The sequence below is a fragment of the Cydia strobilella genome, chromosome 15, assembly GCF_947568885.1.
Source record: "Cydia strobilella chromosome 15, ilCydStro3.1, whole genome shotgun sequence".
Classification (NCBI taxonomy): domain Eukaryota; kingdom Metazoa; phylum Arthropoda; class Insecta; order Lepidoptera; family Tortricidae; genus Cydia; species Cydia strobilella.
The window spans coordinates 7,424,752-8,399,082 of NC_086055.1; the positions used below are offsets into that span (position 1 = coordinate 7,424,752).

The window sequence follows — 974,331 nt, forward strand, 5'->3', positions numbered from 1 at the left end:
CTCTTAATACCTATTGCAAGCAAAAACTACCTGCTCAAGAAAGGAGTTTTTAAACCGTTTATTGAATTTCGACTCTATGACCCACGGAATAAGGTTAAATATGACAGAAACTCGTCCTGAATCTTTTGTCTATTCATTTGTAGCTGGCGTTCGTTCCTTCGCTACTATCGTCAAGGACGTGTCCGGAGCCACGGATAAATAAGATACGTATCTTCGAATACCCGTTTATCCGTGTACACGGGTCTTAACTACACGTTTCTTAATTAAACGTGTGGAACGGGCCAGAAAACCGTTTACGTATTATTCGGAAACGGGTATTCGAAACGTGTAAACGAAACACGGATTCGACCGCGAGCCCTAGTTTCAACCCCCATTATACAAACATCTATAATCTATATATTTTATATTTCACATTTATCCTAATACATATTATGAAACATAAAATAATCTTCTTCTTCTTATGGTGCCGTCTCCTGCCGGAGGTTGGCTATCATTAGGGCTATTTTTGCTTTTGACGCTACAGCTTGAAACAGTGATCTGGTGTTCATCTTGAACCAGCACTTGAGGTTTTTAAGCCACACGGTAGGTCTTCTTCCACGCTTTCGTTTACCTTGGATTTTCCCCTGTATTATCAGCTGGAGGAGGTGGTATTTGTCATTTCGCAATACATGACCAAAGTACTGCAAAATAATAGTAATCGTAAAATAAAATAAAACTTGTCATGTACAAGGTTTATGAGTTCTCGAGTATATCGAAAATGTAATCAAGAAGGTTCGCAATAAACAGAAAATTTAGTGCCACAGTGTTTTAAGGACGATTTATTTCACTTGAATTGAATTTGAATTTCGATTCAAATATTTAATTATGAAATAAAACTATGAACACAGATTATATTATCACGTATATTGAATTTATATAGGATTATTCGACGTTCATGCCAATATCGTTTCTTCCTATTCGCAATTCTGCACAATCTGAATTCCACACAATAGTATTTCACCACATTCGCTACTGTGCACAGTCATTATTTGTGTACAGTAGCGATTCTTCCTGTTCGCAATTCTGCACAATCTGAATTCCACACAATAGTATTTCACCACATTCGCTACTGTGCACAGTCATTATTTGTGTACAGTAGCGATTCTTCCTGTTCGCAATTCTGCACAATCTGAATTCCACACAATAGTATTTCACCACATTCGCTATTGTGCACAGTCATTATTTGTGTACAGTAGCGATTCTTCAGCTTTATTCTTTTTCAAAGAAAGTTTCAAGACGTCAAAATTTATTAGAATCAATGAACTTACACCAAAAAAATGCGGATTCTATTGAAATGAAGACTTTACTTTATTCATTTTATTATGTCAAAAGTTATATGTATATTTATCTTGACTATAAGCACTATAAACAATAACAGTGCATTAAAAGATTTGTAGACAACAGTTATCACAATTATACCTATATGTATGTTTAGACTAAGTACCCGGAACCGGTTTTTGCAAAAACTTCGAAATAACCATATATTTCGAATTGTTTTATACTCCAAATGTAGTAATCAGTTGTGTTTTTAGGTAACGACTTCGTATAATTAGGTTGCCCAATTAGAAATGAAATAATTAACAAAAAACGAAATAATACCGGTTTCGTTTCCATACAAAAAATACCTGCATCCGATCCCTATACAGATGTACTGAAATTTCCGGACACGAGTTGATACTGTCAACTTGATAGTGCAAGATGTAATTAAACCGCTACACAAAAAAAAACTGAACTAGAATAATAACCATCTTGTCTTTCTTGCACTTGTCTGCACATGCACAGTGGGACCCTACGATAACTATCCTTCTAAACAGAATGTATATTATGCCTGCTCAACTTTTGGAAAGCAATATACGTAAATCCACTTCATTCGACCGCAAAAGAGTCTTGTTCATTTTCGTAGCGTTACATGCATGGGCAGGTACGCAGGTTAGCACGCAGTGTTATGCAACTGGATCCTGCATCCAAGCAATCTTGCTGATAACAATATTTGGAAAACACCGAACCTCCAACATGCAATCAAAAGCTAAAAGAAATGTCCAACGAACCCATGCCTAAACTAGTGTGCGGTGCAATACACTTTACGTGCATTTTTCGAGTATCAAATTATAGTTCGCGAGTTCAAGCATAGATGTTTCCGATGAAAGCCTGGAAAGCTCGCAATCAAGCCCTCCCGCTTTACCCGAAATCCCCGCTAACTCTCTGGGCCGACCTCAATCCGCTTCCGCTGCAGTATCTAAAACAATCCAAAACCCGCTTGTTACAATATTGCTTGCAAACTAGATTGGCTCTATTCCATTTGAACAACTTTTCTGGGGCAATACCACGGCAATACCATTATAGTTGGCAGTTTAATTTTTTTATTTAGGTATATACCGAATAGCAAAAAAGTGGAGATTGTGTCAATGCAGTGGATTGTTTTGTTTCTGATTTCAGTAGGTAAACAGAGCTAACACGCTCAAACACAAATAATTATGAATCCATGCATATGTTTCGATATATGTAGAAACTACGGGTACGTACCTGTACCTTATTCTTACATGTATCTCCGCGCGCATACGTATCGGTAGCGGTCGAGGCTTTTACATTAGATTACGAACGGCTAAAATCTGATATTCATGTCATATTATGTTATTACGGCACATCTCGCTTGCAACAATATGTAAGTATAAACCTGCTAGCAAAACACAAGGGCGACTGTTGACAATATGAGACGAAATTGACAATTATTTGAAGGGTCCCATCGGCCTCCTGGTATCTACACATGGTTGTAGGCACTATTAGGGGCAATTTTCGCATAAAACAAGTACCAAGCATTTAGCCACACAGTTGCCTTGTAGTTGCAGTGCACAGTGCTTCTATTAGCGAGACATTGCTCATTCACACGTTAGCAACATGTTTCGCCGAGCATGTATCTCGATCCGTCGTACGATAGGCTTGCCTGAAATGGTCCGAATATTGGAATTCTTGATGACGAATTGCTGAGCCAAGTTTGTTGTTGCTATTGGGCAGTTTCAATTTACGTGAGCCTGCCATAATACAGTGTGGATACAGACGTGACACAAAATAAGGCATAGCCCTAACATCCTAAGTGAACGACGTTTAGTTACAAGGACAAAAAATACGACAGCAATAAGGACCCCTGCAAAATTAGTTGTTAATTTTGAGTCGCATATTTCTCTTCTGTTCGTTAAAATGTACTGTTTCTGGTTTGTAATCGTGCGACGATCTTGGCTTATTAAAATAATGTCATTTATTAACAAAACTAACTAATCTCTAAAACTAAACTAAACTTATAAAACTTAAAATAAACTTATAAATAAAAAATGCTTTAAAAATAATTTAGGAAAATTCAATTTCATTTATGCAGTCTTAGTTAGGTTAGTATAGTATAGTGTAGTAAAGTGAAATAAGTTAGGTAGTAATTTGTAGTTTCGGCTTTGCGTTTACGAGTCAGTTAATCAGGACATACGCATATTATGCATAGATTTTATATTGTAAGTCTTACAATATAAACTCTATGCGTAATGCAGGTGCATTACCTGAAATATTAGGAAGAAGCGCGCGAATAAACATACATAAATAGCACGCTCCTACAATAATTATCTATGACCAAATTCTTGTTACATATTTTGCGCGATTCGCCTTGATAGATAATCGAATCCAAGTAACCACACACGAGTATAATGGCTATGATTAACAGAGCCATAATCGCTTAATCTATTTTACGAAGGCATCTTGTATAGTTTCTAGGTAATTCTTATGTCCCTTAGTGCGAAACCTATAATTGTGTGTTCGGTACAAAGATAATGTTCCTGCTTTTGTGTCATTGCGAACGTAGGCGGATGGTAAACTTTCACTTATAATAGTCCTTTGACTCATGCATGGGTTTACGATATGCCAATATAACGTATATTGGTTATTCAGAAACCATTTAAACTTTTACAGCCGCGTTTTTTATTAGTTTGAATAGAACAGAAGGAATATTCTGTGTCTTATACCCTTCATACACAGATGAATGCGTTAACTTTGTACACATTTATATAGCATAATAGTTTATAATGTAAATATATGGGCCATTTTATTATAGTTATACACTGCCTTTTTTAGATTTGGAATGGTAACAGAACGGAAATAAAATTCTTGTGATATTTTTTTCTCCTATTAGGATCGAAAGAGTAGTGATTGAGTAGAAATAACAAAACAATTCCAAATCTGAAAAAGTGTAGTGTTGAATAAAATGGCTCATACCTATAGTTAGGTTAGGTTACACGGTGTCTAGTCTAGTTAGGTGTCGCACAGAGTTAATAGGTAAATAGGTGTATAGTAGTACAATTAATAGGTATACCTATAAAACTCAGCTGGTATTTTAATATCTATCTAAAAGCCAATTTTCAATCCATTATCATCGTTTTAACTCTATGGACTTATTTATGCCTCGTTAAAAATTAAGGTGCAGTTTGAAATACTCATATTTATTGTTTAACTGTCACAGCGTTAAGAATGGGTCATAACCTCACTATAACTGCTGGAATGCAAACAGTGCAACGCCCATTTTAGATGCGATCATGATTTTAACGAGCTTCACGTCATTGTTACCTTAACATTATCTCAGAACTAAGGTAAATCTTTTAATAGTTAACACGACGTACAATACACGACATTTGTTGGGAAATTTAGAATTACTACCACAGCTAAGCTAAATTCATAAACCCATATTCTGCCTAACGTTCATTTCATTTGTACTATTGCAACAAATTAGAGATAGTAACTAAATTTAAGCTTTCCATAACTTAACACTTAACGATATCACGTATTTGCCTTACATTTATGACATTTTCCTCACTTTCCAGCCAGGAAACGTCATTCAAAGGAGCAGTGACAAGCACAGGCACATTTACCACAACCGGCTTTCAGTGACATTCTCCAACGTTCCCAGGCAACGCGAAACAAGTGGAATAAATTAGAGAACCGTAAGTAAGCAGCGCGCGCCTGTCAATCCGGCGTGATCTAGATTAGATTCCACTGATTAACTTGGCCACATTGTACAAACTGTATAGAGTTTTTAGTGGTATCTGCAGAGCGCAAAGCTGAATCGCGCTGTTATTTTTTATGTTTGCATAAAGGATGGATGAAGGCGGAATGTCAGCTGCAGTTGCTGTTGCGGATTTGTTGTTGCCGCTGCTGTCAATTTCCATGATAAAACGAGTGACGTTTGCCGCCGCATTACTGCCGCGATTATGACGTTCATTCCGTCACTTATTTCATCAAGAAAATTGACAGATACAGCGACAGCGACAACGACGCATAGTGTGAAATAATTTAAATACAGTCGAATACCCTATTACGTGTACTGTTTTGTTTCATCATCTAGTAATAAACAATGACTCTGGACATGTTTATTTGGTTTATTCACAGAGTTCAGATTCATAACGCAACTAAACATTGATTAATTCCGTTTCAATTAAAGTTTCATGTAACGGATTATAGTGTATTTCAATCAAGTTCATAAGCAATTCAAATTTCCTTAATCCGCTCGGATGGTACGGATGCAGGCGTGATGGATGGACTGATTGTTATTTTTAATGTATTTAGCATTTGACAAATGTATGTGGGAGTTAGAGAATTAATTCAGCTTAATTGAAATGCGTAAAACATGTAATTACTTACCTGCATTGCTTTCGAACAAAACGTGTATTAATCTATATAAACTAGGCAAGGTAAGGTTTGTTAAGCTCGGCATAAAAGTGAAGTGGTTTGATGTGTATTTTTAGGGTTCCGTACCCAAAGGGTAAAAACGGGACCCTATTACTAAGACTACTACTGTCCGTCTATCCGTCACCAGGCTGAATACAGCCAGCGGTTCATGAAATATGAACCGTGATAGATTTCTGTTGCCGCCATAACAACAAATACTAAAAAGTTCGGACTCCTCGGTGGGCGAGTCCGACTCTCACTTGTCCGGTTTTATTTTAATTTAGCGATTAATTCATGTTCGGTGTCCGCTTGATTATAAAAAAAGCAATTATTTGTTTTGTGTGGATTTTAATTGCGTTGCTATCGAATAATGGATATTTTCTATGCTTAATTGGTTCAATGTTTAGAAATAAAGGAAAAGTGGAAATACACAGTGTCTCGGGCGAGACTCGAACCCCCGACTCCGGGATACCAGCACCAGCCCTATTTATTTCTAAACATTTTTATATCGTTTGCAGACGCTTCGGTTATTTCACAGGGTACTTTCAAGTACCACACTGAATAATAAAACTTAATTTCAAGTTCAAGTATCACACCGAGTGCTTTTAGTGACCGAGTGTTGGTAGCAAGTGCTTAAACGCGAGAAGTATACTATACTGACTCTAAGAAAAGGACTCTCGGCTGGATGATATACTAATATCATAACAACTATGTTATAATATTGTCTTCGGTTACCGCGATAGTTACTCATGAAATAAAACTATGAAAAACTACTACTATAAATTCAATATACGCGATATAATCCGTTTTCATAACTATGTTATAATCAAAAAATTAAAACATAGAGATGACCAATTATGAACATCAGCAGAAAATTTGTGTTCATTGTATTTACGAGTATTAGAATGAACGAACATCACGCTTTAAATTAGAAATCAAAACAGAAGTCATTGACAAATACAGTAACCAGTGGCTCATTTGGTTAGTTCGCAGCCATAGGCACATATATATCAATTGATGATTTGATCGTCTCTAATCTACCTTTCAATCTCAATACCCCTGTTCCCCAGTTTAGAGTATATTTAGGTACGCTAAGTATGGCTAGCTATCGCATAAATCTCACTTAACAGACATCCACTATGACACCCATTATAGGCCCATTTTACAACTAATAGATGTATATTGTGAACATCCAGTACACCCCCGCTGCACGAAATTGCCTTTATTAAGGTCCGTGAGACAAGGAATGCTAGGACGTAGCCCACGTCCTATAAATCTCTCTGCCGCAACCGATTCAGATTACTGAGCAGTAAACTGTGAGAGGAGATGCTTACAGGATGTCGGTAACTAGCGGTTGCGAGTTTACTTTTGATTTAATTGTGCAGTATGTTTTGTGCGTGTGTTTACTGTTAATGATTGTTTAGTAGGTATGATGATGATATATGTAGGGACCTAGGGACGCCCGGTTGGAAACGGACAGGCTGACGATCGCTTATCGCCATTCAGCCTAAATCTCAAAGGTTGAAAAGGTAAGCATGTTGATTTAGTAGTACTAGTGGGTAGTGACCCTGCCTGTGAAGCCGATGTTCCTGGGTTCGTATCTCGGTAAGAGCATTTATTTGTGTGATGAACATAAATATTTGTTCCTGAGTCATGGGTTTTTTCTATGTGTATAAGTATGTATTTATCTATATAAGTATGTATATCGTCGCCCAGCAGCCACAGAACAAGCTTTGCTTAGTTTGGGGCTAGGTTGATCTGTGTAAGATGTCGCCTAATATTTATTTATTTATACAAAACTACACTAACATAACATCCAAATCTATGCGTTAAATAGTAAGAAAAAAAAGTAAGAACAATCATTGTATTGATACTTCAACCTCTGCACATTTCCGAGATACTGCACAAGAACTAAGCATCCGTAGAGCGAGATTGATTATACTGTATTACAAAAAGAAAACGCAGTCCAACCGTGCTGCCCCGGGCGCGCTCCGATAGAAAATTATTAAGAAAATTAAATGATCTACCGTGTGCCGGTGTACCGATATGCCAATTATTGATACCATCTCTACGGCCGCTGGTGCTAGTGAAAAATGTGTAGGCAGCCCTAGCATGAGATTCAGTTGTATGCTTTATCTGTTACCCGTTTCTCTTTTAAGACTAATGGTAATTGATTCAAGTTGTAGAAAACTAGTACCGTGAGTTAGTGGCCGACTGCAATTTGTTTATATAATGAAAATCAGCAGCGAGGCAGTGGAATTTACTATTTTAGTGCGGTAACACTAATAACTTGTAATGGCTTAGTAGGTATTTTATTTATGAGCTGTAAAGATTTGTTTTAGTAAAATACTTATTATTTATGTTTACAGTAGACTGGAATCTTAAAACTTAAAATAGAAAAAGATACGAGCATGTAGGAAAGTGTTGGCGCCATTTTTGGTGTTTAAATAATTGAATTTAAAATCCTTATTTTAACTTAACTTGTTTCTTGTTGAGTCGAAATAGACAAGAAAGAAAGAAATTAGTAATTTCAATTCAACAAAATTACCCAGCTCTACATGGCGACTTTCGCTCTCACTTTATACGTCTTCTCACAAAAATTCAAAGCAATTTATATTTTCTCCACACTGTCACTAAAAAACAGGAAAATCCAATGCAAGAGGCACATAAAATATACTTGATATAATTATACTCATATTATATACCAAGTTGGCAACCCTACTGGTGTTACTAACCAATGAGCTCATTAAAACTTTACATAAATAAGGATGTGCTATCGATGTCTGCAATTTCGAGCCGTTGCATTCTATTGCTCCAATGGTCACACGCATCTAAATTTAACTGACGCCTTCACCCTTTCACGTGCAGTCAAAAACGGTATTAACCGTTTCTGAAGCACTAAAGAAGGCTTTACGAGAATCTTGCCCTGCCGTCAAAGAAGTCGTCACGTAGGCTATAAACCGGAGGTCCGCGGACGACGGTGGGTCACAAAAACTTAGCTTCGACCTGCAAGTGAATTAGGATATTATGGCTACCATCAGCGCCCACGGAACATCGGCTAGGGCTGTGCTAAAATGCATTCTTGGACTACTATGGATCGAGGGTTTTCAATCATATTTGACTGTATGGAATAAAAAAAACTAAGATAATGCAAAAATAACCTTATTTGGTTAGATATTCTAATTGATTTCTTGACTTTACCGTTATCTATAAAATCGGTAGGACCATCTGTCATTGTTTTTTTTTTCAATTGTTTCGACACTTCTGATATATTGCAATAAGTAATAAAATTATTTAATACTTTCCTCAAACAATTGAAGCGCAACATTTGATGTTTCTCTCGCTCAGCCCCGCGGTCACGCGCTGCGGGCACGACCGGCGTACGCGCACAGAACTTAAATGAATTGTAAGCTCGTATGTACCTACGTAATTTGTATTTTACTCGTGATTTCAGCTTAAAGTTTATTTGGGAACGAAAGCGGAGGATTATGTGAACTGTTTTAATGTTATTGTTGCTCTGGTGAATGTAGCTTACCAGTATAAATAAATACAAGCATAAAAGGTATATGTACATCGTCTGTTCATAAGTTTTGAGACGAATGTAAACTCAAATAGTTCGATTACTGAAATGTTATACGATTCATTCATATTTTTATTTAACAACTACACTTTTTATAGTCATTTCATATGTTGGCATTTAAATCATAACAACACTATGAATATAGCACCTTTTCTTTAAAAATAAGGAAAAATACTACCTTCTCATGAAAATATCTTCCCCACCACAATACAGGCAAGGTAATTAAAAATTGCTTATTCAGGATAATAGTTGAAGCGTTTCTCAATATTTTGGTGTATAACTTGGTATATTTTACAGTTTTCTTTTACTTCCGATACTTTCCTGCTAGTAAACATACTATGCCAATGCCAACATATTACATGACTATAAATAACAAGTAACTGTCAAAATATATTTTTTGTGACACACTTTTATTGCTGACCGTACTTCTTCTCATTTGCATGTCTATCAAGTACTTATTGAGACCTTTCTAATGAGCCTAAACTTGATGTGTTTGTGTTTTTACATCGAGGAGTTCCTTCGGCTACCTAACGGCTGCATCATCAGAACACCTCCATGTTAGCATATTATTGCATTATCACCGGAATTACGACAGTACTCCAAATTTCAACTGAATCAGATACCGGGAAGTGGTTTAAATTTTAGTTACAAGATTTGAAGCACTATATATATATATATACAAAGGTATATACGCAGTGAAGCTAAATAAAAGTGTGTAATAATAATAATAAAAAGTGTGTAAAAACACAGAAGGCCATTTAAAATAAACTCAATTTATTCTAATTCAATAAAGTGTAGTTGTTAAATAAAATATGAATGTAATCGTATAACATTTCGGTAATCGAACTATTTGAGTAAATTTACATTCGTGTCAAAACTTATGAACAGACGAGGTATACACGTGTATAGCCTGTATTTGAATACCACGCTCGCTTAGCAACTTCTGCTGCTGACTGTTTTTTTTTTTGCATAATTTTAAATTACCTGTTGTCAACTCAATCACTCCTTTGGCCATTTCCATATGTCTTCCTCATTAACGTTGCCGAAAAAGCACATTCCGTTCGCTTCACGTCGTCGCGTGCGCGGCCCCGCCTAAGACGCGAGACACACGGAACGCCCACTCCGCCCCCACTAATTATTATAACCGGTTGTTTGTTGTAATTAACCTGGCCGGTGGCGCCACCTGTTACTCGGACAGAAACGTCATAGTTCATTAATTTCGATCCATAGTTCCAAAATGTTGTCAGTGGCGTAACTATGTAAATATTGGGACGTTGTCATTGGCGCCTTAATTGGCTATTAATACCACTCACATGTACGTAGAGGCCGTCTAAGCTAACTCTGCACCGACATTTAAGAAACAAAGTATGGAATTGCCACTATAAACGTCATATTTTCATAGGATATTTACGTTTACGGTGTCGTGGCGGTGTGGACACCACATGCACTACCTATGCCACTAATACAGTCTGAGAAGAGGTTTGATTGGTGCTCCAAGCAGCATCTAAGTAGTTTTGACAGGCAGGTTTAAAAATAATTTCTCAATCTAGTCACCCTTCAGTCATTTTCAGTATTTTAAGTACCTAAATACTTATACTTGGGCTAAGAGGTGTATTAATGTAGCTTAAATACTAGAGAAACACATGTATAAAATAGTAAGATATACTGGGGACTACTTATACATACTTATAGGTACCTAGGTATAAAGCTATATTATGATCAAATTTTCAGCTTGTGTATTCAGGTAAGATTAAGTAACTTGTTACGATTCATTCTATAACCTTCTTAATACATTATCATTGATTAGCTTTCTTCTTCAAAATCGGGTCAAATTACGCCCCAAAATAGGATACGCAATGCTTAAAAGCTTGTCCGTTTAGCATCCCCGTATAATTCCAGACCGGTTGTGGTCATCTATTTCAGATAGGCTAATGCCTTACTTCCGCAAATTATAGCAAAGTGCGGCTAAAACAGGTTCTACAACGGACAGGCTTTAAATGCATGATAAGTTGCCAGTGACTGAAGAACGTAAACCATTTACACGAGTATCTTGAACTGATTTAAATGCATATATTTGTCAAAATACAAACTTATTTCATCAAATTACTTTTTTGTACAAGTAGGGAACAAATCAAAATTATTTTATTAAATGTTTTGATTTGTGTTTTTTAAGTAGTCCACTTTAATGTATGTACTTAAATTATAAACTGAAATAGATGTCAAATATTAAAGAAAAACTGACCAAGTCCACCAGGGGCCAAAGTCGGAATTCGGACCGGTGTCTTCAGCTAACAACGGCAACGCCCGACTAACCTCTATCTCTACCTTGAGCCGGCTGTGGCCAAGTAAAATTTAAGTAGGTATTTTATACTTACAAAATATAATATTCTGTTTGTCTAATTTACTCAGCACTTCATTGACCGTATATTTTTCTATATTTCACATAAAAATACGAGAAAATAAACATGAAAATCAAGTTATCCAGCAGCTCCTCGAAAACGTTTCGCTGAACTTGACAAGAACATTGATTTTAATTATACCCCATTTGATAATAAACTGTTGCGTACACGCCGTACAATTACCGTAATTACCACTGAAGACAAATATTTACCAAGTTGCAGGTGATCTTTAGCTGTGCCTACGCCGCTGACAGGCGCTATTACCGCTCATGCTCCCTGGGGCACGGTATGCTAGTAGGAAGTTCAGTGAAATATTATTACTTAAGTAGGTACCTTGGAATACTAGCTGGAGAATTTATATCTCTAAATACGCGTGCAGTTATTAGTACAATCTTCAATTGAGCCCACGTGTCGGACCTAAGGCATTAATTAACTGCGTGCTTCAAAGGCTTATTTCACTGGATTTTTCCATGTATGTTTGTAAATATACATAGTGTTTTGCATCATGTAAAAAATTAAATAATGACAGTTTTTAAAAACTCCTTGATACCATTTGTTGTGCATAATCTAACAAATATTCAGGTTCATTTAACAATGCCCAATTGATTCGATTAACCAGTTGCTAAGATATCTTTTGCATGTTATACCAATAAGGCGTACCAACTTCACAATCACATCAATCACAGCTATTTTAGCCCACAACCGCCCACAGTTGGGTATCCGCCTATTCTTTCTCACGCCTCTTGCCTGTCCGGATATGTTATGCATTAAAATAGTTATTTTATTACTGTGCATACACTCTTCTATCATGACAATACTCACAATAGCCTAAAAACGTGACTTAAGGACCACTTTGTAAAGTCAATGTGTTATCTTACGCTTCGTTATGTCAAATGTTTTGCAGATGTCCGCCTAACAGTATAAATAGAACAGTTGTTAAACTATGAGGGCATCAATCATTTAGTTTAGATAATTGATAAAGTCACATGTATATATTGGTATTCAGACTGTCATATAAAACTAAAATATACATTAAAATTTATGAGAATATACATTAAAACAGATGCAATAAAAATAAAAGATACAAAACCAATTATCTACATCATTCCTATCCTTCTCAAATCTAACAAACATACCGTAAACTTAAAATTAAATAAACAAATAAAGATCCGATAATATATACAGCGTAATCTTAAGGACATTAAGAATGGTTCCACGTGTTGGCCCGACATCGGTAGTTTATACATAATCAACGTAAAATATCTCAGCCCGATATCGCAACCTTATTCCTTGCAGCGGAATAAGAGAGCAGTTCACAGATTATCACAGTTGTTTCGTTCCCATACACGCCTACAACAACGTTAGGCCTATTACGGCAAGCACATTAGCAATATCGCGGAAACGCTGAACGCTGGGCTCGTATACTTTCGAATTAACATACTGCTGCTATCTGTATTTTGTGATAGCGGCCTGTAATACCACCCATAAGCGATAAACATATGTGTCGAGTGGACTTATAGAGAAATAGCTGACGTATTACGATTCGTCTATTCCAACCACAGATCATGTAATACTAATTAACCCCTATGGATACCCTTACTACAAAAATATCAGATTTGCTTCGTAACTTGTCATTAGATAAGTACAGTGAGTATCAGGCAATATTTATTAGAACGTCCGAACATAATATATGTTCATTTTTCGAAGTTTACAATAACATTGCATTAAGTATACAGACATTCAGATTAGGGCAAGCTTGTAAAAACGTGTGTTATTATTACAGTGAGTTTTTTTTCGGAAAAGGCGGTACAGGGATTATAATGAGAGGTGCGAGTGAATAAACCGCAGAACAGGATTAAATACGTAGAGAATGATGCATGATGGTAACATCTAAATGTAGATGTTTATCTTTGATGACTGGTTTAAAATTAGGATTGTCGCATATGATACCGCCAGTTTAAAAATAAATATGTCAATCAATTGAACCAAGCCAATTTTAGCGGCACTGTTAAATTATTGAAAAGTTACGGTTATAAATTGAAGCCATTAGTAATCGGAATTAAACCAAACGAAAAGCAACCGAAAAAATGTCTACATTTAAGGGACTATCCTGATTCGAAGGCACATAAGGAATAAGTAATGTGCTCAAGTTCTGTAATAAATCTTAAAAGAATGCTTTGGCCGCTCCCAAAAGGATACTCGTGGAAGCGTTCACCTTCTATTTTCCCTGTTATTTATGGGCCTATGCTTTATGCTAGAACCGCGAGCCAAGAATAAAATGGGTAACTAAAATATATGGAACTATGTTACAATGACAGCGAAATTATCAAATAGAAACGTAGTTTCTAAGCAAGAGACAATTTATTTAAAACTGACGTTTGATTAAGTTACTTGTTTTTTTATGCAACTTCTTATTGGAAAAGATAAACGTAGGAATTTTAATAAAATAGTAATAAATTAGATAACAAAGCAGCAATGGCGGTTGCTTTTAAGACAAACATCTAACGCAGGTAGGACCGCCATTTTGTTAATACGATATTAACCATAGAAACAAAACGCATTTTACTTATCTTATCTTACGGGTGATTTATTCGACAACGTCAAACCTGATGTCTACGTATATAAAAGTAGCTTGAACTTCAAAATGTTAGTTCTATCTTCCATTTACACGTAATTTACATTAAGATGCTTTCTAATTTGCATGTCGGAATAACCTTTTCATAATCGTCACGTTGGTGGCTTCCAACTTAGCGATTAGCCTAATGGATTTCTCAATTTAATGAACTCCAAACTTGGTAATTGGCTTTTAAAAAGATACGGCCAAATTTACGATTGGTAACTTTTAATTTTTGTTACAGTCTTTTCTTTGACAACTCAGATTTTTTTCCCGATCCACCTTAATCAGAGAATGTATTGTCGTGGGACTCGTGGGCCGTTATTTTAAATATATTCCGGTTAAGTACTTAAGCCCGCACGCTCAAGTTAACAACAATGATTGAAATGTAGGGTTCCTTGGGGTTCTCTGACGCACAAATCTTTTTGTTTGATCAGGCGTTTGTTGACAACAAATTCGTTGACGTTAATCCTCAGACAATGGCAGTGTTCCATCAGAGAACCAAATGACGGTCCAACCAACGGTATCCTTTTTAAACAACGCTAGATCTGCAAGTTAATATTTATTTAAAGGATTTTGTTAGTGAAATTCCATTCAGGCGTCAAATCGGTGAAAGTTTAGCCAAGCAAGTACTTTACAAAAAGAGCTTTTAAATTGTTTCGGATGGGAACAAAGAAACTTTTAAGATTTAATCCAGCATTCCATGAAGAAAGAAAAAACAAACATCGATTCACGTTAAAGAATTATCCAATAAAAACGGGAATCGTCTGGATATGCGTTTATAAGGGCCGCTACGAAACATTTGAAATGTGTCAAAAAACCAAATTAATCTCTCTCAAGGTGTCAGAGCCGTTCGTTAGAAGGCATTTTGTTGAAAATAGTTTATCTAAATTGGAAACACACGATTTTTTCTTTGTATTCAGCTTGGCTTGCGGTACTTAATGTTTGTGGTTAAAATGAAACCAAGACTGTAATTTGGCAGACATATTTATTTATACTCGTTAAAGTTCAGCTTCATCAAATAGCACGTAATATTTATTTACAGATCGAGTAAAGGTACAAAATTAATCACAAATAAATAACTTTAATTAAGCGCATAGCATAAACTATTCAGATTTTGGTTGTTTGAATCCAAATTTGTTCTTAGGAAGAGACAAATTTTGGTATTCTATATTTTCGGTTTCGCACTACATGACGAACTTAAATTATTAAGTACACGTTTAAAGCTAACATCAACTTTAAACAAAAAGACTACAACATGGGATTTGATGATTATTGGCGGTAATTTACACGTTAATATATGTATATGTAGAAATCTGCTTGAGAAAGTATAGCTAATTGTCATAGTTTGGATCTGTCTGTAGGAAATTGAATACCGTTTTGCAAAGAAATATAAGAGAATAGTTGTACTCGTACCTATATCAATGTTTGCTTCCTTTATTTACATACATAATGCTTAGATTATTTCTGTCGTCGGACAACAAAAATATAACCTCTTTGCCGTGTTTTTACAATAATTATCATGTTTTTTATATACATTACACATGTATCTATTTATTGCTGAAGAAGACATCGTAAGTTCCCTAGAATGAGTCAGATCATCCCCATCAAAAGTATTTTAGTAAAATATATCTAATTCTATATTTAACTAAACAATAATAAGGACTAGTTGTAGTTCTAAATTTTACTGATAATACTATAAAACCTGCGTTCATATCGAGATTGAAAACTATACCAAACAAATAGACGTCCAACAATTATTTATTCTGCGTTACATGTATGTATCTTTAGTAGTCACTTTATGTACAAGCGGTATAAACCAATCGAATATTTAGAAAATTACTAATTTGATTTACTATTTTGTTCTTAACATATTTACAATTCTAATTTTTCTGGTGTTAACCTTACTGTGATTCATAAATACATTTATAGGTATATTTTTTAATTTACAATCGCCTAAATCTACATAAAAGAATTTTCACATGAGGAGATAATTTATTACATAGCATTTACAACAGGTGACTTACAAAAAGTTCATAACGAAAAGTTTAAACATAAATCACAAAACACGTCACCGTTTTTCAAACCAGCGTCACTATTTTCACTTGTCCAAATACCTTTTTTTATATCACATACGAAACTCCACTCCACTGGTTCCTTGTTCATAACTTATCAGTGTCCACGAAAATTCGTTCACTAGTTTAGGAACTGTAGGTACGGTTTTCTACAGACAGCATGTCGAAGCTGTGACGTCACACAATAACATCCCTAGAAGCAGCCTCATTGTTGGGTGCCTCCGGAGCTATCACAGGTTGGAAACAGTGAGCTGCGGGCGCAAAGTCTTCAACTAGTTTTCGCTTGAGTACAGAGGAAGATCCGACATAAACGTTGGTCCCTGGGAATGTACCTCGCCGTCTCCGCCTCCACAATACAGCGGCAAGCACAGCCAGACCAAATGCGATCATGGCTGATAAGCAACCTAATACTAATTCAGAGTCAGGTGCTCGCTCGGGCACACGCTCTCCTCTCATTGAACTAACAAGGACGGACATAAGTCTATCACCTTCGCTGACTTGCACGTCTTGCACGCTTTCAGTTGAAACACGTTGAGCCCGACTCGTATCGATGGTCATCGTTTCTGATCTTTCGTTGTCAACGCCCGGCGTTCTAGAAACTAATTCTACTTGGATATGGTAGATAGTATCAGGCCATAGAGAAAGCGTTACTCGAGTTGAGTCTGTGAACAGGTTGCCTTTTAGTCCACCACCATCGACTTCCCAGGTAACAAGGTAAACACCACGAGCTATTCTTGGTTCCCAAGCAATTTCACCTATTACGAGTACTTTCTGGTGAATCAAGGATATTTCTTTCAAAGTCCATTTGTGTTGATCGAGATTTGATGAGTTGGAGTCATGAGCGACCCAGGTTTCGTCTGGGCTGTAGATTGTGACGAGACCGAGTGGGTCCACAACTAGGACGCGAAGGAGAGCTCCTTCATTGTTGGAAGGTACCCTGGTGGCGAGCGATTGGGTTTGAATGATTTGCCTCCATGGACCCTCGGCAGCTCGTCGCATGACGACATAGACGAGGGGAGTAGGGCGAGATGTGGCGCGGGGCGCTGGGGGCGGCCAGCGTGCTAGCGCTCCGCTAACACGCATGACGCCCTCGCCTTTCGTGTGAATCACAGGCTGCGTCTGTGATGCCCTCGCTGCTTCAGCGTGGAACTCACAGGCCACTTTGCATCCAGGGAACTGTAAACAAAATATAACATGAATAATATGCAACTACCTACAAGTGGTCTCTGAATGCTCGTTATAACAAGGAACTTGTTAAAGCCGCTATGGACTTGCAATGTATGTAGATCAAAGGTTTCTTGCAATTTGTATTTGTCACAACTGCATTCCTGCGTCGCGTGTGCTTTGTCATTATTACGAGTATTAAAGACGTCTTTGGAACAGCGTAGTGCATTACAAAAATTAAAGGTATAGTTGATATTTAATTATAATTGATCGTTTTACTTACGCAGATGTCCTTTTCTTCACAGACAGCTCCCCATATTTGGTAGTTAGACTGAAGAAGCTCGCAGTTCTCCCAGCACTGCAACAACAAAAGGTTCACTATTATTAAGTTTCTTAATTGGCACCTTAGAATCACAGGTACCGACTATTTCAGAGTATCATAAAGCTTTTTTCATTAATAATACCTGTTACTTTCTGTGTATCAGTAAATTTCGGAAACCGTTTCGTTTAATTATTCCACGATATCGTAATCAGTTGTTTCGCGTGTACCTACGGCCGTTTGTTAGTTCCAAAAGGCAGTCGTTAGTACAAGAAATTAATCATTCGAAGGCGAAACGGTCAAATTTATATTTTTTGTCAGGTCATTAATAATCTAGTTGTTGTATCCACAGAAGAATATATAAATATATATATTTTCTAAATATTGATTTAAAGGAATCATTTATAACTTTCAAGACAATCAACAATAATATTACAACAAAAAAATTGATATTTTAAAATGGTCCTAGTTCATACGTAGGTACATTTTTGACCTTATTTGTCAATCAGGTCAATTGAAATCAATTGCTACGAGTATAACAAGTAACTTTATATCCCATATTAACTAAGAATAAGAACGTTTTTTTAATAGCACATCGGTGGCAAACAAGCATACGGCCTGATGGTAAGCAGTCACCGTAGCCTATGGACGCCTGCAACTCCAGAGGTGTTGGCAGCATTCAACAAATAACTAGAGCAGAAACAGAACTTGTACATCCCCAGTGGAATTAAAACAAAACGTACAGCACTCCAATTAAGGAGCGGCGTAATTGACGCCCGTATCTAGCCAAATTTCACAACGGTGGCCGAGCCGAATGCAGCATTTGTCATTGGAAACACTCATTAGTTGGAGTTGACGTTAACTTGACGCCAGCTTTCGCCTCGGTAAGCTTTAATAATTATAAGAACCAGCCGCTGATATTAATTGCTGGTATTGACAAAACGCTCTGTCGCTCCGATTTCGCGGATGAAATTAAATGCTTGAATTTTCGTATTTCGTATTTTAATTACTGGGTGACAAAATAAATTGCTAAGTTACGTCACGACAAAGTAAAGATTACAAAGCCAAGGGACTGTTGCTTATTTGAATTAGTACTTAGCACATTGCCTACTAACTATGACTGACGAGCATCGTAAAACCAACTAACCATGGATTGAGTAAAGGCCATTATCAATAAACTCCGTCGTCGAATAGACAGCTGCGTTTATGGTTTATAGTTGAAAACTCATTTTCCTAGAATATAGCATGGGTATAAATAATTTAATTTAAAATTATTACCTCTAATAAGACAATTAAAATTATTATGTTGTAAAACATTCAAGTCTTCTGCTGTTTTTGAAATTTGATGACCAACGGGGCATAGAAATCCATGTTTACGATTGTGCTTCATTATTGTATCCAATAAATACTGTATCGTTTGCTGAGAACTATGTGAATGAGAAAGAAAACGTTTAATAATGAATGGTGGGTCTGCAATCCTTAGGTATATTTACATGCCGTTGATGTAGTAATCATTTAAGTTTATAGTTTGAATTCTGCAGGAAACAATTTGCCCTCTCAAATTTTACCGATGGCTATTCCCTATTTTATAATTCGATTTATTTATTAATGATTTACTTGCAATAGTTAACATTCATACTTCAATACTTTGATGAAGATTGATTACATTTATTACTTTGACTGATATCATCGAAATATTTCATAGTCTGTGCGGTAAAGAGAAGAGTCGTAGAATGTATTGGATCCCATACATTTCACGACTCTTCTCTTTCCGCAAAGACTCTATGATATATGATCAAATCAAAACTATAGTATCTATCTGTAGGTACGATATCCGTATATCCGAATATGAATCAATTGACATATAAAATCAAGCTTACTCAAAATATATTAATTTTATAATTCGTTAATTCAGTATGGAAATAAAATGACGAGACACATGCAAAAACCACTAGTAATACTAATGTATTATTTAATGTATACTAGATAATACATTATATGTATAGTATTATATTGGTAAAGGAAGTTAGTACTCACCATAAAGCAATCTGGGCCTTGTAAACACGATGACTCCCCGCTGGGACGTGGCATCGCGAACTGTGAACAAGCAAACGTTATGTTCGTTATAGTACATGTATAGCAAACACAAAACCACGTTGAGAAATATTTTATTACAATTCGCAACTGCCTGAATAGTACAGTCCCTAGTAAAATATAAGATAAACGGAAGAAACATACAACGGTAGTATGTGACACACAATGTCATAAAAAAGCAATAAAGAGCGATTAAACCAAAAGTTAAACCATTCGTCGAATAGCACGTTAATATAAAAGGGGACGTTTAATTATTTGCTGGAGAACCAATACATCGCTCTTTATCGAAGGCAGAGTTTAATACCCCAGTAAAAAGCGAGCAAAGAAATAAAATGTTCGATTCGAGCAGCAAGTTTAATGTATTTGATAAAAGTGACAGGCATCTGCTTACCGTCGGTCGGTCTTTTTAATTGCCTGATACCGACGGAAATGCTGGTTCTGACACTTTGGCATAATACCAAAGCTTTACTTACAATGTAATTCAAAAAAGTTACAGATGCAACTTTGGAGGCGAATGCTGTGTTTTGTAAACTTGATAAATATAAAGCAAGTCGTCACAAGGTAGCAGTAAATTGCTTTAAATATAAATAATTGCTAGGCTCGTATTACAGTAAATTATACAGTACTCTATAATCATGATTGGCCTTTTAAATACTTCACATTGAGTGACATTAAATAAAAACTGTCATATTTTATGAACACGTTCATCCCGTACAAATATATCAGATACTCGCCGTGAATGCATATCAGTTGTAAATTCATCGGTAATGCATCATTATTCAGTATTTATTCATCTGTAAAACGCTACTTGATATCAATTAAAATAATGTGATCCATCATTGATAATAATCTCACGAACTTGCCTCTTCTTTTTAGCCTCGAGGCACATGCTTGGCAATCTCTTGTTGATAAATTTCTATTTGACAATAATAAATGGTTATTATATCCTCGCATTTTGTTACTAGAAAAAATCTGATACATTAACATTGTGCAAATAAAAGATCTCGTTAACGATTCATTCTTAATATAAACTAATTATTTTAATTTCTATTTGTTCTAATGTAGGTATATGTGTTGCAGGCAAATTTTAAGAATCCGCCGTTTACAAATGGCGTCGTCAATTTAAAAACGTATTCACGTTTGTAAATTGCCGAAGGCAAATTGTTAGTCCGCTCAATAGTGTCAACGTAAACGTGATGGTTGTCTGAGGGTGACCATGGTTTGCAGTTTTATAAATTTATATTCACTTTTATGCCACACCACCATCCTCAAACCGTGGTCCCACTGCTTTGACCCACAGTGGGTTCACGGGTATTTTTAGGGTTCCTTACCCAAAGGGTAAAAACGGGACCCTATTACTAAGACTCCGCTGTCTGTCTGTCCGCTGATCTCATGAACTATGATAGCTAGACAGTAGAAATTTTCACAGATGATGTATTTCTGTTGCCCCTATGACAACAAATACTAAAAACAGAAATAATAAATATTTAAGTGGGGATCCAATACAACAAACGTGATTTTTTTGCCGTTTTTTGCGTAATGGTAATGAACCCTTCGTGCGCGAGTCCGACTCGCATTTGGCCGTTTTTTTTACCCGTTGTCAAAGTGTTCGCCGGTGGGTCTACGGGTAATTTATTTTTACCATAGTCCCACTGCACTGTTCCTTTTTCAAAAACATTTTCTTCCCAAATTAACTAGAAGGAGACCCGCTTCTACTAGCTACCTAACGACCCTAACCTACTTACCGGCCTACGCTTTTTTCCCCAAAATGTTATGTTTTCACGGACGTCACACTAAAACTTGTTAGGAAAATGTTGTTTGAAAAGAAACAGTCCGACGAATTCCAGATTTGATAGACACCCCAGCGTTTTTCATAGTTTTGATGTGCAGCGCTACGCGTGGTAAATTAAAGAAATAATTCGACCAAAATGCCGCAGCAAATTACAAACGAGGCTGTTAATGTCATAAGGTATTTTACAAAATGCGGACTTTATATAATTTGCCTTCGGCATTTTACAAATGGCGTCGTCATTTTACAAACATGAAGACGTTTGTAAATTGGCGATGCCGTACAAAATTCCTGCGACATAGCAAACTATATAAATAAACACATTAATAATATATAAACTTTCGAAATTTCATACGGGAGAAACATTCATAATCATTTAAGGTAGGTACATATTATAATCCTCGTAAATATGTTTTAAAGTTTGTAGTGCAAAATATTTTATCAGTATTAGCAAAGCACACCTGATAGTGTTTTGTTTTTGTACTATAAAGGCTAACCCATTATAGCCCTAATTGACGGTGAGGTTAACTTTATAAACCATGTCTAAGTAAATGTATTCGATCGTAAGCTTTCTCAGCCAGTGAAAAAGTGGTAGCGGGAAAGTCGCTCCGTTCACTCACGTTCTGTGCTTCTAACATTTGAACTCGTCAGTATAAATCTGCTACCGCTGATCAGCAGTTCAATTGACGAGACGATTTATTGTCCCACTGTTATTTTCTCTGGACTTTCAAATTCATCGTATAGAGCAATCGATACAACATCGTTTTGGAGCTGTATCCGAGAGGAGAAATATTCTAACGGCACGATAAACAAAACATGTGCAATTTGCGCATTTCTGAAATTTTAAAGGTTTAAAATTTTACAAAATCTAAGACAACACATATAAATAACACCAAAATGTAACACAAAACTTCAATATACACATAATAAGGTAGTAGTAATAAATAAGAAAGTTTTAGAAAAAAGCTTTGTAAGACGAAGTCAGTAGCAAAGAAAACAAATAATTCATATTTAGGCCACTATCATTGTGGCTAATGATGCCAATCTCGGACAGAGGCCATCAAGCGACTTCGTCGGACGGAGTTATTAGAGTAATCATCGTAATTTTTCACACAATTTCTTTTTTTGGACACTGTACTATCTCACGTCTACTAATGACAACAAAAAATGAAGTGTAGTATTGCACACAAAACTACTAACTTACAACGGTTTTCTGCTTTTAATGTAATGATTTAATCATAAAACATTGACCTGACCAGCCTTTGTATTTGTGGTCAAAAAACGTTATAACATCTAGACAATTCCATAGCCTACCTCAACTTTCACCTTCTGGGTTATAACGCCTAAAACTTCAACCTATTCAATTATTGCCAGTATTGTGCAAGGCCTTCTAGAGTTCGAATATGAAAGTTAAACAAAACAAAACGAAATATACTTCGGCAACTGCAAAGGGAAGTGAGTGAATAATGAATGACGATTGAAAACGGCCGAGAGCCCTCGTATTTGTGTTAGATGCCGCCGCAGATTACCCTTTTCTTAATCAAACAACGTTTATTGAATATTATTTAATTAATCTTTCGTGTTTGACTTCGAGTTGAATAGAAAGTAAGAATGAAAAATGATTTCGGAGCGAGATTGAAAGATTGTTTTTTTTATTGATTTATAGATTCGAGTTCACAATTAATATTATGATTAACACAGGGTACTCGTAAGTATGTAACAAGAGACTTTAAGGTCTTATTCGTATAAATTAACTAATGAACATGTGTCAATATTAAGAACTCGAATGTTCGGTATCGCGGATCCCTGGAGGCAATCAAAGGCATATTAATAAGATACACACAAATATATAGAACGCACCAGGCATCTGACCCAACTAGCTGTTAAATATTACCCTCACGAGCCTCGATGTTATTATTCTAAGTCATCCGTTAATAGCCCGAATCGAAAATTAGGGTTCAAGATGGATTACATTTTTTCAAAGCAACCCAGGATCCCGACACTTAAAAGTTTACGAAATCCATTAAAGATAATCGTCCATAAGTCGGGCCTGCGGCTGCGCCCGGGCAGGAACTAATCGATCGATGCGCACACACGGTCGTTTACAATCAATCCATCAGCGTTTATGTAACGCGTAACTACAGATGATCTTCATTTATCATTATGTTTTGTGGGTAGTGACCGGACACACTTGGGGGTCACAAAATATTCATACAGATTAAACGGTCCAACGTCACGGTTTGGTTTGTAATCAAGTTTTTATTTCCAATCATTTCTACCTGTATTTATGGTCTGAGCGTTTGAGAACAAATTTAGACAGAATAATCAGAAACGAAAACCTCTAAAAGGAATAACCAGCTATAGGTAACTCCAGAATTTCGCCATTATCATTCTTTTGTTATCATTTGCAATAAACAATTGTAAGAGAGCGACATTTACATGCCAGCAGCATTGATAGAAAACGAAAAACATTAAACACCTAACAATTTCTATGAGAAAAAAGAACAAAACAGCATGAATTATGATTTCGCATAAAGATAAAATACAATACATACTAAGCAAGCGCCAAATTGTAGAGAAAAAACGTAATTTCTTGGAAGACAGACCGCGGTTTCAGAAGCGAGACAAGGAATAGGGGTAGATGATGCGAGTAATGAACTAAACATTATTGTTATACATGAAATAAAACTATGAAAACGGATTATATCGCGTATATTGAATTTATAATACATCCCGACGTTTCGAACTCTTTACAGCGTTCGTGGTCAACGGGTGACTGAGGAAAAATTACAAAATGCAAAAATACCCACATACTAAAATAATGAACAATCATAGACTACAAACTTTAAGGCTGGTTGTACATGCAAAATCGGTTCATAAGGCTAGTTATACACTATAATTATTTTTCAAGTAAAGATATATATATATACGCGATAAAAAAATAAAGATAAAGGAGCAAGCGAGACATAGACTGTGAGACCGTAGTGTTGGATGATGCTGGACATTCCGATGTTTTGAAAAGATGTGTCCCGCCGAGTTTGTTGCCGGTCCCATATTGGGATACCCTCCTACAATTTAGGAGGGAATTAAATCTTCTCGGGTCCGTGGTGTAGGGTTGGAGCCGGCATAGTTTTTTTTTTATCGCGTATATATATATATCTTTACTTGAAAAATAATTATAGTGTATAACTAGCCTTATGAACCGATTTTGCATGTACAACCAGCCTTAAAGTTTGTAGTCTATGATTGTTCATTATTTTAGTATGTGGGTATTTTTGCATTTTGTAATTTTTCCTCAGTCACCCGTTGACCACGAACGCTGTAAAGAGTTCGAAACGTCGGGATGTATTATAAATTCAATATACGCGATATAATCCGTTTTCATAGTTTTATTTCATGAGTAACTATCGCGGTAACCGAAGACAATATTATATTATTGTTATACTTGAAACCAATGTTGTAAAGTGTTGTTGAGAGAATTGCAATACCTAATGGTACCCATGTAACGACATACTAATTAATATTACAAGTTAAAACTTTCCTTAAAAAAATGGTAGCGTTGATAAAACAAAATAAACTCCAACACATACTTTATCCATCGATTCGACCACTTGTCCCGACAACATAAATATCTGAGAGCACATAGCGGTACGGTGCGCGGGAAATGTGTTCCACCAAGCTCCTACGTCAGCTGTTATTTTATTTGATCTGCACTAGGTAAACTCTATTACCGATCCGTTTTTACAAGTAGAAATTCAATTTCAGTCCCCTTTTCTTAGTGAAAAATGTTATCCAATCGTAGATGGAACGAAGTAAATGAACTGACCGAGTAAAGCGATGTTATGAGACTTTTTAAGCTCACGATCAAATGTAGTATTATTTTAAACGATGGGTTATAAAGTGTTATTTATAACTTTTAGTTTCACTGAATGTATTATAATGAGCGTGTCAACTGGCACAACGATTAATGATAAATACAACCCCGTAAGCGCTAAAAGATGGCATCGACATCATTAGGTGGCCGCCATGATATGAATTTTTCATGAAATATGGACTCGTATAGCGCGCGTTTATTGCGACAAGTAGAACGTTCGAGGCATCTGTATTATTATTTTCATCGATTGTTTACTTTAAAGGTTTTTGCGGACGTTTGACAGATGCGAATGGTTTTATTGTGCTTTTAAAGTTAACTGCGCAAGGCTGTTACAAAAACCTTTTGAATTCCAATACTTTATAAATTGTAAACGTTCGTTTAGTTAGAAATAAACTAATAGGGATTGAATAACAGATATTATGGAGAATAAAAATGCCCGTTTAAAATACAACGATACAACGTGTCGAAACGTTTACTTATTATGAACATATCCTGCCAATTTACTTTATTGATGTTATATTATAGGACCATTAAGTTTTTATACCCATTGCCTTTCTGACGGACTGCCTATAATTATAATGACGATCGAGACTATAGTCCTTAAACTATTTTTAAATTATACCACAAAGGCCTTAAATCTGGTCCAGTAAGGATAAGTATTAAAGGCGAAATTGCTTAATTGCTACCTGCGCTCTTATAAATAAGCAGTTTAAATACTTGAATATTATATTTAAGAAAATCGTTTGTATGCTGAAATAAAAAAAAATACTCTTAAAACTAGTTTAGAATGAAATCTAGTTGAATGCTAATCACCTCTCAAGCTTAAGTAATCATTAAAATTACAATTATAAATATTATAATGATGCATCCATCACGCCACCAGTATTTCATTAATTAGTCAAAAGATGATCTCATGCTATAGATCCCTCAAATAATTTATATAACCGTCAATTATGTGACACTAAAATGGGAGGCAGCGATTAATATGAATAAAATCATGTACCTCTGCAGCACCGATCAATTAAAGATACTGAGAATGCGGCTAAAAAGCAGTAGTTTCGAAATTCGATCCTAAAAAGCAGCAATCATAAATCCACCAACTTCACCCATTCCCGAACGAATGCCATGTAAAGGCGAAGTAAATCATGCTGCCACTTACCAACAATGATGTAAATGGTACAAACACGTACCAAATTTGATCATGGCGCGAATAAATTTAATAGTAACACAATCAGGGATTAAATTACCGGTTCATTATGCCTCCCACGCACGGTGTTGCAGGCGACACGTGCGGGACACTTCGCAAGCGTTATGTATGTAGCCTTAAGGCTATTTACCACGCGATCTATAAATAACCCAGCATTAGATGCACTCTTTAAATATCTATTTTCTTGAGGTTATTTACCACTTCATCGCCAATTCTAACTATAAATTTACCTTTATAGGTAGAAATGTTAGTGTGTTATTTTTAATTTGTTAGAGTATCTGAAACATGGTGCGTGGAATTCCAATGACTAAAAGAAGCATTGAAACATACTAGGAGGGACATTACTTCAGCCAGAAATGTCACTGTTGACAGTTGACAGATCCACATCCATAACCGTTTCATAACAAGATTACAAAATTTGAATCGCCCTATAGGAAAAGGTTATCGTACGTTTTATATACTTAAGTAGATAATGCTCTAAGAATATTAAACGCGTGTTGACTTTGGTCACAATGTTACCAAATGCCATAAAGATGGTACGGTGCCAGGGACCAGATTTTGGGGCGCAGAGCCGAGCCTTAACACATAATATTGTGGCACATTGTGCCGCTCGGCGACCGCATATAAATGCTCTGAGAGCAAATAAAACGGTGCTATAATTTCAAATCATACGGACAGAGAATGGGTGTGGACGGCGCTCTCATTGTGTGGAAATGATGTAACCGCTATTAAAAGTGTGGGTTGTATCCCTTGAATATTTCTTGCAACGAAGACGTAGGGTCATATCGGTATTTTATATCTAACCGGAGACAATAGCATACGTTTCCAACAAGAAAACTGGCTCTGTATGTTAAGTAGTAATGTGCAGCATTACAATATTCGCCTCGACGATATTGCTATCGCACCGATTATGTTATTAAACCAGCAATAGATTTTCTAACCGACAACATTAAAGTTTTACGACAAAAATTATGTAGCCTTATTAAATAGCATTTATATTAACATGTATGTTAATGATACCACCAAATACTTTGTCTGGGACCCGAAAAATTTGGAAACCGATTTTTATATGCACTGTCACAGATGAAACAACGGCTATAAATTTAAATACTTTATATAAAATAAAACGGTCACTTTTATGGTATAGTAAAACCTTTTAAAATGTGTAACGTACAAAAACAATATTTTGTATCGGCCATAAAGTGTTCAATTTATTTTTTTGTCATTATATCGGGGTTTTATTAATATTAAAAGCATTTTTTATTTATATTGGGAAAATTGTTAAGTTTCTCGATCACCGAAAACATATTAGTCAACAACTGTAAATAAAATACTTCCTTTTTATATCGTAAGTACGTAGTATCAGTGATCAATGAAATAATACCTACCTTCATATAGTAGTCCAAATCTATCCTAAACTTTGTTATTTCCTGAAAGAGCAGCACACGCAAAGTCCGATTTACGACAGACGTAAAGGATTACAAGAAGCTCAATAACACTATTCCTTACGGGGAGCCCCTATTCAACACACCTTTGTATATTTTTGGAGGAATATAAAAACAAATCTGGCATGTAAGGAAACGTAGCAAAAGTTCCAGCAGTTTTTCAGCTAAGTAAGACGTTGTCAAATCGATTATTAGCGATATCATCACTGACAGCTTTTAAATTCCAAATATCAGCTTTTTCTTTCGACGCGCACAAAATCCTTCCGACTTTTATTGGAGGGTTATTATTGTTGTCTCGTTCAGTTGCGTAGTAGTTTGATATAATGCTGTTTCTTTTTGGTAAGGCCCCGCCAGTTTTTGTGAGGATCACGGGTTCTTTCGAGCATGCGACAGATGCGCGCATGGATGCGGTTGCTAACGACGCATGTATCAAATTGAGATAATCAATCAATTTGATTGTATGCCCATGAATGACTGAACATTAATTTGAAAATTGTATTTATTTAGGACTTCGAACGGTATTCATTTAAAAGATTAGTCTTGGTCGACAAGGTAAAATACTGCATGTACCTATGAAATAAAATAAAATAAAATTTAATAAAATGCGCGGTCCTGCGCGGATGTGTAATACTTGGGTTTCATGTCGTATTAAGCATAATTTAAAATCTCTACGCACTGTCACCTACATTCTTTGAAATTCCGAAAATATTGCATAATACCTATGCATTATGCATATTTGTATCAACAAACACACAATAGCTCCTAATTAATATCGATATAATAAATCTAGGTCAATATATCAATAATAGGTTGCGACTGACAGTTAATTAACCCCTTAATTGACGCAGTAGATTACCGCGTACGCTAGATACATTCAACATCGCGATCCAATAGCAAGAGAACGGCGGAGAATGCAGTCCCGAAGACCGTTACAACAATATCGGTTGAATCCGATAGTTGAAATGCGAAAATTATCCTCAACTATTGTATGCAAGTATAGTGAGGGCGTAAAGTGTTTGGTGGTTATGTTGCTATGTATCTGATTTAAGTTGACGCGTCATTTGTATGGCTGCCGGTAGCATTATGAAAATGATTGCGCGATTTATGGCTGTGACAATCTGACAATGTTGGGTTCTGGAAATTGTTGGATAGAGCGTAGCATGCAACATATGTGACACCGAGTTTACGAGTTGATATTTGCAACCGTCCAGAAATATGGATGTTATGATTACTGCATTGAATATCAATGGACCTTTCCCCTTAAATATCACAAAAGTAGGCGAGAATCGCAAGACTTCTTTATTGCCACTAGTTGACACTGTTAAAGCAGAATTTCACAGTATAAGAACCATTTAACAATGATCTAAACAGTTCCACTATCATCTATTTGAAGAGGGGATATTTATTGACCCTGACCATGCTAACTTTGCACACACCTGGCAGTAAGATTGCATACATACTTGAATCACTCTATCTATTAAGAAAAACCGCATCAAAATCCGTTGCGTAGTCTTAATCTACTTACTGCGTCTTACTTACTGCGACAATAAATGACTTTTTTATTATTATTTTTTTATTTATTTTTTAAGATCTGAGCATACATAGGGACAGACATCCATCCAGACAGCAGGAAGCGACTTTTTTATACTATGTAGTGATCGCAAGATATAAAATATGGTCTCGCGTCGGTTGGGACAAGGTTTGAGCTAGAGCAGCACGACATGACGACTCATGTATTTTTGCAAACAGTGACAAATGATCACTGTCACCGTGTCGCATCACGTTCTCGTGCTTCCCTCAGTTTGGACAGTCGGAGAACTAGTGCCACACAAGAAGAGCCGGTAACGCGATCCTAGTCGCAAACACGGCGTTCGGCGCCGGAGCAGGGTGGTCGGGTGTCACTTCTCGGAATCGGACAATGGAATCATTTGATATACAAGTCTAGGTAGATCAACTTTTTGCATACACGTAATTTCCTTTATAGCTGCTTAATTATGCTTACTGTGGGTTTTATAAGACTGTGAAGTTGAAGTTTGAACCTTACGAAATCTTTTTCCGATTAATTATTAATATTTTAAGTATAATGGAATGTTTATTCAAGTAGGTAGGTAAGAAATAAGTTGTTAGGTAAGTAGTATTAAGGAAGGTTATAAGTATCCACACACCTAATTATTATTTTTTCAGTCATTCACTACTCATAAAGATGATTAAACATAAGGAGTTCAATAACGATTGGTGGTTTATTACAATTACAGGCCTACTTGCTTAGACCTACTCTTCAGTCTGAAGGATTTGTAAAACAGCCATCCTTGAAGTTATTTAGCATTCGATATTACCAATCGATCTAAAACGTGAACAATGGTTCAGCAGAACCACGCGACCACGATCCGTGCCGATAATGAGAAACGGTACGCAACCAGACATCAAGGGTCATCTGATCAACGGGAGTCTTACTGTTAATGCCGATGCGTACACATATCTATAGAAATATTAGCTGCAAAATGCTAGCGTGTCCATGGAATTGGAGATTCTTAATATTAGCATTTGGGGAAACTGGTGAGGGGGGGACACTTATTCCTGTTAGTAATCCAACATTAAAGTACAAAACGTAAGTTAGGTATCTTCAATACTACTACCTAAGTACCTACCTTCCTACTAGTCAGTGTTATTTGAAAAGCAAGTATGCAAGCAATGCTAGTATTTCGATATGCAGATACATATATACTTACCAAAGTTTAATTTTTAAAAGTGAACTCTGATAATAGAAAGTGCATTTATTTAATTAAGATACATGTCCAACAGCAAATCAAGAGACATGTTAATATCCCTACGTGTAAGTGATTGGTCGTTACACTATAAACAAGGCGGTTAAACGTTGCTCTTCCAAGCTAAATAACTCAGTTAAAAATACTACTCAAGTGGCCAGTTACACAATATCTTCATAAAACTAAGCGTGCGTATAGTAACTTTATGAAACAAAAGAACCCGCAGTTTTATTTTTGTAAAAGTAATCTAAAGCTGGATTTTTTAACGGTTAATTTTACGACCGCGGCACGGCTAAAAGAATTTATCAAAGCCGTATTTCAAAAAGCATAAAATAAGAAGAGCAATTAAAGGGTTCATAACCGTGAAAGTAAATAGCCTCATTCTCTTAAGAATATTTATATAGGCGGACGGGCAAACAGTAGCGTTAAAAGCAAAGACATGCGTTTAATCCAAGACAAACAGGCTGAAAGAATTACACGAGAGGGACACAAATACCATAAAGGACTCTCCTACCCCAAGGGTAAACAGGAGAGCAACGCAGCACAAAGTGAGGTAATCCCTCCTAACGTGTAGTCGCACTATGCCCGTTAAGGCGGGTTGATACAAAATGTAAATGGCTCACTTAGAAATTCCCTAGTGGATTAAGATGCAATCTGCATACTACACACGCGTTAAATGTTGTTTTTTTATCAAAATGGTTGAAGGGTTAACGGAAAGAAAACACTTCAAGGGATTTCCAAATTCTGTTAATAGATTTGTAGCTATGTAAAAGCATCTGGGATAACAGTCGTTGGCATAAATTACTTTTAGTTAGAGAGATGGCAATAAAACAAAGTTGGAAATAAAACACGGTTTAATGACGATAACAAATATTAAACTGTATCAATAAACTTTTTTTAGTTTTTTCAAATGAGGTTTATAATGCATGGCATGACTTAAGATTAACGACTTGGACTCTAGTGTTAAATTGATTGTGTTTATATATAAATGGCTTATGCTAATTTTTAAAGTTAAATTCAATAGTAACATTAATATACCATTGAAACAACGATTCACTTCAGAAATTCTTCTAAATTCGTGCAGGTAAAGTCAGAAATAGAGAGTTGAATAGATATTATCATATATTTGTATGATATAGAAATGTGTATGGTCAAATTACCTTGTTACGATATGAATATTTATTATAATATCACACATAAAACTATGTTATGTTGCTGTTGATCACAGTTTTATGGTTAAATAATACTTGTACGCTAGGTCAGTCCGACACGGAAAAAAAGTAGTAAGCTCGCCTTAACAAACTAGCAGCCCCATCGTTGTAAAAGTGGGCGTACATAGTGCGTACTTTAAGCTTGCCGCTAATTGTGACTCCACCTGCTTTGCTGCTCCGCGGAACCGGAGGGGAGACATATCTGTGCAGTCACTTGTCTTAGTTGTCTTCCCCTACAATACCTATGATGTGGGAGTGATTTTTACAGTTGCAGATTCAGAAAACTTACAGCTTAAAAAACTTTAAAAGAGCTGAGAATCGAGATAATATTGTAACAGCTTTTTACAAACTTTGAAATAGGTAAGATATAATAATACGGGTAAGTGTGAACTAGCCTTCACACCGGGGCCTACTTTATACTTACCTTTAGTGGAAAATGTATGGACTTGCACCAAACACTAATCTATTTTATTCTTGTTTATTTAATATAATTAATATAAATATTCTTTTCCCCTCACTAGCTCGGAAAGCCGTCTATTATCCTTTAAAACAAGCGGGGAAAACGCATTTTATCCACTAGTGGGGAAAGTAATTTGACCTTGGATGGAGCGTGTTTAAGTAGCTTTACAGATAACAAAACGTAAAACGCTCATGATAAGAATCTAATAAAAAATACCAAATTTAGCTTTATTTAATAAATTTAAGTCATAAACCTTAAAATTCCATAAGAAACGTTAGATTTTTTGTAATGATGTTAAATATAATTCTGAACGCACAAGTTGAGTCGATGCAATTTCAAAACGCATCGTTGACATTTCATACGTCAGAACAGAAATATCAACATTGTCAACAAAATTTTTACTGTTCTTCTCACCGACTCACGTAAAAATCTGAATTTCTAGTGTTTTCTGTTATAATATCGTAAAAAAATTAGTGATTCCAGTGACGAAGATGATCTAACGCCTGTGGATGTTGCACTTTCCTCGCTATAGTGAGGGGAAAAGTTTTGTGTTACACACGGATGCAAATGTATTTTACTTCTCGTGTGTTGAAACACTCGCTACGCTCAGGATTCAATTCCACACTCGCGGGTGGACAAATACAACTTTGCACCCTTGTATAACAAATAACTATTTCAATTTAAATTTCAAAGGGCATGTAAGGGCAAAGTCGATATCCAGGTCGACCCATAATACTCTCATTCGATATGCAATAACAACACTTGAGTAATAAGGGTAGACATATGCTAAAACAATAATGTAAGAGTGAGATAGCGCCTTATGAAAAAAAAACACTTCCAAGAAGTCGTTGTTTCAATAACCAAAAGTCCTTACATGTGTAAATTCTCTTACCCGTATTGACCTTATGCCCTCTATTGAAAGGCTATACCTAGTAAGAAAATATAGGGTGCAGGGGGGCAAATTCCGAATGCGGGAAATTTTAACTAATCGAAATATCTTCCATGTTCTTTTGACTTTTTATATAAAATGCTCATTTTAAAGTATACAGGCTCAACACTTTTGGATGTGAGTGAAAACATAAAACCAAGATAACTAATCTACAGTATAAAGGCAATCAATTGCCAGTAAACGTACTGTAAATAGTAGTTTTCGGTGGTCAAAGTTGCACTTTATAACTTACCAGTCGAAATTGGCCCGCTGCACCTTAGATTGAATTTAAGTGCGTATCACGATATATTCACACAAGAAATACTGACGTCCCACAATAAAAAAGGGTATAAAAATATTAACATATAAGAAATACTGAGTGCAAAATTCACGCCAAGCACGATAACCAGATCTAACAAGACGAGAAAGCGCAATTGGATATCGCAAACCAGTAACTAGCTAACTTGCATGCGCCTAATTTATAGCCAATTAAGTTAGTGTTAAGCTAAATAAACTGACGTTGAAGATAGCACAAGTAACCGTAATGCAACTGCCTGCGTTCAGCCAACAGCCAGCAGCACAAACGGCAGGTTCGAGTAGGAGCGTACTATAACGCTAAACCCTCCCGACGATCGCACCGTTTAAATAACCGGTTTATCTAGCAACGAGCTTTGATTATTGCGGCACCGATGACAAGTACAAGAGTATTTGATTTATACTATTAACTAGCAAGCTGGAAAGTGCCCTGAAGAATTATAGCTTCGGGTAGTCCTGTCTTTTAATATTGCTCATTGAATCGACTTCCAAATGAGGATTAATAAGGATTTATGGGTGCTCAAACAGAATAGCGACTTTCTACTATATCAATAGCACTGGCTACGCTTAACTATAATACTGCGCATTATCCTACCATTCATCTGTCTCCTGTCGCAGTGTTTGTTCTTCAATCTATTTAAATGAAATTTATTACGCTGATTTCCGAGGCAAAAGCAAACTAAGATATAATGCTATTGTCAATCCAAGTTATGGACATTTGCGAGTGTCACTTGAACTCATTTCAGAGGCGAAGTTTAAAACGGCAAAGTTCCCGAAACAGCAACTAAAAACTGCTAAAGGAGCCAGATGCTGCAGACAGTTGGAAACAACTGGGCCGAGTTGCCTTATAAAAAGTTAGCTTTTAAAACCCAGAGCTATAAATCAATAGAGCGAAGTTCAGAGGAAGTGGAAGCGTAAGGCGGATATTTACGGTGATGGTTCACCCGGCGTTGCCCGTGTCGCGATAAATCTCCGGTCCACCTCGTTTTGTAGCTGTCTTTATGGAGGTGCTAATCACTGGAAAAGGTAACCTACCGGCTAACTGATAAACAAAACGTAGCGCAGTCTGTTGCAAGTTGCGAGTGTAGCGATGAAGCGTAGAAACTGTTCGGTATAATTTTGAAGTTCTTCACTGGCTTTCATGTAGGTATAAACTTTTGTTATTAATATATATTGTAGGTATCTATTTCGATGACTAAGAGCTTGGTTCTTTCTTGTCAATTATGTTTAACTGGTCAATTTGTATGACATTCTATAGTGACCGGTTTTCTTTGCCTTTGAATATAGACAGAAAAATGTATACCTAATCCTAATGACCAGTGAACAAGACAAGTAGTAAAAATATGTACCTAATGTACCTATCACAGCAAAATAATAAATATTTTTAATAAATACATGTAGGTATTGTACCTAATCTATGAATATGTGATTTGAAAAGAGCCATATATGATTTCTATGATTTCTGAAAACGTAACGTATAAAATACCTGGGCACATATAAATAATTCGAATGAGAATTCGATTTTTCATTCGAATTATTTATACAATTTTTGTATAAATAATTCGAATGAAAAATCTGATGCATAATAAAGTCATATTTTACACGTGTCTTAAAATTCACAATGTCTCTAAAACAATGCTTTCGTTCAAAGAACCCGGCTAAAGTTAAAGCACGCAGATTAGCTTGATGCATAATGAATAATGAATCAACAAAATCTGTTACATAAAAATATCTCGGAGGCAAAAAGCCGGGTTTATTGTGTGCCCAGAATTAGTTACGTAAAGCGATCAGAGAAAGGGTTACGTATTTTTTGTGAGATAAAATCGTCACGCTTAGATTGATATCCAATTTACTTGGCGGAGGCCGACGGTTGCCGCTACCTGACGCTTTGTCGCTAACGTGCCTGTCCGTTTGTAAACGCCTCTTATTTGTATGTTTTCTAATTAAAAGATCCGAACGATACAGTACGACAAAAAGGTTATACAGGGCATTTTGATGAAATAAATTACTTGAGTAATGAATATCAGTATGAACGAACTTTTGTGGTCCGGCGGAAATTAAGTTTTTTGGAGATTCATACAGAATTTTATTTTTGTGGTTAGACATTATTATTACTGATTAAAGGTAAATGTAACAAGAGACAAGATTGGGAATATTAGGATTCGCAATGTCTAGCCTCCATCTTTAGATTGATAGGGTTATGTGATTCTAAAGGGCAAAGAATAATAAAATCTGCAAAGAATGGCGAACGGCATGTAATGACATCGTAAGGACCAAGTGAAGATCGTGCAACCCTATTTAGCTATCTAGTAAACTATGTTCTGCGGCACATTACATTTAATGAACGGTCTTGCTTACAAAACACGTTAATGGTCAAATAAATACTATTTGAGAACTATACTTTGATAGTTTATAATAATTATAATCAAATGCAAGCTTTAAAGAAACGTGGGCTTTTATGGGCACTGGATATGAATATCTTACATTTTCATGACAGACAAGTAACTAATACAGGTTGGTACATTTCTAGAGACTGAGCTGTAAGGATGTAGTGTTATCTAAGTGATCTACAATCGAGTTATTGTAATCGTAAAGCTGAACAACAAAATGCCTGCCTGCTTCAAACAGGATGGGTACGGTGAAATATGTCATACACATAGACATGTGTCAATTTAAAATGTAATTAACTTTGTAGGGTTGTCACTGATATAAAAAATATTTAATTCTAATGATTTTGCTTTACTTTTTGATTAAAAACACACTTTGTTTCGTTGAAACAAGTGTCACAAATGGTCAGTTATCAATCTGTTCAATCTGTACAATGACCTACGACGAATAAGATCAAAATATAACTTTTTAATGTATAAGAACACGATTTCAGTTTCATTTACATGGCAGATTTCGTCCATTTCCTTTTAAAAATCTGCACTAATTTTACAGAATAGTATGCGCTTTATTTATAAAGGTTTTTCTTGTCAGATTCTGTTTTCACCTAATCTGTTCACTATAACGATTCGTTTAATATTATTGTATATTACATGTAGGTAGAGTTGTGCCATTCCCAGTAACATTCCCCATTTTGTATGGGGAAGTGTGTATGTAGTGTTTTTTTTTTCTTCAAAATTTTAGATCTAGTAGTTTCGGTAAATTCGGAGATAAAGGAAGAAGGTGGTGGGGAAAGGTAATATTTTGCCTATTTTCTTAAATAACTTCTGAACTATTTATTATAAAACTATAAAAATATATATATTTGATATTTCCACAAGAAGCCCTTTCATTTGATATGTAACACGATATAGTTTGCAAAACTTTGTTTTTTAATATTCACATTTACCCCCCAAAAGTGGCCCCTTTGTTTAAAATTCATTTGTTTACGGTACATGCCCATCTTTGGGCCACAGACTTGCATATGTGTACCAAATCTCAACTTAAATGGTCCAGTAGTTTTGGAGAAAATACGTTGTGACAGACGGACAGACGGACGGACGGACAGAGACAGACGCACGAGTACGTACCCTTCTAGGAATAAGGGTTCCGTTTTTTCCTTTTAAGGTACTAAAATTTAGAAAATCTTGCAACTAAAAAGCAACTGATAAACCTGGTCCGTCTTTTAGGCAAGTTTATTTCGGCCAAAACAAAACCGAGGCAAGATAGCACTCCCGCTAAGTACTTGTTCTAATCCGCGCTGTGGCTTCCGAAACAGTTGGAAAGTAGGTCGAAAATGTGTGAACGTGAAGTGTTAAGTTTGGCGCTAACAGTTATTAAATACAAGTGCTAAATATCTTATACGGATGTCGTTAATAAGAATCGACTTCGAAGGGATTTATACAGTACTTTGTGTTGTATTTTAGACAAAGCAGTCATACTTTTACATAAAAAAAATTGACAGCTCTTATTGTTAGGCGATAAAATAAACAATGAAGGTAGTAGTTATTTTAGAGAATACAATCAGAACTTTATAAGACAATGTAAATTTTTCCGTCGGTGAGCACCCAATCAGTCAATTTACGAGCTTGGTCTTATAGTGTTTGTATTGGACAGATTACTCCTGAGAAAACTTGTTATCAATGTATTAACATACATACCCTTACTTGAGAACTAATAACTCCGTAAATCCAACCTTCATATTACGGCACCTACCTAAATACCCGATACTCGGAATAAATCCTTACAGCGCTTCTGTAGACCCGGCACCCGTATCAAGCAAGTTATTGTGAGACGCGATACGGGGTCTAAGCCAGCTTTCTTATAGATAAGGCAGCTCAGCTTGACAAATGGACGAGTCAGTATGACGTCATTACTTGGTAGTTTATGATAGAAGTTGTTTAAGCTATTTACTTGTGTTAGCTTTAAAATTTCAAATTAGAAGGTGACGATTCACGTTTGAAAGATTTCGTTTTACTTATATAGTTACCTACAAAAAAAGTGCGGTTTGGGGATGTATATCATTTTGTGTTTTGTGTCTTATAATCGTGCAGAGCAAAGTATAAATAAATAAATATTATAGCCCATGGTAAGCCCAAGGACGCTTGTGTTATGGGTACTCAGACAACGATATATATAATATATAAATACTTAGATACATAGAAAACACCCGTGACTCAGGAACAAATATCTGTGCTTATCACACAAATAAATGCCCTTACCGGGATTCGAACCCAGGACCATCGGCAAGTATAAAATTCGTAAAATCAAATTTTCTAAGGGCGTTCCTTTTTACTTTTTTTTTTAAACTTCCCTCTCTTACTAACGGTAATGGCTTGCTAGACTAGAATAGTTAGGTGGTTTAAAAATATATATACATACTTACGACACACGTAGACGACGTAGTATGTAGGTACATACTAACATTTTTTGTTGGTATTGACACAAGTACTTATCTATCAGGTAATTTTTAAAATAAAGGTATATTTTTGAAGTTAATAGAGCTTTACTAGAATAGATAGGTATACACTATACAAACGAAAAATGGCATCATCGGATCGAGCGCACTAACATCATTCTCTTATCAAGAAAGTCGTGACTCGAGATCCAGCTAATCGCTACTTACAACGAGTGATCCCTCTGAGCAACATACGCTGTGTCGTATCGATTTCGTTATCTGATACAGATTGGTTTAAAGATAACGTCTATCACGGTTAGTATATTTCCGAGAATTAATTACTAACAGACATAATACGATTACTTATCACGCATTCTTGCGGTATCCATTGTAATCCGAGGACGGAGATGAAAGAAGCGCTTTAAGTAGCAGGAGGATGTTTTGACTTAGCACTTAAGATTAGTGAGGTATTTTGAGGGAGTAAGCTTAAGATAAATTGAGGTGAAAGCTTTGAGTTAAGTAGCAGTAATGAGTTATTGTTAACCTACTTTTAAGCTAAAGGCCATTTCTATATTTTATGTCACATTTCATGAGTCGAATGGACTGAAATAGACAGTTGTATAAACTATTTAAGTTTCATCTGTTACCATCTGTTTCACATATAATCTAACAGAATTTAGATATTACATAACAAATAACTTTGCATTTGCAAATTGGTGTGAGCAAGTACGGTAATGTAATATCTGAGCGCTTATACTCAGATAGGTGTTTACATACTATAAAACAAAATCAAAACAATGAGATTTACAAATGCTTATACAGGGGCTTACATATACTGAAAATATGCAACATTTATTGCGAAAACACTGGAATGTTTATTTACTTTAGAGGAAGGGAGATTGGTCTTAAAAAGGGCTATATTAAATGTGAAAGTTAGATTATAATAATACAATTAATGACAGAAATAAATATGATGGTTACTTCGACCTATTTGAGAATATTACCTAGGCATTAAATGAGCATCAGCAAGAATTACAGTGCTCCCTTGACTGTAACTATGTGTAACAAATCAAAAAATCTGAAATCTCTTTACGACTAAGGAAACACAAATAATATTTGAAATCATTTGATCAGTTCTCTAGCAAACTCATTAGGCCTAATGGAAGAGCACATAAGATACGCGCAAGCTCTCGACGTAAACAACGTACTACAAATTTTATACACGATGTACGAGTACATAAAAGCAAGCCGGCGGCGACACGATCCAAATAGCAAAAAGCCGTGGAACACGTTTAATTAATCCGGGGTATCAGTGTCACTAGTTATAAACTGCGAGCAAACATTTCAGCCGTCACCATAATCGTTTAGCCGCGTTTCAATTTTGTTCGTTGTGTAAAAAGCCAATTAGAAGGATATCGGGCGCGCGCCTGACAATGGTCGCCGAGCGCGCCACCCGCACCAACAATGCACAAATTATAAACAGTCCACTTGCTTCAATACACGGACTCACATCACTTCCTGCGCCCATTGTCAGTTTTCAATACAATAACTTTTATTGAAATGATCCTAGAACGCGAGCGCTGAATAGGAAGGCGGTAGATTTTATTTGTGGGTTCGGGCGACATTGTTATGAGCTTGGCCAATTTCAATTTCGGCGATTTCCGTTTGGTATAAAAAGAATGCCTCGAACGTTCACGGAATGTTTGCGAAATGCTTCTCTAGACGGAACTACAAAGACAGTCCATTATAAATATGGTTATTCACGACAAATTTATGTCAGTTACGTATAAAAGAATTGACAGCCATTCATTTGTAGCGTGCGGTCGCAATAAAGTACGATTATCATAGAAGTCTTCCTTCCTTCTGCAGGAGAATTTTGTTGTAATGGTAATAATTTTCCGGTTACATCTCTAAATTGCGGATGTGGTACTTTTTTCTCGAAATAATGAGATCTGCAGATGCTTTGCTACTAAATAGTAATAAGTTCAGCTTCGAATTCTTTAGAAACTCACACCTGGTAAAGTAATGACTTGTTGGAAACTGGTTTGATTCTATTCATTCGCCGCAATAATCCACTTACAGAAGGTAGCATGTCATAAATTATCAGGTATCATTCTACATATTAGCTTATTACTATTATAATATTCTTCACATGCGTGCATAATAAGCACCTATGTTTGCAACGTTCGCTACTTAGGAAGTCGATGCGGACATGCTTTGGGTACGAAGACATTCCTTATTATAATTATTATACATGTTAAATAGCTATTACTGTTCATTTACAGCGATGATGGAGGGTCAATGCACCGGTTACCGTTATCTCAGGGCGGGAGACATTCAGATCTATTCACAACACGTACAACTAAGTTAGGCGTTAAATAATTAAGTTTGGAAATCGAATGTTGATAATTGCATTATTAATACGCGCAACTGATGCAATATTCAGAACTTTAGCGTATTTTTTTTATGTAGGAGTTTCCTTGTGTTGAGCGTGTAGGTACTGTTTGACGTTTTGTAATCCGTAACAACAAAAACCATATTTATCTGACAATTTATATTTAAGTCTTAATGCGCGTCGGTAACAATTACCACCAAAAACATTTTCATGTAAAATGTTGCCAAGACGAAACCATAAGGCTCGCACTGTCAAAAAGTTATCAGATCTCACGTAGAGCCAAGCTTCTAACTCTACAAGCCCTAACTTTACAAACTCTACTCCTTAGTCAAAATATGTGGTGTGTGGGTATAAAAAGGTAGGTAGTGCCCTTGCGCTTCGCTTGGCTCGTCTTGGCGGGGGCACTACTGTGCCTCTAGATTAAATTTGAACGCAGCTAACAAACAACCGTCTAAATCAAGACCTTTTGTTTTAATTGTTCAACAAAATTGCTATATTTAAATACCCCAAGGAATTGACTCAAACAATTGAAGACAACAGTACGACTGCTAAACAACAGAGCATTATTTCAATGTTATCGCCTTCCCACTTATTATTACGGGATTCTATAGAGCCTCCACTGGCTTTATTACGAAGGCGCCACTAAAGGACCTAATTTTCATGCGACATCACACAATAATGTGACCGCCCGAGATTAAGTACTTGTTACTTGCTACTTTGGCGACGGTTCTCTATCTCTCGTTATGGGTGTTAACGACTTTCTTATATCGACTCTTAAAATCTAATTTTAGTATAATTTTCGTTTAAACCGATTCGTTAAATTTTTAATCGGTAAGTACCTAAAATAACCGTTATTTTTCAATAAACATGGCTATTGATTTTTAATAACTACGATTGTATTGCTCATTAGTAGTCCAAGTTGGTTCATAAATCGTGAGGCACTTCACTGCTGCGTGATCGTGATACGTGGAATTTTAAACTCACTGGCGGGACTAGGTATAAAGATTCTTAACCTGGTAACAATGTAATGACGCTACCAATCTTTTAATCGACGCTGGCAATTATTTAATAAATCGTGCGATAAACATACAATGAAACACCAACCGACCGCCTACGCAAAAAAGATCCATCCTTTTAATTAAAAAAAAGCCTTTCAAAAATGTATGCAACGTTGCGTAAAGACCGCATGGGGTAACAATAAGAATACTTCATTCCAAACTTAACGTCACATAAGTCGTGGGTGAAGAGGATTCGCAAATAAAAATAAAATTCTTTTTTAATTTAAGCGGAGAGACAATGAGCAAACACAGCTGGCGGAATGCAAAACGAAGCTGAATAAAGGGAACCTCACAAGCACGGTGACGCCGGCCGAAGCGATCTTCGGAAGCCGAAGAACGAAGTAATTTATGTGGAAACAAAGTCATCTTCCTCGCGTTGTCCCGGCATTTTTGCCACGGCTCATGGGAGCCTGGGGTCCGCATGGCAGCTAATCCCAAGAATTGGCGTAGGCACTAGTTTTACGAAAGCGACTGCCATCAAACCTTCCAACCCAGAGGGGAAACTAGGCCTTGTTGGGATTAGCCCGGTTTCCTCACGATGTTTTCCTTCACCGAAAAGCGACTGGTAAATATCAAATGATTGATATCTCATTGGTACGAGCCGGGGTTTGAACCCGCGACCTCCGGATTGCAAGTCACACGCTCTTACCGGTAGGCCATCAGCGCTTATGTGGAAACAAAGTGCCAGGAATAAAAGAATTGTCACGTCATGTGCGATAAATGAGTCTTCGGTCAAGGGAAGAATGAGCAGGGACGAGGCAAAGGCCGCGACGATCAGCGGAAAGGCTTTTTATTTAGTGAGCAGATAAGTAGCAACGGGACAACGGATGTCTGACGCGGCCCGATAGCCTCGCGATGCTCACGACATCAGATAAACAAGCGCCCTCGAGCAACTTAGGAAACGCTCATACGTAGTAGGTATTATTGTTGTGACTGCTACCTACCATAAAGTGTGACCACGGCCCTTTAATTAACACGCAGCGGAAACATAATATCTGTATCTGCCGGTATGCTAGCAAACCGGGTTCGGAGGCTCATTAAAGTGCTCTTTCATGTCGTCAAATAAATATGTCGGATTAACGCGATTCACGAGTAAAAAGGAGGTTGTTTAGGAGTTGATTGGGAATAAACATGTAGGCCTGGCGAGCGTCGCGTAGAAGTACTAATATAGGCAACAGTTTAGATATGGCAAGTCTGAACAGCAGGAAGCCTTGTCAGAGTCCGCGCGGATGCCAAGCGCCGCGGGCGCCGCGAGCTTCGCCCGTGTTCACGACACTCCTCCTGTTCTTATTGATTGACTTAGCCACAAATTAAAAAGTTTATCGCTCCATTCCGTAAACTTGACTCGGGCTTTCTTGGCGCTCTCTTGATAAACTTTACAATTTCGATGGCTTTGAAACGCTTTCCGCTCAGACCGATACACTTACAATTTCTGAGATTGTTTCGAACCTTTTGTTTGAGTTCGTGGTTAGTCAAGCTTAATTAAAATGTTGACGAACAAACCCATTTATGAATAGGTAGTACGTACTTACCTAACGTATGTGGTATTGTGGTTTTCTAAACCCAGGAATCTGAAGCAGACATCGAAGTGCTAATGCAAAGTAATGAAGCAAAGGAAACAATGAAATGAAATAAAAAGACAATAGTAGCTATTGTGTAACGCGATATGATTTTACGACTTACGAAGCCATACGCGCGCGCCGACGCCGCATTGAGGTGCCTTTTTTAAAGTGCATGTGATATCTGCTGAAATTTTTCACAGTGCATGAAAATGAATTGTTTGAAACGTGTAAATACACCGATGCACTTTAGGTTTTTAAAAGTATCACGAGACATATATGTCATTAAGTCGGCGTTCCCTTCAAAGAAAATCTCGAAGACGTCAATTTGTTTACGAATTACGCATAAATTCGTCCAGAAGACAGGCATCTCGTGCGGCGATCGCTGCTGGGACATTTCAATAATATTTACGATTGTGACTTAAATGGCGTGTCCAAGATACAAAAATATTTCTGTCGTGTGCTTCTTTTATTTTAGACTTTACACATAGGCACATCGGTTCGTTAAAATATTTTGTTCTATATTAAAACTATCTACGTGTTTGTGTGTATGTCTATGAAATGAATGGTTTACATTATGGTAAAAAGCACAGCTCCGATATTAATTACTAGATGCTCCTCAGATAGAGTTCAGTTAATTTTATATTGTTTAATTTTTCCCAACGACTGATATTTTACGAATGAGTTTTTTTGTAAATATCCAATCTATTCAATGAAAGATATGGAGACAGTTTTATTGATCGTCGCATGATACGCTTTACCTATACATTTAAAACAACATGTCTGCACCACAGCAAAAAGCCTTGTGTAAACCAAACAAGAGCCGTAACATATTAATCAATTAATCTTACTTTAAACACGATCCAATTCTCAACTTATTTATAGGACTGTGTTGCTAGATTCCGAAATAAGTGTGTTTCGAGTGGCGTGGCCAACTGCACGCAACATTGATCTGTGTTATTGGCCATGACAGGCGACTCCACGAGACAAATCTACCCCAATCGGTATTTTTGTCTGCTTTCTGTCTACTGAACTTACGCCGTAAGTGTTATTTGGTTATCGTATGTAGTTAATACATTTTTCCTCCAAGCAGTGTTCACGTGCGTGTTTGTTCAGATGAATTGGCTTCTAAAATTGGTGTCCTACGATTTTAAGGAACCAATTTGAAACTCGATATTACGGAGAAGTTTGTTTGGATCTTGAGGCGTATATCGTATACCTACTAGCAGTAATTAAACAATAGGGGACCATAAAAACACCAAGAGTGTTTAATCGTTGATGAATAAGCTGACATGTAATAAAACATCTCATATAATGCGACTAACTCACCTATCAAACTTGTTACAAAGGGCCACAATCGAATCTTAATGTCACTTCGCTGTGGGTTGTTCATTTAAATACGACACTTTAAATTCTTAACGTTTTTCTCGTATGTCGAAAAAAAGGTTAAGAAACATATTTCATTATTTTTTCCTCTAAAACAACGGGGTGCCAGTTGTTTTTTTGTTAAAAGAATGCCAACTGTGTCACGGCCCACGCGAGTCCCATGATCGCTTCACACTTTAAGTGGCAGTACAGTAGTGATTAAAAAGTGTTCCAGCTATTTTGAAACTAAAATTAAGTTTTTACAGGAATATGTATACCCCCTAGACAACGGACAGATGGTAAAAAGTAGATAAGCCCGAGCCTTGTTAAGTTAAAATATAATTATAGTAATAATATTATACATATTCAACGACTACAGCACTTTAAAACATGCATATTTAAATAAAAACAAGCGATCAAATGACGTTACCGTAAAAAATCATAAGTCACATAAAAACAAATTATAAATAAAGTTTTAACAACGATGGCATACTCATACGTTGTATCGACACCTCTAGGAATTTTGATCGTCTTAGATTCAAGCCTTAGATAAGGTACGGTTCCTCCATCAATTTCGTACATAATATTTGTTAAGATTCAAAGATTCGTTTTTATGGGATTTAAAAGATTAATGCGCAGATAAAGATATTTGGGGCTGCAGACGAAACGAATTTGGAGACAATAAATTTTGACACCTATCCCTATAAAATGAATTCCTGGCTAGTTAAGATTTGTGAGCAATTTTACAGCGGTTTATAACGGCGGTAGACGCTCGTTCCAGTAACATTTTAATTAGTTTAAGAGTGGGTCCCCCTCTTTAAGTATGACACTCCCCCTTTGGTGTAGCTTTGTATTGCGTGTACGCATTGCAAAGGCTAATAGGCTCCACCCATCGTGGACATCCTACTGTGCTTTGTTTAAAATAACAAATTCACTAAGGCATGAAATAAATGTAATCATAGGCCTGAGCTTAAACCAAAAATTTGATCTTGATTTGAATATAATATCGGCCAGTTATTTTGTTTATACATTATTTTATTGATCCATTCATTTAATTACTTACTGTACTTATACTGTATGTATAATATAGAAATTATTTTATAGTTTCAGTTAAAACTGTATAACTTGAGTATTATACCTCTACACTTATCTTTAGGTTAAACATCACACAATCTCTCCATGGAATGCTAAGGGTCACATAAAGTGTCACCCATATTGACGTTTATCCGTCCTTAACTTAAATAGGAGGTTATGCTAGTACATATCAGAAAAGGATCTTCTTGGCCCCTTGTAATATAATAACGACACCCTCAACGCCATTAATGTACGTATGAATTGCGATACTACCAAATTGAGCACAAAATTTAGTTTCAAACTTAGGCAAATATCCCGACGAAAGCGATTAGTCGATCGGACGGCGGAGTCTCTAAACGAAATTTACGAGCATTAAAACTATCTCCATTTCATCGGTGGCTGCAGGGCTTAGTGTATGCCTTCAGAGAGCAGCTGCTTTTAATCGAATCCCAATCAACTTTGGAACGATGTTAAATAGTTTACTGAAACATTAAATATGTAATCAAAACGGCCGCTCGCGCTCACAAAACTATTAAAACTGATAAACTGTTTCATAATTTTTAATGTTCAGTATAACCGGCTCGATCGTGTTTATCTAACTGATACTTGTTTATGACATTAATTGTTTACGAGTAGAAACATTCTCATCTCATCTTCGTTGCAATTTCGGCTGTTAATAATCTCGCTTCTCTTTATTCAAGTTCTCAATTGCTGATTGTAAATTGTGCGCAATATGTAGATATCGTAGATACTACCAAAGACCGTAACTCCGTAAAAGATGAATACAGTCTAAGGAAAAAAGTGCCCCGGAAATGAAGAAAATTTCATTCTTGCATTGATGGCGCTACCACCTTTGGCCTATTCTCGGCTGGATGGCGTTGACGGTGTCGTTTGATATTTAAAAAATTTAACACATGCAGTGAAAGGACTTGGGTCAAAATTATATAATAATAATAAATATGTACAAATAAAAAGGCATATATATTTTTTGATATTTTAATACATTTTTAATTTTAGTTTTAATCGTGTGTCGATAGATGGCAGTAAATTTACTGTGACTACAAAATTTACTATGACAGTTACTCTCTATCCTATATATTCTCATTGATACTACTAACGAATATATCGACACAACAAATCATTAAATAGGTAGGCAATTGATTTCAAAGTGAGATACAGATAGGCCATTAATTTCTTATTTAACCAAACCGTGTGGGCGGTGGTAGAAAACCGTTGATGTCAAAAATCGGACGTCGACACAATGGTGGTGGAGGATTAAAAGCGAAGCGGTGTAGTAGCGGGCACATCATTTATCAGTAGAACAAGTCTTCCGCGAGCTTTAATGTCGCTAGATGGGATCTGTGAGGAAAAACACACACTCGGAACGACTCGCATTAATAAGGCGGGATTTTAAAAGCGTGTTGTTTTGTGCATTTTAAATATATTTTAAAGCATATCATTAATATTTTATCTCTTTCATTCAGAAAACTTTGCTTGCTTTATTATTATTATTTCTCTGTTCGGTTTCGTAATAAAATTGGTTACCACCATAAAATAATAAAATTGTTGCATAATAATTTTATTTGATTTATATTCATTTGGGATTTTTTCATAAATTTATTTTTTCAGTATTCGTACAAAACCTATACTTACTGTATTTGTCAATGATCCATTCTGCTTTTACTTAATTTACCTTCGAAACCGGTTTTATCGCCGTATAGCGTGACAAGAAGCTCTACGTCATTTTCGGGAGTAACGGAACTTTATGTAATTTCCAGTAATGATGTGTTTCTTTCACTGTCATTTGACGCTACTAAATATGCGATGTCTCGTCAGAAACTAAAACATTTATATTCATTAAAATTAGTTGTCACTTTATCTACGCAATATTGTTCAAGTTATGTTTGGTCATAAAATTGTTGGGGAAGTCTTATTAGCTTTCAAATGTTTTAAAAGTACCTAATAACAATTTAGTTTTTAACATTAAAAATCTTTCTTATTAGTGACTAACAAGTTTTCTTGGCACATTTATAATCCGATGTACTCGTACATATTTCTTCACAGAAATTCCGATACATATCGGCGTTAACAAATAAATTCCCAACACCAACAGAGATTGTAACATCAGCTTATTGACACCAAACAAATAAATTTAACGACTTATCTACAATCTTTTAAGTGAAACCCGAAACCGTAAACTTGCACGTTAAGCATACAGTGTTAACTATTCATTCAGCGTCTAGGGAATATATTGAACAAAAGACGGGCTCAGCATCTGACTACACTATTTCTCACTACATCGGTGCGATGTAATCAGAGAAGACGACGTGTCGTGCTTATTTATGTATGAACAGGGCGCGGGCGAGGGTGGGCCAAACGTGCGGGATACAAACAGAATAATATTGATGACACTGCGCTACGAGGGGTCATGAATCATTAATCGTCTGCTCTCGTCTACGGCTCTATTACGACTGCCTTGCCGGATAAGGCAAGACACCCTTCTCATGAGTTGTGTAGATGTAATGCCACCTCGCGACACTTAGCCCGATTCGCCTGACCTTTTTCATAAATTATCGCCTTCAGGGAATCCGCGAGTCGACTGCATCCAATGGCAAAGCCAAGAACAGCTTAACGCGGAATAAAACACGTCATATTTAAACCAATATCCGAATCCTAATGAGATTTTGATTCCAGCACTTTCAATTCCATTGGTCAGCTTAAAAATTATGGCTTCGAAAGAAATAAACCAATGCTTTTAAACACAAAAAGCGAAGGCAATTTAAGTTAATTCAGTAAGCAACAGACATGGCTACTTCCAAATGAACTCAAACGTAACAAAAACAAATCTTGAACAAAAACGCAGGTCATTTCGGCGTTGACTCTCTCGTTTATTTTTTCTAACCGCAGCGTGGCCCGAGGACGTGCATCCGAAACCTTCACTTTTTTTTCGATTTTCCGTCGAACAACATTTTTATTCTACCTCTTGTGCATGGCTGAACACCGATAAAATAATAATGCTCACTCCGGGAGTAGCCGCTTCAAAAGAGACCATAAGGGAAGGTCTGAGAGTTCCTAAATTTCTAATCGAGATTTTATTTCGCAATCGCCCGGCTGGTTCTTTATGGTTTCTTTTTTGCATTATTTAGAGTCTCAAGGTGAAACGGGTATTTTGGTTTTTTATTATGTTGACGTAAGTAGGTATTGATATTGGGACAAGGTTTAAAAAAATCTATTACTTTTAGTTCAACAACCGAAATTAATAATGTATGTAAATAATATAATTAGGTGACTATTACGAAAAAAGCAGGTGAAAGGGACAAGAAACAATTTGTTAAAATATTTTTGAATGGTGTTTAAATATTTTATACATACAAGTCATGCTACATAACAAAAACCTCCTAGACATGGACACAAACGTTTAAGAACATGCTCTTTAAAATTCATATCGTGTTTCTAAAGCCCGCGTTGGCACTGGCAGCTTTCTACAAAAAAGTTAACAACCCAAAAAAATATGAAGAGAATAGGAAACCCATAGACAAATAAATTTACACAGACTCCATAGTTTCTATCGGTCTCAAAACATAGCTAATGGTTCGTATAATTCACTCAAAATACATCGAGTAAGACCAAGAAAAGTCTGCAACGATCTTGATAGCACACGCAGTGCAAGTGGTATTTTAAACTATGAAATTATGACGTATAACACTGACGTATGACTTGTACTGCGTGTACCATCAAAATCGTTGCAGACTTTTCATGGTTTAACTAAGTAGTACGCTTACCGCTTACCGTGGGATTTGATCAGTTTGTGTAAGAATGTCCCTATAATATTTGTTTATTTATTTATTTATTGTTTAAAACTTTTGCACCGGAAGCGATAACGAACGGGTTTGACTAGTTACTTCATGTAGTTATGTAATTATTTGTAAGAGCTTTAAACACGAACAAATAGTTTGGTTAGAATTTAAATTTAATAAAAATCTTTTTTAAGCCTACGTATACGAGTTAACTAATATCATAGAGAAATATAAGTAAGGAAAGAATACATCAGTTTTCTTACCAATACGCAAGTTATTTTCGTAGTCGACATCTAGCGTCAAGTACCGAATTTATGGTTGGACTAAAGCAAAGGGGGCGCAGGTCATTTTTGATTTTAGAGAAAAAGTTTTTTCTATAAAACATGCTTATTTTAGCGTCTTCTATACGATAGCATCATAAAAAATAGGGGTCATAATGACAACAACACCCATCGAACTTTTTCTATGTTCTAAAAATCGGCTTAACTTTCAGGTCCAATATCTCGGCCATTTTTGATTTTAGAGAAAAAGTTTTTTCTACAAAACATGCTTATTTTAGCGTTTCGAATGAAATTTTTCTAAGTGTTTTATGATTCCTGTATAATTTTCACTTTTGGTCAAAAATTTTCTGTCCTTATATTGCGCCCCCTTTGCTTTAGGCGGACCGGATTTATCAGTACTGCTAGTTGACAATAGATGTCGCGACGAACGAGAAGTCTAATGCTCAGCTCAACAATTTTCAGCTAATATTATAACTGGATTAACCGGAACTCTATTTTTAACACCTTCTGCTTGTAATATTAGTTGTGAATTGTTTTAGCAACACCTACATTTTACGTCAGTCGCGACACTCGTGACATCTGGTGTCAAGTAGCGGTACTGATAAATCCACTACTTGACGCTAGATGTCGATTGCCGACTACGAAATAACTCGCGTTAGCACTTTCCTTACTTATATTTTTCTATGCTAATATTAAACATTACTGCCAGCTTTATTCATGTAAAGGAGCCATACCGTTAATTATTGATATCAATTATGCAACTTTATTCACCTATAAAAGCACTATTTAACTTACAAAAGGTTAGAAATCAGGTATAAAGTTTGCTCCATTAGGGGCAATTATATTTTTTCAAGCTAACCCACTTCCTGATTATAAGGCTACTCTAATTTTGTGAACAATAAAAACCTTTGCCTATCCTTCCGCCCTTGGGAACGTCACGCACATCCCTTTGCAAACAAAATGGAAAAAAAAGGTTAAATGGCTGCTCTTTGTGCACGACATTAGTCCTTTGCAGGTATAGGTAATAACAAAAAAGACGGTAGGCAAAAAATTTGGACGAAGCGTGATCATGCCCAAATGCTCGGATTTATCAACAGACGTCGATTTTGATCCACACGAGATTGGCAGGACCCATATCATGATTTTTTTTATCAACTGCCTACCTGGCATTTGCAATTGAATAATTAAAATGGCTTTTTTTATTTAATGCTGAATATATTTCGATATACATACTAGAATTATTATAAGCACTAAGCCCAGATATCAATATCGAATAATGAATAGATCATCATAATGTAGTAATAGGGTCCCGTTTTTACCCTTTTGATACGGAACCTTAAATATATTGTGTGCAACGGTACATAATTAGATCTTAAAATTCTCAGGCCTGTCTTTACAAAACTCAACTTCTCTCCGTTTTGTAACTTCGGCCTTGAATTTAAAGAACCCTTATTATGTACCTGTTGCACAAAATACTATTAATTAATGTACAAGGCAGAGAAGCTCAGCCCAATCCAAAATGTTAATTAAAATGTTAATACGGAACGTAATAATTTGAAGCATAATTTATTGAGCAATCTCGGAGCTAAGGCTGAAACAAATAAGTTTATTACAATTCGAAAGATAGATACAAAGTACATTTATTGTGGCCCGGACCCGATACCGATAACCAAGCAACCTGTTCGGAATGCTTCAAATAAATAACGCAACCTGTTTAGATAAATTGTATCTGTAAATATTGGTCGATATAAATCGTACTTATCGTTTTAGAGAGAAGATAAACTTTCAATCTAGTTAAATAGGAATGTTGACTGTATTTAAAATAAAATATTTTACACCATCACGAAATAAAGCACCAGAAAATTATTAGAACAGCAGTGCAGCAGCAGTTAACACAATTTCTGTTTAATAAATCGGATAGAACTACTTGACCGTGACGTCATTTGCTCTGTTTCATATAAATTCCATAGTGGATAACCGTTTAGACAGTTCGAAAAAATAAACTCATTTGACTAGTCAGACAAATACCCCATTTTCATGTTTTTGATCGATTTTTGTCAGGCGGCAAGGCAAAATTGATGATTTATGAGTAAAAAAATTCAAAACAACAATTTTTCTACAAGTACAAACTGCCGTCGACTTTTAGACAGCATAATAAATTAGGTTCCCCTACAACGACAGTTTCAATATTTTGGTACGAAAGGTGAGATAAATTATAATAACTTTGCCGTGATTTATGACTTGGTTGGTGTTTGATTATGTTTTATGTTCCGTTTCAACATTGTTTCAATTGTTGGGCTTAAAAAGAGGCACATTAAAATATAAAAAAATGTTTTTTTTTTGTCCAGATGTTGATTTCGTGTTAGTCTCGGTGGTGCTTCTACATCATTATAATTATAATAAGTGCAAGCGAGATGCACTGCGACTTATGTCAAATCAATATCGTATTCGTTTCCATCAGGATGCGCATTTCAAAACTGGAAGCGCTTTAGTTTTTCTCGGTTCGCGTTTTTTATATCAGAAATTCAAAATAAATTTTTGGACGTCGGTACGCATATTGGCAGTTACTATAAAAAGCTCGTATCTCGTAATGCCATGTCGTCTCGTAATGTTTGCAGTACCTACCTTCATTGCTGCTCAGTACATTTTCATGAAATTTTTAATAATTACAGGGTCATACATTTTAATTGTAACTTAAAATACCGGCCAAGTGCGAGTCGGACTCACGCACGGTTTTTTGCGTAATGGTAGGCCAGGATTACGCTTGTAAGTTTTACTTACGTAAGTAGGGATACAGCTATACTACACAATGAGATATGAATATCGTTATCTCATTCTAGCAAATAGCTTTGTCCCTACTTACGTAAGTAAAACTTACAAGTGTAATCCTGGCCGTACGGAACGAACCCTTCCCATTACGCAAACAACCGCAAAAAATCACGTTTGTTGTATGGGAGCCCCACTTAAATATTTATTTTATTCTGTTTTTAGTATTTGCTGTTATAGCAGCAACAGAAATACATCATCTGAAAATTTTTACTGTCTAGCTATCACGGTTCATGAGATACAGCCTGGTGACAAACAGACAGACGGACAGAGGAGTCTTTGTAATAGTTTGCCGTTTTTAGCCTTTGGGTACGGAACCCTAAAAACTTCTTAATTAATGATTACACGGATAAATTCCTGGTTTACCTAATTTATCGCCCGTATTGGATTTACACATAAAAAAGAATGTCTTGAAACTAAAAAAAAATTTAACATACGAGGTCAAAATAGATTCATCAAATTGTAATCTTTAAAGTTTAATACAAAAAAGGGCACCAAAAACAACCTATAATTAAGGTACTAGACGAGAAAAACCTTTTGACGATTTCCGACGCTTCATTTAACCGGATCGGTTGTTCTTTGATCTATGATCTGTAACGATTCTAGTAGGCAAGTGGCTAATCAGCTTGAACACAGGATTATCGTGGGTCTAACGGGTAACGGATGGCCTATACTGCGATTGATTGAGGGACAAATGGACAAAGCGGGGATCTGGGACTATTCTAATTGGGCCATGTGGGTTCTTTAACATAAACCATCCACCTTCTAATAAGGTCCTCTGCGGCTCCGTAGCATTCTTCCGATTCATAAAAGGAAAAGGATTCACTTTGTTTCAGGAATTAGGTGTAGGAAAAGTGAGAAATTTTATGTCTTACCTTCTGCAAGCATGTCGCTCTGCACTGCGCTACCCGCAAAGGCGACGACACTTCCTCTTCCGCTAACACTCCAATCCATATGGCCGAAAACAAAGTAAAACTATACAAAAACATTTTGGCACACATTATCTTTGGTATCCTTGACTCACAATAAGAGTTATGGCCAAAGCTCCTTCCTTATCATAACGCGCACATAAATCCAAGTGAAAAATTGCTGGTCATAATAATACAGTCTTACAAAATTCTTCAGTTGCCAACTGTAAAAAATTTCAACAGTTTTTCTTGACACAAAAACATGTTCCTTATAAGTTTTCGGTAAACACACTTCCAATGTCGTCACAATTCACGGTCCAAGTTTAAGTCACGTAGTTCCATATCAATTCTTGATAAATCACAGTATTAAACGTAAAAGCGCACAAGAAAAATGTTTCCACAACTCGAATCGTTCGCCAAAGAGCGGTTTCGATGAGCCAACGCTACCGCGCGCGCGGTCGAATGCGGACTAACCACCCCGCCTGAAGAAGCTCGGTTCCTCTCCCCTCTGTTGGTTAATTTCTGTTTCTCTCTCGGTCGCTCATAAGGGTTCTCGGCCGTCTCTCTCGCTGAGGACAAAGTATACGTCCGTGGCTACTACTACGTATGTTGTTCTCTCTGTCGTCTCTACTAGTGCATATATTTTATTCTATCTCGTTTCATCTCGGGCGGTTTTACGTTGTTTTTCGTTGATGCAGTTTAACGGATAGGAATGTAGTGGTTATTGTTAGACAAAGACAGTGGTAGGTCGTAGAAATTTAAGGGTTGTTCAAAAGGGGTGACAAAGAGTCGAGCTAATTCAGGGCCTGCGTTTTTATGGGAGCTCAGGCGGTAAAAAATATCCCGCCTCTCTCGTTTGTTCAACTTTATGGTTCTCGCGTCATGAAGCCATATTAATAATATTAATGGCTGCCGCATCATCTTAACTATTTTTATATGGTTTTATGAATATGTTATTAAACAGCGCTTTATTCCTAATTTGTACTTTTTATATCAAGATGTGATTTAGGGTGAAATGTTTCTTTACCATAATTATATCCTCATTAAGGGTCACTGTGCCACGTTCACAAACTACTTAATTGGACGTCATTTCTGATTCGTCGTCATAGAATTCAGTAAGGAATAGGCGTCATTATTTTCCAGTAATGACGGCAGGTAATTGCGCTTATGTTGGTCTGGCTCTAATGACAAATTAATTTATGCCGCGATAACAAACGTTGGGAAAACAAAACAAAAAACCTTTTCACTTCTCATGCTCTAAAAGTGCTTCATATTAGACCTGCAAAGCGGGGCAAAAATCGTATTATAGTCCCTAGGGAAAATATGTATACAAATTTTTGATTTCGCCTACATTTACTCCCGAATCGAATCAGAATTCAATAAATCTGCCCGGAATACCTCTTTCGCCTCCCCCAATTGACTCAGAATACAATTAATCTACCCGGGAAAAACATAGCTCTACATATTAAAAATTGTACCAATTGTACTTTTAATAACGACATGTAACAATTGTTACCAATAAATATTTTCATTTTTTTCATTTTAATATTTCATAAAATATAAAATAAGTACCTACCTGTTGTTTTTTTTATTCAAAGTGAAAAGTAGAGTGTGTGTAAAACCCATTTTAACCTCGCTGTGCCTATCGACCCTCGCCGTTCCGGCTCGGGTAGCTATATGCACACCTCGCCTAAAATGGAACGTTTTATTCCCTAGTCATACAATCTACTATTTATTCAGAGACGCGTTTTACATTCATCCATAAAATAAAATTTAGTAAAACAGTAAAAAGTTTTAGAAAACACATCAATAAAAAACTCGTACTAAACAAAAAATCTCTGCCTACAATTACGAGTAATTAATTATTTCTGAAATAATGTTTCGTAACAAGTCTTTTCGCCTGACTGGGGAGAAAATCTGAACTAAATTAAAAGGTTTTCTAAGAGATTAAGGAAAACTGTTCATATGATTGCCGCTACTCTTGCCGCTTACCTTGCTGTAGTTTTTATTTGATTCACGGGAATACCTTCTCGCAATATAGTAGGTGTAAAAGCGTATACATATATGTTGCCTATCTATAGCAGACTGGATAAATTCTACCAAACCTCTAGAGAAATATTCAGCTATTCTGAAAAAAGCAAATGGCCGTTGACAAAACCTGTGCAAAAAGATTAAATAAAAACACAGTGTACGTGACAGCGCACAAGCCTTCCAACGTAAAGACATTTTTCGTTTTCTTTCTGCAGGCTAGTTCTATTCATGCCGCTGTCTTTAATCTTCCAGTCTTCCTAGACTTTGTCTAGTCTAGACAAAACTCGGTCTACGAAAAGCACAATTACGATACATTCCGAACATTCTATTACAGCTTTCATGGTAATTACATTACTATATTCGGTATACGGGAATGTAGTTCATACTTTCCTTAGAGAACCTTGTCGTTTGAAGCATAAAAACGTATTCAAAAACTTAGATGACATAACATTTTTGCCGTGAATAGTATTGACTTTTCTAATTAGCTAAGTAGTTTCTTTTGTTGGGCACAGAATGACGCCATTAAGGATATTTCAGTATCAATGGTAATTGTTTTTGATTTATTACCTTTTGTGCGTTTTAGATTAAAATTACTACTGTAGTCCATTTTTTCTGTCTGTCCGTCTGTCTGTCACCAGGTTGTATCTCATGAACCGTAGACAGTTAAAATTTTAAAAGTTGCCGCTATAACAACAAATACTAACAAATACTAAAAAGTACGGAACCCTCGGTAGGCGATTCCAACTCGCACGTGTCCGGTTTTTTTACATTATAAAGTACTATGCAATACGCTTTCTTTTCAAGTAACAAATAAGCGTTCCATACTATGTATCTACATGGGCGTAGAGCTACTTCGTACTTCGTAGTTAAAAAAACAGACTATAATAAAACAAGTATAGTACATATATAGTAAACACCCCTGTAATGGGACTGGCACCAGTAATGGGATAGACAAATCCTGTATAATATGTACCAGGTTATCAGTTTTTAAACTATGGCAACATTTGACCATAAACAACAGCCATAGAGTTGCTTAAGTTTCATTTTTCATTGATTTTTGCTAGTTTTAAAATTAAAGGCTCAAAAACTTTTAGTTTTAATTTGTTAATAATATTGAAACCAATTTCAGTAAGTATTTATAATTAAATGCATCGAAACATAAAGGACGAATAGGACATTCAACTTTTAACGCATAAAGCGGTAGAAAATTTGCAGGTGTCGGTGAAATATCAAAAATACTCCAAATTTTCTCTTAAATGTTCCATGATTGGTGTCGTTACATATAGAAATTAAAATTGTTTTATTAAATAAATGAAATTATGAATCCAATGGGATTACATAGTAGGTTACTTAAGTATTTTGTCATGTCCAATCGCAAAATTTTACTGATTGCAAATTCAAACTAGACGCAGTCCTATACTTAAATCCAGTAAATAAAGAAAACCGTGCAACCGTTTAATCTCACATAAAAGAGCTGGCAGATCCATAAAATACTAAAGCCAACAACGACCTTGGTCCCGCTGGTCCCGCAGCCACAATCTGGAGTTTATATTGTTGACAGGACGCGATCCACCGTCGGCAGTTTACGGCCAGTGACAGGCGAGCATTGTTGGCTATGCTCTTCGAAGTTTAGTATCTTGGTGTGTTAAAGTTAGACTGAAACGGACTATTTCGTTGCAAAAGAACGACTGGTAAAACGAGAAGCAGATACACACAAATCCATATTTCTTTAAGGCTTATTATTATTCGGGCAACTAAAATATTAAACAGGAACTTTTATTGGGCATATAATAATATAATTAGGACGTGTATTAATATTTTAGAGCCGAAAAATATATAACATCATAATTATTATTAAAAAAACTGGCAGCAAATTCAAGTTACCAAAATTATGAATTATGGTTGAAATGATAGTTTGGCGATTAAGTAATAAATTGGCATATATTATTGTTTAGCGTATTATTTATAATATTTGTTGTCATATAATTGTTTACGCCGTTTCAGGTTTCAGGTAGTATTTAAATTGAGCAGCTATATTTAATAATATTGGTTAGGTTTTTGTAATAACACATAATTTGTTTATGCAAACGGGTAACAACCTAACAACGCAAACATCCTTATTTGCGCGTACCATCGCCCACACTGTTAACTGTCCATCGGTGGACCTTATGCCATTTGTAATAAGGTTCACCGATGTACAGCAGAGCTAGGAGTGTTGCTGTTTGTACTTATCTGTTCTTAAGATTACCTAAGACCTAAGAATTTATCTTAGGAAGGTTGGTAATTCGTTCCATGGGTGTCATATAGTTTAAATGATCATAAGGTTTTTTAAAATTTGATATTTCGAGCCTATGCCCTATTAATAAATACCTAAGTATTTCATTAAGAAGGTAAATCGATTTTTAATACATTTACCTAGTCAAAAGGTGCTACTTTGCGTAGCTGTTTACATTTATGACATGTTACGAAATTAGTTATTTACGATACAAGTGCGGAAAAGAGGAAATTCGAAAAGAGTGGCGATAAATTAAAACACGACCGCAGGGAGTGTTTTAAATCGACACGAGTTTCGAATAACCTATTCGCACGTGTAACGTACAACGTTTTATAGTACATATGGCCCTTTAAACTTTCGACATATGCACGAAAAGTGCTCTTTTACGCACTAGTGCGAAAACATAGCACCATATGTAAAAAAAATATTAAGAAGTGTCCTTGTAAGCTTTAATAGACAGTATCTCGCGCATAAGACAGATTACCCCCCCTCCCTCTTTAATTATTACAGTGAAAATTTGACATTACAATTTCACTTCCACAGTTTATAACGTTAAAGTCGGTGCAGTTAGCATAGACGGACTCGTGCGGTAATTGTAAGACTTGGTCTTACACTTACAAGAAAATAAAATAAAATAAAGAAGAATTGGTCTCCAGTTTATGCTGTATGCTGCGTATAACATCACGTTTTATAGAAATGTTGCTCTGTTTTACAAAATCACGCTGTACAACGCCAACAAACTGAAACCAAAGCTTACTTGTAATGTTTTAATGTTTATTTGGGCACAAACGGTACATGTTTCTTATAACTTATAATAGTACCTATAGTAGTAAATAAAAAAGTTACTCCTCCTCCGAATATAACCAAGATGCTGCAAACAGAAGGCGCAAACTACTTACTTGTAACTATGTATTCGATTTCCCATCAAGCCCACGGCATCGGCATCCCTTATAACTCTCAGCACTTATCACCTAAGCCTGTATCTAGTAGCCCCGCTGTTTGTAATTAGCGCTCTTGTCTGGAAACAGAATTACGACGCGCCGCGCTCTAGTGTTCTTTTACTGCCTTATTTCTTATGTGGAAAGTCGTTACGAAAGTTTACTTTTTATGCCAGGGATTATATACTTTTTCTTCGTATATCCTTTGCCCTTGCTTACTACCTAAATTCTAATTACTTAGGTTTAGGTTTGATACCTATTACATTAAAGTACTTTTACTTTTTTGGATTTTATTACTGAAATAATACATTTACCAATTTACCATTAAATCAATGTATTATTTTTATACTAAAAAAGATGTATCCACTAATTTACTGTTGAACTTAGTAGGTACTTAATAGGTATATGTTCCTGCCCAAAATGTAGGTACTATGTAGGTAGTATGTATAATAACTATTAAATAATAATAAAAAACCGGCCAAGTGCGAGTCGGACTCGCGCACGAAGGGTTCCGTATCATTACGGAAAAAACAGCAAAAAAATCACGTTTGTTGTATGGGAGCCCCATTTAAATATTTATATTATTCTGTTTTTAGTATTTGTTGTTATAGCGGCAACAGAAATACATCATCTGTGAAAATTTCAACTGTCTAGCTATCACGGTTCATGAGATACAGCCTGGTGACAGACAGACAGACGGACAGACCGACAGACGGACAGACGGACGGACAGACGGACAGCGGAGTCCTAGTAATAGGGTCCCGTTTTTACCCTTTGGGTATGGAATCCTAAAAAAATTCCTACGCATTATGTAAAAAAAACATTTTATGGCAAAAATGTCTTACATCATTTTGGAAAAGAGCGGATACTCTTTAAACTGCTGGATCGATTTTTATCAAACATCTATCCAGCAGTAACAACACCGCAAGGAAACTCGCTTTTACGTAAAAAAAATCGCATCGAAATCGGTCTATTCGTTTGAGAGCTACGATGCCACAGACAGACAGACAGGCACACATTGGCGACAAACATAAACCTCTTTTTGCGTCGGGGGTTAATAAGAGACAGTGCACGACTTTCATTATTTTGATGAAGTACTTTGTTTGAAAATGATTACGTAGGTCATTAAAAAAGTTAAATTGCACCAGCTTAAAACGAATAACAAACCATTTAAGAAAAAAAAACTATTTTATCGAGATAGGTATATTGAAATGTTACAACAGGTAGCTGTGCGCATAACAACAGATTTTAAATTCGAGAACATTCGAAGAGAATTCCCGTTTAAAATTCCATTACGACCTACGTTAATCTCTGGAGCAGAAAGCAATTCGACTTTCAGAAATTTGGCGGAAAATTTTCACCGTAACCGAAATAAGTAAAAAACATGTGTTTTGCAGAATCATCTGGTATGCATAAAACCGCGCCGAGGGAGGTTTTTTTTGGACATGCGCACGTTGATATTTAGGGTACTGCGCGTATTTATTTTAGATGATTGAAATCGTAACACTTGCCTTTTTTTAACGAAAAATAAATTCTCAGCACTTTAATGAACGTAAATTTAATTCTGTCTTATATTGATTGATACCATAAGTTTAAATTTTTATTAATATTGGAAAAAAAAGGCAATAAAGAGGCGTAACTATGATCAGGTCATTATATTTAATGTACCTATGTATATTATTATCATTAATTATTATTACTTAACAGTATTATACAGTATTCTATGATATAGAAAATAAAAAGCTAAATTATTTTATTTCATAATGTTATTTACGCTAAAAAATAGTATGCACGTAATCGATTATAAATAAATTGTAATACTATTTTCATATTTCATTGTGTTAATATTTTATACTAGCAATAAAATGTTAAAAGTGCCATTTGGATCCCTCTTAGCAGGGAAGAAAAAGCCGTGTTCCGAATAGGTGATGTGAATCGATTACCGCAATAGGTACACATGAAATAATAGTAGATTGTGTTACAAGGGAGCAAAATGACGTATTTAAGCGAAGGATTCTATAATAGAATCCCGAGAGTAACGAGGGATTCTAAAGTAGAATCCTGAGCGTAGTGAGGGAATCAAGTGTGTTACGCCCAAGATGGAAATAATTTTGCTACCATGTGGCACATACTGCTTTTCACATCACCTATGAGGTAATTATGATCTTTAAAAATATAATTTAAGCTAAAAAAATAATGTGCAAAAATTGTTTGAAATAGTGTCCTACAACAGAAAAGTGTTACTTTGATCCCTCCTAGCAGGGAAGAAAAGTGCCACTTTGATCCCTCCTAGCAGGAAAGAAAAACCCCTTTTTCGAATTGGTGATGTGAAAAACTATTTTAACGGTATATAATTATCAAGACGTAAAATAAATTTACGAGACTTACTAAAATACGGTCACCTCTAGTCTGTTATCCCGAAACATTAAATATTATTGTTAAAATTATTTGAGTAGGTAGTTGGATCATTTTAAAAGTTCAGAATATGTTCGATGTTTAAAAAATGCTTATCCGTTCATCGGATTAATATTTTGGTCACATAATTGAAATCTCCATGGATTCCAGTTCAGAGTCGTCATCATAATAATGCATACTTTCGTTTATTTTCCTAGTCTCTCTTTTTTTATTTCACTCGTTCTGTTCGCTATGCACTACAGACTTGTGGCTTAGCAGAGGCCGCAGCATATTCAGTTTTGTGTAGTCCTTGAATACTATTTTACGTATTGTTGGTAATTCGGTAGATTACAAGATGATATTTTAAGAAAATCCTTTTATCAAACGAATTTCTCCATGTCTTATACTTGAGACGTCTATATCTTTGATTCTACTGTGGGAATGTACCTATAGGATGATAATACTATTACTTATTCTGTGCTAGGTCTACGGGTCCAAGTTAACGGAAAGATTTTCTTGAAAGTCAATCTAAACTTATTTGAAAATCTAGCATAATTTTGCCGTGCAAGAATTTAAATGAAATAAAAGTTATTTCTAAACGAGTAGAACAATAAAACTTTCACAGACAGAACATTCCTCTTCACGTTCCTTAATATTGTAAATAACAAATTGGCAATGTCTGCGTACTTTCATTACTCTGCTACGAGAAATGTACAGTTGGAAAGATGGAACTGTTACACCAGAGCAAGAATAGAGCCATCTTTCCTTATTTAACAATTTTTATGGCATTATTTTTACAACGAAATGAGTTTTGCAGATGTTTTGTGATTGGAAGAGCTCTCGTTGGCTTGCGGCATGTTTCCTTCGTAATAATGTTACTTAGTTCTCTTAAGGACATCTTTAATACTATTATATAATTTGCGTTATAATTTTAAATTGAATACTTTAAATAAATTGAGGTTAGGTATCATTTCGACTTTGTGCGGCAACCAAAGCCGTAGATATAAAGGTTAACAATTTAAGATGAGATTAAACACTGTTGAGTTTAATTAATTAGATGCAGTGATGTTTCGAAAAATAATATAAGAGTAGAAAAATATAATAATTGAAATAAAATTCTGCTGGAGCCGGTATTAAATAGGCGCTTGTCAAGGAAATTGGCTATTATGCATATGAAAATGCAACTGTATTTTTTAAATGTCATGATTTCCATAACATAATTTATTATTTATACTAATAGGTAAGTATACGTAATTTGTTCCAATGATAATACATGTATACTCGTATCTACTATTGATTCTGTCATTTCTAACTATCTGAATAAGCAGGTAGTAATTTATAATTAGTAATACACACATTACGCGTTTGTTTAAAAAAAACATGAGTTAATGTACATAGGTAAACAATCGAACAAGGATGACTTGTGTTGTTGTTTTTAATTACGTCGCAGATTTTGCGTTATGAATTTAAAATATAGGTAAGTTAAACAAGTTGTATTTTTATATGCATAATAACCAAATGCCTATACAATATCGGCTCCAGCAGTTTTTTTTTTTTAATTTTTTTAAACGTGTACTTAGACGCATTTTATCCGGATTGGCGGGAAACTACAAACGACAGGGTTGTGGAACTAAAAAAAAACATTAAACAAAGTCACCTTATATTTTTTTTGGGTTCCATACCCAAAAGGTTCCGTACACGCGGGACCCTATTACTACGACTCCTCTGTCCGTTTATCCGTCTGTCTATCTATCTGTCTGTTTGTCTGTCCGTCTGTCCGTCTGTCTGTCTGTCACCAGGCTGTATCTCATGAACCGTAATAGCTAGACTTGAAATTTTCACAGATGATATATTTCTGTTGCCGCTATAACCAAACAATCAAAAGCACGGAACAAATAATTAAAAGCACGGAACCCTCGGTGGGCGAGTCCGACCAAGTTTTTTAAAGATTTCCCTCTAAAAGACCCACGAAATTCATAGAAAGAAACTACCAATCGCTTAAATGAAACCTATTTCACGCCTTTACACGTCACGTCTAACCTTCGTTACATTATATTCACCGGTCAAATACCTGCTGGAAACGAACTCCAGAAAAACTCGTATTTCAAAAGTTCGCAAGTTACTCCTTTGAAGATATAAAAGAGTTTCTGGTCTCAAAGGAGGCGATGAGCTCACGTCGTTGCTTTGATTAGAAATTCTGCTTATTGTGTTAAAGTTTGACAAGATAGACGCAGGGCACCTTTAATTTACATAGAGATAATTACGTTGTATATTTTGCCCTAGTTAAACTTTGAACTAAACTTTTCTTTTAATTCTTTTAATTTTTTAATTATTGTCTATACTTTGACATTGTCTAATTCCATGAAAACTTTATTATAAAGTAAGAAACTTGTAAGAAGGAATCGGAAGTTAAAAATGTAGGGTTCATATTTTCTTTTATACGCCATCTTGTATATCTGTGGATCGTAAAGAAAGGATAAAGTTCCACCCCTACGAGGTAGACCAACGACCTTGGGAAGGTCGTGGAAATCTGCTAGGAAAATACTTCTGCCCTCCTAAGGATAAGTGCAATAACTAATTTTGAAATCTCATTCAACTGTGTGAAATATTGTATGAGAACAAGGTATTCAATTAAATTATATTTTAAGAGGAAATATCAGCTTTATCGCAGATATCTTCGTTCGCGCTGACGGGGCGGCTCGGCTCCTAAAATTAGCGCGATAAGGACAACTAGCTACAGCTTAGGCGAAAAATCCTGCGTAAAATCTCAGAAATCGAGGTCTCGTTCTCGACATTTTTCTCCTCCAAAACTTAACCAATCGTAATAAAATTTTGGGAACGGAATGAGAAAAAATATTTGTTTGTCCGTTTTGATTTTTGAGTTTGTTACCGATTTTTTATGCTAGGCGTCTGTTCACGGCGCATTTATTTGGCCGATTTTTGCGCTGTTTGAAGTAACCTAGTTCTTATAAAAACAAGAATATTTAGTCTGTGCGGAAAGTGAAGTCGTGGCAGAAACGGGAACTAACATTATCAATTTTATATGGCAATCAAACCTTTGACACCTGTCTTGTAAAAAGTAAACAAACTTCTGTCATTGTGTATTTTTATTTACAAAAACTGCAAGATTTATGTACGAAATACTTTCAAAACAGGATAAAACCGTACATAAAACCACAAACGAAATTATATTTGACATTGTTCGGTTTTATCATCGGGAAAAAAAAGGGCTAAAAGCCACTTGCACAACGTGTTTCCGCTATGTTAGCTTTTCCTCTAATTAGTCTTCGGCACATAATCGGTTAGTATATTCATTTAAAATACATAAAGCGCTTAGCAAACGCCTGAGGGAGGCCACTGGTGACCCTCGCGCGGGCGGCTTTCTCGCGCAAAGATTGGCCATAGCAATCCAGCGCGGGAATGCCGCCTGCGTGATGGGCACCTTGCCTAGGGGGCAAAATTTAGAAAATCATTTTATGTAAGTATTTTTAAGTTTATTTTTACTTTAGTATAATTTAGTATTATTATTTAGTTTGTAATTTAAAATATATTAATTTACTTAAATAATATATGAAGGTCATTCATGATCTTAAAAATAACTGACAAATAGGCCATCCAGCGGGGTAATGCCGTGAGCATTATGGGCACTTTTGCACCGGAAGTGATAACGAACTGGTTTGACTAATAGTTACTTCATGTAATTATTTGTAAGATCGGAAGTATTATAAATATTTTTTTTTGAAGTTTATATGTATAATTTATTTTCAGGACTGAGTAAAAGTACCTACGGTATCTCGAATAAAAGACCATATATTAAATAATACGCAATTATTTGTAATACGCATGTCAGATTCAAAAATGCACTCAATGGACTACTCCACGAATGTATGTACTAAGAAGGGCTACAGTACGGGAAGAATGGCGACGGATTGTGAAGCTTGCCACCGTCCCTGATATGACAATCACGACCGTTCTGACAAGAGTGTAACGACAAAGAAGAAGAAGGTAATCAAGTTAAATAACTACGTGTCAATATTTTTGAAATTTTGCCTCTGCAGAGGGATTTAAAGTTGTACCTAGACACTAAATCTATGCACAGTTGCATACTACACTGCTAGTTTCTATCTAAATTACGACTATTGAAATAGCACTCCCTCGCGTCTGACGACAAAGCGAAGGATTGCAACTTCAGCGTTTGCTTTAAAGAAACTTTCCCGACTTACATTTCACCCTCATATCGGACATAATGCGGAAATGCAATTTCCATAAATTTTACACACCGTGGGCAGAGCCGGGCCGAAAAGATTGGACGTGGCCACGCCGTATTAACCCCTTGTCCACTTGATAGGGGTTTGATAACGAGAGCTAATATTATCTGCACAGGATTATACTCGTACAAATTGGTTATAGTTTTCGTTATCGTTGTTGGAAAAGGAACAATTTCTCTACTAATTCTTATTTGAGCTATGGGCAGATCACCAAATTTCGTATCTTAACAATCCCACGAGTATCTGAAGAGAGTTTTAAAGACACCCAGACAAAGTACTTATACTAAAAATAAAAATTGTTAGTCCTGCTCTCAAAAATATAGAATAAAAGAGTCTATTGTGATCGATTATGCATTTTGTCGACCTTAATTTTTAATTTTATTCACTAACTATGAAGTACTTAGACTAGTAATAAGATAGTGTTAGTGCCTATGCCCACATAGGCACTAACTTTAACATTGTTTTTTTTTCATACCTATGAAATTAAATGCAATTAAAATTTACTAGAAACCATACAACACGTCATGTGCTATATGTTTTACAGGTTCTCAAAAGATTATGTACGTTTTCTTGTTAGCTACAAGGGACGTGCGGTTGTAACAAAGCAAATAAATTATAAAAAGAGATCCGGGAGGCAAGACGGGCTTTTCTGAGACAAGTCGTAAATTTAATGGACGGAGAAATTCCTATTTTCCAAGCCTATTTTCGCGGTTAACTTGGTGAAACTATTTTCTGTGAGAATACCTAAGTAGGAATGTCTGGTCTTAATGCTGCTACCCAATTTTATTCCGTTTCATCGGCGATCCCAATGACCTTGAATACCTGATTAAAATTTATATTTTAATACCTTTATAACAGATAATTATTCAAAAATACAACTATGAGGTATGAGATTTGGATATATTATAGTTTTCTACTAGAACCGCAAAAAAAAATTGGAAAACGAATACGCACGTATGTAACTCTGAAATTTGTTAAAAAAGGCCACTTAGAGATCATATAACAAAAAGTGGTATAATTTTTGAGGTATATGTAATACGACTTTTTTACATTTTAGGTTTGCTGGCTATTTGCAAATTGTATAATGTCGAGCGTTATTATTCTAATTTTGACCTGAATTTTTTTTCGTTCGTGTCATAATTGTAAAAGATTTTCATTGTGGGCTCAACCAACAACATGAAGCCTAGTTCTCGTACGACTGTTTACACATTTAATTTCAAATTAAATCGCTTTTGTAGTCGGCGATTAGTCGGCGACTAGTCGGTACATCCCTAATATACTTATATATATATATATTATATAACAGTTGAGGAATTTTGAAACATACATAAATTAGGCCTTTTATTAGTTACAGAAAAACAGGACATAAACTAAAATTAACAGCAAATACATTTGATAAAATTTCCATTTTATTCAATGAAATTAATTATACTTTATACCTGTTAAGGGTGCATACGAATATTGTTATTCATATTATTATATTAAATTCATGTGTAGGGAGTAAATAGATATAAATATACTCACACGAAACGCGATTCCACGTGTAACTAACTCCCTTAATTACACCAGTCGTTCTCCCATTCGGCTCAGAAATTGCTCCATTGTACAAAATTTGTAACGTAGTAAAATTCTTCGACCGAAACAAAATTACCACGGAATTACGAGTATAATTTAATTAAGACATAACATCATCTTTAATACCAATTAGTCACACGATCCATAGTTTGGGCGTATAGGGTAATTTGAGAGCTTGATGGCTTTACGCCGGCTTTGGGTTTACCACCTACTCCAAACTGACCAATCAGGTGCGACCAGTTTTCGGACTTCGAAGGCTTCTCTGATTTATCATAACACTTGATAAGTTTCTCTAATAAATCCAATGATGTGTCTATTAACGCAACGATAGTAATAAAATTTACTGTGGAATTAGTTTCATCATATTTTCTGGGTTATTACCTATAATAAACATCTGGCGTTTGCCGCGGCTTTACCTACTGATCAAGTATATATATAAATAGAAAAAACTTTACTAAAAAAGCTCAGTGCACAGTTTACAGTTTATATCATTTAATTTACATCCTTATGCTACAGAGTCATCCTTGATAACATAGTAGTTTTAATTTTCAAGTATTTCCGAAATGTTTTACACTCGACTCGTCAGTTTCTTGTTTTCGTAACCTTCAAATAAACAACGTCTGAAACCAGAAACTTAATTAATTTTATAAGGCGTGATGAGAAGAATAGTTACTCTAAATAAATTATAACATTTTAATAACTTGGACACAAATACAAATGCTATAATACTAGCTGTTCCCGCGAGGGATCGGTCTGTCATCTCACTTCCCTTTCCCAGAAAATATTTTTTTGAAAATAAAGTAGCCATTGTCTGCCCCCGGCTTTAAGCTTATACTACGTGCCAAATTATATTAGAATCGATTCAACAGTTTACTCGTGAAAAGGTAATAGACAGACAGTTATAGTGAGCATTTAAGTTTACTTTACTCTTTAAGTGTGATATTGTTATGTGAAATATAAAGGATATTATATATATTAGAAATTTAAATTTAAATATATTAGAATTAAATTTCTAATTCCTAAAGTAGTAAATACATACACATTTGTTGCCGGTCCCATATTGGGATACCCTCCTCCAATTGAGAGGGAATTTAAATCTTTTCGAGGCAGAGGTGTAGGGTTAGAGCCGGCGTCGCTTTATTTGACGTTCATAAGCGCATTTTGTTATACGCCTACTTGAATAATAAACTATTTTCTTACACGTTACTAAACTCGTTCTTAGTGATGAATATCGTTATTATTATGTTATCGTTTTTTTTATATACCTAGATATGTAGGGTACCAATTAAAATAGCTGCAGGATACACGTGCTAATAAGCTCGTTTATGTCAGGCTAAGTATTCAAAGCTAACATAGTAACGATATTTAGGATACCGTTGAAGTTCATCAAAAACCTCTTTCGTTATACATAGTGTGTAGTTTCGTTATTATATAGTTTCCATCCAACGATTTGCTCATGTATATAACAACAGGGAGACGTCACAATGAGTATGTGGGATTTCTTCGGCTGTTGAAAGTGGCCGAGCAGTTCAACCTATTCGTTGAATATCATGGAGCAATGGGGCAAATGCAGAAATTTACTGACAAACGAATGCTCAAAAAAAGTTGTAGAGGGAAATACTTGGAACACAATTTTTGACTCCGTAACTTTGTTTGGACTAGTTAGGAGGTGAACATATCAAAACTCCCCGGCCGTAGCCCTTGAACCGGGAGGGAGAAGGGGGTTTGAAGGTCCGATTTTTCGGTTTCAGACTGGTTTTTTGGTCAGATTAAACCAACTTAATCTGACTTTAGGACAATGACGGTAACAAGCGGGTCATTTGCATTAGGGGGCTAGGCATATAACAATCGTTTATTGAAAACCCCAACAGAAACTTAAATAATATAGGTATATTGAAATGGCCACATGATTTTTCGTTGCATCTGTCATCCCGATACATTTTAACTTTTCTTTTTTTTAACAGAGTAATATCGGGGTAGACGCCTGTTACTTGAGGACTTTAAGGCGGTTCCCTGAGCCAGGAGGCTTAAAATCTCCTTATATGATCCGGTTTTTCTAAGAGGCGTTGACATTCGTAGACGTGGAAAAAATATATGTAGTTCTTGACCATATTATCTTTAATATCATAGCTTCCGATACACGAATTATGACACTTCGCTCGATACAATTAATTCCCAAAGTAACCTCTAACTCGGACTTTTAATCCAACTTTACTCGGTTATTTATTATGTGATACTATAAACAAAAAAAGAAGAAAAAACAATCTTAACTTAAATAATAATTTCCTAGCTTTCGAATTTCGATATTGTAGGATAAAGTTTTTAAAATAAATAAAAATCGACAAAATTCGATCAAAATTGACACTTGGCGCGCATGATCTTTCCCGTTCTTTCTTGCGAAATGTGACAGACAGCGGCAAACCGATGGAACGGCCTTCATTATAGTTCTCTAAAATTTTCTATGTCCACTGTTTATGTCTATCGCATCCCAGTTTAAATAAATATTAATTTCAAAGCAGAACCAGAATTTAATATCCAAGATGTACTTAACAGACTTTATTCTTCAAGATACCAGCGGAGGTTTTCAATGTAATTGCCCCGGTTCCTTCAAGAGCCTGACAGCTCAAAGGCTGGCTTGTGACGTGCTCATTGTGGGACGCCTACGGTTTATTCAAAGTTTGCCTGTATTTTTCTATAAATACGAATATAAACTACTGGGGTTTATGGTGTTTGTTATGTTTATTCAAAGATACTGAAAACGTTAGGGACACTCTATTCTAATTATAACGTCCCTATCGACAGTTTTATTTTTAGTTCAGTTCTTTGCAAAATTGACTCTAATATTCTTAACACACCAAATTTGCTATGTAATTTATTCCTTAAGTTTATTTTAACACTTATTTTCACCTCACCTTGTATGTACTATAAATTTAAAAATGTATATAGGGATTGCATTTTGGCATCGACATTCCGGTATATTTTAACTTTCTGATTGGTATTTGTCAATTAACGGCTATCATCTTGACTGAACTATGTCATCTTGACTACTGCCCATGGTACAAGTATGTACATATATGAATAGGTAGGTACCAACATTAGTTAGTCTCTAGCATTTAGGTTACTGAGGATAATTTACTGTTTGTCACATATTCTTGCCATTCTTTAATTATTATTATTTTATTGCTATTAAAGACAAAATCAGAACGTAAGTAATTTCTTCGGCAAGTAACGATTAGTTTATTACTAAAATTATGATTTATCGAACAGTTTTATTGCGCTCAGATGCTGGGTTCAGCCCCAATAGAAGGCCTCGTAATAGTCATAAAACTACACTATGGTTGTTAAATATCTTGATTAGCGAGACTAATGGAATATTCTAATGGCCTTTTACACAAAAAGGTTGTAACTGTTTCGTAGTTTTTGATTCTACAAGTATACTTTACTGCAGTAAGTAGTTTTTTTATAATTAATTATAGTTTTTCAAGATGCGGGTAAAATTATATTATTTAATTCTGAAATTTGATTTGTTTTGGAGCTTTTTTTAAGTTTTCCTTGGAACGTTTTAATACTGCAATAGATGTTTCTAATAGCAGCTGGGCAACAGTCGTCTATGTTCGGCCACAGATAGAAATCTTGATGTCAAAAAAGAGACATTGTTGCGAAAATAATCACAGCAAAAGAACTGTCAAAGCAAATATGTATTAAGTATGAAGTGGCATCCAGAACTACATAAAATAAATATGGTTACCGATATTGTTAATTTTACTATATTTTTTCCATTATTTTAACCTTTTAGGTAGGTACCAACCTACATAATGTTTTTTTAAACTGCTAACGCTTCACTCAAAATAGTATTTTTTTTACATTTAAATTGTATTTACTAATAACTATAAATTAAATATACGTAGGTTTTATTTACAATTTTTCTCCGAAATATATTTTATATCAGTGGGCCTTTAGGTCTCCAATAATTTTCAAATAAATACAATGCCCGAGCATTCCTTATAACATCCTTCGTCCGTAAATCGTATGACAAAGTTCATACAAAAAAGAACCAAGACAGAGTCCATTATTTCTCTTGAGTAACCTGATATTGCTCATTCAGTTGTTTTCTGGCTGTTTGGGTATAAGATTACACAAAGTTATTTCAATATGGCAATCGAATAAGAACTGAGCTCACATATGATTAATTTGTGATCTTCGAAATGCTATTGCTAACCCATTCAGTAATTAAAATACGTATATAATATAGCTGGATATAATTGACAACTCGCATCTGACTCAAAAAGGGCTCCGAAACTTAATAAAAAACTTAAAACACAAGAAAGGTAAACCTATGCGTCATAAAATATGCTTCAGCACGCATTTAAATTTACAGCTTTTATAATTATATTAAATATTTTGTTGAAATCAATGTTGGAATTTTTCAACTATTCGCTTTTAATAACCATCCTATTGTTTCACCGTAGTCTGTAGTCTGTAGTCCGTAGTCATAAATACATTTTTTTTACTTTTTCATTTAACATAAAAGTTCTTTTACTACCTATTCAATACATCACACACTAAATAATCCACCCGAGTTCGTCTCAACAACCAGCAAGTTTTTACATCCCACATCGGCGATACGTCTCCAGTTTATAAACTACCATTAAATCATTCCAAGTAAACTTTGATCGCAAAAAGGCTTCAACTTTTTAGCGCTCCCCTTTTTGTAGGTATCGATATCGGTACAATTATCGATAGAAGCACTCGCGGACGGCAAGATTGCAATCTCCCGATAGGTTAGTTTAATCCATAGATTTATGGCCTCAGCTACCACGCTTTAATCCGCTCTCTGAGAAAAACCAACGTGTTTGCCTTGCCAACTTGGGAAATATTCCGTTAGGTAAATTTAGGGGTGTAAACAAGACAGAAATGTGTTATTGGTGTACTAGATTTCCTATAGTTACCTTTAGTTTAAATTTATTACTGTACCCCAACTACCCCAAGTGTAAATTTGATTCGATAGCGTGACGCACGCGTTTGCTTTAAGTCTCATGTTGTATGGGATTTTGAGTTTCCAAAACGTCCCGCTTGGCGCGCTGTCCAAAATCCCAAACAAAATTAGACAACGCAAACGCGCACGTCCGTCACGTTATCGAATGAAACTCACACTAGGGGTGTAGGAGTTCCGTTTTAATAACGGTATTGAGCTTTATGTATTTCTGGAAATTTATTATGGGGATAAAAAGTACAAAAAGTTGCAGTGGCTATTGAAACTGCACGGTTAGGTTTATATTCACAAGCGGCCTTGTTTGCCAATTTTACAAGTAATAAAACAATTACCGGTAACTGTAAACCGTTGCGTTTCAGAAATCGCCAAATTGCACAAAAAGAAAAAATGTGCAAAATGTGCAAATACTTTCTAAACAATACAAATTGCCAATTCCGAAGAAGAATGGGTTACAGTCGCAAAGTTCCTTTTTAAATAATTTTATTACATGCAATAAAAATATTGGCGTTTTACCAATACGGACTAAAACCCGTAACTACGTGCATTTACTTATTTACAAAGTCTTTACCGGCCAATATAGGTACATCAGGTAAGCCCTTCAGTCCAAAGGTTCCGGTGCAGGTAGGTCGTATAAATGTATCGAACAAGGTTGCACCTTTTGCTCGAAATCTTTAAAGCAGTAACTTAAGCAAACAAAGTTTATTGGATATTTGTACAAGTGTGATAACCAAAATATGGAATTGGATTGCCACCCAAGAAGTATTTTGTACTGGAAACGTATTTTTACGATTTTAACTCGACTGCATCAGAAGGCGGGTAATGTTTTTCGAGCGTATGTATGTACATATAATATATATTTATATGTCCATTTATTTGGCACGCCCTACAGCCCAAACGGCTGGACGGTTTTTGACATATGAGGTGTGGTTGAATTCGTCAGAATTGCGGTAGTGACCCAGGCTATATAAATTAAAAAAAAACACGCCAAGTGCGAGTCGGATTCGCGCACGAAGGGTTCCGTACCATTACGCAAAAAACTGCAAAAAATCACGTTTGTTGTATGAGAGCCAACTTAAATATTTATATTATTTTGTTTTTAGTACTTAGTGCTTTTTTGTTATAGCGGCAACAGAAATACATAATTTGTGAAAATTTCAACTGTCTATGCTATCACGGTTCACGGGATACAGCCACGGGTGACAGACGGACAGACAGACAGATAGACAGAAAGACAGACAGACGGACGGACAGCGGAGTCTTAGTAATAGGGTCCCGTTTTTACCCTTTGGGTACGGAACCCTAGTAAAAAGACCATTTAAAAAATATATGTAAACAGTCGGGTTTTTTGTTTATATTAATAATAGTTGCAGTTTAATGTAACAGAAAATTATACTGTTTTTCAACTTGACTTCCTTTTCTTATCTTTTGATATAATATTAGTACGGGCAGGGACCGTATGATCTCATCATCATCATGTCAGCCGATAGACGTCCACTGCTGGACATAGGCCTCCCCCAAGGCTCGCCACTCCGACCGATCCTGTGCCGCTCGCATCCACCGAATGATCTACTTCGTCATTATTATTAGGCATTTAAAGGATTACCAGGGATACCTTTAAATGCCCGGCAGACGCACTTTCGGCCATTTGCGAGCTGGCAGACGAGTGTTTTCTGAATCAACATATAAATTGCTATATGTTGCCACAAGTCGCATCTTTGTATTAGATGACGTAAATTCCACCTTTTTTCGTACCTTAAAAGTGCCCGACAGACGTACTTTGGGCCATTTCGGAGCTGGCAGAAAAGTGTTTTCTGAACCTACATATAAATTGCTATATGTTGCCACAAGTCCTGTCTGTATCAGATGACGTAAATTTTACATTTTTTTGTACCGATACTATATCTGGTTAATTATTTTTAGGCATTATATAAAGGATATTCACAGTCATTTAGTATAAAATTTGGATAATCCATTCAGACATTTTTAATTTAGAGCAGTTAAAAGTCAACCCTGGATTGTGAAATTTTTGAACGTTTTCTAATAATTTGTTAGACCAAGTAGTAAAATGTTATATACTCGTATTTGAAATCGACTTACAAAGCCCCTTGGTATTTGGTACCCCACTTGGTATGTTTGAAGAAAAAATGAAAAAACTTTATACTGCCGAATTTATGACGTCATAATAACTACCCCCAACCACTTTCGCGCTTATCCTCTCAATTCTCTCATATATTTGTGTTCAGGACATCATACTGAATGCACTGATACCAAATACATATATGACATGAGCGAAAATCGATTTTTAGAAGACTTTTCGAGCAAATGCCAATACGCTAATAAAACAATTGCAGTTAAATTGACTTCTACTGATCAGAAATACTAACTGTAACCAAGAAACAGTTTTCTCAATTTTCTCACAATGATTAACTTTATCGCAAACATAAGGAAACTGTATTCTCGATAGTTATTATGATTAGCAAGTATTACGCTCATCCGGTGGGATTAACATTAGCTGCATGCTTGTACTTGTTATTAGAACATTCTATAGTAATTATGAGCGTATATATACTTGAATGTGTTTTTATGCCCCAAAGGAAATTACGAAATCAGCGCTGACAGAAGGATAAGTGAATGAATGTGTGAGAAAAAGTAAATGACTGATTTTCCTTGTTTCGTGTGCTTCCTTTGATAAGGTATGTATGTCTCCAAGCAATATCATGATAATATGACTGATTGAAATTGCATAAAAAGAAATTCGTACAACTATCAGTTATTTAGGTAGGTATACTAAATGTATCTATGGGATTTTAGGATTCCCCAATGTCTCAAACGGATTAGTCTGTGAAAAGCTTTGATATTTACCTATATAAAAAAGATTAATTTACATCGTTTTTGTAAGGAATGTTTTTTTCCTAAGACTAGTAGGTATGTACAGTCAAGGGCATAAATATATATACATTCCCAAAGTTTTAAAAATATGTGTACGCTCTTACACCCTAGACAATAAAGTCGTGTTTACATATTTATGAGCCATTTGTCGGATCGATATTTTTGCCTTCGACTGTACCACAGTCTGCAAAAAAAAACACCCCTCACTGTAGTAGTAACTATTTGTTAGGTAGGTATATCGTAATATTCTCTATATTTCTATGTAAAAAAATGACCTCCATAATATTATGATTTCTTACTCTCCAAAGTACTCAAAGTTTACACAGAAAACCTTATTTTATCTGTTTGAGGTTAAGTTAAAAGAGATAAAATACAAGCATTACTCTGCGCCATAGAAATGTATGAAACATAAAGTGAATAGCGTACAGATTGAGGGATTTTCACAGAACAAGTAACATAAAAATGTCGCCACAGTATGAAGCGTCCTTTATATTCATACGTAAGTTATGTAGAAAAGGGGTAATATTGTACTGAACCCCAATGGCGGTTTTCATTTGAGTAGCCAACTTGTTCTGTTTCTGCACAATAGCAAAGTGTGGAAAGGCTTTTGAAAAGTTGAATAATGCATCTCAAATTAAATAAATTTGTAATACCTACTTTTCTTATTTGTTTTTAATCAAGACTTTTTGTGGCAACTACAGATATCATCGGCCAAGCCGTTAAACTGTGTAATTCCTATTTAAGGGCTGGTTAAATTATGATAAAATTATGGGATGTAATATTTTGCTATGTCATAAAAAGAGTTATACCTAATACTCCTGACACTATGCTATAAATCAATACTATAAATGACAAAAACTGGAATCAATTAATTTTCCTAAGATTATGGTAAGTACTTACTTAAGTTAAAACTACACTTTGAAACAGTCACTAAATTCAAAACAAATTTTCACATCCACCTCGCTTAACTTTTATTACAGTAGGTATCAAAGGGCAATTTATCAAATGTTGCCAGTAAAAGTTAGTGGAACACTATTTAATTTGAATATTTTCATCAAAAAGGTTATTTCGATGATTATTTTATAAAAACAAGTTTTAACCAATACATCTCAAACCTACTTGTACACATACATCTTCCAGCGGCCGGAGAGCTTTGATATCTTAATAAGAGGTCATGTCGGACGAAACGAGTAAATTACACCTGTAAAACATTTACAGCCTTTAACTTTCGCATTGACCTTTCTTCCAAAAACGAGTTATGGTAAAATAAACCTTGTACACACAACGTAAGACAGACTTCTAAGATGACGCGAAGATGAGATAAGAAATTACCACAACAGCCAGTCAGTTTACAACACACGGTACTAAACAAACAAAAAATTGCATTTTTTATTTAACGCAATTTCGGTTTACGCGCCGGCAAAATAACCGAGATTTAAAATTTATGGACGGAAAGTTAAGATGTTCTCCAAAATTTGAAGTAGCGGATTGGATGGTTAAAAGCTAAGTGATTCTGGGTTTATTACTTTTTTATTCCGGTTTTAACGGATTAATTCAATTGGTGTTTTTAAAGTTGTTATAGCCTTGGGAATATACAGTAGTGATAAAAAATATATGTATAAACTAGAGTATACACATACAGTAGAAGAAATATGTACTAAAGTCGAAGGAAAATTCAGTTATTCGTGTACTGATGTTACATATCGGCACTACTTTGAAAAAATCTCGTATCTCACACTGCTACTCAAAGCTGAAAGGCAGTAAACCTGTATGTATCCCATACATAGATACCACATTTTTCTTTTGATTGATAGAACAAGATACGAGTTTTTTTTCAAAGTAGTGCCGATATATACCTGCGAAGAACTTGTTAAAGAAACCCCATACAAATTTTGCTTTCTTATTTAGTTATTCTCTAAAATTTGTGACAAAAAATATTTTAATTTATACATATGTAGTTTAAAGTTATTCAAACAGTCAAATATTCACATTTATGATAATAAGCACATGTTAAGGCGTTAATTAAAATGTGAAATCTTCATTGAATGAGTACTATTTTACTTTTTAGGGTTCCGTACTCCTCAAAAGGAAAAAACGGAACCCTTATAGGATCACTTTGTTGCCCGTCCGTCCGTCCGTAAGTACGTCCGTCTGTCAAGGTCAACACCCTTTATTTTGGGAACGCGTGGGGGTATTGAGTTGAAATTTTAACCATATACCCTGACTATACACATATCTACAGTCCCTTGAAGCTGTGAAAAAATCAAACTTCTAAGTTAATGTATAATTTTGGTGCAATGAAGAATATTTACTTACTTACTTACTTAACATTAAAAAAAAATAAGGCCGTTTATGCCGCAAAAAACGTATATTCCGACACTGAAGAAAATCAAAATTGATAGGGTACTTCCCGTTGACCTAGAACTATGAAATTTGGCAAGTAATATCAACTTACACTATAAGTACAGGGAAAAATCTGAAAACTTTAAATTTGTAAAAAAATAAAAAAATGGTGGGCGAGTCCGACTCACATTTGTCCGGTTTTATTTTTATTTTGATGAGTAAAATGCAGACTAGTATTCTAACTTTATAGTTAAATACTAGTCTGAGCTAAATGTTAGTAGATACTAAATAATATTGTATGTAGTTTGTAATTAGCAAACTTTTTCCAGGTGACAATTTTTTGCCATAAAAATAGGTAGGCGGTTATTTTACTTATCCTACTTATCTACAATAAAATGAATTAAATGTACGAAGTAACTAAAATCTTTTGTATGAGAAAAGTAACTAAGAAGCAATTATTTTTATTAATTTGACTCTTAACGACACATTTTTTTTCATCACAACGACCCGAAATTAATTAAACTAATCAAAGCGTATCTCCTCCGAAGTCACAGTTGAGAGACAACGCAATCGTTACGTCGATAATTATTTTATACTTCATAGCAATTGTTTCCATCGACAATTTGTCCGTATAATTATTTTCTTACGCTCAACTAGCGTTAAACAAAGACAGGATCATTCACGAATATTTTTTTCGACTTTGAGCTGTTACTAATATAACTTGAACTAGAGATTCGTAACAATCACGCTCAATGACAGATGAGACATATACTGGTTTGGTCTGAGGTGTAGTAAAAAAGCTTAAAGAATATCAGGTCTGTCTTTCCTTTGACCTGAAGCGTTGTGCCGTGAAATCGACAGATGTAAAATAATAACAGAAAGTTACTAAGTGATTACACAGAGCTGCAATACTTACAGAAAGGTCGGTTCACACGAAAACGCTTATCTTACTGCACTAATCAACCCATAAAATGGAATCGACGAAAGATACTTAACTCGTAAAACGGTGATCGACTTTTGATATTTAAAGATAAAAATTGTTAAACCGTAATGTTCTATTTTAATCAATTTGTGGATTTACATGTCCTTCTCTTGATCTGTAGTAGTACTTAATTAATTAATTTTGTACAATTCCTTTTAGTTTCTATTAAATAATGTTATTTTTGTGCGGTAGTTAAAATAAAACATAGTTCCTGAAAACAATATTAAGGTATTTTAGAGAAATTTTATCAGACTTTAAATAACGCAAAGTACCAATGTAGATTACGCACTGATAAGAATACCAAACACGCGTATCGTGAAATTAAGCATGCTCTGTTAGGAGTCTATCATCAGTTCCATGATGACAGTAACTTCAAGATCCAAGTGCGAGTCCGACTCGCCCTCCGTGGGTTCCACACAAATTTATCTTTCCTTGTACTTGTAAGGCGATATTACTTGCCAAACTTTATAGTTCTAGGTCAACGGGAAGTTCCCTATAAATTTTGATTTCCTTGAGAGTATCGAAATAAACATTGTTTGCGGCATAAACGACCGTATCTTTTATTTACGTTAACTTAGAAGTTTGATTTTTTCACAGCTTCAAAAGGTTGTAGACCTGAGTATATGGTTTTAATGTCAACTCGATACCTCCACGCGTTCCCAAGATAAAGGGTCTTGACAGGCAGATGGAGGAGCGGACAGACGGCGGTCGGACGGACGGATAGACGAATGGACAACAAAGTGATCCTATAAGGGTTCCGTTTATCCTTTTGAGGTACAGAACCTTAAAAATGGATCTAATATGGAAGTATGACCTTGAATGAAGTACTTTTTTCTGTGATAGACACTAATAAAGTTGACAAAAACATGCAATTAAATGAAGAACGTACACCAGTAAAAACACACACTCACGCACACAGGTTAAAAACTTGCTCGAGTTATAGGTATATTGTGAGACCAGAAGCTGACATTTAAAGACATTTAAAGCAAACAGTCTTCATTAATCCAGTACACCCTGGTTTATATAAAAGTAATTGGGTTTGGTAGTCCGTACTTCCATAGTACTAACCTGGCGGTAAATCAATTTCCTGACGAATTAAAATTCAATCAAAACGAAGCTGAATATAGTCCGCATAATATTATTTACGTAAACCCGTGAAGAGATTGAAGACACTTAATTATTTCCCCTTTCTGAAATTCGCTGATTTTCCTGTTTTACTTTGAGGCTTACCAATCTCTTTTGAGAAACAAATAATTTACCTTACTGAGATGCTTATACTTAATATTTATAAACGTGTATAAAATATCTGCTGAGTAAAATACAGAGTAGTAGATTTTTTCTTCTTTTGTTTCGCGTTCGGCAATCTTTTTATTCAAATGATACCTACCTACCAATTACGCTTAATATATATACATACGTTCTTAATTAATTACATTAGAAAGCACATAAAGCCAAGCAAAATAGTAAAAAAATTATTCTTAATAGTGCATAAAGTGATTAGTAATTTTTTTTTACTGAAAATAGGGTGCACGTAATGTAATAGGTATTTTCGTCCCGTCGCGATATGAGCAGAGTGGCGCAGTGGAAGCGTGCTGGGCCCATAACCCAGAGGTCCGTGGATCGAAACCACGCTCTGCTAACTCTTTTTTTATTTTTTTTATATTATATACCTACTCATATTTTTTAACGGTTAGATGTAGTTAATCAGTTTCAGAATGAGCAAACCTTGAAAATATGAAAATTTAGTTGGAAATTAGGTCACTTATAATAAATATTAATTTTACCTATGTACTTACCTACATGTAGATTTTTTATTATTATTATCAAGATTGAACGTCATACACGTTTTTGCGCAAGAATATCATTTCACGCCTCCATTTTATTATAAGATAAGTTTATAGACCAGTGAAGGAAAAAGGATGAAAAAGGTAACGTAATGACGTAATCCGGGTACTTTTACCTGCGTTTTGGGATCACTAAAATATTTTTACGATTATGAGCTCCCTATGTAAACAATCGTAACCTAATTCAGAGAAGTATAGATTGCACTATAAAGACATTGTATTCGTTGGAATTTTTGTTGTACAATTCCAACAAATCTGTTTTTGCTACCTCTGTGTAGAGCCGCCACTAGTGATGTGCCGCCGGGTTATTCTTGTTCTCGGTAATTCCCATATAAGAAAACATTGATTTTGATCATATGTCTTCAACGTGTATTTTAATTAACATTTGTCGTACACCCAGCTGCAAAAGTGCATACCCACATTATGAATGAATTCCGTTTATAAAGTGTATATACAGTTTTGCAGTTCGCTGTACCTATTATGAGTAGAATGCGACTTATTACTTGGTATTACTATTCTACACAGCTATGCTATGCTCAGGGTTTCTCTGCGTGATAGAATCAGAAATGATGACTAGGGTCACCGACATATCTCGCAGAATTGCGAATCTTAAGTGGCAGTGGGCGGGGGCATATTGCTCGCAGAACTGATGGCCGGTGGGGCCGGAAGGTCCACGTACGTAAGGCGTCCGCGTACCGGAAGATGAACTGCCGGTAGGCCTCCAACAAGATGGAGCGACGACCTGGTGAAGTTCGCGGGAATTCGGTGGATGCAGCGGCACAGGATCGGTCGGAGTGGCGAGCCTTGGGGAGGCCTATGTCCAGCAGTGGACGTCTATCGGCTGACATGATGATGATGAGGACTATTCTACTAGTACTCTGCCTACCTTTTATTTTTTATACCTACATATTTCTTTTTTTTTATAAGTTTCTTAAGTTTAGCAGTTTATTCCCGGTAATATTGGAAATATTCCTAAAAACGATGAATTTTTTTCAGAAATATGACCTACGTAAAAGTAATATTTTTTCGTCTTCCGTTACCGAAAATTTCACACGTATTGAAATTAGGTATTACAAAATGCGAATATTCCCCTGAACACGTCACTAGCCGCCACATTACGTCAGTGGCCAGTCATTATTGAAATGTGTGTCGCGACCACCCAGGACACACTGTCGCAGAAAACTAGAACAGGTGTATGTTTAACTTAATCGTTAGCTTACATGTTACTTATTAATCGTTTTAAAATTACTGTAATTTTTGCCAGTTTATATGTACATAGATTGTGGCTACAAAATAAGTGCATTCCCGTTGCCAGGGAGGTTTTGGGATTATACTAAGCAACTTTTACTATGGGACCAACCACGAAATCGCGAATAAAATATTTACCCTCCCAAAGTCTATATGATAGCCAAATTTTTTTCGCTATTTTGGGGTTGGTCTTATAGTAAAAGTTGCTCAGTAATACTCCCAAAACCTCCTTGGCAACGGGAATGCACTTATTTTTTAGCCAACCTGTATAGCCCAGTGAAAAAGGATATATTAAAATAATGTATTTTCAAAGTACGGGTTGTTTTTAAACATGGTCCCATCCGGGAAAAAGCATAAAGGATGACTCACGTTAGAACGGGCCGGGTCCGGGCCGAGGCGTCCGAGTCTTCGTTTTCTATAGAAAGCATCACTTGATCACCGGTCACCTGTCATAGGAACTGAAGTTACATTTTTCTTTGATTATATATAGTTTATAATATAGGGTGGGCCAGTGATAAATTTTCTTTTCGTCTCGACGTCTTTCGTTAAAATGCATTTATCATTGACCCACCCTATATTAATGTGTTCTTTACTTTGTGTGTTTTACCAATTAAATCAAATTCCATATTATGGTAATAGCTTTACCTATTTCGAATCTGTTATTCGTATTTTGTATGAGGGCATTTTAACGTTATGAAAAATAAGTTATATCCAGCACGTTACATACCCAATCAGCGATACACAACAAAGTAACTGCAGAAAGTGCAGAATAAAAAAATTATTACATTTTGCTCCTCCTGCCTTATTATAAGGGTTCCGTACCCCAAAAGGAAAAACCGGAACCCTTATAGGATCACTCGTGCGTCTGTTCGTCTGTCTGTCTGTCTGTCTATCCGTCTGTCACAGCCTATTTTCTCCGAAACTACTGGACCAATTAAGTTGAAATTTGGTATACATATGTATGTTTATGACCCAAAGACGGACATATAACGTAAGCAAATTAATTTTAAACACGGGGGCCACTTTTGGGGGGTAAATGAGAAAAATAAAAAACCGGCCAAGTGCGAGTCGGACTCGCGTTCCAAGGGTTCCGTACATTACACAATTTAAACAATGTATTTTTTATGGGATTATACTAAGCAACTTTTACTATAGGACCAACCACGAAATCGCGAATAAAATATTTACCCTCCCATAGAAAATGGACCAGCCAAAGTCTAAAAAACTAAAACTAACTAAACTTGTATCATTTCGTTCCATTTGGAGTTGAAACTAGGTCCATGGGGTCCCAGCGCGCATAAGTTGTTTGCAGAAATCGCGAAGCGTCTGGTTGACGTAACTGGTGACCGAAGAGCTGGCGGCTTTCTCGCACAACGTATCAGCATTGCGATACAGCGGGGAAATGCCGCCAGCATCCTTGGTACAATGCCTCAAGGGCCTATTTTAGATTTAAGCTAGTTATTAATTTCGTTTACGTAGTACCACTGTATATATCTTGTATGTAAATAAATGTTGTATATATTTTTTTTTTATGTGAAACGTGCGTGAAATGTCTTTAAAAAACCCGTAGGGGTTGGATCAAAAACTAAATAATTAAGTCCGACTCACGTTTGACTGCACATTTCTAATAGATTTTCCTGTGATCTATAGGTAAAGATCTATTTTGTGTATTTTTTAAAAATTTTAGACCCAGTAGTTTCGGAGATGGTCATGTCATGTCAGGGGTCATTTTTTGCCTATTTTCTTGAATAACTTCTAAACTATTTATCCTAAAATTATAAAAAAAATTATATATTTGAGATTCTCACAATGGGCTCTTTCATTTGATATGTAATACAATATAGTTTATAAAACTTTATTTTTAATTTTTCTCATTTACCCCCCAAAAGTGGCCCCCATGTTTAAAATTAATTTGTTTACGTTACATATCCGTCTTTGTAGTGTATACCAAATTTCAACTTAATTGGTCCAGTAGTTTCGGAGAAAATAGGCTGTGACAGACGGACAGACAGACAGACGCACGTGTGATCCTATAAGGGTTTCGTTTTTTCCTTTTGAGGTACGGAACCCTAAAAATGAAGTTTTTCAAACTATATCGTGTTACATGCCAAATGAAAGAGCTCATTGTGAGAATCTCAATTTTTTTTTTATAATTTTAGGATAAACAGTTTACAAGTTATTCAAGAAAATAGGCAAAAAATTACCATTCCCCCCCTTTATCTCCGAAACTACTGAGTCTAAATTTTTGAAAGCAATACACAAAATAGATCTTTACCTATAGATCACAGAAAAACCTATTAGACATGTGCAGTCAAGCGTGAGTCGGACTTAATTACTTAGTTTTTATCCGACCCCTACGGGTTTTTTAAAGACATTTCACTCACGTTTCACATAAAAAATACATTATAAACTGAAATGAATATCAGTGTGTCTACTTGAAAAACCACAAATTAAAAATATTTTCATAGAAAATAATTTAATTTGTTCTTAAAGTAAAAAATACATTGTTTAAATTGTGTTATGTACGGAACCCTCGGAACGCGATTCCGAGTCGCACTTGGCCGGTTTATCTATGTAAAACTGGGCTATAACAGCGAAAATCGAAGTTTGCAAATTGCGGGTATCTTTCTCTGTCACTCTAATTACGCCTTCTTTGGAGTAAAAGAGAAAGATCCCCGCAATTTACGAATTTTGGTGTTTGCGGTAGAACCTCTAGTTTGGTTACACAGTGTGTTTACTTAGGAATTACAAGAATTATTTATTTAACGATAAGTAGTCACAAAATCAGTTAGTTTAATGAATTGGTGATGTGTCATCGCTAGTATCTGTGTGTATCGATGTGTATTTGCTCTTCAATAGAGAATATAATGAAAACTTTATTTTGAATGACTGGTCTAATAATTGTAGATTTAATTTGTCTAATTAAAATATCATGGTTATATTTGATGTCATTATGTTGACTTTCATAATTTAATCAAGTTACTCGTAATAAAATGAAGTCTAATGTAGGACGTTATAATAACTCATGTATTATTCGGCATTAATTTTTATAGTTTTTTTTATTAAATCGAAATATAACCCGAATCGATATAAACACGGACACAGTACAACATCAATTTTGTAAAATATTTTTAAAATACAATAAACATGTTTGTTATTCTTTGTTTGTTTAGAGACCCTCGTTAATTAAAATCCGTAATTTAAGCTATGCATATTATCATTCCAATGTCTAAATTTGCGGATAACTCAAATGCAGTTCATCTGAAACCTTTTAATTCCCAAATGACCACACAAACTCAGAATTCTAAAAAGAAATTCAAAAAGTTTTTAAACAGAAAAACATTCTTCGTGTGTCCGAGGAAATTAGAACGACGGCGAAAACCATTTTAGAAAGCAGTAACTATATATAAACGTCATATTTTCTTTCGACCTTTTGGTTTAAAGCGATATAGAGTTCGTGAAACAGTACAGATATTATCCGTGCTTACATAAATTTCTCTGAAATAAACCAGTTTAAATTAGCACGTAGGGTAGATAAAACCCACACTTTACTGTAGGTCATCTTATACTATTACGTCTAAGGTAACGCTAGCTTGGTGTCCAAAAGCGATGGTAACTCAGAGCCATGTCTCCGCCGTTGGTGGCCGACTGGGATATTCCAAATATTTCGCAAATTGCAAGATTGCCGGCGCGACATTGGCCGAGCGACAAAGCTTCGATGGCGACAATAGATCTGGCAACTGCCATTTCGTGTAGTAGCTAAAAACGAATCTAACTTCTCTTCCAGAAGCTGGTATAACAAGAATTCTCCGGGATGAAATGAAAATTTAAACTATCTACTTTTAAACATTGCCATCCTCAACGATGCATGCTGCCCCTGTACTAGTCTATTAAAAATTCTACTCAGAATTTAATTGGAAAAATATCTCTACATAGATATTCTAATAGTAGCAAAGTATGGATTAAGTAAGTGTGAAACAAAATAACGACTATTAATCAACACCATTAAGGTTGATTAATATACCTAATGATTATAAAAAATTGTGATGACATACGGATCTGAGACGTGGGCGCTAACGATGGGCCTCATAAGAAGGCTCAAGGTCACGCAAAGGGCAATGGGGAGAGCTATGATCGGGGTTTCTCTGCGTGATAGAATCAGAAATGATGATATCCGCAGTAGAACTAGGGTCACCGACATATCTCGCAGAATTGCAAACCATAAGTGGCAGTGGGCGGGGCACATTGCTCGCAGAACTGTGGGGCCGGAAGGTTCTGGAGTGGCGTCCGCGTACCGGAAGACAATCTGCCGGTAGGCCTCCAACGAGGTGGAGCGACGACCTGGTGAAGGTCGCGGGAATTCGGTGGATGCGAGCGGCACAGGATCGGTCGGAGTGGCGAGCCTTGGGGGAGGCCTATGTCCAGCAGTGGACGTCTATCGGCCGACATGATGATAATGATGATGATGATAAAAAATTGTACTTAAACCAAGCAAGGTAAGTACACAGGTACTCGCATATTTATAATTATAAATTGTTTGACAAAAACAATAGGTACATACATTCAACGGTTTTACGTTATGAACACACGATAGGCAGCCGAAGTAAAATCTAATTATGAATACACTTTCATTTGCCTCTTTGCGTCCAGTACATGAATACATCAAATCGTCTAAATAAATAATGCTGAGTTTTCAATGGAGTCGGCTTAGAATAAATCAAATAACTCCGCTGGATTCGCTGTCGTTGGCAAATGTGTCTTCATTCATGACGGTACGCTGAGGCATTCAGGAGCTGTGGAGATGTTTGTTGGGATTATTTATGTGTAATTTGTAATTAATCATAATTGGGAATTCACTTAGCTTAATATTATTCAGCTAATGCATTTGTAACTTTTTGCTTGCTACTTTTTCTTGATCAAAAAAATCAATTAATCACAACAAAATAAGGACGAGTAAATAACTATAATTTTCACACGAAGGCACGCTTTATCAAAGTTGTAGACGGCGCCACTTAAAGAGGTCTAAGGCCAACTGTTTTGAATCTCTTAGAAAATCTACCATTAAGACCTTGATAAATACAACTTCCTAATTCAGTTGTCCTAAGTGTTAAACTAGCATCTTAACTAAAATCCTAAAAAAAAGTTCTTACTTAGTTCAGTCAAACCAAACTATACTAAGTAGGTTACTTTTTAAGATGCTTACTTGATAATCACGATTACCCCTGCTGACTTAGGTATAACAAGGCTCATGTTTGTCATCGTAAATGACTAATTTCGTCTTTAAATATTATTGTATGTACATATTTGTTTGTAATGAAAAATGTATACGTTTCCACGTCGTTCTATGTTCTTGACAGACGCGGGCAGGTTTGAGCAAAAATAGTCTCCACCGGTATCGGTACTGACGGACAATGCGTTCATTATTGAGATGCAAGCCGTCCGTCGCTCGCAATGTGATTGCGACTACGAATACTAGAAGGGAGTATTGACAGAATACAGTTACTACGCATTTAAATTTTTCTATAAATGCAGTATCCACGGTGTTACTGAAGCGTGCAGTTCTTAATTATCTCGTGTACCTACTTTTGTTGCTGACTGTCAAAAACAATATAATACACAATATTTGGTATAGGACGGTTGCGTTTTTATCATTTATTATGTCACGTGACACTCTTGACTACATAATATTTACTTGTTAGAAGTGTTAGAACGATATATTAACGATGTTAGATGATAAAAGTCCCTCACAGCCCCGCAGACATCTTGGATACTTACTTATTATTATCGAATACTAACCCATCACGATCTTTTCTAATACCTACCAATTTCCTGTTCTCGTGTGTTTACCATTATACCTATATCATCATTAACTTAAGAGTTATTCTCTTGTCGGTGGAGTATCTTCCAGCTTTCCCTATCCCGCGCCAGCTCTTTGACTTTTTGATACGACACGACCCCTACTTTTTCTTTCACTTGATCTAAAAAGCTGCGTCTGGGTTTTCCTCTACCCCGCTTCCTTCCTATCCGCCCCTCCAGGATAGTTTTAAAGAAGTAGTCGTGACGTATTAAGTGTCCAATCATTTTCCCGCGTCTATTTGCAATAGTGTTCAGAATAGCTCTTCTTTCACTCACTCTTCTTAGCACCTCCTCATTCGTTATCCTTTCCTGTCATTATACCTATATACCTTATTTAATTTGTAAAGTATCTTTAAAATATTAATTTAACCCTTAAACGGTCAAGATTAAAAAAAATACACAATTCAAGCCTCATCGCCTTCTTATAATCCCAAAAATACAAAAATATGTTAGAGAAATAATTAGTTATACAACTAAATATGTAAAATGCTTAATCTTTAGTCTTATTTAAAATATTTGTATCGATAAGAATAAAATATTTATTTATGAGCTGATAATATTGATAAGTTATTAAATATTAAACATATCAAATTATTTATAATCTATAGATCTTCCTCTATGGGCAATATTTGATGAAAGTGGGGGGTATACTGTTCATCCTGTACCTGCTCCATTCTCCACGTTTCTCCTTGAAATTAAAAGTATAATAGATGGGGGTAATAATCAAAATCTTATATTATTTATTCGGGGGTGGAGGGGGGGGGGTTATTTTATTTGAGTTATTAAATATTAATGATGCAGCGTTCATTGTTAGTTTAAGAAAAGCATTTTGACTGAATAAATATGTATAGGTACATGCATACGGATAAATTGTAGTTGGTGATTAACAAACGGAGAGAATAGAATTAGAGAATTCGACCTATCAGTCAACCCCACCAAAACAGAAATGGTAATGTTCACCAATAAAAGAGCGCTTGGCAACTTTACCAGACCAACACTTTTCCAAACCGAGCTACAGCTGACCGATGAAGTTAAGTACTTAGGGCTAACTCTCGACAGTAAACTCAACTGGAACAATCACATCAACAAACGTATAGACAAGGCGGGAGTTGTCTTTTGGCAATGCAGAAGGATGATTGGTAAGAGGTGGGGACTTAACCCAAAAATTACTCTCTGGCTCTATAAGACCATAATCCGCCCCTTACTCTGTTACGGTGCTCTGGTTTGGTGGCCAAGAACAAACCTAGGCAACGTACGAGACAAGCTACAAAGACTCCAAAGGCTCGCATGCGCGGCCACCACTGGCTGTACGAGGTCCACACCGACTGCAGCCATGGAGGTCATGTTAAGCCTTCCACCGCTGCACCTACACATACAACAAGAGGCCAGTCTCTCAGCGGTAAGGCTGCGAGCCCTTAACATATGGTCCAACATCATAGGAGCTCTTCACACAACTTGCCTGGATAAGGTATATGACGAATTTCCAGTGCTCAATTCGGGCACGGATCGGATTCATAAACAAGCTATCTTCGACAAAAGGTACAAAATACAGTTATACGAGGACGACAATTACGAAGGACTCAATCCTCGGGAGCTCAGAATCTTCACTGATGGGTCCAAAACAGACAGCGGATCGGGCTCTGGAACCTTCTCAGAAGACCTGAACATGTCAATCACCACTCCGCTAGGAGCCCATAACTCGGTATTCCAGGCTGAGTGCATGGGCATCATAAACGCGGCGGCTGCCATCACTGCAAGGAAGGTAGTAGGATCCTCCATCCGCATACTCTCCGACAGTAGAGCAGTCTTGATGGCTCTAAAAAGCCATATAGTCACATCCAAACTTATACACGAATGCCACGAACGACTAATGGAGGTATGTCATAACAATAAGATCACCCTACAATGGATCAAAGGACACAGCGGATCCCGGGGTAACGATGCTGCGGACGAGCTTGCCAGGCAAGGATCGAGTGCGGGAGCGATTGGCCCAGAACCGATCCTCCCGATACCGTTTAGCAAGGTACGCTCGATGCTGCTGGCACGTACAGGGAAACTACACACAGAACATTGGCTAAACCAGACTGGATGCAGACAGGCCAAACAAGCCATGCCTGGCATCAACGGAAAGCTCACAAGGGTGCTCCTTCAACTAGGAAAGACCCGACTGAGCATGGTAACCAGTGTCATAACAGGTCATGGACTATTTAACAAACATCTTTTTATAACAGGTGTCACAGACAGTCCCCTATGCAGAGGATGCATGGAGACAGAAGAAACAGCCTCTCACGTGGTGCTGGAGTGCAGCGGAGTGGCCCCATACAGGGCAAAACATCTCGGATCCCCGAGAGACCTCCCCGAGGTCCTACTCAACATCAAAGGTTTGATAGGTTTCCTCGAGGAGCTGGGCTGGCAGGACTAGCCCACCCCCATGTCACGCAAAATAGGCGCCAGTCGTCGAGTTGCGGAAAATCGCCCGAACTACAATACAATACAATACAATAACAAACGGCCGTTATATATTTAGTATTAACAAACTAATTATTTACTCGTAATCCCAACTCATTGTGATAATGACTGTGATATATAATTTAAGTTTATCTTTCGTGTACACGGAGCAATAGTCTTTCGGACATTTTTGGAAGGTGTGCGCGGACCCGAAAACAATAAGTCCTTTCGACAATTTAATGAGATATAAGGGATACACCGAGCGGATGCTGCTTTTGCCCGTATCATACGACGCGCGCAGAGGCAGCACGGATGTAAAGACTGTTGAGAGTTAATGGAATCTAAAATATACTAACTAGGCTATTAGGTGACATATTTTGCTAATCGAGTAGCTGCGCAAGCACCTAATACAACAGCTAGCGATTGCTTGCTTCACCCTAGCTTTCTCCGGCTAATAGGTTGTAAAAAAATCCTGGAGATTAATTCGCTGTCTGTCTGTATGTTCGCGACCTCAAAAACTACTACACGGATTTTCATGCGGTTTTTACTATCAATAGAGTGATTCTTGAGGAAGGTTTAGGTGTGTGTACTTAATTGGTTAAGGTTTACCCGTGCAAAGCCGGGGCGGGTCGCTAGTTCAGTACCTATAAGTAAACAGAACAGTGTCTATTTAATCTGGATAGGCTACTGGGCATAGTTTATTTATCACATGTATACAATTTTCACACAGGTAAAATATATAATTATGTACATTTCAGCTTGTACTACTTGTTGTATAATGAACGTTTTTTGTAATAATAATAATAAGAATTGAACATCAGTATAAATGAAGTTACAATTAATATTAACAAAACAATGCAAACAGAAATAAATTAAAAACGCTAAAATGTCACAATAGTAAAAAAAAAAAAAATATAAAACAATGTCAATTCATTCACATAGGGGGTAATGTCGCACCCGAATCATCCGAGCTAATTTTCTAATCTACGTCTAATATACATACCTAGGTATGTATATTGTATAGGTGTAGGCATATTTTATTTTACAAAAGTAATTGTTATTTATAAAACTAGCCTCCTATTTCACCACGGCTACAATTGTCAGTGACATATATCGAGCGACAATTGTCAAGCGACAGGTGACTATTACAATTTTATAATTAACCGATAAATCTACATATGTCATAATTTTGTGACACTTGTCGCACCTCTGTCACCGATGTGCAAATTGGTACCAGATGTGTGAAAATAGTATAAGTTTATATCAATAGTTCATTAAATATTATTAATTATGGATTTTGTTGGGTTACAACTGTCTACTGATAATGATAACTGTATAATCCCAAAAGTCTCTGTAACCCGCCATTCTCTTTCGAAACGCAAAAGAAACAAAACTCAAAGATCAGCGTTCGACGACTAAAATAGTATTGGACTCAATTCAAAACTCTTTGGAATTACTACACTACCTATTTGTTGCCATCGCCCATTCAGTAACTCAACGTGTCTTAGTAATTTGTTTCTGAGGAATTCGGTTATTAGATGACGATAAATTTCCCATGTCCTAAGGAGTTTGTTTACATATTTCTCGATGAGAGTGGGTTATCCTTTATTTATCGATGCAGCGTTTTTATTGATCGGCGAAAATTCATGGTATTTATATAAAAAGGGCTTGGTCTAAAGAATTTAGTACGAATGGAAATAGAATTGTGTTTTATGTTGTTTTTCTTATGAAAAGAGGACATTTTTAAAACAAAATAAAAAGCATAGAAGGTGGATTTTTTGAACCTTAACTCCTGCTCCTCCAGTCCCACCATTTCCACTACGTATGGCAACTGTGACATCCATTCCATCCATTCGCCATTGTTAGTAGCTCGGTACACGTCAAAGTCGTCGGTCTACTGTATACTTTTTACTTTGTAGCTTTCTACACTGAAGTGTTTCTAGGGTTCCGTAGCCAAATAGCAAAAAACGGAACCCTTATAGATACGACATGTCTGTCTGTTTGTCTGTCCATACGTCCGTATGTCACAGCCACTTTTTTCCGAAACTATAAGAACTATACTGTTGAAACTTGGTAAGTAGATGCATTCTGTGAACCGCATTAAGATTTTCACACAAAAATAGAAAAAAAACAATAAATATTGGGATTCCCCATACATAGAACTGAAACTCAAAAATTTTTTTTTCATCAAACCCATACGTGTGGATAGGTCTTCAAAAATGATATTGAGGTTTCTAATATATGGTAAAATGTGTCCCCCCCCCCTAACTTCTAAAATAAGAGAATAATAAAACTAAAAAAAATATATGTGGTACATTACCATGCAAACTTCCACCGAAAATTGGTTTGAACGAGATCTAGTAAGAAGTTTTTTTTTTAATACGTCATAAATCGTAAACCGCAATTTACCTTTCACTCACGTTTCACATAAAAAATACATTGTTTAAATTGTGTAATGTACGGAACCCTCGGTGCGCGAGACCGACTCGCACTTGGCCGGTTTTTACTATGTGATTTGGACGCAGTAAGTATTCATACTATGCTGTAGCTATTGTTCTGGTAAAAGCGAATGAGAGGGAAATAGTCGTTTTTGAGCTTAATCTTTTGCCCTCATGTTACATGATATAGGTTTTATTATTCTTAGTTTTAATTTTTAATCTAAGTTTTATATACCTATATGTATGTCGGAGCGTGACTCCAGAAGGACGCATTGCAGCGTTACGGTTGATAGTTTTAGATGCCTGTATGCAATCGATTAGCAGTTTGGCTACGTATTACTTAGCTGTAAAGCAATTTATCACGTTATGTAGAGTAACGCCATCTATTGGCGTATTGTTGAACTAAGATGATAGGTACAGGCTTTGGAACGTCAAGTGGTTTAGCTTGCGTGAAGTTAGGTACGAGTTGGCGGTTTTGTTGGTAACTGGTCAAGTGGTCAAGCAAGTTGGCCTACATTCACTTTGGTGGGAGCGATGAGGCATTTATTCTGAATTCTCGATCGGACCGTGCAAGATATCGGACGTTAACCAACCTCGTGCCTAAACTCACCGCGTTCCTGAAGGCTTATACCTGAAGGATTATTCTGAAAGCTTATAGATTCCAACATTATTTAATAATTTACCTAAGTGTTTTATTCCAAGTGTTAATTTGATTTCTTATGAGTTATTAGAGGTTAACTATTGTAAAAATTAGAAAATAAGTATTGTTTTGAAAATATGTGTCCCGCCGAGTTTGTTGCCGGTCCCATATAAAAAAACCCTTATAAATCTTCTCGGGCCAAGAGGTGTATGGTTGGAACCGGAGTAGCTTTATTTGACGTTCATAAGCGCATTGTAATATGCCTACCTACTTGAATAAAGAATTGGACGTTTCGTGTGATTCTTTTATTTCAAATTAAATCGACTAGTTATTTTATTATTTAGTACGAAAATATAGTAGGCACTAGTGTGGTTGAAATGATGAGTCGTCTGCTATATTAAAGAGAAAGATGGTTTAGTATTCAAGTGGGCACATTACAATGCGCTTCTGAACGTCAAATAAAGCTACGCCGGCTCTAACCCTACACCTCTGCCTCGAGAAGATTTAAATCCCCCCTCAATTGGAGGAGAGTATCCCAATATGAGACCGGCCACAAACTCGGCGGGACGCATCTTTTCAAAACATTACATCTTATCATATTAGTTTGGCAATCATTACGAGTATATCTATTAAGTATAACCTTCTACACAGCAGCTCTACGTAATGAACGATTATTTTTTGGCACTACAATGCCTGAGGAAAGCGCAAAAGCGTTACGAAGCGTTGGTCAGATGGTAGTCGAGTAAAGCTAGTGCCTACGCTAATTCTTGGGGTTAGTTGAGCTCCCATGAGCCGAAACAAAAAAGCCGGGACAACGTTAGGAAGATGATGAATTGCTGAAGTTACCTATTTCCATTTGGTTCTTTGGAGTACTTTGTAATTATACTTAAAATTTAATTATTACCATTTCTTTTCTCTGTCAAAGTTTTATTCGAAAGCTACTCACAGAATAAGTAATAGTTTTATCATTCAGAACGGCCACGCACCGCCCCGACCCGATTCGAATTACCTCGCCCCGCGACAGCAGATTGACGACCTTTTGCCGACCGCTTAGTACTGTTTTTAAGCAACTTACTTACACAATGACGCATGCCGCGTGTACAGACGTGCCGTTCACATATAGAAACGCAAGTGATTTTTGATGTATAGCGTGTCCGCCCTGTGGCTAATGTCTCATTTTCTATCAGGTTACCTGCTAATAAAGTCAATATCTAACCACCCAAGCAAGCTTTGCTTCAATAAATATGGACAAAGAATACATTCAGTGCAAACAACAATAAATAAACACAACTAAATGAGACATTCACCAGTTGTATCTTTTTAGAGGCATTTTGCAATGTTAATTACCAGCGAAATAGTAACAGAGTTAAACAAAAGGCAATAGGGTTTGTTAATCTGATTTGTGTTATTGCAACGCAACTTTCCGAGGGATTTATTACAAAGGAGCATTTAAGAAAGTACCTGGTTACGAAGACGGCATCGCGAGGCTGAATCTGCAAAATAAAGCGTTAGAATGCTTTAACCGTGTCTTGATTTATCGAATAGACTTCGAATTTGAGACCGAGAAAATGCAACGACCGTATTGGAGGCGTAATCATTCATTATACAATAACGCTGTAGTATTGTTGGTAAACTAAGGAGCAAGGGAAAAGCAGTAATGAATTAGTTGATAGAGTAGGATGTATTGTCGAATAATGTTGGCGAATTACAAGGCAGTGCGGACTCACCTTTGATGCTTACGCGAACATTTCTGGCTCGTGCAAAATGGAATTCTAGTTTCACACGCAACAAATGTACTCATTATCTGATGAACTTTGCAAGTGTTCTGAGGATATAAATAAAAGGCTAATGTGCAATAACGGAGACGACAGCTACAAAAATTATGTTTTAGAATAAACCTGTGAATATCATTCTGTTTAAAACCATCGCGTGTCTTTTTTGGAACCCTAGGGCGGTTGAAAAACCATGGGATTAATAAGTTGTGAGACCGTTTATTTAGGATTCCGTACCTACCGGATGCACGACAGACGAAACTTTATTACTGTAAAACCTCCCAACTACTTATATTCCAAAATCTCCCAACTATGGTCCAAAATTACCTCGAATTAGTTTAGGTGAGACTGTTATGTGAATGAACCAATTCTTATACAAAATATGTTCATACTGAGAGAACAAACTCAGAAAAACCGATAACAATATTAGTATAGATTAGGTCGGTTTAAAATGAGCTGAGACATTTTAATAAAATAAAATGTTCGGAACCCAAGCTCTGAATAGCGTCATAGTTCCAAATATCCTTAGGGGTACTTATTAATTGCCATCCATGCGACGGTATTTTTAAGTGCCTGCGCGCGCGACATCGGTCGGCCGCCCGGTGCTCACCCCTACAGCTAACTCGATCTATATAAGCCAAGTAACTGAATGCGAGATAAACTACGTCATTCGTCATCTAAAAAATAAATCAAGCTGCGGTTTAGATGAAATTCCACCAAAACTTATTAAATACTGTTATAAGGAACTAACGGAACCTTTAAGACTTTTAATAAACCAATCTTTTAACGACGGAGTATTTCCAGATCTGCTAAAAGTCTCAAAAATCGTGCCAATTCTCAAGCCGGGTGGTGAGAAAACTAATCTGAACCAATATAGGCCTATTGCCCTTTTACCGTCTATTTCTAAAATATTTGAAAAGTTAATGTCAAACCGTGTATACAAATTTTTTGAAAAATATAATATTCTAGATAATAACCAATATGGATTCAGATGTAAGCGATCCACCGGCCTTGCTGTGTATAATTATATACAAGATGCCTTAAATTGCATAAATAATAAACAATACGGCGTCGGATTGTTATTAGACATGACCAAAGCCTATGATCGCGTCTCCCACCAGATATTACTTAACAAACTATATGGCATGGGAATTCGCGGAAACGCACATGAATGGTTCAAATCTTACCTTTATAACCGTAGACAATATGTACAATTAGAACACTTAGACAATAATACAGGAGAAACGCGTATAATTACCTCAGAAATACGGCACACGACTTGCTCAATACCGCAAGGAAGTGTAACAGGATGCCTTCTGTTTATAGCATACATAAACGACTTGCCAAAAATTTTGAACACATCATGCGTTATGTTTGCTGATGACGTCTCAATATTACTGAACTGTACAAATAGTGTAGAATGCAATACTCGCCTTTTGGAGTCTCTCAACACAGTTACTGACTGGCTCCACGAACATAACCTCGATATAAACTTGAATAAAACGAAAATAATACAATTTAAACCAAACCAAAAAAACCCGCTGCATATAAATTTACAAATTGATAATGATAAAACCATCGAAGAAGTAGATGAGTGCAAACTATTGGGTATAACACTAGACTCAAGTATTAACTGGAAATCGCACATACAAGATATAAAATCCAAACTGGCTAGGTTCATCTACGCATTAAGTATATTAAAGATTAATACGAACATTGAGACCGCTAAATCCGCATACTTCGCATATGCGTACGCATGGCTACGGTATGGTGTTATTCTGTGGGGAGAAAGCACCGATGTGCATCAACTGTTCGTTATGCAGAAAAAATGCATTCGTATCCTAACAAATACGCGCGTACCAAACAGCTGCCGCTCATGTTTCAAACAACTGAAAATACTAACACTACCCTCCATTTATATAATGGAGGCGGCATTTTTTGTAAAAAGTCACCTTCAGTTGTTTGAGATAAAAAAACTGTCAAGACCAAATCGCAAACCTGTCGTTCCCCAACTATTATTGCCACCCTCCAAATTAGCTATGGTAAGAAACGGCCCTTACTGTCGATGTGTGCGTGTAATGAATAAAGTGCTTGGTTTTCTGAATCTAGAAGTTAGCGATAAATTATTTAAGAAACAGTTAAAGGAAATGTTATTAGAAAAATGTTACTATTCAATGGATGAATTTTTTAATGATGAAAGTCTGGATAATGCGAAATGATTAAATTGTTTATGAATTTTATGATAACTATTAATAATTTATTGTTAAATTTCATTCGAGTATGAGTATGACTATAATTTATGATTATTAATGATTAACGCATGAATTAGTTTTATCTTATTATTATTGTTTTTTTTTTTTTTTTTGACAATTCTATTTTATTTAAAGTTTATATAAGAAATTAAAACTAGGTATAAGTTCAAAATAAGTAGTTTAAGATCCAATATTGTACACCCTAGCAGGGTATCATGTACCGACTTGACCAATATGTAAGACCAGTATGTACAAATGAACATGATTACAATGGAATAAATGATATGATATGATATGATAAGTATTTATTTATTTATATTTATTATAATTCGAAGAGGGCTTTTAAAATTTATGTTAAGAGTAACGAATCATGAACAATAAAATAAAAAAGTAAAAATGTTCCAAAAAAAGGAAATTAACGCAATCATAGTATTTATATTAAGAACCTAAAGTGAAAATTTGTTGTTGTTACAAAACGCCATTCCGTGTAAGTAAATTAATATATACATATAAGTACCTAATCAATGTGTTACGAAGCAAATTACAATAATTATTCGTGCCAAATTATGACCCCGCGAAATATTTCTACTCAGTATACAGTCCAATTTATTATTAATTTATTATTTATTATTATTTCATGGGAAATTTGTGCGATCCAACTAATATTGATATATCAAGATGTTATCTGAGACGAGAGAAGTGGTTACGATTAAAAAAAAACTAGAGGAACAGGTTTTAGACCACTTAAATATATATTTTATTGACAATAAAACAATATATTAATTATCAGTGTTAGCCTAGATGAGGTTATTGAATTAATCTGTGTTTAAAATATGAGTTTTACTAGACAAATAATTAAATTAAAATAATTTACGATATGATTTTATAAAATTATAAAACTGTCGGATGATTTATAAAATATTAACATAACATTTGAAAACAATATTATTTCCAAACTATGTAATTTTATTTAAAATAGTTAATTAATTTAAATTTATAGAACTAAACTTGGGTCACGTGTTGACCGACGATCTGGTTGACGACACTGACATTGAAAGGGAACGGAGAGCGTTGTCAGTTCGTGCCAACATGATAGCCCGCAGGTTTGCCAGCTGCTCGTATAACGTAAAAGTCACACTGTCCCGTGCATATTGTAACTTTTTACACGTGCAGCCTGTGGGTTAAGTATACACAAAGGGCATACAACGCTCTCCGTGTTCAATACTTTGACGCCTTTAGGGCGCTGCTGCGGTTGCCGCGGTTTGCAGCGCCTCGGGTATGCTTTCACGCTACTATGCGCAAGAGGGTTATGTTAGCAGCCCGCCGCGCGCGCGCCAGTGGTAGCGGCCTACTAGCGGTCGTCGCAGATCGATTTGACTCCATATTTTGTGAGGCACTGGTTGTCATTGCATGCACCAGTGTCTCAAAAATGGGTTTAATAATAATTATAGGTATTAATTAATTTATGAGTGACATGGAACTTACTTTTTACCCGAATTTTAGATTTGAATTTAGTTTATATGAAATTTTACATTAATCATATATTATTTTATTTATTTCTTAATTTTTATTCTTTTATTTTTGAAATGTTTCCCTGTTAATATTTAATAATCATTATTTAAATTTTGTGTGTATTTTAATTTTGTATTTTTCAAAACTTTTATGAGCTATGATGCTTGAATTAAATAAATACAATACAATATACACGGTGTTACTTGAGCCACTGAAAACCTGAGACGCCTCAACAGATTTTTTTTATTTTAAACTCATATTGAGTATTTATTCTTTAATCCGATAAATATTTAAAAAAAATATTCATTGTTTAGTTTTCTTAACAATTCTATTCGACTGGTAATTCTACACAAGATACTTCGTCGTTTTAGTGACATCAAACAATTGCTAGTTACCATCGTAAACACTGTTAACTGACCATTTGCATACCTTACTGCAACGAGATAAGGTTTACCAATGGCCAGTTAAGGGTGTTGCTCATTGACAAATAACGTGTCAAATGCTAGTTATTGATGTTGTTGCATTACAAACTTGTAGACTGAGCATGTAAAAAAAAATAAAAAAAATACCGCCATTAAAATATAGCTCCTATCGATTCTCCTATCGATTCTAAACAAATTGTTTTTAGGTTTTCAGTGGATCATGAAACACCGTGTATAGAAGCAGATATATGTATAGCTTATTATAGCGATAAGACCGACTATTTTCAGGTTTATCGTAATTTGAAAATACGTATAAACGTAATTGACATGGAAAATTACCACGGCATTGCCGCGCGGTAATTTAGTGACAGCTAGAACTTTACCTTTATTTTACATAAAAGAAGAAAAACTAGATTTCTCACAATTTATAAGTAGGTAACTAATTCAGTTAACCGCACGAAAGCAAATCACTTTCTGAGAATACCTCCGCAAGTCTTGACTAAAACAAAAATATTTCTAAAAACTTATTATAACCAACCGCTGCCGGCACTTGGAATTAGATCGGGAGCGAATTTCTGGAAAGTATAAGTTGTGAGCATAACATGACTTTGGATGGAAATTATTCAGAATTACGAAAATTAGTTCAAATTATCGTCCGGTTACCGTAGCCTGCGCATCAGCAGAGGCATTAAGGTTCGCCGCGGGCACAACTGTTGCATGACAGCGAAATATTAATAACTAGCGACCCGCCCCCGGCTTTGCACGGGTGCAATGCTGGTGTATTATACATATAAACCTTCCTCTTGAATCACTCCATCTATTTAAATAAACCGCATCAAAATCCGTTCCATAGTTTTAAAGATCTAAGCATACACAGGGATAGACAGACTGCAGGAAGCGACTTTGTTTTATACTATGTAGTGATTACGCTGTATTTGCCTTCGATAAAAAAGGTTTCATATAGACTACTATATTCCACGCTTTTTAGGGTTCCGTACCCAAAGGTTAAAAAGGGACCCTATTACTATGACTCCACTGTCCGCCTGTCTGTCACCAGGCTGTGTCTCACGAACAAGACAATAAAAAAATTCTGTTGCCGCTATAACAACAAATACCTACTAAAAATTAAATTTGTACGGAACCCTCGGTAGGCGAGTCCGACTCGCACTTGTCCTTTTTATAAATCCAAATATTCAACAGATTAATATTTAAAAACCGGCCCAGTGCGAGTCGGACTTGCGTACGAAGGGCTCCGTACCATTACGCATAAAACGGCAAAAAAATCACGTTTGTTGTATGGGACTTATGTAGTTAAATATTAATTTTATTCTGTTTTTAGTGTTTGTTGTTATAGCGGCAACAGAAGTACATTATCTGTGAAAATTTCTACTGTCTAGCTGTCACGGTCCATGAAATACAGCCTGGTGACATACTATACAGACAGACAGACAGCGGAGTCTTAGTAATAGGGTCCCGTTTTTACCCTTTGGGTACGGAACCCTAAAGATCGAGGTAAACGGGGCCAAAATTTATCTGAAAAATTTAATAGGACAGTCGATTTTTAGTTTCCCTAATTTATAAGTGTTTTTACAAGGAAGTGTTGATAGATAAAAGCTTTTGTGGAGTGGCATTAAAATTACCTGGAAATTAATATTTTTTTGACTACCATTTTATAGATCCACTATCATTGCTGTGGTGCGCTCGTGAAGTTATGACCAAATGGTTACCGATACCTTTATCTTGTACATATTTAAGCATGAGCTACCTTGGGAGTGAATCGCATATTTTAGTAAACAATTTCATAGTAAAATTATGAGTAGAAACTGAATGCGAAGCGGAAATCGAACACTTGTGTGAAACAAACGTCTCCCGACGTCTCGTCAGTTAATCATAACGACAGCTCATTATTTAAAAAAAAAAACATCGATAGTTTCCATGTAGATATCAAATATTTTTATTTGTGTGGTCTTTTTATCAGGTGACGAAGATTTACTTACAAGTGCCGGTCGTACGGGGATTATGGACCCATCTCAAATTTTAAAGGGAAAAAGTTTAATGTAAAGATCACTGACAAATTTGTAACAGAACAATGAATCGGATATTAAAGTATCTTCTTTCTTGACACGGGCGAGCGGATGGGCTTTTAGGCTGCGGTTATAGTGACGGCAAAGTATAACGTTTACTATCAAGAGCAATGAATAAATAATAACTAATAACCCTGACAAATATTTAGACCAGAACGATTTCTTGTTCTCCTAATAAGTAATGCTAAGTACAGATGCTGTTAAATGATGTCTAATACCTATAACTATATTATCATGTTTGTAAATTGTACCGTCATTTTACAGTTAGGAATACATACAATACGTGTAGGTACCTAAATGTTTTAAGTAGGTCTTACTGATTTAATGGATTCACTTGAATTGCAGCTAGGCTCTTATTGAACACAAAGTTGTTTAACCATTCTTAAAACCTATATACATACCTAACATACGTAATTTTGGATATTAGTGTTACCTCTGAAAAACCGTTTTAATACACAAAACTTAAAACATTCTTTACATCCATCGCGTGCAAGTACTCGTATAAATTCGTTTACATATCATGGGTTCATGGGTGCATGAGTAAGAATAAAGGTAGCTACGTGCGTGACATCTAGTAGTCTCCCTTACTGTCGAGACATGAGCCTTAACGTCGCAAAACTATTGCTTTTCTACCTCAAACGAAAGTTGCCCAAGACCAACAGAACTCAAGCTAAAACAAACCATAACTCATCTGATTACGATTTTGAATTGTTTAGGTTCTTACGCTTTAGTTGTCTTTTTAATAAGGAGAGAACAAATCGGCGATGTCCTTCGGGCATCGCTCATCGCTCCGCTTAATGCTCGAGTCTCACGCGATCCGCTCGCGAACCTCCGATGCTGTGGTGTTAAATGTATCCGTCGACTCATATCAGGTTACCATACCAAGGCGTGGGCATTGACATGTCCAACTCGTTTTGTTTCGTTCAGTCAACCGCGGTAAAGGTTGACTTTCTACGCATCGACGTGACGTTACCGCCGGTTGAGTTACGTTAAACTTTATAGGAGACGCTTGTCAAATGTCAAGGGGACATGCGGTTTAGAAAAATAGTGAGCTTTAAGCCCAAGAGTTTTGTATTACAATACTGCCAGTTAAAAGAATTACGATTTAAATTAATCAAAGACAAACAATCTGTAAAAGTCCTACCCAACTTATCAGTTTAAGAGTCCCACGAACCTGTCGTTAAGAAGCCCTCATACAATCGAAGTTACGCTATATCGTATTATAATGTCGTTTTAATATAAGAACGAAATTTCGTTTGTATGGCGAAGGCTAGGTTCTTGTCACTCTTTAGTTAACCTTAGTTAGTTACACTTCTTGACACTCTTAACCTTTCGCATTAATTATCAAACTGTAAAAAAAAACCTTGACATCTTTATTATTGAGTCGGTTAAACACGATTCCTAGAAAGTCACCAAAAACCAATCGATTGATAAGTAAGTCATTAATTAAAATCAATTTTTCATTAGTTTTGACACTATTGTTAAACAAACGCTACAAACATAACCTTCCTCTTGGCTTGGCCGTAATCCTTTAAAAAAACACTAATTAAATACCTCTTTGCGCCTTTGAATCATTTCTGCTGCACATCTGAATTAATGCAGCCGTAATTTTTGCAAGAGCGCATTCGAGTTCCACGTAAGTTGTCACTACGTTGAAAAATAATTATAGTGTATATGGAAATACGTCATGCTGTGCAGACACGGGCCTTCAGCGGATTATTAAGATGTTAGATCGGTGCGTGCGCATTTAACGGGTTGTCTCTGCTGGCCATTGACTACCTCTCATGGTCACCGTATTATGAAAAAATACATCAAGACGCCGGGTTAATGATAGGCGTTCTTGAGTTTTGGAGTAGCATGATGATGCTGGGATACAGTTACCTAAGTCAACCAATTTGATTTTTTTAAATTGAAATAAAGTTATCATTCCAACAACTTGAAAATTAAGTAAACTTAAGCTAATACATCGTATTAACATAGTATTTTAGCGTATAAGTATTATTATTTTGACTAATATATCGAGCTTTAGTCGACTTGTTTTTATTTATAATATGTATAAAGTGCGTATAATGTTAATGTGATAATTTGTATTAATTTGTGTAAATAAGCTAGTAATAATTTGTAATTGCAATTTTTATTTTTTATTTTTTTGTATCTAATTGTAAGATTTATTTTTTATTTTACAACGCACATATTTGGAAATTGCAAAAATTTGCATTTACGGCCTTTTCAGACAAATCGCATGTCTATACACCTTGAACCTTTACCTAAAATTCGAAATCAGCTACTTCTACCTCACCTACTTAATACTGCTAGCAAAATTTGTGATTGCCTCTAGCTGCCCCTATGAAGAAAACCTATATATTATTCTATGTAGGTAATACTTAAATCATTTGTATTGTATTTTTGACAAATCAATTGCATTTGAAGGGTACACGGAAAGAACATGTCTAGTAACTTTTTTCGGAAAATGAGATTTTCATTTCAAAATGTAGAGGTCTTAATGAACTATTAGTTATACCTTTTGCTACCACTGTATAATATATGTAACACATTTTTTTTGTTAAAAAAGACCTGGTCACGGAATTACCATACATTTTGACATGGTTCCAAATTTAAAAACCTCGATTACTCAAAATGTTACTAAAGTGACTAGACATATTCTTTCCGTGTACCCTTCAATTTTCTTAGAAATTTTTGATTTGTGGGCAGCTCGAGATTAATACTCCATCTGATGGATACGTAATCTGTTGCTGACTCAGAGATAATGCCAAATGATAATCGGAACAAACAAGTCGAACAGACGACTTATTTAATGCTTGTCGCTTTGAGTACAGCATATTGGGCTGGTCATAATTCAATGTTTTTTTTCATTTTTAAAACGGGTAACACTTAAGCACTTTGCTGTATTAAAGTTTTAAATAAGATAAATAAATAAAATAAAAGTTTTATAGCCCAGTCGTGTAAGATCGGATTGGACAGGGTAACTTTTAGAGCTGTTCGACCTTAATCGAATAGCATGTTTGAAGGAAGTTACTTATAGAGCTCGAGGTCTGTACTACACGGAGAACATTAAGAATTTCTTGCTACTGACGACAAGAACTATAGATAGATAGATAGAATACTCTTTATTGGCACTCCTCAGTAAAAGATAGAGCTTACAGAAACAATTGATTAAGGATAGAGGTAGACAACAGGCGGTCTTATCGCTGAAGAACTATTTTAACTATACAGTGTTTTTTTTTTTAATTCCAACCATATGAGAAAGTCCCAAACGATTGAAGATAAAAGAAAACTGTTTAGTAGTTTTTCTGTCAAAACAATTTTGGCATAGTCAACTTTTTGGTCAAGTGTAAGTAGTCCCTGAAATTTTATAATAATGTCTTCTTAATTCGGATCGATTCAGTTTCATGCAAAGATAATTTCATTGTATGGGCAGATTTTTTTAAATGAAATTTTACCCATAACCAAAAAATGTTTCCATAATAAAGACCTAATGGTTCCTAAGACAAATTTCCTCTATCTTCAATAGTTTCTGATATCTCCATAGGTACTGTCCACTTAAAAAAACACACTGGACCGTATATATGTTATTAAGTTTTATACATATTGAAAAACAAGAAACAGGCAGGGAATTCTGCACGGCGGCAGCAAAATGCAGCAACGCTAAGCCAAACTATTTAATTTTTCAAATTAAAACAGTTCGCAGTAGGTTCAGACTTTACGCCACAACGTGTGTGTCATATTCATATTAACACACACAAATATGGTGACACCTATAGTATAGCCATATATGATGACGAGTGAAAGAAAGGGATGTCTTGGCCCAGCAGTGAAACAGTTTTCTACCTATTCTGGATAATACAAGTGTGGAAAATAAGTAATGCCAGTGTTAATTTTGTAAAAAATAATTGTTTTCAGAGTGCCTATATGTAAGTATTAATGTGTTGTGTTAAACATACTTTAAGTAAAAATTAGTTTTTCCTAGTTAGGACTAGTTTTCCGTGTCGCCCCAGTGAAAAAGCGTTTTCAATAGTTAAAACTGTGGATATAAGTAGTATGTAGTTTGAATAAATTTTATAAGTTGTGATATAGATCATTAAGTTTAATTTGAGTTTTGCTTACATCCTTCCAGAAAGAAGACAATAAACAATGCACAAAGAATGCAAATATTATATTTACTAGAAAACTAAGAATTCCGATCATGTATGCATAATGCATATGACATTTTAATAAAGCTTAGCTTCATTTTATACTGATGGATAGAACTCCGCATTTTTATTATTTTCCGCATAAATTCTTGCTCCGATGTCATAAAGAAAATAATCAGGTTTATAACATGCATCATTTATGAGCTGATAAGGGCAAAGAACTCTGTTCGTGTTGTTTCTACAAACTGCGGTGCAGCGCCACTGGTGCGTGAGACCATCACGATACCCATCTTACAATTACACTCCTATTCTATCTTATTACTACTGCTTAAAAACTAAAATTGAGTGGCTAGATTGTGAGGCGTTATGAACTAAAACTAGGGACTGCACTTGAATACATATTCGGTTATCATGCTGATAAGAAACTGTCGCAACTTGAAATTGTTAAAGCTTGGTCATAACGGCCATACCTACTTAGAAAGGAGTCTCGGTATTCTATTACAGTCATGTTCAGAGGTTGATGCTACCAAAGATAGATATAACTCCGTAATAGATGGATACAGTCTAAGGCAAAAACGTGCCTCGAAAAATCAAGAAAATTTGATTCTCGATCAGGGGGCGCTACTAGCTTTAGCCTACTGTCGTATAGATGGCGTTGACGGTTTCGTTTGTTATTTAACAATTTTAACGCATATCAGTGAAAGAACATGGGTCAAAATCATAAAAATAATTTATGCAAATAAATAAAAAATGTATCCATATTTAAATACATTTTATCGTATTTTTATAAATCTTCATTTTTAGTTTTAAAGTGTGTCGATAGATGGCAGTGAATTTACTGTGGTTACAAAATTTACTATGACAGTACCGCTCTATCTTATTATATCCTCTTTGATGCTACTAATAATAATTTAAGAGATAAAAACTCTTATTTGCAGCAATGGTACCATAATAATATGTTTAAGTATTTATATTAATACCGATATGGAAGGTATATTCAGGCAGATTATTTTAACCTCCTCTGGGGATACAGGAGGTTAAAGCTTTATAAAAAATTGAGTACACTACTTAACGCACTGAAAAAGTCTCATTTCATTAAATTAAGTCGAATAATATACACAAGCAAAGATAAAAAATGAATATCGAAGAACATCCTATCCAATCTAACGTTGATATGGGTGCTATTACGACTTGTAATAAATTTATGAGTAAACCTATTCGTTTTAGCCCTTTGAGGTACTTTAATAATTTGTTAATGGAATATCTGGTCAGTTTCTTTACCACAAAAGTCTTAGTCTTTGCCTTTGTAGTTTCAGTGTTTATGCAAAACATCGTAATAATATCCAGTCTAGACAGCTAATAACCATCTAATAAGATTTAAAGCGTAAACTTGGTTTGTTTCTTTTTTATTTTAGAATAACAATAATATTTTTATGCAAAAAATTCTTTCGGAATACCTGGAGGGTATCTCTGATCTCTGCTTGCGGTGCAGCCAGCTAGACGTGGTTATGAAATTGTGAGTTTTAATAAGTTCATCTAGGTTGAAGCGAAGTATTAACATGGTATCTAATACATGCTGCTTAGTGGAGAAGCTTATATTCACAAAACAAATAGAGTATAGTTAGAGTTAGCTTGCGCACTATGTGTTCGCTTGTTTAGACAAACAAGTTTTGTTTTTTAGCCGTGCGCATATGCTGCTGCATCAAGCTTCCTTGCCACGGAGGACCAACATTACAATGATTAGAACATTTCACAATGTAGAAATAAATAAATAAAATCTATATATGTAGTTAGAATATCTACGCTCATCTCAGGGAAGGCACCTACAAACCTTTATTGAAATATGCATGCACTTTTTTATGACAAACACCAAGTTTATCCACTTGATTGAACTTGACTTGACTTGAGAATAAATTATTATGATGATTATGACTTGTATTATGTCTAGATTCTAAAGATAATTCCTACCTTTAAACTTACAAAGCAAAATTCTCACTTATTCATTTTATTAATTTACTAAGAGAGAGAGAACCGTCACAATCCAACTTGGTCAGCGGAAAAGCCAATTCCTAGATGACAAATGCGTCCCATATAGTTAGCGCGCGGCTGTTTGCATGCGCGGAGCGCCCGCTGACAAATAGCCGGAGTTTCTTAGCCGAGTGTGTGTGCCCACACTGTTAACGCGGGCTGAATAAACAACTACATAATATATTTATGTTTTGGACGCAATGGGAAATTATTAATAAGTATTTCACATTCTTTCATTTAAGTTGACAGTCAATTTAATTACACTCTAGGGGTACTTAAACGTCATGAGTTTCTGGGAAGTTGAACTACAAAATATTATAATTATGTTGGAAAATTTGCATAACTGTGAAAACTTCTTCAAATCTGTACGTTAAGTTGGCCATATTTGGCTTGTGTAAGTGCTGTCCAATATTTCTTGTAAGTACACGCCGAGTTGAGGTCCAGCAGCCATCAGATATATCGGAGCGGCCGAGATGTTAAAAAATAACTGTACACGTACTCAAACACCTTCATAATAGAGGCGTGTTGATATTTGGGAGCACTTTGGCCGCTCAGATACCTATATCTGATAGCGATTGTCCCAAAATTGGTGATTTTGGACAACTTCTATGGTAGATATGGAAGAAAAAGGCTTGTAGTTAAGATGCATTCGGTACTAAAACACTTTGTGGACACACATATGGAAATTCTTAGCTTCACAATATTATTATGATAATTTACGATAGAAGAACGGAAAAAGTTGTTTTTAAAGTTAATTTAAGTTGACCACGAAATTGCTTATATCGAACTAGCGACCCGCCCGGCTACGCATGAGTTAACAAATTATACACTTTAACCTTTCTCAAGAATCACTCTATTGAAAGATTAAAACTGCATGAAAATCCGTTCAGTAGTTATTGAGTTTATCGCGAACATACATATAGGTACATACAGACACGCGACGGGGGACTTTGTTTTATAAGGTGTATTGATAGTGATGGCGTCACGTCCTGTGAAAAGCAAAGGTAATTTTTTTTAATGCCCATGCACCGTCGGGAGTAAACTCACTGTAATTATTTGTATGCGGCCGTTAACGAGTATAACTTTTCATACGCTTCTAAAGTTACAGCAGCACATTATTATATTTTCTTTGAAACACGTTCTCACTGGATAAGCCGCACGCCACACTTCAACAATCTACTTATTAAAACATTACCAAATAATGAACCACATTACCAGGTCCTAGAAAAGTGCATGGAAGTGGTTTGATTACTTTTCCAGAAAGCTAACTCAGAATTAAAATGACAATGTCCTGTTTCTTCCATTAACCATAAAGAAGACGTATGGATTGATTGCTACGACAGCTCGTCATGTGGCATCCATATACCCACTTTGGTGACTAATGGCGTCGTCACTGGCGTTACTGTTTAGCCGATCCTTAAAATATGATTTTTTTTAGTGCATTTAATTATTCATATACCATCTTCGTCCCAACGATGATAAAGAATACCTACAGTTTAAATAAAGGACTATGACACATAATTTGCATAGTCAAAAGCGGTAAAAAAAACTTCCTGTAACGGCACCTTGGTGATCCGTTTATCAACCTCCAACTATATCTAAATAAGAATGTGCCATAAGTCACAACAAATGCACCAAACCTTGGGCCAAGAAAATCACTCTTTTTTTTCCCCATTACATCCAAATTTCCCAAACAAATTCGTACCATTCACGAGACTATTTCACGCCCTATTTTCCCGTGCGAATTTTCTAGCCCACAATTGAAAATCTACCGCAAACCACCAGCTTTTGTGTGAACTTTTTGTTACACACTATTTTTTTCTGTGGATAAATGACGTTCATTCTTAATTCAATTTAGGGCCATAGTTGGCTAACACGGAAATACGAAAAACAAATTTGGCGGGCGAGCGTAGGCGGAATTTGTAAAATGTTTGCTTAAATGGTTGAAACGACACTTAAATAACTCGATTGTATGGGATTGATCAGATTCAGAATAGTCGATTTAAATAGAAGATGGTGCTTTGAATAGAAAGCAGTATATATTCAATGCAAATAACAACATCATTTATTTCTTAGTGATACATTGATAATAAGCGTATCGGTTTATAAAAAAATAGTAAGTAATACATCTTGGAATATTTTAATAGTAGTAGCTGCCCTTAGTGCCCAAGGGCATGGTTTTAGGAGACCATACCTAACTTTTTGATGAACGATATTGACATTTACAGATTTTGGAAAAATTGTTCTAATCTAGGTTGGTCTCGAATAAGCTTGTAATACATACTATCTATAGTCTGTTTTTTATTCCGTAGACTAAAATGACATTTCATGTGACAGCTAGTTTTTTACGTCTTATATTTATATTTATAAGACGTAAAAAACTAGCAACACATAAATTGTCATTTTAGTCTAAGGAATAAAAAAAGAGACTATAGGTAGGTAGACAATTTGTACAAACAAATTAATTAAATGAACCTCACTAATTTTTAAAAATATGCTTTTAAAAAGGCAATATCAAATTCCATATCAGATTGCCAGGTGCTTAATCAAATTGTAGATTTCAATTAGTTCTACATTTATCAACTGGGTAGGTATAACGCACAAGACCGGTCACATTTCGTAGACCTTTCCAGCTAGATTCTACGTCTCCGCATCACAGTAAGCGGTAGATGTGCCCACCAGGGTGCCACTCTGCGGCTAAGTGATTTTATTTGTGTCCACATTCCTATGTGTATCAAATTACGCGGCCTTGCGACCAGCTGCTTGATCGATTGTCTACGTCTTTGCTAAAAGCGCCGATATTGACTCAAATAATTACTCTATTCACAGCGGATGGTCAGAAGTTATCACGCCTTAAATGGAATTAAGATATTATCGCTTGGTTTGTACAAAGATAATGCATGGGAAAATAAATCTTCAAGATTAAAATAGGCCACCCAAAAGTGATTTGCTCGCGCTCCGGGGATTCCATTTACATATATTTTTACACGAGTAGCGGTTATTAGAGATTCGCCAAATACAAGAAGCAATAGGTACTAGTATTTTCATTATTATTTTATCGCTATGAAAAATAATAAGTGCGGCCGTATATATGTACCTTTAGTTAGCTGAAAATTTCAACTGTTCTATTACGGTTCTTGAGATATAGCAGCGCTCTAATAAACGAAATGACGGATAGACATACGAACAGCAGAGGCTTAAGTAATAGGTTTTACTTAACAATAGTCAAAGGATAACTGTCCGGGGCCAGCTACAAATCGAACGAAGTTTTTATTGAACACGAAACCCCAAAAATTTACAAACTAAAGGAGAAATAATTGTTGCAATTTAATATGAAAATGTAGATATATACTTATGCCCCGTTAAAGTACTAAATGATTCAGGATCTTGGACTGCAGTCAAACAAGAAACAGGTTTGTGTAAAATTTATGTTTAACTCAAATACGGCTAGTAGTTAGGAAAACTTCATATTAGTCCCGTAGTATTTCCATTTATTCGAATACGTCTTGCTATTCTTTATGCAAATGTGGAAGCGGGAACCTTATCCAGGGGTGTCACTCTCAGCTGCCGAATCGATTTGGAAGTTTATTCAGGCTGACAACACGAGGTAGGGCTGTGCCAGGATATATTCTGATTCTTATTACGCGGACCGAGGTCTCAACTGCGAGCACGTGTCGAGGTACAATTTTCGAAATTGATGTGCACGATATCATTCGGCTCAATCCTAGATTCCTTTGCAATGCATCGGCATTTGCATTTTTTTGATAAAAATGGAAATATGTTGATCTCTCCGAATTATCCCGTCTGCTGCAGAAAGCAGAGTACCTAATGTATTTGCAATGCATTTGTTATGGATACCAGCGTAATATTTAATGATATTTTCAAGCTATTTACGGGATTGACAAGCTCATCTTGAGAAAAAAAGAGAAACTTAAAAATTACCTGCCTCTGCCGTTTCGAGAGCGACTCGTGGATCCGGAGAATGACTGGCAATTAGTAGGCATCAACGTATTCTAGACGCGCGAATTTTTCGAACTTCCCTCACTTTGTCTTTTCTATTAACGAACGTCTTGCAGATAAGTTTGTCACTCGATCGACACACATTACCTACTTACACACAATGTCCGGTTTTCCAATCGGAGATATTCGTTGACCTCTTCATTTACTAATGACTGAATTGATGAGTTCCGTGTGGATGAGTTCCTAAAACCATTATCCCGATATTTTTTTAATTAAGATTTTAATTGGGATGATGATGGTTTTTTACTATAAATTCTGAAAGTGTAAAATAGTGTAAAATTGCCTATAATAAAAAGTGGGTCCTTAGAGTACTTCATTGTAGGAAATTATTAACTAAAGTATGGTTCCTATATATACTTATGTACATCTTAGGTTGCGTAAGTTCAAAATACAATTCAATTTGCACCAAGTCTAATTCCATCCGTACCCCCAAAACTGCCGACTATATATTTTGCGATACATTTAAATAAGTCAACTGTTGCGATATCATCAGAATTTATGCGTTAGGGCTGCAGAACCACCAAAAACCGAAAAGGTTATAAATGTATGAGTTTCATAGAGACATAAGGTCTTGTTTTACGATAGTAAAAAACCGTGGTGGCGTACAATTGGACGTGACAACCGCCGCCCAATCGTGTGATAGAATTTAAAGTAAACGGGAAAGTGGAATCAGCAAGGTTTTCCGTCAAATATAAGGCGACATTATCGCGAGATTCGCATGTGCAGTCGGGGTATTTTGAGTTGAACTGGTTTTTATCGGACTGACGACAAAATAAAAGTAATGTTTTTTGTCTCTATTGTAAGTGAATGCTTAAGAATAATTTTTATAAAAAGCCGTTTTGCCTAATTCCCGTACTCATATTAACAAGTGATGTGTAAATTTGATTCATCTTAGCCTTTTCTTTTCAGTCGTTGATAGTCATTGACGAAGTTGCACCACAAAACTATTTCCTTGTAATATAGAAATAAAAATAAAATAAAATAAATACTGTTACTTATACCTGCTCATTCTATAAATAAAGATTACAGGACACTAAGGTAAAACATAATAGATAGTTATTAAACAAAGGTATTCGTGGTAATGGTACATAAGTTACATACCTATATTACATACCTAGTTCCACAAAACTATTATGTGATACATAAAAATACCCGTATTTGCTCCTTACCTTTCGTATTCTGCTGCTGGCTAAAGTTTGCCATTTATATAGCGAAATACATAAATATAGAGATGCCAGTGCACATCAGTGCCTAAACATACTAAAGGTTAAGTGCCTACCCTTTCATAGAGCAGAAAAAACGTCCTCAAAAAAATGCAAAATACTACTAAAAAAATCGGTCAGGATCCTTATCATTCACAAACAGGAGGTTAAGCAACAAGACTTGCAAGAAAAGTCTCCTTTTAAGTTTATAATAATATAGTTTCAACAATACACCGTTTATGCCTCCGCAGATAATGTGAGAAACCTCCCAAATTGCCCCGAGTACCTCCGTATAGTAATGGCATGTTTACTTAGTATTACAACGAGAACGACCACCATTACTCTCAAGTGTTGTATTTAACGCGCTACCGAAGCCAACTTCATATTTATAGGCTGGTGAATAATAAAATATATTTATCGGACGTTATTAAAATTATACTGCGGATTTTATTATGCGCTACTATGTTGCATAATATATGTCCAGGCAGTTACGAATATCGAAGCATGAGTTTCACACAGTAGGGTTTCAATGTGTCGGGCGGTTCTAAATTCGACTTTATGCCAATGAAGCTGAAATATAAATTCCGTAATAAGACAATTTGTGATGAGAGGTAGTGTAAAATAGCTAATCTATGTATTTATAAGCAAAACTTGCAATACATGGTCATGGATGCTAAAAGAGATTCTTGTAAAGGAAGTGGACAGACATAAAGATTCAAAGTATATCATAAATGCAGATACGTACGGCTAATTATTGATGTTGTAAATCTATACAATTACTCATTACCCTTCCTTTTTACTACTGGCGATAAATTTATAGATTCTGGGGGGGAAAAGTTCAACACATATGGAGTTCCTACCATATTTGTTAATTGCAATTGACAGACGAACGTTACCAGAGGCCGGTGTCGATTTTAGTCGCAAAAATGTAAAATTGATAGATTTAGTCGGTGAAATTGTACACCTTTTGTTACCTAATTGAAATAACAAGTACTGGTTTCTATTAGCACGTCTTCTTATCTTGCCTTTTATCAGATAATTTTTTTGAAAACGGACTCACTAAATTAGTAATGTTTTTTTTTTCTGATAGACGATTAGGTAAAGCGCGTAAAGCACCGATTTTGTCGCTCTTATTTGTAAATTTCGTAGTTTGGACTGCTAAAAATAGTTAATTTGTATTACACATATTCTGTACTTGCCCTTTATCAGATTACATTTTTGTTATATGACTTAGAGTTCGAGGAAATGAAAGTTAAACGAATTCAATTTTCTCCAGAAATTACTTCAAAACAAGTGACAATTTTTCTGAAAATCGACTTAATTTCAACGTAATTTTGATACTTAAACAATCTACAACATTTGCTGAGAGTATTCTTATACATCAATTTGTATAATTAATTACCATAATTTTTTGATGAATTTTTAAAAACTGCCCCTTCTCGTCATATATTACCGGTGACGCACGCTCGCGACCTCATTATTAAAAGGCAAGATGAGAAGACGTGCTTATAGAAACCAATACTTGTTATTTAGATATTACGTAACAAAACGTGTATAATTTCAACGACTAAATCTATCAATTTTACATTTTTGCTCCAAAATCGACTACGGCCTCTTAAATGTATACTGCGGTTCCATCGATGAGCCGGAAATAATTATTTAGGTAGAGGAAAATAGATAATTCAAAATATAGTGTGACACATGGATAGTCAAACAGACACAAGAAAAATGTAAATGACAGTTGCTAAATCTAAATTGTCTTGAGAATGTGGGCGGGCGCCGGCGGGAGCTAAACGATGACAGAATTATTGAATCTGCGTTTGCCTGACGTTTTCTAAGGTGTGACTGACAAGGGTGCGCCGAGTTGTATATTGCCAAATATGTAAACTGTCAGAATACCTAAAAACTGGACATAAAAAGTCGAAAACCCATATATTTATTTGCCAGGGTGGAGTTTACAAACATGTCAAATTTAAGTACTATTTCATATTTTAAAATTTGCTAATTCTTGAATCCAAACAACGTTCCCTCGGGATTTGTTTTGTTTCATAAACTATCATTACAATTATTTAAAATTAAAGCAATAAAATAATTCATACTAAGTATTTTCGTAATTAAGTTACAATCAATGTTAATAATTACCTATACATAATTTCGCCACTTTCAATTGAATTTCATCTAGCTTTCTCGAATAAATAAAATGGGTTTATCTTGTTTTGAAATAGCTCTTATTCAGTAGTCAGTTATTATGTAAATAGAATTGATGGAATTTAAATCTTTGTATTTATTTTTTATTGTAATGTTAACGTATGTTTTTATGCCTGGTGATTTAGTTAGTATCATATTTTTTGGTATTAGTCATAACTCATAATATAATTCATGTAGGTATTGTCCAAAATCTCAAAGTGATACCGATTTTCATTTAACCTCCAGCAAGGAGGTAGGGCTACCACAAGCATTAGTTTCAAATAAAAACCTCATAGGTACGAGTATAGACTATGGGATCTCTGTCCTTTGTCGACACGTTCAAGTCATATACCCTTTCATATATAAAGCAATCTACACACTAGGTCACAAAACCTAAGCTGCGGCCACACGAACGTCCGTGTAACCAGACCCGACACGTCGCAGCACAAAGCCTCGCCCATCTGACATAAGCCTTACAGCTCGTAGCCGATTGGTGGGGTGTTTCTTTCTATATAAGGTTTCGCTGAATCACTAATTCTATAATATTTTAAAGCCGATTTGAAAATTGAAATGTCTAATTGGATTGAAGTATAAACCTATTTTCTGGATTAATGCGTGCGTGATATAATCGGGTTGGATTTGCCATGTAAGATGTTAGTAATATTGTCTTCGGTTACCGCGATGGTCTACCACCAGCTTGGGATCCTGTACTCCATCTGATAAAAGAACAAGCGACACATAGACTGTGAGACCTTTGTGTTGGATGATGTTGGACATTCTGTGTATAATATGTTTTGAAAAGATGTGTCTCACCGAGTTTCTTGCCGGTCCCATATTGGGATACCTTCCTACAATTTAGGAGGGAATTAAATCTTCTTAGGTCAGAGGTGTAGGGTTAGAACCGGCGTAGCTTTGTCGGGTTTGAAAATAGTTGTATTGTATAACTAGCATTATGAACCGATTTTGCATGTAAGTACAACCAGCCTTAAAGTTTGTAGTTTATTATGGATCATTATTTTTGCTTGTGGGTGTTTTTGCACATTGTAGTTTTTCAGGGTTCCGTACCCAAAGGGTAAAAACGGGACCCTATTACTAAGACTCCGCTGTCCGTCTGTCTGTCTGTCACCAGGCTGTATCTTATGAAACGTGATAGCTAGACAGTTGAAATTTTCACAGATGATGTATTTCTGTTGCCGCTATCAACAAATACTAAAAAGTACGGAACCCTCGGTGCGCGAGTCCTAGTCGCACTTGGCCGGTTTTTTTCAGTCACCCGTTGACCACGAACGCTGTAAAGTTTCGAAACGTCGGGATGTAGTATTCATTCAATATACGCGATATAATCCGTTTTCATAATTTTATTTCATGTAGTTAAGTCTCCGTCAAGAATGTCAACGCAGTCCTTTGTCATTGTTAACTATTTAATTCTATGGTTGATTGTTTGAACGTACCAAATCAGACAAATAGCTAGTGTTGAATTAAATATAATGTTAAAATCATATAAAACCTCTCGATTGTCCTAATACTTGTGATACAATTATCACGAAGTACGTAGACCATACCTAGTAGACACTTTTATCGCACGTACCTGATCTAACTCTAACCTAACCTAAGTGGTCGTGTTTAAATGTTTTGATACTTTTCACAGTGAATACATGAAACCGAGATTGTGAAAAAATCATTACAGTTTTTAAGACAGCGATTCCTCACTAAATGTAATTATTAAAAATGTCCTAGCACCTTTATTGTGCTCCCCGTCCTTAGCGAATAGCCATTGAATGTTCGTCCAGAACTGCCATTCCTAACACTCACTAAGCACTCGCAAGTCGCAACCAAGCAACCCAGTTTATGTGTGACATCTGCTACCGTGACTACTGTGTTTAATCAGAGGTCAGACTTAAAGTGGTTTTCCTGTAATAAAGGTGCTTTAAGGACCAAGAATAACAAGTTGGTAATCAGCTGTCATCTCGAGAAGCCGAGAAAGCCTTTGTGGTGATGTCAAACATCAAGCTAATAAACGCCGCCTGGGTAATCAAAGAGATGAAATAAGTTTCTGTAAAATATTCAATGTGGTGAATGTTGAGTTTTGTTTCGTGGAACAATACCTACTTAATATAGATTTTTTTTTAAAGCGAAAGGAGATAAGTAGATCAAACAAATCCTGGAGGCGTATCCTGGTTGTAATAATAGGTCATGAATTTTATCTGGATTTGTTATTGTTATAGTCTGGCAGTGTCGAAAGTTATGTTTTTGATTAAGGAACGGGGCGTACGTATGTCCTGTTTTATAAATTGCGTGTCACCCGTTGACCACGAACGCTGTAAAGAGTTCGAAACGTCGGGATGTATTATAAATTCAATATACGCGATATAATCCGTTTTCATAGTTTTATTTCATGAGTAACTATCGCGGTAACCGAAGACAATATTAAATTGCGTGTAAATTAAAAAAACTCCTGTCATAAATGTATGTAATGATGTCTAATTGAATATTTACTGCATATGAATATCAATATAATTATAATTTTTAGGTACACTTTTACTAAAAAGCAGTGGTGGCGGAGTGGTTCAATCGTCCGGCTTTCAATCCAATTAGTTATCGAAACTTATTTTCAGAATGTTATTCAGTTTACCACCAGCTTGTCGGTGAAGGAAGTATTGCAACACGCTGAAATATAGAGTGGAAGAGACCACACCCCAATCCCTCTTATGCATGAGATAAAGTCTCACGCTTCTTAAGTTTTTATGTATCATAAACTGGAGTTACAGCAGCAAGTCAATTAAAGGTTTATACAAAAAATATGACAGCTCTTTTAAGTTTAAAACTTGCAACAAGTTTGCACCTAATAGTTATAATCGTACTAAATACTACGCTTAAAATAAGTGCATGAAGTTGTATAGTTACTTATACTTAGGTACTCTATAAAGCCCTTGAACTAGACGTCACCGCTTTTTCGAAAGTAAAAAACGATATTGGCTATTTCCCAAATTACAGAGATCGGGCATCAAGAGGAATCACTAGTATTTAAGGCACTAAAGTTGCCGAAAAAGTTCACAAAAGTACGGCGCAAATCTCCTATATATCCAGAGCAGATGTTATCTGTGACGCGGAGAATAATATCCCCATGAGCGATTTCCTTAATTTCGTGAGGCGAATCAAGGGATCGATCCGCCCAGATCGCTAGTTAGTGATAACGTTTATGGCCCAACGCCGGTCTGCGAATAACGAGGATCTTTCTTTCTTTCGATCACGACCCAACGCGGTATTCGTGTCTGGATGTCAATTGGCTATAAGGTTGCGAACTTTTCCGAAGATACGGCTACGAGGTCGCTGTTTATTGTTCTTGTTTTTCTGCGGCGTTTGTAATTGTGTTCCTGACGCAAGATAAACACGTCGGGGTTATAAAAAGTTGCCATTTATCGCACTATGGTATTTGTCCCGAGAATATGATGATAGAGATGAAATTATGAACAAACCTTTACCTTAGTTGCGTTTCTTGTTAACTACTGAATCGGTTTAGATAATTAAAAATGATTTGTCATTTAAAAAGCTACGTACAAAAAAATAGGCTACTTTGTTTTTTGCCATTCATTTCCTGGAAGGTATTAGGATAAATTAAATGACACACTCCGAGTTCCTCGCGGGTGAAACAGGCGTAAGCACAGATAAAAGAAGAGAAAAACAAAGAATGAATTCTCAAATCTGTCAACGTTCACGGAATTGTCAACTTATAACACTAAGCGACTCGTTTGAATACAGGTGCGTAGTCATCCGTCATCGTTCACTTTTTTTATCTCGAAGAGTTAACAAATTGTTTTAGCCGGGCTAGTCCGACAATGCCCCAGTCAGCCGTTTTGACGAGTGCGAGTCTGGGTGGTCCCACTAATTGCCCTCTGTCATCCATTGCTGGTGACAAATCGGACTTAGACAGGAAAAGATAATACCTTGTTTGATCGATGACCCTCGTGATCAAATAGAAGAAGGTTTATTTCAAAATTAAAAACAGAACACTGATAGTCTCATCCGTTAATTAAAGACGTGGGTTGTTAGAACTTGAACAATTATGTCACGTAACAGTTGCTTATTCATATGAACAGATTACGAGAATTCATTGGCATAAATATAACTTTATTCACACCTCTAACATCACTGATTCTCTAAGGAATTTATTCATTTTGATTTGCATAATAATAACGCATTGGTGATTTGGATGTAATTACTTTTAGGTGGAGGGAATAATTCTAAGTTTATTAAAGCTTGGGGTTTAATAATTATTGATGGGCACGTTGGGGCCAGTGTAAAACTTATTTATGAGCTGCTAAATACACCAAAACTTTTTCAAATTTATTAACATGTTAATATGAATGTGTAATGTGGTTTATTTTAAGTAGGTATTCAGTTAAAGCAATCCGATGCACACAAAAATTTAGACAAGAAAGAAGGCTGCAATGGTTATTCAGGTACTTTAGTCCGATATTAATAATCGTTTATTTACCTTTTATATTACCATCCTATAGCATCATCCATTGTATTATTTTTTTATGTAGAGTTTTTAAAACTTTAAAGAGGCGATGAGGCTCGACTCGTGTATATTTTTTTAAATATGGTTCGTTAAGTAAAGGGTTTAACAGATAACATGCAATAACATAAAATAGGAAGGTGCTACTTGGGCGTCGTTAAGGTAGGTATGTACAAATTATGAGGTGACCATCATTTATCGACTTAACAGGAACTGGTTTTGCTTCAAGTGCCTAATTGTCATTGCATTTACGAAGCGTTCTACTTATTGGTGCAGCCAGAAAAGGTGATTTCTTATTACGTGTCCGATTTCACATTTATAGCAACACATTATTTAATATTTTTGGTTCTTAGGGAAGCACTTTTTACGAAATATTCGATTAATTTGTCAAATAAAATATCAAATAAAAATTAATTACAATTTGATAAAAAAAGTGTGCGTGTAATCTTTACGCGCGATTGAAGTAAAACTTCTCTGTCGTTTATTGCTATGTTGGCACTTTATGACGTGTGTCCTATTGTTCGTGTGTCACTACTGAGCGTTACTTCCGTCAGAAAAAAAACTGAGTTACCCTCTAGTCGCGTCTAAAAAAGTTTTACTTCAAAAATAACGTTTAAAGTACAATTATTTATTGTTTGGCGGTAAGGTAGTCCATGGGCGACGGTAATCGCTTACCTTCACCCGATTCGTCTGCTCGTTTGCCTCCTATATCATAAAACATTTTGATGATGTTATTCGAGCATCTACGGCCAAATTGAGTGGTCGCGTTACATTATCAACAGCAGTTTGCAGACTTTGTAGCTATTTAACATGGTAAAATTGTACAAATTTTATGAGTAATGAAGCACATTATACTTAACATTTCATGTAAATTCGTACCTTCACGAAAAGGAAGCCGCTACCTAAACAAGGTTGTGAATATTTCTTAATTTTGCAGTTATTCCCAGAATCGACGCGGTGGGCATCCGACGCACATGTCATGCAATTTGCCGCCATCTTCGCTTGATTCTGAAATGTTACAGTTAAACTTCATATTTAGCTTAAACACGAATATTTAACATATATGTTCCAAAGAATGTAGTAGGTCTTTAGACGGCCGCTCTGGCCTGGTTCGAATCCCGGTAAGGTCAATTATTTGTGTGATGAGCACAGATATTTATTCCTGAGTCATGGATGTTTTCTATGTATATAAGTATGTATTTATATATATACATATATACGTATGTATTTCGTCGCCTAGCACCCATAGTACAAACTGCTTAGTTTGGGGCTAGGGTGATGTGTGTCTTCTTCTTCCATCCCTATTCCCATTATTTGGGGTCGGGCCTCCTCACATATTTGCGCCAAGATTCTATCTTGGGTTGTCGATTCTAGCATATGGGCTTGCTTGAGGTCTCCTTTTATTTTAGACCACCAGGTCGATGGTTATGCTCCGGTCGATTTAGGGCGAATTGTACGACGTGCTCGTTGTTGCGTCTTTTAACATGTCCGTAGTCCGTACCATCTTAAGCGATTTTCGGTGATTTTCTCGGCAATTGGAGCAACTTTAAAGCTCTCTAAACATATTGTAACGGTGAAAAAAAACCTTCTTTACTCATACTCATACTCAAACTTTGTTGGTAATATAAATTACAGGTCAAGATCAGGTATCATTATATTGTTGATACAAAACTGTAAGGATACTCATAAAAGCTGGCGCGAGTTTTTGTATTCTGACAAGATTTTTAAGAAAAAACAATTGATCTACCATGCGGTGCCATGATCTAAATATGCTTCACACCATACATACATAGTATGTTATTTAAACTACTTAAATCACCAGTCGGTCGTTTCACAAAATGTACATCATTAACATTGCCCGTCACATGTAAGCGACAATTATTTTCGTCTGATGACATTACGAAAGTTGGGGTGAAGTCTTCGGCGAACAGATACTGATCGTGACTTTAATTGTACGTGGCGCTAACGTAATGTTTATCTACAAGTGCTTTTGACGTCGGCTTATATGGGTTTTACTCGCTTCGAGTTTTCAACGATTTTACTTGATAAGCCACTGCCGATGCCGACTAGTACATAGAGACACATAATAGTCATTGGTGTGAGTTATTTTATTAGGTACCCACTTGAGCAGTTTAATTATAGATACCTAAGCATTTATCGCATTTTGTTATATTAGTTCGACATTTTGATATTATAATGTTCTTATTCTAAACGAGCCGAGAGTTTAGATACTTCCCTAGAATATTTATGGATATTTGTTAGGTTGTTGGTTGGTAGAAAAATGAATAACATATTTCACTTATATGTCCACATTTAAAGGTAATAACATTTTAAATCTTTCGTTATAACCAATGACTTTATGTTACGGTGCGCTGCCTAAAAGGCAGTAAACATGAGGTGAATTGGCTACACGAACATAATTAAAACACTATGTAAACTTTACTAGGTACAATTTATTACCGACCAAATTTTTAATTCGGTTCGGGTTGACTACTTTTAGCTGTGGCTGAAGTCAATTAATCGGTCCTGAATTTCTCCAACATTAATTAAGTTCTACCGTTGTTAACCGATACTTTACAAAACCCGGGCAAAGCTCTATTTTTCACAATAATGGAGCAGTTTAGATAAACGAGTTACACGGTTGAATAGTTCAATTTAAACACTGACTAATGGAGATAGATTCATGTTAAATATTACCAAAATGTTCTTAACAACTATTTTATTGTGTACGGTTACAGTTGATTTAGCAGACGACATTTGGAAAGGGTGCGGTGATACACTATTTGTCCATGGGTATCTTTTTGTGGGATCTATTTATGGGTGACACGTGTACGTTTGTGTAATCGCGCTTTAAGATATTTGTGGCATTTTCTTGCTACAATGGCGTTGATTTATATCCTTTTTGATGGTGAAAGCTCTGAAAATATCACTACTATGGGAATTACTTCATAAGATAGATATACTAAACCAAGTATTAGGTTTATAATAATTTTGAAAATAAATTATTTTTTATTTTAAAAAGTACAAAAATATGTTTATTAAATATTGCTTCCCCCTAATGTACTTCTTATACTATTAATTTAGGAATTCGATAGCTATATTGTTCGTTTCCAAACACAAAATTTTAAAAGAGTTCATAGTTAGCTTCGAAAAGTCAATTTTATAAATTTCAAATACGGATCACAAAGCAAAACCAAAAGCTCAAGGAAAACACTGGGCACAGAGCACTAAAATATTTAATTTCCATATTCAATTTCGGACACTTGCTCTTTTTGACATATTAGTCTGCATGTAAACCCATCAACGCGCGTCTAATTTCGGCCAAGTTGATTTGGTCGTTTTCTCATTATAGCAAACGCTGGGTGGGCGACGCCTGACATGAGGAAATCGTCCTTAGGGATAAATAAAATTTGACTTGGCTGAAACGCGCAATCATTAATGTGTCTGACTGTAGTTGTAATGGTGGGAAATATGTTATGACACTTTCTGGGGATTTCGTAATTGTTATTATATTTAGTTGAGTAAACTACCAAGTGTAACATATGAGGGTAGTTACATGTTCCTTTGGAGATGAAAGTTGCTGTCGAGTGAATTATTACCACCACATCATTTTGTTCATAAAGAGAGAGATGAGTTCCCTGAAATAAATATTGTTAAATAAATTGTAGTTGTTACTTTTATTCGTTACCTTTATACTCACAAACTAGACACACACCGTTTATTTACACTTAAAGCGTGTGGCTCTACTAAATTTCACACACGTTCAGTAAACATTGCGACATGGCAAAAACCCGGTGTAGCGATAGCAAATACGGTATTTCGTAAAAAAAGGATATACATGTACCCACAGAATACATATTAGGTACAGTCCACAAATCTAAAAGGACCGGCCAAGTGAATGTCGAACCACGCAAAACGGAGGGTTCCGTACCTACATTACCACAAGTTCCAATTTGATGTTTGGAGGCACAATTTAAAAGGCCAAGCTTGGAAAAGTAAAGTTTCCAGGCAAAGGCTTCCACATCTAACCGAACACCCTAGAAGCGCTGATGGGCTAGCGGTAAGAGCGTGCGACTTTCAATCACGGTCACGGGTTCAAACCCCGGCTTGTACAAATGAGTTTTTCGGAACTTATGTACGAAATATCATTTGATATTTACCAGTTGCTTTTCGGTGAAGGAAAACATCGTGAGGAAACTGGACTAATCCCAATAAGGCTTAGTTTCCCCTCCTAGCGCCTACGTCAATTCTTGAGATTAGTTGTCATGCGGACGCCAGGCTCCCATGAGCCTTGGCATATTGCCTGGATAACGCGAGGAAGAAGAGAGAAAGAGGTTAAAATAAAAGTTGTTACAAATAATACAAAGTATATTAGAACCCCAAAATCAATAGAAATAAAATCAATAGAACCCCAGAGGTGCGTAATTTTTTTTTGTTACAATATAAACCTAAGTACTTATTAGACTAACCTACTAACCTAAGTACCAAATTTCTCAAAGTAAGTATTCACCTAAAATATTTTCTGTCTGTTGTTTAATATTGGCACGGCCACGTCGTTATAATATCAATACATCATCAATGTTAATTCTATATGACTGAAGTCATTGAAGACAGAGCCAAATGTCTTTCCAAGCCACGGCGATAATTAACCTAGATCACAACGTATATAGGTGACTTTGTAATATTTTGGCACAGATACAGCTAAATATTACAAATGGGTAGGTAAAGGTATACCTTAGGTAGGTAATAGAAAGGTTGAGACGAGCATACAACACGAATTCCCCAACACGAACACACACGCTAACTCGAACACCATTTTATTCTCGAATAAGTTTTTGGCCCCTTAAAAACCTCCATGTATGTACTATTAATAGTTGGTCCATAAATTATTCATTATTTCGGACTTTATAATATAAGTATAGTTTAAAAATTAAATTACAGCGGCGTGATACTTGAATTATAACACAAATATAAGTGTATAGATGATAATATGAGATTAATTCTTAATTGTCTAAGTGTTCATTCTGGCGTAAATTCTTTAGAAAATCCAAATGTTCCGTCAAAGTTATAATAAAGCAAGCTGCAACAATTATCTAATAATTATAATCTTCCGCTCTGACGGGTCGACACAAAGCTAAAATTAACATATTTCTTTAACCTGAAATCGACTATTGTCCCAGAAAATTAGACACTGCCGTACAAATCGTTAGCCCGGCAATTTGGTGTAAAAATTGTGTGCCGTGGAGGATAATTAGAACCAGCGGAGGTTAGAACGGGCTTTAAAACGAAATGGGGTTTTCTGATCGTTAATTCATCTTAATTATCTTTCTGATGGACTTTTTGAAGGTTACTCCGTTCAAAGAGATGAACTTAGTATTCCTCTTGTTATCTTTAGACATTGCATTGATTTTCAGATCAAAGAGATTTAAGAGATGGTAGTAAGTGCAAGGGTAGCAAGAGCGAGTCACGTTTTCGTATAAATTATTCATGTGGCCAAAGTATTTGCATTAACTAATTTAATTTTAAGTTTGTTACTACACATATCAAAATATTATTTTTTCTTGTTACTATTGTCGAGGAAAAATGTTTTCAATAAATAAGAAAGTGTAGGTTTGGAAGTTGGTTACAAACTGATATGTAGGTATATTAGAGGGTAGACCCAGATATGTCATGTGTCATGTGCCAGTCGCGAATATATGTCCTACAAGCCTCAAGAGTTGTTTCATTTATCAGACAAATTAATGGCGACGAATGGATAAAAGTTACAAATAACTATTCTAATACGCGTAAATAACTTAGTGACAGTGTAGTTATCAAGGAAAGTGCGAGACAATGTCGATTGGCAAGATTAAAGAATTCGACGTGGTTAACGGTAACTGGCTATCGTATCGTGATCGAGTGAAAATGTACCTTACGGCAAATGACATAAAGAAGGAACTTCATCTACCAACTTTAATTTCACTAGTGGGTGATCGAACATACGAACTTATGGTGAACCTTACTAGTCCTAAGAGCGTTTCGGATTATAGTTTTGATGAAGTGGTGAAAATCATGGGGAATCATTTACAGCCTAAACCATCCATAATGGCGGAACGGTATCGGTTCCGGCAACGGCGCCAGCAGGCGGGCGAGAACGTGGCACGATACGTGGCCGAGCTCAAGCGATTGTCTAGGTACTGTGATTTTGCTGAGGCATTGGAGGACAACTTGCGCGACCAGCTAGTGTGTGGAATCACAAGTGACGTCATTCGGCAAAGGCTCTTCGCGGAGCAGAAACTTTCCTACACGAGGGCGGTGACACTCGCGACCGCTTTAGAAACCGCGGAGAAAGATGCTGCCTTGGTTGAGGGCAGCGGAAACAGTGGCCAGGTAAAATCGCAAGAGGGGCTGAATGCCGTCTACGCGGGCAACTCGCGGGGCGCGGAGCGGTGCACGGCATGCGGCGGTTACGATCATGTTGCTAAGGGCTGCAAGTTTACGTCATACCAGTGCAGTGGGTGCAAGGCTATTGGGCATTTGCGAAGGGTATGTCCTCGTCTGCAGCCGGCGCGGGAAGCGGGGCCTGTGAGGAGTTTCGGTAGCCGCGGCCGCGGCCGTTCTGGATCGCGGGGGCAGGGGCGCAAAGGACAAGCGACTCATTTTGTCTCAGAATCGTCTGCTGAGGCTGAGGCCGAGGAGGAAGAGGACGTGTCTTCCGAGGAGGAGCCAATGTACCAGATGTCCTTAAAGAATTATCCTGCGGTGAGCGTTCTTATTACTATAAATAGTAAAGTAGTACCTATGGAAGTGGACACGGGGAGTGCGTGTTCATGTATAAGCGGGGACACTTATAAAAAACTTTTTAGTCATTTACCCTTACAATCGTGTGCAATCTCACTTAGATTTTATGATAAAAGTGTTATTAAACCTTTAGGTATATTGCGTACAAATGTTGCGTATAACAACATCAATAAAATGCTAGATTTGTATGTAATAAATAATGGTACAACACCAATAGTCGGCCGTCAATGGCTTGCCGAATTGTCAATTAAAACGCCTGCGATCAGAAAGTGTAGCGTAAATGTAAACCAGTCTGTACCTGAGGTCAAGCAAACGGAAATTGATTTAGATATTTGTGCGCTTGTTGACAGATATTGTAAGTTGTTCGACGGAGCGCTGGGCCGGTACACGGGCGGCCGGGCAACACTGCGCGTGCGCGAGGGCGCCGTGCCCGTGTACTGCCGTGCGCGCCCGCTGCCCTATTCACTGCGCGGCCAGGTGGATGCTGAACTGGACGCTATGCTGAAATCTGGTATTATTGAGCCCGTTGAATTTTCAGAATGGGCCACGCCATTAGTGCCCGTTGCCAAACCTAACGGTAAAATAAGAGTGTGTGCCGATTTTAAGATTACTCTTAACCCTGTTTTATTGGTGGATAGGTACCCATTGCCAAAGGTTGACGACTTATTTGCGGGGCTCAGTGGGGGTGAATATTTTACAAAAATTGATCTGTCGTCCGCTTACAACCAAATTGAGCTTGACGAAAGTTCAAAATTGTTTACAGTGGTAAATACTCATCGTGGTCTTTTCCGCTACAATCGTTTGGTTTTTGGTCTATCGTCTAGCCCGGGGATTTTTCAAAGGATTATGATAAATTTAATGAGGGATATACCCAATGTGTCCGTATTTTGTGACGACTTGTTAATAACGGGAAAGGACAGAAAATCTCATTTGGAGTCCTTAACTTCAGTGTTTAAAACCTTAAATGCTAACGGATTAAAACTAAACAAAGACAAGTGTGTTTTTTTTGCTGATTCAGTGTCGTACTTGGGTCATATTGTTGACAAAGGTGGAATTCGGACAGACCCGGAAAAGATAAGGGCAATACAAGAAATACCAGAACCAAACAATGTAACGGAATTACGATCCTTTATAGGGCTAGTTAATTTTTATGGAAGGTTTGTGCGGAATTTAAGCACGATTTTATCGCCTTTGCACAATTTATTAAAAAAAGAAACGCCATGGAAATGGTCGTATAAATGTAAAACGGCGTTTAAATATGTTAACACACCTAGTCATACGAGTTAAAGCATTTAAGGAAACAAAGGCTAAAGTAGGCTTAGTAAATAACCCTTTTAGTTACAAAACCCAAGGAAAATTTAATTGGAGCATATACTCGTAAATCCTTAAGTTCAACGGCAAAAATCCAGAGCCAACAATAGATTTCCAGAACAACGCGGCTACGGGTTTAAAATTGGCGATACGCGACATAAATCCCAGTTATTCGTCATACTGTCACCGTACTGCGTTCGACTCCAAAAGGTGTCGGGATCGTAATAGCCTGGCCGTGGCCACGATAAATATGTGCAGTGCAGTGAAATAACTATATCTTTTTTCAAAACACTTTGTTTTCCGCGATTTCTAAATCGATTTGATGCATTTTTATTAGATAGAGAGAATTCAGAATTTAGATTAAGGAAAGAAGATTTTTTTTCAATAAGGGATATTACTGCAATGTTCAACTACCAGAGTGCAGCACTAGCCTTTTTAGTAAACCATAGAGTAACATACATACTGTACCATTAACAGGGTTTTGACAAGTTTTCAGATAATAAAATAATAAAGATAATAAAATATGATATTGATGCATCACGACGGTTTGTTTACAGAGGATCTACCGGGAAACGCAAATCCGAAATTTCGCTATCTGCCTCTTTTTCGCTCGAAAATGCAAGACTTGCAAGAGTGACACAGATGTTAGATAACGAAATTTCGATTTTCTTGTTTCGAGATAGACCCTCAGATTGTGATAGTTGCGCCACCTATGCAGAGTTTGCGTAATATTCCCTATTTAAATGGAAACTTTGTTACTATTGCTGTTCAAGTCGCGTACAAAAGTTCACATCGGATTCACCTCCGAATAGAGGCAAATCAGTGTACCCCTGCTAGGCAATAATATAGCGCTTTTATGAAACAGAGCACACCGTAACGATTACACGACGCTACAATGGTTACTTAGCAGAGATTAAAGCCCTTTACATGGGTCTGAAATTATTTGTCCTCGCCTTGCCTTAATATAACATTATTATAATGTTGAGTGAGCTAATACTGCTTTAGCGTAGGTATACTGTGACACAGCTTATCGCGGCAACCACGAGAGGCCGTTATTCAATGAAACGTCGCAGCACGGCAGTCGCGCCCTTACATATCTGAACATTAGGAGCAATATCTCGCGCTAACATCCTGAAGGGAATGAGTGGAGACGATACTTAAATATTGGGTGTCTTTGATGGGCTGTCGAAATTCAGAGCGGGTTATTAGAGAGTAAAGTGTTATAAAATTACTCAGCTCAGAATAAACTGCTATTCATGTAACGAAAAAAATCCAGGTTGATTTTCCCAATCATTCATTCGCTTGCCCTTGTCCCATTCACTTGGGGTCGGCGCAGCATGTCTTTTTCTTCCATACATCTCTGTCACCCGTCATCTCATCATTCACTTGCGTTAGTTTCATATCATCTTTCACACAGTCCATCCACCTTTTCCTCGGTTTTCCTCTCCTCGTACTTCCCTCCACATTCATTCTTAATACCTTTCTCGTCACATGACTTTCATCCCTCCGCATCATATGCCCGTACCATGCTGATTGATTTTCCCAATCATTATGGAAATATATAAGGAAAATTGAGGGCAATCGTATTGTTATGAATTTACGTCAAATTCTTTCTCTATCCTGCGCCTACAATGTTCAGTGGTAGAAAGGTTGATCAATGGTAAAGAATGTAACTTTGTAAACAAACAAACAAATTTTTAGAACCTGGTTAATATAACTATAAGTATGTTTTTTAGCTTAGTAACTAAAGCATCAATAAATAGAATTCAAAAAATAATTTTCAGTCATTAAATAATAATAATATTAATGTAATGTTCTGTTATGTAATGTTTTGTTCTGTTTGTTTTGTCTAATTAATTGTAATACTAACTCTAGATTAAGTTATTGTATGACCTAACCCTATGGACGTCAAGTTCGAAATAAATAATTTCAATTTCAATTAGCAAGAAAATTAAATAAATAATTAGTTCTATAACCCCGCAACATAACTTACCTATGAAATAAAACTATTTAAACGGATAATATTGCATATAATTAATTTCAAATACATACCGACGTTTCGAACCCTTTACAGCATTCGTGGTCAACGGGGAGCCACGAACTGTCCCGTTGACCATGAACGCTGTAAAGAGCGAATCGTCGGAATGTACATATGTTAAAATTATATACGCAATGTAATCCGTTTTAATAAATTTATTTTATGAATAACTATCACGGTGACCGAAGAAAATATAATTACATTACATACCTACCTATGTACTTCCCTATAATTATTTACTCGCAAAACATTAAACATTACAATAGGTATCTAAATATACTAAGGTTTATAATAAAAAGTTTTTACATGAATACCTTTAAGAGTAAACCAACACAGGTACACTATCCAACTTACGAACGCGCGACAAAGGCTATATTACTTCTGCCAATATTACCATGAATAGAACTCTATAGCTTTCCTCTTTTCAGAATTACCTTTTGTAATATGAAGCTGTGTTGCATGAAGTCCCTCATCTAACTTATTGGCCCAGAATGAGCTGAAATTAAATTATTATACACGTAAGGGTATTTTCTCGAGAAATAGGTTATTTACTTAATACTCGTAGTATCAAACAATGTTAATAACTAGAGGTGTATTAAATTAATAAGTTCTATTATTTAGCAGAAAGCTACACACATTACTCTTGAGAATTATAAAACCAGTAACAGTTAATCAGAGTGCAAACATAAGAAGAATTCTATTACATACTGAGATTTTATTGTAAGGCAGCCAAGTAGCCAATTTTGTAACGCATATGGACGTAGATATGCGAGTAAGACAAGCGGATTGTCAAATTCAGTTAGGTATTTAAATCATAAAAACAAAGTAACTTTCCCTTGCTAAAGTACAATAACGACAAATGAAAAAATAATTGTTTTGGCATTGCATTAATTTGTATCTGCTAGGTACTTTAGCAAGGGAAAGTTACTTTGTTGTGCTCTTTTGCTAGAAGAGCTTGAGATACGTGATCGTTATTTTCTAAACTGCAACATACCCAAAATAACTGAACTCCATATTAATTGAAAACAACAGCGAGCGTAATCTAAATTGTTTACTTTCCACCTTTTAAAGAGAACTAAACCGCTGATTGAATTTTAAAAGCTTGAACCGAATCAATCGCGAATCTAAAACATTTTTAATCAAGGTAATGCATTGTGCTAACCCACTCGATTTTAGTGCTCTTTACAATGTAATACGTTTAATTTATTCCTTCCTAGCTGTCTTTGATCGTGAAATAAAAGTAGATTGAATTGAAAGGAATTGCTTCAATGAGGATGGTTCGTAATCCAAGTAATATCTAATAATGAGCAACATAATCCGCACTGGATCGGCTCTTCGCTTATTGAGACGGAATTTTCGATTAGTCTGTGATTGATTTGAGCGACTTCTCCTCGGCGACGTGCATTTTATGATCCGTTCTACTTCTTCGATCAGTCTGGCGTAGTATACGTAAAATGGAGATGGTTTATGTAGAACTAATTTAAGGAGCGATTTGTGAAGTACACTTGGAATAAATATTTCATTTTTAAATTGGGAAAATATGTTCTATAAAATGTCAATCTATAGGTATTATCAATATTATATTGTCGTCTACTCGTAGTACCCACAACATAAGCCTTATTGAGCTTACTGTGGCACTAGGTCGATCTGTGTAATACTTTCCTGTAATATTTATGTATTATGTATTTTTACACAATACATAAATATTACAGTAGGTCTACGATGTCAAAATGCTATAACTTTTATTGAGTTTTGAGTTTGAGTTGTTTTTTAAACACAGTCAAGATATGGTATTTTTATCGTACTGTGTCAAAAAAAAACATTTTTAATTAAATTCAACCGGTACATTTTGCGGGAAAACTAATCTAAAGCTATATTCTTAAAATAGTAAATGAGATAATAAGCAATATGTGAAAATGTTATGTCATTCGTTGGTTCAATGAGGGAGCGTTCTAAGTGCGACAGCAGTGACAGCGTGCGCGTTAAGGCCACAGCAATAAAGCTGTAACAGTAATTCAGCCCCAGTTCCCATCCGAATGTCACCCTAACCGTACTATGGGCCAATAATTCGAGTGGGCGAAATATACTAACGAATTTTACAATTTACACAATATTTGTTAATTAGATGAATAACTAATCACCTTCCTTCGAATGAATCACCATCACCCATTTTATTTTTGCATTCATACTTATCAACTATGTACATGGGAATTTTATAGTTTCGTTAAACATGTGTAAGTTGAAGGTATACTACGCCAATACTCAGGTAAACCTTAATGCAATTTGCGGTAATGTAGCGTGGGGCGCGGACCAAATGTCGTCGGAACGTACCGCTCAGGCGCTCACGACTATAGCTGGATTCCGCGACATTACTTACACACTAATTAAAGTTTGCTACAATAAAATTGCTTTGACCACCAGCATTTAAAGGGTAATGTAATTTTTACCTAAATACTGGCTTAAACGGCTTATTGGACCTCCGCTTAAGGCTTAGGTATCCCTGCCTTAACGGCCTTGGCCAAGATATTTTTAGCTCTTCCTGTCACGGACTAAAAATCAGTAGGTATTTAATATAGTTTTAACTAAAAGGCTTATTATTTTATAATAATATAATCTATGAGAATTAAAAAAAAATATTGCCAAAAAAGTATTATCTTCTCGGCATTACTTAATATTAGGTAGGTATATGCATCAATGGCCACTGCATCCCTGACGGATGATTATTGCAACGGCTGTGTCAAGAGCGGATGAGACGGCCAATGCATTTCCGGTAGGTATATGGCAAATTATTAAATAGATTATAACAAATATTTCCATCTAATCCTTTTTTTATGCCACGGGGCATAGGTAATAATAATAACACCGTAAAATTATTTTCACTTATTTAGCCCCATTTGTATATAAAGCTATGAAGATGGGAGTACATATACCTCAAATTATTAAGTCACACTGAATTTCAACAGTTAATTTTTGCTCATTAATTTGCTATCAGCTTAATTTTAAATGAAGTATTTAATTACTCGCCTACTCGCAATGTTGTATTTGAATTATTCAATCAGCATGCAGCGAATGTCCAACGAAGAAACAAAAAAAATGTTTTGATTTATTGTCAGATGTTATTTTGTCACATGGTTATATTTTCTGTAATGAGGGTATTTATTTATTTATTTATTTTTGACAGCTACAATGTGCTAATTAATTTAAGAATTTGGTCCGAGTATCTTATGCTAGCTGCGGCTTTACGCCTTTATTTTGTTAAGATCTGCATTGTTCAATCTAGTTACAGGAGGCTATTTTTTCAGAATGCTCTGTGAGATCGAAACAATTTTAATTTAGATACGTAGGTACTTTGTACAAATATCGATGAACTCGATACCCTAACTAACAATCCGAGTTTACGTAGGTAGACTGTTGACTTATGTATACATACTATTGTTATTTTTTTTTTATTACATTTATATTTTTTGTATTTTAAAGAATGACGACTCAAGTCATCATTTGATATTTTTTGAACAAATAAAATTGTTTTAATAAAACTCATTTTCAATTTTAACCACGAGTTATTGTTAAATTTTACTGCGACTAGACTTCATTTATGAAGTCAAATGAACGACAAGATAAGATTTTCTGTAACTACAAATTCGAGCACTTAACCTGTCCTTTGGAAAAAAATAGGCATGCCACAGAATAAACAAGTGACTATCAGTGAAAACTAATCCGTCTTTTCTTTAACTTTCAAAGCTATAGGGTACTTTAAAAGTATAAGATTTAAGCTTCGAATTTCTGACGTACAAGTGAAATAGTACTATTTTTCATTTTGTAAGTACAAAGCCGCGCGCTGAAATTTTCATGACTCCATGCTTCTGGCTTCTGCAAATTTTTAAAAAGCCTTTTCAATTTCAGCGATTCATGTTTCCATTCCCTTGCGAATAAAAACCATCATACCCGGACCTTTGTTTGACCTGAACACATTAAACATTTGTTCCTTGCAAATATTTGAAAAGATTTGGGTAACGGGGGTCTTGCTTTTACCTGTGTAATATTTGCATTTGTCACTGTACTCAATCGGAAAGAAGGTCATAAAAGTAACTTGGATTTACATTATAAAAATGTTTGTATCCATACCTGCTATACCTAAAGTATGCCTTTGCTCGACGTGATTAATATTTATGTACAAAATATATTACGCTACGTAAAAGGAAGAGATCAGATACCAAAACACCAAGCCCAAATAGCAACCTCGCTAACAGAAATAACCTCAAGATTCAAAGGACAGAAACACCGCAACAAACACAAGACGAGCACGGAACAGAAAATCACTCTAGACCACAAAGCCCAGATCCTCAATGCATTTCAAATCATCATCATCATCATCATCATGTCAGCCGATAGACGTCCACTGCTGGACATAGGCCTCCCCCAAGGCTCGCCACTCCGACCGATCCTGTGCCGCTCGCAACCACCGAATTCCCGCGACTTTCACCAGGTCGTCGCTCCATCTCGTTGGAGGCCTACCGGCAGTTCGTCTTCCGGTACGCGGACGCCACTCCAGAACCTTCCGGCCCCACCGGCCATCAGTTCTGCGAGCAATGTGCCCCGCCCACTGCCACTTAAGGTTTGCAATTCTGCGAGCTATATCGGTGACCCTAGTTCTACTGCGGATATCATCATTTCTGACTCTATCACGCAGAGAAACCCCGAGCATAGCTCTCTCCATTGCCCTTTGCGTGACCTTGAGCCTTCTTATGAGGCCCATCGTTAGCGCCCACGTCTCAGATCCGTATGTCATCACTGGCAACACACACTGGTCAAAGACTTTTGACTTAAGACACTGCGGCAATTTGGACGAAAAGATACTGTGGAGCTTCCCGAACGCTGCCCAACCGAGTCGGATTCGACGAGTGACCTCTTTCTCGAAGTTGGACCTACCTAACTGGACTGTTTGTCCTAGGTATACATAATCGTCAACAACTTCGAGCGCAGAGCCTCCGATTAATACGGGAGTTGGCACAACATGGACGTTAGACATGATCTTCGTCTTGTCCATGTTCATTTTCAGACCAACTCGTTCAGATACTCTGCTGAGATCAGCGAGCATCGCACTGAGGTCCTCCATGGTCTCAGCCATGACTACGATATCATCGGCAAACCGAAGGTGAGTGATGTACTCGCCATTTACATTGATGCCTCGTCCTTTCCAGTCCAGAACCTTAAAGGCATCCTCCAATGCAGCGGTGAACAGCTTTGGGGAGATTACATCTCCTTGTCTGACTCCCCGCTGCAACGGAATAGGCTTCGAGCTCTGGCCCTGTAGTCGGACGGACATGGTGGCGTTTTCGTACAGACACTTCAGCACTTCGATATACCGGTAGTCGATTTGGCACCTTTGGAGAGACTGCAGCACAGCCCAAGTCTCGATCGAATCGAAGGCTTTCTCGTAGTCCACAAATGCAAGGCAAAGGGGGAGGTTATATTCCTCAGTCTTCTGTATAACCTGCCGCAACGCATGTATGTGGTCTACGGTACTATAGCCTTTACGGAAACCTGCTTGTTCGGGAGGCTGGAAGTCGTCAAACCTGCGTGCGAGACGGTTCGTGATGACTCTCGAAAACAGCTTGTAGACATGGCTCAGAAGTGAGATGGGTCTATAATTCTTCAGCAAGGTGTTATCACCTTTTTTGAAGAAGAGCACCACCACACTTCTGTTCCACGCTTGCGGCGTTTTTCCTTCGCGCATGACGGAACTAAACAGCGTCTGAAGGGCCTTAAGGACTGGTTTACCACCCGCCTTCAGGAGTTCGGCCGTAATTCCGTCATCACCTGGGGCTTTGCCATTCTTAAGTTGTTTGAGAGCCATACTAATCTCGTACAGGCTGACGTCCGGGATATCTTCGGTATAGTGTCGAGTTAGTCTAGCTCTAGGGTCTCTAGCTAGATCCACGACGGGTGCTCGGGTTGTTGTGTATAACTGTCCATAGAACTTCTCGACTTCTCCCAAGAGCTCAGGTTTGGATGAGATGATCCTGCCGTCGTCGGTCTTCAGTTTTGTCAGTTGGCTTTGGCCAATAGACAGATCTCTGGCAAACACCTTCGAGCCTCTGTTGCGCTTGATAGCCTCTTCAATACTGTTAGTATTTCAAATCATGCGAGAAAAATCATACTCACTGTCCGAAAAGAACACTTGGAAAAACTGAAACTACTACAACTAACTACAAAGAAAAAACACAAACTAACCAGAACGGAATTAAAAAACAACAACTAAAACCACAACAAAAATACAAGCAAAAAAAAATCGATGATAATAATGGGTTTATTTATTCATCGAAGTGAAACAAAATTACAAAAACAGTAGTAAATACCTACAAGTAAGTATGTCCAAATAAAAAAGTTTCATAAATTCTACAACTTATATTGGTACCTACTCGACTTAGTTGCTGATTAATGATGATCCAATATTTAAGAAAATTAAGACTACCAAATCAATAATGTGAGCTGCGGTCACCTATAAGTGGCTAAGCATCTATTAATGTTCTATTTCCTTTTTCCAATATATTTTTTTCATGGTTTCATTATTTAGGTTGACAATTCTAGCGAAAACAACTGCAATCCGCCTCACTTTGATTTGTCCAGACTTTATTTATGTGGAGGGCATTTTTCCACAAAAGCACGCGAGGTCAGCTTAAGAGGGAGGAAACGACTTTGGCCTAATCCGCTGACTTTTATTTATTCAGTGAATTAATCTTAGCGAGCGAAGGAGAGGGGCCGATGTTGCCTGTCGCCTCGCCGCGATACCAAAAGTTCTCGACCCGCGATAAACGTTACCGACTGACGTGACAAGTTTACAATTTATAGGTGTGTAAAGCAAACTTGCTTACACGGTTACCTTAAACTTTGTTGTCTATATAAGCGTTAATCGCGCATGTCGAATTTTAGTGCCGATAATAAACGTTGACAAGAAATTCATGGAACTAATTTTAAATTGTCAATAGTGCTTCTTACGCAGTTTCCTTACTTTGGTCTAACCAAACCAAATTATTACCTACACACAAATTTAACGTACATACCTAAATACTATCTCATTTATTTTATCCATATTTAGTAATTTACTTGACGTATTCATTTTAATACCAAACTGTCAACTTATAAATACGCTGATGATTTAGAGTTTTAGATGTGTTCAAACTTTAAGTATAAAGAACTTTTTATTTAGGGTAATAGTGAGTATAGTGGTCTGATATCTACTCTTAATATGAATTAATAACAAAGAGTGAGCTATTTAAAAAAAGTTCACACACTTTTTTTTTAAATATCCTAGATTTTTATTGTCGGCCCTTGATGTTTTTATACTGCAAAAACTCGAAGTACGGTAAATTCTAGATATTACCTGTAAACCCTAAGTTTTGACACCTTTTATTGGTCAAAGCCCGAAACTTTTTGCACAAAGCAAAATAAGGTGTTTAAAGCTTATATTTTACTACTGCCTCTCAAGCAGATAGCACACACAAAAATCACGATAATGCAAACGGTAGTTATAAGATCACACCTACCCATCGCATTTGGCTAGGAAACGTAAAAAGTAAAAGAAGCAACAAGATTGCGTGGGCTTAGCCGATTGGAATTCCGTTCTTTATTTACGTCCCTCCATTTTAACAGCCAGTGACGTCCAGTCACATTGTAGCGAGGCACTGCTATTATAAGTTTCTTCTTATATAGGTAGTTAGTAGCCCGTTACGCCAAAAGAGTTGATTTCAAAAAAATACTAAATTGAGGTTTTTAAATTTATGATGTTTGATTTCCTCCTTCTTCATCTTTTCAGTTTAAAAAGCAAACTAAGCTTTTCAGCGTGTGTATTAGACAAGAATTAAATTAAATATTACGTACACGCACAAACAACTACTAGCTCTTATTTAAATACTTCATAATTCAAAACATTGTTAAGAACTGTTATGTGTCATATATTTATATATCAGATATTCAAAAAAGTTTACTTAATATCGATAAAATGTCTTATGATAAAATACCTATATTATATTTCTTAATCTTCAATAACACAACTTTTGGGAACAAATCAAATTGTTTTGTTAAATATTTCTGATTTGTGTTTTTTATGTGGTCACACATATAAATTATAAACTGTAATATTAAATGAAATAATTTAATTTGTTCCCAAAAGTTGTGTATAGATGGCAGCACCAATCTCTCTCGCTATATTGTAATTATATAAGGCGTAGGTATAGGTATTGTAATTCGTATTGGAGGTGCAAGCGCGTACTGCTCGCCCTTAGCGTTGGTCATAGACGCCTAGTCTTAGTAAGATGTCATATAGTCGAGAAATTGGGACCGGTTCCGCCATGGTGGGGTGGCCTAGGGGTTCAAGGCGTTAGCCCGGATTGTTTAAAGACGCCGGTTCGACTCCGGCCTTCACAACTGGAGGGCTTCGTCACTTTTTCTTTAATATATGACATCTATTTCACTTCTAAGTCTTCAAACACGTAAAATATAGTTATTTTGTTAAAGATTTGTACAATTATTAGCGGTAAAATCTTTTCTATATCTGTATTAATTTATATTAGTTTTTCAGCACTTTTACGCGTGTTTTTACTACATAAATCATTTATTTTTTGTGGAAATTACTTGACATAATATATATTTCGAACATTTAAGCTGTCAAAAACCTGCACATAGCAATTAGCCTTGCACAACCTATTGTTCGTGTGCCAAAATTGCTAGACCCGGCAACACTGCGAGCTTAACCTATTATCATATTTTTCAACCCCGAACTAGTTATAAATTGCGCAAACTCTAATAACCATTTCACATAGGAATGATAAAAACAACCATGCAACAAAAGACATAATTTGTCTCCTTCTTTTTGGAAAAGTCTTTAGCAAACTGGGTCAAATTCAAAAATAAAAATGCATTCGGAGCCGTGAAATAGCTCGTTAAAGGGAATTAATTGTTTACTGCTGATATATTTATTATTACTGCACTGGAAACACACGGGAATCGAACGTCGGCTATTCCTGAAAACTCAAGTTTTATAGTAGCTTTATTTTGGGGTTTCTTTGATCGTGTGTGGTCTAAATTTACTTTTGGGGTTTTATGTGATTTTACACTTAACTTCGTGAACTGTTACAATAAATTTACGATTTTCGCCTATAATTCAACACTGACTTTAAAAAAAAGTTAGAACGCAGTTACTTTAAAATATCTAAGAAATATTCTTCAGAAAAAAATATTTCATCGACTTGAGTAAAATAAAATAGATATTATTAGAGAAACGTTGCGTAATAAATTATGTTTCTTTTATTCGCCGAATCATCTAAATATTCGTATTAATAACTTTTTGAAAATAAATCTCATTCAAATATACCTAATCTTTACTCATTTTCATAATTTGTTTAAGCCTCCATGTTATTTTTAATTGAAACCCCGAGTCGTACTCAAATGCACCGACGCCATTGGAGTATAAAAACTTTATCACCGTACCCTACATAAGCAGGGGACACATTAGGTGAGTGGCCATTCAATTAGGGCAATACAAAGGTGACCGCTAAGTAGAATTATTTGTACGCGACCGGAGCACAGGAAGCAGTTAGCTGTGCTGCTGATGTCACGCACTGCGTGCTACGTGAATAGTGATGTACCTATACCGAGGTTATTCCTGGGAATTTTAAGAAAATTTGTTTTCCATGTAACGACATAAAATTACTTCGAAGTTGAAAACCAAACTAAATGCGTTGTTGATTTTGACAACGAATTGTCTATAGCAAATTAACTGCAATAATGGTTTACAAATACAAGTAGTATCTAACAAATTGACCAACTAAAACCAAAAAACCCTTAATTTACATTTTGCTTTTGAAAGCATCGTTCATTTAAGATAATAGAAGTTCACTATTGAAAAATTATTTGTCCTGTTAATTTTTTATGTTGTTTAATGAAAAATACCGCAATTGGTTTCAATTTAATTAACAAATTAAAAATATGTTTCTCCAATCATGGACAGTAGGGTATTGGAGTAAAAGAGAAAGATGCCCGCAATTTGCAAACTTCGGTGTTCGCGGGAGACCCTCTGACCAAAATTAATGAAACGTCAAACTTTAAGCAGCTCTATGAGCCTGTTTATAGTAATGTTCCCAGTATTTAAACATTGATGGTAAATACTTATCCTACAGGATTTAATGGTTTATGTATCATTATTGGTGTCACGTCCAATATAGAGGCGTTCGCCATTTTAAGAACAAAATTGAAAAAAAAATTATAGAATAAGTTTCAATATTGCATTTGCATTAACTGTTGCCTTGTTTAAGGAATGTTAGATAAGATAAGATAAGATAATAATTTATTTCATTTCGATCTTAGTTGGTAAATACATAGTGGTCGAGTCCTCCTATTAGGTATGAAGTACCTGTATCAGGAGACCTCGCTCTTCCAGATTTTATTTTTTTAATCTATACTAAGAGAAGTAAATAAAATTAACATTATAAATTTATAATGAATTAACTAGTTTACCAAATAAGATAATGGGAACGGGATAGTTTTAGATAATGGGAATGCTCTTTAACCTGAAAATATTACCAAAGCACATCACTTTATCTGAAACAAACGGTCTAATGCGAGGTCCATAAATGTTTAATTTCATGAGGACGTTTGTGGTTGTCGAATAGATGGTTCTAGAAAATTCTGTCTGTTAACAAGCTTGAAGAATATCCCTGGTATTATAACTACATATATGTTATATATGTACCTATACATGTTCAGCTAATTCCCTGTAATACTTACTGCTGTGGCGCAACGACCCGAAGTGGATCTTGGCCTCCGACACCAAAGACCATGCTACTCTGTCCAAAGCCGTTTCTGTCCAGTCTACGGCGCCGGGTACGCTAACATCTTTTTGCACTTCGTGGACTCTTATGTACGGATGCGAAGCCTGGACATTAACACAAAAGAGGAGCACGCACTGCAGGTAGCTGAGCGGAGAGGATCTACGGCAAAATATTGGAATAATTGTAATAGTTCAAATTATTTAACACGTTTTAATTTCTTGTGATAAATAAAATACCATAAACCAAATAAGAATTAAATTCAAATATCAACAGTTTTTTTTTCTTTTTGCCTAACCTAAATATTGGCTTTCAGAAACCACGTACGTGACAGAAAACAAGACATCTTTGTTTTCAATTTATGAATAATAAATAGGTAAGTATTAGGTTTTCCTGCCTGATCAAGAAAATGCCTTGTTGATTAATTTATGTAATTATCTTTTCACATCACCAATTCGAAAAAGGGCTTTTTCTTCCCTGCTAGGAGGGATCAAAGTAACACTTTTCTGTTTTAGGACACTATTTTTAATTATTTTTTGCATTATTCTTTTAGCTTAAATAATATTTTTAAACATTATAATTACCTTATAGGTAATGTGAAAAGTAATATGTGTCACATGGTAGCAAAATTATTTCCATCTTGGGCGTAACACACTTGAATCCCGCACTACGCTCAGGATTCTACTTTAGAATCCCTCGCTACTCTCGGGATTCTTCGTTTAGGATTCAATTGTACACCCTCGCCGTAAATATGTCATTATGCTCCCTTGTGACACAATCTACTATTGACAGTTAGTAAGAAAACTTCGAAGATTTCCCAAGCTTAGAAATTGGAATTGGTTGATGTGAATGTGACCAATTGCGTAAAGTGAATTTCTATTTTAGCTAATTGTTTGTCTTGGGCTACTGAAAAATTGGGGAAAAATATATAAGTGTAACAGAATGCCAGTTCTAGAAAAATAAGTCGATGTTTGATTACTATTTGCTAACGGTTCAAATAATATTTTTTTATTTATTTATAGAGTGGCGATATTTACCTTGCAGGAAAGAGTTGGAAAGTTTCACAATAATCTGTAAGTATTTTATATTTCTGCGATGCTTTGACATTTTTAATTGCGGCAGTAAAAATATTAGAATTAAAACCAATTCCGATAGCGGTTTCACTTACACAACCAATCCAAGATCGAGATGAAATCCATTGTTTCGTTTAAAAGTCGTATTTGCATATCAAAGCTTTTCAAGAAATGTTTAATAGAAGTTTTTGCATTTGTAACGAACCATGGAAATCAATAAGAAGCAAATGAATGGTGTCGGAGTGTCGGTATTTTTCCCTAAATACATGAGTGTTTTGTAAATTTCGATCGTTTTCGTAAGGAGGAATGTAAAGTCAATATTTATATACGCTGTACCTACATCCTCGTTTTCGTGTTTGTCACTTCAATCAAAGCAACAAAATATACAATTTCGCGAGCAATATGTTTTTTAATGATATATATAGGATGCAAATGAGCAGACGAATCGCCTGATGATAAGCGGTTACCCATAGACACCCGCAAGTCCTGCAACACCAGAGGGGTTGTAAGTATGAGAGTACGCTCTCTCCTTTCTTGAAGGGTTGAAAGTCGTATCGGTCCGGAAATACAGCAGGCGACAGAAGAAATTGTCGCTTATTATCATTTGTCAAGAAAGCGCAATTAAACATTCATATAATATCAGCAATATATTTTGAAGTCTGCTTAATCTTATTTCGTTGTCACTTAAGTTTTACGGTATCACGCCAGATCAAGTCGTTAATTATAGCCTTTCGTCTTATTGTCCAGGGACTCATAAATTCATTTTGATATCTTACGTAGGCTAAAACCTGCAAAGAACTATTCACACTAATACATTTATTTTAATACACATTTAAAAATAAAATAAAATAATGAAGACGCGGTAAAAACAACTAATAAAATTATTTCATAAAAATCCGTTTAAACACTAATCTCATCATTGGCGCCATGCTGGTAGACAATAACAGTTTTATAATATGCATCCAGAGCCAACTGAAAATTTAATAAATACTGTATAATTTAATTTCCAGTATACCACTCATGCATGGAGGATGGCCAATAAAGGCGATTTTATGGCCTTTTTATTATGATGCATAAACGTGAATCACTTATAATGGGGTTCGCGCCATACGAGAAAAATTATACCGTCGCCTTCGTTCTACAAACATTATATCACGTTTTGGGTTGCACTAAAGACATGTAAATAGTAAAGAAGGCTGAAGTTTAATAGTTTATAATAAAATAAGGACTATTTCTATACATAGCCGTTTTCCTCGTAGTGATGGTTCTAACTCGAATCATATGAGTCTAAATTTGAAAACTCGACGCGTATTTATTTTACAAGGCTCATGCAGACTATGTAGTGCTTAAAAAACTTCCAAGTATTTTATGTCCCAAGTCGAGTCCTTTATTAAGTCCTTTTTAAGCGCAACTCAAAAAGATTGAGCCTCCAAATATAGACTCCGTTAACACGTTTTTCACCACACCAGCTGGTAAAGGCTTGATTGTTCAAAATGATAAGAAAGTCGCATTTTATCCACATGTGAGGCAAAGTAATCAAATGCAAATATTAAGTAGTTTTCTTGTGTGGGCTGGTAGAATTGATTTTCAATGATAAATATACACATTCATTTCGAATGGATTTGATTTGATTTTGTTTGATATTTTCCTTGCGTTGGTGTGGTGAAATTTTTTGTGTTTACATGTATCGAGTACGGCCACGGTCTTTGAAATATAATGATATTAACATATATATTTTTTAATATTGTCTTCGGTTACCGCGATAGTTACTTATGAAATAAAACTATGAAAACGGATTTTGCACGGATTTTGCATGTACAACCAGCCTTAAAGTTTATAATCTATGATTGTTCATTATTTTTAGTATGTGGGTATTTTTGCACTTTGTAATTTTTCCTCAGTCACCCGTTCACCACGAACGCTGTAAAGGGTTCGGAAACGTCGGGATGTATTATAAATTCAATATACGCGATATAATCCGTTTTCATAGTTTTATTTCATATATATTTTTTGTTTTACTAAAACATAGTTTTTCTTAAAAAACTACTTTGTAACATCAATTTCTAGGGCATTGGGAGTTGACAGCCCCCTTAACATGCTAGTGAGGTAAAGAAATGCAATAAACAACAATGATTAGTAAGCAAAGCAATTTTGTTTTTATAACTTTGTATGTATCGCTGTGTATGTATAAACGTAGATCATCTCTATTCAACGAGTATGTCGATTATGTTGCTGACGTATTTAATTATAGCTTCACGCGCGCTGCGCATAGTTAATCGGATGTGCAGTACCGGATTACTTAGCAGTAGCAGTACCGGGAGAGTGAATATGGCAATAAAGCTAGTACAGTCAGTGTCGAAAGTAACGGATCAGAGTACGCGTCAAAAGTAGTTTTTTCTAATCAAAATAAGAAATAAGTTCATGTAATATGTAGAAAAAATAGATTGTTATATAGAAAACATTTAAAATTTAAATACACAATTTATTGCATATTAACCATAGGTTTGTGACTTATTAGATTTTTTGGTTACTAAAAAAACACAAACTTCATACAAATTTTCAAAGAAAAAATCTATAAAGCTGTGATTAATATACATCAAATTGCGTAAATACTTATAGTTTGTATAATGTACAAAGCTAGAGAAAATTTAATGAATACATAGGCGAAGCGATCATATGACGTCGTCCTTTTCGTCTTAACATTATAAAAATATTCTAATAATTTTATTTCTGTTTTATTTGTGTACTATCAAAAATAAGGAATCAATATTTTTAAGTATAATTGTCGAGACAAAAGAAATATATGAGCACGCGGGTCATGAGTTGGATTCCACAACACGTGTTGTCGCTTTGTTTTCCTGGTTAATGATTTTAAGAAATGCATTTTATCGAAAAGTTTTGTTTAGTTCGACTTATTTGTTGGAAAAAAAATCCTAAACAGTAAGTACCTATATAATTGAGTAACACGAATAAATGCATGCCTAATCAATCTCTATATAAAGGTGCATTCCAGCAAACTGCTTTACAGTTTCAATACGAGTTCATAGGAGAGTTGGTTTTTTTTAAGCTTTCAACAAGGAAATAAATTATAATACCATTCATTCTTGTATGTGACATTTGCTAAATATTGCTCTCTCTACAGACAGACAGATCTATTTGTACGACTGAGGTGTAGTTATAAAGATATCTGCTTTTCAGTCGAGAGACTCCGTCGCAGGCTTCTCCAATTGGGTCGGCTTTTTTGCCGATACTCTCGGTGACAGCTCTTATAAAATTTGTACATCCGAGAAAGCCGTGCCGTGTCCTACTGCGGACACGCGCACCCTGATCCATATCTCTCTCTCACTCCGGCGCGTGCACGCCCGCTCTCCGTGTTCCCGATAGCCATCTACGGCCGATATGCAGTTAATATAACACGATAAATAATGCAGGTGGAAAGCACTCACCTACGTCCACTTGTACAGCTTCAATGCAACTTCCTATGCGATAACGTTAGGAATTGATTTGAGATAAATTATTGTTCGCCCCGGGTTGGAATAATTGAATGGGAATTAATAAGTCTTGTTCATGTTGATGTCAACGTATTATAGTATTGGTAATAATAGGGAATTCGTATTTTGCATAGAAATATGGTAGCTGCGGGCGAATGAACGAATGGCAATAAAATGTAAAGGGAGTATTTTGTAGACCTATATTCTATTTAGTAGCGGGTACGTAATAGAAACTGCTATAAGTTTAATCGTAATAACTCAAGAGTCACTTCCTATGTTAGAGTTAAGTTAGTCCATGAGATTAGTTGACCTATCAATTACTACTGTTTTTTTACCGTTCAAGCGTTACATTAGGTATAAACAAAAAAAAGGCAACAGGTGATAAAGTGACAGGTACATACAACATTTTCCACTATAAATTTTGCAGGACTTGAACTAGCAACCTCCGCAATCTGTGCTTTACGCCACCCCAAAGGCGTGTATACATAAGGGAAGGAATGGAAAGATTTGCGAGGTGTTCTCCGTAGCTCAATTAGGTAGTAATGCACGGATAACCCTGTAACGGGCAAGACTGAAAAAAAATCATCGATTCAAGCCTCATCGCCAATCTATTATATAGTCCTAAAAATTGTATACAGGGGTTTTCAGAAAAAATTATACCATTTTTTTTTTCGAAAAACCATCAACTTTTGTGTTATTTAGACTCAGAATCTATTAGTTAAATGAGACAAAGAAAAAACGTGTCCCCAGTTTTTCATACAAATTTTGGGTGTCATCAGTTTTGTAACGGTCCATACAAAATGTAGGAACTTATGTGAAAATGCGTTACAAAACTGACATTTTTTTGGGCATATTTTTTTTTTAAATCGATAGGTCTCGTGATTCTGAGTAGAAAGAACCCAAAAGTTAATGGATTTTCGAAAGAAAGTAAATGGTACACTTTTAAGTGAAAATGATGATGTTAGAGGGTGATCTTTTTTGAGACTGTTGCCCTATAAACGTTTAAATTGCATTGCCGTAGATGCAGATTTTTTTCGCTATTGCAACGTTTAACTCCAGTTCCCATTTATTTATCGAGAAAATTGACAGTGACACTGCCTGTTTTCTACTGCTGCAACGCTGCAACAATAGCTATCGGAATTTTACCCTTATTGGCCTCTATCATACTTAAAAGGTTATCAAGCTAAATTTTACCATGTAATGCTCATGTTACTTCATGGCAAATAAACTGAAACTGAATAAAACATAAATTGCTATTGAGATTACAAAGCTATCCTTCCAACAATCTGCTTAAGTAAGTATTAGCATCAAATCAAAGAAGATAATTTTATCGAGGACCCTCAAGCCCAATACAAAAAGATCGTAAACAATTCGGCATTTCAAGTCTTTAGTAATCAGTTTTATAAATGTATTGAGTATCCCTTAAACAATAATAAATCGATTTCTTTGACAGAGTCTACTTGAGAAGCGGTGCGTATCGTTGCTTCGCTTCAATCAATCAGCCTCTGATTGAAAATTCAATCGAAAGAATAACGGCTGAGAAAGGTTTACGTGACTATGTCACAGAATAAATAATAGTACTAGGTACAGAGGTTTCACTCAATTACAAAACGCTCACAACGCTTCTATTACGACAGATATGACCGCAAGGTGGCGCAAGCGCTAGACACCAAAATTGGTGTGGGCCGCATATACTAGTAGCGACGCGACGAAATCGCGGAGTGAGCCACGCCTGACTATATGTTTAGGAATCTTCAAATAAATATAATGAAGAACATTTTGATGCAGTCTACGAACTCTTATAAAATAACAGTCCATCTAAGCTAACTTTGCACCTAACAAAACAAAGTGTAGGAACTGTAGGAGTATAATTATCAAAATTTACTATGACAGTACCTCTCTATCCTAATATATCCTCTTTGCCTTTGCAAAACAATACAAGAGTATTATTTAAATAGTCATATTATCACCTATATACTTACCTATTAAACTCCGTGTAATTGTAAAGGAATCCTCCTAGGCGATAATTATGAACAGCTTACGTAGAATTATGTTGAGGAGCCATATTCCCGGATATATCACCTACCTATAAAAATAATATCTAATATTAATACTTATAGCTTTATTAATCATATACAAACATAATATGTTTGTATAAGATGTATCTATTGAATGTATATATTATATACATAAACAACACGCTACGAGCCTTACCCCCTAATCATAAAACTTTACAAGCCTCAATTAGTAAATTTATGTTTTATCTCTTTCTTACAAATACAACAGTCAAAATAACAGATTAAGACAAATGAATACTAGCTAATTGGAGCTTGTAGCTTATTTATGTACAACGTCAATAGGCATTACATATTGTATGTTAATCGACATACCCCTTTATAAACTCTGATACGTAGATGACTTTTCCATTTAACAACAACGTACTTTATACTTACAAAATCATGAAAATGCATGACGAGGCACACTTGATTGGCTTTACAAACGACTAACTTCTAAAACATACGAACTATACATAGCACTGATGAAGCTGGTAGAAAGTCCTTTCAAAGGATTTTGAATCTTAAAAGCATTGATTTTGTACAACGCAGCGATACATTATTTAACCTCCTCCCGAGTCCTCTGTAAAGCTGGATCGACATTCAGGCAAGGTCCAGAATTACCATGAACAGGGGGCCAGTTCATTTAGAGAAGACACAGGTATACGAAAATGTAGGACGAACTAGAAGAAACATTACGGTCATTTATTACTTTTGCGTTTTTTGCATTAAAAAGCAATTCAAGTTTTATTTTGCATTAGAGCCATTAGATAAAAGGAAACAATCTTGACGTGTATTTTTATTGAACACTTTTAAATAAGTTTCAACAATTATACAGCATATATGATCATTTACATTCTCTTGGAAAATAAGTAATTTTTTTACCGTTTTCAAAGAAAATATACGTTTTTCAAAGAAAAGATTGTTTACACTTTATCTAAGGCTAAAAACAACGAAGCAGTTATAAGTATAACAAGCATGGCAGGGGATGACCACGTCGGGTGTGTGTGTGCGTGTGAAACTGCCGATGAGAACAGGAACACAAAGGCTTTAGCTTTGGGTGTTAAGGTGGAACTGGCCATAAATAACCACATAATGATCAACGGAACTTCGTTTTAAAATGATGCTAACCGTGCTGGAGGTTTTTGTAACTGCCACATTATATCTACAAGTTTAGACAACACTCATTACAGAAACATGTACCATTTAAATGCTCTTCTAGTAACACTGATAACTTTAAATCCATACATGAGTTGCCCCTCGACTCGGGACATATCCCAACGCAGTAATTACGAGTACACACCCTACTGCCGCAAATGGAAGCGACCACACGCCCGTATTTGTAAATAGAGGGATCGTGGGCTATGGAGGAATTTTGAGCACCATTGTTGGTTGAGGTTTTTTGTGGATGCCAGACGAGTAAAATCGCAAAATTACCAGTTTCATTCCAGCATGAAAAAGGAAAAAATATATATAGATTTTCTATACAACATTTCATTTTTCATGCCGATCATGACCATGCATAATACTCGGACATAAATACGGATACTCATTTTACTGTTAATAACCATATTCTTCTTCAATCAGTTCCAAGTTCAAACTGATTTAAATAAATAAATATTATAGAACAGTTTTATCCATATCGACTCAGTAAGCTCAATCAATCTTATATTGTAGGTACTAGACGATGGACAATGTTATATAATTATATAGTTATATATAATTATAAATACTTGTATACATAGAATACATCCATAACTCAAGAACTAATATAGTAATAAACACATAAATAAATACCAGGATTCGAACCCGGGAACTTCTGCTCGAAGGTTGTTATTCATGGTCTGGTTGGGAGGTTGCTATTTCATGGTACCCCACCAGGATAACTTTAGTAATGGTAACAAACAATGAAATGAATCAGCAATACGTACTATCCACACGGAGCCTTTACAATGTTACATTTTAAGTGACCTTAACCGAGGCCACCTGTAAGTTAGTTTCCAAGAATACCTTACATACCTTCTCGTGTAAATTTACAACGCGGCTAGCTGTTGCCCTTTAGCCTTGCTGTAACTAACGGCATATGTCGAGCGGTTAGGAATCCGTAATCAGTGCAAAATGTAGGTACACAATCGGATGCTCAGACGGAGCCATTGCAGACGGGAGACTTTCTTACAAATTAGAAATTGGAGGACAGATTATTGATTAAATATAACATATACATACGTATAATATTGATTATTAGTTATAGAAAATTATATTTATACAAACTTTAATAGGGAAGATGGCTTTTCTCTACCACCAGCTTGGGATCCTGTAGTCCACCTGATAAAGGAGCAAGCGAGACATAGACTGTGAGACCGTAGTGTTGGATGATGCTGGACATTCTGATGTTTTGAAAAGATGTGTCCCGCCGAGTTTGTTGCCGGTCCCATATTGGGATACCCTCCTACAATTTAGGAGGGAATTAAATCTTCTCGGGTCCGTGGTGTAGGGTTGGAGCCGGCATAGTTTATTTTTATCGCGTATATATATATATATATTTACTTGAAAAATAATTATAGTGTATAACTAGCCTTATGAACCGATTTTGCATGTACAACCAGCCTTAAAGTTTGTAGTCTATGATTGTTCATTATTTTAGTATGTGGGTATTTTTGCAATTTGTAATTTTTCCTCAGTCACCCGTTGACCACGAACGCTGTAAAGAGTTCGAAACGTCGGGATGTATTATAAATTCAATATACGCGATATAATCCGTTTTCATAGTTTTATTTTATATTTATAAGATTGAATGATAAGACATAATCACGTTTTTATTTTTGACAATAATAAAACGAATTACTTAACGATACCTGATACATAAACATAATAATAATAAAGCCATTTATTCCGAACAATATAAATTACAGATGATTGTTTTATAATTACAAATATTATAATATATCTCTCAGTTCGGTGTGCCGTGAGGCATAGGCCTCCTCCAACTGTCTCCATTGGGCTCTGTCTGCAGCAACCCTCATCCAGTATGGCCCCAGAGTCAGACGAATGTCATCTTTCCATATTGTAATTGGATGTGCTTGCTTTCTAGTACAGCCTCTAGGGTACCATAGAGTAATCTGTTTGCTCCATTTTTCTATTGGGCAGCGTAGCATGTGGCCTGTTCATCCCCACTTTAGGTGATCAATACGAGCAAGTATGTCAGTAATCTTTGTTTTCTTTCTTATTTCTGAGTTTCTAATCTTATCCGATAGTTTGATCCCTAACATACTACGCTCCATTGCCCTTTGACACCTTGCAAGTGTCTCGCGATGGTTTTCGGTAAGAGACCAGGTCTAGGTCAGGACATAAACATAACCGATGAGAATTATACAAGTGGAAGAAAATTTAGTAAGTTTTATTATCAAGAAAATATTAAATAGAATAATTTTATTAAGTAGATACGAACATTGAAGGTCAAACTCTTGCTCAAATTATATGTTATCTATGCAGATAATATTACCAACGGATTCCCTAAACATAATTCAGCTGAATTTACTATTTTCAAAATTAGCCTAGACATTTAACTTGTGAGTTTGCTAAGTACACGTTTAGTTTTAGTTTATCTTTGGTTGCCCGAAAAACTAGCATCGTGACGCGCGTTACGACTCATGCTGGGTAGTTATTAGTTTTAGTGGAGATACTTTAGATGAATTACGTTTTATTATGTCCAAATGTGCCATGTTACACCTAATAAATACATATTTTCATTTTTATCGTTTTTTCGAAACAAATCAAATTTGGTATAGCCAATTTTCCATTATGTGCTATGTTTAACTGTTTACCTCACAAATATTTATGTTATTTCAGTATTTTCAGTCGCCCGCCTAAACTGCCCGACCCTGTATTTTAATATTTAACTAGGGCCCAGAATTATTTATTCACACTACAGGTAGTGCAAACATCCCCCAGAGATAATGTAAACCGCAGGCCGCAAACTAAACAAAATATCCCATAGAGCAACAATAATTTTGGGCATTACATTAATAAACGAATTGAAGGTTATTCGGGTCAGTCGCTCTGCGGATTTGGAGCTCGCAAATTATTGAGGACTTGGGGCCGCATTTTGAAATAAAAGTTTGTGCCAAAGTAATACGAATTCATTCTCATTTCGACGCGTTTCACACAGATGTGGCTGAGTTTTAAAGCTACCGCAAGCAACCAATACATTTTCGATATAATTTTGATTCGCTGTATTTTCATTCGAGAATAAGTTCTTTAGTATTTAATCTAGCGCGTTCATATCTCTGGTGCATGGTGAAGCTAACTTTTTCGATATCGGAGTTCGGTTGAAATAGTAAACATTCTTTTTTTGGGACGTAAAGTAATTGGTATATTTATTATTTAGCGGTATATGATATTTTTTAGTGCAAAGAGTAATGTTTTATAGTTGTACTATTTGCAAAAATAATTACAAGTCCACTACTTATTCACACAATTACTTATTCGATCTTATCATATTAGGGACATTGACTACCAACTCTATTGAAAAGGTACAAGTAGGTATGTAGGTACTATAAGCTGAAAAAATGCGTTAAGACATTATGAATGGAAATTATTCACATTGTACATTTTGGCAGTGAACGATCAGATCATTTTTACAGTGTTAGTAGTCTTAGTAGTCAAGTCGTTATTATTTATTCTACACTAACGCAGTAGTATTTAATAGTCAATAGTAGTGTGTAGTCACGAATAATCAGTAAATATCAACTTCAAATTTGCTCCAGTCAAGTTTACCTACATGAAGTGTTTTTTTTCTTCATGAAAACGGCTTTGTTTTTGGAGTAGGTAGTTCCCGGGGCGATTGATTGATATTATATTGTTTAAATTATTAAATTGATACTTATGCAGCATATCTGGAAATACATTTGCAAACAACTACCGCGAAGGCAGTGCAACGAATTTCGGGCATAGCTGAAGTGGGAATACGAAAGCCCCGAAGTTATTACGGGTTTATTTTTTAATCTAGCACTTCCGTTTTAGTGCGCAATCTAGACCGGATTTTTTCGTTGAAGTTCGGAATTCGATATTAAGTTGGCGGCGAGAGGAGGGATTTTAAATTTGGAAAACATTTTGTAGCATCTAGTGGTTTAAAGTTACAGCACCCGGCCAAATACTTCCTGAAATATTTTCAAATTAAACTCAGGTTTGTTAAGTCTTGTTTAAGCCTTTTACTGACAACGGCGATAAATTCTTTTAGAGATTTTTCGTAATATTTTAGATACAACTTTTTACAAAACTAATATTTAAAAAAAGAAATAAACAAAACTAATATTATAGAATTATTAATAAGTGTTCATAATCAATACAATTTTGGGATTATATAAGTGAGTGGTAATATTTTGTATATTGAAAGTAGATTGTAGATTAGCTATAAGACCTGGCCAAATATTGTACGCCTTAAATATTACCTTTGTAATCCCATAACCATGCAATAAAATATTTTGATTTTGATTTGACAAATCGTATAAACCCTCGTGATTACTGTCTATAAGTAAGTACAGCCAGTACTGATTTTATAGTAATCAATATGTGGTATTTTCTATAAAAAGGGACCTTATTGTCGATGGCGCTTACGCCATTTTAAACGATACTCCGATATAAATACATTTCCGCCGCTGTGCGGCGTAAGCGCCATCGACAATAAGGTCCCTTTTCATATAAAATGCCCCATATTAACAAACTACAAAGGTTGTAAGAATTGAAAACAGCTAGTAAATGATTAAAAAAATATAATATATTTTTTTAACGAATAGCTATGCTTAGTAGGATACAACGGATAGTGTAAAAATATTTTCTATTAATGTCAATATTCAGGGAGGAACACATGTGGACCATAGATTAGTATATACTAATCTATGGTATGGTTATATGTGGAGTCCACGTATAACATATAGTAATCTATGGTAGTAGCACATTGTGGACTATGTTTGTATGGAGAAGCGATCGTCTATTATAGATAGATTAGATTAGATATATTTATTTCACAACATATGATTACAGTACAAATCACAAAGAATCTACATTGTGATCGTAAAATAATCCAAATTAATTAATTTCATTATTTTTTTTATACTACGTCGGTGGCAAACAAGCATACGGCCCGCCTGATGTTAAGCAGTCTCCGTAGCCTATGTACGCCTGCAACTCCAGAGGAGTTACATGCGCGTTGCCGACCCTAACACTCCTCTCCCTCGAGCTCTGGCAACCTTACTCACCGGCAGGAACACAACACTATTAGTAGGGTCTAATAGTGGTTTTTGGCTGCGGTTTTCTGTAAGGTGGAGGTACCTCCCCAGTTGGGCTCTGCTCTAGATCTGGAATGACATCCGCTGTCCTGTGCCCTACCACACAATTATACATTATATGAAAAATATAATTATTATTAATCTCTTAAATTGTTATAATTAATCTCTTAAATTATTAATGTGTCTGATAAATTCTCTTATTCGTTAGCAATAACCATTATTTGTAATGTTTGTTCCAATATGCAAAATACCTCTCAACACCCATTTAAATTAAGTAAAAACTGTATCTATTTTGGCCCTTTTCCTATTTTACTACTGTATCACTTTTATCAGGTTAGGTTTCAAGGCATACAGAATTAAAACCCACTTAAGAAGATTTTGAAGGAACCACGTCAAAAACTCATCTTAAGCGAAAAAGCGTATTAACCTTCTCAAAATGTACATAAACACGTTTCAGAGGCTGAAATAAATCGTATTTAATGAATGTGTCCCTAAGTTAAAAAACCGGACAAGTGCGAATCGGACTCGCCGACTTTGGATGCCGTACTTATTTGTTGTTATAGCGGCAACAGAAATACATAATCTGTATAAATTTCAATTGTCTAGCTATCACAGTTCATGAGATACAGCCTGGGGACAGACAGACAGACGGTCAGTGGAGTCTTAGTAATAGGGTCCCGTTTTTACCCTTTGGGCACGGAACCCTAAAAAGCGATAAAAATCTGTACGTCCGATCAACCCTAAATACTCGGTCACGTGCGAGTCAAATGATCCGTTACAGGAAGTAATAAAAACTATTGTTTACAGCATTTTGGTGATCGTTTGACAATGTTTTATCAATATTTATTTATCGAGATCTGTTCCTGGTCTGCTCTGTATTCTATGTACTCTACTATTTCTTCAGTACGATATTTTAGAATTAGATGCATCCCTTGTACTCTAAACCTTGTCTATCCAAATTAAGGGCGTCAGATGGCGGTTATCTTGAATTCTAAAATAGCCTCTACATAATAGGACACAAACGAAATGAAAACTTTTGTATGTTTTCTTATCAATTTTAGCTTAAACATAGCTATTTTCTCTTATTAATTTTCCTAAAATTTTACTTTGGCAGAAATACTACATATTTTAAGATCAGTATAAAATCATTAGGTCCTAATTCTACACTTAAAGTAAAATTCCATACGTGTTAAAGGACACTTTTATTCATTCCTGAATATTTTCAATTCCAAGACCCGCCAGCGAAACATTATTTATGTTTCCCCATACCTACCTATTTAAATTTAGAAAATGGACGTTCTTTTGTTTTATTGTAATAAAGGAACAATAAAAGTTCCCTCCGGATGCAGCTCTCTGATTGGTCAGATATTTGAGACCATCAACCCCTGCTTTAGGATCAAATTGCTGTCATGGAGCTCGAGTATCGATGAACCAAAATGGCCGACTGATTCTCAACTTAAAGGCTTACGGGCTTGTGAATAATAAAATTCATCATAAGCTGTAGCTTTCTACGTAATCTGTAAGTAGGTAATTATTAATTTAAAATTTGTTATGTGACAATCGTATACAATTACGAGGTATGTAACTATTGTTAGCTATAAATAAATAAATATCATACTTAGGACATTCTTACACAGAGTGACTAAGTCCCACATTAAGCTCAAGAAGGCTTGTGTTGTGGGTACTCAGATAACGATATATATAATATTCAAATACATATATTTTATTACATTAAGTAAAAATTATATTCAAAAATAAATATAAGTAATAAGTATTATTTCTTTGACGCTATTACGAGTACTTCAGACCTTGAACCCTAGTTGGAAAGACTGACCTGATCTAAATATACATAGATGGATTAAGTATAGACCTATATTGTATCGGGTATTAAATAAAATACAAACTTAAGGGCCTGTTTCACAATGTCCAAGTAAAGTCCTGAATAAGCTACTTGCCACTTATCTGACGAATAAAGTCATCGTTGGCGTTTCACAATCTCCAAATAAGCTTAACTGGTAGATAAAATGCTTTTTTTGTAGGAAATTTTATCTGGCAGTTAGTTTTATTTGTTAATTAGCTAACCAATACTTTATATGGACATTGTGAAACAGGCCCTAAAGCAGTTTTCTTATTATCTCACATTTCGATGAGAGTAAAAACCGAAACGCCCACGCAAAGTGGCCAGCTTTTAATAATGGACCTAATAGATGTTGTTAATATCCCGTTGGTCCGTTAATATCATAAAATTTGTCCCAAATTAATTTTCATTTTATTAATTATCGTACGAGCTGCTGTTTGCGTGACACAAAAGCATTATTATTAAATTGTTTGCAGGAAGAATTTTGGTTATTATTTAACAAAGCGATGGCTAGTTATACTAGTTAATGCGTATTACACTATTATGTGTTAACGGTAATATTATATTTTTAACTACGTGCGTGCGTCGTTCGTATGGTTAAACGCGTTTTGTTATATGTATGTATTTGGTATGAATTGATGAGGAGGTATATATTCAATTGATTATCAATTTGTATTCTTTCATATAGTTTCGGGATACACAGGCCAGGGACCGAGCGCTCGATTTCGTGTGGTTCACTTTAATATACCTCCACTACAGGGACCGATTGCATAACAACTTTTAACTAAGGCCAGGATTACACTTGTAAGTTTTACTTACGTAAGTAGGGGCAAAGCTACTTGCTAGAATGAGATAACGATATTCATATTTCATTCTGTAGTATAGCTGTGTCCCTACTTACGTAAGTAAAACTTACAAGTGTAATCCGGGCCTAATAATATTAGTGGAAGTTCCAATTCCTTTGATTAGAAAAAGACTCGCTAATATTATTATGTAGTTACAACTTTTTATGCAATCCGTCGGCCCCACCCAGGCATTTAAATTCTAATTCTACTAATAAAATTGAAAACGAGTGGTCAATACCACTAGATTCCCAATTTATATCGCTCGTATTTCAAAAATATCAATTCGCTGATTTCCATAGATTTTCGAGTGACGAAATCGAGCGCTCGAAATTCAAAAATCGGCCCCCTGGTCGCGCAAATTAGTTAGCCAATTTACCGATAGATGGCGCTCTTCTGGTGTTTTGTGTGTTATGTTTGTACGGAACCCACGGTGCGCGAATTAAACGGACTCGCACTTGACCGGTTTTTACCCGACTGCCAAAGGAGGAGGGTAATGTTTTTTATTAATATCATGCTTTAATAAAACACATTTTAATTCAGGTACTTATATTTTAAAAAATCTACTTCCTTTGATTCCTATTTATTTTTAAATTGGGATGGATTTTTCATTAATTTTTCCGTATTTTTCTTGCATTTGCCTAGATTAATTTAATTTTCAAAGACAATGTTTTATTGTTGTTATAATGAAGTTCATCCTTAAAAAATGCAATATTACACGATCAACCATTGTAACCAACTCGGTTTACGATTTATTTAGGACACAACGATGGCCGTATAAATATGTGACGCGCTCTTATTGAGCTACTAATAAGATCATGTCAGATATTTTTGCAGTTGTATAACATATTAATGCAGGTGACTTAAGATACTTGCCAATAAGGTATCATATTGTTAAGTTCACTCACGTACATCATGTTAAAATTCAATGAGAGTTTAATAATATAAAATATAACACATCTGTATAAAACTACTCAGAAATGTCATATTATGAAAAAGAGGGTTAAAAACAATGGCATGTAGCAGGGACTCATCGACCAATCAGCGTTGCTCCCTAGGCGTACTTTGTTTTAATAGCACTAGTCTGGATTAGTTTTTAAGTAGACGCTCTAAACAATGAGGACAGGGAGGGAAGCCATGTTGAAAACGCACGTAGTTACGTAACTATTCTTATCCTGTAAGTGTCTATGTGTTTGAGCGCTCATATATTACTTTCAATGTTTCTGAATTATGAACTGTATTATCAAAGCAATAATGATTGTTTTTCAGTACGTTGTGTAACATAAGCTTGACGTAAGCCTTAAGTGTAGTGTGTTACCTTTTGTATGTGGAAGTAGATACAAATAAGTACGAGGCTTACTTTAGAGGTATCTCATTTACATAAGGTGTGCATGGGGTTTATACCTATATTAAATATGTTGGTTAGTAATGTGTTTACAATATATATTATTAGATAGGAATTGATAGAGGAAATTCTGAGAACAAACCTAATTTATGAGTAATAATTACACTTGTAAGTTTTACTTACGTAAGTAGGGGCAAAGCTACTTGCTAGAATGAGATAACGATATTCATATTTCATTCTGTAGTATAGCTGTGTCCCTACTTACGTAAGTAAAACTTACAAGTGTAATCCGGGCCTAATAATATTAGTGGAAGATCCAATTCCTTTGATTAGAAAGAGACTTTCGCTAATATTATTATGTAGTTACAACTTGTTATGCAATCCGTCGGCCCCACCCAGGCATTTAAATTCTAATTCTACTAATAAAATTGAAAACGAGTGGTCAATACCACTAGATTCCCAATTTATATCGCTCGTATTTCAAAAATATCAATTCGCTGATTTCCATAGATTTTCGAGTGACGAAATCGAGCGCTCGAAATTCAAAAATCGGCCCCCTGGTCGCGCAAATTAGTTAGCCAATTTACCGATAGATGGCGCTCTTCTGGTGTTTTGTGTGTTATGTTTGTACGGAACCCACGGTGCGCGAATTAAACGGACTCGCACTTGACCGGTTTTTACCCGACTGCCAAAGGAGGAGGGTAATGTTTTTTATTAATATCATGCTTTAATAAAACACATTTTAATTCAGGTACTTATATTTAAAAAAATCTACTTCCTTTGATTCCTATTTATTTTTAAATTGGGATGGATTTTTCATTAATTTTTCCGTATTTTTCTTGCATTTGCCTAGATTAATTTAATTTTCAAAGACAATGTTTTATTGTTGTTATAATGAAGTTCATCCTTAAAAAATGCAATATTACACGATCAACCATTGTAACCAACTCGGTTTACGATTTATTTAGGACACAACGATGGCCGTATAAATATGTGACGCGCTCTTATTGAGCTACTAATAAGATCATGTCAGATATTTTTGCAGTTGTATAACATATTAATGCAGGTGACTTAAGATACTTGCCAATAAGGTATCATATTGTTAAGTTCACTCACGTACATCATGTTAAAATTCAATGAGAGTTTAATAATATAAAATATAACACATCTGTATAAAACTACTCAGAAATGTCATATTATGAAAAAGAGGGTTAAAAACAATGGCATGTAGCAGGGACTCATCGACCAATCAGCGTTGCTCCCTAGGCGTACTTTGTTTTAATAGCACTAGTCTGGATTAGTTTTTAAGTAGACGCTCTAAACAATGAGGACAGGGACGGAAGCCATGTTGAAAACGCACGTAGTTACGTAACTATTCTTATCCTGTAAGTGTCTATGTGTTTGAGCGCTCATATATTACTTTCAATGTTTCTGAATTATGAACTGTATTATCAAAGCAATAATGATTGTTTTTCAGTACGTTGTGTAACATAAGCTTGACGTAAGCCTTAAGTGTAGTGTGTTACCTTTTGTATGTGGAAGTAGATACAAATAAGTACGAGGCTTACTTTAGAGGTATCTCATTTACATAAGGTGTGCATGGGGTTTATACCTATATTAAATATGTTGGTTAGTAATGTGTTTACAATATATATTATTAGATAGGAATTGATAGAGGAAATTCTGAGAACAAACCTAATTTATGAGTAATAATTACACTTGTAAGTTTTACTTACGTAAGTAGGGGCAAAGCTACTTGCTAGAATGAGATAACGATATTCATATTTCATTCTGTAGTATAGCTGTGTCCCTACTTACGTAAGTAAAACTTACAAGTGTAATCCGGGCCTAATAATATTAGTGGAAGATCCAATTCCTTTGATTAGAAAGAGACTTTCGCTAATATTATTATGTAGTTACAACTTGTTATGCAATCCGTCGGCCCCACCCAGGCATTTAAATTCTAATTCTACTAATAAAATTGAAAACGAGTGGTCAATACCACTAGATTCCCAATTTATATCGCTCGTATTTCAAAAATATCAATTCGCTGATTTCCATAGATTTTCGAGTGACGAAATCGAGCGCTCGAAATTCAAAAATCGGCCCCCTGGTCGCGCAAATTAGTTAGCCAATTTACCGATAGATGGCGCTCTTCTGGTGTTTTGTGTGTTATGTTTGTACGGAACCCACGGTGCGCGAATTAAACGGACTCGCACTTGACCGGTTTTTACCCGACTGCCAAAGGAGGAGGGTAATGTTTTTTATTAATATCATGCTTTAATAAAACACATTTTAATTCAGGTACTTATATTTAAAAAAATCTACTTCCTTTGATTCCTATTTATTTTTAAATTGGGATGGATTTTTCATTAATTTTTCCGTATTTTTCTTGCATTTGCCTAGATTAATTTAATTTTCAAAGACAATGTTTTATTGTTGTTATAATGAAGTTCATCCTTAAAAAATGCAATATTACACGATCAACCATTGTAACCAACTCGGTTTACGATTTATTTAGGACACAACGATGGCCGTATAAATATGTGACGCGCTCTTATTGAGCTACTAATAAGATCATGTCAGATATTTTTGCAGTTGTATAACATATTAATGCAGGTGACTTAAGATACTTGCCAATAAGGTATCATATTGTTAAGTTCACTCACGTACATCATGTTAAAATTCAATGAGAGTTTAATAATATAAAATATAACACATCTGTATAAAACTACTCAGAAATGTCATATTATGAAAAAGAGGGTTAAAAACAATGGCATGTAGCAGGGACTCATCGACCAATCAGCGTTGCTCCCTAGGCGTACTTTGTTTTAATAGCACTAGTCTGGATTAGTTTTTAAGTAGACGCTCTAAACAATGAGGACAGGGACGGAAGCCATGTTGAAAACGCACGTAGTTACGTAACTATTCTTATCCTGTAAGTGTCTATGTGTTTGAGCGCTCATATATTACTTTCAATGTTTCTGAATTATGAACTGTATTATCAAAGCAATAATGATTGTTTTTCAGTACGTTGTGTAACATAAGCTTGACGTAAGCCTTAAGTGTAGTGTGTTACCTTTTGTATGTGGAAGTAGATACAAATAAGTACGAGGCTTACTTTAGAGGTATCTCATTTACATAAGGTGTGCATGGGGTTTATACCTATATTAAATATGTTGGTTAGTAATGTGTTTACAATATATATTATTAGATAGGAATTGATAGAGGAAATTCTGAGAACAAACCTAATTTATGAGTAATATTATGTAAAATATAATAGATTCACAACATGAATATGAATTTAAAAGGGGGCGAAATGAAAACGAATTTTTATTTTTGACATTATTTAAACATTAGTGATTTAATAAATACCTTGTGTGTTGTGTGACGTTACAAAATTACTTTTTATGACCAATCTTTATAAATCCAAGTTTAAAGAAATCTTATCTATAATGCATTATTTTGATGATTAAAACTAAAACATTTAAAGTCGTTAAGCCAAACTGATTTACAAAATTAAACTAGATATTTTTTTTGTAATTTCATTAAGTCCATGGATTAAGTTTGTTCGGGTAAAACCAGCAAGCTACAAAGCCTTACTGAAAACCGGATGGCATTTTCACTGTTCACTTCATAAACCTCCCACCGCTACTTAATATTACAAGCTAGTAGGAACCTTACCACGTACCAAATAAAGTATAAATTTCCTTGTAGTAAAAGACGGAAATAAAACGGTGCGAAAACATGCGGTTGATTTCCACGGATTAAGTCCTCCACAAAGCTATGCACGATCCCACACACGTATTTTTTATTAATGAATAAGTTTCGTTAAAGCTCTTATTGACGTCGTTTTAAGTGATTAATTTATATTCTGGCTTGAGTTGAAAGCCAATTACTTCAGGTATGCGACTTTTAAGTTAGAGGTTTGTTTCTAGTCTATTTTCAAAGGCAATTTGTAGGTTCGACTCCAGGCTTCAGGCAGGCAGGTTCCAAAAGTTTTTTAATGTATCCCTGGTATCGCTTTAGTGTCACCATTAGGGAATCGGTACAGGAACATTAAGAATAATCTCTTGTTACCGTAAAATCAGGTAACTTTAGTCCACAACTTACAACTTTGGTCCAAATTCAAGTTCCTGTAATACTATATGTATAAGTATTTTTCAAATTATGTTGTGCATATAATATAGAAAGAGCATTAGTGTATCTAAGCTCCAAAATAAATGTAACAAGTACAAATCATAAAGACTCGTTTAGAATCAACGTTAAAAACTGGACCATAGTTGTCGGTCTAGGGTCGACAACATGCGTGTAATATCTCTGGTGTTGCAGGCGTCCATATGCTACGGTAACTGCTTACCATCAGGCGGGCCGTATGCTTAATTGCCACCGACGTGGCATAAAAAAAAGTTGTACTCAATAGGACTATGTTACCTGATTTTACGGTACCTACATATTTTTATAAGGACACAAACCAAAACTCGAAAAAATAACATTTTTGCCTCCTATGATATTACAATTTACTTCCTGGAAAATAAATCAAGAACAATAATAGTGTTCTCAAGAATGCCCCCAGCCACTGTCAATCCGTATCTAATGTACATAGTTTCCTATCTGACCTCTTTCAAACGTTATTAGTTGGATGCCATGTCAATACGGAAACGCGGCAGTAGTTATTTTATTTTATCTCATTTTCTGTTGGATCCTTGTGGATTCCATAAAAAGGAAGTAACGGCAAAACTACCCTTCAAAAAGGTGCAGGATAAATGAAAAGTAAAAAAGGGCAAAGGATAAATGAAGTGATAAACTAAATATACTATATTCTATTGTCAAAAATATAAGAATAATCAATGGGCAGTGAAAAATAAGCAAACATTTGCGCTATAAAATTGACAGTTAGTTAAAAATTTACAAAAAATGTTGAGGTGAAAGGGGACGACGTCATGTGACCGCTTCTCCATAAAAATATCTCCATTTACCTCTACGGATATCAACATTATAGAAAAGAATTTTCCGCATTTTGATTAATATTAGCCACAGCTTCAAAGTTAAAGGAAGGCATTGTTTGATTTGTATCGATTTTTTAATTATTGTAAGAGTCAGGAACTTGCAAAAATTGTATGGAATTTAATTTTGCTCGTAGGGACTACATTTGAACATATGGATAACCAGTCATCCACTATCATCTTAAGTACACGAAAAGTCGCAAGTTATGTAGGTTTTACACAATATATAGCTATGTGTACCTAATATGTAATGTATAACTATACTTAAGACGAAACGGGACGACCACCTCGAAACCGGTTTTCCGTGCAAACGTATTCCCCATTTTCCTCTCTGGATATTAATATTATTGAAAATATGTATACACAATTTGATGTATTATAATCATAGCTACCTCTTTTAATAAGTAAACCATCGAAAAAAAAAAAAACAAACGGTCAGGTTTGATTTTTTTCGTTTTTTTTATTATAAGTTAGGAGCGAAAAACAGGTTTCATACAATTTTATAAAAGCTCCTAACTCTTATAATAAAGTATAAATCGAAAAAAACAACGGTCGCGCATAGCTATGATTAAAATACATCAAATTGTGTAAAAATATTTTCCATAATGTCAATAACTAGGGAGGAAAATGAGGACTACGTTTGTACGGAGAATCGATCGTCCCCTATCCTCTTAAGTCATAATGACGCGTTATTTACACATGATTTCATTAGCTTCCTATTTTATAATAGCTTTTATATTAAATCTGTAATTTGTTAAAAAAGTGGTTCATTAAAATTAACATAGCCTAAAAAATTAACAAGACATCATCATAACTCATAGCTCTTAAGAGCCTGGCTCTTGTCGGTGGAGTAACCGCCACTCCGTTCTTCTTTCTGCCAAGATCATGCACGACCAAATTTTATCAGTGCTAGAGTGTGTAGAACCCCATTTAGTGTAATACACCTAATTTGCTCACCGAACATGAAATATTTAAATGAAGAGCAATAATTTCAGTAAATACATAACCATTTGCACTAAGTGCTGGCGAGAAAGAACCCATTTTGAATTTGTATACATGCAAATAATAATATTTTCACTGGTGTCCAACTGTTGCCAGTGCCTCGAGCAAAATCTCCATTCGGTTATTAACCATACCACAGATATACTCAAAACTAATACGCGAAAACTACTACATGGGCAATGATCATGATGAGCAAATTTTTGATCTTTTTTACGACAGTGGCGTAAAAATGTTAAATCTTTCAATACAGAAATAGCGATGTCACAGGACAGAGGGACTTATTTAAAACATAATATACCTATAATTATTCCACTGACATGACTGGCCGGGGGCAGTTTCGATCACCTCTTTGCACACCATCGACGACATTCCTGTCTCATGCTTGAAGAAAGTCGCCAAGATATTGAGACGTGACTTCTATTCTGATATACATCTGTGTAGCCATACGCTCGCTAATTTGCCCGAATTTGCTTAATGTTCCACAATTTGCACGCTAGCCCGCATTGAATACGATTTTATATCGCTGTGGATTTTTCGAAAAGCATATGCTGCGGTTTGTGCCGAATTTTTAAATAACAATCGTCTGGCATGCCGCCAAGAGAAAAAAATGAAACACCTGACTTTTCTGAACAACGCTTATAGTAGTATTTATGAATTCATAAAAAAAGTTAGCTTCGTATGTATTTCGTTTTAGTTAGCATTTGATAATAGTCTAGGTTATGAGGTGCATGCAAATGTAAGGTTTGGGAACGGATATCGTTGCACGATATGTATATTTAAATTTAACTTGACTGAAAAAAAAAACAGCACGCAATGTTGCTGCTTAGCGTAGAAACTCAGTGTTTGATAACAAACAAATTCAAAAATACCTTTTAATCAATCGTTGATGTTTTGCTATTTTAGTTTAAGTAGTTGGGAAGTTTTATGTGGAGAATGCTATAAGTAGGTAGATAGTCAAAATCAGACCCATAAAAAAACCAGTGTTTGCAAGCGGCAGCGGCCGCTTTGCGACAACTAGTTTTGACAAAAAAATCCCAGTTAAAACTAATTTTCACCGACGCCTAGATTTGAAGAGTTATATATTATGTATAATAAAAAAAAGGAGTTTGGAAATTTTATTTATTTATTTTAGAACACCGTTGCGGATTTGACTTGCTAGTCCGAATCTCAATTGATATTCACCTAGTTATTCCTGCACTTAGGCAAATCTAACATCTACCATGTAAATTCAAACTTCTCAGAAACAGTTTAGTATTCACAAAAGAACTTGCACATCTGCACCGCGATAACAATCTCCGTGTTGCTACAAGAATAAATTTGTCGACAGCTCGCTATTTGATCAACAGATTAAAAACTCCACGAGCAAATGGTGCGTCCGAGAGGAGATAGGTACCTATAGAAGACTAGCGAGACACAGATTTATAATGAAACTTTCTTGTTTTGATTGCTTTGATAGTGTTTTATATTTAAAAGCAGTCGACAGTCGCAGCATCTTTTAATATTTTGGCCGTTATGAGTATTCAATTTAAAGCTCCGATTTTAAATAAGTAAATTTCGCCCTATACAATATGGAGCCTATTATAGGTAAAGCTGCTTCAGAGAGGCTTTAGTTTTACCAAGCAAGGAAAAATCTTAATAGCTTGTAGTAAGTGGAACAGGATTTAATACTTAACTTTTAAGTTTGATATGACCTTAGTTAGCTTTTAATTCTAATAGGTATCCCAATTTTCTTTAGTAATCACTCGTATATGTATATGCTAATTAGTTTCTTCCGCTACACCGCATAAAATTCGACTTGGAACTTATTATATTGTATCATCTCTAAACCTGTCGAAGCCCTAATTGAAGGTATACTGAAATAATTACATTCCATATCATCTAGAGACTTCTTACCAGAGATCGGAACGCCGAGTCCGCGTCATATCGGGATAGTTCTAGCTAATTCACCAGTGCCATTAGCTTATCTGCATTAGTTTGTTTAACTATTGACTTGAGATTGATTTTAAAATATTGTATTCGTACCTAATTAAATTATGCAATCGTAGTATAGCTAGAAAAAGTTATAAATATCTAAATTCAGCTTTCGGGGTCGCAATTAAAAAAAAAGGTTTGATACCTGTAAACTTTACAAGCCTTTTTATGAAACGGACCCCAGCTAATGAAAACACCAAGTAGCTAATGATTAGATTCGTTCATTGGTAGTTATATGATATTTTTCATAGGTAATTAGGTACCTGTTGCTGTATGATTTACGAAGTACAAAATTACAAATTAACACTTATTTAAACTTGGCCATACTTCTTAAGAAACACGTACATAATGCATAAAACATTGCCTTATAATATAATTTAATTATTCACATTTGAGTCTAATAAAGGTTTATCTGTAAGTGCTGATATGTATAATAATAAACAAATAAACAAATAAACAAATAAAGGCCGATACTGTAAACCACATCAAAGAGTACGTATTAGCATGAGTGAGCACGTTTGAGGGATAATAAAGTGGTTGTAGTTCTCAGCTAGAGCACCTTAGGGGCTAATTTTCCTTGGCGGCGACGTAATGATTATGAGACTGTGAGTCCCGGTAGGGACCGCAATATGCAAATGATTTTAGCCTTTAGCATGCTATTGAGGCGAGTACAGGCGCTTCTGCACCTAAAACATTTTCATAAAATAACATGTTTGCGAAATGTTCAATAGCTACCTGCTAATATTATTAATTTTTGTAAGAATACCTCCGCTTGGAAAGAAAATAATATCTTAAGACTTGTTTTTAAATTAAAATTACGATTGCCGAATACAAGCAACTCTATAATTTGGGATCAGGTTTTTACAACCAATATACAGGTATCCTATTGGTATGCTTATTATTTTTAATAATTGTAAATAATTTCACAAAATTCAAATGAGGAAACTTGGAGAATAGTATGTTTATCAACAACTTGTTACTTACTGAAATTGCTGCTCTTTTATCCTGGCCTGGTTGTTGTTATTAACATTTTTTTTTAAACTTTTATGTCATTTAACTATTTGGACAATTCAGTTTTAAATTCTCAAGGGTTTCTTAAGTAAAGGAGATTTTCATAAAGTACCATTGGTTCCCTCAAGAAAATCAAGACGTTACAACGATTATTCGTTCAAATTAAGGCGGTTCCCTGAGCCAGAAGGCGAAAAATCTCATTATATGATCATGTTTTTCTAAGAGGCGTTGATATTCGTAGACGTGGAAAAAATATATGTAGTTCTTGACTATATTATCTTTAACAACATTGCTTCCGATACACGAATTATGAAACTTTGCTCGATACAATTAATTCCCAAAGTAACCTCTAACTCTGACTTTTAATCCTACTTTACTTGGTTATTTATTATGTGATACTATAAACAAAGAAAGAAGAAAAAACAATCTTAACTTAAACAGTAATTTCATAGCTTTAGAATTTCGATATTGTACGGTAACGTTTTTAAAATAAATAAAAACCGACAAAATTCGATCAAAATTGACACTTGGCGTGTATGTTCTTTCCCGTTCTTTCTTGCGAAATGTGACAAAGACAGCGGCAAACCGATGGAACGGCCTTAAAAGTATGTTCGATGTAGGAATGGTGAAATTCTTTAAATATAATAGTCACGTAAAGTTTTCCCAAAAGAAGTAAGTATGTAGTTCTATGAAATAAAAATAAAACCTAATAACTGTCTATAACATCTAGTTTTAGCAGTTAAATACCGGGAAAGATCTAAACATGACCATAAAATAATTTATGAATATGAATAATAGTGAAATTGTAGGAACTTTATGAGAATTCAGAACCTCTTCGGTATCCAATCCAAGCTTAAATAACAACAAAAGGACAGATTTATGATCACCGTTAAAACACCTTTTATAAAGATTAACTAAGCGAGAATACTCCATTTGGACGATTAAGCTTTTGTTAATCAACGTTTCAGGCTTGACAAAGGGGTGATAAATAATTCGTTTATGCCACTAAGCTAAAGATTTGCGATGCTGCGCGCAACAGAACTAGGATTTGATACCGATTTAGTACTCTTAAGTGCTTTATATAGTTTACCTTTGTCGGTGAATAGGTAATAAACTGACACGTTCGTAAAATTGTTCCAAACCCGATTAAATTGATCTGTAACGAAAGGTAATCTTAGTTTGAGACGTTACAATTGTATATACCTTTTAACTGTAGAATACTCATTTTCTTCGGTTGTTGAATTGACACTATTCTACATTTTATTACAAACTGTGAAGTCAACCCAACAAGTTTATTAAGAAAAATAAATAATATTAGGTTAGGCACACAATAATTACGTGGCAGTTGGACAAGGTCAGTTAATGACCGTCCCCTTAGAAGTATTTTAAGTAGGAACAACAATAATGTTACAAATTCATGTTCCTTTCAAAACTGTACGTCACCTTCTAGCAAAATGTACTAGATCCTTATCTTAATTGCTCATGTTCTAAAAGAATGAATAACATAATAACATACAACATTTGAACGCAATTTTACATGAAAACACAATTTCGGTCGCAGGCGTGGCAATTGTTGTGATTTAAGTGACCATTTCACATTTACAGCTTTTGTCACGCTTGCGTTTAATAAATTGAGACATTTCGGTGCGTAATTCAGGGCTTTTTATATTAAACTTTATGTTAAATGGGACGTTTTTAACTGCAGCAGAGACTGCTGAGTAGCTACGGTACCTATGTATTCTGAGAATTAACTGTTCCAACTGTTCCATTGTAGTGAATCTCATTGTGTGATTTATTTTTGTTTCATTTGAACATTTCGTTTAATTAAACAGTAGCCTTATTTATGAGGTTTGTTAAATATGAAACCACGTAAATTAAACCAACGAACACTTATTCATTCTCAAAATCAAGATATTTATAGATATAAATACCTAAATACTAAATAATAGTGCACTGCGCAATTCGCCACACGACTGAGCGCGCTGGTGTAACTAAATGCGATTTTGACTCCAATGTATCGGCCCTATTCGTAGTGCTCGTAAGGCCGGTCTTTACGAAGTAATATATATGTCTATGTTTATGTATTTTTCTTGTTACCTTCATTTGATGTCGACTGTTAGGTACAACAGCCCCTACTAGAACAGTCCAGGTAATCCAGCGATAAAATAAAACAAAATCTATCCGGGAATTGCCATGGACCGTGAAATTGCCAAAAAACTTCGAAATCCATCACGAATCAAATGACACTGAAATTGTAAAGCTAACTGAAGAGGGAATTGGATGGACTGCGAAAACAATTAACGAACCGACGCAAAAAAAAAGGAATAAGCTACTAGCGCCATGTTGCAAAACGTTATACATTTAAGTCTAAAATTCAGGTTTAAAACTGCACGCAGTCTATTATGGAACCTGACCTACTAACACCTTTATTAATAGAGACACTGATCCCAACTACATTTTAGATTGCTTTCAAACCGTTAACAGGTGTTTGTAAAGCGCTCTATATCCAGTATTTTATCGCATTTTTATTTCAGTGGTTTAACAATGCAGTTTCATTACGAATGATATCAGAAAGTGATGTAACATTAATACAAACGGAAATTGCATTAAGCGCACTGCGGTTGAGTCCAGCTAGTGAGTGTTTTGCAATCAGTTGTGATCGTTATAATGGCAATAATTCAGTGACAAACTGGGTATCATCAATATTCATCCGCTATGTTACGGCAGTTAATTATCAACCAATTCTACTCGCAACAACCGGCGCACATTTTAAAGGACCAAGTTACGGATAGCTATTCGTTGAAAGCCAGGAAATTGAGCATAACGTGTCCGTTAATATTTCAACAACTTCCTAACGATTAACGAGGTACATTTGCCACACGAGAATATATTTTATATAACTTGTATTACAGTTCAAAGTTGTCTGTGATAGGATTATAGAAAACCGATGTAGCTGTTTGCCAAGATAGAGTTAGATATGGGTACGCCGAAACGCATCTCCTCCGCACCCCAAAGTTAAATTCTGGAAATTTTAATACGTCCTGTTTTGGGGTGCCAAGTTCCGTAGCGTTTACATGCTTTAGGCTCAAACATGTTTTTTCACTTCAAATAATTTGTTTATAGCGAGCTAAGTGAATTTAAATTAATTTACTGCTAAAGTTACGGATGTAATTTGTTTTAGGTCCAGTGTTATTATGAGATGATATTTTTATGGGAGTGCAAAAATATAAATATACTCTTTCCCCAAAGAAATATATTTTCTGGCAAATGTGTATTAACATGACTATTTTATTTTGCTAAAAAGAACTTTATCCTTCTTAATTATTTTACAGGGCTTAAAGTAGTTAGGCATGAGAAATGAAAATACTTGTAAAAAGATATATGCAAAAATAAAACAGTTTGAAATCCACAAAACAGCTACGCGAACACTACGAGCTTTATAAAATATTGCCTTGACGTGAATTTATTTTCGAAAAGCATCAATGCAAAGTGAAATACTTAACTAGATTACTAATTGCAAATTCTAAAGAAAATGAATGACCTTTCAACTTCATCTGAAATTAATTACAACGGCCGAATCCGAATTTTGACGACCGGTATGGCCTAGTGGGTAGTGACCCTGCCTGTGAAGCCGATGGTCCTGGCTTCGAATCTCGGTAAGGGCATTTATTTGTGTAATGAACATGAGTCATGGATGTTTTCTGTGTATTTAAGTATTTGTATAAGTATTATATATATCGTTGTCTGAGTACCCACAACACAAGCCTTCTTGAGCTTACCGTGGGACTTAGTCAGTTTGTGTAAGAATGTCCCTATAATATTTATTTATTACATTACAGAAAACAGAAGTGACAAGTTTCATATCAATTATTTAAATACTATAAGCGCAATTTTCAATTCTGCCATCGTTTAAGTAACCTATTGAAAAGACAGACTCAAAATATTAGTGTCCACTTTAAACTTTAGTTAACCTTATAGAATAATGATTAAATCAAGCAATTAAACTGCAGTTAAAGCAGCAGTAGATAAACAAAGAAAGTTCCAGAGCTGACGGTCTGACTTGACCAAAGTTTAATTATAAACTGAATGGAGCCCGGCACAATCGCCAACTTGGATCATTCCGCTATCGGAGTAACCAACTAGCATTTTCTTTACAAGTAAAATTAAAGAGAAAAGAAAAAAGAATATTAAAAATAAATATCTTACAAAAATATTCATAATGAGCTGGTATAAGAGTATAATTTCAGTAATAATGGTGCACAGGGTTCTGCGCGATGGCAACTGCTGACTGGCTATCACTGAAGATAGTTAACTGCTTTTCTCGTTCTCCAGTGATCTCAGAAACAAATCGTTTTAAAAATATTGCCTCTCTGGCTGCTTCTGAGATGACAACAGCTCCTCCTTTCCATAGGAAGACCAAACCAGTAAACGACTTCCTATCGTAGGATGTAGCATGGCTAGCATCCGCATAACCGGCTAGGCCTTTTATCTTTTCCGTCGTTTTGTACTTGAGTAATTAAATAATTAAAATAAACAAAAAAAGTATTATAACTAAGGGCCGGTACAGACGGACTGCAACCCGACTGCTACTTGTATGGGAACTGCACGACGACGTGGCAGTTGGCGTGCAGTCGGCCTGCAGTTTCCATACAAATTGCAGCCAAGTTGCAATCCGTCTATATCAGCCCTAAAACTAAAACAAAAAACCGGGAAAATGCGAGTCGGACTCGCGCACCGAGGGTTTCGTACTTATTAGTATTTGTTGTTATAGCGGTAACAGAAATACATCATCTGTCAAAATTTAAACTGTCTAGCTATCACGGTCCATGAGATACAACCTGGTGACAGACAGACGGACAGACGGACAGCGGAGTCTTAGTAATAGGATTCCGTTTTTACCCTTTGGGTACGGAACCCTAAAAACAACAAAAGCGTGTTCAGGAGGCCAAATCAACTTAAATTTTAATGTCAAAATGATAGAGTCTAAATGACTTCATTTTGTTATCATTTGTCCGTGTGTCTCGCTCGCGCCAAATAGTTTTATTTATGCTTAATTTTAACGACTATCTATAATAATAAAAATAAAAGTTCTTTTTATTTAGATAACGATTTACATATTGTTATATTTTATGTTTTACTTATAACTAAGGTTAGTAGGTTTATAATAATAAAAAAACGAGGGTTATTCCGTACTTTTTAGTATTCGTTGTTATAGCGGAAACAGAAATACATCATCTGTGAAAATTTCAACTGTCTATTTATCACGGCTCATGAGATACAGCCTTGTGACAGACAGACATACGGACAGACGAACAGACAGACAGACGGACAGACGGACAGTGGTCTTAGTAATAGGGTCCCGTTTTTACCCTAAAAAAGATATCTCTAAAGAAAATGAAAATCTTCAAATGTATCAAAAATATCAAAATTAAAATAGGTAAATGTAAATGTACCTACTTAACTTATATTAAAAGTCCCAGCATTAATATACAAACAACTTTGTACAGTGATCAGAATTTGTTTAATTGGTGCTTTCATCTAAATAATTACAAGATTCCCCAGACTAGCACGACGCTTTCTTTTTTCCTTTTACTTTTTGCTGTTTTGCACAAGAAACGCATTTGTCATTGGGGTTTGTCTATAGTGCCAACATTTGTAATTTCATATAAAAAATACCTATATATATATATGTATAGTATAATTTACAATAGGGAATATTACTGCAATGTTCTGCCACCAGAGTGCAGCACTAGTGCACATCCTAAACCATAGAGTAACTTATACATACTGTGCCTTAAACAGTTTTTTGAAAAGTTTTCACTGTGCATCAAGGCGGTTTGTTTACAGGTGAAACGAGAAAATCGAAATTTCGTTATCTGCCTCTCTATCGATTGAATATGCAAGAGTAGAGAGGCAGAAACCGAACTTTTGATTTTCGTGTTTCGCGGCAGGCCCTGTGTTTGTGCTAGTGACGCCCTCTACGCAGAGTTTTGCGTAATATTCCCTATTGACTTTCATTCTATTTTTAAACATTACTTATAATAATGTGAATATTATTTCTTTATTTACCTAGTATTTTTTCCACGAACCTACTATAATCTTTATTAGCTAGTATATTTTAGGGTAGACTTTAAAAAGTTCAAAAAACAAAAATATTAACGTGAATGATGTATTAATAAATTATAAGATACCTAATATAGGTACATGGGCGTTAATTTCTATACAGACCGTAATTACCTACATCGTATCGTATATGTACATGTCACTACGTACGTGTCACTAACATAGGTCACTTACATAGGTTAAGAGTTAATAGAATAAGTTACTAATATATTATGGAAATTGAATTTCTGAAATAAATAATTATTAAATTTAATTTAATTTAATTTAATATAAGTATATCATTACATTGTAGCACAAACTACTTATAGTTAGGTATAAAAACCTTACTAGTGTCATATCAGTGAAATGGGTAATAGGATCTCATGCATTTACCTCAAAACACGAATTTTTAAGACGATAGTTGTAGGAAAGTGTAATATTAAACAATCGTTTTATTTCCAATTATATTAAACTAACATCTTCAAGCACAAAGAAAGGTCTCGAAGAAAATCGATCAGTCCCTCAGAGACTGCCTAAAGTTCTTACCGACGACATTTTAAAAGAGACTGATACATTTTTTAAACGGATTAAGCCTTACAAGGCAATTTTGTAAAGTAAACAATTTCGCAATGGCAAAGTCTCTGTCCTAGTTTACATTTTTCAGTACTATATTTGAAATTGTATAAGTAGCTAGTAGCTCTGCATGTCGAGTTGAGATGGAGCTTGTTTTTTAATAAAAAATAGGTCGAATGCTTTATGTCACGACACAGCAGGGACGTATGAGAGTTACAAAGAATTCGTTTTGGTGCACACTTAAAGAGCTTTGTTCAAAGAACTGCTGTAAGCTGTGAGATCTCTATATATTATTGCGAGTTATGAAAATAGGGGAATATTTAAAGATATAACTACTTAATATTAAAATGACAAAGTTTGCATATTAAACTAAACGGGACGTAATAGCGCAGTTCATTTATAATATGTGAGAAAATGTTATTTTGAATTAATAACACATACCTAGTAATATAATTGTACTTTATTTATTCGCCTTTCAAGCTTAATCAAAGCTAGTTAATGTCTTCCTATTAATTTATTAACGCCCTTAAAGCATTAATTAATACCCAATGACACCCACCAAATCCAATTAAACAATAAACCGCTAATTAACGAATCCATACAACATTAGGCTGCGCGTAAATAAAACCATAGTTACGTAAGATCTAGTGATGCCTAATAAAATACGTCACAGAAATATTTTCCAGGAATATTTTTCCGTAACGTAGCTGGGAAACATTCAACTTAAGTTTAGATATTCCGTGCGTTAATGTACGACTATACGATTTAATATATTTAAAAGTTAATTCTTAATACCATCGTAGCCTACAAGAGGATATTCTCAACAACAGTGGAAATATTTATAAACAAAACAGCTGTATAAAGTATAATAAAATACAATAAATATTTAAAAAAAGTTTACTTAAATTAATGGCTATAATAAATGTTATATGACGGTCTTTATTGGGAAAAATGACCAAAAATCATGACGAGATTGTTACACTTTTGTCATCACATACTTAATATATGGATTTAAGAATTTTTTCTCCATAAAATAAATTAATTAAAAATCAGCAATGTTCTCTTGTATATGAATATTCCCGGGCACATTACTGACATCACTAGCAAGGACCGCATCGGTTACCCGCGAACGAGGGCGCCGGAAACGGAAGATAATCCAATTATCCGAGAACAAGCCGAACAACTAGCCAATTACTCCAATTAGACACCGAAAGTGTCTACAAGTACTCCAAGCTGTCATTTTAAAATTAGAAAATTGTTTCATTGTCTCGTATTGGAGTGCTTTTGCCATCCTTTGCCACAGAATAAGTAATAGTATTATCATACAGAACGGCCACGCACCGCCCCGCCCCGACTCGAATTACCTCGCCCCGCGGCGGCGGGCGGACTTCTGGCGTACTCTCAGTACTATTTTTAGGCAACTTACTCACACTATGACGCACGAAGCGTGTACACACGTGCCGTTCACACATAGAAACGCAAGTGATTTTTGATTTATAGCGTGTCCGCCCTGTGCCTTTGCCTTGGCCCTTGATTCTTTCAGAAACGATGTTTTATTTGCTTACATGTGGCATTATTTATAAACGCATTACAAGCCTCAATTAGCTATTAATCTTTATCTGTTTATTAGTCTTAAACTAATTGAGACTTGTAAAGTTATATGAATAAGGGGGTAATTATTTTTAACAAAAAACTTCACATCTCTTAACAAACATCATGACAAATCTTGTCGCTACATCCTAATGCTACAGAGACCCTTTTTTTGACAGTTTCGCATGTGACATTGCCGCTTCTTATAAATATAGTGGCCATGTCACATGCTGTTGAGTCGAATTTGCCTTCAGTTAATATTTATAGTTAGTCAAGCAGATCTTGTCAATAGAAAATTCGAAATTCAAATTTTCTATGGGACGATATCCCTTCATGCCTACATTTTTTACTGACAAGATTTGCTTGACCAATCGGATTTATAATGGTAAACAGTCGCTGTGGCAATTACACATTCCATTAAGGTTTTGGTCCACGTATTTAGTGTCTACTTTGTAGGTACTAAATAATCTTAGGGAAAATTTTCTTATTACATCACTGTGTTTAATGTGTTTTATGTTACCACGTCAAATAAATAGCTTTTTTTCTGTTGATTTATGAACCAATGATTATTAAAGAACATTATTTTATAGCAGCAGTGGCGACTTTTCTATCAAGACTGGTGCTTTTACGTGCCAATCTATTGCTAGTTTACCCTACAAGCAAAAGAGAATGAAAAGCAAAAATAAAACGGATACGGTTCTTGTTCTCCTTGCTCTTCAATGTAGTTTTTGGCTAAAACATCTCTTTTACCGAGTTTTCAAATTAATGAGTGCACTTCCCAATCCAATATGTTCAAAAGCAGTCGACCCAAATCCTGCACAATAGCGTCGATTTCATTCGAGCACACAATGCACCATCGTTCACTCGGCGGCAGTTTGTTCAGGTGCTACGACTTTCGCACTCAGAATATTCTCCGCTTCACAATAACTGGTAACATTTCAGGGGTTTCATTACAACCGCTGTCTAAGCACGAGATATCGAAGGATCAAAGAAACAATCGCTTCTGATTTCGTATAGTTATTGGACATCTTGATGTCAAGCTATACTGGTTTTCACAAGAATTTGTTGCTTCTGCCTTCATGAAATCGATCGGAATAAATACATGGCCCGAGCTACTAGTCACAACTTGATTCACATATCTTCAGGAAATCCAGTATAGGTGTGAGCCACGATTACGCAAAGTTGTTATGCATTTGGGTATCTAGTTGATACTAAAGAATAGATATCAAGATGAAAAGGTTTGTGAATGGGGTAGCAGGGCCCCGTAGGAAGAGGTACAACTTTACAACGAGCCGGGGCTTGCATTGGCTTTACCGGTCCATTGAAAAGTTTGCCGGATTTTCCCATGGGCCAAAGTCGTGTACCTACTCATAAATACGAGCTTACATTTCCCTTGTGTAATCTATCTTGGCCATAACCCGCACATGATCAAAAGCACTAAATTATGTTGTATTTACTTTAGAAAATTTGAGGCTTAATATATAAAAACTTCAGAAAATGCTGGCTGCGATTCATTACTAAATTATCATCAAGTATAGTTAGCCAATCTGACTGTCAAAATCCGATCTAGATTCGATGCTGACCTAGATTAATTATTTTACACAAATTCTAGTCTGTACGTTTTTGTATAAAATGCAGCAACTTCATTAAGGAGCTAACGTACCAAACCAACGGAACCTTTATTCTGCACATCGTCTTTGAAACCTTTAAGATAATGCGTTTTAGACCGGAAAGTTCTTTTTCTTGAATCGTTTTAGTGCAGTCCAAATTGAATTTTTATAGAGGATATCTTTTTGCCAACAATTGTTCTAAAAGAAAGTTTTCCTTTTAAAAACAAGCAAATTGCATTGCGGTGTTGCTATGTTACAAGTTTAAAATGTTAATGTTATTACTAGTGCTAGAAACAAGCTTACTAACTTTACTTAGTTATGCAAGATATTTAAATATCATACCTAGTACCTATTTACATTTACTATAATTTTGTACATCGCTTAAACGACATTCGGTTTCTAAAAACATTTCAAATACCAGGAACTTTGAGAGAAACAATTTTTAATTTTGGAATAAAGGCAAGAGATCGAACGTTGCAGAGTTTCGGCAAACCACTATTTTGTCGTTCACAAACCCGATGGGAGCTTAACAATAGAATGCATCTTGTGCACTTGTGCCTTGTCGTTAGGGTAGCCAGAAATAGGACATTTCCTGACAGGTCAAAAAATTTGGTAGGTAGGTTAATCGGGATTGCGGCCAACATAATGAAATGTCAGGAAATCTAAGTTGAAGTAAATTTATAAAAAAATATAAATTTCGGTACGTTAAGCGCTTTGAAGTGAATATATATTTTTTTTGTTTTTAATGTAAGTAGGTTCATCATTTTGGATTCTAACATTAATTAGGCTGTTTAGTTGGTCACACATGTTACCGTACATTCTAAAAAGTAATTAAGATAATTGAAGGGTAAATTTTGATTGAATTTGTGCCAAAAATCCCTTGATTTGTTTTTTTTTCTGCATTCACAATCCTCTTTCATTCTTAATTTGTGAGTTTACACATTAAGACCTCAATTCTAGCTCTGCCTATTAAATCCCCCGTGTCATTTGATTATCCTGTCATAAATTTAATTCAAGGATGAGACGTATGTCGCAGGACTTGACAAAATGATATCTGGTAACCCTAGTTGTCGTCGTCTTGAGTGCGGAACCTCGTCATGTCTCACATTTAGGGCGAATTCAGCATGCTCATGGAATACTAAAATCCTTCTGTCTCATACTCAGGAACACTATATTCTAACTAAATTATAATTAATTGCTCCTGTATCGTACAGCCAAAATTATGTCGATAATTGCATAATCAAAACTTGGTCGTGTGCATCAAGCCAGATGGCAACGTAGAAAGGCCACGCACAAAAACAGCCGTACGAGCGTTTTCCCGCTTTGTAGAGGAAAGCGACTACGAACAGAGAACGTGCCGAGCGGGTTCCCGGCACTTTATCTCTGTTTTATTCTTATTCGTGAGTGTAATAACCTAATAACCATTAATTCATCATATTGGTTTCATTCTCCGCTTACTGAATTGAGAGACCTGTTTTATGACGTACATATTAGTTCTCAAATTAAGTATCTTTTCTATTTCTAGGTCGGTACCTAGAAACAGAAAAGATACTCAGTAGTGTACATATTTTTTTATCATTTTTTCATTCATTTCTTTATGTCTATTATTCTAGTAGATTCTTAAAAACAACATGTCTAATGCTCAAATAAACTTAGACAATATAAGTACCTATATGTAATATTTTTTAACAATCTTATTGGTGGCCAAGAATAAAAAATTTGCATGCGTACCTACCTATATCAAAACTAAATAGGCCAATACTGTTAATTGCAACCTAATGCATATTTTCTTAATACTCTATTCGTTAGAAAATCTGCACTGTCAGCAACGAAGCAGTATTAGACTCACGTAACACACATGATTAACTCAGTTATCTGTCAGTTAGTACAAATTCCCTGACTGTGTGATAATGAGGTTCTGTAACAGGCAGTGCGTGCTTTGAAATTATAAACGTTTGTCGTACGTATATTTTCCCTTATTAATTACTTACCTACAATGAAAATCGTTTAGGGCGGGTTGCACCCTCAATCGAAGTCTGCCCACGAAGCTGGTGTGGGGATGCTGGGTTAGACTTCTGACACAAATATTTTGTTTCTGAATTAAATGTTTTCTATACACATATACAAAATGGTACAAAAATCTAATTGCTTGACTGTACAAGTAAAGGAAATTGATTTCTATTCTATTGTGTACCTTGTCACATTGACAATCAATATAAAAGCCGCTAGAGATCTCATATTATTGTCACAAGGTACAAAATGATACAGAAGTCAAATTCCTTGACCGTACATACATATGTGTAACACATAAAGCAATAAATATATTATATTACATTATTATACATTGTACGGTAATATTATCACCCAAAAATGTAAAACAGAATATTCAACCTATACACCTATACTTACTCGAACTCGAACCAACTCCAAAGCAAAACCTTGAAGTAAATACCAGATACTCATCGTTACCTAATCCACAATACACGTACATAAGCAGCGAGGTCAGAGGGTCTGGAGAGCCCTCTATGCGAGGACCGATCATTTCGTCAAAAGCACCGCCGGACGTGGGCAGAAATAAGTGGTCCTTCTGATTGTAGTATTTTTATTTCCTGAATCGTATGTGCAAAGGGACGTTGAATGGTTAGTTATTAGTTTGGCCGTAATGAGTGGGTGAGTACGAGTAGGCAGAGTAGTAGGATACGACGATACCACTCCAAAACTCATCTGGTATATTGTAAAATAAAATTAAAATCCGGCCAAGGGCATATCGGACCATGCTCAGTGTAGGGTTCCGTAGTTACCCGTCTGTCACAATAGGCTGCCTTGAACGGACCTATTAGGTTAATTGTATCCTGTGTATAACAAGCACAAGGGAGTAAATACAGTGAGGTTCGAAATTGCATGGCGAAATTATGAATGAAATTCATTCATAGTATATATCTCCATGCAATTTCGAACCTCACTATACCTTTGTAGCACTTTTACTAAGAAGGGAAGACTTTTTGCAAAAACTCAAAAACGGCTCAAACGATCATACTTAATTATTTATTCCATATTTTTTGTAGCCGTGGTTCAAAGGTTAGAGGGGGGAGAGGGCACAATGTATTTTTATTTCGGAGCGAATATTATCGAAAATATTATATTTAAAAGACCCATTCATTTTGAAAGACCTATCCAATGACATCATCAAAAATAAATCATTTTAGGGAATTTTTATTTAACGAATTTGTTACCAAAGTTGTTAAAAAAGGAAAAGCATGAAATGAATCAAGCAGAGGCATTCATTAAAAATATAATGTAATCGTTGCAACCATTGACTAGCATAGCAGGGTTATTAATAAAAACGAACCATATTCAGAGGAAAATAGTTATTTACGATACAAGTGCGGAAAAGAGGAAATTCGAAACGAGTGGCGATAAATTAAAACACGACCGCAGGGAGTGTTTTAAATCGACACGAGTTGCGAATTACCTTTTCGCACGTGTATCGTACAACGTTTTACAGTACATATGGCCCTTTAAACTTTCGACATATGCACGAAAAGTGCTCATTCCCGCACTAGTGCGAAAAAGTAGCACCATATGTACTGTAAACGAATTTTCCTTTACAATATATCAAGGTTTTTATCCTGAAATTTTTGTGAATATTAGATGAGATTGCTAATTTTCAGTCCGAAAATTTAACAGAAAAATACGAAATAAGCACAGGAGTCCATGTTTTAAACATTTGTAATACATTATAAATGATTTTCTGAAATTTGGTAGTTAAAAGAAGTCTGTTCTAGGGCTTTGTTACGAAAGATTAACATGGAATTTATAATCATAGCGTGAATATTTTAGGACAAGAGTGTGTATTTTTAAAACACTATTTTAAGGTATTGTATGGCTTTTGTATAGAATAACAGTATTGTTTATATCGTTGTAATTAACCTAATTTTACGGTTTAACTCTCTTGTTCTACCTAGTCACTCGCACGACATTGCACAATATCGATGGAAATTCACTTTAAATTTAAGTAAGTGATCGTTTCCTATTTTAATTTTACAAATCATTATTTTTAAAACGTGACTATTTACTATATTATAATAATTTCAAAATACATAGTTACAACGACTATTTTTTTTATAGTGCTGCATATACCTGTTATTATATTGTTGCTTATATTTCAACAATTTAAACATGCTACGTGTTATACGTGTAGGTCATATAATATTGGTCAAGAAGGTGTAATTAACAAATAATAAAGTTTAATTTCAGATACCGTACTACAATGCTAAGAGCGCTAAAATATAATAAGAACAAACTTTTTTAATTCAATTTTAGTGAAACAATAATTTTAGAGCTTTCATTTTACGAGAAAATTAGTCCATAAATCTTCGCCCTACTCACCCTCTGTGAACTTATCGTTAAATTAAGTAAGTGATTACTAAACGGGGAAAATCAATCTGTTGATAATTTAATTAGTCTATGATTTTCAATGTTTTAGGGGACACGCCCAGTCATTTATGAACACTATAAATATTTAGAAATATCAGGAATCATAACATCGGGTGGCGTTATCGAAGATGTATAAAACAAAAAGTAGGGTTTTTTTAGACCTATTCAGTAAAACACCTTTATCGAGATATAACTGTACTAGCTTTTTCCCACGACTTCGTTTGCGTGGACTTAGTAACCGCAGCTAGAGTAAGAATAGCGCCTGGAGAAAATCTCATAGCAATCTAAATTTGAGCATATTATGCACACAAATTAGCAGGCACTTCGTTAATTATCTCAATTCCACCCCGCTTTTTACTTTCTTAAGGGATGATTTTCGGGATAAAAACTATCCTGTCCTTCTCAGGGACTGAACCTATCTCTATGCCAAATTTCATCTAAATCGGTTCAGCGGTTTAAGCGTGAAGAGGGAACACACAGACAGAAAGACAGACAGACAGACAGACAGACTTTCGCATTTATAATATTAGTATGGATTAAGACCGAATTATTTTTACTTTTTTCTATTCAATGCTTCATGTAACCCACCTTGTTTATCTACAAATATAACCCGAAAAATTTCATTAGGGATGTGACAACACAGAAACAACGATCCTTTGTCCTACATATTGACTGAGATTGATTGTCAGTCGGCATGTGCTAAACGAGTTGCGAGACGAAATAAAAGCAAACGCTTGCCACCCCTGTCGACATTCGTCACGAATCGTTTTATTGAACTACGTTGCGACCATATTAACTTTTGGTGACGCGCGTGCGTCACGGTTTATTTTGCTTACGTCCTCTGGGACAAGTTCTACCCCCTATAGAACTGTTACAGTCCTACAAACCCATCTGCGATACGAATTTCACAATTGTAGCTCTTACGATCCATGTGCTAAAACCTTTTTCATGTCAGGGATAAGTTGGTGGACCTGTACTGCTCTGTTAGCACTCCAACGAACCATTGTGCTACTATGAAGCCATTATTGACTGCGTCGACGGATATTTCATGCTTCTTTTGTATTTAAACTAGGTTAAGCAAACGATCAACTGAATGTTCCACGTTTACTGGATATTTTTCTTTTTTTAAATGCATGCTTACCAACTTTAAAATGTCAATAGGTACCTATATAGTGCAATCAAAACTTCGACAACAATCGTCACCAATTTTGATAGTTGTGCACATAATAACACGATACAATCAAAAACGAGGACATTTAGTGGATGTTAATAGATTAACGGAAAAGACATACTTGCTTACGGTTACACATACGAGTTAATATTTAAATAATGTCATTAGAATAGAATAGAATAAAATAGAATAGAATAGAAAACGTTTATTGTAAAAATCTACATACAGCACCATACAAATTTAAAAAGAAGAAGATCTTATACACTAACACGTAAAATTACAAGTAGCTTATACTAACATGCAATAATTACAATATTGATGCTGCTATAGAGGCTACAAATGGACACCACTCAGCATATGCTCTAACATATAGGTATATGCTACAGCGCTGGTCTTCCGTGGAGCCCAGGGCAAGAAGATAGCTCAGAACAGTAAAGGCAGTAACTAATAATAAGGACAAATTAGAAACAATATACAAGGAAAAAATTGAAAGTGGATGTGGAAGTGAGTGGTTTGGGAATATGTAAAAATATATATAAAGAGGTGTAAGTCAAGCATGTATTTAGTTTAATATATAGTGGAGCATATATGCCTTAAGGCATTAGATCTGCCATTGTACCATCATGTATTGAGCAAAAAATATTAAATAAACATATATATATAATCGAATAAATAAATAATGATTAAATTTATAAAATACAATAACTAATAAATATTTGTGAGTTAGTACTTGGTAGTTAGTTGTAAATAGGTTTTTAGAGAAGGCATCGATCGACGATTTAAACTAACAGAAAAATATCCGTTATATTCAATATCACTCACGCAAATAAGTAAGACACCTATGGAATAATCTAGCTAAGATGCATGGAACGCGAGGAACACGGTAGTTGCAAGCTGAAAAGATATCGTTTAAATTTAAGTTTAAAAGTGAATAAAGTTTTAGAGTTACGTATTGGAGGGGGTATGTTGTTCCAGCATTTCGTAGCAGAGTAGCGAAAACTGCCACGAAACGCTGCTGAACTGCCGTGTCTCGGACAGATTAGTCGAATAGCATCTCTCATAGGGCGGGTGGAGTACGATAACTTGTTAAAAAGGTATTGGGGCTGTTGAAAATTTACTACACCGAAAAGTAAGGTCGCAAAATGCAACGATCGACGTGCTTCCATTTTCAACATCTTACCAGTGTTAAGATAAGGGGTGACATGAGTACGTGGAGGTATGGGGAAACAGAAACGGGCACAGGCATTCTGGATGCGTTGAAGGAGTGCCTTTGAACGAGCCAGTAAGCAACCGTTGATCACAGTATCGACATAGTTGAGTTTAGATAATATTAAGGTGTCGCATAATTTTATTCTAAGGTCGACACTGAGATATTGACGAACCTGGTATAGTACTTTCAATCTATAGTAGCAATTTTTAGCGACATCGATCACATGTTGTTCAAAACGCAAGCGCTCGTCTATGTGTAGGCCAAGGTTCCGGGCTGCAGAGACTCGCTCGAGGCGATCACTTCCGAGCATAACATTAATATCAAAGCTGGTTACTTTGTCAACTTGGCCTTTAGTGCCAAGCACTAGAAACTTTGACTTGTCGGGGTTAAGGACTAAGTCACACTGTCCAGACCATACGTCGATACGATCAAGATCCTGATTCAACAGCTCCAAAGCAGTTTGTGTCTCCCGTGGATGGAACGTTTTATAAATTTGCAGATCATCTGCATACATGTGATAGTGACAGTTCTTTATACAACTCGTAATGTCTGCCACGTACAAAATAAACAAAACGGGACCCAGAATCGATCCCTGAGGGACTCCGCAATTTATAGATGTATTTAAAGAGTAATCTGTTAGTCCAGAATAATTACGAAGCCCAACTTTCTGGGAACGACCAGAGAGATAGCTATCAAACCATTTTATGGTTCCGACGTCGAAACCATAGTAAGCAAGTTTAGACAACAATAGCGAAATATTTATAGTGTCGAAGGCTCTGGAATTAGTGGCATTACCTAATTTGAATAATATAAAATAAAACAATAAATAAATTTTACCACTTTTAACAGTGACCTGGTCAGCAGTAAATTTTCATCTTTGGCAAAAGTTTATGGGCCCTGAAGGGAAAGTACCTTAAGTTAGCTAATTTTACTAAAAGGAAACATTCTTTTATTTTTAAAAAGAATCAAAACTGCATTCAAAGATTTTTTTTAATTCGAATAGTGTTCCCGAATCGAACCGACAAAAATTCAAAAAAATAAACACCATCTATTTTATTCTACTAGTCGATACAGTTAATGATAACATTTCTCCAAGAAACATTAGGTCTTACACTCGTTTGTCGTACAGAATATCCATAAAATTGAATATTTAGTACTCAAGAATATTTTTAGACAAGCAAAAAAAATAAAAAATCTATAAATGCGTTTTGTTTCTTTTTTAAAAATAAAAGAATCTTTCCTTTAAGTAAAATGAGTTTACTCAAGGTTTTAAGGCACTTTCCCTCCAGGACCCATTAATTTTTTCCACCCTGTATGCCTTATGTGTAGCATATATTATTTAGAAGAGTCGTATTACAGGGTACCTATTACAAAACTTCCGTGAGACATAGACATATTAAATATATTAACAACGGGTCACTCACGTGTTTTAAGTCGAAAACGCTCGACATGTTTCACTCCGTACCGAGGACCGTCCGTCACCGTCGACGCAAGCTCCTGATGACGCTACTCGGTACGGAGTGAAACATGTCGAGCGTTTTCGACTTAAAACACGTGAGTGACCCGTTATTAATATGTTTAATAGGGTACCTATTACATTATGTAGACAGGCATTGAGTATTATGTTAATCCAACCAGCCCTATTATACAATTCTCACTGAGTCACTTCAAGTGTAATTGAGAAATTATCAGACAGTGCCGTCTGTGTTTACCCTAATTAATGTAAGCATTGACCACGAAATTGTTTACGCGGCGTAAACATAACAATGTTTACGTGATGTGTCAGAGAATATTACTATTTTAGGCTCTAAAATGTTGCTGCTATAAATTTTTCGCGTTTTCGTAATTGAATTTTTGTTTATCTCGCACACTGAAGGGAGCAACGTTATTTACCTGAAGGTTAAACGTTTCAACTTTCAACCACATGTTTACTGTGATTTGGTTTATTTGTTTTAGGACTTAAATAATGATTAAACATGTAAAGGCGCTTAGAATCGAAGAACATTTTGATTTGTTTTCTATTTTCTCATTATATACCGGTGCAATGGATCGATTTTTTTTATGTATGAGACGTGAGCTTGATAGGCTTTTACACGATTTATGTAATCTGTAAAAAATATTCTTATAATGAGACAAAGCCCCAATTTCTTCAGATGACAACCATAACTCTATAATTATTACCACAAGTTAATAGCCATAGTGAACCATATTAATATGTAATCAAAATCATAATAATTTATTTATAAAACCAATTTACACGTCAATAATAAATAATTAATAATAGTAATTACTTTTAGTAATTACTAATAATAGTGATATAGTTATAACAAACAGTTCTGATTAATAATAATTAACTAAATGATTAAATCATAATTTTAAATAGCTAAATAAGGTTGATTTTTGTTTAATTTTTTTTAATCATTAGTTTTGGTTGTCACCTGACGATTTATAGTTTGGTTAGGTTAGGACATTGTGACATTTTGGCGCCCGTTTTTCATTAACAATAAAAATGATTGCTTGTAGTTTCAAGTTTTTTTGTTTTTTTTTTTTTAACTAAAACAATATACCTTTTCGGTCCATATCTCGGCAAAATTTTAATGATCACCAACTAAGCGAATCCTTTTAGGTAAGTAGCTGTAATCCGACCTTGTATTTATTCGAAATGATATCATTATGTTCTATGCTTTCTTCTTAGATAACAAGCATTGTTGAGAGTCTCTTGAGCTCCCGACCCTTTCTCACTTTGACAAGTCAGCCGTAAAGATTGCTTAGATCCCCAGCGACTGGCCTTAACTTGAAACAGCCTTATCTTTGGATACGATTAATTGCGGAAATACCGTTGATAACGATAGAGTTATAACTAGAAGGCTTTATGCTCGACTGAACAATTATGACGCATCCTAAAATTCGAAGAATGAATTAAAGTAACAACCAACGAATAACAAAGTTGTAGTTGACAATCAAATAAAAGACCTTCCTATTATATTGATTAGTACTCGTACTGAGACAAGAAGTTTTTAATAATGGGTAGGTTATAATTACTTACAATTCATTTGTTACTGTAATTTTATTTTCAACCAATGATATTTAGCCACCAATGTCATCATTAAAATCTTGAACACCCGACGTTAAATTTATATTAATTAATTTTTAATTTCAACTAAGGATTTACCGTGAACCATTATTTATGAGTTTAAATTAATAAGTTTAAAAGAAAATTTTAATCATGGATGGATTTTTATTAAATACTGGGGCGCGCTGTTTTATTTTTAGGGCATAATCTTAACCAATTTTACAGCATTTTTATAGACAACTACAAACTACCTATATATTACAACATAAACACAAGAATATTCCGCTTAACTGAGCGAAATTGTTTTTAAAACAAAACGAAACAAGAGAAAAGTTAACAAAGCCAAACTTTGTCACAATAAAATGTGCCTGATGTGGTTTAGATAAGAAAATTTATATCAGTCTATTATGCTGTGTTGGGAACGAATTCTGCGGCGTTGCGATGAAGTTTCTAATTAATGAAAAGGGCTCCTTAGTCGGTTTTAAACCGAATACTGCCTGGGGTTCAGTCCATGTTATCTTATAAATTATAGCACTGAAGATATAGTTGTTTATCTGCCGACTATTTACAAAACCTGCCGGAGGGGTGCTTTAAATGCCTCGTTAATTCGGATATATATGGGCAAGCAGGGGCGATTCCCTAGATTCGTCCTGTGGCAGAGGAAGCATCAAGACCTTATAGACAAGCGCGACAACAAAGAAGAAGAAGATGTCCCCTACCGTCCTGCCAAGTTGCCACATATCAAGAGTCAGACTTCGCAAAGTTATGAAACCAAGTGCTCCGTCCGTGTCCGTCCGTCCGTGTTTCTACGGGATATATAATGTATTGCCACTGCGAAGTCGGTGCAAACGCGCTATTTAGGTAGGTGTTTTAAGTTAAGTAGGTATTCAGAATTTTAGTAAACTTAACTAACAATATTAACTGATAAAGTTATTTTGAAATTAGTTCATTATTTATGTTATTATAAGTATTATTTTTTGGCAACAAACAAAATTCAAACGTTTACCTAGTACTATGTACTTACAATTTGCAGTATTTAAAGCATTTAATTCACTTTTGCTTTGAACATTTAACGTTGAATCACAAAATTCGGTTCCTGTTCGGTACATACCTGTTGTAAAATTACGTGATATAAAAAATCATAAACTAAGCTGGTTACTTATAGTGATACTTATAGTACATACTCGTTTTCATAGGCAGATTAACTGCTATAGGCACTAATACTAACCCTTACATTGCATCGTTACCGACCTTTACGTACCATTGACGGCATAATTGACTGGATATTCTCAAACCTTATTACAGAGTGTAAGTCTGCGTTACCACATTATAACCGACACTGCGTTAATTTTACTGTCTTTGCATGTTTAAGCAAGTTACTCGGATTAAAAATTCTAATTTGCAGCTACTGCGAACTTGCAAAAAGCAACACCTTTAATTAAATGAATACAACGTTGCGAGGTAATTAACATCCTAATTACTATTTTTCCACGTATAATGCGGTAGAACTCTGGAAAATGAATGATATAATTAATTCTAGATTTTTTAAAGCAAAACCATTGCGTACCCCGGGCTTTAATATAGACCAGAAAACTGAACAGGATAATTTTCAGTTCAATTTAAGAGGCCGGTGTCGATTTTTGTCGCAAAAATGTAAAATTGATAGATTTAGTCTGTGAAATTGTACACCTTTTATTACCTAATTGAAATAACAATTACTAGTTTCTATTAGCACGTCTTCTTATCTTGCATTTTATCAGACGAATTTTTTGAAAACGGACTCATTAAATTAGTAATGATTTTTTTTCTGATGGACGTTTAGGTAAACGCGCGTAAAGCACTGATTTTGTCGCTCTTATTTGTAAATTTCGTAAAGTTTGGACTGCTAAAATGGTAAGTTTGTATTACACATATTCTGTACTTGACCTTTATCAAATTACATTTTTGTTATATGACTTAGAGTTCGAGGAAATGAAAGTTAAACGAATTCAATTTTCTCCAGAAATTACTTCAAAACAAGTGACAATTTCTCTGAAAATCGACTTAATTTCAACGTAATTTTGATAACTAAACAATCTACAACATTTGCTGAAACTATTCTTATACATGAATTTGTATAATTTACCACCATAATTTTTGATAAATTTTTAAAAACTGCCCCTTCTCCTCATATATTACCGGTGACGCACGCTCGCGACCTCATTATTAAAAGGCAAGATGAGAAGACGTGCTAATAGAAACCAATACTTGTTATTTAGATATTACGTAACAAAACTGTATAATTTCAACGACTAAATCTATCAATTTAACATTTTTGCTCCAAAATCGACTACGGCCTCTTAATTACTTTCATAGAATATTTTGTATTTTTATTTCAATGAATGCCACAAATCAACCATGCAACCATTTGGTTAATAAGGGTACTTACTACAAATCACTTAGCTTAATAAAACGCCGGGCTGAAAACGCATTATACTTACTACTTATCAATTGTGTCGAACCGCGGCATCGCTGCGTTTTACCTCGTCAAAATAACAACGCACTCGAACCATTCAATTTTAAGCCGTTTTACTATAGCATAAGATTCACATAAAATGCAAAAGGCGGGCTCTCTTTGTATTGAAATTATTGCAATTCAGCTGAAAACCGTCGACACTATCAACTAGATTGGCTTCGGGACAAAATCGTTTTAAACCCAACGAGTTGGTCTTTGACGACATGTATTTGTGTTGCGGTTGTGCAATTTCGAAATTAAAATGAGCTATTGGTACAGTCAGCATCAAAAGAAGCATATGTGAAGATTCCTCTCGTATGGGATACTCTAATCCATACTAATATACTAATATACTAATTATACTAATACTAATTACTAATCCATACTAATATTATAAATGCGAAAGTCTGTCTGTCTGTCTGTCTGTGTGTTCCCTCTTCACGCTTAAACCGCTGAATCGATTTAGATGAAATTTGGCATAGAGATAGGTTGAGTCCCTGAGAAGGACATAGGATAGTTTTTATCCCGAAAATCATCCCTTAAGAAAGTAAAAAGCGGGATGGAATTGAGATAATTAATGAAGTGTCTGCTAATCTGTGTGCATAATATGCTCAAATTGAATAATTGCTATAAGATTTTCTCCAGGCGCTATTCTTACTCTAGCTGGGGTTACTAAGTCCACGCAGACGAAGTCGCGGGCAAAAGCTAGTAATATTATAAATGCGAAATTCTGTCTGTCTGTCTGTCTTTCTGTCTTTCTTCACGCTTAAACCGCTGAATCGATTTAGATGAAATTTGGCATAGAGATAGGTTCAGTCCCTGAGAAGGACATAAGATAGTTTTTATCCCGAATATCATCCCTTAAGAAAGTAATAAGCGGGGTGGAATTGAGATAATTAATGAAGTACCGGCTAATTTGTGTGCATGATATGCTCAAATTGAGTGATTGCTATGAGAATTTTTCCAGGCGCTATACTTACTTTAGCTGCTGTTACTAAGTCCACGCAGATGAAGTCGCGGGCAAAAGCTAGTTATTACTAATACAACAATGGAGGTACTTACTGGTACTCTGATCTGACTGATCCTTCACACGATGTATCCTCTTTGACTGCCTCGATCCAAGAGAACGGAACACGAGCCTGTCCAACTTGTTCCGTGTCCCCCACTATACCTACCGTGTTGCCAGTTATTTTCTGTGGCAATATTTTTGCATTACCCCGATTAAATTAATTAAATTTAAAATATTATTCAACTGGTGGTATTCATGTAAACATAAATAAATCATGACACGTATCAGACGACATAACTATTCTTCATAAGTGTAATTTACGCTATGATCTCAAATATTTAAGTTATACTTACTTTCTACGCTTTAAAACCAAATTAGTGGTTATGTAAAATCTGCCCCAACATACCCCTAACAACAGTAAGTGACATTAAAAAAACTCATCAATTGTTACCGTATTCTCTCACAATAAATACAAAGTTTTTACTGATATTCCAATGTCACTTACGCTTATTACACACGATCGGACAGAATTGTAAACAACATGCTTTGATTTTATCACCAACATTTTACAACATACTACCGACGATTCAAAACTTTAAGCATGCCGGTTATGGCCTGAATTTCGAAGAATGGAATGAAATACACCATATTTTTGATTGCACCGTATTAATTCCAACCACGTGGATCGACATCGCATAGTTGCAATGCCTTCGATATATTAATTAATGGAAGGAATGCTACGCCACAGTCCCTCAGCCATCGCTTGTGACATTTTATTTCATGCAGATTTATCAGAAATATATTGATATTGGATTAATAAAAAAATTATGTAAACGTCAATGATTGATCCTCTTGCGGCGATTTAAAATAAAAATCGTTAATTAGAGAACATAATTTTAGGTCGGGCCGCCATGATAATTTTGTAAAGTTCGAATAATATAAGCTAAAAAAACACACATAATATAAGTTGCTGTTGCCCGCGACTTCGTACGCGTGGATTTGTATGTTGGTGGTTATTATATTCTACATGAGCATAAACATTATGCAGCAAAAGATAGCAGTACGGACGGTTAATCATTTGTTAATAATAATACAACGCATGAGATTTGTTCGTTACAACCTCACAACCTACGAAGTGTCAACCCCTAAGCGCCACTTGCACCATCCCACTAACCCGGGGTTAAGCGGTTAAACCGTTAACCCAGTGACAAATTGTAATCCATCATGTGGTAACCGTGGTAACTCCAGGTTTAACCGGTTAACCCCGGGTTAGTGGAATGGCCCTAACTGAAAAAATTGTTCTCGATATAATCCCTCAACCCCCTTACAAGATTTTCAAGTCCACTATTAAAAAATAATGTTAGCTCCCGATGCTTTTAACCCATATTAACTCTCTTAGCGCCACTTGCATCATCCCTTTAACCCTGGATTAACCGGTTAAACCGTTACCGCAGTGTCAAATTGTACTGGTAACCATTGGTAACTCCATCTTTAACTGGTTAACCCTGGGTTAGTGAATGATGCAAGTGGCCCTTAGGGAATAAATTTCTAAAAACGCTGAAATCACTTTTCATGTTTTTTATTATAGTTGTCTTTTTACGACATTTCAAGTTCACTATTTACCAAAATATTCGTTCCCGATGCAAACTTTCAACCCTTTTTCACCAACTGGAATGAATTTCCAAAAACGGTGATATCAGATTTCGTTTATTTTAATATAGGGTAAGGCTAAGGGTTGGATTATCAAAAACGTTGAAATAGCTTTTTTTGTAATCTTATATTATGCCTCTCTAAGAAGTTTTAAAGCATTTGTAATAGATTCAGGTATGTCAGGATCGTAGCAAGTGGAAATCCATGGTCTCTGCCTACCCCTCCGGGAAATAGGCGTGATTATATGTATGTATGTATGTATGTATGTAGATTCAAAGTTCCAACCCCTTTTTAACCTTTTTAGGGGATGTTTTTTTTTTATATGCTGAAATTACTTTTCTTGTTTTCTAATAATATCCCTTTATACAAAGATTCAAGTCCCGCACTTACAAAAATGTATGATCTCCATACAAACTTGCAACTCCTTTTTCACCACCTTGGGGGATGAATTTTCAAAAACGCTGAAATTAGTTTTCTTCTCTTTTAATGAAATATCTTTCAACGAAGTTTCAAGTTCCTAGCTTAAAACATAATTTGAACCCCATTCAAACTTTCAACCCCCTTTTAACCCTTTTAGGAAATGAATTTTTAAAAACGCTGTTAATAAATTAAATTATTTTTCTTGTATGGAATAATATGCCTTTATATAAAGATTCAAGTCCCACACTTAATTTTTTGAGCATTTTTATGTTTGATCTCCACAAAAACTTTCAACACCTTTTTCGCCATTTTTGGGGATGAATTTTCAAAAAGCTTAAATTAGTTTTCTTCTCTTTTCATAAAATATCTTTTAGGGAAGTTTCAAGTTTCTAGATTAAAATAATATTTCAAATCCATACAAACTTTCAACCTCTTTTTAAGCCTTTTAGGGGATGAATTTTAAAAACGCTTAAATTGCTCTACTAATATTCTAAAAATATGTTTTTACTATACAAAGATTCAAGTTTCGCACTCAAAAAAAGTTTGATCTCCATACAAACTTTCAACCCCTTTTTCACCACTTTAGGGGATAAATTTTCAGAAACGCTGAAATCAATTTTCTTCTCTTTTAAGAAAATACTTTTTTATAAAGGTTCAAGTTTCTAGCTAGCTAGAAAATGACTAAATGACTAGCTTAAAATAAAATTTGAACCCCCCAAACAATCTTTCATCCGCTTTTTACTGAGTTTAGTTGAATTTTCAAAAACGTTGAATTATCTTTTTTGTAATCTTATATTATACATTTTTACGAAAAGTATTTCTATTGCATTCAAACTTCCAACACCTTTTTAACCCTTTTGGGGATGAATTTTTAAAAAAACATTGTTTTTTTTATTGTATTCTAATAATATGCCTATAAACAAAGATTCAAGTCCCGCGCTCAAAGAAATGTTAGATCCTCATAAAAATTATCAATCCCTTTTTCACCACCTTAGGGGATGAATTTTTAAAAGCGCTGAAGCTTGAATTATTTAATAAAATGCCTTTTCACAAAGTTTCAAATTCCTTGCCTAAAATTAAACTTGAACCCCATACAAACTTTCATCCCCTTTTTAACCCCCTTAGGGATTGAATTTCTCAAAATTGCTTCTTATTTCTTGTACACTTTAACCCTTCGGGCGGCTAGCTACCTCGAATGGGACGCTCTCTGACAACCGCGCGTGCGGCGGGCCGCCATTTTTAATATGGAAAACACGCCCCTTGGCGGCTGCGCCAGCAAAAATTTAAAATATTTCTTTGCCGCTCGAGGGGTTATAAATGCAACCTGTGTCAAAGGTTAAAATTATAAATATTTCCCATAATATTTACTCTCCCAGCATATCATCTAGCATCTCCCAGGATATTCAAGGAGATTTATTAATTAAGATAAGAATTTAAGCGCTATTTTCTTAATCAAAGGACTTGCATAGTGTCTTAAAATTAATTAACTGATTTCTTCATTAAAAAATAATAAACGTGCAGATAATGAATTTAACACCATAATAGCCAGATAATTTACGGAAGCGGTTTTGCAAAGCGTCGAGGTCCGGGAAGAAAAAAGCTAGTCCCCATTTTCTATAAAACAAAACTAAGAAGATTCTGCTCAAAACAGCCCTCATTATACACGGACAATTTGCCACATCGCAGCGGCTGAACAGTCGACGTTTAGCAAAATTCCATTTCGGTAAAGTCTCTGAAATGACTAAGGGTGGGGGGAATTTGCATGCCTGATTGCCGGCCGTTGCTCAATCAAGGATATTTAACGAAATTAACTAATTGAGTGAACGCTTCACCGTCGTCCCTAACTTGCCAGCAAATTGACTCGACAACAGAAAAGCTACGTGTATCGAGAAAACCTAATAAGCCATAGTAAGTTAATTTCGTCCCGCCGCGGAAAATTTCAACTTCATTTTACACAAAATTGACAATAGTGGGACTTAATTGTGCTGTTTGGAAATTTGATACGATTGAAGCTGAATTTATCGTGCACTGTGAGAAATTGAATTACATCAGAATAATCGTTTTGACCACTAATCGTTTGTAACGGTGAATAAATGGCGATGCGTGATGTGCTTTTAACATATTTTCCTCAAAACCTAGTTGATTTTTAGATTCATCAGGGAACTATATGATATACGAGCAGGTACTAACTTTTGTGTCACTGGAGAAAAGGAAGTTTTTATTATTCAATTTAGCCATATTTAAAATTTTACAATACATAATCATTGTTAACCGATTTAAGTAAAGATCAGGTAACGCAATATACTTATGAAACCGATTATCAATTTGGTTTTATGTTTATTATATTATTGGCCTAAAATATCACTAGAATGTTATAGTTCCGTTTGCTATTCCTTCAGAAACTCACTTAGTTACGTTAAGAAAGTTGACACTAACAACATACCGAGTAAGTACTTAATTCAAGTTTTAATAACAATATTCACGTGCATTAAGATTTTCTTAATCACTTCGTGGAAATTTTCGGCATGTATATTAATTACTCCGTGTTTGCTTGTTTCAAAACAATATCTAATGAGGTGATTGAGTTACGAAGTTCGTTTGAAAATGTTTCTCATTCGTTATCATTTCATTCAAAATTCCATTAGGTACACATATATGGAAATCTTAATATGTGTGGTAAACATAACAACAAACTTTACACACTTTATATAACCAATAGGCTCATTTCGTTTAATGTAGGTACGCAAAGCTATATTTTAAACGAGCAGTTACTTGAATAAAGCTTAAGCTTAATTACTTGCGGAACTTACGTAGCAACTCCTCTTGAATTAGTAACCGATAAAATCGGACGTAAATTGAAATGCATTGCAAATTTAACTGGAATTGATTTAAACTCGAGATTTTACTAACGATGTCCTCGAAATGTTCCATCTTTATAGACCCATTTCTGTCTTCAAGAATCTTATGTTGATTATCGACATGACCTTCCTATCTATATTTTTTGCGTCTGTGTTGACCCTCGGTAGCAAAAAGAGGTATCTCGAGCTAAGGCTTTTGTCGGCTTGCAATAGTAAGAGATTGATATCCTTAGTGAATGATTGGTATGCCTGATACAGCTGATGAGATATCGAAGATAACAATAAGGAATGATATTGTTATGATGTTAGATACGGTTTATTCTGGGGCTGGTAGCAAAATCCATCTCGTTTTTGTATGAAATCTGTTGATACACTACAATGTTTCACAATACAATGTTGTGTCATTATCTTTGATACTTTTACATGTCAAAAGTAAACTGAAGCTGGAATAAAATAATTTGATATTCTTGTTTTTTTATTTCTCTTAATGGCGGCCTCGTTTGACATGAAATGTTTTGCAAAATTTTGCAAAAAAAAAAAACAAAAGAAATTATTTAAACGCTTGCTAAGGACACTCGTCAAAGCAAATCTACTGAATGGGAATAATGGAGAATACTCGACGGGCCAAAGCCGAGGAAAGGAGTGCTTATTTCTGTTTTTATATTGCATTATTGGCTCTCTCATCTCATATTGCACTCCATTCTGATTCATAGGGACCGCCATAAAGGATTGAAACGTGAGAGGGGTATTTTCAATGGCGTAATTGCAAGTGCACTTTTTTTAACTCAATTCTTGCCGACTATAGCAAAGCTGGAATGCACTCATTGATATCGCAATAAAGTAATGAGGTTTTACAAACACCTGTCAAGAAGATATATTTATTCCTAATCACTATTAAACGTGTTTTAGATAAATTAACATTAGGCCGGACTTGCACTTGTAAATTTTACTCACTTAGGCACGCAATGCTCGTTAAGAGAGATGAATATTGATTCTAACAAATATTGACGCTGTGTGTAAATCTAGAAATTAAATCTTGTAAAGTACAATTCTCAATTACTTTAATATTAATTAATGTATACATTAATAAAACAATAAAATGAAACTTAAGGCAAAATAAACTATAAATATCACATTATTTAAGTTTTAATGAGAGGGTGTCCGAAGTATATTTTTGAATAGTTGATTTTAATTTAGTAAAAAAATGACAATTAAAAATTACAACTACAAATTACAACCAAAAATTACAACTAAAAATCTAAACTATACTATCCTAGAAACTAACACTAATAATAATAAGTCAAACTTCAGCCGTCCCAAAAATCGTCCCGTGACCCCCCCGATGCAAAGGTGCCCATGACGCTCGCCGCGTTGCCACGCTGAACCGCGATGGACAATCTTTGCATCAGGAAGGACCCAGAGCGAGGATCCAAACCCCTCTCCCGCATGCGTCTCCCCACTTCCCCGAAAAAGCCCTTGGCCTCCGTACACCAGCAGCCCGTAATTTCCACTGCAAGAGGGACAAATAAATAGTTCGCCAGGACCTCATATTTCTCCCGCTTGCGAACTGCAGCCAACTCGGCTGCTGCCCCTGCCGTTCTCACAGTACGGCCAATATGCGACGCCGCGAAAGTGCTGACGCACGTTGCGTCCCACACTAAACATTTCCCCCTCTCCCAGGGAACCAAAGTTAACCCATCCGGTCTCTTCCCGTCAGAGCGACTGAGACCCGGAGGTTCCAAGACGCACGGGACGTTAGCAGATACTAGCGCCCTTCGCACGATATCATTAAGCGCGTGGTGCCGTGGGAACCTCCCCGCACACCGACCACAACTCAACGCGTGATGACCGTTGCTCTCCACCATAGTACCGCAGATGCAAACGTGGGGTTCACACACCGCACAGCCCAGGCGAAGAGCAACTGCAATCCGCGTCGAGTCGTTGTCAAGCAGTGTACCCAAGTGCGGAGAAGGAAGCGCGTGAAGCCACGCTCCAGACTCCGGCTTCGACACTGCGATTACCCTCGCCCTGTCCACACCCACCGCACTCTCCACTAAGCCCCCCAGCAACCGCTTAACCCCCACGTCATCCCACAAACGCTGACGATCCGGTCTCTCCGGCGGCGCTGCCTCCGGGTTGAGAGCCAGCCAAGCCTCCATAGCTTCCGCAGCGAAAGGTATGGATACCCTGTCACCATATGGAGATAAAATTTGAGTGACAAGATCCACGACCCCCGCCGCCGACGCCAGAAAGGCCGGCAAGCTCAGCAGTTTTAATTAGATAATAAATTGGCAATAAAGTAGGTTTTTTCCAGGACGAGACGAGGGAGATGAGCAATTACACGGAAGCGGTGGCTTAACTCAAACGCCTAATGAAATTTAGAGTATAGCGGAGGTACGCGGACTGTGCTCGGAGAGTGTTCCTTCATTTATATTTTTTAAGCATTTTTATTGACAAATATTGGCTTTGGAAATTGTTTAATATAATCTATAACGTGCACAATTGCCGAGGTATTTAATTCGGATAATGTCTCCGAACAAGTCAATTATGCCCGTAAATGTCGTGAATGTTACTTCAGACTTTTATAGGGTTTATTAGGTTAGATAATATATAGTCTTAGGTTTATTTTCTCTACACAATATTTTATCATACGTTTTTTAGTGCTGACGATACTTAAAAAAAAATTGAGTATATGTATCATTATGAAAAGTTTTATAGAAGGTATTAAAATTAGTCATGTTTGACACTGAATCCTGTTGTTTTTTGTTATTACAATCTTGCCTCTGGATACTTTATTTATTGGTAAATTATCAGAATACAGTTTTGTAATCCTCGCTACTCTACGCCACCCGTATTCGTGACACCTTCATATTGCTACCTACTAATTCTAGGACTCAGGAGCTCGGAAAATTATAGCGAAATACAATTAAAGTGTAACACAATTTATTTTAATTTTAATCCTCGCGTACCGGTATCTAGGATAATCTTCGAAACATTTGGGGCATAATGGTAGACGTTAATTTTCATTTCAAAACTTCACCTCCGTATCCGTAAGGTAGGGAGCAAAGCCGCTTAGGGAACAACAGTTTACGCTTAGAAACATATAAATATTAACTTAATGCGTACTTATTTCAAAACAGCCGGCAGAATATTAATTAAGTAAGTCTTTTGAGAATTTAATGTTAAGTAGTTATGATAAGTATACGTAATTTTGGTACCAAGAAGCAGATAATACCTAATTTATGGTGAATATTACGAGAAAATAGGTCTTTCAGGAAGGCGTTTTTGTGTAATTAAAATTCATCTTTGACAATGTTCTCGTTAACTTATTAACCGTTTAGACGCCCTGTCAAACACAAAAAGCTGTAACTCGGACGCCACGTCACCGAAGTGACAAAACTGAAATTGAACTTTATGCATATGCACGTAGGTCTTTGTTGCTCTGTGGTGTGTGAAGAATTAATCCGTCTTTGGGGTTGGATCTACGGTGCGGATATATCCATTATGGGCGACGAAAAGATATAAATAGGTATTTCTGATTCATGTGGTTGGAAAAACATATATAAATGTACATAAAATGAACTAATAATTTAAAACAATGGGTGCCCCCGCCTTCGTGAATTGCCTTCGAAATCGCTTTCATGAATTTTGGTAGCCAGAAGGCGGGCCGCATTACCTCTTTGGATTACCAGGCTATTCTCTGGCCGAAGTAGCTGCAAGGTCTCCGGTTACCTGAGGCATCAACAAGGCGCTGGGAGATCTCTTTTAATAAACATGATCACCTGGACTCGAGTAGCCGCCGACAGGAACGAGTGGCACAGGAGGGAGGAGGCCTATGTCCAAAAATGGACAGCCCAATAGAAATAAGAAAATAATTATAATAAAAAATACTTAGTTAAAATTATCACATCCTATATGTAAATGAACTTCTAATACTATTAAATAGAAATACCTAATAAATGCTACGAATGAACGCTGTACTAATACTTAATGATAATGATTAATAGTTAATGATATGTTAAGTTTATGATATGATTTTAATGTAATTAATATATTTATGCATGAATGTAATCTTATTAGGATAGAATCTATTGGAAATAAAAGGCTTAATTATAAACATGATGACGTTGATGTAGTATGTGTTGAAACTTCTTCTTCTTCTTCTTCCTCGCGTTGTCCCGGCACTTTGCCACGGCTCATGGGAGCCTAGGGCCCGTTGGCAACTAATCCCAAGAATTGGCGTAGGCACTAGTTTTTTACGAAAGCGACTGCCATCTGACCTTCCAACCCCGAGGGAAAACTAGGCCTTATTGGGATTAGTCCGGTTTCCTCACGATGTTTTCCTTCACCGAAAAGCGACTCACACGATCACGATCAAATGATATTTCGTACATAAGTTCCGAAAAACTCATTAGTGCGAGCCGGGGTTTGATCTCGCAAGGATTGCAAGTCGCACGCTCTTATCACTAGGCCATCAGCTGTTCCTGGATGTGTTGTGTTGAAACTTACAATTATATAATGGCAATGCTTATTACAATAATTCATATTTCTAGCATAACCTTATACCGAAACCAAGTCAAATATGAAATGAGCAATCGATTTCTAAATGAATTTAGCACACCCGAGTAGTCGTTACAGTCATCAATCACTTTATATTAGCCGTCCAAAGCTATACCGTCCACAGTCCGCGGGCAAACTCAACCCAATGCTGCTACGAATATATTATTACTATTATTGTATATACGGTGATGAATATATTACTTATCAGCCAGAATAAAGTAACAACATGGTATTATATAGGTACCTAATAAGAATGAACAGTGAATGTTTTAAAAATCTGCAGTTACATAATAAAGAAAATATTTTTGCAGCAATCTCAATACAAGATGAAAGGCAATATTTCATCCCTTTGAGTATACACAATGGACGGGCAATACTGTGACGCCTGTTTTGTTTTATTGCAGATGGATTTACGACATCCCCATTCAAATACTATGAAACTTTGATTTTGAAACGTTTTCGTGCTTGGATCTTGGCACTACTCTACATATATCTTCGGTGGTAGTTTTATTGTATATTGGAGCCATTGGTCATAAGATTAGCTTGTCATATATTCCAAGACTAGTTTTTGATTTTATTGGAACTAAATTAATAATATAATAATATTCCAGTAACTCCAAAACTTTTAAAACTAATATTTCAGTAAATGTAATAGAATATTACACATAATAAATAATATATTTATTGATTAAGAAGAAAGTGGAGGACTCGCGCGAAAACGCCTTTTCATACAAACATAGTTCTCATTTTCCTCTCTGGATATTAACATTATTTAAAATATTTTAACACAATTTGTTATGTACACAATCATATATATAGTTTCATAAAATATATAATTACATATACACACCACAAAAATAATATCAGTAGATTAGAATTGATCTCTAGGACAACAAACTACCTTGATCTAACACCCATTAGCAAGAACAGTAGGTACTATATTTAAATAATTGTAAGGAAATGACGTGAACCAGTTGGGCGTGCAGCTTACATATAAAATATTATAGCGTTATCCAACAAGAATTTCATTACGATGACAATGTCGGGAACTTCAATTTTCCTTGGAGATAACGAGCGTTGTTGAGATTGTTTCAAGCTTCTAACTCGGGGCCACTTTGACCCGTGGACCGTAAACATCGTAAAGATTCTCATTAGAGGTCTAAAGGAGAAAATTCTTATATTTTATTCAAACAATTGAATTTTGCGGCGTTTGGAAAACGTTAAGTTACGATTGCGGGCGGCGGCGTGAATCGCAGAGTGTTATTTTAGCTCTTCATGGCTTTTGTTTTATTTAAATATCTTTGCTACGCGATTTAAGACTAAATGACTTATTGCATATACCTAGGTACGTTCATATGAGGTCCATCTTGGCTTAAATACTTAATATCTTTAATGCGCCTAACTACACGTAGTTGTGACACAAGTGTCACACTTCTTCAACAGTAATATTTACTGTAAGGCCAAATCAATTATCCCATGCAATCATTTGACTGACTGAACCGTGACCTGAATACATATAAATCTCCATGCTCATCACAAAAATAATTTACGGGTCTCAAAATCAGAGCCACTTCGCGGGAAAGGTAAAGGATAACGTGCACATTAAATTGTACATAGAAGAAGGCATGTTTAGATTATTTTGTGTATTTTGCTGTACTGTCCGCGCGCGAATTCCGTGCACGGCTGAGGAATGTTAGGAATGTTGGGCGTCATGACAGAGTAGTGTCATTTTGTACGTACGGGCGCGGCGCACACCCTCCCACTTCCTCGACCTCCGAATGCACGGAATTGGCGCGCGGACAGTACGTGACTCTTGCTGCTAACTTAACTGAGCGCTGAACTATGAACCTGCGTTGCATAAATTACGCATTACGCAGGTGCGTGGATTGTCCAGGAGATCAATATTGGAAAAGCACTCGACTAGTGCTAACTTGAGCGGTTCTAATGAACTCGAAATCGTGCGCTTTCATTTGATATAATGGAAGTTGACAGACGCACATCGTCGATATGTTGACTCGTTGAGGTTAAACTTATTTGTGTTTCTATCACGAATATCTGTTTTTGAGTTGTGGATGTCTTCCATTTAATTAAGCGTTTTATATACCTATATTTACATCGGTATATTTCATCTACTATTAGCTACTCAAAACACAAGAATTATTGAGCTTACTGTAGGACTGCTTACGTAAATTGTACAATAAATTATTTCCATTATTTATAAATAAATATGAGTTTAACTCATGGAATATCCCAAGTGGCACTGTAACTTTTTTCGAATTAGAAACTTACTTTAGGTATAGGGTAGGGTAGGAAACAGTGGTTCGGAAAAAAATAGCCGGGTACAGTGGCTCACTCAACCTAATTCCAGCATGATAGAGAAGATATTGGGGCGTCTGAGCCACTGTTCGAGCTGAGCCACTATTTCCTACCCTACCCTCTACCTACATTTAAAGTTATAAATTCGACGCATTTTTAGAATATTAGGAAAGTTTATGAAATAAAGAAAAATGTTTGTTAATATTCTCATTAACTACTAAATCTTTTTTGAAAATAGAGGATATCAATAATGTATGCATGACCGCATGCATAAATGTTTTTTTCAAGCATGTTATATTTTATTTAATGTATTAATTTGAATAGATACAGTCGAAGGTAAAAATATCGATCCAGACAAATGGCCAGAAATATGTGAACACGACTTTATTGTCTAAGGTGTAAGAGCGTACACATATTTTTGAAACTTTAGAAATGTATATTTATGTATGCCCTTGACTGTACCTCTTTTCTCAAGGACATTTAATTAACTATGAATTTTGTATTTCCATTTTGTATTTACACTTTTTTTTATCGGTTACAGTATAAAAACGGTCTGATGAAGCGCTGGTGGCCTAGCGGTAAGAGCGTGCGACTTTCAATCCGGAGGTCGCGGGTTCAAACCCCGGCTCGTACCAATGAGTTTTTCGGAACTTATGTACGAAATATCATTTGATATTTACCAGTCGCTTTTCGGTGAAGGAAAACATCGTGAGGAAACCGGACTGATCCTAACAAGGCCTAGTTCCCCCTCTGGGTTGAAAGGTCAGATGGCAGTCGCTTTCGTAAAAACTAGTGCCTACGTCGATTCTTAGGATTAGTTGTCAAGCGGACCCCAGGCTCCCAGGAGCCGTGGTAAAATGCCGGGATAACGCGAGGAAGAAGAAGAAGTATAAAAACGGTCTGATATTGCTAAGTTTTCATTATTAACTATGACGCCTCCGTATGTTTATTTGTCGTGTTAAATAAATATTATCAGATTTACTTTATCTGCACACGCCCCCCAGGAGCAGGATTGATACCATTTTTTTCACATCTGTAAAAAAGAAATCTAATAAGAAACACTGGTGTCAAAAATATAATAAGTAAGTATCATAACTACTTTTTGTCGGTTACTATTAAATGGTATGGTATTTCATTTTAAATATATTTTAATAACAAAACTTCCGTGAGACACTGACATACTTAAATAATAATTTATATTAAAAGGGGTCACTTCACGTAGGTACATAAAGTTGATGATAGCCCGACACGTTACACTCCCGAGGAGAATTTTTATAGAGCATTTTAGATATACCGGGTGTTTCCTGTAACAGGAGCAATAAATTAAACTGGAGGCTGTACGCCTCAAACTGACCAATAGTTGTTTAGCAACTTTTTAAAATTATGAGATTTTTAGATTATACCTTTTTCATACTAATTAAATATTATTTTCAATGTACGCTGCCATCTGTGTGTTTGACGTTGCTTGTCACCCTTTAAACATAACAAATTTTGCAATACATTGCGTCTTAGAATTAACTTTAAAGTGTAATAAAAATCAAAACACAAGTTATTTTTAAAAGTTGCCGAACTAATGTTGGTCAGTTTGAGGAGTACAGCCTACAGCTTAATTTATTACTCCTGTTACAGGAAACACCCGGTATGTACTCGTAAATGTCAGATGTGTATGGGACATTTCACAAAATCTAAAGTTAAACGTGACGTAGCTCGATGCCAAATGAATATGTAATTTTTTTAAAGTTAGAATTCATTTATTTCACGTACATACAAGATTAAAATTAAATCAATACATAATAATTTAAAAATGTACAATCTACACCTAACAGAACAAAACCTTAAATTATACATTAAAAAAATACAATTAATCCAAATAAAACTTAACCTACAACCATAAAGTAATAATGTTAATTTCGCATGTTTATGGTATTTTTTTTACAGTTAGGCAAAACGAACATGTTGCGCAGCTACAACTATTTTGATAATATTATTCATTATTATTCACAACGACGGGACTTAATGGCGTAAAATAAGTTTTAAATTTACCTCCGACGTTTCGAGGTTGGCGTTGTCCCCGTGATCTCGGAGAAGACTGGCTAAAGTTTAGCTAGTTAGTTTAATTTAGTTTAGTAAATTTAAAACTTATTTTACGCGATTAAGTCCCGTCGTTGTGAATAATAATGAGTAAAAATCGTGAAAGTTTAAATCAATAATATTATTTATCTGCAAGGAAATATAAAAAAAACTACAAATAATTCCATTATACGTAGGTAGGTCTAACAGCTCCCATGACGTGTCGATCGTGATGACGTGTTATCGATGTGCTTTTCAGTTACGAAATAAGCCCCCAATGCGTTTGCGGGAATGAGTCGATGTTTGCGAGCCGGATTAAGCGCTTATAGCCGGAAGTCTATTGACAAATCACCAATAGTTTATTTATGAGTGTCGTTCGCTCCGATTGAAACTGCTTAGCGGTGTCCATTCAGAGGATTGCTTTATTTTTGGACTATAGTCCAAAAGATAGTAAACAACGCAATTTCCAAAATAAGATGGGATACGAAAATATGTATAGATCGAGTTTTCTTTGGGTTTACTTTTTACTGACCCTATTCCACGAAACTTTACAAGTATAACTTCCCAAATAACAGTTGCAATTGTATTGCTTACTCATTTCTGAACCATCAATCTGCAAACAGATAAATGGCGAATATTATTACTATACGGTTAATGCCTATGTAAGGCATTAGTACATTACGATACAAGACATTAGTGCGAAAACTTGGAAATTCGAAACGAATTGTTTTAAATCGACACTATTTAAAACGATTTTCGATTAAATTACCTATTCGCACATGTAGGTGTCGTATAACGTTTACAGTACAGTCGAAGGCAGTCAAATGGCTCAAAAATATGTAAACACGACTTTATTGTCTAAGGTGTAAGAGCGTACACATATGTATATATATTTATGCCCTTGACTGAACATACGGCCCTTTAAATTTTCGAAATAGTTACATAATGTTCTAATCGCACTAGTGCGGTAAAGTAGCACCATATGTACTGCAAAAATAATTAAGTTATTATTAATAAGTTTAATAACCGTGACATTGAGTTTTTATACAATTGAATAGTACTTACTCCGCTTGTTATGTTTTGCGTGATAAACACACACAATACATATAACGAAGCAGATAGCAAATCTCACTCAAAACGCATTTTCATTTTCTCTACGCTGATTTTAATAAATGCATGTTAATTAAAAGGATAAAAAAACAAGAACAGTACATACAGTTTCTCATTCAAACAAGAGGAATAATTCAAAAACATTTACTTTTTTTAACATTTGTTGGAGACAAACCCACTGCAGGTACAGATAATGACCGGCCACTAAGCGCTGGCGTCGCGTCGCGTACGCTTTTAGCTTAATTATACCGAAATTACGTAAACTGCATGTGCTATAATGCAACACGGCGTCGGCCATAAATTTGGCATAAAAGTGACTGTATTAGGAATAATGTTAAAATGAATAGGACTCTAAAAGTAATGAGTACGTTATTTCAAATAGATTAGATTAGATTTATTTATTTCAGGATAAAAATTACACTAACCTCATAGTTTGAATTGCATCTTGTACTTTTATGCTTCTAGAAAAAAAAAATATGAATGCAACACTTGTGCATTATTTTGCAATAAATGATTAAAAATAGATCACATTGATTTATCGATTTTATTATTTTGAGACTTAAGCAGTATTTACTCTCATAATATATACTTGTAGCGGTACGTAGGGTAACTAAGTATGTACACAAGAAGAAAACGCAAAGAAGTATTTACAGTTTATTTTTAAAGATTTTAGCGAAACGTACTAAAAAATTGGCACACACTTTTCAGAATTTCCTCCAATATCATGTGCATATTTTCCGGAAGTAAAATATTGGTATGAAATTTAAGTTTTTTGTTATCGAAACCAACTCCAAAACTGTCAGATCTTTTTTTTTTATTAATAAATATTACACAAATTGACTGTCCCACGGTAAGCTCAAGAAGGCTTGTGTTGTGGGTACTCAGACAACGATATATATATATAATACGATACATACATAGAAACGTCCATGACTCAGGAACAAATATCTGTGCTCCTCATCACACAAATAAATGCCCTTACCGGGATTCGAACCCAGGACCATCGGCTTCGCAGGCAGGGTCACTACCCACTAGGCCAGACCGGTCGTCAAATATTTATTCGTCATATATTTATAATTTTCACAATTACCCTACAGGTGCAAGTTAATATATGAAAATGAATTACATATATTCGAAATAAACGAAATGAAATATGCAAAAATCATCGTTTCATACACCGCATATTAAATAGAGAGCGAAATATAATTTGTCATTCATTCATTTACATTCATAGCGACATCCCGTGCGGGATATGTGACGTCATAATTGGTCAGAATTATCATATAACCGCCGGGATAGTGATGAGAATGAGATTAATATCTGTGAAATTAAGACTAAACGATGCCACGTGCTTTTTAATCGTTCAAAATTTAAATTAAAAAGCAACCTACGCGGAGCAAGTCGCTTACGAGTATTGAGCTGAGATACTTATAAAGCCCATGAAATTTGTGAACAATATTGTTAAGAATTTTAATTACCTTTAAAAATAATCAGTCCCGATTCATCGGATTAATGTATGTAATAACTGATGACGTTTTAGAAATCTGTACAAATTTTCAATTTCAAAAAAACGTAAAAAAAAAAATCGGGCATTTATTTATATGACGAAAGAAATATTGTACTTTGTTTCAATATGTCACATGCGCATATTTCGAAAAGCGCTACATGTACGAGTAGCTAACTAGCACCATAACCGTTCCACATCACTCGGGTCAGTTTGCTTCTAAAGGATTATGTGATAATGGTATCTTAGACGTTAACACCCTCGTAGGGGTTGAGCCTATGTCCCGGTAATGGATATTAGCTAAGACGTGGTCGACGTACAAAATGTACGCAATTAAAATGAGATTTGATGGCCGGATTATACTTGTTACACGCTGTAATTTTACTTAACTGAGTAGGATGTAAAACGTCTACTCTGTTACGAGTAGTAGTGCAGTACCGAGTTGGCACTTCTTCGCTGAACTGTAGAATAAGATTAAAACTAGTGGTTTTGTTATTTAAAAGCTATTTTGTGTGTTTAAAAGCCGGCAACGCACTTGCAACCCCTTTAGTGTTTAAGGTGTCCATGGGTGACGGTAATCGCTTACCATCAGGCAATTCGTTTGCTCGTTTACCTCCTACATCATCAAACAAGGCATAACGTGGTATTTAGTTAGGTTAGTATGTATGAAAAATATTTTGTAATCATTCTTTCTATAATATTAAATAATAGTAAATAAATGACTTATATTGACCGGGATATAGACCGTGATTACCTTTTGTATTATTTATGAGCGGTCAATATAAGTCTAGTGAAACTAACCGTGAATCATTCAAAACTCTAATAGTAAATAAATGATTAATCAGTACGTGTCAGTGCCGTACGCGTTTGCGTTAAGTGTTATTTTGTAATAAATTTACACTAGGGGTCCAGGGGACTCGTAGTTAACTTTGTTACTAGAATTAAATAGTAAACTATCAGTAAATAATTATATCGATATTAATATATAAAACAGTAAACATCAGAGAAATCAGTAAGTTCACTCCATACATAGATAAAAGGCCATTTATATAAAGTTTTAATCAAGCTTTGCGAAAATTTATTTGTAATAAGATTTAAGCTTATACAAATAATATGTTTTACGATATGTTCGGTACTTTTGTATATGTACGCACAAATACTACGTATTTTTCTTTTCTTATTTTTTAAATCGGTTAATACTTAATCGAATAACTAGCATAGTCCAAAACGGGACAAGCCTAAAACGAAACGCTTTTCTAAAAGCGCGCAATACCGAAACTCGAGTGTTGCCATTCTCTTTTCAACGATCTCGAAACACGAAAACGCCGTCGCATCGCTCGCTCCGAAGCTTGAGCTCAAAACCCCAAAATCAAAACCATACCAAGTGTCCAGCACAAATAGAAGATCGTCTGTCGACTCCAGCCTATGAGTTTGCTACATCGAAGGAACCAAGATTAGGGGCCCCTGGAGAAAGTCTACCACGTCACCAGGTTAGTCCCAAATTACGGTCTATGCTACATTTCCCCAACACCATACCTCCCATGCAATTTATTATTTATTAAATAAGAAAACTGATGGTTTAAGTGAGCACTCTAACTTATTTTTCTATAGGCTGTCAGTGCTGATAAAACAGGAAGCAAACGTGTTTTTATAGTTACAGTTATATATTAAAACACAGGTATTAAGCACCAAATTGTACACACATTTGAATAAATCATTTTTCCTGTACATCACTTTACTTCTAGAATTCCATTTACATCACGTACAATTTCACCCTCAAATTCCAAAGCAAAGTACGATGGGTAAATGTGTTACTACAGAAATATTGAATCATCGTTTACACGTGTCGACAAAATGATTTTGTTAAGGAATATGTTATGCCATTTATTTTTATGGCTTTGTAGGGTTACCCATATTGTGTGAGCTGTATAAGTTAATCCAATCTAAAAATGTTCATCGCCGAAGGGTTTAGGTATAGGGAGGTATTCTTCAGATTAAAACAACGTGGAAAAGCGAACAATGCTCAGTTTTTAAACTGCCAATAATTTAGGATTAGGATACTGTACCTATCTACGTATAAACATCAATTTCGATGTATTTAGTATTGTTATTTGCTCATTGCGTGAGTAACTAATTGTACAGTGCTCCGGTAGCCGGCGCTTATGAAGTGTAAGACTCTTACGGTAGACGTTGCTAGAGCCTCCCTATGGCTCATATATGGTGGAAATATTCGCTGTATTGGGTACGGTCTTGGTAGCTCAGATGACAGAGCACTGTTAGTGATCCAGTGGTCGTGGGTTCAAGTCCCACCCAAGACTGTGACTTTTCCACTTTTAATTTATTTTACAAGGTTTGTAGACTAAATAGACATTCTTCTTATTTGTACATGAACAACCATCCAGTTCGCAGGGTTCATAGGCCATGTTTCTCCTGAAAGCATCAATTTCAAATGGTAATATAATTAAAGGAAACAGTTATTATTGTGATCCTAGTATTAATTGAATTTGCGTTGAAGTTTATTCAGACGAGGTTAATGGAGGCAATCGGGGTCTTAATTAAACCAAACAATGTTGTTGCTTTACAATTAATGATAGGGCACCCTATTTACATATGGGTACGAGGTTAAGAAACTCACTTTAGCACGAAAACTTACTTATACAGTATACAGTAAGTACATACCGCACCGTACCGAAGAATATTTAAATACTTTTTTCCTATTAAATTTTGTCTTAGTGTTTAAGTACTTATACATCGTTATCATCATCATAATTTTAGCCTCCAGTCGCCCACTGAGCATAGGCCTCTCTTCGTACGCCACTTCCCGGTCCTGGGCTTGTCTCATTCAGAAATCTTTCGCGATTTTTCGAACGTCATCCACCCAACGAGCCAACAGGCGCCAGGCGCTTCTTCCATCCGAAAGCGGCCACCAATCCGTCAACATTTTGGTCTACCTGCCATCACTCTGCCTGGCAACATGTCCCGCCCAATTCCATTTTAATTTCGTAATGACGTCACCCACGTCTCGCACCTTGGTGCGGCGTCGGATCTTGACATTCCTCACTCGGTCTTGAAGTTTGAAGCCGAGCATGGCGCGCTCCATGGCTCTCTGTGCTACTCGTATTTTATGCACAGCCTGATTAGTGAGCGTTCATGGCTCGGCACCGTATCACGGTGGACAGGACACATTGAAGTAACTGAGAAAGCCAGGATAAATAGGCGAGTTTTCAGGCATAATGGAACGTTAGCAGATTAAAGGTGACTGTCCATTTGTAACTACCGCTGCACTGCAGTTGCGACGTTACGCGGTGCCGCACTACTGTAGCAGCACGACTGCGGCTGTTGCGGCGTGCAGTCGCGACAGCGTTCGTTGATGGCTTGTCAATGTCAAGTCATATAATGTCAGACGTACAAATAAAATACTAATTTACTTTTGTATTTTTTACGTGAAGAAGCGAGTGACGATAATGCTACATGCTACATGAAAAAGAAGACCAGTTTGCCTTTCTACAATAGTCAGTCCGACGAAGGCAGCTACGCAATATTAATAAAAAAATCTGATATTTAATGGTGATCCTTTATTCAAATAATATTGCCGATTAAATGAAAAGCATTGAACATTGAATGAGACTTAATAATTGACGAAATACAATCAAATTACTCAAATAAAATTAATGCAGAGGAACAATTATTCTTAACATTAAGGTAAGTTCACAATGTGAAATTTTCTTCCCCATCCTCTTGCCTAAATGCGTAACCACCGCACACAGCAATCCGACGGAAACGGGACTCATGGAGTTCGTGATATATACGGGGGGAGTGCGCACTTGATCCACCTGCATCACGTATAGGTACTCGGCCGTCAGAAACGTGCGGCTGGATTTAGAAGTCTGTAATAAACGTCCCCTCAAAACCATGCCAGGTAGGCTCTTTTAGCAGGCCTTTTATTGATTTCTGTAAAGTGATTCGTGGGTTCTGGAGATGACGATGCGACACGTAAGAATAAAATTATCCAATGGTGGGCAGGCAGTCGTTCGGTGTTAGCAAAATATTACAGATTTATCTTTCTAAGTATCCATATTAATTAAGCCAATTTTATTTTCTTTAGGTACCTAACAGTGAAGTATGATGAATAAAATAATTTGTAATTTACACTTCATATTGTCCAGTTGCAGGTGTGAATGGGCGACGGCACTCTATGATATGACCGCACCATCCATATAAAACTTGACGGGCGAGACAAGAATTCCTTTATGAAGAAAGATATTTCCCTCACCTTGGCCGATAGAAAGAACTTTTAATAAATTAATTTGAATAATAAATGGTTTCCTCGTGTTGGTGTGAAGAATTACGTGTTGCACTGTAACACAGTTTGTTTAACCCTCATGCCTTGAGACCTCCGCAACTGTCAATATTCTAAATTTTAAACCATTCGCTTCTCTCGTGGTTCAATTTTGTATCGTTTCGTATGTTTGGATATCAATATGTTACCATGAGGTATTAAATAACATCTTTGCCCCTTGTAATAAAAATAAATAAATAAATCTGCCTTAAGTTATATACCTTAGTTTTATTGGATGTATATAATGTACAAATTTCTAGAGAAGGCGGAGAATGTAAAGTTATAGCAAGAATAGTGCCTGGGCGTGGGCATAGATTTAATAATAAACTATACAATTATTTTCTGGATCAACAAGAGTAGAACCTAAATCAACTTCAACTGAATGCTACTAAACAAAGCCCTCAATGTCAACCTTACGTGCAGAACATGTTGAACATATAATGTATACACTTTTTTGGGAAACAGGTTTTTCGTAAATTAATAAAAAAGTAAAAAATAAGACATGTTTTATTTTTCACAACTCTTTATTAACTTTAGTTTTGTCCGCCATGATCGTAATATCAGCAGCTTGAGCCTTGAACTGCAACTTGTAGGTACCTGGAAATTAGAAATTATCTTTTCAGTTTCATGTTGTATTTTGAATATAACTATGTATTTTTGTATGTATATGATTTATTGCTTGCAAGATGGTTATTAGTTACATATATGTATGTCTGTTTGTTGAATTTAACTTCAAATCAGTAAAACGGAGCTAGTAGCGGACAAGCTGTGTTAAACGGTTTGTCTTTAGATATTCTGGCCACATCATCACAGAAAATAAATAGGTAATAGTGACCCGACCACCAAAATGGACTTTTAAATATTCGTAGTAAAATAATATTAATTTTATACTTACATCGACGTGATCCTCACAGCAATATTGTGTGTAACACTTGAAGTATTCCATTCCACATTTACTTCACGACAACACCGTCTTTCACGTAGGTCTTCGCGGACTATAATTTTTGTAAATCATTCCCACAAGTGGAAACAAGGTTTTTGATATATTAAGCAATCAAAATCTACTGTTTAGGTATTAAAAATTATAAATCAAATCGTAAGAAACTAGCGGTTTAACTGATTTTTTTTATTATGACAATTGATGACAATGACATCTTTGACAATTACGTGAGTGACGGATTTATTTACTATGGTTCGATAACTTTTACTATACGATGACATTATTATATTCAGCCTCGCGAGAAGGTAAAACTAAGGTCATCAGTATATTTGTTGAAATATCTTCAATCCTCGATTATTATATCGCAGCAAATGTCGGAAACTGTTTAAAAACCTAATATCTCGAAATGGTTTTCGAAATAGAACATTTAAAAAAAAAACAATCCTAATTAGAGATTGGATTTTGCAAGTAGTGAGTGAGAAGTGCGACTGTGTGCACGTTTTCCCCCGCAAAAAATGGCAGAACGATTTGTACGGTAAGATATCGCTTGGGCTCCTCCCTTCCGACGTGTCGGAAGCCGGTGTTGCTCGAAGGGTTTGCCAGACTATAGTTAACTTCCGAATTTGACACTCTCTTTTTCGGACCTATCATTCTAGTTTCCTAACTGGCTTTGTGATACTCGTATGGCTCAATATAGATTAGCAAAAAAGTTTACAGTAGTACTACAGTCGCCATCAGATATGTCGGAGCGACCGAGGTGCTAAATATATCTGAACATGCACTCTAGCGCCTTGACAATAAAGGCGTGTTCAGATATTTGTAAGCTCCTTGGCCGCCCCGATATATCTGCGATATATGGCGACGGTACCATCGGGGTTGTTTATCCGTGGGTGTAATAACTCCTTAGAACGTAGTGGTTATATCCTCTTTGCTTAAAACTACTAATATCTGTGATCAAAGACAATTCAGTGCAGGTGACAGATTTGACGTGCGGTCTGCAGCCGCAGTTGCAATAATACACCAAATACGCAAAACTGGCCATGCTACGTGCAGTCGGTCTTGTCATTCATTTTACTATGGAAATTGACAATAACACCGACGCGTTTGGGCCGCCGCAGTAGTGTCGGAGCAGCAGTGCAGCTGCGGTTGGAAATGGACAGTCACCTTTAAAGATGTCCGCTAGTTTGCTAAATGCTGCCTAACCCAGCTGGACCTACATACCTACAGCAGTACCTACATATCTATAATATTAGTTGTAACTTGCGTAGTTAGTTTATCATCATGCCCGGTTAGTTATTTATACAAATGTTAATTAACCGTTCCAAAATTCTAACATTATTTAATTTCACTCAGTTTAAATTTAAATTGATGTTGCAGGACCTTGATATTAGCTTTAGAGATCAATGATTTTCTTCACAATATTTCAATTATATTAGAGCCACGAAATTAATTCAGTTTCCAGTCCAGTAAGCATTACGTTTTAATGAAATTGTGCCGAATAATTTAGCTCGGTGCGCTTCGAACAAATTTTGCTATTTTGATAATTAATACACGTATCTACGTCGGTACACGCGATTAATATTTCACTTACTATACATTGAACGTACTAGATAACATAACAAATTATCCGTCTAAATAAAGAATAAGTAACGCTTAGTCGGAGAAATTATAACTACAGATTTTTAACTGTTGTCAGATGTGAAAACCTTGCAATAACCAATTCAATATCAATATAATAAGGCAGGCGCGGTGGCTGAAGCCGAAGACCCACAAGAGGGGCTAAAATTTGGCTGTTTCATACATTTTGGCTGGTCCATTTTCTATGGGAGGGTAAATATTTTTTTCGCGATTTTGTGGTTGGTCCCGTAATAAAAGTTGCTCAGTATAATCCCAACCCCCCCTCCCCCTGGCACCCCCCCTGGCAAACCCCTGACAACGGGAATGCACTAGTTTATTTTATAGCCAACCTGTTATGTATATATACGAATTTTAAATTCGACCTCGTACCGACAGATCTGGTACTCCGTGAAGTCAATGAACGGCACCTTCAAACTACCCTCGAAAGCGGCAATGACGACGCGAAAATATTAATCTTTTTTGTATTTTTATTTTAACTTACTGATGAACTGTTGAAAGAGTCATAAGGAAAATGAGAAAAAATAATATAATGAAAAACTTAAAACGAAAAGATGAAACGCTCATGTATGTTCAGGGGCTTTGTTGGATAAATTAATGTTTTATTTCGGCAGCCTACTTCCATACCGCCTTGTTTTGTTCAATGGTTTTACGACAAAAACAGCCTTACACTGTACTGAATAAGGTTGAAAAATTGAGAATAATTTAAAACTGCGATATGACATTGAGAAAGTAAACAGTCGATTTCTCATGCCGCTCTGACATCCTTAATACGCGAGTCTATGGGCCCGGGGCAGTTTTCATTTTTTAACACAAAGAGCTCGTGTAACGATATGAGGGGAAATAACTAGAAAGGAGTGTTATTTTATTAATCAAAAACCGTATGATTCGCGAGCTCCACTGCCCAATGGCAGTTAAAACAATTTTTAAGCGACTAATCCTAGTGACAATTTAAATTTCATATACATATTCATATATCACTTACATAAAGGTAAATAATCCGTCTTGCAGCTGGTATGGGTCCTGATTTACGGCCTGATTCGAACTTTAAGATACGTCAAAATTTGCTAAAGATACGACATGGATCGGATATGTCAGTGTCAAAAGTGACGTTTCTTCAAACAATAACGTATCTTATAGTTCGAATCAGGCCTTTATTCAGCGATAACAACTCCATTGAAAAAAAAAAGATTTCAGTTTAAATCATGACGCCGTAGGAGTTTATCGATTTTTATCATGTCTTTCATTTACCAGAAATCTAGTTTATTACAAACGTGTGATCTGCTTGTGCATTCTTACTCATCTTTAGGCGACATTTGAATGGCAACTACAGCTGCATTACTGTTGCTGCATTATTTCTGATAAAATAATGGACGGGTTGAACGATCCAGTCTAGGTAGTAATGCGGTTACGAACGTCACTCATTTTATCAAGAAAATTTAACCCTACAATGCATACAGTTCCACATATGGCACAACCGAAATATGTGCTAATTGTGTAAAAAATCAGGTAGGCAGTGACATCTGTTACACTTTTAAGGTTACTTGTCATACAAGGCTATTAATTAATGCATGAAGTTCCACATGTGGAACACAAATAAAAAAAACGTTTTATTTTCCTAAAAGTAAACACCAATATTTATCACATACAATTTTATTTCTCAAAACAAAAAAGACATGCATTGTAGAGTTAAAGGTTCAGCGGCGGCATTAACGCTGCAGCAGTAATGTCGCAATAGACGTGACAAATTAAAATTAATTTATAAGCGAATATATAACATACAAATAAATTAATGGTATAATAAATAACATAATAACTATTATAGGTGTATTGATCGAAATAAGCCAATTATGCGCTTCAAGAAAGGGCAATTCAGAACAATAGCCCGCAAAAGTACAGTCACATTTAAAATTGCTAGCTTTTTCTTAAATTTCAATTTGGAGTCTGAACGAGGGTCGAGGAGTGGCTGAGCAGACGTTCATAATGCAGCACTCGACACAAGGGCTTGACCGTGGCTACTTCCACGCCTAACATTCAACTGTGTGGTATAAGACATAACCGTTCAATCTAATACTATTAGCCCAAATAGGGAAGTACCTCCGCCTTACAGAAAACCGCACCCAAATAACAGACCCTACTCATAGCGATGTGTTCCTGCTAGTGAGTAACGATGCCAGGGCTCAACGAGGGTGTGGAGTGTTAGAGTCGATAGGCTACTGAGACTGCTTGCCATAGACGGGCTGTATGTTTGTTTGCCACCAACGTAATATATTCGTAATATATATTGTTGAGATTCTCAACTAAAACGGTATTTATTGTCGGTTGTCAATAAGGCGCTATTTCGATATAGCTGCCATTTGAAATCAACCGTATCTACAAGTGACAATGTGGTACCTTTAGGTTGAAAAGTCACAATTTGTTTGTACTTATAACTGCCGCTATGCTATAGTGCCGTGAAAATACAATATACAATTGAATGATGTACGGTAACGCTATGTTACGGTAGAATACTAGGTATAGTAATACGGAACACATTAGTATTTCAATTTAGTTAAAACAATACTTTAATTATTTTTATCATCTACACTACGGCAAATAAAGTTTAGTTTTTTTGTAGTTGTGAAGTACTATTATAACCAATTCAAAAAACTGTTTTTTTTTTTCTAATAGATATATAACATACTTAAAATTCACAAAGAAACAAAGCTGTAATGTGTATAATACTTTTCTCTAAATCGCTAATACTCTAATTGTAGACCACAAGCAAAGTTTTACTCATTCAGCCTCTTACCACCACTGGCCACTGAATGAATTGTCAATTTTAGACCCGAATCGCTTTCGAAATGTTTAAATACGTTTTGATTTTACACTTCTAAAGCATTAAATTGTAGTTTAACTTTTTTTTAATGAACGATTTGGTACCTTTGAATGGCATTTATATAAATTTAAAAATTCGTTATAAATTTGGTACATATTACGTACTATTTAATTACCCATCTAACTATTATGAGGGAAAGAATTTTGCGATTGGTAATACTTTTACAATTTTAGGTATTTAAGTATTAAGCTTGTAAGCTCACCTCGCCATAGGTGTAAAGTTTACTAAATTTCAAGTAAAAACTAGAGAATTTTCTATAGAAAAGTATGTACTCAGCTCCATTTACAGGAAAAACCTGCAGAATACAGCCAAGTTTTCTAGAAAGTTAGAAGTTCTAAACAGTTGCTTTTGAAACATTTTCTATTTCAGCGAAGACGCTTTCAAGGTGTTTCAAATACCTGGAAAATACTGGTAGGTATACTAGGTATGCTTTAAACACAACGCCTTTTAAATATTGAATGTGTAAGGCTTTTTACAAAACGGTTTTTTACCTGTAAATCTTTCTTTTGGTAATCATTTATGGCTAATGATTTAAGAAAAATAGCATTGCGTTACAGCTTAGCTTTTGAACTCTACTTTCGATACCAACTGCGATTAATAAGCGAGTATTATTTTTTAAACTTTCACGATTTTTACTCATGATTAATATCATATATAATTAGAGACCACGGGGACAATGCCCTCCTCGAAACGTCGGAGGTAAATTTAAAACTTATTTTACGCGATTAAGTCCCGTCGTTGTGAATAATAATTAGTATTATTTTTCCAATTTTAATTTATTTCTAAGCTTAATAGCTTCGTTCGCAGAAGTTTCTGCTGGATACAAAAATAAATTTAATATTATTTTTATTTATTACAAGAGCAAAATAATGCACTTGTCATAATTAACATTAAAGACGTTTTCATATTGAGACTAAATGGAATTAAGTATAATGGAAATTTTAACCGTAAAAACTGAAACTGGTTCAGACTACATACTAGTTGACTGCAATAGCTAGTAAAAAAGAGAAACAAAGTATGTATTGTTCCTAGCTTTAGTCATCAAGAACCAGAAGTATCGTTCTAAAAGCCAAGAGGCGGACGTGGAAAAAATAAGCGATAAAAAATACAACACTCAATGCTCGAGACAGACGGGTGCTCAGACAATGGCGCTCTTAATGCCTGTATCATGTACGATACTCACATACTTGTCATTTTCGCTGGCTCACGTGATCCTGGTACGTTTTTTCAAATTTGTATCTTATTTCATCAAGTTTCGGTTTGAGTTTAGAATGCGCTGTTCTAGTGACATTAGAGTTTGTGAAATTTGGAGGAGGCTATAATTATGAGACTTTGACTAGTTTAAGGATTTTTGACTCGTTTTAAAGGTTTCTTTCTAGACCTATAACTGCAAACGTATTTAAGAGTTTTAATTAGGGGTGTAGGGGTAATTAAATTTTACACTAGCTTATAACGGCATAAACGTATATATAGAGTAAATATGAGGTAGCTAGCTGATGTAGCTACCTTTTGTGCGTGTGCACAAAAAATAATTCTCCGATTTATCTCCTAAACCGCTCGTTTGTTTTTTAGGACTTTCTTAAAGTTAAAATTAAGGGTTCGTAAATTTTGATTCCTTTTGAAACTCATGACTAGCGTTCTTTTATTTTGTTAACTTACATTTTAGTACTCAAAATAGTATTACTAAGGCATGCATGAGATTGTCTTACATACACTTTATACAACTGCTAGGGAAACACACAGGTAACAAGGATCACTAGGTACATCCAAATTGAATCTCTTGCGGTATCCTGGCATGCTTGCAGCCAGGCAATCTAAGCTGCACCTAATCTAACTAATTGTGTAAGCAAAATAACATGGTTTTACCTCGAGATTGTACCTCCGGGTGTGCTTTAGGTTGTAGATAAAATTTGGTTAGTAAGCTAAATACATTTTCGTTAAACTGATTTTATTAAAATAATAAAATTTGCATATTATTTTTATTTGTAATGTAAACTACAGTGCAACCGATTTCACTGAAAAATAAAATTAAGTACTTAGTTATGTTTTAACACGACTAGCGGAACACCCTTATTAATTAAATATTATTGTTAAATATACAAATATATATTTCGGAAACTTACTATTTAAATTACGAGTGCATAATACCTAAATATGTACTCGTGTCACATACTGAAATTGTATCATTTCTTTGACAAATTGCGTATTTGAGTCAATTTATCTTAGCAATTTGTAAACATTGACCAAACCAATCCCTGAAATTTCAACAACAAAACATTACGACCCTTTTCAAAACGCAAACATCGTAAATGCTTATGTATATTTACGATGTTTTCCCGTAATAAATACATTACTCTCACAGCGGTAGTAATAGTTAAAGGGTACGTACTCGTTTTCACCCGCTCCCTAGAAGTGGCGGGTGCGCGTCGAACCAATGGCGACATTTTTTCATCCCCTGTTTACTAGTTCTCTCCCATGTAGGGTATTTACATGCATAAGAGCTAGTTCCTTAAGTACTGAAGCCTCTTTAGGTGAATACTGAATACTTGTTTCATTTAAAATATGCCTAGTGTTCGTGTATGTTGAGAGTTTATAACCCTCAAAGGAACAAATTGCGTTAATTAGCTACACTTAAGATACTTTAATACTCGTACTGGTTAATACAGAGTTTACTTTCAAAACCAGGTTTTGCTTCCTCGTACTAAACTTTTGTAAAACTGAATTTCTTACTGCTGCAACCTTAAAACTTCCAAATTTTATTTATGTAGTACATAAAAACTGAGTAAATAATATACGACTCACAATTTAAAAGCCTTAACAACTCTTAGGTATATAGGCTAGCAAATATTACCATTTGTTAAGAATGTTCTTAGCAAAAATGAAGAAAATATTTTCGTCCAAATCTTTACAATTTTCTTGTTCAATTTAGCCCGTACTAAGCTGGTTACATTACTTTTTTGCTAGACTAAGACTTTTTAAATTGTATTTAGTAATAATATAAATAAAATTCTGCTTTTATTTAGGCTTAATAAAAAAGTCTGCAGATGTTCAATGACCCGGAGAAATCTTCTTAGTTTAACTAATCTTAAGCATATAATGACATAATAATACTATTTTGATACACAAACATATGTAGAAGCTTCAATTTCTTTCTTTTCAACTATTAATGGCTGAAAAAATTGTCTAAAAGACCTGTAACTAATAAATCACTATGTGAACGGTTAATATTTAAGCCAAGCAAAAAATTCCATAAAACTCAGTGACGCGAAACGCTGCGGCGAGAAAATGATAGAATCTGCCCATAAATCCGCTTATATATAGGTAACACTGAAAGTTCTTGGAAAGGGCCACTAGAGATCATAATAATATAGTTAACAAATCTTGATCTAAATAATTATACAGGACCAAATAGTAATTAGTAAATGTCATAAACAATGATACAATAAAAGGCCTTAAAATAAAAATTACAAACTAAATACTAATACACAACAAACAAATAGGATTTATGAAAATATTTAAATAAAATATTAAACTCTTTAAAAGTTAACATATTAGGTTGTCATTTGTATTTCAGGATGGAAATTTGAAAGTACTTACCTATATGTCGAGCGTTATTACATTTTTGATCCGAGAAATTTTTAGTGTCTCAATTAACTGTCTATGTCTTAAGCACACGGTCAGGTATTATACAGATAGGAAAACCCCTGTATACGCCTGTTTCCTCGATTTGTCCAAGGCATTTGATCGAGTCAATTATGATCTGCTTTGGCAAAAACTAAGTGAGACAGGTATACCGAGGGAGTGTGTGGGACTGTTTAGGCACTGGTACAGCAATCAGATAAACCAGGTCAGGTGGGCGAGCAGTTTATCCAGTGAGTATAGGCTTGAATGTGGGGTAAGACAGGGCGGTATCACCTCACCGAAGCTCTTCAACCTATACATCAACGAGCTGATAGTCGGGCTGAGTGGCATGCATGCTGGGTGCTATGTGGGTGGCACTTGTGTCAACAGCCTAAGTTATACCGATGACATGGTGCTACTGAGCCCGTCTGTCAGTGCACTGGAGCAGCTGCTTGCCCACTGCGAAGCCTACGCCTTGACCCATGGACTAGAGTACAACACCAAAAAGAGTGAGGTGATGATATTTAAGGCGGGTAAAATACCATACTATGTACCACCTATTTTGTTGAACTCTAGCCCATTGCAAGTTGTGGACAAGGTTAAATACCTGGGACACGTTCTCACGAGCGACCTAAGGGATGATCTAGACTTAGAAAGGGAGCGCAGGGCGTTGGCGGTTCGGAGTAATATGATTACCCGCAGGTTTGCTCGTTGCTCACATGATGTAAAAATCACACTGTTTAAATCATACTGTCAATCCTTGTACACGAGCAGCCTGTGGGTCCGGTACACGAAACGAGCATACAACGCCTTGCGCGTACAGTACAACAATTCTTTTAGAATGCTGATGGGACTGCCCAGCAGGTGCTCTGCATCGGGCATGTTTGTGGCAGCTCGCATGGATAGTTTTGAGACTATATTACGTAAAAATATAGTCTCCTTACTAAGTCGTGTGAAATGTAGTCCCAACAGCATTCTAAGAGAAATTGCCGATAGGTTTGATTGTCCGATCCTCAAGCACTGGACCGAGCAAATTAGAAGTGTTGTTCAATTCATAATATAAGTAGGTACCTATTGTATTAAATACTAACACTAGATTAAGATTCTGCTTGTAGTACTAACACTCTATGGATGCATTTGTCCGAAATAAAGAAATTTTATTATTATTATTTATTAACGATTGTTAAATTGTGGGCTCAGCAAACAACTGAGTTACAATAGGCTACAGATATATTTTTATAATAAACCCTAGTTCTCATACAACTGTTTACACTTAGCCACTTTTGTAGTTCCTTGAAGGATGATCATAATACAAATGTCATTCAACAGCGACGTCAAAAGTTTAGATCACAGTTGTGCGGTTAATAAAAAAATTATGCGTGAAAAAACTTAAATCTCGATGGGGGGTATACCTCATGAATTTCATATAAAACCTCTGATGATCCAAAATCGCCATACAAAAAGGGCTTTGAAGAAAAGAACCGTGTACATGTGGCACGTGTGCGTTTCAGGATGATCCCATTGTAATGAATATATTTTTACGAATGTTCAGAAAGAGTTTAAAACTCACATTAAAATAAAGTATGGTAGCCTAATTACTACAATTTTCTCTATTCTAAGAACTTTCAGATTGCCCCTTCATGGCCCTCACTAATCCTCAGGCCAGAATTACATTTTTGTAAAAAACCTGGGCTGACGATTTTACACAGCAATTTTAAAATAAGTTCTTTAACACCGAAGCTTGCATAAGGTCTTAAATTTCAATTTCAGGGGATCAGAGCCAAGAATCCGAGATACACTAGACAAAGCCACGTTCGTGTGCCGAAGTTATATTCTTATATGTATTACCTACCCACATATTCTATTCGCATTACGTATTACTGAAATACATTTATTACTCGTTTCTCGTGGAGGAGAATTTTCCAATGGCTAAATGACGAAACAATTACTTGTTCAGCTTCGTGGACTAATTGCGACATAACGATCTCCTTGACTAGATTATATTGGTTTACTTTAGAAAAGCATATATAACTATATGTATATCGACACTGAAAAAATCTCGTATTTCACACTCGAAACGCAGTGACTGTATCAATGAGGATATAATTAGATAGAGCGGTACTGTCATAGTAAATTTTGTAACCGCTGTAAATTCACTGCCATCTATCGACATACTTTAAAACTAAAAATGAAGATTTATAAAAGTACGTTAAAATGTATTTAAATATCGATAAATGATTTTTTTATTTGCATTAATTATTTTTATATGATTTTGACCCATGTTATTCCATTGATATGCGTTAAAATTATAAATAACAAACAAAACCGTCAACGCCCTCTATACGAGACTAGGCCAAAACTAGTGGCGCCCTCTGATCGAGAATCAAATTTTCGTGATTTTCGAGGCACGTTTTTTCCTTAGACTGTATCCATCTATTACGCAGTTATATCTATCTTTGCTCTGTATGAATCCCATATATAAATTACCAGATTTTTATTGACAGAAAAAAGCGTTTTTTTATAATGTAGTGACGATATACCATAACCTAGCGCAGGTATACTTTATTGTATCTTCTTTATTACGTTCTAACGATAGGCTAACTTTAGTTAGGTACTGAATAAACGGATAAATAATTTTAGGTACTTGCATACATCATCATTCGCTTGCCCTTGTCCCATTCACTTGGGGTCGGAGCAGCATGTCTTTTTCTTCCATACCTCTCTGTCACCCGTCATCTCATCATTCACTTGCGTTAGTTTCATATCATCTTTCACATTTTCACATTTCACATTTCATTTTAGGTACTTGCATACATTTTAAGTTAAGTCAAATGCATATGTTATAAAACCTACTATATAATGCACAAAAGTAAATGTTAAAGATGTAAAAGTAATAACTCGAAATAATCTGCATTTTTTTGCCCTCGTCGGCCAATGAAACAATTTTCAGTTTCATCCCCGTTTGCTACGGAATATACGGGAACGTGCCTCAATGTATTTGGTTGAATATTTCATCTGTGCACACTGAAGCCCGGTGGTATGTATCCGGGACTTTAAAATGGGGTAACTAAAAAGTGTAGTAGTAGATTTCACATAACGTTATACCTTTTAAACTTATTTTATACATCTTATACCTTTACAAACTTATTATATACATGTATTTCGTCTTTATTGTTTAAAAGTAAACAGGTTTAAAAAAATCACATACCGTCAACGTTTTCCTTTATTCAGACTTAGTTTTAAAACTGCTGTTTGGCAACCTAAGGCATATAAATATTGTATGTCGTAATGCTAGGTTATTGATTGGATGAAATTACACGATTTAGTACCTAAAATATAAATGCAGTTTTTTAATAACTGTATATTTTAGGTACCTAGAAAAATAATTGTTCTTTAACTTTTCGCATCTTATAAGTATCAATCATATCCTAGCCTGTCTTAATAACAAATTATTTTAATACCTAATTTGAATCATAAAACAGATATATCATATTTAAATTAGTCTCAGATTTTAATTTACCAACATTATTTGTTTTTACTCGAATAAAAATTCATAATAACACGTTGTAAGCGATAATACTTTAAATCGTAAAGCTCGTCATAGCACTAAGTAAAACTCCACTAACTAGGTAGTCGTTTTTTTCGCCTTACTCAAACTCTTCCATAACAAAGAAAACATCTTAACGACCTGTCCCATCGTAGAATAAAAACTTGAAACTTCTCACAAGATAGTAAAGGTTATGACACAACTTCGTACTTACCGGCCGCCGGTCCGCGCGAACTTGGCTTGAACTGCCGCCAACTTTAACTTCTTGGCTCTGAGCAATGGTCCCACTATGCCGGTGACTGATTTGTTATTTATTGGGCACACGTGAGCGTATATGCCTAAGTGCTAGTCTAGACAAGATTATTATGCGTCCAGGCTTCTGAATAATAAATATCTGGCCCGACGAAATAATTTGCACTGAGAAAAATTAATGTACCTATAATGTACGAAATCTTGAAAGAATTGGTGTAAAAACTAAGTGCCTTACTTTTTACATTATTTTAAATTATTTTTATTTTAAAAAAGAGGCAATCAATATACCAAAGATTTTAAAATTAACTTTAGGTAATTTTGGTTTTCACAGCCAACTACTTTACCTACTGTTTTATTTCTACACCTATCTTCAGTTTCCATCATTAAGAGTTAAAACCAATTCAATAGGACGATAATGCCATTATCATTATCAACGATCGAATGTAGACATTAATAGCAATACTTTTGAACTTAATCGTAAACAAACCAAACCAGCAGGTGGTTTGAAAACGAAACCGATTACTTACTTACTGACAATTTATTCATATTTATTTACAAACATTGCAATATAATAATTAAAAAAAAAAAGTATGCTAGTTCTCATATTTAATCCGCAAAAGGTTGGAAGAGCAGAAAACAAACGTGCAAAACAAAACAGCTCATTCTAAAAACATTCAATAAACCGAACCGAGGCAAATATACTTGCGTCAGCAACCTATAAGTCCCAATCATCTGCCATAAAATTTTGCCCAATATTTTCAATAGTTACAAAGGGTGCTTAACGAATGCTAGTTTTCATTTGCGATATTGCTTTTGTGCAGTGGCACGAATGGATTACCCGTATTGTACTCGGGTTAAAAACGAATCTTTACTTATATAGCCTCGTTTTTTACTTCTATTCCTCTTAGAGTAAATACTTTATTATCTTAGAAACTAAGTTGCTTTTTCAATAGCAAAATGGAATGAGATACGAGATTGTATAATGGAAAAGTGAAATGCAACGGTCAGACGCACACGGCAAAACTTCGTCGTATTTTCGGCGATAAAACAATCATATTAATATTGTATAACGAGCGTAACTTCTGCAAAAACAGGCATTTTAAAATTTTACGTCTGTTTGGAAAATTTAAACGTGACATGATATAATATACATTGTTAAATGAATTTGGAGTCAGAATTAATCGGTGTTGTAATTTGTAAGGTTTTGTCAATTCGTTTGTTAATTTGTTTGTTATTAGGTATTGATATCGTCGAAAGTATACAATTATACATACTTAAAACCATAATTTGTAGCTCTTGTGAAAAGGGGTACGTCTCGCGCAGCTCAAGTGAAAACGAGTATAGGTTCCATATAACACCACCCGTTTTTACCTAAGTTGCGTGAGTAGAGTAGACATAATATAATTGAGGAGTGTCTTTTCAAATCTCCTCAATTATAAATTATTAAAATAATTATCAAATCAGCGGTCCTAAGATGTTTGCTGGCGGTCGTGGTGTTACTTTTATTGTCAAGGTTTTCACTTTCTGGGAATACGTACTTTAAAGCAGAATAGCCGATAAAATTGCATTCGCACAGAGCAAATTTAATTTATTAAAATCATATTACAGTAATTTCTCGCTTCAATAAACACCTGCAGACGTGAATTGATTTTAGCAAATAAAAATTTAAATACCTCTGTAATCTAAAATACCAGCTGACCGTGTTTCGTTATTTATTTTTTGTACGATTATACCTAACGAGAGATAAAATTCATACTGTTTCATGAAAATGTTAACACGTACCTAAAGCCTGAATAAAACATAAAGGCTGGAAATCGCCGAATTACGACCATAGTTATGCATATATTACAATGAAACGTATTTTATAGCTAATTCGGGTTTATTATTGTTCAAACATTTTCGTTTAAAATATAAAAAAATATAAATGTAAAAATATGCAATTGCAGGAGATTTTAACGCTATTGAAATGAAATAGTATTATTATCTACACATTTTTTCTTTTTCCTCGGTTTACTCTCATAATACATTACAAATGTATATTTTTCCAACTAGGGAACAAATCAAATTATTTTATGAAATATTTTTTGATTTGCCGTTTTTTTTCTTTAAATAGTCACTAAAGTGACTTTGAGTGAGTTTTTAAGTGGTCTATTTCAGTTTATAATAAATATTTTTCGTTTTGTTCCAATTTTACTACGTTTTAGTTCAAATTGTCTCAATTGATTTGAGATGATATAAGATTGGACAGTGACATTACATCTGTATCAATGTAATTATGTGGTTACATTACAAGTCAACGTAGTAGTCTGTTCGGAAAGAAAAGAGTCGTGGAATGTATTGGGTCCTATACATTTTACGACTATTCTCTTTCCGCACAGACTCTACCTATATGATACTAGCAATAGTTATTTGTGCAACAAGAGAGGAAAGTTGTATTTTCTTGCGTGTTTATTTTGAGCCCCGAGAAAGCGAAAGATTGTATAATTGAATGCGAGTGATTCTAAGTTAGAATCTTGAGCGTAGCGAGGGACTCAAAAACACGAGATGTAAAATAACTTTGCTCTCGTGTTGCAAACATAATTTTTCACCTCAGTAGTGAGAACATATTAATGGTTAAAATGTAATTAGAATTACACAGAATAATACAAAAAAAAAAGTAATAAAAGTATGAAGTGGCAGTTCATAGCCTTCACTAAATTAAAAAGCTCCTTTGTTTCACTCCCTGGAGTGAGGAAAGTCGCACTTTCTTCACTCCCTGGAGTGAGGAAAGTCGCACTTTCCTCACTCCAGGGAGTGACGAAAGTAGGCTTGTTCGAGCTGCTGAGGTGAAAATTATTATTTCTTATTAAGTATTTCGAAACATCAGATTTTGGCGTGAGTTATAGCACCGTACATAAATTTATAGTTAATATATGTAATACTTAGAACCGAATTCTAAAAAAAAGGTATTGTTCGTATACCTAGTAATACAAAAATCCTAATTCTAATATGGAGCAACACAAGTAATAAAAAATCAATATTATATTTTAACAGACTCGTTGTACGAATTAGCATCACATCTCATTCATAATCATTCGCAATGCAGTCGTAGCACAAAATTTTGTATAAATTCCATAATTATGTGAAATAGGCAAAATGTGTATTTGTAGGTAATTGTTTTATGTTACCAATTTAGTTCTGTTTACAAATTGTTCAGCAAATAACTATAGTGCTATTTGAAAAGCAGAATCAAATACTCTATAAGCACACTATACAGGTTGGCATTAGATATGGGAGACCCAGAATAGCCTAAAACATTATTTTTAATTTTACCTTTTTATTATAAATAGTCTGTGACAAATCAAACAAAACATCAACGAGATGCCCAATCGATCGCCCAATTTTGTCAGTCAGTTAATTAAATATTTCGATGGATCTTTATTTTATACGTTTTTCACATAGTCGTACTATTGCCGTAATGAAACTATTTTAATATCACTCAAAAAATTAGCTTTAGACAAGGTACTATTATTATTTAGGGGCTATTATTTATTGTACATTTTTTTTTTTAGAACTCGTGTTACATTTCAGATTTTTGTTAGCTAAAACTATGCAATGCAACTATGTATTATATTTAAATCTTGTATATAACGTAATTCGCTTCATCCTGTACAAGCCCACCAACAAAGCCGAGTCGCCGGTTAAAAGCACCCGTCTTCTGTTTTGATTTGTTATGGCTCCGCAGTTTTCAATTTTGTCTGAGCATTCGCTGTTATGCAGTGTTTGTAAGCACGTGGCTATTTTAACGTAAGTCCCTCTGTTTGCTCAATACTCGAATCAGGGCAACGCGGTCCAATTTTGTAAATGAAAGCAGCACTATGGTTTACGTTTGATAGTTTCAGTGTGGCTTATTAAGGTAATTCACGATAGTTTTAAGCAACTTTTATTTTTCTGTGCGAGATTGTACTGATTATAAAGAATCACCTTACAAAAAACCGGCCAAGTGCGAGTTGGACTCGCGCACGAAGGGTTCCGTACCATTGTACAAAAAACGGCAAAAAAAACACGCTTGTTGTATGGGAGCCCCACTTAAATATTTATTTTATTCTGTTTTTGATACTTGTTATTATAGCGGCAACAGAAATACATCATCTGTGAAAATTTCAACTGTCTAGCTCTCACGGTTCATGAGATACAGCCTTGTAACAGACAGACGGACCGACGGATAGTTTATTCTTAGTAATAGGGTCCCGTTTTTACCATTTGGGTACGGAACCCTAAAAAAGGGCAGTTGAAATCTAATTAGAACTTTCCAACTGCCCGTCCCGTGGACATAATTTTTCGAATACATACATTTTAATGCTGGTTATTTAGTTAAGGTAATCGAAAAAGGTACCACCATTTTTACAGAAATTTCCATAAAAGTGCAAATAGTGTACCTATTCACAACTAGAAGCCTTATTGAGTTAGTTTAGAAAATGGAAAAATTTTTTTTATTAAAATACTACGATATTTTTTTAATTCGCATCGCTAACCACGATTCAAAACTTTAGCACACAACATTTTAGCCATCAATTCTCTCACAAAGCTTATAAAATGTGGCATAGAAGGTAAAACATTTGCGGCAGTACTTTCAAAAGTGTTATGGTATTAGTTGAATGTTATTTGAGGTTAGCGAGATACATCAAAAGGCCCGCGCATAAGCAAGGATTTGAAACCAGTTGAAAATATTTGTACCGGGATTTGAAAAACCGGTACGTAATTATTATAAACTTCGTTTACAATATACATTGATTAAAAATCATACTTACTATATTTTCACTGAACATTTAATAAACAGCACGTCATCATTATGTATTATATCAGTTACACTACCTTCTTAGAAATTATGGTTAGGTGTATGCCAAAACCTATAACCATTTTTTGTTTTTATATTTTAACTGGTATTCGTAATTAATATCATATCATTTAAATCACTGAAATACCTTTAAGCAATCCTGTCTCGGGCAAATGTTATGTGAAAATATTAAAGTTTTATTTGCTGATATTTAGAACTCCTAAAGTATTTAGTACAATTCTACTAATATTGTTACCTATTTCTCTAGGGTCATTTCTTCTGCATTCATTTATCTCATTACGTCAGTACAAAAAATTAATAACAAAAGTATCATTAAACCAGGAGGTAAGTACTTACCTATAGAATAATCGTATGATGTCAATTGTCTTCTTTTAATTAAATCGAAACAACTAAATAATTGCATGTACGAGTATTTTTAGGGAGATATTTTTTTAGCTTTTATGACAAATACTAAAATCGTACCGTACAAAGAACTTTACTAAACGTGTACCACAAAACAAACAACATCCCTAACTCGAGCGATGCAACCGTATATTTGCATTATCTAGATTCGGCCAGCTCGCTTTCATCTCACGTTTGGAATATTTCAAATACAATTTGCCATCGACGGTTTAGTGAAATTCAACCCCGTGATGAAATTTTTTATAAGAGCTACCTTGCGGTTTGAAATATTACCATTTTTCTATTTCCGTATTTGGTTTGGCAGACTGGGATACTTTTCGTGATTCAAATATTACTTCGTGGTCGTTAACTGATATAGAGGTTAGTGTACCTATAATGTTCTTCTTTACTTTTTGATATTCGTTTTGAATTCACCGCTTAGTAGTTCTGATGCAGTTAAACTGGTATATTATATACATTACCTTTATAACTTATGTAGGTACATATTTATGTTTATCCAAATTTCATAGGATAATAGTACCAGAGGTTCCAATAAATTAAAAAAAAAAATTAAAAAAAGTAAAGGAACGCTTCACAACGAAACAATGTAAATTGATCTCTGATCCTCAAGGCAGGGTCATGACCTGCCCGCCAGGTGCGAGTTAAGGCTCATTTACATCGGAGCCTGACTGGAACCAGTATCATTATACATTACAAAACCAATGTCATATGATCCACTAAACCGTGCCTAGGTCGATCAAAACAAACCTAAAAAAAGTAAGTTCCATACAATTGCGATATCGATGGATCTTCGATCCTCGAGGCTAGGTCGTGACCCGCTCGCCAGGTGCGAGCTAAGGCTCGTACACACCGATGTCCGATTTGGCTGTTGCATTACAGGTACAAAAAGGAATATCTGCTAAGCTTGCCTGAGTAAGCTAAGCCTTTTGACAAGCCAGCCGTTCAATTAAGATGGCCAGTGATAAGTAATACGAGTATAACGGGATGTAAGCAATAAAAGTAGTGATACATTGGCTTTGTTATGTGCAGATACAAGATGTGAAATAATGGATATACATACATACATATATTAACACATAAGTGTTATAATTATATATATATATATATATATATATATATATATAATTTTCTGTGGAAAATTCTCAGTGGTCAAATGCCATCAGCAGGATGATCTGAATTGGATCTGGATGGAAATGATCTGGATCTGAAATCCCCATCTCATCCAAGAGATTTTAACCCTTTATAAGGCATAACGGTGTCATAAATTATGCAAATTTGAACCCTATCCCTTTGAAATAAAGTTTAAAATCAGGTAGGAAATATATTTCCTCTGCCTTATAACTTATAAAAGCTTAACGCGTGACAAATATCAGGCGTTCAAGGATTAAGAAGGAAAGTTTCTCGCTGAAATCTTTAGGAGTCTCTGTTTGACAGTATTACCGGTTAATTTCTGAGAAAGGTTTGTATGGAAATCGTTTAAGCCTGTCCAGTCAATTTCATCCAACTTGCGGTACCTTCCTCAATGCCTACTATCAGTCATCTGGTTGTATAATATGATATTAAAAGCTACACACTTCTACCAGCCTACCTGCCTGGACGCTCCTGGACTTGTGACATGGTGATAGGACAAAAAGGAAACAAAAACAGGCTTGAGCTGAACTCACCGTGGAGCCAGCCTTACATCACGGAGACCACCCGACTTAGCGTTCCGCTCTAAACTACCACTTACTATTTTATTTGACGACCGGCGTGTGCTACTGAAGTTCAGATTACAGTATTCAAATTTATGAGATCTTATAAGTAGATGTTGAAGTTTTCGATCTGAAACACAGCCGGTACAATGTTTGCCTTGGATGAAATGAATCAGTAATGGTGGGATATTTATGATACACTAGTGATTTCGATTATATCAATAAGTAGAGGGAAAATTTCAAGCACCTAGGTAAAGTAAAAACTAATAAGGTCTGCTTATCGCGTAAGGTGACCCAATAGTTTACTTATGAACTAAAATCCTATTAGGTAGATATAAGATATGATCTTATATTTACCTAATAGGATTTTTGCCGAGAATGACCGTTTGCATAAAGCATTACAATCAGTAAAGACATCTAATTTAAAAAATAAATACGTACTGAATGTATTGGTATTGGAATAGATCGTTTTAGTTAATGCAGTCCTGCTTCAATACGTTTCATATAAGTATACGTTTCGTATTATATATCACATCTGATAACTGCATTAGTATTAGATTTTAAATAAGAAAACATACAGACATTTGTAATTAGGTACCTCATACACTACGCCTACGTGCCCCAATAATTATCTAAACAACCTCCAGCCACAACTTTATTAACAACAAAGCACATAAACCACGTACTTAGTATGGATTTATCGCAACTGTTATCCAGCCATAATTTCACTTTAAATGAGTCTTATCGGCCTTTAGTGACCTTTCATTCACACTATAGCAGCGGGTAATTTCTGTGCAAATGTCTCAATTAACACAGAAAACCGTGATAAAGGCGACACGGAATAAATTGGTACTAATTTGGTACGACGATTTCGGACTCTACTCACGCTATACATTCAGGCTAATGGCTTACTTTGGCTCAGTGTATTACTGGCTAAGTATTTATCATTATTTTTGTTAAGGCCTCATTTACTTTAATGCCTAGATATGTAGCGACGATTATGTGTAACCATCTGTGAGCGATATACATATGTATAAACACCACTTAGGTACAGTGATACACAAAATTGTAGTAATTTATTGAGCTTCAACAGGCTTCAACAACACATGATGCAAACATCCTTCTGCCTCATAAGTCCGTCCTTTACGTTTCTCGTTTGACCTTTGACATTTACCGTTGACAGATAAAACGGATATTTATATGTAACCTCAAGTACACATAATACAATAGATAAATAATAATGTATTAGACAATAGTTTTTAATGGATTGTTTGTTTTTCCTTGCACCAACTTTGCTACCAGAAACACTTTCTGTTCGGCCCTATGGTTGACTGGTACAGAATGCCTTTTGGCATTAAGTTCACCATCTGTACATAATTGTATATATTGTGCAATAAACTTTGAAAAAAAGTTTAAAGAAATATAAATTAGGCCAAAATACTCCGTATTTCATCAATAAATGTAAATTACCCGTCATTTTATTAGATCATTCAAAAACATGTTTAAATGAAATCATAATCCGCCAACTTGAAATTTTTGCCAACCACCTTTAAAGCACGTTTAATCATTTATTTTGATGCGTGTTATTTCTTTCCTTCGAAGAAAACTAGTTCAGCACAGAAATATTTTAAGATCAAAATCATGTTTAAATACAAAAATCTGACAAAATTTGCTGTGACAATTCAACTCGTGTCGCCACTATATGTTTCTCCTTTAGTTCCATTTTATTTAATTACTACAATTTGATGTACTTACCTACTTATCACTGTATTCACCGCCCGAACTGAGGCATGGTAGTAGGTGAATGAGTCACTTATGTACCATTGCTCACTAATTAGTAACTTTTCTCTGCAGGTAGACAATAAAAAAGCTAGCTAGCTATGACAAAAAGCACGTGTTACAGATAAATTAAGTGCTTTTGTTACTTTTATTTCGCCTGAATATATACTGTACCGACTGAAAGACCCTGCTTGACGAAGACACAAACATTACTAATAGCTCTTCATTAGGTAATAGCAGGTTACGACATTTTGAAGCTTTAACTCAATCCCCGTATACATGCAAGACGGCAATATTCAAATGTATCACTGCAACAGAGCCCGCTAAAGATTGTGGGTAATCGTGCCTAGAGATGTACCAAGAGACCATTCCGACCGGTTCCCAGGAATATTCCTCTAAGCGTATGTTAATAGTGCCTAGGAATATAAAATGTTTACCCCATGACATAAATTGAAACAAACCTCACAGGTACGCGATACCCTTGTAATTTTAGTTTAGGTATTGCCTTAATTAATAAAGAAAAATTAAACATCGAGTATCGACCCAACGTACTCGACTGTACCTTGGGAGTTCTGTCACCCGACAGGTTACCCTTCCTCCGGCTTGCCTTAGCCGGCCGTCCAGAGTGGAACCGCGAGAGCTGCGTTCTCGAGATAGGGAAATATAAGTGGCAAGTTGGCTATAAAGTTTCGCGGACACGAATGCTATAGCATTCGTGTAGTTTTTGTTTCCTTTGGCCTATGACACATGTCACTTACCGTTCGCGAACTTGTTAAAGCCCAGTGACTCCTCTCTAGGTCTTTACCCTCAGCCATCGTACCGATGTTGCCCTTGAACTATTTTAGACGTCACTTTTTGTAGGGGCCCATCTTATGGGGGCGATTCACTATCTGCCGGAAATAAAATTACATACCATTTTTTTTTAAAGCATAATGTAATAAATATGCCTGCAGTAATTAAAATGTCCGTAATCTGTACAATTCCAAAATACAGGTCCCACGGATGTTGCTAACATAATCTCGTCTGTTAAGGTGTTTCGGTAGGAAAAGCCTCGGCAGACTTATATTCCCGAAATGAGGGTTCATACCTACCGACTGGAATAGGTTTTAAGGTGGTATCCTCATATGCAATATTTAATTTCATTTTTGAAGATTAATTATAAAAGTAATAAGTAATGATAATGATTTGGCCTTTTAGGAAAACTAGAAAATAAATATATTAACGTACGGATATTCAAATTCTCAAACATTCCAAAAATTGGGAATATAATAGAGAACGTGACATCACTGTGCAACGCACACAACGCCCTCAAGTGCCCATTCTATGCGTCGTGGCCATAATGGGCGCGGACAAATGGCGCTATTTATCGTAAAATCGACACTAAAAACAACGTTCTACGTCGTTTGGGCAAAACATATTGTAAATTTTATACGCCATGGTTTCGAATAAAAATGAAGTTCGTAGCGGCGATTATCTATTAACCTTTATGTGAGTTATAAACAGATATTAAATATCATGTCAACTTTTAGAAACCATTTCAAACGGCTAATTTAGAACCCGTGGGGACCCCCTGGGGTAATTTATAACCAATAAAATCGTTAGTTTTACATTTGCTTAAATATTGTATACATTTCAATAGATCAGATGACGATGTTTTCTATAGGATAGTCCATTATTGTGGCCTTTAATTTCACCTCGCAAAATATGACGAAACAGTAAAAAAACACCCTTCAAACGGGTTTAATAAGGAGACCTATACAATAAATTATATTGACTACAGTCTTGACTAAATTTGTTGTTAGCTGATTGAAAACGTTTTAGTCTTACGCGGTTTTATCCTAAACTATCATCGGTTAACTGCTGTACTCGTATCTTAAAGACAGCCTGCATTGATTGATTGACACACGACGTGTCGATAAAGAGCGTAAAACTTAACCCATGCGTGCTTTTTACATATTATTCCAATTTCATTTGCATAATTATTTGAGCAATTATATGAAGCACTTGTCGTTTGTGTTTAAAATGAGCTTTTACTGTAACGCTTATAACGGGAATAGGAACAAGTAATACTGAATTTCTTTTAAATTGATGCTTTATTTTACGCGTTCAAATTGTTAATTGCCGGAAAAGATCTTTATTACGCTATGAATTTTTATTTTTTTTATATTCATAGTTAAAAGATAATTATTCGATTTTTTTACTGGAAAACGAAATAAGCAGATAAACCGGTTTTATTGATTTTTATTAAATTTATGCCTTATTTGAAACATTGAAGCGGCATACAAATTGTACGCTTTGAGCTGTGAGAGAGATCGTTACCACAATATTTACGAGTAGGTATTAGGTATTAGGGTAGGGTAGGTATTGATAGTTAGAAAACATAAAAATTATTAAAGCCAAAAAGCTATTTGTGAGGGGTCTTGCTATTCTGGTAAACATTTTCGCTAGAAGCGAGATTTCAGCCGATGGGCGAAGGGTATTATTCAATTCCAAAGTACCCGTCTTTCTGTCTTTAACAAGTCTGCATTATCTTTCATCTCGCTCTCAATCGTCGGATACATAAAACGGGTAGTTGAGAATGCAGCAATTCAGGATTACCCTGCCGCACTACGCTTGCGAGAGTAGCACGCCCTGTCATCGCTCGCGCGTTGCGTAAATACGTGCGCGGCGCCCGCGCGTGCTCCGTAGTTGACTCTGGCGGGAAAGTTCGCGTACATTGATTTTCTCCTTATTTGAATCATGACCAAAATTGATAGCTACAGTCGTATTATGGATGGCTTTATCCACGTGATAAAATAACTGTCACTTTTTAACACCGCAAGATAGAAAGTGACGAACACCGATTTGTCATGCTGTCATGGCTCCTCTACACGATGGCCCAGCGCTGGACCAGCAAGATGGCCATGCGATGGTTATGGCTCCTCAACACGATGGCCCAGCGCTGGACCAGCGAAATGGCCATGCGATGGTTGAGAGCACACACTATGGAATGGGCCACGTGTAGATGCGTACGCGCCATCGCAGGCCCACTATTAAATTTGATGTGCGGACGAAATACCGACGCCACGGCCATCGCATCGCCATCCCGCCGCGCCATAAGCTATTCGACACCACTACCCTCTCTACACGTTAGCCCATCTTAGTGGGCCACTATGATGGTCCATCGTGTAAAGGAGCCATCACGTAGACAAGGCCGTTTGACATCTTGAATTTCCACATTTCTTATTTAATCGCGTCGAAAATATAATAGAAATATCTATGAATTTACTCCATAGAGTTTTTGGCGAACCGCGAGTTGTCAGTTCAGGGCGAACTACTAGTAAAAAAAATATGTTTATACGAAAGTTCTAATAATAATAATGGTTGTTTCATTATTGTTATTTGGAGCCTGTCGTGACCCACTATTACTGGGCAAATACCGGTAATTTTTCCGGTGCTCTTGATCCAGTGCTGTCTGGCCGGATTTTAATATATTTAATATATTTTCTTAAATAACGGAAACAAAACTTTTCTTTCATTTCTTACTAAGAGTGCTACCATTTTACGCACGCTCCGTAACCCCAGCATATAAAACCAAAATCAATCATGTTTAAGTAAGTACGCACGGTTTGTAGCAAATTGCGAGGCAAAGCGGCACAAAAATGGCCTAAAAGCGTCCAAATTTATGTCCAGGGCTCATCCAGAGCCATTAACACGTACTAGAGCTCTGCATAAAACATTAAAACGTCAGGACACCGCGCCTGCAGTATTATTTACGGAGCTTCTGCATTAACAATTTCCAAATTACTTTTATAGACTTATGGGCTTCAGGTGTGGGAGGACTTATAATGTTTTGTGAACGATAAAAATGTGTTTAGGCTTTTTATTGGTCTTTGTTAAACATGAAAAAATGTTTGAATGGTTAATGGTTAAACGTTATATATTTTTTCATATCTCATGCTCTGAAAGTGGGTCGTTGTTGTTCTAAAAAGTGCACAGAAAGTGATACGTTTCTGCTCTAGTGCAGAAAAGTGGTGTACTCCTCTGTGGCCCCGTCCCACGAGCAACTGGGTGGAAACAAAATGGAAAAATACTATTTCTCCTTCTGGAACAATTGGTAATTTTCTTATTTTACTAACTAATCCCGCATTGAATCTTTTTTTAAATCAAAAATGATGTAAGTAAATTGTTAAAATAAATTATTCTTGATTTCTTTTGCTGAATTGTGTTTAGTCGATTTCATAAGGCGGGAACCAAAAGGTGTATTCTACAAAAATATTTTTTTTAAACCTTACACGCGTAAATGAGCAAAGGCAGAATCTTATACAGACACAGTTAAACGTTTGTAGATATGTAAGTATATAGCAAACTCGATTCTTTAAGTCACTGCAGCATGCAGCTGTCGTAAGTCTATAGATTCTCTTTTGCCAATATTTCTATAACCCCTACTCGTTGCACAATGTATATACAAGAAATTTAATGTTAATAGTACAGCTTGTACAAGAAAACAAATAATTATACCAGTCAAACCAACACAACCTAGGGTACACCCAAAGTTTAAAACACACCATATTTTCACGTAACCGTTATATTACCACCAATTTACTTTCCAAATAACAGCGAAGTTATTTACGTTGCCTTTCGCCTTAATAAAAGAAGTAAATGCAGAATAATATATTATTTCATTTACCCTTCAACAATGTATCAAGTGAAGACAAGGGTGCGAAAGGGCCAATTCTCGAAATTAAAATAAACGTTGAACGATCGTTTAGAGCCTTCAGTCTGACCCTTACGTGAGGAAAGTATAGTTATGTACACACACAAAAACATAGGTAAACAGAAAGTAGGTTACGCTTATTTGTTTTTAAGGTAAGCACTTTTTTAGCGTAGCTTTAACTGAGTAACATACAATATTAACACAAGTAGGTACATCACATGATTTTTTTATTTAAGTAGATATAGGTGTAAATTTTGTAGTTAGGCACACAATTTATCCTGGAAAAATGGATTTTTTTTGGATGAAACGTTTATTTATTTAATCTGTACATACCGATTCTGTATATATTTAAACGAGTATATAATGTGTAAATACATATTAATTTTCACAAAATATAAGTGTAGGTATAATTAACATTACTTATCCACGAGTTCTCTATGTCACTGCACCATGCATAATCGCAAACTGATTAATATTTTATATGACCCAACAGAGAGAACCGTCAGATCATATTCAAGCCAACTTTAAGAACTTACGATTCGATCAATATGCCCTATAAATAACACACAATCAAATTTTCATCTTAAAGGTACACGGTTCACCGATTTCTTCAAAAAAGATCTAAAGGTCAAACGCGACTTGAAAGCTGATTCTTCCTTAGCCTTTTTTGTATAATTTTAAACCTTCTTTTCGCCTCACAAAAACAGAGCATCAAATACTTTTACGCGTAGAACGTACAATATTTATGTAAGCGGTTCCAAAATTCTAACCAGTTCGTGGCACTCAAATTGGTTCAAATTAATTTTATATTAACAGTGCATGTGATACCTATTTAAACATTAGTTCATTATTAATATGAACCGTTATATGGGAAGGTACAAAGTAAAAGCCAGATTTTCAAATAGTCACCTGCATTTTTTGTAAAAATCCCAAAACAAAATCAGTAAACCGAATGCTTTAAAATTACCTAATCTTTCTACAGATGTTTATATTTGTTGACCACAAACAATTCGAAGTTCTTCGAAATTTATTTTCACGTGTGTATCTGTGTATAAAGTCTGTGTGTCACGTGTGTCTTGATCATCGGTAAATAAGTTATGTTTCGATTAATTTGTTTTAATAAATGGAAGTAAGGCTTTCCTTGCGATCGCGTGCAAAAAAGCTATAACAAGAGAAACAAAAGAAGAAAAAGCTTAACATATACCTACGGCATGATGTATTGTGCAATTTTTTACTTGCGAGTGTACACTACAGAAAATCATTTCGGTTAACTCTACAAACACGAATTAATATATAAGTTATATAACTGACCCTGCCCATTTCAGATTACACATAACAATTTCCGACTTAAAACTAAAATTCAGGAACCGCCAACAAGCCCCCGAAACCGACCCCTAGCAGTTTTCCTACCCCGTCCTTCGCACGTGCAAATCGGATTTGTCTAATTTATTGCTATCTCGAAGCATTGTGAGGTGCCACGGTTACTTAGCGCTCGACACCTCACTGTAAATAATAGGATCTCTAGGAAGGATTTAAATTGAATCCCCATGCTGCAAACTCGCAATGTGCTTAAGACTTCGCTGAAAATCACAATGGAAATGTTTTGCTATTGCGATTCCATTCTGTACCATAGTGGCTTTGCTGCAGACAGTTTATTAGCTTGGAAGTTCATGTATGGAAAGTTGCTAGTTTACAGATTTTAAAATGGTTAGTACCTGAATGAACCTACAGTACGTCACTTAAATACATACAATACTTATGACATTAAACTTAGAGATACGAGTAGGTATAGGTATATAACTTCACACATATTGTATTCGCTAATTGATATTTTTAATATTTATTAAAATATATGATTTTACTACCGGTTTTTGTTTTAAAATTAAGTTGATTCATACTTGCTTCTAACAAGGAACTTTCGATATTGAATAATAATTATAGAACAAAAAAAACTATTAGAAACCATGTACCAAATACACATGTAGAACTTCATTGAAAAACGTACCTGTTCTCCAAGTTCTATAGGCGAACAATAATTCGTTAAACTTAATACGGCCGCGCGCCAAAGTGCCCGAACTTTTCCCTCCCACTTACACAAATTTCAGGGCATCGGTATGTAGGTAAAAAATAAAAAGGAAAATAAAAGGAAAAGCCGGCGCGATGCGGGACACGTATATAAGATGCCTGCCTGCGTCACGTACGTCGAAAAGAGAACTTTTATTACTTCCGAGAGCCCGTAATTGTTATGGAGAACCGACTTCCTTTATTACTCAACTTTGGATTCGGCTAAGTAGTAACGAACGTAGTTAATGAAACGACACTTAGCGTTTGGGAACTACTGGTAACTAGTTTGGTTGCTTGGTTTTCGGTTATTTCTACAGGACCTATTTTTGACATCTATTGTAGCTTTCCCTTAGGAGTCCTATCTTTAGTTACACGGGTTACACCTGACTTACTCGCGAAGATATTTAGCGAACAGTCGTTACTTTGATTTAGTTAAACAAAGGAATAAGTACACGCAAAATGGTTTTGCAAATTAGTTTTTAATCAAATAATAAAAGAAGAATTGTAATAAAACATAATATAAAAATATAGGTAGGTACACTATAGCTAAACTTTTTCTGACTGTACCTAAAGCTTTACATTAATACCAACCTTTCAGCAACAATATCAACATGCAAATTCGAAATAAGTTACAAAAATTTCGTCGCATAATTTTTTCTTTATCGGCATCACTGAAAAGCTAATAGCTGTATAAGCGGCCAGTGACTTGTTATTACATGTTTTACGAGGTAAGTCACGCTTGACCCAGGTAACGTATAGTCGCCTCAGACAATTTGACCTGTGTTTGCAACTTACGATCGTTCGAATTCAAACCTAATGAATAAAGCACAATGTTGTTATTTGTATGTGTTTGATATATAAAATTAGACTTTGATGATTCCGGCAACTATGCTGTGATTAAGCAATTTTCTTCGACAACCCCTTACGCGATAAGTTGGTTAGATTAACACGTTACTGTGCAGTAACGAGCACGCTAGTTTTTAGGGTTCCGTACCCAAAGGGTAAAAACGGGACCCTATTACTAAGACTTCGCTGTCTGTCTGTCCGTCTGTCACCAGGCTGTATCTCAAGAACCGTGATAGCTAGGCAGTTGAAAATTTCACAGATGATCTATTTCTGGTGCCGCTATAACAACAAATACTAAAAACAGAATAAAATAAATATTTACGTGGGGCTCCCATACAACAAAGGTGATTTTTTTGCCGTTATTTTGCGTAAAGATACGGAACCCTTCGTACGCGAGTCCGACTCGCACTTGGCTGGTTCTTTTTTAAGTATCGGAGCTATAAAGGCTCTGGGTTAAATAAACTTGGAGCTTGTTAACGTGGATGCCCTATGTGGCTAGAATTGTTGAGTACAAAGTTAGATAAAGATGAAGTTTACACAGTGTTGCAAATTTATCGTTTAGTTTGACCTGACGTAGTTTTACACTTCAGGTATGCAAACTACGCAATTTAACCAAACTTTCATTCGTTTGGAATCCAATCACATACAGTTCGGCCGAAGCACGACAAACTCTTGGGCGAGCTCAAACGGGCCGAGAGTATTGCCACAGTAAAGGGAATTAGTACGGTAGACTGGGGGCAATTAAAACACGTCGTGATTGAAACAAGTTAAATTTCTCGAAAACTTAAGAAGCCGTTAATTTTTTTTGCAGTATACCTAAATTACCTGTGCTCGCATACGTTTTGTTTTATTTTGTTTACGTGTGTCTTTTGAGTAAGTACTCGAAATTTTTTGAGGTTTTGGATGGGAATCATAGAATATTTTATCTATCTATATTAAACAGGAAGGGAGTGTTTTTTGTAAATAATATTTGACCTTGAAGTAAAACTTGTGATGTGGGGACGGTAGGAACAACGTACTTAGGGATGATTAAAACGCTCCCCGTGTTTCAATTGTCCCCACATATAACCGACTATTTAAAAGTTTGGTAGTATTTGTATACTATATTATAGTATTTTTTATGGTTATGATTGAAACATTGTTACAATTGAAACAAGCTTTAGTATAAAACACAAGTATGCATTTCTATTAAAATTATTTATCGTAATATCATATTGTTGCATTTAAACTAGTTTGATTAAGTTATATGTATAAGGTAATCGCACCAAAGAAGTCTCACAATTTTTTTTTCGTACCTATACATTAATTAATAATCAAGGTTTTTAGACGCTGATATATATATCATATATTTGCGAACTAGTTGATCTCGTGGTATACAGTGAGAGTTATTAAAAATAGATTATAAATAATAAAAAGTCATTTAACTTGCCGAATATATTATGGTGTTTTAAACGTCCTTACATAGTGTTTCAATTACCACACCTGATGGGGTCAATTGAACCACTTTTCCACATTCTCTTTGATCCCTATCTTTACATAACCATGGGCGGAAGGACTTTCAAACAAACTTTATTTAAGAACTAAATAAATAAGGTTTATTTATATAGGCGCATACCTATCTAACTGTAAAAATATAATAGTTACATTACAGGCCATCAAACATTAATTATTTCAATTGTCCCCAGTCTACCCTACAACAACTTTTAAATGGAAATTTTTTAACGTTTTGATGTTTTTATAAGTATAGTGTGGCATTCGACTATATACCAAATTTATTATTAATTTGACACGGATATCAATTATAATAAAAATTTTAGTCTCAGTTACTTGATTCATAGCTTGGCTGGTAGGACCGCAAACTCGGCAAGGCATTGTGAGCTTGAAACTCAATGGAGTGTGTTTTTTTTAATATGGATTGTCTGTTTCATTACTTAAGAGGCCGTAGTCGATTTTGTAGCAAAAATGTAAAATTGATAGATTTAGTCGTTGAAATAATACACGTTTTGTTACGTAATATCTAAATGACAAGTATTAGTTTCTATTAGCACGTCTTCTCATCTTGCCTTTTAATAATGAGGTCGCAAGCGTGCGTCACCGGTAATATATGAAAAGAAGGGGCAGTTTATAAATTCAAAAAAAAATTATGGTGGTAAATTATACAAATTGATGTATAAGAATAGTTTCAGCAAATGTTGTAGATTGTTTAAGTATCAAAATTACGTTGAAATTAAGTCGATTTTCAGAGAAATTGTCACTTGTTTTGAAGTAATTTCTGGAGAAAATTGATTTCGTCTAACTTTCATTTACACTACTTCAAAGTCATAATAATAAAAATGTAGTCTGATAAACGTCAAATAAAGGATATGTGTAATACAAAATTAGCATGTTTAGCCGTCCAAACTTTACGAAATTTACAAATAAGAGCGACAAAATCAGTGCTTTACGCGCGTTTACCTAAACGTCCATCAGAAAAGCAAACATTACTAATTTAGTGAGTCTGTTTTCAAAAAATTGATCTGATAAAAGGTAAGATAAGAAGATGTGCTAATAGAAACCAGTACTTGTTATTTCAATTAGGTAAGAAAAAAGGAGTCTAATTTCACCGACTAAATCTATCAATTTTACATTTTTGCGACTAAAATCGATACCGGCCTCTTAATAACACTGATTTTAAGAATTTAAGAATCAAAACAAAAGCAAAATAAATGGTACTTGATCCTCATTTTTCGGCGAGGGAAAAATCATGAGCATACGTACATTGGTTTAGCGTGTTGAAATGATAAAGGATTTAGGAACGTATACATCATTTTCAAATATGGTGTTGAGACACCTTCAAACTAGTTAAAGCGGTTTAACAAATGGTGGCCGGTAAGAGCTGAAACTATTTCCCGATATTACCCAATTGCTCAGACAAAAGCTACAAAAACTACATACTGGTTGTTTCTTTACTGTAACATCTCACTCGTCGATTCTGTCTGCGAGTAACGGAATACCTGATCAGCTTCTTTCGATTTGATGTCAGTGCTTGTTTACTTTAGTTCCGCATTCATACTTATCAGGCTTCGTACGAAAAAGTTGCGGCGAATTTCAACATACTTTTATTTTACCACTCGCGGGACGAGCTTGAAAATTGCAATTTTATAAAATGCGATGCAGTTGAGATTTGAAAGCAGTATCTATTCAAAGAGTGATATATATTTTTGCAAACAATTTTTCATGGTCTCGGAATATTTACTTTGGGAATACAACTTACTCTCAACGTTTCGTTTTGCCAAAACACGCTGCAGTCATTATCGTCTTTCAGGATTTTTGCACTCGTTATGCATTTTTTGGCGCTCGCCCCGACGCGAGGCTCTTCAGACGTCTTTCGGTGTTTTGAAAAAAGTAGAGTTGTCATATCCGCCGCGCAAGTTACCGACTCAAAGGGTGACTGACCTGAATTGTATCAATTACTCGAACTTAAGGCAGTATTTCTTGTACGGTACTAGTCTGTTTGGCTTAAGTACAGTACGTAAATCGATGTAAAGCCAGTAAAATCAAGTGCTAACGCATTATAAGAAATTAGTTAATCTCCTTTTTCGTTCCCATCGCAGGCTCAGCATCTACACAAAATTCCGCCCGTCATTTATTTTTTCAATTTGTCGTAGGAAATTAAAGGTCTGTTTGTTTCTCGACTCAGCACTTAAAGTATTTATTTTAAGCCTTATTGAGCCGACTTCGTTTTATCTCTTAAGGGCGCTTATGAGAAATTCCCTGTTAAAAGATATTTAAACATTTTTTTCCGTTTGCATCTCTTACATTAAAATTCCTGATGAGGAATTTATTTAGCCGTTAGCTTTTTTCAGGAATTAATTTCGTAGGTGGGTAGGTACGGGACTTTAGCAATTAAATTAATTATCTTAAACGTGAACTGGATTCACACTTATTTTATGTCTTAAAACTATATTCGTTCATGATTTTTAAAAGCAAGTAACACTTGAAAAGTTTCTAAACGCCAACAATGGAACTTACTCTACTTCTTAAGAAATTGAGTTTTGTAACTCCACTAGAAACGGAACTTGCGTAATTAAGACCTTTAAAGTTGTTTGATAGTATTTTATTAGAGCGGAAGTTAAAGAATTCTTATAGGCCTCCGCCAATCCCAACCATCGACATCCTTTTTGCCAGGCTTTTCCTTGAGACTTTACACGTGAACAGAACATTTTCCCAAATTGTTTGATTCAGCATATTTGGTCACTCGAAACATCTTTCACGTCCGGATCAAGCCACAATCGGCCTTTTCAGTCATAAAGAATCCTCTTAAGTCCGCTTACAGTGGGTTTTCGAAGGGTTCTCAGTGATCTTGCCGATTTCTGCCTATTTAATAATCGATTATTGCCCGAGGGTTGGGACGGATTACCATATCAAAAGAACGCATGAGCCCATGTTCGACGTCAATTTGGTAAAACATTCAACGACTGAAGGCGCGAGGCGTGACTTTTATTACAGGATCACAAGTTTGATCGGTATTCCTCGGAGATATTCGACTCCCTCTTCGTTTATAAATGTGATTATGGTAGACCGCTAGTGCCTGATTGGCTGATCAATCGGCTGCTGTTGTTATTGTTAGCTGTTTTTGGGTGCCGGGGCTTTTTCCTGTTCCTTTTTTACGATAACATATTAAAAAAAAAATTGATGTGTCAAATTATGGATTGCTACATTTTGCAAACGAATTCATCCGCGTGAATTGGGTAAGCAAAAGATCGCTTTTGCAGTTTAAGCGTGAAAAGATGACAAACGAATGAGTAAAATAATATTTTGTATTTTATCATTCGTTTTTTTACATAATTTCTCCTTGGTTTTAACTTACATCTCAGATTCAAATCATCAGACTCCAGGCATGATATAGTATTTTTCCTTTCTCTTAACTCAATAGGTGGGTGGGGTAGGGTGATAGAGTCAGACCGAGAAAAGATTTTGATAGCACACTCAGTGCAAGTGTCATTTTGATGGCACACTCATTGCGTCATTTTGATAGCACACTCAGTGCGAGTGTTATTTTGATAGCACGCTCAGTGCATAAGTGTCATTTTGATAGCACACTCAGTGCAAGTGTCATTTTGATAGCACACTCAGTGCGAGTGTTATTTTGATAGCACGCTCAGTGCATAAGTGTCATTTTGATAGCACACTCAGTGCAAGTGTCATTTTGATAGCACACTCAGTGCGAGTGTTATTTTGATAGCACGCTCAGTGCATAAGTGTCATTTTGATAGCATACTCAGTGCAAGTGTCATTTTAAACGTCAAATTTCTATGAACTTATGACGTATAAATAACATTTGCACTGCGTGTGCTATCAATATCGTTGCAGACTTATAACCTAAATACGCCAAATATATGGAGATGACACATGTTACCTTACCCATCTAGTCAGAAAAATACTATACTACGACTAATCAACGACTGTCGGAATTAACTCATAGTTATGTAGCCAACGAACCAAAAAGTAAAAAAGTAATCAACTGTTATAGCGTACGCCTCACACTGATTTGTGTCTCTTAAGGGGCCCACTGACTATCAGTTCGCCGGACGATATCGGCCTGTCAGTTAGAACAAAAATTTGACAGTTCCGAACAACTGACAGGCCTATATCGTCCGGCGGACTGATAGTCAGTGGGCCCCTTTACTTCATCTCAGAGTCTTATATTGCTACACCAACTATAAGTTCCTGTCTGACCCAACGGGTAATAGCTAGTAGAAAATACCTAAAGCTTTAAGCATAAGGTCGTCATTTGTATGTTATTGTAACTTGCAATAAATAAAACTTAGTCCTTAGTTGCGTGAACGTACCAGATGCCACATCTTCCCGCTGGTAACCCGCATCCTTTGTACGGAAATTTTAGAATATTACAGTGCTTGTGGCCGGATGTGACGACCTCTGAATCCAACTCACAGTAAAGGGTGTATCAGTGTAGATATACTACATCTATTGTACTCTTCTGTAACACAATGAGTACTTCGTAGTCTACTCGACGTAATCTCTTGGGGACTGACTTAATAGAAGCTTGTCGGTTATTGATCTTCAGATGTTAATAATTAAAAATGTCTAGTATTAGTCGGTAGAATAGTATTTCTACTTTGCTGGATTAATATAAGTTTAGGCAATTAAAATCGTAACTGCAAGCTTAAATTAAAAACTTTAATTTTTCGTTTGCAACTTACAGACCGTTAGGAAAACGAATAAAAAACTTTCTCATTATAATTTTAAATGCTTCAATCTCTATTACAACTTGTATTTAAGAAGGGCCTTTTAAGGTTTAAGCTATTTGTAGAGAAATACAATAATACCTATCTAGGCAGTCCAAATATGGTTTATCGTCGCATGTTCAAAATACCTAGGTATAGAATAGAATAGAAAGAAACACTTTATTGACAAACTGTGTACAGAAGATAAAATTTATTCAAAAACATATATTAAGTGTATATTTAGTGCACGTCACAAAACTCTGTATAGTTACCTATAAAATAAAATAAAAATGCATTTTGGATGGCAGCGCCGCAAAGAAGCGATCCTGAACCAACTTTGCTGCTCGCTCTCTGGAACGCTTTAACCTGCCGCAGCATCCCAACAATTCCTCTACTATTAAAATGCTTTGCTCAACTTCGGAACTTTCTAGTTAAACTATTATAATAAATTACTTGTATAAATATTATGAAGAAATAATCAAACTATGGTATTGATCACCGTGTGCTCCTCAGAATGCGATTTTTCTGGAGATTCAAGATTATTTTCATCTCGAAATGGTATTCCATAAAGTCTTAGAAAAAAAGTACTGAATTCACATTGTGAGGGTGAATAGGTTACTTTTACCAAAGATAGATATAACTTCGTAATAGATGGATACAGTCTAAGAAAATAACGTGCCTCGAAAATCACGAAAATTTGATTCTCGATCAGAGGGCGCCACTAGTTTTGGCCTACTCTCGTATAGAGGGCGTTGACGGTTTCGTTTGTTATTTATAATTTTAACGCATATCCGTTAAAGAACATGGGTCAAAATAATATAAAAATAATTAATGCAAATAAAAAAATCATTTATCCATATTTAAATAAATTTTAACGTATTTTTATAAATCTTCAGTTTTAGTTTCAAGGTATGTCGATAGATGGCAGTGAATTTACAGTGGTTACAAAATTTACTATGACAGTACCGCTCTAGGTATAAGTTACTCTTTGCTTTTACCCGAGTTAAACACTACTTTTCATTTCGACTATAAGGAAAGTCAAACGCGAGAAAAAATGTTGGTTTATTATACCTATATTTCTTTTGATGGTTAAGAGAATTAGGAATTGGAATTGGCGTCATTTATATTTTGACCGGAAAAAAATTCTAAAGGGGTCCACTAATTATTAGTCCGCCGGACGATATCAGCCTGCCAGTTAGAACAAAAATTTGACAGTTCCGAACAACTGACAGGCCGATATCGGCTGGTAATCAGTGGGCCCCTTTAAAACCATAGACAATCCGATCTTAAATTGGGATGTGTCTGAGACGGCCTTAATGTATACACGCCTAAAAAAAAGTGAAACTGAATGAATTAATGTAATGTAATGATAATATTTTTAACATTCATCGTCATTTATATTGATTTAACAAATATTTTTAAATAATGCAATGCAACTGATATTTAATTTCTATAGGTCTAAAAATGCGGAAGCTAATATGAGAGCTTTTAACTAAATAATAAATAGTGGGAAATGCAATTTTCCACCCAGCTATCAGCGTATGAAAGGTGAACTTTCCGAATAGGATTGATGAAAAATTAATTTGTTTAGGTTGTATTTTATTAACCAGAGTTTGCAAACTACCCTAATAAAATATAAATCTTGCAACAAAACGTCTTGCATTGAATTCCCCCACAAAACCGCAAACTAAGCTGTCGCTGTACATGTTTTCCCATTTTTATAAATAAGTAAAACAGGAAGGGCGAGGTGAAATGAAAATTTATATTCATAGGTACAGTAAGACGTTGCAGGGGATGAAATTTGGAATATTATAGAGGGATCCCTCCCTCTCAGGTAATCGACTGACTAATGTCTAAGATATTTTACCAACTTCATTGTGCGGCCCCGGCTAGTGATGGGCGTTACATGCTTTCAATTTTACTTAAACGTATATTATTCGGTAAAATGACGTACGTATTTTTATTTAAAAAAAATGGTATTAATAATAAAACTAAATCGTTTAAACCAGCAAAGATAATAATTAAGCTGAGATTTTTAGGATTTTGTCAAACTATAGACTATAAAAACACTAACCCGGAGTTAACCGGTCAAACCGTTAACTCACTGTCAAATTGTACTGGTAACTCTAGTTTTAACCGGTTAACCCCGGATTAGTGAATAGTGCAACTGGCCCTAACTATTTAATATGTACTTTAGGAATAAAGGATTTAGTCAGATTTTGATATGTCTACCCTTAAAAAGCAAAATTTAAGAAATTCACCTTATTAGTCACTTCAAATATATGTATAAAAAAACAATACAAAACGATCATGTCACCTTAGGCAGGGAGGTCATTTCACCTTATAATATTATATTAAGGGATAATACGCCCATCTAATATAGTAAGTGATAAGTAAATATTATAAGGTAAGTTATATTATAAAGGTACATGATATGTATAAATAGATATATTTTTTTAAGAAAACGGCCCCCACGTAGGTAAAAGTCACGCATGGCATGTGGATCGTTTTGTTAGATCCTAAACGTACCAGTTATTTTGTGGCAGTTTATCATTCAAGTTACGACGACTAGGCAAAAGACTTTACTGTGCTAAACTTAGCTTCTTGCTAAATAAAACACGTCGTCAAAAGCTAATACACCTATTCCCTGTTCAAGGTTAATACTTCTCCATATAAGAATCCGCAGTCATCCCTCCGCGCGCGCGTGGTCCTGAATTTTTATCAAAAATTCCTATTTTCTTACCGCTTCCCGACAATAAGGTGCGAAATTAGGAGAAGAATTAGACTCCCTCGGCGTGGAGCGTGCCTCGAATCCGCGATGCAGCGGGCGAGGTGCACCCCCTTTTTGATAACGTTATATATTAGGTCTATTGATTTATTATCTACAAGGCATTTCGTAATTTAGACGGCAACATTTGGTGTTAATAAACGCACCCTCAATTGCGTAATTTGGGTTCATATTACAGCTGGAAATAAATAGGTAGTACAATCTGATATTTTATAATTATATTCAGGTGCACCCCTTTTCTGATAACGCATTAGACGTCTATTGTTTTATTATTATTAACTACAAGGCATTCCTTAAAAAGCCCTCTTAATTGCATAATGGAACCAGTAAGCGCCACTTGCACCATCCTACTAACCCGTAGTTAACCAGTTAAACCGTTAACCCAATGTAAAATTGTACTCGTAACCATGATAACTCCAGGTTTAACCGGTTAACCCCGGGTTAGTGGGATGGTGCAAGTGGCCCTAAGTAACTAAAAACTGTAGGTTAAAAGAGGAAAGGCGATGAAGTCACGTGATCGTGATACATATAAACGTAAGTAGTCCCTATTTCCCTCTCTAGATCTTAACATGTATGTTAACAACAGCTACGAGTATGTCCCTTCATTTGTATTTTTTCGATGTCAAATCAAAGTCAAACCGAATAAACTCAAACTAATGGGCATAGTTAAGGTTCAGTACAATTGTGTAAAGATATTTTCCGTAATGCCACTATCCAAGGAGGAAAATGAGAACTGCGTTTGTATGGAGAAGCGGTCGTTCATATTGCCAAAAGGTAATATCAATTTCTGTTTCGTATTTACGATGAGGCGAGCGCAATGCACCCATTTTTGTGATAACGTTATTTACTTAAATAACTTAGCGGTTTCACTCGCGTATTTTTAGTCACTTGCACGGCATGTTTCGGAGAGCCTAGGTCTCCATTTTCAAGCACTAACAGTGTCTGAGTGAGAATCGTTATTTACGATATATATTTGATAGGTACCTATTATAATTATTTATTGTCTATAAGGCATTATATATTTTAATAATTAACGTTTAAGGCTTGTAAAAGCCGCCTTAACTGCGTAATGAAAATGTGGATTCTTAATAAGGAATAGCTGGTGTCATTAGCCTATTATTTTATATTCGCGGTGTTATTATAAAAATAAAGAATTACAACAGTTCAAACCACCGTGTGGGCGAGTTCTAGAGAAATCCCACTTTTCAAATTACCTGTTCTTGGATGAAACAACTAAAATATGCATTAAAGTATCTCATTACGCAGAGAACTAAAAAAATTCCAGCTTTTGTTCCAGCAACGCTCGCAGCAAAACGTGGAAAAGTATGACAAAAATGTAAGAGGAGGAAAACAAACATTTTTCTTACTATAACCCCGTGTTTACTGGCAAGTGTTTGCCGTCGCCGGGGCCCAGATGTTATTCGCCATAAGCCGCTCTTATTAGGGATTCCGTACGTCCCGCAAGAACACACCGAGTAGTATTTTTGTTTTGGCAACATTATTAATATTTTACCTCATTGTTTACAGAAACAAAAGGTGAGAGCACCTCGAGGTCACTCTGGAGGGCACCTGAGCCGGTATTGTACCTCTAACGATTTATTTTATGTAATAAGGATTGACGGTTTATTAATGCACGAATAATTCGTGCATTTGCACATAAAGTCTGCTTGCATAAAAGCGCAAAGTGCATTTCTCTCAACGCGTCTGAATAACAAAAAATGTTTTAAAAATAAAAACAGCCATTCGATAAGATAAACAGAGTCTTAAATGAATTCCCCGTCGTAAATAAAAATCCCATATTATTATTTGTCATTTTTAGGGTTAAAAAAATGAGAATATATTTTACATCCGGTCAGGTGTCGTGGAAATCCCGAGGGAAATCTAACTTTCCCGGAGGCGCAGACAGCAATCGATTCTATTCAAATTTATGACAGAGAGAAACGTTTCCGAGTTGATATAGAGATGTTAGTACCACCCTGGTTCATAGCCCTGCGGTTATTTTACCTTAATTGGCTCTATCTTGGATCAACGGTTGAATCTACTTCTTTAATACATGTGTTAAGTGCTCCTAAGCTTTATTTAATGTCATTTAGTCTTGCTTAGTTTAACTAGATTATTTTTCATATGTTTCTACAATAAAACTCCGCCGTCCGTCTGTCCGTCTGTCCGTCTGTCTGTCTGTCACCAGGCTGTATCTCATGATCCATTTGACATTTGAAATTTTCACAGATGATGTATTTCTGTTGCCGCTATAACAACAAATACTAAAAAGTGCGGAACCCTCGGTGCGCGAGTCCGACTCGCACTTGGCCGGTTTTTTTTTTTCGTATTAATGCAATCATAATAAGTACTTCATTTATTCCTGTAAGTAAAAGCATTACAAAAACTACCAAAACTGCCTATGTAAAATATCAAGTATTCTAGGGAATCCCAAGTTTCTTTAGGATGTAAGATGTATGGAATAAAACGTCCTAACCAGGGCCGTTATAACCCAGGAAAATAACATAAGTTGACGTGGCTCTGACAGGGTTATTATAATTATACTCGTATCGGTAATCGTTTGTGATTCTGCAAAATTTGATAACTAGGCAGTGAAATCACCACTTTTGACAAATGTAGCGTTACATCATCTTAACAAGTCAAATAGATCATAGCAAAAATATGTTAATCTCTCTATGGTAAAACCTCGATATTCTGAACTCTATATATAGCTGTTTGCAAAAACTGGCAGGTTCGGACTTCTAGCATATTTTTTCCTATCTCACCATTTGCGTCCTTATTTTACAGGGTGGCCCAAAAATACGTTGACAAAGTTCTTTTCCAAGTATTTTATTAAGTAACCTAACTAGTAAAAAAAAGTTAAAAAATAAAACTACAGTTTTTTTTATGCAACAAAAATTTATTGCCTTCAAAATAGCCTCCTTTCGCTTTGATACACACATACACAGTTTGGTAAGTATTAACTATAATCCATTGGATTTAGACCAGTAGGGTGGTCACTCTTTTGAACTTATAAATCCGGGTAAATTATCTTTGCACCACTGCTGCACACTTCTGCAAATACCACCCCAAACCATAACTGAATCCGGCTTTGGGGGATGAGGAATTACTGCGGCTTCACCAAGGCGGCTAAAAGAGTAAATTCTGTCATTTTAGTGATTATGGGCCTGTTCAATACAAAAAAGTATTTCATCAGTAAAAAGTTAATTTTCCCACTTTTCAGTAGCGGCACGTTGCTTAATCAACCGACATCTCTCAAAGCGAACTTTTTTTATCTTTATCCTCAAGGGGTTGTGCTTTACGTAGCTTGTATGCCTTCAAAAAGACTGTAGTTTTAATTTTAAACTTATTTTGTACTAGTTAGGTACTTAATAAAATAATTAGAAAAAAAACTTTGTCAACGTATTTTTGGGCCAACCTGTATTGCTTAATATCCAAGATAAAATTCAACAATATAATTCACTCGACCGATGCACTATTAATTGAACTTGTTATAGAATTAACTTCGTATCACGTCAAAGAAGTTTTTGGAAGAAAACGTTCCTTTAAATGTATTTATATATAGAAAACTATAGATTTACCTATACATCAAAATATTGCTATGGAAGTTATAAAAAGAACAGTGATCCAAGATTTGCCTGCGACATTTAAAATTAGCTTTATTTGCTCATAAAATTCAACTTCACGACTAAAAGGCAAAGATATTTATTTCCGTAGTGCTAATTAAAAATAATGTATTAACAGCTCTATGCCATTACCCCTATATTCGGAACCCTATCAATAGCTGTCTGCAACTGGCAGGTTCGGTGCCGACTTCTCGCACAATTCTCGCCATTCGCGCCCTTATTTTATTGCCCCCTGTCCAAGATTGAAGTCTGCTGTAAGATTCACTCGACGTACAATGAAATGAGCGCGTGTTATGAAATTGACTTCCTACGTCAGTTTTTGAAGGGAATTTACGGTTGGATTAGTTTGATGAATTAAAATTTGTAGAGGCTAATGTCACCGTCGTTTTCTAAGGGATCTTTCATGTACAGTCGTCTGGCAATAAATAGTAGAAAATAATTAAAGTCATTTTGCCTCATGAATAAGTTCACTTCCCGCGGTATTCGGTTGACATCACTCAATTTTTGACAAGAAATGTGTTGTTACCGGGTTGTACAATGTTTTAGTGTGGCCTAAAATGCGTTTTATTAAACTAATGCACTATGAATATGTGTCATTTCCAAGCAAAAAGTCCCACTTTGTCGCTCGCCATAAGAACGCTTTGACAAGACTTAAAGACACATAATGCTTTTATAACAGTTTATACTTTAATGTATCTAAAATTTACCGTAACTGTTAAGCAAATTACGATTATCTACGTCCTTTTTTGTGGCTAAAGTTTTTTAGTCCATGGCCATGTTTTAAATAAAAGCATACCTTATAAAGACAAGTTACCTTATTGTTTCTATCTGTAGAGAAGAAAGACTAATTTACTTTTATACACGTTACCGTAAGTAGATTTCTTTAAATTCAACCAGTAAAAGAAATTGCAGTGTCCACAGTCAGTTTTCTGGGCAATTCAATAAAGCATTCTTGAAGCATTTTTCTTAGCAGGGAAGGAAATTTTCTTATAACTAATTTTCACAACTTACATTTTTAGAATAGTCTTTTGAAATAAGAATGCATCCATGCCTATGTATTCACTAAAACCAGTACCTAAGCTACATCTTCACCGCTGATTGATTTGTAATTAAACTAATACTTTGACAAAAAAGGAATTATGATTTACGCTTTCATTGCTAACTGTACCCTGTGCCAAATGTGTCATTTAACCGATATCTACTTGACACATTTCTGTTAAAAGTAGTTAATGAGCTCAACTCAATATGGCTGTGTTTTCGTTGCCGAGTTCCTATAGCTATACCATTCGAAACATCGTCAAGATCTGCTCAATGTTAACTTTATATTAACATATTATTGTAGTGTAACCGAAAGTACAGGAATATTCTCAATTTCAGCTCAAACACAATAGGAATTGGTTCATTATCTTATAAGATTTTAATCAGATATATAATTAATAAATGAAGTGAAGATAAGAAGTGTGTAAAATTAATGACACACACAAAATGAAAAAGAGTTAGAGCAATAGTTTATTTAAATATATATTTTAATTATAAATAAAAACACTCCGTTATTTAGATTTTCGTAAAACCGACTGGGCTAATTTAGTAGTAAAGTAGTAGTAGTAAGTAAATTATTTATTGTACAAAAAGACATATTAAAAATAACATACAATTAGGCAGAACTACAAAGGTGAATTTATCGCTTTGAGGTATATTTTCCAGGTAACCTTTTTATGGCTCATTAGTATACTTAACCGAAATGAAAATTAAACAGAAGTATCGTCTAAACTTGGCCTCAGTACCTATTTTTCTCTCGAAAATCCACTCCAATATTATTATGAGGGAGCTGAATAAATTTTCTAGAGGTAACTAACATAAAGAAAGGAGTAGGTAAGGAAGGAGAGCCTGGAGCAACAAATCTCCATTTTACCGGATTAAAGCACCTCGGTGTTTTATATAATAGCCGCGGTGTGAGAGTGCCTGAATATTTTACTGGGAGTAAAGTTGCGAGCCGATACTTGCAAGCGCATTTTATTGCCGTTCAAATGTTGCAACTTACCACATCATAACAACGGCTGACTTGCTTTGACAGATTACTGGTGACATAAATTTGGTTACATAGCATAGATAAGGTTAGGTGGGTAAGAGAAATTATTGGGCCAGAGAAACACTTGTATAATATATATACACACAATATTATATATACTCTCCCGGCCGGTTTCGACCACGGCGACTGCTTCAACTCCGCTGCTGTAGACGTTCATGTGCCCGCGTGTGGCTTGCGTAGCCGATCTTATTAACAAAGACCCGTGCACACAACGGGCAGGTAAGGACACCATTGCTGTAATTATAATAGCCGCTGGTGGTCGGGCTTTCAGCTCATCCCGTCTGATATCTAGTTCCATAAGTCGACCGGATTCAAAGTCACCAGTTTGTTTAATTTAAAGACAAAAGATCTCCATAGGTCGGCCGCCTGCTTCTCCCTCAGAAATGGGTCAACGTTGCAGTTCTTCATTAAAAATAATACACAAGCGATGTACCGCATTATGACAAAATTATGATACCTACTTTGAAGCATTTCGATAAATCTTACATCTTACCATGATATAAAATATATATTTCTGAAAAGAAATTTCATAATAAACTTTCGGCCGTAAAGTATTTAGGTACTATCGAAGAAAGTAAATTCCTAACAACATTTTAAAAGTGAAGTAAACAACCCTTCATAGTCCGGATTATTCCAGAGACTAGGAAAAGCCATCATTTCTTGTATAAAATTTTTAATATAAGTTACGGAAATGCCGTCAAAGTTCACGAATGTTGTACATTGCTCTCCCTTGTTCCGGAAAAAAATGAATTACTTTTAACTTTTTTCTCATCCAGTTTTGAAAGAAAGCTAGTTAAAATTGCTATCTGCCTATGATCGCAGGTACTTACCTCGAGGGAGAAAGGAGCCGAGAAATCTTGAAAATTGTTCGTTGTTTTATTATTCTCAATATTTTGTTAGCTTTAAAGGAACACCGGATAGGATATCAGTTTTTTCTTTGCCGTACTGAGCAAAAATTTAACAAAAACTGAAAAAGGAGGGAAAGACCTTAGTGAATCCATTAAGTAATATTGTGTTGATATATGAGACTTTTAGTACAAGAATCTAATCTTGTTTATATCTTTACATTTTTCTCATAAAGATGCCTTCGAAATGAGAATTTATTATAACATATGTAACATATGTACTTTGCTCCTTGGTAGGTAACTATGCTCCAATTCAAAAAAAGGAATCAAAAGTCTAATGTATTCAAACATAATATTCCAATAAATATTGGAGCAAAGAAGGACTATTTTACGGTACCAATACCATGGTACATTGTCTTTTTGGGACTTTCTTCAAGGTTCTCATCTGCACCTTTGATTTTGTCGATTTCAAACTTAATAAAAAATAACAACCTCACTATGGTATTTATATGAAATGGTAGCTCTACTCAAGGAGCAACAACAGCAATGAATACACCTTAATAATGAGCTGGAAGCACCGAAGCTCGTTCTGTAGAAAACAACTAAGTAGTTTGAAACAACGCGAAGCATTTTGATAGTAAGGTATGTTATCAGATAGTTAATACAGCTTTCGGCAGGCATGAATCTAGACACGCGGTAGCGTGTCAAGCCAAGTTCAAAGAAGATGGAACTGGTGACGCATCAACCGTGTGTATACTACACGCACCATATCGAGCTACTTTTGACCCCTCCACAATTTGAAACCTATTTAACCTACACACATGAAATTTGGCACATTTATTTAAGCCCCTAGCATAGCATGTCTAGAATACAAAATTTCATAAACGTAGCTTAAACAGTTATTGATAAATTATTGTTTAAAAACCGGCATTTTTGTGACTGACTGACATATAGATCAAAAACCTAACCCATTTCCAGATGACCTAGAAACTTGAAATTTGGCATCATCGTAGACTATAAGATGTCTATAGAGGAATAAATCTGAAAACTGAAAATTATTGAAGTCGATGGAAAAAAATCATATATTGGTAATCATTAGATTAATTTAGATTTATAGGTTAAAAACCTAACCCACTTCCAGATGACTATATTTGTCTATGTTACTTTTCTAAAATTTGTTTTATTGGTAAAAACTGGCCAAGTCAAGCGAGTCAACAACGACACATATTTTGAATGTTGAACTTGGCGCTCATTTCAGATTTATGTTTTTGTCGGGATTATAATATTACAATAATCCCTGAGCATTATTAGTACGATGAAAGACGAATTAATCTCCCGACTCAGCCAACTTTCAACTTTACTACCCTATCATAAGCCTGTAAAGCAATAAACAAGGTCTAAGCCCGGTTTCAAATAGTTCGCTTGCATGTCGCTACATAGGAACAAAGTACGGGCAAGTAATTAAACTGAACTTAATTAAAGTGCCCATAATACAGTAAGCAAGCTACGACAGCACGAACAACGGACATTCTCAAGTCCTGGCAAGTTTACCGACAAACCAGGGAACCCAAAGTTGCCAACTTTGTTCATAATTCCCTTTGAAGAATCCGCTTTGATCCGACTATAAAAATAGTAATTAGAATGTGCGCTTGAATTTGACAAGGCTTTGTCTTACGTCTCATTTTTTTATTTATTTTTAAATAAATGTTCTGCGTACGGCATCGTACCTACTTTATTTGTTTTGATTATAAAATGATAAATAATGCATTCATTCGAGTTTGATTTAAACATGTATCTAAGATTGAATTCTTACTGAATACAGTCGGACCACGCTGACTCTTCACAGATTTTGCAGTAAAAGAATGCGATAGTGTCACCATAATGTAAAATTACTATGAAAATATTTCGTTTATAATGGCAACTTCACACTGTGCCCAGCCAAAAATGGTTCAAAGTTAGCTTAGACATCACCTAGGCAGCTTCTACTAATAGGTACTAATTAAAATTCTAACTGAAATTAGAAAATTAATGGCAGAATGAACATTAGGTATGACGAATTTAACTTATTTATAGTGATTTTTGGTTTAATAAATTGGCTTATCACCGGACACCTTTTCGACAAAAAAAAATCAAGAAAATAAAATAATTTTCATTGTAATATAACTTACATATTTTCTCGAGCACACAAAATTGATTTTCAAAAATATCATAAGTGCCCGGGTATCTGGCAGTCTCCGGTCCGGATCCATTCGTATGAATTCATGGTACAAGGTATGAGAATATGCGAGACAAATGGTTAGGCTCAACTACTAATTAAAACACATCAAAATATTTAATAAAATTATGTAAAGTAAAATAAATGTATAATGTAATTTCAGCAGCGGAATCGGCAATAGGCATTATAGGCAATCGGAAAATAGGCAAGTGTCATATATAATTTTACTAGAAAAGTAATCAAAAAGTTAAATTAGTATTTTTCCATGCTGGCTTTGTTTTAGTAATTACGTAGGCGAAATTGCGTAGGCTGTGAATTAACCAAAATGCATGATTTTTTGTATAACTTTTTAATAAATTGAAATAGATGTGTCATGCTGTATAAAAGTAATAAATGTGATTTTGGATAGCTGCATATTGAGCCACGGACCATCAAATATACGATGCATATATACATCATTATGCATTTAAGGGTTAATATTGAAATTGGCAAACAATTGGACAATGTTAAACACTGGCATTTACATAATTCGTAATTTAGGAAAATCGTTAACAGATAACACCAAATTACAATGCCCAATTTGTTAAACCCAGATGACGTTGGCTTAGAAATTGAGGGCATTGAGGCACATAATTTTTATTTACTTACTTAATTGACAGACAATTTATCACCTAATCAGCCCACTTTTAGAAAAATGGGGAATTGTCATTATAGTATACGGGATATAAAAATAAATTATTTATGGTTTCCGCAAATGTATCTCTCTGTCTCTTATAATGGTGATCCTACACTGGGAGTTATAATTATAACGTTGTGTAAAAGGGACACCATAATTCAACACTATCAATAGGTACTAACATGTTGTCCGTGACACACGGCGTTATATAAGGTTATATAACTGCCAGTGTAAGGAAAGCCCACCACTATTTCTTACAATACGGATGTTAGGTAAGTTTTTTACCGCCCTTCGGTCTGCTATTTTATATTCTAAGCAGTTTGGGGTGCATTTGCTAGCGCAATACCCGAGAACCCATCTCACGAAAGAATTATGATGTCACTGACTTGTTTGGAATATTAAAAGGTAGCTTACATTATTGCAGTGTGGCCCAAAAAGTATACAACTGTATTCAAATCACAGTCAAACTACAGTTATCCACACAGCTACAGATGTCCATGAACTGCTATTTAACTGAATTTAAAAGGGCACTTGAATATATATTTATAATCTAAGAACTAGAGTTAATTAACTAAGTAAATTGATACACACTTTACCGATTTTTATAGAAAACATACAACGCATAGCGCATTATTCAAGTCACAAAAAAGCTAAAGAATAAGAATCACCCAACTTTTAACTATAACGTTGTCTGCAAACACGACTGTTCTTAGGCCAACAACCAAAAAATGGGTCTCTATTGTTTCCCATATACTTTTAAGTCATAATGTATTGTTTATCCACATTTTGTCATAATTTGGTTTTTCTCAGAAACGCGTAACTTTTCAGGATTGCCATAAAACAAACTTAACCTAACCTATCTATAGGATAACCTGAGAAAAATCCTGTAACGGTTTCAGAATTATGACTAATGATAATATGACAAATCATTACATCATGACTTTCAATAATTATGTCAAACAAAGGGGCCCCAAAAAAAACCTACCTAACTAATTTCCACAGCTAGTAAGTAATCTAAAACACAATAAATTGTCGGCATTATCGGCTATGACTCGTTCCCTAGCGCCTAACGCCAACAGATCTGACCGCGGCCGGCTGGCAAACACCGATATTAGTTTTCTGTGTAAGCAATTTTCGTAAGTGTCCCCTGTTATTCCGTCGTAATACTGGCCTTAGTCGAGCCAGCGTTGATACCGCATGTCACTTCTTTATTGAAACATAATAAAAACGTCCCAGTATTTTCATAGGATTTATTGGTAATGTTATTGGTGAGTAATAAATCATTTTTGTGTTTTCGCAGAATGGCGGCCCTTTCAAAGATGGCAGTGCTGCATATGAAAATGAAAACAAAATGTACTAAGGTACCTCATACAATTTGTTTTGCACACCAATATTAACTAGAACAACTAACAAAACTTAAGTAGTTACATAAGACAAACATTGTTGCAAAGCTTATGTATAGGTAAGTATTATATGTATTATAAAATATTGAAATATAAAGGTTTTGAATTGTAGTTATCCGTTTAACAAGCTTCAGTCGAGTTCGAGTGTTACTACTTACTTATTTTATCAAACTACGGCAGGTGCTCCTTTGTCTTAAATTTAATTCAGCCCGTAATTCAAACTCGCTAAAAGAAGCAAGATTAAACAATGAATAAAACATCAAACAATCTAAAACCCAATCTTGGTTAGAGTTAGGTATGTTTGTCTTTCTGTGACATAGAAAAATTGCTTCATGAACTAATTTTCCAAGCACAACATTCCTCGGAGCCTCGGGCCATGCAAGCATTTTTGGACAAAGGCCCGCGAAACAAGGCCGGGATAATCAGACGGGGTTCCGTCCTCGGTAATGAAGTAACTTGTAATTGCTTATAGCGCAAAATTAGTTTTTCCTTGCGTGATAAAATATTGTTAAAAAGGCCCTTGTAATCCTTGCACGCAGAAAGAAATCTTGTATTCACATACGTAATTTAGCATTTGCTACACATTACATATATGCTATCAGAACTTAGAGTGGGTCGACCGTTCAGTGCGCCCTCATTAGGGGAATTGTGTTTTATAATAAACCAATAAATTTATAAATCGGTATTTTAATATTGTTGTCCTACATATTTCTCAATTTTTTGATCTATGTGATATAGTTTTATATTACTGACTTTTGACTTTATCACCTAAACGGAAAACTGTGGCCACTATTTTCCGTTTAGTTGCAAAAAATAAACAAAATAAAACTATGTGATAAAGATCAAAAGTTGGGGAATCAGTAGGACAATATTAATATACTGATTTATACAGAAATTTAATAGTTTATTAGAACGGCGCCTCTGGACGGTCGACCCATTCTTAAGCTTGATAAGGTATTAAGATATTAGTTAATCAATGCGCTTACTACCTGCGATATACTCGTAGATGTGCTTACTAAGACTATAGATATGTTACAGAAATGCATAAGAGCAATGCACATTATTTGGTAATATTAGATTGTTAACCAAGAGATGAAATGCACCCATTTCTTTACAGGTAGTTTGGCGCTCGAACGCAGTGAAGGCGCCAATTAAATAGTCCGAGACTGAAATGGTGACACTAATTTTCATTTCGAATACGAGGAAAGTAAAATACAAAAACGTACTTAGAAAGTACAGTGCTCTAGAGCAGAAACGTATTATTTTCTGCACACTTTTTAGAACAACAACGACCCGCATTCAGAGCATGAGAAATGAAAAATAAGTAGGTTCTTTGATCGTCTCCTTTTTGTACTTACTGGTTCATACGATTTACAAAGTGACATGTAAGGTTTAATTTCCATCACACCGCGCCCAGAAACCGACCATAAATTTATATCAAACCGAAAAGTTATTTCGCGCGGACAACAGCTAGGCAAAATAACTTTTCTTTCGTAATCCGATTTTTTTGTGCTGAACCCTAAAAAACCCAGCGCTGTTTAATGAAAACTCTGTACCGCAATACGCCGTAGGGGACCGCTTTCACTGATTGCTGAATTTTTCCATAGCCTGTATGAATATTTTTATAGCATAAAATGGCTTTCCATATCATGCGAACTTTGACAGGGCTTTGATGAAATGAAAACGAGCGTGCACTTTAGAGTGCCTAAATTTATATTTTCAGTAAAAATATGGTCCGTAGATTTAATAGGTCAAACCTTTTTTATCAACTTAGTTCGACTGAAAACGGATTGAAATACTCTTATTTTTATATTTATGTGCTAAAATAAGTAGTCCATTTCTTAATAATCATAAACTATTTATATATTTTTCATAGCGTACCTACGTACTCAGGGAGCGTACGCTAAATGCAATCTTTTCAAGCCCATACCATAGGTAAAACACTAACCTAGTTCTTACCTTACATAAATATGGAGCAGATAAATTACTTCCACAGAAACTTAAATTACTTAAAATCCTCTATACATGTAGTAAATTTAAATACCTTCTAAATTCCAAGCAGTTTATAAGGGGAGCACTAGAAAGATTATATGGCAACGTATCGCAAAGGAAGCTTAATAGCGTCGAAAGGTGAGCGTCGGAATTTGCAATAAGCTACCGTTGTCTGGCAAGCGTTCCTTCACAGGTACATGCATTTCGTGAACAAAGTGGGTAAACAGTAACACTGAAATTTTCTTTTAAGTGCGACACTTGTCTTGTTGAGAATGTATTGTAGGTATAGTTACTTTAGTGTTTAATACCCAACTGACGTAGAAGTAGTTAACATTTTAACTGTTTTTAATGTATGTTCATTTCTTTTTTTCCTCGTGGGTATGGAAAACTTTAACATACGAAATAATCCTTGCAAAATTTATTGTTTTAAGAAGTTAATGTTCATAAGAGCAACCAAAACCAAAAGAGAAAAATAAAAACAGTTTTACTTACCCCCGTAAGTGAACATAATAATTTAAATTGAAAATTGACGCAACTTTCCGGTAAAACAAAGATAAAGTTTATTATTCAAGTAGGCATATTACAATGCGCTTATGAACGTCAAATAAAGCTACGCCGGCTCAAACCCTACATCTCTGCTTCGAGAAGATTTAAATCCCCCCTCAATTGAAGGAGGGTATCCTAATATGGGACCATAGGTAAGAAGACAAAGTTTAGGGCATTTTCTGACAGACCATAGTGTTCTAATTTCAAAATGAGCGTTCCTAGATCCACACAGTCAAATGCTTTAGAAAGATCACAAAATATGCCAATCGCATCATAAGAATTTTCCTAAAAATTATAAATATGTTTAATGAGTACTGAAGCAGCATCGGTCGTGGAACGGCCCATTGTGAAACCGAACTGGTTGCTTGTAAGTAATCTATGTCTGTTGAAGTGACCCAGTAGATCATTTAACATTCACTTAAAGTGAATCACTTTTCAAAAACTTTACTTAAACTTAGTAGTTATTTTAGTTTTTATACTTAGTAGTTAAATAAACAAAAACTTTGTAAATAAGACTGAAACTCAATAAAGCTAAATGGCTACTTTCTCATTTTTTCAACTCATCAGCAAATTTGTCTTCAATTAAGTAGCCAAAGTTGGATAATAAATCCACGCGACTTCGGTCTTTAGCCAGGGCTTGTGGCTGATTACTCCCCCATCGGTTTTCATGCTTCGTTAGGAATGGAAAAACTTCGGTCCCTCCGGATCAATATTAGCAGATTGAACTTTGACGGCGGCCATCGTATTCAAATTACTAATTAGTAATTTGGTGGAAGTTTCTGAATATATTAGGCAAATTTGAATATGCATTGTTTGATCAGGGCCCTAATTGGGTCGCGTGCTAGTTTTGTGGTAAATTTTCAATTTGAAAATGACGTGTTCAACTAGGCTTACGCTATGTTAACAAATTACCATTTATGGCCAAACAATTACGTCAAAATATGACACGGAATGTATATATTTATTATTATTAGTATACTAGCCCCAGCCTGCCACTTCACCCGTATCGTTAATCTTCGTGATAAGAGGGAAAAGCTTAATATCTCATTAGTGCTCCCATAGTGTACTTAGGGGATAAATAAGTCCGTGCCTTATTTTAGGTTAGAAATTTTGCCAAAATTCAATCAAATCCGTTTAGCCGATTTTTCGTGATTGAGCAACAAAAACCTAAATCTAAACATCTTTATTATTATTATTATTGGTATCTCCGTTACAAACTCTCGGTTTTTCATGCCCGGTAATTTATAAGGCGTGCGTGGGGATAATTATCCACAACGTAGAGGCCGTTTGGCGAGCTTTGATGTCATGTAGAACGCCTGCTGGAACCCATTTACTGGTTGGGGTTGAAAAATAGAAAGTCCTGGTGTATGGTTTAAATTTGGTTAGTAAATAAGACTTGGTTATTGCAAAAAGTTCCGGACACCATAACATTGTGAGTATTGAGACATACAGTGTTATCGAGGCAGGCGGTGACTTGCCACTCGCTAGATGGGCACTTGATGGGCCATCGTAGAGACGGCCAGGCGCAACAGAAACGTGAGCGGCTCAGGGGTTTCGACAGGTGTGCTACGCTTTCTCGAAGTTACTCGCGGCGTTATGCCCGTTAACACCTCCACCCCTGGAGTATATAGCTCTTACAACCTACCGCTACCCTCTGGACGGCCAATGTAATCAAGCCAGAGCTGAGAGTCCTGCGAGTCCCCTTGGGGTTTCACTCCGATCGAAGAAGACACGCCGGAGACGGAGACCCTGACCGACTCTCTGGGGCACTCGGGTCCGTGGGGTCGTCACTCCCCAACAGCTCGCCACAAGCTGCCCTGCGGGCTTTATTGTTATTGTATGTCTTTCCCATCACGGAACAATGGTGTTCCTGACCTTTGGGAGGCGTGCGCGTAGCCGAAAATTATTTATTATTAAGGTTTGCCAACAGGTGTATAATACAAATACAAATGGACTTAAATAATGAACACAAAAATCATACCAGAGTATTCATCCAAGTATTGGCAAACACAACTTGCTAAAATACTAGTATGTCGGATATTACTAAACTTGTAAAAGAATAATCCATTGTTAAACATTATTATTGATAAAATTTAATATAGGCCGCATGGCCGCATGGAAAGCTAACAACAAAACTATTCATCGATGGCATTCCTTTTTTTTGCATTTATTTGCTAACAAGCCAATAACAAGTAGGCCAGTGTTGGCGACAGTCCTAATGATCATACTGCGCATAACGAATACAACTCATAGCCTATTGGAGCTTTTTTATAATCCTAGTTTCCCGGTTCGGGGACTTTATTGGGTTTATTCAGTTTTCACGTGGAAAGCGCTTTTAAATTAATAATTGATATTTTAATTGTAGCATAGATAGTAAATGTTTCAAAAGAATTCAGTTTTTATTGGTGTAGTTAATTAATAAAATTAGTCTATAACTAATCGGCAACCTTGCCTAATTGTTGAATCAATTTTAAATAGGTACATTTATTTGTTGCAACTAATCCACTGCCTACCCAAAGGTTATGGTTACGTGGAAGAGATCACTCTTTGGTAATAAGACGGCCGTTACTTTTAAGTTTGTAATTTTTACAGTTTTCCTTTTATTGAGGTATGCAAAAAATTAAATGTTGTTTTAATTCAAATAATTTATATAAAGCCTGCACTTGCACATGCACTTTGTTAATCATTATTATGCAGTCACACGCAAAAAGTATAGGTATTTTTTTGTTTTCTGATCCAACTTTTGTTTTATTGGTTAGAAGTAGGTTTTAATGTCTAGTATACGGAACTCCAAATGTTCTGCCAAAAATCTATTTCTGACCTGACCTCACTTTGAGCACTTCGTTAAATCTGTTTACAAACGAGTACTCGTAAAAACCCTCCGCGACATAGTGGCCAATAATCCTATATTTCGGCCGGCCACTCAATCGACCAATATTCGCAGCGATTGGCCGTTCTATAGATACAATATCATTTTCCGATCCTAACGGAAACTTTGGTCCCGTATTACTTGGGTAAATCTTTTTAGGATTTTGAAAAATAATTGGATTGCCATATAGAAGGAAAGCAATTACACCCGACAGAGAAGCAATTTCGATTTACTCAACATCGTCGATTTAGGTAAACCTTCCTATAAAATTTTGGTACCCGTATACATTTCGGCCATAAATCGTGTGTAAGGGTTGCGATTGTGCTTCTTTAACTGTATTTAAATTAAGCCGGCAATATTTTTTCGGTATTGCAACTGGCTTAAGGAAAGGAAAGTACCTACTAAAGTCGTTTAGCGTTGGCAATGGATTGGTTCTAAAGTGTGTTTTAGGATCTTGTTTAAATAACGTATTGACGGTACTGTATATGTCCTACAAGCAAAACTCTATTGAGCAGGTCTACCAATTCTACCATGAAAAGGCTAATTCAAAACTTAAACTTCCAACTCTAATCGTCCAAAACTTCAAGTTGTTACGTGTTGTTACAAACTTTGATAGACATTCTTAATGTAAATGTGTGCGTATGTCTCTTTACGGGAGTGTACCATAATCACAGAATAAGTAATAGTATCATCATACAGAACGGCCACGCACCGCCCCGCCCCGACTCGAATTACCTCGCCCCGCGACAGCAGATTGACGGCCGTTCGCCGGCCGCTTAGTACTGTTTTTAAGCAACTACGACGCAACTACTCACACTATGACGCATGCCGCGTGTACAAACGTGCCGTTCACACATAGAAACGCAAGTGATTTTTGATGTATAGCGTGTCCGCCCTGTGCCATAATATTCACTGATCACTTGCGAAGAATTATTACAGCTGATTTGATCTTTTTAGATTAATAATTTAGGACAGGTTTATTTTCTATGACAAAATGGACGTTCACTTTTAATTCCACCGAAACTTTAGTAAATAGACAAAGAAACGTGAAAAAGTCAATGTTCGACGAAACCCAATGATGTCTCTCCGCGGTCAACTAAATTAGAGACTAACTCGAACATGTTCTCTTTGGTAACTTTATACGCGCGTTAGGAACGTGCCAAGTGTGGAAAGAACTACATATTTTATTAGGAACACCAAACTTGTTTCTACAATTCCGCAGTTAATATTTCGCCTAAATGAAGTCACAACAAGTTACTTCCGCGAAGGAAACTGTATTATTCCTGCCAAGAGACATGTTGCTATTTATTACCAGACTTTGTAATAATAAGACGGAGAAATCGGGGAACATTCTTAAAATGGCCATGCAGTTTTGCGGCTGAGTGTACTGGACTTCAGCAGTTATTACTAGAATATCGATTCTGTTTCTCTTATCACGAGAGAATGACATTATCTAGTAGAGAATGCCTCATAAAATTAAGTTCGCCTTTTGTACACTAAGTTTTTCTTTTGTGCAATAAAGTATAAAAAAATAAATTATGCTTATACATTCTAAATTTACAATACTGCTTTTTTACCAATTATTTATTATTAGTACCTACATATCTACCTACTACGTAAAATATGTTACAACACGTAGGTATTACTACTAAGTAAAAAACCGGCCAAGTGCGAGTCGGACTCGCGCACGAAGGGTTCCGAACCATTACGCAAAAAAAAACGGCAAAAAAGTCACGTTTGTTGTATGGGAGCTCCACTTAAATATTTATTTTATTCTGTTTTTAGTATTTGTTTTTTTATTTTATTTTTTTATTTATTCACTTTAAATATTCATACAACCTTTGCCAGCATGCCACAATTGTAAACCTCTTTGGTTTATGTAATAGTTGGCGAGTTCGCGCGGTCCGATCCGCGTTTGCTTAATACTATTAGGTATATAATTATATTATACTATTATATATATGTACCTATATATAAAACTAATCTATACACATCAAATCTCTGCATCTATTTTATACATTACTCTAGACTTAGGTGGTATTTTTTTAGTCTTGGCATACATCTGCCGTGGTTTTCAACAATGTTAATGAGATCATACAGTACATTTTTAGGTAAGGTGTTTAGTATACATGGGAGTAGAAAGTCAGTTACTCTTTTACCGTATACATTGTTACTTTTTGGAGTTGTATATGCAGGTAGATAATCTAAGGTACGCAAATTACTGGAGCGAGTATTTTTATCTAATGATGGTATAATTTCACACTCCTCTGTAACTAAGGACAAGCAAAACCTATCAAAAACGTTAATAACTTTGCAATGTTTAAATAGACCCTTTTTATCATTTTTATACTTTCCTTTAATTTTATTTGGTACCATTGTTTTTAAAAGTGCTGATTGTAGGTTATAGATTTGTTTCAAGTAGGTTTCGAATGTCCGCCCGTAGCTTGTGATACCATAACTTATAATTGAGTCGGCGAGTGATAAGTAAAGCATACGTAGTGTATTATATAGGAGTTTGTATTTAAGCAATGATAAGTTGGCCATGACGGATCTAAGTTTTGAACATATGTGATCTATGTGTGGTCCCGTGGTGGTGGTGATATAGCGGCAACAGAAATACACCTGTGGAAATTCCAACTGTCTAGCTATCACGGATCATGAGATACAGCCTGGTGACAGACGGGCAGAGAAGTCTTAGTAATAGGATCCCGGTTTTACCCTTTGGGTACGGAACTCTAAAAAGAAACGTTTTAAGTAATCCTGCGCCAAACTACCCCAGTTGTATTTGAAGCTTTTCAGAAACTTCAACATTAGCAACTTTTCCTCGCAACGCACATGCTTGGGTTGCCACTAATGGAGAACTGTTTCTACCGACTACAGGAAAAAATAGTCTCTTTGACTGGGAATTGTCGGCCAGTCTCATCCGTGTTGAAAAAGTTTACATCTAGGTCTCAAAAGTTTTAAAAAGTCAGTAACTTGGCGGAAAGAATTCGTGTTCATGTTTACTAAAGTTGCTTGGAAAATATTGTATTGCTCAGTTCCGTTATGAATAGAGCTTTGCGGTATCGACATTTTGAGTTTTGCAAGTCTTTGACTTTGGCTAATTTGGCTTTTACATGCTGTAGGTATCGTATAAATTACTTAGGGACTTGAACATGTATAAGAGATTTAAGAGTCCCCGGCAAGCTCGGACGAATTTCATCTACTTCCCATAAAAACGGAGTTTTGTTCTCATTTTAAAACTACGTGTTATCCAACACCTCTTATACATGTTTAATGAAACTTTGAACATATAATGACATGTGGCATATCTAGGTCTGTAATTAGTTTATATAGCTCCAGTTCATAAAACAAACGAAATAGGGCAAAAACAAGTTTTATATGAAAAACTTAAATTCGCTGTATTTTTTTTACTATGGTATCTAAAACTACATAAACTATAGGTAATTACAGATATTCCCTATTACCCCATTATATTAGACCTTATCCTATTGTCAGTAAAAAGTTTCAGAGCAAACTAGCTACTGGTTTTAAAATGAGAGCGTAACTACGTTTGTATGGAGAACTGAGCTTGCCGCGGACCCTTGAAAATTCCAACGTGTTTCTAAAATCATATGAAACACACGTTGCTTTATTAAAAATCAGGGGCATTATGTAAGTTTTAGGTGGAGCGTACTTTAGTAAATTTAACATAATAATTATAACCGATGCTACAAGCTAAGGCGCAGAGGCGTAGCACAGCATAAAAATGGCTTACTACGAGTATGCATATTATGTGTGTGTCTACACATGTGCAAGTTGCGGAATTTTTCCCAAAAGTTCTCGAAGTTTTAAGAAAATTTCACAGAAAACAAAGGAAACTTTTATTTAGGATATGACAAATTTTGATTTCCTTACAAAAATATGACAAACAAGGCTTATCTTTGTATGGTTTTCATAGAGAAATAAACCCTTTTGAAAAGACACTCCTCAAATGTACTTAGCCATACCCCGAAGCTAACGGAGTTTAAAAAAACACCGTGAAGGTAAGTTTGCTGGAGCCACATTTGTTTTCTTGACATTAAACATTGAACCTTTCCAAAAAAAAGTTTATATCATACGAAATGTATATGAAAAACTTTTTCGATTTTTTTTCGCTTAAATATAACTGTAACTCTTGCCATTCAGCGCTTTTTATTAATGAAAACAAAAGAAGTCCGTTGGAAAGTGAGTGTCTTTTGTTTTAGAATAATCTGCTAAAATGAATAAGCATTTGAATTGAGTGAGATACTCGAAACCGGCCGCATAAATAGAAATTCAAATTTGGAAGGCAGAGTCCGTTGCGATGATCCCAATAACTAATCATTATTCCATCTCTCTTGAAAGCCAGCTTTGACTGAGTGCAATTTGAGTATTATTGTAGCAATAATCCAAATCAATTCTGTAAAATTGATGAGTGTTAAATTAATACCCAGTAAATAACATGGCGATTCTAAAAAATGTTACTCGACGATTAGTGTCATTTGGGGATTGCAGTCATTACATATGTTTCATTCATTCTCGAAAAACAAAATACGGAAAAACTGCTTTGACTGTGAATTTAGCCGTAAAGAAATTAAGTAAGCTTAGAGTGTTTACTTCATACATAGCCCCATTTAGATAAAGTTTTATCCAGCTTAGCGAAAACAAATTTATGATAAGATTCAAGCTTAATAAGTATTAAGTTTTAAGCAAGTTTAAAACTTATTAATCATACGTTAAACGTTTCATTGGAAATCAATGTACATTTGTGCACTCTATTAAGCTTGCTTGTAGTAGGTTGTAGTGCTTGTGTATTTCTCTATTGTTTAGCGCGCGAATTTTTAAAGTAAAACTTCTTTAGGTGCGACTAGAGGGTAACTCAGGTTTTTTTTCTGACGGAAGTAACGCTCAGTAGTGACACACGCACAATAGGACACACGTCAAAGTCCCAACATAGCGATAAACGTCATCGTCAAAAAAGTTTTACTTCAATCGCGCGTAAAGATTATACGTACACGCTTTTTTTAAATAACTACAAGTTATTAAGCAATTTCATTTAAGCACCTATCCTAACCTGAAATCGTGAAGTTTCATCTCAAGACACCGTTTCTAATCTGTATGCGGCCCTCGCAGCGACGTCATTAAGCTAGTTATCTCGTTACCTGTCACAATACGCTAAGTACACAGTGTAGTAATTGAGTTACAGAATCACCCGCTTCGAACACGTCAGTGTAAGAACAAACATGGCTGCCTTAATGTATACTTATACAGTTAAGGTCGTAAATATGTATACATTACTCCGCCTTATTCCATTGAAATAAGGTTCATATTTTTACACTTATTTATAAGCTTTACTTTTCATTGTAGTTAGATTCACGAAATATTTATAGTGATAAATTTGAATCACAGTTTTTAGCAGCGATAATGAAATTACATTTGTCAATGATACAAGCTTGCTAACTTGAAGGTCTCCGGCAAACTCGTTTCTCCATACAAACGTAGTTCCGCTCTCAATTTAAAACGACTAGTATAGGTAGATTGCTCTGAAACTTTGTTCTTACAATAGGATAAGGTATATCTATGTCTGTAATTAGTTTATGCAGCTTCAGATACCATAGTTAAAAAAATACAGCGAGTTTAAGTTTTTCATACAAAACTTGTTTTTGCTGTATTTCGTTTGCTTTATAAACTGGAGTTATACTATAAACTAATTTTAGACCTAGATATACCTTATGTGCAAAGTTTCATTAAAATTCAACACGTAGTTTTAAAATGAGAGCGGAACTACGTTTGTATGGGTAGGTGCAATTCGGCCGAGCTTGCCGGGGACTCTTAAGAACCGGGCCTGTAAATGCAAATCCTTTTAACCTCATAGAAACACTTGTGTTGCTACCACCATTTTACGAGTAAAAATACACTTATTACGTGAAAAGATTAACCCTACCCATGCCATCCATCACGGCACAATTGACGTGGACGTCAACACTTAACCCCCGTGACGGTGACTCGTGTTATATGGGGATATGAACTCGTGTCGGGGTCACTTTGCCCAGACTGGCTCGCGAATACTGTAGATATATTCAAAAATGTTGTTTAACAGGGAATGATAAAATAACTATAATATATTTACAAAAAAATACCTTTTTTATACCACGTCGGTGGCAAACAAGCATACGGCCAGCCTGATAGTTACAAGTCACCGTAGCCTATGGACGCCTGCAACTCCAGAGGTGTTACATGCGCGTTGCCGACCTTTTAAATACCTGTACACTCCTTTTGTACCTTAACTGATCAAATCAGATCCTAACCTGACCCTGGGACCAACTAAAATGTATACACTGATATATATAATTATGTTGTCAGACGAAAAAATATTTACCAAGTCGGTCGAAGCCGCTTTCGAAATATCGGGGTACATAAATAAAAATTACAAACTGTCCACGATTTTTTAGAAACCGGAAAAAAACAACGTAGCAACATGAGACTAAATGACACAACTGATATGAATTAATCCAACGACAAATGTCTCGTTAAAGAAAAGTTATTTTTCAACCTTCCTACTTCAGTAATTTTATGCGTACCACGGCAAAGTAACGTTTGATTAGCTTAATTTAATAACTGCTCAATCAATAAGGCTACATTTACAATATAAATAGAAGCGCTCCGTACTTTCCAAATTCGTCAGATAGGTATTTCCACCATTTTTCATTTACGACGTGAAAATAATTAATTATAACAAAAATGTTAAATGATGTAGGCTTACCGCATGTAAGCCGTCTTCACAGAAGATTTATGGCATACTACGAATTGGCCCCCATCCTCGCGCGTCAAACGTAAAGGTTCCTGTCAATCCTAAAATTGTCGTTTACCAGGGCACAACCTTTACGCACACTACAACGCTCTTATTGTCAAGCAGTTAAGTCTATTTTTGTTCAAACAGACTGCAAGATTGTTTGGCAAAAAAGCTGGAGGCTCTCTTGTCTACTTGATCCCACTTTAAAGTGAGTTCAGAAGTCAACTGTTTACGCTTCCCGCACTTTTGTCAACTTTTCCAGTTTTTTATAAGGATTTAAATAATTAGAAGTGCATTTTTAAATTTAAAAAAAAACAACAACCATCTAAGGTTCATCGTAATAAAATAATCTTTTCTTGGTAATTTTTGATCCCGCTTTCGGTTTTCTATTGAGCTGAATTTGATTAGGTAATCGGTGACATGTAATATTTTGGTACCTTACACCAAGCTAATTTGATGATAGAGACCGAACGTTGGCCAAATGAGATCTAGTAAAACAAACCAATTTGGAAGCTAAGTGTTGGTTGGGCTTGTGCGACGACGATTTGATATATTTTTACAATATTGTACAACTACTCATAAGAACTATTCATAAGAGTTTATTATTATTGTTGTACATAGGTAAGACTAATTATTTTTGATATGAGTATTCGAAATTTGTACAATTTAGTAGTAGTTGCTTAGTGCTTACGCATTTTAGGAAACTGGCTGCAAGAGATACGTTTCTCAACGGATTGCTTAGTATAAAAGCCATTATTCACTCTGTGCTTAAACCATTTACACTTTAAGACCTCAATGTTAGAAATTCATCATAAAAATATTTACTACTTATCGGACTTATCCAAACAACTTGACTGCGACGAAAAACAAGTGAAGAGTTTTATTGACTGATAATAAAATTATACTGATAATGCAACATGGCACCAAATCATTACGTTCTAAAAATATCCTTCTGTACCTAAGTATATGTACGTCAATATGCCACTAATAAACAATATTATAATAATATCGTCATCATCATATCCCTGATCACGTACACTGCGGCCTCCCCCCAAGGATCTCTAACGACCGGTTGAGTACTGCCCCCGTTCAACAATTTCCTGCGAACTTTATAAGAAATTCTGGTTATTGTTGGTTTACCGGCAAGCGTTGCGTTTTCCGGTACATCATGTATGTAACTACTATGTACATAAATTTATTGTAATGTTGTACTACCTCAATTAAGAACAATTTCCTTCTCGAAATCAAATCCAATCCTGTTTTTAAATTGAACGATTTTAGTTTCTTTACAAATGTATACTCGTGCAGTCTCCTGTAAATGTCTTTCTGGCAGTAGATATATCCGAGTTCACGATTACTGTCACCCCCTCGCAGTTCCCGTATTTACCATTGTTCCAGGGTATTTTATTTCGTTTAGATAAGCTTGCCATCAATTCACGGCAATACTTGGTAGGGAAGCTGTTAATTCGAACACGCGGGGATGAACAGATAGATTGAATAGGTACTTACTATCAATGGTAGGTATTATTTTAAAAATTCCGTTTTCGTTGACCCTAAAACGCCATTATATCGTCTTCAAGAAACTTAGTATAGTTTCAATTAGGTATACGGATCATCAAGTCAATATTTTCTTATTTATGAATGTGTCTGAATTTCTAGAAAAGCTTTTAAGAAGGTTGTATATAAAACTTTCAAACTTAATTTAGTGGTTCATTGACCAGGGATGAATCATTATTTTCGCTTCCTACATAATCTAGTTTCAGTATTTGTGAGGCTGTATAATTTTGTTAGTATAGATTTTTGGATACATACAATACTTAAACGAAGTAATAACTAATATTTAACGAAGAAACTTTCTTCAGAAGACGAACTTACTACACTTAACGTTCAAAATTGTATCTCGATCAGTCAGTCAGTCAGTTTTTGGTTTATCAAACTAAAGGTATATTATTAGATACTTCGTCGTATAATAACTTGCTCAGCAGAACTTTTTAATTTCATAATGAGGCGGTATCGGTAAACTTTCCTCAATTGAAAAGAGAATTAGAGCCCATTCACTGTAGACACAATAACGGTCTTGATTAATAAAGACGCTGATTAATAGCATAGTCTTCCTTTAAATAATCATCCAAGCAAAGTAATCGATGAGAAAAAATTAATAAAGATCCTGCGAAGCAACCCCCAAGGACTAACTTCACCATTCATTTACAAAGCAAACCCCAAGTTGCACTCTCGAAACTCATTAAAACTAAATCCGGCTGCATTTTCTAAAGACGCTGAATTAAAGCTTCTTTAAAGAAATTTTCTTAAAACTCAGCAAGCGGTGAGCGTGCCTCACTGCCTCATTTGCTACTATTGAGGCATTTCCTCATAGTTCAATGCGCGCTTCCGTTTAAATGAAGCTAAAGATTGAATCGTTCTGGATTCACGGCTTTGAAAAACTCAATTTTAGTTTTAGTTCTAGTGTTACCGGTTCCACTTTGACTTTGTGTGGACGCCGGGGCCCTTGAAAGTGGGGCGAACTGCCTGCGGCCGCTCCGTGATTCAAGTTGCGCCATGTTTTTTGGATAACAAGTTGGTAGATCCGGCTCAAACACTAACTAGCCTAACTCTACCTAGCATGGAGAGCTAAACTTTTGTATGAAGATTAAAAATAAAGATATATTTAGTGCAAACGTAGCGTAGCGTGCGTGCAAACGTATAAACGTTGCGTGTAATTTGAAAGCAAAAATAAAATTAAAAGGAAGCTAAGCAAAATGAGAAAAAACAGTAATAGATGAGTCCACCCCCCCACACACACATCCACTGCCACAACCGTTATCACACGATGCCCATTAATGGGCGATCGACCGGCGAGTCCGAACTTATTGTGTTTTCTCATTAAGGTTACATTTTGATTGCAACTACTGCTTGCTCCAGGAAATGTCAGTTATCCAGGAAATCGATAAAAATAGTGTATGTTTAATACTTTATCGTGTGATTATTTTATTCTATTCTATTCTAAGGCCCTTACTTAAGGCCCTTAAAGATTTTAGCACAAGAGCATAGAAGCAATATATTTTTACCAGTGCCAAGCTGCCAAGAAACATATTTACTTTACGAAGGAATAAGTTCACTTTACGCCATAAGATTTATGAACCAAAGAGACAGACTTAACGAAATTAATCTTACAAATGAAGCCAGGAAACTTAGTGAGGAGTGTTGAGTATAGATAATAAATGAAATGCAACGGGAAACACTCAAGAAAAGCACTTTTGCAGAAAACTAATATCAGTGTTTGCCAAGCAGTTCGCATTTGGAGAATTGGGGTGACGGGATAGAGTAATGAAAACGTAGAAGAGACTGCTTTAAAATTTCTTAATACTTACATACTTGTTTGTATTTTTAATGGACTTTCAGTTGTGCATTGGAGTGATAATAGGCGCGAAATATTTTTCTTACGATCAATTATTGTTGGGGTTGGGACGAAAAGGAAGTGGTTCGCAATGTCCGACACGATGACGATGATAATCGACTGAGTAAAACAAGCTCGTAAAGTATTTTTATAGGGTGTTACACCAGATCTCTCGGCCATTAGCCAAGCTAATAGTGTTGAGTATTATTTCATGAAAAAAAACAACATTCACAAATGGTAATTTTACAGAAACTTATGAAAAAGTAATCATTGTCTAAGGAACGACAACTGCAAACGCTATTTCGTCGATTGTACGTATTATAACCCTTCCTTATATTCTGTATATTTATAACTTCTCGCGTTTAATGATGGTCGCTATGATGACATTGCCATCAATGGAGCCATTGATGGCAATGCTTGAAGGAACCAGTTCCTTCAAGTGTCTTTTAGTTGGGCTTAATGTATGTATGGAAACACTTCATTGTACATAAGACAAATTACAAACACAATATAAAAACAAAATATATCTATACAATGTGCAAAGGCGAACTTATCCCTATAATGGATCTTAATCTAAAAAATAATGGATAAAATTACCGTAGGTATTTTTGTTATTTAAATGTTAAGTTTCTAAATAAATTCATGTGCTAAGCTGCCAAAAAAATTACTACAAATATTTTACGTGACAGCCACTCCTTATAAAAATTAACTGTCATTTAGACCATCATTCGACCCGAGAGGTAATATAAACAAACGAATATAATGTAAATTGTAAACAAGCCAAAACCACATGACAGTATGATTCGACCAATGAGATAATATTATAGAAACAATGTTAGTATAATTGGTTAAAGAACTGACTGACTAGAACATAAGGATACGTATTCTATAATTTTATAAAATTTAAGAACCAGCAAAAAGGATTCTTAAGGTATAATAGAACATCTTCTTTCATAAAACGCTTACAATAGATAATATTCACCTCTACTAATAGAGTCCCAAGTCTGTGTGAGCTCCACACAATACCAGCGCTTATCGGGACGGCACCGACGTTATTAAATAAACAGGCTGCTCGCAAACGAACCCGCGAACACCCTGTAGCTGACTATACAGGCTGATCGTATTAATGGGAGTCTGGAGTAAGTAGCACTCGAAAGATTGGATACTTACTAAATAAAATAAAATCTTAGGCACGTTCTGTTGTTCTTTACACCAACTTACTTATTCAAAAATTACTTTAAAGACATAGGGAACTAAGTATTTTCTCAAATAAATCACTAATTCTAACAATAAATATAAACCCGCCTGCGATTGTAATGACACTGTGATGAGTGTTGTATGAACAATACTCGTTAGCCGGTTATCGAATTCAATTCTCGCATTTGATTATGTTTACACCTACCTATGTAAATATTGAACCTTCAAAGGCGAGACGGCTATAGCCGTTATAGGCGCGATATCATACGCGTAATTATGGAAGGTACGAGTACATGATGATGTATTATATTTTTTCTCGGTTTACGATAATCGTATATCTGAAGCAAAAAACTCGGAATGTTTTTAAATGCCCCAGAACACCCCATGTGTAAATACTTTCATCTATTTTGTGGTTAAACCTTCTCAGATAACGGCATACCGTTCAGAAAAGTCGGACAAAGGCATTTTTTAAAGGCCATTTGAATAACACCAAAAGTGATTCAAAAAGGTGTCCGCGCCTCCGTGCTCAGTCTGTCAGAAAATGCCCATCTCAAAGTTAATGGATATTTTATTGCATTTCAAGTTAAATTACGCATAAACGAGTATTTTTTTTTTCACATATATCGCGCTGAGTGTTCGTGTTGATTCTGACAAAATCGGAAATATGTCACGTCATAAAACTCATAAAGCTTAGGTTTGTGATCTTGAATGCATTTTTGAATTAATTTATTATAGCCATTAAGTTCATTTCGATTCAAGAATAAAGCGATTTTAATCGTTAGTTAACTAATCGTTTTTAACTTATTTTAGCTTCTTGATGAAGAAAAATATCGTGATGAGGATACAAAACTAATTTTAAAAGGTTAAGGTGAGATGGCAGTCGCAAACTAGTAACTGTGTCAATTATAGAAAAACTTTTTTTTTTACCTAACAAAAGCAGTTTTACATAACATACGGATAAGGTCTCCACAGGTCCATGGAGGCGTACCAAGATGACAATAGTTCGTTAACGCTAAAGGTGACTGTCCATTTTCAACCGCAGCTGCGTTACTGCTCCGACACTACTGCAGCGGCCTGAACGCGTCGGTGTTATTGTCAATTTCCATAGTAAAATGAATGACGATATCGACTGCACGTAATATGGTGATTTTAACGTTTTCCCAACCGCAGCTGCACTACTGCTCCGACACGTCGGTGCTATTGTCAATTTCCATAGTAAAATTAATGACAAGGCCGACTGCACGTAGCATGGCCATTTTTGCGTATTTAGTGTATTATTGCAACTGCGGCTGCAGACCGCACGTCAAATCTGTCACCTGCACTGAAATGTCTTTGGGTCACAGATATGAGTAGTTCTAAGCAAAGAGGATATAACCACTACGTTCTAATAAGGAGCTTATTACACCCAAGGATATACAACCCCGATGGTACAGTCGCCGTATATCGCAGATATATCGGGTCGGCCCAGGAGCTCACAAATATCTGAACACGCCTTTATTGTCAAGGCGCTAGTGTTCAGATATTTTTAGCACCTCGGTCGCTCCGATATATCTGATGGCGACTGTCCCTACTGTAAACTTTTTTGCTAATCTATATTGAGCCATATCACAGAGCCAGTTAGGAAACGTGTGTGTTGTATACAATAATTGTGTACAACACGCACCGCGCTAGTTGTATGCATGCACAATTAGGATTGTTCATTTTTTTTTTTAATGTTCTATTTCGAAAACCATTTCGAGATATGAGGTTTTTAAACAGTTTCCGACATTTGCTGCGATATAATAATCGAAGATTGAAGATATTTCAACAAATATACTGATGACCTTAGTTTGACCTTCTCACGAGGCTGAATATAATAAAGTCATCGTATAATAAAAGTTATCGAACCATAGTAAATAAATCTGTCACTCACGTCAAAGTTGTCATTGTCATCAATTGTCATAATGAAAATTTTCAGATAAACCGCTAGTTTTTTACGATTTGATTTATAATTTTGATACCTAAACCACCCTAAACAGTAGATTCTGATTGCTTAATATATCAAAAACGTTGTTCCCATTCGTGGGAATGATTTACAAAAATAATAGTCCGCGAAGACCTACGTGAAAGACGGTGTTGTCGTGAAGTAAATGTGGAATGGAATACTTCAAGTTGTTACCACATTATTGCTGTGAGGGTCACGTCAATGTAAGTATAAAATTAATATTATTTTACTACGAATATTTAAAAGTCCATTTTTGTGGTCGGATCACTATTACCTATTTATTTTCTGTGATGATGTGGCCAGAATATCTAAATACAAACCGTTTAACACAGCTTGTGCCCTACTAGCTCCGTTTTACTGCTTTGAAGTTAAATTCAATAAACAGACATACATATACGAGTATGTAACTTATTTGATGAAACTGAAAAGATAATTTCTAATTTCCAGGTACAAGTTGCAGTTCAAGGTTCAAGCTGCTGATATCATGATCATGGCGGACAAAACTAAAGTTAATAAAGAGTTGTGAAAAATAAAACAGTCTTATTTTTTACTTTTTTATTAATTTAGGAAAAACCTGTTTCCCAAAAAAGTGTATACATTATATGTTCAACATGTTCTGCACGTGAGGTTGACAATGAGGGCTTTGTTTATTAGCATTCAGTTGAAGTTGATGTAGGTTCTACTCTTGTTGAACCAGAAAATAATTGCATAGTTTGTTATTAAATCTATGCCCAGGCACTATTCTTGCTATAACTTTACATTCTCCGCCTTATCTAGAAATTTGTACATATCCCACAGCCGTATCTAAAAAGGAAATGACCTGACCACACGTGATGACCTGAAATAGCAGAATACCTATAATTAGCAAAATGTACCTGATTCAACAGATCTCAAATGCAGTGCAGCGAGGGAATGCTGCAGGCATCATGGGAACTTTTGAGCCGGGTACGATGCAGGGTGGAGGCGCATATTAGATGTTTAGTTTATTATTAGTTTTAATTATTATGTTATTTATTATTAATACCTATTGTATTGTATTATGCTCTTTTTATATTATATTAAGATTTATGTTTATCAAATAAAATAAGCAAAATTGGCATGTAATACAATATCTAACCAATGGTAACAAATAGGTAGAAATAATCCACAAGATGCTAAGCGTCCTTAACAGTGGACGCTTGTTACAATTTTAAGAATCAAATCTCCTTACGAATCGAATTACTTACAAAATATATGATGTAACTTGCATTTGTATTTTTGCTACCCTGATTTCAGCCAAGTTACGGTTGGAGTTGGATGTAGTTACTATAGTATATACATCCAATAAAACTAAGTTATATTACTTAATATTCCGTAATCCTGGCCAAGCTATATTTTCCTACGTGATTTTTTTTATCATTTCATGATAAATTCATTAAATAAACTGTTCTTTTAATTTTTCGTAGTTTTGCGAGGATAGCTATAAGCTCGACAGGGCACGAGCGATAGAGAGGCAAATAGAATACCGAATAATCGGCAAAGTGGCCGAATAGGCCGAATAGGCCGAATAGTTGCCGAATATTCCTGGCAACTCTAGTCGTAATATCATATTATATAATGTCGTTTATGGCGACACTTTCTAATTTTGTCATTGCAAAATTTGCAAAGCCATTCCTGAGCTAAATAAACGAAGCAATCATTAATTTTTATTACAAGGAGCAAAGATGTTGTTTAATACCTCCTGGTAATATATTGATATCCAAACATACGAAAGGATACAAAATTGAACCACGAGAGAAGCGAATGGTTTAAAATTTAGAATATTGACAGTTGCGGGGGTCTTAAGGCATGAGGTTTAAACAAACTTTGTTACAGTGCAACACGCAATTTTTCATCCCACCAACACGAGGAAACCATTTATTATTCAAATTAATTTATTTGAAGTTCTTTCTATCGGCCAAGGTGAGGGCAATAGCTTTCTTCATAAAGGATTTCTTGTCTCGCCCGTCAAGTTTTATATGGATGCACGGTCATATCATAAAGAGTGCCGTGCCGCCCATGGACACCTGCAACACAAGAGGGATTTTAATTTGTGTTTCAGTTTCAAATAGGAAACTTGACAATATGAAGTGTAAATTGCGCAATTACTTATAGCTCTTACAAATAATTTTATTTATCGCATCGGATTGTTGTGTGCGGTGGTCACCTGGTGGTCACGCATTTAGGCAAGAGGATGGGGAAGAAAATTTCACATTGTGAACTTACCTTAATGTTAAGAATAATTTTTCCTCTGCATTAATTTTATTTGAGTAATTTGATTGTATTTCGTCAATTATTAAGTCTCATTCAATGTTGAATTGCTTTTCATTTAATCGGCAATATTATCTGAATAAAGGATCACCATTAAATATCAGATTGTTTATTAATATTGCGTAGCTGCCTTCGTCGGACTCTGACTATTGTAGAAAGGCAAACTGGTCTTCTTTTTCATGTAGCATGTAGCATTATCGTCACTCGCTTCTTCACGTAAAAAATACAAAAGTAAATTAGTATTTTATTTGTACGTCTGACATTATATGACGACATTGACAAGCCATCAACGAACGCTGTCGCGACTGCACGCCGCAACAGCCGCAGTCGTGCTGCTACAGTAGTGCGGCACCGCGTAACGTCGCAACTGCAGTGCAGCGGCAGTTACAAATGGACAGTCACCTTAACGCTAATGGAAATGTTGGGACACTATGAAAATGATGAAGGGAAGTCACGTAATTCTTGTCATTCCGGTACTTTTCTTAAGATTTTTGATGTCTGTATTATAATTATAATAATTTATTATGATTGTAAGAGTAGTTAGATTAGATGTGTAGGAGAACGGTCTACCTACTACATGGGTATAATAGTCTGTATGAGGCCTTATCCTAGATAAAGCCCGAACGCCGCAACGCGATACCGACATATTTATCAAAGAGCTGGCTACCACTGTCATTCGACCTACGCTATCACTGTCGACCTACGACTAAACTCAGCGGAAGAGATCGTTTTATATCTCTTCAACCTGTAGCTTGTATTAGTTTTGAGTCGTGTGAGTTTGTTATAACATCAAGATTTTGATACAAAAATTAAAAATATTTATGTTAGTTCGTCTAAGGCCCAATTTTTGCCAAAAATCTTGTGTAAATATTATAATTTTTGGTTAACGTATTCACTGCTGAGCTATCCGCGTAGTGCTAGGTAGTGTAATGTTAAACTTGACATATATAGTCGGTCAAGCAAATCTTGCAGTAGAAAAAGGCGGCAAATTTAAAAAATGTAGGAGCGAAGGGATATCGTACCATAGAAATTTATTGCTTGATTTGCTGAGTTGGTCACAACTTTATAATTGTTGTTTGTAAGTCAATTTTGAGACCAGTCATTTTGAAATTAAAATGACAGATCAAAAATTTTCCTACTTTTTAAGTGGCAGGTAATAAATAATTTGCGGTTTTCATTTTCACGTAATACTAATTGCCCGTCGCTTATATACTTAAGCCTCGTCGAGCAAAGATATACCTACCTAAATACGTTTATACCGGTAACCGAAATGCACGAAAACGTATAAATGAATGAGCCATTGTTCTAAACTGAACAGGTAAATAAAATGTATCTTGTGTTTTGTGCAAAAATTAAATTAATTCGTTTTTTTTGTAGGCATTTCTACATTGGCCATGTTTTAAATGAATTGCGTGGAAGAGAATGTGTAGTTAAACTAGTTGTGTAGGTAGATTATTGAGTGCTATAAAGTTTAAATATTTAGGTGATATTATTCTCCAAAATTGTTACCCTAGCCAGCTTGGAGCATAATAGAGGTATAATTATTTTTATAACATATTTTATAAGGTTTATAAAATGAATACCTACTGGTAAACGCCATGCCGTAAGTGCGCGCCATGATAGGAAATGAGCCTTAAAATTCGTTGTAACTTTAAAATTGCCTCATTTCGCATGAAGAAAGCGGACAATGAAAAGAAAACTTGGGTTCTCACGACACATAGATTACCTCTAATGTTCTCCTTTGTCCACAATGTATGAGAATTTCTCGTAAACTTTTATGTCCACTCATTTCAGTTATAGTCCAATTTCAATTTAATGCTGCGTTTTACGACTGATCCACGTAAAACCTCAAACTTATTTCACTAACTTTGTTCATTATTTTCAAGTATCTTTTCTAAATTCTGAATAACCATTTCACCCAAAAGAGGTTCAAAAGAGGAATAATACCAAAGTAACGCTTCTGCAGGTTTGACACGGGCGATGTCACTGTTGTTGTATTGTCAGATGATGACGCCACAAACGTTTAACTTACCTATATTCATCGACGATTATCAAACTGCCCTTTAAGATTTTAATATTCATGTCTACTAAAATATACCTAAGTATAAGAAAATCTCATAGCTGGAAATACCTCGGGAATACCAATAAAATTTAACGTTATAAAATCAAATCCAGTCACCTAGCAAGCTGTTAAATTTCATAACACTTTTCTGGTTGAGCGAAGTAAAATCGCTCGCGTGTCAGGATAATGGTTTCCTGGCTTAAATTTGTGTGAGTAAGTGCACTTTACATAAGTGCGAATGAATGGAATCAACAGAATATTTCATGGCGGGGCAACTTGCTGCAAACTTTGCCAAGTTTGGCCTGGATTTGCTCGGCTATTGTAGCTCACCTGATTGATAATTTATTACTGCACTTTGTGGTCTAAATTCGCTTTATTACTTTACCGGAACATTAAAATTTCTTATGGCCTTATACTCATTTTACCGTCTTCAAAATACCTACGGTTAAGTACTCTTTGCTGAAATTGGTTCTTAGAAAAGAGCTGGCTGAAGTTCGTCCCTCGCGCGTTAAGTAGTTGTCACTGTTGTCAGTCTTAAATTCTCAAATAGTTTTATGAACATTAAAATTAATCCTCATTTCTTTTCGAAGTTTGATTATCTGTGCGTCAAACTTGACATCAAACATGGAGACTATATAAAGGAGCCAAATTGAGCCAAATCTCTATGTATGAAAAGTGTCCATCAAAAAACAGTAATTAGGCGGCGCCACCATACACCGAAATACTACCAAAAACAACCTACGTAATTTGGTCGGGTTATTTGTTGGTTCATGTTATACTCATGTCCCAGAGCCTAACTAGCGCCACCGGAGAAATTAGGAACTATTATTTAAAGCTGAAAGCGGTCACTTTTGCAACAATAGGGTATTTGACTACCAGTCAAATCAGTTTCTTTTTTTGAACTGTCAAAACGATTTTGCTACTATGGAATTTATATGAAACACAAGCATGTGACGTCACAATCAAATTACCTACTCTTTATAGTTATAAACGGGTTTTAAAATAGAAATAGTGTCTAAAAAAACTGCTGTCTACGTTTCTCTATTATTCTTCTGGTGCTTTATTTCATGCATGGTGTAAAATAATTTATTTTAAATATAGTCAAATACCCTATTCTGCCATAAGAGATTGGCATCCTTTCTATACCATCCATAATAATAGTATATGCTTGACATACAAGTAGTAAGCCACTGTTGTACCTATACCTCCCTCAAAAGCAAACTTAAAAAAAATTGCATGACTTTCTATTTGCTACGCTATGCCAAATATAAGCTCATTTTCAAGTTTATTTATTTTGCTTATAAACGGTTCGAAATCACGCACCATAATTTTGTAATTAAATTATATCGATAATCGATACTTTAGTTCCGATATTTCTTGTTGGAAATTGCCCGATACATTATCAATCTGTTTGCGCGGCGGGTCGCAACACGAACTCGTTAATATACGTCGGGACATCGGCAAAATATTGCGGGCCCATGCTGTAATATAATGTATCTTCAACAATATTTTGATATTTATTGTTATATTGCAGGATAGGTTAGACTAGTGGAAACTAACGGGAATCACGTGAATAACCTCAAATTCAACACGAATCGAAATGTGATATAGCTCCATCTTGCGTTTATCTTACACGTTCAGTAATCGGCACCATGGGCATATTACCTCGCAATGCCCACCAAACAAAACATTTGCTAGGGAAATTTGAATCTTATGGTAAATTGTGTTGGATTCCTTTTGCTTGAAATAAATGACGAAAAAACGAAATGCTCATTCATTCGTTTTATGAAAAGTTGAAGCAGCAGGCTGGCGTGTTTTCAGCTCGTCGCGTTTAGCGTCGAGGTCAACTTTACGTTGCTCCTCGAAATCGCGCACTTTACACAAGGCACCAACCTGCGCCACTCAAGACGCTATGCTGCCAAACCTATCCACTGAGAGGGCTCGATGTTGAATCTTTTCATGTGTCGCTTATGAACATTTTTGTATTCGAAGAGTTGTCCGTCAAGCTTCCGCTTTCCCTCCTCTAGTTCAGAATAAAAGATGCGCTTCGCCATTATCTCTGTTCGGCATAAGTGATACGTGACCGCATCACCGAAGCTGCCGACGCATTATATAAGCCTATATTCCACCGACCTTGGCTCGTCGCAGAATTTCGGTATTTCGCACTCGGTCAGACTATCTGATGTTCATGATCTTACGCAAGCATTTGAGGTGGAACCGGAATAAGGTACGAATGTGATGACGGTATACACGCACCGCGTCTTGGAAGAGTATAAAAGATTTGGCGGCACGATCTTCATATAAATATAAATGTTGGTAGCCAGTTTTAGGTCGTGCGAGCAAACCTTGGAACACAGTTTCCCAAACGCTGCAGCTGCAGCACCAATCCTGCTGTTTTTCTCAGCGTGAAGGTCACACTTCGATGTTATAGTGCTCCTCAGATACCGGAATTTGTCGACCTGCTTCAGCACGTCCTCACCTGTAGCAGTACTGCTACAGGTGAGGCTACGGAGCTATATGGTTGGTTGGTAGGCGGGCTGCTATATGGTTAGTATTCCCATACCAACCATTAATCGATGCTAAATCGTTTTTCCTCACCATGCGATAAACCACGCTCCAAACTTGTTTTCAAACAAACAATAAGAAAACAAATTTCCTTACTAACTGACTAGTTAAGTTTCCAACCTCGTGGCAATTGTAATTAAGAACATAAATAATAAGTAATTATGCAAATATATAGTCCCCCCTAGTTAGAGCCGACAAGTTTGAAGGTATCCGAGAGGTTTGATTGGAATCGTCTTCACTTTCTGAATCGGTAACGATCTTCGATGAAGGCGTTTAATATGGACACGTTATACGAGTATTTTTTTAACCATACGTTATACAAGTACTTCAAAAACTGCTAAATAAAATAAATTATATAAGAATTTCAACAACTACATTAGGTGCCTAATTGAATAACGTCGGCTAGACACACGGCGACACTCACTACAGCGTCGAGAGTTAATAGGAAATAAAAAGCAGTAAGTAGGTATAAGCGAACAATTATAAACTTTATTTACTGTAGACAAAACAAACTTTTATTTTTTATTATTTGGCTAAAGCGATGTAATTTACTTGTCTAACTTTTAAGTACCTAGTACCTACGAGTAGTTTAATGTCTGTCAACCTAATCCTGTAAATTTAGTCTCAATATTATTAGATTAGAATTTTTATCACTGCGTATCCAACATGATTCGTACCTCTTTGATCCCGTCCACAAAGTTCAACTGAACATAATAATGAACCAAGGCAGTCGGTGTCCGTCTTTAAATTCTAAGACTTTTGCTCTCAAACTTTGTCCCGCTTTCCATTTGACATTCAAGCGGTTTAATTGTTCCCAAGCTTTGAGTTTCTTTCAAAAATTATCTTTTCTACTTGTCCGCTCGAAAGTCCATGAAAGTTCCAATTGTAAAAAGAAGTTAAATGTAAATCGCGAGACGCGTCCTAGTGGTTTGAAATATGAAAATAGTTTCGTTGGTACCTAATTTGCTGCAGCGCGCTTTTGTTATTTTATTCAAGTTACCCCTCCCTGTTAGTCCATTATCAGAACGAGGATAATTTCGCGAGCGGACAAAGAAAAATGAAAAAAGTCACCTTAATTAGGATGTCAGCTGAGCAAATAATAATCCCAGTGTGGCTCATTTCGTATGCGGGCCTCGGCTTGCGGCCAAAAATTTATCTTCGCATTTTTAGAAAACGCAATTACAGGAATATTTACTTAATGTCGGCCCGCTCTGCCTACATGGAAACGTGTCTGACAGCATTTTAATTTGGCAGCGTGTGCACCTGCAAACTTATTAAAACTACCTAATACCTACAACTAACAAACTGGAACTCGTTTTCACACTTGCACAAAAATTGAGATATTTTACCGCGTAAACATGGAAACTTTGATATTATAAAATATAAACGATAGAAAGTAGATGCAATTCGGAATTGAATTCAAAATATATGCAGCCAGAGTTTCTCTTTGCAATTTTGTCCACACAATTCTCAATTAGGGCTTGAACTTCGTTAAATGTAATTAAATCCGTATGCCAAGGGACCCAATACAATGTTTGTGGGTACGAGATTACTTAGTGGGTTTATTTGAGGTGCAAATAAATTAAGCGATTTTATTGGTGAGCGCGCGGAGGGTTTTCCCAGGAGATCGATTGTCAGTGTTCAGCTTCCCTTATAACTTGAAACCCACAACATATGGGTATATTAAATAAAACTAACTCTTATGTAACATACTACTTGAACTCGACTGTAATAAATTGTCTGCTTGTTTAATAAAACTTTAACATGTTGCAACAACAAAGGTAATCCAATAAGAAAAGCAGAGCAGATCGTTCCTTTAGACTGTTCCTTCTGACTAAAATAAGGAGGACATTTAGGTATTTTTTGCTTCCAAATGGAAAATGCCTTATTCCGCTAATCAGATGGCCATCATATTCAAAAACATCAACTGTACCGCACTGCGGCCTCATTCTTAAAAAGCAACATGAGTCTATGATGCTCGTGCGGTTCTTTCGGATCGAATGGCATTACGGGTAGGTAAATGTATCCTCATTCATATACGCGTGTTCACCTAACACAAACTGCACACTTCTTTTGGATCAATAGCAAAGCTCATTTTGTTTTATTCCACCACCCTAAGGGAACGCCTGAACCCTTTCAAGGGCTTTCTGTTTACCCACTTTCACTAGATAGTGTACCTATAAAGACGAAGAACGTGCGCAATTATAGTGGTTGAAACCAGTACAAATAAATTGGAAGTGATCTCCTACGAAAGGCTTTATTGCTATCATTTAAACTACTTAGAAATAATGATAATGATTGTTTGTCCTCAAATAGCCGCAGTTTTCTGAAAATCTCGCGAATTTAAATTGCTACTTTGAATGAAAATGTCTCTAGAAGAGATTCTGAGGATTTGCTTCAGTGGTTTCGGAAAAGACTTAGGTGGACCATTTCTACTTTCCAACAGCCACTTCGCAGCAACAAACAAGTTGAAAGCGTTACCGTAAACACGTTTCTACGAGATAAGTTGCTAACGTTCAGTTTATTTAATTGTTTAATTAAATACATGGAAAGGTATACAGATCAATCAACCACAAACCTCGAAGGGATATTTATGTCGTTGTCAAGCACTTTGTCTTTAATATATGACATCTATTTCAGTTTATAATGGGTTGAGTTACTTTACCTTTAAAAACCACACATTTTAGTACTTAGACAAAACAACGCAACACAGTGGTTATGGATGGTATAGAAAGGATCGCAATCTCTTATGGCAGAATTGTTGTAAAAGTGACCGCGTTAAGCTTTAAATAATAGTTCCTAATCTCTCCGGTGGCGCTAGTTAGGCTCTGGGACATGAGTATAACATGAACCATATAATGCAACAAATAACCCGACCAAATTACGTAAGTGGGTTTTGGTAGTATTTCGGTGTATGGTGGCGCCGCCTAATTACTGTTTTTTGATGGACACTTTTCATACATAGAGATTTGGCTCCTTTATACAGTCTCCATGACAGTGGTGAAGGTTTCAAATGTCACAATATGCCAATCGTATCCTGTCATCTACAACCTGACACTAAAATGTCTGAAAAAGGAAAATGCTTCTTTACATTCACAGGAAAATAGATAATGACTAATGAGTAAAGTAAAAAAACCGGCCAAGTGCGAGGCGAACTCGCGCACGAAGGGTTCCGTACCATTACGCAAAAAAACGGCAAAAAATCACGTTTATTGTATGGGAGCCCCACAAATATTTATTTTATTCTGTTTTTAGTCTTTGTTGTTATAGCGGCAACAGAAATACATCATGCATCTGTGAAAATGTCAACTGTCTAGCTAGTTCATGAGATACAGCGGTGACGTGGTGACAGACGGACAGCCAAACAGACATACGGACGGACAGCGGAGTCTTAGTAATTCCGCCCGGTCCGGTTTTTAGTTTTACTCTTTGAGTACGGAATCCTAAAAAAGGTACTGTGGCTTTTAGGCGCTGTCTATAAACAGATATCCAAGTATTTATTACGGGTAGGTACCCTTTGAGACCGAAACTTGAAACAGGGCTTTAGCCTTTAGGCCAAATGAAAATGTGTCAACGAAAGAGAATGTGTTTATCCTATTATAATGAAGGTGAATGTTAGGAAATGTAACATCCTTTCCACCAGTTGCCCACTTTGTCCCAGATATCCCTATAACCATCTGCCTACAGCGTTTGGTAGTCGAATATAATAGTCATAGTCTTAAAAGTAATTATGAATTTTTTTAACATAATAACCCGTTTGTATTGCTCCTAATGTATTCTTAAATCCAAGAAACGAAACTTTTCAGCCCGGCAACATCGGGTTCCTAGGAGCGTAGGAACCCCACTACAAGATCAGAAGTCAAACTGCGGTGCCCTATTTTTGCAAACGAACATCTCATTGGAGCCTGCTCTAAAATGACCTCTGTTAGAAATAAAATTTGGAATAAGTATTTTATTAACTGGTTCGATCAAATCCTTTTATTCTTCTTCTTCCATCTCGTCAGCCAGAATGTTGTAAAACATTCTACTAACATTTTTAGTAAATTAACTATTTAGTATATTAACTACGTTTATAGAATATCACATTAGCTTATTTTCTCCTGACTTCTAGATACTCTGACACGTTTTGAAATAATTCAAGATAACATGCCACATACAAAATACTTCATTAAAATTAAAAATCTCAAAACAAGCAACCAGCTGCCGCTTAAGCTTTCATAAAAGCTTTATAGTGGAGAAACCACCCGAAAATTTCCATGTGAGAGCGAGATCTCAAGCCGAGCCGTTCACTTGAGCACATAAAATATGGTAGCACAGAAAAGTGACTTCATATAAGTATATAGATACAATGTGATTGAACGGAACCAAGTCGTGATAAGTATTATAAAATGCTTTTTACACTACCTTATAAAGACCCTTAGAAAGAAGACGAGACCCTTAGAGACAACTTAGAAAGTTAATTCAAAACTCACATTGTGACATTAAAATGAATAGATATACAATGTATTGGCGCGTACCTGTCATTTAGGTACGGTCAAGTACGAGCGAAATTTAAATATCATTTTGATGTCACTTATATTAAGTTTGAATGCGCCTCTAGGACGCCTTAATACATGAAGATATCTCCAAATGGCGCGCGGCCACTCTATACTTGGGGGTGTAATTTACGATTATGTAAATGTGTCCAAAGCAAAGTAAAAAGGTCGACGTTAGCCACTTACAGTATTGATACCTAAGATATTATGAGATATCTTGATATTCAGACATGCTAGAGTTAGGCCAAGCTAACTCTGCATGGCATTTGCAATGAAAAAGTGATGCAATGTCATCATTAATAAATATGTAATTGCTTTAAAAAAAACCTGCAAGTTAAACGTCTGCACTAAAGCCGTCTGTGTACCGTGGATTCGCGATAATAAAAGTTCTCGTAGGTTTTTCGGCGTTTATGGCGGCGGCGGCATAAATGTGTAAACAGCGTTTCGGCAGTAAATTCTTTTGACATGGTAATCTGTTAGGCAGGGTGTTGTCCGAGGGTGTTTTACACTGCTCGAAGTTTTTGAACGTACGGTAACAGAATTCGTTTTAGGCCGGCGCAACGTGTTAAAAAAAACTGGTTTGTAGTTGAAATTGCTGAAAACCTGCCAACGAGATGAAAGTTGAGTAGTTAACCTTTTGAACGCTTTTCCTCAAGCGTCAAGACGTGGCCTGGCCTACTGCTGACTGTGGCTAGTGAATATCTTTTTTTTTACTATGTTCTTTTAATGTATGTCTACCTATTGTCTGTGTGTTCATGAATAAAAACTATTCTATTATAATCAAATATAAACCTTATCTGTCAGCAGGACAATTGCTTTGACAGCGTCCGCCATGATGACCACTTTAGTGGTCGCTAGCGTGGCAGGCACGACAGCACACGACCTATTCAGTGGCTCTTGGCGTCCAAAAGGTTAATACGTTAATACAAAAAGGGGTTGGTAAGTAAGGTGCTGTACGAGAAGAGGTAAGGAATAAACAAAAAAGGTAATGAACTTTCTGAGAAATGTGAAGAAGTAATATGATTCTCATTAGGTACATATTTCATCTACTATTATACCTCAGAACAGTCAGAACACGTGACTCCTTTTCCAATAAGGAAAGCGAAAAGTCACGTTGGAAGGGCCTCTAACTAACGCCGTATTTACTTATTATATTTGACGAGTAGATAGGCGCAGTTCAGAGCGGACAATTAAGTAGTAGCTATAAATAGGTACATATATTAGAAATAATAGAAAACTTGATATTAGAAAAAGCGTCTGCATTCCGGTTCTTAACTTTTATGGAAAGCATGGCGCAGCTGTAGATGTACATCTCACTGCCAAGTCGATACGAGCTTAGTGTGGTCTAGTAAGTAATCCTCAAATAGGTCGATAGTATTTTATTGTACATATGGTGCTTCATTACCGCACTAGTGCGATAATAGACACATTATGGTAAGGCTCATTTGCGCGACGGCGGAAAACGTAATACTTAGTACATTACGATTGTTATTCGATGTTGCGAATTACCTATTCGCTCGCACATGTATCGTGTAACGTTTTACAGTACATATTGGCCCTTCAAATTTTCGACATAGTTACGTAATGTGCTAATTATCGCACTAGTGCGGTAAAGTAGCACCATGTATTGTAAACTCTGTTTCTAAATCCCAGCTGTTTCAAAGACAGATTAAAGATTGAATTTAAGAAACCGGGTAAGTGCGAGTCGTACTCGCCCACCGAGGGTTCCGTACTTTTTAGTATTTGTTGTTATAGCGGCAACAGAAATACAGTCCTCATCTGTGAAAATTTCAACCGTGTAACCATCACGGTTCATGAGATAGAGAGACTGTAGTCTGGTGACAGACAGACAGACAAAAATAGGGTCCCGTTTTTACCCTTTGGATACGAAATCCTAAAAAAGTAGTGTTTGCAACTTTCCGTAAGGTCAAAGAGAAAATATAGGATACTGTCATAGTAAATTAAGTAGTCACAGTAAATTTACTGGTATCGACACACGATTAAAACTAAAAATATCAAAAATTTCACTGATGTGTTAAAATTGTTAAATAACGAATGAAACCGTCAACGAGCCGAGAATAGGCCAAAGGATAATATTGGTGGCGCCATCTGTGCGAGAATCAAATTTTCTTAATTTCCGAGGCACGTTTTTCCTTAGACTATTCATTTTATACGGTGTTAAAAAAATAGGTCTGGTAAGGTGTAAACAAAGGAACCGCAAGATAAAGAATTGAATTTAGCGCCATCTGTGAATGTAGCATCAAACTTTTTAATAACCTTCGAATACGTTAGTACCGCAACATGTTAGAGCGCAGTAAGAGATGTCGCTTTTACTAAATAGAATTTTTTTACCCTTCCATTCTACCGTATCGAATAGATTTATTTTCTTTTTTTATTTAGAGCACGACGCTATATTTTGTTGTTTTATTTCATTTGACGTATGTATTTCTTAAATTTGGTAGAAAAAATCTACTGGAACCGGAGGAACGGAACGCAATTCTGTTTTAGGCTTGCCACAGACGTTCGGTTTCCTGATCAGGAATCCGAATTGGGAATACAGAATCGGAAACCTGAATGCATGTTTACAAAATGTTCGACCAGGCGCACAAGTTCTGTATTTTTCAGAACGGGAAAAATACCTGACCTTCGTTCCGAAGTCCAACCGCGCGTTCGGGTGGTTAGAACGGAAAAACCGAATGAAGTCATCCCGGACCCGAATGCAGTGCCTACGTATATTTTGTTTGACTCGCCGCACACGACGAAATTTTTCACTCGGTTTCCGTACGGAATAACAGGTGTGAACGGGACGTCGCTATACACATGCATAGTGCTGTCTCGCTTGCACCTGTCATTCCGTACGAAAATCGAACGAAAATTTCGTATGTTTGCGCTAAACTAAAGGTTAAAATCCTAACGCAAATTTATAATCGAATGGGTGCGCTATGCTTACGGAATTCCTAATCTGTATTCCCAATTCGGATTCCTGATCAGGAACGTCTGTGGCCACCTTAGTATGGCATGACGCAAACATTGGAAACAATGAAAACTGACTGATTTTTTTGACAGCAGGAGTTGCTTGTCATCGCCGCCGAAGCCGAATATAATTTGTAATTATTTGCAGTATTTTAATTTACAAGTCGACAATATTTCAACTATAATAATTTTACGCATTTAAAGAGTCTTATACAAAAGACCTGCAGACCGTGATCAACAATGAGTTCTATTGGAACTGGAGTAAGTCTGTCTTTAGGTTATACTAAACGTAAAATTTAAAAATTACTGAGAATATAAAAACATAACGCTTATGGATTTTAATGTCTTTCTGAAATACATTTTATATTCATGTGTACTTTTTTCTATACTGTAAGAGTGGGATTTGTATTTATACAAATTGTGCTTATTCATGTTGTACATACATTGTACATATACTAAAACTTGATTCATAATTTCAGTATGATCTGTCCGCCTCACAATTCTCGCCGGACGGCAGAGTATTTCAAGTAGAATACGCAGCGAAAGCCGTCGAGAACTCTGGTACAGTGATCGGTCTCAGAGGAAAGGATGGAGTAGTGTTTGCGGTTGAAAAGCTAGTTACTTCAAAGTTGTATGAACCGGGCGCGAACAAGAGGATCTTCCATGCGGATCAACATGTGGGAATTGTAAGTATTTAGATTTTTTAAACCAATATTAATAAGAAATTTGCATGAATGGATCAAACATGTGTAATTGACAATAAGCAACGCCAGATAGGTGAAAATAATAGCACTTTTTTGTCATATGTAATACCACGAACAGTCAAAATTTCAATCATGTATAGAAAAGTATATGATGCTATGACAGCCAAAATACAACTTTCAGCAAACAGGAAATACTACTTAGAAATTTGTATTCATTTTGCTAGAGTGAATACTCTTTTATCTTTGCTAAGAGCATATATATTTATACTCCAACCTCTCTATGACCAGATTTCTATGGAAGTTTGTTTAAGCTTCAGGAGTCAATACTCAATAGAAGCATTCCATGGGCTGTCCCGTACATACGCATTTTATTTCATGTATTACAACTTTTTAATCAGCGTTTAAAGCAGAAGGTTATTTTTATGTGCATATTTCTGAACATTTGTCACAGAAACACAAACTCCTATACCTAAAAATCTTCAGAAAATTCGCGTTTGTACGGGACAATGGTAGACAATTTCATGGATTTTTATTGGACTTTTTTTGATATTACTAATAGTTCGTCAGATGTCCAGTCCAGACCACTTAAGAAACCATCATAAAACTGTATAAAAAATGTATGTCCACATACCTTACGCAGAAGGTGCCTATAACACTAATTAATACTGACATCTTGTTCATTACACATTTCAGGCTGTGTCAGGGCTCATTTCCGACGCCAGACAAATTGTTGAGACTGCTCGCAGCGAAGCTTCCAGCTACAGGAACCAGTATGGTATGCCGGTGCCTCTCAAGTACTTGAATGAGCGAGTGTCCATGTACATGCATGCATACACACTGTACAGCGCTGTTCGCCCATATGGATGCTCCATTGTGATGGGAACTTGGTCGGAACATAACGGGCCTGAGATGTACATGCTTGACCCTAGTGGAGTGTCTTTTGTAAGTACAAATATTTTGTATAATGAACTATAGACTAACAGTAAATAATATGCACTGTTAATCAGAATCTGGATGTATAAGGTGCAACTAGGGAACAAATCCAATTATTTTATGAAAATATTTTGATTTGTGTTTTTAAGTAGTTACACTACTATATATAAATTATAAACCGAAATAAATATCATACACTAAAGAAAAAATGACCAAGCCCACCGGTGGCCGAGGCGGGAATCGAAACCGCATCTTCAGCTTACGCGGCTAACCTCTGACCACTAGACCACCCGACCACGGTGTTACCTGTCCCAACTTGTCAACTTGTGGACTTGGTAATTTTTAGGGTTCTGTACCCAAAGGGTAAAAACGGGACCCTATTACTAAGACTCCTCTGTCTGTCTGTCTGTCACCAGGCTGTATCTTATGAACCGTGATAGCTAGACAGTTGAAATTTACACAGATAATTTATTTCTGTTGCTGCTATAAGAACAAATACTAAAAAGTATGGAACCCTCGGTGGGCGAGTCCGACTCGCATTTGTCCGGTTTTTTCTTCAGTGTATTTCAGTTTATATATATATATTATATATAATCATTTTTTTTGTTACTGGTTGCGATGGTACTGTCTCCTGAGTCACTGTAAACAGTGGGTTTATAGCATTCAAATTAAACAATCATGCATTTTTGTGGTAATTATAAGCCCTTTTCATAACAGGTAATTTTTGAAACAAAAATAAATTAATGTAGAATGTGACAACAGTCTCTTTGTATTTTTTTTTTCGTTCTAGTCATACTTCGGGTGTGCAGTGGGAAAAGCAAAGCAGGCGGCAAAAACTGAAATTGAGAAGCTCAAGTTAGCGGATTTGACAGTTAAAGAACTTGTCAAAGAGGCAGCTAGGATGTAAGTATTTCAAGCTGTTTGATCGATTAGATATGGAAAGGGAAGGAATGGTAATATTTAAGGGACCTTCCAGGTATGTATTTAGTCAAATAAACGTAGTCAATATTAAAAAGTACATTGGAAGGGTTTGTTTCCGTACTTTAAGATCTTGCTTGCAGAAACTGTGGTGCAGGCCACAAGACTGAAGACAGAAAGATTCATTCTATACTCAACTTTAGTGTTGTCATTATACCCCTGGACGTCCCACACTTCAAAACAGAAACTACTACTATTCTATTCTAGGCAATATATGTATATAAAATATTCTTGGCAAGAATAGTGCCGACAACCCACCATGCAAAATAGTCTCAATCTTATGAGGCCGTAGTCGATTTTGAAGCAAAAATGTAAAATTGATAGATTTAGTCGTTGAAATTATACACGTTTTGTTACGTAATATCTAAATAACAAGTATTGATTTCTATTAGCACGTCTTCTCATCTTGCCTTTTAATAATGAGGTCGCGAGCGTGCGTCACCGGTAATGCATGAAGAGAAGGGGCAGTTTTTAAAAATTCATCAATAAATCATGGTGGTAAATTATACAAATTGATGTATGAGAATAGTTTCAACAAATGTTGTAGATTGTTTAAGTATCAAAATTACGTTGAAATTGTCGATTTTTAGAGAAATTGTCACTTGATTTGAAGTAATTTCTGGAGAAAATTGATTTCGTCTAACTTTCATTTACACTACTTCAAAGTCATAATAATAAAAATGTAGTCTGATAAACGTCAAGTACAGGATATGTGTAATACAAAATTACCATGTTTAGCCGTCCAAACTTTACGAAATTTACAAATAAGAGCGACAAAATCAGTGCTTTACGCGCGTTTACCTAAACGTCCATCAGAAAAGCAAACATTACTAATTTAGTGAGTCTGTTTTCAAAAAATTGATCTGATAAAAGGTAAGATAAGAAGACGTGCTAATAGAAACCAGTACTTGTTATTTCAATTAGGTAACAAAAGATGTAAAATTTCACGGACTAAATCTATCAATTTTACATGTTTGCGACTAAAATCGACACCGGCCTCTTATGACGTCGAGTTACAGTAACCAAGCCCGCAAGTACCTATAACCTATAAACTTCATTGAATTTAAAAAAAAAACATGTGTAATGTACACATGGCTGACTATGACTCAATCAACTCTTGTAAGCAATCCAGACATACATTATAGTTCTGCTTTGAGCCAAAATGATTTTAACTCATACTTTTAACTCTACTAGTTAGTCACTCTTGCATTGTAAGTGTTGATTCATTTTTGCGAATCGAGTAATACAACGCTCGGCAAACCAAGACCATTATTTATATTTCTCGCTCCAAGGTGGCTTAATTAGTACATTACGATACAAGTGCGAAAAACAGGAAATTCGCAACGAGTGGCGATAAATTAAAACACGACCGAAGGGAGTGTTTTTAAATCGACACGAGTTGCGAATTACCTATTCGCACATGTATCGTACAACGTTTTACAGTACATATGGCCCTTTAAATTTTCGACATAGTTACGTAATGTACTAATTATCGCACTAGTGCGGTAAGTTAGCACCACATGTACTGTAATAGTACATTACGATACAAGTGAGAAAAGTCGGCAATTAGCAACGAGTGGCAATAAATTAAATTAAATTAAAGGGGTGTGTAATTTTTATAGGGAACCAAAAGAGTAAAACTTTCACCTTTTAACTTTTCATGAGAATAAAACAATGTTTATGCATTTTTTATTTATTTAGGTGAAAATGGGGTGGAATTGTGTATGGCGGATCAATAAAACGCATATTGAATAAAAATAAGCTATCCAAATTACTATTTCGACGCAGGCGAAGTCGCGGGCAAAATCTAGTGTTTTAAAAATAATTGCGTGCAGCTAGAAAATTTGTAATAAGTAGATTTAAACCAAATAAATAAATGTGGACAACTACACAGTTAGAGTCCGTATACTGGCCCCCATTAGGCTATAATCGTAGTTATGCAGAAGACGACCAACTACATTTTTTTATCAATGCAGAAAGAGACCAAAGCCACTGAGTTAAGCTGCGTCTTACGTAAGCGAGCAACTCGCGAACGCGAAGCGAAGCGGCGCAGCGCGGCACGGCGGGCCCAAGGCGTTCGCGTTCTCAACGAGATCGCCCACGTAGGACACTTCTCTTATCTCTAGGTATCAAAGGATTAATTCACCCCGCACCGCAAACCATCGCTTCGCTTCGCGTTCGCGTGTTGTTCGCCTGCGTAGTACGCTGCGTTAGGGTGTGTCACTTTCTTCTTCGACCCAGCGTTTTCCCTGCCTAGCGCCAGGGTCCGCTTTCTTCTCCACTTTGCCCGGTCTTCGGCATCCTCGGGTGTGAGATTTCTTCTTGCATGACCAGCCAGCGCTTCTTAGGCCTACCGCGGTCGCGTGATCTAAGGCCTATAAGGGGTAGGGTGTATCACTTTGACAAAAATAAAAAACTTGGTCGCTTTCTACAGAACTACGGTCAATTCAACGTACGTTTACTCTTTCGGAAGTGAGTAAACATTGTCTCATACTTTTAATAATTTCATAATTTTTATACTAACTGAAAACTACTCTTTCCAGCATCTACCTCGTCCACGACGAGCTAAAAGACAAGCAGTTCGAGCTGGAGCTCTCATGGGTCAGCAAGGACACGAAGGGTAAACACGAACTGGTCCCTCGTGACATCGCCGCGGAGGCAGAGAACACCGCGAGGCAGGCGCTAGCCGATATTGAGGACTCGGACGAGGGAGACATGTAACGCGATTAGATTATACGTTTTTAATAATACCCTTGTTTTCATTTTACAACCTTAGCCTTCTGAATGTAGGTATATTGCTTAACTGAGACGGCATGAGAAGTGAAACTGGACCTTTCGGGTGCTCTCGGCTCCATTCGGCTTAGCGTTGCTACGAGCTACGAGGCCTACGAGCAATTATTAGGGTTGGCGCAACTTGACGTTCCTTTGTGTGCACAACCACAGATAAGATAATGACTTCAAATTTGACTAAACCCTAAATAGCCGGAAGAGATAGTGCCATACATTAGAAAGGGAGAACATGACTCTTCTCTAAATCGCTGTTAAACTTCGGTTTTGTATCTATACAAATTTTGCTGTCACTACGGTATTCGATAAAGTTCAATTCAATTCGATAAAATCCCGTATACGGTATACGGGAAAAATTAACGCCGTGTGAACCTGCCAGTCAGACTATTTAGATTTATTGGACTAGAATTCCTCGACGATGACAAGGCTTGTTTTGAAAATTGTTGCAAAATCGTATTTCTTCTGTTCTATATATTATATTTTCTTATGGCATGATTTAAAAAAAATGTGTATATAAATATACCTGTAGACATTATCGATTGATTCTTATAGACACGAGTCTCATCACTACTTACTATGGAGACCAGTATCTTTTTTTGCAAAAAAACAGCTACATAAATAAACGGATTCAATTACGCCTTACGCCTTGACTAACCACAGCTCAGGTTTAGCTGTACAAGTTCACTGTAACGAAATTTATTCTCAATAGTTGTAATTGTCCCTCGGCGGGATAATTACAACTATTTTTGCCTTTTTATATATAAAATGCTCATTTTAAAGTATAAAGACTCAACATTTTTGGATGCGAGTCTGAAAAAGTAAAATCAAGATAACTAATCTACAGTATGAAGGCAATCAATTGACAGTAAAAGTACTGTAAATAATAGTTTTTGGTGGTCAAAGTTGCACTTTTTAGCTTACCAGTTGAAATTGCCCCCCTGTACCTTAATTAAATTTGCCGAAGTGTTTTTAATGAGCTCCCGCCAATATTAGGCTTTAGACATGGCTGTGACGCCACTTTATAAAAGTTTCATTACTTCAAAACTCGACGAAGTTGAGGTTCGTGTTGAAGTTCTCATAGTCCTAAATAATTTTTTTACATGCTCCGCTTCTCGTTGGTCAAGATTTTACTGACTTACCCGGGATAACTGTTTTGAAAGACTCCAAGAAGCTCTTATTTTACAAAAGCCCTGACGTTGACACACCAACATGACAAAGGCATCAAGCTTGTGAGTAGGATCCAAACGAAGTACAAGATGTTGGATTAGTTGAGTTGAGGTAGATTAGATACTCTTGTTTCATTCTACGTTTATGGGATTTGGAATTAGATGTAGGTACTTCTTGAAGTATATGATATCTATTGTAGTATCATAATAAAATAAAGAAGTAAAAATTAAACAGTCGTCAGAGTAGCATGGCGGTCTTTGGTGTCGGAGGCCAAGATCCACTTCGGGTCGTCGCGCCACAGCAGTAGGCCGAGCACATGATTGGCGCGACAGTATCTCGCCGCGAGAACGACTACCCGTCTTTTACTAACTGTATGAATTAAAGAGGGACGGGTAGTCTATGTCGCGGCGAGATACTCTCGCGCCAATCATGTGCTAGCCCGGCTGTAAGTAAGTAAAAATTAAACAAAAAATAGTTTTCTTCATATTTGTATTGTCAATTTATGTATAATATCTCACAATATTTGCAACATCCTAAGAACAATGTACAAATTTCCACGATCAATTTAAATGACTCAAATATTTATAAAATGTACAACATAATCTCATTCGTTTAGAACTAAGTTAAATATGTACAAAATATTAGATCTGATTTTTTTATAGATACAGTATTCTGATAGATTACAATTATATAAATAGTTTAAAAATTAGAGAACTGTACATGATATCAGGTCATAATAATGTTTAAGCTTCATTGTTTCTTCAATCCTGCTGTGGGGTTACTCTTGGATATAACTGTAACAAATAACAAACTGTGAATATAGTGTAGTTACTCAACTAAAAATACCTAGAATCGACTTCAAAGAAACTGAAGCATAAAATAAATTGATGAGATGAATTTCATTGTTCTCCACTTGACCACACGTCGGTCCAACCTCTCACCTAACGAAAACCAAAAACTGCCAAATAATAAAATTCGTGTATTAAGCGAATTTTGGGACAGTTGTGTAGGGAATGGTTTTTTAAATAAGATACTAAAAGTACTAATGGCTGGGGGTGAAACTACTGGGCGTGTAAAGGTCCGTTTTTCGTAAACGGTGGCCCATAGCAAAAAATGGGGCATTTTCTATAAAAAGAGACCTTATTGTCGATGGCGCTTACGCCATTATTAACTATGCTCAGATATAAATACAATGCCGCGCGACGCTGTGCGCTGTGCGCTGCGACAATAAGGTCCCTTTTCATAGAAAATGTTCTTATAAATAAGTAATCTAAGTACCTACATACAATTTTCTACAAAAAAGATTCTGTAAACTTTGGCTAGGAGCCCCTGCAGCCCGACCATAGCACTAACACTCACCCCCAGCAGGTTCCTGGGCACGTAGCCCTCGCGGCCGCTGTCGTCGCGGCACCACCACCACTCGCGCTCGCTGTCATCGTCCTTTCGCAGCCCCTGCAGCCCGACTATAGCACTTGCACTCACCCCCAGCAGGTTCCTGGGCACGTAGCCCTCGCGGCCGCTGTCGTCGCGGCACCACCACCACTCGCGCTCGCTGTCGTCGCCCTTGCGCAGCACCTGCAGCCCGACTATAGCACTTGCACTCACCCCCAGCAGGTTCCTGGGCACGTAGCCCTCGCGGCCGCTGTCGTCGCGGCACCACCACCACTCGCGCTCGCTGTCGTCGCCCTTGCGCAGCACCTGCAGGCGCGCGCCAGTCTCGAACGAGAGCTCGTCCGGCCGCGCGGCCGTGTACGAGAACACGCCGTATACCAGACCGTTGTTCATTATGCCTAGCTTCTCCTGGACACCTGAACGGAAAAAATAATAAGATGATAACAAGATTTGTGTGCGCCGATTCAACTTAAGCCGATCAAGAAGAAGCTTGATGTCGAAGCGGTTTTCCTTCAACATTGGTTGATTACATATGAAACGAATAAAAATTAACCTTTGCTCAACACCTGGTTCTTAAGTTTGATGATACACGTATTTTGAATCTACTGCCGCTATTAGTACTAAATAGTGTTTATCGAATAATGTTATTGTCGCAAAGCCAACACATCTTTTTAGGGTTCCGTACCCAAAGGGTAAAAACGGGACCCTATTACTAAGACTCCGCTGTCCGTCTGCCCATCTGGGCGTCTGTCTGTCTGTCACCAGGCTGTATCTCATGAACCGTGATAGCTAGACAGTTGAAATTTTCACAGATGATGTATTTCTGTTGCCGCTATAATAACAAATACTAAAAAGTGCGGAACCCTCGGTGGGCAAGTCCGACTCGCACTTGTCCGGTTTTTTAAATATCGATCTCTACAAAAGGAGTTATTTAAATTTAAACCTCATTGTCAATCCCACTAAGTATGTATGCATAATGTCAGTCGACTCACTGTATAGGTATTCTGAACAGCCGTCGAAGCCTTCCTCGTCCTCCTCGCACTTCTCGGCCGCCGTCTCGTGGTCGGACAGCGTCGTTGCAAATATGCACGCACCTGGAGATTAAAATATTTCATTTTTGATTCAAGTTGTTACCGATAAGACTAGGTCTTTTCTTTGTAACAGTTATAACTACCTGCGTATCTAAAATTTTCAGATGAACAATTAGTTGAAATGAAAGATAAAATACTGTCTAACTACCGGGATCATACCCGTATTTTCATACAAATTAACCGGTATTTTTCAAACTCAGTTGTTCGTGTATTTGGTTGCTTTCTAATCTGATAATGAACTGCCTTCACCTAAATTTGCCTAAATACTATTTTAAAATATCAAAGAAATATTGCTTTAAGCAGGCGTCGCGTCTACACTGTGGTTTGTGTTGTGTCCATAGAGGTACAATAATATAGAAATGAAATGGGAGAGGGGGGAGATGACCGAACGAGTTGCTGTTATGAAACTTTCAGTAGAAGTAGCAGATAAAGCGCTATTGCCGCTATTATTGTTTATCCTTGTCATAGTCTCACTTTTCCTTTCTGCCTACTTCTAAAAAGTCGTAACGTGACGTAGACTTTATTGTTGCCGACCGTTTTTATGGTTATGGGTTTAATGAACCCGACCAAATTACGTAGGTTGTTTTTTGTATGATGTTACAATCGTGTTTTTAATTTTGTCGCATTGTGTATGTTTTGTCCCTCACGGGCACACGCGTATGGCACATCTATATGATACTATCTATTTCTTGTTATCTATCTATTTTATGTGTGTCCGAGGGCCAACCGCGCACGTGAGCGATAGAGGCAAATACCTAGATGAACGAACAAACTGGTTCGCGGTTATAGTTCTGATAATCGTAGATACGAGCAACTCGAGAGCCGAATGCTCTCAAAGAAGTGAGTGCAATAATGTAAATGGCGATATTTACCATTATCGACGAGGAAGCGCACCATCGGCAGGTTGTTACAGGACGCTGCGCAATGCAATGGCGTCCAACCATCTGAATCCTGCGCGTTTACATCACACCCTAGCTCCACGAGAAACCTGAAAACGATACAATTTATATTTAAACTATAATAAATTATTGCGTGCGCTATGACTAATTAGATCGAATAATGCGGTTTGATAGGCATTTGCCACACAGCCATCGCAACTAGCATTCACTTTAGTGGTCGTTACTAGTCTAGGAGGACATAACTAAACGGAGTAGCCATTAACAGGCATTCCCCTCCGTCGAAAATAGTCGGCCAATGGCCATACACAATGTATGGACTGACGTTTATCTGACATGGCTATTTTTACGCTACGTATACATTTGACGTTCCCCTCCCCCGCAAAAATCGGCAGACTTTTTTTGTACAGAAAATTACAGACTCGGCGTCTCCATTTGGTTATATCCTCCTAGTTACTAGTCGTGCCCACAACGCCAAGGACAACTATAGGTGTTATGGTGGACGCTGTCAAAGTAACCTTGACACTTTCAAGTAAAGTTTACATTCGCTCGCTTGCGCCCGTTACCTTAGCGTGACAGTGACGTTTTTTTGTTTATGATGTAAAGCGTTCAAAAGGTTAAGAATATGTTGATGTTGATATTCTAAGTAAATAGGTACTTACACATTATAAAAATAATGTATTTGTAAATGAAACACCATCTATGTGAAATAACGGGAACTACGACCATCCATCGTTTCTTTAAATACAGGGAATGCAGAATTCGAGATATTTACAAGTAACGCCATCTAGTAAAATTTTCCGGTACTCACTTGACAATTTCAAAGTGCCCCGCGCAGATGGCGTTGTGCAGAGCTGTGATCCCTTCGTCATTTGCAGCGCTTGCATTCTGCACCTGGAATATACAATTAACAAAATTAACTACAGTGGATGTTCAGCTATGGTCGCCGGTTCGCTATAATGCACTTTACAGTCACAACTATAAAGCTTACAATTTGCATGCAGTTGTTTGTAAAAGTAGTGCTGTTAGTTTTTTTTTCGCAACGAGTCCGCTCCTTGGGATTCATTGCACCACATTTGATAACTATACGCGTTCACTCTGTTAAATTAGAATTCTCCAACTAATAAATAATGTGGGTATTCGTTGGGATTCATTGGACCACATTTGATAACTATACCCGTGCACTCTGTTTAATTAGAATTCTCCAACTAGTAAATAATGTAGGGTTTCGTTTAACTAAATTAAAATCTAATCTGATTATCAGTGGTCCGTCGACCTTAGAGCTCGTTCCCACTATGTCGGATGTCGGCGCCGACTTTTAATCGGGTGTCGGCGCCTCTGTTCACACTAGTCGGCTGTCGGGACGATTTTTAATCGGGTGTCGGTGCCTCTGTTCACACTAGTCGGCTGTCGGCCACGACCGCAGCTGGTGCCATTTGAGGTTCTCATTTGACGCGCGGGAGGCACAGGGGGTGCGGCGCGGGCGGGGTCGGTCCGACATCCGACATCATGTGAACAGCGCCGCCGACACGATTTTTTTCCGGACGGAGGGCTGACAAAACGCACGATAATTTATGTCGGATCCGACACAAAATCGTTGTCGTTCGTGTGTGAACAGCTTAATATAAAATGTTCTGCCGCTACGACACCCGATTAAAAATCGGACCGACATCCGACATAGTGGGAATCAGCTCTTCGGCATTTTATGAAATGAACTCTTGCGACTCGTTACGTAACTAGCGAAACTAAACTTAAAATATCCTTTGGCATTATAAATCTTTCTGAGATTAACCCTTTGAACGTATTTGTATAATAAAATTGACATGTAACTTGTTGTGAATAAAGAAACTGAAACTGAAACTGAAACGTGAACCTTGTCGAATACATGAAGGTTGATACTGGGCTGTAATAGGGTATTTTCCACATGTTGAATTTTATAATTTAATCTGGTTAAATAGACAGAAAATGAGCAATTTATCACAATCAATTGGAAACTTAACAAATATATGGGTTTAATAAATAAATACAAGACATTAATGTTTAAAAAAAAAAATATTTTTTTAACTTCCAAATAGAAAAAAATAATGGTAATTCCTTACATTTTATTAAAAAAAATGTATGGCAACAATATACATAAACGCAATATTTCACCGACAAAATCGCAATTTCCTTGTTTTCCACGGCTTCTAACTTTTCTAAGCGATAGCGACGTTACATGCTGACGTCACGATGTAATGTCATTTTGTATGAAGCGTTTCGTCCATGTTTCGTCAGTAAAGTGCGGGTGTCAGACTGACCATCTTTTGTGACTTTTATATTGCTTTAAGACAATGGGTCCCATACAGACATTTGAACCTCAAAACAAGCCTGATCGACTGATACCATTCATAAAAAATTGTAGAATACCCTATTGCGTGCGTCATTTATTCATAAAACTACGAGCCTGAATTAGATAAATCATGTTTTATCCCTTTCTTAAAAATACATAAGTCAAAATGACAAACGATTTATAGATAATTCAGGCTTGTAATGCGTTTATGAATTACGCCATTATTGTATAAGTAAAATGTAACAAACCTGTGTTGCAGTTTTCTTGACAAGCTCCAACTCTCCTTCTAAACTAGCATCCAGCAGTAGAGCGAGGGGATCGAAGCTCACTCGTCTCGCCAAGGGCGCCTTCCCGCCCTGCTTGAGGTTCCCTTTCTTTGACCGCCTCAGCACATTCTCAGAACTCTGAGAATCGTGACCGTTCAAGTCGACAGAACTTATCTGCTCCGCAATATCCAACACGTTGTCCTTATCTTCACTCTTCTCGTTAGAAGTTATAGATATGTTATTATTCATTAGCTTATCTACCTCATCCTTGCTTTTCGTTTTCTCTTTTAGGCCATTTTGCATTTCTATAGGCACTGAATCTAAAGTTAAGTGATCCATTTCTGGGAATAAAAACGCCGGAGGCATTTCGATTCGGCGGTTGACACTGACGCTGACCGCGTTTTTAGAATTCGTATGGTTCCTTAGCTTAGGCTGTTCACTCAGCGGGGGTTTTCTAATCGTTAGTGGACGTGCTTTTATAATCATTTCATTACTGCTGCTGCCATTACTAAGTTCTTTTTGATTTTGTGATTCGCTGTCGTTGGACGAGTCCGGGACAGGAATCGTAGGCATGTTTGTATCGGCTTGATTAAAGGCTGCTTCACTATTCACTGACTGTCTTGGTGGGGCCTGAAAATTAAAATAGGCATAAGGACATCTAGTTTGACATGTTTTTAAAGAGCAGGTCTGTCCATCATTGATAGCAGAAATAAAAGAAGCAGAGAAGCGCAAATCAAATAAGACTGTGTTTCATCTACACGTACCTTTATCGTTGGTTTTGGTGGTAGTGCTGGTTTGGGGGACTTGTCGGCGCCACTCACTTCCGGCGTGGAGAGCGGCGTGCTAGCGCTTTGCGGAGGGGACAACAAGATGCTTTGCGAGGAGTTCTGGCCGGGATAGCTACTCCCCGTCCCGCTCGAAAGCCCTGACGCGGAGTTCCTCACAATCTGGGGTTGGGAAGTGACCGTGTTACTAACTATGTGATTAGATGGGGGTGCGAGGCTTTGGGTCTGGACGGTTTGCGGTTGGACGGGTTGAATCTTTGTGGAGGATGTCTGATATATGGGTGATGGCTTCCCGCTTGAGACCTGAACCGATGTAGGGGCTACACTCGATACGGGTTTCTGGAATGAATGAATGATGACGGTATTTACAAATGATGTGTGAATGAATCTAAAAGTGACAAAGCGAAATAAAATGCATGAAGTGAAATTGTTGTTTTGAATCTAAGATGAACTTACTCCAAATCCTATAGAACTGCTAGCGGTGGTTGTAGTGGACGCGAAGCTCGGTGAGTTTCCCTTTATCGCGTTACCCTGTAAACTTTTCCCTCCGCTGCTCTTCGAGCCATCATTACTTTGACTATTATTACTCTGACTTAGCCTAGAATTGTGTTGATATGTATGATTTTCTTTACCCTCTTGGTTACATCTATTAGAAGAATCTGATTTCTGCAATTGATATGCATGTTCCTGCTGATATGTAGTTTCGTGTTGACTTAGTGGGGTGGCCAGACTCTTATTTACAACCGACAATGGCGTAGAATGTACAGTCATATGGTTCACGTTAATATTAGCTTGATTCTTGTTTTCTTGACTTTCATTCTTACCGTTAACTTCCGGTTGTTTTAATTTACCAGTCTGAGGGAATTTTGTATTATATGGCAATGTCTGATACTTTGGATCTGATTTACTGGCTGCAAATTCGGGTAAGAACTCTTGTTCGTTAATTTTGAGTTCTTTTCCGTTTTGATTACTATTAGAGCTACTTGTACTATTAGGGCTGTATTGAGGTTGTTTAGAATACTCATTGTATTTGTTTAGATGGTCGAACATGGACTTTTGATCGTACGCGTTGGAGATTCCCTGTTGGACGTGACTGTAGGCATCGTGTTTTGGATATTGTCCCTGGTACTCTTGCCCTTGTAGGTGGGGGTAGCCGTTGTACAGCGGATTGATCATTTGCTTCTGCTGTAGATAATGTGCTTCTTGTTGCGTTAAATGGCTCTGCACGTTATCGCTTTGCGTTAGCTGTTTTAATGGCACGTTATTTTGTATTACGTTTTGCTTCATTCCCTGGAAAATAGGTAAATGATTATCACCTGTCTGACTAGGTACTTATCTTGATATAAATCAACTGGTTATTTTTAAATGTTATACTTACTTGAAAATTGGAGTTATGCGTGAGGCTAGGTGCGTGCGGCACATGGTTGTAGGGCTCTACTGCAGCCACGTTACCCCTCGCCTGCGGACCCTTCGGCGCACCGGGATAACCCGACAACTGCTGCATCGACGATTGATTTGACGTTCTGCAAATAAAAAAGAAGTAAAATGCTACTTGTTCCTAGGAAACTACACGAAAATTGACATGAATATATAGGCGATTAAAGATTCGTACGAGGGGAAAATGTGAAAGCTCATCGATTTGATATTTTTAAGCCAACAAGATATCAAGTAAGCTGTAGAGCTATAATGATATATTGTACCTACCTAACTTCTTCATATTTCTGTAGATTTTTTTTCAAGAACAATGTCGTTTTAGTGTGTGCCCCTATTTATATGTTTTTCTCAGAATTAAATCAAATATGCACAAGCAGACTTGGATCACGACATCTGTAACCGAACCCCCAGTTCGTTATGGCATTCCGTCATACAAAAGTCTTATAAATTATGAAACGACAAGCAGACTTAAACCCTTTTGGCTCGTACGATACCATAGCCATATATCGCCGAGCATTCTGATTTACGAGACAATTTGTCGGAGGCCGAGTGTATTGTTTTGTTATAAATAGCATTCGATGTCATCCGTATTTGTTTGTAAAAGATAGTAGGTAGGTATATTAATATGTATGCTAGTTTTAATGTAATTATCTATGGGCTAATAGTTGCCTTAAAATAAAGAATTTCATTTCATTTCATAACATAAAAATGTTGTTTGTGTCATTTAACCTCTTTTTTTTCAATAAATACATCCTCTTATTAATTAGGACCAGATTTTTCAAACAATTAAACTAATAAAAATATCCGATATATTCCGCTCTCGTATTACACACGAAGACTGAAACTAGATATTATCTTACGCCTATTTCAAATTACAACACGTAAATCCCAAAACTGCCACCCGATCCATGAAAAAAAATTACCTTATTTTTCATTGATTGACCAATAAAAAATACCGAAAAATCCCGAGCTAATGGGCATAATAAACGACCTGGGCATCAATGATGATAGATAGACGTTCCAGCTCCCGAGTCGATCATTTGCTAAATCTAAATTGATATAAATCGAGGTCAAAGTCATGTCCGTACCTACCTAAGCGTCATATTGAGGGCAGTATGGGAATTAGGGATAGCATGAAGGGACAGATTGATCGTCCAACAACGTGTCAGAGATTGATATCGCTCAGGTATAGGTATAATTATTTTTTTATTAGGTTAGGGATGGAATGGGTTAGTCCATTCGAAAAAAATGACGCTACGGCTATAGGTAGGTAGGTAAAGTCACGTTCGAAACGTCAGGCCAAATAATAAACGCGTCCCGATTAAGTTTTAAAAATTTCATGAAAATCGTGTTAGTTTAAATCAGTATAGGTATGTATTTGTAATATAGGTATTTCGAAATTTAACATTGTTTTTTTTTTAAGAAGAAAATATATATTGTATTTACTTTTGATGGGGGTTGTCGTTGTCATATTTTATTTAAATAAGAATGAATACGTACTTGCAAATAAACAAAAAAAAAATTTGCTTACTTTTTTTCGAGAGCTTTGTAAGTCCTGTATTTTAAAATATCTGCATTTGTACGTGCCGAATGTAGTACAGATCAAAGGTAACTACAGACCGAAGCCGATATTTTCCCAAATTTATACTTGTACAAGTGATCAAGGGCTTAGATAGACGGATAAAGGGTTCAATTATCTCAAAATGGGCAACCCTGTGGGTTCTACATGCTTCGTCGCAGTCATCATTATTGGTGCGTTTACAAACACGCAATATTGCGAATTTCCCACTCAATAGAATCTCTCAAAGCGAGATGGACCTTTGCGATCCCACACACATGCATACGTTTAGTCGTTCATTACGATTACGATACAGAACACGGTCACAGCTGCATGCCACGACAGAAGTTGAAATGGATTTGATAAAGTCGCGCAGCGCATTTTATATTGATTGTCTTTGACAAGTTATTGGAAATTGGAATACGATTTCGAGCTTACATAGTAATTTACGTTAACTATGAACCGGACAAGTGCGAGTCGGACTCGCCCACCGAGGGTTATAGTTTTGAGATTTTTCCCTGTAACTGTTAGTAACTGTAAGTGTGTAGTGTAAGACAATATTACTTGCCAAATTTCATAGTTCTAGGTCAACCTTGAGACCACCAACCTAGTGTCGAAATATACGTTTTTTGCGGCATAAATGGCCGTATCTTTTTTTACGTTAAATTAGAAGTAGACCGTAGACCTGAGTATACGGTTTAAATTTCAACTCGATACCTCCACGCGTTCCCGAGATAAAGGGTCTTGACAGACAGACAGACGGACGGACGGACAAGAAAGTGATCCTACAAGGGTAACGTTTTTTCCTTTTGAGGAACTCTAAAAACGGAATTTACCAGTATAGTTGTTACAAATGCTTACGGAGGAACTGGCGTTTTAAGTAGGTACATAAATGATAAAGAATTACAGTTACTTGTGATCGTATCACTTTCACTTCTTTCATATGTTCATAATAATCATGACATTTGCATTTATTACCTTATGCCTTTGTTCATTTTGTTCCCCTTATTCCCCCCGGAGACTCCCCTTCTGGAATCGACAACGCGACAGTGGCAGAATTAGTTATTATAATATTAAGAGAAACATTTTTGGTAGGTTCGGTAGTAAGTCAGCTGCAGAGAAAATCCCCCCCAGAGAAAAACCTCTTCTTTGCAGCTGACCTTACCTACTTCAAGGAATATCTAACAAAAAATAATAATAAAAAAACATCTCATTAAGGAAAACCTCAGCTTTGAAGTCTGAAATTAGTTTAGTAATTAGCAGATGAAATTGTTCATTGGAAACGGCACCGACTTATTTAGTTGAGTGTTTAACAACGTAAGTTTTTGGTACTTATACAGGAAATTTCTTGCTTGGCGTAAATTCGTTCTAGGGTCGCGATTGTTAGTGCGTCCCTGCTTCCGGTGCGCTGCCGGTTGTGTGCTTGTTTCCGAAGCAGGCGCGCTTGTATCTCGAACGTGTAGCGCTCGCTGTTGCAGCCTGTCATGGTTGCTCACCTTTGCTGCGGCTGTCGCTGCACTGCCGGTTGAGTGCTCGCTTCCGAAGCAGGCGCACTTGTATCTCGAACGTGCAGCACTCGCTGCTGTAGCCTGTCATGGATGCTCACCTTTGCTGCGGCTGTCGGTGCGCTGCTGCTAGCTGCCGGTTGAGCGCTCGCTTCCGAAGCAGTCTCGCTTGTAGCTCGGACACGCGGCGGTCGATGCTTCGCATCTCCTCCTGCCGCGCGCCCAGGGCCGCCCGCTGCGCCGACAGTCTGCCGTTCTGTTGCTCGTTCAGCTTGTTTCGGTACTGAAAAATAAATAAAAATCTGGATAAGGCTTTTGAAATGCACTTGAAAGGTAGTAGGTAGGTACACATTGTTTTATGCTTATATCTGCGGAAATTTCTCAAGTTACTAATCAATAAAGGCATAGCAATAAATCTAAGATTTATGTCGGGAAGGAGCTAGATGAAATTCATCGACCTTGGACTCAGTGTTAATAAAAATATAAAATAAAAATATAATTATTGTTTATTTAGCGGCTAAGACGCTCACAAATATCCGTATATACGCGTCTTTGTCATAGTGTTAAAATTAAGTGCTTGTTCGGAATTTTTGAGCACCTCCTCCGCTCCAATACTTATATCTGTATGGTGACTGTACAGTCGAAGGCAAAAATATCGATACAGACAAATGGCCCAAACATATGTGAATACGACTTTGTCTAAGGTGTAAGAGCGTACACATATTTATAAAAATTTGGGAATGTACATTTATTTATTTATGCCCTTGACTGTACATAGTTATTTTATATACCTACGCGTTATTGTCAACTTCCGAATTGATCTTATGTGCGTAAAAGATATGTGGTACAATTTCAAGACGAAATGTTACCTTGGAAGAATACAATAAAAAGGCAAACTGCTAAACTAGTAAAATAGGTCAAAGTGTGGGCTGATCGGGAAAGAATCTTATTAAATAGAATACCTACTTACTTCGCTTCAGGCATTGTACTGACTAAAGGGACAACGCGACAACGGGATAGGATAATGCGAGAGCACCAATATCAAAGACTGGCATACTGTCATCTACCTAATGCCTTAACACATAGTGTCCGACCGAAATTTGGTTTCAGTTTCGGTTTCAGCATCAGGTTTCGGCATAAAACCATGTTTGGACCGAAGGTTCGGTTTCGGCCAACAAGCTGGCGAAGCTTTCTGCCGCGACGAAACTTACAAGATTGTTCGAAACGTTCGGCCGAAACTAACACAAAACTGAACCTTCGGTTTCCGCAAAAAAATCCGGTTTTGATTGAACACTAACACAAAGCACTCATCTAAGACAAGTCAGATAAGTACCTTAGTACATACTTGATAACAAGGCTTGTCCCAAATATCATCATAAATAATATCATCATTGGAGGTAAATAAAATGGATATTATTTCTTATTCTTGATATTATTTATTATCTAATATGTATCAAACAATAATATTTGATGAGTGAGGATCGAATGCTCAAAGCCGTTATTGTGAATTATTGGTACATATAGGTAATCATTAACACAGGTGAAACATATGTATTTAGTTATGAGACTATTGTAGTGTATAGCTATAGATGCTTATGTACGTGTATTGCAATGCTATATAATCAATGCTTTTTATGAATAAAGAGTAGTCTTATTTATCCCGACTTCCATCCTCATATGGTGACCCTGCCAACGCAGCGCTTTGCGCGCTGACTACCGCGCGCGAAAGAGTTAAATTAATTTATCAAGGACTAAATCTTTCGCGGTAAACAAACGAAATAATAGCCGGTGCTGATCATGGGATTCATTTCAAATTCGATATGATAAGTGCGCAACGAAACTTTAAGATGGGGACTTCTTCGCTAACAAAAGGCCAGGATTACACTTGTAAGTTTTACTTACGTAAGTAGGGACACAGCTATACTACAGAATGAGATATGAATATCGTTATCTCATTCTAGCAAATAGCTTAGTCCCTACTTACGTAAGTAAAACTTACAAGTGTAATCCTGGCCAAAGAAGAGGTCCTTGTAGCCCAGAATGCTGCCGGGGGCTCCAGCGACAGCGCAGAGGTGATTAAGAGTATTATATTAAGTAGGTACTTGCAATTGTAGACTGATTTTGAGACTGGATGTACTTTCGTCAAGACGGACTGACATACTTATGTATTAAATACCTACCTTATACTTAGGTACGAAATTAAATACTCTAATAAAAAGGTGATAAATAATATGGACACAGCCATAGCCAGCATAGTGCTCATTGAAAATGCTGTGTATTACTGCGGCATCTCGCTTGGGAACGCTCGCTGCGAACTCTGCTGCCACCGCAGAACGAGTTACTAAAAATTATATTTTTATTATTTTGATATTTAGCGAACAAGCCAGGGTTACATATATGAAACGGCTAATTAATTATGTGACAATTGAAATAGAGCTTTATATAAGTAGAAACTTTGACGTTGATATTAGCTGCCGTAGATTTCTATATTAGATAGGTGATCTTTATTTTCATTTTTCAAAGTAGGTACAGTATTTGGTATTGGAAGGACAACAATAGTATAATTGAATAGATGTAATTGTGTAGGTACCTAACCTACGTAATCTTACATTCTATAAATGATGGAACAATGTCTGTAACAGCTTACCTATTCTAACATAAATAAAAATCACACCAAATGTTAACGTAACTTCGTAATTCTCATACCTACGATGTAGAATTTTTAATAAACTAGGCTCTCAGGGCTCGCTACTACAAGGCTGACATTTTCATTATTCAGCAGACCATTGTCGTGTGCCTCAACCAATTTGGTACATGAAAAAAAAGGATACCTAATCAGTTTTAACGAGAATGTCCGTAACGATTGTAACAGTTTAATATCACAATCCTCGAGGGTAAAACGTAATATATTCGTAGCAGCATTTAGGGGGCATACATTTTTGTTAACACAAGCCTTTAATATCACAGGTATAACGTTTTATGTTTTTAATCTCGTAAGAAAATAAGATCAGCCATTCGGGCCGTTTCGTAAATCACGGGAACTCCTATTACGGAGTCAGTTGGGGACGGAAAACGTCCCACTGGCGGCGATAAAACTAATATCGGACGAAAAAACCTTTTAAACTTTTCAAAAGTTCGTTATAAACTTTTTTGAAGCGATCTCACGAAAATTAAATAGTTTCCAGTGCTCTAGTTATACATATAGTTTGCACTTTGTTTAACGAGTTTATTATGGCAGCGTAGTGGTTATATTCGCTTTGATGGCAGCCACCTAACCTACATAACTTATAATTAATGTGTGGAGTTGAATTACGATATTTACGATCATATTTTACGAACGTGACTGTAAAAATAAAGATAATAATTTTGTAAATAACGGAGCGTCCTAATAACCACCGTATTTATTAATGGATCATACAGGATTTAAACTTTCACGATTTTTACTCATTATTATATGATCAATATTTTTTTTAACATGCAGATACGTCTGCGAGCGATACTCCAAATTTTATATTAAAGGAAAAAATGGAAAAAGTTACACTTCCGGCAGGATTATATGTACTGAAGCCTGATTTTTGTACTCTGCCTAACAAATCTGCCCCTCGTAATTTAAGTAGTAGGTACCAATATCGTTCGCATTACATTACCCACACGTCTTTGGGTGGCCCGATTACGCAGACTGAGCTTGATTATGTCTGTAGCTTAGACAATACATATTTCTAAAATGCGTAACCTTTAATTTATATTACTAAAGGTGTGGTTCTAAAATGCCTTAAATTCTTTCCAACGCTTTCACCAGGGACCTACCCCAACCGTTGGGATCGTATAATTAGTGCACAGGCACTTTGGGACGCACCTCACTGAGGAGTCAGCCTTATTGCCAGTTTTATGGCCGACTGTCCCAGTTGTTTGATATTTAATTAATTTTGTGACTGTAGACTTGCGTGTCAATATAGTAAGTTGGATGATATATGGCGACTTTGCCTGTAAAGTTTAGTTAGTTCCTACTATTCATACTAAATATGTTATATATTTTTTAGTATGAGGTCCGTAGTAACTTTTATATTGATTGTCACTGTGACAATGACAAGTCACAAAATGGTACGGAAATTAATTTTTTTGACTGTTCACCTATCTGCAAAAGTAAGTATGCACTTTTGCAGCTCGCTGTACATCCATATGTAATTACTAAATCTTTGCTCATTTAATATACCTACCTAAAAGCCACAATCCTCATTTTGTCAAACTTCGTTTGTATGGAGATCGGTCAAGTAGCTTTCCTCAAAAAATCTCTATTGTTGTAACTGTTACACGAAACCTTTATCAAAGGATTTATGAAAAGGGTTCCATAGCTCTGAATTTATGATGAAGACGCCACAAGCAGAGTTACGACCACCGGCTTGTAAAACAAAAGTAGAACTTTAAAACTAAAAGGTGTTTTAAATCCGATAATACTTCGAACAAACTTCAAACTGGAATACTAAGTCAGCCTTATTCCGTGGGGTAAACCATGGTTATCAAGACACTGATCGCGATAGAATCGTTTTACACAGCGTTATCCATTATATTGCCGTTTAAGCGAAACCGCAAGTCCATTCTCGAGCCGAATCATTTCGAATGAATGGATATTTCCATGTCATTGGGTTCACCATTTTACTATTCCTTTGCCTCGTCCTGTGTAATATCACAAAAACACTTGTTAACAACATATGTATAAGCTTTTCTTGTTTTATAAAAACAGAGCTTTTGAAAAAATGTTTAAGTATCTTTTTGCCTACTTCCATGTACTAGACACACTTTGTAATAGAATGGCCATTTTACATTATGTACAGTCAGCGTCAAAAGCAACGGCAGCAAGCACGTAGTCTGTTACGCGTCAAAAGTACCTATTCTATTCCATTTTCTAATAGCTATAGAACAATAAAATTCTGACAGATACTTCAGATAGCGAACTTAGAGATAAGTACATATATTTGACAAAGAATCCCAGGGAGGCAGGTACGTTTGGAGCGTTGTTTCACGCGCTACACGCTTTTGATGCTGACTGTCCATACTTTGTACTAAAGCTTGTTGTTCTCATGATTATCCCTACATTAAACCATACGCTAAATCTGATTTTCTATAGTAAGCATAACTAGCACGAAAACTTAATTATTTAATCGCCGCTCGCTTTCGTTTAAAAGTAGCTACAGAAAATGGCGTGGGCAAAATATTTCAGGAAAAGCAATAAACCTATTCAGAGACACTCCCCAATGTGCCTCGCGCATTCCTGGAAACCAACCCCAAAGGCAAAATACTTGATAGATAATATCGTGTCCATATATTTATATACGTAAATGCCGTTACTATTTCAGCCTCATGCATTATGTTCGGTAGATCATACAGTATCTCAGTAGTCGGTATTCACACATTCATTGCCAACTTTTTCGTAGCGCTACGCTCGTAGCCGAACCCAGTATATTCCCGCTTTGAAGAGGAAAGCGACTACCAACAGAGGGCCCACCGAGCGGGTTCCCGGCACTCAACGTGTTAAAGTTCTATTAATCAGAGTATAAAAATGTGTACAATATTTATTTTTTATCCGATTTATATTTATAATAGGCGTTATAAACTTGAAAGCGACTACGATATATTATATACCCACATTGAGAGCAATACATAGTGACGTAGTTAAAAGTAACAGCGCAGAGATTAAAAGCCCCGTAGAGAGCTGTTGAAACATTTCCTTAGGCCCTACGCCTCCTTCAGATTAATAATGTTAGTAGTATGTTCCTACGGGACTAATTTAGACTTTTGCGTTCAGTATTTTATTATACGACGAAGGTCTTTTGTTCGGGGAATCAGAAAAAAGCTCTCTCAGGTAACATAATTTATAACATTGTAGGCACCTATACTAAATATTTTATTTTAATAATCAATGCGAATTGTCTCGTAACGTGTCTTCAACTTGTATTCTAAGAGTGGTTCGGAAAAAAAGTGGCAGCATATTATGTGGATTTTTCATTATATTTTGTGATAATTTTTAAGCAGTGCACTTTTATAGTAATCTGTAGATACTATTCTATAAATTAAATACAATCGTATTAAAAATAAAAGGGCGAATTCAAGTTTTCGTCTTTTATATTAACATCGCTCCTAACACTTTTTGAAGAGCGTCTTCTGAGAGAATTTATGAGTGTTTCTCATAAACATAGTTTTTTCTTTAAGTTTGAGGACCTAATAAATACCATATTATACGAGTATTGCCTTTTGTTCATTATTTAACTTTTTTGATTTGTCACTTTGAGGTAGTTGAGTACATGGAATTTCTACTTTTGTGTATTTGCCATTTTACAGAAATTTGTCTCCCGTAGAAAAACCTCTGTCAGAGGTCAGATTGGAGAGATTACAGTTACTTCCTGACAAGTTGACAACCCAAGATAAAATCCATTTATATAGTATAACTTATTCGTAACATGATACTCCTAAAAGCATAAAACAAGTTGTGAAAATCGCAATGCAATTGTGGCATTGTGGAAAACGGCAAGTGAAGATTGTCAAATTACGTTGTTCAAGTTTTCAAAGTACATTGCAATAAAAATGAGAATACTCAAACAATCTCATATTTTTCAATATGATTTAATTTTAATTGTATAGTATATTATATACATATTATTAAAAATATAAACTGCTTTATAATTAGCAAAAGATAAAAAAATAAGATAATTCACTGCCACTTTTTAACTGAACCACTCCTTATAAACTACCGACTACTCCTCCGAAACTGACTTCTTAATTTACCAGTAGTATTATTCTCAGTACTGATGTATTACTTAATGGTATACGCATAAACAACATTTAGATCTAATTACGTATGTATTAATTTCATCTGAAACTGAATCCAAACTATAATTAGGTGTTCTTGTCCTCACTAAATCACCTTCGCTTGGCCTACAGACAGACCATCGGACCATGGCAAAGGTCAGATTATAAGAAAAATACATTTCGCAGACATAACAACATAGAAATAACATTTTTATATAAGTCATAACATGAATCATATGTAAAGAAAGTTGTGTGTAGTTGTATTTTGTATTATAAATTGTAGCTAAGTAGCAAGTGTCCATTTTGTAATATTTTCGCCTTTATGTAGCCTTTACGTTTAGTTTTGCAGAAGACATATTATTTAGTCAAGTTTTAACAAAACATTTAACAGTATTATCAAAGATGTACAGAATACAAGAGTCGTCAATTTCGTCCAGTAGTAATTAAGTTTAATAATAATAATAAATCCCAATAACGAAATAGCTTATTTTAATTGCTACAGTTACTTTTTCAAATAGGCTTTTAAGAAGTAGTTATATTATATCCACTATCCAGAACTTATAATAGAATCAGTCATTCGTTAAGTAAACACCAGTTTTACCTACAATACCTACCTGTGAACATATCAATAATAGTGTTTGTACGTCATTTAGCGTTAAACTGAAAGAAGGCACATAGCACATCACAATCGATTATTACGATTGCATTGATTTAAAACAAGTACAACTATGTAAAGCTTCCTATTGAAATCAAACGCAATCGGTTAACAAATTGCCAAAATAAATAATCAAACAGTCTTAAATCACACCGACCTTTTCAAATTCACAGCACTTTGTCACTTTTCACGCACATTAACAAACGTTGCACTGATACCCCTCTGTTTATGAAGTAAGGTCAACGGGTCAGATCGTGGGGAGCAATAGGCCGCATGAATGTCGTACCTGAGACTAAATTGTCAAAGTGGAGACTCAATCGAAACGTTTGGCGTCGGCTGCACGAGAGATTCTAGTCTAATGATAGATTTATCGGTACTCCACTGTTTTGTTATTGAAGTATATTTTTAGTATTATCAACTAGTTAAACCTTGTTGTGCTAACTTTCTCGTCGCCGAAACGAATCAGATTATAAGATCATAAGGAATAGATAAAATGCACATATTTTTTCTATATCTAAGTCTATTTATTTATTCTCCGATTTCCGAGTTAAACACTACAAGGAAACAATAAAACATTGACACTTACTATGAAATTTGAGCAACGCTCTGAGTTGTTTGCTTGGGTTGCAAATTATTCGTCAGCTGACTGCACTAAAGCTCGCGTATTATGGTGTTATGCTATTAAAAAAAATATCAATTCCTTATATAAATCAAGAACTAACTAAAATAATACACAACTATGTACATACACAACTATGTATTACGTGATGCTTCTTACGTGCACAATGCCCTTATATAAATTTACATTACCACAGACTACACAGCAGATTTTAGCAACGATGTATGTGATTCATAGCAAAACATAAAATTAAGCATTGGTAAATCTTTTTATTCTACAATGGCGAGTTAAATATGTTTGTTGCAGTTTACACTATCTTGACGTTAAGCGTTTTCTGTACGATCTTTATAATATAATAAAGACGCGGCTGTCTGCGCGCGCGTCTCTTTGTATCGCAAACAGTTTCAGTGTGTATCTGCCCTAATGGACCAATCTTGTTATACTTGTTTGGTTACTAACTTTTTTCGGATATATCTTCAAACAAGTCGCGCCACTCGCATACAATTAAACTCCTAGTCCTGTGGTCGATTCTCAAACCATTTTATATTAGCGTATAAAATATTTTCCCTGTTTCGACAATAGAATCGTTGAACCGTTCATTCGGTAGCTATTCACGATTCGATGAAATTGCCACATAAATAGGTCCTCTGAAAGTACATTTGACGGTTCGATTATTCACAATATATAAAATACTACAAACGTAAATCTTGTTGCATACAATTGACTTCACTTTTATTATGCTATTTAGTAGCAGGCTTTAGATTAGACGGTCACACGTTAAAAAGTTTACATATAAACAAGGTATAAAGCTTCTAGAGCGACAAAGTTAGAACAAAAATAGCGAGCTACAATCAAGTAAAAATTAAAAAATGTAGATTTAAGAATGTTGCAGTGCCCTAACAGGGTGTAATGTACCTACAAATGTATTTATTGTAACACCTGTACTCTGATGAACATGATAGCAATAAAGAGATGAATATGAATACGTTTAATCGATGTCCGAGTTTAGGGCTAGACTTGAGTTCTCAGCGACTAGTGTTGTTGTCGTTAGAATAGCCCCCGCCATCAGAGCTCTCATTCGTAATGCGAGCGAATCGTTTTCGACTAACCAGAATAAGGTAATTTTTGATACCCTATAGGTATTTAATTTCTTATTAACTACAGATTCCAGATACTAAAATAAAGTTTTTTGTTTTTAACTTAAGCAAAATAGTGTCGAGTGACCGTTATAGTGTAACAAGTTTAATTTTAACTATAATTGTACTTTTACTTCAAATGATTGAAAAAAAAATGCAATAAACAGACACGAAACAACATATTACTATACATACGTGTCTGCGATTTACCTATTAGATTCGTTCTTGTTATAAGAAATGGCGCTCCACGATAACTAATTAGGTACATAAATAATTAATAATATTTGTAAAACTTGACAATTTAAAAGTGCTTGTTGCTAGGCCTATTTGAATAAAGAATATTTTGACTTTGACTTTAAAAGTTGATAGCGTTGCTGAATCCACGACGTTGTTGCATCTTCCAATGTGGTAGTTATCGTCGACTAAAAGGTCGCGGTTAAAAAGCTAAAAAGGTTCCCCGTTATTGGTATAGAGCTCAAGTTGTACTAGACCAGAACATACATCCAATTTAAAAAGTACTATGAATCAGATAACGTCCGCGCGACTTGGCCGGTGACCGAGCGCCCGCAACCTACTTGGCGGCCGTGCTCACTGCAAATATTGCTGTGACGGTGACGCTAGTTATCCGTGTCACGAATACGCTCAATGGAACTCCACAATATCTACTACGTGAGCCATACACGAATGTGATTGCAACTATCATAGTAAAACTACCAAGAAATATTGAGCCGCATAAAGTGATGCAAAAATTGCAGCCGCAACTTTGAAAGCTGAAATAGGAGACTCTGTGAGCCACATTTTTTGTAGTAGGTAACTGAATTGACAAGTTAGCGCTAAACAATTTGGTAATCGCCTTTTGTACGGTACCATACAACGCCATCTACTTAAGCTGACAAAATTGCAACTGCATTAATTTGCACTACTTTCTTTTTAGGATCCCTTTGTCAACACGAAAAGGAACATGCTGTGTATGGGGTAGAAGCCCATAGTTTTAGAGATTATCTGTCATTTCGATATTATCGTGTGTATGTGTTTTACATACACCCGTTTATTATGATCAAAATAGCGATTAAGGTCATGTCATGATCTGTCAATGGAATTATGTGCGTTAGCTATGCACAAAGACCATGTCGGATACCGGACAGTGCAAAATTCCACTTCAGTGTTCAAAACACGAAACCCCTACGGACTACGAAACTATGGATGTCGAGATTTAGAGATTCTGCGGTCGACTGTGCGCGGTGGCCTGTAAAAATAAATATTTGATATGTTTTGTTCAGATTGGCAAGTGTTTTTACGCAATATTTAGTGTACACAACAGCGCATCTATATTAGGCTGAAAATTTTCCTTTTTTTTTTAAATCACGGTGATGGTAAACAAGCACTTAGGCTGAAGGATGGTAACCGGGCACCGTAACCTATTATTCTTTGCGAATCTAGATGTATTACAAACAATTGCGTTGTCAAGTAAGTATACGAGTATAAGTATACCTACGAGAATGTGGTCGACGGACGAATGCAAGTCTCTGATCACCGACGTTTTTTTGTTTCTTTAAATAATCAAATTTATCACAGGTTTCTTGAAACATCTCGCTCTGAAAGCGACGTGTGAAATATTTTACCCCTAACTGTCAAACAAAACAATCGAGATTATGTGTTTCAAAATTTACTTGATGTTAAAACAAACTTCTTTGCAAATAAATTGTCTTATATTCTTACTGTGTAGATACACAGTTGGTATACGTGTGCGTTTCAAGTTTCATATTGCGGTTAATTAATACAATTGTAGCTATAGTAGGAGGATAAACTTCGTCGTCGGATAGAAGCGTATACATATGTATATTTATTTTAAGCAGTATCAAGGTTTCCTCGAGAAACTACTTATATCTGTAGTAGTATGAAATTTTACAAAAAAGTAGTTACAGGTTTTTAAAGGGTAGGCAACTAGCATGTAACACCTCTTAGAATTGCAGGCGTCCATCAGGCTACGGAGCTTACCATCAGAAGTGATGTATTCTTGTTTGCCAGCTTCGCTGTACAAAAATCAAGGATCAACTTGTCAGAACTGCCCGACACGACACTATCACAACTTCCGTAAACATTTGTCCGTTAATTATTAATCGCTCACAATCTGTATGTTCTATTAACAATCACGACTAGTTGTCGGTCGAGCTCGGACACTGACAAGGGATCAGTTTGACGAGGGGCTGCCCACTCCGCTGAGCTTAAGTGGCTGTTTATACCTCTCCTTTCCGAGGCCGATCAAAGTCAGTCATGTTTTCTGTTTTTCAGTCTTTGAGCTATTGATTCCGATGGTTTGTTGGAGTTGAGTGGGATCAAGTGTGGTTATCTTTCTTCGATATTGTTTTACTTTTAACCTCGTAAGATCCAGGCCATTTTATGTCTTTAATTGTGATGTTCCTTTTATTTCTACAAGAGTTTAAAATTCGAATTGAATTTGTACTTGTACAAATACGCGGGGACTTACGCGGCCAACTGCTTGCACAAAGCTTTAAGCTGAAAGGAAGCTTTAAGTTCAAATATTATGATTATAATTATTAAGCATGGTCTGAATTGTATCCATACGCATATGATCTATTTCTACGCAAAATCCACTGTTTGAAATTGTTTGAATAGTTTTGTACGGTCGTATATATTTGTTGTGGTTATGTAATTTCAGAGGTAACCTCAGTGACCACTGAAGCGATTATTACACTAGGAAATACGCGCTGCAATTAAATCAGCAAACCCGTAAACCCTAATTTGGGATATGATACTACCACAGACCACAACATATTATTCAGGTCATGAGCCGACAATTCCTCCAGCAAATATCTCAGCACCAGACGCAAAAACGAGAGATCGACAAAATGAAATATTGACATGTCTGTTATCGATGTTACCTAAACGTTATTTTAAAATCAAAAAAGACAGCTTCCGCAAAACACAGGACACGTCCGCTATCCTCGTATTTATATTTAGGTAAGTACTAAATATACGTGGTTAGGAAAATATGTATCAATTTGTAACTGACTTGCATTCTTGTATTTCTCGGTAAGTTATATCCTCTTCATTCAATTATTTTTGAGTTAACGGGCCAGTTGCACCAGCCGTAATTGACGGACTGATCAATGATTATCAGAGTGAACTATGAAACTTCCTATACTTACATTAAAATTTAGCGAACGTTTTAACAGTGACAGGCAGTTTGGTGGAACTGACCCTATGACTTATCGATAACAGGATTTATCGATGTTTAATTTTGCCCAGCACTTGTTTTTGCCATAAATAACTACTTCTGCACTTCACACAGCGTGTCCTATGCTGCTGGTCTTCACATTGGATGTATACCTATGTATCCGCGATTAGATCGACATCCGTTGACACCCGAAAGTCACCGTAAAGCTAAATGTACTTACCATGAGCTCCCGCCGCAGCTTGTCCAGCTCGTGCGCCGACGGCGGCGCCGGCTGCGCCCGGCCCCGGCGCAGCTCCTCAAGCTGTCTCGTCAACTCCTCCACCTTCGCCACAGCCACGGATAGCTCCTTCTCCTTCTCATTGAACAGCGCTCGTATCGACTCTAGGTCACTTGCTGTAACAAAAAAGAATTTTTGTTTGCGTTACGCCCTTCTGTTTCGCAGCCAGTTTCTATTATTTATAAGATAAGTAGACATAAACATATACAGTTTCGTAGGTGAGGGAAGAAATCGTAAATAAATAGAAACAAGCATCACATTTGTAAATAGGTGACACGTGTCGATTATTTACGAACGTTATGATTTTTTACATGATTGTATAATAAGAAACCTGTCGTACAGTGACTAAATACAGTTGCAATACGGATCTGGGTTCAGTCAAGGAATATAATCTCTGCGCAACTTCTTACCTTGTCACAGTAACAATATGAAATCCCTTGGGATCTCATATTGTTATTGTGTCATGATGCGAAGTGGCGCATAAACCTAATTTCCTTGACCGTAGTTCTCATTTAATATTAAAATAGCATTACAGCATGCAATAAGCCCCACGCTTTATGAACTTGACCTAATATTGATCCTGTGAAGTCGCAAGGTTGTGGCACGACACGCATGTCATACCTATATTTTCGTGACTTAACTAGTCAACCAGAAATAACATTTAAGCCACTATTATGAGTTTAGTACAATTTCACAACGTAATTGGTCGGCGTTAAAATTTCGGCATTTATTTTAAAAATAACGGACTCTCTGTAAATAATTTTACCATAGAAGCAATTCAAATTTAATAATTAAAAAATAAAACTACTGCCCAAAAAGGCTGTGTAGGCAATGTTAAGAATTTCCTGTTTTAGCTTAATACTCCACTCTGTCACAGAATAAGTAATAGTATTATCACAACTTTGCGCCTTTTTCAACACCTCTTTATATGTTTCTAAACTCAACAATAATCTTTGAAAGAAAGCCGAACACATTTTTCTTAATTATCCTCGGCCACAAGTTCTCAAGAGTCGGCGACATATCAATCAAAAGTTATGTCATTAGTCCAGTTTTCCAGAAGTCTTACAAGCTCTCTCATTCACAGTCACAGTAATCACTGTAAAGTTTAGGAAAATATATAAGGATATTGGAGACGACATTGTTTCTCATTTCCTAAACATCACGTTTAAGATTTTCTATTTCTCAATTCCAAAGCATTACGTTTAAGACTTTCTAAAATACATTGCTGGCGATGCAAATATTGCCATACGAGTACTTATATTTGTTTTACAATTACAAGCTCAATTGTCTACTCTCAGTCGCTCAAAGGTTGACTGGAAGAGATCCCTTACAGGGATAAGTTCGCCTTTGTACATTGTATACTTTCTGTTTAATTGTATATCTTAACCTGTCTTATGTGCAATAAAGTGTTTACATACATACATACATACAAGCTTCTAAGTACTTATGAAAAATAAGCCTGCATAAAAGTGGGTTTTTGGTAGCTAAAGTATAGGTAAATTACATAGCGGTAGAACACCCAGTACGTTATCTAAAAAAACCAAAACTTACAAAAAACAACTATGTCTCTATAACTCTCTACCTTCATAGTGATGTTATCGTTACGTGACTACAGAAGATTACAATTTATAATATATGCTTATTAAATTTTGCTGAAAACTAACAGAAATAACAATAAAATTACAATAAATAAGACCATACATACTATAAATAGACTCAAGTATTGAGCTTGTATAATCGAAGTACAAAACAGATACGAAACGAATTGAAAAGTCAATGATTGGTAAAATTATAAGGCATTACGTTGAAAAAAAGTAATTTCCCGGCATAAGCGCCCAGCTGAGACTCATTTAAAAGCTAAGCGGGATATACACCGACCTTTCAATTACAGAAGACAATAAATAGGGCTTTATCTGTATAAGGGATCCCGTTTGCGCGAGTAAATAGCGACAAAGGAAACACAGCGGAAAACTGCAGTAGGGCAACTTCTGAATAAGAAAAAAACACTTATTTATGAGTAAAAGTTTCTACTACGGTTTTTTGCACACTATTCAAAATATAATCTAACGAACAACTTTATTCGTACACTTTCTGACAAATGAAGTTATACATACTAACAACTTCATAAACGTACTTAAGACATGTCTATACATTATTTATAGCAATGATAATGCTGATACCGACCGAATTTAAGATATTCGCAAACTTCGAGAAGTTTCAATACTGTTTGTCTGAATATTGCGTGACCCAGTGATTCCTTTGATCTCTTTAAAATCATACTCGTAAGACTGCTCTTTAATCTTATTTTGGGCATCAAGATTGTTTTTCTTATTGAGTTAATTTAATACCTCCGCTATTTGGAAGCGATATTTATTTGCGTATTGCGTGATCCGGGTCGTCATTTATTCTTTGATCATTCTCAGAATTATAAATGCAAACAAAAAATCCAGTATGTACGCATCTACGGTAAAAAAAGGAAGTTTTTTTAAACACTTTATGTAAAGAATATAAAAGTGTGCCCTATAAAGGCCATATCAAACGTGAAGCTACTTTAAAAAACTTTAATGTCTTTAAAATAATTTATTTAGAATATTCTAATGTCATAAATGTTTTTAGAAATGTTTTCAACTACAGTTTGTCAAAGGACTGTCTCATTTCAAACATAAACAGAGAGAATCACACTATATTTGTCTTACACTAGTACTAGCACCCAAAAGAAAAGGATGAGTATAGTTTTTTTTGCTCTTGTTTACTGACAATTTGGTTTGACCAACTACATTCTAATTACCTACCAGGCACCAGGCCCTTATTTGATTACACCTACTTACATACAAGTATACAACCTATAGTTTATCTGCTGAAGCAACTAAATACCCAAATGTTGTCTGGAAGAGATCGCTCTTCAGTTACTTCTAACGTGCATTTACTTTCTTTGTTGAAATTTCATTTCTTTTTTAAATATTTAAACTATCTGAAGTACCCTATATACAGAGTTTGCATTGAAAACTCAAATCAACAAATTCGTATAAATTAATTCAATCTAACCGAAGTCACGCTTCAATTTTTTTTGTCAGTTTCACACTCGATTATTTTTTTCCATTACCAACGATATCAAAACAAAGACGACGCAATTCCCTGAAAAAATAGCCCACAATCAAGGTATTTGACGGAGCTTTGAAAATACTGAAAGCAATTTTTCGCTCACGCCCACGCCATTCGTTCTAAATGTAATTCAAGAGCCCTTTCAATGCCTTATCAATTTTGGAAACAATTTAGCAGCACATTTCGCAGCATATCGAAGGCCATAGAAAACATTACAGGCCGGCCCTTAGGCACGGAACAATAAAACATTCCGCCCAAAGTACATGTATCGCGATCTCTGAGACCCGACCAAATTGATTTAAGTACGCCTCTTAGAGAGCATATTTTACTTTTACTGTGTTATGCAGACCCTATCCTATTACAATTCGATAGAGTTTTTCGAAAATAGTATCTCTAGAGCATTCATGTTCATGTTTTCAATAATGTCCAGTTCTTTGAAGGTAAGTAGATAAAAGTAACGAGTAGAAAACTGTACAAATACAATCAACCAACTTAAGTTAGAAGCGATTTTCTACCTTGCTTACAAATGACACGACAACCATGAAGACTCATAATATTATTATCAACATGACAAGCTAAGCTAACAAGGTACAAAGTGGTTCAGAATTTAAATTGGCTCACAACATTTATTTTATAATGAAACAACCCAACTTAATTTTACTCGCTTCATCGCTTTATATTGACCAGTGAGTGAACTCTGTTCGAAATATTAAATGTTTTACGGAAATATTTATTGTAACATTTTTCGTGCCCTACCACACAATACGGTGTCGGGCTACCTACCATATTTTACTGGCTGTTACAGTGTTACGTGCCCCGCTGCGTCGAGTCGAAAGTTACCCATAATATCAACTCTGCGTATTTTGCAATTTTACAGGTATCCTTTATTTATAGCATATTGAGAAAACAAGCGCTGGTGGCCTAGCGGTAAGAGCGTGCGACTTTCAATCCGGAGGTCGCGTGTTCAAACCCCGGCTCGTACCAATGAGTTTCTCGAAACTTATGTACGAAATATCATTTGATAGAGGAAACCGGACTAATCCCAACAAGGCCTAGTTCCCCCTCTGGGTTGGAAGGTCAGATAGCAGTCGCTTTCGTAAAAACTAGTGCCTACGTCAATTCTTAGGATTAGTTGTCAAGCGGACCCCGTGGTGAATGAGCCGTGGCAAAATGTCGAATAACGCGAGGAAGATGATTGAGAAAACATTCGATTTTTAAGGATAATACAAGCAAGTCTTGCAAGTTCGTTAAATTACATCCAGAGCTGTTTACAAACTTGGAAAATATTTGTAATTTTAATAGTAGGTATCCAAATAGACTTGTAAGAACAACAAAATATAATACCACATTATGTAATCGAAACTGTTATTTAATGTGTATAAAAATATATAATAAGTTACCTAGTGATATTAAGGAATTACCATTAACGATGTTTTTAAAGAAACTACAGCAATGGCTAGTGCAGAATTCTTTCTATTCGATCCAAGAATATTTTAACAATTGATATATCAATTTGTAGTTTTAATTTAAATAATGTTTCATATTTCGATTTTGTTTAATATAACTTGCATGTTGTAAATTTTAATTTGTTATGTACATAGCCTTCATAGGCCTTCACCTGTGAAAACGGGGTTCTTGAATAATATTATATATATAGAACGCTTAAACAAATATGAAAAAATGTAAAAAAGTTCAAGAAATAAAAGATTTTTTATTTTAATTTTATTTATTATTGTGTACATATAATTAGTTTAGTATTAAGTAATATTGTTTGCATGCCAGTGTTGGCGAGATATGAGCGCACCTCTACTTATTGTAAACTAAGTTAACACCTGTATATAACCATGTCTCTAGCAAATAAAAAAATCATTCATTCATTCATTCATTCATACAATTTTTTATTACCGCATGATACCAAACAAACTTTCAAAAATGTATGCCATCGCATTGAAATCGCCGTCAAGGCATGTAAAAGGACTTAGTTATATCAAGAACGATTTTTCTTCAATTGAGGCAGTTTTTAATATGACGACGCAATTGTAATACGAGTGTAACTAAGTATTCTATACTTTTAAACTGATACAAACAGCAGGTACAAAGTTTATGCTAATCTATTCAGAAACTAAACTTACTTTTTTCACCGCCATGTATTTTATTCAAAGATCAACCATCAGGCAGGATAAAACAAAACTTTCTATTACATAAAACGGATCAAAGCTAAAAGGGTTGTTTGACATTGTTTCACATTCCCAACATCTGCTGAGCCAATTGTTACCAGATTTTGAAAAAAGTAAAACAAATGCCGCTGTCAGCTAAAATGTTGCTGCTGAAAGTAGGTTGTCTTATTAGTCTGTCAGAAATAATTGACGTGATTTAAAGAGGTCTGTCGTATCAATTACGGAGTCGAATGCTTGAATTTAATTACGTCTCATAATCCTTAACAACCAGTAAAAATGAAAATGCCTGTTACCATCTGATTTGAGCATTAAAAGGAAGGGAGGAAGATTTGAGGGAATAAAGAATATCACATAGGTAAATAGAACAATTGATACACGTTAAAGTATTACGATATAAGTGCGAAAAATAGGAAATTCGCAACGAGTGGCGATAAATATTTATCAGTACGGTTTTTACTCACTATTATTTTTAGTCGCTTTTGGCGACATGTTTCGGATTCGTTGGGAATCAGCGCGTGCGCAACGAGCGACGAGGCGGGCGGCGCGGGCAGTGCACGACGTACAACCGCCGCGAACACTCGTGCCTAAGGATGGATTCCCAAAGAATCCGAAACATGTCGCCAAAAGCGACTAAAAATAATAGTGAGTAAAAACCGTACTGATAAATATTTTGAAATATGTCTCACGATAGTGTAAGTGCGAGTGGCGATAAATTAAAACACGACCGAAGGGAGTGTTTTAAATCGACACGAGTTGCGAATAACCTATTCGCACATGTTCGTACGTTTTACAGTACATATAGCCCTTTAAAATTTCGACATAGTTACGTAATGTGCTAATTATCGCACTAGTGCGGTAAAGTCGCACCATATATACTGTAAAAAATATAACCTCATCATTAATGATCGGGTAAAAATGACACTTTTTCTGTTATTTGACGTATTTTGTTGTTAGGTATATTACTTTACCATAAAGTAGCTTAGACAGACTACTACTATATTTACGACATGTATACTTAATTATTGGTATCGTATCCTTTGGAATCGGATAAGGGTTAAATTATCATTAGGATCTCTATAATGTTGGTCGATTTTATGACACTGACAACCAATTTCATAATAGATGAAATGATAATATAAAAAAAATGAACTTGGATTTGATACCGTTACGTGACACGACACGAGGAATGATATTTCTGTACCAGTCAGTGACACGCCGCAGTCGGGGTGACGCATGTTGATATTGAAAAATCAATACTTTTCAATGCTACTGTGGTATTTCACTAACGAATATTGCCTCGGCTCTTCGCTAAATATGTACACTTTATTAAACATTGAAACAACAAGTGCAGCTGATTCCAAAATGTTCCTAAAATACTCCATTTAACTTTAGAAATAAACATGAACACCATGTAAGTTAAATTTACAATCAAATTAGGTGACAACCATAGAAATCCGAACTCGTAAAATACGTTAAACCCTAAATGGTCACTATGGCAATGTCTTAAGTTTTGGCGGAGAATTAACCGTCATCACTTGGCTATGTAGTTTATTGAAATAGCTTGCAGGGTACTGAAGTGACAACGCAAGGCTTCGGTTAGAAGTGATGGGTCCGATCCGACCACAGAGCGCGACCTTGCGACAGATTGCTTCTGTAACCGCAGACCTTTAAAGGCACGAGATAGTGGATGGAGGGATGTCTTGGACGATTCTAATTATACTGTAGCCTCATTTGCCATTATTATTTGTTTTTGAAAAAAACGGTCAGACTATGTTGGTTATCAATAAGGTGATATTGGAATAAAAATAGAAAAGTTTTGATTGACAAATACAATCGATTTAATATTTAAAGTATGCCAATGTGTCTTATTATCCTAAAGACGATACAGGTGATTAAGAAAAGTAGGTAATTGTAAAACTAGTTAGTTGAAACATATATAAATATATATAATATTGTCTTCGGTTACCGCGATAGTTACACATGAAATAAAACTATGAAAACGAAACGTATGAAACGTCGGGATGTATTATAAATTCAATATACGCGATATAATCCGTTTTCATAGTTTTATTTTTTGTTTTATTTATAAACATATAATTCATAAGACCTCAACATTCCGACAAACGCTTTATAGCATATAAATATAGCAATATTTATATGTATTGAACACATTTGTTTTGTAATAACATAATTAAAGAGAGTGAAGAAACGTTTAAAAACGAAGGTAATGTTTCAAGACAATGTTCCAACAGTTGAAAGTACCATTTGTTTCCGACCCTAGCATCACTCTGTGTCAGTGGGGTTTTTGCGGTCGGTCCCACATTACCCACAAGCTCAGGAAAATGAAGTAATAGAGTAAGGATTTTGAGCATCGTTACTGCCTTTGGCCTCTAGAGAGAACATTAGTAGAGGCACAAACGCGGATATTAGTGGACTGCTCCTACACTGTTAGCTAATCTCGTTACACGTTTTGCCTCATTACGCTGATTGTGAACCCTGATGCTTCCTGATAGTTTTCCGATTTCGTTCGACCCGGCCGGTTTGATGGGGAAATTATGCGAGTGAGTACAAACCGTTTATTTTGCGTAACGTTTGGGTATTTTTATTGGGTTTTACCGTAGCATAATATAATAAAGCTAATTTGTTTGGTTTCCTCACTATACCTTTTTTTTTTTTTTTTTTTTAATAACCTGTTGTATCCCACTGCTGGGCAAAGGCCTCTCCCTTAGATTTCCATGACTCCCGTTGTTGAGCTGTTTCCGGCCAGTTATTAGTGAAGGTGTCTAAGTCGTCCCGCCATCTCCGCCTGGGCCTGCCACGTCCGCGCTTCTTTTGCGGCATCCACTTGGTGGCTATACTAGCCCACCTATCCGGATGCATGCGGCAGACGTGACCTGCCCAGTCCCACTTCAGCCTAGCGGTCTTCTCCCCTACGTCAGCTATGCCTGTTCTGGAGCGCAGTGTAGTGTACTATACCTACAAATAAAATACTATACCTACAAATAGTATAATACAAATAGAATACTATACCTACAAATAGAATACTGTAAGAGGTAAAACATTAAAGGTTTGTTTACATAAACAGGCGTTGGCCATAAGTGACTAGATGTGAGATGACACGCCTATAAACATACGAGTAATCTAGTCTAGTCGATACACATCGATCAGCGAAGCGCGGGCAGAACGAATTTCTTTTGTAAACTGTGAATGTTTAGAGTAAGAGTTAATCTACGAGAAACTAAAGAAAAGTCACGTAACAGAAACCTCCTAAAGTGCCCTAAGCAGTAAGCGGCAATACAAAAATAACGAGCGGCGTAATGGTATGGTACCTATAGCGAGGAATATGGGAAGTGCCGGCCTTTCATATTGCTAGCTTTGAAGTCATTAAATGCCGGCCTTTTAGTAACTTCTTACTTATGTGAAAGAACTTTCATTTAACGCCGTAATAGGTTAGTTGAGCGACCCTCTCGACCCGCTAACTTTTTAAATTGCTAGGCAACTTTGAAAAATAATATTTAAAGCTGCAATTAAAATTTATCTACAAGCTTACGTCTTTCAATAGGTCTCGCGTAAAATAAGACAAATGCTTCAAAGGAAAATAATTTACAAAAATACAGCCTTTAATGCTATCACTCGGCCTGATTGCTACTAAAGCCGTATTTTATTGCTATCCTTACGACACTTATCAAGTGAGAGATTGTTCGTTTGGCAAGCTGAACTTGCCTTAACTTAAGGCCCTTAAGTAATTGGATATTTACTCTAACGCGAACATAAAATTGTATCGGATGCTCGACCCTAAATCGAATAGAATATGCAGATGTTATCCGAACTCGTCGCGCGCTCCACATACCTACTGTTGTGAGAATAATAAACTCAATATTGAATTCTTTCTCCTTGTTTCCAAAGTGGCTAAAATAAATTTACTAAGGGCGAGATTACGTTGCGGTCGGGCGATGAAAAGTAAGCACTGAATCGGTTTGTTTAAATGGAAAAACGGTTTCTATCATTTGGAATAGAGTACCTAAACCTACAATCGGTGGCTTAGTCATATTATATGAGATATTGTATAAAAAATGTTTATGAATAGGTATATAAATTAACTTGCCCTCGCTCTTTGAAAAATAACTTTTGGTTGTTGGGCATTAAGTAATTAACAAATTCGATTAAGATAATAGAAATAATATGATGCCAATATCGTGTTGCCTTCCAGTGCTGTAAATTACTGTAATATTACTGAAATATGAGCTCGAACTTACTTGAAAAAAGAAAAAAAGCCGGACAAGTGCGACTCGGACTCGCCCACCGAGGGTGCCCTAGTTTTTTGTATTTGTTGTTATAGCGGCAACAGAAATAAATCATCTATAAAAATGTCAACTCTCTAGTCTCTAGCTATCACGGTTCATGAGATACAGCCTGGTGACAGACAGACAGAAAGACGGACAGAGGAGTCTTAGTAATAGGGTCCCGTTTTTACCCTTTGGGTACCGAACCCAAAAACATGCCTGAATATAGGTATGTACCTACTCACTTTCCTGTTGATTCAACAGTGTTGCTTGTTTAAAGAATATTTTTCTTCCTAGGTTTTTAAAGGGTCGGCGACGCGCGTGTAATATCTCTGGTGTTGCAGGCGTCCATAGGCTACGGTAACTGCTTACCATCAGGCGGGTCGTATGTTTGATTGCCACCGACGTGGTATAAAAAAAGTCACAATCTATGGTAGGTTCTTCTAGCTACGCAAAAAACAGGCAATAAAATTCCGATCGCACCGCCCGCACTCGCATTTAAGTACCTATCTCATAAAACTAACGTCTACGTAAAGTAATATTTCCTGGCAAATATGAATACCACATTTTATGAGTTTTATATAGAATCCTAAATGCAAGTTTCCGAATAAGGTGCCACCTGCACCGTAAATAGGTCAGATCGGATCAAGACCACGCTATTTCGAGTGCAGTCTGCCGATGTCTGACATTGGACTTGCTTGTCCTCAGATTTGAACTGTATGGGCCGTTATATTTTGAAATGTCTTAAGCGACAATTTTTTTAATGATGATTACGACACTTTAAATTATAACTACTTTGGTATTACGAATTTGTAGCACATTGACAGCTTTATTGTGATATTGATGTTTAGATAATTAAATTAAATTGACTGTTAAATATCAGATATTTTCACACTTTGTTGTTTTGTTTGTAACGTTATCGTTTAGGTTAAGCCAAATGTTCCGGTTAAGATCGCAGGGAAATGAGAAGTATATTTATTAATTATGAAACGGGACTTAATCGCGTATAATTGAATTTTACAATTTACCTCCGATGTTTCGAGGACGGCATTGTCCCCGTGGTCTCGGAGCGATTAAGTCCCGTTTTATAATTAATAATGTGTAAAAATCGTGAGTTTAAATAAATGATATAAGTACATAGTTAGTAAGGACAGCTTATGCGTTGATGCGGAGATCTTACGCAGACTTTAGTCTAGCCCTAACGCCTTTTGGCTTACAACATAGCACAAAAAAACCGGCCAAGTGTGAGTCGGACTCGCGCACGAAGGGTTCCGTACCATTACACACAAAACGGCAAAAAAATCACGTTTGTTGTATGGGAGCCCCAATTAAATATTTATTTTATTCTGTTTTTAGTATTTGTTGTTATAGCGGCAACAGAAATACATCATCTGTGAAAATTTCAACTGCCAAGCTATCACGGTTCATGAGATACAGCCTGGTGACAGACAGACGGACAGCGGAGTCTTAGTAATAGGGTCCCGTTTTTACCCTTTGGGTGCGGAACCCTAAAAAGTAATGTGAGTAAATACGCGTTAAATAAATGATCCAATAGAGAAACGCATAAATGAGACAGACTTAAGCCAAGAAGCTCAGTAAGCAGTAGCTACAGCAAAATGAGCTTTTCCTTATTATAATAACTTTCTGTGCTGATAGAGCAGACTAAAGCGTCTATTCTACCAGAAGTATACCAGTGCCGGGCCGGTAATGGAACTGTCAACTCGAGTTATATCGATTTAACAGCGATGCAAGCCGGCGTCTAAACTGCAGGATTGTCACGGAATGACCAAGCAAAACGTTTTTACGTCGATAGGATTCCCATTCAATAATACTGTAGGACAAGTATAACCAGTATTTTGTTTCGAGAATCGAGGACACTGGCACATGACCAAGTGACTCACTTCTGCTTCTCTCACTTCTATTTGTATACTCTTGCGTTTTTCTTTCGTGGAAGCAATTCGGACTTTCGGGGATAAAATAAAAACAAGATTATCACTTTCCGATCACCACAGTCGAAAGATAACGTTCTATATCTCTTTATTATCTGTCATATATCAGTTTTGAGTGAGTAGAATGGAAATACAATTCAATGTTTTTGGCAAAAGCTTGATAGACATATTGTACATTTTCACCAGAATATGTCCGTTTATCAGGCAAGGCAGTCCTGCTGGCAGTTGCGAGCTGACTACGTAAATAGCCTAATTCAACGTTAATTCTCTCCTTGGCAAGATTTTCCGGCGCCACTAACCCTCCCGAGTTTTTGGCGGACACACAAAATGCAAAAAAGCGTACGTTGGTTTTCGTTGGGGCGTTGGGATTTAGGATTTTTTGTTACGCGTCAACAGTCCGCGTAATAAAATGTTTACCTAGTTTTTGTTATTTCGTTTTAACACAGATTTTATCGCTACCGGTCCTTCATTTTTGCAATGGAAATCCAACTTACAAAATACATTTTATTACTTTATTAGTTATATTTTGTGAAGAACTTGTATGACGCGTTTGTTGAAATAGTTTATAATATTTAAAATATAACTAAAATACGCATTTATTTAATGGTGTTAAAATTAACATGATAATTTATAACAAATCAGAGGGCCTACCGCGAACCACGTTCGACGTGTTGCCTGTTGCCTCTCTGTCACACTTACATACGAATTTAGAAGTGCGACAGAGGCAACACGTCGAACTACGTTTACCTCATCTGAAGTTAGCTGTTATTTAAATTTTAATATAACAGTTGTTTAATTATGAATTAGTTTATCATAATTAATATACATAGAATATCTCCAATCCTTAATAAACCAGGTCCAGATCCAGGATATCGAGAGTCCACAGGGCCTACCGCGAACCAATAATTTCGTTCATTCGTCTATTTGTCTCTCTATCACTCGAATATTTGCATTTTCGTTTGTTGAAATATTTTATAATATTTAAAATATAACTAAAATACGCATTTATTTAATGGTGTTAAAATTTACATGATAATTTATAACAAATCAGAGGGCCTACCGCGAACCACGTTCGACGTGTTGCCTGTTGCCTCTCTGTCACACTGACATACGAATTTAGAAGTGCGACAGAGGCAACACGTCGAACTACGTCTACCTCATCTGAAGTTAGCCGTTATTTAAATTTTAATATAACAGTTGTTTAATTATGAATTAGTTAATCATAATTAATATACATAGAATATCTCCAATCCTTAATAAACCAGGTCCAGATCCAGGAAATCGAGAGTCCAGAGGGCCTACCGCGAACCAATAATTTCGTTCGTTCGTCTATTTGTCTCTCTATCACTCGAATATGCAATGATAGAGAGGCAGATACCGAAATTTTGATTTTCGCGGTAGGCCAGCAGGAATTTCGTCTAGGCAAACAGATGCGAGTAGCATCTAGACTACGCTCGGCATTAATTGAAAGCTATCATCAGCATTCCGGCTCAATGGCTGATATATGCCAACTGCCAATGGAATTGGGAGATAAGAATTTAATCCAATGTAAATCTGACCATAATCATTAATTAACACTTATATTCATCAGAACTAGAACTGATGAGATAAATATTATAGAAGCACATAACTTTTTATTTATTTATTTAGATAAATGCTATGCAAGGTAGACGCGTCCGAGTTTTTTTTTATTTAGAAAAATACTATGCACATAAGGTGCTCGTCACTCTCCAAGTACAATGTCTTTTTAAGGTTCCGTACCCAAAGAGTAAAGACGGGACCCTATTACTCCGCTCCTCCGCTCCGCTGTCCGTCTGTCTGTCCGTCTATCCGTCTGTCGTAACAACAAATACTAAAAACAGAATAAAATAAATATTTAAGTGGGGCTCCCATACAACAAACGTGATTTTTTTGCCGTTTTTTTGCCTAATGGTACGGAACCCTTCGTGCGCGAGTCCGACTCGCACTTGGCCGGTTTTTAAACTTACGTCATAGTAATATAGGTAACAACAAGAAGTCATCTAGTGGTGACTTATCACGTTTACTTTATATGGTGTTTCTTTAAAAGCGGGAGTTATATGGCTATGAGGTTTAGAAGTAGTATCAACAATTATGAAAAGGAAAGCAGCATATTTTGGACATATATATATATATATAGAAACAATAAATACAATTTACTGAATTAAAAACTGTAATAGATGTTCATATATTAAAGAAAAAGTGACGAAGCCCTCCAGTGGTGAAGGCTGGATTCGAACCGGCGTCTTTACTGAAATTAATAATTGAAGGAAAAATTGAAGGGAAGCGTGGTAGCGGTAAAAGGCGCACATCATGGACTGGAAATATAAGAGACTGGTTAAAAGTGAAGAGCATAGATAGACTAATTCGCATGACTGAACATAGAGAGACATTTAGACATATGGTCGCCGACCTCCTGGACGGAGATGGCACGTGAAGTAGATATGGCTATGAGCATCAAATCCCAGTTTCCCTATTTGTGGAACCAAAACATATTTCGGAACTATACTGAGTGACTATGACACCTTTGACTTTATTAGTCTGTATTCGGATACAGGTAGCATTTAAATAAAAGGTTTTCATTATAAAAACATTTGCAAACTGAAACGATTGAGTGTGTGACGTGTCCCCCTACGCTTCCTTGTATCTTTTGTCTAGTCTTCTTCTTTTTTTCTACATTAGTTTCAAGATTTTTTTCATATTTTAACGCTACTACAGTTTATTTTCCAAATTTAACACAGCAATAACTCCTGATAACAAGATATTACCCTAATGATCTACTAAGTCATAAAATCAGGATCTTAATCTTCAGTCTTGTTACAATATATATTGTTTGTCAAACCGATACGTAATACATTTTAAGACCATAAATGACTGGATGGGGTGCCGACGTTCTTATCGGCCATTATTTTTATCTCCGTTCGATACCAGTGCCATTATGGATACGCTTAACGGCCCATATGGATGTGTCAGTCGCAATTTTTAAACGATACAAATCGAAGGAGTTTGAGTACATAGTTAGGATGTATCGTACATATAAGTAGCTAATAAATCTGTGCCTTAGAGGAATGACACTGAAACTATTTGAAACTATTGTGAAAAAATGTTTTAATACGTTTGTATATGTACATTTGTCACTTAGTCAAACTTTATTTTAACTAACAGGCATGTTAAATTCGATGTAAGTAATACACTAAAATAGATGTCATAATTAAAGAAAAAGTGACGAAGCCGTCCAGTAAATAAACGTAGTAGTATGTAGTATGTAGTAGTTTGATGTAAGTAGATAATTAAACGGATTTTGACTAACATTTTCCAAAAATAAATCTACATATTTATATAGGAAACTTTTTCTTACTTAATTGCATTAGCATAACCGATCCAGATACAAAATAAATGCCAATTTTATTTAATGGATTTTGGAAACATATATATTTTAATTCTATATAAATGACATGTGTAAAAACTGATTATAAGCCTTGCAGCTTGAAATAAATGTTTTTTTTATTTTTTTATAATTTCCATGCAAAAACTGGAAACATTTTTCTTGTAAGAATAAAAGCGCATAAAACGTCGCGTTACGTAAGTCGCTCAATATCAGCACGGTTCGATTTCCCACGCGTCTTTTACAGTCTTAGTTGGAGTCGTGTAGGAATGAACATGTGGTTGGGTTGTCTGTTAAATAATAGATGGGAGCTATTGATTTGCCGCTATCACCAGGGCAACGCTGACAAACACTAAATAACATTTAACTTGTCAACACCAAATGTTGGGTTTCTATAGAAAAGCGCTACTTAACATTATTCAAAAACGTTTGTGACAAACTAAAAATAAATTACTATTTGAAGAATAATAATGACATATTCCACGACAATTAAATGTTAAAAGCTATTAATAACTGAACGAAGCCTGTCCCATAATGGTAATACAAACGAAATAATATCATTAAAGCTTAACCTAATAGCACGTCGATTCAGCGCTTCCGCGGGCGTTATAATAAGAGGATTAAACCGAACATAGGAATCATTTTAGCACAGCGGCACAGATTATACTAAATGCAAGCGAAATAAAGGTTTCCGACGCCTGAAATTACATCTCCAGGGGCGCTGCACCTCTGGAATACACGAAGTTTTGTATCTCTTTTTACAATGCACGCTGCAAGCGGAATCTAAAAAACGGTGATGTTTTTCCTTGCGATTGTAGTGGGATGATATGTTTGCTCGAAACTAATTTTTTTGTTATTTATATTTTTGTATGTTTTCATCAGGAATGAGAAATCAAACCGGTACAATTGCTATTTAGAATAAGTAATTATAAAGATTTATTCCTGTGAAGTTACAGTGCATAAAACTAAAGAATGTATAATTATCAGTCCTAATTTAAGCTGCATGTTTGATTAAAATTCAAAATTTTCAAACATGCCCGTAATAATATTTACAGTGAGATTCACCGAACATCAAGAGATTTCTCTATCCGACAAAAACTAATGAGTTAACTCGTTATTTTTGTGTAAGAACGTCGTTATTATCTTTCTAAGTGGACTTGGCCTTGTTCAGGCATATTTTCATACAGTATTTTATTATTATTTTTCCTTTTTTTACTATAGTCATACAATTATCTACCTGTAAGCTGTACCTAAAGGAGATTAGTTATTACGTCTAGCGGGCCTAAGATGGATGAGCTTTCATAATTAAATTTGTCAGCGTAGTTGTCACTTTCTAACAAGTAGGTAAGTGAAGAGCAGCAGACGCATGACATGATACGATAAAAGTGCATTATGCTTATTGGCTCCATATAACGAAAGCTTACTTAATTAATGGACGCGTTCAGAATAACAAAAGTCGAGGAAAAGCTTGTTAATTCTAGTAATCATAATAAGTGTCGTAACTAATCATTCATAAGTAATGTGGTAATCTCTCGGCCGTTTCGTAGGTTACGAGAAGATTGCCCATTACATTACCCATTGGTACTTGAGTTTTATGTGCTCATGACAATATTGTTAGTTTGTTATTTGGACATATCTCAAGAATAATTCACCACGCCAACGCACCACGTTATCATAACATTCATAACATAACGTTTCAAAAGGACAGGGTCTCTATTGTTTCCCATATAGTTTTTAAGTCATAATGTATTTTGTCCACATTTTCGTTAGTTATAATTTGGTTTTTCTCAGAAACGTGTAACTTTTCAGGATTGCCATAAATTATCTATAGGATAACCTGAGGAAAATCCTGAAAAGTTTACGGTTTCAGAATTATGACTAATCATAATATGACAATCGTTACATTATGACTTTCAATAATTATGTCAAACAAAGGGACCCCAAAAGGACAATAATTGGGCCCTCCTGACCAAACAACGCTCACATTAATTCCCCGTAAAAACTTTTATATTGCATTTCAAAAGTTAAAAAGGTTTTCAAAACGTGGACGGTGAAAGCGACCAGCAAAATTGAACGTAAACAATAGGGTAGTTGACAAATTTTAATTAATGGTATCAGTCGATCAGGTTTATTTTGAGGATCAAATGTCTGTATGAATATGACGATGTACAATTACTACAAATAAAATATATTCTATTCTATGGGACCCATTGTCTTAAAGTAATACAAAAGTCACAAATGATGGTCAAAGTCTGGCACCCGCACTTTAGATACTGACGAAACGCTTATAACAAAATGGCAATACATCGTGACATTCGTGACGTCACCATGTAACGTTGCTTTTGCTTAGAAGCCGTATGGAAAACAAGTAAATTGCGATTTTGTCGATGAAATATTGCGTTTATGTATATTGTTGCATTATAATATTTTTTTTTAAATGTAAGGAATCGAATGGTACCTTTATTAACCCTATTTGGAAGTTTAAAAAAATAATTTGAAACTGTGTTGTATTTTTTATTATTCCCATATATTTTTTTTAGCTTCCAATTTATTGTTATAAATTGCTCATTTTATATCTATTTAACTAGATTTAGTTCTAAAATTCAACATGAGTACAACGCGACACTAATTTTAAGGCGACTGATTGGCACCTGACTTAAGGGGCCCACTGACTATCAGTCCGCCGGACGATATCGGCCTGTCAGTTAGAACAGAAATTTGACAGTTCCGAACAACTGACAGACCGATGTCGTCCGGCGGACTGATAGTCACCCATTACTCCTATATATTTAATTACCTTCGACTCACTTGTAAAACCTAATAATTATAATTTTAGACGAAACAGTAGGACCCGCGTGAAATCGCCTTTTCATACAAACGTAGTCCTCATGTTCCTCTCTGGATATTAACATTATTGAAAATAGTTTTTGAATTTTCAATAATTATAAAAATTTGTATTTAAATATAATTTTTACAAAAATCTATGAATCTAAAAAAGTCAAACATAGAGGTATAGCTATGGTGAATAACATCAAATTTCTTAATTAATTAATTAATTTTTATTTGATTACTAAGATGGCATATAGTCGAGAAATTCGGACGGGCACCGCCGTGGCGGGGTGGCCTAGGGGTTCATGGCGTTAGCCGCGATAGCTAAAGACGCCGGTTCGAATCCGGCCTTCACCACTGGAGGGCTTCGTCACTTTTTCTTTAATATATGACATCTATTACAGTTTTTAACATCAAATTATGTAAAAATATTTTCCATAATGTCAATATCCAGAGAGGACCATGATTACGTTTGTATGGAGAAGCGGTCCGGCCGTCCTCTTTCCTTTGAATTTCTACATTTTCGTTAGTTCGTACTAAAACACAGTGTTAAAACATCGTTAAATTTATAATTATTAAAGTTATGTAAAATGTCGCTCCAGCTACGAGTAGCACACGATGGGCGCGACAGTATCTCGCCTGCGAGATAGACTACCCGTCCCACTCTAATTAATATAGTTAGAAAGACGGGTAGTCTAATTATCCCGCGGGCGAGATACTGTGGCGTCCCTCCTGTGCTAGCCCTACAGATTAATAAAAGGTTCTCAAATGTTGAATTGGGCTTCAGTAGCCTCCTAACAGACGTCATTTCAGCGCCTGCGCTGCGCTTCTACGCGCGTAGCCACAGTAATCACAGACAAAAGTTAGTGTAATGTAAACTTTATAATGTACTTACTAAGAGCGATATTAGCCTGCTTGTTCTTGTCCAGCTGGCCGCGTAGCGCTCGTAACCGACGCAACTTCAGCTCCTGCGCCTCTACGCGTTCGCGTAGTCGCCGTAGTCGCTCGCCTTCGACCGCCACCTAAAACCGAAAGAGGTAAAAAAATGAATATACTTTATTATTTATTCACATCAAAAAAGGGTTTACACAAGCACAATTATCGAAGCAAATCCACTAGTCAACCCAATATTGGCATCGTCTAACCCTCTTATTCATAAAACTTTACGGGCCTGATTAAGTTAGTTATGTTTTATCCCTTTCTTACAAATACATAAGTCAAAATGACAGATAAAGACAAACGATTCATAGCTAATTCAGGCCAGTAACACGTTTATGAATAACGCCGTAAAAATCGACAATTCTACGAATTATCACCACCTGTTGAATTTGAATGCCTTAATGTTGGCTTAGTGGATTGTGTTGGTTTTTGGCCACGTTTCATTATGGCTATATTATTATGAATTTCTTATTTTTCATTGTTCGCTGAAAACAGGCACCATAACGGCGCGCACCATTTTTTTTGATTGTTTGATTTCGTGGACATTAAGAATCGGCAACACAATAACATTGACAATATTACGTAACAATAATAGTTCAACAAAATTATGTGCTGATATCAGGGACCGGACAACTCCATCCTCGATAAAAGACTTTCAATTGACGTCTCTTTAAGATAGATAACCCAGAAAAATACTTACCAGTTTGAACTGCTAGCCCATTTATAAGGCTATCCCTGACCAAAATACTTACCAAACAATAAAGCTAGCCCTTTATAAGGGGGTAGCCCTTATAACTAACAATTTAGCGCTTTTTATCAAAAGTTCACTTATTATTTTAGCCAACTTACGTAAGTGGCCAGTATTGATTGACATTTATACATATGAAACTTTTTACAATCTCTAGTAAAATAGACACTGACAATTCAGAGCACATTATATGTATAGTAGACGATTCGTTCGCTATCGGATGCAAAGTAATGAGTGCTTTATGAACAAGGTAAATGGTTTAAATTAGCACGCTTATATGCTACGCGTAAAAGCGTACCCTTTTATAAGGCTAACCATTATAAGCAACATGCTTTGAGCGGATGATAAGGGTTTTGTAAGACCGCTTAATCATATGGGTTAGCGCTTATACAAGGGCTTTAAAAGCAAAATAAAAACGGGCCAAGTGCGAGTCGGACTCGCGCACGAAGGGTTAAGTACCATTACGCTCAAAAACGGCAAAAAAAATCACGTTTGTTGTATGGGAGCCCCATTTAAATATTTATTTTACTGTTTTTTTTGTATACTTACTGCGACAATAAATGACTTTAAATATTTATTTTATTCTGTTTTTAGTATTTGTTGTTATAGCGGCAACAGAAATACATCATCTGAGATACAATTTCAGCTGTCTAGCTATCACGGTTCATGAGATACAGCCTGGTAAAAGACGGGCAGATAGACAGACAGACAGACAGACAGCAAGCGGAGTCTTAGTAATAGGGTCCCGTTTTTACTCTTTGGGTACGGAATCCTGAAAAGGGTGAGTTAAACATTATCAAAACCCTTTATAAGGGATAGCGGGCAGGTCCTTGGCTGATATAGCGTGGACGAGCATAACATTTACTTTAAAATTTTAGTGTTTTTTAAATTTATTTACATGTTCATGATTTCTGTCTGTCTGTCTGTCTGTCTATCCGTCTGTAACAGCCTATTTTCTCCGAAACTACTGGACCAATTAAGTTGAAATTTGGTATACATTATGTAAGTTTGTGACCCAAAGACGGACATAAACAAATGAATTTTAAACATCGGGGCGACTTTTAGGGGACTAAATGAGAAAATTAAAAAATAAAGTTTTTCTAACTATATCGTGTTACATATCAAACGAAAAAGCTCATTGTGTGAATCTCAAATATATTTTTTTTATAATTTAAGGATAAATAGTTTAAAAGTTATTTAAGAAAACAGGTAAAAAATTACCATCCCCTCCCCCTTTATTTCCGACACTACTAAGTCTAAAATTTTGAAAAAAAAATACACAAAATAGTTCTTTACCTATAGATTACAGGTAAACCTATTAGAAATGTGCAGTCAAGCGTGAGTCGGACTTAATTACTTAGTTTTTGATCCGACCCCTACGGGTTTTTAAAGACATTTCACTCACGTTTCACATAAAAAATACATTGTTTGAATTGTAAAATGTACGGAACCCTTGGAACGCAAGTCCGACTCGCACTTGGCCGGTTTTTATATTTATTGTAGCTGAAAAATAAGGCATTTCTATTCTAGGCATTCCAGTAAAAGAGCTTCCAGTAAATAAACGTACCAGCTTTATTTAAGTAATTGGAAATAAAACAATATTTTTTACGGAAAGATAAGATTGATATTAAAAAAAGTCATTTATTGTCGCAGTATATATAAAAAACAGTAGTAGGTAGGCTTAAATTACAGCAGTATTATACAAGTAGGAACTAACTATATTCTTCTATATTACACATACACCACTCATTGCAGTACCCGTCGAAGTAATCTTTTAGTCGTGCCGCGTTGCAGATTCGCAAAAACTCGAGGGTCGCTCGGTGTCACGGGTGCAAGATTATATAACTCACTACCTATGGAGTTAAAACTAGTACAAAGCGATATCGCTTTTGCAAAAAGTCTAAAAACGTTACTAACAAACCTCGCTTGCTATACCATTGACGAATTTGTCGAAGCGTGTAGTGACTAAATTGAAAATCTAAACCTTGTACGATATTATTAATTATAACTATGTGTGTACCTATTATGTACCTACCCAATTTTGTGAATGAATTGTATCAAATTGTATATACTTATGAAACTTGACATGTAAAATACTATGTTTTATGAATAAATGCTTGAATCTTGAATCTTATTCTTGCTATGCCTATACAAACAAGGGGTTAAAACAAGCATTTTTTCGATTACCTGATAGAAAAATAAAAGGCCCGGCCACCTACCTACGTAAATGTACCAGTTCTTACTACACTATTGTCCCAATAGTTGTCACCTTAGATTTTAATCAAGACTAGGTCCCGTGTTTTAGCGCATTCGCGTAGCTATTTTTTTTATACCATGGTCGCTCGCCTTCAAATTCAACTAATAGCTAATACTTGTATAGGTTACATATCAGAAACAGCCAAAAAAAAACCGTCAGCTAACATTTAATCCTTTTAGTCGTGTCCTCAATTCATCATTCCCTACTATTCCTGAATCCTTACTAATATTATAAATTAATGCGAAAGTAACTCTGTTTGTCTGTTACCTCTTCACGCTCAAACCGCTAAAAATAGGCTAAAATACGGGCCAGGTTTCGAAGCTACGAATGGATGCCTAATTATGTACAGTCGGCTCGTTTCATAAACCCACAGTCATATTTTATTGCCATTCATTATGTAACATTCATACACCATTATTAAAAAAAACAAGATATTACTCAGTATCAGCAACAAGTCATACATGGAAAGCTCTAAAATAAATAATGTAGGTTTTAAAAAGCACAGGGCGAGCCATTTCGTTTATTTTATGGGGCTATTTATTGCGCCAAGTGTTTGTTTCTATTAAGCGAACGATAAATATCGCATTAGGCCTCCGTCGGACTCCACAGAGATTTATTAAGACCCAGGAAAAGTTTAATTTTTTCCCCCTTATCCGTTTACAATTTTCGCGGTTGGAAGTTACATTTTCTTGAATACCTAATAAAAAAAATCGTGGAGACATTTCGCAACTTAGTTATGGAAAAGCTGTTTGAAAATGATTTAAATTTATTATGGCGCTGTTGGCGAATTACAAAGTTTTGTATTTTTCTTATTTTTTTTTACTTTATATCATCATTATTCCTAGCGTTGTCCCGGCTTTTTCCACGGGTCACCGAAGTCTGAGGCCCGCTTTGGCAACTTATTCCAAGAATTGGTGTAGCCATTTGTTTTTACGAAAGCGCCTGCTAATTCCGTTAATTCCGGTTTCAGGTTTAAATAAATAAATATGTGTACAATAGGTAGAATAAGAATAGAATAAATAAAGATCATTTATTTTCAGCTCAAGGTTACAGACATTCCAGGGGTCTCCGCACTAGGCAGTGCCTGTATCGCGGGGAACCAATTACAATTTAAATATCAGACTTGTTACAATTAAAAACTATCATTTAGTCAGAAACTACTAACTACAAACTAAGGCTTAATCTAGACACAATATTGAAACTAAATTTTGTTAAATATGGCTTCCGTCTCGGCATAATTTTGTGAGTGCAGCAGTTTGAAAAGCAGTTTTTTCGCTTCCATTTGTGTGCAATCCCTGAGGTTACATAGTTTATTTATAGCATTGTATGTAGACGCCCTGATGCGTTTATAAGGTAGATTCATAAGTTCCGAAAAACTGCATGATTGGCCCGAGCCAGGGTCTGAATCCGCGACATCCGGTTTGAAAGTCACAAGCTCTCGCTGCTAGGCTACCAATGCTTCAATTTTTGAGAAAAGTATTAGAGATAGAAAAAAAATGTCAAGGTAAGAAATAATCAGTAATAAATTTTAAACAAAACATTTTATGTGCCTAAACCATGTGCCTATATCATAATTAGTTTGATGTACAAATAATGCTATTTTTATTTCTTGGCCTGATCTATATAACCGCTCGCAGTGTTCCTAGTAAATGAAATCTCGGATATGATTGTGTTTCGCAGCTAACTGCGGGTGAAATAAATAAAATGGGAAAACTGTTTATTTTATAGATGAGATTTATTTTGCCAGCGCAGTTTCATCGACAGTAATCGTTCACTGATTCAATACTCCCAATCCGATAAGACACAACGGAAAAAGGACAAAATCAATATTTAATCACTCGTTGAGCACATTATTGGTATAGAAATAAATTGCACCTGCTACCTGGCAATAATTACGGCCTGATTCAAACTTTAAGATACGTTAAAAATTTGCTAAAGATACGACATGGATCGGATATGTCAGTGTCAAAAGTGACATTTCTTCAAACAACGTTCTTTTGACTCTGACATATCCGATCCATATCGTATCTTTAGCAATTTTTTTTGAAGTGTCTTAAAGTTCGAATTAGGCCGTGTATCATCTCACCTTGCTTCGCTATAATGGAGAGTAAAAATGGGAAATAATTTGCAAGGTAATTCGTTGACATTAACGACCTTTTTTAAGAGACCAGAGTAAATTGTTTCAATTTTTGCATAGAATATCCTCAATTTAAGCCTCAGCTGGGAGCGGCCTAAATGTCAAATAGCAATATATTCCAGACGGTTGACACAAGAACGCGGTTTTGTTTCTTTTCCTTCATTTCCCTACAAATGCGTCCAATTGCGATTTTATTTTAACTTAATTGAATACAAATACAAACCAGGCACTACGAAAATTTTATACAAAAAAAAAATTACGTCTTTTGACACGAAATTGCATGTAGAAACATATACACTTCAATTTCTGTACCCTCAAGAGATTACGCTTCGTTTATTAAAAAATCTGAAATTGGGAAGCATTTTTCGTATCGCGTTTCAATTCTCGGAACAATCTGGCCGATGGAAAACCCCCAGAACTTTCATGGACACGCTTAGAATTTAAATGAAATAAAAAAATAAAAATAAACGTTTGCTAAGGCTCCTGAGTATCGGAATAGACATGGCAAAGGACTAAGAACGGACTCGTTATAGCTAAGACGAAGTTGCGGAACCGTCTACTTACCGCGCTTGTTTACAAATAAACAAAGTGAGGTTTGCTGTTGTTATAAAACAAACAAGGGGCTGTTTTTTAAGTTCGAAGCAACTAGGTCGCAATAATCGGAGTGTTTGCACCATGTCGATACACAGCTACGTCGTAATGAAACTTACCTAATACCTACAAAATTCAGTGGTTGAGACTGGTTTGAAAAACTTTATGCTCTAGACTAGGAAAATAATGTAGTGTCGTGTATAAAAAGCTATGTTGTAGTGGATAAAAATTAAAAGTAAATTGTAGTCGTTGGAAAGGAACTATGGTGAATTTAGAATAAAGCCTCGATATGCCTGCGGCAGAGTATTGTCCTATTGGAGTACAAGGACCTCTTGTTACATCTAAACCGGTGCTGGAAGCCTAGCAGGGAGATTTAAATTGACAAGGCCAGATAAGTTACATGCAGTTTAATATTAATCAGTAAGAAGGTCCCTACTGTACATGACCGCTAGGTCAGTGGTCAGTTTACATCCTTATTCCTATGCTAGCGGTCGCGAGGTAGAACGGGACGTGAAATTCCGGCCGGATTAAGGTACAAAAGTTAGTGCACTCAAGAATCCTTCATGGACGTCGCTGCAGGTGAAATCCCAACGTCGGTAGCGGCGACCAAAGCGCTGGCCGAAGAGTGCGGGCGTCCGTCAAGCCGGGCTTAGCAAAGCCGGGCTGAGGACAGGCCGCAAGGGCTGGCCCTTTGTGTGGGGACCTACATGAAGCGCCTTGGAGTCACGGTTAGGTGCACAGCCTGCGGGTCAGAACTGCGTCCTACGGTGTAAGGTACGGCGTCACTGCGCCGCGCCGAAAAGCTGGCGGCGGGCACCTGCGCGCTGAGGCGCGCGGTACTCCATCCTGCCGGGAGGGTGGTGGCGATAACGAATCCGACCTCACGCGTACCACAGTAAATCACACGCGGAATCACGCGCACTTAACATTTAAGGGGCTCCTCCCTGCCTAGTCGGACGGCAGGGGACAATGGTTTGTTCGTTCTCCGAGCTTCGCAAAAACCAGCCGTCCCGGGCCCACTCAGTATCCAGTCTGTATCTCCAAGAAAAAAACGCCTTACCCGCAGATAGCGTTCCAATACGCGCTTGCCTTCCGAACGTCAAATCACCTCGAACTACTTTCTAATTCGAACAATGCTCAAATATATTTGTTAACATTAATAATACTTTAAAAGACTAATGTTTATTACTAATAATTATATACTTAATGTCATTCTTTACTTCGTTTCATTTACAACGTCGTTTATCTTTGCGTAAAACTAAACCGTGAAAACTGTCACTTCAATTTTTGACAGATAAACGTCATTGCCCGGTGTACCTACAATTCTCCTTTTTAAATCAACCAATGATTTCATATATGATTTTAAAACACTAAATAACTCGAAACGTGACCGATCTAAATAGCTTCAGTGAAATGCGAGGAACATTTTGATATGCTTTTGGCTAAGTTCTGTTCAGTGGTTGTGATGTAATTTGGATGTCAAGTTTCGCCAAAATCACGTGCTTCTCTTGACCTGTTCTTCGAAGTTAGCTGATTAAGAGGCTGGACGTCTTACTCAACCTACAGCTGAGAAGGTATGCTTTAGTTTTACATAAGTGTTATACTGGAAAACATGTTATTTTGTTGAAAATCCGACATTGATGTTTTGGAGATTAAATGATAGGTTATCTTGGGTATGAATGTATGTAGCATCGCTACAGTAGCATTATATTTATTTCTACGTATTCAAACAGAAAGTTTATTACTCGTACTTACACGTGTGGTACTTTCTTAGTGATTAACATTTACTTAGTGACTTATTATCAAGATAATAACGTAGGCCAACAAATAAATACTCGACAAAAACACTTTTCCTTTCCTTTGCTTTGTTGTACAAGCAATCTAAAAATATTTTTCTATTTGCAAAACCTTGCCACGAGTTTGTGAAGTAAACGAAGCCTAAACATGGAAATATTTCACAATTACCCTATTATGTTATGTATAAACTTTATTTAGCAAAATGCTTGACAGAATTTCTGAAGATATTCTTAACTCCAACATAGGGCGAAACCTAATAAAATTCACGTAAGTTTTTGGAGTTCTATTTTTATTTAAATAAAAGGAAATATTGTTAGCTTTCCTGGTAATGTTTGTGGTTTACGCCATTCACGTGTGCAGTTTGAACAACTTATTTTAATACCTAAGTCATACCTATCTAAACAATATTTAAATACAAAACAGTCTCCATTCCTTAGACCAGTAGGTACTTTTTGTGTACCCACAGTACTCCACAATAATACCTAAACATTTTATTTTTTTATATTAACTCCGCATTACCAGTAAGTGTGTTTCTCATTGACGGATTTTTATCGTTCTGGGTGTTCTGAATCTCGGAATATTATGCTGTAATTAAAAAAATCTTTATTTAAGCCTAGCGCGCAAGTCTCGCCTGAGCCGAGTAAGAGCCAAAATACCTTAGCAACACGAAGGATCTCCGCCCATTCTCTACTAGGTCCCCGGTTATTATCTTAGTGTAGTAGGGTAGGACGGGGACAATTGAAACACGTTATGTTTAAAACAAGTCAAATTTCTCGATAATAACAATACGCATGTTACGCAATACTCAGGTTATGCGGTCAGTCATTCTTAAATCCTGGATCAATAGCGCTCTAGCGCGCGAGCAACGTAGTAGTCTTGAGGAGCCGTTTAAAAATTTCGCGGTATAAAGTGAAGGACCTGTGCTCGCATCCTTTTTCGTTAATTAATTTTTTTACTTATGTATTTTGACTAAGTACTTAAGTTCTTTTGGTGTTTTGGATGGGATTTATGGAATATTTTAACTGCCATTAAAAAGCGATGGAGTTGTTTGTAAAGAATATTGGTCCTTGCAGTAAAACGTGGCGTGGGGCGGTTGAAATAACGTACTTGGGGACGATTGAAACGTTTCAAACAAATAGTTGATTATTGATTACTTCTTTTTTTCCAAAATAATACATGCTTTGTGAAAAAGGGAGTGACAGTGATTTTATTGTGGTCATGATTGAAACATTGTTATAATTTAAACTTTTGACTTTTGTATGAAACACAATTATGTATTTCTACAAAAATGCCTTATCGTCATATCTTGTTGTTGAATTAACACGTTTGATAAAGCTAATAATATGTTTAAGATAATCACAACAAAGAAGTCTAGATGTCTTACAATTTTTTTTGCATCCCTTTCTTTGATCATGATCTTCAGACGCAGATAAATTGCGAAATATTTGTAATTTTTTTGCGAACTTTAGTCGAGCTCATTGAATGCCGTTAGAGTTATTTAAAAAAGATTAGAAATAACAAATTATCTTTAATTTTGCCGAATACATTAAGGTGTTTCAAACGTCCCCACATAGTGTTTTAATTAATCAACCTATGGGGTCAATTGAACCACTCTTCCACATTCTCTTTAATTCCCTATCATTAAATAAAATAGTTACAGGCGGTTAAACAAAGTGTTTCAAACGTCCCCGTCCTACCCTACATCTAATTTTAACGGCGATGTATGATGTATACTTGATGGCACACTACTCGTTCCTTGCCGATGGCATAATTTAGATGCTCCTGCTTTTGCCGTGGCTCGTATTAGAGATACGAGACAAAGTTGGTAGTAACAAGAACTAGAAACTTGTCAAAAGTGTTGGCAGTGAAGTTTTGAGACACGAAGTAACGAACATTACAATTACAATTCTCTTTTTAGGGTTCCGTAGTCCACTAAGAACCCTTATACCTAGTTTCGTCATGTTGGTCTGTCTGTCCGTCCGCGGCTGCTCCGTGATCGTTAGTGCTAGAAAGCTGCAATTTGGCATGAAAACATAAATCATGCATGGCGACAAAACGGTAAAAAAAAAACTACAAGATTATTTTAGGGTACCTCCCTTATAAAATGGTATTTTTTTGAAAAAAAAAAATTCGCTTTGTGGGATATGGTTGGATAGGTCTTTTAAAATGAACATGGGTCTCTAACAACCATTTTTTGACTAAGTGAATATTTCAGAAATAATCGCTCCGAAAGAAAAAAAATATATGTGTATCTCCTCTAACTTTGGTATTTATTGATCTTCTAGTGCAATGTAAACGTGTCTTCTTCACAATTAAGTGCATTTCTAATAGCAATATTATTAGTTCTCTAATCACTTCGCCACTTTTCATATCAATGTATCAAAATGTGTCAAATAGTATTTCCAAAAAAGTAAACCAGTAAGTAAAGTCACTGGGTTAGTGACGGGATGGTCACACCTATATTTTATAGAAACAATTTTATAACGGAATCATTTAATTGTTTCTGTGAAATCGGAGTTTTTTGAGAAATGCTCCCAGGAGGTATGAGGAGTCAATATTCGAATACACTAAATAAATGCCGCCTCGACTTTGATCTTATTAGAACCTATGTACTTCGATGTCTAGATATACGTAGATATAGATATCTAGTGGGATCCATTCGGTAATGGCGCTAAGCCAAAAATATTTTATATGAACATTAAGAGTAATTTCATTAAAATTAATTTGCTACTCTTAATAATATCTTAGCTTACTCAGCTGCCATAACCACATCTCTACCGGGACGAGGTTATATTAATATTTACATAGTGGAATTTGGATATTTGCGGCACTGGTTTTAGTAGAATAAATAATTAAATACACAGGTATACTCTGCACGTTCGAAGCGAGGGATTATCTCGTCAGAGCGAGCACAAACTGACAATACATTTTATGCAACTCAAAAGTGCTAGAACATCTCTAATATTCATTGTTGGGATTATCCTAAAGAATTCCATTAATTGTTCGTAATTAATAATGCATCCCACTTAAACCCAAAGCATAAAACGGTCTTTGTAAAGCCCAATCCTGGCTTTGGTAATTAATAAACCTATGCTGCGCTAATACCTAAAGTGCGGGACTACCAACGTGCAACGCTCGTGTACCACCGTCTCCACATGAAGCCACAAATGTACTAATTCGCAAAGCTCTGGCAATCGTTAGAACACCTAAATAACTTCACATTAGCCTCGTTAAGCACAAACTGTTCCATTCTACTTACATTGCTACAACTTGTGCGAATTTAAGCCACACATTAGCACATAAGACCTTGTAACAATGTCTCGAGACGAACTAAAATCGCATGCAGATTTGCATAGAAGCTCGGAAATACAATTAATATGACGGTAACATAATAATATTTAATGTAATGAACCCTGAGAAGGATTCTTGTCTCAGATGTAGGTGGATAAGGTTTTGAAGTGTTTGATGAAATTGTTTTGTCACTATCTCTTTAGCTTTAGCTTTTAATTATTTTAAAACGTTATTTTGGGACTGTGAAGCCGTCTTGCCTGCTGTGTTTAAGTGTTATGTGCGACTGCGATTTCTTCTGTGGTATTTGCATTATAACCAACAAAAAGACTTTCAATGACAAGCAAGATAGAGCAGGTATATTACTGCATGCAGCGTCGGCACTACATATATATATATTTTTATGAGCTTACTTAATTCCTGTAGCTAGGAATAAAACCTGATACTGCCGCGCCGCCCAGTGTCAACAATACAAGATGAACCTAGCGGGTTATGTGAGACCTAACCGGTAGTGGTACCTGATGCTGCCGCGCCTCCTGCTGCTTCAGGTACCGCAGCCGCTGCTCCTTGGCGCAGAGCAGCTGGTGCTGCGTGTCGATCTGTTGCTGCTGTCGCAACGCCATGGCGCGCAGCTCGCCCAGTGTCAACTCCACCCCTTCCCCCAGCTGTGGACAAACAGACATATACATTATTATACTGGTTGGCTGGCCGAGAGCCTGCTAATTTTAAATTCAAGGTGATTAAAGTATAATTTTTGAGACATCTCACCAATAAAAAGAGGAAAAAAACCGTATCAAGAACGTTGATTGATATAGGTCTGCTAAAATTGAAGTAGACGACGCGCAGTATTACAAGTTATTGGATGCACGTACTTGCACATTGAAGCCAACATTCGCTACTTCAACGATAGATTATTGAACACGAACATATTGAACATGGCAGGGATTTCAGCGGGGGCTGTATACGGTTAATACCTAATATCTGCGTAAGCTTACAGGTACCGTATAAGTGAGTAATATATGGATCTTTAAGTAAGGATTAGGAAAACACACAAAAACCTGTTAAAAATAATCGCCTAACACTTTTTCGTTTCGATTTTTTGCGCTATTAGCCTTTCTTGATATGACAATATTCTAGAAATAGGTAGTAGGTACTTACTTAATAAAATATTACGTAAGAGGGACCGAATATCAATTTGATGCGAAATGTGATGGAAACAAATTGAAAAGCTTTTCTACTAACTTCAGCCAAACATTATTATCATAAAAAGAATTGGGTTGTTCGCTTCAATAATCTCAAGCGAACTTTGTCAATTTTCCTCCAGGAGCTAACTTTCCTCCGGGATAAGTTAAGACATATGCGATCGAGATATTTATTATGAAGATATAAATAATAGCGCCGTGATGCCCGTGATCCTGGCGGCACCCCTTTTGTAGGACGCAGTAGAAAAATTGCGGTCAAATTAACCCAAATCCAAACCCAAATTCTCAGGTAAAAGTTTTAACCACCCAGCGTACCGTGAATTATGATTGCAACCTCGATGGACAAACCACCACCCATAAACGCAACGTTGTGTTGTGTCCCGTCTATTCTGAATGGAATTTCGAGCTTGACATAGTGACCCGAACTAAACCTACAAAGCAACAGATATTAATACCTCAAAATAGATGTGCCTCGAAATATGAGTGTATAAAGGAGATAACTCGAGGCCAGCGGTCAGCCAGTTTATCCGTGGCAAGTGCCGCCGGACGATTGTTCCTGATCCTCTGTGTAATTTCACTATATTCCCTCGTAGTTTAGTAAAGATTTTTTTGGATGTTTAGACAGAGTGCTTCGTCACTGTCATAAGATAGCGACTTATTTTTAGAAGAGGAATGCTCGGCGAAATGAAGGATTACGCGAATCATCGGTTACTATATTGCGAGAAATGTTCAAGGTTTTTTGCCCTCTCTGAACTTCAGTATGTATTTCCATTTGAGAGAACACAGATGTATCAACGGAAACTTTTACAATGTGTCTATCAACGCGAAAAGTTATCAGGTAGAATTTACTCTCTTCTCAGCACCTATTTACCATTCATCAGCGATAACCTAACTCTAAATCTATGCGAAAACTTCAACTATTCAATTTGCGCAACCCGGCAACAAAAGCCAACCACGATGATACATACAAATGGAATGTCTTATTTCACTCCTACCAGGGCGGTTCGTATAAGATACTTGTATTTCGGTATTTTCGGTCCTTTTTAGGAAGGCGTATCGGGAGAATTAAGGGCGGCAGCGGTCAGGATTTATATGTGCCTTGACACTTGTTGATAGCCGCGTCCGGCCAAAGTACCAAGATAAATAATACTGCGTTACTGTCGCACGCGCGGCGATAGAAATGATAATAGCTGTCGTTGATGTATGGAAATTGAAATGGGGCAGCGCGCGTGACTTTTGCCTGGGATTTATTTATTATGACTATATGTATGTATATGTGTTAACGATTTAATGCTAGTATGTCTCACAACAGTTTAAATTCGATTATATGTATATAGTTGGCAGGTTTCATATTTTTTTTATGTGATGATGATCAAACTAACAAAACTGGCAAAGGTATAGAGATCTAAGGTATCTTTGTCAGTTGCACTTATCAATGTTTTTGGCTAGTTTTGTGGTATCGTTTTCGTTCCGGCGGGCGAAGTGTTCGAAAAAAGTAAATAGAATTACTCCACAGATTGACGTCAATAGATTGACGAGGCTTGTAAAAATAGAAAATAAAAATCATGAACAAGAAACTACTTAATGCTTGAATTCTGCAGAATAGTACAAAATTATTTATTTTGCTTTTAGGGGTATTTCGCTTGCTTATTGAGTTTGAGTTATTCATAAACACAACGGGAAATTTAAGTTTCAATGGTATTAATAGGACGCTCAAATAACCGTAGTTGAATAGAGGAATCAATGCGCAAATGAATTAAGTCGTACGAATGGCAAATAACTAACATAATTTCAAATTTCCATGCGATGAAAGCATTACACGCAATAGCGGAATCAAGGGAGTGTTTGAGACGCTGTTTTAGTCATTCATATCTTTATTAAATTTGCTAACTATATAACGCAAGTTGGTATGGAGTGGAATGAACACGTGCAAGTATAGTTGTATGCAAAAGAGCACATACATAATTATCTACTTTTGACGTCTACTATTTAATGTAATTTTAAGTACGTAGAGGTTAAAGTACAATTATAAGCGGAAATTTGTTAACAAAAAAATAAGGCTATTTTTTGCAAATACATAACTTGAATACCAGATGGAACAATCCATACGATTTCATTTTATAGGTCAAAGATCACAACAAATTGCAACCACAAAAAATGTTAGTGGCCGTAAGTGAACTTCTATGTTCACTGTAGAACGATAGACGAACATTTCCATAAACATGAATATTGTATGAACATACAGAACACTAATGATATTTTTCTATCGTATCGTATAAAAATGGAACGTGTTGGATGTTGCGAATGTGGGCATCGATGGAGCATACATTTTAATAATGCCGGCATGAAATGTTAATGAAATGAAAGGTTTTGCGTGGGTTCGATAACTCGGTACTTTGTTTTGATTCGAATGAAATCCCTTTTACGGATTTAGCTCAAACACATCCTTACATAACCATTGGAACTATACACATTTTTTGTACGTAAAGCGGCGACGTTTCTAAACCTATGTAGAGAAACACGATAGAAGGTAAAAAATTCAATTTCAAATAAATCTATTCTATAACTGCACTTTTACCAAGTAAGGAAGTACCTGTATTTTTATTTAATTAGCTGACGGATAGGCTACTGTAGTCTCACTGGAATCAAGTGAATAAAACCGGACAAGTGCGAGTTGGACTCGCCCACCGAGGGTTCCGTACTTTTTAGTATTTGTTATTATAGCGGCAATAGAAATACATCATCTGTGAAAATTTCAACTGTCTAGCTATCACGGTTCATGAAGTACAGACTGGTGACAGACAGATGGACAGTGGAGTCTTAGTAATAGGGTCTCGTTTTTACCCTTTGAGTACGGAACCCTAAAAACGAGCACGCGCCTATGTTCTAAGAATTTCCTTTATTAAACTTAAACAGTTTATTTTTGAAAATTAAACTCAGTATGAGTAATTTACTGTGTTCTGTTCTGTAGCTCAGATTGTAAATGTACAGGGTACAGCTCATATTGTACGAATACTCTAAATCGAAAATTTCTTGATCGCCCAAAAAAGCTAACATTAGTAATTGATTGTTAACAAAAATAGGGTCCAAAAGTTGTACAAAAATTTTAAAATTTTATTTCATTATTTTTTTCTCAGTAATGAGAATGAGTCTTGAATTGAAAGAAACAATAAAGTTGTAAGTTACGTCATTATATAATAATTTCAAAAAAATATAAAAAAATATGGTTGTCTGTAAAGTCGGTTTACGGACGATAATTTTGCGTGATAACGTCATAAGAAAACATTGACGTAACGTTACCATGGAGATCTGTCCACAACGTTTCCATGGAGATCTGTCCACAACGTGACACTTTTTCGTGCATGCTACCGGTGTTCATCGATTTATAAGACGTTATCACGTCAAAATATTTTTTCAAATTGTAACAAAACGAAATGAAACAATGTCGGTAACAATATTGACTGTATATAGGTACGTAACAGCGCGTATTTAGTCTAAATTAGTTTGCATAAGTTAGTCAGTTGGCAAAACATACAATTCAAGTTGAAACTAATGTTAATCCCGTGACATAAACGAAGTGCGGATTAGTTTGCGAGTAGTTAAAATAGTTGATCCGTATGCGCAGGAAGCAGTTCCAATAAACGGTGCTTGAATAAGGTTAAGTACACACATGAATTAATAATTAAAGGGTGTTTAGTGGAGTGCAGCAGTGAAGTGTACTACAGTTTTAATTATGAACAGTGTAAGAAAAAATATGCAGGGATTAGGATACCACGTCACGTGACGATGCCATTAAAAATGATAACCGTGAAGAACTATACATATTCCGAATAACGAAAGCATTCGCGCACAAATGACATCCGCACTACGGTACTGTCGGAGATTTTCCAAGCGTCATAATATATTTTTGTACAGCGCCTTCATACGGCTTCTGCTAGGGTTATCATTTACTGACTATAACATGGCCAAGCATTCAATTAAATTTTAATCTTTAATGTCAACAACACAACATGTCAAAATTATAATAAAAATAAAATACATAACTAGCAATACTTACAAAAAACACACACGTTAGAAACTTTAACTTTAACACGCTTATAAAAATCTGTTTATACAGCAAAAGTTAACCGTTTTAATAGTTCCGATGATGTGGATGTGATAAATGATGTAAATAAAACGAAAACAGTCAAATTATGTCTTACTTATTGAAGTCGCCTTTTTTAGGCTGACTTTTGTTGAATACAGACGATGGAATGAAGGTAATCCGTCACTTTTTTCTTAATTTTAGGTAATAGATTTTCTTGATAAATTCCAGCAACGATCCTTAATAAACAGTAGCAAAAATAGATGTAGCGGTTGTGGTGTTGTCAGTGTTTTTGTCAAAACTACATAACGTAGCGAGCTTGTACAATCTAATGTGTAAACCAAATTTTCAAGTTTGGTTTTTCCACATACCCTGTAACAACAGGGAAAATACGAAAGAATCCAGCGACGTGGCAACCCTAACCGCGATGTCAAAGGTAGGTCCTCGGAATTAATTAGTGACGCCGGGTAAAACTACTCTACTGATGTCTACTTTCTCCTACAGTTGGAAAAACCTTCAATTGAGAATGCATTTAAATAATTTGTAAGTTAACACATATAAAATGGTACAATGACCGACTGGAATTAAGTTTTGTAATCCTAGTATACAAACTAGATGACAATAAAAATGTAGAGATGATTTTTTTGTCAAATGTGTCATTCATGACTTATACTCATTTTATAGCAGTTAATATCGGCTACTGATACTATAGTATTTTATACAATCGTGATATAATAGAGAGCTTTTCAGTCGAGTACCGTGTTTAAGCAACGAAGCTTGCTGAGTTGCTTAAGTTAAGGTACGAGATTGAAAAGCTTGATTATATCACTATTGTATACAATACTTTTTCTACGAGACAAAAAAATAATACTTTCAACTAGTAGAATCATATAGGTAAACAAACCAAAAGTATACAGCTAAGGTGCAGCTAAGATACGCGAGCTGCCGCAACCCGCGATACCTTCATACTCGTACGCGCCCCGGCCGCCGGGCCCCGTGCCCCCGGCGGGTTGATCAACGACACCTCCTCATAACTCATGAGGCCCTGGTACCTGCTCCTTGCTAAATTCAATTTTAAAACAGTTTTTTTCTCGATTTTGGCCACCGTAGCCTATGGAGACTAACAAGCAACGCTAAGCGGTTATCGTAGGGTATGGATGTTGCTACATGAAGGGTGTCACATGCGCGTTTCTGACTTATGAAGCAATTGTTTCTACTACAACATAAAATAAAATGTTTTTGTTAGCCAACCAATCGCAAAGCAGATGCGACGCAGCAGCATGTTTAAGTAGGCTAATTTGCATTGAATCGAGTCTCCTTAAACAAGAAATATTTTATCGAAATGTATGAAGTTCTATTTTCAAAATTTTTATAATTGACTAAGCCGTATCGATAAAATTCTTATGCTTGAGTCGGAAGTGCCATAGACTATCCAACGTTGAAAAGAGTAAGGTTGTAGTGTTGCATGTGAAGTTGTAATACACGGATTATACTCGACGAGTAGAAAAAATAAGTTTTATGGGATATTTTCCAATGGATATTGAATAAAGACACATAAAAAGTCTGGTTATTTAATTTGAAAATTATATTCGTTCAGATAGTTATATTCGTTTCGTTAAATGGCACCGGGCAATTTATGCAGTCAGAAATTTAAGACTAGTCGACAAACTCTAGACGAGAGCAGCAAACAAAATAAAATGGAGCAACGTTCAAAAGGTTGATACAATAGAATTTATGAGCAAGATTCACTCAGTTCGAGAGAATAGTTCCCAGTACACCTCCCGCCTAGTCCACGAAAGCCAAACGTGATTAATGATTCGCCCGCTCCATAGAAGGCCGGTTTAACTCCCAAAACGAACCACATCTGACAAATCACAGTTTAGATACGATGTTTAAATTCGGCATCACTCTACTTTGACACAGTTATGAGTATGACTGCAGTTCCAATATTCACCTTTATGTCTGATATTATCCTATATGTTTTAATGTTATACGTACTTTATGCCTATTCATGGAAAATCTGTGGAATAATGATAAGCAATCAACAAGAGTAACGCCTTTTTAGTAACGAATCTATCACAATCGGTATTATAATATTAAAGTAATTTACAAAAACCTACCTTTTCCAGGAGGTGCATTTCATCTTCTAAAGCTACAAGCCACATTTCATAAAGCGAGTGGTTTTGCCGTAAAAATGATTGTATGCTATATTTATTTTTACGAACGATAAATGCAATACGCTTTGCCACAATTCATACCAGTCACAAACGTCATCCGTATTAGACGAAGGCGGATTTAAAGAATTAACTCCATGAAGTAAAAATATATCGTAATATATAAAAAACCCTTCGATGCATCGAAGATCGCGATGGTAATATTAACATTTACAATCCATATATTAGGTATTAATTAAATCGGCATGAACGCTACTTACTATGCGTAAGTTGTTAATTGGAATGATATATCATTAAATGGGCTGGCAATTTACCACAGGCCCAGGGCTAATATTAAAAGGTCAAAATTAATGTGCGTGAAATAATGGAGATAATTACATATTTGTTATTAGTTGAATGTCATTATCCTATTTAACACAACTTCATTTTTTCATTACATTTATTTATTATAGTGTTATTTTACGTTATATTGTTTAAAAACGATAACACATTTGAAATAAAACTATGAAAACGGATTATATCGCGTATATTGAGTATACGCGATATAATCCGTTTTCATAAATTTATTTCATGAGTAACTATCGCGGTAACCGAAGACAATATGATATCACATTTGATAAATAAGTTGAATAAGAAACCACAAGTACGAGTATTATAGGCCAATTTTGCAATAAATAGTTCAGGCATTTATAGTCATGAATATTTTGAACATATTAATGTACAGCCATCAAATAATTAATCAATAACGGTTACTTATTATTTCTGTATACAATTTAATCCCACATTTCCCACCTTCATAAGTATCGATTAACATTATCACTTCACTTTTTACTCGATTTAATCAAACCTAATACGGATAAGAATTAATCACCCCATTAAAAAACTGCGTTTGTTTTGTCTTATCAATTTTATTTTAAACCTGTTTAGCTTCTAAGTACTGTGACTGTGACACGTGAAAAACATACTAGTCTTTACTATCAGCCATTTCTTTGCGTTACATCCTTGCCTTTTATAACTATCTACCTAAGGTTCAAGGTTGCACGGCAAATTTGCATGGTGTATGTACGCTTAACACGCTCCATTGGGCTCATGCATTTATTTATTAGTTGCAAATGTTGCAATCTTGTGGAAGTACATTTTAGATACACAATAAGGGGCAATTGCGCGTGTGAAGGTAAAGACACTTAAGAACTCGACCGTTTAATTAACAAAAAAAAATAGTGTTGTTAAATATTAACTATATTTATTTTGCAGTAATAAACGCTTTGGAAAAAACTTTCCATCTTCGCGTCTGTAGTCAGCAAACATCTTCAAATTTACATTGTTCGACTGTCTGAGTTAATTATAAGTTCTTGGGTAGTAGAAGTTTTGAACAATATCACCAAACTTATATTGACCGGTATATAGACCGTCATTACCTTTTGTATTATTACTACGGGTGACTGAAGATAGCGGGTGACACCCACCCGCTATCTTCAGTCACCCGTGAACATGATGCATGTAACTGCGTCGAAATATCGGGAGCTCACAAATAATACAAAAGGTAATCACGGTCTATATCCCGGTCAATATAAGTCTAGTGAAACTAACCGTGAATCATTCAAAACTCTAATATCACCAAATTCAGCCAAACACGTCATGTCTCTATTACTATACCAGGGGTACGAAACTCCTCCTTTCGGGCATTCTCGGCTCCGTTCGGCTCAGCATTGCTCCGAGCAATTGTTAGTATTCTGTGACTATACTAATAGTTATACTATTGGTCCTATGAAGTAGGTAGTCATCTCTTTTTGCCAAGTATCTACACGATACTGACCTTCACAATTTTCTATAATAATGTTGTAAATGTAATTATTTCTGTGACTTCAAAGGGATTTCGTATAAACGATTCTAGGCACGAAATTTTCTGTTCTGTGACTTTTGATACAGCAATTTTATATGTCCAGCGTAGGGGCAATAAATATCTCCACGATAGAGTTAGTTTCAATTGTATTCATCCTATTGAACGGAAGGTAAAAGTGAGAAAAGGAATCCCTTCCTGTAATTCAACATTTTGCTTTTACTGATTTTGCGGGTTAACCTTTATCACTGGAACCGTACGAATAAAGGGATTTTGTTCATTTTGACAGCTACTATTTCACGGGATTAGCCAAATGTTCACCACCAATATTCTTATTTAATCTTCAATATCTTATACCACCTTCACCTTCAATATTATAATGAATTTTAGTGTAGATTATGTTATGTTATGTTATGAACTATAATAAAATCGTTTTTGTTACCTATATCTGACAGGCGTATAAAGAATGCAGTAAACTTTACAGGCGTATTCTAATTTTAATTATTGGATATGAATAAGATCTGGATTAGATGTGGATCGGATCTGTCAGTGTCAAAAGTAATATTTCTTCAACCAAAAACGTCACTTTTTGCTCGCACTAATACTTGTGCGGACAAGTCTGAGCGAAATGAACGCGTGAATGCTAGCTAAAGCTGGACTTCCGAGCATAAGCGGCTCTGTCGCAATGGCCCACACGGCCGCAGCTTCAGAGCCGCTGCGTCAGCGTCGCAGCGGTAACTGACGCAGAATAGCTTCCAAGCGGCGCGACTTCGGCGACAGTCGCGGTTGTTATTCCATACGGTGCAGACGTGTATGATCAGATGAACCGATCAATTATGAAAATATTATTAGAAGAAGAGGAAGATGACGATCTTTTGCTTCGTTACTATTATAGTATGGAGCGAAGTCTGCCTAACTCAATTTTCAAAAGTAAAAAAGATGAAGGCACTTATAGCTTCTTGATAAAAAACCATTTAAACGAGAACAATCAAAAATTCAGGAGCTTTTGTCAGTTTAATAAAAAACTGTTTTATTTTACACTAGCTTTTGCCCGCGACTTCGTCTGCGTGGACTTAGTAACAGCAACTAAATTAAGTATACCGCCTGGAAAAATTCTCATAGCAATCATTCAATTTGAGCATATTATGCACACAAATAAGCAGGCTTTTCATTAATTATCTCAATTCCACCCCGCTTTTTACTTTCTTAAGGGATGTTTTTCGGGATACAAACTATCGTATGTCCTTCTCAGGGACTCAACATATCTCTATGCCAAATTTCATCTAAATCGATTTAGCGGTTTAAACGTGAAGAGGGAACACACAGACAGAAAGACAGACAGACAGACAGACTTTCGCATTTATAATATTAGTATGGATTATCAATGGTACATGAAGAAGATTCCAATAAATATCATTCTACTATCGGTTTAATGTCAGTGAACGTTCGAATTCGAATTGGCTTGACCGGTGTTTATGGATGTAAGATATATTAACCAATCACATTTAGATTCAATTCGCATTAAATTATTTATCTACACACATATCCTAAACCCTCTATGATGCCTTCAAAATCCGTAAATAATGGCCAACATTAAGATAAACTGTTTTCTTACAACAAATTTCTTATAAATTTAAAAGTGGAAAAGTTACTGCCTTGGGTGAGACTTGAACTCACGGCCGTAACTTTCCCACTTTTAAATTTATTCTAAGCTTAATAACATCGATCGCAGACGTTTCTGCTTGTTAAAAATTAAATTTCTTATAGTCTGTGAAAATGTTGTAATAGCTTCATTACTATATCAAAATCGATTTGGTAATCACATTAAAATTTCGAACATCTGTGAAAAAGAAAGCAATTTGATTTGACCTCTATTATACCTAATATCAGTCGAGATTACGTTTCATCCGAAATGAAATGTCAGTTGAAGACAATTTTGACAAATCTTGCATGTTAGTTGGTATTAAACGACATGACAATCGGCCCGCGACTCTAGTTTGTCTCTAAATTTAAAAAAAACTACGGATGCGTGACATGCGTGAAAAATGTTTTCATTTCCCGCCATTTGACCAACAGTTTATCTTTTAATTATTTAGTAAGCATAAAATTAATTTGTTTTGTTGTTTTTAAACTAACTATAGCAGAAGTTTCGTGTAAAATGAGCGATAAAGATATTTCGGAGACCTCATATCCGTGAGTTCCGCCAGAGAGCAACGATGCCCCAATGTTGGCTATGAGGTTATTGAATATATCATAGAAGGTTTATTATATGTGTGTAGATAAAATAGTGTATGTAACTGTACATAATTAGGCATTAAAACACTCGTGTGGTCATTAAAACACTCACTTACGTTCGTTTCGTAAACCCACACTCGTATTTTAATGCCTTTCATTATGTAGCAGTCACATAAACTACTATTAATGAATAATATTATGACAAGGGACTCTCACAGCCCCAGGCCGTTTTATTCTTTTAAAAGGTACTTTTATAACCATTAGCAATCAAGGCAATATTGGAAAATACAGTCCAATTCTCTTTGTAAAAAGATTAAATGAATTACTTTATCCCGGAGAGGAATGAAGCACAGGGAAATTCCTTGCCGAAAAAAGTGCGGTATGTTTATAATTCGAGTAGGTACATCTGCATACTAATGAATATTTATCACGCCGTGTCGCGTTAAGGCGGGGGCGAACTTTATCAATTAATTTTCCCGTCTCTCAAAGTATGTAGACAAAAACGCTTGTGTAGTAAACATTCTGTAATTACGGCACAACACCGCGTAATATGTTTTGTGTTTAGTAAGTTATTCCATGTTTTTTTAATGTTTACTCTGATGTAGGTTAACTCTTATTATAAAACTGGCTTTAGTATTCACTAACAAGGTATGGTGTTAAAGCAGTTTAATTTTCAAGTCTATGCAGAAATAAAATATGCACATATTATGACAATTGTAAAGTGCCTACTTTCGAATAACCTAATCTGAACGTACAATGTTATCATTTAGATTTTTTGTGTTATTTTCTAAAACACGGCTGTACCTATTAATTATTTGAAAACACACTTGATTGCAAACGCAGGTGCTGCTGCAATGATGCTGGAATAAGATACAATAGTTTTCAATACATAATATACCTACATACTACTCGTATTTCTTATCATAAAAGTTAATACCACTAAAATTCAGAATGCATAAGCAGGCCAATATGAACTTTTCATTATGCACGGCATATAAAACTTAATATTAAAACAGACGTCAATGAAATCTGATCGAAGATTGTATACGTGCTACAGAGGAACGCAGCGAGTTCTGACGTCACAAATAGGAAGTCAGCTGGGTAGTGTGACGTCACAGCGATCAGCTGGGAAGCCGGGTATTATGACGTTGACTGGGAACATAATGGATGTGTCCTGTATTCTAATGAACAAGGTTGAATGGTTGAATTACGTGGTTGATTATTAAGGTGCTTCTATTTTGGGTTTAGGTATACGTACTCGACACGCGATGAAGGAATAAAAAGATCACTTAGACAACATAGTACCTATTCTTAATTTATTACATATTATAATTCTAATGCATATCTTTTTCAAGAGGCTCTCTTTCAACATCATTGCTTAGTATTTAGCAAGTTTATACATGATAAAACTTCTGTGCAACATATACATTTTTATATTTATTTGTTTGAACAGGGATTTCATAAGCATACCTACTGATATTTTACTAGAACACAGATATATATATATATAAAGTGCATATACATATATTCCTAGAATCCATTTAATTTAAACAATATTCCATCGAGTCTCCATTAGTTAGTCCATTATGCTTTTACGAACTATAGTAAACATATATCACGCTACTAATACAGCAGTCGTAGGTACCAAGCACTCCCTTACCTCGTAAAAATCGATAACCACATTAGGAATGCCAGCGAAAGTGCTCACAATATAAAACTATTTTGTTATATGAAACTATAATACGAAAGGCTAGTTTATCGCATGCCATAACCCTATCCTGTCCGTAATCGGCCCCATAACCACTGCATTGTTGACCTGAAGTACTCGAGTGAAAAAATGTTGTACTCGTAATATTGATGTACAGTCTGGCAAAAAGAAATTAAAAAGTGGCAACACTGTAGTGTCGTCCCGTTTTTTCTTAGATTGATTTGAAAGGGACGACACTACAGTGTTGCCACTTTTTAATTTTTACTCTTTTTTGCCAGACTGTATTTATAGTGTTAGTCAAATATAAGTGTTAATATTTTTCGTTATTTCAAACAAAGAGGATATAATAAGATAGAGCGGTACTGTCATAGTAAATTTTGTAACCACTGTAAATTCACTGCCGTCTATCGACATACTTTAAAACTAAAAATGAAGATTTATAAAAATACGTTAAAATGTATTTAAATACGGATAAATGTTTTTTTATTTGCATTAATTATTTTTATATGATTTTGACCCATGTTCTTTAACGGATATGCGTTAAAATTATAAATAACAAACGAAACCGTCAACGCCCTCTATACGAGAGTAGGCCAAAGGTAGTGGCGCCACCTGATCGGAAATCAAATTTTCGTGATTTTCGAGGCATGTTTTTTCCTTAGACTGTATCCATCTATTACGGAGTTATATCTATCTTTGTTACAAAGGATAGACTGGCTGTTTCTAGACATACGCTCTTTTGGACATGAGTTGATAAAGTTAGGTGACGAGGTCTATACACAAAAAAGGTTCTACGGTCTGTTCTGTTTAATTAATCACAATGAAGGTGGTTTACTAAATAAGTCTCAAGCAGGAGTCGAATATAAACGTATTGCAAATAGTTTGCAATACGTTGATATTCGAAATGTATACAGTGTGTAAATTCAATACGGGCGAATATTTAAACGGTGGTTAGCATAGGACCTAAGAAGTATAATTATGGACATACATTTTGTTTAGGAATACAATAAAAATATTAAACAAACAAAATAATTCGGCACGCAATGTAAAGCAACACTTCAACATAGGTAATCGTTTCGGAATAGGTAGTCGTTCGTAAGTGACGTTTCTTCAATCAGAAACGTCACTTTTGACGCTGACAGATCATATCGTTACCAAATCCAGATCAAATTCACAACCTTTTATTACGCCATCGATCGAACGCCATCTTGATAGCAGGGACCGGACAACCCTTTCCGCGATAAAACCCTTTCAATGGGCGACACTTAAACACGGCTAACACATTGAAAGACTTTCCCTTTTGAACTGCAAGCCCATTCATACCCCTACCTTTGACTAACCCTTACCGAAAAGCTAACCAAAAATAAGGCTAGCCCTTAATAAGGGTTACCCTTATCTTTAAGCGCTTTTTATAAAGGTTTCCCTTTGCGTGAAAGAGACAGGATTAGTATATATCTACGGTAGTGTATGAAAAGGAAAGAAAATACGTGCCTAGTCAAAGAACGCCGCCGTCGCCGCCGACGATCGCACGGATTCGAAGTAATGTGTGCTTTATGAACAAGGTAGACGACTTAAATTAGCACGCTTATATACTAAAAGTGAAGCCCTTTATAAGGCTAACCCTTATAAGCAATATGCAAGGTGTTGGTGAGCGGATGATAAGGGTTTTGTAAGGGTATTTGGGCTACCGATTACTCAAATGTGGTAGCTTTATATAAGGGTTTTTAAAAGCAAAACAAAGGGTTTCGTCTGGCAAAGGGTATGGTGAGTTAAGCCTTATGCAATACCCTTATAAAACCCCGATAAGGGATAGCGGGCCGGTCCCTGCTTGATAGTAGCCTCGTGATTAATTCCTTTATTTTTTGTTCATTAATATTGTTTAAAGTGTAATATCGATAGCTTTATTATACAGTAATCTAATTTGGTAGTGTGCAGTGAATGGAGAATTAATCTCAAAGCGTGTTTAACCACCATTTTGGAGTCAACGGCCGGTAGTCCACGTGCTTCTCGTAAAATCCAGCTATCGGTTTTACGAGACAACTACAACAACCACCGAACAACGTCGTGCTCTAAGAGCATTTGGTATTTCTACCTCTAACTGTGTCTGGCTAGAGCCCTAGAGGCCCATAATTTTATTGTTTACCGTACACTGGCTATGGCACTGGCCCGTACATGTTTTAATCAAGAAATATTAATTCGATCCCACGTGGATCCCACTTTGACGTTGGCGAAATCATCGACAGTATCGATGGAGCTATACTACCTGAAAAATTGAATTGAATTGAACCATTTTTACAATCAGAATACGCCTCAATATCTCACTCGGCGTCAAATGTCATATTACAGCTCGAACTAGAGAGTTGCTAACAAGGTACATTATCAAATGTTCTACTAAGTTAAGAGCGGATTGCATCGCCTTAATTTGACATATTGATTCAATGTGGCGGCGGCAGCTGTCATCCTATATAACACTGTCAAACTTCCCATGCAAATTGAAAGTAAGTTACCGGAACTTCCGGTTCGAGCGCCATCTTGATAGTTAGCATCGTGATTAATTACTTTGTTTTTTGCTTATTAATATTGTTTAAAGTGTAATATCGATAGCTTATTATACAGTAAACTAATGTGGTAGTGTGCAGTGAATGGAGAATTAATTTTGAAGCGCGTTTAACCACCATCTTGGAGTCAACGGCCGGTAGTCCACGTGCTTCTTGTAAAGACTAGCTATCGATTTACAAGAGCTAACAAATCACCGTACACTGTCTTGTACAACCGTACAATTTTTGTCGTTTGTAAACCTCTCAATACCTTGATACTGGCGAAATAGTCCCACTGGGCTGAAGCCATAATTTTAAAAGAAGAAGAAGAAGAAAGTAAGTTACCGACGATTACTGATATTTTGAAACATCAGGTACCCACTTAGAATTTATAAGTGATTTGCAAAAAAATGTACATAACTAAGCGTAGTTAAGAAGCGGTCATTAGTCTTAATTTAACTGATTAAATTGTGTAACGAAAATTAACCGTGTAAATTGTATTGTATTTATTGTACTTAATTCATACACATATAAGTCTATAGTATAAGTACTGACACACTTTCATGCTGCATATAACTTAAATAGAAATGGCTTAATTGCCGTAACACAATGGAATCAATTAACTTTTAACTAATTACAGGTCCTCAACTATGTACAATTTTTTTGCAAATCACTCATAATTACAATTAGTACTTTTTACCTACATTGTGCCCAACACATAATAATATTGTACACAAGTATGCAATTATCTTAAGAAAATTGCAAGTACAAATGAGAACTTACTTACCATTTGACCACCACAGTCGGCAATGGCCAACAATGGTAATTCACACAATTCATTAAAGTTTACTATTGCGTGTTATATAAAATAGTCGTGGATCTCTTCCAGTAAACCTTTGAATAAATAAGATTTGGTTTCCGATTTTGATCTTCAGAGCTTTATCAGTTTTATCACAAAAAAAACCGGAGCAACTCCTTATAATTCTGATCACGTTTATTATTTGCGCGCATTGTACCCGCAAGTAAATCACGTGTCGTATGACAGATAGTGACGGCTTCCTGACACTGAGATAACGGACGAACTTCATTTTGGGAAACAAGACTTCTCGTTATATTCCTTTGAAAAGAGAATAAATATAAGCGTAAATTTATAAGCCAGCAATGTAACGGTTTTTTTTAAAAGCCTTTCGAGGTTTAATGTATCTTTAGGAAACCAATCGCTCAAATGATTTAATGACATGGTATCCCAAGTTGCATTCAGAGGTCGCAGACGAAAAACGCCTTTGAAGAATCTCCCTGTCATCATTTGATATTGTAGGACCGTTGGACTAAAGATAAGGCCGATCTACAGGTGTAATGTACCATATTGACTACTTTCATTAAATAAATAAATATTATAGGACATTCTTACACAGATTGACTAAGTCCCACAGTAAGCTCAAGAAGGCTTGTGTTATGTACTCAGACAACGATATCTATATATAATATACAAATACATAAATACATAGAAAACACCTAAGACTCAGAAACAAATATCTGTGTTCATCACACAAATAAATGCCCTTACCGGGATTCGAACCCAGGGCGAATGTTTGTTTACTGACACCTGTTTATAGACACCAATTGACACTTTTTTTTTTCTTATCTGGCTTTTACTCCCCGCAATTTTGCAATGCTCCCTAATATTGTCAATACTGATTTCGTACATACTGTATAGCGGCGATTATAGGATACTAGCTTTTTCCCGCGACTTCGTCTGCGTGGACTTAGTAACAGCAGCTAAAGTAAGTATAGCGCCTGGAAAAATTCTCATGGCAATCATTCAATTTGGGCATATTATGCACACAAATTAGCTGGCATTTCATTAATTATCTCAATTCCACCCCGCTTTTCACTTTCTTAAGGGATGATTTTCGGGATAAAAACTATCATGTCCTTCTCAGGGACTCAACCTATCTCTATGCCAAATTTCATCTTAATCGGTCTAGCGGTTTAAGCGTGAAGAGGGAACACACAGACAGACAGACAGACAGACTTTCGCATTTATAATATTAGTATGGATTGACAATCTTGGGCCCCGTGGCATGAAAGGATAACTTGTAATAAGAAGTCTCTTAAGTTATTTACCAAGGTGTTGGCTAGCTGTTTTTGAACTGTTGTACGTTTCTTTATATTTTCATGTCACTATTTTAACATGTCACAGTAACAGTTTTGTTTCCTTGAAAAGGGCTGAGGGTTTTAGGGCTTTGAGGCGGATTTACTCGTGTACTCGCAATTTAAATGTTTGTATGTTAAACAAAACTTTTTTATTTATACCCACTTTTTTGTTATTTTCAGGATAACAGGCATACGAGGTTATGACGGTAAATATTATTTGAATTATTTTTCACATCACTTATTCGAAAAAGGGTTTTTTTCTTCCCCGCTAGGAGGGATCAAAGTGGCACTTTTCTGTTCTAGGACATGATTTTATTTCTTTCTTGCATACAATTTTTTTAGGTTAAATAATATTTTGGAACATAACTATTTCCTCATAGATGATGTGAAAAACAGTATGTGTCACATGGTAGCAAAATTATTTCCACCTTGGGCGTTAACACTTGAATACCTCACTACGCTCAGGATTCAATGTACTCCCTCGCCGTAAATATGTCATTTTGCTCCCTTGTGACACAATCTACTATTATTGAGATCTGGAGAAGTACCTACACGTACTGCAAAGGTCTCAAAACCACCCACAATAAAATAGTTACCTATAGCATTATTTTATTAGGTACGAATTCTGATAATAATAACAGGTCATTTAATCTGGATTTGATATTGATATCTGTCACTGAAAAAAAAAAACATATTTCTGGTTAAAGAAATATCACTTGAATCTATTCTAAACAATATTATTCAAAAGTTTAATAGTTATTTGTGCAACAAGAGAGGAAAGTTGGTTTTTCTTGCGAGTGTTTATTTTGAGTCCCGAGAAAGCGAAAGATTTTATAATTGAATCACGAGCGAAGCGAGTGATTCTAAGGTAGAATCTTGAGCGTAGCGAGGTACTCAAAAACACGAGATATAAAATAACTTTGCTCTCGTGTTGCACACATAATTTTTCACTTCAGTAGTGAGAACATATTAAAGGTTAAAATGTATTTCGAATTACACAGAATAAACAGAAAAAAAAGTATTATAATATGTACGATACGATAAGATACGATACGATACGAGACGAGACGAGACCGGACTGGACCGGACCGGACCGGACCGGACCGGACCGTACCGTACCGTACGGTACCGTACCGTAGTATGAAGTTCATGGCCTTCACTAAATTCAAAAGCTACATTGTTTCACTCCCTGGAGTGAGGAAAGTCGCACTTTCCTCACTCCAGGGAGTGACGAAAGTAGGCTTGTTCGAGCTGCTGAGGTGAAAAATAACTTATTCTCATATCTTGGAGATGGATATTGGAGTTTTAATACAGATTGCAGAAGTTAGTATATGTAGGTTCCATTGCTATAAAAACAGTCTGCGCTCTCTTTCAAATTATTGCAAATTGGCCAGTTACCAGTTGCATAAAATTTCTCCCCACCTGAATTTACAATTTATATTAAACTAAATACGTGAGCGAACATCCCATGCCACTAACTCAAGCTTTAATAGCGTCGATCATAATAGAACAGTAGTCATAAACAGCACTTACGAAGGACAAGTTAATATTTATAACATACTATGATCTATGGAAATTACTTTCCAGATGTTAACGCGATAATTGAATCTGTTCAAGTTGGCTTTACGCATATATATTAGTTACGTAATAAACATAATTATGTATTGTACCACTGACAAGACTTACTCTTAAATATATGATGATGATGTATTGTACATTAATTTGAACATATATAATTATAAAGGATGAACCTCAATATTAGAATTGTAATTTTATAAAAATGCACAGGTTAAACGTCGAACTAAACTGACGTTTAGACTGCTAAATATTTTGCTGAATATTTATGTTTCAATTATGTACAATGTAATATTAACTAATCCCCATAAATTTACTACCTACCTACTAGCGCGAAAGCAAAGACGACGTTATGTTTTTGATGCTTATCTATCTGTATTACAAATGGATTATATTGATTGAGGTCTCCAGCGTGTAGCATATAAATGTTGTTTTTAAACATAAAATAAAAAGTTTGTGAAAAAACTAAATGTTATTCTTTTTTTCCCTAGTATATTCCCGCATATTGCCACGGCTCATCATGGGAGCCTAGAGTCCGCTGGGCAACAAACTCTCCAAGAATTGGCGTAGGCAGTAGTTTTTACAAAAACTAAATGTTATTACAGAAACAAATTATTTAATCATCAGGCTACTCAATATGTGTATTTATTTATATGCTACGAAGTGCTACGAACATAGCGTAGCACAAGAGTCACAACAAATGGTAAATAAAAACGTAATTGCAACAACCTGCACGCATGACTCACTCAGTATTTACCTAGAACTCATTGTTGTGCTAACTATAAAAGCAACATTATTTACTGGCGCACTCACCTATTAAAATGTGTGTGTAATTAAAATAGACAAGTTGCCAGTAAAATAAAAGTGGGTTACTTTCATGAGACAGCTTTATGAAATAAATTTAAAATTTTCTTGTTGCTGGAAAGGTCCTCTGCAACGTTAAGTGGACATGCGAGGGTGCACTCCGTTTGACAGCGGAACTGAACCTTAGAGTTTAAAAATGTTTTAAACTTTTTAAGGTTCAGCTCCGCTACTAAACCGCACTTGAGCACTGGAAATATTGATAGACAAGATTCAATAAAAGGTGAGCAATCCCTTCAGTCGCTCTTCTTTTTATGGTTCCGTAGCCGTTATTGAGTTTAAAATTTTCATACATATGTAAATTGGATGATAATGCAATATTATGATGACATATGGAGCTTATCATCAGATGGAGACAGGAGGTGGCCATGGAAACTGTGACAAAACAACGCAAATTTATTATGTTTGGGGTTGTTAGTTATAGACGGTCAGCAATAAAAGCTTCTACTAAAAATGATTTTATTGACAAAAACTTATTTATACTCTGTCTGGCCTTTGCTGTAAAGAATGCGCAACGCAACATAGTAGGCATGCTTTCACAAATTATACCCTGAACACTTCTCAACCACCGCTGTCAAAGGCGCCCGATCTCCAACAATAGCTCTAGCTTCCCACTTCACCCGGTTTTGTTCTGCTCCTATTCTTTCGGATGGCGTTATTACATCGCCTTTGTCTCGCCCAAGTTACGTACAGGGCTGGAGGCTGGAGGTGAAGCCGGGCTTTATTTAAATATTTTTTATTAAAACTTCATGTTGAGGTGTGGTATTAAAATTCCAAAGTAGGACTTATAAAGTTTATGTATGTATTGTATGTAAACACCTTATTGTACATAAGACAGGTTAAAATACAATGAAACAAAATATATAAAATGTACAAAGGCGAACTTACCCCTATAAGGGATCTCTTCCAGTCAACCTTTGAGCAATTGAGAGTAAATTAAATAAAACATGACAGACAAACGTACACTACGTACAAAAAATTAAAGTGGTTCAATTATAAAGCTCGTAAATAATAAAAACCTGTGGCCTAATATTATAATAATATATATTAAACATATGAATAAAGATACATTTATAAATATAAATAAGTCATGCCCCACCCCGAACACCCCAGGATAAGCCCCATTTTCACCACAGTGTTAATTGTCACCTGACAGCAACAATTCGCCATATCAGGAATTCAGGTGTGCATACCACACCTGAAAATCTGAGTTTTAATCTAATGCAAATTTTACCAAACGTGTTCTCGATCTAAAAACACCTTGGGTAAAGTCCGACACGAAAAGCACATTAGATTAATGGAGGTACGTGAAAACGTGGTGGAAAAGGTGGTTCACTTAGGGGATTAAAAAAGGGTTAAAAAAGAAACAATGCTCGGTGGCACTAAAGCAGCCTCGGAACTGAAAGAACTATAAGCTAGACTACCATACCACTTCCTTTCCTAACACTATTCTGCACTTAGCGATCGCGGCCGACCACTGTGTGACCGCAATTCCTAACTGGAAAAATAAGGCTGCTTATATTGTCAAGAAAATAAATTGCAGCAGAAGCGCCCCGCTTGTCTTGCGGCCTTCGTGGCATACAGAATAAAGCCCTAAGCCCTTGTTGGTTGCAATTACGATCCTAATACGGTCCGCGACTGCAAACGAATTTATTGCTCCCTTATTTCTTTAGGTAAAATTGTAAATAGGGTTTTCGCAAATGTGGTTGTCTAAACGAAATTTACCAGCGTCGGGACGTCGTGAAAATTCAAGACATTACTTGCGTAAATACGCAAATTACTCTCGTTATGAGCTACCATCCCTTCTCCATTATTTTTTTAAAATGTGTAAACTAGAATATCCAAGAATCTATTATCAGATGATGTTTTTCCGCTCCTGTGTTACGGTCATTTGAAAGGAGTGGTCCCAAAGATAGCATTGTTAAGCTTAATGGTCATTACAAAACAACAAAAGTGGCCCACCTACAAGCCCTTTCTGGTCCCAAGTACCAAGTTTGATTGTTACAAAATGAGAATAAAAGGAACAGTCACAATATTCATTTTTTGCGTAACAAGTAATAAATCACGATGTCGGAGCTCAGGTTTCATAAGGCTTTCATAACGAGTGACCGTAGCTAGCTAGATGTTAAAGAACAAAGTCATGACATTCCGGATCTAGAGGGCTTGAGTAAAGCTAGCCACAAATGGTAGGTGCCAGAGCGATAGCGACAATGCTCCAAATACGAAGCTGCAAACATCCCGAGCTCATTTCACTCTTGACACGGAGTTAAGCGACTACCGGCACTTTACCCATTCAGTTTACACAGACGGTAACAATTTTGCTTGGTGGCTAAGCATTTCGATACAGACTTAAAAACATGAAAAACACAGATGAACTGTATTTATGGGCTAATCGAACACTTACATGGAAATAGCTGATAGCAGCAGCCGCCCCAATTTCACGTTCGATTTTGAGTTTTAATAACTCAGAAAAAAGACATACCGTGTTTGTGTGCCATATAATAAGTTCTTAGATCCTTAGGCGGCTACATTATGTTTCACTGTATGAATAGCTAATAGGGGCGAGGCCAACAACGCCTTTTGCAAACAGAATCAGCCCGGCTTTTTAACCTTAAATGGGAAAATACGCATAACGGTGTTTCGGTAACGATGTCATTAAGGTATATATACAAACCAGCGCCAATTTACTTCTATGGCTACTGTTATAAAAGGTAAACGACCCAATGTTGGCACCTTCATTCCAATAATTGAAAACGTGTTGGCAACTCTAATGCTATGACATTAAAATTAAAGGTATCTGCTAACGGCGCAGTATCGTACTAGTATATTTACAGTATGCCTGCTAATTCTAATAAAAATCTATGGATTGTAATAACTCTACTTGACATTGATGAATGTGTCGTCAAGTACGTGCTCTGTAATCAAAAATATTTTTATACATTAGGTAGATGATCTACCTAATGTTATCCAAATACATCAATTTCAATTCATCTTTGCTGAAACGACTATGTATCTAATTTATTTTAGATCGCTTTTGACGCTAAAATATTGTAAACCAACTCGTGGTAAACATCGTGAACAGAAAATGCCTCAAACTCAATAAGCGCCGTTTTAAGATATTACGTTTTGATACTGGGGTGAACATAGATGGGCTGACTTTGGACGATAGCGCCGTGTAAATATTACGGATAACGAGATATTTAATTAAAATTAATGGATCTAGGAAGGGTAAAGTATTCGGGTAATTTCAAACGATGTATGTCAGTATCAGTATCAAGCAGACACACAGGTACATTTACCATTCAGTACGATGAGGATTAGAATTCATTAAAAACAATTAATTAAATAAATAATCATAATGATATTTTTTCCCAATACAGCATTCGCCTTTTCAGTTTCAGAAAGCCACTACTAGAAAAAAATTCATTATTTTATTGTGTGTAAACGAAAGCTTACCACTTATACAATATTTATAAGTAATGGCATTCCTAACTAATCTGACACAACTTCTTTCTCTACTTAAGTGTATCGAGAAAAAAAGGATCGTGTCAATAGTAAAAATAAGTAATAACTCATATTTACCTATTTATTTTTTTAACTTCGTGACACGAGTAAATCTACCCCATTACTTTCACGATAGCTCTTTAATACAGGGCGATATTAAATAAACCCCACAAGGTGATATTAAATAAACCCCGCAAACATAAGTTATTTTCCACGCCTGAAATTTATTGGTATTCGAATTGCGCAATCTGGCATCGTACAATACTGGTCGGGTCTATTGGTTTTCCACAAAATTGCCTCTTGTTTTACGAACATTGATTCGAAAGATTTGTAATAGTGTACCTATATTATTATACCTACTAATCAATCTAAAAACTATGATTAACTTTTACTTTTTTAAAAGTATGGGTCCGTCAGAAGTAATGTATTACGATATCGCTTACTATACACAGGTACAGGCTCCTTGTCTTGTGTGCGTAGTATTTACTACGCCGCAGTGAGCTCGACAGGAAACGAGATGAGTTAGGCTCGGCCGCCAACCTCGATCCCCTACAACTATGTAGGTGGTGCGCTGACGTGCCCAAAATGCGCTCGAGTATTTAGCAAGAAGCTAGGGTATGTGAGCCACCTAAGGGCGCACTAGAGAGCGGATCAGCTACACTAATAACGCGAATTAAAATACAGACTGGGCAAGTGTATAAAAATTACAACCTGTGACTCTCACGTCTAAGCTAACTTTGCACCGATTTGAACAGAATAAAGTGAGGGCCTGTCATTATAAACCTCATTTTATTAGGGTTCCGTACCTCAAAAGGAAAAAAACGGAACCCTTATAGGATCACTCGTCTGTCGTCTGTCACAGTCTATTTTCTCCGAAACTACTGGACCAATTAAGTTGAAATTTGGTATACATATGTAAGTTTGTGACCCAAAGACGGACATGTAAAGTAAACAAATTAATTTTAAACATGGGGGCCACTTTTGGGAGGTAAATGAGAAAATTAAAAAAAAAAAATTTAAACTACATCGTGTTATATATCAAATGAAAGAGGTCATTGTGAGAATCTTAAATATATATTTTTTATAATTTTAGGATAAACAATTTAGAAGTTATTCAAGAAAATTGGCAAAAAATGACCATTCCCCCCGCTTTATCTCCGAAACTACCGGGTCTAAAATTTTGAAAAAAATACACAAAATAGATCTTTACAGGAAAACCTATTATAAATTGCAGTCAAGCGTGAGTCGGACTTAATTACTTAGTTTTTGATCCGACTCCTACGGGTTTTTTAAAGACATTTCACTCACGTTTCACATAAAAAATACATTGTTTAAATTGTGTAATGTAAGTACGGAACCCTTGGAACGCGAGTCCGACTCGCACTTGGCCGGTTTTCAATAGGCTCAAACCTACTTATAAATATTAGGACCCTTTAACACATTGATAAGCGTTTCATGTGAGTTCATACATTTGTCACTAAACACGAGTAGCGTATGAACTCACACTAAACACCAATCAGTGTGTAAATAGTTATGCCTTTAATGCAAGCGAGAATTAAATATTGTCCTACGAGTGATACCAAAATAAGAATTATTTGTTAAGTTTTATATGGCCTTCAGAAGAATCAGTATTAGGCTTACTTAATACCAGTACCAGTATAGCCTGACCTTAGTCATGCTATTCTGGTATTGATGAGAACTGGACTCAAGCTTGTTCGTGCAACCAATACTCAGCCAGTTACACTCGCCCTCATGACTGTTTACCTAATGTCCGAACGGTGTAATGCGCTGAATAAGTAAACGAGACTGTTATGCTGGGACACTTAAAATAACCAGACTAAATCCTTTTTAGGATCGGGAGAATCCAGTGTAAAAAACTGTGCTTTATGTTGGACATTTTAATTCTCTTGCCAGTGCCTATTTGCGTTTTTATACATTTTATTATTTTTATTACATACAAAACCAACAGCTTTACACATTTCTACAAACCACAATAGAATTACAGAGCCAATTATAGGTTCTCGCTTATAAAACTTAACTAAATAAAATAAAATAAAAACCGGCCCAGTGCGAGTCGGGCTCCCGCACGAAGGGTTCCGTACCATTGCGCAAAAAAACGGCAAAAAAATTGGTCAGATAGATTGTATATGTATAAGGTATTCCAGTCCTTATTGGGGTATTTTTTAAATGTGACTTAAAATGACTTGATTTTTATAAAAATAGCCCGTCTTCTATTCTGAAGGTTCTTTTTACTTAAAAAGAATATAAGAAAATAGGTTTCCTTTAAAAACTTTGTGTACTCGTATCAATTTAAACTATGAATTGTACTAGAAAACAACGGACATTAAAGTATGGTAAAAAATTTAGTGTTGACTAACTAAAAAGGTTTAAGACTAGAGAGTTTTAGTGCTAGTGCAGCCTTTAAATTCTCTTCTCTAGCAAATTTCAATGAAATCAAGGATTCGTACAAGGATTGAACACTAGCTTTCAAGAAGTAATGAAATAACTAACAAGTCACCGACCCTTGCTAAACAACACTCCCAATTAATTGCAACACTCTCAGATTGCCTAACGAAATAATAAGATGATTGTAGTAGCCGGAATACCAACTGGCGACTGAGATGAGAACTTCATCACTTGCTACGACCAGGCAAGAGCGAAGGAGACGGCTGACGGATAGTAAAAGGGAATCAGAAGTCGGACCTTGAATTAGGGTAATGGAATGAAGAGGTCTTCTTACCTCTACTTAAGGAAAAGTTTTCAAGTTCGTCGCCCTTTTAGGCTTATAGCCTAAGTGGTGGTTTTGAAAGGATCAACATCATGACAAATTATAATGCAACTAAAGTTTATCAATAGAATTACTCATCAATGCGATCGCATCCATTGTAAATTTGAAAAAAACTCAAAGCGCATCAAAAAGTACCTACAGTGTGAAATGTTTCATTCAAAAAAAAAAGTTTCCAACTAAGGTTATATTTCTATATACAGGGGAAGGAAATTTAATGCAAAATTACAGACTTTCAAGAGCGGATATCTCAAAAACTATACAAGATATGATAGAGAAATATAAGTAAAGAAAGAGTGGTAACTCCATACATCAGTTTCCGCGCCTTATTTCGTAGTCTACATCTAGCGTCAAGTAGCGGAACTCTCAGTATTGCTACTCGATACTAGATGTCGAATGTGTCGCGACTGACGAAAAGTATATTGCTCAACAATTTATATAAATTACTAATATTAAAAGCAGGAGTTGAAAATAGAGTTCCGGTTACTCTGGTTATAATATTAGCTGAAAATAGTTGTGCATGGGAGTTTTTGTTTGCCGCTACATCTATTGTCGAATAGCAGTCCTGAGAGTTCAGCTACTTGACGCTAATATTAGACGTCGACTACGAAATAAAGCGTGTTTTAGTAAGAAAACTGATATATTTAGTTACCACTATTTCTTTACTTATATTTTTCTATGCAAGTTATCGAAAACTTAACTGCGTAAAACTTGTAGCAAATTTCATCAGCTTTCATTTTGTATAAATAGTTACCAAAAGAAACGTTTCGATAGACTGAAGTAAATTGGCAAAACTACGAGGGCTCTAGGGAGATCTGTCGGGGGAGACGGCTCGTTACTATACGTCAAGGAGGAATGTTCTGTGGTTTTTCGGCAAAACAAATAGATGACCTAGAGGCATTAAGCAGTAAATTTGGAAGTAATTCCAGGAGCATCAAACAAAATATGAACTAGTTGATATTGACTTCCCTTGTAGTTGATAGGTATTTGATTTTCTGCTGTTGTGTTTAACTTTTCGTGAGATATGTAATAAAAACTATTGTTGATAAAATGTATAACGTGCGGAGTTATGATATTTATGCAACTTCACAAAACACTGAATAGAATATGTTTTCCATTTCAGACTCAAGACTGACTGCTTATTTGCTTCCAAATGAGCCAAAGACATTTTGTCTAAAATTGGAACGGCATCGCAAAAAGCTCCGTAAAAGAAGTAACGGCAAATGAGAACTTTCATAAACGAAACCTGGCGGCCTTCAGGCCAAGTAGTTAGGTATACTCAACTCCTAACAGAAAGGAAAAAGAAACGTCATTTTTGCCAAACTAATCGAAACTTTTAATGGGATACAAATAACTTTTGGCACTTCACTTGTGACTTCTTAACACGTATCACTAACTTTGAATGACTAATAAATTGTAATCACTTAAGGCGCCGTGCTGAGTTAAGCTTCTTCTCTCACTTACTGAGCGTGAGCGAGACGGCAGTGCGTGCCCGGGATCGCGGATATTACTGTTTTGAATTGTATTTTGAGTTAGTTGTTACAAAAAAAGTAATCGATGAATTTGATCAAAAATAAAATAGTGCATTTCTTAAGCAAGTTCCATATTTCAAAAATTGCTACTTATTTTGAGTGGTGCGTTTTAGACCTATGTTTTGTTCGTGATTTTTTTTTCTGTCATGTGGCAGATGTTTAATATTTCCATCGATTCGAAACCTGATTATACATCTTTCGCCTTATGATCTAAAAGGTGGCACGATTTTTCAAAAACTGCTGGCTGAACCCACTGCATCTTAAAAGTAAACTCCCAGCGTAAAAATTTGCATTTCAATACATGTTGACACCAGGCGTAAATAAGTGAAAACCTTTTTACAGCTACAACTGTAATTAATTTGGTTATCTGCTAGGACGCGATAAAATGCATAATTATTTATGAAGAAGCCGTCTAGAGCGCTTCAGAGCGGGTTCCAAGTGTGGACGGTTATCCCACCGCCCAAGTTAATATCACTCGGTCCGTGTAAAATTAATTGCAAACACAAATTCACTACGGCCAAAATCCTTCATGTCATTTACACAGTTAATAAAGTTCAGACAAATGCCAATTTTATTTCAGAATCATTCGACGACAGAAACTAAATCAAAGTGTCAAGCGTCTTATACCAACAGCTCTCATTTCAAGTTAACGAAAAGTAGGCCCGACGGAACGCCCGCTGGATACCTGGGAATAAATAGTCGAGGCCACGGCCTATAAACATACCCTGAACGTTTCCACTTCTCACTCGGCCTGCTTTCTTTTCAAATTTTTCAAAAGACAGGTGACTGCGCGTTTTAGACGGAGACCTTTCGCTTTAATAGGTAGGCGCAGCATTATATAAAAATAAAGAAACTCAACATTTCGAGAATTCTTTACAGCTCTCTAGCACGTCTCAGAGCAAGACATTGAAGCAAGTTTCAATGGGCACCACGAAATACGTGTTTTGTTTACGCGCCATAAAGCGAAGTTAAACGTAAACATAAACAATGAATCACCGGTATACGAGAAGCTCGTATTGTTGCCGCGACGGCTCACCTTCGCAAGACAATGTAGAACATTCGAAAAGGATTTTATTATAAATTTGTTTTCTATAAACAAAATATGAGCGGGACCTAACGCTTTACGGAGGTGTAAATGGTTTTAGTGACCGTTATACGATGTGAACTTGTTTTATGCGGGGACCGGCGCGCCGCAAAGTAACTTCGTTTGCTTATATGACTTCGTTCTCTCGTGTATTTTCCCAGCATAATAACGAAGTATAAACACTTTTCAGCTTTGTGTACAAATTATTCGGTATAACGCGACGACAGTTAATTATGTTGTAGTTTAACGCTTCGCGTGTTTCGGGATATATTGCGCCGTACTTTGGCACACTAACAATTGTTTTACGTCTATTTGGGCCACGCATATTACACTTTCTATAAAAACATGTCTATAATGGATGGGTGATATTTTTAAGAAATTCGCTGCGTTGCTGTAACAAATTACCTACCTCTTTTCAGCTGCAAAAAGCTTGGTATAGTAACCGATGATTTGTATTCCTTAAAGTGTCAAATGGAACAAGCAAGCACTGTCAGTCCATGAATTTAAAAATAAGTACCGGAAAAAGTAAGTTGATAAAGTTTTCAGAGAATAAAAAGAGCGTAAACTTTCTAAGAGTTTTCTTTTTAAATTGGTCCCTTAATTAATATTTATTTTCTCTTCTCCTTTGGTTGTTACAGGGATTAAATTGATAGAAAAAGGGTGAAGTCCCTAGAGCCTTTGTCGCGAGGCAGGAGCAACCGCAAGAATGATAAGTGATAAGTTAATTAGAGTGAGAGCTTACCCTAATGTTACCTTTGTGATATAAGAACACAGTGATGCTCAAAAACGAAGAACTCTTACCTGAAAATAAGAAAGTTTTAATTAGAGGTGGATTTTGTGTCTGCAGATATTTAAAATATTACATTTTAGGTAATTTTATTACAAAGAATATTTCATCTAATGCCTGAACATGCCTATGTGTATTAAATTAAAGCAATGCTCGAGATTACGAGCAATAACATACATTGTGATGAATAACTAAACGTTTTATAGAGAAATTCCATTATCTATCGGTAAATACATTAATATTGCTCTAATTTCGTTAAATATATGTTCTTACCATATGGTCCTTAACTGCTATAACACTATCAGTCTTCCCTGTAACCGTTTGGTCATTTTTTGTTCCATCGACGAACACGCTTTTCTCCACCAAAATCTCTTTACTCTTTATCCTCGCGTGGTTAATAAGATCGGGCTTCTCAGTACTCATCAAATTACTGGAGTTCTCGTTCGAACAGTTCTCCCCGGAGCGCCGGTCATCGTCCGAGCGCGATTTATCCTCCGAACATTTCAGTTTGAAACACGATATTGATTTCTTACTTTCCTTAGCTGAAGCATCTCGACTAATCGCACCATTTTTATCACTCTTAGTTTCATCTTTCTGGTGACATTTTTCATTTTCCGGCTTGAGCCGCTTTTTCTTACCGTTCCATTTCGAAGCCTTTTTCGATCGATTGCTATCGTCGCTGGTGCCGATGTCGGAGCATACCGGATTGACGAGAATCTTCGTTGATTTAGCTTTCCGTTCGATCTTTCGCAGATTCAAAAGGCTTCCGGAGGAATTAATATAGGAGGGCGAGGATGTTTGCGACGGAGAACTTTCTTTGGTTTCGTCGCTTAAGCGGCGAGCGGGTTTTGCAAGTATTTGGATAGTTTTCATCGAGTCAGCGACGTTGTGACGGGGCTTGCTGGAGCCCAACGGGCCCATGGTGACGGGCGGTCCTCCTCTGAACGATAAAGCCGTTTCTGTTGGCTGACACACACAAGCTAACATTTTCACTAAGTCAACTTATCCTTACATTTTCTTGAAATCTAACCTGACAAAAATTGATCTTATAAACTGGAAGCCTTCGCCGATTCGCATAAGTTATTTAAGTTCTCAGACATAAATTAACAATGGCTATTACGGTGTGCTTAACGCAAGGCTAAGCATGAGCACCATTAAATAGGACTAAACGTTTAGAATGTCGTAACACGGTATCCCACACGCCGTAACACTGACATTAGACTTCACTCCGCCGTGGAAAGTTATGGAGCATTGTTTCACACTGTGTAGGGATAAACATTACCGCGAAGCTGCTAATATCCTGGTAATAATTTAACTAAATGGCATATCTGAGCGTTAGCTTAACAGGTCGGTGGGATAAAGTCTTAGTTAGGTCCTAAGACAACAATTACTGTCGCAAATAAAATAAAAAAAAACTTTCTTAAGCAATTCTTTCATTCCATACAAGCAGCACTGGAACGTATTTCCTGATGGGAAGTTAAAAGGCAGCAAGTATTTCTAGTGGCACGTATGTTTTCAACTCGACTGAAAAGTTAACGCTATCGGGTTTTGTATTGAAGAGGTAGATTGACTGTTCATTGTGTGCCTATGGCTCACAAACACATTGACAGAAAGTCAGATTACATTGTTAAAAACTTACGTGATAAACTCGTAACTCAAAGCGATACATATAATAGATCAGGGTTACCAACTTACAACTTAAAAATATACTGACTGTCGTGTTTTTACCTCTTCACACTGGATTCGTAGGTATTATTGAGGTTTTTTTATTTTTTATTTTATTGAGGTGTGCAACAAAAGGTATTAAATGGAAAGTGTGTAAAAACCGTATTTTAAGTCGAAGATTGCTGAACATGTTTTACTTCATAACGAGGAGCTTCAACGGGAGCACGCGTAATCAAAATACGCGAGTGACCCGTAGTAACATATTTAATATCGCTGTGTCTCACATAAGTTTTTTTATAAAAACATGATGATTTCTTACAAAAGTCTTATCTAATGTGCAGTGTTGTATAGTGCTAATCATCTCCTAAATTGAAAAATGTAATTCTTTAAAAACTTAACGTTATCTTTTGTTACTCTGCGCATTAGCACATCGCCCACGTAGTACAACAGGAAGTTCAATCTGTTCCGAACAGCTTTTCAAACTTTACATATGCATGTCGTTTTAACGCTCATGCATACTACATGAATAATCTCTCATCGACCAATCATGCCTCGAGCTATTAAGCAATATGGCGCATATCATTACCGATTACTGATAATTGCACATGACGTATTCATTTATTTTATTACGACTACTATTGTAGTAAAATGTATCTTATGTATCGTCACGTGTGGCTGTTTGGAACTGTGGGAAAGCACTTTGCGTATAATCATTTTATACCAATGTTGTAGTTGAAATTGTTTATTTTACTTTAATAATAGGTTTAACATAACACTTAGCCTTCTAAAACGGTAAAACAAGCAATGCCTATATGTTAAATATATGTATTTAAAAACTTGAAAGTGATTAAGAACCAAAAAGTTTCGTAAACTTGGAGTGTAAACAAATTTTCCAGACTTTACTCAGATTGCCTTTACGAGTAACTAAGCAAAGAAATTAAATCCCAAATGAGCTGTATATCCCTTTAAACAAGGCAATGTTTTCTGGTTATTGTCTCCTTTATTACAGCATTTTTTTTATTAATGAGCATATTTAATCTTCATTAAAATAATAATTTTGTTTATCCACAGAGTAAACAAACTGGGCATTATATGCGACTACATTAAATTTATACCAAATAGTAGGTAAGAATATTATGCATGCATGCATGATCTGGTATATATTTATACCGCATGCACATATTTAAGCGGTTCCTTTATTTTTATAATTTGTAATTATAGTACTATCTACTGAAAATACCTACAACCGCATAATAAAAGGGCTTCTATGAGTACAGCGGTTTTTGATAATCTTCACTCGCTTCCTGCTACAATGCCACAATTTTATTTATATTTTTATATGCTGTTTTATACTCATTAGAATGTCATCTTACCAAAACATACTTATTGAAACTGTTTTCTACTGGAGGTGGTCAATAAAACTACTCTACTCCAAGCACTGAAAGTTGATTTTATATGGGAGGCATTTTTTGTCCAAAAGTCAAATTCACTAAAGTTAAAACACCTCAGAACTATCTCAATCTGAATACAATTAGAAAAGTTTTAACTATTGTGAAAAGATAATGTATTGAGGTATAATTTGGCTTGCATAATTAAAAAAATAACAGACAAGCGCGAGTCGATCTCGCCCACCGAGGGTTCCGTACTTTTTAGTATTTGTTGTTATAGCGGCAACAAAAATACATCATCTGTGAAAATTTCAACTGTCTAGCTATCACGGATCATGAGATACAGCCTGGTGACAGACAGACAGACGGACAGCGGAGTCTTAGTATAATAGGGTCCCGTTTTTACCCTTTGGGTACGGATCCCTAATTATAAAATATTTTTAATAGGAAAATTTGTTAAAGACTGTCAGAAGACGTACAAAAAAATATAGGTACTGTGGAATATATAATGGTCTAAGTCACTGACCACCTAATGTTGACGCATTCACTGCCAGGGGGCGTGGCCTAGGAACAAACTTGTATGACGGTGAACGCACATGTGCGTTGGGGGCAGTGAATGTGTTAAATTATGTTTGTAATTTTATTATATAGTTTGATAACCACAAATTATTATTTAAAAAAAAGTTCTGCTTGATAATGTACATTCATAAGATATACCATATCATGCATGCCCGGATTTTGTCCTGTACAGTCTTTATACATACAACCATATTTTTACAATTAAAAGCTTAGTATAGGAAATAATGAATTTCAGGATGGACAAATATGTTACAAGACTTGCATAATTTGCAACTTTCAAATAAGATTATAAAAAGGAACCTCATATAGCAATATAGCAAACAAATACGCTAAACACCGAAAGCAATAATATTAAGGGCATATTTGCTTCGCCGGTCGTTCCGCAAATATGTATTAACTATTTACCGAGTAGTGGTAATTAGGTAATATGAGAGTTAATTACTAACATTTAATATCACGCAAAAGTCAATTTCGAATATAACAGAGTAAATATTGAGCGTGTGAAATCGTTGTAATGGAATTGCAAATGTCATTAGAACGCTAAGAGTAAAAGGGAGGTTAATAAATGCAAGGGAATTTGTAGCATTCGTCCCACATAGTCCCGAATTTTAATTCTTGTTATAACTCAGAAACGAAAATATTTTTTTACGAGTTCATCATGAATCCGAAGTTATAAAAAAATTCTAATTTAGGGTACATGGCATTAATATAATGACAATAGTATTAAGCTTTGACCGTAGGCTAAAGCACAGAATAAGTAATAGTATTATCATACCTAAAGAACGTTTAATTACAGGGATATATTGGCATTGCCCTCCTCAAAATAATGTCGGCACTATGAAAGACTTAGAATGTTTGGTAACAACCATAGACATAGTATAGTAGTTATAGACATGAAACCGAGCGACCAGGGGTAAGAGAAAGACATATTCATGTATTGACAGGTTAATGTATGGCAGCATAATCCTGTTTCTCCTTCACTCTTATAAATTTCGGTATTTCGCCATAGCCTCCTACCTATGCTGCCATAACCCGACCATGAAAAAAAACCCGGTCGGTGATAAGGACAAAGCATTGCACTACTTTCTCTTTCCTCCTATAGGAATCGCAATAAGACTATCTTTCTCTATCAAAGAGTGTCAGGCCCTTTGTAACAACAAAACAAAATTAAGTGCAGATAAAACTCTTTTCTAAATGAAGGCTTCTTTCATCGAACCTCCGTAAGTGGCTCCCGGCGATATGAATCAAATCACGACACAAACTGGCACATAATGTCACTATCACTAACACACGGCATTCACATAACGTGTGACATATGAAGCACACACACATACACAGGAAGTGTATCGGAAGCCGAAACGGGAAACGGGACGGAACTGCCATCTAGCTTCCTCAGACTTCTGGTAGTAGTGAAACGAACTCTATGCGTATACCACTTACAATCAAAATAGCAAATTGCCAAAGCTGCCAAAAGTTTGGAGACGCACGGCGAGTTTTTACCTTCAATACGTACGTATTTCCTACTGATTTTATCATAGATTGGTTGCGAAGTAGCTAGCCATAGACTCCGCTTTATACAGCGTTTACAAAGACAGTCTCCTCACTGTAAATGTAGTAAGTTAGGTAAAACTGTAGATATAGAAATGTATAGCTAGTATTAGTAGAACTAGTTAAAAACTTTTAGAGTAAAGAGTAATAGGGCTGGGTTATGTCCGGCCGACTCTAATAACTGTTATAAAAAAAAGTCAGTTCATCAATAAAGTTTTTTACTATTTGCACCACTAAATTGCATTTTAAGTGCAACTCCATTTTCTTTGAATTTACTGAGGTTCGTTACGTATACGTGGACGAAACTGAAATAAGCGACAATGGCGCCATTTATTTATTACGCAAGACGTTTTTTGCCAGATTTTGACCCCCACCCCCCTGTTTAATATTTATTACGTAAGAATTGAAATTATTCCAAAATGGAATCCAAATTTTAGACCAAATGACTGTGAATATCCTCTATATGTCTAAAAATAATTAACCAGATATATAAAATAAGAAAACCGGCCAAGTGCGAGTCGGACTCGCGCACCGAGGGTTCCGTACTTTTTAGTATTTGTTGTTATAGCGGCAACAGAAATACATCATCTGTAAAAATTTCAACTGTCTAGCTATCACGGTTCAAGAGATACAGCCTGGTGACAGACAGACAGATGGACAGACGGACAGCGGAGTCTTAGTAATAGGGTCCCGTTTTTACCCTTTGGGTACGGAACCCTAAAAAAGTACATCAGGTTGAAAAACAATATAATTTTTTGTGCAACTTTGCGATAACTAAACAGCGTAAAGTAGCGCGTTTTGAGCAACTGTATGAAAAAAATCTTTACCAAAGTTCGTTTAGAAGCCTAACGAACAAAAAACAAACTTTTATCCAAAAATTAAGAGAAAGACCGGTAAACAATAGTCCTTTCAATTGCTTCCAACTCTTTAGAATTTTATCCGCTACGTCGATGGCCAACTTCGGCAGCCCTCTGGTTGATTGAAACTGATTCATTTTCCTCGCGAAATTTTTGCAACTTACATTACAGGTATTATTTTATTAAGTGAATCCTCCAGGTTCCGGTTCTTCCAAAAGAGAGCGATTGTTCAAACACGAAAATTGCGAAGAGCTCGATGCCACCGTCAATCCAATTTCAGAAAAATTATGTAAAAAGATACATTGCGACGAAAGCTGTAAACGAGCTAAATTCTTATAACCACGGAGAAAGAATCACGGCGCATAACGCACTTTAGGGGCGTAGACAGATTGTTAAAACTGATTTGATGTTATATATATTTTTTATAAATCTAAATTCAATACTAAGATACCTATATCGCTGTAGTGAAGTAAAAGTAATTAGGTATGTATTAACTATACTCGACGTTCTTACAATTTCTCATTAATAACTCTAGACAAGAAAATGTAAAATATAGTGACACAACATGCAATCGGTTCATCGTCTTCAACTCGACTAAAATTCGTTATATTTTTTTTTACTCCCATCTGTCATTTTTATTTGAGAAAGTTTAATGTTGGGTAATATTAAATAATTAACTTCACATGAGTTGGCTGGATCAACTATAATGTAAAATAATAGTAGCACAAAAAAAAATTCCATTAAATTACTTTTGAAAACCATCCCTTTGTAAGCATTTTATATGTGTTTACTACTCGTAATAGCAGACACATTTTACTTTAGAGTTTAAAACAATGCACATGCTTTTCATCTTTTCTTAGATACTCGCACAATTCACATTTTAGAAAAGATCTAATACTTATTACAAAGATCACTCAGCGACGAAGCGAACGTCGCCAAGAATGATCTTTTATTTACTGAAGCTGCTTTTAGATTTAGTTTTAATACGAAAAAAGGACATTCTCTAAAACCAACCATTGGGCACGCAAATAAATAAATAACGCCTAGGGATGCTCAATTACCAGGGGAGCAGATGTGACCGACAGTAGCGTACGTCGCATGCTCATGAAATTATGAACGGGGTCCGATGATCTGCCCAATTACACACTGATTTAATTATCGAACCCATGTCAGATCAGAGTGACTTGCGAGAGCCTTTGGACCACTAAGTTATTAAACGGCAATATCACAGGAAATCAAACAGCTCTGGGAATCGGAATAGGAATATACCATTCTGTTTGTGCCCATATGATCGAATTTGGGGCTTTGTGCCTAGTTGTTGTCAAGGCCTGTAGGCGATTTGCCAGTCTCAATTTACCATTCAAAATAAACCTGCTGTGTTCAGTTGACGACTAAAATGTTTAACGAGTGGAATTTTGCAAGTACATATTGAAACAGACGGCAAAAGTTAACTTTTCTCTTATTAACCCTAATGACTTAAATTTCTCTTTAATTTTGATAGTAGGCGAGGACATAATTCGAAATATTTAAATAAATACGATAACAGAATGCAATGACAGCTCAAAATCTGCAGAATCCATCGTTATGAAGTGCTGTGAAGTCGGCGCCATCGATTATTGCATGATTGATGAACATAAAATGTGTCATATAAATACGTGTTATAAATGACCTTACAATTATTGCTTACAAGCCTATAGGCTTTTTTTCTAAAGTAAATTATAAGTATTATTAAGCACTTTTAAAACAAGGTTGAAAATTAGGAGAATAACAGACATCTAACTAGCTTTACGTTATTATTATTTTCCAAAATTAAGTATTTAACGAATGCAAATTATTATTCGGTACCACTATAGTCCTCCAACAGAATAAGCAGTATAAGCCACTGTATAAGCGGATTTTAATATTAAATCAACAAATAATTCCCGATGAAGCCTTAATTTTCCGTAGTAAATATTATAGACGGATCACTAATATCAGTATAGCTCTTTCCCCTGTTCGTTTAGCCGATTAAGGATTTAAATGTGAAGCGCATTAACCCCAATAATCTAATCTAATAGAATAGGCCTTAGTTTAAAACAGCCGTAAATCAATTTCGGCACGTACAGACCTCTCTAATCGAAGAAATACTCCGATAAACGAAGAGTACAGTTGCTTAAATTTAAGTTTTAAAAATAAAATAAAACTATGAAAACGGATTATATCGCGTATATTGAATTTATAACACATCCCGACGTCTAAAAATGAATTCATAATTATATGCGATTTTTTTCTTAATCTGAATCGCAATGTTCTAAAGAAATACTGATCAGATTATATTATAAATCGGACTGTGCTAAATTCCGCTTCATATATTTTTGTTCAAATTCTGGGCCCACATAATATGCACGAGAGTTGTTATACTTATAGTCCCTAAACCGACCCGGTATGAAGGACTTCACATATCTGATTTTTTTGTATTTTCACGTTTTCTTTTTTTAACAAAAAAAATATTGTAGCTACATACTTTTTTTTAAATTACGTACCATAATAGTTGTTACTCGTAACTGATAACAGGGTCAAAAATCCTACCTAAAGGTATACTTAGATGGTATTATGTCCATAAAATTATGTCTTAACACAGAACGGGAAATAAGAGGCACAGAACAAATAATCGATTTAGATGTTCCTCACTGATTAGTATATGAATGGAGGATTCAGACATAAGACATGTAATCTGTATAAGGTTCGGTACTTTCTCGGCGCTATTAACTCTGCCCTTGAAGGCATAAATTTGAATATGAAAGTAGTAGGCGAGCAAATTTAATACCCAGTAATGAATTCTGTAATGAGTTATTGGACTTCGACTAGAATCGAAAGTCGGAGATATTAATTTGTGGTCTTACTTCGATGCGGTAAGTAACTACAATGCATGTGCTCGAAAAGTGCGTTTCCTACGGAGCCATGTCATGCGGAAAGTACTACTTTTCCACACTAGTACTTTTTGTTTTCAAGTTTTTTTTTACAGTACATATGGTGCTACTTTCTCGCACTAGTGCGGAAAAGAGCACTTTTCCGCAATAGTGCTTTTTGTTTTTAATTTTTTAATAATTAAACTTATTTGCCATGATGTTTTTTTATTTTTTCGCACAATGCATAGTAAAACATTGTATGATACACGTGCGTAAAGATGATTTCCGCACTTGTTGCATAAATAGCTATACCTATACATGGTTATTATGCGGCTTTAGTCATAAATACGTAGGAATACTACAGTGTTGATTATTTACGACGTTTTTGGCCAGTTCCTTTCGATTTTCCTTAAACACTGTATTGTAAGTTAAGAACAGAACGGAGAACCGATGGCCGATGGGGCAGAAAGGTTCTTGAGTGGCGACCACGTACCGGAAGACGCAGCGTGGGAAGGCCCAAGTTGACCGACGATCTGGTTAAAGTCGCGGGAAACCGTTGATTGAGGGCAGCGAATGACCGTCCGTTGTGGAGATCCTTGGGGGAGGCCTTTGTCCAGCAGTGGACGTCTTTCGGCTGAGATGATGATGATGAATCCAGTTGGTTAATAAATTGTTTGAGCGTGTCGTTCAGATTAAGCAAATACAAATAAATATAGAGACGTCGTTTTAATACAACTTCCAAGGCCTCGAAATATTTGCGAAGGCTTGCAAAGGTTCGCAAGTTTTATGATTTTTTACTGAACCTTGCGTCTCAGCTAGGTTTACAGATGATAACATTGATAACAGTAACAGTCGAAGGAAATACACAATCACACATGGACATCAAGGTGACGTTCGTATGGCAGCTGCAGCTGCATTACTGTTACGGCATTACTGCTGCAGCCTAGACTTCGGCGCTGTCACTGGTAATTTCCTTAATAAAGTTACGGTTTGAACGTTCTAATCGCGGTAGTAATTCGGCGACGAATTACATCACTCATTTTAACAAGGTAATTGACAGTGACAGCGCCCGCGTCTTGGCCGCAGTAGTAATGTCGCAACCGTAGTGCAGCTGCAGTTGATATGTAAACGTCACCTTTATCCGCTGCTACAACGCTGCAGCAGCGTTACTGCTGTCACCATCCGACTGTCACCTTTCTGACTACAAATAAGACTATATGTCAGATATTGTCATAGATGACTGTGTCCAATAATTTCTCTATGAAATTATTATCTTTGTTTACAGGGACGTGATGATCTGTTGCCGCTATTTGCCCGCTCAACCAGCGCAGCGAGTCGTGCTTGCGGGCCCGGCGGGGGGCTCTGAAAAGTTTATTCTGTCCTCCAGGGACGAGCTAGGGTTACATGTTACATTCATACTTAGCTATGAAACTCGGCACTCGAAATATCAACAATGACTCTTTTGAGTGGTATTTAAAACTTTGTGCAGATTAAAATGTATACCTAGCTCGCATAAATCTTTATTTTCTCCGTAGTTTATTACATAATGTATGTAGTTTAAGTTTTGTACATACACAGCGCATCTAATTGGCAGGCAAATATTCCACCGGTTTATTGTATTAATTTCATCAATGTAAAGGGTCAAGAGTGAAAACGAGTATGTTAACAAAGAACCCATTATTCATTTTACGCGGTATAAAACTCACTTTTGAAATATAAATATTTGGGGACAATCTTACACATTTCGACCTAGCCCCAAACTAAGCAAGGCTACGATATACATACTTAAATAGATAAATACATACTTAGATACATAGAAAACACCCATAACTCAGGAACAAACATCCGTGCACAGTACACAAATAAATGCCCTTACCGGGATTCGAACCCGGGGCCATCGGCTTCGCAGGCAGGGTCACTATTACCCACTAGGTCGTCATCAAGATAACAACGGATCCATTTAAGACAGAATCGTTTACTTATTAAAAAGAACCAATAAATACAATTCATCCAACTTTTAAGTAAAGATTGCTATAAAGCCAATTTGTTATAAAGTGGCATCCCTAGAACTTCATAACGACGATGAAGCGTCCCATCGAACTTGGTAAAACTAATTTCGAGCCGCGAAGATCACATAAGGAAACTTTGCTCTTGTTGGCAATAATCCCTTTTGTACATGATTTGCGTCGACTTTTTTTTATTAATATTCATAACCCCTAACTTGGAGTAAAGTTGTGTTTGGATTCTTTAGCAATTTCTTGTTGTTTTAGACACAAACTAGATGATAAGTATGTCAAAATACCAACTTAGTAATTAATTAATAATTTTATTGACTACGCTGTTTTATTATTTTTATTCTTTATGTATGACTTGCTTGTTTAACCGTAATTAGTGTTTTGTTGTTCTTCTATGTAGTTTGTAAGTCTATGGTGTTATTTGTGTCAGAATTTTGTATTTGTTAATTAATTATGCATAATGTTTACCGTGTAAGCGATTTGGTATATTACTGTAAGCTTATATGAGAAAATAAATAAATGAAATGAAAATGTTCACGAATTGGTTTGGTTTGTACCTGCCTTTGGTTTTTATATTGTATATAGGTACCGACACTTCGACTTCGGTATCAAGCCCGTCACAGACGGAACGATAATAATTATATATTAATATATCGTAAGATACCAAAATATATATCGCTCTGTCTAGTACCTACATTGTGAGAGAGACGAATACCTATGCCAAAATATATCGTAATATACCGAGCTATAATATAGCAAGGTTGCTATAAGATATCGTAATATACCAAAATATATATTATAGCTTCGTGTGTGGACGTACGTAAAATATATCGTAAGATGCCTTGTTATAAGATATATTTTGGTATATTATCATACCGTCTGGGACGGGCTTTATTTTCTCTATTTGAAAAAATATGTTAGACTCTATAATGCTATGTTTAGCTGTACCTACATAATTAAAAATCCTATTTTTTCGACGTACATGTGATCTACGTTTAAATGTGACTATTTGTATTTTTGAAGCAACTATTTTGATAAAGCTCCATTTATATTTGATGTCGGTTGTACCTTAAGTTTTTAAATGGCTACAAAAATAATAGGGTTAGGTTGGTGTTACAGACGTTGTACTAAATTGCTTCAACGTGCTATCAGCGATCTAGGCTTCTGATAAGCACACGCGTTTGCGCCGAACGATATCAACCAAGAGCTCGGAGACAGGTCTGATTCCGCTAAAAGAGTGCATGCAAATGTCACTTTAAAATGCTTGGAGTAAGGTTCATGGTCGCTTGACGATAGCGATTAAAGAAAGCTAAGCTGATTGCGGTAAGTACAAGTACTACCTGTTGGACGTTCACGTTAAATTAATGTCGTCTTTCTTTCGCCCGTTTATTATACCTCTTAAATAGAGACTACGAAAGTAATATTAAAGCTTGTAAAAGAATTTTGCTGTCAGTGGCTAAATTACACGATATTAAAAAATATTCATGAGGCCGGGGCGCGAGATAATGAATCGTAATCGTGTTTCTTGGCTAGTTCAGTATTGCATTTCCTGGGAAAAGGTGATTACTGATTAAATATGCTCGTAGATAAACGTAAAAATGTAGCAACAATAAGTCTCATAGGAATTAAGAATATACTAAACCCGACCGATTTTAGCAAAAATGCAACATGTAAGTAGGTAATTGATTTAAATTCTTACAATTTTCACAACCAAAGAAACGAAAAAAACAGTACCATGTTTTTTCGACTACGGGCATAACCATACGATACCTACATTAAGATCACTTATCAAAAAAATATTAATAGATATAATTAAATAAAATGAAAAAATTGAGGACAATATCAAGGTATCCCAATAATGTAAACATACTTGGCTACGCCATAAATAGGTGCATAATTAATAGGTATAGGTACAACATCTACATCATTCTAATTAAAATAAATTTCAATAATCTTTTAGGAGTTTACGAGTACCTAAATTTTACATCGGAAAATAAAATTGAAATAAATACCTTATCTCATTCGCGTATATCAATCAAGCGCGGCTTAGTCAACCTTTAATCGTACAAAATATCAATATCAAACTGGATTTCCATTCGAGAGTGTTGATTCGTGTTTCGCACTATTCATTCCGCACTTGTCATAGCAAACATGGGGCGAACCGATCCAGGACTTTATGTAAATCCAATACTAGTAGATAGGTAGGTTCCATTTCCCTAAAGGAAAATACATCCGCGTCAAAGGGGGTCAAAGAGAGAAGGCATACAAGAAGGCCTTCTATTTTGAAGTGCGAGGTAAATATCTGCGTAAATGACACGATACAACTGATACAAGTCTATCGCTGTCTAAAGTTGTTCGTAAATAAATAATGTTGTAGGACAATTTTACACAGAACACACAATTTTTGACACAGAATTTCTTACCTTTCTATTTTTATATTCACTATTCTGCACTAGGTAAATATGCCATCTAATTCGAGATTTAACAGCAATTTCATTACTTACTTAGTACACCCTCTTTTCACTTTCTCCTCTCATCTACTCAAAGGTTAACTGGAAGAGATCCCTCAAAGGGATAAGTTCGCCTTTGTACATCTTATCATTCGTACCATGTAATTTTTAATGTGTATATTTGTACAATAAAGAGTTTACTACTACTACTACTTAGTAAACAGCGGCAACTTACCAGTATTTGCCAAAAACTAAAATTCGGTAAAAACGAAATAATTACCTATATAATCAAGTGATTTGATAGGAAATTAGGAATGTTAAACAACAAGGGTTAAAATACAAAAAAAAGCATGAAAGTTATCTAAGTTACCAAAGTTTTTTTATGTCTATCTTGTCGTTGTTAAAGAAATGAGTAGCTGAAATGTAAATTGTCTCGAGACGAGATAAAATCTATAATTTATCGAATTCTATCATTTTATAAAAAATGTAGTCTATTGTCTACTTAAGTATCTTACTTATTTAAATACATAATTGGATTAACTAAATGTTATCCGCATGATTAATTCTTAGAGCAAATTGGTGTAACCAGTACCCAAGCCGGACTTACCATAATTTGCCTTAAAGCATAGTTTCCGGACTCCATTACTATTGTGTAGGTTACTTACTCGAAAGCTATTTCTTTAACTACTTAACAATTTAAAATGCTATAAGTAGAGCCATTTCGTATTCCCCAAGCTACCTTTAAGGCAAGGGGCTAAGTTAATCTCTGTGGGTTGTCGTGCGAACTATGACAAGTGACACTTCCTAAGGACATTATAATACTCGCAGCAACCCGTGTCATGCATAGAGTAATCACTTGTCAAGCTTTTTGATCTGGCTAGAAGTACCTGATTACCTCGAGACATAGCGAATAATTTAATAATATAACTTATTTGAAAGTATTTAAAAAAAAATATTATAAAAAAAAAACCCAAAAAACCCGACTGCATACTAAAAAGAGGAAAACAAGCCCCACAAGAAATATTGTTTAATCAAATGCTAAAACCAAGCTATGAAATACCGTTTAAACAATATAAAATGCACTATGAAATGTGTTCGTAATCGATAGTTAAATAAATAAAAACTTATTCTAAACATTTATTTTCACGTCACAATAAATAAAACAGTAAATAACATCCATGCATAGATCGTGATCGGCAACGCAGGCTTCGTCAAGTGGACACAAAAGCAAATCAGCAACAGGCTTCGTCATCGACTTACAAATGATGTAATCCGCAACAGGCTTTGTCTAGCTTAACCACTAAATTAAACTATTTAGGCTATGGTGCCACCCCGGACCGTAGCCGGCCCAAACGTCCCCATGACACTGGCAGCGTTGCCCCGCAGCGTTATTCTAAATACTAACTAAATATAATTTATAAATGTTGATGGTAAGTATCGCAGGCGGGGACCAACACAGGGTTACTTATAGTCATTTTGGTTGTTGGTTGTTAGGTTCACTATTTAGCAGAATGTTACTAAGGTAGGTATTTTCGTTGGTGGCGGTCAAGTTGGTCCCCGCCTGCGATACTTACCATCAACATTTATAAATTATATTTAGTTAGTATTTAGAATAAGTTTTTATTTATTTAACTATCGATTACGAACACATTTCATAGTGCATTTTATATTGTTTAAACGGTATTTCATAGCTTGGTTTTAGCATTTGATTAAACAATTTTTCTTGTGGGGCTTGTTTTCCTCTTTTTAGTGTGCAGTCGGGTTTTTTTATTTTATATATTTTTTTTTTTTATAACTTTTTAGTTGAAAAAAGAACAAGTTATTACTTTATAATTTTCGCTTCGGACGAGGAAGTATCGAAAAAAATCAAAGAAAAGTCGACCGTCAACGACGTGTGCCCTCATGCGTGTGCCCGCGTTCGGGTTGTAGACTCGAAAATATCCCCCTCCGTACCGCACCGCACGCCACAAGGCAGGCCACGCCCTTCTTTGTCTGCTACCAGACCGCTACGCGAGAGGTGCGCGGGAGTTGCAGATTGCATGCTCATTGCTTGCTGACGCGTGGTTGGCTTGCGTTTACGAAGAATTAACATGTTCCTGTAGGAATTTCGGGGAAAAATGTATCCTATGATACTCCCGTGATCACGAATCTAATGATACCTCATACATCAAATTATTTCAAAGTGAAAGTAAAGAAAATATTATCTCTGTCTCCCGTAGGACTTTCGGGATAAAATGTATCCTATGACACTCCCGTGATCAAGACGAATCTAACGATACCTCATACATCAAAATCCATCAAGCCGTTTAGGCTACAGGAGGCCACAAAGAAACAGACATACATACATACATACACTCGAAAAACATTACCCTCTTCCTTTGGCAGTCGGGTAAAAATTGCACTTGATGACTTGGGTTCTTTCTATTATAGAACGCATTATTTAATTTCCCACACATGCAATTGTCATGTATGTGCTTCCTATTCCTATAAAATACAAAGCAGCGCATACAACATCAAATGCTTGTCTTTAAAATAAATCGAGACTATATTTCGACATTACTGTATACTGTATTTTTACTCAGTTTTTGTCTTTGCTCATTGAACAAGGAAACGGAGTAGAGTTGCTTATCTACTGGATACATTTTCAATCGACCTTTGTACACCTACAGAGGGGTTCAGGTTTAAAGATCCATTACTTCCATTTATTATTACTTACCAAAGTTTTAATTTGTCATTAACGTCTTAATGAATTAAATTGAAGACAATAATCAAAATTAAAGCTCAGCAGAGTTAATACACAGATAAAGCAACGTTCTACGGATTCCAGAAGATTTGTTTACATTATTCAATTTGACTCATTGGCCTTGTTTAATTTATACGTGCCGAACTCCGCCATTTACTATGAATTAAATAATAAATTAATGCCCTTAAGCACGCTTGTTTAAATGCAATACGCAGTTTAATTTCGAGTTAAGGCGGGTTGCATCCTTAATTACCTTGACCATTAAGCTTTCAGTGAATAAGTCGCGAGTACAAAACTGTACACAGACATATACATATGTATAATAACAGACATTTAAAATTAAGCATTTTAATTGTAAGTAAATGTAATTTAAAATCAATTCAATGTTCCACAATCATTCCACAGCCAAACAAGGACCTGTTTTTAAAGGAGTGTTTAATACAAAACATATAGAGTGTAAGCTTAGCTTAAGTATTTTTTTATATAGCAACATTTTTGCAGTTGCCTTTTAATTTGTATGTGGCAACTCGCTCTCTTCTGCTCCCGATCCGAACTCAACGACACGTACCGCGATCACTGTAAATTATTAAATGGAATAAAGTTCATTTAAACTTGAAAAAGCGCTTTTGTATTCTCCATGCGCAAGTGGTCCTTCGAGGGAAAAAGTAAAATCAGTGTTCGACGTTTTCGTCAAAGTAGTGTTCGCGGCAAGTGCGTGTGCGAGCTGCCTGGCCGTCTATACCGGCTGGGATTTCGTCGTGGTCGTGCCTAGGCTAGCGCTGCTGGCCTGGAACTTCGTTCTATCCATAATAGAACGAAAATCAGACACGGATTGGAGAAAAGAGCATCATCAAAAACCGCAAGTAACTCGGTATAAGTCGAATTTTTCGACCACCGACATTCCTCACTTTTAATATGGAGTGAAGTTAGTGCAACCCGCAGCCATCTTGCGGAGCTTCGCATTGGTTTTTGACTTTGACAGTTTGTGTCATCTGTCACGTTTGACATTGACGAACAATAAATATCAAAACAAAGTGCTATCAGCGTCGTTGTGCCTTCCTTTAAAAGTGTTTGTGCATTCGTTCGTCATAAATAAAAATTAAAATGGCTACCGAAACGGAAAACCTAAAAAAATTACGCGTTATACGCTCGCAGTGTAAAGGAACGATTACGAGAATCGACAATTTTGTCAAGGATCCCGTATGTTTGGCAGCCGCCAGCGCCGATATATTAGAGGCGCGAAAAGAGAAGCTCATTTCCACCTTAAAAGATTACGAAAAGGTGCAAATGGACATACTAAGCATTGATGAAGGCGATGGTGAACAGGTGGGAGAAATTGAAGACAAATACTATTCTATATTAGCAAAAATTAACAGCTCTCTTAAAATGTTAAACACAAAAGTGACTTCGGATTGCCACAACGCATCCACATGTAAGTTGCCCACAATAGAAATTCCCTTTTACGATGGAAAGGATTTCACTAAGTTTAAACCCTTTTTCGACTTATTTACTGCTGTTATCGATCAAAATAACTCGCTGTCTGATGTGCAAAAGCTTTTTTATTTGAGAAAGTACCTACAAGAGGATGCGTTGGCGGTTATTCTGAACTTGCCATTGGTGAACGAGTCATATAAACAAGCAATACAATTATTAAAAAAGAGATTTGACAACAAGGCTAGATTAGTAGCAAACCATATAGGTATATTGTTAGATATTTCGAATATACAAAAGGGCACAGCAGCTTCCATACGAACATTTGTTTCACAAATAAATCAACAGATGCATGCATTAAAAAATTTAGATGAACCCGTCGATAAATGGGACATGCTTTTAATATCAATTTTGACTAGAAAGTTAGATCAATTCACACACCGGGCATATCAATTAGACCGGGACTCTGACACCATGCCTACTATGGCTGGTTTCATTGAATATTTAGAAAAGCGTGCTATAGCGCTCGAAGATAGTCATCCAAATAAACATAGTACCTACTATGATGGTGCTAACAAACATGTTTATAATAAAAGTACTTGCTATGAAGGTACTCACAAATCAATACCTAAGGTGACAAATGTGGTATCGAAGTCGTTGCCGCCCTGTAGGTACTGTGATAACAAAGACCATCAGATTTATAACTGTCCCATATTTAAAATGTTACCTATTGCTCAGAGGCAATCTTATGTAACTGAAAAACACATGTGTAATGTATGCCTCAATAACCATGATGGTAAATGTAAATTTACTTTTAAATGTAAAATGTGTAAACAGGGCCACAACACATTGCTGCATCAGGAGCGCAATGTGAATGTGGAGAAGCCCAGAATAAATAATGATGACAGTCAGCAGCCACTATCATCTGATGCTGGTGAGTTTGAAATTGCTGTTAATACTATTTTAAATTGTGTGTCCGATAATGGTGTTTTGCTTCCAACCATTAAGGTAAAATTAGCAACCAAAAATAATGAAGAGGTGGTATGCAAGGCATTGCTGGACACTGCGTCTCAAGGCAGTTTTATTAGATCAGATTTGGTAAGCAGGCTTGGCCTAAAACCTATGATTGAGCCAAATAATATTATTGGGTTCCGTAAACAACTATGTAAAGTAAATGAGTATGTAACTTTAACTCTTCAATCTTGTAAGAATAATGTTAAAATAATATTGAAATGTCATATTAGTGATGAAATTACTTCCAAACTGCCTCAAAGATCATTAGATGTATCTAAATATCATATTCCACAAAATATAACTTTAGCTGATGACACATTTTACATAAGAAATGATATTCCTCTGTTGCTTGCAGCCAACATCTATTTTGCTATATTGTTGCAGGGCTGCATAAAAACTGAAAATGGACCGGTATTCCAGAATACCATGTTAGGATATATTGTCGGAGGAAGTATCCCCGAGGAAGGTACTACATGTAATATTGTAACAAATTTAGTTAACAATATATCTGATGGTGAAAAATTGGAAAATGTAATGGAGCAATTCTGGCTCTCTGAAAACCTTCCTGAAGTGGAAAAATCTACAAATGATGAATTTAAACAAGCTGAAAAAATATTTCTGTACTCTGTATCACTTAAAGACAATAGATTTTATGTTGATATGCCACTAGCTTTCCCTATGGAAGAGTTAGACCTTGGTGACTCATTTTCTGTTGCCTATAATAGATTCATAATGTTAGAAAAAAGGTTACAAAAAGATCCTTTGCTATTTGAACAATATAAAAAATTTATTGACCTATATCTGGAATTAGGACATGCAAAGATAGTTGATATTGAGGGTTATGATTTAAATGGTCCTGTGTTTTTTCTAGGACACCACTGTGTTTTTAATCCATCGAGTCGAACCTCACATCATCGTGTGGTCTTCGATGGATCGATGAAATCTAGAAATGGGACATCGCTGAATCAAGTCATGCTGAACGGACCTGTTGTACAGAGTGAGCTCTTTGATATTCTTATTTTGTTCAGGACTTATCCATTTATTTTAACTTGTGACATTCAAAAGATGTTTCGCAATGTTTTTATAAATGAACATCAACGCGGACTTCAAAACATTTTATGGCGCGAGTCGCCCAAAGACCCTATCAACTGCTTGCAGCTTCAAACTGTTACATACGGTTTAAAATCGAGCACATTTTTAGCTACAAGAGCTCTAAATGAGCTAGCAAATATGCATAAGGATCAGTTTCCTTTGGCCGCTCAGGCTATTTATAAAAATACATTTGTTGATGATGTGCTTACTGGTGCTGATGATGTAGGGACACTTCAGGAGCTGAAAAAGCAAATTGTAGAGCTTCTGAAATTAGGTAGTTTCTCGTTACATAAATGGTGCTCGAACCATGCTCCAGTCTTGAGCGATATTCCAGTTGAGCACAGACAAATTGATAGTGTAAAAATAGGTCAAAATGACACCGTGAAGACTTTAGGTCTTACACTCGAGGTAAATTCAGACAAATTGACTTTCTCTTGCCCTGCAATCGATGAGGCAAACATAATGAACACAAAAAGAAAAATTCTCAGCTTTATAGGGAAAATGTTTGACCCACTTGGTTTAATTGGCCCGGTAATCGTGGTGGCCAAACTATTCATGCAAGAACTCCATAGCTCTATGCATAAAGATTGGGACTCAATAATCCCGAATGAAAAATTCCTATACTGGTCAAAGTTTTTGGAAAATTTAAGGCAAATGGGTCAAATTAAAATAGAAAGATGTGTAAACTATAAATTAGTATCACATGTAGAGCTAGCAGGGTATGCCGATGCATCTATTAAGGCTTTCGGGAGCTGTCTCTACCTAAGAGTTTTTATGACTGATGGCTCGATTCAAGTGAACTTAATATGTTCCAAAAGCCGTGTGTCCCCACTTTCTAAATCTCACACTATTCCTCAATTAGAGCTTTCTGCTGCTCTACTTTTAGCGCAATTGGCAAGTAGAGTCAGTAAGATTTTAAATGATAGAGTTCCTCATAAAATATTTCTCTATAGTGATTCCCAAATTGTTTTGTGGTGGATCAAGACTGAGGCAGCAAAAAGTACTGTATATGTAAAAAATAGAGTCAAACAAATTGTAGAGCTTACTAAAAACTCACAATGGCTGTATGTTAGGTCAAAAGATAATCCTGCTGACTTATTATCAAGGGGAGTTGAACCGCATAAGCTGCAGGAGTGTGATCTATGGTGGCATGGTTCGCCTAGTCTTTGTGATGTAAATTATACACATACAAATTTAGAAGAGTTTAATCATGACGATATCATGACACGCATAGACTCGCATAGTGCTTCATTGGATGCGTCTTCTGACGATGTAGAGGGAATTTTGTGCCATACCGCAAATTTAGAGCCTCTAGATTTATTAAGAAAATATTCCAACATAAATAAACTTCAAAAAGTGGTTGGTTTTATTTACAGATTTTATAATAACTGCTTGAACAAAGACAACAAAATAACAAGCAGAAACTTAACTGCAAAGGAATTGCGTGACTCTATGACGAAAATTTTACGTTGTACACAGGCAGAGCATTTTGATAAAGAATTAGTCCTGCTCTCAAAAAATAAGCCTGTGACAATTAGTGATCAATTAGCATTCCTGGATAAAAACGGAGTAATTAGGGCCGTGGGGAGGCTGCAAAATGCAGAGAACCTGTCTTATGACAAGCGGCATCCATCTATACTTCCAAAAAACTCCTTTATTACCGATCTTATTATAGAACGAGAGCACTTAAGACTTATGCATGCAGGCGCTAGGCTAGTATTAGGCTCTCTATCTCAGAGACACCATCTTTTAAATGGTATACGAGAGGTAAAAAAGGTGGTGCATAAATGTATAAAATGTATACGTATGAAGGCTGAAGCAGCAAAGCAGTTGATGGGAGACCTCCCTAAAGAAAGAATCACTCAGAGCAGACCCTTTCAGCATGTAGGAATTGATTTCTGCGGTCCGTTTAACGTGAAGGTCTCTCGCATTAGAAAACCTATTATTACTAAAGGCTATATCGCACTTTTTGTTTGCTTTGCTGTAAAAGCGATACACTTAGAACTTGTTTCTGATCTCACGACTGAAACTTTCTTAGCATGTCTTAAACGATTTATATCTCGGCGTGGCATGCCCACAAATATATTTTGTGATAATGCAAAAACCTTTAAGGGTGCTTGTAATACATTAAATGGCTTGTATGACCTATTCTCCTCCAAAGATTGTAGAGACTCTGTCAACAGATTTTGCTCAGACAAATATATAACATTTAATTGGATACCGAGTTACTCTCCAACATTTGGAGGAATTTGGGAAAGTGGTGTCAAAAGTGTAAAACACCACTTCAAAAGAATAGTAGGCAATCTATGTTTGACCTATGAGCAATTTAATACTGTAATCATAGATATTGAAGGAATTTTGAACAGTAGACCTATACTTGCTGCTATTTCTAATGATTGTGATTATATAACTCCTGGACACTTCATTTGTGGCGCAGCCTTAACAAGTTATCCAGAAATTGATCTCACTGAAACTCCAGTAAATCGGGTTCCATTTTGGAAAATGTGCACTAAGCTTAAGCAAGACTTCTGGAAAACTTGGTCTCAAAGTTATTTGACCCAACTTCAGAGCCGCCCCAAATGGAAATACCAACAAACTAATTTAAAGGAAGGTGATTTGGTAATAGTAAACGATATGAACACCTCTCCATTAAATTGGCCAATGGCTCGAATAGTAAAAACGTTCCCTGGTAGGGACGGATTAGTAAGGGTAGCTGATGTTAAAATTAATAATAAGATATTTCGTAGAGCCATAACTAAGTTATGTCCTTTACCCGTAATGTAGTTTTAAGAACTTGTCCTATGTAGATTCCTAATGGCGGGTCCAATATTTACCTGTATGTAATATTGCCTGGCCCCAACTATGTTTAATACAAAACATATAGAGTGTAAGCTTAGCTTAAGTATTTTTTTATATAGCAACATTTTTGCAGTTGCCTTTTAATTTGTATGTGGCAACTCGCTCTCTTCTGCTCCCGATCCGAACTCAACGACACGTACCGCGATCACTGTAAATTATTAAATGGAATAAAGTTCATTTAAACTTGAAAAAGCGCTTTTGTATTCTCCAAGGAGAAAGCAAATGTATGTTAGAAACATTCTTATTGTTAACATAATTGTTTTTCATTGGACAAATTAATTATGATTATCATATGACAATCGCCGTCGCTGAATACGAGATGCGAGCAGTTGGACTGAGATAGAACGAGGTCAAAGATGGGAAGGCTTGACGCGAGCTAATAAAGTTCTGCACCTGAGGGCACCTTATGACAACAGCATACAATTCCATAGCTAATTAGCTGTGGCATATTTTATTCCATGTTTTGACTGAATTACTATAATCGGCAGCATTAGACCCTCCAAAAATAACATTTCACAACTACATTCGCCTTAAGGTGAAGCAATTGCGTATACAGTTAATTCCCAGGTGGGAAGCCATACCAAATGGATCACGACCATAAATTGCAATCATGGCCTATGAGAAACACGAGCGAGATATAAGACCAGTCTTAGTCTTACTCATAATTATTACTAGGTCATCGTAAAGCTTTGTCGTAAACCTGACTTTATAGCACTAGTGCATGAATCTTTTGTTTAAAGACAATTTCGTAGCTTTTAACTATGCCCGTAGCAATTTGCGTTTTATTATAGGTACTGTCCTAGTTTTATTTCTGTAAGTTATTTTGCTTAATTTTTCCTATATGTTTCACTATATAATTAAATATTTAAATCTTCTTTATTTTTATTATTTAATTGTATCGTTAACTCATTCACTGACAGCGCGAGATACGCGCTACTACTCGTGTAGCCGATACCTACCTATTTGTTTCTGCTTTGTAGCTAAAAGCGCCTATGAAAGCGGGCTTAGCACGGTAGCATTTTTATCGCCTGACACCATGCCTATCACGTTCTAACAAGTGTGTAAGTGCGAAAGGGACAGGCATAGTGACAGGTGATAAAAATGCAACCATGCTGACACCGCAGAGAACCCACGTAGCGCGTCACTGGCAGTGAATGTGATAATCATAAAAAAATGTGTCAGTATCAGTATGTTCGTTTGCAAAAACCCTGTTTAAACTAAAAAACTAATATGTAGAATAACCTTCGTTAACATATTTACAAGATACTACACCTATATCGCATTATTTCTACGTCAGTAAAGAATCCACCTTTAGTATTTGTTACAAACTATTTAATGATCCATATAATGATGAATATGGGTCAACTTACTACCTACGTGTTATATTTTGTATATTGAAACAAACATTCAGAAAAAAATTAAATAAAAATAATAATCACAGTCCGCTGATGTTCTATAAAAATACCATTACGTTTATAGGTACTAAATTTCACGTTCATGGAAATCATAAAATGCGGAAATTGTTTCTTATTTTATTTAAACCTCTACCCTTTTAATATGTCGTTAAAAGGAAATAAATTAAGATTTATAGTGAATTTAAGTAATTTTTATAACTATGGAATAAATTACTGTTATATTCAGGCTAAAGGAGGCAATGTTGAAAAAATGCAAATAGTCAAGAAATAAATTGACGCATTAGCAATGGCTGTTGTACTTACCTCATATTTATGTAGTTGTACATATTTAAAAAGTATACACAACAAATATCGTATGTTTGTTATGAGTATAAATAAGTAAATACTTTACGTATCATGGTAATTTTTATAAGGTTAGGTTATATTGACGTGTTATCATGTTAAGCCACTATTTACAACTTTGTGCGCGCTCAACTTTATTTGTCCGTTTTATTGTTATGACTTCAAGCGCCTACAGTTGCGTGTGTCCGCAGGCTACGACCACCCCTTACGTTTTGTTTTTAAACCACATCGTATTGTTTTTATCCGTGTCTACTAAAGAGTGTCTATTTCATTGGCACTCCCAGGCGCTGTAACAGTTTGAATTTTAACGTAAGGTGTCGTTTTAATTGTTCTATCATTGCGAGTGTCATATTCATTCATATGATTTCATATTCATTGAATCATTACATTCATGACCAACATAGTACAGATGTATGGCATAAAACTTTGCCATCGTATTTTCTCGGAAACGTCCGTATTTGTCATGCTACTTTAGTCAACCTCAGTTCATTTTGCACTGAGACTGACAGAAATAGCATAAAGTGAAAATACGAGTAAAGGATTATGCAAATCCAAATGTCGCAAATCGGTTACCTTGTGGTAACAAATATGTGCAAATTTTTACATAATAAATTGTCATAAGGTATAATATTTGTGTAAATAGATATTAGGTTGTATTTTCAAAATAAAAACCTAACTTACTATAATAGAAACCATCGATTATCGATTCAATAGCAGAATTAGTCGATTATTTATCAGGGGAACGAACAACTGCGCCAGCCGGCTGCGGTCAAGGCAAACAGATTTCGTCACAACCCATTCAGAGGGTAATTCCAATAGCTTTCAGAATGCAAGCCGCTTTGCCCTTAGCTATAAGGAAAGCGTCGGCGCGGCATCAGTATCACGCGCGGCACCGTGCGTGTTGAAGTTTTCTTGTGGTCTAAATCGAAAACTTAAAATTCACGCTAATCAGTAGGTACGCCCCTAGTCTGTAGCACACCCCATCTTATCGGCTAAATCACCTAATCTGACCCCTATAGGTTATGTACGCTTTTTATTACTACCTGATTGGCGTAGATGCAGGGGTGAGTAATGCTCCCACGCATTCGCGCTAATCACGTCGTTACCGACAACACGTCAAACCCGTGACAAGTGTAACAGAACAAATTTGTTGACTGTCCAGCCTACTAGCGTCTTTATTTTTGCCGCGGAAGTCAATGCGCTTTTAAATTTAGATCTTTATTTTATTTCTAAAATAGTTCAAAACTCGAATTTACTTCATTTGTACTTGTACAAGTACGCGGGGACTTACGAGGTTAAAATCGATTTGCAAAGGATCAGACACATTTTAAAAACAGTTACATATCTTATTATACTGGTTGTTTCCATAACTTGCTTGCGTTTGGTAAGCATCAAAAATATGCGGCCAGATTTACAGGGACAAACAAGTATTTATTTTAGAATCCAACTCAAACGGTGTCAACGGGATTCGCGAATTGACATTTCAAGTTTGTTTGTTTACATTTGAAATTCCTTAAGTTGTTGCTTAATTATTAGAAAAGGGTTAGAAGTCATAATGCGCAAAAAGGAACTATGGAGCGATTCGCGCTTAGGATTTCATTAACAGCAATCTAATAAAAATGCTCCGCGACGTAAGCGCTTGTCGTAGTCCCTTTTAATATAGAATGACACAAACAGACGGCTAAGATTAAAGAGATAAGTAGATGGAATTTCTTGCACACCTCAAAAAAAGAAAACAGTAGAGGAATAACAACTGATTAAAGATAGAGGCAGACTTCAGGCGGCCTTGTCACCAAAAAGCGATTACTTCCTGACCACCTTTGGGTATCGGGACCAAAGAAACAAAAGTTAAATAAAGTTTATTAGAGCATATTATACAGTAAACCAAAGACGAAGGTAAATTTAGTTTGAAGCACGTCTTCAGTTATCGCGACTGTTCTGGACTCTGTAGTATTCCTCTGAGGTGTAAATCAAACTAGTGACCATGTCACAGAAACCACCCAATTTAATAAGATTAGTTTGATTCTACCAGAACTTCAGCTGGAAATCAAACGTCGAGAACACTTGGCTCAACTAGGCCAATTTCTTAACAATAAAGTTCTAAGAGTTCAAATCACATAGTACTAATTGGACCCCTAATTTTCTTCAGTTTTCTTGCTTTTGAATATGGCCCGATCAAGTCCATCTAATCAAAGTAACTTAAATAAAATTGCAATGTTTAAGGTACTTAATGTACTTATCTATGTATGCGCCACTAGTTGCCTAAAAAAATCATTTTATTTCATATAATTTATTTAATTAAGTAATTATGAAAACGGATTATATCGCGTATATTGAATTTATAATACATCCCGACGTTTCGAACTCTTTACAGCGTTCGTGGTCAACGGGTGACTGAGGAAAAATTACAAAGTGCAAAAATACCCACATACTAAAATAATGAACAATCATAGACTACAAACTTTAAGGCTGGTTGTACATGCAAAATCGGTTCATAAGGCTAGTTATACACTATAATTATTTTTCAAGTAAAGATATATATATATATATACGCGATAAAAACTACGCCGGCTCCAACCCTACACCACGGACCCGAGAAGATTTAATTCCCTCCTAAATTGTAGGAGGGTCTCCCAATATGGGACCGGCAACAAACTCGGCGGGACACATCTTTTCAAAACATCAGAATGTCCAGCATCATCCAACACTAAGGTCTCACAGTCTATGTCTCGCTTGCTCCTTTATCAGATGGACTACAGGATCCCAAGCTGGTGGTAGAGAAAAGCCATCTTCCCTATTAAAGTTTGGATATTTCTTAATCTCAATGGCCTCGCGCAGCATTCTGGGTATGTAACGCTTCTCCTTGGCAAGAACCAGATATATATATATCTTTACTTGAAAAATAATTATAGTGTATAACTAGCCTTATGAACCGATTTTGCATGTACAACCAGCCTTAAAGTTTGTAGTCTATGATTGTTCATTATTTTAGTATGTGGGTATTTTTGCACTTTGTAATTTTTCCTCAGTCACCCGTTGACCACGAACGCTGTAAAGAGTTCGAAACGTCGGGATGTATTATAAATTCAATATACGCGATATAATCCGTTTTCATAGTTTTATTTCATGAGTAACTATCGCGGTAACCGAAGACAATATTAATTAAGTAATTGTTTAAAGTTCTTCAAAAACTGCGAGTCTAAACAGAAATACTTTTTTCCGTTTATTAAAAACTTTATTAAAATAATATTATAATTATGAAAGTTTGTATGATTTGTATGTATGTATGTATGATTTGTATGCTTTGTATGATACTCGATCACGCAAAACGCATTTAGTCGTTAGACGCCTTTAGCTAGATTTGGTAAAAATAGTAATTGATAACCTAGTTTAATATAAAGAAAAGGACCCTATTTACTATAAAATATATATGTAATATCTAATGAGCACAATGTCACAATGTACCACAGAGACAAAATAGCCACATACTTTTTACGTCGATTGTACTTACTTTTGTACACATTAAAAAAGTGATTATTGGCGTGTGGTCGTTGCAAATTAAACTTGTTTATTAACAGTACATATTATTATCTCCTCGACAGTAACTTAAAGTCTCTTCTTAAGTGCTCCTTAAGGACTCAAATGTGGTTAAATTAATAGATATGACGAGAAATTGCCACATACACTTCTATTAAATAAACTAATGAACAAAAGTTTATATCAGTTAGGTAAAAATATACTTTGCTGTTATGATTTGTATGTTTAAGACCGTAGTTCAAGGATTTACACATGGTGACAAATTGCAAACAAAAAAGGGCCTTTTCCAGATAAACACTTTGTCCCATATGGGTAGGCAGAGACTAATGACTTTAAGACACGTTTATAATGCTCCTTTGAGTTCCCTCATGAGTTCTCGAGGGATACAAAACATATGTAGATCTACAAATTATCAGAAGTAATGTTTACGGTAATTAAAATTTATCTGTATCTATATCTGTCTCTTAGTATGTACTTCAATTTGAAAAAAGATAAACTTATCAACTTTTTTAACTCGAGTGAATTTTCGAAGGTTTCCAGTCCTGCTAATATTAAAACTCACGTTTACGCATTCCATGAATCCTATATTGTTTAAACCACTTTGAATCGTAATTCGCTGTCACACCGGGACCGCGGGAATGCGCGGGCATCACGCGACCAGCCCCCACGGAGGGCTCGGGGCAACTGACGCCAACGACAGAAAGCTCTCACCAGGGTGCAACCCCCCTCTCTCCACTAAAAATGCACATATTAAAAGTGAAAAAAGCATGACTGCAAAGGAATGCGAGAATTGTTGCACGTCCCCGTAATTACTTGTTCCCTGCAACCCCTTGTTTCTTCGCTTTCTAATGAGGCTCTAAACGAGAGCGAAGGAATGTGCTACCAGTAGAGCCGTTCTATCCTTTTATCTACGCCCGCGATTATGCTCTAAGTTAAATTGGAAACTTCGAGATAACTGTTTTTATACCACGAGTCTCTCTCAAGGAAATGATTAAAATCTAAAACTTTTAGCTTAATGTTTTAGGGGTCTATTAGTTAGACTTAGACTTATTAGCGGTTCAGGTAAAACTGTGTAGGTATTTAGAATATAACGTTACCACACAAGTATGTACTAAAGTGATAGATATTGCGATTCTGAAATTCTATCCGCCTTCAAATAAAGCTTCAACTGTTCTAAAGCGAATGTAGGTACTCTTTTGACCTCCGATATTGCGCTTGGTTGCATTATGCATATAAAAGTCGATCGAGTCTAAGAAAGGAATTTAATATGTACGATCTGAACCGAACGATTAAGTGGGCGATAAAAAGACCTGCTGAAGTATCGTCAAGTAATTGAGATCCTAACAAAGGGGGTTTCGAGTAGTTACCTGAGCAACAGCCGCGCGAGCAACGAACGGCTTTCAATAAAACTCTTCAGTGAAGTGTACAGCAAGTCGTTGCAGTACTCTATCTAAATTCTGAATTCATACGACGCTGAATCGGCGAGATAGTTGAGCGAACGAAAGGAAGTTTTGATTTCTGTTTGAATAATAAAGAACGTCACAAACTTGAGTGTATTTTGTTTGTTATTGCTTCACATCCGTTAGCGAATGGTGAATGTTGAACAACGTTCTTTGTAACTAGTTTACTCAAAAAATTTATTCGTTTTCCTTAACCGAGAAAATACCACCAAAAACCAAAAATGAAATGCAGTTTCCATGTAAAGAACTAAAAGAAATATATTATGGTCTTACTTAGACGTAGAGTACAATCCGTTGATTTATAACTTACAAATAATGCCTTCCGGAGTTGAATGCGATTATAAGATTTAGAACCGTAGAAATCTGGTGTAGCTTTCTCATAACTAAAATGGAAGCTAAATTTCAACAGTTTCCCAAATACAAACGACTAATAAATATTGAAAATGTTCATTAGCACAGTTTGTCTGTTGACATTTCGAATCAGCTAAAACCACAGTTAAATTCATCGCCCAACACTGACCTATCCACAAACGGCATCGCCGATTGGCCAACTGACATTGAAAGGGAATTCGCCAGAGACCGCTCCGCTCCAGTGATTTAAGGTGTCCCACTTTGTGCAAACCCTGAATGGAAGAGTAGCGACCGGCAAGAACCCATACCTGTTCGTAAATCAAGATACTTCTTTCAAACATCTTTCTAAAGTAACAACTCTAAAGCCATAAAGATAAGGCTGAAAGTTAAACGCACCCAATCCGACTTTGTATCTTTCGTTGGCCCAAGAATGCGCTATTGAGAAAAGGGTGCTCAGAGATAAGGGCTTTATCGATGCATAAAGTATGTTATTATGAAGTTTGTCGGCCGCCTCTAAGATGCTCCGAGCAAAAAAGAATGCAACCTTTATTCATCGAGGTATTCCTGGCATCTCTTTATTTGCACCAGTCGTAAATTTCACGGGCTTAGCGGATCGATGTTTTTATTTATGCGTCCCGTTGCGTGAACAGATTACATAAACGCCACCATGTGCTATTAATTATTAGAAAATTGTTAATATTTAACGCTAAATCGGACTGTTTTAGCATGAAAGCCTATTTTAATCATACTCGGAAAAGTTAATTAAAGTTTCGATGAGAGAAAAAAATATTATAGGACTTAGCTTGAGGAGTTTCAACTACTTTATTACGGTAAGCGGCAGTCTGGCGTCATAATATTCTTGTTATTACCAGGCAAAAAAGGCGTTCGTTTCACTTTTAGATAAAAAGGGGAATATGAAGCGATGCCGACATGTGGCGCGCAGAAAAAATTCAGGTGTCCGTTTACACAACAAAAAACTTGACCGTTTTTTTTTGTCGTGTAAATAGGGATTTGTTTACAATCGGAAGGATATCCCATCAAAGTCATATGTATCCATGTCATGTTTCTATATTTTTATTTTACGAATTACTCAGAAAAGAAGACACTTTATACAATTTTGGGATCATTATAAATAAAATGATCATTACATTGCAAATAACTTGGATTGATATCGGTATAATAAATAGTAATAAATAGTTATTTGTTTTCAAAGGGGGCAAAGTTGTCGTTTAACCTCTCGTGCTAATATTGTGCACGAGCGTAGCGAGTGGTTCGAAAAATGGAACCTTGAGCGTGGCGAGAGTTTCAAGGCACGAGGGTTGAACAAATTTTGCCACGGAGTAAAAGACAAGATTTTTCACCACACCAACACAAGGAAAATACTAAGGCCCTCAGCACTCAGCACACGAGGCATAAGCGTAACAGACGCGTAAGCGTATCGTAATACGCGCGTAGAACGAGAGCGCTACGCCTACGAGCACCTACGAGCGCCTACAATCTCAAACAAGTCCGCACACGAAGCGTAGTCGTAGCGTAGCGTATGAGATCTCTGTCGTCATTACGACAGGCGTAAGCGTAGCGTTAGCGTAAAGAACTTGTATGCAAATAGAACGATTAAAGCTTACGCGACGCTTGGCGCCCAGAACTACGCCTCTCGTACTGTAACGTTTTTACGATACGCCCACGCCACGCTTACAAACGGTAAAATATCAAACAAAATCAAAGCAAATCGATTAAAAATAAATGTTTTTAATGATCCTTCCGGCCGATTTCGACCATGGCGACCGCTTCGACTCCTAGTAACTAGGAGCTAACTGTTACAGTTAGCACGGCGCTCATGCGCCCGAATATGGCTGACGTAGCCATCTTCGAGGCGAACCCCCGTGCACATTGAGAGCACGTGAGAACACCAGCCACATAATGGTAATGAATGGAAGCAGGCTGGCGTGCTTTCAGCTCGTCGCGTTTAGCATCGAGGTCAACTATGCGTTGCTCCTCGAAATCGCGGACTTTGTCCTGCACCAGCCTGCGCCATTCAGGACGCTGTGCTGCCGAACCTTCCCACCGAGAGGGCTCGATGTTGCATCTTTTCATGTTTCGTTTCTGAACATCTTTGTATCGGAGGAGTTGTCCGCCAGGTTTTCGCTTACCCTCCTCTAGTTCAGAAAAATATTAATCATTCAAAATCATTATTTAAAAATCAATTCTACCAGTACCAGCAAACATACGAAAACAAATTTAACTATAAAACTCCCATGACACTCAAACATATTAAATTATTTAAAAACGGGTCACTCAGCTCGATCCAATTTACGAGGATCGTCTTCACGGAGCAACGACACGTCTTCACTGGTCGAGGGCGGGTAAATTTGATCGAAACATGTCGAGCTATACGACTTAATAATACGTAAGTTACCCGTTTTAAAATAATTGAATATATAAGAAAAAAACTCAAAATTTGCATTTGATTACTTTGCCTCACATCACATGTGAATAAAATGCAAGTTTCTTATCAGTTTTTGAACAATTAAGAGAGCCTTTTACCAGCTGGTGTGGTGAAAATAAATATAGGGTAAACCCACCAGTGAATGAACACCCCCAAGTGAATGAACAAATTCACGTTTTTTGTCTAAAATAAGAAATATAGCAATTTCTACCACTTGTCATACTTTTTTTCTTATAAACAACTTTATTTCCTATGCAATGGCAACCCGTGATAAATTTATATTCAACCAGTTTGAATATGACTGGCGTTTGAAGTTTACGTGTTTCTGGTTTTGAAGTTTTGTATGGAAAAATTAGATCCCAGATAAGAAGAGTGTACGTTTGGAGCAACATGTGAAGTGCTTATTTAATGTTTACCTGTACAAAGTTTTGTTACTTGGATAGATTAAGAGTTAAACTTTCTATAAATGCACACTTTGTCGGCGTATTATGCGATTAAGTCTTTATTTTTTAGAGTTCCATTACTGGCTTATCAAATGTTCTGAAAGCAGTAAATGAACGGTGTGTTCATTCACTGGTGTCGTCTAGATTTCATTTTTTTTCTAAATTTATATGTAAACGAAATGGTATTGAGTTTATTTTTTTGTGATTCTGCATAGAAAACGATTCTGATTCATTCAGCCAGTATTGGAACAAACCAAATTTCTAGATTTTTCATAGTCCGTTTACTAGATTTTTCATGCCTATGTATGAATAGTACAAAATTTGGCTTGTTCATTCATTGGGTTTCTACTAATTCTATGTATGAACAATGTAACCACGTAATATTGTCTTCGGTTACCGCGATAGTTACTCATGAAATAAAACTATGAAAACTAAAAATAAATTAATTATAAATTCAATATACGCGATATAATCCGTTTTCATAGTTTTATTTAATGTAACCACGAACAACGGAATGAAAAGTCTATTATTTTAAGCATTATTTGCTGAGCCTGACCTTTTTTCATCAAAATATGCACGTTGTTTCTTGTTTTAAATATTGATTCTCTTTTTCTTATTAATATGTAACAGATTTCGGTGTTATTGGTGAATAACCATGATTTTATTACATTTTTATATATTTAATATCAAATAGAGGGGATAAAAAGATATGAACGCTTTCGCTATACCTACTAGAATAGAGCTGGAAACGGGTTTTGTGTTAAAAATGTATTTTTAATGCTGATTAAAAAGATCGAAATTATGTTCATTCACTGGATTTTGCGGTGTTCATTCACTAGTTTTCATGTTCATTCATTAGGTTTTTGGGTACTTTTTGATAAATAATGTTATAACTCAAAAACTATGAAAAAAAAAATCGCAGAAATAACTTTTTTTAATAATTAAATGAGGATTGAAAAATGTAATAGATGTCATATATTAAAGAAAAAGTGACGAAGCCCTCCAGTGGGGAAGGCCGGATTCGAACCGGCGTCTTTAGCTATCGCGGCTAACGCCATGAACCCCTAGGCCACCCCGCCACGGCGGTGCCCGTCCGAATCAAAAACACAAATCAAAATATTTAATAAAATAATTTGATTTGTTCCCAAACTTGTTTTTAAATGAGGATTGATTAAATTGCAATTAATTATTCAAATTATTAATGAATGCTGAGAAATGATTTTTCATACTTGGATATTTCATAGTGTTAATTCACTGGTGGTCTTACCCTAACACACAATATTTATTTATTTATTTATTCAAACTTTATTGCACAAATTTACACAAAAAGAGTACAAATGGCGGACTTAACGCCTTGAAGCATTCTCTACCAGTCAACCATTGGGCTAAACAGAGACAGTTAGTTTGGTGCAGGATTGTAAAGAGTAAATATGAAAAAGATCCAAGTCAGACTACTATGATACTATATTTACACAAATATCCATAAAAAATAAATAAATAAGAAAATAATAATATACCTACAATATAATATTCGTATGTTTATGTATTATTCGTATACGTGCTTTAGCTATAATGCATACAATGTATGTCAATCATGTCATATCATCCCATGCCATTTTACGACAAGTATAAAAGTCTTGTATACTCAACCAAAAATAATATTATGTAAACACGAAAACTTTGATAGACTGTCCCATAATGAACAGACCTGATTCACTTCTGCGCAACATTTCATGACATGTTATGCACTATTGTATAGATACCACATCTAAACAATAGTTAAGACGAAGAAGCGTCAACTTGTTTGCTTTATTTTCAGGTTTAGACAAAGTGTGAGTTCAAGTGTCTGTATCGTTCACAGAGCTTATGGTCATGTACTTAATGTACTCGTATACGAGTACAACTTGTTAGGGTTGCTAAGATTGATGTAACGATTAGAGACAACGATAGTCGTCCAACTCAGATCACAGAAGCCCCGACCCTTAGTACCCTTGTTACCTAACAACTTGGAACATGCCGTTTCACGTAATGACTTCATAAAGTTACCTTTAAACTAGCTACCGGCTTCGACACCTTTCATTACAAGAAAGAGGTAACTTTGTACTCTTTGTAGTCACAGAAGGGGATTTTGGTTCTAAGTAAATATATTGAGTTTATTACATACTTAGAGTTAGACCAAGCTAAGTAGGCAGCGATTTTGATAGGCCAGACTGTGCAAGTGTTATTTAAACGTCACAATTTCATAGAAGTTTGACGTTTAAAATAACACTCGCACATTCTGGGCTATCAAAATCGCTGCTAACTTAGCTTGGTCTAACTCTATCATAAATTCATTATAACTTAGTCATTAGTGCGTAAATGTTTTTTGATTCTTTAAATTGTAATGAAATCAAATTTTTCGAATAATAAACAAAGTACACTTTAAAAGAACGATCAATAATTTAAAATTTAAAATAATAATAACTTAATATCGGCCACCACATAATATAATTATGCTAGCTTAATCTACTATTAAATGATAGTGATAAATCTTTAGGAACCATAAACAAACTACATTTAATAATATGTAATTATATTATACGTAAAATAAAATTAAGTTTACCTTCTAGTCGCTAAACTATACTCTACACGAAAAATTGTCAGTAAATGTTGAATCAGAAGTATAAATACAAAATAAAACTGATTTTGTTTTGTTTTAAAATCTAACCAAACAAATGCAATTCTGTTCAAATTAAATAATATATGATTAATACTCGTACTTGTTTTTTGAAAGGCTAGACTGGCTAGAGTAAAGCATAAATAAAGTATCATACTTACCTATATCAAGCGAGAAACTCTAGGAGTCAATTATAAGTAGGTAAATTTTGCCATAGGTATTTTGCAAGCATATCGGTTATGCGCTCAAGTTAAACTTAATTGGAAGATCGTTGTATGTTTATTCATGTGAAACAGCTTAGCGAAGCATATGGCTAGTTCTGGGCCGTTTGCGCTGCCTCAGAGAAATGCTTTGGAAGCGGGTTTCTAGCGCCGGAGCGGAATTTAAAAAGCTCTCTGATTAGTAAGAGTTGGATTCCTGCATTCTTGTATGACCAATTAACTTACTTAACCCCATAGTTGAATGCCAGGTTAACGGGTTGTCAAGGATACTGCTAATTTTCGTCAATTAGGTAAGTATCAAGACCAAAGAGATAATCAAGACAAACTTTTAAAATAGTTTTGGAATTTACAAGTTTAAGGCGGTGAATTATGTCGTCCCTAACTTTCATGGTATAGCTTCGGACTTATTAATAGCACTGTTATACACACTTTTATATACATTTTGTGATTTTAATCAATTTACCTACTATGTCAAGTTTTACCTATCCAATTCCGACAAGTAACAGGAAAATCATAACTCAAAGATTACGAAGTTATCAGAAGCCGCGTAACATTTACAACACTTCCACGACACTACGTCCGAGGCGAATGGATTTCACCGTCTATAAATTTCATAAATTCGATATCCTACCCTACCGTGCTCCCAGACGTGGTCGCATCCGAAACAGGCCCGAACATCAACAAGCGAACTATGAATCCCTGGAAATTTTCATTTAAAACATTATTTATTTTCGTATTTTTCGTTCGCCTTATTACATTGTATTTATTTCGTTCTTTCTATCGAATGGTAGACTATATTTTTATTTTATTTGGACTTGGATAGGATGCATTTTATACAAAATTTGCTGCACAAAGTGCGCCACCGTAAAAGAAATTCAGTGTCAAACAAAACCTGGTGTTAGTGGAGGTGTTGATAATGCGTTTTGCAAGAATAAAACCTCATATTATATAATATCTGAAAAGGACATCAAGGTAAAATGGCTTTTGTCTCCGAAAACACTTAAGCCGCAGTATATAATCCCCCAACAATAAATCTCGCTCTCACGCGTAAACATGCTATCAAAAAATTAATCGTTTAGCCAAAAATATGTCACACCGTTCTCCCAAAGGATTTTGAGGCGGTAACGGGGAAATGTGAAAAATTGCGTATTTGAACAAGATAGGTACCAGAAACAACGAAGCTGGCATTATTAAGGGTACTCACGAATATATACTGAGAAATATACTTAAATAAGCAGTAGAATTAAAGGATTCTCTACTAAGAATGAATCTCTTAAAAATTGTATTTAATATACATGTAACGTGATACCAGCTCCATTTTCTGTAATTATTGACCGAAGCGTTAGCGAAGATCTCAGTTTTAACTCGGGCATTTTGCTTTCGTATGTCCGGATGCTCTCCCCTACAGGTCGCAATTCTTAACCGATTCTCGTGAAATTTTGTGACCAGATTCTATGATTAAAATAGTTTTTTTTTTGTCGATCCAGTATTTTCCACTTTTGCATTTTCTAAGCTTAACGCGAGGTCTACAGCTCACAGAGCCACTAGTTTGTATTTAAAATCAACAGGACTGTATGGCTTTATTTCTAAATATATTTTGGTCAAATAAATGCGATTACAGATACTCACAACAGTGATTTTCATTAATATTTTCTTACGGAAAACGGATACGACCCTGTACTCAATAGGTACAGCCAAATGCGAAAAACCCACCACTACAGTCCGCATAGAAATGACTGCGAGTCACCCTCACCAGAATCAAAGTTCACTTATATGTCCTTTTTCGTTGCCATTTCTGCAATACATATTTCAATAACAATATGTACACAAACAAAAGCGTGCTCAAATAAAAACGTACAATAAAACAAATACATGTGACTAAAACTTCCATATAATCGTCAAAACTAGCGAAGGCTAGAAGAGAGTGTTTACACAGAGCGGATAATTCCGGGGGCAAAGCGCGCCGCGAAACGTGAAGATCAGACCCTCAAGGCGCCTTAATGACCTGCAAATATCGGGATATCACACAAGATTTGGGATGCTTTGCTCTTTCAGCTTTGCACTAATGGATGTCCAAAGCTTTGAGTAAGTAGTACCTAAGTGTCATCTTTCCAATATGAGACGTTAATTAAAAAACACATCAATATCCTTAGAAAATTTACACTTTCCTTCGTCTCACAATTATTTAGCTGCAAACGTACCGCAAAATAGTATCTTTTCGCAGACGTGAAAAGGCACATATCACAATAGCCGAGAACTAACACATTAACTAGCCACACCCCTGACCCCGAATTCGATTTACCTTTGCGCCACTCCTGTTTGTAAAAACTTAACGAGACGGGCGTAGAAAAAGTGTGAACGACGGATTTTTTGCTTGAAAACCATTTAAACATTTAAAAGGAATTTACTTGTAAGATGAATGCTATAAGACTATCTAGACTGACTATAATACTGATTTTGACGACTGGTCTGGCCTAGTGGGTAGTGACCCTACCTGTGAAGCCGATGGTCCTGGGTTCGAATCCGGGAAAGGGCATTTATTTGTGTGATGAGCACAGATATTTGTTACTGAGTCTTGGGTGTTTTCTATGTATTTGCATATTATATGTGAACTCGGTGGCTCTGTACTGGCGACTTAAGAAAATTAGCTAAGAGACTTTCAGTGAGCAAGAAGAACAACAACATAACAACAGACTACATAACAATTTCCACAACTCAATAAAGGTACACAACGACTCTCATTGTCAATTATTCAGTAATAATAAAGTAAAAGATTTTAGTGTTATCGGAACATCAAAGAGCTTTTGTGTTAACTGAATTTAGTCTCGACGTTTTTACTGTCTCACTTCAGAGCGTAAAATAAAGTGTTCTTGTACAGTAACACTGAGAAACGTTGACAGATCATTCGCTCACTAGATGGAGCATCGGTCACGTTACGCGAAAAGAAAACGACGCCATGAAGAGGCTTGTTGTGCAGAGCAGAGTGGATGGTACAAGACCCAGATTGCGTCCCTCAATGCGATAGAGCGATCAAGTGAAGTTTCTAAGCATGGCGGGAAACAATAAAAAAAGCTTTACAACGACCTCAATGACCACGACTACTCTGACAAGGGTATATGACTAAGAAGAAGATGGAACTTATAAGACGAGTCTCAACATGCACAGGTTCTCCCAAAGTAATGAAGAAATGGGGCAGCTTACTTCAGTTGCATATAAGAAGCAACACGCTCCGGCCCGAGAAGCTCAGAAGATCCTGGCCAAACTAAATCTACCCGACTACGAAGAGTTCAAGAACCCTCCACCCAACCGGCTGAAATCACATCAACCGCCACATAAGACTGTCTCGATACTCCCTAGCTTAAACGTTAATGAGAGATGGACCCAAGTGGAACGAGAACTTGCCCACCAACCTTCGGACAAACATCAACCCTATAGAAAAACTGCAGGTTTCTCAACTCAGACGAAGTTGGTGCCAGTTGAATCGTCTACGAACGGGTTGGGGTAGAAGTCGAGAGTTTGCATAGCGTATGGACAATATTATCCGCGAATGCCAACATTGCCAACTCAACAAATACCTAGTGGGGCCAGCGGGTGCGGGACCCGCATTGCACGGCTCCACATACGTCGTCGGGGGGGGGGATCCAGCGTTTCTGATCCCCCCCCCCATTGTGCGATTGTTCCTGGCGCCAAGCCGGGGCTGCCGGGGAGCGCCATGGTAGAGTGTACTCGATCCCATGGCGCCCCCACAAACGGCAAAGAGGATATGAAACGCCGGAGTGGGTTTAGTGGGTAGGGCCAGGTTCTCCCTCCCCTCTAGCCAGTGAAAGGGGACGGGAGCGGCGAGTCCCACACACCCCCCCCCATCAATGGCCTTCCCGCGGCCGGGGGGACGGTGCGTAACAGAATTCGCCCACTCCGTTAACAAAAAAAAAAACCCCAATGGATCCAACAATTGGGCGTGCTGCTATAATATACATATAACTGTTACCTATATCTTATGAACGATTGTATTTTTGCCATACGAATAAATAAAAAGTTGAATATATGATTACGACCTCGTCACGCGTAAAATAAATACTTCTATAAAATGTTATTGCAGTGCTGTTTTAATGAAAATTGGTGTAGAATGCAACTAAATGTCGCGGCTCAAGGTTAGAGATGGGTAGTGAGTAAATACTCAAGAGTAAATACCGAGTAAATACTCAGTATTTACTCAATTTACCCGTATTTACTCGTTTATACCCAATTTGGTGGGTATAAACTATTTAGAGTGCTGACACTGCTGACAGGGTATAGAAATCTGAAATAAAGGTGTATTTTGTACTGGATTTAGTAGTCCAATTAGTAAAAAATATATTTTAAGAGGGGCGTTCCATACATGTAACTAAGTGTCACAATAAAAAAAATCTAAAACCACCAACGTGTGGCACATCATTAAATTGGTCTTTAAAAATAACTTCAATGTTATTATGCACTTTTTTCGATAAATTTATTACTTTTGGGAAAAAACCGTTTCCAAAGGCCAAAATAATGTTCATCCCTCTATAACTTTTGGAACAAAGTTTAATAAAATATGAAAAAATAGCGGAAGAATAGACCCTAGAAAACACTTTGAGAAAAAAATATTTTAAACATGATCGGTCGGGTCATTTTTGAGTTTTCATTAAAAAACTCTTCATAAAAGGACGTAAGTGCCGCGTAAACACGTAATTTTGCTTGTACGGGGATTCAGGATTCTAAAAGGCAGACCTGTGGATTCTATTCCAGTCCTCAGTCACTTATTTTAATGGGAGAGTGGAACCCAGCGTGGAACGACGCTTTTTAAGCAGCAGTTGGCCGCAACTAGATGGGTAGTTAGTAAAAACCCACCAAATATTTACCTAAAATAACCGTATTTGCCGTATACCGTAACTATGTATTTAGTGTGGTTAAAATATGATTTAATTATAGTCGTTAGTTTTCAGGCTGGCCCTTTCGGTTAGCTCTTCGTCTATTGTAAGTAAAACCGCACGTGCTACTACCTGCAAAAAAAAGAATCGCTAACTTTGACCGCGTATACTATACGGCTGTACTATGTATAGTCGTTAATTTTCAAGCTGGCCCTTCCAGCTAACTCATTGTCTATTGTAAGTTAAACCGCACGTGCTACTCACTCAATAAAAAACGGTTCGGTCAATTTAACCGGTTATTGAATTACAATTTCTATGGAACTTGCAATAAGATTCAAAATGAACTACGGAAAAATTGCGAGGCTATGTGGGGTCCCTCTACGGTTACTGAGTTTCGGCGAGTCGAACACTACAGAACCAGTCTAAAATATGTCAACGAGATGCGTAACAAAGGTGCGTTATCCGATATAAAATATATATTTATCGGAGAGCGCACTTATACTGGTTTTTGAGCGTTGGCCTAGGGGGTCATCCATAAATAACATCACACGAATTTAGTGATTTCACATTTGGCAATCCTGTTCCCTCTCGTGTGACTTCACATATTTGACCATTTTGTTTTCAAAGAAATTAGCAAATTGAATGAAATATAGTTATTTTAATAAAAATACCTTAAATAATAGGAATATTAGAAATTTTATGACACGAAACCGATACGATATACCGTTTCAAAAACTAGCTTATTTAGTTGTATCGCGAATACAAACAATCAAAACAATTTTCGACTACAAGTGAAGTTAAAGTGACGTCACAAAGTTTGTAACTCCTCTCCCCTTCTTCCCTAATTAATAGTTTTCCATTGTAATTGCCACGTATTTAACCGGTCAACTAATTAATCGAACTTGGGTAGTTCAAAAAAATTGAAATGGGTGCTTTTTTATTTTTAGTACTTTGGTGTCCCACTGCTGGGCAAAGGCCTCCCCTCGTTTTTTCCATTCGACCCTGTCATCCGCATTTTCTCACCATTTGGGGTAGAATGCGTCCAAGTCGTCCCGCCATCTCATTTTCGGTCTGCCTGAACCCTGGCCTGCACCGTCTATGGTGTTCCGTGGGTTCCACTCAGTAACCATTTTGGCCATGGGTACTCAAATTAATAAATTGGCAACAAAAACGGAGCCTTAAATTAATCAATATGAGTTGTAATTTTATGAATTTTGGCCACGTTGCCAGGAAAGACAGTGATAACCTGGAAAAGCTGGTAATCACTGGTAAAATCGAAGGCGATATGCCGAAACGCAGGAGCCCAATGCGGTGGATAGACCAAATTTGCTCAGCCCTTGATGTAACGCTCCACGGTGCCCTATACTCGGCGACAGACAGAAAGAAGTGGTGGCAGTTTGTCCAAGAGAAGCTAGAAGTTACCTAGAAGTGACCACGACCCTCAGTGATGAGGTAACCGATGAAAGGAGGAGGAGGAGACCACATTTTAAAAAGAAAACGGCTATATATTTGAGGCTCATATAAATTATGGGCGCTAAAATATTATACACAGCCAGATTATATTATTATATGCCCAATGAAAGTTCGTGTTTAATATTTTAGATTCCCGAATATTGATAAGCCAATAGCGTATTTGACTGTATTTAAAATTAATTATTTTACACCATGCATAAAATAAAGCACGCAAAATACAAGAAGATTAATAGAGAAACGTAGACAGCAGTTATTTTTAGACACAATTTCTATTTTAAAGCCCGTATAAAACAATAAAGAGTAGGTAATTTGATTGTGACGTCACATGCTAGTGTTTCATATAAATTCCGTAGTAGCAAAATCGTTTTAACAGTTAACAAAAAGAAACTGATTTGACTAGTAGTCAAATACCCTATTAGAATTATATGCCAATGATCGCACCTTTTTTGCAGGTAGTAGCACGTGCGGTTTTACTTACAATAGACAAAGAGTTAGCCGTAAGAACTACTATACATACTATGTAACAATCGCCGCGCTATCTGGTAAGAGCTATATTGTAAAGTATTTTCGTCGCAGTTTTATTTTAATAAAGAACTGGTTAAAAACTGTATAATATGTGAATCAGCTTGCAACATGCACTTATCTAGAACGTAGGCAAATAAGTAACTTTGAAAGTAATTAAGTACCTTCTTATTTAAAACAAAATTGTTAACTATACTTTATCACGTCTATATCCGCTAAATTCCAAATTACCTCTCACTGATAATCACCTTTTTGCCAAAAACTAAGCGTAATAAGCTTCTTGTAACATAAATATTATTAATACACGTTAACACAATTAAATAAAAACCAATTTAGTACTTAAATCTCACCAAAATATTGAAATTTTGTTAATAATCGTTTTTACTCACCAAAATGAGTAAATACGAGTATTTACTGTATGCTTTGAGTAAATACTGAGTAAACACTCAGTATTTACTCACCCCTACCCATCTCTACTCAAGGTGCTGTACTTCTTAACTACAAGAGTTATGGTGTGTAGTATGCTTCCTAATGCGAAATCTATTAGAAGTAATCTATGGAACCGGTACTTGACTGCGTTTTATCAGGGACTTATCGGGACTTTATGGAAACCAGCTGGAACCACTTAAAGGACGAGCCGATACCTTTTAAAAGGATTCATTGTATGCACCGATTAGAGGTCTACGAAACCATTTAGGGCGGTTGGAGCTACGTTTTTAAGTGCCTAATGCATTTTAAACTTTAAACAATTCCCTTAAAAGTATGTGTAGGAAATGAAGACTGTGCGGAAAGAGAAGAGTCGTGGAATGTATGGGCCCAATACATTCTACGACTCTTCTCTTTCCGAACAGACTTTACCTGGTTATGGTACGTGAAATTTAATTATTTACTAAATTCTATTAATCGTACGAGTAAAAACGTAGTGTTTGCATTTACTTATTTTGAATACTTATTACAGGTATCAAATTACGAACTTTTTTGCTTGGTTATATGCTCGTAATAGTTATTTGTTATACAAGGATGCAAAGTTGTATTTCAACACACGAGAAGTAAAATACATTTGCACCCGTGTTGCAAGATTGCAAAATTGATCAATTAGTAACTGTATACTTAATTACCCTAGGAATTCAAACAATGTGCTCTATCCAAAAACAAATAAAAATTCTTTGCGAAGCGGTATCACGCTTCCGTTCTCGGTTCTAATCTATTTAAGGCGTCCCTAAGTGAAACATTCTTCAAAAAATGTCCTGAAGATTGGACTTTGCCTTCGGCAGCGGCCGTTACGGATATTTACTGCCCATTTGGACCCGAAGAATTTTAATTCTATCATACAAACCTTTTGTATGGACTGACGGCACGACGTGGAATTTCACGCCTCACCTAATTTATACTTCCTCGTTTCTTTACACACACATTAAAACGCAGTATCCATGTGGGATATGTGAATGGTCGCTTGCATGGGGGTGCTAAGAAAAAAATAAACAAAGTGGAGACGTTTTGACCTTAAATAACGCCATTAAGCTTGTGCAAGTGTTGTCACATGGAAATACGCGGTGTTGGTAAGGATTTGAATCATATTAGCTCGTACGCCCCCGCTTCCTCTAATAAGAAACTAAATGTAAAAACCAGCGCATTGCACCGGCAAAGAGATTTAATTTAGATTTAAATTCGATCTAGACAAACGGATAAGACGTTAGTGTATTTCAATGACGGAGCGTTCATACAATTAGATTCCCACCGGATTGTCTAAATTGAGACATTTTCCCACCTCGTATTGCAGGTTTTAACCCTTATACCGCCAAAGACGACTACTGACGCGCGCGGCTACAACTCAATATCAACCATTGTGCATTCCGCCGTGCACGACAGGCGTGGCGGCGAAAGGGTTAAAGTAACAGCAGACCAATTTGCACAGCAGCGGAATTCTTGCTCTATCCTCCCAATTAAATAAAATTGTTAATTCACATCACACTGTCATATAAATAAAATATACTTACCTACAATACCTACATTCTTTCTATTTTATATTTTAACATTTCTTAAAACACGTACGTTCGGTTGGTCCACGTTAAAAGTGAAATTAATTTGGAACGTAACCGTCAAAAGAAAAACAAACGGTCCTTTACTCCTATTGTCCAATTATAACAAATTATTGTTGTGTGTCGTCACAACAAAAATTAATGAGATCGACTATTGAGCCTTCCACGGAAAATTATCTCCAAATATCAGAAAATACGTTGGAATATGGTTACATGATTTAAATGTTCATACAAAAATGATTTGAAAAATACTATGTAAATGGCTGCCAAAACCCAAATCCCACAAAGAGTAAAAACTTACTAAATTTTAATTGTTACCTACAGGGTACCTACAGAATTGGGCGTTGTTTACTTTTTTTTTTTAATAGCCCGTAGTGTCTAGTATCCCACTGCTAGGCAAAGGCCTCTCCCTTTGATTTCCATGACTCCCGTTGTTGAGCTGTTTCCGGCCAGTTATTAGTGAAGGTGTCTAAGTCGTTCCGCCATCTCCGCCTGGGCCTGCCACGTCCGCGCTTCTTTTACGGCATCCACTTGGTGGCTATACTAGCCCACCTATCCGGATGCATGCGGCAGACGTGACCTGCCCAGTCCCACTTCAGCCTAGCGGTCTTCTCCCCTACGTCAGCTATGCCTGTTCTGGAGCGCAGTGTAGTGTTTCGGATGCGATCCATCATTGCGACACCTAGAATGCTGCGCTCCATTCCTCGCTGGCAAACCTTCAATTTGGACTTCTGACTCACGGTGAGCGACCATGTTTGGGCACCGTACTCGTAGGTTAGGACAGTAGTAGTAGTAGTAGGGTAGGTTGTTTACTTATGGGTAAATAATATACCTTAATATATTCGATGTATTTTGCACTCACTTTAGTAAAATCTAAGAAAAAAAATTGATAGTTATGATATCTACACCCATCTATTTACTCTAGCTACAGGTTATGGTTATTATACCCAACTAGACACTGCTAGACATAAAATAATGTCGTATATTGAAAGCCTAAAGTAAGTTTTATCTGATACCTTTATAGGCACTAAAACGGTACCAACTGGATCACCGTGCAAGCATAATAATTATAGAAATAAAATCTCCAGAACGCAAAAGAATCCTGAGAATTACTGGAACATTCCATAAATACCTTTAATACAGAGTTCGGTAAGTATATTTCCCATTAGAACGCACACCGAATATTCCTCAGGGATTAGGCTCAGATAAACAGGGACTGCGCTTAATATACGTAATGTCATGAAAGAGGGCCTTGCTTTATCAGCAAAAAGTGGAATAATAAAATATTACTTATTTCTTAGTGGGGGCTTCAGTTGCTACGTTTCTTACAAATATGTTGGAAAGACGTAAGTTACGAAAACTCCTTAATCTTACTTGGTACTTATACTGGTATGTTTATGAGCAAATTCTAAAACCGAAAATATTTAGTCAGTTTACGCATTTTAAATGATGACGTTGTAGTAGTTTTTATTTTAAATTACAGTGTCTCACAACCTTTGGGTTGGAAGTAACATGGCAACAATAATAATCCGATATTTAGGTACGCCCAAAACAGGAACGATCAAACCCCGTGTTTATCAAAGTATTGGAGCTCCCGTGCATCTATTAAAATGTCATTAAAACGCCATTTCGGGCTCTTATCGAGCCGTCCGTAATGTACACACAGCTCCGAATATGCACAGCTACTCATTAAATAGAAAGGTATTATGAGAGTGCTAGTAAAAGGCTTGCTACTGATAATGACACGACAGTAATCAAATCATTCATATCGAAATAAATTCACGAAAGCTAGCACAAATGGAAATGGAATGAACTACGAATGTCGTTTTCGTTTCATATTAACGGGTAAGTTATACACAATGTATATTTAGTTAGGTAAGGTCTACATTTCAGTAAAAAAAATATTCTTAATTTAATTAGCGTAGTTTTTATCTGGTGCTTCCAAACAAAATACGGCGGGGCGATATAATAATAATATATTAAATATATCAGTTTAAACGCAAATTATAAGAAACTTTGGCCGTCTTCCTGTGGGCTATATTTTCTTGCCGCAGTACTCATTTAGTTAAATTTAAAATAAAGTAAAATTTTCCATATATCCATTTCAATTGATAATTTATATACCCTAAGTAGTGTGACTGGCTTAAGTGATAAACGCAATTTTTTTTATACAATAATTTGATTAGTTCCCAAAAAAGTTGTTTGAACTGGCTCCTAATACAAAACCAAGCTTTTTCATATTATCCTTCCCTATAATATAATTATGTTCTAGTGTACCCACTAATAATAATGTAAAACAGTCAGAATCCAAACTTAAATCACAGGAATCTATTACTCTGTGGGCGACCTCATAGGATATCATATCATTAGAATTCTATACGCCAATTTCGGTATAATGCACACATATAATGCTCAAACCACTACAAATGCTCAAACACCTGTTTAGCATTCCACAACACGTGTAAGGTCAACTCGGCAGGCCGGCATTAAGTGCGGTATGTTATCGAAAGCAAACATGTTGTGCTGTTGAGGATATCGGCATAAGAGCTAGGCTCTTGACATACCGAGAGTCAGGCATAATCAAAAGTAAGACCAATAAAATCATATCCTTTATTAATTGAGTCGGACCAAGCTAACTCTGCATAGCATTTTAAAGGACAAAGTGTGGCGACGTCATCATTAATGTTATTTTTTTTAATGAATATATGACCTTTATAATGACTTGCCACACCTTGTTCTGTTCAAGTCGGGGCAAGGTTAGCTTATTCGGACTCTGTACCACATACATGAATGAGTAGAATTTTTAGACCAGTAACCTACCCGTAAATTCAAACATTTTTAAATTCGCTTTCGAATTTCACAAATCTTGTTTGAATTTTAAAACATTTAAGTAAAGCCTGACCAGGAATATATGATCATTGTCAAGACGGCGCTGTTATTTTCATGTATAAGTTCAGTATAGTATGAAAATATTAATTCCAGTGAAAGTCCGCAACATGGCGCGTGATCAATGATCATATATTCCTGGTCAGGCTTTATATTATTTGTTTGCATAACGACAACCCGCCCGTTTTTTAGAAATCTATCCTGGCTAATTCAGGAACGTTGTCTCTTGTTTTTGTTCAGTTTGATTCCACGTTGTAAAAAGGTCTGCCTACTACAAGGGTACTATACCATACTATCATGTATTTTAACATATAATATATGTATAATATTTTCTTCGGTTACCGCGATAGTTACTCATGAAATTAAATTATGAAAACGGATGTAAAGAACGCCGAAACGCTGTAAAGAGTTCGAAAGGTCGGGATGTATTATAAATTCAATATACGCGATATAATCCGTTTTCATAGTTTTATTTCATATAATATATGTAATTTATTGGCTGTAATATAATGACCACATAATTTTTATGGCTTAAACCACGTTTTATATCATGAAAACATTTGTAATGTCATTTTCTCACAAATATTGCAGTACCATTAATTCGACTATTGCACCAGAATGAGCCCTAACAACTTAATATGCACGTTCTCCTATTACAAATCCGTAATTTGTCGTCTCAAGCATATCCTAAACGTAGGTGGTTAGACATGCTCCGTATGGCAACTCACGTGGTAATTAACAGTACGGTGCCTTGATACGCTTGCTTAGCACTATTTACGTTCTAGGTACATAAACTACATGTATATTTAGTTCAGTTATGTAGTGTATACGGTATACTAAGTAAATATAGATAAAGCTTGTAAACTCTAGTTATGTACGGCACACGGGCACAGGGTACAATTGCAATTATCTATGTACATGCATGTTTTTTTTAGAAAATGTCTATCGCTTCTACTTCCCGTGAGAATCAAATGTTTCTAATAAACCTGCTACCTATTGCGCCCCAGAAACTTCCAATTTGCGAAAATAAATATGTCGTGCGCACCGCGTGTAAAAACGCCCCATACAAAAAGTAGGTACGCGGCCTGTAACGTCACAGGCCGCAACGGCTGCGGCAAAATGTATTAGAAAGAATCATGAAAAATAACTTTTAATTTGCCTTATTTACGCCGTCATCAGGACAGCAATCACAAAAGCTTGACAATTAGCATATACGTTTTAAACATGCTCAGAATCTGTTCAGAGCCACTAACGAGTAATTACAATTAAGATTTTAGAGGTTAGGTCGGGTGTTAACAGAGATTCTGCTGATTAGACGAAGACATTCCTGTCATTTGACATGCTTTGAGCAACCAGGGATTTAGGTATTTTGTTACAATTATAAATCCTAATGCTCGTAGGTACTTAATCACTTCATTTAAACTAAATGCATGACTGATAGTAACTTTGTGGATAATCTCAACGCGAATCAAAATTATACTTGGTTTTGGTTGAAGGTAGTTTCGTGCAAAATAATTATGTCCATCAGTGTATTTATATCATTTACAATTGAATTTAATGAATCCTAACCTAACAAATTGGAAGTTTAAGTGCCATATATATATCATTCTATCCTATGTAGGTAATTACTCGTACACAAAAATTGTTCTGACTAGTTCATCTTGGAATTCTATTTTTTTTCAAATGCGTGAAACTTAGAAATTAAACTAATTTAGATTATTGCGTTACCAATTTTTTACCATTATAAATGTGGCATTCCACACAGAAGGGTCCTTATGCTTCAAGTGCATTAAGGTCCTTTTAATCTGAAATTCTAACAGAAACTCCGATGGAAAGCCACAAATATTCTTGTAGCATTTCCTTTTATCATTATTTCAAATCAAACGCGAGCAGCATTTCAAATGCCGTCCTTGAGTAAATCACATTCTATTCCATTATTCTTGGTTGCAGTTTTCTCTGACTGGCGGTGAAATGGCATTGTCTAAGGGAAAGGAATATTGGCGGGAATCTTTTTTAAAATCTGATTGAGTTTTAGATAGCTTCGCGATTTGAAATATCCCTCGCAAAGATCTAGAAAACGTAGCTCTTGCTACCCACAAACGCTAGTTTTATTAACCTGATTATTTTGTCAGTTTAGTAATAGTAATAATTGTAACTCAATAGAATTATTTATTTACTTGCTAACTATTTATTTATTTACTTCTTTAGAGATCGCTTTTTAAGGCTTTTTAAAAGCCCATCCATATTGTACGCTTTTACTTTATTTTTGACGCAAAATAAAGCGTAGTTGTATTATCTTATATCTAACTGGTAATTTCCTTTAATACTTACTTCTAGACTTATTTTATTATTTTCCTAACCTTAATTCGACTTAATTCATTTAATACTTAGGAAGCTATACGAAACGCTACATCTGACTTGCAAAGACTCTGATATTTATCTTCTTATAGGGGGTATAAAGGCCTAATCCCTCTGCTCGAGACTGATATATTGCTTGAAAACAAAGGATCAGCGTATAGCAAGCCTTAATAAAACCCTGGGCATATTTCTAATAAGGCTCAGCTTAAATAAAATGTCATGACGTCAAAATAAAGTTTATAATGCATCATCAATATAAAATTAAACAATCCATTACTACCGACGATTTGGACATAAAATACGACCTAATATTTAATCAGGCCTTAGTGATGCACGTACTGTTGCATGTACATGTTTAAAACTGAATTAAGGGCATTATTTTTTCTGTATTTACATACCGAGGAGCGCAATGTAACCCTAAAGTGCAATGCTGACAGCTGACAGAAAATATACATACATACATACATACATATAATCACGCCTATTTCCCGGAGGGGTAGGCAGAGACCACGGATTTCCACTTGCTACGATCCTGACATACCTCTTTCGCTTCCTTCACTTAAAAAAAAAAAAATTGAAAATATAGCCAATTTATATATCAAAACCTGGTTAGAAATTAACTTTCAAGGTTATACATACGTACCTACCTAGCGAAAGCTAAATTTAGGAGAGTCAATACAACATTTGTTATATGTTAATATGTAATGGTGGAGATATGTTAAGTTCAGTGTTGGCCGAAACGTTAATGCAATTAACCATAACCAGTACAAATTAAACCGTAAACTGTAACTGTCCGTTACGGTTTACGGTTCAATTTGTACTGGTTAATGGTTAATTGCAATTAACGTTCGGCCAACACTGGTTAAGTTTATGGTCTTCGTAAAGCGCATTGCGACCATTAATTTCGCCAGTATGCAAGTATGGAAATGTACTGTTTATGCAGAACATATTGAAAAAAAAAAAAAACATATCTCGTTTTGCTTTGGCATGGTGAGGTGGTCGGGCAATACAAGCTCGTAACTCGTAACAATAGTATACAGTGCAGTGGGTATGTGTAACGTGAATACAACACGGTACAAATACTACTTGACAATTAAATCCAGAGCACCAATATTCATAATTGGATCAGTTAATTAATTAGTACACTGTATAGCCTAGATTGCAGCACATAAAATTGCTGTCCGCTTGGTGCGGCACTACAAGCTTATTATAAGTGCTTTCAGCATTCATTGTTGTAGATAAACTATTATGTAAATAGGTAACCTTCACTGATTATTGGTATTGTTAATTCCATTTTCACCTCAGCAGCTCGAACAAGCCTACTTTCCTCACTCCAGGGAGTGAAGAAAGTGCGACTTTCCTCACTCCATGGAGTGAAACAAAGTAGCTTTTCAATTTAGTGAAGGCCATGAACTGCCAATTCATATTTTTATTACTTTTTTTTTCTGTATTATTCTGTGTAATTCGAAATACATTTTAACCTTTAATATGTTCTCACTACTGAGGTGTAAAATTATTACTATTCCTATCAAGTGAATTTCATTTAATCGCGGTTATAGGTTTAAATTTTACGTAGCAAAAATATCGGGCGGGCGTAGCTCGTCTTAATCAGCGGAAATTCTTTTGAACCAACGAGTACGCTGGAGTACTTTCACAAATAGACATACGAGTATACCTCTTCAGGTCACATTCAAAAGTGTCTGTCACAGTCTAACTGTTCTACATATAAAGACATACCCCGGTTTGTTAAGCTAGTAGATAATGGTGGATGATAAATTTATTCTACCCTAAACAATAAATGTTAGTTAATACACAAAACCTCTTCAGTAGACCAGTAGTCACGTTGGTTCGCCATTAAATTTGTATTTCATTTCTCTCACAAACGTCACGGACTGGTAATCTCCGAAACACTTTTGACCCAAATACTTCGTGGTTTGTTACAAAATTAAAATCAGCATCTCTTCCGCTTTCGTGGCGTTTATTTTGGTGACAGCTCCGTTTTTATACCAATTAAAACAGTTCTGATTCCCTTTTTTTATGAAGATTATTATGAAGCGACTTCATGTTCAATGTAAAGAATGCGCGTGTGTTAACGAACAGTTTTCTAATAAAAATAATATGTTGGTTTTGATTTCAAACTTGTTTAACAACAAAAATAAAGTAGGCCTCGAGGAGCTAGTCTTAATTAAATCTTAAAACAATAAGAATTTAGAACGAAACTTGGAAGATAAATATGACCTTAACAACCTGTTGCGATCAATGCAACTCCTTTAAACCTTAAGGCTGTGTTTCCACCAGAGATGTGCCAGGTTGCGTAGCGAGGGATGTGTTTGTCTTGAACCAATAGAGACACTACATTTATCTATCTTCGCTCAGCGCAGCTTTAGTGGAACAGTTTAGAGAGGTTTTTGTACATAAATACATAGATGAGAGGGATGTGTTGCGAAAAACGGACGCGAGCGAAAAACTATCTATCAGTCTTTTCTCTATCTCTAGTGGAAACGCAGCGTTAATGATTTTTTTTTCAACCCCTTTTTTATGATATATAGGAGGCAAACGAGCAGACGAATCGCCTGATGGTAAGCGATTACCGTTGCCCATAGACACCCGCAATACCAGAGAGGTTGTAAGTGCGCTGCCGGAATTTAAGATGGGAAAACGCTCTTTTCTTGAAGGTTTGAAGCTCGTATTGGTCCGGAAATACCGCTAGGAAAAAATTAAAGGGTCAAAGTGTGTGTCCTATCATTAAATATCACTTTCTTAGTTTTCATAGAAAAAGGTATTAAAATGGTAGCATTTAATTTCCATCATCTGCACTCTTGCGAAAATATCGTGAATTAAAAATCTAAACGTTTGCTAATTCTCTTTTTATATAGAATAATCTTGACAAAGTCATCGAAATATGACGGAATGCTAAGCTCAGCTCAAGCCGAACACGGGCTCAGCGCCGACGCAGGCTATAAAGCTATATAGGTACGCTATAAATATCTTGGAAAACAGAGCCGCAGTGAATTGTCTAAGTTCAGTATGCTAACTAACTACAGCTATACCACAGAATAAGTAATAGTATTATCATACAGAACAGCCACGCACCGCCCCGCCTCGATTCGAATTACCTCGCCCCGCCGAAATCTGACGGACATTTGGCGTACTCGCAGTTCGGTTAGCGATTATGACGGAAGATTTAAAATGCGCGTGTATTGCTAAATGTGTGTGCTATTTACGGGTACTTATCAATTTGTATAAATATAGGTAAATAAAATAAGTTATATTATAAACTGAAGATATCATACACTAAAGAAAAAGTGACCAAGTCCACCGGTGGCCGAGGACGTTTAAGAGTCATGCGAACCCGCCGCCAAAAAGCCGCTCCCATATAATCGAAGAAAATGAGAATAAATTGTGTAATGGTACGGAACCCTCGAGACGTGAGCCCGACTCGTACTTGGCCGGTTTTATTAACATATTGCAAACCACACAACAGTTTTAAATTAACATTGACATTGCTGTTATTACAGTGTGTTCTGTGATAACGACCGGAGGGATTTCCGATACGCGAATGTGTATTCTAAATCTTTAATCTATCGGAGATTTAGAAAATATCAAGATAAACTGACGCAGTATACGGCTTATGGTCTAAATGGAGTTTTACGAATTTACAAATAGACGATATTTCCATATTTTGCCATCACCATGAATTTTCAATGTGTTTTAGAAATAGCCTGCAGGGTGTTACCAATACAATGGATATGTGTGCTGGGCGTATACGAGGTGTTTAACAATCACTGGCCAAATTTTGCGCGGAGTACCTATATGTAGGAAATACTGAGCGCCTTTTACCATGGCACCAACCCCGACATCGCAAAAAAAACTGTTAGCCAATTTTTTCACGATATCGGGGTTGGCGCCATAGTAAAGTTGCCCAGCTCCAGCAGTTTTGATGAGTTTAAGAGATTACACACATGGTAAGAAAAATGTATGGTGATTTAGTTTATAAACGAACCAAAGGTACCCAAAGAGAAAAAATGAGCGAAATGCATTAACTATTCTTTGGACCTTTCTTTTATGACAATGACAGAAAAAAAATTGTTTTCCATCGACAGGTGGTGTTTCTTGAGTTTTTCCTTTCGATTAATTTGGCTATCTCAACGTTTTAAGGTAATTCCCCTAGAGGGCCCAATGGATTCTTCCAGAGCGACGTTGGCGTACAAAAACAAAAACCAATGAACCACTCGTAACAGTTCAACCAAAACGTTAGGTGAAAGCTATTAGGTACAAATTGCCAAAGCTTTAATCAGTCCCGTCGTGGCCCATATGGCAATCAGGATTAAGGACACGGCGGGTAAATAGCCGCACAGGATCATTCAATTCAATTCCGACTTCACACCACTTGTTCCCCGCACCGCCGTAATGAAGTACCGAATCGACGAAAGCCTCACTAATCCCCACCTAACTCCGAGGACTATACTACCCGTTTTACACTAATTTACATAATTATTGTAACACAAGTTACACGGCGAACGGAAACTCGCAGATAATAAGTTTGGAGCTTTGTCACAAGGACTATTGTTAGATGAGTTTACCACCTCGTAAAACAAGCTCAAATTTAGTATCGCCCCTTGCAGACTACACGACAATTTGATACAATTCAGGACTGCGAAAACGTCAATTGTTTCGGTCTCAAACAATTCCGGAAATTTCCGTGGCGATGTGCATTTTTGCATCTATGCAATTCCCTTTGAACATTGTCAATTTGTGAACCAGAACGCAAATCTGGGAATTCCTGCAATGTTTACATTGGCGTGAAATCTCGATGAGCTTTCTGTTTGGTCCATTTCAATGCAGGTGACTTACTTTTTTTCGCTATTTTCCCAAAGCGTCTACGCGAAGTTTGAATATTGCATTTTGCATAGTTAATTAAATGAACGGTGCCTTTGAACGGCGTTCTAGATTATAATTGAGTTAGTACAAAACGTACAGCCGAAGACGTATGACGAACATCGACGTCAAACTTCCCGAACAGAGTTGCCATCTCTTGCGATTTGTTTCAATTAAAACTCACTCGACGCTGGCAACATTCGCGGCAGTAATGACGGCGCTTTTACTATACCGACGCTAGAATACTGGCTTTAATTAGCACTGTTTCCAACTGCATTTCATTTCTCAAGCTTTGTCCTTAAGAAAACGCATCTTCATTGCTTTTATAAGAAAGTCAAATACACAGTTTATTTATTCCTAAGACAGACCAAATAAACTTTAAAGTGATTACGTCGAGGAATCACTATTTAGCTAGCGGTTGGCTATCTCAAAGGATTAACTAGGTGTAATATCGTCAACTGAGAATAACTGCGGAACTCATCTAATACGAATAGATCGCAACTTTGCAAGTCAAAGTGGGAAACTTGGCTGAAGAGGTATCCTCTTGCAACCGAATTTCAGTTTAAATGTTATATACTGGCTAAACCTCGGCGGTCGCAGATTTCTGAGCTCCGAGAAATCAACTGAATGTACTCAATGATTCTCTCTTAGTCTTACGCTTTGGGTTTTTGAAGATAAAACTATTTTAACCCATTGAAATGTTGGAAATCTAGATGCTCGCGGTAGGCTAGTCGTCCAGATGCAACCAAAACTTGCCGTGAATTGGAAAACACATTATTAATACCCATTTCACTGTACAGCTATACTTATAACTTACTGGAGCGGAAAGTAAACGATTGTGGCAACCAAAAACGTACCTGAAAGAAAAACAAAAGAGATTAAACATATTTTTATTGGTAAGGCAACTCTTAAAACGAAATGGGGAGAAGAGGAATTATCAGATAGCCTCGTAATTTTACAATGTCATTCAAAGCGGAAAGTAAACGACTTGTAAATGAGTGAAAATTAATTAGTTTGTGCCCGCTGTTCGTTGTGCTTGCGACGTTGAAAAAAGCTAATTGGGCAAAGTCAGAAAGCGGCGGAGATGAGATTTATGTTGTCAAAGCTGTTAGTCTCGGAACAAACGCCGCATCAAAAATTACCGCTATTTTAAAAAACTGATATTTTAAATTAAACAGGACTCATGGCTTAATCATAAGTATTTATTCCTCTTCTGACGCGCAGGCTTTATTTCACCGAAATTATTGTAAGAATCGTCATGAAATATCAAATGACCACCTATATTTATGTCAGACGTCAGACTTATGTAGGTACGGTCGCCATCAGATATATCGGAGCAGCCGAGGTGTTCACAATATCTGAACACGCACTCTAACGCCCTGACAATAAAGGCGTGTTCAGATATTTGTGAGCGCCTTAGCCGCTCCGATATATCGATGGCGACTGTACCAGAGGTTGGAGGTTTGTGTGGGCTAGAAGAAAGCGTAGCCTAAGATACGAAATAAATAATTATTATTAGATAAAAAGAAACCCACTCCTGTGCGTAGGTGCTCAAACTCTCAATTAGGAAACCGGGAAAATTATTATCTAGAAACAAAAGACGATTGGGCGGATAGTGTAAGAAGTGCGCAAGTAATCTCGTTTCATGCTCGAGTACGCTCATTTTGAACAAATCCTTGGAGAAATAGCTGCCATGTATCACACGGAATAAGCCCTTTACGATACGACCAATTTGAAAACGGGAATTATATCTTTACCTTTGCGCCCTTACCTTAATAAAATTAAAAGCTCTAAATTTCATGCGAGATATTTGCGCCTCATCAGAATATTACCTGATATTGCTTACCGTATCAACTGGTGCCGACGCCTCTAAAAGCGTAAGAATTTTTTCAGTGTCATTGATGGATGGTGTTTTGAATCTACAACATTTAATATTTAATAACGCGTATAAACGAAACCCGAGCAAATATTTACCACAGAACTTCGGAAATGTAAGAAATGTCAACAAGCTAAAAAAGGCAAATCACCGCTGCCGTGTCAGACGTATCTCTGCTATCTTCCGAAATTGACTATTTCTCGTGTAAAGAGCCGAAGTTTTTGGCACTAGATGAAGGCCTTTGCCACTTCAACATTGCGAATCGATACATTTCGCACACTCGACTTTTTGTAAAAACTTTGAAAGGACTCTGTCGTTTCAACCCTTGCCTCTTTCTGGAATGTGAATTTTACGTATGAAAATGAAACTGAAAACGAATTGAATGCATGCGCTTACTTAGCACGGGCGTTTACAAGACAGTCACGCTCCGTGATTGTTGAGCCATTTAGGGTCCTAGCTAAATTGGCTGTTCAATACTTACGCTATGGAATGTCCAATTTAGCAAGAACCCTAAATGGCGCAACAATCACGTAGCGTGACTGTACAACACACTAGTATCTATCAACCCCTGCCCAACCCTGCCCAATTTTAAATTCCTTAATTGCTTGGTTACTCTTATTACGTTTAAATTAATTATGTATTTTTCTGACAGAAGAGTACAGTAGCAAATAACACATTCTTTGTGGCAATTAGCTGAACTCATCACATCAATTAACCATAGGTACATGTACCCTAGTGAATGTATAGTGACCAAACTAGCATACCACCGTTAATACTTGTAAAGTCCCAGTTACTACTTTAAGTTCAAAAAAAACGTAATGAAATGTTAACAAAAATGTTAACACTAGCTTTTGAGCTCAGGTTATTGTTATAGTTGACAATTACTAAGAATTCAATTTTATTACTAATAAATACCTAACTTACCATATTCCATTAAGTTTCAAAATGTAACTACGTCATATATTCTGCAGAAAACATACCTTTATCAAATTGGCATTAAATTATATTGGTACCGGAGTTACGTATATCTCAATACGGCCCCCTATTTATTTTTCATGTGGAAAAGTTAACTCGATTACCGAAGGTCCGTACGATACGCACTCAATATTTTCCCCTCTTACTTCTCTGGATCTAAATAAATAGGAAACATTGAGCATTATCCACTTTATGCGATAGCAAATATTGTTTCTTTTATTTAGGCTTTTGTTTCACACGAGTGCTTGAAGTGTTTTAATTTCATAAACTAGGCAAAATTTATACAAATTCATACATCTTATTTCAGTACCCCGATAGCGACTGACTTGAAAGCCTTCGCTTAATTAACGCTTGTACCTAACTACTACAGGGATATCACATGTTGCCAACCTTTAAAGTGGATCTACACAAGTTTGCTTAATTACCCTGCACCCCTAAAGTAACTACATACTAAGATGCAGTCTAATGAGGAAGTATTGCTAGTTAACAGCACTACAGAGGATGTCAGTTCGAACACACATTGTACATTCCGATATGAAAATAATATCGAATATCGTTTTGTTATCATTCGTGCGTGCATTTCGCTCGTACTGTTTGTACAAAGTTTCATAATTGGCTTCAAAAGTAAGCGTAAGCATCTAATCTTGTCACTTGCGGGTACAATTTGCCACCTTTGACAACTCAAGAGCATATCCGGCACACAGTTAAGCCTGGTTCGCAACCTAGACCACTCAGGCGAAACACACACCACCCACAAGTACTAATTACATGGGACTAAAGCTGAGGGATGGGAGAATTATACGGACGTTAAAGCGAGAAATCGAGCTTTTTCAAATTCTTACGCACACATGGAATGTGGAAACGCATATTATGTATTTCAGAATTAAATTACAAACTATGATTCAAACCTTAACTACAATTAATAAACACTGATAAAACGATTCACTAGATTCGTAACTGCAGATTCGTTGCTCAAAAAATACAACGAATAGAAATAGACGAACCAAGTTTTTCGTTTCGTAAAATAGCAGTGAAATCAGCTACTTATAAAATTAACGACTAGTTACCGTAGAGTTAATTTCAGAGCCTTTTCCGGACGCCACAATTAACCCACTCCTTTTAATGAGTTTGATTGATTTTAAAATAAGTGATTGGAAGCGCAAAGACATATTATTAATCTTGGATGTTTCATTAACGCAGCGAAACAAATTAATTTATCTATATCAAAGAACGCTTTTGTCGTGAAAGCGAAAATTTAAAAAATAACTACATTAAGTAAGAGCGATACGTTTGACAAACTGACCTATTAAAAGTTTCCGCCATATACAAATATATTATGGCCGGATACTTCAGGGACCACAACAAGCGGTTCAAAATGAAACTAATAATTGGATCCAAGCGGCAATCTCATATAATTATCCCGCGACAACTTTCATGTCTCGAATTCTCGAAATTGACAATTCCTCATCCCTATTAAACCTGGAGGTTGATCATGTTTAAAAAATTTGATACGGAGGTTTTCTTCTTAGAGGAATTTCCATACTACCTTGGTTAGCGTGCGCCGCTGCACCTATCAGCATGAGCCACTGACGCTGATGGCTCTTTACAAGAAAATAATAATAATAAAAAAATATATATTTGTGGACAATCTTCCACAGATCCTAGCCCCAAACTAAGCAAAGCTTGTACTATGGGTACTAGGCGATGATATACTCGTACACACAATTAAATGCCCTACCGGGATTCGAACCCGGGACCTCCTGCTTCATAGGCAGTGTCACTATCAATTAGGCTAGGAGGCCGTTCATAATCAGGAGGCGACTCATAAGGCATCTCGCTCGCACTTATTGATGCGCGTGAGATGCCACATGAGTCATGACACGACTGAAGGTCGTATTAAAACAATATGAAAGCCGTATCAAATTGTTAGAGCAGAAACCGCCTCCGGGTTTATCAACCGATCCGATTATTACATTTTATACTGACGATTTAGTTTTAGATTTAAGTAACTACTTTTGCCTGGGAATTAGATCTGTGCGTTGTGTTATCAGTAGAATAATGCAATGGAATCCATGGCTTGAGACTAAAGTTAGGTACATAATATAATTTGTAACATATGTAGTAGGTTTACGCAACGCAAGACCTTTCCTAGACGGTAGGAAAAAGGTCTTGCTTAAGTTAAATTATTATTTCATCTTCCTCGCGTTATCCCGGCATGGTCATTTTGCTACGGCTCATGTGAGCCTAGGGTCCGCTTGGCAAGTTTTTACGAAAGCGACTGCCATCTAACCTTCCAACCCAAAGGGGAAACTAGGCCTTATTAGGATTAGTCCGGTTTCCTCGCGATGTGTTCCTTCACCGAAATGCGACTGGTAAATATCAAATAACATTTCGTACACAAGTTCCGAAAAACTCATTGGTTGAAAGTCGCACGTTCTTACAGCTAGGCCACCAGCGCTCAAGTTAAATTATTATTTATTACACACAAATTAAATAATTTTTAATGACATCGATAGTGTGGATATAATATTTTATCTTTTCAGTTTTAGCAATTATTGTATTAAGCTATCTTATTTAGTTTTTTGTTTCAGTTTATTATAATAGTATTTTACCAAGACGGCCTTCAAGTTGGTTCATAATCATTCACCCCCAACCCAACACGATGAGGTCTTACCTACTGTTATTATTCAAACAGACCTTCCCGTTTGTTCTCTCTCTCGCAATCAAAACCGAATATTTACATCTAGGACACAAAGGGAAGGGTTACAGGGCAGCGTAATTTCCAATATCTGAAATTGTGCCAAGTTCAGAATTTAAACGAGTCGCGGGACGTTCCTTCATTTCCACGAAATTAAAAACAAATTACAACTCAAGTGTTGTTATGTAAGCAATGTTTTTATGTTAAATTGTACCTATCTGTTTTTTAATTAGGCTGTAAATTGAATTAAAGACTGTTCACGATGAAACTCGGACACGCATGATGTGGTAAATCTTTTAAATGAATGTACATTTTCAAGCAGCACTTTTCCCTTAATAATTTGTGGTTAATATCGTACTACATAATAAAATTAGAAACATAATAATAATATACAGTTATGTTGTCTGTGACTGAGCGTTATATATTCCACAGTACCTATATTTTTTTGTCCACGGTCTTCTGACAGTGTTTAGCAAATTTTACAGTTAAAGAGATTTTATTATTTTTAATTATATAAGGTCAATGCGGAAAAGTCCGTCTATCAGGCAAGTCCGTCTACTCACTGTAACTTTTATCTTTATATACTTACGTACGCCACTTACAACTCGGTTAGTATAGCAGTTTTTGATCCTAAATCCATTGCTCTCCAATAAATCGCTAGGACGAACACTACTCGACAATCAACTTTATTCGTGTTTGGAACTTGATGACCGAGTGCAACATATATGGTTCCGCAAAAAAAATCGACAAAATAGAAGCAGTCGGAACATCTGTGTTTGAAGTGTGTAACATAGTTATTTAATAACCGTTTTTCCTGTCTACATAGTGCTGTAATGCACTAAAATAATATTAAGATCATTAATAAGTAGCGATCACGGCAGCGATCATATTTCTGCCCCACCACGCCACGCATAACTACCGTATGTAAGATGGCAGATTGACAGTACGTAAGTGTAAATATTCCGGGCCATGTTCATCATGCACTAACAATAATGGGCACATCAAATGTGGAAGCTAGAGCGTCGTGTCGTGTACCAGTCGGCCTTGCCTTCAGCAAATCCTGACAAGGCATACAATCGAGTCGTCGATTTCACGGAACGCGACATGACTATTGTCCACTGTGTGGCGTCGATGAAGCTTGTCCCACGTCAGATCTTGGTCTGTGTCTGCACAGACTAAAAACATATGTAAGTAGGTACAGATAAATAAAACAGAATTAATATTACTAATCTGACGATTCTGAGTTTCTGACGCATTGAAAGTTCACCGCTCAACAATCCTGATATTTGGACATTTTGCGGAAAAACAAAATAATACTAATTATGCCCTACTACTATTATTACCCTTATTAGCTTGCACCTATTGGCCATGGGTATGTGTTGAATTGCGAAGTGGGTGAACTAAAGGCAACTTCCATGGACCCAATTTTCATACGATGTCAATAATCAAATAACTAATATGTCACATACCCGCCAGAGCGGCGCGACAGTCATCTGCATAACTAAGGTATAGTTTTTCGCTACACATAGATCAATTCTATTATCTTCAAAATCGATTGTTTTCGTTGTTGTTCTTGTTTTAGTTTTTATTTCGCAAGTAGTACGTGGGCGCCATTTAGAAGTCTGAAATCTAAAATATTTCCTAAACATAAAATACCCAAGTAAAACATTTCCCGTATCCACGTAATACCTTCATCAGTGAAACGAGAACGTGTTTAAGTTAAACGGCGAGGAGCGCGTGTGTAATTAGGTTATCCTTCTTGCACCGGCTCAGTTGAGCTAATACTTTTCACTTGTCAAGAGTTTGGCTGTTTAGGCCCTTTCCTGACTTGGTAGGAAGCTACACCAACCCGGAAGAAATACTGTGTATTGTACCGATTTCTAAACCGACAAGTCATTAGGCTTTTCTGAATAGACAGTAAACATTCGGCATACATACCGCAAAATGTATGTTATGAGTTACCTATGACTCAAGAATTCAAAAATACACTATTTACTAGTTTACATTAAAGGTTAAGGATAGCGAAATTACAAACAACTGAGGGCATTGCCAAGGTAATAACACGATCGATACTTTTCGTTTGTCGTAAACGACCCTACCACCTAAGTAGTACCTAAGTACTATTGTCTGTGTCATTTTGGCTACGCCTCCCAGGTGACCTTAAAGAAGTTTTGTAAACAGGAAAATCTTTGTTTCTTGTTTTATTTTATTTAGAAATAAACTCCACGACGTTCCGCTCTCAACAGCTGACAACTATGTCAAAAGTGTCAACTTGAGTCAGTTGTCGGAGCCGCGGTCGTCTAGTACTCGTCGGAGTATGCTTCCCTAACGGACTAATTAGGCTACCAATCGGAGTAACGTTTGCATTATTGAAACTGTTGTAAGATACAGTGACATTTGTTTCAGCTGTTCTATGAAATTGTTTGTTTTGTTGCAATTAGTGTAAAGGACATGTTTGAACATACATTTAAATTTTAACATTCTAAAATACTTATGTACATATGCAAATTTATTTTTTCAAAACTATTGTTCCGCTTATTTAAATTCATTACTACAATTTGCTTATGTTTAGAATTCTATAAACAAAAAGTTTTTTATATAATTTTTCAGCAGTGATGTTTCTGAATTTCATAAATGTTTACAAAACTTCAAATTAATATCAAAGGGACTAGGTAGGTACGCATTTTATTTTGTTGGTAATAAAATTTAACCTTGAAACTCTCGCAGTGCATCTCAAGTCCACCAATAAGCGCGCGTAACCGTGTTATAACAATACTAGTTACTGCCTGCGACATCGTTTGCGTGCAAGGATGATGATGAATCATTGATGATTGATAAAAACTATGATATGTCCTTTCCCGGCCCACAAACCGGTATAAATCGGTCTGCCTGGTCTGTTACCTCTTCACGCTTAAGACGTAAGCGTCGAGGTAGAGGATAACATAATCTGAATACGGTACGGCCCCATTATGCGAACTTTACATTTGACCCGCCGCTCCAGGTTGGACAACAGGTGCTTAAAATGCAAGTAGAAGTCCGAGAAAACACACCTCAAAGCGATATGATATTTGTTTAACATTTGAAACGAAGGGATTGAAACATAAAGCTGACGCCAGTGACCCGGCTAGACTAACTTTTGTTTAGATAAATCCAAAACAATGTCACAAACAACGTGCAAAGCAATTGCAGTCTCAGCTTGCAATCTCGACATTAACTACCTCAAACAGACTCTGAATTAGGAAACATATACGAATACTTACTTTTACCCCTACCGACAGGCACTTATACCTATGCATGACTCAGTTGTACTAAATATCAAGTTAACCCTTCGTATGCCCTTGCCAAAAATTTGTTACTATCAATTCAGTAACAGTTTGAAATTGTAAATTACAGTCCAAATTGTCTGGGTTGTATACGGACAAGACATACGTAAGGTTATTTAAAATACAACAGCTTAACCTTTTGGACGCCAAGAGCCACTAAATAGGTCGTGTGCTGTCGTGCCTGCCACGCCAGCGACCACTAAAGTGGTCATAGCGGACGCTGTCAAAGCAATTGTCCTGCTGACAGATAAGGTTTATATTCGTTAAACACTAGTCGAGATATTGGCGTGTAGGCCACATCTTGACGCTTGAGGAAAACCGTTCAAAAGGTTGTCTGATGTGAAATTGTTTTATTTTCGCGCGTCGGTCAACAACTACAATGAAGGGTATAAAGCTCTACCTTATTACTTACGAATATACTTATTTTATTAGTGCAAAAACGCCAATGCTACAGAGCGTACAGGCGGTAAGTTCGAAAGTTACAGACAGAAAACTTACAGACTTACACGTTGGCTCTGTCCACTGTGTAAGTCTGTAAGTGATCCGTGTAAGTGTACGTTTGCAATCTCGCAGACGCCGTGCGACTGTAATTTAATTGAAATATTTTCTAAAGTTTCTGTAACGTGTCGCATTTTCTTAACGTCATGAAGAAAAATATCGTCAGAATGTTTAACATAGAAGTTCTCGTGGGTACTGTCAGCTCAGATTTGGAATGATCGAAAATTTGTACGTGCAAGGTATTCTAAAAAGAGATAAACAATATTTTTAATTTTAAACTGCAAACGACTTTAGTATGATTATAAATCTATATACCGGAAAACACCGGTAGTTACTTCGGGCTTTAAACGGAGATTGCGGATTAGTTAGTATTGATTGTAACTCAACATACATTATGTGATAATGTAACAAAAACCTACTTAATGTTTCACGTTTTTCACTAGACAATAGTATTTCTGCCACATTTACTTGGCGTTTGGAAATCCGTAATATTCAAACCATAAGAGCAACGTATCAATCAATCAAATATTTATTTGCTATAAGCACAGTTGCATGCATGCAAATACAGTTGAATTCACTTAAATTACAAAATAACACAGATAAAAACAAACACAACACAAATTACAGTAAATATACAATTTAAATATGGATGGAGACATGTCAAATTAATTTAATATATTAGCAAAGTATTCGTCGAATTCGTCGATAGAATAATATGGCCTATTTATAAAATAGTCTTTCACTTTCATGTCAAATAGTTTCACATCGCCACAGTCCCTTATATCTTTGGTCAACTTATTATATATTTTAATTGCAATACTACTTAAACTTTTGTTGAAGTGTGCATAACTAGAGGCAGGCAATGCTAGTTTGTCATTGTTTCTTAAATTATAATTCTGACTTTGGCCAACCGTACAATATAATTCTTTATTACGATGGATATACAAACATATACGATACAGATACAGCGATACTACGGTCAAAATTTTATTGTCTATGTACATATTTCTATGTGTGATAGGTACTCTAGAGTAGCCTTCTATGATTCTAAGGGCTTTTTTTTGTTTTAACAGGATAGAGTTCATATTGACACCGTTTCCGCAAGCTTTATCAAATTGTATACCTACCTAAGTATATCTGGAGATCATCTCGCCAAAGACTAATATACTAGTATCAATTGCCCAATGTAACTCAACTCCTTAGGCGTTACGCAACGAGGTAGCGCGACTAAATAGGGAATGACTAAATCGGGCGACGGCGTAGTCGCAAATAAATCGCAGTTATGTCCAATTGGATTCCGACACAAATATCGTCGGTCCAGTCGCTTGCCCATTGATTTCAATGGTAAATGCACGAGCGAACAGCGATTTAAGTCATATAAGGGTTGTAATTAGTTGTCGTTAAATAAAGATGAATTGGGAAGGTAATAGGTAAGGCAGGATATAGAGAAAATTTTACTGAACATGATACATAAGTATGTTAATCGACATTTTTTTTCTTTAGCCGTTAATAGGCATATGAAGTGGTCTTCCATTCCCATCGTAGTTGATTTATTTATTCAGTCAAGTTTCAGTTGCATTTGAGTTGGCAGATGGCAATGAATGAATGAATGAATGTTTATTTGTATCAAACAAGCGTAGCGTAATGGTGTAGGTATTTAAAGTAATTAAAAACTACAAACAACATACGTTCTAAAGTTATATGGCGTCTGTATATGTATGTACCTACATATAGTCAGTTTCAAAATATTTAGATCAGTACGGTCAATCCGAAACATGTCGCCTCATCTAAATAATATTTTGAAATATGTCTCACGATAGTTTAATTTTGATTATAGTCAGTTTATTTTTTATGTTATTGGCAACGAGTAAAATTTTATTATTCAAAAATTACGAAGTTTATTAGGTTGCAGAAGGTTGTAATAGGTAAATAACAACACGTGTCATGGGGTGTGTCATTGTAAAATGATGAAAGATGCCATATGGAATCGGGTTTCAGCGGTCAGTAGTCTCCTTGCGCTAATAAAGGTCGCTAGGTGCCCGCCCGCGGCCGCCCCCGCCTGCCGCTTGAACCAATAGCTCGGTACTTGCACCCGGAAAATCATTAAACCCAAAATTCAGAAGTCCTGCCCCCGTTTTACAGACGTGACAGGTAACAGCTGAAAATCACAATTTGGTGTAGCTACGCAAAGTTGAAACCGTTTAAGTCAACTTATAAAACCTGAATGGATTGCTGAGTTGGTGAGTTGTTAGCCAGTTGCCTGTCATTGAACTTATCCTGTTATTATTAAGGATTTTGATTATGAATGTTAACTGTGTCTACGATAGTTCCTAATCGCAATCGGAATATTTATGGATATTTTATATTTTGAGATAAAAAAAAGCGTGTAAACATACAAAAACTTAAACGAACAAAAATAATTCAGTTACCTTGATGGGTGGTGTATCTGTCTGGCCATCAAAAATAGCGGAGCGAATAACCTGCTCACAAATATAGATATAAAAATACACATACTTTTATTATAAAGGCGTTAAATTTAGTTTTTAAATAATCTTGAACACTGGTCTGGTACAGAAACGTATAATATGATATTAGTAATAATTATCTTGACTTTTTTATTGTGAAAACAGAATAAATCATACGTATTTTTAAGTATATAGTTATATGACTAAAAAGGTCCAGGTGCCTACAGTCGATCTCGTATTAGGCTATCTGCCTACCCAAATAACAATCCCTGAACTTTCCGGTAAAATATGTAGCAGACAATTTAGATTATAATGCCAAAACTAATTGCCGACAGCCACTGCTTTAATAGTTGGGTGGGGTTACTGAATCTGTTTATGAATATTGAATATTTTAGTAATTTGGCTTGTTATCTTATGATAACAGCCTTAGTATAGTCTGTACAAATAGTTTTCCTACATTAAATAATTTGTTTGTTTTTGGATGATAGGGATATGGGGCAGACTTTCATTGTGTCAAAGTACACGTTTCTTTTAGTTAAACATACGCAATGGATTTAAATAGTTTGTAAGTATACTAAATTTTGTTATGCAGAGGAATATAAACAATGTTTGCATTAAATTGAAATTGAAATTGAAAATATTTATTTCAGGCACAGAACAGAACCCATATAGTGTTAGTACAAAAAATATAATATGCTACCTATATCTATGAAAATAAAAAAAAATTAATTTGAAAGCATTCTATTAACTACGTTGTAGTTACAACAAAAATAAGACGTCAATCTTCAGTCACAGCCAAATAATTACCGAAATGGTTATTTCTATGTCACGTACCCTGAATCACGCAAATTGAACAGAACTCGAAAAAAAATATTTGCTTTCCATTCGAAACGAAAATGTTGCACGCTTTCCGTACATCACCGCTCGCCATTTACTTTGAAACTTTAGACCAGATTCCCATTTAGAAAGATGGCACACTCGTTACTAGTTTGACACAGTTGACGGTCCCTGTGACGGATAGATTTGAAAATAGAATTGTGGCACGGTACAAACTGCCTTCGTTCCTCATTTTTACGGAGTATCAATTTTCCAACTGTCGCCTGTGCTGTCGCTCCCGAATGGTGACACTAGAATTACTGAAATGAACGACTTGTCATGTTACAGTCTGCTAAGACAACTACTATTAAGGTAAGTTTCAAGATAGTGATATGGAATTTCAGGCTCCTATTCTAACGCCAAGTAGTACGTGCATAACTGGGTAACTTTTTATTGCTATAATATTGCATTTTTTTATTTACGATTAAAAATATGAGGTCAATAAAAGGGCTAAGTATCTCAGATGTTTTAAGGTTTATGCTGAAGAAATGTTTGCATAACAATAACAAAACATTTTGTTACTACTTACACAAAAAATGGGACTTCCGAACTACGTGTTACCGGTAACAGGTCGGTTATAATCGGTTTTAGGATACAAGTCAAACTTTATTTGTTTATAATGACGTCCTTAGGTAAGTTTAGTTATTTTTTATACTCAGTGAGTTCGACAAATTATTTTTTTAAGTGTAAATACTATGTAAGCAAGTGAATTTAACACAGGTCTTGGTATTTAAATAAGGAATGGAAAATTACCATCGACTGGAGTCCGAAAAATGTGAATATGATGTAACAATAATGCCCTGCCCTCATTTCTCTAACTCATAGCTTTAAGATGATCTTCAATGATTCCTTATACCAGTATACACCCTGTATTCCCATCACACGCAATCGCAGGCAAGAGATACTGCAACAGCATTCAGAGTTGCGAGAACAGTGACAATATAAAAGTGTAATACAAGTCCGTACAACTGAGACCTTCCGCAATATGTTATATGTTATATCCAAAGGGGAATTCCGAGTAACTCAGATACTCACTATTTGCTTTGCTACGCTCTTACGTAACATAACAAACTTTAGAGTACATATGGTGCTACTTTACTGCACTAGTGCGATAATTAGCACATTACGTAACTATGTCGAAAATTTAAAGTGCCATATGTACTGTAAAACGTTGTACGATACATGTGCGAATAGGTAATTCGCAACTCGTGTCGATTAAAAGCACTCCCTTCGGTCGTGTTTTAATTTATGGCCACTCGTTGTGAATTTCCCATTTTTCGCACTTGTATTGTTATGTACTATTAACCTTTCCAATACACAAAAGAAGACAAAATACCATTACGAGATTGAAATTGAATAACTAGTAGAAATTTACAATGAGTTGCAAAATATTATCAAAACAAGATCAAACACAACGTTATAATAATGCTCCTTAGTGCAATGTAGATAATAGTATATCTACTTAATATACTTATTATATCTATTAATATTAATACTACTGAAACTAAGAAAGAAGACGATTATTTTGCGAGCGGCAGAATTATGTGAATATTATTATTTCAACGCATTAAATTTATCACATTAATTGAAAATATACATAGGGTATATAGTAGAATGGGTTTGCCTGATAAAAAATATTTAGCAAAATAAAATTTCAACACCTAAATGATATCGATTTATTATACAAAAACCATTTGTTTAAATTGCGACTTAAATGCGAACTCCTTTTTTCGTTCCCATAATAGGCCCGTGGAATGCCTGATTTGAAGTATTAGGAAGCCTTAACATGTTCAATCAATATTCTGCAAACCAATAAAGGGTTACCCGAAGCTAACACGTGTCCCTCAAGTCACATTTGCCCGTCAATATCCGGGAAGGTACAGTTAAACGGGGCTCAGCACGCAGATTACGTGTGTACCCGGTCTTATCCTAAACAAAGCTGCGAGCAAAGTTATTGGCCGAGATTACCGAGACAAAGTCCGGCCCTGCACTTTTGAGGGGTATTATTTCTTGGAGTCGAATGCTTAGGTAGACCAGAGAAACTATAACGAACATCGAAAATAGAATTTTCATTATCTACCTCTTTATCGCTCTTGCATATTCGAACGATAGAGATGAACGAGAAGACGAAAGAAAAACGCCCACAGACTTTTTAGTCTATGTTGTTATAGCGATAGCGGCAACAGAAATACATCATCTGTGAAAATTTCAACTGTCTAGGTATCACGGTTCATGAGATACAGCCTGGTGACAGACAGACAGACGGACAGCGGTCTTAGTAATAGGGTCCCGTTTTTACCCTTTGGGTACGGAACCCTAAAAAACGAACCTTTCGCGGTATACACTCGGTATCGGCTGTGTGCGCTTTAGAGGCGGCAGTGAATGATTAACCAATAAGCAAAATAAGCAATTGCCTGGGGCACCATGTCTATGATTTATGAAAAATTATGCCCGCAATATAATGTATGGATCTTTATAAGAGAAGTCATACCGTGGGCCACACAATCGGTGTGGCGTCTTTCATATAATTTCTACATTACAACGTACATAAGTGCATGTTTTTTAATAATAGAGCTCCATAGAATATTTACACAATTATTATTCTTTAGAATCGTACACGTGCCGATATGAATAACAAACAAGCAAACGAGCTTCAAAGTGCCACTTTTAATACGAAGTATTGGTATTGGTCTTAAATGGGACGAAAAGAGTATTAAATTCAATACGCATTACAATGGGTCACTCGAGTATTTTAAGTCGAAGATTTCTCGACTTGTTTCGCTCCATAAGGAGGACTGAGGAGCTTCAACGCCTCTTAGGAAAACAGGATCATATAAGGAGATTTTTCGCCTTCTGGCTCAGGGAACCGCCTTAAAATATTTACGTGAGTTTTAATATATTTAAAATATCTGTGTCTCACGGAAGTTTCGTTCGTACCGCACCTAAATACGTACAGTAGCGGCAAATAATAATAGGGTACAGACAATTCGATCAAACTAAGGTACAGTTTTAAAATAATTAGTTTGCCCGAGTTTTCGCGGTAGCCGGGTGGGTATAAAATTGTAAAGTGACGATGCGATTTAATTTTAAAACCAGAGGCTATAACGAGGGCGAAAAATCGATCCATCTAGGTTTTATTGTTGGTAAGAATCGCTTTTTAAGTGTTTTCAAGTAAGACAATATATATTTATTACATACATTAATTGGTGTGTGTGAAGTCCCCAATCCGCATTGTGCTAACGTGGCTGTCTACGTTGCCACGTGCAGTGGGACGTAAGTATGTACCTAGTCGGCTCATAAGTTCTGTCATATACATAGTATCAAATAAAATCAAAAGTTTAAGTTTATTCCGTATAATTCCGTAAAAAAACAGCGTTTGAAAGCTTATAAACTAGAGAATCTAAATGTATAACATTTATTCAAAATGACCGCCATAATTATCTACACAGGCTTGAAGTCTTCGTGGCCAGTCGTCAATGGATTCACGCACCACTTTCATGTCGATATTGGCCACTGCCGCAGCAAGAGATTTTTTCAGCGAGTCTAGATTTGCATGAGGTTTTGAGCACACCTTTTCCTCTAAATACTGCCATATTTTATAGTCTAAAGGATTAAGATCTGGGCTAGAGGAGGGCCAATCTTCATGCCGTATAAAGTCGATTTTATTAGAGGCGAGCCAGGCTTGTGTAGACTTTGCCTTATGGGCTGGAGCAGTCCTGCTGGAAAACCCAATGCTGGTTTAGAAACATCGTATGGGATAGTGGTTTCACAATATTAGTCAACACCGTGTCTTGGTACACTTTGGCACTAGTTTTTACTCCTTTCTCACAAAAATGCATACTAGTGACGCCCGCATAAGAAACTCCCAGCCAAACCATCACAGATGAAGGGTGATGACCTCTTTGAATACGGGGAATGCTATTAGACGCTTCTTTACTATTGCGAGCGTACACTCTATCATTTTGTTTATTACAGTTTTCTTCTATGTCAAAAATTTTCTCGTCCGAAAACAGTATACAACGGTGCTTATTTTTAGCGTACTTCTTCAATAAAGCTTTAGATCTTTTAAGCCTTAAAGCTTTAAGCCGACCATTGAGAAGATGGCCAGTTTTTCGTTTATAAGCACGAAGTCTCAGGTCTTGATTAAGCACTCTTTTCACCGTGTTTTTGCTCAAACCCATCTGGAGGGCCATAACTTTTTGTTTCCTAGCGGGATTTCTGGCAATGCGTGCCCTAATTGCTTGTACAACCGCTGGAGACCTAGCTGTACGCGGACGACCGCTTCTTTTCTTGTCATTTAAACTAGAGACCTCACTGTATCTTTCTATGGTACGATACACAAATCTTAGAGAGAATTTTAAATTTTCAAGTAGCTTAAAAATTTTAGTCGGCGAGTGACCACAACGATATAGTGCAATTATTGCGGTACGGCTATCTTTAAGCGTCCACTCCATGTTGAAGAAAACAGAAAATTGCAAAATTATACTACTCAAATATTTAATAAAGATTCGAAATTCAAATGCAGAACGGTTTTTGTTTTAGGAGTTCCAAATTTAAATTTTAAAGGCCAGTGACAGAACTTATGAGCCGACTAGGTATATATGGTCGTGATTAATGATACAATTAATAATTGTTATATGGTATAGTCTAATTTCAAGACTTTTCGCTAATGAATGCCCGAAAAACTAGCAGTATTATAGATTTTTTGCCGCTACTGTAATAGCAAGAGCCAGCTTAACCAACTGAGCCAAGAGAAATGCCCCCTAGGTATTACAGTACATGTTCTGTAATATACCTAGGGGGCATTACGGGATGCGCAGCACTGAAAACTGTATCCTTGCCGTAATTAGTGAGGATTTGCAAAGTCCAATTTGTAGGTTTTGGCTGTCTCTGCATCAAGATGCGAACCGGAATTAGTAGGTTATTTTATTTTATTTTAAATTGTAATTTTAAATATATAATTATTGATTTTTAACTGTTATTTCTACTTTTAACTTTTTACATTTGTCTCATCTTATAGGTAATTCTGTGTTTTATATGGGTGCTTGCCTGAAATAAAATCAATTTATTTTATTTATTACTCTTTATTCTGATATGAACTGTCTAATCCAACAACAATTATCCAACAATATGCACATCGCATAGTTACTAATTTGTCATCTGCATTCCGCATCAGCCGGGGTATCTCGGCTATTTGATTAAGACGCATATTCGGTGTAAAGCTCAGATGAGAGTTATTCCAGACGTCAGTCGAACCACGATAGTCGAGCGAATAGACGAGATGTCGACGTGACGAGACTAAGCTGGCCTAGCCAAGATGACATTTCATATCGACAAAAGCCAAATGAAAAAAAAAAGTATGGAGATGACAGATGCTATGAAAAGTCCGTGCCTATTCTCATACATTATCGATTGGCGTTTTCTGTCAACGGTTGTTATCTTGTCTTGGCCTCCCGGTTATCGACATGGGTGTGTGTGGAGTGGAGTGGGTAATAAATATGTTGGTTTCGACTCGACTGCGTTCGAAAAGCGAATAGAATAACAACCCAGTAATAAACCGGGGTTCCTACTTCAGCCACTATATACACGGACTGTGACGCATTGATATTTCTATGTGAGTATTCCGAATTCCCCATAAATAAGCTCTCACAATAAAAGGAAGAACGACAAGCTCTGTGTTTGTTGTACATATATACAGAATAGATCAAAAACTTTATGGAACTAATCGGTCCCGTCCTATGGGCTTGCGGAGTTTCTAGGTCATTATAATTATTTATTATTTATTTATTTTGATTTTGCGTTTGAAAACAATACTGTACACAAAATACACAAATATAAGCAAATTGCTATTCAAGATAACATTTCACATAATAGCACCTATAAGTCAAATTAATGTACTCAGTAAACTAATAAAAATGTCACGCTTGTAAAGTACGCATGATTAAAACTGTATAGTCGATTTATGTGGAGGTCGAACTGTAATGGCATTGTATATTCAATGTAGGTACAATCTGCAGCGACTAAAACGTTTTGATGGTTTCGATACAATATTGGAGTTATCAGCATAGGATTGCAGTTTCTCGGCCATTAGACAAAGACACGTCGTTAATGTAAACGGAATTCTAAGCTTTAATTAAGAACGTACTTCAGTGTCTGAGACAAACACAACTTCGAAACCAAAACTATCTGCATTCAGCATTGGCTTGTAGTATCTGGGCCACTTGATTAAGATGCATCGTCGATGTATGCGGAACTCAGACTGTAATGAAACATATAATGCAGCCACTGTGTACAGCAAACGAGGTGTTTTGATACTTTCAATTTTTTATTGTTAAATTAAACTTGATGTTTTGATGATTAATGTCATACTTTAACCATCATTTACAATACCTATTACTCTATTGTGTATCATTTAATTCATTTTCTATATCAGGCGATGAGTTGATAGTTATTTATTTTCTTATTTTAGCTCATTCGGTCCTTCATCATATGTTTAGCAGTTTCGTTTGAGATCAAAAGGAAAAATCCATTCCACTACCGAAATATATTTAATCGAAGGTTAACAAACATATTAATTGCTTTCGAATTTACCTACGCAGTAGTGCATAATGATGTATATATGCATCGTATATTTGATGGTCCGTGGCTCAATATGCAGCTATCCAAAATATTATTCCCTCAATCTATACAACATGACACATCTATTTCAATTTATTAAAAAGTTATACAAAAAATCATGCATTTAAGGGTTAATATACATATTTACAGGTTTCCGTATTGCGCTAAAACGAGAAACACTGGTGTATAAAGTAACTACACTACGTAAATCCTAGCTCGAGTCCGAGAATATATTTCGAAATACAATTTTAATACAGTAAAGTTAAATTTCCATTTAGAATCAGAAGATGATTTTACCCACCATAGTTTCAACAGTAATTCAAATATGGCTTGGGTAGGTTGGTTATAATGGTAATGGTTATGTAGGTACAAGACCATTCGATTCCCTTTCTTTCAAACAAATATGTAACCATTAATCAGTTTAACATCCTCTAATTTACATCAATAACTACTAACAAAGGTGCAAAGGGACAGTGCCCTCCGCTTATTGTTTACATTTTGTTTCATATTGCTAGCAAAATTGCGTATTTTCACCGTTTAAGGTGAAGTGAAAACATGAGCGTGAAACACTCGTTGTATTTTTAATGTCAAGCGTCAAGAGCAGCGACTAACAAGGAGCAGGTGAGCGTATTTTTGGTATAACTACAAAACGGGGGCCGATTCTTGAGCGAGAAAATCTACCGCTTCACAGATTGTAGGTAATGTCGGTAGTGTCGCTATTTGATAAATATATAACAATATCGGGTGGAACGAAGGCGCACAATAATGTAGACCAGCGATATGGTCAAGGTCGCAAGGTCGTATTGGCGATCCTTGAGATGTTAATACAGTTTTTTTTTGAGAGCGACAACGAAGGACCTTCATACCTACTTTTTTCGTTTCAAGCCTAATCTGGGATTTAAAGGGTATATGCCGATATTTTCTAAATGTCGTGTTAGTTAGTGCATTTAAAATACATAGCGTTAGCCACTAATAGCCCGCCAGGCTCATTAATATAAACGACTTTTCAGTGGTGGAATGACTGTAAAGGAGGGTAAAATACAGAACAAGTGAAAAATTACAGTCTTAATTAATTTTTCAAGACAGTACAAACGACTGGATGGACATGGGAACGTAACTAAAAGTTGACTTTAAAGAAACCACGCCACGAATAACGATAACGAACCTCTTGGGAAACATCTAATGGGGAAATTACGGCATGTTACCTATATAGATTGAAAGATTTGATAGTTCCATCCCGCTTAGACTACGTACGTGGCCAAGCAGCCAGTAGGCCGAGCACATGATTGGCGCGACAGTATCTCGCCGCGAGATAGACTACCCGTCTTTTACTAACTGTATGAATTAAAGGGGGACGGGTAGTCTATGTCGCGGCGAGATGCTCTCGCGCCAATCATGTGCTAGCCCGACTGGCACCCTCATGTAGCCCCAAACAAAATCGCTTCTGTAATACAGACAGAACAGCTTGCTTAGTTATTAGTCTTCTTCCGGTTCCGGTCCTCGACGTTGATTCTGCGTAACTCGGACGCGGCCATTCGGTCAATTCTTGTCTAAAACACGGCTTCTATTTATTTACTCCCGAAGTCTCGACTCACTGTCAGAAAAAGCCCTCATTGTCTTTTTCTGCAACGTTCCCTTGAACGTTGCAGCTACAATATATACACACAGCGACAAAATATCTATGAGACCAGAATGGCCCCCGCAGGAACAAAGGACCTGGCCGCATAGACCGGCTAATTGGATAGCTCCGAGAGGCAACTCTAGCGAACGAACAGTATTTTACATACATTACTAAATAAACGATATTTCGGTGCGTTTCACAATTGCGACATTGTGAATTTTTGGTAGAACCATTAACTAGGAGGCCAACCCGAACGGGATTTTGACATCAAAATGATATCTAAATTATGTCATTCTCACATTCAGAATTCAGACGAAAATGTCTTACGATAAATTAAATATCGACAAGCTGTTTGGGTTTCTATGCTTAGGTTAGAAATATATAAATGCCGTTGTATGCGACGATCGACTAAAAAAACATGTAAGTACATTTTGTAATATTTAGACGCAACGGACTGAAAACTCATAACATTGAACTGAAATCGTTTAATGACCAGCCAACTGGATTGTAATTTCATGCGGCCAGTGCATTCGGCTTAATAATGCATAAAGCTCGAAAGTATTCTCAACTGGAATTAGTGGCAGTAATTACCGAGTTAAGTTAGAATACATGCCGGATTGTGAAGCATCACAGCATTAATTCAATATCTACGTTTAGCAGAAGTAGCCAAATGAAACACGATAATTTTAATAGATACAGTTAGATAATAATTTAATCTACTTACTGTTTAATAATGGGGAGAAATTACGGCATGTTACCTTTACAAAAAAATACAAATAAAGTGTGTTATATAACGTGTTAAAACCGTGAAACTAACATAACATTGTTTTAAAGTTTTCATGAAGATACGCTTGATAGGCAAACTAGCGCTCTCTCGACACACGGCAAAATTCTAAATTGAAAAACGAAAAAGCACACAATAATGGACGAGGGATAATGAAAGAAAAACAATCATCTCAGCAGATTCCCTTTGTTCTGCCGGGAAGTTTCAATAAATAAGTTCGCAAAAAAGCTAAGCAAATTAATAGGTACTTTAAAAGAAAACTGGGAGATTGGTACCTTTTTGTATCCGGCTAGTTTGAGAGCTCGCTGTAGCTTGGCTGCCCTCGTAGAGGACAGGTATACTATCGGCACAGCCTCCCCGGCCTCCAACTCGATATCGAAGTCGTTAACCGCCTCACAAAACTTATAATCCTCAAACTTTTTTGCCTCACTCTTCATTAGTTGAGTGTCGTCAGTTATCGCGTCTTTTAAAACTTGGTGTGCGGGGATGAAAAGAGGGTTCTCGTAGCTGCGATTAAGAAGTTCGTCTTCATTGTCCTCTTGAGCCTCGACGTCACCGTCGTCGTCGGGGTACGTTATCAAGTAATTATCGTTAACAGCGCACTGTCCGTCACTTGAGCTTTCTTCGATCTCTACAGATTGACGGTTAGACTCAGTAGACGCTGTAGAATACGCGCTCCATCTCAATCCATTTCTAAACTGGCCGCACTCCATTTTAACGATTCACTTGTAGTCACTTGCCCATGTTTACTTTGTAACACTGTGTATTATTCAATATAAATTGAAATGATGCGCTTTCAAAGAAAGAATAAAAATCGAATGACGAAATGCGTCACAGCAGATATAAACAGTGGGCGTAGCTGGGATCCGATTTCAATCTGCAATATGTTAAACGCAGCACGCGCAGTCTTAAATACACATGTTTTTAAATACGTGTTCGATTTTGTGACTCGTGGCGTGTTGTCAAAGGGGTGAAACGTTTAGACGTTTTTAAAAAAGCCGATGTCAAAATTTTACGGGCAGGCCGGTGTAAAAAAGACAGGTGTAGAAAAGCGGCGTGAGAAGGGTCGCTGCGGGGTCGCGCGGCCGACCTCGCCTCTAATTATCTGATTTCAGGCTTCGGAAACCGCCGACTGGTATTTTTGGAGTGAGATATTCACTTGTTATTATTTTAACACGAAACTGAGTAACGAATGTTAATTAATAACGTACGGTCGGTGCATCCACGGTTGTTTCTATAACCGCAAGTTTTAATTAAGGGATTGTAGTTCTGGGGTTTAATTATAATATTGTCCTATATTAAGGGATTCGGAAATAAGCCCAGACGCAGACACGGCAAAACGCAAATGTCACGCAACAAAAGTGCGAGACTAGGGGTCGATGAACCCGATGAGACTTGGCAAATTACAGCGTACTAATCATCACCCATGTAATATGACTTTAAACGTGAAGAGGATAATGTTCTCTTAGAATTTCCTGGAAAATATTTATCCTGGAAAATATAAATGTTCATTAGAATAATACTTTTGTATTTAAGAACAACGTTAGTTCAAATCCTTCAGGTGCCTACTCAATTTTGATCGTTAACTATTATAATTTCATAATTGTGAAAATATTAGTGCTAGGTAGTCATAAACTATTTTACTTATTTTTAGTGCTCTTTGGCCAATTTATTATTTGTTAAAAGCGCGGAAATATAAATAAGTTACCTTTTCATTAATGATTTTTTGTTAATTAGTTTGAATCATTGTTTTTTACTTAAGTTATCATGCCCCATTCAATTGTAATTCCACTGTATGTACTATATTTTTCATATTTCATAATATATAGGTAATCGTCCGAAAACCATAATATTTAGTATTGCGCTATAATACCAAGAACACTGCATTGTATTATAAACTTGACTACAATGGTCTTTACAAACATCGGTGTTCTGGCTATTGTCCATCACCTCAAAGTTATTAAAACATTTGCAGAAGTCGACGAAAACTCATTTCTAATTTATGCAAGAAAACAGAACGAAGCTAATCAATTTAAATAAGAACAACTACATATTAATTGTACTAAGTAAAATTAGAATATTTAACAACTTTTATTGCTCCGTACAAAGGAGCACTTATTTTAAATAGCGCCACTTAAGCTTGTTTTTTTTTACTTACTAAATGCATACAAACATCCGATTTGAACACATTAAAATTATGTGTATAATAAAAATTAATTTCCTCTCGTTAGTATCAAAACCGCAGTTATTTGTCCACTCAAAACTCGATAGCACAGTTACTATTATTAATATTGTCTGAACGCACACATTTTTAAAAATCTTAAAGACCGTAAACACTTGGGAATTTCGGTTACAGCCACGACGCGTCGCACGCGCACTCTGAATCGCGACTGAAGTTCTATATTTGAAATGAAGTGGGTTTAATAACATTGCGTATATTTTCAGGTTTTTCTCTGACTTTGACATGTGTGACTCAGCCATTCATGTTTTTTATGCGTCTGCTCTTTTGACGGTGTTTTCGTTGGTGGAAATGGGTTCTGACATTAGCAGAATCATGTTCATGGCATATTATCCTGTCCATATTATATTTTGAAACGGGTGAGCTAGCTAAATAAATACGTGAAATGAGAGTTGGAAATTTACTAAAAACATTTGAGTCGACAGTTTATAATAATGATAAGCCAAACAGTTTTGTTGTTAAATACAATAAATATAAAAATAAATATTTTATCTAAAAAGTATCCACCTTATTCTATGTAACAACACTGCACGAAAGAAAATATGTAAATACAGTGCTGTTTGCATACTCTATCTAAAATCCCTCTAACACACTAGAATATAAATGTTATTATATAGAGTAACCGCGACCTTGTCGTCGCCGATCTATTCAAAACCTCACGCAAAAATCGAAGAAACTATCCTTTTCTATCACATTCAGAGGACCGCAAGTACGAGGAAAATGCAACAATCGAAGTCTGGATTAAAAGTGTCTCGTTACAAGTTAAAAGCATAAAGATACAACCAGGTACACCAATTTTGGACTTTGTATAGAGAGCGATAAGATTCAAATCATAACTCGATTTTCTGTGGACTTAAAGCTCTTTAAGTTTGAGGATTCTGCATGACTGAATTTAAACAGCCGCTTCGAAACGCCGGCCGCGACGGAGTTTGATACTTTGCCAACCAACATCTGCACCGAATGAAAACATTCTGCATACGTTTAACGCTCAACGGCTTCGAGGAAGGAAGTATCAAGCACTTTAGATTATATTTGACGCATATGATTTAATCCAGGGATGAGAGATGCACGGATGGCGTCATGTTATGTAGATCCTAAATATATCATTTGATTTTGCGAATATTGAAATCTTGAATAAAACCATTTGACATTCGAAATACAGGACGTTTTAACATTTTGGAGCGAGAGGATGACATAGGTCATACTACACAACCTCGCTATGGGACCAACTCCAATCCGTACCCAAAGGGTAAAAACGGGACCCTATTTGGCCGGTTTTTTTATTTAACTATGGTATCTGCAAAGAGTAAAACGACAAAGAAGAAAAAGATGGTATCTGAAGCTGCATAAACTAATTACAGACATCGATATACCTTATCCTATTGTAAGTACAAAGTTTCAGAGCAATCTAAAGGGGCCCACTGACTATCAGTCCGCCGGACGATATCGGCCTGTCAGTTAGAACAAAAATTTGACAGTTCCGAACCACTGACAGGCCGATATCGTCCGGCGGACTGATAGTCAGTGGGCCCCTTAATAGGTAGTGGTTTTAAAATGAGACCGGAACTACGTTTGTATGGAGAACCGAGCTTGCCGGGGACCCTTAACGGAGAATGAACAATGTTGGAGGAATTTTGACGCCTTAAGTATGGGTAACGAATAGTTTGCTACACGGCATAATTAAATTATATGTAGTCGCTCGGAAAACGATGTACACCTAAGTACTTTATCTTTTATCCTACAGTGTATCAGGTACATTCTAGGATGAGAAAGGTAATTCAAAAAATGTATCATTTAATTTTAAGCCTTTGATATGGGTCCATCGAGTTTTATTTGATGGGTTTCTTTGTGGGTACGCGGCTTTTTTCAAAATATTAGAATGTTAGGCCGGACCAGAGGTATCAACATAAGAAATTAAGTGTTCAAACTCCTTACAGAAAATCGCCGCCAAATAACACTAGACCCTACTCATAGTGTTGTGTTCCTGCCCGTGAGTAAGGTTACCAGAGCTCAGGGTGCGGAGTGTTAGGGTCGACAACGCGCATGTAACACCTCTGGAGTCGCAGACATCCATAGGCTACCGAGACTGCTTACCATCAGGCGGGCCGTATGCTGGTTTGCCACCGAAGTTGTATAGAAAAAAAAACTTTTAAGCATTTCAATTAAGTATCAAGTTTTCTGCAAAGTGAAGTTTCGTCTAACAGCTGTGATTCCACCTGTCTCGCGTCACGCTCCAGCCGCCTCGTTACTCTCACAAATACAACATTATCTTAAATGAAGAACCAAATAACCTACATGTGTTTTCTACTTTATTAAAGTGATAATTAATTATAACGGTACCTCTCTTGTTAGCGTACGAGTTTCAAATGTTTAATTAAATTGAGAGAGCAGTTTACTGTACATATACCCCACGCCAAAAATATGGAAACAACATTGCTTTCTATAATATCTCATGTTTCTATTAATATTATTATATATTCATAACCAACACCAACATATTAGGCAACCCCAAAAGATTAAAATACACACTAAGTAAACATCGTAATAAATTTGGCAATTATCGTAACTGGTTACGAAAAACTGGAACTGGAACTGTAGATCAATTTTGGAATTTAAGTCATTTAATTTTAAAATGTTCGATAATAATTTTGAGGGTTCCGTACCTAAATGGTAAAAACGGGCCCCTATTACTAAGACTTAACTCTCCGTCTGTCCTTCTGTCTGTCTGTCTGTCCTTCTGTCTGTCCTTCTGTCTGTCCTTCTGTCTGTCACCAGGCTGCCAGGTAGACAGTTGAAATTTTCACAGACGATGTATTTCTGTTGACGCTATACCAACAAATACTAAAAAGTACGGAACCCTCGGTGGGCGAGTCCGGTTATTTTACACACAGTTTGTTATTGCCATTTAACCTTGTTTCCATACTTTTGACCCGAGGTGTAAATATTTGTAATTTACCTGTGCTACTTGGGGGCAAACAGCGATAGGGATTCATGTGTCCGGTTGGGATTTGCGTGCACTACTTAATCAAGAGGCCTAATTTGAGGTCCATCAGCTTCCAGACAGTAGCGGTTAGGCTTCGGCTCCGCCAAATACTCCGGAGCACGCGATTGCCACACGCACGTTTCTTTACACGAATTGGGCAAAAATTGCTGAGGGAAATTTTGGAACACGGTTTTATAAAGCAGTGAATTTGCATAACATTCACGGCTTCTTGCTGTACGCATTTTTTGGGCGAGGTTTGGTTTGTTTTTAAATCTGAGTCACGTTCGGCTTTAAGAATGGGTTTAAAATAGTTATTTACGATACAAGTGCGGAAAAGAGGAAATTCGAAACGAGTGGCGATAAATTAAAACACGACCGCAGGGAGTGTTTTAAATCGACACGAGTTGCGAATTACCTATTCGCACGTGTATCGTACAACGTTTTACAGTACATATGGCCCTTTAAACTTTCGACATATGCACGAAAAGTGCTATTTGACGCACTAGTGCGAGAAAGTAGCACCATATGTACTGTAAATAAAATTTAGATTTAATTTACTCATCTAAATCAAGAAAAATGACGTAACTACAACACACATTGCAGCTTTAAACTCGTAGGTAGGTACTCGTAGGTAGGTATAGAGTATCAAACATTCATCCCATACGGACTGCGAAAAATCCGTTAAAATGTTATGAACGTTATGTATGTTTTCAATTACGTACCGACAAGAGCTTCCTTCATTTTTGTTATAATCTCCCGATGCGCGTCCAATTCATATGGTATATTAATTGCTCAACACAATTATCAGTTAGTAATGATAAAGCCAAGCGGCCGAAGAGCGTTAAAATCGCATCAGTTTCACTAGAAAAACGAATCAATAAAACTGCCCTCGAGTTTTGATCATCAATCATAACACCAGATCCTTTTCGCTCATAAAAAGTGACGTCACAGTATCCGTACATATTTATGAAGAGTACAAGTGATCTGCGATTGATGGCGTGGCCATTCATCAAACGAAAATAGCTGTCACCATATATGAAAAAAGGACGGATGCGTTGTTCGTATTTAATGTAGTTTCGCTCTTTTGAACTGATTCAGTGAGGAAAACTGACAGAATGAATAAAAACACCGGATTTTAACATTTCAAGAGCCAGCATCCACATCCACACTTATGTGGATGCCGAAAATAATAGTTTTTTGAGTAAAAGCTCTCAATAAAAAGGTGAAGTGTGCGCTCCGGTGGAATGTTAAATTTGTTTGTGATGCTTGCAATACAGCTTGTACCTACGCTTAAACCGTTTACCACTTCAGCTCAACATTTTCAATTCACATGCAACGTTTTTTCATCATAAAGGTATGAGTATGACACCGAATTTATTGCACCTATGAATACCTACTGGTTATGTGTCGCTTTTTTGGAGGATATAACGAAACGGAGTAGCCATTAACAGGCGTTCCCCTTTGTCGAAACGCTATGACCAATGGTCATACACATTGTATGGACTGACGTTTATCTGACATGGCTATTTTTACGTTACGTATACATTTGACGTGCCCCTCCCCCGCAAAAATCGACTGTTTTGTATAGAAAATTACAGACAAGGCGTCTCCATTTGGTTATACCCTCCAAGGTCGCTTCAAAGGTTCTGATTTGCGACAGCGACACCGTGTATATGCCTAAAATTAGTCATAGACAAAACAATCAACCTACACATAGTTCCCACAATCTCTCTGCTTTGCCTTAAGGTTGACTGGTAGAGAATTCTTTTGGCATTAAGTCCACCTTTTGTACGATAAGTTTTTTCTTTTGTGCAATAAAGATTAAATAAATAAATAAAGTTCTTGTCCAAAGCATTTAATAGATTAGATGTCCCTGAAACTAATTCAGTTTACGACTCGTTGTAAGCATTATATGTAAATAAGGCGAGGGCTATGGGAGTCTGAATAGCGGCACCTCAGAATGCGACCCGTCATCACACGTGACGTCCGGGAGCATGTGGATATTCTGTGTTTAGGCATTGGTTAAGGTTATACTGGAAGCGAGGCTAGTTCAAGTGGATGAAGCTTGTGCAGGCACAATCGACGCCTAAACGTTACGACTTGCCGGCAGTAAGCAATTAGAAACGTAAAATATCATAGGTACGACTTTGAGTCATGCTTGCACTTTTTGCAGAATATTGCGTATGTATGTGGTTTGTGTCTATTACATAATACGTATTTAATACATAATTCATAGTCATGGACAAATTTAGAGGAACGCAAAAAAAAGGTTTAATTACTGAATTACAGCACCTAAAGTAATTTTAAAATAAGCAATTTAAATTTTTTTTCTTGTGTAGATACCTACATAAAAGTGTATTGTAATCGTAAGTAGGGCTGAAAAATATGATTGTAATCGATCTTCGTAGTCTAATTACTAATCACTATATACATAAGCGCACAATTATATTAAAATGAAATAAGCATCCTGTTTTAAGTTGCCAGTAAGGATCGCGTGGCGCTTCAAAAGCTTTATATGTGCCGAAACCTTACCTGTGAATATTTCAGGTTACTAAATTCCTCCGTGGGTGTTTTGGTCTGCGGGCAACATTCTTGACAAACGCGTTAAATGAATAATTTAAGGAATTTAATTTGAATACTATTTTTCAAATGTCCCAACTTTTAATTAGGTGAAAGCGCATAATAAATACATTTAATAATAACATGTTTTCTTTTATCAGAACATTCGTTGTTAGTAGGTTTGTAGTTATTGTATATTGGTTAAAAATATTTGTAACCGTTTGAAAGATGTATATAATATAATAAAATATAATATAATATAATATAATATGATGCATGGTCATTATAAGCAATGTATTAGGGATAGCTTTAAGCCATAGTAATTAAGTTATTGCCCTACAGTACAGGGTTTCATAGCTGAACCAATAAATGTACCAACTTGTATTCCTATGACAGCAATAAACACACTGATTACTGATTACTGATTGGTGCTTATGTGTAAGGTGTCTTAGGGCAAATTCAACAGCGGGGTAATTTTGAAAAGTGCAAATATCTACTAAACTAGAAGTACATTTCTACTGTAGCAACGTTAAGGAAGACGCATGGTGTTGCTAAAATGACGGTGCCAAACGGACGGTCGAACACTAGGACGTTTACCGTAAGTTATTTCTGCGGATAAAGTGCACTTTAGAAACTACAATAAAAACCTTTCCGTTACGTTGAAAACGCACAGATGAATGTGAAAATTGAATTTCTAACTTCAACGTCTTCAAACTTGCTAATAGTTACAACTCAAAGCTACTTTCTTGTTGTCGTAACGTACTCAAACGTGAACAAATGTATGAAAACAAGTTGCAGGGACCAGTGTAACCTGGCGTAGGTATTACGCGGGAAATAGTCGTGATCCATACGACCCGGTTAATACGATGCTGCGAATTAATAGCTCATATACCGTTGTTAGGCATTCTTTACATTAGATGCGGATCCTCTAGCCGCTCCGTTGCGCGGGCGCATAGCGAAGCATAGATATCTTATCTTATAGTTTCGGGGGACCCATAGGGATCTTTTGTGCAGTTACCTCCTAGGAAAGATCCGTCCGCTACTCAAGAGCTTTCCCCACCATCTCCATATGCCGGATGATGGACCTTATGGGTAGCTTTTTGAATTCCTTTGGTACCAGGTAGCCTGTTCCAAAGTCCTTCATTCTTTGTCTGGCGAGGGCGTGACATTCACACATAAGGTGTTCTATTGTCTCTTCCTCTTCGCTACACATAGAACAATCGGTATTGTCAGCGTGCCCCATCTTGGCCAGGATTCCCTTGACCCCGTAATGGCCAGTAAACACCCCCGTTATTATTTGGAATTGCCGTTTGCTAAGTTTCCAAAGCTTTTTGCTCCAACCAGTCTACCCCTTGTAATAAAGAGCTTTGAGTGCTTTAGACCCGTCAGACTGTCCCATTCTTCCTGGTGTTTGGTCTTAGTAAGGTCTTTGATAGTAGTTGTGATGGTTCCCTGTGACAGCATAGATAAAGGAACAAGTTCGTCTTTGTACTAATGATCTGTTTTGTGTTACTACTACTAAATAGCGCTGTCTCGCTCAAACACCGAAACGGCATCCGCATCAATGTTAAAACCGAGTTAGTAATGAAGCCCGGCAAATTGGCGTATTCACACGCCACGCTATTCACAATCACCCCTCGTCAAACGTCGCAATTAGTTGACACACTAAACTCGGTTATCGGCGACGCTGATAGGGTTAACAGTGGGTAGTAGAGGCACAAAATGTTCCAGGTATACCTAGTAGGTATTACACTAGAATTAGAAACAAAAGGTGCTGTAAATTCTATCAAAAAACTTCTGACTACCACACATACAATAGTAACATCCTTCAACCTAAGATAAGACGTACACTTATACTTTAGGTTTAAGATTCTTTATTCTCACTAAGAATTTGACAATTCACTTACATGAGAACTTAAAACTACACAAATACATTTATTTTACTTCCACCTTAAAGGCCGACAACGCACTTGCAACTCCTCTGGTGTTGCAGGTGTCTATGGGCAATGGTAATTAATTACCATCAGGCGAATTGTCTGCTCGTTTGCTTCCAATAGCATAAAAAACATCGTATTGCTGTTTCACTACCCTTGTCCCAAGTAAAAGCGACAACGAAACGGGATAATTAGTGTACCTCTTAATTATAAGACTAGTGCTGTGTTAAAATTAAACTGACACTCATATAATTCGATGAAGTTTACCAAAATATGTATAATGAATAAGCCGCGTTGTATCGGGTCTTTAAAATCAGCGAAGTTATTTTTTAAGTCATACTGTTCAAATGTAGGTAAGTAAATAGGGACTCAAGAAAAAAATAACACACACTGCAGATTTGATCTCGAGGTCTATTTTAATATGGTATTTTATTTGCAATATCTACTTTGATCGCATATCAAAGTTATTTAACACATTATGAGGTGAGTAACGTATTTTATGAGGTAAATAATAAATATGTCACGTCAATATTCCATTATAATTTAATTAAAGTTAACATGTTTCCATTTTGCAGAGCAGAAAACCGCATTTCACCAGCCGATCCATAATTACCGCCGCGTCGTGTCAACGTACTAAAATCAACATAGTTAACCATTGATAGACTTTATGATCAATGCAATAAGGATTACGAATGGACAGTGTGATGTCCTCGATGTACTCGTATAGGTTACCAATCACAATTAGGGGGTAATTTGTGAATGAGCTTTGGATCTGCTGCGGACTGTTACAAAACTGGTTGCAATGCAAATAGTATACCAATCAAGAGTAACGGTGACAATATTGAGTAGCTACATGTGTAGGTAAACACAGATGTTTATCACATATAAACATAAAGCGGATCCACAAATAAAGAGACTACCTATCTAATATGGGGTATGGGTATAATATATAGCCGGTCAAACAAGTCTGTCGGTAGAAACAGGAACGAAATTCAAATTTTCTATGGGACGAGAACCCTTAATCGCGCCTACATTTTTTTTAAATTTGCTGGTTTTTTGTACTGTCGGAAATGGCTTGACAGACTTTAGCGATCTCGCTACTTCATCACCACCATAAATAAGTCTAAATCGCCCATTTGTCGCTGCTCAAGGCTGCCCCAGCAACGCTTCTGCAGTCACAATCGAATGTAATCATCTCACCCACAAGACGGTTTGGGCTATAGTGCCCTTCTAGCTCCCGATGTGGACTGGGCCTTTATACACACCTTTACACTTATTCGCAAAGGTAAGTAGCAGGTTTCGTCAATGCAGCACTAATAAGCAGTGCGCCGCGCCTGGCACACCGGAGGTCGCAGGTTCGAAATCTGGCTCGTTCTAATCCGGCACACGATTTTTTTTATCTACCAGTTACTTTTAGTTAAGAAAAATTTAATATCAAGACAATAAGGTTATTGTTTGCAAAGTGAAAATGAAAGACGAAAACTTAATGCAAAAAATAAAATAAAGCGCTTAAAGTGTAATGTGGTGGCATTAAACCCGTGCTGAATTTTAAGTCTACTTAAATGTGTGAATATTAAATTTGCAATAACCCATTCTAATATCCCGTTGGATGTCAAAGATTATTAAGACAGCTTTACGACATACGTGCTGATATTTATGTCCTGAATAAATACATAAAGTATTCATTTTAATGTCACATCAGATCATGTCAAAACGGACTGTATTTTAGCAAAATTTAACCACAAAAATCACCAGAGTGGAAGTATAGTTGACTTTTATTTACGTACAAAATGCCAATTTTTCACGCATCGAATATCAAAGCTTCGTGTAGTCGAAATTTGTAATTTTGCCAATAAAAGTTTACTACGTTTGCAATTTTATTAGGGGTCGTCCATAAATCACATCATACATCACACGAATTTCATGATTTTTAGACCCCTCCTCCCCTCCTTTTGTTACAACTAGTCACATTTGGCAAACCCCCCCCCCCCCCCACCCTGGTGTGACGTCACATATTTGGCATTTTTTTCATCGACGTTAGCAGTTCGAATGAAGTATTATTATTCTAATAAAAAATATTTTTAATAATAGCAATATTTGAAATTGTATGACCCGAAACCGATTAGGAATTACAATGTCACAAAAAAACTATATATAATTGCAAAAACCTGTGCAGCGAATACAAAAATATCAAAATAATTTTCGGTTACAGTTGAAGTTAAAGTGACGTCACCAAGTTTATGACTCCCTCCTCCCCCTTGCCACAACATGTCACATTTTCTAAACCTCCTTCCTACCCTCAACGTGTGACGTAATTAATGGATGACGTAATTTACTCAACCTACGGTTTTTTTCCGTATTTCTTCAAACTGTTATGAATATTGATACTGATAAGTTACACTGGCATCAGACAATCGCATTTGACATTTTCACTGCGAAGAACCCACCAGGCGGGTCCGTATTATGAACTTGAGTAGTTTCGAGTAAATACCACTAAACTATATTAGACGTACTTAATTCATCGAAAATTCTATGGACCGTTAAACTTACTGTATTGTTGTGTGAAATCTTACGTTTCGTAGAGATCCTAAAATTTCACGCACGAAACGCTAAATGATACGGGCTTTAACAAATACTAGAGCCAGTATTAGTGTGCCTTCACATTATCATTCACGGGATACCGTGCCCCTATCGGACGGGACAAGAGAGGTATGTAAGTATTAATGGTTGTTCATATGGTTAATTTCGTCTCTCGTGTCCGATATCGGATGGGACTAGGCGGGTAGCCCTGTGACTGTGACATTAGGTCCGTGATTTCACGATTTTAAAACAATCTAAGCGGGGCTGAATCGCGCATAAAGTCATATCGGATATGTCGTCACGATCATAAATACATTAAAATAGTACATATATATGCAAATAGGTCCCATAACAAAATTACACAGGAACACATTAGTACAAAAAACCGGACAACACCGAGGGTTCCGTAATTTTTAGTATTTGTTGTTATAGCGGTAACAGAAATACATCATCTGTGAAAATTTTAACTGTCTAGCTATCACAGTTCATGAGATACAGCCTGGTGACAGACAGACAGACGGACATAGGAGTTTTAGTAACAGGGTCCCGTTTTTACCCTTTGGGTACGGAACCCTAAAAGTCAAAACAAAACAGGAAAAATAACATTCGTCATTAGTACAAAGGCGAACTTCCCTTTAAGGGACACATTATACTTGATACGGCATCGATAACGATAACCGATATCGTGTATAATGTGAAAGGGCTCTAACACATAGGTACATAAGACTGAGTAGGAGTGTCGTCTGGTGCGTGTATCGGGGTCGGCTACAGCGTTATGATGTTTATGCGATACCGGAGCACAGCCGGCTGGGGACAGATGGATCATGCTCAGATTTAGTGTTATTCGTTTGTCCTAACATAGTAAGTAGGAATTTTCTGAGAATAAACAACTCATTGGAATGGGACTTTATTAAAATGTTACGTTTCAAGAATATTATAACTTAGACGGTTGGTAAAGTTTAGCAGACCTATGTATGTATAATATGTACTCCTCGGTTTGCGTCGAGGTTTAAAAGTGAATACGATACAGAACGAAGATAGCTGTCAGCATCTCTAGCATCAGCAGCAATGCATAATATATATGTATTATCTTTTTATTTTGTTTTCTAAACTACAGAAATAAAATCCACATATAACAAGATGTCTAATCGGTTGGCTAGCCGTTCTAAGTTGTATATAAGACCGCGGGGCGGGGCCGGCTAGACAGTCATTGACGTGTTCGAAGTAGGGTAGGGTTATCTGGCACATGGGCACACATTACAATGTAGGCTTGCGCCTTGCTCGCAATGTTAGATTACCTACATACAGCCTATCGATGAATCGATCGTAGTGATCTTATCCAAATGCCATCAGGCCATCACCAACGAATTACGAACTACGAGTATGTATCTATGTACGTACGTAATGTAACGTAATCGGCACTAATAGAGTTGAGGTCACGCACACAACAACATGTAAGGCATAATAGAAACTTGTGATCTTATTTCGTACCGTTAGCAAGTTCTAAAGCCAAATTAAAGATAATAATTTAAATATATAGGGCCGATGTGTACAACAGTATAAAGGTGCCCACTGACTATCAGTCCTCCGGACGATATCGGCCTGTCAGTTAGAACAAAAATTTGACAGTTCCGAACAACTGACAGGCCGATATCGTCCGGCGGACTGAGTCAGTGGGCCCCTTTAAAGGGACTGTCCGGCCGATATCTGTCGGCGCTGATCGGAATCGTCAAGCTAGCCGTCAGGCCGAAACCTAAACGAGAACTGTTAATGTGTGGCCTTTTGCGATTAACCGACAGGTTGATATCGTCCGGCGGACTGGTAATCAGTGGGCTCCTTTATAAACAGTGTGTTTTATCATTACTACTCAGTTAATATAATTAAGTAAGTAAATTATAATTAAAACTGTGGAATAGTTAAATTATAAAATGATGAGAATAAATACCTCAGAAAATTTGATTAAAATACAAACTGACATACTTATATTACAAATAACACGAACGTAACTCTATTACTCATGGAGATAAATTAGAATCATCAGCGTCACGTAATATTTACGATTATATCTTTTTTTGTCATTAACTAAACGCCTATCTATTGTCTGTCTGGGATTTGAGAAGGAAGCTGGAGCGATTTAAAAAGTGATGGCAAGCGCCCAAATACGATACGGGTAAGGGACTCAGTTACATGAAATAGGTAAAGTAGGTATTCTTTGGTTAATAAATTTAAAAAAAATGGAGATATGTTACCTATTTGTGCACGAGGTTAATTCACTGCTAAGATACACTTGTAGCGCTTTGTTGTGGCCGACAGCAATCACAGCATGGTCTTTTCGGTACCTATGCTTCGTTTAGAGGCATTACGTTACGACAATGTCTCGTGATACTCGTAATTAGCGCTGTAGGCTTAACTAGCAAAGGCGTCCCGCGACAGTATCTCGCTCACGAGATAGACTACCCATCCCTCTCTAACACTGTTAGAAAAAAACGGGTAGTCTAACTCGCGGGCGAGATACTGTCGCGGCGCTCCTGTGCTACATACTGAATGGATTAATGCTCTAATGAACTACATATTACCTGTTTCATCAAATCTCATTTTCTGGTTAGAAAAGTAAAGTAATAAGATACGACATTTATCACGGTCTCAAGTAGATATTTATAAACGTCTTCAGAATCTTTGATATGTGCTAATTATTACTGATAAGACTTATAGTAGCAAACGTTGTAAACCAAGACGGTATAAAGTTATTCTAGTAAGACGAACTTTGCGACGGCACCGCAGCAGGCAGTTTGATTTGTACATAAAGTTTTCTCATAGTTGCTGTATGTCTCGTATCTCTGATTATGCTTCGGTAGGTTCGCTAGTACGACATCTTTACGTAAGTACTTCTTTTAGTATGTCATATAATTTGCATAATATAGGTAGGGGCCCATCCATTACCAGTCCGCCGGACGATATCGGCCTATCAATTGTTCGGAACTATCAAATGTTTGTTCTAACTGACAGGCCGATATCGTCCGGCGGACTGGTAATGGGTGGGCCCCTTAAGGGGCTTGTGATGGCCGCGATTATTACGTGATAATTATGACATAAACCAGTCATCACTTTTCTGACCCTATTTGACAGAATATCTCAAACAAGACAAGACAATGCAGTTGACAGCAACTTCCGTTTGCTCTACTGCTTATTGCCCCTAATTTCACTTCGTATGAAATTCCTATACCTACACAGTGACCCGATTTGAATGCACTTGAGTGTATTTAATAAAGTCGTATTCACTGATAAAAAGCACACACGACCCGCGCACGCGCAAGTCAAACATCTATTTCCGTTTTGACATAACTATTCAGCGAGTTAACACGAACATTATTAATTAATTACCATATCCAAACGTTTTTGTGTTCTTTACATATTTATAAACTCGGTCAGGGCACAACGACATTTGGAAATCTTCCAAGAGCGAGTTTTTGAGAAATTTATTCCGTATATTTCTGAGTTTATGGGTCGTCAGAAAGTGGCGTTATATATATGTATTGGCAGTGGACGCTCGGCGCCTCTTGTCAGATCAGAGCCACTTGAAAGGTGCTTTATGAGATGGATGGTACTATGTTTACGCTGGATAAAATGTATAGCGTTTTTTTTTTTCATTTTACGACTTCGCGGTATCGCATTTTAAACACTGAACGCGTTAAAATTAGCCAACTGCTACTCAAGCTAGAAAGACAAAAAAAAATAGTGAGAGGCTAACTAGTAATTGTTTATACTTAGTTATAGGCGAAATTATATTTTTAAGTAGTTTATTATGTATAAATAATGTCTTTTCTCCTTGGACTATTTTTATGTCTCTGTTTAGCTCTATGGTTGACTGCATGGTAGAACCATAAGGCATCAAGTCAGCCATTTGTGTTTTGTTTTTTATTGTGTATTGTGCGTTTAATTATTTTTTTAATAGCCTGTAGTGTCCCACTGCTGGGCAAAGGCCTCCCTTTGATTTCCATGACTCCCGTTGTTTAGCTGTTTCCGGCCAGTTATTAGTGAAGGTGTCTAAGTCGTCCCGCCATCTCCGCCTGGGCCTGCCACGTCCGCGCTTCTTTTACGGCATCCACTTGGTGGCTATACTAGCCCACCTATCCGGATGCATGCGGCAATAAAATAAAAAATATTAACTTTCAGTGCCAAGACTGCCAAGCGGCCCAACATCTCAATTCTTAAACAATCTAAAACCTCCTAGCGGGTTTTGGCAGCAAAAGTGTTACCTAGCAAGCAATGTCTGTCGTATCAGTCGTATAACTTTTCCCTAAAAGATTTTGTATACAAGGTAAAGAAACTTCAGCTGCGTAATTTGAATTCTCTGAAACAGTTATTAGGATTAGTCTCAACAAGAAAACAAAAGGCATCTCGTTACCAACAGAAACAATGTTCATGATTCAATGTGCTATCACATAAAATACTCCTAGTTGCTAACATATGCTTGATTCGCAAGTTAGCTGACGACAGGGTCCAAAAAATAATTATCATGATAATTATATTTTGATAATCATTGATTTGATAGTAACCTCAATTTCTGGAAGGAGTATCCCTTTTGAACACTGAACAATATTTTCATACAAAATACAAAAATGAAATGTACAAAAAATGGTTTAAAAAAATATCGTGATTTTGCGAATTCTCTTTTCCTTTAAGTATGCATATCAGGGTCGCATATCCTGCGGAACTTAGGACAAGATAAGTCTGTGTAATATTGTACTCAAATTTATTTATTACGCTGACTTTGAAGTCAATTTGTAAGCCGATAAGCACTTGACAGCACACTTCATCAAACATCAAAAGCCTCACAACATGTGAACACAGGTCAGAAATTAACACCCTCGAAAAATCCCGCCGACCGCGCCAATAAACACGCCCAATTAAACCTAACGGTCGGAACAATCGCTCATCGATCATGCTCGGACAGGTCAAAGCGAAATAATGTGGCCGGAGATTAATTTATAATAAAGAATATCAATATGCACAACTTAGGGGGCAAATAAAATCATTTCATTAAATATTTTGATTTGTGTTTAAAAAAAAAGTCATACTACTATCTACGAGTATTTTAGTTTATAACCTCAGTCTGATTAAACCAAATGTTCAGTTTAACTCGCGTATTTAAGTCACTCGCGCGTCAGTGAATAAAAATAAAAGATGAACCGTAAAAAATAGTTTTATGTCAGAATAACAAAAACCTTGTATTCAATACAGTTTAATATTCGATTAATGACAATATCTATACAAAGACTATAAATTGTATTTCTCATCAATGTTGTAGGTGGCGCCGCTTAGACAAATATTGCGCTCTTCATGTGGCGCTTTGTAGACGCTAACTCACTTTCGTGATAATTCTGATAGTGAAAACCAGTGAAAACATAGAGCCTTGCACCAAGCCTAGGCTTTTGAGCGGTGCTTAGGACATCGAGATTTGTGTGTGCATGCAGTTTTTTCCTTGGGAATCACTCCACTACGTATAGTTCATGCCGGTGACAAACCGGCCGGTCAAGTACTCACCCTTATGGCGCCCCTCACCCTTAAGTGTGTAAATGTGATGTGAACAACAGTTATAAGTGGATATTTAAATGATGCCGTACGTGCCCTTGCATCTTAGCATGAAGACTACCTGTTCTAATTAGTTAACTCGTCTCTGCCCTGGCCTAAATTGTAATTTGATAGCCCGCAGGTTTGATTGGCGTGTGCTTCGCGCTAATGATTCCTTTTATTTGTTTGAATAAACGACAATACAGGTACTTAAAACATATAGGTAGTAGGTATACCTAGTATTTATTTTCCTTTCCTTTAAATGCCGGCCAAAAATTAGGGCTAACAGTAGGCCGGTCGAAGTGATTTACAGATGGCGTCAGCATAGGTTTGTCTGCGAATGTTACAATCGTGTTAAATTCTTGTTTTTTTTGTTTTAATTGTATGGCCTGACCCTTTTAGCCAGATCTCATAGAAACTAACTATAGATATAGGTAAAACCTGGCGTCTTCTATACAAACCTTTGACAGTTGCCAACCCCATTCATTACACATCAGATAAAAGAACAAATGTATATCTTACATGAAAACTATCTGAGTAAGACTAAACCGTTCATAAACAATACAAAAGGTAATCACGGTCAGCACGGTCTATACCTATCCCGGTCAATATAAGTCTAGTGAAACTAACCGTGAATCATTCAAAACTCTTAACAGTTAACAGTTGGTACAAAGTAAAGTTTTAAAATCCAATATAATCAAGCCTTTCAGGAGACCTAACAGTAGAATGACAAGTAATGCCGTAGAATGACAAGTAATGCCGTAGATGCCATTACCTACTTTCACATACAGTTACAATATCCAGTCTAAATAATAAGTGAGTTTCATAATACATGGGAGCATTTAAGCGAATATAATTAACTGCGCGAAATATATTTTACGGCTCATTATGCATCGAAAACTGGAATAATTCGGAGCAACATCGTTTTATTTCAATGACGCGAAATACGTCTCCCGTTCCAGCTAGGGTTTCCAGGCCCCTGTTTCGTCACGCTGACACTGTCACCTGACAGTGACAATCCGCCGTACTTTTGGCGCCATTAATTAATTACGTAATTTGCTCGTTCTGCTCGGGGGGTTAAGAAAAAAAAGAATAAGCTGATCCCTCTCCCAATATTATCATTTTTGGAACGTTAATATATTTTTTCCTTTTTTATTGTGGGACGTACCACATGATTACAATCTATAAATTGTATATACAGATGTCAATCACGCGGTAACGCATTGGACCGGCAATCCAAGGATGTGGGTTCGAGTCCCACGTTGACCAGAGTTGATCATCGTTGATTTTTTCATTGTGATTGACATCTGTATATACAATTTATAGATTTTTGGAACGATTTAAAAAAAATCTTTTATGGAACGTTTATTTGTATTACTTACAAAGGTACTGGAGCCCGTTTTAGGTAAATCTGCGTCGTGTTTGATAGCATATAGAGTGTGGAAGTATTTATTTTAAACGTCATAATTTCATAGCAATTTAAAAAAAAAACGCATCTTTGTGATCTTACGTAAGAACTATCAAAACCCCCTCCCTCCTTCAAGGGTAAGAAAAAATAAGATATGTTTGACCCCCCTCCCCCCTAAATCGACTTACGTAATAAATGGACAAATAAAAATCGGTATATGTATGTATATGATTTGTTTGTCAACCTAACTGTTTGAAATGGCTTCTTTTTGACAATTATTAATTCTTAAATATCTCTAATTCATTAAATGATCATAAAAATTGCTGTTAGATTTCAAAGCAGTCGACATTACTTACGAATCCGTAATAGCACGGTCATTGGCCATCACTACTTCCTATGCGATGCGTCAGGAATTTTGCCCAAGAATCAGGGATCCTGTCCGAAATTTACATATGTGTATCTGACAACCCTAGGCACAACGCCGAAAACGGTCGAGCGAGCAAGGCAATACGTGCACCGAATACACTTCTGATCTGCAATCCAAAATATCGTATGTCTATAAAAAACTTAATCAGTCACATAACATTTTGTATCCGCTGAGGTTCATTACATGTAAAATACTAATTAAGAATTCATAGCCAGCATAGCATTTCACGCAGATAATGAAAATTTGAGCACCTTGCTTTAAATAAAGGCTTAATACTGACCACCATTTTGATATGAAGTAATTCAATATTAATATTTTATGGTTTAATCGCGAAGTAAATTTAATAATATATGAATACAAACTATTTATTAGCCTGTGCCCTGTGCATGTGGCTTTGTTCGCGAAATTTCGAATAAAGCTCCTTTGGTTCCTGTTAGTAATCCCGTACTAAACCTGTGTGATATAAGTGCCATTTAGGCTTTAATTCTGTTAATCCATGCTTTAAGCTATCCGGATGCCATTGTTACTTAAATTTTGCCTGAAATAAATAATTGAATTGAATTGAAATTTGAAAACAGCATTTTTACGTGTTTGAATACTTCCAAACTAAGTAAGAAAAACCCAAACCTACAAACTTTAAAACATATTAAAAGGGCAGATATAACGAGGACAAAATTAATTTCGATATCCGAGTTAGATCAGATAAAAGACTGACAAAAGGAAAAATGATTACTTACCAAGTCCTTGTTACGGTCTAAATCGGGCCTCAAAACGCTTAGGTGCAAATTCGTTAACCAATTCCTTGAAGCGGCCGCTTCAAACGGACCCACAAAGGCGGATCTCCCTGCCTTTAGCGATTCCTTAATGCGCGAACATGCTCTTACGCAGGGTTACCAGACGTCATGATTATTCAGGACACGTTAGGAACTTTGGTCTTGTGTCAGTACTGAAAGCTTTTTTTTTTTCAATTTTCCTGTAATTTTTGTGCATTGAGATTGGAACATTTTTGACATTGTTAATAGTTATAGAAGGGATTAACGTTATTATTAACCTGTCATGTTTACATTAAATGTTTCCCAAACGAACTTTGCGAGGATTTCAACTTTTTAAAGGCATGAGAGGAAACGAACTTTGCTGTGAAACGTCACACAACAGTCTCCAATAAATATTCTATAAATATTTTTTAATACATGACCTTATCAAGTATTTGCTGCAGAATCAGGGATTTTTTCAGGGCTCATCAAAATATGGTTACCCTACTCCTGCGTCCGAGGCGTATTTGGAAATACATCTCCTCTGTTGGGATCACTGAAGAAGAAAAGACGTAAACGCGTAAGGGCTTCGTATAAAGTTAAGCTTTATTCCTTGCGCAGGTTTGTACCTTTAAAAAATCCTTCAAAGATCAATCCGATTGGCGCTTCGTTGTCAATAATCAAGGTTCTTTATCTCATTTGTAAGACGAAGGAGATTTGTGGATCTTGTGTTTGTGTTGGGGTATTGCATTCTTTGATGTGTTAAATGTTTGGTATCGACGGCGTTTCCTCTTTTATATTTATATCGTAGTACTACGTAGATTATGTGCATATTGTTGCGTGAACTTAAAAGCTGCATTGTCAGCAGAACGCACGTCGTGGAAAAAACTGAAAATAGGTATCATATATGAAAGAAAAAGACACCTTTCCTTTTATCCCCTCGGTGTATAATCTACTATTATTGCACAAATCATTATACATATAACATACAAGAAATTTAACTTATGCTATTATTTTTTGCTTAGCAGGTGCGAACAGGTTTTTACGCAGAGTCCAGTATTTTGGATGTGGCCGAATTGAGGGTTAAAGTAGATAAAAATATTGTTTCCTACTTTTCGTAGAAAAACTATCGTGGCCTTTCGCGAGCCCGAATCTTCAAACTATATTGGAAGCGTGATAACTGTCAAAGAGCTAATGTATCCTGTAGCCGTCAGAGATCAACATAGCCAATTTTTTAAATTAGTTTTGTATTAAGCAGAGACCTGCAAACGATAGCACAATGCTTAAGAATGTTTAAGAAGCATAAAATACTCTTATGGTAGATGTCGATAGCGCCCTCTAAAGCCCATATGAAAAATTTGGAGGCAATTTTCGCTGTCACCGGGTAAGTCTCGTTAGCTGAATTGGTAAAGCGGCAGCTTGGTATTGCGGAGTCGCGAGTTCGAGTCTCGCCTAAGACGGTGAGTTTTTCCACTTTTCCTTTATTTCTAAGCATGTTATCTTTTGTTTGAGACTGTATAATTATCAAAATAGTGTAAAAAATTTAAAGCAGTCACATACCAATTCCTCAGGTGATCCCGGTTCCTTCATACCATTGCTCTTATCCGTGCTCCCCGTCTCTGTAACAAACAACATCGAAGTCTTAGGGTCAACTAGCAATACGCTTTCATATTTTTGTGTTCATAATATTAGTGACAGTAGACGATACCTTAAGAACCAACTTTTAATCACCATCACCACAATAACTGTAATAAACAACAACTCTGTAAATAATAAGTGTGCCAAGATTTTTACTTCCATTGCGTTACCGGTTTTCATAGACTTTGTATGACGGTAACGAAATGGTAAATTAATGTGTGGAAATATCGGGACAGTATTTTTCTGCTAAAGAGCTCGTGATTCTGAGTAGAAATAACATAAAAGTTCCCAAATCTGAAAAAAGTGTAATGTACAAACTTTAAATAAAATGACCCCAATAATACAAATAGATAAACAGATTATCTAATAGGACGAATGTATTTCCGCGCAAGCATAAAAAAACATTAAGTTGTAGGATTACAGCAATTTTGCAATAGTAAATGTTGTCATAAGCAAAGTGATGTCACGTATAAAATATAATATTCATGTAATATTTGAGTCGCGTTATAAAATATGCTCCCTTCGCGTGCACTATGATGCTTTGCATTCACAGATCACTTATTTTTATTTATCTACTTTAGGAGCGTGTAAATAAACGATCTTAATTTTAATATTAGTCTCAGTGTAAAAACGTGACGCACCAGTATAAAAACGTGAAGCGAATTTCACGTCCTTATGAAATTAACGTAAATCCTGAAGTTTTCATTACTTATATAGTACGCACTATCATAGTAGAAAATAAAAAGTACGAGAGCGTAAATGCTCATTTTGAAATTTTACACGCGCGAAAAAAAAAAATTGAATGTGTAGTCGTGTATATGTGTATATGTGTATATAAAGTTAATTGATATGAGATGCAAGTGGGTAGAACGGGATACCGCCGTTTAGCCAAAATATTTTTCGCCAAATTTCACTTCCCAACAAACTTATGGCATCAGTTTCATTTCCCAAATGAAATTTTAGCAAGTTTTTTACTTCGCAACCATTTCATTTCCCAACCCCATATTGCGAAATGAAAATGACGTACTAGGTTGGGTTAGGTTAAGTTGGGTTCTGAAAATTTGCGAAATGAAATTTTGCCAAATGATAATTTGCGTAAAATAGTTTGGGAAGTAATACTTTGGGAAACGATTTATGGCAATACATTAGTAAACCGGGTAGAACGATTAGTAATTAAGTACCTATTTCATATATAAAACTTTGTCCATCCTTTGTCTTGGTACATGCTTTATATTGCTGAATCTAACGTGGGTAATCTGTGTCCATTATATGAGAGGTTTGTCGTGACATAATATCCGCTCTGCGGATACGATTTATGATTCTGCGGCTAACTGTACAAAAGTACAGCTTTGTTGCATTGCTCTAAAAAGTAATACTCTTAAGGCCCTGTAATAAGGTGTCAAATACAGTGTCAAAGAACGGGTAAAATGACGTTATTTGCGCATTTGTACCGCAAACTAATTCGTGTGCGGTGAGACTAGCCGTGAAGCGGCAAATTTAGAATAACCGTGACGCCCGTGACACTAGCCAGTGACTAGCCTATTCGATGGATATGATTTACGATTGTCGTTCTTAGCGCTTACTCGACCACATCCTAACGGAACCCGCAGTTCGGCTAGGATACCACACCAGACCTATATGACAGTGAATCAACTTTTTCTTGTCACTCGTTTCACTAGACTTATATTGACCGGGATATAGACCGTGATTACCTTTTGTATTATCTGTGTTTTTTGTAAAAGGTAATCACGGTCTATATCCCGGTCAATATAAGTCTAGTGAAACTAACCGTCAATCATTCAAAAAACTAATGGTTACAGTCTCCTGGGTCACTTATAAAGAGCGTCGAGCGATATGAGGCCCTTTAAGACAGTATGAGCGATATGGTGGACCGCAGACTGCTTGCTTTATTCTTGGTAACTCAGTGGCTAAAGCGGCGGGCCAGTATCTCGGAGTGACTCGTGAGTTCAAGTCTCGTCCGAGGCAGTGAATTGTTTCAAATTCAAAATTATTTATTTCATGTAATTTACACACATATAAATACAAAACAATAAACATATAACACACAACAATATTAAAATAAGACAAATAGGTATGATAGTGGTAGCCAAACTATTAAATTTTAGCTACCACTATCACACTTGTATATATATATATATATAGTCCTCCTCATCGATTTCGATGACGGCGACCTCAGCTGAGCAATTATGGATTACGCCTATTATGGGCTCGAATGTGGCTGGCCAGGCCGAACTTGGTCTTAAAGACTCTACTGCAGGTGCTACAATAGAGTTGGCACACATCACACTTGTAGGTTGTAGGGGAATATAGTTCCTCACAGTGGAGCATTATGGGACAGTCTGGTTTTTTCGCTATCATTCTCAAGATGGTGTTGGGACTGTCCCGCACCCGGCGCACCAGAGATTAATGCATGAACATTGGCGTTGGGGCTACTAATTGATTGATAAAATGATATTAATTTGAAAAAATCAAATGCCACTCTAGCTGGAATTTCCAACAGGTTACTCGTGATTCATATCAAATATTCGGACCCGTAAAGAATCCCGTTCGCTTGTTTACACAGCTTGTAGGTAAATAAATTACCAAACGTACCGTGTTCTTTTACCCCCGACGGAACGTGGCCGGTAAACTGGCTCGGAAAACCTCAGTTTATAGCGCGAAATCTGCGTGCAAAAGTCTATTTTATACGCTAGCGTGCAAAAGTAATTTGAATTTCGAACACGATTATATTATTGTGTTATGTCTTAAATTTGAGATGTTAAATAGAGGGCAAAATTACACATGATTATTATTTTATCTTTCTTGCATCTCGCATTTTCCTCGCTTAGTGAGGTGAAAAGTTGTGTGTTCCGCACGGCTGCAAAATTATTTGGCGTCTCGTGTTTTAAAAGCCTCGCTACGCGCAGGAATTCGCTTGGCTCATGGTTCAATCTTAGATTCCTTCGCTCGCTCAGCTTTCAATTTCAACACTCACGCCAAATAACCACTTTGGAGCCTTGCATGACAAATAACTATTGTTTTTAAGCAAATGTAGCCTAGGAAGTATTAGTTACAGGTACATTGTCTGAGAGTTGTAAAGGTTTTTGACAAACAAAGCTTTTAAAAGTCAAGATGGCACTGCTCTATTAAAAGTAAATTCACCTGGTTGTGAATAGTAATAATAATAAGTTACATATTATTTATACATTTGCCTCATGCCTGACAAAATATAAGTGGCTTAATAACATACCCGTGTTGCATGAAAGTACGAAATTTTATAACTATCAATTTGTGGCAATCATCATAAGATTAATAAGCCGACTAAAATATTAAAATGCTGCGATGAAAATACAGTAGTAGCAAAAGATAACTAATAGTTCATTAAGAGCTCTACGTTTTGAGATGAAAATCTCATTTTTCGAAAAAAGTGACTGGACATGTTCTTTTACATTGCATCATTGTTTAATACAGACAGAGAATCCTAAAATACATATAACAAACGCCACAGGCAACGACAAAAACATATTCATAATTTTCGTAAATTTCATAATTGGTATTAAATCATTTTACGGTTTAGACTCACTTGTTTTAGTCACTCCCGCGACATGTTTCGGAGAGCCTAGGTCTCCTTTCTCAAGCACTAATAGTGCGAGCAGCGTTCACGACGACCGTGTATTGCGTACTGCCGCTGCTGCTGTGTTAGTATGTCTAACAACAGTTTAAATTCGTTCATAATTGGTCAAAATATTCCTCTCGGTTTATGAATGTGCCGAGTGGAGCTAGCAATTTGTACCGCCCGAATGTCAGCGCTGAAACGTCATTGATTGCACAATACCGGTAAAGCCCAATCAGTGGCCCTTGTCACTGTCATTTACAAATATACTTACTTCAAAACATTAAATAACAAATTGGTATTGGTATATTGGTATATAGGTTGCCTGGAAGAGATCGCTCTTTAGCGATAAGACCGCCTGTTTTATATTGGTGAGCAATAAAGAAGATTTGTAAACTCAGATAAACGATGCCAATGGGGGCTACCGTTTTTGTGCTCACCAGTTGGCGCCACTGTAGATGTAGGTCCAGAAAAACAGATCTCAAAATTCTTCTATGCTTAAATTATAAAATCAATTTAATCAATACGTTCTAATATACACAAAAGTATTTTAACGTCTAAATGTGCCATTTTTTCAAACCGTTTAATTTTGCATATATTTTTGTTGGCACTTTTTTTAAACCACTAAAATTTATTGAGCTATATCTATTATTTACCATGATTAATCAAAGATGGACAAAGATTTACCACAATTATGAATAAGGAGTGAAAATCTTGAAACCCCCCTAACTTCTATGCATTTGACATTTAGAAAGAGTCCATCTACACTAGCGCCCCTAGCGGCGAAATTAAGCGCGGTAGCACTCATTATATTTGCTTTTTTATGATACGAGGCAAACGAGCAGACGGATCGCCTGATGGTAAACGATTATAGCCGCCCCAACACCAGGCACCACCAGAGGAGTTGCAAGTGCTTTGCCGGCCTTAAAGATGGGAGTACGCTCTTTTCTTAAAGGCTTTTGCTACAACCAATGTAAAGGTCGAACCAATGTAAAATTCGAATGTCAACTGCAGCTGCATTGACAGATACAGCTGCAATATCAAATCCGCGGCAGTAATGTCCCCATTAATCAAATGCCACGATGTTAATTCGCATACTAACTCTCGCACCATATAAATGACACCACATAAAAACAGTTTTCTTTGCGTTGTAACGTGTAGTTTTAAAACATGACACAGGTGACCCTACTTATATTATAAATGTGATAGTAACTGTCTGACTGTCTGTTACCTCTTCACGCTTGTCGGATTGGAGTTTTTTCCCGGACGTAAAAAGTACTAAGAATATTTAATAATTTCGCTGTCAAATTCTGTTTGTAGTGGTTATTACTGTGACAGTTAACCCGACTGCAATTGTGGTTTGTGGTGACAGAGAATCGGTTGTCCGTCTCAGTAAATTAAGGTACCTAATCGTTTGAAAAGCTCACATTAAGTGTGAGTGTTAGGCCCTAATCTTGTTGTCTTGAGATCTATCGTAGGGGTGTGGACTGTATAGGGTGCGGCATAGGCGGCAAGGATGGAGTAAAACAACTGGAGCTCTTCTTAAATCAGATGCAGGAGGGTCGAGGTCGGAGAGGTCTTCTTTTTCTTCTTAAGAGAGGTGTTGCTTGCTTGGCTGCTCGATTCGTAATGGCTTCCTATGGCCGGCGCACCGCCTTTTATTCCCTCCATATTTAAAGACCTCGTCCCCCGCGCCGCGCCGGCGCGGGCGTCTGCGCTTCGCGCATGCGCAGACCTCTCTTTCCTCGACTCTCCTACGTTTCTCTTTATTTATTAAAGTTATGTTATATATTAACAAATTACATGTTTTATTTATTTATCCTACCTATCTTATTAGATTCTAGTCTAATATCACAATTTCTTATTAGAATAAGGTAGCGTATACTTTGCCCTATTTTCTTATACAGATCTACGTAATGAAACACAATGAGGAAAATTCTTTATTTGTTATAAGCCTATCTTAATTAAATTATATTGCAATCCTAACTTTACCTAATTGGAATTCTCTTATTGGATTCCTTTAAGAGGTACAAAGTATGCTACTCATACTTTCCTGTTATAAAAACATACTAAATACCATTTATTTCTATACGTGACGCGACTTAAAATTATTACATGTTAAAATGACTCTAAGTTACAAAATACTATGCGCGTCGTGTACATTTCTCCCGCCGTCGCCTTGCGATCCCACTGGTAGCACGACGATCTTCTTTGTTGGCCGCCTCAGCACGTGTCCTCTGCTGGTGGTGACGTCCACGACTCGTACCACGCCGTCCTTGCCCGGATACGTCTGCTTCACTATTCCACGTGGCCATATGTTGCGGGGGAGGTTGGAGTCGCATATTATTACGACATCGCCGACGGCCGGGGTGACTCCTGCGCCGTGGGGCTCCCGCCGGTGTTGTAGTAGCGGCGCGTACTCGCGAACCCAGCGCTGCCAGAAGGTGTCGGCCAGCTGCTGGGCGCGCCTCCAGTGTTGTCGCGCGTCATGTCGCTCTCTTCGAAGGTGCCGGGAGCCGGGGTGTAGCAGTCCGGTCCGAGCAGGATCATGTTTGGAGTCAGTGCCGGCGGGTCTTCTGGATTCACCGCTACGTAGGTTATGGGCCTCGAGTTGACCGTCGCCTCCGCCTCCGCCAGTAGGGTTTGTAGAGTCTCGTCGCTCGGGTATTTTTCATGTAGGGTGGCCTTCATAGCTTCTTTCACCGTGCGCACCATACGTTCCCACACGCCCGCCATGAAGGGTGCGGCGGGGGGTAGGAAACGCCAGTTTATGCGGCGCGCGTGGGCGGCGTCTCTCATGGCTTCCGTCAACTCGCGGTTGGCTCCTCTGAAGGCGGTCCCGTTGTCACTCCACAGCTCTGTAGGGCACCCGCGCCGGGCAATGAAACGGCGTAGTGCGTTGATGGCCGAGTCCGTGCTTAGTGAGGCTACCATTTCTAGGTGTACGGCCCTCGACGTCATACATGTGAACAGCGCGACGTACCTTTTTTCTCTGTGACGCCCCACTGTGACTTCTTGCGGCCCGTAGTAGTCTAGACCCGTGTAGGTAAAGGGCCTCACATGATGCGCCAGGCGTGCCGCCGGTAGGTCACCAGTGGCCGGGGCCGCGGGCTTCGCACGACGTAGTCGACATCTCGGACACTGAGCGATCACTTGTTTCACTGTCGGCCTTATTTTCACTATGTGCACTCGCTGTCGCAACTCGTTCACCACTATTTCCGTACCGCCATGATGTAATTGTTCATGCACATGAGAAACATACAATTTCGTGTAGTGATGCTTCCCATATAGCACTACTGGTTGCACTGTCTCTTTTTGTATGTTGCCGGCCGCCGCTATTCTTCCCCGTAGTCGTATGATACAGTCCTCGTCCATATAAACACTCAACTTGGCCAGTCGGTCGTCCTTGTCGGGCGTACGGCCGCTCGCTATTCGCCTTCTCTCTTTCTCGTAGCTATCTTCTTGTGAGGCGCGTATTAGTAACTTTTCGGCGGCGTTTAGGTATTTGGCTTCTAGCGTTAAGTATTTCTTCTCTTCTTGGGGTTGGGTAGCTGCACTCTTGGCGGGCACGCGCGTGTGTTGCGTGCGTTTGTTCCATGCGCCGTCTTGTTCCGCGTTCGCTCGTGTCCGCTTGCGCTTCGCCGCCGCGATAAGTTGTGTCGCGGGCGGGGCGGGCGCGCGGGGTTGAGGGCGCACTAGGTCGATGAACTGTAGCACGCGCGCGGTCGCTCGCAGCAGCCGCATCCATTTTGAGAAGCGTTCGATCTCGGGTATAGCTGCGTGTTTATCTTGCGTAGGGACGGCGATCGCAGCGCACGTCTCTTTTTCTTCGCCGGTCGCGGGAACTTCGACCTTATTCTCGTGGGGCCAAGTCTCTTTTTGTTCATAGAGAAAGGGCGGGCCGGTGAACCATCTATGTTGCGAGTCGAAATCTGCCGGGGTGGCGCGGGTCGCGTCGTCGGCCACGTTGTGTGCTGTCGGTACCCATCTCCACTCGTTTTTCTTAGTGCAGTCTTCTATTTCGGCGAGTCTGTGTGCCACGAACGTCTTGAATGTGCGGGGCTCGGCGCGTATCCATGCCAGTGCCGTGCGAGAGTCACTCCAATATGTTTTCGAAGTGATTTCGAAATCGTGTTCTTCTATGACTGTTTTTGCTAGCCGTACGCCTAGGACGGCCGCTTGTAGCTCCAATCTAGGAATGGAGACCGGTTTCCTGGGTGTGACTCGACTTTTTGCGGCGGCTAGGGCTATCTTGACTGAGCCGTCGGCTCGCGTCATTCTCCAATACACTGCGGCGGCGTAGGCTTCTTCACTGGCGTCGACGAAAGTATGCAGCTCGTGTGTGGCGGCGGGCGTAGTGTCGTAGCACCTAGGTATTTTTAGGGTACCTAGGTCTCGAAGTTGTCGTAGCCATTCGCTCCAGCGTTCGTGTAGCTGCTCTGGTATCGCTTCGTCCCAGCCTGTGCTATGTTGCCACGTGTCTTGCATGATTCGCTTGGCCGGCGTAGTGATTGGTGATATGAGGCCGAGCGGGTCGAAAATTGACATAATGACACTGAGTGCTTCTCTCTTCGTTGGAGGCCGCAGGTCGTTGATTACTTCGGGCTGCGCTCTTCTTGTATTGAGGCGAAAGCGGATACTGTCCTCATTTGTGTTCCATAGCAGGCCGAGCGTTTTTTCTATCTCGCTCCCGCCGATAGGGACAGTATTTCCCTCTCGCTCTTCGCTGCCGACGACGTTACTTATTGCTTCTTTTTCGTTCGTGGCCCATCCTCGCAACTGGAACCCGGCTTTTTTGTGCACATAGTCGACGTCTCTTGTTACTTGTCTTGCCTCTTCTATTGTGTCGAAACTTTGTAGATAGTCGTCCATGTAGTGATTTCGTTCTATCGCTCGCGCGGCTTGCGGGTACTGTGTCGCGTGTTCTTGTGCATTCCTATTTTTTATGTATAGGGCGGTGCACGGTGATGATGACGCGCCGAATATAACGGAAGTCATGCGGTACTCTTCTGGTTCTCCCTCGCGGCGATCGCCCCTCCATAGGAAGCGGAGGGCGTCCCGGTCTTCTTCTCTTATTTTTATCTGCATGAACATTTCTTTCAGGTCGGCTGAGACTGCGATGCTATGTTGTCGAAACTTCATGATGACGCCGGGTAGCGATTGTAGGAAATCTGGGCCCGTATGTAGCATGTCGTTGAGGCTGCGACCGTGTGATGTGGCCGCAGCATCGTGGACCAGTCTAATCTTCGGCTTCTCTGGATTGCAGACTGCGAAGTGAGGTAAGTACCACGTTCTGTCACTCGGGGGCGTTGTCGCGCGCTCGGCGTAGTTTGAGGTAAGTAGGTTGTTGACGCGTTCGTTATATTGTTGCTTTAGGCTTGCGTCACGATCCAGCTTCCTCTCGAGCGTGTGCAGCCGCTTGAGTGCGTCGGTGCGATTGTTAGGTATCTTCTCTGTTTCGTTGCGCCACAGTAGCCCCGTCTCGAACCGGCCATTGGGTAGGCGGCGGCTCTTTTCTTCTAGTATGCGTAGAGCTTGTTGTTCGGGATCACTACGGGGTCGCCTCGGCTCGATTGATAGAGACTCGAGGGCGAAATAATTCTTCATGGTTTCTTCTATGTTCTCGGTCGGCCCGGTACGAGTGAGATGTGCGCAGCAGTAGGCGATCGGCTTCGCTTTTGTGGTGCGACAGCCGTGAAGTACCCATCCTAGTAGGGTTCTCGACGCGACGAGTTGTCCGCGCCGGCCTTTTCTTATTTCTCGTGACACGATCAGGTCCCAGTTGTCCTGGCCGATGAGTATTTGTGGGGTTGCACCGCGGTAGGTTAACTTGTGCTTGATACCCCGGAGGTGCGCGCAGCCGTCTATTTCTTCCATGCCGATCGACTGTGTGGTGAAGCCGAGGCTGCCGACGGTGTGCGCGTTCGTTATGCGTTGTTCTTGGCTGTCGTGCTTATTCTTGATGAAGACCTCGACCCTCCTGCTCTGATTGTGCTCCATCTCTTTCCCGCCTACGCCTTGCACCCACATTGGTTCAGTGGGACCGTCTAGCCCGAGTGCGTCCGCCAGTGCTGAGTCGATGATTGTCACCGTGCTGCCTTCATCTAATAGGGCGAACGTGTCTAGTGTCGCTCGCGGGCCGCGCAGTGTTACTGGCACTATCTTCAGGTAGGCGCGGCTCGTTCGTGGTTGTGCGCAGGCGACTGTGTTCACTGCCGAGGCCACTATTTCTTCCGGTTTATGTTGTTGTGGTGGCTCGACTTGCGCAGCGGCGACTGGTTGCGGCGTCTTCTCGTGATGTAGTAGGCGATGATGTCTCATGGGGCAGCCCAGGTGGCCGCAGGGCTTCGCACGACACGCGAAGCGGCGATGCTTGCTAGCGAGGCATCGGTAGCAAATGTTGTGTTTCTTCGCTACTTCCCAGCGCTCGTTCGTGTCAATTTTGATGAATTGCGGGCACGACGGCAGTTGGTGAGTAGCGTGTTCGCATAGTGGGCACGCTTGCTTCTCTTCTCTTGGCTTCTTAGTGTCGGCGGTAGCGGCGTACGTTCGCTCGGGCTTCTTTCTTGCGGTCCTCACTTCTTTGTTCTCCGTCGTATTTTCAGGCGGAGCGTAAGGCGTGCACTTGTCGGCTTCGTTGTTTAGAAAGTCGGCAATCTTCTTAAGCTCGGGCGTATCTTCTCTCGTGGCCGCGTAGTCGTACCACTTGCTTCGAAGTATAGGCGTGAGTTTATCGACCATCGACCGCAGTAGCTCTGGATTGTAGAGGTACTGAGGCTTCTTCAATATCTCGATAGTCGTGACAGTGTTTGCGATCTTGCTGGCGAATATGCACAGGTCGCGCGGGCTGTCGGTGAGTCGCGGCAGTCCCTTCATCTTCTCCAGTTCGTTGACGAGTAATGCGTCTGGCCTTCCGTATCTTCTTTCTAGTGCTTTAATGATGTCCTCGGGGTGCGGCCGGCTGATGAGGAGGGCGCTTACGGCTTCCAAGGCTACTCCCTTGAGGCTTTTTCTTATACGGGCGACGTTTTCACTTGCGGCGAAACTGGGGGCGGACTCGTCGTACGCGGCTTTAAATTGTAGCCACTCGTTGCATAGGCCACTGAATGTCGGCAGGTCTGGTATGTATTTTCTGTAGGACTTGCCGGCTTGGATGGCTTCTGTTAGGGCGGCGGTCAGCGATGACACGTCCATGGCGTGGGCGGCTCGAGGGGCCTCCGGCCGCGCGTGTTTTCTAGTGGCGCGCGGGGCCGGCACGTGTGCTTCTTCATGGGCGGGCTCTTCTTCAATCGCTGTTGGTTGTTCTGGGCGGCGGTTGAACCAATCGGCAATGCGTTGTGGAGCAAGGTCCTCTTCCTCTTCAGACTCTTCCCTTGACGAGGCGAGGTCGAGTCTTTGTTGTCTGATTCTTGCTAGTTCCGTTTCGGCTTGTACGCGCTTCAGCTCCAGCTCGGCTAACTTCTCCTTGGCCTCTAACTCCGCGAGGAGTCTCTTGCTGGAGGCCTTGGATCGGTGTGACCGAGCGGGCTTAGCGGGAACTGGGGGCGGTGGCATTAACTCGACGGAATCTCGCCCGACGAGTGTGGCGACGGTGCTAACTGCAGGCGTTGCTCTGATTCCCGACGTGTCGGCTGGGCCCCCATTCGTGCTGGTGCCGGCGATGCTGGCTTCTGTTGCAGCGCGCGTTCTTGTGGTGGTGCCCGTGCCTGACGTCTCGCCCGTGCCCGACGTCTCGCCTGTGCCTGACGTCTCGCCTGTGCGTGACGTATCGCCTGTTCGTGACGTCTCGCCTGTGCCTGACGTCTCTCCTGTACCAGATGTATCGCCGGTCTGGTCCGTGGCCTGCGTTTCATCTGACGAATTTTCTTCTCTGCCGTGGTTGCTTCTTGTTACTGCCATCTTGCTATTTTTCTTGCTTCAGAGATCCGGCTTCGACGAGGACCAAACAATGTGAGTGTTAGGCCCTAATCTTGTTGTCTTGAGATCTATCGTAGGGGTGTGGACTGTATAGGGTGCGGCATAGGCGGCAAGGATGGAGTAAAACAACTGGAGCTCTTCTTAAATCAGATGCAGGAGGGTCGAGGTCGGAGAGGTCTTCTTTTTCTTCTTAAGAGAGGTGTTGCTTGCTTGGCTGCTCGATTCGTAATGGCTTCCTATGGCCGGCGCACCGCCTTTTATTCCCTCCATATTTAAAGACCTCGTCCCCCGCGCCGCGCCGGCGCGGGCGTCTGCGCTTCGCGCATGCGCAGACCTCTCTTTCCTCGACTCTCCTACGTTTCTCTTTATTTATTAAAGTTATGTTATATATTAACAAATTACATGTTTTATTTATTTATCCTACCTATCTTATTAGATTCTAGTCTAATATCACAATTTCTTATTAGAATAAGGTAGCGTATACTTTGCCCTATTTTCTTATACAGATCTACGTAATGAAACACAATGAGGAAAATTCTTTATTTGTTATAAGCCTATCTTAATTAAATTATATTGCAATCCTAACTTTACCTAATTGGAATTCTCTTATTGGATTCCTTTAAGAGGTACAAAGTATGCTACTCATACTTTGTCCTGTTATAAAAACATACTAAATACCATTTATTTCTATACGTGACGCGACTTAAAATTATTACATGTTAAAATGACTCTAAGTTACAAAATACTATGCGCGTCGTGTACATTAAGTGCCATCGTGTGACCCTAAAGCACTCGACATTACTTGTGCATACGCTGCTTAACAGCGGGCTTAGTAGGCTAAAATATTGTAAGCTAAGTTGCTATACTTATAAAAAGTCGCATCCGTACTTTTCGCTTCCAGCATGTCTACTTGTAACGCCAAGAACCATAACTTCTCGTGGAGACTGAAGGAAATGTCCTGCCTGGATTACTTTTATTTACGGGCCAAGTTTGGCACTAAAATTGGAAACTTTAGAACACGTACGTCGAGAACTTGGAGCAAAAAACAGACTACATAATTATTACGCGAAAAAGCTTTGCCATACGCTCACGTAAGCCACGAATCGTTGGCTCGAGGTCGTGCATGTTTTAACAGAAATAGGTCCACTTACCTACTTGACCATTGATAGACTTTTTGTCCTTAAAGGGGCCCAATGACTACCAGTCCGCCGGACGATATCGGCCTGTCAGTTAGAACAAAAATTTTACAGTTCCAAACAACTGACAGGCCGATATCGTCCGGCGGACTGATAGTCAGTGGGCCCCTTAAAATTAAAGAATAGTGTGAAAGGGGCCCTCTAATTATCAGTCTGCCGGACGATATCAGCCTGTCAGTTAGAACAAAAATCTTACAGTTCCGAACAACTAACAGGCCGATATCGTCTGGCGGACTGGTAATCAGTGGGCCCCTTAAGCGAATATTTCAATAACCAGTCATCAGTCCGTCACCTCAATGTCATGACAGTTTATATAATCCGATAACGGATGGCTTCAGACTTTCCCCGTCAATTAGCAGCTACCGCTTTCAGCCGGTCACGACTCTCCGTGACCGGGCTTTACGTAATAACGGACCATTGTTCTCTATACGCCCAACTGTATCTATAGAAAAGTATAATGGTCATAGTGTCAATAGGATTTTTTAATAAAAGCTACTTACATATTAATAAATTTCACACCAATTACCTAAAACTAGGCTAAGTTTCTGAGAAGTAATCATCGTAGGTATATGCTAACATTATTTTCGAAGAACACCATTATAAATAGGTATTTATTCGCGAAACAAAACGATCGCCGAGGCGTAAATCACTTCAAAAGAATTGTATTATTGAAAGTTTTCACATATGAATAAGCAAAAATAAAATTCACTACAAACGAACAGTCACATATACAGTAGGGCACTATAGCATTATATATTGCTCAAAAATAGGCACGTGTACTATATGACATATGAAATTGTGATTATCTAAATTTTACGATAGATATTTAAAAAAGGGAGCCGCTACGTACTATATTTTGCATTTAAGTACCTTTTAATACATTATAATAGTTTTTACGTTGTCGTAAAATCTATCGTAAAATTTAAATAATCACAATTATTTAGCAGTGGCGCTAGTGAGCACGTTGATGGCCTCTTAATTAGGTGTGTAATTATAAATACATTTAGCATATAGTTAGGTCGCATCTGTAAATAAATATAAGTACATACCAAATTAACCACATACGATTAGATATTGTACCAACATATAGCCCTTTTGTATAAATGTTCAAAAACACATTTATTAAGCAGATTTCTGAAACTGATTGGATATTACGTACCGCTGCTTGACCCCTGCGACATGCAACACACTGCACTGCACTGAAAACACGCTGCAAGACATGGCCCTCATATCAATGGTTACTTAGTGTACTTACTGAAACCTAATTTATTTAATTCATAATTATCATGTACCTACTTGTTTGGCCAACTAATTTGGTGCTGCGCGTCATAAAATCGACTAATTACGGACTACGGACCTGGTTAATTAACTTCTGTACCGACAGCTAATTATAGATCTCATAATCATACATTTTTAACTAATTTGACATATATTTTGCTCGACGTGTTTTGTTCCCCGTCGGTGGTTAACCGAAAATTTTCAGTTAATATATAGCTCCTCTTTGTGTCCATTTGACGTAAATGGATTAACTTTAACCACTAATACATAAATACTTTTTGGATACATTAAATATACCTTACACCTTTTATACACAATAGGTACATGTCTTTAGGGCTGTACACTGAATGTTATTATCAGTATCTAAATAACGCAACTATTTTATATAGACTGTTATTTCGAAAATAATTATCCGCCTTGTAACAGCTTTAACATTTACTTTAATAGTTTAACGTTCGTTCACATTTAACGCAACTTTCGAGATCTCTAAACGCGTAAATCACTCGCAGATCGAATCGAGATGTTTCACCGTACAGAATGGCCGCATTGTGATCTCCGTTCCCACAGTTAGTGTCGTCCTGGTATTGTTCCAAGTGCTTAACCAGCGCAGAAGAGGCAAAGTCTCATGCTAGCAGGTCTGCTATAATAGCATGAGTTGCGTTCTCGCGCGCGACTCCATTACATCTAGCGCGACTTCAAGTATGGTCTCGCGCGTGAGAGCGCAACTCATGCTAGCCGGTCAGTATTTCGGGGACTGAGACTAGAAACAGGGCTGAAACATTTATTACTTGGCTAAAGCGTAACAACACGATTGAAAAATCGAAGACATCTCATACCACGGTCAAACTGTGCCATTTTCTGGGGCTAGATTTTCGTAGGTACGAGTACGTAACGTTTGTTTTAAAACGTGTCAGCTGTCATGGTCAAATATCTATTGTGCTGCCAGGCTCCTACTGGTATTTATTACTGTACATGATTTGTACTTTATCATCAACCGTGTAATGCATCACTCTCGCACTTACATGCTTGATAAAGAGACAGACAATAAAAGACAACGAAGAAAGAAACAAAACCTGCTGGTTCGTTTATGTGATCGACTCAACAATCAACAAATGACAATACACGTGGCCTCCGCGGTGTAGCGGTGCTTCACGTGTTTACCGAACAATTACACCCAATAACCGACGGTTAAGCAAACTTATTTTAAAGTGTGTGGTGTGTGAGCAAATGTGGCAGTAGCAAGGTAGTATAGGTATGGTATTTGTTGGTGAGTAAAATACTCATACGTGGGAAAATACGAAGCTGTCTCTTAACGAAAAACCTCCTCAAAAATGTTCCAATCTATTAGAGGGAAATTCTATATCTTATTTTGATTCTGACATAAAAGTCGACGTATTAGAAAGATTCAGAATCACTTCAGAATGGAATAATTCAGTGACAGCGATAGTTTGTATAAGAATAGTATATTTTTGGAAACAGGCCAACCGAAATGTTTTCGATTTTGACAATTTTGATGTCACAACTTTCCCATGCCATTGTCTTTCATTTCTCCTCCAATTTGTTTACTAATTGGCCATCAAATTTTCATTGGCAATACGTCTGCGGCAGCGAATTTCATTATTACTCTGTTAAATAATTATACTGCCGCCTTTGTACTGTACTTACTGTGTTTAAACATTGTTTGGCGAGCGGACAGTGGGGAATCTCTGAAGGGTACTTTAATTAAGTTCTCAACTTTCTTAGACCAATTTGTATTACACAGGTATGCTGAAGTATGAGGGGTATGCCAGCAAATTCCTTGGCAGGGGTTTTAAGTTTTAATTAGAATACCGGCATAAGCTTAGACTAGCTTAAGTGGAACTAAAGTCGTTCGCTGTAAAGACTCATTTAAGGCAAGTATTTTATGAATCATGTATGTTAACCCCTCTACCGCCACGGCCAGGCAAATCAACGGATGGTTCCATTCCAGCAGGAACGACATCTATAGTCTTGAATCTTGAGTCTACGACAAACCAGTTTTTTTCCACTATAACAAAATGTGATGCAGAAGGAGACATCCTTCTACCTGTATGCTATACTTATCAGTCTTATCACACACAAAGGCGCAGTTGGTTTACCAATGACATATTTACAATGATTTGGATTGCGACATTGAATTTTGATCTCGCTTGACATTTTAATTAGCCTCATAACTCTCATTAGTTTCTGGAGGTCTTGTACAAACATAAACAAAAATCATTCCGCAGCTAGCGTAACAGTATTTGACTCGCAACGCAAGTAGGAAGTCCTTTTTAGTGTTCCGTACAAAACTTTGTTCGCGGAACACTTATGGGATCACTTCGGTCTTGCAAATTGGTTAAATGCGTTAAGTAATTTAAAAGCGATGTCTGAAGTAGAAAATGGACGATTATAATTTAATTATAAAGTATAAACTTCAAATGTAATGATGACGGAATATTTACAATAGCACTCGATTTATGGTAAAAATATGTCATCAAAGGATTATGTCATTGAAAAGGTAAATCACGTAATCAATCATCGTGTAAAAGTAGTCTCGTGTAAAGTCAAGTGAAAAGTTCTTCAAATTCCATCCCATCCTGCTCTTAAAATCTCCACGGAAGGCTTTGAATCCTTACCAACTCTAACGTGGGCTTTGTTCCTAAGACAAGATGAATCTCGTATATTAACACAGACTAGTAGATCTGATGGAGGCCTAAAGTGGCTCGTAGATAAGAATCACTTCGCATTATCAAGGGTCGTCTGTGTTCATTTGGCAGAATTGAGATTATTTAGGGACGGGACGCGGTCAATGTAGTTTTGTCTGCGAGGTAGATAAATGTGTGGTTTCTTTTGTGAAGTTTATTTTGCGATAGAGGGTTTTCGTGTTATCCCGATTTAAAAGTAACACGCGACTTAATCGCGTACAAACTTACGCTTATTTATGGCCTGACGTTTCGAACGTGACGTTACGTTCGTGGTCATGGGCCCGCAAACCCGCGCAGCAAGAAGATGTTGATACAATTCCTCGCCAGTCTACGTAACGTCACGTTCGAAACGTCAGGCCATAAATAAACGTAAGTTTGTACGCGATTAAGTCTCGTGTTACTTTTAAAATTATGAGTGAAAATCATGTTAGTTTAAATCAGTATATCCCGATTCAAGTTTAGATGCAAACAATTATTGGACTTATATTTCATATAAAATGAACAATGAGAATTAAATCAGTATGTATACAGAATTACTCAAACATTTGTTTTGCTTACGAGTAGAAAGCATCAAACGCATTTTCTGGGCTATTTTTACATTGACTAAATTCTACTCGACTGATACGAATATAAGTATCCGTTCTTGATCGTCACTTTAGTATTGACACTATTGACATTATAAATTTATACATTAGATAAATGTGGATTATACAGAAGTTTTCGTGCACCACAACAAACAATGTACAATGCGTAGGTACAGGACGTTAATACATTTGGTATTAATTATCCCCGTTTACATGATCCCCTGCTCATTAAAATCTTTGGAGGTACCAGAACTAATTTACTTGTTTCGAGAAGGCAGATTATCTTTATTCTACTATTTATTTTGTAACATGCAAAAATAGCATATTTTGAAATGAAATTCCTGCTTTAACGTAGCAAAAAATAAAAAAATGTACGTATCTAGTTAAAAAGTTATCAGCACACGTTTTTAATTGGTATTCTAGGACCACCCGAGAGTGCATATAATTGGGACTGACAGTCTCGCGTCACTTTTGATCACGTGTAATGTGTGGAGACAAGGGGTCGTATTTTAGATGTATACCTATAGTATAATGACAGCTGAGTCTATTCGACTAGTCAGTGATCGTCACGTGGAGTAGCAATTTACAGAAAAATTAAGCTACGAGTACGTCAGCGTCACCTGTCATCACTTACTAATGAAACGAAACGGCCTCCAGTTTTGTGAAAAGGTGATGTCATTAGCACTAGCGGTCAGTAAAATTTTGGTAAGCTATTATACTTCTTCTTTTTTCGTGTCGTGGTTCCATTTTTATTTTTATACGATGGATGCCAGCTGAGTAGGCAGCGGTGTTGACAGCCCTGGCTGTCGCGTCCCTCAGATCCAGCTCCGAGCAGTGATGCGGGCATGCGGGGCACGCCAGTAGATGTGCCATGGTTTGCGTTGCTGTGTCGCAGGTACACTGAGTCGAGGTGCTACGGAGCAGTCCCCATCTGGCCATGTTTTGCTTACATCGACCAACTTGGGACCTGAGCAGTTAGTTATTATACTTATTATAGTAAACATTATAGTTTCGAGTGAACTGTTGGTATTTAGAGTGAGTGATGAGGTTTAAACTAGCTGGTTTTAACGTTTGCCCTGCAGATTGCTTCTTAGCCTTTGGCATACGCCTCGAGGGAACACTGCCTACAACCCCAACGCTTTCCTCCAACGTCATCAAATTATGAACTGTTAAATAACTAAGTGTTTAGCAATTGCTAGTTAGGGTTAATTTAAAATTGTAAGCATTGTTAGCTTAAGAACACACTGCTTTAAATCAGAACGCTCTCCACAAGTCTCCACAAACGGCTTCTAGTTAACTTACTCCAATTTAAGCGGCGTAGATATTCATATACTTGTTTTGTAAGTATACGAAAAAGCTGTGAGATTGTCAATCACATTTTCATACTAAGAGATTTGCACCATGTTATTAATAGTTTTCTATTACCAAGGAATACGAATATTCAAAATAGATAGAATCTAGATACATTTAGATACATAGAATAAGAAAAACTTTTTTTATTTTGATTTCTTCCACCTCAATATCGATATCACTTCCTATACTGATGTTGAAAATGGCCCAGAATTTGTATTTGTTGTTTTTAAGAAAATCCCAAAAATTAAGCACTGCAACAACATTTTGTAAGGAGAACTTGGAAACTGCTGACTTGCTAAAATTTAGGTCTATTTGTCAATGGTTTCTGTGCGTCGAGCGGCTGATAAGATTATTGCTGTTACGCTGTATCGCGATGCCTTCCGCGAGCTTCATCATTGCCATGATATAAGGTAGATTTTATTTGTTTCTGTATTTTGGTTTTACTTTTTCTGTATTATAGCTTATCTCCGTAAATTTTAAGACACCTTCTACCGAGTCTAACGCATATTTTAATTATGGCAATTTCTACTAAAAACTGTACGTTATGTATTAGTATGTAGTAGTATGTGTGTAGTCATTAATTTCCTTTATAATCTTAAGTGATTTCGTTGTTTAGTTCACGCCGCAGGCAATTTCTCTCGGTTTATTTATTCGAAAAGTTAAGATAAAACTCCACGTGTTGGAGTTTGTTGGCGTTATCGCAAATTTCAAGTTTAAATTCGGTAATTTATCGCCCCTTGTATTGTTACCTCCGTACATTGTTTCTTGGTAACTTGATGACTTCTTTTACCTGTTTAGAGCGTAACTTCGTTATAAAGTGTATTTAATACTAGCGACCCGCCCCGGATCCACACGGGTAGCTCAACCAATTTACACAAAACCTTAACAAATTATATACCTAAACCTTCCTCAATAATCATTTTATTGATAGGTGAAAACCGCATAAAAATCCGATCAGGAGTTTTTGAGTTCATCGCGAACATTCAGACAGACACTCGGCAGGGGAGTCAAAAAGGGGAATTATCTAGGGATATTGGGAAACTCAATAAAAAGGTGTGTGTACGTAAGAAGGAAATTTTGGTGTTTATTTATTCTGATTACATGTATTTAATTATTGTTTTATTTTCACACTAAATAAAAGGCAATAGAGATATACAAGTATGGAAGAAACATAAGAATTTAAATGTGAGTAGGTACATACTTCATAAGTAATTGGAAAACTTGCTTTTGCATTTTTAGTTTTATTTTCGTAAAAATTGCAAAAAACATTTTAAAATTGAATTTCCTGTCAAAATCAATTTTGTTTCAGCAAAAAACTAAACTAAACTTAACTTAAACTTTATCTTCAATTTGGGACCAGTGTTCGAAGCCAGACCCGATATGTGTCGCTTAACTTCAAACTCGGGTAAATCCATTCGACCTTCAGCAAATATCTACCCTATTACCTTTTATTAATACCAAAATCGCATTATCTGACAGATAGATTTAGCCGATTTGAAGTTAAGCGATAATGTCCCAAATGACAACTTTTCTCGCTATGCACTGAAAAAGCAACATAAAGTAGATATATAGGTAGAAGATAATAACAAGTTAATTACAATCCGTTCGTGGTATTACAGCCACAAGGGGACTGGGATCAGTTTTATTGCACCGATTACACTCTAATGTCGGGGTACGTACGATTTCTCTGTACAGTCAGCGTCAAAGATTATGTTTACATTTTTCGCCTTATTACAAAGGACTAAGATGCTAAAGTATAAAAATTTCTCTGACGCCGAGTGTACCACTGTAATTGCTGTAAACGGCTGCGTAGGATGAACAAGTGAGACAGATTGTTTAATAAATGTCTATGCAATGGAGTTATCATTGTTTTATAGCACTTAATACTTCAATTAAATGTTTTGCATGATGTGTTCATGTTATATCTAAACTGTTATCGTTAAAATACATATTCAAGCGCGAGCGGTGTATATTTTAAAATACATTGGTCCTCTGTGTAAGTACTAATCCCTTAAAAATCAAGATTAAGTGTTTGTCTCCCTCTGACACAATTTTAAAACAAAAGATCCACCGCTGTCACGTCCATTAAATATTTACGCACACTAATCACAGTAAAAAAAAATATTTATATATGTTTGCACACATCAATAGACCGTAATATATTACTTAGTTTAATCGTCGATCGCCAATGTAGTATATGTGCAGGGCGCATAAGAGAAAAGCACACGTCCGTTCAGTAAGCGATTTATTATGAGACTGTCGGTAGGTCCATAACTCATTACATATATACATATCAAGATGGTCGATTTGTCTAGTTTTTATCGAGCGATAAACGCTGTCACAGACACTGTAACTTCTGACGCAGATCTACTTAAATTAAAATTGTGTCCTAAACTTTTAATAAAATGGCATGTGCTGAGTTAGGAATTTTCTTAATAAATTGTTACCTAACGTAATACTTATTCCTTTTTAGTAGTAAAATTTATTCTACGTTTTTATCTTTGAAACTTAATATTGGTTTTATTTCTACCGGCATTCGCTGGGATAGGTATATGTATTTTTCCCTCTTCTGTTTAAAATATCTTGTTGGTTGTTCAACCAAAACGTGCTTTAGTTATGTTTTGTTTGATGATATCCCTAAAAAAACAGGGGTTATCTTACACAGATCAACCTAGCCCCAACTAAGCAAAGCTTGTACTATGGCTGCTAGGCGACGATTTACATACTTAAATCGATAAATACATACTTATATACATAGAAAACAGCCATGACTCAGAAACAAATATTTGTGTTCATCACACAAATAAATGCCCTTACATACTAATTCAACCACAATTTAACCTTTCCATTTAAGTATAGTTTACTTGCCTGAGAATAAGAGCTTACCTACTGTTTCCTACACTTTGTGGTTTATACTTGGACCTTGGTTTATATTAACATTGCATATGGTTATTAGTTGTTTATATTAACTTTATTCCGTTCTCATTACCTACAAGTGTAAGTAATTCCAAACCTAAAGTTGCTATTTATTACTATCCTTCTGATTAATTCACCATAGCCGGTACCAACATAGATAACCAGTTATTAATTATGTTAAAAACTCACTCGCACCGCCATTGCCATGTCGCAATGGTGTACGCAAAAACTGTGCTGTCATTGGCAACATTTAACCATAAACCAGTATAAACATAAACTGCATTTATGCTTAGTTGGTAAGGATCTCGAAGTCAAGTTATAGGATACCTACGGCTGATAAATGCGTAGTGAATAGATAAGTTCGTCGTTTACCTTCTTGCGAAGCAGGCTCGGTCACATTCTTAGACCCACCCCACTGAGATTGGTCTACACATTAATCTAAAGGGTTTTTTTTATTTATAAGTGCGCATTCTTGGAGTGCAACTTTGATGTTGAGATGCGCCGACATAAGTTTGTCAGCTATTTAATGAATGTTTATTTTGACGTAAAACCCAAACTCTCTGGTAGGGTTACTAAATACTTTTATTTTTATTTGGCTAAAGCCACGGCAAACCCATGCAGGAATCGCTAAAGTGTAAAAAGAAACAAGAAAACATTTCCCAAAACACGTCAGCGATAAAGAAAGTAACATTCTCTTAAACTCCCCAAAAAACAGAAGGATTATATATCATTACAAAGCCAACATCCCGAAAAGACAGGTTCGTTTAGCGTTTGAAACCCCGTGTAACGTTACACACATCGACCCATAGCAAATTTCACTTTGAAGACAACAAATAAATGAAACGGCTGAAAGTAACAAGCACACAAATCACAAGGATTCCAGTGAGTTACCAGACGTCGGGACTTTTACTGAAATGTCACGAATTTGTAACATTTATCTGAATGCGCAAGAAAAGCTAATAATTGTTCGATTTGCTGACATATATGTATGTTACCCGGGCCGGGTATTTTTTTATTATTGGTTATTTTAAATACCTTTTATTATAAATATTAAAATAAAAATAAATAAAATAAAAAAGCCTTTTATTTCCAATTTACAGTTTGTTTACATTAGAAGTTTTAGCGTACTGGTTAGTAAGTTTCTTATAGTTAGTAGTTAGTGTTAGGTTTATGTATTCTATTTACTATCGATTTATTTAATTTGGACCCCTCTTCGGGTGTAGGCCTCCTCCAATTCTCTCCATTTCTGCCTGTCTTCCGCTTTGTTTAGCCAGTCTTTCCCTGCAGTTTCTTTTATATCGTCCAGCCATCGTTTATATGGCTTTCCTACTTTCCTTTTGCCAATAGGGCCTTTCCATTTCGATGCCAATATTGTCCATCTATGGTCTTTATACCGTGCGATATGTCCTGCCCACCGCCATTTTAATTTGAGGGCTTGAGTTAGTGCGTCTTGTAACTTTGTTTTTTCTCTTATGGATGTACTCTTTATTTTTTGTATCTTTTTTATGTTGAGCATGCTCCTCTCCATGGCTATAAAACCGTTCTGAAAAATATTTTAAGCTTCGAGATTTTATTACTAGGTAGAAGAGCGCTTCATATCTATTTATTATTTTTAATTTTAATTGAACATTTAATTTCCTGTAGGACCTTTTTGAGAAACTAAAAAGTATCTGTAAGCAAACTGTTCGTAAGTGTATAAAGATACACCTTATACGAGCTGAAATGTTATTTTTTCTAGAAAAATCTGGAATAGCAGAAATGTCAGGATTTATTCCTGTATTCCAGGTAACCCTAAATCCAGCCACTTCGCGGAATACATATTACATACGATATTCAGAGCCCGAAGCAATGAATTTATCGTTATTATACGAGCCAGATGTGGAATTAAGAGATTGCTTAATAATATGTGTTCTCTAATTATCTGATAGCTTAAAATGGGTGTGAAACTGTGAACAACGTTGCTAAATTAAATTAAGAAGTGTTATGTAACTAGAAGCAGTTTAATATTAAGCTTACTCATATACCTAAATAGGTAAATAGATAAGGTTTGAACGACCCAAAGTATTAGGTATCTATGTAAGGCTGCCTTTCCACCAGAGATGTACGAGGTTGCGTAGCGAGGGATTTGTCTGTTAAGAACCAATAGAAAATTGAAAACTAGAGCTGAGCGAGTATAGGTTAGTAAAGTGATCCTGTTGGTTCTTAATATACACATCCCTCGCTACGCACCCTCACATATCTCTGGTGGAAACGCAGCCTCAGATTACCAATTTGTCAATTACGAAACACACAAGATTTAACTTATATAAGGTATCACGGTACGTTTTTGGACCTGATTTTATGAATACCTAGAGAATATAAATAGCAAAGCAATAAAATTAAAAACGGCTTGATGGATATATTTTTCGATAACATTACAACTTTAACACAGTGTGACAGATTTTATAAATATAAAGTTATGTGTGAAGTTTTTTGACGTTTTAAACTTTTTTTTTCTTAATTCCCTCGTGACGAAAGAATAGTTTTATTTTATATTCGTCCGCAAAGCGGATTGAACATATTACGAAAATAACATTTTCATTTATTCAGTTGCCTTAGTTCATATAAATATCTATGGAAAATCTCGTTACAAAAATAAAAGCTTAGCTAGCTGCGGATTTTTAACCGTTTCACAGTTGGTTCGGTTTTCTCATTTCTTTTGTACTTTATGCCAAATATACCTTCTTGACACCAGCGCAATACCAATTCCGTCACCCTTAATTGCCCATTTGACAGTTTTACAGCCCAGACGATGACGTCACTTTCGATTTAAAATAATTAATACATAATGCTGAATTGCATAATGTTGGACCTAGAATCTTTGCGAGGTTGCCGAATTACAGTCTTACCCAACAATTCTATGTCAACGTCTGATACATTACTTACCCTCAGGGTAAGTAAACCCTAGGAGGTTTTCATGCATAACCATGAACTCAGTAAGTCCAAATTACACTAAAAGCATAATTGAAATACAAACAGCTGCGAAATGAAAACTAAACAGTAAGTACATGCGCTTGGGTAAAAGAAGGTGATGTAAGTGTAAATGTGTTCCACAACGCTATTAAAATAATGAAAATCCTGGGCATGAGCATGTGTCGCGGGACGTGTAATTTATTCGCGCATGCCATAGGATACGCGGAACATAAGGTTCGCATTTCTAAATTAAAATTTGATGGCCTCCATTCCCGTCACTGAAAACGAGGCCAATTGATAAATGTGTAAAAGGTCTTAGGGGTCTAATTTTAGCACTTTTTTTAGTAACGGAAATGGTTGGCTACATACTTATTTAGATTTTTATTTTAAATATATCTAGTTTGCTAAAAACATTACTGGGTCGTGTTTAAGCTCCAAATTTCCAGGAAGTGCGCCGGGTGGTCAGGTGACGCTCCGGGCCCTCGCCTCACACGTAGCTCGGCCTTCGCAAACCTTAATCAATCGAAAACATAATAACTGATCGATTCAAAGGTAATGAGTCGAGTTCCATTAGTTATAGACGTAGGCTTCGATCGAGGTGAAAATAGCCTTAGTACTTAGGCTTAGCATATTATGTGATTCTTGCTTAATACGAGGTGTTTTATTGTAGACACACGCATACGCGTACTGGACAGCAAATAAACAAGCCTACTGTATGTAACAGTTAACGCCGCCTGCGCCTGCCGAGTGGCTTTTACTTTTCCTCGAGATGGCCTTTTTGATAAGCGCGGGCTTTCTTCACTGGGTATGGATCACGAGAGCACGATATGAGTTAATAAGGAAGTGCCGAAAGTAACACCGTGCTTAATATGTATATATACAGGGATGATTTTTTTACGATGGGGGGCGGGGGGGCTTTTGAATCTCTCGCGCGGGAGTTATTAGGCGAGTAAGATTTCTGAGAGATATTAGTACTTCTTACATACATATACATATAGTGTTGATTCCACATTAGGTATTTCATTTAAACAACCGGGATTTCGACTAAAATTAATAGGTTTTTTTTTTCTTATAGATCTCGATAGCGAAACATTGAGTCGCAGATCGCAGATATTTGTCACTTGTGTAAACATTCAAGACGAAATAATTTATAAATCGTAATTTATAAATAATTTATAAACAAAACGGGAGCTCAAAAATTTATCATTCAGATCAACGCCTATTAAAAAGCAATTAAGAAGGCGAATATCTTAATATGCATACTGCCAAATTATTAAAATCGAAATAGTCCGGGTGCCATTCACTGTTCCCGTGAATTGAATGAAATAAAAAATGCACTAAAACTAGGAATTTATGTTTTCACACAAGCGAGTTAGTTATTTTTTTTAGAATAGCAACCAAAATGGAGAACGAAACAAACAAAACGTATTAACATTCCGATGTCAACTGTTTGAATGTCGTTTCTATCATTTTCGCGGGAATTATCAAGAACTTCATTCGGACATTGAAAATACAAAAATTTGAACTGCAAATAAAATGGACAACGTAATAGAATAGTACTGTTTATTTTTATGTGACATGTATGTGTGTCACATAACAACGAAAATTATTTGAATAGTATTGAATCAAGGTATCGATTTGCAATTTTGCATCTTGTTGACCTTACAAATACTATGATCGTAATTTGTTACACTGTCATACAATTCAGGTTTTCAACACAATAACTAAATCGACGGACATTATGCCAATTACACGCTCAGTCGGTTGTCAAATAGAGGCATTTACTTAGTTGAACTAAATTGCGTTTGTTCGAAGTACAGAATTCGTCGTTTACTAACTAACAAATAAGTGGATTATAGGTATACAAACCGAGCAAGCCTTTGCTCAATCTGTACTGAGAGTGTTGAATACCAAGATTTTATTTTATTGTTTTCCTAAAACAACAAAAAATTACTAACTTAGAGATCAATTTAATTTTACTGAACTGACAGTAAAATAGGATGTTTATGAAAATATGTATACTGTATAGTATAAAGGGATCATTTTTTACGATGGGGGGCGGGGGGCCTTTCGAATCTCTCGCGCGGGAGTTATTAGTAAGTTTTCTGTGAGAAATTAGTACTTCTTACATACATATACATATAGTGTTGATTCCACGTATATTTAATTTAAACAACCGGGATTTCGATATAATTATAGTCAGATCAATACAATCTCATACCAGTTCTGGAATTCGTACTTGCTTTTTTAAATATCGAAAACCCCGAGGCCATTAAAAATAACATGCAAAGGCAATGAATCACCTCATAACTTACAAGAACGAGTTGAGGTAACTCTACTCTATAGGGGGTACCGTGTGAAAGAACGGAGACTTAGCATTTTATGCAATCACCGGGCCGGCTAGACCATGGCCTTTAAAGGAAACCTGGCTCGTCCTGGTTAGTCCAGTAGGCTTAGCACAGGAGCGTCGCGACAGTATTTCGCCCGCGAGATAGACTGCCCGTCTTTTTCTAACCTCATTAATTAAAGACGGACGGGTAGTCTATCTCGCGGGCGAGATATTGTCGCGGCGCTCAGTCAATGGAGAGATCGATTCTAGCTTTTGGTATTTCGCTCAATTATTCGGGCGCGCTGACGCTCTGAGCGGTCATTAAAGACACAGTCCAGATAGCGGAAAAGAGAACGCGTCATCTCAGCCTTTAATCTAGCGGAGATGAGAGGATTCGTCCGGGAATCAACCAATAGCATTGTTTGAAATCTAGCGGAGCGGAGAAGACAATCAATGCTATTGGTTGATTCCCGCAAGGCTCCTCTCATCTCCGCCTCAGTGGTAACACAGCCTTATGCATTATGGAGGCACAGCGTGATCCTCGACCTTTCGCTGTAAAGGTGTTTTGTAGGTCAGTGAGAATAATGTGCGTAGTACTATTAGGTATCTATTAGCTGTTAACACTTAATGATAATGTATCCGACTAATTTAGATTGAAAGACTTACAATAAAATAAAAATAAATGAAACCAAACTAAGCATAGAACTGTGAAAAATCAGAAAAGAAATCAATAAGAAATATTGACATAAAAACAGAAACCTGGTTGATTGGGGTACAAGCTTGGTCCATGACGGTATGTCAGGCAAACCAAACAAATCATGGCGAAATAGTCTTTTTACGCTTATTGGCACTACTGACAGGGAGCAAAAAGTATGACTGACTAGTGGTGGACAGGAAAGTCCTTTTCATAACATTAATGAACGCTTGAGCAAAATTTCTTAAGCTTTAATTTTTTTTTATAGGCTGTCTGATTGTGTTTCCATTACAGGTCATTATCTCCAGAACAGGTCGATCGATTTAGTTGCGATTAGTAATAAAAACAACGGCAATGGATCTTAGATAGGTTTTTTTTTAAATCTATACCGACTTTACGTGACAGTTTAACATCATAGAAATCGGACGAATAAAACCTCCCACATTTTCACAATCCAAAATGCAGGGAGATTGGACCGCCTCTTCTTCATAACTTACTCGTCACAAGATTAAGAGTACAATACATAAAGTGGGCACGAATCAAAAATCTCACCTCAAATCTAAATCTAGTTAAGTAAAATCGGATCCGAAGAATGCGCCACTAATGCGATTTCTACATGCATGCTAAAACCGAAGACAATGCATGCTATTCATACCTAATGCCATTGTATTCGCCTAGTAGTCTCATATATTGTATAGGCAGCATTCCTAAGCTATGAATCGTTATTTGGGAAAGAACCAAAATGAGATTTTAATTAACCTTTCGCTACGGCACACACGCTACATTCGCTACATTATAACATTTATAACAAATATGAATAAACTTGAACCTTAAACAAATGCATGGAATTGAATATGGCTTACACAGTGCACACCATGTTAGATTCTGGACTTCTTTGGCGTAGCGCACACATTAGTCACTTTGTTTACAAAGGACAATTTATATCAAATTACTTGAATACAGAAATTTTATTATGAAAGTTAGGTAGGGAGGGTTGCACCACGCACAATGATCAACGTTAAATAAAAAAAAAAGAAAGTGAGCTCGAAAGATTAGAAATTTGAATTGGTTGTTGTAAGTGAAGTTTTAAAGTAAAAAGTTCAATTTTTAACCGTGACCTGTAAAAGTCTGTTTACAGGTAGTGCTACCTAGTAGCAATGCAGGTCAATTCCCTACGGCTTTTCAATCCATCTTACAGTACTAATGATATGTGTGTAGATAAAGTAGTGTATGCAACTGTACATAATTAGGCCTTAAAACACTCGTGTGATTCTATTATGAAACTCGCTAAAGCTCGTTTCATAAAACCACACTTGTGTTTTAAGGCCTCTCATTATGTATCAGTTGCATGTTTATAGGTAATTGTAAATGAGTAAAAAAAACACTATACCTTTTAAAGTTTTGAAATTATTAGCGTTTTTCCAGTTAATTCTTTTTGCACTAAATTTACGATGAGGGTCATTTATTTCGTAGTAAACGACAACACGTAACGTATCAAGTAACAAACGACATTGTCGCTTGATACTTTAATGCAATTTGTTTGAGGTGAAATGTATAACGAATTAAGACGATTCTCGCTGATTTGGCCTTGAGCGTCTCAGCGTCTCTGTACCCGCACCCCGCTCACTGCGATCGTACGTGAATTTCGTCTCGGTGCGGCGACTGCGGCGGAACGAGGTTCAAAGAATAACCTACAGCCCAGAGGCGCGCGGCATTTGGCGCTATACCTCGTATATCTCTTGTGTATCTTTTGCAGATATTTTGTTGTTTGAGTATGAGTAGATCATGCGTGTAGTGGGAGGTCGTAAATTATAATAAAAATATATTCCCTTATGCATTATACTTTACAAGCCTCAGTTAGTTAATTTGTGTTTTATCTGTTTCTTACAAATAAATACCTAAGTCAAATCGACGGATTAAGATTTATAGCTAAAGCTTGATATTTACTAAATTGAGGCGTACAGTGCGTTTATTTTATACAGTTTTTTTTTATCCGTAATAAATAAATATAAATAATGCCATTAATAGTTAACTTATAAAATTAAAGTACCTACTAGCTTCATATACTACTACAAATTTGTTATTTTTCGAAGTTCGAAGTTTTCTCAATCATTACGTGGGAATATCATCATTATTAGGGTTCCGTACCTCAAAAGGAAAAAACGGAACCCTTATAGGATCACTCGTGCGTCTGTCTGTCTGTCTGTCCGTCTGTCACAGCCTATTTTCTCGGAAACGACTGAACCAATTAAGTTGAAATTTGGTGTATATATGTAAGTTTGTGACCCAAAGACGGACATGTAACGTAAACAAATTAATTTTAAACACGGGGGCCACTTTTGGGGGGTAAAAGAGAAAATAAAATAAAAAGTTTTTCAAACTATATCGTGTTACATATCAAATGAAAGAGCTCATTGTGAGAATCTCAAATGTATATTTTTTATAATTTTAGGATAAACAGTCAATTCAATTCAATTAAATATATTCTTTATTCAAATAGGCCTAGCAACAAGCACTTTTAAATTGTTTAGAAGTTATTCACGAAAATAGGCAAAAAATGAGCATTTTATCTCCCTTTATCTCCGAAACTACTGGGTATAAAATTTTGAAAAAAATCCACATAATAGATCTTTACCTATAGATCACAGGAAAACTTATTAGAAATGAGCAGTCAAGCGTGAGTCGGACTTAATAATTTACTTTTTGATCCAACCCCTACGGGTTTATTAAAGACATTTCACGCAAGTTTCACATAAAAAATTAATTGTTTAATTTGAGTAATGTACGGAACCCTTGGAACGCGACTCCGACTCGCACTTTGCCGGTTTTTATTACAAGCGCGCCACAACCAAATCAGCGCTTTGCAGTCATTTATTTTTTTAGTGGTTAACATTATAATATGTCGGTTAGAAAACATTTATTTATTTATTTCAAATGAAGTTTTCTCAAACATACGTATATTATAGTATAATATATACGGATATTATCATTACATTCATTGTAATAGACCGCAAAATACCGTGTTGCGCTCGCTAATGCGCGTCGCAACCAAATCAGCGCTCTGCAGTTATTTATTCTTTGGCCACAATAACTCCGATATTATAGCACTTTGCTTGTGCATAAGCGAACATAGTGCAAGGAAGGCACGGAGCGACGAGCGACACAGCCTCCTCGTCTCAAAGCTGGCACACGACTGCCGGCCACGCCATTTTCAGGCTGCATACGCATGAAATGTGGAAAAACGTTCGATTTCTTAAGAAAATATTTTTTGATTAAGAAAAGCTATGTTGCATTTGTAGAACCTGTTAAAACATTTTTGTTAGTTTAAAAATAATTTTAATCGATTAAGCCGTTTAGAAGTTATAAGCAAAGTTAGCCGCAAAACGGCCTGTCGTGTTATTTTTTTTTCGGTGAAACTACAAATTTCAGGAAAAAAGTCAAATGTTGCGATTGTTGTCCATAGAGTGAAGATGCATATATATTTTTTTCATAATTTTTGGTTGACTCATTTAGAAGTTATAAGCTCTAAAAAGTAACAGTTTTTGGCCAAAAACTGCGCGAAGCGCCTTAAAATAAATCTAGATATTTTTATGTATTGTTGTAATATAAATAAGTCAAACATACAGTTTTCAGCCACAACATTGTTAAGTAAGATACCTAATATTACAAGCTTTTTATTAACTTGCAATGTACCTATGTTATGTATGTACGGGTCAAGTCTTGCAAGTTAAATTTGATTTTAGCTAAAAATTTGCATACATATGTAAGTCGGGTGACAATCCAATATTATAATACCATGGAGCTGATCTGATGATGGAGACAGGAGGTGGCGATAGGAAAGGAACTTGTGACAAAACAACGAAACCTAATTGTGTTTGGGGTTATTAGAGTTGTCTCGATGAATATTAGTTGCCTGTGGAAAAAAAGTACAGTTAGCGATAAAAGCTTGTACCAAAAATGTTATTTTTGCCAAAAATCTATGGAAGCCCGTTTGATCGGTTAAACTGTGAAACTACCATACGTTCGTTCATAGTCTGTGTCTGTATCTACAACAATGAATCCCACATTTCTCCATATATCTAAAATCAAAACACTGTCATCCATTATTAGTCACTTAGCGGCATATTGCACAGATTGTCAGCCAGGCACGGCGGGCATCACTTAGAGGGATATTAAGGGGCATTAGTCGACTCCGGCCATGCCCGATACAAACTCGTATATGGCGTAACTATGTGTGTCTATTTACTTATACGTCGATGTTTGTATTGTACCCAGCGAAAATAAAAACCTTATAAAGGAGTTTTGTTTACCGATAGATTTTTAGAGCACCAAATGTATGTAATTTTTTGCATTCTTACTTGGAATTTTGCTAGAAAACATGTTGAAATAAATGAAGTTTACACATTTGTTGGTAGTAATTGGCAAGGTAGTAAATAAAATTAATGTTAGGTATTCTTACACGTTTACACAGACTCGTATTTTTATATTTATTTAGTTTTTATAATACTGTAACTATCGATATCGATAGGGATTCCCAGTTTTTTTAATTAGATATATTTCATATAGAACGAAACGATTACTAAGGAATCTACAAATCACATATCATTAAGTGTTGAAACCTCGAGTAAGACACGTTCTCAATCCATAGAAAAAACCGCCTTGAATGCTAAAGGCCTACAATGCCGAGATCGAATTCTCCAAGCCTGGCCTTGACTCCCAACCACGCTGAACTATGCGTCGGCGGCCTTGCCAGCCTGGGGTGCCATTACCATCGCTCACCTAGCTCGCACGAGTCGACGACTCACAAAACCCAGTATTGACGCGTTCAAAGGTTAAACATAGTTACGAATCTTGTTACACTGGTGCGCTCAAAGACTCGCCTAGCCTGCGTTCGTGTTATCAATACGAATTTACCTGATTGAACAACTCTGCCATCCTTATAAAAAGAACGACCTATGCTTACTCTAATTTTATACACACATAAGCCCTTTTTACTGGATAAAAAAATGCGCTTTGCGCTCGCGCCTTGCGTCTTTTCGCGGGAACCGTTCCAGAAAGAGACAGAATGCAGCAAACCCGTTTTCCAAACGCCGGAAGCCTTTCTCTGGCGATGATAATGTATGCTTTGTTGTATTGAGAAGATCGTTACGGTTTGAAAATAAGATTGAATGACCTATAGGAGATAAATCAATCATTTCGGACAGCGGCTATTATTAAGAGGCGTTTGGGCGTAAAGCTGCTAAAGAAAGGGTTTATCTACCTTGTTTTGCATATTACTGTGAATAGCGAAGATCTGACAAAGATTTAGTATATGTCTTAAGAGGCCCACTGACTATCAGTCCGACGGACGATATCGACCTGTCAGTTGGAACAAAAATTTGACAGTTCCGAGCAACTGACAGGACGATATCGTCCGGCGGAATGTGAGTCAGTGGGCCCCTTAAGTTAGGTAACTCTAGTTATCTCCACCTTTTAACTGTAAGCTTGTAAGCTTATAAAATGCTTATAAATGCATGCGTGCTTATAGATGCGGAATGTGAACAATGATACATATTTATTTTTATAAGCTTTGCAATACATAGCAAAGTGATTTACAATCATGAATCATCGTAAACCATAAACGAAATCGTTGGTGTCAACAAAACGTCGTCCATCTGTTTCGAATGTCCTGAGTGTCCTGACCCTACCCTTGTAAATTCAAATTTTACGTAAGGGCCAGCAAAACAGTGTCGACTCTAGTTTACTATTTGTCACGAACCCCCATATCATTAGCTCGTAAAACGCTTTGAAGCTTATACCGGAGAAAAAAATCACTGTAAATTAGTGTCCGAGAAACTGGATTTTGTGCCGAAACCGAAGGTTCGGTCTTGCTCTAGTTTCGGTCGGAGCCGATCCTACAGCCGAAACATGAATTTTATGCCAAAACCGAAACTTCGGCCGGACGTTTCCGAAAATACAATTTCGGCGCGGCTTAAAGGTTCGGCCGTTATTTGGCCGAAACCCAACCTTCGGCCGAAACATAATTTTTATGCCGAAACCTGCCCAAACCGAGACTTCCATCGGACACTACTGTGCTGTACGATGTTCATAATTAAACTGAGATTAAACTAAAACTAAATCGTAAAAGAAAAACGAGTACCTAAATAAAAAACGCTATAGATACCAGATATTAATAGTACAAAAGCGGTCTATGATTCATTCAAACAAGTAGGTACTTCAGAGTTTATTGCACTTCGAACAACTATCATATCGTTCGTACCTATAGACGGCTTGTGCCTATTATAGCAACCGCGTTGAGCAAGCCCACGTATCAAATAAACATACCAACGTGCCATATCCAAAAACGTTATACGTGCTGTTGATATTCGAGTACGCAAGCCCTTTTCGATTGCCACTAGGTGTAGTAACTTTCGTATAGAAAGCAAATCGTTAAGTCACGATCAACTAGTCATTCTCGGGCGCTTACATAGTTGTTACGTGGTCGTATTATTGTCATTAGGTATCGATATTATCGACCTGATTGAAATTAGTTCGGCAAACGTTGGGTAATATAGCGAACTTCATATACAGACAAAGAACAATACAGACACTGGTCTTTCTAATTATATGTACTTGTTGGTACACCCATACAACTTCGGGGTCTTGACGTGGGCACAGAATAAGTAATAGTATTACCGTACAGAAAGGACACTTCCCAGAAACCCGAAGTTTGACAGCGATTCAGGGACGAATCATGATGTCCCTTTCTTATGTATGGTACTATCCCCATCCCTTTCGGCTATTTAGGGTTGTCAAAATTCAGGTTCAAATTATCTTATCTGTGGTCGTACACGCAAAGGGACGTCAAGTTATGCCAACCCTAATAATTGCTCGGAGCAATGCTGAGCCGAACGGAGTCGGGTTTGCCCGAAGGGAGGAGTGTCTCCCCACTGCCGGCGGTCACCGAGGGGAAAGAGGGGGATAAAAAATTGTACAAAATGGATCACGTAGTATGGGTATATTCCTGGATTTCAGATGTTAATAATAAGCCACAAATAAAACTATGAAAACGGATTATATCGCGTATATTGAATTTATAATACATCCCGACGTTTCAATATACGCGATATAATCCGTTATCATAGTTTTATTTCATGAGTAACTATCGCGGTAACCGAAGACGATATTAATAAGCCACAATTTATAAAAATCTGTGGACAAAAAAAGTAGTGATTCTGATGAATAGAGAATGTTTGAACAATTTATCTTTTTACAACGCGTATAAATATTCATAATAATTCCTTACAATAAAAAAAAAACATTCCAGTGTAAAAAATAGGTTTAGCTAACGTAGCCAATTAGCACATAATCTCGTTGTTTTCCAGTTCCAGTTTTAAGCCTTGTCGAGTATTTGCGAGTGATATTTGCAGAGCTAACAAGTTGGAGTATTGATCCATAATAGACGCTGAAATGAGAATTGTTACCTGTTATTTGTTATTTTGAGAGCAATGTTTTGTGCAACGTAAAAGTGTTCTGCTTAAATATTTTGCAGTTCAGAATAGAATGGTTATCTAATACTAAAAGGGAGTTGAGTATAATACTTTGAAATGTTTAAAGAAATCTGATTCTAAATACTTGTAACGTGGATGCTTAGCGATGTGAGGATAACCAGCCGTGACAATGTTCAGGAGAAATAAAAGTATGTTTACTTTTAACGCACTTAACGCGTAGAATGCCTCATTTATCTCAAACTCCCACACTACACACAGATTTCCGGGTTTAATAAAACCCCCGGACCATTCCCTTACAAAGCAAAAACCGTCGTGAGAATCAACACTACCAATTCGCTTCCAAATAAGGCAGCTAATCTACATAAGGCTCCCATGGCACGACAATAACAGGGAATAACCGCTGACCTTCCCGTATTGACGGCTGATCCCAAGCAAACAGGGGACAACGGGTCGATCTCGTTTGCGAGCAAACAAAGGCGATGTAATCCGATCTGAGGTGCAATTAATGGCCTAAGCTGCGTTTACCGCGTTCCACAATGCGCGTGAGTGCGACTTTATGCCTGATCGCTGTGATGTTTCCTGGTATGTTTTTCTCGATATATGAAGCTGACTTGAACTTGCATTGAATATAATTTCGTATCATCCGCCTCGTGTAATACAGGTGATTGGAACAGACTACGCGTCAGAAGTATCTAACATTCTCTATTGTCTTAAATCATCTCATTTGTAAATTTTTCTTTGTGCTGAAGTACCGACTAGGCTAGGAGCTGTCAAATTGCCAGTCATAACTATTATGTAATAATTCCGACAGTTCGGTCAGTAGGTTTATTACTCTTATCTTACCACCCACCTGTACCTAAGCGAGTCCTCTTAACTAAACTACGAGTATACCGGTCTACGTTAAAAGCACCTTGACATATTGGTCTCTCGGGCTAAGACAATGCACTCGAGCCTCGGATCGAGGGCCCTCGGGCAGCGTCGAGCAGTCTTCATAGCATAGCGCACGTTGCCTTTGAGATTAACTTGAGACTTGAGTGATCTTATGACGTCGTCGATATTTGGTACCAATTACGTGTGTTTCGGTGCAATATTCTCGGTGTAACACGTCAGATTGTGAGATTGTGAGTGTTGTGGCTCCATATACTCGTATCTTTCGTATCTGTACAGTATACCTTAACAACAAAACAACAATCCCACTTTTCCCGAGTAAAGAAAACGCAAGTCTTACTTTCAACGTCAGACTTTATTCTATCAAGCGGTAAAAAGTCAAGGGACCCTGCTCAGAAACCAAAATTCAATACCAATTCAGCATAAATATATCGTTCATCGCGCTTGGACATATGTGGTTGTTCTCGAGAGCGAGCGAGCACATGTTATCAATGTATTTTTGATATAACTTTAATATGTGAAATGCACATTCGGAGAGTAAAGCTCGTACGTTTCGCTTCCGAGCAGGAATGAAACATTATTAACGTCAAGAGCTGTGCAGCGGAGGTGTAAATTATTGCGCAGATCTGCTCCACTGAAATGGATTATAAAACTAACTTTAATAAAGCTTAGTCAAGGTAAGGCTCAGAGGAATTTCGTCTCGAACTCGGAAAAGCCCAACTGGGAACGTTTCTTTATGCGCATAATGAATGGCTATGTGCTATGTTGAGTTCAAAACGATGATCGTGTTCGACGTGGCATAAGTGTAAATATTGGCCAATTTTTGTTCTTTTTGACATATGTCATCTCTCAAATAGCTAATGTGCACCATTCGTTAATTTCAGACAAGTTTCGCGATTAATACTTACTGCATTTCGCGTATCATAAGAACATAATGTTTGTATGAAATTTTGTTGCAAACAACTGTCTACACGGTCCGTCCAGACCAAGGCCACGCGGTCCGAGGGGCTTGTCGGCGACCGTCTAGCAAGGCTTTAGTATAAAAACTACAGCCAAACATGTACCGCTACATACAAACATGCTACATTATGTATGTATGTGTTACATTTCAAATGCAGCATTAAGAATAGAGAACATAACGCACCGAACGCCTGTCCTATTATTTAAAGTTTACTAAATAAAAGCTTAGATAATAAAATACTAAAGTCCGTAACATTTCGTAGATGTTGTGCATAAGCATAGTAGGTCACAAAAATGACAACTCTTTCATTACAAAAAAAAAGGTGTCACGAAAATCGACATGAACGGTGTCATTAGGAAATGGTCATACTGCATTGGCTCCAACTCCAAACAGACTTATCTTGAAAAACAACAAACAACTCTAAGATAAGGTAAATAAAGTAGATTATTGGCTGTAATATGTTAGTGACCAACTAGAGAGATGATTTTTATGCCGGATGTTTATCACGAAGTACGTATTTAAGTAAAGCCTGACCAGGAATATATGATCACGCGCCATGTTGCGGAATTTCACTGGAACTAATTTTTTCATACTATACTGAACTGTCACTATACATGAGAATAACAGCGCCCTCTTGACAATGATCATATATTACTGGTCAGGCTTTACAGTTAAATGAAAAGTAGGTAAACTATGAAAACCGGGCAAGTGCGAGTCGAACTCGCCCACCAAGGGTTCCGTACTTTTTTAAAGAAAAGCTTGAGCAAAAGGCGAGTGTCGGTTGTCAATGACCTGCTATTTCTATAAATATTAGGCCTTTAGTTAAATAAGTACATACGTTATCTCATGCGAACTAAAAGAAAAACATTTAGTAGTCGCCCTTATCGACAACCCACAATGCACCTTACAGACATTTAAATATCCTGATATAACGTTACATTTTTAGACAATAAGACCGCCAGTTTGGCACTGACATTAACGCTATCGAGAACGTAACTAACTTTCTATGCATCTAGCTCGTACTCGCATATTAGTGCGAGAGAGATGTATAGAAAGTAAATTACGTAGACGTTAGCGTATATGTCACTTTTGACACTGTCAGTGACTCGTGGCACGGGTACTGTTGCATGTTGCTATTATGTCTACCACTTAACTGGGGCTGTAGTTAAGAAATTAACTAGAATCTGCTAAACAACCTGAACTACATTTACTCCCAAAACTAAGCTAAGTTACCTTCTAGAAAACTACCGCGCAACTTTGCCTCTCACCTAAGTTAAGTGGTACACCTATACTAAGATACCATCTCCAGCTCACTTCTGCACGTAAATGAGTGTTCTTCCTCTTAACATGAGATCTGCAAAACCATTTGCAGATTGCGCATGTTTCCATTATAGAGCCAACTGCATTTGTGAACTTTAAATGCCCCATGTGAAGTGCTTAGAGGCAATTTCACGTACAAAGTAACATTAATCATGGACATGTTAGCGTAGGAGGTATAAACGAAGTCTGTTAGAAGTATGTTATGCAGTTGTGAATAAATTATTTTTATAAACGTCTTTTCGAGATTGTATTATAATTTCATTTAGATGCAATGAGGTGAAATTTGGGAAGCATCTACCTTGGTCAAGCTGAAACGATATATAGGTACATAAGTACATTTACCATTATCATTATTATCTTGCACATTTGCACAATGAATCGCGCAAAGATATATTATAATGAAACTAGTAGAGTAGGGTAGGGTAACACTTCGGAGGAAACGAATCGTTATTAGGGTAATTTTAATAACAAAACTTCCGTGAGACAGACATATTAATCATATTAACATAAGACATTATGAACATATTATTATGTCGGTGGACAGTGTGGACGAACCATTAGCGAGTGACGTAGTAGTGAGTGTTGTGTGCAACCCATCATTTGACAATAATGCCGTAAACGAGGGTAGTTTCTCGCCCCCCCCCCCCCCCCTGCCGTCAACGCAAGCTCCTGATGACGCTCCTCGGTACAGAGTGAAACCTGTCGAGCGTTTTTCTACTTAAAATACGTGAGTGACCCGTTATTAATATGTTTAATACGTTATTAGGGTAGCCCAAAAATATTTGAAAATAATTAATAGGAATATTTTTTCTTACTGGCTTAACAAAAACTACAACTATTAAACTAAAACAAAATGAATTATTTTCAAAATATTCTTCTTTAGGTTTGACACACAAGCGCAAACGTTTATTAAAATTATCTACCATATGCTGCAGTAAAAAAAATTATAGGGTATTTTCAGCCACGATGTACAAAAAGCTTAACGCCATTCTAATGTTATCTATAAGCATCACAACTAATGAGCGAAGTTGCAATGATTTCTGTTGAATTCCGTCGGTTGAAGCATTACGTATTTCAAATTTAACTTAAACGTTAGTGTTTATTTACTTTTCGACTAAATGAGAGGATTAATTTCTGTTTTGGAATTAGCATCTCTGTGTTATGAATTTGACGTGCTAATTGGATTTCTGTGATTGGATTCGAATGTCGATTTAAAGTTGTGGTGAATAGAAAATTATTTTCTTTCAGTTCATAGCTATCTGAATTGAAAATATATATTTATTTGTCATCTATATTCTAACAACTATGCACCAAAGAATACGCTATTATATTAAACGTGCTCAATATTGCCTACTATGCCTCGCTTTAAAAACACGAGATTCTGTATCAAATTCCTAATCATGGGAGAAATGGGACTATTTCAACTATAAAACTCCCGTGAGACTCGACTCAAACATATTAAAATTATTTTAATAGGTTTAGTGACGTATTATTAAGTCGAATAAACGCTCGACATGGTTCTATCCAATTTTATTCGACTTAATAATACGTGAGTAACCCGTTTAAAATAATTTTAATATTTGAAACGGGACTATTTTTAGCATTAAAATACGAATACTTAAACAGTTGTTGTGTAGAGGGTCACAGTTTATTCAAACCAGGCAATATTTAGCATGGCACGCAAAGTTGAGCATCAAGCTTACGGTACTAAGTTTATGTCGATGCATGCTACATCGACAATCGACATAGTAAATCTCAGCCGTCAAGTGACATTAGTAAAAAATTGAATGTGTCATTGTGTCACGAATAAACAATAAGTTCCTACGTGTCACAGACGCCGCGTGGGGCTTGATTGATAAAACACGCTCAATGGGTATTGTTCCCGCCGGAACTCGGCCAGTGACGTCACGCAATTATGCCCACCCCCGTTTCCGGCTTCCGGATGCAGCAGTTGAATTATTATATTTTCCGTTCCGATGTTTATTTGTTTTGGTAATTATATTCCGGCCGCGAAGATATAGATAACTAGTTTGATTTTTATATTTGGCTGGCCCAATCTTAGCAAACTAGAATAACGACTATCATACATGCGCAATGAATCAGCTACTTTTTAGGGTGCCGTACCCAACGGGTGAAAACGGGACCCTATTACTAAGACTCCACTCTCACCACCACCAGTCAGTCTGTCACCAGGCTGTATCTCATGCACCGTGATAGCTAGACAGTTGAAATTTTCACAAATTATGTATTTCTGTTGCCGCTATAACAACAAATACAAAAAAGTACGGAACCCTCGGTGGGCGAGTCAGACTCGCACTTGTCCGGTTTTTAAGTATGAATATAAGAATTTTTGTAGTATGACTACTTGTAAAAAAAAATACAAATTCAAATATTTTCATAAGAAAGTAATTTAATTTGTTCAAAGAGGATTAGCGAAAAGCATGTATTTATCTTACTTAAGGGAATTAGGGGCCTTTTAAATTAATGGATTACTTTGTAGTACTGTTCAGTTTCATTAGTTTCATAGTCAGTTAAGTCAGTTTCTTTTATTATGTTAAATACTAGTTCTTCTAAGCTAACCGCACCTACTTTATTTAACGTGACAAATTGTGGTGTATAATTGTTACATTTTCATAGTAATATGACGTATACGATGACAATTCAGCAGATGACTATATCTTCTAACTGCGACTTGGTTCTCATAAAAATCCTTAGAAAGTATCTATCTAACATCTCCTTTCCTCATACTATTTTACATTTTAAAGTTTGCTTTTGATCTTTATCATCAAATAGAATAGACATAAAAGCTCTTGTTAAGCTGTGGGGCTTTCGAAGAGGTATGTGCAATTGAAAAGCATAGGTACTGGAGCCACCGGTAATTTAAATTATTAAATTCCTGAACTTGTCTGGCTTAGTTATATTCTTGTATGAACAAACGATCTCAATGGGTCAGAATGTGTCGAAAAAGGTTCTTTATCCCTGATAAGAGCAGATGAACCTTAAGTTTCCATCTCTAGTGTCGCGAGATCGACTTATTAACATTTGACAATGACAGCGCTTGAGTTTCAACTCGAGATCGATGAATGTCACTCGGGTGGGTCGAGTGTTAAAGCTTAATCCATGCTTCAGTACGTATCTTGTGTTTATCCAATACGAACAATCCAAACGACAATAAAAAAAATCTAATCTCTGGCACCGTGGGAAACCCACAACAGAGTGAAACAATCGCGTCAATGCTGCAGAAAACCTTAAAATGCGGGTGCAGAAAGAACGAACTTTGTGAACATCTTTGGGTAAAAACTACATACATATACATGCACATACAGTATACTGCAGCAGTGGAAATCTTTTTGCTAATGTGTCGTTTTCAAGCAAAAGGTACCACATTGTGGCTTGCCATAAGGACGCTCTGACAGGTTATTTGTATAAAGATACAAGCAAATTTCCTCCTAATGGCTTACCACAATGGCTTTACCGACAATGTGGTACCTTTTGCTTGAAAACGTCACATATGATGATCATGAATGATATGACTAATATCTTGGCATAAGTATCGATCCGTATTTAAGATTTCCCAAGAAACGTTCCACTTACATCTAAATATGTATTCTGAAATTGTTTCATTGCATCTTCAAACAACAACTGCTTTCGCGAGCTCCTAAAATTAACCTTTACAAAGGGCAAAAAGACATTAAAAGTTTAAATAAGGTCTAGAGGCTCAATAAGGCTGAGAGAGCTCGTGACTCGCACGAGCGATCCCGGAGAACGCGTAGGGCGCGCGCACACGTGCGAATGACGGCTGCAATCTGCAATTTAGGTTGGTATAGACTTACTAAGTCTGTATGTTGAATACCAGTGGTTGACGCAAATTTTGTGAACAGATAAAATTAAGCTTCACATCTCACATAAATTTGAATTCCCTCATTCTGACCAATTTCTTGTATGCACCATAAAGCATTAGGGTTATAGCGGGATGGCGATCAGTAGGCATAAGGTTTTTATACTTTTTATGTGTTTATATCGAGTATTATAAAATATTACAATCTCTTGATTATTGATTATTTTATCGGTTAGCAATTTGCCGATTTAAAACCCCTTCAGTACTACAAACATAATATATGTATATGAATAGGCATTATCCGAAACGCTCCCTTTTACATTGTCGTTATCGCAGTTGTTTAAATTTGAGAGAGACCGTGTGAGAAGTGAGCTTTACTTATTTCTGTATGGCATTAGTAAGGACAATCCTTATGAACTCTCGGTCATATCCGCAGGCGCGCGGCGGACCTTATAGGCGGCGGCGTGACCGCGCTCAGTTTAGTAATAACTCTCCAGACAACTTAGGCGTAATTGCATAAAATCGCTTTTGTTGGAATTCCGCTTGCTCAATCCGCGGAGGGTCGCATTACGGTTGTTTCCTCGAAATTATGCATTTCGACAATACTATGGGCTCGTTTCAAAACAATGCAGTCTTCGAAACCACACACACATTCAAAACTAGTTACTTTTTTTATTTTTATTTATTCACTTTAAATATTCATACAACTTTTGCCAGCATGCCACTATTGTAAACCTCTTTGGTTTATGTAATAGTTGGCGAGTTCGCGCTTACTTACTTACTTACTTACTACTCTGGCGCAGCAACCCAATGTGTGTCTTCGCCACTGATCCCGGTCCTGTGCCGGTGCTGTGTTCAAAACTAGTTGGACCAAGCTAACTCTGCATGACATTTGCAATGACAAAGTATGGCGATGTGTTCATTAACGTTAAATTTCAAGGAAATTAATGTATAGCTTAGACGAACTCTAATCCATTATAAAAAAAAAAACACTAGTAGAATCAAACATTTTTGCAAACAGATGTACTTATTACAAGTGACGCTAATATTAGCCAACTCCGTTTTCTGCAAGACAAAGAGGTTACTTCTAGGATCTCCGACAACGGCGCGCCCTGACATTATTCAATAGTTTGTTATGGAAGTTGTTATTTTATTTTTCAGCTATTTAGTTATTACTCCCTGCAGCGTAAGTATAATATCAATTCAAATACTTATTTATTTACAAACAGCTATTTTTAATATTGTCGCTGTATCTTCGCAATTGTCACTTCAGTTAGAACTTTAATACAAACGTTACAAAACAATACATCCATTGAAACCAGATATACGATTCTAGCCTGAAATCTGAACGCACATGCACACTGCACTACATTGAATATGAACATGAGACTAAATAGCACACGTATTGTATGAAAGCAAATTGTCAACAGCACCGACAAACACGCTCCCAACTGAAATTATTCACAAAGGTTCACGATCATTTAGAGCTGCGCCGTTTATGTATGAAAGACAAAAATATATACACCGTGTCCAATAAATCCGAATACAGTACAAATATTGAATAAAATAAATGTACGACTAGTTACTACAATTATAATTATATTTAATTAATGGCACACTTATATTAATATATTTAAAACAAATGTTTCGGAATAACTCCACCTTCAACTTTTTTACCAGCCTAAAACGCTTCTCGAATGAATCACACGCAGCACGCACCATTTCCATTGGCATTTCGTCCCAAATACGCTCAATAACCTATTTGAAATGATCCAGGTTTATGATTTTATAATCATGTAGGTATGACCATACAAAATAATCTAATACGTTCAAGTCTGGAGAACTGGGTGGCCATTCATGTTTCGGCAAAAAATCTGTCAAATTAGCCTGACACCGAGCTTGAACAGCATTTGCCGTGTGTGAAGGAGCTCCGTCTTGGTGGAACAAATAATATTCGTTCTCAAACATACATTTTAAATTTGGGGCAACAATCTTCTCCAAAACATCGATTTTATAATAAAATGTGTAATTTTAACGCCTTTATCTATAAATACTAAAGGTACTGCACCCCACACTATGACCGATGGTGGGCTCTGGAACCTAGGATTTTTTTTCTGGTTGTCCGGAATGCCTTCTATCCGTGGTGGGCACCACAATCGATCATTTTGGGCATTATGAGGTTTCTCGTTTCTGAGGTTACAGTTTCTCGTAACATCGTCACCTGCGTGCCAATAAAGTATTATGTTAGATCTTTGCACTCTCTTTTTCTTGGTCGCTTCGGAAATGCCATGTAGGTACTTTGCGTTTTTCTTATAAGGCATTCAAGATCCACCCTCAAAATATTGTACACCGATATTAAAATAAGAATTTGATGGCCCGTAATCCGTATGTCTTTAGAGCCAAGGTAAAAAGATGTGTATCCGTACTTATTGGACACGGTGTATATTTTTAAATGACGAATAGTTATTTTGTGCATCTAAAAAATATCAAATTATTATCACCGGTTCGTGGAGTACCTACATTTCGCTCCGCGAACTTTGCCAACGACCGGCTGACTCATGATGTAATTAAAAACACTGAGGTCACGAGAGCAGTGAAATTTCCGATTGCGAACACATAGCTGCACAGCACACTTCAGGGAACTAGTGATGGCACTGTAAACTTTGATTACTTGAATTGTCATCGATGCTGCATTGCTGTCACGATTGGAACATTCAGTTCTGTCACTCAGTTTATAATGAAGATTAGCAGTGACATCACCCAATTCCCACTGCATGCCGTGTCCCGAAACGCTGTGCGGCAATGTTTTCGCAGGCAGGTGTTAAAGATGAAGCGAGAACGTAGGTAACTACATTTGCGGATATTTACTCTAGAGTAGGCGAGACCTCGAGGGAAAACTGAAGAAATTAATTAGCACTTGAGTGGGACTTTCGCGGAGTAGCTTTAGCTCTTAGGAATTTACTAAAAATATTAATTTAGATTATCTTAATATTCCTGATGTATTAAATATTAATAAAGTTGTATACCTAGCAAGCTAACACAATAATTTCCTTCACTGAAAAGCTCATATCATATCATATCATTGGTAAATCACAAATACCATGCCGTCAAGAACAAACTAAAATGGCTCAGCAAATGCATTGGACGTGGTTTCCACCTCCTTGTATGGCATAACTTACTAACTACTACATTGAATTTCTTAAAAATGTAGAGTATTTTGACGCACTTATTAAAACAAAGTTTAAAAAATGTAAGGCTAAGGGTGTCTTCGAATGAGATCCGTAAATATAGATTAGGAGTAATTGCTCAGAAAACGTCAATAAAAAATGTTTTCCCTGTTTAATATTATAATCCATCTTACAATTTAGAGCACCCGCGGTTTACCGCAAACCAAATATGAATAGCGAAATATTTCGAATAGCCATAACCATTGTTATTCCCGTTACAGTTCAAATCTGACCAACAGTTATACGACGTTAACAAGACTTATGAAATATAGACATTATTTATTGACGTAACTTAAAATTATGGCATACATAATGCAGTAAATACAATGCACAGTCCGGTAGATCTTATGCCTTCGCAATAAGGTTTACGTTGATGATGGACCATACGTAAACTCTTATCTGAGATACGCTTCCTACTATACCTACTCGTATTTATACCACGCTTGGTTGCAACACATGTTGTGTTTGGTTGGTGATAAGGCGACATTGCCTACTTTGAAATCAAATATTTTTGTACCGCGTTTTTATCAGATTAGCAACGTATGAAACGTTTGTTTGTAAATAAATGTTACCTAATTAGTTTGTTTTGATTAAGTCAGACAACTATAGGTACGATGCCCGATAATATTATAAGCTTAGCGTGCGTAGAAGGCTGATCTAAAAATTGTGCAACGGTGAAATAGAGAGCGCGTGGGTCTCGAAGGATTGAGTGCAGTGCGCCGCTTCCGCGGTAGGCGGTTCCAACTACACTCAAGAGCAATGAAAGCTGGTCACTACTTATGGAAAATCCCACAAAATGTGTGACCAGTTCTCATGATCTTGAGTGTAGCTAGTAAAAATAATTCGCTCATGAGACTTGCACAAAATTACGACCTTTTAACAACAATGACTAGCGTAGGTTTTTATGCACGCAACGCAACCCACAGTCGACACGCACAACGTTGAGCGTGAGTGTACGCGTTACGAAAATGTCTCACCCGTATCTGAAGATCAGAGGGCCTACCGTGAACCACGTGTTGCCTCTCTGTCGCACTTGTAAATTCGTACGTGTGACAGGGAGGCAACACGTCGAACGTGGTTCCGCGGTAGGCCGGCAGTTCTTATGCAACAATGTTCATGATGAATTGGAAAACTCCTTTAATTCTTTCTGAAGCAGACATACGCTCTATGTTTTTTTATATAAATATTTAGACCGCCAAGTGATATTTTGCTCCAGGTTCCAGGGGAAACTGTCGAAACAAACATCGAAACTATATGATTGTATTTGTGTTATGTCAATGTGTGCTATGGGTTTTGGATAACTAAAAATAAATTATATTAAATAACTACGATCCTAAGCTTAAGCAGGCGTGGCTCACTCCGCGATTTCATCGCGTCGCTACGAGTACATGCGGCCCACACCAATTTTGGTGTTTAGCAATAGCACGCAATAGTAGTTGCCGCGCACCGCTACGAAACGGATGCCCTCGCCCTCGCGATTGAGGGAACTGGCAGAGAAGCATAATTATATTATGCTTCACTTTCATCCATCCTATTCTTAAGTTGTCATGTCTCAAACGCCTACAAAAATAAAAATGCTGTTAATAATTTATATTAATACCTGTACTCCGCTACTCCTTTTGAGCAAATTACACAAAACCACAACCCTAATAGGAAGGTACTTAGCCGAGGGCTGCATTTGGCGTAACCTTAAACAAATAGGCCCAAAAGCATAAGAAAGTATTGTACTTAGATCGTTTTGGAGTTGATGGTGTGAGTTAATGAAATACACAGGTACCGGGGTTGTGCCGTCACGTCGGGAGCACGCGACCTAACTGTCAATGCTCAAGTTCACTTTCGATTGTATTTTTATTTCTTTGGTAGTATGGATATAATAAATAAAGGGATAAAGGCAATTTGATGCCTGATTGTACGTTGTTCCTGACTTGAGTTTAGTTTGAAGACATTAGACCGCCTATTTTGATACAAGTATTTTCCAATGCCGGGGATTACTAGATACACACATTTGCATTTTTATTTTAAAAAGCAGGGCCTTGCTGTGTATATCGGTATTACTTGTATAGAATGTCGTCGTATGTTTGCATAGCTAGTCGCGTGTCCAGTGTCCATAGAGGCATATGAAGTCATTAAACAAATTTTATCGTTATACCGTCTGTCAACTCCAACGATTAACATACAACACGACATAGAACTGCCCAGGTGCACGACCTTTACTAACACATGTAACACACTATCTAAAACCCAGAAAGGCTTTTCGTCAGCGCGGTGAATACTCGTTGAGCCCTTTTGACACAGCAAATACATTGTCAGCTCATCAGCTGTTGTAAGCGCATAATCAATGAAAAAACAGGTGCCTTCTGCCTTGCGGCACGCTCCTGAGCAACTGGTTGACCACCTTTATCTGTTAAGGTCAGTTGTCTAGGCGGGTTGTCTCCAACTGGAACCCTAGTCTAATTATCTCATATACCGCGTCACGGGTCGTTAGCGCCTCTCTTGCAATGTACTTACACGTTTTCATGGCTATGTAACATAGCCATGAAAACGTGTATAAGTGTAGAATAAGTTACTGTCAAAAAATAATTTCAAACTTATATATATTGCCAATTTTCCTTTGCACACTCAACAAAGGTACTCATCAAATTATTTTTAAGTAGGCTTAACTTAATGAGGCTGCGTTGTTGTAGGTATCATAAGATTCCTAGATCGCACTTCGCAGTTGGCACCTCTTGACATTATTTTTCAGAAGGAAAAATATCTTCATTAAACTACACTTACCTACTTGGTTATCTAAATGACAAAGCTAGGTTCTAATATTATGTTGTGACAATCATCACTGAACTAAAAGGATTATATTCTCAGATGTCATAGAGTAATGTAATCTAGCAACAAAATAAATAAGGCTTAGACGCACTTAATACGACACGCATGCGTTCATAATATTACAAATAATCCGGTATCTTAGTCTTATGTAATCTATATCACGTGTAACGCTTTGCGTAATGTTTATAGAAAGTACATGACAGCTATCAAGATATATTAATTGAGCTTTATTTAGAGGCCCATGTCACCCAATTTGGACCGATTTGTTATAAACCCGTAGGTATACAGTGTTTGGTAGTGTGGTAAAGTTCCATAAGCGTATGAAATTGGTTGAATGTAGCTATTATTATTAGAGCGCTACTACGATTGTGAAGCCCACCATGCCTAATCGGATGATTCCACTGACGCTTTATAATTCGTTGTGTATATAATACACGTTGGAGGCTGCATGGCCTTTTTAATTTTATAGGACCGCTCGCTCCATATCGAAACTAGTTTGGTCACGAGAGGCGGATGCGTGCCGACAACTGCTAGATACTAGTAACTACTAGCACGCTTATAAAGCTGAGGCCTCTATATGGAGTTCAGTGTAAATAGCAGATCATGATCCCACAAAAGGACGTCACTTTAAAAGTTACGGGAAGTCTCGTTTCATCAGACAGACGAGGAATGTTTCCGAGTGTATTGTTCGTCTGTAGGGTAACAACTGCTGACATTGGCCTCTTCATCTATCATCGACAACCTATTTTTCATAGTTGCCGTACTTTTTAGCGTACGTTTTTAGCGCGTCATGCCGCTCAGACGGATTTTAGCGTAAAAATCTTGGAATAATTCCTACTCGTTGTATTCATTTAGGTAATGAGTGAGTTAATTTACTACCTACTACCAAATATGAAGCGAGATAGTACTATTTAAGTAGACTTTTATATTAGACACGACTGTTACAAAATTAAGTCCCACGTAACTATATACATATCTATTTGAATGTAATTCTGAATTAAAAAGGTATTAAGGTAAGGTAAGGTAAAATTATTTTATCGCTGACTGACTGATCAAATTTAGCGTCTAACCTCGCTTCAAGTTCAACTCTGACCAATGCAAAACCAATGTAATCTCAAATTCAACACCTTTACGGATTTAGAGACCAAGTTATACTAAACAAGTGAACACTGAACTGAACAGTCAAGACAAACGTTTCACGAATGTGGTAGAAACTTAATTGCCTTTGAATAATGTAAAGATGCTCCAGGATCCCTGACGTCATTAGAGTACGTTCCGAGAATTTCGGGACTGATAATAGCGCAAGAACGCTGCTGGGATACGGATAATACCTACGTTAGTGTCGGCTGAGACCTGGCAATTTGCAGACTGGCCGTTGCTGAATGGAAGTAAAGTAATGCATGAAGTGACGATATCGATATTTGGAAAACTGATCGTTATCATATCTCCTCCTCTTATGAATAGACGAGAGCGATTGAGCTATTGATCTCGGCGCGGATGGACATTTTATAGGTACATTTATTTTATTATACCTACGAATTTTTAAGCAGACGTAGGTCTGGTAGGTATGGCTCTGATTTGGCTTTTTGTGATCATGTGATTTTTCTTTAAAATTATTTAAAGATGTCCTTGAGATTCATTTCACTCGTCTTCCTTTATTTTACCCAATATATATATTCATTCTAAAGAAATCTATTATGAATAACCGATGTAACGAAGCCCTTAGTTTATCCAGAAATGCCGTTCGGCCGGTATAACTCGAGCTTGTTACTTCGTTAGCATAGATAACTCATCCAACCGCCGATCTAGCATACACCCACCACGTATATTATAAGTTATATGCGTGACAACTCATTAAAGAAATACCATATAACGCGCAAAATCTAAATCAGAACTCTCTGTCCTGTCTGCGTGGATGTGTTTGTGTAGTTACTATGTACTTAGGTATATTTCTTTTGCATTTTGTGTGTTCGTTGTGACAATACTAAAATCAACGCCTATGTCGTGCTCCAAATAAAATCGTGTATAAGGATTATTAGGGTGCTTTCTTAATTATTATTTTTAATTGTCGTATTGTAAAAACATACCGTATACATAAACCGCATTGTAGATAATGTTGTTGTCTGTTTAAATAAATATTTTTGTATTATCAAAGAATCTGAGACAGGCATGTTAAATTTATAAAATTACTAGCTTTTGCCCGCGACTTCGTCTTCGTGGACTTAGTAACAGCAGCTAAAGTAGCGCCTGGAAAAATTCTCATAGCAATAATTCAATTTGAGCATATTATGCACACAAATTAGCAGGCACTTCATTAATTATCTCAATTCCACCCCGCTTTTTACTTTCTTAAGGGATGATTTTCGGGATAAAAACTATCCTATGTCCTTCTTAGGGACTCAACCTATCTCTATGCCAAATTTCATCTAAATCGATTCAGCGCTTTAAGCGTGAAGAGGGAACACACAGACAGACAGACAAAGTTTCACATTTATAATATTAGTATGGATTAGTATGGATGGATTATTAACAATTAATATTTAAGTCAAATGATCTTGCGAAACGTTTCGAACGAATGTCACACTGTCGTGGAATGTAGGCCAGTCGTTTGGCAGGGCCCGAAAACCCTGTTAAGTTTTACATGCATGCCATAAACTTGATATAAACTACTAAAATAGTATCGAAACGAGATCTGTGGAACGAGGCTGTTAAGCGAAAAGACTGATAGTTAGGTTATGATAGTGAAACGAGTGACAGTGGTTTGGGGGTGTGATTTTAAAACCGGTGGTCGCGCAAGTTCAAAGTTTGAACTTAAAACACTGGCTTGTACACACACTGAATGATTCCATTATCAAGTTTTTTTTAACTAATGAATCTAAGTAAGAAGTTTTGATATTTATCGATCGCCTTTGGGCGAAGGAAAATCAGGAGCAGTAAAAACGAATGCCTATTAAAGTACCTAATTGTAATTACCTATCCCTGCAACAATTTTTGACATTAAATAACCTGGCCCTGTGCGCCTGCGTGTTTTTATTTCTATGCAACCGGTAGAGCGATAAGATGAGAAAGGAACGCCATGTTACGAAACTTACGAAACAAACACATTAGGACATTAGCAAATCTTGTAAATTAAGTTTCCCGCTGAAACAGGTGCTAACAGCTAGCTAGAGTGCGACCTAATTAAATTTGAAAGAAAGTGTAGAAACAGCTTCAATAGTATTTTCCGATGTAATTATACGGTAAGATAAATGACCACTTTCATGGCTACAACACGGACTTTCTCTCTTTATCTTACTTTGAGATGCTTAATTATACAGTAGTTATTTAATTTCTATAAAACGCTGGCCGAATGAAATGCGAGTTATCTGTGAATTAATAATGATTTTTTTAACGGCGTTAATTATCTAATTGGACATACTGACACATCAGTATTGGGTAATATATTACCGTTAAGATTCTCTGCCACTTTACGAGTATCGGAATTAATTATTTCGTAGTGACAAAGTCACGACGAGGCGAAGCGTGACGATCAAATTACGGTAAGATTTACTGTTCCGTTCATCTTAACACTCGCTTCTCCATCTTTCATAAAAATGGATTGATTAGATACCTCCAACTAAAAATACCCTAATCCCAAAAACTCAAAAATACCCCAATTTTGATATTTGAATGAATCAATGTGACTTGTGACATGATAATTCATATTACATATAACTACAAACTAAACACCATGTAAATAAGGTACTAACGTGTTCCCCGTGGCAATCGTACCTAATACTTGCAATAGAAAGTGTAGGTTTAATCAACATAGTAGAGGTACAAAGTATAAACCTAATACAATTGCCTAATCACATCAACTGCAAACTGGGGCCCTATACAATAAAATGTAAATAAGAGCTACCTACATAAGCCCGGACAATGCCATTGACACGTCTATTTACGCAACTGTGCAAACCTAGGCCGATTCCCGCGCCAAGCCAAACATCGGTCCCTTAATTTGCTCATAGAGTAATGTAAGTATGACACACGAGCACGACACTTTCTGACTATGGGCAGTACAGAGATATAAATGTTTCTTACAGCGCATCTTTTCGGAATTTGAGTTAAATATTATTTTTATAAGCATATTTCTTTTTTTTTTCTGAGTAACGCAGCGTACAACACAGGAACGCGAAGCGAAGCGATGCGGCGCGGGGTGAATCAATCCTTTGACACCAATAGAAGTGTCCTACCGGGGCGATCTCGTTGCGAACGCGAGGCCCGCCGCGCCGCGCCTCTTCGCGTTCGCGAGTTTTTCGCTTACGTAACACGCAGCGTTATTACTATGTTATTCAGGTACTTTTTCAATGAATACGTATATCGATAAATGTATATCTAGTCAGACTAAAGGAACATACACCTAGATTTTTGAATCAGGTCTCATTCAATTAAAAATGTAAAAATCTTTTTTGCAGTTATCGTTGGCATACGAAACCCAGTTCGAGCCACGTTCAAGGACGAGTTCTCGTTTTACGACGCGCCGTGCACCGAGCGTGGGGATGTGACGGGGCTGAGAAGGTTCCCCTGTAATTCCTCGCACCTCGTGTGCATATTATTTTCGTTAACGTGATCTGCATTATGTATATGTCCGCGGCATTTCGCCCGGAAAACTCTAGTATCAACGTAAGCCTTTCATTCGCGTTTTCTTTAGGGATTACTTTCAGGGCCCGGCCATTGTTGCGCGGCCCATTGTCGTGAGATCAGATAGCGACAATGAGGCCGGAGCAATTAAATGTTGCCATTAGGCTGCTGAAACAATCCACAATGGTGCGGCCACGTGAGAGGAATCGCATGGGAGTTTTTTCATCATTAGAATAGGCACAAAAGATTCACGGCTATGGATACGGTGCGGACGGAACTAATTATTGAGTTATATTGTTTCGACTGAGATCAAATTGAGGGGAAATGACGAGAGACTGTTTATTATAAACTGAAATAGATGTCATAATATTAAAGAAAAAGTGACGAAGCCCTCCAGTGGCCCTCCAATGAGTGAGTGTGTGAGAGTGAACCGAAAAACCCCCCTCCCTAATAATTGCCGGACTTTCGGCAATTATTAGGTGGATCCCGATTACCCGAATAAGGCTGTTTTCGTTAGGTCAACTTTGGGAACCACTGCTATAAGGTAAGATTCCTTATTTAATTACCTTTGGCGGGTTTGACATAATGAGTGTTGTCACACAACGTTGAACTGTTCATACAGTGCATTGACCGAAATAAGATAAATGCGTGTTTTAGTAGGACTTGGTTTCTGTGAGGAAATGACATTCATGAGCCGGTAAATGAGCCGGGGAAACACGAGCGAGCGTGGGCGAACATGAAGCTGTGAAATAAAAAGTGGATGTCGTATCATATGTGAGAAATTGTGACTATATTTAACCGGTTAAAACAGGATATACTTTTTTTTAATAAAACCCCAATAAAAGAGTTTCTTTTTGTTTTTCTTCTGCCCGGACATGACGATCCTGCCACGTGAGACGTTCAGAAAAATGAGTGCAACGGCGTACTAAGTGGATACATTACACTATATCTCAAAGCTCAAAGGTAACTTATGATGGACAGGTACAGTTAGCATAATAAATAGGTATTCACTGTACTCAACCATAATCCCTATCTAGCAGTAATAAAATGTCAATTGCACATATGATCCATTGATCACCTACAAATGTCTCCCATTTTAGGAAAGATGGCCTAGAATACAACAAAGCGGCTAGGACATATCCCGGATATGCAAAGTTCCCGCGATAGCAAAGCACTGTTTCTGTGTGACTGTGGGAAAATATAGCATTAGAACAAACGGATTAGATATAGGAATCAAGGCAAAAGTAGAATGCGGAAAAGTTGCAATTGTCTTACAAGAGCTTCTCATCGCGGCTATTAGTGTCCTTTGCAATCGTCAACGCATGTAACTCATAAGGAAATTGACATTAGAGATTAATTTACCAGCAAAAAAATTAAAAATAATGCACCTATTTGCTGTAAAGGGATATTTAGATAGTACTATACACGTAGATTTACCTACGGTCATGCGATAGGGAGGGATGTCATGACTTAACAATCAAACATCGGTTTTGTTAAACAGTAAGAATTCTGTACGCAGAAGGTAGTAATTATTTGTTCTTTGTTATAAGTAAGATGTAGTACTTAGTATAGCTAAAAGCATGGTAGAAAAAAGTCCCAATGAAGCTCCCTAGCTCGCGGCACCTACACTTGCCGATTTACCAAACCAGTTCCGGCCATCCACTTGATCCACTCGGCCAACTTTCACGAGATTCCTCGGGGCCCGCCCGCCGTCTCGTGAGAACTGTGTGCTATCGAAATTTGGGAATATCGAGGCGAAAGTGAATTTTTGAAAATTTCATTGATCTTTTATTGACGGTTAATGCAGCTTTGATGCAGGTATCGAGCGTGAAACTGATTCTCACAAGTCTCTGGAGCATTCCATAAAGTTGTCTACCGTTGTGTCCCTTACAAACGCGAATTTTCTGAAGATTTGCATGTATAGAAGTTTCTTTTTCTGTGACAAAAGGTCAAATATATGCCTCGAAGAATAGTCATCGGCTTTAAACGGCGAAAACAGTTCTACTACGCGGAAGTTTGTACGGGACAGCGGAGAGCCCGTGGAATGCCTCCTCTATGAAATTCGATAAAACCTGTGCCCGCAGCCCGACCGCGGGCCGCGTGGGATTCTGTCCATGTAATTTCCCCGCCCTGGGGGTTGATTTCCATAAATAAAGTAGCATGTTCGACTGTTCGTCCCCAGGGACTAAGTATCTACATGCCAAATTTAATTTTATCTGTGACAGAGGACTGTTTGTACTGTGTGATTAGTAATTTAAATGGTCTCTAAAAATAGATGTGAACCTAACACATTAACCTTCATTTAAACTGTACTAAACCAAACTATGAAATAAATAAAATATTTACAATTTCTCAAAAATAATAACCTTGAATGACTTTTTCATTGCAATAGAACATCAGGTTTTGGGTATTATCCTTGCCTATGTTAGGTTAGTTATTTTGTATTGCACTGTTTGTGCTCGCATAAAAGTCATACAATCCACCCTATCGAACCGCACACAAATGTATCGCACTCAGCAATTTTATACTTTTATTACCACTCATAATGGTTTCAATGGAACAATGTTATGCAATTCCACTACAAGCCCGACCATTTAAAGGAGGTTCAATTACTCTTCGTCACCTGTCAGACTTGGGAAACAGATGGAATGAAACCACCACACGTGTTCATATTGGTCGTGCGAGATCTGACGAGTCGAGATCATGAGCTAACCATTGTAATGTGGCCTGGATATCTTTAACAACTGTGCGTCATTCACAGATTTAGGATTCTACTAGATGGAGCAGTGGTCACTAGACGTTGGCGCGCCTATACCAATTTAGTATGAAAACGCGACCATTTATTTCAGTTGCGTCTAGGTTTACGAGGTATGTTATTCAAGCCAAATATCTACAGAAAATTAGTGCTAAAGGGAAAGATGGGTCGTTGAGTCGTTGTAGAATAAAATGGTGTAGGTACTTACGGGGTCGCGGCATTATATTTTACAAGTAGAACTATTAGAAGAATGCCTTAATCTGGTAACGTCGCGGTCTTCCTAAAAGCTTTATAAAGAGGAATCAATGTGCACTAGCCTTAATCGGAGAGCCAATGTACCTATAGTGGTAGGTAGGTATAGGCACAATGGTAGAGGAGTATTGGACACGTCTTTGCTCGATATACAATTGGAAATTGGAATAATACCAGAGGTACGGCAAAGAATTTAGTGTTCACTGTTAAATTATTGCCTCTTAACACATGCCCTCAGAATGACTTATATATGACGTTTATTTATCGGTGAGTACCAGGAATTTAGCTTTTTATATAATTCGCTAGAAACTGAGAAGGGTGCATCGTCGTTGCAATTTAGATAATCTTTGATTGTATTTAACAATGTACACCTGTCTATAATTTTTAGTCACTATGTTGCATTCTAAACATTTCATTTTTTATAGAAAATACTTACTCGTACTGCTCAGCAGGGAGACTCCTTCTTAAGACCTTAAAAGCAATAAAAAGGGGAAAAAAAAACAAAATGAGGTTAAAGATGGAAGTTAAAACGCCTTAAAACGGCTTTATGTTTTGTATTTTATTAGGGATACTTGCACCATCCCATTAACCCGGTTAATCCGTTAACCCAGTGTTAAATTATACTGGTAACCATGGTAACTCCAGATTTAAACGGTTAACCCCGGGTTAGTGGGATGGTGCAAGTGGCGCTTAGAGGTGTGCGCGGCATTTGTCATCTAAATACCTACATATTAAGAGCATGATTTTTTTATTTAGAAAGGTATTATGGAACTCAAGGATCAACCGCATGCATTACCGATAATCGCATCGACGGTGAATTGCGAGTCAATCGTAAAATGAACAGTTAGGTACATTCGCATTTAGCGTAGGTATCGTAATATTATCACATCGACAAAATAAAAACGAAAGGTGAATGATCGACAGACGTCACGTGGTAAATTATTGTATCACGTTAAAAAAAAATTAAATACATTTAGCGTTAGTAAGGTAGGTACTCAATACTTAAGTATACTTCCCAGATACTTAAATGGCAGTTTTATTGATCAAGCTACTACTCTATCTGCCCAATCCAGCTGCCATACGTATTAGTCTGCGATTTAAAAATGGAGCTTATGACACCATTAATTTATCGGAGTATTTTAATAACGTTAATTACGCTCTTGCACTGAATTATTGTGTATAGAAGTAGCGATAATTAAGCACATTTTACATTAACATACTTACCTATTACAACATTAAGTTAAGTACCCAGATAAGCCCGTTCGTTATGTGATACTGCATACAGTGATAAAGAGTGCATAGCAATTATATGTACCAATACAATGTTTTTATGTATTTTTTTATATTTCGTGGCATCTAATAGTTACCTACTTCACATAATTGCTTAACTACGTCGCATCCTACGCTGGTTGGTATCACAAGCTTCGATTTCCAACAATCATCGGTAAATCCGAGCATTTAGTTCCCCCCTTCAAGCCCAATTGGAGGCATCCAAGGAATGCGCAGAGTCACCTCTTGTAACTTCAAGTAGGTACTTACAAGTTCCGATTTATTGAGATTTTCGTCGAGAAACAAATACTGTTATTTGCTTAGAGCGTTGAAACTTGTGTTGTGTGTAGTAGGTGAGTATCTACGGAACAAGTTTGTGAAGTAGGTTGGTAGCGTTAGAAAAATCATGAGACTAATTCAATTCGATTTAAAATACATATGGTGGGCACATATCCATTTATACGATAAGCAAATACATCGATCTCTTCAAATCGTATAAGAACATTAAAAACGTTACCTAATCGCCTCATACACCAAAGTTGGCTCAGTAGTTTTGACCTTACGAACATAAATACAAATACAAATACAATTTTTTATTGTTTGAATGTGAGTGGTTATAAATGGTGTTAGGGTTAGTATTTGGTTACATCACAATCAGCCTGAATTTGGCGTACAATACTCTTTGACTCTCAATGTCCATGTCATTAAAACCTATAAAATTAAAATAAAAGTATAAAAATGTCAGAAAAAAAAATAAGTATTAGTAATAATAAGGTACTCACATTCAGCTATAGGTATAACCTCCCACCAAAAACATTTCACGTAAAATTGGCGGCCAAGACTCACTAGCTTTTACTGTAAAAATCAGATCTCAGCAAAAACCAAGTCCCTAAGCCCTAACTTTACTTACCCTACACTTTGGTTTAAAAACTATGGCTTGGCTGTTTTATAGATCTTCGCATTACCACAACATTGAAGACATTAACTTAATTTCCTACCAGTGCCAGACTGTCCGACGGACTTCATCATCATCATCATATCAGCCCTTTATCGCCCACTGCTGAGCATAGGCCTCTCTTCCAGTACGCCACTTGTCCTGGTCCTGAGCTAATCTCATCCAGAAGTGACCCGCAATCTTCCGGATGTCGTCCACCCAAAGAGCTGATGGACGCCAGGGGCTTCTTTCATTCGAAAGCGGCCACCATTCCGTTAACATTTTAGTCCACCTGCCATCACTCCGCCTAGCAACATGTCCCGCCCAACTCCATTTTAGTTTGGTAATGGCGAAACCAACGTCTTGCACCTTGGTGCGTCGACGGATCTCGACATTCCTTACTCGATCTTGAAGCTTGATACCGAGCATGGCGCGCTCCATGGCTCTCTGTGCAACGCGGATTTTCTGCATAGCCTCCTTAGTGAGCGTCCATGTCTCGGCACCGTATGTCATGGTGGGCAGGACACATTGATTGAAGAGGCGAGTTTTCAGGCATTGTGGAATGTTAACAGGTTTCAGGATGTCCGCTAATTTATTAAATGCCGCCCAACCCAGCTGGATTCTCCTGGAGATCTCCTTCTGCTGCTGTGCTTTGTCAAATGATAGAATATGTCCAAGATACAAGTATTGCTCGACCACCTCTAGCATTTCGTTCCCAACCTTAATGATTGGAATCAAATTACCGGGGATGTTCGTCATAACCTTAGTCTTGGACATATTCATCTTAAGACCTATCTTCAAAGAAGCAAGGTAAAGGCTTTCAATCATGTTTTGAAGATCTTCCAGGGTCTCGGCAAACAAAACAATGTCGTCGGCAAATTTCAGGTGCGACAAGAAGACACCATGGATATTTATACCGACGGACTTACTTACGGTTATGATATGCAATAGATCTATGAAATTTCGATTTACGTTTTTTGCGGTAGGCCCTCAACATCCTTTGGGATCTCTACACCGACTTATCCTACGAAGCTTCGTTCTATCCAGTTCCTAGCGATCTCAACGGGATCGACCTCAATCTACACAAGTAAAAAGTTTTCAAAAGAACAAAAGCCAACGCCGAGTGCTTGAATGCGGGCGGGATGAGATTGGTTCCACTTAAGGAAGTGTTTAAGATCTTTATCTGCGAATGTGTTTCTTTCCGTAGACAATGCGTTTAGCGTTAAAGAAACTTCATCGTCGGTTAAGGCACGTCTCCATTAACGAATGCTCATGACCCATGAATGTCCGAGATGTAAATGTGAGTGATAAATTGATAATAGGTAAAAGCCGCAAGTTTACTATCGTATTATTGTATCGGATTTAGGTGCGACTGTTATTGTGGAAAAAAATTGTTTTAGGTTGCAATTAACGTCGAAAGTATAGGTAGTTTCTATTTCAAGTCATAACTCATTATACAAATTGTACTATGTATTTTATGAATTCAAATAATTTTAATAAAACAATACCCCTCTGTCATAGATACTCTAAAAATGCATACAAACATAATTATGATACCAATATAGGTACCTATTCTTCGTTGACTTTAAATGTACATTAAGTAAGGTTTTTTTAATGATTTTGCTGCTCACGTTACTACATGCCTTGGCTTTACGATACTACTAATGAAATGAAATGAAAATAATTTATTTGAAAAAAACACAATCTTAATATTAATAGATCATAAACATGAGTCACATGATAGTTGCTACGAATTGTTACTAGATGCACAGTCAATACATAAAACAAGCGTAATTATAGTAACTAACAGCGTACCTATCTATATGGCGCATTGCAGACTTACCAGTAGCATATTAATGGACGAAGGCCCTTATGTGCCCCTAATATTTACGTATGCAACGCGTTGATGTTCTTTATAAGGACGTCGCTCACGTGTCGCACGACTCGCACGTGAACACCTAGCTTAATATTACAACATCAAAGCGTCTCTTGAAGGGGCCCACTGACTATCAGTCCGCCGGACGATATCGGCCTGTCAGTTGTTCGGGACTGTCAATTTTTTGTTTTAACTGACAGGCCGATATCGTCAGACCTGATAGTCAGTGGGCCCCTTAAGAATTTGTTGTAGGTAACACCTCAGAATAATAACACAACTATCTCAAGCGACAATGGTGCAAACGCGACGCGGCAGTGACAATTATTAAGAATAGCTGTGTTTGTCATTTGTTTTAGGCCAGGGATTTGCAAACTGCGGCTTTCGAGCCGCATGCAGCTCATTCGAGGTTCAATGCGGCTCTTCTGACACCTATTAGCCGCTAGGGATGTGGTAATATTGTCACTGTGACAGCTGTGACCTGTCCTGTGACAATGTATATGTGACATTTATTTTTTAAATTAAGTTCAACCAAGAGACTTACAGGAACTTGTCATAGGGTACATCATTCGAAGCTAGAGGTACTTATATAGGTATGTATAGGTAATCTAACCTCACCATAATACTGCCATATTACCAACTTTAACACTTCAAAATACCTACCCGCTAACCAATAACCTATAACTATTTTTATTTACAACCGAGGTGTCGAAGCTGGCTTTATCTTAATTTTCATAACCAGTCGTTTCCTTTCACTTCGTCTATCGCCAAGTTTATTTGTTAGTGACAGAGAGATAGGTACCTATGCTCATTTGAAATTCTAAACTTCGTGGAGTTATGATTTCCTGTTTATGTACAGTCAGCGAAAAAACAGCAAAATAAACGAGTTTCAAATTGAGTGTGTGGTATTGTATAGATTATTTTGGACACTACGCCCGCTTACCTCATTCTGTTGACGGTAATTAAGCATCTCGTTTTTAAAACCCATTTAGAAAGATATTGCTAGGTTTCAAGAACCAACCTACCTGGTCTAGTCTTTTTGTATTTTTTTATTAATTTGTCATTTTGATATAATTTATTTTCTGCCAGGATCTAAATCTTATACCTACTTACCTAATAACCCATGTTAGGATGCAGAATTTCTTATGATTAAGGCTTTTAATAACTAATCAGCATGAAATATGTTAAGATTACTGTTACTGTTACTGAACCGGTGAGCTCCATCTGAGGCCCTGTCTTCACTTTCCATCAGGTGTGACTAGGGCCAATCGCCGATCAGTTTATAATAAAAAAAATAAAAAATAAAGATTAGTGTACCTATATTTGACAGCTACATACCCTGTGTAATCCTGAAATGAATGTCCCAATCCTTATTCAGTGGCACTTATTCACAACACAGTCGCACTACACCCAAGAACCACCTTTGGTCATCCGACACAAATTCAAATTTAAACTTTGCACAGCCACTTACAACGAACTGAGGTACCTGGCGAGATTTAAGCCAGCATTCACAGAGATGAAGGCTGTGTTACCAAACTTCCACAAATGTCAATATCACTCAAAAACACTGTCACAGAACGCAACTTAACCGTTTCCTAATTCAAAAATCAACGTGTTAACACATTACTTAAATAAAACTAGCGAAAAATCGCTTCGCACGCACTCAGCGACGCAACGTTAAGTTGAAACTAAGTTGGATCCGCTATGAACCACGAAAGACCGTTGATCCAGTTGATCTGTCGGTAAAGCAGTTTTACTACCTTACCGACTACGTGGTGCTACAGACATGCTTGAGTATTGCTATCACCTACGATCACGATACCTAAGAAAGAGATAGCGCGCGAACGTGAGTCCGTAGCGCGGAGTGGGAGAACTCAAAACCTGCGCCGGACCAGCGAAGCCTCTCAATATAGACGTATAGCAACAGGTGAATATTTTGAACATGTGTGCGTGCAATGTTGCGAGTTTTTATACATGTGTGCGTTTACTTGATTGTAGTATAATGATAACGTGCCTATTTTGTTTAGTACCTAATCAGTTCATGAATGTTTCTTAACTCTTATCTTGCGTTTAATTAATGTAACTTGCGTTAAGAATTATATTGGCTTGACCGCGTTGACGAGATAAGCGATTTGTTTGATCGTTAAGTTCAAATTAAATACTTACCTATAGGTACCTTGTCAATTTTATTTTACTCTAATATTTACCAATATTTCTTTATGTAATTATTCAATACAGTTATATACATTCAAAAGAAACAAAGAAAATTTATTTGTTAATAGATCGGTAAATAAGTATTCAGTACGTAAATATTCAATTTACTATTAATTTATTTTTAGGATTAACTTTGATTTTAATTTAAAATGCCTATCTATTTCTACGTCACAACAAAATTAAATCAAATGACTTAATTACGGCACAATTATAATTATTATAAAATAATTCTATTGCTGTTAAGCTGAACGGTCAAAAATTGCTTTGCTTCACAGTATTATAATTATATATATATATAAAGTATCGTATTGTCTACCGTAATGTGTACCTAATACCTACCTATATACATGGGTTGATTGAGAATTTCTGATAAATTAAGCTGCCAACACTAAGCGCCACTTGCACCATCCCATTAACCCGTTAAACCGTTAACCCAGTGTCAAATTGTTCTGGTAACCATGGTAACCCCCGGTTTAAGAGGTTAACCCCGGATTAGAGAATGGTGCAAATGGCCCTTATAGGCCTTACTTAATGCAAACTCTCCAATTTCTCTCTTTTGTAATACGCTCTAAAAATCTGCAGACAAACCATCAGCAGTCAGCATCAGCATTACCAAGTAATGAGGGCTACTGCGTTTCATTTTGCCGCTAGGGGCGCTAGTGTAGATGGTGGTCTTTCAAAATGTCAAATAAGTTTTTCACTCCTTATTCATCATTGTTGTAAATCTTTGTCCATCTTCGATTAATCATGGTAAACAATAGATATAGCTCAATAAATGTTAGGTTTAAAAAAAGTGCCAACTAAAATATAATCGAATTTAAACTATCGTGAGACATATTAACTTAACTTACATAGCGGTTTCACTCACGTATTTTCAGTCACTCGTGCGACATGTTTCGCTTTGTTTATTGAAAAAATATATATATATTAGAACGTATTGATTTTATAAAAATAAGCATAGAAGAATTTTGAGATCTGTTATGCTGGTACATCTACAGTGGCGCCAACTGGTGAGCACAAAAACGGTAGCCCTCAATGATACTTACTCAGAAATAATTCATCAATGACAGCTGAGAGGGAGCTGTTCATTCAATCGTCACCAACTGACAACAAAAGATCAAAACACCATCTTTTGTTAGTGGCCAGTGGCCACACGCGCCGATACGTCTTTTATTTTTGCGTGATTCCTGACTGATGAGAGGATCAAGATTAATGTCCCGGGCACTTCTCCCAAATTGGACGGCTCGTTTCACGGACGGATTATTAGTTTTTCCTTCGACGTCTGTCTGCCCGTGCTAAGTGACAAGTGTTAGAGTGCAATTACTTAGCTTTCGGGAGAAAAATTTATTAACATTTATTTTTGTCGACTTGTAATGCAATAAATAGTTATTTGTTATACAAGGGTGCAAAGTTGTATTTTACCCGCGAGTGTTTCAACACACGAGAAGTAAAATACATTTGCACCCGTGTGTAACACAAAACTTTTCGCCTCACTATAGCGAGGAAAGTGCAACATCCACAGGCGTTAGATCATCTTCATCACTGGAATCACTAATTTTTTTACGATATTATTAGAGAAAACTCTGGAAGTTGTGTATTTTTACGTGAGTCGGAGTCGGTGAGAACTTTTAAAGTAAAATTTTTGTTAACACTTGACAATGTTGACATTTCTGACGATGCGTTTTGAAATTGCATCGACTCAACTTGTGCGTTCATTATGCAACATCATTATACAAAAACCAATATTTCTTATGGAATTTTACGGTTTATGACTACTAAAAATCATTAAATAAAGCTATATTTGGTATTTGTTTATTATATTCTCAAACCATTTATTTAAACATTATTAATATCGAACGAACCATTATTATCAGCGTTTTAAGTTTTGTTATCTGTCAAAAGCTACTTAAACACGCCATCCAAGGTCAAATTACTTTCCCCACTAGTGGATAAAATGCGTTTTTCCCCGCTTGTTTTAAAGGATAAAAGTCGGCTTTCCGAGCTAGTGAGGGGAAAAATGTATTTTAGAACTTAATCAAGATAATGTCCCATTATCTTTCTTTATTAGCTACTTCCTACTTATATAAAATTCTGACTTTAGAAAGCAGGAAAAAATTCGTCATTCAGTCAGTCAGCGTGGCTAGATTTTGCCGTTAAATCTAAGGAAAAAGCATCTGAAAATGATCAAATAAGTTCCAAAAAATCTGAATTATGTTTCTTAGACACGTGGTCTGATAAAATCCAAAGAATCCAAACCTAACCATAACCATCTTTATGTTTTGTCGTAGTCAGCATGATAAAGACAGTTTGTATTTGGATTCGACGAAGATACTCACCATCGAATAACGTATACTGCCATGATGTCTCAGTCTCACTAAAATGTACTTAATTACTACTACATAATGAAATTACCATACAAAGTCACCTATTTTCAATTGGGGGTTAGGGGAGACTAAATTGAACAGTAAGCTTTTCTTTTACTTTGTATCCCGAAAAGGGCAGACGTGTGATGAATAGGCCCCGAGAAAACATCATATTGTTTAATTTCCTGCTTAGCGAGATAAAGTAATAAAAACGTCATTCCGAATAATATATGAGCATCCAAATAAAAGCGCCAAACTGTGATAAAGACCTACATCCGATGTTAATTGAATGAATTAAATCTTCTATTTTGCGCGGCCATACTTCACCGAAACTTTAATTAACAAAACAAAGACGCTATGAAACCAGGGGCCGGATTCAGAAACCAAGTTGTAAAACCAACTCAATTCGAACATCCCGCTCGCGCACGTGTTGTTGAACTTTGGACAGGGGCGTAGCTAGAGGATATGGCGCCCGGGGCAGTCACCAAATTTGCGCCCCCTGACGACTGACAAAAGTTTCCCTGCTGCTGCGTTTTGCCCATTTTTGCGCCCCGCCTTGGATGGCGCCCGGGACACTTGCCCCCCCCCCCCCCCCCCTAGTTACGCCACTGTCTTTGGAACCTGCGTGCATACATAAACAATTCATTTTCGATACGTCAAATGCACAATCGAATATATTGCCGCTGGATCGCCTTTGAATTCCCTGTGGCACGGTATCGAAGCCTGATTCTGAAAAGCTTCATACCAGGGTATGTTAAATCGCGGCGGAGTAATGCGTGGTGCCTACCCCTGAAAAACTACGGCTTTTGTAAAAAAAAATTCTCTCCTATCATCAGTTTGATACAGTGGTTATCATTTCATATGTATGGAAAACCCTCTGTCTGAGCTGCTTTTATTGTGTTAGCGTAACGGGCAGTCGACACATCGGCTTTAAGCCGAAAACAAATATACTTCATAATTTTTACATGAAAGGAAAAGTTAAAAATTTACCATTCGGGCAAGATTTTCCTAAAAAACGGTGTTTTTTTTTCTGTTTTCCTTTAATATGACGCGGTATGTGTTTTAACGCTTCTGATTTGACATGACTTTAATATTAATAATAACTAGGTATTTATATAGATAATTATCTAAATTTATTTCGCATGTTAGTATGTAAGGAAATTAATCAAGTTTTTGTACGCCATCAGGCAGGGTATAGTGATACTAATATTTATTTACTGCCACTGTAATCAGTTTGACATATACTCACAAATAAAAACACTTTAAACTTTGAATATATTTTGTAGAGTCGTTCAAGACACATTCACATATCTGTGTGATAAAAATAGTTTATCCTATAATTATTTTCCCTTGTCATTGTATTTCCGAAGGCAGAATACGGATCAGGCAGAGCTGATAATTCGATTGGCACTCGGTCGCCGACGGTTTTATGGGAGTCGTCAATAAGGGGGAGGAACAAATAAGGGACGCAATTACGAGCGAAGGCAGACTCAGCGTGTAAATACCTACGTCAGTATTGGGCATATTGGCAGCAGTAACTGGCTAGGTTTTTAAGTTACACAAATACTATTTTTTGTACACTGCGAAATTATCAATAAATAAGAAACGAACTGTTGTTTTTAAAATTACTATAGAACCCTATCCCTTTAACTACTAGATATATGACGTATATCACCCAATAAGCACTGTCGTAGAAGATAAACAAATTGATTTATTATAACATGGTTCTATAGTAGCCTAGGAATCAAATTGGTTGACTGTGCATCATATTTTGGGCTATGTAATGCCAAAGTTTTTGTTGCATTTATAGGATTATTGTTACGTTCGTTTTTATCTGAAGACCTGATAATCATCCTTGAGAACAAATAAAGGTTACTGTAACTTACCTGTATCGATGTACTTGAGCACGAACTGAACCTCAGGTCCCAGAGCCGAGGCCACTTCCAGGGGCAGCTCCGTTTCTCGTAACACGTGTACTGTTGAAAACATTAACGGGTTAGAGCATATCGTGACTATTTTGAAAAAAAAAAACCGGTATCTGGTTCTGTCATTCAAAAGAAAAATGTGGTAACTATGTATTCCCTGCATACAGATTTACTGCATTTTGACAACCCTAAATAGCCGAAAGGGATAGTGCCATACATTAGAAAGGGACAGCACGATTCGACCCTGAATCGCAGTCAAACTTCGGGTTTGTAGGAAGTGTCCTTTCTGTACGGTAGTACTATTACTTGTTCTGTGGCATAACTTAATATTAACAATCATAACGGTATATAGTCACTTTACACGCAATTTTCCATACAATGTCACCCGTCTCTGCTCTTGAGTGTACATTTTCATCCTTTTACTATTGAATACGTTGCCGACATTCAGTCGGCAAACATAATTAAGTATCATTGCTTTGACACAGAATTCACCAAGTAAACTTATTAGGTGTTGAAAAGTTTTCCATACCCTCGGTAACAGCTAATGTTTCTACTTTAATACGCTTAGCATGTCAAATAGCTGAAGCACCCAAAAACTACTTATTGAAGTCCTAAGATAACATCACTGAAATATCGCCCTGTAGCCTGGGACTGAAAAAACATTAAGCTAAAAGCAGTCTGTACTTAAAGCTTCGATAACAAACTAGCAAAAAAACAAGGTCCTATTCATTAATGACGAAAATTATCCAGTCCTTTAAATTGTGAAAGAAAATATCTGGGAATTTTTCCAACGTCTGAATTGAGCTCATTATGTCAGAAGGGAAACAGGCAACGGGTGTCGTTCTGATCGCTTGAGCCAGTGGCTGAACAATCCATTGTAGGGATCCTCTCCGATTACGCATAATTTTGTCCAGATTTTAAGTTCAAGTTATGCTGGGTGACTTGCCAGTGGTCGCGCAACCAATGAGTATTCAAGGCCTGGTCACAAACAGATACCGTCTCATTGTTTGATTAAAAACTGCAATCATCAGCGAAAACGGCAACAAAAAGAGCGCAGGGAAAAAACGCGTGGCTATATTATGGCAACGCATCGATCGGCATTTAGGGAGCGATTCGACAAGTTTTAATGACTGCTGCAATGTGGCGACCATTCCTACCATTTTAGCGATGATACACTTGAACGATATGTCGACCATGCGGATCATGTCGTGATCGTGATCTTTTAGCAATGTCACTAGTTGTCACAAAACTGACTCAATCTTTGCTCCAGAGAGGTTATTACACACGCTTTTTTATGATATAGGAGGCAAACGAGCAGACGAACCGCTTAATGGTAAACAATTACCGTCGCCAATGGACACCTGTGTAACACCAGAAGGGATTGCAACTGTTGCAAGTGCGTTTCCGGCATTTCAAATGGGAGTAAGTACGCTCTTTCCTTAAAAATTTAAAGGTAGCATCGGTCCGGAATTACCGAGTGACTGAACATTAGTGACTCTAAAACTCAAACAGATTATACTTGTAAAATTATGAAAACGCTTTGCGATTGTGTATGGGTTGGTACGAGTATAGAAAACTGTGGCTTAAAAAATTTTTTTTTATTTTTTGCGTCTTTTCCGTGTAACGTAAACTCACTGGCTAGACTATTAGTTATCATTGTCAGTGACAATTTGTCACCGGGCTTGAGGTCCCTTTACATTGGTTCTATAAAGAACTCAACCCAGTCTCGGTCATCTTCAATAAACACCGCGCTTCATAATTAAGATCACGCGTCCATTTATCTGTTGAATAACAAAAACAATAATTATGGTGGTCGTTTGTTAATTCGTAATTGAAGTAAACCAAATATGGACTGCATCGGTCCAATAAACATACCGGCAAAAAAAACTCGATTCATGTAGCCATTGATTCTATATTTAACATAGCGAATGTCAAAATATTACGGCACAGATTCCGATGGCTGCAATATTCATTGGAGTACATTTGAACGGTCGAATGCAGTAGCTAACGAATGAATATTTCCGCTACAACCTGCACTCTTAATTCTACTTCCTATCGCATATTTTATAGCGGACCGAACAAACAATCGCAGCAAAAATGTAAATAAGCTTATTTTGTTCATACTTTGGAAAGAGTGGTTAAAATGACAACTCAATGTCTTCATCAAGAGATCAACCGCAAGAAAGCGTCTGTGCTTCTAGCAGAATAGAACTGAAAATATGCAAAAGCAAATATATTATAGAAACGTCAGATTTTATGTGAAGCCATTTCATATTCCATACAAATTTACAGATGACAACTACATTTTTCCCAGAACCTAATAGAGGAAGAAGCAACAAAATAGGACCTTAAAAGAGCTAGTCCTTTCCACTTAAAAAGATTCTTTGAAATTTAAACAACCCAAGTGGTAAAAATGAGATTGTCGTTTCCTCTGCTTCTGCCCGTGATTCTTGGTGTTTACTTTTGAAATTTGTAACATTAATGAAGTTATTTATGGTGTGAATGTTTTTTATGTACAATCGGGGACATTCTCAGTAATCCTGGTGAATCACTTCAGATTTTTTTTACCTCGATCCTTACGAGCAAGCTAAACTCCGCCTCCCATAGAGATAACCAATTACGATGCATTTAGGATTCTTTATCTTAATAACGAAAAGGGTAAAAACAGGTAATGAGACAAACAATAGGTAGCAAGGACAGTTTATTAGTTGTTGTTGTTCAGGCTAAGCTTCGCCTCCCCATAACGATAACCAATTAGGATGTATTTTGGACTCCTTAATTTAGTTTGTAAATGCCGACCGTCACAAAAACAATGAACGGCAATAAACTTTAGCTGATGTAACCTTCTATTAGTCATCAGTTTTAGGATATCGCCTGGCCGTCTGCAAGAAGTTTAAGCGATTTTTGCTCTTAAGGTGGTTCACCGCGAATGCCCCCGATTGTACCATACGAAATTCACGTACCTACTCTTTGCTGAGGTATTGTTTTATTTATACCAATAATGTAGGTATATGTCGTGGTTCCAGTGGACAAGGGGTCCGCCGTGTTTGATTCTTGTTTTAAGGGAGTAAATTATTTTTTACACGACTGCCCAAAATAAAGGAGATACTCATGGACAAATTTAGAGGAACGCAAAAAAAAGGTTTAATTACTGGATTACAGCACCTAATGTAATTACAAAATTAGTAATTAAACTTTTTTTTCCGTTCCTTTAAATTTGTCCATGAGTGGTAGTATACAAGGATTACAAACGTCGTATATTCCACCGCTGGCGCATATAAATACACAAATCATGCAGATACAAGTTGTTCATTTAATTTAATGTTACATCCAACAATTTGATCGTTCCACTGCGGCATTGTTCTAGCGGATGGATGAAAGCAAAACTATTGTCTTGCGCAAACTTATGGGATAATAAATTCATAGAGATTGGTGCAATACATACGCAACGTCTATTTCAGTCATATTCATGTCAGGCGTAATAGTAAATTGTACATAAATAAATAGGAGGTACCTTATTTAAGGTGTATTAGGTACTTAGGCAGGTTACGGATCTAGTAAAGGTCGTGGCGCATTGTCTACTTTTTCATAATTCTGTCTAGGTCATTGAACCATGGAAATGAATTAATCATACTATATAGAAAAGTAAAAAAAACTGTGCTATTATCTATATATATATCTAATTCATTCACCAGATACAACAACAATAGTCTATAGATACATCACAGTTTACACATGTACGTTTTAGTGATGGATGGACAAAGGCCTCTTCTAATATTTTATATTACATGCGGATACTGGTGGGATGCAGGTCGGGAACTTCACACACTTAATTGAATTAATTTTACAGACAAAATCTACGATTAGGTATTCGTATCAAATCCATATGTATCATATGGGTTGATGCTGATCCATATTTTTTAATAAATTCAATCGTTGGTACTATTTTCAACTGAATTATCTCATACCTCATCCACTCGGCTACCATATTTCATAAATCCTCAATATTACTTGTACAAAATGGTTAAAACCTCCCAGAATATAAAAATCACTCTACAATATTTAATACGCCTGTAAAAAGCATGTGCGCAACAATAACCAAGAGCGAGCAGTGAATTACTCTCTGAAAAGGAACTTCACTTTCCAGTAAAACCATTTTCTCTTCGGCTTATCCAACCATATATAAAAATGAGAGTAATTACAGTGAACAAAAGCCTTATAAAAATTACAACGTACTCTTGTACTAATTTAAAAGTAAGTTAACGACTTTATACAAAGAAGTTCCCAAGTGAAATAAACTAATTTTCTACCCTTTTTATCGTCGCGTGCTGACGTTATCTTCTTCAATTCGTAAGTATGGAGTTCATTAGGCCAAATTATAGTGGTTACGCTGCAATTTGCGATAGCATGTCGTTGACTGATAAGTCGTTGATGAGCAAAAACATTAACTTTTGTTGTTCCCGTGGGTTTCGCCTTGTGTGAAATTGTAATTGTGTCAAGGCAAACCTAAATCATTGGGTACAAAGGCATTTTTCTGCGCTTGTTAAACTCAAGAGTCAAATGGTTTTCTTGATAGACAAGTTTAATACCCGGAATTAAATAGGTAAATGCTGATTTGTGCGTAGTCGTACAATCATATTTTTAGTCTAATATTGGGAAGAACAAGCACTGGTGGCCTAACGGCAAGAGCGTGCGACTTTCAAACCGAAGAAGAACTATTATATAATCTGTGTTCGGAGGTCGCGGGTTCAAACCCCAGCTCGTACCAATAAGTTTTTCAGAACTTATGCACGAAATATCATTTGATATTTACCAGTCGCTTTTCGGTGAAGGAAAACATCGTGAGGAAACCGGACTAATCCCAACAAGGCCTAGTTTCCCCTCTGGGTTGGAAGGTCAGATGGCAGTCGCTTTCGTAATAACTAGTGCCTACGCCAATTCTCGGGATTAGTTGCCAAGCGGACCCCAGGCTCCTATGAGACGTGGCAAAAAAAAAAGCCGGGATAACGCGAGGAAGATGATTGGGAAGAACGAGACTAAAAAATAAGTCAATTATGCATTAAGCCTTTTGTACAACTTTTACGTACAGTAAAGTTTAAATAAATAAATAACTTATTAGGCGGTTAAGTTTTTTATGTAGGCAGCTACTTACCTTCTATCTTCTCATGTCTATGTAGATGTATCTAGGTATCCTATTCTCTTATATGACATTGAAATACATGAGATAGAATTCCGCGAAATTCGACAGGCATTTTATTAGACTGCATAAATACATGTGCGCAATTAACTATAACAGAAAAAAACCAACATTATCTCAATATGGTATGGGTACTTAGAAGCTTTACATTTTCTATGCAGCGATGATAATAAAACAGCGTCATGCATCGCACAGTATGATTAGATTTTTTTTACCAAACATGTCCAAAGCATTCACACTCCTAATCAGGAATAAGATCCAGTCGCCATGTTGACCCGATGCCATAAACGTCTACAAAGTCGTTTACAGCCACGGAGTAGGATGGAGATGGCAAGTGGGCGTTCCCGTCTATCCGACAGTTAGTAACGACCGACTCACTTTATGCACAGACTATGCTCAGTTGTTGTGTAAACTTCATGCTCGAATGACATTCACGTCGTACGTACGCTCGTCTAACAAAAATTGATAATTAAATTTAAAATGCCGTATTGTGCAGTATTAAGCTGCAGAAATCACAGCGGTTGAAAAAATCTTTCACGTGGAGGTATTTCCTATCACCGGTGGTTATTTATTTAAATATAATCCGATAAATACGAAAAATCTGTTTCTTTTGCATTATTACGAATGTTCGTTAAGTAAATCTATATTTTATCAGTTAGAACTTAGAGTTCACAATCCTTTGTCACTATTCTTTACGTTTATCTGGAATATTCGCTATCCTAAATGTCAAATAACTTCGCTACTCAGATGCTGCGCAATGTCGATATTTATATCGATAAAGTTAAAGTTACGATATTTCAAGTTTGATGTTTTGTAGTTCGGTAATAAATTATTATTTTAGACACGTTTCTAATTATTATTTGGGATAATCAATGTCTTAGTAAATATGGCAGCTCTGGTCATCAAGCACTAAGTTAAGTCGGGGTCATTTCATGGCAACCTTTCAAACCTTCGTATTCCTTTACATACGTTTTTGTTTTTTACACCCATCATATTTTCATCGTTAATATAATTAGACTAGGTACTTAATGCACTTATGCGTAGAATGCATGCAATGTGCCATGAATAAACGTTTTATATTTTCTATTTCTTTATTATTAATTATTGTAGGTTACCACAAGATGCCGATATTAAAAATAAATGGATCAATGCTACTGGGCAAGAAAATTAGTTTCCGCAAAAATATAGCACCATTTGCTAGGAGCATTTCTTAGAGAAAGATTTCTGGGGATAAAATTGCCATACATCTCATCTAGCGTCCACACGCCTAAAACTTAGTTACTAATTTAGTAATTATTAGTGACATTCGGGCTCACTTAATTAATAAAAAGTGTTCCGTACCACGCAAACTAGCGTCAAATATTGGAATTTTGCCGCCCCCCTTCCTGATTTGATAGGTCACAATCTTACAATCAAATCAAGTGGGATCGATGAGCCAGTTTCATGTATGCTTTCACACCATACAATTAATTTGACAATTTAATCAGGTTGTCCCGTCTAGATTGGCCTTAAATGCTGCTACAAGTAAATATATTGTTAAAGACGAATACTTACCTATGTAAGTAATTGCAGATTTGTGATCACAAAATAACAGCAATACCGAGTTAATAGACCTTTAAAGAACTATGATTTTATCTGTTTGACTTTAAGATATATTTAATGTTCACATTAACAACCTAGTTGGTCAATTAATAAGAAACAAATTTCTAGTTAGATATTTGTTGTACTGTACTACATATTATTTTTCATACAATCACGATTATCACTACCTATATTATAATCATAAATAAAGTATCATCTAAATGTGTTAAAACATACGGTAATGAAATATCAATACCTAACTGAACACACAAATATCGATAAAACACTCCGATTACACTGTCCCCTCCCTATATCGTCGAATGGAAAGAAGTTCCAACGGTTAGCTACTCGCAGGCGTGTAGAGGTCTCGAAAACACCAGTGTAACGTGACCGTGAGATCCGTAACAAACCATGCGTAATTAGACCTTACTTATACTGGTTTTTTAGCCCTTTTCTCGCCTGTTATGTAAGTGATTTTAAAATTATATAAAATAACGCCATCTGGTGTTGAGTAGTTGTATTAGGTGAACGTTGAGCGAGCTTTTGTGAGATGAATGAGATAATTAAAGAGTCGTATGTCATATAGCTTTGACATTATATTTTAAACCGTCACTCATGTAGCCTACAGTTGATATTCGTTCGAGAAATGTCCACCGGTAATAACTTTTTGGTATGGAAAGTTGCTACGAATCAGAGCAATTTTGTAAGTGTGTGACGTATATTAACGTGGCTATGAATGTGTGAGTTTAGCGACACTGGTTTTCATACTAAATAGGAGTCATTTCACATCCACTAGTTTATTAATTCGTGTTTACAGCATCATCAAATTCGTTTAGAAGATTTATGCCCTACTTATCGACAGTTCTCCAAAAGCAACGAGTAAATTTATCACAACGTTAAGTCATACTTAGGGCTGATAAAAACAAAGTCAGCAACATCCACTTTTTTACCCGTAGATGTTGGCTGCCTTTGCTTCTATATGATACAATTGGTTTACGGTTACATACTTATGTAAATATGTTTCGCAACTTGGTATTGTATTTATGCAGGAACTTTCCTCAGCTTTCTATGTATGTATAGCCAAAATAGGCATTATTTAGGAGTATGTTTTACAATACAGTTACAAACATACTCTAGAAGTTATAAACAATGTCAATGCTACCGCTGCGATCATGATACGCATAGGTATAGGTAGCTAATATGACTTTGGCTTCTATTGACATTTAAAGCGTAGCTTGACAGATCTTGTTGCATTCGGCTTTTCACCTGGGAATGTAACGAATTAAATAATTGCAATCGAACATGAACAAAAAGCGAGGTTCAATTACTTACGCAAACTTAAAGTTAACTTTCTACTCACTTTACGCAAGCACAATGGCATGTTCACGGCCACCCGTCTACATCGTAAACAACCCATTTTTACATATAAACTTCGTAATAAATCAGGAAATCAAGTCAACGAAATCTCGAGTGTTTAAAGAGTCGCATAGTAATGAACTGACCCTTACACCATGGCTGTCGAGTCGTGACAGGAGTGAATATGTATGAGTGTCTCCCTTGCGAAATGCAGGAAGTTCGTTCGATACCATCGCCGCAGTAACTTTTACTGCCAAAACAGGGCGGGTTTACGCAACGGCAAAAAGTTGAATGCTGGCTTTAGTGAGGACGGTAAGGACAAAGGTTTCATGTACTTTAAGCTTCAGAATGAGATGTCACGTTTTTATTCCACGGAGAGTTTAATGAAGTCTGCAACGAAAGTAATTTTTTAAGCGGTCTCATATTGATTTAACCGAATCGGTTGCCTCATGTGTCGACTGTTGAACGTTGGAATCAAAATAGGTATGATTAATATTTTTATTCTAATAGGTATTAACGATGCAGCCAATAATAATAATAATAATAAATCGCAGGGCAGCTTGTGGGCCCGCAGGGCAGCTTGTGGCGAGCTGTTGGGGAGTAACGACCCCACGGACCCGAGTGCTCCCGAGAGTCGGTCAGGGTCTCCGTCTCCGGCGTGTCTTCGTCGGTCGGAGTGGACCCCAAGGGGACCCGCAGGACTCTCAGCTCTGGCTTGCCTTCATTGGCTGTCCAGAGAGGAATCGCTAAAGCTATATGCTCCAGGGGTGGAAGTGAAAGATGCATAAAACGCGAGTTGGCACAGTGGCTGGCAACAGCCACTGGGTAGAAAGCGGCGCACACCTCTCGACACCCCTGAGCCGCTCACACCGGTGTTGCTCCTGGTCGTCTTCACGACGGCAGTTTCAGGGGCCCATCTAGTCAGCGGCGAATCACCGCCTGCCTCGATAACGTGTACAACATTGTTATGGCAGGTGTCCGGACCTCTCAGCAATAGCCCAATCTTTTGACCAGCCAAACTTCAACACCATAACCGGCACTCTTTTCCACTGTGTTTATAATAGCCCCTACGCCTGTTGGAACCGATTTACGGGTATCTATTTGTACCCGTGAATGGGTTCTAGCAGGTGTATTACATAACAGCAAACTTCTCCAAAGGGCCTCTACGTGTTGGATCTGTATCCCCACGCACGCCTATCAAATGACCGGGATGTATATACCCGTGAGTTTATATAATAATAATAATAAATTATTTATTTGGCAGGCAAGAAACCCAATTTATGAAGCTGACAAACAAATTTCGACAATGACGAATTTGTGTGACGAGAATCAATATTTATTCCTAAGTGTTTCCTATTTTGTTATAGGTAGTGTAAGCCGTTCGCATAAAAAAAACCGCAAATCGATGTACAGGTTAGCCGTTTGGTACACGCATACTAGAGGTCAAACAAAATTTTTGACCCGCAGTTCCTAAAAAAATTCTCTTAGGAAGGGAGTGCTGAAACATAATTTAGTATGCGTGTGCCAAACGGCTAACCTGTACATCGATTTGCGGTTTTTCTTTGAAATTGGGGTCGAGCGGCTTCCACTATTAATTATTTTCCATATAAGATTCATTCGTATCTTTGTCTAGTTAAATATTTTATTTATTTATTATTTAAATATGTATCTGAAGTCTAATTCCGAAAATCACTCATACTTAATAACATTAGAGTATTTATTAGGTATTATCCGTCAATCTCGAGTATTTGGATTTACCCGAATACACTTTATCTATTCAATTAACTGACGCGATGTTAAGGGCCCTCTTTTAGGTCAACTGTGTAATCAAAGTAGTTAAAGTTATTTACCTACGTACGTAGCACACGTCGTAAAAATTGACACTTCGATTGTATTCCCGGATTTAAAGTTTTTATAAATGATGAAATTAATACGATATTAAATCAGTCGACAATAGGGAATTATCAGAAAATATGAGTATGTATAATTGACGGTCGGTTATCTCATTATATTTTCATGGCAGCGTAGTTGAATAAAGGGATAGGTACAAAATACTACAAGTCTCAAGGGAAATGGCCAATTAAGAGATTTTAAGTAATATAACCCTTCACCGGTTTGATATTCCTATCAAAACTATACTTCAATTTGAAATGTAATTCCTTTAGAAAACTGGGGTTTTAATTTAATACGGGTAACTTGACTTTGAAATGATTCAAATCTAAATGGTAGGAAGAAATTAATACGCATCGAATTGATGTTGTAAATCCGTAGTAGTGCCTTCCTTGATAAATTAGTTTTTTCGAGATTTCTTACAAAACGGTTATTTAACAAACATTATTATACGAGCAGGTTTCGTATATTCATTATTCGAATATCTTTTACAAATCATTTTCGTACAGTCAGATTTAACGTAGGTATTGGAAACGGTTTGGACCCGCTATAATAAAACCTTAATAATAATAAAGTTGGTTGGTTGGTTGGTTCCCCTCTCTGCGGCCCTGACCACCGCCGGCAGCTTGGGCTCTGCCCCGCTGCTGGCGGCACCCTAGGTTAGGTTTTCTAATGTGTTTATATGTATTTTGTATTGTTTTGTAAGTGTTTTTGTATTTTACTTTTATATCCATATTATAAAAACTAACCTAAGAAGAAAAATAAATTAAGAGTATAATAAAGTTGTATTCATTTTGAACACCTTACCCACTTTGCTACTTCTGCTGCTGCCTGAAGAAATATTAGTAATAAATATGTAAGTAGTCGTGATGAAGTTTTTGGTGATCCAGTTCATTGAAAATGTGGCCATGAAAATGAAGCGGTTGAAACGCTCGAATAACTTTGTAGATAATATAGGAATTTCCCCTCTTATATGGTTTATATTATAGGTAAATTACGGGCTGGGCTGAAGCTGAGAGTGAAAGTGGCATTTCGGACATATCTTTCCCACGGCCGGGACGCAATTATGGTGGCGTCTCTGTTTTTTGCATCCGCGCGCTATGGTCGACGCGTTGGTAGCAAATGATGGATGTAATGTATGTGAGTGAGCGCGACGCACTGATAATTAAATCAAATTGGTATTTTTTTATGCCACAGTTACTGACGCTATGATCTGGAGAGGGTGTATAAGTACAGGTCTCCCAGAAAACATCAGTAGTACCACGATGACTGATAGCAGAATTTAAGTGTGTATTGTGATATTTTAATCGCTTTCAAAGTTCTTACTATTTCAATGTTGTTTGAAATTACACAGTAGCTGACAGTTGACAAATCTATAATACCTACTTAGTAAAAAAAAACGGTCCGAAACGTCACTTATTATCGCTTTTCATATAGCCAATGGAATTCCCCCACTACGTACACACTTTGCAATGGAATCAAATGTAATGTAGCCTACATTACGTAGGTAATGAATGCCCCACGCACCAAAAGCATCTGTCTCAGATAATGTAACCGCTAACTTACCCCTTTCCTTACTTTTACTTACGCGTGAATACTTCTACTGAAATATCGTTGGCAATATTTTAAGAAGATAGCTATAAGAACCTAACACATGAAAAATACATAGGTATACTAGTATAGTATCTAGGTACTAGAAAATCCTGTGCATTAGACACTTATCAGTATCACTATACCCCGGGGTTTTGAGTGCCAGAATGATTTCTTGTGTTTTATTGTAAAATAGTTACCATTGTCCGGAGATTTAAAAATTATGTCTCCTGACGACCGGTCTGGCCTAGCTGGTAGTAACCCTGCCTGTGAAGCCGTCCTGCCGGTCCTGGGTTCGAACTAAGGGTTCGGTAAGTTCGGGTAAGGGAACTTATTTGTGTGATGAGCACAAATATTTCTTCCTGAGTCACGGATGTTTTCTATGTACTTATTTAAGTATTTGTATATTATAGGTATATATATCGTTGTCTGAGTACCCACGGGGGAAGACCACCCAACACCTGGTGGTCAGACATGCAGAAAGAGATCCGGAAAGGGAACCTGAGTACGCAGACAAGCCAGAACAGAGCACTCTGGCGCAGACATACAAGGAGACCCGACCCCAGATAAACTGGGAAGAGGGACAGGCAAAGAAGAAGTTGTCTGAGTACCCACATCACAAGCCTTATTGAGGTTCCTGTGGGACTTAGTCAATTCGTGTAAGAATGTCCCTATAATATTTATTTAACAGTCACGTTTCCCGATACATTGGCGATTGTCGAATGTATGATTGTTTGATTGTCATCTTCGCTTAGACCATAAGTGTTCCAATTGATTTCTACACGCTCTTTATCGTTAACGCGTGCCTAATTTTTATCCCAGCGACGACAGTGCCCGGCCGCCGCGCGCCCGGCGCGGATGGAGCGGGTAAAAATGAAATTCGTATGATTCCTTTTACTCCTAGAAGTAAAATAACCGATGCAAATTCCATTTTTGTCCGCTGCGCGCCGGGCCCTGGCCGCCGCCCGAGCGGCCGGCGCACGGGCGGCGGCCATGGGCGCGGTGCACGCAACATTGGGGAACGAACGTGTACATAACGTATGCCATTCGCTAAATATATTATATATTTCAGTATTTCCTTACATGTATGAGAAAAGCACTATGAATACCTTGGTTGAAACAGGCATTTTCTCACTCAGATCTAGGTACCTCGTCAGAAAACGCCTTTCTTACCATCCCATCAATTCTTGTCTAATCGAAATTTTCCAATAAAATATATTATAATACAACTCTGTCAACCACTGTCATATTTAATACTTAATTTATAGTTGTTATTGCGTGTTAGACACTTAGCTGGTTTAGTCTCGGCAATTAATACAAGTTGAGTACTAACTAACAGCTTAATAGAACATAACTTAAATAGGTACTTGTTAACTTGTAGTAACCAATAGGCGCTAGACAGGTTTATAATAAATAGTTGTCCCTGTAGGTTTATGGCAATAACCTTAGTTTGAACAGGCAGTTACTTGTACAGCATAATAATTACCAAATTGAAAGTGATGTAGGTGTAGGTACCCGGATGTGCGATGCGGTTTTAGAGACCACTACACTACTGTAGTTATATTTACCTACGCTCAGTAAATGCCTTTCCTTTACATGTAGAAGTTCTAAAACTGTATTGTTTTTAATTTGAAATAGATATCATACACTAAAGAAAAAGTGACCAAGTCCACCGGTGGCCGAGGCGGGGATCGAACCCGCGTCTTCAGCTTACGCGGCTACCGTCCTGACCACTAGACGTAAATAAAGCGTACCCTCCGCTAAAATGACGGAGCCGTAATATAACAAGCACTAAAACACAAGTTTTCCTAATATAACTGTCACGTAAAAGATTCAAAGATTTATTTGTAAACACTGTTTATCTTCACCAGTAATCAGGAAACTCAACAATCAAAGTGAAGTTTTCTGCGTGTTCCACTATTGTGTTTTGGTTAGTGAGCGAACGGCCAACGCCGGCTATCAAAACATACGTTTTGCATCATTGTTACCGGATACGCGGGGACGCTGGGTAACATTTTTACTTGCTTGTTGCGCCGTAGACATCATAAAAAAACACAAATTAAGGTGATTTTCCAACCACAATAATTTATAACACGAATTAATAAACTAGTGGATGTGAAATGACTCCTATTTAGTATGAAAACCAGTGTCGCTAAACTCACACATTCATAGCCACGTTAATATACGTCACACACTTACAAAATTGCTCTGATTCGTAGCAACTTTCCATACCAAAAAGTTATTACCGGTGGACATTTCTCGAACGAATATCAACTGTAGGCTACATGAGTGACGGTTTAAAATATAATGTCAAAGCTATATGACATACGACTCTTTAATTATCTCATTCATCTCACAAAAGCTCGCTCAACGTTCACCTAATACAACTACTCAACACCAGATGGCGTTATTTTATATAATTTTAAAATCACTTACATAACAGGCGAGAAAAGGGCTAAAAAACCAGTATAAGTAAGGTCTAATTACGCATGGTTTGTTACGGATCTCACGGTCACGTTACACTGGTGTTTTCGAGACCTCTACACGCCTGCGAGTAGCTAACCGTTGGAACTTCTTTCCATTCGACGATATAGGGAGGGGACAGTGTAATCGGAGTGTTTTATCGATATTTGTGTGTTCAGTTAGGTATTGATATTTCATTACCGTATGTTTTAACACATTTAGATGATACTTTATTTATGATTATAATATAGGTAGTGATAATCGTGATTGTATGAAAAATAATATGTAGTACAGTACAACAAATATCTAACTAGAAATTTGTTTCTTATTAATTGACCAACTAGGTTGTTAATGTGAACATTAAATATATCTTAAAGTCAAACAGATAAAATCATAGTTCTTTAAAGGTCTATTAACTCGGTATTGCTGTTATTTTGTGATCACAAATCTGCAATTACTTACATAGGTAAGTATTCGTCTTTAACAATATATTTACTTGTAGCAGCATTTAAGGCCAATCTAGACGGGACAACCTGATTAAATTGTCAAATTAATTGTATGGTGTGAAAGCATACATGAAACTGGCTCATCGATCCCACTTGATTTGATTGTAAGATTGTGACCTATCAAATCAGGAAGGGGGGCGGCAAAATTCCAATATTTGACGCTAGTTTGCGTGGTACGGAACACTTTTTATTAATTAAGTGAGCCCGAATGTCACTAATAATTACTAAATTAGTAACTAAGTTTTAGGCGTGTGGACGCTAGATGAGATGTATGGCAATTTTATCCCCAGAAATCTTTCTCTAAGAAATGCTCCTAGCAAATGGTGCTATATTTTTGCGGAAACTAATTTTCTTGCCCAGTAGCATTGATCCATTTATTTTTAATATCGGCATCTTGTGGTAACCTACAATAATTAATAATAAAGAAATAGAAAATATAAAACGTTTATTCATGGCACATTGCATGCATTCTACGCATAAGTGCATTAAGTACCTAGTCTAATTATATTAACGATGAAAATATGATGGGTGTAAAAAACAAAAACGTATGTAAAGGAATACGAAGGTTTGAAAGGTTGCCATGAAATGACCCCGACTTAACTTAGTGCTTGATGACCAGAGCTGCCATATTTACTAAGACATTGATTATCCCAAATAATAATTAGAAACGTGTCTAAAATAATAATTTATTACCGAACTACAAAACATCAAACTTGAAATATCGTAACTTTAACTTTATCGATATAAATATCGACATTGCGCAGCATCTGAGTAGCGAAGTTATTTGACATTTAGGATAGCGAATATTCCAGATAAACGTAAAGAATAGTGACAAAGGATTGTGAACTCTAAGTTCTAACTGATAAAATATAGATTTACTTAACGAACATTCGTAATAATGCAAAAGAAACAGATTTTTCGTATTTATCGGATTATATTTAAATAAATAACCACCGGTGATAGGAAATACCTCCACGTGAAAGATTTTTTCAACCGCTGTGATTTCTGCAGCTTAATACTGCACAATACGGCATTTTAAATTTAATTATCAATTTTTGTTAGACGAGCGTACGTACGACGTGAATGTCATTCGAGCATGAAGTTTACACAACAACTGAGCATAGTCTGTGCATAAAGTGAGTCGGTCGTTACTAACTGTCGGATAGACGGGAACGCCCACTTGCCATCTCCATCCTACTCCGTGATTTATAACGACAAAAATAAACACAGCTGTTATTGACAGTGCGAGCTGAGTGAGAGATGACCCTCCATGTTCAAATTGTTTCTTAGGTTTCTTACTACTTACTTACTTACTTGTCCACCTTAAAAAAATGCAGATAAAACTAGAAAAGTAAAACACCTGTAAAATAAAAATAAATCTGCCTTTACAATCTCAGATCATCATCAATTCTCCACGCTGCGACAAAATAGCTATAACGGACGCAAAATGCTAAAGAAGGAAATACTGTTCCATGACGTCGTTATTTGCGGTGATAGTTGGCTGTAATCCATAGTATTACGGCAAAGTTTTCAATTATCTACCGGTTGGTAACATTTATAAATTTCATAGTGAGATTATCGAGCGCTGCGGACAAACTAGGCGAGAGGCCGCGGGCGCTAATTCAGGCATCTAGCCTCTCACCTAATACGCGACGAGAATTTTAAACTGGAAAATTGTGCAGAAGTTTATTTAATTTTCTATAATACAGGTAAAACATCTTGTATTATTCCATAGGAAATATCGTTGACGAACAAAATACAGATATCATTCGATGTCGAATTGTATTAATTTTTAGCGACGTATAATGTTGATTCATTTAGAAGTAAATTTGTAGTTTTGCGCCGTTAGTAGACTTAAGAATAGGTACAATGATGATATTTTTAGTCAAATAAGTACTTACTTCAGCAATGTAATTTTTGTTTTCGTGATGTCCTCTACCTACTAATGCTTTCGTTTCAGACGTAGAATATAAGTGTGTACTTACCTACTTAATGAAAAATTCCTTTCCACATACATACATAAATATGTATAATGAAACACCTATGCAATAAACTAAACAAATAATTTGTAGTCATCACCAAATTCAAAGCCTACACAGCTGAAGGAGCTTTTTAGCATACAATATTCCGTTCGTGTAGGCATGCCAATTCATAAAACGATCGGTCAAGTCCAAGTCCAATTTTATGGATAAGTGCGATCAACAGGTCGGCGAGTACGGTCATTCGGGCTCTTTGGATAGATGCCAAACGAATAACTTACGAACAAAGTACCATTTTATTTATTGAACAATTTATGCTATTAGCATGCATGATTTTTTAAATCAGATATTGTATGCTGCAATGTTTCGGAATCTCTTTGAATCTTTTCCGCGGAAAAATGTACGTACATTGTACAGAAATTTTCTTATTAACCTCTCCGATGTTTTTTATCTTTTTTAATACATATATACTTGGTCATCGTACGGCTGCATAATGACATAAGGATCATCGTACACTATTAAAAATAATTCTAATTGAACATAACTAGCGCTAATCACATGCAGTTTGAGCATTACACATATTTACGTTACGAGTACGGTAATTACGGTACGAGTAAAGCAGTGTGTTTTTTTTTGACATGGATCTTTTAAGCCGAGCCGCGCAGGGCTCTAATTACTCATACTATGTATACACATATCATAATTATAAATATCTTCATTCATACGCACATCGTACAACGTAACGTACCTTATACTTAACCTACTAATTGTAGAAACTGCAAACGTAACTTTGTTATCGCATATATTTTTATAGGATTACAAACTTACTTGTGCAGTTATTAAATCTCTAAAACGTGACTGATATTGCAGTATTTTTAAGTTTTTATTGGCTTAATACGCTAAAAACTAATTACGTTTTAAAGGAGCTTGTGGGTCTGCTAGAAGTACCTTAGAATTATGATGATCGTGAGTGTGTCAGTGACAAAACTAAGGAAATTTGACATGCAATAATTCTTAAACTACTTGCTACATGTTAAAATTACATGTTATTGAGAATATATCTAAATCATGTTATGCTCTATACGTTACTGAAAATTCAGGGTTCTAGCTTAAACTATGACAAAATTACAGTACGTTTAAAATGGCCTGAATCGAGAAAAGGATGGTACGGCCGTGCCTCTTTGTTTTGCTCGACTTGGCGGGGGCACTGCCGTGCCCCCAGATAATCATAACCAAAATCATTTTGCATATCCGACGCTGCTTTGATACAAGTTGTATTTATTTTTCAGAAATCTTCTGAATGTTTTTATATCTATAATTTTTTCGGGTAGGATCCTTTCCGCTAAACTACGTAGATATAAGAGCTGTATGTAGGTATTGTGGTCGGTACAATGTACCTACTACCTACTAAAGATACTTCACTAGTCTATTGAAGCGCCATAGACCGTCTCAGGTTAGCGGCCCATCAAGTACTGCTAAGGTGAATTAAAGTGACATATCTCAGTAACGGATCGAGGTTTTTGTCCTGGCGGTACATCACTGCCGGACAGTTACCTAACAGGACGTTGACATCTTTTTCTGTCAAGCCGGTACCAACTTTGTCGATATTTAATAAAAGAAGCCAATAAATTGTGATTCGGCAGCTATTTTTAGGTTACAGGGACTTTCAACAACCAAGTTTAAACAAGTTTTCGTTTCAGATATTTTTTGATACACGTGTTATTGTCGATATCGTACTTTATTTTGTACAAGTATCTATAAAAAATGTTGATGCGAATTAAACCACGCCCGGTGTCAGACGATTTAGAGAAACTACCGGAAAAAAATCCGGTAGTTGTAACGAGAATTCGGTAGACCCTACAATTTTTATCGTAGTATATGTGACAACTCTACAGATAGTAAACTCAACTATTAACAAATTGAACAATGCCCGTTACAAACGAATTGTAATCGCTTCAAATCAAATGGTTGGCTAAACAGAAAAAAATGTTAGGAGAACGCAAAATTTGTTACAAGAACCAATTCCCATTTACTATACATTCTGGTAGTATTGTAAAAAATATTTTTTTCCGTGTATAGCCCTTAGAACTTGATCCTGACTGACTATACTTAACGCAATTTCTGCAAAATACAAAAAAGGTCGGCCGCGGCGACAGTGTGCTCTGGGGTAGGCATTTTAATTAGCTGTTTCACTCTCTGGTGCGCCTTTATGTGGCTCGCGTACCCTATCTTCCAGCTAAACGTGAATTAATTAAAATACGAGCACTTTTTGGGCACTTCAACGCACCACGTATCTACATACTCGTAATTGTAGCAAATTGAGGTTGGCGGCCGAGCCTTAAGTTCATCTCGCTTTCAAACATGACACTTTCTTTAAGCATGACACACTGAAACTTAGATAGCCTATTTAGCCTTCGACGAGTATGCGACTTTGCATCAGAAAAGCGCTAAACGGATCGTTAAAATATTCCGAAAAGCGTCTTCGGCATCTTGCAAGCTAAACTTATTGAGCAGCAACTTATGCTATGCGACGTCACTTTTAGCGAACTTAGAATACGGTGTAGGTAAAACGAGGATACATACTTAATATAGGTATATCCTATTACCATTCATAAAGAAAAATAAGCCTCTAAAACGATCTAAGCCAATTAAGATAGTTACGCACGGTATTTCTCTACGAGATGCAACCAAGTATTGCTATTACAACTCAGGGCTCAGAAAATTCATCGTCAATCGAGGACTTCTGTTTTACGGGGTATTTTCTCCATACTTCTACTCTCTCTATGACCACCAGGGTCAACTCGAGGCAGCTACCAGCACGTGTACCCACCTCCGTGCGCTGGGTGCACGCTGAGCAGCAGGCACGGCTCGTCGCCCGGCTCGCGGCAGCACTCCAGCACGTCACGGCACGTGGTCTGAGGGGTGACAGGGACGGCTGTCGGCGCCCAGCCGGCGCCGCTCTCGCACCACACTCGGACTATCATCTGAAATAAGGCGTAATTATTTTATTTTTGATCGGAAAACTATTATTGCTACTAAAAGCGCACTTGAATAGACCTATTAGCTACCTACCTAACTGTAACCTTCCTAATCATTGCCTTCCATGAAAACTTTGCCTGGGTGCTGTCTATAGGTATCTAATTTTTTTAATATTGGTGAAAGACCACAATTATTAGGATAATTCTTAAAATTATATCCGATGGCAGAGCCAGGTCAGCCAGGTATTGTACGTTTAGCGTGGTAGACAATGTTGTGCAAGTTGACGGTCTAAAATTTAGGTAAATACTATGAAAGTCTCGCGGGATGCGGGATGTTTAAGAATACCTATGTTGTTTTAGATATTTTCTTGTCTCGGCTAAAATACTTTTCCCCCAGTTAAACCTAGTTATCTACTGAGGTAAGAAGAATGCGTTTACCTAACACACTAACGAAAACCATTTTGTTTTAACTGGGGAAAACGTTTTATCACTTCAATTTTAACAATTGAAAGTTGACCTAATGGTCACATTAGGTTCACATTGTTATCGTTATTATTCCTCAAAAGGTTGCTGAATAGAGAATCCAGTTTCAAACAAACAAAGAAAAATGCCAACTCGTTACCGCGACACAACAAAACTGCAGATTTCAGTTTCGGTTGGAAATTGCGTCGAAACATTTTATTGTTTTCTTTGGCAAGACGGCAGGCGTAATTAGGATTTTCCACCTCTAGCTCTAGAGGTAAAAACACAGGACAGATTTTATAAAATCACCGTTGTCCATCTACTTTTACACTATATCACGACTAAAAATACTCAATCGTTTAGGTTTTTCATGGGTATTAGGTAGCACTGATACTGATACAATATGTACTCTCTATGTGTAAGCTTAGCTGTTAGGCTACCGGAGAAACACGTTTCGAAATATATGATACTGATCTGTCAGTGTCAAAAGTGACGTTTTTGCTTGAAGAAATGAAATGAGATCTAAATAACTTAAACTTGAATTGGCCTAGATACCTATTGATTATTACCAAACATTTTTTCTGATTTTATACCTACAGCAGATGAGAGCGATGGCTTGGCGCCCTTCGGGTCCAAAATTGATAATAGTCTTTAATGAACTCTATTCTTGCATCCAATACATAGAAACAATGTACAGGAAAACAGGAATTAAACTACAATGAAAGTATTTGAGGTCCCCGAAGACATTTATATATTTTATAATACATGAAGTCGACCCTACTGGGACTCACGATCAATCAGCGACAATGCACGCCGCAGACCTCATAAATCCTCCGGGGCTTCAATAACAACAGCTACACCTACCTTTAAATGTATCGATTTTCAATTCTTACTTATATATATAAGTTGAACTCCAAGATCTGTAAGAAATGTTCGTTATTGGAGATCACATTTACACTGGTTATCATGTCCAAAGCGTTGTGAATCTCCAGACATACACCTCAGGCATAATTAGCATCGCTTAACGAGTGCGAATGTATTGTACGCTCTGGCAAACCAGTATAAGAGAGATTACGTATAGTTGTTATAAGTTCAGAAGTCAAGTGACACTCGTTTTATCTAGAACTCAACCGCCTCGAGCTCGCGCAGCAAAGTGTAAACCATCCCCTTTTCAATGATTCCCGAATCGATGCCAACATCTTCCGCAATTTGAATTTTACATCCCAAATTGTTATTGCACGAACCGGTAATCCCGAACACCTACAATTTTCGTCGAATTTTCTCTCAAATTATGATTCATGAACGACGGTGTATTTAGTTAACGCTTTTAAAAGCTCTGGAGAGCTTGAGAAAATAAAAGTGATCGAAATTGGGAAGTACTTTATCTTTAGTAGGTACCTACTAAATCCCAAAGAAATGTTTGAATTTAGCATAAGTGGGTATATATAGAAGGAGATTTTTAACAAAGTAAGGAAGTACATAGAGTTCGTAAAGAGTATTAAGAGTTCGCAGCGTTCGTACTGTTTTTATTAAATGACTTCGATGGGCTCAGCGAAAAGATTTTGGGTTATAAAACTTATAAGTAATTACCTACTTATCTGTTGCTGTGCAAGTTTCGTTAATAAGTTTTTCACCACACCAGCTGGTAAAGGCTATTTTAATTGTTCAGGAACTGATGAGAAAGTTGCATTTTATCAAAGATACACCGTAATAGATGAATACAGTCTAAGGAAAAAACCTGCCTCGAAAATCAAGAAAATTTGATTCTCGATCAGAGGGCGCTACTAGCTTTGGCCTACTGTCGTATAGATTATAGTTTCGTTTGTTATTTATCAATTTTAACGCATATCAGTGAAATAACATGGGTCAAAATCATAAAAATAATTAATACAAATAAAAAAAATCATTTATCATATTTAAATACATTTTATCGTATTTTTATTAATCTTCATTTTTAATTTTAAAGTGTGTCGATAGATGGCAGTGATTTTACTGTGGTTACAAAATCTACTATGACAGTACCGCTCTATCTTATTATATCCTTTTTGATTTTATCCACATGTGGCAAAGTAATCTGATGCAAATTTCGAGTTCTTTTGTTGGCCGGGGGAGTTGACTTTTAAATGATGATTTGGAATGATAAATATGCAATAAAATAACGTTCATTTGGGTTTGATTTGGTTTGATTTTGTATGATATTTTACAGTTAGCATTTTTCTCGTGTTGGTGTGGTAAAATTTTTTGTGTTTCACTCGGTGGCAAAATTTGTTTAACCCACGTGCCTAGAAACCCTAGCAACGCTCAAGATTCCATTTTCGAACCACTCGCTAAGCTCGCGGTTCAATTTTGGAATCTTTCGCTTGCTCGGGTATTAATATTAGCACGAGGGGTAATCAGTAATTTATTGCTTTCATAGGTACAATAAGGTCTTACATTAAAATGGTGATCTAGCTATGAACCCCGTAAGGGCACTGCAAATTGAGCACGTAACTTAATACTATAATATTACATAATATATCCCATATATATAAATTTAACATCATGAGAGGGGGGAGGCCTTTGCCCAGCATTGGGACACAATAGGCTCACACATGAACACAACATACACGTAAAATTCATAAGTTCAACAACAACTTTGCCCCCTTGTAAAACAAATATCTATTAGGCCCACTTGAACCATTCCACTGACCCAACCCGGGTTGGGTTAACCGGTTAAACCTGGAGTTACCATGGTTACCAGTACAATTTGACACTGGGTAAACGGTTTAACCGCTTAACCCCGGGTTAGTGCGATAGTGCAAGTGGGCCTTAATGAAGCTTTACCTACAAGATTTACGAAAATAAAAGTAGGTACATACGTAAAAACGAGAACCCTGAAAACATTACACTTCTTTTTTTGCAGTCGTGTAAAAAGGTTTCAATATTGCAGGAGTATTCAGGTTAGTGTCCTAGGACCCAGAGTAATTTTTGCAGTTTTGAATTTGGTACCTCCTTTTATTCCATTATATGTAGTTCAAAAAAAATATACGCGTCGACTTGAGAACCTCCTCCGCTTTTTTTCGTCGGTTAAAAATCGATTTTATTCTATTCTTTTAAAAGGAACTCGGGACTTTAAAGCCAAGCTTTTCTACTTCAATAAGGTAAAGAAAACTGATAAAAACGCGATCTCAAACAAGTAACGCTACTTAATAATAGTTGCAGATTCCGTTGACGCTGTGACGTGATAATTTATGAGATTCTTACGTAATGAGCACCAATCACATGTTGACTTTCCGAGTAATATGCACCGGTTGATTGCCGGCTCCGTGGGTTCTCAAGGCATGCAGTAAAACATGAAGTTAAATAGTGTGGTACAATACGAGTACAACACAGTTTCAATTAGGTATGCGATTTAGCGATTAATTCCGTTTCGTGAATATCGTGATACTTTTAATGAATATTGGACGGTATGCGCCACCATAGACAATTTGGAAATTATGAATGTTATTATGAATTATATGAAATTATGAGTATTATGATATTAGGTATTATATTAATTTGTTCTGGCAGAATTATTTATTGTTAACCGATTGATGAAGATATTTTCTATCTCTATTGATAACTATGAAAGCGCGCGCCTACGACCACTATGAAATAAGAACACATTGTAAAATATCTATCATGAGAAAAATCGTGCGGGGGGCGTTTTACGATTGATCGTAAACTTACACCACCATGACGTCTACAGAGTACAGACAGAGAAAGTATTTCACAACATTGCAGTTTAATTACCGCGCCATTTTCTCCCAATATCGGCGTCAGCTCTTGCTCTTGTTAACATTGTTAACCCGACCTGTTTTTTCCACACGGCTTTCGAAGTATGAAAAAGATATAAAAATGCTAATTGGCTGAAAGAGGCGAAACCGATGAGAGAGATTTTTCGCAACAAAAGGTCATTGATATTAAATGCTACATATACATTTATCAAAGCTGCCATATATTCCGCTTCTATTATTACGCTAATTGTCTGCATTTGTGTTATTCATGTGCAGTGACTTTTCAAAATGTTCTATTGTCTTTGGCGCGTGGTATTATGGTGGTCGTTACCACCGCCCTAATTACTAAGAATTGAATAATAGCCCTTTTAAATGGCGAAGGAAACGTGCTCAAAGGTGGTTTATGAAAAAAGGGGTAAAAACAGTCGCGGGTGAATAGCGGCTCGCGGCTTCCGTTGCCCTTTCAACGGGTTTAACCTTTGTTTCTTTTAAAAAAATAATATAAATTCGCACAATGGCCAGCCGAGGGGTCAATTGCGCGAGGGAGATTAAAATAAACCTACTGGACATACGCATATTTACTTAAAAATAAAGTTTTCAGTCAGTATTGAAACACAGTGTCAGCCACGCACTGTATTTTTTAGAGTTAAAAGGTAGGTTGAATAACGATATCCCTTTAATCTTTTTTTTTTCACTCATCAGGCTCGCACGAATGCTAATATTAGGCCGCGGGATGATAATACTATTACTTATTCTGTGCCGCGGGTATCATAAAATGCGCACGGAGGCGGATATTCACGAACGATGTCCCTCGATTTACGCATCCTAGTCTATGGCGATCCGGCGCAAGATAAGGGAATACCACGACAATATACTTACTACTGGAAGTACAGATTATACATCATACAAGACTTCCTAAACTTTCGGACCTCCCAAGGAGCTAGGAGCTAGGAGGACGACAAAGAGGCTCCTTACGCAAATGCATTTTCAAACAAGGAAAACACTTGTGGCATGTCTTTTACTTAACATTAAGAGTAGGTAGGTCCAAACTAACCAAACTAAACTAAACTTTATTGTATGGGAAGTCTCTTAGCTCTCTGCCAAGTTAAGTTGGTCCGTCCGTCGATTGTGGTTGGTGCAACTGGCCTAAGTAACCTATAAACATATATACGATCGGTAGGCGATTGCGATTTCAACGATTCATTTTTTTTGCTTTTATCGTGTTTCATCTGAGAGTGGCGTATATACCTACCAGAAATTTGTATTCCATGCTTGAAGGTCAAGATCATACAAGTAACCAGTCGCGTAATGTGGATTCGGTAGCACTTCAAAGGCAGTTATGGCAGTCGCGTGCCTAATCTGAGCGATAAGAATCTAAACTGGCATTAACTTTGCAAAACTGTCTGTTTTGATGCTAACTGTCATCTAGATCTTATCATATCTATGATTTATTAAAAGTAAACCATTCGGCGAGACAGTGTCGTATTCTATATATAGGTAGACTATCTGATGATGATGACGATGTAGATATGTTGCTGACGTCACAAACTATATGATTGCTTTACGCAGCGTATTGAATCTCAATCCCAGACATTTAGACGCTAAAATAAGTAAAACCTATGATTTTATGCTAATCAAATATGCATGATTGCATATGTCTCTCGAAATCTGCCATTATATACAAGCAAATATTTTATCTTAATTATACTTGTTATATCTGGAACTTAGATTTTATTGTATTGATCGAGCATAAAGCACGAGCAAAGCGTCACCGTTTCAGCTTAGCCAAAAATGTATGTCCGTCTGTCTGTGCGACTGCGGCTGCGGCTGCTCTCCTCTAGTTATTCTCGTAGAGTTTTGTGAGCAGGGCAGGTTCGATAAATGTCTCCGTTTCAGTTTGGGCAAAAATACTTTCGTATGTCCGGCTTTCCGGCTGTTCTCCTCTACAGGTTGCATCGCATTACTCAACCGACCTTCGTGCCTTTTTGTCGATACAGCATTTAGATTTTTTTCAAGGGTTCGCGAGGTCTACATATATTCCCATTGCAAACTGCATCTCACAAAATGAATTACTAACCACAACATTTATCGTATTTCCTTCACGATCTACGAACGTCTACCGAGAATACTAAACACGTCCTGTCCGTTCTAGCGCCGTACATCAAGGGCAAATGCTAACGTAATCACTGTCATCTCCAGACAACTGTCAGTAGCTTGTCAACCCTAACATAGTGCATCGAAGACTAAAAGCAAGTACCTATGCTTTAGAGATGACCAAACCCCGTTATCAATGCAGTTCATAGAATATAAGGGCTGGCAAGAATACGTATATAGGTACCCTAGATTCGCCTTAGTACATAACTTCGCTTTAACTAGAGTTACGTCATAAATCCACTATAAATTTCGTGGACGTATTTAGGATTTAGAATAATTTTCATAATGAAAAAAATTATACGGCGAAATTGGGGATGCGTGGCAAACTATTTTTAGCAGCTCCTTTTATTGTGAATTCCTTTGATAATAATAATTTTACCAAGAAGTAGATTTCTTGGTAAAATTATTATTTTAATTATTTTTACTCGGGCAAAGTTGCGAACCAACGGTGAAGTTAGGGTTCCCTACGGTAGATACTTTTGCTATCCCTGATTTTCAAAGAATTGTTACATATTACCGGGGTTTGGTTGGAGATGACATGGTAATAATAATACCAAGTTCCAGCGGGATTGTGTTCTGGAACTTTCAATAGGAGTAACAAAGAAACCATGCTACAATGCACTAGAGCTTGGTGGGCACTTGGGCAGCAATGAAACCGACTATATAAAGTATCTGCTATCGAACCTTCCAACCCAGACGGGGAACTAGGCCTTATTGGGACTAGTCCGGTTTCCTTAGGATGATCCGAAAAGCGATTAGCAAATATCAAATAATATTTCGTATATAAGTTCCCAGTTCAAGAAACTCATTGATCCGAACCGGGGTGCGAGTGCGAACCCACGAGCTTCGGTTTGAAAGTCGCACGCCTTACCGCTAGGCCACCAGCACCAACGTTTTCAGAAATCTATCTATGACGTTTGAGTTCGTCCAGGTCCCCGTTTAAGCACGCTTACAATTATTCCCTGACATTAACAATTCACTGTACTTTGCTGGCCCAACAAGTAAATATTGACTATGTATCTTCGCTACTTACCGACCCAGAAATATACCTACAGGCAATTATCAGGTGTCAATTGTCAAGTTAGTGAAACATGTGCCAGGAGATTTTGGTCCCGAAGTTTAGCTGTAATGTAACACACTTTTCGCCGTGGTACGGTCATCGCGATTCTGTGACTATCTTGCTGTTCTCTATAGCCGTTACTTAGATAATGATAATAAAATATAGGTAGTGTTATTTCATTTTATTACATTTAGTACACAGCTTTTCTCAGCATTGTTTGACGTGCACTTACATGTAATACAAGCCGTTACCATTTTAATTTATGACGTTCTTTATTGTTCATAAATAAAAAAACTCGCATGGTGTCCACGTAACAATAGATTCATAATAGATTGTGGACAATCAAATGAACTAACTGGCAAACAAACAAAACACCACATTACAACGAAAAACGTTGCGTTAATAAATAATCCATGTTAATTTCGCTTTTCCTAAAATAATAATTCCATGTTGCGCCATGACATGGACTTTTACAAAAGGTTAGCAACGTTATTATGTAGACATATACATAAATGCTCACCTCACGTGGTCGGTCCGTTGGTTTGTTACTACTAGCATAAAAAGTAGAAGTAATGGTTTGTTTTTTATACAAAAAAACCGCTTAGCCTCAAATTGTCCTGTCCACCTCACCTCGCATGTCAACTAATAAGTGACTTTGGAAAATACTAAATAGCTTTGAACTTAGAATTTTTGGCACAAAAATACAGTATGTATAAACAACTGAATTAGAATATAAATGTCACCTGTTGGGCACTAGCATGAAACAAAATTAAAGAAACCTAATATTAATTTATCAAAATTATATGATATTTTGAACACCTAAATACTGTCATGATATTTCATAAACAAAGGTAATTTTATGGGTCATCGGCGATCGCGGTCAATTGCTATGAGACCTTAGATGTAGACAGAGACACGAATCAAGCTTCGTGAATCTTACGCAGCCTTTTCAACGTGGTACATATCATACAAAATGTTCATTTAAATGCCTCAGATTAAGCAAGTACAAACGTTAACTTATCCCATCAACGAAACGTCCAGACAGGGAAACGAAAATGCCTGTGTAATTAGCCTGTGTGTATATAGCGTTGTAGGTCCGGTCTTTCATGAAACAAGGATTCTTCTGGACGCGGTTATTTGAGTAAGTTAAGTATATGTAGGTCATGCATATTATGTACTCAATACGTATAAGGTCAACTTGCATTATCCCACTAACCCGGGGTTAATCGGTTCAACCGTTAAGTTAACCCACTGTCAAATTGTACTGGTAACCGTGGTAACTCCACGTTTAACCGGTTAACCTCGTGTTAATGGGATGGTGCAAGTATTAGGTAAGTGTGGCTGGCCTTCATATTGCTACTTGCTTGTATTTAGTGGCAAATGCATGAACTCGCAATAAACACTAATAATTACACATTGACAGGCCCCTATGTAAAGTTGTTCAAAAGTTGTTTTTCAGAAGGCGAGTAAGACCTTGAATATCCTAATAATATTAGACGAATACGAGTATGTATTATTATGTTACGAAGCTCCCCAGATAACGGACTTATTTATATATTTATTTAAAATTTAAATCAGGCAACGGCCCATATTACACATATCTTAAAATAGACTAACATATATTATAATTTTAGTTTGATCACCAGATACTAAGTAATCCTTTAATACCTGGGATGTTCTACTGGTAGCTATATAAACTAGCTAGTGAATAACTGTCAACTAAAACCATTTAAGAGACCCAGCAGGCCTGCAATTTAATCTAACATAACGTTCAATTGACTAACTTTACCCAGGGGGTTGCAGCACTTGCAGCACAGTGAATCAACGAAGGTTATATATTGATCAATGTTTAAATAAATATAGCGCCGAAAGCTATCAACCCATACAGCAATGTTAAAAACTTCTTACAAGCAAATGACTTAGAAAAGCTTTGCTACCTAAATATCGTATAATTGTTAGAGCTCCATATATGTAATGGAATGTGCGGTGTTAAAAGCGAAAGGTCTATAGCTCAAGCCCTTTGACCGTCAATAAATAAATACTAAGAATACGATTGCGGATGGCAAAATTGCTTGCCAAACTATAATCTACACGGAATAACGTTAAAGATGGCTGTGTACTCCAATAACCTTTTCTTTTACGATTCCGGAAACAAACGAGAAGCATTCTCATTTGCCTGCGATGAATTTATTTGACAACTGGCAGGTTCGCATGCACTTCGCATTGATGGCAATTGCAATCTCCAAATGTTAAAAGCTTTACTTTAAGAGTATTGGCATTGTTAACGACTATTGATTGGCGTATTATATCATTTTAGGATATGACCATTCTTCTTCCGTCGAAGTTAATTTTTAACCAAACTTTCTGATTGTTGACTAGCTTTGGTCTACTTATTTATCCACGGTAACTCAATAATCGCATTTTCACACAGTCCTCTAACCTTCATTTCACACCCTTAGAAATTATTTCCGGGATATACAAAATATCTTAAATCCGAAACAAAAAATAGGTACATACAATATAACTCTTTATACCTTTATACCACCTCAAATAAATACAGCTAATAGTAAAGATGTGTATAAGTAATAAACTGTAATAGATTACTTAAAAAAAACAAAAGTGACTACTTAAAAAAACAAAATTAAAATATTTAATATACGAGTAATAGGTTGATTTATTCCCAAAGTTGTTCATGTGTGTAAGTATAATAATTTTATTTGACCCAAATACTATTATTGCAGAAATCTAAATTCAAAAGGAATAAACCGATCGTTGCCGACGATCGATAATGGTTTCCTTTATTACGGAAACAACATAACCCAGTTAATATAACAGCAACATAAAGGGTATATAAATTACACATTTTAACAGCTGCCCGATATGCCATTCTAGTCACTTGAAAATCGCGTGCGAGTCGATCCTTCGACGAAACAAATACTACTGTATTCATGAATCACCATCATATCAGCCAAAAGACGTTCACTGCAGACATAGGCCTAAAGATCTCCACAAAAAGTGGTCGTGTCCTGCGATGTTGTTCAGATTATTACTCCATCTTGTTGGAGTTATCTCTGGCTGCGTCCTATGGTTCGTGATCGCCGCTTAAGAACTTTTTTGTCCCAGTGATCATCGATGAGCAATGTGTCCCGCACACTGCCGCTTAATGCCTTGGCCACCAAACGCGCTCCTAGCCTACCGCCGACTGCCATACAGCGTGCGTTCCGTGGCCCCTGGGATAAGACTGGCAATGTTTAACGTTCTCCTTTCCTCATGATGGAAAATAATTATGAGACTTCACACACAACGATACACTGGTTTCACCAACAACTCGACTCGCATGCGCTCACGCGACTAAAGATAATACACGGCCAGGCCATGCAGTAAACAGATGTCGGAAGCAATTACCATGAAGGGTTCACGGAATCAAGCCAAATGCTCAATGGAGTAGATTTTGCGTTCATGGATGCAACAATAGGAACATTTACGTTTAGGTCTCGTATTTGTCGCGCACCAGAGCATTTCGTCACTCTTACACCCATCGCTAAACGATTGAGTACAGCCAAAGAGTTTATTTTAGCACCATTTCGTACCTTGTTACAGTGACAATCAATATAAAAGTCGCTAGGGACCTCATGCAATTGTCACTGTGACAAGGTACGAAATGATGCTGAAATTAAAATCCTTGACCGAACATTACCTAGGCTAGACCATTAGATAGCTACACTTAAAACTTTGTTTTATTTTATAACGGCTAAATTTTGGAAGCACGAAAGCAATATATAAGTAAATATACCTATAACTATTTGTATGTCACATGTCTTATAGTACGTATTATTCGATAGGAGAGCGCGGCCCACTAACAATGATTACAAGCATTTTCGCAAAAATCTCAGTAACTAAGTAGTACGATTATAGGTCGAGCGAGGCGCACGCGATGAAAGTGCAGGACCCGCGCGTAATCGCCTTTACATACAAACGTAGTCCTCATTTTCCTATTTTGATATTAACATTATTAAAAATATTTTGACACAATTTGTTGTATATCAACCACAGATATGCCCCTACGTTAGATTTTTTTCGAATTTTTAATTATTATAAGAGTTAGGAGCCGCGACATGCCGTGTCGTGAGATAAGCCCTTACTACCGGATAATAAGAGAGGCAGAGGCCGACGGCCTGCTACGTGGTGGCCACCATATCAATGGATTTGAAACAGACCGAGTTGAACAAAGAGACAACCCACCAGGATCGACCGACCTGGCGCTTGAGAACGAGGAGGGACGACCCCAAATAATGGAAGAGGCACGGAAAGAAGAAGAAGAGAGTTAGGAGCAATTAAAAAATTGTATGATATCTGTTTTTCGCTCCAAATTTTTATCATAATCAAAAAATCTAAAAAAGTCAAACGTAGGGGCATAGCTATGGTTAATATACATCCAATTATTTAAAAATATTTTCCATAATGTCAATATCCAGAGAGAAAAATGGGAACTACGTTTGTATGGAGAAAAGGCTGTCCCCTTTCCTCTTAAGAAAGTCTTTATTACACCTAAGACTCGTTCCTAACTTTCCATACATATGTGGTAGGTGCTAATGATGCTACTTTTAACTATAAACTTACCGGAATCATTTTTGGGGGACATGTGTGGTTTTGCCTTTATCTTCCCCTTGTCTGAAACAAATAAATGTCATTTTATTTGCTATCTTATTAAACTCATAGAAACCTACATCTACATTATATTGAGCGTTTACTTCTTAAAAGCAGAGTATACGGCAAAGACTTTTTTCTAATTACATATAATAATGTTATAAGTTTGACTGATAGCCTAATTGGTACTTGTGCATATCTTCATTTGTGCATTAACTAGGTCGATGGTAAGATCTAAGTATAACCGGTAGGCTTAACCGGACGATCTTGATCTATAATCATAGGATATGGCTGCTACCGGTGGACCACTTTCTTCTAACCTGTACTTAATGCTACTTACCCATCTAGTTATTTCTTGTTTACGTTGATTGATCTGTTATATTATGATCAGGCTTTATTGTAGGATTTGTGGGTATATTATGGTAACCAAACATTGAACTATTATTTACTAACGTATAGAACCGGCACAGAGAACCAGTTTTTTTCGCCATGAGTTGCTGTCGTTTTGACAACAAACGCGACCAAAACGCGTAAGCGCCAAGAATTTTGCTAATTGCGACAATCTTACTATAGTAATAATAACTCAATGTAACCAAGATTTTAACTTCAAGGATTTTTACCTATATTCGAATAAAGTAAATAAGTACTTATTTAAATATTATCAAGAAATATCAATCACAAATGACAATGATCGAGAAGCCTATGTGTTCGCTAGGAATATCGAACTGTTATAGGCTGGAATATAAATAGTACGAGAAGGAATGTAAAAAAAATCTTGTAACAGCGTTTTGATATCACGGATTAATTTGACATTTTGTCAACAGTTTGACACAACGATCACAAAAGTACATATATATCTACTTCCTAACCAATACGTAGTGGTTATATCATTGATTACATTCTCTTTGGTAAATATAGTTGGTCAAACCAAATTGTCAGTAAATAAGAACAAAAAAAAACTATACTCATCCTTTTCTTTTGGGTGCTAGTACTAGTGTAAGACAAAGATAGTATGATTCTCTCTATCTATGTTTGAAATGAGACAGTCCTTTGGTAAACTATATTACACCATATAACACCAACGTCACCAACAAGGTTTACAATACTTTTATTTTACTCTTTGGTTATATTATACTATTATCTTTGGAATGTCATTGACTGTCATCATGTGTGTGTATGTTTTCTTGTATATGTGAGAGAACGTAGTGATTATATGCTCTTTGAGCTACCATAATATGGACTCTCATAGTCCTAAACGGTCAGCTTAAAAAAATTCAAACTACTTATACCTTTGGTTGAAAACATGTAGAAAATATTTTTCCATTCTTTTTGGGATTTTTAATACACGTTTTGTGTCGTCTAGTGTATCGAGTTTTATGGACATTATCCAGGCTTCATACCCGACGCTGCGAGTCATTCCGGGTAAGTGAATAAAAGATAGTTAAAAACAAATGTATATAGGTATATAGGTTCCATTTGAAAAATATAGTAAATATAGAAGAAATCGGCGTCAGTGTAGACATAAGCGTTAGAAACGTTGTTGTTGTTTTTTGAATCATCCTGATGCTATTCTTAGTCATCCTTTTACCAGCGAGACTTCAACCTTGCTATTGGTGTTTCTGGTCGTTAATGGTCTTGGTCACAACCTTATGATCCTATAGTCTGATTGTCCTTGTATTGATCCAGAGAACTTGGTCAAAGCTATGACAATAACCATAGCAAACCTATATTTATGATACACTGACAATAGATGTGCCTGCATAAATAAGGAAGAGCTATTAGAATCATACATAAGTCATGAGCTTAGTGATACCTAAGTCAACACCGTTAGACAGAGCTTTCGACGAACGCTCGCCTTACCGAACTACATTCGCCTACATAAAGGTACAGAATACACAGTAAGCCATTAAGATGTAAAGACATTTAGAACCTTGCCGTTTTCAAACGCTCATTAGTCTTGAAGGTAAGATTGCCATCGGTTTACTGTGACAGAGTTAAGTGCTCAGTGCTCCACAATTTTCGTGGGCCGCACAATACAAGCCGTGGGTTCGATGTGCCATTGTCTATCCTCGACCTAGCCCCCGTAACAATCGTATTAAAATCTTAAGAGGATAGTAGACATCTGTTTCTCTATACAAGCGTATTTACGTGTAGCCGTCCTCTGTTTCATTCCTGTAATAATTTATACATTTAGACTATGGAAGGGTCTTTTATAGGAAGGGCAATGAATCTATTTAAGCAAGATTTACAACGAATATACGGGCATTATTCGGGCGGGCGTTTCAGAGCTAAATTCGGTCCGAGCGGCAGTTGTTTCTTAAGGGGCCCACTGACTATCAGTCCGCCGGACGATATCGGCCTGTCAGTTAGAACAAAAATTGGACAGTTCCGAACAACTGACAGGCCGATATCGTCCGGCGGATTGATAGTCAGTGGGCCCCTTTACCTAGGCGTCGTATCAGAAATCTGGTTTACGAAAGAGAGTAGGTAGCGTAGAAAATTCAATTTGGTGCTCTACTATACTCTTAAGTGATAATTTATACAACCTCGCCCTAACATTCTTCGCATATGAATACACTCATGATTGGTATTTTTATCTCAAACAATCGCCGCAACCATGACTTGCTGTTAAAAATCACAAATATTCAAATTTGCGCTCAATCGAACCTCACTCAAAGAGTGTTCAGGGCTCATAAGAATTCAAGGAACAGAGTCGGTGTGCCAATATTCATAAATTCAAATTACAAACAACGTGGGCGCCAAGGAGGGTGTTATAAAAGCACAGCGTCACGATCGGGTCCCGTACATTCCGTAACAGAATGTATGCTTTATGTTGGAAAGATTACAAAAGGTAATTTTGTACCATACATATTTAATGGGTAACATGTAACATGACCAAATCAAATGCCTACTATTAAGAGCCAACGTATCAACGTGCTCACTAGCGCCACTAGTAAACAATTGTGATTATTTAAATTTAGCGATAGATATTTAAAAAAAGGGGGCCGCTATGTACTGTATTTTGTACTTAAGTACCTTTTGAATACATTATAATAATAGTTTTTACGTTGCTGTATTCGTCAATCTATGCGTCCAAAGTTAAAACGGCCGTTTTTGTTTTGAGTTCATAGATCGACGAATCCAGCAACATAAAAACTAGTTGGATCTATTCAAAAGGTACTTAAATACAAAATACATAGCGGCCCCCTTTTTTAAATATCTATCGTTAAATTTTAATAATTACAATTATTTAGCAGTGGCGCTAGTGAGCATGTTTATGGGCTCTTAATAAAACTTAATATCAATAAACTAGGCAAATTTATAATTATCACCAATCAATCGATCAATAAATCATGAATAATTGTTTGGGCAAGTTCTTGTGGTTATTGCCATCTTGCCTATGAGGCAAGTGGTTGACGTGGTATTGGCATCTCTAATATTTCTACCATCGCCTCCCTCCACACCTTAATTTCCTTACTACGCCTTTCTAACTTGCCTTAATAGTGTTTTCATATGACAAATAGCTAAACTATAGCTTTATGATGATATTTGTGGAATTCAGCAAAAGCAAAAAAATTTAATCTAATGACAATTGTTTAAGGGAAGTTTATGGGATTCATGGAGTTCGAAAATAATTTCTGTTTACGCAATCAGCCTGTAGGCTGTAGGTATATAACAAGGCTTACTCATAAAGTCTCAAGATTTCCGCTAAAGCCAGGTGAACAGTGAACAATGAATGCAATTGCCTGGTGTCGAAGTTTTTTGCCAAAGTGACGAACGACGGCCGCTGGTTAGCACGACACGACTCGACTGTTACGTAGTGACGTTACAAATTTACAATTCTCTTTCATGACCACCCATTTCAGTTGCTTGATTAATTTGAAATGCAACTTTGGCTTCTAAGTCATAAAGTTTACTTTCCAAAATTGAATCGTGGAAAGATAAGAGATTGTGTTAGCAAAATGTTGAAATTACATTCAGACTCGATCGCTGACGATCGATGACGCTTAGAATTCCACGCCAGTTAATCTATCTTTTTTGGTGGCGGTGGCTAACTTTTCATTTTACATCGAGATCAGTATCTTCCAGATGTTCAGCATGTTGTTAGCTAAAGATCCCAATCCAGAGGATCGACGCCATGGTTCCTAAGAACAGATTTCGCTATCTCTCATAGTTTCTGATTTCTCCATACTGACCCATTTGGATTGATCATCCTGTATATATATATATATATATTAATAGCCCGTTGGTGTCCCACTGCTGGGCAAAGGCCTCTCCCCTTGATCTCCAATTCTCCACAACTTCCGCTGTTGTGCTTTTTCCAGCCAGTTACTGATGAAGGTGTCTAAGTCGAAACGAATTAAATAACCCACTTAAAAGGAGGCAAGAATTGAAAAGACTGCAATCTTACTAGGGCGGGCGCAACGTTTTCTTTTCTCTTTCACTCTTATAAATTTCGGTATTTCGCCATAGCCTCCTTGCTATGATGCCTGCATGATGCCATAACCCGACCATGAAAAATGCCCGGTCGGTGATAAAGACAAAGCATGGCACTATTTCCTCTTTCCTCTTATAAGTAGGAATCACAATAAGACTATCTTTCTCTATCAAAGAGTGTCAGGCCCTTGATTTGGAAGAATCTGTACACACAAATTTCTAGGGAGAGGGTAATTAAGATATATAAACGTTATTAACTCAAATTAATTATTTAGACTGAAATTGGCTATACCGATTTATTTGACTCAGTTACTCTGCCACCAAAATACTACGAGATCATCGATGTGTAGTAACAACCACGACAAAATCAGTGACACGGAAGGGACAAATCGTATGGTGTCTGTGGATTTGGTAGCTTCGGAATGCGTTCGGTTGCGGATTGTAATTTGGGTGGCCGTGTGTGCCAATTGGTCTGGCGAGTCGAGTTTTCGGCCTCCAATGTAACGCGACCTCGAGATCAGTAACAAATATGTATATTTGGAGAGTTTTTTAAGTTTGGCCTATCTGAGCGTTTTCTTCGCTCCTACTACTGGAGTAACTCCACCATCGACCGCAAGGATAGTTCCGTGAAATATTTGTGTCCCATTTCAAAATCGCTTCACTGGCTTACAAACATAAAAGTACTATGTTTAATTGTAATATTTAAGAATATAACCCTTTATTCAGTTGTGTTACAGTGAACTTAATTCATTTTTCACGACAGTAGGTAGCAGCAGGCGCGGCCGACATATTAGCATACAATGAACACAATCGAGGGTGGGTCTCGTCTCGCTACATTTAGGAAGTACCGTTCGTATCATCTTAGATTTATTGTCAAGAGATTATGTTTTGTTGGGACTTGGGCATCGAATTGTGTCATTGGGTTTTTGGGTGATACGGAGATCGCTATGTTAGTAATGGCTGTAGTAGACTATAATAGGTATGTGCGATAAAAGTACGTACAAGAATCAGAGGACATTTACTCGTATCAGTTCACGGTACACTCTTTAACGGCTCTACTTAAACTTCGTGTGCCAGCCTTAATTACAGGAATAGGTATGTAAGGTGCCTAATATTGAGTCGATAAGGACTTCTCCAAGATGCGAGTACCTACCCTGATTTTATTTTATTGTCCATTGTCCACGATGATAGTAAAAAAGAAAAACATTATTAGATTGTTGGTACGTTTATGAATGAACATCCTTTTACGTTTTATAATAATTTACTGAGTTACTTATTCTAAAATCTCGTATGTACAACAGTGGCAACCATTCCGACCTCCAAGAACCCAACACTGGAGACTGGACTTATAAATGTTACGCACTTAGTATGTAAAGTACCATCCTCCACACTGTTAAATGACATTTCTTAAACTATTGTAAAAGTTTAAATTCCACCGATGGTCAAGGATAAAGATAGTCTATTATTCAATTAGGCATATTACAATGCGCTTATGAACGTCAAATAAATCTACGCCGGCTCTAACCCTATCTACACCTCTGTCTCGAGAAGATTTAAATTTTATTCAGTTAAGAGTAACTATTATATAGTATGTGAAACAGACCTTAACATGTATGTAGTCTTGCCCTTCACCTGACAGCCTACTTTGTACAACTAGCCGTGCACTCTACCTTAACGGAAATCGAAACTAATTGCAGAGTACTTACATCAACCCTTCACGTTTCGAGGGTGCGTTCGTGAGCATATGCCAAATGTAATGAGCCAAGCGCATTTAGCATAAACTGTGCTGTTGTTCACAAAGCTTACGAACCGTTTCACCACAGCTGGACCAACGAATGTTAGTACTTAGTACTGATTTGCCTTCGGAATGTTTCCAAAATTGTGAAATTTCCTCATGGAAAAATTCCAAAACTCAATTTTTTGTATGGGAATCGAAATTTTCCATTTCCATAATAGATTGTTTCATGTGAAATCTTCTTGAAATTTCCGAGAACTGTTACATTTTTTGGAAACTCCGCAATTTTGCATGTATGTTAACTTATAAACCTACTATTACCTAGACATGGTTGTACACTTGAGAAATTTGGTAAGTAGAAAGTTTACAATCGAGTAGGCACAATGTGTTTTGCGAATGGACAGGCTCGGTGGAGGCTTGGTACTTATGCCCAATCATTCTGTCAAGTACGAGCCCGTGGGAAGCATCTGCCAATTGACAGTGAGACATATAGATCGATGCTTGATCGAGGCTACATATATAGACACTACGTAAATACAAGACCTTTAAATTGTGGCAGAAGAATGGCTTAGTTTTAACATTTTGAGCGCTAAGTTTATGTTGGAAGTTGGAATATGCTAAGAATAGGAGAACTCGGAACATGTAAGTTTATTTACTTACTGGCTGAAGCCTGAAGAGATAACAGGTATAAGTACATATATGGTATATACACGGTGGCTAAAAAATAAGTGCATTCCCGTTGCCAGGGAGGTTTTGGGATTATACTGAGCAACTTTTACTATGGGATCAAACCCGAAATCGCGAAAAAAAATTTGGCTGTTTCATACATTTTGACTGGTCCATTTTCTATGGGAGGGTTATTTTTTTTCGCGATTTCGTGGTTGGTCCCATTGTAAAAGATGCTTAGTATAATTCCAAAACCTCCCTGGCAACGGGAATGCACTTATTTTTTAGCCACCCTGTATAGTATATAGTATATAGTATATGGATAGGATTACTATGGGGATACATATGTATGTGCTGGTAACATGAACAACCGTAGTTTTAATAACCTTGAATTTTTAGTTGTATCTATTACGTCAATTACGTGTAGTACTATTTACCGAATAGTTGTATTATTTACGCATTATTAGGTACACTTCAGCCATGCTATGAATTTGATTAGCACGATTGAAATCACTCCAAGAATTCAATCATAAAATGTAGCTCAAATACCTCGATTTACATAATACGCTGTCGAAGCGATAAGCGTGGGCGTGCTTTATTCAGCCAATCTAATATATTTATAATGCGTAATAAACGTCAGTACTTCACATAGCGATAAGAGAAGAATATAAAATTGTATAATCATAATTAAATTCACCAGCGTATACGTCCATACCATATATACACACAGATGGGAAAAATGCGGATGAGTTACTTTACTTCATATTTTCGTAAGCGTACCTGACTCTGACCTGACCTGACCTGACCTGAGCTGCGAACCCTTATGTACTCAACTACTCATTGCATTCACATTCACATTTAATTAAACTGCTCCTTAATAACACAGATACCACCACACATCTGTTTATTTAAAAACTTTACTAGGAAAAGAAACACGAGATTAAGGAAGACTACTTATAATATCTGGTGCGTTCGACCGTGGCACCTACTTACAACATACAATCGACGCTATGCAAATATGAGGCCTATAATATGCTATTATAATATGAATTTAGTTTCCGTATCTTCACAACCTCGATGGAATCGAGCGAAATAAAAAAATCACCGTTCACAAGACACCGACCATTTTGTACAAAGATTAAAACCATGTTTTTTTTGTAAGCTATAGCCATAAACTGAATTAAAACTAATTAATTTAACAACCACCGACTGAATTCACGTCGGTAAATCAGTCACACAGTATAAAAGCTTCCAATTAAGTAATGATGATTGATCGAGCACATTCAAATTTTTTCAACCAAAAATTACTCGTTACCTCAACCGCAAGGGCAATTTCGAGAACAAATATCCAACGGGTCGGACAATGCTTAGTGATGGCCGCGAGAATATTCTCATACTCGCGAATATTGACTAAATATGGTTTTACTTTCCATACTACGTATTTCTTTTTTTTAGAGTTCCTTAGCAAAAACGGAACGCTTAGGTATAGTTTCGTCATGTTTGTCTGTCCGTCCGTCTGTCAGTCAAACAGCTGGAGCCATTTATCTCAAAAACTATAAAGTATATTAAGAGGGAAAGGAACTTTGGTGTATTTTGTAAGCCGCTAATAAGTGTACAAGTCAAAATTAAAAAATATATTTTTAGGGTTCCGTACCTCAAAAGAACCTGTCTGTCTGTCTGTCTGTCTGTCGGTCTGTCTGTCTGTCTGTCTGTCTGTCTGTCTGTCTGTCTGTCCGTCTGTCACAGCCAATTTTCTCCGAAACTACTGGACCAATTAAGTTGAATTTTGGTATACATATGTATGTTTGTAACCCAAAGACGAACATGTAACGTAAACAAATGAATTTTAATGAACTAAATATATAAAAAAATAGTTTAGGAACAATCTTACACAGACCTACGTAGGGCCAAACTAAGCAGAGCTTGTACTAAGCGACGATGATGATTGGTTTAGTAAATTTAGTGTTTATGTAACACTCTTGCAGAAACTTTTGAGATATTTCACGTTAACGTGTGGAAAGTCGAATTCCCCATCATTTCGTCGAGTTGGCGCATCACTAAGCTCACTAAGAAACCATGTATGCCGAAGAAGACATTAAGCTCCTACATTATCATTATATTCGGAGTTTACAAGCTATAATAAAGTTAATGTTGTACCAGTGCCTAAGGAATTGATTATACGTGCTTTACGAAACCACTCGAGATTAATCTAGAGGTTTTGACGTAGCAGTTACCGGGAAAAATTGTAAAATTTAGGTACCTACTTGTTATACCTGAATGTGTAAGAAAAGCTTGAGTTACTGAAAAGCGTACTATGTTAATTTAAATTTGTTGGTAATCATATAAAATGCCTAATTTTCCTTATATTTAGAAAACTGATAAATAACATACCTATCAGATTCACGTTGTTTTTTTTTAGAAACTAAGGTTTTCTAAAATATTTGAATCCTTAAGGAACATAACATTTTACAACGACGAAAACATTTGGTTGCAAATAATGGTTGCCATAAATCCATTCTCCTACTACCATAATGCTTATAATAATAATAGTATCGGTAGGTAGTGTAGGTACCTATCATCGAGCAAAGTCTGCTATTATAGCATAGTAAGCACATATATAAACATATAATAAAGGTATACAGCTAAAACAAACATTGATCCAAGCGGAACAATTCCGATTTGTATCAAACAACTCTGCAGTTACAATCAAAATTATGTAAATCATCATGTATTATATTAGTAACTAACAACAGTGCAGTAGCTCGTATCGCTAATTGAGGAAATAGACGTAGGCTGCCCCAAGGCCATTATTACTTGCCAAACAATAGCAAAAAACGAAAAAAAACTAAGTTGAAGGCACTCTGCGTGACTAAGAATTATACTTCAAAAAAAGAACAAAGATCATTATTTTACGATTAGAACAAATCTTCCGAATTCTCATTATTGAGTCTTGTATTAAGTTGGCATGAGCATGTTGGCGAAATTATTGCATTAATTCTCATTTACTATAATGTACAACATTTAAGATTGACAAAGCACTATTGTTCGGTTCGGGGTCCTTGAATGTGACTTAAAAAGCAAGTTATTAATTTTATGGAGTACGAAAGGAGATGTCGCTTTGAGGTCAAGATAAAAAGCATCAACCATCGAAAGTTGAACTCTGCTGAACTAAGAAGTTTCCTTTTGTACGTATGGATTTAAGAAGGTAGAGAAGGCTAGAGGTCTCGTGTGATTGGTTGTAGTGTGTTCCCCCACAAACCTATTGTCGAACTGAAACCGGTTCCAAAGAATTCGCCTTGCGTCACTTTAACCGCGTGTAAACATTTTAATTGATAATATGCGGAAGACAAAAAGGCTTTATAGCAAACTCTGTTTCATATAGGTATATACATATATGTATATGTAGTTACGAGTAGGTTACTCGTAAGATCTATTCATAGATTGGGTCTATTGCCATTCACATTATTGAAATACTAGGCATGTAGAATTCGCCACACACGAATGCCTATAAATAGCACGTTGCCGAAAAGGTTTTCTAAAAACAGTAGGTACCTCTAAAGTTACATTTTACATTGCATATGATTTTATTGGAGTCAGGTAAGAATTGATTTTTAAAAGAATATGTATTTGACCCACCTACATAATATGTATGATAAAGGTCATATCATTTAAAAATAGCCATAAACATTATATACATATGGATCAATACATAACTGTGAAATAAATTCTTACGTCACTCGGACTATATCTGGTGGTGCTTTAAAGAAGAAGTATCCGATTGTCACAAATTGTCGCTATAGTCGGTTGAAACAAATTGCACAAGACATTGAAAATAAAATTGCTTATAATCATCTTCAATTCCCATCAAAGCAATACGTCACACCACTTAGTTCGCGGAAACATGAAACTGCGCGCAAAATTGCCATAAAATGCGCAGTAGCGGCCGTGTCAACATTTTTTTCTAACATTTGATGATGGTACCTAATACAAGTTGACACACTTTGTTGACTCTTATTATGGCTCGTTAGGAGGGGTTTTTTATCACTAAAGAGATACTTACACTTGAACGTTTTTATATCGTTTACGGCGTTTACGTACCTAAGCGTATATTTATTATTGCTCAGTAATAAGATATGATGGACATCTGTCATAGAGATAAATAAAAACCGGTAACACTTAGATAAGTAACACAAATATTAAATGGCTCCTACTTACGCTGGCTCATGTTAGTGGGTCAGTATGATGGTCCATCATGTAGAGGAGCCAAAAGACAACTCGGTGATGTCCACTAACTCCACTATTCTAAGTCATGGGAACTATGGAGAGATACAGGATTAAAATAATTGTTTATATTCTGGTTTACGTTAGAACTCCAGATCAAGTATAAACAATAAATTTAATTATTGTATTGCTACCGTAACTGCTGCTAAAAAAATAACAGTTAAAGATTAACTGTTAAATTATGATTGGCAATTAATTGGTGATGATCTGATGATGAATCATCACCAATTAATTGCCAATCAATTTAATGAAAAATAAATAAAAGAAATGAAATGAAAATCATAGTTTAACAGTTAAACTTCAACTGTTATTTTATTACTTGTGCTTATACCATTATTAAAACCGGCCAAGTGCGAGTCGCACTCGCGCACGATGGGTTCCGTATACTATTACGCAATATACGGAAAAAAAAACCCGTTGTTGTATGGGAGCCCCTCTTAAATATTTATTTGATTCTGTTTTGAGTATTTGATGTTATAGCGGCAACAGAATTACATACATCATCTGTGAAAATTACAAACCGTTAACCCAGTGTCAAATTGTAATGCATGGTAACCATGGTAACTCCAGGTTTAACCGACTAAGCCCGGGTTAGTGATTGGTGCCTGTGGCCCTAACTAATGTTACCTAACCAGGCTAAATGAATATAATTTTATGTAGGAGGATAAGTACCTATAGGTACATACAAGATTCCTTGCTATTATGCCCTGAACCGTTATTGTCTATCGGAATCAAATTACTAACAGGCATATTTATTTTACCATTGTAAAAGTACCTAAAATGTATGATTTTTTATGATAATGACTTCTGATAAATGTGCACACCGGGCCCAGGCGCACTTCTTTATTGAGCAGTCGTCAAAAATACCTACAATTTACAAATAATTTTCTTGTAAAACCTCTGTAAATATATTCCAAGCTACGTGCATAGTAGATAATTTCATTGGACGACATATTAGCTTACGCGGTAATAAATTCGCGGTCCGAATTCGGATCGTGAGAAGCTTCTAAGCTATCAGTACTCGTAGTCACGCTCCGTCTAATATCCGGAGCAACAGTGCAACCTTATACTGGCGTCCAACACTCGAAGCTATCTGATTCACAAAATATTTTGTCCGGACTGCGAGCTTGTCCCTATGATGAGTCGAAACCGCGACATTGGTAACAGCTAAGCATAATGAGATCTACAATGGACTTTATGGACTGGCTTGCTATTGCATTGTCATCCGATTTACACATCTATGCAATATCTCAGCTCAATCGGAAATCGGGAAGTGCATGGGTCAAATTTAGTTTCCAAGATTTGACCCACACTAACTGACTTACATACTAACAGGGCAAGTTAAATAAAAGCTTGTAAAAATATGGAGTTATCCCTACTAACTTTTCTTTTCCCTCTTAACACCTTTTAAAGTAGGAAACCGGGAACATACAGTAAATTGTAAAAAGGAGGTTGTGTACCTAAGATGGTGCTACGGTATAATGTTCATATATAGTCACGGAGTAAATTCCCTACCAATAAGCTTATATACCAGGAACGCTGTCAAGCCTGTCTTTCATCCATAAAATAGACTCGCATCTTCCCAACGTATGTCGTCGAAGTGCCAGTAGCTATTAAGCGACTCGTGTTCATAGGAATAGTAATATTTATGTAGTACACTAGCCCACAATCAAAATGGCATGCGATGAGAAGATGACAATCTTTCATAGAAAACGCAAATCGAACCTTATACCTACGTGACACAAGATATTATACGCGTCTGTACCCATGAGAAACTTTTGTTATGAGAGCAACCTTGAATGAATCGCAAAAAAATAATGTGCCATAATTACTAAAGTTCATTTTGATACGATACACGATGATATATGAACCCCAGGGTTTTTAGTGAAGAAGAACCTTAATCATAGACCGAATTTAAATTGGTCCGTTGCTGTGTATGCACTGAATAAGTATTGTGTATATTATGTACTCAGTTGTAAATCTGTCTACAACCAAATTGCATTCACGGATGCTTGACAAGCATTTGAGTTACGGAGCAATTGTGTAACATGCCATACCGCATAAGTACTAAAACGAAACCAATAAGATCCTATTGTGCATATATTGGAAATTCTTATAGGTTTAGCCCTCAGCACACGGAGCGTAAGCGGCGTAAGAGACGCGTAAGCGTATCGTAATACGCACGTAGAACGAGAACGCTACGAACACGAACAAGTTAAAACAAGTCCGCACACGAAGCGTCGTAGCGGCTCGTATGAGATTTTTGTCGTCATTACGATAGGCGTAGCGTAACACAGGCGTAAAAAATAAAACTTCTCATATAATCAAACAATAAAAAATCTTCTTCATCTGACGAGAAAGTAAGATCGTCGTTACATCCGCCGAAGACATCTGACGTAAGTGACGTCATGATTTCAACTAATGAGATTTCACTTATAAAACGATTACGCTTATGCGACACTTACGCGACGCTTGGTGCCCAGAACTTCACGCGTCTCGTTACGTACTCGTAACGTTTTTACGATACGCTTACGCTTACGCTCCGCTTGATGATAACCTAACGCTTCTATAAAAAAAATGTTAAATGCACCGTCGACACTTATAATCTACGGTATGTTGATCTAATAATGTTGTTTTATTTTTCTTTCTTTAGTAAAAGAAAATAATAAGTGAGTTGATTTTCTGCTCCATCTTCACTGAATTCTCCATCGCTAACTGTCAAAAGGCGCAATTCGATTATAAGATGTGATGTGTTAATATTCTTCGCGCCAAAACTGGATTGCGAGCGATATGCAATGAGATTCAATTCAACCAAATCAGTACAATATTTAAAAAATCTGAATACGCCTCAACTGCCTCAAGTGAGTACTTACAAGCGCATTGCATGTATGTTACGGTGAGGAACCACAATAATAACATTGCTAGAGTATGATATCACGTCTATAGTCATCAATAAGCAATATAAGTTCGCTTTAATTGCTCTTTCTCACCTTTGATTCGTTTGTGGTTGAGCGTTCTCATGATTAGATGGTGTAACATCGGAATTGAATTTTAATTATTCTGCTCTTACAAAAACACATCTGCAATAGATGGGCGATTTTATTGTGGTAAGCTCATGACGAGTTCTTCGGATTATTCAGAAATACAGTTTCCAGAATCACAAGCACTATTAGTAGTAGGTATTGAATGTATATTCATATTCATATTCATTCATATTCATATTTTATTTACAATATGTATAATATTACATGTGATTTATATTAATAGATTATTCTAAAATAAATAAAAATATTTAGGTAAAAAAATAAGTCATAATCCACTAACGCAATTTTTCTACGGGTATGTACCTATAGAGGTAACGTAATGAAAAATCAAAAATAGTAGTTATGAATGAATTCGGGCACTTTTTTTGTCATAGTACGTAGAATAAATAGTGATTCTGAGTAGAAATAACCTAAAATATCTGAGAATCTTAAGAACATAGGTATATATGAACTTACGACAATACAAAAAAGCCCATCTATCACACTACTAATGAAGATAAATACATTCAGTCATATTTATCATATCATATCGTTTATTGCATACATGTGTTACAATAGGTCTTTTTTGTAGTTTAGGTTACAACATGCACCCGTCAGGGCATAGCAACATAGGTACTTACATAATACTTAATCCTATACTTAACATATATTATTTTAACATGCGTTTCTGATTCTGATTACATTACTTATTTCAAATTTACATTTTTATATTCATTATTTTAATTTGCACAATTTTATTATTTATTCAAAAATGTAAGTATAGAATTCGCTTAGGGAGTAATAGCACTTTTGTTGTAATAGTGACTTAATGCTTTTGTAGAACAATTGAAATTTTTCTTGTGACTTTATGTTATTTGGTAACTTATTATATATCCTATATTTAAAGAAGAAAGGGCTCACCGTGAGTTAGGAACCGTCACCGATAATTATTATTTTAACGGACGCTGTTGCGAGTCTTTCAGAAACAATGTTATAAGCAGGATTTAGCGCGATTTAAAGGTTTAACACCCTTTAGTTGCCCGCTCACTGTCAGATCGGATTCGTTAGTTTCCCAAACAGAGCGGACTTTATTGTAAATCGTTCAGCAGAATTATACTGAAACCGTATTTGTTGTAGCGCGTCTCACTCGCACCAGTACAGCGACATTGCTGGTGATTCCAAAATAAGATTCAAATGATATAAAATAGGGATTACGTTGTAAAGTATAAATGCTATTCCATCCAGTGCATTCACCGTACATCAGTTACCTACTTCCTATTATTATTATTATTTATTATCCTAGCCGCCATGCACTACACACTACAGATCTTTTGTACTTTTCTCTATAAAAAAATTAAAAAACTACAACCCTTGTCTAGAAAAATATTACATCATTGAAATATCGTTTCCGAAAACATCCCCAGGCTGCCACAAGCCTTACGTCCTGGCCACGACATTGCGCGACTGGCTTCGGCTAAGGCGAAAACCATAAGTGGGAACGAGAGGTCCGATCGCTGGGCCTCGCTCCAACCTATGAATAAAGGGTGAATGTTTCAATTACAATATCCGAGAATTGAGCTTTGTTAGATAGTGTTTATTTATTTAAGGCTGCATGGTGTGTACGATATAACGAAGCGGCAAAGGTGCTAAAAATATCTGAACAAACACTTTAACGCCTTAACAATAGAGGCATGTTCAGATATTTGTGAACGCCTTGGCCGCTCTGATATACCTATCTGATGGCGACTATGTACTGAAAGAGTATTGTTTATTGTAGAAATATATATTTTAATCAATAATCACTATGTAGCTACGTTTAAGGTCTGTTCAGAGGTTAGGGACAATAGGGACTAGGGACACACGTAGTATCATAGTGCCCCCGCCAAGACGAGCAAAGCGAAGCGCAAGGCAAACCAGAAAAACAAACTTCTCGGGATATGATGCCAATAGTGGATTAATATTAAGCTTCTAACTCTACAAGCCCTAACTTCACAAACTCTACACCTTAGTCAAAATATATGTGGCTTGGCAGTTTCATTACTATAAGAACTACATATTGTACAATAACAAATACTGAATAGTGAATATTTTTTTTACCTTACGCCCATGTGACGGTAGCGAAACGGCCAAGCCATATATTTTGACTAAGGTGTAGGGTTTGTGAAGTTAGGGCTTGTAGAGTTAGAAGCTTGGCGCTACAAGAGATCTGATAACTTTTTGACAGTACGAGCCTTATGGTTTCGTCTTGGCAACATTTTACATGATTTTTTGTGGGATATACTTATCTACTTACATACACCTACACATAGGTGTAGGTATATTCTTGAGAGCTTAAATGACTGAAATCCTTAAATGCATTTGGAATAGGTGCATGTAACTACATGGCGGAAAACACTGTCATGTTGGCATCGAGTTCGTTTGCGGTGTCGATTACCCACAACGCTAGGGCTGCCAATTAGGTATAATATGGAATCTGTTTGTTATCTGGACAAAGCAAAAATGTAGCTAAAATAAACAAAAACATAGTATACTCACTAGTTTTTCCAATCTCTAACTAGCCGGCGTGAAGACAGTTCATTTTAACAAAAAAAAAGTTTTACTTACATACTCGTAATAGGGAATATTACGCGAAACTGCGCAGGGGGCGCCACTACCACAATCTGAGGGTCTATCGCAAAACAAGAAAATCGAAATTTCGTTATCTAACATCTCTGTCACTCTTGTGTATTATGTAATGTCTTGTTTGTTTGTGCTTACGAATAAAATCTTATTCTATTCTATTCTATTCTATTCTAGCATATTCGAGCGATAAAGAGGCAGATAGCGAAATTTCGGATTCGCGTTTCCCGGTAGGTTCTCTGTAAACAAACCGTCGTGGTGCGTCAATGTCATATTTTATTATCTCCGAAAACTTGTCAAAAACCTGTTAAAGGCACAGTATGTATAAGTTACTCTATGGTTTACTAGACAGGCTAGTGCTGCACTCTGGTGGCAGAACATTGCAGTAATACCCCCTATTGGCGAATTCTATTTTAATAATTCAAAAACGTTTACACGAATTTTGAAACACGTTGTTATTTGAGAGAGAGAGAGAGAGAGAGAGAGACCGCAATAATTATGAAAATTAAATTGGAACATCATTAAAAGTTTTCAAAGTTTCAATTATTAGCTGCCAACCCTAGAACTATATATATACATGTACATTGTACGGTCGGATTACATTCGCGGTTTATGATGATAAAAAACTTATCAATGTTATATTTATGGTGCTATTGGTGCTACTACGCTTTCTAGATTAATACTCGTACTCGTAAAAAAAGTACGACACTGGTACAGCAATTTCACAATCACCATAAGTAGTACCTACCTATCAAAAGCATTTTCCTACCCCACATCTCTCGCTGAGGATTTGTTAGTTGTACGTCCAATACGCAGTTCCTCCATAATATTATGCGTCCATTTCGCGATTCGCCACTACGGAGTTCGTCCATTTCGCGATTCGTCATTACGGAGTTCGTCCGCCATTACGTGATTCGTCCATTAAGAGGCTATGGGAGCTGAGATTAAAATATTTTAGGTGAATATATCCGTCTCGCTAACGGAACCGGCTCCTAAAACTAGTGCGATAAGGACAACGCCGGGTTAGGCGAAAAATCCTGCGTAAAAATCTCAAAAATCGAGGTTTCGTACTCGACTGTTTCCTCCTCCAAAACTTACCCAAATATAACAAATTTTAAAGATCTAAATGGTAATGAAATTATCTGTGTCGAACTGTTTTGCTTTTTAGGCTAATTGATGTCAGTTTTAAATACCATGCTTCTCTTTGCGGCCTAGTAAACTAGGCCGTTTTTGCGGGAAAAAAAACAAAGATATCAAGAAAAGCAAAACAGGCCGACACAGATATTGATAATATTAATCTGTGTTGAAAAAACATTGCTCTAGGGTCAAAAACCACGGAGGAAAGAGTCGAGTAACGTTTGTATGGAGAAATGAACACTCCTGTATCCTCTTAAGCGGCCTTTCAGGTCATCAATTATTACTTTTTGTCATGATCAGACCAATGAATTTTTAATAAAATAAAAAATCGGCCAAGAGTATGTCGGACCATGCTCAGTGTAGGGTTCTGTAGTTACTATTCTGTCAGAATAGGCTAAACGGGGGCTATTTGTATCTATAAATATCATGTATAGTATAAGTATCATGTACATATATATTATGTTTGGCACTTTATCCGTGTCGATATTTAATACCTTGACTGTACCTAAACTATGGCCACGCATAGAATTACCCTGCATCTTTCTTGCAAAGGAGTTGACAAACTATATCAAGACTCCTCACAAATAGCTTTTCCATAACCTACCTTTTATATAGCTACAAAGACATGACAAACTAATTGAATATACAATCCCTTTAAATTGAGTTAAGGCTTCTAAACTTTATTTAGTCACACCAAAAACATTAATTAAACAGTGATTAACAGTGTATACAATTTGGTATAGCCTACTCCTAATTAGTTGAAAAATCATGACAAGGAATCTTGCATAGGCATATACCTACGTAATTGTACAACATACGTTAATTAAGTACCTATAACTACTACTTGGTTGCATTGCTTTGTGTATTTTACGGGTAAAACTTAGATATTTGTGACAAAGCAATAAATTTCTGAATTAAATAAAAGGGAACTTTACTAAGTTATGATTAAGGTGTAATTTGGAATGACTTTAGTGTGCATGTTGCCATTTACGAAACTTATTGACTGCCGAACTTCGCTCGTCCGCTGCAGTGTCGAATGCTGACATATTGACAACTTATTTGCTGTTTAATAGCTTTCGTACTACTTCTACAGCTGTGTACTCAGCAATGGTCTACACGAGTAAGTTTTATGAGCTAAACAAGGCAAGCTATATAAGTTAAACACTTGAATCTTGTTGTAATACGTTACGAGTTCAACTTCGACATACATTCCACAGTTCAATGCGAGATTTTTCGAACAGCGATCATATTGTGTAGGTTGAAAAACATGCAACTGAGGTAGCCGATGTTTGGACGCTCCACTAAATCTCATTGTCGGCCGTACGCAACGCAACGCGGCGAACATTCACATCTCACAAAAGAACTGTTAGAAATCGGCTTTTCATCAGAGGTCGTCGACTCGCGTCCGTTCAGGATGTGAGCAGAGACAAAACGAGTGTAGGACAAAGCCTGAATACGTTTCGAACAGTACAGCACAAGTGTTTTATATCACATACTTGTAAACCGCAGCCATGATACCCATCGCTGAGCAATTATAACTCGGACTGGCTTTTTGACAGCGATGGATCCTGCGTGTAACCGATATGGAACAAGTAAGCTTCAGTCAGTGTCGAATTTCTCGATAACAGATACTTGTCGCGTATTAAAAAAAAATACAGGAAATTTAAAATATAAACTCATGGTAAACCGTGGTTGACAAAATATTCATCAATATTTTTTTTTCTTTATTGGGGAAAAAAACAGATACAGGCCAATAAGATTTACAGACAAAGTTAAAACAGTACATATAGCCTACATCCTAAGACAATTCCCACTAGGATTTAGGATAGCATTGTGATCGGAACTAAATACACAGACATACACTATATACTTAAACTTAACAATAACGACATTTAACACTTCTAAAGTACATAAGCACAAGCATAGGTTTATCATAAAAATAAATTATGGCTAATGAACACTACAAGATATACAAAAGAAACAAATATATTTTATACTCAGGCCCATCAGCATATTTTTCAGTAGCATTAGAAAAAAAACTGACAGACATCCCTTTAGTATGATTTTCTCCATGTTTCAGTGACTGACCCTTTGTTACATGTTTCTGACGGGATTCTTAATGCAAGTACCCACAGTCCCACATTCATATTACGCTATAATTTCCTGATAATAATGCATGTAACAACCACAGTGTTAAATATAGACTGGAAGGTACCATTTGCGCGGCTTACAGTTGTCTTACAGCATGTCCTAAAATCATTGTGATGTCAAAAGTTACCTGTATCGAACAGATTTTATCACCTCAGCAGCTCGAACAAGCCTACTTTCGTCACTCCCTGGAGTGAGGAAAGTGCGACTTTCCTCACTCCAGGGAGTGAAACAAAGTAGCTTTTTAATTTAGTGAAGGACATGAGCTGCCACTTCATACTTCTATTACTAATTCGTTTTTTTTTTCTCTGTATTATTATGTGTAATTCGAAATACATTTTAACCTTTAATATGCTCTCACTACTGAGGTGAAAAATTATATGTGCAACACGAGAGCAAAGTTATTTTACATCTCGTGTTTTTGAGTCCCTCCCTACGCTCAAGATTCTAACTTAGAATTACTCGCTTCGCTCGTAAATCAATTATAAAATCTTTCGCTTTCTCGGGACTCAAAATAAACACTCGCAAGAAAAAACAACTTTCCTCTCTTGTTGCACAAATAACTATAAATCCCATTTGGGCTTTGATTGTACAAAAACAGACCACACAAAGCCAAAGCGGTTCCAGGCTTACGAGTAATTAATAGCCAGCGATAAACACGTAGTAAGCATAAGAGCGCCTATGGTGAAAGCGAGTCTTTTTTAACATCTCGTAACGAGGAGCCTTATTCTGCGGCTGTCTGAGGATACTTACAATTAAGGCGAGACATTTTGAAAGCAACTATGATATCGCTAAGTGGCACTTAGATAAGTAAATGCTACTTAGCTAGGTGCCTTTAGTTTAATCATATTCGAGACACCGTCGCCTTCCAATTTTCGTTGGAATACACCGACAAAATACAGCTCTAAACAAACTCCAGCTTTGAGCGATAAGCATTGAATTTGGGCCAGTTATAACAACCTAAACAACTTCGAATCTTGAGATCTGCCTACAATTTCCATGTTGTAAATTTTCACACCGCTAAAAGTTGTCATTCGAAGTTTACTTTGAGTTGCACGAAAAGTTCAAAATCTAGTTGGTAATGCTTGTTAAAGATTTTAATAGAGTTTGCAAAAAGTTGTTTTTTGGTAGTTTATTAGATAATAGTACATAATACAAGTGCGAAAAACAGGAAATTCGCAATAAATTAGAAACACGACCAAAGGGAGTGTTTTAAATCGACACGAGTTGCGAATTGCCTATTCGCACATGTATCGTACAACGTTTTACAGTACATATGGCCCTTTAAATTTTAGACATAGTGACGTAATGTGCCAATTATCGCACTAATGCGGTAAAGTAGCACCATATGTACTGTACTGTAATAATATGTTATGTACCCTATGTAGTAGTTGCATAGTTAAGTAATGCAAGAAACTTAAAATTACACAGTTAGTTTGTCACAGACGTCAGACGTCACAAAGCGAGAGACAAGCGTAATGTCGCTTGTTTTTAGGGTTCCGTAGCCAAATGGCAAAAAACAGAACCCTTATGGATTCGTCATGTCTGTCTGTCTGTCTGTCTGTCCGTCCGTATGTCACAGCCACTTTTTTCCGAAACTATAAGAACTATACTGTTGAAACTTGGTACGTAGATGTATTCTGTGAACCGCATTCAGATTTTCACACAAAAATATAAAAAATAATAATAATTTTGGGGGTTCCCCATACTTAGAACTGAAACTCAAAATTTTTTTTTCTTCAAACCCATACGTGTGGGGGGGTATCTATGAATAGGTCTTAAAAAATTATATTGAGGTTTTTAATATAATTTTTTTCTAAACTGAATAGTTTGCGCGAGAGACACTTCCAAAGTGGTAAAATGTGTGTCCCCCCCCACCCCTCCCTGTAACTTCTAAAATAAGAGAATGATAAAACTAAAAAAAAATATGATGTACATTACCATGCAAACTTCCACCGAAAATTGGTTTGAACGAGATCTAGTAAGTAGTTTTTTTTAATACGTCATAAATCGTAAACCGCAATTTACCTTTCACTCACGTTTCACATAAAAATACATTGTTTAAATTGTGTAATGTACAGAACCCTCGGTGCGCGAGTCCGACTCGCACTTGGCCGGTTTTTTTTATGTGAAACGTGGCCGTATATTTATAATCTCATTTAGATCCCATTCGCATGTACAAATACGAGCAAGATGCACTGTCAGTGATATCAAAATGGTCCAAAATTAGATTAAGTTGTAAATTTCGAAAAAGCTCCTGTGTAAATGTAAACCACACTATCGAACGTTCGGCTATTGCTATTACCCTTTGAGAGTAAGTTCGGGAGCATAGGCAGCGGATCCGGAAGCGCCTGTAGCGCTCGCATTTGATCTGGCTGTGCATGTGATTTTCTGCACGGTTTAACGTTTTAGTACCTTGCCGAAATTATACAATGCATGCAAGATACGTCGTGTTGCGAGTTAGAACTAATTTTGAGTCTTTAAGCCTCTAGCCGTAAAAAAAAAACATTTATTCTGGCGAAATAAACCATATTTTTACAATTTAATTCTTCTGCCAAACTGCAAGACAGTTTGTTGACCTGAAAGACTGACGACTGGCAAAGAAAGGATAACGTTTTTTGAGTGCGTGTATATTATATACAGATATTGACCTATCGGTTCCGCGTGTATGTGAATATGTTTTTATGTCTGTCTTTAGCCATATCGTGTACCAGAAACGGCTTGAAAGTGTTAGGTGTCGTTACACTTATCTAACTGAAGTGTCATAACTGTCATAAGTTATGAGACAGACAGACAATGCAGAGTGTGCCAGCAAAATATATAAACCTGAAACAATGACATAATCTTCCCTAGACGTAAAGGCCTAAACGAATTAAAAACACTTTCACCAAAAACTAATTCGGTTTGATTTCCATGAACTGTAAATAAAAAGCTGAAGCGTATTGCGAAGCCTGAAGACAATCTGCCACGAAGCTGAGAAAAAGTATACGAACGCACAGGGTCAATTTATCCTGCTGTCCACTACGTGACCGACCCTGTCATTTCTCGATGTTTATTACGTGCTGCGGGGTCACAGCCTGCTGAAAAACAGTTTCACAATTCGGCCTACTCTAAGCGGTTTTCACTAAAAAGGTAGACATTGTAATTGTAATCTGCGAAGTGATTAGAATTAACATTTTACTAAAAAACTTAGTGCCTATTTTCGTATAAAATATAACGTCGCATTTTATTCTAATTATATATTAAACCAAGATGTGTAGGTATATATGGAAGTAGGGTATATCTAAAAACAGAATTTATTCAGTGATTACGTAAATAGTCAAGAAATATAATTTTTGTGTCACAGTAAAATTCAATATGAAAGTCGCTAGGGATCTCATATTATTGTCACTGTGACAAGATACGAAGTTTCACGGAAATCAAATTCCTTGACCGTACTAAATCTGTAGACGAAGGAAGTGTAGCTATGCCTCAGCTGTGCTATATCAACAGATCGCACAATACCCGCCCATCATATGAAAACCTTCGATTTCACCATTTTATTGCCGCGAACAGTTTGTTACGGGCGCGCGTGCCACCAAATTGATTTCCCGCATCGGCACGTACACGGCAAACTGCCGTGCATACTCGTTGGGCTGACCACGGGCTGACGGCTCACGTGAAGTCACAGAGGGCCTACTGTACTGAGAACATCGAAAATATAAATTTCGTTATCTGCTTCTATAATGTTCAAATCCTGGGCTAGATCGATAGAAATTTAGATGTTTGATGTTCGCGGTAGGGCCTTAGGGAAAAGGGAACACTGGAGACGAACCGTCTGACTCGTATCGTATACTCGAAATCACTATGTTCACGAGTACCTGCTGCTTTGTATGTCTGACCAGGGATGTTATAAATACCTACGCGCCGTATTTCTGGTATGCAATAAGACATACCTACCATTTTTCAAGTCTCCATGTAATATGTATGAAATGAATATTTTCAATGCTGTTGAATAGTTACTTATTGATTACTGTAATTTTGACAAACCAGTTAAATAACTACTAATTATCTGACTTTGTTATGTACATATTCAATTATACTCAATTCACAAAATATAACAATTTTCAAAAAGACGGTGAAAAAAAATATATCCTTATATTCATTATAGTTACAGTAAAAAATAAAATTCTAACTAGTTATATCTACTCCGCAACGCCCTAATAATTTTAAAATTTTAATTTTTTTTTATGATCCTTTCTTTGATCAGGTTTAAGATGAAAGTTCGTTTTGTTGTAATAGCATAGCATATACTTACATAGTTCGGCTGTTTCAATAGGCAATCAATATTCAAGTCTCCCGCTTGAAACTTCGCTCGAGTTAGAATAGAATTGAGCGTGGCGGTACCTTAAATCGGTATCTGTATTATTTCCTTAACTTGGGATTAAGAGTTTTATAAGGGCCATTCAAGAGCGACCCGTAAGGTTAGGGTTTTTAAAAACTGAGTTTAAAAAAAATTGGTATCTGCGCAAACGGTCTGTGTGAAAAACGCATTTAACTGATTTGCAAGACCGAAGTCCCAATCCCATAAGTGTTCCGTGAACAAAGTTTTGTACGGAACACTAAAAATGTGACTGTCTACATATTTTGTACTTCCAGAAGCAACAAGAATCTAAAGGTGACATTCGCATGGCAATTGCAGCTGCATTACTGCTGCGATATTACAGCGGCGGCGTTGATGTCGCCGCTGTGTCTGTCGAATTCCATTGATAAAATAAGTGACGTTGGTAGCCGTATTAAGTACTGTCGCGATTAAAACGTTTAATCCGTCACTCATTTTATCAAGGAAGTTGGAATTTGAAGGTATGTCATCGCAGTAATGTTGCAACAGTTATGCTGCTGCAGTTACAGAATGCTACCTACTTCTATTTTGCTGCTAGTTACAAAACACTCAATTCAACTTCATTCTTTTAAGTCGTCGTTCATGTAACTTCCCCCAACTTTTCAATATCACAGTTCTCGAGCCTTGGCTTGACATATTACGAGTACACATGTATTAGATAGCATTACGTATAACACGACCCCTTCTGCATCGAATTGAAATGAAGCCGTACAAGAAGCCCTCGCATATAATCTCCACGTTGAAGAAGTACCTACTGTATCACTTACCTACTAATAAGCTTACACGCTGCTTGGTTACGCTTAGGTTGAGTGAAGAACTAAGTTTAACCAAGTGAATATAAGAGCAATGAAAATGGATCTACCTTACCTTACTGGTGGTATATTAATTAAACTTACGCGCATAATATTTTTTTATACGTTTTATAAAAAACATAATTTTCTCAGAAGCTATCTGAGATGAATTTATTGCTTTTGGTTATTAATGAATAAATAAAAAATGCTGAACCAACAGTTTTATAGTAGTAGTGTAGTTTTATAGTGTTATTAGTTTTCTTTACACATAATTAGCATTTTCTCTTAGGCGGTATGTACGATTAAGACAAGTTTCTCCTGTAAGTGGTCTTTAGAGTTATTCGGTTTGCATCTTGCGAGTTTGTATGCTGGAGTCAAATTCGAAGATTCGAACGTACACTTAGACATCAAAATGCACGGATATTTAATTATGGTCACAGTATGAAATAATGACAGTATCTTTCTCTTTCAATCGTGTGGTGTTAAAAAGTGACACTTATTTTATCATGTCAAAGATAGATATAACTTCGTAATAGATGGAGTCTAAGGAAAAAACGTGCCTCGAAAATCAAGAAAATTTGATTCTCGTTCAGAGGGCGCTACTAGCTTTGGCTTACTGTCGTATAGATGGCGTTGACGGTTTCGTTTGTTATTTAACAATTTTAACGAATATCAGTGAAAGAACATGGGTCAAAATCATAAAAATAATTAATGCAAATAAAAAAAATCATTTATCCATATTTAAATACATTTTCTCGTATTTTTATAAATATTTATTTTTAGTTTTAAAGTGTGTCGACAGATGGCAGTGAATTTACTGGGGTTACAAAATTTACTATGACAGTACCGCTCTAGTATAAGTTACTCTATGATCATGTGGATAAAGTCATCCATAATACGCCTTCAGGGTGCAGGACTCACTAATCTCTTCAGCTGTTTGTACAGATGTAGTGCATAATTGTTTTCTATTGTACTTTCTCGGAAACGTTCGTATTTGTCATGCTACTTCAGTCAACCTCAGTAAGTACCTACTTTTTATACCGCGACTGACTGAAATAGCAAGAGACGTTCTTAGGTTTCCGTGAAAATACGATGGAAAAAATGTATGCACTACAACTCTAAGTACCTATGGACGTAACGCCTGCCAGTGCCACACTTATAAAGTACAATGTTCCTTGTTTCATGACAAAGAAACTCTCATTATATCATTATCATTAGTAGAATAATCATAAGCTTTAAGTCATTTTACAGCCAACGTTTACGAGTACATAGGCACATAAATAAGCTTCGTAATCGCGAAATTAACATAAACCAATGTGTACTAAGTTATGGGTGGCTAATGAGGGTTAGCCTAGAATGCTAATAGAGCCTTAACCTTTTGAATGATTAACTCATGTCTGTTTCTGACTTTTGACGTAAACATGTTTTGTACAGTCGCCCTCATAAAAATATCTGATCAGTGAACACGCACTAACGCCTTGAGAAATCTCTATTCTCAACACCTCTGTGTGTTCAGATATTGGAAAAACGTATTATACAGTATTTATTTAATATTGTCTTCGGTTACCGCGATAGTTACTCATGAAATAAAACTATGAAAACGGATTATATCGCGTATATTGAATTTATAATACATCCCGACGTTTCGAACTCTTTACAGCGTTCGTGGTCAACGGGTGACTGAGGAAAAATTACAAAATGCAAAAATACCCACATACTAAAATAATGAACAATCATAGACTACAAACTTTAAGGCTGGTTGTACATGCAAAATCGGTTCATAAGGCTAGTTATACACTATAATTATTTTTCAAGTAAAGATATATATATATATACGCGATAAAAATAAACTATGCCGGCTCCAACCCTACACCACGGACCCGAGAAGATTTAATTCCCTCCTAAATTGTAGGAGGGTATCCCAATATGGGACCGGCAACAAACTCGGCGGGACACATCTTTTCAAAACATCAGAATGTCCAGCATCATCCAACACGACGGTCTCACAGTCTATGTCTCGCTTGCTCCTTTATCAGGTGGACTACAGGATCCCAAGCTGGTGGTAGAGAAAAGCCATCTTCCCTATTAAAGTTTGAATATTTCTTAATCTCAATGGCCTCGCGCAGCATTCTGGGTATGTAACGCTTCTCCTTGGCAAGAACCAGAGGCTTATCAAACTTGATTGAGTGATTGGCTTTATCCATGACATGCTCACAGACAGCAGACCTAGGTCGACGGTGCTTGACATCAGCTATGTTTTCCTTCACCCGAGTGGACACCACGGTGGACGTCACGGACAGGATCAGCCACATCTTGAAGCGTGCTTCTATAAAAACATATTTCAAGCCAATGAAGAAGATGTCACAATTCCTGAGGCCTGTAAAATGCAATACCCCTCTACAGACTGCAGGAGTGTACAGGCTGGACTGTGAGTGTGGCCTATCATATGTCGGGCAGACGAAACGGAGCATTTCCACTCGGGTGAAGGAACACATAGCTGATGTCAAGCACCGTCGACCTAGGTCTGCTGTCTGTGAGCATGTCATGGATAAAGCCAATCACTCAATCAAGTTTGATAAGCCTCTGGTTCTTGCCAAGGAGAAGCGTTACATACCCAGAATGCTGCGCGAGGCCATTGAGATTAAGAAATATTCAAACTTTAATAGGGAAGATGGCTTTTCTCTACCACCAGCTTGGGATCCTGTAGTCCACCTGATAAAGGAGCAAGCGAGACATAGACTGTGAGACCGTAGTGTTGGATGATGCTGGACATTCTGATGTTTTGAAAAGATGTGTCCCGCCGAGTTTGTTGCCGGTCCCATATTGGGATACCCTCCTACAATTTAGGAGGGAATTAAATCTTCTCGGGTCCGTGGTGTAGGGTTGGAGCCGGCATAGTTTATTTTTTATCGCGTATATATATATATATCTTTACTTGAAAAATAATTATAGTGTATAACTAGCCTTATGAACCGATTTTGCATGTACAACCAGCCTTAAAGTTTGTAGTCTATGATTGTTCATTATTTTAGTATGTGGGTATTTTTGCATTTTGTAATTTTTCCTCAGTCACCCGTTGACCACGAACGCTGTAAAGAGTTCGAAACGTCGGGATGTATTATAAATTCAATATACGCGATATAATCCGTTTTCATAGTTTTATTTCATGAGTATTTATTTATTTAAACTTAATTGTACAAAATATAGTTACACAACAATGTACAACTACAAATGGCGGACTTAGTGCTGTAGTCAACCATAGTCTACGAAAGTAACTTTTTTTTATCGGAAGTCTATAAAAACAGTTTTAGCGAAGTCCAGATAAAGATCCAACGCTCTTATTCTTGAATCCCGACAAATTGTTAATGACATTTATATTTACTGTGAGAAAGAAACATACCCGAGAAACAATAGGATCATTGAGAATACCGTTCCGCACAAATCATTGATCTCTTTCCATAGAAAACGCATTCTGTCTGAAGCATATGCGAGGACTCAACTAATTTAACCTATAACATAACCTACACCACAGAGACACTTCTAACCCATAAATAATGAAATATTAAATTATAAGTAGTTACATACATCCCTCGCCATTTGATTCGTCAACAATCGATGTTTATAGTTAGAATTTTTTTTTAACACGCCCAAAAGTTAATTAACTTTGTCACAGTCTGCAACTTTAATCGAAGTAACGTCAATGTGGAGAAGACCTTTTCCACATTGACTTTCTCCACATTAGGTAAGACCGTCTAAAAGCTCTTACGTCGATTTTAACTCTTTTTACACATAACATTACAAGTTTGTAACTTTGTACACATACTCCACTTACAGAGGGTCGGTAGAGAAGAATGAGCGAAGCTCTTCCTTTCTGACCGTCGGCCCGATTCGAACAATGCTTATAAGAAGTCACAGTGGTATGAGCGGTACGACACCCATCTTTCAGTGTTAAAAGTGACGTTTTTTGGTTGAAGAAATGTCACTTTTGACACTGACAGATCGGTATCCTACCGCTGTGACTTCTTATAAACATTGTTCAAATCGGGCCGTGTGTCAAAGCGAAGTCTATTGTTTTAAGTTCTATTTTCATTACTATAAGAAAAGTACTCTTTGTATGTTCCATCTACTCCATCTATAGTTAGAAGAGATCTGTGCAAATCGACGAGCAAAGAGTGTTACACCCACAGCTTATCACCTCTATCTAGTATCTCATTTATGCGCAAAAAAGGAAAAAACAACCTTCGTCCTTGAACGTAAAGCTCACAATTAAATGAAAATGCAACACACATACGATGATATAAAGGTTAGTGACTAGTGATGATATTAAATGCGGCAATGCGGGGCACTTAGTTCAGCAAGGTCAAACTTGCTCAAATAATAGCGCGATGTTATTTCTTTAACCTTTGGTTAATCGACTAACAGATTATGGATGGTGCCTATAGCTAAGTATTATAAAACTCCAGGATTAATGTGAAAATAATCAAGCTATTATAAGGTTGCCAAAATAGGTATTTGTTTTTAGCTGAATTTGATTGAAACATTTTTTTTTGATGATCAAGCATTACTTATAGCCAGCCTGCCTGTGGTAGGTAAATAAATGGCAACATTAGCAACTACCTACCTATAGCCTACGCATGACATTTTGTTATATATAACTATTATTAATATTGATAGATTATATTATCGAGATAGGTTGGTTTTTCAACGAAATAGTGTCTTTGATCATTTTTCATTTAATAAAAAAAAATAGACCTTAATTCGTTAGGTATGCTTTATTTAATACAGTGATACACTCACATAGATAGGTAGCTACTAACTGAAGCCACAACTAGGAAATCACAGCCAAACGATCCGAAAGTGTTTGGCAATTTTAACAAGCATGTAAGTAACATGCTGATATTACAGATGCAGGCGGTAATATTAGCATGCGAGAGCGAACCATTTGCCACAAATAGGGTTTGCAATCCGGATCTGAAATGTATGAAATTATCCGGATCCGCGGATCTTCCCACACATTTCAGATCCGTTGTGCAAACCCTAGCCACAAATCACAACCATTAGAATACCTACAGCCCTAAATTTCTTTGCTAAGCATCTTTTTCTCGATATTCTCATTCGAAGTAATGTGGTTGTGGCACGGCACGGACAAGCCGAATCAGACTCATAGTAGTCAGTTATTGTTTTAATTCAATTATTAATTTTAAAAAAACTGTTAGTAGGAAAGTCATGTTGCAAATGTTAATAGTATCTCCATTATTATCCAATTTCAGCATTAGAAAGCACCACTTAGCATTTATAAGATTGAATGGGCTTATCTTGCGTTCGCATTCAAATAGAATAAAAGGTCACCTGCGTAATCTTTAGGTCTGAAAGCCTTATTGAACAACGGGGTATTAAGTATAAAACAACCTTTGCCAACTGATTAGGGGAGTAGCTTTTTCGCAAGTCATAGTAGTTTATATATGTTGTGTTGTGTACATTTAATTGACAGGTTTCTTTTGTGTTTTTGGTTTTCGAATAGGTCGCCGGATGAATATCTAAAATAACTTTAGATGTCCACTGGTTAGGTAATATTTAAGTTACTGTCAGAAAAATAGTCAATTATGAGGAGAATACGAAGGATTGGGTCTCTGGAACTAGAACGATGGAATGTGTTTAGTTAATTCGGCTGTTGGTTTTATAATTTTCCATTCAGTATTGTGAATAAAGTGGCCATTGTAGATATTCTAGTTGTTTTCCAGCAGAAACTAGCCAATAAGCCAATGTGCTGTCGTTGATCCCATATGACACACCAGTGATTATCCATTCAAACGCACTGGCATCAACATCTGTCGCGATCAACAATCGCAATCAATTTGCAATGCTAACCGCTCTGCATAAATCTCGATATAAGACCAAGCTATGTGAATAAAGACATATGCGACAGGGATTTAGGCATAGGCAGTCGTTTTAGGCTAGATTAGAGAGCTACATACCTACGTAGGAGCTGTGTTTAGAAGTTTTAGTCCAGCATGAACTGTTTGATTTCATTATTACAAGGATTTATTAAAGATCTTTGTTAAAAACGTTAAATATAAAAATTTAAAGCCTCATAAAAAATATTTCCTTTTAGAGGAGTAACTTAAAAACTATTAATACCTACGCCATAATAAAGTACATAAATGTAATTATTTTCTTGTGTTATGATTAATGAAGTTTCTTCACTCCATTAAAATCTACTGTCACTTTTGCAAAAAAAATTTCAAATTGAGCCGGAATAAAATATTAAGTAAATGACAAAAGTAGGTACTCGTGTGCGTTATACAAATGCAATACTTAGGTATTGCAAGAATCGTTACATCTTACATCTATGTGCCCAAGCCTCGCATCTTCTAAACAGCCACATTACCACCATTTGCCAGCCTTATCACATCCATATGACTATAATTAAGTAAGCGAGCCAAGTTCCCTACCCATTTTAGGATATAGCAATTATATGGGCAGATTTGAAAGTCGATTTCACTACACGCCAACGGCATTGTTTACGGCGTAGTTGATATATGGCCCCTAGATACTTTGTGGGTTCCCATAGCTGCATAATGCTCTAAGTTTCTTTGACATACAATATATCGTTAGTCACGCGATTTAGACGGTTTAATATTACATTGTTGCTATCAGTTATGCACTAAGCTACGAGTAAGGAAAGCCCGGTAAATTCATTAAAACACCTATGATAGACATGTCGGTATATCTAAGCAAAGGTATAAGTAACTCCGAGCTAAACGTTATAATGCAATAATAAATAAATATAGTCCTCCTATACACATCCTCAATCCTCAAATGCAATTTTGGTTTGTCAAAATAAATATTTAAAATAGAATGGAAAGGGAGAACTTTTAATGGGTCTGGCGGCTAGAGGATAAATTAATACTTATATACATAGCAAAAACATCCATAACTCAGGAACAAATATTTGTGATAAACTCACAAATACCTAAATGATTTTACCAGGATTCGAACCCTGGACCTCCTGCTTCGTAGACAGGGTTTTCTAGTAATATTCTAAAGATATATAATGTTACGTATATTAAGCGTTGTTTTATCCTCAATGTCAGCAAATTAGTGTTCGTTAGACTGTTATGATATGTCAAGGTTTCTTGCTGGTTTTGAGCAAAATATAATTTATAATTAGGTATTTATCTCTCTATTAAAACCTCCTACATTTTTCTTCTTAACCACCTTATCGATCTAGTATAAATTTTAAAATTAAAGAGCAATGTAGGATGTAGGGTACGTTGCAGTCAGCAGATAGCTTGGCCGAGTGCATCTGCATACCGAATTTACTACATAAATTTTGCTGATACGTATGTATATCCAAATAGATGTAGTATAGAATCCTTGGTATAATCTAAACGAATACAGCGACCCTCGTGCGTGCCCAGGAATAGAGTGTCACAACACCTATTGATCAATATTGCATGAGGATCTAATCCTATGGCCGTATTCAGAAACAAAGATTAAATATCAATTTAATGTCACTTAAGTAGGTATGGATTGTATCTTGCCTTCATTCTCTATAGATCCAACTACTAAATCCAAGATGGATCTAGTGAGATTTTTTTTATTCGTTAGATCCAACTTCGGGCCAATGGATCTAATGAGAACTTTTTTTAGTAATAGATCCAGTTGAAATGATGAAAGGATCTAAGTAGTGGAAAGTTCTTTCATCGCTAGATCAAATTTTAACAAAAATTTCAGTATTCTAGCTCTAAAGACTACCGAGCAAAGCCGCGGACAGACAGACGGACATGGCGAAACTATAAGGGTTCCTAGTTGAGTACGGAACCCTAAAAATTCTTTCCGAAGCAAGTTAGCGCCACCAATACGTTCTCAATATAATTTGACGCCAGTGTTATCTATGGGCAAGCCATCGGGCACGAGATTGTAAACGCATCTCTAACCACCCACTGGCCAATTTGAACAGAAATAATTGACTGTCTAGAGGTGGATAATGATGCAGCGTGTGTAAGTTATTGGCTAGGCAACTAATTTATACGGATTTGGATGTCTTTGTCCTCATGCAATTTACAGAGTTCAAATTTGACCCGAGAACGTTTTATTGAAAGCCGATTGTATCTCGCTGCTGGGTACTTTTCTTGTAGGTATTCCTAAAGGTACCTATGTCATAGTAAGTAAAACGTTAGATTGCATAGATTGTCCTGTCCTGCCTATCAATATTTCCATCAGCTCGTTAAGAGGAAACAATATCTATTTGAAAATATGTTCCACAATTTATCGAGTCACTAGCATATAGAGTTATCGCATGGTACAGACATAAATGTTGACGCGCCCACGTTTGCATAGATTTTCGTAGGAGGTTATTGTTCCGAGCCTACGCTGCGCGTAACGCGAAAGTAGCTAGCTTTCCATTCACTAGATATTGCCATAATATATTTACTTATATTTTGAAATAAATAGATATACTATAGTGGATTTGACGGCCCCCGTAGGCCTCCTAGTCGGTAGTGACCATCCCCACTAAGCTGGAGGTCGTTCGAATCCCGGAAAGGGCATTTATTTGTGTAATAAATAAGTATGAACACGACTATTTGTTCCAGAGATATGGTTGTTTTATATGAATTAAAAGTACCTGTTTATCTATTAAGAATATTAATTAATATATATCGTCACCTAGTATCTACAATAGGTACAAACCTTATCGAGCTTACTGTGAGACTAAGTCGATTTATGCAAAATTGTCATTTTATGTAGGTATTTTTAATTAATAAGCAGTTTGTGTTTCAAGTACGCGCAAGATATGGGCCACCCGTAAACAGTACGCTGCGTACCCATCGCGAAGCATTAGTTGTTCGTAACTAAAGTGTCTAAGTACCTAACGACCTGCACTTGGAATTTCATAAACCCTGTGATATATCCGAAAACCATAAAAAAGAGTATGTACATTATATTATGTTATGACGCACGACGCAAACATGCGGAAGGCAAAAATGGTAAGTTTCATTCCAAACGCTTTTTAATACCAAGTGCAGGCTTTTTCCAACTTTTTAACTTGATTTTGTAGTATAGGTATTTCGTACTACATAATAGTTGCACACTAGTTACGTACTACTCTCCGGGTGGCACTTTCAGACATTCTTCATTTTATAAAAAAAATACATTCCAGCGAAATGCCGCGATTTTACTGTAACATCCGGAAGTTTTAACTTTTTTCGCGGCATGTGCAACTACGGTTTACGATAGATGTCAAATCAGTATGAAACCAAGTTGGACTTCTGAAGTTCTAATTTCGAATGCAGCTTTACTTTATACTGGTTCGTTCGTAAAGTAGTCTTGCATCCAATAGGAACTTGCAGCAAGATTTGGTCCAAGCCGTCCAAATGGTTCTTTGACTCATTAGTCTAACCCACGCGCTTGTGACAGTAGTATGAGCACGCTATTGTTTACTGCGTACTTATTTTGCAACAATGTTTAAACGACAGCAAACAACAAATTCAGGAATACTTAATATAGATATATATAGGTATATATAAAGAAATATTTCGCAGTACGTACTTCGAAATATTTCGTCGGCTGCTCGCGGACGCGACCGGCTCCGGACGGATGCCATCGCTTCTGCCATACATATACATAAACATAATGTATAGGCACGGCCCGACTCAAGCCAGTCGGTGGGAATCGTACCTTTAGAAGAATATTTTGATACGAGGCATGTCAACTTCGTTTAGGACTATGACTAATGAGAGCGAAGTTGCATTGCAAAATAATATTAGTCTCGAATATTCAGGTATAATTATCTACCATGTTATAAACGCATTTAACCACCCATGCACAGCCGGGTGAAGAAAGCAACCACATCACTTTCACCGTTGAACTTCAGAAAAACGATAAAAGTAGTGTAGTGCCCTTCAGACCGCGATACTATGTAAAGTTACGTAAATTAGAGTACACGGGCCGTTGTTATTTACGCTTTACGCACTATTGCTTGCTCTAATAACTGCTTCTCAGAGCCGCTTTAAAATTGAAATAAAGTAGGTACCTACCTAACCTACTAATATAATACCAATTTAATACGAATATCGTTGTATCGCGCTCGCATAGATGATTTCATTTCATTTCATTTCATTTATTCGTTGCAACCATGGTATTACAGATGTTCTTAAAATAAAGTGAGTACAATCATGGACCCTACTAGGGCGTAGCAACATTTTATATCTACTTATTTCTAAGGTAGTCTTATAAAATGATCCTGCGTTCTAGATTGAACGAGTACACGCAAATATTTATATTTTCGGTATCATTTTGATACACCAAATGCACGTCCGCAAATTAGGCTCTTGTTGTAGGAAGGCAATCAATTCAATGAGACATTTCGACTACTTCTTCGCCTACTTCCATTTTCTTTAGCGATGTTTAAATTATCAAGCTTTTTTCTAATGAAATAACAAATGACTTAAGAATATTAGCTCCGAATTCATTGAATGTTTACAAATTTACCTATACAGTTCGCAGACAGAAAGAAAATTGCAGTGTGCCTTTTTCAACCTAGAGAGGTACGAATGGATATCTAATAAGCATTTTTTTTTGTTTTAGCGATATGCACTTGCAAATGAAGAAATTAGATTGCTCGGTAAAAGCGTGCATTGCAAAAACAGAAACACACACGTTATGTATTAAAAACTGGACAAGTGCGAGTCGGATTCGCCCACCGCGGGTTCCGTACTTTAACTTATTTCTTATTTTATTTATATATTTTTTATTTTTTACAATTACTTGCCTTTCATTATTCTAGCTAGGTCAACGGGATGTACCCTATAAGTTTTGATCCCTTTGAGGTTCGAAATATACGTTTTTTGCGGCATAAACGGCCGTACCTATCTTTTTTTTACGTTAACTTAGAAGTTAGATTTTTTCACAGCTTCAAGGGACCGTAAACCTTATTATAATGGTTTAAATTTTAACTCGATACCTTCACGCATTCCCGAGACAAAGGGTTTTGACAGACAGACGAACAGGCGGACGGACAACAAAGTGATCCTATAAGAGTTCCGTTTTTTTCCTTTTGAGGTACGGAACCCTGAAAACGATCACATAGCAAGATAAACTGCGAACACCAGCTTGTGAGTACTACTGCAGGAATAGTTAATTTCATGAATAGTTTTGTATTTCTTATTTATGGTAAATTACAAAATTAGTAGGTATTCATTTGCTGTTATCTAATTGTACTTTGTGGCATTTCTTTATTATTTTTTTAGAGAAATAATATAGTACCTTTATGCACAAATAAGCATTAGGGCATAAGGTAAATTAAATAGGTACTACAATATAATAGTTAGGCAACTGGCTAAAAATCTAGTAAAATCCTAACTTAAATCTGCGTTATACAGCAGAAACCTGGTGTTGCAGGCGTCAATAGGTTACGGTGACTGCTTACCATCAGGCGGGTTTTATGCTTGTTTGCCACCGTCGTGGTATAAAAAAAATACACTTATTTCAAGGTAGTTACCCCTACCGCGTAACACTATGGTTACCAAATAAAATACTTTTTTCCGCGGGTAGAATTTACGGTAAAATAATTGAACCTTTTTATGCAGTCCGGTGGCCTGCAGAAGTACACGCGTATGTAAAATATTGTGAGACCTAAATTAACTTGCAACTTGCAACTTGAGTCGTAAGTAACTCAACTCACACTCGCTACCTGTACCCCTCACCCCTCTCCTAGTGTAAATTCCATTCGATTGCGTGACGTGACGTACGCGTTTGCGTTAAGTCTCATTTTGTATGGGATTTTGAGTTTCCAAAACTTCCCGTTTGGCGCGCTGTTCAAAATCCCATACAAAATGAGACTTAACGCAAACGCGTACGTCCGTCACGCTATCGAATGAAATTGACACTAGGGGTTCTGTACCTCTACCATCAGCTGAATTATCATCTCTACCATCACTGTACTCTGTAGTGATGGGTGTTGCAACATTCTCACTTTATTTATGTGCCCCTACTTGCAAGTTGGTTATGTTACTTATGCTCCACAGTAAAGCCGGTGGCAAGTAAATGTGCACCAGTTTTCATAGCTTACTTATAAAGAGATCAAAAAGTCAAAGTGCAACAGAGGTGTTGCGCTCATTGGGCCTTTATGTCGCGAGGTGGTTAATGAGACCCGATCTTATCGCGCGCACTTTCACTTCTATGGCCGGCTGCTTACTAGTAAGGCGCACACTACCTATACATACATCCAGATTACCTCTGAAAAGGGCGTTTATATGCTAAGAATACTTGCTGGGTTGAAACTCCACGGGTCCGTAAAACCCTATTACGGACATAATTATTAAATATATGTATCTGAATTTTGAAAAAGCTGTTATTATTTTTAAGTAGTAGTTTTCCGGAATTACTTCTCGCTGTTTTATCAAATGTATAATTTTATTGATTTTAAGGAGAATAAATTTAAGTAAATTATATATGATTATCAAAAAAATATTATTCTACTTATTAAATTAGCGATTTGACGGTAAAACGGATATTATTTCTATTAAGCCATTAATTAATAGATAGACTCTGGTACTTAAGTAATACCTACCCGCATTGCCTACTCCTATCGCCATTCGTGCATGTGTCTTCTACCAAGGAACGCCAGTTGTTTACCTAGTCTAGACGGTATGCTAATGAGCTCAGGATTCGTCTCTGCGCAAACACGGCTGCAGAAACCGAATGCAATAAGAGTAAAGCTCGCTCTATATTTCCAGGGAATGCTGTGCTCCGGATAGTGTGGTGGGTGCTTTAGAGCCAGTGCATCGCCATGCACGAATTTTTTAAGTAAGATTAAAGGGCATAATTAGAATCGGAAGATTTATTTTAATAGCAGCTATTTTTTAGTAAATTATTTAGGATAATTTTGGTATTTCATACGACACATTTTTGGAAGCACCTACTTAAAATGTGAAAACTTTTGTCTCCTGTAAGAGTTAATAATTTATGTTTGTTTCAAGTAAGTAAACGTCAAATCAAAAGCATTCACAGGAATTCTCATTATTTCTTTAGCTACCTCGTTAACCTTAACTACAGGGAAATCTATTGCATTGCAACAAAATCTGAAGCAAAATTCAACACCGAGACAAAATTGCGAAGGGTGTCGCCAACAGACCAAGCTCACTGAGATACGACTCAGGAATTCAATGGACAGTCTCGTGATTTTGTCTTTCGCTGAAATGTTACTAGGACAAACCTCTTAAAGCGACTAGGAATTAAATCGCCCGACCAACGTTGAAACGTTTCTCTCCGACGTCTTCAAATTAATGTATTTATTTCAAACAATGTTGTTGGCGTAAAGCAATTTTAAACCAACTCGATTACCGACAGGGATTCTTAGCTAGCCTCTAAATAAATTGTTTAAAGGAATCTCCTATTAAACTTAACGAAGATACCCGAAAGTTTGACGAAAGCCATGAATTGATGGTTTTCTGAAATTTATTCGATAAAGTTTTTCGAATATTCATTAATTTAAGGAATGGGATAGTTAACAACGCTCTCAAGTTTATAGCTGCAGAAAATCCGTTTAATTATTTCAAATACCTAAGTTAGGCTGACTGAAATTAGAGCAGTTAAGGTACAAATCAGTGCTATACAAAAGAGACATCAAATTTTAAAGATACGTAACTGTCACTGTTAGATAATAAACAGCCAACAGAACAAGCCGGATTTATGAAGGGTTTTTCCACAACAGACCACCTTCAGACCCTAAGTCAAATAATTGAGAAACATACAGAGTTCCAGATACCGCTTTATATAGGATTTGTCGACTTTAAAAAAGCTTTCGACTCGATTACTCATACATCCATATGGCAGGCATTAGAAAATCAAGACATTCCAGAAGTCTACATACAGGTCATAAAAAAGATCTATGGAAAAAGTACAGCCAGAGTAAAAACAGATAAAATAGGAAGACAGATCCAGATCAACAGAGGGGTAAGACAGGGAGACCCAATGTCACCAAAACTGTTCATAGCGGTCTTAGAAGAAATATTCAAAAAACTAAACTGGGAAGAAAGACGAAAAGGCATCAAGATAAACAACAAATATCTATCAAATCTCCGATTTGCTGATGACCTGGTAATATTAGCCCACAGTGCAACGGAGCTCAGTATACTTCTGAGGGAACTAAATTCACAAAGCCAACAAGCAGGTTTAGAAATGAATGAGGAAAAAACGAAAGTTATGACCAACTCAAAAAAAGTTACTATACAAATAGAGAGTACATCATTGGAATACGTTGACGAGTATATATATATCTTGGAAAACAGGTATCATTCACAGACTGCACATACAAGGAAATAACAAGAAGAATTGGACAGACATGGAAGAAGTACTGGTCTATGAAAGATATATTCAAGAAGAAAATACCAATGAAACTAAAAAAACTAGCCTTTGACCATTCTACCCTGTCTCACGTATGGTAGTCAAACATGGTCACTCACAGGAGATATCATCAAACGAATTCAAGTATGTCAACGGTCAATGGAGAGAAGTGTCCTTAACATTAAGTTATCAAACAGAGTTAGAAACACAGAGATTAGAAGAAGAACAAAATTTATAGATGCGGCGATACATATACTGAAACAAAAATACAATTGGGCAGGGCACATAGCGAGGATGAAAAATAACAGATGGACAAAAACAGCAACGAATTGGAATCCAAAGATTGGTAAGAGAAAAAAAGGCAAACCAAAAACAAGATGGGAAAAAGACCTAATAGGAAAAAACTGGAAAGAAATGGCAACAGACAGACAAAAATGGAAAAAAATGTTGGACAAATACTTAAATATAATAGAAAAAGGCGATTCGGAAGAGGCCTAGGTCAAAAAGACCTTACGAATATGCATATGGAAGAAACATACAATAAATATTAATAATTGTTACATAAAGTCAACAGTTCGTATAATAAAGGCTTTAATAATAATAAAAACTGTCACTGTCATTTATCAAATCAAATCGCGTCGATCTGGGGACCTGTTTAACGGAAGCTTTTACCTATTACCTTTTACGTCGTTTAATAGAAACAGAGAATTTCCGCTGTATTAGAAGGTAAAAGCTATCATGAACCGGGCCTTTTCAAAAATGTGTGAATCTAGTCTCATTGGTTTCAATACCCACCTGGAATAAATGATAATAAATTTAAGCTGTTTGGAGAGTGCACAAGACGTAGTAAAGTTATCTGGTGCCGTAGAAAGGCCCTGCGCGCGAGTATTGGATCGCATCTGAGAGCAGTCACCTTTTACCCAGTTACCTATAATTTCACGCGATAATCGGCCGCGCCTGCGCGTGCGACTCGCATTCAACTTCCGATCGATCGGCATTAATTTAATTATCGTATTGAAATTTTTTTTTTTTTTCAATACATTTACAAGATGTACGCGATGAAGATCCGACGTTCCATTGCAGTGCTGAAACATTTTCTTAGGTCCCCCTTAGTGAAGAAGGAAGAAATCTCTTGGTACTCAATGAGCAAAATATATGTCTAGCTCTGAACATCAAGTTTACAAATTTATCGATTCAGGTTTTACCACCAATAACAATATAATTACTTATGTACCATTTTAATTCTCTAGTATTCAGTTTCACAATAATCAGTTCACATCGACCACATTTATAAATATCATGAAGTGATTCAAGAAGCCCCGTTCAGAACGGGAGAATCTTGAGAAATATCTGCAATCTACTGGCATTTGCTAAGAAAGTGACGACATTCGGACCAAGTCTCAAACGTGACTTTATATTGATGGATTACAATTTTATATCGATTTCAAAACTGTGGCCCACGAAATAGCATGAAAGGTGTCACTGGTCTCAAAACGGTGGATAATTGGATATCTACTGAAGCACACAAAGAAATGATTGCATAATATTAACAAAATATTTTGTTACTACTTGCACAAAAATGCTTGCGGCTGATTATTTTATTTAGTGCAGAAAGAGCAAATGCGGGAAAGTGAACTTTAAGCTCTGGAGCATATGGGTGAAAATATAAACGGATATAAAGTTAAAATAGGCTAAATTAAAAGAGAACAGGAGAGAAAATAGCTTTACTTAACACCCATCAGCCAAATATTATTGTCTTATTGCTATTCAAACAATCAGACCGGCATTGTAAGCGGTAGCTTAGAAATCATAGTGGACAATAGGCCTCCATCCTATTATCATCACCACGTGATGTGACTTTAGATACCAAAAAATACATAAGGCTTACTGCCAGAGTATGACAATGTAATTACGCCGTTAAAGTGTTAATGACTTTAACGAACGCCTGCAGCTGCAAGCGCTCCGCCATAACTTACTTAAGTGAAACTGAATATGGGGTGAGTAGGATTACTTAAGTATGTACGCGAAAGGTGTAATCATGTATAGGGCAATCCATTTAAAGCGTTTTGCGTCATTGAACTAAGCTCGACCATGGGCTGCAAATCTTTATAAAACCTGCCTTTTTTATTTACAAAAACGGTTTATGGGTCGTTAGTTGGGATATATGTCAATCATCATGACAAGTGGAGGTACCTACCGCACCGGTGAAAGAACTTGTAGGTATCGAAGAGGTCTGGCTGGAAGCTACACCGAGATGCTTTACCCGAAATCAGAATAAATCTGGCTTAACTAATCTTTGCAGAAATACGTAATTATTCCGATATATATATATATATATATATATATATATTGTAAGGTCTATGCCATAGACCATAGAACACAGTTTTCAAAATTTCCGACGTTTAATTTGTAATTTGTAATTTATTTGCTATAATCATGGTTAACACCACGAATTAATAAACTAGTGGATGTGAAATGACTCCTATTTAGTATGAAAACCAGTGTCGCTAAACTCACACATTCATAGCCACGTTAAAATACGTCACACACTTACAAAATTGCTCTGATTCGTAGCAACTTTCCATACCAAAAAGTTATTACCGGTGGACATTTCTCGAACGAATATCAACTGTAGGCTACATGAGTGACGGTTTAAATTATAATGTCAAAGCTATATGACATACGACTCTTTCATTATCTCATTCATCTCACAAAAGCTCGCTCAACGTTCACCTAATACAACTACTCAACACCAGATGGCGTTATTTTATATAATTTTAAAATCACTTACTTAACAGGCGAGAAAAGGGCTAAAAAACCAGTATAAGTAAGGTCTAATTACGCATGGTTTGTTACGGATCTCACGGTCACGTTACACTGGTGTTTTCGAGACCTCTACACGCCTGCGAGTAGCTAACCGTTGGAACTTCTTTCCATTCGACGATATAGGGAGGGGACAGTGTAATCGGAGTGTTTTATCGATATTTGTGTGTTCAGTTAGGTATTGATATTTCATTACCGTATGTTTTAACACATTTAGATGATACTTTATTTATGATTATAATATAGGTAGTGATAATCGTGATTGTATGAAAAATAATATGTAGTACAGTACAACAAATATCTAACTAGAAATTTGTTTCTTATTAATTGACCAACTAGGTTGTTAATGTGAACATTAAATATATCTTAAAGTCAAACAGATAAAATCATAGTTCTTTAAAGGTTTATTAACTCGGTATTGCTGTTATTTTGTGATCACAAATCTGCAATTACTTACATACAGGGACCGGCCCGCTATCCCTTATCGGGGTTTTATAAGGGTATTGCATAAGGCTTAACTCACCATACCCTTTGCCAGACGAAACCCTTTGTTTTGCTTTTAAAAACCCTTATATAAAACTACCACATTTGAGTAATCGGTAGCCCAATACCCTTACAAAACCCTTATCATCCGCTCACCAACACCTTGCATATTGCTTATAAGGGTTAGCCTTATAAAGGGCTTCCATTTTAGTAAATAAGCGTGCTAATTTAAGTCGTCTACCTTGTTCATAAAGCACACATTACTTCGAATCCGAGCGATCGTCGGCGGCGACGGCGGCGTTCTTTGACTAGGCACGTATTTTCTTTCCTTTTCATACACTACCGTAGATATATACTAATCCTGTCTCTTTCACGCAAAGGGAAACCTTTATAAAAAGCGCTTAAAGATAAGGGTAACCCTTATTAAGGGCTAGCCTTATTTTTGGTTAGCTTTTCGGTAAGGGTTAGTCAAAGGTAAGGGTATGAATGGGCTTGCAGTTCAAAAGGGACAGTCTTTCAATGTGTTAGCCGTGTTTAAGTGTCGCCCATTGAAAGGGTTTTATCGCGGAAAGGGTTGTCCGGTCCCTGCTTACATAGGTAAGTATTCGTCTTTAACAATATATTTACTTGTCGTCTAGACGGGACAACCTGATTAAATTGTCAAATTAATTGTATGGTGTGAAAGCATACATGAAACTGGCTCATCGATCCCACTTGATTTGATTGTAAGATTGTGACCTATCAAATCAGGAAGGGGGGCGGCAAAATTCCAATATTTCACGCTAGTTTGCGTGGTACGGAACACTTTTTATTAATTAAGTGAGCCCGAATGTCACTAATAATTACTAAATTAGTAACTAAGTTTTAGGCGTGTGGACGCTAGATGAGATGTATGGCAATTTTATCCCCAGAAATCTTTCTCTAAGAAATGCTCCTAGCAAATGGTGCTATATTTTTGCGGAAACTAATTTTCTTGCCCAGTAGCATTGACCCATTTATTTTTAATATCGGCATCTTGTGGTAACCTACAATAATTAATAATAAAGAAATAGAAAATATAAAACGTTTATTCATGGCACATTGCATGCATTGTACGCATAAGTGCATTAAGTACCTAGTCTAATTATATTAACGATGAAAATATGATGGGTGTAAAAAACAAAAACGTATGTAAAGGAATACGAAGGTTTGAAAGGTTGCCATGAAATGACCCCGACTTAACTTAGTGCTTGATGACCAGAGCTGCCATATTTACTAAGACATTGATTATCCCAAATAATAATTAGAAACGTGTCTAAAATAATAATTTATTACCGAACTACCAAACATCAAACTTGAAATATCGTAACTTTAACTTTATCGATATAAATATCGACATTGCGCAGCATCTGAGTAGCGAAGTTATTTGACATTTAGGATAGCGAATATTCCAGATAAACGTAAAGAATAGTGACAAAGGATTGTGAACTCTAAGTTCTAACTGATAAAATATAGATTTACTTAACGAACATTCGTAAATAATGCAATAGAAACAGATTTTTCGTATTTATCGGATTATATTTAAATAAATAACCACCGGTGATAGGAAATACCTCCACGTGAAAGATTTTTTAAACCGCTGTGATTTCTGCAGCTTAATACTGCACAATACGGCATTTTAAATTTAATTATCAATTTTTGTTAGACGAGCGTACGTACGACGTGAATGTCATTCGAGCATGAAGTTTACACAACAACTGAGCATAGTCTGTGCATAAAGTGAGTCGGTCGCTACTAACTGTCGGATAGACGGGAACGCCCACTTGCCATCTCCATCCTACTCCGTGGTTAACACAGATGACCTTAACTTCCTTGAACACATAATATTGGGATGGGATATATTTGTAATCAAAAGTTTTGTAACTTTTCTTTTTAAATATTATCTGAACAATAGGATTTATTCATAAACTCCATGTATTGCACTTCTGGTGCATTTGTCAACACAGTTAAACGACGCGATTAGTCAATTAAAAGGCGAGAAAATATCTTCATGTTCTCGACTGAGTCGTCTTTGTGCAAAGTTGCACAAAGCTGAGTACTTTCATGCTGTAGGTACAGAGACGCTCATAATTATGTTTACAACTTTTCAACTTATGTCTTTGGAATAAAATGGAAATGTGTGTACAAGTTTATGATTGTAACTCGAAGCAAAACGAAGACAAGATGAAGAATGTCAAATGTCTGACTCCGGCAAATTAACGCTGCCAGATGTAAGGATTTATTTCAATGAGAACCTTTGTTTGTGCGCAGCTTAAGGCAGTTAAGGCCCGTCCCCACCGGAACTTGAAATACTTATACAGTGGAAGTACATAATTTCGAGTTATAGAGGTAAATCTAACGAAAAATTCGTATTACAGAGGTCATTACACAAACACGTGTAATACCAATCTTATTATTTTCTTCGGGTTATAGAGTTGTTACTTAATGAATTCGGGATGGTGAAAGAAGTGATGAACTGATGAAACAATACATCTATTTTTTCGAGATATAGTTCAATTTAAATTTTTCGATCTATGGAGGTGAAAATTGTACTGAATTCTCATGATTCGTTACTTCGTCATAAAGTTGTAGAGGTTTTTAGCTTTGAAGGGAAAGGAATAGCGTTTTATTTCGTGTTAACGAGGATTTCACCTTATCGAGGTTTCACTGTATTTTGAAACGCAAACTCAATATCAATTAACTTTACTTTGGCGGTGTGGTCGATTCCTTGCACAAGGGGGATCGAGTTTTTTAGAGTTTCGTACCCAAAGGGTAAAACTCCTCTGTCTGTCTGCCTGTCCGTCTGTCTGTCTGTCACCGGGGTGTATCTCATGAACCTAGACAGCTGAAATCGCTCGTGATAGCTAGACAGTTGAAATTTTCACAGATGATGTATTTTTGTTGCGGCTATTACAACAAATACTAAAAAGTACGGAACCCTCGGTGGGCGAGTCCGACTCGCACTTGTCCGGTTTTTTAACATAGCCGAGAACTAACCCTTTTACTTTCTAGCCTGGACCGAGTTGGAGATAAGTAAAGCGTATGAAATGTGTACACGCCTTTCACCTTTTCCCATTCGCATATCTGATATATGATATTAGAACCTAAATACACGGATCCGTCATCGACTTTCGCTTTGGTCTGTAAACGTGCAACAAAATTAACAAATCAATTAAGTAAATTGTGTTCGAATTACATTAACATGCAATACAGTGAATACAAGTTTTTTTTAAATAGGTATACCTAAATACGTCGTTGGAAAACAAACATACAGTCCCCCTAACGTTAAGGCATTAGGTACCTACCTTAGACTTGGACGCAAATTCAAGGATGGCATATGTGCGTTCAACATAATTTAAAAACCCCTAATAAGTACCTAATACTTATTTTCAAAGGACCTCACACTTGAGTACCTTGAGAAGGGATCTCATTCCATTGGTTTTTATTATTACACACTTTTATTTAGCTTCACTGCATATATATCTTTTTAACTTACCTTAATTAGTTGTTAAAATAGTTTAAAAGGTGTAGTGACAATTAAACAAAAAGATAAAATAATATATCTTTTTTTTTAATAGTCATCATAAACTATCGCCATGCATGTTCGCTTTTCGGATAGTATCTAAGTTTAAGTTTAGTTTAAGTTTAGTTTTTTAAGTGCATAAATGCTTAAAATGTAAAAATGAGCCCTATCTCGCCAACAAACTGCAATCGCAGTTTGGCGAGGAATATAATTGTAAGAAAATTGGTGTGATGTACATTGAGATAAATAAATTAAAAAAAAAAAATACAGTTGCTCAAAAAGTGCTACTTTTCGTGGCTGTTTAGCGTGCGGAACGTTGGTTTTCGCGAACTAGTGCTTTTTACTTTTCCAATTTTTTTAAATTTTTACTTGTTCCAATTCATGACTACTTATTGATGAGTGTTAATATTAGTTTCCTTTAAACGTCGTAATCAACATAAAAACCTACTGTTAATGTAAGAATACGAAAAATATGCATATTTCATATTTTATTACTTACCTCTTCATCATTATAAGTATTATAACACGTTTATTTTTTAATGTTGAAAAACCGTTCTTAATAAGTTGTCTGAATGGAACGGAACGCCTGTCAAAGAAGAGGCGTATTTTCTTACTGCAAGAATGTTTTAAGTTTCCAAAGGCAACATTCGATATTGTTTTTATAAATATACGATACACAAATAATCGTAAATAACGATATTTAGGTAATAATAGTACAATGTTTTAATATTTACAATTGTTTCTGTCTTATAGAACATGCATTTGAAAAATAATAATAATAATAAAATGTATTCTAGTCGAATAAAAGCTAGAAAAACACCTCTTCATAATGTCAATGTCAATGATGTCACAGAATTAATAATATAAAAGTTTCGAATTCCATTCCTTACTTGTTGCTTTTCTTATTTTTTCGCAACTGTATTAAAAAACGTCGTTCGATACACATGCGAAAATGTCATTCTTCACTCGTCCCGAGTCTTGCATATCTCGGTACTCGTGGAGTAATGTACTATTCTTCTTTTTCTTCTTCAAGTGCCTTCTCCGTCCCAGAGGTTGGCGACCTTATGCCTATATGCCGTTCTATCCGTAGTCATGCGAACTAGTTTTTCTGTACTGTCCACGTCTAACCAGTCTCTTATGTTCCTTGTCCATGATATTCTCCTTCTGCCACGTCCTCGTTTCCCTTCAATCTTCCCTTCAATTATTAGTTTTAACAAGTCGTATTTTGCGTTTCTATATATATGTCCGAAATATGAAGCTTTCCTTTCTTTAATAGTTGTTACGACTTCCACCTTTTTCTTCATTAATAACATGACTCTTTCGTTACTAACTTTGTCGGTCCATTTTATCTTAAGCATTCTACGATAGATCCACATTTCAAAAGCCTGTAATTTACTGATCAAATTTTTCCTTAGCGTCCAGCTTTCGGAGCCATACATGAGGATTGGAAGAATATAGCATTTCACCATTCGCCACCTTAAGTGTAAATTAATCTTCCTGTTCGTCAACAGTTTCTTCATATTTTGAAAGGCACTCTTGGCAATACCAATTCTGGTTTTAATCTCCTTTATGTACTATTGTATGTGTATATGTGTGTGATGTACTATTGTATGTATATATACAATGTGTGGCCTGTTATAGAAGCAAAAAATTAAACTGTAGGCTGTACTCCTCATACCGACCAACATTTGTTCAGCGACTTTTAAAAATAACTTGTGTTTTGATTTTTAATACACTTTAAAGTTTTTTCCAAGTATTGCGAATTTTGTTATGTTTAAGGTGTGACAGGCAACGTCAATCACAAAAATAATGGCGTACATTGAAGATAATATTTATTTTGTATGAAAAATACGAAGTCTAAAGTCCTCATTATTTTTTAGTCGCTGAACAAATGTTGGTCAGTTTGAGGAGTACAGCCTACAGTTTAATTTTTTGCTCCTATTACAGGCCACACATTGTATATAGTGCCTCAAATCTTGTAACTAAAATTTGAACCACTTCCCGGTATCTGATTCAGTTGAAATTTGGAGTATTATCATAATTCCGGTGACAATACAATAATATGCTAACATGGACGTGTTCTGATGATGCAGCCGGTAGGTAGCCAAAGGAACTCCTCGATGGAAAAACACAAACACATGAGGTTTAGGCTCATTAGAAAGGTCTCAAGAAGTAATCGATAGATATGCAAATGAGAAGAAGTACAGTCAGCAATAAAAGTGTGTCACAAAAAAAAAATTGACAGTTACTTGTTTCCCATGATGTTAGTGAAATTACTTTTAACTAGATCAGTACAATTAGGTCATTTAGTCTGTTTTCGTGGTTTTTAAATCAATTAAGTATTAGCGTGAAAGCCTTACTAAATGAGAGCGATTTAGGGTTCAAAGGTAAGCTGTGTGCACAGTCAACACGAGTCTCACGCAGCGCACCGTGAAATTACTGTTTTCATTCGTTAAGCTCTAATTATTATTATTATGTCGCTTCAACATTTCGTGAGAAAAAACGTAATTTTAACTATATTCTGGTAAATTTCCATTGACATTTTGTGGCTTATGTACGATTAAGATTACTCTTAATAAAATGATTAACATATTTTGGAAGGAGTGTTGCAGTGACAATCATTTTCGAACGGGAGAACGGGCTACCTACAGGACAGATTATTAGGCTGAATTACAGCAAAGTCAATCTTAAAATTGACCCCCCTACGCTGATCGACACAGTAGAGATAAGTTTTACTCTTATACAAAAGAGGCAAGCTGGTAGGAATCGACTACCCGCTACTTGTAGGTCGGAAAATATTTTTAAAAAGAATTATGTCCCACTTTATTATTTAACTGGCAGAAGATTTGAATTCCATCGTAAAAATGACAAAGTTAATTTAACTGAAAACATCAAAGAATATGCTGGTATTGGTGCCAATTTAAGTCAGTCATAAGTGTCATAACACGACAATCAATTAAAAAGAACATTCACTTCATCATGATGCTGTCATAATGACTGTTGCCATAAAAGTAACCGCAAAAACAGCAATTAATCATGAAATTCCGTAGTGGTACCCATATTTGGTATGTTTTTTTAATTATCTCTATTCTCACAGTAAATCCAGGGCAGACAAAATTACAACCTAGGGGTCTTAGAGCTTGCTTGCCAATATTTGAGATAACAAAAAATAGGCATCTACTCATTCAGTTTTAGTTACATAAAAATACCTACCTAGTTCTCAAAAGAGACGTTTTAACTGATTAACCCGACAGTGTCACATCAACCAATGTAATAATTAAATTAAATTAAATGTAAGGTTAACTAGAAGAAATCCCTTAAAGGGATAAGTTCGCCTTTGTACTGCCTATTTCTGTGCCATATTTGTGTTCTATGTCTTTGTACAATAAAGAGTTTATACATACATACATACATACATACATAATTAAGTTTTAGTTCATCGCTTTGTGTTTGTTTTATTACTACGCACTCATGACAAATTAGACAACAAAGAAAACGTATGTCAGCGTAGATTAACGCTATCATTCAAAGAAGAATAAAAATAAGAGAAATTAATCGAGTCATTTATATCAGTTATATGTCGTAACCGTAACACACGCGATCATTCACGGGCCAGAGACTCTGCAATCACCAGAACGTGCTCTTTTCATTGCTGCTAGCCCGCTAGATTAGAAAATTATGAAAAATCGCGTAGAATATCTAAATAAACGCTTTACCTGAGTATATCAATCAGTCAATCAGTCTGGAGCTACAGAAATATAGCAGATACGCCACTTTTAAGCAAGTAAATAGTATGTAGTGTGAAGTCTGTTACTCGTAAAGTAAATAAACTAACACAAGGATTAGGTACCTACCCCTACTCGGAAATATTTATCGTCTAGAAGCATTTTTTTTTGTTATAGGTGTCAAGAACTAAAAACACATGGGAAAATTAGATCACTGGGCTACCTAATAGGTACAGACTTCCCATTAGTGGGTACAAGGGGGACTACCCTTAGACAAATGCAGATAAGTAAACTCCCCACCTTTTTAAATTCTTGATGTATATAGGTTTCTTCCCGATTAATAGTTGGAAACATTTATTCATCAGTGGCGTTTCTGTGTTTATCATGCTATCTGGGTCTAAGCTAAGTTTATAGAGGAATTATAGATAGCCGGGTAAATTACGGTGGCATCAGTAACTACATTTTTTTATGGACTGAAGAAGTGCTCGGGAACTGGTCGGGTTTGTATGCATGCATATATAATAATATAAACCTCTAATGATAAGTTTAAGAACATACCTCTCCAAACAGCCAGGTGTATCTACTGTGTACCACATGATTAAATACCACTTTGCCATTACAAAAACAAGTAAATAAAAATGTACGTAAAGTTATTACTATGAGAAACACAGCTTTAAAGAGAAAATAGCTTTTCTCCCTTGTATTTTATGTTGTTTACTTCACGAGTTAAAGCTTAATTCAACAAATACATAAACATAGGAACAAGTCATCGCTATCGCTAGTGCGCAGCTAAAATACATAAGTATATGTATACATAAAATACACTTAAAAACACTTTCGTTACTTGTTGCTTTAAATTTGTTTCCGAGTGGATTGAATGTATATTTCAACCCTAGAAATAATATAAAGTAATAATTTTACGTATTTTACAGTAAGTTGGCGTTAGAAAGGAAGCTTTGAATCGTAAGAAATATTACAGCACACAAATGCCAGTTTCACCGAGAAGCTTTCTCTACTGATAGATGAATTTACGCGAACCATCCGTTTCCTTCAAACATTGCTCAATCGGACTAAGGTGCAAATACTGTGCCCTCCAAACAGATTACCAAGCTAACTAGATGCAGCATATACCCACAATTTGAGCGTTTACATTTAGTCTGAGAGCCATCATCGCCCATATTTGAGATATCCGCTGACTTTATACGCGTAAGTACGTTCACGTTTAAAGTCCGACCATGCAAAGTTATCAGATACTTGATATAACCATCAAGTATGGCGCTTCTATGGGATGTATGCATTCTCACTGCCAAGGCGATTCAAAACTTCAAACTTAGAGTGGTCGGCGTCAAATATCAATAGGCTCTAGGGAGTAAACATAGGAACTACCTACTGTTATAATGTAGGATATTGGTAGGATACAATTAAAGGAAAATGAAAATAATATAGTTAGGTCTACTATCTTTTTTCTTGTTTTCCCGTTGACTTTGCAATTGAGTGGTGCGGTAGTTAATATTCTACAGGTGAAAGAGAGCCCTTATAATGATCTTCGTAAAGCTTCATAAAGCGCAGTCTTTTGGTGTTCTCTATGGCCCTCATACAAGCGGTTTAATTTGTGGTTTTGGTTGTTCATACACAGGCATCACGCATTGCGACATAAATGATCGCAATGTAAGTGTAAGCACATAATAAGAGCAATACGTCATCTTCGTAGAGTACCGGCCTTGTCCTTACACTTTCCCGACAGCTTTTACGATCAATGTAGGACGAGTAACGATGTAAACTAACCGCGCCCTCAAAAGGCAATAGTCTTATTAGAACGAATGACGTGTTTAATTATCATTAACCTGGCCTAGAGAAAGCGAATTATGCGAAACGTGCTCTAAGTCGGCCTACCTTTAGATGTCAGGACGACCCTACCATCGTGAGAACTGAATTGAGATTACAATGGCACGAGGTTCGAGGGCTTCTATCCTACATATTTCATAGGCACAACTTTCCCGTGTGCCTACTTTGATTATAATGGCGGCTTTTTAATATACTACGACTTTTTAACATAAAGGTAAATTATTCCATTAATAATTAGCATAAACCAGCGCAAACTATTTACCAAATTAAGGTAAATAATATGTAATCTAAGTAAGATGCTGATGAATCTATGTAAGATGATGGTATGGAGGCGTATTAGTAAATTTTTAGGGTTCCGTACCCAAAGGGTAAAAACGGGACCCTATTACTAAGACTCCGCTGTCTGTCTGTCTGTGTTTGTCCGTCTGTCTGTCCGTCCGTCCGTCCATCCGTCCGTCCGTCTGTCACTTTCCAGTCACTTTTTTTAAATTAGAATAAAAATAATACCCTAGCACCTAAATGGTCGCGTACTGTGCGGTTTAAGAGGAATTTCCTCCCGCGTACGCTTCGGCTGTGGAATGAGCTCCCTGCCGAGGTTTTCCCGGGAGGTCACAGTATGGGGTTCTTCAAAAAAGGAGTGTACAGGTTTTTAAAGGGTCGGCAACGCGCGTGTAATATCTCCGGTGTTGCAGGCGTCCATAGGCTACGGTAACTGCTTACTATCAGGCGGGCCGTATGCTTGATTGCCACCGACGTGGTATAAAAAAAATTTTCAAAACATAGGTACCAAGTTTGGGCTCCTCCAGATACAATACAATACTGTTCAAAAAAATTGCCATACAAAAAAAGAGATGACGTCATAACTCCTCTCCTTTTTTTTGGTGCTTCGGGTCAAATTGATTTATATGGACCAAAGATCAATCGTGCCAATTTTCATAGCTTTAACACCATTTGCAGCGTTTTATTGCGAACCGCTAGCACTATAATGCAACATTTGTCTCTTAATAAATCAAATAATTCTGCAGTGCTCTATCAACAAATACATCACATAGGCACGTCTATGAGCATTCCTACTCCACGATTGGATCTCCTCAAGATACCATCGGTCAGAGACGCGCTAATTAAGCACCTTTGACATCAGAACTCATCACGTGTCACCAGTAACAATTAACAAATCGTTGACATCCGACAATGTAGAAAATCCCATCAATTTGTTTTAAGAACGTCTTGTCTGTACTGTATTACCGTGTTCAAGGCCCAGCCTGACAATTTTCAGATTTATAAATACATAGATGTAGCACCACTGATGTGCGAGCCGCGGGCCTTGGCCTGCCGACAATGCGCCTTGACGGCAGACCACTCGAAAACCATGACAATCGTAATTTAATTCTCCATAATAATTGGTGAAAACTGGTTCAAGTCATCAGTTTAATTTTACTGGTTAATCTGGTAAATTGAAAGTGGCTTTATGATTCGTATTTTCATTAGGTATAGGTATAGTTAATAAAATACTCGTTTACAAGCAATAGATTTCTTACGTTTTATTTTCTAGGCCTGGTAGGTACTGTTTTTAACGATAAGGCAGTATTAATTATATAACACTTTATTTACGCTTTATTTGTTTCGTTTATATAAGAGCATGATTCCGCGAGAAGACAATATGATGCGCCTGTCAACATTATGTTTTATGACTAAGATTTTTTAATTCATAATCAGACAAATCCTTTTCATTTTATTTATTCAATATTGTTTTGTCATGTACATAATAGGTGTTACATTAAATAAAGTTCATGACACCCTGCTGTAAGGGCACACAATAGTATTATTCTATTCTATTTTTTTAAAGAAAGAAAGAAATAAAAGTTAAGCCCACCGTCTCCGAAAATAAAAATAATAACTCTGAAATTGCGGGTACGTGATTCGGTCAAAAATGTTTGAAAACAGCTGTTTTTGCATTATGGAAATGGCAAGGTTACTATTATTTTGAGAACACCAATGGTCCATCGGACGATTCGGACGAGAATGTGAAATATGTTGAGCATACGTATATAAGTAGTTTCCTAAAATAAAAAAGTATTCCTAAGGAAGATAAAATTGTAACTAAAAAAATTACAACATTTGAGTTTTCGACACCGATGGCTTTAATTTAAAGTACCATAAATAACTGCCGTTAAAAATCTCGCATTTTATCTTGCAACCAACGTTTTTAAATACATTATTGTATTAAAGAACATGAAAATTTAGAAAAAAATTACCATGTTGTTTTTATTTAATACTTCATTGAATTTTATCCAGATTTCACTCCGCATAAGTTATACCTACCACATAAGTAGTTATTTATCTAAATTAATGTATATACCTACTTTTCTTTATATACTATGTGTATCTTAAGTAGTTAAAGACAGACTCATTGTTTGCCTGGAACAAACTTCGGTGGCCATGTGCCAGGTGGCGCGTGAATATGAAGTGACGTCAATATTTGCTCTCTCAGCTTCTAACACTTATTTCAGCACTTAAACGAACCTTACACCTTACTTTATGTTAAACTTTCAACATAATGCAATTACCTACAGTTACGAAGATTGTTTCTGAGCGTAACTTCAGACAGTAATAACATATACTAATCTATGAACTTCAGTTCAATGGTCTTATTTTAAATTTAGTTTATGCCTGAGAAAACATGTTCAAATGGAAATCCATTATACCGAGGTGTCAAATTACAAACACAAATATCTGAAAATAGGTAGTCTTATTATCTGTCAGTTCAAAACAAAACATAAATAGTAGGTATAGAGAGAATTAAATATACCTACATGAACATATAGTAGATAAATAAATAAATTGCTAAGTAAAAAATAAACGATAAAACGTTACATAGTATAAAACAAAGTCGCTTCCTGTCTGTCCCTATGCATGCTTAGATCTTTTAAACTACGTAACGGATTTTGGTGCGGTTTTTTTAATAGATAAGAGTTATTTAAGAGGAAGGTTTATATGTATAAATAATCAGCATTGCGGCCGTGCGAAGCCGGGTCGGATGGCTAGTTCTATTATAAAATATAATTTACAATTCTTTGTAGCTTTTGTTTACTTTGTGTGGCTTCTTACTGAAGTACTTGTAGCAGAGATGTATTTGTAATTTAAAGTTGGCATATGCATCTATGATGATAATATTATGCTCATGAATATATATGTGTATCATTCACATACACATTATTTAGCTATATGGACATCGTAAAAACTCTCATAGACATGTTAATGTTTAACTTTCAGCTATTCAACTGTTGGTAATGGCAAATAATTAGTAGCACGCCTACGGATACATAGAATACGTCTGTTTGTAATGTAGATTTGCTAAGTAAACACTAGACGAATAATCGGAGTTCATCGCTCCCGGTACAAAGATGACGGTCTGTTGATTTGAGTGAGAATAGATTTCAATAGAGTAAGTACCTATATTACTTGGTCCAGTGTGGGGACTGTACAGTATTAAACACATCGTGTATTTATTGACACCTCACACAGTTTACAATACATGTAATACTTACTTACTTCCGATGGCGCTTCAACCCTTTGTGGGTCTTGGCCTCCTCCACTATCTTCCTCCAGTTGTCGCGATCCTTGGCAACCTTTCTCCAGTTGGTATACAATACATGTAATAGAGAAACATTTAACAATATATTTGGCTAATATATGTACCTATTTACATACAAACATACAACTTAGTTAAATAAAGCTACCTCTATTAAGTTTACATTAATTATCTAAAAGGTTGCCCAAGTACTGGTTTTCGTTACCCACCTAGCTATCTGATAACTGTCCAGATAAGCATTAGGTCTTTTAAAGTAATTAGAGCTACAAATAAACAGTAGGTCTACAAAAATGTTCGGCACTGTAAGTGCTTGCACTTAAGTGTCATGTAATGAAATAGCTTCTGACAGTGCTTGCACTTAAATGTCATGGAATGAAATAGCTTCTGACACTTAATAAAATGTTTATCTATTTGTACCTACTTACTTTAACAAGTTTCTACGTACCTACTTGACATTTTACTCGACTACTGTAAGTGAAATAAATGTAAGACATCTCTTCGGGGACCATAACCTAACCCCAGACCCAGACTAGATTAATCGGCAATCCACTTTGAAACCAAAGTGCGTAGGTTTGTTCACCCACGCAATTATGTTACTCCAAGTAGAAAGCCACATATTAGGTAGGCAGAAATTGCAAGGGAAGACAGATTAGACATTGTGATCGCTAAAGTCTGTCTTAGCTTACTTAGAAGTTAGAGGCCTTGCCGCGAAAAACGCGAACACACTTCACACTCGCAGCGACAACGACATGAGGTTACGCTAATAAAAACGTCACATTTTCATAGGAATTTGACGTTGCTGGTGGCGCTTTCACACTGTCGCTGCCAATTCGGTGCAAAGTTGTAGAGCTTAGAAGTGCAAAATTGGCGTAGGCCTTAGATGGACTGTAGTGCTAAAACGATTTGTAAATATTATAATACGCGTGCATAAGCCGCTGCTGCATAAGTCGGATAATGAAAACAAACACCGACAAAGAAATGAGGACGGCCCAAGATAGGCACCGGAGTGGCGTGTCATCCGTATACACTAGTGTTGTATAATGACTCAAGTCTTTTGAGGCCTCACTTTTAAGTACTCTCATCAAAGTCGAACTCGAGTTATTTTGAACTTGTGAGAGATGTGTATTTGTAGCGACCCAAGACCTTTTTAATTAAGACGTATTGTTTTGTTTCACATACAATTAATACATAGTTTAAATAGAAACCAAGGCGCGATAAGTTGAAACAGAGTCCATACATATATCGTCAACGTGGCATTTCAACACACGTAGCCTGACCTGATATAATCAATTTGGTGATAATAGAAAATGGGCTATGTTTTTCAAAAATTCGTTCGATCTAACGTTTACAGAACGATCGCCTTATTGCGATAAAAATTTACCTTCATAATTAATGACGAATACTTTTTTATGTGATAATAGAATCCTTTTAACCACTTTACAAAAATGTTTTAAAATGTCCCTACTCGTACCTCAAAAGGCTTGAAATTCAGAGCAAAATTCTCGTAAAGTTCTACAAATTTAGACTCATAAGACTCGACTTCTAACAACACTGTTTCTACACGCACTTGCCCAGAAAAAGTATAGAAAAAAAGTACTGCGCGGAACGCGTCCAAGCCTATTAGAGCAGCGGCGAACCGACAACCAAACTAGTTTAACTGTACAGTTACACGATTCGATTCTGCGACGATACGTAGTCGAAGGTCGCAAGAACTTGGGCATGGATGATTGGGGATTCGTTCCGCGGTCGCGGATGCCGCGGATGCCCGAAACGCTCCGGAAATTGAGTTGAGTTGAGAGCTTGTTAGATGGCCTAGGAATGTTTGAAGTTGGCATCGTTGAGGGCTTCTGATCATATCTTTTTGCTTTACCTACTTTAAATTTATTTAAGATTCACATTACTATCTAAATAGCTCTTATACAATAAGGAACAAGCAAGAATTGTTTTGTTGGTCTACGAGCCTTGAAATTAGGAAAGGTGAATGAAATCACACATAGAGTTACAAAGAATAGTTTGGAGATAAGGATTCCAAATTAAAAAGACGCTGTACCTAATTAAGTTTCATGTTAAATATACGACTATTGTTGTGTGTGACATTGACATTTCTCAGCTCTGTAAAATATCTATACTAGGTCATGGAGACTGTATAAAGGAGCCAAATCTCTATGTATGAAAAGTGTCCATCAAAAAACAGTAATTAGGCGGCGCCACCATACACCGAAATACTACCAAAAACAATCTACGTAATTTGGTCGGGTTATTTGTTGCCTTATATGGTTCATGTTATACTCATGTCCCAGAGCCTAACTAGCGCCACCGGAGAGATTAGGAACTATTATTTAAAGCTTAACGCGGTCACTTTTACAACAATTCTGCCATAAGAGATTGCGATCCTTTCTATACCATCCATACTATAGGTGGTATCTACTTTACGGAACTCTATTTGACCATCAACAGCGATAAAACAAAATTTCACATGTGCTAGCGCCAATGCTCGTTCGCCATCTGGCTTAACATGGAAGTTAAAACTTAGAGATAATGCGTAAATTTAACACTTCAGCTGTCAAATTATATGACTTACAAGTAAGGATTGCTACCGTAGAACCAAAGCATTCCAACAGTTCCAACATCTCGGCACAGAGCGGTAATTTGTCATAGATATTTCGGGTATAATGGCAGTCAATGGCTTTACAATGCTTCTGTGGCGTTATTATGACGCAGCGTTCTACCAAGGTTGGTTCCAATCGCACATCGAGTACGGGCGAGTTGATCGCTCAGGCCGGCAAACGAGGGGCCGTATTCAAGGTATGATGATACCTTGAGATGATGGTCCCATAAGATGTTATGGGACAATCTTACGCACATCAACCTACTTCTACCTAAATAGACGCGAGATGCACTTAAGATAAAAGCTGCATTGGAACTGTAACAATCTTATCCTGTTTTGATATTGATTTGACATTAATCGCAGAACATCACGCTTGTAATTAAATATGTACGAGTCATATCAAAATGAAATCAATTTGACATCAGATTCGGGTTATTCCTCAATAATCTCATTCCCATGGCTACTATACCTATTTGCAAATTCCTAGATACCGCTAAACAGTTTTGATTGTAGGTGGAACTTGGCACGGGTTACACAGGCACTAAAATGAGATGCTAATAAAGCGGAATCTCCTGGGAATTTTCGAATAGGTATAGCCAGGGAATGAGATTATTCAGGAATGACCCATTCTAACAACCATGTAATGTGACCTACATAGAGTACCTAGGTAGAGGTCAAACTGACTCTGGCTTGCCTGTCTTTGTAACGTTGCGTTAGCTCGTATCGTCGTCGTTGTGAATGACAACCGGTATGTTCTTTGGTTGAAGGTCAACAGATTAGTTTCCATGAAAACACTCCGCTTTTTTACCACGGAAATTGCTATTAGTAAGTAAGTATTAAGCCGAGAAATAATATTTTTATTACATTTTCTCAACTTTTCATTGAAGTCTAGCGAAATTTAATCTACCTATCAGTCGCCTGGCACACGTTAGGCTTAGAGAGCCCCTATAGTCTTACAAGGATTTTTATAAATACGTTTTAAATGAGGTAGGCACCTAGGCTAGCAATTGCGACAGTGTTACGACGATAAATACCCAAGTCATATGTGGCACCTATATCAACCAACACAAATACCTATTACGAAAATAGAAAAAGTTGACATAAATCTTGACACATTTAGAAAATTAAAACGTCATAAATATAGATTTAATAGGTGAAATAAAATATGTACCTACCTATAATGGAACACAATAAAATTAAATAGAACAGCGGGTTATTTACCCATGATTCAAAGTTTTATTCTCACATTTATTGTTTAAAAATATGGTTGTTAGCTAACAATATATTCATAAGATACTAGCTAGTTTAGTAAAGTTAATAAATAACCTTAACCTGATTTAGCAGTTAACATTATAAAACTTTTGTTACCTCTGCTTAGTCATCCGAATTTAAACACGCCTCCTATTTAGTTCACAACACAAACCACTCACAGCACTGCGTGTGTACCTAATTAATAAATCGACTGTCCGATTAATCCGATCATCATTAGCCGTTAAATTGACGGATCGGGCACTCGCACAATACACGAACACAATCTAAGCAGATTATGTATTATCTTCAAAACTTTACAAACACTGTTATTTTCACTTGTAAAACACAGATTACGTAAAAAACTACCAGAAATCCACAGTTACTCGTAATTCCAATTTTGAAATAAAGCGCGATCTCGTTTCGCGCGACAACGAGTGTCCGACGCTGCGCGAGCGACGCGCGTGCTGCGCTCTCATATGCCGACAGCTGACTGAATCGCAATTCAAAACAACGCTACAAGTTACGAGCCTCCAATTTTTCGCTAACAAACTTTATATCATACACGCACCGGCTAACGGTTTTCTAAATAATGTCTGTCAGTTCGATCTAGTAACACTTCCTGTGATCTGTGATGCTGCGATTCTACAGCGGATGCGTACCGTACCGTAATGGATAATAAATTGTAGATTTACGTCTTGCAACTAGCTGCGACTTACTCTCGCAACTGTGTCGAATTAACAATTAGGTACATCAAGCTTTTATTCATTGTAACGTTAACTGAAAACTACCGTTATCAGAGAGTTATGTAGGTACCTACAAGATTAAATCAAAACATTATGATAAAAAAAATGTTACAATTTACACCTAACAAAACAAAACCTTAAATTATACAAAAAAACCGGCCAAGGGCGAGTCGGACTCGCCCACCGAGGGTTCCGTACTTTTTAGTATTTGTTGTTAATAAAGCGGCAACAGAAATACATCATCTGTGAAAATTTCAACTGTCTAGTGGCACCCGGGTACACTTTTGGATGGGGTTATAGGCATCATCGATATCGTATTTTGCAATCACTATCTTTTCACAGGTCGTAACTTTGAAAGGTTAAACTCTTTGGCCACGGAATTTCGATCACATGGATATTTTTTTTCTTTTAGTTATTAATTAAAGTTAAAATAGGGTCTCCGGCAAGCTCGGTTTTCCATACAAACGTAGTTCCGCCACAGAATAACTAATATTACTAGTTACTCTCATTTTAAAACGCCTAGCTCCTTGCTCCCATTGCTCTGAAACTTTGTACTTACAATAGGATAAGGTATATCTATGTCTGTAATTAGTTTATGTAGCTTCAGATACCATGTTTAAAAAAATATAGCGAATTTAAGTTTTTCATACAAAACTTGTTTTTGCTCTATTTCGTTAGTTTTATAAACTGGAGCTATATAAACTAATTTCAGACCTAGACTATATACCTCATGTCATTGTATGTGCAAAGTTTTATTACAATCCAACACGTAGTTTTAAAATGAGAGCGAAACTACGTTTGTATAGGAAGGTGCAATTTGGCCGAGCTTGCCGGGGACTCAACAATATCTAATGTGTTTGTATTTTGTTTACTATATAATCAGGGAGGTGCTTACGTTGTAAATTTAATATTAAACACTATAAACCTTGAAAGATTAATGACCAGTCTTTATAAATCAGGTTGAATTACCCACGACCGCACCGCAAATCGGCCCTGAATTGCCATCTTAGGTTGCGAACTGGTATGTACTTACATACACACTCGACATTGAAGTCGCGGTGCCTTTTAGACCGCGAGCCAGGCGCATATTTCGTCAGTCGTCGCCTCCCGGGCGAAAACTCGTATAGCGGTTAACGGCTATGTATGATGAACCCTCGTGAACGTCAGCTGCCGCTCCGTTGGTAGGTTGAGGAATGGCAGCCACCGAAACGCGTAACACGGTCTTTCCACAGCGATACAACCGGCTGACGATTTTGTTTATTCACAATAGCATCTAAACTATCATCTGACAAAGTATCAAGCGGGAGGCGATGACTACATTTTTTTATAGACTATTTGCTGCCATTCCTTAACCCACCAACGGACCGGCAGCTGACGTTCACGAGGGTTCATCATACATGGCCGCACTATACGAGTTTTCGCCCGGGAGGCGATTGGTCATGGAAATCTGTTCCTGGCCCGCGGTCTATTTGGGACACATTAGTTGCTTGACAGTTGACATTGGATTGGGATTGGACAAACATACTTACGTATTTTACTCTTTAGGACGTCACTTGTGGTTGACATTATTTGCGCGGAAAAAGTGCAACTAGAGCGTTTTCACTTTGTCCGATTCGATATCGATAATAATGATTTATTAAATTCATAAATAAATACAGAGAAACACATATATTACTCTTATATTAGTATGTATAATAAAACAGGATAGTTTTATTAATCATCATGACCATCATTATCCCACGTAGACGAAGCGGTAGAAGCTAGTTGCCTATAAGTGTCATATTAGGAAGAATGACTTTTCTGTCCTGAATGTTAAGGACATTGAAATAATTGCCCACATTATAGAAAAATTAATATGTGTTAATTACAGCGAGGCAGCGAGGTACAGAGGGCGGTTTTGGTAGAAACAGTTTAGAGGTAGAAATTAAGCTTCAGTATTCCTGCTCATTTCCAGAAACAAAACCCGTAGTGTACATTTCATTCGATAGCGTGACGAGAGTTCGCGTAACGTTTTCTTTGGGAATAATTATGTAATAATATAAAAAGAAAAAGTTTGCTGAGTAATATTTTGTTATATTTTCATTAATATCTTGTTATATAGACCTTGAGGACACCGTACAGATACCGGCAATATTCTGCATAGCGGAGCGCGCAAAAATATGTGACACTTTTATGACTGCAAAATATAGATTTGTTAGATATTGTTGCGCACTTCGTTGTGTAATATATTATTGCAGGTTAAATACATGTACAAGATTGCTTTAAAAGCATTAGGTACAATATAGTTTTATATCTAGATGGACACTAATAAATCTAATAACAGAGGCGGGTCGTCCGATCGTCATAAATAACCAAAAACTAGCCGAAGCCAATATGACTATTTTTTTTTCTTAGATACATATCTAAGTGCCATATTAGCTCAAAATAGGCAAACGTGTGGGAATATAATTCTATGGACGCCTCGCCACTGTTATGTTTATTCATACCTAATATTAATATAAGTATGTAATATTACTTGTAAGAACACGTATTATGTAAACTTGGACACGTACGTTACGCAACGAAGAAAATACTTTATCACAGTTTAGTATGAAGTGATGTATAATAGTGATACATACAGTACCTAATACTTATAAAATTGTGTGAAACCTGCGCCTAAATCTATTACTATAATTAGGAAGTGCATCTGTCCACTGACGTTCTTAACATAACATTCACACGCCAACGCCGTATTTAAAAAACCGGCCAAGTGCGAGTCGGACTCGCGCACGAAGGGTTCCGTACCATTACGGAAAAAACAGCAAAAAAATCACGTTTGTTGTATAGGAGCCCTACTTAAATAATTATATTATTCTGTTTTTAGTATTTGTTGTTACAGCGGCAATATTTGTATTTGTATTTGTAACAAAAATACATCACCTGTGAAAATTTCAACTGTCTATCTATCACGGTTCATGAGATACAGCCTGGTGACAGACAAACAGACGGACAGACGGACAGCGGAGTCTTAGTAATAGGGTCCCATTTTTACCCTTTGGGTACCGTTTTTACCCTTTGGGTACGGAACCCTAAAAAGAGCGAATAGGAGCCCTACCTGAACCTAACATTTTTTGGTGATGTTAACCCTGGGTAAGAATATTCGCGACTACTAGTAGATAGTGGTTATACCTACATTACATAACACATATTTAGTAGGTATCTACCCGTTTTCTTACTGGGATATTCACTTTATGGAAGATAGGCACTATCAGTAAGAATGACATGAACAATATTAAGTCGGCGTCAAATACTGTTGGTGGCTAAGTGATTGGTTTGTTTGGCTATATATCTATCTATATGAGGCTGACTGTAGAAGTGTATAATGATAGGTACCTTATATGTACAAATTAAAATCAATACCATTAATGATAGACCGCAGTAGATAGAGTATAGAAATATAAAAAAAATGTGTCTTGCTGGGCTGTAAAGCGGACAGTCACTAACCTTTCTATTTTTAATAATATAGTATTAAATACATTCAAGGAATCATTTTAGTACCTATATCTAAATAAATACGCTTATTAAACTATACTGTTATCCACATATAAACAAGTCAACATGTTTTTCACTTTCATCGGCAGTTTCTAGTTTACCACGAAGAATTTATGGAAGGGCCTTCTGCGAACATCGATAGTCGAAATTTTGATAACTGCTCGATAACGAAATTTTGATGTTCGCAATAAGCTCTCATGTACAGGAAAAGATAAAATAAAAATCTAAGTAGCTAGTCCAGCCAGCCGAGCTCCTCAAGTAATCCTATATGGTGTTTCTCATCGTCGCAATGCCATTCATGTCCTAGCCTGTCCATGATTCATTCCTATTCGATCATAATAAATTATGATCCGCCACTCTACCGTTAGTACATCATAATTTACTGTTTCAGATTAAAGAAATTTCATTTTATGAAATATTTATATTTTCAGTCTTTAATAGTTACACAATAAATTAGTTAAATCAAATTTCAACTAGGGGAAGCGTGCTGGGCCCATAACCTGGTGGGTTTAGGGCGTAAATGGGAAACGATTAAATATCACTCAACATATACATGACGGGATAAACACAGATACAATTTTTCAAAAACATGATAACATCGGTATGGGATCTAAAGCTATTTCATTTAAGTGCATATGCCTGTCAACTTTTTTTAATTAAATTTTCGACCTTGACTTCTGACTGTTACATTACAGTTAGTAAGTTACATAAAAATAAATGTACCTATTTACGTTCTTAATTTTATAATAATGTTGCTAAACAAAAAAAATACAAACAACATACGACATGACATTTGATTGGCACCTTCAGACTTCACAAATAAATTATATTCATTATTTTATAAATATGTAACAACACTGACAGCTTAATATTACATTCACACATCCATTGTTATAAATAAATGCCTTGCATTATACACATAAAATAAAATATACATAATAATATAATTATAATCATCATTTACATAGCCCATTTACTTGACGCATGGTTTTTTTTATACACCTCTTTGTCACCTACAAATAAACATAATACTTCCTGGTATTGACACATTACAATACTAAATCCATTTTAAAGTTTATGTAGCCTGAATCCAAATTTATCTAATTAAATGTTTTGTTTAGTCTTATAGTTTTAAATAAAATAGTTTTATAATATTATAAAATAGATACACAGACTACGATCGTTTCTACTTTCTGACTGACATAGTTTTATTTTGATTTAAACCATAACACAAATCAAATCAAATATTTGGGTGGCTCAAATATTTCTTGTTATTCTTTTCCATCCGCCAGGGGGTAAAGTAGCAGTTTGTTAGAAGAATTATTGAACCTTGTTATACTAACATGTTTAGATTGCTCATTAGTAGATGGCTCATTATGGAAAGAGCTTAGATATGATATAACTAATATAATTACATATAATAAAAACGCATGTTTGTTTATTTTAAATACTAAACAACTTGGTTTTCAGTGACACTCACCCATTTTTAAGACTATGTATTTCCCAAACTAGAAGAGTTACTCCTGGTGAAATGAAACTTATTAATATTTGTGATGAGATTGTTTGCGGAGAGCACAATTTGATTAACAGAAAACGAAGAATAATTGAAGGGTACACGGAAAGAACATGTCTAGTCACTGCGACAATATTTTGATTTATTTGAAAGGAACGATGTTCGTCATGTAGGTAATTAACCATATTGTTGTCGTGTTTCTGTGTTTATCGTTGCAGCGGTAACCGAAGTTGTAACGAATAGCACAGATTATATAATAGTTCATTGAGGGCTCTACATTTTGAGATTAAAATCTCATTTTCCAAAAAAAAGTGACATGTTCTTCCCGTGTACCCTTCAATTATTACAATTTAAACTTGTAACTTTGACAATAGGATCATTCGAACGGATTATTCTGTTTAGACTGAGTCACCTCAAATAATGTCCAGTTAACAAACTAATTTATATTCATACCAGTAACTTGAGTAACTCCAAGCTTGTTGGCAGTAAATGCAACATTTATCAACCCATTTATTCTATGGCTGATGTATTCTTGGCACAATTCACTATCTCCATTCACTATATTGGTCCTGCACACAGTTTCATCAATGCAGTTCATAAGATTTTCAAAGAAATTTGGAAAGTTATCATAACTAGGATACACATTGATGTCTATAACCGCATGATTTCCTGTCACATTATCTATGACGACATCAAATCCCGCTAATAATAGTCCAATCCTTTTTCTTAATGCACGAATTATTATTTTTATCTTTTCTTCGTTTAAAGCCATTTGTAGATCGGCCTCGTCGTGAGGATCCAATATGGATAGAGTGGACTGGCTATCTGCTTTGCACACTTCTCCCGTGCTGTAAAATATTGGTTCTATGTCTTTTGATGCGTAGAAGTTTTTAAGGCTTGGTCTTTCGCATATGTGATATCTGAAATTTACAAAAGAAATTTTAAATATAAAGACGTAGCTCGTATTCGTGCGGATACTTATTTTTAATGCTTTGACCGCCAAAGACAACAACTGATGCGCGCGGCTACAGCTGTACAGCTCAATATCAACCGCCAACAACGATAGACGTGGCGTTCATAAGGTTAAAGTTTGTTATATATGTATTTAGATACCAAAGTATTACAAGAAACCTTAAGCTTTTTCATTCAACGGGCAAAGCCATAAACTTAAAGCAAATGTCTATTTTTGCTAATATTCCATTCCACTTCGCCGAATTTGTTCTAATCTAATTGGCACATAAAGAAATCACTTACCTATTTCCAATAAGAAATACTTTATGTAGAACTGCATTATGATTAACAAAACTTTGGACCACACAGGGTGGTCGGCAGACATTCAAATCCCTCTCATTAAAGACCAAAACCATTTCGTGAGCCGACTTCGAGCCATGAGCTATAGTTGGTTTACATATAATCGGGAATGTGACTCCTCTCTGTCTCATTATTTCTAAATTGGCTTTTATATTGGAAGTTGTAAATTCTGCGAATGTTGGTGTAAAAATCCCTTGTCTAATAAATGTAGATTCGTCTTGTAATATTGAATAATAATTATATCTGAAATAGAGTTTGTGGTTAGGAATCGTGAAAAGATAAAGAATAATACATATCAATATACCAATTATTGTAAATTCACAAAATTATTAACGTAATAGAAACCAAATTTTTAATATTTGTTAAAATGTCGACCTTAATGTCTATGCAAGTAGAATCAAATTCCAAAGATTTGTATGTGAATTAACTGAATGTGAATACAATGTCTTACCCATATAAAAGGGGCCTTATTGGACCAGCAATTAACACCAACCAACTGACGGTGAGTAAAAAATTGGTACCTAGGAAGCCTTGAAACATGCCCCGTAGCGCGTTCCACTAGCCCCTTTTACTTGAGAATAACATATGATTTTTAATGTGTCACTCACCTGTTCAATAGAATTCTGACGTTGTCTAATGGATCGATGACCGTAATACTTGGATAATTTGATAAATATTGTTCTACATTGCTAATGGTCAGTGATGCCTAAAAGTAATAAAAATAGGTTGCAGTTGCAATTATTAAAAATTGTTAGTTTAAGTATGTATAAGTTAACAACAAGATATTGGTTTTAAAGGTGGTACCAGGCACCTGCTTCAATTGGAATTTTCTTTGCTGTCATTCATGTAATTAAAATTAACTTTGTCACATTGACAATCGCAATGATCGTCTCGAGGCCGCTGAATTCGCATGTACATTTTTTTATGAAGGAATGTCTAAATCATATAACTTTTTCTAATACTATTGATGTTAATTCACTAAAGTTAGCATGTATGTACTGTACAAGTTATGGGCCCAGTTTACGCACTAATCCCGTAAATATCCGGCCTTTGTTCGTTATGTGCATATGACAGAATGTTACACATACCATAAGAAGTATCATGTCGTTAATTTTCGCTTTAGTGAAATCTTTAGTATTTAAAAGTATTTTTTATGAAGTGTAATAGATTTAGTCTCTAATTTGTCTTATCTGTCCCTGAAAGCTAAAAACGTAGGTGGAATGAACGTCCGCAATTTTGATACGGACCAAAACCATGCCACAACCAAAAAAATTGTCTTCAGTATAGGGGAACACCCAATAATTCCGAAATATGTTTTTCCGAATTTCATAAGCACGATTTTCATAATCCCGATTTTTTATACCTAGTCGGCTCATAAGTTCTGTCATATACATAGTATCAAATAAAATCAAAAGTTTAAGTTTATTCCGTATAATTTGTACAGCGTTTGAAAGCTTATAAACTAGAGAATCTAAATGTATAACATTTATTCAAAATGACCGCCATAATTATCTACACAGGCTTGAAGTCTTCGTGGCCAGTCGTCAATGGATTCACGCACCACTTTCATGTCGATATTGGCCACTGCCGTAGCAAGAGATTTTTTCAGCGAGTCTAGATTTGCATGAGGTTTTGAGCACACCTTTTCCTCTAAATACTGCCATATTTTATAGTCTAAAGGATTAAGATCTGGGCTAGAGGAGGGCCAATCTTCATGCCGTATAAAGTCGATTTTATTGGAGGCGAGCCAGGCTTGTGTAGACTTTGCCTTATGGGCTGGAGCAGAGTCCTGCTGGAAAACCCAATGCTGGTTTAGAAACATCGTATGGGATAGTGGTTTCACAATATTAGTCAACACCGTGTCTTGGTACACTTTGGCACTAGTTTTTACTCCTTTCTCACAAAAATGCATACTAGTGACGCCCGCATAAGAAACTCCCAGCCAAACCATCACAGATGAAGGGTGATGACCTCTTTGAATACGGGGAATGCTATTAGACGCTTCTTTACTATTGCGAGCGTACACTCTTATCATTTTGTTTATTACAGTTTTCTTCTATGTCAAAAATTTTCTCGTCCGAAAACAGTATACAACGATGCTTATTTTTAGCGTACTTCTTCAATAAAGCTTTAGATCTTTTAAGCCTTAAAGCTTTAAGCCGACCATTGAGAAGATGGCCAGTTTTTCGTTTATAAGCACGAAGTCTCAGGTCTTGATTAAGCACTCTTTTCACCGTGTTTTTGCTCAAACCCATCTGGAGGGCCATAACTTTTTGTTTCCTAGCTGTACGCGGACGCTTCTTTTCTTGTCATTTAAACTAGAGACCTCCCTGTATCTTTCTATGGTACGATACACAAATCTTAGAGAGAATTTTAAATTTTCAAGTAGCTTAAAAATTTTAGTCGGCGAGTGACCACAACGATATAGTGCAATTATTGCGGTACGGCTATCTTTAAGCTTCCACTCCATGTTGAAGAAAACAGAAAATTGCAAAATTATACTACTCAAATATTTAATAAAGATTCGAAATTCAAATGCTGAACGGTTTTTGTTTTAGGAGTTCCAAATTTAAATTTTAAAGGCCAGTGACAGAACTTATGAGCCGACTAGGTAAGTCCGAAATATCAAAATTACGATTTTTAAAAACACGATGGAAGTAAATCACGAATGTGCTATTTCCGAAAATTTTAAATCCGATTGTCATTTTACCGAAAGCTCCGATTTAACACTTTTCCGAAAAAATGTTTTTCCGAATTCTTAAATTCCGAAAAACCATTGTCCGATCGGAAATAAGATAATTCGGAATTCAGAAATTCGGTCTTTTGTAAGGTCGGAAATATGAAATTCGTGATATTCAAATGAAGACACGTTTCGTTTGAGTAATTCGGTATTCAGAAATTCGGTCTTTTGTAAGGTCGGAAAAATGAAATTCGTGATATTCAAATGAAGACTCACGTTTTAGTAATTATTATGGGTGCCTGTCGTGCCGCATCACGTTAAATTCGGCATAAAATATTTTTGGCATAAAAATTCGGCATAAATAAATTCGGATTCGGAGATTCGACCTCCAAGAAAACGAACTGTTGCCAGATAAGTGGGTTAGGTTAGGTTTGAACTGCGACCCCCAAGAAAACGAACTGTTGTCAGAAGTGGGTTAGGTTAGGTTAGAACTGCGACCCCCAAGAAAACGAACTGTTGTCAGAAGTGGGTTAGGTTAGGTTAGAACTGCGAACAGGGCGAGACGCTAGTACACACGGTGCCGCCGACGAAGGCAGACCCGAGACGTCGTAGAGGAGACGCGGCTGTACAGAGCTTATAGAGAGGCGGTTAAGGCGCTGCAGCTATCCATCTGCGAGGCGAAGGCGAGCGCCAGAGCGGAGCTTCTCGAGACGCTAAACCGAGATCCATGGGGGAGGCCGTACAAGGCGGTCAGGGGCAAATTACGCCCCTGCCCCCCCCCCTTGACGGAGAGTCTCGAGCCTCGACTGCTGGAACTGGTTGTTTCCAACCTGTTCCCGAACAGACCGGAACACCAGCCCTCAGCAATGGCACCTCCCCATCAGCTCGTAGGGTATGAGGTTGCGGAAGTCGTGGTGCCTCCGGTAACGGAGGCAGAGCTAGATGCAGCCGTGCTGAGGCTAAAAGCTAAAAACACGGCACCGGGTCCAGACGGGATCCCGGGACGCGTTCTCGCTCTGGCGCTGCGGGCCCTGGGGGAGAGGAGGCAGGGCTAGAAGTTACTCCCTAGCCCCCCCCCCCCCCCAGAGAAGGGCCCGCTGCATGTGGTAGTGGCGGGCGGCGCCGGCGTGGTCACGGTTGCGTACTTAACCTTTTGAACGCCAAGCATTGACGTAACTCGACGTTACACCGCAATGAAGCAAAATAAAACCTTAGAGAACAATAGTGATTACAAAACAGGATATCGATATTTTCACTGATTTCGTTTTTGACATACTTAGATTAGAAGAACCACTACACAGGTGTTTTACAATATAATATTAGATAATTCTGGCTTTTAGCTCTACTAAAAACCTTTAAATAACGTATTTAAATATCAAAATGTACTTGTAACTTCCACTCCAATCTCTCAATAATGCCACATCACTACTTGGTGGTGACGTCAGGCATCGGACGTGAAGTGCCGTCATGGGCGCACGGAACACTGATAAGCGCGCGTTACTCAGAGATGTGCAAACCCGTTGTCGATTATTATTACCTACTAATTAGCAAACTGCAGTATCGTTACAATAAAATAAATGCATAAGGGGTTACATTATCACAAAAGGTCAGTACCGTCTTTCAAACCAAGTTGTTTAAATTAAGCACGAAAACAAGTACCGTAACAGCACAAATAGCAGTTATTTTAGCAAAAACAACTCCTATTACAAAATGTATGGGATTAAGCCATATCTATTATTGATGGCGCTAGCGTAATTGTCGGAACTGCGCGAAACGATTTCTATTAGGAGATTGTTACTTTCATATAATAATATTATTCCTCCATGACTCGGTCACATCACTAGGCGACGTCAAGTGCCGTTTTTGGCGTGGCTAGCTATGCTATTTACTGGGTAAGTCGTATTATAACATAATGTTGTTTTTTTTTAACCTTCTATTCATAGTTGAATTGTAATAAAGTTATACAATAAAGTAGAAGGGCAAAATAAAATAATGCAAATACAAACAAAGAAATATAGTTATTTATTAAAGAGTCTTTGATAAATTAAGTTTGGACGGCAAATGACGTCGGCGGCGTGAGTGGCACAAAATGTCGACGACGTGATTTACCGTCTTTGGCGGTCAAAAGGTTAAAAGAACCCGTGGCCACGCCCCATTAGCGGCGCGCAGGCATACCGTTGGTTTTTTAGTGGGTAGTGGCGCCTTTTGCCGAGTCCCACATAACCCGCACTCTCTCCCCCGAGGGTGTGGGTATGCATAAAGCATTTTTCCAACGAAAAAAAAAAAACTTTAGAACTTCGTCCCCCAAGAAAACGAACTGTTGCCAGAAAAGTGGATTAGGTTAGATTAGAACTGCGACCCTCAAGAAAACGAACTTTAACAATATATTCGGAATATCGTTATTTGGAAATTTAAAAATTGGGATATTTAAAATAGGAATAACGTCAATTCGGAATTATAAAATTCGGAATAATGGCAATTCGGAATTCGTTATTTCAAAAATCTTAAATGTAAAATTCGGCGTTTTCCACTGTCGGAATTGTTATAATCGGAATTATGTGGCTCGAAATTTAAAATTTCGGAATAATGGCAATTCGGAATTCGTGATTTCAAAAATCGTAATTGTCAAATTCGGTGTTTGTCACCATCGGAATTGTTATAATCGGAATTATGTGGTTCGGAGTTTACAAAATTCGGCTTTTCGGCTTTTCGGAAATATAAATCTTCGTGATTTTCATCATTCGTAATTACGACAGTCGGAATTTTGATAGGTCGAGCATTTAAAATCGGAATAATAAAATTCGGTATTCTTTAATTCGGCATAACGTTTTTCGGAATTATGTAGTGTACCCATTAGGTAGGTATAGTAACATTCGGAAACAAAAGTCAATTTTTTTTAGTGTGCGACCTCATTTCATATAAAATATATTGTCTCTACCTTAGGGTCCCCTAGATCAGCTGCAGCTATGATATCAGTCAGTTTGTGAAGGAACACATCAAACTGGCCCTGTTCTTCCAATGGCCTTTCCAAATCCACCTGGAAAAAATGCATTTCTATTGTTATTTATATTTAGGGCTGCCACCCATACTATAATACATAGTATCGTACTATATTTTAGTCACTTGTACTATATATTATACAAAAACAATATAGTACGAAAAATACTATATTTTCATTACTCAAGAATGGGGTATAAAAATGTCACCGATATCGCATCGTATGCGACTTGGATTTTTAATTCGCCTCAAATCGGTGTCCTATTTTTTTTTAAATTTCCCAGTAAATACTATATTTTTTCAATATTTTGACAAAAATACTATATGTGTATAGAAAAAAGGTGGCAACCCTATTTATATTTCAAAATTATGTTTAAAACTTTCGCGTTTTGAACACATACTAAATCACATTTACAATCGGGTCTATCGAAAAAAAAATTTGTTACCTTTATTTAATGACGTTTCGACACAGGTTTCACTGGTCGTGGTCGCGGCTAATCCTGTGTCGCAACGTCGGTAAATAAAGGTCCACAAAAGATGATAGCCCATTTAACAACATTAAAAGGTCATTTAATTTTTAATTTAAAGTATTATGTGTATGGCCTATGTCAGTGCCCATTGCAAGGGGGCTTGCCTTCAACATCGAAAAATCAAAAATCGTTATCAGCCTCACTATCGCTCTTGCACATTCAAGCAACAGAGAGACAGACAATGTTTTTCGATGTTGGAGATAGGCCCCCTGATATTTTTCCTATACATAATGCCAACGCAAGAAGTAGTAAAGACTTAGAATATATGATGAACACATTGAACATAGAGAGCAAAAAAGTTGGACTTGAAATGAACTATAGCAAAACTAAAGTTATGTCAAATAGCAACAAAAATCAGATAACTATAAAAAATGAAAATATAGAGTATGTCGACCAATACATATACCTGGGAAAACAAGTAAGCTTCAACCCAAATGCAAACGAACAGGAAATTGAGAGAAGAACTAAAAACACCTGGAATAAGTACTGGAGTCTAAAAGAAACCCTAAAAAGCGACCTTACCTATCAAGCTTAAGAAGAAGGTAATGGTTATGTGCATACTCCCAACAATGATCTATGCATGCCAAACATGGAAATTCACTTCAAAGGCCAAAAGGACGATAGTTTCATGCCAAAGGGGCATGGAACGGAGTATACTTAAAATAAGAAAAATTTACAAGATCAGACATTCCATAATCCGAGAAAAAACTAAGCTTATAGACGCACTAAGCCAGGCCCAGAAACAAAAATGGAGATGGGCTGGCCATGTTGCCAGACTCCAAGACGAGAGGTCTTTCACACAACGGCCTGGAAAGTTTCAGACGGAAAGAGGAAGAGAAGACGGCCATTGGCACGATTGTTGGACGACATAATTAAAACAGTGGGGGCCAACTGGATATTGGAGGCCCAAGACCGAAGAAAGTGGCAGAATCTGGAAGAGGCCTATACCTCTTAGGAGGGTTCTGGAGTGATCATTAAATATTAGACATACCCAATATGTTTAAATTGTTGTTTAAAATTTAGATTAAGTTTCATTACCCGGAAATAAAAGGCTTTTTTATTTTTATTTTATTTATTTATTATAATGCCAACATGAGGAAAGTTAGACAAATCTTATCAATGTTATTTAGTAGTTTAAACACATTCACTCACTCACTTTGGGGCGTTTTAAGAACCAGCTTGATTCACCAAGTGGTCATAAATGACTCATCTTGGCAAGCCCCAATAGTCATGCTCATGATTTTACTTGGATTTAACAGCATAATCGGGGAAAAACGCTAGTTTTTCAAACATTTAGTTTTGACGACCGGTATGGCCTAGTGGGTAGTGACCCTGCTGTGAAACCGATGGCCCTGGGTTAGAATCCCGGTAAGGGCATTTATTTGTGTGACACAAATATTTGCATGTATTTATCTAATAAGTATGTATATCGTCACCTAGCACCCATAGTACAAGCTTTGCTTTCATTTGCAATCATTTGTTTTTCTTTTAGCTTTCTTTTACTGAGGTGTGCCAATAAAGAGTATTCTATCTATCTATGCCATTTAGTTTCCTTAAATGTACTTAGTCATACCCCAAAGCCCCAAATTTTACAGTTTAAAAAAAAACATGGATCATGCATTGTTAATCCTTGTAAATATATAAAATTTATTCCCTCCTGGAAGAGTCTCTACGCTTGAATTTCTGCAGTAGGTACCTAAGGATAAATCTAACTGACCTAAGAAAGGTAGCTGCAAATACTTTTATAAACTGTAACTATATCATATAATCATGTTGATAAAATTAAAACATACCTTTACAAGTTTGTAGCCATGTGAGTTAGCTGCACTAATTAACTCCTTCCAGTTTAATTTCTGACTTTTCTTATCCGACATCCAAACTCCAATAGTTTTAGTAATTGGTTTACAATCGTTCATATTGCTGGTTTAAAACAGACTGTCTAGTTAGCACAGTAAACAATGATTCATTTGAACGTTGCACAATGTAATAGAATTCAACCTAAGTAGTTCCTTTGTTAACTTTTCCAATTAGCTGAATCATAGAAAAACTAAAATTCTTGGTCCAGTGATTTCCTTGAAGTACCACTTCAAGGCTTAAGAACAAAACCAGGAGGCATTATAAACATTTCAAATTGTTACTCTACGTCTATGTCCGACGGGCCTACTTGTGTTGTTTATTATTTGATAATATCTGAAATATCCACAGTCACATAAAATTAATAAATTTACGAAGTAATCAATTCACAATCAAATGATAAAACCACTTTACACAAACAGCATGGTTCAACAGAAGGAAATCGAGAATATAGTAGAGTAGCATAGTAAAGTGAACCTGAACACGAAGCGATACTCTTGTTTTGACAGTCGACTGTCGAGTCGAGTAGTGAGGCGTGTTGGGAGCGTGAGCTCAGCGCGTAGAACGCGCTGACTGCACGCTGAAAAACCGGACAAGTGCGATTCGGACTTGCCCTCGCCCACCGAGGGTTTCGTATTTTTTTGTATTTGTTGTTATAGCGGCAACAGAAATACATCATCTGTGAAAATCATAGGTCTATGGTGAAAATTTCAATCACGGTTCATGAGATACAGCTTGGTGACAATGGTGACAGACAGACGGACAGCAGTCTTAGTAATGTCCCGTTCTTGCCCTTTGGGTACGGAACCCTAAAAAAAAGTAAAGACGTGGCCCTTTTTATAGATTTTTCCCTTGTAAATTTTTAGTGTTCGTTCGAAAAAACTAGTTTACGGATAGTTTTCGTAATTTCGTATTGTGTCAAAAGCATAATATATGAAAGTTTCTGAACGTATTCGGTAAGAATAGGCTATTAAAGTCGAACCTGAAAAAACGCGGCATTTCAAAAAAATCTGTAGCAGGCGGCTCTTTGACTACAACATAGACAAGATACAAGATAATGGATTACAAGGATTGCATAACTTATACTTTTTATAATTTTTTTTTTTTTTTTTAAATTTAAGTATAAAAAGAGGCGCCTGCTACAGTTTTTTTTTAAATGCCGCGTTTTTCAGGTTCAAGTTTCATTTGCCAAATAGCCATACTTATTCTAATGACTGAACGCATTCGGCGTGAATGTGACATGACATTGACATTTCGAAGTTAGGTTAGAATAAAATATATTGTTTGCTTTATCATTTTCTTAAAAGGCTTTTTCAAAATTTTCATTATAATTATTACTAAGTAAACGATGTTCGACGAGGAAAAAGAGATTATAAGTAATACTCAGAGTCGCATTTTAGACTTATTTGCCGAGCTAGATGACAAAGAATTAAAGAGTCTGGAACAGTGGTTAGGAAGTAAAAAGTATAGAAAAGGTATGGTATTGGTAACTTGTATTAGTTATCTAATTCTATAAATAATAGTGTACACGAACAAGTTTAAATGGTAGCATAACATAATCCCTTTCTAGATAAATTACAATATTATCCGGCAGGCATATTACCTGTCCTGAGTCCTGAATATTTCCATGAAGCCATTAAAATTATAGACAAATTATGTCCTGCAATTTAAATGTGTGAATTTTTCAGACTTAGAAAATAAGAAATCAATCATAAGGTCTGACAAGTTACTACAAAAGATAGTAGATACTATAAAGAAATTGGTACCATTTGATGCGGAGTTGCCATCAGAAAACATAATGTTGCCAACTGTTGGAGATCAAGCAGATTGCAACCAAGTGAACACTCGTCATGTGGATGAGTTGCTTTATGATGAAGAACAAGTTGAACAGCTTGTTAAAGAGGGAAAATTATCTAGACATTACTGCCTAGACTGCAATTCACAAAATATTAAAGTAAGATTACTTTTATTGGAGCTTATCAATCAATAATTTATTTGCTATTTGCAATCAAATAACTTATTAACCTGTGGAGCGCCCTAGTATCACAGTAGTATGGAACTCCTGTACTAACTAGTATAACATGTGTGATACTATGGTGCTCCACGGGTTAAGTTATATGTATATCTTTTAGTAGGTTTATCTAATTAAATGGATAAAAGTAAATGTTGTCATAGCCTGACCTGCCTGACTATTTTTGTGCTCATAAATAAAATAAATAAATATTAAATATAGGACATTCTTACACAAATTGACTAAGCCCCACAGTAAGCTCAAAAAGGCTTGTGTTGTGGGTACTTAGACAATGATATATATAATATACAAATACTTAAATACATAGAAAACATCTATGACAGGAACAAATATCTGTGCTTATCACACAAATAAATGCCCTTACCGGGATTCGATCCCAGACCTCATGATTCACCTTTAATAATAATAAAATAAAATAAAACTATTTAGGACCATCGGGGAGATCATTGGGTTAGTAATTACCTTAAATTTAAATGATCTTATCTAAGTGTTAGAACTATATACATAACTATCCTTAATAACTATAACTATACATTTATTTATTACTGCGTTTGTGTATCAAGCAGCAGTTATTCAGATACAGGCAATCCATTCTGTTTGCTAACATTCTCAGAATGCTGTTGGAGCTGGCCCTCACTCTCCGCACAAGGGATGTAGCTTGCTTGCGCATGGTGGTGTAGAAGCAGTCTACTCGCGCCTTTGTATATAGAAAGTGACCTATTGTTTTATTGTTAATTTAATACAGTACAAGCTTACAGTATTACACCAATTCACTTACAAACTATATGAATAGATATATAAATGTCAGGAAAATTACAAAAAAAAAACATGCAAACAGATGAAATGTCAAGAAAGATGAATTTTGCTTATTTGAATATGATTTTACAAATTTTAACATTCTGCTGGACTGCAAAGTGCAGCTATAATTTTTATTTAAAATGTAAGCTAGATTGCAAGCTTTTTATACCCTCTCTTTTCATTCTCCACTTGTAATCTAATCTTGCACATACAAGGGGGGAGCAGCTGCGATTTCCCTCATGAATGAACCCCCCCCTGTTCCATTGGCTGGTGGTGCTCTTGTGCAGTGCACATAGTTGTTTATTCATTCTTTATTTTGCAGGAGCTAAATCTTATTTCACATTCTATGTCGAGAGTACAACTTCAGTATATATTTAAAGTTCTGCTTCCAAAGGATCTGGAGGATAAACAGATTTTGGATGTGGGTTCCAGATTTGGTGGAATTTTGTATGCTGTAAGTTATCATAATATGTGACGTTTTCAACCAAAAGGTACCACATTGTCGCTTGTTGATAAGGTTGATTTCAAATTAAAGCTATATGGAAATAGCGCCTTATTGACAACCGACAATAAGTACCCTTTTGATTGAGAATGGCACATATTTTATGTCTTTATGTGATATTGTTAATTTTGTCAATAAACTTTATTATGGTCTTAAATAGTTTAAAATTCTAGTTCAACATTTTTAAATTGGATGAAAATTTGACGATTTTTTTTTTCTTTTTCAGGCATATTATTTTACAAATGCATCAAACATTATTGGCATAGAAATGAATAAAGAATGTTGTGAAATACAAGAAAAAATAATAGAACAATTTGGAATGGATAAAAACCGAATAAAAATTGTCCACTCTGATGTAACTGATAAAGAAGACTTAGTCAAGAAATCTAATATTTGCATCATGAATTGTTTTGATTTTTTTGTACCTATAGAGGAACACAGAAAAATGTGGTACTTTTTTAAGGAACATTTGCCTAAGGGGAGTTATGTTGTTTTGAACAGAAGTATTGCTGATACATTAACTGCATTAGACATGTTTGAAGAATTTATAGATTGGCTAAGTATTTGTAGACCATTTCAATTAGAAAATGAGATTTTCTTTGCTGTAGAAGATTTACATGAGATATTTCTGTACACTGTTAATTAAATTTAATAAATTATAATTCAAAATAGCTCTTTCTACTTATTTACTTGCCACATCTGTTAGCTAGGGGTGGCTAGGGGTACTTTAACTAGAGCACATTTGAAGTTTTTGATTTATGCATGGACTTCAAGTAAAAGGGTAGGTATCTGTTCCGAATAAAAAATTACGCCTGCAGCACTGTACTCGTGGTTGAGTGAAACTTCTAACTGTATAGCTCTCTTTGTTATTCAAATCGTTAGGTATCTTTCTTTTCACTCATCGAATGGAATATGGTCTTAGTCTAAACCAAGTCTAAACTTACCGAATATTGCATCGCCGCCTAAGAACACGATCTAGTAGGCGGGTTTTTGCCGCGCGGGTATGTCGCCGGCTTAATCAGGCCTGGCAGGCAATGCAAGCCCGGCGGCTAAAATAAATACCCGCCAGCATAGTGTGTAAGGAGCCTTTAGACAGAGCTTCGAGTTCATTTCGTTTTTTTTATTATTATTTCATGACCATGGATACAGTTCATTTCGAGTTTCCATGGAGTTTCCCGCTTCTCCAAATTGACAGTTGTAATAATAAGTGCTGCCATGTCCAAAATAATCAATTGTATTTTAAAGTTAACGAAAACAGAAATGCACAAACAACACCGACATTTTCCGTATAAAGTACATATACCCAAAATAACATCAAAATAAATACTGTTAAGTAGATTTCATAATTTTTTATGATGAGACGATGCCAATACTTTTTGAAGTCTGGCAAATTACTTTTCATAAAGGAAAAAAAAAAACAAAATGGCGTTACTCGTCCGCGCTGTTCGGTCGGATACTTCGGACAGGACAGGCCAAATTTTTCTTTAAATGGAATAGTCATACAATACAACATTTGAGATATTCTGTTTTGATGTAATTTCATTTAAAAAATTGCCAAGATGTGGCACGAGGCTAGAAAGCAGGAGAAGATGATCCGGGGGATGATAGTGGACTACAGAAGGCGAGCCGAGCGTCGAAAAGACTTTTACGAGAAAATTGTATGTTCTTTACATTTTAATGCGATGTACATGATCTGGTGCTAATTTCTAACTGCTTAAAATATGAGAAATTTAATACGTATTGTTGTTCCTCAATTCCTCATTTAAATTTACTTCCCAAGATCTAACTAAGTAGATATATGTATTTTATTGACAACGTAATATATGTTTGTCTCAATAAGGAGTGCCAAGAGAACGCTTATGCGCCTGTTATTATGCGTACATGCACCTTAAACTTTGGTTCTTGTTACAGAAAGCTGAGCCAACACAATTTTTACAACTACATGGCAGGCCATGTAAGATACACTTGGACCCAGCTATAGCTGCAGCAGGAGAGGGACCGGCTATAATGTAAGTATTATAGTATGAATTATCTCACACGAATTTTTCGTTTTTGGGCCCTAATCTGTTAAACAAAAGGTATTGTTTCCTTTATGCAGTGGTTACACTGCTTTCTGCAAATAGCCCCGACATAAGTAACAGGAACAACCCGTTTAAAAAGCAAATTTACCATCCTATTTATATTATATGGTTCAAATTCATGAAACAGCCCATTCGGAGATAACACGCTTTTATATGTCCAAAGAAAATACCACCCTGATTGTTCTCTGAATGAGCTGTCACATAAATTTGAACCTTAATACTATCACGATAGTTGCTTTTTAAGCAACATGGTGGCTTTGGCACATGCTCAAGACCGCTCTTAAAAGAAACAAAGGCTTTTGTTTAACAGCTTAGGGCTTGAGCCTGAAAAAGTCATCCGAGATAATTCATACTGTACTGCTCTTTGTATTCTAATATGATTATCCATTGCTCTAGAATACATTTACTTTTATACTGGTACAGATTCAGGGTAATCCTAATTTTATATTATTCTACGTTTCTCCTTATGGTTAAATAAATTGATATATGCACTATCCTCATGCCGGATTAGGATATCCACTCCGTTTCGATGGATTGACCACCTTCATTCAAAACATACAAACAAGCATTTCCTTTGTCTTGTAAAATTTTCGAATATATAAAATTTAACCTAATGAAAAAATACAAGTAGATTAAAACTTCCTTAGCTATAATTTTGTATGGTGGGAGGCACAAGGCTATATACTGCATGACCCAAAAACAATCTGCCCTAAAATCAACCAGCTTCCCTCATAATTGGTCTCCTATTCACACCATTATAGTCCTACATCAAACAATGTGTTGAATTGAAATGAGTATTGTAAATAAATACATTACATACATATAATCACGCCTATTTCCCGGAGGGGTAGGCAGAGACCACGGATTTCCACTTGCTACGATCCTGACATACCTCTTTCGCTTCCTTCACTTTCATAACATTCCTCATACACACATATTTCGCACACAAGTAGATTTTGAAAATTTATAGTTTTTTGTTTGTTTGTTATTGTGACATTTGTGGCTGTTTCAAATATTTTTCTAAATGTTAGCAATATTTCAGGATGCCTTGGCAAGGAGACACAAGCAACATGATTGACAGATTTGATGTTAGAGCACATTTAGATTATATTCCGGAAGTGAAAATTCCTTTTGTGGCCCCGGAAGATTTGAGCCAAGAAGAGAGGCAATGTAACTACGAAAGTTACAGGATTCTGGCACAGAATGCGTTTCTTGGAATAAGTATGCATTATGTATTTTGTATTGTTTTGTGTTTTTTATAATTTATTTTTACATTCATATTATAAATAACCTAAACTAAGACCTGCAATCAGTAAAGGAAATAATTTAAACCTGGTTAAATTACAAACTAAATTTTATTATGTGTATGATACACACATGTCAAATCATTGATCTATATTGATTTCACATAATGTTTGATGTTTAAACAAATTGGTTTGCTTTATTTTCAGGCGAAGAAAAATTCCTTCAACAATTAGCAATTGAGGAACAATTTGGCGTAACTTTTGAAGAGAAGGAGATGCAAAAAGAGAGGTTAAACGAAAAGAAAGGGACGGGTGCTGCTATAGGATACAATTATAATGACCCCGGAGCACAACCGTCTTGCTCCAACCCTACTGGTAGATTCAACTTTACTATACATATAAAACTCAATCTGCTGTGACGCTTGCAGACAATAATGGGACATCATATACACTAGTTTTGTTCTGGCAATGTTGATGCCTTTAGTGTTAACTTACAGGCCCTGACGTTAAAAAAACAGAACAGCAGGAGGATTCTGATGATGACTCTGATCTGGAAATCATTGATGTGGATCTGAGCATAGATGTCAACAAGGTGGAGGCCTCACAGGTGAGTTTATCTCAGGGTATTAAATAATGCTTATCCAGTGGTGTAACTATAGTTCGTTGGCATTAAAAATGCAGTAAAATCATCATTGTCTGCCAGCCTAGCCACACCCTTACCAATCAAATCATTCCTCATTACAAAATCAAGTTCACAGTTACCAGTTGAAGGCACACTTTCTAATTATCTATACAGGGTGGAAAGGTAAAATGCCATGGGCAATTTGCCCCCGAGACGGGTAGTTTGACCGAGAGGCTGTGTGCACAGGCCCCCATTGCCATGGGCCTCAGTTGATATAGTTACGCCACTGTCCTTATCTAATTGAATACATGCCATAGTAATCTAATTAAAATACTACGTTTTCGTAATACCCAACTACAAAACCTGACTCAAACATTTTAACTTCTAGATCTTAGAGGCAATAATGATAGGAGAATGCATAGCAAATTTTCCACATGCATACTTTCTTTTGATTGCATATCTGGTGCAATATTGTACTTAAATTTTCTTATAATATTTCAATAGTATTAGAGCCAAACCAAAGATATATTATGTAATTCCTTATAAGATATGTATAAAGTCTAAGAATATAATGTGCCTCGGAAAATAAAGAAAAAATATGCTTGAATCGATGGCGGCCCTACCTTTGGCCTATGCTTGTGTAGATGGCGACACTGTTTGATATTTAACAATTTTAACACATATCAGTGAAACAACATGGGTCGAAGTCATATGGCGTTCTAAAAATAATAAATCATTTATCCACATATATCAATATTTTTATTCATTTTCATTTTTAGTTCTAATCATGTGTCGAAAGATGGCAGTAAATTTACTGTGACTACAAAATTTACTATGGCAATAACCCTCTATACACTCTATTCTCGTTGGCCAAACTAAACAATATACTTCTCCGAGTACAGGCACATGAGTTGAACAGCGTGGGTCCTCTATTCGGCATGGCGGGCTGTGACCTGTTCTCGTTCCTCACGGGAGACGCTGATGATGCTGAGCATCAGAAGCAGCTGCTGCGGGAGGAAAAGGAGAAAGCCATGTTCTCGGGACGGAAGAGTCGAAAGGAGAGAAGGGCTCATCGGTGAGTTATCTTTATGTTACGGGGCTGCCATCTATCTGTTTAAGAAAATTTATTTTTCAATGTGTCCAAGGCAAATGTGATATTACCACGAATTAATAAACTAGTGGATGTGAAATGACTCCTATTTAGTATGAAAACCAGTGTCGCTAAACTCACACATTCATAGCCACGTTAAAATATGTCACACACTTACAAAATTGCTCTGATTCGTAGCAACTTTCCATACCAAAAGGTTATTACCGGTGGACATTTCTCGAACGAATATCAACTGTAGGCTACATGAGTGACGGTTTAAAATATAATGTCAAAGCTATATGACATACGACTCTTTCATTATCTCATTCATCTCACAAAAGCTCGCTCAACGTTCACCTAATACAACTACTCAACACCAGATGGCGTTATTTTATATAATTTTAAAATCACTTACTTATTACAGGCGAGAAAAGGGCTAAAAAACCAGTATAAGTAAGGTCTAATTACGCATGGTTTGTTACGGATCTCACGGTCACGTTACACTGGTGCTTTCGAGATCTCTACACGCCTGCGAGTAGCTAACCGTTGGAACTTCTTTCCATTCGACGATATAGGGAGGGGACAGTGTAATCGGAGTGTTTTATCGATATTTGTGTGTTCAGTTAGGTATTGATATTTCATTACCGTATGTTTTAACTAATTTTGATGATACTTTATTTATGATTATAATATAGGTAGTGATAATCGTGATTGTATGAAAAATAATATGTAGTACAGTACAACAAATATCTAACTAAAAATTTGTTTCTTATTAATTGACCAACTAGGTTGTTAATGTGAACATTAAATATATCTTAAAGTCAAACAGATAAAATCATAGTTCTTTAAAGGTCTATTAACTCGGTATTGCTGTTATTTTGTAATCACAAATCTGCAATTACTTACATAGGTAAGTATTCGTCTTTAACAATATATTTACTTGTAGCTGCATTTAAGGCCAATCTAGACGGGACAACCTGATTAAATTGTCAAATTAATTGTATGGTCTGAAAGCATACATGAAACTGGCTCATCGATCCCACTTGATTTGATTGTAAGATTGTGACCTATCAAATCAGAAAGGGGGGCGGCAAAATTCCAATATTTGACGCTAGTTTGCGTGGTACGGAACACTTTTTATTAATTTAGTGAGCCCGAATGTCACTAATAATTCATCTAGCGTCCACACGCAACTTAGTCACTAATAATTACTAAATTAGTAACTAAGTTGCGTGTGGACGCTAGATGAGATGTATGGCAATTTTATCCCCAGAAACCTTTCTCTATGAAATGCTCCTAGCAAATGGTGCTATATTTTTGCGGAAACTAATTTTCTTGCCCAGTAGCATTGATCCATTTATTTTTAATATCGGCATCTTGTGGTAACCTACAATAATTAATAATAAAGAAATAGAAAATATAAAACTTTTATTCATGGCACATTGTATGCATTGTACGCATAAGTGCATTAAGTACCTAGTCTAATTATATTAACGATGAAAATATGATGGGTGTAAAAAACAAAACATATGTAAAGGAATACGAAGGTTTGAAAGGTTGCCATGAAATGACCCCGACTTAACTTAGTGCTTGATGACCAGAGCTGCCATATTTACTAAGACATTGATTATCCCAAATAATAATTAGAAACGTGTCTAAAATAATAATTTATTACCAAACCAAACATCAAACTTGAAATATCGTAACTTTAACTTTATCGATATAAATATCGACATTGCGCAGCATCTGAGTAGCGAAGTTATTTGACATTTAGGATAGCGAATATTCCAGATAAACGTAAAGAATAGTGACAAAGGATTGTGAACTCTAAGTTCTAACTGATAAAATATAGATTTACTTAACGAACATTCCTAAATAATGCAAAATAAACAGATTTTTCGTATTTATTGGATTATATTTAAATAAATAACCACCGGTGATAGGAAATACCTCCACGTGAAAGATTTTTTAAACCGCTGTGATTTCTGCAGCTTAATACTGCACAATACGGCATTTTAAATTTAATTATCAATTTTTGTTAGACGAGCGTACGTACTACGTGAATGTCATTCGAGCATGAAGTTTACACAACAACTGAGCATAGTCTGTGCATAAAGTGAGTCGGTCGCTACTAACTGTCGGATAGACGGGAACGCCCACTTGCCATCTCCATCCTACTCCGTGGATATTACTATAGTACATTTCGATGCTAGCTCGGAAAGTATGTCATTACTTCACGAACACCGAGATATCCTGCCAGGCATGACTCGGGACGAGTGAAGAATGACATTTCCGCACGTGTAACGAACGACGTTTTTTAATACAGTTGCGAAAAAATTATAAAAACAACAAGTAAGGAATAAAAACTTTGGAAACTTAAAACATGCTTGCAGTAAGAAAAAACGTCTCTTCTTTGGCAGGCGTTTCGGCAGCTATTCCTACCTCTACCATCCATAGCTATTCCGTTCCATTCAGACATTCCATAAAATCGAATATTTAGTACTCAAGAACATTTTTAGACAAGCAAAATTGAAAAATCTTTGAATGCAGTTTTGTTTATTTAAAAAAATAAAAGACTGTTTCCTTTAAGTAAAATGAGCTAACTTAAGGTTTTAAGGCACTTGCATTATTTTTTCCACCCTGTATATTATGTATATTTTTACTTCTCATGCTCGTAAAGTTCTAGTTTAAGTCGTGCGTAGGCGACATAAAGTTGCTTATTATGTTCTAGAGCATAAAGTAAAATCATCTATTGCGACCCTTAATTACTTAGCAATAAAGTCCAAATGAGCCATACAAACTGCTAGCCCTGCCGGCGCGCTCCCGGCCCTAGTGCCCCGCGCCTCTGACACAACTGAGTAAAAATTTCTTTGGTCTTGAATAAATACGGTAAAATGACTATCAATATTGGATATATTTTACTCACAATCGAAGTGAAAAGTAAAGTGTACTCAGGCATAAATCTCCATTTTTATCCTCGACTATATTGGTCCGAGCTAGAGTTGTGCCGTTCCTGGTAACATTACCCATTTTGTATAGAGAATGTTACCGAGCGAGAAATTTCCCCATACAAAATGGGGAATGTTACCGGGAATGGCACAACTATAGTCCGAGCGCAGCGACGGACCAATAAATTGCCTCGTATAAAAATGGATCGCTTTATGCCCTTGTTGTAGAATCTACTATTAACGCGATCGCAACTACGGCAACGCGCCGCCGTGCGGTCGCATATTAAAATCGAAGTTGCGACGTGGCACTATTTTGTTTTCAGGGATAAGAAGCTGCAGCACCGCGTGGTGAGCCCGCCGGCGTATGCAGCCCCTCGCGCTAGCTCGGAGACTGCGAGGTCCGTGAGCCGCTCCGCCAGCCGCAGCCCCGAGCCCGCGCCGCAGATACAGTTCATCACCTCCTTCGGCCAGGACGACGACGAGGTCAAACCCCGTGAGTCCACCCACTCCCATGCGTGTGCGATGTGCGTGACACCCACGACACGAACACCATCCTCTTTCTAACGTTATTGCGGCTTTTTTGCCATGGTTCGCTATATTAGCTAGTCCACTAGTTTTGTAAAACTGACTACTATGTGACCTTAAAACAGGAAAAACAAGCCCTTTCTGGTATTGTCCAGCTTCCTCACTATGTTTTTCTTCACAAAATCTTTCAGTAACATAAACGTAATCCAAAAATTTCACTACATTCACTGGCCGTATGATAGCAAACCAAAAGTTATTAACACATTCAACATACATTACTTCAGAAAGCAGACTTTCCAAAGAGTTTTGTATAAAAAAGATTTCCAACTTAATCATAAGTATCATAATTAGTAAATAACTTCAATTTTATTTTCTTGTTTCAGCACCTCCAATTAAACCTCTGTATGCTGACAAATTGAAACAAAACCTGAAACCGGAGATTCTGTATTCAGATGTTGCAAGAAAACCACCAGCAAGGTTAGTGAAACCAATGTAAAAAAAATAGACAGTCGCATGATCGCTCAAGACGAAACGGGGATTTCGCAGCAAGCCGATTTAGCACACATTCTCAGTTATTGGGTAGGAAAACACAGGAAATTGGCGAATTTTAAAATCACTGTTTCAGCAGTTTTACCTCTCCCTATTTTTCAGTGTAGGATAGGAGTTAAGGTTTAGAAAAAAGGAACCTGAATTATTAGTATGTTTATTACGTATTTTACTAACAATTTAATTCGTTTCAGGTCACCGCCACAATACAATGATTACCAAGGCCCGCGGCCGTTCATGGGTCCGCACCGGCCCCGCTCACGCTCCTACTCGCGCTCCGTCTCCCGCTCCCGCTCCCGCTCGAGGTCGAGGTCGAGGTCACGGTCGCGGTCGAGGTCAAGGTCGCGGTCCCGCTCCTCGTCCAGGTCGCGCTCCTACAGCCCCCAGCGGAGGTCGAGGTCGACCTCGAGGCCGCGCCAGTACAGGAACAGACGATCTAGAAGCCCGCCCAAGTTTGTATTATACCTTATTTACCTCCGGGATTTGTGACCTGTACGGGTTTTGGCTTCAAATATTGTGCCTGAAGAAAGTATTTACAATAATTAACCCGTTAGCGCATATGCAGCCATATATTATAACATTTAACTTTATTGGCAGGTATTAATGTTCAAATCTAAACAAATATTTTATTTATAACAATCAGTAATTTACATTCAGTGCCAGCGCGAGCCTTGCTCTACGAGCGTAGCCGATAACATGGGAAACTCCGTATGTAGCGAAAAGCGCCTACGAACAGAGAACCGGCCTAGCGGGTCGCTGGCAGTGAATGTGTTAATAATGACAAAATATATCAAATGCTACAAGGACGACTTCGAGGGTGGTTTACAAGAAAAAATAAACTCGTTAAAACATAAGCGACAACTTGTCAGTTGTTACTTTTGACGCTAGTTTTTGTAAGATGAGATTATTTTATAACGATTGAACGAGTATATTTAAAGCCTGACCAGGAATATATGATCACGCGCCATGTTGCGGAATTTCACTGTAACTATTTTTTTCATACTATACTGAACTGTCACCCTATACATGAGAATGATTAGCGCCCTCTTGACAATGATCATATATTACTGGTCAGGTTTTAGTAGCAATTTGAGATTTTTTCCAATAAATGTCAATTTGAATTCTATAATATAGCATGACTAATTTGACATTTATATGCAACTTATGTTATTGTATTTTTCACAGTTACGGTAAACGTAATCGCTCGAGGTCCATGTCTTACGAAAGGTAAGCTAGTTACATTTATTATATTTTAAAAGGATAGTATTCAACTATTGCGTACGTATTATCTTATTACAGACTTCCAGGTAAGTTCTTCCAGGTATGTAAAACAATAAAAATCATTTTAATATTCCCTTTATCAGTAACAGAAGAATAGCAGGAACTGTTTGTATTTGTAACTTCTAATCTAACCCTTATAATATATAGTTGATCTTACAGTTGTACACCTTTAGTTTTTTTAGCGTTGCAAGGGGTTACTAAATAATGTATTAACGGGTCTATCGCAGACTACATGTCTATGTCAAAGGTTTTTACCATGTTTAATGTCCGTGCCCCGTGTATGGGTTACGGACTCCTCTACAAAGCTGCAAGGTTAACAATTCAGACTGGGACGGTTAACGTGTTAAGTCAAAGGGGCAGTTATAGTCTTATGACGTAAAAGGTTATTTGGTCTAAGAAATAAAGCTAAACTTTACTGGTTGACTCGTAAATGGTGATCATAACATTCAATATCTGAGGGACGGCAGTTCCCCCGTCGAGACAAGAAAAACCTTACCTTTTCTCGAAACGTTATCCTTCGAACCCTAAGTTTCGGTTTGTATATCATTAAGGTCAAATTTTCATTTCAGTATGTATTACAGCTATGACAAGGGCGGTGCGAAGGCGGCGGTGCCGCGGTACTATGGGCGCCGCAAGGAGGACAAGTCCTCCAGCGAGCTCTCGCTAGACTCGGACTCCAGCGACGCGCCCGATGACGGGAAACGCACGTGAGTACCGTACCCATACACTGTTAACTGATAGTAAACCTTATTGCCAAGTCATACGATCCATCGACGAAGAGGGCGGTGCCGCGGTACTACGGACAGAACAAGTCCTCCAGCGAGCTCTCACTAGACTCTGACTTCAGCGACACGCCCGACGACGGGAAACGCACGTGAGTACCGTACCCATACACACTGTTAACTGATAGTAAACCTTATTGCCAAGTCATACGATCCATCGATGATCAGGGATCTGGCACCGAGTACTGTACCTCAGTCTGGCTCTCTGTGATGCAGTTTACACAGCTTCAGCGTCGATCGGCGACAAGCGCACGCAACTTTGGAGTAATTAGTAAATACATCGTATCGGATTTCTAAAATTGACCGATGTACTAGTGAGCAATCTTTTGCCATCGTATTTTCTCGGAAACGTTCGTATTTGTCATGCTACTTCTGTCAACCTCAGTACTTTTTCTACAGAGCGTACAGAGACTGACTGTAATAGTATAAACACGTTCGTGCGTTTCCGTGAACATACGATGGTGAAGAATCATTCACTACACAGTAGACGATATTTTCATTTATTTTAGCTAAGACATCAATCCTGACATCGGTAATTTGACTAATTTGTCTACATTTTATAAAATAACCTAAATATGACTTACTACTTATACTGTTGTAATGCGGCATTACAACATATAAGAAGCAAAAACGTTCCAGGTTATTGTATACCTTGTTGATTGAGAAAAAATGTTGCCTAATTATTGACGATGAAACCTACGTCAAGGCAGAGTTCAAGTCTTTACCAGGTACTAAGTACTATTCCTCTCGTGACATTTCGAATCTCGACGAATCGCAGAAGGTTATCCCAGTACAAAAAATTGCTAAGAAATACCTCGTTTGGTAAGCTATAATCCAGTGCGGCATGAGGAGATCACCATTTTTCACTACCGGGACAATTAACACCGATATTTAATATCAGAATGTTTGAAAAAGAGACTGTTACTATTCATGAAGAAGCACACGTCCTCAACATTGTTTTGACCAGATTTAGCAAGTTGCCATTATTTGTCTCGAACTTTGGAATGGTATAAGGCGAATTCAGTCGAGGTAACACACCAAACTGTCGAACTTGGGCTAATATAAAAACTAAACTGCGAAAAACTTGCCAACCAGCCACATCATTGCCAGATTTTAAACGAAAATGGGTTCCGTGCAAAGTTCCATAAATCACATCAAAAGTAAAGTCCTGGAATTTTCTCGTCGTCCGTTAATATAGCCATAATATTTTATTTATTTATTTTACGTTAAATAAAATTAGTCATATATAGAGTTTTAAGCACTTTGGATTTTTATTTTTTCCTTTGTAGCATGTTCAATCTGCGACAAAGATTTTTTATACCACGTCGGTGGCAATCAAGCATACGGCCCGCCTGATGATAAGCAGTTACCGTAGCCTATGGACGCCTGCAACACCGGAGACACTGCACACGCGCGTTGTCGATAATTTAATAGTGTTCACCCTTTATTTATTTTTATTTTCGCCTTAACATTTATTTTCTTTCAGGTCGGCGGTTAAATCCAACACAAACCAGAATCAGTTACGATTAACTGGATCCAGCTCCAAAGTCAGTAAGAATCATTTTGCTTTTGAATTTGTACGCTTTCACATTAGAACAGTTGACTTACAGACCAGTAGTAACCCGACAATCTTTTGTTGCTTAGTTTCTTAGAACTTGATAATGAAAAGTCTCTATTAGTTACAATTTGACTGAGCCTTCGTTTTCACATTGTCCGATCCTTTATCGGATCTCGGAAGGAAGTAAAATGTAAGATATATGTGTTTCTCTGTATTTATGTATGCATTTAATAAATTATTATTAATAAATAAAAACCGGCCAAGTGCGAGTCGGACTCGCGCACCGAGGGTTCCGTACTTTTTAGTATTTGTTATAGCGGCAACAGAAATACATCATCTGTGAAAATTCCCGGATCCCGTTTTTACCCTTTGGGTACGGAACTCTAAAAACGATAAATAACGCAAAAAAGCCAATGGCACTCTCCTGCAGCTGTTTTTGTCATAGACGCCTTCCGACATCCGATATCGGAAAGGCGCTTCCGATAAATTCAGCCATGTCGGAGCCCCCCGTCAGCTGTCGGACAGATTATATTTGTTTGTTGCGTATGTGTCGGTATAATGTTTGTTGTAGTGTGCGTGATCGCTATAGACGGCGCCCGGGCGCGTCCCCGCGGGCTGACTACGCAGATGTAGGATCCTACATCCGATATCGGATCGGAATCGGACAATGAGAATACGCTCTTAAGCCGGACTTACATTACGCGCAATCGCGATCCGTCGAACATGCCGCTTCGCATCATGCAGTCTGGCTTTACAGGCTCAAGCCGTTAAGGCATAAGTCAACATTCTTACAAGTAATTGTAGTTGTGGTTATATTAAGTCTTGACGGCTAAAGCTACACGGCTCGGCCAAACTCTAACTCTGATATATGAAATTTAATTATGCACAAACTGGAACTACTTTGACTAGAATATTTTACCATTAACCACTGAAATCTGATTCAAACCTTTTTAATACAAGTCGTTTTCATAATCTGGATAAGCACCAATTAACTGTGGTTGATGTAATTTGGTCCTATCTAATTTGCCTCCAATTTCTCTAAGTCTGCACAGTAAGAAGAAAGGTATCATATTTGTTGCTTTCTCTTGTTTTTAAATGCAAAGTTTCCCTACTGCTCAGTGAAATCCATAATAACACCTGTACTATATGACTTGGTTAACAAATTGTGTCTCCTGGGCCGTGTTGCATAATAAACTACAACTATTATTTCCGCTTGTAATATTAGTTGTAGTTTATTATGCAACACGGCCCTGAATGGGACAAACGGTGTTCATTAAAACAGTCCATGTTGTTTGGTCACAGATCTATAACTAATACCTTAATTTCAAGTTGAAGTATGTGAGTTGATTACAGTCATTCCTAATTCTTATTGATTCTACTTGTTTAAAATAACCTTTCCTTTCAGTTGAAAACCCAAAAACATGCAATTATATTTCAAAACCATGTTGACAACTGTGTTGTACTATGACTTATTAAAAAAACCAGCCTCAGGAAAGGGCTTGGTTATCTGTCCCTTACCACCTATTAATATTTGTTGTCTTACAGGGTTCATCGCGGCACACAAATTCCCTCAAGGAAAAGCTCAAAAAGAAGATGCAGGCTCAGTTATCAAGGCAACGTGAGTTTTATATGTTTTGAATATTGAAAGCATTTTTCTGAAGTTATTTGTTAGAAAAATAATAGATTGCACATCGAGTACAACCCATTTTATTCTCGCGAATTATTTGTATTTGAGTTGTAAAGTTTGCTTTCGCTCGTGTTTTACTATATCGATACTTGAGTTGTTTTCTTTTCACACGTTGTTACAAATAACAATTTTTTACTTCAGTACTAAAATCTGTTCATGAAATCACTGACAACAGTATTAAATCATGATGTAATCTGGTGACAAAATACAGTTACACACTATTGTTTTGTGAAACAGTTAAAAGTTATCTTTAAATAACAGATATTTCACTTCATTATTTATCAACACCAATAATCTGCTAGCATATTTTTTAGTTTGCATAAAATCAAGTTATTTTGCAGCTGTAGAAAGAATTTGTATGTAAATAACTATAGTCCGATTTTTTTCAGATTAGAAATTTTATAACCTCAAAAGTATTGGTAACTTTTTTCCTCCAACATTAAATCTGAGTAACTATGCACTGAATTATAGTGTCGTTTACATATTATTGTACCGCAACATTAGATATCATAGGAACCCTAGCATTTCAGAAGAAAAGGTAAATTACCACTGTGCTACAACTTTCGCGTCCGGATCTATCGCGAATTTATTTTGTTGTTGTTCGCGATAGACCCGATTTTAAATGTGATTAATAAATTACCACTACTTTTTATTTTTAGTAAAATTCTAATCTGTAAAAAAAACGGTAGGTTTACAAAACTAGTCGTAACCTTTAACTAATAATAAAGGATGCTAATTATGAAATGAGTAGCGTTTATGCATATTTATATTAATTAATACTCGTATTAGATTAGTAATATTTTGATGGTGCAGTGCGGGCAGACAAGCGGGCTGAAGCGGAGCGGCTGGAGCGGGAGTCGCGGCGGCAGGCGCGGCGCGACGAGGAGATGCGCGACCTCGCCATCAAGCTGCGGCGCAAGTCTGTCTACAACATTAACGCGATCACGCGTCATTCATTCATATACTATCCTCCTCGTATCTCTTCCTCGTGGTGTGGTGATGAAAAACATGACGCCCTGCGACTAACCACCATTCAGTTATCGAGGGAAACGATTGCGTTTTTATTTTATTTTTCTTTATTGATAACAAATATAATCAAAGTAATTAATTAACTGAGGTAATTGACGCTGTGACGGCAATTTTGCGATAATTACTTTGTCAAGTGAACATGTTTGACAATCCAATTACTACAAAAGTATGATAGCTACAATAAGTACAACATCTTACTATATTTAGAGTGTTGTGCATAATTCTAATATATATAATATAATGATAAGTTGCACAAAACCTATTTATTTATACTCATAACGCTAAAGAATCCAATACTTAGAATAGAGTATGTCAGCTACGTTCTTACGTTTTATTTTTATTTGTTTTTTGTTCACAGGCAACGTGAAATGCGGCATCAACAGAACAGAAGGTCTAGCGACGATGACTCAGACGCAAGCCATAGTGGGTCGTCAAGGTATAGACTTTTTCAAAAAAGTTAACAATATGACGGCCATAACACATAGTATCAAAACGCTGTATTGAATATCTAACTCGCAAAGCACGAACTATGTGTATAACAAAGGCTTTTTCTTTACAGAGACTCGCCTACGCAGGAAAAGAAGAAAGACGAGGGTAGTCGCTCGAAAAGCCCCTCGCCGACGCCAAAGAAGATACCGGTGTGGGAAACAAACAGGGACGCCCCCAGAGTCCCCCCGGACGCCTACAGAAACAAGTACGACACCGGCGAGAGCTCGCAGTACCCCCCGGACGCCGGAAGATACGAAACCGAGAGCTTCGACCGACCGCCCCCGCCCTACCCGCCCCCGAGATACCCCAACAGGGACTACCAGAGTCGCAGCTACGACAACCGGCAAGATCACAACACGTACGAGCAACCACAGAGTAGATGGGATCAGAACAGCTACCCGGCGGCGCGGAGACGGCCGTACACGCACCGCGGCGGGTATCGCGGGCACGGCGACGGCGGGGCGCACCACGAGCACGAGCACTCGTATGAGCCGCCGGACTGGCGCGCCCGCCCCCCGCCGCCCCGCCACCAGCCGCCGCCCCCGCTCCCGCCCCCGCCCCCGCCCGACCACGACCGAGACGCTTCCAGCAGTTACAACAGGAGCAAAGTCAAGCTTGTCGACTATTAGGCCTTCCCGAGGTTGGAAATTTGATGCCAAATTAGATGATTATTATGTCGTTCAAATTCATATCACTAGGGATTTTATGTGTATTTTCTACGCGTTCCCATTCAATTTCAATGAGGCTTTTCGAGATATTGTCCATATTTAAAGGTTTCGACCCCATCCCTTTCGTGGACACGTTTCTAACCAATCTGTTGTAGATTTTCGCGAACTTTTCGAATATTTGGTAGAATTATCGTATTTCCACTGAACATAGAGTAACTTATACTAGAGCGGTACTGTCATAGTAAATTTTGTAACCCCAGTAAATCACTGCCATCTGTCGACACAAAACTAAAAATGGAGATTTATAAAAATACGATAAAATATATTTAAATATGGATAAATGTTTTTTTTTTGCATTAATTATTTTTAAGATTTTGACCCATGTTCTTTCACTGATATACGTTAAAATTGTTAAATAACAAACGAAACCGTCAACGCCATCTATACAACAGTTGGCCAAAGCTAGTAGCGCCCTCTGAACGACAATCAATTTTTTTTGATTTTCGAGGCACGTTTTTTCCTTAGACTGTATTCATCTATTACGGAGTTATATCTATCTTTGCCACTGAATAAGTTAAAAAGTCATCGACATCTATTGCACATTCTACAAAAGTGTCCGCGAAAATAATTCCGAACCAGATTAATGTACAAATCCAATTGAACAATGATCGTGCTTCTGTCACCTAGCTAGAAGTTAAATAAGCTCCTTATGACGATCGATTCACCCATGTACAATGTACAAATAGCGACACTCTTCTATCCATCGGTAGACCTTATTACAATATTACAAGGCATAAGGTCCACTGATGGACAGTTAAGAGGCCGTAGTCGATTTTGGAGCAAAAATTAAAAATTGATAGATTTAGTCGTTGAAATTATACACATTTTGTTACGTAATATCTAAATAACAAGTATTGGTTTCTATTAGCACGTCTTCTCATCTTGCCTTTTAATAATGAGGTCGCGAGCGTGCGTCACCGATAATATATGAAAAGAAGGGGCAGTTTTTAAAAATTCATCAAAAATTTATGGTGGTAAATTATACAAATTGATGTATAAGAATAGTTTCAGCAAATGTTGTAGATTGTTTAAGTACCAAAATTACGTTGAAATTAAGTCCATTTTCAGAGAAATTGTCACTTGTTTTGAAGTAATTTCTGGAGAAAATTGATTTCGTCTAACTTTCATTTACACTACTTCAAAGTCATAATAATAAAAATGTAGTCTGATAAACGTCAAGTACCGGATATGTGTAATACAAAATTACCATGTTTCCAGTCCAAACTTTACGATATTTACAAATAAGAGCGACAAAATCAGTGCTTTACGCGCGTTTACCAAGACGTCCATCAGAAAAGCAAACATTACTAATTTAGTGAGTCTGTTTTCAAAAAAATGATCTGATAAAAGGTAAGATAAGAATACGTGCTAATAGAAACCAGTACTTGTAATTTCAATTAGGTAACAAAAGGTGTACAATTTCACCGACTAAATCTATCAATTTTACATTTTTGCGACTAAAATCGACACCGGCCTCTTAAGAGTGCGGGCGATGGTACGATAGAAATTACACCTTAAATTTAATTGAGAATACTTTTAGTACAGCGGCCAGATGACCTAAAACACCATTCGATGTGACTGGACAGTATACTACCGACAAGTGGTATCGTTGTGTTCGGTAGAGTCTACTGAGTACGAAATAACAACTGGTCACTTTCTAAGAGTGTGGGGGGGATAACTGTGACGTCACAAAATCGGCAGTACAAAGTTTTTAACTTTTTTCTTTTAAACATACCATGTGGGGTACCAAATGAAAGGGCTTTGTGAGTAGATTACAAATATATAACATAGTCTAACATTTTCACTACTTGGTCTAACAAAATATTAGAAAACGCTCAAAAATTTCACAATCCTGAGTTGATTTTGAATTGCTCTAAATTGAAAATGGCTTAATGGATTAGTCCCAAATTTATATACAATGACTGTGAATATCCTCTATATTATATCTAAAAGCAATTAAACAGATATATCCAAAAATAAGAAAAGTATATGAAGTTGAATAACAGTATAAATTTCTGGTCTAATGTATGTATTTATTTTGGTATAGTATAACAGAAAATTATAGTGTTATTCAACTTGATGTACTTTTCTTATTTTTGGATATATCTGGTTAATTATTTTTAGACATGATATAAAGGATATTCACAGTCATATTGTATAATATTTGGACTAATCCATTCAGCCATATTCAATTCAGAGCAGTTCAAAGTCAACTCTGAATTGTGAAATTTTTGATCATTTTCTAAAAATTTGTTAGACCAACTAGTGAAAATGTTAGAGTATGTTATATATTTGTAATCTACTCACAAAGCCCCTTCATTTGGTACCCCACATGGTATGTTTAAAAGAAAAAAGTTAAAAACTTTGTACTGCCGATTTTGTGACGTCACAGTTATCCCCCCACACTTAGAAAGTGACCAGTTGTTATTTCGTACTCAGTAGACTACCGAACACAACGATACCACTTGTCGGTAGTATACTGTCCAGTCACATCGAATGGTGTTTTAGGCCATCTGGCCGCTGTACTAATTGGGCGTATTCCATTATGGACGCTGTATGTTACTTTATACCGCATTAAAAAATGGTATGTTGAAATTTTTTTAAAGTTTACTGCACTTGTCAAAGTATATTAATATATACATATATTCATGAGTAGAAAGAATATACAATTATTGTTCAGTTATTGTAATTAACGGAAGAAAGTACTATTTGTCTTGTTATAAAACTTACGTGATTCGTAATTAATGTTACTAACGGGTGTTACTTAACGCGGGATTTCATTATTTTTACCTTTTTTCCAACGTTTCAGCCGGGTTGCACAGCTGTGATCACGGAAGACTGACGTCCCAGCAAAATGTCAATGGATGTAATATATTGGTAAACAACACTAAACAGCTAGTGCAACCTGGCTGAAACGTCGGAAAAAAGGTAAAATAATGAAATGCTATCGCGTTAGTAACATTAATTACGTGTACAAAACGCGAGAGTTTAAAGTGTTACGTGATTCGTATTTTCATCTTCAGACTTGTGTAAATATTTCAAACACCATTTTTATTTTTACTTTAGTAATATTATAAGCAGCTTTTACAGTCTTAAATAAATACACTTGTTCATTTATAAAAACTTGTTTTTTTCTTTCTAATAGTAGTATAGTCCTATAATTACTTAATACATTTTTTAAATCTCTACTTATCTTTATTTACAATAAATTAAAGTTGATTGACCAATCTTATTATTGATCAAATGACGTCTTGGGAAACTTTTTTTTGCTTTCCAAGCGATTATTTCTCAGAATATACACATTACCAAAAATTATTTGACCACTTTTCTGTGATTCGACCCTCGGTGCGCGAGTCCGACTCGCACTTATCCGGTTTTTTTTTTATTCATTGACCCAGCCACACTATAAATACCCATGATTCGCATAGTGTGCGCCCCAGTGAGTTTTCAAATAACCTAATCGCTGAGCGTGTCGACATCCACTTCCTCGTTGTCGTCGGGTGCTTCTGGGTCCCGGCCCGGAGCGCCCGCGCGGCCCTCCTTGGTGTGCCGCCACTTCATGCGCCGGTTTTGAAACCATACTTTCACCTGTTGTAAAGAAAAGTTTTATTAAAGATAAAATGCACTCATGATGGGAATAGGTACAGTACAGCAGGAGTGAGAGATGAAATAGTTTAGCAAATGGAACGAATGATGAATTGAAATACTTTATATAATTATTTACTCAGGTGTAAAAAAAAATGATACAAGATACGACAGGGTTCTGTTTGATGCACACCTCATATAGCCCGTACCTATACATTTCTTTTGTAGCAGAAATAAATAGCTTATGAAAAATGTGTGAAGACCGAGTTTAAAAACCGGAGTCGGACCCGCCCACCGAGGGTTCCGTACTTTTAAGTATTTAATTGCGACTGCCAAAACCGAGTATAAAACCAGAGTCCCGTGAGACTATCATTAGTAAGATGATTTTAAACGGGTTTCTCGCGTATTGTTTAGTAAGAACACGTCGCGCGCTCGATCAGTAGAAGCAGTGCAGTCGGAGCTCCTAGTCGAAGATCCTGAACACTTGGGTCAATGTCAATCGTAAAGAACCATTATGCTGGCTTCATCTTGCTATACGAGCTATCAAACCAGATCAGTCGTAAAATTTCTGTGAAAATCCTTATTTTATCTTTGTAATGTCTGAATTAAAATAAGACCTATCAAAGCTGTCCATGGTGAGTATATAATCTCTAAATACGGGCAATATGGCTAAGGAGTGGAATTCACTTCCTGCAAATCTATTCCCAGTCCACTATAACTTGGATCTTTTTAAATCGAGAGTGAACAGACATTTTTTAGGTAAGCATGATCCATCCTAGACTGCATCGGCACTTACCACCAGGTGAGATTGCGGTCAAATGCTTGCCTTTTCGTAATAAAAAAAAATTAAACACGGTGCATAATGGTAATTTTAGGTCCGATAGCGTCGTTTCTAGTGCAAAAGCAACGCCATCTATCTCAGCAGTCCATTTAATTCTAAGTAATGGCTACTTTCCTCTAAATATCGAAATCAAAACTGTTATAGGCAGGTATTAGGTACAGTTGCAGAGTTATTTAAATCACCGCGCTATAACACTTTTTGTTACCTGTCTATATAGTTATTAATCTGACCCCTTCTACGGATTTTTAAAGACGAAAGTATTGTTAAAAAATGTGAGACGTACGGAACCCTTAGGGCACGAGTTCGACTCGTACTTGACCAGTTTTTTCCGAAAATAAGGCATCTACTGTGTATCTATGGGTCATAATACACATTTTATAGTATGGTTAATTCGTTCGCGTCTTTCCTGTAGACATAGCAATGGCTACACCCATGAGGCGGGAAACATTTTTTCATAGACTAATAAGGAAAATGGGATACATTTGTACCAGAGTTGTTAACTTTTATAATATTGTCCATAGAGGTGACCTTTCTCTTAGATGTGTTCTGACCACTTTGACCCCTATAGACTAAGATAGAGCGTTATATGAGCTAGTGGTAAGGCAAGGAGTTCGGCTCCTAAACCGAAGGAGGAAACTTCGGCAAAGGAAACCAGAGTACCTAATCCGTTAGTTCTCATCAAGGTTGGAAGGTCAGATGGCAGTCGTTTTCGGTAACATTTGCCTGGGTGCGTAGCCAAAACGTGCAATCGTTAACGCTCCGTAGCGAACGAAACTCAACTGTCACTGTCGCACTAGTGGGGAAGTGATAACGAGAGATGACTACGATATGCTACAGAGCGTTAACTATTGGCACGTTGGCTAAGCGGAGTCTGCTTTTTAAGGACGAAACCGGGAAAGCGTTAAAATGTAGGCAGTATAAGGTAATGTATTAGGTACCTGCGCGTCAGTAAGCCCCAGCGTTGCCGCCAACTGCCGCCGATCAGGCTTGGTAATATATTTCTGTATCTGGAACCGCCTCTCGAGACCCTTTCTTTGCAGGTTACTGAAGACCGCGCGCGACCACGAGCGCTTCCTCTTGCCTGTCGACGTGACGTCACAGCGCGGCGTTGACTGCTGCGGTGGTGATGACGTCAGTGGGAGCCGGTATACTGTTCAACATAATGGTACATTAGAAAAATAATGTAAATCATTATGCCACTCACATAATTGTACACATACAAGAACATGAAACAAAAATAGTTATTTGTTATACAAGGGTGCAAAGTTGTAGTTTACCCGCGAGTGTTTTAACACACGAGAAGTAAAATACATTTGCACCCATGTGTAACACAAAACTTTTCCCCTCACTAGCGAGGAAAGTGCATCCACAGGCGTTAGATCATCTTCATCGACTGGAGTCACTCATTTTTTTACGATATTATAACAAAAAACTCTGGAAATTCTGTACTTTTACGTGAGAAGTTTTTAAGTAAAATTTTTGTTGACAATATTGACATTTCTGACGTATGAAATGTCAATGATGCGTTTTGAAATTGCATCGACTTAACTTGTGCGTTCAGAATTATGTTTAACATAATTATTAAAAAACAAACGTTTATTATGGAATTTTAAGGTTTATCATTAAATAAAGCTAAATCTGGTATTTTTTATTAAATTCTCAAACCATTTATTTAATGATAATTAATATCGAACGAACCATTATTATGAGCGTTTAACGTTTTGTTATCTGTCAAGCTACTTAAACACGCTCCATCCAAGGTCAAATTACTTTCCCCACTAGTGGATAAAATGCGTTTTCCCCCGCTTGTTTTAAAGGATAAAAGACGGCTTTCCGAGCTATTGAGGGGAAAATATTTTTTTCATTTCTCATGCTCTGAAACAGTGTTCTAAAAAGTGATACGTTTCTGCACTAGAGCATTTTACTTTCCAAGTAGGTACTGTTGTTTTCTTTTTTTTACAATTAGCAATTAAAATTTGGTTTTAAATGGATTTGTTACACAATTTGCATTCTGATATTTAACTCCCCATTCCATAAATAACGATATACCTTTACCTTAATGGTTAATTGAAAGTACCTTCCAAGTAATGCTGTAAAAATTATACTTGTTAACTTGTTACTATTTAACTTTCCTCGTATTCGAAATGAAAAGTAGTATTTAAAAAGGCGTCACTAAACAGCCTCGGACCAAACAACCTCGGCAGAAATGAGTGCCTTTCATCCCTTGCTTAACAATCTACTATTTCTTAGGTAAATAGGTTAAGTATTAAACGAACACTTCAACGCGGATAGTCGAAAAAAAAAGGTTTTCCTAACTTTATCCTACAGTTTAGGAAGCCTTTTCTAATCAGAAATTGCGGACAAAGGTCAGTCAAAGTCAAAGGACATAAAAAGATTAAGCCAATAAAAATATTAAATAAAATGAGAATTTACGGGAGTGTATTTTTTTAACGTAAATAAGTAGGTACCTATTATTTACCGTTTAAGAATATTTGTAATCCCATGGGTATTTTTAGAGTACCGTAGTCAAAATCGCAAAAAACGGAAGCCTTAGGATAGGTACCTATGTTTCGTCATGTCCGTCCGTCACAGCGATATTACTGAAAAAGTATGTGTAAAGGCTATACATTTTATATTTATGTATAATTATATCCTTTGTCTTTCTGGTAGGTACCTTGTTGTACATTTTTTGCTCCATTTGTCACCCTCTTTTCACTCTCTCCTCTCATCTACTCAAATGTTAACTGGAAGAGATCCGTTCGCCTTTGTACTTCTTACTAATTCTATGTTACTTTTAATTAATATGTCTTTTTGTACAATAAACTTATTACTACTACTACTAAACTAAAAAGTACGAGTATATATATTTTAAATAAATTTGAGACAGGTGTTTTTTTCATGAGCCGCTACTTAGTTTAGTTAGAAGTTAAAATAAAATAATAATATTTTTCATCACACCAGCTGGTAAATGCTCTCTTAATTCGGGGTGAACTGGAAATCAGCGTAATAATAGCTGCTAGTCTACACTGCACCACAATAACTGCGGAGATCATCCCTTTCGTCACACTGCCTGTTATTTTCTTGTTTATTTTTAGGAAACCCTGTTTATTTATTTGTTACCTTACTGCCTAACTACCTAAGACCGCACTTGATTTTTTATTTTCTCTAATTTAATTTGTTCTCGCTTGTTTTAAAGCTAGTAGATACCTACCTATCGCAAATACTGATTTATTACGGCACTATTATGCAAAATACCTTACATTTGATACACTTCCCGCCTATAAATACTTAGGTACCTATCCATAATCATAACAAACATTAACTATTCGAAAAATACTTAGGCACAAGTCTAACTATCTAGTAAGTAGCTAGATACCTACTTACTGATAGTTAGACGAGTAAATACTCGTACCTACTTACTAGAAGATACCTTCTAACCCTCATGTAAGAGTGAAGCAAAAAAAAGACAATCAAAGGCTTAGGTATCCATGCAGGTCGAAACAACTCGGTTTCGGTTGTAAACATCTCAACACATAAGCTCCCTTTAATAATATAGTTTGAAATAGGTATTTATGAAAATAATTTTGTAAACATTCTTAATTCAGTGCAATTTTGTTCCACTAATGTTCCTCCTTCACCATCCGTTTTTTTTGTCCCTTTGACCATAATTTCTTGTTATTTCCCATATCTTATTAACTTATTATGGATGTCATACCTGTGGTAGGCCTCAAAGCGGGATGCAAATGCGTGTACGCCAACGACAGAGGCAGCTGCAGGATTGGAGGTTCATCCCGACAACACCGGTATAGCGCTGCCACGCACCCTGCACATGGAGGCTCCGTCGGCGCGCGAGCCTCCGGCTTGCTCACTTCCTTATCTTTACTCAAAATACTCTCCACACTAAACTTCAACTTATTCGAACTCGAAACATCACCGAGCGACGTCATCGCGCACTCCTAACCGCCACTAAAGCATCTGAAAAACTGACGAACGAACCGAGAATCGACTCAAGCGCAGGCTGTGGGCGTGGCTTATTTTTCATGCGCTCTGATTGGCTAATATGAAGTGGGCGTTGCGTGAACATACCGTTATCGAGTGAGCTTTTGAGTGATGTTTTAAACACACTGCAGTTGTTTACAATAAAGTTGCGTTTAATGATTTTTATATTAGTTTGCAAGATGAATTTAATTTTATTACCCACATGCTTTGTACAGGCATCTGTTTCTAGATTCTAAGTATATAAGTGGGTACTAAATTGTATAGAATTGCCTAGGTATTTAAATAGATTGATTAAAGTACATAAGTTGTTATTTTTTGTCATATTCATCTCATTTAAATTCTGGCAATAAATAGGTCGGCAAGTATACCTACTCGTAAAGATACCATAGCTAACAGTTAGGTATACTAATTACGCGGAAAATTTGGTTGTAAAAACAACTTCATGGTTGAGCACTATGGTAATACTACTTTTAACGTAAGTACAACATTTTTTTTACCGTAATTAGTACCTACGATTGTGAACTAAATATCGATTATATATTTAGGTATTTAATACGAATAGGTCCGAATGTTCATGTTCGCCGAATATCAGCGCTTTACGAATACCTATTAAAAATGTATTTGTAGGTTTTTCCGAGTATCGAGTTGTACCTAAGGGATTAAAATAAATAAATAAAACCTTGACCATCACATTACATATACCTAATACAAATTAAAGATTTTAACATTGAAAAAGTCGAGTGGTAGCATGGAAAAAATAAGTCAATTAAAATAAAATTTATTCAAAGAATAAAGACGACTTTTTCCGTCGGGTGTGGTGTGTGGTAAATAAAAGTTTTTTCCCAGAACGCATAAAGGTCCTGTTACCTATAATTAATATTAAAATCTCAGGTTTTCTGCTTCCTACTCTGCTACAAATAAAATTTCTAATTTAAGTCAAAGCAATCAAAGTATAGGTACTTACCTACGTTCGTCTGTCTGAGTCGTAAGTATATTTCATACAAAAAACCAACATTTAAAAAACCTTCCTATAGGGTGCATAAGGTGCATTGCATGAATTGTATCCCGTTGACTTATTAAGAATCCCCGGCAAGCTCGGCCGAATTGCACCTTCCCATTCAAACGTAGGTAGTTCCGCTCTCATTTTAAAACTACGTGTTGGATTGTAATGAAACTTTGCACATATAGGTACAATGACATGAGGTATATATATCTTAGGTCTGTAATTAGTTTTGTATGAAAACCTTAAATTCGCTGATTTATTTTAACTATGGTATCTGAACCTACATAAACTAATTACAGACATAGATATACCTTATCCTATTTTAAGTACAAAGGTTCAGAGCAATCTAGCTAGTCGTTTTAAAATAAGAGCGGAACTACGTTTGTATGGAGAACCGAGCTTGCTGGGGACCCTTAAGTAATCCTGGCAATCATTGCTTACAATAGTGTCTTTATAATAATATCTCCTGCAACTATAATTGAATCATGTCGGTGTATGGGGACTCCGTGTATCCATTATCGATGTAACTTACGCTCTGTGTAGCCTACTCTTATGTACCTATAGGTACCTACCCCCTATCTAGATACCTCTAGGTACCTAATCTTAATGCAATCAATCTTCACAAGCCCATCTTCTCATAGACAAACTAAACCCGAAATAGCATCGCTTTTAAGCTCTAAAATCGATTACGGATGAATTTATTTTGACTGTCAGCAAGCACCTGCGGAGTATCGGCCTCACCCGATATAGATCGAATCATTACGATACTGTTTACTTAATACCGACCACCTACTTGTAGGTATAAGATACTTACCAACATACATATTATGTTTTGAGAACTGGGAGTCGCTGGAATTTTGGCTGTCCTCGTCCACTATAGCCCGTTTTTTTTTCAGATTAGATATTTTATAACCTCGAAAGTGGCAACTTTTTACCTCTACTAAATCTGAGTAACTATGCACTGAATTATTCTGTCGTTTACATATAATTTTAACGAAATATTAGATATCATAGGAACCCTAGCATTTCGGAAGAAAAAGTTAATTACAATAAAAATAAACTATCAGTACGGTTTTTACTCACTATTATTTTTAGTCGCTTTTGGCGACATGTTTCGGATTCTTTGGAGTATTTGGATTTTTTTTTTAAATATGTCTCACGATAGTTTAAATGCGAAAAATAAACTAATCTTAATATACGATGTATAAATTAAAAACCGGCCAAGTGCGAGTCGGACTCGCCCACCGAGGGTTCCGATTTTTTTAGTATTTGTTGGTGTAGCGGCAACAGAAATACATCATCTGTGAAAATTTCTACTGTCTATCATGGTTCAAGAGATACAGCCTGGTGACAGACAGACAGACGGACAGCGGAGTCTTAGTAATAAATAATAATCCCGTTTTCACCCTTTGGGTACGGAACCCTAAAAAGCAAGTTAAAGACAGTCTAGTCAGAGTTCTAGCTGTAGTCTTGGCTAATCGTTCGTGTCACTGCTGTTGTTGACGGAAAGTTTGCATAATTGCGAAATTTTTCACATGAAAAAGATTCAGGGAGGTAGGTTCGTATTAGGTAATATCAGATACGATACGCGGCTTAGATCGTTACTATTAGAAAGCTGCAATTATGAAAAAAAAAAAAAAAAACAGGTAAGCAAGTTAAGGATGACTCACGTTAGACCGGGCCGTGTCCGAGCCGGAGCGTCCGGCTCTTACTTTTCTATGACATGACAGGTGATCACGTGATGCTTTCCATAGAAAACGAAGCGCCGGAAGCTCCGGCCCGGACACGGCATGGTCTAACGTGAGTCATCCTTTAAAGGTCTATGTTAAGCAAGTTCACGAAATACCAACAAGAAAATTTTATTTCGATAGGTAAAGCGGGGGTTTAATTTTTTTTTGGTTTCAATCCTAGTTCCGAGTCTATCAAAAAATCCGAAAATTCATAGTTAATAGATATTAAGTAGGTACGTTGTACCTACGTTGATTACATCTTACCTTAATACAATGTTTCTCTCGATATTTACAAATAAGCTGCCATAGCTGCTTAAACTCGAATTTATAAGTACTACGCAGCAAATTATCAAATAGGTTTTAAGTAAAGTAAGCATTTATGGCTACTTACGTGAATTATTACATTCTTATTCGTGTTTACACTAATAATGATTTATAGGCAGCTGTGCCTTCATCCATTGCACGTGTGCGCACATATTATAGTCAAAAACTAAAAGAACGGAACTCATGATCTAATTATATTCATTTTATACTCTATTACAATTGAATAGGACTCAAATTAGAACAGTATTATGGCTACGTTTAATGCAATTTATTATGATGGGATGTTGGGAACTACTTAGGTAGGTAGGACTTAGGACTTAGGTAGGTAAGTAGTTAGATTATATATGGCAATTATACAAGTATACTTATTTATAGTTATGTACTTAGGTACATAAGAAACCATTAGGTAAGGAATGCTCCCGCCGGTTCTGATTTTAGAACTGAGAATTCCCGGATCTGGTATTTTTTTATATATTAGAAACTTAGAAAGTCGGGGAGCACAGCCTAGTAAATATATCCCGGCAAGTCGCAGCTAATTTAGCCTGTGATTTCCTCAATAACTGCAGGTCAAGTTGCTCAACTATGATCAATAAGGCAAGCCCAGTGAGAATTGACTTCTATCGCCACTGGGACCTGCCTCAATCTGTAAACTAAACTCTGATTTGTAATTAGATTCCTAATAACTAACCTCACTCAGATCCTTTTTCTTTCGTAATAATGGAAAATATGTAAAGAAGTAAACTCAAATTTAATTTAAAATATTATTGCTAATTAATTTTTTAGCAACCGTATTGTGATTTAAAAAACCGGCCAAGTGCGAGTCGGACTCGCGTTCCAAGGGTTCCGTACATTACACAATTTAAACAAAGTATTTAAAAACCCATAGGGATAAAAAACTAAGTAATTAAGTCCGCTTGACTGCACATTTCTAATAGGTTTTCCTGTGATCTATAGGTAAAGATCTATTTTGTGTATTTTTTTTAATTTTAGACCCAGTAGTTTTGGAGATAATTAATTCCCATTCCCCATGAATTTTTTTGCCTATTTTCTTGAATAACTTCTAAACTGTTTATCCTAAAATTATTTAAAAAAAATTGAGATTATCACAATGAGCTCTTTCATTTGATTACATATCAAATGAAAGAGAACACGATATAGTTTGAAATGAAATGAAATGAAATATTTATTTGCTTAAACATGGTAAAAAAACATGGTAATGGTTTGAAAAACTTTATTTTTTTATTTTTTCATTTACTCCCCCATGTTTCAAATTAGTTTGTTTACGTTACATGTCCGTCTTTAGGTCACAAACTTACATATGTATACCAAATTTCAACTTAATTGGTCCAGTCATTTCGGAGAAAATAGGTTGTGACAGACGTACAGACAGACAGACAGACGCACGAGTGATCCTATAAGGGCTCCGTTTTTTTCCTTTTGAGGTACGGAACCCTAAAAAGCGCTGCGATTTTCCAAAAACTCTATTGGCTGAATCTACTGTACCGTATATATATAACATTCGGACTTGACACACGCCGGCGCCGAGACGCATTCCTACCGTCCTAAGCACGTAACGTGAATCATCCTTTAAATAATATAATAGTACATTTCGATGCTAGTGCGGAAAGTATGACATTTCCGCACGTGTATCGAACGACGTTTTTTAATACAGTTGCAAAAAAATAAGAAAAACAACAAGTAAGGAATTCGAAACTTTTATATTATTAATTCTGTGACATCATTGACATTGACATTATGAAGAGGTGTTTTTTTAGCTGGGTGTTATGATTATTGAACCCACTTCAATGAGTTTTTTTTTAAATGCATGTTCTATAAGACAGAAACAATTGTAAATATAAAACATTGTACTGTTATTACACAAATATCGTTAATTACGATTATTTGTATCGTACATTTATAAAAACAATATCGAATGTTGCCTTTAGAAACTTAAAGCAGAAAGAAAAAACGCCTCTTCTTTGACGGGCGTTCCGTTCCATTCAGACAACTTATTAAGAACGGTTTTTCAATATTCAATATATAAATAATTTTTAAGAAAAAAAAACCGACTTCAATGGGGGATGCCGCTGAAAGCATTCTTAGATTCCAGACAATGAAATGAAAAAGACAGCATCTTTTGCCTAATTATGTAGAAAAGGAGGTAAACCGACCCACTTTTCTAGTAGCATTTCGTTTTTGTAAGGGTCGCAGTTCTAACCTAACCTAACCTACTTTTCTGGTAGCATTTCGTTTCTGTAAGGGTCACAGCTCTAACCTAACCTAACCTACTTTTCTGATAGCAGTTCTGTTCTGTGAGAATCGCAGTTCAAAACACACCCACCCACCAAACCCACTTTTCTAGTAGCATTTCCGGGTCCGGGTCTGGGTCCGGATCCGAGTCCGGGTCCGTGTCCGGCTGTCCGGGTCCAGGTTTGGGTCAGAGTTCGGTCCGGGTCCGGGTCCGAGTTGGGGTCCATGTTCAGACCCGGGTCCGGGTCCGAGTCCAGGTCCAAGTTTGGGTTTGGGTCCATAAGGAAGAGAACAAATCGCCAAACGTGAACTATGTGTCATTGAATAGTTCCATTCTGATCATCATCAGCAGTTCCACTTCATCAAATGTCACTTTTTTAAATGTAAATGCTGGATTTGTTGATGAAAATACAAAAATCGCTATATGTATGCCTTTCACATTTGAGGAGTTCCCTCGATTCCTCATGGATCCCATCATCAGAACTCGAGCTTGACAAAAATGTTTCTTGAAAACCTAACTTGCTTAACAAACATAACGAAGAGGACAAATCGCCAAACGTGAACTATGCGTCATTGAAGAGTTCCGTTCTGATCATCATCAGCAGTTCCACTTCATCAAATGTCACTTTTTAAAATGGAAGTGCTGGATTTGTTTATAAAAATACAAAAATCACTATATGTATGCCTTTCATATTTGAGGAGTTCCCTCGATTCCTCATGGATCCCATCATCAGAACTCGAGCTTGACAAAAATGTTTCTTGAAAACCTAACTTGCTTAACAAACATAACGAAGAGGACAAATCGCCAAACGTGAACTATGCGTCATTGAAGAGTTCCGTTCTGATCATCATCAGCAGTTCCACTTCATCAAATGTCACTTTTTAAATGTAAGTGCTTGATTTGGTGATGAAAATACTAAAATCACTATATGTATGCCTTTAACATTTGAGGAGTTCCCTCGATTCGTCATGGATCCCATCATCAGAACTGCTTTTTGACAAAAACGGGACCAATCTGTATGTATATACTTACAATCAAAAAAAGAATTTTCAAAATCGGTCCAGAAATGACGGAGTTATGGAGTAACAAACATTAAAAAAAAAAAAACAACCGAATTGAGAACCTCCTTTGAAATCTTGAAGTCGGTTAAAAAATAGACGTGTTATAATGATGAAGAGGTAAGTAATAAAATATAAAATATGTATATTGTTCGTATTCTTACATTAATAGTAGGTTTTTATGTTGATTACGACGTCTAAAGGAAACTAATATTAACACTCATCAATAAGTAGTCATGAATTGGAACAATAAATTTAAAAAATTGGAAAAGTAAAAAGCAACTTTCCGCACGCTTAACAGCTACGTAAAGTAGCACTTTTTGAGCAACTGTATTAAAAAAGCTTTTCTCATCAACGCTTTTCATTGCCCACGTAGAATTTATTAATGTCGCTAATATTCTATTAAACCTTACGACTCTTAGCGCTATAAATGCCAGACAAACCTAATAGAGAATTAGAATCACTATGCAATTAGTAGCATTGCAGCACTGGCTATTAAATTATAATAAATGATTGGTCGTAGCAGGTCTTATATTGCAGCTACCCGCTGTTTACTTAACAGTCCCCGGTAAGCTCGGCCGAATTTCACCTTCCCATACAAACGAGTTTCGTTCTCATTTTAAAACCACCTGCTGAATTGTAATGAAACTTTCGACTTACAATGACATGAGGTATATCTAGGCACCTAGGTCTGTAATTAGTTCATATAGCTCCAGTTTATAAAACAAACGAAATAGAGCAAAAACAAGTTTTGTATGAAAATTTAAATTCGCTGTATTTTTTAACTATGGTATCTGAAGCTTCATATACTATAAACTAATTACAGACATAGATATACCATATCCTATTGTAAGTACAAAGTTTCAGAGCAAACTAGCTACTCGTTTAAAAATGAGAGCGTAACTACGTTTGTATGGAGAACCGAGCTTGCCAGGGATGTTGAAAGTAGCTGGTTCGGTCTGCTCATTTAATGAGCGCAAGCGATTAATTTGCTTAAGAGATACAAATATATGGTATGTGTGTACGATAAGGTCGATAAGTACACATAATTAGCCGTATTTGTCCAGATATTCGCGTGTTTATTTTTTTTCTGATCGCAAACGAAAGTGACGCAGCCATAGTTGGTTGTGTAAGTTCATTAGATCCGCCATGTTGACTTTGAACTTCACCCGGTAACTATTAAGTTTATAAATATATATTGTTTTATAATTCAGTTAGTTATTTAAGAGGAAAAGGGACAGCCGCTTCTAAATACAAATGTAGACCCCATTTTCCTCTCTGGATATTGACATTATACAAAACAATCAATCTAATCACCAAATGCACACGTGACAAGACCCACCAACAAATCTCCACTTAACTACCCACTAAACTGTGATAGACATTTAAAACTTAAAGATCTATAAATTACAACAGTTTATCACTATCCTGAAATCCTTGGCTTCCTCATTCGCGTAAGAATAGCTTTGATTCGATAGCTTTCCGGAAATCAAATGTTAGTATAGTTGGGTTTGATTAGATCGCTTTTAACGCTCTTATGTTTATAGTTTTAGAATCTAATTTAGTCAGTTGTTAGAAGGAATCAAGTATTGGAAGATTTATTAAGTCTGTCATTGTTTGTGCTGTCGTAAATGTCTCGGGTCGTCCACCGAGTTACGCGCCACAATTAGGCTATCGTGGGATTGAAATAAGTGCGTCAACAAACAGAGAATCCAGTCGGACGATGTCCCGAAGCTCGCTAGACCCTCTACCACGCTAACTTTGCACAAAATTGGCATTAAGAACGCATACTTACATATTCCTAAAAGCTCTGTACTTGACGTAGTAGCACTGGCATGAAAATTTAGCATGATCCGACTCGTAGAATTCACTTATAACATTAGGAATCGCATAGTGTAAAAACCTACACCTACCTACCTAGTGTTAGTGTAGGTTAAATACCTACTTAGTTAAGTACCTATTTGTATTAAATATATTTAAACGGTTCACTCACCTACCTAACTAAGCTATTTTTATCTAAAACTTGAAATAAAATAAAAAGTAGGTATTTTTATTTTGCTGGTGACTGGACAGTACTCGACGTTTAATAATACGTTAAAATCAGAATCAAATGTTTTATTCGTGATAAACTTAAAACTAAACTTTAAACAAGATGGAGCGACGACCTGGTGAAGGTCGCGGGAAATCGGTGGTTGCGAGCGGCACAGGATCGGTCGGAGTGGCGAGCCTTGGGGGAGGCCTATGTCCAGCAGTGGACGTCTATCGGCTGACATGATGATGATGATGATGATGAAACTTAAAACTAAAATGACATACAAGGGTATAACTAAAACTACAAACATTCATAAAATAGGTAGGCAAGAGTTAAAGTTTACCACGAAATGGTCTCGCCTCTGCATTTCTAACCCGAAAGTCAGCGCTGATCTTCCGGCGAGACCATCGCCCCGCGACCTCGACCAGCGAGTACGTTACATGTACAAGGTTTGTACTACATACAAACGTCCCAAATTTGTTAGGAGTAAGTTCATACAATTTTAAGGAAGAAGGGATATTCTTTTTTTTAATTTCCCATGCAAATAAGTAGGTCAAGTCCCCAAGTAGAGAAGCGCAGACGCAACCTAGTTATTAACAAAAAATATAAAGATATGAAGAAAACAAAAAAAACTAATAGGGCACAAAAGTACTAATTCAAATTGCAGTTGACTCATAAGTACCTATACCAAAACGTGCTATTTTAAAAGTAGGTATGTATATAAATCCCTTAATTGTTTAGTTTCCTTTTTTTATCAGGAGAATCATCTGTAAAATATCGCAATTAATTTTATTAACGCGTTTCATTCCCAAATAATAAAGCTGTATGGCCTGTATGAGCCTATGGTAATAAGTATCCCGAGAAAATCTTAAAAGCGCGATTCAGGTTTTTTTTCTATTAGTAGGAAGTTAGGAACAGACACCATCTTACTTTCAATTGGTGTAAAAAATAAAAACCTGAGGACATTACCTCAGAAAGAACAACGAAACTAAAAGCTATCGCGAGACTAGGTATACTATCAAATAAAAAACTCAAAATGGATAGATGTGAATCGGGTTTCCTTAGAAACATATGTATCTCTTTTAAACTATCTGCCATAAATAAATCAGGAAGTTGTGTTGTGAGACAAAGGTGAGAGCTTTAATGAAAGTTAAGCTTATGGTATTAATCCGCGATTGAAAAGTTTGCCCAGTTATAAAACTAAACAAATTCTTATATATATTCTTATATTGCCAGGAATTACACCATTGGATCCAACAAAACATAGCAGCACGCGGCATTAAATCAATTAGTAATAATTAAAGTGCATAAACACCTTAGATCGTGACGTGAGCAATGAGCTTACACGAGAAGTGATATAAACACTAAAGCATGACTATACATACAAATCACAAGATCATAATATTGGGTGTCGGTGTCACAATAAATATTGAATAAAATAATAAATATTAAATATCGACGCTGTTAAAATATCCGCTTACAGTTTATGAGATCGCGCGGACATATTTACGTACGTGAGGAGGCAATCAATTGACTTTTTTCGTTCAAACTCACACACATACTTTTTTGATACGCGCTTTCTCTGAATGCGTAATGCTTGAGATTCTGATATGATACAGCGCGTTAAGTGATTTAAATGGATTTTAAAGAGGCATGATGGAGGGCTGGGTTGGAAGTTAGCGAATTCTGAATGTAATATATTATATTTTACAGTGCAGTGGTGCTAATAATTTACCGCCCTAGTGGGCCTAGTGCGGTAACTTTTGATTCCATAAAATTTATTGATTCCAATATTTGTAATTGTTTTTTGTAATTTTTGGTTAATTTTATTGCTTGTAAAAATTGAAATGTAAAAGTGCCCCTGTGGCCTATTTGCTGAATAAATGTTTGATGTTTGACTAGAACTATATAAAATTTATAGGGCCAATACAATACACGTGCGAAAAGGTAATTCGCAACTCGTGTCAATTTAAAACACTCCCTTCGGTCGTTTTTTTAATTTATTGCCTTCGTTGCAAATTTCTTACTTTTCGCACTTGTATCGTAATGTACTATTACTTTGTGGTAACATGTTGTAGGCAAGTACGTGCTAATATATCATATTAAATTTTAAATGCAATTATCTTCCATTTAACGGAGGTACTTACTTAATATGTAATTTAGTAAGGTACATTAAGCATTTACCTACTGCATTCAGATTTATGAAAACGTTTTAGGAGAAAATAAAATTACAAATAGGTTATAGACATTTTTTTTGTACTAAAGTCTCTACATACTTACAATTATTAGCAAGAGTCAGTTTAACCGTGTAACTCTTTAGAATTTTAGTCGTTGAACTTTTTCGATGCCCTAAAGGGCAAATGGAAATTAATCATCTCTGCACGTTTAGCTTACACAATTGTTACTAAACACCCATTAAAATGAGATAAATCGTGCGCCTACGACCTTTAGAACACGTATTAATATTTAATTGTAGTCGATATCATCACGAAGCGCATAACTAACTCTTAATAAAGTGTAATGTTGACGTGAATTATCCACATAAGTCTGCCGAACAAGCCGGTGTGTTCCACTTATGTACCTTTTTGTTTGATTATGTTAAAAGATGCTCTTGACTTACATTTTAATAAAGTGTTTGTTTCCTAGACTATTCTGTCAGCAAGAAATAAAAATGACAGTTCTTTAGGACCTGTTATTTTTGATACCATAAAAATTATCTGAATCCGATAGTCTGCGCAACCATTAGGCGAAAACGAAATGTCCGCCAGTCTGTACCCATATAGACATTTTTAGACATATACAGAATAGAATCTAAACACAGAATAGAAAATTATACAAAACAGTGTGAAACATAAAAAGGAGAAAGTGCCACGAAATGGTCTCACCTCAGCATGTTGCTGGCGACTTCCAGCGCTGATCTTCCGATGACACCATCCGGTGAAACAATCACGACAAGTAATAACAAGAACAACAAAATTAATACAGTAGAGTCAGTAGATACTTATAGTTATTTTGCTCGGAAACGACGTACCTACTTCTAGCTGTATTTTTTAATTACCACTAAAACCTTTTTCCTAGCGCGTCCAAAAAATATTAAAAAAGTAATTCACGAAAATGAGCCTCAATAACATATTTCCCAAGAAAGTTGTTTTAAACGCGATCACTTCCTTCCTTATGAAAAGCCCTTTCGTTCTTCTCAAATAACGAATCGATGCAGCGAATATACGCCCTTTTTCTGTGCTTAGAGCAACAGTGTTGCATATTTTTACCTTAAAGTTGTGTACATACTTAATATATAGGTAAGTCTCTTGAATATTCAATCAGATCACGGAATCATCATTATGTATAAAGTTATGTAAGTGGAATATAACTACTTTAGCATGGGCTTCTATTCTGGAAACCATATTGATCACTTTGTGGCTTGTGGCTACATGTGGCCAAAGATAGATATAACTCCGTAACAGTCTAAGGAAAAAACGTGCCACGAAAATCCACGAAAATTTGATTTTCGATCAGATGGCGCCACTACCTTTGGCCTACTCTCGTATAGAGGGCGTTGACGGTTTCGTTTGTTTTTTATTTAACAATTTTAACGCATATCAGTGAAAGAACATGGGTTAAAATCATTTATCCATATTTAAATAAATTTCATCGTATTTTTATAAATCTTCATTTATAGTTTTAGTGTGTCGACAAAATGGCAGTGAATTTACTGTGGTTACAAAATTTACTACGATGTACCGCTCTATCCTATTACATCCTCTTTGCATGTGGCTTTTTATCGAAATACTCGTTCATAATGTTTGTCGGGAATTTAAAAACAAGTTTAATAGATATACCTTTTTTGGAACAACTGCTTGCCTTACTGTGAAACATATGCTGTTATAAAATTTAAAAAAAAACTGAACTGTTAACACCTTAGGTACTCATAAATAAATAGCGATAATATGGTATCAAAAGTACGTAACGTTGTCAATTCTAGGTTTCGTTCAACTCGGACGGCTATTTAAGATCCACGACATTCGTAATTTAAGTAGAAATGAATGAGAACGATCAGATTGTAGAATAGGCCCCGGCCCGGCGCTGTGTCGCCTCGGGAAATGCTTTATACGGCGCAGGCGCTCCAATAAACGTCATAAATAATACTCGATCGTGTGAGACTCGCCACGGATATCCAACAAACGCGTATATCTGTTTATATTATACGTTTAAATAAAAAAAATACACACCGATAACCGTACATCACGGTTATTAGTTTCGATAAATAATACGAATAACTTTTCGATGTGATCGATTCAAATGTGTTGTTGTATTTATTGTAATTAGTTGAGCACTCCGGCGGCCGCTCGGCGTGTGGAGCCCATCAAATATTTAAACTGTTTATTAAGAACTAATAATATTTGCATAATCGTATTTTAAAACATTAGTCTATATGAAATTCAATCTTAATCGGCCATTAATAATGAGAATTAGCTCGATCTAAAGCGGAGATAATTGAATAAATTTTATAGGAAAAATGCAAGAGGTATTAAAAATAATTCCAATAAATGCTTGAGATGTTTTTGAGATGGATCTTGCCTTTTTTTTGGAATTTTGTGGTAATAAAATATTACTGTTCGTTATCTTAGTAATCGCAAAGCGATCCTTTGATTATTTTTGAAAGACCAATGTAACAGCATGGAATCGAAGCAAAAAATGCAGTATAAGTACCTATTTTACGTTACTACGTTTCTGTAAGTACCCGTGTAATTCGTGCAAATCCCTAAATACTAAGGACAACTGAGAAAGGCTAGTACAGACGTACAGATAGACTAATCGACAGAGGGAGTAGCCATTGCCTAGAGCCTAGAAAGTTTTTCCAAAATGATCACTATTTTTCATGTCGGTATTATCTTCAGTTTTCGCACTAACTATACTATACACATGACTCATTTTAACGAGAGGGCACAATTCGCACACGTGTCCCATACAACCAAAACTGACTCAAACAGAAGCAAGAAAATCCCAGCATCAAACGGACATCGCTCACCGCTAACCGATCGTGCAGAATTAAAAAGGCACAATGGTTATGTTCGCGTAAATCACAATAAAAGTCTGGAGAGACGCCTGATGCCGCCGCGAGTTATTGCGCCGTAAAGTTGTGCGGTGGACACGATGCAAGTGCAGCCAGGATTCGACATCTTCAAGTTTGAGAGCCTGATTAATATGTATTAAAATAAGTAACTTAAATTACCAAACTAGAACAAGATTATTTTTTGTAACGCTTATAAAAAAATAAAGTGAATAAAAATACCAATGCGGGAACGTTGTAGTTCGAAAAAACTCGCGCAAATAGAAGATGAGGTATATGAGGATGTCTAATTTAGAGAGTCTTTCTCTAGAACCAAGAGTGTAAGTTAAATTTAGCGCTCGTAATAATATCCGAGCTTATCTTCTATTTTGTCCCGTTTATAACGTTTATTAGCGTCCTGTATCGTGCCGGATTAAGCCAGCGCGGGGCCTGTAGTAAACTCTATCATGGGCCCCATGGATTGTTTTAACTTTGTCGGACGAAGTGAAACTTAGGTTTTTTACGGCCACAATGCGTAGGTGAGCGGGGCCTCCAAACGCGCGGGGCCCGTGGCAGTTGCTACTTTTGCCACGTGGCTAATCCGCCACCATGGATATGATGGTCGTTCTTGTCTACGTGACAGCGTGACTAAACGGTGTCCGTCACTTTCAATCCCGCGGTGTTAAAAAGTGTCGGTTATTTTATAACCATCCACAATACGCCGGCTGATGAGTTCTGGTACCGTAATTTTATAATAAAACAGCAATCGAACTCAACTACATGCATATTAAACGCCCTAACTGTAAACATTTTAACTATCACATTTCAGCACTTGCAATTTGCGGAGGAGCGAGGCATTCGAGGCGCATGGATGGCGTGCAATAGCATAAAATAGTTTTGGATTCAAAAAGCCTTAAAACTTTCAACTACCTCGTTTTAGCGGTTGTAATTACATACTATAAATAATTAAATATTAGTGGAACAATCATTGTGTCGCCACGCCAACGCGCTTCGCGGGAAAGGCAATGTGCTGTTTGACGCGCGTGGTGTTGGTGTATACCTACTATACATTGTATTCGATAAAATAAAAATAAACTAGTCTAAAACGTTGAACCTTCAGTTGTAATTAGTATAAATGTTGGTGATTGTGATGATAGTGTCCCTACGCGGGGTGAAGTGACCGTCGGCGCCGCGTGCAATATAGCAGATAATATAAAAATAGACTACCTTGTAAAAAGCCTTAAAACGTTTAACTACCTGATTTGAGCAGTTGTAATTAGTATAAATGTTGGTGGTATAATGATGGTGTCCCTACGCGGGGGGAGGTGTCCGGTCGCGCAGCGTGCGATAAAGCAGGCGCCGCGGGGTCCCCGGACCTCCAGCATGGCTGACACAAGACACGCATAACAAGGACATGCCCTTTAGGTTGGTTGATTCGATTTTTTATTGATGAACACTGATTTAAAATCTTTTTTAATACAGTTGCTCAAAAAGTGCTACTTTACGTAGCTGTTTAGTTTTCGCGAACTAGTGCTTTTTACTCTTCCAATTTTTCTAAATTTATACTCGTTCCAATTCATGACTACTTTTGATGAGTGTTAATATTAGTTTCCTTTAAACGTCGTAATCAACATAAAAACCTACTGTTAATGTAAGAATACGCAAAATATACATATTCCATAATTTAATTACTTACCTCATCATCATTATAACACGTTTATTTTTTAATAATGAATATTGAAAAACCGTTCTTAATAAGTTGTCTGAATGGAACTGAATAGCTATGGAAGGTACTGAAAGGAATAGCTGCCGAAACGCCTGTCAAAGAAGAGGCGTTTTTTTTCTTACTTTTCCTACCTACTAAAGATGCGTTTTAAGTTTCCAAAGTTTTTATTCCTTACTTGTTGTTTTTATTATTTTTTCGCAACTGTATTAAAAAAGGTCATTCGATACACGTGCGGAAATGTCATTCTTCACTCGTCCCGAGTCTTGCCACTTGCCTAGGGCTCGTGGCAAGATATCTCGGTACTCGTGAAGTAATGACATACTTTCCGCACTAGCATCGAAATGTACTATTACGCTTTTTAGACATTATTATTTACTTAACGGGACTTAGTCACTTATAATTAAGCATTAAAAAGTTAAAATTACCCCCAACGACTATTTATTATTATTTTTTTGATGTCAACGTTCATCATTTGTTGAGGTTTTTACCTAGAGTACTGGAATTCAATTAATTCAAAATTCAATTAATATCAAACTATTATTTTCTACAGACTTTTTCCTTAGGTTAGTATTGCAAAATGTTTATTTTTAAGCGTTAAAGTTTATATTTTAGTAAATAATTTCTTTGAAATAGTTACAGAGAAAACTTTTTCTTTACTTTGTGTGTTATTAAACACACACAGGGCGTCCTATTTCATCAAAGAGAACATTTCGGTTTATGACTCTAATACTTAGCACAGAAATTATATCAATTTATTGGAAAAAAAAGTAAAAATATGGACACTATTATTTGATTGTTATTGTTGTTTTAAAAAAACAAATGGTCACATTTTGAAAAAAAAAAACGTATGTAATACCTTCATGTATTACATACCTACTTTTTTCAAAATGTGACCATTTGTTTTTGCTTCAGGTGATTTAAACCTGAAAAATTCAAATACCTATATAATTTTAACACCCGACTTTTTGCCGCCATCCACCATTATATATTTATTTTACAACAGGTGTATTATATTGAATTTTTTTTATGAATTATATCAAATATATACTACATGTATATATTTTTAATAATTTTTCCATAGCAATCCAGCGCGGGAATCCCACCTGCGTGATGATGGGCACCTTGCCTAGGGGGCAAAATTTAGAAGGTCCTTTTATGTAAGTATTTTTTAGTTTATTTTTACTTTAGTATTAATATTTAATTTAGTTTATAATTTGTTTATTGTTTAAGTATATTTAAATTTTTATATTCTTACTGTAATTTTTTTTATACTACATGTGCTGAGTAAAATTTAACTTGTCCAGTTCTTTAGTCATATCCACACAATTCTATCCCACGCGCGCGAGCCCACCGCACCGTGTAAATAATAATTAATTTTATTGTAAATGCTTATATTTTATTGCGGGATTTGTCAACAGTGCGCGCGATGTATTTTGTTGCCTGATATATTTATTGTTGGTTGCTTAATGTAGTGCCTAAGTGGACATGTGTCCGTGCTAGTCTTGTAATGCGTATGCAATTGCACACCTATGTAATCTACATGTATTTATATCTGTAGTTGTATGCATAGTCATTTGGTATTATAATTCCTTAGAGCTATGTTCATAACAGTAAGTTATTGTAGTCGTGGTCTTGTTATATGGATCTGACTAGGTCTAACTAGCTCTTGACAAACCGAATGCGTATTCGAATAAAGGTCGGGTGTGTAAAACTTAGAATCGTTGGCCACATTTACATGCACATTTTGATTAATGACAATTGCTTGTACAGTTGAGAAACAGTTAGATAAGTAAGAACCTATATAAAGTACCTACTTACTTTTTAAGTCCTTATTCTTGGATTCCGAAAAAAATACATTGATAGAAGTTGAAATCAACTCAACTGACTGTAAAATTTCGTAAGTATTAGTTTAGATTACAATTGTGAGATTGAAGCTGCCTAACTTTGTTAAATTAAGACAACATTAATTTTAAATTAATAAAAAAAATCTATTTTATTAATGTAGCAACCCGCCCCGGTTTGAAATGACAATCGTACAAAAATAAAATATTGCAGATCTATAAATTGTAATCAAAATTATAATTGATCTAAGATTGTAAATAAATTGTATATATATGTTTAAATTAAGTACAGTTTGTTGGTTTGTGCCCTATTTTCCAATGGAAGAGCGGTGTCTCCCGAGTCGACACGAGTACCTTTATACTTAATGGGATCGAGTTTCCAGCCATTTATGTTTTGTGTATTACCTATGTTTTAAAACCAAATAAACTATTTTTTTTTGTATTTTTGTACATCGACTAACGCCAAACGAAAACTAAAAATTCATCGGGATGACAGATGCAACGAAAAGTCAAGTGATCATTTCCATACATTATTTCGCTTCTGATTGGCATTTTTAGGGTTCCGTACCCAAAGGGTAAAAACGGGACCCTTCTGTCTGTCTGTCACCAGGCTGTATCTCATGAACCATGATAGCTGTTGAAATTTTCACAGATGATGTATTTTTGTTGCTGCTATAACAACAAATACCTACTAAAAACAATAAAATAAATATTCAAGTGGGGCTCCCATACAACAAACGTGATTTTTTTGCCGTTTTTTGCGTAATGGTACGGAACCCATCGTGCTCGAGTCCGACTTGCACTTGGCCGGTTTTTTATCAACGATTGCCATTTGGTAAACCCCTTGATCCGCTTATTTGTCGATAGACACGCACGACACTGTTTTACTAGTAGGATGTATATGCACTGCAGTTATGCAAAGGCAATGGATCTCGTTATTAGTGACTTACGATAGCTCGCTTGAACGCCCGGCGACTTAGCACGCAATACCATGCATTTATACTGTGACCAACGGTACTTCGCTTTATTTTCTTATTCCCAGCTTCGTAAATCTCTATCGGTACTAATTTTAAAATTAAAGGAAAATTGATAAATTCACTGCTTCGGGCAAGATTCGAATTTGCGACCTTTTGTAACTACGGTCCAATCGCTTAATTTTAACCAACTGAGCTACCGAAGCTTACCAGAAGCGTGCGATTTTTTCCATTCCTTCTTTTGTTTATACGCCTTAGGGAATTTTACAGCAGACGATCTGATTGATAATAACTAATAGTTTCTTTATTAGGTACTTTCAATACCTTAAAATCTTTAAATGTAAGTAATTTTTCATACAGTTAACATTGTTGTTGGTGTACTGTGACTTCGGAAAGAGGAAGAGTCTACGCCAGCAAACAGACCTTTAGCATGTCTGATCATTGAATACACATATCTACATACATATATTTACCTAATATTAATTGTGTCTAAATGAATGAAACCAGTTTACCACATAATACGTTTTATAAAACTACAACAGTATTGTTATATATTTTATATATTAAATAAAACAGTTCTTGATAATAAACACGTTTTTATTAATTATTAAAGATATAATTAAGTGCAAGCTTAGCCGCCATGACTTAGCTGTCAAAGAGTATCCATCCACAGATAGCATATCTGACATCCCCCTTCTTTACCTTATCTAAAAGTATTCTAAAATTAAATCAGGTAGAGTTATTAAGGTACATAATCACTCAGGTATCCAGGTTTCTTAATAGCTCTTCCTGACCGTGACCTTACATCATTATTATAATTATTTTCATTAGGCACATCAGCATCACCTATATTCTCATTAATCATTACAGGTTCATTTTCATTATTATCATTTACTTTGTTCAACACATTCTCATTCTCCTCTGTTTTAAAAGTTACATGTTTCCTAGCTAAACTATAATTTTCACCAGGTGACCCTCTGTACACATGATACCTATTTCTTTTAATTATAGAGCCTCCTGTGTCTATCAAATAATTTCTATAATTATCTTCATCTGAAACTATCCTTCCCTTAAGTTTTTTATTATCATTTTTATCATGAAAATACACATTCTGTCCTCTACTAAAATTATTAATGTTGCCTCTATTTTTCCTGTCATGATAATATTTATACATTTCTCTCTTTTTCTCAACTTTTTGTTTAACATCATTATAATTAACTTTTTTATATTTGTCTTTGGTAGGTAAGAAAGATGTTACTTGTCTTCCAATAAGCAACTCATTGGCAGAATCTAACTCCTGATCAATAGGTGTATTTCTGTATTCTAGTAAGGCCAAGTAAATATCTTTCTTTTTCTCTATACATTTTTTAAACATCTTTTTTATCGATTGTATTTGTCTTTCAATAAATCCATTAGATCTAGCATAATAGGGAGAGGAAGCTATATGTTTAAATTCCCATTCTCTACAAAATTCTTTAAATTGCCAACTTCTATATTGAGAACCATCATCAGTATACAATATTTTGGGTATGCCCCAACGTGCAAATACACTCTTTAATGCCCTTATATGACACTCTGAGCATTGATCCTTCAATTCAACAAGCTCAACATATTTTGTTAAATAATCTGCAATTAACATGTAAGTTTTATTGTTCATAAAAAACATATCAGCTCCTACTATGTCCCAAGGTTTATTACTCAATTCTCTTAACATTAGTGGTTCATGGGAGTGATTTCTTTGATATTTTAAACATAAATCACAATTTTGAATTAAATCCTCTAATTCTTTGATCATAAATGGCCAAAATAGCAAACCTCTGATTCTACTTTTACATTTCTCAATACCTAAGTGACTGTAATGAATCTTTCTAAGCATTTCCTTTCTTAATAACTTAGGTACAACAACCGCAGTATTTTTGAAAATTAATCCGTCTGAAATATAGAGATCATCTTTTATGGAATGATAGTATTTTAATTGTAAAGGAATTTCCTTAGATGTTGGCCATGAACTTTGAATGTATTTTATTAGCAAACACAAATCCTGATCTTTTTGAGTTTCTATTTTTAATTTATCCCATGTTTCTTTACTTAAATTTATGCCTTGTTTCACTAAACATACATGCATTTCTACTTTTTCATCAAGTTCTTTATTACATATGGTGTCATTTACATAAGCTCTAGATAAAGCATCCGCTACTAATAGTTCTTTGCCAGGTCTATATTTAATTTCTATGTCATATCCTTGTAATTGAAGTCTTAGCCTTTGTAATCTTAATGGAGTCTCATTCATTGGTTTTTTAAAAATATGTTCTAACGGTTTATGGTCTGACTCTACATGTACATGTCTACCATAAATATATTGGTGGAATTTATGGCATCCATATACTACAGCTAAAAGTTCCTTTTCGATTTGAGCCCACGATCTTTGAGTTTCTGTTAAAGCTTTAGATGCATATGCTATAGGAGCATTATTCTGAAGTAGGACAGCACCTAGCCCTGTGCTACTGCTGTCGACAGATAGAGTTATCGGAGTGGTAATATCAAAGTATTTTAAAACTGGTTGCGAAGTTAACACTTGTTTAAGCTTTTCAAAATCATTTTTCTGTTTATCACCCCATACAAATTCAGAATCTTTTTTAAGTAGTTCCCTCAATGAATAAGTTACATCTGACAAATTAGGTACAAACTTTGCTACATATGTTACAATTCCTAATATTGTTTGCAATTGTTTTTTACTCTTGGGTTCCTCCATACTCACAATAGCTCTAACTTTCTCTGGATCAGGTCTAATACCGTCACCACTCAAAATATGTCCTACATATTTCACTTCTGTTACCCCAAACTGACATTTATCTTTATTAAATTTAACACCCATTTTCTCTGCTGTTTCTAATACCATCTTTAATCTTTCATTATGTTGTTCGAGTGTTTCCCCCCATACTATAAGCTCATCAACATACTGTTCTACTCCTGTAATGTCTTTGAAAATTTCTGCAAAATATTTACTGAATACTTCCGGAGCTGAATTCAAACCGAAGGGTAAGCGTTTGTAACAATATCTACCAAAGTTACCAGCATTAAATGTTGTATATAACTGACTGTCCTCACTTAATTTAATCATGTAAAATCCCTTTGATGCATCTAAGACACTAAAGTATTTAGCAGAAGGCATTTTGGCTACTAATTCCTCAAAAGTGCTCATTTTATACCGTTCTCTAATTATGTATTTATTTAAATTTTGAGGATCTAAGCAAATTCTTATATTACCACATGGTTTCTTTGTAACTACCATTGAATTTACCCATTCCGTTGGCTCACTAACTTTTCTTATAACACCTGCCTGCTCCAGTTTGTCCAGCTCAGTTTTAGCTTTTCCTTCTAATTGAAATGGTATTTTCCGGGGTCGCTCAGCAATTGGTATATTATTGTCTTGTAATTTTATTTTGTATTCATATGGAAGTTCACCTAGACCTGAAAACAAATTGTTATATTTTTGCACTATACTGTTTACATTTTCATTAACTATCTCTACAGGTATTACAATTCCTAGTCTCACTCCACTGTAATAGCTTAAGACACCTGTTCTACAACACACTAACATGCATAACATTGTAACATACAAGGTTGTGAAACATTCCTTATCCTTATATTTTATTGTGCCTTTACATGTTCCTTCTATTTCTATTGCTGAACCATCAAAATTAGTCAGTCCCTCATCAGGTCGACACACTGTCAAATTCAATCTACGAGCAATATCAGAATTTATTATATCAACTTGTGAACCTGTATCAATTTTAAAAATAGTTTCTACATTGTTTAGTTTTAATTTCATATACCAGTCTTTTTTACTTACAGAGCCACAGTTTTTGTTTAGGCACATAGCCGCAAAATGGTTGTATTTGCCGCACTTCACACACTTCTTGTTGAATGCTGGGCACTTTGCATATCCGTGTTGTCTGCCACACTTGCCACAAGGTCGTCTGGTGTTCGCTTGACCCTGCTGTCTACCATACGAATGGTCCCTGGTGTGCGCTTGACCCTGCTGTCTGCTATATGACTGGTCTCTTGTTCTGCTCCTGGAGGGCTGCCTTTTATCACTAGAGTGCTCCTTTTTCATGGTTCTTCTTTGTCCCGCTCCCACTTCTATTCTTGCTACTTCATTTTTGTTCTTAATGTTGTCCATTTGAGCTTTTGTAGTTTCAGCCGCTCTGCTCATATTGATACATCTTTCCAAAGTCAAATCTGTTACACTGAGTAAGTCTTCCTTCAGTTCGTTGTCAATTAATCCTATTATAATCTGATCCCTAATTAGTCCATCTTTGAGTTTTTCGAAATTGCAGTCTAAGCTAAGTTTTTTGAGTGCAGTCACGAAATCTTCTATGTTTTCACCTGTTTTTTGCTTCCTGTTGAAAAATATGTGTCTATTGTATGTTTCGTTACTCGGTGGACTACAGTGTTCTTCCAATTTTTTCAGTATTTCTTGATATGTCAGTTTCTCTTTATTTTCGATTGTGTTGTATACCACGAGGCCCTCATCACCCACGCTGTGTAGCAGGAGTGCACACTGCTGTTTTTCGGACAATCTTTCCGACGCACCACTCGCCTCAAAATAGAGTTGGAACTTTTGCTTCCAATCCTGGAAAGTCTGTTTAATATTGTTCCCTGTAAGACTCAGGGGCGCCGGCGGCCTCAACATGTCCATTTTTAGTTTTTGATAGAAAATGGCGTCCCATACAAGTTTTCTTTATTTGTCCCTGAAGTTTTTTTATTTGACATACCATCCTGTCCGCAGCGCCATGTTATATATTTTATATATTAAATAAAACAGTTCTTGATGGTAAACACGTTTTTATTAATTATTAAAGATATAATTAAGTGCAAGCTTAGCCGCCATGACTTAGCTGTCAAAGAGTATCCATCCACAGATAGCATATCTGACAAGTATGAACGCCAGGTCAGCTCTTGTCAGCTGAAACACGTCCATTGCTGAACGTAGGTTTTCCCCATTACCCATTATCAACGATCGTGTGCGTTCTCCTCATTCTGCGGTCCGCTATAACGGGTGATGGGATGTAGGTACCTAGGTCATATAAGGCAAATTAATTCATTGTTACAATAGTGTCGGTGCAGCTAGTATAGTCGTTACTTTTCTTTATTCCCTGCCAGTGTCTATTCTCTTGTACTTACAACTCGGCAGCCACACTCCCCTCCACTTGAGCTAAATATTAAATAGGTAATATCAAAACTAAGATCACAATGTAGGTATGTAGGCGTAGGCACCTATAAATAAAATCGAATTACCTACACTACCGGATTCGATTTAGTACAAACACTAATGTCTATATTTAGTCGTCTATTAAATATACGACATGGATACTTAACTGAAATGGGTCCTTATACCCCTTATATGACATTCGATTTGAACGAAGTGCGTTTTACGAGGCATTTCAGTGGAATTCAATTTAGTCACGAAGGTAAACCTCTGACTTAAACACAATTTACGCCGATGGCAGGCATATTAGTACGTGAAACAGACGTACTATAATAATATGGTGGCATAAAACGGGTGGATTAAGTACCTCAAGTACCGGTGCTAATTTAAATAGCTTTACATACAGTAAAGGTAGGTACCAAAACAGTTTTCAATTGCCAATGTTGATGATGATGCGTGAATCTGGTAGCCGAAGCAGTAGCTGAGGATGCCTGTCACCGGAAGGAAGACTAGGGATGAATGTAAAAAAATCAATTTTTTCGTAATATTTCACAGACCTTTTGGAATTATCAAAATTCTAGAGACACATGACAGATTGGTCTTTCGACTATCTTTTAGCATTAGCTGAGGTAACTGTGACTTAAATTACAGATTTTGAGAAAAGCGACAAAATAAAAAAGTGGAATTTGTTACAACCATCCCTACTTCCGGGGTTGGTTGTAAGTGTTGTAACAGAACAAGGGGATGGTTGTAACTTGTAACATTGGAAATAAAAGCAAATTTCTTTTATAATGAATACCTATATTTACTTAAAATTAGCTTTTACATTAATATCAAAATTATTGTACATTTCCAGGAACCTCAACCAGATCTATGCCATCTTTTAAATTATTTCATGATTATTAGCGCTGTCTGCACCTCTGACATTCTAGGCATTGCATCCATTTTTAATTTGGCCTGCTATTTAAAAAGGTTTCCACACCTGTGTATATCATCACAACTAGACATTATGACTTTCGGGAGTCAAATAGCAGCCCTGCCCTGGGTGTTTAGCTAACTTGTCAATCGTTAACTCTTCGTAGCGTAGCGTAATAATTTCCCTCTATCACTCTTCCATAATTATTAGTGGTTTTTTTTCGCTTCAACCCTATAGTGTGGGGTATTGTTGGATAGGTCTTTCAAAACGAATAGGGGTCTTCACCAATATTTTTTTGATAAAGTGAATATTTTCGGAAATAATGGCTCCGAAAGAAACAAAATGTGTCCCCCCCTCTAATTTTTGAACCATGGGTCCAAAAAATATGGATCAACAATCATAAAAATAGAGCTTACGAAAGACATTTAGCCATTTTTGAGTTATCGCAAATATTCTCCCCTTCATAGTAAAAAGACGTACAGCCACAGTTATATACACACGAGGCGATATTAAGAAAGCCGATGTGTGTAATGACCAATGCACACGCGTTTCATACGACGTTTTTCAACACACTTGCGAGAAAAAAAAGAGTCATATTAATCAAATTTTAATAGTTAAAACAGTTAGTATTGTGTGTTGCATCTGTCATACTACCGGCCGCCCCTCGCCCCGGCCGCGGGCGGCGCGGCGGGCGGGCCGGCCGGGTCGCGCGCCGCGCAGGCGGTCGGGCGCGCCGGTGCCCGCCAGTCTGACCAATTAAAGAAGGCTCCCTTTCCATGCATATTATTAGCAATCAGTTACCTTCTTAACTCAGTCGAATAATATAATGAAAAAGCACGAGTGGAATAATACACTGAAAGAGCACGCGTGTTTAATATCTATGATTATGAGCCAAAAATCGGTGGAATAAAAACGTCGTTTTGAGCAAGTGTGTTGAAAACGTTATTACGACATTGAATGGGCTTTTTAAAGTTATTTGGCATTATTCATGTTAATAAAGCAAAATGTAACATAAAAATTGCTTACTCATTCATTTGTTATTTATGTTTAATTTCTCTAAAACAGTTTCATTGGCTGAATGAGTACCTAATGCCGTTGACTATCATGGCAGTTTTAGAACAAAAAAGTATAAAATTAAAAAGTAAGAGGCAATTCAATTCCGCTGGTTTTCATACTTTAATTAACAAATCATTTTAACGAACAAGTTTTGGGAACAAATCAAATTATTTTATTAAATATTTTGATTTGTGTTTTTAAGTAGTCACACTACTATATATAAATTAAAAACTGTAATAGATGTCATATATTAAAGAAAAAGTGACGAAGCCCTCCAGTGGCTCCAATCATTTTAAATTTTTCTGCAGTTTCCCAAAATATGTGTTTTTTCATAAATATTGCAATTTAATGTTCTTCGCTATGAATTATTATATGACCAGACTTGCAGTCTCCGATTGAAAGTAAGTTCTAAGGACAAAATCATGTCTTGCTTTGCCTTGTCTCTTGCTTTCGTCGTATTCGATATGAAAAGTAGATTGTTTAACTCGGATGAGAGGCACCAAGCATCATCTCATCCCTTTGTTAACATTCTTCTATACTAATGGCTCCAGTTTAGCCTATTGTGACGGAAGTCACGGAAGGGAAGGGTAACTACGGAACCCTACACTAAGCATGGCCCGACATGCTCTTGGCCGGTTTTTATTTATTCTTATTGCTGCATCCTTTTAATTCAAATTTATAAATAATTATAGAAATATGTATATGAAGAAAGAGACATCTTCTACTACTTTAATCTTACACGTTTAATAAGAACCGTACGAATTATATTTTTGATATTAATGTGAAAGATATTAAATTATTGTGCCTGTAGAAAATTTACCAATGTTTATCCACGCGTTTTTGAGCTGATATAAAATTATTACTTCACTAAATTACCTTCACGTTTTTCACGAAAACAAGATGTTATATAAAAATATCAGCCAGTTTATAACATCACAATTTAGCTTCATAGCTTCAGATCAGCTTCGTCCAACAGTTCAAACCGATGCAAAGCCGGCCCGTAAACATGAAGTGATGACAGACCCAACACAGCAACCGTAATTACCAGATCTTAACTTAAACAAAACAAAATACTTGTAATCTTCATGCCAACACAATACACACAAAAATAAACCCTAACGCGCAAGCCACAGAGACGCTTGTTAGCAACGAGTAATAAAAGCAAATCTTCCTTGAGTGGGATGTTCAATAGAATCTAAAGCCAACGCAGATATTATTAGGTGCGAGCGTGATTATTTGACAGTTTGAAAACGTTTACAGATTGTAGGTACTTACAGCAACACTGTTAACTGTCCTTTGGTGAACCTTACATGTCTGGAACAAGGTTTAAGATATATCAGTTAACACTGTGGATATTGCAAGGCAATGTGGCTTCCTGCTTTTGAGGTAAACAGTGTTTTGTTGCCTCCACTGAGAAACGCGGTGGTTCGCAGCGTTCTCATAAAGATTACAGATAAGGGCATCCGTTACATAAATAAACTTTAAACATAATTTATTTTGTTTATAAATTATTACAAAAATTGCAATTACATTAATCATTCGAGAGATATAAATTGCCGCAGATAACAGAATGTTGTAAATGGGATTGTATTTGGATAATTATAAGATTTACGAGTATCTTAGGCGGCTATTTCTATTTTCTAGTCAGACTTGGAAATCGCATTCGCATCAGACAAACAGCTAAAAACCACACAAAATATTTCAATTAAATATAGCTTTATTGAGTATACTTAATTATATTTCCCTACCCAAAGTTCACTTCTCTTTATATATTTTTACGAAGTGACCAATCACTGACAAATTATCAATTTACCTACTGTATTTTATAGTACGGTACGCCAGCTACCATAAAACGGGATGATATTGATTTGACAAATAACTATAGTCGGTTTTAATGCACAAAATATGGAAGAAGGCATCATCCACTAGACATCTAGTTTTTAGGGTTCCGTACCCAAAAGGTAAAAACGGGACCCTGTTACTAAGACTCCGCTGTCTGTCTGTCTGTCCGTCTCTCACCAGGCTGTATCTCATAAACCGTGATAGCTACAGTTGAAATTTTCACAGATGATGTATTTCTGTTGCCGCTATAATAACAAATACTAAAAACAGAATAAATAAATATTTAAGTAGGGTTCCCATACAATAAACGTGTTTTTCTTGCTGTTTTGTGCGTAATGGTACGGAACCCTTCGTGAGCGAGTCCGACTCGCACTTGGCCGGATTTTAAACCCCGGCTATGTTTTTTTACCACCAATAATAGAAAAAGACCTAAAGCCTGACCAGGAATATATGATCACGCGCCATGTTGCGGAATTTCACTGGAACTATTTTTTTCATACTATACTCAAAGATAGATATAACTCCGTAATAGATGGATACAGTCTAAGGAAAAAACGTGCCTCGAAAATCAAGAAAATTTGATTCTCGTTCAGAGGGCGCTACTAGTTTTGGCCTACAGTCGTATAGATGGCGTTGACGGTTTCGTTTGTTATTTAACAATTTTAACGCATATCAGTGAAAGAACATGGGTCAAAATCATAAAAATAATTAATGCAAATAAAAAAAATCATTTATCTATATTTAAATACATATTATCGTATTTTTATAAATCTTCATTTTTAGTTTTAAACTGTCGACAGATGGCAGTGAATTAACTGGGGTTACAAAATTTACTATGACAGTACCGCTCTAAGTATAAGTTACTCTATGCTATACTGAACTGTCACCCTATATCATGAGAATAACAGCGCCCTCTTGACAATGATCATATATTTCTGGTCAGGCTTTACCTACATCACATATTTTTAAGTAAGTGCGACATAAAATATAAAATAGTAGAAATTCAATAAAATAGAATAAAAAAAATCCATACTAAATTGTTGCCATGTTTAAGCATTTTACGTCAAAAATGTGACAGTTACGGAAGTAGCGTTCTCAATAATTTCCTACAATTTCTTGTCTGACTATAATTTACGTACCTGTAGGCATAGAAGTTATAAAAAACTTACTTATTACTACTCAAGTACTCATTAACGTGAGAAATATATCGTCTAGCCGCCCGGAGACCTATGAAAAGGTCTTTCATTCCATTGTACTATTTTAAATCTTTAGTTTGACAAATCAAAATTGCATTTGTCTTGGCAATTTTTGAGGGTTGCAACATGGTTGCAACCACAGGTTGCAACGGACATTAGCAGAACTGTGAATTTTGTCACAATACCTAAACATATTATTAAGAAGCTTTAGAGATAGTGGCAAAAAACGAAATCAAAAATCAATCATGTGAATCATGTTAATTAATATCATAAGAAATACGAGAAACCTTCTAGCCTCACCGATATCGTTCCTTACCGATTGACAGTACTAAAAATTATAAATACTTACTAGAAATAAATATCGCTCTATCTGACCACAAGACTCAAACAACAACAAAGCACTAACCACATCATCGCAAACATAACATAAATAAATAACATATTATTTTTATAATCCAGGGCTCAATCTGCCTTCACTCCACTTCGTGTATCCTTCACACAACTGCACCAGCGCCGAAAACAGCTCCTCCGGCGGCAAATCCACATTCCTTAGCCTCCTCACTTCTCTACTGTCCCTCTTTCTCCTTCCGTAACTCGCGAACTGGCTCTGCGGTCTCTTCTTTATCCCCGCGCTTAACACAAACGTCTGCGGCGTCGGCGCCGTTGGATTCGGAAACGGATACTGCTGCTTCGCCTTCACGGCTTGAACTATAAGGCAAAGCAGATAACCCCCGAAAGCCAGGAAAGCCAACGTCGTCACAGACATTGAGAATAAATGGCTGATCTTACTTTCCTTCTTATGCTCGATTTCTTCATAATCTCCTCTCTTTATCAGCGGTGCTCTCACAGCCATAGCCTGTGCCCCAAATCGGTCCAAATACGAAGGTGTTGGCGCCATCGTAACATTCTCATAACGCGCCGTAACCATATCTTGTAGCGACGTCTTCAGCCTCAACAGTTTGTCTAAGGGCAGCTCATTCAGAAATTGTATTTCCTCCGTGGTGAAATCGGCTGAAACTTGCGTGACGATTATCAGTAGGAGTGGAAACATTTTTCCAGACACTTGCTTTAGTGGTTGGGCGTGGAATGAGCAGTTTGAGACAGTTCGCTATTACCGTGGTCTGCTAAGCACGACAATCTAGCGGCCACGACAAACAGGTCATGTGGAGATGACAGATTTATCTGTGCTAACTAACAGTGTCTTATCTTAAGACATATATTCATCTCTAAGACATCATAACCTGGTAAACTAAATCTAATTTGTAGTGTGAGGTTGTTTGGGTTTATTTAAGTTTTTAGTTTTTACTTCCTTAAAAAAATTAATAATAGAATAATTCCAAACATTAATCGACCGAGCGAAGCGTGGTCTTCTGGCCAAGTTGGCTTGCAATTTTCATGTTGTTAAGTTGTTAGAAGATATCCTGATGAGTAATCTCTAACCAATGTTCATGGAATTTGGCATGAGAGTAATTCAGAAAAATGCAATTTTTAAGAATTTGAGAATAATCCGCCTGGAGGTTTGGAGGTAAAGGGATCAAAACGTATGTAGGGTATAAGTCGCAAGGACTGTTCGGGCCGAACTTACTATGTCACGAACATATTTAATGAATATTGATTAAAGATTACTCGAGATATGATTTAACAACCAAGTGACTTACAAACGTGAATGTGTTCATGTTTTGTCTTTTGATCGTATTTTTAATATTCTTAGGTACCGTAAAAAGTAAAAGCGACGACACGTTGTAACAAACATTCGTACTTTTTTTTGGACCCTAATTTTGCGCCATACGCCAGGCATTAGAGCCATATCAGCTACCTAATGAAAAACTCATGGAGTTACTTTATTCTCGCGCAATAAATTTATAATTAAAACCGTTTTTTCAGGGTTCCGTACCTCAAAAGGAAAAAACGGAACCCTTATAGGATCACTCGTGCGTCTGTCTGTCTGTCTGTCCGTCTGTCACAGCCTATTTTCTCCGAAACTACTGGACCAATTAAGTTGAAATTTGGTATACATATGTAAGTTTGTGACCCAAAGACGGACATGTAAAGCAAACAAATGAATTTTAAACATGGGGGCCACTTTTGGGGGGGTAAATGAGAAAATAAAAAATAAAGTTTTTCCAACTATCTCGTGTTATATGTATATCAAATGAAAGAGCTCATTGTGAGAATCTTAAATATATTTTTTTTACAATTTTAGGATAAACAATTTAGAAGTTATTCAAGAAAATAGGCAAAAAATGACCATTCCCCCCTTTGTCTCCGAAACTACTGGGTATAAAATTTTGAAAAAAATAAACAAAATAGAAATTAGAAATTGCAGTTAAGCGTGAGTCGGACTTAATTACTTAGTATTTGATCCGACCCCTACGGGTTTTTTAAAGACATTTCACACCCACGTTTCACATAAAAAATACATTGTTTATATTGTGTAATATACGGAACCCTTGGAACGCGAGTCCGACTCGCACTTGGGCGGTTTTTTTCAATGGCTGTTGCGGCTGCCATACGTGCTGGGGCAAAAGGATAGTGCTAGAGTTTGTCTAAGCTAACTCTGCACTGACTTTGACATGATAGGTAGTGTGAAAGTGCCATAATAATCGTCATAAAATATACATTTTGCGTTTATGGTGGAATTAGGAATAGGTACACTGTCATAGCAAAGTCTGTGCAGAGTTGGCTTGTTCCAACTTTAAACTCCAAGATGAGGGCGTTATAGCACTATCTTCAACAATGACGAGGGTAATGATAAGGGGGGGGGGGACGTTGACAGTCTCGATGATTAGATTATTTTCTTGTCTTCGGCAGTATTTGTCTACCTACAGTACCTAACCGAGATATGGGACAATTATTTGGTGTGTTAGGCAATGAAGTCCCAACACTTTAATATCGCTGATGAAAGTGTTGGAAGGCCGATGTTCTATTGTTTGTCTTTGTTTCATTTTCTTTGTATTTCGTTATGTACAGGAGGTTTGAGATATTATACTCGTGACACTTTATTTTTTTGCACAATAATAACATTTTGTAGGTTGTAGCAAGTTGTAGGTACCGACCGAATATAAATACATAATAAATACTGTCTATAGAGATGAATTATAAAAATAAGTAAAAAAATGTATATTTCTCTTGAACGTTCTATTTAACTACTTAGTAATAATTACTGAAACTTAACTTAAAAAATATATAAGTGAGGCGAGAGAATACCAGTAACGCCATCTATTAGCAGCGGCAAAATTAACTCTATCCTTTTCTTTACAATACGGCATTATTAAACTAATACCTAATTATCAAATCTGCCTGTCCTCAAATCAAATATCCACAAATATGTATTTCATTTTTATTATATGAAACTACATCCTATATAGCCTTTAAAATAATTGGTCGCATGCTCTGGTACTCGCGCGCATTAGCTCGACAAGCGAAGCATATCGCAAGCGCAGTGACACACTAGTTCTTCTAGATCTCTCGAGATGGCAGCACGCGTGTGTACATTGCTTTTGGTGCTGAACGTGGTTACAGGGCAAAGAAATGAAGGAATAATTGACCATTTGAGCAATGGGATGAAGTTTGCGAAGGATTTTCTTGGTAAGTTTTTTCTCTCTTTTTTTCTAGAATCAGATAATAGGGCCAAGCCAGGTCATGGAAAAAACTTAAAGACGGTTGTTTAGTACCTTATAACAGCGATTTATTATCTTTAACTTTATAAATATATAATAGTTACACGCAGATTTTCTGTTAGGAAATCTAAAAATTTTCTATTCATAAATATTTTGTACGGTCAGTGAAATTATTGGAAAACTTGCAGGGCTGAAAGAACCCATTATTTGGAAATTTTTAAAGTAAGCGTAACTACTGGATCTACAATCAACAAGTAATATTGCGATGTGACTTAGAGCTAGATTATAGTCATACTTGTTATGGCCATTTTTTGCCCGGATGCTGCACTTCATGATAAAAGCAAGCCGCTTTGCACAGTGCTAGTAGGGACCAAACTGAGTGATTTGACCCGCAGCAGCGCAAGTTTCACCCCTTAGGAACAGAGATGGCGCCACTTCTTTAAAAAATATTTCAAAAAATTCTACAAGCTAAACCAATGAACCGATTTAAATGTTTAATATCTCAAATGAAAGCTCATTATATACATTACTTTTAAAAAAATACTCAAAAAATATATACTGATTATTTTCGACAAAAAACGGCATCTTAAGTTTTTTTTTTACTCGATTGATAGTTTTTAGTTGGTTTCTCAAAAAAAATGTATGGAACATGAATAGCTTAATACATGTATATATTACTGAATAAATAACAAGTATTATAAAAAGAACCCGACACCGATACCTCTCATACTTCACGAAATATAAAAGTTTTAATGTGAGTGTAAATTTCTTCAAAATATATTTCAAAAAATTCTACAAGTTTAACTATTTGACTGATTTCAATGTTTAATATCTCAAATAAAAGCTCATTATATACATTACTTATAGAAAAATACTCATAAAACATATACTGAACCCTTTTGGCAAAAAACGGCATCTTAAGTTTTTTTTTTTACTCGATTGATAGTTTTTACTTGATTTCTTAAAAAAATTATTATGGAACATGAATAGTTTAATAAATATATATATAGTACTAAGTATATAAAAGTATTACAAAAAAACCCGACACCGATACCTTTCATTCTTCACGAAATATTTAAGTTCAATTATGCACGTTCTTACAAATAAATCCTTTAAAAGAAATCTTCAATCGCAGTAAGTGCACTGATTTTAATATGAAATGTTTCATATGAAAAGAAATCACCCAATTTATTTTAATAAATAAAAAAATATAAATAAAAACTGAATAAAGTTTTTTCCTGGTGGTGAATTACAAAAAAATATAACAAATCTAAAATTAGGAATTATTTTTATTTAAAGTGACTACATTTGTAAACAAAAAACTTAAATGTCCTCTTTGGGTTCATATTTCATATTTATTTATTGCAACCATGGTTTTATAGGTATAACAAATTCTTGGTAGTTCCACATGGACCCCGTGGGGGCATAGCAATATTACATGCATACTTAGGATCTAATCTTAAATCTATGTGTATAATATAAAAGTAGGTCAATTTAGTAGTAAAGTTTCTATACATATAAGCCGAATTGAATCAGATAATTGTCAGTGTATTAAATACAAAAATAAACGGGCAACTAATTATTATTAGGTGATGTCAAATTATATGGTTCACCGGTAGATGTAAAACTGAAAAAGAAAAGTCGTTTTGTTAAGTACTCGTACCATTCCAATACTACAAAATCACTGATCATACATGAACTGGTTGCTGTAGATTACTGTTGAATTATTTTTGTGCCTAGTTGATAACCATTAACCCTATAATTTTGTGCCAGACCTATAATTAGTGGTCAGCATGCAAAATAACCCTGGAATGAAAATTACATTAACTTACTTTTGATTTGTACAGCCACATTTGCATGATTTACACTGGGCTGTGCATGGCCAGCTGACGCGACGACACCCACAATGCATAGTTTCGCAGCCAGATTTGCAGCCACAATGGTCCAAGAGGCTTAATTGAAACCAAATCGCTGAAACTGCCGACCATTCCGGAATCCAACTCTCTTTTTCCTCAGTCCATCCCCAAAAAGATGTACATGGTATGGAAACTTCTGGTTTCACAGCGTTTCCCCATATATGGCCCTCTTGGTAAGCTGCTCGAAGTGCATGTTTATAGAGAGCAGCTGATGTAGGTGGCAGGGTTGGCAGGTTCTAATTTCTCGGCCAAATCAGATTTGTTCCCTGAACGACGCCCTCCATTGACTGACAACGAAGGTGGACAAATTTGGTTTTCGTACTGGAAGAATTCGTTCAGATCAAGCTGCCTTTCTCTGGCCACTATAAAAAGACGGGGAAATAGGAGTATGTCAACTTTTAAGTTTTTGATTTTGTCAGTTGTCAGGTGTGTAACTACATATTTTAATTTTAGTATAAAGTAACCCTAGATTTGTCTTATTGTTTGGCCAAACGGAACACATAAACGTAAATGAAGTTCACAAATATTTGTTTGCTTCAAAAAACAAGCTTGTGACAAGCCTGCCACCTACATCAGCTGCTCTCTATAAACATGCACTTCGAGCGGCTTACCAAGCGGGCCATATTTGGGGAAACGCTATGAAACCAGAAGTTTCCATACCATATCCATCTTCTTGGGGATGGACTGAGGAAAAAGAGAGTTGGACTCCGGAATGGTCGGCAGTTTCAGCGATTTGGTTTCAATTAAGCCTCTTGGACCATTGTGGCTGCAAATCTGGCTGCGAAACTATGCGTTGTGAGTGTCGTCGCGTCAGCTTAGCATGCACAGCCCAGTGTAAATCATGCAAAGGTGCCTGTACAAATCAAAAGTAAGTTAATGTAATTTTCAATCCAGAGTTATTTTGCATGCTGACCACTGATTATAGGTCTGGCACAAAATTATAGGTTTAATGGTAAACAACTAGGCACAAAAATAATTCAACAGTAAATCTTCAGGCACAAAAATTATCCAACAGTAATCTACAGCAACCAGTTCATGTATGATCGGTGATTTTGTAGTATTGAAATGGTACGAGTACTTCTCAAAACGACTTTTTTTTTTCAGTTCTACATCTACCGGTGAACCCGAAGAGGACATTTAAGTTTTTTGTTTACAAATGTAGTCACTTTAAATAAAAATAATTCCTAATTTTAGATTTGTTATATTTTTTTGTAATTCAGCACCAGGAAAAAACTTTATTCAGTATTATTTATTAATTTTTTATTTATTAAAATAAATTGGGTGATTTCTTTTCATCTGACACATTTCATATTAAAATCAGTGCACTTACTGCGGTTGAAGATTTCTTTTAAAGAATTTATTTGTAAGAACGTGCATAATTGAACTTAAATATTTCGTGAAGAATGAAAGGTATCGGTGTCGGGTTTATTTGTAATACTTTACTATACTCAGTACTATATATATATTTATTAAACTATTCATGTTCCATAATATTTTTTTATGAAATCAAGTAAAAACTATCAATCGAGTAAGAAAAAAAACTTAAGATGCCGTTTTTTGCCAAAAGTATTCAGTATATGTTTTTTGAATATTTTTTTATAAGTAGTATATATAATGAGCTTTTATTTGAGATATTAAACATTAAAATCGGTCGAATAGTTTAGCTTGTAGAATTATTTGGAATATATCTTGAAGAAATTTACACTCACATTCAAACTTTCATATTTCGAGAAGTATGAGAGATATCGGTGTCGGGTTTTTTCTATAATACTTGTTATTTATTCAGTAATATATACATGCATTAAACTATTCATATTCCATACAATTTTTTTGAGAAATCAAGTAAAAACTATCAATCGAGTAAAAAAACAAACTTAAAATTCCCGTTTTTATCAAAAGTATTGAGTACATATTTTTTGAGTATTTTTTTAAAAGTAATGTATATAATGCGCTTTCATTTGAGATATTAAACATTTAAATCGGTTCATTGGTTTAGCTTGTAGAATTTTTTGAAATATTTTTTAAAGAAGTGGCGCCATCTCTGTTCCTAAGGGGTGAAACTGCCGCTGCTGCGGGTCAAATCGCTCAGTTTGGTCCCTACTATCACTGTGCAAAGCGGCTTGCTTTTATCATGAAGTGCAGCATTTTGTTCATAACAAGTATGACTATTAGCAAAGATAGATATAACTCCGTAATAGATGGATACAGTCTAAGGAAAAAACGTGCCTCGAAAATCACGAACATTTGATTCTCGATCAGATGGCGCCACTAGTTTTGGCCTACTCTCGTATAGAGGGCGATGACGGTTTCGTTTGTTATTTATAATTTTAACGCATATCAGTGAAAGAACATGGGTCAAAATGATATAAAAATAAATTAATAATAATTAATGCCAATAAAAAAATCATTTATCCATGTTTAAATACATTTTATCGTATTTTTATAAATCTTCATTTTTAGTTTTAAAGTATGTCGATAGATGGCAGTGAATTTACAGTGGTTACAAAATTTACTATGACAGTACCGCTCTATCTTATTATATTCTCTTTGGCATTAGGTACTATGGCCCATATTTAAATATGATCTATTTTGCTTCATGGGAATTTGAGTGGGAGATGCATCATAATTACAACACCGATCCCAGGTAGCAGTGACGTCAGCGACGTCATAATGACGTGATAATGATGCAATTATGGCGTCATAATGACGTCGCAAGACGTCTGTTAGGGGAATTTAGAAGCATACATTGAAGTTGCACTATTCGATTCCTAATTGTCTCTTTTTTTCTTCCAGGTTCAGAGTCAATAGCCTTAAAAGTTGCTGAATTCGTCGTCCGCGCATTCCAAAACGCCAACCCTCCACAAATAAACCGACGTAAACCCCTAGAGGGTTATGAAGATGAAACAGAAAACTTTGCGCAGGAAAATAGACCTTATTCTAATGTCGAAGAAGCTCCAAGTCCTATGGCGCCACTGAAGAATTTGGTGAGGCTGTTTGGCTTGCACCCCAATCAGATTAGTGCAGTGGCTGTTAATGCTTTGGTTTTTGTTGCACAAATGGTAAGTAGACATATTTACTCGCGTATACAATTATCAAAAATATACTTATCTACCTATGGGAGCACATGTATATTTTAAAGTGTCGTCTCTCATTGAGCGTTAGCTTCGTACGTGAGAAGGTAACTGACATAGAAGGTTTTTCAGTCACAATTAGCACCTTATAACCTTTGTATAGGGACCGTGCGCGTTGGACGGTCTGCCATCTTGTGGCCTGAATCGGAAACATAAACATGTACAATGCCAAAGCAAGTGCAGCCATGTACCGTTCTCGTACGTTTTCTTGTGCATAGTCGGTTCTGCCATCTTGTGGGCTACATCGGAAGCATAAACTTCACATTTACGCCTCGGATCCTGTGCTGCCCCCAATAGTTCATGTACGCTCCCCACAGCGTCATTTTCTTTTGCAGCATATTGATTTACTTATACCTTATACCAAAGATATATGTAACTCCGTATAAGATTAGTAAAGTCTAAGGAAAAAACGTGCCTCGGAATATCAAGAAAAAGTTATACTTGAATAGATGGCGTCACATCTTTGGCCTATACTCGACTAGATGGCGTTGACGACACCGTTTGATATTTAACAATTTTCACATATCACTGAATGAACATGGGTCAAAGTCATATAGCGTTAAAAAAAAAACATTTATCCATATATATATATTTTAATGCATTTTCATTTTTAGTTTTAATCGTACGTCGATAGATGGCAGTAAATTTACTGTGACTACAAAATATACTATGACAATAACCCGCTATACTATCTATTCTCTTTGCTTATACAAAATTTTAAATTCAATTCCAGATATCTACCTTCCTCTCCGGTCCAAAAAGGCCTAACCGCCCATACCGTTACGACGATACTACCCAATGGATTCTTAACAAAAACTCCCGAAAACTGCAGGACATCCTCGCTACAGCCAAGAACCAATCGCTCCCTGACTTGCTAGAAGACATCGTGGAAAAACAAAGCCAGGGTGAAGAAGCTAGTTGTATTAAACTTCTCGTCTGTAAAATAACTCCGTTCGTGACAAAAATGCAGACTGCTGTATTTGGGGAAATCAAAATAGACGATGGCGATAAAGTTCTAGGCGCAGATAGTATGTATCGCCATCTACCGACGAGTAATGAAATTGAGAATCGCAGCGCCATCTGCGAGCAGAAGCATCGAGACTGTGATTTAAATGAATGAATGGGAAGTTAGAATAACTTAACTCGTTTAAAATTAAATAAGTTTAAAATTAAATTTAATTAAAAGTAAAATAGTAGGTGTTTGTTAGTACTTTAAACATTTTAATTTCCAGCATTGAGCGGATACTTTTTATTTGATTTTTAATAATGTGGATTTTGCAATAAATGTTTATTTTTTCTTATCTATTTTTCTAAAAGTCGTTTAAGTGAGTTGTCAATTGTATTCAAACAGGGTTTTAGTAGGTACATACTCAGGCATATATTATAGGACGACTAAATTTTATAAAACAAATTATTAAAATCACGCGTGACTTTTAAAACCTATATGATAGCGAAATTCGAATATAAAAAATCGGAAGAGAAATATATTGAATTCATATCAAGAACTACATTAAAGCATGAAACTAAAATTGATATACAAGTAGGTAAGAGTGAAATGCACTGCGCGTTGCGCGTAATGTCAAATAAAGTTCAGCTGAGGACCAATTAAAATTATTTTATAAATATTTTTATTCGTTATAATCAAAATAAAGTACAAATTAAGTTGAGATTTTTATAAGTAGCTCAAAATCCGCTACTAGTTTGGGTGAAAACTTTCTACACCCTGAGGCGATCCGCACGACGGCGACACTCCGGCATGTGACAGGACATCGATATACATGTACGGTGCATATACGTGCTTCTTAGGGCTCGCCCGCACACCGGAGCGCCGAGCGGCTTGCGAATCCGCATCAGCAATTAACGCGCGGCGACAAGCGGCTGTCCAAAAATTCAATTACGCAAGGATAGAGCATCGACCGGACATCGGTCGGATTGCTCTCGTAATTCGTTGCGCAACACATGTGCGAGACGGCGTGGCGTGCGAACTGCGCTTGCGATCATTAATTTATTTTAAAGCCGTGGTTTAACCTTTTAGTCGTAAGACGCCTGTAGAAAAAGATAGGCCAGAGACCACCAGGAAATAACTTCCACAGTTGGTGGTCCCTGGCAACACCTATGTAGAATAAAGTCAACGAAGGTTATGTTTATAAAATCGCGAACCACTTCAACTGTTCCCAGGTACATTTGTGCAAGTTGCGGAGTTACAAGAAATCTGGAAAAGTTCTCGGAAATATCAGAAAAATTTCACAGGAGACGAAGGAAACTTTCATTTTGGAAATGGAAAATTTCAATTGCAAAAAAAAAGTAGTTTCCGAAATTTTCTAAGTGGAAATTTCGCAATTTTGGAAACTTTCCGATGGCACATCAGTACTCCCAGAAGCTAAGAACCTCCGTTTCAAAGCGACGTGTCAGCGTCAGCGTCATCTATCGGAACGAAGTGAGTACTGCCGTGGAGCCATGGAGGTGAAGGAGTAATTTCAACAACTTGAAGAAAACTGGATAAAATGGTCTACGAGCGCGATGTGTGCATAGTAAAAACGATACTGTGAATAAAGGCAGGCGCAAGCAAGGACATAAGGTATTAAGTACATTCATTGCTTGATGAATTGGATTTTAATTCTACTGCCAATATGATTGAACTCTGACCTGATATTTATCAATACAGTCAGTGAAATTATTGGAACTTGAAATTGACCCAAGACCCAATGCACCTGTTATTTGGAAATCTTTTAGACTAAACGCACTGGATCTATGTTGCGATGTGACCGTTGCGTCCGTTTACGATCTATTTTCTTCTAAAAACTTGCTTGGAAATTTGACCAAATTAAACGTAGGTTAGGTATTATTTGGTCAATAAGCTTTTGTTATCTGAAAGATATATACAAAGATTAGCTCGATTTTTTTTATTGTAAAAATTATTACCATTTGCTCTTGACTGCAATCATTAAAAAAACGGTACTTAAATGTTTATGAATATGCAAACGTTAATGAAGGTGTCTTAAAAGGCAATTTCGCGTGGCAGCATGTCATTGTATGTGCAAAGTTTCATTACAATCCAACACGTAGTTTTAAAATGAGAGCGGAACTACGTTTGTATGGAGAACCGAGCTTGCCGTGGACCCTTAAGAGATTGTTACTGAAATGTCCCCATCTCACTTCTATGTATTGCTGGCATTGTTGCGTCCCTGTCGTCAGTTACTGAGTTCACAAAGGTATAAAAAGCTCTTTAACCACATTTATGTTTTGGGACAAATAGGGACCTCTTTTCTCAGGCACGTTCAATTCGAACTAAGCACTATCAAACTAAGCCATCCAATATATCAGCTATTAGGCATATGTATATGGCATTTTTGATTTGATTCAAAGTTCTATAGATAGCTAGGTAATACCCGATCAAGTGATCATAATCATAACCACAAAATTCACAATGTAAACGCACGGCTACGTGGTGCTGAGAAACTTTGTATTCGTAATTCGTATCGTATCAACGTTGCGACGCGTTGATGTCTTTCATATGGATATTATGGATAATCAAAACAAAACTTTCGCGTGCATTCTTACTTTGAATAAAATGCTTATAGTTTATTTAATTATGTAAATTCAATCTCACTAATTATAATACGTGCATTGTGTCCTTAGGTAGTCAACTTATAGGTATATTATAAACAATAATAATGTACAAAAATTTAAATATCGCGAGACAGAAAATACATTAGACCAGTTCAAGCTACTAATTTTAGATTAATCTTAAACATAATCGTAAAAATCATAAGGAAAATAATAATTCGGCAGCGAGGAGTTGAATTACATGGACTCGTATCCGTGTCGGCGGGGTCGACGGCCGCGTTCACTTTCTCGCGTTTTGGAGCCTGTGACACCGATATCATCTTAAAGTGGAATAGCTTTATTTGTTCCGATGGTTGAGTTAATCTTGGTATTTTAGGAACTTACTCTTATTTTTGAAGAGGTTATCAGATGGTAAGCAGCTCGTGGACCAGTCTTAGTGAAGATGTAAAGATACCTGCGTTTTTTACAGGGTATGTAAGTATCTATAGTAATAGAGAAAATTACTTATAAGTACCGTATACTATTATAATGCATTCAACATTTGTTTATTAGTAGTTTGGTAGTAAAACGTGTGACATTCAAGGTATTGTTACTGGAAGATATGGTAATTGTCCAAGACGAAACTACGAGGGTTCGAAAATACGGCGAAACGTGCCGAGAAAAGATATGCACTGCCTTTTGCCCTTTGTCTCGTCTTGGCGGGGGCATGGCCGTGCCCCCAAATACGTATTTGTTCATTTAATCGGGTTAAACACAAGTAAAAAGCTAAGGTTTATATTACTTAAATAAGCCTTCATAAACTCAAAGATTCAATTTGAACTTTAGGTTTAAAATGTAGGTACGTCGATCGGACAAGATGGAAAGTTAAGATAACCCAACTTTCTTCCAAAAACCTGGGTAAGTATTTATTTTCGTTAAGGTGTGGCGGTATTTCCCGCCGGAACAACTTTTCACTTGGGAAAAACGGACAAGGAAAATCAAGGAAAAATAATTGAAAAAAAAGGTTAAGTGGTTAAATAATGGAAAAAAGTTTAATGGTAAACTTTAAGGATTCTTGGCATCCCAAGGTTTTTTAAATCTAAACTATGTCATGCCAACTGACCAATGATCAGCCTTTTTCACATTGACATTAGGTCTATGTAAGTACAATACAAACGGGCAATAGACCCTCATACATCAGTATCCATAGGTCATAAATCATATCCATGTGCAATTACTTTTATCAAACAGGGATATAATAAGATAGAGCGGTACTGTCATAGTAAATTTTGTAACCACAGAAAATTCACTGCCATCTATCGATACACTTTAAAACTAAAAATGAAAATTTATAAAAATACGATAATATGTATTTAAATATGGATAAATGATTTTTTTTATTTGTATTTTTTTTTATGATTTTGACCCATGTTCTTTCACTGGTATGCGTTAAAATTATAAATAACAAACGAAACAGTCAACGCCCTCTATACGAGAGTAGGCCAAAACTAGTGGCGCCATCTGATCGAGAATCAAATTTTCGTGATTCTCGAGGCACGTTTTTTCCTTAGACTGTATCCATCTATTACGGAGTTATATCTATCTTTGCTTTTATAATGCCTGAAGCTAGACCGGTTCAGCAAAACAAACTGTCAATATTCACCTACCCGTACAAAAATCGAAATAAACAAACGATCGACGCGAATTAGCAAAATGTCAATAATGTTGCGTAATGTGTGACGCAATAAATAGATAATGGGTCTCTGAGCGGCGTTGCGTAAGTATTTATATGAGGAAAGTCCAGTGGCCTGCCTGGTCTGCCTGGAGGTCAATCTCCGGAAATGCTCTTTTCGCTCCCCAGAGGAACGACCGCGTTAACGGGTCAGGGCTATACCCGCGAACTTCAGTAAGTTTAAATAGGTACGTCTACTTAATCTTATCTATACCTATCGCTCTTGCTATATTGAAGTGCCTGAATTGGAGTTTGAAAAAAGGCTAATTTCAAAAGTGTCACGTTCAGTACGGATCAAACGAAGGCCAGCAATAGAGGACCCCATGCAAGTGCAGTTTCGAAAAAAAAATTGAAATTTCGATGTCTGCCTGTCTGTCCCTCGCATTACAATTTCGAAGTTTAGATTTTCGATATTCGCTGTAGGCTCTCAGATGTTAAGCCGAAAGTTTATTTATCATTTTTATTTCATATTTAAGTAATGAGGTCTGCAGTCTTACACAAAACACAATCATACTTTTAATTAAACACACAATTATTCGTTTATAATAAGCATTAGAACTGTAATTTATTCACAATTTAGGACACGAATGATATCAATCAACATCCATCTTGACCATCTTCTTATTTACACTAATCAACGTTTTACACGGGAAAACCATGCGCTGCGGAAAAGCCAATACTTATAATATTTCTTATCACGAGCTAATTAAAGTGTACATTTCATTGCTTTTTCGGCAATACCAGCTTTGCTTAAGGTATGTCCAGCACGATATACTGGCCAGTCCATTTAAACTTGACCCCTAGACTTTGTGGGGAACAGAAGAATATGTAAACGTAACAGCGGATCGAATAGTGCTGGTGAGTCAGGAGATAGGCGTTTTCCTGTCAGTGCGCTCGGTGAAAGTGAAGACGCGTCGCAGCCATTTCAACATTTTGAACAATATGACACATTTTATTTCTTGTTTAAATGATTCCATGTAACCACCACCTTTTGTTCGATGGTTGAATGTTTTATAACACTGGTGAATGATGATTCCGTCTATCTAGATCCCAGACGTTAATATAATCCTCATGAAAAATATGAGCTAGAAAATACTAAGAATATGTAATATATATTATTATTTTGGAAAAAAAATTGAATTAGGTTCTAAATAATTGATTTACGTGGTCTTATTGTCGTCATTTCGAGCCTTTTAGGCTAAATACGAGTATACTGTAGAGTCTGTGCGGAAAGAGAAGTGTCGTGAAATGTATGGAATCCAATACATTTTACGGCTCTTTTCTTTACGCACAGACTCTATATGTGGATATTGTGCTTATATGATTTAATCTCCTTTCCCTAAAAATCTAGTTTACAAAACAAAAGAAAAATTTGTCCTAACTTATTGAAAGATTATGACAAATTTTAATAAAGTCCTTTAACTTTAATTTAACATTTGCATTGTTATCTAGGGGTCATCCATTAATTAAGTCACACGATTTTTTTGGATGGACCATGTCCATAGTGTTAGTGTACATTCCTTTAAGCCTATGTTAGTTAAACCTATACTAACTTAAAATAACTCATAAACTAAGCCTCTATAACAACATTTTAGATAAAATAAATACCTATATATTAGTAATTTTATAACACAAAACCGATTACGAAAGAAAATTACACGAATAAAAAACGATTATCGTTCCAAAAACTCATTATTTAACTGTTCAGCAATTGTTTTTTCACCTCAGCAGCTCGAACAAGCCTACTTTCGTCACTCCCTGGAGTGAGGAAAGTGCGACTTTCCTCACTCCAGGGAGTGAAACAATGTAGCTTTTTAATTTAGTGAAGGCCATGAACTTCATACTACGGTACGGTACGGGACAGTACGGGACGGTACGGGACGGTACGGTACGGCACGGTACGGTACGGTCCGGTCCGGTCCGGTCCGGTCCGGTCCAGTCCGGTCCGGTCCGGTCTCGTATCGTATCGTACATATTATAATACTTTTTTTTTCTGTTTATTCTGTGTAATTCGAAATACATTTTAACCTTTAATATGTTCTCACTACTGAGGTGAAAAATTATGTGTGCAACACGAGAGCAAAGTTATTTTACATCTCGTGTTTTTGAGTCCCTCGCAAGAAAAACCAACTTTCCTCTCTTGTTGCACAAATAACTATTTTAATTTTAATTTTAATAAATAAATTTTCGGGTACTGATCAAGTTAAAGTGACGACACAAAGTTTGTGACTCCCCCCTCCCCCTTGTCACAACATGTCACATTTTCGTGACCCCCTCCCTCCTCCTAAACGTGTGATGTAATTAATGGATGACCCCCTACCTCCATCAATATCAAACTACCGATTTGAGCCCTTGTATTTATTCGGCCGAGCTTGCCTTCTATGTAATAATATTACAATACCATCAGGCAATAAACCACGGTGTGTTAGAGGCCCAAATGAGCGGAGAGAATTACGCCTATAAATTATTTTGCAAACATCACAAATATCACAGTAATACTTACTCGAAAGTACGAGACTACGAGATCAATAATAGATGCAAACTTTCGTTAATAAGAATGTTTTACAAACGTTAATTATGTTAATTGTGAGCATCCGCGATCATTGTCCGAAACACTCCGAAACTGAGCAGGAGGCCAATTCAAGCTTACATTTTGATATCTAAATGATACCACTTTGTTATCATTCGCCCGTGCGTCTCGTTCGCACCCATAAAGCCATAAATGTACTTACGAAACAAGTACAAGCGAAATGCACGCTGCACGCTCGAATGACATCAACTAGACACCAAAATGTAAGTTCGAATTGGCCTTCAGTTGTGTTCCGATTGCGTATCTCAGCGAGCAATTGCTTCAAGCCGACCGGTATGGATATTGAGCTTGTATTGTAGTGTATTATAATTGCTTTGGGAATTAGAGTCATAACCAACTCAGCGTAGACACAGCGGAAATATCAGTATCTTAACTGCATATAAGGGCGGAAACCAACCATTTTTTTTTATCAAAAAGAGTTTTGAAACGTGCCGGTATCACTGGTGGGCTGTTTTAATTACGAGTAAGGCGCATAGTTAATGGTGATATTTTGAAGCGCTTAGGCGGGATGTGGCGTATCGTGGCGGTGATTCTACTAATCTTTTGTATGAAAGACAAGTCGAATAAGACCCCTCCATTCCTCGAATCCTCTATTCCATGTAAATTTATAAAGAATCTGTAGTCGACACAACGACCACAAAAGCGCACGAGTTCTAAGAGTTGCAAAGCCCACAGTAATCGTTTACCATTAGAGGAGTTAATCATACCTGCCCTATACGTATGTGTGTTTACGAATATAAAAAGGTACTTACCTACAATGTCTGTACTGTGTTTTGGTTAAGGTATAGTATAATGTGACAGCCGTAGAAAGTGAAGCGCTCTGGATGTGAAGCAGCACGGATCGATAGAAGCCGGAGAATAAGGGCGAAAGCAAGTAAATGATATTTGAGCGGCACCGTTGTCACGCCAGGGACCCCGGCTCTAACCACGTAAGTACGTATCATTCGTATACATGCCTAGGCAACAGCCTACATATAAGGCTTTTACCTTCTTAATGACAACCGGTAGCATATGTGTCAGTGTTTTAGGTAATCCACGCGACTACCTAGCTGTCATTCCATTCTTCATTTTGTCCATAAAAACCCATTCGTTATTATTTTAGAATGCGCAACTTGTGAACAATGCGATGTCACAGAGGATAGAAGAACACAGAGAGACAAGGTGACAAGTAGGAAAATAAGTAGAGAAAACAAGAAGAACATTGGAAAGGAAGAGAGAAACAGAGAAGGATAGGGAGGGTTTGAGAAAGCAGAAAAGATCCGAAAGAGGGGTGCAGATGAAGACACGAGGCCTGAGGAAAAGAGGACGCAGGCGGAATCAGAAGGATAATTGAGGGTGTCGAAAGTCAAACTCCGGCTACTTACCTATTTACCCCCTTTTGTTGGTAACGGACTAAGACTATGAAACTTCAATTGACCACAACTTTATAGCTATGCATTGATGTCATCTAACAATAGACACTAACTGAAAATACCGGTGTACAGAATTAAGTACGGTCGTTGCCTTACTTAGTGTCTGTGGTGTTATAAGTTCAATCGATTATGTTCGGTATCTAAATTAATAAAGTAGGTGTACGTATTACTGTAGTTACCTGTGTAATATTCATCAAACTTAGACAAGCATCGGTATACATACTTCACATTTCGTGAGCTTTATCAAAAAAAACCGAACAAGTGCGAGTCGCGGATTCGCCCACCATTCTACTTTTATTTTTTCACAAATTTATTTTGAGATTTTTGCCTGTACTTGTAGTGTAAGACGATATTACTTGCTAAATTTCATAGTTCTAGGATTCTAGGTAATCTAGGTCAAGGGGAAGTACCCTTGAGCGTGTCAAAATATACGTTTTTTGTGGTATTAACGGCCGTATTTTTTTTACGTTAACTTAGAAGTTTTTCACATCTTCAAGGGACCGTAGACCCGAGTCGCCTTCCCGAGATAAAGGGTCTTAATTAACGGACAACAAAGTGATCCTAGGGTTCCGTTTTTTTCCTTTTAGGTAAGGAACCCTAAAAACCGTACATATTTATTCTAATTATTGCTATCGCTGGACAACAAATTTAAGGTATGATGGAATATATTTGATGGATCGGCGAAGAGTCGTTTCATTTGACCTTGAACGTGCTCAACGTGCATTAATTAAAGTTATGTATTTTAAAAAAATTAGGTTCCCTACTGACCAACTCTATTTAAACAGTGATTTGCTAACAGTCAGAAAACGATATATTCTACATATCACATTAAAAAAAACATAAAATATTACCCTATAATACAAATCATATAACCAAAAGAAAAAAAGCTGTCGTAGCGGAACTCGTAAAAACAAGGACCTCATTTGCGCGCAGACGGTTCTGCTTAAAATCTTCACATGTTTACAATAAATTGAACAAACTTGATATTTACTGAAACATTATTATGACTGCAAGAGAGAAGTTACAAATTGGCTGAAGACCATAACCTATGATGAGACAGAGACGCTACATTGATCACACACACACACACACGCACGCGCACACACACACACACACACACACACACACACACACACACACACACACACACACACACACACACACACACACACACACACACACACACACACACACACACACACACACACACACACACACATACAGAGAGAGAGAGAGAGAGAGAGAGAGAGAGAGAGAGAGAGAGAGAGAGAGACATACATTTCTTTTTGGACTCATGTATACGATACCCAGCTATTATTATTATTTCATTCATTTAAATACCTTAATTCTAAACTGTAACCTTAGTTGTAAATAGTATAAACTAGAATTTTTAGCTAATAAGTAAATAAAAGTTAATTAGAGTTAATAAGTTTAGCATAAGTACGTAATATACTTATAATATAGTTATATAACCTGAAGGAAGAGCGGCGCCACCCAACACAGGCATTTTTGCTTACCGGGTGGCTCCATCACCTTATATTATGAAATAAGTGTGTCTTACGCCATAAAGAATTTTGAATTTTTTTGAATTTTTTTTTTAATATTCGGTGAAAACTCACAGAAGCCCATACATTGTAATATGATTGTATTTTTATTATAAATTACAATAATTACAGATTATTAAAATAAAAGAACTGCTTTAATAAGTGCCACATATGTGCATTCGGTAAAAAAATATACAAGATCATGCATGGCCGGGTTTCATCATGTACAGTCTTTAATCCGAGGTACTGATACCTACTGTTGACGAGGTTTCGTTCATGTACCTACTACGGAGAGACGATTAAATTATTAAGAAAGCCAATTAGCAGTTACAAGTACAATAAATACAGTAACGCAGCAGGTAATCCAATCAAAATTCATTCCCAATCCTTACCGACTCGAACGCCAAGGAATGCGGCAAGGACGATATTAGCGACAAGAACAAAAGCTGGCCCACTGACCCACACAGCAGCTCACTTTGTTTACCTTTTAATTTTATTACAGAATACCTACCCGCGACTAAGTTGCGTAGAACTTTCTTAGAAAATTATATACGTGTAAAAAATAAAGATTTTTTTTACCAAACCTAACCGTGCAAGTAACTCGTAAACGTATATACCCAATTTTTTATTTTTTATACCACGTCGGTGGCAAACAAGCATACGGCCCGCCTGATGGTAAGCAGTCACCGTAGCCTAAGGACGCCTGCAACACCAGATATTACATGCGCGTTGCCGACCCTTTAAAAACCTGTACACCTTTTTAGGGTTCCGTACCTCAAAAGGAAAAAAACGACCCTTATAGGATCACTCGTGCGTCTGTCTGTCCATCTGTCACAGCCTATTTTTTGAAGAACCCCATACCGTAGCCCCTCGGGAAAGCCTCGGCAGGGAGCTCATTCCACAGCCGAAGCATCCGCGGGAGGAAATTCCTCTTAAACCGCACAGTACGCGACCATTTAGGTTCTAGGGTGTGAGGATGAACACCCTGCCGACGACGAGCGGTGCGGTCATAGAAAGAGGCCGTTGGCATCATGACAAACAATTCTTCAGAGCGCAGCCCATTGTACAAGCGGTAGAACACACACAAGGAGGCAAAGTCTCTCCTTAGACTTAAAGGTTCAATGCCGCTTGTGAGTATGGGATCGTCGGCGATTCGTACAGCGCGCCTTTGGACTGAACCACCTATAAAGTAATCGTAAATAGCATTTTATAAGCTTCATAATAATATTTTGACTAGATTGCTAATTCAGTACGAAGAACCAGCTTTTCTCTACAATTGTATGATACCTAATGCCTATCGTATAGAAAACTTTCAACTTACTTTGAACACCGTACTTACCACGAACATCAAGTTTTACAATAGTTTCGCAGCTTCTACGAAGTTCGTTCCATTGTCGGGGAGTGATCTGGTTCGAAGGACCATATATATATTTTTGGCATTTTTGGGAAGTATGAATCAGCTACTTTATTTACGAGTAGACTTAGTGGTTAATTCGCCTATAAACATACATTGCAAGAGATGTCATTCTTTTAGTTTAATTGGACGTATTAGTTATGCAAAACGTTCCAACCAACTAGGACGCCGCGCCGTTGTGGTTTGGAATGTTTTTGCATAACTACGTCCAATTTATTCACAGTTCATACCAGCTGCAGTAAAACGATTTGTCCTTTCTGACCGGCTAGCATGACTTGCGTTCTCGCACGCGACTTCATTCATCTAGCGCGACTTCAAGTACGGAGTTGCACGTTATAACTGTGGATGTTTATATTTCTGGATGTTTCTTAGTTTAAAGATTTCTACCAGGGCAATTTCACTGACTGAAGCCTGTATCTACTCAATAGGTATAACTACCCATATAGGTATCTAATTATATAAACGAAGGCATATATCTCCGTACCTCTTATGACTCCAAGCATAAACTGGCCAATCATAGAAACTGCTGAGAAAGTTAAGGGCATAACATACTATTAACGGCTCGACAGTTTTTACTATTAACGAGCGCTTTTGACCCCATACTTGTGGAAGAAGTTGAATCAATCCGTCAGACCCGCCCTTTGCGGCTAGCTATGTAACCACTATGAGGTCGAATGACTGCTTGTGCCGATTATGGTTCCGGTTAAAAGTGGGCTATCTTAGAAGCTTGTTTAATGCAGCTTGTTAAGCCCCCCGTCCCATTTAAAATTCAACTAAATTTCAGTCAGAGGTTTATTTTCTTCTTATTCCGAAGAAACGGCATACTTAGATCATTCGCTTCGCGATCACCCACAAGGGAACCTAAGGCCCATCAGGGTCTAATTATGTGCCCTAAAATGTACAGTCACCATCAAAAGTAGGTAACAGTTACTTTTGACCACGAAATAGAGATAGATTTTTATTTGGAAGAGTACCTATTCCAGGGTGGCAGATACTTTTGGCGCGTCGTTTCATCCTCTACTATTAAATTAAATTAAATATTCGTTTATTTCAGGCCTGGGGCCCATAAAAATGTTGTTAGTAACAATGCCTTAGTCTACATTAGTATATACGACAAGTAATAGCATGACATTAAAGCTCTCCAAGGGGCCTCTACGTGTTGGATCTATATCCCCACGCAAGCCTATCAAAAGACCGGGATTTATAGGCCCGTGAAATCCGAGGATACAAAAAAAAAAAAAAAATTATTCACAAAATAAAAATTTATACAAGCCCAAGCATTATTTGCCTCCAAATTTGTAAATTTGTATGGTTTATGGTGGGCTACAAATCTAATCATCCAATCATATTGTCGCATTGGGTATGTTTCGTCCCTTACGGGCGCACGCGTATAGCTGATCAATGTAATGGTCTAGGCTCTAGGTCTATGATTGCTACTGACATACTTTTCTTGACAGACTATAGTTAACCTTATCAAACACAAACAGAAAATACAATATGGCCCTGTTTACATATAGAAGTGAAATGTAGATGCTATCTGCAATAATTATTTTAATCTTACGATTTTCCACGGAAATCGAATAATAATCAGTTTTGCCAAGCGCGTTCATTTGTGCTATAAATAGTTTGTTGAATTTGCTGGTAAAATTTCCTGTCACTGAATTTGATAAATTAATTTAATTCCTATTCACTTGGAGTTTAAACTTTGCATAAATATAGATATTACATAAGTATACCAAGCTCGTGGCCCGCCATCTCTATAGCTGTTTAAACACTTCTCTCTAATTGTTAACATTATCATGCACCACCAACCAACTGTAGGAGGGGCTAGCGGCATATTTAAATTTTAAACACAGCAACAACTTGTTCATACTATCTTGACAAGTCGACCACAACCAGTCAGTCAAAGAGCATAAACGCATGGCATTCAAATGGTCGCGGCAAGTGCTAAGTAATCTAGTTAACATTAAAACCGACCAAGCAATAAGGTAAATGTGTGTGTATTTAGATCAGTAGAGGAGAGAAGTAGGGGAGTGGAACTCACATTCCAAGTTTACAGTTACGACCACATGCAAATTGACAAATATTACCGGACCCACGATGGGCCATTCTTGGAACACTTTTCTCCATAACTATTGCCATTCGAGCAGTAGGTACTGTCAATTTTGGAAAAAAATATATGAATACAGGTACTTACAAGTTTTCGCATATTTTACCCAAAATTGCTTAGACCACCCAACTATCAGCACTTTAAAAACTTCTGAACACTCACCTATTTTGCCATTATTACCATGACTAATTTTTTTGCCTTAACTGCATTAGGTATTACATTTTAGTAGGTAAGTTTATGTGCAGTGTTGTAGCACTAAATACCTACCCGACAAGCGACACATGCCTATGTATTTATCTGAAAAATCGAGATCGAGAATAACCCAGTACCACCGGCGAGGAACATTTCTGTAAGCGCAGGTTATTTTCACTTCAAATTGTTACAGGTTTGTTAACCTGAAGATCACGTTGGAGCCAAGTAAGTCACTACATGGCTAGAGCTGTATGCTCTATTGAGATCGACTGGAAATTGGCTATTATGCATTTCAATTATTTATCCGTTATCATTCTGATCCTGAAAATTGTGTTGTGACTATTAGAGATCAAATTCTGGCTTTGAAATTCATCCGCATGGAGCATTCCCAGCATAGTTCGGTCATATACCAAAACCCATCCTTATTTTCAGGAACAGGAAAGATAATTATTATAATTAAGTAGGTAAGTGTGTTGCTTGCAAATGAGCCTCAACAAATTTCTGCCCTCTTACCTGTTTATTTTAAGGTAACATACTTAAAAATATCAAAATCGTTCGTCTATCTTCTTGTGAGGCCATGAATGACATGATTAATTTCCAACCCAGTACAACTATACATAAATTTATAGTAACGGGTGAATGAAACACCTCTCCCAGCGGGAGGCGAACACGTTTAATGAGTCCCTAAGTCACTTTCTTTTCAACGCAACTCAAGAAAGTTATCGGTCCTTCCAGGGTCGTACGTATAGTTCGTTGACGTTGGTCCACCCATATTAATACACATTACTAACCGGTTGCTTGATTGTAACCCTTAACTCTCTGATTTTAAGATATCTGATACAAGAATTAAATAGTTAAAGCTTTTGAAACGAATTGTCTACCATTTATGAGGTTCATATTATAAAATTGATCCTCAAGAAGAATTTATGGTGTATGACAGCTTCTTAAGTTTTTAATAGGTGCTTTATATCTTGTTAATAATGGTTCCTAATATTAATTTGATGATAGATATATGAATATTAAAGTAATAGTTAGATACCTACGTAACTATTAGTTTATTACATAGATGAGGAGGTTAATATTGGAATACTTATATTGTCTATTTTTAAGTTTGAATTCCTTAGGAAAAAAATCTTATGGTTAGATAGATCATAATATTCATAATATGTATGTGACGAAACAATAAGAACCGGGCCAAGAGTTATTTTATAACTAAATATCAAACTTAAACAAATCGGCCGATGCCATATGCTTTATTGAAAGAAAATATAGCCGTTAAGAAAAGATTTATTCTTAGATATCTGTTATTTCCTTTAAGGAAACCTTTTCAAGACATTGGATAAGTATTTTTTCCAAAGAAATGACCAGCGTTTAGCGAAACTAGTTAAATGTTGTTCTACTTGTTCTTTACAACAACGCACTTTTAAAGCGGTCATCATCATCACCTACAATGGCTACAATTACCTACATACCCACCGATACCCGGTACTATGACAATATATTATTATAAACAAACACGCACGACAGGTATCAATTGCCGTGACTGGTTGTATAATTACTATTTTAGTGCTAGATGGAAAACCCCGAAAGAAAGTGGTATGACTCATTTTGTGTCCGTACCTTTGCGGGCTTTGCGTAGGTATAGGTTTACGGTCGTGTAAATAAATAACTTTAGAAACATCCCATCTCATTGTAGCATGCATGCAGTAATAGAATCTAAAAACTTTAACATTAAGGTCGTATTTGTCACTACATTCTTATTTGACTTTTAAGTTATGCGAAAGTTGTCTTTTTTTCCTTTCATTGTACATATTATTACGCATTTCGGTTGTAGCGAAAGTATTTTTGTTTCCTTGTATCTTATCTTTGGGATTGACTTTCCTTTGCCGTTCTGTGTCAGAGGCGATATGTGAAAACATTATTTATTAACGACTGAAAGTGACCTTGTTGGGGAAAGGATGTGTAAATTATACTAAATTTGTTATTAAGACGTTTATTGTTTTCATTTTCTTTTCCATTTACAAGAAAAAAAAAACACTCAACAAAATAAAACAACAAGAGAATGTAACTCAAATTAAGCGCTAATATACAATGTAATTATTAGTGTGTACAATGACGTAAATAAAGAGTGTAAAGACCAAAGTTATGTGTAAAGTCCGTCTAAGCTAACTTTGCACCGACTTGAACAGAACAAATTAAGTGAGGGTGGGAACTAACGTCATATTTTCATAGAAATTTGACATTGATAATGACACACCACACTTTTTCATTCACATATGCCATGCAGAGTTAGCTTGGTCCGGCTCTAGGCACTTACAGAGTTGTTCGCAATAAGAAAACATCAAAACGAGTATTGAACGTACTCACGGTTTTATCCAACTGTACCTGCGCAGCCCACAACTCCACACACAATTGCATTGGAAAACCTGTGAAAGAGAAGCTTATTACGGGCAAGCACGGTGTATTAGGTGGAATTACGATAGATTTGCATGCTATTACGCGAATCACAAGCTTTGTCGGCACGCATTACCCTGAACTTTCACCCACTTGAGACAATAAAGCCGGTATGCATGGCGACTTTTATTTAAAAACAAACATATTACGGAGTAACTATATGCCAGCCGGGTGTAGATGTAGCATCGGGCTAAAAAGTTCAACTATTTAGAAAACGTGTTAGTCAACCTATGTTCTTTGACTTTATTAGAAACGAGTAGATACAAACAGTTAAATGTCAAACGCAAGAATAGTTTTTTTGAAGTTTCTATAAGTACTTTCTATGTTTCTTCGAGATACGGTCAAATAACACAAGATTGTACACAGCAGCAACTGGTAGATAGTCTGGCTAATGAAAGTTGAACCTGAAAAAACGCGGCATTTTCAAAAAATCTGTAGCAGGCGGATCTTTGATTACAAGTATTGCATAACTTATACTTTTTATGATTTTCATATTCTACAAATGATAAAAAGTATAAAAATTATCCAATCCTTGTTATCAAAGAGCCGCCTGCTACAGATTTTTTGAAAATGCCGCGTTTTTTAAGGTTCAACTTTCATTAGCTAGACTCTAAGGCTCATACATCACTTTGTATGATTTTTATTGATTGAACTCTAAAATTATTCATGGTACTTATTCTTTACATTAATGAATAGGCACAAATGGATCTACCTACACCAAAAGTACCGACAGGTAGGTATTATAACTAAAACTTATTTATTACACGTAGGTACGTGTTCACTTGGATAGATAGGTACGTAACTATAAATTATTGTTGATGTAATTTATCATGGTACTCTACAGTCTACAGACAGACTCGACGATCCCCTTCCTAAAATAAATACTTATTCCAAAACACTCGCCGTTATGTATATACCTAGATCTCCATTTCGGTATATGTACCTTCTTTTTAGGGTTCCGTACCCAAAGAGTAAAAACGGGACCCTATTACTAAGACTCCACTGTCCGTCTGTCTGTCTGTCACCAGGCTGTATCTCATGAACCGTGATAGCTAGACAGTTGAAATTTTCACAGATAATGTATGTCTGTTGCCTCTATAACAACAAATACATACTAAAAAGTACGGAACCCTCGGTGAGCGAGTCCGACTCGCACTTGTCGGCGCATATTTTGGTATCTACGTTTCTTTGCATCATTGCATTGCACCCAAATGCAATGGATGCAATGCAATGGATGAACAATTTCATTATCTAAGCCTTTTTTTAAATGTTATTTGATAAAAAGTGTTCTCAGCTTATATCAATTTAATATCTATCTGATGAGCCCATGTGATCACAGATCTAAGTCAAGGGCATGTCAAATATGTCATTGTTACCAGTTTTGACTTGTAAAACTGTAACTTGTAAATAAAATACTCGTAGATCGAGATTATCATCCAGCCGTATATACATCGTGTAACTAGTAATTGTCCGCACTCTGCACAATGAAATGATGGGTGTGAAATAATAGCCCGCCGTGGGAACAGCCTGTGACCTACTGACTGTGGAGCCGGTGCTTTTGTTTCCAATTCACGCTCTCTGGGAAAAGCTGAACATGTTGTTCGGAATCTAGCTTTCATAAAAAATGGGATCTGGTAAATCTAATTCAAACTATAACTTCCTAAATTCAGTAGGTCTACCACTTATCTCAGGCGGTTGGTAAAGAAGTTGCGGGGTGAATTTCTAGAAGGTACCTATATTATAGGTATATTAAGTATAGTTTTAATTACTTACCTAATATACATTAACCTGTCTGTGTTTGATAAGGATGTTGCCCAAAATTTTCAGTAACTAGTATTATTAGGATTTGTTAAGATTTTTTTTTCTGCTCTATAGAAACGGCATGACTCGGGCTTGAACCCACGATTTTAAACCACCACACACATAAGAAAGGTTACACACACATCAGCTTAATGCAGCCAAGCCATCAGCCAGTCCGTAGCTGACTATGGTAACTATTTACCAACTGCCTCAATTATATGGTATAAATATCCAAAGGCCGCAATGCAAGGAATGATATCAGTAGACATCATAATGGCTCGTGTGACATTTCTTCTCACTGCAACCAAAGATAGATATAACTCCGTAATAGATGGATACAGTCTTAAGGAAAAAACGTGCCACGAAAATCAAGAAAATTTAATTCTCGTTCAGAGGGCGCTACTAGCTTTGGCCTACTGTCGTATAGATGGCGTTGACGGTTTCGTTTGTTATTTAACAATTTTAACGCTTATCAGTGAAAGAACATGGGTCAAAATCATAAAAATAATTAATGCAAATAAAAAAAAAACATTTATCCATATTTAAATACATTATATCGTATTTTTATAAATATTTATTTTTAGTTTTAAAGTGCGTCGACAGATGGCAGTGAATTTACTGGGGTTACAAAATTTACTATGACAGTACCGCTCTAGTATAAGTTACTCTATGCTGCAACTTACATCATTATTTCTTCTGAATCAGCCTTCTTAATTTATATCATGGCAATTTTTATTTGTAGCGACAGTGAAACCTCACCGCCAGTAAATGTCTGAACAATGTCTATCAACTATAAAAGACGTCTAAAACCCAGAAATAACAACTTCAAGGCATGAACATTACGATCGCTCCGGTAATATGACCATTAGTATTACCCGCCTCTGGTTCACGTAACTTCCTTTTACAACAGCTGAATCGCAAAAACCAACAATTACGACGATATAACGGTTTATCTTAACACGAACATATCCACTAGTTGATATGTTAACTCGGGTTTTGCTCGTTTTTTAATGCGAAGTTATTACCTACTACTAACACCAACGTAGAGTAGACTATGGATAACTAAAATTAATGTATACCTACGTGATTTGACGTAGTGTCATGACTTTTAAGATATTAATTTACTCTCGTAGTCGAAAGGGGTTATTCCCACTAGTTACCACCAAGTTCTTACCAGTGGTAAACTACAGGGAACTTTTTCCCCACCTTTTACCCGGTAACCCGCACATTACGTCGATTTAAACATAAACACCAGTCAAAGAAGTCTATGTAGTTCGTTAACCCCATATCCACTTTAGTAGGTACTTTCGTACATACATATATGTATACCTACTTACTCGGAACTCGGAATAGGTCAATGAATTGTTCTCTAATCATATCCAAGGGCCTTATTGGATAGATTACCTTGTTCACCGGAATATACCTGCAACAAGTGAAACATACATAAGAAAATATTTCATTACAAATTACAATAGCGAGAAATTATAGGCAGAAATGTCGGGATACAAATTTGAAAAATACGCGGTTTGAATAATTAAAAATACTCGTAAGAACAAATTAAATTATTTTCTATTAATTATTTTCAGTTTATAATTAAAAAAATATTAATATTTATGTTGGATGGAGGTAAAGTATCTACAAATTTAATAGGAAAAGGTCAGAATTCTTAAATTGATTAACCGCTTTCTTTTTTTTCTATTCAAAACCTTGAACCCCTGAACCCGAATTAAGAGCCAACAGGAGCCGAGCCCGAACTCAATTTTGAGATTTGAAAGAGAATATCGCCGTCGCGCTGACGGGGGCGGTACCGCGTACCGAGGGACTATCCCAGTGTGTGTGGTGCACGAACACAGACGCGCACGTTATTTGCGCTCCTCGCCGGCCTCACGCCGCTCGCGTTTTAAGTAACTAAATTCAATATCCTTCTACAACCTGCAATCTAATTAACATTTCGAGTTACAGAAGAGTAAAAAAACATAACATAACATGGACATACAAGAAAACATTGTTGTATAAAAACATACAAGATAACGGCTGTTAAATTAATCCAATTAAATATTTTTAAATATCATAAACAAAAATATTAAATTATAGTCATAAGTATTTTAAAAGTAAAACTCCCTTATACCTTGATTTTAAACAAAGTATTTTACTTATAACTTACTTGGTTCGTATGAATTAGTGACATTTACCATTATACCTCTTTTTCTTAACTCCCCTTACTGACATGATTGTTGAACCGTAACTCATATTTACGATATAATCCGGTATATTATAAAAAGTCCACAAAATAATGATAATCGTAAATGGACTAATCAACACATGCTAAGATGTATACAGTCATACCAGATGTGTATGTAGACATGCATGAAAATAGCTGTGTTAAGCAAACCCACAAATTTGAATTATTTTTATTATTTTACAAATCTACAATACCTAACTTGTTCGGATTGAAAGATTTTCACCAATTTTTTGGGCAAAACTCCTGACTCCCATTATATACAAATAATAGTTTTACGATTTCCTTAAGAAAAACTCGTAACTCCATATTTTCTGTGTTCAGATTACATTTTTTATTGAATAATAGTAAAAAAAAATTGTATTTTGTGCTATAAAGTTTAAATAAATACATAAATAAATCTGACGGCTTCATTTGAGTTAACATTTTGTAAAAAAACACTAAGCGTCTGCATAAAAAAAAACGACAATGAAGTTTTTTGTGCCTTCTGTAAAATTTGGTCAGGTTGAGTTACGAGGTTTGCGACTTTAGCCGACGATATTAACATTAAATCGAGACTTAAACTCGGTATTTATTTTCATAGTTATTATTTATGTTTAAGTCAAATCAAAAAGGTTGGCAATATATGAAATGGGGAAATTCCGGCACATGACGATTTTGCCCGTTTCGCAATTGACGGATTTGTCTGCTCGATCATTTTGTTAATACGAATATTTAACCACCCATAGTTTCTCACAAACAGCTTATAATTGAAAATTTATAAAACTACCAGCAAGCATGCATATCGAACTATATAATATATTTATATATATATTATATTATATTATTATATATTATATTTTGTTTTGACCTCTTAGTATGCGTGTGCCAAACTGCTAACCTGTACATCGATTTGCGGTTTTTCTTTGAAATTGGGCTTGTACGGCTGCCACTAATAGAGATACTAACTCCTAAAAATACGTATGATACCTCATTGGATTCAGAATGTCTAGAAAAATGTATTCGAAGCGTTTATTCCCACATAAAAAAAGTTCAAAAGCTATTAACAAAAAACGGCCAAGTGCGAGTCGGACTCGCGCACGAAGGGTTCCGTACCGTTTCGCAAAAAACGGCAAAAAATCACGTTTGTTGTTTGGGAGCCCCACTTAAATAATTATTTTATTCTATTTTTAGTATTTGTTGTTATAGCGGCAACAGAAATACATCATCCGTAAATATTGCAACTGAGCTATCACGGTTCACGAGATACAGCCTGGTGACAGACGGACAGGCAGATTGACAGACAGACAGACAGACAGATATTATTTTAAAGGTATTAAATATTATTTTATACATACTTAACAAGATCACGTCATAAAAGTTTTAATAAAATTAATACTTTGTTTAAAATAAATTTTAGAATAATAGTGAAAATTGTAAAATTTAAAACAATATTTTAACCAAAGTATTACTAAATTTTTTTTACACTCAAATGTATGAATACGTACTTATAACTGATACTTTTCTAAATAAAGAATAAATAAACTAAATTGTGTAGGTAATTAATTTTTAGTGCAAATCGCCACAATTTGCTTCTAAAGAGCAAATCAGTGACCAATATCCAGCGCTCATATATTCAGATTTGTGTATGAAAATGTGAAACAATTATTTCTAAAATAAATTATTCGTCCCTAATTTACACAAAAATTATACCAAATTTGATCTCATAGCAACAGATAGGTAGAAATAGAGGCAAACTGGACCGCAGGAGCCGACTTTTCCCCTTCCTTTTTGGGGGGTAGTCAGGACTTGATCTCGTAGCTAGTGTGTCAGCTCAGCTTTGTATGAACCAAGGAATAATAAATAGTGTTACGATATCCCCTGGGGCCAAAGTGCATACTCACTTTGCATACTTCGCCTACTAAGAGGCAAATCGCGACTTTTTTATGGTTTATCGATAACTTATCACATCACTAGATTATCGATATTCAATGTCGACTATTGCCCATCACTTTTCTGTCTGTGTACGTATTTAGAAACTTGACCCCGCCCCTAAAATTAGTGCGATAAGGACAACTGCAGCTTAGGCGAAAAATCCTGTGTAAAAATCTCAAAAATCGAGGTTTCGTACTCGACTGTTTCCTCCTCCAAAACTTAACCAATCGTAACCAAATTTGGAAATCTAAATAATTATGAAATTGTCTGTGTCGGACTGTTTTGATTTTTTGGCTAATTGATATCAGTTTTGAATACCACGCCTCTCATTGCGGCATAGTCAATGAGGCCATTTTTGGCCATGTTTGAAGGGCTCTAGCGCCTTAAAAAACAAAAATATCAAAAAAAGCAAAACAGTCCGACACAGATATTGACAATATTAATCTGTGATGAAAAAATTATTGCTCTAGCTTCAAAAACCACGGAGGAAACAGTCGAGTACGTTTGTATGGAGAAATGACCACTCCTGTTGGCTCTTAAGTATCTGACTAGAAAAGTCAAGTCTAGGGAGGTAGGTACAGAGATTTTACGCTAATCGGACCTCGACAATAGGTAAATGTGCTATTGTATAAGATCTGATTGTTACGTATTCAAGCAAATAAATATATTCTATTCTATTCTACGAAATCTCTACCTTTTGTACTCGCATTGCCTATGTAGGAATTCATTTAGCTAAAATATTATTTTATCTTAAATAAATACATAAAGCTATTTCTTCAGTGAATTGCCAATTGCTCTACCATTTAAACTCTTGCCAGATAGTTTTCAATAGAATAGATACTATAATACGTATAAGAAAAATTGTCTCGAGGATAAGAACATTCAATTGTTATATAGAACCAGATATAATGGACGATATCATACCTACAATATGAAGAAAGCAATAACAAATGTTTAAACAGAAAAGCATTATCTTCACGGCATCGGCAGTGACGTTGTTTAGTTAACGAGGGTAGTTTTCATAAGAGGGAATCAATCATGTTGTAAACAATAGAGGTGTCTTTACAAAAGGGCTTATTTTAATATGGTTTTCATAGAGACATAAGCCCTTTTGAACAGACACTCCTCAATAATTATTATAAGCATTAATTCTTTAAGCGAGCCATAGAGCGCAGCATATTATGTGTAAAATTAATGGATCGTGTCGTATCCGGAACACTACGCTGCGCTCCAGAACAAAAGTAGTCGACGTAGCTTGGCTTTCCGACCAAGCTAAAGTGGGACTGGGCTAAAGTGGGTTATGTCTTGCCATATGGCAAGTTGCAAAGTGAGATGTGGGCCAATATCGCCACTGATTGGCAGCCCAACTAAGTACTGGGAGCTGCCAGACCACGTCTAAAATTACCACAGGGCTGGTTATGTCTGCCGAATGCAACTGAGCTGTGGGCCAAGATCGCCACTGGGTGGCAGCTCAGCTCAGCACGGGGCTCTGACAGATCATGTCTAAAACTGCCTGATGACTAGACTCCATGATCCATGACTATGGGCTCCATGAATTTATTTCAACTACCTATTACCTATATCAACATAATGAAAAAATATTAAGTATAAAGAATCCCTACGGCCTACTATGGTAAACACCCCTGTAATGACGTAGCACAACCTATAATAAAGCATAAGCTTTAAAATACTAAAGTATTTAACGTCAGTTTTAAAATATTGGTTACATTTTATATCAACTAGATACAATAATAGAGCTGCTAAAGTTTGACGTTTCATTAATGTCGATGTGTTCTAAAAAATGGCATAATACTCCATTGGTAAAAGAAAACATAGTTTTAATTTGTTAATAGGGTACTACTTTCCTACTAGTCAAATCAGATTATTTTTTAGAACTATCAAAACGATCTGCCAATAAGGAATTTGACGTCGTCACGGTCAAGTCACGTCATTTTTAGTTCTATCCAATCATGTCATTAAAATAAATAAATATTGTGTCAGAAAATAACTGATGTGTATGTTTTTCTAATAATTATCTGGTACTTTATTTCATGCATGGTGTGAAATAATTTATTTTAAATGCAGTATAATATATTTCATTAAACACGTCGAAAACATAAAAGACGTAATTTTTAACACGCAAAGCGGAATAAAGTTTGCAAGTATCAGTGAAATATCATTATATCAAAAATACTCACAATTTAATGCGTAAGTAACTCTGTCTGTTTGTTACCTCCTCACGCTTAAACCGCTATACAAATTTAGATAAAATTTAGTATGGAGATAGTTTGAGGTCCGGGAACACGTGTCAGTTTTTATTATTCTTACGATGATGAAAAGGAAGGTGGAATTAACTAATTAATTACTCATTATATGCGGACAGAAGCTAGTATACAAAACGTATAAAAACTATTAAACTGATTTATTCAAGTAATAAATCCATACTAATATTATAAATGCGAAAGTATGTCTGTATGTCTGTTACCTCTTCACACTTAAACCGCTGAACCGATTTAGTTGAAATTTGGTATAGAAATAGTTTAAGTTCTGGGGAAGGGCATGGGGTAGTTTTTACCCCAGAAATCATCCTTTAAGGGGGTGAAAAGGGGGTTAGAAGTTTGTATGGGAAATCGATAAAAAGCAGATTGGATAAAAAATAAGCTACCCAAATTATTAACTCCAGGCAGACGAAATCGCGGGCAAAAGCTTTATAGCAGGCCTCCTTCACTCGCTCAAGGTCACGCGCTATATGCCTACCGCTCGGCGTATCGTCGACGATACAACCGACAGAGGGCCGCCGAACGCCCGCGTGAGCGCTCGCACCGCACGTTTCCCGCGCCTTCACTTCGAAATGCCGAAACCACGTAATTATTGTGCAGTAGATGGTTGTAAAGGTCAAAAAACAAAGGAAAATTGTTGTTTTTTTCATTTCCGAGAGACAAAGAAAGGTGAGTAGTATTCTAAATCATCTTTATGAATTTTGTCACCATTTATTTCTTTGAACATAAGTAGGTAAATCGTAAATTAAGGAGTTTTTTGAGTCAGGTATTACAAGTGTTGTTTTAAATATTTGATTGACTAATAAAAATGTGGTTGATTCAACATTCGTTTTATTACAATAATAGCATAAGTAACAGTACAACCCTAGCGCATTCTTACGATGACGCGTTGGCACGTGACTTGCACGGCGAGCAAGGCAGTCTCGACTCTTTGTGCGCGTACTTATGGTACATTTCTTCTCATCCTGAGCAGCAGGTATTATTATTAAGATTTTGTAGGCTATTATAGCGTAGGTATTTTCGCTTTTGTATGGGAATGATGTATCTGTTACGTAGTAACTATTTATTAATCTGTGTTTATAGTGACTTATAAGCCTGAGGCACTTGTATGAATGACCACCCCTAAAATCACTATTTAAATAATTTAACAATACAATGGCATGACGAAAATAATAGGGTAGAGTTCAGTTTTTACTATTTTGGCTACGAAAAAATTTCCGAGCTGTATGATTAACCAAAAATTCAAATTTGTAGATGCTGGCAGCATTTCCTCGCTGTACCGCTAGACTAATTCTTTGAGCGAGGAAGCTGCTAGCTCTGCGGTCACCGGTAACCTCTGCTAACCTTTTCGATAGTTCGTTAACAAGCTTAAGGGCGATTGGACCCCACGGGCCAAGGGTCTCAACGCCAAAAGGTACGAAATTGTATTCGGCCCCGAGGCCCCTATGTTTTTAATTTTTCGGCCGCTTCTGCCACCGCGCCCACTTTATATTATGTTTCTAATTTTATTATGTAGTTTGATAACCACAAATTATTAAAGGAAAAATGTACATTCATTTAAAAGATTTACCACATCATGCGTGGCCGGGTTTCATCGTGTACAGTCTTTAGTACTCAGCAATACCTACTACTATAAAATTAGTAGGTAGTAGGTATTGCTATGTTGCCGGTTGAAATTTGTCTTGCACTTGATGATGAAGTTAACTATCAGGCAATCATGGGAATGTTTGGTATGTTAATATGACCGCTTGAAGCGCGGGTAAGACGCGAGCATTGTATTTTATCGAACGCCCGCTTTCGGGAGCTCACGCGTAGGTTGTTAGGTGTCCTTGAGAAGGTCCGAGAGTCCAGCCAACGGGATGAACAGGTTGGACATAAGGACAGACAGACGACTAGCACAGTTAGCCGCCGCCACCGTAACTGGGTCACCCTATATATATAGTGAAGTTCAAGGCGCAACACTCATTGCAAGTCAAACTCGCGCTCGAGCAACACGCACTTTCACCAGTGATAAGCTACATCGTGGAAGACAGTGTATCAGTGATTCAGTGATTGCCAGTACCGGAACCAGATAAGGTAAGTCGTGTTTTTGGCTTGGACAGTGCAATGGCGAGTGTGAAAGTTTAACGGGATTGAACGCATCACTTGAAGTGACCACGTGATCTAAATTGTTATCAAAATTTAAGGTGTGATGCGAAACCTGTGAATATGAATTATTAAATGACCTGTGTATGAAAAAATGTTGTTTGTGGATTAGAAAACTGTTTAAAGTTTTGAAGAAACATATGATTATGTTGTGGGTACAGGTAACACCCAATGTGTCCAGTGACGTGTGTAAAATTTTTGCTAACATTTAAAATCATTTTAAGTTGTTTGTAATACATACCTATACAATTTTTTTAAAGTAGACTGCAAGCGTAATTTAATGTGTGACATAAACTGAAATAAAGTCGAAGCGTAAATTTTTAATACCTTTATCAGATTCATCAATTATTCACGACTCTTTTTAAAGCTTATTTAAAAAAATGACACAAAAAATACTAAGTGCAAGGCTCTCTTAGTTAGACCTCAGCTAGGTACTTATTAGCAGACACATAAGGTAGATGAACACGTTAGGTGACAGGTGGCGATAACCGTAAGATTAAGCTTAATAAAATAAAGTACATGTTCCATAGTGATATTAAGTCCTTTCCGCTTAGTAAGCCAGAACTCGTGTCACATTTTCTTTAAAATAAAATTGAAATAATAATGTTAGTAGCAGGGATAAGCAGGTAATAAACCGAATTATTCCATATTTAATTATATATCGCGCTGGAACTTTGCTTAGTAAAGGCTTATCCACATTTGATTATCATTTATTTCGATTTTTGTTATATATCTGCAGCACTACTTACTAGAGCGGAAATTACCTAAACTATTAAAATGACAACTTTCTCCAAAGCATTGTATACCTACTCAAACAGACCTATTAACTTAATGACAACTTGGGGAGAAAACAAAAAACTATGGAGTAGGTAGGTAGGAAGGTGAAGATTAGTGTATTCATCCCACTACCTGTCAAAACAATGCAATTCGGCACAACAATTAAGGCACCGTCAACGACCTTTTTACTATTCGTATTAGGCATGTAAATAAAAACCTTCACTTTAAAAATAAGAAAATGGTCGTCACACATTATGCCGCAGCCGTGGATTGGACACGGTGGAAACAGTCGGGAAAGACAACTTTACACAATTTACATAATATGAATACATTATTTTTCCCCTCACTAGCTCGGAAAGCCGTCTTATATCCTTTAAAACAAGCGGGGAAAAATGCATTTTATCCACTAGTGGGGAAAGTAATTTGACCTTAGATGGAGCGTGTTTAAGTAGCTTTTGACAGATAACAAAACGTAAAACGCTCTTAATAATGGTTCGTTCGATATTAATTATCATTTAATAAATGGTTTTAGAATTTAATAAAAAATACCAAATTTAGCTTTGTTTAATGATTTCAAGTCATAAACCTTAAATTCCTTAAGAAACATTTGTTTTTTTTTTTAAATGATGAATGTTATTCTGAACGCACAAGTTGAGTCGATGCAATTTTAAAACGCATCGTCAGAAATGTCAACATTGTCAACAAAAAATTTCTTACCGACTCCGACACGTAAAAATACACAACTTCCAGTTTTCTGTTATAATATCGTATTATCGTAAAAAAATGTGTGATTCCACAGTGATGAAGATGATCTAATGCCTGTGGATGTTGCACTTTCCTCGCTATAGTGAGGGGAAAAGTTTTGTTACACACGGGTGCAAATGTATTTGACTTCTCGTGTGTTGAAACACTCGCTACGCTCAGGATTCTATTTTAGAATCACTCGCTTCGCTCGTGGTTCAAGTATAGAATCCTTTCGTTTGCTCGTGTTTCAATTCCACACTCGCGGGTAAAATACAACTTTGCACCCTTGTATAACAAATAACTATTATTGAATGTCTTGCGACTTGGATTTGTTCGGTTAATTTTATTTTAAATCAATGACATACTGATGCAAAACTTAACTTTTCAATAACCCTCTTTGGTGTAATCATTGCACAATCGTCTTCAATCATTCATGACGTTTTAAGGTGCAACTTCAAGCTTTAAGGGTCCATCTTGTATTAATTGGAAATTCAGTTTACCGTTCATTTCATTTCATTGATATTTTTCTCTTTTAAACATTAAAATTTTAATAATATAAATATGTAAGTATACATATTTTCGAAAATTCATTAGGATAAAAATACACACCACCTCGTCGCCAACTCTCTTACGTCATTGTCGAATGCCGACATACCTACCTACATGTAGGTACACGTAATTCATGCACACCTTACATCATGGCTATTTCGCTTTCTCATTTCACGCCGTTTGTAAACAAAAGGCAAGTAGATGGGCCCGGCGGACGGCTATTATGATACTTGTGACAGGTTTCTGCAAGTAATTAAAAGTCTTGAAACGTGAACTGGCTGTCGAAAGTGGCGAGGAAAGCTGTTGCGATCGGAATGGTCAATAGCAACCAGGCTTGCGTGCCCGCCGCCTGTAGTTTCTCACACACTCGTCCACTGCAACTATCCAAAGAAATGTTTACATTTCCTTTGGCGTACAACGTGTGGATACTGTGGATATAAATTATAGCAATGAATTATTAGCTGTCTATTAAATGAATGCGACAGCTTTGTCGTGCAAATGTGATTCGATCCTTGGTATTAAGACAAATATCGATCTGGGGAAATATTATAGTTAATTGTCGAAGCCGCAAATTATGCGTTAGGAAAATCAAAAGGAAGGAGGTAAAATTTCAATAATGTACATAATTAAATGTCGAAGCTTAAAATTATGCGTCAATCCGTCAACAGGAAGGGGGAAGAGTTTCAATTATTAAATTTAACCCAAACAAATAACAATCAGGGCAAGGCAAATAAAACCGTTTAATCAATAATTGTATTTTGTGATCCAGTGATCATTTTTGTTTTCCTCAAGACATAACCTTTTAACCGCCATAAAAATTTTCAACGAGCACGCTCGATGAAAACTTTGTGATGAAAAGTTGATAGAAAACCGAAATGACAATTATACATTTAAGTTCACAAATATTGATATAAATTACTTCTATATCACAATTTGCAATCTTTCTCAATTAAGTACTTAACAAAAAGTTCATGTTTATTTGTTTTTCAAAAAACTTGAGGTTTGAAGCGAGTCATTTTTCCATTTTCATGAAAATGGAGAAAACTAAAGATCGCGTTGTCATACAAGTTTAAGTTTAAAAAGGAAAAACGGAAACCCACACTAAAACTATGTTGCATCGTGCCATTATGCCATAGGGGACTCTTAACCTTCTTTTAGTACCGTCCGCACTTGGGTAGATGATTTCATATGGAGACAACAAAGCGTCAATGGCGTGTCACAAAAAAATCACCGACACCAAAATAATTGACGCCAAACATGGCAAATTTGAAGGCCTTTACAGAAAACGAAAACGGAAAAATGGCCCCTGAAAGCCTCGGTTTAGTTGTATCGAACTAGAAGGAGCATATGTAGAAAATAAATTAGTCAGAATCAAATATCTTGTTTTTTCGTCTTCATTTCGGAAACTTATCAACCCACCCTCGTACCTATATGTATACGAAGTTACACGAAGTTTTGTGTTGTTTATCAGACGGCGGCGAAATGAGCCCGATTTTGTATGTCTTTTATATCAGCCTACGGCGGTTAAAAGGGTGAACATGATCAGAAAACTTCCAATGAAAGTTGTAAGATCTGGTGATAATGTTGTGTAATGAGAATGAATTATAAACCAGAGCTGGACTCATTTAATTTTGAGTATGACTGAGATCAACAAATGTTCCATTCAGAACTCTACAATGCCCCTTGGGGGTTTTGAATTGAAGCTTAGGAATTAGGATCGCAGTTTCGCAGTTAAGACTTAAGACCAAACAAAATGTTATTTTTAAGCCACCGTCAAAGATAGACTTAATAAAGGCGACCTAAACATTAGTGCCCGAAAAAAGCCTGTAGGTACTAATACTAACTTCAGAAATATCCAAAATCTAAACCTTAAAACTTCTACATGCGCAACAAGTGAATAGATATCCATTTTAGCAACACTCGACTTATGTCATCAATCAAACCACTAGAACTGAACACTTAATACTAAATGCTGACAAATGAAAAACAGTTATGCAATTTTAGTATTTATCTACTTACGATAAGGGTATTTAGTTGACCGTGCGAGACCGTTCCTCCGTCTCTGGCGTTAGAAGACATACATCCAGTTGGACTACCTGGGATTTCATAATTATGAAACAAGACGATCCTCTTAGATGGTTTTAGTGAATATCACAATTGAAAAGTCTATCCCAAGTGGGGACCACAGTACTCTATTTATTTTGTCTTCCATGAAAAATAAACCAAGGCAATCAGGTGCTTGTAGTTTATAAGGAATTAATAATATTTTCCTGGATGAATAAGTCATGTGGAGAAACGCATACTGAATGAGTAGGTAGGGGGGCAATTCCATTATACTGGCGGGTAATAGTTGCGTGACAAACGAATATGCAAGTACCGCCCCTAAGATTGCTATGAAAAACCAACTAACTATTTAATAGACATTGATGATTTGCTGGGTAACTATCTCTGCAGGATCTTTTAAGGTATATATCATTTTTAGCACCGAATCCCACTAGCACACAAAGTGGCAGCCCGGAACTAATCTACTGCCTATTAATATTAATACCTACGTATCTACCTAAAAAAAACATTTAGACTTTAAATGTCCCGATGACATCGCACTGCATTAATGTCATCATCAAGAAACAGGCACTGAATCACTGCGCTCATTTCATACCCAAAAAACTTTAGTGAAAGTTGTAGCCACGTGAGAGGCATCTTGTCATTCTGCGTTGGGTAAGCGAAGTGATGCTAATACAAAAATTATACACCGGCTTCTTTTGTATAGCCACCTTATTGGTTATTTTTGATCGTTTTTGCTGCCACTAGCACCAAAGTTGTTTTTATTTTTTATTGAAAGAGCTTTGTCACTGAGTGACGATGTCGCTCTGTATATGCTACATAAATCTTATCGTCTACTTAAGCCTACAATTACCGGCTTATAAATTCAGTTTGCAACCTCTGACAGCGGCTGGGATAATATAAAATTACATCCACTAATCTTAAAAAAGCTAACATCTTCAATCTCTCGGCGAACTGATTCGTTGCGAACACATTCCATTAGGATCTGATAGACGTATCCTCTACATCACACTCAGAACAATTTGGTGATGGAACTTTTAGCACCAATGTTAAGTAGGTAGGTTCGGTATGTTATAAAGTAGATAGGTACAGTCGCCATCAGATATATCTGAGCGGCGGCTCCAAATATCTGAACACGCCTCCAAGACGTTAGAGTGCGTGTTCACTGTTCAGATATTTTTGAGCACCTCGGCTGCTCAGATATATCTGATGACGACTGTGCCTATTCTACCTAGGTAGGGAACATCTTCCGGGTTGGATTGAGTGTAGTTTTTATATATTTTAACAAGTAGGTGAAGGTGTCAGCCGCTATTGAACATGTACATCTAGAATCAGTGGTACCGTTGGATCCACATCGGGAGCGTGGTACGGTTAGGAGCGCGCACGCATCTGATAGCGTCCGATCTAGCGAGACCGTCTGAGGCGCGTGCTATCCGTTGGTTCCTCGGAATTTCCTCGCGAGAATGGCTAATCTCAATTCTAGTTAAGATTACAAAGTTTTCAGTTTAATCTTCGCTATAATAGGAGATGCATTAAATACTACTTTCCAATTTTATAGTTTTACCCATTTGTTTATTCGTGATTCAACTTTGAATCTTATAAAAATAAATGAATAGGTTTACGCCCACGGTAACAACCTTATACCCACATGTTGATTAGCAAATCACAGTAGTACCTACCTGTAATAAAAATATCAATGTTTATTGATAAGGTACGCAATATACAAGTCATGTCATAAAATTTGACAAAACGTAAAATTAAAAATAAAATTAACATTTTGGCTGTCAAAATATCTCATGTTAATCATGTTCATAATAACATTTAGGTAAGTATATAACTCATATTACGACTTATTGATTCGCGTTCACATCCGCGTCGAGAACACGCACTGTTACTAAATTGTGCAGTTTTAGAAAGCGAATTGCACGCTGGACCAGTCAGCGGCGAAAAAAGGAGCCAAAAAACGACTCCACGGAAACGAGAAAACGTTCTAAAAATGTTTATGAACGTTGCCCACACTTTAGAACGCGAGATAATGCTGAGCAGAACCAGCGTATGGTATGATACAAGTGTAAAATTGTTAGAGAATCTGCCCATATTTTCCACGGGGAATTTACAATGAAAGTGGCTTGTTGGAGACAGAACTGCAGGTCCAAAATTAGAAAAACGTTAACCTTGCACGGAGGTGGCACACACACCACCTACCCGCGTCGCTTTCACCCATCACCATGTTTGCCGCGCCTTGCTGCGCTGTTCTGCGTTATGAGACAATATAATTATACTTGTTTCGAAAACTTATCTCTTAAAGACGGTTTTTCTATAATTTAAAAGGACAATACGATATGTTTTTCCTTCAATATGTAAACGAATGAAAAGATTAAGAATGAACGGAAGAAATCATTTAATTACTTAATTCTTCTTCGGCAAAAAAGTAAGTTACGCCTGTCACCCGTTTGACAGTAATCTCTGAATTTAAAGTTATATCTCGAGAAATTTTGTTAATGCACAAAATATTTAAAAACGTCAATAGGTAGGTAATAGAGAATACCTATGACGCTATTATTATGAATCTCCGGCTAAGACATTCGAGAATGTATGCCGTTGGCGAGATCCGCGTCGATCGAAAGTGAGGTTAGTTTCCCGCGCGATGCACCGCGAAGTTCAGTCGCCTGCGCAGGTTACTAGGTCAAGGGGTCGATGCCATTTCTACCCATGCTTCAATCCTATCGATAAGCCCTTCACCGCAAGAAAGCGGCTTCGCCCGGGGCAAAGAGCGACGTACATGTTTGCGTCCCACCTGATATTTAAAAATAACGACTGCATAAGTATACCTCCCAAAAATGTACCTATGTAAAAAAGAAGGTATTTCTCATATCTACCTTTAAACATTTTCAGACTGCATACAGGGTAGAAATCATTAAGGTACGGCGCATACACTTTCTGATGTTAAATGTTCATTATAGAAAATGTACAGGCATTTACTTATTTTCTGCTTTCTCCCAACAAAGTACGCATTCGTATGCACATGCATTGCGCTCTTTTCTATGTTACGTTGACGAATGGATCTTTGTGTGCTCGACGGTTGTAGCTAAACAATGCGCCTTAACTAAGGAGTAGCTAAATAAATACACGTACGTATGTGGTTTTACGAGTAAATAGTAACAAGGCATACATAAAACATAAGACTAGCGACAACAAATTTCTCCGGAGAGAATCTCAACGGACGCGCTGTCACCGGCCACCGGCGCGCAGCCACAACGTGCCTACGTGTGCAATTTGCTTTTCAATTGACAACCGAGACAAATAGGCTAGTCATTTTATAGACAATCCGTCATAACAATGCTGAAAAGTCATTTACAGAATAGGCTCAAAATTTTGTCGCAAAAACAGGTTTAACGAGGTAAAGAAATTTACCACCGTTTTTTATTATGTTAGCATTCAACAGCCAGCATCACGTAAAAAGCATTCAAAAAAGTCAACACAAAGTGAGTCAGAAAACAAATGAGCATGATGCAACATCAGTAACGCGGTCGAAGCAGGTGAAAAATCACTCACTTTTATCGGTCAAAGAAAGTAGACCGCAGAGGCCGATTCGTGACCGTTAGCGCTTAATAAGTAGTCAACACACAACAAATTTCCGTAATTTTTTATAATTAGCACCTTATTTGAGACGGGTATGAGAAGTGACATTGACATCCAAACTACAGTTAACAAAAACCGGGTTAGAATCAGTAGGTTAGAATTTATTATCACGTACTTATCAGCTAAAAATAATGTTTACTTTATTTAAAAATTGTAGGCATAAATAAGTCGTTAAGTAGATATATGTAGTTGTATACGGAGACTGCATCAACTGGACGTAACCGTCCAAGCCTTTTAGCTCGTATGCTCGTAATAGCCACACTTAGCCAATTAGTTTAATAGGCATCCTCTAATTAGATACACAGCCAGCATCCTCATAAAAATGCACCTAAGGCAGTGTAGTGTAGGGGGCTACTTTCTAAGCAACTCCAAACGCAGGCAATCAATTCGCGCGAATCACTCATCAGAACACTTTCTAATCGACAACGTCCATTTGCGCTAACATATAATTAAATAATATGCTACGTAGGTTAATTTTAATCAAATCTCTTTTAAATAAGCAAAGTTTACATGTTTGTAGGCAAATTTCAGCACACTTACCTTTTCCTTTACCTTACCTACAATGATGACTTACCATGTTTTCCTTTTCCGCAGGATGAGTCAGAAGATCGCAGGCTGGGCGCTTTTAGCCCTTATTAGTTCATCGACGATTCTTCAGACGATAGCGTACCCGCAGCACCACGCTCCCCTCATCTCACAGGTATGATACCTACTTAGATTACGAAATTACTCATATTACTTACCTCTTACTCTTACCATGTTTGGAACATTTAATTGCAAGACGGATTTATGAAAAGTATTGTATAATCATAATTAGGCCTTTGGCTGGCAAGAAATTGTTTTGTTTTTATTATTGTAAAATTTTATACCTTTTTTACTATTTTTAAATATACGCACAACTCAAAAATACTGAACTGGAACTGTAGCGAGCTGTTGTTTCTAATTAATATAGTTTAATTTAGATTTCATTTTCAATAAGTCTGATTTGAAAATACTTTTTCGGTGAATTGTATTGAATTAGTTTAATGGTTTTCCAGTCAACAAGTCATGTCCGGACACAAAATCCGCAATACTACAGCAACTCGTTGCCTCTACAACACGAGCAAGACGCGCAGGAGCGGAAATTCGCAGAGAAGCCCAACGCTCTCAAGAAAGTCGCGCTCGATGACATCGACGATATTCAGAACAACTCCATCTCCGATGGTGGCTTCTCATGGTCCAACATGCTTGGTAAGGAGTATAGTTATCTTCCAGGTGATTTGATTTGATTACTTTTTTTTAAACGCTTGCTTCTAGACCTTCTAGTTAGTACAATCGCATGTAAACTTTAGTTAAGGCGAAATAATAAGAAGGATTAAATTTCAGGAATGATAAAACCATTTTCAGGAATGATAATGCAAATGTTGTTCAACCCCGGCGGCACTGGCCCCAACAAGAGTGACAGTATCGACACGGATTCGTCATCTGTGTCTCCGTGGGCTAACCTCTTCTCGATGGGACTCAAGATCCTGACAGCCATCCTCGGCGGAGGCGCTTCCAGCGACGGTATCGACAAAGTCGACAACGGCTCCTCTCCCATGCAGGTACAAAACCCAGGATTTAAATTTTGCAAACACACCATATAATTGCCAATTAACCGGAGTAATTCATTTATTTAAAGCATCACGCAATATACAACAATGGGAATATATATATCCTTATCCACTAACATCATTTCTGTAGATATTATCTTCGGTCACTGTTATAGTGTAATGGCACTTGCAAGGTTACCCTCACCCGTAGAACTGTCATTTAGTATCCATTGCGTAGTTTATAGAAACCCTAATACACATACAATAACTACAACCTTCACATCCAGGGATAATCTCAAAGAATTAATAGATTTTTACCAATTTTATTACCGGAATTGCTTTCCTTGAGGTTTTCCTGCCATTTGAAATGTAAATAGTCAAGTATGGTATTGGAACCGGTGTCGCATCTCGCTTGCTTCAGGGTATATTGGCTGCGGTACTGTCGACGGTGCTCGGTGCAAAAGATCCTGACCAGGTCGCCTCCATGGCAAAACAGGCTGGAGAGGTACGCGGCCCATCCTCTTCCTCTCCTTTTAATATGTGCAGTTTGATATACAAATAACCAATGTCAAATCAGGTAAAGCCAGGAAGTACGCTGGATTTGGCAAGATTTTTAAGTTTATGTCATGTTCTTTTCTCTCTCATACTTCTCCACGGGGCATTGTGCATAAATATTCGTACTCTTTTCAGTTCATCAACATCGTAGTGAACCTGTTGGACGCCCTCAAGACGTCGTTCTCTCATCGCTCTCTGGCCGCTCGTTCCATGGGTCGCAAGGACTCCGTCAGCGACGCCACCATCGCCGGCATTGCCATGCTCAAAACCTACGTCAGATCCTTCAACACAAGCGACGACAAATGCCTTCAAAAATACGTTTGCGACGCCAACAATGAGTGTGCTGGTGATATCGGACCCAAGAGCGTTTTCTGCCAACTTGGAACGTAAGTTCGCACTTGTCCATCCTACGGTTCTTTTTCTTGTTCCTTTGTTAACGTTCTAGAAAATAAAAGGGGATTTTCAACTCGTCTGAACACCCTTTGCCGTGTTCAGACGAGTTGAAAACTTCATTTTATTTTTTATTGTACATTTTAAAAATTCGGTAGAATTTGTATTTCCATTATTACTTTCATTTGTATAGGCCTCATGAAAAATTTACGAATTTCCGGACGGTAGGAATATTCAACTAACTTAACAAGGAGTAATCACAGTTCCGAATATAATTTTCCTGTGGCTTAGTAAAAAAATAATTTTTTGGCAAAAATTACATTTTTGGTACAATATTTTGTCGCCGACTGTACTTTTTTTTCCACAGGTAACTAATATAATACTCATCGAGACAATTCTAAAAACCCCAAACACAATTAGGTTTCGTTGTTTTATCGCAGAGTTTCTATGGCCACCATGGTCTCCATCATCAGATCAGCTCGATGGTACCATCATATTGCATTGTCGCCCGACTTACATTATGTATGCAAATTTTCAGCTTCATTAGAAGTCGGAAAGTGGGTCAAATTTAACTTGCAAGATTTGATCCGTACATACATTGCAAGTTAATAAAGAGCTTGTAAAAACGGTGTGAAATTTTAAATTCCTAAGATTAACCATACTTCCATGCCTACATTTTTCAAACTTGCGGTCTTTTTTAGTGACAGAACTGACAAAAATATTATGTGAATTTAATAGATTTCTTTTTACAGTTATGCTGCCAGTTTCGTACTCGAGAGGCAATCTGGTGGTACTTTCGACGACTTCTACGAGGCTGGTCGCCGAGGACGCGGTGGCTTCGACTGCCGCCAGATGTACCTCGAATGCAACGAAGTTTAAAACCAAACACAAACTCCATATTAATTATAAATCGCCAAATCATTTAACTGTCCAAAACTTTGAACTTAAAACCTTTAACGTAAAATCCGAATTAACTGTAACGAAACTTCCTATTTATTGCTTTAGAAAGTTAACGCGATCGTGCAGCTTTTGCTGCATTCCGATTTCATAATGTATATTTTTTGTCTTACGATGAAACAATGTACACAAGGGTATAATTTTAGATTGCCATGCCTAATTTTTAAAGGCGTGATACGATCATATCCCATCGCACAAGCTAAGACGCGTTGAGTGTAGTATTCTAATAACTTATTTAATTTATTTATTTAACTTATTCTAGAAGTTAATGAGTAGAGATAATGTATGAAAACAAAGAATACCTGTAACTAACTGGTCTTATTTTTTGATGACCTAGTTAATTGAGCATTATTAAAAATTGGCGTACTGTTCAGTGTCAAATGAACTGTGTTAAATAATAACGGTTCCGCCAATTTCTCAATAAATGACGACTGATGTAAAAATCTGTGTGATATAAATCAATTGTATCACTGAGTAGTTTAGTAATAGGTTTTGTATGTATTTAATGTGTGTTGTATGATTGAGGACGTCCTTGTGTGCATGTGTGTGTATAATAAAATAATAAATTATGACATTTTCGTTTATTTTTACATAACGAATGAACTAAGCAACCCTTCTGCAATATAGTACTTAATAGGTAGGCATTTTTAAACACGCCATCGCGAAGATGCATCGTTTGAAGAAAATGTTTATATTAATAATGACTTTAATAGATCAATTTAAATACCGCCAGTTATTACAAGAATTTTCTGATGATTTAATCATCTCTCCGTTTTAGCTGTATCGTATCAGACGTTGAATGGTTAGCCAGGTTTAATATCAAAGATGCAATTTCTTACAAGTCTAATCATTTACAACTCTACATTTCTAAGCAAAATCGAGCACTTAAGATACCGCTACACTAACGTTTGTCACATCTTGAGGGCAATTTGACGCGAATTAGAGCATAATAATGCACCCGGCGCGCGTGCGGATCCCGTCAGTGCCTTGACAGCCAGCCGCATACAGAGCCGCGTGTGACATTGATAATACTGGCAGGAGACATGACTCTGAGAGATATGCTGTCACACATGGGAGTCGGGACGAAACATCTCAGTGAGAGGTTAGTACAAAGTATAAATTTGTATAATATAGGTAGTATAAATTTGTATAATACGAAGGGTAGTCAACTTTAAAGACAAAAAACGTTATCGTTAGCAGCCACAACATGGATTAAATGTATATTATGTATAGGTAGTCTGCGTAGGTATATATAATTGGTCCGACATTTTTTTTTTACAAACGAGAGTTTGCAAAAGGGTATCGTTATGGAAAAAGTCAGGCGAGTATGCAGAAACGCCAATATAATTTGACCATACGCGGCTATCAAAATAATAGAAATATGTATCGTGAAAACAATAAGCATTTTCTGCAAAAGATCTGCAATTTATAAAGTGCCAGGACCTCATGCCTCAGCGTGATTTGTATCCATGAAGAATTGAAGATATTAAACTTTTTAGACGTAGATTTTACGTCCCGAATTCAAAGTGCTGTCAACTTAGTGCACAACCTTGAGGAAATCCTCATCAATCATCATAAAAAAAATATTTTTCCGAGTAAGCGTTAGGTTTCCTATTTGGCAAACAATTTGAGATACACTTTGTGCTAGGTATTCCGACTACGCGCAGCCTTCCCATGACCAGCACGTATTCTACGGGTACGAACAATCGCAGCCATCGCACGGACATGTCGCTTATGCCAAACAGTAAGTTCTCCTAAGGCCCCTAAGGGTCATTATTTGATTTGGTGTAAATTGGCAGGTCCACGGTAAAAATTAAACAATCTTTATTTTAGGTATTTGTTTGACCATATAATCAAATGTTTATGATGCAAGGATTTCGAAAAACGTTTTGGTCCCTTTCTGTGAAAGTTATCTGCGAAGACATGAACCTCGTAATTTTAAAGTGTCATGGTGATGACATTTTATGTGCTTAGTATGACGTTAATACATGGTAATGACAAATTATCATTTTTACCCTATAAATAATCAATTCATAAGTAAGTAAACACTTTATTTTACGAAAAAGTACAACACACAAGCACAGTACAGTACAAGCACAAGTACAGTAGTTTATTGTACGAATTAGTTGTGTTGTATTGTATTGAATAAATAAAAAAACAGGAATCAAGGTTAAATCAGATAAAAGTAGTACAAAGGACGAACTTATCCCTAAGTACCTCAGTAAAGACTATTGCTAATGGAGATTCCGCTACCACGACGCTAGTATAGCAAATTTAAAAGTAAGGTCCGTGTGAAAATATTTACATCATCATCAATCATGTTCACATCCAATAACATGATCATTGCTAATGGCACCCATAAAAGTAGCTACGCAGCAAACTACTGAAAATTATCTTCACAGCCTTTACCTAAATTTTTAACAGGTTTCTTGTTTTATAAAGCTCAGACCCCCGAACTGTCTGGACTCGAGCTTTTGTCAGATCTGAAACCTGAAAGTGGGATGGGGGAAATTTGGATGTTATTTTTATTTTATGGAAGCACATGTTTCATCACGTTGATTGAACCCATGGAAGCCGCTTGCCATATTTTTTAAAGCAGGTCTTTTTTTCCGCTCGCTGGTTTATAAGTCGAATAAGCCAAACTTTTTTATTCAAAAAATTAAAAACAAATTTTAATTAGCACCTATGTGTCCCGGTGCAAGTACAAGCGAACAATTTAATCCATTAATTAACATGAATAAATTGTTCACTTATAATTTTATTTATGGGAAAACAAAAAAATAAGATGTCCAGATAAACAAAACGAACGTTAAGGTTTCGTTCTTCGTTATAAATCCTCGCACTTTTTTTCCGGTACTCTATTAGTTTTCAAAGGAGTGGGAGGCTAGGAGCAATTATAATTGACGTAGAATATGTAATTATAACTAATTTTATTTGTAAATTAAATTGTTAATAAACTTAGAGTTTTGAATGATTCACGGTTAGTTTCACTAGACTTATATTGACCGGGATATAGACCGTGATTACAAAAGGTAATCACGGTCTATATCCCGGTGAACATAAGTCTAGTTAATAAACTTTTTCACAAGTTAGCACCATAAAAAAAAGTGCAACAATCCTCTTACACGATTTTTAGGAATAAGAATTAATTTTTCTGTATTTTTACAGCGGCCACGGCGGCATTCACAAGAGCAATGCAGCTATGTCAGCTCTGACTCTGCTAGCGTTTCTGTTCTTTTTGCACATACTTCAGCAATGCCTGAGGGACCACATGACCGCCATGCAACAACCGCAACTCATGGTAATGACAGGAGGCCGCATAGGAGAAGAAAACATCTCCAAAAAGGCGGATGTTAAAAAATTCGACAAAAGCGGTGCCATTTCAACGAATGACGAAAAACAGTCTCAAGCGGACCACAACGAAAATGATAAAAATGCTTTCTACGATGATGAAACGTCCGAAGATAAATATTTAATGAAAGTAATCACGGCAGATAAAACACCGAAAACGGAAACGCAAAAATATAAATATAATTTTAAAAGTTATAGCAACCGAAGTTCCGGGTTTCCGAAATTTGTCAGTGCCTCCAACGACTATCATTGATTAAGATAATAATAAGATTACCGTAAAATTAATAATGTAAGTAAACAAATGAAAAATCTGTAATCCTTATAACACTTTTATTACCTTCATGTTTAAAAAATATACACGTTATTCACTTGAATTGTAATTAAATTAAAAGACCCTAAGCTCCTATAAGCTCAATTTTATTTTATTCTTAATTTGAGTTTTGCCTTTCTTAAATGAAAGATGCATTTTTTTTCATTTGTACTGACAATTGTTGTACACTTGGTATATTTAGGAGCTTGGTGCCTTTACTGTCCATCTATCCAGTTGTGAAATATTCATATGTATGATAATGAACATTTTTGCAACTGGAAACGCGACAAAAATAATATCTACTATCTACCTAATTTACAAATATTATTTATTATGTCTAAACAAAATCAAATGAGCCCAAAGGGGTCACTTTCCGGTGAAACCCTGCTGCAGTGCACAATTGCTTACACAAGTTTATAAGTTTTTTTTTTGTTTTCTGTGGTTTTAAATCAAAAAGCCGACACGATCTGCATTCATGTTTAGCGTGTGCAGAAGTGGATTACCGCCTTTAAATCAATAGACTTGATAAACGATGAACGTCTACTTAATAAATTGATATCACCAACATCAACCAGATAGCTAGAAAATGTCATGTATGGTCGGCTTGTTGTGACAAAAGCTAAAATACTTCAAGAAAAATTAAAATTAAGTTAATTACTGTAAGCTTGTATCGCTTGAAAAATCCTCTGCCTTGTCCTGATGATTCTGCTACAGATGAAGATTCTGTACTAGTGCTATATTCGTACATACTGAAATTAACGGTGCGTAACACTGTAGCTACTCTGAATTTCCTAATAATATTAGGTATTTACTATACCTAATTTACTTGTCTTGCGACCAAGCAAAAGCGAGAGTTGCGTGGTGTAGGAAAAGTCCTACTAGAGGTATTTGAAATCAGATATAAATTTCGATTCATATTAGGAAAAAAGTATCACATAAATAACGTTAACCTGTATGCCAGGGAATAAAACTAACACAAGCTTAAGCTTAATTATCAGACATAACATAATAAGAGGGAATATATTTCATTTAATCAATTGTCCTGCGCTGGAGCCGCAAACTTTAGCGTATAAATACGAAAAGATGAAGAAAAAAGTGATTGACAGTATCTTACGTATCCTATTACGTGTCCAAGGTCCTACATATAGTATTTCTTCAGTTCAATTAAATTTAAACCATATTCAATTGGAACAGTTGCATTTCTTTTGTTTCGTTAAATTTTAAAACAAATAAAAATCAACCATATTCCCTGCAAGTTCAAATTTTGTGTTTTTCAATTATATGGTCTTAAGAGGGTATGCTACGCACAAATCTTCGACATTCATAATAGAATAACATTTTTATTTGTTATCCGAAATTACTGCCTAGATATATATTGAAAACTTCAAACAAGTTATCTGAACTGGTTTTCTTATAAAAGATTCAATGGTAACACTAAACTATGAGTTATGACTTAATTTCTTCTAACTCTCTCAATGTACTTAGTTTGAGTGAGCGCACTAGACCCCATAGTAGGATCTGTCATGCGATTCCAGTCCGTCTGTCCTACCACAAATCCGATGGCACGCATCTTCTCTTGCTGTCTGCTCTCTTCTATGTCTGCCCAGCGTACCTGTTTTAATTACAATATGATAAAAACATCGCGACGTTTTTTTGAACTAAATAACAAAAAAACTCACCTGTGTTTGTACACTTTTTGGTAATTGACAAATTATAAAACTCTGACAAAACGAAATAAAAAGTAGACGTTGAAGGACTATTGTCCAATCCATTCAATACTTAATCGATATCGAACGCAAAACCACGGTAAAATGTTTAAAAACTTATTTCAATCGTAAACGATAAGAAAGTTAGGTGTTAACTTTTGCTCTGTAACAGCAAATAGATGGGTGAAACGCGGATTGTTTTGATATAAGTGGCGTTCAAAAGACTTTTCAATGTCTAAAAACATGTTTTATTGAGCATAATTCGTAGTTATTGTGCGCGATTGTAATACCACGAAAACAAATAACAAATGAGGCGATGATATGAGTATCAAATTGTTAGGTACTATAATAAAATCGTTGTACTGAAATCTCATTTACATTGGCTAATAGGGTAAACTTACCGTTTTCTTCCCTGGCTTAGCTGTGGTTGGTTTCCAGTCGTCTAGTTGTAGGTAGTCCTCCATTGAGACGTGCGAGGGCCGGAGCGGCTTGCTGGTGCCGTCGAGTCGAGCTATAACAACGTACCAGAATATTCAGCACGAGCGCAATACATCTTGATACTTGGGAAGTGTTTTAAAGGTGGTTTTCAGCTTAAATTTATGACGGAAACATTTCAATTCAAACGTCAATAGAACGCACTTGTATAATCTTGATGACAAAAAAACATCATTACATAAGTGTTTATATTCAACATGTTTGACGTAACGCAATTAAAACAATTGCGCCACCAGACGTGACAAACGGGAAACGTAAAATTTCTCGTATAGACTTGCACAGTCGTAGTAAGAATGAAAGAGATAACAAAATGAAATTTGTCGTCACTTTGGTTGACTAGGAGTACCTATAAGAGTTTGCTAGAACATGAGCGGTTTAACTTTGACAGGTGCAGGACACGACGACAAACGTGCACTAACCAAGATCGAAGAATCTTTATTTTTATCACTCTATAAACATGCGATAAAGATGAAGCTTTCATAGACCTCATATCCAGAAGCTCAAGTCTCAGTGCATAACTCCAAAATACACTCATTATTTTTTATTAGTTATTGTAACCGAATATAGTTTAACCATTACATAAATAAACTCACAACAAACAGCTAGAACACCAATCACCTGTAGAAACCTTAAACTAAAAACTTAAGAAAAATAATAATAGGCGGACTAATAACCTACCTAGTTGCGCCGCGTCATCCATTTTCTCCCACTTCGAAGTAAAAGAGCTTTCAACCTGTGACGGGGCAGTAGATACCTTTACACAAGTCTTAATAAAAGCTGAAATAAAAGTTATTATCCCTAGCCTATTCCACACAACTAAATGATATGAAAACCAATGATCAAATTCAGTCGGAACTTTCTAGTTAAATCGGGCCAAATAATCTCCATCCTTGTATTGAAGACATTGAAGTACATATAACAATCATATGTGGACAATCTGCAGAAGTCGATGCAACTCCGTACAGAACTTTGAACAAGAGTTTTTTTTTGCGCCTGACTGTGAGCTTGCTTTACATAGTTAGAAATCATGTTATTATTTTACTGTCAGTCAAATGTATCGTCATCACGAGGGGCATTCGAGAATTGCGAGTGTCAAAAATCAAGAAACATATGTATATGATTTTAATGAGGGCTATCGTTTTTAGGGTTCCGTACCCAAAGGGACGGGACCCTATTACTAACTCCTCTGTCCGTCCGTCCATCTCAGGCTGTATCTCATGAACAGTGATAGCTAGACAGTTGAAATTTTCACAGATGATGTATTTCTATTGCCACTATAACAACAAATACTAAAAACAGAATCAAATAAATATTTAACCCTTAAATGCATAATGATGTATATATGCATCGTATATTTGATGGTCCGTGGCTCAATATGCAGCTATCCAAAATCACATTTATTACTTTTATACAGCATGACACATCTATTTCAATTTATTAAAAAGTTATACAAAAAATCATGCATTTAAGGGTTAAGTGGGGCTCCCATACAACAAACGTGATCATTTTGCCGTTTTTTGCGTAAAATGGTACGGAACCCTTAGTAGGCGAGTCCGACTCGCACTTGGCCGGTTATTTTTTCTCATCAGTTACCGCCCCTGCTGAAAAGTTCTATTAATGTACGTAGCTTTTCCCGTTAGACCTTTAATCTAGTATTAAACTGGCGCTCATACCAGCTAACTAACACGCGATAGCCCTCATTCGTGCTGTGAATTACCAGACAATATAATATAATAAAATTTCTATATTCCTTGCAAAAAATGTTATAGCCACAAGTCGGCATACCAACGGAGCTCAGCCGAGCCCTCACCTCAGGTTCCTGCGCGTCCTCCATTATGATATCGTCATCCACGTCCTCCATCTGCACCTCAGTTATGGCTCCGCTTTGTAACAGCGTCGTCGCGTCCAGCTGAATGTGATGGTCCGGGGTCGGGAAGAACCGAGTGGTTACCACTTGAATATCACCCAACGTCCGACCGTGGATGTTCCTCTTGAAACATATCTGGCAATCCAGCTCCATTGTACAAATGTACACCTGAAATTACAAATATAAATTAGACACATGCTTCTAAAGAGAAGGCTTCTAATAACTATACATTTTACTAACCTGGAATCCTTGTTGTCTAGCATAGTTCCAAATATCAGCGTAACTTCTCAGTGTGTCATTCACTGCGTCGTATATCAAAAAGTTGAAGTAGCCGTCAGTCAATGACCTTTTAAATGCTCTTTTCAGAGAGTTCAAATAAGTTTCTTCTGATTTTGCTTCATATTCATATTTTAAAGATGGTTTCTTGACCTGAAAATAGATATTTACAACCATTTAATTATTGATACCATCAAAATAAAAGGTTTGGTTTTGATTTGACATTGGCTAAGCCAGAACCTGCAGAGTAAGCCATGGAACTTTTTTAAATTTTAACCATCTGAACGAAATGTTCTGAAAATATAAATAATGCTGGCTTCGAAACACATCTGACCTTTTTTGTTACAATCGCCTAAACAAAAAATATAATGCTATGAAATCATTTCAGAAATAAATGTTTGGCAGCCAAAAATACAAATAAAACCAGGAACTTGGTATTACTGCTTTGTAACTTACAATTTTGCCAGTAGTAGGATCTTTTTCTTCTATTTCCCCTTCCTGCATGAAATAGTCGTCAATGGACATAATTCGAGCAGTCCCGCCGTGTTCTGCCTCGCGGTCTCTTATTAATTTTGCTAAATACGATTTGCCACTGCCAGGGGGACCTAAAAAATTAAATAAAAACCTAGTTTATTCTGTTTATTTCCAATGATAGATAGATAAGAAAAAATTATGAACTTATAGAAACACATATTTCTGGAAAATCTAAAATATTTTGATCTTTATCTTACCTCGTAAAATAATAACTATTTTCTCTGGCCTCATTTCACGACCTGGGGGTTCTAAAATATCGTCAATCATTACAACATGCTTGGGAGTTTCATTTTTCTTCTCCACTTCTTTCGATTTCTTTGACGAGGCCTCGCTTATGTTACTTTCTTTGCTGCGGCCTCTTTTACGGGTGTCACGGTCACGACTCCTACTGCGATTTCTACTGTCATGGCGGTTGTCATCTCTACGTATATCTCTTTGTCTATCTCTGTATGAATCTTCTCTATCTCGATCACGTTCCCGCCCTCTGTCTCTACTAAAATCTTCGCGTCTAGAAAACCTGTCGCGATCATCGCGTCTTCTTTCATCGTATCTTTCATCGGGCCTTCGTCTATCAATTCTATCATCATATTCGTCCCTAGGAGGACCTCTGACATCCCTGTAGTCATCTCTTAATTCCCTACGGTCATGTCGTATTTCTTCTCTAGGATATCGTCGTTCGAAATCCCTTGGTGAATAATCCCTAGAGTTATCTTCAGCGGCAAAACGACTTTCCATATAATCACCTGGACCGAAACGGTTTTCTCTATACACATCTTCTGACTCGATTCTTCTGGGTTTCCTTTGGAATAATTCATCTGCCTCTTTTTCAAAATCTCTTTTCTTAATATTATCGTCCTTTGATTTGTGATTGTAGTCAAACATATGGACGGGCTCAATAAATTCACGAGCTAAAAATGAAAAATATAATTAGGATACAAATAAAATATGTTTTCATGGGCTACTGTTAACCTTTTGGACTCCAATGACCGATATATACGCACCATAGGTTCAACGCCAAAGACCGATTAATCGGTCATAAACCACAGAACAACATAGACCTACATGCATATTATATTAGTTCTTTTTTAGTTGTAGGTTAACTTAGTAAATACTAATACTAGTTATTAGGTACTTAGCTTAACCCTTAAATGCATATTGTTGCCAAATGTATACAAAGCATTGGACAGTTCACAGATTCCTAGATCCTACATCCAAATAACTAAATAAAAACATTTTTTCGAACCAAAAATAAATAAACCGGCCAAGTGCGAGTCGGACTCGCGTTCTAAGGGTTCCGTACATTACACAATTTAAACAATGTATTTTTTATGTGAAACGTCTTTAAAAAACCCGTAGGGGTCGGATCAAAAACTATGTAATTAAGTCCGACTCACGCTTGACTGCACATTTCTAATAGGTTTTCCTGTGATCTATAAAGATCTATTTTGTGTATTTTTTTCAAAATTTTAGACACAGTAGTTTCGGAGATAAAGAGCCCCCCCTTTATCTCCGAAGGGTCATTTTTGCCTATTGTCTTGAATAACTTCTAAACTGTTTATCCTAAAATTATAAAAAACATATATTTGAGATTCTCACAATAAGCTCTTTCATTTGTTATATAACACGATATAGTTAGAAAAATTTCATTTTTAATTTTCTCATTTACCCCCCAAAAGTGGACCCGATGTTTAAAATTCATTTATTTACGTTACATGTCCGTCTTTGGGTCACAAACTTAGATAGTATACCAAATTTCAACTTAATTGGTCCAGTAATTTTGGAGAAAATAGGCTGTGACAGACGGACGGCCAGACAGACAGACAGACACACAGACAGACGCACGAGTGATCCTATAAGGGTTCCGTTTTTTCCTTTTGAGGTACGGAACCCTAAAGATTTAATTTAAGGGTCAAGATAAACTAACAAAATCTATGGATTGTTATGATAAATGATTATTAATTAATATGCATAAAGTTCAATTTCAGTTTTGACAGTTCGGTGATGTGGCGTCTGGATGACTGCTTTTGTGTTTGACACGGCGTCGAAAAGGTTAAGGCAATTGTTCAATTAAATTCAAAACTTTACTACCTACTTACTTACTTTGAGAAGTTTAACTAGAACAATATTTGATTCACAAGACATCATTCATCAACATTCATCTGATTAAAACAAGTGAGTCTAAACCGTAAAATTATTTAACATTTGATTCTGTGTCTGTAGTGCATTTTTATTTGTTTGCTCAGTTTTGAAAGTTAATTAATTTTGAACACTGGACTGGTTAGAGCACCAAGAAGGCGTCCACTCAAATGTGGACTGTAGAATGAGATCAGGTGCTGCTGCGGTTGGTTAAGTGGTCCTATCATAAGACCATAATAGTAATGGTATAAAATCTTCTACGCACTGGGAAAAGATTTTATTACTGCAGTTGGTGCAGTCCCATACAAATATCTCTGGCGGGCGTAAGTGGTAACTGATATTCATGAATACTTGAAAGTCCCTTTTCAGATAAGTATTAATCAATATAGCTTAAATCCCAAAAGCAACAGCAATAACGTCCTTCATTCTATCATTAACTTTCCTAATCTTTCTTCTACCAAGACAATGAAACAAAACTAAACTGAAGAATATAAAAATGTCACAGGATTTAATTACCTTTCAATCTTAGAGGTTTATGTTCATATTCAACAATAACAGATGGAGTAAATAGTGGTTCTTCAGTCCACTTCGGGCGAGCTGGCTGTGGAGGTGGCGGAGGCGGCGCAGTTTGGTTATTCATTGCCTGGCTACTCATATTGCCAAGCATTCCTCTGTTATCATGAGGCCCCCTTGAATAATCATTCTGTTCATCATAACCAGGCACACCTGCCATGAGGGGCCTTGGTGGCGGCATATTACTCATATTTGGTCTCATAGGCCTCATATTGTCAGGAGCTCCCCGCGGAGGCGGCGGAGGAGGTCTATTGAAATTATCATTTTGATAGCCTTGACCCCCTTGCATAAGTGGTTGAGGATTGTTTTGCATGTTAGGCATGTTAGGTCTCATAGGTGGTCTTTGTTGCATGTTTTGACCTTGCATATTCCTATCACTGTATGGATCCATTGACATATTTTCTCTGTCATTCCTTCTTTGAGGTGGATACTGCTGATCTTGCTGAGATTGATCACCATATCCAGGACCTTGACGATTGTAGTACATGTTTGGGGGAGCATTACTAAATTGTTGATTAGGTGTAGCCTGATTTCCGTCCCACTGATTATTTGGAGGAGCACTCATATTGTTATTATAAGGGGCATTTTGAGGAGCATTAGCGTTAGTCATATTATTATATGGAGCTTTTTGAGGAGCATTAACGTTACTCATATTATTATATGGAGCTTTTTGAGGGGCATTTGTGTTACTCATATTATTATTAAATGGTGCATTTTGTGGAGCATTGGAGTTATTCATATTATTGTATGGTGCACTTTGCGCACTTGGTCCTTGCTTATTGAGAATAGGAGGTGCAACTTGATCCCGAACCATTGAAAGGATGTTCATGATTTTCTCATCTCCAAGTATGTTGTTTATGCCTTTAGAAATGTTAGTAAGGTCTGGCGGCTGGGTGGTTTTTGGTTTGTCACCAGTTATATCAATAACCTCAGGTTGCTGTGGTTGACCCTCTTTGTCTTCGGGTACTAAATCCAACCCTGGAATGCCTTTAGCGAATCCAGCTCCAGGTAAAAAGTTTGTGTTCGTAACAGGGGTTGGGGAGTAATTACCCTCATCCATATCCTGAGTCTCATAAGTATCCTGAGCGTCATAAGACTCAAATCTGTCTTGTGGGTCCAAACCTTGATTATTGCTCCTGTTATAACCTTGTTGCATATTATTGTTATATTGCGCATATTGAGAATTACCTTGGTAATTTTGGGAAGGATTGTTTTTAAAGTTTTGAGTTGACATTTCATTATTATTTGGTCTGTATTTATGGTGTTCCTGTTGTTTATAATGGTTGCTTGGCTGAGCGAGATTTGACGAGCTATTGTTGCTTTGGGACTGCATATTTGGGTTACGACTGGCATTCATAGTTTGTTGAGGAGGGGGAGCTGGGGATGGATTACCTGTTGGAATACTGCCTGCAGCAGGAGCAGCTTGACCCAGGAGTCGTGCCCTCTTCTGTTTCATCACCTGCCGTCGCTCTAACAACTGTGCCCTGCAAGTTTCAAATTTTTGCTCATACTCATGATAAGCCTGTTTGTCCGGATGGTTCACATTTTCCCTTTTCCATTTTTGGATTTCTTCTTCCCACTTTTCAAACTGAATATCGAAGAGCCTTTCTTCCTCTGCTAGTTTCCTTAAGGCCTCCACATTGGCAGGTAAGGAAGCTTCTTGCCGGTTTTCGTTTCCATGCTGCCAATTTTTTTGGGTGTTACCTGTAGGAATGCTAATATTATTAGAACTCCCTGTATGTTGAATTGGCTGTGATCCAGGGGCTGGTACTGGGTTGGGTTGTCCAAATAGGGGCTGGTTGTTCTCATGTGGTGGAGGTGGTGGAGGCTTCTCTGGTGGAGGTGGCGCTGGAGGAGGGGCAGTATTTGAAGTTGGGAGGGGTGGCACCATTCCCCCCATTGCCTGCATGGACTGCATTTGCTGTGCATACTGAAAATATATTAATAAAGGTATTATGTAGGGTTTGCAATCCGGATCCGAAATGTATGAAATTATCCGGATCCGAATACCCGGATTTCCCATACATTTCAGATCCATCATGCAAACCCTAGTACATATTATGTAAACCATATTGTGGAAGAGTGTGGCGAAGAATGTAAAAGCAAAAACAATATGCAACCTGTTAAGAATGTGAACATTGTGTGCCAGTTTTCATTTCATAGTAATTGTCGCTTTTCGGTCAAGGAAAACATTGTGAGGAAACCGGACTAATCCCAATAAGGCCTAGTTTACTCTCTGGGTTGGAAGGTCAGATGGCAGTCGCTTTCATACTAGTGCCTACGCCAATTCTTGGGATTAGATTAGTTGCCAATGTGATACTTTAACAATGACATTATGAATCCTAAAATCTGTTATGATATTCCTTAATATTAAATATGGCAATAGTTTTTATGCCAGGAGAACATCAGATTACATCATCAGGTTTAATAAATAAGTTACCTAAAGAATGGAAAGATAATATAACACCAAATAATATGGAAAATATTCTTAAAAAGAAATACTTAACAATTAAATTATTTCAATCAAAGAGAATATATAGTACAGAGGGGGTACTGTCATAGTAAATTTTGTAGTCACAGTAAATTTACTGCCATCTATCGACACATGATTAAAACTAATAAATATTTGTATTTATTATTTTTATATGATTTAGACCCATGTTCTTTCACAGATATGTGTTAAAATTGTTAAATAACAAACGAAACCGTCAACGCCATCTAGCCGAAAATATGCTAAAGGCTGGTATTGGTGGTAGCGGTAGCGAGAATCAAATTTTCTTGATTTCTGAGGCACGTTTTTTCCTTAGACTGTATTCATCTTCTCTCTCTCTCTCTCTCTCTCTCTCTCTCTTTAGCCTTTTTCTACCCTTTGGGTGTAGGCCTCCTTCATTTTGCGCCATTCGTCGCGGTTCTGTGCGACTTGGAGCCACTGTTTCCCCACAGTCTTCTTAATGTCGTCGTCCCAGCGCATCTGGGGTCTACTTTGAGGACGCTCTTCCCACCATTCATATTCATCTTATACGGAGTTATATAGGTCTTTGTTTCAACTAAAATGCATAATTATGTTATTCCTCATAGCATAACTGGAACAGCCTGTATCGAGTATGCGCCGACCAGTTCTTGTCTTGTCCAAAGATAGATATAACTCCGTAATAGATAGATACAGTCTAAGGAAAAAACGTGCCTCGAAAATCAAGAAAATTTGATTCTCGCTCAGAGGGCGCTACTAGTTTTGGCCTACAGTCGTATAGATGGCGTTGACAGTTTCGTTTGTTATTTAACAATTTTAACGCATATCAGTGAAAGAACATGGGTCAAAATCATAAAAATAATTAATGCAAATAAAAAAAATCATTTATCTATATTTAAATACATTCTATCGTATTTTTATAAATCTTCATTTTTAGTTTTAAAGTGTGCCGACAGATGGCAGTGAATTTACTGGGGTTACAAAATTTACTATGACAGTACCGCTCTAGTATAAGTTACTCTATGTCTTGTCTTTTTTGCAATCATTATACTGTTTACGAATTGGATGTGTACCTAAGTGTTATAATTGTATATTTTATTTAATTATTTTAGTAAGCAGAATGGAGTAACGAGAAAACCATTCTGGTTTAATGATGCTTTTGGATCAAATATTATGTAATTGTGATTTATCTCTAATAAATAAAATAATAATAACAATAATAAATGTCTGCTGTCTGCCTGTTAGCAGATCTGAGATTTTGAGAATTTTGAGCTGTTTAGTTATAAAGTAATACTAATCGAATTTAAACTGTTGTGAGACATACTAACATTAAAAAAATTTACGGTTTAGACTCACTTGTACGAGCAACGTACGCGATACACGGCCGTCGTGAACGCTGGACGCACTATTAGTGCTTGAGAAAGGAGACCTGGCCTCTCCGAAACATGTCACGCGAGTGACTAAAACAAGTGTCTAAACCTTGAAATTTTTAAAGTAATACTAGATTACGAGATAAAGTAATATTGGTTTAGAAGGTAAATTTGTCTTATTTACCCAACAATACAATTTAAAACCGGCCAAGTGCGAGTCGGACTCGCGTTCCAAGGGTTCCGTACATTACACAATTTAAACAATGAATTTTTTATGTAAAATGTCTTTAAAAAACCCGTAGGGGTCGGATCAAAAACTAAGTAATTAAGTCCGACTCACGCTTGACTGCACATTTCTAATGGGTTTTCCGGTGATCTATAGGTAAAGATTTATTTTGTGTATTTTTTTCAAATTTTTTGACCCAGTAGTTTCGGAGATAAAGGGGGGGGAGGGGGGTGGAATGGTCATTTTTTGCATATTTTCTTGAGTAACTTCTAAACTATATATCTTAAAATTATAAAAAAAACATATTTGAGATTCTCACAATGAGCCCTTTCATTTGATGTATAACACAATATAGTTTGACAAACTTTTTTTTTTCTCATTTACCCCCCAAAAGTGGCCCCCGTGTTTAAAATTAATTTGTTTACGTTACATGTCCATCTTTGTGTCACAAACTTACATATGTGTACCAAATTTCAACTTAATTGGTCCAGTAGTTTCGGAGAAAGTAGGCTGTGACAGACGGACAGATAGAAAATAGGCTGTGACAGACGGACAGACAGACAGACAGACAGACAGACAGACGCACGAGTGATCCTATAAGGGTTCCGTTTTTTCCTTTTGAGGTACGAAACCCAAAAAATTTGCTCTAAAACGCCATGTACCTACTAAGTCTACATTATCCACCTACCTAACCCTTTTAACTAAGAACAGCAATAAAAGTAATGAAAAAAATTTAATGCATTTGCATTGTATTTGTATTTGATATTATAAAGTAATCTAAAGTAATCATGTAAGTCTAGATGTAAAGTAATACGGCCAAATCAAATAAAATACAGGAAATATAAATAAGAACTGGCACTTAATAGGATTATCAATCAATAGGATTATAAATATATACCTTTTCGCCATACTGGCTTTGCCATTGAGAATACTGTTGCTGCCACTGTGTCCATTGCTGCCAATTTTGTTGCTGCATAACAGCCCATTGCTCAGGTGTGTAGGATCCCATGTTTAAATCAGGCGTCATTTGGTTCATTTGTGGAACGCCTGTATTCCATTGACCCGGCATTTGCCAAGCCATGTTGAATTACAACTGCTTTATAGTAACAATATTTAATATTAAAAACGTTAACAAATTAGTGATGACAAGTCATAAAACTTCTAAAATCGCACATTTTTCAGTGATATCTGATCACGTATGACAATACAAATAATACAATAGAATTTACTGTAAGTGAACTGTAACGTCAGTCACTCGGCGGCCATTTTGATCATCGGTTTTCGGTGAGAGGCATGTGGTACGTTAGTGATGTGACTTATATTCGAAGAATACGATCGATAAAATGTGATAAGTATTCACACGTAGCCTTCAGATGGTCCTATGTCTGTTTAAAGATAAAATAAATAAATTAATTAATCATCTAAACAGTATTTCCTAAACGTTTATACGCTACGAAAACAAATTATATAAATGGCATTAAAGCAAAAGTAAGTGCAGAAAACCGTGCGAACTGCCGGTAGGCCTCCAACGAGATGGAGCGACGACCTGGTGAAGGTCGCGGGAATTCAGTGGTTGCGAGTGGCACGGGATCGGTCGGAATGGCGAGCCTTGGGGGAGGCCTATGTCCAGCAGTGGACGTCTATCGGCTGACATGATGATGATGATGATGATGAAGTGCAGAAAATTATGAAATCAAAACATTGATCGTAAAATAACTGTAAAATCAGAATCGGGTCAGGCTAAAACGCTTCACACATCTTACCTAATCCAGTAATTGACGACAGGGATACAGCAATATCGCGGTCGCCGTCGTCGGCGGTCGTGTCATCTAAAATTCTGAATTTATTTTATAACAATAATTGTGTAACTGTGTTAAACCTACATCAGCACTTTTTAATAGGTAACTGTTTTACACGTTTTGCAAATCAAAGTGTGTAATGGGAACCAAATGATGCAAACATGGGAGATGCACTTAATAGAAGTTCTAGAGCTCTAAAAACTCCTCCTCCCGAAGGACTAGGTCTTTCACCTACGAATACGGACCCGACTGTGCCCTAGCACGTAACCTGATTCTTATATACAATAAAAACTTACTTACAGCGCAGCCCGCGTCGGTTGATGTGGTGTCGACCAGTGAAATTCAAGGTTGGCTATCTACTATAGAACAATGTTTGAACGAAATATGCAATATGCACCATTGCAAATGAAGGTAAACTAAATTCGGACCAGAAGCTAAGAATAAATAAAATAAGCGGGAATGTAGCAGGTGGAGTTTCCCAGCTGGCCGTGCAGTACCAGGCGATCAAGCAGCAAATTTTAGTCAACAATGGCTCCAGCAGTCTACAAGTTGCCCCTAAAATAAAGTTAAAAGTATCCTTCGATGACAAAGTGAGAACAAGTAACAACTCATGTATAGTAAAATTTATATTATTATTATTATTATAGTACCAATCAAGACCAACTCTATTGTAATTTACCCTACGGAGAAGGACAAGTCTAGCGAGGACACCAAAAAACTTGTAAACCCTTAAACAACATGTTCGCGGAATGAGAAAGACGAAGAACGGAGGCGTTATTATAAATACAGACCACAAGGACGATAAAGAAAAGTCTCGAATATCACAGAAAAAGAGGTATTTGAATGCATTTATGAACAAAATATTGAAGATCAGTATCCAAAAATTATGAGGGAAACTTTTAAGAGCTCGATGAAACTAAGCCATAGATCTGGCAAAAAGGACCTAGCCACATGTATTTAATTTATTTATTTAATTTATTTAATTTATTATGTAATTATATATTAGAGCGCTCAGCCGAAGTAAGACGGATACTCGTTCAGCGACAGCGTGTATTTATCAATTGGACTTCCTGCCCTGCACGAGATTTCACTCTCTTGACCAGATGTTACAAATGCCAGCTCTACGGCTACTCTGCCAAGTACTGCAGGGATGCTGATACCACATGCAGACATGCAGTCACTGCGGATTATCCGGACACATCATCAAAGAATGCACTAAATTGTCTGAACCGCCGAAATGCGCTACGTGTATGCGTTTCAAAAAACCACCCGGCCACAAAACCGGAGATGAGCAGTGATGCATTTTTTTGCAGATGATCAGCAAAAAAAATGTGCCCTAATAAGACATTTAAATAATATAGACTATGAGGGCGCCTAAAACTCCTCACTACCTATCTCTAAAATAAACGACCTATTTTATTATTTAATATAGTTAGAATGAAGGTGCGTTGCGTACACACCAAGCCAACGAACGCCAACGAACGTTTTTCAGTGTTGGCTGTCGCACGTTCGTTGGTTCTCTGTTAGGTGCGTACACACCAGGCCAACGAACGCCAACGAATGGATTTTGCTGGCCTTCGTTGGCTGTGTCTGGACGGATTAACAAACGGCAACGACTAATTCTTGGCATGTGCCGGCGATCCGCAGCGAGGCGGCAACATCAAAGGATTTGAAGCAATCGACCCAACGTGGTGTGGATTGGGGTATTTGGGGTGCGTACACACCAAGCCAACGAAACGGAAGCCAACGGACGTTTCTCAGTGTTGACGTTCGTTGGTTCTAGCCAATGGTCTTGGTCTGGTGTGTACGCAGGCACATGCTCGCTAACGAATGATTATAGAACGGCAATTCGATGGCTTGGTCTGTACGCACCATGAGACATATGATGAAACCTGATTTGTGCGTTTTGTTTCACGACGTTTTCGACTGATTACAATATTTTTGTAAGTAGTTTAGAAATAGAAAAAATAATTTATTGTAATTCTCATTCGGGAACTAAAAGACAAATTTAGAGTATAATGAACAAATGTTGAGTTTTATATATAAATAATTGTTTAAAAAATAGATTTATTCCTAAAATATGCGATTGTCCGCCATCTCCGCTTTCGTTTAATTTTTCTTTTCTTTGATAGCTCATAGCTCATAGCATAATGATTTCGTCGTCGAAAGCCGATGGTCCCGGGTTCAAATCCCGGCAAGGGCATTTATTCGTGTAATGAGCACAGATATTTGTTCCTTCCTGAGTCATGGGTGTTTTCTATGTATTTAAGTATTTATAAATATTTATGTATTACATATATCGTTGTGTAAGTACCCACAGCACAAGCCTTATTTGAGCTTACTGTGGGACTTAGTAAATTTGTGTAAAGATGTAATAATGGTGAATGATTTATTTATTTATTTAAGACCTGTTCAGAACAGTTCAATTTGATCAGAAAAATATTGGCGTCAATCTCATCTAACGTCCACACGTTTTCATATTCATAGTAGAATCGGCGCGCCAATGTCCTTCATTTTCTTTTTTGCGTCCATACCACCTGATTTAATTGACAATTTAATCAGATTGGGCGAAAAATTGTTCCGCGTGGAGTGAAAATATATGCAGTCGGTCGCTCGGCTTTCATTTTACGGTAGATGATAAAGGAATATTGTGGATGATATCGTCTACGTGTCGTTGAAATGGTTAACCACGATAAAATATAAAAGCACTCAAGAAATATAATAGAAATATTTTTATGAATTGCTGGCCTAGAAATTATAAGCCTTACAACATTTTCTACATATCGATAATTAGAGCTATATGAACGTACGTCACTACTTAGACGCCATTTTTGCGTAGGATCTGTTGTTACGCTGTTCTGTTGATTGTCTTACGAAATATATCGTAATTTTATGTGTGCGACACATTCCGTGCATTAAATTTTATTCTTAACGAGTAACTAAAACACAAGTATTGTGTGGTCATATACAGTGCGTGGCTCAGTTGCCTAATCGTCGATATATAGTGTGCGCGGGAAATCTTTCTGAATCCAATGCCTCTGCCTACTACCAACCACATCTAATATTTATGTTGTTTATCTTCAAGATCTGCCTGGAAAATGATTTCGCAGCGAGTTCGGGATATGCGGAAAGGAAGAATGATTAAAATGACAAAAAATGTGGAACGTCTTTATAAAGAAGGAAAGTGTCGTGATTGTTCTGTAGTGGTAACTCGGATGGACTTTGCCAAGATTTTGGGCAAATTCACTAAGGTTAAAATTCAATATGAAAGTAGTACAACACCAAAAACGAAAAAAGATAGTGTCCCTACTGTAAACTCATCTGCAAAATTGAAAAAGAGTGAAAATGGGATGGTGCATATTAATAGGAAAGCATATAACCAGCGTCCCATCAACGAGTCAGACAACGCTATAAAGCTAAGGAATACAAAGCAAACAGTACCTGTTACATCGCCTCGTCAGGCTAGCAATATACTGAAAGAAAACAACAGGTTAAAAAAAGGGCCCATTGTAAAAGATAAGAATTCCAATTACAATCAACAGAAAGTTAACTCTAACCTAAAAAGTTACGGCATTATTTTTATTAACCCTAATGTAAATAACAACAATGATGTTAAAAGTAAAACAAATTTATCAGAACTACTGCCTGATATTAATAAAAGTATACTACCAAATGATGAATGGGTTATAGATTACTTTCCAAAAAGCGAGGAACCTAAAGAAGATAAAGTGTATGACCGAATTGCAGCCGAGTTAGAGGACCTTATGTATAATGAGAAAGCATCAAGTTTAGTTGACAAACCTGATACTGAAAATAAGGTGGATGACTTTCCCTCTATTATGGATATCTTGAATGATAGTACACCTAATAGTTCTAAACCGAATGACCAAAGTAACACATTTAAGCCCAATTTAGAGTCTAGCGATGTAGAAGCAATGTTGCTCGGTAAAACCAGCACAGAGACAAGTCAACCGGAAACACTGCCCATGGATGTGGAAAACACAGATATGGCCAATTTGATTGGAGAAGTAGGGGTAGATGCCATTCCTGACACAGTCAAGAACCAACCAACTGACCATAAGCAAGGGGAATCTAGTGAGAAGGAGGTCATCTCCCAATTAAGTAACCCATCTATCATTGATGAGACTTTACAAAAAGGTATAGAAGAACAACTGATATTTGATAATGCAACAAAAGATACTGAAGAAAAATCGGAAAATAAAGAAAGCGATGAAAGTAAAGTCACCCCAATGGACACAGAGGTTGCGGCTAATGATAAGGCCAAATCTGCCAGTGATTCTGTCATACCCAAGACTGAAGTTGTAACCCATGTAATATTCAAACAGACTATTGATGGCAAGTGTTACCGGTGTGTAACATGTCCTAAAAACTTAAAATATAGCATTGAACTTAATGGTAAAGCTGTTGAGTTCATAGGAGCACCCAAGTTTATTTCCAGTTTAGAAGACTTACAGGTTTTGTTGCAAATTGTGAATGAAAGCCACTTGGAGAGTCTTTATGTACTTCATTAAATAATTATTTGCTGAATCTTTATTTCTTTTTGTCTCTGTTTGAATGAACTAAGAGGATAAATTATTTTTCAATTATGCCTATAAATTACTAAGACAAATTTGGATGCATATAATTTAATTTTTTGTGTTTTAGTTGTATCTTTGCATTATATATCCATAGTATATCAAGCACTCACACTAGCTATATGTAACATATTTTATTTACCTTTATAACGGTAAATTATTCTTCTGTAATTTTATTGCCTTTGCTGACTATGTGTATAGTTTTAGATCTCTTACAGAAAATTGACTTAGGAATGCAATTGTTATGCTTATTCATACACATTATTATTGTTAGACTGAGGAAGGTTTAAAAATTAAATCGATAATTAAGAATCATGTTTCAATTTGCACATAGCAAAATTAATATGGTTTTCGGTGATTCCTTAGCTTTTGTAATGATAAAAATAATTATAGTAGATATTTAAGATACCTTTAAGATTGTCATATATTAATGTCTTAGAATTTTAATATAACTAAAAGGACATGTCTCAGAGATAATGGATTAAATTTCTGTTATAGCCTTGGAGGGTATGTTCATATTAAATATAAAGAACCTGGATGGTTAAAGTTTGTAACAAATAGTTTTATTTAATTCTTATTCTATAAGTAAATATCACAACATTATAAAATCATATTTGTTGGTGAAAGCATCAATATTGGATGGGTAGCTCGTCTGAGTGCCTTCCTTTGTGACTGAAATGGTAGCCACTTTACACGCTGCTCCAATGATCTGATGGAGGGGCAGATCCTTATGTTCCACTAGGAAAATTGCTAAAGCTCCAACAAATGCATCTCCAGCACCCTGCAAAAAAATACATGAAGTTTTAAGCCCTAAGTAATTAATATTTTTAATGAAGTCAAAAGTGCAACATCCTTGTTTTGACGATCATAATATGAATTCTTGTACATTGACATGCCTGCAATATATAATGTATTCTGTATTACATAATAAATAAATCCAAATCAATTCTGTTCAAATACATACAGTAACCAAGTAATGAAACACTTCTTACTGTAGTGTCCACTGGTTTAACTGATCTGCAGAAGACATGAATTGGTTGAGGATCAGCCTTGGTAGCATACACAGCTCCTTTTTCACCTAATGTAATAACTACTGTCTCACATCCTGAGTCCAATAATTTTGCCAGCACTTGTTTTGTATTCCTGTAAACAATCCAGTTTTACAACAATACTGTAAAACTCTACATACTACTTTAAAGAGTAGTGAGAGTAAAAGAACCTATTGTCACATCACATGCATATCTAAAATAACTTACAATGTAGTAACTTCCATATTGGTAATTAAAGCAGCCTCAGACTCGTTTACACAAAGTATAGTACAGTATTTTAGAATTTGCTGAATGTCAGATCTTGCAGGGGCTGCATTTAGAAGTCTCACCTAAAAATTCACATTACAAATCAGCTGTAGTAATTAGTAGACATTAATTTTATAACAAATCTAAATGTACAATAACTTACTCCTTTATTTAACTTAAATGCTTCTAAAGTAGTTTCTAACGGAGTCTCTAGTTGGCCAATTAAAACATCTGCATGTGTTATTAGTTCTGCAGATGATTGCACATCAGATTTACTTAAAAGGTTATTAGCACCAGCAACAATAACTATTTGGTTTTCACCACTTTCAGCAACAGATATTTGTGCAATCCCAGTTGTCACATTTGGAGTAGTAAACAAATGAGACACATTTACTCCTTCTGCTTTTAAATGCTCCTTATACTTGAGTCCCCACTGATCATCACCTGTCTATAAATAAATAAAAACTTTGTTAACAATAATGGTTTTAGATCAACAGAAATGGAATAAGGAGTTGAAACATACCCTACCAATCATGTATGTGTTCCCTCCGAGTTTTGCGGCTGCTACACATTGATTAGCACCCTTGCCTCCGAAACTAGTTGAAAATTTAGATCCATGAAGAGTTTCGCCGGGCATAGGTAATCTTGGGGCATATCTGGAAGTTTATATCATGTCATGTTACGTAACCAAAGTTCCACAACATAAATAAAGTTAAAGTATCTAAACAATGGGCGTGAAAGGTAGAACTTACGTTGTAAAATCAACACTGCAAGATCCAATAACAACTATTGAAGGCGAAGATTTTGAATCGGAATGCATTTTACCAGATGTCCTATTGTGTGTTACATAGGAAAGTTAGATACAGAATCGTTACTGATACAGAAAGATGAGAAAGATACTGTATGTTATAATTTACTTCACTAATCAAACTGGCTGATAAGAAACAGAGTTAACTGATAAGAAATGATTGACATTTTGACAGATTTAAATAAAATAATATGGATGGTATAGAAAGGATGCCAATCTCTTATGGCAGAATTGTTGCAAAAGTGACCGCTTTCAGCTTTAAATAATAGTTCCTAATCTCTCCGGTGGCGCTAGTTAGGCTCTGGGACATGAGTATAACATGAACCATATAAGGCAACAAATAACCGACCAAATTACGTAGGTTGTTTTTGGTAGTATTTCGGTGTATGGTGGCGCCGCCTAATTACTGTTTTTTGATCGACACTTTTTACACATAGAGATTTGGCTCCTTTATATAGTCTCCAATAAATTAAAATAAAAGTCGTAACAGACTACTGGACCTTGATGCCGTGCGCCGCACTGTGGGTGTGGCAAAGAGTAGCATAATATATAGGGGTGTCGACTGAAATTCGCCTCATTGACTAAGAGACCACAGTTGTTATTTAATTTTTTTTATTTATTAATATAGGTATTGCCTTGTGCCTAGCATTGTTCTGGTAACTTTCGAATTTGGGACGATTTGGCATAAGGCCCCATACGCACGAGAGCTTAAAAAGCGTTGCGTGTGTAACGCACATGGGTGTGCACTTATGGAAGTAAGAACGAGAAAGCGATATCTCTTTTTTTCACGTCGGGGTCACCAGTGTGTAGATGTGGAAGGAAACTTGCCTTAAGCCCGCTCCAGACTACGCGGCGCGAAGCCGCGAACGCGAGTGTGGTTTCGATTTCGCTTATTAGCGAACTAGACTCCACACTCGCGTTCGCGCACGAGTGTGGAGGGCCCTTTAAAGCTGTGGTAAGCGGGTGCAGATGAAGGAATAATTAGGCACCAAACGTTTGCTTTGTACCACGGGGGGGGACAGTCGCTTAGAAAGCCCTTTATTCAAAAAAATACCGACATCTTTATTACTTAACCCGAACCTGCTTTTTTTTATGTGGCATCCCCGCACCCATGTTGGCAACACTGTATCTGTTATTGGCTTAAACATGGGAGACTATATAAAGGAACCAAATCTCTATGTATGAAAAGTGTCCATCAAAAAACAGTAATTAGGCGGCGCCACCATACACCGAAATACTACCAAAAACAACCTACGTAATTTGGTCGGGTTATTTGTTGCGTTATATGGTTCATGTTATACTCATGTCCCAGAGCCTAACTAGCGCCACCGGAGAGATTAGGAACTATTATTTAAAGCTGAAAGCGGTCACTTTTGCAACAATACTGCCATAAGAGATTGGCGTCCTTTCTATACCATCCATAGGCTTAAAGTTAAAGCTCTATAGCCCAGTCGGGCTAGCACTTGATTGGCGCGACAGTAACTCGCGGCGAGATAGATAGTCCCTATAATAGTTATTTACGATACAAGTGCGGAAAAGAGGAAATTCGAAACGAGTGGCGATAAATTAAAACACGACCGCAGGGAGTGTTTTAAATCGACACGAGTTGCGAATTACCTTTTCGCACGTGTATCGTACGTTTTACAGTACATATGGCCCTTTAAATTTTCGACATATGCACGAAAAGTGCTCTTTTACGCACTAGTGCGAGAAAGTAGCACCATATGTACTGTAAAGATAGTTAAAAAAAGACGGGTACACCGAAGTTGACAAATTGCGGGCGTCTTTCTTTGTCACTAATTACGCCTTAATTGGAGTAAAAGAGAAAGATGCCCGCAATTTGTGACCTTCGGCGTTCGCGGTAGTCCCTTAGGACCCTTAGGTTCGTGAGTCGCCCTAAGAAAAAAGGGACAGACCTCCCTCGGCACATTTTTGGAGGCAGGAGTCTTTCTTTATAAGTATGTTTCGCGGTTGATCAGGATATCACTTCGAATTATCAGCGCCAACTCGTTTGAAACCTTTGTCGCTTTCTTACTATACTTCAATTTCACTGTTGTGTTGATAAAGGGCATTGGTATAACCATCAGAATGTAGTAAAGCACTCAGGTCAACTTCCTATGTATAATTTCATTTAATCAACATGCTGATTAATTGATTATAACATTTTTGATTTAGTAGGTATTTTATGATTAGCCTACTACCCTACTAACTACCCACTGCATCCAAATAATATTCTACAAAGGAAGAAAAGAAAATGATAATAAAGAGGAACACATCTTATGTAATATTCAAATGCTACAATATTTACTAAACAATAACTATTTACAACAAAATACTTAATTTTTATCACCACTTTCTTGCGCTGACTCTACATTGGTATTTGCACCCTGCTCTTCACTTTTGCCAATTTTCTCTGCCATTTCCAAGTATTTTGACTGGCGGTAATCATATTTAGCTGCATCAAGGAGAATATTCTGTATCAGTTGTCTGTTGTTGCCCTGTTTATTCACCAAACTAGGGTATGGATTTCCTCGTAATTCCAAAACTGCTTTTTCCTGATTCCTTACATTCATTGCCCGTGGCGCCTTGTGCATCCTAGTGTAAGATTTATCAAAATTTTCATATCTTGGTACCAGAACTTTGAAAAGTTTATGCACCAGTTCTTTCTCTAGAAGCCAGTAGTCTGCAATTTCCATAGTGGGTTTATGGCAATCGCCATATCTGATAGCGTCAGAAATAAGCTGGAAAATATAAAAGTAGAATTAGTTAGTAGTTAAAGATTAAATTTTTTTTTTTTTTTTTTTATTTATTTATTTACATACACACAACCATCAATTACAGGAAATCCTAATTCGACAGTATGGAAATTGACACAAAAAATAGGTACAATACATTAGCTTACAGATTACAGTAGCACAATACGTAAAGCGTAGCCCTTGTGAATTCGTTCAGAGAACAAGAGAACAAATCTAACTCGATCGCTACTCTATTAAGGGTCCGAATTGCGCGCGTAAAGGGGGCCTGGTGAAGGAGTTGCGTTCGAGCGAGCGGCTCGGCCAGCAGGCTCGGCCGCCGCCGCCGCCACACATACCGATCTGGTACGTTCAAACGCACCTCTGCCAGGACTCCAGGGTTGCACAACTTGCCCAGCACCAACTTAAATATATATGAAGCTAGCCCCAGCTCCCTTCTAACTTCTAGTTTATTGTATCCTACCATTCCTAACACGAACAACGTAGGATACTTTAACGGATAAAAAGGGTATACTCCGTATAATTTTAAATATATAAATCTAATAAATTTATTTTGGATGCGTTCCAACATTAACCTATATTTTGACTCGTGTGGACTCCAGATTGCCGCATTACCCTCCAAGTGACTCCTGACTATTGCCTCGTACAAGACACGTATCGCGTTAATATTATTAAACCCATGAGCCTGCCTCATTACAAACCCCAGATTTCGGAAAGCCTTCTTACATACTGAAACAATATGGTCTCGAAAGGTGAGGTCGGACTTCAGCAGCACCCCTAAGTCTATAAGTATATAAATGACATTGTAAGATTGTGCACTCGTTAGTTTACAAATCTAACAGGTTAGCTTAGTTTGTAATCTTCCTACCGTCGGTTTATAATTTAATTAGCGAGATTGTTAGCTGACGCGTGTTTACAATTTTAAGTTAACATAAATATAAAGTGAGTAGGTAAATAAAAAATAATAAAACAAAATAAATTAATATGGAATTCGCTTTTTTCCTTACCCTTTCTGTATACTGTCTGGCTTCATCTGCTCTATTGAAATTCAGCTCGATACGCTCATGTTTTATTAAACCAGTCACAGTTTTACGTAATTTATTTAATCTACCTTCAGGACCCTGTGCGTTTTTAAGCTTGCGGGGTTGTGGTGGTATTTTTATTCTTAACTTAGAAACTAACTTAGCGACCTCAGCTTGATTCATATTAATTAAGATTTGTGACAAAATATACTTATTTTCCTCCTGTTACGATGGAGAATTCTTAAAATTTAATATCTCTTGATATAAGTCCTAGGTTAGGTTATGCTTCTTGCTCATCATGTCATGTCAAGTGTCATATCACAGCACAATTAATACTTGTTCCGAAACCAAAACATTTTACTAAGTATAGTAGCTTCTGCACGATGGCTTTAAATATCAAATCACCAATAAAACGGTTCAAAATGACTCGAAACTAATAATTTAATATGTGATACAATTTATTGCATTTGGTGTAGTTTTCATGACAAATTTTAATCACATCTGTGCATACGGTGTGTAAAGACCTACTAAATAGTGGTATCCTGAACGCTACTGGTTTGCATTGCTGTTCAAGCTGTTGTTTAAAACATGTAAGTTTACTTTTGATAACGATTTTATTCTGTGATTGAATAAATTCTGTTTGAACTTTTGAAGATAATGAAAAACTATATTTATGATAGTTTTTATGCTTAAGATGTGTGTTGATGTTTAATTTCAGTATACAAATAAATATATAAATCACCTTTTCCGCGTTTAAAAATGTGTCTAAATTATATTTAATCTCGGTTGTCAATTGGGTGTCAAATCAGACATCAGACGGTCAAGTGTCATTATGGATTTATCGTTATCGCTATTCTATTTGTTTGAATATTGTTATAGTCCAAATGCTTTTATTTCTATGTTGTGACCTATTATTTTTATAAGTTATAAGTATTACTAAACCGTTACCGTGTATCGCCGTTTAAATATTTCTGAAAAAATTGTTAGAAGATGGCATCATCGGTTGAACGAAGAGACGATGGAGTCTTCCAGCTCCTTACAGAACTATGCGCTAAAACAGCATCCAAGTATGCTAATCATAGCAAAATATCTGAGAAGCATTTGGTAGCTAAGATGAGGTCACATTCTTATGGAATTATTCTGGGGAAAAGCAGTAAAAAGGTGCCCGACACAAAGGTTGAACCTGTGTCCGAATTGTGGTCATATTATTTCATTAGTAAGCAAAATGTGAAGAATATCGCAGAGCATAAAAGAGCGGTAGAGCTGAAGAACCTTATTAGCAAAATGAGGAATACTGATTTTGGAGATGAGCAAGAAAATGTAATAAGAATATTAAAGTGCCTCCTTTGCTTAAAGAATTCTGTTAATGTAGAATTTTCCCAGGAAATGTATAAGGTATGTATACTATTTGTGAAGTTTTCAACTGAGAGGTACCATATTGTCAGTTGTCGATAATTGATTTCAAATTGAAGCTTTATGGAAATATTATTATTATTGACAACCAACAAAAAGTACCCTTTAGGTTGAAAACGGCACATTTATTACAATTACAAGTTGACCTTATTTTTCCATGAAGGTATAGAATGATGCACTTATGTTCATCAGCACAATTTTCCTTATAAATATTGCTTACTGCTCATTCTGCGAGTAATTCATTTACTAAATATTCCATCGGGAAAAGAGTCTGTAGTTCCAGAAGCCACACCTTGTTTTTATTACTAACTTATAGTAGTCCGTTTATTTATAATTGATGATTTTGAAATGGCTAAAAATTTCAAGGCCACAAGGGCCGTCCCAAAAAAATGTGGAATTATGATATCTCTTTAAGTGGCATATGTTATTTTTGAGTTAGAATTTTGATTTTATTTCAATGAATCTTTCGAATTTAAATAATGTAATTGGCCAGGAGCCTACCACTCCAAGGGATATATTGTTGTATATTATTATTTGTCAATTTGTACTGTAATGGTATTGTAATTTTCAGAACCCATTCACATTTGGTACTTTTAATGAGATGCTTCCCAAACTCCCACGAGAACCCTTTGGTTCTCCAGACCCATACCATTACTACCCGTCTCATGTGTTTGAGCTGCCCTTTGCTTTGAAGAGCCAAGGAAATGTGTTGTATGAGCAAAAATCCGAAGAATATACTGTAGAAAATTATGGTTCCTCATCATGTAAGTTTCATAAGCATACCCTTGGGTTTTGGGTGCAGGAATGTTTTACACTGGCTAAACATACATACAAACATACGGGTTAAACTGGGAACCTCCTTTTTTTGAACATGGTTAAAAATTGGTAAAAACAGAAACTATTCTAACATTTTTAAAGCACATTTAGAGTTTATTATATATCCTATTTTTATTTTATAGCTTGGTAACTGTTTTGCAGTAAACAAAGTTATAAAATAAATACAATCAAGTCAGTTATGCACCAACTCTTTTCAGTAACTTGTGATATGTACTTACTATGTACTACAATTGTATTCATTCTGTGCAATCAAACATTTTTTATCTTTATCTTTAAATACATGAATTTATTGCCCACCCAAAACCCTGGGTATATTGTCATATAAATTAGTATTATGCCTTGTATTGTCTGCAAGACACATTTAGATCAAAAAACAATGAGAGATTGAAATTATGTTTGCATGCTAATGCTAGATTAAACCATTACTGTTCTGTTCATTTTGAAATCTATTATGAGTCTTAATTATCATGACACACATTTTTAAAAGAAATGAGAAAAAAGAAAGAAACACAATTTATTTAGATATTCAATTCAATATTTTTATTTGGAATAAAAAATCCATATTATTGTTAGTACAAGGCACAGCAAAACTTATAAATCTATGTTAGTGATAAAAATAAAATAAAAACAAACAAAACAAACATATAAGCTACTTAATTTAAAAGCGGCGTGGTGCGGCTTGCGGCGGTGCGTGCAGCCGCACCCGGCGCGCGCACAAAGGCGAGTCCCAGTGCTGCGTCAGCACGTTTAGAATACTGTGTGGGCTGTGGCGAAGACGGTTGATTAATGACGCACACCGTTTTCTAACTATTGCGTCGAAACTATCAGTGTGCGCCTCGGCAAACATAGTTGACGCGCTGCAGGAACGCGGCAGCCCAAACAGCACTCTAAACGCGTTATTGTAGTGCACGCGCAGGGCGTTGTATGCCCGCTGCGTAAAACTGACCCACCGATTGCAGGTGTAGAGTGTTTGACAGTATGCTTTGAAAAGCGTTAGCTTCACTTCATTACTACAACGAGCAAATCTGCGGGCCAGCATGTTACTACGAACACACAACGCCCTACGCTCCCTCTCTATATATCATCATTATCGGACATGTTTTCTGTTACCCAGTGGCCAAGGTACTTGAACTTCTGTACAACTTTTAAAGCGGTACCACAATGGGTAACAGGTGTCGCTTTGTACAATTTTGACCCAGCTTTAAATTATGACCAAATTATTAGTTGACTTTTTGCATTTTTGTTGAAAACAATTTTTTCTGCTTTATACAGCACAACCAAGGTTTGAAGCCACGATTTTTTACCACCACACACATACATAGGTTAATGTATTTTTTACCACCACTAGAGTTGTGCCGTTCCCGGTAACATTCCCCATTTTGTATGGGGAATGTTACCGATTGAGAAATTTCCCCATACAAAATGGGGAATGTTACCGGGAACGGCACAACTCTAACCACCACACACATACATAGGTTAATGTATTTTTTACCACCACACACATATATAAGGTTAATGTATTTTTTCTGTTTCAGTCATACTAGGTCGGTCTAATACTCAAACCGGTGTTGAAATCAAGAAGTTTGTCAGTCCTATATCCATCCCATCCATCACATCTATTGACTTTTCACCATATGCTACTAGCAACATATGCAACTTTCCACGCCTTACTGGCCAGAGAGACTTACAAATACCTAAAAGTAGTTCTAACAGCCCAAGTGTCAAGGTATGTATAGAATTGGCTGGTATTAAAAAAACCGGCCAAGTGAGAGTCGGACTCGCGCGCGAAGGGTTCCGTACCATTACGCAAAAAAAGCGCAAAAATAACACGTTTGTTGTATGGGAGCCCCACTTAAATATTTATTTTAGACTGTTTTTAGTATTTGTTGTTATAGCGGCAACAGAAATACATCATCTGTGAAAATTTCAACTGTCTAGCTATCACGGTTCATGAGATACAGCCTGGTGACAGACGGACAGAGACAGCGGAGTCTTAGTAATAGGGTCCCGTTTTTACCCTTTGGGTACGGAACCTTAAAAACACGAAGGCTATCTGTCTGTGGGAAGGGTGATATTGACCAAAACCGGCTCCTACATACATACCGCATATGATGTAATGACGCGGGTGAAATTTCATAAAAATAAAATAATCAAAAAATGAAAATGAAAATGAAAATTATTTTATTTACTTTTTTTTTTTTTATGATGAATAGGCAGGCGTTTGACCTCGATCCCACCTGATGGTAAGTGATGATGTGGTCTACGGTGGAGCACGCTTACCTATGAGATACCTATTAACTCTTGCCTTGAAGAGCTCCAAATTGTACTCATGCGGAAACACAGACTCGGGCAGGGCGTAAGCTTAATCTACAAATTGCCATCAGTGGTTGGGACTTCCTTTTAGGTGAATGAACCTGTATCAGGATGCCCCGCTCCTCTATAACTATAACAGTCTTTTTATTTTATTTAGGAAATATTGTAGGTATACATGAGTTACTTAATTTTATTTATAAACTACTTATAATTAAACAGTGGAAATGAGAGCGTTGAGAAGTGTGTGTGGTGCGAGATTACAAGATAGAATTAGGAACAGTGTGATAAGGGAAAAGTGTGGACTGAGCGAAGATGTAGTGACAAAAATTGAGAAAGGTATGTTGAGATGGTTTGGACACGTGGAAAGAATGAGTGAAAGAAGGCTAACAAAGAGAGTGTATAAGGGAGAGGTAGAAACGGGAGTTGGAAGGGGCAGACCTCGGCGGACTTTCTCTGATCAGATCGGGGAAATCCTGAAGAAAGGCCAGGTCAAGAGCACCCTAAACCGGCGAGCGTGTATGAGGAATGTTATGAAAGTGAAGGAAGCGAAAGAGGTATGTCAGGATCGTAGCAAGTGGAGATCCGTGGTCTCTGCCTACCCCTCCCGGAAATAGGCGTGATTGTATTTATGTATGTTATAATTTTAATTTATAGTTTAGGTATTTATGGTATTAATTATTGTTCTAACCTAATTAAATTACTTAATTAAATACTGTGCTTGTGATGAAGGACATATGTAAATATATAATATATCTAAGAAATGAAAACATGTTTCCCTAAATGCATATTATAGTAGGCTCAACCTAAGAATTTATATTTGATAGTTTTGAAGAGTTAAAAGGAAGTTCTTAGCTTCTTATAACTACTCCAAATATGTATAAGGAAAGATTTACCATGTTTCAGGTATCCTTACCAGACAGCAGCCAGCAAATAGATGTTTTGAAGCCTCAAATTATCCTCAGTGATAACATTTGGGAAGTGGCCAGCCGGGTCGACAAAGATGTTCCTGAAGACATATGGGAAGTTGTTTGTAAGTTACTAGCGACCCATCGTGCTTCGCACGGGTGCAATGCTGATGTATTATACATATAAACCTTTCTCTTGAACATAGAGTAACTTATACTAGAGCGGTACTGTCATAGTAAATTTTGTAATCCCAGTAAATTCACTGCCATCTGTTGACACACTTTAAAACTAAAATTGAAGATTTGTAAAAATACGATAAAATGTATTTAAATATAGATAAATGATTTTTTTAATTTGCATTAATTATTTTGTTGATTTTGACCCATGTTCTTTCACTGATATGCGTTAAAATTGTTAAATAACAAACGAAACCGTCAACGCCATCTATACGACTGTAGGCCAAAACTAGTAGCGCCCTCTGAACGAGAATCAAATTTTCTTGATTTTCGAGGCACGTTTTTTCCTTAGACTGTATCCATCAATTACGGAGTTATATCTATCTTTGTCTTGAATCACCTATATAAAAAAACCGCATCAAAATGCGTTGCGTAGTTTTAAAGATCTAAGCATACATAGGGACAGACAGACAGCAGGAAGCGACTTTGTTTTATACTATGTAGTGATTGAAACTATTAATATTTCAATGAAAGTCATATACCTACATGTTGAGTAAATAAAACATATACAGACTAGAGGTCCACGCCGCGCCGGCGTGCCGCCGCCGACCAACCTCAGCGCGCCGCCGCCGCCGCCGGGTCGTTCAAAATTTCGCGCCGACCTCGAAATTCGAATAAATATGATGATCAAACCGACCAAAACAAACAATGCGCTGTCGCCATTCCGTGCGCTAGCGACTGGTCGCTGCATGCATCCCTCCCGCCCGCCCCACTGACCCCCACCCCCACCGCATCATCTATCCATCACGCCGCGTGAGTGAAGTGAACGAACGCTGGCTCACTCACTTCATTGCAGTGCTTGGCTTGACTAGTTTTTTTATGTGATAGTCAGCAAACGAGCAGACGAGCCGGCTGATGAGAAGCAGTCATCGTCGCCCATGGACATAAGCAACATCACAGCTCGGGAGCCATTAAGCATTGCCGACCCTTGAGAACCCTAAATACCCGCTTCTTAAAGAATCCCATGTCGAAGCGCAAAGGAAATACCCCAGGAGGCAACTCATTCCACATTCTGCACGTTCTGGGAAGAAACGAGCGAGATGCCCGCTTATTCTTGGTGTGCCATGTATCTAAGAAGTGAGGATGAGTTTTGCTCCTTTGGCGGGAGGTGCGGTGATAGAAACGAGACGATGGCACCAGATCAAAACGTTCTTCGGAACATTCCCCATTGTACAGACGAACATGCAAAGAGAGCCAACGTCTCTCCGAAGACTAAAGAGGCTCTAAGCCGTCAGTAAGTTCGGGATCGCCGACAATACGAACTGCCCGCCGTTGGATGGAGTCAAGGGGAAGGAGCTGGTATTGTGGAGCGCCAGACCAGAGATGAGAACAGTACTCCATATGAGGTCGAACCTGCACTTTATATAACAAAAGTCGGTGTCCTGGTGTGAAGTACTGTTTGGCTCTGTTAAGCACCCCAAGCTTTTTGGAGGCCAGTTTGGCTTTTTGTTCCAGATGACTACGAAACTGGATTTCGTTCGTAATGTCGACACCAAGTATCGCGATACTTTTAGCGGTGGTAAGGGGAATGCCCTGAAACTTTGGCGCCGTGACAAATGGGGTTTTTTCGGCGGAAAACGCGCAGACTTGTGTCTTACTAGGGTTGAACTGGACGAGGTTACGTCTACCCCATTCGGAGACCTATTCAAGGGACGTCTCGATCTCAGACACAAGTCGCATCCTGCACTCCGACACCTGCTCAGGGGGGGCGTTTGCACGACCTGTATAACAGCTATCACCAGTGCTGTCATCCGCATAGCAATGAATATTGTTGGTAAATAACATATCATTGATATGCAGAAGGAACAGGGTAGGCGATATTGTATTAGGAACAAAAAAAAATGTTTCCTTAGCTTGCAGGGTTGGCGCGGTCACTTTTAAGAATTCCAGCTACAAGTACACCCAGTGAAAGGGCGTTTTCTGTAGCTGGGATGGTTTTGACTGCTAAGCGATCGCGCTTAAATCCGGCAAAGGTGAACAAAATATTTTTTATTCACGATAATTACAACCACTGTATCTGTACTGTAAACAATTTTTAGTCAGTGATTGGAGATAAGAAGTAAAGGTTTTTTCCTAGCATAGTTATGTTTTCTTTTAATTATTCCTCCTAAAAAATGCCCTCACGCCGGCGACGCCGCGCCGCGCCGGGTTCAAAACCCAGCGCGCCGCCGCCGGGTTTTTTGGCTGCGGCGTGGATCTCTAATACAGACAAAGTCTTATGTGCAATAAAGTGTTTACATACAAAGAAGTGATAATATAAGTGTTCCTTTTGTTTCTGAGGCATGGAACTCAAAGCAACATTGCTGTTATGATAAAAATGATAAAATGTACTTTTGACTGGTCATAGAAAATGCCAGGTATTTTTTTATGATATGGGATATGGGAGGCAAACGAGCAGACGAATCGCATGATGGGAAGCAATTATCGTCGCTCATGGACACCTGCAACACCAGAGTGCGTTTCGGCTCTTTAAGATGGGAGTACGCTCTTTTCTCGAAGGTTTGGAGGTCTTATTGGTCCGGAAATACCGCAGGGCATGTTGGTGTAAATGCATCTTTATGGAGCATTACACCAAATTTTGCTTCCTAATATATTTAGAAGTAGTCATAGCTTGTGCTGACATTCAATTTACATTAATTTCAGCAAAAATGCCGCCAGTGAACCAAAGAAGGCTCATAGCTACGTCGTCCAGGGAGGTGGGTCTGTGGCGCCGCGAGTACGGCAGCCGATTGTGCGACCTGGAAATCGTGTCGGAGCGACAGTTCATCCGACATGTCATGTACCTCATCAGTAAGTTACAGTAACCACAGACACTAACCAAGGAAGGCTCATAGCCACGTCGTCCAGAAAGGTGGGTCTGTGGTGGCGCGAGTACGGCAGCCGACTGCGACCTGGACATCGTGTCGGAGCGACAGTTCACCAACAAATTCTTACCTAAATTGAGAATTCCAACCTGATCAGTAAGTCTACTTCATAATGACTGTTCTAAATAATTATCGAGTTTTTATAATACTCTTAAATGAGGGCCTCGATACTATGGTACTTCGGCCAAATCTGTCAGCCCTTTTGCGCATACATTCATTGATTGTGTAAGATGTGTAAATTCTAAGAAAAAAATCATACCTTCGAGTCTAAAGGGGCCCACTGACTATCAGTCCGCCGGACGATATCGGCCTGTCAGTTAGAACAAAAATTTGACAGTTCCGAACAACCGACAGGCCGATATCGTCCGGCGGACTGATAGTCAGTGGGCCCCTTAATAACTGAAGAAGACAGCGCGGTACGGCGCCTTTGTGTAACTGAGTTGTCAAACGTTAACTTAGACAACCAGAGAAAGCCTTACGACGCCATCTATATTAGCTGTCGAAGTAGAATAATTAATTTGTCGATTTAATTCCAAGAAATACTAACCTCAGGTATTTTTTTTTTCAGTTGGTGTAGAAACAACCTCCTTCCCATTTAGCCAAGACTTCAACTGTTTCTACATCAAGGAAAACTTGGCTCTAGAAGGAGTGTCAGTAGCGCATCTTAAGGGCTACGTGAGGGACTTTCTTCACATTGGTACTTACTATAAGCGTTTGTACCAGTTCGCGTTCAATCACTCTGTGGAAGATCATTTTCGGAGCAAGGGACTTGTATATGAGGTTTGTATCCTTAGTTAATAGGTAAAAATTGCTGTTTTGGTAGGAAGGAGTGTCAGTGGCGCACGTGAGGGACTTGCGTCTCATTGGTGGCTGCGTAAACTGTTGAGAATTTGCGAAACGTATGTCTCAATTCATGGCCTTAAATATTTATTTTATTTTATTTATTTAGAAACAAACAGTCTCTTATATTAATAAGTTGTTACAATATAGGGTAATAGACTTATAGACCTACAGTTTCCTAAAAAATAGTATGAAAACCATGTGACTTATATAAATACTAAATTAGACTAGAAGTAGAAATTCCAAGTTGTCAAAACAATGTTGCAACAATACTCTTTCATTTTAACAAAAATAAAACAAGAATGGAAAATAAAACAAAAATGGATAAAACTAAAATGGATAAATTGTAAACAAAACAAAAGTGCAATTAAAGTAAATTTTCTAATTAAAGCTTGTTAAAGCCTATTAATACACTTCAAGGTCAGGCGTTTGAAGGTACAAAACTTGTAATACACATATAACGCATTCAAGAGCCAGTTCATGGTGTTTGAGTGCGGTCGCAAGAAGTCAATGGATGTTCCGGCTATTTGCCTCAATGGTGCCCCCATAGATAGAGTCAAAGATAGATATAACTCCGTAATAGATGGATACAGTCTAAGGAAAAAACGTGCCTCGAAAATCAAGAAAATTTGATTCTCGTTCAGAGGGCGCTACTAGTTTTGGCCTACAGTCGTATAGATGGCGTTGACGGTTTCGTTTGTTATTTAACAATTTTAACGCATATCAGTTAAAGAACATGGGTCAAAATCATAAAAATAATTAATGCAAATAAAAAAAATCATTTATCTATATTTAAATACATTCTATCGTATTTTTATAAATCTTCATTTTTAGTTTTAAAGTGTGTCGACAGATGGCAGTGAATTTACTGGGGTTACAAAATTTACTATGACAGTACCGCTCTAGTATAAGTTACTCTATGATAGAGTGGACCATTTTAAGTACTTAGGCCATATGATCGCGACCGACCTCAAAGACGACCTGGATATGGAAAGGGAACGAAGGGCCCTATCGGTCCGGGCGAATATGATCGCCCGCAGATTTGCAAAGTGCTCTAAAGAGGTGAAAGTCACACTGTTTAGGGCGTTTTGCACTTCCCTCTACACCTGTAATCTGTGGGCGCAGTATACGCAACGGGCATACAGGGCTCTTAGGGTCCAGTACAATAATGCGTTCCGGGTGCTGATGGGGCTGCCTCGGTTCTGTAGCGCATCGGGGATGTTCGCGACGGCTCGCGTAGAATGTTTGCGTGCACGCGCAGCATCCCTGGTGCGCCGGGTGCATGGCAGTCCCAACAGCATCCTACAAATGATAGCGGACAGGGTAGACTGTCCCTACTTGTCGCACTGTGAGGGGATGCATTCCCCCATCAGTGTTGTTTTATTTTAAATCTAAGTTCGTTGTACATACTAACCCCTTAGTTTGTAAGTCCTACTAATAAAAATATGTGTCCATGTGTTACAAGCAATAAAAATATTCATTCATTCATTGGTACTTACTTTAGCGCTTGTACCAATTTGCATCATTTTCGTAGCAAAGGACTTGTTAATGAGGTTCGTATGAATCATTTCTTGAGCTATACTTAGGGTCGGTTGCACCAAACCGTCTGTCACCGTTTTACCGTTTGCTAAATTTTATTGTATGGAAAGTTTCATAGTTCTCTGCTGCTTGACGTTAATCAGCCTGTTAATTGTGGTTGGTGCAACTGGCCCTTAGTCTGTTCCATATAGATTTTAAACAAAAACCTACTTAACCCCGTCGTTCGACCAATGACATAAATTCCTTAGACATACCAGGGATGCGAAACTCCTAGCTTCGGGCAAACTCGTCTCCGTAGGGCTCAGCATTGCTCCGAGCAATTATTAGGGTTGGCACAACTTGACGTCCCTTTGTGTGCACAACCACAGATAAGATGACCTGAATTTTGAACCCTAAATAGCCGAAAGGGATAGTCCATATTTTAGAAAGGGCCAGCATGATTCGACCCTGAACCACTGTCAAACTTCAGTTTTGTAAGAAGTTTCCTTTCTGTACGGTAGTACTATTATTTATTCTGTGGTCCAACTGCCATTTTAGTCATATTTTAGTTCTAAACCTGACAGATAACTGTCACTAGTATCAGGGATATAAAAACACAGCTTGTATTATCTTACATACATTATGATAGATAAATATAAAATGCTTGCTCACTTTTCAGGGAGCACGAGAAATCGTAAGGAGGTACTTACTAAACTTCCGTCTAACTGCAACAGAAATCTACGAAGAATGTACCGGGAACACACAGAAGTGCTTACCCACACTACTACAGATACTGCACCATATGGAGTCGCTAAAATATGGGATAGAAACTGTTGCGTCTATTTATAAGATGATCAATCATGGTATGTATAACGTAGAGCTTATAGTTATTGTAATGAGGTTTACGAACTTGTCTTTATTATAGATCTGTTAGTATCTTGTTGGTTTACTCTATTCTATTTGGATATTAAATATTTTATACGTCTTCAGGTTTTACAATCTTACCTAAAGGGTCTTAAGGTTGCCTGCCGAATTGCTTTTGAAGCAACTATATGAGACCGAAACCAGGGGTTCCCAACTGTGCGCCGCGGCGCACTTGCAAGTTTAAAATTAACATGGTGAGGAGGAATGCCTCACGGCGCCCCTCTCTACTGTCTACGGCGCCCCAGGGCGCCGCGGCGCACAGTTGGGAACCCCTGACCTAAACCATAATAGGTCAGAATCAGAACAATATGACGATTTAGATGCAAATTTTATTCAAATTAAAGATTGAAAAACTTCTAGGATGCGCAGTCATGTTTTTTCCTCAGTAGTAGTTAGTTTTACTTACTTATGTTTTAGATTCCAAAACAACGATACCGGCCGGCGCCGAGCTGATGTCGTATCTGTTCAACGAGATATCCCTCGTCACCCACACGAAAACGGCTGCCACGATGTTCAGCGCGCTGTTTTCTGTGTGCCGTGTGTATTTTAGGTAAGTTACTGTACTTATTGTGTTACATATCTCTTGCTGCATGTTTTTTTATTTGTGCCTTGAGCTTCAAGTTCGCACACGAACAAAATAGAATAGAAACCTAAATAAAAAATTAAATCATATTTCTTTTTAATTAAAAACCTGAATTTTTTTTTACCTCATCTGTCTTTTTAGGTCATATTTGACTACATCGCATTTCAATCGACATTTCTGACTGACAGTCTTAATACGAACATATCGAAACTATAAGGATTCCTGTTACCTTAAACACTATGCGAAACCATGTGATAGATGTACCTACATTATAGTGCAGGGACGCCCGGACGGAAAAAGGCGGGCGGTTGATCGCTTGTTGCATTCATTGATTCTTAATTATTATTATTAAATATATTAATAACGGGTCACTCACGTGTTTTAAGTCGAAAACGCTCGACATGTTTCACTCCGTACCGAGGAGCGTCATCAGGAGCTTGCGTCGACGGTGACGGACCGGCGCAGACTGCGGGCCGCAGCTCTCCGCGCCCGATGACTCGGCGCGGGCGCCGGTGGCGGCAGGGGGGCGGGCTTAATTATTATTATTGATATTATGTTGCGACGATCTTTTTGTGAATGCATTTTATTTTGATATGTAAAATATAATGTACATTTCAATGAGAAATAAATGAATCTAATCTAATCTATCCAGCCCAATTCCCTGGAGTTGGAGGTTGGAGCTGCAGGTTACGGTCCCGGCGGCATTCTCAAATCTTCTTGTTTTCCTGCAGAACAAAAGGGCACCCTTAAGTTCGACATCCTTTAGTTCGCTGGGTCGCTCTCATAAAAGCACTCAAAATTTTTAGATTTTTGGTTTGGATTAAAAATCTGTGATAAATTTTATTTTAGATTCATCGAGCGATTCATATTCGAAGGCGAACTAGACGACTGGTACAACGAATTTTTTATAAAAAAAGACGCTCAGTACGCGAACAGCCGTTCCAAACGCTACTGGGATAAAGGCTTCCATATAACGCAGAGCGTCGCCGTTCCGGAGTTTTTGAGGGTATTGGCGAAGCTGATACTACTCTGTGGCAAGTCTTTGAGGCTGCTTAAACTGTGTAATCCAAACGTAAGTACTGATAAGACTTCTAATATAAAAAATAAATATTTTTTAAAAGAGGCTCTGTAGGCGAATAAGTAAGAAGTTCGTAAGAACTATTATATAATCTGTGCCATGGGCCAGTTTCTGGAAATTTGTAACTTGCATTGCAATACAAGCAGAAGTCTCTTGGTACCTATACTCACCCATTTTCAATAAAATGAGTTAAACTAGAGGCATCCTGTGGTAATTTGCAATAACACTAGCGCCAACCGCGCGCCTCAATACATTTCTGTACTAAACATTCAGGCGCTGCTTACGACGTTAACCTAAAGGCGGGATTCCACCAGTGCGTGGCACTGCATATTCAGCAGAAAAATGCTTGTGCCGTGCCTTTAAATGCCCGCCACCTGATTTTAATTTATTTTTAATCGTTCTAGGATCCTCTAGTCCTCCTCATCTCATCCGACCACCCCTCCATAAAATGCTGCGCGACCTTCGACGCGCTGTCCCGTCAGCAGCAGCTGCTGGACGTGTACCGCACGCGCTGCCTGTTCGTGAGCGGCGAGCCCGTCACCTTCCAGCAGATCCTGCTCAAGAAGGAGGCCGAGAAGAAAGCCTTCACCGAGATGTCCGCCATGAAGCAGGCGGAGACGCTTGAGAAGATTGTTGGTGAGTTTGAAGCGAATTTCCACTTAATTATGCTTTTATTACAGTTCCCATGTTCTTTAAGATGTGCTCTCAAACTAGTTCTTCGACAAGCGACTGAGCATTATATAGTTCTTCACTCCAAAGGCACAGAATAAGTAATAGTATTATCATATAGAACGGCCACGCACCGCCCCGCCCCGATTCGAATGACCTCGCCCCGCGACACCAGATAGACGACCTTTTGTCGGCCGCTCAGTACTGTTTTTAAGCAACTTACTCACACAATGACGCATGCCACGTGTACAGACGTGCCGTTCACACATAGAAACGCAAGTGATTTTTGATGTATAGCGTGTCCGCCCTGTGCCAAAGGTAAGTAATGCTAAGAGCACTTATAGCAGATCCCAAACTGTGCTAATAGGTCTCCTTTAAAGTACTTACGTTAAGCATAAGGTTGCATATGGCATAAGGTTCTTCAACAAGCGAATCCGTACTGAGCGTGGCTAAGGATTAAAAAAAACTCCATTTACGTGCTAGGTACGTGAATATTTATGAGTCTTATTGCGTATTTTCAGCTGAACGCAAACGCCTAGCGCAACTCATAGCGGCCGAGAAGCAGCATTCCCTGCGAGTGCTGGAGGCAGCCATGGCCGAGGCCAAGGAAGCCAAGACGAGGGCGAGGGAAAGAGAGAGAAACAGGTTCCGTGTCGAGAAACAACTCCAGAAGGCCACTGATGATGTCGATGCCAAACTAAGGGATGACGAAAGGTATTGTTACTTGATATAGGCTAGATGACAAATTTTCATTAGTGGTATCAATCGATCAGGTTTATTTTTAGGATCAAATGTCTATATGGGACCCATTGCATTAAAGCTATACAAAAGTCAGAAATGATAGTCAAAGTCCGACAGTCGTACTTCACTCGCGAAACGCTCCAAACAAAACGATAAGTGAACGTGACGTCAAGTTCACTGAGAGCCCATTTCGAATGTATGAACAAAATAAGAAAATTGCGTTTTTGTCGGTGAAATATTGCGTCTATGTATATAGTTGCTGTACAATCTTTTTTTGGATAAAATGTAAGGAATCAAATGGTACCCTTACTTTTTTCCTTTTTGGAAGTTGAAAAATTACTTAAATTTTGAAACTTTCAGGTCCTGTATTTTTGTATTATTTCCATATATTATTTTAATATCTACATTATTATGATAAATTGCTCATTTGCTATCTATGTTACTAGATTTTGTTATAAAATTCAACATGTGTCATCATCCCTATTGAATGAGGTCTTTACCTTCCAAAATAAACGCTTTTGGCTTTCCAAAATAAACGGTTCTGATTTTAACCGTTGATGTATGAATTGTTTTTTTTTAGAGTTCCGTACCCAAAGGGTAAAAACGGGACCCTATTACTAAGACTCCGCTGTCTGTCTGTCTGTCCGTCTGTCACCAGGCTGTATCTCATGAACCGTGATAGCTTAGTTCGCTCCGCTCGTGTTGGTGTCACATCACCTTTTAGAGTAAATTGTCTTTTTACAAGGGGCCTCTGCGTGTTGGCTTCGGCCCCACGCACGCCTTCCAAATGTCCGGGACCCCATAATTTCTTTATTGAGATACGGTGTTCCAAATTTGTTAGTTTGTGACTTAAAAGCTAGGTTATTTATATTAAAACTATTTTTATTACACACTACCTTAATTTAAAAAATATATATCCCCTGAATGGGGGTTTATAAGTGAGGACATCCAATCAGGGACCGGCCCGCTATCCCTTATCGGGGTTTTATAAGGGTATTGCATAAGGCTTAACTCACCATACCCTTTGCCAGACGAAACCCTTTGTTTTGCTTTTAAGAGGCCGTAGTCGATTTTGGAGCAAAAATTTTAAATTGATAGCTTTAGTCGTTGAAATTATACACGTTTTGTTACGTAATATCTAAATAACAAGTATTGGTTTCTATTAGCACGTTTTCTCATCTTGCCTTTTAATTATGAGGTCGCGAGCGTGCGTCGCCGGTAATATATGAAGAGAAGGGGCAGTTTTTAAAAATTCATCAAAAAATTATGGTGGTAAATTATACAAATTGATGTATTAGAATAGTTTCAGCAAATGTTGTAGATTGTTCAAGTATCCAAATTACGTTGAAATTAAGTCGATTTTCAGAGAAATTGTAACTTGTTTTGAAGTAATTTTTGGTGAAAATTGAATTCGTTTAACTTTCATTTCCTCGAACTCTAAGTCATATAACAAAAATGTTATCTGATAAAGGTCAAGTACAGAATATGTGTAATACAAATTTACCATTTTTAGCAGTCCAAACTTTACGAAATTTACAAATAAGAGCGACAAAATCAGTGCTTTACGCGCGTTTACCTAAACGTCCATCAGAAAAACAATCATTACTAATTTAGTGAGTCTGTTTTCAAAATATTGATCTGATAAAAGGCAAGATAAGAAGACGTGCTAATAGAAACCAGTACTTGTTATTTCAATTTGGTAACAAAAGGTGTACAATTTCATCGACGAAATCTATCAATTTTACATTTTTGCGACTAAAATCGACACCGGCCTCTTAAAAACCCTTATATAAAGCTACCACATTTGAGTAATCGGTAGCCCAAATACCCTTACAAAACCCTTATCATCCGCTCACCAACACCTTGCATATTGCTTATAAGGGTTAGCCTTATAAAGGGCTTCCCTTTTAGCATATAAGCGTGCTAATTTAAGTCGTCTACCTTGTTCATTAAGCACACATTACTTCGAATTCGAGCGATCATCGGCGGCGACGGCGGCGTTCTTTGACTAGGCACGTATTTTCTTTCCTTTTCATACACTACCGTAGATATATACTAATCCTGTCTCTTTCACGCAAAGGGAAACCTTTATAAAAAGCGCTTAAAGATAAGGGTAACCCTTATTAAGGGCTAGCCTTATTTTTGGTTAGCTTTTCGGTAAGGGTTAGTTAAGGTAGGGGGTATGAATGGGCTAGCAGTTCAAAAGGGAAAGTCTTTCAATGTGTTAGCCGTGTTTAAGTGTCGCCCATTGAAAGGGTTTTATCGCGGAAAGGGTTGTCCGGTCCCTGCATCCAATGTCTTTGTAAAAGACTGTCTGGCCTGTCCGCTAACATATTTAGTATGTGTATGTGTGTGTTTATGTTATGGCTCGTGAGACTAACGTCATAATTTAACCGATTTCAAAAAAGACAAGTCTTATACAACTAAATTTTGTTCATATACACTAAATATGAATGTGTATGTACTAAAATTGCTACAATACTTATTTGGTATTATGCGCGTTTATCAATAAGTCAAAAATGCTATAATCTTTTTAAAATTTGTTAAATATGTCTTGTCTGTCTTTCTTCAGATAAAAATCCTAAAAAAAGTGAACCAAGAATACTTCATTATCTGTTCTATATTTTCAGGAACAAAATAATGGAATACTACTCAAAATTGAACCTGCAAGTTGAAAAGAGTAAAATTCACACAGAATGGAAAATAAAACGACTGCAGCTCGACCAGAGTAGAATGCAGCTTCTCTCCACCGAAGAAAGAAATCTGAAGAGAGAAAAGCTAGAACTAGAACACCGACAGAAAGATAAAACTGAAAATGAGATCATTGAAAAAGTATCTGTAGGTGGATCTGGCGATGCGTGTGAACAAAGCGTTAAAAATACAAAATCCGCAGAATCAATTTCAGTTGATGATGAATTATTAACTTTGAATGACGATACGTCAAATCTTGATGGTGCTGACAAACATGAACCAGCTCTTGATAAGATTTCTACACCAATGACGGAATCAACATCATCAATAGTTATGACAGACCTCACAACACAAAATCCGGAATTTGACAATAACAAAGCAAAATCCATGTCATCTTCAGACGTTTTTAGTGCTATATGTAATGCTGCTAAAAACATTTTTAGCTTACGGTCATCTGACGATAAGGAATGTGATAATAAGAAAGCGCTTGATGCCCAAGGAAATGTAGTCACTGATGGTTTAACAACTAAAACATCAAGCGAAGTCATTGGCGCAAATTTGGACAACATCCATGACAATGAAGAGTATCTTAAAATGAGGGAAGAGGCTTTGAAGAACAAGCAAAAAGTTATGACAAATGAATTCGGACAGACTGACCAAGAAAACAATAGATTGAAAACTCCCGTACAAAATACTCTTGACGAAGAAAATAATATCAATATCAATACGCCTTTTGCTGAAGCTAAGCGCAATAAACTTAAAGTTCTAGGAGCGGAATTTGATATAAAACCGAAACTAGAAAAACAAGCTGTGGCAGAACCGAGGACAGATGCTCAAAAGCAAGCGCTTATAAACAAACAGAAGGTTCTAGGAGTTGAATATAACTTACCAGCTGAAACTGTGAAACGAAATGAACCAGCAAATAAGGCACAGGAAGAAGCAGTTCAGAATAGGGATAAGATGTTGGGTTCAGATTTTGATGCTCCGTCGTTGAGTGCCAGACGAGAAAAAGGCGAGAGGGCCGCGTTGACACTGAATTTGAAGCCTTACAGCGAGATTTCAATGGCTACGTACACTATACCTACTCCCAGTAATGCCGTTACACCTGGAGAATTCCCACAAGTGAGTTATTGTTGTAGTTTTTAGCCTAGGCTCTCTCGATTTGACTTAAAATGGCATGACAAATTTTTATTTATTTCAGTTGGATTTGGAAACTCCTACAACCGCTGACATACCCCTAGGAGCAATGACGAGCGACGTTTTTACTCCCCGAAGCGAAACCGGCAATATAGAGTCAGCCAGAATTCCTAGCGATAAAGAATTTTTACGCGCCGACGGTTTCGACTTCTCGCTTCTAGTCGACGAAGACGCAGAATCTGAAGAACCGACCATGTTAGAAAACGATGATTTCAATAAATCGGTCATAAATAATTCCAATTACCAGGTAACAGATAATTTTAAACCGAAGCGTATCTTCAATTTGCTAGAAGGCACTTACAATTTAGATGACTTAGATCCGTTCGGTACTAGAGACGTAAAAAAATATACTAAAGACTATTTCAATAGTAAAATGTCATTAGACGCGTCGGACTCTTGTTACACACATCCAGCAATTATCTTGGAGGAAACCAAGAAAAAGCCTTATACGAATATATTTGCATCTAATTTCGTCGAGGATACAGAGCAAATAACTTGCGATAATATAGCGACTTTAACGGCTTGCTTACAACGATCTGTAATGTTGCCTCTAACTTATCAGTTGGAAGTCGTTAACAATGCCATATTGACACATTTTCTGGTTAACCTGGATATGTACGAACATTTGCGGAGTTTAAAGGATTACTTTTTCCTTATGGACGGAGAGTTCTCGAGTAGCATTTGCAAGAATTTGTTCACTAAGCTGACAAAGACGCTGAATCCGCAAGAGTTGCTTAATTTTTCGACGCTACACAATATTCTGGATAAGGCACTTGGATCTTCAATTACACGTAAGTCTTTTAATTTATCTTTTCTTCGCGGAATTATATTTGTATCATTGTATATACCTAACTCTAAAGCGAACTCTAGTCGAGGGCAATTAGAAATCCGAAGATTGCTCTATCTTTCACTCATTTAGACGCCCTTATTACTACCTCCTATGTAAACCTTGATAAATGAATTTATTCAATTCTTTAATGCAGGTAAATGATCCATATTACATTAAAATTACGGGCACAAATAAAATTAACAATTAATAGAAACACTGAAAAATATTAAAGTAAAATTTCAGTCTTATACAAATAAAAAGGTACAAACAAACACAAAATAAATATTAATACTAGTTAAAGTTCAGTCAATTCATTACATGCGAATTATTACAGTGTATTAATTTATACAGTCAGGAAAACTATTAGCTTAGCACCAAAAATTTATGCAGGGGTGCTAAGCTAATAGTTTTTTCTGACTGTACATGTCAATCTAGACTGTCGGACATAATCAATGTCTTTGTTCACTGACTTTTATACTTTGTATGCTTCACAGACGTCAGCAAGTTCTCCGAAAACCTATCATTCACAATAACCGAGTCCCCCCTGAGCTTCCAACACACATCTCCCGACGTACTGCAATGCCTGTCCCTGACATATGCAGTGTCGTGGCCGCTGAACATCATAATGTCGCAAGACGCGCTGCTGCGGTACGCCAAGGTGTTCCAGTTCTTGATCAAGATGAGGAGGATATTTTGGACGTTAGGTGAAGATTTCCAGGTACGTAATGCCAAAGTTTCAAACACATGTATATCCTGGCGTATTACAATGCCAATCTCTGACATATGCGGTGTAGTGGCCGCTGAACATCATTATGTCGCAAGACGCGCTGCTGCGGTACGCCAAGGTGTTCCAGTTCTTGATCAAGATGAGGAGGATATTTTGGACGTTAGGTGAAGATTTCCAGGTACGTAATGCCAAAGTTTCAAACACATGTATATCCTGGCGTATTACAATGCCAATCTCTGACATATGCGGTGTAGTGGCCGCTGAACATCATTATGTCGCAAGACGCGCTGCTGCGGTACGCCAAGGTGTTCCAGTTCTTGATCAAGATGAGGAGGATATTTTGGACGTTAGGTGAAGATTTCCAGGTACGTAATGCCAAAGTTTCAAACACATGTATATCCTGGCGTATTACAATGCCAATCTCTGACATATGCGGTGTAGTGGCCGCTGAACATCATAATGTCGCATGACGCGCTGCTGCGGTACGCCAAGGTGTTCCAGTTCTTGATCAAGATGAGGAGGATATTTTGGACGTTAGGTGAAGATTTCCAGGTACGTAATGCCAAAGTTTCAAACACATGTATATCCTGGCGTATTACAATGCCAATCTCTGACATATGCGGTGTAGTGGCCGCTGAACATCATTATGTCGCAAGACGCGCTGCTGCGGTACGCCAAGGTGTTCCAGTTCTTGATCAAGATGAGGAGGATATTTTGGACGTTAGGTGAAGATTTCCAGGTACGTAATGCCAAAGTTTCAAACACATGTATATCCTGGCGTATTACAATGCCAATCTCTGACATATGCGGTGTAGTGGCCGCTGAACATCATAATGTCGCATGACGCGCTGCTGCGGTACGCCAAGGTGTTCCAGTTCTTGATCAAGATGAGGAGGATATTTTGGACGTTAGGTGAAGATTTCCAGGTACGTAATGCCAAAGTTTCAAACACATGTATATCCTGGCGTATTACAATGCCAATCTCTGACATATGCGGTGTAGTGGCCGCTGAACATCATAATGTCGCAAGACGCGCTGCTGCGGTACGCCAAGGTGTTCCAGTTCTTGATCAAGATGAGGAGGATATTTTGGACGTTAGGTGAAGATTTCCAGGTACGTAATGCCAAAGTTTCAAACACATGTATATCCTGGCGTATTACAATGCCAATCTCTGACATATGCGGTGTAGTGGCCGCTGAACATCATTATGTCGCAAGACGCGCTGCTGCGGTACGCCAAGGTGTTCCAGTTCTTGATCAAGATGAGGAGGATATTTTGGACGTTAGGTGAAGATTTCCAGGTACGTAATGCCAAAGTTTCAAACACATGTATATCCTGGCGTATTACAATGCCAATCTCTGACATATGCGGTGTAGTGGCCGCTGAACATCATAATGTCGCATGACGCGCTGCTGCGGTACGCCAAGGTGTTCCAGTTCTTGATCAAGATGAGGAGGATATTTTGGACGTTAGGTGAAGATTTCCAGGTACGTAATGCCAAAGTTTCAAACACATGTATATCCTGGCGTATTACAATGCCAATCTCTGACATATGCGGTGTAGTGGCCGCTGAACATCATTATGTCGCAAGACGCGCTGCTGCGGTACGCCAAGGTGTTCCAGTTCTTGATCAAGATGAGGAGGATATTTTGGACGTTAGGTGAAGATTTCCAGGTACGTAATGCCAAAGTTTCAAACACATGTATATCCTGGCGTATTACAATGCCAATCTCTGACATATGCGGTGTAGTGGCCGCTGAACATCATAATGTCGCATGACGCGCTGCTGCGGTACGCCAAGGTGTTCCAGTTCTTGATCAAGATGAGGAGGATATTTTGGACGTTAGGTGAAGATTTCCAGGTACGTAATGCCAAAGTTTCAAACACATGTATATCCTGGCGTATTACAATGCCAATCTCTGACATATGCGGTGTAGTGGCCGCTGAACATCAGAATGTCGCATGACGCGCTGCTACGGTACGCCAAGGTGTTTCAGTTCTCGATCAAGATGAGGAGGATATTTTGGACGTTGGGCGAAGACATCCAGGTATGTACCCCCAAAAACATGTTAATAGCAGAAGCAGGATTTAGAGACCTCTAGGGCCCCTAGGCACTTAAAAACCATTGCTAGGTTGCCTGGACCTCAAGGCCCGGGCCTTGTGGGCCTAGGCGGAAATTCGGCCCTGAGCAGAAGAGGTGTAAAGTCTAAGAAGAAACTCCAGGTATTTAAATTTTCAAGATAAATCTCCCGAAGTTGCAGCTGCAATACCTATCTCTGACATACGCAGTGTCGTGGCCACTGAATATCATAATGTTGCAAGACGCGCTCCCGACGTACGCCAAGGTGTTCCAATTCTTGATCAGGATGAGGAGGATATTGGCTGGACTGACTTGTCTGGTAAAGATTTTCAAGTACAAACAGCAACACTGTTAACTGTACATCGGTGGACCTTATTACGAAAGTCATAAGTAACTTAGTCGAAAGTGTGGGCGATGCCGATGGTACCTAATGATTTCCAGATTATGTTAATTAAAATTGCTTGTTCCCCGTTGTTACTATGTTGACATGATAAGATTAAATAAAAATTCAAATCATTTAATCAAATTTCCCTAAGTGAAGGAAACAAATGATTTCCGATGTAAAAGAGGAGTATTATAAGTTTAACATTCGTATCTGTCTCAGTCTGTGACATCGTAGTTGCCAAACGGAAATACCGATTTGAGTGCAATTTTTGTTAAATCGAATTTTTTTGAAATAAATGCAGTCTTTTAAGATACACAACTCTCATTGCAACGTAGTGACAGGATTTCGGCCAATATTGAAGTTGCGTCGGGGATTAAATTTTTATTTTATTTAAAGTAAAAATTTCTTTACAGGCATTGAAGCTAGCGGTCAAAGTATCAAAACAACAGTCCCGGAAACTACTCGGGTCATCACAATACATCTCCATCCAACTGAACAGGCACATAATGTCGTCTTTCGTACGAGCTTTAGATAACTACATAGTGACCACCTGTATACTAAGCTCTTGGACGGAGTTCGAGAATGATCTGAAGAAAGCACGGACGTTGGACGACTTGTATGACTGCCACGTCGTGTATATAAAGAAGGTGTTGTTTAGATGTCTGTTGAACAACAGATCGACGCCGGTTATGAAACTGTTGAACGATATATTTACAGTTATATTGAAGTTTAGTCGCGTTCTGAAAGCCGGGTAAGTTTTTTTTTAGTCTTTACATGTACATACCCACAGTGCCATTTATTCTTATCTATATTTAGTATGGATTAAACCAAAAGGGAATTAGGTAGGCAAAGTAATTTTTGAAATTAAGGCAAAAAATTTAATAAATAACTGACTCTGGCGAAATGCGAACCTGTAGCTCTAGGACACCGGCCCATCGCTCTACTAACTGAGCCACAGATGTAGTGCATAATTATTTTCCAACGTATTTTCACAGAAACGTACAAACTTGTCTTGCTATTTCAGTCAGTCTCGGTACAAAAAGTACTGTGATTGACTGAAGTAGCATGACAAATACGAATGTTTCCATGAAAATATGATGGAACACGATTATGAACTACATCTGTACCGAATCTTGTCCGATTTCTTTGACCCGGTATCTCAGAACAACGAGTTCGAATCTCGCACAGAAGGAATTTTTCATTTTTCATCCAAAATGGTTGTTTCGTTAGCAGACGTCTTTAAAGTACAAAAAATAATAAAAATATTCACATGTGTCGTGACTGACGAAAAGTGTATTGCTCAACAATTTATAGATAACTAATATTATAAGCAGAGTTGAAAATAGAGTTCCGGTTAATCCGGTTATAATATTACCTGAAAATCGTTGAGCATTAGACTTTCCGTTTGCCGCGACATCTATTGTCGAGTAGGAGTACTGTTATTTAACAATTTTAACGCATATCAGTGAAAGAACATGGGTCAAAATCATATAAAAATGATTAATACAAATAAAAAAAATCATTTATCCATATTTAAATACATTTTATCGTATTTTATAGATCTTCATTTTTAGTTTTAAAGTGTGTCGATAAATGGCAGTGAATTTACTGTGGTTACAAAATTTACTATGACAGTACCGCTCTATCCTCTTTGGTACGATAATAGTCGTTTTGGTAACAAAACTGATGTTCCATACATGTGAGCACTATGTCATCTTCATCTTAATTCTCTTTGGCAGTGTTTAGTTTATGGATAACAATTTTTTTCCAGAAAATGGCACCAAAAAGAGCCAGAAGGCTCGTTCACCCACACCAGCTTCGCGCAGCTGGTCGAACTGTTCCACATGTTCGAGAAACTCGCCAAATACTTGCACAAGGTCATCACCAAGCTCATGGAGTGCGGCTACCAGAGGCATTTAGCGGAACTGCTTATTATGGTCAACCTTAATCAGTATTATGACTCTGAGAAGAAGGATGAACAGAATACTAGTACAGTTTCTAATACGTAATTCAGGGTTTACAGCGCCATTTGTGCTGATAAGTTATTAGTTCAGAAGTAAATCGGTCGAAAAAAAGCGACAGGGAAATAACATATACCTTTCTCTGTCCCTCTCAGCAGAAATGTCCGGCGAAATTTCATATATAATAACCCCTCAACATATTAATATAGGCACCGTGCGTAAACTCTTAGGGGCAGTACAAGAGCCGTCCGGTTTTTTGGGGTGAAGTGTTAATGTCAAGTGCTTCAGAAGGGTAACCCTTTAACCTTTTGGACGCCAATGACCGATATATACGCACAGTAGGTTCAACGTCAAAGACCGATTAAATTGGTCATAGACCACAGAGCAACATAGACCTACATGCATATGCATAAACTTCAATTTCAGTTTTGACATTTCGGTCACGTGGCGTCTGGATGACTGCTTTTTGTGTTTGACACGGCGTCGAAAAAGTTAAAACTCAAGTTAGCGCAAGTAAGGGGTAGCACCCGTTGCTTATCATGAAGTGTCAATGTCAAGTTCAAGTTTCCGATTTAGCCACAAGATGGCAGACCCTACGTTAAGGTATGCACGCTGTTGAGGGTGAATCAACTTTTTCTTGCCACTCAGGTACAGAAGGTTCACTCTCTAACAAAATGCGTCTATTACGAGAGATATAAGCGCAAGCGCGAGCAGGCGACCGTTCCGTAGCGGTGCGTGGCAACTACTACTGCTAGACACCAAAATTGGTGTGGGCCACATGTCTTGGCACGAAATCGCGGATTGAGCCACGCCTGCTACAGAGAATACTCAGCGTCAAATACTTTGTAGCAACCAAAGTAGTCAAACAGTTCGGTACACCATATATTTAGTATAGTGTACCGAACTATTTGGCCACTTTGACGGCTACAGAGTATTTGACGCTGCGTGTGTACAATAATTTAAGTCGTTCGATCAAATGTTTGTTAGACAGAAAAGTAGCCAAAAAAGCTAGAAAGAAGTATGTGCACCTATATTTTTGCTAATGCGTATGTTGATTTGTTTCCATTGTATTGATCATTTGGGTCTCCTTTAATCTAGAGATATTATGATATGCCATTATATTTAATTATTGTGATATTTATACACCCACCTGTTGTTTAGTAGGTATGGCTTTTAACGTAGCTTGTTAATAAAATATATTGGATCAAAAGTTGCATAACAGATTGTTGCATTTTGAACTCTAGTGGCCTTTGTATAGAGTTAAATTTACTTAATTGAGTTGTTTTGTTGTTTTGACAACCATACCAATATTATTCTTGTTACTAGTGTTCCTGCCATTATGTTTGACTTGCAGAAGATGTCAATTATGAAAGTTGTGAAAGCTTAGGTGTGTGTTTCTAGCAGAATGTATTTATTAGTTGTACATATCAAAAAAAGTTGATCTATTCCATTTTACTGATCATGGTTTTAACATTTACTAAAATAAATACCTACTTAATTTGAATCATTATCGTTTCATTAAATGGTGTTTGTAGTAATTAATGTTATATGTAAAGTTATCTACCTATTTCATGTTAAATTGACGCCATTTTTGTCATACACATACAATAATGATTGTACGGTGTTTAAATGCGGTTGGCAAAGGTTTGCAGAGATGGCGCCATCATAGCTTGCCCCTTTTTCTATGAGATTTGTCTTAAAGGGCATTAAAAAAACAAAAATTTGACACAATTCAAGGGATTGACAGGGCAAGCTATGCTGGCGCCATCTGCTAAACACTTCGACCGGCCAACCCCATTAAATTCGCTTTCATCAGTTACTCGAGTAAGAATGTTCTAAAAAAGTTGTGAAAAATATTTGTGCCATTGAAATTAATGCCATCTTTCGGTTTTACTCTGAAATATACAGCAGTGCACGTCGGTTTTCTCATGTAAATTGACAATTGACAACAGATGGCGGTAAAAACTTATAAAAGACGACATCTGTTGCCGAGTAGCGGAACTATATTTTTTGACGTATTTTCGTTAATTAAAACGTTTTGGACATAAACATGAGTCGTATTTACCAAAATAATTTTCTTACACATATTCGGTATCTTTCAATTTGTATTAAAGGACAAAACAAGGCGATACTAGAATCAATTAAATAGTTTTCAATAGACGCCGCAGCGACAGTGGCGCCGACATTTTCCATATATCAGGGTTTGTTTTCACGAATACTTCATTCCACCGTAAATCGTCCTCGCGTGAACACCTGATCCTGACCGTTCCGCGCACGTGACACACAAGTGAAAGCCGGCTTTTCCACTGTTTGTCTTTCAAGAAATAATCAATAAAATTCATATTTCACCGTGTTTTACTCTGAGACGAGCCGATTTTTTGTGAATATCAACGCGGAGACAGTGCAACTGAAAGCGCTTGAAAGATATCGATTTTCCGCGTTCAGCGCCAGCTTTTCGTCTCAGCGCAACCAATATTCCTACAAAAACGTTAAAACCCAAGAGTCATCGTCACCGCCGAAGAGATGGCGTTCATGATGCCGGTCATGAAGAACGACTGGGACATATACAACTCGCAGCGGACGCGGAAGACGTCGGAGAACGCGGAGAAGACGGTCGGCGGACGCGTGCGGAAGGTGTCGGAGTCGCGGTCGGAGGGTCCGGCGCTGTCGCCGCGCTCGGCGGGCGCGCTGAGCCCGCACCGCTCGGCGCCGACCATGCGCTCGCTGTCCTACTGCCGCGCGCCGCCGTCGCGCGCCTCGCTGCGCCCCGCCGACAGCCCCAAGGGCTCGGCTAGCCCGCGCACGCCCACGGTGGCCCGCGAGGACAAGTTCCACAGCAGGTTGGTCGAGAAGCTGAAGCGAGCGCTCGGGCGCTCGGACTCGCGCAGCGACGAGCGGCGGTCATGAGCTAACCCTTGCTTGTGTGCAGGGCGCGCGCCGAGTCTCCGCCGCGGGCCTCGCGCTGCGGGGCCTGCATGCCCTACCTGTGACGGGGCCGACGAACGGCCCGGCCCCGAGCCTCGCGCGCGCCGACACACTATCTGTGATATGTACGAACCGGAGGACTCTCGAGTTGAGTAATGTTTGAATGTGCTACTAATATATAATAAATAACCGCCTGCTGGTTCTCGAGACGCTGAAGAACCTATTCGACTTTAATATTTCCGTTTCATCAACATGACGCAATAGTGTACGTTCTTTGCTTTCATTCTAAAAATTTGCCGATGTTTATTTATTTATACGGCCAGTTAATTATTCCATTGCAGAGACTTGTAATCCAAATTATAGCCTAATACACTTGCTGTTGCATGTTCATTTGTGAATTGTAAGGCAGTTTTAATTATAACTATTTAGTAAGTAATTTTAATACGAAGTATTGATTTGAAGAAGGTTGTCAGTCAGTATTAGGTTGTAATGTATTGTATACCGGCTGTTTGAATGGATTAAGACTGCGTTAGGGTAAGGTCGCCGTAGGAAGAGTCGGGCTATATAATACCCGATAAATATTAGAAACAGTATACCTATGGTATCAGCATGCTGTGATTCGTTGTTTATAAGTTTACGTGGTTATTTATTTTAGCAGTATTGATGAACACCTACTCTGATGTTTATGTCTGTTTCGTTTCATATTTCTGAAATGGAATTCACTGAAAATATAAAATTTCTAGTAGTTCTGGTGTCATCAAGTCATCATACACATTGAGTTAGATTTTTGGTCCTTCATATTCATATTTTCTACCCCCTTAATTTTTTTTGTATTTTTTTTAAACCATCTGTTAGAAAGATCTTGAGTCGCAATCAACGTTTACAAAACGACTAATGAAAAATGAGCATCGACAAAATACAAAAAAGTTATACAATTATATGAATAACGACATTAAAGAGAAACCTACCTTATTATTCTAGAAATATACAAGTACTGTTAATGAAAACTGTCGATATTGTTACATTTAGGCAAAACGAGATTTAGTCTTCAATAGACAGTGAGAATAATAATAAATTTTAGATTAATAGTTGGTTGACATAAGGGGTGTAGCTCCATTTATTTTAATCTTTTGTTATGGATTTTGCATGAGTTTGTGATGTTAATATAATTGTGTATTTCATCGACTCGACTGTGTAAATGGACCAGTTTTATAAAATATAATGGTAGGTATAGTTATTTCAATTGTCAGTTAAACTGAACGGTTTAATGGATTTGTCACCGAATAATTTGAAAATTCTGAATTTTAAGGCATATCTGAATCTTTTATATAATGTTAGTATTAAAATAAGTATTGAGACGTTAAAAATGTTCACTCCTTGCCATAAAATCCGTCTAGAATGTTTACAACCATTAAATAGGATTATTGGTTAGGGGTGAAGTACGTGCGCGAATCCATTAACTATTGACAATGTATTCGTGTACCTACGTTTCAGTTCCTTGAGTCAAACTGCCATACATTTTGGAACTTGCTACGTTGTACGTCGGTGGCTAAGGGCAGGAGCCACAAAGGACACCCTTGCACTTTGCCAACGACACGTTTTTTAAGATTAGCCATCGATTGTCCCAGAATTTGTAGTTGTTAATGTTTATCTGGTTTCTAATAAGTAAATATCTCATTGTATGTCTATGTCCAAATAGTACCTATATTAATGTATGCAAGCAGTGTCTGATTTAAATACATATAAAGCTTATTATCTAAAAACATCTTTTGATTATTACCTTGACCTGGCAGTGCCGAGGATGCGATATTGCGTCCTTGGCTTTAAATAATTACAATGCAGTGGGTTAAATCTACTACTCTACCAAATATCCATAAAAATACATGTCCACAATACCTAGGTACTAACACCATATGCTACTAACAAAAGCCCTAATTAGTAATGACTGCAAATTAATCCTTTGAGAGTAACAATAAAAATAAGGATTCCTTTTTTGTACCTTTTTGGTACGGAACCCTAAAAACAATAAGTATTTCAAATACCAACAATCCCACACTAAGCGTAAGACGAAAACCCCACCTCATATGGATACTAGACCTCGGTCAAGTTGACAAGTTTTTGAAGTCGGTTGAAAATATATTAAGAGACTGCTGACCTATTAGGCTATTACTAAGTAACAGGTAGGTAGGTAGACAAGGCAGGTACCTAACGTTAGCTTGCTGGCATGATTTAAGAGATACCTACATTTCAGTTTTACGACACGTCACCATAAATTTGCGCACACAGCCAATAAATAACACTGACGTCTAAGTAATCTTTTTTATTATGACTGCATTTGGTATGTCATTCCAATAGCTAACAAGTATTCACACTATTCACAGTAAGAATGCATACATTATCCCTAAAAGCTACTTGATGTAGAACCTGGCATGAAAACATTGCGTGGTCCGACTCAGAATGATATTTGAATGATGTAATTTACGGATAAGTACGAGCGAAAACCACGATAACTAAATGACATTATTTGGATGTCAGTCTGACATCAGTGTACGTTCGAAGTTCGAATTGGTTTGTAGGGAGTCTTCAACTGGGGTCAGTAAAATTGCGCTTCCTCAGCACAGAAAGCTGGTGTGTGGGGTATGTAATGGAGGGCTAGCCGGGCCCTGCTACATAACCTCTTGGAGCTCGTGCGCAAACTACAATCGTTCACTTCACAACTGGTAAGTGGCAATTCGTTAGGACGGTTTCAGACTAGCGTTTTATAGACTAAATGTAACGAAACGACCAGAAAAGCAGAAAAATACGCTAGGTTACTGAAACCGCTCTAGTCTATTTGCAAAGAGTAGAGGTCCACCGATGGCAACTGACCACGCTACAGTTAGCACTTATTGCTGTTAGTTGGTAGCCCTAAAAAATTGTAGGTACCACACATCGCACAAATGAGGTGGTCGGATGAAATTTTCAGTAGGGAACTAGAAGTGACTATAGGGTAGGGTATCTAGTAGCATTTTGGTACGGCATTTTGTTGGGCCTCTGTAAGAAAACAGAGGCCCAACAAAATGCCAACCAACATGCTACTAGGGTAGGTAAGGGGGTGTAAGGAGCTATAAGGTATTACTCTATGTAGGTAATTATTTATGGTAGGCAAACGTAGCCCTGTAAAAGGTAGTTTGTTACAGATCTCGACACCACGTATCACATTATAATGATTAGCTTAAAAACTCGCATACGCTCTCGTAACCAATCGGAATACATACGGACCGTATCAGATGCTGACGAGAGCATATTACTGTGGCGCACTGAAGTTGTGCCCTAAAATCTAATCCGCGATTCCCTGAATGTGATAATTTTCCTAATCTATACAGCGCAATAAATTAGCATGCCTACGTCAGAGATAATAGCTTAATTTCATAAAGTTCTCGTTACTTTTAGTTGGCCGAAATCTAGGGGCCACATTACATTAGTACCTAGCTTAAAGTCCATAACAAAATGTTTTGATAATGATAACACAATATTAGGTATCTACAATTCTAGGATGCCTGACCAACTGGCGCCCATGTCTGCGGCCCATGGGCCGGCTGTCGTGCCGGAGGCGCACGCAGACGAATGCTGATAGCAACAGATAGTGATCCTGCGGCGCTCCCTTTACAAGGCGGAGTCGGCATTCGTTGGTGGTTTTAGACGGTAGTCCTACCACTGGTTAGTCCTTCATCGCTCCTGGTTCCCCGGGCCAGGTGGCATGCGTAGGTAAACGCATTTCCCCAAAGTTAAACAAAAAGGTACTTACAATAGATAATAAAATAATTGCTATCTAGATTCTGCATTCGCAGAACACTGTCAAAATTAGACTTTATTATTGTAAGGTTAAAGGCGATTTGCGAAATAGCCTTAATGTAGAACTTATCAATCAATCTCTTGACGTAGTATCGTTATTGCCTGACATAAATGCATTAGGTAGATAAAATTGGGCAGGAAAGTTCCATACGATGATTGTACCTACATACTCACTCGTACCTACCAAACCAAGGAGTCACTCGTGCGCTGACTTAATGTCACATCACATGAATTATCTTTGTTAGAGATAGGTCACGGTCATTCGCAGACCATCATTTGCTACGTACCCTCAGCAGATTTTTAGAAGACCTAACAGAACACAGGAAGACAACAATAATATAGAATCAGTTTATTTGCTAGAAATGTGGTACAGAGATATGGTGTTACATGCCACTTCACGCGTTCAGCACATTTCGCCAAATATCTAGGCATGCAGTGTTTTTTTTTTACCTACATTACACTATAAGTACATTATTTACATAATGTCATATGGTCATCATCCCATCGTAAATACCGGCTATTGGAAAAACAAAAGAAATATATACAGTGTGTAAATCTAATACGGGCGAATCTCTTAACTGTGGTTAGTATAGGACATAAGAAATGTAATTAGATAACTTTTACTTAGAATTGCAGTTAAAATTTCATCCATACAAAATAATTCAGCCCGCAATGTACAGAATGTACACTACACAAGTTTCGAAATACGAGCGTTTTAAAGTAACTGTCTACGCCTGTTGGCAGTTACTTTACTATTAAAAAGCTATTATCTCGTAATGTCATGGCATCTTATGTTTCTTAATGTTTGCAGTACATTGCTGCTCGGTAAATTAAAAAAATAATAATTACTGGGTCATAATTAAGTGTAAATTAAAAAAACTTCTTAATGAATGATTAGACGAACAAATTCTATATCTGGTTTAATTTATCGCCCGTATTAGATTTACACACTGTATAGGATAACTAATGTTTATTATTTTATTCACAACTGACGGGGTTAGTGGCCGATAAGAATTCTTCGTACCAAATAGTAATAATTTAAAGTAAATATGTAAAGATGACGGCACTTTTTTGGTATCTGATGCTAGACCGATAACTCGTGGTGTCCCTCAAGGCTCGATACTGGGTCCTTTACTGTTCATTATATATAGTGCCGATATAACTAATGTTATTAGGCACTGTAAATATCATTTATATGCAGATGACGTTCAATTGTATTACTCAGATCGCTGTAATGACTTCGCCAATTCAATCTTTAAAATCAACGAAGATCTTGAAAACATCTCATCCTGGGCTGAAAGAAACTGTTTGTTATTAAACCCTCTTAAGTCGAAGTACATGATTATGGGCACCAAAACACAGATATCTCGTATTTTGCACTGTGATCCTCAAGTACACATCAAAGGCTCTGCAATCGATCGCGTAGAAGAAGCAAGAAACCTAGGTATAGTGATTGATAGCCAGTTGAGGTTTGAGAAACACGTAGGTGAACTGGTGAGGTCATGTTTCTTTCGCTTAAAGGTCTTATACCAGATCCGCAACCTTTTGAGTGAGAACGTCCGCATGATTTTATGTGAATCGCTGATTCTTTCAAAGTTGAATTATGGTGATATACTTTATGGACCACGCCTGCAACATAAAACTCGTCGCTTAATACAAAGAGTACAAAATGCGTGTTATAGATTTTGTTACTCTATACCCCCTAGAAGCCATATCACCCCGTATTTGAACAAATCGTCCATGCTGAATATGTCTTCTCGGCGACACCTACATCTTGCATGTCTCCTCTTTGGCGTCTTAAACAATAAATTTCCGGAATATCTCTTTTCCAAGATTAACATTTCAAAATTTCACAACCGTCATGACACTAGGTCAACTCGGCGTTGTCTCTTAGAAATGTACCCTCATAGAACGATTGCATTTACCGGTTGTTTCCGGTATCTCGCGACCAAATGCTGGAATGATATCCCTCCACCTGTAAGACGGCTCAAAAATAAGCAAACTTTTAAACACCAGTTTAAAAAGATACTGCTTGAAAAACAAAAAACAGGGATACCATACGGCTTTTTGGTTGCTGATTTCAGGATCTAATCGGTATTGCTATGAGATCTTGTACCGAACCTTTCGCGCTTTCTCACTCTTATTTTATGGCCACTACTATTTTTATTTCTATGTTTATGCTTATTTTCTGTTTTATTTATGTATTTTATTTCAGAACTTTCTAACACCACTCAACTACACACTTTTTACAGTACCGTATACTTATCACCGTCATATTTACCTAACTGTAACGTGATCTGGGTTCCGGCAGAATATCAGTGCTCCGCTCAATAGAGTGGAGCGTATAGCTGAGTCGGAACCCTTTTGTTGTTGCTGCAATGCACACAGCGTGCAGCTAACCACTAAAAACTAATATTTCGTGTTTAAGTAAAAAAATTTTTGTTAATTTAATTTAGTAGTTAAGTTTTGTTCTGACTGCAATGTACCTACTTATACTTTACACTAAAATTGTGTGTTTTGCAGCATCCAAATAAACGTTTTATCTATCTATCTATCTATCAATTGCCTAGTTAAGGAAAAATCTGAAATAAATTAAGTTGCCTATTTATTCAATTTTAAATTGAATTCATATTTTCCCATTTATTCAATTTATAGTCGATTATAGGCCGAGTCAGTTCTAAGCGAAACGTTTTGGGGAATATTTTCTAAGACGTTGTTTCACATTAATTAACAAGTACAGTTTGCTACCATCCTTTTTAACACACGTTCAATTTATTTTCTAACCCTCCATTTACATACGATTAAAGCACTGACATTCATATCTTCGTGAAGAAAGCATACTTCCCTGGCTGCTTTTGTTGCAGTAGTAATTCTTATTAAATCCGCGGCAACGGTCCCTGCAGATTTGTTGACACTCCTGCCAATGGTACAGCGCGTAGCCAGGATCGTACGCCTCGCACACGACGAACACCGCGACCAGCACCAATATTACCAGGAGCAGCTTCATTTTGCGGCCTAGTCCTTAACAAACGACACACTTGTCATCTGAACACAAAGAACACAAAAGCAAGTTCACAACCATTGGGTTATCAGAATCGTAAAATCAAAATTGGTTCTCGAGTTTCTCAGAAGTTGTGGCTTGACAAACTCAAGACAGATAATAATACAATAGTTAAGTGTTTCCCGTTTTTATACTAGAGTCCTGGTGTAGTGTCATTCCTACTAACTGTCCTAAACTTCCAAAAGATAATCCTAATGATGGTAAGTCCTCACGTTCTTATTACTCTTATTAGTCACCGAGACCACACCTCAGAAAGTAATCATAATAGATTAGTTAATTACATCATATTTTTCCTTAATTAGGAAGTGGAAAGACCCGCATAGATTTTACCTCTGAGTAATTAATTGATTGCGCTATTTAGTTAAGAATCGTCGTTACTTTACGTTTTGAATATGACGATTGATAGAATCCTTAATAATTAAAAATTTAAAATCCATCCTGCAATGTGAATATTTAAGGAAAAAAGATGTATTATCTCAAAGATAATATAACTAAAAACCGGCCAAGTGCGAGTCGGATTCGCGCACCGAGGGTTCCGTACTTTTTAGTATTTGTTATTATAGCGGCAACAGAAATACATCATCTGTAAAAATTTAAACTGTCTAGCTATCACGGTTCATGATATACAGCCTGGTGACAGACAGACGGACAGCGGAGTCTTAGTAATAGGGTCCCGTTTTTACCCTTCGGGTACGGAACCCTAAAAATCATGTTTTGATTTTACACATGATATCCGCCATTACGTAGTCGCTCCGACTTTTGCTATGAATCTTTCAGTGACTACTATATACAATAATCAGAGCCCATTAAACATTCAGATATACCTATCTCCATTTACCTAATGTAATAAAAGTAGATAATAACGTGTAATAAATTAATATTGTCTTCGGTTACCGCGATAGTTACTCATGAAATAAAACTATGAAAACGGATTATATCGCGTATATTGAATTTATAATAACAATAATTTAGATTTACGCGATATAATCCGTTTTCATAGTTTTATTTCATGTGTAATAAATTACCTACGAAATAATGCCTTAGCTGCCACCACAACACAAGAGTTAAGAACCTATAATTAAAGTGTTATGGGCTAATATTTTTACTGAAGGCTATAGGTAATAGATAACAATAGTCAACTCAACACACACCCAAGTGACCAGTCATAGGGTGATTAACGTTGGACTAGCTCGCTTTCATACGTTACTTACTTACCGGTTTATGTGATAGTTACTTTAGTTACGAGTAGTATTTTAACTTAAAAAAATCTGATCTTTCATATTAATTTCATTTATTTATACCAATAACTCAAACTTCCATCAAAAGGGGGAATAAACGGAATGCCGCTTATAATCTGCTCCTCTATTGGTTAAATGGAATGGAAAAGGAGCTAGGTTGTATACCTATTTATCGCACATTTACGGATTCCTTTAGCATTCAGTGCAACAAATATAAAATAATTCAATTACACTCATCCTATTACTCGTACACTCAACTAGTTACTGCAAGCGAACAACAACATGAATAAATAGTTATTTGTTTTACAAGGGGGCAAAGTTGTTGTCTAACCGTTCGTGCTAATATTGATAACCGAGCAAGCGAAAGATTCTAAAATTGAACCACGAGCGTAGTGAGTTCTTGAGAATCTTGAGCGTTGCGAGGGTTAAACAAATTTTGCCCCCGAGTGAAACGCAAATTTTTTAACCACACCAACCCGAAGAAAATATTAACTGTAACCAAATCACGCCAAATCAAATCCAAATGAACGTCAATATATATTTTTCATTGAAAATCATCATTTAAAAAAGTCAATTCTACCAGCAAGCATAAGGAAACAACTCAAAATTTGCATCTGATTACTTTGCCCCACATGTAGATAAAATGCAACTTTCTCATCAGTTTTTGAACAATCAAGAGAACCTTTACCATAACTTTCCCTTTGGTAAAAATTACTTTTCAAAGATTTCCGTAATATTCTAAATTAAATCAATAGTTTTTCACTTTTTTCAATATAATAATCAGAAGAATACTTATAAGTACTTATGTGTTTGTCTACATAGGTCGAAATGTATTCGTAAATAGGTATTTGTCTACTATACATACATAGGTGTACAAAATTAGCTTTGACCTTGCCTGGTACTTCGACGTCGGGGTCAGGGATATAATTAGATAATGATATTGAAGAATTAATTACACTGATAAGGATTTACCCATGCCATGAGCTCGGAAATTTCCTGTAGGTACCTGCTAAAATATTAGTTTTAGCTTTTAGGTTACCGCTGCGAGTATTTAATTAAGTTTTTGTTCATTGATATTAATGATTTTTTTCCGATATAGGTATCCGCCCTATTTTATCTACTTCCCAATTAATTTCATCTATCCCTTTATTATAAGAAAGCCACATAATTCTACAGAGTTCATAGTCATTGTTTTTAGTCATAGCTATATATAGTTGGTCAAACAAATCTTGTCAGTAGAAAAAGGCGGCAACTTTGAAAAATGTAGGCGCGAAGGGATATTGTCCCATAGAAAATTTGAATTTCGCGCCTTTTTCTACTGACAAGATTTGCTTGACCAACTATAGTTTGTCAAAGGAATGTCTCATTTCAAACATGGACAGAGAGAATCATACTATCTTTGTCTTACACTAGTACTAGCACCTAAAAGAAAAGGATGAGTATAGTTTTTTTTTTGTTCTTATTTACTGGCAAGATTTGCTTGACCAACTATAGTTTAAATTAAACAGATCCAAAAAAAGTTGAAAAGACTTGTCAATCGTCATCCCATTCATAAAAAATAAATGAAAACGCGACAAACATCAAACTCACTGCAAACATTTTTTTATTACGTACCTACAAGTACTTACCTACCCTACCTACTCTGTGGTGGATCCCCGCCGCCCGCTACCCGCCGGCGGTTCACAGCACACTTCACTACATTCACAAGCAGTGGGTAGCAAGCTTTAGATAGGAGCGCACGTTCGATTTTTCGAATTCAAATTTGAACAATATTCTAAAACATGAATAGAAAATCCTGCTGCGTCCCCGGATGTCAGAAGACGAATATATCGAATCCGGAATGTACATTTAATCCACTCCCCACAGAGGTGGCTAGGTAAGAGTTTTTATAATTACTATTACTTATAATTTTATTATATGCAAACAAGAGCGTTGCTTTGGTAACAATCGTAATGTTCGTTCACGCAAGATAAAGTGAATGAGGGATCACTAGAGTTTAGACCAAGACAAACCTGCAACGATTTTGATAGTACACGCAGTGTAAGTATTATTTATACGTCATAATTTCATAGAAGACTTGCACTGCGTGTGCTATCAAAATCGTTGCACTTTTCTTGGTCTAACTCTTGTCTCTAGTTTCTTAATTTATACCTTTTTTATGGTTCCGTACCCAAAGGGTAAAAACGGGACCCTATTACTAAGACTCCACTGTCTGTCTGTCACCAGGCTGTATCTCATGAACCGTGAGCGTGAGAGCTAGACAGTTGAAATTTTCACAGATGATGTATTTCTGTTGCCGTTATAACAACAAATACTAATTTAAAAAAAAAAAAAGTATTTGTTGTTATAGCGGCAACAGAAATAAATAATCTGTGAACATTCTAACTGTCTAGCTATCACGGTTCATGAGATACAGCCTGGTGACAGACAGACAGACAGACAGTCTTAGTAATAGGGTCCCGTTTTTACCCTTTGAGTACGGAACCCTCGGTGGGCGAGTCCGACTCGCACTTGTCCGGTTATTTTATACCTAGTATCGAGGTAGGTGCTACTTTTATATGTTTTTCATTTCTCATGCTCTGAAAGAGGGTCATTGTTGTTCTAAAAGGTGCGCAGAAAATGATACGTGTCTGCACTAGAGCATTTTACGTTCGAAGTACGACTTTTTTAATTTTTTTACGATACGCAATTGAAATTTGAGTTTAAATGGATTTGTAATAAATTTTTCATTTTGATATTTGACTCTCCATTCCATAAATAACGATACTTTTGTCTGAATTGTTAATTGAAAGTACCCTCAAGAAATACTATAAAAATGTATACTTAGTCATGTTTTAAAAAAAATACATGCATTTTACTTTCCTCGTATTCGAAATGAAAAGTAGAGTGTTTAACTCGGGTGAAAGGCATCATTTCTGCCTCGGACTATTGGCGCTCTCACTGCATTCGAGCGCCAAAATACCTCGGCAGAAATGAGTGCCTTTCGTCCCTTGGTTAACAATCTACTATTGTTTATTTGTTGTTGGTATCTATAACTTCCAACTTCTTTAAAACGATAATTATTTAGATTGCATAACATTATAACATAGATAATTCTAAATAAATTTTATTTTGAACCCATGTTTTTGTTGTTTGATCACGCGACGCGACTGGCATGTTAAAATTTAAAATCTAAGTCTAGGGGGGAAACAAGATTCAAAATTCTATGAATAATTTGGTAGCACTTATGTTTTTGCGAGACAGAGATAAAATGTGATTTAGATTAGGGGTTGATTTTTTATTGCCTACTATTTTTATGGTCTGGGCCCACCTGGCCCACTGCTTATTATTTTACGTTAATCCAGTATTAATATTATAATGCAATAGCGTATCTGTCTGTTACCACTTCACTTCACTCTTAAACCGCTAAACCGATATAGATGAAATTTGGTAGGCATACCTAGAGATAGTTTGAGTCGCGGGAAAGGAAGGATAGTATTTATCTCAGAACTCATACCTCAGTGTGCGCTTGCGCGCGTGTACGATCGGTCGTGCGTGAGGCTGTGAGTCATGGCGGGGTCAACGACCTCTAACGTAATTAAGTGCAAGTCGTGCAATATAGTTATTTGTGAAGTGTTAGCTTTCATACAGAACAAACAGAATGTGATGGATGCAGAAAGTCTTGTGCGGCTGTGTACATCGGCTTTTTCCCAGAAGGAAATAGAAGATGCAAAGAGTTTACTTTTTGACTCGCTCTCAACCAAGGAGAAAAAGGTGTTACGGAAGAATGCTGGTAAAACTATGCGTGATCTTAACGACGTTATTTCAATATTCAGAAAAACGGACCCCGAGGAGCTGCCAACATTTGTGGCTAGGGATTTGCACCGTTTGCCACCACTGACATTCGATCATGTCGATTGTACCAGACTATTAAAAGATATTATAGTCCTCAAAAACGAGATCAGTAGTATAAAGAACACCTATGCAACAGAGCAGCAATTAAACGACATTAGAAATGAATTGTTAAATTTAAAGCAAGGCTCACTTATGAACACCTACGATTTGAATGTTAATCAAAAACGGGGTGGTGGCGGCATAAAGGATAGCTTTTATTTAAACAGTGGTCCTCATGGTCTACCCCCATTTACGGAAAACGTTACGGTGGGTAGCAGCAGCACTCCGAACAGCAACAAACGCGCAGCTGATAAGTGCGACGCATCAACAAGTAGAATGTTATCTCCTTCACTCCAACGGAAGTCGCATACACCTGAGCGCCAATCTAATGCGAGCAGAGAAAAAGAGACGGCAACAAACAATGGCGCGCTAATGCAATCTGAGCGCGAGAAGGAGCTAGAATCTGCACCTGTAGGTGGTGTGTGGTCCAAGTTACCAGCGGCGGCTGAAATGTTGAACTCTGAGAATCTCGAGGAAAAAGAAGTTTCGCCAAAGGAGAAGTGGACAAAAGTAGTAAAAAAATCTAGAAAAAGTCGTTTAGTAGTATCCGAAGGAAAAGCGGCGATTAAGCTAAATGGAAAGTTTAAAGCCGTGGAAAGAAGCGTACCGTTATTTATAAATAAAGTTGACAAGCAAACCACAGGCAATGATATAATCGAATATATCCGAGAAGAGACAGGCGTGGTTGTTGACCTTAAGAAAATAAATACACAAAAACAAAATCGCTATGACGCGTATAAAATCTTTGTACCACACACCAAACTATCATTGTTCTTGGACGATTGTTTGTGGCCAGAGGGAATACGGTTTCGGCGTTTTGTTTACTTTAATAGAAATGTTTATGAACACAACAATAGTACTGGAAAGGCGCATGACAAGATAAATAATAGTAATAAATTTAATGGATCAAGGTCTTAATAGAGGAAACGATAACATTAAACTTATAAGCTTTAATTGTAGGTCAATCACTCGTTCGGTTGAATGTGTGAGGCAGTTATGCCGCTCAGCTGACCTAGTAGCCATACAGGAACACTGGCTGTTACCCGAGGACATCCCATTTTTAGGTGGCATTGACGACGATTTCGAGTTCACAGGGAAATCGGCGGTGGATACGGGAGCCGGTATTTTACGCGGTAGGCCGTACGGCGGTGTGGCACTGTTGTGGCGTAAATGTTTATTTACATCGGTTTCGATAGTGCATTGTAAAAGTGCGCGACTCTGTGCTGTAAAGATAGTGTTATCGGATCGCTCGCTCTTAGTGTTCTCTGTGTACATGCCCGTCGATTCAGCGGAGACTCTTACCGAATTTACGGAATGCCTAGGTGAAATGGCGGCAATAGTGGAAGAGTGTCAGATAGACTCCGTGTTCATATTAGGGGACTTCAACGCTCACCCGGGCAGACGATTCGGTAAGGAGTTATTAGACTTTTGTGCGGAGGTTAGGTGGCAGTGTGCGGACCTAGACTTTCTAGGAGTGACCTCGGATACATACACTTATGTTAGTGACATTAATGGCTCTAAAAGCTGGTTGGACCACTGTGTAGTATCTGACGCGGCACGGAGAATAATACGGAGTGTAAAAATACATTATGACGTGTACTGGTCGGACCATCATCCCTTAGAATTAGTTTGTAATTTAAATTTAATCTGAAATAATAATGTAACAAGTAATATAGTATGTAATAGGATTATTTGGGGAGAGCGTGACGTAGAACAATTGACATTATATGAGAATTATTGCAATGAGAAATTTAAATGTATTGACTTTCCAATTGAATTTACCGAATGTAGTGACAGAAAATGTAACAATAATGAGCATAGGTTATATATTGACAACTTGTACGCAAATATCATTAATATTCTCGGGGGTGCCGCTAGTTATAGTTATATTGACAAGAGATCGAATAAGAAGCGTCATGTGGTAGGTTGGAACAAACATGTGCGTCAAGCTCACGCGGAGGCTCGGCTTGGGTTTCAAAATTGGGTCATGTGTGGAAAACCAAGGGCCGGGGTTGCTTATATGAACATGGCTGAAACTCGAAAAGCTTTCAAGGACAAATTAAAATGGTGTCAGAACAATGCAGAGCAAATTAAAATGGACATTTTAGCTACACACCATTCTAATAAAAATTTTAAAAATTTCTGGAAGCAAACCAATAAATTGAGACCGAGGGCGGGCCTTCCTGTGAGTGTAGAGGGTGTTAGCGAGCCTAATAAGATAGCTGATTTGTTTCAGAAACATTTTAAGGTTGAGTGTCCCATGGGGCCCTGTGGGGACCCATCTCCAATGAGGTGTGTGCCTGCGGGACCTCTAATGAGAATTACGGCCAAGGAGGTGGCATCGGTGGTGAAGAACATGACGCGAGGAAAGTCGCCAGGTCACGACTCCCTTAGCATTGAGCACCTGCAGCATGCAGGGGTACACCTACCTAGAGTACTCGCCATGTTCTTCAGCTTCTGTGTCAGCCATACTTATATACCGAGCGATATGATGCGAACTGTGGTAGTACCAATTATCAAAAACCGTACAGGAGACACCTCGGACATTAAAAATTATAGGCCCATTTCGTTGGCTACCATTGTAGCAAAGGTGTTGGACAGTGTGCTGGACAAACAGTTGGAAAAGCACACGGTGCTTCATGACGCACAATTTGGATTTCGGTCGGGCTTGTCCACGGAGACGGCAGTCCTTTGTCTTAAGCACACTGTCCGATACTACACAGATAGGAAAACACCAGTTTTTGCGTGTTTTCTTGATCTCTCGAAAGCCTTCGATTTGGTGTCCTATAACAGACTTTGGCAAAAACTGTACGAGGAGACGTCATTACCCGGGGAATTGGTGGAACTTTTTAGATTTTGGTACGGCCACCAAACCAATGTCGTAAAGTGGGCGGGTTCGCTATCCGATGAGTATAGGTTGGAGTGCGGCGTCAGGCAGGGGGGGCTTACGTCGCCCAGACTCTTCAGCCTATACGTCAATCGGCTGATCGAGGAGCTCAGCAACACTATGGTCGGATGTTCAATAGATGGAACTTTCGTAAATAACATCAGTTACGCGGACGACATGGTGTTGCTGAGCCCATCGATCGACGCCCTTAGGATGCTAGTAAGTGTTTGTGAGCGGTATGCGGAGGCCCAGGGTCTCAAGTACAATGTCTCTAAAAGTGAGCTGCTAGTCTTCAGAGGAAGAACCGTCCAATTAGACGACCTAATGTTACCTCCAGTGAGACTGAATGGCACTCCACTTAAAGTCGTAAGAGAATTTAAGTACTTGGGACACTGGGTAACCTCATCGCTAAAAGATGACGTAGATGTGGAAAGGGAGCGTAGGGCGCTGGCAGTAAGAAGTAATATGTTGATTCGTAGGTTCGCAAGATGTACTAGCAACGTTAAAATCACCCTGTTTAAGGCGTACTGTCAGTCATTTTACACTTGCAGCCTATGGATCAACTTTACTCAAAAAACTTACAGCGCCCTACGCGTCCAATATAATAATGCTTTTAGGATGCTGTTGGGGCTGCCGCGCTATTGCAGCGCTAGTGGTATGTTCGCGGAGGCGCGCACCGACGGCTTCCACGCCATCATGCGCAAGCGGGTGGCGTCGCTGGTGCGGCGCGTGCGCGGCAGCACTAACAGCATCCTAACCACAGTCGCAGACAGGATAGATGGCGCTTTCTGGAAGTACTGGAGTAGCCTACATGTTTATAATAGTTAAAGTATAGATAGATTACATACATAGATATTGTCACTAACATAGGTTAAGAGTTAATAGAATAAGTTACTAATATATTATGGAAATTGAATTTCTGAAATAAATAATTATTTAATTTAATTTAATTTAATTTAAAGGGGGGTAGAAGTGTGTATGGGAAATCAATAACCGCTTGAATCGATTTTTTTATGGCTACACGATGGCCCAGCGTAGGCCAGTCCAAGGGATGCATTTATGCTTTAGAGCGAGCAAGTGATACTGCTATCTCATCATCCACCGCATAGCTGCGTCCCTTAGACTGGCCTACGCTTGGCTATCGTGTAGAGGAACCATTTGATTTGCGGACAAAAAACCGACTCCGCGGCCATCCCATCGCCATCCCGCTGCGCCATAAGCCATCCGACATCCCCATCTTAGTGGGCCAGCATGATGGGCCATCGTGTTCCTCTACGCCATTAGATGAAATTTGATATAGGTAGTTTCAGTCGTGAGGAAGGATATAGAAGAGTTATTATCACCGAAATAAGAAAAAGAATTTGTAAGGGTTTAAAAAGGGAGGTGGAAGTTTGTAAAGTGAATCAATAAAATGCAGATTGGATACCTAATAAAATAAAACCGGACAAGTGGGTCATACACAATTTATAGCAGACTCGTTCGCGTCTTTCCTGTAGACATCGCAAAGTTAAGGGAATCTAAAATTTTTTCTCAAAAATGGACGGCAAAGTCGACGTTGCCGGTTAAAAAGTAGGTCGCGAAGTGCGTAGTTTATGGTCAGTCAAAAAATTAAAAAGTTAAAAACATTGCAGTCTCGATTTCGGGACTGCAATGTTGCATACAAATTCCATTATTTGTCGAGTTCCAAACTTTTTAAAAGTTGAAGTGGCCATATCAAATGAAGGCATAGGTCCATTAAACAGCCAAACAGATGATCAGTACTTATTATTATAATGTTGGTACCGCGACTATTTAGGTGTCTCAAATAGGTTGGCGTATTTTCAGCAGAAAAATACACTTCCATTTTTAATTAAAAAAATAAAACGGCGGCAAAGGAAATCTTTTTACTTTTTTCTGTGAAAATATATACATAACAATGTACATATATACCATATACCCTTATATAAATTGTATTTTAGCTGATAGGTATGCGTGATTATAGGCAGATACCAACAGCAGAAATTTCTTAGTGGGTTAGGTAGTCAAAATATTCTGAGTTCAACAATAAGTTTTTAAGAGGCTAAGTGTGAGAACCTCGCCCGCTTTACAACTTTTGCTGCGGTTTGTACTAAGTACCCAAATATAGGTACAATCAAAGGCTTACTACGTTGAGCTACCATGACACTGAAAATATTTTAAGACCCATTATTTGATTCTGACATTTTTTATTAACAAACTAGTTGTAAATGTTGTAATCCACCCAATATGTTGACATAATGTAATTTATTTGCTTCACAATATCTTGACATAGTGTAATTTATTCTATAATTTTTGAATTGCTTTCGATTATTCAAATATAATATAATATTAAACCTCATCTGGATAAATGTGTATACTTGAAAATACTATTAACTATTTTTCCTACTGCATGCGTGTTGCTTTCTGTTAAATTCCTGTAAGGGACTGCAGGACAGGCTCAGCCTAGTGTCAGAGTCACTGTGAAAAATTTGTTAACAATGTTTTCTGGCAATAAATATTTTGTATTTTGTATTTTGAAAAAAATCGAGGACATTCCCGGTGGACCACCTTAAGGGCAAAAATCGTTTAAACGTCTTGCAGACGGTCAGGCGATATCATAAAAGTTGACCAATAACATGGCACTTAAAAATGTGGGTTTTGGAAAAAAAAGACAAAACAAGGAATCCAAAATGCATCCTAATTGGTTATCTTTATGAGGAGGCGAAGCTAAGCCTAAACAACAACAACTAATAAACTATCCTTACTACCTATTGTTTGTCTCATTACCTGTTTTACCCTTTCCATTATTAAGATAAAGAATCCTAAATGCATCGTAATTGGTTATCTTATCTCTATGGGAGGCGGAGTTTAGCTCGCTCGTAAGGATCGAGGTAAATTTTTTCTGAAGTGGTTCACCTTAGCCTAAACCAGTGGTACCTTGGTCTAAAAGTATGTGTAAAAAAAAAAAAATGCGACTATTTTGTTTGTTACAGACAACATGAGTGGCTAAAAGCTATTGGTAGATCCGACTTGATACTTCATGCTCGCTTACAACCTAAAAGTTTCTACGTCTGTTCGTCACATTTCGAGGATGAAGATCTGAAATGTATCAGTCTTCTGTTACCCGACGCTTTACCTAGCCGGCACCTCCCAGAGACATCATTTCATTCACCACAACCACAACGCAGTCAAACAGATAAATCTTCATCTAATTGGGGAAACATCCCTATTGAGCCACCTGTGCCAGAAAATCTGAAGATTTTAGAATTTAAAGATGATGAACAACCTCAAAATGATGTGTCACTTGGATTGCAAGACGAACTTACTAGAAACATGCGTAAACTAATGAAGGAGCAAAATATAGTCGACACAGATAGAAGTAGTAAGGAATTCTTGTTTTATGCGTTAAATTTGTATCTTTTGAATCCACAAACCTATTACTTCATAAGAGAAGCATTACATTTGCCGAGCGAAAAGGTTCTTAGAAAAATTAAATTGAAGCTTACTACAAAGCTAGACAAGCGAGTTTTGGATTGCTTATCTTCGAAATTAAAATCGTTTCCTGACAAAGCTAAATATTGCACAGTTTGCATAAAAACTGTAAATTTAAAAAATAATGTGTATTATGACATATCGAATGATGAATTAGTGGGCCTTCAGGAAATAAACGGAATAAAGACTGATGAGGTGCCTCGTATGGCGTATGTGGTCATGCTGCGGAGTATCCTGGTCAAGTGGGACCAGCCTGTCACCTACTGCTTCCTAGGCGGTATTAAGAATGTCGCGCAACTCGAATCTTGGGTAGACGGAATTATCACCAGCCTTTTAGACATTGGATTTGAAGTTATTGCCTTGGTTACCAACCAAGGAAGCAGTGTCAAAAAACTTGCGACCGAAATAAAACGCATATCTCCAAAGGAAAACTATTTTGTGATAAATAACAAAAAAATATATTACATTGTTGATTTTCCGCAGTTGTTAAATTATGTAAGGACTAATTTGGGTTCAAAAGACATAAGTTATAATAATAAAAGGCTTTCATGGCAGTATATCGAGTCATTGTTTCAACTGGAAAGCAAGAAGACACATAAAATTATTCCAAAAATAATAAGTGGGCACGTAACGCTCCATAATGTCACGAAGATGGCTACGGTTAAGCATGCGGCAGAGATCTTCAGTAACACTGTGTCAACTGCTATACACGCCTACGTAGATACAAAAGAGCTGCCCGAGGAAGCTAGAGAGACTGCCGACTTCTGCTTGTTTTTAAACAACTTGTTTGATGTTCTGAACTCGAGCACATACGAAAATGACAATATTTACAAATGCGCTCTTGGTTCAAATGAATCTCAGATGAAACTTCTTCAAGAAGCTTCAAATGTGTTTAGTAACTTACAATGGAAATTTGCTGAACACAAAAAAGAAACACAGAAAACGAGAGGAGGAAATAAGAAAACACCGCATAACCATCGCACAACATTTTCGGATATACAGATAACACTTAATTCGGTTATATCTATCGCGCAAGATTTAAGTAAGCTTGGACATAAGCTTTTACTGACGCAACGATTAAATTTGGAGCCTTTAGATAAGTTTGCAGATTTAATTAGAGGTGTATCTTCAAAACGCGAAACTAAGGAAGCAATTAAGCCTTCTGCTGTTAAGTTTAGTAGAAACTTTTCCAAACAATTTGTTAAATATATTCTAACTAAGTCACCGCTTTCGAACAGGCCAAGCGCTTTCGAAAAGTATTTTGAAGACGCAACGCGATTGGAAATAAGTAAAATAAGCGATATTCCCAGTAGGCCACTGATATTGTTAGGACGAGGAGAGACTGACTACCGAATGCAATTACCCGAAGATCATCCGACTATTTATGTAGCCAGTTACATATTTTACAAATGCCAAAAGACACATAATTGCAATATGCTTGATTATTACGTATCCACACTACCAGATTTGGCTAAAACTAAAGTTTACGACGTATACAACAAAAAAGCACCGTTTTACGGCAAACTCAAATTGTTGACTTACCCATTTATTCGGTATATCGAGCAGCTCGAGCTTGCGTTTACGCAAGTCTTCAATAAAGGTGTTTGGTCGACTCCTGATCATCCCGGGTCACAAGCTTTTACCAATCTGAGAACCATGCCTTTCCCTGATCCACCTTGCAAATGCTTTCCGAAGGTCTATGCGATAAAACTACTGATCAGGCTGAGAATATATACTACAATGAAGGCGTATAATAGGCGAATTAAAAACCAGAATATAAATTTAAGTGAATTTCTTTCCGAGCTGAGTAGGGGATTGGAAGTGGTAAAATAAATGACGCTGTTTTAGACTATATTTTGTTTGATTGTTACTACGTTTCAACTACTGTAACCCTTCTGTAATTACCCGTGGACAGATGCTAGTAATGAATAAAAAACAAACATAAAATAAATAAATACAATTCTTAAAAGGCAGGGATAAGGTAGGTAATAACACACCCTTTCCGATCTCTGAAATATCTCACTATCGCTATCCCTGAAGCGATAGATCTCGTAACGCATAACAAACTTAACTATTTTCTATTATTAATATTATGCTCGGTGGACATCAACCAGCAATCAAAGGTCGACTCCGAGGAACAAGTATCGGCTGCAATCAATCAACACTAATAAGTAAATTACCGCTTCGAATCCAGTTCGCACCGGTAACCAAGTGGCGCTGTAACAAGACTGAGGCGGAAATCGCACGTACGACGCTACTTGCATAACTTTTATTCTTCAGAAAGAGCTGCCTTATACCCTTACCCTTATTACCCTTGTTATTTTCTCGGGATAATAGGCTGCGAAACATCATCTTTCATAGAGGATGTAACAAAAATAGTAGGGATCCGTTTAAGGGCATATTCGGTATCGTGTTCTGATTAGGAAAAAATATCTATACATATAATAAAGCGGAGGAGGATCCAAAGTCTGTACATGGAAAATATTCGAAAAAAATTGGCTGGGGATACTTAGAATCGATAACAGAACACGTTACAGTTTTTAGAATTTTCGTTTGTTTGTCTGTTTATCTGTTTATTTGACCGCGCATCACGTGAAAACAGCTGAACGGATTTTGATGCAAACTTTACTAATCTGTCGAAAAAATCCACGGCCAGGTTATATGCTATAATTAATGTATTTTAGAATTAAGTATTCTTGCAAATAAAGAATCTATCTTTATCTTTAATCATTCAACCCCTAAAAGGGGGGGTAGTCACAACACTCGATTTAGATTCGATTTGCGTGAACAAAAGATTTGTCCCAAGGCTTGGGGCAGGACTGGTCCCAAGTTGGCAAAAACCCAAGGATGGATTTAAGAAGTGGAGCCACCAAGATTTGTGATGTAAATATGTAGAGGGGGGGGGGGGGTCTCAACTTTATCTTGAAATCCATATCATTTAAGCTACTAGACCAAGTTTGGTATCGTTTTCGTATAAATCAGGGATGCCGAATTCATTTATGATATCTAAATGATATCATTCCAAAGTAAAAACCCAAAAACAACTCTTCACCAATTTAATTTTGAACAAGGTCGAAAAAGCTGTTGATTTTGGAGTATAGTTTTATTTGGCGGTACCTAATTGTAAAATATTTTTTCTGGACTACAGTCCTCTAACGTATCCATCTGTCAACTTTACTTCAAATTCTGCCTCCAGGTGAGAGGGAGAGAAATTAGGGGTGAATTAGCCGCTTACTGACACAGACCGAATCCCACGCGGGCGGAGCCGCGGGCACAGCTAGTTTTCTATAATATCATTGAGCCCGATTCAGATATAGCAACTTGTTACGGTTTTAATCTTATTTTGACACGACCTTGAAGACCGCTGACACTGATTGATCGGTGCATGCGAAATGAAGTGAAAGCCGTGCGTGAGATGCGCGCCAATTACCTACTACGCCGATCGTCAAGGTCGTATCAAAACCAATTCTAAACTGTAACATTTGTTCATTAATATTATAAATTTCATCTATCCGCGATTATGTATGCGACCACAGATGCCCTTCACAGATGAACGCGCTTGCAGGTAAATTGATCTCTGTGATATGTTATTACATGTTATTGCATATATTACACACAATAAATAAATAGCATTGAAAGGTGATTCACGTGACGTGACATTATTTTGCTGATTTTTTTCCTTTTTTCAATCATAAAAGAGAAAGAAAAACAGCGATACAAACTCAATGCGATTATAAATACGATTGTAACTCTCTCTGTCTGTCTGTTGCCACTTTATATACACTTATACCGCTGAATCGATTTAGATGAAATTTAGTATGGGGATAGTCTGAGACCCGAGGAAGTGCATAGTGCATAGGGTGGTTTTTATCAATCACCATATCATCATTCCACGCAGACGAAGTCGAGGGCAGACGCTAGTAGTATATTTTTATAGCCTACTGACAGTAGTCAGGTCTAAACGTTGACCATAAATAAGTAAACTTAATGGCAAGGAGATATATTGTGTGTACATACACCTAATGAACTTGGCTGACCATTAGGGAACTTATTCGACTCGTCAGTCACGAATGTCACAATGTCCGACAATATGTCCACTTGATGATAATGATGATAACAACAGTGGATACTTCTATATTGCCCGTTTGTTGAATATATGTGGTCAAAGGTACCTGGGCCGATTGATATCACGGGCTTTTCTTTGGACACAGAAACACTTAGTCATAAATACATCCTAAGAAATGAATGGGACAAAAACTCTTTTGAGGATCATTCTCAAAAAATATGTCTGCGGCGTAGGTAATTGCCGCGAGTGCCGCGACCCATACAAAAAGTATGAAAAGAGTCGTGGCAATTAGACGCAACCAAAGCTAAGTATATATATATATATATATATATATATAACTCCGTATAAGATAAATAAAGTCTAAGAAAAAAACGTGCCTCCGAAAATCAAGAAACATTTTTGCTCGAAAGGATGGCGCCATCGTGTAGATGGGGACACCGTTTAATATTTAACAATTTTAACTTATATCAGTGAAAGAACAAGGATCAAAGTCGAACGGCGTTCTAAAAGTTTTAATCCTGTGATGAAAGATGACAGTAAATTTACTTTGACGATACGCCTCTATAATCAATTCTCTTTGGACGCAACCGTAAACAATATTCTTAGAAAATGACTAGATATGTGGAGTTCAATAGAAATTGCAATCGGAGAATGACTAGATATGTGGAGGTCAATAGAAATTGCAATCAGAGAATGACTAGATTTGTGGAGTTCAATAGAAATTGCAATCAGAGAATGACTAGATATGTGGAGTTCAATAGAAATTGCAATCAGAGAATGACTAGATATGTGGAGTTCAATAGAAATTGCAATCAGAGAATGACTAGATATGTGGAGTTCAATAGAAATTGCAATCAGAGAATGACTAGATTTGTGGAGTTCAATAGAAATTGCAAATAATGTAAACAAATATGATAGATTTTGTTAACATTTCACCTATAAGTTTTACGATGGTTTTTACCATTAAAATATTAATAAATATTTTACATATATTTTTACTAGTAATCGATATAAATAAAATATTTAAGTAGGTATATGAGCTGTTGATAAAATCATGGTTGTCCACACTTTTCTATAAACACGAAACACACAGACAAAGTGCACCCTAAACCGTAAAACCTTGAAATTAACCTTTTTCAAATGCTGTAAAGCCCCACTAAAAACTGCAATTTTTAATCTCTGTGGCTGAAACGGGGTCAAAAGTTATAAATGACTTTTCGACAGTGAAGTCACGATTTCGATTGAGGCTAGTCTTAGTGTGGAAAAAATTAAGAAATGTACCTGGAGCTGTATGTTCGCAAAAGAGCAGAGTGAATTGCATTATTAGACGAATGGTATTTCGCGGGTGCTGAGTGGTATTATTTGTATTATATGACGTCAATTGGTAGGTAGATGTGAAGTGGTACACTTACTGTTGCAAATCATAATCTTTTTGTACTTTGTAGTGCTGATTAGGTAAATAATAGACACTATAGACAGCATGTTAGCATGTAGCTAGGTACTGTATAGGGGGCCTACTTGACTTGAGACGATTAGCCTAACCATACAGTAACTTATACTAGAGCGGTACTGTCATAGTAAATTGTGTAACCCCAATAAATTCACTGCCATCTGTCGACACACTTTAAAACTAAAAATGAAGATTTATAAAAATACGATTGAATGTATTTAAATATAGATAAATGATTTTTTTTATTTGCATTAATTATTTTTATGATTTTGACCCATGTTCTTTCACTGATATGCGTTAAAATTGTTAAATAATAAACGAAACCGTCAACGCCATCTATACGGCTGTAGGCCAAAACTAGTAGCGCCCTCTGAACGAGAATCAAATTTTCTTGATTTTCGAGGCACGTTTTTTCCTTAGACTGTATCCATCTATTACGGAGTTATATCTATCTTTGGCCTAACTGACGTGACGGCTACGTCCGCAGCCGCAGTCACCCTTGAAGGACGGCTGAATAGGTAGGTACCTATAGGAAATAGATTACCAATTGTTAAGCCTAGCCACTTAAAAAAACTAATCTAATCGTAATGGGAAATACGAACATTTTACCGGACAGTACAAAAGTTAACGTAAAGGATGGCTCACGCTAGACCGGGCCGGGGCCGGGCCGGAGCTTCCGGCGCTTCGTTTTCTATGGAAAGCACTACGTTATCACCGATCAGCCGATGTAGAAAATTACGTGTCGAACGCATCGGCCAGGGCCCGGCCCGGTCTAGCGACTTACCTCACCACTTAGACAACTTTAGGCTTTAGTGCGTGACTCCGTATATTATCGAATAGACTATGTGCCGAATGTGCCGCCCCAGCAACTTTGCAAATTGAAGCTTTACAATGTCTAGTACGCTTTTGCTTTCCAACCTCGTTCCTCGCCATAATAAACTGGTAATATCTAAACCTATCTGGATATACTTTATAATACATAGAAAACTGGATTTTCTGTCAGTCCAGAAACGCACACAAAAAGTGTTCTTATTTTGCGATATCGTAAGCACACACACAAGCAATGCGGCCTTAGTAATTTTTACGTATTTTTCCATGCTAGTTAGTCTACCATCGATTCCCGCTGCGGAAAAATTTACATAAAAATAAGAGCCAATTGACTAATCATAATCTTAGCTCGGAATATACTGGCCGTGTCAATAAGGCTAAGTCTACTATTGAATCATGATTGAATCACAATTAACTCATTCTTTTTATCTTAAGCAAGCTCCTTACTGCACTGACTAAGCATATTTGCACGCAGCTTATGATACATGCTCAGTAAATATTGAACACGGTGGAAGATTAAAAATGCAACATTAAACAGTACATCACCATCTCTCTTGCACGTCTAAAAATAATGTTGTTGTAGTAAACTCGATGTGCAATATACAAACAGATATAGTTTTCGACGGAGATCTTGTAGGTCATGCTGGTCATGCGTGGCACCTCAAGGTAACTGCATAGCAGTTTAATTATGGTCCAATTTTGTTAGGATTTATAAAGTTCTTTCTGAAAAATATGAATATGCACTGCAATGCAAGTTAGGGGACATAGTTTGTTTAAAGTAAGTTTTTGTTTTAGTTGGATCAGTTATTTTTCAGTATTAGACTATGTAATTTGAAATCAGCGCCCATCCTTTGGGACACTATTGAAACTATATGTAGGTAAGTATGTATACTATTTCGTCTTATAAAATTTTCGTATACTTGCATTATCCGGCAACATTCACGAAGTAACGTCCGACCACTCATTTTCACACCCAGTCAGACACATGTCGCTCCTAAACTCACCGTCACAGCAAACTTAGTGTAGAGTAGACGGACTTTAGGCCTGAGATACACTTGTAAGTTTTACTTACGTAAGTAGGGACAAAGCTATTTGTTAGAATGAGATAACGATATTCATCTCTCATTCTGTAGTATAGCTGTGTCCCTAATACTTAGTAAGTGTATTTTGGGCCTTATGTAAGTTAATCTTACTTCTTACTTTTCGACGCTACGGTGGATTATTTCATAACAATAATGCAATTTGCGATGACTTTAGTTGTTTACAAACCATTTTCCTATCTAATCTCATCATCAGTCATTAATACCTAGCGAAACGGCACCTTGGTATGGATTATTTAGATAATCACCGCTGCGCTGGCGCCACATTTTTTACAGATTGCGAGAGATAGGTACCTACTTATTTACTTGTCCAGTCCAGAAGACGTATTATGGATGGTTTTATCCACGTGATAAAATGACCGTCACTTTTTAACAACGCGAGATTGAAAGTGACGGACACCGTTTTATCACTTATCACAGTTATCACGCTGTCACGTAGACAAGACCGACCATCATATGAATCATATCCGTCCTTTCATTTAAAAGCATGTATAGTGCCATTCCTACATGTAGGCACTTACCTACACTGTAACTGTATTATTATAGGAAATCACAGAAAAAATAAATATCCTGATAAAAGGTCATCAAGGGCTAAAAATCCGGATATTTTAGTGTAGATTGCCTAGTTGGATGGTATACAGTGATTCAAACCGCAGCAGAAAATTTGAAGACGCTCTTATTATCTTTACAAAAAAGTTGTGTTTAGACTATTTTGCACATCTCGCCCGCTTAGCAACTTCTGCTGCTGACTGTTTATATTCTACATCATTATAAGAACTAACGCCATGCTGCGTGTAAATAATGTACACGCAGCAACAGCATGGCGTACGCTCTACACGGTGTAATCATAATTTTGTTTGGAAAATTCCGTTCCAGTTGCATTGGTGGTGCATACCTGCTTATTTACTTAGTAAGCTGTAATGCACACCATGCGAGGGATCGGCTGTTTTTCCTTTATCAAACACGTAAATCGAGTTGCTGACACATTAAATTGATGGTAGAGTCAATATTGAACTTTGTAGAGTATGGCAATGTTTGGACCATAGTAGGTACTTATTTTAGTTATTTTATTTAGCGGTCTGACGGAGATATAAGTATATTAAATAATTACCATAAACCATTTTTCACACACCAATAAGACATTGGACTTTGAAGGCTTAAAGTTTCATTACAGATGAAGCGTGAGAGGAAAAACCAAAACCCAAAATGGCGGACTGTTAAACCAAGTGATCGATCGAAGAAGCAGATTGAAAACAGTTAGTGCAGTGCCTTGTCAAATTGTTTTTTTAGCTTAGATATCTTAAAATGGTTCCTGCGGAGTCTCCAGGTTCCATCCTCCCCACGCCCACGCCGTCTGGACGCCCCCCTAGGTAGGTGTAGGTAGAGGTAGGTAGGTGGAGAGACGAAGTATAAAAAGACCTTACCTAACTCGGCGCCGTCGACTGGACAGAGTAGCATGGCGATCTTAGGTGTCGGAAGCCAAAACCCACTTCGTGTCGTTGCGCCAGAGCAGTAAGTATAAGGAACAGAGGAGTATGGAGGTTTTATGTAAAACGGTGACACGAGATACAAATAAGTCACTACCATAATCATAGATAACGATAGATGAAATCGGATTATATAATCCGATTCATAGTTTTATTCCATGAGTAGGTAACCGAACAAGGTAAGAACAGGGTAAGGTGGTAGGTAGGTGAGGTAGGTAGGTAGGTATCGCGGTAACCGAAGAGAAGCTAGAGAAGACAATATTAAGAAATCATTCATTAATAATAATGGAATACATAGTACATACATAACCCAAACCCACAACTAAATACCTAGTACGTAACGTATGTAATAAAATTACCTACCCAATTATATGTGAACAGAGAACCTGCGTCAGAGTCTTAATTATGAAGTATAGCAGCTAAAATACAGAATACCAATTGTTTTCGACTAGTCAGCGACCAAACTCGGTATTATTCTAATTTACGCAAACAGTACGCTAATTGAGAAGATTTCGCGCTTTCTTGTTAATGCGACACATCGGTCACATATCACGTCACAATAAGTCACAAGATTTTTCCGTTAACTACTTGCAATGTTTATATCTAACTATAGCATGTCTAACCTAGCTTTTCACCGACTTTGACGTGACAAAGCGTGGCGATGCCACAATAAATGCAAAGCATTGTGCATTGTGGTGATTCTTCCACACTTTGCTACTCACTGAAAAGTCTGTGCAGACGAGTTAGCTCTATCCGGCTCTACTGGCACCAGATTTGGAGTTATGTACACAACAAGTTTGTAATGACGGAGATTATGTAATTAATGGGCCGTTTTTGGAATCAATAGCAAACTGAATAACCAAAAAAGTTTCTTCATGGTATTTAGCCTAAATAAATATCGTGCACTTAAGTCACATTGACGCATTTATTCATTCACTACCTGTGTGCTGTGTGTGTAATCATTCACCTCTAATCTCCTGCCGATACCTTTTCTTGTAAAATTGGTATGTAACTAAAACATTTCCAATCTGAATTCAATTGTTCTCCGTAAGAACTTTACAGGCGCGTCATTCACGTCACGTCACGTCACGTAGACGTGACAAGAAACAAGAAACCTTCATGACGGATGACGTTTGAAACTGGATAGACCTGTACCGCTGGCTATATTTTGACCCCTAGGTTATAAAAATATTAAAGTCAATTCTGTTTTCGCTTATGAATACTTTGTTAAGATGTAAATCTTACATTTTGTTTTGTGTCATATATATAATTTGCTTTTCTAGTAATTTGTTATTTTGTGGTAATTATTTTTTATTTTGAATTATCTTGGAGAAAAAAATATTCGAGAGAAAACATGTAACTGTGTTGCATTTAGGATAGTGTTTTTAGTGTGAAAACATAGTTTGTGTCAATTACGTCCACTGCAATCTGATACTATGTCATAATATTCTAAATGACACAAAAAAAAATTAGAGTTAAAAAAAATTACTTAGGTCGAATTTAATCGTTTAAATAGGTCCATTAAATGATTTTGTGTCTTATTAAGGCATAGCTTCATAAGATATTTGATGATTTTGTTGTAACAGGCTGTCACCGTTACAAAAGAATATTAAAGATATTAGAGTTTACATCTTATTAATTTGAAATGCGGGATAAATAAGATGTATGAATTTGTGTCACTTGCATCCACTGCATAAACAAATATTACAAAAATATTATTTGCGTTCAAACGAAGCTAGCGGGCGGTCTGAATGGGCAACGGAGGCCGTGCAGGGTGGGGCCGCGGCGTGACCTTGCCGTACGCAACGCATGTTTACTTCGCCTGTGCGCCAAATTAACGCAACTTATTCAAAGAAGTTACGCAAACAACACAACAACAAGCAACAAGCAAGCAAAGAATGCGTCGAATTATCTTTTACCTATTTAAATCTCATAGATATTGTACAATGTCACCATTATGCAAAAGAACTGTAAGTACATGTTTGATTTGCGAGCGAGCTGGCAACATTGCGCAGGGAAATCTTAAAAATATCGCGTTTACGTGAACGCCACATACATTTGTGACAGTGATAGGGAAAAGGTACCACTAAAGTAAAATTTGGTTATAAATACCGTGACTTTCTTTCATTCTTTGATAAAAAAAATTGCTATTTATGCAACAAGTGCGGATATCATCTTTACGCACGTGTATCATACAATGTTTTACTATGCATTGTGCGAGTAAATAAAAAAACATGTCATGGCAAATAAGTTTAATTATTAAAAGGAGTGTTTTAAATCGACACGAGTTGCGAATTACCTATTCGCACGTGTATCGTACGTTTTACAGTACATATGGCCCTTTAAACTTTCGACATATGCACGGTAAGTGCTCTTTTCCGCACTAGTGCGAGAAAGTAGCACCATATGTACTGTAAAAAAAAATGAAAACAAAAAGCACTAGTGCGGAAAAGCAGTACTTTCCGCACGACATGGCTCCGTATGAAACGCACTTTTCGATGCATTGTAAAAAAATATATAGGACTGTATCTCCTAAACCATGCGTCGTAGCGCAAAAATAATAAAATTTTCGTTCCCCTTTATGTAACCCAAAAGTAATACATGAAAAATACAAAGAAAAAAAAAAAAGAAACAAAATCTTTATAGGGCTGTATTAGCTGTATCTCCTATATCGTGCATCGTAGCGCAAAAATAATCAAATTTTCGCTTCCCTTTAAGAAGCCCCTAATTAAGATTTAAAAACGCAAAAAAGAAAAAAAAAGAGGAAAAAATCTTTATAGGGCTGCATCTCCTAAACCGTGCATCGTAGCACAAAAATAATCAAATTTTCGTTCCCCTTAAGAAATCCTTAATTAAAACTTAAAAAAAAACCAGGAAAAAAACTTTATAGAGCTATTATTGCTATATATATAGATATAATATCTCCTAAACCGTGCTTGGTGGCGCAAAAATAATAAAAATTTCGTTCCCCTTTATGAAGCCCCAAAGTAATATACTAAAAACACAATGAAAAAAAAAAACAAAAAAACTTTATAGGGCTGTATCTCCTACACCGTGCATCGTAGCGCAAAAATAATTAAAAAAAATCCCTTTAAGAAACCCCTAATTAAGATTGAAAAACGCAAAAAAGAAAAAGAGGAAAAAAAATCATTTTAGGGCTGTATCTCCTAAACCGTGCGTCGTAGCGCAAAAATAATAAAATTTTCGTTCCCCTTTACGGAACCCCAAAGTAATATACAAAAAAACACAATGAAAAAAAAAACAAAAAAAAAATCTTTATAGGGCTGCATATCCTAAATCGTGCATCGTAGCGCAAAAATAATCAATTTTTCGTTCCCCTTTAAGGATCCCTTAATTAATACTTAAAAAAAAAACAAAAAAAACAGGAAAAAATCTTTATAGAGCTATATCTCCTAAACCGTGCGTGGTAGCGCAAAAAGAACAAAATTTTCGTTCCCCTTTACGGAACCCCAATATAATATACAAAAACCACAATGAAAAAAAAACAACAAAAAAAATCTTTATAGGGCTGCATCTCCTAAACCGTGCATCGTAGCACAAAAATAATCAAATTTTCGTTCCCCTTTAAGAAACCCTTAATTAAAACTTTAAAAAAAACCAGGAAAAAAAACTTTATAGAGCTATTATAGCTATATATAGTATATATATATAGATATAATATCTCCTAAACCGTGCGTGGTGGCGCAAAAATAATAAAATTTTCGTTCCCCTTTATGCAACCCATAATTTATATTTAAAAAAATAAACGCAAAATTTAAAAAAAAAACTTTATAGGGCTGTATCTCTTAAACCATGCGTCGTAGCGCAAAAATAATTTAAAAAAACCCCTTTAAGAAACCCGTAATTAATACTTAAAAAAAAAACAAAAAAAACCAGGAAAAAAAACTTTATAGAGCTGTATCTCCTAAACCGTGCGTGGTACCGCAAAAACAATAAAATTTTCGTTCCCCTTTATGCAACCCATAATTTATATTTAAAAATACGCAAAATTTAAAAAAAAAAATCTTTATAGGGCTGTATCTCCTAAACCATGCGTCGTAGCGCAAAAATAATAAAATTTTCGTTCCCCTTTATGAAGCCCCTAAATAATATACAAAAACACAAGAAAAAGAAAGAAAAAAATAATAACAAAAAAACTTTATAGGGCTGTATCTCCTAAACCGTGCATCGTAGCGCAAAAATAATCAATATCCGTTCCCCTTTAAGAAGCCCCTAATTAAGATTTAAAAACGCAAAAAAGAAAAAGAGATAAAAATCATTTTAGGGCTGTATCTCCTAAACCGTGCGTCGTAGCGCAAAAATAATAAAATTTTCGTTCCCTTTTATGAAACCCCAAAGTAATAACAAAAAACGCAATGACAAAAAAAAGAAAAAAAAACAACAAAAAAAACTTTAGGGATGTATCTCCTAAACCGTGCATGGTAGCGAAAAATAATCAAATTTTCGTTCCCCTTAAGAAGCCCTTAATTAAGATTTAGAAACGTAAAAAAGAAAAAGAAAAAAATCTATATAGGGCTGTATCTCCTAAACCGTGCGTCGTAGCGCAAAAATAATCAACTTTTCGGTCCCCTTTATGTAACCATTAATTTATACAAAAAAAAACGCAAAAAAAAAAAAGTTTTTTTATAGGGCTTGATCTCCTAAACCATGCGTCGTAGCGCAAAAATAATTAAATTTTCGTTCCCCTTTATGAAACCCCAAAGTAATATACAAAAAACACAATGTAAAAAAGAAAAAACCAATAAAAAAAACTTTATAGGGCTGTATCTCCTAAACCGTGCGTCGTAGCGCAAAAATAATCAAATTTTCTTTCCTCTTTATTCAACCCTTAATTTATATTTAAAAAAAAAACGCTTTCACTAAACTGCTGTAACTCGGAAACTTAGAATCCACAAAGGGGACTTTACTAAATTATGACACATATTAAAGCCTGACCAGTAATATATGATCATTGTCAAGAGGGCGCTGTTCATTCTCATGTATAGGGTGACAGTTCAGTATAGTATGAAAAAATATTGTATTTAATGAACATCATCATCAATGTAATTAATGTTGCTTGCCACGCTTAAACATAACAAAAATCACAATAAATTGGGTCTTAAAATAAACTTAAACAGTCTACTAAAAATCGAAACAAAAGTAATTTTTAAGTCGCTGTTGTGACATTCTCAATCAAAAGGTAGGTACCACTTTGTCGTTTACCATAAAGACGAAATTTGATTATATCTTTATACAAATAACCTGTCAGAGAAAGTGGTACCTTTTCATTAGGAACGTCACAAATGTTGGTCAGTATGAGGAGTGCAGCCTACAGTTTATTTTTAATTATATTTATATACCTACTACGGTAAGATTGATAAGACAATGTAACAGAGCGAGACAGCTCATAATGCCATCTCTTGGTTGGTCTTAACAAGGGTAAAGGAGATAGTATTAAGATCTCAGTCGCCAGCTGATATTGCGGCAAGTATAATAAGCACCCCACCCGCGTAGGTACCCTTCCCCGCGCACGCCCTTCTTGTTCAATTGAGTTTTATTTTGCCAGATAGTAAAAAAACCGTGGATCAAAATGACCCAAATTATGAATGATGTCTCAATGTGGTATTATAATATTGTAGACGTAAACTTAATAACATGAATTTTTTTTTGTGGCAGATACAGGGTGTTAATTAGAAAAAAATTTTTTTTAAATAAAAGCGGTGGATGAATTTGACACAGATTTGTTTGAATAACATATAACAATGTTCTGTAAAGTACAACACTTCACTTACCGACTCTAATATTTTTTTAGGCGTTTTAGGATCAATATTAGGTATTTATTAAATGCCATTATACCCGTGGATGAAAATGACACAAAATGCGTGTGTACGTCGGAAGCCACTTTGCCTTTACAGGGAAACAAAGAATTTCGTCTCGAATATTTTTTTTACAGAATGCTGATTGAAAAAAGAAATACCTAAATTTCTACCTAAGCAAATACCTAGGATGACACAAAATATTATTTTTAGGTTTAGTATATGGTCTGGAAACTATATATAAAAAATAAGCAACATTAATATTCTTATAACCTCAGAAGTTATTGGTACAGGTCTAGGATGGATGGACTACTCATAGCCATAATATTGTAGGTACCGACCTGGTTTATTGTTCCTGATAAGTAACGATAATGGTGCATAAAAATACGCCTTTGCGACTGTTTCATATTATCATAATTTTTAAGAAAAAAAAAACCGACTTCAATGGGGGATGCCGCTGAAAGTTCACTTATTGTTGATGGTGCACTTAGATTCCAGACAATGAAATGAAAAAGACAGCATCTTTTGCCTAATAATGTAGAAAAGGAGGTAAAACCACCCACTTTTCTAGTAGCATTTCGTTTCTGTAGGGGTCGCAGTTCTAACCTAACCTAACCTACTTTTCTGATAGCATTTCGTTTCTGTAAGGGTCACAGCTCTAACCTAACCTACTTTTCTGATAGCAGTTCTGTTCTGTGAGAATCGCAGTTCAAAACCCAACCACCCACCTAACCCACTTTTCTAGTAGCATTTCCGGGTCCGGATCAAAGCCCGGGTCCGTGTCCGGCTGTCCGGGTCCAAGTTTGGGTCAGAGTTCAGTCCGGGTCCGGGTCCGAGTTGGGGTCCATGTTCAGACCCGGGTCCGGGTCCGAGTCCGGGTACAAGTTTAGGTCTGGGTCCATAAGAAAGAGAACAAATCGCCAAACGTGAACTATGTGTCATTGAAGAGTTCCATTCTGATCATTATCAGCAGTTTCCATTTAATCAAATGTCACTTTTTTAAACGTAAATGCTGGATTTGTTGATAAAAAAACAAAAATCACTATATGTATGCCTTTCACATTTGAGGAGTTCCCTCGGTTCCTCGTGGGTCTCATCATCAGAACTCGAGCTTGACAAAAATATGTCTTAAAAACTTAAGTTGCTTAACAAACATAAAGAAGAGGACAAATCGCCAAACGTAAACTATGCGTCATTAAAGAGTTCCATTCTGATCATCATCAGCAGTTCAACTTCATCAAATGTCACTTTTTAAAGTGCTGGATTTGTTTATAAAATTACAAAAATCACTATATATGTATGCCTTTCACATTTGAGGAGTTCCCTCGATTCCTCATGGATACCATCATCAGAACTCGAGCTTGACAAAAATGTTTCTTGAAAACCTAACTTGCTTAACAAACATAACAAAGAGGACAAATCGCCAAACGTGAACTATGCATCATTGAAGAGTTCCGTTCTGATCATCATCAGCAGTTCCACTTCATCAAATGTCACTTTTTTAAATGTAAGTGCTTGATTTGTTGATGAAAATACTAAAATCACTATATGTATGCCTTTAACATTTAAGGAGTTCCCTCGATTCCTCATGGATCCCATCATCAGAACTGCTTTTTGACGAAAACGGGACCAATCTGTATGTATATACTTACAATCAAAAAAAGAATTTTCAAAATCGGTCCAGAAATGACGGAGTTATGGAGTAACAAACATTAAAAAAAACAACCGAATTGAGAACCTCCTCCTTTGAAATCTTGAAGTCGGTTAAAAATCAAGGGCAGCAAGAATAATATCCGGCGTGCAAAATCTACAGCTTAAATCATTTTTAAGGTCAAAATCACAAAAGGCTCTTGGTTGGTTTTGGCTGTATAATGAAACATTTACGACGTGACGATTCATTAAGAGGTTAGTAGACGGCCGGTTCTCCGTATACAAACGTAGTCCCCACTTTCCTCTGGATAGGTATTGCCATTATAGAAAATATATCATCATTTGACTTTTATAGTTTTTTTTAATAATAGGTAATAGCAGGCGTAGCTAGAGGATATGGCGCCCGGGGCAGTCACCAAATTTGCACCCCCTGACGACTGACAAAAGTTTCCCCGCTGCTGCCTTTTGCCCATTTTGGCGCCCCCCCTTGGATGGCGTCCAGGGCACTTGCCCCATTGCCCCCCCCCCCCCTAGTTACGCCACTGGGTAATAGAGTTAAGACAGCGATACACAATTACACACACGGTTATACACGTGTGAAGAAGCTATGTCAAGAAATAAATCCGTGATATCTAAAATACTTATATCATATGTCTATTCAGCTACAAACAATTCGTGTCGTATTTAATTATATAATTTAATCTGTTGGTCCCGCTGTTACATTTCACACATTTTGAAACCTTCGTTTTCGGCTGGAGTCTGTTTCAGATGCGGGACTACCGAAACGTGACGTCAAAGGGGTCGATAAGAGTCAACGACCTTTCCCTGCGCACTTCACATCGCCTAACATTTATCTTCCTTTTACGTACTTGTATTTATTGGACAACGTTACATTTGATTTGGGCGACTCGACAGACCCTCGTAATGGAGTGATTTATAATTTTCAATGAAAAGCCTTTATTACACTTGTTTTTAGGGTTCCGTACCCTAAGGTTAAAAACGGGACCCTATTACTAAGACTCCACTGTCCGTCTGTCTGTTTGTCTGTCTGCCACCAGGTTGTATCTTGTGAACCGTGATAGCTATATATACAGTTGAAATTTTCACAAATGATGTATTTCTGTTGCCGCTATATCAACAAATCACTAAAGTCGGTGGGCGAGTCCGATTCGCACTTGTTCGGTTTTTTACTTACCACAACGATTGTATAGTATCATTTGTATGTGGGACATATTTATTGAAAACATTTAAAAAATCCGGCAAAAAACAGTAGTCTGTTCTAAATTTTTTTGTACCTAAATACAATGGAAACTCAAAGTTTTCCCAAAATGTAGGTTCTGTACGCGCGCGAATTCCGTGCACGGCTGAGGAATGTTAGGAATGTTAGGCGTCATGATAGCATTTTGTACGTAAAGACGCCCCCCCCCCCTTCCTCGACCTCCGAATGCACGGAGTCAATTTCGATCTCTTGATAGCAAACATTAAGTAGGTATCACAAGATTTTAAATAAAATTAATTTAGTATGGCAAAAAAAGTGAACTCGCTCCACCTTAGGTATAGTATAACTTTATGGTCAGAACGCATCGTTCCAAAACACACGCGTATAAATTTGTAATAATAAATTATGAAAAAAAAGCTTAAAATTTTAAAAAACACTACGTATTCTATATTAAAATTAATTACCCTCAATTTTATACCAAACATTCAGATATACCCCGACGTTACGCCGCAGTTTTAAAAATAAGCTGGTGCAGGTTATCCCCTCAAAACTAAAACTACACTCAAAAAGTCCTAACTCAATGGCAATACAATTAATACAAATATTCAATAAAATTAGTAACGAAATAAATAACACCAAGTCCGACTATGAATTCTTTTAAAAACTAAAAGATCACCTCATTAAAAAAGCTTATTATACATTAAAATATTTTTTTCACGACCAATAATTGCAAAAATTAACCTACTGTCACACGTGTGATAGTAGTTAGTATAGGAGTTCCATACTACTGTGAAACTGGGGCGCTCCACAAGTTAATAAAGTACCTATACAATAAATAATACTTATATAATCTTGTACAAAATCTTGTATAATCTCCTCTTGAATAAACTGTTTGCTGTGCCCTACCCCTGTGTCATGTTGTACACAATTCTTTGTGTGATATGCAATAGGTAAAGATTATGAGCATGAGTTTGAGTATGGAGAATTTTCGCAGGCGGTTGGACAGCTTGTGCGGCGTTCAGATATTTGAATTCAAATATATGACGATGTATAGGACCGTTCACATGTGCGCGTTTTCTAAGTGACGTGTCGCCAGACACCACGCAGAACGAGCACATCTCGGAGGAAGTGAGCTCTGAGCTGTAACACTAAACCCTAATAATAGCCGAATGTATAGGTATAGGTAATGTTATGTTAATGTGCGCGGTTGAACAGTCACCAAGTCCGTGTACCTGACTCATGGGGCACGCGCCACATGCGTCATTCAGGTAAAAGGTATTACCTACGCAGGATTTGATAACTACCACAGGCAGATTAATTAAAGATATACTAGATATACTAGGTAGATATACAGCAGGAAAAACGCACGTTCAAGTGTCAATGTACTTAACAAAAGACTAAAAAAATATTGTCAACATAACAATATACGCAGAAGATTCCATTGCATTTTGCATTGCACATTTTTTTTTATACCACGTCATATCATATCATATCATATCATATCATTTATTCAGTAATAATCATACATTGTCATTGGTATATACATTTCACTTATAGATAAGTAAAGCGTCGGTGGCAATCAAGCATACGGCCCGCCTGATGGTAAGCAGTTACCGTAGCCTATGGACGCCTGCAACACCGGAGATATTACACTCGCGTTGCCGACCCTTTAAAAACCTGTACACTCCTTTTTTGAAGAACCCCATACTGTAGCCCCTCGGGAAAACCTCGATAAAACATTTAAAGGATAAACGCAGTGGTTTGTTATCAATTCTTATTAGCACCATAAATACTATTAAGTGACTTAGTTAAAAGTTTGGTTGGGTGGTTTATTCTGTAGTAAGCAGTTTCCATAATTTAGGTACTACTTAGGTAGGTATAAGTTGGTATGAATTGTTATTTGTGTTTTGTTTCCATTATTATGCTCTTTCCCTAATTCCGTATTCGGTGCAGCCGTACTTACCAGGAACTCACTTAACTGACCATCAGAAATATTTCGTTGCTTTAAGGTTCCCCAATGATCAGATAACTATGTCGACTATAGTACTGCGCTATCAGTCGTAAGTCGTAACAGCCACTGCAAAACCTATTCAATTATTTACCTTATTTAGTTCAACAGAATCCAAATTCAAACTGTTTTTCCAATAGTTGTTACGACTAGAGTAAATTGGGTGAAGGGCTGAGAATTTGGGTCACGGGGCTACCGCGCCGCGGGCCAAGGGCGGGCAAAGGCAGAAAGGCACGGCCTTGCAGCATGATTATCGCGGAGGACGGCGATACCCGTCGATATGTGTCGCTGCCTTGAAATGAAAGTAGACGTTGCAGTGGCGATGGCGCGCCGTCGAATCTCTGGGTGTTTTTGGCCGGTGGGTACGAGTATTGGACTGACTGACTAAAGGATCAAAGTTTTATTTTTAAACATCTAAAATACTATCTTGAAGAACAATAAAGTTTCCTCCTATTTGTTTAACTTTTTTTCTGTTCGTGAAGCAGGTGTGAAAGAAACTTAGTATTTCCGGATATCGCCTTTCTTGTAGAGTGGTGGAATTACTGCGTGTGATATGCGCCCTTTCAAAAGAGGCAATAGGCATCCAGTGAAACTTAGCGTAGCATCAAGGCTATGAGCATGGCTTTAGCAATTTTTGCGTATTTCAGGCAAGCGCGTTATTTGTCCAAAAATAGTTAAATTATATATGAGACTAGGTTTGTCCTGACATAACATAGAAATATCCAACGAATTGAGAACTCCCTCCTATTTTTGAAGTCCATATGGCATTTTAAATGCTACCTAATTGTGTGATAGTTATACATATATTAAAGCAAATTTACCGTGTCTATTTAAAATATTAACCAGAAATATACCTACTTATCCTCCTATGTGAAGAACACGAGATATTTATGAATAATCCCTGAGATTTTTCATTGTCACTAGAATTTGTCCGCTAACTTAGGCCCATTTTTCGCAAAACAACTTTTGGAATGCTCGCAAAATAGTATCACATAAAATAAATCTCTGACGATTTTATGTTTACCAGCCGCTCCCCAGTCTTGCAAGTTGGCAGCCACCTCCTTCCATACTCATTAGCGAATTTCAAACATAAAAATATCGCGTGACGTGCATTTGTGTATATTTCAGGGCGCCTAAACAGTCCAAGTCGTCTAGACCTGTCAGTCCCCCCGGAGATTATCAAAATCATTACAAAACGGGGAATATTTCCTCAATGGCAGAGGTCATCCGAGACTGGTTTATGGATTGTGTATTCGCATTTGCTGGCACTGACATCGAAAACTAAATAAACAATATAAACATGGGTTGCGGAAATCGGCAACTCTAATCTTGTCCTCGCACGGACGAATGTCGAATGAAATATTTGATAGCGTGGCGTACTATCAAGGTTGATTTACTCGGAAATATATAAGAATAAGCAAAATGTTGTAAGCAACTACTCTCCTTTATTCAGAATTCACGATCGAAGTGTTCCGGTATAGGAGTTTCTGCTTTTGTTTTTGTAATTAGATGACCCACACTTTTTACAAATTTAAACATTACTCAAATACTCACATAGGTACCATAGCATTGAATACCTATTTTTAAAACACTACTTTCCCAGGAAAATTATAAGAACACAAGACGTCGCCGATTTCATTGGCGGTATTGATTTCTTGCACCTTTCGTCAATAAATAATATCCAAACCATAAGTCCTTGTCCCAATTACGGGTATGCAGTGTTCATATACATGTTACCTGAAGGTTATCATTATTGATGTAATCTTAAAATAGCTCTTCATCCAGATTACACCGGTTTAGTAATCATTTTGTTATTATAACTAGTACGTGAAGTACGTCAGAGTATCGGGAAAGATCTAGAAACCCCAATTGTAACACTTGGGTTGCTTGTGTGCCAGCATCAAGTACGATCCCGTACAATCTGGTCTCTATTGTGGTTCTGATTGGCTCAGAGAGAGCGACGGTCCAGAATGGTTAGGCCTTCCTTTGTTAAGGAATGCCCCCGTCTTTCCATCTTAGTTGTTTGGGAACAGGGAGGAGTCAGGGGTCTTATGAGGCTGGTTAATATAGCTGTCACTTCATCTCCGACAAACATAGCTATTTATAGGCTCCGAAATGGCAATTTTATTATTCGTTAGACATGTGGTGCCGATTTTATACGGCGTAGCGGCGTAGATAGATTGATAATATTCATGTTTGTGTTTAAAAAGTTAAATGTTCACACTGTTTATTTTTAGCCTGGGATGTTTTCAGTTTAATTTCAGAATAGTAAGTTTATTTTGAAAACATGCTGTTATAAATAAAATTTAAATACCTCGGTGAAGAAGCGCGCAAACATTATAGTGTAGGTACGGAGCTTTGCTCTAGTTTCGGCCGAATCCGAACCATGATCAATATATGTACCTGCTGAAACTTGATCTTTAAACCGAATCCTGCCGAAACCGAAATCGTAACTTCGGTAGCACACCACCGAAAATACAGTTGCGGCGCGGTCCAAAGGTGTGATAGTTTTTAGACCGAAACTGAACCTTTGGCCGTACCGAAACTTCAGTCGGACTTCTAGCACTCTAGCAAATATTATAGTTATAATAGATGTGTTGTATGTAGTACATCAAGCACATGCTGAAATAAATTATTTGTTGACCCATAAGAATGCGTCATATTTTTTTCAGCCTTCGTTGTGCAACGTTATTATTGCAGGTGAATGTAAAATGTCATATAGGTAATAAGTTTTAAAGCATTTTTCATTATTTAGGTATCTAATTTGATAGCGTTATCTTTACAATGTATAAGCCGATTATAAATTCTAAGGATTCCTTCGTATCATAATTGATTACAAATCACAATTGTGTAGTGGTGACTAAGTATTAGATAATTTACTGCGTTCTAACAAATAGGTATACGTGTCGAAAGTAAGGTATATACACAAGAAACTCAAGGTTATAGGTGTTTCTAGACATCCTGCGACAAATATACTAATCTAAAAGTTGCACTACCTACATCAGGTGGTTTTTCAGCTAACAAAAGGACATGCACATTAATCAAGCAATGGCGTAAATCGTCAATTATTGACCAGTTGGCCACTGTTTAATAACTGGCCACCTTATGAAAAATGAAATGAAAATGAAAAATATATTTATTTTGCACACAAAAATGGGAATTTGCAGATTGAGTATACATGAGGTCCAGGTTGCGCGCATACAGCGGTACATTTAAAACAGTATGAACAGGGGTCCCCAAACTAGGCATAGCCTGTATCTTGGGCGACCAGTTAGTGAATGAAAAACTAGATTGAAAAAAAAAAAAAAAAGAAAGTATGTCTAAAGATGAAGATAGTATCAAAATGAATTCTATTTACCTAGTTATAAACAGAATTCATTTTAGTATAAGGTGTCAATAACCGACCACCGTTCAAGAACTATTAGCCACCTTATACTAAAATGAATTCTGTTTATAGGTGAATAGAATTCATTTTTAGTATATAGATGGCCAGATATTAAACTTGGCCAGTAATTGACGATTTACCCTATATAGGTATATCACATATTTGGAAACTAAGTAATTTAATACTTACTATTTTCATTTAAAATACTCAACGTACCTAGGTGAGACTCAAGGTCAGTATTAAACAGAAAACTTTTGAGAAGGAAAAAGGAAAGCTTATGCTGGGGCCACACTAACGGGAAACGCGTTAATTATTGCGTTAATCCGACGTTTTTTATACGGTCACACTGGGATTATCGCGATAATCAACGGCATTTCCCACCGTTTCGCGTTAGTGTGGCCCCGGCATTACTGTAGAGTAGAAGAGCCGCAAATGCTATTTTAAGTAGATATCAAATCGAAAAAAGTCAAACGAAGGGGTGTATGGGCTATGGTTAATATAGGTACTTACTTGATGTACTTACATCAAATTGTGTAAAAATAATTATTCTCCATAATGTATATATCCAGAGGAAAATATGGAGAAGCCGTCCTCAACTATCCTATTAAGACTTAGGTAACACAGTAACCACGGAAAAAACTAGTTCCATAGTAAAATAATGCTAACCCTTCGCAAACCACCTGAGCGCTAACAAAAGAGGCCCTTTTTGCGCGTATTAAGGAGACCCTTTTTAAGAACACGCTTTTTTATTTTGAATAGGTAATCCATGAACGAGCATCGAATATTCTCGTAGAATCGAGGATGTTTGCCAAATATTTAGTGTTTTAGCTTCATGATTCATCGGGTTATTCTTTTTGTACAGATAAGTATTCAGAATGTATAATTTAAAACATATTTACATAATAACTAACTATGAATGCATGTATGTACCATCAATATCAATACCTCCGCTTCGAGGACATTCAGTGGAGATAGAAATAAAAAACAATATGTAAACTCAAAGGGGCTGAAGATACAGCCCATCATTATTAGGATAATGGGGGATGGGATCTTGTAAGTACTAAAATAAATAGTATTGTAATAAGTCATTATTAACGTAACGAGTAGGTATGTCATTTGTATATTTTTAAATACCACCTACCTTCAGTAAAACAAATAAAATACTTGGGATGTCTAATAGATTAAAAAATTTAAAAAATTAAGGTTTAGCGCAGCCTTGATTTTTTTAACACCGCTGTTCTTTCACACGGTTGCATTTGTTATTTTTATTTTTAATTATTTTTAACATGTCTAAGAGAACCCAGTCACTGCTGAGAAATTGGCATTCATTACAATTAAAAGAGAAATAAATTTCTGTAAGTGTATTTTTTTATGCGTTAACTTAATATGACTCAATATAGTATAACCAGCGTGCAGTGATTGAGATTTTTGTAAAACGGCTATTGGCTGGCTGATATGAAAATTTGAGTCAACATAAGTTTGAATACTCATCAAGTCTATCTAGGTTTTAAGTTAACCTTTTGCAACCGAATAAAGTAAAAATCTAAAAAAAGTCACCTTAGACTTCTAGTGAAATTAACCGTGAATCGTTCAAAACTCTAATAAGTCGCCTTAGGGCTTTTATATACACTAGGGGTAGGGACCACAAAGACGGGGTCGGGGTTGACAAATTCGGTTCCGTGACAAATTTGAAAGAAAATATGCTCGGCTCGGAATAGTGCTATGATTAAAAAAAATCAAAAATTCATCCATTTTCGGTTACAGACATAGTTAAAGTGATGTCACAAAGTTTGTGACTCGCCTCTCCCCCTTGTCACAACATGTAACATTTTCTTGACCACTTCTTGACGCTTCAATAGCTATAGAACTATTTAATATCCCATTGTTGTCCTTGTGTCGTGTAATGGGGTTTGGGCTAGACTGGCCGCTTTTGTCTACTTTTAATGGATCCGCTTGTTGATAGATCAATATGGTGTCGCTTACAAAGTACCCTGCAATCAACTATATTTTACAAGTAGTCAACCTTGAAATTTGTATTCCTTTAAATGATAATATGATCTGTAATATGAACTTTTTCGTAATAATAATCTCAAGTTCACCTAACTGCGCCGTTGTAACTAACATATTTGCACCAAAAATTTGCACATCGCTAAATGATCTAAGAAAGCGCATAACAGACGCAAAGATAGACGCGGAATAGAAAGCTCCGGTCAGTGACCCCGTGACCGGCGCACGCGATTCGGGTAGTCAGCAGACCAAGGGTTTTGTTACGATCGCTTATAATGTAAGCGAGTAGACGGAGTCCGTCTAATGCTGGCACTTCACATGGCTGTATTTGGCAAATATTCGTGTTGCATCTCTTTCCTTTGACATACAAAACAAAAGGGATATAACTCGAGGCATAATAAGCTAACTCTGCCCCGACCCCGACATTGACGTGAAATAGTTGTTTATATTTTATCTTTATGACAATTATGATATATATGAGGCAAACGAGCAGACGAATCACCTGATGGTAAGCGATTACCGTCTCCCATGGACACCTGCAATACCAGGGGAGTGTATAGGATTTTTACAACATTCTCCCGCGAGAATAACAATATTTCCTTCAGTACACTTGCATGAAATAAGATCTTTTTCGAGCAAGTGTGATGAAAACTTTATTTTTGCCAGTCAAAACTTATTGACCAATCACAACTTTTTTAATAGGTAATAGTTATTTGTGCAACAAGAGAGGAAAGTTAGTTTTTCTTGCGAGTGTTGATTTTGATTTGAGTCAGAGATGTAAAATAACTTTGCTCTCGTGTGACACATATTGAGTGCGAATTTGTAATAGACCCCGAAGTATTAAGTGGCAGTTTATGGCCTTCACTAAGTTAAAAAGCTACTTTGTTTCACTCCCTGGAGTGAGGAAAGTCGCACTTTCTTCACTCCAGGGAGTGACGAAAGTAGGCTTATAGGGAAGTACTTATAGGGAAATTGTGTGTTGGGTACTATGCAAAGCTACAGACGGGGGTATAGGGATAACTTTCAGTGACGTGTGTCAGAAGTACATACATACATATAATCACGCCTGTTTCCCGGAGGGGTAGGCAGAGACCACGGATTTCCACTTGCTACGATCCTGACATACCTCTTTCGCTTCCTTCACTTACTTACATAACATTCCTCATACACGTTCGCCGGTTTAGGGTGCTCTTGACCTGGCCTTTCTTCAGGATGGTGTCAGAAGTGTCAGTCATAATGGGCCGTTTTGCGAAAACAAAAATGTACTGCGAACTTCGTCTATCTAGGTATATACATATATTCTGTCGCTGAAGTACTACAGTTATTATATTATTCTTAACAATAAATAGCACATAGAGAAAGCCACAAGGTCGAATAATGCACGAAGCGTTGCGTTCATCTGTGTGACTCACTGACAGTGACAGGTGGTTTACAAGGAACGTCTACTGCCTTAATTCTTTTGCTAAATAAGATGTAAATAAGTCTTCTGTTCATAAACTGAAGCACGGATAAAAATAGTTATGACGTGAAATTAGTCACACACCTGTGCATACATATTACATACCGACCTATTGTTTTTAGAACTCTGTATAAAACTTTGTTCACGGAGCTCTTCGGCCGTCGTTTTCGGCACTTGCCTCTTTCGCACATTTTCAGTTTTAGGAAACGAGCGTAGTGAGATCATTTTATTTAAAACTAGCGACCTGCCCCGGCTTCGCACGGGTAGTTCAATCAAATTAAACCATCCTCTTGAATCACTCTATCTATTAATTAAACCGCATCAAAATCCGTTGCGTAGTTTTAAAGATCTAAGCATACATAGGGACAGACAGACAGCGGAAAGCGACTTCGTTTTATACTATGTAGTGAAGTATCTATTTTTAGGATTCTGTAATCAATTAGGAACCCTTATATGGTTTGGCCATGCTTGTTTGTCTGTCCGTTTATCCGTCCGCGGCTTATAGCTCGGTCATGGTTAGTATACAAATGTATAATATACATATCAAATTAGGTAGGTAATAATAATCACGTCGACAAAGTAGTAAAAAATTACAAAAAAAAACTTCGTCGTTCCATTACCGCGATCATTTTAAAAGTTTGATTTTCGCTGTTAATAAGCCTTTTTAACGATCACTTTATTTGACCTATTATCAGACTAAACTGTTTAAAGGTCCCTTTTTATAGTTTTTCGTAAATAATTCTTAAACGGTGGCCCGGTAGCCCGCAGCAAAAAATAAGGTTCAGTACACTTTTTCGCTAGGATCAATATTTCTAAATATATTAAAGTGGGAAAGTTACTTATAATTTGTTCTAAGGTCGTTTTTTTTTAGTTTTTCGTAAATAACTCGTAAACGGTAGCCCACAGCAATAATCTAGTACGTAAATCTAAAAAAAACGACGTTAGAACAAATTATAAGTAACTTTCCCACGTCTTTTACGTTGTATGCAACTTTATAATAGGGCTGTGACAAAATGGAACACTGACAATGAGTTCAATTATCAAAATTAAAGAAGATAAGATATATATACAAAAATGTAGTGGTAAACATAGTTTGACAGTGGGTAATTTTAAGTATGTTATTAATAAGTTTTACCATAAGAAATACGAATTTAATAGGTACTATTTTGTTATAAAAAATATGAGGGTCACAAATGTCAGACTAATATGATAGTGGTACAAACCACAGACCTAGAATGTTTATGCTTACGCATAAAGACAGCTGAAGTGTGGGAAAGGGAGCCATCACGTATATGAACATCCCATGAGTGCGAAAGAGTCAGACTACAAATGAGAAAACGTGACCATTTTTGAGTGACAGGGGAGGCTCTCGACGACCCGGAGCGCATTGCCGTATTTTTTAAACTTGAAAATAAAAAGAAATCGGGAAGAAAACGTTCAATAAAGTAATGTAGTGAAGATGGTGTCGTGTAGTGTGCCGGATTGTTGTATCACAGGGCGAAATAACCCAGGCAAACATTCATTTCACAGGTAATTATGAAATTCCGAGCGAAGTTTTCATAACGATATTTTGTCAAATTAACAGCATAAAAAGTGTAAAAAGCCGGTTTATACAATTAATTATAAGTTTTTCTTCAGTTGTGTGCTAATATTTTATCATATTAGTCAACAATTTCGAATATTTTGTGTAAAAACTTAAACTGTTACTATACGCTAGGGCTTGACAAAATGTTCATATGACTGTATCGATAACTTGTCGGTATAATAGGTACAATATATATTTAACTATTTTTTACATCATTAAGATATTAGCCTTTATAACCGAGTTAAAATAATAACGATTGTTATAATACCTTTTTTGAAGGTGCACATGTTTAGCGGTAAATTTAAACTTCACTTTCCAACACAGTAGGTACTTACTTACATTTTAGCCACTTTTCTACGACTTTGCCGCCAACACAAGGAAACACAAGACAGCGTATACTTGCACACAGCGTATACACACCCAATCCAACTTGTCAGTAGAAAAAGGCGCGATCTCAGGGGTGCGAAACTCCTAGCTTCGGGCAAACTCGGCTCTGTTCGGCTCAGCATTGCTCCGAGCACTTATTAGGGTTGGCACAACTTGACGTCCCTTTGCGTGCACGGTCGTGCACACAGTGGTCACAGATAAGATAATGATCTGAATTTTGCCAACCCTAAATAGCCTAAAGGGATAGTGCCATATATTAAAAAGGGACATCATGATTCGACCCTGAACCGCTGTCAAACTTCGGTTTTGTAGGAAGTTTCCTTTCTGTACGGTAGTACTATTATTTATTGTGGCGAAATTAATATTTTCTGTGGTAAGTCAACTATTTGCGCCTACTGTTGGCATGTGTTTGTGTTAACGACGTTGCACCACACACACGCATACGACGAGAAACCTGCTTTAAAGCTGTAACGGTGCGGTGCGGTAGTATGTTATGGCTATTATCAACGCTTGCTTAAGTAGCACCATATGTAGGTACTGTAGAATATACTAAGGATATACATAATTTGACCACTTTGATGCTGACTGTACACTCGGTTATTAGTTTTGTTATTTACTTTGCGTCCGCTATAAAAGAAAATTGAATATAGGCGCTAATAGGATCTAATAATAGTAATAGTTGAGACATTTTATTTTAATAAAAAAGAAACATTGAAAGAGTAGTCGATAAAGCAGTCAAACACCGATAGATTATTAATATGCTGTAACTTGACATCACTGGTTTTGATCTCACATAGACAATTTACGCACACACTTGCATTTCATTTTTGGTCGCACTTTTAAAGCCTGACAGTTGTTCTTTGTCATCCTAGTTCTGTGGTACAAACATATCCACCCATTCAGAATGCATACGATACAGGGATTGCTAAAATTCATTTCATTCATTCATTCATTCACCTTTGATAACATTCATTGCATGCTGGTAGACTTTTGTCAGTAACGGCTAAAAACTCCACCATAGTGTAGTTTCTTTGCAATTTTCAATAGTAAAAATACTTAAATCCAATTCCGGAATTTTTGATATATAGTTGTCTTAATTCCGGAATTGTAATATCGGAAAATTTGTCCGATATTCCGGAATTTCGAAATTACTACGAAAGCCCTACTTTATACTGTATTTCAGTATTCCAAGGATTTAATTACGCGTAGGTAGAAGAAAGCCTTGACCCAGAACGAGCGACGAAATGCCGGAAGGCGGAAGATGGGTGACATGCCTATTTCATAGTATGACAAACATGTACTTGTTGGGATGAGTTGAGTGGGACGAAATCTAATAAATACAAGGGGACGAAGGATGAACTACATACCTAAAAGGTTGTTGTAAAGGTTCGAATATCAACAGATACCAATGAAAGAAAAAGGTCGCACACAAACACTCCTGCTCACCGGATGAGGGATGCTGAAGTATTCGTACCCTGTAGCATCTTTCAACAGGCCGTGTTAGCTTTAATAAGAATTTATTACTTCTATTAGTTATACACTAGTGTTTGTAAATTTAAATGTCGTAGTGCTGGTGGAAAATACTCCTACTCCGCGGTATTTTCCACCAGCACTACGACCACATTTAAATTAACCACGAAAATACCAACGTGCATAGAAACTTCACATAAATAAAATAAACTAAACAAAAATTAACGCTAAAGTTAAAAATACATATGTATTTTTAACATAATTATACACGGTGTTTCCTGTAATAGGAGCAATAAATTAAACCGGAGGCTGGACGCCTCAAACTGACCAACTGTTCAGCAACTTTTTAAAATTATGAAATTTTTAGATTATGCATTTTTCACACTAATTAAATATTATTTTCAATGTACGCTGCCATCTGTGTGTTGGACGTTGCTTGTCACCCTTTAAACATAATTAGTTTTGCAATACATTGCGTCTTAGAATAAACTTTAAAGTGTAATGAAAATCAAAACTCAAGTTATTTTTAAAAGTTGCGGAACAAATGTTGGTCAGTTTGAGGAGTACAGCCTCCAGTTTAATTTAATGTTCCTGTTACAGGAAACACCCGGTATACATGAATAATTGTAATGTATATACATTAATATTAACATGCATAGAGTAAAATAAACGCCCCCTTTCGCTTTTGTTCACAGCTAATTGAAATGTGTTCCGTAACCATTATTCTATTTTCATCTTACCGACAACCCTAGCGATTTAATGTAAAACTATTGCGGTAAGATGGAAATAGAATAACATATGGGAATGATATGCGCCAACAAGGAAACTGCAGACTATTATATCCAGTACGAAGCATTATTTCTGGCATACTGCATGCCTAGTCTGTGCGCAAAAGAGAAAAGTCGTAGCATGTCCCGCTCCGTTACATTCCACGACTCTTCTCTTTCCGAACAGACCCTATGAGGAAAATCATATGCTATAGTCTGTCAAACAACTTTGTCAGTAGACAGGCGCGAAATTAAAATTTTGTATGGGACAATAACCCTTCGCGCCTACATTTTTTAAATTTGCCGCTTTTTTCTACTGACGGCTGACGGCAATAACTTGACAGACTATATATAGAATACCTACCATTTGAAAGCGTGCTTAATCAACTTTAAATCGATTGTTGACTTATATGTGCTTGTTACATCGGTCCGAAATAGGATCTAGTAAATAAAATAAATCTCACTAAATCTATAATAGTTATTTACGATACAAGTGCGGAATTTTTCCATGTGGAAATTTCGCAATTTTGGAAAGTTTTCGACGGCACATCACTAAGAATTAGCCTACAAGGTACCCTACCAAGTCGGACTCGCGCACGAAGGGTTCCGTGCCATTACGCACCGTACCGACCCCACTTAAATATTTATTTTATTCTGCTTTTAGTATTTGTTGTTTTATAACAACAAATACTAAAACAGAATAAAATAAACTACACCAATACTATTGTATTTCCGCTATCGGCAACAGAAATACATCATCTGTGAAAATTTCAACTGTCTAGCTATCACGGTTCATGAGATACAGCCTGGTGACAGACGGATAGACGGACAGACAGACAGACAGCGGAATCTTAGTAATAGGGTCCCGTTTTTGGGTACGGAACCCAAAAAAGGCGTAGCCAATGAGCAAAGATAGATATAACTCCGTAATAGATGGATACAGTCTAAGGAAAAAACGTGCCTCGAAAATCAAGAAAATTTGACTCTCGATCAGAGGGCGCTACTAGCTTTGGCCTACTGTCGTATAGATGGCGTTGACGGTTTTGTTTGTTATTTAACAATTTTTACGCATATCAGTGAAAGAACATGGGTCAAAATCATAAAAATAATTAATGCAAATAAAAAAAATCATTAATCCATATTTAAATACATTTTATCGTATTTTTATAAATCTTCATTTTTAGTTTTAAAGTGTGTCGATAGATGGCAGTGAATTTACTGTGGTTACAAAATTTACTATGACAGTACCGCTCTAGTATAAGTTACTCTATGCCAATGAGTAATCATCGCCAACCTACTTTTCTACGATTTCTCCTTTTTTTATTTACAAGCTTTTTACTATTCATTCTCGTCATCAGTCATCATCTGACATACAAATCCGTAGGGGTCGGATCAAAAACTAAATAATTAAGTCCGACTCACGCTTGACTGCACATTTCTAATAGGTTTTTCTATGATCTATAGGTAAAGAACTATTTTGTGCATTTTTTTCAAAATTTTAGACGGTAATTTTTTGGCTATTTTGTTAAATAACTGCTAAACTATTTATTTTAAAATTACAAAAAATATATATTAGAGATTCTCACAATGAGCTCTTTCATTTGATACGTAACTCGAAATAGTTTACTTAAAAAAAAACTTTATTTTTTAATTTTCTCATTTACCCCCAAAAGTGGCCACCATATTTAAAATTCATTTGTCTACATTACATATCCGTCTTAGGGTCACAAACTTACATATGTGTAGCAAATTTCAACTTAATTGGTCCAGTAGTTTCGGAGAAAATAGGCTGTGACAGACGGACAGACAGACAGACGTGAGTGATCCTATAAGGGTTCCGTTTTTTCCTTTTGAGGTACGGAACCCTAATAATTTTCCAAATCGGGTTCAAAAGTAAAACCGAATTGAAAACATCCTCCTTTTGAATTTTTCAAGTCGGTTAAAAACATAACGACCCGATGACATGTTCAATTGTTTACTGCATATCTTTTTTTAACTACATAACATGTAGTTAAAAAAAGATATGTACGTGTGTCAGCGTCCGTTTTATTAATATTATAACATTTTACGTCGTTTTGTATAACACTAACACAATGCAGACCCCTTAAGGTTTAGGCCAAGGTCAGACAAGGCCAGAGCAAGGGCGGCGCCAAGAGTTGGTACAAGCGATAAGAACTTTACATTTTGCTAAAAATAATCATTTACTTGTGTGTAATTCAAATATTTGTGGTCTGAATTTGTGTCTGAATAGTAGGTATGTTGCCCGTATGTTATGATATCATATTCGTGATAATTTGTTCATAATACCTGCTGTTTTATTTATCAAACTTTGGACATCGAAAGGTACGTACATACTGTGGCACGTGGCCAAAGAGGTAAGTTCTAAGGGTGGCAAATGCGCCTCGAATTTACTCTTGAAACTTTAAAAACTATTTACTTGAAAAATTAAGATTCTGAATTCATTCATTCTTTTAAAATTATGGCTTCAGTCCAGTGGGACTATTTCGCCAGTACCAAGGTCTTAGGAGCTTGAAATACTACTAAAATTGTACGGTGATTTTATTTTGTAAAGAGATAGCGTTATTACAAGAAGCACATGGGCTACCGGCCGTTGACTCTAAGATTCTATTCACTGCACACTATCACATTCACCACATTAGTTTACTGTATAATAAGCTATCGATATTACACTTTAAACAATATTAATGAGAAAAAAACAAATAAAAGGAATAATCACGAGGCTAACTATCAAGATGGCGCTAAAAGCCGGAGGAAAAATTCAAATATATAGTATGAAAATGTGCAAAATGAAGGATACGATCTGGGCAAATCCAAATCTACCGCCAATCCAATCGTGCATTTTCATATTTACTTAAGTCCCGTAAACATCTGCAACACGAGTTAAATGTGATGCAAATACAATGTGCAAATGCGATTGCATTGAGTGTAGAATGACGCTCATAGCATAACCCAAGGCCAGACCTTTACCTAACGCAAACTGCATACGTTGCGCTGGGATATAACGCGCTGGAATAGCTAACCACATTTGAGTTATTTACAGAGAAAAGGTATTTTTGTCAGTTGACAATAAAAATGGTTTTAATTTCATCTCTATAATATATAACGCGCCTTATTATTTAACCGACAAAAAGTTACATCATATTGCTTGAAAACGACACATTTACCATCTCTTGTGAGTTGTAAGTAGGTACTAGAATGTACATTTGATCAGTATATAGGTAAATATAAATATGTGAGGTCTCCTATTTCGCAATTATTTAGATACTAGCTTTTGCCCGCGACTTCGTCTGCATGGAATAAGTAATTCGGGGAGCTCATATTTATACAATCTGCTTTTTATTGATTCATATTAACTTCCATCCCCCTTTTCACCCCCTTAAGAGGTGAGTTCTGGAATAAAAACTATCCTATGTAAGGACATAGGATCGGGGAAGGCCCCGAGACAAACTATCTCTATACCAAATTTAATTTCAACTGAATCAGTTAAGCGTGAAGAGGTAACAGACTGACTGACAGACACACTTTCGCATTCGCATTTATAATATTAGTATGGATATTTCGAGCTCAAATTATCTAAGGACGAGATCTAGTGTTTTGCAATACAATTATTCCAATAATATAAGGTACTCGTAATGTTGTAGGTACTGCTTATGAAATTTGTGAATTAAGTGATATAAAAATATGGATATATAACAAATACCATAAACTGGGGTTATTTTGATTTCGGCCGCAAGTGTGACATTAATAAGATTTTAGTTTTTTTTTGAAAACGTTATAAGTTAAGCAACATCGCCGTTAAGATACGGGGTTATATTTTGGGGTAGGTAATTATACTGATGAAAAAATGTGTTTAGAGCCCATAAAAATTCTGGTGATCAGAGTGCGGTTAATCAAACCTTTCGATCGTGTGAACTTCATTTTATGTTGCTGAATCGATTTTATATTATGGTGTGATAAAGTAGTAACGTCTGGTGTCAATTAGCGCTTTTAGTAGAGTAAGCAGACTGGCAGACATAATTATTTACATTAGCAATCACAGCGTTATGTCGACTGGTAAACATGTAAGTGTCGATATGACGTGTAGGTAGGAGGCATGTTTATTTACACACGTGCACATTTCACGAGCTTTTTCAGTTAGGTACAGAATATTCCTGAATCTGATTGTCTGGCAGATAAAACTTGTATCGTAACAAACAGGAATGTACATTTAATCATCAGACGTGGCCCTAAAAAGTCCTGATAATCTGGTGAAAGTAACACGGTCTAGTGGATTAAAATAGCCGATAGATTATGGTGGCAAATTGGCAATCTCTAAGGATTCACATTGTACAGTCGCCATCAGATATATCGGAGCGGCCGAGGTGCTCCAAATATCTGAACACGCCTCTATTGTCAAGGCGTTAGAGTGCGTGTTCAGATGTTTTGAGCACCTCGGGCGCTCTGATATATTTGATGGCGACTGTACTGCAAACTGCAAGTGTACCGTTGACAATACATATAATTCAGTGTAACAAAAATAGTGGGGATCCGTTTAAGGGTATATTCGGTATGGTATTCTGATTAGGAAAAAGTAAAAGAAAAACTTTTTTGACGCAATTTTTTTTTCTATGGGGCTGGTCGTCCAAATCGGCCAAGCAAACCCTCCATACAAAGGCGAAAACTTCTTCGAGACAATATTTTTTTTTCTACTTTTTCCTTAAATCAGAACACGATACCGAATTTACCTACCCTTAAATGGATCTCAACTATTTTTGTTACACCTTGTATATTTATGCAAGGATAAAGCATAGGTATCTATCGAAACTCGAAATTATAGTAAGTTTCCATTTTTAAACCACAGTCTTTGTTTGATCGTTAGCACTGAGTTTTTCTACAATTCTACAAGTTTTTGTTTGATCAGCAGTAAGGAATTTTGACAGTAAAGTGTCATGGTAGAGTGCACTGGCGTTCCTACGGCCTCGCCTTACAGCACCGATGCGACAGACAGGTGGTTTTAGTGGGTATACCGGACTTAAGTGGTGAGTCCCACATATCCATCCCGGGTACATCCCCGCGCTTGGGTGGTATGCGTAACGTAACGCATTTCCCCTGTATAAAAAAGGGTTACAGGTAAATGCTTATCTTTTCTTCTCTTTAATCGTGGAATGGTTCAACTAGCGCCATCTCGTGATTTTTTAGTAAAAATAATGTCTGCCTATAATACAACATTATGTGAACGAACCACGAACAAACGCAATAGTAGCAATTTGGCTTCATTATTTGGAATGACTAATGACATATCACAGTTAATGCTGTCTGTACCTACTAATTTACAAACCGAGGCTTGAATCATTTATTTATATGGAAAAATCTATTTACTTCGGTAAGTCACTGGTGGGACTATTCACTGATTCAGTGTACCCCTATAATTTTATTTTATTCTAGAAGTTCTTATAATTTCAGTTAGCCCCAAAGTGGTTACAAACAGCTTGATACTTATAAGTTTATTTACTTACTTACTCGAAGTTGTTAAGAAAATATTCAGTAGGTATTTAGTAAAATTACCTATTTAGGTAGATAGTCGGACTATGCTAATTGTGGCATTTGTGGCAATGTCATGATTAATGTAGAATTTCTATGAAAATATGACACTGCCTCACTTTGTTCTATTCAAATCTGTTCAATGTTAGCTTAGACTGAATCTATAAGATTCGATCTAGATTCTCTGTTGAAACAAAATAAATCGTCACTTGGGGCTTTATATTTGACGTCCTTCAATTGTTTGTCACTATCTGACCTAACGCTGTATTTTCCTTTCATGGCATGGATGATTTTCGTAACCGTCATTATATTGTCATTATCATTATACTGAAAAGGTAAACCTTGGTGAAAAGGCTCCTTTTTAGGGTTCCGTACCTCAAAAGGAAAAAACGGAACCCTTATAGGATCACTCGTGCGTCTGTCTGTCTGTCTGTCCGTCTGTCACAGCCTATTTTCTCCGAAACTACTGGACCAATTAAGTTGAAATTTGGTACACATATGTAACCCAAAGTGTGTGACCCAAAGATGGAAATGTAACGTAAACAAATGAATTTTAAACACGGGGGCCACTTTTGGGGGGTAAATGAGAAAATTAAAAAATAAAGTTTGTCAAACTATATTGTGTTACATATCAAATGAAAGAGGTCATTGTGAGAATCTCAAATATATTTATGTTATTATTTTACGATAAATAGTTTAGGAGTTATTCAAGAAAATAGGCAAAAAATGACCATTCCCCCCCCCCCCTTTATCCCCGAAACTACTGGGTCAAAAATTTTGAAAAAAATACACAAAATAGATCTTTACCTACAGATCACCGGAAAACCTATTAGAAATGCGCAGTCAAGCGTGAGTCGGACTTAATTACTTAGTTTTTTGATCCGACCCCTACGGGTTTTTTGAAGACATTTCACATAAAAAATACATTGTTTAAATTGTGTAATGTACTTGGCCGGTTTTTTCTGTATCATTTAGGTATTCTAACTAGCCACAAGAGTATAAACCTAAGTGTTTACTAATGCCGAATTAATTAACTACACTACTAATTAGTACTTGATAGAGCTGTTATTGAGCTTGCCTTTTAGTTTCTTGAACGGTATATACCTAATACAGATTTCTGTAGCTCGAGTAGATTATTTATTCTTAGCTAGTAGGAAAAAGCAAATCCTAACCTCCGAATACCTATGACCTAGTTATTGAAAATAAATTTAAAGGTATTATTAGTATTACTGTTTGTATTGTAAAGTATGGTTTGACTTTTGAGCACTATATTTGGTTTGACTAGTGAGTATCGTTATGAGTATTCTGGCTATGATTAGAGATTATGAACATACTTATAAAAATAAAACCACCATGAAGATGACCTTCAGGCGACAATCAAGTTTAAGCCATCACTAAAATGGCATGAACTAAAAAATATTTGCATATGCACATTAAAGTAACCTACGAGTTTCATGTATTTCATGTTTAGTAATAGATTTAGTTACGCGTTCCGCGATAAGGCGGTTCTAGACAGCCCACGTAGCCTGACCGTTAAAAATAATTATGCAAGCAAGATTGGCGGCGAAGCGGCAACGACCAGCGATAGGGGAGACAGGGCTGGCGCTTGGAGGTCGTTCGTTCATCGATATCGATGAACATTTATTTGACTATCGACTGAATTAATTTTATGTTAAGCCTAAATTTAAACCCCGATGGAAAAAGTGCGGTCGGGGCTGTCTGTCTGGGTGTGGCGTCGTAGCTCTCAAACGGATGGACCGATTTCGATGCGCTTTTTTTTTATGGTGAAAACGAATTTCATTGCGGTGGCTCTTAGCTATGGTTAGCAAAAACCGATCCAACAGTTTGAAGAGTGTAAGCTCATTTTCCAATGATATAAGGCATTTTTAGCAATAAATGGTTTTTTATTTTTATTTAAAAAGCTAAAAAATAAAAACTCCCTACGCGAAATAGACAAATAATAAAAAACAGCCCTTTAAAAGTAAAAAATAATTGTTTATATAGATTTTTTTGTTGTGTAAAGTGAAGTCACAGCGGGGTATCGCTAAGTAACAAACTTTAAATATTCATTCTGAACTTAGCGGTACCCCGTCGCCACTTTGAATCTTAACAAAAAAAATATATAAAGATAATTATATTTTTACTTTTTAAAGGTAATTTTTTTTTATTTCATAATTAACCATATTTTTCTCTGAAAAACTGTAAAGTACCTGTAAAACATGAAATAAAAACATTTAATTTTGTGTAAAAACCAAGAAGTGAAACAGTCTATGCACTTACACGAGTACCGAATATGTATAATTAGTAGACCATAAGTCTTAATTTTATTGAAATAATAGCATATAGCAGAATCAAGTACTTTGAAGGCAAGTTTCATATATTTTTACGAAAACTACTGTTTTTTTTCTTAAGAGTCCGCAGCAAGCTCGGCCGAATTTCACATTCCCTTACGTTGTCATTTTAAAACTATGTGTTGGATAGTAATATTTGTAATGAAATTTGTATATACAAATGACATGAGGTATATCTATGCCTGTAGTTAGTTTATATAGCTCCAGCTTAGAAAATAAACGAAATATACCAAAAACAAGTTTTGTATGAAAAACTTAAATTAGCTGTATTTTTTAACTATGGTATCTAAAGCTGCATAAAGTAATTACAGGCATAGCTATAACTTATGCTATTGTAAGTACAAAGTTTCAGAGCAATCTAGCTAGTAGTTTTAAAATAAGAGCGTAACTACGTTTTTTGTATGGAGAACCGAGCTTGCTGCGGTCTTTAATACTTAGTATCAATATGATTAAAAGTTTTAACGTATGAAAAACCAAAAACTTTAACTGTTAGAATAAATATTAATCTATTATATATTTTTAATATTTATATCATTTGTTAAAAGTATCCTTCAATTTGTTTATTAATATATTTTTATCGTAATAAGTTTTTTCACTGCACTAGGACATCACCATTCGTTCAAGTTTCATTGTCTGCATCGGCCGCCAGTGGAAATTTCCACACTTAAACATGCAACCTTAGTCTTCACCGCTTTATCTCAAGCAGCTCGACATAACTCCCTCTCGCTCGCACAAAATCAACGTAGACGCTCTGACCTAACCGGTTCGTACCGCTTTAACTAACGCAGTCGCCCATAACTCGTTCTCTTTCGTTTGAGGCAGCATACGTTCTATTTTACGAATAGCTCTGCGCTATGTATACTTCTCGGTCGTCAGCCAAACGACGCTGTTAGCTGTCTTTCTCTAGAGCTTGAATGAGGTAAATTTTGTTTTCTTGGCGCAGAGCTACAGCTTCAAATCCAACAAAATACTATAGTTACCTTACTACGGCCACGTGCTCGTGGGGTTAATGACTGATACGATAGATAGCATTGAAAATAAACATTAATAGGCTCAATTCATAGGAGCTTAGGTGAGTATCGTTTTCTTAATGCACTTTTTAGGGTTCCGTGCCCAAAGGGTAAAAACGGGACGCTATAACTAAGACTCCTCTGTCCGTCCGTCTGTGTGTCTGTCCGTCTGTCACTAGGCTGTCTCTCATGAACCGTGATAGCTAGACAGTTGAAATTTTTACAGATGTATTTCTGTTGCCGCTATAACAACAAATACTAAAAACAGAATAAAATATATATGTATTTAAGTGGGGCTCCCATACCACAAACGTGATTTTTTGCCGTTTACTTGTGTAATGGTATAGAACCCTTCGTGCGCGAGTCCGACTCGCACTTGGCCGGTTTTTTAAGATTTTTTGGCGGAGAACATTCAAAAGCAAAGTCGTTTGACTTTGCTTGTTTGTAGATTCATTGTTCTCTCGCAAAAACCTTACAATACTTTGTTGTTTAGAATTATTATTGAAGCCATGGTTCCTAAGAACAGCCGCTATCTCACATAGTTTCTGATTTCTCCCTACTGACCCACTTGAATTGATCACCCTGTATTTGTTACTGACACTGACGTGCACTACACCCAAATTTTACGTAATAAATAAAATAAATAGTAAAGCTAGTTTTATTTAACCTATGTTTTATTAAAAAATAAAATATGCGTAGATATAGCAATAGGGTATTTGACTGTATTTAAAATAAATAATTTTACACCATGCATGAAATAGAGCACCAGAAGATTAATAGAGAAACGTAGACAGCAGTTATTTTTAGACACAATGAAACTGTAAGGAGTAGGTCATTTGACTGTGACGTCACATGCTAGTGTTTCATATAAATTCCATAGTAGCAGAATCGTTTTGACTAGTAGTCAAATACCCTATACAAATTATTTAAATATTAAGATTTTTTTTATTTTGGTCATTTTTGGTATTGTACCTATAATAGGGTATTTGACTATTTGTCAAATCAGTTTCTTTTTTCGAACTGTCAAAACGATTTTGCTACTATATATAACTTATATGAAACACTATAGGATGAGACGTCACAATCAAATGACCTTTCTAGTTTTAAAAGGGTTTTAAAATAGAAATTGTGTATAAAAATAACTGCTGCCTACGTTTCTCTATTAATCTTCTGGTGCTTTATTTCATGCATGGTGTAAAATAATTTATTTTTAATACAGTCAAATACCCTATTATAAGTTGACATACAGATCTAATCCATGAAGGTTTCAGTAATCAGTAATTTATTGCCATCATAGGTACAATAAGGTTTTACAGTTATACTTAAATATATAATTATGTAGTTAATGTTACAGTTATTTATTCTCAACTTAATGACGTCAATAATAAATTTAAATAAAAGTGTTCTTTCTTCTCAATAATTGGGTGGGTAGGTTAGAGATTAGAAATGGGGTACCGACCAACCTACAATTTAGCGATCGACAATGTATTTAAATAAAGAACAAAATTAAAAAAATAATAAAAATATTTTTTACTCTAAATAGAGTAAAAAACACACCACAAGGTACTTAGTAGTACCATAGAGTAACTTATACTAGAGCGGTGCTGTCATAGTAAATTTTGTAACCCCAGTAAATTCACTGCCATCTGTCGACACGCTTTAAAACTAAAGATGAAGATTTATAAAAATACGATAAAATGTATTTAAATATAGATAAATGTTTTTTTTTATTTGCATTAATTATTTTTATGATTTTGACCTATGTTCCTTCACTGATATGCGTTAAAATTGTTAAATAACAAACGAAACCGTCAACGCCATCTATACGACAGTAGGCCAAAACTAGTAGCGCCCTCTGAACGAGAATAAAATTTTCTTGATTTTCGAGGCACGTTTTTTCCTTAGACTGTATCCATCTATTACGGAGTTATATCTATCTTTGGTAGTACCTAAATAGAAATCTATTAGGTACTACTAAGTACGTTGTGGGAGGAATGATTATATCTAGCTAACTCCAGCTATTAAAAAAAACACAATTTAATGTCTAGTGTAAATTCTGTAAAGCGTTTAGTTTATGTAAACAACTAGCGACCCGCCCCGGCTTCGCACGGGTAGTTCAACTTACACGAAACCTTTACAAATTATACATATAAACCTTCTTCTTGAATCACTCTATTTAAAAAAAACCGCGTCAAAATCCGTTGCGTAGTTTAAAAGATCTAAGCATGCATAGGGACAGACATACAGTCAGCGGAAAGCGACTTTGTTTTATACTATGATATAAATTATGTACCTAAACAGGACCGTTGCTAGTAAAAACTTTCCATACTGTGTTCTGTGTAACGGTTGCAACAAGAAATGATTGTGTGTCGCCGCATGTAGTGTAGAAGGCATCGCCTGATTGGAATAAATATTTTGTAGAGATGTTTATAAACGAGACAACGTAGTGTCGCCAATGAATGCCTTTCTCAATATAACTTACATTTACGATAAATTAGTCTAATAAGTAACATTTAAATGTTTTTATTATCGTAAATAAAAAACAAAATATTTTATCATCTTTAATTTAGCGGAATATTGTTATTGTCTCCTATTACCTATATTAAAAATTTAATGTTAAAATGAAAATATATTACATATTTTGCAGATTATATCCGGTGCCATTTAAAAAATGTAGGTAAGTACTACCTTCGTTTTAAAGCTTAAACATTGAATGTATTTGAAATAAACAGTAAAATCATATTAAATAATAAAAATAAAAAGTACCTAGGTACAATATATCATTAGGTACGCCTAATTGTAAATTGTTTCCAGGTCCAGACCATCCACATCCATTCTGAGTATCCTGACTATAGAATAAAAGATGATTGAAAAAGGTGATCTTACTGATCTATGGAATTGAAGGTCCATTCGAATATTAAAAGCTGATTTTGATTCGATATTACTCGCAGTCGCAGTGCATCTCGCTCGCAGCAGACAATTTAAAAGTGAGACTCAATAGGCGTCTTTAGTTGAAAATTCCTCTTTTAGAACAAGTCTCGACTCGTTGAATTCTTAACAAAAAGATTGCTATCAATAAACGTGACTTTACAATGTAGGCAGATAATTGTACGACTTGTATGAGGCCCGAGTCCTCTGTACTATAATAATGTAAATCATGAATAAAACATTTTTCTCAAACATACTCCGAAATGTATGCGTTAATGTCGTGAAATGAAGACATGAAGTTGCTCATTTATAGCTCCTTACATTACTTCTTAATTTAATTTTATCATAATTAAACATGCTAAAAAAAAAACTAAATTTTTTTTATAGGGCTGTATCTCCTAAACCATGCGTCGTAGCGCAAAAATAATAAAATTTTCGTTCCCCTCTATGAAACCCCAAATTAATATAGGTACAGTAGAGTTCGGTAAGTACGACTTCAATATATTTATAGGGCTGTATCTCCTTAAATAGCGTAGCTCAAAAATAATAAAATTTTCGTTCCCCTCTAGGTGACCCTTAATTTATATTTAAAAAAACCCAAAAAAAAAACAACAAAATCTTTATAGGGCTGTATCCTAAATTATGCGACGTAGCGTAAAAATAATAAAATTTTCGTTCCCCTTTATGAAACCCCAAAGTAATGTACAAAAAACACAATGAAAAACGAAAAAAAAATCTTTATAGGGCTGTATCTCCTAAATTATGCGTCGTAGCGCAAAAATATTAAAATTTTCGTTCCCCTCTAGGTGACTCTTAATTTATATTTGAAAAAAGAAACCCAAAAAACAAAAAAAAATTACGTTCGGCCGTCTATTCTATTCGGCCGGAAACCTCTTACTTCACGGCCTCTGTAGTAATGTATTAATAGTTGCTCTTCTTTTAAATAAGTACTTTCATATAAAGTTCACCTATCAGAAAAGGTGTCAAGTTCTACGTTTTAAGTACCTATGGGTTTTGCGATCTTAGTTTTAAGGGTTTCAAGAAGTAGGTATTCGAAATATTTATTAATTTTAACGAATAGGTAATTTTTTTAATCATCATTTATTTTATTTTTTTAATCAGACAGTAACTGAGCTGAGAGAGTTCCATTGACAATTAGCCTGGAAAGATAAATAATTGTATAAAGTTTGGAATCAGGAGATGGGTCAGGGGCAGACAGAAGTCAGTTTATGCATCATAGAGTTATCGGTTAAACGCTGCTGAAGATAGCGGCAATGCCTACAAGTGAACCATTCCATAGCACTAAAGGGGTTATTATATCTACCTTTTTTGCAGGACACTTTCTATAGGAAACTACAAAAAACATTGTACCTACGGATGTACTCCATCTTTTTCTGCAGAAAGTGTCCTCCTAAATGATAGATGTAATAACCGTTAAGTAGGTACATACTAGACTTATATTGACCGGGATATGGGCCGTGATTACCTTTTGTGTTGTTTTCGAGCTCCCGATATTAAGATAAGTCTAGTGAAACTAACCGTGAATCATTCAAAACCATTAAATAGGTAGTTAATGCACTCATACCTATGCCGTTTCATGTTACATAGCGAAAAGCTAATAAAAGCTTGTAATAGGTCCATAAATTTTATGACCGTTGAAAAGTGTCAAGTGTCAAACGATGAACGACGCCACGAGAGCATTTTACACTGAAAATTACGAACACGTTTTAGAATTTTGGCACTAGTCACCGTCGCTGTTTTCATCCAAATCTGTCTTAAAGTGAAGGATATAAATAAAACTCATAACAGGTTAGTTAATACCGAGACTGTTAGTAAAAAAAAACTAATTACTTATGCTGTAAATAACTCTTGCTTTCAGGAGACTTTGGAAATGTCATTAGCGGGCGTCTTTATTTTAGGCACATATTTATTTGCTCCCATGTGCTCAGGCCGCATGCATAAATTATATAATGCCCGATGTAGGTACTAACGACTGCTCGCAAATTAAGTGACAAGCCAACCCAGACTACCCAGAGTTGTAAGAACCAGATATAAACACCGAATGCCTTTCGTAACCTCGTATCTTTATTTTTCGATTGTTTGAAATTTCAACTTTAATTGAATGTTGCCAAGAGTTAATGTGTGAATCAATTCTCAAATGTAATAGGCAGTAGATAGCTATTCCTTGAGAAGTGAATACGTTAAATAAGGTGTAGAAATACATTGGCCTGTGTCTCATAAATACGAACCCGTGACGTGGAATTACGCCTCATTCTTGGCACGGGTTTTGTTTATCCCGATGCCCGTGAATCCGCCATATGACCGGGTTCACCGCAATACATTCTCATTGACGTAAGTATATATAACAATTCTCGGTGACCAGAAATGGAGCGATACCGGTCAAGAGCAGCCGGAAAGCGGAACCTAAAAAAATTCCCCTCGGTTATGAATGGTGTAAGTAGTTTGCCTTTTTACACGAATGTATTTAAAAAACTTCTGAGCCTTTTAAATCATTCGGATAACGACTTCGTCGAAAACTTTGTAGGGTAAACTGACCAGTGAATGAACACCCCCCAGTGAATGAACAAATTCACGTTTTTGTCTAAAATAAGAAATATAGCAATTACTACCACTTGTCGTATTTTTTTTCTTATAAACAACTTTATTTCCTATGCAATGGCAACCCGTGATAAATTTATTTTCAACCAGTTTGAATGTGACTGGCGTTTGAAGTTTACGTGTTTCTGGTTTTGAAGTTTTGTATGGAAAAATTAGATCCCAGATAAGAACAGTGTACGTTTGGAGCAACATATGAAGTGCTTATTTAATGTTTACCTGTACAAAGTTTAGTTATTTGGATAGATTAAGAGTTAAACCTTCTATAAATGCACACTTTGTCAGCGTATTATGCGATTAAGTCTTTATTTTTAGAGTTCCATTACTGGCTTATGAAATGTTCTGAAACCAGTAAATGAACGGTGTGTTCATTCACTGGTGACGTCTAGATTTAATTTTTTTTTCTAAATTTATATGCTAACGAAATGGTATTGAATTTGTTTTTTGTGATTCTGCATAGAAAACGATTCTGATTCATTCAGCCAGTGTTGGAACAAACCAAATTTCTAGATTCTTCATAGTCCATTTACTAGATTTTTCATGCCTATGTAAGAACAGCACAAAATTTGGCTTGTTCATTCATTGGGTTTCTACTAATTCTATGTATGAACAATGTAACCACGAACAACGGAATGAAAAGTCTATTATTTTAAGCATTATTTGCTGAGCCTGACCTTTTTTCATCAAAATATGCACGTTGTTTCTTGTTTTAAATATTGATTATCTTTTTCTTATTAATATGTAACAGATTTCTGTGTTATTGGTGAATAACCATGATTTTATTACATTTTTATATATTTAATATCAAATAGAGGGGATAAAAAGATATGAATGCTTTCGCTATACCTACTAGAATAGAGCTGGAAACGGGTTTTGTGTTAAAAATGTCTTATTAATGCTGATTAAAAAGATCGAAATTATGTTCATTCACTGGATTTTGCGGTGTTCATTCACTAGTTTTCGTGTTCATTCATTAGGTTTTTGGGTACTTTTTGATAAATAATGTTATAACTCAGAAACTATGAAAGTAATAAAAAATCGTAGAAATTACTTTCTTAATTATTAAATTATGATTGATTAAATTTCAATTAATTATTCAAATTATTAATGAATGCTGAGAAATGATTTTTCAAACTTGGATAATTGCTTAAGTGTTCATTCACTGGTGGTCTTACCCTAGGTAGGTTTTATCTAAATGAATATTAAGGAAAATAGGCGTCATTGAATGAATTGATTGTGTAATTTGTATATCTACCTACTTAACCCATGTATTTTAAGTGCAGACAATTCATTTTAGTTAATTTTGTTCATAATATTTTGAGTTATCTTTAAAGGAAGTCTTTATAAAATACTGGTCTCGATAAGAACTCAATTTTTGACTTAATACCGAAGTTAGGTAACCTAACTAGAGCTGATAAGCTTGTTTTTAACCAGATTTGGGTGAATTAATTACGTAGAATAGGAGTGTTTATGATAGCTTTTTTTTCTACTTCTTCAGTCGGAATCTTTCGATTGGTTGTAGTGGCTTCGTTCAGACATACTTAGAGCGACTGATGAAGGTATGCCCAAGAATCATAATTCCTGATTTTTCAATAAGGGGAGCATGTTGGCATAGAGTACAAGTGTCGTGATTGTCATGAAAGCGTCTGTTTTGAGTAAGGATTTTTATTTTTTACAGATAATACAAACTTTCCGATAGGTATTGTTACATAAAAATAAAAAAACTTGCTTAATTAGGTACTTAACTCTGCGTAAAAAGGCAACTGGGTCTTTCATACTCCTTTCCCCCTTTCCGCATTTTAGCAACACAGCTAATATAAATAGTTACTTAATGTACAACACAGATGTAACAAAGAATGGAATATTCTTTATCAAGCTCTTCTGGAGACAGATATGCAGTTCTGGTAGACAGTGCAATTCAGAACGATAGCAACAAGCGTCGTTGAAAGGAGACCGATTTGATTATATTACCTACTTAAAGAACCTTCTCGGCGGTGTCGAAGAAACAGCATTGCCTACTTACTATTATTTACTATATTGACACGTCTTTCACAATTCAAAATTTTATAAATGTTATTATTGGTCCACCATATACATAATTAAAGTAAAAAAAAAAAAACAGACCAATCCGATGATGATTTATCTACTTTTGTTACCTAATTTATCACTTAAGTCAGCCGTCAATAAGTAGGTATTTCTTACAAGTAGTGCCAAGATTTTTGCATAAGTACTTTATAAGTAAGTTAGATATAGGTATATTTTATTTCAAAGCTTAGATATATCTATCTTTGGATATACCTACTTATATCAGTTTTCAATTGATGTCGAACGATTACCTATGTAGGCTTTACAATTCAGTGACTTATCAACTGAGACCTACAGAGACATCTGTCGCTAAGTAGGAGCATTAATGTTATAACATCTGCAGTTACAGGACAATCGAGTTTTCCTACTCGCCACTAGATGGCGTGCTTTTAGTAAGTTTGGCCACAAAAATTCTACGTATTTCATTGTAGCTATTATAGATGGCAGCTCGTGTCTTATTTTGCATGTGTGAATTTGCATCCAACATCCAATGCGAAGACTGCCTGTGATCACGCCTCACCCCATCAAGAAGGGGAATAAAGAATAGATACTATTTTGGGAGTCTTGTTGTCTCATAAAACAGATTACACTGTTAATAGGTAATTGAATAAACCTAAGCACGCTTTTTAGGGTTCCGTACCTCAAAAGGAAAAAACTAAACCCTTATACTTTATAGGATCATTCGTGCGTCTGGCTGTCCGTCACAGCCTTATTGCTCTGAATCTACTAGACCAATAAGGTTGAAATTTGGTACACATATACATTTTAAATTTGCGAAAATAAAAAAATAAAGTTTAGCGAATTAAGTATATCGTGTTATATAATTGTGAGAATTACAAATATATATTTTTTATAATTTTATAATAAATAATTTAGGTTATTTAAGAAAATAGGCAAAAAATTACCGTCCCCCCCCCCCCCCTTAACCCCGAAACTACTGGACGTTGTTTATTACCGTACCGCGCTACCGCGTATGTATATTGTTTAGTAAGAAAACGTCGCGCGCTCGATCAGTACAGGCAGTGCAGTCGGAGCTCCTAGTCGAAGATCCTGAACACTTGGGTCAATGTCAATCGTAAAGAAACATTATCGATTCATCTTGCTATCCGAGAAAATTCAACTTGTGTCAACTACCCTATTATGATATAAAATATTAAAGTTACATCTCTTTGCAGCAGGCATGAAAATCACTATTTAAAATCTCAGCTGATAACACAAAATATATACACTCGTATTTTTTAATTTATTCAATCTACTCGTATTTGATCTTCCAGCGTCTTCAACATTGCACCTACTAGGTATGACAATAAAATAAATTGTAAGACAGTGTTAACAGATTGCACAATAGTGTGGGAATGTCGTACCCCTAGTTAGGGTATCAATTACCCATCATCAGGCAGGGCGAATGATTTCCCCAGACTACGATTAGGACCATCCATCTAATGAGCACGTGACTTGTCACCAGCTTTAGACTTCGTTTTGTAATATTAAATAAATACTAAATACTTGTACACATAAGATAAGAAGACATATTTATTTGCGCAAATAAGAACATAATACAAAAATCAAGAGTCCCCGGCAAGCTCGGCCGAATTTCAGCGTCCCATACAAACGGAGTTTCGTTCTCATTTTAAAACTAGGTATTGGATTGTAATGAAACTGCACATACAATGACATGAGGTATATATCTAGGTCTGTAATTAGATTAGTTATATAGCTCCAGTTTATAAAACAAACGAAATAGAGCAAAAACAAGTTTTGTATGAAAAACCTAAATTCGCTGTATTTTTAACCGACTTCCAAATCTTAAAAGGAGGAGGTTATCAATTCGGTTGTATTTTTTTTAAATATTTGTTACTCCATATCTCCGTTATTTCTGGACCGATTACGAAAATTCTTTTTTTGATTGTAAGTCAATACAAAACAGATTGGTCCCGTTTTAGTCAAAACGCAGTTCTGATGGTGGGATCCATGAGGAATCGAGGGAACTCTTCAAATGTTAAAGGCAATGCATGTATCTTATCTAAACTTAGTCGTCCTTCTTCGATAGTCAAATAAACTACTCTCTCTCTCTCTCTCTGTAGCTTATTTAAACTTTACCATAACGAGGTGGTAACTTAACGACATCGAAATTTCCATTAGACGAATTAGCTGACACGTGCCGTAGACAGTGTTACATTGGCGCGAATTCACTCTCACACTCGCCCCAAACTAATACCCTAATCAGATTACGCCCCAATTACTTGTAAAACGAATTCTTTTATGGTTGTGTCGATGACAAGGTAGTGGCGAGTATATAGGTAAGTAGGTAATTAATATAATTATATAGTGTAGCAAATAAAGTTTAATTATGAAAACTAAACAAACTTGATTGAATTTAATAAATAACAAAGAGTGATACCGCGTGTTGTCATCGGAAATTCGTCAAGCAAAACCATTCTACAAGAATCTCGGTTATAAATCAAACTACACCAGAAAAGCACTAGGTAATGGTCGAATTTATAATTTTTATATAAGTGGATCTGAACTGAAATTAAAACAAATTGCTGAAGGAAAGTTAAAAATTTTATACGAAATGGTAAAACAATATCTACACCGACTGTACATAGATTAGTCTTGAGAACAAGAAAAAAAATCTAGTTCATAGCTTCTAGTAATTAAATTTGTTTTTTGATATTTTTTTATCCTTTACTGAGACGAATGATTTACTATCCCGCAAAACACTCAAAGCACCCTATTAACCTAACTTGATTATTTTATGAATAAATGGGTTATAAACACATTTTATACACGAATTACAGGCAAACCACAAAACCATTGTACCAGTTGTGTTTATCTGCTGACATTCGCAAGAATTTTTATAGCGTGGCGTAGGTACGTGCTCTGATAACATCTTAAATAATTCTGGTTTAGTGTGTCGTGTATTTCCGCATATTATTGGCTCATGGCGAATGCATGGGCAGTGGAGTCAGGGGAGGGTGGCCCTGAGGGAATTGGCATTCGGCGGGGCCCGATAATCGCACCTGCTCTCGCGTTCCTATAGAAGTATAGATATTCTTACCATTTTGTACGATTGTGTACTACTTGCGCTATACGATGCTATTTGCGCGCCACTACTTATCTGTAAAAATTACATTACCTTTAGGTATTTACTGGCATGTACTGAACGAAAATTGAAATGAAACAAAGGAATGAAACGAAGGATTATTGAATTATCAATAATTATTATTCATGCCACGATTTACAGATTAGAATTTAGAAGCCACACGCCCTACACCTCGTCTACCATGCAGTGATTGTAACGGCATAAAATATTCGAAAATTCAACTTTGCCCATGCAGTTTGGTAAGTTAGTTTACGGGAGTTAATTTAACATCTAAAGCATAGACGGTTTAAATTAAGCTAGGCATTTATTACCTAAGCTTCAGGCATCAGAATTCAGGAGAAAGTTTTAAATTAAAATGATACCTACTGCACTGGTTAAGCGCACATTATAAATGATACCTACTGCACTGGTTAAGCGCACATTGTAAATGATACCTACTGCACTGGTTAAGCGCACATTGTAAATGATACCAACTGCACTGGTTAAGCGCACATTGTAAATGATACCTACTGCACTGGTTAAGCGCACATTGTAAATGATACCTACTGCACTGGTTAAGCGCACATTGTAAATGATACCTACTGCACTGGTTAAGCGCACATTGTAAATGATACCTACTGCACTGGTTAAGCGCACATTGTAAATGATACCTACTGCACTGGTTAAGCGCACATTGTAAATGATACCTACTGCACTGGTTAAGCGCACATTGTAAAAGATACCTACTGCACTGGTTAAGCGCACATTGTAAATGATACCTACTGCACTGGTTAAGCGAACATTGTAAATAAGCTGCATTTATATTTGCCCAATTGACTTTGAAAATAATTTAGGTATCACTAGATTTAGGCTCTTGATATGGAAGATAGTGTTGTAATACTTAATCATATTTTTATCTATCAGCCACCTGCACTAATTTCTGATAACGCTTATCGGATTGACTGTATTACGATAACTTTTGGACGATATTCCAATGCGTCGTTCATTTAGAAAGCTTGGTTTCAGCCGAGCGGTTTGCTGGCACACGTCCGCTTAAATTTAATAATGAGTGATCTGTGACCAAACAAAAAACTACAAACAGTGACAATGAAGCTATTGTCAATATTTATCATATTTCTCTGGCTGAGGACCAGTGTAAAAGGTGATTGTGTGATGCGAGAAGAATGCGGCGTCTTTGGAGGATTCGAGAAAGTTTGCTACTACAATGGACCAGCTTTACCAGTTTTAGATGGGTTAACACCAGAAGAACGCAACACAACTCTTGACATAATAGAAAGAAGATGCCCGTTCCTCTTATACGATGAGAATGAGAATAGATTACCTGACGACCAAGTGCTGACGTGTTGCGACAGTGCGCAAATCGCGGGCATGGCTCAGAGTCTCCTGATGGCTGACGGCGTGCTAGGCCGCTGCCCAACCTGCATGCGCAACTTCGCGCGTCAAATTTGCGAAATGAACTGTTCGCCTGACCAAGTACGATTCGTAGAAGTGAACACAACGACAGAATCAGATGTGACTTATGTTAGTGAAGTACACTACAGGGTATACAACGACTTCATGATCGACGCGCACGCTTCTTGCGCCGGAGTGATAGTTCCGCAAACTGGTATGCCCGCTATCAACATGATGTGCGGCGATGCTCCTGTCTGCGATGCTGACGCCTTCTTCGGCTACACCGGCGATACTTCTGTAAACCCTCTCGCGCCCGTTCAAGTAAACTTTTTAAGGTGGCCGACTCCGGAAGACTCTATGAACGCTCGTGCCCCACCATGTAACGAAACCAGCTTCGATGACTTCCCATGCAGTTGCGTCGACTGCTTTAATGTGTGCCCGTCCGGTAATGAGCCGTATGTTCCTGAAATGTGTACAATAGTCTCATTGAATTGCGCAGCTTTTTCTATTGGACTAATAGTTTGCATAATAACTGTGGGCATATTCACCTTTCTTACGGTAAGAGAAGCTAAAAAATATAGACAATCTACTTCACAAGAAAGGCCTAAGCTACTACAACCGAAAAAACCAAAGTTGAATATGATGCAACTTATGTTCCAAAAAATATTCTCTAAAATAGGTGCCTTTTCAGCTAATAACGCGGTTCTAACCATTATGCTGACTTCATGGCTCGCATTCGCTGCCTTGTTCGGTGTGCTCCAATTAAATCTTACAGCAAATCCGTTAGAGCTCTGGTCTTCACCAGATTCTACAAGTCGAGCTGATTTCAACTATTTTAATTCAAGATTTGGTCCATTTTATAGAACTACTCAAGTATACATGCAGATAAAGGGGTTAGATTCATTTGTGTCCAACAATGTGACATATGGACCAGCATTTAGATTGGAAGCTATTGAAGAATTAGTGAGATTAGAAGATGCTATTTTGAATATAGGCAGGGACAACGATGGAGTGACATTAAAACGAGTGTGTTTTGCACCTTTACGCCAGCGTGGTGGGGAGCAGTTGCTTGATCAATGCACGCTTATGTCAGTATCCGTATACCTAGGAAGTAATCGATACAACATCAATAACCAAACCTATTTAAACCAAATTACTGGTTGTGTAAACAATTTTTACGGACTGGACTGCTTGGCATCCTGGGGAGGTGGTTCGGAACCCGAAATAACGTTTGGTGGATTTGATGGTGATGACATATTCAGTGCCGACACTCTGTTAATAAATATACCCATAGCTAATCATCTTTTGCAAGCGGACTTGGAACCCGCCCTACAATGGGAAAATAAATTTTTGGAGTTAATGCACGAATATGCTGCTAACGGTAAGCCAGATTTTGTAGATGTAACTTACGCTGCGGAAAGATCTATAGAAGACGAAATCGAACGAGTCTCCGTAGCAGAAGCTATCCCCATAGCAATCAGTTATGTGCTTATGTTTGTATATGTAACTATTTCTCTTGGTAATATCAGATATTGCAAAACGTGGTTTGTTGATAGCAAGATAATGGTAGCTCTAGGAAGTATAACGGTGGAAATATTTGCTATTCTCTGTGCCATGGGCACAATGGGATATGCCGGTATAACATTAACGTTGCTAGCAATCAATGTGGTTCCATTCTTTGTATTATCCGTTGGTATTGACAACGTATTTTTAATGGTAAATACAATTCATAGCATTGAGAGCAATTTAAAATCCTATGATGATTATAACCCCGACATGAACATGGAACAAAAGAGAATATATGTCTTCTCCAAAATGATGGGCAAAGTAGGACCTTCCATGTTCGTTGCGTCTGTCACTCAAGTGACGTGCTTCGGCATTGGTGCTCTAGCTAATTTCCCTGCAGTTGTTACGTTTTCAGTATTCGCCTGTATTTCCTTGGGATTTCTGTTTGTGTTCCAAATAACAACTGTGGTCGCTATATTGTCTTTAGACTATAAACGAGCCTCCCAGAATAGGTTTGATATTTTTTGTTGTATTCAGAAAAAAATTGTTGATGATGAAAATCCTCTCACTTCCGATACTCCTCGCGTGAGTCTTACGCAAAAGTTAATGGAGCCATACGCCAAGTTTCTTCTTAATTGGAAAGTGAAAATTTTTGTTGTTATTGTTTTTATTGGTATGCTAGTTGCAAGCATATTTCTCATCCCGAGAATAGAAATTGGCTTAGATCAAGAAATGGCTTTGCCGCAGGATTCATACGTATACAAATACTTACAGTCAGTAAGTGAGCTCCTCCGCCTTGGCCCTCCTGTATACTTTATTCTTAAAGGCGGCTTAAACTTTACCAACACAGAACATCAAAATCTTATTTGTGGTGGTCAGTTGTGCAACGATGATTCCCTAATCGTTCAAATATTTTTAGCAGCGCAGCATGAAGAAATTACCTATATCTCTAGAAGTTCTAATTCATGGTTAGACGATTATTTTGACTGGTCTAATCTACAAGGTGCATGTTGCAAGTACAATGTCACAGACGGAAGTTTCTGTCAAAGTTCAGATATGTCTTCTGAATGTGTAGATTGCATCATCGAAAGAGATGAAGAGACAAGAGGGCTGCGGATGTCCGCAGAGGCATTTAATCATTATCTTCCATTTTTCTTGCAAGATTCTCCTACTGAAACATGTAGTAAAGGAGGTTTAGCCAGTTATTTTAACGGTGTTAATTATATTCTAGACTCGGAGGGCAGGGCCTCCGTGCACGAATCTCACTTCATGGCATACCACTCCCCGTTGTCCACGTCTCACGACTACATCACAGCAGTTCGATACGGTTACGAAGTTAGCCATAACATTACAGCTATGATAAAGGAGCGCACGAATTTAGACGTTGAGGTCGTCCCTTACTCAGTTTTCTATGTTTTCTTCCATCAGTATTTGACAATGTGGAGGGATACGTTCAGTTCGATTGGTTATTGTCTAATCGGAGCGATGGTATTCAATCTCATAGCTTCAGGGTTTAATGTATTAACCACATTCGCTGTGTTGTGCACCACGATTATGGTGGTAGTCAACATGATGGGTGTTATGTATCTTTGGAGCATTCCTCTCAACGCTGTGTCAACCGTCAATTTAATTGTCTCCATCGGTATCGCTGTTGAGTTTTGTTCACATTTGGCATATGCGTATGCTACCAGTTCGGTGCCTAGGAAGGACAGAGTAGAAGATGCCCTCAAGGCTGTAGGGGCGACTATAATAACCGGTATAACCTTTACGAATATACCAGTTATAGTTCTAGCATTCTCTTACACCGAAATAATTGAGGTGTTTTTCTTTAGGATGTTCTTTAGTTTAGTCGTTGTAGGCTTTTTACATGGGATGATATTCTTCCCAGTGTTCTTAAGTTATTTAACTAATATAAAATCAAAATAATTTCTAAGTGGATTGATGTTGTTAACCACTTTTCAGGCATATTATAGTCTGTCAAGCCATTTCCGTTAGTAAAAAAGCGGCAAATTTAAAAAAACTAGGCGCGAAGGGTTATCGTCCCATAGAAAATTTAATTTCGCGCCTTTTCTACTGACAAAGTTGTTTGACCGACTATATGAATATGAATTGTAAAATGCATGAGAAAGACACATATTTTTATTGTAATTTTAGAATTAATCATGAAGAAAAAGGTAATAAAAGGATATTAAGATCTTATGTATAATAAAAACTCGGTAGATATATGCCTACTTGCCTACCCAAAGTTTGGTAAACGTGTAAAGATATGAAAAACTATTCTTATTGTATCTAAGTTAAGTTGTAAATAAATTATACAAACATGGATTTGTTACTTATTTATTTACCACATATACCTTACCTAGATAACATTAATAACAAAGGAAGACATAAATATTGTACAAAAAATAATACCTATAGCTACAGTCTTCTTACGAGAAAAAAAACCGGACAAGTGCGAGTCGGACTCGCCCACCGAGGGTTCGTGTATTTTTTAGTATTTGTTACAAATACAAATACAATTTTTTTATTGTTTGAATGTGAGTGGTTATAAATGGTGGTAGGGTTAGTATTTGGTTACATCACAATCAGCCTGAATTTGGCGTACAATACTCTTTGACTCTCAATGTGCATGTCATTAAAACCTATAAAATTAAAATAAAAGTATAAAAATGTCAGACAAAAAAAAAAGTATTAGTAATAATAATAGAGAATAATAATAACAGGTCAATGTCATGCATACAGAAAAGTGGCAACACATAATTTTCATAACAATTTTATGTCAAGCTAATACAGTACCTAAAAAGTAATAATAATAATAATAAAATATTATAACAGTTATTAGGCGTTGGTGGATACAAAGTGTTCATTAACCGAGTAGAACATTTTTTGTAAACACCACTTAAATAATTTGGTTTTAAAACCTTGACAATCCAAGGATTTTAAGTCATTTGGCAAATGGTTGAAGATTTTGACAGACATGAAAAGAATAGATTTTTCAAAATGAGCAGAATTATGACATGGGTAACTGATATTGAGTCCATGGAATTTAGAAGTTGACCTAGGGTTAGATTTCATGATGTTGTACTGATTAATATGAGTTTTCACAAAGAGACATGTTTCGTAAATGTACAATGTGGGTAACGGAAGGACTTAATTTTTCGAACAACGGTCTACATGAATCCATCGTTTTGGCGCCATAGATTGCTCTAACGCATTTTTTTTGTAATAGGAACGCTTGTTGTGCAAATGTGGAGTTTCCCCATAAAATCAGACCATAACGAAGGTTGGACATAATATGGCCGTGAAACGCCAAAAGAGCAGATTCTTGGGATACCACCTGCGATATCCTGCGCAGAGCAAACACAAATCTGTTCAGTTTGTCGACCAAATACTCAATATGCGCTCGCCAGTCACAATGGCAATCCAGCATCACCCCAAGAAATTTTATTGTTTGAACGCTTTCAATGGCTTCTTGGTTATGTTTAATTACCAGATTTTTGGCGTTGCTTTGAGGGGCGTAGAATTCCATGTACTTAGTTTTACTCATATTGGCTTTCAGTTTGTTTCTTAGCAACCAGGTATTGATATTGTTGAACACTAAATTTGCCTCTGCTTGGTAAGTTGCGGGATTGTTACCGGGAATAATCACGGAGCAGTCGTCGGCGATGGGTCGGGTTGTTATAGCGGCAACAGAAATACATCATCTGTGAAAATTTCAACTGTCTAGCTATCACGGTTCATGAGACACAGCCTGGTGGCAGACAGACGGACAGCGGAGTCTTAGTAATAGCAAAGATAGATATAACTGCGTAATAGATGGAGTCTAAGGAAAAAACGTGCCTCGAAAATCAAGAAAGTAATAGGGTCCCGTTTGTTTACCCTTTGGGAACGGAACCCTAAAAAATTGACGACCGCTCTCGGCGCTCTCCATTCAATAAACGTAGTCCCCAATTTCCTCTCTGGACATATTGACATGAAAAGAGAAAAATGAAGACTACGTTTGTATGGAAAGGCGATTTCTCGCGGTCGTCCACTTTCGTCTTAATGATCTTTTGACTAAGTGTAGGTATTTGTAACTCCAGTTCAAATTGAGATCATAATTATATTAATATGACTAGATTTGATTCTCAAACTTCTAAGTACAGTCAGGCTCAGAAGTCACTTAGGAGGTATTAGTAAGATGCCACGGCAGATTGACTGTCCGTTGACGTGTTAAAATATTTCAATTAATAAAATAGGTACAAGGTGTAAAAGCGTTCAGCTTTCGAGCATGCGTGCTCACTTAATTATGCGTCTAAAACATGGTTCAAATACGCAATATAACAAATAGCGAGCCGTAATATTTCGATTTTTGAAAGTTTTTTATCGGGCGGTAGGGTTGGCAGCAGCTGCCTGAGAGAAGCGAACGCGCCGTTGAAGGCTTCCACGCGGATACGCTCGCGGGTGGCGTGCGCGGTGCGGTACTTGAGCGTGGCCCTGCGCCGGCGCCGGCGCTCCTCGCGCGACAGCCCTGCGCAGGGGGAACCGGCGCCGCTCGAGAGGTAAGCTTCTTCGGACATTGCACATGGTTCTAGAGTCCTGTCTCTGAAATAAAATATTACATTTATGTATATAAATGTGTTATTGTTATTCTCTTTATTTATTTTCCTTCTTAGGCTAGGTCATTTATAATATGAATATAAAAGTAAAATATAAAAACACTTACAAAATAATACAAAATACACATAAACACATATACCTACCTAGTAAATAAAACCCGGTTGCATTGGGCTACTATTCCGTGCATTGGACAGAGACAAACTTGGCTGTAAATTTTGAGATAATAACTATAATAAGGTCTCGTATTACCTCTACTTATATTGTATATATTATATGGGACATGAGCCACATCAATATATTTGACATAAGACAGTAGCTTACGCAAAAATACTTATACTTCACATTATTGATAAATTATAAATTATACCCAACGGACAGGGTTGATCAGACTCTAAATTAATAGCAGTTAGGCAATTTGAGCTTAGGGACCACGCCCCGGTACCTTTTAACAATGAAAATATCATAATTAATCATAAAGTGTTTATCAGAATTTTGCATGTACCTATATGATGCGATAAATTTGATAAAATATTTAGAATATTTAGATGTATCACTGCGATTGCTGATACAGTCAGCAGCAGAAGTTGCGAAGCGGGCGAGGTGTGGAAAATGATCTTGACGCGACTTTATTGTTAAGAGAATAAGTAATACATATACGGTAATTTTGAACACCTCGCCCGCTTAGCAACTTCTGCTGCTGACTGTACAATGTTAAAAGGATATGTAGTTGTAATTATGAATAGTGCCATGTTAATAAAGTCTCAATACGTTCGCTTATGAAATAAGTATTAAAATTCCTTTATGGCGACTTTGTACTCAATATAATTACACTTACACTTACACTTAGCATTTAGCACGTACGTAGCGTTTACGTTAGCACTTAGTTAACGGACATTCAAACTGATTTACACCAACTAGGCTTGCAAAAATATTTAAACATATTATAATTGGTTTTAATTATTCCAAATAGTTTCGTTACAATTATACCGTCGCGTGGGTGGCCCCGCGCGACGGTAACTGTAATGTGATGATACCTAATTGTAACGATTTTTAAAGACGTAATAATTCTTAGGTATGTCTGTAATTCTGTATTTTGTAGGTTGTTTTCACTAAATTTATAATTTCATTCTTTCCATTTGCGTTTCTCCAAATTGGAAGTACACTGGAAGTACCCAAAATATAAGCATATTGATTTTTATTACGCCGACCTATCCAATATGTTTAGTGCTTAGGTAGTCTAGGGATAGGACGGCTTCAGGCTTTTAGCTAACGATTTCTACCGATAACACGTCAAGTACAATTTACTACTAGAATCTATGAAAATAATTCTTAATATTGGTTTGATCTATCTAGAAGTCTCTCGGACTAAGTAATTAGTTGTTTCGTGTGGATTGACTTGTGCGATGTGATGTGATTCATGTGATGCATGCTTTTGTTAATAAATTTTTTGACTTATATCTGATCCGGGGATGGCGTTTTAACATATTCACTGCCAGAGACCTGCTTGGTGCTCAGTACGTTCGTAGGGGCTTTTCGCTATATACCTACGAGTTTTCCTATGTTATCGACTACGCTCGTAGCTCGTAGCGCATAGCTCGCGCGTAAGTGCGGAGCTGTGGAAGCGCTGCTTCACAAAGCATGCAGTTGTTAAATGTGTACCTCTTCCTAGGCGTGCGACAGAGAGTCCTCTATCCCGCTCGGCTCCAGCCAGCTCTTCATCGAGTTTATGTGGAAGTATCATTGTACCTCTTCTTAGGCGCGAGGTTCTCTCTGCCGGTGATGGGCAGCAGCGCCTCCCGCGGCTTGAACAGCATGCAAAACAGAGTCCTTCTGTGGAAGTATCATTGTACCTCTTCCTAGGCGCGAGGTTCTCTCTGCCGGTGATGGGCAGCAGCGCCTCCCGCGGCTTGAACAGCATGCAAAACAGAGTCCTTCTGTGGAAGTATCATTGTACCTCTTCCTAGGCGCGAGGTTCTCTCTGCCGGTGATGGGCAGCAGCGCCTCCCGCGGTTCGGCTAGCATACAGGACAGAGAGTCCTCCATCCCGCTCGCCTCAAGCCAGCTCTTCATCGTGTATCTGTGGAAGTTTCAAATTGCAATAATAGCTAGTAGTCTTTTTATAAGTACTATAGGATAACAAACTAGACTGCGATATGGTATACATACATACGGTCATTTCTTTGCCTGCAGGACATTTGCGATTTTAAGGTGGATATACATAAAGGTGGTACATATAAAGGTTCATTTAAGTGTTTATGTATAAAAACCACTATGTAAATATAGCATAGGCATAGATGGTTGAAGTTTTGACAAAGCACATGTTCAGAATCTCCTAACTCACAACAAAAACTAGCATCGATAGACATCCTATAGTGACACTAAAACTATTATAAAATGTACTTATGATGTTTTATCAACTGCTATTAAGGTGTACTCGGGTAATTCCGAAAGGAAAAAACACTAAAAAAGTGTCTGATAATTCCAAAAACGGACTTTAACTGTATTAACGGAATATGAATAATTTCAAATAATTTTCGGCATTACCCTATTTCCGAAATTAGGTACCCGAATACACCTTATACTCGGTGTTTTTTTAAAGTCCGTTATTTTCAAGTGCATGCCTGAGCTTAAATTAAGTAATTTTCTCAAGAAACTGGTATCCTAACTAACTCCATTTTGGAGATAATCAATGATTATTTTTTATTAGATAAGGTCCCTACGATAGCGTGTGCACTGTGCACTTGCCTTAGGGCTTGTTTACATATTGATTAGTGTTTAGTAGTATGAGTTTTTACATTTGTTAACAAACGCAAGTTACTATCTCGGAATATCGATATTCGAAATGTCATTGCTATGTCATAGTTTACAGTTCTTTGTTGGATCAAAACAATGTAATATTCGTGTTACAACAACAACAAGGCTATTATGTAATTACTTTTTAGGAAAAAAAAATAACTATGCCATTCAGTTTCCTTAAATGTGCTTAGCCATACCCCGAAGATAAGGTAGTTTAAAAAGAAAAACACCGTGTATACCTATTTAAAAAAAATACCATGAGGTGGATAATGTGTTAAGGTTAAAGGGTAGAATGCTGTTTATGTTTTGAATGTACCTAACGGTCAGGGACCTTACAGTACCTAATGGACTTTGATATTCACTTTTATTTTACCACACATACAAACGCAACCCTTTGTCACCTAACGAACGGAGAAGGTTTCTCGACATCCTTAACATCTCAAAGGACACCCTGCAAATATACAGTTGTTTTCACAGCCTCTCAAATCAAATTGACTGCCCGCAAGGGTAGTCGAGATAAATAATACATCACGGGTTCACACCTCGCGCTAAGCGAGCTCTTTAGGGTATAATAAATCCGTATTTATTCTTTTTATATCGCCCCTAACCCTTCGAGTAATCGAATCACGCGTCCGTATCGAATCGATTGAGTCGAGTTTTCGGTAATTGATGTGCATCTGTGATGGAATTGCGAGCTGGTGTCTTGATGAACAATTATTTTGGACTTTAAAGAGGACGATGCTCGTTGATTGTGTTGCCCCTGCGCAACATCTAGGTAGGGAATCGAATTATAACTGTTATTTAATTTCATCTACTGATTCGATGTGTAAGATATTTATTTCTAACATTGACATTGGCAATCTAACAGCACACATACCTAAATGGCGTTGTGAGTTATTATGTTTATAATCTACTGATAATAATTTTGTTGCCCCTACGCAATATCTGGGGAATTGATTTTTAACTGTTGTTTAATTTCATCCACTGATTCGATTATAATTTAATTTAATTAATAAATGGCGTAGTGAGTTATTGTTATTATGTTTATAATCTACTGATATACTCGTGTTACCTACATGAGTTAGAAATACCTAGAGATTTAGGTTATTATACACGAGTGCGACAAATCCCAAAAAAGTTAGTTATTACTATTATTTTACGTGCAATTGTTAGTAAGTCAAGACTTTTTATAGAAATAAAAATGTTAATATCGAATCAAATACTTGCTACAAGCACTATACTATATAACTGCGATGGTGAAATTGGCCGCTGAGTTTGTCAGTGCCAAAATTAGAGAACTCGATTAACGACAGCTCTCATTCCGCGTTAATTACGAATTTACGGCACCTTGCCTTTAGAGTTCGAGTCGAATTCGACGAAGCTGCATGGCAGATTTAATGACAAACTGTGGGAATGCCATCATACAATGTTAAAATTCTATAAAAATATGACGTTTACAATGCCACGCCTACGCTTCGATGTACTTAGGTATTGAAGTCGGTGCAGAGTTAGCTTAGTTAGAGTTAGACGGACTTCTACGCCTTCTACGCCTCTACGAAGCATTTCCGCTACGATCCTACAAAAACATGCTGCCGACTACGACTTAGCGCCACTTGTACCATCCCACTAACCCGGGGTTAACCTGTTAAACCGTTAACCCAGTGTCAAATTGTACTGGTAACCATGGTAACTCCAGGTTTAACCGGTTAACCCCGGGTTAGTGAACAGAATGGTGCAAGTGGCCCTTAGCCATTATAAAAATTTGACTGATTCTGTTTTTTCAACTTCATACTTTATTTATAGGGACCCGCCATTAAGTATTATAGATGCCCATGCGTTATTACACTTGTTACTGTTTAGTAGTGTCCGACCAAAACCGGGTTTTTTCCTAAACCGGAGGTTCGTTTTTGATACTGTTTCGGCCGAAACCGAAACTCATAGGTAGACGCGTTAAAATTGTTTTAAAAAAACGTCGGTGGCCTTTCTTTTAGACATATGAACAATGAAACACCTACAATTTGTGCAAGGGGTGTAAGAAAAAAGTGGCCTAGTCTTGGTCGATTTGCCGAGATTTGTGTTAGCTGGACACTACAAAATTATAAGAATACTTGCAAGAATAAAAAATGGTAGCTAAAGCTGAGTTGATATTATTATATAGTTAAAAGAAACATGAGTTATAATAGAAAAAACTATTATTTCAATTTTCGTAAACACAATGTTTTAAATTAATTATGGAAAAATAAATCACTTTTTTTTCTACCAATATTATACTAACTTTAATATAACATTGATACATAAGTAATACTATGTTTTTCTAAAATTATAAATGGTTGTGTCTATTACTATAGCTCAAACTCACCCTGACGTTTTCCAATATAATTCCTTAAACCTTCATAGTAATGAAGTGGATCACGATCAAATCCACCACTGCACACTAGACACTCCGCAAGATTACTGCTCCAGAGGGCAGCATCCCTCCGCTTATATCCTCTGCGTAGAGGGTGGGTACACCCTACCATATTGGGGCGGGACTTGCGAAAATTAAAATTTTATAATGCCCTCTTAGCAGACCTCGCTGATTACCAGAGCAAAAATGTAATTGTAGAGCAACGAACCTATTTCATTGTTTTAGTCTTAGGGGTGGTTAGAGTAGCGCTACCCCGTTTTTCACGTAAAATAGTAACAATGGTTGTCAATTTTCGGAAACAATGAGGCCTTCGCAGGCCACTGGTGGTCCCTGAAAGCACCTACATGAAGTGGTCAATTTTAAACAGAAAACCCTACGTTGACTATTTCCCAGGTAGCATTTATACGTCATAATGTCGTCATTATGACGTCGCTGACGTCACTGCTACCTGGGATCTTCTATAACGCATTTGCTTCCGAACAGTTGCTAGTGCTTAGACACATAGAAGAATGCCGAGTGGTCCCTTTTTACTGGAAAGACACAGCCTGTTGCTCTCATGCATGATATTAAAACGCTTCAATATTTTCATCAAGTTTTTGGATTTTTTAGACGTCATGTCCTTATTTTGGATGCAACCCCAATTTTGTTGTACTAAAAATACAAAAAGAGCTGAACAGCCCGGGTTTAAATAAATATAACGCACTATCTCTTGTATTTACCTAATAAAAAAACACATATTGTAATTTATTGACCAATTTAGATAAGTGGTGGTTAGTATATGTAGAAGGATCACTTATTTTAGTCAGGAAGTACCGAGAATACCGATGAGATATGAGAATTCCGAGAAATTCACGAAACTCCTCATTAGTACCTAAGTATATACTAATAATAAGTCATGTTTTTACTCTGATCCTTAATCTACGGATCGACAGTAGTCGGTTGTTACTAGTGATTTACTTTGAAAATAAAAACTTATTACTAGCTATAGTCCTGTACTTACTTTACAACCCAACTTAATCCACCATCTTAGCCTTCGCCATACAGGTAAATTGCAAGCACCCGTTCTCCGCGGAAATTCTCGTCGAAACCGAGATTCTCGCTAACACAGCATCCTCAGTAAGCCCCGCCTCCCATTGTAGCAGCCAATCCGAGACGACCCCGCCTATCGATCCCGGGCGCAGGTGGCCTGGTAATAAGTCTGGCTTTACTATGACCATTTTCTTTTGGGATACACTTTTGGACATGGAAAGTTGAATTTTCGTTGTAGGGTTCAGTATGGACGAATACAAAAGTACGGTATTTACTCGTAATATAATTTTAATAGTGAACTGTGTCAGTGACCATCAGTATCACTACATAGTATAAAACAAAGTCGCCTCCTGTTGTCTGTCTGTCCCTATGTATGCTTAGATCTTTAAAATACGCAACGGATTAGGATGCGGTTTAAAAAAAAAAAAATAGATTGATTCAAGAGGAAGGTTTATATGTATAATACATCAACCCGTGCGAAGCCGGGGCGGGTCGCTAGTAATGGTATAAATCTCATTATACAATTAGATTTAGCTACAAATAGCCATAGGTATACCGGTAGCCGTTAGCAATACAAGTTTTTTAGGACGCAATAACAACAAGAAATAGTTGATTCACCCAGATACTAAATAGGTACTTATAGGGCGCCATTCGACCACCTGGGGGACTAGCGAAGATGACATCGACAAACACCAAATGAAAAGAAAAAAATGTAGGTATCGGGATGACAGATGTTACGAAAAGCCATACTTATGTGTGTATGACATGTATGACTATTTCCATACATTAATTAAGTTTCGGTTAACGTTTTCTATCAACGATTGTTGGCTAGGTTCCGGATGTCAGGGTTGCTGTTGTCGTCGAGACAGTGCAATAATGAGGGCTACCGTTTTTGTCCAGAAAAACAGATCTCAAAATTCTTCTATGCTTATTTTTATAAAATCAATACGTTCTAATATACACAAAAGTATTTTTCATTTCTCATGCTCTGAAAGAGAGTCATTGTTGTTCTAAAAAGTGTGCAGAAAATGATACGTGTCTGCACTAGAGCAGTTTACGTTCGAAGTACGTTTTTTTAAAAAAAATGATTAGCAATTGAAATTTGAGTTTAAATGGATTTGTTATACGATTTTCCTTCTGATATTTGACTCTCCATTCCATAAATAACGATACTTTTGCCTTAATTGTTAATTGAAAGTACTCTCAAGAAATACTACAAAAATTTATACTTAGTCATGTTTAAAAAAACACATTTTTTTTACTTTCCTCGTATTTGAAATGAAATGTAGAGTGTTTAACTCGGGTGAAAGGCATCATTTCAGCCTCGAACAATTGCTCGGCAGAAATGAGTGCCTTTCATCCCCTGGTTAACAATCTACTATTAACGTCTAAATGTGCCATTTTTTCGACCTGTTTTATTTTGCATATATTTTAGTTGGCACTTTTTTTAAACCACTAACATTTATTGAGCTATATCTATTGTTTACCATGATTAATCAAAGATGGACAAAGATTTACCACAGTTATGAATAAGGAGTGAAAGTTTCCGATAAAAAAGCTTGAAACCCAATAAAAATCATTTATTTAAATTTTGTTTTCGCTTAGGAATGGTGTCAATGTTGATACCATAAATGAATTCAGCACCCCCACCCCCGATTTATACGAAAACGTTACCAAACCCGGCCTAGCAGCTTTACTGATGTAGATAATCAAGATAAAAATGAGAACCCTAAATAAACCTTCAAGAGCGGATATCTCAAAAAATACAAGATATCTAAAAAGTTGACTTAATAAACCTTGTAACAAATTAAATCACTTTTCATTTTGTATAAGTGGCCATGTCGTTCAGACGCATAGTTTCCGAGATATAAGCGAAAAACCGAAAAATGGAACCTTTAAACCCCACTCTCCCCCCCAGCACCAGGGTTACTTCCGGGGACTTTTGATATGTTCACCTCCTAACTAGTCCAAACAAAGCTACGAAGTCAAAAGTTGTGTTCCTAGCATTTCCCTCTATCCCTTTTTGCTTGGCCTACAAAACTTCTATGCTTTGAGATTTTGAAAGACCTCCATCTACACTAGCGCCCCAAGCGGCAAATTTAAACGCGGTAGCCCTTATTACCTACAGTGTCTGTAACTTTTAATCTCACATTGTGAAAAAGTGACGTTTGCACGATCACATGGAAAACAACGTCAATCATACGCCCGCAGGTAGAATTTAAATTATTCTAATATGATGATTTTACAAGTTTATCGTGTGATAACTTTGGTAGTTGACCGCTTATCTTTTTAATTATCATCAATCACAGATAACATTATGTACTTAAAGTCACACACATGTACAGTCATGTAACTCATAAATACAAAAAAGTCGCCATGACAGAACCTTACGAATATTAAAGTCGACGAATTGGTTTTTAAATAAAATAAGTTCAATTATCAAGTAAAAGATTTGGAGACTTGGTTGGACCTGGCGGTGAAGAACGAAAATCGAAATTTCGTTTTTTCGCGGTATAGGCCCTCAGACACAAATAAGGTTACTTACCTTAGCGCCACTTGCCCGGGGTTAACCGGTTAAACCGTTAACTCAGTGTCAAATTGTACCAGTAACCATCATGGTAACTTCAGGATTAATCGGTTATTGGGATGGTGCAAGTGGCCCTTAGAGGCTTAGGCCAGCAAAGTACCTACTCTGAAAACCATCCACTTCAGTAAAAGTAGTTTTTGTATGCCTGTGGTACTGTTTACTCTACTTACCTGGTCTTCTCCGTTTCAATCGTGCCTGATTATGTGATTATCTTGGTTGGTGATAGTCGTTCAAGCCAAGCAGAAACGTACTCCCTCCATTGATTGCGAACCATCGCATGTTGATACTCATACTATATTTTGTGGTAAGTTTTTCTCGGCCACAGCAGCATGTACGGTGGCAAATAACCTGTGCATATATTTTCTTTTATACCCAACTAGGTTTTGCCCGTCTGCGTGGAGTTAATAATTTGGGTAGCTTATTTTTTATCCAAACTGCCCTGGAAAAGGGCGTTAGAACGGAAAAGGGGGCTGTCGTTTGTATGGGAAATCAGTAAACAGCAGATACCTCCAGATACATACCTATTTCAGAATTTTTAATAGTAAATAACCCCCCCCCCCACCCTTTAAATTAGGTGATGGAAGATTGTCATATATTAATGAAAAGTGAATAAATTTTTCACCTAACGCCCATGTGACGGTAGCGAAACGGCCAAAGTTTGAGAAGTTAGGGCTTCTAGAGTTAGTCCCCAAATAAATAATATCCATACGTACGTAAAAGTTAAAATTTGGCTTGCAATTAGTAATTCACGCTCAAGAATACTGTGAATACTGTCAAGTCTACGTTTCTGTCCCCTTAACGAAACTTACTGTAACTTTAACAAATAATTTGAATACTACCGCACTCGAATTGATTTCTAGCTCACGATTCATAAGATAATGTACCTATGCAAAGAATCATGTACCGGCCGGGGACGTCTGCGACTAATGCTAACTCGGATTGCGATATTAATATTATGCCTACGTTTATACTAATACACGAACGACTTGGAGAAGGTCACGGCAAACTCTAATTTTGTTTAATGCGACATCAGTTCGGGTTCAGGACACGCGATTAGTGACTGGTTCAATACTTATCTGCATACCATAAAAGACTGGTTATTCAAGTACTTTCGGGTTAAGCTTGGATAAGCAGGTACCTTATGTTTACTACGATTTTAAACCATACAACGATACAGTTGATAGATAACTTACATAACCTTACATTATCTTGGGCTTAGCGTATTGAGGTTTATTAGACCAAATTACGGTTTTCTGTTATTATTTCCATGTTTAGATAAAAGTGCTAAATAAAAAAATCGATGTTAGGATCGTTAGGCCGAGAGATTATTTCAATATTTCCATGTTTGTCTATGGGTTTGACATTAACAGTCAAAATGGCATAGACATGGCATGGACTCCATGGACTACTAAAAATGTCACATAACCAAATGACTCTACAAGGGGGACAGTAATACCTCTTTGAAACTGTGATGATAATATACTTTTCAACACACTTGCTCGTAACCAAAGAGTTTAAGTATAAAAAAATTAAGTAAAGCCTGACCTGTAATATATGATCGTTGTCAAGGGGGCGCTGTTAATTCTCATGTATAGGATGACATTTCATATAGTATGAAAAAATTTGTTCCAGTAAAATTCCGCAACATGGCGCGTGATCATATATTCCTGGTCAGTCTTTAAGTATATTCTCGTAACGTGCAAGTTATTGAACCGCTTTTAGCTAGGAGGATAGGTATAACCAAACGGAGCCGCCACGTCTGTAATTTACTGTACAAAAAAGTCTGCCAATTTTAGCGGGGGAGGGGAACGTCAAATGTATACGTATAACGTCAAAATACTCATTAATATTAAATCAGTGTGGTACATTGTGTAATTTGTGTATGACCATTGGCTGACTATTTTCGACAGATGGGAAAGCCTGTTAATGGCTACTTCGTCTTAGGCTTTTAGACTCATAATGACATATACAATATTAATCACGCTTGCGTTTTCATTATATTATCTTCTTCTTCTTCTTCTTCTTGCTGTGCCATATCCTCAGCGGATGTCGGCGACCATCTTACGGAACTTGGTTCTATCCTGTGCCAGTCTAGACAAACTGGCAGTGTCATTAATATTGGACCAGCTTTTAATGTTGTCTATCCAGGTTAGCTTTCTCCTTCCTCTGCTCCTTTTGCCGTCGATTTTCCCTTCCAAGATGTTACGAATTATGTTATACTTGTCGTGTCTATAGATATGTCCAAAATATGAGGTTTTCCTTGTCTTTACGGTGGTCAAAAGTTCAAGTTTTTTGTTCATTCTATTCAGAACTTCAATGTTTGAAACTTTGTCTCTCCAGGAAATTTTTAACATTCTTCGGTATAACCACATTTCGAATGCATTGATCTTAGCCTCCATAATCTTATTAATGGTCCACCCTTCGACACCATAGAGAAATATCGACAGCACGTAGCATTTGACCATGCGCCATCGTAACTTTAAGTTAATATCCTTATCATTATATTATAGATTTATTATAGATTCTTAAACTTGTCAAGTAGTTTTTTTCAACACAGACTGGCGGGCCGGGCCGGCCTGCCAGCAGCAGGCGAGAGGCGCGGCAGGCAATACGGCAGATTTTAGACTTTTACTAACTGTTTTAACAATTAAAATTTGATTAATATGAATGTTTTCTTTTTTTCCTCGCGTTTTACACTAGTGTTGAAAACGTCGTATGAAACACGTGTGCAGTGGTCATTACACACACATCGATCGACTTTCTTATTGCGCGCTCGCTTACAGATCGCGCGCACAATATCGCCTCGTGTGTAATGACCAACCTAGCACACTAAACTTGTATCACAATGTACTATAGGAGCTTATCGTAAGGCCCAATGTGCATTGCAATGTACACTCTGTTTCAATCTAATTCGAACCTTTCAAGAACTACATAGAGTAGCATTTCTTTTGTTTCATTGTTTTCTAAAACAAACGAAAGTCACCCTAATCTACTATACAACAAGGTTCAAAATTAAAATAAGGGAATTTTTGTATGGTATGCCTTACGAGGGACAGAATGGCAAATTAATAATTAGTACATTACGATACAAGTGCGAAAAATAGGAACTTTGCAAGAGTAGCGATACATTAAAACGTCCAAAGGGAGTGTCTTAAATCGACACGAGTTGCGAATAACCTCATGTACTCGTATGGTACGTTTTACAGTACATATCAGATGTACCATAATAGTCCTTTAAATTTTCGACATAGTTACGTAATGTGCTAATTATCGCACTAGTGGTACAGTAGCACCATAATTATGTACTGTAATAATTATTAATTAAGTTTATGATGATGTATGCTTTTTTAAATTTAAACTCTAACACATGAAGTTGCAGAGTTTATTTTTGAATAGCTATTGAAACTTTTCTTTACTAATACGGCTGGTGTGCCCCCATGTGCCCCTATCAATTATACTGTCCTGAAAAGGCATTGAACCTGCAGGAAAGCCTGGAGCGACAGGGACAGCCAGGGACCACCGTCGCCGTGGCAACCAACCCGTTGTGCCAATAGATTCCCCAATTTTCCGGACGTAAAGCCTATATCGGCTCATAGACAAACTCCGCGGTCTTTCGCTTCGTGAAAATGTAAAAAATATCGTTTTGACAGTTTTGAAATGCGTTGATAGGTGTTTATGTTGATTTTGTTAGTGATTTAAGTTTTATAAAGTTTATGGTGTTGTAAAATTTGTACATAATGGCATTCAACTTCGATAGCGGTCAGGTAAGCCTATATAAAATAAGTTTTTACATAAGTTCTAAGTTTCGTTTCGAATTTATTATAGGTATTTAAAAATGCAACCTACTTATAACGCCGCGCAGGTTACCGATGCGGTATGTCCAGTCCTGTGGTGAAGACCAGCATACAGTAGCGACCAGGTAGCACTTAGAAAAGCAGAGTTTTACTCTTTCTGCTCTACCGACCTTCTGTAAGTGGAGTATGTGTATTACAAACGCAAGAGTTAAAAACCGGCCAAGTGCGAGTCGGACTCGCGCACGAAGGGTTCCGTACCATTACGAAAAAAACGGCAAAAAGATCACGTTTGTTGTATGGGAGCACTTAAATATTTATTTTATTTTGTTTTTAGTATTTGTTGTTATTGCGGCAACATAAATACATCTGTGAAAATTTCAACTGTTTAGCTATCACGGCTTATGAGATACAGCCTGGTGACAGACAGACGGACAGCGGAGTCTTAGTAATAGGGTCCCATTTTTACCCTTGGGTACGGAACCCTAAAAAGCGACGAAAGTATTTGTAGACGGCCTTCCCTTATAGACGATCTTCTACACATTAACCTCACATGAAAATGAAATAACAAAAATGTTAGTAAAGTAACTTACTCAAAAATATGTCCCATAGTTCTTAATTCGCTGACATAAGTGCTATGGGACATATTTTTGAGTATGAATTGATGAGTGCACCCATATTTTTACACTTCACTACACAAGTGTCCTTTAACCCATTATTCTTACTAAAATTGCAATTATTAAAGAAGAGGTGTTAGAGTATAAAATGTTTAGCAGACTAGATCTATTGTCCAAGTCGATCCCAAGTTAATCCCATACATTTTTTAACTACCCGTCGCGCACCTGCACTATCCATTACGCTCCCCATCCCCACGAGCGTTTTTTACCCATACAAATTGTATTTCCTTAATCCAACTTAGATACATCCAATTACATCGTAAATAGTCTTTAAATTCGCTCAAATGAATGAGAACTCTATTGCAAGCAAGTTAGGTTTATTTTTCGTTGCGCTTTCTATTTGGTCAATATTAAGAGGGGTGGACACTTGTCGGGAGACTACAATTTTTCACGGTATTGTGTACAATACTAATCCGTGTTTGACATCTTGCACGAGGGCTGGTCGCAAAGCTTGCCAAGCGATCTTGCGGACCAGTATAAGTATACACATATCGACATACTTGTATAACACATAGTTGTTAGGGACCTCGAGGTCAAACTACACTAGACGAAGCTCACAGTCACAACAAAACTGTTTTGTGAATTGTTTAGCTGGTCTTTAGTTTAATAGCTCTTGTGTTGAACTATTGTTTCCCTTCATTGTCGTTTCAAAAAAATCCGATGTCAGTAAAACACACTAAGCACCCTGCTTATTTTTTGGATGCTTAAAAAATATTTGTATATAGGTAGCTGCTTTACCAGATTAGACTGTAATACAATTTCAATTTTCGTCAAGCTTGATGTGCCCACTTGCCCAGTTTACCTTTTTGTTAATATATTGACCTAGATTTGGAAGTACGTTTTAAAATTTGTTACAATTGACTCCTAGCACTATACTAAGGTACGTCTGCAGTTCTGCATATTGTAAAATGAGCGTGGCAAGGGAATTTGAGGGATTTTGAATAATGAATTACTTAACATGAATATTATTTTAAAACTGCCATTTTGGGGCTAGTATACTGCCCTGTCCTACTAAGCCAAATAGCGCTATCTAGGAAATCTCAACTCTTCTTTCCTTCATGTAAATATAATTATGCTTAAAATATTGGTAACTCGTAATGACCTTGACCCCCGCGATACAGGCCATGCCTAGTGCAGGGTTCACTCCAATGTTCCTTTGTTAAATTACGTATTTTTCGGTTTGATGAAAATTCCACTGTATTTTCCGGAAACCTCTCTTGTCAGGTCTACCGTAGACCGTGTTGTCTCTCCGGTGTTACACCATTAAATCCACTGTTATAGACGAAAGGGCCCACGATGATAATTAAAATCATAAAATGTTTAATTTAGTAGTTATATTTACAACAGAGAGAGCCTTTTATTTATTTAGTCGTATGGCGCAGGTACATAATATATAGGCAAACAATTAAAATAACAATAAAATAATAATAAAATCAGATGTCAACATTCAGTGTCTTCAGCCATGCAGCTGCATGGGTTGTAAGATGTAGCAGGTCTTCCGGTGGTCCAGAGTATGAATGCAGAGGACAGCGCTGGATAATGTGTTCCATTGTTTGGTCCTCCTCACCACATTCACACAAGGCAGAGTCCAAGGCCGTGTCCCGTTCTCAGTCTGAGAGAGCCTTGAGATAGTTTATATCGCTCGCATGAGGAACGTGCGTGATTTGGGTCCCGGAAAACTTGGGGTGGAATGTCGTGACTAACCGCAGCATACAGAGTTGAAACAGTTTCCTAGTTCAAGATACAGAAATTTTATTCATTATACTACCAACTTTGGTTTATTAGTTTTATCGAAGTCAGTTTTTAGTGAATAGAAAAGAAAAAGGAAAGGTAAGAAAGCAGTTATTAGATACCTACCTACATCTATCCTGTCGACGGACACTTACTTCTGCTATTTTGCTGCAGACAGGGAAATAACATAAACCTTTCTGTTCTTTTCAGAAGAAAGTGTCCTGCAAAAGATAGATGCTAAGTATAACTTGATATATCCCTTTAACGTTTCATATGCCGGATCGCGGATCCACGCCAGTCAATCCAGTCAGTCAGTCAGTCGTCAGTATGTGTTCTAATTAATTATTAAATATAATCTGCTGTCTGCTTATCCACGTTCCGGCATACAATTAACTAATTCATATTCTTCGGAGAGTTAATGGAATAGGAATAGGCAGACAAAATTTGAGAATTCATAATACATACATAGAGAATGACCATTTACTCAACATATTTGTTTAGTAAATGGTTCAATTTCTTCGACATATCATTGGTGTCTAGAGTTAGACCAAGAAAAGTCTGCAACGATTTCAATAGCACGCGCAGTGAAAGTGTTATTTATACGTCATAATTTCATATAAGTTTAAAGTTTAAAATAACACTTGGACTGCGTTTGCTATCAAAATCGTTGCAGACTTTTCTTGGTCTAACTCTAGACACCAATGATATGTCGGGGAAATTGACATCCAGAATGATAGGTCTATAATGGAACGCAGGTAGCACGCTGCAGTTATTACTGCTGATTAGTTTAGCTATTGGGCCTTGGGCCATTCTCATATTCGATGAGCATAAGGTTTTCCATACCTCTGTGCGTAAATTATATATCTTTAGAATCGCCGTCGCTTTAATTTGCTGCACTATGATTGAAAGGGCAGAAAGCATTAAGCTATAGAAATATAGTTTTGATTTGACTCCTGACATACCGTCGGAAATTTTTGATTTTTCCTGAATTTCCGAGAACATTTACAACTTTTTGGAATCTTTCCGCAACTTGCACATCTATAGTTTTGACTGTAAATATTAGGCTAAATATATATAGGTACTCGTAATTAACGATAGTTTTGACTGCAATAAATACCTATCCATGAATAGAGTAATTCATTTCGGCTATCGAAAAGAAAAATGAACCAGATAATGTAGGAGACAGTTTGATTTAATTAAATTTGCATTATTTTATTTGTATATATTTAAGAGGATACACCGCGGCCGCGCGAAATCTCCTTTTCATACAAACGTAGTCCTCATTTTCCTCTCTGGATATTAACATTATTAAAAATATTTTGACACAGTTTGTATGAACCACAGCTATGCCCCTGTTTGATTTTTTTCGAATCTTTAATTAATATAAGAGTTAGGAGCATTTAAAAAATTGTATGAAATCTGTTTTTTGTTCCTAATTTTTACACAAATAAAAAAATCGAAAAAAGTCAAACATAGGAGCATATAGGTATACAAAATACATCAAAATATTTTAAAACATTTTCCATAATGTCAATATCCAGAGAGGAAAATGAGGACTACGTTTGTATGGAGAAGCGGCCGCAGTATATCCCTTTAATTTAACCAGACACCCGAGTCGATTGTGTTCTGTTTAATACTGGAAGCAATTAACTGCTACCACGCATGTATACAATTAAAGTTGACAAGTGTTAGTAACTCGGCAATAGGTAATATATGTTTCCTTTCTCAATACTTACATATAGTCGCCATCAGATATATCGAAGCGGCTAAGGTGTTCACAATATCTGAACATGACAATAGAGGCGTGTTCAGATATTTGTGAGCGCCTTGGCCGCTCCGATATATCTGATGGCGACTGTACATCAAAGTTGAACGAAAGCGCAAAGAACTAGATTTATTGCTTACAAGTCTTACAAGTAGCAAGGACGTCTAAATTTAGCTCAAACGATGACAAAAGCGAAAGCGAAGGTACGAATAATGACGTTGGATAATGCGTCGACGTGGTCGATTGTCGTCGATTGACGCAAAACATGAAACCGTGGTAGGTATCTAATGTCACCTAATTTAGAAAAGTAGGTAGTGAAAAACCTAAAAAAAATATTAAGGTTAGATGGGCTAGAATTCTCATACTGTTTCTCTTGCTCCGAGCAAGAAAAATGAAACATGAAGTAAAATAAAGCAAAATGAAAAAAAATAGTATGTTTCTCTTCCCCCACATGACCTTATATGACTATCATTAATGTAAAATGTTCGTTGTTGATTGTTCATCCCTGGTCTCTCTCTCTTCTATCTTTGTAAGACCATCCCACTTTATCAGGAGTCGTGTCTTCCCGTACATTTGCGCTAAAGAACTGTATTTCGTTGGTTAATGTTTTGCTTCTGGATCTCTCTTTGCTCGTTAGACCACCGTGACCCTTGAGTTGTTCTGGGAGATTAAGGACCCGTTTTATGGGATGAGATATTTCACGTCGCCATAACGTTGTGCCCGTACCAACGTAAACGTAATCGTCCTTCGTACACCTTGGCATCGCTAGGGGCTACTTTGCAGGCCTCGTCTCTGTTTCATGTTGTCATATCCTCTATTCATCCCTGGTATGTCAATGCATGATAATATGTCCGTTTTGTTTTTCTTATTGTATAAAAACATCCCGCGCGCGGTTGACGTCCTGCGATTCCTATGACACGCAAGAATTAAAACCGTGTCGTTATTTCTAAACAGAAATTTCTTTGAAATCTCATAGCTGGCACGTAAACATCTTTATAATTTGTAGGTATTTGTTACTAGAAAGCGTAATAAACCATAGATATCTACTGTAACCCACAAAACATGAACGTTTCGTTTGGTTTCATATCACCCTGGGACCGCGGTTGACCCGTTTTTAGTGCGTGTGCTATAATTACAACTACAATGATGGCGCTATAGACGTCGCGAGATGTGTCTTCTGATTAATATGGTTACCTGGTCCAGGTATACACTAAATAGAGTTAAATAATTTCAATTGATTTACGCTATGTTTTTATTTGCCAATCAGGTTTAGTCTTGATTTATCAGTTTGTTGCAATTTAACAAAAACACAACCATGACCCTGTTTTATCACCCGACATTAAAAGATTAACTTGTCATACATGAATCAAGTAAAATATTCCATTGACTAAATAATTCTAAATTATTGCGGACATTTATAATTTAGGCGAGAGGCGTGATGTATGGGGTAAATAACAATTTGCAACCCTTTGTCGGCGGGTATGATTGTTTTGTTGTGAGTTTGACGAGTTAGGGGTGGCACCTGCGCGCTGCGGCCACGGCGAGTCTTTGTTGTATTTTTCGTCTCATCTTTTATTTAATGAAGTTTAAATGATCTCTGATTTCACGAATGTAGCGTTTAATATTCAATCAAATAATATTGGTTGCCGAGCGGACCCCAGGTCCCCATGAGCCGTTAGCCGTACCAAAACCCGGAACAAAGCTTGGAAGATGATTATGATTTATGATCAATCAAAAATTATACGGAATTATAAAAAGTACCACAAATAAAATTAGGTAGGTACTGCAAGGTACTTACTGTACTTAGGGTTATGTGGAAGAGAAATTAAACAGGTAGGTAGGTATAAAGGTTCAAATTACACAAATAATCAGGCTTAATAAGCAACGTATGTAGTAAAAACTAACTTTCATTGAAATGAAACCCACACTGTGCAATCAAGGAATGTGTTGGCTCCCAGCGAGAAATCTAACGATCTGTCAACGGTCCCTAAGAGTTGTCGGCGACACGTGCCGTGGTGGGCACGTGTCGCCCGTCGTCATATAATCATATGTAGATACAATTATGTGTGAATAAAAAATTAAAGCCCAAATACCACCATAGCTGCCGCATGAACTTAAACAAGACAGGTATTTTCGATGGGGGAATTTTGCTGCCTTCTACATATTTACTTTTACCGTGCTTCTACCTCTAGAGAACACTATTTCAATACTTCTGTTTCTATTTTACTAACGTATTTGTGTCACATGTTATACTTTTTATTATAAAAGCAATAAAATGCAAAATATTCACTGTTAACACCGGTGGCAAAAATTTTACCTCGTCTCGATAAAATACTTAAAATAGATGAAGTCCCTTTGCCTCTTTCAAAAAATTTTGAGCATAGCTTGAAGCTCAAAAATATTTAAAAAATACCTACTGACATTTTCACTATTCAGTTCAACAGGGAATCCACTCCAAGGCGCCTCGGCAACTGGCAAGTGCCACGCTGGGCGCCGACGAGAGCCCGCCCCTTGGAGATGAGGCCGGACCCCAAACCCATATGCGACATCAATGGACATTTCCTACCCGGTGCGCCGCGCGGCACTTCGAGGTGTTTCGGGCACTTCACAGGCACTTGGGAGTTGCCTAGGAAGATCACCAGGAAAGTCGGTAAGTTCTTGAAAAACACCCCCTGGAGAATAATTTTACCTTCTTCATTTGTCTGTACAGTAAGTAGGTATAGAAAAAGTGGTGTGCACAAGAATTGAAGCAAATATTCGTAATTTGTAGAAGCCTGAGTACCTTCCACCATACGATTATAAGTATTTGCCAGTTGCCATTGTTGCCAATCAGACTCCTAGACATCAGTGTCCGTAAAACTTCAACGCCTTTGCGTGCTAGGTAGTTAAAGTTCAATCAGAAATATGAACACCATTTGCGACTAATGGTTTGGACTAGTTTCCGAGGAACAGCTATCATTAATAAGGTCGGGTGCTATTCTTATACTAGCGACCTAAAATTTAATAATAGCTCTTCTGACGGAAGTCGTAAAACGGTTTCAAATGTACCTTCCGAAGACACGCAAAGACTTCCTAATGTTACATCGTATCGTGTTTTTCTGAGTAGTTCTGCCTCTGACTGGTCTTCGAACGCATATCATTCACAATGCTTACTCCAATAGGGTGTTTGACTGTATTTAAAATAAAGTATTTTACACCATGCATGAAATAAAGCACCAGAAGATTAATAGAAAAACGTAAACAGCAGTTATTTTTAGACACAATTTCTATTTTAAAACTCGTATGAAACTATAAAGGGTATATAGGTAATGATCGTGACGTTACATGCTAGTGTTTCATATAAATTCCATAGTAGCAAAATCGTTTTGACAGTTCGAAAAAAGAAACTGATTTGACTAGTAGTCAAAACCCTACCTCAGAGAAACCAGTATAGGTCTGACCTTTGATTACGAATAGTTCTTAAAGGTCTAAGGTTTCAAGTTATACTAGGGATGAGCTACAGCAGACAATAGTTTGTGTTGGACTGTATTGCACCCCCGTCCCTTTGTATGAATGTATATTGAAGTGAAGGTCGATCGCTGGTCCATTAATACTTAGTTGTAGATAGGTACTCGTGATGACTGCACGCACGCAAACCATACGTTACCTGCGTTGTTTTGGAAACATACTTAAATGTAAAATATGTTGAGGTACCTACGTATTTCGTAAACATCTGCGCAATTAGCTTCATGCATGAAGTTTATATTTGAACGAAATATTTTTTATTCGGATGTTTGTTACTGTTATATCATTTTAAGTTACAAATGCATTTCTGTTATTAAATTATCATTAAATTGCTTAAAATAATAAATAAAAAGTACAAAAATTTTCCCGCGAAAAGCTAGTGAGCGAAACGCGCAAAACAGTTCACATAAGTGTCATTCAAAAGTACTATACCGAACATTCTCCTCACGTGTGAAAGTCACACCGACCTTGGCAAATTCACCCTGTGCAAAATTGCAGGGAGTAAAAGTCAGATAAGAAAAAAAAATAAGTGTCATTAGTAGCAAACGTCAGTTGGACCGTCCAACGTAAGACGTCATCCCGCTCTGTCGAATTCACGCCAAAAATTATGAGCGTTTCAACCGCTCAAAATTTTTCAACATTTTAAATATTTTTTAATAAAATAATGTGAACTTTTACAAAACTATTTTAATTTTTTCCGGTGTTCAAACGATATAAATTATGATTACAAAAAATTAAAAAAAAAAACATGTATGGAGCTAATTTTGAAGTTACGAGTTGGTATTGATTCTCGAAGGCACTAAAAGTACATTTGTTGTTTTGTTTGTAAAAAGCATTAATATTGAAATAATATACCTATAACTGGTGGAGTCAACGAATTGGGGTTTTAACCCTCAGGGGTTCCTCAGGTTATTTTAAAACTTCTTACACTGACAATATTGAAGACTACTAGTGCATATTAATTTTACATGTAAAAGCCTAGTTTAAATGAAAATTATGAAAGTGTGAATCTATACTTTTCTTACTTCTTATTATTACGGTAACCTACACCCCACTCCAGGACAGGAATTATAAGAAAGTTAAAACCATGTAAAGGAGAATAATCTTTGCGAGCATGATTTGTCATACTTGCACTTGATTATTTTGCTGTTCTTTCTCCAGCCGAAGAGTTAGCCCGCGAGCCTCCCGCCGGCAGATTTACAGATTGGCTGAATCTCCGCGTGCAGAGGCCCAAGGCAGCCGCGGCGGCAGCAGCGCGCATGCGCTCCGGCAAGCGCTCCAAGAAGGACGAGCAGAAAGCACCTGAGCCCGCGGAGACCTACCAAGTAAGCCGCGAACGCTAGACGCCATTATTAAAAAAGTTAATTTGCGCGCGTTACGTGTCCATTAAAAGTTTACCAACTGGTAGCAGAGGAATTTTGGTACGGATTGTTACGAATAGTTTGAGTATTTAGAAATGTTTTTGTCCGATGCTTGTCATGCTTGAGATTCTTAGTGGCTGCTTTATTATCTAATCGCGCGCTACTATATTCGTTAGGAAGAGTACACCGATTCGGTTTGTATCGTTCGCCGCAACTTGCTAAGTTGGCAGCACATATACACAGTGGCTAAAAAATAAGTGCATTCTCGTTGCCAGGCAGGTTTTGGGATTATACTGAACAACTTTTACTATGGGACCAACCACAAAATCGCGAAAAAAAATTACCCTCCCATAGAAAATGGACCAGCCAAAATGTATGAAACAGCCAAATGTTTATTCGCGATTTCGGGGTTGGCCCAAAGTAAAAGTTGCTCAGTATAATCCCAAAACCTCCCTAGCAACGGAAATGAACTTATTTTTTTGCCACCGTGTATATGTATGACGTCATTATTATTTTTTACTTACACGCTTTATAACACTAATACCTATAGCTTGCCCTAGGCAAAGCTATGCCAAGTTCCGAAATGCAACCATTACTCTACCAATGCTTAAACGTTGAAAAAATATTCCGAGTTTATATAGTATATCTACTTGAAATACTTTCATTGCATGTTCGAGAAGAAAATTTAGCGAACCTGATTTCAATGCCATTTATTTCACACAACATTGTTATTTATTTTTTAGTTTAAGAATTGATTTGTAATCTTTTGAAGGGTTTAAATCTGAAACCTCATAAGAACAGGCAATTATACCTTCAAAACAGGTTCACTGAATACTCACTAAAAGTCCATAATTATTAGGAACGAAACATTAGAATTACATCCACATCCACATTCGTTCAAATAGTATTCCGTACCTAACGCATTATTTTCCATTATTTAGTTATTAGGAAAATTCAACAAATAATTCTTATCATTGATTTAGTTAATCACATAGCAACTTAAACGATATCAATAAATAACGGATCTTGTGTCTGCAATGGACGACTGTCTATATACAGGTGTTCATTGTAGGTACACTAGGTACTTTGTTGTTGTGTTAGCTAATAAGTAGGTACTTTACGATATGATAATTATTAATTTGTTTAGCTTTGTAAAACTCTTATATAAAATAAAAATAAATAAATAAATAAAACAAGGCAATAAATAATATACATATAAAGCAGGTACAGTCGAAGGCAAACATTACCATCCTCACCACTTAGATGGTTGGCAGTCCTCAACTGTGCGTTTCTCTAGAAACTTCCTGCCTCGCACAGCTAAACTGTGGAATGAACTGTCGCCTGCGGTATTTCCGGACCGATATGACCTTCAAACCTTCAAGAAAAGAGCGTATTCCCATCTTAAAGGCCGGCAACGCACTTACAACCCCTCTGGTGTTGCGGGTGTCCATGGGCGGCGGTAATCGCTTACCATAAGGTGATCCGTCTGCTCGTTTGCCTCCTATTTCATAAAAAAAAATGGCTCAAAAATATGTGAACACGACTTTATTGTCTAAGGTGTAAGAGCGTACACATATTTTTGTAACTTTGGGAATGTATATATATTTATGCCCTTGACTGTACAGTCAGCAGCAGAAGTTGCTAAGCGGGCGAGGTGTTCAAAATGATCTTGACGCGACTTTATTGGTAAGAGAATAAGAGCGTTTCATGCGAGCCATTTGTCTGGATCGATATTTTTGCCTTCGACTGTACCTACTTATTTTTTTATTGTCACCTGTCATATATCTACACCTGAGTGATAAAAACATTAAAATACTTAATCTTATCCGGCATTAGTTAATAGTATCACCACAATCCGATTTGCGGTAATCAACTATCATTCCCCAACTTACCTATACTCGTAAGTATAGTCGTGTGTATTCAGGGTAAGCTTCATAACAATGCCAAATTTCACCAAAATCTGATCAGCCTTGTTTTGTTTGCATGATTGAGTAACAAGTACATCCAACCTTACTATTTTGTTAGTAATATTAGTAGTTGTTCAGATTTGCTATATCTACTCATGGATCGTGAGATTTATAGTTGACTATTATAATAATATAGGAGGTACTTCTTTACTGATATAAATTGTTGTGTCTCCCTCGGACCACATAATCAAATTGGCACGCTATATTTTCATTTAGTGCATTATTTATTTTCAGCCTAAGCAATGCCCGTTGCACAAGTATGGCCATAAAAAGAAAATAGTTCGCAAGCTTGAACTCTAACACAATAGAAGACGTAGAAAACAACTAAAGTGCATAGTGATTTTATTTTTTATTTCTTATTTAAGATTATTTTTTAGGTAATTGTTAAAGTAAACTTTTGTACATTTTTTAAATCATTGTTTACAAAATTTACATGTCTGAACATAAAGGATTCTAAAAAGGATATTAACGATAACTATACTGAAACTGAACAGCCAAATAAACAAGACACTGATCATGGCGAGGATAAAAGAAATCACGATGATCCTCTGGATCTCAATAAGACATTAGAACCAGTTGATGCAGATGGTCACGGGCCTTATGTGCCTGGAGCATTAACAGATCCCGAAAAAAGACACAATAACTATGATCTTCTAGTTAAAGAGGCCGTTGAGGAAATCCACGGGCCACAACAAGACAAAACAGAAAAATTCTGGAAGAACGTTGCTAAAAATGCTAAAGATGTTGAGACTATGAAATTTAAAGTTAAGAGTGAAACTCCAAAACTACCCGCTGTTAACGTATCTCAAAACTTTCATTTCGCTAGAAAAATGCACGTTGGCAATTTAGAGCATCAGCCTCTGCCTGACACGTTAGGCTATCGCAACATGACTAAAATCGGGGAGCATAGAGATTCTGACATAATAGTTAAACCTTATGCTATAGGATGGAAAGGGTACGGCGCCTCTGGACCTACATGTTGCACTAAAATGCGCGTTCATAGACCTAAGACTTGCGATCCAAAGAAAACTGATTCCGACAAGGATGAAGTGAAACAAAGACCTTTAACATCTGCTCCCGACTTAGGATCACAGTCTAAAAAACCGATGTCTCTCATGGACCTCGCCATTTGCTGGGACTTTAGACCCGACGATCCCAAGAGAGAGCCAAAACCTCCAAAACACATAGACGGTTCAAACGGTTCAAAAGCGCCAGCTGTTTTTACAATGGTACATACGCCAAAAGAAGGGCCCGAGGAACCGATTAAAAGCGGTCATTCAAATCCCATTTTTAATGAAAATCGATTCGTTCAGGATATCGGTCATCACCCGGTGCCATATTTTGAAAAAGATATGACGAAATCTAAGAGAAAGGATTCCTGTGAAGTTCAGTACTGTCCGCAGCATAACGGCCACGAAAGAGAAATAAGGTCCAATTCTTCTAGCAGGCGAAATTCCCCTCCCACGGCAACCAAACCTCCGTGCGACGGTATTCATGGGTGTGGGACTCCAAGCGATGTTAGACGAAAATCTAGCCACGATAACATCGGCCAAGACAAAATACGGCAGGTTAAAGGAGCTTGGAATGACAATGACGTAGATAAAAAGAAAAATAAACAATACGACGTTAATCGAAATCGTAATAGCTTAGAATCGTATGAAAAGACTCCTCTGGCCCAAGGTAAACTGCAACAGAGCACACCGGACGATTCAATGCTCTCAAGACGCTCCACAAAAGATAGCAATATGCCTAACGGTAACGGAAAGCATAAGCACTGCAAATCCTGCAATGGGACGAAAATTCCGCACGACATAAAGCAGAAAGAGGACTATAAGTTTGCCTTCAAAGCTGGCAACCCAAATTCTGTTCAGAGTGGAAGCACGTCTCACGATTCAAAGGGCATAAAGATTCCAAAAATGCGCCATCCGTACACAAAGAAATCTTACACAATTCCTACACTCGCTCCTCCATTCAGTATTTGGCGCGACGCTAATGCTACAGGGTACCCTGAGCATTGGAGACTAGCCAGTGTATACCAGCACGCTTACAACAAACCCCCGGAGCAGAGAAGAAAACCACTTATTTCTAGCGTGTATCAGTGAAGACGCACTAAACTACGTAACACACACTTACATTTTATTGGGTCCAATATTGGCATATGTAACAATGTAACCTTTAGACTGCATTAAATTCTTAATTCTAAATCATCGTTATCATTTTAAGCGTAAACACCTTTCTACTTATCTCAAACGACACATTCTGAATGGTTTCTTAAGCTATGATTGAAATAAGAGATATTTACTTAGTCAAGAAGCTGATAAAACACACTTAAGATAGATTCTGACTGAATCTCTGCCAGAGTATTAGACGACAACCACGCCCGTGTAGGAATAATAAATTACGTAATGCGTTATATAGAGAGATCGTCGTTTTACAAGAAGCTAAGTCATAAATAAAACAATACGACTCTACTTACACGTGTATTATTCATTCCTTTCATTAGTATCCCTTTACTCACTGTTATGTTAGCATCTTATGACTTGTAAGTAGGTATATATGTGTTGTATTCAAGCAAAAGGTACCACATTTGGTATGGTACCTTTTGATTGAAAACGTCACATATTTATATCATTTTGCGTTCGATTTTGAAATTAAATTAGTACATAAATAATATATGTGTATTTGGCGATTATCTGACACAAATCGACTAAGTCCAGGGGTTGACAAACTTTTGAGAAGAGCTAACCGGAGTAAAATCACCGTTTTAGAAATCTCACCATATTTGTCTGTCTGTCTGTCCGGCGGCGGCTTAGCTAAGTGAGCATACTTACTATAAAGCTGCAACATGGCATGATTATGTTTAATAGTCACGCCGACAAAGTAGTAAATTAAAAACTAGAAAAAAAAAAGAATAGGTACCTCCTGTACGTGTACTTACCTACAGAAAGTGTACGTGTACAAAAAAAAAGGAGACTAGTTTTTTTTCTTTTTTGCATAGGCACCTACTATTTTTTTTTAGCTTAAACAATGAGGATATAATAAGATAGAGCGGCACTGTCATAGTAAATTTTGTAACCACTGTAAATTCACTGCCATCTATCGACATACTTTAAAACTAAAAATGAAGATTTATAAAAATACGTTAAAATGTATTTAAATATGGATAAGTATTTTTTTTATTTGCATTAATTATTTTTATATGATATTGATCCATGTTCTTTCACTGGTATGCGTTAAAATTATAAATAACAAACGAAACAGTCTACGCCCTCTATACGAGAGTAGGCCAAAACTAGTGGCGCCATCTGATCGAGAATCAAATTTTCGTGATTTTCGAGGCACGTTTTTTCCTTAGACTGTATCTTTGGCTTAAATAATATGTTGATTTAAACTAACATGATTTTCACTCATAATTTTAAATCTAAAAGGGGACTTAATCGCGTACACTTACGTTTATTATTTGGCCTGACGTTTCGAACGTGACGTTACGTAGCAACATTATTTTCAATTTGGGCGTTAACACTTGAATCCCTCACTACGCTCATGATAAAATGTGCGCCCACGCCGTAAATTCATATATGTCATTTTGCTCCCTTGTGACACAATCTAAAAAAAATTTCTTTTCAACCTTAATATTTAATTTCTTTTCTACATTGTGCTTCAATACCTTGTACTGTCGTGGTCAAAAATATGTTGACACATTGAACTTTATACCTTATCCCATAAGTAATTAAATGTGAAAAGTCTAAAACAAACTCGGGCTACAAATTCGACGGCTGATGTAAATGGCTCTGTACTACTTGTCGGACCGAGTGAAAGACGTTCGGGAATTAAGTGAAAGACGACTTTGACCAGTGTCCAATACCCGGGTTTGCCGATTTTTATACATGCAATTAGACTTCAGATATATGCGACAGCGGTTAGTAAAAGTTAAGGTAGACCAAGACCGAAATGTCAAATTTTCGGGTTGATTCGCTATAGAACGAACTTTATGAAATGCAAGTTGAAATATAGAATAATAAAGAATATTTTTTTAGTTCCGTATTTATTCAGAAAATGTATATAGACTTACATAAATTATAAAGTTTTTACCTGAACTTGATGTTCTTTTCGGAAGAATTCTCATATTTAGAACGCCCGAAGCCCGCTGTTAACACATGATAGTTACTATTATATTAATACTTCGTAGATCATCTCATCTCACTCTAACATTAGAGTTTACGCTGCATCAGTAGGCAGCTTCACTTGATACCTATTACTTGAACTCTATTGCCAAGGTAACAAGGATCCTGTAGCCGTTAGAACCACGCAAGTAAACATAACGAATGAGAACAACCAGTTTGCACTTAAAAATCACGGTAGGAACCTCTCATACTCCATGAAGAAGGTGCATTTCCTTATGGTCTCCCAGGCTTTGCTGCAGTACTGGAACCAGGAGCGTTCGGACAGGTTCGGCACGTTGGTGATGGGGTGCCGGTTGACGCCGAGCACCATCCAGCGGAGCCGCTTCGCCAGTTCCTCGAAGGTCGGGTGGCCGCGGTAGATCTCTTGGTTATCTGAAGCAAGTGATAATATTGTCAAAGGGCGAACACGCCATAGTACGAGTAAGTAAATCCGAAATCGTTTAAGTGTCTATGTACGCTATCGTTGAAAATATTTTAGTGTAACCGTGAAAATATGGTTGAAGAAAAATTTATTGTTTACTGAAATTGACAAGGTGTAAATGGCTTAATACACCGGCATTTTTAACTTTCCGTCTTTGCGTTGCTATTCGAACTGAGATTCTGTCAACCTGTAGTCAATCTTTCGTCGGGGGGTACGGCGTTTAGAGGCGGGGTGGTGCGTGGGCATTCTGTATGTCGTTAATTTTCAAGCTGGCCCTTACGACTATTTCTTTGTCTATTGTAAGTAAAACCGCACGTGCTACCTGGGTTGAAGTCGCTGTACATGGACATGCCCGAGTTAAGCTGCAGACTCGACTTTTATCGTCAATAGTAAGACCACAAGTCAATATCCTTACCGAAATCATCGTAGATCTCCGGCAACAGGAACAGGTTGAGCGGCGGTCCGCAGGTGTCCATGCTGCAGCCCTGGCAGTCCGCGCTCAGACCGTTGCGGTTGGAGTCGCTGTACATGTACATGCCCGAGTTTAGCTGCAGACTCGACTTTTATCGTCAATAGTAAGACCACAAGTCAATATCCTTACCGAAATCATCGTAGATCTCCGGCAACAGGAACAGGTTGAGCGGCGGTCCGCAGGTGTCCATGCTGCAGCCCTGGCAGTCCGCGCTCAGACCGTTGCGGTTGGAGTCGCTGTACATGTACATGCCCGAGTTTAGCTGCAGGCTCGACTTTTGGAACGCTTTCCTGGAGTAAAGAGGAATTAAATTATAGGATACAGCTGTACATTTTAACATATTACCTGATTGTCACATACACAGGCAACATTATTTGACTCGCTAATTCAGCTTATAAACTAAAAATAAAAATGCACCGCCATCTTCATCTATTAAGAGACTTAAGATAGATCAGAAACAAGAAAATATACAATCCATAGAAATTGTGTCACTTAGGAATATTGTAGATGGCGCTATTTATTATGTTTGCATTTAATCCAATAAAGGAGCATAAACTCTACCCGCCTAAAGGCCTGTAAAAAGGCCTTCTTTAACCTTCCTAATTTAAATCATTCTTACACTGTTTTTTTATTTACAGCCCGTTTATTTTGTATTGTGGGCGGCTCAATCGGACGCAAACAGACCTTTAAACACGCCATGGCCAACCATAATAACTTCTTACTACCTAGGTACTTAACTGTCTAAGAAAAGCATAGATACCTAAGTGATAGGCTTAGTACCTGTATAAATCCTGCATAGTCTTAACCGCCTCCGGGGTATAGTCCTCAAGTTGACAGCGGTTGTGCAGCAGCAGTAAATGCGGATGACTCTCGCCGGATGAAGCCTCTTCGGAGCTGGCGGAACTTGAGGCTGATAGAGACGGTTTCAGCATCTCCGCTGTTTGGAGATATCTAGAACAGACCACAGGTCATGAGTGATAGGCGGGCAGAAGATATAAAATTTTGATTCAGTAAAAATTAACAAACTGAATTATAGTTTATTCCATAGGGATATCTAAAAAATATAAACAAAAAACCCATAACTTGTGTTTTAGTCATTTGGCTCATTCAACCAATATAACATTTTGTATCCATAAAATTATAAAATTGAACAAATAACTGCGTCACATGGTTTTTTGTTTACATTATTTTAAGATAATGTAAACAATAGGTATATAAAATAGAATACATATACTGCAATAAAGGATACATAGAAAAAGATATACCTCATAAAAGCGATATTAAGCAGAGCATAGAACTTAAATACAATAAGTAGTTTTAAATTGCTGTTTAAACAATATCTTTTAGCAATACAAAACTCGCTACCTCTTGGTACTAGACCCACGCCGTCATATTTCAAATGATTATATCTATGCACCTTATGTCTTTATTTATTCTTATCTATATTAAGTATTTTTGCACTCATATCTATCTATCATAAGCTTATATACTTCCTTTAATACATATGTAACTATTAAATTCTGCTTACACACTATACCAGCAATTGTTCTGTCCAATTTCTAAAACATAGTTTACACTCATACATACATGTTAACATAATTCTAAGCCATTTAGTTTTCGACTAACAGCGAGTAAGGGATAATGTATCAAGGGTCTGCCTGAAAACCAGCGTTGTAGTAAATACACTGCAACATTATGCTGAGGCAAGCTCCTATTTAACACGCATGAATATTTCTCTCTGATGTGCAACTCAATTTCTTAGTTTTGTAAGTCTAAATTTAAGGTTTATCTGTAAAAAATGTACTACGCTATCTGTTAACTCTGCCATTTCATGTGATGTTGAATAAAAATGTTCTATTCTATTCTATTCTAAATATTGTTCGACATTTGAAAGAACACAACTTGCTTTTAGGCAAAGAAATTGCTCGATTTTTATACGAAATAATCTTTATTTGCAGTTGTGACAATCCTCAAATTAGAATGGAAATTACCCACCTAATAAAATTATAATCCGTAAACCAGTCCTGCACCGCTATAAGAACATGACATATAGCCATTAGGAAGGATGCAACTTGGAGACAGTCCACTGTGACCACATTCGCGCTCCTGGCTGTTATGGGGTTGATGTTAGTCTCCTCAATTAGTGCAGGTGACCATAGCGCCTGGCAGTCTAGGAGGATCACGCGGTCTGTGGTTACATACATGTCTACACCTGGAATGTATTGGTATATTAATTAGTTGATTATATAAGTCTATTCAAGGACCTCTAACAGTTCCAAAATTTTAAAGGGATCATGCGTGAACTGGAGAAAGAGACAGAAGCCCTATATTTATTGGCGCAATGTCGGTCCTCATGACTGTTCATTTTATAATATGGAATAGCTGTCACCAAAGATAGATATAACTCCGTAATAGATGGATACAGTCTAAGGAAAAAACGTGCCTCGAAAATCACGAAAATTTGATTCTCGATCAGATGGCGCCACTAGTTTTGGCCTACACTCGTATAGAGGGCGTTGACTGTTTAGTTTGTTATTTATAATTAATGCAAATAAAAAAATCATTTATCCATATTTAAATACATTTTATCGTATTTTTATAAATATTTATTTTTAGTTTTAAAGTGTGTCGACAGATGGCAGTGAATTTACTGGGGTTACAAAATTTACTATGACAGTACCGCTCTAGTATAAGTTACTCTATGCTGTCACGTAAATTTTTTGTAGTTTTTTTGTGAAGTTTAGCACATGGAGACTATATAAAGGAGCCAAATCTCTATGTATGAAAAGTGTCCAACAAAAAACAGTAATTAGGCGACGCCACCGTACACCGAAATACTAGCAAAAACAACCTACGTAATTTGGTCGGGTTATTTGTTGCTTTATATAGTTCATGTTATACTCATGTCCCAGAGCCTAACTAGCGCCACCGGAGAGATTAGGAACTATTATTTAAAGCTGAAAGCGGTCACTTTTGCAACAATTCTGCCATAAGAGATTGGCATCCTTTCTATACCATCCATAGTTTAGCACATTAAGGAATTGTCATAGGTATCATTCGACGCGAGAGGTGTAGATGGCTAACGGCTAACCCTATTACGCGTAAAGGAGCGTACGTGAACTGTAGGGGGCAGCACCTGTTTATTGTTGTGCAGTGTCACTGTCAAGTTTAAATTTTCAATGTATGCCAAAGGGTTCTTTAATGAGAGGCATCCCATTTTCCTTTTGCTATTTAGTTATCATGCCTCAGGGATTCTTATTAAAAAAAATTACCTTTTGTGCAGTGTACTCCTCTTTCAATCTGGTCAATATCTTGCATTTTAAATTTGAAGAAACTACTTTCCTTCCCATTAGGCCCATTAGTTTCAGGAGCTTCATAAAAGTGGAGGCCATCAATTTGATTTTCCAGTGATGAGACATCATTGCCATCAAAAGCAAGGTTGGTTGGCAGTTCATGAGAGTTTAGGATTTGTGTACACAAATCTGGTATTGGGTTATTCTGGGCAATTAGGTCAAGGATCATAGATTTACCAACACCTTGAGTACCTGTTGAAAAATAAAAATATACAATAGGTACATATTATTTCATTGACAGAGAACAATGAAAATCACTGATATTTTTTATTAAAAGTATATCAATCTGGGGGCACGGTAGTGCCCCTGCAAAGTTGAGCTAAACAATTATTATTTCTCCTTAACAAAAGCAAAAATATATCTTTCTTAAAAAAAATTATATGCTTCAAATTTAGAATAGACCCTTGAGGCATTGTACATTGTTGATGCTGGCGGCACTTCCTTGCTGTATTGCAATGCTGATACGTTATGCGAGGAAGCCGCCAGCTCTTCTATGCGGTCAAATATTTATTCGACAAAAAATTATATTGATGTTACTGTTGATTGATCTAGATCTTAGATATTATTCAACTTAAATAAATATTATTTATTTTCTCTTCGTTTTGAAATAAAAACAATAAACAAATTAAAACGTGTATTATTATTTAATTTATTTTAAAATGGATTTATGGTTATTTGATTGAAAATACAACGGTGTACTTTTATTATCTTAAGAGGCTCGATATCAGACATGATATCAAACCTCTTTATAGTAATTGAGGATTTTCAGTGAGCACATTGTACAAATATATATCGACATCAAATCCCTAGAACGGGCCCGACTTAGTACATGTATGTTTACAGAAAGTGAAACCTACAGAAAGTGTTTTAAGTTGTATAAATAAATATTATAGGACATTACACAGATTGACTAAGTCCCACAGTAGGCCCAAGGAGGCTTGTTATGGGTACTCAGACAACAATATATATAATATATAAATACTTAAATACATAGAAAACACCCATGACTCAGAAACAAACATCTGTGCTCATCACACAAATAAATGCCCTTACCAGGATTCAAACCCAGGACCATTGGCTTCACAGGCAGGGACACTACCCACTAGGCCAGACCGGTTGTGTATATATATTTCATTTGAATAGCTTATTCACTCATGGTAAACACTCATGGTGCAAAAGTAGAGAACATTTTACTCACTACTGTGGAAATGAAAGACTGGTTTTTAAACAATTTAAAGATTACCAAAGATAATTTTGCTAAATGAGAATGAGTAAACCAATGATGTGACAAGATTTTAGTGACAGAAATATCTTCTTACCAATTATTCCAACAACAAGGTAATTAACGCTGGAGTCATGTAGGAATTCTAGTGCCGCACTGTTGAACTCTAAGTTTTCATCCAAAAGCTTCACAGGTTCAGTCATGTACTTTAGGGGTGCACTTGGCTTCTGTTCTGAAATTAGAGAGCAAATTAGTAACATATTTGTTACAACTAGGGAACAAATCAAATTATTTTATGATAAATATTTTGATTTGTGTTTTTTAATTAGTCACACTACAATATATAAATTATAAAGAAAAAGTGACCACTCTGTCACTGTGGAAAAGTGTATGATATCTGTTTCAGTATATTTGTTTCAGTTACAACAGTTTTGCAACCTGCGACATTCAGTTACATTACATTCCAATCTGGGTTTGTATCTATGAGCTTTTATTATGCCTACTGGGCATCCATCGTATGAAAAGGAACCTCGACACGAAAAGAAGAAGATTATGAGGGTTTATGGAAATAATTAAATTGTATCTCTGTGATATTAAAATACTTACGAAACTTTAATGAAACTGTATTGATGCAACTTATAGCTGCATTTGCAATCGAAAAAACTAAATGAGTTTCTGGAAACCAGATGAAACACACTGTGACAAATGACAACTCAATACCTGAAGGAATTATATGGGATTTTATCGTATATTGTAGTGACAGCAAAATTTGCATGGCAATTTACAACTTTCAAAATCATTCACACGGTGTCTATGGGGGAAAGCCGTCTAGCCGTGTGAATGATTTTGTAAGTTGCCATACAAATGTTGCTGTCACTACGATATACGATAAAATCCCGTATACGGTATACGTAAATTTACGCAGTGTGAAGCTAGCCTAAGTAGAAATCTTGGACATGAATTTATGTACAAAATAAGGAAAAATCAAATACCTATAATTTTCTTCTCCTTATTCTCATTTTGAGCAATTTTGGATGGTTGAGGCCCCTCACTTTCTGCAGCCTGAACATTAGGGCTCAGCGGTCTCTCTTCTTTCGGTGCACTTTGTTCACGAGTCTTTAAAATTATGGTTGGTGGCTTTTCTTTTTCTTTCGGCGGATCTTTGGTAGTATCTCGGTCTGATTTCAATATAACTGGCCTTTTTGGAGCACTAGACTCCTGAAAATATTAGAAAATGTATGCCTTCACAAGCAGTACGGTTTGCAACATGTAAACAAATGTATAATGTAAATATTTAAAACTACGAAATAATCTTACCTTCGAAATAAATATTTTCTTTTTTTTATCTGCCATTTTATATACTTAATAAGATAAAAAGCTCATACAATTTAATTATTTTACACGTTCTTGATTCTTTGTTTTTCTCGGCGATGGATGCGATTGGATTGGACTCATAGCATACCGACTTTTGACATTGACGTTTAATTTCGATCCAAAAGTCCGACCCACGCTATATACCAAGTAAAGATTAAAAAAATTACCATAAATTTAAGTTATACTACAAACAAGTAAATCATATGCTATGTTATGTTATAATGTTATAATTGTTATCAAGCATTGTTTTTCTACTTGAAAGAAAAGAGTTAAGGAAAAGCCTATAAACAAAACTTTTGTAAAAGTTTTGTTTTGTTAAAATTTTTGTGAGTGTTGGAACGTTTCAGCAGAAAGGGTTGTCAACGTAAAAAATCAATTGTTTGATATAGTTTGTCAGAGGACTGTCTCATTTCAAACAGACTGAGAGAATCATACTATCTTTGTCTTACACTAGTACTATCACCCAATAGAAAAGGATGAGTATAGTTTTTTTTAATTGTTATTTACTGCCAATTTGGTTTGACCAACTATATTATATTAATTTTCTAAACTATACATTTCATGCTCTTGTAACACTGTCTAGCACGTCACGCACGTCACTGTTTGTGAGGCTCCGTGAACTGTCAGACGATTCGCGAAATCTGAGAATCGAAATTAAATAAGTTTTCTTGAGCAAAAATGGCCAATAAAACCGAAAGTAGCCCTAAAGTCAGCACAGAAAAGGTACCCTTAGAGACTGATGAAGGTATAATGGAGAGTGAAGAGCGGAAATGGGGCATACCTTTAAAAGACATGTATAAACAAGGGCTCGCCTTTTACAAAGGTATAAAATAATATTATTATCTGCATTGTCCTCATACTATTACAAAAATATATTATTGTTATTTCTCTGGTTCATGTTCGCAGGATTCAAATAACAACAAACATCATTCTGATGTACTCGTTTCGTATCATTCATTGCCAATTAATTGCGAAGATAAAAGTGCAAGTATATGCATAACCATTTATGTGTATACATTAATATTGTGACGATACGTTTTTTGATTATGTTCTATGATGATTCATTGTGGTATCTTTTGAATGCTGAAACAAATCTTGCCCGCCTAATCTAGTATACAATTCATCTAATCTTTATCCCCAACTGCAAATTGCATGATAGTTTGTATGTTTGGCATTTTTTTTAGATAAGGAAGGAAAAGCTCTACACCTAAGCTATGAAGACAGGTTAAAGCTTGTAGCATACACCCAGCAAACAGCACATGGCACTTTGGACCTGAATTCTGCTCCACCTTTAGGAGTCCTGGATGTGATAGGGCGAGACCGGCGGGCAGCATGGCATGCACTTGGCAACATCTCTCAAGTACAAGCAATGGCAGGCTTCTTACACACTCTAGAAAGGTAGTCACAATACTCTATCAGGATATTCCTTTTAAGATGGTTAATTCACATTTGTTGTGGATTTATTTTTGTTGTGTTTACAGATTATGTCCTTTATTTAAACCATATGTGGAAGCAATACAAAAGGATTTTGAGGCTAAGAAACAACAGGAGTAAGTATTATGTTAATACAAATATAGTATTTTAATATATTTTTTTATCTACAACTTGTTAATAATGTTTACAAACTATAATTAAAATGGCTTGTGAATAAATAATTGATCAAGGATTAGCGAACATCGGTGGCTCGTAACATTTAGGTAGCATTTGACGTTTCTGACAGACTAGTGATGTGGCCAGATCAAGAGCACCCTAAACCGGCGAGTGTGTATGAGGAATGTTATGAAAGTGAAGGAAGCAAAAGAGGTATGTCAGTATCGTAGCAAGTGGAAATCCATGGTTTCTGCCTACCCCTCCGGGAAATAGGCGTGATTATATGTATACGTATGTATGTGTAGTGATGTGACCATATTGTTCTGTACGAGTTGAGTATGTATAAATGTTTAGAAGTTATCCTGCGTCTTCTATATGCGAAAATCCACTTGATGTAAGTAAATAATATTATGACTGACTGGCATGATAATGTGATGAGTAAAACAGGCATTCATCTGTAATGTTGCAGCGTTATTGGTATTCTCTTTAATTTCAACTTCTAAATTCTAAGGTTCTCGACAATCGTGATACGTCATATAACGCATCAGCTTTCAGCTGCTAGTGTATTAAACAATATAATAATATTTTTAGTACAAATACGTATATATTTATATTTGTTATATGATTTGAAGGGAAAAGAAACAAAAAGAGGAAAAAGCAACCACAGATCTCCAAAACAGAATAATAGAAGAGAAACAAAAGCAACAAAGTACCAAATTAACAGAAGAGCAGCAAGTGTAAGTATGAAAATCAATTCTCAAGGAATTGATTATCTGACAAACACATTACGTATTTTTTAAATTACAGTTTTGTAGAATTACTTATCATTAATAAACATCCCTACCACAGGGCGGACATACTTACATACATCAAATCACTTTCGTTTCTATGTGTGAACGGCACATCTGTACACGTGTCATGCGTCATAGTGTGAGTAAGTTGTTTAAAAATAGTACTGAGAGTACGCCAGATTTCTGTTGCGGGGTGAGGTAACTCGAGTCGGGGCGGGGTGGTGCGTGGCCGTTCTGTATGATAATACTATTACTTATTCTGTGCTCCTACTCTATTTTTACTCCCTCCCTTCTGTTAATTGAGATTGCACTATGGTAAATTTTATTGTTTTAAAATTATCATTTATTATTCTTGTCATAAAATCGCTGAAAAAATTTAATATATATTAAATATTGTTACAGTCAAAAAATAAAAGATGCTCTTAACGCCCAAACCTACGACCAGTTCTTACAATACGCACAACAACAGTTCCCCGGAAACTTCGACCAGCAAGCCATCCTCATCAGGCAGTTGCAAGACCAGCACTACCAGCAATACATCCAGCAGCTGGCCGTGGACCAGAGGCTCGCTAACTCGAATATAAAGACCTTGGCCAGCTTGGACAAGGATAATGGGAATGATGAGAAGAATGTGGACAGTGGTGATTGGGACATCTCAGATTTGGATAATAAGTGAGTGTTCTTAACGTTTTATATTAAATATCTTTTTCTTATCTTCATTTAATACGAAATTTTATAATGGGGTTTAACACTAAAAATATTTAATTAATTAATTAGTTAAATAGAAATATAATCCACCAAAGCTGAGTCATTGCCATTGCCTTAGCCATTGTCAACCCAAAAATCTGCTTAATTGTATACCTTTTTGCAATGGATAAGGTGTACCAATGGTAAGTTAATTTTTTCCTCACCACTACCTCATTCTGCTCTGCATTTGCGAGGTTCCTGGTGCGAGAACAAAATGCGTGTCCTATGTGTGAAATGATTAGACTGATTTAGATCTGATTTTTCAGGAATACATCTGTAGCATCAGAAACTGAACCCTCTCAAATTCGGTATGTTAATAGTTGTCATTGTAGTGGTCAGTTTTGTAAATGTTTGTTAGTGTGCGTTGTTTTGTTATCATAATCATTCTATAGAATTCATTCGTCATACATGATCTTAATAACTTATAAAGTGGCATGTTATTACTGATAGCAATTTATTGCTTATTAATCTTATTATCTCCTTTATTTATTTTTCTTCTTTATATCAGATATTATCTATGTATGTATTGTCTTACAGACCTGAGGACGAGGCAACAGATCTTTTGGCGCACAAAGAAGAAACGAAAGCTGATGAAGAATCAGATGACGATGGTGAGGCTGTTAAATATTTATCATTTTTCTATATTAAGTATATTATCGTTTATCACGCAATAGTGCTGTATCTATATTAGCAGAATTGAGTACCAATGTTGCCCACAGACATATTTCCACCCGTAGAAGAAGCGAACATGTGGACGCGGGGCGAGATAAGCGTTTTCAAAGAGTCTGCTCGCTCGGGCGGCGGGCGGCTCACGGTCGGGCACGGCGAGACCGTGACCGTGCGCGTGCCCACGCACCAGCGCGCCAAGTGCCTGTGTTGGGAGTTCGCCACCGACAACTATGATATAGGTAATTCATTATTACACTACTTTACGGCTTAGCCTCATTAAATGTGACGTTTTCAATCAAAAGGTACCACATTGTCGCTTACCATAAGGACGAAATTAGATTGTATCTTTATACGAATAACCTGTCAGAGCATCCTTATGGCAAGCGACAATGTGGTACCTTTTGATTGAAAACGACACAAATATCAATTTAAGGGCCTAGCAAAAATGACAATCGTACATCGATAAACACCGAATGAAAAGTCACGTGACTATTTTCCATACAAGATAATAATCATATTTGTAAATAAGTAGAATTATAGATTTAAGTAGGTAAAAATAAGTGATGATTAGCAGCACACTGCATGTATAATTTGCACACCTGCATGCAGGTTGGACATGTAGAACTACTGTATTTTTAAGACCTTTTATTGTAACCGTGTTCTTGCAAATAAAAAAATTATGATTACATTATTTAAGTTCTGATTGGCGTTTTCTATCAAGAAATCACTGACGTTTATTGAAATGCATTTTATTCTAGGTCTATGCGAGTTAGATATAATTTTATAGTTCTGATTACCATTCATTAGCTTAATGTTTAACTTTAGGCCATATATAAAAAGTAATTAAAATGTTTAACTGCAAAAGTGTTTTTATTGTAATTTCGACATCTACTTATTCCATAATCTAATTTTGTGGTTCCAGGTTTCGGTTTATACTTCGAGTGGAGTAAATCGCCTACAAGCGAAGTCACCGTCCACGTCTCAGAGAGCGACGACGAAGATGACGCCGACGACGATGGTTACGGCGATGAAGGTAAGGAATTTTTTATTTTTTTATTAGCCTACTTTGGTTTCCCACTGCTGGGCAAAGGCCTCCCTTCATTTGGGGTAGAATGCGTCCGAGTCGTCCCGCCAATTTCCTTTTCGGTCTGCCTGAACCCCTTGCCTGCACCGTCTATACATATATGGTGTTCCGTGGGTCCCACTCAGTAACCATTTTGGCCCACCTTTCCGAGTGCATGTGAAAGACATGTCCAGCCCAGTCCCACTTTTGCAATAACTTGCGCGGTAACTCTTATCATAAATATCATAATACAAAAAGCTTTGCAGCAATAAGATGGTGTATACATATTTTTGGCACTTTGTCTGTATCGATATTTTTAGACAGACTGTACTTGGTTCATATTTTTCTTTTTCTTTCATTTGGTCGATAATCCAGACAGTTTGCGTAAAGTCGATAAAACTAATACAATAAGCTTCGAGCAATTTTTTTTTCTTATACATATTTTAGATTTCCATACAAAACGAATAATGTAAAAATAAACTCACAATATTAACAAAAATGCGCATAAAAAAAATTGCGCTAATAAGTTAACGTGATTGAAAAATTGCCAGTAATAAAATAATATGAAACAGTTAGCTACCTAAATACTCCGAATGCTCCTTATTAAAATTGGTCATTCGATTAATTGCCAGGGTAAAATAGGTTGTTCGTTGTTCTATAACACTCTTGTTGTACAATTTACTATTTTAATTTAAATCCAGAATACACAGTGACGGAAGGAGGCATAGACCCGGAGATGGGCCCGGAGCGGCGCGCGCTGCAGCACCAAAGGCCACCAGTCAGCATCGTCGTGCCCATATTCCGCAGAGACTGTCACACTGAGGTCAGTTTACAATTTAAGCTTTTTTTATTAGCGACTGTGTCCCTAACAGTTTTGATGGTAACACGAAGACGGGAAAAAACTCCCTTTGCCCCAAAATTCAAGTCTGACACTCCGAACGTAACTTTAGCTCATTTTGTCATCCATCGTTAAAATACACCAAACCTAAGAAACTGCCTCCACCAGTAGCACGCTTATGCGTCGCTCGTCGTTGCACCTATTTTTGACTAAAAACTAATTTCTTTTGTCTAAAAACAAATAAATAAATTAATAATTTGAGTAAACTTTGATTTAGTTTGACTAAGTTTTTACTGGATACAACTATCTAAAGTTTAAACCCAAGCATTTAAGAAAACTAGGAAACACGCGTTTTACCAAAAACAAAGATTAATTGGGATAAGTTACATTTGTAATCATAACTTTCTTACAATTAATCATAAATTCACAAATTTTTGCTAAATGCTTTTGGAATAAATTGAGAATATTGTATAAATTGATCATATCATAGGTATAGCGGTATAAATGTTACAAACTAACGGGGCTTAAAAAATAAAATAAAAAATAGACTGTTTATTTCATTAAAAAAAGCATGCATTTTTACAAACTTAACTCTAGGTACTAATCTTAAATACTCCACTCACTATTTCAGGTATACGCTGGTTCGCATACGTACCCCGGCGAAGGAGTTTATCTACTAAAATTCGACAACACATACAGCTTATGGCGATCAAAAACTCTTTACTACAAAGTATACTACACGCAGTAAGAAATAAATTATTTTAATAGAACCATGACAAATTATAAAAAGGAAATCGTTTATAAAATATTGTTTATATTTAATCAAGGTATGAGAGACTTATACTCTGCCTACTGCCAGTATTTGTGATGATTTCTAGCAAAAGGTATAATTTTTTGGTTGGCAATAATTCTCGATGCATCTATATGCAGGTAGCGACTTGTACCTTTTGACTGAGAACGACACATTTGTTAATATATTTATGAAGTGCTATATGAATTAAATGAATGTTCAGTTTCATTTCGAGCTTATTTCAATGCCAAAAGAGAACGCAAATGGGAAAACTGAAATACTTAATCTTCTAGTCCTGATGCAATTTTCATACAGCCTCAAGGACCGTCATGCAAACTGGAGATTGTTTGGAGCATTCCGATTCCGATGAGGCACGTGGCGTTGTATGAAGGTTCAAACTCTTTATTAATTTACTCGTCTCTACTGAAATTGTAATTAGCAGTTTAATGACCTACTCTTAATTTTAAAAAAACGCTATTACCGTCGGTAGGATTGCAGTGCACTAATAATGTTTTAGATGGAGTTACTTTTGGTGAGTTTTAATCTTTAATTTTAACCTTAAATCGGTAACGTATGCGGTCGGAATAACTACTACCCCTGGAAAAGGGGTAATTAATATTAATGAAGTTCAATTCAATTTCAATAAACTTGAAAAACTATTTTATTATGTTAAGCTTTATATACAGGGTGGCTAAAAAAAAGTGCATTCCCGTTGCCAGGGAGGTTTTGGGATTATACTGAGCAACTTTTACTATGGGACCACCCACGAAATCGCGAAAAAAAAATTTACCCTCCCATAGAAAATGGACCAGCCAAAATGTATGACACAGCCAAAAATTTTCGCGATTTCGGGGTTGGTCCCATAGTAAAAATTGCTCAGTATAATCCCAAAACCTCCCTGGCAACGGGAATGCACTTATTTTTTAGCCAACCTGTATTTACAAATTGTTCCTACGTAGTGTAATTTATTTAATGTTTCTTAATCGTCGCAGCCGCCGTAAAGGTTACCATTAGGATGTTCCCAGATGTTGCAAACAACAAGCTGATAACAGCCGTATTTTTTTCTCATGTTTTTTTTTCCTGGTAAAAATCTAGCACCTAAAACAAAAATGTAACAGTCGAGAAAAAATCATTACATCATCTTGGTGATATCATTTGCGAATAACTCTTAATATTCGCCTAATTTGTCCAGGTCTCAATACACTTACACTTAGTTTAATCTTTGCACATGTCTGCTATTTTAAATACCCATAAGGTACTTACATTAACGCTTTAGCATATCCATGATATGTACGATTATATATGTACTATGTTCTTATGAAATAATGTACCACGTTAGAAATAGTTTGCAAAAGCACAAATGATGGGTACGCTGCGTTGTATATCGGTCACAATTAATTAAGTATCAAAAATTATTTGCCCTTAAAACTATCAACTACCTTCCAATATAGGTACTGACAGCATCAAATCTAACTGACTATTCGAGGTTTACAAATATTATATGTTTCTATGATTGCCAAGAACGTTTTAACGACACATTCGGTCTTAGCAAGGTAGCGGAGCGGTATGCAAGGAAAAAATCTATTAAGAGTCCATCTACGTGCTCACTAGCGCCACTGCTAACTAAATGTGATTATTTAAATTTAACGATATATATTTAAAAAAGGGGGCCGCTACGTACTGTATTTTGTATTTAAGTACCTTTTGAATACATCAAACTAGTTTTTATGTTGCTGGATTCGTCGATCTATGAACTCAAAACAAAAACGGCCGTTTTAACTTTGGAGGATGGACGAATCCAGCAATGTAAAAACTATTATAATGTATTCAAAAGGTACTTAAATACAAAACACAGTACACAGCGGCCCCCTTTTTTAAATACCTATCTTTAAATTTAAATAATCTCTATTATTTAGCAGTGGCGCTAGTGAGCACGTTGATGTGCTCTTAACAGAAACGTCAATAGGAACATTAGGAACGCACCAATAGGACCTCGTTGTCGCACTGCTCCACTACCTCTCTCATCTTTGGGCTTTGGGCTATTATATGCCTATAACCGAGAAAATCGAAGTTCTTACATTTCGAACAACTGTCTCTGTCACTCTAATTACGCCTTCATTGGAGTGAAAGAGAAAGATGCCCGAAATTTGCGAACTTCGGTGTTCTCGATACACGCTTAGTCACGAATACGACAGAGTTTAATATTGATGGTAGGTATACAAGGGTATACATATTTTTACGTACCGGATATAAGGGATATACGATAAATGATATATTTACAGATATATTTGGTGTGGTATTCATGTGCCATTAGGGAAACAAATACATTTGAATGTTATTTGAATTGTTTTTACTTGCCGAAATGTATTACAAATTACAATATGCTTAACCCTTTCTCCGTCAGTTAGCAAGGCACATACAAAAATCTGTTACACTAACAAATCAATGTACCTACTAAATGGCATACGCCATTAATACTTATTGAAGTTTTAAGGCTTGGCCAAACACACGGCGAGACGCAGCGCCGCGTCCGCGCCGCGTGGACGCAGTCTGTTTGACGTCGCTAACCTGTTAGCATGGGCGGCGGTCGAGCCCTTGTGTTTGGCCAAGCCTTTAGTTATATGGTACGAACGCCAGCTACTTAAGGCATCATTGGCATTTACAGGGTTATCATTTTTTATAACTGCTGTTCGTTGGGATTCTTGAACTGATGTACCTAAGTTACTTAAAATAATATTTCATACAAATCTCTATACTCTATGGTGATGACATGCAATGCCAGTGTTGGCCGAACGTTAATTGCAATTAACCATTAACCAGTACAAATTGAACCGTAAACCGTAACGGACGGTTACAGCTTACGGTTTAATTTGTACTGGTTAATGGTTAATTGCATTAACGTTTCGGCCAACACTGTGCATTGCAACTGACAAAGGCACCAACACCAAACTACGCTATGGTAAAATCATCAAGTTCAAACAGAAAAACACCGATTTCATTCAAAATGCATGGTAATTTCAACATTGAATCATCTATGTCGACTAGTCTGATATTTCAGAATTTACCCATTCAAGAAAGCCCTTATAAATCTGTGTTCTTTTTTATTAGTATTTAATGATCGTATAGTATTATCAATAGCATTTTTAACGTTAGTGATGTTAGTTGCATATTAAACATGAATGTTAGAACTTAGCATTGATTGTGTTACATGTATATTTATTTATAACTGTATTTTGATTGTTTTGTTGTATTATATTAAGTATGTTAAATTTTTGTCGTTTGTAGTATCAGGTCTAAGTATATCTACAATCATTGTGCAATGAAGAATATATAAAAAATAATAATTGTTATGTACCTCCCAGTGTCTATGAAAGTTCCAAGGCGATTATTTAATAAATTATCACACATATGTTAAATCTTATTATTCCTTAGCACACTGTCGTACCAGTATATGTTAGAATTTAGATATCGGAACGGGACGAGTGAAACAAATGCTGCTCACAATCACGAAACGCACTGACGTTTATTCCCCATGACACCTTATTAATAAGACAAGTACATGCAGAATTTGTTTCACTCATCCCATCCTCGTCGCCACTGTTAGATATCGGAACGGTACGAGTGAAACAAATGCTCAGATACGCACTGACGTTTATTCCCCATGACACCTTATTAATAAGACAAGTACTTGCAGAATTTGTTTCACTCATCCCATCCTCGTCGCCACTGTTAGATATCGGAACGGTACGAGTGAAACAAATGCTCAGATACGCACTGACGTTTATTCCCCATGACACCTTATTAATAAGACAAGTACATGCAGAATTTGTTTCACTCTTCCCATCCTCGTCGCCACTGTTAGATATCGGAACGGTACGAGTGAAACAAATGCTCAGATACGCACTGACGTTTATTCCCCATGACACCTTATTAATAAGACAAGTACATGCAGAATTTGTTTCACTCATCCCATCCTCGTCGCCACTGTTAGATATCGGAACGGTACGAGTGAAACAAATGCTCAGATACGCACTGACGTTTATTCCCCATGACACCTTATTAATAAGACAAGTACATGCAGAATTTGTTTCACTCATCCCATCCTCGTCGCCACTGTTAGATATCGGAACGGTACGAGTGAAACAAATGCTCAGATACGCACTGACGTTTATTTGCCATGACACCTTATTATAAGTAACTACATGCATACAGTAGCATACGTAACATACGTGCCTCGGAAATCAATAAAATTTTATTCTCGGATGGATAGCGCTACAACCTTTGGCATATTCTTGGCTAGATGGCGTTGACGACCCCGTTTGATATTTAACAATTTTAACACATATCAGTAAAAGAACATGGGTCAAAATCATATAAAAATAATAAATACAAATAAAAAAACATCTATCCATATATACCTAGTGCCTGTTTCCGTCCACTTGTTCAGTTTTCGTCCACTTGACGAAATTTGAGATAACCTACATTGCAGCACAAATTTGGACTTATTGCAATCCTTAATATTTAAACAATATATCTATCTACATAAAAATTATATTTTGCAAGTAGCAAACTAAAAATTAATTATATCAAAGATAGATATAACTCCGTAATAGATGGATACAGTTTAAGGAAAAAACGTGCCTCGAAAATCACGAAAATTTGATTCTCGATCAGATGGCGCCACTAGTTTTGGCCTACACTCGTATAGAGGGCGTTGACTATTTCGTTTGTTATTTATAATTTTAACGCATACCAGTGAAAGAACATGGGTCAAAATCATATAAAAATAATTAATGCAAATAAAAAAATCAATTATCCATATTTAAATACATTTTATCGTATTTTTATAAATATTCATTTTTAGTTTTAAAGTGTGTCGACAGATGGCAGTGAATTTACTGGGGTTACAAAATTTACTATGACAGTACCGCTCTAGTATAAGTTACTCTATGATTATATTATTTGCAAATCCGTCAAGTGGACGAAAACTGAACATGTGGCACAGAATAACTAATAGTACTACCGTACAGAAAATTCATTCCTTCACAAAAGCCAGATTTAGGTATAAAATTATACCTACACACGCCGCCTGCAAGCAAAATTGAAACTTATAACCGCGCACGAACAGTGAATATTCTTTGCGCGCCGCAGTTTTATGACCGAGCTGCGAGTGTCGGCACGGGGTTGTCACTTGACAAGTTTTTGTACCTTTACCTACTGATTTATTATTTTTAGATAAATATGTAGGAATTACAAACGTTGATTCTGTAAACATAAAATTTTTAGCCGGGGATAGTATGTCTGATTCTCACGGAAGTAGGTATGCCACAGAAGTACTTATTCCTTTGAAAATATGTTTTTTCTGCTTCCTTGTTCTTCCGTTTATTCAGACATCCGTAAACAGAACATTATCTTTTATACAGATTAGATCGCGATTTAGGTTTCGAAGCCATTGCGTATTTTCAATTTTGCGCGAGCGCCACGTGACACGACTATCGTGCGAGCCGAGCGGCAGACCACTGCCATACATACACCTTTCCGGGCGGTGCGCCGGCCAAACATACCTAAACTGCGCAGTGACACCCCCCTGCATGTGGACGGAAACAGGCACAATGACCCTACATTTTTTTATATTTTCATACATTTTTAGTTTTAATCGTGTGTCGATAGATGAGTAAAAATTTACTGTGACCTACAAAATTTACCATAAATTTACTATGACAGTAACCTATAGGTATATAGCTGTTCAAACCAAATTGTCAGTAAATAAGAACAAAAAAAACTATACTCATCCTTTTCTTTTGGGTGCTAGTACTAGTGTAAGACAAAGATAGTATGATTCTCTCTGTCTTTGTTTAAAATGACACAGTCCTTTGACAAACTATAATATTCTATTTGTAAACTAAACGATTATGTCATCGATGATTATATCAGATTATATCGATTGTAAAAATTTACTCTGGTTACACTTTGACATTGACACACCACAAGACGTGGGGAGAAAAGGAGAATGACACAATGACAGAATTGACAGATAATATTTGACAAGTGATATGACAGGGGAAATTATTTATTTTCTTTTCGAATAAAGTTTAAAAATTATAAAATGTTACGACTGCTTGTAAATTTTAACGTTAGGATATCTAGTAGGCGTACACATGTATTGTTTGGTTTACCTATTGCCAAGCATTCGTGTCATCACTGCGGTCACAGGTTATATTTCTCTCACAAGGCCCCAGTCTTTAGGAATTATTACGAAAGGGCTTCGCACAGTAGAAATGGTTTATTTAATACGAAAACGAGGTATTATTCGAGCCAAGTGGAAGTTAAAACTAAGAACGAACCTATTGAAACGTCGAAAGTAAATTCTGCAATTACTGGGTCTAAGAAAATAAATGTAAAATTAAAGCCTTCGGAATTGAAGCGATTATTTGCATTAGCAGCTCCGGAAAAATGGACTCTGACTGGTAAATATTTAAAAAATTTAAATTATTAGTACAGTTACTGATGGTAATGTGAATATTACTAGGTACCTACCTAAGACTATTGAACAAAGTGTACTTAAGTACACAGATTTAGTTGTGGTATTGATAAATAAATATTCAGTTGAGTTAATATAATACATTTATGATTTTTTATGAACTGTTTCTAGGTGCTATTGGATTACTTATCATATCATCAAGTGTGACCATGGCCATCCCATTCTCGCTGGGTAAAGTCCTGGACATCATCTACAGCAGTACAAATGACCTGGCAGGAGCAAGAGAGAAACTTGACACACTCTGTTTGATGCTCTGTGGAGTATTTCTTATTGGAGGCTTATGTAACTTTGGAAGAGTGTATCTTATGTCAATATCAGGTAATTTATTTATTTATTTAATAAATAATAAATAAATAAATAAAAAATCTTTATTGCCACACCTTAGGAAAAAATCTATAATTTATGAAAGGATAGCTTAAAAATACAATATAAACTAAACTTAAACTTAAATATCAACTTAACATAACATAATAACTATTAACTTAAATCTATGGTGAGGCAAAGGGTCCCAATCTCAGCATGTGCAGTGCCAGAGGGCTCCGTGCTGATTTTCAGACTGGTCCCGGGACGGTTGGGGTCGGTCGCTACTAGCATAATGTACCCTTCTTAGGTACAGCTCTATATTTATAACTTTATGTGTATTTGTGTTATTAGTGTGCGTATATGGATATGTGGGGCTGATATGTGGATGTAGTGTAGGTAAGAATGTATTTTGTACTGTGTGTGTGTATCATGTTTTGTCATTACATACAGATAAAAATTAAAAAAGATAATTAAAAAAGAAAAAATGATTAAAAAAGATGTATATATATATAGCAATAAATAAATAAATAAATATATAGTTATTAGAGTTTACAACATATTTTGCATATTTAATAAATGTGTTCGAACTAGTCTCTTATATTTTAAGAACGCTGAAGGTTCTCGCAAGGGGGGTGGTAGGTCATTCCAGACTTTACTAGCGGCAAATTTAAAACTCCCCCTGAAGGACGCAGTTTTATGCAGTGGGATTCTTAGTTTTGTGCATTTTCTCAGCGACCTCGAGCATGTATCCTTTATCCATTTTATTTTATTAAACAGATAGCGATCCATTTTATTTTATCAAACAGAGATTTATGGTGTAATGCAAAGGTTATTTCATAAACAAGGTTTCTCATAGTGTTGTGTTCCTGCCGGTGAGTGAGGTTGCCAGAGAGCTTAATGAGGGTGCAGTGTTAGGGTCGGCAACGCGCAGGTAACTCCTCTGGAGTTGCAGGCGTACATAAGCTACAGAGACTGCTTAACATCAGGCAGGTTGTATGCTTGTTTGCCACTAAAGTAGTTAAAAAAATGTCATGGGCAATTAATTATTTGAATAACAAAAACTTTATTTTGGGTGCTTGCATTAAGTTGTGGATTCACTCTATAACTACCAGTTTATGATTAATGCCATTGAATGGTAATTAACTTCTTGTTTAGTTGACTCCTCAACTGGCGAAGATCAAATCTCTAACGAACTTCTAAAATGCACACTCCCAGCATCACTTAAAAGCATCTTCAAGTTATTCAATGAGATCCTTCAAAAAGAAGAAATACCTAAACAATGGACTACCTCTACTATCATCCTGCTACACAAAAAAGGCGATAGAAACGACATTGGCAACTATAGGCCCATCAGTCTTATGTCAAACCTATACAAGATATTTTCCAAAATCATACTACAACGCATAGAGAAAGTGCTAGATGAAAACCAACCAAAGGAGCAAGCAGGCTTCAGGAAAGGCTTTGCTACAATAGACCACATTCATACCATTAAACAAATAATAGAAAAGAGCAATGAGTATGGTAAGCAGTACTACCTAGCTTTTATAGACTACAGCAAAGCCTTCGACTCTTTGCTCCACAACTATATATGGTAAGCGCTGAAAATGCAAAACGTCCAGAATAAATACATAAGAATAATCAGCAATATATACTTCTGCATAACAGCTAAAATAAAACTAGAAACAGTAGGTGAGGAATTCAAACTGAAGAAAGGAGTGAGACAAGGAGACCCACTATCACCTAAATTGTTCTCAGCAACTCTAGAACAAGTATTCAGAAACTTGAACTGGAACGAATATGGTCTAAAAATAGACGGAATGTTGCTGAGCCACTTGCGGTTTGCCGATGACCTCATACTGCTCTCGGAAAGCACAGAAGATTTGCAAGAAATGTTACAACAACTTTCTTATGAAAGCAGAAAAGTGGGACTAGAAATCAACACAGAAAAAACTAAACTTATGACAAACGGACAAAAAATTGAGCTATCAATAAACAACAACACAATAGAATATGTAAATGAATACACATATCTAGGACAAATAATTTCCCCAGAACACCAGAATGACAAGGAAACAGAAAACAGAGTGTGTATTGCATGGAAAAAATACTGGTCATGGAAAGAGATTATGAAAAATCCAGATATCCCACTAAAATGCAAAAGTAAACTGTTTAACTCTTGCATCCTCCCTAGCATGACCTATGGTTGCCAAACATGGGCCTTAACGCAAAAGAATAGGAAATCCTTAGAAGTGTGCCAACACAACATAGAGAGAAGTATTCTCAACATAAAGAAGAAAGACAAAATAAGACTAAGCACCATAAGAAATAACACAAAACTAATGGATGTATCCTATGTAACAAGTAACCTTAAATGGAAATGGACTGGGCACATGCTGAGAGAACCAGGATAGAAATGGTCAAAAATTGTTACAACTTGGTACCCCAAAGATGGGAAACGGAAAAGAGGCAGGCCTTACCGCAGATGGGAAGATGACATAAGAGCTATCGCTGGACCAACATGGACAAGAAGAGCAAGCAACAGAGAGGAATGGAAGGTCTTAGGGGAGGCCTATGCCGGGAGGCAAGTCGACCGATGTCAATAAAAATACCAAATAGCATATACGACAAAGAACTTTATTATTATTATGTTTAAATTAAGAATTTGACATGTTTTGTTTTTCTTTTCCTAAAACTTGACAAGAAATGTAATTTTTTTTAATTTGAGGTCGAAATAAATGGCTATTTTATTTTATTTTATTTTTATTTTATTTTTATTAGTTGACTCCAAATGTAATTATTACAATTATGTAAAAATTCCCTAATATGAATTTCCTTTTTTGTCAATCAACTTGGTGAGTTTTAAGACTTTTTAGTCTTTAATGAAATAGAAGTTTTAGTTAATTCCATGACTTCCATGGCCTTTTTTTTATGTATGGTTTCATAATTTACTACCAAGTGATGTTGAGTCGTGTTGTTGATTAGTTTGCCAAATCTGGATGGTGCAAATGGTGTAAACTATAATTGAAACACATGTTTTACATAAATACAAGTTTCTTGCAGGACTATATTCTAAATATTTTGTTGACCATACTTGATTATACTGCAACATTCAAGTGTGGTCACTCTCCGTGATTGATGACCCATTTAGGGTCCTAGCTAAATTTCTAGTTCATTACTTACGCTTTGGAATGTCTAATTTAGCTGGAACCCTAAATGGCTCATTAATCAAGGAGTGTGACTGTACAGTCAAGGAATTTTCAACCCACCTAAGGTTCAATACCGTCAGCAAACTGTCACCAATGTCACCAAAAAACCTAGTTCAGACTATGTTAGTAATTTAATCGAGTGGCGAGTATTTGGGTTACTTAAATCGATCAACTGACCAATAATCGCTCGCAGAGCAGACGAGCGTGCTACATAATGAAAGGCTGGTTCGCACTACAATAATTTAGTTTAGTTGTTCGGACATGTAATACTCGCCACTCGACTAAATTACTAACGTAGTCAGAACTAGGCTTAAGAACTAGCTAGAGCATGACGTTGCTTTGACATGTCGCAAATTTCAACCTTAATGCATTGCAAATGTCTAACAACATTTAAACTAATTGGGTAGGGAATTACATTTCTTAACTGTACATATGAATAGGTATTGCTCTTTTTGCACAGCACAGGATAGGAAGGAATGGGAAAAACTGGGGGAGGCCTTTTCCGCACAAGCGACATGCAAATAATAAACCAATAATAATTGAAATTTTATGTAATTGTAAAAAAAGAAGCATGAAATAAAGGCTATTACTATTGCTCTTTTTGGTATTTTTTTAAAATGCTATGAAACAAAGTTTTCAATTAAGAACGTTAATTTGTCCTAGGATATTACTAGAACCATCAGACCATATTAAAACAGAGGTATTTCTAAGTGACACAACGTGGTACTCCTACTAGTCCTTCTATAATATGCTCTCTCTCTCTATAGCCTTTTTCTACCCTTTGGGTGTAGGCCTCCTTCATTTTGCGCCATTCGTCACGGTTCTGTGCGACTTGGAGCCACTGCTTCCCCGCAGTCTTCTTGATGTTGTCGTCCCAATCCCAACACATCTGGGGTCTACTTTGAGGACTCTCTTCCCCCCATCGTCGCCACTCCAGTAGTAGTTTACTCCACGAATCGGTCTTTCGTGCTATATGACCAGCCCATTACAACTTCAAACTGGCTACGCGTTTTATAACATCATTGACCTTGCTCTGTTGTCTCAGCCATTCATTTGTTTTATGGTCTCTCAATGTGATCCCCAGCAGTTTTCTCTCTAACGCCCGCTGGGCAACGCTCAGTTTACGTAGTATGTCTTTGGTGAAAACCCAGGTTTCAGCTCCATAAGTGAGAACAGGCAGGATACATTGGTCAAATATGCATGCTTTTTGTTCGGCCTTAAGGTTTATTTTGAAGGCAAACTCGAGAATGGAATAGGCTGCTCAGGCTAGTCGTACGCGTCTGTTGATCTCATTGGTTTGGTTCTTTTTTCCAGTCACTATCTCTTGTCCTATATAATATTACCCCTTTCTATTTCCAGGCCAGAGAATGACACAAGCTCTCCGTAAACAAGTTTTCAACGCAATATTGCGGCAGGAACCCGCATGGTTTGGTAAAACATCCACTGGTGAACTGGTGAATAGACTGTCGGCTGACACTCAGCTGGTGGGTCGCAACCTCAGCCAGAATGTCAGTGATGGCCTGAGGTCATTGTTTATGGTTGGAGCGGGGACTGGCATGATGGTAAATACATACACAATTAAAATATATGAAATAAAGAATTTAATGTATCAAATGTTTATAAAAATGTAAATGAAACGATATTGCATCCTAGAATATGAAAGATGAACACTTAGTTTAGTTTATTTATCACATGTATACAATTTTCACACAGGTAAAATATACGTACATTTCAGCTTGTACTACTTGTCGTATAATGATCGTTTTTTTGTAATAATAACAATTAGAATTAGAATTGAACATCAGTATAAATAAAGTTAAAATTAATATTAATAAAACAATTCAAATATAAATAAATTAAAAACGCTAAAATGACACAATAGTAAAAAATAAAAAAAATATAAAACAATGTCAATACAAGAACTTATTGCGTGTAATGATAAAAATATTGTGAAATATCTTGATATACTCGTAGTTTTGATCTGTTACTTATCTTATCTTTGAAATCTTAATCAACAACGGCCTCCGTAGCCTAGTCGGTAGTTGCCCTGCCTACGAAGCTGGAGGTCGCGGGTTCGAATGTGTACCTATATATTGTATATATCGTCGTCTAGTACTCACAACACAAGCCTACTGTGAGATTAGGTCGATTTGTGTAAGATTGTCTCATAATATTTGCCCCATTATATTTCGATTTATTTGTGATTCCTTATGCCATTTGAGGAAAAAATAAACTTATCTATTTATTTATTTAATCATAACAAATAAAATATCTTGAGATAGTTGGTACTCATCATGAATTATGTTTTTGAAAATACTTTGTTATGTGATTTAGAGGATGGATACAGGCCTTCTAGGATATAGAGACAGACAGATAGCTGCACCTGTCAGATACACCAGTTAGGTAATAGTTAGTTCGTTTTGCTGGGCATTTTCCGCAAATCTATAACAATTGTGCCTATTTTGCGTGAAAACGAGGTAGAGCTACTCTAGCCCAGATACACCGTAGACTAGAGTGCATGAATTTTATTTCGTGATTTTACCCTGTATAAGGCATAAGGTGTCAGAAATTATGCAAAATTGAACCCTATCACTTTAAAACAAAGTTCAAAATCATGTGGCAAATATATTCCTTCTGCCTTATTTAAAGGCTTAAATGGGTCTAGCGCGATATTTTTTCATGGATGGATGCATGAATGAAATCGTCCATGACCACAGCAGCACAACCCAGCTGAAACGTCGGATAAAACCGCTACATATGTGTACAAAACGTTGAATTCACTAAATAATGAGTATATGTACAAAACGCGACAGTATAAATTATTAGCATGGATTTTATTCAAATTGCTTTTGTTTGTGGTTTATTATTTCATGTGCTTGAAATCCCCCTTCAATTCACAGATGTATATGTCCCCATCGCTGGCGATGGTCGGTCTATGCGTGGTGCCGCCCGTGTCGGTGCTAGCCGTCATATACGGCCGCTTCGTGAGGAATATCACAAGGCAACTGCAGGACAGTTTAGCTGAGACTAGTGAGGTCAGTACGTGTTCCCATATATCTATATGTCCCCATCGCTGGCGATGGTCGGTCTATGCGTGGTGCCGCCCGTGTCGGTGCTAGCCGTCATATACGGCCGCTTCGTGAGGAATATCACAAGGCAACTGCAGGACAGTTTAGCTGAGACTAGCGAGGTCAGTACGTGTTCCCATATATCTATATGTCCCCATCGCTGGCGATGGTCGGTCTATGCGTGGTGCCGCCCGTGTCGGTGCTAGCCGTCATATACGGCCGCTTCGTAAGGAATATCACAAGGCAACTGCAGGACAGTTTAGCTGAGACTAGTGAGGTCAGTACGTGTTCCCATATATCTATATGTCCCCATCGCTGGCGATGGTCGGTCCATGCGTGGTGCCGCCCGTGTCGGTGCTAGCCGTCATATACGGCCGCTTCGTGAGGAATATCACAAGGCAACTGCAGGCCAGTTTAGCTGAGACTAGTGAGGTCAGTATGTGTTCCCATATATCTATATGTCACCATCGCTGGCGATGATCGGTCTATACGTGGTGCCGCCCGTGTCAGTGCTAGCCGTCATATACGACCGATTCGTGAGGAATATCACCAGGCAACTGCAGGACAGTTAGCGGAGACTAGTGAGGTCAGTACATGTTCCAATAGATCTATATGTCACCATCGCTAGCGATGATCGGTCTATACGTGGTGCCGCCCATGTCAGTGCTAGCCGTCATATACGGCCACTTAGTGAGGAATATCACGAGGCAACTGCAGGACAGTTTCGCAGAGACTAGTGAGGTCTGTACCTATAAGTTTTAACTAGTTAAATAATAAGAAATAAAATATAGAGCCGTACACTGCCATTCACTTTATAGGTGGAAGATTTTTTGCTTGAATGTTTTGTACATTGCAGTTGCTATACCTTGGTCGTGGTAATTTTTTATGGTGGCAGATAATACTGTTATTGATATTTTGAATGATAAAGTAACAATCGATGGCATTTCTAGAGCAGTTAGAGCGCATATATGCATGGAACTCTATCCAGAGTTTCGGTGTGGGGCCGGGACAATTTAGTGCGATTCAACCCCACCAAGACACAAGTTTTCGCGTTCACCGCTAATAAAACCCCATTTACTGTGGTCCCACAGTTCGAAGGCACAGCCCTTACCATGTCAGGGAGTATTGGGATCCTTGGTGTCGACATTTCCAGTGACGTCCAATTCCGTAGCCACCTGGAAGGGAAGGCTGATCTGGCATCCAAAAAACTCGGTGTGCTCAATAAAGCACGGGGATACTTTACTCCAGGGCAAAGACTGCTGCTATATAAATCGCAAGTCAGACCCCATATAGAGTACTGCTGTCACCTTTGGGCAAGAGCACCTGTATGCCAGCTTGGACCCTTCGACTCAGTCCAAAGGCGCGCTGTACGAATCGTCGACGATCCCAAACTCACAAGCGGTATTGAACCTTTAAGGAGAGACTTCGCCTCCTTATGCGTGTTCTACCGCTTGTACAATGGGCTGTGCTCTGAAGAACTGTTTGACATGATGCCAACGGCCGCTTTCTATCACCGCACCGCTCGCCATCGGCAGGGTGTTCATCCTCACACCCTAGCACCTAAATGGTCGCGTACTGTGCGGTTTAAGAGGAATTTTCCCGCGTACGCTTCGGCTGTGGAATGAGCTCCCTGCCGAGGTTTTCCCGAGGGGCTACAGTATGGGATTCTTCAAAAAAGAGTGTACAGGTTTTTAAAGGGTCGGCAACGCACGTGTAATATCTCCGGTGTTGCAGGCGTTCATAGGCTACGGTAACTGCTTACCATCAGGCGGGCCGTATGCTTGATTGCCACTGACGTGGTATAAAAAAAAAATTGAAACATCTCTTTTCTAAATGGTCCCAATCTTAATTACTTTGTACATAATACCCCAAAATGTCCCTCCTGTAAATTTTATTCCCATATGCAACTTAACTCTTAACCCTATATAAGACATAAGGGTGTCAGAAATTATGCAAAATGGAACCCTATCACTTTTAAATAAAGTTTAAAATCAGGTGGGAAATATATCACCTCTGCCTTAATTGCTCTTGAAGTCTTTATGTTATTGTCCACTTTGCCATACAAATTAGTGGTCGTAAAACATGTACCTATTGCAACTCTTTAGGCTTTAGGCAACAAATACTAATTTATTATTAATCTCCTAAATGTTGATTTTTGTATCAATGAACATGCAAATAAAATTTATATCAACAACTTTTTTCAGCTCGCCGAAGAGAAGATATCGAACATAAAAACAGTGAAAGCGTTCAGTAAAGAGCAGGCAGAGGGCGAGTCATACGCGAAGCGGATAGAGAAGCTTCTACAGCTAGCGTATAAGGAGTCGCTCGCCGTCGGCAGTTTTTATGGACTGGTGAGTTCTTATTACCTAGGCAATAAAGTTCAATATAAAATTTAATCCCCCATCGATCTTTTACGGGCTGGTGACTAATGTTTGCAACTACGCGCTTGTTTTTGGTAGATAGTTACTAGCCTCCACCACTGTTGGGAGCTTTATGAGAATAAAATTAAATGAAAAAATGTTCTCCGTCTGTAGCTTTTACGGATTGGTGGTTTCATATACCTGGGCCGTTTTACATCATAAACTACAACTAATATTACAAGCGGAACTCCTTTTCTTATTCCACTTATTAGTGTTGGTTGCTAAAGTAAATTATCTGCGTAAAGTACGCTTGGTTGGCAAGTGAAATTCGGCATTAAAACTTCGGTGAAAAGGCAGAACACCACCTAGCAGCGTAGCGTACTATTGATACGGAATTACCTTTTAATATTGTTACCAACTGTCATTTTTATTAGGGGCCTACGCAAAAAACTTCAATCCAAAAAAAATTTTTTCTACAGACCGGTCTTTCTGGCAACGTGATAATCATCCTAGTCTTATACTACGGAGGCGGTATGGTTGCCACGGAACAATTGACAGTCGGCAACCTAACTTCCTTCCTGCTGTATGCGGCGTACGTCGGCATCAGTATAGGAGGGCTGAGCAGTTTCTACACGGAGCTGAATAAAGGAATGGGAGCTGCCACAAGACTGTGGGATATTATTGATAGGGAGCCGGCAATACCTACCACAGGTAAAAACTAGAAAAATAGTTGCAGTTTAGAATAAACATTTTAACATTCATAAGCATGTATATGTAGTTTAAACGTTCCGGATTAAAATAAAATATGTGAAAGCATAAAAGCTAGGCAAGAAAAGTCGTGAAATATACTCCAGGATTTTTTTCCCGTAAAATAGCAGTTTCTTGCAGTGATTCCATTTACAATATAGCCAGCTTTTGTTAAAGAAAAGTTATAAATATACTTATTAGAGCACACAGCCACGGTACGGTAGTACTATTAGTTATTCTGTGACACAGCTTTGAGGATTCCGCAGGTTTTTGTTAAATTTAAATATATTCAAGAGCCGGGTATTTTTTTATTTATTTTTTATTGATGCAAAAAATTACACAGCATTACAGCGAACTAATACACTGTGAAATTTAAAACCGGACTACGACATTTTACAACATTCATCTCTATGAGAATATATCCCGAAGTTTACAATCCCGTCTGCAAATGAACTAATGTTTTCCCATTATGCATTGTTACAGGAGGCCTAAGGCCCAAAGAGCGTCCAAAAGGCGAGATAATTCTAGAGAACGTTAAGTTCGACTACCAAGGCGCCCCGCTACTTAAAGGCCTAAACCTACATCTGCACCCAGGACGGTCTTTAGCCCTAGTCGGTCGGTCAGGGTGCGGGAAAAGCACTGTAGCATCACTCATATTGAGATTATATGACCCTGTGGAAGGCAGGATATTGCTTGATGGAGTGGATATTAGGGAGTTGGATCCTGTTTGGTTGAGGAGTCATATTGGTTACGTTAGTCAGGTAATTTTTACAAGTTTTTATTTAACTAGCCGTGTTAGTTGGTATGTATTGTTTTAACCTCCTGGCTCCCAGAGATCCTTATAAAGGACACATTCTATACAACATTTTAAATATTTTTTAATAAAATAATGTGAAGGTTTACAAAAGTATTTTTATTGTTTTCGGTGTTCAAACGATATAAATTATGATTACCAAAATTTAAAAAAATTCACGCATGGAGCTAATTATGTCGATGGTTCAAGCTGGGTATTGTGACCATTTCTATGATATATTTTTGTATATGATTTTTCATATTTATTTTGTTTTTAATGTTTTGTTAATGTAACAATTTTTGTTTTAGGAACCCGTGTTGTTTAGTGGATCAATAAAGCATAATATTTTATACGGATCGTTAGACGAATTAGAGGACTCCGAAGAACTAAATGAAACAGATAAAGATAAGGTAAGTTAATGTTCTGCAGCTAACAATAACCTCCGACATGGCTAAATTTATCGGAAATATCGGATGTCGGAAGGCGCCTATGACAAAAACGGCTGCAGGAGAGTGTCATTGGAGTGTTTTCTTTAGTTATAATGATTTATTAAATACATAAATAAATACAGAGAAACACATATATCTTACATTTTGCTTCCTTCTGACATCCGATATCGGATCGGACAATGTGAAAACGCTCTAAGCAATACCTACTTATTGTTATAGAAAATGCCAGCGTGGCTAGCAGCAGCGCGGACAGCACATCTACACCAGCTAGTCCGCGGCGGCGCCGGCGCCGGCAACGGCTGGTCGCGCAGCGTCGGCGCGCGCGGCGGACAGCTCAGCGGCGGGCAGAAGCAGCGCGTCGCCATAGCACGCGCCATCGTCAAGGTAATACTTGCACAGGGCAGATCAGCGAGTCAGCAGAGTAGTTAACACAGTGAGGCAGCAGAAGAGAGAACATAGTAGCAAAGATAGATATAACTCCGTAATAGATGGATACAGTCTAAGGAAAAAACGTGCCTCGAAAATCACGAAAATTTGATTCTCGATCAGATGGCGCCACTAGTTTTGGCCTACACTCGTATAGAGGGCGTTGACTGTTTCGTTTGTTATTTATAATTTTAACGCATACCAGTGAAAGAACATGGGTCAAAATCATATAAAAATAATTAATGCAAATAAAAAAAACATTTATCCATATTTAAATACATTTTATCGTATTTTTATAAATATTTATTTTTAGTTTCAAAGTGTGTCGACAGATGGCAGTGAATTTACTGGGGTTTCAAAATTTACTATGACAGTACCGCTCTAGTATAAGTTACTCTATGATAGTAGTGAGCCCATTTTGATCTCGCACGTCGAGACAGAACCACGCATTTACACGAGCTAGTGGGCGGCGGCGGCGACAGTTCGGCCGCCCTAAGTATAAGTTCAATAACTCAGTTTGAAATCACGTCCAATAGGGGGTATTACTGCAATGTTCTGCCGCCAGAGTGCAGCACTTGCACATATTGTAAACCATATATTAACGTATACATACTATGTGAAATGAAGTTTCGTTATCTGCCTCTCTATCGCTCGAATATGAAAGAGTGATACAGAAGCAGATCAAGGTAAACAAATGAATGATATTTCAAAATGGGTGGATGATGGAGATGGCGGAGTGCAGGAGCATGTGTCATCGTTAAGGTAATACCACGCTTACACTGGGGCGGAGTCCTAATACCTTGACAGTTTTATGGTATTTAAAACAACTAAATTTTATGGGAGTTATAATAGCATATTAGTAGAACGTAGTTTGGAAAATTTCTTCTGATTTAATTGTCCCCTGGTTGACGGCACGGAATAACAATAAAAACAAGTTGATCCACCCATAGAACAGACCATGACGGTAGGAGACGGATTTACTTCCTGTTGCTGAACACTCGAGTCTTACGAGTCTTTATTTGAAGAACTTGACTTATGTAGGTAAGGTCTCTACTTTACGTGATTCTGCGCTAAAAAACTGCGGAGTTAGATTTAGTCGTGCGTTAAGTTCTTTTTCGATACATTTTGAACACTAGAGACATAAAAATTAAGTACAATAGTTTGGACCCAACTCCACAGTGGCACTTTTTAAACTGTAATTTGTTTACCCCATTGTTACTTGTCTTGAATATTAAATATTACACGCGTCATATGATGAATTGTGCACGACATTGAAAGATCTATATATGACGTTGTCAGTATCGACATTGTTTTGAAGTAAATATTTACAAAACCAAATCGTTCTGTAAATGTTTTTATTATTATTTATTAGAAAAACATAAATACAATAGCACTCATTAAACGTGCAAAGTTATAATTACAATACATTAATGTGATGTAGGTTATACCAATACTGTGACGCTTAGCCACACCCACAAATATGAGGCCTCTGAAACTGATATGTTGATGAATGATGACACTGCCCTAAGTTAATTGGGTTACGAACAGCGATTGTTACGAACTACAAACAATAAAAGCAAACAAAGTTAAGATAGTAAAATTTTATGATTAAACATGGGCTAGTTGAATTGTATAAGATAGGGTATACATACTTATGACTTTTATTAAGTAAAAACCAAAGAGAATTAAGATGACATAGTGCTCACTCCATACATCGGGTTTGTTACCACAAAGACTATTATTTTCGTGGTCTACATATAGTGTCAAGTAGCGGAAGTAGTTTGGAGAATATGGTATGTTACACGTGCTTACGACAACTCCGACTGACATCCAATACTTATAACTACCATGGAGCGTTTCTATCGACCCGCTCTAGTGATGGTTCAACGCCATGAATGTCCGTTAGGCTTTGGTTTTTAGCTGATTCTTTTAGCTGTCTCCCTCATTTCGCTTGCATCAGGAATTTAAGGGAATCCAAAGCGTGGGGTGAAATATCGGTTTTATGTAAAAATAAAAATTCACCACATTTATTCCGCAGCTCCTCAATTGAGCAATCATGAAGCGGACACTTAGGTAACATGTTTTGGCAGCATATTATCCTTTTGTTTCCTTAAATCGTACCAAGGAGTCAGTGAAATAGTCTCAGATTAAGCTCCATAGGCTTGTCCGAAATGTATTTGCTAGACGATATTGAAAGCATTTTGGTGAGCATATAGAGAAGACGGCCATAATGCCCCTTTCGGGTTGTTTGAATTTCCTAGAATTACCTTCAGGCTTAGAAATGCTGCCCAGACGTTTCAGTGATTCATGAATCACGTCGGGGTGACCAGTTTGGTGAGACTGGATCTTAATAGTCAATAAATAAACCACAAATATGAACACAGATTTATTGTTTAGCACAGACGTACATCGCTCAGAGCGGGCAAGGCAATACTGTCCGAACGCATCTTAATGTGTACACTACAGCATCATAAAGTCCCTAAAATAAAAAAAATAAAAAAAAACCTTAGATCAGATATGGCAAAAAAATAGGTACCCTTAGATCAAACCCTAAGAACATAGTATTACAAAATAATACACAGTATATCAACAGTTAGTTCAGGTTTTATCTATATTTATAATAATTAATAAACGATACAGTCCTTAGGTAGGTCCGAAACATTAATTTTAAGATTGTAGATAATTAATTTAATTAAAATATAAAATATATACAAAGTTGAAAACACTAAGATTTTAATTTATTTTGTATCGTCCTGTTTAATTTAAAACATCTCTGTCAACTTGAAGATTTGGGTTCGTTTACATTCATATTAGATAAATACTACGCAACTAGACAAGTTCAAAGTCCATCTCCAAAATAATCGATAACATTATCACTGAATGGCGATATAAGCTGGACTTCGTCCTATCGCGTTAATCCTGCTTTACAATGTGACACTGATAACTCGGCCCTATCGCATCATGCATCACTTTAGGGTTACGTTACCATGAATTCAGAATTTTCTTATACCCGGATATCGTTTTTTTTTTGGAAGAAAACGCACGCACCATACGCGTCAATATCACAGGTATATCGAATACCTAATATCTTTGTACACATTTTTAACGTGTCTCTACATTTTCTAGTAGTCTATTAGTCTACCAAACAACTAGAATATCATAATATGTCGAGACACTTTGTCAACAATGTGTTCAAAGCAATCAGGCGAGCTTTTGCTCTGATATTGACCTTGTTACTTAACTAAAAAAAACCTACTGACATTTACATTTACAATATAAGTAAATTTCTTGTTTCAGAACCCAAAAATCCTTATCCTAGACGAAGCTACCTCAGCGTTAGATACGTTTTCCGAATACCTAGTCGATAAAGCACTGAAAAACATAAGCAAAGACCGTACCATGCTCACAATAGCGCATAGATTGAGCACTATACAGTCCGCCGACGAAGTAGCAGTTCTCGACGGCGGAGTGATTGTCGAAAAGGGACCTTATGCAGAACTCATGGCCAAACAGGACGGCGTTTTCAGAGAAATCATCACGCATCAGCGATTATCGAAAAAGCCACAAGAAGCGACAAATGTTAATGGAACAGTCACAAATATTAATGGCAATATCTTATAAGTTGTATATTTAAATTACGAAATTGAATGTGATATACCAGATTATTTTTTATTCCAATTTAGTTTTAGACTGTTTTTAAATATCGGCGAGTTTACGTCAATGTTTTAAAGAAAATTTATCATAATTTGAGAAGTGTCTGATTTAAATAAATGTGATCGCATCTGAGTGATGCTTGATATTTTCGAAACACACAACACACCGTGTATTAAAATTGATCGTTTTGTTATAAGAATAAATTGTGTTAGTAGGTAGCAGTATTAAAAACAAACAGCTGGAACTGCAATGAACTTTATTCAGGTTTTGAAACTATCTTGCTCATTTCATGATTGCCTAATCACTTTCTCTAATCACATAAAAAAATGATCGATCAGCTTTGTGTTTTTGCGAACGAAAATATTGTTGTCTAAGACTCTTACTCTTACGTCAAGTGTTAAATTTAGATAGAATTTATCTTTCTATACCTCGTTTTTTTAGCATCAAGATTGTTAACCTTTTTTCTAATGCTAATAAAAACGAGTTATACGATAAAAACAAAAGACTTGTTGACGTAGGTAATGGTCTGCAAATATGTTTCTATGAATTTGCTAGTTTTACAAATTATATTACAATTACACTTCCTTCCATTGCAATAACTATCAGAATAGTAAATATTTCCGAAAGGACTGGAACGATTTTTTAATTGTTGTAAGTTTTATAATTGTATAAATGAATGGTACTGTAATGTCAACTCTAATACCATTAGCAAAATGATAATAGTGCAATTAGTAACAACAATTAGTAAATTATTATCTAAGCGTAGGTATACTTATATACCTACTTATATCGCTAAGATTTGTAAAGATCCATGAGTAATTTTACAGTAAATCATTTTACAGTAAAAACTAGTTTTTAAAATTTAATTTGACTTGTTTCCTGATAGATCTTTATAAAACTTAGGCTAACATAACTAGACAACAGATAAGGTATTAATTACGTTTTCAATATAAAAAATGTGTTCAAATCGCATTAATTTTTATTTATGACAGTTCAATACGTATTTTTAGTCTTACAAAAAGTTACAATATAAACGGGTAGCGGAATATTTTTGTCTGAAACAAATAAAATAGTTGTTGTTATTTTTAAAAAGTATTATCATTTCGACGTAATAACGAATTGTTTTTTGTTTTTAAGGGTATCAGCTAAAATATAGAAAGAGTTGGACCTTGCCCCCGCGGGCGTGTGGCCGTCAGACTCGACTCGTTCCAATCACATCCAAAGCTAAAAAACCAGTATAAGGGCGTTATCTAGTTACGCATAGTCATTTGGATTTCGAGGTTACGATTATACTGGCTCGTTCAAGAACTCTAATCGCTGCAACCAAAGGAAATACTTGTTCTGCGCTCGCGTCTCGCATTCGTACGCCGCTTCTTCCCGCGAAAACTCGCGCGCAACCATGTCTCATTTGAAAGTTTTGCGCGGCAATTTTGTAAAGATCCTAAACTCTCCCCCTAAACTAACCCGTAAAACTAAAATACTTCGGAATGTGTTAAACAACAGGTGCTTCGCTACGAAGGCTGCGCCCGTCGTCGAGGGCAAGTATTTGACTTCAACATGGGGTGAAATTGAAATCGGAAAAGAAGCTTTGACGGATTACGTGTTTCGGGATGTCGAGTTGTGGTCGGATAAGCCTTGTGTGGTGAGTATTTTTAATTTTATAATATTAATATTTGTTTGGCAGAATAAGTATTTTTTGTACAAATGCCATAGGCATTCTTGTCTTACTTCTTTATGTTAAGAAAACAGTTGTTTTTAGGGTTCTGCATTGTTAATTTAGTGTTGAAATTACACCTGGGTAAGTAAATATGAGTAGTTAGTTTGCAGGAATTTACTTACACTGTGTCCAATAAGTCCGAATACAGTACAAATATTGAATAAAATAAATGTACGAATAGTTACAACTATTATAATTATATTTTATTAAAATGGTACACTTATATAATATATGTATTTACAACAAATGTTTCGAATTAACTCCACCTTCAACTTTTTTTACCAGCCTCAAACGCTTCTCGAATGAATCACACGCAGCACGCACCATTTACATTGGCATTTCGTCCCAAATACGCCCGATAACCTTTTTGAAATGATCCAGGTTTATGATTTTATCATCATGTAATTTCGAAAGTATGTACGACCAAACAAAATAATCTTTCGACATTTCATGTTTCGACAAAAATCTGTCAAATTAGCCTGACACGACACCAAGCTTGAACAGCATTTGCCGTGTGTGAAGGAGCTCCGTCTTGTTGGAACACATAATATTCATTCCCAAACATACACTTTAAATTTGGAGCAACAATCGTCTCCAAAACCTCGGTTTTATAGTGCGTGCGTTAATCCTCTTTATCTATAAATACTAAAGGTAGTTGACCCCTCTTACATACCTACTGCACCCCACACCATGACCGATGGTGAGCTCTGAACCTAGGAACATTTTTCTGGTTGTCTGGAACGTCTTCTATCCGTGGTGCCCACAATCGATCATTTTGGGCATTATGAGGCTGTTCTAACACAAACAGTTTCTCGTCAGAAAAACAAACTGCGTGCCAAGAATAGTTATTTGTTATACAAGGGTGCAAAGTTGTATTTTACCCGCGAGTGTAGAATTGAAACATGAGCAAGCGAAAGGATTCTATAGGTGAACCACGAGCGAAGCGAGTGGTTCTAAAATAGAATCCTGAGCGTAGCGAGTGTTTCAACACACGAGAAGTAAAATACATTTGCGCCCGTGTGTAACACAAAACTTTTCACCTCACTATAGCGAGGAAAGTGCAACATCCACAGGCGTTAGATCATCTTCATCACTGGAATCACTCATTTCTTTACGATATTATAACAGAAAGTTGTGTATTTTTACGCGAGTTGGTGAGAAAAGGTTTTAAGTAAAAAAATTGTTGACAATGTTGAAATTTCTGATGTATGAAATGTTAACGATGCGTTTTGAAATTGCATCGACTCAACTTGTGCGTTCAGAATTATATTTAACATCATTATAAACACAAAAACGTTTCTTATGGAATTTTAAGGTTTATGACTTAAAATCATTAAATAAAGCTAAATTTGGTATTTTTTATTAGATTCTCATACCATTTATTTAATGATAATTAATATCGAACGAACCATTATCATGAGCGTTTTACGTTTTGTTATCTGTCAAGCTACTTAAACACGCTCCATCCAAGGTCAAATTACTTTCCCCACTAGTGGATAAAACGCGTTTTTCCCCGCTTGTATTGAAGGATAAACGACAACTTTCCGAGCTAAAATATTATGTTAGATCTTTGCACTCTCTTTTTCTTGGTCGCTTCGGAAATGCCATGTACTTTGCGTTTTTTTATAAGCATATATGGCATCCAAGATTCACCTTCAAAATATTGTGCACCGATATTAAAATAAGAATTTGATGACATGTAATCCGTATGTCTTTAGAGCCAAGGTAAAAAGATGTGTATTCGGACTTATTGTACACGGTGTAGGTAATATAAGCACGCGACGAACTAAATGCAAGCTAATGCATCGAACAATTAATCAAATGGCGGCAAATGAATGCACGTGCATAACGTGCATTATTGCATTGCTCCGATCATCAATTTAGTTATTTACATGCAGTACAAAGTTCACTGCTCCGCCATACGGATGCTAGATAATTATAAATAGTCCCTATCTGAAGGTTGAGGCTACGGTAACGCTTGGCAGCCACGCGGTGCTCTTGACAAAAAAATACAACATAACATTATAACATCTCTTCCGCAATTTTGATGGACCAAGGTAGCATCGGACAACAAGGTATCATGCCCTTAAACGTTCACATAACGAGACCGTTAATTATGTTATGGGCGACAAAATAAGGTCGCCCGTAATGATCTTTGAATGCTCCAGCAAACTGGTCATTTTTTTTCGACCGCCCCAGCAGTGAGCGTGTTTAGTTAACATAATCAATCTGCCGTGATATTTTGCGCCCATGCGTTAACTACTAAAGTTACCGCACGCACCGCACGTTAAATGCATCCTTATTGACGAATTCGTTCGCTTCGTTTCGATCGAAACCGAGATAATGACCCAGTTTCCGTTTTCCGGCCATAGGGCAGTCGGTAAATTAGGTAGAATCCATTGTTATTTTATTTTGTATCAAAACAGAGTAATGACATATTTCTACTCTTGTAAATTTTGTTACAAAAAGTTACGAGCTTATAAAATGTCCAAAGTTCCTCTCCAGGCGTAACTTTCACAACTTTTAATACCAGTCCTCATATTCGTATGTGGCTATGTCGGTTAGTCTGGCGTCCTATTGATAGCGTGGCTGCAAACTCAGAGGCTGTAAATAAACAGTACCACTAGACTTGACGCGTAGGTGTGTAGTAATTGCAGATTAGTCAGTCGCAAATAGAAAATACAACTAACCCGCACAGTGCACTTACCGACTGCATTTTGCCAGCACCTATATATTGCAAGGAATTCGCGTCGTAACTAGGGTAATTCCAAGGTAGATGGCCATAAGAATGGTAATTTCGCCCTTATGGCCATCTGCATCTATCCGAATTTCTGATGAATACATGTTACTAGGTTTTGTTTAGTACGCTTTACGTCATGCTTGGGAGCAAAGATGTGACCAACATTTTGGGGAAAACAATTGTAAAAGTACATAAAATCCGTGTTGATTGTTTTGACTAGTGCAAATATTTTTTAGAAGGTTCATATTTTACATGGCGGTGATGCTATTTTCTAATTCTAATGGTGTTATTTGTTTTAGGTGCAAAGTAGGTACATGACTATAGTTTTGTTCTAACCTAAATAAGGGTGGAGCTCGAGTCTCAACTTATGTTAATTTTAGGCGAGGCCTTCTCTCCCGAACGGAAAGGAGAGATGGCCAGTTCAAGTCGGGGTATTATGGCCATATGGCCGTGAAGGTATTACACAGCGATGAAGATGTATCTATCACAGAGAGGGTATTCCGAAGGTTATCAGATAGCAGTGACGATGTCTTCCTATGCATGATAACGAATTAAAAACTGGCCATGTGCGAGTCGGCCTCGCGTTCCAAGGGTATCGTACATTACACAATTTAAACAATGTATTTTTTATGTGAAACTTGAGTGAAATGTCTTTAAAAAACCCGTATTAGGGGTCGGATCAAAAACTGAGAGTAATTAAGTCCGACTCACGCTTGACTGCACATTTCTAATAGGTTTTCCTGTCATTTATAGGTAAATAACTATTTTGTATTTTTTTTCAAAAGAGTCTATTAAGAAAGATAAATACTGCGGGTGTGGGAAAAAATATCACGAGCCCCTTCTCATCCAAGATTGCTTTGAGTGCGCTGTTTGCTGGTATTGGGTGGCCTTAACGGGATCTTGAGAAGAAAAGACACATGGGAAATAAAAAATTCAAACTAAACATACACTAAAATGAGTAGATAATTTATGGCCATCTCTTCTGTAATGGTATGGTCATCACTCCCGGACACCTCTGGAGAGATGGCTTTTTCAAGCTGATCTTAATGGAAATAATTTTCAATTAGTTTCATTTTCAAAATTCAATTGTTCAAAGTTTATGAAGAAATAAAGATTTCTTCAATTAGGTACATGTAGTTATTTTTTTATTGCGTTCTAAAAAAACTATGGCCAACTACCCCGGACTTACCGTAATCAGTTTTCCAATTAGAGCATCATTGATAATTTTAGTTTAATAACTAAAAAAATACTACGGCCGAAAATTAAGAGATTGCCTTTTTCCTGGCTCCTATAGTAATTACGGTTTATTAGAACTTACGAGTAGGTATGTGTTTGGGAATTGTTTACAAAGTCGTTTACGCGGGATGGAATATTGCCAATTCAAATCGGCAGAGTAAGAATGGTTATCTGACCCAATTTATAACGCTATCTTGGGATTTGACTGGGATATTAGTGTCTGGCTATTTAAGTAATTATTTATTTATGTACTGTATAAGATTAGTCTTATACCTTTAAACGAGCAATTGTTGTAGGTATATTTATGAATTTCGGGGATCTCGGAAACGGCTCTAACAATTTCGATGAAATTTGCTATATGGGGGTTTCCGGGGGCAAAAAATTGATCGAGCTAGGTCTTATCTCTGGGAAAATGCGCATTTGTGAGTTTTTATATGTTTTCCCATCTCTCCCAGATAGTGAAAGTCTCCGAGATATTATTTTCTATTAGGTACCTGCCTAATAATACTGAGACTCGAGGGATTTTAATTTTGATTAGGGAAGGCAGATTGTACTGTAGAGCATTAGGTATAATAGGTAAGATTGAGTACTTTTGCGCGATTTTTCGCGATAGTTCTGTATGACAGAGTAGAAGGTAGAAGGAATAACACTGCGCCAGGGCCCCGCGCGCCGCGCTTCTTTTGAAGTTGATTTCGATCTCACTAAGAGTGCTGGAGTAGAAAATAGTACATTTTACAACTAGTGTAAAAATACATTTCACACGTGTTGTAAACGACGTTTTTTAATACAATTGCGAAAAAATAATAAATTAATATATCATTAGTAGAATCATACCACCAAACCAAACCAAAACCAAAAGTACCTATACAGCTAAGATACGCGAGCTGCCGCAGCCCGCGATACCTTCATACTCGTGCGCGCCCCGGCCGCGGCCGCCGCGGGCCCGGCGCGGGTTGGTCAACGACACCTCCTCATAACTCATGAGGCCCTTTCCCAATTCAATTTTAACTGCGTTTCGAAAGTATAGTTTGGAACTAAAAAGTAAAAAGCACTAGTTCGAGAAATTGAGCTTCTCGCACGCTACGCAGCCACAAAAAGTACCACTTTTTGAGCAACTGTATTAAAAAGTACCACTTTTTGAGCAACTGTATTAAAAAGGTGATTTTGAATTAAAGGAAGAATTACTTACGTAAATAGGTATCTTCTGAAATCCTTACTGCCGTTCCCTTGTGCATCAACCTCAACCCCTTTTTTTACGAAATTAGCCCACAAATTGAAATGCGACAACATTTTTCACCGCACAACACGCTGTAAACAACAACATTTTTCTTGGATGCATGAATAAATTGATCTTAAATGTCATCTGCTTGCGTCACACGACCGAAGTACGACTGCTGTTATGTTACGATGCAGTCATTTGTTTTTTGCGAAAAATAGAAAACACACTTTTCTATTATTAGCCAAGAAGTAAGCGCGACTCGGTAAACTAGTATTTTCTTGGTACATACCTACCTTCTAAATACCTTTTGCCACGGACTCTACTATGGTAGAGTTAACAGTAGAGTTTCTAACATAGGTACATGTTTAGAGGTATATACTTTGCTGTTTAATTACTCTATGTTTTGACTTTAGCCTACTAGGTTCGTAAGATGCTCGGAGATTTTCTTTACTTTAGAATCATAAAAAATCTTATTTAGGTATATGCAAGTTAACCTGTGCAAACAATGTCATAATGTATGTTTATATCCAGACATGCGGCGCATCCGGGCGCGGTTACGACTACAGTATGATGCAGCTCATGATCGAGCGCTGCGCCAAAGGCCTCGTTGGAGCCCTGAAGATGAAGCCAGGAGAGAAGATCGGGCTCATCCTGCCCAATCTGCCGGAGTTCGTGGTCCTCATCTACGGAGCTATGAAGGCTGGGTTGGTTGTTACTTTCGCGAATCCTTTATACACTGCTGGTGAGTGCATTAGTAATTCTATGGCACAGAAAACGTGTTCTATGGTAAGGTAATAAGTTTGATAATCGAATGGCGCACAGCTTGGCCTCGCTAAGCGTCTGAAATTGAAACGCTGAGAAGATATCTCACCCTGCATGCGTTCGTTGTCCTAATCTTATTTTTCCATGGTCGCCGGTAAAATATGTGACATGTGATATTAGTACTCTACATTCTACGGCGGTAATCACATTGGTGCATCCGGAAAAGGCAACAGTGATGTGTTAACCGCCTGTGATAACGCCTGGTTCAGATTATCCTCACTTTCCTATTTAGTTTATAATAATAATAATAATAAAAAATGTAAAAGCCTGTAAAAGCCATAAATACATTTGCCATCCCCGTTCTCACATACTCTTTCGGTGTAATAAACTGGACCAAATCCGACCTCAAAGCACTGCAACGCACAATTAATACGACGATGACCAAATTCCGTAAACATCACCCTAGATCATGTATACAGAGACTGACACTACCAAGAAAAGAAGGAGGAAGAGGCATCACTGACATAACAAACCTACATAACAGACAAATCACAGCTCTAAGACAGTATTTCTTCAACAAATCAGAATCTTCTACACTACACAAAGCAACAACACACAATGACCGTAAACTGACACCGCTTAATCTACAAGATACAATTACACAAAGAAATGAACACCTGACAGACGACAAAACTAAACACGCCGAATGGGCTAGAAAGTCTCTCCACGGCAGACATCATCAAGACTTATGCCAACCTAATGTCGACAAGGAGGCGTCGAACGCGTGGCTGAGTCGTGGCGAGCTGTTCCCGGAGACTGAAGGCTTCATGATGGCGATACAAGACCAGGTAATAGAGACAAGAAACTACCAACGACACATAACAAAAACTCTAAACAACGACAGATGTAGAAAATGCAATAGCTGCCCGGAAACCATACAACATATAACAAGTGCATGTAAAACAATAGCCCAGACCGACTACAAACATAGACATGACCAAGTTGCAAATATTATCCACCAAAGACTTGCCTATCAACAACATTTCATTACTGAAATAGAGCCATATTACAAATATAAACCTGAAAGTGTATTAGACAACTCAACAGCCAAACTGTATTATGACCGAACCATCCTTACTGACCGAACTACCCATCATAACAGACCTGACATCACACTAATAGACAAAACTTGCAAAACTGGATACCTCATAGATATAGCCGTTCCTAATACACATAACTTACAAAGTACCATAGCCGAAAAACTTAGCAAATACATTGAACTGAAAGATGAAATAATCCGGATATGGCATCTGCAGAAAGTGACAATAGTACCGATTGTTTTATCCACTACAGGTGTAATACCTAAACAGCTACATCAATCTCTAAGGACCTTAAAATTACCGCCCAAAACATTCCATCTCCTTCAGAAGGCCGTTATCCTCAATACATACCGCATTGTAAGAAAATTCTTACAAACTGACCAAGAAACTCTTGCTGCTTCAACCAGACCAACCTCACTATCAGCTACCCATGCAACCTTAAACTTTTCCATAGCGTCAACTACTGAACCACTTACCGCAAACTCGGAGACTCACACGACGGACAGGAACCGCTCATCCTGATGTACCGTAAATTAAGGAGATAATACATATTTACACTTACCTGAGATGCACTTGGCCTAGGCCCGTGCATAGCAGTATTCCGGTGAAAGCCGAGAAAATACGAAAAACAAGATAATAATAATAATAATAATAAAAAAATGACGCTGTCAACGTCAGACGCGTTTTTTACAAAATTTTCCTTTTCTTTTTAATCAAATATGTTTTTACTGGCTTTTTCTACATTTTCCTTGTACATTCTTGTGGAAAAGTTACCTCTTCACATTTGCGACACTCGCAAAGGATACGTGACCGCAAAAATGTAACTACATATGTACAAAACTAGCCGACAAACAATGGTCGAATGATAAAGAGAGAAAATGATCACACGGAGTAAAACGCGTCCACAAGCGTCTACCACAACCAACGCACGTCCACCACCCTCGCCCGCCTCGTCCGTCTCCTCGCAATTGTCGTCGGGCGATGAATTCGCCACCGCGCCCGACACCAGCGAGTCGAGCGACGAGTGCGGGCCGCCGCCGCCGCCGCCGCCACGACCACCTGCGCGACGAGGGCGGCCACCGCTGCCGGCACGCTTGGGGCCTGCGGGACATCCTGCCCCGCCCACGGCTCCCGCTGCCGGTGGTGTAGTGCGTCGCATGCGATGGACTCAATCGATGAATGAGAACGTCATGCGCGCCTACTATGGGGTTACAGAGGGGGGAACCCGACTGTCCGCGTATCGTTCAAGGATGCTGCCTCTGTTTCAGGCACTTGAACCTACCATCACCGTATCGGAGCAGCGACTATCGGACCAGGTGCGTGTCATTCAACGTTTAAAGCGGTTGGATGACGCGACACTTGATCAGCTTCGCCAGGAGGCTCTCTCTGCTCGCGCGGACTCCACCTCGGTACGAGATCTGCCCGCCACATCGCCGGATCCGGTGCCCGCACCCGACCTGGCACCGGGGGCGCCGCGGGTTGATTTTAATACCGACGATGGGGACTGTGCGAGTGTGAGTACTTCTGCTAATGAGCAAGTGAGGAGGACTTTGGAAGAGGCGATTACGCAGTATCGCGCCACAACCATCTCTAGGCCACGACTACCACGTCTGCCTATGAATAGACGCAATCTAGCGCTAGTGGGAGCCCTAAACGCTTTACTAGAGCCACATTTACGGACTAGTAAAGATTTAGAAGATACGCACTCGATCATGTACTGCGGAGCCATCGCGGCGTGCCGTGTTGCTCGAGTCAAGTTACCGGACGCTGAACGTGCACCTAGGACCGCCGGAGGTGTCCCTGCATGGCAAGCGCGGATCGAGCGACGTATCAGCTCGTTTAGGACTCTCATTGCAAAGTTGATCTGCTTTAGGGGGGGCAACAATCGCCCCCGAGTAATGCGCTTTGTGAACCAGGCGTTCGCGGGGACGGATGTCAGGCCCCGCGACTACATGGCCAATGTCACAGAGCGCATCGACTTTCTAAAGCAGAAAGTCTATGCATGGGCAAACCGTATTCGCCGCTACAGAGAGCGTGTGGATCGATTCCAGCAGAATCGTCTCTTTCAAAGTGACCAAAGGAAGGTATACCGAAGGTGGGAGGAAGCCGATCCTCGTGTGTCCGACATGCGGTTGCCGGATGCTACTGCCATGACTGATTTCTGGCGTAGCATCTGGTCAGTGCCTGTTGAACACACGGAGGGCCGTTGGATAGACGTTGTCGAACGTGAGTGCGAGAACATCGAACCTATGGGTGCTATTACCATCAGCCCCGACGATGTAAGTTGTGCCATCCGTACGGCCCAGAACTGGAAAAGTCCTGGACCGGACGGATTGCACAACTTCTGGCTAAAATGGTTTCGATGCTCGCACGAACGGTTGGCAACGCAGTTCCAACAAGCCCTAGAGCTCGGTTCCCTCCCACCTTCCCTAACAACTGGTGTGACCTTCCTGCTCTACAAGTCCGGTAGTACCACGGAAGCGAAGAACTACAGACCCATCACGTGCTTGCCTACACTCTACAAGCTCCTTACATCCATTTTGAGAGCAAAAATCAACGCGCACATTGTCGCTAACAACATTTTGGCGTCCGCTCAAAATGGATGTAGGGTTGGGTCCCGTGGTACTAAAGAGCTCCTCCTCATAGACATGACCATATGCCAGCAAGTTCGGCGGAACAGGGGGGGCCTCTCGGCCGCCTGGATTGACTATAAGAAGGCCTATGATTCGGTGCCTCACTCATGGCTGAGAAGGGTATTGGAGCTGTATAAACTTGATGCAGCTTTAATATCCTTCCTAAGTGCGTGTATGAGGCAGTGGATCACAGGCCTTCGTCAACCAGGAGGTGGAGATGACCGCCCTGGCCCGCAGGACTTTATAAGGATCGAGCGAGGAATATTTCAGGGTGACAGTCTGAGTCCCCTGTGGTTCTGCCTAGCTCTGAATCCCCTCAGCACCCTGCTGAAGGATTCAGGGTTAGGTTGCCAGCTTCGGAGAGAGGGTGAAGTCATTTCTCACCTTCTGTACATGGATGACCTCAAGCTATTTGCGCCAAATAACCAAGACTTGATGGTGCTATTGAAAACCACAGAAGTTTTCAGTACCGCCATCAGAATGGAGTTTGGTGTCGATAAGTGTGCGGTTATGCATGTACAGCTGGGGGAGGTTGTAAATTCAACAAATTTACAACTTTCTGAGACAATGTCTTTCAGATCTATCTCTGAATCAGAAACCTATAAATACCTTGGTATGTCACAGTCGTTGGGTATTGAGGGCGAGGGTATTAGACGGTCGGTGAAGGAGCGCTTTTTCAGTCGGCTCACAAAAGTCCTTAACAGTCTTTTGTCAGGAGGCAATAAAGTGCGCGCCTTCAACGCCTGGGTAATGCCCATACTCATATACTCCTTTGGCATACTAAGGTGGACTCAGACCGAGCTGGACGCCCTGGATCGGAGGGTCCGTCTACTACTCACCACACACCGTATGCTACACCCACGCTCGTCAGTTATGAGATTGTACATCTCACGGAAGTGTGGAGGTCGAGGCTTCCTTAACGCCAAAGATCTCCACAACCGCGAGGTGTGCAATCTCAGGAATTATTTCCTTAACAACGAGTGTGGGATGCATCGTGATGTGGTGGCAGTGGACAGGCACTTCACGCCGCTCTCCTTGGCAAACGAGAACTGGCACAAACCTGTGGTACAAAGTGCTGCGGGCCGCAAGGCGGTATGGGAGAGTAAGGTGCTACACGGGCGGTTCTACAAGGCCCTCACGGGACCCGATGTAGACCTGCTCGCGTCGGTGAACTGGTTACGATTCGGGGACCTCTTCGGAGAAACCGAGGGTTTTGCCTGTGCAATTGCGGACGAAGTTATGATGACGAACAACTATCGGAAATATATCCTGAAGGACGGTACGGTCGACATTTGTCGGGCATGCCGCCGTCCCGGAGAGTCACTCAGGCATATCATTTCCGGTTGTTCTCATCTTGCTAACGGCGAGTACTTGCACAGACATAATCTCGTAGCCAGGATTATTCACCAGCAGCTTGCTCTTCTATACGGCCTTGTGGACTGCGAAGTACCGTACTACAAGTATTTACCTGTGCCAGTTCTCGAGAATGGTCGTGCCACGCTCTATTGGGATCGATCTATCATCACTGAAAGGACTATTGTAGCCAATAAGCCTGACATTGTGATAATAGATCGATCGCAGCGCCGGGCCGTGCTCGTCGACATCACCATCCCCCATGATGAGAATCTCGTGAAAGCCGAGAAGGACAAGTCCAGTAAGTACCTAGACTTGGCTCACGAGATAACCGCCATGTGGGATGTTGATTCGACGATCATTGTCCCGATAGTCGTTTCAGCGAACGGTCTCATAGCGAAGAGTCTCGACCAACACCTTGAGAGACTCTCGCTAGGTGGTTGGATCAAGGGTCAGATGCAGAAGGCGGTTATCTTGGACACGGCGCGGATAGTCCGCCGGTTCCTCTCTCTGCGGCCCTGACCACCGGCAGCTTGGGCCTTGCCCCGCTGCCGGCGGTACCCTAGGTTAGGTTTTTTATAATGTGTTTATATATTTTTTGTAATGTTTTATAAGTGTTTTTGTATTTTACTTTTATATCCATATTATAAAAACCTAGCCTAAGATGAAAGATAAATAAAGAGAATAATAATAAACTTTATTGCTTTAAACCTTGGACATTACATTTGACATTATAAAGGTATAAAGTTTGCAGCAACATGTTATTTATAATATTTTAAGGACGTCATCCTGATAATTAACAATTGCATGGCGAACCGGTGTGCTTGAACTCTGGGCTCTGGATTCGGAGGGAGATTCAAATAAATACGCCGAAGTTTTCAGGTCTGCATATAGGACAGTTAATAGGACTGGGACTTTTAACTAGAACTTGTGATAAATGCAACCATTGTACCTACCTGCTTATGCTGATTAGATTGAGCATCGACGCAAAGCTGGTTTTGGAAGAGACCTGAAAAATTAAAAAGACGAACGAGACACTGTAAATAATTTTACGTAGGTAGTATTTTTACGTGTGTGCTGACGGTAAAATCTATGGTTGTCAATGATGTTTCTTCCTCACCTAATTCCATTTTACATTCCTAATTGACGTGTAGCAGCAGTGCAAACACTTAATTGTCAGAGTCGTAGACTCCACTCCCACAAATAAGTGCAAGGTGCAATTGAATGATGCTGTTCTAAAGTCCACCATGATATTGACTCAATTATAATGAGCTGCATGTAGGACATGTAGGAGACATATAACAATGTTGATTGTACTTTAGGTACCTACATATTAGTTTTTGTCGGTAGGTAGACTATTTGTAAACAGGTCAGTGACTTACAAGTAAGTACATGTAGTTGTGAGTGTTGTAACACTTGTCGTATTTGCGCATTTCGAGCCAAGTTTTTGTAACATTTGCATTTATTTAATGTAGGCCAGAGTAATTGCTTGGTGTGTAATTGTTAGGTGGCTACCTTTATTTACCAATCTTATATTTCTTTTTTTTAAGAGCTTAATAATGTAAATTAGATTTCGTTCTAGTGCCAAATTAGGGCATACTCTGATAGGAAGAACTCTACATTAGTCGTACATATTATACTTATGATATACCTACCTATGTAATGAGAGCTACTTAGTAAGTATGTAAAAAGCAAAGCGATGGTATTTGATATTCAGGTAAATCGCAACCTGATAACATAAATATATTTGAGCTTATGTGGTCGAATAACGCTTTTATAATCACTTTTAATGCCAGTAGCAAGGTCATATTTTTGCTGTTGTCACATGTTACCTATGATGACTCAACTAATACTTACTAACAGACACAATGATGCCTACTCCCTATTGTACCTTGTTATGACATAAATACATTTATTGTATTAATAAGGTTTTTTTAAATACCTAATCGGTATATGTAGGTATTTTATCTTGTCCGTTTCGTAACGTTACTGAGAAATTATATTTGGATATCGTTAGTCGCCCTACTTTTTATCTACCCTACTCAAATTAGAAGTTTCAGCATCTGTTTTAACTATGGTTTAGATTAGATTATTATGACTAGGGCTTAGTAGACAATACCAAAGATCAATACCTATAGCAGGAGAGCACAGTAAATATGTGTCTGGGTCTTGGGGTTGCGGTATGCTCACTTCGCTGACCCTACGTAGATTCTAGAGTTAAACTTCATTTTAATTAAAAATTGACATGTAAAAGTGCCCCTGTGGCTAATTTGCTGAATAAATGTTTGATGTTATTTACAAGGAAAAAAAAAAGAATATGTAAAGTAAATAGTAGGTAAGTAGACGTTTGCGAAATTGATAAGAGATGCACTATTTACGCTAAAATGGCACATATAGGTATTGGCGCAAAATGAACATTCAATATCGAATATCAATCGAGATTATACCCTTATAGTTGCTTCACAAGCGCCGCTGATTACCTACTTAGGTCGTATCTACATCATGTTGACTGTACCTATGTATTTGTTTTGCAGATGAGGTGAAACGGCAATTCACGGATTGCAACGTCAAATGCATTGCCACCATCGAGATGTTCATGCCCGTGGCTACCGAGGTGGCGAAGTCTCTCAAGGACTACAAGGGCACGATTTGGGTCGGCAGCGATGTTGAACACCAGGATGGTAAGTGTATTTAAATCCTGACATGTTTATATTTGGCGCACATACCTACTTTCACAAGCTTTTTTTATAAGCTTTGTCAGTCAGCGGCGGAGGTACATTTTTAATCAACCACTGGCACCATAGGTACTGGTCCATCAAAGTGCATCGTCCTAATTGTAAGTAATGAAACTGATGAAATTTCAGGTGTATATGGACTGAAGCCTCTACTGATGGCAGACCACGAGGCAGACCTTCCCGAAGTGAACGCCGACGATGTCTGCCTCATCCCCTACTCTAGCGGCACCACAGGCATGCCCAAAGGTGTCATGCTGACGCACAAGAATCTCGTATCCAACCTGAAGCAGGTCCAGTGGCCGAAGATGATGAAGTATGAGGGAGAAAAGGGTAAGATTTTTTTTTAAATATTGTTTGCTTGAATGTAGGCACCCAGAACAAAATATGCTTCAATACGGTTACTGTGCGGGTACGGTGCATAAAAGCAGTTACATATATTATTTAGGTATTTGACTACCGGTGAGAAAATGGGAACTAGCGTATGTTGTGTATTAGCTAGGTTGTGTATAATGTATATTTTTCTAAGTGCTTTATTTGTTGTGTTTTTATTTTGTTATCACTGGCTGTTCACGCAACCAGCGAGATTTTTTTTCTTAGAAAAACACTTGCTCTCAAAGAACGCCCTCGCTTATCATCAGCGGTAGGACAATAGCATTGCATTGTAGAATTTAATATTCAAGTTTTCCTGAGGTTGTGTGAAAATCGGAATACGAATCACCTCAATTCATGTGTTTTCAGTGTTTTCATTTTGTAATAATGTGCATAAACAAAATCCATTAATTAATCTGCGTCTGGGATAATTAAGTGCATTGGGCTCATGCGTGTACTGTATGATTATATTTCTATGTTCCAGGCAAAGGCGACGTGGTGCTAACGGTGCCGCCATTTTTCCACATCTACGGGTTCAACGGGGTGCTAAACTACAACCTTACTCTTGGCTACCATGTCGTCAGTATGCCTAGGTAACTGTCGTTTGCTTAACTTGAACTAGTCAAGCTGCCTAACTACCTAAGGCAGTCAACTTACTACTAGCGCCTCTGTGAGTTGTAGACTTCGCGTTAAGCTTAAAAAATGTAAAAGTGAAAAATACTTAGTTCGTTGAGTCGTTATTCCAGTGAACTCATAATGGTCTTAAGCGTCATAGACGCTTTTGGCACTTAAGTCCTTTATGACAATTTTCGCATTTTGTAAAATTTCCAAAAACTGGATTGACAAAAAAACTTTTTTATCATAGAATCTGATTACAAAATTTCACAAGAATCGGTTACGAATTGCGACTTGTAGAGGAGACCATCCCGATATACGAAAGCAAAATGGACGAGTTAAAACGGAGACCTTCGATTAATTAGCCAAACAGGTACGAGAGCCTGGGAGTCCGCTTGATATTTTATTTAAGGGCGTATTTTGAGTGAGGCCCCTGTCCAGCAATGGTCGTCCTTTTGTTGTTGTTGTATGATTATAATAAACCGCCAACCACAAGGCTAACGGGGTATATTCATCTTTTCTGATATTTTACTTGGCATTCTTACTCGGGCGTTTTCACATTCCTACACATTCACGTTTTTTTTTTAGATTTACCCCAGAAGACTACATCAGGTGCCTGTCGGAGTACCAGCCCACGACGTTGTTCGTGGTGCCCTCGCTGCTCGCGTTCCTCGCCACGCACCCGTCCGTCAAGAAGGAGCACTTGCAGTTTGTCGAAACAATCATGGTGGGCGCGGCGCCTACTACGGACAGCATGCTGGAGAAATTCCTGCTTAAATGCGAGAAGACTAAAGATGAAATCCGTTTGTTACAAGGTTTGTCTTACTTTATTTATTTTTTATTTTATTACAAGGAGATAAAACAGAAACATGATACAAGTAAAGAACAATATAGACAGAATATACATAACTATTATAGATTATGATTTTTTTATATTAATACCCATCTCTATTTCTCTATCATTCAATAAAGAGCGATAAAAAAGTATAGCGTTAACTACCTACTTGGAAATTTGAACTTTGTATTTATAAATGCCTTAGCGGTGCCACCTATCCATAAATCATCTCAATTGTAGATAAATGAGTTAAATAAACGTCATTGAACAAATCCCAATAATTAGAAGTTTGTTTGCAGGTTACGGCATGACAGAGAGTGCACCAGTGGCCCTGATGACTCCATACGTATATCCCTACAACAAGGTGGGGTCGGTGGGGCAGCTGATCCCCGGCACGCAGGGCAAGATCATCTCGCTCACCACCGGCGAGATGCTGGGCCCGCACAAATCGGGGGAGCTCTTGATTAGAGGACCGCAGGTATCGTTCACTATTTTGCAGGTTGTCATGTCATGACAGAGACCCCATCTATCTACTGTAAATAAATCCTTAAGGCTAATTTGTACCTTTTTGTGTTAGGTAAGAGCTCTTTCCCACTGACGTACAGTTTTTTTGCGGGATACGGTTTTCTGCAGGATCCCGTTTTAGTAGTGTACATGCTAATATAGTAACGTTCACACGAGCATTCTGTTTGCGGGATACTGCACTCATACTACAGAAAACAGGATACTGCAGAAAAACGTACCCGCAAAAAACTGGATGTCAGTGAGAAACAGCTCTGGGTATATTACTCAATGCCTCTGGCAAGTAATGTTTACACAGACTACAACTACTTAGTGCAACTGCTCGTTATGTGTAGACCCGCCTTTTTAGGGTTCCATACCTCAAAAGGAAAAAAACAGAACCCTTATAGGATCACTCGTGCGTCTGTCTGTCTGTCTGTCATAGCCTATTTTCTCCGAAACTACTGGACCAATTAAGTTGAAATTGGGTACACATATGAAAGTTTGTGACCCAAAGACGGACATATAACGTAAGCAAATGAATTTTAAACATGGTGGTACTTTTGGGGGGTAAATGAGAAAATAAAAAAATAAAGTTTTTCAAACTATATCGTGTTACATATCACATGAAAGAGCTTATTGTGAGAATCTCAAATATATATTTTTTATAATTTTAGGATAAACAGTTTAGAAGTTATACAAGAAAATAAGCAAAAAATGACCATTCCCCCTTTATCTCTGAAACTACTGGGTCTAAAATTTTGAAAAAAATACACAAAATAAATCTTTACCTATAGATCACAGGAAAACCTATTAGAAATGTGGAGTCAAGCGTGAGTCGGACTTAAATGCTTGGTTTTTGATCCTACCCCTGCGGGGTTTTTAAAGAAATTTCACTCACGTTTCACATAAAAAGTACATTGTTTAAATTGTGTAATGTACGGAACCCTTGGAACGCGAGTCCGACTCGCACTTGACCGGTTTTTTAATTATGTAAACACAAAATCCAGATCCCTAGTTCTAACGTTATTCAATGATGCAGGTAATGAAAGGCTACTGGAACAACGAGGCGGCAACCAAAGAGACATTGGACGCCGACGGCTGGCTGCACACGGGCGACGTGGCGTACTACGACGACGACCAGTACTTCTACATCGTTGACCGCACCAAAGAGCTCATCAAGGTCAAGGGTAATCAGGTACGAGATGGGATGGGATGGGGATACATGTTGGTTCAACACGACGAGGCGGCGACCAGAGACACTGGACGCCGACGGCTGGCTACACACGGGCGACATGGCGTACTACTACATCGTCGGCCGCACCAAGGAGCTGCTCAAGGTTAAGGGTAACCAGGTCGGTTCAGGTGCAACAGGTTACTATTGCTCGACGGGAGCAGCGCATGCCACGAGCGAATGCATGATGGAGTGTCGATCTTCATTTTCAATACCAACTTTAGGCGGATAGAGATCAGCGAGTAATTTGGCGCATATTTTTACCTTTGCGAGCCAATTTCTCCTGGATAATTAAAATACTCGACGGCAGCGTCAACAGCCGGCGTTCGGATATATATGCATCTCTTTATTCACAAGGGGGCTACATCGTACGTCTCTTGTGAGATAATAGTCGATCGGTATTCGCTTAATTATTGCCGCTGGTTAGATATTTTTTTAGATGCATTTTTCAGTTTAGCCTTTTAAATTTTACTTAAACTACTGAGTTGTAGTGAAATGTTGTTAATATACCGTCTTCTGTCTCAGGTATCTCCTACGGAGCTTGAAAGTGTCATAATGGAACTACCAGAAGTAGCTGACGTGGCGGTAGTAGGAGTGCCCCACGCTTTAGCCGGCGAAGTTCCCCGAGCGTTCGTCGTTCTCAAACCTAAAATGACTCTCACCGAGAAGCAAGTCTACGACCTTGTGGCCTCTAAACTGACAAGGTACAAGCATCTTGAAGGAGGAGTCTCCTTTCTCGACTCTATCCCAAGAAACGCCGCCGGTAAAATCATGAGGAATGAACTCAAAGTTAGAAGGTACACTCCTAAGAAGTGATAATGTGTAAATAACTTGTACATATTATTTATAGCAAATTGTATAGAAATACGAGCTGTGATTTTTTAGTATAATTATTTTAATGGTGCAGCAGTAGAATTTAGTTATTGTTTGTTGTTGTATAGTTTATTATTTTAGATTTTATGTTAGGTATTTGTTATGTCCCTGACAATCTTCCAGAAAATGTATGATGGTTAAGGGCAAAGTATGAATGTAATAAATTGTTAATAGGTAAATAAATGAAATAAAATTATTACAATTTATTGTTTAATTCTCTTATACAATAAAATCCACTGTATTCTGATCCAACAGCTAATTTGTTTGTCTAAAACATGGGCCCCCAAACACAACCCAGGCTTTAGCTTTATTTCATGGGCCAAATAGTATGGCTCTTTTTTGGTCTAGATGGGCAGGGTCACAAGTTACAGTTTGAATTGAAGACCCCTAATCTCTGATCTAACAAATGTCAAATGGTGAATCATGTTTGAAATTTATGAATAAATGCAATATTTGTTGACTCCTTTTGGCTGTCTTAATGACAATTAGAACCATTCCAAGTGCGAAAATTGTCTCCAGCTTGGCAGTGTTCCACTACTTCCTCTTATTTCCAATTTAATTTCGCTTGAATAGTGTCTGACTTGCTAAAATACATATGTTTATCACACATGTTGCTGTTATTTTTTCTCAATACTAATGTTGGTTATTAAACAGATCAAATTCAACATCAGTCCTCTTGATCAGAATAATGTCCAATCCTTTATTATTCTTAACTTATACCATGTTAAATTGTTAATAATTGAAGCTTATGAATCTCCTCCTTCTGTATCCTTATCTACACTTTCAGTCTTAGCCTCCTCTTTCTTCTCAATTTCTGGTGTATCTTTTACTTCTTCTGATAGAGTCTCTTCTTGACTAGGAGCCTCAGCTGGTGGTTGGGGGAGCCCTGAACTTATGTCAGAAATGGAATAATTATCAGACTCAATGACAGGTTGTGGATCCTCTTTTTTCTCTTCACAGGGAGGAATTTCTGGTTCTTTAGTCTCTTCTTTTACAGGTTCCTCTAATTTAATGGTTTCTTGGTTTGATTCTTCTTGAATTATATCAGTATTATTTTCAACAGTTTTTGGAGAGTTGCTATTTCCATCTGTATTGTCACTTGATGATGAGCTTTCTTCACTAGATGTTGACACTTCAGAAATATGCTTAGGTTCTTCATCTTTCATGGTTGAATCTGAGCTGCTCTCATCTGTAGACACTGGTTGTTCTGTGGCTGGTTCCTCCACTGGCTTCATTTCAGGAGTATCATCAACCTTTTCAGGCACCTCTTCTTCTTGAGGCACCTCTTTTTCTGATTCTGCTGCTTGATCTATTAGCTTTTGTTCAGTCATTTCTGCATCATCAACTGTTATTTCTGGGATGACTAAGACTGGACTCTCAGACACATCCAATTTCATTTCAACTTCAGTTTTAGCTTCATCAGGTGCTTCTGCTGTGTCAGTAGAGTCTGATTTTTCAGTAACTTCAGCCGCAGGTATTATTTCAGGTATTGAAATATCACTAGTTTTATTTTCTGGATCAGGTTCATGAGTGCTGACATTAAGCTCTGGTGGAGTAACAGACTCATACTCAGTAGGTGTCTTATCCTGAGTTTCCATTGGAGTATTTTGTTTAGCTTGAAGGCGCGCCTCTATGTCATCTACTGAAATGTGTGTGTCTGAAGAGCTTGGCTGTGGTTCAGAGCTTTGTTGTTCCGCATTCTCCTTCCAAGACATATCCTCCATCTCAACATCGACGTTATATTCCGAGTTGCTGTCGGAGCCGTTCACAACAGGCTCTACCACTTCTCCATTCTCAGGCTCAGGATCAGGATGGCGCTGAGTTCCGGGCTCACGTGTGCTAACAACTAGTATGTTCTTCTCTATAGCCCTCATGAATTTGTCTATTCTATTGTACTGCTTACGAGGGAACGTCAGGAGTTCACAGATTCTTTGAACGGTGAATGGTGCCGATGTAAAAGCGTCTAGGCGCTCCAGCAAGCTGTTCTTCATAATGTCATAGTTAAACGGGTCTACGTTGGGGTACGGCGGGATGTCGATACCCGGGGTCGTCTCATAGAAGTCAGTTATAACGTTCAAGAGCTTCTCCTTGAATAAACATTTCACTAAAGGCCACTGGTATACAGGATCACCGGTACGCGCTACGTATGCTAAGTATTCGTTGAGTTCCTGGGGAATAGTTTTAGGCTTTCGCTTTGAAAAGTCTTCTAAGAAATGAAAGACTTCTTCGGCATTTTCCATTTTGAGTCGTTTTATCACAGAACAAACTGATATTTCAGAAGAATTCACAAAAAGACAAGAAAGAAGGCAAAGCAAAGCTGCTTCTTTTGCAATGAATGAGTGAGTCAGTGAATGATTGAATTTTACAATGTCAGTCAACGCCACAGACTATTTTCAAGTGCATTCCTTTTTAGTATAGCACACATAGACCTAGCATTACATAGATCAGCTATACGCGTGCGCCCGTGAGGGACAAAACATACGCAATGAGACAATATGATTGGTCGAGAAGATTTGTAGCCCACCATAAACCATACTAAATTTACGGTGGGAAATAAAAAACTTGTGAGACTGTGACAAGGACAGACAATAACTGCTACTCCTACTGAAAGATACATAAGACTATCCCGTTCGGTAATTTCCCCCCGCCCCTCATGACGATCTAGTTCATCCAGTTATACTACTAGATTCATGATAGCACACCATTATTTCTGCTTCTTTTTACACGCATTATGCAGAGGCTCTTAATTGTTACATCACCAATATTCACCAAACAAAAAAAAACAACTTAGTAACAAATTCTATTGAGTAATTTAAGTAACATTAATAATCGTAAGGGC

The 974,331-nt window shown here is 36.7% G+C and overlaps 28 protein-coding genes, 1 long non-coding RNA gene and 1 other non-coding gene across 50 annotated transcripts; 18 read left to right on the forward strand and 12 right to left on the reverse strand.

The window, feature by feature from the left end:
* Nucleotides 1-15,300: 15,300 nt before the first annotated feature.
* Nucleotides 15,301-54,566, reverse strand: LOC134747992 (uncharacterized). Its single transcript, XM_063682686.1, has 4 exons — nt 54,028-54,566; nt 19,925-19,984; nt 17,852-17,926; nt 15,301-17,580 (listed from the first exon to the last, which is right to left on the reverse strand). The coding sequence occupies exons 1-4, from the start codon at nt 54,151-54,153 to the stop codon at nt 16,582-16,584; spliced, it is 1,260 nt and encodes a 419-aa protein (XP_063538756.1). The 5' UTR covers nt 54,154-54,566; the 3' UTR covers nt 15,301-16,581.
* Nucleotides 54,567-80,315: 25,749 nt separating this feature from the next.
* Nucleotides 80,316-80,387, forward strand: Trnam-cau (transfer RNA methionine (anticodon CAU)). Its single transcript has one exon. It is a non-coding gene; the product is annotated as a tRNA-Met (tRNA).
* An 11,880-nt stretch (nt 80,388-92,267) lies between these two features.
* LOC134748015 (uncharacterized) lies at nt 92,268-600,928 on the forward strand. Its single transcript, XR_010128374.1, has 2 exons — nt 92,268-92,374; nt 600,715-600,928. It is a non-coding gene; the product is annotated as an uncharacterized LOC134748015 (long non-coding RNA).
* LOC134747998 (proteasome subunit alpha type-3) lies at nt 292,719-297,983 on the forward strand. Its single transcript, XM_063682695.1, has 5 exons — nt 292,719-292,879; nt 293,098-293,304; nt 294,016-294,264; nt 295,046-295,158; nt 297,777-297,983. The coding sequence occupies exons 1-5, from the start codon at nt 292,859-292,861 to the stop codon at nt 297,952-297,954; spliced, it is 768 nt and encodes a 255-aa protein (XP_063538765.1). The 5' UTR covers nt 292,719-292,858; the 3' UTR covers nt 297,955-297,983.
* LOC134747983 (apoptosis-stimulating of p53 protein 2) lies at nt 299,662-638,722 on the reverse strand. 12 transcript variants are annotated; one of them, XM_063682674.1, is made up of 18 exons: nt 638,425-638,722; nt 578,846-578,896; nt 566,647-566,800; nt 547,216-547,305; nt 480,891-480,949; nt 353,140-353,298; nt 341,772-341,898; nt 323,077-323,249; nt 310,545-310,726; nt 307,325-307,469; nt 306,403-307,236; nt 305,926-306,285; nt 305,144-305,791; nt 303,378-303,460; nt 302,543-302,658; nt 301,572-301,673; nt 300,670-300,995; nt 299,662-299,981 (listed from the first exon to the last, which is right to left on the reverse strand). In XM_063682674.1, the coding sequence occupies exons 2-18, from the start codon at nt 578,852-578,854 to the stop codon at nt 299,949-299,951; spliced, it is 3,600 nt and encodes a 1,199-aa protein (XP_063538744.1). In that variant the 5' UTR covers nt 578,855-578,896; nt 638,425-638,722; the 3' UTR covers nt 299,662-299,948. The 12 variants fall into 12 exon arrangements, with proteins under 12 accessions (XP_063538744.1, XP_063538746.1, XP_063538735.1 ...); XM_063682676.1 differs by lacking the exons at nt 547,216-547,305; nt 566,647-566,800; nt 578,846-578,896; nt 638,425-638,722 and adding an exon at nt 542,091-542,423; XM_063682665.1 differs by lacking the exons at nt 480,891-480,949; nt 547,216-547,305; nt 566,647-566,800; nt 578,846-578,896; nt 638,425-638,722 and adding exons at nt 382,972-383,728; nt 411,084-411,220.
* Nucleotides 399,856-401,885, forward strand: LOC134747946 (uncharacterized). Of its 2 annotated transcripts, XM_063682624.1 has the most exons (3): nt 399,856-400,157; nt 401,100-401,196; nt 401,661-401,885. In XM_063682624.1, exons 1-3 carry the CDS (start codon nt 399,936-399,938, stop codon nt 401,675-401,677), a joined length of 336 nt encoding a protein of 111 aa, XP_063538694.1. In that variant the 5' UTR covers nt 399,856-399,935; the 3' UTR covers nt 401,678-401,885. The 2 variants fall into 2 exon arrangements, with proteins under 2 accessions (XP_063538694.1, XP_063538693.1); XM_063682623.1 differs by having other exon boundaries at nt 399,856-401,196.
* A 4,864-nt stretch (nt 638,723-643,586) lies between the features above and the next one.
* LOC134747993 (inositol-tetrakisphosphate 1-kinase-like) lies at nt 643,587-753,919 on the reverse strand. Of its 2 annotated transcripts, XM_063682689.1 has the most exons (6): nt 753,907-753,919; nt 653,406-653,480; nt 651,024-651,122; nt 646,014-646,111; nt 645,349-645,648; nt 643,587-645,014 (listed from the first exon to the last, which is right to left on the reverse strand). In XM_063682689.1, the coding sequence occupies exons 1-6, from the start codon at nt 753,910-753,912 to the stop codon at nt 644,531-644,533; spliced, it is 1,062 nt and encodes a 353-aa protein (XP_063538759.1). In that variant the 5' UTR covers nt 753,913-753,919; the 3' UTR covers nt 643,587-644,530. The 2 variants fall into 2 exon arrangements, with proteins under 2 accessions (XP_063538759.1, XP_063538757.1); XM_063682687.1 differs by lacking the exon at nt 753,907-753,919 and having other exon boundaries at nt 644,516-645,014; nt 653,406-653,803.
* LOC134747995 (uncharacterized) lies at nt 654,713-657,457 on the forward strand. The gene is made up of 4 exons (XM_063682692.1): nt 654,713-654,941; nt 655,155-655,420; nt 656,619-656,750; nt 657,025-657,457. The coding sequence occupies exons 1-4, from the start codon at nt 654,815-654,817 to the stop codon at nt 657,442-657,444; spliced, it is 945 nt and encodes a 314-aa protein (XP_063538762.1). The 5' UTR covers nt 654,713-654,814; the 3' UTR covers nt 657,445-657,457.
* Nucleotides 658,287-676,516, forward strand: LOC134748013 (CLK4-associating serine/arginine rich protein). The gene is made up of 17 exons (XM_063682710.1): nt 658,287-658,456; nt 658,710-658,807; nt 659,922-660,100; nt 660,331-660,498; nt 660,621-660,730; nt 661,648-661,820; nt 665,107-665,276; nt 665,692-665,785; nt 666,049-666,306; nt 667,040-667,081; nt 667,717-667,842; nt 669,404-669,464; nt 671,021-671,093; nt 671,976-672,081; nt 672,550-672,627; nt 672,751-673,161; nt 673,231-676,516. The coding sequence occupies exons 1-17, from the start codon at nt 658,358-658,360 to the stop codon at nt 673,307-673,309; spliced, it is 2,325 nt and encodes a 774-aa protein (XP_063538780.1). The 5' UTR covers nt 658,287-658,357; the 3' UTR covers nt 673,310-676,516.
* On the reverse strand, nt 676,754-682,030 carry LOC134747712 (H2.0-like homeobox protein). Its single transcript, XM_063682324.1, has 3 exons — nt 681,550-682,030; nt 678,773-678,984; nt 676,754-676,996 (listed from the first exon to the last, which is right to left on the reverse strand). The coding sequence occupies exons 1-3, from the start codon at nt 681,779-681,781 to the stop codon at nt 676,865-676,867; spliced, it is 576 nt and encodes a 191-aa protein (XP_063538394.1). The 5' UTR covers nt 681,782-682,030; the 3' UTR covers nt 676,754-676,864.
* LOC134747970 (uncharacterized) lies at nt 702,766-704,438 on the reverse strand. The gene is made up of 2 exons (XM_063682648.1): nt 703,676-704,438; nt 702,766-703,293 (listed from the first exon to the last, which is right to left on the reverse strand). Exons 1-2 carry the CDS (start codon nt 704,036-704,038, stop codon nt 703,288-703,290), a joined length of 369 nt encoding a protein of 122 aa, XP_063538718.1. The 5' UTR covers nt 704,039-704,438; the 3' UTR covers nt 702,766-703,287.
* On the reverse strand, nt 710,493-711,278 carry LOC134747759 (uncharacterized). The gene has a single exon (XM_063682393.1). The coding sequence runs from the start codon at nt 711,093-711,095 to the stop codon at nt 710,493-710,495; it is 603 nt and encodes a 200-aa protein (XP_063538463.1). The 5' UTR covers nt 711,096-711,278.
* LOC134747714 (uncharacterized) lies at nt 713,473-719,858 on the forward strand. Its single transcript, XM_063682326.1, has 3 exons — nt 713,473-713,632; nt 718,374-718,639; nt 719,445-719,858. The coding sequence occupies exons 1-3, from the start codon at nt 713,518-713,520 to the stop codon at nt 719,829-719,831; spliced, it is 768 nt and encodes a 255-aa protein (XP_063538396.1). The 5' UTR covers nt 713,473-713,517; the 3' UTR covers nt 719,832-719,858.
* Nucleotides 753,920-754,453: 534 nt separating the features above from the next.
* LOC134747994 (uncharacterized) lies at nt 754,454-757,901 on the forward strand. 2 transcript variants are annotated; one of them, XM_063682690.1, is made up of 6 exons: nt 754,454-754,558; nt 754,896-755,088; nt 755,245-755,441; nt 755,851-755,934; nt 756,120-756,370; nt 757,127-757,901. In XM_063682690.1, the coding sequence occupies exons 1-6, from the start codon at nt 754,454-754,456 to the stop codon at nt 757,251-757,253; spliced, it is 957 nt and encodes a 318-aa protein (XP_063538760.1). In that variant the 3' UTR covers nt 757,254-757,901. The 2 variants fall into 2 exon arrangements, with proteins under 2 accessions (XP_063538760.1, XP_063538761.1); XM_063682691.1 differs by lacking the exon at nt 755,851-755,934.
* A 267-nt stretch (nt 757,902-758,168) lies between these two features.
* Nucleotides 758,169-760,935, forward strand: LOC134747744 (uncharacterized). The gene is made up of 3 exons (XM_063682368.1): nt 758,169-758,433; nt 758,980-759,075; nt 760,500-760,935. The coding sequence occupies exons 1-3, from the start codon at nt 758,375-758,377 to the stop codon at nt 760,933-760,935; spliced, it is 591 nt and encodes a 196-aa protein (XP_063538438.1). The 5' UTR covers nt 758,169-758,374.
* Nucleotides 760,936-761,180: 245 nt separating this feature from the next.
* Nucleotides 761,181-773,842, reverse strand: LOC134747971 (YLP motif-containing protein 1). Of its 2 annotated transcripts, XM_063682649.1 has the most exons (9): nt 773,544-773,842; nt 768,523-770,509; nt 766,068-766,778; nt 765,793-765,941; nt 765,301-765,489; nt 765,004-765,228; nt 763,872-763,926; nt 763,100-763,209; nt 761,181-762,604 (listed from the first exon to the last, which is right to left on the reverse strand). In XM_063682649.1, the coding sequence occupies exons 1-9, from the start codon at nt 773,724-773,726 to the stop codon at nt 762,446-762,448; spliced, it is 3,768 nt and encodes a 1,255-aa protein (XP_063538719.1). In that variant the 5' UTR covers nt 773,727-773,842; the 3' UTR covers nt 761,181-762,445. The 2 variants fall into 2 exon arrangements, with proteins under 2 accessions (XP_063538719.1, XP_063538720.1); XM_063682650.1 differs by lacking the exon at nt 763,872-763,926 and having other exon boundaries at nt 762,465-762,604; nt 773,544-773,841.
* Nucleotides 773,843-777,260: 3,418 nt separating this feature from the next.
* LOC134747972 (uncharacterized) lies at nt 777,261-778,992 on the forward strand. The gene has a single exon (XM_063682652.1). The coding sequence runs from the start codon at nt 777,543-777,545 to the stop codon at nt 778,974-778,976; it is 1,434 nt and encodes a 477-aa protein (XP_063538722.1). The 5' UTR covers nt 777,261-777,542; the 3' UTR covers nt 778,977-778,992.
* A 588-nt stretch (nt 778,993-779,580) lies between these two features.
* On the reverse strand, nt 779,581-781,300 carry LOC134747973 (ribokinase-like). The gene is made up of 6 exons (XM_063682653.1): nt 781,087-781,300; nt 780,858-780,990; nt 780,498-780,782; nt 780,296-780,417; nt 780,032-780,182; nt 779,581-779,820 (listed from the first exon to the last, which is right to left on the reverse strand). The coding sequence occupies exons 1-6, from the start codon at nt 781,152-781,154 to the stop codon at nt 779,632-779,634; spliced, it is 948 nt and encodes a 315-aa protein (XP_063538723.1). The 5' UTR covers nt 781,155-781,300; the 3' UTR covers nt 779,581-779,631.
* Nucleotides 781,301-783,405: 2,105 nt separating this feature from the next.
* Nucleotides 783,406-785,217, reverse strand: LOC134747974 (large ribosomal subunit protein bL17m). The gene is made up of 2 exons (XM_063682654.1): nt 784,903-785,217; nt 783,406-783,883 (listed from the first exon to the last, which is right to left on the reverse strand). The coding sequence occupies exons 1-2, from the start codon at nt 785,098-785,100 to the stop codon at nt 783,479-783,481; spliced, it is 603 nt and encodes a 200-aa protein (XP_063538724.1). The 5' UTR covers nt 785,101-785,217; the 3' UTR covers nt 783,406-783,478.
* A 543-nt stretch (nt 785,218-785,760) lies between these two features.
* On the forward strand, nt 785,761-811,199 carry LOC134747975 (uncharacterized). Its single transcript, XM_063682655.1, has 16 exons — nt 785,761-786,312; nt 786,902-787,094; nt 788,703-788,893; nt 790,384-790,510; nt 793,266-793,412; nt 794,055-794,266; nt 796,524-796,707; nt 797,186-797,318; nt 798,201-798,423; nt 798,834-799,065; nt 799,620-799,812; nt 802,470-803,652; nt 803,732-804,518; nt 805,051-805,274; nt 808,162-808,499; nt 809,520-811,199. The coding sequence occupies exons 1-16, from the start codon at nt 785,908-785,910 to the stop codon at nt 809,755-809,757; spliced, it is 5,010 nt and encodes a 1,669-aa protein (XP_063538725.1). The 5' UTR covers nt 785,761-785,907; the 3' UTR covers nt 809,758-811,199.
* Nucleotides 811,200-811,816: 617 nt separating this feature from the next.
* LOC134748008 (uncharacterized) lies at nt 811,817-814,397 on the forward strand. Its single transcript, XM_063682706.1, has 2 exons — nt 811,817-812,549; nt 812,639-814,397. The coding sequence occupies exons 1-2, from the start codon at nt 812,233-812,235 to the stop codon at nt 812,697-812,699; spliced, it is 378 nt and encodes a 125-aa protein (XP_063538776.1). The 5' UTR covers nt 811,817-812,232; the 3' UTR covers nt 812,700-814,397.
* An 8,068-nt stretch (nt 814,398-822,465) lies between these two features.
* LOC134747976 (uncharacterized) lies at nt 822,466-832,923 on the forward strand. Its single transcript, XM_063682656.1, has 2 exons — nt 822,466-822,643; nt 830,578-832,923. The coding sequence occupies exons 1-2, from the start codon at nt 822,549-822,551 to the stop codon at nt 832,907-832,909; spliced, it is 2,427 nt and encodes an 808-aa protein (XP_063538726.1). The 5' UTR covers nt 822,466-822,548; the 3' UTR covers nt 832,910-832,923.
* Nucleotides 832,924-882,272: 49,349 nt separating this feature from the next.
* On the forward strand, nt 882,273-886,228 carry LOC134747977 (NPC intracellular cholesterol transporter 1 homolog 1b-like). The gene has a single exon (XM_063682657.1). It carries the CDS (start codon nt 882,484-882,486, stop codon nt 886,219-886,221), a length of 3,738 nt encoding a protein of 1,245 aa, XP_063538727.1. The 5' UTR covers nt 882,273-882,483; the 3' UTR covers nt 886,222-886,228.
* A 2,246-nt stretch (nt 886,229-888,474) lies between these two features.
* On the reverse strand, nt 888,475-894,170 carry LOC134747716 (helix-loop-helix protein 1). Its single transcript, XM_063682327.1, has 3 exons — nt 894,050-894,170; nt 890,849-890,971; nt 888,475-888,879 (listed from the first exon to the last, which is right to left on the reverse strand). Exons 2-3 carry the CDS (start codon nt 890,962-890,964, stop codon nt 888,582-888,584), a joined length of 414 nt encoding a protein of 137 aa, XP_063538397.1. The 5' UTR covers nt 890,965-890,971; nt 894,050-894,170; the 3' UTR covers nt 888,475-888,581.
* Nucleotides 894,171-901,333: 7,163 nt separating this feature from the next.
* LOC134747989 (uncharacterized) lies at nt 901,334-914,657 on the forward strand. Its single transcript, XM_063682681.1, has 4 exons — nt 901,334-901,477; nt 908,114-908,327; nt 910,343-910,506; nt 912,959-914,657. The coding sequence occupies exons 1-4, from the start codon at nt 901,451-901,453 to the stop codon at nt 914,609-914,611; spliced, it is 2,058 nt and encodes a 685-aa protein (XP_063538751.1). The 5' UTR covers nt 901,334-901,450; the 3' UTR covers nt 914,612-914,657.
* Nucleotides 914,658-916,862: 2,205 nt separating this feature from the next.
* LOC134748014 (nonsense-mediated mRNA decay factor SMG9-like) lies at nt 916,863-923,619 on the reverse strand. The gene is made up of 8 exons (XM_063682712.1): nt 923,479-923,619; nt 923,154-923,379; nt 922,259-922,393; nt 920,859-921,131; nt 919,582-919,798; nt 918,367-918,537; nt 917,716-917,876; nt 916,863-917,065 (listed from the first exon to the last, which is right to left on the reverse strand). Exons 1-8 carry the CDS (start codon nt 923,512-923,514, stop codon nt 916,863-916,865), a joined length of 1,422 nt encoding a protein of 473 aa, XP_063538782.1. The 5' UTR covers nt 923,515-923,619.
* A 510-nt stretch (nt 923,620-924,129) lies between these two features.
* LOC134747990 (Golgi resident protein GCP60) lies at nt 924,130-931,798 on the forward strand. Of its 4 annotated transcripts, none has more exons than XM_063682682.1 (11): nt 924,130-924,358; nt 924,720-924,933; nt 925,017-925,085; nt 925,758-925,862; nt 926,319-926,588; nt 926,930-926,971; nt 927,201-927,274; nt 927,383-927,571; nt 928,255-928,365; nt 929,097-929,218; nt 929,865-931,798. In XM_063682682.1, exons 1-11 carry the CDS (start codon nt 924,214-924,216, stop codon nt 929,979-929,981), a joined length of 1,458 nt encoding a protein of 485 aa, XP_063538752.1. In that variant the 5' UTR covers nt 924,130-924,213; the 3' UTR covers nt 929,982-931,798. The 4 variants fall into 4 exon arrangements, with proteins under 4 accessions (XP_063538752.1, XP_063538753.1, XP_063538754.1 ...); XM_063682683.1 differs by having other exon boundaries at nt 927,401-927,571; XM_063682684.1 differs by lacking the exon at nt 926,930-926,971.
* A 4,269-nt stretch (nt 931,799-936,067) lies between these two features.
* On the forward strand, nt 936,068-952,661 carry LOC134747978 (ATP-binding cassette sub-family B member 10, mitochondrial). Of its 2 annotated transcripts, none has more exons than XM_063682658.1 (10): nt 936,068-936,490; nt 936,676-936,882; nt 941,433-941,635; nt 942,974-943,108; nt 945,346-945,492; nt 945,981-946,212; nt 946,732-947,009; nt 947,350-947,451; nt 947,710-947,874; nt 951,214-952,661. In XM_063682658.1, the coding sequence occupies exons 1-10, from the start codon at nt 936,130-936,132 to the stop codon at nt 951,535-951,537; spliced, it is 2,154 nt and encodes a 717-aa protein (XP_063538728.1). In that variant the 5' UTR covers nt 936,068-936,129; the 3' UTR covers nt 951,538-952,661. The 2 variants fall into 2 exon arrangements, with proteins under 2 accessions (XP_063538728.1, XP_063538729.1); XM_063682659.1 differs by lacking the exon at nt 942,974-943,108 and adding an exon at nt 943,748-943,882.
* Nucleotides 952,662-952,910: 249 nt separating this feature from the next.
* LOC134747980 (probable 4-coumarate--CoA ligase 1) lies at nt 952,911-971,694 on the forward strand. Of its 2 annotated transcripts, XM_063682661.1 has the most exons (10): nt 952,911-953,212; nt 959,014-959,224; nt 966,865-967,011; nt 967,195-967,395; nt 967,919-968,027; nt 968,638-968,864; nt 969,184-969,362; nt 970,428-970,568; nt 970,726-970,740; nt 971,145-971,694. In XM_063682661.1, exons 1-10 carry the CDS (start codon nt 952,970-952,972, stop codon nt 971,433-971,435), a joined length of 1,764 nt encoding a protein of 587 aa, XP_063538731.1. In that variant the 5' UTR covers nt 952,911-952,969; the 3' UTR covers nt 971,436-971,694. The 2 variants fall into 2 exon arrangements, with proteins under 2 accessions (XP_063538731.1, XP_063538730.1); XM_063682660.1 differs by lacking the exon at nt 970,726-970,740 and having other exon boundaries at nt 970,428-970,583.
* Nucleotides 971,695-971,758: 64 nt separating this feature from the next.
* LOC134747981 (serine/threonine-protein phosphatase 4 regulatory subunit 2-like) lies at nt 971,759-973,837 on the reverse strand. The gene has a single exon (XM_063682663.1). The coding sequence runs from the start codon at nt 973,730-973,732 to the stop codon at nt 972,239-972,241; it is 1,494 nt and encodes a 497-aa protein (XP_063538733.1). The 5' UTR covers nt 973,733-973,837; the 3' UTR covers nt 971,759-972,238.
* Nucleotides 973,838-974,331: the final 494 nt, after the last annotated feature.

Bases quoted from the DNA above. Each gene is read 5' to 3' on its own strand.
- LOC134747992 (XM_063682686.1), bottom strand. From the start codon at position 54,153: ATGTGTGCCAAAATGTTTTTGTATAGTTTTACTTTGTTTTCGGCCATA. The intron at 19,985-54,027 runs GTAAGACATAAA...GCTTGTTCACAG, and splicing joins GAGCGACATGCTTGCAGAAG to TTCGCGATGCCACGTCCCAG. The intron at 17,927-19,924 runs GTGAGTACTAAC...TTGTTGTTGCAG, and splicing joins AAGGCCCAGATTGCTTTATG to TGCTGGGAGAACTGCGAGCT.
- LOC134747998 (XM_063682695.1), top strand. From the start codon at position 292,859: ATGAGTTCTATTGGAACTGGA. The intron at 293,305-294,015 runs GTAAGTATTTAG...TACACATTTCAG, and splicing joins CGGATCAACATGTGGGAATT to GCTGTGTCAGGGCTCATTTC. The intron at 294,265-295,045 runs GTAAGTACAAAT...TTTTCGTTCTAG, and splicing joins ACCCTAGTGGAGTGTCTTTT to TCATACTTCGGGTGTGCAGT.
- LOC134747983 (XM_063682665.1), bottom strand. From the start codon at position 383,685: ATGTTAGCTTGTGTGTGTCAGCCAACAGAAACGGCTTTATCGTTCAGA. The intron at 323,250-341,771 runs GTAAGTACATTA...TTTTTGTTACAG, and splicing joins GCAGGCTAATATCGCTCTTA to CAAGTGACCTAGAGTCGATA. The intron at 300,996-301,571 runs GTGAGTCGACTG...TTTTCCGTTCAG, and splicing joins CTGTTCAGAATACCTATACA to GTGTCCAGGAGAAGCTAGGC.
- LOC134747946 (XM_063682623.1), top strand. From the start codon at position 399,936: ATGGCTACCGAAACGGAAAACCTAAAAAAATTACGCGTTATACGCTCG.
- LOC134747993 (XM_063682687.1), bottom strand. From the start codon at position 653,528: ATGAACGATTGTAAACCAATTACTAAAACTATTGGAGTTTGGATGTCG. The intron at 645,649-646,013 runs GTGAGTGACACA...ACTCTATTTCAG, and splicing joins GTCAGAATTCTATTGAACAG to ATATAATTATTATTCAATAT. The intron at 645,015-645,348 runs GTAAGTGATTTC...TGTAAATTTCAG, and splicing joins GTATTTCTTATTGGAAATAG to ATATCACATATGCGAAAGAC.
- LOC134747995 (XM_063682692.1), top strand. From the start codon at position 654,815: ATGTTCGACGAGGAAAAAGAGATTATAAGTAATACTCAGAGTCGCATT. The intron at 655,421-656,618 runs GTAAGATTACTT...TTTATTTTGCAG, and splicing joins GCAATTCACAAAATATTAAA to GAGCTAAATCTTATTTCACA. The intron at 656,751-657,024 runs GTAAGTTATCAT...TTTCTTTTTCAG, and splicing joins TTGGTGGAATTTTGTATGCT to GCATATTATTTTACAAATGC.
- LOC134748013 (XM_063682710.1), top strand. From the start codon at position 658,358: ATGTGGCACGAGGCTAGAAAGCAGGAGAAGATGATCCGGGGGATGATA. The intron at 660,731-661,647 runs GTGAGTTTATCT...CTCCGAGTACAG, and splicing joins ACAAGGTGGAGGCCTCACAG to GCACATGAGTTGAACAGCGT. The intron at 666,307-667,039 runs GTTTGTATTATA...TATTTTTCACAG, and splicing joins CGATCTAGAAGCCCGCCCAA to TTACGGTAAACGTAATCGCT.
- LOC134747712 (XM_063682324.1), bottom strand. From the start codon at position 681,781: ATGACGTCGCTCGGTGATGTTTCGAGTTCGAATAAGTTGAAGTTTAGT. The intron at 678,985-681,549 runs GTATGACATCCA...TATGTTGAACAG, and splicing joins CGCTTTGAGGCCTACCACAG to TATACCGGCTCCCACTGACG. The intron at 676,997-678,772 runs GTACCTAATACA...TCTTTACAACAG, and splicing joins TGGGGCTTACTGACGCGCAG to GTGAAAGTATGGTTTCAAAA.
- LOC134747970 (XM_063682648.1), bottom strand. From the start codon at position 704,038: ATGAGCAGAGCGGCTGAAACTACAAAAGCTCAAATGGACAACATTAAG.
- LOC134747759 (XM_063682393.1), bottom strand. From the start codon at position 711,095: ATGTTTCCACTCCTACTGATAATCGTCACGCAAGTTTCAGCCGATTTC.
- LOC134747714 (XM_063682326.1), top strand. From the start codon at position 713,518: ATGGCAGCACGCGTGTGTACATTGCTTTTGGTGCTGAACGTGGTTACA. The intron at 713,633-718,373 runs GTAAGTTTTTTC...TTTTTCTTCCAG, and splicing joins GTTTGCGAAGGATTTTCTTG to GTTCAGAGTCAATAGCCTTA. The intron at 718,640-719,444 runs GTAAGTAGACAT...ATTCAATTCCAG, and splicing joins TGGTTTTTGTTGCACAAATG to ATATCTACCTTCCTCTCCGG.
- LOC134747994 (XM_063682690.1), top strand. From the start codon at position 754,454: ATGAGTCAGAAGATCGCAGGCTGGGCGCTTTTAGCCCTTATTAGTTCA. The intron at 755,089-755,244 runs GTAAGGAGTATA...AACCATTTTCAG, and splicing joins CTCATGGTCCAACATGCTTG to GAATGATAATGCAAATGTTG. The intron at 756,371-757,126 runs GTAAGTTCGCAC...TTCTTTTTACAG, and splicing joins GTTTTCTGCCAACTTGGAAC to TTATGCTGCCAGTTTCGTAC.
- LOC134747744 (XM_063682368.1), top strand. From the start codon at position 758,375: ATGACTCTGAGAGATATGCTGTCACACATGGGAGTCGGGACGAAACAT. The intron at 758,434-758,979 runs GTTAGTACAAAG...ACTTTGTGCTAG, and splicing joins ACGAAACATCTCAGTGAGAG to GTATTCCGACTACGCGCAGC. The intron at 759,076-760,499 runs GTAAGTTCTCCT...GTATTTTTACAG, and splicing joins CATGTCGCTTATGCCAAACA to CGGCCACGGCGGCATTCACA.
- LOC134747971 (XM_063682649.1), bottom strand. From the start codon at position 773,726: ATGGCTTGGCAAATGCCGGGTCAATGGAATACAGGCGTTCCACAAATG. The intron at 765,229-765,300 runs GTTAGTAAAATG...TTGTAATTTCAG, and splicing joins CTAGACAACAAGGATTCCAG to GTGTACATTTGTACAATGGA. The intron at 763,927-765,003 runs GTGAGGGCTCGG...GCCCCGTCACAG, and splicing joins AGGACGCGCAGGAACCTGAG to GTTGAAAGCTCTTTTACTTC.
- LOC134747972 (XM_063682652.1), top strand. From the start codon at position 777,543: ATGATTTCGCAGCGAGTTCGGGATATGCGGAAAGGAAGAATGATTAAA.
- LOC134747973 (XM_063682653.1), bottom strand. From the start codon at position 781,154: ATGCATTCCGATTCAAAATCTTCGCCTTCAATAGTTGTTATTGGATCT. The intron at 780,991-781,086 runs GTAAGTTCTACC...ATAAACTTCCAG, and splicing joins TGCAGTGTTGATTTTACAAC to ATATGCCCCAAGATTACCTA. The intron at 780,418-780,497 runs GTAAGTTATTGT...GTGAATTTTTAG, and splicing joins CATTTAAGTTAAATAAAGGA to GTGAGACTTCTAAATGCAGC.
- LOC134747974 (XM_063682654.1), bottom strand. From the start codon at position 785,100: ATGAATCAAGCTGAGGTCGCTAAGTTAGTTTCTAAGTTAAGAATAAAA. The intron at 783,884-784,902 runs GTAAGGAAAAAA...TATATTTTCCAG, and splicing joins CCAGACAGTATACAGAAAGG to CTTATTTCTGACGCTATCAG.
- LOC134747975 (XM_063682655.1), top strand. From the start codon at position 785,908: ATGGCATCATCGGTTGAACGAAGAGACGATGGAGTCTTCCAGCTCCTT. The intron at 787,095-788,702 runs GTAAGTTTCATA...TTTCTGTTTCAG, and splicing joins AAATTATGGTTCCTCATCAT to TCATACTAGGTCGGTCTAAT. The intron at 796,708-797,185 runs GTATGTATAACG...CTTATGTTTTAG, and splicing joins TTATAAGATGATCAATCATG to ATTCCAAAACAACGATACCG.
- LOC134748008 (XM_063682706.1), top strand. From the start codon at position 812,233: ATGGCGTTCATGATGCCGGTCATGAAGAACGACTGGGACATATACAAC. The intron at 812,550-812,638 runs GTTGGTCGAGAA...GCTTGTGTGCAG, and splicing joins GAGGACAAGTTCCACAGCAG to GGCGCGCGCCGAGTCTCCGC.
- LOC134747976 (XM_063682656.1), top strand. From the start codon at position 822,549: ATGAATAGAAAATCCTGCTGCGTCCCCGGATGTCAGAAGACGAATATA. The intron at 822,644-830,577 runs GTAAGAGTTTTT...TGTTTGTTACAG, and splicing joins CTCCCCACAGAGGTGGCTAG to ACAACATGAGTGGCTAAAAG.
- LOC134747977 (XM_063682657.1), top strand. From the start codon at position 882,484: ATGAAGCTATTGTCAATATTTATCATATTTCTCTGGCTGAGGACCAGT.
- LOC134747716 (XM_063682327.1), bottom strand. From the start codon at position 890,964: ATGAAGAGCTGGCTTGAGGCGAGCGGGATGGAGGACTCTCTGTCCTGT. The intron at 888,880-890,848 runs GTACAATGATAC...ATTTTATTTCAG, and splicing joins AACCTCGCGCCTAGGAAGAG to AGACAGGACTCTAGAACCAT.
- LOC134747989 (XM_063682681.1), top strand. From the start codon at position 901,451: ATGGCATTCAACTTCGATAGCGGTCAG. The intron at 908,328-910,342 runs GTAAGTTCTTGA...TTCTTTCTCCAG, and splicing joins GAAGATCACCAGGAAAGTCG to CCGAAGAGTTAGCCCGCGAG. The intron at 910,507-912,958 runs GTAAGCCGCGAA...CTGAACATAAAG, and splicing joins AGCCCGCGGAGACCTACCAA to GATTCTAAAAAGGATATTAA.
- LOC134748014 (XM_063682712.1), bottom strand. From the start codon at position 923,514: ATGGCAGATAAAAAAAAGAAAATATTTATTTCGAAG. The intron at 917,877-918,366 runs GTACTAAGCCTA...TCTTTACTCCAG, and splicing joins ACTATGCAGGATTTATACAG to GAAAGCGTTCCAAAAGTCGA. The intron at 917,066-917,715 runs GTAAGGATATTG...CACTTGCTTCAG, and splicing joins GGAGATCTACGATGATTTCG to ATAACCAAGAGATCTACCGC.
- LOC134747990 (XM_063682682.1), top strand. From the start codon at position 924,214: ATGGCCAATAAAACCGAAAGTAGCCCTAAAGTCAGCACAGAAAAGGTA. The intron at 927,572-928,254 runs GTAATTCATTAT...TTGTGGTTCCAG, and splicing joins CACCGACAACTATGATATAG to GTTTCGGTTTATACTTCGAG. The intron at 928,366-929,096 runs GTAAGGAATTTT...ATTTAAATCCAG, and splicing joins CGATGGTTACGGCGATGAAG to AATACACAGTGACGGAAGGA.
- LOC134747978 (XM_063682658.1), top strand. From the start codon at position 936,130: ATGTTACGACTGCTTGTAAATTTTAACGTTAGGATATCTAGTAGGCGT. The intron at 936,491-936,675 runs GTAAATATTTAA...AACTGTTTCTAG, and splicing joins GGAAAAATGGACTCTGACTG to GTGCTATTGGATTACTTATC. The intron at 947,452-947,709 runs GTAAGTTAATGT...TTATTGTTATAG, and splicing joins ATGAAACAGATAAAGATAAG to AAAATGCCAGCGTGGCTAGC.
- LOC134747980 (XM_063682660.1), top strand. From the start codon at position 952,970: ATGTCTCATTTGAAAGTTTTGCGCGGCAATTTTGTAAAGATCCTAAAC. The intron at 959,225-966,864 runs GTGAGTGCATTA...TTTGTTTTGCAG, and splicing joins GAATCCTTTATACACTGCTG to ATGAGGTGAAACGGCAATTC. The intron at 969,363-970,427 runs GTATCGTTCACT...TCAATGATGCAG, and splicing joins TCTTGATTAGAGGACCGCAG to GTAATGAAAGGCTACTGGAA.
- LOC134747981 (XM_063682663.1), bottom strand. From the start codon at position 973,732: ATGGAAAATGCCGAAGAAGTCTTTCATTTCTTAGAAGACTTTTCAAAG.